This window comes from Dasypus novemcinctus, chromosome 31 (assembly GCF_030445035.2).
Source record: "Dasypus novemcinctus isolate mDasNov1 chromosome 31, mDasNov1.1.hap2, whole genome shotgun sequence".
Taxonomy (NCBI): Eukaryota; Metazoa; Chordata; class Mammalia; order Cingulata; family Dasypodidae; genus Dasypus; species Dasypus novemcinctus.
The window spans coordinates 40473781-41627213 of record NC_080703.1 but is presented as its reverse complement, the minus strand read 5'-3'; the positions used below and the strand labels follow the sequence as shown (position 1 = coordinate 41627213).

Here is a 1153433-nt window from a genome sequence, read left to right as displayed (position 1 = left end):
TTCTTTCTCATTGCCCCAGGGACCAATGAAGCTTCCCCCAACTTTCTTCTTTCACAGAGGTAGGGACAGATTCACAGTTGTGTGGAATAATCCAAGTTGTGCAGGTCTAGACTGAGAGACTGATGAAGCTGCACACCCCTTTCTCCCCTGCCTGGCGTGGGGATAGAGCTGCAGGTGTGGGCAGCAATCTATGCAGTGCAGGTCCAAGATGACCACAGTTGCCCTGGTAGACTTCAAATTATTCAGTCTGTGCTAGCCAAATGTACCTGCAGTTACCCAGAGAGGCTGGTGCAGGGCCCGCCAGCCTCCTCCCTGCAAGAGGTGGGACTAGAGCCTAGGCTAGGGCTGCAGGCTGATCTGGGTGGAAGAAACCAGTCCGTACTATGATTTTCAGTCAGCCCAGCTTTCCTCCATGCCAAGGGCAGAGTTAAAATGGTAGCTACCAGTCTCCTTCTGACTTGGACAGGTTCAAACATTAGCTGTTCTTAGGATTATACTTTAGCCAGCTGAATTTACTAATCAGTAGCTGAAGTTGAGGGTCAACTGTGTCTCTCCCCGCTGTGTTTGGAAGATGGAGCTTCCAACTCCAACCACAGAATAGCTCCTGAGGTGGCTTGTGCTGCCAGAGTAGGACAATCACCGGCCTCCACGGCATGGCCTGTATTTTTCCTGGAGAAGTTGGTGCAGGTCCCCCAAGCTTCCTCCCTGCCAGAGGCAGGGCCAGGGCTTAAGCTAGAGCTGCAATCTGATCTGGATGGAAAGAAGCTGGTTCCTACCATCACTGCGATTTTCAATCTGCCACCATTGTTTGATTCTTCCTTCAACCTGTTCTGAGTCTTTCAGATTCTCCTTGTTAGTTGCTCAAATCTGGGCCCTGGACACAGTAATGAGTTGCAGATCCACTTCCAAGGGCCTTAGGGAGGGAGGTTGTTGGAGAAAGCATCTCTTACTTCCTGTAATTTCCTCGCGTGCACTTCCCTGGTCTGCGGGCAGATGGTGCTCTTTGGCAGTGCTCAGTTCAATGCCTGGTCCAAGTGTGGTTGCTGCAACACTGACCAGATCAGTGTGACAGAGGATCCTGCCTGGAGGCTCAGAGCCTCGTGATTCTAACTTCCTCAGAGGCAGTTCTCCAGCCCTTGCTGGCAACCCCTCCCCTTTCCCAGGTGGGAACTAGTTCCACTCCCTCTGCATCCTTGATCAGTCCTGCTCAGTAGAGAGGGTCGGATCTCCTTCATCCCTTGCAGGCTCCCAAGACAAACAATGGCAGGTCCTGTGGGACAACAGAACGAGTTTGTGTGTCAGAAGCTGAGTCAGCTTAGGCTGTCCCTCTCTCTCTCCCCTTTCCTGGGGAGGTGGATCCTGGGGCCCCCTTTGTCTGTAGCCCTGGCCTGAGGCCTGAGAATTCAAAAGTGTCTGCAGGGTGGGGGAGGGTGTGACAGCTGCAACTGCCACTTTAACTCATGGTTTTGCCTTTGTGGTTCTTCTCCTTTGCCCCTCTCTCTGTTGGGTGGAGTCCAGCCTTCCCCTGGTGTCCTAAACCCTAGAAGATTTTTCTCCTGGCCATTTCTGCCTGTCCTCTAGCTATTTTTCAGGTCCAAAGAGAGTCCCTGTCTTTCTAGTTCACCATCTTCCTGGAAGTCCTCTTTGGTAGGAATTTTAAAATCAAAGGTACTAGCTAACAGATCCTGCGTGAGCCCATCTGTAAACTCAGCAGCTGCCAGAGCACCTTCTCATTTTAAGATGCACGATAATTTTAAAATTATTGATAGGGAAAAATTAAGTTTATGGGAATTGAGGTGTTGATCCTTTTTTAACCTATTTAATATAATATAGTTTTTTAAACCTCTTTCATATAATTTGTTTTTTCTTGGTGACTAGCGAAGTCAGCAGAGTATTTATTTTTCTCCTCCATAAAAAAATGAAAAACAGGGGAACTGTGTTTTTTGTTTTCCTGGGGACTCTCACCTCCACAAGCATTATTTTCTTCCAGGTGCCTATTATGATTAGGGTAGAACCAGGCGGTGTCCTCTGCTCCTTTGTCCCCAGGGACACTATTCCTGATGGTTCAGATTTTAGGGTTTCTTACTGTGCTGCTTAATCAGAATAGTTGAAATGGGAAAAGTGATCTCAAACTGCTGATTACATTTGTTAAAATGAAATATTAGACAAGATACTATTTATGGGAGTTTGAGAAGTTTATGACTCCTGAATGGTGCAGCCTCCAAACTGCACGTGGAAAGGAGTTCACGGAGGGGGTGGGAAGGGGTAGTTTCTATAGGGTAAATGTGTAAGTAAGCAAGGAAATATTCTGATTGGCTAGTGTTACATTTCCATTTTACATAGGGCGGTTGTATTATGGTTCCCCAGGGAAACAGAACCATAGAGCACATATAATATGATATAATATAATATAATATAATATAATATAATATAATATAATATAATATAATACAATACAATACAATACAATACAATACAATACAATACAATACAATACAATACAATATAATATAATACACTACAATACAATATAATATAATATAATATAATATAATGAGATTTATTGCAGGAATTGGCTCACACAACTGTGGGAATGGGCAAGTCCACATTCTGTATGGCAGACCACCAGCTGGGAACTGTGTTGAAAGTTTTCAACGAATTCTTCAGGAGAAGCTGGCCAGCTGGAGTAGAGAGGAAAAATTTTCTTTCTGACTGCTGAAATCATCAGTTCTCCTTTTAAGGCCTTCAAATGATTGGATGAGACTTCTCTTATTTTTGGGGGCAATCTCCTTGTTGACTGTGGATGTAATCAGCCATAGATGCAATCAACTTACTTATGATTTAAAGCCACCAAGTATCACTTTCAACCAGGCCAGTGCTTGCTTGATCAAAAAGCTGAACACCATGACCTAGTCATGGTGACACGTGAACTTAACCATCACAGTCCACCCCTTGTCACCTTGGCACCTGTGCACATCTCCTTGAACTGTATTTAATCTCTAAAGAAAAACAGTAATAGTCATATTTTTGCCTAAAAAAACTCAACGGTCTTGCATATAACCGGAAACACGCTGTTTCCCCAGAAGACGGTGCACGTCCTTGGGTAATAGTCACACATTATTATTTTTCAAATAAAAAAAAATCATGCCTAAAATACAGAGTTCCCATATACCATCCTATTATTAGTACCTTGCCTTTGTGGGGTACATTTGTTACAATTTGTATTCATGAAGAAACATTTTTATAATTATATTATTAACTATTGTTCATTGTTTACTCTAAACTTGATATCCTAAAACTTAAATACAATGCCATAAAGTTAATACAGCTTATGTTATATGATAAGGGAATAAAATAGGAAAGAAAATAAAGATATTTGCTTTATGTATGCATTCAAACATTCATAACAAACGAAGAAACACTCATAGCATTTACAGTCCTTGTTTCTGTAACTGGTCACTTGATAGCTCATACTCATAACTACCTTCTTCACCTACCCCTTCCATATTCCTTTTACCCTCAACAAGAGCCTCACCTGGCCATGGCTCTTCACCTGGTGGGGTGACCTAAACCTTCATTCCTGAAGTTGCTAGGCCATTGGTTGTCCTGCCTGGATTGGGTTGTTGCAATTTTCCATTGACTTTAATCACAGGGCATGGCAATACGAAGAGATGCCCCAAGGGATCTCCTGTATTCCACATAAACTCTTCTATACCTCTGTCGTGTAGTAGCAGTCCTATTTCCTCTTTACAGTATTAATCACCCCAGCCAGTACAGTAATTCCATTCTTTACCTGCTAATAAAACTGTTTTCATTTTCTTGGCTGCTGAAATAATGGGTTGGCTTAAAAAAAACAGGAATTTAATGGCTCCCAGTTTTGAAGCTAGAAGAAGCCCAAAACTAAGGCATTGTCAAGCAATGCTTTCTCCCAGAAAGAAAAGAGAATAGAAAAGAGCCAGAAAATATATTTAAGGAAATAATGACCAAAAACTTCCCACCCTTATGAAAGACATAAATACCAATATCCAAGAAGGGCAGTGTACCACAAACAGAATAAATCTGAACAGACCAACTCTAAGATACCAACTATTCAACATGTCAAATGCCAGAGGTAAATAGAGGTTTCCAGTAGCAGCATGAAAAAAGCAATGCATCACATACCAGGAAACCTCCATAAGACTAAGTCCCAATCTCACATTAGAAACCATGAGATGAGAAGGAAGTGGTATGATATATTTAATGTTCTGAAAGGTAAAAACTGCCAGCCAAGAATCCTTTATCCAGAAAACTATCCTTCAGAAATGAGGGTGAGTTTAAAGTTTTCATAGATGAACAAAAACAGAGTTTGTTACCAAAAGACTGGATTTATAAGAGATACTAAAAGGAATGCTGCAGCCTGAAAGGAAAAGACAGGGGTGAGAAAGTTGAAGAAGAGGGTAGAAATGAAGATGTGTAGGAAGGGTATTTAAAAGAGTTAAAAGACAGACAATAGTAAGATATGACAATGGAAATCCAAAGGGTAAAATGGACAAAGGAAGTAATGCCTTTACAGTAGTAACGTTGAATATTAATGGATTGAACTCCCTGATCAAAAACATAGACTGACAGAATGGATAAAAAAATATGAGCCATGTATATGCTGTCTGCAAGAGACTTATCTTAGATGCAAGGACACAATCAGGCTGAAAAATTAAAAGTTGTAAAAAGATATTCCTTGCAAAGAGTAACCAAAAAAGAACTTGAAGAAGGTCATTATCCAGTAATAAAAGGGCAATCCACCAAGAAGAAATTACTATAATAAATAAATATGCACCCAACCTGGGTGCCCCAAGATACATAAGGTACATGCTGCCAAAACTGAAGAAAGAAATAGACTTTCTACAATAATAGTTGGAGACCTCAATACACCACTCTCAGCATTGGATAGAACATCTGGACAGAGAATAAATAAGGAAACAGAGAGCTTGAATAATATAATAAATGAACTAGAGCTGACAGACATTTGGGGGGGCATTACATCCCCAAGCAGCAGGATATACGTTCTTCTCAAGTACTCATGGACCCTTCTCCAGGATGGGCCATATGTTGGGTCACAAGACAGGTCTCAATAAATTTAAAAAAACTTGAATTATACAAAGCACTTTCTCTGATCCTAATGGAATGAAGCTGGAAAGCAATAATAGGTAGAAAAAGGAAAAATTCACAAATATATAGAGATTAAAATACACTTAAATAATCAGTGGTAAATATATAGAGATTAAACCACACACTTAAATAATGGGTCAGAGAAGAAATTGCAAGAGAAATCAGTAAATACCTGAAGACAAATGAGAATGAGAACACAATATCAAAACCTGTGGGGTATTAAAAAAAAAAAAGAAAAAAAAACCTATGGGATACAGTAAAGGCAGTGCTGAGAGGGAAATTTATATCCCTCAGCACTTACATTAAAAAAGAAGAAAGAGCTAACTGCTCACCTGGAGGAACCAGAAAAAGAACAGCAAATTGATCCCAAAGCAAGCAGAAGGAAAGAAATAAAAAAGATTTTTCAGCAGTAGTAGATGAAATTGAAAACAAAACAAAACAAAACAATAGAGAGAATTGACAGAATCAGAAGTTGGTTCTTTGAGATGATAAACTAAATAGACAAACCCCTAGCTAGATTGACAAATAAAAAAAGAGGGAAGATGCAAAGAAAATCAGAAATGAGAGGGGAGACATCACCACTGACCCTGCAGAAATAAAAATTATCGTAAGTCGATACTATGAACAGCTATACTCAAAGAAACTAGAATATGTAGATGAAATGGACAAATTCCTAGCAACACACGAACAACCTATACTGACTGTGAAAGAAACAAGCCCTCAACAAGCCAAACACAAATAATGAGATTGAAACAGTCATTAAAAACCTTCCCAAAATGAAAAGCCCAGGATCAGATGGATTCACAGGTGAAGTTTAACTATCATTCAAAGAAGATATAGGGAAACGGACTTGGCCCGGAGGTTAGGGCATCCGTCTACCACATGGGAGGTCCGCGGTTCAAACCCCGGGCCTCCTTGACCCGTGTGGAGCTGGCCCATGCGCAGTGCTGATGCGCGCAAGGAGTGCCGTGCCACACAGGGGTGTCCCCCGCGTAGGGGAGCCCCACGCGCAAGGAGTACACCCATAAGGAGAGCCACCCAGCATGAAAGACAGTGCAGCCTGCCCAGGAATGGCACCACCCACACTTCCCGTGCCGCTGATGACAACAGAAGTGGACAAAGAAACAAGACGCAGCAAACAGACACAGAGAACAGACAACCGGGGTGGGGTGGGGGGGAATTAAATAAATAAATAAATCTTAAAAAACAAAACAAAAAAAGAAGATCTAATATCAATTTTGCTCAAACTCTTCAAAAAAATTGAACAGGAAGGAATGTTACCAAACTCATTCTATGAAGTCAACATCATCATAATACCATAGACAGGCAAAGATACTATGAAAAAAGAAAATTACAGACCAATTTCTTTAATGAATCTAGACGCAGAAATCCTCAACAAATTATTTGCTAACCTAACTCAAAAGCACTTTAAAAGAATTTTACACCACAATCAAGTGGGTTTTATCCCAATTATGCAAGGGTGGTTCAACACAAGAAAATCAATTAGGATAATACGCCACCTTAATAAAATGAAGAAGAAAAATCACATGATCATCTTGATTGATGCAGAAAAGGCATTTGACAAAATACAGCATCCTTTCTTGATAAAAAACACTCCAAAAGATTGGGTTAGAAGGAAACTTTCTCAACATGGTTAAGTATATATATGAAAAATCCACAACTAGCATTGCATTCAACAGTGAAAGACTGAAAGCTGGGCAGCAGACTTGGCCCAGTAATTAGAGCATCCGTCTACCACATGGGAGGTCCAGGGTTCAAACCACGGGCCTCCTTGACCTGTGTGGAGCTGGCCCATGCGCAGTGCTGATGTGCGCAAGGAGTGCCCTGCCATGCAGGGGTGTCCCCCGCGTAGGGGAGCCCCACGCGCAAGGAGTGCACTCATAAGGAGAGCCGCCCAGTGCGAAAGAAAGTGCAGCCTGCCCAGGAATGGCGCCTCACACACAGAGAGCTGACGCAGCAAGATGACGCAACAAAATGAAACACTGATTCCTGTGCCGCTGATAACAACAGAAGCGGACAAAGAAGACTCAACCAATAGAGAGAACAGACCACCGGGGTGGGGGAGGGGTGGGTGGGAAGGGGAGAGAAATAAATAAATAAATCTTTAAAAAAAAAAAAGGCTGAAAGCTTTCCCGTTAAGATAAGGAACAAAACAAAGATGCCCACTGTCACCACTGTTTTCAATATTGTGCTAGAAGTTCTACCTAGAGCAATTAGGCAGGAAAGATAATAAAAGGCACCCAAATAGGAAAGGAAGAAGTAAAACTTTCATTCTTCACCGATGATATGATGTTATACCTAGAAAACCCCAAAAAATCTACAACAAAACTAATAGAACTAATAGATGAGTTCAGCAAAGTGATGGGATACAAGACTAATACGCTAAATAAGTAGTGTCTCTATACACTATAATGAGGAATCTGAGGAGGAAGTCAGAAAAAATTCATTTATAACAGCAACTAAAGGAATAAACTATTTAGGAATAAGTATAACCAAGTACATAACACTACAAAACATTGTTAAAAGAAACAAACAAACAAAAAAAAGACCTAAACAAATGGAAGGACTTTCTGTATTCATGGATTGGAAGACTAAATATCATTCTACCTTTAACTGGTGTACAGATGCAATGCAATCCCGGTAAAAATTCCAAAAGCCTTTTTTACAGAAATGGAAAACCCAATTATCAAATTAATTTGGAAGGGTAAGGGGCCCTGAATAGTCAAAAAGTGTCTTAAAAAAGAAGAAGAAAGTTGGAGGACTCTCACTTCCTGCCTTTATAGAATATTACTTAGCTGCAGTGGTAAAAACAGCATGATACTGGCATAAAGACAGACAATGGAACCAAATCAAGAACTCAGGAATTGTCCCTCATGCCTATGGTCAAACCCAGCCAGCTGGGTCAGAACAGTCTATTCAACAAATGGTGCTGGGAGAACTGGATCTCCATAGCCAAAAGAAAGACAGAGAACCCCTATCTTATACCATATTAAAAAAGTAACTCATAACTAAATATAAAAGCTAGAACCATAAAGCTCCTAGAAGAAAATGTAGAGAAACATCTTCAGGATCTCTTAAGTGATAGTTTCTTAAATCTTACACCCAAATCATGAGGAATGAGAGAAAAAATAGATAAATGGAAACTCCTCAGAATTTAACATTTTTGTACTTCAAATGATTTTGTTAAGAAGCTGGAAAGGCAACTATTCTTTGGGAGAAAAATTTCAGAAACCACGTGTATGATAAGCATTTGATCTCCTTGTTACATAAAGAGATCATACAACTCAATGATAAAAACAAGCAATCCAATTAAAAAATGGGCCAATGGCTTGAATCCAAATTTTTCCAAAGAAGAAATACAAATGGCCAAAAAGCATATGAAAAGACGCTCAACATCACTCACTATTAGGGAAATGAATATCAAAACTACAATAAGATATCATGTCATGCCTTACAGAATGGTTATTATTAAAAAGGCAAAATACTACAAGAGCTGGAGAGGATGTGGAGAAACGGGAACCCTCCTTCACTGCTGGTGGGAATGTGGAATGCTGCAGCCTCTGTGGAAGACAGTTTGGCGATTCTTCAGGAAGCTAAATATAGAACTGCCATATGATCTATCAATCCCACTACTAAAAATATATCCAGAAGAACTGAAAACAAGGACATGAATAGACATTTGCACTCTGATATTCATAGCAGCATTATTCACAATTGCCAAAAGATTGAAGCAACCCCCCAAGTGTCCATCAACTGATGAATGGGATAAATAAAATGTGGTGTATATGTATATACACACACACACAATGGAATAGTACTTAGTTGTAAGAAGAAATGAACTTGGGATACATATGACAACGTGGATGAACCTTGAGGAATTTATGTTGCGTGAAATAAGCCAGACAAAAGGACAAATATTGTATGGCCTCACTAATGTGAACTAATACAGTGAGTAGACTATGGAGTTAAACTCTAGAGTAGAGGGTTCTAGGAGATAGAACGTGGCTTGCGAAGGGGGAGCTGATGCTGAAGGTAGGTAGAATGTTTATAAGGGGCATTTTAAAAGTGGGGAAATGGTTAGAGTTGATGGTAACACATCAACACTGCTGGTTTATAAATGCGATTGTGGCTGAAAGTGGTAGTCTAGGGAGGTTGATGTCAATTGAAAGAAAGCTAGGGGATAATCTAGGGACTGGATAACGTAGTGATTTTGGTAGTAGATAATGATTGTGGTTAATAGTACAAACACAACGATGCTCCTCTATTACAAGGTGTTGAGAATGTGGAAATACATGGGAAAAATACAGCTAATGTAACATACAGACTGTGGTTAACAGCAATACTCTAATACTTCCACAGCAATGGCAAAGAATGTACCACAGCAATGCTAAAGGTCAATAATAGTGGAGTTTAAGAGGGTATGTTATTTTGCCTTTTGGAGTAAAGAGAATGTTCTGAACTGGACTGAGCTGATGAAAGCACAGCTCTGTGATGAAGCCGAGAGCCCCTGAGCGTCCACTTGGGATGGACTGTACAAGGCAGGGGACCGTATAGCGCAGTGAAGCCCCTGGCAAGTGACGGGCTGGGGCTAACAGCCCAAATGTGAGGATGTCCTCTCTTCAACTCTAACAAATACACGATTCCAATACATGGCGTTCACAATAAGATGGTTTGTGGGCAGAACACCCCAATTATAAGCTATGGACTATAGAGAGAGTAATATTACGAGGCTGCTCTTCCATCATTTGTAACCAAGTTGTCACAACCATGTAAGGTGGTGGTGGGGGGATGATGGATGGGAATTCTGTATGGCATGCGTGATTGTTTTGTTAACTCACATCTTCACAAATTAAAAAAATGTTAAAAATAAATCCCCATTAAAAATACACCTGTTCAGCAGTAAAAAAAAAAAAAAAAAAAAAAAAATACACCTGTTAATAGTTGGATCACAGAAAAAAGGCAATGAAAATTAAAAAATGTTAAAATAGAGTAAACGTAAGGTTTTATAGAAAGTAAAAAGAAGGGATGCCTCGTTCTAGCCTCCTCTAGTTCTTTTTTTTTTTTTAATTTATTTTTTTAAATTTCTTTCCCCTCCTCTTCCCCTCCCCTTCCCCTCCCCTTCCCCTCCCCATCCCCTCCCCTTCCCCTCCCCATTTGTCTGCTCTCTGTGTCCATTCATTGTAAGTTTTTCTGTGTTTGCTTGAATTCTTGTCAGTGACACCGGAATCTGTGTCTTGTTTTGCTGCATTATCCTGTTGTGTCAGCTCTCCGTGTGTGGGGCACCATTCCTGGGCAGGCTGCACTTTTCTTTCACGCTGGGCGGCTCTCCTTACAGGGCACACTCCTTGCACTGGGGCTCCCCTACACAGGGGACACCCCTGCGTGGCAGGGCACTCCTTGCGCGTGGCAGCACTGTGCATGGGCCAGCTGCACACGGGTCGAGGAGATCCAGGGTTTGAACCGCGGACCTCCCATGTGGTAGACGGACGCCTTATCCATTGAGCCACGTCCGCTTCCCTAGTTCCTGATGCACAATCCAGGGAATGCTTGACGCACCCCTTCTCTGTATAGCCTGCCTTGGCTTTGTAATGTTTCAGCCTAGTGAAACTTAACTACAGCTTCTAGAATTCTCATCCCTGTATGTTTAGGGTGGGTCACGAGGGGCATTTTGCCCAGGATTTGGAAACAGTGACCATATCGCTTTCACGGGCAGGAAGGGGCTGGCCTGGGTGGTGCAGAGGCACCGGGTGCTGCTGCAGCTACAGACCTTGCTGCTTCCTGCTGGGTCACCTCCCTGATGGGGAGTAGCGGTTGGGCCTGAAGCTTTCCACCTGCCCCAGGATCCTTGTTCAGTTTCCCTGAGACATGACCCAAGTATGTGAGCTCATAAAGTGACAGTGGGCACCTGCATCATGGCAGGTGGAAGGGGAGAGACAGAAGTTCATCTTTATGGCCTCCAGCTCAGGCTTTTTCTTTTGAGGTATGGGGGGTGGGGAGTTGAACCCAGGACTTTGTATGTGGGAAGCTGGCTCTCAACCACTGAGCCACATCAGCTTCCTTGAGTTGGTTTTTTCCATTTGTTTTGCTTGTTGTTTGTTTTTTTGTTTGTTTTGTTTTTCAGGAGGCACCAGGAACTGAACCTGGGACCTCCCATATGGGAGGCGGGAGCTCAATGGCTCAAGTCACATCTGCTCCCCGTCCAGCTCACGCTTTTGCTCCCTGTTTGTTCCTTACTTTACATCAGGGTTCCTAAGTCTCCACGTGGTTGACGCCAGATAGTCTTTATTGTGGGACACTATCTTAATCTCTGGCCACCCCCCCACAAGATATCAATACGCTCCACCCCATTCCGACAGCCTGACCGTCTCTAAGACATTACCCATTGTGCCCTGTGGGCACTGGTGGCCCTGGTTGAGAGCCATTGCTCTATATCCATCGTCCCTCTCCAACGACCTCTGATCATCAGGCTCTGACAGCAGGTACGAACCTTACAGAGACCGTGTAACCAAATCTCATAATTGTGTAAGGTCAAAGCCCTAAATAAATCCCTTATTGTATATCTCTCCTCGTGGTTCTGCTTCTCTGATCAAATCCTGACTGACGTTCCCTTAGAGGTAAGGCTCCCTGAGTTTTTGGGTTCCTTTACTCCTTTTCCTTCCCCCTTTCCACCAACACCTTCCCCGACCAGCCCCACCTCAGCTGTTCCCTCACCCCAATGGCCTAGTGGGATAATCCTGCATTGGGAGAGGGATAGTAAGGCCATAAGAAGTGTGCTAAAAGTAACCCTGCCAGATGGAAGCGTAGGCTCTGATCATGGGGCCGCGAAGGGCTTCCAAGGGGCCAACTGAGCTGAGCACAACGTGGTGGAGGGTCTCAATAGGACTTGGAACCACCGGGGATTTCATTGCTTTGCAGAGAACCTAAGCCTGAGGGGATACTTTCAGCCTGTATTTTTAAAACCATGCAACATATCCTTGTAATATTTCCAAGTGATTTGTATAGAAGTATATTGTATATTGTGGACCAATGAGAATAATTTACTGTTCACCTATGACTTAGTTCCAAGAAACTTAGAAGAGTAGCATGTTTTCTGTAGCCAAGTAGAAATCTATCACCAGCCGGGATCAAAACCTTTATTTTCTCATCGAGGGGTAAGAACTTCCCTTTGAAGACCTGATGACAGTAAGATTGAGATGTGGTGAAATCAGATCTGTTAATTTTTAAATAAGTGTATGAGCCTGATACCATGCCTTGACATTTGCTTCCCATGTGTGGGCATATGGTGGTCGACCAGACAGACAAGGCCCTCACAGAGCTTACGGTGGGGTAGGAGAAACATACAGAAGAGCAAAAATCACATAAAGAGGATGCCGAGTTACGATTTTATTGACTTCTATGAAAGAATACTATGAAGTCCTGGGAGAAGCCAGGCTTAGTCCCCTGCTGGGGCTGCCTGGGAAGAGTGTGGCTCTGGTTCAAAAGCTAAAGTGGATCCTGAAGGTGCTTGCCACTGGAAGCTGTCAGCTAACTGGGCTCCTAACAGCCGTAAAGCAAGTTCCTTCTTGAAGAAAGGTCCAAGCTCTCCTCTATGGCTACCACAGCAGTTTCTTTTGCCCACACTTGACCTTCTGTATCAGCAACTTTGGAGGTAGAGTCCTGGAATCTGAACTTTAAAAAACTTTCCAGGTGGGGAATGGGTATAGCTCAGTGGTTGAGCACCTGCTCCCCATGTATGATGTCACAGGTTCAATCCCTGGTACTGCCTAAAAAAAAATTTGCCAGGTGATTCTGACGCACCAACCTCTGTAAATATGCATAAATTAGACATGTATGGTATTCCTTGATGTCACAGTTCACCCGAAGTTTCGCTTATGCCTATATCCATTAGGAATGCTTTTGGTTGCAAGTAATGTAGAACCTGACAAGAACAGGTTTAAGATAAAAGATATTTCAGTGTTTCACAAAACAGGAAGTCTGGCAGTAGGTGCTTCTAGGTTATGGCCCAGAGGCTCAAGAGTATCATCAAAGCCTCAGGCTCTTTGTATCTTTCTGCTCTGCCGTCTTCATGGTGAAGGCTTTCTTTCTTAGACTTATAAATTCATGGTTACAAAATGGCTGCCACATCATCAAATATTCTATCCCCAAATATCTGGGGATACAAAGCAGGAAAGAAAGGCATGAAAATAACTCTCACTTTTACTAGTGAGGGGACTATTTCCCAGATGTCTCCCAACTTTAATAGGAGCACATTGCCTCTCCTAGCTGCAAAAGTGACTAAGAATGAGAGTATCTGGAATTGCCCTAACTGGCTTAGACCCATTGTGATTCAACTCCTGGGTACGGTGTCATCACAAATGAAACTAGAGTTGTATTAACAAGCAGCAAGGTATAGAAGTGGAAGAGGAGAATGACTTTTGTAGGCAATGAATAATATTTACTGGATTCCTTTTAAAAAGAGAAAATAGTGCATGTAAGTATATAATAGGTTAAAATCTCCCTGAAAATTTTTAATGGCCCAGATTCTGAAGAAAAGAATAATCTTTTAAAAAGAACCACACTTTACTTTAGATCCAGCTAATAATTTTGAGCACCTGTTACGTACCAGGCACTGTTCTAGTAAATGAAGATAGACAATATATAAAACAAATACAACTTCACAATCTTTTTGAAGGCTGGTAAGTCTTATGAAAAAAAAACAGGCAGAGAAGTAGGATAGGAAGTGGTGGAGTAGGCAGTTTTTAGACTGGGTAAACAAGGGGGTTTCTTTGGGGACCTTAACAATGGAATAAATCACATGGTTATAGGTGGGCCAGGGAAGGGGACAAGAGATCCAGGAAGAGGAAATAGCAAATCCAGAACCCTGAGGTAGTGACAGGCCTGACAGTTTCCAAAATTACAAGGAGGCCGTTGTGGCTGGAGGAAAGCCAGTGAGGAAGAGGGAGGATGGAGGGATGTAAGTGGATGCCATTTAAAGACTTGGGCTTTTATTCCTAGCAAAATGGGGACCCTCCGAGTGTGGGAAGGACATGCTCTGACTTGTGTTTTATGAGGACCACACTGACTGCTCTGCTGGAAGAGACTGTGGAGAATGGACAAGGAAGGAAGCAGGGACATCAGGTAGGAGAGCATAGTATCTGAGGCCAGTCATGGTGGCTGGAACCAGGATGGAAGCAATGGAGATATGGAGAAGTGGACAAGTCCAAGAGTATTTTGAAAGTAAAATCAAGGATCTGAAGATAGATTGGATATGGATATAAGAGAAAGGGGTGTCAAGGATGACTGCAAAGTTTTAGCTTATGCAACTAGAAGACGGACTTGCCATAACTTCAATGTGAAAGGCTGTGGGTAGATCAAATTTTAGGTAGAAGATCAGTAGCCAGTTTTAGATGTGTTGAGTTTTGAGATGTCTATTGGATATTTAAGTGGCCATGTCCAGTAAGCAACTAGATAGGAGTCTGGGGTCAGGGGAGATGTTAGGTTGGATATATATTGGAATGTTATTAGTATATATACATATATAGCCATGAAACTGTATGAGCTCACTAAGAAGAGTGTGGACAGGGAAGAGATGAAGGCCAAGGACCAGTCTGGCTCTTTGGTCCAAGAAGAACCAGCAAAGGACACTGGGAAGAAGCAGCCGGTGACTTAGGAGGAAAACCAGGGAAGTCCTGAAAATCATGTGAGGAAAGTGTTTCCAGAAGAGTGGCATCTGTACCTCTGATAGACCTGGAGCAGTTAGTTGTCTGCTGCTAAGGTTTCCACTCCAGCTGCAAGAAAAAAATGGTCCTCACTATTTTGTCTGTTTGTGGCACCCAAAATTGAGTGGGGGAATACAGGAAATTCTAAAAACATGGGGAAGGGGAAATAATCTTTGCAACTCAAAAATAAACTTGTAAACAGCAGGAAAAAAAGAAAGGTAGCACAATCAATAAGTAAAGTAAAATTAGGGCTGAAAAGTGGCCATTGGATTTATCAACATGGCGGTCATAGGTGAGCTCAACAAAACCAGTCTGGGTTGGGTGGTGGGGCCAAACTGGAAGACAGGAGTAGGAGACAGCAAATAGAGGTAACTCTTCCAAGGAGTTCTGCTCTGAAAGGCAGCAGAGAAATGGGGTGGTAGCTGGATGGGTCAGGGCCAGTTTGATCAAAAGAGGGCTTTTTAGTTTGCTTCTTGCTTGCTTTTAGGGTAAGAAAATAACATGCTTTTGCACTAATGGGGACGATCTGTAGAGGGACTGGAATTTAGACATGAGAGGTCTGGTCTTGGTTTGAGAGAGAGAGTTCATAGAGCTCAGAAGGGAAGGCAGAGTATAAGGTGACGTGGTGGTGAGTGGGTGTGGTGGGGGGCTATGCATGAGGTCTCTTCTGGTTGCTTCCATTTTCTCAGTGACATAGCTATCTGGATGAGGGAATATTCATCAGTTTGAGGTCAGAAAAGGTATGAAATTATCACCTGGGAGAGTGGGAAGGCAAATATTCTGTGTTGGGGGCAGCTTTATGGTCCCGTGTAGCGTTGGGTTTTGCTCTGGCCACTTTTTGGCCATATGGAGGCAGGTGCAGTGTAGGCAGAGTTGGGTTTAAGCCACATCTTTGGGGTTTTGCCGCTTAAGAACACTGAAGCAAGAGAGGGGAACAAGGGAGCTGTGGGTATATGAAGGATGGGATTCTAATAATTGACCGTGGTATTTGGGCTGGTTAAGGAAGGAAGAGAAGACATGAAAGAAGGTGAGAGAGTTCAGAGTTGTAGGAATGAGGGGGTTAGGTCCTGGTGGGGTAGAAGGAAGGTAGAAGGTGGGACACAGAACCACACCCTCCGCCCACCATGAGTGGAAGAGGATGTAGCAAGAGAAGAGGCAGAGGCCGCTGGGCCCAATGAGGTCATCGTGGTGCAATGGAAGGAGGACCCAACCTGCCCTTCGCTGGGTTTGGAGCTGGAGGAGAGGGGCCACGAGCCAAGGAATGGCGGTGGATCTGGAGGCTGTAAGAGGGAAGTTGATGGCCCTCACGTGGTCTCTGTAGAAAGGAGTGCAGCCCTGCTGTTGTCTAGACTTTAGCCTGGTGAGGTCCGTGTGAGACTTCTGGCCCTACAGAACCATAAGAGAAGCGTGTGCTGCTTAAGACACTCAGATCACAGAACTAGTGACAGCAGCATTAGAAGGCACATATAGGGTACTGGAGGGAAGGAGCTGGAAAGTCAGACAATGAAGCTGAGACCGTGGAGGGTTGATGGCGACATGGTCAGGGTATGGCCGGGAGAGTGAATTGAGAAAAGGTAGTTAACTGGACTGTTGGAAGAACAAGTCTCATAGAGTCAGACAGTTTATTTTATTTTTTATGTTTTTTTCCTCTATTTTTAAAAAAATGTTACATTAAAAAAATATGAGGTTCACATATACCCCCTCACCCCCTCGCCCCACTCCTCCCACATCAACAACCTCTTTCATCATCGTGGCCATTCACTGCATTTGGTGACTACATCTTGGAGCTCTGCTGCACCGCATGGACACTGGTTTACACTGTAGTCCACACTCTCCCCCAGTCCACCCAGTGGGCCACGGCAGGACGCACAATGTCCAGCATCTGTCCCTGCAGCACCACCCAGCACAACTCCAAGTCCTGAAAATGTCCCCACATCGTATCTCTTCTTACAGTTTAAAACCAAAACTTGGTAGTGATTTCTAAATACAGGTCAAAAGTACGTGGCAAATTGTGAATGTGTTTGGTCTTTTGGTTTGTTTTTCCCTAGCGGGTGCACCCCGTGGAAATTTTGTCCCTCCCCGTCCCGCAGCTGATCTTTATTAGTGTGTACTGCTCCCTGGGATAAACCGTGCCGCCCAGAATTGGATTCGGGGGAGATCTGGTTTAAATTAAAGCCGTGATAAATGAGCACAGTTTACATTTCCTCACGCCCGCCCTTCTCCACACACACACACATCAAATCGCTCTGGAAATGAAACGCAAAATAAAGCGAGGGAGGATGCTGCTCTCATTAACGTGGAATTGTGAAATGCTGGGGCTCCCGCTGGGTGGAGAGGCGAAACCAGGGGCGGCCGGGCCTGAGGGCGCCAGTCTTCGTTCCGTTGACTATGGGAGACTTGTTTCCACATCTTTAAATAAAAATGGGGGCCGAGACCAGAGCTGGCCCCGTAGAGGAGGGGAAAGGGAGAGGGCACAACTGCTCGTAGCGCCAGAGTCTGACGACATGCTCTCATTGGATGCCTTCCCCTGGCTTTTTGAAAAATAAGCCGAGGAATTCAATAAGTAACTTCTAGGTCAGCCTTATTTATTTATATTTATTTACATTTTTAAGTTAAAGTTAATAGATCACAAAGAATGTTACAACATAACAAACATAAGAGGTTCCCATACACTCCTCCCCCCACCCCCACCCCATCATTTTTGTAAATTGTGTTTTTTTGAAGATATATACATCACACAAAAAATGTTAATATTAGAGGTTCCCATATACTCCCCATCCCCCGTCCCACTCCTCCCACACCAACAACCTCCCCCATCACTGTGGCACACTCATCGCACTCGGCGAACACATTTTGGGGCACTGCTGCACCACATGGATAATAGTTTACCCTGTAGTTCACACTCTCCCCCAGTACCTTCAGTGGGTTATGGCAGGATATAGAACGTCCAGCATCTGACCCTGCAGTGTCATTCAGGACAACTCCAAGTCCCCAAAACGCCCCCACATCACAGCTCTTCTTCCTTCTCCCTGCCCTCAGCAGATACTGTGGCCACTTTCTCCACCTCAATGCTACAATTTCTTCTATTACTAGTTACAATCATTTTATAGTAGGCTGTCAGTAAGTCCACTCTAATCCATATTTTATTCCTCCATTCTGTGGACCCTGGGATGGTGATGTCCCCTCCACCTCTAGATCAAGAGGGGCCTTAGATTCCACATGGATGATGGATGCAATTCCTCTGCTTACAGTTGTAGGCACTCTTGGTTCCCTGGTGTGGTGGTTGACCTTCTTCACCTCCCTGTTAGCTGACCTGGGTAAGTCCAATGAACCAGAGACTAGGAGTCGCCACTCTGCTGAGGCTCAGGGCCCAGCTGGCACATGGACAGCCCAGAGAGTCAAGTCCCCTGAGTGTGCACCATCCCTAGCGCCAACCACAGGTTCAATAAAAGTGACAAGAGGCATGTGTAGGAAGGTCACATCTGAGTCCAGCTCCATCACACTCAGGAGCACAAATTCCAAAGTAGGGCCCTCTGACCTGGCACAGAGCTCCACATCCATTAATTCCTGATTCTAAATCACTTAGTCTTTTGCACGAATGTAGGAAAAACAATGGAGATGTTCTCAATGTACTTGAATTTATGTTGAAGATGTTTATGTGCCCTAGTAATGACTGAAGTGATGAACGCACAACTCTGATTATTGCAAATACCATTGATTGTACACTTTGGATGAATTGCATGTTTATTAATATGTACCAATGAAATTGATACATTAAAAAAAAATATTTACAGTCAGCCCTGGGAGGAGTGGGAGAGAGAGCATGGCATAGTGCTGAGGCCCAGGGACCTGGCCCATTGCGCCAGAGGCTCACTCTCTTCATCTGCAGAGTGGATATATGACAGTTTAGCTGACCCAACAGGGTTGTGGTAAGAACTTGATGAAGCTATTGATACAAATCCTTATACCGTGCCTGGCACAGTGCTCAAGGAAGAGAGGCCATTGTTATTACTATTGTCCTGCTCTTGGCAGTGAGACATGCAAACGTGCAGGGCGAAAATGGTTTCCTTCATTCCAGCCTCCCTCTGCCAACACTGGCCATGCCGGGTTTAATTTGAAACTTTGCACTTGATCTAAAACTTGACTCTCAATAAGTCAATTCTCTCTGCCATGCTTTCCCAAGTTCTAAAGAAGGAGGAAATACTAACTGGTTTGCTTGTTAATTATACAGTGATAAATGTGAGATTAGTGAGAGTACTTTGGTAAAAATACGTCTTTTTCTTTTAAGAGTTATAAGTGTTCTTTGTGGATGGAGCTGTGCTATCCAATAGGGTAGTCCCTAGCCACATGCTACTACTTAAATTTAAATCAGTTAAAATGAAATGCAATTAAGAATTTATTGCCTCAGTTGTGCTGGCCACATGTCAAGTGCTCGGTCCCTATGGGTGCCTAGTGACTGCTGCACTGGACAGATAGAGAACGTTTTCACCCCTGTTCCACTGGACAGTGTTTCAGTCTGCTGTAGGCTCCAGAGAGCTGAAAGGGCAGGTAGAACTCGTGGAAGGGGTGAGCTTTCCCAAGCTTGCTTCCCTAACACAGTTACTGTTGCAGTGTGGTCCTCCTCCAGGAGCCTCGGCAACACCTGGGAACGTGGTGGAAATGCAAAATCTACAGCCCCACCCCAGACCTGCCGAATCAGGAACGCTGGTGGTGGGACCCAGGAATCTGTGCTAACAAGCCTTCCTGAGATTCTAACGCGTGCTGGAGTCTGAGGACCACTGCTCTCGTGCAGCTCTCCATAAAGCATCTGGACAACTTCCTTTAAAGAGCAGCAATATGCTCTTGCAGCCACTAGGGGACCTGACTGTGCTTTGCTCTAATGCAGGGATTCTTTTTTTTTTTTTTTTTTTTATTGACTTTGTAATAATATTACATTAAAAATATATATGTGAGGTCCCATTCAACCCCACCCCCCCACCCCGCCTCTCCCCCGCCCCCAGCAACACTCATTCCCATCATCATGACACATCCATTGGATTTGGTAAGTACATCTTTGGGCACCTCTGCACCTCATAGTCAATGGTCCACATCATGGCCCATACTCTCCTCCATTCCATCCAGTAGGCCCTGTGAGGATTTACAATGTCCGGTGATTGCCTCTGAAGCACCATCCAGGGCAGCTCCATGTCCCAAAGACGCCTCCACCTCTCATCTCTTCCTGTCTTTCCCCATACCCATCAGCCACCATGTCCACTTTTCCCAATCCAATGCCACCTCTTCTATGTGGACATTGGATTGGTTGTGTCCATTGCACCTCTATGTCAAGAGGAGGCTCAGATTCCACATGGATGCTGGATGCAATCCTCCCACTTTCAGTTGTAATCACTCTAGGCTCCATGGTGTGGTGGTTGTCCTTCTTCAACTCCATCTTAGCTGAGTGTGGTAAGTCCAATAAATCAGATTGTAGGTGCTGGAGTCTGTTGAGGCTCAGGACCTGGCTATCACATTGTCAGTCCAGAGATTCAAATCCCCTAAATATATCTTAAACCCCAACATTAACTGCACCTCCAGCACATTAGCGTGAAAGTCTTATGAAGGAAGATCCCATCTGAGTCCAGATTCATCACACATAAACACCATTTCCAAAGAGGGGCCATCTGACCTGGTAGTTAACCCCATCGGCCATGACCATAACTCCCATGGGTCTCTTTAGCCCTCAAAGGAATCAATATCTGGGGGTTGCATCTGCTTTATCTGTCTCTCTGACTCTGCTCAGTTGTGCATGAGGGCAATCCTTCTGCCAGCCTCCAGACTCTTTTTTAGAAACTCGTAGCCATATAAACTCATTTCTCCTTTCCATTTCCCCCTTACTTTAGGTCAAACAGCATTTTAAAGTCATGTTATTTTATGTAGACAGGGATATTCTGCTGATCCGCATTGAACCTTCCATTTAAGGTCATTTTCCAGTTGCATCATCAGTTGGTAGTTGATAGTGGTCCCTCGGTGCCAGGGAGGCTCATCCCCGGGTGTCATGTCCCATGCTGGGGGGAAGGCATTGCATTTACATGGTGATGCATGGGATTCTTAACCTATTTTGTCCCATGGACCCCATGGCCAGTCGGGTGAAAAGCATGGACCCCTTCCTAAGTCCACACTGTCCTGTGTGCTATTTAATACATATATCACACCTGCACCAACACGTCCCCACAAGAATCATGTTTCTTTGAATTTCGGTTCACGCTCATGGACCTCTTGCTAAGAACCCCTGTGTCTAATGGAGGTGGTGAGAATTGCCGTGAGTGGTGAAGTCCCAGTGGCCATCGAGGAGGACGAGAGATTCCAGAGGGAGTTACGTGGGAGCCTGAGGGTGCTGGGCCGTGGTGGCAAAGGGCAACGCTTGGAGGAGAAGCTGGTGAGCTGCTTTGGTTGTGGGGCTTCGGCTGGGAACACACAGACCATGCATCAGGCCGGAAGTCGCAAATGGTTGGGGTAGATGCAGCTGTTCTTGGGCCTTGTTGGATGACAAAACTGAGGCCCGGTGTGGCTAAGGAACTTGCCCACAGGAACGGCTCAGTGGTGAGCAGGGTTCACCAGGCCCTGTGATTTAACACCCATCGCTCCTCTCAGTTCCACTGTCTGAAGAGTGCCACTCTGTGGTTATTACCTACCCACACTGGGTAGGAGAGGGCCAGTTGTAGACTCAGTCTAAGAAATAACCTTCACTCTCCATTTATTCACTATTTAGTCACTCGACAATATCTGTTTAATACCTCTCATGTGTGAGGCACCACGCTAGGTTCTGGGGTTACAGCAATGAATCATGGAGACACGGTCCCTGCTCTTACGCAGCTTATACGTTAGAGAGAAAGGCAGTTGCTGGACAAAGAGTTATACACATGTGTATGTATATGTATAAGTCTATGATGAAGAAGTGTAATGTGCTCGGACTGGGCGCACTGGGGAATAAGTCAGAGGAGGCTTCCAGAAGGAAGGAATTTGCATGCTGTTGGTTGCCAGCCTTCTCAGCAACCATTCTGCTTTTCCTCTTACTGGAGCTCCACTGTTACCCAAGCATATCCTCTTTTCCTACAAACACACGGGCCTCTGGGGAAGCTGACTTCATCCCAGCTCCCATGATGGGACCCGCTGGTCCAGTGGTGATCTTATCTCCCCGGTCTGTGATTGGTTCAGTAATGGGCATGTGACCCAATTCTGGCCAATGAAACTTAAGAGCTTTTGGGAATCCGTATTTTCCACATAAGAGAATGCCAAAGGAAGAGATGGTCTCTCTTCTTTTTGGGATTTTGAGGTATGGGTGTGCAATTTCTTGAACTGCTGTAGCCCTCTTGTTATCAACCTAAGAAGGCAACACTGAAGATGACAGAGCAGAAAGAGGAAAAGAACCTGGGTCCTCAGTGGCCCCATTGAACTGCTGAATCATCTCAGACTTCCCAAAGTGGGAGATGGTTTTCCCAATTATTTAAGTAGATTTGAGTTTAGGTTTCTGTTACTTGATAAGCTGAATTCATAAGGGAGAGTAAGTGTTAATCAAGGGAAGAGAATATGGAAGAACATTCCAGACACAGAGTAGGTGTTTAGGAAAAAGGGAGGTTTTGAATCCCAAAAAGAAAAGGAAGATTTGAAGCCTGAAAATAAAGATTATGTTCTTAAACTGATGCATTCCTTGGGTGTGGATGCTTTTGATTGAAGCTTGAGCCGGTTTGGATCTCCACCCTCTTGCTGGGTCTGATATAAATGCGGACACAGAGAGAGACAGACATAGACACAGATAAAGGAAGCCACAATATTTGATCCTGCAGTGCTCGAAAAAGGACTCCAGCTCCACCCACAGATGAGCTGCAAGGGGAGAGGCCCCAGAGAGGCTCAAAGAGCTGAGGCCCAGGGAAAGATGAGTCATAAGCCTGAGAGCCTGCAGCTGGACTCAGGAAGAAAGTGGAGACTGATAGAGAAGGCCCAGAAAGAGACCAGCCCTGCACCTGGTTGGCACTGGCTGAGCTCCAGGAGCTGGACTCCGAGAGATGGTGAGCCTGGAGGGGACCTAGGCAGAGAGCGGCCGCCATCTTGATTTGCCACGTGGCTGGACAACACGGTCAACAGTAGCTGACTTTGGTAAGAAAGCACCTCTGATGGTGCCTTGGTTTAGGATATTTCATGGCCTCAGAGCTGTGAGCTTTTACCCCAAATAAATCCCCCTTATAAAAGCCAGTCCATTTCTGGTACTTTGCATGGGCAGCCCTTTGGCAAACAAAAACAAATGTCAAGTGTCAGTGTGTCAGTGTGTCTTCAGCACTAGAGAATGCAGGTCCATATAGGACATAACCAGATCAGAGGGAAATACCTGGGGAAGTGGGTTACCTGGGTGGCAATCAGTATTTCTAACACAGAGGAGAGGCTCTGTAACATTCAGTGCACAAGTCTCCTGTTTCTCTCCAAATCGTACTCTGTGGCTGCAATGCCCACTTAAAAATAGACTGAACACCCCAATTAATAATCCCTATAATAAAACTCTTTTATAACAGAGACACCAAGATAAAATCCTCAGCAACAAAAAGAAATGTTATAGCCTCCTTGAGTTAGCAAATAAAAAACTCTGGGTCACGTAAAAAGCAATTTTTCAAAGCAGCAGTTGCCATTTATTGAGTGCTTACTACATGACAGGCAGGCCTTATTGTGTGTAGGCAATTTACACTTAGTATTTCATTTATTCTTTATAACAGTCCTATGACAGAGATAGTAGCTTTTATATTTTTCCGATAAGGAAAGTGAAACTCAGAGAGGTGAACTCACTGGCTTAAAGTCACGCAGCCAGATTCAAACCCAGTGTTTTGATTTCAGTTTTTAGACTCTTTATTACTTGGGCTTTTTGGCTCCTGTAATCTGGGGAAGCTGACTGCCCAGGGGCCTGGAGTTGGCAGGGACATGACAGGAAACAGCCCTGGTTTCCCTGGAGTGGGACAGTATGGGGCAGCTCTGACTCTGGAAATGCTTCCTGTCCTTTTTTGTATTTTATTTTTTATCTCCAGCTAATTTAGATCTAATTGACCTGTAAGAAGTTAATTCAGGGTCATCTGTCAAGACTTTTTAATTTTGTACCTGTAACAGCATTACAAAAAGGAAAAGCTTCATAAATGCCAAATTATTTTCATAAATGGAGCTGAATTCAACATTTTACAAATTTGAAGAGCTCTATGATGCCCTTAGGTTTTCCCAGGTAATAGTCTTTCCATATAATCTCAAGGAATAGAGAGGATCAATTTGCTACGAAAGACAAGCTGAAGTCTAATTTGAATAGACAACAAATGCCCCCTTCCTTGGGCTCCCCGTTTTGATGGTTTTACCTCTGTGTTCTTGCTCTTCCCTTCTAAACTTGTAGCAAAAACTTCTTTCCCCTTGTCCCATTCAGAGCTGATACATCTATACCTAAGCCCCCAGGTAACTTCAAGAGAATGGATAGTAATCCTACTGTGTGCCGGAAGGAGATGCAGAAACATTCGTGAACAGCAGTTCACATACCCCCCTGGCACATACCCCCCAAGGACTGATCAAGATGTTTTCTCAAACAGAAAGGTAAAATTCTCCATCTTAAGTGACGTCCCATCTCATTACACATATTATTAAATATCCAGGAAACACCCTGCTTCTCTTTCTCTTGGAAGTTACTGGGGCACAGAGGGGAAGAGGAGAAGAAAAAGAACAGGAGTGCCAAAACTTGTCAAGCACTGTGCCGGAACTTCACCTATCTTATCCCTCTTAATTCTAGTAACAAGGCAGCAGGGGAAATATTTTAAAATTCCGTTTTATAGTGAGAAAACTGAGGTGCAGAAAGGTTAAACACCTAATGCCTGGTAGATCCTGGATTTGCACCTTTGGTCCCTCCATTACCATATGCCCAGGCAGGGAACTTGTTCTCTGATCACCCACCACCCCCCTGGGATATAACCATGTCCTCCTTGCCCTCCCTGCCCTGACCGGCTACCAGGTTTACTCAAGGGCTGCCATACCACCTTGTCCAGAGAAGACTCCGTGAGAGCTGCCATATCAAGGACGTTGCTTGGACCAGGGCATGGGTTGCCTTGCTTTTGGATACCCCCAAATCCATCTGGGACTCCATCACCTTCCACCAGGGAGGGAAAAAGGGAGCAGGGCCCCTTCTCGGGGCTCCCAGCCCTGTGTAAGCCTGGTGTTCTTCTCCGGCTCTCCCCTGACAATTCAGGTGACTTGGATGTAGTGTCAAAGGGCAGGGAATCTGCATCATCATTTACTGAGTTTCTAAGCATTGTTTTAGACACTGGTTCTTCACTCTGCCTGCCTAGCAGTATCAGTTGGTGTAGGGGGAAGGAAGGCAGTTTAAAAACACCAATAAGAGCAAGAGAGACTCATTCAGTTGGTCTCAATTGGACTAGGAAATGGTATTTTTTTAAAAGTTCCCCAGGTGATTCTAACATGCCACCACGTGGAGAACCACTTGTGAGGGGTACGCTTCATGTTCTGACTTCTGGACGTGGTTTTAGATACTCCGCCAAGATTTTGGATCTCAAAAATATTTTCTCTCAGAAAACATAGCTTTTGTAAGTCAAACACTTGTTTCTCTGAATTTCAAAGGCCTACTTAGAAACTCACAACTCCAAAATCTAACAAAAATTTCTGTGATCTGCCTTCTCAGGCAGATTCCCAGGAGGGAATCAAGGAGCAGTAATGATGGGGAAGGAATAGAGTTAGGGAGAAAGAATCACTGGGTAGAAAAGTGCAACTAATACAGTTAAACAATACCCTCCACACATCTATGACCAAATAATTTTTGCCAGGGTGTCCAGTCCACTCAATGGTGAAAGAACAGTCTCTTCAGCCTGTGGTACTGGGAAAACTGGATATCCATATGCAAAAGAATGAAAGTAGATCCTTACCTCATCCTATATACAAAAATTAAATAAAAATGGATCAATGACCTAATCATAAGAACTAAAACTTTAAAACTCTTAGAATAAAATATAGGGAAATACCTTCAGGGCCTTATATTAAGCAATGGCGTTTTAGACTTTACAATGAAAGCATGAGCAACAAAAGGAAATATAGATAAATGAGACTTCTAAAAATTAGAAACTTTTGTGCATCAAAGGACTTTGCAAAGAGAGTAAATAGACAATCAACAGAATGGAAGAAAACATTTTAAAACTATATATCTCTAAAGGTTTAATATCCCAAATATATATAGAACTTGTATAATGCAACAAAAAAAAGGACAAAACACTTTTTAAAAAAATGGGCAAAGGACTTGAAAAGACATTTCTCCAAAGAAGATGTACACATGATTAATAAGCACATGAAAAGATGCTCAACATCATTAGCCATTAGGGAAATGTAAACTTAAACCACAGTGGAATACCACTTCACACCCACTAGAATGGCTATTATTAAGAAATGGAAAATAACAAGTGCTGACAAGGATGCCCAAAAATAGGAACACTTATGCATTGCTAGTGAGAATGCAAAATGGTACAGCCTTTGTGTAAAGCAGTTTGACACTTCCTCAAAAGTTAAGCATAGAGCTACCATATGACTTGACAATCCCATTTTTAGGTGTATACCCCAAAGAATTGAAAGCAGGGACTTGGACAGATATTTGCACAACAAGGTTCATAGTAGCACTATTCACAATAGCTAAAAGGTGGAAGTAACCCAAATGTCCATCAATGGATGAAAGATAAAGAAAATATGGTCTGGGAAACGGACTTGGCCCAGTGGTTAGGGCGTCTGTCTACCATATGGGAGGTCCGCGGTTCTAACCCCGGGCCTCCTTGACCCGTGTGGAGCTGGCCCATGTGCAGTGCTGATGCACGCAAGGAGTGCCGCCCCACACGGGTGTCCCCCGCGTAGGGGAGCCCCACGCGCAAGGAGTGCGCCCCGTAAGGAGAGCCGCCCAGCGCAAAAGAGGGTGCAGCCTGCCCAGGAATGGCACCGCCCACACTTCCGGTGCCGCTGACGACAACAGAAGCGGACAAAGAAACAAGACGCAGCAAATAGACACAGAGAACAGACAACCAGGGGAGGTGGGGAATTAAAATAAATAAATAAATCTTTAAAAAAAAAAAAAGAAAATATGGTCTGTACATTTAATGGAATATTATGCATCCTTAAATAGGAAGGAGGTGCTGATACATGCCATTACATGGTTGAACCTTAGAGACATCATGTTCAGTGAAATAAGTCAATTACAAAGGGACAGACATTGTGTGACTCCATGTATATGAAATAGCTGAAATAAACAAACTCAGAGACAGAAAGTAAAGTGCAGGTGGCCAGAGGCAGGGGGTGGAGGTGGAGAGGAGGGATAGGGACTTAGTAGATAATAGAATTGGGTTTCTGTTTGAGGAGACAGGAAGGTTCTGTTAATGGATGGTGGGGGGCACTGCCACATTGTGAATGTGAGTGACCCCAATGAATGATACGCAAAGTTTACACTGAATATATGTTTCCACAACTTAAAAAAAGACCAACTAAAGAGACATGACAACCAAATTCAATACATGATGTTGGACAAAATCTAATAATAAAGGAGAAAAGACTCAAAAGGACATTACTGGGACATATGAAAAATTGGAATATAGACTGTGAGGTTTATGTCAATGTTAAATTTCTTGAACTTGATCATTGTACTTAAGGTGGTTATATAAGTGAAAATCCTTGTTCTTAGGAAATGAGTGTGGGAGTATTCAGTGTTGAAGGTGCATGATGTAAACAATCTATTACTAAATGCTCAGAAATTAGAAAGATAGATAAATGGAGTGATAGTTGGATTGATTAGATAGATGATTATAGATAGATAGATAGATAGATAGATAGATAGATAGATAGATAGATAGATAGATGGACAGATATTCTGATCAAAAGAGGAGCAGAGAAACTGGTGGTGTAATCTGATGCTGGTGTTATCATTAATTTGATTTATTTCCAAATATCTTTCCTTCTTCCCTCATCTTTCTTCCATTCCTTTTTTCTTTTTTCACCTTTCTTTTCTCTTATTTATTCATTATTCTCTTCATTAATTTCATAATCACATATAAACCTCTACACCTTTGAAACCTGTATCCAAAAGAGGGATTAGCATGATTTAGCTAACAGTAAAATCTTCCCATTTCTTAATAAAAGCTTTCATTTAATTTTCTCTTGTCTCTGAGAATAAAATTATTACAAAATCTTAAAACCATTTGGTTTTATTTGCCAAAAGCACACTCCCTGAGCTGGTTGCAGATATTTCTCTAAATAGATTTAATTGCAAATGCCCCTGTTACATAGTTCTGAGAAGGAATTTTTGAAGTGCAAAGGTGGGGCAACAGTATATGAACAATTTATATTATGAATTTCATTCACTTAAAAGATCATCCATTATTTTTCCATTTTTAAAATGTCTTAAAAAATGAATGAGAAAATTTCAAGAATGTTTATAAATTTTTCAGGGTTTCATATTTCTGTATTTAATACTTTTAAAATTTTCCCCAACTCCAGAATCTTTCTTCCTTTCTTTCACATATCCACACTGTCCCTGTTTTTCATTTTTTTTCTTTTTTAGCATTTCACTGTCTTCTCTGTAGTCCCTGTAGCATAGTTTCTCTGTTCTAGAAGTGGCTAATGATGATACAAGTACTGAGGAAGATGGCTTAATATTCTTTTATTTGTTTATTTTTAAAGCATTTTCTTTTCTTTTTTTTTTAAGATTTATTTTTTATTTATTTCTCTCCCCTTCCCTGCTCCCCCCAGTTGTCTGCTCTCTGTGTCCATTTGCTGTGTGTTCTTCTGTGTCCCCTTGTGTTCTTGTTCAGCCACACTGGGAATCTGAGTCTCTTTTTGTCGCATCATCTTGCTCTCCACGTGTATGGTGCCATTCCTGGACAGGCTGCACCTTTTTCATGCCGGGCGGCTCTCCTTGCGGGGCGCACTCCTTGCGTGTGGGGCTCCCCTACACAGGGGACGCTCCTGTATAGCAGGGCACTCCTTGCACACATCAGCACTATGCACGGGTCAGGAGGCCCTGGGTTTGAACCCTGGACCTCCCATGTAGTAGGTGGACACTCTATCCTTTGAGCCAAATCCACTTCCTTTAATACTCTTTTAACCATCCCATTTCTGTCAGTTCTTTCCTCACTGTTCATTCTGTGATTATAACAATCTTTTTCTGTGATTATAGAAAGCAATCTCATTCTTTCATGCTAGGATATTTTCTCACATCTTATAATTTCCTTTTTGGAAACTTAGCTTTCAAAGTCTTTCAATGAAAACTTCCTGGTTTAAATTAAGGAAAAGAAAGAATCTTTACAAGCCAGATGACCTGGCTAACGGTCATCATGTGAACGCTGAGGGCGTGGAATTCAGGTCTGGACTTCACATTTTTTTTCTCTCTTTATTTTTTTTAAATGTTACATTCAAATAATACAAGAGGTCCCCATATACCCCCCACCCCCTCACCCCACTCCTCCCACATCAACAACTTCTTTCATCATCGTGGCACATTCATTGCATTTGGTGAATACATCTTGGAGCACTGCTGCACCACATGGATAATGGTTTACATTGTACTTTACACTCTCCCCTAGTCCACTCAGTGGGCCATGGCAGGACATACAATGTCCAGTATCTGTCCCTGCAGCACCACCCAGGACAACTCCAAGTCCTGAAAATGCCCCCACATCACATCTCTTCTTCCCTCTCCCTGCCCTCAGCAGCTACCCTGGCCACTTTCTCCAGATCAATGCTACAATTTCTTCCATTACTAATCACAATAGTTCCATAGTAGAGTATCGGTAAGTCCACTCTAATCCATAATTTATTCCTCCATCCTGTAGACCCTGGGATGGTTATGTCCACTCCACCTCTGTAACAAGAGGGGGCTTAGATCCCATATGGATGATGGACACAATTCTCCCGCTTGCAGCTGTAGGCACTCTTGGCTCCCTGGTGTGGCGGTTGACCTTCTTCACCTCCTTGTTAGCTGGCTGGGGTAAGTCCAATGAACCAGAGGGTAGGAGTTGCAAGTCTGCTGAGGCTCAGGTCCAGGCTGTTAGGAAGAATGCTGTCCTAGTTTACAGGCTGCTATAACAAATACTGCATGATGGACTGGCTTAAGCAGCAGGAATTTATTGGCTCCCAATTTTGAGGCCAGAAGAAGTCCCAAATGCCTGCTTCTCCTGGAGTCTGCAGCATTCCAGCGGTGGCTGGAGGCAGTCCTGGCCTCCGCGGCTGGCAGCCCCGCCTCCTAGCACGGGTGGTCTCGCTCCTGTCTGCTCTGCTGACTCCCGGCCTCTTACTCCTCCCAGTGGCTTTCTCTGACCTTGGCTTTAGATTTCTTCTCTTTCTAAGGTCTCCCACAATATAGATTAAGATGCTCCCTGCTTCCCTTGGCCACACCTTACCTAAAAATAACATCTTTAAAAGGTCCTCTTGACAAACGATTTCACAGCCACAGGGGTCTGGATTGAGCCTGAAACTGTGCCTTTCCTGGGGAGTGCGTAATTCAACCTACTGCGGAGGGTGCACATTAAAACGTGCGCCTGGGGACACTAAAGAGATCTGAAAGTCCTGTCCTGAGGAATGACGGAAGGATCTTAGGATATTTTGTTCAGCAAAAAAATGTCTTGGGTGGGACGGGGCAATGGGGAACGAGAGGGCAGAGGTGGCAAGATGAGCGAGAGCCTGAGAGGGTGGGGGCCCAGATGGGCCACGTGAGGGTGGCTGTCTAGAAGGATATCAGGGCTTGGGATGGAGGGAGGGGCAGCACCCTGAGGAGCACCCAGGGGAAAGGGTGCTGCGAAGCTTGACCCACAGTAGAAACAGCACTCGCCTGTGAGAAGCAACCCATCCACTCCCCAAACCCACCTGGCCGTGGCTTTTGCTACTTCCCCCAGTTAGAACACACAAGCAGAGGTAGTTGACGGTCTCAAAGGCCTGAAGATGAGCCCACGGTAAAACAATCATGGGACAATTCAAGATAAACAAGCGCCGAGAAAGAACGATCACAAGCAGAACAACCTACAGCAGAGGAAGCAAATCTATTGACAGGAAAAGAACAGGAAACATAATCCTACATAAGACACTGCAAATATGAAACAAAAACAGGTGGCTTTATAGGCAACCCAATTGGAAATATTGGATTTAAAATTATGATTTCCAAAATAAAGAATGGGTTGAAGAACTGGGTGGATGCCAAATGGGTAGAATCTGGAAACAGACCCAGATGTATGTGGGAGCTTGTTTATGAGAGATGAAGCATCACAGACTGGTAAGGGGACGATGGATTATTCGTTATTAGTCTCTAGAAAATGGATTTACTCTATGGGGAAAAAATGAGACCCTATATTAATCTGCCAAAAGGGTGCTGATGAAAAATATCAGAAATCTGTTGGCTTTTATAAAGAATATTTATTTCGGGGGAAAGCATACAGTTACAAGGTCCTAAAGAGTCCAACTCGAGGTTGCTTTCTCACCAAAGTGGTTGCAACGTGTTGAAGCAAGATGGTAGCTGATCTCTACGAGGGTTCAGGCTTCCCCTCTGGGCTTGCTTTCTCTCAGCTGCAGGCTGGCGGAGGGCTTCCTTTCTCTCCTGGCATATGACTTATTTCTTTCCAGGCCTTCTATATCAGTCTTGGCTCTCTTCCTAATGTCAGCTGTAAACTATCAGGTAAATGGCTCATCTCTTCCCCAGACCCCAGGATAAAAAATGACAGAGCTCTCTCTCTTCCTATGTGTCTTCTTGAGTGAGCGTCCACTTACATAGACCCCCAAAGGGTAGCAACTCAACTTGAGTCATGCTTTTCTGACGTGGTTGAATCGAAGCCCTAATCTTAACAGGTAATTTAATCAAGGGCCAATATAATTAAAGGTATCATGCCCAGAAGAATAGTTTACAAACATAATCTTTTCTCTTTTTGGGATTCATAAAATAATCTCGAATTGTTACACTCCACCCTCTGAATCCCAAAAAGATATTACAGTATTCCAGAAAAAACCTTGAATCATCACAGGAGCAATGCTAAGTACAAAATCACAAAACAAACAGTTACAGGAATACAGTTTGCCTTGGGGCAAAGTCTCCTCTGGCTGTAGACATGTGAAACTTACAAATCAAGTTATCTGCTTCCAATATACAAATAAGGCAGACATAGGATAAACATTTGCATGGAGAATTTTTGAGGGAAACATGTTTCAGGTCCCCAAAGTTCTGAAAACCTGCAGGGCATACTCCATTAGATTTCAAAGTCTGAGAGTCATTCTTGAGATGGTGGTTTCTTCTCCTCCTTGGGGCCTCAAGGGAGCCTGCCCTTCCCACAGGCTTGCCCAGGCCCATTGTCTTGGTTCTACCCTCATCAAGCAACTGGGTGGTGACCGAGCCCCAGACTCCAAGGACAGTGGGGTGATGGCCACACTTCCCCCAATCTCTGGGTTAGAGTCTCAACCCACTTAGTACAATGAGGTGGCAGCAACATTCTCCCTAAATTCTAGCATACAGGTCCAACCTCCTCAGAACAGTGAGGTGGTGACCTCACTCTCCCCAGCCTACGGGGAACAGTCCCGTCCCCCATGAGCAGGGGTTGGTGACCTCACTCTCTGTGGGGAATGTGCCCCACCCTCTCTGTAACCTGTGGCAGCAAAACTCTCTGTGAACAGCAAGCTGGAACATTACCCTCTTCAGCTGCTGGGGCAAACTCACCCTCTCCATATGCACAGATGGGGCTCCTCTCTTGGTGCAAGGAGATGTCTTAATTCCAGACCTCAGCTTCCGTGGCTTTCCTTTTAAAGCCCCCTTCAGTCCAGGGATTATATCTGTTTTGTCCATGCAGATCTCACAAAAAGCTTGTTGGTTTAGCATGCAGGAAGCAGGGATCCAAGCCATTAGACAGTAAGACTTTCCACAAGTCTTTCCCGGATAACCACAGTTTCAATCCTGTCTTACAAGTTTAGTTAAGTCCTCAAATGGGGCACTATCATCCAGAGGCTTGGAATTTCCAGAATCCGTTTCTGGTTTCTTTGTGTCAGCAACTCAGTTCTCAGCTTATCTCTTTGATCTAGCATTTTGCTATAAACTGCAAAGAGAAACCAGGCTGCATTTTCCAAGTTTACTTTGAAAAGCTCTTCAACTAAATGTCCAGGCTCACCATTTTCAAATTCTGCCTTCTATGTAATGTCAGGGGTTAATCTTATTAAGTTCTCTGCAAATTTAAAACACAGATTGCCTTTCTTCCCATTTCCAATAATAGTTTTATCTTTTCCTTCTAAGGGCTCATCAAAAGTCTCTTTAGTGTTCATATTCCTACCAACAGTCTCTTCAATGCAACCTAGGCCTTTTCTATAAAGCATCTCACAAGTCCTTCAAAAACTATCCTTTACCCATTTAAAAAACCATTCCAGCATTTTTGGTAATTGCAGCACACTGTATCCCACTCCTGGTACCAAATTCTGTATTATTCTGCCAAAGGGTTGCTGATAGAAAGTACCAGAAATCTGTTGACTTTTATAAAGGGTATTTATTTGGGGTAGAAGCTTATGGTTACTAGGCCATAAAGAGTCCAACTCAAGGTTGCTTTCACATCAATGTCAATTGCCATGTGTTAAAGCAAGGTGGTCAGTAACCTCAAAGGCCTCTCAACTGAATTCAAGGTAATCAAAGATATCATACCCAGAAGAATAGATGAGCTTAAAAACATCATCTCTTCTCTTTTCTGACATTCATAAAATAATATCAAACTGGCACAGATCCCTATTTTGTTCTAGATAGGAAAATTAGGTGGTTTGAAAACTAAATACGAAAGACAAAGCCACACATCTATTAGGAGAAAATGGAGAATATTTATGTCACATTGTAATGGAGAAAAATCTTTTAAGATCCCCCAAAGTACAAACCATAAAGGAGACAATTAATATGGTAAATGACTCTAAAAGTAATTATTTCTGATACCACAAAGTTAACAGACAGAAGACAGATATGGACGTGACAAGAGGATTATAATGAAAAAGAAATAATACCCTGCAAATCAGAAAAAAAGACAGAAAAGAAAGAGATAAAGGATGTTGTAGTGGCCCCTGCTGAGGCCTTGCCCTCTGAGAGCCTCTCTGAATTCCTCTGCAGCTCTGGTGGACGGTTCTCTGCACACACACAACTTCCCTCCCCAGTGCCTGAGCCTCTCTGTTTCTGTGCCGACCTGAAGGTCTCCTCAGGTACTGTGGGAGCTACTCAGGTTTACCTGCAATGCGGCCTGGCAGTGCTGCAGGTTGAATCTTCCAGAGAAAGCCCTTAACCAAGGAGGGCTTGGGGGTGGCGGGACAATTCTGAGATGTGTTCAACCTGTTCCCATTTCAGTTTCCTGATTAAGCAAATACCATGCAACGAGTTGGCTTAAACAGTGGGCATCTACTGGTTCACAGTTTTGAGCCTAGAAGTCCAAAACTGAGGTGTCATTCAGGCGATGCTTCCTCTCGGGAGACCGTGGCATTCTGGGGTGGCTGCCAGCATTTCTTGGTCCCAGTGTTTCTGTCTCCTGGCAGTGCACATGGTGACCACCCTGGCTTCTCAGTTCCCTTGACTTTCAGCTTCGGGCTCCTCCCTCTCCCTGTAAGATCTCTAGATGCAGGTGGGCCCACCTTAACTGAGGTAGCCTCATCAAAGTCCTACTTGCAAGAGTTCACCCCCACAAGAGTCAATTAGGTTTACAAACCTGTTTTTCTGGGGTACATATAGCAGCCACATCTCCTGCTATGACTTCCATGGCAGCCACCTGCTCATAATCTACCCAGTCTTAGTTTTTCCCCTTCCTTGTTTTGCTGCCCTTACTCCCTCACTTCTGCTTCCAAATAAATAGCCTGCACCCAAATCCTTGTATGCTTTTATGGGAGCTCAAGTTAGGACAGATTATAAACAAGCATTTCACAGAGGGGGAAATAGGAAAGGCTAATAAACATGGGAAGAGATGCTCTCAACTTTGATAATCACAGAAATGAAAATTATATACGAAAACACCACTTTATCCCAAAAGTATGACAAAAATTTAAGAAGTGCCAGTGGGAATTTGGTGAAGTAGACACCCCATTCACCACAGTACAGCCATTCTGGAAAACAGTTAGCAGTGTTTAGTGAATTAGTGTATATGCACACCCTACAATCACACAACTCCTCCCTTACGTATGTGTCCCATGGACCCTCTCACACACCCATGCTAACTGGTCTACAAACACATCGAGTGGGTCTTCAGTGGTCCCACCAATCCTATCACATCTCCCAGGTCCATCTCTCTGTTCCACTCTCCTTGCCAACTTCTCTCTTTTAATACTTTCTCTTCTTTCCTCACACTCAGCTGTTGACCTTGCTTCTTCCTGGACTGAGAATATGGATGCAAACACAAATATTTCCATGTGCTCCCATTCCCAAATCTACCCATCTGCCAGGCAGGGTGCTCATATTCTCTGCCTTCCTCCTTTTGTAAGACTAACTCCTTCCATTCCTCCCACCTTCTCTGGACCTTGCTTCTGGATTGTCCTCTCTCTCCTGCGCTGTCAATCTCCCCCTCCCTGATGGATTATTCACGGCAGCAGGCTGCAGTAGTCCTCATGCAGGAGGAGAAGAAGAATGAGAAAAGGGAAAGAAAACTTCCTTTTATTCCACATTCCCCTTTATGTTCTGCCCCATTTTTATGCTCCCCTTCATGGTGGAACTTCTCTAAAGAATTGTCTATGGTTCTCTTTCCCTTACCTGACCCATTAGCATCATTTGGGCCAATCGAAGATGCCCTCCTTGAATGCCTTTCTTTGCTTCCCCAGGGACACCTCTCTTGCTGGATTCTCCAGCTAATGGCCTCTACTCTTGACGTTCCTTTGCTGGTGTGTGGCCTCTTTCCATACTTCACAGGCTGCCCTGCTCTCTCTTCTCAATCTCCCTCGCTCTCTAGGTAACCTCGGCTTTAAGTATTCTGTGTATCAGGAGGATTTCCCATTTTTATCCCCAGAATAGACCTTGTTCCTAAAATGCAGATGTCAACTACCTATCTGACATTTCCACTTAGATGTCTAATAAGCATTTCATACTTAAAATGTTGAAAATCAAATTTCTGGAAAGTGGACGTGGCTCAACTGATAGAGCATCTGCCTACCATATGGAGGGTCCAGGGTTCAAACCCAGGGCCTCCTGACCCGTGTGGAGCTGGCCCACGTGCAGTGCTGATGTGCACAAGGAGTGCCCTGCCACGCAGGGGTGTCCCCCACGTAGGGGAGCCCCACACGCAAGGAGTGCGCCCCACACTGAGCCACCCCACATGAAAAAAGCACAGCCTGCCCAGGAGTGGTGCCACACACATGGAGAGGTGACACAGTAAGATGACGCAACAAAAAGAGACACAGATTCCCAGTGCCGCTGAGAATACAAGAGGACACAGAAGAACACACAACGAATGGACACAGAGAGCAGACAGTGGGGGGGGGGGGGGGGGGGAGGAATAAATAATAAATCTTAAAAAAAAAAGAAAAATCAAATTTCTGATCCGACGCTGAAGTCTGTTCCTTCTCTGTCTCCTTCCTCTCAGTAAATGGTAACTGCTCACGTTAGAATGCTTGGGGTCATCCTTGATGCTTGTCTCACACCTCACATCTAATCATTTAGCCACTCTTACTGGTTCCACCTTCAAAATGTGCGGTGGGGCACGACCCTTTCTCCCCACCTCTGCCGCCACCACCTCTGACCCAGGTGCCACCCTCTCGGCCCTGGGCCACTGCAGTGGCCCCCTAACTGGACTCTCCATCTCACCCTTACCCTGCTGTCATCTGTTCTCCTCTCAGCTGCCAGAGGGATTTCTGAAAAACTAAGTCAGAGCTTGTCCTTCTTTCCCTCAAAATCCTTTTCATCTCGCTCAGAAGGGAAGCCAAAGTCTACCAGAGCCGGCCGGTCCCTATGGCCTGCCTTGGCCGTCGCCCACCGAGAGCCCACCGCCCACCCTCACCCCTCACTCCTCTGGCCTCACGCGCTCCTTCTTGGAACATGCCTCGCCCAGGCCCACCTTCAGGCTTTTGCATTCACGGGTCTCTCTGCCCAGAATCCGCCCCGAGCCTGCCCCACTCCGTCGCTTCGCTCGTGTCTTTATTCAGATGTCCCTGCATTCTCAGTCACTCTATGTGGAGCCACACCCTTCGCCACTCTGCCCTCTCAATTTATTTTTCTTCTTTGCATTTATCATAACCTAGCTTTACATATCTGTCTATTTGTTGCCTCCCCCTTCTCAGATGAGCGAAGGGTCTCAAATGTTCTCAGCACCTAAGAGTATGTAGTATACAGTAGGCATCGGATAAATTTTCATCGTGAAAAGAATGAATAGGTACGCACACTGTGAACGAAACAAAGACATGTATTCCAGGGTTTTCATAACAACAAAAACTGGAAACAATCTTGTTTTAATTTCCCAGGATTACCATAACGAAGTCCCACCAGCCAGGTGGCTTAGACCAACAGAAATCTATGGTCTCAGGTGCTGGACGCAGGAAGCCAAAGTCCATCCTTGGCTCACAGCTGCAGGGAGGCACCCGCCTCGCCTCCCCCAGTTTGGGGGTTTCCCAGCAGCCCGGGGTGCTCCGTGGTTCTTGCTGCTGCGCTTCAAGCTCTCGCTCTGTGCTCACAGGGCCTTTTTGCCTCACGTCTTTCTCTCTGCCCCCTTCTAGTAAGGGCACCGGTCATCTTGGGTTAAGGACACACCCTACTCCAGGGTGACCTCTTCCTAACTGATCTCTCCCACAGTGACACTGGTTCCAAGTAAGGACACACTCAGGACTTAGGGTTAGGACTCAAACGTGTCTTTTTTTTTTAGGGGGGTGGACACAATTCAAACCACAACAAACTTAATTTCCTCAGTGAGAGAATAGAAGAATACATGTCTAAGAAAAAGAATGAAGTACGATTCAGTCGTTACAGGAAATGAACTACATCTCCACATGTTTGTATGGATAAAGCTTACAAGCATAAAATTGATGGGGAAAAGTAACAAGCAGGAAGAGCATGCAATACTGGCCGAATGGGCCGTAGAGGCAAAAATTACAACATAAAATAAAAAATTATAACATAAAATAAAAAGGCTCTTTCATGGACCATTGAAGATAATGATCTGTGAACTGAGGATTTTGATCAGTTCAGCTGAACATTTAAGCTTTAAAAAAAAATGTAACAGGAAAATAAATAAGAGTTGCCCCTTGGAATACTGGCTTATTTGGGGACCATGCAACAGTGTTGCTAGGAGACACAGATGGATCAGTGGGGCTGCATCGGATCAGGGAAGGCTTTGGGGCACTCACACTGCACCCTGAAGGGTGGAAATGGCACAAACAGAAAGAGAGCAGTAGAGGGACCTTCAACTGGGCTGGAAAAATAGAAGCAAAATCCTGGAAAGGACAGCTGAAAATCCAGGGGCCACAGCAGGTGACTCTTAGGGTTCGAGGGTGGGATAGAAAAAGATAGAATTGGGAAGCGGATGTGGCTCAAGTGATTGGGCTCCCATCTACCATATGGGAGGTCCAGGGTTCGATGCCCAGGGCCTCCTGGTGAAGGCAAGCTGGCCCATGTCACATAGAATACGTCACGGAGTGCCGGCCCACACAGAGTGCTGCCCCGTGCAGGAGTGCTGGCCTACGCAGAGAGCTGGCACAGCAAGATGGCACAACAAAAAGAGACATAGAGGAGAGACAATAAGAGACACAGCAGACCAGGGAGCTGAGGTGGCACAAGAGAATGAGCACCTCTCTCCCACTCTGGAAGGTACCAGGATCAGTTCCTGGAGCCATCTAATGAGAATACAAGCAGACACAGAAGAACACACAGTGAATGGATACAGAGAGCAGACAAAGGAGGGAGGGGGGAGAAAGAAATGAAAAAAAAAAAGAAAAAGATAAAATTGGAAATATTCACTAAGATCAGATGCTAGAATGACTTGGATAGGGCTAAGGAGTCTGGCCTTGGTTTTAATACTAATAATATTTCTGATATTTACTGAATACTTACTATGTGTCAGAAAACTTTTGTAAGTGCCTTCCATGTTTTATTTCGTTTAATTCTCACAGCAGGTGGTAATAGTATCCTGATTCTACCAACAGGGGAAATAAGACAAAGGAAGGTCAACTGACTTGCCCAATATCACACGGCTATTCACGTGGGAGCCAGGATTTGAGCTCAAGGGTGGGATCCCAGAATCCCCACGTGTAACCACCGCACTAAACCTTCTTCAGCGAGCCATGGAGACTCACTAAAGGGTTTGGAGGAGGCTCACGTCATGGACATGGAATTTTCACAAGGCGTGTTGTTCATCAGGAGTGTGCCGAATGGCTTGCAGGGGGCAGAGTGGAGGCGGGTGGTCTGGGGGGGGCAGTAACATGGGCATGGGCTGGCAGAGCCTGAGCCAGCGTGCGGCCAGAGAGACGGGGCAGGAAGGGACCCAGGGGGCAGCCCACCCGTCAGGCCACACGTTCCCACTGTGGGCCTCTGTGGGCCAGGCTTTGGGCTGGGCCCTGGGGGAAGAGGGTGGACGAGATGGCCACCGCAATAAACGAACAGTGAGTAGGCAAACCGTGCTAGGTAAAAGGAGGGAGGGGGGGCCGGCTCACCCAGGATGGGGAGGGGTGTTCTTGGTATACAGGTGGCAGCTCCTCTTACTTAAATCAAAAACGCCCTAACCACTGGGCTTGCTGCAGTGGTTAGAGCGTTCGTCTATCACATAGAAGAGCCGCAGTTCAAACCCCGGGCCTCCTTGACCCGTGTGCAGCTGGCCCATGTGCAGTGCTGATGTGTGGAAGGAGTGCCGTGCCACGCTGGGGTGTCCCCGCGTAGGGGAGCCCCACGTGCAAGGAGTGCACCCCATAAGGAGAGCCACCCAGCGCGAAAGAAAGTGCAGCCTGCCCAGGAATGGTGCCGCACACACGGAGAGCTGACACAACAAGATGACGCAACAAAAAGAGACACAGATTCCCGTGCCGCTGACAACAACAGAAGCGGACAAAGTAGAACACGCAGCAAATAAACACAGAGAACAGGCAACCGGGGCAGGGAGGGGGTGAGAGAAAATAAAAAAATAAATCTTAAAAAAAAAACACGTTATGCATGAGGTAGTCTTAGGATTTCATACGCTTGAAAAAAATAACTAAATTTTTAAAAATTTCTCTCTGTATCCCAAGATAATATATTTGCCTTTAAAACATGGTGCCCTTTTCAAGGTGAGCATGTTTTAACTGTAAAAGCAAAGGAGGTAGTTTAATGGTCACCTGAGTGACAGATATAACTAGAACTCTCAGAGATAATCTGGTCCTGTGATATACAATTACACAGAAATGTAAAGTCTGTGTTGGTGGATAATGAAGTGTTATCTTCCCAGGCGGCTTTAGAAGTCAAAATGAATGGAATTTTTATGAAAGATCAAAGGTGCACATCAAGAAAACTGATCCCCTGGCAGAAGTTGCTCAAAGCGTAGGAATTGTTATGAATATTTATACATTCATATGAGTCATATTTTATTTACCATTTAAATAACAGATTTGAATCTCCTAGGCATCCCTAAAATATAATTGCACTGACATCAAAACGACTATAATAGCTGGTAACTATGAGACGTTGTCTTCTGTTTTTAATGCTAAGATGTTGATGAAGTAGATGTCTTCCTAGAAAGTAGCACTTAAGCAACATGGGCTGACGAGAAGAAAATGTTCTCAGCTACCGTCTTCTCTCCTTGAGGGTTTCAAGAGCCTCAGAAGTGCGCTCGGGCTCTTCCAGTGCCCTCGCCCCAGCACATCCAGAATGAGCTTTCAAGTGAAGAGTGGATCCAATTACTCGCCCCCCAGCACCCCGCACTGGCTTCCCATCACTCCTGGCCATTACCCACGAGGCCTGCGGACCTCCTGCCACCCCTTAGCATACATCAGCGCAGGCGCCTTGGTGAAGGAGTGCTCTGGCTGTAAGTAGAAGGGAACAGGACTTAAAGAAACTGGAGTGTCTCTCCCACTCAACAAGAAGTCCGGTAGTGGGTTTAGCGATATCAGGGATGGGCTCTCTGTGATTTTCTTGGCTGCCAGACATCTCCCCATTCAAGGCAGAAAGAAAGTAGAGGGTGCGGCTCAAGCCCGAGGAGACCCCCAACAGATTTCCCTTTTTATCTCCTTGGACAGAGCTGAGTCGCACAGACTTGCTGGAAAAAAAAGAGAAGACTGGAAGCGTGCGGAAGAGGATTGTCACGATGGGCTGACACCCGTAAGGATTCATCAGTGGGGCCCGAACGCATGGCTACCCGGAATGAAAATGAGGTTGTGATGATGAGGAAGGGGACTTGAGCAGGGGGAAAGCAGGGACGTGCGCCTTCGCAGCACGCACGTTGTGACCGAGGACTGAGTTCTATCGCCAGCACTTGAGGTGCAAATTGCAGGCAGTTAGCCTGCCCTGAACATTTCCTGAGGCTTTCGCTGGGCAGGAGGCCACACCGCCTTCGCTTTAGAAGCCCACGTGGTCATTTTTAGCCCAGCCTGGGCACAGATCACTTTCTTTAGCTGAGCAGCAGGTGAACGAGGGTCGCTTTTGTTAGGGAAAGTAGTCTTTTAACAGTTATCACGCTTGCATTCCCCATTCCAGGGCACTAGAGGAACTGGTAAAATAGCCACCCACCTGCTGGGAGGATGCGCTGCCAGGAGGGACAGAGGGCTGACACGCTGGAGACAGGCTCCCTGCCCCTCCACGGGCCAGCTAGTGCTGGGACCTGGAGCAAATCACCTCACCGTAAAATGGGGATGATAATGGAACCAGCCTCAAAAAAGGTTGCCGTGAGGCTTAAATGTGTGAAGACAGGAAAGCCCTATGTGTGCCACAAGGTTTAGCTGTTATTACTTCGTTATCACATAATTGAATTTAGGCCTGTTAAATCTGCATATGGCGTCACTCCCCTGGGGCAGGCATTTAATAAATACTTGTTAAATTAATTTGTAAATTGGGACGTTTAGAGTGCTTTATTTGAATTTCTGATTCGTAGTCGATTAGAACATGGGCTGTCACGCTTGTTCCCCTGAACTTTAATTAGCGTGCCGTAAGTGACGAAATGCAGGCGTGCATCATGGGTAGGGAGGAAGTACGAAAGAGTGCAATAAAATCACTGGTAATGAAAGCATTCATCACAGGGCGTTTGTGTAACTATTCGTTATCTAAATCGTTTAACCCCTCCAGGCCTTGGCCGAATGGAAGAGTGGAATGAAGGCTGCCGTTGAGGTGGCTTCCTCGAGGAGTTAGTAGGTGTCCCATGCAACTAGAGGTGGGAAACCCAGGGGTCAAGTTAAATGGATTATGGTTTCCTCCTTTTTCCCCATGATGCCCTTCTCAGAAACTTTAAATTAATTTGCATTGTAAATCTCTGAAGGATAGCTAGAATGAAATATTTTCCAGACTTGTTTGATGACAGAGCCTTTTTCTTTTATTGCCCTGGAGAGTCCAGCCAGCCTCCTGTTCTAGAAAGTGCTAGATGCTAAAAGTCCCTCTTTGTGTAGTGAAGGTCAACTGGTAGGTTTGCTTTTAACATACAGCTACATAGATGGGATCTCTGAATGGCAATTTGTAGATGTCCTCCCTGGGGCTGGAGATGTGGCTCTCAGGGTCGTGTGTGTGTTGAAATCCCCCGGGGAGACTGAATAATTACTGATGTTCAGACTGCAAGAATCTAAGTGGTGTGATTCCTGGGAACTCGATTTTCCAAATCTCCCCAAGTGATTCCTAATGTACTGCCATAGTTGAGAACTCCTGGGATAGAAGAAGGAATCCTGAGCTGGGACAGGTGATAGTGGATTCAGAAATGCAAAGGCTGTGAGCTTGGGTGGGGAAATGAAAGGGGAAGGCAGAGAGCAGAAGGCAGGTGAGGATGATGACGGGTCTGGGAGTAAGCTGTCTGAGAGAAGACATGAGGCTGGGCTAGAGGAGATGGAGGATTCCAACAGGAAAAGATCGTGTTCTCACAAAGACCAAGAACAAACACAAAACAAAACAAAAACCTCAAAAACAAAAGCCAGCGGGTCCACGATGGCAGAGGGAGAGGCTGCAAGTTTACAACACTTGACAGAAGCTTTGGACACCCAGCAGGTACTGGTAGAAACTGTTCTCAGAGTTCCAGAAAATAGTTAAAGGATTGCAGTAAGAGGACAATCAAGAAAAAGGGTAATACTTAAACACCACAGGAGGGAAGCAGATGTGGCTCAAGCAGTTGGGTGCCCACCTACCACATGGGAGGTCCTGGGTTCACTTCCAAATTTCTCTTAAAGAAGATGAGGAAGACAGCAAGCTGATGCGACAGGCTGGTGTGACGAACAGACACGACAAGATGACGCAATGAGATGACGCAATGAAGAGACACAGGGAGGAAACACAATGAGAGGCACAAGCAGGGAGCGGAGGTGGCTTAAGTGATTGGGTGCCTCCCTCCCACATGGGAGATCCCGGGTTCAGTTCCTGGTGCCTCCAAAAAAGAAGACGAACAGAGAGCAGACAGTGAGTATAAACATTGAGGGGGTGGGAAAAATAAATAAAATAAATATATTTTTAAAAAGGCATAGAGTCCTGGTGCCCTGAATGACCCTTCCCCACTCCTCACTGGCTTAGCATGGAGCTGGCCCACGTTTCCAGGGCAGATCCCTTGCCCTGATTTCAGAGGAGCAGAGTAACCCCCGAGCACATACTGGGCACATGTATGTCTGGTCCAGTCTCTGGCATGCCTGAGGAGATCCCCATCCAAGAACTTGTCCTGTGTGTAGAAGGCAGCTCATGGAACCTGCCTAAAGAGCACAGTGGGAGAGTGGTCCAGTGATTGCCCAAAGAGCACAGTGGGTGAGTGGTCCAGTGGTCTCCTAAGAGCACAGTGGGAGAGTGGTCCACTGGTCTCCTAAAGAGCAAGGGGAGAGTGGTCAGTGGTCCCTGAAGAGCATAATGGGAGAGTGGTCAGTGGTCTCCTAAAGACCACAGTGGAAGTGTGGTCCAGTGGTTCCTGAACAGCATAGTGGGAGAGCAGTCCAGTGGTCACCTGAATAGCACAGTGGGAGAGTTCCACTGGTCACTTGAACAGCATAGTGGGAGAGCAGTCCAGTGGTTCCTAAAGAGCACAGCAGGAGAGCGGTCCAGTGCTTCCTGAAGAGCACAGTGGAAGAGTGGTTCAGTGGTCACTTAAAGAGCAGAGTGGGAGAGCAGTCCAGTAGTTGCTTAAAGAGCAGAATGGGAGAGTGGTCCAGTGGTCCCTGAAACCAAAATGGGAGAGAAGTCCAGTGGTCCCTGACAAGCACAGTGGGAGAGCAGTCCAGTGGTCACTTAAAGAGCACAGTGGGAGAGCGGTCAGTGGTCTCTGAAGAGCACCGTGGGACAGCAGCCCAGTGGTTGCCTGGGATGAGGAATGCTGCTGCAGGACAGCAGAGCAGTGCCCAGGAGCTTGAGAAAAGGCTTCCTGGGGGAGAGGGGACATTCAGAGCAATGGAGGGAGTCCCAGGCCCCACACGATGCCAACACAAGGGGCAAGTGCTGAAAGGACGTGGAAGCCCTGGTCTTTGGCCTGGAGCTTTTCTCTAAACTACCTGTAATGGGTTAGCCCTGACGGAGAGCACCCCCACAGGTCAGTCTGCGAAGACCTGGAAAGGTGCTCCCTCCACTTTTTCCTGTTTACTCCCAGCGTTCAAGGAATGCGCTGTCATAATGCTAGCTGGATACAAATAAGCTTAAGGAACAGATGCCTCAGGGCCTAAAATCAAGCAATAACATATTAAAATCTCAAAATGTCATGGTTTCCACAAAAGGTCACACACAAAAACACCGTATTTAAAAAAACAGGAAGCAATGGCCCAGGCAAAATGGGAGATTAAAGTAACAGAGGCTATCAATGAGGAGGACCAGTCCTGGGACATACCAGACCAAGACTTTGAAAACTGCCCTAAATATGCTCAAAGAGCTGAAAGAAAACATGGGCAAAGAACTAAAGGAAATCAGGAAAATATAGATGGACACAAAGAGCATATCAGTAGAAAGACAGAAATTATGAAAAGGAACAAATCAGAATTGAAGACCACAGTAACAGAAATTAACTTCCCTGGTAGAGTTCTGCAGCAGATTCGAGCTGGCAAAAGAAAATATCAGTGAACTTGAAGACAGCACAATGAAAGTATTCAGTCAGAAGCAGAAAGAAGAAAGAATAAAGAAAAGTGAACAGTGTATGAGGAACCTGTGGGACACCACTGGGTTTACCAAGAGAAGCCTTGTAGCAATGTATGCACTGTTGGAGTGCCAGAAGGAGAAGAGGCAGAGAGGATAGTCAAAGAAATTGTGGCTGGAAAGTCTCCAAATTTAATCAAAGACATGAATATGCACACCCAAGATGCTCAATGAGCTTCCGATTAAACCCAAACAGACCCATATCGCACCATGTTTTAATCAAACCTTTGAATACCGAAGATCAAGAGAGAATTCTGAGAGGCACAAGAGAGAGCCAACATGTCATGTACAAGGGAGCCTCAAGGAGAGTACGTGCCAATTTCTCCTCAGACACCGTGGAGACAGGAAGGCAGTGGGAAGACATATGTAAAAGGCTGAAATGAAAATACTGCCAAGCAAGAATTCTTCATCCAGCCAAACTGTCTCAAAAATGAGGCAGAGATTAAGAAATTGCCCAATGAACAAAAGCTGAGGGAATTTATCACCACTAGACCAGCCTTACAAGAGATACTAAAAGAGAATTCTATAGGTTGAAAGGAAAGACAATAGAGCAATAGCTCAGACCTGCATGAAGAAATAAAGATCATTGTGAGGGCAGTGACATGAGTGACTATAAATGCCAGTGGTATTGGACTTTTGGTCTGTAAATCTACTTTTCAGTCTATGGGATCTAATAGAATGATAAATCAGTAGCTTTGGACTCAATCTATAAACTTGTAATTTTTGATAAGAGCTACATAAAGGTGGGGTGACGGTGGGGTAAAGGAACATAGTTTGTGTGTCCTATTGAAGTTAAGTTGGTATCAAACAAAAGAGATTGTTATAGATTTAGGATATTAAATTTAAGTCTTATGGCAACTACAGAGAAAATATCAGATAATATGCAAGCTCATAGAAACAGAAATTAAAGTACAAGTTGCCAGGGTGGGGAGTTAGAGGAAATGGGGAGTTAATGCATAATGGCTGTAGCATTTCTGTTTGGGAACCTGGGAAAGCGGTGAGGAAATGGCAATATTGTGAATATGATTAATCCCATTGAATTTTATACTTGGGAGTGGTTGGGATGAGAAAGTTTATGCTGTAGATAGATTCCCACAACTAAAAAGTAATAATAAAACAGCAACTAACGAGACTGTAGCAGTTTGCCATTGTTTAGGAATTCCAAAAAGAGATACTGGATTATGTTTGTAAACTGATCTGTTCCTCCGGGCGTGTTCCCCTTTGTATTAAATTCAGTGGTTTCACTTTTACTTGGTTAAATTACAATTAAGGTTTCGATTCAGCCACATCGGTAGGACGTTGAGTCCTTGCCCCCTTGCTGGGCAGGGACTCACAGAGAAAACCACACGGCAGAGGAGAGAGAGTTGGGGTTCTGGTGCTGGAGCCCCGGGAAGTAAACACACAGGAGAAGAACACAGAGGAATGAATAGAGATGGCTCCTTAGACACAGCAGAGGCCCCGGGGAAGGGAGAGCCTGAGAGTCTACAGCCGGCCTTGTGGAGAGAGCAGGGCAGCTGAGCCCAGAGAGGAATGAGCCCCAGGAGAGAGACGAGACTTATCCCAGCCTACACCCGAGATTGAAAGAAGCCGGGACCACAGAGCCTTGAGAGGAAGAGGGAGGCTTGACCCTCACAGAGACCAGGAGCCATCTTGCTCCAACACGTGGCAAGCTTCTTTGGTGAGGGAAGAAACTTACGCTGTATGGCCTGGTAACTGGAAGCTTCTACCCCAAATAAATACCCTTTATAAAAGCCAACAGATTTCTGGTACTTTGCATCAGCACCCCTTTGGCTGACTGACACAGAGACAATGACAGTTAAATGCAATAAATGATTCTGAATGGGACCTAGTAAGTGAGGAGAAAAGGCTCAAAGGGGCATTATTGGGCCATGCGAAAAAAGTGGAATATGGATTATAAGCGTGTATCGATGTTATATTTCTTAAACTTGATTACTGCAATTAAAGTGATTACAGAAATGAATATCCTTGTTCTTAGTACATGATCATGGCAGTATTAAGTGTTGAAGGAGTATGATGGATACAACCTACATTCGAGTGTTCGGAAAATGATAACTAGATAAGCAGGTGGATACAGGTAGACTTATATGGTAAACGTGGCAAAATCTTAAAACTGATGGATCTGGGTGCCTTGGGGAGAAGAGGGGGTCTGCTGAGTTCTCTGTGTGGAGTTTGTATTTTTGTACATTTGAAAGTATTTCAAATAATAAAGAGGAAAACAGCAGCAACCACAAAAACCCAAAACAAACAAAAAGCAAGTACCCTAGCCTGACTTGCTGGAAGCAGATTGTGTTAACTACACGATCCACTACGTGAGGGCCAGGGCGATGTCTGGTAGACTTCCACGAGGCAGCGCTCCCAGTGTTAGAGACAAGCCTTTGCTTACAGCAGAACGTGGTTTCCCGCCCCCAAGCCGGCGTGCACCCTGGGACCTCCTCCCACTGCAGCGAGGTTCCTGGGCTGTTGAAACGTCTTTCATGATTGTGTCCGGAGCAAGTGGACTGCGGCTGCCCTTGCTGGACTCAGAGGCTGGAGAAACCAGCAGGAGGTGACCCAATATCCAAACAATATCCCTAAAAGAGCAGCCCATGCTCATACTCCATCCGAACTGGCATTACTTCCAAGTGAACGTGAACTTTCGGGAACATGTTGGCAAGCCCAGGAGGGCAAATCTAGGCGAGCTGTCCTGCGCTGCCCACTCTGGCAGGGATGGCACACCTCGCTGACTGACCCTGATTCACTTCCCGCAGCTTCGGGACTTCTCAACGCTGAGCCCCCAACAGCCACCGCGTGAGCAGTGTCAGCCCTCAGTTACCATCTCGTTCTAGGCTCTAATGTGCTGACTTATGGGTGGCGTGCTGTGGTAGACAGCAAGCGCCCACTTATTTATTCGTTCAGCCCCTCTGATACTGGAGAGATGGAGATCTGAGCTTAACTCTGGCAGGCACTGGGAACGCAAGGGTGACTGAATCAGACCTGGCCCCCCGACGTTAGGCAGACAAACATGTGCACAGAGATGTCGCAGCGAGTGCTGTTGGCTTAGGAGCCTAACAAACGACACCTTCTGCCCCCTCCTTTGTTCAGAAACAGGTGAGAGGCGCAGGCGTCCAGCGGCTGGAGCCAGAGGTGGCCCCTGCGTCACTGTAAGGCGAGCCAGCTGGCCTGGCCGACGTGCTCCCTGTGACCTGGGTTCAAGGTCTCCCACCCCCAACCTCAGGCCACAGGAGCGGAGCCTGGCCCGCCAAGCCAGGTGTTCCCGGAAGAGCCCGGATGGCAGCCTGCAGGTGAGCCGACCCGGGGGCAGAGGCGCTGTGGGCTGACACGCCGGCCCCCAAATGCCCCGGTCAGGAGTGGGCCCCGCTCCTCCCCCCGGAGGCTGAGCAGGAGGCCAGGAGGGTCCCTCCACTGAGACCCCCCTGCCGGGCCACGCAGCAGAGAGGAGCGACTGCCCTGAGAGTGCCGTGTCCCCCCAACCCCACCCCCGTGCCCCCACCACCCGCAAAGGGCACCGGAAGCAACGGGTACAAAGAGAGGCCAGAAGAGCTACCCCAATAGGATTTGGATGCCAAGAAGGGTCCTTGGAGGGAGACAGTTCAACTGCGCCCCAAGTAGCTTGGCTCCAGAGCCCAAGCGTCCTACCCTCAGAACCTGAGCATGCTAAGAAGTGGGGTTTCCAGCTCAGCAGTGGCACAGCCCGGAAGGACTGAAAGCAACAGAGTGAGCAATTCGCTCTGCGTTTTGAAAAGCTCCTCCCGCCAACTTGGGGACAACAGACTCGAGACAGGCAAAAGGTAGGGTTGCAGGAAGCAGACGTGGCTCAACTGATAGAGCATCCGCCTGCCATATGGAGGGTCCAGGGTTCAAACCCCGGGCCTCCTTGACCCGTGTGGAGCTGGCCCACGCGCAGTGCTGATGCGCGCAAGGAGTGCCCTGCCACGCAGGGGTGTCCCCCGCATAGGGGAGCCCCACGCGCAAGGAGTGCGCCCCGCGTGAAAAAAGTGCAGCCCACCCAGGAGTGGCACCGCACACATGGAGAGCTGATGCAGCAAGATGACGCAAGGAAAAGAGACGCAGTTTCCCAGTGCCGCCAGATAATGCAAGCAGACGCAGAAGAACACACAGTGAGCAGACAACGGGGGGAAGGGGAGAGAAATAAATAAAACAAATCTTAAAAAAAAAAAAAGGTAGGATTACTAGAATTATTAGAATTATTAGAAAATACAGGATGTCCAGTGAAATTTGAATTTTGGGTGAACAACAAATAAGTATGTCCAAAAGAGTGTATTGGACATACTCATACTACAAAAAGTATTCGTTTATGCAAAATGCAGATTTAAGTGGCTGATCCTTAAACTTTGCAAACCTAGCAAGAGGAGCAGCAGCAGAGAAACCAGTTAGGATCCCACGCCAGGAGCTGGCGGGGGAGCTGGCGGGGGAGGTAGATGCCAGTCCTCTTTGGGAAGTAGACCCTTGGTGAAGTAGAGTGGGGTCAAGAATGACCATCAGGTTCTGTCGTGAGCCACTGGAGGGACACATGTGCCAGTACAGCCAAAGTCACAGAGCAAGAGTAAATTTTTTTTTTAGCTTTTTTCAGGCAGTGCTGGGGATCGAACCCATGACCTCGTACATGGGAAGGAGGTGCTCAACCCCTGAGCTGCACCCACGTCCCCTAAAATCATTTTAACCTTTCAGGCGCCTGCTGTCTCGCTGCAAAGCACTGCACCCTCTGAAGCCTCGCTCGTGACCATGTCTGCTGGTTTATTACCGAGTTCGCCGTCCTCTGCCCTTGAACCTGAGTCAGAAGGAAAGGGCTTTAACTGCTGCCAAGGAGAAGCAGGCGAGCAACCGCTCAGTTCTCACGCTCCGGGTCTGAGGTGACAGTGCGGTGGCTGAGAAAACGAGAAGCCCCTGGGCTGGGGACAGTGGACGCTGGCGCAGGGCGGAGGAGCAGGCCCCCGGGCCGCCAGCACCTGTGCCTGAGTCGTGTCCCTGGTTACATGAAATGTGATGAACGGCCCCTGGCGGGTCCCAGGAATGCCACGTGGACTGCAACTCCGAGAAACCTTTCAACACTACCCGGGTGCTATGTGCCCCAAGTGCCCGGGATAAGGCAGCGGGCCTCGTCACAGCGAAGCACGGTGTCCTGCACGGCGGGGGTGGCTGGTTGCAGTCTGCTGGTGGGTTTTGGGGAGGCTGGAAGCCAGGCCATGGCGTTTGGTGACCTCGGTCTCCAGGGGCGTGACATGGCGCGTCTTTCCCTGCCCTCCCCTTTCTCGCCTCCCAAACCCACGGTGCGGGAAGCCTGGGAGAAATGGCACCGCGCGTGCGCGTGGGTGCGCCCAGAGAAGGGAAATGCGTTGCTAGGCAACCGGCCCAAGCTGTCCACCGCAGGTGCCCGGGGGCGGGGCGTGCCCGGGGGCGGGGCGTGCCCGGGGGCGGGGCGTGCCCGGGGGCGGGGCGTGCCCGGGGGCGGGGCGTGCCCGGGGGCGGGGCGTGCCCGGGGGCGGGGCGTGCCCGGGGGCGGGGCGTGCCCGGGGGCGGGGCGTGCCCGGGGGCGGGGCGTGCCCGGGGGCGGGGCAGGTGAGCCTCGGGGCGGGGCCTGCAGCCCCGACGGGAAGGCCACCGCGTCCCCCTCCACGGGCACAAGCCTGGCTCTGACTCGAGTCGGAAAAAGTGGAGGAGTGGGGTGGGGGTGGGGGGTGGTAAACGGGAACCTCATGTATTTTAATGTAACATTTTTTGTTGTTGTATATATCTTTAAAAAAAATACAATTTCAAAAACGATGGGGTGGGGAGGTGGGGAGTGGGGTAAATGGGAGCCTCTTGCTTTTTAATGTTTTTTAATGTAATGTTCTCTATGATCTATTAACTTTAATTTAAAAAGTGTAAAAATTTTTTTGAAAAAGAAAAGGATGCTTAATAGTGTACTAAACCATGTCAGAACATTGGTAGCAGTCTTAGAGCAGCTTTATTGAGATATTCTCACATCCTAAATTCATCCTTGTTAGAGGGTACAACTGAGTCGTTTTTGATCCATTCAGAGGTGAGCAACCGTCGCCACTATCTAAGTTCACAACGTTTTCATTACCCCGGAAAGCAAACCCACCCCCTGAGCAGTTACTCCCTGTTCTCTCTGCACAGGTCTTAGCTGCCACTAAACTCCTTTCTATGGACTGGCCTATTCTGGACGCTTCATTAAAAATGGAATTATGCAATTTGTGACTGGCTTCTTTCACGCCGCATGGTTTCGAGGTTCATCCAAGCAGTTCATACTTTCTCTTGCTGAATGGGATACCATTATATGGATATACCACATTTTGTTTTTCCATCCATCAGTTGGTGGGTAGTTGGATTGTTTCTACCTGCTGGCTATTATGAATAATCCTGCTATGAACATCCACGTTCAGATTTTGTGTAGTTTTGTGTTTCATTTCTCTTGGGTACATAGCTAGAGTGAAATTGCTGGATCCTGTGGCAATTCTGTTTCACATTTTAAGGAACTGCCAGCCTGCTTTATAAAGTGGCTGCACCATTTTCTATTCCCATCAACAACGTATTAGAGTTCTAATTTCTCCATATCCTTGTCAATATTTGTTATTGTCTGGGTTTTTTTAAATTTTTAATTTTAACTATCTTTGTAGGAGGCTAATAACTAATGACTTGGCCATCTTTCCATGTACATACTGGCTACATATATGTTTCATTTGGAGAAATGTTTATCTAAATCCTTTATCTACTTTTAAATTGAGTTATTTGTCTTTTTAGTGTTGAATTGTAAGAGCTCTTTATATATTCTCTGGATACCAGTTCTTTAGATGTATGATGTGCCAATATTTTCTCCCATTCTCTGGGTTATCTTTTCACTTTCTTCATGATATCATGTGAAGCAAAAAGTTTTGAATTTTGATGAGGTCCCATTTATCTATTTTTTTCTTTGGCTGTTTCTACATTTGGGATATCTAAGAAACCACTTCCTAACACATGGTCATAGAGTTTACTCCTATATTTTCTTTTGAGCTTTATAGCTCTTGCTCTTACATTTAGGTTTTTGATCTATTTGAGTTAATTTGTTGATCCGATGTGAGGGGGGATACAACCACATTCTTTTGCATGTGGCTCAATTGTTGTCCCATTTGTTGAAAAGTCTCTTCTTTCCCCCCACTGAATTGTCTTGACACTCTTGTCAGAACTCTGTCAACCAGAAATGTGAGGGTTTATTTCTGGACTCAGTTCCCTTCCACTGCTTTATGTATCTGTTCTTACGTCAGTATCATACATTTTTGATTACTATAAACTTATAATAAGTTTTGAAATCAGAAAATTTTATTCCTCCAACTTTACTTTTCTTTTTCAAGATTGTTTTGAGTATTCTGGGTCCTTTACATTTCTAGATGAGTATTAGGATCAGCTAGTCAACTTCTCCAAAAAAAAAAAAAAAAAAAAAGAGCCAGGTGGAATTTTGATAGGTATTACATTGAATCTATAAATCGATTTAGGGAGTATATTATCTTAACAATGTCAAGCCATCTGATCCATGAACTTAGGATCTTGTTTTCCTTTTATCCTCTTTTTTTGTTCACTACTGGAATTCAAGGAAAGCTCTGTCATCATACTAATTGGACATAAACTTAAGGAGCATACACCTCAGAGCCTAAATTCAAGCAATAGTACATTAAAATGTCAAAACCTTCAGGGATCAATAAATGGTCACAGAACATACAAAGAAACAAGAACTTACAGTCAAACAAAGGAGAAGATTAAAGTAGTAGAAACCATCAACGAGGAGGACCAGACCTGGGACATACCAGAAAAATACTTTTTAAAAAATTTCCTAGAGGAAAATGTCCTGGTTTGAGTCTTTTGTGGACCCTGGAAAATTATGTTCTTAAACTAAGTCATTCCTGTGGGCATGGGACCCTAGGACGGAGTTCATTTGGGGGGCTTTGATTGGAGAACTTCAATGAAGTGTGACCCAGGTGGGTCTTGGAGACGTACAGAGCAAGAGAGCTTCCTTTCTACCCTGCCATGTGAGAGAGGCCTCCAGGATCACCTACAGCCACAGAGAGACACAGAACCCCTGAAAGACTAAGACAGAGGCCAGAGGTGGGAGTCAGCAGAGCAGCTGGCTGGAGAGACGAGGCCCAGGGAAAGACAAGCCGTTTGTTTGATCACCCACATCTGAGCTCAGGGAGGAAGCGAGCCTGGAGAAGGAGGCAGGGACTGGCCACCATCTTGCCTTGTCCCCTGGCAGGAGTCCAGGATCGCCAGCAGCCAACCTTTGATGAGAGATCATCTCTGATGAAGCCTTGATTTGGACATTTTTACAGCCTCAGAACTATTAAGATTTTACCCTGATACATTCCCATTACAAAAGCCAACCCATTTCTGGAATTTTGCATTGGCAGCCTTTACCAAACTAAAGCAGAAAACATGAACAAAGAACTAAAGGAAATCAGGAAAATATTAGAGGAATACAATAGAGGAATGGAAATTATGAAAAATAATGAAACAGAGCTGAAGACCACAGTAACAGAAATTAAAAATTCCCTAAAGGGATTCAACAGTAGATTGGAGCTGGCCAAAGAAAATAATCAGAGAATTTGAAGATAAGACTATTGAAATCCTCCAATCTGAGGAGAAGAAGGAAGAAAGAATGAAGAAAAGTGAACAGAGCCTCAGGAAACTGTGGAATATCATCAAGCATACCAATGTAGGCAGTGTGTGAGTCCCCAATGGAGAAGAAGGAGAGAAAGGAGCAGAGAAGATATTCAAAGAAATAGTGGCTGGAAACTCCCCAAATTTAATGAAAGACATGAATAGACAGATAAAACTTCAAACAGAGTAAACCCAAATAGACCCACACTGTGACATATTATAATCAAACCATCAAATACCAACGATAAAGAGAATTCTGAAAGCTACAAGAGAGATGCAACATGTCATGTACAAGGGAGCCTCAATAAGATTAAGTGTCTATTTCTCACTGGAAATCATGGAAGCAAGAAAGCAGGGGGATGAATTATTTAAAGTGCTGAAAGGAAAAAAGCCAATATATAATACTATATCTGGCAAAACAGCCTTTACAAACTTTTGGAGAGAATAAGAAAATCCTAGATACACAAAAGCTGAGAGAGTTCATTATCCATAGATCAACCCTACAAGAGATGCTAAAAGAAAGTTCCATGGTAGATCAAAGCTGCATGAAGAAATAAAGCTCACCAGTAAGGTTAATGACAAGGGTAAATATAAATGCCAGTAGTGTATTTTTGGCTTACATTTCCACATTTTACTTCCTATGGGATCAAACAGGCAAATGCATACAATATAATGGTAAATCAGTGGTTTTGGACTCATAATGTATAAACCTATAATTTGTGACAAGAATTACATGAAGATCAGGGGATAGAGGAGTGTAGGATCATAGATGGTGTAAACTTTTGAAATTAAGTTGGTTTCAAACAAACAAGATTGTTATAGATTTAGGATGTTAAAATTAACCCTGTAACAACTACAAAGAAAATATCAGAGAATTTGCAAGATTTAGAAACAGAAATTAGAGTACCAGTTGCCAGGATGGGGCATAGAGGGAATGGGGTATTAATGCAAAATGAAGAAATGGGAAAGCTTTAGTAATGGAAGGTGGTGAGGGTACTTCAATACCTCTGAATTGTATGCTTATACATGGTTGAGATGGGAACATTTGTTGTGTACATATCCTCACAATAAAATAAAAAAGAAAGAGCAGCTAAAGAGAATGCTTATGAAATACAGTATTTAATCCTGGATGAAATCTAACAAGGGAGGAGAAAAGGCACAAAAGGATATTATGGAGGCATATGGAAAAACTGGTATAGAGAATGTAAGCTTTATATCAGGGTTAAATTTCTTGAACTTGCTAACCCACTTAAGGTAGTGTATTAGTCAGCCAAAGGGGTGCTGATGCAAAATACCAGAAATTGGTTGGCTTTTATAAAGGGTATTTATTTGGGATAGGAGTTTACAGATGCCAGGCCATAAAGCATAAGTTTACTTCCCTCATCAAAGTCTATTTCCATGTGTTGGAGCAAGATGGCTTCCAATGTCTGTGAGGGTTCAGGCTTCCTGGGTTCCTCTGGGCTCAGCTCCTCTGTTTTCTCCACAAGGTCAGCTGTAGACTATGAGGCTCTCTAGGCTTTGCCTCTCTCCACAAGGTCAGTTGTAGACTCTCAGACAAAGAACTCTGACTCTTTCCCCAGGGCTCCCGCTTAAGACTTCAGCATCAGACTTCAGCATCAAACTCCAACATTAAGAACCCCCCTAACTCTGTTCTTTGCCATGCTTTTTATCTGTGAGTCCCCTCCCACCAAGGGGCAGGGACTCAATGTCCTAATCATACTCAATCATGCCCAGGTACAGGTCAGAATACAAACATAATCCAATGTCTGCTTTTGGAATTCATAACTGTATGAACCTGCTACACTGTCAATGTTCATTTTACATATTTTGGTACTCTGCTGTTAGGTGAATATATGGACATAATTTTAAAATTTTCTTTTTGAATTGACACTTTTATCAGTATAGAATATCTTTGCCTCTTGTAACAATTTTTGAGTTAGTCTATTTTTCCTGATATTAGTATAGCCATCCCCACTCTCTTTTGCATGAAATCTATTTTCCATCCTTTTACTTTAAACCTATTTGTATCTGTGGCTCTAAGGTAAGTCACTTATAAATAGCCTAAAGTGGGTCATGTTTCCTTACCCATTCTGTCAATCTTTGTTTTTTTGTTTGGAGAGTTTAAGCCATTTACATTTAGGGAAAGAAGATTTACTTCTGCCATTTTGCTGATTGTTTTTTCTAAGTCATATCTGCTTGTCCCTTCTTTCCCCCCATTAATGCCTTTCTTTTTGTTTAGAAGGTCTTTCATAATGAGCTGTTTTGAATCACTGATCCTTTCCTTTTGTGTAGAATTTTTAGATATTTTCTTTATGGTTATAATGGAGCTTACATTGCATACTAAATCTATTACATGTCAGTTTGTGTTGTTTCCAACTTGACTTCAATAGCCTACACATACACAGTACTTATATCCCTACCTCCTTCCCTTTTATGTTGTTCATGTCCCAAATTACATCTTTATGATTGTGTGCCCAGTAACAAAGACGTATGCTTGTTTTTTTAATGCATTTGGAATTTTTAGCTTTATGTAAAGCTAAAGACAACATTATAAATGAAAAGCAGAATGAAAAGATAATGGCATGTATATTTACCCACATTGTGACTTACACTTGAGCTCTTTATTTTTTCATCTAGCAGGGAAACACTGTCTAGTGTCTTTTCCTTTCAACATGGAGATCTGCTTTATCCCTTTAGCATTTCCTATAAGGCAGGTCTACTGGTAATGAACTACCTCAGTTTTTGTTTGCCCAGAAATACCTAATGTCTCCTTATTTTTGAAGGACAACTTTGCCAGGTATAATACTCTTGAGTAAAGTTTTTTTTTTCTTTCAGCACATAAAATATGTCCTCTGTAAATATGGCTGCTAAAAGAAATGCAATGCGTTGCCTTAAACAATGGGAATTTATTGGCTTATGGTTTTGAGGCTGGAGAAGTAATCGAGGCATCAGCACAGCAACGCTTTCTCCAGTGTGACATTCTGGGGCTGGCTTTGGCAATCCTTGGTCCTTGACTTTCCTGTCCCATGGTAATACACTTGGTGGCCTCTTCCTGGCTTCTCTCTCTGTCTCTAAAGAACTCCAGTAATTCATAGTAAAGCCATACCTGGTTCAGTGGGGCCACAGCTTAACTGAAGTAACACTGTGAAGAGATTTTATTTACAATGGGACCACACCCAACAGGATGCAAACCAAGACCAAGATCAGGTCAAAATTGGAATGCACAATTCAATCCACCACTATCACCCCTTCAGACCCAAAAAGGTAAGTTCTTTCTACATGCAAAATACTTTCATTCCATCACAACGTTCCGAAAGCCTTAAGTCATTTCAATAACCATAGTAAGTACAAAATCTCATCAAAATCAGTACGGGGGTAGCCTATCCTGGGGCAAAATTCCTCTTTATCTGTGGACATGTGAAAATAAGTTATCTGCTTCTAATATACAATGGTAGCACAGGTGTAGGATAGACATTCCCATTCCAGAAGAGAGAAACTGAAAGGAAAATAGAGGTCATGGTTCCCCAGAAAAGTCAAACTCCATTGGATTTCAGGTTCTGAGAGCCATCTGTGACTTGATGTTTTGTCCTCTAGGCCTGATGGAGTGGTAGATCCATCCCTTCCAGGTGCTTGTGCACCAGCCATGCTCTCCATGAACACTGGTGGGTGATGGCACCTCCTTCTCCAAGCACTGGAGTGGCTGCTGGCTTTCCTCGAACTCTGGGCCCAGACCACCATCTCCGGGGATTTGGGTGGCAGCACTCTCCCTGAACAACAGGGGGCAAGGCCCACCCCCTCCAAGCACTTGGGCTTATGGGCTGACCCCTCCAAGAGCAGGGGCAGTCCCACCTCTTCACACACGTGGGCAGGTCCACTCTCTTGACTCCTGGAGGGCTCTCTGGTCTAGACCTCAGCTTCTACAGTTCCATCCTTGAAGCCATTCTTTCTTCAGTTTGTCCCTTTCTGCCCCTTTCAGTCCAGCCTGGCGGTGGTTCTGCACATAGAATTTTCACAAAAACCTTGTTGGCTTTGTGTGCAGTTCATAGGGGTCCAAACCATCAGAGAGGACTTTCCGCAGATCCTTCCTGGATAACTGCATTTCCAATCCTGACTTCCACCGAAATGGCTGGTGGGGTCCATGTTCAGCCACCCCCTCTTTAGCAAAGGTTGTCAGTTAAACCCTCACGTGGGTCCCTGTCTTCTGGGGACTCATTTGCACAAATCTCAGGGAGGGGCCTCACTAGAGCCATTTCTGGCCCAAGTCTCAGAACACACTATCTGGATAGCCTCAGAATTTTCCAAACTATCCATTTCTGTTTTCTTTGTGCTCAAGAATTCAGTTCTTAGCATATCCCTTTCTTCTTGCATTTTACTCTAATCTGCAAAGAGAAGCCAGGCTGTGCCTTCTGCACTTAGCTTCAAAATATCCTCAGCCACATATCCAGGTTCATTGATTACAAGTTCCACTTTCAGTCCAATATCAGGTGATATTTTTTTCCATGATCTCTGCCAGCACTGCCTTTCTTCTAATTTCCAAGAATGCATTCATCATTTCCTTCTAAGTCCTTGGAAGCAATTTTAGTGTCCGTATTTCTACCAACAGTGTCTTCAAAGCAATCTAGACTTTTACTATCAAGTATTTCACAATTCTTCCAGCTTCTATCCATTACCTATTTTCAAAGCCATTCCCACATTCTTAGGTATTTGTCATAGCCGCACTCCACTTTCTGATATCAAAAACTGTTTTAGCTTCCTGGCTGCTAAAACAAATACCATGTGTGGCAGTTTGAGATTATTTTATGAATCCCCCCAAAAGAAAGATTATGTTTGTAAACTAATCTGTTGCTCTGGGTATGATATCCTCTGGTTGTATTAAATTCAGCTGAGGGGCCTTTGTTTGGATTATTTGATGGGACTGCTTTAGGAGTTTTGATTGGGCCACGTCCATGAGGTGTGACTCAGGTTGAGTCTCCCCCCTTGCTGGGTCTGAGATAAATGGACACTCAGGCAGACACATGAAGAGAGTGCTCTATCATTCTTGATCCTGCCATGTGACTCAAAAAGCTGAGGCCCGGGGAAAGAGGAGCTATTTGTCTGATCGTTTACAGCTGAGATTGGGAAGAGAGCAGAACAGTTGCAGTTGCTGTAGGAGGCCTGGAAAGAAGCAAGCCCTATGCCAGGAGAGAGAGGACATAAGCACGCAGCCTCAAGAGGCTGGGCCCATGGAGCTCGAAAGGAACGGGGAACCCTGGAGGGGAAGGCTGAAACCTGGGCAGTCATGGGTGGCCATCTTCCTCCAATGCATGGCAGCTGGCTTTGGTGAGAAAGCACCTCTTATGGTGCCTTGGGTTGGACTTTCCAAGGCCTTGGAACAGTAAGCTTTTACCCCCAAATACACTCCCTCTATCAAAGCTGACATATCTCTGATACTTTGCATTGGAACCCCTTTGGCAAATTAAGACACCGAGGAATGGGTTAAACAACAGAAATGTGTTGGCTCTCTGCCAGACTAAATGCAAGAAAGAGAAAGCAGAAGGCCAACATGTGAAGACGTTCACTGGGCCTCCAGATGGTGGTGGGTGCTGATGTGAGGCCAGGAGCCCAAAGCCAGGGTCAGAGACTGTGCTCCACCGCAGGAACCTGCCAGACCAGGAGGGGCCCACACGCAGGAGGAGAAAACCAGCACCGCAGCTCTTTGGCTCCAGGAGGACGCCGAGGAGGATGTTGATGGGTGGCTGGGAGCACGGCAGTCCAGAAGGCGCAGCTGAGGCCGGCTTCCCTTCTGGTCCCTCAGGGACCCCCGGCCGTCCTCTCCCCTCAACCCCAGCTTTTAGAGGGGGAGGCTGCCTCTGCAGAACTGGGCCCTGCTGGCCGCCCTGCTGTGTGGACGGCATTGCTGGCCGCCCTGCTGTGTGGACGGCGTGCTGCCCTGCAGCTGCCCCTTTCAGGGCTGGTAATCCCCCTCACCTGTGATCGCGAAACTCGCCCCCTGCGCCGCGGTGCCATCTTGGAGAGGCGAGAAAGACCCTGGCTGGACCCTTGAGTTTGATTCTTTACCTAGATGCTCACTTTTTTTATTACCTCCATTAAGGCTATACTGGACTTCTACATAATTTGAGGAAATTGAGTCTTCTCAGTTAGCGATCGTATATAAGAAAGCACCAAAAAATTATCAAGGGAAGAGTGAAATTTGGAAGAGTGGTTTAAACAGGAAAAACATTGAGCAAGTTCAGGATTCTCCATGCCCTTCCCCGCCCCCCACAAGTGGAAAGGGCACCTGAGGGGATGATGGGAAACGGAGGCCCGCCATATTGGTATCTGCGCTGTCCCAGGCTTCCTCCACTTGGGCCCTGCGGACATTCTGGACCAGAGGAGGCCCCGGGTGGGGTGGGGAGAGGGTGTTGGAGGACTCTTAGCAGCACACCTGGTCTCTACCCCCTGGATGTCAGGAGGGTCCCTCCCCCTCCAATTGTAGCAATCAGAAACATCTCCAAGATTCCATGGGGGACAGAATCATCTTGGTTCAGCGTCATTGCTCTGCCCTCATCATGCACCCTGATTCCACGTGATTCCACCGCACACGTTGGGAGTCCTCACTGCGGGGCCACACCCAGGCTAACTGCCCTGGTCCTGCACCCCTGAAGGAGGAAAAGGACTGCGTGGCCAGGAAGTACCACTCCCTCCTCGAACAGTGAACCGCTCTGTTGATTCAGGCTGTCCCATGTCTTTCGGGATGATGACCCTTCAGACAAATCCATCAGGACAAGCCTGGGTCCCCCTGTATATTATTTAAACGCTGGAAAACCTCGAGGGTCAACCTGAGGATGAAGCTAAACCTTAATGTTTAAGCCATTTTGACTTGGGGTTTCTGTTCCTTTAGGCCCAGAGAATCCTAACAAAGGCAATTAGGCAGCTTAAATTGACTCATTTTTGAACACTGAGGCTCTTTACTACTCAATTGGTTCTAATAGCCTGAGTCTCCAAAAAGTTAAAACTACTTTAAAATTATCAGATATTTTCTCCCAAGTTCAAGAGAGATGCTGACAGGGAGAGTTGGCAGAGAGAAGAGAAGAGATAGGATCTCAGTCCTGGAGCAAAGTCTCCTGGTTTCCAGTCCGGTGTCTGTTTCCTAAAGGAATGTCGTTGCACTTGGCGGTCTGGCAAACGTGGACTTGAGCGTTTCCAGTCCTAACCACTCACCCCAGCCCTTCTAAGCCCGATCCCTCCTTTAACATCCTTCTGGTTTTTCATTCTTTCATTCGACAACTATTAATTAAGTGGCTGAGATGGGCCAGTCCCTGCTCTGAGGCTGCAGATGCCGTGGTGAGAAAATCACAGTCCCTGCTCTCTCAAAGGAATGGGAGAACGGACCCAACGCTGGCACCCATGCCTCGTCTGTGAACGTCCGTACCTTTTCACACCAGCACCGTTGTGGGTTCATTTTCAGATAGACTCACATGGCCTTTCAGAAAATCCTGGTGGAAAGGTTTCTGTAAGCCCCGTACACTTAATCGCTGGCATTTCACAGGGGCGCAGAACAAACACAACGAGGAATTGTCTGCTCTCACACAGGGCTGCGGAACAAATGGAAGCCTTGGGGAGTGACTGCTCTTCAGCTCAGAGAATTCCTCCAAGCTGCCACCACTTGGCCCACTCCAAGCCTTCTAGATGCTGGGCTCCCCCGGTTCCTCATCTGCCTGACCTTGCAGCTTGCCTCCCACCTCTAAATTGCTCCATTAGCATTTGTTAATCTGACTCCACATAGCTTCCTCATTTCCAAAGACGTAAAACCTCCTGCCGATGCAATCACCAGGGAAAGTTTTCTTAGGCCCCATATACCCCAGCACAGCCAGGGTCCCCTGATCCCCTGTGCTAAGCACAGGGCCCCGACAGGCCAATTGCTACAAATACAGTATAATTAAAATGGTTGGGGTGGTGGATGATGGGAAAGATAGACATTTAGACACGGCAAGGTAGATTTTTCCAGGAGGTGGCACCAAGAGATTTCTTTGTTTTTATTTTCTGTCTCGAAAACACATCTGTGATTTTTATGCTCCTGTAGAGCAAACATAGCTATGACTTGTGTTTCACAGTTTCCATAATTGATGTCATGTACATTTCACAGATCTGTCGTGTTTCCAACAATGATAATTTTCTGTCTTTTCTCTGGGTTGTTAGCCTTTCGGGGTGGAAGGGGACAATCTAGAGGGCACTTGGGTCCCTTGGGACTCTTTGATTTGGGGCCCCAGCCCTGCCCCTGGCCTCCTCCTGGGAGGATAATTGGGCAGGACAATCAGACTGACGCAGGGTGGCCCCTCCAAGGTCAGCTTTCTTTCTCTTGCCATATCCATTCTCACCACATCATGCTCACACATTAAAGATATTTCCCAGGCATCCCAAAGTTTTCCTTAATAAATTATTCTTAGGTTTTGTAAATGCTTCTGCAGTGCTGTGGGGCTTTTTCTTCTTTTAGTAAGTACGTGGTCTTCATTTTTTTCTATGCATGTCGACAATATGCTTTGAAAAGAAATACACATTTTGCCTAAGGAGCATTACCTTATTTTCAGAATGGTGTCTTAGGAAAATTTGTATCCATATTGTCAGTTAATACATTTTCTTCGATAATGAAGAAACAGTATTTTATCTCCTTAGTCCATCCCGTGGGTAAACTTTCTGGAAAAAAAACACAAAACTCCACAATCCTGAGGATGCCCAAGGTAAGCTACAGAGTGGTTCCTTTTCCACTTGGTATGTTTGCTTGTAAAGTGGTCTTTACTTTGTTAGATAACATATATCGATGAGAATTTGTCCAATTTTTCATGAAAATGGATCCCAAAAAACAAGTGTGGCACAATTACAATGTGATTAGAAAATAATTCCGAAAGGGAGCAGGGCAAGACGCTGGAGAAAGCACTGGTGACTGAGCAACTGCTAGAGCATCCAGTTCATCTTCCACCGCACGGGATTAGAAATAAGACTGTGAGAAGGTATTTTGCTAGAAGAACAACTCATACAGTGTTTCACCCAGAACGCTGGGGCCAGACTCCTCTCCAAGACCTCCACGCCCTCCTCCAACTGATGCCGCGGGGGTCCAGTCTCCTCCTTTTAGGGATCCGTCACCTCGCTCACTGCCCCAGGGGAAGGGGGCGTGGAGGGGCTCACCCAGGGCCTGCGCGCTCGCAGTCTGACTGCAGGTTGTGCCCTCCAGGAACGGTCCAGAGGGTTCTTCCCATCCCACTGTCTCCTCCTTGCAGTGTGCCTTTTGCACGTTTTCCGTTGAGAGTTGGGGGCCTATACCCCCGCCCTTGAACTTGGGTGGACTTGATATCTCAGCAGAAAGGATGCCCAGGGGCTTCCCAGACTTCTGTCTGGCTTCCCTGGAATCCCAGAAGCCGCGTGGAGAGCTGCGCGGAGGTGTCCCTGCCAACAGCTCCTGCTGCCAGACCTGAGGGACAGAGCCAGCCTGCGGGGGTTCCGGCCCAGCCGTCAAGCCCCCCCAGGTGGTGCTGCACGGAGCAGAGCTGAGGGGCCTCTGCTCAGCCCGGTCCAAATTATAGACCTATGACTGTTGTTTTAAACCACAAGGTTTGGGCTACTTTGTTGCCCAGCAATAAATAACCGATGTAGTGACACACGTCATCTGCTCAAAGTCTATTGTCCCTAACTGGACACATGGCCCCACCAAATTGCAAGGGGCCTGGGGCATGAATATTCCAGAATGCTCAGGAAGGAGAAGACAGCCTCATACTGGTCAGCACTAGTAATGCCTACAACAGGGACTTGTATAGTTTTTATTTATTTATAATATTTTTTCTGATTATAAAGGCAATACATGCTCACACTTGGAAACTTGGAAAATGTAGAGCAGTATAAAGAAAATACAAATCCTCCAAATCCCAGTATCCAGAAATGATTACTGATATTCTGCCATCTTTTCTTCTTGTCCGTTGTCTATACTTACATTTAAAACAATTAAATGGGAATAATCCATTTGAAAATTTTGACTTTTTTTCACATTAAACGCCTGTGTTGGAGCTGGAGTGACCTATATACTGTGGTTAGTAGCAGTAATATAATATTCTTTGCTTTATGCAAAAGATGTACTGTGTTGATACTAAGGCAGTATGGAAAATGGGAGCCAAAGGTACACTATGGGCATGGCAATAATCAGATGATATTATTCTATCTGTAACAAATGACACATCACATTGTGGTGTGTTGATGGAGGGGTGTTGTTTGGGAGTTCTGCACATGTGCATGATTGTTTCATAAGTTTACAACTTCTGTCATAAAAAAATATATTTAAAAAATAATAATAGGATGGGTTGGGGGAAAAACCAAATATAAGATAAGGACTATGATGAGTAGTAAGCTTTTGACAGTGTTCTTTCATAGTTTGTAACAAGCGTCTCATGACAATGCAAGGTGTTGGTGGAGGGTTGTTGTATGGGGCCCCTGTATGATGTTATACATGTTTGCTTTGTAAGTTCACAACTTTTACTATACTTAATTGTTTATGTATGTTCATATATAAATGATATAAAGATAATAATAATCGGATTGTTTAGGGGAAAACTACTTTGTTTAGTAGTAATATTTTGGCAATGCTCTTTAATCATTAGTTAAAAAGGTTTAAAAACAATGCAAGTTATTGGTGGTAGGGTGAGATGTTATATATGTTTTCGTTTTGTAAGTTCACAACTATTACACAGTTATTGTTTATGTATGTGATATATTTCAATAAATTAAATAAATAAATAAAATAAAAATTTTTTTAAAAGCCTGTGTTGGGAAGCAGATGTGGCTCAACTGATAGAGCATCCGCCTACCATATGGAGGGTCCAGGGTTCGATCCCCAGGGCCTCCTGACCTGCGTGGTGAGCTGGCTCATATGTAGTGTTGCCACGCGCAAGGAGTGCCCTGCCACACAGGGGTGCCCCACACACAAGGAGTGCACCCTGCAAGGAGAGGCGCCCCACAAGAAAAAAGCGCAGCCCACCCAGGAGTGGCGCCGCACACACGGAGAGCTGATGCAGCAAGATGATGCAACAAAAAGAGAGATGCAGTTGACCGGTGCCGCCTGACAAGAATACAAACAGACACAGAAGAACACACAGTGAGTGGACACAGAGAGCATGTGTATTTTCCTTTTATGTTCAACACTTTTTGGAAACCTGATTTTGGTGACTGCATAATAATCCACAATGCATCATGATTTGGTTCCATTCCCTCTCCCTTGCGACGTTCCAGAGATGCATTTACCTTACTCCTCACCCACATATTTTTTTACACAACCTGTCCAGCTCACAGTCCCCCCCAAAAACCCCTAGAGATCTCATATCCTTGTCTTTGACATGACAGTGACAAGGTGGACAGCCGGCCAGAGCTGAACCCAGCAGATTTTGCCCCTGGGAATTTGGCATTGGGATACTGAGATGAGACCAGTTAGATGTGTGGAAATGAGTTTAAAGGTTATGAAAACCCTGGGGACTGAAGTTATCCTGATGACGTCTGTGTGAAGGGGACAGAGGAAACCAGCTAGAAAAGCAGAGAGAGCTGAAGTCGACATTTCAAGTAGAAACTATGAGAAACAGAGAGATTTGTGGTCTGGTAAATTTCCAGTTCTCATGAGGCCCCTAAGATTCTCTCCTGTGCTTATTTCCTCTCTTTTCTGGAGTTAGTTTCAGTGGATGTCTGTTCCTTTTCAAACAAACTTGCCCTAACACAGACCTTGTAAGAGATATAACTCTTGGTTGCAGGAGACAGAAAACCAAACTTACCTGGCCTAAGTAAAAAAAGGATCCTTGTTAGCTGATATTCTGAAAAAGCCATGGCGTAGTTTGATCTATAGGTTAACAAATGACATCTAGACCTGGTTCTCTCCATCTCTCAGCTCACCAGTCATGTTCATTTAATAACCAGCCTCTTAGAAACTTTGTTCTTCAACCATTCCAAATATTAACAATCAAAAAAAAGAAAGAAAGGAAAGAACAAAGAATTCTCCTGCAGCTCCTGCACAAATCTGAGTTTCCCTCTGATTTTGACCATATTTTGTGAGTCATGGTCCAGCCGTGAACCAATTCTCGGGAATTCGTGCCAGGTCTGAGTCATATGTCCTGCCCTGGTGTAGGGGGACCTCATTGGAACCACATGGACTCCAAATGGGGAGGGAGGTTTTCACAAAGGAAATTCTGGATTCTATTTATCAAGTGGAAGAAGGAATGGATTCTGAGAAGTCAAAGAAATAGCACAAGTAACTTAGGAGAACATACTTGTACATAAATACTTGTTCACAACTCTCATCATTTCTGCAGAATATAGTTCCCATTCTGTTGCATGACAGACCACCCCAAACCTAATGGGTTAAAACAACAGTGGCTTATTTCTCATTATTCTGTGGCTCGATTGGGCCCATCTGGGTGGTGGTTCTACTCCATGTGGTGTAGCTGAGATCACTCATGTGGGTGCATTCGTCTGGGAATTGGATGAGGTTGCATCATCCAAGACAGCCTCTTTCAAAGTGGGCTTTCATCAGTCCATCGTGTAGGGTGGGCTTCCTTACAACATGGCAGTTGGCTTCCAATGGGTGGAAGACGGAAGCTGCCAGACCTGCCCCTGAAAGTGTAGGCTGAGAAGTCTCAGTGTATCGCTTCTGCCTCGTTCTGTTGGGCCACCCAGACTCAAGAGGAGGAGGATATAAACATACCCTTAGAAATGAGAATACTGGGTGAAAGGTATGCATATTTTAAAGTACATGATCCAGATTGTCACGTTGTCCCCCCAGAAAGGTTCTACTACTATACAGCCACCACCCCGTGCATGAAAACATGTTTTCACCCAGCAATTGCCAACCCTTGGCAATTTGATAGATTTAAATAGCAATGTGCTTGTGTTTAAATTGATACCAGAGAGGGTAAACTTTTTCATATACTTATTGACCGTTAAATACGTTAAATATGTTTGGTGTTAAGAATTGTGATACAGCGTATGTACAGGTACCACCACCTAGCACCTTGCTATGAAATTCTGTGGGTAGCTCTTCGATTGCATCCTCTTCTCAAAGGTAACCATTATCCTGAATTTTGTGTTTACCATTCCTTTGCCCTTCTTTTCTTTTCAACAGCTTTTTTTTTTTTTAAGGTAAATTCACATACCATACAACACACCCATTTAAAGCGTACATCATTGGTTTTTAGTACAGAGTTTTCACAACTCTAACTGCCATCAATTTTAGAATGGTTTGGGGAGCATACATGGCTCAACTGATAGAGCATCTGTCTACCATATGGAGGGTCCAGGGTTCAGTCCCCAGGGCCTCCTGACCCGTGTGGTGAGCTGGCCCACGCGCAGTGTTGCCGCATGCAAGGAATACTCTGCCATATGGGGTGCCCCCACGTAGGGGCATCCCACGTGCCAGGAGTGTGTCCCGTGTGAAAAAAGTGCAGCCTGCCCAGGAGTAGCCCACACACACCAAGAACTGATGTAGAAAGATGACGCACAAAAAGATGCAATTTCCCAGTTCTGCCAGATAATGCAAGTGGACATGGAAGAACACACAGGGAACGGACACAGAGAGCAGACAATGGAGGGGGGGCAGGGGGAAGGGAGAGAAATAAATAAAATAAATCTTAAAAAAAATTTTTGTAATGTTTTCATCACTCCCAGAAGAAATCCCACACCCATTAGCAGTCACCTCCCAGTCTCCCCATCTCCCTAAGCCCTAGTCAACTTCTTAAATACTTTCTATTTAGATTTATGAATTATGTACATTTCACATAAATGGAATAAAGGAATATATGGTCTTTTGTGACCGACTTCTTTCACTTAGCCTAATGTTTTCAAAGTTTAACCATGTTGTAGCATATATCAGTTCTGCATTCCTTTTTTATGGCTGAAAAATATTCCATTATATGGATATACCACATTTTGTTTATCCATTCAGCAGTCTATGGACATTTAGGTTGTTTCTTTGGGGTTTTTATGAATAACACATTGTAGACATTTATATACAAATTTTTGTGTGGACATATGTTTTTAACTCTCATGGGCCTGTAATTATGAGTGGAATTGCTAGATCATGTCTTAACACTACATTTAAGCTTTTGAGGAATTACCAGTCTGTTTTCCAAAGTGGTTACACTATTTTATATTCCCACCAGCAGTGTGTGAGGGTTCCAACTACTAATAAGCCAAGGCATTATTATGTGTCTTTTTTATTACAGCCATTCTGGTGATGTAAAGAGACATCCCATTGTGGTTTCTTTTCATTAGAAAAATTGTAATTATTCATCTCTGCTCCTTTCATACATCTTATTGTTCAGGAAACAATCTTACATAAACATTTGAAATAATGTAGTATAGTACACTCTGTTAAAGGTACAGCATCACAGGTAAAACAGATCAGCTGGCCAGATTTCTCAAGTGACAGGGTCTCGCTTCCTGATTTTATGTTAATTTCTGAACATCAGAAATGTCATCTCCAAAAGTTGTTAAGGGAGTTGCACAAAATTATTTTTTTTCAATATTGTACTTGTATGAATGGAGTATATGTCCTTCTAAAAATGAAAAACGAAGAAGAAAATGCCCCTTTTCATTGGTATGCCAGTGTAAGCCAACTGGAAAAAACACTGCGAAAAGATTGTCTCTCTGATATTAGCAAGAAGAAATCCTAGGCCAAGCTTTAATATGTGTCCTATGTTTTCACTAGATGTTTCTTCCTCAGCTGCTTTTCATCCTTTCCCACGTTTCATATTAGAGGATTGGCACAGTCTTTAAAACTTCATTAACGGAAGCAAATCCAGTATCCATTGATTTCTTCTCAAAAGGCACTTCTAATCCATCAAAGAGCCTGGCAGTTTCAATTTCGTGAATACTCTACCTATGAAAAATCACAGACACAAATCCAGTGACTAGAAGAAGAAATCGACTGAGCTCTGGAATGTTTGGTGCTTTGGATTGGTCCAAGATTACGAATCTTAAACCTCACGTTAACAAGAAGCTGGATGCAAGTTCTTCCATATGTATTGTCCATTTACAAGGGAGGCCGGGAAGGCCATCAGCCTCTGCCGCCCATGTGCATTGGTCCCAGAGCCAGCACTTGGAGGTTCAACAGTGACCTCATAAATCACTCCTCCAGTGATGAGGAAGGAAGACACCACCACCAGCCGTGCACCGTCGTGGCGGCTGGCAGGGGCATCCAGGTGGCTGCTTCAGCTTCCGGTTGGGACATTTGAGCACTAAGAATGGGACTCGTGCAATCTCCCCATGCTGGGGGGGTGCGAGGGCCACTCTCAGTCTCAAACCCCCCACACCACCCAGAAACCTCATCGTGGTTTTGATTTTCATCTCCCTAATGACCAATGATGTTGAACATCTTTTCACGTGTTTTTTTACCCTTAGGACATCTTCTCTGTAGAAATGTCTATGCAGATCCTTTGCCCATTTTTAAACTGGGTTACTTGTCTTTCTATTGTGCGATCATAAGAGTACTTTATACACAAATGATTTGCAAATATTTTCTCCCCTTCTGTGGCTTGTCTTTTCACATCCTTTGTAGAGTCCTTTCAAGCAAGAAAGCCTTTTATTCTGTGGAAGGCCTTATTTTTTTATAGTTTAGAGACATCTCTGCCTTTTTGAAATAATATATTGATTAGTTTTATATGTTTTGAAATTTTCATTGATTGACTCCTTCATGCAAGTATGAAATACGTAGAAATGGAATTGCTGGGTCGGAAGGTGTGCAAAAGTTCAGTTTTACTAGATAATGCCACATTTCTAATGAGGTTGTACCAGTTCACCCTCCCCCAGCAGTGTTTGTGAATTTCTGTTGCTCCATGATCTCAACATTAGATACTATCAGGCTTTTTTTTTTTTACCAGCTGGTCTGAAATTGCATCTCACTGTTATTTGGATTTACATTTCTTTGGCTACTAATGAGGTTGATCATCTTTTCCTAGGCCATTTGTCCTTTCTCCTTTGTGACGTTCCCAAGTCTTTAGCCTGTTTTTCTGTTGTGCTGTTTGTCTTCTTCTTATTGATTTGTAGGAGCTCATTACATCGTCTGGATTTTGATACTATATTAGTTGTAGATGCTATAAAGTTCTCCAAATTTCTGGCCTGTATTTCTACTCTCTATAAAGCATCTTCTAATGAACAAACCTTCTTAATTTTAATGTAACTGAATCTATAAATTGTATATTTTATGATTTATGTCTTTTAAAAGAAGAAATTCTTTCCTATTTCAGGCATAAAGCTATACCCTATTTTGTCTTCTAAATACTTTATAGTTTTGCCCTTATATTTAAAAATATATACTTAACCTGGAATTTATTTTTATATATGGCACCATGAAATGTGTGTGGTGTCAAGTAGACACCCAATAGTCCCAATGTGAGAGAAAACCCATCCATTTTCTACTGATTTATTTGCCAACTCTGGCACATACCAAGTTTCTATGTATGAAGAGAACTGCTTTTGGGCTCTCTATCCTGTTGCACTAGTCATTTTGCCTATTCTTGGGTTAATACCATACTGTTTTAGCAACTATAGCTTTATATTATGCACTGGTATCCAGTAAGGTAAGTCCTCCATCTTGTTCTCCTTTTTCAGATATGTCTTGGCTATTCTTGACCCTTTGCTCTTTGATATTAATTTGGAATCTACTTTTTGAGTAAACATGAGAAATCTGTTGGCATTTTTGTCGAAATTACGTAGACCCTTGTGATGGTTTGAAGCTGTAGATGCCCCAGAAAAACGGGTTCTTAAACTTACCTCATTCCTGTGGGTGTGAACCCCTTTTCAAGAAGGTCTTTCCATGAGGTTACTTCAGATAAGAAGTGGTCCAGGGTGGATCTTAACCCTATTACCTTTATAAGAGAAAGAAATTCAAAGAGAGCAAGAGTGAGAGGGAGGGAGTGTGCAAGAGAAGGTCGCAGAAGGAGCAGCAGAAGCTGAACGTCAACAGAAGCCAGAGGAGAAGAGAGAGGCTGGGAGATGCTGCCTTGTGCCCGGCCGTGTGACAGGCTATGGACCTGCCATCGCCAGGTGCCCGCCCCGGAGCGCCACAGTCTGGGCGGAAAGCATCCCCTTGATGCCTCGACTGGACACCTCGTAGCGGCAAGATATGCAAAGAAAAACACAATTGAGCAAATAAATTCCCATTATTTAAGCTTGAGCAGCCTAAGACTCTAAAACAACTCTGTGGCTAAATTAGGAGAGAAATGACATCTTCATAATCTTTCAAGACATTAACATGGCATAAGTCTCCTCTTATTTTTGTCTTTTTAAATACTTTTCACAAAAGTTGTATAAGTCTCTCCTTTGGGTCTTGCACTCCTGTAGTAGAGTTTTCTCTAGGTACTCTATGTTGCTTGTGCTATTATAAATGTTGTCTCTTCAAAATTTTGCTTTCTTAATTCTTGCCAAACATAAAGACATAGAAATACATTTGATTTTTTATATATTGATTTCATTTTAGAAAACTTACTCAACTCTTTAGTTATTCTATTTTTTTTCCTATAAATTCTCTGCAGTTAGCTATGTAGGTGTCATGTCCATCCACTGTGATTGGTAACAGTTGTTTAAAAGCATCCTATCTTTATTCGTTAATTTATTTTATTTATCCTGGCTAGTGTACACAAAGGGTCTTGGAACACATTGGTTTTGTAAAACGAGGTCCTACTATATACTCTTTTACTTACAGCAAAGGTTAATTGTAAGAGACCCATATACCTGCCCACGGCATCAAGTACAGCTCTAGCTCATTCTTCTTTAATGGTGGTAGGATGTTCCGTTGTATAGGTGCAGCAGGATGCATTTAACCATTCCCCTCTTCATGAACAGTTAAGCCATTTTCAGGTTTTCACCATTACAAACAATGCAACAAAGCACATTCCTATCTGTGGATTTTTGTGCACCTGCACAAGTGTTTCTGTAGGACGGATCCATCAAATACAATTGCTGAATCCAAATTTTTAAGTGTTGCTATTGTCAAAGTTCTCCCCTAAAAGTTTGCACCGTCGTGTTTGCAAGTGCCAGACCCCACACGTCTAAAGGTGTGTTTCAGATCACATGATGAAGAGCTGTAGGGACGATTTGTTTATTGGCCACAGTCAGTACAAAGGGAAGAGTGCACCACTTGCGGGCTTGGGAGAAACAACCCCCAAGGCTCAGTAACAGAGTCTATTGGGTGGCAAGCCATAGCTGGACCTTCAAAGGATGAAGCTCTTGGGGACATCTGCTCATCTCCTGCCCTCTGATCTGCAGGTGAAGCCCTCGCACGGTTTCAGGTGACCTGATGTAACAGGTAGGACATACCTGGGCTGCAGTCCAGCCATGCTTGGTTACATGAGCTGGACAAATCAACCTTTCTTCAGTCTACTTCTTTATCTGTAAATGGAGATAGTTATTAAAATCTCAGAGGCATTATGAATATTAAACAAGCTCAAAAATAGCCTCTGTCTCCCCACTGCTGCCAGCTCACCCACAATTTTATGGCACGTATCTTCCACGTTCGTCCGCCTTCAGCTGCTGTGTGCTCGTAAAAGGTCTCAAAGGATGGCTTGATGGGGTGTGTGGTTCTTCAACTACTTCTAAATATAGGAGCGGATTTCTCTCCTGTAATCCTGCAGAGCTAATTCTTAAGACCTCTGCAGCTATGATAAACCTGTGATTGGGAGCTCAGTTTGGCAATGACAATGATAAAACAGATTTCACCAGCAGGCGTTGGGAGCCCAGAGTTTGGCTGGCTTCAAAGGAGGAAATGATCTCTGCCTGTTTACCTTGTCCAAGGGGCCTGCTCACGTCAGCCTTGTTCTAGTAATTATTGAAGAGAACAATTAGTAGTTTTCTCTGAAGTTGCCTGCTCTGAAGAGACCTTGTGTCTCAGAGCGTTAGTTAAGATGGTTCCTGAATTGGAGTGGAGGGTTTGTCCAAAGTTAGGCCGTGAGGGGGACTTAGAGGCTCCCCTTTCCCTCACCTCAGCTTTTCCTCCATGACCACTTCCTGTGTTTCTAAACCATAAGTCCTTTCAGGGCAGGCCCCGTATGCTTTGGGGGCTCTTTCCTCCACAACATCTAAGTCCTTTGTTTGTAGCAGGTGCCAAATGACTAAGTGAAAGACTAGAAGAATGAATGAACAAGCAAACAAACTTTGCTCCGGTCCTGTTTCTTACATTAAGTATCCAGGCATGTCATGAAATTTCTAGAAAATTTAGAGAAGGAGACAGGACCTCCGCCCCTTATGTGTGTGTTTATTGCAGCAGCTCTCTGCCACCTGGTAGAGAGATTTCCTGCTCAGCTATTTCACTCTTAGCTTTTAAACTGGGCTATTACAGAGTGAAGTTGCCTTCGGTGCAACTAGCTCTTTGAAATGATTAGTGGCAAGGAGATTGCTTAACTTTTAACATAATCTTAGCTCTTCCAAGGGCTTTAGAGATCATACTCTCATTATGAAAGCCCTTCCTTTAAACTCTATTTTTAAGAACTGGGTTCTGTATCAGTTAAGAAGAGGTTCAGCTGAGACCAACAGGAAGCCCAAATTAAGAACAGAAATGGAATTAAGTGGGATTTTCTTGCAAGGAGAAGGCTCTAACCAGGTGCAGCTAGGTTTATGGACCCCACCTCATGGCCCGAGGTGGCAACTTAAACTCCTGCCATCACGTCAGCATTCCCATCTAAGGGAAAGAGAATGAGTCCACCCTCTTCTATGAAGACACTTCCGCCCTTCCATCTTTTTAGGGAGAACCCAGGCACATGGTCATGGGGTCCCTGGGAAAGGACTCTGGGAGACGCAGTCTCCGCTTTGGCCAGCCGCGTGCCTGGCTAGAACTCTAGGATTCTATTGTTAAAAGAAAAAAGGTAGAGCAGATTCTGGAATACAAATAGGCGTCTCAGCCACGGTTTCCCTTTGCTCTTTGGATAAAGTGTAAAGTCCTCGCCATGGTTAAAAGGCCCTGAATAAGGCGACTGGGCCTCGTGTCTCCACCTCCGTTTCGGCCACGTTGGCTGTTTCGGATTAGTTCAGCCGGACTTTAAATTTGGGCCCGGATGGAGGTCGGGTGCGACACGGTGGGAAACCAAGGCCATAAGGCAGGAGAAAACGCGCAACCCGTGTGACTCGCGGGTCCCAGAGAGAGAGGGGTGCACGGGGGGCGGCGGGAAGCGTGACCTGCGCGGGTGGCTCGGCCGGCAGGTGCGAGCACACAGGCCGAGCGACAGGGGCCCGTGGGCATGTGGCTCTACCGCGGCCCGGGGGGGAGGCTGGTAGGTTTCCTGGGGGAGCACAAGCAAAGAGGGACTGGGGGTGCGCGGAGGGCGGGGGTGCCCGTTTAGGACTTGGGGGCAGCTGTGGGCTTTGGGAGGGCTGTGGTCAGCAGGTGAGGGATTGGGGGTGGACTTCCCCGTGCTGGAGAGCTGCCCGCCAAGGGACCAAAGGCCAGGTGAGGCCAGCGGCTTAGCCACGGGAAGGTGGATGCTGAAACAGCGCACAACACTCCTTTTTTTTAAGATTTATTTTTTATTTATTTCTCTCCCCTTCCCCGCTGTTGTCTGCTCTCTGTGTCCATTCGCTGTGTGTTCTTCTGTGTCCACTTGCATTCTTGTGCAGCGGCACCAGGAATCTGTGTCTCTTTTTGTTGCATCATCTTGCTGCGTCAGCTCTCCGTGTGTGTGCGGCACCACTCCTGGGCGGGCTGTGCTTTTTTTTGCACGGGGCGGATCTCCTTGTGGGGCGCACTCCTTGCGCGTGGGGCTCCCCTGCGTGGCACAGCACTCCTTGCGTGCATCAGCGCCGCGTGTGGGCCAGCTCACCACATGGGTTGGGAGGCCCTGGGTTTGAACCTTGGACCTCCCATGTGGTGACACTCCGTCAGTTGAGCCAAATCCGCTTCCCACGCTTTTTGACAGTGGTAATGATTACTGACTTTCATGGTCTCCAAACTCCAGCCCGCCTCCGTGCCTTTGCACATGATTTCACTGCTAACACTTGGGAAGCCCAGCTCAGGCTCCCTCCACCCTGTGTTCTAATAACAGCTTCTTTTTCCTCCTTGTAGCTCCTACCACAATTGCAGTGCTCGCTTATTTGTGCTTTGGCTTGCTTTCTCTCTCCCTCTCTCTCCCCTACAGCTCTCCGAGTCGGATGGGGCGCAGGGACTTTGTTTGGCTCACTTCTCCCTTCCTAGCACCTGACACGCCCTTTGGCACACAGTAGGCCCTTACTCAGCCTTTGCTGGATAAATGAAGGAACTTTCTAATGGAACACCCTTGTTTCGCAGATGAAGTCATAATGTACTCAGAGGCACAAGGAGTCTGGATTCTAGTTTCTTTAATCAGTTGAGTAAAATGAAGTTTCAACTCACATTGAAAAGCATTCTGAAGCATTCTGGTCTAACTTTTTGCCTTAGTAAAAATGCTGCGTTGAGTAATATGCATTCTTCCTTTGACGGTCAGGATCTTAACGTGTCGGAGAGTCAACATTACAACCACTGGTCAGCCTTAACCAAAACCACGGAGGCAGAGCAGAAAGAATTCGTGTGGAATTTATCTGAGCCCCATTCAGCTCAGAAAGCGGCTTTAAGCAAATGTGCCCAGCACCAGTTTGTTTTCTTCTCAATTGTGTCTGTATTCCAAAAGGAGAGTGCCAAGAAATTCTAGCAATTGTGTTTCTGATTTGATGGAGAATTTATTTTTTGCAGGAATTATCACCCTTGATTTTAAAGAAAAAAATAACTTGCAAAAATAAGTGTCAGTCACATGCTGGGGCTGTGAGGGACAGTCACTTCTGAGTCCAACATCCTTTTTTTAAAACAGCAGAGATTTTTTTAAAACCCTCAACAACCCACGGTATTATTTCTTGTTGGCCTGATTTTTAAATATCAGCTGTCAGAATCAACAAGAAGGAGGGAAGCAGGGAAGAAGGAAGCGGGTCTGTGGATTATCCTGCATTCCCCTGATGGCCCAGAAGCTTCCAGAAGGTCGTGGTTTGGGAACTGAAGTTGTCTGGAAAGCTGTGAGTCTCAGTTTTCCTGGGATCTGGGACTTTGATGGACTGAGGAAACAGAACCTTCACATTCATCACATGTTGCTCTAACTACAGTTCTTTCCTTGGCGTTTGCCCAAGATTTTAATTTCCTAAGGCATGCCTTGCATCTTTCAAAAGTTTAATTTTTAAATTTTTTTTTCAATTCCCTGTAACTAAAAATGAATATTTTCTTTCCAAGCATTTGAAATAAGATTATATTTCCCTGCTCTGTATTTCCCCAAGGCCCTTCCCTCAACCCCTCCTTCTTCTGCTAGTGTTGGCGCCTCTGATCTTTGAAATAGAGCAGAATTAACAAACCGTGGGGCTAAAAGCAGGCAACGGAGAAGGTGTGGAGAAGAGATGTATAATAGTGACAAACTTTAATTGGAACTGAAGCCAGTGCTATTCCTATCCTGTTCTGAAAATAATTTGTCTTCTGGAGAAATTTAGTCATTAAAGTCTAAAAACTAACCGGGAGTATTTTTACCCATTTAAAAACACTCCATCATTGCGTATTTCAGCAATTAGCACTTCAGATGGAATTGGTGTTGTTGAAAATGTGCACCTCTGTCTTCAATTGAAGAAAATGCCCGTGGACCTCCCCTTAGCAGCTTTACTGGAGATTTGAAGGAAGGTTTTCGGACAAGGTGTCTGCCAGGCAATGACCATTCAGGCTACTTGATACTCAGTGTGACATGATCAAACAGGAATGCAACCAAATGGGGCTGGAGCTGGGGGCAGGCGGGGGGAGAAGCGGTGCCACGGCAGTACACGATCCAGGTAAGCTCCTGACCACAGCGTCCCTGCCCCATGGGGAACTCCAGCAGGAGGTGGCACTCCCTGCCACGGAGACATTGAGCCATTCCTCCCTTTGCCCTGCCCAAGCAGCAGGTGCCACCCAAATGTAGGGTGAGTGCTTAGGGTGGGAGAAGAGAGCCTGTGCAGAGCTGCCTTCCTGGGAGAAGAGGTGGCGTGGGCAGCCGGCATCTCCAGCCTCAAGAGCTTGTCGACGGAATCCGAGCTTCCTTCTCCAAACCGTGACAAAGGCTGGGGTCCTTTCACATGCATAAGCAAGGAAGCAACTGGGGCTCAGGGTGGGAGAGGGGCAAAGCGTGGAGCACCCAAGAGAAAGCCAATCCCTTTGGGTCTAGGGAAGGGGGGTCTCCATTCGGTGTGCGGGCAAAGCCTGTTGGCTGGTGTAGACCAGTTTGGGTGTTGTCAAACTCACTTGGTAAATCACGTGGAGTGTGATAGTTAAAGGTTGGTTTGCCAACTTTAACCCACAGGTGTATAAAATCCAGAATCCAGTTTTTAATCAAAAGATCATTTGAAGGGAAGCGGTTGTGGCTCAATGAACAGAGTGCCCACCTACCATATGGAGGGTCCAGGGTTCGATACCCCGGGCCTCCTGACCCAGGTGATGAGCTGGCCCACGCGCAGTGCTGATGCGCACAAGGAGTGCTGTGCCACGCAGGGGTGTCCCCCGCGTAGGAATGCCCTATATGCAAGGAGTGTGCCCCATAAGGAGAGCTGCCCAGCACGAAAAAAAGAAGCTCAGCCCACCCAGGAGTGGTGCCGCACACACAGAGAGCTGACGCAGCAAGATGACGCAACCAAAAAAGTGACACAGTTTCCCAGTGCAGCATGACAAGAGTACAAGTGGGCACAGAACACACAGCAAATGGACACAGAAAGCAGACAATGGGGGGAAGGGGAGAGCAATAAATAAAAATAAATCTTAAAAAAAAAAAGATAATTTGAATTTACCTCTTAGAAGAACTGGCTACAGATAAATTATGATGGGACAACAAGAAATTTTTGAGTGTAATAGTGATTCTCCTTTCCTTTTACCCCTCGATACATTTGTTTTAGACAGTTATCTGGGCCATGTGGCCCCACTGGACTACTTCGGACAACGTGCTGTTCTTGGAATGGCCAGAGCTGGGTATGTCGAATGCTTCTGGAATATTTCTGTAGCCAATGAGACCTACAGATAAATCTTTGTAGTCCTTTGCACGTGAAAGACATAAATTTCTGCCTCAATAAATGATAGCTTATAAAAAGCAAGGCTTTTGGTCCTGGGTCCTTGAAATTTATTTTGTAGTAGAGTCATAGGTTTGGGCTGAAGGCGACAGGAAAAGCATGAAAGACAGGCACTGAAGATGACTCAAGCTTTACAGAAAGCCACATGCCTACTGAGTGCGGCAGAGGGCTGACTGGGTGCATCTAGGTGCTGAACTAAGGGCAGGCATGAAGGAACCCAGGGGAGAGAGACGGGGAGAAAGAACACTAGACTCAAAGTCAGAAGGTACGGAGTTGAGTCTTGACTCTGCCTCTGCAAGTCACTTAATGCCCTACGCCTCAATTTTCTCATCTCTAAAATGGGGGAAACTACATCCTCTGATGGGCTGCTGTGACCTCTGAAAGAAAGTCTGTGTGAAAGGACATTGTGACAGTATATAATGCAAGAGTCAGGAACTGGAGGATAATGGAATCCACCATAGCCCAGAAGAGAGCAACCTTTCTCCCTAAAGGGGCAGGTAGTAAATGCCTTCGGCTCTGCGAGGCACCTGCCGTCTGTCGCATCCGCATCAGCTCCACCGCTGTAGCCTGAAGGATATCCTAGACAATGTGTAAATGAGTGACATGGCTGTGTGCTGACGTTCTAGGGAAATTCTATTTACAAAACCGGGAGGTGGGTGGATTCGGCCATACTTTGGGCCAGAGGGACTACGAGACCTGAATCCTAGCCCTCTCTCTGATTTCATTTAGCAAGGTGACCTTCAGCTTCTGAGCCTCAGTTTCTCCATCGCCATTTGATTCTCCCAGGTCTCTTCAACTCTTTGACCTGTGGAAGAGTGAGGTGAAGACAAGGAATCTTGCAAAAATAAAAAGATTTTAATGAACATTTTGACAACAAAAGTTACAGTAACACATGAGGTAAGATAAAGCATTAACTGGGAGGTAAGTACAATATGAGTATATAGGAAGATGATAATATAAATCTTGAAAATAGCAAAGAATTGTGGGAAGTGGGTTTGGCTCAACTGATAGAGCGTCCGCCTACCACATGGGAGGTCCAGGGTTCAAACCCAGGACCTCCTGACCCGTGTGGTAACCAGGCCCCACGCGCAGCGCTGATGCGCACAAGGAGTGCCCTGCCACGCAGGGGTGTCTCCTGCGTAGAGGAGCCCCATGTGCAGGGAGTGCGCCCCTCAAGGAGAGCCGCCCCATGTGAAAAAAAAGCTCAGCCTGCCCAGGAGTGGGGCCACACACACGGAGAGCTGGCGCAGCAAGAGGACACAAAAAGAGACAGATTCCCCGTGCCGCTGACAATGCAAGTGGACACGGAAGAACACACAGGGAATGGACACAGAGAGCAGACAATGGGGGGTGCGGGGGTGGGGAGAGAAATAAATCTTTAAAAAAGAAAAAGAATTGTGTAGCTTCTTTATTACCAAAAAAGATCAGCGTGAAGATGACACAGGACTGACCTCACCCTCCCACCGTCAGGAAATCTCCTTTAGCCCAAGACCAGCCGGTGCTCTGGCACCCAGAGGACTGATGCTCTCTGTCCCGGAGTCAAGCGAGCAGGTTTAGGGCCTAAGAAGGAGGGCTCCTGCAGAGGACACTGCCCTTGCCTGCGCAATGCCCTTCAGCCCTTACCTTATCCACAGGTGGATGGCTCCATGCCCCAAGGACTCATGACTTGCTTTGCTCTGGCCGCAGGTGCCTCCTTTGTTTGCGTGGGGCATAGGCCAGAAATGCTGGGTGTCAACGTCTTCAACCAGTGAGAGACGGGAGCTGGCAGATGAATAAATAGTCCAGACCCCTTGCTCCTTGGTTCCTGGATGGACAAACGCTGAGCTGTTTTCTACGATATTCACCAGAGATTCACACGAACTGAGCCCTTGTTTCCCATAGCAGCAAACTCCTCGTGAATGGGCCATTTATTGGCTTCTCTCCCTTCCCTGCCTCACTTTCCCTCTCCGTCAGCAGTGCTGGGATCACCTCTACTTGTGCCCAACGTCCTGTCATAGGGTCTGCATCTTGCAGACCTCAAAAGAAGACAAAGCCCTTTAGATGTACCATCATTAGGAGATGGCCAGTGGCTCAAAAAATATGGAGTTGCTTCAGTAGTCAGGACCACAAGAGAGTTCCCTTCATTCGGACCACCCTGGCGATGGGGTCTTCTAGAGGCAAACTGAGACTTGCCCGTGGGCCACGGGAATTTACAGGTGCGCGGGATGTGCTGCGCTGCTCCTCTGTGCAAGCAAGCTAGCGCTCTGTGGTCATCAGGATGAAAAACAAAGCCTAACTGGCCAGGGCCTTACTGTGTGGCCGCGCAGGACGAAATCCTCTCACGATTTCAGTTCTAATAGAGATGGATCATCCAGGGCATCTTTCGCACTTGTTTATGGCTCAGGCTATGGCCCCAAAGAACTTCTCTCAGTTTCTGAAATTCTAGCTTTATCACTGGGCCATTGCACATGCTCTTTTTGGCCTGGAATACTGATTCCTATCCATTTTGCCTGGCTTCTGCTCACACTCAAAGTTCCTCATTTCCTGTGGGAAACCTTTCTTGATCTTCCCTAGACCAAGGTAAGTATCTGCTCTTGTCATGTTCCCGTCATACCCTGAGCTTCGCTGTTATTGCACAAATCAAACCACATGTGATTGCTTGTTTGGATTATGAGAGGCCGGGGTCACAACTAATTTATACCTTTATCTCCAGGGCTAGCACGGGGCCTGGAGCACTCAATAAATATTTGTTGGCTAAATGAACTATGTGCTCCATAGATGGAGAAATCATCTCAGGGCTCCACAGTAGTTTCCAAAGCAATTCTAGGGAGGGTAAGTTGATAGAGATGACCACTGGGATAGGTCCAACTTTCTTTCTACCCCTCATCTACCCATCTTCAAAGCGCCGATGTTTCTAAGTACCAGAATAGCAAGCTAACATTCATGTGGTAAGCTTGCCAGCCCTCAAGGATCCAGAAGAATTGTTATGCAGCCAGTCAGCCTGTCAGCCAGCCTGACATATAGTCCTTCTATCTACCCATTCATCAAACAATTATTGAGTTCCTGCTCTAATACTATGTTAATCACTGGGGACATGAATAGATCTGATCCCTGCCTTTTAGATGCTAAGATTTAGTTCAATTGGACAAATAATTAAAACCACTTCAATAAATGTATCAATAGAGCTATTATTAACTCTTTGGAGGGCATGGAGCAGGAGCATCTGCTTTATGCTGGATGCCTTGACCTCTGTTTTCCAAGAATGTACAATTTGTCCCATGATATGGCCCCATGTTTTGAGGTTACTTCTTTCTCATGGCTAAATGCTTGGCTGAGGTGACACCTGCTTCCCACATATACTTCTCTCCTGTTCCTTCTCCCCCTCCTCTTTATTAGGAACTTATTCCTTGGGGTACAAAATCTAATGTGTGTCTGAAGGTCAGAGTGGGGTGGATGGAGCAGGAGGAGTTCATCTTCCCACCAATGCCAGGTGTTTCAGTTGTGTCTGTACTAACCATAGTAGAATGATTTATTTCCTTGCCTTCACTTTCAGCTACTGACCAATTTCTGTTAAGTCCCTTATTATTAGGTCTATAGAGTATGAAATGATAATTATACATACCATTTGCATAATATTACATAGTTTCCCAAGAACCTCCCTACAGAGTTTCAGGACTGAAAGGAACTTTAAAGGCCGTGCTCTAGGGAAGCCATCCATCTGATGTTCATATCCCTTCTACTGCATACACTTAATCATTCCCACTGCCTTCCAAGGCAGCTTCTTCTGTCTCATGGATCTGGAGGCACTTCCTGCTGCAAGGCAGACCAGCTCTTTCAGTGCCCCATTCACTGTACATCTAGAGTTCTCAGGTTCTCAAGTTTAGTTCCTGAATCCTTTGATCCGATCTGTTCCATCCTGTGATCCTTAACTAGCTCTTCCAACACCCTTGCCCATCTCCTGCTACTCCATCCTTCCATTCAGACTCCCACTCCCTTTCTTTTGGCCAGGGGCAGGGCACAATATTCCTCAGGTTGGACTCCTTTGTTCCAGTTAATTTGGTTGCTGTGTAACAAAACTACCCCCAAAATACAGTAGCACAAACACAACCATTTATTATGCTCATAGAATCTGTGGGTCAGGATTTCCGGCAGGGCTCAGAAGACCACATAATGCATGATTCCTTGTCTATGAAATGTCCAGAAGAGGCAGATCCATAGGGACAGAAGGTAGATCAGTGGTTGCTTAGGTCTAGGGGGGTTGGGGGCAGAGGGGGTGGGGAATGGAGTGGCTGCTAATGCGTATGGAGTTTCTTTAATGCAGTGATGAAAATTAGATAGTGGTGGTGGCCGCACAACTCTGTGAATATAATAAAAACAATTGAATTTTAAATGGATGGATTTTAAGGTATGTGAATTAAATCTAAATAAATCTGTTATTTAAAAATATGGAATTAAAAATTTTAAAAAAAGAAGATAGATGATTAGAGAGGTGAAGGAGTCCCTTCTCTCCCAGAAAAAAATAGCTAGAGAACTATCTGGGGGCTGCTCTGGGGCTCAGGACACCAGGGGAAGGTAACACCACCCAGAAGAGAGAGGGGTGAAGGGAAAGAGTCTCAGTTGGCTGAAGGATCCCTTGAGTAGAACTTTAAAAGTAGCAGCAGGCACCCTTCCTGCCTCCTATGGAGCAAAGAGCAGTCTACAGACTGCAGGAGTTGTGGACTGCAGTGGCTGGGGACTGAGGGTTTGCAGGGGTCCTTTTCCCCAAGAAAGGGCAGAACGAGGGATGTACCTTACAGCAAATTCATATTTTGGCCAGCAAACCTGGCCTGCTACATTGGAGGGGTCCCACACTTCCAGGCCAGGTGGGGCTGCAGCATTGTTTGCCCTGAGAGTCCCTAGGGAGCTAAAGATAATTTGCCTTCTCAGACACCCTCCCTCCTGCCCTTGGCAGGCTGCTGAAGAGCCAGAGGGAGGGTGTGACTGGCCAAGGGAGGAGAACAACCTCTGAGAAAGTTAGTTTGTGAGGCTTGGCCAGTCCTGAGGACATCACTTCTGCACCACCCATCGGCTTGTGGAGTTATACAGAATGTTATACAGAATGGGTCTGAGCTGAGAGTTCTGCCGAAGACCACCATCTGCTTGCCAGGCCAGAAAATTGCACGGAAAAGAAACAATAATAAGTAAATAAGAGGCAAGCTTGTGCCTTTATTGCCACTCTCTCAAGACCCTTGGAAACTGCCCTGTATCACATTATTGGGCCCTCAGCCCTGGTTTGAGCAGTTAAACAAGGACAATCCTAAATATTTAGAACAAGTTGAACCAAGAATCAAAGAACACTGGTAGCACACAGCTACTTAACAGTAAATCCCTAGACAAGTGAGAGGAACTGAACATCAGAGTAAACTCAGCATCAGAATCAGATGCCTAGACATCAGCAAAAAATTACAACCATATAAAGAAAAAGGAACTCAAGCAAAGGAACAAATCAAAGCTCCAGATAAGACACAGGACTTCAAACAGCTAATCAATGAGGTTCATACAAATCTCCTAAATCAAATCATAGAGTTGAAGGACAACATGGATAAAGAAATAAAAGACATTAATAAGACAATGAGTGAGCACAAAGAAAAATCTGAAAATTTTGGATAGAGAAATAACAGCTTATGGGAATGAAAGACATAATCAGTGAGATTAAAATACAATAGAGGTACACAACAGCAGATTTAAAATCATGGAAGAAAGAATCAGTGATGTAGAGGAAAGAACAACAGAAATTGAAGAGAGAAAAGAATGGGAAAAATTGAGCAGGGGCTCAGGGAGATGAGTGATAACATGAAGTGCACCAACACATGTGTCATGGGAGTTCCAGAAGGAGATGAGAAGGGAAGGGGCAGAAAGAGTATTTGAGGAAATACTGGCCAAAAATCTCCCAACTCTCATGAAAGACATGAATATACATGTCCAGGAAGCATGACGTACTCCAATTAGAATAAATCCAAATAGACCTACCCCAAGACACATAACAGGCAGAATGCCAAATGTCAAAGGTAAAGAGAGAATTATAAAAGCAGCAAGGGAAAAGCAAAACATCACATACGAGGGGCATCCAATAAGACTTAGTGCAGATTTCTCTTCAGAAACCATGGAGGCAAGGCAGTGATATGATAAAATTACAGTACTGAGGAGAAAAACTGCCAGCCAGGAATTCTTTATCTGGCAAAACTGTCCTTCATATATGATGATGAGCTTCAAATATTCACAGGTAAACAGAAACTAAGAGAGTTCATAATCAAGAATCTAACCCTTCAGGAAAAACTAAAGGGAATTCTGCAGCTAGAAAAGAAAAGATGAGAGAGAGGCTTGTAGGAGAGTGTAGAAGTGAAGACTATCAGAAAAGATAACCAAAAACGTAAAAGGATGGACAAAAATAAGATGACATGAAAAAGCCAAAGGATAAAATGTCTGAAGTAAGTAATTCCTTTACAGTAATAATGGTGAATGTTAATAGAATAAACTCCCCAATCAAAAGACATAGGCTGACAGAATGGATATACTGTCTGCAGGAAACTTACCTTAGACCCAAGGATGGAAATAGACTAAAAGCAAAAGGTAGGAAAAAAGATAGTTCACTCAAATAACTACCAAAAGAGAACAGGAGTCAGATAAAACAGATTTAAATGCAAAAAAAGTGATAATAGGTGCAGAAAGCCATTATATATTGATAAAAAGAAGGAGTTACAGTCATAAATATATGTGGACCTAACCAGGGTGCCCCACCATAAATGAGGCAACTCTGGCAAAATTGAAAGGGGAAATACATGTCTCTACAGTAATAGTTGGAAACTTTAACACACCACTCACATCAACAGATAAAATAACTAGACAGAAGATCAACAAGGAAGCAAAGAACTTGTTCAATATGATACACGAGCTGGACCTGATAGACAGATACAGAACACTGCATCCCTATTCAGCTGGTTATACATTCTTCTCAAGTACTCATAGACCTTTCTCAAGGATATACCACATGGGGGTCACAACACAGCTCTCAATAAATTCAAGATGATTGAACTTATACAAAGCACCTTCTCTGATCATAATGGAATGAAGCTGGAAATCAATAATACATGGGTCTATACAGAGATAACTGTGGTTTTAAATATTTGGTGCATTTTCTGCCAGTCTTTTTTTTTTTTACAATGTATAAATATAAAATTATTTCATACTGCTTTTATAGTACTGTATCTTGCTGTTTTTGTTTTAACTTGGATGTCATGAGCATCTTTCCAATGGCATTAAAAAGTGTCTTTGAAAAATTGAAATCATTTTGGGCTGTCAGCATAACTGAAGATGTTTTCTTGGTGTGACACATGTATCTTTGTAATTGGTTTGACTTAGTGTGCTTTACTTCAATAAAAATCAGTATTACAATTAAGCAAATACAACAAAGCTACTTGAGCAAATAAATGAATTCAGCAAAGTGGTAGGATACAAGATCAACACCCCAAATCAGTAACATTTCTATACACAGGAATGAGCAAGCTGAGGAGGAAATCAAGAAAAAAAAATTCCATTTACAATAACAACAAAAAGACTCACATATCTATGAATTAATTTAACCAGGAATGTAAAGGATCTATATTCAGAAAACTGCAAAACCCTGCTAATGGAAATCAAAGATGACCTAAACAAATGGAAGGACATTTCATGTTCACAGATTGAAAGACTAAACATTGTGAAGATGCCAATTCTCCCCAAATTGATTTATAGATTCAATGCAATACCAATTAAAATTCTAACAGCCTACTTTACAAAAATAAAAGTCAACTACCAAATTTATTTGGAAAGGAAAGGGGTCCCAAATAGCCAAAAACATCCTAAAAATTAGAGCAAAGTCAGAAGACTCATGCTCCTTGAACTTCGAGTGTATTATAATCTACAACAGTCAAAATAAGATGGTATTGATATAATTATAGACACATTGATCGATGGAATCATATTGAGAGTTCAGAAATACGTCCTCACTTCTATGTTCAATTGATTTTTGATAAGCCTACCATGTCTACTTTTTGGGACAGAACAGTCTCTTCAATAAATGATGTTAGGAGAACTGGGTAACCATAAAGAAAAGAATTAATGAGGACCCCTATCGCACTCCCTATACAAGAGTCAACTCAGAATGGATCAACATAAAACATAACATAAAAGCCAGGACCATAAAATTCCTAGAAGATAAAATAGGGAAACATCTATAAGACCTTGTAGTAGGGGTCTTGTAAACCTTAAACCAAAGCACGAGCAACAAAAGAAAAAATAGATAAATAGGACCTCCTCAAAATTAAACACTTCTGCACCTCAAAGGACTTTGTGAAAATGGTAAAAGTGCAGTCTAGTCAATGGGAGAAAATATTTGAAATCACATGTCCAACAGGAACCTACTATCCATGATATATACAGAGATCCTACAACTCAAGAATAAAAAGATAAAGTATCCAATTTAAAAATGGGTAAAAGACCTGAATAGACATTTTTTTCTAAAGGAAATACAAATGGAAAAAAAAAAAAACACATGAAAAAATGTTCAGCATCACTGGCTATTAGGAAATGCAAATCAAAGCTACGGTGAGACATCATTTCACATCTACTAGAATGGCCACTATTAACAAAACAGAAAACTGCAAGTGTTAGAGAGGCTGTGGAGAGATAGGAACACTTATTCACTGCTGGTGGAATTGCAGAGTGGTACAGCCACTGTGAACATCTGTTTAGTGGTTCCTAAGGAAGTTAGGTAGAGATCTACCGTGTCACCTGGCAATACTGCTACTAGGTATACACCCAGAAGAACTGAGAGCAGTGACACGAGCAGACATCTGCACACCAGTGTTCGTAGTGACATTATTCATAATTGCCAAAAGATTGAAACAACCCAGGTGTCCATCAACTGACAAATGGATAGACAAACTGCTGTATATACACACAATGGAATATTATTCAGCTCGAAGAAGAAATGAAGTTGTGAAGCATATGACAATGTGGACACACCGGGAGGATACTATGTTGAGTGAAGGAAGTCAGCAACAAAAGGACAGATATTGTGTGATTTTCCTGTAATGAACTAAACATAATGAGCAAACTCACAGAGTTAACAGCTAGACTATATGTCGCCAGAGAAAAGAATGTGGTAGAGAATGGAAAGCTGAGGTGTAATCTGTACAGAATTGGTAAAAAAGTTGTTTATAAATGTTTGGAAATGAAGAGAAATGGTGAAAGCACATCATAGGATTTGTAATCAGTAACACTAACACATGGGTATGATTGTTTGTTTTGTAGGTTTTTTTTTTTTTGGATTAATGAAAATGCTTTGATATTGATTGAAGTAATGAATGTGAAATTCGATTATACCAAATGCCATTGATTGTACACTTGACATAAATTATATGGTTTATGAACCAAAAAATAGGGTGGGTTGGGAGAACAATACACCAAATGTAAGATATGGGACGATAGCTGGTAGAAATACTTTGACGATGCTCTTTCATAATTTGTTAGAAATGTTTCACAACAATGCAAGGTATTTTAGTGCGGTGATAGATGGGAGCCCTGTATGATGTTATTGAAGTGTTTTGTAAGTTTACAACGTTTACTATACACTTACTGTTCATGTATGTTCATATAGGAATGTTATACCTTGATAAATTGTTTTTAAAATGAAAAAAAATTAAAAGGAATTCAGGCAGGGAATAGCATGATTGGTTCATCTCTACTTCACGATGATTGTAGCATTGGCTGGAAATTCTCAAAAAATAGTAGCTGGAGTCGTTGGAAAATGCATTCACTCACATGTCTAGGAGTGGTCGAGCTGTTGGCTGGAAAGACTCAAACGGAGCTGGAGCTAGAACGTCTACGCGTGGCCCTTTCCCGTGGCAGCTGGGATTCCTCACAGCATGCAGCTGGGTTCCAAGGGCGAGAGCTCCAAGGGAGCCAGGTGGAAGATGTATGCTTCTTGTGACCTGGCTTCAGAAATCACATCGTGTCACTTCCTCTACTGCTTGAGACGGTTACGAAGCTCTACCCACATTCACGCACAGGTGGAAGACTGGCAACACCATGTCGTAAGAACACACGGGATAAGACAGGTAGTGATGAGGCTGCCTTGGGAGAACACGATCTGCCACACTCTTCTGGTGCCCGAGGGCTCTCCTTCCACGCCTGCCCCAAGGAAGGCTCTACGGCCTGGATGACATCATGGACTCCATTCTGTAATAAAGCCAGTATTTCTTCGTAATGAAAAAAATCTCTCTCCATGGAACTCCCGTACTTTGCATCAGTTCTTTAAATTTAGGGTCGCACAGGACCAGTCTGTTAATTCTGGTAAATAAATCCATTCTGTCCTCTTGGAGTATTTGGTCCCTTTGGCTAAACATTCCTAGTTTTTGGTCCTCATGCATCGTGAACATTCATTTTTAAACAGATTTTGTGTTTTGATGAATTTAAAGCTTTGGGAGCCCCCAAATGAATCCACACTCCAGACATGGTGCCCCCATTTAAGATTAGAACTAAGTCACCTCCTCTTGATCTAACTCTGGACTCCTGTTAATTATCCCAAGGTTGCTTTGAGGGTTTTTTGGTTTGTTTTTGTTGTCACATGGTACTATTGACTCATACTTAGTTAGTTAATTAAAACTCCCAAATCCTTTCCCATATGTTGCTACTAATCCGTGTTCCTCATTCTGTACTTGAGGTGTTTTCATCAGGTCAAAGTTTTAAAATTTTCATACTCCCTGTTAATCTTCATCTCAGTTTTTTTCCCTTGTTCCAGTCTGTTACAGCCTTTCTGGATACTGAGCAATATCTGATGTATGAACTCTCTTTCTAATTCTGTACATAGCATAAAACTTCTGTTATGCCATAAGGACTTACATCTGAGTCATTGATAAAAATGTTGAGTAAACGTATGACTTTTCTTTTTTTTTTTTACCATAATTAATTGTTTATTTAATCACAGCAATTGGTTTATTTTCAGTTTCTGATTATTAAAGAAAACTGTCTAGTTGAACAGTCTTGTGTTTGAGGCTTTTTTTTTTAATTGATTTTGTAAAAATATTACGTTAAAAAAATATGAGGTCCCATTCAACCTTATCACCCCCACTCCACCACTCCCCCCCTAGCAACCCTCACTCCCATCATCATGACTCATCCATTGCACCTGGTAAGTACATCTCTGGGCACCTCTGCACCTCATGGTCAATGGTCCACATCATGGCCCATACTCTCCCACATTCCATCCAGTGGGCCCTGGGAGGATTTACAATGTCCGGTGATTGCCCCTGAAGCACCATCCAGGGCAACTCTAAGTCCCAAAGGCGCCTCCACCTCTCATCTCTTCCTGCCATTCCCCATAATGTGCAGGCCAACCATCAGGAGTGAACAAGCAGGTAAAACCATCCCGGCTTTCAAGATGAGGGAGCCAGGATTCAGAGAGGTCCAGGGAGCTGCTCAAAGGCACATTACTAGTAGGTGTGGCAAACTTGATCTCTGCTCTTTCTATTATACTGAGATAGTCATGCAGCCCTGGATTCTTGGTGTGGGGGCCCTGGGGAAGAGCAACCAAAATGCAAGTCATGACTAGGGACAACGAGAATGAGAAAAATGATGAGTGCTTTCTGGGAAAGAGCCTGGGACATTTCTTTCATCATCTCCCTTTTCTTCTGACTTGTAAGGAGCTATATTTACCAAATCCCATCTTAGGAAGCTATTTCCTGAAGAATCTCATTGAACCACACACCCACAGAAACACAAATATCCTACAAGAAAGCACCGGAATGCAAAAAAAAAAAAAAAAAAATGGGAAGAACCTGCTGGGCTTGTTAAGGTCAGGGTGAATTAAGGATGGGGCTGAGTAGGTAGGGTGACCAACTGACCCATTTGCTTGGTTGGCGCCAGTTTTAGTCCCAAAGATCTTGGGAAATCCTCAGTCCCAGGCAAACCAGGATCGTTGATCACCCTCTGAGTAGGCCAGTTGCTGAACTCTGTTCTCCAGTCTCCTCTTTAATACTGTGGCAGCTTAAAGATGGCCACAAATTCTTTGGCACTCCTTCCACTGAGTATTGGGAACTTTCTCCCTCCCCTTGATCATGGGAAGCTCTGTGACCATGTAGAATACAGAAGAAGTGATGCTGCACCAGTTTCTTGGCTTAGTTCTTAAGACACTGTCAGCCTCCATCTCCCATTTCTCAGAACGCTTTGCCTTGGTACCCTGAGCCACCAAGGAAGAAGACCAATTGCTCCGAGATCACCATGCTGAAGAGTTTGCACGTGGCCACTCCCGTCAACAGTCCTGTCTGAGGCTCCATCACGCCTCAAGCATGGGAGTGAATGTGTCTTGGACCCTACATTCCAGTGCATTCATCACCTGACACCACTGCTGGGATCACCAGTGGAGCCCATGTGGAATAAGAGAATTGCCCAGCTGAGACCTACCTAAAATTCCTGGCCCCCAAAAAATCCTACATAGAAATTTTTAAAAAATTTGTTGTGATGGTTGTTAATGCTTTTCATTGAAAGTTTCTGAGTGGCCAGGATCATGGGAAAGGGGGAAGGGAACTGGCTGATGAAAGATGGGGTCATGTTCACAACCTTCCATTTATACACAGACTCAAACAGGCAAGCACAAAGTCACTGTTGCAGTTAGAAGTTACAGCATGGGAAAGGAAGGAAGGGACAGATGGCAAGTAGGGAATGTGGTTAAAAAAAATACAGCCCCCCCCCCCCCCCCCCCGCTAAACTGCTGGGTTTCGAGGTAGTTATGCAGCAAGATGTAGCTGGAGCAAATGCTGAAACTAGCTTAAATAAGCTTTACCCAATCTTTCTACCCACCATTAGAAAGAGTAGCCCGTTGTTTTAGTAGGCCAAAGGGGTGCCAATGTGAAGTACCAGAAATGTGTTGGCTTTTATAAAGGGTATTTATTTTGGGTAAAATCTTACAATTCCAAGGCCATGCACATCCAACTCAGGCATCATAATAGGTGATTTCTCACCAAATTCAGCTGCCACATGTTGGAGCAAGATGGCGGGCCATCTCTGCCTGGTCTCTGCCTTCCCATCCAGGCTTCCTCAGACTTAGCTGCTCTGCTTTCTTCCTGATTTCAGCAGCAGGCGATCAGGCCTAAGGCTCATATCCTCTGTGGACCCTGTCTCTTGGGGCAAGCCTCTAGTCCTCTCTCACCTGGAATAGAGCTTATCTCTTAGGGCTTCTTTCCCTGCAGCTCAGCTTTGGGAAAACCTGGGGTCTTTTCTCTCACATGGCAGAATCAAACCTGGCAGTTCCCTTTTTCCTTTGTCTATGAGTCCATTTATATCAGACCCAGCAAAGGGGTGGGGACTCGGTCTGAGCATGCCTCTTTGATGTAGTCCAATCAAGAGTCCTAAAGTAATCTTATCAAGTAATCTAATCAAAGTCTCCTCCACTGAAGTTAATGCAATCAAAGGATATCTGGCCCAGAGGAATAGATTGGTTTACAAACATAATCCTTCTCTAAATAATCTCAAACTCCCACACCCATTTTCAAATAAATTGTTCTGCATAAGATCTATCCCATCCTTGCCCAACCTCTGCAAAGTCTCTTCTGGATGGTCAAATGGTGCAAGATGAGTTGAGATGCTGGCTTTGAACCTTCATCCCTTCTTCCTGAATCACTGTGATCACTTTGGCATGCCATCTTGGCACACTTCCTTCCCTATGAGCTGGCACATCCCCGTGCCTTGTGCTCCAAGGACTCCTCCTTGATTATATTTCCATCCTTCATTCCAGTCTTTGGCAGATTTTTGGCAATAACAGGCTGTACCCCTCCAGGCTACAGCTCCCACAGAGTATAATCACACGCGGGTCTCACATTTATCCAGAGCAGCAACACTTGACTGCTTCTTTCCAATTTGGTTCCATGATTGAAAATCTGATTCATGAAACAAGATTCCTAGAGGGCAAGGGCTATGTGCTAAGTGTCCTTGAGCCCCACAATGGCTTCTATCTGGATGAAAGAATACATTCTTACTACTAGATTATATTACTACTTAGCTTTGCTTCTGCTACTTCTCTGACATAAACCTTTCTCTGAAGACCTCTCAGCCTTTCCTTGTTCCTAGGAAAGATAGCTCCTAAGAAAGACAAGAGCCTAATGTTTTCAGGAGATTGTAAAGTAGAAAGGGGGGGAAAGATTCTGCATCTATTCGAGACTCTTCAGTCCTTAGTTCTCTCTGAATAATTTGCTTCTAATTCTCTTCCTGCTTGAAATCTTTGAAGGTGCTTGAAGTGGGAAGGTGGCACAGGTGCCCATTTGTGATGCAGTGAGGTGCAGGAGGAAATGTCAGGGAAAAGGCCCACCGAGTCAGCTGGTAAGTGCCAGCTAAATGGGGAGATGTTCCTCAAGAATCATGGAATGTTGGAGAAGTAAAGGAATTGAGGAGTAAAAGAATACGGTGTCCTAGATGGCCTTGGAATTAGGACAAGGACTCTAGTCTCCACCTGTCCAGTCAAGTGCCCTTGACCTTACGCTTTGTTACAAAAATGTGGATTTCTAGGTCGAGGTGGGGGAACCACACGCATTTGTCTTCCCATCCTCTTTCCAAATCCTGTTGAAATGATGACACGCAAGTTCCAGAGGAAACAAACCCCCGGCAGAATGGAGAGTGCGAGCAGGTTTATCACCACATGAGAGTTATTAATGAATGTCTGGATGGCAGACGGTGAAGGGAACACACGGACAGGTAGACAGATGGGGGAACCCACCACGGCCAGAAGGAACGCTGCAGCTCCGCAGGAACCCATCGCCCCCGGAGTCCCAGGCAGCCTGGAAGCCGGGAGTCAGCAGCTAGAGCTGGCGTGGGAGGTGGGACAGGAAGCCTGCCAGTTCCCCTCCCCACCCCCTTCCTATGCGCGAACACTCCCTTTGCACGTGCTAGCAGCCTTGGGCGGGCAAGCACTGGGAGTCCTGTCTGTTAAAGGTAGCACAGCAGCTGCTGGAGAGAGAGAGCTCTATTCAAGGGGAGGTCTGCAGTCCAGGACAAAGTCCTCCTGGTTCTTGCATTTGGGGAGGGGGTTCAGTAGCGGCCAGCTCCCCAGTCTTACCTCCCACAGTGAAGCCTGCCATTTGAACAGGGGCCTGGAGATACCAGTGCACCCTCACATCCAGGAAGAAACCTCTTGGCTGGAGAAGAAATCGTCAGCCATCTGATGGCTGCACGAGCCTTTATTTTTTAAAATATGAATGGACAACCAAGGATGAGCAGCCACTGGCAGGAAACTATTTGAACAATAAAGAGGACCCAGAGGAGCAGGCGGAAAACCTGAACTTGGACAAGAAGTGAACATTGTTAAGAAGAAGCTCTAGTTCAAACAATGAGGACATTTACAGAAAGGAAAAGCAGTCAGAGAATAAGAGAATTCCTGGGAATTAAAAACGTTTGCTCTACACAAAATAAATAATAATGAATTATAATCCATTAAATAAAATAAGAATACATGAGTCTGTATAGACCTTAAACAAATGTACATATAGAGATGGGATAGGGATAGGGCTAGAAAAATATATAGATACGAGAGAGAGGGAGAGAGAGGGAGAAGGGAAAGCTTTCTCTAAGAGTAGAATGCCACTTATTAACTATAGAAGAAATGACGGAATTAGAAAATCACTATACTCATCATAGTATTAATTCGGGCAAGAATCATTTATGAAGACTAAGCTTTTATGTGAAAGTGTGAGGAGGAACAGGATATTTACATAATTCCAAATTAGTTAACTAGAAAGTGAAAATTGTACTTGACGGTGGAAAAGCCTGGTAGTCACCCCTTGAGCTGGGTGATTAAAGTGAGTATCACCAGCTCTGAGACAACACCGTGTACCTCCAGCTGTGCTGAGCAGGGAAGCACACAGCATCGCTTCTGTGATAGCCCTGCCACAAATGTGTACTCTAAATCTAATCACGAGGAGACCTCAGACAAACTCACACTAAAGGTCACTCTGCAAAACAAGTGACTTATGCGCCTCAAAAATGTTAATATCATGAAAGACAAGGAAAGACTGAAGAATTGCACTAGCTTAAAGAAGACACCAAAGATAATTACAAAACATGATCCTGGACAGCGACAGAAAACAGCCCCAGAAGAAAACCTGTCCCGAAAATCTGAAGGATGGTGAGACTGGAGAAGGAGCCCCCCCAAGCACTGAATTGAAGAAAGAGGAAAACATCAGTTATTTCAGGCAATTGTGTCTCAACTTCCCCAGAAGTGTGACCCAAGTACAGCAGGTGGTGTTGACAATGGAAAAAAATCCTCTTCATTCACCTAATAGATCCAGTGCCTTAAGCCTGAAAGTCTACATGCATTGTTAAGAAAACTTGTTCATGGAGGCATGTGGACTATTATAAGCAGCAGGAAGCCCACGTGAGGGCTCCCCTCCTCCAAGATTCAAATGGGACCCTGGTGAATCAACTCAGCATGGAAAGTTCACCCAAGTCCCCTCCTGGTTGACGGTCCACATTTGGCTTCAGGCCCCTTCTTTCCTCCCCTGGGGCAAGGTCCTGGTGGTCTGAGTGGTGAGCCAGCTTGGGGACATGTTCCTACAGATGTGGAGCCAGGATTCAGATGGCCCTGAGGTCACAATGCCTTTGATGGTGGCATTTAAAAGGTGAGTCTGTCCTGGACCCTGTGCCTGCTGCTCCTTACATTCTCCATCTTGGTGGCTTGGTCTTGATTGTGGAAAACTGAGAAGGCTATTTCTGAAAGGGAGTTAATGGAAGTTTGGGGGCCCAGGAAAAGTTTTTTGTTTTTTGTGGCTTCCTACAGATATTCAAGGCAGACTGGCTGATAAAGGCTCTATTCTTACCAAGAGTCAGGATCTACCAGAGGCCATTTTTATTGCCTCAAACAGCTTTCCATGAAAGAAGGCTGGGTTTTCATCATGCCTCTGAGTAATTTCCCTGAGCTTACTAAAATTGACTGGTTTTGTAGTGCATTTCCTCATCCCTTTAAGGAGTTATGACCACAGAGTCTCTGGCCCTCAGATCTCCATGTACCCTTCTTTTCTGTTATGGAAAATTAGCTGAAATTCACGTTCTCATACAGAGGCCACTCTCAACCATACTGCAGCCGTGTGGTATGGCTGGAAAAGATTAGCCTCTTCCATTTTAGTGAAGACTAGGTAGGTTGTCCCTCCTAAGAAACCACAATGGGTGTCTGCTGGAATGCTGGAGAAGCTGCCCATTATCCTAGGGGAGGTTAAACATGTTTTTCAGTCTTGGGGCATCCCACTGCTAGACCTGATTGAATGGATTGCTCATTGAACCAGCATCCTGGAAGTTGAGAACCCTGCTCACTGTCCCCATGCCCTGGGGACTGGGAGCATTAAGTCTTTGGGCATCCCCAGAGCCTTAGAGGCCTTGGGAAATGTCTGGGTCTGGTTTCCATACCTAAACTTCCAATCCTGGCTTCCCCACTAGAAAAGGTACTGGCTAGGGACCTTTCTTTTGGCCTACTCTTGCAGAGGTCTTAGAAAGTGGCCATGAGAGAGAACTCATTTTATGGCAACTGCCAGGGACCAAGTTTTGAGAAGCAAAGACCAATTACTCTGCAGCTTACAGACAAACAGCCTCAGGGTCCCCAGAAGTAATGCATTAGGAATCTGGGGCCTGAGTAAGGAACAAACCTCTGGTACAGCACAGGATGAGAGTCTCAGGGGTCTCACTAATAAAATATATGTGGGCATAGATAAGCCTTAATTTAAAAACTCACCAGTTTTTGGTGGGGGTCAGGAAGCATTACTTGCCTCTTTGTCTCCTGCCATGGCTTGCCAAATATGTTAGAATGCTCTGGGTTCTGGGCTTCTAGGTTCTTAGCTATGTCGTATAAAAGAATTTAAGTATATGCCATAGCGTAGGCAAAGGAGTAAAAAGTTTATTAAGAAACAAAAGAACTACCACATACCAGCTGAAGATACAACTAGAAGATGACCTTGAATTAAAGGTTCAATACGGATCAGCAGAATATCCCAGTCTACATATAATAACATGACTTCAAAATGCTGATTGACCTAATGTAAGGGGGAAATGGAAAGGAGAAATGAGATTATAAGGCTATGAGTCTCTAAAAAAGAGTCTGGAGGTTGTCAGAAGGAATGCCCTTATGCACAACTGAGCAGAGTCTGAGAGACAGATAAAGTAGATACAACCCCAGGTATTGGTTCTTTTGAGGGATAAAGAGACCCACGGGTTCTATGGTCATGGCAGATGGGGTTCACTGCCATGGCAGATGGCCCTTCTTTGGAGCTGGTGTTTCTGCGTGATGGAACTGGACTCAGAGGGGATCTCTTTTCACAAGACTTCCATGCTACTTTATTGGAATTGTAGTAGGTGCTGGGGTTTAAGATATATTTAGGGGATTTGAATCTCTGGACTGATAATATGACACCCAGGCCCAGAGCCTCAACAGACTTCAGCTCCTACACTTTGATTTATTGGACTTACCCCACTCAGCTAACATGGAGTTGAAGAAGGTCAACCTCCACACCATGGAGCCTAGAGTGTCTACAACTGAAAGCAGGAGGAGTGCATCCAGTATCCATATGGAATCTAAGCCCCCACTTGACATAGATGTGCAATGGACACAACTAATCCAATGTCCACAGAGAAAATGTGGAATGGATGTGGGAAGGGTAGCCATGGTGGCTGCTGGGTTTGGGGAATGGGAGGAAGAGATGAGATGTGGAGCCGGTTTCGGGACGTCGAGTTGTCCTGGGTGGTGCTTCACGGACAACTACGGGACATTGTAGATCCCCCCAGGGCCCACTGGATGGAACGTGGGGGAGTGTGGGCTATGATGCGGACCATTGACTATGGGGTGCAGTGATGCTCAGAGATGTACTTACCAGGTGCAATGGATGTGTCACGATGATGGGAGCGAGTGTTGCTGTGGGGGGAGTGGGCGGTGGGGGTGGTGGCGTTAAATGGGACCTCATATTTTTTTAATGTAATTTTTAAAAATAAATAAATAATTAAAAAAAAAAAAAAAAAAAAAAAACATGATCCTGGACTGGGCCCTGGACCAGAGAAAGAAGCCGCTATAAAGGATATTATTGGAACAATTGGCAAAATTTAATAAGACCTGTATATTAGGCAGTTTTACTGTATCAGTGTTAAATTAGTTATCAATGTTAAATTTAGGAATTGAACATATTCAGGGGAAAGGGACCCAATATTTGTAACTCATTCTCAAATGCTTCAGAGAGAGTGAGAATAATTAAGCAAAATGTGGTAAAATATCAATAATTAGTAAATCTGCATGAATATTTATAAAGCAATTCTTAGTACTCTTCTTGCCACTTTTGTATAAGATTAAATTATTTTAAAATAAAAATGCCTTGTGGTGGTTTGGAACTGTATGTACCCCAGAAAATCATGTTCTTAAAGTTAATCCATTCCTGTAGAACTTGTTGATTAAATTCCTTCAGTTAAGGCGTGGCCCAGGGTGGTTCTTAATCCTCTTACTGGAGCCCTTTATAAATGAGATGAATCCAGAGAGACAGAGAGAGAGCCATGGAAGCAAGAAGCTGAAAGCAGAGAAACCTGGAAGAGAAGGGGAGACCAGCAGGCACTGCCAGGTGCTTTCCCATGTGATAAAGGAGTCCAGGATCGCCCGCGGCCAGTCTTTAGGGAGAAGGTATCACCTTCAATGACATTTAAACATTTCAAAAGAGTTCACCTCCACTAATAATAAGAGAAATGCAAACTAAAACCACACGGAGGTACTTTTTCTACCTATCAATAGGATTAGCAAAAAAAAAAAAAATTTTTTTTTAAATAAGCTATGCAGTCTGTTGACAAGGTCATGGGGAATTGGGTGCTCACATATGCTGTTGTTGGAATTTCAAGTGATACAACCCTTCTTAAGAAGAAGTTGACAATCTCTAACAAAACCACTCCACTGAGGCATTTAGACTTGACCCAACAGCTCCACTTACGGCACTTACCTTGAGAATTCATCTCTAGAAACATGAAACCACTTTTATACAAGATATGACTTACCACCTTAGCTGTGATAGTGAAACTGTTGGAACAACCTGAACACCCATTCCCCAGGAGCGTGGCTGACTGGCCCACGGGCCAGCCACGTGAGGAGCACGTGCAGCTGTAACAGGTGTGGGCAGCTCGGGCCTGAGCCTGGGTGATTGCTACAACGCAGCTGATAAAAACAAGGTGCAAGTTACTATATCCGTATTCTGGGAAAGAAGAAGAAATAAGTATGTGTTTAATATGTTTATATACAGTATAATCTCTGAAATATCCCTGAAAATGAGTGTTTTTAGCATCCAAATTAGTTTATTGACCGCTTATATAAGGCAGCTATTCCTCAACTGTAGGTCTTCCTAATTAATGAGTCAGCTAATTACCATACTTTCTACTGCTTAACTGAACTTTATTTGAACTGTGAGTCTTCTCAGATCTAGTTAAATTCTAATTAACCCAAATTGAATTCATCTAATGGTCTTTCTAATTAGTTGTCACTGCTACAAAATCATATATATTAACACTTTTTACAGGACTTGGGAATTTAACTTGTCAGATAAGGTTTTCATATCCAAAAGCCACCTACATTTGGAAGCAATGGTTTTGTGGACCTCCAATGAAGAAGTCTGTATAGACTCAAGCCTTGGAAAACCGTAAATGGCCAAAGCACCATCAACGTACCTCTAATTTGAAATAGAGTGTGTAGTTAACTTTTATCCTGAAAAATACATATTATGTTGGTCATTAATCTTTTTTCTTATTGTGTTTCAAGAAACCGAAGCAGAAGAGTGCTGCTGCTGAAACCTGTTAAAATGGTGGCAATGATTTGCCAAAATGTGCATATCTTGTTTGGGTTTTGGAAACTTAAAACAATTGTTTGGGCATATTCCCTTCTCACTTCTTTCAGCTTTAAATTCAATACCTTAGACTTTAAATTTTTAAAAATGAAAATAATTGGCAACTTTCCTAAAAAAGAAGTAGACAAAAGTTGCCATTTATAAAAAATCCTCCATGGTGTTAGTCAAGTTGTAATTGTGTAAACCCTTTAATTAATAGTAGTAATTGACCCTGAGCACAGAGAAACATGTTCATCCCTCTGGAGACTGAAGACAGCCTAGATATCTATGCCTGAAAATTCTGTTCCTCATACATTCTTAGGCCTAAGGATAAAACGGACTTGAGTCATCCAAATTGTAATTAGACACGACCCTACTGCTCGGGCAGTGTTGCAAAAATTCATTATGTAATGTCTGTGGTGGAGCAAGAGTATTATTGTCTAGAATAATTGTTTAGAAAATGTCAAAACCTTTCATTTGTGTCTGAAATAATATGTAAAAAATAACCTTGAGTTCAGCAATTTTGTATAGAATTTTAAAATTCTCACTGGTAGCAATGGAATGAGCTTTTTTCCTACCCACATCCTTCCCTCGTCTTTCCCGAATCCAGAGAATACGCCTCTTAGTCTCTAAATTGGTGGTTTTTCAAACTTTATGGAGCCTTACGTTATTGCAGATAAACCTCAGGGGCCCCTGAAAGAAAGTGAAAGAAAAGACCCCAATCAGAGCCACGTCAAGTTCTAGCTACTAAGGAAAAGAAAGTTTGGAAGTCTCTGGTCTCTTACATATCTTCAGATGTATGCTTAGCTAAGAATTTCAAAATCTGTCCTTCAAGTCTCCTAGCTTTTGCGTATGATTTAGGAGTGCTCTAGGCTGCAAGTAACAGCTTAAGTACAATGGCTTAAACAAGGAGAGGTTTATTTTTCTCTTGACAAACATTACAACATGCTCAATGTACACAGGCTATTTCTGTCTTTTCACTCAGCTGTCTTTAGCCTGGTGCCTTGTTACTTCATGGTTGCAAAATGCCTGCTGTAGTTCTAGGCAACATTTTAGCATTTAACTCACAGAAAAGGAGATGACAGAGTGACACCTAATCTGCACCACCCCCCGCTTTTTTTTTTTTTAATCAGAAAAGCAAAAATCTTCTCAGACCCCTCTAGCTTTTCCTTACATCTCCTTGACTACAACTAGTCATATGGTAACCTTTTTGATGCAAAGGATGAATGGTAATGAGAACAGAATTGTCACGGTTGGTGTCAACCATTCAAAATTCATCATTTGCAGCTGAACACATTGTCACTGCAAACAAAGCTGTAGTTTTGTTAACAAGAAAGAAGAAGCGTATAGGTTTTGAAAAGGCAGCTAACACTTTTGCTATAATTCTCAAGAGGGAGGTGAGAGAATGTTCTTTTCTCAGCACAAATCCATCTTTTTCTTATCTCTGCTTGTTGCCTTCTTTTTGCCCTATCTTACCATTTTAGTGAGCCAGTGAGCCACTTGTAATTTTTCTTGCATCTATCTTTCCATTACGCTTTTTTTTTTTTTTTTTTTTTGAGGTAACAGGGCTGGGGATTGACCCTTGGACCTTATATATGGGAAGCCAGCACTCAACCACTGAACCACATTGGCTCCCCTGAGTTGGTTTTTTCATGTGTTGCTTGTTTGTTTTTCTGTCTGTTCGTGTTTCAGGAGGCACCGGGAACTGAACCTGGGATCTCCCATGTGGGAAGCAGGCCATCACCTCCTCAAGCCACATCCCTTCCCCATTTTTAAGGATTCTGTTCCCAGTCACTCCTGCTATAACTTTGCCCTCTTTACCCAAATCTACCTGTGCAGCATGTTCTTATTACATAGCTCACTACCTGGAGTTTCTATAGTAGGGCATAAGGAGAACGTGAAGGCAGCCAAAAAAACATCAAAAACGAATACTCCTCCTCACAAAACAAAACATTGTCAGAGCAGGCACTAACACGGAAGGACTGACTGGGGAGGGTTGTCTAAGTTGGGGTTCTGCAGAGGAACCTGGGAAGAGGAATTGAGTGGAAGTGGTTTATTTGGGAGGTGATACCAGAAAACACTGGTAGACGAGTGGAAGAGTGGAACCGTTCAGGGAAGCCCCCAGTGAAAGGTACAACAACCAGAGCTTAATCCCTGGGACAGTTTGAAGTTACTTAATGAATTTCCAAAAGAAAGATAGCATGTTCTTAAATCAACCTATTCCTTTGAGTTAAATTCAGTTGGGGGGCTTTTGATCGGACTACTTGGTAAGATTGACTTGGGGCTTTTGATTGGGCTATGCCAGTGAGGCGTGATCCAGGTTGAGTATCCGCCCTCGTGCTGGGTCTGATGTAAACAGAGTCACAGAGGGAGACACAGCGAAAAGAAAAGCCGCCATATGTTATTGATCCTGTGTGAGAGAGAGAGGACTGCAGGAAAACAGAAACCCCAGGAGGCTCAACGAGCTGAGGCCCAGGAGAGATGAACCATGTGCCTGATCGCTTGCAGGTGGACTGGGAAGAATGCAGAGCAGCTGGGACTGCTCGAGGAGGCCGAGAAAGAGACAAGTCCTTCGCCTGGTTGCCCACAGCCGAGTTCAGGAGCTGGGAGCTTCCGGAGGGGAGGGCAGGGATGGTGGCCATCTTGCTTTACCACGTGGCCAGACCCCAGCATCGACGGGACTTTTGTGAGAAAGCGTCTCTGATGGTGCCTTGTTTTCGACATTTCACAGCCTCAGAACTGTAATCTTTTACTCTAAATAAATACCTTTTATAAAAACCAACTCAGGGAAGCAGATTTGGCTCAATGAATAGAGCATCTGCCTACCACATGGGAGGTCCAGTGTTCAAACCCTGGGCCTCCTGACCCATGTGGAGCTGGCCCACGTGCAGTGCTGATGCGCACAAAGAGTGCCATGCTACACAGGGGTGTCCCCCACGTAGGGGAGCCCCATGCACAAGGAGTGCGCCCCATAAGGAGAGCTGCCCCACGTGAAAAAAACGCAGCCCGCCCAGGAGTGGCGCCACACACACAGAGAGCTGACACAACAAGATGACGCAACAAAAAGAGACACAGACTCCCAGTGCCACTGATAAGGATAGAAGCAGTCACAGAAGAACACACAGCGAATGGACACAGAGAGCAGACAACTGGGGTAGGGGGGAAGAAGGGGAGAGAAATAAAGAAAAAAGCAAAAAAAAAGCTTGGTTGGTTGTCAAAGACCATCGAATCTGCTTTCTGTTTTCTCTGTTCAATTTGTTTGTTTCCTGAAGTAGCCAGTTAATTTTTATATGTAAAATGAGAGTGAGAGAGAGGGGAAGTGGATTTGGCTCAACTGATAGAGCATCTGCCTACCACATGGGAAGTTCAGGGTTCAAACCCAGGGCCTCCTTGACCCGTGTGGAGCTGGCCCATGCGCAGTGCTGATGCACACAAGGAGTGCCGTGCCACGCAGGGGTGTCCCCCGCGTAGGGGAGCCCCACACGCAGGGAGTGTGCCCCATAAGAAGAGCCGCCCAGTACAAAGAAAATACAGCCTGCCCAGGGTGGCATTGCACACACGGAGAGCTGACGTAGCAAGACGATGCAATAAAAAGAAACACAGATTCCTGGTGCTGCTGACAAGAATACAGGTGGACACAGAAGAGCACACAGTGAATGGACACAGAGAGCAAACAACTGGGGCAGGGGTGGGCAGGGAAGGGGAGAGGAATAAAGAATAATAAAAATAAATCTTAAAAAAAGAAAAACAACTAATTTCTGGTTCGTAGCTTCAGTAGCCCTGTGGTGACCTAGAACGATCTCCCGGGGGCGCCGTCTAAGCGTCAATGGAGAATATGAACCTTAGAGTTGTTGCAAGCGATGGGAGATGGAGCTGGAGTCGTTGCCCTTCAACTCTCCTTTGTCACTGGCTGAGGGCGGCTGCAGGGGGTGGGGCGGGCACCACTTCCCTTCCCTAAGTCCTTGGGAGCTGAGCTGTTCCCACCACCCAAGCAAACCCTTAGTCAGCAGCTGTGCACGACAAAATTAAGCCAAGGCTACAGGGCAGAGCATCGACCGTTATAGACGTCCTCTCCTCTAATTCTTAAATCCAAATGCTCTTAGAAAACGGTGGTAAAAAACACCTGAGCAGCTCCTAAGAGGAGTAGGAAAGCAGAATCATTGGGCATTAGCTATTACCTTGAAATCTCTAGAGTCTCATAGTAGCCCAAGACCAGAAAAAGGTATTGTTTAACATCCCAAAAGGTAAGGCACCAGCTCCCAGTGAGCCACCCGGCACAAAGATCCAAGTGTGGACTCAGATGAGAACAGCAAATCCAGCGAAGGGAGAGAGCACTAGTCATTAAGCTGCGCTAAATAAACACAATTTTATCTCTGGTGGTGCTACAGAAGACAATGTTTTGTTATCTAAAAAGCCAAAAGCTTTGTGCCACACTATGTCTTGCTCAAGCCACTGAGAGAGGCGAGGTGCCTCTGGAATCATGGGACCTTTTTGAACTAAATCTGCTTACTTTGGTACATATTCTGTTTAACCGCTTTGAGCCTTTCACTGCTCAAATGGGAAGTGGGACTCAAGGGAAACAGGTTTTGATAAGGGATTTTACGGTTTTTAAAAATATTTCATTATGCAACAAAGGCACACTTTTCATCCAACACACACTTTCCATCTCACACACTCTGAAGGCAAAGATCTCTTTGAGCTCTCCATATTTCACCCCTCGGGGTTGCCTGCTGCCCCGTCCTCTGCAAACCCTGCCTTCCAGAGACTCTGGTATATTCCAGGTTCGATATGTCCCTCGAGCCTCTGTGCCTTTGCCTCTTCGTGTTCCTAAGTCAGTTCTGTCTCCCCACCAGGGGGACGCCTAATTGTCCTTCAAGGGCTATTTCAAATGTGGCCTCTTTTCTCACGCTGCCTTCTCCCACTTCTCCATCTCCAACATCTTAAACTTTGAATGCCTTCAAGAGCAGACCTTGTGACATGGCTTGGGCAGATAGTTTGTTTGGGGATTTATTAGGCCCAGCCGAGGGAACGGAGAAAGTGAGATGGGGAGAGAAAAACCCGTGGAGCCGTCATCAGCCACTGGGTCACCACTGTCAGCGACGGGGCCTCGGGCCCGCCAGGGGCCCTCTGAAGGACCACGGAGAAGGTGCCTGGGAATTGTCCCACCGAAGATCAGGAGCTGGGTGTTTCTGTGTGGATTACGTCCCTCTCCGGTTGAGGGCTGCCTCTGAGAGCAGTTATCCCCAGCACTTCCAGCTTGCCTAAGGGCTGATCTTACAAGACCCAACCTGGTGCCAAAGAAAGCTCTCGCTCCAGCCTAGGAGCAGAGTGGCTGAGGACGTTAGGAGGGAAACTGTCAGCACGTCCAGAAGTCGTGCACGGCAGCTTCAGGCGAACTCAAGATGGGCTGATGATGGGATGGGTGGCGCAGGTGACACCTGCCAGCCCTAGTTAATTCTTCCCCTAGAGGTGTCCATGTGACACTTCTCAAACCCCAGAGTACCCCGTATTAGAGAATTCTTCTTTGTCAAGCCTGTATTAAACACATTCTGTGTTTCTGCTTTACATTTAGCCCACACAACAATTCAAGAGAAGGGACTATAAATGACCCACATTTAATAAATGAGAAAACTGAGTCACAGAGAGGATTAATTTTTTAATTTATATGCCCATTGCCATTCCAGATGGTAAGCGCCTGACAGGAACAGTCTTTGTGTTTTCAGTTCTGTTGTACCTTCCTATCCCAGCACGTTGACTAGCATGTAGTAGGTACTCAATAAACGTCCCTTGAATTAGATTGTTCAGAAGGTTCAAATTCACTAGCAAAAGAAATGCATGGCATTGAACAATGTCATTTTTAGAATTTCTGTTAAACAACCAAATTAATCTCATGGCAAGCAGGGGTTCTACTAACACTTCTAGTAGCCAGAATCAAAGGTTTGTTGGGAAAATTAAATGACTTAGCATGTCAACTAAAAAAAAAATGGGAGGAAAGGACAATATTTTAAAACTTTAGCTTATTCTTAGTTTTGTTGATTTCAAAATGTTTTGTTCTTATTTCAGTTGTGGATTTATTTTGCAACCAGGGCCCAAAGCTTTGCCAAGAGTAGACATTGATGGTTGTATGTCAGTATAGGCTAGGGTACACTGCAGTAACAAACAACCCCCAAATTTCAGTAGCTTCAGAGAACAAAGGTTGACTTTGCAACCACACCATGTAGTCTGTTGTGGGTTGGGTGGGGGGCTCTGGTGTGAGTGGGACCCAGATTGAGAGAGCTCTGTCATAGCATTATTGATTACCAAGGAAAAGGCTGAAAATCACTATGGAGGGCATCAAACCGGCAATTAAATATTCCGCTCGGAAGTGAGAGGCATCGCTTCTGCTCACAACTCGTTTGCTAGAATTCGCCACATGACCCCACTACACCATAAGGGAGCCTGGAAGTGCAATTCTACTCTACGTACCAAAGGAGAGGGGTACTGGACGTTGATTTGGCTGTCCTAATGATTACCGTTAGCGATCCATTAGCCTCTGTTTTCATCAGTCCTAACCCGACTCCGCCTGGCTGGTTTTCAGTGACTCTTCCCTGCCCTCCACCCCCTCCCAGCCACCAGTGTAATAGTTCTCAAACACCGTCAATCATAAACAAAAACAGATAACCCCCTTATCTCCCTCCACGGCCACCAAGAATAAAAGCTCCTTGGTGGTGACCTGGCCCCTGCTGGCGGAACTGCCCCTTCCTGTGTCTTGCCTGACAGGGTGGCTAGAGCTCAGCCTGTTGGGTTGGGTTGCCACATCTGACTGTAACTTTGTTTTGTGGGAGGGGACTGAGGACGAGGGAGCGATAAGGCTGGCATGAGGTTTCTTATCATGAAAATCGGAAAGTGGCATCCAGGCAAAGCAAGGGCCCCTGGGAATATTTGTATAACATTGCACGTATAAAGTACTGAAGAGGAAAACTGTGAGATGTGATGCTTACGTAGGTCCATTACAGATCATTCTACTAAAATGTCTCACTTTTCAGAACCCAGGTTGGCTCAGGATTTCAGCAAATAGATCTTCTCTTCATCATTTGCATTCAGATGAGTCCTGAGTTCAAGTCTACATTACTTTGGGTTTACTATTTGCTATCAGTTTAATATTTTAGAGATTCAACAGGAATATCTCTTCCATTCTGGAGGTATCTCTAACTCTCCACAAAATGAAAGGGATTCTCTCTGGGTCTTGAAGTGATAAAACCACTGTTTCCTTAGCAGCCATCTCAACTTCCTCTTGAAGAGGAAGTGAAAGTTAACTCCCAGTTTTCTGGGCACAGAAAGACAACTGACTGGAGAAATTATATATGGATTATATTCAAGAGTGCCTTAGGAAAAAAGGAAATATGGATCCCTTATCCCACAGAATTTATTTAGCACCTCCCTTGTGCCCAGCCCTGGGCATATTCTGAATGATCAGAATGGACAAAGTGAGTCTTCAAGAGATAAATAATCAGAGAAGTGGACCACCGTGGAAGGAGACCATCACCAGCCATCTGCAAGCTCTCTGCTCTCTTGGAATTGGCCATGAGTTTTCATAACTCTATTTGTGCCTGCATTTCAAAAAAAATTACAAATAGAATTCATCATCTGTCCCTACCCTTTGATGCAATACTAGGTTTCTGTTGGAAACGCAATTTTGTCTCTGCCCAGCACATATTGAAAATAGCCCAAAGTAGCTGTCAAGGCATAAACAACTCAGGAGGAGAGCATGGCTGTGGTTTAACTGAACAGATGGCCTGATGACGCTGGTGTCTCCAAATCACCTGCAGCCAAAGCAGATGGAAAAATTAACATCACAGCCCAAGCTGGATGGCAGGCAGGGAGTCAGGGAGAACTTCAGGGGAGAAAAGTCATCCGGGAGGCTTGCTTTGTTCGGTTTTCAAGTTCTACCGAGAATCCTTTCCTCTTAGCCAATTCCTTGAATGAAATAGCAAGAATTATTAGAGCCCATCCCAAGAACAACACTACCAAGAATGGACTGGAAGACATGACATTCAGTAATGCCAGTGCCACTAAAAGAGACTGATTTTAAGAAGAGCTTGTTAGATGCCAAAATGAACTGTATAGATGGAAAGAAAAGCCTCAGCTCTACAGTGGGATGTGACGGGTCTTTGAAAAACCATCATAATGCCTACGTCCTTAGCCCCAGGAACGTTGTAGTTGATGCGATTTACTTTCCTCTCGCTCTAAGAGTCTGCATTGTAATTACTGTTTTCACCTGGGACTGACTGCAGTGCCCTTGATCTCTTCCCGTCTTCCTTTTTAGTACTGTGCTTTATTTTCTACTTGCCGCTGGGTGTCCTGGGACTTAGTTTCCTTTGTGCAAAGTTGTCAAGCTGCATAAAGTGATGAGTTCCACGTCTAGGGCAATCTGTGCTGGATTGCTCAAGATCTGAAAGTGCAGAGCCAGGATCACTGCACTTGCAAAAGGAAGAGTGGGGGAAGGCTCGAAAGCAGAACAACCCCCCCACCCGCCCCCCCCAGGAAGCCCCGTGACCTTCACAGTGCTACACACCCCAAGTGCCCTCGAGCTTCTCTCTAAAGAGGTGCAGACCTGTGATAACTGGCTTATACCCATCTAACTCAAAGGGAACCCAATAGCTTTTAAGATAGAGTTTTCTAGAACACTCTGGTCCATTTTCATGGCAGCATAGAATGGTGTAAGGTTTTCTTGGTTGAAGGTCTGGGAAACAGACCCTGAGAAAAGACTTCAGGTGCTAGGAGTTTGGAGAGGGGTGATACCAGGAAGCACAGGAAGAGGAATGAGATGGAGTGGAGGAAAAAGCAAAAGTCAGCGTCGCCCCAAACAAGGGGTGAGGGGTGTAGATGCTCCAAATCCCATTATCTGAGAGCTGCATTAGCACCTCTGCTATTCCCCGGGTTGTGATACCCTTTGAGTGTGTTAAATGCAAAGGTTTTAAGTTTGCTTGATAAAATCAAGGCAGGGCTTTCAATTCGACTGTGGCAGTGGGGCATGACTCAGAGTGAGTCCTGTCCCCTCGGTGGCACTCACTCGAGAAGACACAAGAAGAGAGAGCTCTGTCCTGTTTGAACCTGGGGCCCCAGGTTAGAGACGAGCCCTTTGCCTGAGAGTTTGCAACTGAAGAGAACAGAGCAGCTGAGAAGGCCTGGAAGAAACAAGCCCTAAGCCAGAGACTGATACAGGAAGCCCTGAAAGATGAGACAGAGGTCGCCCGCCATCTTGCTTCAACACGTGGCAGCGGCTTTGGTGAGGAAGTACCTCTTATGGCATCTTGAGTTGGACTTCCCATGGCCTTGGGATTGTAAGCTTTTACTTCAAATAAATACCCTTTAAAAAAAGCCAAAGGATTTCTGGTACTGAATTAGAGCACCCCTTTCGCTGACTAATATGGGGCCTTAGATGGCATTTTGGTCAAAACTCCTGATTTTACGGAAGAGGAAGCTTGAAGATCAAGGAAGTGGCTGTCCTAAGGGAAAAGAGTCCCTCCCCTAGAAGGTGGCAGAGCCAGTTCTGCACCCTGGGGGTGTGACTCGGGGTGCAGTGTTCTTTCCACCCCCTGCATGGTCTACCTCAGAATTATTCAAAGAATTTAGATCTCAAAGGAACGGTGAATCATTATAATGTCCTAGGGGGGGCAAATAAATTTTTTCCTCACAATTTTGATAAGTTAGCAGTGGCTGCCCGAGGGTCTGAGTTGAGAAGGATTCTGAAGCAGTGCATCAGGCAAATGCATGTGATCGATTAGCAATGTCTGCGGCTGCTCTGGGAGAACACACTAACCATGTGTATGCTGATCCTGCTGGTGCTGAGATGGTTGAGAAAGCTGACTGTAGGACTTGGAGTTGGTACCAAGGGAACAGGCAGCCATTTGGCTTGTTTCATTGCAATAATAGTGCATATTTGTTGTAGAGGAATTTTAGACATATGAATGAGAAAATAAAATTACCTTCAAGGTGCAGCAAAGAGAATTGATCTGGGGAAAGGATTCTGAATCTTCAAACTCAGAATCAGAAGATCTGGTATGAGAAAGGAGGTTGAAAACAGAAATTAATTGAAGATCTGTTTAAGGAATCATCTATTTCCCATATCTGGATACAGCCAACCACTTAATCCTGGGAGGGAGACAGACAGAGAGAAAGAGAACAAAGTCAAATCTCCCCAAGTTGATCAATAGATTCAATGCAATTCCCATCAAATCCTCAAAAGGGTTTTTCAAAAACTTAGCAGGCTGACTCTAAAATTTATCTGGAAGAGTAAGTACCAAGGGGAGACTTGCCTTACAGGTATCAGAACTTATTGCAAAACTAAGGTAATTAAGACAGTGTCGCCCTGGCACAGCAACAGGTATAGTGACCAGGGGAATAGAACAAAAACTTCTGAACACAGGGAACTTTGATATATGATATGGGTGGCTTGGCAGTGAGAAAAGAGGGAATCTGGATAGATGGAGCTGAGCATGTATATAGATAAAAATGAAATTGGATCCCTACCTCACACCATAACCCAAAATAACTCCAGACGAATTAAGCTATTTGTTATAAAAGCACAACTTTAAAATTATTGGTAGACTATATAGATAATTTTTCTGACCTAGGGGGAAGGAAAGGATTTCTTAAAGAAGACACAAGAAATGCAGACCTGAGAAAACCTCAGTGGGGCTGATGGGGAACTCCAGGACAAAAATGCCCTGCTCTAGTACTCCCACCATTCTCGGTGGCTGCCTGGGAACAGCGCATGGAGAGCTTGGCTTCCTTGTGAGCACTGGAGTGAATCCCAGACTTGTGGCAGATGGAAGCTGTTAGCTAGCTGCTCTCCTCCCAGGAGGCTCTCTTGAGAGATCTGAATGGCTCATATGCTGCCATATGCCAGGATCAAGATAGTCTGGTTTCAGCTGATCGCCATCTGAGTACACTGACAAAGGTATGATAAGCTGAGTATACTGACAAAACTGCCCAAGCTGAAAAAATGGACCAGTGAGGAATTTCATTGCAAGCTACAGAACACAACTTAAACTGGTTTAAGCAGAAGTAGAATTTATTACAGGATATAGGTAGCTCACAGAATGTCTACGATGGCTAGAAAGAATATATCAAGGGTCACACAGGCAGAATAATCCTCAAATGACCCCACGGGACTGCTACCATGGAAATCAAACTGGCTAGAGATACCACAGCCCACCCCACGGATCCCTAGAATCTCCTGGGGGCTCTGGAAGCTAGATATCTCTGTCTCCCCCAAAAAGGATTCTGTACTGCGTCTCCTCCTTTGCATTGCTAGTTTACAAATCAAAGTCTCAGGTGGGTGCTTCCAAAAAGGCTGAGGTCTCATACTTGGGCCCTAGCTAGAAAGGAGTCTGGGAAGGCACATTTCTGCTTTCGTGGGATGTTCTGGTCCGTATCACTTCAACACTCCCTTTTCATTTCTAAAGGCTTTCATGGCAGTCCAAATCCACAAATTTATAGACTGTTTTTCAATAATTGCGTATTTTAAGCTGATTGCTTCTAATACTAATAGAACTGCATGGCTCCATAAGTAAACCCACTCAAAAGTCCTATATTTGGAGTAAATATTTCAGGGAAAACAGATGGCCCCCATCATGAGCATGAGTTCTGGTTAACTTCTTGCTTGGTAAATGGCTCTTTCCTGGATTTTGATCTCTACCTTCCTGCAGGCCACATGCCCTTAGTCTACTGGCTGACGATATGATTCCCCACATCACTGGCCACGTGACAGAGTTGTTCTTATTTCACGAAATGACTTGAAGTCATCCCTTCCCAGGACACATTTGGCAGAGTGTCTGCTGCTCTTCCAGTCAGAGGGAGGTTCATTCCCACACATTCCTGAAACTAGGTCCCCAAGATTTGTTTTGGCCAATAAATATGGTGGAAGTGATGCGTGTGGACTACAGAGTCAAGACCTCAAGTGGCCTTCAGCGTCTGCCTTGCTCATTAGGAACAGGGCCCTGGGTTCCCACACCCTAAAAGGGATGAGAATGAAAATACCATGGAGAGGGGCCAACCCTCCATGAGCAAACCCAGGCTTGCATTTACCAGTAATTCTGATTAAGCAGAATGCCTTTAAAGCACTCACTGCCATGCTTTCAACAGAGATGTGTTGAGTAAAAGGATCCTAAGTGCCCTGGAGATTTGGGGGGAAATAGGATCTGGTTTTGTAGAATAGAATATTCAACAATGAGGCCAACACAAGCATTTTCTAATTATTCCTCCTAAATTTCAAGAAAAAATTATCCTAGATTTTTTCTTAAGCTGATTCGAGTTGGTGTTCTAATAAAGTGATATGAGCTGTATATTTCCTATAGAACCAAAGATTATATGCTTACTGCCACATGTTTATTTCATTTCCAGTATTTACTAACTACTCTCCCAAATTCATAACCCAGGTCATGGTAGGAATTTGTTTCTTCCCTGAACCATAAAGGAAATTCAAATTATAGATGACCCTGAAAGAAAAAAATTCAGAAATTCCTGGAAGGCAATATAGTTTCCTACTACCTCTTGTTTTTTGTTTTTTGTTTTTTTTGTTGTTGTTATCATTGCTTTTGTGTGTGTGGGGGTTTTTGTTGGTTTTGTTTTTTGCCTTGTAGATTGTACATAAAACCTTAGCTTAGAACTATATCCATATTTGATGAGTATCATTTTTTTAAGTGGAATCATATTAGAAAACCGGCCTCAGTGGGGTGTTCTGTAGCAATGGGCACAGAATGTTCTAACAGTTGCTGAGGAATGCACATGTTCCTTGCCTTCTCTGAGTTTTGGTTTCTTCATCTGTACAGTAAGGCCATTGGAGCAGATGACCTCTGGGATTTTCTCTAGATGTGAAATGGTACAGCCCTTTAAAAGATGCTTTTTTAAACAAACTTTCATTTTGAAATAACTTCAGATTTACAGGTCAATTGCAAAAATAATGCAAAATCTATACCCCTCACCTCCACCTAGACACCAACATCCACCAACCTTTAACATTTTGCCACATCTGCTATACCATTCTATCCATCCATCCATCCATCCATCCAAACTTCCATTCATCCATCCAACCAACCCTCCGTCCACCCATCCATCCATCCATCCATCCAACCATCCATCCAACCAACCTTCCATCCACCCATGCATCCACCCATCCATCCATCCATCCAACCATCCATCCATCCATCCATCCATCCATCCAACATCCATCCATCCATCCATCCAACCAACCCTCCATCCACCCATCCATCCATCCATCCAACCATCCTTCCAACCAACCCTCCATCCACCCATGCATCCACCCATCCATCCATCCATCCAATCATCCATCCATCCATCCATCCATCCATCCATCCATCCATCCATCCATCTATCCAACCATCCATCCATCCGTCCGTCCGTCCATCCATCCAACATCCATCCATCCATCCATCCAACCAACCCTCCATCCACCCATCCATCCATCCATCCAACCATCCTTCCAACCAACCCTCCATCCACCCATGCATCCACCCATCCATCCATCCATCCAACCATCCATCCATCCATCCAACCATCCATCCATCCATCCATCCATCCATCCAACCATCCATCCATCCATCCATCCATCCATCCATCCATCCATCCACCCATCCATCCATCCAACCATCCATCCATCCAACCATCCATCCATCTATCCATCCAACCATCCATCCATCCATCCAACCAGCCCTCCATCCACCTATGCATCCACCCACCCATCCATCCATCCAATCATCCATCCATCCATCCATCCATCCATCCCTCCATCATCTCTGTCTCCCTCTCTTTCCACACCTCTTTCTCTCCTTTCTTCTCCGCTCCTCCTTCCCTCCCTCTCCTTCCCTCTATCCACCTGGCCCTCCCTTCCTCTCTCCCTCCCTCTCTCTCAAAGATGCCTTTAAAGAGCTTTTGTTGGCTATTGGCTGTTTTCTACACCTACCCATGACATCTCCTTATGAAACTGGGCACAGAATTCTTCAGGATCCTTAGCATACGTGTGATTTCACCCTCCTCACCCTCCTTCATCTGGAGTTTAGAAAGTTTTTTCAAAGCTGAATTTCCTATATTGTTTCCTATGACAAGGCACCTGGGCTGTGTGAGTGTGTTGTATTGTTGTGGTTGCCTTTTGAAAGTCCAAGGGAGGATGGGCACAGCTAACCATAATGAGATTTAGGGATTTTGAGCAGCTGCTGGCTTCGGTGTCAGCCATCTGCTCGGCTGGTATAATCCACCTAGCTCTAAAATACTGGGTTCTCCACCATGCTCCTCTCTGTGCCCCTGAGCACAGGTCTGAGTTCAAATACCTGCATTCCAGCCCTGGTTTGGCCGTCAGCTAGTTGTACCACGACAATGGCTTCCACAATTGCAGCTTCAGATTCATCTATAAAATGGGCAACACTGGAAGATCGTGTAGGCCTAGAATGTCTGTGACCTATTTAGGTACATTAAACACTATTTTTGAAGTTATAGTTAAACTTAATCCCCAAATGATTTTCACACATAATATACAAGGGCTCAGTTGCACTTCGATGGTTAAAACAGAAGTTAGGGAAGCAGACTTGGCTCAGTGGTTAGGGCGTCCGCCTACCACACAGGAGGTCGAGGGTTCAAACCCCAGGCCTCCTGACCCATGTGGAGCTGGCCCATGCGCAGTGCTGATGCGTGCAAGGAGTGCCCTGCCACGCAGGGGTGTCCCCTGCATAGGGGAGCCCCATGCACAGGGAGTGCACCCTGTAAGGAGAGCCGCCCAGTGTGAAAGAAAGTGCTGCCTGGCCAAGAATGGTACCGCGCACACAAAGAGCTGACACAACAAGATGATGCAACAAAAAGAAACACAGATTCCCGGTGCCACTGATAAGGATAGAAGTGGTCACAGAAGAACACACAGCGAATGGACACAGAGAGCAGACAACTGTGGGGGGAGGCGGGGAGGAGGGAGGGGGAGGGGGAGGAGGAGAGAAATAAATAAAAAATAAATTATAAAAATAAATAATAAAACAGAAGTTACCTGCCCAAACCCAGGAAGGATTTTTTAAAAATATTTATTTCTATTTTTTTTCTTTCTTTTTCTCTTTTTTTTATGTTAAAATATGAGGTCCCCATATACCCCCCACCCCCCTCACCCCACTCCTCCCATATCAACAACCTCTTTCATAATCATGGGACATTCACTGCATTTGGTGAATATATTTTTGAGCACTGCTGCCCCACATGGATAGTGGTTTACATTATAGTTTACATTCTCCCCCAGTCCACCCAGTGGTCCATGGTAGGACATACAATGTCCAGCAACTGTCCCTGCAGTACCACCCAGGACAACTCCAAGTCCTGAAAATGTCCCCACATCATATCTCTTCTTTCCTCTCCCTACCCTCAGCAGTTATCCTGGCCACTGTCTCCGCATCAGTGCTACATTTTCTTCGATTACTAATCACAATAGTTCCATAGTAGAATACCAACAAATCCACTCTAATCCATACTCTATTCCTCCATCCTGTGGACCCTGGGATGGTGATGTCCACTCCACCTCTATATCAAGAGGGGGTTAGATTCCACATGGATGATGAATGCAGTTCTCCTGCTGCAGTTGTAGACTCTCTTTGGCTCCCTGGTGTGGTGGTTGACCCTCTTCACCTCCCTGTTAGTTGGCTGGGGTAAGTCCAAAAAACCAGAGGGTAGGAGCTGCAAGTCTGCTGAGGCTCAGGGCCTGGCCGTCACATGGACAGTCCAGAGATTCAAGTCCTCTGAGTATACACCAACCCCAGCGTCAACCACAGGTCCAGTAAAAACAATAGAAGAGGCATGTGTAGGAAGGTCACAGCTCCATCACACTCAGGAATACAAAATCCAAAGAGGACCCCCTGATGTGGCCCTGAACTCCACCTGCCATGACCGCAGGAACGATTTAGAACCATCAGCCGCGTCTTGCTGCAGGACCTCTGTCATGTCTCCAGAGTTGCCAGGCGTGCTGCATGGCCCCTGCCTGAGCCCCAGCCTGGCCCTGTGATGTCACCTCCTCCTTCACGTTGGCAGCGTGGCCGCTAGACTGTGCCCACCGCCCAGGAAACCCACGCATCACCAACGGAGCAGAGCTGGCAGGGCACCCGTGGTTCCCCTCGTGAGCTCCTTCTCCAGCACTGGCCCTTTATTCTGATACAAGTTGCCAAGCTGAGCTGATGGGAGTCAGGACCTGAGTGAAGAGACGTTGGGGGGTCTGGAGGCCTGTGGAGCAGCCCCCCTGAGGCAGATGCCCCCTCCTCACTGCTGAGGTCTGGGTTGGACAATTCTCTGCTGAGGGGAGGCGGCCCACGCTCTGAAAGACCTTCAGCAGCTCCCCTGACCTCTGCCCCCGACGTGCCAGAAGCACGCCCTGTCCCCTCGGCCGCGACCACCGAAAATGTCTCCAGACTTTGCCAAATATCCTCTGTGAGGAGATCGCCCCCCGTGGAGAACCGCCGCTCTGAGGGGAGTGCCTGGTGGATGGATTGGCTTTTCCTTCAGACGAGGATGTGGGCGCAGGAGGGTTATTTGGGGGTGAGCTCAGGCAGCCTCGTGAGGGAGCGGGGAAGACGCCAGCACAGGGACGGCTGGTGAGCAGTGACTGCTGAGGTCAAGGGCACCCAGCCCCGTGGGGGGAGGCTGCAGGGCGACCCACCCTCCATGGCCCACCTCGCCGTCCAGCCTGACTCTCCCGTCCCCAGATTTTGGCCTTTGGCTCCGAATCTTTCCAGTCTTATGATAGCAAGGCATGGGTTTAGTTTATCTTTAACGGTTAATAGAAGTAGTCTTTTTGCACAATTCTATTTTTCCCACGTGCAGATCCTCTCCCGTGGCTGGGCTTGCAGCTGTTCCAAGTGCACCCTGCCCCGGTGTTCAAGGACAACGTCGAGATTTACGGGCAACTCTAAGGGTGCTATTGAGTAAAACAGAAAGAGCACCCACCCCATCACGGAGGTGTGCGGTGGGTGGCGAGACACTCATCCTTTATCTTGCAAATCGGATTCGGCTATAATTGCACGAGAATAGGTAAGCCATCCCACACTGTCATTTTCCACTAAAGGCTCTTGTGTAACCATGGCGTCGCTTCTGAATTGACATTGCATTGGCTCCCCTGACAGCCGTAAAAAGCCAACATCAAGACTTTGTCACAAAAATCGAACAATTCAGACAGAGCCGAGGTGACAGCGGGATGAGGCCTCAGAAAATTACCTTGGAGCGCGTTCAACTTTCCTGCATCTCCTTTTCTCATCATCCGCCTTAACCTTGTTATCGAACCATTTAGCCATTCCGAGCACGAGGAAGAAATGTTGGGGTAGAAAAGAAGATTGAAATAGCTGCCAAAAGTCTTGGCAAACGGTAGAGGGGTGAGTCCCTTTTTAAAAAATGTGAAGGAGCATTTGTTTTCTTAACATTAAACTGTTAAAGAAAAAACTCCTTGGTAGTGCTTTCTGGCGCTGAAAGCTTCGATAAACAATTACGGCCTTGGCCAGAGCTCTTGTTTTTCCTCCAAGGAGGTCAAAGCACTTGCACTCATGCAGGATCATCTCATTTAGCTTCTCAGAACTGAAGTGAAAGGGGAGGAGGCACACACGTGAGTCTGTATTTCACCAATGGGGATTTTAAGGTGCAAAAGGCAAAAATGATCCGGGGCATCAAGCACGTGGACAGGAATCGCCCAAATCATGGGCCTCTGCCTTCTTCAGATCTGGAGGGGCCCCCCTGGGACCTTCTCTTTAGATACCTGCGTGCAGGAAAAAATGCCCAGGGTTTCGAATACAGCTCCCTGCCCAGCAGTTTGAAAAGCCATCCTTAGGCCCGATTTAAGGTCTTTGGCAGGATTCTTAACTAAACCAGAACAAAGAGCAAAGACTTAACACCAGCTGAGGCTTTTCTTTCTTTTTTGAGTATCAGAACCAGAAAACCATCACTGCTTTTCCTGCAGGCATGGCAGTGCCAAGGCAGGCCCAGCCCACCTTTCTTGAAAACCCATGATCTGCTTTTCAAGGCGAAGATGAAAGCACGGCAGTAGACAATGGTTCTGCCACACGGCACGCTTGTGAATATTCATGACTATTCTGATGCAAATGAATATTTCAAATGGAGCTGCTTTTGCAGAGGTGCTGTTGGAAAGGCAGAGCTTCTGAAACTGCTTCTCTGCTTCTGCGGATCCGCAGGAACCACTTCCCTGGCTTATCTGTAATTCCTGCAGAAGGTTCCCCAGGGGCCCGCCTTGGGGGGGTTGCAGTGGTTTCTTCTCACCCCAAATCGGGGCTTGGCCTAACGTCCCGGGGGGAGCCAGGGCCTGAGGGGCAGAGCTGATGCCCCTTCAGATCGTTGCCCTTCGAGGAACCCTCAAACCAAAGCCCCCTGCTCCCTGGAGAACGAAGGGAGAGGGGAAGGTGCCAGGGCCGCGGGGTCGGGGCCTCTGGGGTCGCGGCTTTGTGCACCAGGGAGATGGCGCCATGGCCGGGGCGGTGGCGCCGGCTCTGCCAGGCTGAGGAAGGTCCCCAGGTCCCGGGGCAGACGGAGACTTTAGAGACCGCCACAGCAGTGGGTGTGGCACCCCCGGGACTGGGCGGTGAGTGGGCACCCCTGGGACCCGGGCGGTGAGTGTGGCACCCCCTGGGTCTGGGCGGTGAGTGGGCACCCCCGGGGCTGGGCGGTGAGTGGGCACCCCTGGGACCCGGGCGGTGAGTGTGGCACCCCCCGGGTCTGGGCGGTGAGTGGGCACCCCCGGGGCTGGGCGGTGAGTGTGGCAGCCCCAGGACTGGGCAGTGAGTGGGCACCCCTGGGACCCGGGCGGTGAGTGTGGCAGCTCCTGGGACCCGGGCGGTGAGTGTGGCACTCCCTGGACTGGGCTGTGAGTGGGCACCCCCAGGACTGGGCGGTGAGTGGGCACCCCCAGGACTGGGCGGTGAGTGGGTACCCCTGGGACCCGGGTGATGAGTGTGGCACCCCCTGGGACTGGGCGGTGAGTGTGGCAGCTCCTGGGACCCAGGCGGTGAGTGGGCACCCCCAGGGCTGGGCGGTGAGTGGGCACCCCTGGGACCCAGGTGGTGAGTGTGGCACCCCCAGGACTGGGCGGTGAGTGGGCACCCCTGGGACCCAGGCGGTGAGTGGGCACCCCCAGGGCTGGGCGGTGAGTGGGCACCCCCCAGGCAGTGAGTGGGCACCCCCCAGGCAGTGAGTGGGCACCCCCAGGACTGGGCGGTGAGTGGGCACCCCTGGGACCCAGGCGGTGAGTGTGGCACCCCCAGGACTGGGCGGTGAGTGGGCACCCCTGGGACCCGGGTGATGAGTGTGGCACCCCCTGGGACTGGGCGGTGAGTGTGGCAGCTCCTGGGACCCAGGCGGTGAGTGGGCACCCCCCAGGCAGTGAGTGGGCACCCCCCAGGCAGTGAGTGGGCACCCCCAGGACTGGGCGGTGAGTGGGCACCCCTGGGACCCAGGCGGTGAGTGTGGCACCCCCAGGACTGGGTGGTGAGTGTGGCACCCCCAGGACTGGGTGGTGAGTGTGGCACCGTCAGGACTGGGCGGTGAGTGGGCACCCTCAGGACTGGGCGGTGAGTGGGCACCCCTGGGCTGGGCGGTGAGTGGGCAGCCCCTGGAGCCTGGGCGGTGAGTGTGGCACCTCCTGAGACCCGGGAGGTGAGTGGGCACCCCCCAGGCTGGCCAGTGAGTGGGCACCTCCCGGCTGCATTCAGAAACAGCGGCTGCTGCTCAGACCCGGAAGAGCAGTGGGGTGGGGAGGGCGCGTCGTGCTGCAGGGCGGAGAGGGGTCAGGGCGAAGCCGAGGGCGAGGACGGTGGCCGAGGGCGAGGACCGTGGCCGAGGGCGAGGACGGTGGCCGAGGGCGAGGACGGCGGCCAGCGCTCTCCAAGGCCCACGGAGGCCGCAGCCCGCAGCGGCCCGTCTCAGTCTGCGGGACGGGCAGGGGAGCTCCTGTCCCCCCAGCGGCCCCAGCGGGGAGAGGGTGCCGCCCGCCAGGTGTGCGTCTCGGGGCTCCCCGCCCTGAAGGGCCATGCATGGCCGCGGCCGCCACCCTGGAGGGCCTGGGGCTGGGTTCTACTTGCCTCCAAATCCTCCTGTCCCCAGGCCAGCCTCCACCCATAAACGCTCCCTGCGCCACCCCTTCCCCGGGCCCGGCTGGCAGAGCCCCCTCCCCGCCTGCCTCTGTCCCCCCAGGGAGGACTGCGGGCCCCACGCGGGGCCGGGTCGTGGGTGAGGCCCGCGGGCCCCGGCCGGGCCCCCCACCTGTGGACCGCACCCCACCATCAGGACCCCGGCTCCCAGACCGGGAAGGCTCTCGCCACGGGCTCTCCCGGCCTGACCTCGGTCCTGCGAAACGCCGGTAAAAACCGTTCCTGATTATGCCAGCGCCGTTGGCAGGCGTGGAACTGGTCGAGGAATTTCCGGGGTCCTTTCTTTCTCAGCTCTTTCTCTTTCTGGGTGAAATTTGTGGGAGGAAAAAAAAACTGTTCAAAAATACTATCCAGAGGATTTTAATGTTCCAAATGGAGTCCAAAACAAACAAACAAAAGCAAAAAACCAAAACCCCCAAGCGCCCACCACCACTGCTCCAGCAGGAGTTTTTGAAAGGGGGTTTCGAAGTCTAGATGGATCTAAGGTGGCTCAGTCCACCTCCTGGAAGCCCCGGTAAACCACCTGCCTCGCATTCTCAGGAGCTGCCCAAGTTATTTCCGCTGCTCAGCCCTGACAGTTAAATAAAACCTTGACGATAGAAGAAGTTTCACGATGTGTGTGAACGTGTTTTCTCCAGCAAGTCAGTGAACGGCTGACTAGAAGGTACTCGGAAGCCCAGGACAATGTCAGAGCTAATTCACGGCCGTGCAGGTCAAGGCTTGGGCTCGGCGGCAGGCTTTGCCAGAAAACCAGGCGCCTGCAAAGCTGTTCTTGAGCATCTTTTCTGCACATAATATCACACCTTGGAATAACTGCTCCCGTCTGCATTTCTCTTGGTGTCTTTCTCTGGGGAGGATGCAGAGAGGGATTGCACCTGCGGTTACACAAGCCAGACCATGCTTCCTATGGCATACTTGCTACTCATCAACGATCCGTAGAATTTAATATCCCATCCTTTTCCCTCACTTAAACACCCCCAACTATCACTGTCTTCCTTTAAGGATCTTCTTTTTAGGAACTTAAACTTGTATACATTGATGATTTTTTTTTTAGACACTTATTTATTTTACCCCCTTCTCCTGTCCCCCTCCACCCTGCTGTTTTGCTGTCTGTGTCCATTCGCTGTGTGATCTTCTGTATCTATTTCTCTCTTTGTCTTCTTCTCATCTTTCTCCTCTAGGATTCACCAAGATTCGATCCTGGGGACCTCTGATGTGAGAAAGTTTCCCTGTCAATTGCGCCACCTCAGTTTCCTGGGCTCTGCGTGCTTCACCTTGACCCTCCCCTTTGTCTGTCTCTCTTTTGTTGCATCATCATCTTGCTGTGTGACTCGCTCGCACGGGCACTGGCTCACCTTGCGGGCACTGGCTTGCCGTGCGGGCACTGGCTCGCCACACGGGCACTGGCTCACTGCACAGGCACCCTTTCTCTTCTTCTTTTTCACCAGGAGGCTCCAGGGATCGAACCCGGGTCCCCCCATAGGTAGGTGGAAGCCCTATCACCTGAGCCACATCCGCTTCCCCGTTGATGGGTTTTGATAGCCTACATTTTATCAGTTAAATTTTGGATCCAGTTATTCTTAATTTTTCTCATTCTTGATTGAAATTGTGTAGGGATGACAGGTTTTATTGTGATTCCCTTGGACCATCAAAATAGTTTTAAATTGAACAATTCCATTTAGAAGCTGTCTACACGTATATTTATTTAATAACCAAAGCAAGAGTCCACAAAACAATAATGTTTCCTCTGAAACTGTGCATGGCTAAATTTTTTTTTCCCAGCTAATGCCAGGTAGAGCTAAAATTTCCTAGTGAGTAATGATTTCTCCGCGTTGTAGTCTTAATTGCGAAATTTTGAAAACCTAGCAAAGGAAAATGAGATCTGTGCTTTCTTTTCATAAACATATAAAGTGGGATGACCTTGCATGCTAAATTTCCAATTAAGAGATGCAAATAAATAGCCACACCATGTTTCATAGAACCAGCCATCTGTTTCCAAAGCCTGCAGGTTACTCCTTCCCTGCAAGAAATAGTTTAGTTAAGTGGAAGAAAGAGTCTCAGGCAGATTTCAGGTTTTATAGCCAGTATCAGATTAGAAAGCATACCACAGATATTTTAAAGGCTATAATTTTATGGCTTTAAAATATTTTATTGCTTTTTAAAAATGATTACAAAAAGTTCTCTGTTTAATATTCAGGAATACACAAAGTAAAAAGTGACAGTAACTTATAATTGTTCCATTCCTATGCCACCTCAAAGCCAACTACAACCAGGCTTTTTGGCATATTTGAATATATGTGTATTTGTCATCCACTTGCGTTTCTTATGTGAAATTACTGTTCATCTCCTTTCCGCATTCGCAAAATTCAATGGTTCTTTTTTCCCATATGATTTCTATTTAACTTATGTATGTTGTAACTATTTTCCCCAATTTGACATTTAGTCTTGTGACCATTTTTTATGGGGGGATTTTGGTGGTGGAATTTGCTTTTTATTTTCTTGCTTGTTTCTTCAGAAGCCCCATCCAGTGATCTCATGTTTTATGTCTTCTGATTTTTCATCTTAGTGAAAAATCTCTCCTTTTCCAAGATTATAAATTAAGGACCCAGCTTTCCTTCTAGAGTTTTCACGGTTTTATTTTTATGTAATAGGCACTCACTACATGTTTGACATTATTTATTGAATTATGAATCAGTTTTCAATATTGGATTAGTCTGAAATTGATTGTTATAAACAATACTGAATTAGACAGCCAAAGGGGTGCTGATGCGAAGCACAAGAACTCTGTTGGCTTTTAGAAAGGGTGTTTATTTGGGGTAGAAGCTTCCAGTCACAGGGCCATGAAGGATAAGCTACTTCCCTCACCAAAGTCTGTTGCCACGTGTTGGAGCAAGATGGCGGCCGATGTCCGCGAGGGTTCAGGCTTCCTCTTCCTTCTAAACGTCACTCTCCCTGGGGCTTGTTTCTTTCCGGGCTCAGCTGCCCTGCTCTCTTCACAAGGTCAGCTGTAGACCACCAGACTCTTTCTCTTCCCTTGGTCTCGGCCATGTCCAAGGAGCCCTCTCTAATCCTCTGTGTTCTCCTGTGTGTTTACTTCCTGGGGCTCCTGCATCAATCCTCTGTCCTCTGCCCTGTCGTTTTCTCTGAGTGGGCAGGGATTTGACATCCCACTGATGTGGCGAATCAAAGCCCTACTCATAATTTAATCAAGTTAAAGTGAAACTGCTGGATTTAATACAATCTAATACTCCCGAACAGACCAGCTCACAAACACAATCCAATGTCTATTTTTGGAATTCATAAACAACGCTAAACTGCCACAAGAACATAGGATGCAACTTTAAAATAATTTTCTCAAATAGCTACCAGTTTGGCCTAACTCGATTTATTAAATAATCCATCTTCCCCACAATTCAAAATGTCATCTTTGTTACCTACTCAATTCCTATACATCCTTGGGATTAAAATTTACTTTCCATCTTTTGCATTGATTTGTCTCTTCTGTGAGAAATTCCCAGTGTATTAACTTCTGTATCCTGACAATATGTGTCAAAATGCGCTAGGGAAAATCCTTCCATATCACTTGTCTTTTTCAGAATTTTCCAGTTGGTAGTTTTACTCAGAATGTATGGAATTTATACTTTAATAAAGGGATATATATTTTTATGTCTAACTTTGTATCTGTTTTAGAATAATTGAATTATCTTATTTAAGGGTATCTCTTTTAACCAGTCTTCTTTCATATTACCAGTTTCAATAACACCTTTATTGAGATATCATTCACTTACCATACAATTCCTCCATTTAAAGCGCACAGTTCAATGGTTGGCAGTATAGTCACAGAGTTGTCAACCATACAACCACACTCAATTTTATAATATTTCACCACCCCCAAAATGAAACCTTGTTCTCATTAACTGCCAGTCTTGCCCTTAACCTGACCAGAACTAGGCAACCACTAATTTATTTTGTGTCGCCATGTATTCTGGAATGAAGCATGAATTGTTTTATTCATATAAACCCTGCACTTCTTTTTAACAAAAACCTTACCAAAGTATAATTCACATGCAATAAAACAAACAGGGTTCGAGTGTATACTTTGACAAATTTTGACAAATGTAAACGCTCGGGTCAACAACACCACAATCAAAACATAAACTATTTCCACCTCCCCAGAAAGTCCCCCTGCCCCTTGCAGCCCCGTCCCATCTTCCCTCAGGATTCCCATCATCCTAGCCCTCAAAATGCCACGTGGCCGGAATCAGCAGTATGATCTTTTTGGCCAGACGTTTGTTGCTCAATGTAATGCTTGAGAGTTGATCTATACTATCCCATGAATTGGCAGCTTGTTCCTTTTAATTGCTAAGTAACAGTCCATTGTATTTTTTTCTCTATTTTTTATTTTATTTTTTGTCCATTGTATTTAATGTACCATAAATTGCTTATTCATTCACGTGTTGATTGGTTATTTGGGTTGCGTCCAGCTTGGGGTTATTGTGAATAAAGCAGCTATAAACATTTATTGACAACTTTTTGTGAATAAATGCTTTTACTTCTCTTGGAAAAATAGGAATAGAATTGTTGAATTAAAATTATAATTTTATAAGAAAATACCAAAGTGTTTCCAAAGTGGTTGTACCATTTTATGTCTTCAATCAGCGTTTGAGAAGTTCTACTTATGCCACATTTTTGTCAACACTTGGTATTGGAAGTCTTTTTAATATTAGCTCTTCTCATGGGTAGAAAATGGTATTTCTCTGTACTTTCAATTTGTGTTTGTCTAATGGCTCATTATAGTGAGCATTTTTTCATGTACTTATTGGTCGTTAGTATATTTTGTTTCATGAAGTATATTTTCGAATGTTTTGCCCATTTTTAAAATTAGATTGTTTTATATTATGGAGGTATGGAAATTCTCTATATCTCTTGGACACTCAAATATATATAATTTTATATATATTATCAAATATATATATATTTTAAAATATTTCCCCAAGTCTATGACTAGCCTATTCGTTTTTGTCTCTCTGTCTCTCTCTCTCGCTCTCTCTCTTTCTCTCTTTCTCTTTTTAGGAGGTACTGGGGATTGAACCCAGGACCTCACACATGGGAAGCAGGTGCTCAACCACCGAGCTACACCCTCTCCCCCTATTCATTCTTAAAGGTGTCTTTTGAAAAGTACAAGGTTTGAATTTTGTTGCAACCCAGTTATCATTTTTCCTTTATGATTAGATTAGTGCTTTTTTTTTCTTGTTCAGGGAATATTTGGCAATAATGGTATTCACCCATATTTCCTTCTCTACATTTTATGGCATAAACTTTTAAGTTTCATTCTATGACCTATCTCAAATTACCTTTGTGTATGATGTGAGCTATGAGTCAAGATTCAGGTCCCTTTCTAAATTGATATCCAGTTATCCCAGCACTGGTTTTTGTGTTTTGGGGGTTTTGGGGTTTTTTTTTGCACAAAAATGATACATTTATTGAAAGAGTATTTTTTTTTAAACAGAAGAAAGCTCTGTACCTAAGGCTGTGCCCATGTCCACTATTTCTGGGTCAGCATCCCAGGGGAAGTCGAAACCACAGGCACACTCACTCAGTGTTCAGACACACACACTCACTCAGTGTTCACACACACTCAGTGTTCACACACGCACACTCACTCAGGTACACACACTCACTCAGTGTTCACACATGCACACTCACGCAGGTACACACTCACTCACTCAGGTTCACACACGCACACTCACTCAGGTACACACATGCACACTCAGTGTTCACACACGCACACTCACGCAGGTACACACACGCACACTCAGTGTTCATACACGCACACTCAGGTACACACACGCACACTCACTCAAGTTCACACATGCACACTCACTCAGGTACACACACGCACACTCAGTGTTCACACACGCACACTCACGCAGGTACACACCCCCCAGAGCCACCAAGCGCCGCCTCGCCCCTGACGCACGGGTTCTCACAGGGCCACGCCCACACCACACTCCCTACAGGCACCCTGTCTCCTCACCCACTGGGTGTGCCTTCTGAGGGAAGGCGCGTAGGAACTCCTCAGTCTTCACCCGTGGGTGGGGGAGTGCGTGGGGCTGGAGTGAAGCAAGGGCAGAGAGAGGCGCCCAGGCAGTCCCAGACCTGAGGCCCCAGCTCCCCCCCCTCACTGGGCCCTGCTTGGCCACATCCCAGCTCCGTAAGTACACCCCAGCTGTCTCCAGGAGGAACCCCAGAAAGGTATTTCCATCTCGGCACCCCAAATTGGGGCAAGACAGCAGTGGGGGTTAGAGGTCAGGGGGCTCTCCCACATGTCTCCAGGCATCCCCTTGGCAGCAGGGGGTGGGTAAAATCCCCCCCACCCTGCACCGAATCACAGAGGCAGGCTTGTTCTCACGAGGGCAGCTGCACAGCGTCCCGGACCCTCCACTCCTCCAGCTGCCCCTTTCTGGAAAAGCCCCCTTTCTGGACCAACGTGGTGCGGTGGGCTCTGACACAGCATCAGGGCCCTTCCCCGTGCCGGCCCACCCTCCAGCTCTACCCCAAAGAGGGGAGAGACGGCGGGGCCAGCTGGTTTGGGAAAAAAGTATCCTTTCCTCTTTGAGTTAAACTTGGCATTTATGTCAAAAATCAGTGGACCATTTCTGTGCTTTCTCACTCTGTTCCAACAACCTGTATGTCCGGCACTATACCCACACCACGTTATTTTGGTTATTGGAGCTTTCTCACAAATCTTAAACTCAGGTGATATAAGTCATTCAGCTTCTTTCTTTTTTTCCCTCAAAATTTTTATGAGTCATAAAAATTTGGAGGGTCAGAAAAATGTATTTCTATATAATTTTAGAAATCAGCTTGCCAGTTTTTTTAAATGTCTGGGATATTGATTAGGACTGTAGTCAATCTATGGGTCATTTAGAAGAGAACTGACATATCAACAATATTGTCTTTCAATCCATGAATATGTTATATCTCTCCATTTAATTAGATCCTGGTTAATTTCTCTCTGGAATGTTTTCTGGTTTTCAGTGTACAGGACTTGCACATCTTCTCTTACACATATTCTTAAGTAATATATGTTTGGATATTACTGTAATTCATATCACTTAAAATTTTATTTTCCAATTGTTTGTTGCTAATATGTAATACAATTGATTTTTTAAAAAATTTTTTTAAAAGATTTATTTATTTATTTATTTCTCTCCCCTTCCCCCTCCCCCCCACCCCGGTTGTCTGTTCTCTGTGTCTATTTGCTGCGTCTTCTTTGTCCGCTTCTGTTGTTGTCAGCGGCACGGGAATCTGTGTTTCTTTTTGTTGCGTCATCTTGTTGCATCAACTCTCCATGTGTGCGGCGCCATTCCTGGGCAGGCTGCACTTTCTTTTGCGCTGGGTGGCTCTCCTTACGGGGTGCACTCCCTGTACGTGGGGCTCCCCTACGCGGGGGACACCCCTGCGTGGCAGGGCACTCCTTGGGCGCATCAGCACTGTACGTGAGCCAGCTCCACATGGGTCAAGGAGGCCCAGGGTTTGAACTGCCGACCTCCCATGTGGTAGACGGACACCCTAACCACTGGGCCAAGTCTGCCACCCGATTTTTTATATTGACCTTAAATTCTACAACCTTGCTCATTTCATTTACTAACTCTAGTAGTGTTTTTATTTGTTTGGGGTTTTTTAAAAATTTCTTAGGATTTTCAATGCAAACGATCATGCCAACTGCAAATAAAGACAGCTTTACTTAATCTCCTATCTTTATGTCTTTTTCCCCTTTTATGCAGTCCAAGACTTCAGTGCAGCATTGGGTAGACATGGTGAGTGGACGTGTTTGCCTTGGCCTGGTTTACGGTTGGAAGTGTTCAGTGCATCCCCATGTAGGATGCTGGGTGCTGCAGGCCTTTCGCCAGTGTCCCTTACTGGGTTGAGTCATTCCCAGCTATTCCTAGCTGCTGAGAGTTTTTATTGTGAATTGGTCTTAAATTTTGTCAAATGCTTTCTCTGCATCTACTGAGATGATCAAATGCTTTTTCTCCTTCATTCTGTTAATGTGATGAATTACTTCAATTGTTTTTCAAACTTTGAACCAGCCTCACTTCCTGGGTAAACCCCAGTGGGTCAATACATATTATCCTTCTTAAGTACAGCTGGATTCAATTTGCAAATATTTTGTTGAAGCTTTTACATTGCTATTCTTGGGTGATATTAGTCTGTAATTTTATTTTCTCATAGTGTTCATCATGTCAAGCTTTGTTTTCAGATTCATGCTGGCCTAAAAAAATTTAGCTGGGAAATGTTCCTCCTCTTCTATTTTCTGAGTCTATGTAAAATTGATATGATTTCTCCTTTCAAACATTGACAGAATTCATTTGTGAAGCCTCTGAGTCTGGAGTTCTCTTTTGTAAAGGTTTTTAATTAAACATTTCATTTCTTTAGTATAACTAGGACTACTTAGGTGTTGCATTTCTCATTGTATCTGTTTTGGTACTTAGTGTTTTTCAAGGCTATTTTTCATTTCATCCAGTTATCAATTTGTTGGCATAAAGTTATTGATAATAAACCCCATTATACTTTTTTTGCTTTCCTTTGTTTATTAACGAAGTTGTACCTTTTTAATAAATTTTTTATTATCTTCTTTTTTAAAGATACATAAATCACACAAAATGTTACATTAAAAAATATAAGAGGTTCCCATACCCCATTCCCCACTCCCCCAGCTCCTCCCACATGGACAACTTCTTTCATTAGTGCGGCGCAGTCATTGCATCTGATGAGTACATTTTGGAGCATTGCTACAGAGCATGGATTATAGTCTATGTTCAATGGACTTACTGGTATTCAACTATAGAATTATTGTGACTCTAGCAATGGAAGAAATTATATCACTGATATGGAGACAGTGGCCGCTGAAGGCAGGGAGAGGGAAAAAGAGGTGTGCTGTGGGGACATTTTCAGGACTTGGAGTTGTCCTGAATGATATTGCAGTGACAGATGCCGGACATTACATATCCTGCCATGACCCACCGAATGGACTGGGGCAGAGTGTGAACTACAACATAAATCACTATACTTTTAATGTCTGTGTGATTCGTCTTCTCTTTCAATCCTGATACTGGTAATTTGTGATTTCCCTCAGCTAGAGATTTATCAACCTTACTATAAACAGTGTTTTTCAAATCAACTATTGCTTTACTGATTTTCTCTTTTTGTTTTCTATTTCATTGATTTCTCTTATTATTATTATTATTCCTGGCTTCTACTTTCTATGATTCTAAATTTCTTTTCTTTTTCTAGTTTCTTAAGGTAGAAGCTTAAATGATTGCTTTTAACTCTTTCTTCTTCTCTAACATAAGCACTTAAAAATGTAAATTTCTCCCTATGAACTACTTTAGCTGAATCCCATGTTTTTTAAAAGAAAGTTTAGATTACATAAATGTTACATAAAAAATATAGGGGATTCCATATGCCCCACTCTCTCCCCCACTCCCACCCCCACATTTTCCCACATTAACAACATCCTTCATTAGTGTGGTACAAATGTTACAATTCACCACATATTGAATCATTGCTACTAACTGTGGACTACTATTTACAATATAGTTTATACTCTGTCCCACACAATTTTGTAGGTGATGACAAAATATATAATAGCCTGTATCCATCATTGCAATGTCACGCAGGACAACTCCAATGTCCTGAAATGCCCCATATTATACCTATTCTTCCCTCTCCCTCCCCTCAGAAGCTCTGGTGCCCACTGCCTTTATGTCAGTGATAAAAGTTCTTCCATTGCTAGAAAAATAAGTCTACAGTAGAATAATAGTAAGTCTATAGTAGTCCACTGTTCATTTCCCAATTTTGAGGATTTTGGGATGGTGATTTCCATTCTGCTTCTAACTGAGAAGGGGCTTAGATCCCCTGGGGCAGATGGATGGAACTATCTTGCTTGCAGTTACAGACTCTCTGTTCCTTGGGATGGGCGTTGTCTTCCATCATCTACTTGTTAGTGTTCTGGGTGAGTCCAGTGAACTAGAAAGTAGGTGTTGCAACTCTGCTGAGATTCAGGACTCAAAGTGGCACACGGACAGACCAAAGGTTTAAGTATCTGGGACATACATTTAACAAGTATAGTGCTAAATCAAGGTTCAAATAAAAGGGGCAGAAGAGCCAGGTGTAGGGAACCTGTAAATGAGTCTAACTGTGATACACTGGGGAGCATAAATTCCAAAGTAAGGCCCACTGGCAGGGTGCCAGATTCCTGATCTGTCTACCCTGCTCATAGTTTCTGGATGTCTCGAGAGCCCTCAGGAGACCCCCTATTTGTGGCACTGTTTACTGTGGCAGTCAGTGAGAGCCTCCTGAGACAAGCATAAGTGTAACCTCTGGAACGACCTCCTGACTCACTTTGAAACATCTTAGCCATAAAAACTCATTTGTACTTACCATTTCCCGCTTTGGGTCAAGGTATTTTTCCAGATGCATTGCTAGTTGGTCCTTGGTAATAATCCCTCAGTGCCAGGGAGGCTCATCCCCTGGCATCATGTCCCACACTGCGGGGAAGGTAATATGTTTATATGCTTAGTTTGGCTTAGAGCGAGGTCACATTTGAGCAACAAAGGGGCTTTCAGGAGGTAACTCTTATTCACTACATAATATTAGGCTAAGTTTCAATTTCACAAGAAAAGATTCATAAGTGCAATCATCAATATCAAGGGCCTGGCATAATGATCTGTCTTCCTTCACTAGGCACTGCCCTTGTACTCAGGGGATTCTTGCTGTCCTATTAGAGAATGTTGCAGAACTCCCCGAATGGGAATTCAATATTCTTTCGGTTACTGTGTGGATCTCCACCTACTGAGACAATGCCTCATGAACACTTGAACATATTCATGTGCCATAGAGACATGCCCCAGGTGCACCCCTCCCCACGTATCCCCCCGTCACTGACACCCCATACCCATGATCCTCCCCTGCCACTGTTGTGACCCTTCTGTGATCCAAAACCTCTCCAAACTGAAGTCAACAAATAACCAAATAAAATTAATAAGAAAATGAAATAATAATAGGTTTTAAAATAACAAAATATAAATTCTTTTTAATTTTAAATAATAAAAATTTTACACATTTTTTCTTTCATCACTGTAAGATCTGTTGTCTTGTATGTACGGTGACTTGTTTTCTGTAAATTCCCCAAATGTCTTATTTTTTTCATTTTATCTTCAAAGAAGCTTTAGGTTATAGCAAAGTCACTTAGAGAATATAGGGTATTCCCATGTGCCCAACGTCCTTCCCCTTTCCCCCCTCTCCTGTTAATAACATTTTACATGCTGATGGCACATTTGTTACAATTGATGTGCAAATATTGAAGCATTTCTATTAGCCATGGTCAATGGTTTACATTGTGGTTTACATTTTGGACCGTATACTTTTATAGTTTTTGACAGAATTTAAAATGGCCTGTATGCCTTATTGTAAGATCATGCAGAATAATTCTAATGCCCTAAAATTGCCCCACGTTCCGTCTATTCTATTTGTCCCTCCCCTCTCCTTGGAACCCATGGTAACCACTAAGTTTCAATTTTTGAAGGATAAGATTCACAGTTACGTGCAGTAATATTGAGGGCTTGACGCACTGGTCTGTCTGCTTTTAGGAGGCACTGCCTTTGTCCTCAGGTGATTCTTGTTGCTCTAATTGAGAACATAGCAGGAGCCCCAGGAGGGGAGTTTAATATTTTCTTGTTGATTGTGAGGGTCTCCACCCACTGAGATAACACACTATGACAAAATAGACACTTACCTGTTCCACAGAAGCCTGCCCCAGGCGCACCCTGTCCCGTACACCCCTCACAGCGGACACCCTACACCACTAACCCTCCCCTGCCATATTTGCCAAAAGAACATTCCCAACCCGGCCGTTTTAACCCAGGCCTGCAATATGATACGCTGTGCTTCCATCACCGCCCTGGTGGCCCGGCTCCAAGGGGGCCCAGTGACTTCCCTTCCTGGATCCACGCCCTTCGTTGTTCCATGATACTGAATGTCATCTTGAACCAGGGCTGGCCAGCACACCGCTGCAGAAGCCGTGAGTGTGACCTCTGAGGCCAGCTCGCTTAAAGGCTCTGCTTTCTCTGGGAGAAGCCAGCCGCCTGCCCACAGGGCCCTCTGCAGCTCTGTGGAGCGGCCTCCGTGGAGAGGAGCCGCTGGCTCGGGAGCAGCAGCTGCGCCCGGCTGCTGGAAGGCGGCGCCTCCGGCTCCCCGCGGGCCTCCGAGCACACGGTTCCAGGCAGAGCTGACTGCAGCTGCCACGGGCCCGGTCAACACGCCGGCCAGGGCGCTCCGAGCGCCTGGCCCACAGACATCACGGGGAAACCAGTTCACTGCCAAGCAGAACAGCGGATTTGGCTCTTTCTCCTTTCAGCCTTTACTTGTATTTCCAAGCTCCGCTAGTTAATATGTTTATACATTTAGGATTGTTGTGTTTCATGACAAATTGACCCTTTTTAATTCCAAATGACCTTCTATAGTGCGGCGGCTTGCTTGGTAGGCAGAGGTGGGGTCTGGCTGCGGACGAGGGGTCGGCCCCGCTCGGGACGAGGGATCGGTCCCGCTTGGGACGAGGGGTCAGTCTGGCAGCAGACGAGGGGTCGGTCTCACAGGGGTTCCGCGGTTCGGCTGACGGGGTCGCCCAGCGAAGCCAGCGACGAAGGGGTCGCCCGGAGAAGCAGGCGACGAACTGGGGACAAGGGAGGCCAGGCCCTTGTCGGGGGCTCTCAGGACTGGAGGGCGCACGGCAGAAGAACTACCGCCGAGACAAGGTAAACATGCAAGTCCACTTTAATTGAGGGAGAGGCAACAGTTTTATAGGGGCTGGGGAAGGCTGATTGGTCGAAGCCACGCCCTGTTCTGATTGGTTGCCAGCGAAAGGTCAGTGGGGGGTACTGGACGGGGGAGGGGTGGTGGTTAGGGATTGGCTGTCGCTGTTGCTGGGGGAAGTGGCAGGGTTTAGTGATTGGTGGCTGCTGTTGCTGGGGTAGAGGGCAGACTGGATTTTTCCGCCCACACCTGGCTGTTGCTGCTGCTGTTGGGGGGAAGGGAAAGGGCAGACTGGATTTTTCCGCCCACACCTGGCTGTTGCTGCTGCTGTTGGGGGGAAGGGAAAGGGCAGACTGGAATTTTCCGCCCTGCGCCTGCGCAGGGAGAAAGAAGAAGAAGGGTGCCGCCCCACAGGCATCATGTGGCGCCATCCGGGAGGAGGGGCGGCCGCGGAAGCATGGCTGCCGAGAAGGGGAGACCCGAGGGCACTCTGCGCCCATGCCGAGCTCCCTTCAGGGGTGGCGGTGAGTCCGACCAACCACCTTATTATGGGGGCAGCGGCTTGGCCTGCCGCGGCCGCTCCCCTCGCCAGGCCAGCAGACCACACTTCAGCCCGAGGGTGACCGCACTATAGCAGCTCCTTGTCTTGAAGTGTCTGCTATCTGATATTAATATAGCCATTCCAGCTTTTTTACTATTTGCTTTTTCATACTCTCTCTTCCATCTTTTTCATCCTTATCTGTGACTTTATATGTAAAATATGTTGCGCCTACAGAGAACATAAATTGGGTCTTGCTATGCCTTATAAGTGGGTTATTTAGACCATTTACATTGGATGTTATTATCAATTTGATGTATTTTAATCCACTATCTTGCTATTTGCTTTATATCTGTCCCATCTATAATATCAGTTTTCCTCTAAGGGAATACTTTTTTCATATCCCATTTTATTTCCATTATTGGCCTATCAGTAATTCATCTTTGGTTTTGCTTTTGTTGGTAGCTTTTTTTTTTCCCCCAGTGTTTGCTGCTGGGACATAATCACATTTGCTCTACTAAAAATGTTCATTTTTAACTTAGCGCAGTCAACCATCAAATAATATTATAACACTTCCTTTATAATATAAGAAACTTAAAACAGTACATTTTCATTTTCCTCCATCTTGTACTTTGGGCTATTATTGTCATACACACTAGATCTACATATTTTATAAGAGCCGTAACATTGTTATTATTTTTTTCTTTAAAGAGCCAATTATCTTGGGAAAAAATTTTTAATAAGAAAAATCTTTTATATTTACACATATTTTTGCCATTTTTGGTGCTTTTCATTCCTTTGTATAGATTTTAGTTTTTATCCAGGGTCATTTTCCTTCAACCTGAGGAATTTTCTTTAATATTTCTTATAGTGTGGGGCAATTCATTCTCTCACCTGGTTTTCCTTTATTTTGCTTTCAGTTTTGAAGAATATTTTCTAGATTGAGTTTTTATTTCTTTCAGCATTTAAAAATGTCATTCCGCTGCATTGTTTCTGAAGAGAAGTTAATTGTCATTCTTATCTATGTTCTCCTGAATATAATGTGTATTTTTCTCTCTGGCTGTTTTTAAGATTTAATCTTTATCACTGGTTATTTGGTTTTATTGTGATTATCCTTGAGCTGATATTTCTCTGTGTTTTTCCAGTTTGAAATTTTTTGTACTTCTCTGAAAATTTTTGCTAATTTTTCTTCAGATGCTTTTTCCGCTCCACCTTCCCTTGTGCAGTTTACAACTCTCCCATAGTTAGTCTTTCCCTGGTAGTTCTCCTTCACCCAGTCTCCTTGGGTCTATTGCATGCATGTGCAGGTGAGTATTCAGCCTAATTTTCAAGGGACACCCATGCAGAATTCTGGAGCCCTTTCTCTGAGTGGCTACCATGACATTTCCGCTGCCTCAGTCTCCCTTTACTTCAATCTCTATCTCCTGAGCTTGAAGAAACCTACTGTGATCTGCTTGGGTTCTCACGGTGATTAGGGTTAGGCAAACACCTCCAGGCAGAAAGGAAGCATGATTATCAAGCTTTCTTCATTTCTATATTTTTTCTGTATTTCATTTTTGAAAGATATTTTTCACTAGATATAGCATTTTAGATAAAACTCTTTCTTTTTTCAGCACTTTAAACATGTCCTTGTTTTGTGTTTTTACTTTCATTATGTCTGCTTTGAAGGCACTTGCTACTTTTATTGTTGTCCCCCTACAGGTTAGATGTCTTGTTAATCTGGGTGTTTTAAATCTTTATCTTGAATTTTCAACAGGCTGACTATAATTTTACAAGGAATAGAGTTTTCTGTATTTATACTTCTTGGGGTTTGGTCATCTTCTTGGACCTGTGCGTTACTTTTATGATTAAGTGTGAGCATTTTCTCAAATACTTTTCTGACCCTTCTCTCCATTTTCTCCTTCTGGGACTCTGGTTAATAAGTGTGTGAAATCAAAATGCTGTTTGAAGTGTTATTGGCATTCTTTTGATTTTTCTCTCTCCCTGTACTTTAGTTTGAATGTTTTTTTTTTTTTTATCACCTATCTTCAAATTCACTGCTCTTTTCCTTTGTTATTAATCTTATCCTACAAATTTTGGTTTAAAATATTGTATTTCTCAGTTACAGGATTTTAATTTGGTTCTTTATTTTACAGTTTTAAAATCTCTACTGAATTTCAGTAGAGAGTTTCGGTATATCCATTTTCCCCCAGTAGATTATTTAGCATGGTTATTTTTCAGTAATGGATTCAATAATACCTGTCTCTCAGGATTAAGTCATTTCAGCATCTGGTCTACGATAGATCTGTTTCTATTGAGTTATTTATCTGTTGATTACAAGCCACAGTCTCCTGATTCAATGTCTCATGATTTTTTCCTTGCATGCCAGACATAGTGTTATGAAAGATTTGACCCTCTGGAATTCAGTTCTTTTATATTTGGTGTGTGTGTGGCTTTCTGATAGGTTTAAAGAAAAATATGATACTTTTTTATTTATCCAGTTATTTCTTGTATTTCCTTATTAATGCTATTAGGTTGTCATGTCCTTCTACATCTTAGAATATATATTTCTTAATTTTACTTCTACATATTGATTGTTTATTTTTTGTTGCTGTTTTGAATGGACCACAGGCACTTGCCCTATTTTAAGAGTGATTACACAGTACCTACCAAAACAGATTCTTATACACATGCTTAGAGAATGGGAGCTCAGCAATAGGATTGTTTGCTTTAGAAAAATAAAATGGCATTTATGGCATTTGTGTTTTTTGGAGCAAACTCATACCTTGTATCCAATCATCCATACTATTCCTCTTCCAGTTCCAAAGAAAAACAAGAGCTATTTGGTCATTTATTGCCTCTGAATCTTAACTTTTCTATCCAGAAAAAAATGAGGGGGATTAATTAGGGCCTAGTTTCTTTCCAGCTTTAAGGCTCTTTGGCTTCCTTTGGCCACTGATTCAAATGGCCAAAGGGCCAAGTTTTGCCAGTTCAATGAAAGACATTACAGTCACACCTTAATTCCTTGGAATGCATTTTTAAGTCTTAAGTTAACTGGATCTGAAGACCAGAGTGAGACTGAAGGTTGTGAATAGTAAACATATCTCTTGTGAATAGAAACAGGAATAAACCTCTCCTAAGCAGCATCTTTGGTACAAGGTGCTTCGAGTATGCTACTTTCATAGCAGTTTGCCCTCCTTGTCAGGGAACGCAGTGGAGCAAGCTGCTACAACGGTGCGTCACAGGAACACAGGTGCAGCGTGCAACAGAAGTGCTCAGCCAACGATCTCCTTATTACTTACATAGTATGAAGAGTCCAGAAGCACGAACGGCAGCTTTGTTACTTACACAGGGAGTCCAGAAGAGCAGGGGAAGAGAACTCATCACAGTGGGTCTCCTGGGGTGGCTGAAAACCGCTGCAGGTTGCTAGACGGCTGCTCCGCATCCCCCACTTCCCATCAGAGAAGAGACTTGGAGAGTGTGAACAGTCCAGAAGGGCAGATAACTTCTTTGTTACTTACACAGCTCAGGGTCCAAATGAGCAGGGGAAGAAATCCTACAGTGACCAGGCCTCCCCGGTGGCCAGCACTCCTTTGATTGGGGTTGGTAGATAGCAGCTCTGCCTGCCCCATTTCATGCCAAAGAAGAGACAAATCTGTACTGTTTGAGCATGGTTTCTCCCCACCTCAGGCAAAGAGGATCCTACTGCTGGGAATTCCTCTTCTGATAAGCATCTGGGGCTGCCTTTTCCTGGTTCCAGGGTTAAGGTCTAGCTGGGCCTTTTCATTAGGCTACATGTCTCTGCCAGGTTGTGGACTGGCACACAACACAAAAAGGGGTGGGGATAGTGGAAGGCCAGAGGATGGCTGCGTAGTGTGTGTGGGCAGAGAAGGTGAGTGTAGGTGAGTGCTGGGCAATGGCTGCTTAGCAGGTGTGTGTGACTTCCCCAACCAATGTCCCTTTCGAAAACTAGATGCAGTGAATCCATTTCACCTACATCCTGGGTCAGTTGTTTGGGGGCAAAGAGGTTTAGAGTTGGATCATCTAGCAGAAACTTCCCACATGGTTGTTCTTTATAAAAATGAGTACTTCCCATCAAAGAGGTAGAGCGTAACTTATGTGTAGGCTGCACAGAATGACGTTTTTCCAAGGAGCGCAGGGTGGAAAACTATATAGTGGAGAAAACTGGAAAACACTTCCTCAGCCATGTTATCAAAGTCAATGTCAACGTGATAATTACATCAATGGTATGTACCCTTGACACGTGATGAAAATGGTACCTCGCCTCCAGGGTCTTTCTCTTCCACACTGATAACCACAGTCTAACCATGAGAAAAATACCTGAGAAACTCAAAACTGAGGGACACTCTACAAAATACCTGATCAGGATGCCTTGAAACTGTCCATTTTATCAAAAATAAGGAAAATCTAAGAGACTGTTACAGTCTACAGGAGCCCAAGGAGACATGATGACTGTAGTAGTTTAATATTGTTTATGAATTCCAAAAATAGCTTTTGGATTATGTTTGTAAATTGGTCTGTCCCTCTGTGCATATTAGATTATATTGGATTCAGAGGTTTCACTTTTACTTGATTAAATGATGATTAGGGCTTTAATTGGGCCACATCCTAGGATGTTTAGTCCCCGCCCCCTTGGTGGGTGGGCACTCACGGAGAAAATGATGAGGCACAGGAGTCAGTTGGAGTTTTGCACCCCGGGAAGCAAACACAGAGAAGCAGATGTGGAGAGGCCCCAGGAAGAGAGACGAGCCGTTAGCCTGATAGTCTACAGCTGACCTTGCGGAGGGAGCAGTGCAGCTGAGCCTGGAGAGAAACAAGCCCTGGGAGAGACACTTATCCCAGCCTATGGCTGATATGGGAAGAAGCTGGGACCACGGAGCCTTGAGAGGCAGAGGAAGCCTGAACCCTGGCGAATGTCGGCAGCCATCTTGCTCCAACGCGTGGCAACAGACTTTGGTGAGGAAAGTAACTTATGCTTTGTGGCCTGGTAACTGTAAGCTTCTACCCCAAATAAGTACCCTTTATAAAAGCCAACAGATTTCTGGTATTTTTGCATCAGTACCCCTTTGGCTGACTAACGCAGTGACTAAGTGTAATGTGTTGTCCTGGATGGGATCCTGAAACAGAAAAAGACAACAGGGGAAAACTAAGGAAAGCCAAATAAAGTATGGAGTTTAACTGATAGCAGCTGATCATTTCGGGCTTCTTAGTTGTGACAAATGTACCGCGGTCATGTAAGATCTTATCAGTAGAGGAAACTGGGTGTGGGGTATGTGGGAACTCTCTGTGCTATCCTTGAAACTTTTCTTTAAATTATTATAAAATAATTTTTAAAATGTTTTTAGAAAATGAATGGCAAATATCAGAGTTGGACCATTTGCCCCTTGAAGCCATAAAATTCCCCCTGAATTAGACTGTTGTTTCTATAGCACCCCCTCCGTCCTCACCTGCACAGACACACACAGTAGCCCTCAACCTGACTAGTCAGAGAGCAGCAGCAACAAAACTAGTTTTCATTCCCCAACAAATCCAACTTGAGGTCAGTGGTCTTTGGGCTCCGGCAGACCGGTGGAAACCCTGAGCTGGGAGAGACTGTGAAGGGCTCCACAGACCACTTCATTGTACAAGGAGGCAACTGAGGCCCAGAGAACAAGACCTCCTGTCCTGCAAACACGGAGCTGGAACCCAGATTTTTCTGTCTCTTGATTCACTGTTCACTCCTCTCCCCACACGTCTTCCTAAATTTTCTGCTTAACACAAAAGGCCCTCCGGTTACTGCCATTCTTTTGTGTTCTCCGTGTTTTGTCCACACAGCTGTGGGAGCGCCATACTTCCAAAACACTGTGTAAGGAGAGTGGCAGAGCACATGAACTTGAGGGTCACATTGAGGTGCGTCTGACTCACAGCTTGTCTATTGTCTCTGGGCAGTAGTTGGGTTTTCCTCAACTACAAAGTGGATCCCATGACACCTGTCTCTCAGGATTAAGTGAGATTTCATACATGAAACCCAGTCAATAAATGAGAGTTTCCTTCTAGAAGCCTGGCTTTGCATATAGACCAACGGCGGCTCCCAGGAGGCCAAGGCCCTTGAACACCACATATATGTGGTAATAAGTGTCTTTATGGAAGACTTTTCTAGGGCCAGCTGCTTCTGAGCCCTTCCTCCTCTCCACAGATTGTTCTCCTTAGAGTCAAGCCTCGTGCGAGGGGCGAGTGTGCTCTTCTATGGTAAATCGTTGACGGGGTTCTGGAGAGGAGTCGCCAGCCCGAATGAATGCATCATCACCAGGGTAATTTTTTTAAAGTGGTTGCAATTCCTGGGGAGAATGTAATTTGCAATCTTGAAATGTTCAACTTGGTCTTTGAATATTGCATTAGGATTGAATTGTCTCTTCCTCCAAAGATGATAACTAACCAAAATCTGTATTTCCAATGGTACTGGCTAAGGATAATCCGTCTTTCATGTGCACGTTACAACAAAAGCAGGGCATGTGGTCTGTGAGTGCTCTGTTGCCTGCTTCTATGGCCAGCCCTGATCACCTCCCCTATCACACCAGGGGATGAAGAAACGTGGAAAGACCAGCCATTGTTGGGTATGTTGCCAAAGGTTAAAAGAATTTTTTAAAGTAATGAATCAGCATCTTTAACTGTGGGACTCTTAGAAGATTAGAACTATTTCATCTTATTTGGGATTCCTTCTAAAGCACTCTTGAGTCCAGGATTTGGGGCAAGTAGTTGATTTGGGAGATGATCGCAGGAAGCAAAACTGAGGGAGCGGGGAAAGTCAGAAGGAGATGTGAGAAAGGCCAACACTGGGTATGGAACGGGTGGGTGATTGCTGTAGGTCTGTATTAGTCAGCCAAAGGGGTGCTGATGAAAAGTGTAAGAACTCTGTTGGCATTTATAAAGGGTATTTATTTGGGGTAGAAGCAAGTCACAAGGCCCTAAAGAGTCCAACTCAAGGTACCATAAGAGGAAATTTCTCACCCAGTCATTGGCCATGCACTGAAGCAAGATGGCGGGCGACATCCGCAAGCGGTCAGCCTTCTTCCTCTTAAGGCTCAATGGTTCCAGCCTATTCTGATCTTCTCTGTAGGCTGGCACAGGGCTCGTCTCTTCCTGGGGCTCATTTCTTTCCGAGCTCAGCTGCTCTGGTCTCTTCACCAGGTCAACTGTAGACTATCAGTCTCTTCTCTCTTCCCAGGGCCTCTTCTGTGTCTACTGAGCTGTCTCTATTCCTCTGCGGTGTCTTTTTCTCTGTGAATGTCCACCCACCAAGGGGGCAGGCACTCAACACCCAACTGATGTAGTCGAATCAAAGCCCTAATATTAATTTTTTTTTGAAAATTTTTATTAAAGGTAATAGATCACAAAGAACATTACATTAAAAAACATTTTTAAAACATAAAATACATAAAAAACATAAGAGGTTCCCATATACCCCACTCACCACCTCCCCACCCCATCATTTTTGTAAATTGTAATTTTTGGAAGATACATCACAGAAAAAAATATTATATTAAGAAACATAAGAGGTTCCTGTATACCCCCTACCTCCCCACTCCTCCCACACCAACAACCTCCCCCATCATTGTGGCACACTCATTGCACTTGGTGAACACATTTTGGGGCACTGCTGCACCACGTGGATAATAGTTTACCCTGTAGTTTACACTCTCCCCAGTCCATTCAGTGACTTAAGGCAGAATATATAACATCCAGCATCTGACCCTACACTATCATTTAGGACAACTCCAAGTCCTGAAAATGCCCTCACATCACATCTCTTTTTCCCTCTTCCTGCCCTCAGCAACTACTGGGGTCACTTTCTCCGTCTCAATGCTATAATTTCTTCTATTATTCATCACAATAGTTTTATAGTAGAATATCAGTAAGTCCACTCTAATCCATATTTTATTCCTCCATCCTGTGGACCCTGGGATGGTGATGTCCTCTCCACCTCGAGATCAAGAGGGGCTTAGATTCCACATGGATGATGGATGCAATTCCTCTGCTTGCAGTTGTTGGTACTCTTGGCTCCCTGGTGTGGTGGTTGACCATCTTCACCTCCCTGTTAGGTGACCTAGGTAAGTCCAATGAACTAGAGACTAGGAGTTGCCACTCTGCTGAGGCTCAGGGCCCAGCTGGCATGTGGGCAGTCCAGAGAGTCAAGTCCCCTGAGTATACACCAACCCTAGCGCCAACCACAGGTTCAGTAAAAGTGACAAGAGGCATGTGTAGGAAGTTGTCTGGGAGCTCTGTGCCATGGCAGAGGGCCCTACTTTGGAATTTATGCTCCTGAGTGTGATAGAGTTGGACTCAGATGTGACCTAATGTTAATTTAATCAAGTAAATGTAACCTTTACTTTAATAAAATCAAAAGGTATCACGTCCAGAGGAATGGACCAGTTTACAAACATAATCTCTCTTCTTGGAATTCATAAATACTATCAAACTGCCACACTCCACCCTCTGAATTCCAAAAAGTCATTACAATATTAAAAAAAGAAAAGAAAACCCTTAAATCAGTAACAATGTTAAATACAAAGTCACATCACAATTAGTTTATAGAAAAACAGTTTGTCTTGGGGCAAGGTTCCATCTGGCTGTAGACCTCTGAAACTTACAAAACAATTTATCTGCTTCAAATATACAAGGGGACAGGGACAGGCAAAGGATAAAGATTTGCATTACCATAAGGAGAAACTGGGAGGAAAACATGAGTCACAGGTCCCCTGCCGTTCCGCAAACCTGCAGGACATACTTCATTAAATTTCAAAGTCTGAGAGTCATTCTCAAGAGGATGGTTTCTTCTCTCTGGGGCCTTATGGGCACCCACCCTTCCCACAGGTTTGCCTAGTGGCCATTTTCTTGGTTCCACCGTCATCAAGTGGCTACCGAGCTCTGGACCTCACCTTCCAAAAGCATTGGGGTGATGGCCACTCCTTCCCCCATCTCTGGGGTGCAGTCTCAGCCCCCTTGGTACAGTGAGGTGCCAGCAGCATTCTCCCTGATTCCTGGCATGCAGGCCCAACTCCCTCAGAGCAATGAGTTAGTGGACTGGCCTTCCCTAGAGCTGGGGAGCAGGCCCACCCTTCTTAGAGGGCTGGGGTGTTGACCGCTCCCTTCCCAACACTTGGGGGAAGTGTTCCCCCTTCTCAGAGGCCTGGGGGGGCAAAACTCCCTGAATGGCAGGCTGGAACATCTCCCTCTTCAAATGCTGGGGCAAACTCGCCCTCTCCACATGCACGGGTGGGATCCTCTCTTAGCCCAAGGAGATGTCTTAATTCCAGACTTCAGCTTCCATGGCTTTCCTCTTAAAGCCGTTTTCCCTTTCCTCTCTCCCCTCCTTGTCCCTTTTAGTCCAGGCTGACCATGGTTTTGTCCATACAGCTCTCTCAAAAAGCTTGTTGGTTTAGCATGCAGGAAGCCGGGGTCCAAGCCATCAGACAATAAAAGTCTTTCCCAGATAACTGCATTTTCAATCCTGAATTACAAGTTCCAAGTTTAATTAAGTCATCGAATGGGGCACTGTCACCCTCGGGCATGAGTTCCAGAGGCTTGGAATTTCCAGAATCCGTTTCTTTTGGCTTTTATGAAGGGTAGAAAGGTATTTTATAAAGCGAGATGGCAGGTGATGTCTGCAAGGGTTCAACCTTCCTCCTTCCTCTTAAGACCCCGTGGTCTTCTGAGCTCATTGTAGGCTGGATAAGGCTTGTCTCTCTCCCCAGGGCTTGTTTCTTTCCAGGCTCAGCTGCTCTGGCCTCTTCACAAGGTCCGCTGTGGGCCTTCAGGCTCATCTCTCTTCCTGGGGCCTCTGCCGTGTCTAAGGAGCTCTCTCTCTTTCTCCATGGTGTCTTTTTCTGTGCGTCCACTCACCAAGGGGGCGGGGACTCAACACCCAACTGACCTGGCCAATCAAAGCCCTAATCTTAATTTAATCAACTTGACATAATCTTTGAATTTAATACAATCAAAAGGTATCATGCCCAGAGGAAAAGACCAGTTTGCAAACATAATCAATATCTCTTCTGGGAATTCATAAATAATATCCAACTGCCACAGTCTCTCTCTGGGACTTCTTAAGAAACCATGTTAAACATGTCTCAGAATTTTCCCACCAGAAAATAGGGAGGCCGCAGCATTTGTCCACTGACTTCTGTGCCCTAGAGTTGAAGATTGCTTCTGGAGAGGGCAACTCTTCATCACGTCTCCACACTCCTGTATGCCACTCCACAGCCTTCGTAAACTCAAAGAAGGCAGAGCAGAGCAGACACCCACTTGCTCTTTTTTAAAAAAGATTTATTTATTTATTTATTTATTTATTTATTTCTCTCCCCCACTCCCCCATTGTCTGCTCTCTGTTTCCATTCACTGTGTGTTCTTTGTCCCTTTGCATTCTTGTCAGCGGCACCTGGAATCTTTTGTCTCTTTTTGTTGTGTCATCCTGCTGCATCAGCTCTCTGTGTGTGCGGCACCACTCCTGGGCAGGCTGCACTCTTTTTGTGTGGGGCGGCACTCCTTGCAGGGCACACTCCTTGTGCGTGGGGCTCCCCTACGCGGGCGACACCCCTGCATGGCAGGGCACTCCTTGCGCGCATCAGCACTGCGCACGGGCCAGCTCCACACGGGTCAGGAGGCCCTGGGTTTGAACCCTGGACCTCCCATGTGGTAGGCAGGTCCTCTATCCATTGAGCCAAATCCACTTCCCCCTACCTGCCCTTGCTGTGGCTCTGGTTGTGGGCTGGGAACCATCCACCTCAGTTGCCCTGAAGTCGGCTGGAATGCAGGGCTGTGACTCTGCTACCATGGCACATTCTAGAATTGAGGTTGTCCAGTACAATAACCACCATTCACATTCACATGAATTAAAATAAATTCATTTCTGCAGGTGCACGAGTCGCGTTCCAAGTGCTCGATAACCACACGTGGTGAGCACCTAGCGTGTTGAACAGAGCAGACCTGGAGGATTTCCATTCCTGCAGGGAGTTATACGACCTGTCCCAGAGCACGGCTTCCTGCAGCTCTTCAGTTCTGTGGGCCCCTGACATACTTGTCAGGACTGAATGACCGTTAGTCAGTATAGGCTGAGTTTTGCTGCATATCCAACCTCAAATCTTGATGGCTTAAAACAACAAAGGCTTATTTCTCACTCCCCTGTCATGTCCAGCATGGGATCCTGGGTGGAGACAGAGCACCCACCATCTGGAAAATCGCTGACCACCAAGGCAGAGGAATAGAGAGCTCCTGGGGTCTTGTGGCAGCCATTGAGTGCCCTGGCCCAGAAGGAACGTGTCACTTCCATTCATAACCAAGGGAAACCAAGGGTTCTAGAGAAGACTGGCTATCGGCAGTGCTGACAACCTCTAGTGACACGATCGCTTATCTATTTACTCCTTCACTTATTCCACATGAATCTAATGTGCTGTGGACACTGTGGTGAGTCCAGGGGACGGAGTGACAAGCCCTGTGGAGCCTGCTGCCTGGCAGGTGGCCACCCCGGGAGCAGTTACAGCAAGGAAGGGTAAGTGTCCTGATAAGGAAAGAACAAGACGTTTTGGCAGCAGCAAAGCAGCCTTCGTGCATTTCATTGCGAGCCAGAACGAGGAACATTTGTCTAAATGAAGGAGGCCGGCGCTAGCACGAGACCCTGCCTGCGCCTCCTCTCCCTCCGCCTGCACCCCTGCACCGCCCCTGCATGGAGCCCCTGCCCGCCGCTGGCCTGCATGCCGCCTGCTTGGGCAGTGCCCTCGGGGGGCACGGGGGTCGCCTCTGTGGACACACTGGCCCAGCCTGCAGGAGCCTCCGGGGCACCGAGAGGGGGGCTGCAATCTCATGCCCAACATCCCAGGATGCCCCCGCAGCCCCTGCTCGACTGCCCCCTGCAGAGGTCACGCCGGAGCATCCCAGGGTCCAGGACCACCCGAGAAGGTCTGGGGCTCTGCGGGTGGGGGACGTGGGGAGCTGTGGCCGGGAGGGGCTGCCTGCAGGCACCAAGCTCGCCCCAGGCTTGTGGCTGTTGGCTGGCATCCTGCCAGCGTCTCCTGACCTGCCCATCCTCAGAAGAGCCCGTGCCAAACGCCAGCGTCCCCTGCCTGTCCTGCCCTTGAGGGGTTGTCTCCACAGCACCAGAGCATTAAATTCTATCATCCAGTGATAGGGAATTTTCTTTCATCGTTTCTCCTTCAAGTCAATTCATTTACAAAAGATGTGCTGGGAGGCTGCGGTTAAGGGCACGGACCTGGGCTTGCATCCCAGCTCCGCTGCCGACAGCTGTGTGACCTTGAGCAAGTTACTTAGGCTCTCTGTGCCGCAGTCTCCTCATCTATAAAATGAGGATAATATTAATAATTACGCCTTTTTCAAATGGTTTTTATGAGGATTGTAGTAGCAGGAGTAAAATGTTTAGAAAGGTGACAGGCACCTAGCAGGCACTCAAGCGACTGTTATGTTAGCATCGCTGTTACGATTATTATGACTAAGCTCCTGCTGAAGTGCTCGGCAGTACATTCTTTTGTGTTAGGACAAATATTGCTCATATTTGTATTTTCCACGAGCTTTTGCCATGTTATACAGTCCATGTGACATTTTTAACTGCCCTTCTAGTGATATATATGACCTTAGACTTTCTCTTTCAATCACTGTCATACCCAAGTCTTAGCTCTGGTGGCCACAAACACCATGATGTGTTCTCACCGTTTCCATTCCTCTCCAAAGATTTACAAACAACCTTTTCTCCAGTTCAGCACAGATTAACCCTCGGCTTTCCATTCTCTGCCCTCATGCCTTTTTCTGGTGACTTATATTCTATTTATTAATTACATGAGTTTACCTGATATATTTAGTTTATACTAGCACAATTATAAGAGCACGATATTTGTCCTTTGGCTCGCTTCACTCCACATAATGTCCTCCAGGTTCATCCATGTTGTCATGTGCTTCACGACTTCCTTTCTTCTTACAGCTGCGTAATATTCCATCGTGTGAATAGAGCACCGTTTGTTTACCCATTCACCAGCTGATGAGCACCTGGGCTGTTTCCAGCCTTGGCAATCGTGAATAACACCGCTGTGGACATGGGTGTGCAGATGTCTGTTGTGTCGCCGCTCTCAGTTCTTCTGGCCATATACCCAGTAGTGGTACTGCAGGGTCACGTGGCAAGTCTATGTTCAACTTCCTTAGGAACTGCCACGCGGTCCTCCACAGTGGCTGCACCGTTCCACATTCCCACTAACGGTGATTCAGCGTCCCTGTCTCTCCACAGCCTCTCCAACATTTACGTTTTCTGACTTTTTAATAGTGGCCAGTCTATAGGTGTGAAGTGATCTCTCATGGTAGTTTTGATTTGCATCTCCCTAGTCACTAGGGATGTTGAACGTTTTTTTTTCATGTGTTTCTTCACCATGTGTATTTTTAATTTGGACAATTGTCTTTTCAAGTCTTTTGCCCATTTTTCAATTGGGTATTTGTCTTTTTATGGTGGAGTTGTATGGTTTATTTATATATCATGGATATTAAATCCTTATGGGATATGGGATTGCCAAATATTGTCTCCCATTGAGTCAGCTGCCTTTTCACTCTTTTGAGCAAATCCTTCGAGGTACGAAAGTGTTCATTTTGAGGCAGCCCCATTTATCTATTTTTTTTTTCTTTTGTTGCTCGTGCTTTGGGTGAAAGGTTTAAGAAACTACCGCCTACCACAGGATCCTGAAGATGTTTCCCAACGGTTTCTTCTAGAAGTTTTATGGTCTTAGCTTTTGTATTTCGGTCCTTGATCCGTTTTGAGTTAATTTTTGTATAAGGTGTAAGAAGGGGTCCTACTTCTTCTCTCTTGTGGCTATGGCTCCCAGCACCATTTGTTGAATAGACTGTTCCACCCACCTACGGGGGCTCAACCGCCTTGTAAAAAATCCCTTGACTGTAGACGTGAAGGTGGATTTCTGATTCTCGATTCAGTTCCGTTGGTCAATCTGTCTGTATGCCAGGGCCACGCTATTTTTACCACTGTAGCTTACTAGCCTGCTTTGAAGTCAGGAAGTAGGAGTCCTCCAGCTTTGTTCTTTTTAAAGACATTTTTGGCTATTTGGGGCCCCTTACCCTTCCATATGAGTTTGATGATTGGCTTTTTCATTTCTGCAGAAAAGGCTGTTGGGATTTCTTTTTAACAAATCAATTTTATTGATTCATAGTAATAAAGCACACAATTCATTCAAAGCTTACAATCAGTGGTATCTGGTATAATCACGTAGTTGTGCATTCATCACTTCAATCACTATTGGAGCATTTTCATTACTTCAATAATAATAATAACAAATTTTTAAAAAACAGACAGGAAAAATCCTCACCTCTCCCTCCCTTTTACTCCCCCGCTGTACAGAGCTGCTGTTTCTGGCTCTTCTATCCTAAGCGCATAATCAATAGCTGTGAGTATAATCACAATGTTGTAGCTTCATCATCTCAAACATTTTAGAAAAATTTCATTACTCCAAAAAGAAAGACTCCACACCTCCAGCATTCCTTCCTCAGCCCTACATAACCACTAATCGCATTTCGTCTTTACAAATTGATTTGTATTTACATTTTAGGTACATGGGATCGTACAATATATAGTACTCTGCACCTGGTCTCCTTCACTTAGTTTACCGTGTTTGTTGTCTTTTGTCTGATATGACCGTTGGGTCGTTCTAGCTTCTATTTGTTCAGCTTCAAAGACAAATGGTCTCGCGTGTGCAGGTCCGCCCGTGCTGGCATTTCTCGTGCTATACTTGGTAGCGCGGCGGTCCGCAGGGCTTGTCCCTTTGCGTCTGGCTTGCCTCGCTCCGCATCGCGTCCTCCAGGCTCCCCCTCGTTGCGTTCCCTGCGAGCCTGGCCCCGGCCCGGCGGGCATCTGGCTCTGCTGCTCGCTGGCCGGGTGCCTCTGGGTCAGTGAAGGGGGTCTGTAAAAGAGGGTCCTGGCTCCCAGGGCCCATGCGAGGGGCCGGCCTGGCCCCCCCGGTGAACCCCGGACAGCCTGCCTGAGGAAGGAACGGGACAGGCGGAGAGGCTTAGCGGGTGGGAGCCGAGAAGTCGCCCCCGCTGGGAGCCGTGTCTGAAAGTGCTCGGGACAGGTGGGCACCACGGGTGTCCTCTAAGGGGGGTGTCCCCAGAAGCTTCCGGCGGTTGGTATCGTGGGGTCTGGGCCTTGAAGGATAGGTAGGGAAGGAGGCAAGGAAGGAGCGGGGGAATATTCCAGAACAAGGCAGGGGCGCACCTTGAGCACCAAGGTGAGGGGGTAGAAAATGGGGAGCCGTCGACGGATTCTGAGCATGTCTCAGTCACCGGGGCCGCGGAAGGAATGGGTCGGGAACCGCACAGAGCAGCGGGGCCATGCAAAGTTCATCTCAAATAGAGGAGCTGGAAATAGTCATAGTGACATTGAGAGAAGAGACAGCAGACATGAGCGGTGGAGGCTAGTGCCCCAGCCCTGACCTGAGCACTTGTTGGGATTAACACGTAGCGATTCCATTAGATGGCTACTCTCATTACCTCCAATTTACTGAAGGAACAGAGAGGTCGAGTCAGTTGCCCAAGATCACACAGCAAAAAACTCAACACCAGGATTCACACCCTCTGAGCCTCTGAGCCCCTGCTCTGCACCATAAGATGCAGATGCTTTGGCAGGCCTCAGGGGGGGACAGGGAGAAGCGGGATGTACAAAAGTTGGAGGGCGTTGCTGTCCCAAGGCCCACGGGGAAGGAGAGAAGTGACTTGAAGCACAACTGGGGGTTCTCTTGGGAGCCTGTGTTTTCCGAAACACAAGGGAAAGAGCAACTGCGCATGGGGCAGGGGGACGTGAGGTGGGTGGCGCAGGGGACCCTGCCACCAGCTTGGACGTTCTCACGGGGGGCATGGCAGGGGGCGGGGATTGTTAGAGGAGCCTGGGGGGCGTGGGCTCTCGATGCAGCGTCCAGAGCCCCCTAAGTCCCCTGAGGGCCCTGCCACCAGCTTGGACGTTCTCACGGGGGGCATGGCAGGGGGCGGGGTTTGTTAGAGGAGCCTGGGGGGCGTGGGCTCTCGATGCAGTGTCCAGAGCCCCCTAAGTCCCCTGAGGACCCTGCCACCAGCTTGGACGTTCTCACGGGGGGCATGGCAGGGGCGGGGCTTGTTAGAGGAGCCTGGGGGGCGTGGGCTCTCAATGCAGCATTCAGAGCCCCCTAAGTCCCCTGAGGGGCTCGTGGGGCCCACCTGGGCAGGTGGGACTGGCTGGATCCAAATCCAGGTTCTGCCACTTTGGACTCTGGGCATGTCGCTCCGTGCCTCAGTTTCCCCATTTGCAAAACGGGGCTGATAGTGGCCTCCACCCCAAGGCCTGCTGTGAGCAAGGGGCCTGCTGGTCCACGGAGGCAGCCAACATTAGCCAGGTATCAATATTAGCTTTAGTGTCGTCCGTTGGAAATCTCGGCAGCCCAGGGCTGAAGAAAGGGACAGGTGGCGGCTGGTGGCCCGGGCCCCTCGGGACAGCCCCAGCCCCGGTGGAGGACAGGGGCAGCCACGGGGCTTCGGCTTGGAGCTATGGGCCTAAAGAATCGAACTGTGTCCGCTCAGCCCCTCTTTTTCCTAGTGACAAATTCCAGAGTCCCCACGAAGCTCTGGGTTCAAATTCCTCTTGTGAGAACAGGCGCTTTCAGTAGGCGCTTACTAAAGAGCTACCAAGCCCAGCGGACGCACGGAGGCTGGTGAAGAAATTCCAGATCCTGCCCCCAGAGGGATCGGGATTTCTGATCACCCACAACACTGAGGATGATGGGACACGTAAGGGACAAGCGGTGATGGAGCGAAGGGCCGTTTAATCTGAGAGTGGGCGGCTTTACACCTGCAGGCGACACACTCGGCCGCTCGCGTTGGCGGCAGGAGGGCACGCTCCCTCGTGGGCGCCCCGGCCCCTCCGGAGGTGCCGCGTGGGCGCTGGGAGCGCGTTCGAAGCTGCCGTCCTCCCCGAGGCCTGGGGAGTGGGCATCGCCTTAGGGCGACGGAGGAGACCTGCCCCTCCTGCACCCCAACAAACACCCCCCACGGGCTTATTCCCTTAAAGAGGACGTGGATTTATAAATCCCTTTGAAATGTACGTGCCTGTTTCCCTTAATAGGCATCTCTCACGGCCCAGGAGACGGGAGGCTCAAAGGAAACTTTCGTCTTTGCAAATTCGCCCCGTGTGGGTCTTCCCTGCTGGAGATAACCATTTGGGGAGCTTCCTAGAACGGTTACAAAATCTGTGACTACGTGAAGTTCCCTTAAAATCAGTTACTCAGAGGGCCACCATTCATTTGATAAAACTTATGTCCGAGGCGCGCAGCCTTGGCCGCACCTTAGGATCCCTGGGACAGGCTCACTAAACCCCACTGGTCTCAGAGATGCTAAACCAGATTCTCTGGGGATGGGACCCAGGAACCAGCATTTTTGAAACCTCCCCCAGGGGTCCTGGGGTGCTGCTGATCCATGCAGTGCTTTCTGCATGTTGACACTTTTTTTTTTTAAGATTTATTTTTATTTATTTCTCTCTCCCCCCTCAGTTGTCTGCTCTCTGTGTCCATTCGCTGTGTGTTCTTATGTGTCTGCTTCTATTCTTGTCAGTGGCACGGGAATCTTTTTGTTGCGTCATCTTGCTGTGTCAGCTCTCCATGTGTGCGGCACCATTCCTGGGCAGGCTGTGCTTTTATTGCGCTGGGCGGCTCTCCTTATGGGGTGCACTCCTTGTGCGTGGGGCTCCCCTATGCGGGGGACACCCTGCGTGGCAGGGCACTCCTTGCGCGCATCAGCACTGCGCATGGGCCAGCTCCACACGGGTCAAGGAGGCCCGGGGTTTGAACCCAGTACCTCCCATGTGGTAGGCGGACGCCCTATCCGTTGAGCCAATTCCGCCGGCCTGTTGACACATTTAAACCTCATGGCCATCTTAGAAGCGAGGTGCCGATGTTGTGACATGAGGAGAGAGAGGCACAGCTTTCTCCAAGATCCCACGGCTAGTAAATTCCAGGGTGGGGGGTGGTGCACCCAGGCGATCTGGCTCCAGAGTCCAAGCTCTTAGCCTACAGGCTCAGAGCCTCTCACGACATGAGAAACCAGAGGTCTTGGCAAAGCAGCATGCAGAAAAATCACCGTGGAGCTGGGCGGCGGACCCTGCACCTGCTTTCCGGGAGGCTAAGGAAAGAATCTTCCCAAGCAATGCTGCATTCCTAATTAGTGATTTTTTAAAAAAATATCTACCAGAAAATGCAGGCCTCCGTTCCTCCCACAGACTGAGGGCGACATTTCCAACCTTTCTTCTCCTTTCCCAAATCCACCCAAAAAGGCAAGAGCTAGATCCCAGCCAGAATTCAGTGGAGAGTGGGTGTCATTTGTCAGAGGAACAGAGGCGCGTCTCTGCTATTTGCAGTCGAAGGCACTGACACGGGTGGGCGTGGAAAGCTGGCCCTGCGCTTGTCTGCAACTGGTCTGCTCCTTTGTTAGCTCCACCGTAAGGCTGAAGATGGAGGACAAGAGGGCCACTTGAACTGGGTCTGGTCCCTGCGCCTCCTGCACACCATCCCGTCACCCCTGGAGAGTGAGTCCACTTCCTGCGGGGTCTCGGTTGCCTCTTCCAAGAGCTGGGCTGGTATTGATCTGTGTGTCCACTTGGCAAGGTTTGGCGTCCAGTGGTTTGGTGGAACACTGGCCTACGCGCCACTGGAAGGTATTTTGTGGAGGGGATTTGCATCAGTGGATTACACCTACAGTTTCCAAAGGAGATTGCCCTTGGCAATCTCTTCCTCCAGTCAGCAGAGGTTTTAAAAACCAGACCAGAGGGTTTTTACGTCAGAAGGACTTCCGCCTCCACGTCCATGGTAGCTCTACCAGTTATTCCCAGCCGGCGAGTTTTCCCTGGGAATTAGGGCTAAGGCCATCAGCAGCTCCTCGGTTTCCAGCCTGCAGCCTGAGCTGCCCATCTTGAACTGCTCCTTGTTTGACCCACCAAGCCATAAAGCTGGATGTGCCCAGCAGTGCTCTAACATCACACGGGAATGGTGTACGTGAGATTGGCAAGACCTACAGGCCCAAATAAGGTACACAACGAAGTGATCCACATGGTCACGGCCCCTCTTCCTGCTACATCACTTTCTCTCTCGCAGCCTGGAGCTACGGCTTCTTGGGAGTCTTCTATGATCAGTTGACCGAGGAAGAGACATTTCAGGCCTGGCTCACAGGTGGCGCTGCAAGATACGCAGGCATCACCTGGGAGTGACAGCTGGTGCCCCAAAGCCCCTTTCTGGGACGTCGCTGAGGAACAGTGGTGAAGGACGTACTCCCAGGGGGCTGAAGGTCAAGCAGTGTTCCTGGCTGTCCATCTTGACTGGAAGCGCGTTGGAATGCTGATTCGTGGCCGGTGGCCAGTAGATTGGCTGAACGGTCACAGCCTCGGGAGGAACGTGGTTGGAAAATAACAAGGAGGACTAAGGGGAGATGGGTAGATAGACCCTTCAGAGAGAGGATAAAAGGTGACGGTATTTGAGTCCATGTGACTTTTCCCAGAGGGTGACTTCAGCGGAGGAGACAGGTGGCAGAGAATGCGCTACCACGAGCTCACGGCACCGCTGCACCTTGACTTTGGACTTCCAGTGTCCAAAACCGAGAGACGATAACCTACTGTTGCTTCAGCCGACGAGGCTGTGGCCCGTGGCGACAGCAGCCCGGCAGCCTGAGACGGCAGATTTCCTGCAGGTTCATGTCTCGGTTAGCGAGGAGACATGCTTTGTTTGGCCCTTACTGTGCTTGCATTTTTAAAAATTAATGGCTAAATTTTAAAACTGGCATCATTTACATAAAGATCTAGTTTCCCAGCTTCTCTTGAGAAGTTGAAAGGGACATCCTTGCCCCGCTGTGGTGAGCTGGAGCTGAGAGGCAGTGGCTCTCTTTAGACAGGGCACGCTCCACCCTGATTCAGCCCCCACCTGGTTAATGCCACTTTTGACTCAGAGCAGTCCCTGAAGGGACTGGAAACCAGATGATCTCCAAAGTCTCTCTCAGAGGCCGAGATTCCTTGATTCACGGGATCTTAAAACTTTTGAGGCAGGGACGACATCTCAGGGACTCAGGCTCAGTCAATATTTTCATTTAAAAGACAGAGACAATCAAAGTAAAATTAATAAAGGACAATGTTTTCTGTAGATACTTGAATGTTTTGTCTTAATCTTGACACATAGAAGTTTACAATGTTTGGCAGACTGTGTGTTTTTACATTCTGGCTCACTTTTTAATGTATTTTTTTATTATATTGTCTTTTTTAAAAAAATGCATAGATCACACAACATGTTATATTAAAAAATATAAGAGGTTCCCATGTACCACACTCCTCCCATATCAACAACCTCTTTCATCATGTGGCACATTCATTGCATTTGGTGAACACATTTTGGAGCACTGCTCTACAGCATTGATTATAGATTACATTGTGATTTACACTCTCCCCCAGTCCATCCCGTGGGTTAGGGCAGGATATATAATGTCCAGCATCTGTCCCTGCAGTATCATTCAGTACAACTCCAAGTCCTGAAAATGCCCCCACATCACATCTCTTCCTCCCTCTCTCTGCCCTCAGCAACTCCATGGCTACTGTCTCCACATCAATGATATACTTTCTTCCATTACTAGTCACAATAGTTCTAGAGTAGAACACCAGAAAGTCCACTCTAGTCCATAATTTATTCCTCCATCCTGTGGACCCTGGGATGGTGATGTCCACTCCACCTCTAAATCAAGAGGGGCTTAGCTCCCACATGGCTGATGGGTGGGATTCTCCTGCTTGCAGTTGTAGGCACTCTGGGTTCCCTGCTGTGGTGGTTGACCATCCTCACCTCCCTGTTAGCTGACCTGGGTTAAGTCCAACGAACTGGAGAGTAGGTGTTGCAACTCTGCTGAAGCTCAGGACCCAGCTGGCACACGGACAGTCTTCTGGAAGGCATAAGCAAAGACAAAATAAAAACCATAAAAGGTGATGGAGAAATTTCCAGGGCCAAGAAGAAAGAAGAGACCAGGATAATATGTTCTCAGAACAGTCTGAAATTACAGAAGAACCACCTGTTCTTCAAAACAAGATAATCTGAAAGGAACTCCAGGAAAACAATTTCAGATGTGCTGAGCCCAATGTTGTTTTCATAGAAATCACGTTCAACGGAACTCTCTTCCCTGATGAGATGTAAGGTTCTCAGGGAGTTGGGGTATTTATTCAGGAACTTGCCGACAGCCACGTGGTCACCCTCATGCTCACATAAATTTTAGTGTCAGTAACTCTGCATTCAAGCCCTTCTGATGAGACCCTGAGAAACACACAGCTGGATACAGGTGGTTGCTGATTTTAATACCTTCTGACCACTAAACTCTCTCTCTTTCTTTCTCTCTTTCTATCTTTCTTTCTTTCTTCTTTCTTTTTTTCTCTCTTTCTTTCTTTCTTCTTTCTTTTTTTCTCTCTTTCTCTCTTTCTTTCTTAAGATTTATTTTTATTTATTTCTCTCACTTCCCACTCCCCCCGCCCCTCCGCCCCCAGTTGTCTGCTCTCTGTGTCCATCTGCTGTGTGTTCTTCTGTGCCCGCTTCTATTCTTGCCAGTGGCACCCGGAATCTGTGTCTCTTTTCATCATGTCATCTTGTTGTGTCAGCTCTCCGTGTGTGCGGCACCATTCCTGGGCAGGCTGCACTTTCTTTCACGCTGGGCCGCTCTCCTTATGGGCACACTCCTTTGCACATGGGGCTCCCCTACGTGGGGGACACCCCTGCGTGGCACGACACTCCTTACATGTGGCAGCACCGCATGTGGGCCAGCTCCACATGGGTCAGGAGGCCCTGGGTTTGAACCCTGGACCCTCCATATGGCAGGTGAATGCTCTATTAGTTGGGCCACAACTGCTTCCCCAAACTCTCTTTAATGTACTTCTTTTATTTCTTATGGAACAATTTATAAAATAAAAGTAAGATGTACAGATATAAATTGTTCGGAAAGAGATGAAGTGAGCTGTCTCTTCTCCCTTGCCTCACTAACGCCGATGTAATCACAATTTCATTCTTCTAGGTCCTTTCAGAAGATGACATGCACAGTTTTGACTAGTTATACGAATGTGGTCATACTTACATGGTTTGCATCTTCCAAAGTTTCCACATCACCATACGCCAATCTTTTAAAAAATTATACCTTTATTTATTTATACCTGTGGTAACATACATAGTAAAAGTTACCATTTAGGTGGTATTAATTCAGTAATTAAATAAGTATTTTAAATCACAAAATAATTTAAGTACAGTTCGGTGACATTAACTGAATTTACATTGTTATGCCACCATCAACAGCATATACTTCAAAGCCTAATTCACCACCCAAAACAGAAGCTCTGTACACATTAAACAATACCCCCCTTCCTCCTCTCTCCAGCCCCCTGTACCCTTTCATCTACTTTCTGTCTCTGTGAATTTTCTTGTTCTAGATATTTCGTATAGATGGAATCATAAAGTATTTGTGTTTGTCTTGTTTTATTTCACTTAGCCTAATGCTTCCAAGGTTTATCCGTGCTGTAGCAGAATGTCATTCCTTTTTGTTGTTGAGTGATATTCCCCTGCATGTATATACCACGTTTTGTTTATCCATTTACCTGTTGATAGACACGGGTTGTTTCCACTTTTTTGGCTGTTGTGGATAAATGCTGCTATGAACATCACTGTACAGTTGTCTGAGTCCCTGCTTTATTCTTTGGGGGATACATGTAGGAGCGGAATTGCCAGGTCATAAAGTAATTCTATGTTTAACTTTTTGAGGAACCATCAAATTGTTTTCCATAGAGGCTGCACCATTTTATATTTCTACTAGCAAAATGCAAGCGTGCCAGTTTCTCCATATCCATAAAAATACAGCTGGATGCAAATGGCAACTGAATGCCAAACTGGTAATTTTCTACTTTTTAAATAATAGCCACTCTAATGGGTGTGAAGTGGTATTTCATTATGATTCTGTTTTTGTTTGTTTGTTTTTGAGATACTGGGGATTGAACCCAGGACCTTGTAGAGGGGTAGCCAGAGCTCAACCACTGAACCACATCAGCCCCCCTGAGTTGTCGTTTTTCATTTGTTTGCTTGTTTGTTTGTTTTTTAGGAGACCGGGGAACTGAACTCAGGACCTCCCATGTGGGAAGCAGGCACTTAATTGCTTGAGCCATGTCCACTCCCTTTTCATTACAGTTTTGATTGCATTTTCCTAAAAGTTAATGATATTGAGCATCTTTTCATAAATTTATTGGCAGTTTATATATCTTTGGAGAAATGTCTACTCAAGTCCTTTGTCCATGTTTTAAACTAAACCTTTTTGTTCTGTTGTTGTTGAGTTGTAAGTGTTCTTTATATATTCTGGATATTAAACCCTTATTAGAGAAGTAATTTCCAAATATTTCCCCCATTTTGTATGTTGTTTTTTCACTAAATGCCAGTTTTATGGTTTTAGCATTTTTATATTCAAGTCCTTGATCCTATGCCAATATTGTTGGTTCTTTTTAGCACTGTAAATATTCTAATTTTATGGATAGACCATAATTAACTAGTTATTTATTGATGAGTCCTTTGGTTCATTTTGGCTATTGGCAAAAAGAAAAATAAAATCCTTTAATGAACATATTTGGTGTGTGTGTGTGTGTATATATATATATATATGCCTTTGTACAATTGTATCTTGGTAAATTCTCAGCTTCTCATAAACTCACACATTTGTTTGGTTGACAATTGTCAATTTGAAAATGGATATTGTTTGCATACTGAGAGTTTTTAGGTTGGGTACAAAACATCATAAATTATAATGACATAGCTAATAGATTACAGCTGTAATCCATACTCTGGAATTAAATGACCCAAGTCCAAATTCAATACTGCCAGACTAGCTGTGAGGCCTTGGACAATTTATTCAAAATATCTCTTGCTTCAGTGGCCTCATCTGCAAAACAGGATAAATAAAACCACCTGTCTCCGGGGGTTACGGTGAGGATTAAATTGACAATGCCTAGTACTTACTAAATACTGCATGCTTTAGCTAATGTTTTAGATCTCTTAATCATTAAGTTTGAGCCTGACAGTTTAAGCATTATAGCTCACCAAGTATTTTTATCTTTTAAATTTTAAGATCTCAACATTTTATTCTACAATTCAATTGTCAAAGCTTATTTAAAATAAATGTGATATTGCATATCTAAGACTGTTTTTACAAAATGTAAATACAAATAAATAGATGGAAATGGAATAGCAGTTATGTAAGGCAGGGGAAGCACAAGAGAGATTGAGAGGTGATGAGTTTTGTTTGGTTTTTGTTTATTATTGTCATTATTACTAGAATAATGAAATTGCTCTAAGAATGATTGAAGTGATGAATGCACAAATATGTGATTACACTGAATACCACTGATTGTACATTTTGGATGGTTTTATGCTTTATTAATATGTATCAATAAAATTGATTTGTTAAAAAAAATTCGCCAATGTACAAAAACAACTTAATGATAGACCTCCTCACATGTATTCAATAAATTCGTGTTTTCTTCCATTTCCTTAGGAAACCTTTTTTTTTTTTTGAGGTACCGAGGCCGTGGAATGAACTGGGATCTTGTGTGTGGAAAGCAGGCGCTCAACCACTCGAGCCACATCCGCGCCCACGAACACTTTTGATCTCCTTTTTCTTTTTCTTATATTTGGCATGGAAATTTCGTTTTCCTGACTTATTCTAGGCCAACTGGAGCCAGAACCTTTGGAGAAAACAATTCTACGTCAAACCCTGGAAAGCTGAAAATCTGTCCCCTGCCTTGCCTGATCGTTTTTGCCTTGGCTTTGCCGGATACATGAAAGGGTCCCTTTTCTTTTAGGAAATGAGGATGGGTGCAAAGGAATCCCCGTAACTTTCTTCTCCCTCGGTTGCCCCGACTTGGGCGGGAGAGGACCGATGCAATTTGGCCTACAGCCCCTCTGCCCGCGCAGCCCCCCACCTCGCCCCTGGGTGCTGGTGAGCTCGCTCGAGCCACTGAGCCCAAACCCCTCCCTCTTGGTTCCGGGCTGACCCTTGCTTGGTTCTTTCCAGCCACGTGGAAACGCCATCCTATCACTCTCGATTGCCCTGATTATCAACCTTGTTTCTATATATACCAACAAAGGCTGGTTCAGGCGACGTGACAGAAACACTGGCCAGAGAGGGGTTGCTGGCAGGGGAGAAGCGGACGGCGCGCGGGCAGGTCTTGGCTCCAGGTGGAGTGTGTCCAATGCAAGGCCATCCTAACCCTTGAGTGTGTCCCAACCCCCGGACTCTCGTCACCAAGTAATATCGAAGAGGCCTCTCAGCTCCCGCCACTGCCTTGGTGGCCACCAGAGGTCCCTCCGCTCCAGGCTGTCAGGTGGCGAAGAAGATTCCTTACTCAGGTCAGAGAAGCAGGAAGGGACCTTGTAGACCCCCGTCCTGGAGCCCGGGATGCAAGTTGACTTGCTGTGAGAGCTTAGAGATGGCGAGGGTTTTCTTTATTTTGCAATGCCTTGTACCAATTCCCATCAGACGTACCTCCTGGTACGTGGCCCTGCTGCCTTGAACTGCTCCCACTCTGGCCTCGGCTCTGGGCAGGGCTGGCTGTTGGGAGGACACTGGGATCAAGGCTTATCCCTCTGGAAGATTCCCTTGGAGAGCTAACAGAGGACCTAAGTACCAGCTGACTGCTCACTGCATGCCAGGCTGTGTTCTAGGCTTGGGGACACAGTGAAGAGAATGACGGGAGCTTACACACTGTTAAGGCAGTTACGAACAGACAAACATCCAGTGTTGTGAGTAATGGTCAGGACTACGAAGAAAAATAATGTGGGGCAAGGAAGGTTAAGAGTGACGGGCAAAAAATGAAAAAAAGGCATCCTGATTAGAAAGGAAGAGGTAACGCTACCTCTTCACAGGTGACATGATCATGTATATAGAAGATCCCAAAGAAACCACTAGAAAACTATTAGAGCTAATAAATGAGTTCAGCAAGGTTGTTGGATACAAGATCAATATACAAAAATCAATTTTATTTCTATATATTTGCACTGAACAATCTGAACATGAAATTAATAAAACAATTCCATGTCCAATAACATCGAAAATAATAAACTACTCAGAAATAATCTAAGGGAAAAAGGTGCAAAACATTTACTCTGGGGAATGGGTGTGGCTCAGTGGTTGAGCACCTGTTTCATACATATGAGGTCCTGGGTTCAACCCCCATTACCTCCTAAAAATACAAAAACAAACAAGGAAACAACAACAGTTTTTAAAAACCATATACTCTGAACACTGTGAAACATTGTTGAAAAAGTTTAAAAATGGAAATGATACTGCTGTTCACAGATCAGAATAAGCTGTTGTTACAATGGCAAAGCTCCCAAATTGGTCAATGGACGGTGCAAGCCCTGTCAGTCTACCAGCTGTTTTCTTTGTAGAAATTGGCAAGCTGGTCCTGAAATTCATTAGGAAATGAAGGGGACTCCAAATGACCAAAGCAATCATGAAAAAGAAGAGCAAAGTTGGAGTATTCACACTTAAAATTTCGAGACTTACTACAAAGCAACAGTAATGGAGAAGTGTGGCACTGGCAAAAGGATAAACCTACAGGTCAATGGATGGGATTGAGACCCCAGAAATAAGCCCACGTATCTATCAACCACTTCTTTTCACAAGGGTGCCAAAACCACCCAATGGGGAAAGAACAGTCTTTTCAACAAATGGTGCTGAGACAACTGGACAGCCACATGCCCAAGAATGAAGGTGGACTCCTGCCTCACGCCACATATGAAAATTAACTCAAAAAGGGTCAGGCTTACATGTAAGAGCCAAAACTAGACAACTCGTAGAAGAAAACCTCAAGGTAAATCTTGACCTTGGATTTGACAGTGGATTCTTATACGACACCAAAAATGCAAGCAGCCAAAGGAAAAGTACGTAAACTGGACTTCATTAAAATTAAAAACTTTTGCTCTTCAAAAGACAACTATCAAAAAAGTGAGAAGACAACCCACAGAAAGGGTTGATAGGGACTTGTATCTAGATTATATAAAGGACTTGTACAACCGGACAATAAAAAGACAACCCGTCCTCCAAAGAAGATGTCCAAATGGCCAATACACACATGAAAAGATGCTCAAGTTCATTAGGCATCATGGAAATGAAACCAAAACCACAATGAGATACCATTTCACACCCAAGAGGGTGGCTGTAATAAAAAAGTCTGATAATAACAAGTGTTGGCAAGGTTGTAGAGAAATCCAAAGCCTCGTAGAGTGCCAGGAGTTTTGTAAAATGATGCTGCCACTTTGGAAAACAGTTTGGCAGTTCCTTAAAAAAGTTAAATATAAAATTACCATTTACCCTAGCAATTCCACTCTCAGTTACATATCCAAGAAAAATGAAAGCATTTGTCCACACAAAAACTTGTTCATAGCAGCATTATTCATATTCGCACAAATTGCAAACAACCTAAATGTCCATCAACTGAAGAATGGATGAACAAAATGTGGAATCGCCATACAATGGAATAGCATTCTTCCACAGAAAACAATGAAGTACTGACATGCTACAACATGGGTGAACCTTGAAAACGTTAGGCTAAGTGATGGAAGCCAGTCACAAAAGATCAGATATTATATGATGTCACGTTAAGAAATGCCCAGAATAAGCCTGTGTATATAAAGTAGATTACTGGTTGCTTGGCGCTGGGCTTAGGGGAAAGGGTGGTTAGAAGTGTCCAAGAGTGATAGCTAAAGAACACAGGATTTCTTTTTGCGGTGATGAAAATATTCTAAAACTGACTGTAGTGATGGTTGCACAGCTTGTGAAAATATCAAAAACCACTGAATTGTACACTTGAAAGGTGTAAATTGTGTGATACAGGAATTATGTCTCAATAAAGCTGTTACCAAAGAATAAAAGAAAGTGCCAGTCTCACAATTTGCAGAAGGGACCAACAGCTTGGAAGAAAAGTGCCCGAGATGGGGAAGAGGAAGCGATTTTGTCTAGTGTCTGCTCTGAAGGTCTCTCTCACAGGGTACCTTTTATTGCAGCTGAGACCTTCGGGAAGCGAGGGGGCGAGGCAGGTGGATGGCTGGGCAAAGAGAGGCCAGGCAGGCAAACGAGGAAGATCCAAGCCCCTGCAGCGGGCTGTGCTCAGGGGTTTGAAGAGCAGCGTGGAGGACCCGGGGGCAAAGCAGAGCGAGTGAGTGGACGGGGGACAAGGAGATGAGATGACACCTGAGGAGCAGGCAGGGGCCAGGTCTGTAGGACTTCGTGCATCACGGGAAGGTCTTTGGGCTTTGACTCTGAACGCAACCGAGAGCCATTGCAGCGTCTGAGCAGATGGCTTGTCTGACTTCCATTTTACAGAGTTCCTTCTGGCTTCTGTGTGGTGAGGGGCTGTGAGGGGTAGGCTGCAAGGGAAGGAGCAAGGCCAGGTAGGATGCCGCTGTATCAGTCCAATCCGAACAATGTGCTTCTATATGTCGTGCTTTATGCTCTCTCTTATCATGAAGGTGACATGACCCGTGGTCTGAAAATTCCACCATTTAAAATCAGAATTTCCCAAAAAAGTCTGGACAAATGACCCACACCCATCGCGAATAAAGCTGCTTGCTTCCCATTTCATTTTCCGTGCAATAGCAGTTCAGTGTGTAACTATGTCAGATGTCTCTCGCCCCATTAGGCTGGTCAGCGCCACGTCCGCCATGGTCTTCGCTATAATTAGAACAGGGTCCTCAGAAAATGCTCAGAAAATGAATGAATGAAGAGCTGTCTTCATCTTGTCTCCAGTGTTTTCTCTGAGTGGTCAAGACAGTAGGAGAATATCAAATATCTGTGCTGTCCTCTACATTTCCCAGCCTGCCTTGCAGGTAGTTGTGGCCAAATGACTGGGGTTGCCGTGAACATTGAGCAGAAAGAGCAGGAGCCAAGGCAGCTGCTAAGTGGAGGGCATCCTCTGCCGCTCCCTTCTGCTGTGATGGCTTTGAAGGCCACAGGTTCCGATGGCAGAGCCACCAGAAGGTGTAGGAGCCGCTGACCCACGGGAGACTTCACGACGGTAGGAGATAGATCTTCATCGAGCCAACGAGACTTACCTTCGCATTATTACTCTGATACATTATCGTTTTCTTTACAAGTACCAAACTACGCAATACATGCCATTTTGGATAATGACAGTTGGAAATTGACACCCAAGTTGAGTTTTCCTTAACACTGATTCCTTCTTACGGGGTGAGACAGTTGATAATTTTTTCCGTCGCAGTTGGAATCACGATAGGAACAGAGCAGCATAACTGATCATTTCCAGCAGGCACTCAGTAGAGTTGGGTCCAAGGTCTCCTGACAATAGCAGAGGCAACCTGGTCAAGTTCTAACAAATGGGGCTGGACCTTCTCCCATAATTGTTCCAGTAACTGGAGGCAAAAATGTGAAGTCTCCATTCAGCAGGGAAAAGGGGCTGGCAGCTGTTGGGGAGAGATGAGTTTTGGCTGAGCTCCGTCTAAAATGTTCCCAGCTTTATTTGCTCACTTCATTCTTTAATTCTTCCTCCCCAACTCCCTTCTCATTTTCTAGCTAGCCAGAAACCAGTTGGTGGAGGCTAGGAATAAAATGGGGGGAAGGTGGTTGAGATAATCAAGAAAACATTTTGTTTTTAACACGATGCCTGCAAATCCACTGTTTTTTACCCATTATGTCCTAATGAAAAGAACACCCTTAGAAAAATCAATACAAATAGCTCTAAAGGAAAACGAGCACCTCGACACGACAAACATCAGCTCCTGAGAGTATCTCTAAAGCTCCCCATTAATCTGGGCATCTCCTATTTACCCAGGATAGAGTCAAGAACTAGGCAAGACTTAATAGTAACAGGAGCTAACCGCTTTGAAAACTAGCTAACAGCGTTGAAGGCTCACCTCCACCAAGCAAATCCCTCAGCCCCGACTTGGGGGGAAAGGTGACAGCCCAGTTAGCTCCTGAAAGACACATGGTTGCTGGGAAGGTTGAGCATGAGACGGTGACGGTAGCCCAGGACAGCCACCTGGGCACAGAGACAGCCCAGCTGCATCCGCCCATCCTCCAGCATTCGGCTGAGATGACACACTGAGCCTTGGAAGGGCCCCAAGCCAGCCAGCGCCCCTGCGGTTGAGGCTTCTAGCTTCTACACATATTATCAATATGACTCCTCTACAGTCCAGAGAGGGCGCTATTATTAGGACCAATTTACGGGACGCGGATGTGGCTCGACGGATAGAGCGTCCGCCTACCCTATGGAGGGTCCAGGGTTCAAACCCCGGGCCTCCTTGACCCGTGTGGAGCTGGCCCACTTGCAGTGCTGATGCGCGCAAGGAGTGCCCTGCCCACGCAGGGGTGTCCCCCATGTAGGGGGAGCCCCACGCACAAGGAGTGCACCCACAAGGAGAGCCACCCCACATGAAAACAAAAAGCGCAGCCCACCCAGGAGTGGTGTCGCACACACAGAGAGCTGACGCTGCAAGACGACAGTGAAAAAGAGACGCGGTTTCCCGGTGCCGCGGACAATGCAAGCAGACACAGAAGAACACGCAGTGAATGGACACAGAGAGCAGACAGTGGGGGGGGGGGAAGGGAAAGAAATAAATAAAATCTTTAAAAAAAAAAAAAGGACCAATTTATAGGAAGGCAACGAAGGATCATGGGGTGGGAATCCCTGCCCTAGGATTTACAGACTGCCCGTGGACAAGCAGCTGGCCCCCCAGCTGCTGTGCCTCCCACACTCGTGGTCGCTGCTTCCGTTTCCATTGCTTTGGCTCTTGGCTTCTAAGAGCACGAGGGGAAGCGCGGGGAAAGCTCTGGCAGAGGAGGCGGAGACCCTGGCAGCTCCGCCCCACCGTGTCCTGCCCGGCTTCCCGCCTCCTGAAGCGCGTCTCCTCTCCTCCGCATGCACGTGTGTTTGTCCTTCGTGAGTTTTCCCCTCTGATGAGTCCTCGGTACAAAGCTGACGTCCTTGGTTCGTAGAAAGCTGTGCGGGATAAGCATCCAGCGTGAGCCTATTTCCACCCCCGGGCACGGGCTCGGGTCCGACATCCCTGTCGTGACTCCATTTGCTCATTCATTCATTTATTCAGCACAGGCATCTCGATTGTCAGCCGGTGCCTAGCACCGTGCTAAGAACATCTGGGGACACCGTGAGCCTCCTCCAGTGGCCCACAGAGGACACAGTACGGTGCCTCTCTGGGGTGGCCAGTTTCAGGCGTCCGCTTGGCCAGAGTCCCGGCTACTCAAACCCTAACCTAGGCGTGTTGTAGACGTGAAGACATGTTGGGGACGTGATTAAAGGCCATCGTCAGCTGGCTCTGAGTAAGGAAGGCCATCCTGCATGGGGGCAGACCTTGGAGCAGCACGGAGGCTTTCTGGGAAGAAGCAGTCCGCCTGTGGGCAGCAGCTCCCCCCGGGTGCCCGGGCGTCCTGCCGGCACGGTGGCGGTCCCAATTGCCGCGCCAGCCCCGTCGTTGCGCAGGCCGACCTGGCACAAAGTCTAAGTATCTGTCTGTGCTGGTCCTGCTCCTCGTTGGACCCCGCCTCATCCACTGAAGGAGCTTCTCGTGGTCTGATTCGTCTTCATCACCTTCTCCTTGCCAAGGCAGACAAGGGAAGCGCCACGACTGGCAAAGCACGTTGGTTGCCCTCTGTGAACCCACTCACAGTAAATTCTGAGCCAGGAGTAGCGATTTTAGGAGACCTCAAGGTTTCTGGGAACGGGTAGAAAAAGGAGGGCTCAAAATGGGAAAATCAGGGCCCGCATCACCGCCAGCTCTGGTTTCAGACACTACCGAGAGCTCTTTGGGCCTTAAATAGTAATTCCAAAGACATCACAGCCCCCATCAACAAAGGAGAGCGTGCAGGTCAAAGCGCAGATGGCACCCAGGAACGCCCACCTGAGTAGCTTGGGGTAACCGTAGCTCTCCATCTCAGACAGTCGTGGTACCTGACTGTATGCCATTAAGACCTGCAAGGGGGAAGCAGACTTGGCCCAAGGAATAGGGCATCCGCCTACCATATGGAGGGTCCAGGGTTCAAACCCCGGGCCTCCCTGACCCGTGTGGAGCTGGCCCACATGCAGTGCTGATGCGCGCAAGGAGTGCCGTGCCACGCAGGGGTGTCCCCCGCTTAGGGGAGCCCCACGTGCAAGGAGTGCGCCCCATAATGAGAGCCGCCCAGCGTGAAAGAAAATACAGCCTGCCTAAGAATGGTGCCGCACACATGAGAGCTGACACAACAAATGACGCAACAAAAAGAAACACAGATTCCCGTGTCGCTGAGAAGGCTAGAAGTGGCCACAGAAGAACACACAGCGAATAGACACAGAGAGCAGACAACTGGGGGGGGAACGGGCAGGGGACATAACTAAAAAAATAAAATAAAATAAAAGACCTGCAAGGAAAACAGCTGAGGAGATGCAGCCTCAGGATCTGCGCTGGGGTCTAAGAGCTCAGGGCTCCACTCCTGGGTGTGAAAGGGGAGGCATGGACTTCCACAAGGTTCTGTCCGTTGCCAGCGTCGTACCATCTCTCTGATGAGCGTGACAACTCACCCCGCCAGTTACAAGGGTCTTCCAAGTGAGTGGTAGCAGTGGATTTGGTGGGCTCTCCTCGGGGAACCTGATGATCGTTTATCCTAATCAGCTCCCGCGCACTTGACAAATCTACCTTCCGGGAGACATTTGCACAATTACGGGAATTCTCCCGAAGCCAAAATCTGTGCCAGCTACTGTTGATCACAGTTTCTCGGTTTGCTTTTCAAGCTCCAGACTGTGAGAGGAATACCTTCATTGCTGGCACGACGTTGGCGCTCTCAGATTCCCAGCGAGTGCGCAGTGACCGAGGCCTGAGGCCAACGTGGGCAGAACCTTCTAGACGAGGAAAAGCTGCATGAGGGTGATAGAAGAGGGATCCCCCAAATTCGGATTGAGATTGGCTTTATTGAGTAATGAAAAGTCACCGAGAAAATGGATTAACTTAGTCTTTTGCACATCTCTCCATGAAGGTAAACATCAAACAAGGAGGCCGGTGCTTCTAGAATTAGGGAAAGGGTCACCGCAGAAAGTGATTCCAAACCTCTGCTATCCCAATATCCCAGAGAGGCGTAAAGTCCTTTCTCACCAAGTGGGCGGCCCCTAAGCCAGAATCACAAGACCCAGGGATCTGTCTGTGCTTTCAGATTGCAAGGGGACTCCCAATCCACCTTAGGACTGAAGAAATAACTTTGTTTCGCAGATTTTTTTTTATCCCCTCCCCTTGCAGCTTGCTTGCTGTCTGCTCTCTGTCTATTCACTGTGTGTTCTTCCGTGTGTCTGTACTTATTATTTATCTGCCCCCTTCTTGCAGCCCCCTTGTTGTCTGCTCTCTGTGTCCATTCGCTGTGCGCTCTTCTGTGTTTTTACTTGTCTCCCTTTGTTGCGTCACCTTGCTGAGTCAGCTCTCCGCGGCATGCGGGCGAGCCTGCCTTCACAAGGGGGCCCTGGGACATGAACCCAGGGCCTCCCCTATGGTGGACGGGAGCCCAGCTGATAGAGCCACAGCTGCTTCCCTGCTTCACAGATTTTTGAATGACTCGTTCCCCAAAACAGGTGTTGTGCAGAACGAAATGCAATTTTTTTTTTGAGGTACTGGGGACTGGGGTTGACCAACCGAGCCACATCGGCCCCCCTGAGTCGGTTTTTTCATTTGTTTGTTTGCTTTTGTTTTTTCCAGAGGAAGCAGGAACAAACCCGGGACCCCCCGTGCGGGAGGCAGGCGCTCAACCGCTCGAGCCACGTCCGACTTTCAGCCACCTCACGGAATGCCTCGTGGCATGCAGTCTTCCGCCCACGGGAGCCCTCGGGAGCGGTCCTGGTTTGGGCAGCGGGTCCCCTGAACGGGAAGGCAGCACCCACTGCCCCGCTCTTCCCAGGCTGCTCCTCCGGTGGCGTTCCCCCCCCCCTGGGCAGAGGGAGGCGGAGGGGCTCGGCCACGCCGGCCCGCCAAGCCCAGGGGTGCTGGCTCTGGGCTCGCTGCCCCGCGCCGGTGACCGCAGGGAGGGCGTCCCCAGCTGTCCCCAGCGAGAGCGGGCGAGGAGGCGGCCCCGGGCCTGCCGTGCGCGACTCAGCCGCTGAGGCTGGCGCGGCCGCGTGGCCCGGGCGGTGAGCGCAGGTGCCCGCGGCCGTGCTCGTTCCTCTTCTGCAGTGCCACCTTGTGCTCTCTGCTCCTCGCCTTCCCTCCAGGAGGCGAGCTTCCCGTCACCCAGCCCTTCCTGGGTGAGCTCAGGGTGGGACCTGAAGATGCATGTCCTGCTTCTTCCCGGGCCCCGCCTCGTGTCTTTGGACCAGGTGACATTTAGCAACCTGACACGTGGAGAGGGCCGTCCTGGAGCACCACGTTAGGATCGCCCAGTTCAGAGCGAGGCAGGCCTGCTGCCTTGCCCCTCCGTGCGCAGCTCCAACGCCAGGTCTGCCAAGTGGGGTAACACGTCACAGGCAGCAGAACGGTGGACCGCCGCGATTTTCTGACTATTTTTTTGCGATGGGAAAAGCGTGACACTGGATTTCAAACCCTCGCTCCTATTTTCTTCAGCAAGTCGCTCTCTGTCAAACCCAGGGGACTTCAGACATTATTACTTGGTGTTTTCAACATGTTCCGGCTTTCATTCGATAAAAGCCACCCATCACTTCCTGTGGTGGCGCCGCCGTGCTGGAATGATCTGTTATGCTCGGTCTTTTATGTTGTTCCTTTCTCAGGTAATCCTGAAACTTGCTCGGTACATACAGCGGGCTGTGTTTTCCCGAGGAGCTGCGAGTCAGCGCTTTGCTCTCTCCTCTTGCCACCCAGATCCTATTTATAGCCCACAGATGATCTGCAGTCAGGGTCAAGGGCAGTTGTTGTTTGGTCAAGCCCGGCTGTTGAATGCTGATTAGGAGCTGGCAAGGTGTGGCAAGTGCCATCTGGCCGTGCCACGGTCCTGATAGCTCTGCCAGCGTTTGTTTAGGCCAGAAAGAAGCTGTTAACTTCGGCTCGCTCTGCAGCAGCAAAGCCAGGTGACTGCTTGGGACAACCCAGCCGGTCAGACTGGCCTCGGGCGCAGCTGGAAATCAAAAGGGCGCTGTCAGAAGCGGGCAGGGTCGACACACTTCACCTTTACCCCTTGTTCGGGATTCGGACCCGGAAACGTGGTGATCTCACCCCCTTTCTGACAGTGTCAAGCACTTTTCTAGAACATGAATGAGAAAACTTAACTGCTGGAGCGCAGAGAGATTGCTGTTTCTCAAAGCTTCTGGAAGAAAGAGATGTAGTAAATCCATCGTGTGTTAAAATGGCAGCGTGAATTGGTATTTCCCAGAAATTAGGTCCTCTCTGAAAGAAGCCAGGCTGGGAATAAGCTAAGTATGGGTTTCAAGAGAGCTCACGCCATTGTTTTGAAAAGGCGGGTTCCAGGTAAAGTCCCAGCTCTCCAGCATGCTGGGAACAATGCCTGCTCCTTGGCAAGGCTCGAGCGGATGCTGGTTTGTCCTTGTGAGTTACTTTCACGATAGTTTCAGTGATCATTGATCAGCAGGCCTCGTGTGAATGACAGATGCTCCCCAACCCCTCCAGAACAAGCCTGGGGGTCTCGTATTCCCTGTCCGAGGGTCTGTAAGTGCATCGCCTTTGCGGACTTCCCGGGAGCCAGGGCGGCCTCTGGCATCAGGGTGCAGTGGAGGCCGCGTGCAGGTGATCCACCAGGGATCTGACGGCTTAAGCACCCACTCGCCGTTCCCTCAAGGAGTTAGCAAGGAAACGGGGCTCCTTTCCTATACAGAGCTATTTCACTTTGTTGAGAAAGCTGTATGTGAGGGTCTCGGAGCGTAAACTTGTTTTATTAGAAAAGTCATGGGTTTACAGAACCATCGTGCATGAAAAGAATTCCCATCTACCAGCTGCCCTGTTATTAACACCTTCATGGGTGTGGAAGATTGGTTACAATTGATGAAAGCACATTTTATAATAGTACTACTATATTATTATACTATTAATTATAGTCCATGGTTTAACTCACGGTTCACTGTGTTGCGTGGTTTCGTAGATTTTTTTATTTTGTTTTTACTCTAGTACCATGTGTACAACTGAATACATCTCCTTTTAACCACATTCCCAATATGTAATTCAGTGTTTTCAATTTTGTTTGCAGTATTGTGCTATTATCACCACCATCCATTAGCAAAACTTTTCCATCATCCAGAAATTCTGCACATTTTTAACCTTAACTCCCTGAGAACTCCATCCATCCCATCCCCTGGGAAACTATCCTCTCGATTTTGACTCTCTGTGTTTGCTTATTCTAAAGACTCAGTATCAGTGAGATCACACAACATGTGTCCTTTTGTGTCCGGCTTATTTCACTCACAAGATGCCTTCACGGTTCATCCATGTTGTCACTTGTATCAGGTCTTTATCCCTTTATGCAGCTGAATAATATTCCATCCTATGTATAGCCCACACTTTATATACACATTCGTTGGTTGAAGGATACTTGGGTTGCTTCCATCTTTTGACAATTGTGAATAATGCTGCTATGAACATCCTTGTGCAAATACCTGTTCAAGTCCCTGCTTTCAATTTTTTGGGTATTTACCTAGAAGTGGGATTGCCGGGTCATATGGTGGGTCTCTACTCAGTTTTCTGAGGAACTGCCAAACTGCTTTCCACGCGGGTTGCATCATTTTTCATTGCCACCAGCAATGAATGCATGTTCCTATTTCTTCATATCCTCTCCAAAATTCGCAATTTTCCATTTTTTAAATAGTAGCTATTCTAGTAGGTGTTCAGTAGATCTCATTGTGGTTTTGATATGTATTTCCCTAATGGCTAATAATTTTTAGCATCTATTCATGGCTTTTTGGCCATTTATATATCTTCCTTGGAGAAATGTTTTTCAAGTATTTGCACATTTTTTTAAAAGATTTATTTTATTTCTTTCTCCCCACCCTCTCATTGTTTGCACTTGCTGTGTCTGTTGTCTTCCCTGTTTTTCTTTAGGAGGCACCAGGAACTGAACTCGGGACCTCTGATGTGGGTGGGAGGCACCTAATCATTTGAGCCACTTCCATTCCCTTCTTTGTTGTGTCTCTCATTATGTTTTTCTTCTACTGTCTTTTGTTGCATCAGCTTGTTGTGTCAGCTTGCCACACTTGCCTGTCACGCCAGCTCATGTCTTCTTTAGGAGGCACTGGGAACTGAACCACGGACCTCCCATGTGGTAGATGGGAGCTCACTTGCTTGAGCCACATCTGCTTCCCATGATTACACATTTTAATTGGGTTGTTTGACTTTTTGTTGTTGAGTTGAAGGATTTCTTCATATATTCTTGATATTAAACTCTTATCAGCTATGTGACTACCAAATATTTTCTCCCATTCTGTAGGTTATTGTTTTATTTTCATAATAAATTCCTTTGATGCACAAATTTTAAAAATGTTGATGAGGTCCCATCTATCTATTGTTTTCCTTTGTTGCTTGTGCTTTCGGCGTAAAGTCTAAGAAACCATTGCCTGACACAGGTCCTGAAGATGCTTCCCTACATTTTCTTTTAGGAGTTTTATGGTTCGGGCTCTTATATTGGGTCTTTGATCCATTTTGAGTTGAGTTTTGTATCCTGTGTGAGTCAGAGGTCCACCTTACTCTGTTTCAAATGGAGATCCTGTTTTCCCAGCGCCATGTGCTGAAGAGACTGTTCTTTCCCAATTGAGTGGTCTTTGCACCCTTGTCAAAAATCTGTTGGACAAAAGCATGAGGGCGCGTTTCTGAGCTCTCAGTTCAATTCCATTGGTCTGTATGACTATTCTAATGCCAGGACCATGTTGCTTTGATTGCTGTGCCTTTGTAATAAGTTTAAGATTGGCAAGTGTGAGGCCTCCAGACTGGATTCTTCTTTTTTGAAGATGGCTCTGGCTTTTGGGGCCGCTTACCCTTCCATATAAATCTGATGATTGGATTTTCCATTTCTTCAAAGAAGATCGTTGGGGTTTTGATTGGGATTGAGTTGTGTAATTAAACTAAAAAGTTGTGTAATTAAATTTTTAAAATCTAATAATAAAATCCCAGCTGTATGTGGGAGGCAATTGTGTTTCTGATAGGTTTTGACATAAAAACACCACACAGGAAAGAAAAAGCTAAACCATTAGAGTACTGACAAAATGTTTTACTGCATGGCTCATGAAATGGTAATACACAGGGAAGGCAAGGGTTGCTCTATGCTTGCCCCAGGCTAAGCACTTTGAATATGGATCTTCTGGGCTGGACCTCATTTAGGGCAGATTAGTGCCATCCTAACTTCCAACAACTTTATTCACCATCTCATTGAACTCATTTGACAAATTAGGAAATTGAAAGAAGTCATAATAACATGGGAGAATACTTTTGATACTCTTTTTTTTAACTTCATTTTGAAATCATTTTCTATTTCTTTTGGTTTTCTTTCTTGATAGTCTTTCAAGAAAAAAGAAAAAGCATTCAAAATTGTGTGTAGTTTCAGCTCAGCTATAGAAATACAGTAATCCCATCCAATAATGATATCAGTAGAGACCGAAATTCAAAACTGCATGGTACCATCAAAAGTGCATAAAATGTTGGTTTCTATTTAGTACAAAGCTCCTGAACTGAGAATTGGGCCTGGGAAGTCAATGACAGCCCCTCACAAGCCACCTTCCATCCAAACTCAAACTAGTCCCGGGCTGTGGACCTACGATGCGGAGTGAGAAATAAACCAGTGATTTTTTCTGCACTGTGGAATGATGCGTAATGTATGTTTTTCAGAACCTTCCTGCTTTTCCACAATAAGCATATAAGAATAAATCTTCTAAAAGTTGAAAGGATTAGAAAACAACTCGGTTTGCTAGTTTTGTCCTAAGTGGGAAATCCCCTTTTCTTTCTTCACTGTCACATTTCTTCCTGGCAGCTCAGTAACTCGAGGGGCAGAGGGACAAAGGCAGAAAGCACCAGCGATGAGAGGGAAATCAGAGGCGTCTTTTCCTCTTGGCCACCACGAGAGCCGTGGGGCGCCTGTGGCAGAATTTGTGGTCACGTATGTGACAAGTAGAGGAAAAGTCACACTGAGGCTGGCAAAGCCTGGGGCAACCACCGACAACGCTTAGGCACACACACACCCTCTCACCGCTGTAACTAAAAAACAAAACAAAACAAACCCACAAACCCAGGCGGAGCCCCGGCCTGGGTTCTGCAAGGACAGGGGCGCGCCCCACGTGAGCGGGCCAGGCTCCCGGGGAGACGGCCCTGCCTGAGGAGGAGGAAGTCGCGCCTGAGGAGGAGGAAGTCGCGCCCTCGGGCCCTCCTGCTGGGCCTTGGCCTCTCTCTAGACTGAGCTCTGAGGGGCCACGCTGCCCCAGCCCCGGCCCGCCTCGGCGCCCCCGGGAACGAGGCCCCCAGGCCTGGCGGGCGGCCTGCGGCCCAGGCGCTGGGCCCACAGGAAGCGCCCGCCTCGTTTGCTGGGGCTCTCCTGCCGGGCGGCCCTGAGCTGGAACCCCGACCTGGGAGGCCTCTCCAGACGGCGTTGTCCCCTCCCCGCAGGGGCAAGAGCAGCTGGGAGAGGGAACTGCCAGGGGCAGGCTTCCAGAGGCGCCCCTGGCCACAGAGGCCAACGTCCCAGAGCGCTGCAGCGTTTCCTCAGAGCCGCTCGCTCGCTCGTTCAACAGACATTCGTTCAGGCCCGGGAAGGCGGGAAAACCAAGGCCCCGCTGCTGCCCTCCCCGAGCTGGGACCCCTCGGCACGCAGGCCTCTGCGGGGTGGGTGGGGAAGGCCAGGGGACAGGGCACTCCCGGTGTGGACCCCACGCCGGCCAGAAGGCGCGAGGACGTGCCAGTGCCCGAGCCGCGTCCTCCCTGGCTGATTTCCTGGGTGTTAAGAATCACCCAGGGGGCTCGTTCCAATGATGTGGGGGCATTTTCAGGACTTGGAGTTGTCCTGGGTGGTGCTGCAGGGACAGTTACCAGACATTGTATGTCCTCCCATGGCCCACTGGGTGGACTGTGGGAGAGTGAGGGCTATGGTGTGGACCATTGACCATGAAGTGCAGCGGTGCTCAGAGATGTACTCACCAAATGCAATGAATGTCTCATGATGATGGAGGAGATTGTTGTTATGGGGGGAGGAGTGGGGTGAAGGGGGTGGGGGGTATATGGGGACGGGTATATGGGGATCTTATTTTTTTTAATGTAATAATAAAAAAATAAAGACAAAAAAAAGTGGTTTACTAATGTAAACCACTATCCATGCAGTGCAGCAGTGCTCCAAAATGTATTCACCAAATGCAATGAATGTGTCACGATGATGGAAGAGGTTGTTGAAATCAATCCAAGGTCCACAGAGAAAATGTGGCATTGGTGTGGGAAAAGTGGCCATGGTGGCTGCTGGGTGCAGGGAATGGGAGGAAGAGATGAGATGTGGAGGCATTTTAGGGACTTGGAGTTGTCCTGGGTGGTGCTGCAGGGACTTGTATGTCCTCCCATGGCCCACTGGGTGGACTGTGGGAGAGTGTGGGCTATGATATGGACCATTGACCATGAGGTGCAGCGATGCCCAGAGATGTACTCACCAGACGCAATGGATGCGTCTTGATGATGGGGGAGAGTGTTGCTGTGGGGGGAGTGGTGGGGTGGGGGCAGTGGGAGTGAATGGGGACCTCATATTTTTTAATGTAATATTTTTAAAAAATGAATAAAAAAAAAAGAAAGAGGTTGTTGATGTGGGAGGAATGGGGGGTGGGGGAGTGGGGGGTATATGGGGCCTCATATTTTTTTAATATAACATTTAAAAAATAAATAAAGAAGGGGGAAAAATGCAGGTTCTGACTCAGTAGGTCTGGGACGGAGCCTGGAATTCTGCATTTTTAACAGGCTCCCGGGTGACGTGGAGCTGCTGGCCTGAGGTTCACACTAAGTAGCCAACTCCTAAGTGATGCTTAAGAAGGGACTAGCCGGGTAGAGAAGCGGGAAAAAATACTCCCAAGAGAAGGAACAATCCCAGCTGAGTCACTTTGGGGGCAGGGGCTACCCTGAACCTTGAGGTTTCCTGGGTAAAGTTGAAATTGCCCTGGTTTCCCTTTTAATTCTATTAGCAGTTTAATTCACTCTTCAAGGCTCAGCCCCAAACCCACATATTCCCAGAAATGTTCTTTTTTTCTCTCTCTTTCATTTTTTTTTAAAATGGTACATTCAAAAAAGATAAGAGGTCCCCATATACCCCCCACCCCCCTCACCCCACTCCTCCCGCATCAACCACCTCTTTCATCATCGTGGCACATTCGTTGCATTTGGTGAATAACTTTTGGAGCACTGCTGCACCACATGGATTATAGTTTACATTGTAGTTGACACTCTCCCCCATCCACCCAGTGGGCCATGGCAGGACACACCATGTCCAGCGTCTGTCCCTGCAGCACCACCCAGGACAACCACCTGGCAAGTGTCCTGCTGCTGAGTGGCCTTGTTTCCTTAGTTACCTTCTCCTGTCATGTAGACAGCACGGTCCTTAGCTCGGGGCAGGGTCTGAGTAAACCTGGCTGAAGGCTACCAGCCAATGCCATTCATCGAATTCTTTGATGCCCGGTCTGGAAATCTGCAAGGGAGGACGTTGCTTTTCCGTTTCACAGCTAGTACAGCATCTGATGCGCAGAACGTGATTTGAAATGAATGAATGAATGAATGAATGAATGAATGAATGAATGAATGAAAGGATCCTAGTTTCTTAAACTGGGCTTGGCAAGAGTGGTTAAGAGCACAGGTGCTGGAGTTAGAATCCCATGTGCTGGCTGCATTAACCTGGGCACAGACTGTGACACCTCTCTGCCTCAATATTCTCATCTGCAACAAAGGGTCCCTGGGCACAGACTGTGACACCTCTCTGCCTCAATATTCTCATCTGCAACAAAGGGTCCCTGGGCACAGACTGTGACACCTCTCTGCCTCAATATTCTCATCTGCAACAAAGGGTCCCTGGGCACAGACTGTGACACCTCTCTGCCTCAATATTCTCATCTGCAACAAAGGGTCCCTGGGCACAGACTGTGACTCCTCTCTGCCTCAATATTCTCATCTGCAACAAAGGGTCCCTGGGCACAGACTGTGACACCTCTCTGCCTCAATATTCTCATCTGCAACAAAGGGTCCCTGGGCACAGACTGTGACACCTCTCTGCCTCAATATTCTCATCTGTAACAAAGGGTCCCTGGGCACAGACTGTGACACCTCTCTGCCTCAATATTCTCATCTGCAACAAAGGGTCCCTGGGCACAGACTGTGACACCTCTCTGCCTCAATATTCTCATCTGCAACAAAGGGTCCCTGGGCACAGACTGTGACACCTCTCTGCCTCAATATTCTCATCTGCAACAAAGGGTCCCTGGGCACAGACTGTGACACCTCTCTGCCTCAATATTCTCATCTGTAACAAAGGGTCCCTGGGCACAGACTGTGACACCTCTCTGCCTCAATATTCTCATCTGTAACAAAGGGTCCCTGGGCACAGACTGTGACACCTCTCTGCCTCAATATTCTCATCTGTAACAAAGGGTCCCTGGGCACAGACTGTGACACCTCTCTGCCTCAATATTCTCATCTGTAACAAAGGGTCCCTGGGCACAGACTGTGACACCTCTCTGCCTCAATATTCTCATCTGTAACAAAGGGTCCCTGGGCACAGACTGTGACACCTCTCTGCCTCAATATTCTCATCTGTAACAAAGGGTCCCTGGGCACAGACTGTGACACCTCTCTGCCTCAATATTCTCATCTGTAACAAAGGGTCCCTGGGCACAGACTGTGACACCTCTCTGCCTCAATATTCTCATCTGTAACAAAGGGTCCCTGGGCACAGACTGTGACACCTCTCTGCCTCAATATTCTCATCTGTAACAAAGGGTCCCTGGGCACAGACTGTGACACCTCTCTGCCTCAATATTCTCATCTGCAACAAAGGGTCCCTGGGCACAGACTGTGACACCTCTCTGCCTCAATATTCTCATCTGTAACAAAGGGTCCCTGGGCACAGACTGTGACACTCTCTGCCTCAATATTCTCATCTGCAACAAAGGGTCCCTGGGCACAGACTGTGACACCTCTCTGCCTCAATATTCTCATCTGTAACAAAGGGTCCCTGGGCACAGACTGTGACACTCTCTGCCTCAATATTCTCATCTGCAACAAAGGGTCCCTGGGCACAGACTGTGACACCTCTCTGCCTCAATATTCTCATCTGTAACAAAGGGTCCCTGGGCACAGACTGTGACACCTCTCTGCCTCAATATTCTCATCTGTAACAAAGGGTCCCTGGGCACAGACTGTGACACTCTCTGCCTCAATATTCTCATCTGTAACAAAGGGTCCCTGGGCACAGACTGTGACACCTCTCTGCCTCAATATTCTCATCTGCAACAAAGGGTCCCTGGGCACAGACTGTGACACCTCTCTGCCTCAATATTCTCATCTGTAACAAAGGGTCCCTGGGCACAGACTGTGACACCTCTCTGCCTCAATATTCTCATCTGCAACAAAGGGTCCCTGGGCACAGACTGTGACACCTCTCTGCCTCAATATTCTCATCTGCAACAAAGGGTCCCTGGGCACAGACTGTGACACCTCTCTGCCTCAATATTCTCATCTGTAACAAAGGGTCCCTGGGCACAGACTGTGACACCTCTCTGCCTCAATATTCTCATCTGTAACAAAGGGTCCCTGGGCACAGACTGTGACACCTCTCTGCCTCAATATTCTCATCTGTAACAAAGGGTCCCTGGGCACAGACTGTGACACCTCTCTGCCTCAATATTCTCATCTGTAACAAAGGGTCCCTGGGCACAGACTGTGACACCTCTCTGCCTCAATATTCTCATCTGTAACAAAGGGTCCCTGGGCACAGACTGTGACACCTCTCTGCCTCAATATTCTCATCTGCAACAAAGGGTCCCTGGGCACAGACTGTGACACCTCTCTGCCTCAATATTCTCATCTGCAACAAAGGGTCCCTGGGCACAGACTGTGACACCTCTCTGCCTCAATATTCTCATCTGTAACAAAGGGTCCCTGGGCACAGACTGTGACACCTCTCTGCCTCAATATTCTCATCTGTAACAAAGGGTCCCTGGGCACAGACTGTGACACGTCTCTGCCTCAATATTCTCATCTGTAACAAAGGGTCTCTGGGCACAGACTGTGACACCTCTCTGCCTCAATATTCTCATCTGTAACAAAGGGTCCCTGGGCACAGACTGTGACACCTCTCTGCCTCAATATTCTCATCTGTAACAAAGGGTCCCTGGGCACAGACTGTGACACCTCTCTGCCTCAATATTCTCATCTGTAACAAAGGGTCCCTGGGCACAGACTGTGACACCTCTCTGCCTCAATATTCTCATCTGTAACAAAGGGTCCCTGGGCACAGACTGTGACACCTCTCTGCCTCAATATTCTCATCTGTAACAAAGGGTCCCTGGGCACAGACTGTGACACCTCTCTGCCTCAATATTCTCATCTGTAACAAAGGGTCCCTGGGCACAGACTGTGACACCTCTCTGCCTCAATATTCTCATCTGTAACAAAGGGTCCCTGGGCACAGACTGTGACACCTCTCTGCCTCAATATTCTCATCTGCAACAAAGGGTCCCTGGGCACAGACTGTGACACCTCTCTGCCTCAATATTCTCATCTGCAACAAAGGGTCCCTGGGCACAGACTGTGACACCTCTCTGCCTCAATATTCTCATCTGCAACAAAGGGTCCCTGGGCACAGACTGTGACACCTCTCTGCCTCAATATTCTCATCTGCAACAAAGGGTCCCTGGGCACAGACTGTGACACCTCTCTGCCTCAATATTCTCATCTGCAACAAAGGGTCCCTGGGCACAGACTGTGACACCTCTCTGCCTCAATATTCTCATCTGCAACAAAGGGTCCCTGGGCACAGACTGTGACACCTCTCTGCCTCAATATTCTCATCTGTAACAAAGGGTCCCTGGGCACAGACTGTGACACCTCTCTGCCTCAATATTCTCATCTGTAACAAAGGGTCCCTGGGCACAGACTGTGACACCTCTCTGCCTCAATATTCTCATCTGTAACAAAGGGTCCCTGGGCACAGACTGTGACACCTCTCTGCCTCAATATTCTCATCTGTAACAAAGGGTCCCTGGGCACAGACTGTGACACCTCTCTGCCTCAATATTCTCATCTGTAACAAAGGGTCCCTGGGCACAGACTGTGACACCTCTCTGCCTCAATATTCTCATCTGTAACAAAGGGTCCCTGGGCACAGACTGTGACACCTCTCTGCCTCAATATTCTCATCTGTAACAAAGGGTCCCTGGGCACAGACTGTGACACCTCTCTGCCTCAATATTCTCATCTGTAACAAAGGGTCCCTGGGCACAGACTGTGACACCTCTCTGCCTCAATATTCTCATCTGTAACAAAGGGTCCCTGGGCACAGACTGTGACACCTCTCTGCCTCAATATTCTCATCTGTAACAAAGGGTCCCTGGGCACAGACTGTGACACCTCTCTGCCTCAATATTCTCATCTGTAACAAAGGGTCCCTGGCCTCGAAGAGTCGTTGTGACCATTACCTGACATAATATGCAATTGGTTCCAGCAACTGTAAACAGTCAATACATGCTATCTATTGTTACCTTTGTGAAGGACTTCAAGGTAACATCAGCCACCTTGACCACGTGGGCCTACTGTGTGCTGGTGAGGATGGGAGTGTTTATCTAAGACAGGGCTTAGGAGTGAACTTCATTTCTCTTGCTGCCCTCCATTAACCTGCAAACAACTGACTATTGTATTTTTTAAAAATAAAATATGAGAAGTGGCTGTGGCTCAATCGATTGGGCTCTCATCTACCATATGGGAGGCCCTGGGTTTGCTTCCCAGGGCCTCCTTGCGAAGGCGGGCTCGCCTGCGCCCACGGAGAGCTGGCACAGCAAGATGACGCAACAAAGGGAGATAAGCAGCCACAGAAGAACGCACAGTGAATGGACACAGAGAGGAGACAACAAGCAAGCCACGGGGGGGGGCGGAGGGGGATAAATAAAAATAAATACATAAGATATGAAATTAAATTTTCCTTGAGTTTAAAATAGGAAAACACAGGCAAACGCCAGGATACTTGAAGCGGGACCCTTGGGCATGAGCAGACCTCATAAGACCACCCAGGTGCTGAGGGGTGTCGTGTGGGAGAACCTCATTCTGCCTCCCTGAATTGGGCTTCGGGAATTTCAGAGGAGACCCTAAAAGGAGGACTCTTTGGGCAATAGGCAGCCAATACATACAGACCTAGCTGAGGCTGTGTGTCGTCACTGAGAAGGACAGGGGGGCTGGGGACGTCACCACTCAACACTGTTGTAGGTTACTGACAGGCTAGAGTGGCTGTTGAAAGGGTCTTGATCTAGAGGTGGAGTGGACATCACCATCCCAGGGTCCACAGGATGGAGGAATAGAGTATGGATCAGAGTGGACTTACTGATATTCTACTATGGAACTATTGTGACTAGTAATGGAAGGAACTGTATCATTGACGGGGAGAAAGTGGCCACGAGAGTTGCTGAGGGCAGGGAGAGGGAAGAAGAGATGTGATGTGGGGATATTTTTGGGACTTGGAGTTGTCCTGAATGATAGTGCAGGGACAGATGCAGGACGTTATATACCCTGCCTTAACCCACTGAACAGACTGGGGGAGAGTGAGAACTACAGGGTAAACTATTATCCACGTGGTTCAGCAGTGCCCCAAAATGTGTTCGTCAAGTGCGATGAGTGTGCCACAATGATGGGGGAGGTTGTTGGTGTGGGAGGAGTGGGGTGGGGGGTGGGGGGTATACGGGAGCGTGTTATATTTTTTAATGTAACATGTTTTGTGTGATGTATGTATCTTCAAAAAAATACCATTTGCAAAAATGATGAGGTGGGGTGGGGAGTGGGTTCTATGGGAACCTCTGAAGTTTTTTGTTTTTTTTATGTTTTTAAATGTAACACTCCTTGTGATCTATTAACTTTAATTAAAAAAATGATAAATAAATAATTTTTAAAAAGAAAGGATCTAGGGCTAACACCGTCTCTCTTCTTTTCTCGTTTGTCCGTGAATCCTTAGACCTGCACTGTTTGGTACAATAGCCATGTGGCTGCTTAAATTCACAAAACTCTAATTTAAAAAATTCCATTCCTCAATTGCACTAGACAAGAACCCAAGAGCCACATGGGGTTAGTGGTTACCTAACTGGCAGTGAAGAGACAGACATAGAGGTAGGACATTTCATTGGCCAGCACTGACTTAGCAAGTAAATCATACACTATAAACTTTGCAAATTGGGACTAACAAATGCAGAGATGGCAAAATCCAGAATTCATGTAACGAGAGCATTGCCGAATTGGATGCAGAAGTTAGGAAATGCGAGGGGTAAGTGTGTATTGCTTCTAGACGATGGAATTTGACTTCACGGTTTTTGTGTTCACTAGCTGTTACATAACCAGGTGCTTGCACTACACGAGCCACTAAACCAGGGGTTCTGCTTTCTCCCTAAGAAAGCAAAGTCTGGCAGATGCAGTCACGGATCCCAAATTGCTTGCAGTTGAATTGGATAGATACTAAGTGCATGAAAGAACACCAGCCAGCAGTCCAAGGAGGTGTGTGAGAAAAACCCAATGAAATGCCGTGAGAACAGAGTGGGGGGTTGATAAAGGAGGTGATGCTTGGCTTTGACGTGACAGAAGGGACAAGTGGAGCTGACTCTAGGAGGCAGTAGTGGGGACAGCACGCTGGGAGAACAGGAAGCAGAAAACTCTAGATGAACGAAGAACATTACCAGGCAGTTGGTTTGAAAACGGGGCTGGGGTCAGAGTTTGGAATGATCTGAATGCCAACCTGAAAGGGTTTTGACTGACTAGGAGAGAAATGGCAGAAATGCAGACAAAGGCGCCTAACCTGATCTGTATACTCTAGGGCTGACCTGGGATTTGGGAAGTGGCTCCTGGATATAATGTCAGTGGGTCCCATCACACACCTCCTACTGCTACTTAACGGTCTTCTGTGTATTTGGTGTCTATCCAACTCAAGACCAAGCAACTTGGGACCGTCATTTTGTCCACCAGGCTTTGCTTTCTTCCCTACAGCCCCTACGTCGTGCTAGGCATGGAAAGCGTGCCCACTTATTTAAAAAACAGCTGTTCAACAAATCACAGTAGAGTCAAGCCTCATTGTCATGGCTTGCCTTTTAAACTGCCTGAGGTAAAGAGAAGAATTAATTACTTCTTTGTTTTAAAATAAAAGTCCCGAGAACATCTTCTATTATTTTGTTGAAAAGAGCTGGATGCCCACAAAATGCCAGATGTCCGAAAAATAGTGGTGAAAATACTTACCTCGTAGAGTGTTGAGGATTAAATGATGTGCAGGCAAGCCACCTAGCATGCAGTAAGCGTCAGTTGAATATTATTCTAATAACTGAACGAGTGTACACCTCACATGTCATTTAATGGCACTCACTATCTCTCCACCCACTCGTTTGTTGGGTGCCATAAAATGAGGGGAATTCTGGGGTTATTCCAGATCACTTCCGGCAGAATTATTTGCTCAATGGGGCAGAAGTCAGGAGGGTCTGAACCCAAGTTTTTGAGGAACTCTCTTATTCCTGCCTCTTTTACTGACCCGGGATGGGTGGCTAAGCCACGGCAACTGGGCTGAAGGTCACACCCTTCCCCTGAAGGTCACATCCTTTCCCTGATCACCGTGTGCCGCTGTCAAGGCAAAACTATGTCCCAGACCACCTTCAGCTTGTCAAGAACCCTCAGCACCCTTGTGCCAGAGCAGGAAGTTCTCTCTTCACCTGGTGGCTTGAAGCCATGTACCCTAAAAAAGTCAGGTTCTTAAGCATAACCCATTCCTGCGTTGAGAACTCATTTTAAGGAGGTTCATTTGATGGGGTCACTCCAGTTAAGGTGTGGTCCAGCCCAGTCAGGATGGGGCTTAATCCTATTACCTGAGTCCTCCACAAGCAGAACGAAATTGACAGAGAGAGGAAGCCAACAAGGGAGGAGCCAGAAGTTGGACATCAGAGGAACCTGGAAGAGAAGGGAGGGACCAGGAGACGCCATGTGCCTCGCCATGTGACAAGCTGAGGGCCAGGATGGCGGCAGCCAGTCCCAGAACGCCAGTCTTCAGGAAGAAAGCATTGTCTTGATGACGCCTTGATTTGGTTTTCTCTTAACCCCTGGGACAATTTGATATTATTCACAAATTCCAAAAATAGAGATTGGATTATGTTTGTAAACTGGTCTGTTCCTCTGGGCGGATTAGATTGTAGTACATTCAGAGGCTTCACGTTTACTTGATTAAAGTAAGATTGGGGCTTTCCTTCGGCCATGTAGGTAGGACATTGAGTCCCTGCCCCCTTCCTGCAGACGCTCAGGCAGGAAAAGGGCAGAGATGAGAACTGAGTTTTTGGACGTTGGTGCCCCTGGGAGAGAGCCAAGCCGTTCGCCTGATAGTTTGCAGCTGCAGAGACCAGAGCCATGAGTGGCTGAGCCTGGGAAAAAGAAAAGTCTTCCAGCCAACAGCTGAGATCAGAAGAAGCAGGGCCCACGGAGTCTTAAGAGGAAAGAGGAAGGCTGGATCCTCACAGATATCACCTGCCATCTTGCTTCAATATGTGGCCAATGACTTTGGGTGAGAAAGTACCTCTTATGGTACCTTAAATTGGACTCTAGGGCCTTGTGACAGCAAGCTGCTACCCAAAGTAAGTACCCTTTATAAAAGCCAACAGAGTTCTGGGATTTTACATCTGCACCCCTTTGGCTGACTAATAGAGCCCCCAAAACACGAGCTCATAAATTCCCATTGTTTAACCCAACCCATTTCGTGGTATTTGAGCAGCCAAGGAAACTAAAACACTCCACTACTTGGTTTCTCTCCAAAAACCTCACCTGCCATATTGCTCCAACCTCATTTCCTCATTTTCCAAACAAAGAAGTTTCTATTAAGGAAGAGTTGTACACTATTTACTGTTCCCAAAGATCCCATACTCACTTCCCTTCTACGCTTTGGCCACTGCCTTCATCCAGGGTGATCTCACTTTTGCTCTCTGCTATGCTAAATTGGACTCATTTTTCAAGATGCAGCCAGGACCCACTTCTCCCATGAAACTCTTTCTAATTGCTTAAGTTTTTGGACATGTCATCTTTCTCTGGACTCCTATTACACTTATTTACAATGCCCAAGAATTTGCCATTCTCTAACTGTGTCTTGTTTCTTACTTGTATTTGTCCAACAGATTGAAGTCAAAGTTTATGTCTTGCCTTCAAATCACATCATCAAGACTGAAAGTGAGGGCTCAGTGACACTGGATCCTAATGCTGGTTCAGGATTTTCAAAGTGACCTCTTGGAGACTTGACCAAGGAGCACAGGCTTCCAGCTTTTCCCTCCCCACCCCCTCCCCGGACTCCCTATCCTGATTTCTATTAGAGCAACCCTGATTTTAAATGCTTTACATAGCGAGTGCCTGAGTACACTTATTTTAGGAGATACGGGGAATGAACCCAGGACTGCATACATGGGAAGCAGGTGCTCAGTCACTGAGCTACATCTGCTTCCCAATGAAAGCTGGTTTTTCCATTTGTTTATTTTTTAGGAGGCACCAGGGATAGAACCAGGGACCTCATACATGGGAAGCAGGCTTGAGCTACATTTGCTCCCCTAAACTTTAATCTGAAGAAAGGATTCCTTAGCTAAAGCTAAGACATTGTAGCCATTGGAGACACGGGGGGTGTGCTGATCAGTTACGCTCGTGAGGAATATTCTAGATTAACTCATCCTCATTCATGAGTATCTGAAAGCAGATTTCCTGGTGGGAGGTAAAGTAGAGAATGGAACACAGTCCTTGGGAGATCTCTTCTCCCTAACCCGCCCCTGATTGAAAAAGTAATTCTCTCCTTGTAGGAAACTTTGAAAGCACAGAGAAGTAGAAAGAAAAGTCATATCTAATCTTACATTGTTAATCTTGGTGTACTTTCCAGTTTTGTAATGCATACATCCATAAATATAATTAGTCACAGTTGAGATCATCCCATCTGTTGAGTTTGGTAGCCTCCTCTTTTCACATACGATTATACCATGACCACTAAAAATTCTCCTAAATATGTTTGTGATGGCGCATGGTTGCAAGTTGGTTTCCCAGGAAGCAGACCCTGAGATGAAGATCAGCATGCAAGATGTTCAATACAGAGCGTGCTTGGGGTAGACAGGCATAAGAAGGAAGAGAAGGAAGCAGACTTGGGCTGGACTTAGAAGTCCAGCTGTGACATAGCCAAGGAATGCCTCAGTCAATCCTTGGAGAACTCTGTAGCTGGGATGGACCTTCTGAGCTGTCCTCAGCTGGGGTGACGGTCAGGTCTTTACACACCCACATGGGCCAGTCATTGGTTTCATCTACCCCTGGAAGATCCATGATCTTAGGCAGTTTATTCCAGCCAAAGCAATTCCTGAAGAGGGATGGCAGCCAAAGGCTGTCCTGGGGCAGCTGAGAGAGTAACTCCTGCTTTCCTGAAGGCACCTGAATCCCCTCACAGCCTCCACTGCCATTCCAGCACCGTGAGCGAGCAATGGCTGGTGTTGAGGACTGGCCCTAGGATAGCACTGTGTTAGATGACTTCATTCAGACCCGAAACTGCCCCGACAAGGTGACTGTTAATGGCATCTGCACTTATCAATAAGGAAATAAACCCAGACACTAAGTGGCAACTGGCAAGTAGGGGTGCCGGGGTCTGAACCCTAAGCCCTTGCTTGCCTCATCTGTTACGGTAAGCACTTAAAAGAGTGTTTCTAGGTTAAAAATTTTAATTTTTCAGGCAAAAATCTTACTTTTTGAAATGGAAAGAGGTATGCTGCATTTCCCGTTCATTTCCGTTCTGGTTTTCAGAAGTGATTAAAATGTCCCTTGCTAGCCCAAGGAATTAAGTAAATTAAGAACAGCTAAATAATTAGATGAGCGCACAGTTTTTAAAAGTTGTGAGTAAAGGACAATGAGAGACGGTGAGAATTTACTTACACCATGGTTGATGTAACCCTTTTTATGAAAAAAAGCGAAAAGAAAAATCAGCTTATGACTAACTACCTGTTGTTCTGACACCTCAAACTCCGCCCACCCCGTTTTTCCACCACGCGGGTAAACCGTTACTTCCACTGCGTTAGGGCTGTGTGTGGCCGTTCCAAATCCTTGAGCCTGTCCCACGCTTAACGTTATTTATGATTTTTAAAATGTTATTCCAATCAAGGGCGAAAAAAAACGAACATTTAGATTTTAGAAGTTTTGGGGCTAAATTTTTCATACCGTTCTTACCTTCCTCCAACCCTTTTATTATTTTTTTTCCAAAAGCCTACCCAGAATTTTCTTCTTTTCTCCTCACCATGAAAATATTTGTAAACAAAACTGTTCCTAAAAAGAGAAAGATTGACCCAATTTTTGGTATTGCTCGATTTGCCATCCTGTAACCTTCTCCGCATGCTGCTTGTTAGTCCAAAGGCACACTGTCCGGGAGTGGCCGCACTTTTTATGCGTTTACTTTCCCACGGAAACCTCAGCACAATTAAAATTCCGCGTCAGCTGTGCCGGGAGCTCGCGGGGCGCTGCGGGGCGCCCGGCAGCTGGAGTGGGCCCTGGGGAGGGGGAGCAGGGCACCTCGCTTCAGCAGCAGGGCCCTCCGCCCCGCGCGCGCCCGCAGGGCCTTGCCGGGCACCTCTCGGCCCCAGGGGCGCACATTCCTTCCCGAGTGGAAAACTCATCTGGTGTAGTGCGGTGAACACTGGCCAAAGGACTGCCTCTGCTGGGCCTTTACGGGGGAAAAAGAGGGGAAAAAGGGTGTTTCTCGCTTAGGGAAATGAGGAAGTTTGCTCTTTCCTCGTGTTGCCAGCCTTCCTTTCTGAAAACCCAGCCCTGCGCTCTGGTGAGCCAGGTGGAGGCAGGGCTGGACGGGCTCGGAGAGCTCCCGAGGCCCCGCGAACCCAACACCCCGCATCTTCCAGAAGGCCCGGTGAGCCCTGCAGTCTGCTGCCTCCTGGGCTGCGGCGGCTGAGGCACACACACACACACAACACACACACACAACACAAAATTACACACTTGTGAACCGTCCAATCTGCTACCTCCTGGGCTGCAGCGGCTGAAGCGCACACACCACACACACAACACACACTTGTGAACCGTCCAATCTGCTACTTCCTGGCCTGCAGTGGCTGAAGTGCACACACACACACAACACACACACACAATACACACTTGTGAACCGTGCAATCTGCTACCTCCTGGCCTGCAGCGGCTGGAGCACACACACACAACACAAAATTACTTGTGAACCGTGCAATCTGCTACCTCCTGGCCTGCAGCGGCTGAAGCGCACACACACACACAACACACACACACACTACACACTGCACACACCACACACACTTGTGAACCGTCCAATCTGCTACCTCCTGGGCTGCGGCGGCTGAAGCGCGCACACACACACAACACACACAACACACACTTGTGAACCGTGCAATCTGCTACCTCCTGGCCTGCAGCGGCTGAAGCGCACACACACACACAACACACACACACACTACACACTGCACACACCACACACACTTGTGAACCGTCCAATCTGCTACCTCCTGGGCTGCGGCGGCTGAAGCGCGCACACACACACAACACACACAACACACACTTGTGAACCGTGCAATCTGCTACCTCCTGGCCTGCAGCGGCTGGAGCACACACACACACCACACACAACACACACTTGTGAGCCGTCCAATCTGCTACCTCCTAGCCTGCAACGGCTGAAGCCCACACACACACACACACAACACACACACACACTACACACTGCACACACCACACACACTTGTGAACCGTGCAATCTGCTACCTCCTGGCCTGCAGCGGCTGGAGCGCACACACACACCACACACTTGTGAACCGTGCAATCTGCTACCTCCTGGCCTGCAGCGGCTGGAGCGCACGCACACACACACACACACACACACACACACACGCTGTGAACCAGAACTTCTGCCAATACTGAGCGCCTCCCGCACGGGAGGGTGGCGCTGGGCGCGGGGTGCGGGGTGCGGGGCGCGGGGCGCGGGGTGCGGGTGGGATGGGGGGCAGGGGCAGGAGCGGCCCGGGGCCGCGGGCCTGGGTGAGGCGGAGGCCGGCGTGGCCGCGGGCCTGCTCCCCGGAAGGCGCCCCGGGTGGGTGCTCCGCCGCGCGGGCCGCACCCACGCCGGCCTCCGCGCCTGGAAGCGGAAACGCCCGGGGCGGCCGCGCGGTGGCGAGCCTGGAGGCGCGGCCGCGGGCGGCGTCACTTCCTGCGGGGGGCGCGGGGGACGCGGGGAAGGGGCACGCTGCTCCCGGCGGGGTCCCGGCCCAGCCCGCGCCCCGAGAGCCGCGGCCTTCCCCCCGCTCGGGGTCCGTCCCCCGCCGCTCGCAGGCGTTTCGAGAGCGGAAGGGAAGGACCTCCAGAAGAGGCCTAAGGAGACTCCCCCGGGGGTGCCCCTCGGGGAGCCGGGCGCAGGGCGAGCGGGGCGAGGGGTCCCCGGCCCCCCAGAGCCTCCCACCTCGGACGCGTCCTTCCCTGTTCCCCCCTCGCCGAGGTCTGAGTGTCTTTCCCTGCGTCCTGACGCGGTCTGTGTGTCTGTCATCCACCAGCTTACCTCCCCGCCCCCTTCCTCGAGTGCCTTAAAAACGTTTTACGAATGTTAGAACCGGTGACTCTGAGTCCTCGGGGTGGGCTGGGGTTGCTGGACTTCTCTGGATGGGTTTGCATTATTTTTGCAACTGTCCAACAATTTAGAAATTATTTAAAAGTCAAAAGTTGAAGGGAAAAAGAAGTGTTTTGCAAACTATGTCTTGACCCATTAAGATGTGAAATCAGTGTCTTGGGTTGTACTGAGCATTTAGAAAACATGGACATGCAATAGAATAATACAGAATGAACAGCAATATATACAGTGAACACGAAAAGATTCCAGTTCGTCTTAGGGTAAGAGGGAACCTCTGTTTCAGTTATAAGCATGTAGGGTAAAATTACTTTCATACTGTGGACTACCATCAAGAAAAACTTCAAGGCCACTGGGGTATAATTTACAACAAAAAAAACCTCTTTATTGTTGGGTATAAACATGCTTTTCTGATAAGGAATTTTAAGAGGATCATGCTGATAAAACTAACATTTCGTTCTCTTTCCATTTCTAACCCAAACAAGAATTAAGGAATTAAGTCCTTAATTTTTAAGTTACCTTTTCCTGGAATTTGTTTCTCCTTGTGGAGTACATTCTCTAACTGAAAAGCTTTGTAAAGTCCAGGGTTCACATAAAAGAGGACTTGAGTTAAGCCTGCTGGCCCTGCACGTGCTGGATGTAAACAGTCTGGGTGACTGGCCTGAAGGCTCACGGAGAACGAGTTCTATGAGCCAAACTCTGGGATGCAGGTACAGCAGGTGACCGGGAAGTGACACATGCAATTAAGTAGTTTTAAAAATAAAACAAGGCAGGCATTGCCCAGGACTAGGAGATCTAAGTAGAGAAGAAACCCTTCCAGAAACTTCCCTCCTCGACCACAAGCCTGCTCTGCCAATCAGGAGAAGGCATTCTGTGGATTTGATGTGCACAAACGTTAGAATTAACCAATCAACAGCCACACCCAGCCTCTCTGGTAATTTTACCATGGTTTTCATCTTTACTGTTTCATAAATTATACCCCTGCGCTGTCCAGTAGTGTAGTTACCACTTACGGCCATTCACGTTATTTAAATCGTAATACGTTAAAATTAAATAAAATAAAAAATCCAGTTCTTCAGTGGCAGTGGCCACACTTCAAATGCCCAATAGCCGTAAGTGGCAAGGGACTCCTGTATTGGACAGCACAGATATAGGATATTTTCATCATCCAGAAAGTTCTTTGAGACAAGACGGGCTAGAAGTTTCTATAGACTGATACAAAAATATGTGTGCAGCTTGTCGAGGTGTTAAAAAGGGATAATTAAGTCCAGTGGGAAGTCACTCTCCTCCACCCAGAGACATGGAATGAGTTTTGTAGAGAAATATGGAGGTAATTAGAGAAGTGCACATGTCCCTCCCTGCAGGGGAGGGGGTGGCCTGGGGGACAAAGGGAGCAGCCACCTTGCCTTGGGGACCCTGGCAGAGACCAGAGCAGCCACCTTGAGGAGGACGGAGGCTCTTCGGAGTTACCACCTGTTTATGACCAATCTAACTCATCAATAATTTGACCTGTGATTTAGAGAAAAGGCAGAAGCTCTTGCGAATGACTCAGGCTTAACAACCTAAGGAAATAATAATTTGTTAGGAAAAACTGTGATGCACAACAGTTTATTACAGTGTGATTTTATCAGTGAAGCAACTGAACAACCTAAATGTTCAATCGAAAGGTACTTGGTAAAACAGATCGTGGTACCACGCAACCCTTGAAAATCATGTTTTCTACAAATATTTAATGGCATGAGCATACGTAAAGGAAAAACCATGTCTTTTTTCAGGGGGATGGAATTGTGAGTGGTTTTTATATTCTTTAAACCTTCCTACATTTTCCACATGGTTAACGCCGAAACTGTTAGTGTCTCTATCACTTTATCCCTAAGCATTTCAGCATGTATTTTTTAAGTAATCGTATTATTAACTATAGACCATGGTTTCCGCAAGGGTCCCCTTTTTGTATTGGACAGTCCTATGTCTTTTTATTTTATTTTTATTCTGGTGACATGTTTACAATCTAAAATTTCCCCTTTTAACCACATTCAAATAGATCAAGGACATCCTCTTATGTAACCACAGTGAAATTATTGAAATAGGACATTTAACATTGAAAGAGAGTTATTATCTAACCCATAGGCCATATTCAAATTTTTATGGCCATTATACACACAGTCTTCCCCATCCGAGACCACAGTATAAATTACATATAATGAATTACTTTTTAATCAGAAAAAAAAACCCCACAACACTTGGTTTTAATTAGAAAGCATTTGAATAGATGCAAAAGAGAAAAAGTACTCTTACAGACTGCTTCTGATTTTTCCTGCTTAAATCTTACATCTTACCTTTTTTTACCTTTATTTTTAAAGATCATACATTCACATTACCTTTGACTACCCTCAAATGTTTTATTTCCCAATGGCTGAAGGATGAGGATGCATGCTATGATTCCAGACAAAGCACAAACCTTGAAATCAGATTATTATTAAATTAATCGAGGGCTCAAAATGTGTAACCCATCTCCAGGTGGATCAAACTGCCCATAAACCATCTTTGCCAATAGTTAGCTGCCCTTAATTTAAAACACACACGTGCACACACACAGGCACATGAGAGGAGAGTCTGTGATCTCAACACAATGGATTTGATTTTAATCCCAGGCAATTTTAGCTAGGTTAAATCCTACATCTTAGAGAGGAAAAAAGACTCATTTTTTTTTTTAGTTGCTGCTTCGAAAGGAATATTCTTCTTGTTTTGACTTGGAGAGAAGTGAAGTTTTTACTTTTAAAAAACACATAGTATTTTAAAATTTTATTATCAATCAACTTTATTGAGACAGTATTTAATACAACATACATCGATTTAAAAGTACATACTTTTTAAAAAGTACATATTTTACAAAATATACCTGTGTATCCACCACACAATCATAATGGAGAGTATTTCTATCACCCAATAAAATTGCATCCTGTTTGTTTAGAGTCAAGCAGACCTTCTATTCCTCCCTTAGTCCCCACCCTTAACAGTCATTGTTCTGATTTCTATCACCATGGGTAAATCCTGCAGGTTCTAGAACTTTATGAAACCACATGGTATATACTGTTTTCTGTCACTCAGCATAATGGTTCTGGAGTCATCCATACTGCATGGTATCAGTACTTTGCTGTTTGTTGCTGAACAGTATTCCATTGTGCATACTAAATCAGTTTATCCAATCATTTCTGATGACTGTTTGGGTTGTTTCCACTTTGGGACTATTACGAAGAAAGCTATTACACTCATTCACATACTGTTGTTTTTGTGGACATATGTTTTCATTTCTCTTGAGTAAATTCCTAGAAATGCAACTGCTGAGTCATGAGTTATATAAACATTTAACTTTGTAAGAAACTTCTAAATCACTCTCCAAGGTAGTCGAACCATTTTACATACCCAGTGGCAATGCGTGAGAGTTCTGTTTGTCCACATCCTCACCAACGTTTGGTATTGTCAGTCTTTTAAATGTTGCCATTCTAGGAAGTGTGTAGTGGTATCTCATTGTGGTTTTAATGTGCATTCCATTGATGACCAACGATAATGAGTACCTTTTTTTCTAAGCTCTTGGGTCATTTGGGTAGATTCTTTTTGAAGTGTTTATTGTAGTCTTTAGATAATTTTCCACTGTTGGTTTGTTTTCTTACTATTGAGTTATAAGAGTTCTTTGCATATTTTAGATGCAAGACCTTTGTCAGATATATTTTTTTATATTGCTAATATTTTCTCTCAGTCTGTGGTTTATCATTGCATTTTCATAATGGTGTCTTTTGAGCAGCCTAAGTTCTTAATTTTGATGGAGTCCAGTTTATCATTTTTCTCTTCTATGGGTAACTGAATTTTCTATTACTTAAGTAATCTTGGCCAATCCCCAATTGCAAGATATTTTCCTATGTTTTCTTCTGGAAGTTTTATCGTTTTTTCTGTTTAGGTCTATGATGCATTTTGAGTTAATTTTTGTGGATATGTGAGATAAAGGCTAAGATTCAGTTTCTTCTATATGAGTATCCGTTATTCTAGCACCATTTGTTAAAAAGACTCTCCTTTCCCCATTAAATTACCTTGACACCTTCATCAAAAATTAATTTATTTTATGTGTGGCATATTAGGTATACTTAAGCACTGATATAATTAATCACATGTATTTTTTATTTTTTCCAACCTAAATTTATATCAACATCCAAAAATTCAATCATGATCTGTTATTTCACTAGCCCAAGGAAATTGAAACAGAGAACTTGGAGAGGACTCATCTCCAATTTAACAGGCTGATCATGAATGTTTGTGGGATAGATTTATTGCTCTGTTAGGAAGAAATAGATATATTCCACAACATGTTAACTGTTTTGTTTAATTGGTCTTTATTATTTATTTATATGCTTACATACGGGTTCTGGGCGTTTTTAATGAACGCTACATCTTTTTTTTTTTTCCTTAAGGGAACCACAATATGTGTGTTTTAATTTAAGCTAGGTTTGTTTTTTTCCTTAAAATATAAAATGAGCCATGTCATCTGGAGAGGCGTAGCCAGGGACGGTTTTGGTGCTTTGGCTCACGCCTTGAACATGATTAGGCCCGGGACGGTCACTGAACAGCTCTGGACGGTGACCATCAGGCACAGGCTCACAGCACTCCCTCCCCAGGAGGCGTCCCGCAGGGCACCCCCCCTGGCTTCCGCCTGGAGATTCCACGAAGGCACACCACCCATGGGGGCCAGCCAGGGGGCCGTCCTGGAGCCCGTGGGCCCTCCCCTTGCTCCTCACCCTTTCCCGGCCCCAACGCCAAGTCCCGAGAGCCCTGGAGATGACCCACCGTGCTTGAGGCAGAGCAGAGGCACCTCCTGATGGCCCCTCAGACCTCCCCCTCACCACCCGCTGGCCCTCTCTGTGAGCCGAAGGGGGGCACAAGGGAGGGGGAGAGGAAGGGGTGCAGTCGAACCCTGCTCTGTAGCAAGCCACGGCTAGCGAGGCCCTAGGTCGTGATCACTTGCTTCAGCTGCTTAGAATTCTCACGGATTTTTTTTCACAAAGGGAAAAAATAATCTAACCCTTGGAGTCAAGAGACTTGGGTTGGAGTCCCACTTTCACGTGGGTCATGGAATACGCGTCTTTAAGAGTGGAACCATATCAGTGACACAGAGGATTGTTGTGCATATCAAGTAAAGGCACTCTGCAAACCAGGCAATTCAAAATACTTTATTTAAATAATTTTTCCTTCAGTAGCTCCCAAAGTTGCTGATACTCAAATCTGAGTCATTACTTAAGTCCACTCTGTCAAACTCAAGTCAAGCATAAGTGACTTTTAGTTGTTTGCTGGATTCACTCGAATAGCTCATCAGCAAACATTTGTTTGCTGAATGACTCCCCTGTAACCTTGAAATACATTAGAATTGGTTCTACAGAAGGATAATTGCCAGGAACCTGGGTCATACATACTCAATTTGTCATTTGTTAAGGATAAATACATTTGCTGAGAAAGTACTGAAAATATTAGCTAGCCAGGGGCTGGAAGCAGTATACTGTTTTTATTTTTGTATTTTCATTATGGTAACATATTTACAATACAAAATTCCCCATTTTAATCATTTTCAGGCTTATTAATTATATATTCACTGAAAATGTACTTTTGTTTATGGCATTTATTAGTCAGCCAAAGGGCTGCTGATGCAAAGTAAGAGAACTCTGTTGGCTTTTATAAAGGGTATTTATTTGGGGTAAAAGCTTACAGTTACAAGGCTCTGAAGAGTCCAACTCAAGGCTGCTTTCTTACCAAAGTCAGTTGAAGCAAGATGGCGGGCGGTCTCTGCCTGGTCTCTCCTTCCTCTTCCTCTCAGGCTCCATGGGGCCAGCTTCTTCTGAGCTCAGCTGTAGGCTGCAGAGGGCTCGTCTCTCAGGGCTTCCTCTCTCAGTCTGGCATAGGGCTCGTTTCTTTCCAGGCTTCCTCAGCTGCTCAGCTACAAACCATCAGGCCATCGGTCAGCTCTCCCCGGGCTTTAGCTCTTTGAGCCTTCTCTCCTTGGAGCTCTCCATTCCCCTGTGGCTTCTTGAGTGAGTGTCCTTTTATAGCAGCCCAGCAAGGGGGCGGGAACTCAACCCTGAGTCACGCCCTACTGACGTGGTCGAATCAAAGTCCTAATCTTAACAGGTACTTGAATCACGAAATGTCGGCTGAAGCTAATGCAATCAAAGGAATAGACTAGTTTACAAACCTAATCTTTCTCTTTTTGGGGGAATCATAAATAATATCAAACTGCCACATGGCATATAAACAAAAATAGAAACAAAACTTTCCCCCACAAACTACACAAATGCCTTACTTGAAATAGTAGGAAAATAGAAACAATTGCATCATGTCCCTGATATGAGTTTATTGTAATAAATATTTTGTTGGTAACTTTTATCCCCAACTATAATAGTACTGCAAGCATTAGAGAAAACTGGAAACTATGGAAATGTGTAGATTTGAAAATGAAAATCATCCACAATATCTGCTCCGAGACATAACCATTATTAACAGTTTAATGAAGTTTTTTTTTTTGGTTTTTGTTTTTTATTTTTTATAAAGGGTATTTATTTGGGGTAGGAGCTTACAGATACCAGGCCATAAAGCATAAGTTACTTCCCTCACCAAAGTCTATTTTCACATGTTGGAGCAAGGTGGCTGGTGATGTCTGTGAGGGTTCAGGCTTCCTGGGTTCCTCCCTTTCCAGGGTCTTGCTTCTCTTTCCTCTGTAAGTTTACTTCCTGGGGCTCCAGCTCAAGGCTTCAGCATCAAACTCCAACATCATAAACTCTCCTGAAGTTTTTTTTCCAGGCTGTTATACTCACATATGTATGTATTTTTAGAAACCTTATAAAGTTTCTCAATATAGTTTTGCATATTGCTGTTTTCCACTTGACAGTGTGTATCATAAACAGATTCCAATGTCAGTCAGTAAATATTCTCAGAAAAAAGCAATTTTGAAGGCTGTCTAATATTTTATCTAAATTTGGGACACCTAAACATTATTTACCAGCAATTATGAGGATTCCAATCTCTCCACATCCCTGCCATGCCTGTTTTTGTCTGTCTTTCTTATTTTAGCTTTCCTGGTAATGATAAAATGGTCTCTCTCTGTGGTGTTGATTTGCATTTCCACAATGAATAACGAGGTTGAGCATCTTTGCATGTACTTACTGGTCTTTTTTATGCCTTCTTTGAAGACATGATTATTGAAATCCTCTTCTCATTTTTAAATTGAGTTAATTGCCTTTTTCTTGTTGAGTTGTAAGAGTCTTTACATATTCTGGCTACAAGTTCCTTATTGGATATAAGATTTGCAAATATTTTCTCCCATTCTTTGTATTGGCTTTTTACTTTCTTGACTGTCATTTGAAGCAAGAAAATCTTTGATTTTGATGAAGGCCCACTTATCTATTTTTCTTCTCATGCTTTTGCCTTTGTGTCCTATCTAAGAATTCACCACCAAATCCAAGGTCACAACAATTTACTCCTCTGCCTATAAGAGTTTTATAATTTTAGGGCTTATATGTCACTTTTGAACCATTTTGAGTTAATTTTTGTGTGTGGTGTGAGAGATAGAGGTACAACTTCATTCTTTTTTATGTGGCTATTCAGTTGTCATGGTACCATTTTTTTTTTAAGAATTTGGATTTTGAATCTAGATATGATAATCATTGATCAACAGGTTAAGATCTTTGTTCAGAACTTTTCTTTTTGCTAGTCTATCACCTTTTTTTCTTTCTTTCCCTATTTGTAAAAATACCATTTATCATAATGATAATGTTTGGAAGTCATATTTTTTTCTGAAAACTTTTTATTATTTTCAGTGATTGGGCAACAGATGTTCTGACAGATTATTTCATCTTCTATAACATGCAAGAGTTGGACGTATATTTCCCCCTAAAAGTCCTGGGGCCCTAAGAATCTTGACTTTCACAGAAAAATCAATCTGGTTAAGACAGATTTAGCATATACCTCATCCATGTATTGCCACTTTTCAAATACGAAAAATACATGTGTCAAATCTCTGTAGCGTTAAAATTGCTCTCAAGTAATGTAATGTTTCTTTCAGAGGCTAGATTGGAAATTGGAAGGAGCACTTGGCTAGGATGAGGGTGGCCTCTGTTTTGGTGACGGAAGGTTTTTTAAAAGGAGGGCTTGGTGGACCCTGTCAAGTGCAACAGAGAATGGGCTCCCGCGCAGGTACTTGGGACTTAGCAGCCAGAACATGACTGGGGATCTCTGCGGGAAATCTTAATTATTGATGAGGAAGCCAAATGGAGAACTTTGTGAGGAAAATGAGCTGCGTTCGAAGACCTTCCTCAAGATGTTCACCTGGAAAATAGAAGGGAAACCGGAGGGCAGCCCCTGAAGTACTTTGCTGAGAAAGGGGAATCTTGTGCTTACCTGAGAGGGAGAGGGCTTGGCTGACCTAGCAAACCAAGTATTGTATTTAGATATTCCATAAGGTAACCCTTTATTTTTTATTTAATAAAGCTTTCTACCACAAATGGGTCTAACATTTTTAAATCTCTCTTCCGTGTTTCTGTGTGTATGCATCACAGTAGTTTAACTTTATGATCTGATGGTATAATTTTAGGGTCTGCCATCCCACTGATGAAAAGGCTCTTTCACTAAGTGCCAGCCACTGGAATTGTAGGCTGTAGATAGACAGGATCGGTCAGCTTCTGTAACGTTTGCCTTAGAGGTCCCACTTGGTCATGTGTTGGCAGGCATCATAGAGGAAGGTCACAAAAACAAAAACTAAAAATTGCAACGTGTAAGCTGGGCATGGGGAAACATAATTATTAAGTCACTGGAAAAGAGTGAAGAAATTACATTCTTCACAAACTGTGAGGAGTAAAAGTTTGTTCTTAATTGCTAATGCTGAAGAGGTAGAGATTTTGCTTTCTCATCTAAGTCCACAACATAGTATATAGTCTTTTAACGACATATTAAAGTGTAAATTCACATGCTAAAATACATGCTTTAAAGAAAAAATAAAGGACTTAGTTTACTTTGGTGCAGATCTGCACAGCCTATTTTACAAACACGCTGACAAATGTTGACACCGTTTGATTATATGCCTTCTAGCTCCAATTACACACCTGCTGATTGCAACAAGGACCATGTTTGCTTTGAAAAGAAATTCAGCTTTGTTGATGAGTGTCAGGTTTACTGCGCTGCTAAAAACATGTAGTTAACAAATCAGAAAACTGCTTTCTGAGTGTCGTCATGGAGTTTTGTTCCAGAAAAACTAAGATAATAAACAAGACTCCAACCTGGATTTTCTTGACCTCAGTGACGTTCGATCCTTTTGGTGTCTCAGAGGTTGTGTCGTGCCCAGTTCTCACCATGACAGCAGTTGTCAGTGAAGGCGATCATAATGCTGTGTGTGGAAGTCTTCAACTGATTCTGAAGTTTTGCAGAAAGCAACCACCAATATACTTAGATTATTTATTTACTAAGCATCATTCATAGTAATCTGGGATCCGGACTTTCTTTAAAAAATTTATTCTACCATGAAACTACTGTGACTAGTAATGGAAGAAATTGTGGCATTGAGGTGGAGAAAGTGGCCACAGTAGTTGCTGAGGGCAGGGAGAGGGAAGAAGAGGTGAGATGTGGGGGCATTTTCAGGACTTGGAGTTGTCCTAAATGATATTGCAGGGTCAGATGCTGGACTTTATATATCCTGCCGTAACCCACTGGATGTCCTGGGGGAGAGTGTGAACTACAGGGAAAACTATTATCCACGTGGTGCAGCAGTGCCCCAAAATGTGTTCACTGAGTGCGATGAGTGTGCCACAATGATGGGGGAGGTTGTTGGTGTGGGAGGAGGGGGGTGGGAGTGGGGGGTGTATACAGGAATCTGTTATCTTTTTTAATGTAATATTCTTTGTGTGTGATGTATATATCTTCAAAAAAATACAGTTTACAAAAATGATGGGGTGGGGGTGGGGAGTGGGATATATGGGAACCTCTTATGTTCTTTATGTTTTTTAATGTAACATCCTTTGTGATCTATTAACTTTAATTTTAAAAAAGCATAAAAAATAAATAATTCATTTTTTGTGCGCACTGTCACATAAATCTCTGAATAGTGTGTACGATGGTTAAGAGGTTAGTGTTACTTGGTTATGTTATAGGTGTGCTCTTCTTAATGATTCTCAGTTTATCTTTTCAGAGACCAAGGAAAAGTGAGACTCCATGTGGAAAAAGCGCTTGAGTAGGGCTGACGTCTGTTGACACGGTTAGATTTAATGGATTTTGACAGCCTTAAATGGTGTTCCTGCCTGATATATTTAAATTGAGACAATTCTGTGGAAATAACTAATATGTCCTAACCCAAAACATTATATTGAAATATAATTTTTAATTTCTTGTGAGAAAGGGAAAGAGATTTTGAAGTTTTGACTATAGGGATTCTGGCCTACTTGTCTTTTTATTGCCACCAGGTAGTTAGGGACTGGCTCATGACAGGGATCCAAAAGGTTTGATGACTACATTGAATCAATGAATTAACTGATTGCCTCCATTGGCTAAGGAATATTCATATGACCTAGTACTGGCCCTAATAAGTAGTTATTAATAAGGTGATAAGTTAATATGGACTATCACCTTCAACTCTACATTTGAAAGCACTCTCTTGACTCAGAGGCCAGATTAAAATAAAATCTGGAGGAAAATTAGAAGCCTGTTATGAGATAGTATGAGCTAGTTTGTGGAGGCAATCAAAAGTTAAGTGATTAATGGAAAGAAAGCTCAAGAGCTCTATTCAGTCATCCTTCTCACAGTCAAATATGGAGAGCCTTATGAACTATAAGTTTAGTTTTCTGCTGAGGAAGATAATTTTCTTTTGATAGACTAAATAGAATTTTTCTGTGGCCAACCCAATCAATTTTCTAACTTTGCAAGGACTAGACATTGTTATGGACACATTCTCGTTTGCTATAAAAAACATCCTACTTTCAACAATCTTTTTTCAGTGTTACCTCTTTCCTCAATCATAGTCCCCAGAAATGGGTAGTTCACAGCACATTATTAGGGCCAGGAGAAATTATTGGATTTTATAAAAGACTGAAGGTTACAAGAAGAGTTCTTATTGGCTTTTCATTCAGCACATTTATTTAGACAAATTCCCCTAAGCAGTTGCCTAATAATTAGCCACAGCAGACCTAAAATTATAAAACCTGTTTTTGTCCAGGATCTATTCACTTTCAGTTGTCAGCCCCTAACAGGAAGAATAATCATGATGCATTTCTAGAACACCAAAGCTAATCTGTAGGAAAATTGACTCCACTACTGGAAAAGGCAAGTTTTATTTGGTCCTTTCATTCAAATAGTAGAAACATCAGACATGCATGGCTAAGACCAAAAGGAGATAAAAATTATAAGAAATTGTTCTTTAAAGACTTAACCATCTAATTGGTTGATTTTTTTTCTTATCTGGTAAAAGCCTAGGCTGGCCCCATTAATGGGGCCCCATTAATTTTGTTAGCAAAGGCTAAAAAAAGAAGCATAATTTAAAGCTAAGAATATAATTTTAAAAGGGTGAACCAGGAATAATTTAAGGATATTTGCTATCATTGCTAATTCACATTGTTTTAGAGGTCCTAGCCAATGTAATAAGATAAGCAAAAAGATAGTAAATACAATTTTAAAATAAACATAAAATTAGAAATGTACCTATATCTTTGTGGATAAAAAGCTACCTGAAGGGATACCTGCTAAACTATTTAAAGTACTTGTTTGGGGGCAGCTTGACAGTGCTGCAACTGTGGTGGAGGGAGTGGTGTGGCACGATCACAAAGGCCCAGCTGAGCACACTGGACCATGTCATGCTCTTCCTAATCTGTTTCCTTTGCAGCCTGCTCATGAGGCTGTTCCCGTGATCTGCCCTTGTCATCACCCTCAAGAGCCTGCACATAAAGTACCAACTGCAGGTCACTTACAAGGAGGTCATCAGCTGTGGTACCTGGTAGGCTCTGCTTTTCCATGCCATCACTCGAGCACATCTTGGGCCTCTCCATCCACCAACCCATCTACCGCTCAGCTCAATTGATGGCGACCTGCTCATCCAGCCCTATGTGCCTGCCTCCAACGATGTCAACAAGAGCTGCGTGCGCCTGGTCATCAAGGGTGGCTTCAAAGACATCCACCCCAACTTTCCTGCTGGAGAGAAGAAACCCTAGTACTGGAAAGCATGAATATTCAAATTCTGAGGCCAGAACAGGCTGCTGGTCTACGAGGACAACAAAAAATTGGCCATCCTTTCAGATACTATCAACGCCTATCAAGACAGGCAAGTCGTCAGCATGATTATGGGAGGAAAAACATCAGCCCAGTGCTCCAGCTGATTCCTACCACCAGGAAGTACCCAGCTGACCATACCGTGTGCACCCGCTTTTCACCAACTAGATGGAGAAGGCCGTTCTGCTGCAGCCTGAGCTGGAGGGACTGAGGAAATGAGCATCCTTTGGGCTTCAAGCTCTGTGGTAGACAAAGCCCCTCACATCTGGGACTACGACCCGGGCTTCCTGAACAAGGAGATGATTCAGACTCACCTTCTAGTAACACCTGGAGGGGGAGCCAGTGGTGCTGATGTGCGGTCCCCTGCCCATAACCCAGGACGCCTGCCTGCCAACCTTGTGGACCACCCTACAGAGGGCTACTTTGCTTTCTCACATCCCTGGGACACACATGCCCACACACATGCCTGTGTCCACCCATTCTACCGTGTTCTTTAATTTCCCCTTCCCCAGCCCTGCCCGCATCTCACACCAAAAACCGGTCCAGCCTGGCCTGCCAGCACCTTGCCTGGTTGCCGAACTGAGCCGAGAACCCAAGCGACCCCACTGGGAGCAGCGTTCTGGTTTAGGTGGGCCACAGCCGGCCACCTCCAGGGTGGGCTCTGGTCTGGCCTATCGGAGCTGCCCAGCTCTCTTCTGTCTCACGGGTCTGAGGCCACCAGCACCAACCCCCTCCCCCACCCCGGGGCCACAGTCTGGAGACAAACATAAATGTATGAGCCACCCACCTCCCATGCTGCTGACCCTGGCTGCCACCCCTCCCTGCCAGCCCCAGGGCCCCAGGCCACAGCAGCCCACGGCCGGGCCTCTCCACTGACACGATGTGAGACGTCCTCCTGCAGGGACAAGGCTGCCCCGACCCCACCCTGTCACACCCCAGGGTACAGCAGGCCCCGCCCGGCCAACAGGGCGCTTGGCCTCCCCGAGGCTAGCGTGGGAGCGGGGTGCCGGCCTCGCCGGGGGGACACGTGGCATGAAGCCCAAGGCGCGTCCCCACAGCGCACCCACCCGAGGCTGCCCTGGGACTCGCCTGCTGGGGCAGAGGCGGCCCTGAGCACAGGGCAGAGGTGACGGTTATTTATCCTCTGTCCAGACACCTACTCCTCCTGGCCTCCCCAGCGGGGGGCTCTGAGCAGGGCCTCCTTTAATACCTGCAGACACCCAGAGATTTCAGCGGTGCCTCTCGCATTTCATCTTTTCCAGTCATTTGTTTGTTTTTTATTATCTTTTTTTTTAAGACACATAGATCACACAAAATGTTACATTAAAAAATATAAGAGATTCCAAAAATAAATAAATCTTTAAAAAAAGGGGGGGGGGGTAGAAATAAAAAAAATAAATCTTAAAAAAATATATATAAGAGATTCCCACACTCCCCACTCCTCCCACGTCACCTTCTTTCATCAGCGTGGCCCAGTCATTGCATTTGGTGAATACATTTTGGAGCCCTGCTGCACCGCGTGGGTAATAGATTACATTGTAGCTCACACTCTCCCCCAGTCCATTCATTGGCTGTGGCAGGAGATATAAAGTCCAGCATCTGTCCCTGCAAAATCATTCAGGACAACTCCAAGTCCCGAAAATGCCCCCACATCACACCTCTTCTTCCCTTATAAGCAGAAAAAAATGGAAGTAAACTTTGCTCATGTTAAAAAACTTGTTTGTTTTGAGAAGTGGGATTGTAAAGTGGAGAGGAAGTTGGCTTTTGCTTGTTTTCTCTACACACGTCCACGTAGCCTGGTTTGTTGGTTTTACAACAGACATGCATTAGTTTGTTACATCTTTTTAATATTAAAAAATTAAGGGAATCAACACGGTCATGAAACATAAATCTCAGAATGTCCGGAAGGAAGGCTAAATGGGCTATCAAAACAGCCCTCGGGTGAGAAGGCGATTTTAAAAGCTGGAGGATGGAGTCGTGCGATGAGAGCCAGTGCGATGAGAGCAGGAAATGATGACACAGACAGGCGCGGAGGCTCTGCCGGGGAGCCCCGGTGGCAGGGCGGTGACAGCGGGCTCTCAGTGCTCCTTGAAGTCTGGGGCTTAAAGGACCCGAGTTAGGGCTGGCTGAAAGTGAAAATGTGCACAAGCATTATTTTTTTAGCGGTTAAGCAAGATTAAAATGCAGTCTGATTTATCTTTCTTCCCTCATCTTTTTATTTTAAAAATTTCAAATCTATAAAAATTGATAATATGGTCCAATGAGCATCAATGTACTAAGCGTCTAATTTCACCAGTTGTTGAGAGGTTATGCTCTCTCTGTCTAGATACATTAACTGTTTTCCCCTGAACCATTTGAAAGTAAGTGGTAGACATCATGATGACACATGTAACTGTCAAATTGAATAAAAGCTGTTACTTCTAGAACTCTTAGCATGTGCCTGGTCCTGTGATAAATGCTTTGCACCCATGAACTCAGTCATCCTCTTGCAGGAGTTATCCTTATTCCACTTTATTGATAAAAGACCGAAATGTGATTAAAAGCCATCTCTGGCTCCAAAGTCCAAGCTTCCAAACACAAGAGAGGCTACTCTAGATGAGGGACAGTTCATACCAGACCAGAGGGTTGTAGAAGCATCTCCGGGAAATTGACATCCTTGAGCTGGACTTTCCGAGGCAACTTTCTTTCTTTTAACTGCTGTTGAGAAGACATGTCCTAAAAAAAAAAAACATTGGCATTCATAAATCCATTTTTGCTTTTTTATTTTCAGAAGTAAAATTAACTGCATGTAAACATTTACTTCTCACCAGTTTTTCCTTATGTACAACTGCGATGGTATACTCTTGAATTAAGGGTATTACTATATATATATGTATTACATTATATTTATTTTACTTTTATGGCGGTGTTTTCTTAGTTAAAAGTTATAGATTACTGTAAAAGAAATTTCCATGAGTAGCTGTACGGAGAATTCTTAAATCATAGGAACTGTCATAGCAGGTCTATTTCTAGTGTATATAGGGATATTATGTGTGCAAATATATCATCTAGAATGCATAAGATCAAAAGCGCGAAACTAAACACAGATCTTAACTCAACAAAACAAGAGTGCAGTTATGCCAAAACAACTTTGCTCTTCATGTTTCCCAAGCAGCAACATTTAAAGAAGGATTCTTTCTGAAAGTGCCCATGAGTCAGAAGCAGCGGATGAGTAATACTGTGTGTTGGACTTTATGACTGTTTTATAGCCAAAGGAACATCCTCTAGTTTTTTCAGTAAGGTGACAAGCTACCACTTGGTCCTCAGATTCCTAACGGCTTCTTGGGAAAGACTTGAAGGTGATTTGAACAATGGAGTTCCTTGTGTTCTCTGAATTTTGCACTGTGTCTTCTTAAATCGTTTTAACCCAGTGAACAATATTCAAACCTCATTTTCCCTGGGTGGAAGTGACTCGTGGGGGCTGAGGGTTTGCAGAACCTTAGAATAGGTCAATAGCCTTCTTCAGCAAGTAGAAGAAGAGCTAGGTTGACTCAGGCAAAGTCAGAAGACACGTGATAAGTATATTAGATGATTTTGTTGACATTTCAGAGGTTTTTGTGGATTTTAAAAATCTATCATGATGAAAAGGTCAACGAAAAATATTCACGAGGGATACGTTTGATTTCTTAAATTTGTATCTTCTAGTGGAATTTGGACACCTTCAAATTTTATTCCTACGTGTATCCCTTCTTCCCATTCTTGGATTTCCCCGGTTGAGTATAACATTTATTGGCTCGGTGTTATGAATGATTCAAATAATTAAAGAAAAAGCCCAACTTGAGGTTCCATGTTTTCATCTGGTAGGGTCATGCTTTCTGTTTTGTTTTGTTTTTTAGTTACCCGAGTCAGGGATTGAATCCAGGGGACGTCGTGTGGGAAGCTGGCGCTCAACTCCTGAGCCACATCGGCGCCCCTGAGTTGGTTTCTTCACTAGTTTGCTTGTTTGTTTTGTTTTTAGGAGGCACCGGGGACCTCCCATGTGGGAAGCAGGCTCTCAACCACTGAACCACATCCGCTCCCCGGGCCACGCTATTTTAATTCTTAAGTTGATCACCTTTTACTGAGTGCCAACTGTGGTTCAAGCACTGACGTTAGATAAGTGAGCATAAATCATTTATCTTCGATCTCACAAATGAAACTTTTTTTTCCCCCATTTGAGCCAGGCTTTAGTACAGTGCTACTGGCATACATGAAAAGAATGATGATAACACTGTCCGGGGAGACCCCACTTTCAAGCCGCTGGAAAGGACAAGGCTAGGGGAGCAGATGTAGCTCAGAGGCTCAGCATCCGCTTTCCACGTAGAAGTTCCCGGGGTTCAAGCCCCAGGACCTCCTGAAAAAAAGAAGGGGGGGTCAAGGATAAAAATCCACATGAGGATTTTCATGTTCGAGCAAGAGGCATAGACTAAATGACATCTGGGGGCAAGTTTTTTCATGCATAATATCACTAGGCCATTTTGTATAGCAAAGGACTAAATACAAGGACGTGTATTTTTAGAGTTAAGAGCAAAATGTCTACGGTTTGTGAAATCGGAAGTGGGATGGCAGCTATGCTCTGGCTCTTGGGAAGAAGCAATAACGTATTGATGAATTACAGGGTTCTCCTCCCATTAATAGTGCAAGGTGTAGCTCATGTCACCAGTGGGTTCTGAGCAGGGATTCAAGAATAAAGACCAGAATTTGACATGGACATTGGGGAAATCCAAATAAAATTATCACTAGTTCATGTTCCTCATCACGTGAGAACCTCTTCTTTGCAGGGGCAGACCCCCGTTCCACCGTAAAAGAAGCACGCATGCATCGACCTGTTCTTCAGCAACGCCGAGACGAGGAAAGGAAGGACACAGGCAGAGGACGTACGAGCGCTAGGCCTAATCCTCGTCATCGATTCTATCAATAATTTATTTGAAGACATAAAATGATCCCTTATTTGGTGAAGGGCACAAATTTGAGATAGCACTAGTTAATCTAACAGAATTAGGATAAGACCATATTAGGTCAGGTAAGACCTCTAGAGACACAACTCTATAAGGAGAAATGCAAATTTCTGTCCTCAGTTTCAAAAACGCAGTAGCAAGGCATGAAAAAGACCTGGGCTGGTTAAGAGGAATTTCACAGAGTGGAGAGGGGCAGGATTACATCCCTGACGAAGGGTCTGGGAACTATTTTATAGTCATTCGACCATTCATGCACTTACTCATCACCTGAGTTATAGTCTGCCAGTCACGCAAAGGTGAAGAGATCAGAATCCCCTGCCCTTCAAGCCTTGCATTCTACATGGGAATGCAATCATCACGACTGATAACTATTGAACAATGAAATAAATGGTCAAAGAGGGGCTGGGCAATTCAAGAAGCATAAAGAAGGGAAAAAATTCTTCGGGGTTACCATCACAAGAGGCTGACTTTTGACCTGGGTTTTGAAAACTAAGTAGGAGTTCACTAGACAGGCCCAAGAGACCAGGTATACTCAGAAGGGGGGATGACGTGTGTAAGGAGCAGGGAATGTTTGCTCACTGGGTGCGCGTGGGAGGTGGGGGGCGGTGAGGTCCCTCGTCAAGGGCCTGAGATCTTGGAATCAAACACATGGCAGTGTGGAGATGGGGCGTGCCCATCAGATCTGCACTTTGAAAACATGACTCCAGCCCCAGCCTGGAATGGAATGGAGGCGGGGAGGGCAATTGGGGGCCTAATGGATCCACAAGGTAAGGCTAGGGCCAGAACTAAGTCAAGGAGTGATGGAGCAATAGAGACAGGGGGAGACTAGGGAGGTACTTAAAAGACAGAACCCCAGGAGATCCCACCAGAGGACCTGGACATTTTTTAACCTGGAGTGGAGGAGACTAAGGGAACTGGATGTCTCCAAATATCTGAAGGACTACTACCATTTGGTATTGCTCAAGACAGCAGAACCAGGTGAAGTTCATTAGTATTACCCCATGATGGAATAGGCTTCCTTCTTTGGATGATGAGTTCCCTGTCCCTGGAGGCATGCAAGTAGAGGCTAACAGGATTCCAACATGGGGAGACAGTTCTCAACAGAAGATCTCTAATATCTCTTCTAGATTTACAATTTCATGATTCCTTGACTCAGTAAAAGGTCAAGTCGTCCCAATGAACTTTAAAAGACACAGATTAGGGTCCTTTTTAAAAAGAAATCTTAAGGTTCCACTCCAAAATGGACAAAGAGGAAACAAATTGACTTTGATGCCAAACAAAAGCAGGCTGGCCTTTAGTGCTTAAGTCCAAGGTTTCGATTTTCCCTCTTTGTGCATTGAAGATTTCTTATTCTGGACACTGGAAAATCCTCAAGGAAGAGAGTCATACCTATCTTTTTCCTGGTCGTGTCCCTCGGAGGCTAACCCAGGGCCTCGCCCATCGTTGATGCTTAGCAAACCCTGGTTCGAGGAACAACGGCCCTGCTGGGACGCATTGCCCGACGCGGCCTTGAGGAGTGGAGGGTTTATTGGCCCAGCTGCTGCGAGTGCTGCTAACAGATGGCCCTCAGCCCGATTCAGAATCGCCCTTGGTAGGAGAGAGGCCCCCACCGAAAGCCCTGCCCCCTTTGCAGGGCAGCCCACATCCTGTAACTGGTCACTGGGGGGATATAAAGGCTTGGATGACTCACCCCAACTTGGAAACACTTTGAAGGGCTTCCCCAGAGCTAGAGTTTCCTCACGGGGCTGGCTGAGTCCTTGGCTGTGACTGCCACACATCCTGACCCTTCTTCTGCCCAGTCCTGCCCCTTTCCCTGCCTTTTTACAGGCGCTGATCCCAACAAGACTTCTAATAAGCCTTCTCCAGGCTAACCTTCACCTCGGGATCAGCTTCCCAGGGAACCAACCCCAGGCAATGACCACAGGAGGGAAAGCTCATTCAATTCCAGGTAGAATTTGGTAGACCCCAGAACGAGAGCCATCAACTTCCGCACTCAGTTTCTTTGCAGCGAGCAATTCCACTTTGACTGCTGCGCATGGAACCCTTTTGATGAAGAGATGCCGTCAAACGACCCCTCCTCCAGCTTTCTTGCGTGTTTCAAAACACCGAGGGCTGTTTGATGTAAGATCCAAGGATGAATTTTCAGAGTCCGTGATGATTGGGTTTGATTTACTTCTCTTTAGCCTTGGTTTGCTTCCGTTTGTTTTTGGATCATCTCTAATCTTCCTGGAAGGCCTCCAGGGGCTGTTGGTGCCCTGGCCAGTCCCCGGATAGAAGCAGAAGTCTTCATACACGCATGGATCATTCCTTTCTCTGACAATCTTCATCCTGCTAAAGTCCTCAAATGTGATAGTATTAGAGGGAGAAAGAGAATATGGGAGGACAAAGACACAGATGTTTGAACTTTACCAAAGAGATGCAAGTAGGGCCACTTGGAAAGTTCTTGGTCTGTTGATTAGGTGACAGAGGGTGCTGAGCTTTGGTTTATCAGCAGCTGACCGCCCAAGGCTGGGGGAAGACATTTCACAGGGGGCACTGAAATCCCTCAACATCAGACCACTCCCTCACAGCCTGGGGACCCACAGTCTGCCGTGGTGTAGACCCTGGAACCTAGGAGGAGCCTCTGCTACTCTCCAGGGGTCTTCCCTGAAGACTCTGTTATGCCTAGACATGGCCTCAGATTTAGGGTCATCCTGGGAATCTGGATTAGATTGGTGGGGCCCCCTACTCTGAGTTTTAGGGAAGAGCAGAGCACAGTAGTTAAGGGCATACACACTGGAACCAGACTCTCTGGGTTCAAATCCTGGCTCTACCATTTGCTAGCCATGGATCTCTGTGCCTCAATTTCCTCATCTATGAAATGAGGATGATAAAAATAGGATCTAAGTCATAAGACTGTTGTTAGAATTACACAAGTTAACCTATTTATTGCACTTGGGACATAAGTAGACTATATTAAGTTCTGTCCTGAGAAAATAATAAAAATATATAGGACTGACAAAATGATGCAACAAGAGGAACATTTGACATTGAGATGGGGCCATGGATCTGGCTCTGTCAACAAGTCCAGAACTCTCCACCAACAAATTAGGACAATAGAATATGCAGCCACAAAGTAGAATGTGGATCTAAATGTTCAGATGCTCCTCTAGTAATTGGCTATATAACAAAAATTAATGAGTCGAGTAAACAATTCTAGTGGAATGCTGGATGCGTGAAACATACTAATGTTGGCAAAATGGCCAGATTTATATAGTATTGAAGATGGATTTCCAAGAGCTAAGAAATCTGGTGACATCCAAAAAAAAAAAAGTGAATTTTCCACAGCCAACACAGGACAAACGATTAATTTTAGTGTATCTCAAACTGGTTTAAATCAACAACCTTCTACTCATGTTAATGTTGTGATGAGGTGTGATTAGGTGTCACGGTATAAACCACACACCCATGAGGTAAGTGAATCCCAGTGATAAACATGACTTGGACAATTAAGAGCATATTTAACACGTATACACTCAATCTGTTTTCAGGCAATATGAGGCAAACGAAGCCCAGTTTTTCTCCTTATCAAGGCAGCACTGAAGCACAAACCCTGACTCCAAGCAAAGTCCGGGGTTACAAGAGGCAAAAATGGCAAGAAGTCTCAGATAATACACGTTTCCAAAAACTAATCCCAAGAAGGACAAGATTTTTTATTTTGTTTTACATCCCACTCCCACCCTCCTCCACTGTGCCTGGTGAAAGAACTGCTGTTTAAACGATAAAAATGGCAGGTACAACGAATCCTGCCACTAATGATGCTGACCCTAGAAGTGACACACGTCTTGACCACTAGCAGAATAAAAAGGACGTTCAGAATTGTTTTGACACTTGTTTTTATAAAACGAAAGGTCAAGGCGAATTGGATTAAAAACCTCTCCTGTGGGTTACATGTTCCAGGTAAATGTTAAATATCTGCCTACCATCTTTGTTTGCCATGAATTCAAGTTTAAGTAAAACCAACACAAAAGAACTAGCTGAATGGATATATGACTTTGAGATTAAGGTTAGTACTAGAATGTAAACAAAATAAGAAAAACATCCTAAAAATAAACAACAAGCCGAGAGGTCTCTTATATTAAGTCATTTAAGATCCCTGAACACCCTAGAACCTAAGAGTGGAGCCTCACTCCTCTCTTATTAAACTTATTAAATATACACCCATAAGTATAAAAATCGTCATTGATTTTGTTATCCATTTTTGAACTTATGTATATATACACATACATATATACTTGTGTGTGTGTATGTTTTGTCTCAAACCTTCTGTTGTCTCTGGAGTCTGAGTAATAATAATATAATAATAATAATAATACCTCCTAGTTCTTTAGATTTTTGGATCTCTGCTTCCTCCTCTATGAAGAAGTGTTCCCCTAACTGATGCACACGACAGCTTTGTTGGTGTCTAAATTCTTCATCATGGCCTCCCCTTGGGGGCTGGTGGAGGTGAGACTGAGTTGAGTTGGAATCCCAGCTTCTGAGGGTGAGGGGACACAGAATTTACCTTTGATGACTCAGTGTCTCTAGGCCTCTGCGGCCCCCAACATTTTCCTGAAAACATTTCCAGAAGCGGGCTCACTGCAGGTGAGCCTCTTTAGGTGCATGCCCTGACAGCCCGCCAAGCGGCACTGGCCCAAGGGCAGCCGCGGGCCTCGTGTGGCTATTTAAATTAGAAGTCATTAAAATTAAACACAATTTAAAATCCAGTTCCTCAGTCGCATTAGCCAGATTTCAAGTGGTAAACAGCCCCAGGTGGCCAGTGGCTGGGGATTGGGCAGCACACTTGTAGAACTTCCCATCCCTGCAGAAAGTTCTGTTGTAACGGTCTTGGTTTTCTTTCAAAGGAAACCACTTGCTTTCCCAGTAGCCAGATGATTTTAAACCAACTTGATTGAGCCATTAAAATGGACCTATCTTCAGTGTACCATTCAACGAATTTTAGTAAGTTTACCATGGTTCCTCATCTGAGCCACAGAACACAGAGAAAAAATGGAGAGACTGTTTTTATTTCTCCCATGATCAGTACAGAGCTACCTCAATCCCAGGTGCTTTAGAAAAGAAGTCAAGCATTTACATGTTGTGAATGGATGCCTAAGGGCAGTGGGACTTAATTCTCTCCTGGCACCCCAGGTGAAAAAGAGAAAACATAATTTGACAGCATTTTAAATTATATCAAAGAGAGATAAAAGTTCGCATAGCTGAATTTCCTTAACTCGAATATGTGGTGCAACTGTATTGTATAACCAAAATTTGGTAAGTCTTGTGGACATGTTGCCTGTCCTTTCCTTCCTTCATAAACAGAAATATCTCTGTACGAAAGCAGGCCTCACATTCACTGAAATATGTTGTGTGTGGAACCACTTTGAATATTGTCACACACTATACAATTACGGTAATATCGATATCGTCGTATTCCTCACAATTCAGTTTCCTTTGTCATTGCACAACAAAGCTTTTTCATATAGTTGTAAGGAATGTTACATATTTTTTTTGGTTTGGCCCTTGTTTGCTTCATGCAATTTTACACTTGCATTTTTTGTGCATTGACATTATCTATAGACTTGTTACAAAATGTTTTATTTTGTTGATTTAATGCTATTTTCTTAGGCCTCTAAATAGTGCTTGTTGGATGGTTTCTAATATACTGTTGTAAATCATCACACAATGATGAAATTCTTTTTTTTTCCTTTGTAGTCATTTTATTTGGTTATTTCTATGACCCCAAAATAGAACTACCAGAAGAAAGATAGCGTGTTTTAAAGTTCCTGATTATATAAACAGACAGTGCTCTGGAAAGACTGTCACAGTTTTTTTATTACCAGAAGGGTGTAAGTTTATCAGTTCCCCAGAAACTTAAGTGTTAGCCGCTTCCTTTATGTTTTTTTTCCTAGGTGTAAAGGTACTATATCATGATTTTGATCAGGGTTTCTTGAATTGTTGATACTGATGCTTTACTTTCTGAATTTTCTCATGGATAAAGAGCTCATCATCCTGATCACTGTTTAAGTGGATTTTAGGTTCCTAATATATGTTTGTATCAATTCCTTTTGCATTTTAAAATTTATCTCTTTAATATAAACTTATGCCTGCAATGATGTCTTCTAGTTATTCAAAAATTAGATATTTAGCATATAGCTGCTCTAAATAGTCTGTTCTGTGTTCTTCTAGTTTTTTTCAATAGAATTTTAAAAGGTTTGCCTCTGACCTATTTACTGTAGTTTATGGTCTAATTATTCCCCTACGAATATCCAATTAATTCAATATATATGAAGTGCTTGTTTATTTTCTCATAGTTCAGAGTGGTGTATAAATATGCACATACAGCCATATATTTCTGTGTATAAATGTATATAAGCAAATGTATAACTACTTGCCAAATATTACCATTATTATATCTAATGTTGTATTGTCCAAAATGGGAGCCACTAACCACTTGTGGCTATTGGGCCCTTGAAATGTGGCGAATATGAATTGAGATGTGCTGGAAGTGTAAAATATCCACTGGACTTTGCAGATTTTAGTACGAACAAATGAACGTAAGATATATCATAAATAATTTTATATTGATCACGTTGACATGATATTTTTAATATATTGGGTTACATAAAACATATTAAAATTAATTTCACCTGTTTATATGTTTTAAAAGTGGCTACTAGCACATTTAAAATTACACATGTGGCTCACATCACATTTCTTTTAAACAACATGGATCTAATGTTTTGGATATTTTTCTAGATTTTCTGTTCCATTGCTTACTTTTACCTAATTGTTGATAACTAATTCCTGTGTGTCTAATAATTATTTTAATAATTTGAAATATAACGTGAATACAATCTCACCCTTAAGAGAGTATTTGGAATTATTCATTTCTTATTGTCCAGACGATGGGAAGCATCAGTTTTTAAATTTCTGTATATTATATTAGAGGAACTTGATTAGTAGTGCACTTAATATTTCTATTAATTTTAAAATATTGTCATCTTTTCTAATGTTAGACTCCCCAGATGCCAGATTCCTGCTTCATTTATTCTATATTGCTGGGTTATACAGTTTTTTTAACCAGTCTGCTCTGAGTTGGCTTCATTAATGTTTTCCGTTGTTTTAATGGGAACTCTTTTTGTATTTTCTACTAGTGCATCATCAGTGGATAGGAATGCCATTGAATGCTGTGATAGTTTGAGATCCACTGAACCGTTTGAACTACTTATTTACCTCTACTAATTTTATGACTTGTTTATTCCAGGTTTCTAGACACAGCTGCATTAACTTGCCAAAAGCAGAATTTCTAATTTCATTCTTCTGTTTATCAATATCTAATTTTTCCCTTCTTGAATACATTGTGCTAGCATTGTGCTTAGTTTTGTGACTATTTTTATTACATAGGTTTCTATAATACATCAGCCTTACATTCTTGAGATATATCCTGCTTTCTCATCCTCTCTATTGCATGTTGTTAATATTTTGCTTATGTTTTTCCATCTTTGTTTCATTAATGAGATTGCCTAACTCAGACAAGTTTAAGGCTCAAGATTTTGTTAAAAAATATTGTTCCCTAAGGAAACATACCATATTTTTAAAAAAATGGTTTTGGAGCAATTTAAGTAGCATAAGGGCTTATTTATCCTTTAAAGGCTTAGAAAATTCTCCAGTTAATGTGTCAGAGTCAGAATACATAGCTTTTCCTATTTATATTTAAGTAAGTAATAATGTTTTCTATTTCTTCTTCCATATGCTTTGTCTAATTTTACAGGCTTGTGAGCAATGGTAAAAACATGATTATCAAATCAATTAGTCACACACTTAGAGCTAAGAACATGCTCTTTAACATTTGACCAAACTCATGCTGTTTTGTCTTTTACACAATTATATAAATCTGCAACTTTTCTTTTTCATTGGGTCAATGGTTTATCAATTCTGCCCCTTTTGTCAAAATGCCAGCTACCGCTCTGTTGTTTCCTTTCTATTGTCTTCCTTTATTTTTAAATTTTCTGTTGTATTTTTATTTTCCTACTTTGTCTAAACTCATTACATTATTCCATTTTAAAATTCTTTAGGTACAGGATTAATTAATGATGTTTCTCATTTTTATTTATATATATATTTAGAGATAAAATTTCCTTATTATACTTCTGCCAGCATTTTGTTGATTAGGATGTACCTAATAGTCTTGCTGTTTACCTTTTTTGTTACATTAGATTTTATCTATGCAAATTAATACAGTGGTTAGAATTTTCGTTTCCATGTGATTTACATCTGTAGAATTCTGTTTGTCCTATTTAATTATAATTATGTTATTGTGCTGGTGTCAGAATACGGTTTTATAGGGTTCACAGTAATTTTTTTTTTTTGCATTTAGTGCATTTTTCTGTCCCCATGTATGATTAATTTGTCTAATTAAAAAAATCATTGCAATTGCTTGCCTGTCAGTCCTTACTTTCCCCATGTCTGTTAGCGCTACTTTAGTTCTCCTATTTTCAGCTACATAATTTTTCTCATCTTTGCCTGCTGATTCTGCCATGTTCCTTTAGTCCTGAGATCTACAATTGTAAAATTGGGGTCTGTCTCCCCCTGGATCTGCCTTCACCATAGGGCCGGCTCCCTGGGCCCAGAAGCTCAGGTCCTACTCTCAGAAGGGACGTGCACTTGGTGTAATGGTCTGCTGTCACTGCCTTGAAATTTTTATTACTTTCTGCCCAAGAGCCCCTGCATTTTCTATCTTGCCGTGGGCCCCATAAATTATGCAGCTGATCCTGCGTATTCCTTATACTCGGTGACTTTGCTGAAGTCCTTTTTTTATCATCCGCCATTGGGGATGAGTCACTAGATTTTCTAGAGAAGTCATTCCCATCTCAAGGGGATGCTCTTCTGGCCAGGTCAGCTTCGGGCAAGTCCTCTGTTCGCCCCCGCCCAGTGAAATCCCTGCTGAAAGTGCTCTCCTCGGGTCTCCTTCACTGAATGGCAAGTGTTCCTTGATTACTTCCAGAGGGGCTTCCGGTCAGGGCTCCACCAGCTGGGACCCAGCTCAGGCCCCACCAAGGGTTCAGCCTGGGGCAGCAGTGGGAGCAAAAAGGCTCTGGGCCAACCTCCCTCCCACACAGCCCGAGGCAAGTCCTGCGCTTCCCCTGCCCCTTGGCACCAAGAGGACGGGCGGTTCCTCTACACTCGGGATTTTAGACTGAGGCTTTTGTCTTGCCCGGTTCTCTTGGACTGGGAGGGGCGTGGGGAGGAACTCACTTTCCTTCAAACCCAGCCCCTTCCTGGAGGAGTGAAGGGCACAGCTTGGGAACGTGCCCCAAGGCCAGGATGGAGTGCAAGTCACAGCAGAGACTCCCGTGGCTTGGACTTGAGGTCTGTCTTGCCCGTGTTTTGACCTTGGGCAAATTACTTAAACTTCATTGGCTCTCAGTAGCCTTATCTGTGAAATAGGAATAAACATGTCCATCCTGTCCCTCTTCCTGGACTCACGGTGTCTCTCCTTCCCTCTTGGTCACGGAGCCTTCTCCACCCCCCCTTCCTGGTGTCTCAAAAGGAGATGAAGATGTTCTTTTATTTTCAGTAGACCTCTGGTTCCCCTCACTCCTCTCCTTCCTCAGCCTTGAGCTCATGTTTTTTTAGGGTTAAAACTACTCTCATAGAGGATTGTGGGAGGAAAGTGATGGACTAACAGGCAAAGCTGAATGCTATCACAAAAACAACAGAGAAAGAGGCAAAAGCTGTCCAGGAGCCTGCTTTGGGAGTCAGCAGACCAGGGCAGTGCTACGCAGCTCCCAGGAGGGTGAGGGTCAGAGAGACAAAGAAGCTGAAACCACAAACATGAGTCACCAAGCCCCCGTGGCAGCCTGGAAGGGATCCCTCCCCTCACCCAAGATATTAAGCTACAGTAAACCCCCTCTCTAAATGCAGCTGACTGAGAGGAGAACGGGTATCTTCCTCCCTGTCAGCTGTTTCAAGGGAAAAGGGAGGGGAGGTTAGGGTGCTTTTTTCCAGTGAATTCAGGCAGCAGAGGCTGCTTTGAATCTCTGATCTGGAGATTCAAGACAGGAACACAGGAAAGCCCAGACTGAAACACCTCCATGGAAAGGTGCGCTGACTAACACCATCAGCTGGCTCGTCTGGAAATTGCATGGACAAAAACTGTTCACTTCTTCTGTATCCAACCCCTGGGAGAAAATCTGCCCCTCCCCCCAATTAGTGAGTCCCTGGCCCAATTTTGAAAACTTAAGCCAGGCAATTTTAAAGACAGAATAATATCAAAGAAAAGCTATTTTTCAAAAATAGGCAAGAGAGAGAAATTGGCCATTAGGGTAAATTCACCAACATATTTAGATGCCTAGACATCAGCACAAAATTACAAGCTACACTAGGAAACAGGAAGAGATGGCGCAGCCAAAGGAACAAACCAAATACCCTGAAGAGATACAGATTTAAGACAAGTAATCAGTGGTAATCACACAACTCTCCTAAATCACTTCAAGAAGTTATAGAAATATGACTAGAGAAGTAAAGGATATTAAGACACTGGGATACAGTATTAACACACGTGATAACATGGATGAGTCTTGAAGACCTTATGTTGAGTGAAGCAAGTCAGGCACTGAAGGACAAATATTACATGACCTTACTGATATGAATTAAGCAAATAGAGCAGACTCACAAATCTAAAGTCTGAAAGATAGGTTTACAGGAGATGGAAAGGGAGAAAAAAAAGAAGACACTGGGAGAGCACATAAAGAAAAATTTGAAAGCCTGCAAAGAAAAGTAACAGACTTTAAGGGAATGAAAGACATGAAAGATAAGATTAAAAATACACTAGAGGCACATAAGAGCAGATTTGAATTGCTTGAAGGCAGGATTAGTGACTTCAAAGACAGAGCATCTGAGTGGGAAAAGACAGGATAGGGAAAGAAAAGAGAATGGAAAAAACTGAAAAGAATCTCAGGGAAAAGAATGACAACATGAAACGCATAAATATCTGCATTATTGGTGTCCCAGAAGGAGAAGAAAATGGAAAAGGGGAAGAATATTTGAGGAAATAATTACTGAAAATTTCCCAAACCTTATGAAGGACATAAATATAATATCCAAGAAAGACAACACACACCAAACAGAATCAACCTGAATAGACCCACCCCAGGACACCTACTATTCAGAATGATAAATATCAGAGATAAAGAGAAGATTCTGAAAGCAGCAAGAGAAAAGCAAAGCATCACAGAAAAGAGAAACTCAATAAGATTAAATGCCAACCTCTCATAGAAACCATGGAGGAGAGAAGAAAATGATATGATGGATTTAAGGTACTGGAAGAGAAAAACTGCCAGCAAAGCTGTCCTTCAAAAATGAAGGTGAGTTTATCATCTTCACAGACAGACAAAAACTGATAGAAGATGTTACCAAAAGACAAGATTTGCAAGAGATACTAAGTGGGGTGTTGCAGCCTGAAAGGAAAAAACAAGGGCAAGAGATTGGGAGAAGAGTTTAGAAATGAAGTTTATTAGGAAGGGTAAATTAAGGATAAGAAGATAGATGGTAGAATGATATAACAATAGAGAGCTGAAGGACAAAATGGATGAAGTAATTAATGCTTTTACAGTAATAACACTGAATAGTAATGTATTGAACTGCCCAGTCAAAAGACATAGACAGAGAATGGGTAAAAAAATGAGTCATCTATATGTTATCTACAAGAGACCCACCTCAAGTGTAAGGATACAACCTGGTTAAAAGTGAAAGGTTGGGAAAGGTATTTTATGCAAATAATAACCAAATAAGATCTGGCATAGTCCAGAAAAATGTAAAATAACAATGTTATAATATATGAACAATAATTACTCAGTGCAGCTGGCAAACGGTTGCTGTGATCAGTGTTCTGTAATTTTTTCATACAAAATAAACATTCGCTTTTAATTGAGGAGGGCTGGAGAAGAGATATATTTTTGGATACTTCATTTTTCTTTAATCCTTTTTATGCATACTCTTTAATTAAGATAATCTATCTGGATCAATTATGATTTAGCATAACTACTTTTGAACAAGATTTTGAGTTTTTCTGCCTCAAAAAATTATGATTTGGCAAATTGTTATCTGCTGTAATTTATTCCAATAAGATGTGAAGAATTCCCAAATAGGAATTTGAATATCTAGAAAGAATTATGACAAAAACAGAAATTAAATAGCTAAACCAATAATTTATTCCATTCTTAGAGATTATTATGTACAACAGAGCTGTAATACAAAAATTAGAATTATGTTATAATTAATTTCTATTATATTTGAATTATTATTTACTTTTATACGTGTTCATTGCTATGCTATCTATTTTTGAAATTGATTATATTAACTCTAACCTGGCCTCGCACTCTTGTTTAAAATTTTTTATTTCTTTCCATCTCTTTTCCTATTTATTTTTCAATTTAACAATAAAGGACTTTTTAACAGCTAAAAGAAAGCTATTGATTATGCACTTTGGATAGATCAGTGGTATATGAAAATATCTCAATAAAACTGCTTAATAAACAAGTAAATAATTGTGCAAGAATAGCCAGAACTAGTGGCTCCATACAGCAGGAGAAACAGCTTGAGAGGTGGGAAATATTCATTTGTTTCTCTGTTTTTCATTTATTATTAGTAGTATTGAAAGAATGAAAGGGCTTTAATAACGATCGAGGTGATGGACGCACAACTATGTGATTATACCAAATACCCCTGGTCATACACTTTGGATAAATTATACGAAATCAGTAAAATTGATTTGTTGGAAAAAGAACGACTACCCTTGGAGGGAACCCATTTCCAGATCGTGGAATCAACGTCTTGGTGAAATAAACCCATGAAGCCTCAGTCTCGAAACAGCGGGACCTCAGGGTCCCTGAGCTGTCACCGTGAAGGGCACGGGCCAGCCCTGGAGAGGGCAGTGGGGTGCCCGTCAGGTGTCCCCCTTGCCCCAACACGCCCGCCCTCCTCGCTGGGAGGCTTGGGCTTCTACGGAGCTACCCGGCGGCCCGTGACTGGTAAGAATTTGGTTCCTGCCTCCAGCTCTGCTCATGCCAGACCAGCCTACTTCCACCAGGACTCGCTTCAATGGGGAAACCGAGGAAAAACCCTGTTCCCAAAGCTTCAGCCACTCGCTGAGTTACCCCTCTCTTTCTTCTTGATGCTGTCACACAATTTAGATTCTGTTTTGTCACTGTGTTATGTTTCTTTCTCACCATAATTATCATCTTTCAACACTCTGCTGGGGGGCAAGCGGGTGGGCACTCAAACAATCCCCAAGTCAAAATAACGTGTAGGAATCTGCTGCTGATAGCACGCAAAGGGGATGTAACCCCATGTTCCGAAAAAATGTCTAAAATCTGGGATTGAGCAGAAATTTTGTTCCATTCAAAAGAGAAATAAGGGGCCCCTGGAATTTGGGGGCGTGGGCATTTCTATCGTGAAATATTTATTGTACCCCAAACTCACCTTTACGGGGACCAGTGGGAAGGGAGGTGTATGACCTAGAGATGAGGCCAAGACTTCTTCTGTGCACCAGAAAAAATCTCATGGCTCTAACTGACCTTTTGGGGAAATAATTTGTGCGTTGCAGTGGCTAACGTTTGAATCAGCACAGGCACGACTGTCTAACGCTTGCAAACGTGTGTCTACACCTACTCTGGGGGTAGGTTGGGAGGTGGGTCAACATTTTTTATCTCTGGGGGATGGAGGAGGAAAATGAAGTTCCCAAGGCTTAAGGGATTTGTGACCAGCAGTGGCCAAATGGTGACAGTTCTGGTCTTGCTTAGAGCCAGGGCGGCTGGGCGTGGGGCTGAGTCACCCAGCCAGGCTGCTCCCTCCCGTCCCAAATCAGGCAGAAGGTCTGGATTTCCCCCCATGTTGGGGCGAGAAGAGGAGACTGGGGACTTGAAGTATTTACACACCACTGCAGGGAAAAGGACTTATGAAAGGCTTAAGATTTAAGCCGTGGGTTTAAAAGGCAAGGAGAAGGCAGAGTGGAGGTGGCTGGGATCACTTTTTTATGGCTGAAATGTCAGGACAGACTTAACGTGGTCTTCGCAGGGAAACAGATGGGTAAAAGAACACAGAGTCAGACGTGTCAAGTGTTTATGGAAGCAATAAAGCTGAGTTTAACACTGGAAAATATTTTAGGACACCATCTAGTTAAAACCGCCAAAGAACTAGAAACGGAGGGCAATTGAAAATCACTCCACCTCCTCGAATCCCATTCTCTACTAGACACTTTAATTGCCCCTAACTGTCACAAACACAGCAAGCGCACAGCATCAAAGAAGTCCCACGTTAGGAAAGAATCATTTTATAATTCACCAAGGGGAGAAGCTCCCCAGAGGATAGAAAATCCTGGGACCTTTGGCTCGGTACCAAGGGAAACCAGGGAACTTAATTTAAAAGGTGGAGATCGTGGCCCGCTTCTCTGAAACCACACCGATTCGGGCAGGTGGCATGTCTGAACGCTCAGTTATTGGGTGTTAAGGCAGCTTCTGCCAGTAAACTGAAAACGCCAGTGGGAAATCCAGGGCTGAACGGGACATGACACCGAATGACAAGTCCGTTAAAATACAGACTGCGAAGAACGGAAAATAAAATGATTTCAATATCTAATTTGACTTAAAAAAAAAAAAGTTGGAAAAAAAAGATCCGTGATAAATCACCCAGAACCAGTAGGTCCCAGGGGTCAGCCACGGTGACCTTTCGCCTTCAGGCTGGGGCTGCCCATAGCATCTAGGGAGAGAATTTCCTACCTTATTCCCAAAGGGCTTGTGGAAAGGAGATGCCCAGGCCCCTGGGTCATGCCTTCCAGTGCCCGATGGTGGTCAAGGAAGACCTCCTGAGCCCCAAATCCCCATGGCGTGGCTCGTCCACTTCTGCCTTCTTCTGGGGCTAGTCCCAGCGGCGCTCAAGATCCTCTATTCCATGATAACGTGATCTTAAAAGGTCATTCAAGGTTCCCGCCACATCATCTTTTTTTTTTCCTTTGAGTAAAAAGGCCAGTTTCTTTGTATAAGCGTGTTTCTGAGTTGCCAAGATCACTTCCCCTTCCCCATGCTTTCAGAATTTCCTGCATTCCCCAGTTCGATCCTGGCTGCCACAACCAGACCGAAAGTGCTAGCACCTTCTTCTTGCGTCTGTGGTGGAAACCCTCGCAGCAGACGTGAAGCCACACACCTATTAACTAAGATTTGGTAACGCAAGATCTGTTTGCATGGCAACGGGCGGCTGGAAGGGGAACTAGGACGTGTCGTGGTGGCCTGAGCTCTCCGGCTGCCACAGAACCACCTGCTGCCCTTGCTCGGCCCGCCGGCTCCCTCCCTTCCTGGAAGGCGGGGAGACCTGGGAGGTGTCCCTGCACCGAGCGGAGGGGCCGGGCAGCTCCTAGCACCCGGGCCCGCGGCTGTCACGCGCCCTCCTGGGCCCGCGCCCCTTCCTCCGTGTGTGTTTGTTTGCTTCTGGGTGGGGCAGTGGCCTGCGCCTCTTCCTTCCTCCTTGTGGGCAAGGAGCTACACCTGCCTCTTCTCTCTCACGTGGACCCCATGAGCCTCTGCTGGGAAGGACAGAAGGACGCTTGGCTAATTTTTTGCTCCCGTGTGGATGTGGGAGTCGTCTAGGGAAGCTTCCTTCTGCCAGGTAATTTGTACACATTGACGGCAGCCTCCTGGAGAGTGTGTCCTCTCCTGAGTTGTGTGCTGCTCAGGTGGGGATTTCTAGCTAACCAAGGAAGCGTTTGGGCAGTGCGCCACACTGGAGCGGAGTGCTGGGGTCGGGGAGGGTCGTGGTATAGCCTACCACTCAGAGGTCAGAATTTTCACTGACCTGTGGCAGGACTGGGCCTGCTCTTTTAATTCGCTTTTTAATTTCTATTTTAAGTACTTTAAAAATTGGCAGTGTCGGGAAGCGGATTTGGCCAAATGGATAGGGCATCCGCCTACCACATGGGAGGTCCAGGGTTCAAACCCAGGCCCTCCTGGCCCGTGTGGTGAGCTGGCCCACGTGCAGTGCTGATGTGCACAAGGAGTGCCGTGCCACACAGGAGCGTCCCCAGAGTAGGGAAGCCCCACGTGCAAAGAATGCGCCCTGTAAGGAGAGCCGCCCCGCGTGGAAAAAGCACAGCCCGCCCAGGAGTGCCGCCACACACACAGAGAGCTGATGCAGCAAGATGACACAGCAAAAAGAGACACAGATTCTGGGTGCCGCTGACAAGAATCCAAGCGGACACAAAAGAACACACAGTGAATGGACACAGAGAGCAGACAACTGAGGGCGGAGGCAGGGAAGGGGACAATAAACAAACAAAAAATAAATCTTTAAAAAAAAAATTGGCAGTGTGATGCGTGCACCATTAAAAATAAACCTCTGTCCTATCCCAGGCCCCCAGTTGCCTTCCCACATAGGGTCAAATATAGTCCTACTCACAGAATATAGAAACAGCTGCCTGGGAGAGGACTATGTGGACATATTTGCATCAGATCCTAAGGAAAAAAATAGAGGAAAAATTGGAAGCCGTGGAATAACGAAACAGACTCAGCCGATGCAAGGCAAGTGGTCTTACGAAATAGGAAAGGATTTTATAAGCAGATGAGGGGCAAAGATCGATTTCCAAAAAAGGCATATTAGTTAAAATCAACCAATTTAGTGAGAATTGATTATATCGCAGGTCCTGGGCTGGTACGAAGGAGAGGCAGGTGAATCTATGTAGCATCAAACGCTTGTGCGTTTGAACAGTACGTAAAAAAGACGTGTGCTCTTTTGAGCTCAGCTCCTATGGAGGAAAGGCTCATAAAGAAAGAATTACCCTCTAGTCCAGTGCCGGCCATAAGAGAAGTATCTACTAAGTGCTTTAAAGGCCTCGAAGAAGAATTTATTGTGTTCTGGGGTGAGGGCCATCTTCTCAAAGAAGGAAACAGTTGTCCTTTCTTGAAGAGCGCCTCTACGTTCTTGGGGTGGAGAGATGGGAATCCGACGCCAAGCCTTGCACCACCGCGAGCAAGGACACGGAAGGTGGGGGCGCCTGGCGAGTCCAGGGGACAGGCCAGTGTGACTAGTGCCAAGGTCAGGGCAGGAGAGGATGCCGGAAGGCGCCAGGGTGCGATGGGCCACGTGGCTCTCCTCAGAACCGTGAAACTTGTCTTGAAGCAGAACGATGGGAGCCTTGAAGGCTGAGACGAGGCCCTCTCCTGCACCCCAACCCCAGCCCCCAGGACAGTTCTGAGGGTCGTTTGAGGAACAGATGAGAGCTGGGAGGGGCTGGAGACAGGCAGGAGCAGGAGGCTACAGCAGGAGTTCAAGCAAAGGGTGGTGTGACAAGGAACCGCCGTTCCGGTGGCAGTGGGTTTGAGAGACGTGTCTAGTAGATTTGACCACCTTCCTCGTCCGCCGCAGTGGGGTGCAGGGAGTGGAGGCTGATGCCACTGGGTGAGCAGAGCACCCCAAGAGGAACAAAGTGCACAGGAGGGAGCAGGAGGGCTCCAGGGTCAGTGAAAACAAAGGTGTTTTGAACTGGAGCTTCCTGGGGGCACAGCGAGGCCAGGAATCTCAGCAGGGGAAGAGCCGCAATGAAAGAAGGCAAGTTCGTAGTAGGAAATCCTCCAGGATAAAGACTTTTAAAGAGTAGCCCTTGGGCATCCTTAGGAGTCCACTCTGACCTTTGGAAGAATCGTTGCCGTGGTAGTGTGGGATCAAATCCAGTCACCAGAGCTTGGTCACTGAAAGGCAGTGGGAATCAGAAAGGATAGTGTTTCTCTTTCAGTTTGGTGTGAGGGCAAAGAGAGCGAGAAGGTGTAAGAAGGCCTCTGACCTGAGGTGAGCCTTAGAGAGCAGAGGCAGGAGGAGTGGGCGAGCGGAGGTTCCAGCAGTTTGTTTCTTGATGCATCTTATTGTCTGTGAAGTAGAGTTCCAGGACAACTCCTGAGTGGAGGGGCAGTGGGTCGATTCAATTTCGGAAAGGGTTGGTTTGGAGAATGGACATTGGAGCCGATCAGCAAAGGGTCAGAATGCTTCCTTAAGTCTCTGAAGGCCCCAGAGAAGACGGAAATCGCTCCGCTCAGCAGGGAAGCCTGGGGGGCAGGTAAGGAGAAGGTCAGGGCTAGGTGTGTGCCGAGCAGGAGGAAGGACCTGGGGACGAGGGTGTGGGGGGCCCAGGGTTGTGGTGAGAGCAGGTGGAGAGGCGTGGAGACGAGGCCCGGCTGGGTACAGAACATGGCGCTGCACTGAGTGCAGGTGGGGTTAGAGCATGCGCAGACGTCCCGAAGATGGCAGGTGGGCTCGGGAATAAGGGCACAAGGCCGAGTGGACAACAGCGTTTCCGGCTGGACAATGGGCTTCTGAGTTTAAGATTTCAGACATGAGACAGGCCTGGAGTCTGGATGTGGGAGCAGCAAACCACAGGAGTGTGAGATGACATGGTCGTCAGATATCTGACTCCTTCAACCGTTAAGGTCCATCTGTCCCCGGAAACCAGGATGAGGAGACCCAAGTCAATGCACAATTCCGAAGGCATTTGCCACGCTTTGCTCCCTGGGCGGCGTGGAGGCGGCTGGAGAGTGGACGGGAAATTGTGGTCACCCACGTAGGAGGATGGGAGAGTCGAAAATAGGCCCCTCTGTAGACCTTACGAAGAACAATACGTGGACCTTTCCTTCCGTGGAGGTCGTTCTCCCAAGAGAACGAACCAGCCTAACAGCACGCATGTTTATCTTCCTGGAAAAACAAGATGGCAGGCCTGAGCCAGGAGTCCCTTTTGGCAACAAGACTCTTCAGCAGGTTATCCGAGTCCCCACTCTTCCATATCGCTGCCCCCACCTGGCTGCGAGTCTGTACATCAGGCTCACCCTCCTTCCAGGTAAGAGGAGAGTAAAATATTTCTTATATCAATAATATCAAATTATTATTTGATACTGGAAATGACTATCAAATTGGAAAACCGAAGAGGAGCCAAATTTCCTAAGCAAAGTACATCACAGTTGATAAACTGTAAATTATGATACTATTGGGAAACAAATATATTAAGGTTCACGCCTTACTTTACCTACCAGTTCACAGGCATTTCAGTTTGCCGTGACTCCTGTAATAATGTAGTAGAAATACAATCAAATCATGAGACGGCATTTACAAAAATGGTCAAAAGCAGCAGTAATTTTTAGGGCGAACTGTATTCATCTATCATATTGTTACTTTTGCCAACAGAATAGTCTTATCAAATCCCCAGTAATGAATGGATTCCCTCAAAGTGCAACCTAATTCAACAGCCACTAAGAATTAAATGCATTCAGCAGTGGTTCCTCAGTGACTGAAAAGGTTCGATGTAATTCCCAGAGTACCTAACTTCTTGGCAGCCCTATTCCCTTGTAGAAGACAGACCCAAGGAAAACTGGTGAAGGATCTTCAGAGGAGAGGAGACTATAGAGGGAAAACTTGTGGCAGTCTGACTTGCCACACTGGAACGCAAAAAGAAAAGCAATCTTTATGCATTTCTTGTGGTTAAGACGCATAATAAATAGGCATAATTCAAGCTACAGGAGCGTGATAAATTAAAATCAACATCTTGGATTGACTCAGAAAGCAAATGGGTGGCCAGGGTGGACCAGGGCCTTATCTATTTCCTTTTGGCCGCCCACTTTCTGCTCGGCTTAGTGCTCACGTTAAGCATATGGAGAGCAGTCCAACGCAAAGGCTCAGAGCCTGATCTACGACTTTAAAGAAATCCAGGAAATCAAGTGAGGTGGAAGTTCGAGAAGTGAAAACCGTCCTAATGCACGAAGGGAGAAAATAATCTGAAGGCCGAGTGCTCAGTGAGTCAGAAAAATTTGGGAAGTCGTAACGTTAGAGCATGCAAACTGGAAACTCGAGATGAATTTATAACCTTCAAGAACATAAGTGATGGCAAGAGGATGGCGCGCGGTGCCAGTGTTATTTTGGGAAGCTGAAGGGAGGTTATTATGGGCCAGCCACTCTGAGTAGCTCAAGTTCTAGACATTGGAGTAAAGACGTTAAAACCAGAAGACAGTCTGGCAAAGAGTGACAGAATGCCCTGCTCTGAAAATTAGTGGGAAGGAGCCATTAGGCAGTATTTGTTGAGGATATTTTTGCTTTTTCTCCCCCACCTCTCACTTCTATGAATTTCACACTGCCATTAAAACACTCCAGCAAGAATTTTGGCAAAATATCGACAGTTTCTTCAATAGCATCGCTCACGGAAGAGGAGAAATGGAAAGCAATCACTTAGTGACTGCAGACAAGCAGGAGGGAGGGAAAACACTTGATTACGGAGCGGCTCATGATGCAGGAAATCGGAGCTGAGCTGCTGAAAAGGCAGTGGGGGGCCGGGCAGCGCGCGTGTCCAAGGAGCATCGCCGGCTGGGTGACACGGGCCTGCAGCTGCGCGCCTTCGGCTGTGTGACAACACACTGGAGCATCGGCAGGCGGACACCGGCGGCCTGCGGGAGACAAGCACTTAGGGGGACAAAGAGGAGGCTGGCACCGGCCTCCGGCTTGCTGGCATCTTTAGTTACAGGTCTGCCAAGATGCTTTGGGAAACGTTTTAATTTAAATGCCAAGTCTATTTCAACGAAGTCTCCCTGGTTTGACCTATTGGGAAGTGAGATGGATAGGTGTCGTTTTGGAGGGCACGAGGCAAATAAGACGGTGGTTGTACAAAAGTCTCCGAGGATGGCCCCGTTACTCAAGGAAACTCACCGTACGAGTCAGAGATCAGTGGCTCTCCCGGCATTCTACTAGGAACTGGTAAATGCAGGAAAAATTAGATACGAATGCAGAAAGGGCCCTGATCTCCAGGCATGTACTCAAAATATCAGACTTAGAAACTTCCAGAATAAAGGCCCCTCTGCTTCCTTCTTCCCTTTTTTTCTTTCCCCACCCCATATCCACAAGCTCTTAGGACTGTACATTTGATAGGGCAGACTAAGAACCTGATTTGAATTTTGTGAATATGAATTTCTGCAAAATGATGATGACAAGAGTGAAAAAAGAACTAATATTTTGCAACCAAACTAGAGAAAAAGTAGAAAAGGGATGGGACTGATGGAAACATAAAAACATTGTTGTGCACCCACAGGAGAATATTTGTAGGCCCAGGCGATGGGCTACAAACTCCTGAATGCACAGGATCAAAGAAGGAGGAGCCCCTGAGAGCAGCTATGGATAGAAGGTGTTCTGGCTTCAGGGGCAGCTGTGCACCTGCTAAAGCAGGTCTCCCGAGGCTGCCCGGGGGGCTGCCTCCACCCTCATGAAAACCGGGTAAGTTCACCCCTGGCCCTCTCTCCTGTGTGCCCCGGGGGGAGAGAGGGTTCCAGGAAGAGGAGGGCGAGTTGAGGAAGAGCTGGGTAGAGGGAAGCTGGAGAATGGCTGGAGGCAGGCGCCGCGGTGCCGCTGTGCAGGCCGGGCCGCGCCTGGGCCGAGGACGGTACTGCGAGGACGTGGTGCCCGGAGCGGCGGGGCAGGGGCACGCCCAGGTGGGCCACGCGTGCACCCGGCCGTGGCCACACCGGGAGGGTCAGGTCCCAAATGATGACCCGGGCCAGGGCCCGCGGGGGCTGGGTGGCCCGCACTCCGGCGGCGGGATGAGGGACCCGGGCAGGGAAGAGGCCTATGCATCCTTGCCACCAGGTGAGGCAGTTCCCAGTCCAGGGGCCCCAAGGATGGGAACTGATTTTGGTCGGTGATGGCCAGAGCGCAGCACCGGGTGGCAGTTTTCCCTAGTGCGTGGGAGGGGAGCGCGTCGCCCACGCAGGGGCCGGGGGTGCGAGGAAGGCACCCGCTGAGCCCCGCGCCCCACGGTCGCTGCGCCCGGGGGCCCGGTGACGCCTTGGGGAGAGGGGTGGTGGCGGGGAACCCAGGGCGCGCCGCCTTTCCGGCAGCCCGATGGCCTGGCCTCGACGGCGGCGACCGGCGAGCTCGAGCCGGGTGGGTCGGGGGGCGGCGCGGGAAGGTCCCCGCGCTTTGCGGGGACAGCACGGGGCCCAGGCGGGGACAACCACGGGGCGCGGTGGGTGAGTCCAGGCCGCCCTTCCAGGAGCTGTTGCCCCACCCCGGCTAGGCCGTGATTGTCACCGCCCCGCACGATCCCCGATCCCCGGGGCACGTGGTGGCCTCAGGGAAGTTGGGGTCCAGCCAGAACCCGGCGCCGCCGCCCCGCAGCCGGTGACCGTCGGGGAGTCCTGGGCATGGGGGCGTCGGGGGCCCCGCCGCGTGCGCTTGCCCGCGTCCGCGACCCCTGGGGTGCGCCCGCATCTCTAGGTGGGGCACCCGGTTCCGGCTTGGGGGCACGGGGTGCAGCGGCGTGTGGGCGCCCGGATCTTCAGGGAGGGCGCCCATTCCCACGTGGGGGCGCGGAGAGGAGCGCGGGGGGCGCCCGCGTCCCCAGGGGGGCGCCCGTTTCCGCGTGGGGGCGCGCCGAGTAGCGTGGGGGCACCCGGATCCCCAGGGAGGGAGCCCATTCCCACGTGGGGGCGCCCCAATCTCCGGGTGGGCGCCCGTTCCCGCGTGGGGGCGCGGGGAGGAGTGCGGGGGCGCCCGGGTCCCCAGGGAGAGCACCCGTTCCTGCGTGGGGGCGCGCGGAGGAGCGCGGGGGGCGCCCGGATCCCCAGGGAGGGCGCCCGTTCCCGCGTGGGGGCGCGCGGAGGAGTGCAGGGGACGCCCGGGTCCCCAGGGAGGGCGCCCGTTCCCGCGTGGGGGCGCGCGGAGGAGCGCGGGGGGCGCCCGGATCCCCAGGGAGGGCGCCCGTTCCCGCGTGGGGGCGCCCGGATCCCCAGGGAGGGCGCCCGTTCCCGCGTGGGGGCGCGCGGAGGAGCGCGGGGTCGCCGGGTCCCCAGGGAGGGCGCCCGTTCCCGCGTGGGGGCGCGCGGAGGAGCGCGGGGTCGCCGGGTCCCCAGGGAGGGCGCCCGTTCCCGCGTGGGGGCGCCCGGATCCCCAGGGAGGGCGCCCGTTCCCGCGTGGGGGCGCGCGGAGGAGCGCGGGGGGCGCCCGGATCCCCAGGGAGGGCGCCCGTTCCCGCGTGGGGACGCCCGGGTCCCCAGGGAGGGCGCCCGTTCCCGCGTGGGGGCGCGCGGAGGAGCGCAGGGGACGCCCGGGTCCCCAGGGAGGGCGCCCGTTCCCGCGTGGGGGCGCGCGGAGGAGCGCGGGGTCGCCGGGTCCCCAGGGAGGGCGCCCGCTCCCGCGTGGGGGCGCGCGGAGGAGCGCGGGGTCGCCGGGTCCCCAGGGAGGGCGCCCGCTCCCGCGTGGGGCGCGGGGGGCGCGGGCCCGCGCGGGCTGCGGGCCGGCGCGGCGCGGGAGGGGCGTGCGTGCCGCCAGGTGCTCGCGGGGCGCCGCCGCCGCGCGGCCTCTCCTCCCCGCGGGAGCCCGCGACCCCGGCGCGGCGGCCGAGGCGTGGCGCGGCGCGCGCGGCGCCCCCACGGCCACCTTCGAAAAGAGAAGCGGAAGGAGCGGCGGCGGGAGGAGGAGCGGAGGAGGGGCCGCGGCGGCGGGGACGCGGGGACGCGGGGACGCGGCTTTGTGCTGGCGGGTCGCGGGCGCCCATGGCGGAGCGCGGCCGGGGGGGCGCCGCCGGCGGGGCCCTGCCCACGTCCCCGGGCCCGGGCCCGGGCGCGGGGGGCGCCCCGAAAGCGGGCCCCGGGGGCGGCGGGGGCGGGCGCCTGGGGCCCGGGCGGGCGCGCTGTGACGGCGGCGGGGTTTCCAACGGCGACTGCAGCCTCGGCGTGGCCGGCGACGACGCCCGGGCCGGGCCCGCCAGGGGCCCCCACGGCCCCGCGCCCGCCGCCGCCCCCGGCGCCCTCCCGCGGGACAGCAAGGCGGGCGGCCTGCCCCGGCGCAGCAGCATCATCAAGGTAGGTGGGCGCCGGGCGCTCGGCCGCCCCGGGGTGCGCCCCTGGGGGGGCCGCGGGGGCGGGAGGAGGGGGCTGCGGGGCGCGGGCGGCGCGGGGAGCCGGGAGGGGGTCCCCGGGCGCGGGGCTGCGCGCCCGCATCCCCGCGCTGGAACTTGGGGCTGTCACCTCTGCCCGGCCTGCACCTGCGGGGACGGGGCGCGCTCCCTGGGGAGCCCCCGGAGGGTACCTTTTGTGCGTGAAGGGCGCTCGGCGAGGAGGGGCAGACCTTTGCCTAGACACCCCGGAAGGCGGGTTTGTGGGGTCTGTGTCTGGGTGCCCCTCGCAGATGGCGCTCCTGCCAGGGCGCAGAGCGCCGGCCCCTCGGTCACCCGGAGGAGCGGAGCCGGCTGCGGGACGCGGGTGCCAGCGGAGGCCCCTCGGCCCCGCGGGAGCGTGGGTGCGCGGCCCCCGCCCTCCCGTGGAAGTTCTTTGGGGCAGTTGGCCGGGTTTTGAAATCCTCGGCGTGGTGTCACTCGGCAGAAGCCAGCCCGCAGCCGTTCCGGGGCTCTCCAGCTAGAGAAGGAGTGTTTGTTGTGGTTTCGTTCTGCTCTTACATTGGGGTGTGCAGGGTAAAAATGCTGTTCGTGACACCAAGAGCGAAAATAGAGTTTCTGAGCAAAGGGCAGCTGGCTCTGCCCGAGTTTGGAGCCGGCAGGGGGGACGCTTTCCGAAATCAGGGGTCCCCAGGCCGGGTAGCAGCAGAGCAGAGAGCACCCACCCTTCCTGTGGGCGGGTGGGAGAGGCAGGAGATGGGCACGCTGGTGTGAATTCCGGGTGGACCTCCAGAATCCTTGCAGGGACCCCGGAAATGCCGGGTGGTGTTCCCAACTTGTGCAGCAGTGGGGCCAAATATCCCATCTCCCTGCTCTAGGTAACAGGCAGTTGTGCAACCGCTTTTCGCTTTGTCATCTGTTTGCACAGTTTATGTGTGGGCAAGGGTTTAAAAAGAGCAAGAAGGGAGCTACCTGCAGGCGCGTGCAGAGTTAAACCCAGGGAAGGAGAGCGGATTTTCCTTGCCCCCGGAGCTTGCAGTGGCTGACATTTTCTCTCACTCTGTAGCTGATGTTTCTGTGAAAGTTGCTTTCAAGTGTGAATGATAACCAGCAATATTGACAGTTAGGTGTCAGTCCTGCACTGACCGGTTGCCAAATATTTGAGGTGATTTTGCATGGCTATATTCCATGAACGAAACTGGAGGTGAACATTCCAAAGAAAACACGGTTCTATCAGATTTTAATCCCCTCCCCCAGGTTTTTGGGCCTGTTTTTGCTTTTTGTAAAAAGTTCACACTTTGTTTTCACGGTGGGGTTCATAATGGAACTTTTTAAAAATTACAGTATGTTTTAATTTTCCATTCCAGGGACAGTAGAGGGAAGGCTGTTGTGTCAGTGTTTCTGATAGATGGATTGAGAAACTTGTTGGTAGGATAGCATTCCTTCGCTAAAGACTTTAGAAGCACATGATTAATTGTTCAGAAGTCACTGGTTTAGAAATGACGTAGCTGCTGATACTGAATTCTGAAACTTTGAAAGATGTTTTCTCATTTTCCTCCTTTCTCATGAAGGCAGTTAATTCTAGCCACCCAGTGCCAGAAACAGGCAGGGTCCAATAGACATTTGCTTACTGAATGAATGAAGAAAAGACAGAATGATCAGGAATGCTTGCTTTCTCTTTTAAGTTCTGTTAATTTTTGAAACGGTGGTTTTGGATTTGCTGGTAGCATAGCTTGTTAATTGTCCTAAGATGACTTAATTGACTTCTTTTTCTTGCCTTGATTTTCAACTTGTGTATTTCTTAAATACAATGGATCACGATTTTTGGGATTTGTTATACTTTCTAAAGATATAATTTACAGCATCAAGACAAAGTCCTAACAGAATCAAGAGGCCTTTTACTATAACAGCTAGTTTCATGAAGCAGTGACTAGTTCACACGTGTTTTTTTGTCACATGACTGGCAGAATTCTTTATTTTACACTTGTGTTAAAAAAAATAACAAAAATCTTAGCAGGAGTTTGTGTGTTAGAAAGTGAAAAAGCAATTCTGATGTCTTTCCTTGATTTCCTTATGCCTCATGCTCTCTTTTTTTTTAATTGGAGAAGTTGTGGGTTTACAAAATAATCATGCATAAAATACAGGATTCCCATATGCCATACACCAATCTGTGATTAACACCTTGTACTGTTGTGGTAAATTTGTTACAGTTAGTGGAAGAATATTTTTACAATTGTACTATTAACTAATCCATGGTTTAATTTAGGGAGTCATTGTATAGTGTAGTTCCATAGAATTTCTAAAAACATTTATTCATTACATATCTATATAACTTAACATTTCCCCTTTTACTCATATGCAGAAATACATTTCAGTGCCTTTAATTACGTTCACAGTGTTGTACTGCCATCACCACCGTCCAGTACCAAAATATTTCCATCGTTCCCAATGCATGTCCTGTACCTTGCAGCTCCGCTCCCATCCCCACCGTGTCCTCTGGGAACCTGCATTCCCGATTCCGACTCTACCAAGTTGCTTATAATACTTGTTTCAAATCATTGAGCTCGTCCAGCGTTTGTCCTTCCGTGTCTGACTTATTTCACTTAGCAGGATGCCTTCCGCGTTCTCCAAGTTGCTGTATCAGGACTTTCCTCCCTTGCATGACTGACTGCCCTTCCACTGTGTGGCTAGTCTGCATTTTATTCATCTCTTCAGGAGCTGATGGACCCTGGCGCTGCCTCCATCTTTTGGCAGTTGTGACTAATGCTGCTTGGAACCGGTGTGAAAACGTGTTTGAGCCTTCTAGTGTGACTGCGAGGTCACGTGGTCATTCTATACTTAGCTTTCTGAGGAAACGCCAACCTGTCTTCCACAGTGCCTGCACCGTTGTACATTCCCACCAGCGCTGAACGAGTGTTTCTATTTCTGGGCACCCTCTCCAACACTTGTTATTTTCCTTTTTTTAAAAAATTTTTATAGCAGCCATTCTACTGTGTATGAAATGGCATCTCACTGTGGTTTTGATTTCCCTGATGGCCAGTAACACTGAACAGCATTTCATGGGCTTTCTGGACATTTGTATAACTTCTTTGGAGAGAAGTCTTTTGCTGATTTTTAAATTAAAAAAAATTCTTTTTGGTGGTGGTTGTTGAGTCGAAGGATTTCCTATTGGATGCCTTGTTTTCAAATATTTTCTCCCATTGTGTAGGTTGTCATTTTACTTTCATGGCAAAGTCCTTTCAGGAACAAAAGTCTTTCATTTTGATGGGGTCCCATTTATCTTCTCTTTTGCTGCTTGTGCTTTCGGTGTGACGTCGGAGTAACCGTTGACTAACACGAGGTCCTGAAAACGCCTCCCTACGTTTTCTTCTAGGAGTCTCATCGCTCTGGCTCTTCTGTTTAAGTCTTTGATCCGTTTTGAGTTGGAGACCCCGTTTTCCCGGCACCATTGGTTGAAGAGACTATTCTTTTACGATCGAGGAGTCTTTACCACCTTGTCAGAAACCAGTTGGCCGTAAACGTGAGGGCTCACGTCTGAGCTCTCAGTGCGATTCCCTTGGTCTGTATGTCTGCCCTTGGGCGAGACCGTGCTGTTTGGATGAGTGTAGCTTTGTAATCGGTTTTAAGATGGGGAGGTAGAATTCCTCCAGCTTCATCCTTCTTTTTCAAGATGCCTTTAGCTATTCGCGGCAGGTGGAAGCGTGTTCTAAAGATAGTCCACTGCTGTGGGTGTACACCTGCTGTAAGTAGGACCTCTCAGTAAGGTTGCTTCAGTTAAGGCATGGCCAAGGTGGGTCTTAATTCTTTTACTGTAGTGCTTAAAAGAGAGATTTAGAGGGAAAGCCATGGAGACAAGAAGCAAGAAGCTGAGAGCAGCGACGCCTGGAAGAGAAGGGAGAGCCCAGCAGGTGCCACCATGTGGCCAAGTTTGCTGGGGGCCGGTCTTCAGAAGGAAGGTAAATCTTAACGATGTGGACATTTTCACGGCCTCAGAACTGTAAGCTTATAAGCGAATAAATTCCCATTGCTAAACGACAGCCCGTTTTGTCATATTCTTTTTAAGCAGCTTAGCAAACTAGACCAGAGCTCCTTACCTTCCTCATAAATTTAAATGATTGGCTTCTCCATTTCTGCAAAGAAGGTTGTTGGGATCTTGATTGGAATTTTTATTCCATTTGGTCTTTGACTTTCCTTGTGCAAGACCACGCTGTTTTGGTTACTGTGGCTTTGTAATAAGTTTTGAGATTGGGTAGCATGAGTCCTCCAATTTCGTTTTTTCTTTGTCTAGATGGTTTTGGCTATTCTGGGTTCCTTACCTTCGCATATAAATTTGATGATTGGCTTTTCCATTTCTGCAAAGAAAGTTGTTGGAATTTTGATTGGGATTGCTTTGAGTCGGTAAATCATTTTGGGGAGGATTGACATCTTAACAATATTCAGTCTTCACATCTGTGAACCCTGGTTGTCTTTCCAATTATTTACGTTTTCTTTGACTTCTTTTAGTGATGTTTTACAGTTTTCTGTGTACAAATGTTTTCCATCCTTGGTTAGGTTTATTCCTAGGCATCTGATCCTTGTAGTTGCTATTGTAAATGGGATTTTTTTTCTCTTGATTTAGTCTTAGGATTGTTCATTATTAGAGGGGTATAAAAACACTCCTGATTTTTGTGTGTTGATTTGGTACTACACCACTTGGCTGAATTCATTATCATCTCTGTTAGTTTTGTTGTAGATTTTTCAGTGTTTCCTGTTTATAGGATCATGTCATCGGCAAATAGGGCAAGCTTTGTTTCTTCCTGTCCAATTTGGATGCCTTTTATTTCTTTCTTGCCTAACTCTTCTGGCTAGACTTCCAGTGTTGAATAATGTTGAATAATGGTGTTGACAGTGGGAATCCTTGTCTTGGTCCTGATCTTAGAGGGAAAGCTTTTGGTCTTTCACCATTGAGTATTATGTTAGCTGTGGGTTTCCATATACGCTGTTTATCATGTTGAGGTAGTGTCCTGTTGCTAGTTTTCTAAGTTTTTATCAAGAAGGGGTGCTGGATTTTGTTAAATGCCTTTTCTGCATCAATTGAGATGATTGTGTTTTGTTTCCTTTGTTCTGTTAATGAGGTGTATTACAATAATTGATTTTCTTATGTTGAACCACCCTTGCATACCTAGAATATTTCCTCCTTAATCATGGTGTATAATTCTTTTAATGTGCTAGTTTTCTGTTGAGAATATTTGCATCTCTACTCAAGAAAGATATGTGTAATTTCATTTCTGGTGTTATACTTATGTGGCTTTGGTATGCTGATGATGTACAATGAATAAGGGAATGTTCCCTCCTCTTCAGTTTTTGGAAGAGTTTTAGCAGTATTGGCGTCAATTCTTCCTGGAATGTTTGGTAAAATTCCCCTGTGAAACAATCTGGTCCTGGTCATGTCTTTTTTAGGAGGTTTTTGATTACTGATTCAATCTCTTTAGTATTTATTTGTTTGTTGAGACCTTCTGTTTCTTCTTCAGTCAGTATAAAGTAGTCCCTTGTAACTGTTTTTGACTTACATCTAGTTTATCTGATGTTAGTAAAGCTACCCCAGCTCTCTTCTGGTTGCTTTAGCATGGTATGTTTTTTTCCATCCTTTCACTTTCAGTCTACATATGTCTTTGAATTCAAGGTGAGTCACTTATAGATAGCATATAGTTAGATCATGCTTTTTCATCCATTCTGCCAATCTCTTTCATTTTACTAGCAAGTTTACTTCATTTACATTTATATCACTACTGATAATGCAGGACTTTATTCTGCTATTTACTATTTAGTCTTTGTAAATCTTATAACATTTTTGTCCCCCAGTTCTCCTGTTAATGCCTAATTTTCCATGTATTTGGCTTTTTAAATTGTACCATATTCAGTCCTTTCTTATTTCTATCTCTCTCTCTATTTTACGTATTTTCTTTGTTGTTACTATGAGTTTAAAATTTAACATCCTAAATATATAACAACTATATATTATAATTTGACTTCAGTGGCATACACAAAAACTGTTCTTTTACTCCTTTGTCCCCCCGCACTTTTTTGTACTTGTTACAAATTATATTTTTGTACGTTGTATGCCCCAAACCATGGACTTATCACACTTCTTATGTATTTTCATTTTAGCACCTGTAAGGAGTAGAGTAAGAAGTGGAGTTACATACCAAAAAATACTGTTAAATAGCACTGGCATGTATAATTACCCAAATGGATACCTTTACCAGAAGTCTTTCTTTCTTTATGCCACTTTGAACCACCATCTCATGTCCTTTCCTTTCAGTCTGAAGAACTCCCTTTAGCATTGCTTACAGGGCAGGTCTAGTGGAGATGACTCCTTCAGCTTTTGATTATCTGGAAATGTCTTACTCTCCCCTCAGCTTTGAAAGAAATTCTCGCCTGATATAAAATTCTTGGTTGACAGTTGTTTTCTTTCAGCACTTTGAAGTATTTCGACCTCCTGACACCTTGCCTCCTTGGTTTCTGAGGAGAAACTGGCACTTCATCTAACTGGGACTTCCTTGTATGTAACGCATTGCTTTTCTCTAGCAGCTCTCAGAACTCTTTCCTTGTCCTTTTCTTTAGCCACTTTGATCAGTATGTGGTAGGGTGTATTTTTCTCCACATTTGTCCTGTTTGGTGTTGTGGGGGCTTCTTGGGTGTGCGTATTCACGTCTTTTGCTAAGTTGGGGACGTTGGCTGTTTTTTTTTTTTTTTTAAAGATCTATTTATTTATTTAATTCCCCCCCCCCACCCCGGTTGTCTGTTCTTGGTGTCTATTTGCTGCGTCTTGTTTCTTTGTCCGCTTCTGTTGTCGTCAGCGGCACGGGAAGTGTGGGCGGCGCCATTCCTGGGCAGGCTAGGCTGCTCTTTCTTTTCACGCTGGGCGGCTTTCCTCACGGGCGCACTCCTTGCGCGTGGGGCCTCCCCCATGCGGGGGACACCCTTGCGTGGCACGGCACTCCTTGTGCGCATCAGCACTGCGCATGGCCAGCTCCACACGGGTCAAGGAGGCCTGGGGTTTGAACTGCGGACCTCCCATATGGTAGACGGACGCCCTAACCACTGGGCCAAAGTCCGTTTCCCTGGCTGTTCTTATTTCTTGGAGTATTCACCCTGCCCCTTTCTCTCTTCTCCTTCTGGTCTTCCATGGTGTGCATGGTGGAACCTGTGGTGGTGTCCAGAGGGCTCTTAGGCTGTTTTTGCTTTTTATAATTTCTTTTTCTTTCTGCTCCCGAACCAAAGGGATTTCAGTTGTGTTGTCCTCAAGTTCACTGATTCTTTCTTCTGCCTGCTCTAATTTGCTGTTGAAACTCTCCTGGGACTTTTTCATTTCAGTGACCGGGAACTTCAAGTCTGGCAGTTTTGTTTGGTTCCTTTTTACTATTTCTCTCTCTCGATTGAGCTTCTCGTATTGTTCACTCATTTATTTCCTGATATCCTTTAGTTCTTTCTCTGCATTTTCCTCCATCTCCTTGAGCATATCCAAGACCGTTTTTTAAAAAGTTTTTGTCCAGTGTGCCCACACTTTGATCTTCTTGATGTTTTCTGGGTTTTCTCTTCCTTTGGATGGGCCATCGCTTCCTGTTTGTTTGTTTGCCTGGTCCTCTTGTTGCACACTGTACATTTTAATATTTTAAAATGTTGGCTCCATGATTTATTCCCTGAGATGCCTGTTTCTTGAGCTTGTAACCAGCGGCCACTTTGAAAGAGATTTTCTTGGGTGTCAGCTCTCCGGCCAGGAGGGGTCCGCCCAAGGCGAATGCAAGTCAGGTCCCCCCTGCCTTTTCTGTTGCTGTGTGTTGTTCGTGGCTTGTGCTTGCCAGCGGCCTTAGCAGCTCCCCTGTTTGGAGAAGCTTGAGCGCCCACCCTACTTCCCAGGAAATAGTCCTCTTCCCTTTCCTGTGTGTTCCCTGGCAGGGTGGAAAGCAGGGGAGCCTTCGCCTCAAGCTCCTTACCTGCTGTCATCGTCAGAAGCTGCTGAAGCCCGGAGGGCAAACTGTGAGAGGGGCACACCAGAGAGGAGTTTCCAGACCAGTCCATCCAGCTGGAACCAAGCCAGGGCCACCCAAGGGCATCCCGGCTGGCTCCAAGCTGCCCTGGGAAGGGGGCGAACAAATGCCCAAGGAGGCTGCCGGGGCTTCCGCGGCTCCCGGAGCTGCCCTCCCCGACCTGCCCAGCGCGTGCAGCCCACCCCGACCTGCCCAGTGCGTGCAGCCCACCCCGTCCTCCGCGGCTCCCGGAGCTGCCCTCCCCGACCTGCCCAGCGCGTGCAGCCCACCCCGACCTGCCCAGTGCATGCAGCCCACCCCGTCCTCCGCGGCTCCCAGAGCTGCCCCTCCCCGACCTGCCCAGCGCGTGCAGCCCACCCCGTCCTCCGCGGCTCCCGGAGCTGCCCCTCCCCGACCTGCCCAGCGCGTGCAGCCCACCCCGACCTGCCCAGTGCATGCAGCCCACCCCGTCCTCCGCGGCTCCCAGAGCTGCCCCTCCCCGACCTGCCCAGCGCGTGCAGCCCACCCCGTCCTCCGCGGCTCCCGGAGCTGCCCAGCTCGACCTGCCCAGCGCGTGCAGCCCACCCCGACCTGCCCAGCGCGTGCAGCCCACCCCGTCCTCCGCGGCTCCCGGAGCTGCCCTCCCCGACCTGCCCAGCGCGTGCAGCCCACCCTGTCCTGCCCAGCGCGTGCAGCCCACCCCGACCTGCCCAGTGCGTGCAGCCCACCCCGTCCTCCGCGGCTCCCGGAGCTGCCCTCCCCGACCTGCCCAGCGCGTGCAGCCCACCCCGACCTGCCCAGCGCGTGCAGCCCACCCCGACCTGCCCAGTGCGTGCAGCCCACCCCGTCCTCCGCAGCTCCCAGAGCTGCCCAGCTCGACCTGCCCAGCGCGTGCAGCCCACCCCGACCTGCCCAGCGCGTGCAGCCCACCCTGACCTGCCCAGCGCGTGCAGCCCACCCCGTCCTCCGCGGCTCCCGGAGCTGCCCCTCCCCGACCTGCCCAGCGCGTGCAGCCCACCCCGACCTGCCCAGCGCGTGCAGCCCACCCCGACCTGCCCAGTGCGTGCAGCCCACCCCGACCTGCCCAGCGTGTGCAGCCCACCCCGTCCTCCGCGGCTCCCGGAGCTGCCCCTCCCCGACCTGCCCAGTGCGTGCAGCCCACCCCGTCCTCCGCGGCTCCCGGAGCTGCCCCTCCCCGACCTGCCCAGTGCGTGCAGCCCACCCCGACCTGCCCAGCGTGTGCAGCCCACCCCGTCCTCCGCGGCTCCCGGAGCTGCCCTCCCCGACCTGCCCAGCGCGTGCAGCCCACCCCGTCCTCCGCGGCTCCCGGAGCTGCCCTCCCCGACCTGCCCAGCGCGTGCAGCCCACCCCGACCTGCCCAGTGCGTGCAGCCCACCCCGTCCTCCGCGGCTCCCGGAGCTGCCCCTCCCCGACCTGCCCAGTGCGTGCAGCCCACCCCGACCTGCCCAGCGTGTGCAGCCCACCCGTCCTCCGCGGCTCCCAGGATGCGTCCGTCCTCAGGGCGTCTTCACCACCTGTGCCCGGGCCCTCAGCTGGCAAAAGCAGTGGGCTGTGGTCAGCCCCCGCGATCTCCGCGTCTTGGGGAGCTGGATTTGTATGTGTCTCGAGGGGCTGGACCCCGGGGCTGCCCGCCGCGCGAGGGCAGGGCCTGCGGCGGGACCGGCGGGCCTGCCCCTGCTCCGCCAGCCTCCCGGAGCCTCCTCCCCGGTGCTGCGTGCTCTCCCCCACGCGACTCCTCCGCGGCTGACTCAGACGCTTCCTGCCTGTCGCTGGGTGAGCTGGAGGAGGCCCGGCCCCCGTAGCTTCCCACTTGACCGTCTTCCCACCGCTGACGTCCATTTCCAGGGGAAGGGATGAGTGCAGCCAGGTGGTCTGAGAGGAGAGGTGGGAGTGGGTCAGGAAGCAAGGGGTCATTCCAGACGTGGGGCCAGAGCAGGGAGCAGAGGTCATGGAGGAGCGGAGGCCAGCATTGATGGGGCTGTGTGGGTTGCAGTGTAGGGCTTTTTTCCCGTGCCTTTTTCTGTGTCTTCATCTTCATTACACACTTGACATTCCTCTTGGGTGGGGATTCTGAAATTAGAGAAATTCTGGCCTCCGTGGGATACATGGTGGGCACAGAAAGGGGGGCGATTGCAGAAGCGGTGGGAGGTTGACCAGAACTACGTTGCTCATGTAAACCGGTGGCTTCAGGCCTCCATCTCTTTTGTAAACGTGATGTCGAGGAAGGACCTGTTGTTAGGCTGCGTTTTCTGCCAAGATAGATGTGTAGCTCTGTACTCAGGAGCTCCTTGGTGTGGCGAGAGCGTGGATGAGAACTCGGACGCCGGGCAGCCTTGAACTTGTTACAGGTGCCTTGAGAAGATAAATGAAATACATTGCAGAACTTACCCGGGTTTTCTACTTTCCTTCGCTTATTGAAAGTAACATTTCACCTTCTAGATTGTTTACGGAGGCCCATTACAGATTTTTTAAGGAAGAAGTCAGTCTCGTGTTTGTCATCTTAAAGTCATCTGGTAAATGGAAATGTCACTTTCGTTTTCTCTTTCCGTAATTCATCACACAGTTCAGTACCGCCCATGTTTTATTTTGAAACGGTTGATTTGGTTAATTGTTCAGATGGCACCCCATTTTTTTTTGTTTTTTTTTTTACAAATAGCTTAATCCTTTAATTTAATGGCTGGATCCAAAAATGGGAAGCAGCCTGCTAGGCCTTTGATTTCTTTGTAATTTTAGAAATAAATGAAGTTAAAGTGTCTTATTAGTTGGGATAATCAGAATTAATTGACTCCTTTGCTTAATACTTGTAAAAATTGTTGGTATAATTTGCACCAACTAAAAGGCACTTTGGCTGGTGTCCACTTGACTTTCGACAAAGACATGCAGTTGTGTAACCGCCACCACAGCCGAGATACTAGAACAGCTCCATTCCCTCAGAAACTTCCCCGGGCCCTCTGAACTCTTCTCCTCTCCTGTCCCAACCCATGGCAACCACTGACCTTTTCTAGAGTATTTTAATAAGGAGAAAATTCAGCTTTGAATTTTTTTTTTTTTTATTTAGAAGCAATTATAGCAACCACCATTTATCAGGCACTATGTGCAAACCGCGTGAAAGAGTGCTTCATTATTTCCTAGAATCGTCCTGCCTCAGTCACTGAGGCTGGAGCAGACCAGAATTCAGGGGGCTGAATTACTTGCCCAAGGTGCCACACCTGGCCGTCATCCCCCACTTGGGGACTGCTGCTCCCCACTGCCCTGGATTACGCTGGTGATTCTAAATTTTCGGTGTAATTATGGTTGTCGTGGTGGTGGTTTGGGCACCGGGGTTGGTTTGCCTTTGAAGGTAGGGGATTAAAGACTCTCGACTTGCGCTGCAGAAGGTGGCAGCGGGCCGGGCGGCTGCTGGGCCACCTGTTGGGGCCACTGCCCCGCCCGCTGCCCACCCAAGGTGGCAGCGTGTATTCTTGTTGTGAATGTCGTACTGTGTGGGGGAGAGTCACTCCTGTTGCCTTCACACCAGAACGTGTCACTGTGTCTTGATGCCGAGCTCCCCAGCGTGAGGGGCGAGCCGGCTTCTCCCATCTCTTACGCATCTTTCAGTGAAATATTAAAAACCTCCGGATGTACAGCGTCGGCCTGTGGGTTCGTAAATTCAGCTTCTTGCAGGCAGGAGCTGGGCTGTACCGTGTTCTCCAGTTCCACAGGCAGCCAGCTCTCATTGCCGTGTTCTGAACTGGCTCTTAAAAATAACACCTGCACATGACTTCGGATTTTCTTTTTTAGGGGGGAAGAAGAAAGCTCCGTTCCCAACAGACTCGTGGGGCTGTGACAAAGGTTACCCAAACAGTGACCGAATCCCAAAGCGAGCTGGTCTGGACAGACAGGCGGCCCGAGTCCTTGAGTCCAGAAGGACTGGCGGACGGTCAGCAGCTCTGCCCTTCACTTGAGCCTCCCGCCTTTCAGGCCATGCGGGGCACATGCTGAAATCCAGGGGCTGGCGGTCGCCCCTCAGGAGCTCGCATCACAGCGGGAGTCCAGTTTGCAGAAGTAGTGGGGGATGCTCGTTTTCACGCCCTGACCTTGACTTGGCCCCGTTTCCTTTTCACTCCGCCGTTTGCCATCCTTCCCTCCAAATAGCTGTGTTCGCCTTGCTTTGCTGTGCACCCCACGCAGACAGACAACTGACCGGCAACTGTTTGTTTACGTCGTTCACTGCTGATGGCCACTGAAGTTGTTTTCCTAGAATGCTCTCTCCAGATTCTGGGCAGTTCCTTTTATAGTTCTGTGTGCTCTGCCGGGGCCTAAACAGACTGTCCTTTGTTTTTTTTTAAATGTACTCATGCCTCAGTCTCCAGGAAATAGGGCAGTGTTATTTACAGCCTACGTGCAGGTATAAGTAAGTGGGGGCACGCGTGGTTTCTCTTCTGTACACACATGTTCAAGAATAGCTGTAGGGAAGCGGACTTTGGCCCAGTGGTTAGGGCGTCCGTCTACCACATGGGAGGCCCGCGGTTCAAGCCCCGGGCCTCCTTGACCCGCGTGGAGCTGGCCCATGCGCAGTGCTGATGCGTGCAAGGAGTGCCCTGCCACGCAGGGGTGTCCCCCGCGTAGGGGAGCCCCACACGCAAGGAGTGCACCTGTAAGGAGAGCCGCCCAGCGCGAAAGAAAGTGCAGCCTGCCCAGGAATGGCGCCGCCCACACTTCCCGTGCCGCTGACGACAACAGAAGCGGACAAAGAAACAAGACGCAGCAAAAAGACACAGAAAACAGACAACCGGGGGAGGGGAGGGGAATTTAAAAAAATAAAATAAAATAAAATAAAAAAAGAATAGCTGTAGATGCTCTGTTCCTTATCAGCGTTCAGTTTCGGGTGCCATTACTCACTCGCCTGCCAGATTGCTTCAGTTGCTGGTTCTCTCTTAGTGGGCCTCTCGTGCAGGGCTCACCCCAGGTTTTCTCCCTGCTGGGGCACAGGGGCTGCAGCGGGATGCTGTCGTGCACCTGGCCAGCCTTTCCTCACCTGGCGGTTAGAGAGGACCGAGAGGGCGGTGCCGGCCCGTGAGCTCTGCCGGGGACCCAGACTCAAGCCAAAGCCACCAGGGTCGGGTGCCGTGGCTGCAGGGTGCCCAGAGGTGTAGAACCAACTGCACTGAGTTTGGGCGGCAGTCGTGTCGGTGGTCCACGGCCGCTGGCAGGACGCACCTGCCGGTCCCCGCGTGGCGGAAGAGGGCAGGCGGCTCGTCCCGCGGCTCCCGGCCCCTGGCCCCGGGGCAGGCCGGGGAGCGAGGACGGGGTCCTGGCTGCTGAGCTCCGTGGCTGCGGCCCGGGGCCGGGCGGCCTCACCCTGGGGTCCAGTGGGCCGTACCCTGGGGATGGCGGCCGCTCGGGGGCAGGGGTTCTTACCCGGGGGTGCGCGGAAAGCTGTCGGGGGGGGCTGTGGGCTTGAACTGAAAACTCGAAACGCAGTGTTCTTGTGGGGCGGTGTTGGAGCAGGTGCGAGCTGTTTATTAAACAGCACCCAGCCGAGTGGGCCCTGGGTAGGGGCCCGTGGTTTCCACCTGGCTGGCAGAGGGGCCGTGGAACAGAAGAGGGCACGACCCCGCTCTGGGGTGGGTGGGCTGCACCTGGGGTCTGTGGGCTGCAGCCTGGTGGGTGGGCTGCACCTGGGGTCTGTGGGCTAAAACCTGGGTGGGTGGGCTGCACCCTGGGTCCTGTGGGCTGCACCCTGGTGGGTGGACTGCACCCTGGGATGGGCTGTACCCTGGGTGGGTGGGATGTACCCTGGAGTCTGTGGGCTGCACCCTGGGGTCAGTGGGCTACAGCCTGGGGTGGGTAGGCTGCAGCCTGGGTGGGAGGGCTGCACCCTGGGATGGGCTGTACCCTGAATGGGTGGGTTGCACCCTGGGGTCTGCAGGCTGCACCCTGATGGGTGGGCTGTACCCTGGGGTCTGCAGGCTGCACCCTGGGGTCTGTGGGCTGCACCCTGATGGGTGGGCTGTACCCTGGGGTCTGCGGGCTGCACCCTGGGGTCTGTGGGCTGCACTCTGATGGGTGGGCTGTACCCTGGGGTCTGCGGGCTGCACCCTGGGGTCTGTGGGCTGCACTCTGATGGGTGGGCTGTACCCTGGGGTCTGCGGGCTGCACCCTGGGGTCTGTGGGCTGCACTCTGATGGGTGGGCTGTACCCTGGGGTCTGCGGGCTGCACCCTGGGGTCTGTGGGCTGCACTCTGATGGGTGGGCTGTACCCTGGGATCTGCGGGCTGCAGCCTGGGGTCTGTGGGCTGCACTCTGATGGGTGGGCTGTACCCTGGGGTCTGTGGGCTGCACTCTGATGGGTGGGCTGTACCCTGGGGTCTGTGGGCTGCACTCTGATGGGTGGGCTGTACCCTGGGGTCTGCGGGCTGCACCCTGGGGTCTGTGGGCTGCACTCTGATGGGTGGGCTGTACCCTGGGGTCTGCGGGCTGCAGCCTGGGGTCTGTGGGCTGCACTCTGATGGGTGGGCTGTACCCTGGGGTCTGCGGGCTGCACCCTGGGGTCTGTGGGCTGCACTCTGATGGGTGGGCTGTACCCTGGGGTCTGTGGGCTGCACTCTGATGGGTGGGCTGTACCCTGGGGTCTGCAGGCTGCACCCTGGGGTCTGTGGGCTGCACTCTGATGGGTGGGCTGTACCCTGGGGTCTGCGGGCTGCACCCTGGGGTCAGTGGGCTACAGCCTGGGGTGGGTAGGCTGCAGCCTGGGTGGGAGGGCTGCACCCTGGGATGGGCTGTACCCTGAATGGGTGGGTTGCACCCTGGGGTCTGCAGGCTGCACTCTGATGGGTGGGCTGTACCCTGGGGTCTGTGGGCTGCACTCTGATGGGTGGGCTGTACCCTGGGGTCTGCGGGCTGCACCCTGGGGTCTGTGGGCTGCACTCTGATGGGTGGGCTGTACCCTGGGGTCTGCGGGCTGCACCCTGGGGTCTGTGGGCTGCACTCTGATGGGTGGGCTGTACCCTGGGATCTGCGGGCTGCAGCCTGGGGTCTGTGGGCTGCACTCTGATGGGTGGGCTGTACCCTGGGGTCTGTGGGCTGCACTCTGATGGGTGGGCTGTACCCTGGGGTCTGTGGGCTGCACTCTGATGGGTGGGCTGTACCCTGGGGTCTGCGGGCTGCACCCTGGGGTCTGTGGGCTGCACTCTGATGGGTGGGCTGTACCCTGGGGTCTGCGGGCTGCACCCTGGGGTCTGTGGGCTGCACTCTGATGGGTGGGCTGTACCCTGGGATCTGCGGGCTGCAGCCTGGGGTCTGTGGGCTGCACTCTGATGGGTGGGCTGTACCCTGGGGTCTGTGGGCTGCACTCTGATGGGTGGGCTGTACCCTGGGGTCTGCGGGCTGCAGCCTGGGGTCTGTGGGCTGCACTCTGATGGGTGGGCTGCACCCTGGGGTCTGTGGGCTGCACCCTGATGGGTGGGCTGTACCCTGGGGTCTGCGGGCTGCACCCTGGGGTCTCTGGGCTGCAGCTGGGGTGGGTGGGCTGCAGCCTGGGTGGGTGGGCTGCACGTGCCTGCGCGTGGCACGTCTGGATTCCTCAGGAGGAGTGATGCAGAGGGGACATGCAGGGTCTGGAGCGGGCACCCGCGCCCCGCGCCCACGGCCCTGCTCCTCCTCTCTGGGACGCTGTGGGCACGGCGCTTAAGCGCTGCGCGTCCAGCCCCCCATCTCTAGGTAAACCCCGTGGGAAGACGGCGTGTAAACAGCGCCGCGTGTGGGCACGCGCCGGGCCTCCTCTAGTGCTGGTTTCCCTGGTGTGCCGTCTCTCTAGAGGCCCCCTGAGATGGCAGCCCCTCCAGCTCTCTTTTTCAGCTGGAGCTCCCAGCGCTGCTCTGCTCACCCTCGTGGACCTTCACAGCTTGGCAAGGATCGTCTCGGTGCGTTTCTTTTTTTTTTTAAGATTTATTTTATTTTATTTATTTCTCTCCCCTTCCCCCATTGTCTGCTCTCCATGTCCACCTGCTGTGTGTTCTTCTCTTCTCTGTCCGCTTGCATTCGTCAGTGGCACTGGGAATCTGTGTTTCTTTTTGTTGCGTCATCTTGTTGTGTCAGCTCTCCGTGTGTGCGGTGCCATTCCTGGGCAGGCTGCACTGTCTTTCGCGCTGGGCGGCTCTCCTTACGGGGTGCACTCCTTGCGCGTGGGGCTCCCCTACGGGGGGGACACCCCTGCGAGGCACGGCACTCCTTGCGCGCATCAGCACTGCGCATGGGCCAGCTCCACACGGGTCAGGAGGCCCTGGGTTTGAACCCTGGACCCTCCATGTGGTAGGCGGACGCCCTAACCACTGAGCCAAGCCCGCTTCCCTCGGTGGGTTTCTAAATGTGATGCTTCAGCACAACGGTGCCCACAGGTGAGTAGCCGAGCTGCGTGCAGAGGATTTGAACGTGATCTCCATCAAGTCCAGTTCCCCTGTGTCCACGTGGCCTTTCAGAAGTAGTCGTAGCCCTTCCTTTCATTCTCACAGCGTCCTGGTTTGGACGGTAAATAATCCAGTCACCTACTAGAATCTGCGTTTTACGGTCCCTTTGCCACCACCCGTGCTGCGGCCGGGTGAGACTGCCCGCTGCAGCTCAGCTCAGCTGTGCTTTTCCCAGCTTGGAATGTTTTCCTCCTCCTTACTCACGATTCAGGTCCTTCCTGAAGGAATCGCCCCCGGTTAGAAGGAATGGCTTCTTTCTCTGCCTCCAGCCCACAGGGCCTGCATTTCCAGGCAGCCCCGTTTCCTTCTGCTCATTCAAGCTGACTTCATGAAAGCACCTCGTTTCATGTCTTGCAGAAAGCGTGTATTTAAATATATATATCTGTTCAGTAAATGTGTGAATGGATGAGTAAGTGGACATGAATGACACAACTTATTTTAGGCGTTTGGTGAAGATGTTGTTTAGATTCGACTCTGGTTTTGGTTGGAATATAAAACTCAGTGGGCTTCGAAATAAATTTCAAAGAAGAAATTAATTCGCATAGGTAATTTTGGAAACTGTCAAGGAAATACCTTCATTTAAAGTTGGGTCCAGGGACTTGGTTATTTCCAGAGTTGCCCTGCAAGATGTTAATGTAAGTGATCTGTCCCTTTTGTACCTCTGAAATAAGAGTAGGCCCTGGAAATTTTTTTTCTGTTTTATATACTGCTATCAAAGCTTTAAAAAGCATGGTGAGAGAGAGAGGGAAATACTGCTTATGAAGGCATTTAATCTTTTTTTCTGATGTTTGGTTTCTATAGTTTTTGCTTAGTTTTTGTTTATTTTTAGGAAACTAGATGACTTAAGCTTTTTAGAATAATTAATACTGGGTTGTCAGAAGAGACGGTTGAATGAATAACAAAATGAAAATACGTAAGGACTCCAGAATCTGACTGCAGAGTCGTAGAGCTCAGGGAGTCCTGAGCCCTTAGTGGGTTTTGTCATGTAGTGTTAGAAATGGTCCTTTTGTTGCAATGCAAGAATTGGGCAAGGAGGAAAATTAAGAAATGGCAGCACAATCACGTCGTTTTCTGAGTGTGGACCGTGCACCCCTTGTTTTGTACGCATCATCTGGCACAGTCCTGAGCACCCTCTCCAGAGAGCGCTTGGTCATCCGCAGAGGTGCAAGCATCACACCAGGCTTGGGGTTTCCAAGCACGGTCAGGAGCTGGCGAGAGGTGAAGCCGTGGTCAGACCAGGTCTGCCTGCGTCGGAAGTCACGCGTTTAATTGCTCCGGCACTCTTTCTCCACGCCATCTTTGGAAATGTCTCTTACACTTTTCCCTTTTTTTCCCTGCGTGTCCAAGGCATTCTGCCTCCTTGATCTTACCAATGTTGGCCACTCCTACAACAGAAAACTGCTTTCTGCTTTGGAACGTTTGACCTTTCGTGGCCAGATGTTAGGATGAGATGAAGGTGGACCTAAGTGACATCAAACCGCGGCCACGGTCAAGTGTCCCATGTTATAGCTGTCTGTCCAAACCACAAAGCGGGACTTGGCCCTTTTACTCTCAGCTCTGATTGTATCTTCTTAAGAACCTTTCCTTGGGGAATGTTTTATGTTTTTGTTTATTTTTTAACAAAAAGTTGATTTACCTTTATCCACGTTTTATTTTGCGGGTGGGCTTCTTCTGTGACAGTACTTGTCCTTATTATTGGTCTGAAATCGCTGTGTAATTCTAGAATTATGCATCTTACTATGAAATCAGAACTCAGGTATCTTCTTAGAGTATGTTAAGTACACTGATGGGAAGGGACAGGATATTAGCACCCCAGAAACCAAGCAGCTGGGTTTAAAAGTGATTACTAATGTAGCGCCATGGGAGTTTTAGAACTGAAAGAGATGATGGTGTACAATGCTTCTGTAGTTAGAGATACACAGGGCCATAGTGATTAGTACATTTAGCTTCCAGCTATGGTTGAGTTCACTTATTTGCATATTAGCATAACAGAATTGGGAAAAAAAATTGTTATGTAATACTGCAGTTGTATTAATAGAACAAGATGTGGTCTTTCAGAGAGCTATTTCTGAGAATTTGTTTTTGCTATAGATAGCTGCCGATGTACATAAGATACACTTGTGCCTGCAGATACACTGAAGACTTGGCTCAGGAATAGTGAAGAGCGAGATCAATCCAGATAACTTAGTGGTAGGTGGAGAGAAGTCCTGCCCGTCCTCCGGAGGCTGCTGGGAAGCAGGTGTCTGCTCCTGCGATTGAAAATGCCGAGGAAGGCATGAGCTGCTGTTGACGAGCCTTGCTGACGAAGCTTCTGTTGCTTTTGACCAATTAGTGGCCGTAGAGGGATGGGTGACCTCTTTTCGCAGCTACCATTAAAATCACAAGCCATCTGACTCTCTCCATATGGTTGCCAGCCCCTTTTATTTTTCATCGTCTTTCTAAGGGGAATATAGTAGATGTAGTTTTTCAAAGAGCTAATAAGGTTTAATGTTTATTCTTGCAGGAAATAAAGCAAGTCGCTTCGATTTTTGCTTCGAGCAGTCCATGCTAAGAGATGATATTAAATGCCAGTAGAATTATTGAGATGTTTTGACAGGAGGGTTCATAGATTTCCTAATGAAATGTCAAGTGTTGGGATGTCTTGATCTTTGGAGTTTTTCCAAACTGGAGTTTTTTGAAAGAGGTCCGTAAGCTCTTTCAGAGCTTTCTGTAGTTTCTATATAGTTCCATAAATCCTTTTCTGTGCGTTAAAAATAATTTTAGAGTGGAATCGCTGTTAAAAGATGTGTGCATGTTCAACCTCAGCAGACTTTATTAAATGATTTTCCGAGCTGGATCCATCAGTTTATACACCCACTGGGTTTGGGAGATTTAGTTGCTCTAAATGCTGGCCAAGAGTTGGCACTGTCAGTGTTTGGTTTGTTGTCGCCACTGTGAAGGTTCTGTAGTGGTACCTTGCTGTGGTTTTTAGATTGCATTTCCCTGATGACTAATGATTTTAAGCACCATTTCATAAGTTTTCTCAGCCATTCGGATATGCGCTTCTATAAAGTGCCTGTCCGTTTTAAATATTGGGCTGTTTTTACCTATCTTCCTGATTTGCAATTCTCTGTATGTCTTTTGTGTGATAGAGGTTTCGCGGATAATCTTCCCGGTATGTGGCTTGCCTTTCCACTCTCTTCAAGGGTGTCATTGAATTAATAGCCTTTCTTAATTTTAACGAAGCCCAGTTCATCAGCCTTTCTTTTTATGGTCATCGTTCTTGTGTCCTGTTTAAGAAATCCTTGTTTACCTCACAGATCACGAAGATGCTCACTTACTTAACTTCTAGAACTTTTACTGTCTGACTTTTCCCATTTAGATCTACAGTCCATCTGGAATTAAATTTTGTGTAGGGACTGAGGTAGGAGTCAAGCTTCTTTCCCATATAAATATCCGATTAGTTAACTCAGCACCGTTTCTTGAGAACTCCCTCTTTCCCCCTTCCTGTGCTGCCTGGGTCCCTTTGTCATCCTGCATTTGCGCGTCTGTTCTGGTGTCTGTTTTGTTACATCAGTCTCTTTCTTTATCTCGGTGCCCATAGCACACTATCTTTCTTACCAGGTCTGTTTCCCACAGAAGTTGCTACATATGCCCATCAAAAGATAGGTACAAAACTGCTCACAGCAGCATTAACTATAAAGCGTCAAGCCCGATGCCCGTCACCTAAAATTAAAAGACAGCCGGTGGCTGCTGCACGCCTCACACAAGCCTCTCGAACTTGAGGGAAGGAGGCCTGTGACTCATTTACATCAAGTTCACAACCAGGCAAACCCGACTTGTGATAGAAGTCAGAATGATGGTCACCCTTGGGGCTAATGAGCTGAAGGAAGCAGTGGGCTTCCTGGGACCACTAGCGTGTGTCTGCTGGATCGGGGTGGGGGTCCCCAGGGTGAGTTCACTTTATAAAAACCCACTGAGGGGAAGCGGATGTGGCTCAAGCAGTTGGGCTCCCGTCTGCCATGTAGGGGGTCCAGGGTTTGATGCCCAGGGAGGGCCTCCTGGTGAGGGCAAGCTGGCCCACACAGAGCGCTGGCCCACGCGGGAATGCCGCCCTGCATAGGAATGCTGGCCGATGTGGAGAGCTCGCGCAGCAAGATGACGCAACAAAGAGACACAGAGGAGAGACAATAAGAGACATAGCAGAACAGGGAGCTGAGGTGGCACTAGTGATTGAGCACCTCTCTCCCACTCCGGAAGGTCCCAGGATCGGTTTCTGGAGCCGCCTGGTGAGAATACAAGCAGACGCAGGGGAACACACAGCGGATGGACACAGAGAGCAGACAGCTGGGGGAGGAGAGAAATAAATAAAATAAAATCTTAAAAAAAAACAAAAAAACTCCACTGAGCTGCATACTTACAATTTTCCAGGAGGTATATACTACTTCAACAAGTAAGGTTGATTCCAACAATTAAATGGGGAAAATTAATGAGATCCTCCTGCTTACTGGCTATTTCACGCTGAGCTATTTAAAGCAATGGCTTCCACAGTTTGCCATTGCCCTTTGATCAAGGCATGAAAGGCTTTTGTTTTGTTTTGTTTTTTTTTTAGGTACTGGGCCCGGGGATTGAACCCAGGACCTCGTATGTGGGAGGCAGGCACTCAACCGCTGAGTTGCATTGGCTGCCCCCAGTTGGTTTTTTCGTTTGCCTGTTTTGTTTTCTGAAGGTGCCAGGGAGCACAGCTCAGCTGCCTGAACCACATCAGCTGCCCCAAGGGGGCTCCTGGGGGAGCCTGAGAGGCAGCACCCCGAGCTGAGCGGTGGGGAGCGGAGTGGAGCTGGGGGAGCACCCAACGTGGGCCTGTCTAGGTGGAAAGGACCTCTGCTCGGGTGCGCGTGGCGAGAGCGGCGCAGGTAGGGAAGGGTCCTGGGCGTCGGCGCCGTCGCTGCCCTGGTGTCGCCGTCACTGGGTTTCTAGTGTGAGCGGTGTAGTTGGGGCGTTTCCGTGCCTTCGGGTGCTGCAGAAGGTTGGCTGTTGGTGGGCTGCCCACGCGGGAGCTTCGCGAGCCGCTCGTTGGTGGAGACGCGTTCTCTGCCAGCGGTTTTCCAGACAGAGCTGTTTGGGCTCCAAAGCCGTTAACCAGAAACCGGATGTGCAGGTCTCCAGGCAGCACGGGCTGGTTTGATCGCCACCAAATAGCGATATCCAGGGGCGTTTGTCCCGTCTCGTCGAGATGCTCTCGGGTGGAGCGGGAGGCTGGGAGGGACGAGAGCAGGTCTGTAGATGGCCCGTCCGAGCACACCCAGAGGGCCAGGGCTGTAAAACGTCCCAAGGCTCGGACCCCACGCTGGCACCGTTAAGGTAGAGGCCCCGGGTTTTTGAAAGCGCCCTGGGGGATTTTAAGGTCAGCCAGGGTTAAGACACTCTTTGAAACCCTTCTGATATTTGGGGCCTCGACTGGCCCGTCCAGCTGTGTTAGAGGGGACGGAACAAACAGCTCTGAAATCCCGCCCGTGACAAACAGGCAGGGGCCCCGTGGCTGGGGGTCTGGCTGGGATCGACCTCCACTGCTCCGTGGAGCTTTCCTTTCGGGGCTTCCAGCCCCCCTTTTTCTGCCGGTGGGGGTGGGGCATGAGAAACTGAGCAGGGGAACAAAAAGTCTTTAGTCACTGGCCGTGGTTAATCAAATTTGGAAAAACAGATTTTATCTGTGAAGATGACAGTCTACCCGTGTGGTAAGCCTTGTCACTTAAGAACATATTTTTGGTTTAGGTAAAGCAACTGCTTGTGGCAATTATAAGAAAGACCTAGAGCTGACGATCTGGAGGTGTAACCTACCTGGATTAATCGTCTACGTGCAGCTACGATTTCCTCCCACCCCTAGACTCTTTTCTATCCCTTTCAAGAGAAAAGACCTGATGCCACTCTGCAGCATTTGAGGAAGAACTTTCCCAGGAAGAGTTTTTTTTTTTTCTAGAAAGAACTAATTTTACTGAGGCACAAACGCTATTTGTAGAGAGAGGCAGTTGGATGTTTCCAACTTCCCTGAAGTGCGTCCTCGCATTTTCTTTAACCATCTTACTTTGTGCTCAGGTTGGCAACATATAGTACGTACTAAAACCCCAAAAGCTTATAAATCAGCCTTTGCCGGGCAGAGCCCATTTGAAGGGCACTTGATGCCAGGGGAGGAGAGCCCACCTGGTGAGGCGCCACGCCTCCTTTCAGGTGGTCGGTGGTTGGGGAGTGTGCTGACCTTGAGGGGAGTCTGCTGACCTTGGGGGAGTCTGCTGACCTTGAGGGGAGTGTGCTGACCTTGGGGGGAGTCTGCTGACCTTGAAGGGAGTCTGCTGACCTTGAGGGGAGAGTGCTGACCTTGAGAGGAGTCTATTCACCTTGGGCGGAGCGTTCTGACCTTGGGGGGAGCGTGCTGACCTTGGGAGGAGCGTGCTGACCTTGGGGGGAGTCTGCTGACCTTGGGGGGAGCGTGCTGACCTTGGAGGGAGTCTGCTGCGTTTTCCTCACCGCCCAGACCCCGTGGTCAGGACGTGTGAACACGGGCATCCCAAAGCACCCGTGACATACGTTTTACCAGGGGCCAAGCAGCGACGCGACGTTTTCGGCTGCTTTGTCCTCCTAGTCCTCTTGCTGGGTGTGGGCTCTCTTTCCCCCCTGCTTGGTTACTCTGTTTGGAGATTGTCGTTACTCCTGTTCATTCTCTGAGTTGAGTGTTTTTCTCCACGTAACACGGGCGAATCTTCCAGCGGAGATGCTTGTGTGCCCTTGCCCTCGAGGCATCGCGGGGAGTGATCTGGCAGGACAGGCGAGGGGCCAGAGCCTGTCGTCCTGGAGCCGGGCAGGCGTGGCGGATAGTGTGCCCTCCTCACTGGGCTGTGACCCGTTTTTAAGAAAAGATCTTTAATATTTTCCAGACAGAGAAAGCATGGCAGAAATGAACTTTAACCTTCTCTGCTGGAGGTTTTGTGAAAATTCAGTACTCTGTGATGCTTGCCAAGCGGGGACTCAGAGGTTTCCTTTCCTAGAGCCTCTTTAGCCAGGTCTTCTTGCCCCATGGGGCATTGTTGAAAAAGTATTTTGAGCTAGTGAAATAACCCTTTTGTCTCAAAGAATAATCATTTAGGAACGCTCTCCGGAGCGGCCGGGGAGCACGGAAGTGAAGCCAACGGGAGAGGTGCGCCAAGTCCTGTCCTGCCGGCTCCCTCCTTAGAAGCAGGTGCAAAGGGCCCCCTCTTTGGCAGTAGCCTCACCGCAGTGCCTTTATCTGCTGTCGTCACAGCCATCCGTTGCCAGCACGGGAAAACAAGGAGGAGCATGGCTTCAAAGACGCCACCGAAATGACAGGGCAGGGTGAAGCGCCTGTCCCCAGACAAAGGCAGGCAGCTCCCAGCGCCACCCTCCTGGGGACACCGGGGACACCGGCTTCGTGGAGTGTGCGCCAGAACTGCGCCTCCCGTGCTTTCCTCCCCAGGACACACCGAAAATGGTACTGGGTCGATCCCCGTTATCGGCGAACTCCGTTTGTGGATTTACCAGCTTGTTAACGTTATTGTGACCCCCAAAGCAGCCTCGGGGTGCTTCCGTGGCCACCGGACCTGCGCAGGGCGGCCTGACCTGGGTGTTTGCGGCGGCGTCCCCCCGGTGGCGCTCTGCCTTCTTGGTTCAGCTCCGGCACGGTAGGTGTGTCTGTTTTGCAGTATAGTTAGTGCCGTGGTTGTGCATTTCTGTGCTTTTTCTTGGTGACTTCACCGTTTCAGGCGGCTCCAAGCACATCTGTAGAGTTCCTCTACACAAGAAAGTCACCAGGTGCCTTCTGGAGAAGGCGTGCTTGTTAGGTCGTCCCGGTTCAGGCGTGACTTCCAGTGCAGCGGGCTGTGAGCTCGGCATTCGCATCAACAGCGTATATCAAATAAGTGTCTTTAAACAGACACGCGTAAAACAAGCTCACGCACTGGCGACCATTTGGCAAAAGTGTTCTGGCCAGCGGCTGGCAGCAACCTACGCTGTGTGTCCCCCTGTAGAGTGTCTGCTAAGAGTTTCATTGACCATACCTCTGTGAGTAACGAGTAGCGGTCACCGGCTGTTATTTATAGCACGTGGTGGTGAGCCGAGGGGGTTCCGTGGGGATTGGGGGCTCAGTATCTGGGGGCGCAGGTGCCAGTGCACACGGGGCACATCTGTTGGAGCTTCTGCTTTGAAGGTGGTGGAGAGGAGGAGAGAGGCAACCAAGGAAGCGCCCCTGTCACTGTTGGGACGATGGTTGTCCTCGTCAATTCCAGTGGCCCGTCGGCTTTTGTGGTTGACGCCTGGGCTCTGGAGACGGGCAGGAGACCGGCCAGGCTGGCACGTGCCCGTGAGGCTGGCAGGAGGCTCCGCGCAGTGAGCGGAGCGGCGCAGCGTCTGCCCTCACCGCAGGGCATCTTCTGCCACCCTGGACCGAGCAGACCACGAGATGAGGGCGCCGAGCGTGGCGGGGAGCCCCCGTTCCCCGGGCTGCTCTGCAGAGGGCACACCGGGGGCCCGGGCTCTGGCCGTCGGGGAGCTGGTCCTGCAAGTGCAGACGCCTCTGCAAGGGCGAAGCGCCAAGGCTTCCGGCCCATTCTCCTTCCCGCTCTTGCCACGGCGCTCCCCCCTGCCCTGCTGCTTGTGTCTTTTGGGCACCTGGGCAAGTAGGCTTTGTGTGACTGACCCCGGAAGGAAAAACTGCCAGCATCTCAGGCGGATCCGTTCGTCGGAAGGATTCAGTTTCTCTTTTACTGTTGATTTTTTACCTTGCAGAAGATCTGTGCCGTGTCCATAAATATGCTAATGAATGCGTAAACTGGCTCCTCCCCCGCCCCCCTGAGCAAAAATTCTGTCCTTTTTTAAAGGCCACGTTTTCTTTTTTTCTCCTCTCTTACCGTCCATAATTTTAAATAGTTCTTCCGCCTTGTTGGAATATCGTGTTAGATTTTATGTGCTTAGTTTGGTTCGCTCTGTCTTTGATTTACTTACCCTTTCAATTTGAACCTGTGCATTTTCCCCCAGTCTGTCCTTTTTACTACTTTTGGGCTCTGTGAGCTGGCGAGTCGGCCCGATAGCTTTTGTCCCTTGCAGGTAGAGCTGTTGATGTCTTCATCTCAGGGTCTTGAAAGGTTCTCTTGTGAAGAGTGGTGACCGTCATGCTAAAGAGAATAATAGCCTTCACTTTCCCCTGACGATCGCAGAGATTCAGGCAAGAATTCAGGAAGTCTAAGTCAATACGAGTAATCTAAACACAGTTATTTCCCTATGGTTAGCATCTTTGTAGACTTGAAAGGAAAATAAAAAATTTAAATAACAAAATGACAAATTGCATCGTATCTCTTCATTTCTCATAGAGGAGTGTAGCAGTTTGATATGGTTATGAATTCCAAAAATAGATACTGGATTATCTTTGTCCTCTGGTCTGTACCTGGGTGTGATTGAGTTATGATTAGGGCTTTAATTGGGTCCCCTCGATAGGGCACTGAGACCCCACCCCTTGGTGGGTGGGGACTCACAGATAAAAGGCATGGCGAAGGGCAGAGTTGAGGGGTTTTGATGTTGGAGTTTGATGCTGAAGCCTTAAGCTGGAGCCCCAGGAAGTCAGCTCACAGAGGAAAGAGAAGCCAGTCCAGGAAGAAGGGAACCCTGAGCCCAGGAAGAAGCAAGACCCTGGAAGAGAGGAACCCAGGAAGCCTGAACCCTCACAGCCATCAGCAGCCATCTTGCTCGAACACGTGAAAATAGACTTTGGTGAGGGAAGTAACTTATGCTTTATGGCCTGGTATCTGTAAGCTCCTACCCCAAATAAATACCCTTTATAAAAACCAACCAATTTCTGGTATTTTGCATCAGCACCCCTTTGGCTGACTAATACAAGGAGTATCAAATTGAAAACAGGAGATCTGACATTTATATCTCGCCTCTATATTGACTTTTAAGAAAATCAGTTCACCTCTTTCTCTATTGAAATAAAGCTGTATGTTCACTTACTCATGTCATCGGGATAATAATCCTAATGTTTTGAAAGCAGTTTAAAACTCCTGAAGCAAGGTGTTAGGAAAACATAAAATCGTGGTAACAGTACTTCATAACCAAAGACCTGGAAAGTTCAGATGTATGCTAAAAACGCCTCATTTTCACATAATTGTAAGGCACTTTTAACAACGTCAGCTCACTACTATCAAAATAATCCTGCGGTAGGCATCCTTGGTAGCTCGTTTTATAGGTGCGAAAATTGAAGCTAATGGGGTACAAAGTACACACAGTGACACAAACTGCTGGCCAGGTGGAGCTTTGGAGCCAGGGTTCCGGATGTGTTGTCCAGTGCCCCTTGCCCTCTCCAGGCAACTCGGGTACCTTACTACGTTTCATCCATGCAAACTGGGAAGGTAGCACTTTATTTCTCACCCACTTAATTAGCAAGACATAAAGAACAGTCACCCAGTATCATCCAAAGTTCATCTTAGGGCAGCAGCCATTTGAGGTGGCGAGCTGTTAACCAGAGAGTGGTTTTTTTCTGTTGTGAAAGGAATTTTTTTATTTTTTTTATTTTTTAAAAGGTACTTCGATTACGTAAATGTTACGTAAAAAATGTAGGGAATTCCCATATGCCCCACTCCCACCCCTCCCACACTTTCCCACATTAACAACATCCTTCATTAGTGTAGTCCATTTGTTACAGTTGATGAGCACATTTGGAGCGTTGCCACTAAGCATGGACTATAGTTTACATTACAGTTTAAACTCTCTCCCACACGTTTTTGTAAGTTATGACAAGATATATAATGACCTGTAGCCCTCACTGCAGAATCATTCAGGACAATTCCAATGTCCCAGAAATGCCACCGCATTACACTATTTTTTTTTTAAGTTACTTAGGCTACATAAATGTTACATTAAAAAAATAGGGAATTCCCGTATGTCCTGCTCCCCATACCACCCACGTTTCCCCCCATTTACAACCTCCTTCATTAGTGTGGTACATTGATTGCAATTGATGAACACATTTTGGAGCATCACCAAGTGTGGATTAAAGTTTACATTGTAGTTTACGCTCTCCCACCCAATTCTGTAGGTTATGGAAAGATATATAAGGGCAAGGATCTGTCATTGCAATGTCATTCAGGACAATTCCCAAGTCCCGAAAATGCCGCTGTATTACAACTGTTTTTCCCTCTTCCCTGCCATCAGAATCTCCAGTGGTCTCTGCTTCCACATCAATGATGTAATTTCTTCCATTGCTAGAATCACAGTAAGTCTATAGTAGAGTACCAGTTAAGTCCTCTTTAGTCCATAGTTCATTCCCCAATCCTGAGGATTCTGGGATGGTGATGTCCACTCCACCTCTAATTGAGAGGGGGCTGTGATCTGTTAGGGCTGATGGATGGGACTCTCTTGCTTGCAGGAAGCGGACTTTCTTGGTTCCTTGGTATGGTAGTTATCCATCACCACCCCCTTGTTAGTTGTCCTGGGTGAGACCAATGAACTGGAGAGTAGGAGTTGCTAGTCCATTGAGATTCAGGACCCAGCTGGAACACAGACAGCCCAAAGAGTTAAGTCTCTTGGATGTACACCTACCAACTCCAGCACCAACTATGGGTTCAAATAGAAGGACAGAAGAGCCATGTGTAGGGAAACCACACCTGAGTCCAGCTCTGTCACCCTGGGGAGCATAAATTCCAAAGTAGGACCCAGTGGCAAGGCACCAAACTCCTGAGCTATCTGCCCTAACTATAGTGTCTGGATGTCTCCAGAGCCCTCAGGAGCCTTGCTATTTGGGCTAGTATCTACTTTGACAGTCAATGAGCTCCTGCTGAGACGTGCATAGGAGTAACTGCTGGAATGAAGTCCCAACTCACTTTGAAGTCTCTTAGCCATATAAACACATTTGTCTTTTACCTTTTACCCTTTTTGGTTAAGGTCTTTTTCTTGATGCATGCTAGTTGGTGCTTGGTAGTAATCCTTCAGTGCCAGGGAGGCTCATTCCTCGGGGTCATGTCCCACGCTGGGGGGAAGGTAATGTATTTATGTGCTGAGTTCAACTTAGAGAGATGTGCAGAGTATCAGTGATGGGGGATACATATCAGTGATGGGCATACATATGAGACATATGGATGTGTTCAAGTATTCAAGGGGCATTATCACGGTGGGTGGAGATTCACACAAAACTGAAAGAAAATGAAATTCCCATCCTGGGGAGCTCTGCCACATTCTCTAATGGGACAGCAAGAATCCCCTGAGTACAGGGGCAGTGACTAGTGAAGGAGGATGGTCCATTGATGGGCCCTTGATATTGATGACTGTGCTTATAAACCTTTACTCTTGAAATGGAAACTTAGCCTAGTATTAAATGTTGCCTAAGAGTTACCTCCTGAGAGCCTCCTTGTGGCTCAAATGTAGCTCTCTCTAAGCTGAACTCAGGAATTGAATCTTAATGCTCAGTTCAGGTGTCTCTGGCTCCACTGTTACTTAGAAAAATTAGCTGCTCCACAGCTATTGTAATAGGGCAGGGTGTCTGTATGTCCTTGAAGTTTGGAAAAGTGGCTTTTAGGCACTGAATTTGTTTATCAAGTCAGGACTGTTTCTTCTAAGAAAGGGCCAGATTCTGGCCTGGCCATTCAGGAGGCCACCTGGTGCTTTCAGGGGACACAAGGAAGGCACCACTCCCTGAGAGCTGAACACCATCCCCACCATGGGCCACCCCCTACCGACTGTGCTGGGAAGGTCCTTTCACAGGCCATGTGGGCCAGGTGGAGCTGGTGCTGCTGAGGCCAGGGTCACGGCCTGCCTCTTCTGCTCCACCGTTAAGGTCACAGCTCCACCATCAAGGTCACACCTCCACCATCAAGGATACGGCCTGCCACCTCTGCTCCACTGTCAAGGTCACGGCCTGCCTCTTCTGCTCTGCCGTCAAGGTCATGACCTGCCTTCTGTGCTCCACTGTCAAGGTCATAGCTCCAACCTCAAGGTCATGGCCTGCCTCTGCTCCACTGTCAAGGTCATGGCCTGCTTCCTCTGCTCCACCATCAAGGTCACAGCCTGCCTCCTCTGCTCCACTGTCAAGGTCACAGCTCCACTGTCAAGGTCACAGTCTGCCCCCTCTGCTCCACCATCAAGGTCACAGCTCCACCGTCAAGGTCACGGCCTGCCTCCTCTGCTCCACGTCAAGCCTGCGTAACCTCTCTGGCGAGGAGATGTGTGGCTGTCCTTCCTGTCAGCTCCTCCCACCATCCTTAGCCGGTGGTCTCACCCCTGCTTCTTCAAGAAACCCCCCAACCCTTATCTCAAGCCCTGTCAACCCGCTCTCCCGGGGGGTCTCAGAGGGGCTGCCTCCTCCCCACTGTCCTGAACCTCAGACCCCATCCTCCCCCTCCTGCATCTCTGACTTCTCCTCAGGTGCTTTGTAGCACCCCCACTACCCTTTCCACCTGCTCGGGTCCTCAAAAATGAAGAGGACCCAGTGACCTCTGTCCACCTCGCTGCCGCTCGCTTGTGGCTGAACCCTGAGCTGGTGTGTGCCCTCCCCACCCTTTCCTGTTCTGTCCTCCTCCCCTCCCGTGGCTCCTCCCCTTCTGCTCTCACGCCTCACCCAGACGCGTTTCCACAGCCGTGGCTTCCGTGGCTGCTGTGGCTGCATGGCCGCCGTGCGGTTAGCCTGCCTGCCACTGGTGAGCTGCTCATTGGTGTCTCCAGCCCGGGTTTGCCCTCTGAGCAAACTGCCTGCCTCTTCCCCGGGGTGATCTAGCTTGGTAAATTATGGTACTCTCCTCCTTTGTGGTCATAGACTCTAGTGGGTATGAAAGAATGTTCATTTTTTTAAAAGGAATTGGAAAAGTTTAAGACGTTATAGCAAGTTCTTCCTTTATAAGAAAAATGGCTTTCATCTGCCTTTTGTAAAAGATTATCAATTCTGATATTTGCACCTATTAAAATTAAACAAATGCCTGGTTTCTCTAGCAGGGCACGTAGGCTGAGTCAAATCAAAATGATCTGACTTCAAGTATGACTTTCTCTCTAACTTCCATTCTAAAATGACCTAGAAGGAAACCTGCAAAGATCCAGGATTCAACCTCTGTGAATCTTTGTGAGTCTCTTCCCATCATTTGCCATACATTTGTTCAATTAAAATTACAAAGCAAAATCTATTCATTAAGAATCATTCATGTTTCGTAGAGGAAAGGTGATTTTTTTCTTTTCATTTTTTTCTGTTTTTTCTTTAATATTTTCTTATCTTTTTTCATTTTTTTGTTATTTTCTTTTTATTTATTTTTTATGGACAGGTGTTTTAAGTTAGGAACGAGCAAATTGGTAAGGCAGAGAAGGACAATTGGCAGGCATTTCAAAAAATAGTATTTTCATGAAGAATTTATTTTCTGTTAAGTTTTCAATTTAGAGTTCAATCATCTTTAGACTGGGCTGGCAGTTTTTTAGGCTGGGATGCATGAATTACATCTTTTTTCCATTGATTTATTTCCTGTTGCTTTAAAAATTGTTTCTGTGGAAAATAACTATTTTTTACGGTAGAGGGGTTGCCATGCTGTTTTGCTCTGGCTGCATATCGTGTGCGTGAAATGATACTACGCGTGGCCTGGCCTTTGGATGCCTTCCTGCTGTGAGATGAGCTTAGTTCCCCCCAGAAGGCTCTGCAGGACGCTTGTCCTGCCCAGTGCTCACAGGCACCTGGCTCTTCTTGTCCTGGAAGAGGCTAAAGAGGGCAAAGTGCGTTGGCACATCTGCACTTTCACTTGGATGAGGGGACATGTGCCCTCTGTGCCCACTGGCCACCAGGGCCCTTGCTAACCAAGCTTGGTGCGCGCAGTGCTGGGGACTTAGCAGACACCGAGGGGGGGGCCGCGTCCAGCGGGAGGGACCACGGTGGGGCTGGACTCTGGGAAATGACCGGGATTGTTTTTGAGGCTGAGTGTCCAAGTGGAGAACTGGGCCAGCTTCTCCAAGATGGTGCCTGACAGTCAACGGTGCTGATAGTTTCTCTACTATTTTATGACTTACTTAGCTAGCTGGTGTCTGTTTTTGCTTTCTTCCACTCCTTTCAAGTGGATTTTGACACAGTCGGTCCCTGCAGGTCAGCTCTGCGCGTTGTTGACACCCTTCCGTGCAGCCACCTGGTTGTCACCTGCAGGGACATCTTTGAAATGGGAAATGGATTCTTTCGCATGCAGCACTGGTGATGGTGGGTAGACCCTGTGCCCATGAGAGCAGGAGCATCCGGAGGCCCATGGGCGCCTCTTCTGGCTTTGCTGCTTGGGGGAAGAAGTTCCTCGTGCCGTGGGAAAGCGTCACTCTCTCCACCCTGCTTGGCTTAGTCACGCGTGCCAGCCGGGAGTCCTGAACCACAGCTGGTGTGCCGACCACTGGTGCTTGGATTTGGCAAGCCCTGCGCCTTGATTTCCACTACTTAACCTTGGTAAGAGATGCTGACGGGAGAAGGCTTTGAAGTTCGTTTCATCCCCCCCAAGGTTTACTGACTTTCCAGGGGATGGGCGAGGGCGAGCATGCATCTCGAGAATGACCCTCCCTGGCGCTTTGCCTAGTCTGCCTTTGGGTGCCGTTGGCTGTGGCCTTGCCGTCGCCAGGACGGTGACAGATGAGGAGGGCCATTGTCCAGCTGCCATGCTGCAGGCAGATGACCCAGGATGCCATGGCCGAGCTCCGGCAGTGACCTGGCCTGGCAGCCTCTCTGCAGGCAGAGACAGAGCCTTTCTCTGCAGGAGACGCTGTTGAACGCTTTGGAAGGTTGTTTGGGACCTAGCAGCCCTGAACCAAAATGCAGATGGAACCCTCTGCCTCGGGACGTGACGGCAGCCGTGTGCCGCCCTTGTCCGCAGGTGTGTGGGTGCAGGGCATGGCACGAGGGGCGATAGCTGGTTGAGGTCGGGGTATTTGAGCATCCTGCACCCGTGCCCAGGCCAGCCTGGCAGAGTGGAGTGCCACCCCAGCCCCACCCCGGAACAAAAACTACCCATCAGAGTTTGGTTGGTTGTCAAAGACTGTTGAATCTGCATTCTGATTTCTCTGTTCAATTTGTTTCCTGAAGCAGCCAGATAATTTTAAAATGAGAGTGAGAGAGAGGGGAAGGGAATTTGACCCAGTGGTTAGGGCATCCACCTACCACATGGGAGGTCCAGGGTTCAAACCCCCGGCCTACTGACCCGTGTGGAGCTGGCCCATGTGCAGTGCTGATGCGTGCAAGGAGTGCCGTGCCACGCAGGGGTGTCCCCCATGTAGGGGGAGCCCCACGCGCAAGGAGTGCGCCCCATAGAGAGAGCGGCCCAGCGCGAGAGAAAGTGCGGCCTGCCCAGGAGTGGAGTCACACACATGGAGAGGAGAGCTGACACAGCAAGATGACGCAACAAAAAGAGACACAGATTCCCGGTCCTGCTGACAAGAATACAAGTGGACACAGAAGAACACGCAGCGAATGGACACATTCGGGGGCACGGAGAATGGGAGAGAAATAAATAAAATAAGTCTTTCAAAATAAATGACAGTGAGAGGGAAAAAAAATTTATATGAGTTTTTAAAATCTCGTTTGTGAGGGAAATGAATTTCCAGTAATGAAATAATCATACGCAGAATTCGGGGGGCATCTGCATGTGTGGCCGAGGCATTTTCATCACATTCTCAGGAGGATCGGAGATAGAAAAAAGGGAGCCAGATCCTCAAGGCAGAGCGGCTGTTGCAGGGGCTCCAGTCACTGAGGTTTAAGCCCCCCGAAAATCCCACTGGCAGCCTGTTCGTCCTGTGCACCCCAGCCCCAGCCTGGAAAGACTGCAGGGAAGGAGCTGAGATGCGGCACCCCTGGAGCGGTGGCGTGGGTGCTGGTGGGTCCCCACCCCCCTCCTGGCCCAGCAGGGCACCTTGCATCGGCTAATGCTTGGCAAGGATAATCCAGAAACTTCCAGCGCAGCTCTGGGGCAGGAAGGACACGCGGCGGGGAGCAGCGCTGGCCAGCTGCTTTCATGGGCCTGGGTCCTTGTCCCTCGGTGGACCCCTTCATTAAAGAAAAAAATAACAAAAATTACAGTGTTGACTGAGTTGGCAGAAGGACTTAATATGGTAACATTCTATATTAAAAGTTGCTTTGACCTGAGCCTTTTCTTTTTTCCTTCTGGTTTTAAAGGAAATTAAAACATTTTCGTGAGCCCCTAAAAATCCTGTGGGCCCTGGCACAGCGCCGCTCCAGTGCCCGGCGGGTGAGCCGGCTCCAAAGTGTCTAGAACTCCGTCCCCCGATTTTCTCTCTAAACTGCATGACAAAGAAGTAGAATATACAAATTAATATGCTTTTGGGCTTCCAGGCTATTGTTCTGGGGTAGAGTTCAGGGGAGCCGTTAAGGATATTGTGAATTTAAGTTTTGGAGAGAGAAACTTTTGCACTGCTTAATATGTAACTTGCATCGTCCGTTTAAATTTATCGTATTAATTTTGGCAAAGAAATTCATTTTCAAAATTTTAATCAAGTTGGAGCTTTTAAAATGAACATTTTACTATATTAACCTCAGTAACTAATATTCTATATTCTTACTCTACACTGTGATCCTTTTGAGGATATTTTCAGTGGGAATTAAGCATTCTTCCTAGTTGACTTAATTTATTCTCTGACTACGTATAATGCTTTGGGCATACGAAATGATTTCATAAAATATGTTTTCTTTAAGGAATTATGTATTTATCTTCCTGGTGCTGGCAAATTTTCTATGACTCTTTTGAGCAAAAATCTATTCGAAAAGAAAGCAGGCAATAATTTGTGAGGAGGAACTTTCAGAGTGGCCAGGAAAAGCTTGCTAAAAAAAGAAACTGTGTTTGTTTACTCTGTGCTTGGGCAGTCTCAACAGAGCCACGGGGCTGCAGGCCTGGGGCCCCCGGTGGCTGGGTGGTTTGTTTTTTTGTTTTCTTCTGGTTGCAGAGTTGGAGGAAGGAATCCTCCTCTGAGCTGGAGTCCTGTTTCCTCTCTTTGGCAAATCAGATACATTGTTGTGGCATGCTGTGTAGGAGAAGGAGTCTGACCACTTTAGTTCAGTTTTTAGATTCCTTACCATCCTCCTTTCTGCTTATTTTCAGCTGAGAATATATGTTTAATCATTTGACATGAAAGGAAATTCCGAGATGGTGGTTTTTACTCATGATTGTCTACCCTCAAAGATGGCCAGTTGTAAGTTTTCCTATGTTTTTCATGATAGTCTAAAAAGATGGCTTAGTTTATAAGTGTAGTTCTTGTGTTGCTAAAGACCTAGGAAGAACACAGCCTGGGAGAACTGTTAACCAGCCTGGCATTTGTGCTCACGAGACCCCAGCGGAGCTTAACGCAAAGCTGCGCCTATCAGGAAGGGTGGCCGGTGATACCAGAGAGGGTCGCAGCCGTCACTGGGACCCCTGCCCACACTGCCGCTTTGTTAACTCTACAGCTGTGAGTTAGGACACTGAGGTGGTTCACTGCCTCGTCGCATAGTAGTCCAAGGAATCCTGGGCTTTGGGGTCGGCTGGCCTGGTGGATCTAGAAACTTCTCAGGCTTGGGCTCAGCTGACCTGGTGTGAGTCCGGCCGGGATAGTTTCCTCATCTCTGCAGTGGGCATAATAATGGGTTCAACTTCATTGGGGTTTTGTGAGGGTCAGTTGAGGTCATGCATGTAAAACACAGCCTTCCATGAGTATTAGCTCTTGTGTTTGTATTAACTTACAGAAGAGCAGATGCCTAAACTTACCATTTCGGGAGCCATGTTCCTCAGGTCTAGTTTGGTTATTTGCTTTTCCTGCCTTTCTAATGGCTGCATGAAAGAACGGAGTATCAATTCATTCTAATGTATTGAAGTTCATTTTATTTCAGAACACATTTATTGAGTCTTCCCTACATTTTTTTTACTCTAATGAGACTTGTTTTTCCCCTTATCATATTCTAAAGGATAATTAAGCAAATATGAGTTGGAACTTAAGGTTGTGTGCTGACGTGGCAGTATCTGATCCAGATACCTGCTGGAAGTTTCACCTCCTCCCTCCCTTTCATGGGCACCATCTTTTTCTTTTAAAACCCTTTATTTTGGAAAATCGACCCAAGTAGAGAGGACAAATCCAGTGAATCCCTATGTACCCACCATCTGCCTTCAGCAGTCTTGTTTCTTCTGGATTCCTAACCCACCTATCCCTGTCCTGTGTTTTTAAAGCAAATCCCAGACACAATATGGCGATAAATATATTTATATGTAACTACAGTAGCATTATTATACTTAATTCTGCAACATCATCAAATATCCAGTCAGTTTTCATACATCCAACTGTTGTAAAAAGTCGTAGGTTTTTTTTTCCCAGGAGGTAGCAGGGATTGAACCAATGACCTCATACATGCAAAGCAGTTTATACCTTCTTAAAAAATGACTTTGTTGTTGTTAATTCAAGGTCCAGAGACGTTTCTACACATTGCAATTGGTTGATGTGTCTCAACTCTCTTGAATCTGCAGGCTGCCTTGTATCCCCCTCTCGCCCTTTCTCTCTCTTCCTGAAGTGGATTTGCTGAACCCCCAGCTCATTTCTCCTTCAGCGTTGCCTCCACTCTGGGTCTACCTGCTGATGTTCTCACGGTGGACTCCATTTGAGTGCTCAGAATGGAAAGACGTGAAATACAAGGGCTTGCCTTCAGGAGGCACACCACCTGGGGGGAGACACCGACACGATGACAGGGCACAGCGGGATAGGACAGGGGTCCCTGAGGAGGGAGTGCGTCCCTCTGCCTGAAGGCCAAGGGTACCTGCACGGAGGTGGTGTCTGAGCTGGATTTTAGAGAACGGGTTGGAATTCTTTGGGCCAAGTTGTGGGGTAAGGTGGTTGGATGGTAAGGGGAGTGAGCAGAGCCCAAGTCAGGGATGCTTTGGAAGTGATTTACTGGGGGACTGCTCTCAGGAAAGGGGGAGCGAGGGAAGCAGGGCAGGGAAGAAAACTAAGCAAGGAGGTGGTCTCAGCTCTGGAGCCAGGATTGAACTATAGAGTGGCTCCACTTGAAGCAGGGAGACTGACCTTCTCCACCGTCAAGCCAGGTTGGTCATTGCATATGGCGGCCCTCCGCGATGTGCGCAGTGCGAGGTGTCGGCTGGCAGAGCAGTGGGGGCGCTAGGGTAGGGCGGCAGCGGCCTCCACTGCTTGGGGGGAGCCGGTGGGGGCTCCCAGCAGGGAGCAGAGCTCCTGACTGGCACAGCGGAGGGTGTTTGATGGACGGCCTTGTTGGGGGCAGCTTCTGGGTGTGGGTGTCGAGGGGGCAGGCCATGCCCCAGATTTTGCTTTCTGTGAATTTTTGGTGCTGGGCTTAAAAATAGCTTGTTTATTCAAATGAAAATGAAATTAATAAAAAATGTGATCGCCGCAGAGATTCTTGTAAATATACAGTGTATCGGCTTACGTTTATTTTCCGTTAACGTCTAAATTGGAAAATTATGGTAATGCGTGAGTAGCGTTTTGGCATCTGAGTTAAGGAGATATTTGAGATAAGGTATGCTTCAGCCTTCTTTCTTTTTTTTCCTCCTTATTGTAAAAGCAAGGTTGTTATGTAACGACATCTCAGCGATCACTTCGTGATTATCACCAAGTTCCAGGAGTTATCTAGAGCTTGTATTATCTACTTGGCATGCTTGAGTCAAAGTGGAAATAGTTTGCTAACTCAAGAGATGAGTAGTTTTATGTTTTTTCCCCTAATGAGTTTTAAGAATTTAAGCAGATTTTGTCTTCAGGCTGATGGTCTTGGGCTGATTTCTTGGTTCAAATTCTAGCTCTGCCACCTGCGTCTGGGCAAATTATGTAACTTTTCTTTGCTGTCACTTCCTTGTCTATGAAGATAGGCTACTAGTTATAGTGCTTCAGAAGGCTTCTGTGCTGATTAAGTGGGGATGGATGTGTTAGAGCCTGGTGCTCACCAAATCATCCCATGAAGTTAGACATTGTTATTCGTATTCATATTATCATTGCTCTTTCTTAGTAAATATTTTTCAAGGTCATTGATTGGAGGTGCATTAAGTGGACGGTGACTAATGAAGAGAATTAGGACAAGGATATTAACTTTTAAGTGTCCTGGGATTGAAAGTTTCACAAGCAAAGCACATATGCTTCTTGCAGATTCTGTAACTTCCTCTTCTAGACCTGATCTACTCCTGCTCCAGAGCTGCCTTTCCTGCTCAGCAAAAGGCAGGAATGTGTCAAAAGGTACTTCTCTCTTTTCTGGCTCAGAAGAGCCTGTATTGAGAAAAGGCTGTCTTTTTTTATTGTTTCGATAATTAGAAAATTTAAAGTTCAAGTTGGTTTCATCTCTTTGGTTGAGGGGTCTTTCCTTCCCATCCTTGAGAAACAGTAGAATTAGGCCGACTGATTATCTTTAGCAATCTTTGGGCACGGTCCAGTGTGGTGTCCACCTGTTTGTCAGCATTACTCTGGTGTATTCTCATTCCACCTTGTTCCTGAGCCGAAATAGCCCGGGCCCCGTGCAGCCTTGAGGCAGAAGATCTCAAGCCCTCTTGCCTACTCGGCTCATTCCTGCAGCAAGTCTCCTCCCCATTCCTGGAGGGTTCGTTTTCACCTCTGCTGCACCCTTCCCATCAGCACCAAACACACCGCTATTTTTTTCTTTATGCTGCTTCTCCCGCTGGCTGCTGCCCACTTTCTTTGGCCCTCTGTGCAGCAAAACACCGTTACAAGTTGTTTAAGCTCGTTGTCCAGTTCCTTCACCCGCTCCCTTCAGACTCTCAATGACCTTGCTGGTCATCAGAGCTGATCTTGTCAAGGAGCTCAGTGACCTCGGGGTTCTTAAATCCAGGGGTCAGTTCTGAGTCCTTCCTCTGCCTAAACCACGAGGGGCGTTCGGCACGGTTGATCTTCCCCTCTTTCCATACACTTATTTCCCGTGGTTTCAGGGTGCCCTGGTGTCCCAGTTGTCCTCCCATCTCAGTCATCCGTCTTTTCAGTTCTCTTTGCTGATTCCTGCTCTTCTCTTTGACCTCCAGGTGTTGGACTGAGCCTGGTCTTCTCCTCTCTCCACACTCCCTTGGTGACCCACCTCCATCATGGCTTTTAGCACCTTCTCTATGCCAACTCTCCTGTTCATCTCTCCAGCCCAGCTCTCTTCTCCGCTCCTGCTCCCATGTCCAAATGCCTTTTAGAAATCGGCACTCGGATGCCTCAACTCATCCTGCCCCAAATGCAACTCCTCGTCTTCCCCCGTCCACTCCATCTGCTGTCTGCCCTGTCTCCTTTGGTGGCATCCTTTCAGTCGTTGAGGCCAAAAGTGTAGGAGTCATTCTTCACTCTTTCCTTTTTCTCATACCTCATATCCCATCTATTGACAAATCCTTTTGGCTCCGTCTTCAGAAAATACCTAGAATCTGAGAGGATGATCGAGGTAGAGTTGCCATTATAGAGTTAATAAGGGGCTCAGCTTGATTTGAATACAGATCTGTCAGATTGGCCAAACCTGTATTCTGATGTGAACACACATCCTAGATCGTCACTGTTATTTCACATTCTTATAGAGTGATTATTTTTATTTGCGTGTCATAGTTTAATGGGCGAGTAGGGAGGCCATTCAGAGCAAAGAGGAAGAAAAAAAGAACACTCCAAAGTGTCTTTCGAATCCACTTAGTTCGACCCCCTAATTCTGGTAAATTTAAATATAACTCATGTTAGACTATTTTTTTCTTCTGAACAAACCCAAGTCTCAAGAAAGAGGAGTTCAGAACTTCCTTCCCCAACTAGCTAAATAACCTGTAAGATTCCTTCTGTTATTTATAGGTTGGACTCAGAGTTCATGCAGTCACACTGTGAATGGACAAGCTGAAGTCTCAGTTTTCTCCAGTGACTGTTGGGTGTTCCTCGTGATCAGTTTTCATGCAGAATGAGAATTACCATTCATTTGTCTCTTTGGTTTTATGAATAATATTTGAATGCCTTACCTCATAGATAACCTTCCTAATAGTTTTAGGGCATCCGTTAACTTGCTTTTGCTTTTACATATTTGATTTGGATTTGAATTTATGGAAATACTTACTTGCCAGTTTTCTTGAATAGCCACATATTATTTCAAAATCGTGTCAGGACTGTGATTGGTCTTCAACCTCAGAAGAACAAACATAAATGGGTAAAATGATGATTGTGCTGGTCTCTTTGGGTATTGATGTGTTCAGACATCTGCGTCCTCATCAAAGCCAAAACTGTATCCAATTGGATAAAATCGAAGGTCCGTCTGGTATTACTTAGAACATATTACTTGGTGGTGGTTTAACAGTTGCAGAGTAGTTTAACTCCCAAGCACATTTTTTCACTAATTTGAGTTTCTTGTCCTCTTAACACTTCATGGGTTGTATCAGTTTCACCACCCGAGAGCTATTACGATGTACAAGGCTATGAGCAACCTTGCTCAAAAAGCTAAAAATAGATTTGTGCGCTTATGACTGTGAGGCCAGGTGCTCTCTTCACGGAGTTATTCGTCTCTTTTGCTTTAACAGTATTAATAACACAATTCAGAATCATTGTTGACCGTGAGATGAACCCTAGGTAGGTCTGTAATATGAACGTCACACTTCTTAGCCACACTGAACCACCAAGCCACCACTCAGCCAACCAGACGAACTCTTCTTGTGACGTTGGTATTGGAAGAAGGCCGGGTCCTGGCACGGGCCCTGTCCACTCCCATCCGTTGTTTCAGCTGCTGGTTCTAGACTTTTGTCGCCCCACGGGAATCAACCTGCCTTCCTTCTGTAGCTTTTCCTTCCCCCAAGTCCTGGTTCACACAGCTTCCAGATCAGTGCTCTGTGAAATCCTTCTCTCAGAAGTTCTCCAGTGCCCTTTGCCCTTAGTCTGACGCTGACCGCCATCTTGGTCTGCCTTTGGTGCTCCTCTCAGCTCTGTGTGGTCTTGCCAACCCCTGTTCTAGCCAAACTGGGCAGCACAGGCTACGGGTTACTTTTCCTTTGGTTTTTGTCTTGTTTCTTGATCAGAAAAGCCATTCCTCTCCTTTTGGTTAGCAAACCGAACCTTCTCTTAGGGCAGTTGCCATCCATTAATTGGCTGGTATTTGGTTGAAAAGGTGCCCTGTATCCTTGAGATTGTAAGAGTCTTCTGTGGGCTCAATGTCGTCACTCAGTAAGTAGATCGAGGATTGATGCGGAGTGTGGTGAAAATTTTCCTCAGTTGATAATCATGTCGGGTCTTTGCTAGGACTCGTTTATGATTAGTAAATAAATAAATTACTGTTTTCATAATCGACTACTCTCTAATAATTGACTACTTCAAATAATATTTTAAACTTGACTGTAAGGAAAACAAATATTTACTTTAGCCCAAGGTTTTATGAAATGTAAAATGACCTTGTTTTGAGAAGGGGAAATAAAATTCAATTAATAGAATATGTATTATTTCTATGGCAGTATATTGCTAAAAGCCTAAGAGTCATTTTGAATAAAATATGTAAGGTGCTGAATTTAGAGATTCATGATTTTGAGATATCTACTTGTAAATTTGGTTCCTATTATAAAAAAGTGAAGGAGGACTCTTAATTTCAGATTAGTGAAATACCGGGACTGTAGCATTAATGTAATATCCACCATAGGGTTTTTCTTTTTAACATGTGTTCTTTTAACACCCTATGGTAAATGATTTACCAGATTTCTCTAATATGAACTTTTAGCAACCCTGGCATCTATACCACAATGTTCCAAATTAGATACCTCCTAATGGGATTAAATCGTATTTAGCTTGCGTTGATCTTTTTTTCTTTCTTCTCATTTAATGTGGAATTTTTAGAATGTGCCATTACTTATGAGAAGTTATTTTAGTTGTGAGTTGGGGATAGAGAGAGTAGTTGGAGAAGAGATTGAAGATAACTTTAACGTAGAACTTAATGTATTCTATAAAGTTTTTATGATGACAAGGCAAATTTTTTATGGGGAGAAATGTGTATAACAATGAGGGGAGGGATTGGGAGAAATGTTTTTTAATTTATTGAAATATATCACTCATACATAAACATACATAAACAATAAATGTATAATAGTTGTGAACTTACAATCCAAACATGTATGACATCAAACAAACATATATAACATCTCACCTTACCACCGATAACTGGCATTGTTTTTAAACCTTTTATATTACTACTAAACGAAGTAGTTTCCCCTTAACCAATCCAATTGTTATTATCTTTATATCATTTATATATGAACATACATAAACAATTAAGTGTATAGTGAAAGTTGTGAACTTACAAAGCAAATGTGCGTAACATCATACAGGGGTCCCATACATCCACCCTCCACCAACACCTTGCATTGTCATGAGACGCTTGTTACAAACTATGAAAGAACACTGTCAAAAGCTTACTACTCATCATAGTCCTTATCTTATATTTGGTGTGTTTTTTCCCCAACCCACCCTATTATTATTTTTTAAATTTATTTTTTATGACAGAAGTAGTAAACTTATAAAACAATCATGCTGATGTGCAGAACTCCCAAACAACACCCCTCCATCCACACACCACAATGTGGTGTGTCATTTGCTACAGATAGAATAATATCATCTGATTGTTACCATGTCCATAGTGTACATTTGGCTCACATTTTCCCTACTGCCTCAGTATCAACACAGGACATCTTCTGCATAGATGCAAGAATATTATCTTATCACTACTAACCACAGTCCATAGGTCCCTCCAGCTGTATTTTTCCCATGCTTCTCCACATTCCCATCAGGGAGAAACATTTTAATTCAATTTAATTTTCTTAAAAACTCATATTACTTTTAAGAAAGATGAGCATTTCCAAAGATGTATTCCTTAAATTCATTCATTCTTTGAATTAGTATGTTGAATTGGATTTGGAGTTTGCAAATTAAAATATTACTATACTTTTACGATAAATTGAATTTGAATTTTAAAGTATTTCCCCTTGGCCTACTTTTATTGGAATTAGTATTCATGAAGTTAAGCTGTAGTAGAACTTAATGGTTAAAATTGCTTATGGACTTTGTTAATTTTTCTCTATGTGTGGTTTCAAGATAAAGTCACAAAACAGCACTTAAAATTTAAAGCAATACTTTCAATTTAGGGGGATGAAGATTTGATCTGCTTGTAAAGCAATATTGTTAGATGCTCGAATAAATAAATGTTAACATCTTTTATAATACGATAAAGAATAACTCAAACAACAGCATATCTAACATTAGTGATATTTTTCTCTCTATGAGGTTAATGCTTTTGATTCAAGCTGGGAATGAAATAAAAATCATGAAGACAATCCAGGCACAACTTATCCATGCTTAAGGAGGTGATTCGTGAGCTTTAAAATAGTCTGCGAAGGTTTGCATTATTTTTAATTAATTAAATAGAAACATGCTTAGTAGGGGCCTATAATTTTGTAAAGCATTCTGTTTGGGTTTGATTGGAAGGTTCATTTTTTGACGTTGCCACCTGCTTTATTACTCTAGCGATCGGAATCAACAGAGGTATATAGTTGACTCAGTCAAACCGTTCCGCAAGGGAATAGACAAACTTGGATGTAGAGATCATCCAGCCTTTTAAAATAAGGCTTAACCTGATATTTGGCTTTCCAGTGAGTTCCTTCTCTCCTGTTTGTTTGTTTGTTTTAAAGATTTATTTATTTTATTTATTCCTCTCCCCTTCCCCCCCACCCCCGCCGCAGTTGTCTGCTCTCTGTGTCTATTTGCTGCGTCGTCTTTGTCCGCTTCTGTTGTTGTCAGCGGCACGGGAATCTGTGTTTCTTTTTGTTGCGTCATCTTGTTGTGTCAGCTCTCCGTGTGTGCAGCACCATTCCTGGGCAGGCTGCACGTTCTTTCGCGCTGGGCGGCTCTCCTTACGGGGCGCACTCCTTGCATGAGGGCTCCCCTATGTGGGGGACACCCCTGCGTGGCAGGGCACTCCTTGTGCACATCAGCACTGTGCATGGGCCAGCTCCACACGGGTCAAGGAGGCCCGGGGTTTGAACCGCGGACCTCCCATATGGTAGACGGACGCCCTAACCACTGGGCCAAGTCCGCTTCCCTTTCTCTCCTGTTTTGGAGGCATCATTGTTGGGGAGGTTTGCTGAAGCTGGCGGGCTTCTGTGGTGAGGGAGTTCATAGATCTGTTGGGAGTCACCCTCTTCAGCATTGAGGAAGGAAAATAAGAAAATGGTCCATAGGGTGGAGAGTGCTCAAGTGGGAAGTAGCCCCTGTCTGACCTACTTCTGATGGAAAAATATATTCCAGAGCTTGACATTTGAATTTGTTACTGTGAAAGCTCCCAGAACAAGTTACCCCCAGGGCACCCAGTAAGTTAAAGAGAAAAGTCTCAAAGAAGTAAATCATCCCATCCGGATGCTGGACATTGTATGTCTTGCCGTGGCCCACTGGCTGGCCTGGGGGGAGTGTGGACTACAATGTGGACCGCTGTCCATGTGGTGCAGCAGTACTCCAGAAAGTATTCGCCGGGTGCAGTTGGATTTGCCACAGTGATAGAAGAGGTTGTTGATGTGGGAGGGGTGGCGTGAGTGTCGGGTGTATGGGGACCCCAATATTTTTTGAATGTAACATTTAAAAGAAAATAAAGAAGAAAAAAAGAGAAGTAAATCATCCCATGTATACAAAGAGTTAGTGGTATTGTGGCATCAAGTCAATGTCTATCTTTTAATATTGAAGAAAACTCCACATGGGTGATGAATGTTTGGAATTATTTTTGCTATCAATTCTTAAAGAGAGTTAAACTACGTGGCAGGAATTTTGAAGGTTAGACGGCTAAGGCAGTTAGAACACTTGATTTTCCCCCTCCTTGGCCCTCAAGTGTGTGAGTCGTTATCTTGGGCCCTGGTCTCTCTTCTGTGGCCCTGCGTCAGCCGTGTGGCATCCTGTCCCTCCAAGCGCGCAGGAACCACTTGTGTTTTCTTATCTGCCCCTCCCCTTGCCTGGTCTTTGTCTCAGGACCCCTTGGAGACTCCTGACTTCCTCCGTCGCTGCCGGGCCGTGGCTGGAGCCTGAGATAGCTGTGCTATAAAAGGCCTTCCTTCCTCGCCGGCCTCTTCCTGGTGCTGGCGGTGGCCCGTGCGGCGGGGCAGGTGTCCCCCGTGCACCCCTGGTGGAGTCTCCCCTCGCTCGGCCGCGGGGCTGAGGCGCTTCTTGACCCTCGGTGTCTTCCTGTCTACCTAGGGAGTCCATGCGAGAGAAGGGCCCTAATTCCACAGGCACAGCTCTAGAGTTGAGGGGCTTTTTTCTTCATTTCTCCTCCTCTTTTCCCCCCTAAAACTGCGTTCTTCTGGTTCTCTACAGCCTCTTGACAAACCACCTCAGGCTTCGTCACATGACAGGCCCATTTTGTCCTGACCACGGATGCTGTGGGCCGATGGTCTGACAGGGCGCTTCAGGGGTCCCCTGTGTGGGGGGCCTGGGCTGGGAGACAGGAATGCTGGGGTGACGCAGACGAAGGGAGCGAGGCGGGGGGCCCCACGCCCACATGGCTTCCTCACCCTTGGGTTGGGACCTTGTGGGAGTCACGGGAGGGCTGGGCCGGTCGACCAGGTGTCTGTGTGGACAACATGGCCGCCTTCGATGGCGGAGCTTTCCCTGTCAGAGACTCCAGGGGAGGCAGGCGGAAGCCTCGTGGCTTTTTCTGACTGAGCCTCAGAAGCCACAAAGCGTCATTTCTGTTGGATTCTTGTAGTTGCCAGCCCAGATTCTAGGGAATTAGGTACCACGCGCTCCTGCAGGAGTGGCAAGTTGACACTGAAGAGGAGCATGTCGGATGGGGGCTGTTGTGATGACCGTCTTGGGAGGTGATGCGAAAGGCGGAATGGCATTCATCGCTGATATTTTGTCTCCACACCAAATTTCTGTTTTCTTATATGAATCATTCCGATATCTCATTATTTGAAAATTTGGTATTATGTAGAAGTACGTTGGAACGATTGCCCGAATAATCCCCTTTTTGCCTGTATGTGCTGGCATCTGATGTATAAATTTATTGAACTGCATAATTCGAAGGAGGGCTATGCAACGCAGCCTTACTTTGTACCTTAAAGCTGAGAAACTGAAATAAGACTATGAGATTGTCCCAAGTTATTATAAGGAAGAACAGATTTTCACCATGAACTTTGTAGTCAACAAGGTGACATTGAAACCGGGACGGTGAAAGGAGAGACATGTTCAAGCAACGGCGTTTGTGTGTGTTATATACAAATGTATTTTAGGTAGCTTATTATTAAACATTGTACATGGATAGAGTAGAAAACTTTGATCACAAAATTCAATTTTGAGTCTCAGAGGTGAAATAATTCCTTCTCTTCTTTATATATGAAATTGCAGTTAATTTTAGAGACTATTAGAAAAACTTCTGGGAACTAACTAGGGAAAGAGTTTACCTAATGTCTCAAGACTCGAACACTAATGGCTGTACTGATTTTAAGTAGAGGCACGTTGGGGATTTAGCAGTCGCTTCATGAACATAATAGTGAAGGTGGTGGGATGAGTGAATGTTCATAGGTATGGAATTATCATGGTTTCTGTGATGGAGGAAACAAGTGCTAATGGCCTGGGCTATTTACCTGCTGAGACTCAGTTTTCTCATGAGCAAAGTAAAGTACAATCTCTTCCACTCTATAATTCTTTGACTTTATTGTTCTTTGCACTCACAAAGCGCCGGAATAAGGCAGTTATATGGCAGCTTAAAGTTAATATTAAATGCAGGAGTACAAGGGTCATTCAGTTAAGTTTTAGGGAAGTATGAAATCTTCAGCACTTTACGATTGGCAACATACATAAACTTGTGTTAACTAATCCCAAAAGTTAAACAGAAATACTTTAGGAAAAAGTATTTAGGAAAAATCTATTTAACCCAGAGTTAAATGAAAAAGAAATGTCTGTCATTCTTAAATCTCGAACATTTATAAATCATAATTCAAGCATTTAGCTACGAAATATTTTTATTTGCTTTTTTACTTTGTAGTTTTACTCGTTTGAACAAAAAAAACCCCTGAATTTTCTCGATTAGAGTCAAATTTTAAATTAGTAAAAAAAATGTAATGGAAAATAAATGTCAGATTCTGAGGCCTTTTTGGCTTGTTGTTTTGTTTTCCTGCGTTTTGGCAGTGACTATATGCTCTCTCATTTTACATTCTACTGCAGGTATAGTTATGCCTCCCCTTTCCTTTACTAGTATTGTTTATCTGTTCTTTATTTCTCTATTTTTCTTGATCAAGTTTTACCAGTATCATAGTCTTCAAAGGATCACCTTGTGGCTTTGTCAATCTTCTCTATTGTATCTCTCTTCTATTTCATTAATTTGTTTTTACCTTTATTATTTCCTTTATCATTACTTTCTTTCTTCTTTCTTTGAGTTTGTTCTTTTGGTAGTACTTCCCTCAAAGTAAGAATCCCCGCAGCTAGCAGCACACAAATAATCCTTACCTTAAAGATTCTGTGAATATGAATTTTAGAATGGAACTTTCTAGAAGCTGAGGGGTCAGAATTAGCAAAGCACTCAAAAATGAGATTCACTCAGGAAAATTATAAAATCAGTCATAAATTATAAAATAACTCTTACCTTTATATTTACCACATATATAGTGTCTGCCTAGAACTTAATCACTAGAACATACGTCAACCCAATTTTCTCCCTCACTGCCTCTGAGGTGACAACTTTAACATGACAAAGAGCCTGTGTGCTTTTAAACAAATTGAAATAATTTGTCCGTAAGTTTTGCTAATGGTGTTTTTGGTAGTTTTGTTGCTTTATTGTCTGTAAAACTCTTCCACACTCTAGCATGTTTATGTAACAACAGGTGTTTGTGCCCTTGACCATGGGTTGCAAATCCTGGAAAGACCTGCTGGCTAGAAGGGAAGTGAGGATTTTACTTCTCACTGAGAGAGTGGCTCTCGAATACTAAGTTTTTCAAACTTGATCTCTAAACGTAATGTCAGTCCTTCTTTTATACATGATATGATAATAAATCATAGTAATGCAGTAACTCTAGAGTATTCCACAGAAAAGTGTTAATTTTACTATTTAATATTACTATATGATAAACTTATATTTATTGAGAATACAAACAATTTGGAAAGAGCAAACAAAAAGTGAAAAGCAGATACGTGAGCCAGAGAGAGAGCAAGAGTGAAGAGGTGGTTGGAGCACCTGTCGGTGGCTGCTGCGCGCTTGCTTAGCTTTGGAGGGGCAGAAAGCACCTTTCCTTGCCTGCCAGGAGGAAATGCCTGGGGATTGCAGGAGTGGATGTGCACCCTGCTGTTGCTGGGTTAGTTTGCTAACCCAGTTAGTTTGCTGAGATTTACTTCTCCTTTAACTAGGGGCCACCCCAACTATTATGGACAAATAGGAGCTTGCTGTATTGATAACCAAAAGCATTTTAAATGTTTATTCCTCAGCACCAAATCGTAAACTACAAATGTATCCTGCTAATCCCACATTCATATTTTTCCTTTATCCTTGCCCTTTTGAAGAATTTGGTCTTGGCAACTGCCATTAAAATTACACCTCACCTTCAATTAAAATTTGAATTAGGGTTTTTATCCAGCTGAACAGTATAGCTCAAAATCATAAGAAATGGCCTAACATTTTGACTTAAAAGCGTCTTTAAAAGTTATATGTTTTTATTTGTGTACCTGTGCATATTCTCCGTTTTTCCAAGGGCAGGATACAGCTCCTCTGCTTCTAGTCAGCTGTTTTTAAATGGACTATTGTAGCATAAAGTTGCTTTTAAAGAAAGTCTCTCTTTTTAAAATGATTCGTGCCAAGTAGAGAGTAGATTTTATTTTTCATTTAGTCTGTCTTCATCATATGAGAAAGCCTGCATTATAAGGCCCAAGGGGTAGGGGCTGATAGATGGGAATGTGACTTACCTGTTTGGGTGTTCCAGAGCCTTTGAGAATTGTAGCTTGGTGAATGTCACAGCCATTCTTAGCAAGTTGGTAGACTGTCTAGTAAAGGATAAGATTATTGAATTCAAGAGCTGAGATCAATCATTTGAGGAAATGGACGTCTGAGTTTCCCCAGGAGGAGATCTGACTTCACCAGGCTTTCAGCATTCTTCAAAGTCTGGGTAGGATGTGGGTAAGGAGGACAGGGGAAAAACATGAAGTAGAATTAGGGCCCTAAATTCCCAGAATATTATTGTTAATTTTCTTTTTTCTTTTTGTCTTTATTCATTTTTTTTAATATTACATTAAAAAAAATATGAGGTCCCCATATACCCCCCACCTCCCTCACCCTACTCCTCCCCCCAAAGCAACATTCTCCTTCATCATCATGAGACATTCATCGCATTTGGTGAATACATCTCTGAGCACCGCTGCACTTCATGGTCAATGGTCCACATCATAGCCCACACTCTCCCACAGTCCACCCAGTGGGCCATGGGAGGACACACAATGTCCGGTAACTGTCCCTGCAGCACCACCCAGGACAACTCCAAGTCCCGAAAACGCCCCCACATCTCATCTCTTCCTCCCACTCCCTACCCCCAGCAGCCACCATGGCCACTTTCTCCATACCAATGCCACATTTTCTTTGATTACTAATCACAATAGTTCATGAATAGAATATCAGTAAGTCCACTCTAATCCATATTCTATTCCTCCATCCTGTGGACCTTGGATTGGTTGTGTCCACTCCACATCTATATCAAGAGGGGGCTTAGATTCCACATGGATGCTGGATGCAATCCTCCTGCTTTCGTTAATTTTCTTATAAAGCCAGCTACAAATCATTTTTAGCATGATCTTTACCATTGCCCCTTTCTATTATTAAGACCATCACCAAGAATTTGTTTATAAAGCGTCTAACAAACACTGTTCTCTAAGACCCAGGAAGTATTAATGTAGCTGTGCGGAAGAATTTAATCCAAGAAACGGTAGCTGTGGGAAAAAGGAAGTTGAGGATGGCTTTGATTTTAGTTGGTTGAAGCTATCTATGTTTTGAGGAGGACAGGAAAACAAATTTTTTTCTTGCAACTGTTTGAAAAGAATGTGATGCAACCAAAGCTATTTTTAATCTGTGGCAGGGTAGATACCTAAAAAAACTGTGCTTTTTAATAGTTACAAACTTTAAAAATTAATTCCTATGAGGCAGTGTTTTTTACTGTTAGAAATATTTGGCTCTGCAGTTTTTGTTATGCTAAAACTTATTCAGGCAGAATATTAGTATTCGGAATCCAGGACTGCGATTTAGAGTTTGTAATAGAAATGCTAAATTGAAACCTATTTTAAGCATATAAACTCCCTGAAAGCTTTAGAGCAATTCTGAAATTTTATAAAGGTCTAAAAATGGTAACTTTAAAGTTTTGTGTTCTCTTAATGTTTTTCTAACTGGATAGAACATTCTTAGATAATACATTGTGTTTCTTAACTCTCATAAAAGATTATTTCTTTGTCAAAATAAATCATTCCTAAAATCTCATAATTCCACCAAATATAGCTATAGAGGAGGCCAAGTTTGGGGAATACATCTTCCCAAGCATGTATTTGATTATAGTTTAATAAATTTTAACAGAAGTCTTAGAAACTGTATTAAGCACTATTGAAATATATCCTACAGGTATATTTCTGTTGCTAGAAACATTGTAATTGGCAACTAGGCAAGTAAAATGTTCAATCCATGACAGCACAGAATCCCTTCCTAGTCTACACTAATTAAAAAGAAAATATTATGTTTTAGAATAAAATATTCCTTTAGAGACAGCTAAATACATTACCTAAAATGGGAGTAGTCCAAGTATAGCGTTTGATAAAAGAGAATTCCCTGCAACCCCTGCCATCAGGGCATATTATACTTGGGACAAACAGCAAAGCTTCTGGAGGCAAAATTTCACATACTGAACTCTGAATTACGGGCACCCCCTGTAAAAGTGGGAAAGGGCTCATTGGAGGAGCACAGTAGCCCCTTTTTAATAAATCTTCATTTAAAATATTGCAATCTTTTTATAAGAATGACTTTCAGAGAATGTGAAGTGCAACAGAATGTTTTAAGTGCTCAGAATAAGCTCACCTCAGCCCCTAACCAGGGATGAAATGGGATTTGTGTCGGGCGGGTCCGACTCCCTGCAGCGTCTCGGGCAGGCGTCTCATCCCTTTGCTGGAGGGATATGGCTGCCCTCGTCCGTGGCAGTGGCTGCTCACCACCCGGGTTGAGTTGAGGTGGGGAGGTGTCGCATCGGTGGATCTGGCCCCGAGGAGCGGGGAAGTCCAGTGACGTAGCAGCTCGCGGCTGTGAGGGGAGCAAGAAAGCCACAAGAGAGCAGAAGCAGGGAGAAGGCCAGGGCTGCACGGGAGACCTCTGTCTCCTGCTGCCTCTTGAGAGTCTTTAGATGGAGCTCACCTCCTGTTGGACTTCTGTTCTTAAAGGAGTCTCCTCTACGAAGCTCTCGCTCTTCTCTCGGAAACATCCAGTGGCGTGGTGCTTGGTTCAGTTGACCTTTGTGCACTCATACAACCACTTCTACTAAGTTTACCTTTAAATAAGCACCAGTTCTTGACTTGCATCAGATCTGGGAAATTTTCAGCCTTTATTTCTTCAAACTTTTTTTCTCTCCCCTTCTCTCCTTCTGGGACTCCTGTTGTGTAAATGTTGGTATGTTTGATAGTGTCCCACATAGTGTCTGTTCATTTTTCTTTCTTTTTTTTTTAAGTTAGACCAGTCGTTTATTGAGAAATGAGAGAACAGAATGGGAGAAAAGAACAGGATTATACATTCCCAGATGTAGGTACAGAGTCCTCTAGAGAGAGCCCCTTCTTTTTCTTTCTGTTCTTCAAACTGGATAAATTATTTTATCCAGTTCCGGGGACTGAACTCAGGCCTCATACATGGCAAGCAGACGCTCAACCACAGAGCTACATCTGCTCCCCATTGAGAGCTGATTTGTTCGTTTGTTTTTTGTCATTAGGATGTACTGGGGATTGAACTCAGGACCTTGTACATGGGATGCAGGAGCTCAGCCACCAAACTACATCCATTCCCCTGGATAATCTTAATGTTTTCAAGATTGCTGATTCTTTCTTCAGCCTGCTTTAAATCTGCTGTTGAGTCCTGTAGTGAACTTTTTCTTTCAGTTATTGTACTTTTTAGACTTGAAACTTTGTTTGGATTGTGTTTCTTTTTCTCTTTATAAAAATTTAAACCATAATCTGAATAACCTAGAAGAGGAAAGATTAAACTTTTTTATTGTTGTTTTGCTTTTGTTTGTTTTGTTGTTACTACTGAGCAGAAATGAGAGACTGTGAAAAAGTGAGTTCAGTTGTAAATCATTGAATTTACATTCTGCCCATATTGAGGGACTAGAGACCACTCCCACTTTAACCATCTCCTAGTCTGTCAAGATTGGGCAGAAAGAACTGCAACCCAGAATCTAAAGCCGAGACTTCAGTTTACATCATGCGAAAAGGAATCAAGGAACCAAATCTTGTCTTCTGGGCAGGCATGGAGTTTCTGAAGGGAGGCAGGGCCGAGAGTCTTGAGGAGGAGATTAAGTATGGGGCAGAGGAGACCAGAAAAAAGAAATGAGGAGTGGAGGAAGCACTTATTGATAAGTGGATGGATTTTTTAGAATTTTGTTTCTGTTTATTGATACTGTCTATTTGGTGGGAAATTGTTCTCATGGTTTCCTTTAGATCTTTGTACATGGTTCCCTTTATCTCCTTGAGTATATTTAAAATAGTTGATTTAAAGTCTTTATCTAGTAAGTATAATGTGTGCTTCCTCAGGGATTGTGTCTATCAGTTGCTTTTTTTCTGGGTGCGGGACTTGTTTCCTTGCTTTCTTGTTTCTTTGCATGCCTTGCAATGTTTTGTCAGAGACTGGAGTTTTTAATATTATAACGTGGTGACTCTTTAATCAGATTCTCCCTTTCTCCCCAGAATTTGTTGTTGCTATTTGTTACAGTTGTTGTTTGTTTTAGTGGTTTCTCTGCATTAATTTTGTAAAGTCTGTATCTTGGTCATTTATGGCCACTGAAGTCTCTGTTCTCTTAGCTTAGCAGTCAGCTAGTGGTTGGACAGAGATTTTCTTAAATGCCTAGAACACAAAACGAAAATCTCCCGGTCTTTGCAGTTGAACTGTGTGCGGCTGCGACACTCAGGCAGTTTACAACTCTGCCTTTGCTTCTCTGCCTGCTTGAGCAGCCTTGAAGGTCAACCAGAGGTGAGAGCCCAGGGCCTTTTCAAATATTTCCTGAGCTTGCACTGGACATAAAGTGGACATTCCCAGGAAAAGGGAATGTCCTCTCATTCCCCAGCTTTTCCTCTCAAACTTTTTTGATTTACTTATTGTCTGCCCAAACTTTTATCCATTGCTCCAAGAAGCAGTGGCTTCTACATTTGCCTTTACATGTTTTTGACCAATGTCCGTCAGCACTTGGTGAGTGCCAGCATAGTTGAGATTGAGGCAAGCCCTTCGAGCCAGTCCTCCAGAGAGCTGCCTGAGAGCTCTAAACAACCACAGTCCTTTCAGAACAAGGCGTGTTCTGCTCCCACTGGTACCAGAACCTGTACTGGGAGCATGGACTGTTGTTTACAAGGACTTCCACTAAGCCATGGTGGAGCATCAAAGCAGGGGAGTGAAAGCACCACAAAGCTCTGTGCCTGCTGAGAATCAGTCTGCTCCCCTGATTTCTGCAAGCTCTTGGTTAGTTTCCAGAGTTCTGAAAAAGTTGATTTTGCTAGTTTTATTCATTGCGTTTGTGGAGGATGGAATTTGGACTTCCCCATTCTGCCATTTTGCTGACATCACTCTTTGGTTTTATAGGCTGCTGTCGACTTCAAACTGTGACTGCTTGATTTGACACCCACCTAACTCTCAACCTTCTTTTCCTTTTCCTTTCTGGTTGCATCATCATCTTTTTGGTGTGTCGCTTCACTGCACGGGGCCTGTGCCTCATCACGCAGGTCTAGACAAATTTCTTCTTTTCTTACCAGGAGGTCCCGGGGATCGAACCCGGGTCCTCTGTATGATAAATGGAGCTCAGTTGCTTGAGCCACAGCTGCTTCCCTCAACCTTTCTTGATGAATCTTTTTCTCTGAAATATGTGGGTCGATATCCCTTTATTGTTTATTCATCTGATAATGCAGCTTTTGCTTTTCTTAATACTGTGCTTTCCGGAACCCTTTACGGGCTACATGCTTAACCAGAGTGATTTTACTGATTTATACAAATCAGTGTAAAAACAGTTTTATCTAATACCTTATTTAAATAAAATAAGATTCCCTTGCTTGTCAGGGTCAAGCTTAGAGAATCCTAAGAGGTGCTGCAAGATCCCTCATCTTTCTCAGACTTTATCAGCCTTGTAACTGGGTAGTGTTCATTGCACACATTTATGTGTGATACATTTGATTGATTGACTTTCTCTCCCGCTGGACTGAGATCCCTATAATGCAGAGACCATGTCTGATTTTATTCATCGCTGTCACCTTCGCATCCCTACCACTGGCACAGAGCCTGCATGTGGATCATGCTCAAAAAATACTTGTGCAATGAGTAAATGAACACAGGGGCTGTCAGGTAAAGACTGGAGTGGAGCCCTGTATGAATCGAATCATCTAGGATTTTTAAGTAAAATAAATGTAGCTGCAGGAAAACTTCCTGGGTCAAAGAAGGCATATTCTGGTTTTATCCTTAGTTTCTGCGGCTGACTTAGAAAGTAGTAAAACCCGTGTCCTTTGGTAGTTTAGCGCGTAGAAGGACCCGTTTCTTTCAGTTGAGTCTAGTTCAGCCTGTCAGGACAAATTTATTCCTTGACTTTAAATCAGTACAGAATACCTTTAGGTCACATAACATCTTTAACCAAGAGTGACTTCTAAATTGGAAGTCTAGAATTGTAGGTGTCCAGGCCCTGTGATTGTTAGCTGCGTGAGCAAGTTAACTTTTTCTGCAGTCGGCTCGGATTGTGCCAGTCAAGGGACATGGACACGGAAAACGGAGAATGATGGATTTCCCCTGAGCCCCGTCTCCAGCAGCAGGTGGAGGGTGGTTTATGCGCCCTGCTCAGGGCAAATCCCTGAGCGACTGTCACTCCCTTCAAGCAGCATTTTTTATTAAGTGTTGGAAGTTTCCTCCCAGCCACAACTTCAGACTTTATTCAGCTTTATTACTTCATGTATACGGAATTTGCATGTGCAGAGGACAGTTTTTTTAATGTGACATGATCCAAGTCAGACGGTTCATCAGCCCGTCCACTTGGAAATTGCAGAATCCTGTTGACATCCACATTTAAACTTGGCCTTCAAATTAGAAATAAACAGGCGTTTATGTGTTCCATTCACTTTACTGAGGTTTCCCAATGTGCTTTCTGGCTTTGTTTATTGAGGTCTAACTCATGTATCATAAAATTTGCCCGTTTAAAGTATATAGTTCAGTCGTTTTTAATGTATCCATAAAATAGTTTAACTATCACAAATATCTAATTATAGGAGTTTTCATCTCCCCCAAAAGAATCATATGTTATGTGGCCTTTTGTTACTGCTTCTTTCACTTTTTACTTAGCATAATGTTTTCAAGATTCATTCATTTTGTAGCTTTTATCAGTACATCATCCTTTTTATTGCCAAATAATATTCCATTATATGTTCATGTGCATTCATGAACATTTGTGTTCAAGGTTCGGCGTGGCGGTACGTTTCCATTTCTCCCGCATGTTGATTACTTAGGAGTAGAGTGGATGGTGGAGTCGACATCCTAACTCTGTAGAGAACGTTTCCGTGAGCTGCCAGACGGCTTTCTGCAGTGGCCCATGTGCTGTTTGGGGTGATCATTTCAAGGTCATGAAGCAAAGGAGTGGACTCCGTTGGCCACACGTCTCCAAACGAGCGGTTTCAAATGCTCACGGTTTGTGCTTGTGGGAAGAGTGTCTGCACGAGAACAGTGAAAAGTATTTTCTTTTGATTATCCTGCCCAGAGCTTCTGGGTGTTATGCCAGCTCACAGAATTAAGACTCTTCTGCTGATTCTTTAGCTGGCATTTCTGTTTAGCCGGCTCTAAATGATCCTCAAACATCATCATTCTTCAGTTATCATACTGAACACTCTAGAAGATCTGTGCTTGCATCTCAGTTTCCTCTTCCATAAAATGGGATTAATTTTCATATCTTCCTCCCAGTGTTCTCATCAGTACTGAATGAGACAGTGTGTGAAAAGCCCTTGGCCTGATGCTAGCACGTCCCACCTGCTCAATAAGTGTAAACTGCTGCTAACATCAGTACTGTTGTGTCTTCATGTACCTGCAGAGATTGTCTTTGGAGGAATAAATTTATTCATGTCATAAAATACTCTCCGAAACTGGACATGAGCGATCAGATTTTCACTCTAACAAATAAGGTAGAAGCATCGTGCATAATCAGAAACTTCTTTTAAAAAGGAAAAATGGGGGAGCGGCAGCTGAAAAGCAATACATTTGAAATTGTTCTTTGGTAGTTATTTATTTTATCCTTGGTGTGTATTAAAATAGCAATATATTTTTCTTTTCCTTCTTCCCTGAGGACACAGACAAATGTTTAATATTTTTTTTAATTTTAAAGATTCCCTTTTATTCAAAGTAGTTCGAGGAATGCGTTTTTTTCAAGGTTCTGATTTGGACGAGAAAGGAAGAATAGACCTAAAGAAGGTTAAAAATTAGATAAACAGATAAATTTGAAGGTACTCTTTTCAAAGTTTTTCAGTCATTTTATTCTCAGGATTTTAAAACTATACTGTAAATATATGTATTTGATTTTTTTTTTTTGGTGTTTACAAATTTATTTCCGAGTTGAAGCCAAGATTATTTCCCCTTCCCCATGTTGTTAGGATTTCCTGTATTCTCCCATTTGATCTTCGCTGCCACAGCCAACAGACAGAAAGCATGAGGGCCTTTTTTTTTTTTTTTTGCATCTGTAACCAAACATGTTTTTTGAGCTTAAATGAAATTTTGAGCAAATCATCACTATTCGCTGCGTGAATAGCTATTCTTTAAGAAAGAAGAGGATACCCCTTTACAGAGTGCTTGCACAACATTGCATTGGATTGCACAACAGGGCGTCAACGGTCATATTTCCCTTTAATTTTGCCTAGTTTTTTATATTAAGTAATCGAACCAAGTAAATTTTTATTTTTTTCTAACTATCACCCCATAATGTAACGCTATAAATATATGGCAAAAAAAATAGCATTAACAAAACGTGGAGATTCCAAATAAACTTAGGAAATAAAAATTGAAGACAGAACTGAGAAAAACCAAAAATGGTTAGTGGCTATTCTGATTGGACCACTTTTATTAAAGATTGCCTCTTTGCTCAGTCTTTGCTGTAAATGAGAAGCAGGAGCGTTTGAATACCTACTTGTTACTTGGTGGTGTCGGAAGGCTTAGCTCTGGAAAGGTCCTTGGCAGGTCGTGAAGCTGGGTCTAGAGCACTGTCTCTCTGCTTCAGCACCGTTGACATTCAGCACCGTCGGAAGGCTTAGCTCTGGAAAGGCCCTTGGCAGGTCGTGAAGATGGGTCTAGAGCACTGTCTCTCTGCTTCAGCACCGTTGACATTTGGGGCCAGTAACCCTTTGCTGGGGGCCAGGGGTGGTCCTGTGCATTTTTAGATGTTTAGCAGAAGCCCCAGATCTGCCTGCTGGAGGTCAGAAGCTGCCCCTTCCACAGAGATTAAAATATCTCCAGACTTTGCCAGGTGTCCCCTGGGGGCAGATTTGAGAGCCGCTGGTCTAGTGTTTGCCAAAGCGCGTACCCCACGGAGCGCCATTCACTGGGAGGGTCAGTGATACTAGGAGAAGAAGAGTCTGTGGTCAGCGAGTTCAGGGAACCCATATAAATGGCAACAACGAGAAGAAAAGTGTGTCCGAGCTCTTATTGTTTTTTTTTTGTTGTTTTTTTTTTTAAAGATTTATTTATTTATTTATTTAATTTCCCCCCCTCCCCTGGTTGTCTGTTCTTGGTGTCTATTTGCTGCGTCTTGTTTCTTTGTCCGCTTCTGTTGTCGTCAGCGGCACGGGAAGTGTGGGCAGCGCCATTCCTGGGCAGGCTGCTCTTTCTTTTCACGCTGGGCGGCTTTTCTCACGGGCGCACTCCTTGCACGTGGGGCTCTCACGCGGGGGACACCCTTGCGTGGCACGGCACTCCTTGCTCGCATCAGCACTGCGCATGGCCAGCTCCACACGGGTCTAGGAGGCCCAGGGTTTGAACCGCGGACCTCCCATATGGTAGACGGACGCCCTAACCACTGGGCCAAAGTCCGTTTCCCTTATTGTTTTTTAAAGATTTATTTATTTTATTTATTTCTCTCCCCTTCCGCCCCTGTTGTCTGGTTTCTGTGTCCATTTGCTGTGTGTTCTTCCGTGTCTGCTCATATTCTTGTCGGCAGCACCTGGAATCTGTGTTTCTTTTTGTTGCGTCATCTTGCTGCATCGGCTCTCCGTGTGTGCGGTGCCACTCCTGGGCGGGCTGTGCTTTTTTTCGCGCGGGGCAACTCTCCTTGTGGGGCATTGGGAAGCGGATGTGGCTCAAGGGATAGAGCATCCGTCTACCACATGGGACGTCCGCGGTTCAAACCCCGGGCCTCCTGACCCGTGTGATGAGCTGGCCCACATGCAGTGCTGATGCGCGCAAGGAGTGCCGTGCCATGCAGGGGTGTCCCCCGTGTAGGGGAGCCCCACGTGCAAGGCGTGTGCCCCTCGAGGAGAGCTGCCCAGTGTGAAAAAGTGCCTCCTGCCCAGGAGAGCAGGACCTGAAGCACAGGAGTCCAAGCCCCCTGGTCGGGCCGCACTCCCGGCAGTCGTCACTGGACTTGAAGCCGTCTTCCCGGCCCGGCCCCCGCGGCCCCATCCTTCTGGTTTCTCCGCGTGCAACTTTTCCGCCTTCTCAGGGGCCACTGACCTGCTCCGTTTCTCACCAGGACTAGCAGATCCCCCTCCCTCCCAGTGTGACCCCGGGGGACCCCCGCTGCTCAGAGCCCGAGGCCCAGGGGGCCGAGCCTCCGGACCCTTAGAGGGGCGTGCTCTCCCCGTCCTGGAGAAGGAGGGCACCCTGGGCACGGTGCCCGGAGCTCAGCCGCTGGTCAGGGCGCTGAGCTGGGCAGAGGCCCCGAGCCGCCCTGCGCATGGTGGCCTGCGCGCCCGCGTCCCCGGGCCCTCCCCGCGGGGCGTGCCTGTCCCTTTGGGGCATCTGGAGGCCTCCCGCCGAGGTGACGGGTCCCGTGGGAGGCCACCTGCCCGGACACAGAAGGGCCATGGGGCTGGGTCCTTCGGCCAGAGCGTGTCCCCCCGGGGTCCCCTCCGTCTCTGCGCTCGTTGCTGCCGGGTTGCGTCTTGCCCCTTGGCCCGCAGGACTTGCGCTGTGGGGTGGAGGAGGCTTGGGGTCCTGTGTCCGCTTCACCCCAGGAAGTAACCTGGTGGGCGCCTGTTTCTGTTGGGCTCGTGTGAAGCTCACGGGTGGACAGACACGCACCCCGATTCGGGGGAGCGTTCCCAGCCTGTCAACCCTCGGGGCCGAGACACTGCTGTCACCCTCCCCGCTGCCGGGGCAGGCGTGCGGGCACAGCTGTGTTGGCAAGGCGCCTAATTGCTGTTTATTCTCGCTGTCGCGCAGTGGCCCGACAACTGTGACAGGGTGATCAGAAGTGCTGGGAATCAAGGGGCGCCGCTCCCCGCCTCCTGCGCCCAGCTTGGGCGCCTCTCTCTCGAGTCGGCCTCCGGTCGCCTCTGGGGACTCCAGCCGCGATTGTCACCGCGCGCTAACCCTCAGCTCCCCGGGGGGCTCGCGCTCCTCCGCCTGGCGCAGGGGGGTCCAGGGGCTCCTCCCCGCGCCTCGTGGTTCCTCCTCCAGCGATTCCTGCGGTCAGTGGCGTCCTGTTATTTTTTTAAGTTTATTTCTCTCCCCTCTGCCCCCGCCCCGGTTCATTTTACTGCGTCGTCTTTATCCACTTTTGTTATTGTCAGCGGCACGGGGATCTGTGTCTCTTTTCCTTGCGTCATCTCGTTGTTGTGTCAGCTCTCCATGTGTGCGGCACCATTCCTGGGCAGGCTGCGCTTTCTTTCGCGCTGGGCGGCTCTCCTTACGGGGTGCACTCCTTGCGCGTGGGGCTCCCCTACGCGGGGGACACCCCTGTGTGGCACGGCACTCCTTGTGCGCATCAGCACTGCGCATGGACCAGCTCCACACGGGTCAAGGAGGCCCGGGGTTTGAACCCTGGACCTCCCATGTGGTAGGCGGACGCCCTAACCACTGGGCCACGTCCGCTTCCCAGGGACGTCCTGTTGCCCAGGGGAGCACTGGGGCGCCGTCTCTCTCCCCCTTGTGAGAGATGCTTGCGCCCCACTTCTGAGCTCTGCGTGGTGGACAAGCCCGTGTCCAGCTGCTTCCTCTGTAAATGCGGGTGGAGGCTCCACGGCTCTTTCTCCGCCGCCTTCTGCTTGGAATAAAATTCCCAGACCCACTCCCGGTGCTCAGCCCGGGCATCCCGGCCCCCGCGCAGCTGCCCCCACGGAGCCCCCGAGCCCCGCAGGCCAGTCCCCTCCGCCTCTGAATTGCCCTTCCTTGTCCTCCTGCCACACTTGTGACGTTGTAAGAATTCTCACCCGCCCGTGTGGCTCCTCTGCGAGGACCTGAGAGGGGACCAGGGTTGTCCTTGGGTCGCGTCCTGCGCGCGTGGGAGACCTGAGCTCCTGGCGAAATCGAATCGGCTTGAAGAGATCGACGCGTGGACTAGAGGAGGACCCGGGCGCTGAGGCTGACTGCTCGTTTGATCTCTGTTTAGTCCCGCCTGCCCTCCTCGTTGGCTCCTGTCACTTCAACAAGGAGACGATGTCTGAAAGCTCAGTCCTGGGGGAGCAGCCTGCGCCAGCAGGTGGAAGAGCCCGAGTCGCCGCTGCTGCTGCAGGTGCAGCCGCATTAATCTCTGTTGACCTTCGGGGTGGAAGGAAAACCCCGAAATACTCTCCAAGAGGAAGGCGTGGTGTGAGGGACGGTGTCCCAGGGTCCCCTGCTGTCACTGCCCCTCAGTGACCCCAGGCATGCGTCCAACGGTTCTTAGATGCACTTGTCTCCCGTGCAAATGAGAAGGATAATACCTAACAATACCGAAGGATTTAATGCAGCACCGCATATAAAAGTGTCTCATGCAATGCCTGCAACCGGGTAAGGGCTCCGTTTTCAGTTAAGTCTGGATTCTTTCTTATTTCTTAGACCTGGCTTGGACGTCACTGGTACTTGGTTTCTGTAGTATCGGTGGTAAGGGTCCCCCATGTCCCACGTTTTCTGTATCTTTATTTCAGGCCAGCCATAGCCTTTCTTTGGTAATTACAATTTAGGAATATTGATAGTTCCATAAGGCAACTGGATGGGATTTTTTTCTGCTTGTTTCAAAATATTTTGGAACCCTCATTTCTCTCCCATGTTTTGGATAATACTGAATTTAGGGTGTCTTTAAAAAAACCGCCTGGCCATTCGGCTCCGCAGTGCTGCTTCGGAGGCATTTGCTTTCCTCTCGGTGTTACGGTGGGGCAGGGAGCTGCCTCCCGGCTGTGCTATTTTGCTTGGAAGCTCTGCTGATTTCTCCCCTCCTCCGCGGCGTTTCCCTGGGAAAGGCTTTCCCCCTGACCACGTGCTGGCCTCTCTGGGGACAGCACGGTGCCTGGCGAGCTCTGGGGAGCATGTGTTTCCCTGGCGTCACCTTTCAGGTGTGGGGACACGGAGCTGAGACTGCACGACAACCGGTAGGTCGCAGATGCGGTCTGCAACCCATGCCGAGGAGGGGAACAGACCCCTCGGTTGTCCCGCCACCTTAGCTGCGCCATGCCCGAGGCACGGGGCAGAGGCGTTTGGGGCAGGCTTCCTCTCTTTTGTTCCCCCGTGGTGCTTGTCTCTCTAATCCAGCCACTCATTTTTTAATAGCAGCATGGCGCACAAAAGCAGAGTTTGTCGTTAGCCCTGTTTTGCTGTACAGATGCTTCGTGTTCTTTTCTTTCAAGGCTGGTTCCAGCACCTTTCTGAGAAGGGGTTGTGCTGGCTTCCCGCTGCCTCGAGGAGAGGGGAAGGGCCTGTGCTGCTGGCCAGCTGGGGTGCTCCAGAGGCTCAGGGCGTGCTAGAGCACACGGCTGGGGAAGAGGAGAGCGGCGGCGGTGGCCCTCGGCTCGGGGGACTAACTGCCGTGGAGGGAAGCACGTTGTCTGTTCACGGGCGCCGGACGAGGCTGGCGGGATTTTTCAGGGAGGGGTGTGGGTGAAGAGGGTGTTAAAAGTACCCTTTATGCTTCTCATCTGAAGAGTTTTGTCCATACGTACTTAGTTAAATAAAAATCAACGGGAAGCAGATGTGGCTCAAGCGATTGAGCTCCCGCCTGCCACCTGGGAGGTCCCAGGTTCGGTTCCCAGGGTTCCTAAAGAGGATGAGCAAGACGGTGAGCTGATGAGATGGACTGGCATGGTGACCTGACACAACAAGAGACACAAGGAGGAAAACACAATGAGAGACGCAACAAAGCAAGGCACATAGGTGGCTCGAGTGATTAGGTGCCTCTCTCCCACGTGGGAAGTCCTGGGTTCATTTCCTGATGCCTCCTAAAAGGAAGACGAACAGACAAAGCAAGTGCAAACAACGAGGAGGTGGGGAGAAATAAATAAATAACATAAATCTTTTAAAAAAAAATCAGTTGAGCTATGTAGCATCCTAAAAAGCTGAACTATAAAAAAGTCAGTACTGTGAGAAGTTTCTCTCCTCACCTTGGCCCAGCCACCCAGTTTCCCTCCCCACAAATATTTTTTCCAGAGATACTTGATGCATTAAACTAGCATGCAGATGTCTACTCTTATTATACAATTAGGATACTATTTTAATATTGTTCTTGCTTTCTTTCTACCTTACACAATTTCCTAAAGCATTCTCCAGGTCAGTAGACAAAAAGATCTTCATTCTTTTCTCATGGCCACACAGTACTCCATTCCGTAGGTGTATGATTTATCTAACCAGTTCCCTCCTCAGGGCTATTTAGGTTGCTTCTTAGTTTTGGTTACTAATAGTGGTTCTAGAAAGAAGGAACTATTTTTAAAATTCACTTCTGAGTTTGTGAAAGAGGTTCTGAAATGTTCCCTGCTGGTCGTATTAATAATTTACTCTAGATAAAAGAATAGAGGGAACTATGTAGAATCACTTTTTCCAAAACCATTAAAAAAATCACATCTGATAAGACTTAGAACCAAAAAGGACCAGGAACCACAAATATTGCCTGTTAAAATGCGCATCCTCAGTACCTGAGCCCGGCGTCCTGCTTTGGGGGTCAGCCTCCCCAGATGTAGAGGTTAAAGAGTAGCTGGCGCGTGTCAAAGCAGCATGCATGTGAGAGGTGAGGGCCACCTAGCCAGGTAGTGACCACCAGGTGCTGGGGCTAGAACCCCCCAGAGCTCCTGACAGGGGATTCAGCAGGCGTCAGTCATCACAGCCCGCGGGTGTGGGGAGAGAGCCCTCTGGTCGTTCACATCAAATACTGTAAACGAGGCGCTAGCACTGTTACACACACGCCTTTGTGAATGGAATTGCTGAGGCAAAGGAAGCAGTGATTGCTCCTCTTTTATTAGTGTGGTCAGCTTGCTCCCAGGGGGCTCTGCTAAGGTTTGCCTGTCTCTCAGCAGTTGGGACACTGCCCGTTTCTCCACAGCTTCACCCTCACAGAGTATTATCATTGCTACCAACTGACACCAATCTGATAGGCGGAAATAATAAATCTCTTACTGGTTTTCATTTGCATTTCTGTCATCACTGGTGAGGTGGCAGTTTTTTCACGTTTATTTGCCAATCGTATTTCCACAAATTTTGTTGTCATACTGTTTTGCTCAACTTTCTAGTCATCTGTCCATCTTTGTCCTTTGGATTTATAAGGGCTCTGTAATGATAGTTGGTCTTCCAACTTTTTCTATTTGTTGCACTCTTTCAGTAGTTTGTGGTTTGTGCTTAATATTGTTCTTGTTTTGTTAATTATCAGAGGTTTGTAAAAAATGTCTTAACATGTTTTACTCATGCTTTTACCTGTACTTTGGTGCCAAGAAAGGCCCTTTCCAATCCCGGCTTATATGAATATTGGGATTTCTGTAGATTCTCCCATGTGTTGCCTTCATTTTCTACCTTAAAGCTTAATTCATGAGGATTTTTCTGGTGTGTTGTAGGAATTGATGCTCTTTGTTTCCCAATAGTAGCCCTATTTTCAGGGCACTTACTCTGACAGAACTTTTATGCAGTGTACGTGGGGAGGCAGGCGCAGGGAGCAGATGTATTGGCGCTGAAATTCCCGGGATACTGGATTTACAGGTGGGCGAAAGGCCAGCGTGCGTGAGCTCAGGAGGGCGTGGGGCAGTTCAGGCCATCAGATGCCCCGTGGCTCACGTGGTTGTCACCTGCTTTCACCCAGAGGGACCCTCCTCTGAAATAGTACCATCTCAGGGGCCCGTTGCCGGTTGTGGTGGCTCCGACCATGTGCCTGCTCACGGGTCGCAGTCTGCACAGCACATCCGCGACAACCCGTCGTCCTCTTGCTGGAAGGTCACGGCAGCCGGACCCTGCTTTGCAGAGCTGGGGTCTTGACCCGCAGAGCGCGAGCAAAGTCTCAGAACCCCCCGGGGAGCCCCCGGCCCTAAAGCGCCACCGCCTGACCTTCGTCACTGGGGCAGCAAGGTCAGTAGTTCCTAAGCTCTTAGAAATGCCGTCGGTGCCTAGAGGAAATCTGCTTCTGTTTCTCGTGCTTTTGTTTTCAATCCCTGAGCTTGGTTCTGCCTGTTGGGGACTGGGGAGCGGGCCTGCTGGAGGACCCTCTGCTGGGTGGGCTCGGCTGGAGGGTGCGGCCTGGCCTTGGCGGGCACTGCCGCCCCCTCGGTCCTCGGCGCAGGGTCCCTGCGTGCGCAGGAGCCCGAGGTGGGGTGTGGTGACTTCTGGGCGCCCGGAGTGCCGTGTGGTGCTGCGCGATAAACCCTGTGGTTTGCCTGTTCTCCGTGTTTTTGCCATCTTATTTTCTTAAAGCAGAGTGAGCAAACAAGCATGATAGGTTAAATGTCATCGTACATGCGTTTATGGGAAATCCAAGCTTGAGGTGTCATTGCGTTCCTGAGAGAACAAAAAACCTGTTTCCCTGGGGAGATTTTTTTTTTTGGGGGGGGTGTCCTTTTTCTTTTATTAAGGCTATGAATATTACCTATGAAAATGAATAAATGACTTTATAAATAGATTTCCCCCCCCTGCGGGTTGTGTTTTTTTCCAAAAAGCAGGGCCGTAGGTGACTGTCAGGGCTCCATGGGTGAAAGTGCGTGCTGGAAGCATGCCTTTACGAGGATGGCCCAGGTTTCCTGATGTCCCCGTCGAGGTGGGGCCTCTTCGGTCCCCCAGCCTCGGCCTTTGGATGCGCTGGGCTGGATGATTCTCTGCTGTGGGCGCTGTCCTGTGCGTGATAGATGCTCAGCAACATCCTCTCCCCAGTAAGTGCCACCAATACCCCGTTTCCCTCAGCCCTGAGCATAAAGCGTGTCTCTAGACGTCGCCAGATGCCTCCTCGGGGCCAATAACACTGATCTGGTCGAGGCAGAGAGGGTAAGACGTCAGGCTGGGGTTTGTCTGATTTTACGTGCTGTGCACTTTCAAGCCAGGTGGTTCTGTTCAGGGCTCGAGCAGGGGCTCTGTCATAAACCCCAGTGGAAATGCAATTATGCCCCGTACCCCCGAAAGCCGCAACTAAATTTGTTATATTGAAAATGAGAGAAGCGGACTTGGCCCAGTGGTCAGGGCGTCCGCCTGCCGCATGGGAGGTCCGCGGGTCAAACCCCAGGCCTCCTGACTCATGTGCAGCTGGCCCACGCGCAGTGCTGATGCGCGCAAGGAGTGCCCTGCCATGCAGGGGTGTCCCCCGCGTAGGGGAGCCCCACGTGCAAGGAGTGCACCGGTAAGGAGAGCCGCCCAGCGCGAAAGAAAGTGCAGCCTGCCCAGGAATGGCGCTGCACACATGGAGAGCTGACGCAGCAAGATGACACAACAAAAAGAAACACAGATTCCCGGTGGCACTGACAAGAATCCAAGTGGACAGAGACCACACAGCAAATGGACACAGAGAGCAGACAACTGGGGGTGAAGGGGAAGGGGAGAGAAATAAATAAAAAATAATTAAAAAAAGGAAAAAGGAAAATGAAAGCAGTGAACTGAGGCTCGAGGATGCGCTCTGGAATTGGGGAGGTGATTTTCTAGAAAGACCGACCGGGTGTAGGTCTCAACTGATTTCAGGCGAAGGGCCGGAATCATCTGACCCTTCCACGGGGAATCAGGGGCAGTCGTTAAATTTAGTTATTTGCTGTGCTGATGGCCCAAATCAGAGAACAGGAAGTTTCTTTCCCAACGTATCTGCCTGCCCTTGCCGTCTGCGCCGGCCACGCGAGAGCTGCGGGTCCTGCCCCCGGCAGGCTGACCTGTTCAGACGAAACCCCATCCGCTGGGAAATCTGGAAAGCCAGCCACAGCCAGTCACCCAGCCCTCATCTGACGACGTGTTTTAATGACCACGAGTTAGGTACTTGATTAAAAATTAGTATCATGTGCTTTCCGGACCAGGGGTTCAGTATTTTCTGATTTTTAAAGATGCTTCCTTTTAATTAACACCGACCGTATCAATCACCCAAAAAACACAAGAGCCGTGTCGCAGATTCAGTTTCTAGCAGTTGCACTAATTTTGGTTAAAAGGTTACGGTTTTAAGTTGGGTTGTTAAATAATACAGCAGAGACGACTTTTTGAAAAATTGGTTGGAAAGGTGGCAACGGATATGTAATTTGATGTTCCGTATTAGAATTTACTTGTCTTACGTCATTTTTAGTACTGCTTTCGAGTGCATCTGCCTGGATAATGCCATTGTGTTAATTCATTGTTAATGTATTTTCATTAATTATTTAATTGGAGTGAATTATAAATCACCAGCCAAAACCATTGCTTTGCTTATACTGGATAAGCAATCAATCATGTCTGGCGCTAGAAACAAGTTTTTTTTTTTTTTTTTTTTTCACAAAGCTTTTGGATAATTAGATGGGATGAACTGTTTCTACACACTATAAACTGCCCTGAAATACATTCTAAAGAACTATATAACAATCATTAGAACATTGAATATAGTTCTGTCAACTTTCTGTGTCGGGGCCATTCCTAAGAGACAGCAGAGGTATTATAGAAATCAAAAAGTATTTGGAAGAAAATATAGGAAGCCTCAGCCATCCTCTTTCTCTCTGCACAAGGTTTCACCTGGATTAGAAATTACCTGGCCAGTTAGAAGGGGAGATCCACAGCCTTGGAGAAAACAACCCACTGGCGGAAGAGTGCGTACTCACACTTTTTTGGTAACAGATTTTGACTGGCCCTTACTTGAACACGTTTCCATGTGAAATCAGGAAGTAGCCCTCTATTTTCTGTTGCTTCTGTAGCGCAGAGGTGGCATTTAGAGGCAGCTCGAGGAGCCTGACCCGCGCTGTGTCTTAGCTGGAAGCTGGATGCCACGTGGACGCGCCTGGGAGGACAGGTGCCTTTGGCTCCTCTCACCTGTCCTCCTCATTAATGGCCCACCCAGGCATAAGCGCTTTGCAGCAAAGATTCACCTCCCGTTTGCCCCTTCTCTATCTGTGCCTGCAACAGAAACAGGCAGCTAGCACTGTCCCTCCAAAATGAGAGCAAAGCAGAGGAGGAAGATTTACCCAGGTGTTCGAGGAAGCATGTTAGCTCTTCAGTATTTGAAAACTTAGCAACAGCTGGCTCCCTAGTTTCCTTGAGTCATCCGACCTTGTCTCCCTCTAAATATACACACTCGGAATTCTGCAAATCCAGGCGTTATGTTTTGGCTTCCTGAAAATCAACCGAGGCGCCTCTGTGCTTGTGGGACTGTTGAAAATACAGTTCTCCCTGTGGATAGTTCCAGGCAGATGGCTAACCACACAGGCTCTTGTCATGTTTCTTTTCGGGCAAGAGTGTGATAGCTACTGGAATTTGGACTGAGCCAAACGGCTAGTGTTTGGTATTCTAGAATGTCCGGCTCTGTGAGTTTGGGAACACGTGCACACCTTTCACCTGTGGATTTTTGGCTCTAAAGACTTACTTTAAATGGGAGGAAGAGATGAGATGTGGAGGCGTTTTCGGGACGTGGAGTTGTCCTGGATGGTGCTTCACGGACAATTACGGGACACTGTAGATCCCCCCAGGGCCCACTGGATGGAACGTGAGAGAGTCTGGGCTATGATGTGGACCATTGACTATGGGGTGCAGTGATGCTCAGAGATGAACTTTACCAGGTGCAATGGATGTGTCATGATGATGGGAGAGAGTGTTGCTGTGGGGGGAGTGGGGGGCAGGGGCGGTGGGGTTGAATGGGACCTCATATTTTTCATAATGTAATTTAAAAAAAAAAAAAAAAAAAAAAGACTTACTTTAGAGAAGGGCGTTGGTTGATTATGGGAGCGTGACAAGGCCAAAGTCTTTGTGTTGCGCTCTGCTTCGGAGCACTTAGCTTTCCGGATTCTGTGAGTCCACTCTACTGCCCCTACAGGGTCAGCCTCCAGAGGCGTCGTCCCTCATTCACAGGTGCGCCAGGGCCGAGCTGGGCGGATTCCGGTGACAGGAAGGTGACAGCGGGTGAGATCAGCGCAGGCAGAGAATCAGAGCAGCTGCTTCTAGGATAAGACAGGCACAGTGGATTGGGCCTCGGTGGGACACCTGTGGAGACGGGGCGAGGGCCTCTGGGTGCACAGGGCAGGGCTCTGCTCACCTGGCGGGGGACACCCGAGGCAGCTTGGGTGGGGTGACACCGCCCCTGTTTTCACCCCATCTGTTTCCCTGCAGAGTAACGGATTTTAGAACACCCGAGAACATGGTTTGCTCACAGGACAGTTTAGAAGGAGAAGAAACGGAGAAGCGCTTGCGTTGTCGGGACTGGGGGTGCAGAGGGGCCAGCCGAGCCCAGAGGTCCTCAGGAAGCAAGCCTGGGGGACAGGGGCAGCGAGGGTCTCCTGTCCAGAGAAGAGTGTTTGTACCGTAAAAACCAAAAATTCTGTATTCAAGAAAGTGGCATTCAGAGCCCCAAATGAACGGAGTTTGGGTAGACCACATTGATTAGGAAAAGGGTTCGTTCAATGGCAGGGGGCCCTGGGACACCCGGTCACCGCCCCTGTGAAGGGCCGCCCCCTCCGCCAGCACCCACCCGGCCCCTTGCTTTTTAAGCTTTGATTTTTCATTTTTCCTGGCCCCTCCTGCTCTCTCCAGGTGGTTTCCCTTCGGCCTCCTGGGCGCACGCTCTGTTGCGTTTCCCTTGTTTCATTCAAAGAGAAGTCAACACGCCTCCCACGTCTCTCCTCCGGTTCCCTCACAGCCAGGCAGTACGTTCCTTGTTGTAAAACCCAGTCCTTTTCGCTCGGCCTTGGAGCGAGGTGCCTGGGGGTGGGGATCTTGAGTGCTGTGAGCGCTTCGAGGGACATCAGGCAGGCCCTCTCACCCCGCTTAGCCGTGTTAAAAATGGGAGGATAACACGCCACCCGAAGGTATCCCTGCGCCCCATCTTATCCCCTCCCTGTGCGAGTACTCACCTCCAGCTTTTCACAGACTTCACCCATGTAGGAGTCAGCTCGCAGCCTTCCTCTCCCCCCAACTTCCTGTAAGCCCATCATGCAGTCCACAGGCTGGAGGAAGAGAGTATGGACTAGAGTGGACTTACTGGTATTCTACTATGACACTGTTCTGACTAGTAATGGAAGAAATTGTAGCATTGATGGGGAGAAAGTGGCCACGGTGGCTGCTGAGGGCAGGGAGAGGGAAGAAGAGCTGTGATGTGGGGGCATTTTCAGGACTTGGAGTTGTCCTGGGTGGTGCTGCAGGGACAGATGCTGGACACGGTGTGTCCTGCCATGGCCCACTGGGTGGATGGGGGAGAGTGTCAACTACAATGTAAACCACTGTCCATGTGGTGCAGCAGTGCTGCAAGATGTCACCAAATGCAGTGAATGTGCCACGATGATGAAAGAGGGTGTTGATGTGGGAGGAGTGGGGTGAGGGGGGTGGGGGGTATATGGGGACCTCATATATTTTCTGAATGTAACATTTAAAAAATAAAGAGAGAAATAAATAAATAAGGTAGAAACTTTAAAAAAAAAAAAGGGCTGGTAACGGCTGCTGTCACCGTGAAGATGAGATGAAACGTTCCGTGTGTGGTAGACACACGGCATGCCCTGCTCCGGGCCAGCTCCCGGGCGGGCTTCTCGGGGGCGCTGCTGCTCTGACCCCGAGCCCGCCAGGTGCCCAGCGCCGCCGCCGTTGGACCTGCGGGGCCCCGCCCCCCCCCCCCAGCACCTGACCCGCACCCGGCCCGCAGGCTGGCTCCTACGCCCTGGCAGCTCTTGTGCCCACCACAGAGGAGAGGAGCCCCGGGTCCTCGCCTCTGCTCTGCCCCCACGTCAGCTTCCTTGGGGAGCCTGGCACGTTCACGGTCCGCTCTCACCTTTACCTCTAGTGCCTGCCGACGTCGCCCCAGGGTGCCCCGCGCCCTGTCATGCAGGAAACGCCGTCGCCTCGCCAGTCGACCGTGGCACTGCCTCTTTTTTTTTTTTTAAGATTTATTTTATTTATTTCTCTCCCCTTTCCCCCCGTTGTCTGCTCTCTGTGTCCATTCGCTGTGTGTTCTTCTGTGTCCGCTTGCATTCTTATCAGCGGCACTGGGAATCTGTGTCTCTTTTTGTTGCATCATCTTGCTGTGTCAGCTCTCCGTGTGTGCGGCGCCATTCCTGGGCAGGCTGCCCTTTCTTCATGCTGGGTGGCTCTCCTTACGGGGCGCACTCCCTGCGTGTGGGGCTCCCCTACACAGGGGACACCCCTGTGTGGCAGGGCACGCCTTGTGCACATCAGCACGGCGCGTGGGCCAGCTCCACACGGGTCAGGAGGCCCGGGGTTTGAACCCTGGACTCTCCATATGGTAGGCGGATGCTCTGTCTGTTTGGCCGCATTCGCTTCCCAAGCACTGCCTCCTGAGGACTCTTTCTTTCTTCCCTTTTGCCTGTCTTACATTTAGGTGCCTCCTGGCCAGAGCGGTCCCTGAGAAAGCAAATCGGATTATTCCCTGTTGGACACCTTCAGCCCAGCCCGCTGCTCCCCCACCAGCCCTGGGCCCAGCAACACTGGCCTCCTCGGCCTTCAGGACCCTCCGCTGCCCCCGGCATTGCACTGTAGCCTCTGGAGAGCCTCGGGACCCCCAGGGGCTTTTTGCCCCGAGCGTCACGGCCTGCTCTCCGCCTGGACGCTCGTCACGCCTCTTCGCTTAGCTTCCTTTGCTCGCCCTCAGCAGGTTTCCTCTCCACGAGGTGCTCTCTGCCTCCTCTCGCCTCCCACAGCAGCCTGCCCCCTTCTCTGTCAGCGTGCCCTATTTCACAAAATGAAAGGGAGCATTCAGAAAGTTTCCTTCTCTTCCTACCTTTTGCAGTATTTTTATCAAGAAAGGGTGCTGTGTTTTTGTCAGATGCTTTTCCTGTATCTACTGATAGGATCATGTGATTTTTTGCCCTTCACTTTGTTTATGTGGTGTATTACATTAATTGATTTTCTTATGTTGAACCATCCTTGCATACCAGGAGCGAAACCCACTAGGACCTTGTGTATAATTCGTTTAATGTGTTGTTGAGTACGATTCGTAAGTATTTGTTAAGGATTTTCGCATCCAGATTCATTACAGAGAGGGGTCTGTAATTTTCCTTCTGCAAGGGACTAGAAAAGTCCAGAGGGCACCTCACAGGTGAGGCTGAACTGTTGTGCAGGTTTGACTGTAACGGGATATAAAGAAAGTTGCTGTGTAAACTGCATTTTCCTCACGGTCACGATCAAAACAGCTGGAAAACCACGGGGCTGTCGTGTTCTACTGACGTTATCTGTCTGTCTTTCCCCAGAGATGATCAACTCCTTAAGGTCAAGGGCTGCTCTTTTATTCTCTTCAAATGGGATGACTAATTCTTGAAGAAGTGAAGCTCAGGGGAAATAGAAGAATGCTTGTATTCCTGGGGTGAAATAAAGGGTTCTGTGAAAAGTTGCTTCTCTCTGAATCTGAAGGAGTTAATGACCTTGAAACCTCTTGTCCTGGGGCCACCCGAATCCGACTCAGGGAAATCCCGCATGGGAATTTGCCTGCGAGAGGTCCTTACTTCCTTTTGCATAGGATGACATCTGAGCGGATTCCCCGGGTACGTGGGGTGAAACCAGCTCCCTCCTCTCTTGAGAGGCTGAGCACCCGCCACCCTGGCCTGTGCGTGGCTTTCCTGCCATAGGGTGGGGGGGGGGCAGAGGGTGGCCGGGTGGAAGGTCCATGCAGAGTCTCCGTGCGTTTTCCTGCGGCCAGGACAGGAAAGGAGTGCTGCAGGCTCACGGGGGCTTTCCTCAGACCTGCAGCCGCAGAGCCGGAGAATCGGGGTGCCCCGCTAGGGCGTCCCCACGATCCTGGGGTGCCCCGCAGAGGCTGGCATTGCCCGTACCAACCTCCCGTTCTCCTGGGCTGCTCACTCCTCTTTGCAGGAATCTCTTTATTTTTGCTTCCTATCTTCAATATTTGTTCTCAGTACTTAACACTTCCTCCTGTCATGTTTTTACAAAACACCCTTTTTCTCACTGGGCACCCCCATTTTATTTTACCTTCACTTTCAGTCTCCAAAGGCAAAGAATGAAAGGAACAACCAGAAATGAAAACCTGTGAAAGAGAAATGAATTATCAAATGACTTTCACTTCATTTGGGTTTCTCCACTGAATAAAGGAAAAGTTAGAGTGCTACAGACCACTTGGTAAAAAGGGCAGTGTCCTGTGGTGGCCACGCCTTACTTACCTTTATCTTCGCAGGGCATAGCGCAGTGCCGTGTACAGAAAGATGAGGGCAGTGATCGTTCACCGCCCAGTGATGTCGAATTAATAAGTGTCAGGTATGATGCTGCGGCTCCTTTTCGGTTGGCTGCCTAGTACACATTTTTCCTGCTCTCTGTTGCGTGCCCTAATCTGCCTCCTTCTTTCTGGCATTTTCTGTGCTTTATAAGTCTGACATTTGGACTTCATTGAAAGTCTCGACAGATTTGATATTATTAAAGACATCAGCTGGGTGATGTATTTGTGCTTCTTAAGGAAGCCGCTTCGCTTGTGGAAAGTTCATTCTCTGAGCCGAAATGAGCCAATAACGGTGGGTACAGTTATCCTCTGTACCAACTCTAAAACGCTTCGGGGACGAATGGCCACCTGAGGACGGCACTGGGTGCCGCCAGCACAACACCTGGAAGAGCCAAGGCCGCCTAAGAGAAGTAACGCCCCAAGGCTTGGGTGCCAGCCTGTCCCGAGAGCCCAAGCTTGGGGACAGTTTGTGCAGCGAGTTACAAAGGAAGTAGTTTTATAAAAAAGTATTTCTAGTTTGGCAATAGCATTATTGTTTTTCTGATTTTACTAACAATGCATAGCTACTGTAAAAAAAAAAAAACCACTACCCAGAAAGGTTTAAATTACTAACACTTGCTTACCATCTCTCCTTTTTAGTATTTGTTCATCTAGACTCTTCCATAAACATTCACATGTGTAATATGTATATTATTTTTTTAAAATATTCTAAAATGTTTTGTAACCTTTTTTTTTTTTTTTTTACTAAACACAGATATCGTTCTGCATTATGGGTTTAGAGTCACAGCATACTTTTCATCCTTGCGTGGTGTTTTACTGTAAGGTCATTCCATAATTTTCTTAGCTCATCGCTTTTATGTTGTTTTCCAGTTTTTTAGTATCATATGTATCATCCGCTGCTGTAGGATGATGGAGTTGAGCTGGAGCATCTGGAGGGCCTTGAGGTCAGTTTTGGTCGTGATCCTGGTTCTGGCCTTGAAGTCACGCCGCCGTCCACGAAGAAGCAGTGTAGACGGCGGGTAGGGGCGCGAGGGCCACCGCAGAGCGCCCGGACACAGAGCCCTTGCTCCCGTTTGCAAGCCGCGTGGCTTGGGGCAGGCGGGTGGCTTTGCTCGCCAGCCGTAAGTGACCATGACCCGGCACCGTAGCGCCGTCGTAAGGCTGGAACGAGGTGGCTCCCGGGAAGTGCTGCACGGGGTGCCCGGAGCGGGCCAAGCCCGCATGGCTGGATCTTCCTGCTCATGGGCCTCCGACGCCCTCTCCGGCCCTAGGTAGCCACCCCGTCGCTCAAAGCTGAGGGCATGGCCTCTGCCTCTATCCTCGTTAGGCTGAAAACCCTGGCATTGCCCTTGACAGCCCCTTGCTCTTGCTCCCACGTCCAGCCCGTTAGGAGCGCCCATCCCCCTTCAGAATCGCTCCGGCGTCTAACCGCCTGCTGCCACTGTCATCTCTGGCGTGGATTGCTCCAGCAGCCACGGAGCGTGGTGTCGATAAACTACTGCGACTAAATAACATGAACAATGTACTAATTAGTAGTAGTAATAATAAGTAATATTGTAAGTACATAAATTGCTCTCTCCCCCCTCAAATCAGCCCATGTCGAGTACAAGGTTAACTTCGGGCTGTGGTCCTCGGGTTCTCACGCAGCCTGGCTCCTCGTAACCTCTGACCTTTTCTCCACCTCCCCCCGCCCCACTCTGCTCAGCCACGTCTGCTTCCCTGCACCTGTCCTGGCACACCTCTGTGCCCACCTCCTCTAGAAGGAAACCGCTACAGCCATGTGCTCTCCTTAGGGTTTAAGTATGTAAGGTTTCTTCAATTATTGTAAGTGCTCTGAAGACTGAAGGGTTATCTCTTTTAGTCGTTGGATATTCACAGCTCTTAGAACCCCGGCACATAGTAGGCACTCAGTTAATATTTTTCAAATGAATGAATCTTCCTGAAAGTCGTCTTGGCTCTCGTCCAGACTCAGTGACTGAGTCTCCTCCAGGCTTCTTCAGCACCTTGTCTCTCGGGCTCTCGATGTATTTGGAATTAGCTACCGTTTATGCCTATCGTCTCTCCTCTGTGGACCCCAAAAGTCCCTCCTGTCCCCTCCACCGGCCAGTGGTACCCTCTGCAAACATTAAACCGCAGAGAACCACGTCAGCAGGATTCCTCTTTCTTTCCCCACCCAAAGGACATCCGCAGACCTGCCTGTCCTCCTTTCTCTCGCTCTCCAAGCTCCTCTCTAGTTACGGCAGAAGGTGTTCCTTCTCTTTCTTCCACCGTCACCGTGGCTCCCCTTTTCTGGCTGAGAAGAGCAACAGGTCGGGTGGTCCCGTAAGGTGAGCTGGGGGGGGGATGGGGCGAGCCGGGAGGACTGCAGGATCGTTGGCAGGGTGGGCTGGCCGTGACGGGAGTGTAAATGCTTAAAGTGAACGTGGAGAACTGGCGGGGTTTGGCTGGAGAAGGGAGCGAGGGGGCTGAGGGAGAGGGACACGAGAAGCACACGGCGGGAGACCTGGAAGGCTCGTCAACCTCCCACTCCCCACACGCCCACAGGGCCTCCTAGAGCATCTCTAGACTTGGGTTCCACAGCTCAAGTCCCTTCCCCTCATGTGCTAGACTGAGAGGCAGGGTCAAAGGGAACATTTCTAAAAATGTTATTTTGAGCCACTTTCAATTCTTTTCCATTTGGCTTAATTACCAGTATTTTAACGGTATTTCCCCTTCCTTTATGTTGTCTGCACACGTTATTTCAGCTACAGTATGGATTAAATAGGTTTTCCTGGATTGGTCTGAGATGATAAGCACGATTTAGAGTTTTTCTGAGAGAATGAATTTGGGGTTGCAAACAACTGATTTACACTTTTGGAATACAACGTGGTGGTAAACTTTCTTGCAACTGTCAATAATATCAGTTTGGGGTTTGGTTTCAGTTTTTCGTTTGGCCTGTCAACTTCACAAGTGGACTCCAGTGTGGCTTCTTCCCTTTGATTTCGTAGTTACTCCAGGCTGCTAATCAAAAAGTGCACGGAAGGTATAAACCCTGTCCCAGACGACTTTATCTCATTTATTATTATATTGAATAATATTTTAAATGATTGATTTTTTTCTCAGCCTTTTAATCAGATCATCATTAGGTAGAGTCTTTCTTTGATATTTGTTTTCTCAAATATAAGAATGAATATAAGATGAAAGGTTTGTTCTTACGAGCCATCATTCTTTTGTTAGGAGGCGCAATCAAAATTGCTAAGAGAGCAGTACATGAAGATTTTCTTAAGCTCGCACCTTTATAGGACTGGGCCACGTGAGATGCGAGCCTCTTGGGAGAAGGCTCGGTGCCTTCGCCCCAGAACCGTCCTCGGTAAATGGGGGCTGAGGGCGTAGCCGTTGGTTTTGAGACCCTCAGAAAGAAAAGCCACCTCCCTGGTAGATGCTTCGTATCTGCCTTGAAGTTTTGAAGAGCAGTTCAATACTTCCATGGCTTAGAAGAGTTTTAAAAACACTAATATTTTTTGCTTTTCAACAGTTTTGTCTCCAGTTAATGTATTATTCCAAATAATTATAAAAACTCACTCCATGTCAGAGCAAGAGTGACTTTGCCACCAAAATGTCCATAATTACCCTCATGATTGGCAAGATCCCAATCCCCCCACCATCACCGCTTTTATACCTCTTTTATCCAGAAGGCACCTACGTTCCCTTCTCTTCAAGAAATTCTAATCAATAGAGTAATTGAAGATTCTTCTCTAGTCACAAAGTCTCATTTCTTAAAATTTAGCATTTAAGAGAAGATTAATGTGGAGGTTAGTTGTAATAACTATGATGTCAACAACTATTTCCTTTTCATTTTGTTATAAAATGACTCACTTGATTCATTAAAGATTACTTCTTAAAGGTGAATAAAGAAAGCTGTTTATTTTAATTGTCCTACTTTCGAAATCCTCCAACCCACACTTACATAGAATTGTTCAATTCTTTTTTTTAAAAAAAAAGCATGACTTGTACATGAATATTCAGAGAAGCATTATTCATAACAGTCAACAAATGGAAACAACCCAAATCCCCATCAACTGATGAGTGGATAAATAAAATGTGGTAGGGGTGTACAATGGACTGTTTTTCAGCAGTAAAAAGAGCTGAAGTGCTGATGCGTGCTGCGAAATGGACGAACTTTGAAAACATGATGCTAAGTGAAAGAAGCCGGTCACAAAAGACCACATATTGTATACTCCCGCTTGCGTGAAATGTCCAGAATAGACGAATCTAAGTAGACGTAGGGCTGGGTGGGGGTTGGAGGGACTGGAGAGTGCTTGCTAAGAGTGTGGTGTTTCTTTTTAGGGTGATTAAAATGTCCTGATATGTGTGGTGATGTTTGCCCAACTTCACAAATACACTAAAAACCGTTGACTTGTACACTTTAAAACAGTGAATTATATGGTATGTGAATTATAGCTGAGGAAAGGTGGTATTAACAATATTGTGCTTATAATGTAACAGTGGAAGAGATTTTAGATGGACGTATGTTCTGTAGGATAGATAGATATAATGCCTGGAAAATAAATTAATATCTCCTGAGGAACGTGCTCAGCATTTCTTTGAAACTATTGAGAATGAGTAGAGAACAAATTCTCTTTCCCATGAATTTGAATATATCATTGAATTTACATACCGGGAGGCAGATCACAGCTTCAGTGTGTTGAAATTTTTCGTTTGAAATCTGCCTGGCTATTTGAAAAGTCTGCTGTGTGCGTTAAGTATTTCTGTTGATCGCGTTAGAGGCGACCTTGTTCCGCAGGTACGTGAAGCACTCCTGCTTGGTTTAGAGATGCCCTTGCCACGCAGATGTGCCCGCGGGCCACCTAGTGCACCGTGGTTTCACAAGAGCCACAGCCAGCAGCTGGGGCAATCCAATTGCTGTGTGGATCTGGGGAGCTGAAATCCCGAGTAGCTGATCCTGCTGGTCTCAAGGGGAAGTGAGAAGTGAGGGCTGTGAAAACGCCGTTTCTTCCTTTCTGATGGAAGGATGCTGGGATTTTACTGCTGAACCATTCATAAAAGCATAATTAGGAAGAATCCTACGTGATCCATAGGGGCATGGTTAAATAAATGATGATATATACATATTATTTATCATGGCATGTAGTCGATGAATGCTTTGCAGCAACTAAAAACTATGGAGAATTCTGCGCATGCTGACATAAAAAGCTCTCCAAGATCTATTCTTAAGGGGAAAATGTAAGTTTCAGAAAAGTAAATACAGTATGCCACTGTTGCGTTGTTTTTGTTATGACTGCTGCTGTTTTTAACACATCCAAACTATCTTGTTTCTCTAGGGACGTATGTGCATACATGAAACACACTGAGAATGATCTAGCAGCCGTTCTCATCACGTACCAAATCAGGAACAGTGGTTTCCTCTCTGGAGAGAAATGGGATTGGGTGGTGGTGAAAGGGAACTTTGACTGAATCTGTGAATTTTTTACAATGGCATATATTCACAAGTTCTTTTCATACTTAAAAATAACTAAAAGCCTTTTCTTTTTTTATGATCGTCTCAGCTATCTTGTAGGTTTTATTCATTTGCTTTAATTTGTACTGTCAGCCTGTGAAATCCTTTGTAAATTCCATATGGAATTTTGTTAGGTATTTACATTTATAAACTAATTTGGGGAGAAAGAGCAGCTTTATAACGCTGAGTGTTTCCATCCAGGAATTGTTGTTTCTAATGGTTATTTCTATTTAAGTATTGCTAACTGATTGTTGTTGATCTATGTTTGTATGTTTGTATTTGATATCTTTGTTGACATCCTTAGATGTGGGTGATTCTCTAAGCTATACATGTAGACAATTTAAAAATCTGCAAGTAATACCAGTTTGTATCTTTCTTACCAAAGTGTGTATCTCACATTGATTTTTTCCTTGAGCTACTGCTTTGGCTAGTACAAGTCTGATTCTTTAATTGGGATGCTTGTAGTACTTCATCATTACATAAGAATTTTAACTTTGGTTTCTGTTATACTCTTTTTCAAGTTAAGGAAAATTTCTTCCATTTCTAGTTTGTTTATAGTCTTACCATGAATGTGTTTTGCCTTTTGTCAAATCCTTCTCCTGGCAATAATTGACATGATCGTATGGTTTTTCTTTTTTAATTTGCTAATATAGTAATGACCGTGGTTGGATTTTTTCTTGTAAAACCACCATTGACTTTTCAGGCTAAACTTTGCTTGTTTTTGAACTATTGATTAGCCTGTCTTATTTAGGCCGTTTGATTCTCTATTCCTAAGTGTGAATGATCTGTGATTCTTGCTTTTGTTTTTGTCATTGTCTGGTCTGGTATCCAGTTTATACTAAACCTTATAAAGCATGGGGCAGTCCCCCACGAGGAAATAACAATCCTTCCCAAGATGTCAAGAGGGCTGAAGTTTAGAAACCCTGCGCTGGACTCATTAAGTAAACTGGGTGACTCTGCTTTTTCCCAGTGATCCAGGATGGTTTGTATAACATAGACTTTACCTATTCTTTGAAAGTTTGGTTCAACTCACCTCTAAAATGACCTTGGCAGGGGCAGGTCTTCAACTACCTTTTCAGTTTTCACTAGGGTATTTATCTTGACGGTTTCTTCCTTCTTAATTTGGTTAATTGTATTTTTCTAGAAAATTTGAGATTCTGTTTATTTTTAAATTTTTAGTCATATTAAATTTATGATATGTTGTCTGAGTTTAAAAGTAATAGTTCTAGTCTCTTTCTTTCTTTTAAAAATTCATTTTGTCAAAAGTATGCCTGTTTGCTCTTCCCTAAATAGCCAGGTTATAGTTTTATTGATCAGCTCTACAGTTTGTTTTCTTTGCTTCTTGATCTCTGATTCAGTCTCTTTTTATATCGTTAGTAACTCCTCTTTTCTATGTTTATCTTAATTTTACTTTTTAGGTTTTTAAATTGAAAATTGAGGTCACTTATTTTATATCATTTTTATTTTCTAACACGGGCATTTAAGGCTATAAATTTTCCTGAGAGCAACTTTTGCAGAAGCACTTAACTTTTAATATGTGCTTCATTTTTAAACAGCTGCTGGTTTATAGTTTTTTCTATAACAGAGTGTTTTGGAAGTGTGTGCTAAAATTTCTTGATGTACAGAATTTCTGTTTATCAAATCCGTTAGGTAATCTGGCCTGCATGTTTTCCGTTTGGGTTTACATTGTTGTTGTTGTTTTTTTTTAACAAAGCAGTTTTATTGATGCATATTAATAAAGCATAAGAAACAATAGGCTTTATTTAGGGGGCTCTGATCTTGAGGGCTCCTTGGTGGCCTAGGACATGATCACCTTTTCTGAATTTACTAAAGACTAACATTTATTCTGGTCTTGATTTCTGAGAAAAGAATGGTAAACGTCTCTCCCCACGATTACTGCTTCGTCAGTCAAGTGTGCTGGCACTCAAGGTCACGAGTGCTTTTGCAAAAAATGAGAGAGGATACATTTCTGATTTTACACATGTAAAGGTCAGTCTAACCATAGAGGCTGTCACATCCTAAGGGAGAAGGCTTTCCCTGCATAGAGGTGCTGTAGTGGACAAATGACGAAAACCTTCGGATATGTTGTTGCAGAGGCATTGCTCCTTGTTTTGAAATAAAGAACTTGTTCCAGCCAATTCTAGAAGTCCATCTCACCCAAGGAAATAATCAGAAATGCAGGCAAAGGTGCCTTTCTGCCCTATTTGTAATAAGAAAAAATTACAAGTAAATGCCCAGCAACAATAGTTAAATAGATGAAGGAATATTATGTGGGCCTTAAAAATCATATTTTAAAATATTTAAAATATTAACATTAATATTTAAAATAATACTTTAGAATATTTAAGATTATGGGGAAAATGTACTTTAGATCTTAATTTAATAAAGCAGAATATAAAATTGCATGTGTGATATAGTTTGAGATAATTAGTGTATATATTTTTAATATTAAGTATATACATAGAGAAAAGATTTATCCTTTGTTAATATTTATCTCTGAGTGATGATATAATTTCATTTTATTCTTTATATTAGGCTGTGTTTTCCAATTTTTTCCAGTGATGACTTACAGTTATTTATATAGTAAATATTTATTTATATAATAAAATGTATGTTTTTAGAAGCATCTTCCTCCAAATATTTTCTTTGTGTGTCATGTGCATAACCTAAACTCAGGAAAATGCTAAAAAATGTATTGTCTTTACAATATTTAATTGTAAAGACAGAGGTCCTCTAAATAATTATGACCGATTTCATCTAAAATATACTCAGTGCACTATGTTTAAATTAAAATAACATTGACTGGGCAAGGAGTAATAAAACTGATACAGTCTGAGTTGGAAAATGTGAGGGAACGAATTAGGTATTCTTATACACTGTTGGTAATAATATCAGTTGGCTCATGTGAAGGCAATTTAGAATTACACGCTAAAATGTTCAACATTTATATTCTTTGACTCAAAGTTCTCTGCTATTGATTAGTCCTGCAGCAATTCCTATAAAGCACAGAAGAATTTCACTGAATTTTTTTAATAATAGTGAAAAATTAGGGAAAAAAGTCATAACATCTGTAGGGATCTGTTTAAATAAATTTTATTAAATCTAAACAATGCAATCAAAACAAGCCTTAAAAAGAAAGGACAGCTCTATAGGTCATATGAAAAATTTTCCAAGATGCATCGTTAAGTAAATGAATCAAGTTGCAAAACACCGTGCTTGATCCCATTTTTTGTAAAAAATTGTGCGTCACATACATACATGTCTTGGTTCTTGCATTAAAAATTTTTGGAGAAATTTATACCAAATAGTCAACACTTACCTGTGGGAAAAGGCAGAAATGGGTGATGACTTCATGTATTACTATAATTCTGAATTTTTGTAATAAACTTGAGTTACTTTAAGCAAATATTAATAAAAATTAAAAGGTAAAAAAAAATCACTGTAATCACGATGGTGTCTATATATTTCCTTGTGTCTGTGGATTTTCCAAACTTGGTATAATACATGTAAAATGAAACCACTGCCCTCGAGGAGTTGTCATCTAAAATTCTCTTTCCTACTGGTATATGGTATTCATATAATTATTTTTGATGGATGGTAGTATGATTGTTAATTTGATAGAGGTCGAATAATTGGGAGTTAGTAATTTCTGGTCTCTGTGAACTAATATTAATTCATTGACACGAATCCTGTACAGGTCACATTAGCCCACAGTAGGTTTTCAACTTGTCCGAGAAAGGAAGGAAAAGAGAAGAGTAAAATTAGTAACGTTGGTGCAATCTTTTAAAAAACCATAGGTGTTCCTGTGAAATGTAATAAATCTTGTAACGGTTAGATTGTCATATCTTCCAAAGTAAGTGTAGAAAGAAATTTTAGGGGAATTTGTTATTTATGATGTGTCATAAGCATCATATAAAGTTAAAAAGATGGAGTGCAAATATTTAAATTTTGAATTGATTGCTTTTTCATGTAACAAAGGAACTTTAAACCAATCTATTAATTCACACAGTACTAAGATATGATTTTGACACAGTGGCATTTATATTTCTTAAGCAGGTCTGATATCCCTTCTTTAAATGCCTGTCTATTATGAAACTTTATCAAAAGCCAAGCTCAAAAAGGACAAGCAGTAAACCATTACTTGTAAGTAATTCTGAAGCTAGATTTTTAAACAATGTTTGTAGAAATGGTATGTCAATATGACTTCCATACCTCGTGTTTTCATGCTTCCACATTTTATTTCTGTTGTCTGAAAGCGTGCTTTGTGTGTAGTGAACGTGGGTAAAACATTCAAATTAAAACCATAGTGAATAAAATTAAAATCACAAGCAAAATAAACAAAGCAATTTTATCTGCCATTTATTTCCTGATACTTGGTCGATAGGTTAAAGCCATCTGTTTCTTTAGGATCATTGGCACATGACTGAGGTGAGTGACTCTTGGAATGAGACAAATTCATGATGAAAAGATTAGGAAGAAGAAAGGAAATGGTCTAAAACAATGATGTCCAGCTTTTTATATAAAACATAACGTCGCTGTAGGTACCTTGGCAGGGCTTGCGCTCTTACCCATTTCGTCTCCTGCGTCCGTTTTCGTCTTCCCATCTTCTGCAGCTCTAGGCTCTAAGCTGGTGTCTGGTTGTCTGAGAACACTCGTTTGCATGGTGGAACGGTGGTTCAGTGGTAGAATTCTCGCCTCCCACGCCGGAGACCTGGGTTCGATTCCCTGCCCATACACATTACAGAGAACACTTGTTTCAGGAGTTGTTCTGGACGCGGTGGCCAGAGTCAGGTGTCCCCCACTGCGGGGCGGTGGCCCTCTCCCCTGAGCTTCGCCTCCTGGAGCTGGGATTGGGACAGTGGCACGTTCCCCCACCCGCGTCTCCCTCGCTGGCCTGGGTCTCTGCCCTCCCTCTTCCCCGTGGCCTCGGCCGCACCTTCCACCTTCCTGGACGCCCCGCGTTCCGGCCAGGTGCAGGGCAGGGGGGCCGCACTCTCCCAGCCCCGCCCCGAGCCCCGTGGCGTTCCCCTCACCCTCCTCCCACTTTCTCGCCCGCTCCTTCCAGAACCTTCCGTCCGACTTGAGCCTCCCCCCGGCCTGCCTCCCATGCAGCTCTGGGTCTCCCGGCACGTGTTCTCTGCTGCTTCTTTTTGCCGCAGAACGTTGTACGGTGGCGCCCGCCTCTCCGGGCCGGGGCTGGTTCCTGCCTGTCTCCTGAAAACCTCCCTTGGGTGGCGCCGGTGGCTTTTCTGTCAGAGTCCCGCTCCCCTCGGTCCCGCGGGCTTCGACCCCAGCCTTGCCGCCTGGGCCTTTGGAGGGCGCTGCTGTCGCGCTGTCCCCCCTGACCGGTCTCCGGTCGTGATGGCCAGCCCTCCTTGGCCACCTCGCTGCTTCCACGTCCTGCCATCAGGCGTTTTCTGCCACTCGTCTGCCTGGGGGGTCCTAGAAGCCCCAAATGCCACCCCTCCCGGCCTGCACCCTCGCCGGGCCTCAGCGCCGTGTCCCACCCACATCCAGACCGGCCCGTCCGCGGCCCTACTTTATTTATTTGTTTATGTATTTATTCTCCCCCTTGTGGCTTGGTCCATTCTTCTTTGCTGCCTCTTCTGTGTCCATTTGCTGCGCGTCTTTCGGTTGGTTTGTTTTCTGTGTCTGCTTGTCTCCCTCTGCTGCGTCACCTTGCTGTGCCAGCTCTCCACGGTGCGCGGGCCGTCAGCAATCCGCAGCGTGCGGGCGAGCCCGCCTTCACGAGGAGGCCCCGAGATGCGAACCCAGGGCCTCCCATATGGTAGGCGGGAGCCCAACTGCTTGAGCCACAGCCGCTTCCCCGAGGCCCCACTTTCAACGTCCTTCCCAACTTAAGAAACCGTGATTCTCGGCATGAAAGGAGAGCCACCTTCTCCACGACCCTGGTCCTTTCATCAGAAGCCTTTGCTTCAGCGGCTCCCTGCCATCGTTCCCACCTCTGTAAGTGGCACCACTCTCATCAGGTATTTGGCTGAAAACTCTGGAAGTCGCCCTTTAAATCAGCTCCCCGCTTTAATAATCAGGGTGTGAGCAGACTCAGCGCCAGTTCCTGTTTTTAAACGCCCTTAACCCCTGGACGCGCAGCGCAGGTCCTTCTCAGCTGGCCCCCTCCTGACCTCTGGCCTGGGGACCCAGGCTCTCACATTCACCGCCTCTCGCGCGCTCTCAACGCCGTTGCACGTAAGTGCCTGGTCGCCCAGCTGCTCCTGGCTTGCCCTGTCGGGGGCTCTGGCCCCCAGGCCTGACTCCAGGTCCCTGGAAGTCTGCTCCTCACTGCCTCCCACTTGCCTCCTACCACCTAATGTTTGGCAGCTCGGCTCTCTCGCGTGTGCCTTCGGTCACGTTGTACTGGACTGGACTGCCTGCTTCGCTTGTGCCAAGTCCTGCCTACCTTTCTGCATCTACCGCATACTTGAGTGCATGCTGCTCGTTTATTTCTTGTAGGTGGATAAATAATCGCCTGGGCACAGAACTGAGAAGCTGCTCCTCATCTCTTTTCCACCATTCCTCAAAACACATCTTAGGCTTATTTTCCTGAAAGTACTTTAAGCTTCTGAAGGGTGAGAATATATTTCATCTCATTCTCTGTCCCTTTAGTAACTTTTATATGGAGAATAATGTTGAGTCATTACTTAATGGTTGATGAATGATGGGGAATCACAGTTTTCCTGCTTAGGTTAAGAAAACCTAAAGGAAATAGATTTCAGGTAATCCAATCATCTCTTTTCAAGGGTTTCTGTTAGTAACACATGCCAGGGGCCAACATTCTTGAAATGACAAAAAATTTTCTCAATGACATACATGCTATTGTAATTAGAGCGTATTTCACATGACGATGGAGGAGGTTGTTGTTATGGGGGGAGGAGTGGGGTGAGAGGGGTGGGGGTATATGGGGACCTCAGTTTTTTGAATGTAATATTAAAAAAAATTAAAAAAGGCAAAAAAAAAAAAATAAAGCATATATCCTCATTTCACTGGTGATCGAGAGCCTCCCACTTTTCTTAGCCTTTCAACATTTAAAACCCAAAACCAGCTCTTGCGTTGGTTTCCTGGAGTCACAGAACGTTCACGTTAGAAGGGACCTTAGCGATGGTGCTGGCAGAACCTTCTCGTTCCTCCATTGCAGCCGGCGAGTTTAAGGGCTGGTCGTACCACCAGCAAGCATTGAGGCTGGACGCTCTGATTCTGGCCTCAAGTTCAAAGACCTTCCCCTGCACGTTTCCACGTCCTCTGCTCATCGTTAGTGAGCATCTGCTATGTGTCAGAATGTGCCAGGCAAGGAGATACGACAAAGAGTACGGCAGAGCCCCAGCCCTCGGAGAACTCCGGCTGCTCGAGCAGACAAGTCAGAGTCAAGTTTGCGTCCGGTGGGACCATGAAGTGGAGGGAAGGTTTTTGTTTCGATTCTTTGGCTCTAAGGTGGCAAGGCCTTGAGGACGCTGAGTGTGGAGGGCGGGTGCCGGGGGAAGATGCAGATCGAGGAGCAGGTGGCTGTAGAATGATGTCCCTTTGGAATATGGGCCTGGAGCATCAGGGACGTTAGCTTCAGATGCCAGAGGGGGGTGTCTCCAACTGGAATGGAATCGAAAAGGGAGAGACCTGGCAGTGGAGGATGCCCCCGTCTGCTGCCTCCTATTTTCTGAGTGAAGTTGGATGAAGGACATTGACTGAGGCTGAGGTGGGGGACAGGATGGGGTGGGGGAGAACAGGGCGTATTTGAAACTCCCCTTAGGGGCTGGAAGTCTTGACCTTCTCGGAAACACAGGGGCAAGGCCATCAGGTTCCCAAGAGGGAGACGGGTGAAGGAAAAGGCCCAAGTAGATCTCCTGGTCCTCAGCCCAGGACCGAGGATTTGGTCAGCACGAGTCAAGACCTGAATCTGTGGGGCCCTCGGGTGCCCGGTCTCTCAGCTCCTGCCAGGAGGAACCCGGGAATGGCCGGAAGGTGGCAGGCAGTGACACAGGAGGGACCTGAGCTCTGCTGTGGTTGTGGGGCGCTCAGGGAGCGGGCAGGTCCGGGGGTACATGCGGGTGGCACGACCGCAGGGATGGTGGACGCTTTCTCCTCTTGTGGGCGTCAGTTGTAACGAGCAGGAAGTTGGCTGACGGGACATTAGAGAAGGTTTGTAGAAGAGATCTAGTGGGGAGCTGACGGCCAGTTGACGTGGCCTTGAAACGGGAGGCTGAGCTAGCAGGTGCTGGCAAGGGCAGTCAGAAGGCACATCCCCTTCCCCGAGTGGGGCAGCCCTTGGCTCTGCAGTGCCTGACCCCCAGCCCGAGATCCCTGGAGACCACCGCACACAGGAGCCCTGGCCGCGGCCTTTCTTTGTGTCTCACGCCTTTCGTGTTTGAGTCTTATGCTATTATAGTTCTTCAGTATTGATAATTCAGTCAACTGTTTTTAATAACCCAACTATAAATAATTAGTGACAAGAATGAAAGGAGGGGGTCGTTCACTGATATTTCCATAATTTTTGCCCTGCCCTGTGGCACCACCTATTACTGAAAAAACATGATATTCTGAAAAATTTATGCAAGGGAATTCAAATGTGAAGGGAGCAGAAGCGATTAAAATGGAATTAATAAATAAAGCTAGGAAACCGACGTGGAAAGGAATTAACTAGGGCCTTTCTAAACTGAAAACATTTGGTCCGTCGCAGTTTTGAAAAAAGATGCCTCACGCTGTTAAAATCTCCAACTCCTTGACCCTTAAAAACAAAGAAAAAGAGTACATGTATAGGGGAGCAGATGTGGCCCAAGAGATTGAGCGCCTGCTTCCCACATGGGACGTCCCCGGTTCGGTCCCCAGGGCCTCCTGAAAACAAAAACAAACAAGCAAAACAAGTGAAAGAACCACTTAGGGTTGAGCGCTGGCTTCCCACATACGAGGTACAGGAATCAGTCCCAGGCCCTGGAACTGCAAGTAAACAAACAAGAAGTGTCTATATATGTATTTATTTATATGCACACATGTAATAAATATTTGAATCACTATAGCTCATCAAACTTTTAAAGGAAACAGGCTATTATAATCATAAAGATGAAAAAATAGTGTCTCTTCTTTTTTTTTTTAAAGATTTATTTATTTAATCCCCCCCCTCCCCCGGTTGTCTGTTCTCTGTGTCTGTTTGCTGCGTCTTGTTTTTTTTGTCCGCTTCTGTTGTCGTCAGCGGCACGGGAAGTGTGGGCGGCGCCATTCCTGGGCAGGCTGCACTTTCTTTCACGCTGGGTGGCTCTCCTTATGGGCGCACTCCTTGCGCGTGGAGCTCCCCTACGCGGGGACACCCCTGTATGGCAGGGCACTCCTTGTGCGCATCAGCACTGCGCATGGGCCAGCTCCACACGGGTCAAGGAGGCCTGGGGTTTGAACCGCTGACCTCCCATGTGGTAGATGGACGCCCTAACCACTGGGCCAAGTCCGTTTTCCCAATAGTGTCTCTTCTTAAAGAAGGTGTGACTTGTGTAGGTATGGCTAAGATATTTTCACCCATTAAAAGTAATAAGGAACTTAGAAGGAAGTTGATTTAGGTTGCCTATATGCATTTATTTAAAAGATTTCAGTTATCAGAAATTCTAAATAGTAGCGATTTGAAGTATTACACTTTCAACTTTTGATTATTCAGTACTAACGAAGGATTTTAGGGGCCCAGTATATGGGTAATCCTAAAATATTTATATTTGTCTTTGGATTAATTACGTGAATTGAAAATACAGGCTTACCTCATTTTATTGTGCTTCACATTTGCATTTCACAGATACTGCATTTTTCACACATTGAAGATTTATGGCACCCCTGCGTTGAGCAAATGTATCAGTGCCATTTTTCCTACAGCATCTGCTCACTGTGTGTCTCTTTGTCACATTTTGGCAATTCTTGCGCTATTTTAAACTTTTCCACAAAGAGGCGCACTTCACTGACGAACATTGTGTGTGTGCTGACGTCTGCACTGACCGGCTGACCCCCCACAGCCCCCTCCTCCGGCCTCCCTGTTCCCTGAGACACAACAATATTGAGATTAGGCCAGTTAATAACCCTGCAGTGGCCTCTGCATGTTCGAGAGAGAGGAAAAGGCGCCCATCTCTCACCTGTAATCAAACTAGAAGTGGTTCAGCTTAGCAAGGAAGGCATGTTGGAAGCCTTGTGCCAAGTAGTCAAGTTGTAGATGCAAAGGAAAAGTTCTTGAAGGAAATGAAAAGTTCTACTCCAGTGAACACGCGAGTGATAATACAGCAAAACAACCTTATTGCTGATCTGGAGAAAGTTTGAATGGTCTGGATAGAAGATCAAACCAGCCACAAGATTCCCTTAAACCTAAGTCTTATCCAGAGCAAGACCATACCTTTCTTCAATTCTGTGAAGGCTGAGAGAGATGAGGGAGCTGCAGAAGGAACATGTGAAGCTAGCAGAGGTTGCCTCAAGAGGTTTAAGGAAAGAAGCCACCTCCATAAGATAAAAGCACAAGGGGAAGCAACAAGTGCTGATGTGGAAGCTGCTGCACGTTATCCAGAGGATCTAGCTAAGATCATTGATTATGGTGGCTACACTGAACAATGGATTTTCAATGTAGATGGGACGGCCTTCTATTGGAAGCAGTCATCATCTAGGACTTTTCATAACTAGAGAGGAGAAGTCAATGTCTGGTTTCGAAGATTGAAAGGACAGGATGACTCTCTTGTTAGGGGCTAATGCAGCTGGTGACTTTTAATTGAAGCCAATTCTCATTTACATCCTGAAAATCCTAGGGCCCTTAAGAATGATGCTAAATCTCCTCTGCCTATGCTCTATAGATGGAACAACAAAGCCCGAATGACAGCACATCTGCTTACAACATGGTTTCTTGACTATTTTAAGCACACTGTTGAGACCTACTGTCATGGGGAGAAAAGATTTCTTTCAAAATATTTCTGCTCATTCATAATGCGACTGGCTACCCAAGGGCTCTGATGGAGATGTACCACAAGATGAAGGTTTCCATACCTGCCCATACAACATCCATTCTGCAGCCCCTGGATCAAGGAGCAATTCTGATTTTAAAGCCTTATTATTGGAGAAATACACTTTGTAAGGCTATGGCTGCATAGATAGTGATTCCTCTGATGGATCAGGGCAAAATAAATTGAAAGCCTATATAGAAAGGATTATTGTCGATGCCATTAAGAACATTTGTGATTCAGGGAAGATGATCAAAACATCACCCTTCACAGGAGTTTGGAAGAAGTTGATTCCCCGTGGGTGACTCCACCTTTGTGGAGGAAGTAACTGCAGATGTGATGGAAATAGCAAGAGAACTGGAATTAGAAGTGGAGCCTGCAGATGTGACAGAATCGCTGTCATCTCACGATAAAACGTGAATGGATGAGGAGTTGCTTCTTACAGATGAGTAAAGACACTGGTTTCTTGGGATGTGATCTACTCCTGGTGAAGATGCGGTGAACATTGTTGAAATGACCCCAGAGGATTTGTAATATTGCATAAAACTTAGCTGATAAAGCAGTGGCAGGGTTGGAAAGGACTGACTCCAATTTTGAAAGAAGTTCTACTGTGGGTCAATGCTGTCAAACAGCATTCTATGCTACAGAGAAATCTATCATGTATAAAAGAGTCATTCAATGTGGCAATCTTCCCTGTCTTATTTTACGAAGCTGGCACAGACACCCCAACTTCAGCCACCACCCTGATCAGTCAGTGGCCATCCACCTTGAGCAGGACCTTCCACCAGCAAAAAGACTGGACGCTCTGCAGGCTCAGAGGACGGTTAGCGTTTTTTAGCAATCAAACACTTTAATTAGGTATATACGTTGTTTTTTAAGACACAATGCTATTGCACACTTAATAGACTGCAGTACAGTGTAAACATAACTTTTATACACACAAATTCATGTGACTCGCTTCATTGTGATGGCCACATTATTGACTTAGTCTGGAATTGAACCCACAATATCTCTGAGGTATGCCTGTAAATTTACTTGCCGTATGAGTAATTCAAAAAAAGATAATAAAGTCAGATTGCACGTCTAAGCCGATACCAGCAATCTATCTATACCTGAGTGTAGCATTTATCACTTTATGTTAACATTCTTTGTTTACTATTTTCTCTTCCTTGTGACTGTGACTTCTGTAAAAGTAGAGAGAAGTCTTAACGTTGGATCTCCAGCACGTACTTAAAAATTATCCAAAAGCCTCTGCAATAAGAACTTTACACACAGTATATCAAGTCTTGGAATAACATAAGATATATTATTATTATTCCCACTCCACATTAATTGGACCCTATTAACTGAGGCTTGAGAAACTCTTTTTAAAGTCAGTTTGCTAGTCAGTGCCTCATCAGGAATTTGAACCCAGGTTTGGGACTCCGTAGTCCACACACGTAAATCCTGAGCATGGGCAGGGAATGTGTTCCTCATTTTACTGTTCCTAATATTTTAGCACTGTGTCTTTTCCGTATCAGACAGTCAATAGAAGAGTTTCAAATGAAAGAACGAAAAAGTTCAAATATTTGGAGTTCCCAGTGTATTAGTCAGGGCTGTCTTGGGAAACAGCCGACAGGAGATCTCTGTAAATAGTAGGAGAGTTTATGAGCTTGTCTCAAGCAGCCATGGGGACGCACGAGTCCAGATTCCACAGGGCAGGCTGCAAGTCCGGCACTCAGATGAAGGCCCTCGGTGGACTCCCCAGGAGGCTCTGTCTGGAGCAGAGATGAGCGTTCTCTCTTCTGACTGCTGAATGCATCCGTCCTCTTGCAGGGCCTTCCGCTGACGGGTGAGATGCCTCGGTGTTGTAGGCCATCTCCTCAGTTGACTTTGGATGTCATCAGCCGTGGACGCAATCAACTCACTTTTGATTTAAGTCCCCAAATGTCCCCCCAATAACAAACAGGCCAGTGCTTGCTTGACCAAACACCTGGGCACCGTGACCCAGCCACGTTGACACGTGACCTTCATCATCACACCCAGCTGTAGGGAATGGATTTTAAAATAATACAGAAATTGCCAGAAATCTCTGTATTCCTTGTGTACTTGAAAATTATGTTTAAGATAGTGAAGTGGGGGAAAAAAGAAGACTCCTAAGGAATATTATTTCTGAAAGCCCTGAGACCCGTCCAGTGTGGGAAGGAAGCATCATCGTGGGGTGAGGGAATCCTGGGCCACGGCTGCGCCTGTCGCTGCTCCGTCGCGACCTTGGGCCCTGACTTGATTCATTCAGCAGAACTTGACCTAGGGCCTCCCAAGTGTCGATCCTGTGATAGTCATCGTCACAGTCTTGCTCTCAAGGAGCTTACATCCAGAAACGAGAGGGAAAACATAAAACCACAACTGTGGTCAGTGTTAGGAGAAGCACATGCTGAGTAACAGGAGAATTAGGAAGGTCAGGAGGTGACAGTTCTGAAAACTGAGGACTGAGTAGGAATTAAACTCAGCAAAGAAGGGGGAGGAAGGAGGCTTCTTGGCCACTGAACCGCCTGAGCCAAGTCCAGCAGGTGATGGAGCTTGGGAAGTACCAGAGACGGGGTGGGAGAGTGAGGCCAGTCTCCACAGGGCCTCGTGGGACACGTCGCAGTGCCACCACCATCCAGAGAGGGACGGGAAGACGAGGCGTCCAAGACTTTTAGGAGAGTGGCTGCAGTGGAGCGTGGGCTAGAGGGCAGGGCGAGGAAGAGGCCAGGGCCGGAGCCTGGGGTCACAGTGACGGTGGCGGGCAGTGGATGGGTCTGAGTGGGATTTTGAAGGCCCGCAGGAAGAACCCAGGGCAGCGAGCGCCGAAGGCACGCCCGGGCCTGTGACCTGGGGGTGGGGGAGCCCCGCCGAGCTGGGGGTCGCCGGCGGAGACGCGGCGAGGTCCGGTGTGCTGTGTGCTGAATGTGAGGTGCCCCTGAGGCCCCCGGGGGAAGCGCCCAGGAGGTTCCCGCAGCACTCCGCCTCTCCTGCGCCGCGGCGACGGTTGGTTTTGGATCCTGCGTTTGCGCAGAGCCTTCTGTCGTGGGCTAAGGGGCGTTTCAGTCCAGAAGTCCGCCCCGAACAATAAGAGCTCGTGACCTTCGCAAAGGTCGTTCTGTCTCACTCTGCGCGACACTTCTGGAATGATCTTGGAAACTGTCCGCAGGGGGCTCCAGGTGTCTGGAGAGGAGCTCGGGGCTCCCCCAGAGGCTTCCGCTCCACCTGCCTTCAGGTGAGGCGCTGGCTCGTCCGTGAGCTCTGCTGGGGGGGGAGGCTGTCCCCTGCAGGTCTTGGGGCTGGACGCTCTGGAGGTGAGGCCTGGTGGCCCAGCAGGGGCGGTCTCTAAAGAGCACATGGTCCTCTCCCGGCCTCAGCTCACACCAGGCCCGAGGGAAGAAGGTGTGTCCTTGATGAGCACAGAAACTTGTTACCAGGTCTCTCTGGGGCCAGCGCTGGTGGCCTTTCCGGAGGAGTGGGGAGGAGAGGCCTGGAGGCTTGGGTTTGCTCCTTCGTCATATGAGGCGAGGCTCAGCAAGGCCTAGAGCCACTTGGGCTTGGGGCCTGTGTCCTCTCAGGTGGTAGCGGTGGCTGCTTTGGAGGAGCCAGTGTGGAGCATGGTAGCAGCTTGGTAGGAACTTCATTTTTTATTTTTTTAGTAAACTTTTTTCCAAAAAGATTTATTTATTTATTTCTCTCCCCTTCCCCCATCCACCCCGGTTGTCCGCTCTCTCTGTCTGTTTGTTGCATCTTCTTTGTCCGCTTCTGTTGTCAGCGGCACGGGAATCTTTGTTTCTTTTCATTGCATCGTCTTGCTGCGTCAGCTCTCCGTGTGTGCAGCACCATTCCTGGGCAGGCTGTGCTTTCTTTTGCGCTGGGTGGCTCTCCTTACGGGGCGCACTCCTTGCGCATGGGGCTCCCCTACGCGGGGACACCCCTGCGTGGCACAGCACTCCTTGCGCGCATCAGCACTGCGCATGGGCCAGCTCCACACGGGTCAAGGAGGCCCGGGGTTTGAACCGCGGACCTCCCATGTGGTAGACGGATGCCCTAACCACTGTGCCAAGTCCCCCCCAGTAGGGACTTTCATAAAATGGTTTTGGACTCTTGTGAAGGATCAGACTTCCAAATCCACGTCGGAGGAGCTGGCTCTCCTAATGATTCAGACCGAGGCCTGCGGCCCAGGAGGTGGCTTAGCAGGAGGGCTTCTGGGCTGGGTGTGACGCTCAGGGGCAGGAGCCTGCTGCAGTTGCACCACACAGGGCGTGCCCCGGCCAAGCGGGCTGCTTGGACAGAGCCGTCTGCGAGAGGAAGCCGCTCAGCTGAGCTCTCCTTAGCACCTGGGGGAGAGGTCCACCCCCTGGGCTAGCTTGGGGGCAGTAGGCCTCTTCCAAACCCCGTCTTCCATCAGAGGAGCTGCCCCAGTCTGTCGGGAGGCCTGGCCCTCCTTGGCCCCCGGCCTGGGGCGGTGGCTGCTGGTGGCAGGATGCTGTCGGGTGGCCGGAGCGGACAGGACCCGACCGTGCCCCACATCCCGTTCTGGAATGAGCGTTGCCGACCAGGCGATTGCCTCGATGAAAGAAATGGGCAGAGAGCTCACCAGGCTCTCAGCAGTCATTGAGTAAGAGTGACATGGCTATCGAAAAGGCCACCGCCCAGGTCACAGCTCGCTGACACTGCCGTTTCTTAAAGAAAGGCGCTCACCGGCCACGCTCTGTCCCCTCCCCCGAGAGCAGGGAGGTAGGGGAGAGCGTTGCCCTCGTTGGTGGGCGTATTTCCATCTGCAGCTACTTGTTGACGCATGGGTCTTCTGTGCCCACCCTGGGGTGGTACGTGGGTGCCTGGCCTAGCGCAGACGACGCCCTCCTGGAAAGTTCACCGCCGCTGGGGCCGGCCAGAGTCCTGCATCCTGGCCCTTGGTTGCGGCCAGCGCAAGCCCCTCCAGGGTGGACTCGTGTCCGCTCTTGGGAGCCCCGTGGCCGCTCTGGCCTCCGCGCCCGGCCTCCCACGTGGTGGGCATTACGTTCCCTGAGGAGCTACTGCAGTCTCCCAGAGCCAAGGGGCTGTGCTCGGGAGCGGGGCGGCGGTGCCCGCGTGCACCTGGTGAGTTCTTCCGTCTTTCGCTGTGGTTTGATGTCTGCCTCCCTCGGGTTAGAGGCGAAGGGTTTCAGACGAGCATGTCCTGGACTCGCGTCCTGTGGGGGACTGACTCCTTGCCTGGCCCTCGGCCTCCCTCTCCAGCCTCAGCTCCTCGGGCTTCCCTCCCCGCGGCCTGCCCTCGTCACACCAGACTAGCTGTCCTCCCGCTGGTACCGTCTACCCAGAGGCACCCCCTCACCTGAAATGCCCTTTCTTGCCCGTACCTTCCGTTCTCACCTGCTCAGGTACGTGAGCCCAGGTGGGGGCGGTGGCCCTCAGGGCCCCAGCCCAGCAGCAGCCCGACTGGACTCAGAGCATTAGCAGGCCTCTCTTAAAGGTCTTATGATGCCTCTACTTGTTGCGTAGAGCCTCAGTATTGAACACCTGTGGAGGGCCAGCCGTGCCTCGTCCAGGTGTGCCCCTGTGAGCATGTGAACGCTGCGGGGAGGGTGAGGGGACTCGGCGCGGCCCGCGGCGAGCCTTGCGGGTGTGGTACGTGTGTTAGGAGTGAGAGCTGATTCTTCAGTGTCTGAACTGCCTCCTACTTCTAATACTTTTTTTATCGGACCAGGTGGAATTGAGGTCAGAAAACATCACCCTCTTTTATTGGAGCTAAAAAGCATGATTTTAGATTTTTTTTTACTATTTCCCATTTTATTTAAAAAGAATATATGGTGCCAATTAAATCGCAATCCAAAGTTTTCTTGTCACCCAAGATTTTTATTTTTATTAAAATTATTATTATGTCATTAAAGAAGTTGCTGGTTCACAGAACAATCATGCGTAACATACAGGGTTCCCATCTGCCACCTGTTATTATTAACACCTTGCATTGGTGTGGGACGTTTGTTAGAATTGATGAAAGCCCATTTTTAATGAATTGTTCCATTAACTATAGTCTGTGGATTAACTTAGGGTTCACTGTACAGTGTAGTTCCATGGTTTTTAAAAAATTTTATTCTATTACAATATATACAACCTGACGTTTCCCCTTTTAATCCTGTTCAGATATATGTTTCAGTGTTGTTGATTACGTTTGCAATGGCACACTACCATCTCCACCATCCATTACCAAAACGTTTTCACCGTTCCAAAGAGGAACTCCGTAAAATTTAAGCCTCAACTTCCTAGCCTCTCTCCTTACCTTGTCCCCTGGTGAAAAGAATTCAGTCTCTATGAATCTAATAATTGCTTCTGTGTCACATCAGTGAGGTCACACAATACTTGTTCATGTGAGTCTGGCTTATTTCATCAACGTGACATCTTCAGGGTTCTTTCTTGTTGTCACCATGTATCAGGACCTCATTCCTTTTTATGGCTGAGTAATATTCCTTCTGTGTTTTGACCGCACTTTGTTTTTCTGTTCATCAGTTGATAGACAGCTGGGTTGCTTCTGTCTTGGGGCAATTGTGAATAATGTTGCTGAGAACATCAGTGTGCAAATATCTGTTCAAGTCCCTGCTTTCAATTCTTTTGGCTATAACTGGAAGCGGGGTTGCCAGCTATTTCATGTGGTTTTTTGGCAATTTGTATGTTTTCTTTGGAGAGAGGTCTGTTCAGGTCTTTTGCCCATTTTTTAATTGGGCTGTTTGTCTTTTTGTTGTTAAGCTGAGGGCTTTCTTTATATGTTCTAGATATTAGATGGCTGTCAGATACATGGTTTCCAAATACTTTCTCCCGTTGTGCAGGTTGTCCTTTGACTTTCACCATAAAGTCCTTTGAGGCACAAAAGTCTGTTTCCTTCTGAATTTGGAATGAAGTCAGAGGACAGAAGAGTAAATGACCCGATCTCTTTTATTGTTGATGAGAGGACAGTTGAAAAAGGTCATTTGCAGGATTAAAACAAATCGCTGCAGGAGAGGTTAAAGATGATTCGTCGTCTCTTTGCCTCTGGGCCCCATTTTCATCAACACTTACAGATTGGTTAAAGATGATTTGCTCTGGGGGCTGGCGCAGTTTTGCCAGCTGAAGCTCCGTGTTTCTCTTTCCTACCGGCTCTTTTCCAGCTAGCTGCCACTGAGGAATTCTTACGCAGTCAGAGGAGAGGAGCTGGAAGAAGAGTCTCAGACAGGAGAGGAAGTGGGAGACAGGGCGCTGGGAGCCTGTCTTCACTGCCCCTGCAGTTAAATGAGCTTGCGCCAGGGCCGCCAGGCGGGGTGGCACGGCTGGAAGGGGCAGGATGCCGCGACGAAGCGCCGCTGGCCCCTGTTCTCTGGGCATGCCAGCGCAAGGGCATTCTTACAAGCCCGTTAGTTTTCTTGCCATAAAGTCCCTGGCGTGCTCGGATGCCGGAGAACATTGTGTCAGTGCGACAAGTCCAGAATCCTAGCAACGATTTTAAATGTTGGAAACTGGTTGCAAATGACTCTTTTCACATTAGGAAGTTCATTAGGAAGTTCTCTTGGCAGAGAGGAGAACAGAGTTTGCCCTTTGCCAAGGCCAAGGACAACTTGCTTGTAATTTCCTTTCGGCCAGCCCTTGCTGCTCCTTGAGAACTTTTAGCTGATGCAGAGAGACTTGCCCAAAGTGGGAATGTTATTCAAGGATAATTCTAAGGAATTGAGTGTTTTTGTGTATGTGCTTTTTTTTGAGGTCCCTGGGGACTGGGGATTGATCCCAGGACCTTGTATGTGGGAAGCTGGCGTGCGACCACTGAGCCACATAGACTTCCCTGAGTTGGTTTTTTTTTTTGTTTTGTTTTGCTTGTTGTGCATTTTCATTTTTTTTCAGGAGGCACTGGGAGCTGAACCGGCGACCTCCCATGTGGGAGGCAGGCACTCAACCGCTTAAGCCACATCTGTTCCCCAAGAGGTCTTATTTTACAAAGGTTTATTCTTTCATGACATGAACAATATGTTTTGTTTAATTTTGGATAGTATGCTTTTAGACCATCATACGCCCAAATAGGAGTCTCAAAATCTGAGGACTTCAGAATTGCCTGATGTTATCACTTAGGCATCAGAGAAGGCACAAGCTACATTTATTTTGTGATTCAAAGCCTCAGTTAAGTCTAAGTCATGGAAAGCTTGTTTCTTTTAGGCAGTAGTTTTTATGGATATGTTCCCTTTTCCTCTCAGTGTAGTTTGAATAGGTGAATTCCATCCAAGATTTTGTTTTTTTGAACTACTTTGAAAAAGTAAATTTATCAAATTACTCTTAACTACAACTGTCATAATTCATATTTGCTGGCCATGTTTTATTTAAATAACAAAATACAAATATACTGACCCAGCAGCAAAAACAACAAAAAAGCACATTTTCTCCAACCCAGTCAGTTTTCTGTCCATTTTAATTTAAGTGGATTTCACATGAGTGAGTTTTTGGTTTTTATTTATTTATTTATTTTTAATCACACGCAATGTATTTAAAGTTTTATGTTGAGGGATTGGAAAAAGAAAGAGCCAGCCGTAGACTCATGGCTAAAATTGTGAATCCATCCTCATTTTCACTGAGAAATGAATAATTTCAATATTAGTGGGGCATTACATTACGGGAGTTCAAAATAGTAATGAGGTCTGTGACTGGGATCATCTGGTTCGATTGTAGTGGCTCTGGCTTTGTGTACGTGTCCGTAGGTGCATCTTCTGAAAGAGCTCCGTTTCGTTTGCAGCGTGGTCAAAGGCTGCGCGCGAAGGTTGATTTCTTTATTAGCTTTCACCTTTTTGGGGTTCACCCTTCCCAAGTAGAAAGGAGGCTTCCAGCCACTTCATTTCACAGTGCTCTTTCTAGAAGATCCATGCGACGCAGCACACCTTGAATTTAGTTTCTGAAAGTCTCGGTCAAGGACGTTCGCTGGCTTAATTTTATTGGACAGTAAAAGAGAAGTAGCCCAGGGTTTGTCACTGTGACTCTTCTGTCAGAAAGTGGAGCGAGATTCAGCATCTCAGTGAAGGCAGGTGTCCACCTCTGGTGTGGTGACCTCGTATCCCCAAGCCCCGTCCACACCTTCTGTCCTCCTGTCCCCAGTTATCCTCTTTCCCGTTAGGCTGTAGCCCCGTAACGCTGTGGGTCACCTTCCATGCTTCGTGAGGAGGCTGGACGCACGTTCTGGAAACACGCTGTCTGGTAGCGGCTCGATTCCCACGGAAGCAGTCGAGAGAGGAACATCTGCAGCAGAGAAGCGATGTCAGGAGCGCTCAAGTCCTACTAGCAGGTCGTGGCCCCCAGAGGCGCTCGGAATTCCCGTTGAATCCAAGTGAACGTGCCACCGGCGCGTCCTCCAAACTGCAGAGTTCCAGACGGCGCTCCGCTGCCACCGCTCCTTGTCGTTCAGCCTCGTTCCTCTTTTTCATTTTACCCATTTGTTGAGGCTCTGGCAGGCGTGTACCCCCCTTGTCAAAGAGCTAAAGGAGCTGCCGTGCGTCCCCAGAAGTCCCCGAGCGCTTCCGAGGCTCAGGGTTCCAAGGCTCTCGGTGGTTTTCCCCCCTCCTGGGGCGCGTGTGTACTTGGGCGGAGGGAACAGTGTTTATCCTAAGAGCCGCAGGTGGAACCGACCGCAGTTATCAAAAGCCACAAGTGTGGTGGCCCAGAGCCAAAGGAGACACGCACATTTCTTGGCCGAGCACTGTCCAGTCATTTTGAAGTGAGAAGGGGGTGCCAGAAGCGGAGTCTGGGAGCGCAGCGCCACCTGCGCCTGCCCGGGGCAAGCCAGGGCCTTCTACTCAGGGCTTCGTGTCTGCCGTATATGCGTGGGCCCTTGGTGCCACACCAAGGAAGGGACTTGCTTTGTGTTGGCTGCTCCTGCTCCACTGGCAGAAAGTAGAGGAGAAAGGAGAGGCATTTCTACAGCTGCATGTTTTCTTACTTAAAAAAAAAAAAAGGCCATATTCTTGGGGGGTTCCAAAAATGAAATCTGGTCTTCTTTATGTAATGACAGAAATAAAATTTGCTTTACTTCATGCGCATATTTTCATTCCAGTACTCCTGTCTTCACACACAGATACATTTCTGTAATTCTATGTAAATACTACTCTCATAATTTACCATTAGTGGTCCCTTGCTTTTAGTTTTTCCATACTATTTTTGGCATAATTTTTATGTCTTCCAATTTTTTTGTATTAATTAAAGGTGATGTAATGCATCTGTTAAACAACATTTTGGAAAAGGAAACGGTCCCTCTTGGTCATCTTTAGATAGAGCTATTTTCATTAGCATATAGTTGACCTTCTGGTTGTACAGGTATCTGGCATAGCTGCTAAAGGATGTTTTTTGGTTTTTCCAGAGTTTGACTTGACATGATCCAACTAGTCTCCAGCCCATGCTCCTTCAGATTTACCAAACACTGGTCTGGTTGAATAGTCTGTAATTGGTGGCCTTGTGTCAAAGTGAGCCCAGTGACCCCTGTGGAAATAAAGGAGCCTGTCTTGTGATGAGCTGCGGTGTCTTTAGAACTATGCTATAGCCAAACCATGAGAGGGCAAGAATTGCCAACCGCTGACAAGTTCATTTTGCAGTGCTGATAAAGACTCATTTTAATGAAGGTAATTTTAATAGGAGCTTCTTGTTGTAAAGAGGCCTTGCCTACCTTTCTAGAAACATATTCCAAAACATTTGTAAGATATCATTTGAGCACATCCTTATTCCTTCATGAATGTGGAGTAAGTTTAAGACTTTCATTGCGTTTTAAAGTTGCCTTTTCAAATGTAGTGATTTTGTAACTCAGCGTAGCACTTACATTTCTCTGTATGTTGTGAAGGCAGTTCGTTGAAATATGAAAGTTACGTATTTTCATCCACTTAGGTAAATTGTTATTTACGATCGAGACAGGAAATGGGATAATTCTGTGGTTTCTGTCAGAAGCTGTGTTATTATCTTTGGTTTTGGACGTGCAGAGGGAATGGATTTTCTAATATGCAAAAGCTTAAATGATAAGGCATGATGACAGGTGTTGGCACTTGTTTTTAGGAGAAATGAGGAGTTATATAAATAGCTAATTTGGTTTTTTTAATTGATATTTTAAAAGAAGAAAGAAAGGTCTAATAATTCTTAGAATAAAAATAGCTTTCGTGGGGAGCGGATGTAGCTCAGTGGTTGAGCACCTGCTTCCCACAGATATGAGGTCCCAGGTGCAATCTCCAGTGCCTCCTAAAGACAAAAACAAAAACAGAAACAAAAACACCAACTTTCCACTAACTGTTTTCACTGGCTTATCCTCTCCATTTCTTCTACTGATTTTGCTTAGTAGACTTGTAATTGTTGTGAAGGCCTAGAACTTGGAGAAAATATGGATTTATTAATTCATAACTCATTTCCTCAGGTCTTTGATTATAAGGCATTTTGTGTGAGCGGGAGGTTGTTTCTGTGAGAATCTTTTCAGAGTTTCCCTCTTGGGGTTAATCTCCTTAACCTGTGATCAGTTTTCCAAACTGATGTATGGAATGTCAGAAGGAAAAGCTGTCAGCAATAGAAACAAAAGAGACAGGACTTGGAGTTGTCCTGGGTGGTGCTGCAGGGACAGATGCTGGACCTTGTATGTCCTACCATGGCCCACTGGGTGGACTGGGGGAGAGTGTCAGCTACAATATAAACTATAATCCAGGTGGTGCAGCAGTGCTCCAAGATGTATTCACCAAATGCAGTGAACGTGCCACGATGATGAAAGAGGTTGTTGATGAGGGAGGAGTGGGGTGAGGGGTGTGGGCGGTATGTGGGGACCTCATATATTTTTTTAATGTAACATTTTTTTAAAATTAGAAAAAAAAAAAGAGGACTAAAGAACCACACCCTTCCCTAGCAGTTTCAGGGGATAGTAGATCATTTGAGAGAGGCTCATGAGCAGAGAGACTTCCTTGGAATTCCTTTAACTGCTACTTCTCTGTAGGAGAAGATGTAGTACTTGAGCTCTGTTTTTTTCGTTATTTTAGGGCTGAGAAGTCCCTAAAAAGTCTCCTCTGATCCTTGTGGCTCCAGGCTGTGTCCACAGCTCCCTGGTCACACATCTCTGTTAGCTTCTACTCACGGCGTCTTGAAGGTTTCTAAAGCTTCAAGTGTTAACCCAACAGTTGACCAAGAAAGAGTCGCCAGCTCGAGAAGCTTGGCTGGGCATCACGCGGGCAGCAAGCCCTGACTTACCAAGAGCCCTGGTTGCACGTAACTCTCAACTGTTTGCTCTACCTAAGGCATATTTAAGGTTTACAGTTCACTTCCGTTGACTTGAAAGACATAGTGCCTGCTTAGTGTAGAAAACCGTGCAGTTTTAAGGGGACTTGGAGGAAGGAGCCTGGCGTGTCTGGGGCACCTCTGCCTTCAGTTGTTTCATTTGACTTCCGCGTCAACTCTAGAAATTATCCTTGTGTAATGCAGGAGGAAACTGAGGCCGAGAGAGGACACATCTGGTAGCCTTAGCTGCCAGAACCGGCACCCAGGTCTGGGGTAAAGCCCACCCTGTCATACGTGCAGAAAGGCCGTGCGCTGGCAGAGCTGGCACGCAGGTACGGCGGCCCTGCCCGTGCGCGCTCGCCGGGCCACGGCTGCGCGCTCCTGGGCGTGGCAGACCTCAACCACGCGTCTCCTGCGCGAGTGAAAGCCACGGGGGGGGGGCTTCAGCAAGTGGCAGGGTGCCAGCAACATGAAATCTGTCATCTTTGCACCATTTTTGAGTTCCTGAAAACGCTGTCATGTTTATTAAGTTATTTTGTCCCGTCGGGCAACTCTCCAGCCCTTTAAAGGCCTGCACTGAGAATTGGACAAGACGTGAAAAACAGACACAAAATAAAATTCAAAAGAAGAGGTCGGCAGTTTTTTTTAAATGACTGAAGAGGCAACTGGTTTATCTGGAGAAGAGTATGCCGATTATTAGCCTAAAAATGTGTAAATAATAGGTGAAGGGATACATTTTGATTCATATGCATTCTACTTCTTTGGTCCCCAAAGTTTAAATCTTTTTAAGTTTCCATTACGGAGAGTTTAAAATGCAGTATTCATTTTCTTGTAAAGGACAACACAAACAACTTTCATTCAGATTGGAAATGAAAAGGAATTGTAATAATTAAAAAAAAATAAATGCATGGTATCAGTTCTTGGACAAATAAATGAAGGTATTCACAGCATGATTTTGTAAGAATTTCGATGATAAAAATGTAGACGGACTAGCTGAATGCTGATATTATGACCATAGATGCGTGGACTTGCCAAGCCTGATGGATATTCTACTGAACTGAAGAAATGAAGGTTTCGTTAAAGGCGGATTTTTAACTAAAGATAAGAAGGCGACTCCTGCAGCTGGGGGCCTCCGCCTGTGACTCTGGTTTGAGTCACTTTTGCTCCCACCTCTCAGTTGACAGGTGCTTCTGCAGGAGGGCCAGGTACTCCGAGCTGCCTTTTCTTTTCATCAGTCCCGCCCTGGCAAAGGAGAAAGCTGCTTTTCCAAGGCAGCGGCTTCCGTGCCGGGTGACTCTCTCTTGAGAAGCTCATTTCACAGTCTTGGTGATCCACCAGGTGTTTTGCAGATTCACACGACTTGTGCTGAGGTTGACCGTTTCCTCTTCTTGAAGGGAATGGACCGTCTCTTGAGCTTTCCGAAGCTGCGGACGAGTGGCACTGGGTGGCCTCTCAGCGAGTGTGGCATCAGTAATCAAAGGGAACGTGGCATTGATGATTTCTGGACCACAGGTTGAGAGGAACCACTAGCTTTTCTTGAGCGTAATTTTGTGCCCTTTGGGAACTAAGAATTGTTTATAAAGGTTTATCCTGACTGAGCAAGTTGATTTGCATGAACTGGATAGAAGCCAATGTAATTTGCATTAATTTAGCCTCTAAACTTTCAAGCAAAATATGCTTTTAGTAACCCCGAGGAGGGGAAAAGATGAGTGTCATTTTCATAAATTACCTATCTGCAGTATTAGTCTATAATTCTTTTTCAAGTTGTCGCATCTATGTCCTACCATTCATTATAGCTCCTTGCATACTAGTAGACATTTAAATCGCGTTTGACGATTCGTTGTTGTCATTTATTATGCAGCTCTAACTGGGATCATTTTATGATTCCTTCTCTTTCCTTTTTTTCTTTCTTTTTCGGAGGACAGTGAACCCTTTTTGTCTTTATGGATCGTGTGGCGTTTTGGGTGATGGGGTGCTGGAGATTTTAGCAGTGGTGTTCATTAGCAATTTTTAGAAGTGTAAGAGCCACAAAATGCTATTGCTTCTGAAAATTTGGCCTTGCTGATGTTGATGCGTGACAGCCCCTTTTCCAACCGTTCATTCCTGAGTTTAGCCAGTATTTGCTGAGTACTTGCTTTGGGCGGAGCACGGCGTCTGGGGGAATGTGAAATTCCACGACAAGTCGCTGCTCCTCAGCAGTTTATCATCTAGCCTTGCTCTGTGGAACGTGTCAGCCCCTGGCCATCTGTGGCCACTGAACACTGAAATGTGGCTAAACCAAATTGAGGTGTGTTGTAAATATCATTTACATCAGATTTTGAAGACTAAGTATGAAAGGAAGAAGGCAAAACATCGTCATTTTTCGCATATTGATTACACGTTGAAACGATAACTATTTTGGGTATGTTGGGTTAAATAAAGTAAATGCTTAGAGTTTCTTTCTCCTGTTTCTTCTTACGCTTTTTCGAGGTAGTGCCCACGCATTTTGGAGGCTGCTGATCTGGACAGTGTGTCTTCCTCCTTCCCGTGCTGTCATCGAGGGAAAATACACACTGGCTCAGCACTAACCCAGCGCTTTCCCCGTCAACGCGCTGTTTGGAGCCACGCCAAGCGGTGGCCGCTGGCACGTGGGTGCCTGTGACCCCTCCCGTTAGCCCTTGAACGTGCTGAGCGCTGGCCAGGCGGCCCGGTGCTTTCAGCAGGAGACAGAAGTGGTGGTGGTGCAGGGACCCTAAGGAGCGAGCCCGGCCAGGGGACGGGAGACCTGTCCACCTGCAGCGCGTCCCCGACACGGCCCCTCGTCTGGGAAACGACACAGGCCTACGAGCTGCCTTTGCTCCAACCTCACAAACGCACGCGCTCCTTCCAGGACAGAGCGACGACGGTGGTGGCGCTCTCAGCCCCGGTGACCGCACTCGGTGGCTGCAGGGCGCGGCTCGGCGTCACCCCCTCTCCGTCCTCACAGCAAGCCTGCCAAGCGCGTGTTGCCATCGCGGTGTGCGCCCCGGAGCTCGGGGTGCACAGGAGTGGGGGCCCAGGCGGCCGGAGCCAGCACCCCATCTTGGGAGAGCTCGCTCCGGCAGCCCCGGGCCCCTCTTGTTGTAGGAGAGTGGTGCTGGGAGCTCGCCTGAGCGCTCGAGAGGCAGCCTGGTGGCGTTTTGGCAGCTTGCGTCCCCGAGATTAATTTGGGGGTTCGTGTCGGGGAACTCCTTTTCCAGCGTCCGATCACTGCGGTACGTGAGACGCGAGGATTGTCACGCGGTTTACAGGTGCGCGTGGACTCAGCCTCCACGGTTCGCACTGCTTCATAAAACTGCTTAAAGTCACCAAGGGCAGGTAATGACTCTCCTCTTTATGAAATCAGCGGCTGAGGTTTAGAGAGGTTCGCCGGCACCCCCATACCAGTGCCCGGGAACCCCAGCTCAGGCCGGCCTCAGGGCGGGTTTGATCCAGCAGCCCCTTTCTGGGCGCTGACCGCTTAGGTGAACGGTATTTAAAGCCGAATCATGGCACATGTAACAGGCACCACCGCAGCGCACGGTGCTGATGATGCGGGAAGTACAAGGCGATGGTTTTTTCTGCATGATTTTTCTATTAACCTGCAACTTCTCTAATTAAAAAAAAAGTATTAAAAAAAACGCACCGCCAGAGGATTTAATCGAGGGAATTGTCACAGGTGGCCGAAGACGGAAGAAACCACGGCGGGAAAGCACGGCCACCCTCAGGCTGCGGGCAGGGAGCGGGTGGTGGTGCTGGGGCCCGGGGAGGGGCAGCCGCGGCCAGAAGTGTGCCCCCCCCAGAGGAGCAGAGCCCCCCAGGGCCGCCCGCAGAGCCAGCTGAGGGGCTGGCCCTGGCTCTGCGGGCACCAGCTGAGGGGCAGCCCCGGCCGCTCAGAGCAGGGAGGGTCCCTCTGGGTGGGGAGGCGCGCCTCCCGGAGCCAGGCTCCCCGAGCCTGTGCGGGGCCCCCGCCAGCAGCTCCCCAGGGGTCCACGGTGGCCACCTCCCCTGCCAGGGGGCGCCCACAGGTGCCTGGGCCCAGGGCGTGTGCCCGAGACCCTGGGTGGGCCCTGAGGTCCGCTGAGGGCCGGGAAGGCTGTGGGCCCTCTGGCCCCTCTTCCCGCTGCCTCTTCTTCATTCTGCTTGGGACCCAGTTGGGATTAAAATAAGGTGAATTCGGGAAGAGAAGCCATCACGTTTTCTAAACCCAGGGCCCTTCCGGGAGTGCAGGAGGCTCCCGGCCTCTGGGTGGGCCCCAGCCCTGGTGGGCAGGTGGAGATGGCTCCAGCCCTGGGGGGCAGGTGGAGATGGCCCCAGCCCTGGGGGGCAGGTGGAGGTGGCTCCAGCCCTGGTGGGTGGACCCAGCCCTGGGGGGTGGTGGAGATGGCCCCAGCCCTGGGGGGCAGGTGGAGATGGCTCCAGCCCTGGGGGGCAGGTGGAGATGGCCCCAGCCCTGGTGGGCAGGTGGACATGGCTCCAGTCCTGGTGGGCAGGTGGAGATGGCTCCAGGCCTCTGGGTGGGCCCCAGCCCTGGGGGGCAGGTGGAGATGGCTCTGGGCCTATGGGTGATTCTCCAGACTGCGCAGGATGAGGCCTACAAGTTAGAAGTATCTAGAGACACATCAGAGCCAGCAGCCTTCTAGCTGGGGTGGGGAGGGGGCGAGGGGGTGAAACCCCATAGTCACTGAGATCACACTTTGCTTCTACCTGCAGCTAGGTAAGCCTGGAGCCCCTTTAGTAAGGTCCCTTTGAGGAGGCAGACCGTGCATTTCAGTCTCTGCGGGACAGTCCCTGTTGCTGTGTCGTACCTACTCATATTCCCACTTCCATGCTCAGAAGTGGCCTGGCGTAGATGTCACTCTGCCTTGGGGGACACGGTGGGGCCATCTGTTGGGGCGCTGCTTCATTTCCCAGCAGTCCATCTCTCCCTCTCTCTCGGGAGGCTTGGACCTCCGCGAGTCACTGTGGAGCTGCCTGACGGGCTGGTGGGTCAGCTCCCAGCTCCCAGCGTCAAGCTCTGCCTAGAGCTGGCACTTGGCATGGCACCCTGGTTCTTGGAATGAGGGTGGCACCCTGCTTATTAAGCCTTTATTAATGAAGGATTTCGGTGATCAGTTTGCAAGTGAACTCAGGATTAGCCCTCAATAACATTAATGAACTAGAGTTCAGTGTAATTAAATGTGGCATTTTAAGCTTGCATGATAATACCTTTTTATAAAATCTAAGCATGCCTTTTAAATGCCTCTTTCATCCCCATACCACCGTTTTTAAGCTTATTAATAAAAAGCCCTTCTGGCTCCCATTCTCAAAACTAAAGTTTGTGGTATGTGCTTGGTAGAGTTTCCTAAGCTTTTGGCTATATATTATACATAATATGGCATAAAGAGCACTTTTATTAGTTGCATTCTGTGTTGTATTATTTCGGGTAGGAGCCAGGAAGTATTAGAATGAGCTCCGTACCTGCCCCATGGAATTAATTTTAATCTGGCACCTGTAGTTTTCAAATCTCCCTATGAGGGCGGGAAATGGTGACACAAGACTTCATTGAAACAGTTACATTGCTTTAGTCACTGGCAGCAGATGCCACTGAAAATGCATTAATGATGAAAGTTTGCTGGTTTTAAAACTGCTTTTCATTTTAGTTTGATGAGCTCATTAATTTGGCAAGGACTGCGGTTTCAAAAGAGAAGAAGATGATTCAGGAAAATGGCAGAAGTGGGCCTGTGCAGTCCAAATTGGCCTAAGCTCTAGTTTGCAGATGCTCTAGATTAATCACTGGAGGCTCCTGGATTCCTGCCTGGCACTGACAGTTGGATTGATTTTTTGAACCAAGTGTGGCTTTTAATGGAAAACGAGGCTTCCCGTGGGCATGACATAAAGCTGGTGTGTGCCGGTTCTGAAAGTCCAGCAGACAGGAGGATGGCGGTGACATGTCCGTGCCACGTCAACAGTTGTTTGTGCTTAAAGAAAATCCTTCACTTGTTTATAAAACCTCTGATTAGAAAAGCAGGCGATTGGGAATTCACTGTAATTTTTAGATTTTAATAATTTAAAAAATTGGATTACAGCGATGTAATGTTTTCACATTTTAAGGTCATTACAACTATTTAAGAACTGTTTTTAAAGCAAACAGGTTTCTGTCTGGTGTCTGAATGGTCATTCAAGGGATAATCTCTGAGTTCATTCATTTAGGGGGTTGGGAAAAGTGGTTTAATGTTTCAATGTCATAGAACCTCCAGCTGAATTTGATTAGCCTCTTAATGCACTAAGGTAAAATAAATACTGGCATGAATGGGCTGGTAATTTCCTAAGTTGTAAAACAAATGAGCCCTTTTTCATTTGTTGATCTTTTAAAACAGGTGGTGGGTGACATTGGCACACGCGGGGAAAAGGCACGGTGTTATCAGCTTTGTACATATTTGTCTTTTTTCCTCTGGGGCAAAGGCGCGCGTGCGTGCCCAGGCCTTCTCCCAGGAGGCGCTGAGCCCCCCCGGGGCCGGCGGCTCCCCTCTGCAGCTGCTGCGCGGGGGCCTCCCCGCACCTGCCCGCCAGGCCGGCGGTCATCGAGCCTCGCAGGCTGGGCCGCCGGGCGGCTTTGCGGGCTCTGTTCCACTGCTTAGCCTGCCCTTCCTTGGCGTTTCCCATCGTCCTTCAGCGCACAGGTCAGAGGCGGGGAGGCTTTGTGGTGGGCAGTGGGCTGGCCGTCGGGGGCCCTGGCTCCCCTGTCCCAGGCAATGTCCTGTTTCTCTTGCGGGCTCCCCACCATCGTGGCTTTCTCTCTATAAGGCCTCCAGGAGGAGAGGTAGCCATTTGCGGTCAGTTGGCTACACCTTAGCTAGAGCTCCATCTTCAAAAGACCTTCCTCACAGTGGGCTCAGACCCACAGGAGTAGAATTAAGAGTAAGAAAAGGTATTTTTCTCCCTCTAGGGTTCATTGCTCAATCCGTCCTCATTTCCTTCAGCATTCTACTTTAATATCTTCAGTCCAAACAAGCAAAGAAGCACTCTTTCCCTCTCTCTCTACCACCCAGTCCATTTCTCAGGTTCCTTCTGCAAAGAGTTACTTGCACTCACTTTCTCCCATTCCTCAGCTCACCCCAGAGGCGCTCCCGACCTCTTGTACCACCTGAAACTGCTCTTGTCGGAGTCCCCCAAAACTCCATCCTGTCCGATCTCAAGCACACCCGACTCACTCAATGCAAAAGAGAGCAGTAAAGGAGGGCTGGAGGAGCAAAAAGACATGCACTTTGTAGGGGAAAAAAGGAAAATGGCAGACGTGAATCCAACTAGATTGACTGTAATATTAAATGTGAATGGATTAATTAATCCAATCAAAGGCACAGGGGGTCACACTGATTTTAAAATAAACAAGATCCATACTATATCCAGACTTATACTATCTACAGGACATGCCCTTTATATTCAGATTTACAAATAGACTGGAGGTAAAAGGATAGAAAAATAAATACCATGCAAGAAGCAATTCTAAGAAAGCTGGAGTGGCTAAACTGCATCGAGCTACCTTGCTTTTCTGACCTGACCTCTCAGAAGCATTATTGACTCTTCTTCTTATTTAAACACTTTCTTCTTGGCCGCCCTGACAACACAGTCTTCTCGACTTCTTTCTGCATCTCTGCTCCTGCTTTCTGGGCTAGTCTGCTGGTCTCTCCTTCTCTGCTCAATCTCAGTATTAGAGTGCAGTAGAGTCAGTCCTCTACTGTCCTCTTTTCTCTATACTTTCTCCCTTGATAATCTCATTTGGCCACCGATGTGCTTATGGTTTCTAAATTTATAGCTCTAGTCTTTCCTTCTCTCTTGATTTCCAGATTCATATGTTTAACTGCCTACTTGACATGTCCACTTGGATATCTTGAGGTATCTCAAACTTACCATGTTCAAAGCAGAGCTATTGGTTTCCCCCTCAAAACCTATTCCTTAATCTTCCTGGAACCTTCATACACCATCATACACTGGTTCATCAAGCAAGAAATTTGGCATTTATCTTAGATGCCTGCATTTCTCTCAGGTGTCTACCCAGTCCATCAGCAAATTTTGTAAGCTCTGTTCTCCTAAATCGTATTGAATTTCCTTGAATCCATACCCCTCTCTCCAACTCTCTTGCCATGGCTGTGGTCCCAGTCGCCATTATCCCGTGTCTAACCTACCATAGCTTTCTCCATCAGTCTCCTCTACTCCTGCCCCATTCTAACCTGTTCTCCGCTAAGCACTCTCATAAAAGGGTAAATCATACCACAACATTCCCCTGTAAGTGTTGTCCTTAGAAATAGGTCTAGATGCCTTCCTGTGGCCACAAGTACAGGACTTGGCCGCTGTCTCCTTTCTGTCACTCGAGTGCTCAAGGTCTTCTGAGCTGTAAGGACTTTGCACTTGCTCTTCCTTCTTCCTGGAAGGCAGAGTGGAGTCAGCAGTGGGGAGAAGGTCCAGGAGGAGGAGGATGGTTGAGGGACATATCCTGAGATGGTCTGAGAAGAGTGGGGAGACCGGAAGGAGGGCACCTTCCGGCTCAGCATCCTCCGAGTGCCAGGAGCAGTTCCTGGTGAGGATCTGCAGGGTCTCGGGGTGAGGGTGGCGAAAGGGACTTCCAGAGCCCTCCCACGCACAGCATTGACCATGGGCTCATGCTGTAGAGCAGTGCTTGCCGAGGTAGGCAAGCCAGGAAAAAAAGAGAGCTTTGGTTTAATTTTGTGAATGCGTTCCAGTGTACACAATCTGTTAGTAGGTAGGGAATGTGTTTAATGCCTAAATTAATACATATACATTGAGGGCATGCCCACAGGTAAGAGCGTGTGATTACTTTATGAAAACAGAGTGTCTTTGGAATTGTTCTGGTGGGTCAGGATGGCAGTGTAAGACATCCCTGGGAAGGTTTTCCCTTAGAGACAGCTAAACAGAAGGGCAGATTCCACTTGCTTGGCACCCTGGAGGACAAAAGAGACTGAAGAGAGACCCCACAAATGCTGATGTGAAGGGGCAGGTAGAGATCGGAGAGCCGGGCAGACCTGCCAGTCAGACCCGTCTCCCATGCTCATCCCACATGGTTCAAGAGACACAGTTAACAGCCCTCTGGCCTGGGCACCTCCTGCCCTGGTGGCTGCCCACGGAGCCGCCCACAGAGTGGCCTAGGCCACATTATTAGGGCGTGCAGGGTTGAGTCCCTGCCCCCGTGGTGGGCTATGTAAGGGGACACTCATTCAAGGAGGACCCAGATACGTGAGAAAAGAAGGGAGCTTCGTAGACAAGGAAGAGGATCCGCTGCCCTGGGAAGAGAGCTGAGCCAGCTGCCTGATCGTTTGCAGCTGAAAAGATGCAGCCCTGAGCAACTAGGAAGGCCTGGAAGGAAACGAGCCCTCCAGCCTACAGCTGAGATCCAAAGAAGCTGGGACCACGGAGCCTTAAGAGAGAGAAGGCTGGACCCTCACAGACATCGCCTGCCATCTTGCTTCAACACACGGCTAGACTTTGGGTGAGAAAGTCTACTTGAGTTGGACTCCTTAGGACCTTGTAACTGTAAGCCTTTGCCCCAAATAAGTACCCTTTATTAAAACCAATATATTTCTGGTGCTTTGCATTAGCACCCCTTTGGCGGACTAATAAAGCATGCAAATAGGAAAGGAAGAAGTAAAACTCTCCCTATTTGTGGATGACATGATCTTATATCTAGAGAATCCTGAAAAATCCACAAAAAAAGCTCCAAGAGCTAATAAATGAATTCAGCAAAGTGGCAAGGTACAAGATCAATACACCAAAATCAGTGGTATTTCTATGCACTAGCAATGAACCATCTGAAGAGGGAATCAAGATCAAAATTCCATTTAAATGCAACTGAAGAATCATATATTTAGGAATAAGTTTAGTCACAGATATAAAGGACTTGTATATAGAAAACTACAAAACCTGGCTGAAAGAAAATAAAGACCTAACTAAATGGAAGGACGTTCTGTATCCATGGATTGAAGACTAAATTTTATAACAGTGTTAATTCTACCAAAGCAATATACAGATTCAATACCATTCCAATCAAAATTCCATTAGACTTTACAGAAATGGAAAATCCAATCATGAAATTCATATGGAAGGGTATGTGGCCCCAAATAGCCAAAACCATCTTAGAAAGAAGAACAAAATTGGAGGACTCACACTTCCGGGTTTTGAAACTTATTACAAAACTACCATAATGAAACCAGCATGGTACTGGCACAAGGACAGACATATAAACCAAAGGAATCTAATTGGAAGTTCAGAAATAAACCCTACACTTTGGCCAATTCATCTTTGACAAGGGTGCCAAGGCTGCTCAGTGGGGAAAGAATAATCTCTTCAACAAATGATGTTGGGAGAACTGAATAGCCACATGCAATAGATTGAAGGTGGACCCCTACCTCACACCATATACAAAAACTAATTCAAAATGGATCCAGGACCCAAATTAAAGAACTGAAACTTAAAAACTGGAAGAAAGCATTGGGAAACATTTTCAGGATCTTGTATTAGGCACTGGTTTCTTAACACAAGAAACAAAAAAAAATGGGTCTTAATCAAAATTTAAAAGCTTTTGCATATCACAGGACTTTATTCAGAAAGTAAAAGCAAACTATAGAATGGGAGAAAATATTTGGAATTCATATATCCGATAATGGCTTAATATTAAGAATATTTAAATAATTCCTACAACTCAAGAACAAAAAGACAATCCAATTTTAAAATGGAAAATAGACCTGAATAGACTTTTCTCTAAAGAAGATATACAAGTGCCCAATAAATATGTGAAAAGATCTTCACTGTCATTAGCCATGAGGGAAATGCAAATCTAAACCAACGTGAAATGCTACCTCAACCACTGAAATGGGGACTGTTCCAAAAAATGGAAAATAGGTCTTGGAGAGCATGTGGAGAAATAAGAACACTCGTTCACTGTTGGTGGGAATGTGAAATGGTAAAGCTGCCTTGAACACAGTTTGGTGGGTCCTTAGGAAGTTAATTATAAAATTACCACATGACCCAACAATCTGACTTCTAGGTATATGCCCGAAAGAATCGAAAGCTGGGATCAAACAGATGTTGGCATACCAGTGTTCACAGCAGCATGATTCGCAGTTGCCCGAAAGCGAAAGCAACCCAGATGTCCATCAATCAATGAATGAATAAACAAAATGATATTTATATACAATGGAGTATTACTTAGCCGTAAAAAAGAAAGGCCTTTTGATGCATGTCACAACATGGATGAAAACTGAAGACATGTTGAATGGAATAAGCTAGACATAGAAGGACAAATATCATATGGCCTCCCTTTTTTTTTAAGATTTATTTATTTTTATTTATTTCTCTCCCCCCACCCCCACCCCAGTTGTCTGTTCTCTGTGTCTATTTGCTGCATGTTTTTCCTTGTCTGCTTCTGTTGTTGTCAGCGGCACGGGAATCTGTGTCTCTTTTTGTTGTGTCACCTTGTTGTATCAGCTCTCCGTGTGTGCGGCACCATTCCTGGGCAGGCTGCACTGTCTTTCACGCTGGGTGGCTCTCCTTACGGGGTGCACTCCTTGCGCGAGGGGCTCCCCTACGCGGGGGACACCCCTGCGTGGCAGGGCACTCCTTGCGTGCATCAGCACTGCGCGTGGGCCAGCTCCACACGGGTCAAGGAGGCCTGGGGTTTGAACCACAGACCTCCCATGTGGTAGGCGGACGCCCTAACCACTGGGCCAAGTCCGCTTCCCTGGCTGGGCTCACTTTTGTGGCATGAAGAGTATATGCAAATTGATAAAGTTAGAAACTAGAATACATGCTGCTCTGGGGGCCAGGTATGGGAAGGGAATGGGGAATTAATGTTTAATTGTTCAGGAGTGTATGTTTGGAGTAGTGGGAACAGTTTTGGCAACGGGTGTACAACTTTGTAATGGAGTTACAACTTTGTGAATGTATTTAACGTCTCTGAATTATATATTTGAGAAAGGGAAAATTTAGGTTGTGTATTAGTTACCACAAACATACCCAAATCCATAGAACTGTAAACTCTAATGTATATACAGTGAACTAAAGTTAACAGCATAATTATAATAATGTTGTTTCATGAGTTGTTTTTAAATGTACCACACTAATGCAAAGTGTTAATAATAAGGAAAACTGTACATGATTCTTCTATAAACCTATAACTGGTCCAACAAAAAAACTTTAAAAATTTACTGTGATTATTCCCCTCCTAATACATTCAAATCTAGTATTTGAAGTTTTTTAATGAAACCACTTTGAAATGGGGCCAGGTTACTAAAATTGGACTTTATTTTTTTCAATCAAGTATGATTTTGCTATTTTCATTATGTATTGGTACCCGTTCTGAGTACAGCATGGCCCTAGGCCCAGGGGAGGATAGAAGAAGCAGATAAACAAATTTTTAGAAAGTGATCTCTGCTGTTTAGAAATGGATGCTCTGGCTGGGAAGGAACGTTGGTAGATTTTTGTCGCTTCCTGCTATCTGTGTGCATAGTCGTAGCTTTAAACATAGAAGGGTTTAAGAGAAGAGAGGCTCCTCCCTCCGAGAACTGCAGGAGATGTCATGGATGACCGGTCCTCTGACAAATCCTTTAGGTGGGGTAGAATTTGGCGTTTCCAGGACGGTAGAGAGAAGGAGCAGGCAGGGAGAGAAGCGACGGTCCCAGGTGGGTAGTGAGCGCGGGCTGGAGGCCTTGTCCTCGGGGAGAAATGGCAAACCAGGGGCAGGGGACTCAGGCCCCCGAGAAGAGCCTGGGAAGGCAGGACGCAAGTCTGGGCGCAGACGGTGGCCCGCGAGGTCAGCCGAGGGCTCTGGACGAGGGCCGTGAGGTGACGCCGTCATCTGCTGGGCGCTGGCGCCCCGGCAGCACTTCTGCGGAGTGGTGGAGGGCCGTCCCGCCGCAGACCTGGGCTCCTGTTCTCATCTGTAACGCCAAGGTGAGGACGAGAAAGAAGGAAGCATTAAGTCCAGGGCCACCGTGACTGGTAGACGCAGCGGTTAGGGAAGCGGAGGTGGCACACGAGGTTGAGCGCCCGCCTCACCCACAGGAGGTCCCAGGTTCGGTTCCCTGTGCCTCCTAAAAACAAAGACAAAAACGAAACAACGAGCAAAACGAACGATAAAACCAACTCAGGGAAGCTGTTGTGGCTCAGTGGTTAAGCACTGGCTTCCCACATACAAGGTCACGGGTTCAATCCCCGGACCTGGTACCTCCAGAGGAAGAGAAAAAAGAAATAGCAGTTGTTACCCTCCCCTTGCCAGTGGTAGTAATAGCACCTGCTGTAGCTGGTGCAGTGACTCGAGGCAGGAAGGGTCTCTGGGCTCAGCACCCCCCTGATCGGCCCACCCCCTGCTAGCCTGGCCTCCCCTCCCCCAGTGCAGGCTCCAGGAGGCTGCTGCGGCCCTGTGGGTGGGCACCCTGGGAGCTCTCAGCTCATAGGGTGGTTGAGCACTTGTCGCCGTGCAGTACCTGCTCAGGCCATCTGTAAGATGAGTTCGTCTTCTCAGGCCAGGAGACGGCAGATCCTGGTGGAGCAGGGCAAAGCTGGCTGGGGACACAAGCAGGGTGGTTTTAGAGATGTCGAGGCGCAGGAAAGAGCTAGAAAGGATTTGGCAGAGGCCCAGTTCATAAGGAAGAAGAGAGAGGATCCTGGTGCTGGAAAACACGGGGTCTTAACCCAGTTCTCCCATTGTGGCCCTTTGGTGGCCAATGAGCATATTATTGCTTGCTAAAAATAGCTCTTTGACTATGGACCGGCATTGCCGTAGCAGGATAGTTGACTGACACGTGTTCTAGATAAAAATTAATTTAGTAGTCAAAGCCGAAGCAGCGTAGAAAATTAAAGCATCAGCCTGCCTGCCCTTGGACTGTTGATTTTATCTTCATGCTGTTTTGCCTTCTTGTATCTGGGAAATTTTTTAAAGTTCTTTTTGATACGTATGATATAAAGGTTATAGAATTTGTCCCCTGTAAATTGAAGAAGTCACTCAATGATTTCTTCTTTTAAAAATAAATATGCTTTACGTCAACAGTCGTCTGGATGAAAACTGAAGGGTGGACTTGCTTTGTCCTCCTCTAATTCCAGCACGGTCATCGACTTTACTGCAGTGACCGTGTCGCCCGGAGCTGCCCACTGGGCCGGGCATCTGCGCACCTGTAGATGGTAAGATGTGGCGGTTCCCTCGAAAAGGCCACGTAATGCCTGTGGAGAGAAGACCAGCGTGCCTGAAACAACTAGAGGACTGAATGAGGCTTGGAGATAATAAGATAGCCTGCATCACGCCATTAAGAGCAGAAGGAGACTATAATAAGCTGATAAATTACAGAGTGGAGATGGTAAACGCCTTGTCAGTTTGGAGAACAGCGAGGAGGGCTTTGGTGTGGGCAGAACTGAATGACTTGGTATTGAAAGAATATTCTGGGGGGAAATCTTGAGTTTCCCTTTTTTTTAGCATTCATTCTTCTGTTGCTTTCCTGAGTTATTTTTTCCTTGCTAATTGTCCGCCTTCCGGCCCACACACTAATTTCATATAAAAAGACGTCATTGGATTTTTAAAAAGGCCCCAAGGAGAACATTTTCCTGCAAAAATAATAATAATAATAATCAACAAAACGATTGCCTAATAAAATTGCAGTGGAGCACTTTTCCTTCGAATTGTAATTTTAAAATAGTTGTGGAATTATTAAAATGTCCGAAGGAACCGTGATTACTCCGCTGCTGCAGTGGATGTGGCCCGAGGCATAGCTTTGCCAAGCTCCCCTTTCCTTCCAACTCCTCATGGCCCCGGTAACCGTGGTTTTTTTCCCTAATTCCAGCCATGTCAGATTTAAGGATAAAAAATGAGGGAGATCAGTTCTTCCACCCGAGCTCTCCTGCTTTGCTGGAGAACCACACAATTTAGGGGGCCGGGGCGGGATTAAGGGGCGGTGGGGGTGAATGGGGACCTCATATTTTTTGAATGTAATATTTTTTAAAAAATGAATAAATTGAGTAGAATTTGAAAGGAAAAAAAAAAAAGAGGGTAAAGTGTACCCATAGACATCAAAGAAGGTTGTTTTATAGTTTGGAGATACTGTGTTTCATGTTTGCCCCATGGAGAGGTTGCAAAGTTGTCTAGACATCACGTTTTTTAAGCTGAAACCTTTGAACCCGTTTCTCTGAACTCATTACAGAAACTCTGAACACGTTTCTTTCCGATGGTGACTATTTAAAAGATGTAATGGGTGCAAAGATGCTGTTTTATTTTCACAGACTATGGACAGAAGCTGAAGTTAAAAGTTTATCAACTTCACACTCCAAAACCTTATTTTTCTGGGAGAATCCCAAACTTTCAGATAGGATCTATGATACAGCTTCAAATGTTATAGGGACAAATGATTCCAATGCCCAATTCACGATGATGCAAATGATAATTGCTTAAAGACTTCAATATTAATATTGACCCAACAAGGTGGAAAATTATAAATTTCTATGCTATTTCTGTGTAAATATATTAAAAATCTTATGCTACCTAAAAAAAAAAAAAAAGTTACTTTTAGAATTGCTCACATTTGGAACCAAACATTCACATTGTGTGCTTCGACCTGCATTCCTTTTAAAATTCAGGGCCATTTACTAGACAGTTGTGTAACCATTTCTTGAAATAGCTCTGAGTATAGGAAATCAGCAGGCTCTGTGATGACCTGAATGTGGACTTACCATATGCACAGCTGACACTGACAATTTTCACACCAAAATGGGGCACACAAGTACCATTGCAGTAGCTCATAAACTAACATTCGTGAGTGTCCATGTTTTTGCCGGGATGTAAAAGCATGGCTACTTTAGTTTCTGTGAGCAAAGTGCTTGCTATTAAGCTTTTGTTACCCGAGAACACTGATGAATTTTACTGCAGCTTACATTGGACACAGATGGACGTTATGGTTTTGTCAATTTATTTTGAATAAATATTTCAGTAGTAAGTGAAATTGTTTCACCAAAGGCCTGCTGCTGTGAGAGTGGTATTGCAGTGCATTATGGGCCTCTGAGTTCATAATTAAAAACCGAGTTGCTTTAAAGGCAAGTATAAACCATTACATCAAAAGATGTGGAGGCTCTCCCCTGACCTTCAAAGCTTCGTTTTCCAGAAACTGGAGATTTGTTTCCTGCACATGCAGCTGTTTTGAGCGTTGTAGGTTTAGCCACACTGTAAGTAGCATGGAACTGTGAAGTATCCTCTGAATAATTCTGGTCAGAAAGTGCTTAGAGCAAAGTCATTTGATTTTTTTAGATGATAAAATATCATGGAGATCATTGCTTCAAATTTGTACTTTTTATATGTGAATACTTTCACCGAGGTTAAATTATAGTTGTTTTTTAAATATAGTTTATTATTTTTTTAAAAAGAAACTTAGATTACATAATAAATTATAGTTTTAATTGAACCAGCAGATTTTAAAATTAGCAAGACTTTGCGAAATGGTTTACTTATTTGGTCCTTAGTGATGTGGGATTGCAGCTTTCTGAAACTTTATTTCAGAGGGCATCTGGCTATCTTTGGCGGTTTCCCAGTATGCCTCGGAGATGACATCCAGTTTGGTTGTGCTTGCTTTTATTAATAAAATTCTATTACTTGTACCTCTAAATTACATTGTCCTTTCTCATTCTTCCCTTTGTCATTTCGCTTTGGGATACCCTTAAAATTTCCTTTGCAACCCTGTACAACATTTGGCCTTTGCGTTTCTTCTGACTCTTAAGCCTGACATCCTGAGGAAATGATCATCTTTTTCTTTGCCTCTGAAGTTACCTTCTCCAAGGTCATGATTCTCAATTTCTTAGAGGAACTGGGGGCGGTTTGCAGGTGGCATTCAGAGTCTGATCACGGACTTGTGGAGCCTCTGAAACCACCTAGACTAACATCTAGGTTAGGGACATTTTGTCTTTGGTAGCCTTGGGAAATTCAGGGACTACAATATCTTATAAGAGAATAACCGTTTCCACAGAAGTATCCACTGTATGAAGCTGTGGCACTTTTATAAACTCTTGATCAAGTATGCAATTTGTGATTAGATGTAAGTGGACCACTGTAATCCTTCTGAACTGTGGTTCTTATTTTTCTCCTCTATATGCAACCTTCTTTTTTCCTCTGGCTGCCTTAATGCTTTTCTCTTTACATTTGGTTTTCAGCAGTTGGACTATGATATCTAGGTGTGTGTGTGTGTGTATTTAATCTTGCTGTGGTTTGGGTGCTAATTTTGGAAAATTTTAGGACAGTTGTCTCTTGAAATATTTTTTCTGCTCTATTCTTTCTCTTCCTCTTTTTACCTCCTGGAATTCTGTTTTTAACATATGTCGGACAACAGCTCTTGGTTGCTGTTTTTGTATGTTTCACTTTTTTGTCTCTTCACGTTTTAGTTTGGATAATTTCTGTTGACCTATCTTCGAAGGCACTGATTCTTTCCTTGGCTGTATTCAGACGGCTTTTAAACCTATCAAAAGAGGTAATCATCTCTGATAGCATGTTTTTTTAAAATGGTAATTCCATTGGACCACTTTTTATTTCCTTTTCTCTGCTGAAATATTCCGTCTGATCCTGCGTGTTGGCTCACTGTTTCTACTAGATCCTTTGACATACTAATAGTTATTTTAAAGTCCCTTCTGCTAGTTACAACATCTGGATCACCTCCGAGTTGACTCTCTTGATTGCTTTGTCTCTTGACAGTGGGTTGTTTTTTCCTTAGTTTTGGGGGTAGATATACTGTAATTTTATTGAACGCTAGACATCATGTTTAACAGATATGAGATCAAGAGCATTTATGCCTGGAAATAGGCACGCCCCTGCCTCCCCCAGGTCATTAAGGGTTGGGGAAGTTGAGCTGCGCTAGGCAGTCATCGAGCTGAATTGGGATTTTGAGTTGTGACCTTTCGTGTACCACAGCTTCAAATTCCCGTGGGCCGCTGTGACCTCGCATTTAGGGCGGGGTCCGGGGGGCCGGGAGTTTGACTCGGGGTTGCTGCTCCACCCTCGCCTTCCAGCTCTGATGGACCTTGTCAGGAAGGGGCCCCTTTCCGTGGTCTGGCCGCTCCCCCAGGGGCAGGCTGCTTGCTCGCTGGTCCGTGCCAGGCTTCTGGTGGGGCCAGGGGAATTCTCAGGCCTCCGGTCCAGTTTCATTCTTAGGCAGCCCCGTGCACCTGCACTCAGGGGTGGGACCCTTTCAGCCTTCTTGCCCCACTTGCCGTCGCACCCAAACTTGGCCCTTGTGTTCGTGGCGAGTTTGGACAAGAGACAGTTTTCTGTCCCTTCCCTGGTGACAGCACAACTCCCTTGTACAAGAGGTTCTTCTCCGCCTGCTCCGGGGACAGTGGGTCTTTGCCCGGTTCTGGAAGTGGAAGGTTTTGCTTCTCCCCTTCTGTGGGCGCTCGCCGCTCTTCCCCGAGTGACTAGGGCTTTTACTTCCCGGGCGAGGAGGGGGAGAGCCGTGGGCAGGTCCCTGCCTGTGTCCCCACGAAGGGCTCGCCCCTGCCTGCACCCCGTCTTTCCCAGGAGCACCCGCTGCAAGGCTTACAGGTGACTGCACACTTCCCTGTGCCCAGTGACCCCGAATGTCTGAATTTCCTTTGGGAATTCCAGAGTTCTAGTAGGTTTCTTCTTACCTGCGCCCAGGACGACCTGTCTCTTGGGAGGAGCGTGTCACTCTGAGGAATCCAGTTCCTCTGGGACCACAGTCCTCCGCCGGGTTCAAGAAAAATGGTGATTTTTAGGCTGTCTGGCCTTAGCCTCTCGTCAGGGTGGGCGCGACATTGTTACGGATCCTGCATCATCACCCTTGGAACTGGCCTTGCCCCCGTCTTGTGACTTTCAGGCCATATCAGGTCTGTGTCCTCACGGACCCCTTCCCAAGCTGTGGGAGCACAGCAGAGGGCATCGTTGATGGGGATGCCCCTGAGCGGAGGCCTGGCGGCCCCGTCCCTCCCTGTCACTTACTGTGAAGGGCCCTTCCCTGCGACAGGGAAGCACCATTGAACCGTAGCCAGCTTTTCTTTGTGTTATTTCATTCTTTTTCCGTTCATCTAAGTTTTAAAAATGACCTTCAGGGTGGCGGCTTTGTACAACGTCCTTCTTTATTTTTCCGTTTCGCGCATCTCGGGTGGGACACCACAGCTTGAAAGACGTGGGGGAACCTTGCAAGGTCACCCCGATGTGCCCGGCGTGACTCTCTCTTTCCATTCAGAGTTTCTGTTACCGAGCTCAAGAAAAGGTCAGCCCTTGCTGTGCTCATTTAACGGGCCTCTGATTGGTTCTTGGTATTTTAGTGTTGTTTTGTTTTGTTAGGGACATAAACTTCTTCAGCCCAGTGTTTTCTCCCCTCCCTTCAACCCTAGGCCCTCTTTGATAACTGTAATGATCTCCTATCATTTTTAATGTGATTTATGACTGAAATTAAAGGAACTAACGTGACTGAAAACAAACCAGAGGGATAAACGGCTTGTGTTTTCACACAACACACCCCCTAAAATCCTGAGATACCCCCACAGAATCTCTGCCTTGACTTGTGCGCTGTTTCTGTCCGCATGCTGAGCCTGACTTACAGGCATCGTTTTTTCATGCGTTTTGTTGAGGAGGGTCTCAGTTTGCCACAGGGCTGCCAACGCAAAGTTCCGGAAACAGGTTGGCTTCTGTAACGGGGAATTTATTAGGGTGAGAGCGTACAGTTCCGAGCTGGGAAGTGTCCGAACCACAGCACCGCCAGAGGCGCTTCCTCACAGGGCAGCCGCGGGTGGGCCTGGCGCCTGCCGCGTCGTGAGGCAAGATGGCGCCGCTCTGCGCCAGGCCCGGCTCTCGAGGCTGCGTCTCCCGGAGCTCGGCTGGGGACGGTCGGGCGTGTGGCAGGCTCGTCTCCTCGGCCTTGAGCTGCCCCCAGACCCGCTCCCTCAGGGCCCTCTTCTGTGCTCTGCTGGTTCCGGACTCGCGGCCTCCCTTGGGCTCTCGAGGCGCCTCTCTTCTCCACGGCCCTCTCCCTACATGTCGGGGGCGGAATGCTGGCTCCCTCTTCCTGTGTCTCTTCTCTGTGTCTCTGTTGATACCGAGCCCCAGTCAGGGGGCAGAGGCCCAGCCTGCGTCTCGCCTCACTGACCTGGTCCAGTCAGAAGGACCTCACACCCCAGGAATGACTCAGTTCAAAAACATCATCATTTTCTTTTGGGGACTCAAAAAACAACTTCACAAGGTGTCTCCAACAGAAAATGGAAACAATTCCTTTGTGAAATACAGGGTAACTACGGTAGAATGTGGGAAGTCGTTCTCTCTAGACGGGGCATCAGCTTTCCATGTACCCTGAAACAAGGTCCACCTCAGGTCTGCTCTCCTCTTCTCCTTGAGGTAGCTCAAGGACAGTGCCAAGCACCTGTTGCCAGCAGAAGAAATGAGGACTTCTTATCTGTTACCTCATTTTGGGTTGAAAATGGGTGGACTTGCCCATGCGCTATTCATTCCTTAAATATCCCAGGTGGTAATTACAGGGGCCAAAGGCGGTGACAATCTTCTGTTCAATAAATTAGGCAGTCTTCTAATAATTATGCTTTTCTGTAGGACTCAACATGACTCTTGACATTTTTAAGGCTAACTAGAAGTTCTATAAACGTTTTTACTTCCCTTCAGTTTCCCACGCTGTGGAAAAGTTTCCTCAGCGTGGAACGCGATGGCCTCTTGTCCGTTGCCTGAGGGCATTCCTGGCGCGAAAAGCTGTTATTCAGCACATACATGTTGGTTAAATGGATCAAAGAATCGTTCCAGTCTACATCCTGTGATTTTTTAATCAGAAGTTGAAGCTTGATACGGCGGTGGGTTCTTTGGGACGCTCGTTTTCTGTTCTTCCTGCTGATATTAAGAAGGCGCTGGGAGAGCAGCGGAAGGGCATCCGTGGACCTCGTTTACGTTCTGTTGTGTCCGTCGCTCAGGAGCTGTTCGGTGGTGAGCATTTGCTCATGAAATTCCAGCCACCCCTGAGACAATTATTTGCAGCTTTTTGGGAAGTATCCTGAGGCCTCTTCGTCTCCGTAGACCCCGGTGCTGTTTCTCTGGTTTTAGGTAATCAGTGCGTGTGTGTTATATTTGTCCCGTTTTCTTTTAGTTAAAAAACCCCACGTGCAGAGCACACAGCATGTTCACTTTAAATTAACCCGCGTTAAGAAGCACCATCGAAAGCGGACTCTGGCTCCGCCGTCGGCCAGCTGCTTCGCTAAGGCTAGCGCAGGGCTGGGGAGTGAACGCTGGGTGGAAACGAGCCAAGTGGGGCCGAGAGCCCAGGGCAGGAGGGAGGTTGGGGGCCCAGATGGCTGCCATCGAACCCCGCTTCTCCCTCCCTCCCAGACGAGTGCTTCCGTCATCCTCCCGCTTTGCTCGTGGCCGTGGGGGCCCAGCGTGCGGGTTCTCCTCTCAGTGCATCCCGCCTGTCCTCCTCGCTGCCTCTGAGCCAGCGTACGCCTCGTCGGTGCTTTCTAGAAGCCTTAGTCCTAGAGAAAAGGGGGCGCAGGGGCCAGGCCACCCGGGCCTGGGACGGGAGAAGACAGGGCGGGCCTGGTGGCAGGAGGACGTGTCCTGGCCGTGGCCGCCCTGGCCGTGCCGGGGCCGAGCTCTGGGCCTGCGGTCAGCGGTCAGCATGACGCGGGGCCGGGGCTGGTTCCTGAGAAGCAGAGGACGTTGGAGCCCCGAGCTCGCCGTGGAGCCATGGCCTGCACAGGGAAGGGGGCTGTGGGTGCTGGGGTGCTCGCCGTCTACTCGGGGCTCCTCTGCCTTTCTCTTTTGAAAGTGGTGACCTGTGAGTTTGAAATATGTGATTTGTAACAAATCAGTAAGTAGTCCTAGAACATTAATCAATGTGGAAGAATGACAGAAATAGAAGATTACAAGGTCAAGGTTATGTCACATTTATCTGTATATACAGAGCAAGCATATATATACGTACCCTATATGTGTGTGTGTGTACATATATATAAATGGGTAAACACCTTATCTTTTTTACTTCTTTTTACTAGTGGCACTTTGAGATACACTTTAGAAGGAAAACAAAATTTCCTACTTCATTAGTATGTCGTCTTTATTAAATCTAGATCTATCTTTTAAAAAGACACCTTTCACTCTGAAAAAATAGGAAATGTATATACATTTTTGATCACGTCCTTATGCATGTCTGATTACAAGTTCAATTTCATGCCAACTCTTGAATCGATAGATGGAATACAATCTATGCTTTAGGTGTTTGCGATGGCTATGAAAAACTCTATCTTACAGATACAATTATCACAATTTTGACATCTTTTGCACTTTATTATTCTGAGTATGTGGTTGTAAAGAAATAGTCTGCTTGTGGCTTTCATGTTTTTACCTTGGCACTCAGATCACAAAAGCCTCTGTGCTTCATTTTGAAACTTTGAGGGAAATGATCCTCCTGTGATTTTAAGTTTAATTACCTTGTGCAAATCACTTTTGGAAGTCTAGGTACCAAAAAGCCAAAGTGGTGTTCAGTTTTAGACACAGACAATAACATATAATAGCTTTTTAAAATATAGAGGAAGTTTTATTCAAAACAGATTCTACCCAGCACAGGAAAATTAGAATTGCCTTTGTCTGCTGTTTTGCCTGCTCTTTTCTTTATTGCCACGGACGTTATGTAATTCTAACCCCCATCCCTATTCCTCGTCTGCGAGTACAGTGGTTTATTGAAAATGTACGGCAGATTTCATCCACCTCTTGAAGTATAATCTGCCTTAGGTTAACACGGTGAAAAGATTTTTTTTTAGGTCATTGGAGCAGTTTTTATGTAATAATAATGAACAGGAAAAGACCTAAATCCACGGGTCAGTGTGGACGTGGGCCCTCAACTGTGGCAGGTGCAAGAGTGGACGGTGGGTGACAGGCGCCTTTAGAAACAGTGGCTGCCTGGGCCCGCTCTCTCGCTGGGCTGGCGAGCTACGGAAGCGCTCAGGTGACACTGTACCTGTTGTCACTGGAGCGCCCGGATCAGCCCTGACCTGCGGAAGCGCCTCCGGCTGAGTGTCCCCTCGGGCCCCCCCAATGCAGCTGCGGAGCCCCAGGGGCCTAAAGTCATTAGCCCCATCCGAGCTGTGACTCCGGAGGGCCAGGGATTCAGGCGGGAGGCCAGAGTCCGCCCCTTGAAGCCCCAGCTTGGTTATGCCTCGCCTTAGGGTCTATACTGTTCCCAGAAATAGTTCGGACAACTCAGTGCCCCCAGGCAGCCAGGAGGCCGTTTTCAGACTTGGTCGTGCGTCCCCCTCCCTTGTGCCTGAGATGGTCCCGGCGCCGCGTTCCTGGGCCCGGAAACCTGCATTTTATCCAGGTAGCCCAGGGGTCCTCGGCAAGCAGCTGTTTGAGGACCCCAGGGGTGGGTGATTTCTACAGGCCAGCTTCGCGGGGCGCCGTCCGCGCAGACGCACCTCGCCGTGCACTCAGAAGGGCCCGCGCTGGCCTTAATGCTGTGCCCTGGCCTTCTCGGGCGTCGGCTCTTCCCAGCACAGGGTGCAGCGTTTTCATTCTGCCCGTGGCCGTGCGGATGATGCAGTCAGTCCTGTAGACACGACTTTAACTTCTGTTCCTGAAATTGCGGTTCTCGGTGCCTGGAAATTGCAGTTATTCAATACCGATTTCCTATTGGTTGACTGTCAAGTTCAAAGGCTGCTCTCTGAGCGTTAGCAGCGGACGAGTGTCCTTTATCATAGGACGCTGCATCGAGAACCCTAATGGTATGATTTTTTTTTTCCCCCAGGGAAATTACATTTTTATGCCTAGTCTTGGGCGTAGAAATCTGCGGCTGTGGTATTCTAACGCACTTTCTCCCGCTCCTAGGATGGCACGAAGCAGAAACGGGAGCGGAAAAAGACCGTCTCGTTCAGCAGCATGCCCACGGAGAAGAAAATCAGCAGCGCCAGCGACTGCATCGGCTCCATGGTGGAGGGCTCCGAGCTCAAGAAGGTGCGCTCCAACTCCAGGATTTACCACCGGTATTTCCTCCTGGACGCCGACATGCAGAGCCTGAGGTGGGAGCCGTCCAAGAAGGACTCGGAGAAAGCCAAGATCGACATCAAGTCCATCAAGGAGGTGAGGACGGGAAAAAACACCGACATCTTCCGCAGCAACGGCGTTTCGGACCAGATCTCCGAGGACTGCGCCTTCTCCGTCATCTACGGAGAGAACTACGAGTCGCTCGACTTAGTGGCCAACTCGGCGGACGTGGCCAACATCTGGGTGACTGGACTGCGGTACCTCATTTCTTACGGGAAGCATACGCTCGATATGTTAGAAAGTAGCCAGGACAACATGAGGACTTCCTGGGTGTCCCAAATGTTTAGCGAGATCGACGTCGATGGCCTCGGACACATAACCCTGTGCGACGCCGTGCAGCGCATCGGAAACCTCAACCCCGGCCTGAAGACGAGCAAAATCGAGCTCAAGTTCAAAGAACTGCACAAGTCCAAGGACAAAGCTGGGACGGAAGTCACGGAGGAAGAGTTCGTCGAGGTGTTCCACGAGCTTTGTACGAGACCTGAAATCTACTTCCTTTTAGTTCAGTTTTCAAGCAATAAAGAATTCCTTGATACCAGGGACCTCATGATGTTTCTCGAGGCAGAGCAGGGCGTGGCGCACATCAATGAGGAAATAAGCCTTGAAATTATCCACAAATACGAGCCATCCAGAGAGGGCCAGGAGAAGGGCTGGCTGTCCATTGACGGGTTCACCAATTACCTTATGTCCCCTGACTGTTACCTGTTCGACCCAGAGCATAAGAAGGTGTGCCAGGATATGAAGCAGCCTTTGTCTCATTATTTTATCAACTCATCTCATAATACCTACTTAATCGAGGATCAGTTCCGAGGTCCCTCCGACATCACCGGCTACATCCGCGCCCTGAAAATGGGCTGCCGGAGCGTCGAGTTAGACGTGTGGGACGGGCCGGACAACGAGCCCGTGATTTACACGGGCCACACCCTGACCTCGCAGATCGTCTTCCGCAGCGTCATCGACATCATCAACAAGTACGCGTTCTTCGCGTCGGAGTACCCGCTCATCTTGTGTCTGGAGAACCACTGCTCCATTAAACAGCAGAAGGTGATGGTTCAGCACCTGGAGAAGACCTTGGGGAGCAAACTCTACACGCTGTCCCCCAGCGCCGAGGAGTCCTACCTCCCGTCCCCAGACGTCCTCAAAGGCAAGATACTGATCAAAGCCAAGAAGCTCTCCTCGAGCTGCTCCGGGGTGGAAGGGGACGTCACGGACGAGGACGAGGGCGCGGAAATGTCCCAACGGGTGGGGAAGGAGGACGCGGAGCCGCCCAACCCCGCGCCCGGGAAGCGGTTCCAGCTCTGCAAGGAGCTGTCGGAGCTGGTGAGCATCTGCAAGTCGGTCCAGTTCAAGGAGTTCCAGGCGTCCTTCCAGGCCCAGAAGTACTGGGAGGTGTGCTCCTTCAACGAGGTGCTGGCCAGCAAGTACGCCAACGAGAGCCCGGGCGACTTCGTCAACTACAACAAGCGGTTCCTGGCCCGCGTGTTCCCCAGCCCCATGCGGATCGACTCCAGCAACATGAACCCCCAGGACTTCTGGAAGTGCGGCTGCCAGATCGTGGCCATGAACTTCCAGACGCCCGGCCTGATGATGGACCTGAACATCGGCTGGTTCCGGCAGAACGGCAACTGCGGCTACGTCCTGCGGCCGGCCATCATGCGGGAGGAGGTGTCCTTCTTCAGCGCCAACACCAAAGACTCCGTCCCCGGCGTATCGCCGCAGCTCCTCCACATCAAGGTCATCAGCGGGCAGAACTTCCCCAAGCCGAAGGGGTCCGGCGCCAAGGGCGACGTGGTGGACCCCTACGTCTACGTGGAGATCCACGGCATCCCCGCCGACTGCGCCGAGCAGAGGACCAAAACGGTGCGCCAGAACGGCGACGGCCCCATCTTCGACGAGAGCTTCGAGTTCCAGGTCAACCTGCCCGAGCTGGCCATGGTGCGCTTCGTGGTGCTGGACGACGACTACATCGGGGACGAGTTCATCGGCCAGTACACCATCCCCTTCGAGTGCCTGCAGACGGGCTACCGCCACGTGCCGCTGCAGTCGCTGACCGGCGAGCCGCTGGCCCACGCCTCCCTCTTCGTCCACGTGGCCATCACCAACCGGCGCGGCGGGGGCAAGCCCCACAAGCGGGGCCTGTCCGTGCGGAAGGGGAAGAGGTCCAGGGAGTACGCGTCCCTGCGGACGCTGTGGATTAAGCCCGTGGACGAGGTGTTCAAGAACGCCCAGCCGCCCATACGGGACGCCACGGACCTGAGAGAGAACATGCAGGTACGGTCTCGGGCTGCGCCCCTCCGCAGTGCCCCCCGCTGTGCGTGGGAGCAGGGCATGGCCGCACGGGGGTCCTCTTTACGGGGGTGTGTGTGTTTCATTTTAGACGAGCTGTGAATTCCAGGGGTTGCTAGAAGGGTCTGCAGCATCATGTGATGGTATCACTCGAACTCCCCAAACTCCAGTTGGCACTGAAAATGTTGACACTTAGTAGATTTCAGCAATGTCGACGCCAACTTAGACACAGCTGTTCTAGCCCCTGCTAACGGCCGCTCACCCTTCCTCCTGTGCTGTAACGTGGGCAGCTCCAGTACTTTGAATATTCCTTGCCTGGAACACACACTAAGGACCTATCAGAACACAGAGGGGATGTCCCAGTCAGGTGCTGGGAAAATACAGGCTCTTAAGAGCCAGCGTGTTTCCATCTTGAGCCTGTGTCGGCTTTGGTCATTTGTGAAAACACAGGTGACCACTTACTTGTGAAAATAAAAGACGTGGCGTCAGCAGTTCACGGTCACCTCTAAAAGAGGCGACGGCCGAAGCAGCGGTCAAGGGCCTGTGAGGTCGTGAAGGAGCCGCCGTGCACCTGCCGGTCCCCACGGGCCTGCGCGGTCCAGACAAGCCAGGCCAGCCCCAACCTCGCCCTCCTGTGTGAGAAACACTGCGAGTGTTTCCAAAACCGGATTGATTTTTAAAATCACGGTTATGAGAGGAATGCCGCCAACCAGCCAGCCCTGACTCAAAATGCGATGTTTTGCTCATCAACCAGTTCTGTGGACATCTCGCTGATAAAAAGGCCTTCCCAGAATGGGGAGCTTCCACGTCCTCGTGGTGAAAGCGCAGCACAGCTGGGAAGGCTGTTCCCCGTTTCCAAGGGTGAACGTGGCTTTATGCCCTCAGCCCTGAGCGGGGGGGCGCTGACCCCGCCCGGCCGCTGTGCACATGGTGCAGAACTCCCCTGAGTTGCCACCGGAACTCAGGCTGCGTCTTCCCACGCCCTGGCCTCCCCAGCTGTGCTGAGCCCCATGGAGCAGTCAGCGGCACTGTGTAAGGAGCATTGCCATGCACGCGGGTGCAGCCGGGGGCATCACTGCCTGCCCTCGGGGAGCTTGTATTTTAGCTGGGGGCACGCAGGGCAGGGGGACACAAAGGAATAAGCAAGTAGGGTAATGCAGATGCAAGTCAGTGCTCCGGGCAACAAAGCAGGGAGGCAGGAGCGAGTGATGGGGCCACCCCTTCAGAGGGCAGCAGCTGCGTTTCCGTGGGCAGCTGATGCCCAAGTGACGTTGGTGCCTCTGTCACAAGCAGTATTCACAAAAATAATCTTTTCTCCCCTGCAACCTCATTATGAAGAATGTCAAGCACGCAACACCACCGAAAGACGTTGCCTGTCAATAACCCGTGCTCCCCACCTGGGCGCTCCCTCCTGTGGCTGCATTTACTGGCCCTGTGTCTGTCCTAATCGTGCGTCAGCCTGTCTTGTCTTCTGTGCTTTCCAAAGCAAAGCGCAGACGCCTGTTCACCTGCCCTAAGCTAACCTGCGTCCAGTCGGCGTGTCCCTTTGGGGTGTGCAATGCCCGCTCCTTCGGGCACGTCTGCTGGTGTGGCTGAGCACAAGCCCCTGAGAAGAGGGAGCCCCTTAGCTTCAGCCCAGGCCCCCCGGCCGCGGTCTGATGCGCCCTTTCAGAGGCAGCCACAGCTGGCATGTGCATTTCGGATACATGTTCTCTAAGGGATATCTGACTGGATTATAGTTAGGTGTTGAATTAATTCATCCTAAGGGGCAAGAGAGAAGAGAAACCCTTGGGGAGCATGGGGGGGGACTTGTTTGAGAGGTGTGCCCCCTGTTCAAATGGAAGTTAAAATAAAATTTTTAACTCTACCAAGGAAGTACTATTTATCCTCGAGAACCAGGGTGTTTGGAGCGGAAGGCAGAGGGCCTGGAAAAGCCGTGGCCCCCAGCGGCCCCCGACATCCTCCAGCACCCCTGGCCCAGCTTCCTTGCTCCACCCAGACCGGGAACTACCTGAGCCTAGAAAAGCCCGCGGATTCTTCCAGATTAGAACGCACCTGCAGGATTAGAGCAGAACCACTGGGCGCAGGCTCCACCGGCCGGTTTCGTGCGACATCCTGACTCCCTCCCTTACTACCATGTGACCCTGAGCAAGGAACAGGACGTTAGCGCTAAGCTGCAAACACCTGCAGAGATGTTACCGCACCGCAGGGTTCTCCTTGATGGACATTCGAATAGCATCGCTCTGGTGATGAGAGAAAGGAGAGAAGCCCTGAGCTCCGTGGAGGCGAGCAGGGAGAGCCTGGGTACCCACACCCCCAGGAGGGCACGACCCCGCGACGCAGCCCCTAGAGGCTTCTGTCGAGTTGGAACCAGCGGCATATTTATGGGAGAGAGATGGTGGTTTCTACCTCGGCAGTTTTCCTTTCCTTTCTGATGGCTGGAGTATTTGATGCTTCTTTTAAATCCGGTTTTTTTTCATAGCCTTCACCTCTTTTGAAGGAGGAAACCTTCTCCTGGTCTGCTTGTAATTGCACACCAGTGTTAGCACCGCAGGAACTTGGGTCGAAAAAGAGGCTTTGTCCTCCAGAAGAGCTGGCTTATTTGCATTTTCAGTACTTTTGATGTATTGGTATTGTACACATCTTTAACTGTTTTTTTTTAAAGATTTATTTTTGTTTTATTTCTTTCCCCTTCCCCACCCTCTCCCCGCTCAGTTGTCTGCTCTCTGTGTCCATTCACTGTGTGTTCTTCTGTGTCCACTTGTGGTGTTGTCAGCGGCACGGGAATCTGTGTCTCCTTTTGTTGCGTCATCTTGCTGTGTCACCTCTCCATGTGTGCAACACCATTCCTGGGCAGGCTGTGCTTTTTTGCACTGGGCAGCTCTCCTTATGGGGTGCACTCCTTGCACGTGGGGCTCCCCTACGCGGGGTCATCCCTGCGTGGCACAGGACTCCTTGTGCGCATCAGCACTGCGCATGGGGTAGCTCATGACACGGGTCAAGGAGGCCCTGGGTTTGAATCCTGGACCTCCCATGTGGTAGGCGGACGCCCTATCTGTTGAGCCAAATCTGCTTCCCTCTTGAACTGTTGTGATGTTGGGAAGAAGCCACATTTCCAGTATAGAGTAAACTCCAGCCGACGCGGTCGTCACGTGGCGGATAACCACCCTAGCAGGAGGCTCAAGGGTGCGCAAGTCCATCGGGCGGGGCACGCGTGAGAAACCCGGCGCCCGGTGGTCCAATGCCTCTCTCTCTTGCGTTGACAGAACGCGGTGGCGTCCTTCAAGGAGCTCTGTGGCCTGTCATCCGTGGCCAATCTCATGCAGTGCATGGTGGCCGTGTCGCCGCGCCTCCTCGGGCCCGAGAACGCACCCCTGGTGGTCCTGAATCTCAGGGAGCCGTACCCCACGATGGAGCTGCAGGGCATCGTGCCCGAGGTGCTCAAGAAGATCGTGACGACCTACGACCTGGTGAGTCACCCGGGACCGGGCGGGGCAGGGGTCCGAAGGCAAAAACCCCGAGACGACCGCGGCCTCCGGGGCGATGAGCGAGAGCATCCGTGGCAAAATAATTCGGGGAACTGCTGGTTTGGACAAGGGTCATCAGGTGTCTTTCCCGCAAGCCTTGTCAGGCCCTTTGCTGGGCCAGCTGCACGGAGGTCTCAGGTCGGTGTCCAGAAACATAAATTCTCAAGGTCATGTAAAATGTCCCTTCAGTCTTTGGAGGCCTGAGCCCTGCAAGCCCAGGCCACAAGCGTGCGGTGTGGAGCTGCGCGTCCTTGATGGCTCTTACTCGTGGCATTTACGCTGATGCCGGAGTTCTGGTTGGTGGCCACGCGCCGCAGCAGCCGCTCCGCCTTCCCCACTTGGCTTCCTGCAGTGCAGGTGCTAAAACGGAGCTGCGGAGAGGTGAGGTCAGGGGCAGATGCGGCTGAAAGACCTGGGGGAGCCGGGCCTGGGTGCTGAGGGGTCCGGGGAGGGGCGCAAACGGGCCTGTCCTCGGACAGCCGCGAACGAACCAGCACGGGGGGCCGGGGGCCACGGGAAGGTGGCAAAGGGGGTGCAGCGGGAGCAGCTGACAGGCTTGGAGCCACTCTGCCCCGGGAGCGCCCAGCTCGCAAGCGTGAAGACGAGGAGGCCGGAGGTGGCTGGCGCTGGTGACGGCCTTTCAAGCGCAGGCCGCAGATAGAAGGGTTTGACATTTGGCAGCCGCGTTGCGTTGGCCGGCACGTAGCATGAGTCACCCGTAAGGGGGCGCGCTGGTGGCTGTGGCCATCGCGCGGTGACGCTGCTTCACGGGAACTTCCTGCGAGCAGGGGCAGGTGCACCGAGCAGGTGAAGATGCAGGGGGGCGCTCACGGCCCCGTTCAGGCCGCGTCCCGATCGGGGCGGGGGGCTGTCGTGCGAGTCGCTCAGCTCCACGTCGAGACCCCCCAGGACTCCGACCGCCTCTAGAGCCCCCTGCCCCGCGGTGGCTGCTAGAGGGTCGCCCAGTGCCCCTTCCTTCCCCGCCTTCCCCTCTTCCTGGGAGACGATGACTCTTACTACATCACTCATTTCCTGCTGACTTTGTGGTTGTGTTTTTGTGGACACGGTAAGACGGACCGTATTAGCAGGTTACAGGTTTTAAATTGTAAAGTTACTCTTTCACGATATATAATTAAAATAGCTTTGCTGCAGTGTGCCCCGGTTCATTGATTTGTTCTGTTTTTAATTCCATCCAATAAACCCAGTGATGAACTATTTAAAAAGGCACAGTCTTGCCCCGGCACTCTCGTAACCCTTTTGAATATTTTACAGTCCTTTTCTAATGGCTTCATGGTTTCTCGCCTTGAGGCGATTAATTTATTAAAGCTAACTAAACAGATAGATGAAATATTGATGGGAAATGGGCCAGAGGTCCGGGGACAGCCTGCAACTTTAAATATAGCTCTTTATTTTTGTATCGTTCTCTTGGGCTTGACCCACGATGAACCTCAGAAAGAAGATCTGGTTTCACTTTGTGACTTCCCGTTTATAAGTTGAGGTCTCCAAGTGAGAAATCAGGGTAGTCTGGAAAATCCCTCTCCAGGGTTCCCGTGTGCATGTGTCTACACTGCTGAAGCCAGTTGCCCGTGAGGACGGCGTGGTGGTATTTCCTGAGAACAAGACGCTCTGTGTCTATGCTGTCAGGATTCGGGTTATTTCCCAGTTCCTAAACGTGTATTAATAAAGGAGTGTGTTGGAGGCGTGCCGGTTTCTTTGTGGAGAGGGAGACTGTGGGGAAGGAGTGAGGGGGGAAGGGGTACCTACTGGCCAGCGGGGAGGCTGGAAGAGGCCTCCCTGTCCATGGATTTCCTGGGACAGAAAACACGGTCCCTGCGGAACGACTCACGGCTCCTCTTTTTTTTTTTGAAAGATTTATTTTTACTTTATTTCTCTTCCCCGGTTATCTGCTCTCAAGTACATTTGCTGTGTGTTCGTCTGTGTCCACTTGCATTCTTGGCGGCACCGGAAATCTGTGTCTCTTTGTTGCGTCATCTTGCTGCATCAGCTCTCCATGTGTGCAGCACCATTCCCGGGCAGGCTGCACTTTCTTTCGTGCTGGGCAGTTCTCCTTATGGGGCTCACTCCTTGTGTGTGGGGCTCCCCTACGCGGGGGACACCCTTGCGTGGCAGGGCACTCCTTGCGCGCATCAGCACTGCGCATGGGCCAGCTCCACACAGGTCAAGGAGGCCCGGGGTTTGAACTGCAGACCTCCCATGTGGTAGGTGGACGCTCTATCCATTGGGCCAGATCCGCTTCCCTCCCTTATATTTTAAACACAAAAGTTTATTCATGTGGAAACTTAAAGACATAGGTGACTTATTTTTTTAATCTTACTTCTCATGAAGGTGAAAAAAAATAATTCATTTCAAAGGCTTTGGCTTCTCTTAAAAGGCAGATTCAGTGAGCTTAAATAAAGGAAGGTTGTAACCAATAGTTAGACCAAATTCCATTGAAGGAAATCTGCATGTGTCTGAACACCCCTTTTACGTTAATACTTCAGAAAACAAAATATTTTTGGGATTTATATAACTGAACTTGATTGCAACCAAATATCAAGATGGAATTTGTTCTCTCGTGTAATTAAAGATTGACAGGAGAAAATAAGTATTGCATAACTTCAGTTTAAGAGATTGCAGAGAATGGCTCCATGCTGTTTATACTACACAGTACTCAAGAGCGGCTCTGCACTGGCATTTGAGTACTATTTCTCTCCTTTCTCCACCAAGCAATGTAATTCTTTGTCTTTTTTAAACTAAGGTGATTATTTACCATCCTTTTAATGTTGATGAGAGTGATTATTTCTGTCTAGCTTTATTAGATTTATCACAATAATCTGTTTTAGCTTGAACTGTTAAAGATTTTCGTGAGCTGCATAGTAACACATAGCAACCAAGGAGTTAACATCCTTCCTTTATAGAGAGAAAACACGGGCAATTTAAACATTTTGCCAACTATTGCATGAAAGGAATCTCTTTCGAAGGTTTTTCATTGGTTTTGCTGTAATTTTTCTGAAATATGGAATATGTAATTGTAATTGAATTGGAGACGAGGCTCCAGGGAAGGAAAAGGTGAAGAAGGAAAACGGCGCGCCCTGCATTCTGGGCCGTTGCTTGTCCTATGTGGCAGCAGGTGCACGGCAGTGGCAACCTTCCAGGTACTGCACACGAAGTCACCCTCATGTCGCAGCCCCTCGGCCTGCACTTTCTACTGGAAATTCATCTCCAGTGTCTTCTCCTCGCAACTTCACAAAAAATCTTGATTTTAATTGCCTTCAGGGTTAATTAACAAAACGCGCTCTGGGGATTCCATTTATCCCGTAGGTAATAGTATTTTTTTTCCCAGTGTGAGAAGGGAGGAGCAGGATGCTTTGTCTGGGAGGATTTTATTTGCTCTCTGAATGCTTTTTTAAAAATAAGTTTGTTTTCCTCTAATGCATGATTTTAAATATCCCTTCAATGAAACGAGGCTCTTTTAAAGGGTTGTCCTAACAGCCCTGCGTGGGCAGGTGGCCTGTGGCTTCCCACGTGGTTGCTTGCCTCCGCCTGACGCCCTGAATCACACGCCATCCGTGGCAGCGCCCACCGTCTGGACACGTGGACGGGGCTCCGTGGACGCCTGCTGACCCCCCGCCCCCATGGGCCTCCCACCACGCCCCTGCCACAGACCTGGCCGTCAGGAGCTCTTTTCATTGGGGGCGTCTATTTTCCTAACTCAGAGAACTACTGAAAAGAAGACCAGAGGGAAGATTAGAGCACAGTTTAAAAAAAGGCGATAGTGGGGGAAAGCAGGCACATCTCGAAAAGGGACACCAAGGGACCCCAAGGGCTGTGACTCTGGTCCCGGCGATGGGGACGTCCAGCAGATGAGGCTTCTACAGCTGCCTCTGGAGTCGTCAAAACTGTAGTGCTGAGGCACCCGGGAAGGTTAAGGCCGCCAGGCCTTGGGGTCTATTAACTTTAATTTAAAAAATAACATAGAAAAAAACAAAACAAAGAAACAATGGGAATAAAAGCTAAAAGATACGATATTTATTTTGGGAATGGCTAATATTTTTAAAAAATCATTGTTGACATTTGCACAACATTGCAACTCCACTCAACATCATTAAATTGTACGCTTCTAATGGCTTATGCGGATGGCATGTGGATTATAGCTCAGTAAAGCCGTTCCAAAATCAAGTGGAAGAGAAATAACGACTGTTTGAACAAATAAAAGCTTGGGCCATTCGTTGACAGCAGTGCCACTCTGCAAGAAACGTTAAAGGCAGTTCTTGAGGCAGAAGGAATATGATATAATCAGAAACTGAATCTCTATAAAGAAACGAAGAGAGTTGGCATGGAAATAAATGAAGGTAAAACAAACAAACAAAAGGTGATCTTGTGGGATAGCGTCGCGGGGCTCATCGGGGCAGGTGTTGCGGCGTCTTCAGCTATGTCAGCATCACATCGTCATCTGCGGCGAGGGGCCTTGGGAACTTCCGGAAGACAGAGCTTGAAAGGCTGGACAGGCAGGTGGGGGTGACTGTCGTCCTTTTCCTTTCTGGTCCAGTTTTCTGCTTTTTTACGTATCTTGTCAGCACGTTGGCAAGCATCCTAGCACCTTCCCCCCTCCTCGCTGCCTCCCATGTATACTATAATACCAGATCCTGAGCAGCGAAACAGCCAGCGAGAGCGGCATTTCATGGCGACTGTCCAGCTTATTCCGTCGGCTCGTTGTCTCTGGGAGAGTTTGAACGGACACGCTGTAGCTGAACAGGGGCACCGCTGGCCCCTTCCATTCCTGGACTTGCGTCCTAGGTGAGCCCCTCTCCAGCGTACGGCCGCGTGCAGAGTGCGAGGCGAGGCTCAGATGGCAGAGAAGATGTAGCTTCCGTATGTCTTTTGGCGGGGAGGTGAGAGGCCCTAAAGTTTACTTCTGTTTGGTAAACTCAATCCATTGTGTAATTTGCATTATCCTTTTTGAACTAGCATAAGTGCTCAGCTCTTTTTTTTTTTTTTTTTAATTTATTTATTTATTTCTCCCCCCACCCCCACCCCCGCCCCATTTGTCTGTTCTCTGTGTCTATTTGCTTCGTGTTCTTTGTCCGCTTCTGTTGTTGTCAGCGGCATGGGAATTTGTGTTTCTTTTTGTTGCGTCATCTTGCTGTGTCAGCTCTGTGTGTGTGGCGCCATTCCTGGGCAGGCTGCACTTTCTTTCATGCAGGGTGGCTCTCCTGACGGGGCGCACTCCTTGTGCATGGGGCTCCCCGACGCGGGGACACCCCTGCGTGGCAGGGTACTCCTTGTGCGCATCAGCACTGCGCACGGGCCAGCTGCACACAGGTCAAGGAGACCTGGGGTTTGAACCCTGGACCTCCCATGTGGTAGGCGGATGCCCCAACCACTGGGCCAAGTCCGCTTCCCAATGCTCAGCTCTTGAGGTAAGTCTCTGGGACCCCTCTCCTTCCCTCTGCTCTCCCCCCGGGTGGCACCTCCTTGCCTGGAGAGAGTCTGGTTGCCTGCGTCGTCTGCTCCTTGGGGCCTGGCTGTGGTGGCCGCGCCCTGGCCTGGCGTCCCTGAGTCCCCGCTGCTCCTCCAGGACCTGCGCAGATGGCGAGCCACTGTCCACCCCTGGCACCCATCTCCCCCACGTCAGGGGCCCCCCTGGGTTGGAGCGCCACTCCTCTGCTGGGCGCCGTGGACTCCAGGTCCCCGGGGGTCCCCACCCTGGCCACACCGAGCCTCCGGTGCCCCCGCGTCGTGCCCAGCCCGTCCACCTCCCTGGCCCTGCCATGTTGGAGGGTGATCCGTGCCTCTCCTAGCTCCAGCTCCAGAGCCGGGCAGGGCTGGAAGGGTGCCGGCGCGTCCCTTCCTGCTGTCCTCCACCTGCAAGCCCGTGTCCGCCTTGGTGGGCGGAGGGACCGCCGCCTCTGCCCTTGCGAAGAAGCTCCCATATCTAAGGGCTGTTTCTGGATACGCTGATATCATTTAAGAAATTGTTTCTGCTTGCCAAATCCTGGATTTAGAGCCTATGGTTTTGGTGGGAACCCCGGGTAAAAATGTAATCTGCCCTCTAAGACGAAGATAAAATTTTCGTCTCTGTTTTGGTGAGAAAGCTGCTCTTCATGCAAGTTCTAAAACTCACTGTTGATGGATAAATGAGGGAACTCGCTTTTTGCACCATTCCCTTATGCCGCAGCCGCCTCACTTTGGCCCTTCCCTGCCCACAGCAGTTTGACATCTGGATTTCCACAAGGACAATCTTCCTGAAATATCGCGTAGAGAAACACTTGGTATTTCAGGGATGAGGCAAGAGGTAGCGTTAGAAGCACAACGTGACAACTTCAAGAACCAGGCCAGCTGGAAGGAGTATTTTATGATCTTTAAGAGAACAGAGCAAAATCAATCTCTGTTACCTTGACTTTTATTGTGATTCTCAGAATCTTAGAGCATCCTGGACACCTTGCAGCGTGTTTGGGTTCCACGAGGATTTATATTAAACCTAATAATTACCACGAAAGAAATAAAGAGGGGAACAATAGCTTTTTAGGACATGGAACTTAGGCGTATAGCCTCCTACTAATTAAAGTTTTCCAGAATTAAAAAAAAAAAAAGAGTCCAGAATCCCTTTGCCATCTTGAAGTTGGTAATTAATTATTTCTGTAGTGTCCACAGATGGTATCTTTTCTACATCCAGTTTTGTGCGTTGTGATGATCCTCTTTGTAGAAATCCTTTTCAGACAGAAAAATTATAATCAAAGAAACAAAGACCCTAATTGGCTTTCAGTGTTTGGTAATCAGTGTTTGGTGTCTTTATGCAGCTTGTGAATTCCAAATCCTCTTAGAATCACAAAAATGTAGCTGAGCTAACCCAGAACACCTTTCACAGCTCAGGATCGCAGCCTGCCTGCTTCTTCCCCTCTGTCAGGGGGGCCTCTGGCTTGCTCCTACCTGGACCCACCTGCTTCTACCTGGACCCACCTGCTGCTACCTGGACATACCTGCCCCCACCTGCCCCCACCTGCTCCCACCTGGACCCACCTGGACCCACCTGGAGCAGCTTTAAGGAGATGTGAATGTCCCTTGTACACCTGTCATCTTGCGGAGACCTGTGATGGGACCCTCAGAGCCCCCTGAGCTAGGACCGGGCTCTGACACTCGCAGCGCTGGGAGGGCCTGGGAGACGCACCTGCTTCTTTAACTCAAGTCGCTTTCCTAATCGGTGATTTCGGAGCAGGTGGAGCAGGGGTCCTGCAGCCTCGTGGTGCGTGTGACTCCACCTGGGAAGGTGCTGCTCTTCCCGCCGTGCCTGCGGGGTGACCCTGGCGTCCGGCTCCACTCAGGGTTCAGAATGTTCCTCAGCCACTCCAGTAGCGATAATTTGCCGCGTGGTTATTCTCAAGTCAGGGCTAGCTTCCAAGTGTCCCCTACCGTTTACCAGGAGAGCATGTCTTTCTGCAGGTGCTTTGCTTTTGTCAAAGGTTCATCAAAAGGATAAATTGTTCAATCTTGGATTATGTCCCGTTGTTGCCCTGGTTGGAATTTAGGAAGCGTTTCAGTTGCAGTGATAATATAATTTTATTGTTCAGAGTCTTGATGCCCCTGATATTTTCCCCTGACTTTATACACAAGAGTCATTCATCGGAGATTGACTTAATTTATTGCCATCTGTTTTTGTGTTGTTTTGAGCCGCGTGTGCTTTTCCCCTTAAAGATTGGGCAGTGTTCTAAATCCAATTTGGAATGGAGTTGGAAGGACTGAGGGTAGTCCAGTGAACTACATCCGATGCTTTTATAAAATTGTGCCTGGTTTGTTTTTGTTTCCTAGGCTGCCCCAAGCCCAAAGCAAATTCCAGTGAAATGGGCTGGCTTGAACAATGGGAATTTATTCGCTCATGGTTTTGAGGCCAGGAAAATGTCCAAATTTAGGCATCGTCACGATAGTTCCTTCTCCCCAGAGACCAGCTGCCGTCGATCCTCGGCTCCTCTGCCACATGGCAGGGCACACCGCGGCATCTGCGGCGTCCCCTTCTCTCCAGGCTCCCTTGATTTCACCTTCTCTCTGTATCTGAATTTCATTCTGTTATAAAGATTTCAGTATTAGGATTAAGACCCATCCTGATTGAGATGGGCCCGTCTTAACCGATGGGGCCTCGTGAAAACGTCCCACTTACGATGAGCTCACACCCCACGGGAATTTGAGATTTGTGAACACGTTTTTCTGGGCTCATACAGCTTCACACCACCACGCAGCAGCAATGTGTGGATTGGCTTATAAACGCGGTGATGGCAGCTCCTGTTTTTCCATGGACACGCGCTCTTCGGATGTGCAGTCACGTTTTAGAAGAAATGGAACAGCTTGGATGGAATTTTCTCCATGAAAATGGAACTATTGAAATAACCACATTGTATGAAAAGCCATTTATTTTTCAGACTTGTTTTTGAGTAAATGTAATTGTTGGCGCTTGAGCGGTAGGCTGTGTGAGTTTCTGATGTCCCTCGTCATGACCTGGGGGAAAGAATTGAAGTGTTTTTCCACGGTCTTTTGAATAACGAGGTGGTGGCTTTTCCCACAGCCGGGTGTGTTTTAATAGAGAACATTTGGGCGCTTTGTAAGCGTAGAAGCCCGTGTTTAGTTACACGTTTGACCTGATGTTTATGACAAATAAAAGGAGACGTTGCCCGTGAATTCTTTATTTCCTGTTTTCACATAGGTGGGAGCCCTCCCTCTCCCCTCCCTCCCCCCGCCTTCCTCCTCCCCCTCCCCCCATGCATCCCCCCCTCATGCATGCCCTCCCCCATTCCCTCATGCGGCCCCTCCGCCTCGCACCCACACACCCCTCCCCCACCGTCCCCTCCCCCACACACCCCTCCCCCACAGTCCCCTCCCCTCCCCCACATCTCCTCCTGTCCCCCATGCACTCCCCTCCCTTCTCACACGTCCCCTTCCCTCCTCTCCCCTCCCTTCCCCCTCCCCTCACACACCCCTCCCCTCTCCCCACATCTCCTCCCCTCCCCCCACGCACCCCTCCCTCTCTCGCACCCCTCCCCCTCTCTCCCCTCCCCTCCCCTCCCCTCACACACCCCTCCCCTCTCCCCACATCTCCCCTCCCCCCACGCACCCCTCCCTCTCTTGCACCCCTCCCCCTCTCTCCCCTCCCCTCCCCCTCCCCTCACACACCCTTCCCCTCTTCCCACATCTCCTCCCCTCCCCCCACGCACCCCTCCCTCTCTCGCACCCCTCCCCCTCTCTCCCCTCCCCTCCCCCTCCCCTCACACACCCCTCCCCCCACATCTCCTCCCCTCCCCCCACGCACCCCTCCCTCTCTCGCACCCCTCCCCCTCTCTCCCCTCCCCTCCCCCTCCCCTCACACACCCCTCCCCTCTCCCCACATCTCCCCTCCCCCCACACACCCCTCCCTCTCTCGCACCCCTCCCCCTCCCCTCACACATCCCCTCCCCTCCCCCACATCTCCCCTCCCCCCACGCACCCCTCCCTCTCTCGCACCCCTCCCCCTCCCCTCCCCTCCCCCTCTCTCCCCTCCCCTCCCCCTCCCCTGACACATCCCCTCCCCTCCCCCACATCTCCCCTTCCCCCACGCACCCCTCCCTCTCTCGCACCCCTCCCCCTCCCCTCACACATCCCCTCCCCTCCCCCACATCTCCCCTCCCCCCACGCACCCCTCCCTCTCTCGCACCCCCTCCCCCTCCCCTCCCCTCCCCCTCTCTCCCCTCCCCTCCCCCTCCCCTCACACATCCCCTCCCCTCCCCCACATCTCCCCTTCCCCCACGCACCCCTCCCTCTCTCACACCCCCTCCCCCTCCCTTCCCCTCCCCCTCTCTCCCCTCCCCTCCCCCTCCCCTTCCCCTCTCTCCTCTCCCCCTCTCTCCCCTCTCCTCCCCTCCCCTCACACATCCCCTCCCCTCCCCCTCATGCAGCCCCTCTGCCGGCTGGGACTGTCACTGTTCTATTTTAACAGGTCCTGTTTTTTACTCTCTTCACTTACCTCCCTCACATTGCTGTGAAATAATTAGGGCCGCTCACGCCACTAAAATAACCACCTTTAATTTAATGCCGGAAAGCTGACTTTACCACCACACGATTTATCAGAATAAAAATAGCGCCTAATGATGGTTTAAAGTCTTCTCTAACTTAATTAGGGCATTCTGAATTCTGAACCATAAGAAAATTACTCTCACTGTAAACTCAGTGGGTGGGCAGTATGATGTGTTAAGAGTTAAGTTTAACTCTACAAGCTTAATTACCAATTAGCTTAAAAAATAACGTTAAGTAGCTCAGAACACAATTTCCCTTCCACACTTCCCATCAGTCACATTAGGGCTAAATGTTTCGGAGTTTTATTTTACCTCCTCTATCTGCTTACATAACTCTTTAATTCAAATATTTTCTTTGAAATCAATGTTAATTATTGTTGTTGTCTTTAACTTATGACATCTCTACACTGGAGAGAGATCGAAGGAAGTTATAGCATCATTTATGTCATATATGGCACAGGATAATTTCAGCTTTTAATTCATTTGTACCAGAAGAGAAAAAAAAACTTCATGAAAGAAAATGGCTATTGGATTATTTAGCTAAATGTCACTGGGATGGTGCTTCCTAATTCCTAGTTGATTTCCTATAAAACTAAGCCCCATCTTTGTTGTGAGACTGTGAAAGTCTTGGCCAATGTTAGAATTCTCTGTAGCCAGGTTTTTCTTTTGCCTACATATGCCATAAAATTTGTTAATCCTTTAGAAATACTAACTGACCTTGGTTTTTCATGTTCTTTTCTAATGTGTATGCAGCATATTAAACTATATATATATATATATATTTTTTTTTTTTTTGAGGTACCAGGGGCCGGGGCTTGACCCTGGACCTCATATTTGGGGCGCCAGCACTCACCCACTTGAGCCACATCTGCTCCCCTGACCTGTATTATCTTGAGTACATTTAGTCCAGTATCACCAAGTCTCCAGCATGTGACATTTTAGAGCAGGGGTTGGGAAACCGTGGCCTCTGAGTCAGTGTGGTCCCCCTCTTTTTGTAGGGCCTGCAAGCCAGGGCTGGTTCTTACAAGTTTAAATGATTAATAATAATTCACGGCACATGCAAATTATATGAAATTCAGATTTCAGTGTCCGTAAACCAAGTTCATTGGAGCACAGAATGTCCATTACATACCCATTATCCACAAGTGCTTTGCACTACAATGGCTGAGTCGTTGCAACACAAACTTAGGACGCACAAAGCCTAAAATATTTACTGTCTGGCCTTTTCCAGAAAAAGTTTGCCAACCCTTCAAAAAGCAATCGGAAAAGTCCTTGGGGTATTTTGATATACTGGCTTCCAAATTCACTTTTGGGATTCCCTTTTGAATAATGGCTCCAAGAAAAGTGAATTCAAATCCACTTTCGAATACTAGTTTTCAAGGTTCTTCTTTCTTTCTTTTCCTTGTGATGTGCTCAGTGCATTTTGAGTTTTCACTCGTGAGGACATCAAGCTGACTGTTAACCCAGTGCATGGAGAATGTTCTAATTGCCTGAGTGTTCCTCTCCTGGAAGACAGAAAAGCAATGCGCCCTGAAAACTGTAGCACAAAATGTTAGCATATTGAAGTGTCAGGACTCAAAGAAACAGGAGGCGGAAACGAGAAAAGGGAGGCCAGTGGAAATGAACTTCTGCTCCAGTCTTTTTTTGCAGTGCTCACGGGACAAGCATGCTGTCAGGAGAAAACAGAGACAGCCAGCCAGCTTCGTGACAACCCAGTAAATGCGTGACGAATTTAATGCGCACATACGCAGTGCTGTGTGTCATCAGAGTCGTGCTGCTCGGTATTAGACATTAAAGTTGAGGCATTCGGAGAACTGAGTTCAAGTGATGCTCCTGTCCCCAGCCAAGCCAGGCATTTCTGGGTGGGAGTGGGAGGGTCGGGTAGAGAAAGGGGAATTGGGGGGAATGAGTCAAGCAGCTATGTGGGTCTCTTTTCACCCCCCCCAAGGCAGGAAGCGGGGCTCTCCCTCGCATTATAAAATATGGGCCCCGACAACCGCCTTCTATTTAAGGGCATTTATTTGCCCTCCTCCTAAGGTCAGAGAGAGGACTCTAAGGCAGGCTGGCGCACAGGCGCATCTGGAGGGGTGGGGAAGGGGCACTGAGGCCCCTCTGGATTCTATATATCTATATATCTAAATAGCGATATATAATAATGTGTATAAATGATAATCATGGCAGCCCTTTGTTGGGCTGTTCCTTCCCCTTGTCCGTGCGTCACGGCTTTCCATACGTTCGCCGTCCGTTGCCTTTTTAGGGGAGCCCTCTCTCCCGCCCCCACGTGGGCTCCAGGACGGCAGGTGCCACACCACGTCCAGGGCGCGGGCGGCGGTGCCCGGCAGAGCCGACCTCGGGTGTCTGGTGAACGGACGCCAGGTCCTCGCTCTCCCGGCCCCAGCGCGGGGGCCCGTGCCCCCTTCCCGGGGCTCCGGGTTTGGGGGCTGGCGGCAGGTGGAGGGGGGCGCCACCCTGTGAGTCTCCACGCCGGAGGCTGCGCCACGTCCCGGGCAGGGCGCGCTTCGGGGGTCCGGGGAGAGGACCCCCGAGGTGCCTGGGCCGCTGCCGAGCTGGGGGATGGCGGGAGGGGAGCAGGGCCAGGAGCTTTGCAGACCAGAAGCTGCCTGCAACCCCTGCCAGGGGCTTCACCCCGTCTGAACCCCCCACTGAATAGTCTCGCATCCTGGATCTGAAGGTGGGTGGGAGGGGAGCTGTTGGGTTGTAAATATGGCAACAGAATGACAACAGCCATAATGAGTTACTAGTCATTATTCCTGCACCCCACCTCGTGAGGAGGTGCTTTCCTCTTTGGGGTGAACGCTCTGCCCCAGGGCAAGGTGCTAATAGTGGGGTGCTCTCCGGGCATCCTGTATTTTATGCACGATGGCCCTGTAAACCCACAGCTTCCCTAATAAAGCAAAACAAATAAAAGGAAACCGCGGGCAGGTGGCAGGGGGTGGTGGCTGGATTCAGCCTGTCCGCCCTGCAGCTGCGTGACATCCAGCGTCGCCCGGCCTATAAGGCAGGTTGCCCTGTGAGCTGCTGGCCGGAGGCTCTGGTCCGAGTGCTCAAAGCATGACCTTGGCAGAGGAGGGGGCGGCCCGGGGGGGCGCGGGCTCCCGGGCTCCCGTTGCGCCGGGCAGATGGCACCCGGGACCCCAGACGACAGTGGCCCGCGCTGGCTGAGCAGCCGCGCACCCTGCGCCTGCGGGAAGCGGTCTGCGCCCCCCCGTGCACCGGCCCTAGCCCCCCTTGGGGGTCTTCAACGTCGCGCTCGTCTCGGCTGCCTGCGCGAGCGGGCGCCGAGGCCAGCCGGCCCGGGCCGGGGTGCCCGGCAGGAGGCGCGCCGTGGGCGTGGGCGCAGAGGCGCGTCCTGGCGCGGTGACGAGCCCGTGTCCCGGTTAGAGGCCGTGGGCTGTGGGCACACGTGCCCGGGGGTGGCCTGCGTCCTGGGACGTGGGGAGGGGGGGCTTTGCTTGGGGGCTGGTGGGGGGAGGGGTAGCCAGCCCTGACACTGAGGCAGACCCTGCTCTGGGGCATTTTCTTTCTTTTTTTTAATATATGTGTGTGTGTGTGTGTGTGTGTGTCTGTGTGTGTAGTCTTTATTTTTTTAATGTTACATTCAAAAAATATGAGGTCCCCCCTGCACCTCCCACCCTTTCCCGCATGAACATGAGTGTGGCACGTTCACTACCATTGATGAAAACGTCTGGAGCACGGCCACACGGCACGGGGGCAGCTGACCCTGTAGTTTATACTCTCTCCCACCCTGTTCTGTAGGTTATGGCAGGGTATTTAATGGCCTGTGTCTGTCATTGCAGTGTCATTCAGGGCAATCCCAAGTCCCCCAGATGCCCCACGTCACCTCTCTTCTCCCCGCTCCCTGCCCTCAGCCCCTCCTGTGGCCACCGTCTCCCCATCAGGGACGGGATTTCTCCCACTGCTCTAGTCCACCCTCGTCCGTCGTTCGTTCCCCAGGCCTGAGGACTCTGGGACGCTGATGCCCGCTCCCCCTCTAATTGGGAGGGGCCGCCATCCCAGACGGCTGCGTTTTCTGACTTGGGGCAAGTCGGTTTCTTTGTAAAATGGACCTTGTATCACCAGCTCACGGGGTTGTGAGGCTGAAAAAGAGAATACCCAAAACCGTCCAGGACATAGTAAATTGTCAGTAAAGGGCAGCCACCGTCACAGTTAGTGTTCAAAAGGCTCGAAGACGCAGCTCTGGTGGCTCCCAGACCTTTTTTTTGTTTTTTGTTTTTAATGATTTATTTTTCATTTATTTCCCTCCCCTTTACACCCCCCCCCCCAGTTGTCTGCTCTCTGTATCCATTTGCTGTGTGTTCTTCTGTGTCTCCTTGTATTCTTGTCAGCGGCACCGGGGATCTGTGTCTCCTTTTGTTGCGTCATCTTGCCGTGTTAGCTCTCCGTGTATGCGGCGCCATTTCTGGGCAGGCTGCACTTTTTTGTGTGTGGGATGCCTCTCCTTGCAGGGTGCACTCCTTGTGCGTGGGGCTCCCCTACATGGGGGACACCCCTGCGTGGCACGGCACTCCTTGTGCACATAAGCCCTGCGTGTGGGCCAGCTCACCACACTGGTCAGGAGGCCCTGGGTTTGAACCCTGGACCTCCCATGTGGTAGGCGGACACTGTATCCATTGAGCCACATCCACTTCCCGCGTGTGTGTGTTTTCTGAGTCTCTCCGCTCGGCAGGGCGACAGGCGCTTGTCTGTACTTTGAGGTGTGAGGAGCTTGGTTACACCATTTCTTCAAGGCAGGCTTAAAACTGCCAAGTGAAAAGCAGAAGGCGCCAATTCCCACCACCACCTTGCTAGCCGAGCTGAACCCTGAAAGGGGAAGATACCAGAACACGTGAGGTCTGTGGTCAAAACCGGGAGGAAAGCGGGGTCTGTCTGGTAAACACTGGAGAAGCTGCTGGAATGCCTTCTCGTTCCTTCTGACCCTCTCCTTCCCGGGTACTAGGCGCGTCGTGCTGTGCTCAAAACCACTGGTTTTCGTTGGAGAAGTCTCAGTGGCTTTTCTCTCTTAACTCACGTCTACGTTTAGTTAAATGACAGACTGAGAGAAAAACTAAGGTACCTTTTCAGTAGCTCTGGGATTGAAAGACTGTTAATTAGGCGTCTTAAATCACCTTGGGCCCCTTGGAGAAAAGGCTTGACATAAATAAAAGACGTGAAATTAAAAAGCGGTTCCGTGCTTCCTTCCAGGGGTATCTTTTGAAGTGTAATTAATTTCGTCCAGTTTTAAGCATGTCAGACTCTAAATGGTCCTTAGTGACTTGAAAGAGTCACTGTAGCCTCTAGAAGTTCCTGATAGACTCTGGAAATAGCTCTCCCCGAATAACTGAGCTTGATGAGCTCAGATTCCCCTTTCCTCCTGCAGGGACGACTCGGGCCAGGTTTTCAGCCCTGCTGACCGGTGCTCTGGAGACACTCCTCTCTGCCCAAGGCGTGGCCTCCGAACGCACTGTCCTGTATCTTCAAGACCAAGGAGGCGGCGTCCAGTCCCTGCGCCCCCTCCCCAGGCCGGCAAGCGGCCGAACCCGCTGGGGACGGCATCCTCCAGGCTGCCCACCTGCCCGCAGGCCCGGCCCGGGCGCCCTCGTGTGTCACCAGATCTCCTCGCTTACCACGTCCCCGCCTCGTCCCGTGACACAGAGGACGCTTGAGCGGAAGACACCTGTAAACGCCACGCAGCCTGGACGGGGGGTTCACAGGGACCTTGTCACAGCCCAGGGTCATGACCGTGGAGGACAGCAGGGAAGTGGTTTTTAGTGTTACGAGGCCGACGTGGCCAAAGGCCGCCGGGAGGACGGGTGGGTGCGGACGGCCTTGCGGCGGCCGGGGTGGGGAAGGTCCCACCACGCACGCCGATGACACCTGTCGCCTGCGAGGACAGCACCCAAGCCGTGGACAGAACGACATGTCGCACGCCAAGGTCTCCCCAGCCGGGCCTCGTGGCTGTGTAGGGTTTACCATAAAAGAGAGGAACGAGAGGATTGTCGTAAGGTACTCGCTCACGACCCCGTGACGGATGGAGGCCCGAGCGGGCCGGGCTGACGTAGCTTCTCTGGATCGCTTGTCAGCGTCGTTGAGGTTCTGTTTAGGAGCTCGATGGTCAGCCGTTTTTGTGTCCCCTGTCATGACAGTATGGGACAGGACCAGAAAGGGTTCAAGATCAAAACTGGAGTTCCATTCAACGGAGTGACGTTGGGCTTACCTCCTCTGATAAGACTAAATAAGCGAATTCTTTAACTTCGAGTCTTGGTTCAAGTTATAATGGTGCAGAAATCTTAAAGATTCGCCGACAGTGTACAGGAGGGAGAACAATTTAAAACGTGCACGTTGACTTCATGACTCATCTCGGTCCTGTGTACCCTGCTTCTCCAGAACGCTCTTCTGTCTTTCTCACGCCGCTTTGCGCAGGGGAACTTCTCTGGCTCCTGGCCCACGTGGCGGGACTCGTGTGGGAACGTTTGTAATGGTCAAACCCAGTTCATCTAGAACTCGGCGTGGAGTCTTTCAAAAAAGTTTGGCTGTGGCTTTCTAGTTTCTTCAATTATCTGCCTACAATAAAAAGTTCTTACCTGATTGAAAATATGGTTTGGGGTAAGATAAACCATCCTCGTGTATTCTCTGTTTTCATTCTCTTAGCTCTGCCCCAGTGACTTTGCCTTCTTTTCTTTTTATTCCCCTACATAGTGCATATTTTTTACCCAATTTCTTGCTTATGGTAACGTTTTCCCCTCTTTCTCGCCTCCCAGCCTAACAAAATGTGAATTGCTAAGGACTTCTAGTGGCTAACCCTGGAAGTGCCTCTCAGAAATACCCACAGCTAGAAACACTCAGCGTGGACTGGCTGCGGAAAGCCAGCCTCTTGGCTGGGAGAAAGTAGGCGCCAAAGGCAGGGAAGTGACTGCTCTGAGTACATATTATTTATTTTCATGGATTTTACACCCAATCCATGTGGCTGTTGGAGTGAGTATAGGAGAAACGTGTATCAGAGTGTGAGTTCTAAGCATAAGGCCTTTACCTTGCATTTGAATGGTGGGTCACTGCCCAATCTGCACTGGAAGTTTCATCTGGGACCTGCAGCCCTTTCTAAGTAGTTGGAAATGGCCAAATACTAATTTAGAGTGAGACATGGGAGGGGGAGACATGGGTTGTGGTTAGAGGAGACTTTTCAACAAAGAAATAAATCATGGGAAAATTCAACTAAATACCTCTTGAGGATGGGGCATCGCTTTACAGGATCTTATCTGAGAGTTAGTGCCCACGAGACGCGGTCGTAGCAGTGTTTGGGTAATGGTCGGGTAACGGGGGAGCTGCGGTTACCCCTTAGGCACCCCAGCCCTGAGCTGAACTTCACACAGCGCTCAGGCACACAGCGAAGCCCCAGAATCCTCGGCTTCCAGATCGTGGGCCTGGGTCACTTGTAAGGCCTGGTCCTTTTCTCCTCCAGATTTACGTAGCATTTGGCATCCATCTCTGGCAAGAAATGATGGTTAAAATAGGCGCATACAGACTTGGAGCAGGCTTCTTGAGTTGCCAAAAACACGTGAGACCTTACCTTATTCTATACCTCATGACAAAATTGAATAGAACCGGGTTAAAAAAAAAAAAAGTCAGAGAAGAGTTGGAGATACTCCCGCTTTTGCGGCCAGTCCTGCTCTCACGCGTGCTTTGAAGACGCACATACGTTCAAACGTGGTTGCTCCGTTAGGGTACGCTTTGAGCACACTGCCGGTTTGGCATTTGCTCCCGCCCCGTTTTGCCCACAAGAAACACGAGGTGAAAGCGGAAAGCTGCCCCTGGTGAGACGAGCGTGCCACACCTACAACCACCGGCTCCCCGGCCCACGCCCGCCACACCTGGTGTGAAACTGGGGGCAGATTTCAGATAACACTCCCGCCGCCACTGCACCACAGCTCCTGCCGCCACAGCTCCCTTCCCGGGCCACCCTGAAGGCTTGTTCAAGGTGAAGGGCCGCTGTCTTGGAGCATTTATCTCTCAGCCATTTAATGTGTTTAAAATTGTGCTGGGGCTTTTATTAGGTTCCTGTCTTTTTTTTTATTTTACCCTCCCCCACCCCATGGCTTTTTGCATGCTGTCTGCTCTCTGTGTCCATTCTCTGTGTGTTCTTCTGTGTGTATTTATTTTTATTTTTCCCACCCTCCTTGCGGCTTGCTTGCTGTCTGCTCTCTGTGTCCATTCGCTGTGTGTTCTTCTGTGTGTCTGTATTTATTTTTATTTATTCCCACCCCCCTTGCAGCTTGCTTGCTGTCTGCTCTCTGTGTCCATTCGCTGTGCGTTCTTCTGTGTGTCTGTATTTATTTTTATTTTTCCCACCCCCCTTGCGGCTTGCTTGCTGTCTGCTCTCTGTGTCCAATCGCTGTGTGTTCTTCTGTGTCTGTATTTCTTTTTATTTATTCCCACCCCCCTTGCGGCTTGCTTGCTGTCTGCTCTCTGTGTCCATTCGCTGTGCGTTCTTCTGCATGTTTTTTTTTTTGCTCGTCTCCCTTTTTTGGTTGCATCGCCTTGCTGAGCCGGCTTCCTGCAGTGCTTGCGGGCCGGCGGCGCTTCGCGGCGTGCGGGCGAGCCTGCCTTCACAAGGAGGCCCCGGGACGCGAACCCAGGGCCTCCCATGTGGTAGACGGGAGCCCAGCGGAGTGAGCCACAGCCGCTTCCCAGGTCCCTGTCACTGTTTAAAATGTTCCTCTGACCTTGGGAGGGCCGTGCCCCTCGCCCCGTGCGCCCCGTAAGTCCCGTGGTTTTCATTGCACGGTTTTGCGTAGCGCGGCAATTTTTAGGAACGCGCATGTTGCACTCTTAACAGCACTGGCTCTCCTGCAGTCATGTTCCCCACAGATGCCAGGGTCACTGGGTGGCCGAATGCGGCGCTCCAGGCCTGCAGACACCTTCTCAGAAGCTCTCCTCGGGCGCCTGTGGGTGAGGAGTCCTTCCCCTCTCACCGCGCCTCCTGAGTGTCCGTCTCTGGTTGTTCTTTTCCCTGCTTATTCCCCCAGGAGGTTCTGAAACATCCCTGGAATGTTTTAACCTCGTTTAGCCTTTTTTTTTTTTTTAATTTATTTATTTCTCTGTCCCCCATCCCTCCCCCCCCCGTCTGCTCTCTATGCCCATTCGCTGCGTGTTCTTCTGTGTCCGCTTGTATTCTTGTCAGCGGCACCAGGAAACTGCATCTCTTTTTTATTGCGTCATCTTTTGCATCAACTCTCCATGTGTGCGGCACCACTCCTGGGCAGGCTGTGCTTTTTTCAGGTGAGGCGCACTCCTTGCGCGTGGGGCTCCCCCACAGGGGGGACACCCCTGCGTGGCACGGCACTCCCTGCGTGCATCAGCACTGTGCATGGGCCAGCTCCACACGGGTCAGGAGGCCCTGGGTTTGAACCCTGGACCTCCCATGTGGTAGGCAGACGCTCTATCCATTGAGCCAAATCCGCTTCCCCTCATTTATCCTTAACACTCCTCCCCTGGAATTGTAGCCATTCCTTTATCCCAGCTGCTTCCTCCATGCAGAAAATTCCCAGTGTTCAGTCCTGCATAGCCTGTTCGCTGCCGGAGATTTTTACCAGCTCAGCTAAGGTGGACCTTGGCATTCTGACAGGTGAGAGGCTGGCCGTGTGTGCCATCAGGGGTACACGCTGCGCCCGCCAGGTGTGCTCCAGTCACTTGGCCCGCCACGTCTGTTTTCTGTGGCTGCTCTGCTCAGCCACCGGGGCCCGCGCCGGCCCCCGATTTTGTCCCGTCTCTCCCTCTCAGTCCCTCTGATGCCCCCTTCTCTCTCCTGCCCCCACGTGCTGCTACCCCACTCCCCCTTTGCGCTCCAGGGTTCAGAAATAGCACCTGAGTCCCAGCTCCTCCCAGCTCAGGGCCTCGCTCCATCCCGTCCATCCCGGCCCTTCCGCTCCCTGCCAGCCCTGCTCCCTTCCTCTCCGCGTGGGGCCGGGAGGCCCGGCCTGCCCCTGCCCTTCACCTTGGCCAGCGCCCGCCCCGCGCCGCCCGCTGTGGCGACCTCTCAGGTGCTGGCAGCCCAGCGCTGCCGCTCGTCTGGCGCGTCTTTAGGAACTTTCTGAGGCAGAGGATTCCTGTAATTTGCATAGTGAAAACATGCAGGTGGGAGTGAGGCTTCACGAGGCCCCCGGGCGACGGTGTGTTGTGCGCAAAAGCCACGCAAACGTGGGCACGCTCTGCTCCCGGGTCCCCTGGGCCACCACTGCGCCCGATAGCGGGAGGCACCGGGCGCCGTCGGAGCAGGCCCTGGGCAGAGGCCCCCGCAGCGCGAATGCGTGGCCTTTATAAAGGATTAGTTCCAGGCAGTAAAATCGTACTTTCCAGCAGGGCCTTCGTGAATGGTTTCTCTTCCTTTTCTTCAACTCCATGACATTTTGCTGTGCTTGGAAACTTGGGCGAAAGAAGATGTGCCGTCTCCGTTTCAGTGGAGAAGTGCGGGTGCCTGCTCTTCTGGACTTGAGCCTAAGACTTTACTCATGCGATAACGCGTGTTAAAGTGTGAAGCAGAAAGCGGTGGCGTTTACTTGAGCGCTCTAAGAGCGCAGAGAGCAGCCTGCGGAGTTCCCGGGGTTGTTTCCCTGGTGGCCTGTCCCCTGGGGCCTCAGTGCCCGGCTCGTCCCACAGGCTGTGCCACCTGCGGCCACCCGTCCACAGTGGAGGCCGCGCCAGATGCCCCAGCCCGGGCGCTTAGCGGCGCCTGTCTTCCAAGGTCTCGCACTCGCCTCTTTGGCTGCTCTGCTGCACACTGCGGAGTCCCGAGGCGGGTTCTGCCCCCATCTGTCCTCTGAGCCCGATGGTACCTGAAGCCACACCTGCCACCTGGGCACACCTGTCCACCAAGGACCTCCAAGATGGCCTTTGGGCCGTGGGTGTCGGGGGCGAGGAGAGGGGCAGGTGCACGCTTATTTTACGAGGCCGCTGGCCTGTTGGAAAATGACAGCCTTTCAATTCTGTGCGTTTGGAAAGACACCTTTCTCGTGTCCAGGCATCATATAGGGTATATAAAATGAGAGCAAACCTTCCCTGCTCTGCAGCCGTTCTCTTTGACAGCCACTTGAGCACTTCTCAGACTTCGTAGCTTTGTCATAAACAGCTACGGCGGTGGCTTCTGTGGGTGTAGAGTGGGGATGGACAAAGAGAGGAGGTAGAGCGGGGGGTTTCCATTTAAACTCATGTTCAAAGCCAGATTAAAGAGAAAAACATCTAGAATTGGAAAGGCCTTATTACTGTAAGCTTTTTCACCCAAAAACTTAAAATTATTGACAAATCACTTTTGTAAACTTGGTCACAATCCATGTGCCTAGGACTCAAAGGAGGTTCTGAGAATTGTCAAACTCAGGCATGGTCCGCACATGAAAGCAGGGACCTCATATTTTTTTAATGTAACATTAAAAAATAAAGACAAAAAATAAATTAATTTTAAAAAAAAACAGCCTTGCTCACTCCCAGGACAGATTTTCCTAGTTGATACGCACATTTCAAAATAGAAGATAAAGGAGCAATCTACAGAAATACAGTTATGTACAAGAGAGTAATACTTCTTTTCATAGCTATGTATATAAACAGAAGTTTGCCTTATCCCGCCACACTGAGTTACTTTCAAAATGTAGCATTCTTCCAAAAGGCATCTGGTTTCCTTCCAGCTTAATACATTGTAAATTTTAATTTTTTACTTTGCCTTTAGTTGAAACTTCCTGCTTTTCCCTCTCAGTCCTGCATTAAAACCTTATGTTAGAGTTGATCAAATGTGTGAAATGGGTTTCGGGGCTCTTGTTAAATTGATAGATTTTCCTAATGCATTAATTCCAGAAATTCGGGAGCTGCTGGTAATCAGACATAAATATAAAATCCCCTGGTGTATAAAAGCATGTTGCACTCCATAAGCAGTACGTGTCCCTGTGTCGGTACCTGGGCTGGCAGTGGGAGGACTTATTCCATGCCAGGAACTTAAACTTACGCACGTAAAGCTCTTAAACTTATGCACAGATGCAAATAATGCTTGTAAGGCCAGCCGTCGGCTCGGCCGTGCTTTATCCTGGCGTAATGCGATGGACAAGGAGGAATCAGCATCACGTAGAGTTTTTCCCCTTCAGCTCCTCTCTCACTGCTACTCCCCACACATCTGCTTTTTGTCCGGAATGAGTTGCTTGTTCTAGTCGTTCCACATGAAAATAGAAATGATGTTTGTCATAGTGAATTGCTAAGCAGAGCCAAGTAAACTGGTGATTGTTGTCATTTGCAAAAAACAGGTTTTCCTCAAGCCTGTTATGGAACTATTTTTAAAAACCGAGTTTGGGCGAGCGGGTGGGCGAGCCGACCCGGCGTGGCGTGCCCCCTTCTGCCTGCTCGCGGCCTCTCCTGGGATGCCCTGGCCTCTCTCCCTGCACGTTGCACCCACGTGCCGGGGCCTGCCCCGTTGGACGGGCAGGGCAGGGCCCCCGGAGCTCCAGCGCCTCTGTCGCTCGTTAGTCCCTGTCCTTTTTCCCGGCGGGCCCTGGGCAGGGTGCTCAGCTCCCGGCCCTGCGGGCCAGCGCCTGGGTGCCAGCTCCCGTGGCCACTGCACCGCGAGGTGGCAGGTGTGCCCACGCAGGGGAGGCCTGCACTGCCTCCGCGTTCACCCCTTCGCCAGCGCGTGCGCCGTTGATAGGCACAGCTTGTTAGGAAGGAGCAGACCAGGTAGAGATGGGTCCCCCAGTCCGTCAGGCGCTCACGCCAGCCCGCGGTCCCCTCAGCGGCATCCGGCCGTGTTGGGGGCTGAGGGGAGGAGGCCACGGCCGGCTGGGCATGGCAGGAAGGGGGCACTGCCGAGCCTCTTTCCCTGGCGCTCTCGTGGGAGCCCACGGCTTCTGGAAAAGGGACAGCTGCCACTTGTGCCTGGCACTTCTTCAGCGTCCCTGGAGAAGAGAACGTGTGCAAATGAGCCCCTGTGGATAAGACCTGCAGACTGTTGGGTGCACATTCATCGTTAAGGCACATATATTCCCATCCTAAGAAGCTAGAAACGGGTACCTCCTCCTCCCAAAGCAAGTGGCAAAAGCACCGAATGAGCAGCGTGGCACAGCGGCTCCCGCCCAGTCGGGGTGTTTTCTCTTGGCTCCATCCGCGTTCTCCTGCCTTCTCCAGGCTCGTCCCCTCTAAGGCCCCTGCCCTGGGTGGTCTGAAAAATGCCTGCTGCTGTTGGTTTGTGCACCCGAGAGAAACGACTCCTCTCTCTGTGTGCATCTCCTCTCTGGCGTCTCAGCCGCCTCCATGTGTATTTACTGCTCATGGGAAAGGGGAGCGGGTCACCCCATCACCGGAGGAGACTCCGCAGCAAAGTCCGCGGCACACGTGGGTCCTTCGGTGGGTGTCGACACCCCTTTAAGTATCCTCCCCGGCGGCCGTGGCGACGAGTGTCTAAGCCCGCCTTGGCCAGCGGCAGGTGGACAGGGAGAGCCGTGCCACGTTGCGTTGCCCTCGCTTGGACACCGTCTTCTACCTGCTTCCCCGTCAGCAGCTGCTCTGGGGCCATCCTCACCCTCAGCCTCAAGAAACGATTTTCCCAAGAGAAAAGAAGCGACCCTGCAGGTGCTTCAGCGCCCAGGAGGCCTCCGGCTCCCCCATCCAGGCAGCCGGGACGGCCACGTGTTTCACAGCTGAGAGGCACATCATCATTTCATCTTCGACTGAAAGTTTCTCCTACGCCTGATAAGGGGGTTGGTGTTCCTCTGCCTTCAGCACAGCAGGCTTTCAAGTAAGACTAAAACTAGTCATGGGGGGCGGACTTGGCCCAGTGGTTAGGGCGTCCGCCTACCACATGGGAGGTCCAGGGTTCAAACCCCGGGCCTCCTTGCCCCGTGTGCAGCTGGTCCATGCGCAGTGCTGATGTGCGCAAGGAGTGCCCTGCCATGCAGGGGTGTCCCCTGCGTAGGGGAGCCCCACGCGCAAGGAGTGTGCCCCGTAAGGAGAGCCGCCCAGCGCAAAAGAAAGTGCAGCCTGTGCAGGAGTGGCGCCGTATTCCCGTGCCGCTGAAAAAGATAGAAGCGGACAAAGAAGAACACGCAGGGAATGGACACAAAGAACAGACAGCCGGGAGGAAGGGAAGATAGACAGACAGATAGATAGACAGACAGACAAAATTAGTCGTGAGGTTTGAACCATTGCCAGACAGACAGACAGATAAAATTAGTCGTGAGGTTTGAACCATTGCCAGGGAACCATTGCCAGGCCTGCCAGCTGGCTCAGGGCTGCAGGAGGACGCCCTGCGGCGCTCGGGGTGGGCGGGGGCCGGCCGTGGCCCCTCAGGTGCGGTGCCTCCTTGCGGTGACCCTCGCGTGAGGAGGGCCGGGATCTTTTCAAAGCCCCTTCCGCGGTTAGGAAACGTCTTGTCCTCAAGCAGAGCCAGGGTTTGATCCCGCAGGGACCTGCGCTCTCCCTGCCCCTCCCGGGAGATCCGCCGTGGCCCCCCGTCCCCACCGGCTCGCGCCAAGGCCACCGCCCGCCGCCTCTCTCCTCCCTCTCCAGCTGCCTTTCCCGTCACGCCTGGGTTCATTTCACGGCTCGGGTGGTTTTTCTCTTTTTCCCGTTTGGATGAGGGTGGCACCGCCGTCCAGTCCGGTGACCCTGAGCTGGGAAAACCCCCCGGGCTTGTTTGGAGAAGCCCCTGCTTCCTTGTGGCTCTCCGTCGGCTTTGACATCAAGGCTGAAAAAGGTGACCGATGATGGGTGAGCCTGGTCAGGGGGTGCACTATGTAAGGGGACAGACGACTTTGAGTCGGTGTGACCAAGTCCTTAACTCCCCGTGTTTTATCACTGCCTGGTCAATACGTCAAGCTGTGAAGTAGGTTGTCGTAATTGACAGGAATGACTGCGATCCTGGAGAATGAATGAGAAAATGCGAAATGCCAACTCCACCAATGGGTTGTTGGCTTTTTGAAGACAGTGGGGTTAGCCTCTGGGTCCCTGTACCACACACACTCACACAGTGGCTTCCTACGGTAGCCTCTCAGTGCATAATCAATGAGGATGTAAATGCATGCCTGCTTTGGCCTTCTTCACACTTTCCAGTGTTTGCATAGTTTTCTTGGAACAACGGAATCCAGCGCATTTTTTTTAGGACTTACCAGGAATTGAACCCGGGACCTCGTACATGGGAAGCAGGCGCTCAACCACTGGGCCACACCTGCTCCCTTTAGTGCACTTTTTAAGAGGTATGCTGGTTATGCTTTAGTTTAAGTGCACCTAATCAAATTATGGTGTTCTGAGTTATACAGATAATCCCACCTCTCTAAGGTATCATGAGACAATTAATGTGACAATGCTAAATTCTGTAAAGGAAAGGCAGAATTGCAAGAATTGGAGAATGGTGGGTGGGCGTTTGCTCTTTTAAATGGGATCTTCATGTGAGACAGCTGAGTACGATTACAATGCAACACTCTTGGACATTTAAATGCAAACAAATCTACACTCAGGTGAGCATCAGATTGTACCCAGTTAAGCCGTGAGAGATGAATCTGGCTATCCTGTTTTCAGGGTGAGTTTAGAGCCAAAAAGATGATGTCACACAGGACTTTTCCTAACTCTTTGGTGAGTAAAATAAGGGATGCCCTGACCCAGATCCTTTCCCTTTCTCAAGCTTGGGCTCTTAAAAATAATCCCATGCAATCTGGAGCAAGAAATCAAATTTAAATATTTAAAGCCATCAGTAGAATACATTAAAAAACTATTTTGAGAGGTATCATTAGTGATGAATGACATCAAATAAATGCTTTCTTTGGATCCTCCCAAGTTTTATTAAATGATCTCCAGATGGAGTCACTTTGGCTGCAGCGGGTCAGGTACGTAGGTGTCCGAGCTTCGTTTAGCCCGTCACGTTGAAGCTTTGGATCAAGTGAATGCTTGCAAATATGATGGAAAACCCAGGTCACATTCACAGATTATTTGTAGCTGTTCACACCAAGTGAGCTCCGGTCAGGACTGCCGCAGGGGTCGAGCTCTGGGGTGCGTTAGAGTGCTGTTGAAAGCGTTGTTTGGGGAGGCGTGATTTTGTCGTTTTCCCTGCCTGCGCGTGCTCATGGGAGCCTGATTAGTAGCATTTGCTCCATCACCTCAGCCTTTTTTTAGGAGGGGAGCAGGGGCACGTGCGCAGGAGGGTGTCGCAGGCGTCATCTTGTTCTTCGTGTTCTTTTGCAGATGATTCAGTCCCTCAAGGCCTTGATTGAAAATGCAGACGCTGTGTATGAAAAGATTGTGCATTGTCAGAAGGCAGGTGAGTGCAAGTGTTTTCTTTACAATAAAATCAGTGGCATCCTAGACTTTACCCTTGAGCTCTCTGGAAGAGTAATGCCGTTTTATCATAGACTATCAGGAAAATCAGGTAGAAGAAATTATTTTTTAAAGAAAACACTGATTCGGCGGTTCTCGGCCCTGATAACAAAATCACCGAGGGAGCTTTCCAATACAAAGGCATCGGTCTGCCGTGGGCCTTGGGGCTCAGTCGTTGTTGAAAGCTCCCAGGTTTTTCCAGTGTGCATCCACGATCCCAGACAGAGAATCCCTGCACTAATCTGTACTGTGCTGCCACGTCTTGAGCCAGTGCCCGTGACTTTTTAGTGTGGGTGGGAGAGAGCGCGGAGAAGAAACCGTTTCTTAAAAAGGAGAATGGGCATCAGTGGCACCTTCTGATCACCTCTTAACGCACTCACGTTTTCAAGCACTGAAAATTTCATTAATTTAACATCCCACTGTTACACCAGATTATAGAATTCTGTTTATATAGGCAACAATCTAGCTAACTTTAGCTGTGATGAAACCAGAGATATCAAGTATGCTGCATTATAATAGAAAATACACAAAATGGAGTTGTCTTTCCATTTTCAAATTTTGTTTGTGTGCCAGTTTGGAAGATTCTAAAATGGAGAATATTTATAAGTGAGGAATGAGAATATCTGTCCTTAATTTCTAATGTTTCTTGTTGCTGCTCTTTAAAAACTCAAGACATTCTAACTATTACCTAGTCCAGAAAAAAATCATCCATTGTCTCAGAAGTGAACTTGTTTAAAATAGACTGAAGACAGAAATACGTGTGACAATTTTCTTTTTGGGTATGTATTTTTTTTTTTTTTAAAGATTTATTTTTTATTTTTATTTAATTCCCCTCCCTTCCCCCGGTTGTCTGTTTTCTGTGTCTTTTTGCTGCGTCTTGTTTCTTGTTTCTTTGTCCGCTTCTGTTGTCGTCAGCGGCACGGGAAGTGTGGGCGGCGCCATTCCTGGGCAGGCTGCACTTTCTTTCGCGCTGGGCGGCTCTCCTTATGGGCGCACTCCTTGCGCATGGGGCTCCCCTACGCGGGGGACACCCCTGCGTGGCACGGCACTCCTTGCGCGCATCAGCACTGCACATGGGCCAGCTCCACACGGGTCAAGGAGTCCCGGGGCTTGAACCGCAGGCCTCCCATGTGGTAGACGGACGCCCTAACCACTGGGCAAAAGTCCGTTTCCATTTTGGGTATGTATTGAAGGACTATTCACAAAAGCGACCAATCAGAAAACTCCAAAATCTTCATCTGGTTTTCCCCATTGTGTCAGCAAAATCTTATTAGCAAAGTGATCTCCCTGCTCTGGTCCTTTCTGGGTTATTGAGCACTTATTTTAGAGTCCTTCATCTTCTGTTTCTCATGATTATAATTACTGTAAAGACATGAAGTCGTTAGTCCCTAAAAGCTGCAAGTAAAGACAAGTTGCTCCGTGCCCCAGTGTTATGATGTCACTGGTCTACACAAACTCGGCCAGTGGCTACTCAGTTGCTTGCGTCAAGTCTGAGCTCACGACTTTGCATGCATGGTCTTCTCTCGACTGGCCGCTCCCTTCGCCAATATCTGTATTATTTATTCATTAAACCATCTGCTCGTTCATTTGCTAAATATGTTCTGTATTTCTATTCTGCACAGGGTATTTGGTAGCTTTTGCCTGCCAAAATACAAAAACGTAAGAAAGATGGGTTCTTGCATTTTCGAATCTTAGCATCCAGCAGATTGGGAAGTCAGCGCACCCTTGAGCATTCACTCGAGCACGTCGATTGCTTGCTTGGTGGAACTTGGGGTCTGGACTTGGGGTGCGAGGCAGCCAGGGCCCACTGGGGTTTGAGCAGAGCACTGTGTGGAGAATGCTGGGTGGGCTCTTGGCAAGAGTGCAGGGGGTTGCTTAGCCCCTCCGGGAGCAGAGAGGGGGTGGACAAGACCTGGTCCCCATCTAGCCCCTCTCAGGCCAGCTCCTCACACGCCCTGCCCGTTTCCAATTACCGACGTCTGCTCAGGCCGGCCTTCTGGGAGGCTGCCCCTCTGTGTGGCGCTTCTCCTTCTCAGTTTGTCTCACACTCGTCGGGGCCCTTTTGGGATTCTGGGGTTTATTTTACCTACCCCTTCTGTTCCACCCTTCAAGCCGCTTGTTTGTTCCCGTTGGTAATACGTCTTCAGTTGTTGTGTGTTTTGTTCCTCCATTGCCTCTTCCAAACAGCGTGACGACCTGTGGCACCGAGGCTGCCGACTGAGTGACTGCCTGCTTTCACCCGTGACATCTGTGCCCGTTGCCCTTCAAATGTTAACGAAGCATGATGGGACGTGTTAATAAGCGTTCAATTCTCTTAGACACGTGTAGCACTGCGAGATGTGAGACCATTAAAATGTGAAACGGCATTCGTCAGGAAAGAGCTGTTTACGAAGTCGGCAGTTTGAGCCGTCCGTTCGTTGTGACTTCACTGATTTGGGGAATTTTATAATTCCTAGCATGTGGTTTTACGTGGTTCCGCTGATGTCAGCCCGGCGTCCGCGTGCTTGGATTTAAAAAGCTGAAGAGTCCTGTCCATTAGGGATTTTCCAGAAGGGGGAAAAAAAAAAGAAGCAACCCCGTGGCTCTGGGTGAAAGATCTTTAGACAGATGTTAAAGATGATTCTCTCCCACGGTCCTGCTGAACGCCTGCCCAGCGCCTCGTCACCCCAAGTTCTTATGTTAGAGGCCCTCGATCTCCTCTTTCTCACGTTCATCGTTGCTGTAAAGACACGAAGTTATTAATCATGTGAAGAATTGCTTAATTTGCATGGGGCTCAGAAGACATTTGAAGATCTTATTCTTGTTAAGTAATTGTTATTTTCCTTGCAAAACTTTAATCTTACAGTGGCAGCGTGAAAAGACACAGGCCCCCAAAGAGCTGCGAGCGAGGATTATTTTAAACCCAGATGTTTCAATGTTTAAACACCTTTTTTCCTTATTAGATGAGCCTTCACTGAAAGAAAGAAATGAGGGAACCGCCCCCTCCCGGGGCCCCCGTTGCTGGTCAAAACGAGCCCAGCGCTGACGGGGGGCTTCCTGGCTCGGCAGCTGACGATTTTGGGGTGAAAACGCTCTTGCAGGAGGAGGGGGCAGTGCCAAGAAGCAGGGGGCTCCTACGTGAGGGCACAGAGCGGTGGGGGCAGCCGGCACTGCCCCTCCTTTGAGAGGGGATGTGGGAGCAGAGAGAGTGGGAGAGTCGCAGGGAGGTGTTAGCCAGGAAAGGCCGCTGGAACCACGCGGGATCCTGGAAGAGAGGGGGCCAGGAGAGGCGAGGAGGGTGGGGTGGGGGGCTGCGGGGGGGAGCAGGCGGGAGGCACTTGACCCTGGGACCCCGGCAGACCCCCTTCCTCCAAACAGCATAGAAATCCCGAGGCGCGGAGGCTTCCGGGAGGAGGTGGACAGCCAGCAGCACCCCCGGGGTGCCAGCTTTGGGGGTGCAGAGGCGAGGGTGGGTCAGGATGGGTGCATTTGCTGGGAGTGGGAGGTGAGCCCAGGAGAGGGGACCGCGGGGTCTGACCCAGGAGTACAGAGGAGGGGCGCGTGGCGTGACCCCGCGAGAAGGCGCGTGGACACGAGGGTAACTGCCCGACACGCCCCTGCGCACCGTTCCCTCCAATCGGACAAAACGCTTGTTCCAGCCAGAAGTAGCCACGCAGGTGATGTCAGGAGCACACGGCCGGCCACCGAGCAGGAGCCCACGGAGAGAGGAGCACGGTGGAAGTTCACTTCCCAGAAGCCTGCAAGGGCTGCGAGAGGATTTGCCAAATTCCCGTCTCTGTCCCTTTCTCTCTCTTAATGGCCAAAACGCTAGCCTGTCTGTGAATGGTCATTTCCTGTCCGGTCACTCCACTGAGCTCCTCGATAAAGGTTGGGAAGATGTTCTAGAGGAAGCCCAGCCTTCTCTGCCTCAGTGAGCTGGATGCTTTGAGCTGGTGATTTTAAATGGAAAATAAACTGCTCTCCGGAGGGGGGACAAGGAATCAGTGGCAGGCCTCCTGGGACAGGCGGTGAGTTAGCACACCGAGTTAATCTCCCCTCCTTCTGAAACCCCATTTAAAGCCCTTTCCTTCAAGACGTGTCATCCATCAGGACCCTTCTGGAGGCTGAAAAGGAAGATGAACGAGTTGGAACGGGCTCAGGGGAAGCGCGAGGCTGGCGGCGTGGACGGCGGCGGGCGCGACATGACCCGCCTCTCCTCCAGCTCCGGCCCGGGCACCCATGCCCCGGGCACGCCTGGCAGCTGGGGTCAAGGTGGGGATCTGACGGGTGGTGCTTGAACATTAAAAATCTTCCTAGCAAAGCACAGTCAGCGCGCTGCTGTGACGTGGGCACGCGCGGTCCACGCGAGGAAGCCCCAGCGCCGCAGGGGTTGCGCGTGACCGCCGGGGAAGGGGGATCGGCGACAACCGTGTGACTCTTTTAATTACGTGCACGGGATTTCGGATTAAAAATTAAAACCAAATTTAAACCGAAAAAGGAGGAGGAAGGAATCGGGGATGGAATCCCCGATGGGTCCACAGGCTCCTGGGGTCAGCGTCGGGACCCGAGGGCAGGAGCTTGGCCCGTGCCGTGGAGCCGAGTGGGTCCTCCGTGCCCCGCACGCGAGCCTGGCTCCTCTCCTGGCAGGAGACGGGTCCCTGGGTTTCTAGAAGGATTGGGAGGAGGCGGGAGGGAGCCAGCCCCCCCGACCGGGCAGAGCCCGTAGGCCCCATCCCGAGAGCAGCGGGCTGGGTGGCAGCGTGCAGACGAGGAGGGCGTTGGCTTCCCTGCGAGGTGCTCCCGAGTGAGAACATTCTCAAGGGGACCCACTGCTTTCGTAACTTCACCTGCCTGGCGCTGGGCATCCTGCGAGCAGCCGCTGTTTGCCGCTGTCCAGTGCAGGGACATCCCAGGAGCCCTTTGGCCGTGCAGGCCCCTGCCCTGCAGCTCGCCCTGCCCGCTCACCCCCTGCTCCAGGCTTTCCACTTTTCCTCTGTGTCCTTTCCTTCACCTACTGCTGGTTTGCGTGGTGCCCCATGTCTCACCTGCTCGCTCTTCTCTTTCTCCCTCTAACGCGCCGCTTCTAGTCGCTGGGCAGTTGGCACCCCCATGCACACCCCCCCGCCGGAGAAGGAGAGGGCGCCAGGCCGGACCTGGGCCCGAGAATGCGCAGCTCACGGACCCGTCTCGGGTCGCGGCGTGGTCTTAGGAGCCGAGCCACCTGTCACCACGTCCGCCGGGCCCGCGCACCTTGTTACCTTGCCCAGTAGGTAGAGGTGAAATCGTCCTGAAAGGCCTGTACTGGTGTTCTGCTCGAAAACGCTTGGGAAAGGAGACCCAGGGGCTTAGGACTTGTGCTTTCCTTAAGTCAGCACGCGCCCCGCTCTGCTGCACAGAGGAAAAAGACTCCTCCGGAGAGCCAGTGCGCGCCCTTGTGCCGGCTGCACCCGCTCAGCGCTGTGGCTTTAGCTTAGGCACATGGCCCTCCGCCTCGCCCTTCTCCTCGTACGTGCCCGTGGTTGGTGCCCTGGTGGCCTGTGAGCTCTGCGGAGCCCCTGGAATGCCTTGAGATGACAGTGACTTCGGGAGACGGAGCCAGGACTGTCCACGGACGGGGCCATCGGCGTCCGCTCTCGGGCCTTGCTCTGGGGGTGCCGTGCGGCAGGAGTCGGTGGCTGCTTTGCGGGGAGGGGTGAGCCTCCTTGAAGGGGAGACCCTGGGGGCCTGCAGCCAGGCGAGGTGAGCCTCGGGGCGCCTCAGCCTCTCCTTCAGCGGGGTGCCCAGCCCCACAGTCTCTCTTGGACACTTACTAATTAATTAACTAGCACTTAGGGACGCCCTGGGAAGCCCAAAAGTGGCAAGGTCATCAGGCCTCTTCGCCTCTCCCCACCCCCCTCTTTTAAACCCCCAAAAGGAAGCTTTTTCTTCACCACTCGGGGAAGGTGGGAGGGAGTGATCGTGAAAGTGACAGCCGGGCCGCTCAGGACACAAACTTCCAAACAAGAACCGGGGCCCCAAAGGCTCCGCCTCGCCGCGCAGTGCCGTCTCCATGCCCCTGCACTTGGCGCTTTGGGTCCCTCTAAACCGTGCTTTCCCCACCTGTGCCAGCATTGCCGTGAGCAGGTGGCTTAAAAGGCACGTCCCTCGTCTCGCTCCCCAAAGCGCGCACCTCTTTGGGGAGGGCGCGGGCGCTGCGTGTTCTTGTGCATTCAGGTTTTGAGGACCTCTCGGGGGCCAGAGCCCGGCGCACCCCCCACCAGCCTTTGGGTTCTCTCCCCTGCCCTGAGCCCCCTGCCCTGCCCTCACGGAGAGCAGTGCCACTGTCTCCACATCAGTGCTACAGTTTCTTCCATCACTAATCACAGTAGCTCCATAGCAGAGTATCAGTAAGTCCACTCTAGTCCATCCTCTATTCCTCCATCCTAGGACCCTGGGATGGTGATGTCCACTCCCCCTCTAAATGAAGAGGGGCTTAGATCCCACAGGGCTGATGGATGCAGTTCTCCTGCTTGCAGCTGTAGGCGCTCTTGGCTCCCTGGTGTGGTGCAGTAAAATGTAGTCACCAAATGCAATGACTGTGCCACGATGATGAAAGAGGTTGTTGATGTGGGAGGAGTGGGGTGAGGGGGGTCGGGGGTATATGGGGACCGCTTATGTTTTTTGAATGTAACATTAAAAAAAGAGAGAGAAAATAAAAAAATAAAAATATATAACATGTAAACACCAAAAAAAAAAAAGAGAGCAGTGCGAGTGACCTCTCGCCTCCCACCAAGACGTCCTCCCGCCACAGCAGGTCCCTTCTCTAGCACCTTCCTGTGGTGGGAGCCCACCGCCAGGAAGCACGGGGCGTGACCCCATGGCCTCCCCTCGTGGCCTCCCCGAGGACCCCGCACGGGGCGAACCCCACAGCCCTGCTTTCTCTGCAGGGCTTCTCCCCCTCTCTGAAACCCTGACTTTTTCATGTAAATAGTAGTGGGCAGGGTGCTTTTCCTCTCTGCAGTGCACCCGGAAAAGCTGCTTTTGTTATGAGCTCTGTTCCACGTGCCTGTTAAAACCAAGAAGAACCATGGTTCAAGGCAAGTCCATGAAGGAAGCAACCTGCAAATACGGGGTGCATGTGTGTGTAGGACCCGATAGGAACCTTCATGAAGAAAATTGCCCTGATGACTTCTGAGGCTTTCCCAGCTCTCAAATTCTATGGTCTATAACTCCTATAATAAAGTATAAATATAGAAGGGATTAGAGTGGGTGTAAGTAAACAAATGCATCCTAAAAACATTTAAACACTATTTAGAGATGACCCTTGTAAGAATAAAGAATTTAGACAACTGTAATTAGCCTGCCTTCTTTCGTATAGATCAATGTCATTACGTCTGTTAACATATTGAAGGAAGAACTCAGTCATGCATTTGTGGAATGTTCGATGTCTAGTGCTATGCTAATTACTTGTTGCAGATACAAAAAAGATCTATTAAAGGCCTGTGCTGTTACTGAACGTTAATAAAGCACAAGTAAGTGTGTGGCACAGATAACGGAGCAGAAGGAATTTGAAGGGGGGCACAGTCCCAAAGCTTGTGGTTTTTCGGGGAGGCTCTGGGCTCGAGCTGGGGGCTTGAGGGACCATGGGAGTCGGGTAAGATCAGAAGGAGCAAAAAAAAAAAAAAAAAAAGGAGCAGGGCTTTTTGGGGCGAGGGCAAATATTAGAAGGCTTCATCCCCCAGGTGTGCTGTCGGCGCACGCGGAACATTTCATCCTGGGTGAAGGGATGTGTTTGCTGCAGGAAGCAACAAAAGTTAAGGCTGGAAGTGCAGGTTGGGGCAAATGCTAGACGCCCTCGAGGCTAACGCATTTGGGTCTGATTTCTGGACCAGCGTTTCCTGAAGCCCCATTCAAAGAAAAAGAGTCGTTGTCCTTGGGCAAAGGATGTCACCACGTTTTCAGGACACCACTCTCCCCTTTGGGGACTCTTAACCACGTATTGACATGCTGAACATTTGTCAGTTTAGGCGACGTTTCCCAAAGCCCCGTGGTTGTAAGCTCTTGTCCCAAGTCTGTCGAAATCGTGGGTGCTCCGAGACTGCTGAGGGCGGCGGGTCCCCGGGGGGCCAGGGACCTGTCTGGGGACTCCCCGGATGACTCGTGTCTCTCCTTTGCCCTCCACGTCCCACGCTTCTCCCAGGACGGGCCGCGGAGCTCTGCAGATGTGAAGGTCGTTGTTGGAGGGCCGAGGGAAACATGTGGGACGACGGCCACGAGCTCGGACGGGGCAGGTGTGAGGAGGACATGCCTCTCACCACAGGGAAGGTGCTCTCCACGAGAGAAAGCCTATTTCACTTCAACCTGAAAGCATGAGCGGACCCAGCACACCTCACCCCCTTGCCCAGCCTTGTTTTGCCCTTTTTTCTGTAGCAGTCGTTATCTTCCAGTGTCCCGCGTAAGACCCGCCGCTTACTGTCTCTTTCCGCCACCAGACGGACACTCCTTGGGGACAGGGGATCTGTCTGTCTTGTTCGTAACGTATCCCAAAGGCCAAGGCCAGCCCTCGACGGCTAAGTGTTGGCCGAGTTGAACTGAGCTAATGTAGACCTGCGCTAGTTTTGCATTCGTTCATTCAGCCTCTTTAGGGCCTTGATCTCAGTCTGCCCGGAAGTGGGGGGGTCTTCAGGTTAACAGGATACAGACGCTGCTCCCAGAGGGCGCCGGGCCCAGCTGGACGTGGGTGTGCGAGCCGGTCGCTGCGCTGGTCTTGGCACAGAGGGGGACACGGGAGGAGAGCGGCCTGCAGGGCCGCTGAGCCGGGTCGAAGGCGCTGGAGGCCAGCAGCCGGCTCGTCGGGGAGGCCTGGGCGGGCAGGACTTCCAGGGGAGAAGGTGCACGCGCGGGTTCGAGAAAGCCGGCCTAGCGCCGCCATGGGCAGCCCCAAGCATCACGGTTTACGGGGGGGCGGCGAGGGAGGCTGGGGGTGCCGGCACGGGAGAACCCAGGCCAGCAGCTCTGACGTCAAATTAAAAACAAAACCCGATGTATCAGGCTGCACTAAAACAATTGTACACAGCAAAAACTGTCCGAAGTCAAAACACAAGCTAGGGATGACAAAAAGTATTTGGAATGCGTATCGTAAGTGAAGGGCTGATACTTCTAATGTCTAAGGAGCTTCTGCAGGTCAGTGAGAGAACGGTCAACAACCCAACGTTCATATTCTCTGCAAAGAACACGAGTAGGCATTGCGCAGAGGAATCCAGGGCTGAAAACAAAAAGGAGAGCTGTCCGGCCTCTTTCTGAAAGGTGCCATGTGACAAGGGCGCGGGGAGTGGCGTGTTCGCTTCACTGTTATTTTTGAGCATTTTCCATACACCGCTTCAGATGCAAGGAATACAGTAATGAACAAAAACGTCTAAATCCGTTTAGGGAGCTCAAATCTAGTTCTGGGGGACAGAAAATAAGCACAAAAGCCACCAAGTAAACCACCTGCAATGGGGAGTGTTTTGGCAACAGTGAAGTGTTAGATGGGGAGTGTTTTGGCAACAGTTGAAGCAGAGAAAGAAGGCGACACAGAGCGAGCCGTGGTGTGTCGGGGACACGGTTCAGGCACGACAGAAACTTCCGGCAAGTGACCCCTTTACTGTGCAGAATCGGGGCCACCCTCATCGCCTGCACAGCAGAGCCCGGGAGAACGGGGCGCGAAGCCGTGGCAGCGGGTCTCGGGGTGAAGATGCCCCTGGAGGGTGCCCCGCAGCCCTGTTCCGTGTGGGCGCTGAGGCCGGCGTGCTCTGCTGTGGTTTTGGGGGGCTGTGAGAATGCCCTTCTCGTGGGCTCCTGGGGCGGCTGCTTCTCGTGGCCGGGGGCTGGGGGGACCTTTTCATTAGAACAACGTCACCCCCATGTGTGGATGGGGGAGGGGGTGGGGGTGGGGTGAGAGTGGGGGTGGGGGTGTGAATGCAGCTGGGGCTGTGGAGGCTGAGGGGTGCAGGTGTGAATGGGGATCCCCCCATGTTGTGGGGTGGGGGTGTGGATGGGGATGGGGGTCTCCCTATGTCTTGGGGTGCAGGTATGGATTGGGTTTCCCCCACATTGTGGGGTGCAGATGGAGATGGGGTCTCCCCCATCTTGTGGGGTGCAGATGTGGATGGGGTCTCCCCATGTTGTAAGGGTGTGAGTGTGGAGGGGGGACCCCCATGTTGTGGGGGTGCAGGTGTGGATGGGGTCTCCCCCACATTGTGGGGTGCAGGTGTGGATGGGGGTCCTCCCATGTTGTGGGGTACAGGTGTGGATGGGGTCTCCCCCACATTGTGGGGTGCAGGTGTGGATGGGGGTCCTCCCATGTTGTGGGGTGCAGGTGTGGATGGGGTCTCCCCCACATTGTGGGGTGCAGGTGTGGATGGGGTCCCCCCATGTTGTAGGAGTGTGGGTGGAGATGGGGTCTCCCCACATTGTGGAGTGCAGGTGGGGATGGGGGTCCCCCATGTGTGGGGCGGTGCACCGTGGGGGACAGCAAAGCCCGAGGGCCGGCGACTCAGCACACCATGACCTCGCGGGGCAGGCGGGCAGTGAGGCCTGGTGATGGCCGCGCAGGTGTGCGACCTGCTCACAGATGGGGCGCCAGGTAGAGGGGGCGCCAGGTAGAGGGGGCGGCCCTTTTAAGCAGCGTCGGGGGGGCCTTGGGGAGATGTCGCCGTTGGGGCCCACGGGGCGGGCGGTGGGGGACGGCCTAGTTCTGGGGGGCCGGCGCTGCAGAGGCTTCTGGGGGACGAGTGGCCGATGTGGCAAGCACCCAGGCAGGGCAGGGGCCAGCGGGGGCTGAGCAGAGGTGCGCCCGGCCCGTGCGGCGCTGGACGACACCGAGGCCGCCGGCGTGCCCGCGCGGGGCAGGGACGAGGAACGGTCAGGTTCTGGGGATCTGAGGGCCCCCCTGGCGGCCGTTATGGATGGCTGGAAGTGGGCGGGAGAGGAGAGCGTCCGTGGGCCCGAGGCCGGGGCCGCACCCTGGGGACGGAGGCGCTGGCTGCGGAGACAGGCAGCACCAAGGGAGGCTGGGAAGGGCAGGCCGGGAGGTGCTTTGGGGCTGGTTACGCTGGAGGAGCCCAGGTGATTCCCAGGTGGAAAGCTCAGGCAGAGGCCACCTGGAGGCTTGTGCATGGACGCCCTAAGCCTGAAGGTGAGGCCATCCAGGTGACTGCAAAGGGAAGGGTCTCGAAGTTGGGAAAAGGAGAAGAGCAGTCCCTGGAGGCTAAGACGCAGCGTTCAGAGAGGAGCGCTCCGTGATGTTCTGGAAGCCCCGTGCGGGAGGTGCGTCAAGGAGACCCCGTGCTCCTGCATCCCAGCCAGACGTCTGTGTAAGACCAGGGGTTTGCTCACTCGCAGGTCGTGGCGGATGGGAGAAGCGACGGCGGAAACGGGCCCTCTCGTCGGGGGACGTAAACTGGCCCACTCCCAGCAGCAGCTGTCAGTGTGACGGGTGACGTGCGCTCTAAACCGACAGTGCTGTGTCCATTCTAGATGTGGTCACACACCTGGAGAGGGACACACGTACAGTGTTGTCTCTGTCACATTGGGAACATCTAAACACTTGGCAGGAGGCCCTGGCTGAACACTTTAAGATCCATCCGTAAATTATTCCACCATAAAAAAAGAATAAAGAATACGTATGCGTATTTTCACCTCCACGCACACACGCTAAACATATGCATCTATAAGGAAGATCTTACACACAAATGCAGGGACAAAAAATATACCTACTTTAGCAATGCAAGGCCAACAGTGGGTATTACCTGCTAATATTTAGTTTACAAGGGGGCTGGGAGAGCAGAACCCTGCTTGCCTGGGACTGCCCGGGAAGGGTCTCTGACAGTTCTAACCGGTTGTCTGATGGAAAGGGGACAGGAAGGCTGGGAGCTGCGCAAGCAAGAGGGTCACACATATGGGCTTACACTGTTGAAATTGTTGAACCATGTGAGTGTATCTATTTAAAAAACTACAGTTATAAAAGATAGAAAAAGAAACGAGAAGAGGAGAAGGTGAGCTCGCCAAACCGGTCAAGGAGAGAATCAGTCTAAGAGTGATGATCCAGACCAAAAATGTTGTTAAGAATAAAAATGTCATCTTTGAGTATGACTGGGGCAAAACAGGCCTGTTTATTCCTCAGTGAAATGGACCCATTATTCCCCACATAATCCCACCGTAAGAGAGTGGCTGTGTTTAGAATGGTGGCCCGGGAATTAGAGCCCACAGAGGACTACAAGTTATCCAACCTCATCTTACCCAGATTAACCCGGATGGAAAACGCTGGCAACAGAGCCAGCCCTCCTCCTAGTTCATTCACAAATTGTCCTGCTGGGGATTTGGCACCGCGGGAATCTTGCTCATCCTTCCGGTGTCACGGATATATTTGAGAGACGGGGTTTATCTATTCCGTCTCAGGCAGAATGGGGTTTAACAGCCTCGAATCCATCCTAAAATAAGTTGGCTTTTGCTAATGCCAAGATTGCTCAGGAAGGAGGCCAAGGAAGAGCGATTACCAGCTGGAGCTACAGGAAAAGTCAGGAGGCGCCCCACGTCTCCGTGGGGACGGTGATGTGATGTAATACCCACGTGTGGGCAGCACACCCAGACTTAAGAGCCCTGGAGGGGTGGGGCAGCGCTGGGGTTTGCAGGAGGTCCTATCTGTAGAGCAGTGGAAAAAATGACCAGACACCCACATTTTTTGTCGCCGTAGTATGGTGCTGTGCTGCAAGATGCTTAGACCGTGTTGTGTTGAGGTGCTTTTAATTCAGTTGCTAAACTGACCTTTGAATAAGGTCCAAAAAACCTGCATTGCATGCGATTCCATCTTCTAGGTAGCCTTCCACTAAACCAAGCTTGGGGGATTTGAAACATGTATCTGTAAATGTGCAAGTATTCCTCTGTCACTATTTGAAAGCTTTTACCCTTTGCTTTTGGTTTGTATTTGCAGCATACGCACACACGATATTTTTGCGCTGGTTATTTTGTGATAGGAGAGCTTTTTAGGACAGCAAAGTATATTTTCAGTTGAGAAACTAGTGCTTAAATACATCAGAGTTTAAGATCAGTATGTCTGTTTTATTGAGTATTCTTTAAAAATGATTTTTCCTTTGTGATTTTCCTGATGCTCTCTGGAAAATCCCAAAGACAGTAGGAGTTCAAAAATGTATCCATTAGGGTTCAATTGTGGGAAGGTAATATGTCAAAAGTTTCAGGTTTTGACATTTGTTAATTAGGATTATGGATCACTGTGAAATAATATTTTGTCCTGAAGCTAACCAAAGTAACAATAAAATATTAAAAAGTAAAAAAAAAATTTTTTTTTTGCTTCTAAATATTCTTAGCCGTGTGCTATATACTATATTTTAGATTCATATCATTTATATTGGGAGAGAAAACCCCAACCAGAATGTTTGAAAGGTCACCTGTTTTATCTTTGGCAAGAATAAATGGCATTTATTTCATTTGGAAGAGAAAATAATGCACATTTCTGATTTGGTCCCTCTTCCTTTAAAACATAAGCCTCTCTTTTAATACATTTTTATTATATCTATCTAGCTATCAAATTTCTTGTATTTTTACGGCTGTTTTGTTTTCATCAAAGTTTGTTATCTGTGATTGGGAAACAGAAACTTGGTACAAGTGAAGATTTTTCTTCACTGCATTCCATTACAGTTTTATGCAGTTGTTCTAATATTCTTAATTTAATTAGGTCACCTTGAAAAATTTGCACCCATTTATTAATTTTCATGAAACATGATAGTGAATCTATCAGCATTAATTTCATCTTATGTTATGAAGATTTAAGCCCCTCAAAAGTTTTTAAATACTTAATTATTATTTTGATGTAATAATTTGAAAATTATGTGAAACCAAAACCTACATCTGTGAAAAATATTAACTGTTCAGATCTTCAAGAGAGGCTATGGAAAGAAGGGCTATCTTTCCAAAATACAGTTCTTTACATAAAAATCCAGTAATACACTTGTGTAGCCATCCCTGCTTTAAAAAGTCAGCTTTGCAGCTCTGAATCAAAATGCTAAGTGGTTTGTGCAGTGGACGGGCGGACGCCCACCTGGTTTTGTTTTCCTTTCTTGTCCTTCGTTCCTTGAGGCCAGGACTGAGTGGAACTCCCAGGGACATCTAATTACCGGCAGTCCGTTTGTCTGTCCTCTGCTCTTCGACGAGCCTCTGTTTATTTCCCTGGTCGTCACGTTCATGACCACAAAAGAATCTGGACAGGTTCTCTCCCTGGCTAACCCTTGCTTCTCCCTCGGCAGGCACTTGGGGCCCTGGAAGCAGGGGAACCTACCTGTAGGTTCTGAGCAGGGAGCAGTGAAGGCCCAGGAGACGAGCGGCCCCAGCAGGTCCCAGCCCGGCCCAGGAATCTGCCCACTGCTTTCCGAGCTCTAATCCAGACTCCTGGACTCCAGATCCAGGGGGTTTGTGTCATAACCTCATGGCCTTCGGGCCTTGGGCCTTTCAACGCACTGTGTATCTCTCCTGTGAAGCAGTAGAGCACCTGGTGGTTGGGTAACTCGTCACACTGCAGAAACCATTTGCCTAGTTTGTGTTGGTTTTAAACGGAACTTACATAAAATTTATGAGTTTATTTTCTTTGGCCAGAAGTAACCGTTAACGTCCTGACTTACTTGGGTGGCAACGTGGTTTTAGACTCGAGAGATCCTGGTTCTTTGACAACTCTTTAACCATTCGCCCAAAGTGTTAACTGGGCAAGGCTGTGCATTATTTGAGTCTCTTGTAATGCCGTTTGGTTAAATTCAAACTAGTATATGGGGCAACGACTAGTAGAAAAAACAAAATTATTTTGCTAAACACATGACTTCAAGATAATGTGAACAACTATGCATGGATTTAAGATATAGAAAGTCATGATGAAAATGGGTTGACATGGCTATTTGGAAGATGCTGGAAACATACAGAGAAAAAGAAGTTGTTCCTGAAAGAAGACAAACCCCATGTCTTGCCTGTCGTTATTCTTGACTGGGTTTCTCTGCTGAGCCTGAGGATCGCCGTCACAGTGGGAATTGCTGCTGCGTCACTAAGCAGCGACAGGGCCCAGCATCGGTCCAGAAGCTCCTTCCTTTTGCGTCTCCCCAGTGCCTGCTGGTAGCTCTGTGCGTCCACCAGGCAGTGCTCGGGCTATGGAGGTGAAGAGCCGTGTCTCTTTTGGGTGTCAAATCCATAATTTAGAAACATCTGCATACTGATTTTTACCAAGAGTCATGACAAAACGATTTTTCTCAGGGTCAATAAAATTCTAATTATTTTCAGGAAAAGGTCGGTTTTGATTACCTGCAGTTCACTCCTTGTGTTTTGGAGCTGGAAAGCCCTCTGCTTCAGCCCCTCTGGCTGGTGAAGAATCTGTGCCCGCGCAAGTCCATCTTTGTCTGCGTCTTTCCGCAAGGCTGGCCGGTCCCCGGAAGGGGCAGCCGCGGCGGGTCCGCGGGGACCGTGGCATCAGCCGTGCTCTGTCCTTTTTACACACTCAGGAGGAGCGGGTAGTTTTCTTGCATCTTCTCATCCTTTTTAGAATCGGGAAGGACCCACCTACCAAGCGTCGTCAGGAAGCCTGCTCCTGAGAGCTGCTGCCAAAAGGCATAGGCCCGCCCCGCCCCGTTCCTGTTTGGGCATGTCACTCGTAACTGTTGGCAAATAGAAGCCGCGCTGATCATTGGAAAACGGTGCAGATGCCAACAAGTGGCATAATTCCTCTAGGAACTACGTAGGAGGCACTGCGTGTCTGGGGCTAATGCCTGCAGTTAATGAGGAGGAGGAGAAGTTGACCAGAGCAGCGGCCACCGGAAGCGGCGTGGTGCGTCTCAGAACAAAGCGCAGTTGCTGCTCCCACCCCTCGTCCCACAGGGTGGCTGGTCTGCTGCCAAAGGAGTGAGCAGACGGCCTCTCTGCAGCTCCCCTTCCCCTAATCTGAGTTCTGTCATCTTATTCCTTCACCCAGAACACCACGGAAATGAAAAGGAACCCCACCTTCCTTATTCCGTGACTTCCCAAGGTAACTGTTTACGATTTTATAATCGGCACATATAAGGGCAGTAAGTTCTCCCTTAGCAGGTCTTTATCATCTGCTCTTTTTCTGTGTAGTCAGCTGTTGAGCACACACAGCTGAGTCCTCCAGTTATCAGAATGTGACCTTGTCTGATTTATTATTTTTAGTTTATTTTGCAAACTCAAATGATCTGATCTTAAAGTTATCTGCCATTTATTCTCTAAAGGTTTTCATTGGAATCTATAGTCCTGATATGCCCACTAGATCTCCCATCCATCATATCTGTTTTTCTTAGTACAAAAATCCTAATTTGGAACTGCACCTACAAATTTTATTTTGGCATTGATTTAAGAAATAAACCATAGCAGTTCTGTATTCTTAGGTCACTTTTTTAATGCTCTTGCAATGTTTGCTGTGCTAACGCCTCTGAAAACAGCCATTGTAAAAAAGTTGTGAAAATTTCTTTCTGGGAGGATTGTGCATATGTAAGCACTAGCTCTTACCCCCGTTCGCTGCCGTGCTCCTACAAATCTGTAACTTCTTCCTCTTCAGCCTATATAACGGGTTTTCACGGGACCTTGGCACTCAACGTGGCATATGGTCAAATGACCTGCACACAGTACGATCAGTAAATGCTGTTTGCTGCCCGATTCGTGTTATTCCTTCAAGCATCAAGAATTGTTTCATTATCCAAAAGGAATGAGATCTTTTGATGGTGCTGTTGTAGCTCTTGACCAGTCATTTTAGAATTTGGGATGGTTCTGAAAAATCCACATTCAGGAAATCTTGGATCATAGTTCAGCTTCACCTCCTGAAGTAAACGCTCTGGATTTACGGTCATGTTTGAGCCCTATGAAAGAAAAGTGAGACAAGGAAACAAAAAAATCCCATTTAACCCCGGGCCTCCTGACCCGTGTGGAGCTGGCCCATGCGCAGTGCTGATGCGCGCAAGGAGTGCCGTGCCACGCATGGGTGTCCCCCGCGTAGGGGAGCCCCATGCACAGGGAGTGCGCCCCGTAAGGAGAGCCGCCCAGCGTGAAAGAAAGTGCAGCCTGCCCAGGAATGGCGCCGCACACACGGAGAGCTGACACAGCAAGATGACGCAACAAAAAGAGACACAGATTCTGGGTGCCGCTGACAAGAATACAAGTGGACACAGAAGAGCACAGCGAATGGACAGAGAGCAGACAACTGGGGAGAGGGGAGAGAAATAAAAAATAAATCTTTAAAAAGAAGGAAAGTAGGGAAGGAGCTCTGTGACATCTAACCCAGGCAGGTGCTCTGTTCTCGCGGTGGATGTGAAGACCCCAGGAGCCCACCTGGGATGCACCAGAAGTAATTCGGTGTCACGCGAATAACGCAGTTTGCGCCTTGGATGCGTCACTGGATTCTTTGTGCATGGACTGTCCCGGTTCGAGGCACAGCCTCCTCCTCTCTCCTCTGCCTTCCCTTAGCACGGGCACAGCGCCTGCGCAGCAGCCCTTCCGAGGGTCTCCCTCACCGAGGACTGAGGTCACCCACGCGAGCACGCCGTGCGCGCAGGTGAGGCTGGGGCGCCTTCGTTGAGAGATGGCGATGGTGCCGGGAAAGCCTGAGAACTGGACCAGACACCCGATGCGCAGCTCCTCGCCGCTTCCTTTCCCCGGAGCCTGAACTGCCGTAGACAAACGCCTGGCCAGGGCCCTTTCCTCCCCTCGCCTGTCCTCCCGCAGCCCTGCCCTGGACCTGGCCCGTCCCCGGGGAGCCGGGAAAGGCATGCCATGCGGCTCTGAGCGAGGATCCCCGCATTTCCTGAGCACACTTCAATCCAGCGGGCTGGCAGAATGCTTGCAAAGATCGGTCTACACGCGCACGACGCGTTCGGAATCAAGTGGGCTATGCAGCAAATCGGAGAATGGAATTACTAACAGTGGGACTGCTAGCTAGTCTCGGTCACTTAAAATTCCAGAATTATACATTTCATGGAATGTTTCCAGTGTTCAGCTTGTCACCTTTGTCATACCCCTTTTTTAAAAGCTTTCATTAATAGTAGCTTTTACCACTTCCCAATGAACTTTCGCTGGACAACAGGTATTTTTAAAAGGAGTGAAGTAAGGAGGGGTATCTAGCCTTTTTATTAGGCAGGTAAAATGGGAGTGTAGTAAGAGGCATGCGTACAGCTACGTTTTTTCCTTTAAATGCTCCCCCATCTGTTCCTTCCGAATACCTTTTTTATCAGCCTTGCGTCCCTCGTCCTTCCCGAGGCAGCTTGTCCTTTTACTCCCGCTGGCCCCGGGTGTGTACCTGTCTCTGAACTTCCTGAAAGACGCTCTCTTAAACTCGGGGGGCTCGTTAAGCTCAGCCTGCCCTTCTCTTCCCTACTTACGTAACCACAGGTCCTGGCCCAGAGAGGCAGGGACCACTGCTACCCTCCGAGTGATCAAATACGTGGTCCCAGGCAAGAGAAGCTGGCTGCCCCTGGAACGACTTCCAAGCAGATGCCCGGGCGGCCGGAAGCCCGCAGCTGGCGTCACGCCCTGGCACCTGCTCCTTACAGCTTCGTTCCCGTGACCTCGCAGTCCTGGTTGTGTACCCACTTGCTACAAAGGCTACTTGCCACCCCTTCAGTGGCTCTTCTCTTTCCCGTGGCCAGGGAGGACTTCTGCACAAAGCCTCACCAATGCTCCTGGGATGGCCACACCTCCCTCTAGCACACGAAAAATGTCGATACTGCCAGCCTGAACGATTTACGTCCTGAAATCCAGATCCCTGCTGCAGCCTAGAATCAAAACTGAGCAGAAAGGGCGGCCGAGCGCGGCCGCTGGGGCCTCCGCTGGCCACGGTGGGGGAAAGTGGCATGGGTCCCTGGTTGCTCCCTCAAAGGCGTGCCATGGGGGTGGAGCGGAGTGGAGGGTGGGCAGCCTCGTGCGCTCACAAAAGCCGGGGCTGTACAGCAGGAGCACTGCCCGTTCGTGGTCACCACTGGGGTTTGTTTTTGTCCTTTTTTCCCCACTCGGTTAAGCCACGTGAAAGGAAGAACTAGACGGGGTGCAGCCCACTGAGCCAGGTGGCCAGCCCTGGGGGGAGGGTTTCGTTGATCAAACCAGGTGTTCTCAGGTGCCCCCACTGGTGAGAGGGTGGCTGGAAGAGAGGAGGGTGGCCAGGAGGCAGCTTCCCAGACAATGTCGCCAGGTGTACTGAGTACTGCCCTTCCTTGAATCCAGTAACGTCCTCGCACCCCGTTAGCCTGACAGAGACTGGGAGCAGGAGTGCAGTTCTTATCGGAGGGGTGGGATAGACCAAACAAGAAGGAGAAAGGCTAATTTGGCAGCGTTTGCTTATTGTTTAAAGACACTCGGGGAGAAAGTTGCTGTCAGTCGTTCCATATAGCGTTATTCTGAAAAGGGAATTTGAAGCTGAAATGTGCACCTGCACAGAGCAAGAGCGTGCAGGAGAGCACAGGGGTTGCCTTGGAAACGTTAGGACTGTTTGGGGTTATTTGTAACAGCGAAAGGTTTGCAGCAGCCCAGCGGCCATCAGCAGGGGCTGGCTAGTGACCCCCGTTCGTCCACACGGTGACGTCTCGTGGCTGTTAAAGGAAGGAGGAGAGTTTAGGCAGCAGCCCTGAGTGAGGTCCAGTTAAGTTGGGAAAATAGCAGCAAAGTGCAGAAACAGCGTCGGAGTAGGCGCCTTTCAAGTGAGCTCGGGGGGGTTGGGGTAGGTGTCCACACTTGCTTGTGTTTGTAAGGAGAAGCCATAGAAAGATAAATTTGAATTATTGTGACTTTAGTAATGCAAGAAATCGTATCATTGATCTGGAGACAGTGGCCACGGGAGTTGCTGAGGGCAGGGAGAGGGAAGGAGAGGTGTGAGGTGGGGGCATTTTCGGGACTTGGAGTTGTCCTGGGTGATATTGCAGGGACAGATGCTGGACATTATATATCCTGCCGTAACCCACTGAATGGACGGGGGGAGAGTGTAAACTATAATCCATGTGGTGCAGCAGTGCTCCAAAATGTGTTCACCAAACGCAATGAATGGGCCACGATGATGAAGGAGGTTGTTGATGTGGGAGGAGTGGGGTGAGGGGGGCTGGGGGATGTATGGAGACTTCATATTTTTAGTGTAACATTTTATGTGGTCTATGCATCTTTTCTAAGAAATGGAAAAAAAATTTTCATCTTTAATAATAGCACACAGGCTAAAGGTAAATAATAAATTTTAAAATTCTGCCAAAAAATAAAAAGTTAAAATCGAACTGTAAAAATAAAAACAAAAACCAATTTTAAAAAGGTGTCACGTGCGTGCAGGCAGCAAGGCTGACCGAGTGCACCTTGAGATGGAGCCTGACTTCGCAGTCCTGTCAGATTTTGACCTTTGCTACAGAATGCACGTCCTCCCCTGAAAAAAGAAACAACTGGAACAAACGAGCCTGACTGCACTTGATTGGTAGCATGAGGAAAACTATCCCAGCTGGCCTTGGAACACCATTTTACTGTACCTTCTCAATGAAATATATTCCAAAGACAAAAAAAAGAGAAAGAGTTTAGATTACCATTCCTAGTTATGTTAATGCAGTTAGGAGTGAAGATTTTCCACCTGAGAGAAGAGAAATCGTTTAAAATCTAAAAGTTAAGTAAATCCCTGTGCACTCGGATTTGAATTAGAAGCGTTAGTGAGCTCTCATTTTCCCTTTCAGGACCAAAAACCACGTGTCGTCGTCTGCGGTGGGAAGGCCTGGCGCAGGGGAGCCCCGTAAAGGGGCGCGCGGCTCGGGGAGGGCTCCACGTGTCCTTCCTGCAGAAGGACGGAGCTCCCTGGAGGAGAGGCTGCTGCCCGGCCTGGGGCAGGAAGTGTACTTACCTGGTGCCAGGAAGCAGGGGGGCTACCGAGGCCGACGGGGGGGGTGGTGCTTGGTGGTGGCATTGAGGTACCGGGGCTGGGGCGTGGCCCTGGGAGCTGGGACGCCGGCGTCAGCCACGGCGCCACGTCCTCTCCCCAACTAGTCTATTTTTTTCTTTTTAAGGTTTATTTTTTATTTGTCTCCCCTTCCCTGCCCCCCCAGTTGTCTGTTCTCTGTGTCTATTTGCTGTGTCTTCTGTGTCCTCTTCTGTTGTTGTCAGTGGCATGGGAATCTGTGTTTCTTTTTCTTGCGTCATCTCGTTGTGTCAGCTCTCCGTGTGTGCGGCACCATTCCTGGGCAGGCTGCACTTTCTTTCGCGCTGGGCGGCTCTCCTTACGGGGCGCACTCCTTGTGCATGGGGCTCCCCTACGCGGGGACACCCCTGCGTGGCAGGGCACTCCTTGCGCGCATCAGCACTGCACATGGGCCAGCTCCACACGGGTCAGGAGGCCCGGGGTTTGAACCCTGGACCTCCCATATGATAGGCAGACGCTCTATCCTTTGGGCCATGTCCGCTTTCCCTGATTGGTCTTTTTAAAAGGACGCAGGGGCCAGTTTGAAGGGGTCCCTAGACCAGAGGTGGGCCACTGGCTGCGATGGTGCACTTTTAAAACCCGTGACTCCATAACGCTGTAACCGAAGGGTGGTCCTCCCACGGCTGTGTCACTGACACCATCTCCTGCTGGCCCCGCCGCACCCCTCGAGTCTGTTTCCAGCAGAGCCGCCAGAATGAGATCGATGTGAGTGACACACACACACACAGACACAGGGTCGCAGGCCCCGTCGGCCTCCCCCGACCCCCCGTGGCTTTCCCTGAGTCAGTCCCCAGCCGCCCCAAAGGCCCCGGGCGCTGCCTCCAGGCCGCCACCCCTGCTGCTGGCTGTCCTCTAAGGGTCCCCGCGGGCCCCTCTCCAGGACGCCCACCCGCGTCCAGCAGCCCCGCTCCCTCAGAGCCCACGAGTCCCCGGGGAGGGGGGGAGACACGGACCCACAGCTCCGTTACGGTCTCCACCGTGAGTCACAGATCACGACAGCCTCCACGAGCCTCCGGAAGCCTCCAGAAGGCTGCTCAGGGCGGCCCAGCACAGCTCCGGTGCCCGCTGTGCCCTTAGAGGACGCAGGGCCAAACTCCTGCTCCTTTCAAGGGGCGCTTTCCTTTTAAAGATTTATTTTTTATTTATTTCTCTCCCCTTCCCCCCACTCCCCCAGTTGTCTGCTCTCTGTGTCCATGTGCTGTGTGTTCTTCTTTGTCCGCTTGCATTCTTGTCCACGGCACCTGGAATCTGTGTCTCCTTTTGTTGCGTCATCTTGCTGTGTCAGCTCTCTGTGAGTGCGGCGCCATTCCTGGGCAGGCTGCACTTTTTTTTTCACATGGGCGGCTCTCCTTATGGGGCACACTCCTTGCGCGTGGGGCTCCCCTACGCGGGGGACACCCCTGCGTGGCAGGGCACTCCTTGCGCGCATCAGCACTGAGCATGGGCCAGCTGCACACGGGTCAAGGAGGCCCGGGGTTTGAACCGCGGACCTCCCGTGTGGTAGACGGACGCCCTAACCACTGGGCCAAGTCCGCTTCCCGGCGCTTTGCCTTTTGATCTAAAGCTTTAGACCCGTGTGGGAATGCCACCCGTGTCTCCCCCCTCCCCGGAGCCGAGCCCCTTCCTCAGGGACAGCCAGCACCTGCCTGCCGGCCTCGTCTCCCCGGTGTCGACACCTTGCCTCCGCAGAGCAGAATCTGCCTCCGGCGCCCCTGTGTCCCGCCGCCCCGCTGTACCCCTCGCTGGGTCCCAGAGCCCCCCCCCCCAAAATAAAACCGTCGCCCTCGCCCCGTCCACCCTCCGACGCGTGAAGAGCGGTCGCTGGCCCCAGAGGCCTCGCCCCGCGGATCCGGCGCGCCTCGGCGTCCACCGCCACGCGCGTTCTTGAATCGGCACATCTGTGAAATGCCACTGGAGGCTGGAAGGGTTTTCCCTGCACCTGGAGAAACTGCCCCGGCCGGTTCGCTGGCACAGGGACCCGCCGGCGGGTAACGGCCCTTCTCCTTTCTCTTGCAGCCATGGAGTTCCACGAGCACCTGCACAGCATCGGCACCAAGGAGGGCCTGAAGGAGAGGAAGCTGCAGAAGGCGGTGGAGAGCTTTACCTGGAACATCACCATCTTGAAGGTACCCGGCAGGGGCCCCCCCGCCGGGGGCGGGGGGCGCGGCTCTTTCCACGCGGGGGTCTGCCTCGCAGGGTCCCGTGTCCTCGCGCTTGATTTGCTCCTTCGGCCACAGCGTCGCCAAGGAAGCCCGATGCCCGCGCTCTCCGGGGAGCGCAGGGGGGACAGCGGTGGGCGGGGGTCACGGCGGAACCCCCGTCACGGATGCCGCAGGGGACAAACGCGTCTTGCCATTTCCTTCGTGCAGCATTTTAAAGTTCACGAATGTGGGTTCCGGTTTGTGAAATAGAAAGTCGTGATTACCGAGGAAGGGCTGGGAATTAAAGACTCAAGTTACTCAAATTTGATTTAACACTGTAAAGTATTTTCTCAGCCTTACTATGATCCCCCCCACCCCCAGATGGGAAAGAATGGAAGGAAATAGGTAAAAGAACTGCTGTTTGGGAGAAATTATCCCTCAAGGGAGAAAAGCCAGCTCTATCTATGTTATATTTCTATACCTATCTGTTTCTTTATCTATCTCTCCCATCCATCTCTCCATCTACCTATCATCTATCCATCTATCATCTATATTGGCATGACCATTTTTTTAAAACTTATAAAGTAACTTTTATTTTTATTATAAAAATGCATCTCGTAGAGAATTTCAAAATAGCAATAAGCAGAAGTAAACACTATCCAGAGACACTGTTGGCATCTTGCCCGACATTCTTTGCCTCTTATTTTTGGTCAGTGCTATAGATAATATGGCATGATTTTTAAAATAATGCTATGTACACACCTTGAAACTTTTTCACATTTGGTCTCAATGGTCTCTACATTTCTTCTTCTCCGTGCTTGGGAACTGGAATAATAATCAGAGAAGTTATTTCCCTCTGGATCTTAGACAGCTAAATGTAAAATTACTGTCTGGTTTTCACCTCCAAACTTTCTGCTTGGTTGAAGTGAAGGCTGTGAGGACATTATCACAGAGGCCTCTTTTCATTTCCTCATTCTCCCTCAAGTAAAAGCGCCATCCCTGCAGCTGACACGAGTTTTCTCATTTGATTTAATGAAAAGGATCTTTTCCAGAGCTAGCCGACTTGCATTTTCTCACGTTGAACCCCTATTCATTGTTATAATTAAAATCATTTCCTTGACTTCTTCAAGCACTTCCTTCCTACACATGTACTTTTTTCTTAATCTCTACATCTTCTGCTTAGAATTTAGCTCTGCTGCTTTGCGGTTCAGTAACCAGCAGACGTAAGAATTGACAGTGAAATGGAATTTTGGCTTTACAACTTGCTGAGTCACTTCCGACCAGAGCGGGGGGGTACACTACAAATTTCCTGCAAACTTCGGAGGGAAAAATATCCCCGTAGTCAAGCCCTGTGCGTTTCTTTTGCTGTAGGCAAATGTAGATGTAGGGGCCAAGCCTTGCCCTGCACCTGACGTGGCTGCCCAGGTGTGGCCCGTGGGCCAGCAGCAGCCCTGGGAGCTGGTTAGAGCGTGTGCTAGCTGCATTTTACCAGGTCCCCAGGTGATCTGCATGCACTTGGAAGTTAGAGCAGCACTGGGCGCTGAGCCACAGCACCCGGGCTCCTGGTCATCTGTGAATGAAAAGTTCACCAAAGTGTCCTGGCAGGTCTTAGAAGTAGCCCCATAGTTACACCAAGGAAACCTTTCTTCCAAATTATGTCCGGGCAAAGAGAATCGACACCTCTCTTGTGTGGAAACAGATTTCTAAGAGGGGGTAATGGATCTTGTGAAAATTTCCAGGGTATTTGCTACAGATGGTATCTGAGTCTGTTAGAACCTGAGTGAGGAACGGGGAGGAATTGGAGAGATGTGTGTCCTTCCTTTTCATGGGAGGGGTTTTTTCGTTCCTGTGTTGCACAGGTTTAAACTTCTTTTAGAAGAATCAGTCCCTGAGGGGCCTTGAACTGGAGGCTGAGTTTAGCTCGAGCAGTTTCCTGAAGGAGGGCTGCGGTCTCTGAGACCCCATCGCCGTGTTCACTGTGCAGCGGTCTGGAGAGACGGCAGCCCTCCGGGCGGACAGAGGGACAGCGGCCCTCGTGGGGCCCACAGACGTCTAGGGGTCATCCTGAGAGAGGGGACAGGGGGCCCCGAAACAGTGAGGCAGTGCAGAGGGATTACCTGCGGGTGCCTCCGCATTTTGTCATCGCTAAATTGGCAGCATTACTTCTCTCTTATGGTGTGTAAAAATAGCATCCTACGAGCAGTAGTAGCTCAGATATTATGAGATAAGGTATGTCAGTTGATAGATTCCTATATAAGCGCTATTTTTAATTTTATAAAAAGTACTATATTTCTCTTCACTGACGGAGGAAAAGTAAACCATAAAAGAGCTAAGTAAGTTGCCGAACAGTTTTAACCATAATGTATTTATTTCCTAAAAGACTCCTCTGGGGTTAAGCAGAGATTATGAAAACATTAAGAGGAGCTCAGCTGGGATGATGGACAAGCTTTGCTAGGCTGGTTGGCCCCAGCTTTCTCTTCTCAGAGTCTGTAAAATGTCCCGCCCGAGGATTTCCGCTGCGTAGTTGGGAAGAGGGTGTAATTCATTTGCAGAGGTTTTGGGTTGCTTTGCTAATTCAGAAGCCAGTCCTCCAGACCTCATGCCTATTAGATACACCCCAGCTTTATTGGGGTATAATTCAATAAAACAAAGTGTTCCTATTTTAAACCAGCAATGGGATGAGTTTTGACAAATCTGTAGTTGTGCAACTGCCACCACAATTGATAGTTTCCACCCCCAAAGGTGCCTTGTGCCTCCTTGGAGTGAGTCTCCCCTATCCCTGACAGTCACTGCTCTGATTTCTAGCGCTATAGTTTCACCTGTTTAGAACATCCTATAAATGAAGTTACACAGTATATAGTCTTATGCCCAGCTTCTTCCATTTACCATAATGAAATGAGGTTCCTTCAAGTGAATGTTTCAGTGATTCATTTTTGTTATTTGCTCAATAGTAATCTATTTTATGGATGTATCCGTTTGTTTACACATTCATCATGGATAAACATTTGGGTACTTTCCAATTTTTAACAGTTACGAGTAAAGCTGTAGTGAATGTTCACATTCGGTCTTTCTCTGGGCATATGCTTTTCTTTTTATTGAGTAAAGACCTAGGAGTAAAACTGGGGTCATGTGGCAAGTGTGTGTCTGACTTTATAAGAAACTGTCAGTGCTTTTCAAAAAAAACAGTTTCATTTTGCATTCCCCCAGCCCCCACCTAATTATGAGAGTTGCTCCACCTCCTGGTCACCACCTGATATTGTCAGTTTAGCCCTTTTAGTGAGTGTACGGAAGTAACTCTTTGTAGTTTTAATTTTCACTTTGCTAAAATAGGTGATATTGTGCATCTTTTTTTTTTTTAGCTTTTTTTATTATTATGAAGGGCCTTGGTGTGGTTTTCTTTATGCTGCTTTTTTGAGGTTTGTTGTGATTCTTGGATAGGTTGGCTTATGGTTTTCATCAAACTTGGAAATTTTTCAGCCATTTGGTTCTTTAAATATTTTTTTCTATCTCACCCTTTCTCTTCTCCTAGGACTCCCAATTATAATATTATATATGAGGCTGCTTTGCATTGTCCCTCAGTCATGAATGCTCTACTCATTTGTTTGTAAGTCCTTTTTCCAGTGATTTTAAAAATGATTGATAGTTTCTATTCCTATGTCTTCAAGCAATCTTGCTATGTCTTCTGTATCTCCTAATCTCTCATTAATCCTATCCAGGATATGTTTTATCGCAAATGCTGTATTTCTCAAAGTTCATTTTGAGTAGTATTATCCTCATTTCTCTCTTCTTCGTTCTCAACATGTTCTCTTCCTTCTTGAACATACAGAATATACTTATAATGACCGTTTTTAATGCCCTTGTCTACTAACTTTATAATTTATGGATCTGTTTCTTTTGTTTGAATTTTCTCCTGGTTATGGGTCCTCTTTTCCTGCTTCTTTGTATTTGTTTACTTGATATATTACCTTGGACGCCAGAATTATGAATTTCCTGTTTTGAGTGCTGGATTTTGTGGTACTCTTTTAGATACTGTTGGGCCTTGTTCTGGTGTGCACTTAAGTTACTTGGAGTTAGTTTATCCCTTTAAGACTTGCTTTTTGAGCTTTATTAGGGGAAGTCCAGAACAGTCTTTCCTCGAGGGCTGATTTGGCCCTTCTCTGGGGACAGTTCTGGAGATTGTGCCCTCTCTCCATCGCCCCTCTCTTCCTTGCGCCCTCTCTCCAGCGCCCCTCTCTTCCTTGCACCCTCTCCATCGCCCCTCTCTTCCTTGTGCCCTCTCTCCAGTGCCCCTCTCTTCCTTGCGCCCTCTCTCCATCGCCCCTCTCTTCCTTGCGCCCTCTCTCCATCGCCTCTCTCTTTCTTGTGCCCTCTCTCCATCGCCCCTCTCTACTTGCGCCCTCTCTCCATCGCCCCTCTCTACTTGCGCCCTCTCTCCATTGCCTCTCTCTTTCTTGCGCCCTCTCTCCATCACCCCTCTCTTCCTTGCGCCCTCTCTCCATCGCCCCTCTCTACTTGCGCCCTCTCTCCATCGCCCCTCTCTACTTGCGCCCTCTCTCCATTGCCTCTCTCTTTCTTGCGCCCTCTCTCCATCGCCTCTCTCTTTCTTGCGCCCTCTCTCCATCGCCCCTCTCTTCCTTGCGCCCTCTCTCCAGCGCCCCTCTCTTCCTTGCGCCCTCTCTCCAGCGCCCCTCTCTTCCTTGCGCCCTCTCTCCAGCGCCCCTCTCTTCCTTGCGCCCTCTCTCCAGCGCCCCTCTCTTCCTTGCGCCCTCTCTCCAGCGCCCCTCTCTACTTGCGCCCTCTCTCCAGCGCCCCTCTCTTCCTTGCGCCCTCTCTCCATCGCCCCTCTCTACTTGCGCCCTCTCTCCATCGCCCCTCTCTTCCTTGCGCCCTCTCTCCAGCGCCCCTCTCTTCCTTGCGCCCTCTCTCCATTGCCCCTCTCTTCCTTGCGCCCTCTCTCCAGCGCCCCTCTCTTCCTTGCGCCCTCTCTCCATCGCCCCTCTCTACTTGCGCCCTCTCTCCATCGCCCCTCTCTTCCTTGCGCCCTCTCTCCATCGCCCCTCTCTACTTGCGCCCTCTCTCCATCGCCTTTCTCTTCCTTGCTCCCTCTCTCCATCGCCCCTCTCTACTTGCGCCCTCTCTCCAGCACCCCTCTCTACTTGCGCCCTCTCTCCATTGCCTCTCTCTTTCTTGCGCCCTCTCTCCATCGCCCCTCTCTTCCTTGCGCCCTCTCTCCATCGCCTCTCTCTTTCTTGTGCCCTCTCTCCATCGCCCCTCTCTACTTGCGCCCTCTCTCCATCGCCTCTCTCTTCCTTGCGCCCTCTCTCCATCGCCCCTCTCTACTTGCGCCCTCTCTCCATCGCCCCTCTCTACTTGCGCCCTCTCTCCATTGCCTCTCTCTTCCTTGCGCCCTCTCTCCATCACCTCTCTCTTTCTTGCGCCCTCTCTCCAGCGCCCCTCTCTTCCTTGCACCCTCTCTCCATCGCCCCTCTCTTCCTTGCACCCTCTCTCCATTGCCCCTCTCGTCCACCAGCTCCCCCACTCTGTTCGCTCACAGTTTCTGCTCCTGGATGACGTGATCTCTTCTTCAGAGAGCCTGCCCTCATCTCAGGAGGTCTTCAGCACTGGCTGGGGGCGTGAATCCTGGCCCTGGGGGACCCTGGTGGCTATTTCCCCGCCTTCTTCTTGGAGGGTCTTTCCTTGCCTTGGTGCTTTCTTCACACGTGGTTGTGAAGATTTGAGGGAACCTTCCTACATCTCTCTCTCTCTAGCTCCCTCCTCTCCACTACTCTTCCCTTCAAAATCTGGTTACCTGGGTCTCCCTGAGCTGCAAACGCTGTCCCTCAGTTCCCCGAGACCAGGGGCCCTGCTGGGGGCCGACCTCCTGCAGCCTGGAACCTTCCCCTCGGCAGGAGCTGGGCACCCTTGTTGGCACGCCGTCCTGTGTTGTGTTAGGTTGTTGTCGTATAAGTTTGGTTGTTGAGTGGCTTGTCGGTCCCGGTCTTAACATTTCCAGGTCACAGCTTTCTTCCCATCCTTTGGCTGCCCTCTCTTTTGGCGCTCCTCAAACAGCAGTGAAAGGAGAAGGACCCTCACTCAGTTTGCATCTCTCGCTCCGGTTTTATTGGTGTCAGAGGATATTTACGAGCTCTGGGACGTGCCAGGATGATCTCTGCGAGTTCTAGAAGTTTAGTCAGTCGTTGGGTTGCTGCTTGTGTCGGTGGTGGTCATTGTCGGCTTGGCCTGTCTTTACTATTTTTGCTCCTTTCCTCAAGAATGGGAGAAGGAGATTCCATAATGCCTTTTCAGCCCACCAGCTTCATCAGGGATTTCTCCGGCCCTCCTTTCCCATTTGCAAAGCTCTTCACTGAACTGGTGGTCATGTTCACTGTTCTTACTCATCGCCATTCCTGACATGATAGTCTTTCGCAGAAGACTGTTTGAATCCATCTGCTTTGGTTGCAAGGAGCAGGGACCTCAGTCCGGCCGGCTCACGGGGGGCAGGCGACGCTGGCTTAGCCCACGGGGCTCTCGGCCACCCCAGGCCCACCTCGTGGGCGCCAGGCGGACTCCAGGCCCCCAGGGAGCCGCTCCTGTCCCTCCCCACGCGGTGGTCTCGCAGCTCGCCTTGGGGTCTGCGCCTCCGGTCCCTCTGCTCTTCTGCTGCTCTGTGGCGTGGCCTTGCCTCGGGCTGGTCCAGCTGCACCTGCTGACCTTTAATCTCAGGCAGCGGATCCCGACTCCCCAGCGAGGAGCCTGACCTACCCTCTCGGCTCCAGCCGAGGCCCTGCAGCCCGGCCTTTCGTGTCAAGTGTCCCTGGGTCTCCCTGGCTCCGCCCACCGGAGGTGCCACGTGGCACGGAGTGCGGCCGCCTGTGTGGATGTTTCTGTCTTAGAGCGCTGTCTCACGCGCTGCTCCAGACCCAGCGGCCGGAGGCCACGGCGAGGGACGCGCTCCCCGAGTCTGCGCTGGGCGACTCGGGCGGGAGGCCTCCTGCTCTCGCTTCAGGTGGGGGGCAGCCGGGCTGGGACATCTGGGTGCCACGCGTCCCTCGCTCGCTCTCTCTCTCTCTCCCTGTGGCCCGTCTTGACTTGGCGGTCCAGCCCCGGCCTCTCCCTGGGCCTGCTAGGCGCTGAGGAGGTGGCACCGCGTCGCCTGGCCCTGCTTTCCCGACCGAAGCTGGCCCAGGATCAAGGCGCGCGGAGGTGGCGAGCCGCCGGCCTGTGGGGCGGGAGGGGTACGGGACCCTCTCTGCAGGGGACCCCCCCCAACAGCAGAGCCCAGAAGGAAGCAGTCTCCCTCGGGCGGGCTCGCGAGACGTGGGGAGACGCCGTGAACCTGCGACCCCCAAAGCCACTGCACCGTCCAGTGGGGCGCCCGGCCACGGGGAGCCCCTCCCGGGCTGCGGAGAGCGCCGGCCCTCCTGGCCGCGGAGTTTCGCTCCGCTCTGGCTTAGCAGCTTCGGAAACGGACGTCCCGGTGTCCCCTCGCTGGCCGTGGCCGTGCCCTCCACGCAGCAGATAGTCCTGCCCCCTCTCCCACCTCCAGGCACGCGCTGGCTCTCCCGCCTTCTCGGGCCTCCTGATCCGGCTCCGACGCCTCAGCCCCTTCTGCAGACTCTAGCCGAGGGGGCCGCGTGCCCTCCCCCCCCCTCCGCAGGGCTCTGCTCTGGCATTGTCCTCGTGACACGCGTGGCCAGGACGTCCCAGGCCCCGCGCCCTGCCCCTGAAAAGTGTTACCGGCGGCCACAGTCGTCTTGGCTTTCACGGCCTCCGTCTGTGCCGTGAACTTGAAGGCGGCGCTCACCGTTCCAGGGGCGTCGCGGCCGTGCCACTCCACGCTCAGAAACGAGACAGAAACCCGGCCCTGAGAGCAGTTCGGGGTTGTTCTCTTCGGGAACATAAGCCTCGTGCCTCCAGAAATAAACCGGACGTTTTTTGCACTTGGTTAGATGCTGACACGGACTCTCGTCGTTTTTACCTGGGACGGCACGCTTACCTTGAGGAGTGCAAGGCCGGCGTTTGTCTCCTTTCCATGAGACCGCGGTGGTGCTGGCGCACGGCTGCTCTGCCCTATTTGTGCTAGCGTCTTCCAGTTGTTTTTAGGTGGGCCGTATTACATCCCCTGCTTTCCTGAAAAGCTGTGGTTGACGAAAAGCCATCGAGTGTGTCAGCTCTGCCGAATGGTCCAGAAAATGAAGCTACAGCCGCGTCTGCCGTTAGGCGGGCGGCTCTGGCCGATGCATCTAAAGTATGGTCAAGCCGCCAGCATTTGCGTCCCACCAGTGTGGGGTTTGTGATTCTCCAGCTGAGGATTACGCGGCTTGTGTGCCTAAAGGATTCGTGGGGCGAGCAAGGGCCCGTCTGAGCGCCCCGTCGCCCTGGCGTCCTCAGGGTCCCCCCCTTCCCGCCCCCCTCCCCGCCCCTGCCCGGGTCCCTGGACCCCCAGCTGGCTTTGCTAGGTTGTGGCAATCACCCCTGGCCGGATCTGCAGGTGACAGCCTGCTCCCCGCGCAGGTGCTGGCCTCTCCCCGGCCCGGGGGCTGCGTGTGCTGCCCCCTCCTCAGCCTCCTGCCCTGCTGCGGTCCCAGGCCCCGCCTGCCCTCCCTCGCCCCCCGTCTTTGCTCTCTGAAGCCTGGCATTGCCTCGGAAGGGAAAGGCCTGCGCTCGGCATTTAAGTTTAATCTTACATTTAAGTGTTTGCAGCCTTCGTACAGCACTTTGGGCATTGGGGGCAGGTGTGATCAAGATGAAACACCCCAGCTTTGGGCATAAAGGCGGAAGGCACCAGGGCAGGTGCGCTCGGCCGGCCGCCGGCCTCGCGTAGACAGAAGCCACAGGTGGAGGCGAGGGGCGGAACCACGACGGGTCTCTCCTCTCCGCTCTCGCAGGATGCCTGGCCTCGCCCCTGCACCCCTTCGCCCCCCGGGGTGGAAGAGGGGAGTGGAGAGGCGGTCCCTGCGTGTGGTCCACTCCATCCAGCGTCAGCCGGATGCAGGCACGCGACGAAGGCAGAGGAGCGCAAAGCAGTCCAGCGGGCCTGGCATCTGGGGACGCACACGCCGGTCCCTCGCCCAGGCTGTGGGGACTCAGGGCCCGCGGGCTTCTCTGCAGGGGAGGGGTGAGAAGGGCTGAGCAAGGCGGGGGCCCCCAGATCCCACCAGGCTGTGTCCCCGGCCAGCCGGGCCCTTTCCACGCGCCCTCGCCACTGCCCCAGGTGGACCCTGCCTCTGCGTTTCAGCGTCAGAGCTCGACCAAAGAGACATGACAGTCTGCACATGGCGCGTGGCCGGCCCCGTGTTGGTGGCCGATGGGTCCCGTCCCCAGGACAGGATGACTCCAGGTGTTTCCTGAGGTCGGGGTTCCCTGCTGGGCTGCGCTCCCGTCACCCACAGGCCAGCAATGGGCGGTGGCCTCCGGGCAGGGGGGCCGTGGGGTACCTCGGGGTGAGACATAGCAGAGGGGACCTTGTGCCGTCCCCGCGCAGCCTGGGGGGGCAACAGGGCTGCCAGGGGCTCGTGGGGGCAGGAGAGCCGCAGGGAGGCCTGGCCGGGGCGCAGGACATGGGAACCCAGAGCCAAGGGGCTACGGGCAGGGGCTCGTCGGGCGGCCTGTCACCTGCGTCCTTCCCGCCCCCAGGCCCGTCCCCCGCCTCTTGTCCCGGGGGCGCAGGCGGCCCCAGACACCCGACAGCCTGTTGCGTCCCCCGCCTGCCCTCATGGACAAGGGGGCCGCGGCCCGGCCACCCCAGCAGCCTTCCCCGCTAGGGGCAGGAGCTGCAGCCCTGCTGGCCCGGGACAGCTCGTGAGCCCCCAGACCCCCGAGGCCCGGGACAGCTCGTGAGCCCCAGACCCCCGAGGCCCGGGACTGCTCGTGAGCCCCCAGACCCCCGAGGCCCGGGACTGCTCGTGAGCCCCCAGACCCCCGAGGCCCCCCTTCCCCCAGACCCCAGAGGCCCGGGACTGCTCGTGAGCCCCCAGTCCCCCAAGGCCCGGGACAGCTCGTGAGCCCCAGACCCCCGAGGCCCGGGACTGCTCGTGAGCCCCCAGACCCCCGAGGCCCGGGACTGCTCGTGAGCCCCCAGACCCCCGAGGCCCCCCTTCCCCCAGACCCCCGAGGCCCGGGACTGCTCGTGAGCCCCCAGACCCCCGAGGCCCGGGACAGCTCGTGAGCCCCCAGACCCCCGAGGCCCGGGACAGCTCGTGAGCCCCCAGACCCCCGAGGCCCGGGACTGCTCGTGAGCCCCCAGATCCCTGAGGCCCCCCTTCCCCCAGACCCCCGAGGCCCGGGACTGCTCGTGAGCCCCCAGACCCCCGAGGCCCCCCTTCCCCCAGACCCCCAAGGCCCGGGACAGCTCGTGAGCCCCAGACCCTCGAGGCCCGGGACTGCTCGTGAGCCCCCAGACCCCCGAGGCCCGGGACTGCTCGTGAGCCCCCAGGCCCCCGAGGCCCGGGACTGCTCGTGAGCCCCCAGACCCCCGAGGCCCGGGACTGCTCGTGAGCCCCCAGACCCCCGAGGCCCGGGACAGCTCGTGAGCCCCAGACCCCCGAGGCCCGGGACTGCTCGTGAGCCCCCAGACCCTCGAGGCCCGGGACTGCTCGTGAGCCCCAGACCCCCGAGGCCCGGGACTGCTCGTGAGCCCCAGACCCTCGAGGCCCGGGACTGCTCGTGAGCCCCCAGACCCTCGAGGCCCGGGACTGCTCGTGAGCCCCCAGACCCCCGAGGCCCCCCTTCCCCCAGACCCCCGAGGCCCGGGACTGCTCGTGAGCCCCCAGACCCCCGAGGCCCAGGACAGCTCGTGAGCCCCCAGACCCCCGAGGCCCGGGACTGCTCGTGAGCCCCCAGACCCCCGAGGCCCCCCTTCTCCCAGACCCCCGAGGCCCGGGACAGCTCGTGAGCCCCAGACACTCGAGGCCCGGGACTGCTCGTGAGCCCCCAGACCCCCGAGGCCCGGGACTGCTCGTGAGCCCCCAGACCCCCGAGGCCCGGGACTGCTCGTGAGCCCCCAGACCCCCGAGGCCCGGGACTGCTCGTGAGCCCCCAGACCCCCGAGGCCCGGGACTGCTCGTGAGCCCCCAGACCCCCGAGGCCCGGGACTGCTCGTGAGCCCCCAGACCCCCGAGGCCCGGGACTGCTCGTGAGCCCCCAGACCCCCGAGGCCCGGGACAGCTCGTGAGCCCCAGACCCCCGAGGCCCGGGACTGCTCGTGAGCCCCCAGACCCCCGAGGCCCGGGACTGCTCGTGAGCCCCCAGACCCCCGAGGCCCGGGACTGCTCGTGAGCCCCCAGACCCCCGAGGCCCGGGACTGCTCGTGAGCCCCCAGACCCCCGAGGCCCGGGACTGCTCGTGAGCCCCCAGACCCCCGAGGCCCGGGACTGCTCGTGAGCCCCCAGACCCCCGAGGCCCGGGACTGCTCGTGAGCCCCCAGACCCCCGAGGCCCGGGACTGCTCGTGAGCCCCCAGACCCCCGAGGCCCGGGACAGCTCGTGAGCCCCAGACCCCCGAGGCCCGGGACTGCTCGTGAGCCCCCAGACCCCCGAGGCCCGGGACTGCTCGTGAGCCCCAGACCCCCGAGGCCCGGGACTGCTCGTGAGCCCCAGACCCTCGAGGCCCGGGACTGCTCGTGAGCCCCCAGACCCTCGAGGCCCGGGACTGCTCGTGAGCCCCCAGACCCCCGAGGCCCCCCTTCCCCCAGACCCCCGAGGCCCGGGACTGCTCGTGAGCCCCCAGACCCCCGAGGCCCCCCTTCCCCCAGACCCCCGAGGCCCGGGACAGCTCGTGAGCCCCAGACACTCGAGGCCCGGGACTGCTCGTGAGCCCCCAGACCCCCGAGGCCCGGGACTGCTCGTGAGCCCCCAGACCCCCGAGGCCCGGGACTGCTCGTGAGCCCCCAGACCCCCGAGGCCCGGGACTGCTCGTGAGCCCCCAGACCCCCGAGGCCCGGGACTGCTCGTGAGCCCCCAGACCCCCGAGGCCCGGGACTGCTCGTGAGCCCCCAGACCCCCGAGGCCCGGGACTGCTCGTGAGCCCCCAGACCCTCGAGGCCCGGGACTGCTTGTGAGCCCCCAGACCCCCGAGGCCCCCCTTCCCCCAGACCCCCGAGGCCCGATGGACCCCGTCCCTCCAGACACCCCCCCCCCGAGTGTGGTTTGGGGGAGCCTTCTACTGGCCCTCAAGCCCCGGCCATATTGCCATTGCATGGGCTGGTGGCAGAAGTCGGGGTGCCTCTCCCCTGGAAAGAAGGCGCCGTGTTCTCCTTGCGCCGGTGGCTGGACAGAAGAGCCTTTAGAAGGTGGCAGGACACAGAACCTGCGCCAGCTCCAGCCGGAGTCAGAGCCGTGCGTGGGGACTGCTGGTCGTAGCCTCAGGAAACGGCTGCACCCCAACGTGCCTGCAATGCTCAGCCCCCGAGACACGAGGGGGCGCCCGTGGTGGACACGGGGCGGCGGACATGGGGGGCGACGGCAGGTGAGGTGGACACACGGGGTGGTGGCGACCGGGTGCGGTGGACACGGGGGCGGTGGCCAGGTGTGGTGGCCACACGGGGTGGTGACTGGGTGTGGCTGGCACACGGGGCGGCAGCCGGGGGGCGGCGGACACGGGGGGTGGCGGCCGGGGGCGGTGGACACGGGGGCGGTGGCCAGGTGTGGTGGCCACACGGGGTGGTGACTGGGTGTGGCTGGCACACGGGGCGGCAGCCGGGGGGCGGCGGACACGGGGGGTGGCGGCCGGGGGCGGTGGACACGGGGGCGGTGGCCAGGTGTGGTGGCCACACGGGGTGGTGACTGGGTGTGGCTGGCACACGGGGCGGCGGCTGGGGGGCGGCGGACACGGGGGGTGGTGGCCGGGTGTTCACCCTGCTGTGCTCCCCGACGTGGCCGCGAGAGCCCGGCCCCGCCCCAGCCCTGAGCCCAGGAGCCCTGGACGTCCCGTGCCAGGGCCGCGAGGACCTGCGTGGACGGGAGCGGCGGTGAGCGCGTGAGGAAGCGGGAAGCCCGTGGCTCTGAGCTGCCCCCCGCGGCCTGCAGCGCCGGTTCCACCTCCGGCCGGACGCCCGGTGGCCCGCTGTGTCCTCCGGGGCAGTGACAGGACAGCGTCCACCGCCACCGGGCCGGAGGTGTCCCTACGCCCAGCGGCAGGCGGCGGTGGCGTCTTAGATCCGCGATGCGGATGGTCCAGCAGGTGCCACCCGCCAGGCCCGTGCCTGTCCCCGCAGCGCACCGGGGGCCTGCTCTGTCCGTGGCGCAGCCCCGACTTGGGAGACACGAGGTTCGGCCATGTGACACCAACTGTTACCACGCCGTTCTCCCGCGCGTCGGGGTTTGCTCTAAACACCTGGGGACCTTGAAGTAGGTCTGTACGTGGCCCCTGGACAGCCCTGGAGCTGCGGCTGTGGGTGGGAGGACAGAGTCCCGAGGCCCCAGGTGCGTGTTTGTGCCGCCTCCATCGGCGCAGAGGTCAGGATGGGCTTGTCGGGGCGCAGCGGTCAAGGGGAGAGGGCGCCCTACTTTACCTGCTTCAGCAGCTCCTCTGGAGCCTCTGGAGTGCCCAGCAGCACCCCAGGCCCGCGGGGTCCCCCGGGATCGCGAGAGGAAGCCCTGCCCTGTGGACAGACAGACAGACGGGTCCAGAGTACATTCAGGGCAGTCGGTGTCTGACAAGGCAGGCAGGAGGCGGGGTCCTGGTTTTAGGGGGTCAGGGCGAGCGGCGCTGAGAAGTGGACGGGGGAGCAGGGGGTGCCCCCTCGAGCCCCGGGGCAGGGGGGGCGAAGGCTTTGCCCCGAGTCGGGGCAGCCCTGGCGGCTTGGCGGGCAGGTGGGCGCGTTGACCTGGTCTCAGTGGGGTCCCCAGCTCTGAGCCGGGCCCAGCAGGAGGCCCCTGACCCAGCAGGGAGGCCTCGGTCGGCACGGGGCGGCGAGCAGCGGCAGGGGCTGCGCTGGAGGGGCGCGGGGTCCTGGGGGGAGGGGAGCCCTGAGACACCAGGGTGGGGGGCCAGGTCAGCGCAGGAAGGGGCTGCCTTGGCTGAGGGGGCGCAGGTCTGGGGTACGGGGGTCAGGGCGCCACGTGGGGTCCAAGAGGGGGTGCAGGGCTGAGGTACAGGGGTTCAGGGGCGCCACGTGGAGACCAAGAGGGGGTGCAGGGCTGGGATACGGGGTTCAGGAGCTCCACGTGGGGTCCAAGAGGGGGCACAGGGCTGGGGTACGGGGCTCAGGGCTCGACATGGAGACCAAGAGGGGGTGCAGGTCCTGGGGCTGGGGTACGGGGTTCAGGGGCTCCACGTGGGGTCCAAGAGGGGGTACAGGGGCTCCACATGGAATTCAAGAGGAGGCGTGGGTTGGCATTTCAAAGACCTGCTCCTTTTTGCTAATAAAAACCGTATTTGGTGTTCTAAAGCAAGAGAGGGCAGCTAACGACAGCCTACGAAAACCGCGTGTCCAGCCATCCTGTGTGTGAGGGCAAACAGACCGCTTAGCAAGAAGTGCTCTTCCCGGCAGCTCTGCTCTCCCTGTACAGCCAGCGCAGCTGGAGAAGGTCCCTTCCGCGGGTGCAGGGACGAGCAGGGGTGAAGGGAGGCGACCATCCTTCCGTCCGGCCCGGCAGCGGAGCCCCTGCTCACGGTCACCGGCTGACGGTCCCTCGGGCAGGGAGGTCAGCCAGCCGAGGGCGGCGGCAGCCGTGCGCGGGCCTGAGGGAGCTCACCCCGGTCGGGGCTCCGTCCCTGCTCGGCGGCTCCCGCTGTAACGGCTGTCCTGGGACAGGACACCCGAGGGACCTCGGCCCGGGAAGCAGTTCAGCAGGGACGCGAAGGCGAGAGGCGGGGCAGGGCCCAGGATGTAAGGACACGGAGAAAGCCGGCCGTGGGGGAGCCCTAGGGGGAAATCCAGAGTAAACTGAGGCCCCGGGGGCGGGAAGGAACAGCTGGACGGAGGAGACCAAAGGAGAGAAGGCGATGGTCTAGGGAGCGCGAGCTGCCAGCGGAAGGCAGGGTAAGTCCCAGCGCGCAGTAGAACCGGTAGAGAAGCGGGGTGCTAGCTCGGTAGGCCTCTGGAAAGCCTGGGCTGACGGCTCGGGTCCCCACGGCGACGTTTGGTGAGGCCCGGGGCCAGCTTTGCGGGTGCCACGAGGGAGAGGCTGCTGATCTCGTGGCAGAGGCCACGGAGGCGGCTCGGTGGCCCCAGGTCACGCCCTTCAACGTGGGGTCCCGGTCCCCAGGGCCGAGCTCGCGCACCTCCGGTGGCCATTGTTCCCAATCCCAGCGTCCCCACGGCTGTGCTGCGGCCCGTCGTGTTCCGACCCGTGAGGGTGGAGGGCCGTCTGTCCGTCCATCGATGGTCAGACCACGCGAAAGAAATCAAGGTTTGACTTGGAGATTTGTTCCCTTCGCTCCCGTGCTCGGCCGGCGCTCGGGGAGGGGCGGTCGCGCACCTGCCGCCGCCACCTGCCCCACACAGTGGGCGCTCGGAAGCTCGTCTTCAGAGGCGAGGACGGCGGGCAGGGCCGGGGGCCGCGACCACGCCGCCGTGGCGTGGCGCGAGCTCTGCTGGTGGGCTCGCTCCGTGTCTCGGTGGCGGTGGTCGCGTGAATCTGCACGTCATGCGGCGGCATCAACGACACGTGCCAGTGTCGGTTTCCTCGTTTTGCTATTTTACTGCCACTCTGCGAGGTGACACCCAGGAAAGGAAAAGGGCCTCTTTGTAAATTTACACGAAACTATTATATGCAACCTGGCGTAAATTTGTATGAAAAGAATAAAAAGTTAGAGAAGCAGATCTTAAAAGGAAGACACCGCGGTCGGCCTGATAAGTAACGGGCGGTGTCGTTTGAACCCGGGTGAGCGACCTGTCCACACAAAACTCTGCTCAGACTTGCAGGAAGGGCTGAGGGATGGCAGGCCCCCCAGGGTGGCGCTGAAAACTGGGAGAACGAGCTCCTGTTTTGTTAAAATTGGCCTCTTTGGCTGCAGTGCCGATGAGAAATGGGCTCGCCTCCGCTGAGCCCGGATACTTCCATTTCGGCGGGGGACCTACGCGGTCCAGGCGTAGCCGCGCCCTAACCCTGTCTTGTTGCGTGTTTCGCTACAGGGACAAGCGGATCTGCTGAAATACGCCAAGAACGAGACGCTGGAGAACCTGAAACAGATCCATTATGCTGCTGTGTCGTGCGGGCTGAACAAACCGGGCACGGAGAACGCCGACGGCCAGAAGCCGCGCCGGAGCCTGGAGGCCATCCCGGAGAGGTCCAGCGACGAGGCTGGGGACTGAGTGACCGTCCCGCACGTCGTGCCGGAGCGGCCGCCCCCAGGACCGGCTGCAGTCCGCTTTGCACTCACTAAGGATGGTCATATTTGGAATTTTAAAGCACAACTGGAATAGCTCATTACCGTCGATTAAAACTGTGAATGTCTGTAGCAGCCCTGCGTGTGAAGGCAGGTGCACTCTCTACCGAGAAATCATATTCCTGGCAAAAATAGGCTATATTTGTATACAAAAGCATCATAACTCAGTTCCTGTGTGAAGAACAGGTTACTCACTCTAGCTCCATCGAGAAACAGACATTTTCCTAACTGAAAACAATTTAAGGTTTAAGTGGAGGGTCAGGTTAGTATTTATTGGAGAAAATCAGAACCCACACGGTGGACGTCCGCGTGACGGCCGGTCTCCGGGCCGTGAGGGTTGGACGCGTGCTTGCTGAGCCATACTTCCTACAGAGAATGTTCTAGAACAGGTTCCTGAATTCCCAGGGTACCTGGTCAGCCTTCACCTGCGAGGGGGACGTGCAGGCGGGCCGAGGTCACCTGGCCGAAGACGATCTCAGAGCAACCCCTCTGGAAGCAACGCTTTGTAAATAGTTTTTCATTGTGTGCTGTGTGTTCACATTAAAAAGATGTTTTCTGATATTTCTCCATTAGCAGTTTGTGCTTTCAGTGAAACCCTAACTTGAAAAATCTCTCATTTGCAAAATGTTCTACACCATCAATGAGCTGCAGAAGAACTTAGTCAAAAATAAGGTGCTTGTCTGGATTGCCTTTATTTTCCTTTTAGTAGGTTCTCGACAACCTCGGGATGATGGACTAATTAATGTAAAACTGCCTGAGACACCATAGCTGTCTTTTTTTTTTTTTTAAGCATTTTTTTCTTCTCCTCCCCCTCCCCCTGCACTGCTATTTTGCTGTCTGTGTCCATTCGCTGTGTGATTTTCTGTATCTAGTTCTCTTTTTGTCTTCTCTTCTCATCTTTCTCCTCTAGGATTCACTGGGATTCGATCCTGGGGACCTCTGATGTGGAGAGAGGGTCCTTGTCAATTGCACGACCTCAGCTCCTGGTCTCTGCTGCGCTTCACCTTGACTGTCTCCTTGCCTCTCTTTTGTTGCGTCATCATCTTGCTGCGTGGCTCACTGCGTGGGCACTCGGCTTGCCACACGGGCACTGGCTCACCACGCAGGCGCTCAGCCCTCCACGCGGGCACGGGCTTGCTGCACGGTCACACTTTTTCTTCTTCACCAGGAGGCCCCCGGGATCGAACCCGGGCCCTCCCGCATGGTAGGCGGAGACCCCATCACACGTGCCACGTTCGCTTCCCCACGGCTGTCTCTTGCGCTGCTGAATTAGCGCTGCAGCAAAAGAGCGCAGAGAGCAGGTCAGAGGCCGCTGCCCGCAGGGTTTTCAATCATGCCTTTAGTTTTCAGATCGGCGAGTCTCTGTGCTAGTTTTGAAAAGACGCCAGACACTGCAGCCCAACCACGGCTTCTCCCAAACCAAAGTTCCTTTCAAATTTGGGAAGATTAAAAAAGCCCTCGAAATCTTTGACACCCCTTGGTCGATGTGCCCGTTTTCTTTTCAGGGCCTCCAGCGTGTGCGACGGCTAAGGACGGGGAATCTTAGGCTTGGTTTCTAGCTGCTTACGTCCTCACCATTAGGGAGATGTGCAGGCCGATGGATTTGGTTTATTTCTGCCCATGCCCCCAGGTACTCCTTCGAAAAACACCACCTTCGCTCGCTTCTTGTCATCTGCAGTCTACAGTGTGCTCACGTTACGGCAAGCATGTCCACTGGCCCTTCTTGTGGATGTAATACCGGTTAGAAAATTAAACCTACCTCTTCCATGAGCAATGGTGCAGGTCTCTGCACATTCCAGCTAAAAACCGTCCAGTAGCTTTGGCACTTGGCTTTGAAATGAACTCTAAAAGAAAAAAAAAGCAATAGAGAATAGCAAATAATTAAAAGCAGATTTATAGAATGAGAAAGTAATACGCAATTTGTATTGTCACGAGCCATCCTTGCACACATCCGTCACGGCAGGTAAATAGCAATGTTTGATTTAAAGTGAAAATCCAAAAACTCTAAAAATGAGTTTAAGATATAATGAAATTTTATGGGAAGCGGACTTGGCCCAGTGGTTAGGGCGTCCATCTACCACATGGGAGGTCCGCGGTTCAAACCCTGGGCCTCCTTGACCCGTGTGGAGCTGGCCCATGCGCAGTGCTGATGCGCAGGGGTGTCCCCCACGTAGGGGAGCCCCACGCACAAGGAGTGCACCCCATGAGAAGAGCCACCCAGCGTCAAAGAAAGTGCAGCCTGCCCAGGAATGGTGCTGCACACATGGAGAGCTGACACAGCAAGATGACTCAACAAAGAGAAACACAGATTCCCGTGCCGCTGACAACTACAGAAGCGGACAAAGAAGAACATGCAGCAAATAGACACAGAGAACAGACAACTGGGGCGGGGGGAGGGGGAAGGGGAGAGAAATAAGTAAATCTTAAAAAAAAAGATATAATGAAATGTTAAAACATCAGTACATTGATAGTAATGGCAGGCATCGTGTACATGCTGATTCTAGCATGTGACGAGTGATGAGGCACGTGTCATTTCTTGTAGTTTGTACAGATTTAGAATTGAACAGTTTAGGGCTGGAGGACTCTGAGATGATTCAGTTCGAAGCATTCTTCTCTAGATGCAGAAGTTGCCAGCGAGAAAAATAAACGGCGTCCCCCGAGGTCACAGAGCCGGCTGGGGGTGTCGGGGTGGGAGACACAGCCTGGGGTTTGCTCCATTCAACAGCCTCCTCCTGACACCTCTTCAAGAGACTAAGCCAAGTAACGGGTGGGGACAAACAGAAGCTAACAGACAGGCAGGCACCTGTGTCCCAGCGGGCCCCACGTTCGCAGCGTCCTGCGCAGCCCCCTTGCGCCGCCCTCCGTTTCAGCGCCACCCCCTCGGCAGGGCGGCAGTGTGGGCCGGTGGAGCACTGCCCCTTGCCCCGCAAATGGAAATGGGCAGCACCACGCCCCCCAGCCGGGGTCAAGGTTACGATGATGACCTTGAGGACCAGTTCTCCCCCGCAGAGGCCTCGTTGCGACCCCGCTGGCCAAACAGAAACGAGATGGCCGCTCCCGCGCCTCCCAAACCGTGGGGACGCTTCAGGTCGTGCGGCGATGTCCTGTCCCCCCCCCCCCCCCCCGTTCCTCACCTGGAGGACACCTGCTTACCTATCGCAGGTGCGGCTACTGCCCTGCTGGCTCGACCAGGGAGCACCTGCGGGGTATCGCCGATGGCAGGGCCGGTGCGGCCAGAAGCGACCCGACCACAGCGGGGAGACCGCATGGCTCGAGCCGGCTCGGGTTTCCCGCCGTCATGCTGATGTCACAACCGCAGAGCACAGCCCGAGAGCGTCGTCCCGCCTCGTCCTTGTTGAGTGTAGCCCCACGGCCACTTCGGTGTCAGGCTGTGGCCATTCTGTGCTTCTCGCAGCTGCCGCTTCTGACTAGTGGGATGGAAGACTCCAACGCAAAGTGCTCATCTCCTGCGCCCCTGGCAGGTGGGACCCAAGGGCCTGGGGAGGGACTTGCACCCGAGGGAGAGGCTTTCCTCGCCCCCCCGTCCCCACCCGCCGTGGACACGGCGCTGTCCGGTGCCGAGTGGAGGGCGGTCGTCCAGCTTGAAAGCGTGTCCGCGTAGCCTTGTTCCCTAGGTTCAAGTTCTTTGAGTCTGGTGCATCTTTAACCAATAAATATACTTAAGAAAAGTTACAAATACAAAGTTGAGAGCAGTCACAGCACAGCTTTGTCCCCCCAGTGGGGGAGACGGCCAGGCTGGGGTATCGTCGGCCGTGGCAGGGGCTGCTCGTGTCACAGCTGGTGCCACCAAGTGCTGGTAGGACGTGGTTATTAGGGCCACAGGGGAACTCTTTGTGGAGGCAGAGCCACAGACGTGCTGGCCCCTTCGTGTATGCCAGTCCAACCTGTCCGCAGCAGGTGAGGTGTTTGTTTATTTTTTAAAGATTAATTTTATTTATTTCTCTCCCCTTCTTCCCCCGCCCCCCCCATTGTCTGTTCTCTGTGTCTATTTGCTGTGTTCTTCTTTGTCCACTTCTGTTGTTGTCAGTGGCATGGGAATCTGTGTTTTTCTCTTGTGTCATCTTGTTGTGTCAGCTCTCCGTGTGTGCAGCACCATTCCTGGGCAGGCTGCACTTTCTTTCGCCCTGGATGGCTCTCCTTACGGGGCGCGCTCCTTGCGCGTGGGGCTCCCCTATGTGGGGGACACCCCTATGTGGCATGGCACTCCTTGCGCGCATCAGCACTGCGCATGGGCCAGCTGCACACGGGTCAAGGAGGCCCAGGGTTTGAACCTTGGACCTCCCCTGTGGTAGGCGGACACCCTGTCCACTGGGCCAAGTCCGCTTCCCAAGGTGTTGAGCTGATATTACAAGACAAGAAGTGAAGACTGGAGGCCGGCCAACGGGCTCACACATGGACAGAGGCTCGGGCAGCATTCGCACCCAGGGCTGCCCGCTCCACGGCTCCCGTCCCCAGCGCTACCCCACACCCTCCGTACGCCGTCGCACCTCAAAGCTGTGGGATGGGGACCAGCTCGCAAAGAACAGCGAGGCATTTTCTTCCACGCTGAACGTGGGCTCCTGGAAGCCCAGGGATAAGCCGTGAGCAGAGGCCAATGCGCCCCCCACGCCCCCGCGGAGCGCGCAGCCGAGCCGGGAAGAGAGAACGTTTCACCCCACGGTTACGGGGCCCAGTACCGGGAGGAAGCACGGGCGTGCTCCGCGGAGGCCTGCTCTGGCCCGGGCTCGCGTCCTGGCGGGGAGTCGGCCCGCTCCCGGCCTGCCCGCGAGGCTCCCGTGTGGACAAACCGCCCCTTCCCTGGCGGGCTCCAGTGGGCCTCAGGTCCCGACCGTGTCCCTGATAGTCATGGAAAGGTGATGCGGTGAGAATGTGCAGCGGGCCCAGCTTTTCCAGTGAAAATGGGTCTCTGCTGCCCTGCGCGAGACGCCCTGAGCTCAGTAGCCTCAACGGTACTTTTTTCCACTGTCCGGTGGCCCTGGCGGTGGCCTGGGCCCTGCTGGGTGGCCTGCCCCGGGATCTCCTGTGCAGCTCTGTCAGACGTCACCCGGGGCTGCATCTGCCGGGCCTCTCATCCAAGGGCTCCCTCAGCTGGCGTGGCCAGGAGCCAGCGGGGCTGCCGCCCCGAGCACACCACGTTCTCTCCGTGTATGTGGCTTGGAGGCCTCACCGCAGGGCCCTGGCTCCCAAGACCGGCCATTCCTGGGCCCCCTGTGGGAGCCGCAAGGCTGCTTGAGGTTCTGGGGCCCCTTCCGGAAGTCCAGGGCATCATGTGCGCAGTCTTCTAGTGTTCAGGGAGTCTCTAAGGCCGGCCCAGGTGCAGGGGGGAGGAGAGAGCGGCTCCAGGGGGGAGGAGAGAGCGGCTCCGGCTCTTGCTAGGGGGGATATGGCGGGGAGAGAGACAGTTAAAACCGCCTTTGGAAAGTGCAAGTTACTGAGGCAGGGTAGTACAGTGAAAGGGAGATGGAGGCTGAGGTGGGCAGACTGACAACATGGCCGACAGAGAACGTGGCTGACAGACAACATGGCTGACTGACAGACAACATGGCCAACAGAGAACGTGGTTGGCTGATAACATGGCCGACAGAGAATGTGGCTGACTGACAACACGGCCAACAGAGAACGTGGCTGACAGACAACATGGCTGACTGACAGACAACATGGCCAACAGAGAACGTGGTTGGCTGATAACATGGCCAACAGAGAACGTGGCTGACAGACAACATGACTGACAGAGAACGTGGCTGACTGACAACATGGCTGACAGAGAGCATGGCTGACAGACAACATGACTGACAGAGAACGTGGCTGGCTGACAATATGGCTGACTGACTGACAACACGGCCAACAGAGAACGTGGCTGACAGACAACATGACTGACAGAGAACGTGGCTCACTGACAACATGGCTGACAGAGAGCATGGCTGACAGACAACATGACTGACAGAGAACGTGGCTGGCTGACAATATGGCTGACTGACAGACAACACGGCCGACAGAGAACATGGCTGACTGACAACATGGCCGACAGAGAATGTGGCTGACTGACAACATGACTGACAGAGAACGTGGCTCACTGACAACATGGCTGACAGAGAACATGACTGACAGACAACATGGCCGACAGAGAACGTGGTTGGCTGATAACATGGCTGACAGACAATGTGGCCGACAGAGAACGTGGCTGACTGACAACATGGCTGACAGGAACGTGGCTGACTGACAACATAGCCGACAGGAACGTGACTGACTGACAACATGGCCGACAGAGAATGTGGCTGACTGACAACATGGCCGTGAGACCCCAGGGCTGGAGGATCCCATGGCAGGCAGACAACATGGCCGACAGACCACATGGCTGTGAGACCCTGCCTGTTAACCTCCTGAGAGGTCCCATGAGACCCTAAAAACGAGACTCAAGTGGAATGAGAATCCCATTCGGGGTCAAGGGACAGCCCCTGAGACCCTCAAAAGGCCTCACCATTGGCCCTGAGAACTGACAGGTGGGGCAACCAATCAGAACAGCAAGCAGCTGAAGACCTGCCCCCCACAATGAAGGGGAAGGAGGATAGGCTTAAAAAGGCCTGACCTGGGGCCCAGGCCCACGTCCCACTCTGTGCTACACCCACGGTCCCCGCCTCGGACCGTGTGCTTTTCAGTTTTCTCATTTCCTAATAAACTCTTTACCCTCTCACCTACCCTGTGGCGTGTCCTTGAATTCTCTTGTGTGACTTAGCCAAGGACCTGGAAGCCCAGAACCCAGAGCGTTGGGTCACATCACCACAGGAGGTTTCCCGGAGAAGCCAAAAAGATGCCCCCCTACCACGATCCCCAGAGCAAAGGGCTGGGGGAAGGGGCACACTTGTGGGGCCCCAGGCCAGGACCCCAACGCAGGGGACAGCCGTGATGGTATGGTGCACTCGTGGACCTCCAGGGGAGCATGGGACCGTCACGGCCTTGTCGGGGTGTTGGTCTCGTTCTCCTGAGAGATTCGGGCCATGCCGGAGTTTTATTAAATGTATTCCATCTTTTATGAGCTTTACTTCAGTACAAGGAAATCCACACTCACGGTTACCAAAAAAATCAAATCCTGAAGAACGTGAATTGAGAAGTGTGAGTGCCCCTCGCATGCCAGGCTCCCGCTCCGTGTGGGGGGCCAGCGCCTCCTTCCCCGGGGACACTCGGATGCCCCCCTCCTCCCTGAGAAGCTCTGACCAGCCCTCAAGGAAAGGCCTAACTCCTCGAGGATCCCAGATGCCAGGCGCGTCCTTAAAAGGTAAAGCTGTTGTCTGGAGGTCAATGAATAGCAGTTCGCTTTATGAACTAGAGTGAATTTTTATTTTAGTACAGCCACAGACGTTAAGTAGAAAATAGGGAAAGCAACTCGAGGTTCAATGTGCCTATTGGTTTGAATGAGGACAAATATTATCCCTTTAGATATGTTTAAGGTCTGAGATAAAACCCTAAACTAAAAATTATTGTAGAAGTCCTTTGGGAATGGCCTGTTGTAGCCAATGAGATAAGATGGAGGATCGACACAGGATAGAGGAATAGAACATGGATTAGAGTGGACTGACTGATATTCTAGTCATGAACTATTGTGATTAGTAATCAAAGAAAATGTGGCATTGGTGTGGAGAGAGTGGCCATGGTGGCTGCTGGGGGTGGGGAGTGGGAGGAAGAGATGAGATGTGGGGGCATTTTCAGGACTTGGAGCTGTCCTGGGTGGTGCTGCAGGGACAGTTACCGGACATTGTATGTCCTCCCATGGCCCACTGGGTGGACTGGGGGAGAGTATGAACTATGGTGTGGACCATTGACCACGAGGTGCAGCGGTGCTCAGAGATGTACTCACCAAGTGCAATGAATGTCTCATGATGATGGAGGAGATTGTTGCTATGGGGGGAGGAGTGGGGTGAGGGGAGTGGGGGGTCTATGGGGACCTCATTTTTTGAATGTAATATTAAAAAAAGAAAAAAAGAAAGAAAATCTTCGAAGTTACATAAACTATATGCTTCTTTAGGAAAAAAAAATGATGGAGGAGCGAGCATGCTACACATAAACCAAAATGCAATACAGATAATAAAATTCAAACTGTAAATGGGGTATAATAGGAAGACTCGAATCCTCCCCTGTTGCCCCTAGCTTCACTGCCAAGAACTTACCGTGCTTAATCATTTCTGGTTCTTACCTCCCCAACTCTAGACTGGCGCTCTCTGATAGAACGTGGTGAGAGGGCACTGCTCTACACCTGTGCTGATAGGAATGCCGGTAGCCGTATGTGGCTATAGATGCTAATAGTAATTAACTAAAATTTAATCAAATTAAACATCCCATCCTTGGCCACGCGGGTCACACTGCCACATGTGCCTGGCGGCTACCAGCCCGGATGGTGCAGCTTTTGAGGATCCACTTATCCCGCGACTTTCCAAAGACCCACCGACTCCCACCAGAGAAGAGGGAAACGTGGCTCGTTGCCCTGCTCCTTCTCTTCTTCCCTCCACCCCAGCCTCTGCTAGGAATACTCCATTTTAGCTCTGTGCTTCGTCTTTATGCCTGTTACTGATGTATTTAAAACCTGCTGCATACTGTTTTTTTACCGAACACCACGTTGGATCAGAAACCGAATGTTCTGTGTTACTTCCCTCTGTGATGTCTACACTGACTCCCAACCACTGCGCCACTTACTGCTCGTCGACAAGGTCTCCAGATGGCACTAATATTCAATCCCACTACAATGAACCTTCCGTGCTTTGTCTAAGATGGTTCTAAAACCAAAAAAGTAATAACCAGCCTTTAAAATATTATAATTGTACAAGAACTAAGTCATTACAGAAACAGTGTGGCTAAATCTGCAGAGAAGGAGGCATTTGTGTCCCATGCAACCAAACTGTGCCGTTCCACTGCCAGCCAAGACGGAGCAGATTTGACCCCCTTCATAAAACAACCAAAAACAAGACAGGGAAGCGGCTGTGGCTCAAGCAGGTGGGCTCCCCTCTACCATACGGGAGGCCCTGGGTTCGCGTCCCGGGGCCTCCTTGTGAAGGCAGGTTCGCCTGCACACTGCGGAGAGCCAACTCAGCAAGGTGATGCAACAACAGAAAAAGGGAGACAAGCGAAAAATGCAGAAGCGCATGCAGCAAATGGACAAGAGAGCAGACAGCAAGCAAGCTGTAAGGAGGGGGAATAAATTTAAAAAATAAATACAGACACAGAAGAATGCACAGCAAGTGGACACAGAGAGTAGACAACACACAAAAAGCTGCAAAGGGAGGGGGATAAAAAAATATGTGGAAAAAAAACCCCAAAGAAACAAAAAAGAAACAATGGTTTTCAGGACACCGGACATTAGAGGTAGAGAGAGAAGGGACACAAAGAATGTGGGTCCTGGATGCCCCCCACTTATTTCCTTAAGAGCATTTCCTGCCATGAAGCAGCAGGGGTCCTGAGTTGAGGAGCTGGAGCTGGGGATGTGGGAGACCGAGGAGCCTGGAGGCTGCAGGGCAGTGCCAGAGAGAGCTGCCCTGAGAAGGAGCCGGAGGTGTGCCGAAGCCACCCTCTGTACTCACAGGGGCAAGTGGCCTGAGGCTGCAGAAAGAGCCCCTCAGGAGGTCACAGCAGTGTTTCTCCACTTTTAAAAACCATCATGGAAAGCAGACGTGGCTCAATGGATAGAGCGTGCATCTACCACATGGGAGGTCCAGGGTTCAAGCCCCGGGCCTCCTTGACCCGTATGGAGCTGGCCCATGCACAGTGCTGATGCGCACAAGGAGTGCCCTGCCACGCAGGGGTGTCGCCTGCATAGGGGAGCCCCACATGCAAGGGGTGTGCCCTGTAAGGAGAGCCGCCCCACGCAAATAGAGTGCAGCCACCCAGGAGTGGCACCGCACACATGGAGAAATGACGCAGCAAGATGACGCAACAAAAAAGAGATGCAGTTTCCCAGTGCCACTGGATAAGGCAAGCGGATGCAGAAAAACACACAGTGATTGGACAGAGAGAACAGATAAATAAAATAAATTTAAAAAAAAAAAACTATCAGCAACCAAGGAATCTTTTTAGACAAATCTTCACTAATCACTACCCCCGTGAAATGTGAATACTACAAATATGACTGGATATCTGTATAGCTATTTAGGAGCTGTGTGTACATATCCTATAAATAGCTATACATAAATTTATGGGTTTTTACTGTTTATGTGACTTATACATAAAAAGTAAAAAAATTTCTCCAAGAGCTAGTTTCTGACACTGCGGGGCTCTATCACCCCCTGAGAATGCACACAGGAGGAGTAGCGTTGCCCCGGACCAGCCCGGAAATCCTCGTCATTCGCAGGGCAGCGGGGGATAGTTAGCCCCAGAGCACACTGCTCAGGTCCCACGTGCCACATCTTACAAGGAGGCCCTGAAGAGATCCCCCTTCCCACGGTACGCAAACGGAGCCCCTGAACAAAGCCCAAGGATATTTAGAGAAATATGAAAATATTCAGGTCCCGAAAAGGTGAAATTCACAATGTCTGGTACCAAAAAAAAAAAAAAAAAAAAAAGAAAGAAAGGCAAGCAAAGAAGCAGAAATATACAGCCTATAAGGAGGAGAAAACCCCGACAATCGACCTACCCAGAGCCGACAGCGATGTTAGAGTTGCAGACAAGGGGATCCAGCACCTGTTGTAGCTGCCCTCCCCATGCTCAGAAGACCTAGCAGTGACCTAGATGATAAGGAAGAGGCCCGAGCTGCACTTCTAGGAATGAAAAGTGCAATGTGTGAGATAAAAGCACAGCAGACGGGATCGATGGCAGATTTGATTTTGCAGAAGACAGGTGAATTTGAACATGTAACAATAGTAGAATCTATCCAAAATAAAACACAGAGAATTTTTGAAAATTAACAGAACACCAGTAAACTGTGGGAAGACTTCAAGTTGCCTACTACACACGTAACTGGAATCCCCAAAAGAATGGAGAGAGTGGGAGGGACAGAAAATAGTTGAAAAAATTATAGACAAAATTTTCAAAATATTTGAAAAAATAATAAGACATGTCCCATATTTGATGAACACTGATCCACATTACAGGAAAACTCAGAAAGGAGAAATGATAACAAGATGGAAATATGGAGCTGCACAAAGGAGTAAAAAGTATTGGAAATGGAATTGCATATGTAGCATTTTTTTCTTATTATTTAAATGTTTTTAAAGGATAATGGGCTGTTTCAAAAATAGTAGTGTGGGGTTTATAGCATAAATAAAAATAAAAGGGATCCCAACAAGAGCATACAATCCTAAAGGGCAGAAATGGATGTATACTATCGAAAGGTTCTTATGCTATGTGTGAAGTGGTAAATGATCACTTAGAAGTAGCCTGTTGTAAGTTGGGGAAAAGTAGCAAAGAATAAATGGGACAAATAGAAAACTGAGCAAGATTAAATATAAAAATTTAATAAATTGTACTTAAAAATATATGTGTTCTTCAAAAGCCAATGCCAAGAGAATTAAAATAATGGAAGAAGATATTTGTAAAACTGTATTTAAAAAGCACTTTGTTTCCAGAACATATAAAGAACTCTTACAACTCAATAGTTAATAAATAATGTAATAAAAGTCATGCAAAAGATACTTGACAAAATAAAATATAACCATAGCCCCCATGTCCCTGGAAAGATGCTCCACATCATTGGTCATTCAGAAAATGCAAATTAAAGCCAAGATGAGCTACAACTCCACACACACTAAAAAGGCTAAAATTAAAAGATCGACAATACCAAATGTTGGTGACAACGTGGAACAACTTTCCTTTTTTACCTTTCTGCTGGAATGGAAAATGTAAACCACCTTGGAAACAGTGGGCGTTTTTTACATAGTTAAATGGACACCTAACCTATGACCTATCAATCCCAGTCCTAGGTTTTATGACGAGAAATGAAAACTTACATTCACCAAAAGACTTGCGCAAGAATGTTCTCAGCTGCTTTATTCAGAATCTTTGAAACCTGTAAACTACCTGAAGGCCCATCAACAAGAAAATGGATAAATGGATTTTGTTATATTCATGAAAGGGAATGCTTCTCAACTATAAAAAGAAAAACCTACTGGTACCTTCAACAGACATGGATGAATCCCAAAACGGTTGGCTGAATAAATCCAGACACTGAAGAGGACATAATGTGTGATTCCGTCACATGAAGTTCTAGAAGAGGCAAAACCGAGACTCGGCAGTGGAGAGCGTATCAGCGGCCGGGTGCAGTTGACTCTGAAGGGAACTTTCTGGAGTGATGTAAATGATCTGTATTTGGAGTGGTTGTAGCTACAAGTCTAGACATTTGTCAAAACTCATTGAATTATACACCTGAAATCTGTGCATTTTCTTATGTAAACTCTACCTCCATAAAGCTGATTTTGTATTTCAAAAAAAAGAAACCATAGAAGTAGGGGAAACGGGAGTAGGTTTGGGGATGAGGGACTGTGGTATGTTATTATTGCTATTACTTCGTGCTTTTCCCTTGCCGGTAACGTCATTTGTTGCAGATTGTTCCCTTTTTCAAGACCTCTTTTTTCCTCTGATCCCTCTGATTTGCCATCTTATTTTGGACTGATTGCTTTGCCAGGCCTGCCGCACAGGTTTAATCCTGGGATTCATTATTTTATTACGATGCTGGCTGAGTTTGAGTGTATATGTTGCTTTCTTGGAGCCTGTAGCAGTTTGAAATGGTTCATGAATTCCAAAAATAGATATTGGATTATGTTTCTAAACTGGTCTGTCCGAGGTTTCACTTTCACTTGATTAGATTATAATCAGAGCTCTGATTGGGCCACATCAGTAGGGTGTGGAGTGCCTGCCCTTTGGAGGGTGGGGACTTGCAGATAAAAGACACGGCAGAGGCCACAGGTGGAGGTTTTGATCCTGGTTTGAGCTGGAACCCAGGGAAGCAAGCACACAGAGGAGCAGAGCAACTGAGAATGAGCCCTGGGGAGAGAGACAGAGCCGCGCCCCTGATCGTCTAGCGCTGACCTTGTGGAGGAAGCAGAGGAGCTGATCCCAGAAAAGAGCCAGCCCCAGGAAGGGAGGAGCCCAGGAAGCCTGAGCCCTGGCAGACGCCGGCCGCCATCTTGCTCCAACACGTGGAAATAGACTTTAGTGAGGGAAGTGACTTATGCTTTATGGCTGGTAACTGTAAGCTCCTTCTCAAATAAATACCTTTTATAAAAGCCAACAGATTTCTGGTATTTTGCATCAGCACCCCTTTGGCTGACAAGTACAGAGCCTATGTTCTTTTCTTGTATGCTTAGTACATTGTTGAGTAAAAGTGTACGTGGAAGGCAGATTTTCTGAGCTCTTTCATGCTCAAAAATTATGGACTTGGTTCTCAAATTTGATTGGTAGCTGGACTGGCTGTCAAATCCTAGGTTCAAAATCATTTTCTCTCAGAACTTCCAGTGCATACGCTGCTTATGAGAAGATATCCCATTCTGAGCCTTACTCCTGTGTGAGTGTCCCCGTTCCAGGTTCCTGGGAACTTTGGGGATCTATTCTTTATTGTTGGTATTCTCAAACATTGTGATGATGTATCTAAGTTTATTCATTCATTCAATATATTTTGTAGATATTATCTGTTGGAACCCTAGACGCTGGAAATACAGCAGTAAGGGCCCTTGTGCTCATGGAGGTTACCTACTGGTGTGGAAAATAGACAATAACATATAAACAAATCTATGAGATACTTTCAGGTGTTGATGAGTTTAAGAAAAAAATATAACGGGAATGGGGTCATGACCAAAGGGCAGGAAGAGCAGGTGCTTTAGGTGAGGTGGTAGATGGGGCCTGTAGGCAAAGGTGACATCTGAGCAGAGCCAGGTGGAGATCTGGGGAAGGTCAGACTGTGAAGGGAGCACGACCCCGGAGCCTGGGGAGGGAAGGGATGCGGCATCTGGGGACAGACCTGAGCCAGGGCGGCCGGAGAGATGGACAGCCGAGCCGCGAAGGGCAGGAGTGGAGGCGAGGAGGCCAGCAGTGAGTCGAGCCTGTGGAGCCTGCCAGAAGCTGGAATCTTCTGGATGCACCCGAGACTACCACGATCTGTTTATCTTCTAGAACCTCCCTCTGGCTGCTGGGTGGAAAATGGGATAAAAAAAGGGGCGAGAGCAGGAACAGGAGACCAGTTGGGAGGCGACTGCCGTCCACCAGGCAGGCGATGCCATGGCGGGGAACGGAGCGCAGTGGAGGGTGGGGAGATGGGATGGGCAGGGGAATTAATGGAGTGGGGTCAAGAGAGAAGGTGAAACCCAGGGTCACCTCTGGGTTTTCACGCTGGCAGCAAGTGGATCGTGCCCCGTTAAGTGAGAAGAAGACTTGGGAAGGAGCAGGTTTGGACGGGAAAATCAAAAGTGCCATTTGGACACGATTTTGTTGAGATTCCAGCTAGACCATTGGAGCTTTTGTGTCCACCAGAGATTCCAGGCGGGTGCCCAGGCGAGAGGTCTGGGGTCCAGCACATCGGTGATGAGTAACGCCACGGGGTGTGAGATGGGCCCTTTCATTACAAAGTCTCATGTGTCATCAACTCGAACATTTTTTCTACTATTTGTTTATTACCTCTCATCCTCTCTGTCCTTTCTTCCCAGAATTCCTACCAGCTGGATGTTAAACTTTCTGGGTCAATCTCCAGCATATCTTCATTTTCCTCTCATTTTATTCCTCTCTGTGCCTTTGCTCCATGTCTTGAGAGATTGTCTTTTTTTTTTTTTTTTTTACCTCCCTTGTATCTATTTATGTGACGTTGGCATTAACATGTTTTTATTTCCAATAGCTCTTTCTTGTTTTCTAATGATTGCTCCTCTTTTTTTATGGAACTCTGTTCTTGTTTTGTGATTACAGTAAGGACTGTTTAGAGCCTTTTTGAAGTCCTCCTTTTCCCTAACCTGTTTCCTCCGTGGTGAGTCGTTCTGCTTGTTTCTCTCGTCCTGATGGTTCTCTGCAGTTGTCAGGTGCTCTGGGGCCGTCGCTCGTTTTTAGGATGAAGGCCTGGTTGCTTGGTTTAAGTGGCTGGCAGCGTCTGTGCAAGTGTGTGTTCTTCAGGCCTTTACCCTGAACGGGAGCGCTGACCTCGAGGGTGGAGAGCGTCCCTCGGCTGACGTCACTTCGGGGCGCGCGGGCAGGCGCCGGCCGTCACGCTCATCTCCCCAGTGCTTTCACATGGGGTGGGCCGTGCTCCCCGCTGCAAATCGGGCTGTATTAGGTAAGGCGCTGCGGGCAGCAGCCCCCCCTGGAAAACACGTGTCCAGGCGACACCACCAGCCGGTCAAGGGCCTTCTGAGACACTGGCCGATAAGCGATGTCGACCCCTGGTGTGAGGGGCGGCTCAGGGCCAGCGGCTCGTAGTGGCCGCTCCTGCTGCAGCCCCACCCCTGTCCAAGGGTGGCCTCGTCTTTTTTTTTTAAAGATTTATTTATTTAATTCCCCCCCCTCCCCTGGTTGTCTGTTCTTGGTGTCTATTTGCTGCGTCTTGTTTCTTTGTCCGCTTCTGTTGTCGTCAGCGGCACGGGAAGTGTGGGCGGCGCCATTCCTGGGCAGGCTGCTCTTTCTTTTCACGCTGGGCGGCTCTCCTCACGGGCACACTCCTTGCGCATGGGGCTCCCCCACGCGGGGGACACCCCTGCCTGGCACGGCACTCCTTGCGTGCATCAGCACTGCGCATGGGCCAGCTCCACACGGGCCAAGGAGGCCCGGGGTTTGAACCATGGACCTCCCATGTGGTAGATGGACACCCTAACCACTGGGCCAAGTCCACTTTCCTTCTCTCCTACTCTTTTTTTTTTTTTAAGATTTATTTATTTATTTAATTTCCCCCCCTCCCCTGGTTGTCTGTTCTTGGTGTCTATTTGCTGCGTCTTGTTTCTTTGTCCGCTTCTGTTGTCGTCAGCAGCACGGGAAGTGTGGGCGGCGCCATTCCTGGGCAGGCTGCACTTTCTTTTGCGCTGGGCGGCTCTCCTTACGGGGCGCACTCCTTGCACGTGGGGCTCCCCCACGCGGGGGACACCCCTGCGTGGCAAGGCACTCCCTGCGCGCATCAGCACTGCGCATGGGCCAGCTCCACACGGGTCAAGGAGGCCCGGGGTTTGAACCGCCGACCTCCCATGTGGTAGATGGACGCCCTAACCACTGAGCCACGTCCGTTTCCCTCAGGTGTCTTAGTTGACGCTCACCTGGAGGACATGCCGGTCACAGGGGGCCGTTCACCTAACTCACAGCTGAGTCTGTAAATCCACCTTGGCGCCCAGTGCCTGCGGCAGGGGACTGCTGAGAGGAAACCGTGTGAACGCAGCGTGGCTGCGTGCGTTGTCCTGTGTAGAACCCCTTGTGGTTTCCACGTTGTTTTTGGGCTGTCTGGCCGCTGCGTCCTCTGCAGCATGGCCAACCTGAGTCCAGCGCATTTGGTGTTATTGTAACAGCTGATATGAGAGAGGAATATTTATTAATCCTATAAAGAAACCCAGCTGGGTGTCGACTTGGAGAAACATTTGAATTCTTAAGGAAGGACACTTGTGAAAAAGAGGCCATGGGTCAGCAGGTTTTCCATCCGCAGGGATAATTCAGAGTAAGGAGCGCGAGGAGGACGGGCAGGTCCAGCACGAGACGGGCCGGGGCGGTTCGCTGGGCCGCGCAAGGTCCTCCCTGGGGAAGATCGTACTGGGTCCAAGTTTCATGAGTCAGCGAGACTGACTGTTAGTCAGAAGTGTTCAAAGGGAAATGTGACAGTGGCATAAATGATGACTGCGGGGGGGAAGGAGAGCTAGAGTTATAAATACAAATGCTTCCAGGAGCCAGGCTGGTGGCTCAAGGTGTGACTTGTATGGCAGCACATAAGGAGAGGTGAGGCCTGTGGCCAACCAAGGCCTTCCAGGATACTGATGAAGCAGCTCTTCTCTTTCCTTGAACTTAAGGAGCATCATGGTCCAGAGCGAGAAACTTCCCGACCCCAAGAAAGCTGCATGTCAACCGCTTACCAAGCGATGCCGCAAGCCTCCTTTCCATGCAAACAGAAGTCAGGATGGACAGCGCCTTCCTGCGGGCGCAGGCCGCGCTGGGCTCTGGGGCGGCACCACACTCTTCCTTTGGGGTCGCCTAAAGGAAGTGAAAATGTATACATGGAATACAGGTTGCACACGGAGTAGAAATTTTGGAACATGAACCTTGGGCAGTGGAGCTAGATAAAATTGGGTAAGTGGGAGCTTAGCGGGAAAAGTTTCTACTTTTCCTTTCCAGCGAGGGGAAGCCAGATGAGTTGATTTAACGAAAGCTAAAGGGACAAAAATTGACCTTCAAAATGACCTTCGATAGAGGAGCGTCACCCCGGGGCTGCGTTTAACGTGCAGGAGGAGAAGAGCTGCCCTGGCTCGGCGGGGGCGTGGGAGGGGGCGTCTTGCCGTCCTGTGGCCTTCACCGCCTGAGAAAGCTCCCGTGCAGTTCCGGAGAACTGACAGGAATGCCGATGAAATGAGCAAAGGCCAACTGAGGGCACGTTCACAAAATCTAAGGGAGCCCAATAGGATTCGAACCTTGGAATTTTGCCGTCCCTGGACGAGCGCATCGGGGTAAAACGTAAGCCGAGCGGGCGTGGGTGAATTCACCGGGCGGCAAAAGAGCCTTCCAGAGCCAGCACTGGCCTCCGGGGCCACCTAACACAACACCTTTTTCAAAAGGGAGAAACTGAGGTCAGAGAGGTTGAGAGATGGCTCGAGGTCGTGAACTGGGCCAGGGTCAGATGTGCGAGCGCCCCGGGGCTCCTTGCTCTCATTCCAGGCTCTTCCAGCTCTGCTCTTGCACTTGGTTCACTTTTGAGAGTTTACCTAGTAGCAAAGGCATTTCCTCTGCAAGTGACGCCGCGGTACGTCTAGGGTGGCAATTTGAAATATGTAGGTCGCATGCACACTTCGTTTTTTTTTTTCATTTTGGATGCCCTGAACCCAGCACCTCAAAAGTAGAGGCAGAAATCACGTATTGTGCGGCAGACTTCAGTTCTCTGACTGATTCGCAATATATAATTACATCTACCTTTAGGACGCTTAATAGCATTTTTTTAAATCATCGCTAAACTAGTAGAACATAATTTCCCAAGAATGACATAATTGAAGCAAATAACTCATCTTATCTATTATATCAGAGATTTTGATTTTTAAAGATAAGAACCCATATACCCTTAGCATGTTCACATCTTTCTACCATGTCAACTAGAACTGGAAGAACTCTAGGAAACATGAGCTTTAGCTTATATTCAGAAAAGTCAAGTCCCGCTTCTGAATATAGCAGGAAAGGCCGATACCTTTCACACATAAAATATAGCCATAAAATGCTGGTAAAAATTCACCTTAATAGAGTGAACCTGTAGTTTGATTTTCTTGGCATGGCGAACCAACAGCGTAGAGCAGCTTCCTTTCCGTAACACACCAAGTTTTTCTCCAAAAATGAACCTTTACCAAAATTGCCCTGGATGTGGGTACTGGCCATTAGTGAAGATCCTGATGGAAAGAGAGTTATTTGGGAAACAATATCTCCGGAAATAAAAGTGGAACTATAACCAGGGAGCCTGAGAGGCTGCATTTTCAGCAGGGTCCAGGGGATGCCGACGCCGTGGCCCCCAAAGACGCTCCACTTTGAGTAAAGAGGGTCTAGATTATTCCCTGATCGCCTGGAGCAAGCCAATACATGAATTAATTCTACCCATATATAAAAGGCACTTAAATTTACCTAGTTAATTTCATTGGACGAAAGTGACAGTTCCAGGAAAATTGAGTGGCTTTGTAAATGAATGTGTGTGACGTCCTGGAATTGTTTACTCTTGGTTTATTGCAAATCATGGGGTTATTCTGTACACACACACCGTAACGGATGATAAACAATGAATAAATGCTCATTTTCATCCTGGTTTGTGCTGATTTTTAAAAAATATGTTGGGGTTGACGCACGTGAGCGTGAGAGAGCCCCTCCAGCTGCCCCCACGGCCTTCAGCCAGGGGGCCGGGGCCACTGGGAGACCCCGGGCCAGCCAGGCTGACCACACAGGAGGACTGGCTCGTGCCCCGGCTGCAGCGCCCCGGCTCCCCAGAGGTGGCCCAGGGGCGTCCATGGGGCGGGCAAGGGTGAGGAGGACCCAGAGGGCACCGCTCCCGCGCCCCAGCCTTATTTCCCTGCACCCCACATTACCTAATAGAGAGCTGCACAGAATAAAGTCTGCACCGCTGGGTGTTCACCCAGGAAAAGCGGAAACATGTGTCCATACAAACACTCGTACAGAGGAACATTATTCCAAAGAGCCCCAAACTGGAAACGACCCCAATGTCAATCACCAGGTGAGAGAAGACACGAGCTATGGTGTGTCTATTTTTTATTTTATTTTATTTATTTTTATTTCTCTCCCCTTCCACCCCCCAGCCCCAGTTATCTGTTCTCTGTGTCTATTTGCTGCGTCTTCTTTGTCCGCTTCTGTTGTTGTCAGCGGCACGGGAATCGGTGTTTCTTTTTGTTGCGTCATCTTGTGTCAGTTCTCCGTGTGGGCGGCACCATTCCTGGGCAGGCTGCACTTTCTTTTGTGCTGGGCGGCTCTCCTTACTGGGTGCACTCCTTGCACGTGGGGCTCCCCTACGCGGGGGACACCCCTGCGTGGCACGGCACTCCTTGCGCGCATTAGCACGGCGCATGGGCCAGCTGCACACGGGTCAAGGAGGCCCGGGGTTTGAACCGCGGACCTCCCATGTGGTACACAGACGCCCTAACCACTGGGCCAAGTCCGCTTCCCAGTGTGTTTATTAGTGCACTAGTACCTGCACCAACCCAGTGCCCAGCAGTGGGACCCTGGTCAGCGGGAGCCACTCACCAATGGGAAGAAACCAAGTCCAGATGCAGGACGGGACGGCTCCTCCCGGACCAGGCTCCTGGGGAGAAGCCCGACGCAGAGCGGGGCGTCGTGTATGGCTGAGCTGATGGGCTCCTCCAGAGCTGGCGCAGCTAAGCCGCGGTGACAGAAACCAGAGCTGTGGCCACGAGCGGGCCGGACGGGAGGGGGAGCGAGGGGGCCCCCGGGGATGATGGAAAGGTTGGTGTAGCAGTTTGAGATTATTGATGAATTCCAAAACACACTGGATTATGTTTGTAAGCTGGTCTTTTCCTCTGGGCGTATTAGATTATATTAGATTCAGAGGTTTACTTGAGTACTCAGAGGTTTACTTGATTACTTAATTCCTTGATTGCTTGTGCCAGTAGGGCGTTGAGTCCCCGCCTCTCAGTGGGCGTGGACTTACAGATAAAAGGCGTGGCAGAGGACAGAGTTGGGGGCTTTTAATGTTGGAGTTTGATGCTGAAGCCTGAAGCTGGAGCCCTGGGAAGTCAGCTCACAGGGGAAAGAGAAGGCAGCCCAGGAAGAAAGGAACCCTGAGCCCAGGAAGAAGCAAGACCCTGGAAGGGAGGAACCCAGGAAGCCTGAACCCTCGCAGACGTCGGCAGCCATCTTGCTCCAAGTAGACTTTGGTGAGGGAAGTAACTCATGCTTTATGGCCTGGTATCTGTAAGCTCCTACCCCAAATAAACACCCTCTATAAAAACCAACCGATTTCTGGTATTTTGCAGCAGCACCCCTTGGCTGACTGATACAATTGGCCAGGTGATGCTTGCAAGGGGGTAAACACTTGTTAAAACTTTTAATTGTATACTTACTATGAATTATAGCTACATTTGTTAAATGTTTTTTTAAAAAAGGAGTCTTGGAAACCCTTGCTTCCAGATGAGGAAATTTAGGCCTGGAGGGGTAAAGGAATCCTCCAGGGCCATAGCAGAGCTGCCAATGTAGACCGGGGGTCCCTGCAGCACACCCCCTGCAGGCTCTTTGTCGTCTAGGGTGGATCGAGTTCTTTCCTTAAAACAGGCACGTCCGTGTCTTAAGCTGCATCCTGTGGTGCGAGCCCGTGGTAAATACGGCTCTTGAAGCTGTCATTTTTAGTTAAGTTGTGGCTCAACTAAATCAGGCGGCTCTTCTTTTTTTTTTTTTTAAGATTTATTTATTTCTCCCCCCACTTCGTTGTTTGCGCTCACTGTCTGCTCTCTGTTTCTGTTCATTGTGTGCTCGTCTTCTTTTAGGGGGCCCTGGGAACCGAAACCAGGACGTCCCATGTGGGAGGGAGGCACCTGATCTCTTGAGCCACTTCTGCTTCCTGCTGGTTGTGTCTCTCACTGCGTCTCCTCGTTGTGTCATCTCATTGCATCATCTTGTTGCATCAGCTTGCCGCAGCAGGGCTCATCTTCTTTAGGAGACACCGGGAGCCAAATCTGGGACCTCCTATGTGGGAGGTGGGTACTGAATGGCTTGAGCCATATCTGCTCCCAATACACATTTTTTTTCTGAGGTACCAGAACCGGAGCTCGAACCTGGAACCTTGTATGTGTGAGGCCAGCGCTCAACCACTGAGCCACACCAGCTGCCCCTTAAGGTGGCTCTTAATCCACCTCGTAATCCCTTATGAAGAGAAGAAACTGAAAGCCAGGACAGGGAGGGTGCCACGGGAGGAGCCAGAACCGGATGTCAGAGGAAAGCGGAGGAAGCGACGCTGGAGCGAGACGGCCACGGCCAGAGGCACCGGCGCTGTCCCCGAGGACGCCGCCAGCCAGCTCGGGAACGGCGGCGACTCTAGGGCGGATGCAAGCCCGGCCGAGCTGCGAGGCAGCACGCGCACCCCGCTTTGGCCAGCCCAGCGGGTGACGCGTGTCGTAGCAGCCGGCCGCACTGAGGCATCGCCGTCATTTGCCTTCCAAGGAGCGTGTAGTGCCAGACTCAGGCCCAGAGCCTCGCATTCAGGTCGATTCTCCTGGAGGCGAAGCCTGCTCCCCACTGCCCAGGGGACACCTGCAAGGGCCGAGAAGAGCGGGGCTGTGTGGCCTGGAGGTCAGGCCCCTGGTCGCCGCGGCTCGGTGGGAGCTCCTTGCCCACCACGGGCGCTGGGCCCTGTAGGAGAGGGGAGCCAGGGCGCTGAGCGGGCGGGACAGGGGACAACGAACGGCTTTAGAAAGCAGCTGGGGCTGTGCGACCCAGGAGGCTGCCCCATGGCGCTGCTTCCCGGCAGGGCTCTTTTGTGTCTTCTTCACCTAAGCATTTTTTCGAGCCAAACTAACACATCTCGTGGAAGGAACGTGTGAGCAAGAAAAGTCTCAGAAAGAAATCAGGCCCCGTAAATGTGTGCTTGAGGCAGGACCCTTCTTCTTTGCTCAGAGGAAGACGTTTTACTGTCACTCTGCTCTTCTCTGGGCCAGACACTGTTCCAGACGCTGGGAAAGCAAACGCTAGTTTACTCTGCTGAGGGGTCAGGCAGCAGGGAAATGGTGCAGCAGGAAAATTGCAAGTTGTAGTAGAACTTTTAAAGAATCAGGTCAAGAGTTATGATCAGAAGTGCCAGGAGGAAATCACCTTCAGAGAGGGTTGTCAGGGCGGGTCTCTGAACACGTGACAGTGAAAAGGTGGGATTTGCACCTTTGGAAGTGGCAGGAATAGCATTCCTTACAGAGAGAAGCGCGTGTGCAAAGGCCCTGAGGCAGGGATGTGCTCAGCGTGCTGGAGAATGCACCCATCTGAGCAAGGGGACAAGCGGCCCGAGGTGAATCTGGAGGGGCGCAGGGGCTAGGGGACATCGGGAGAGGGTCACGTTTTCTCCCAAATGTGGTGGGGCAGTTACTGCAGGGGTTCAAGGGCATGTGCCCACTTTCCTTGTAAGATTTCTTTCGTCACTCCACAGGGGAGGCAGTGGAGGGCTGCGGGAGTTTCAGCAGGGAGACAGGCGGGAGTGTGACGCAGGGATGGCGGGTGGGGTTGGGTGGGCGCCCTGGAGATGGAGAGAGGACGGTGCCTCCTGGAAGTCCTGTGAAGATCAAGAAACCCCGAGGCTGGATGAAAGGAGCAATTTTGGAAAAGGAGGAATCCAAGAGATCGTCTGGGATCTGGACTGAGATGTGGAGGAGCAGGGGGGAGCGGCTTGCTTGAACGTGTCGAGCGTGGGGTCTCAGGAGACCTCGGTGAGATGTTAGAGCGTGGGCCCAGAGGAGCCGTCTCGTCTGGAAAGACAAGCCTGGGGCACGGGCACATCTGTGTGGTGTTCACAGCCGAGGGCTTGACGAGAAGTCTGGGGAGAGTGTGATCAAGCAGGGGTCCCAGGAGAGAGCTGTGAGGAGCCCCGACACCAGCGGAGTCTTGTCTTCTGAAGTCCCCCCGTCGACCTCGTCGTGGTCTTTCCGTGGCATTGCCCTTGAGTCATGTTCCCATCATCTTTTTTTTTTTTAATTTCCCCTCCCCCCTTGCAGCTTGCTTGCTGTCTGTCTGTGTCCATTCGCTGCATTCTTCTGGTTTTTTTGCTTGTCTCCCTGTTTTTTGCATCATCTTGCTGAGTTGGCTCTCCATGGCACTTGCCGGCCGGCAGCACTCCACGAGGTGCGGCCGAGCCCTCACAACGAGGCCCCAGGATGTGAGCCCAGGGCCTCCCACATGGTAGAGGGGAGCTCATCCGGTTGAGGCACAGCCGCTTCCCCCCATAATCCTTTTTTTTGCCCCCCCCTTTGCAGCTTGCTTGCTGTCTGCTCTCTGTGTCCATTCTCTGTGCATTCTTCTGTGTGTCAGTATTTATTATTTTATTTATTTCCCTCCCTCCCCTCCTTGCAGCTTGCTTGCTGTCTGCTCTCTGTGTCCACTCGTTGCGCACTCCTCTGTGTTTTTACTTGTCTCCCCTTTCATTGTGTCACCTTGCTGAGTTGGCTCTCTGTGGCGCTCGCGGGCCAGCGGCTCTCCATGGTGTGTGGCCGAGCCTGTTTTCACAAGGAGGCCCCGGGACTTGAACCCAGGGCCTCCCACATGGTAGACAGGAGCCCAGCTGATTGAGCCACAGCCGCATCTTCCCATAATCTTCCAAACAGCCTGAGGAGTAGCTTAAAGACCCAGACCCCTCATTGGAGAAGGTGCTGGGGAAGGAAGCAGCAGAGGAGCCCGTCCTCGGCCCTCACGGGGCCCTCGTAGTCAAACGCGGGCCTCGCCGCCTGCTGCTGCTGAGAGGAAAGAGCCCAGGCGAGGCTGGCGAGCCTACACCTCAGCGTCTCGGTTAAACAGAGCTCACCTGCAGCAGCAGGGCTTCGGAAGAGCCCGACGCCGCCTCAGTGGCACTGCCCAGGCCCACCCACCCCCCATCCGCGCCAGAGGTGCTGCCCCCAGCCCGCCCCCCACCTGTCCTTCTCTCACCCCTCCAGCCTCCTCTCCTTGGGGAGCACATTGCTCCCAGCCCTTTTCTCCCCCAAATCCTTCTGCCCCCCAGTGGCTCTGGGCCCGGGCGTTGGGTGGGATGGTGGCCCACGACCCCAGCCTGGAATTCCCACCGCGCTCAGCAGGCCTGCCCCACGCTCGGCCCAGCCAAGGAGAGGGGTGGGCGGCAGAGGGGCGCACCCTCACGTCCTTGGGGCCCAGAGAGGGCCCTGGGCTGGGCGGAAGGAGCTGCTGAGGGGGACCCTGGAGAAAGCAGCAAAGACCTGCAGGGGCCCGAGAGGCTCCACGTCGGCGCCCGAAGCCCCCGGCTCCCCGCCCCCAGGGGCGCAGCCCTGACCCCGGCGACTGTGCGCGGCCCCCTGTGGGCACTTCTGGGTGGACGGCGTTCTCTGGCCTGCACGTCGCACGTCACGCAAGGCGACGGGGCCCCCGGCTCTGAGCTCGGTAAGGAGGGGCGGCGCAGTGGGCAGGGCTCCCTGCACGGTGCTGGACCTCGGCTGGGGTGGCGAGAGCCGCCGTGGGGGCCGGAGGCGTGGAGGCTGGACACGGCCTCGTCGCGCTGCGCCTGCTTCTGTGCCAGGCCGGGGAGGGCCAGGCGTGGCACTGCGCCCAGGCCCCAGATGGTGCTCCAGCTGCGCGGCGTCCACCTTCCTCCAACATGGCAGCCTGAGGCCCCCGAGGAGCGCCCCAAGAATAAGGCCGAAGTGGCCAGAGGCCGGGCCACATTCGGGGGAGGCGCCCAGACCCCCACTCAGGGCGAGGGCTTGTCCACTTCTGGGTCCCGGGTCAGAGCTGCCCCGGGAGGGCCAGGCCTCCCGGGGCCCTGTGCACACGCGGCCTGTGTGGAGCTGGCCCACGCGCAGTGCTGATGCGTGCAGGAAGTGCCGTGCCATGCAGGGCTGTCCCCGCACAGGGGAGCCCCACGCACAAGGAGTGCGCCCCATAAGGAGAGCTGCCCCATGCAAAAAGAGTGCAGCCCACCCAGGAGTGGCGCTGCACGCACAGCAAGATGCCGCAACAAAGAAGAGTCACAGTTTCCCAGTGCGGTGGGATAATGCAAGTGGACACAGAAGAACACACAGCGAACGGACACTGAGAGCAGACAACAGGGGGAAGGGGAGAGAAATAAATAAAATAAATCTTCAAAAAAAAGAATTAACTTCATAAACGTGTGTTGACTGACAGACTGACTACAGGAATAAAAGTAAATGTGAACACAGCTGAGCAGTTAAGGAAAAGGGCTTTATTCTCACCGCGGCTCAGAGGACAGGCTCGAGTCCTCCCACACCACGTTTCCACTTTCCGGGGATGTCGGGGAAACAGAGGCACGAGGAAACACGGCCGCCTTTCTTTCTTTTTCCCGCTGTTTCTGGGCTTTGGCGTCGGACCGCCTGGGTTTACGTCCCCACTCGCCATGGCCCAAAATGGGAGGGAGCAAGAAACGCACTGACCAGCAGCCAGGGGCCAGGACCCGGCTCTGCTCATTCACCTTGGGCAAATCGATTCCTCTTGTTAGTCTTCAGTTGCTCCTCTATGAGATGAGGGAATTAGCACCACATACATCATATATCAAATTGTTTTACTCGTATCTGTGATATTAGGTGTGAGAATACTTTGAGAAGGAAAGAACTTGCTTCTTAGGTTGATTTTGAAAACTATATCTTTATCTGTGAGCTGCACAAATGCACTTAGGAATGTCCCCCTTCCCTGCGATCGCTCCCTCATCTGTTTGCTTGCTGTTTTTGCTCGTTGCTGCTTGCTGTTTATGCTAGCTGTCCGCTCGCTGTTTAAGCTAGCTGTCTGCTCGTTGTTTTTGCTTGATGTCTGCTCGTTGTTTTTGCCTGACATCTGCTCGTTGTTTTCCCTGGATGTCTGCTCGTTGTTTGCCTTTCTTCTTTAGGAGGCACTGGGATCCGAACCTGGCACCTCCTGTGAGGAAGGCAGGTGCCCAACTGCTTGAGCCCCTTCTGCTCCCCTTAGGTGGATTTTTGACACCCCCCTCCCTGAGCAGCATTTCCTGGGGTCCAAAAGTCAGTCTAGACCCCAAATTCACAAATTGCAATGACGGCGATGAGGAAGAAGCCCCCGGGCATCGGCACATGTGCGTTGAACGTCGCCCGGATTGGGCAGAAGCTACAGTGCAGCCAACGTGCACGTTTCTAGACATGTGGCAGCGTGTCGGGTTGGAAGCTTTGACCAAGACACCTGCTGGGGATTGGCTCATGTCCCCCCAAAAAGCGTGTCCAGGTCCCTGCGGCTGTGGGTGTGACCCCATTGGAACTCTGGGGACGTCATTTGTTAAGCTGTGGCCACACTCAGCGCGGGGGCTTAAGCCAACACGGCTAAATCCTTATAAGCCAAGGAAACTGGACGCAGGAGAGGAGCCCCGGGAGCAGCGAGGAGCTGGAGCCAAAGGAACACGCAGGAGAAAGGCGGGGACGCCGCAGGGCGCGTGGCCACGCGACAGAAAACCTGGGACCTGAGGGCGCTCGGGCCAGCCCAGGACACCACAGATTCCAGGGAGAAAGCATCGCCTTGCTGACGCCACAAGTTTGGACTTCTTCTCGCTTCAAAACTTTAAACCAATAAATTCCTGTCTTTGGAGCCATCTGATTTTACAGATTTGGTTTTTTGTGGTTTTTTTTAAGATTTATTTATTTTTCTTCCCCTCCCCTGGCCCACCCCACTGTTTTTGCTGTCTGTGTCCATTTGCTGTGTGATCTTCTGTATCTATTTCTCTCTTTGTCTTCTCTTCTCATCTTTCTCCTCTAGGATTCACTGGGATTTGATCCTGGGGACCTCTGACGTGGAGAAAGGTTCCCTGTCAATTGCGCCACCTTGGCTCCTGGTCTCTGCTGCGCTTCACCTTGACTCTCCCCTTTGTCTCTCTTTTGTTACATCATCATCTTGCTGCGTGACTCACTTGCGCGGGCACTCGGCTTGCTATGTGGGAACTCAGCTCGCCAAGCGGGCACTGACTCACTTGCTCAGGTACGCGGCTCGCCACGCGGGCACGTGGCTCACCGTGTGGGCACTGGCTCGCTGCGCAGGCACACTTTCTCTTCTTCTTTTTCACCAGGAGGCCCCAGGGATCAAACCCGGATCCTCCCATACGGTAGGTGGAAGCTCTTTCACCTGAGCCACATCCGCTTCCCTATGGTATTTGTTTTAGCAGCTAAGAAACTAAAACGACACCTTAATATAATAACCGTGAAAGTGCAAAGTGAGAAAGTTCAAATTAGGAGACCCAGAACCAGTTAGATTTCTCAAAAGCTCACCAAAAAGATCTAAAACATTTGGAGGAGTAAAGACAGACTATACCGATGAAGAAATTCATTTGGAGAGTTCCGCTGCAGGGCTGAGGGTTTCACCTCGCTGCCCACAGGTGGTGAGATTGAAGTCTCAGGCAAGACGGGATGTATCAGTGAGCTACTGCTGCGTAACAAGTCACTCCAAACCTCAGTGGCCTACACTGTCAGGCACTTGTTTAGCCCGCAGAACTGCAGCCTGGCTGGGAGTCAGCTGATCGAGGAGGACCCTGTTGGAGTCGCTGGCTCGGTTGAGCTCCGCATTCCTCTCTCCTCCCCGCCGGGGGATTTGCTCGGGTTCGTGAGACGGAGCAGAGGCGGGCCCCCCTCCGCATCGCGGCTCGGGAAGGGCACGTCCTTCCTTCCACGGCTTCTGGCCACTGGAGTGGCGGGGTTTCCAGGAGGGGAGACGGGCTCAGCTCTTGGTGGCAGCAAGGCCGCGCGGAAGGGGGTGCGGCCACGGGAGGGGGACCGTGACGACCTCAGCGGACTCTCCCGCGGGCCTCCGAGAGCTCGCAACCTCTTGCACCGTCCTGAGGAATTTCAGGGTGAGAGGCGACGGCCCCCAAAGCGAGTCCCCAGGGGCCGGGACCCCCAAAGGCTGCGTCCAAGAAGGAGCCGAGCGGGCACCGAGAGCGGGTGGACAATCCACGGGACAATTCTGGGCCGGGTGGGAGGGAGCCACTCGAAATGTCCCGGGACCTACGGGGGCAGCCGGCCCTCCATGGGGGCCGCCGGTGAACTGCCCGCTGGGCCGCGGCGGGCGGCGCCTTCCCTCCTGGGGCCAGGCCCGCGGGGCCTCCGAGAAGCCACGCTGGGCGCACGAAGTCCTCGCTCACAGTCAACATCCCAGGCCTAGAGAAGGAGCCCCCGGGCAGCACCGGGCAGGTGGCGCTTTCCACGCGCCCGTCCACGTTTCCTTCTGAAAAGGCCCGACACCCCGGAGGGCGGTGGCGCCAGGCTCGGGGGACGCGGCCGCTGGGAAGAGCGAACTCTGCATCGTGACTGTCGTGCAATTCCAGGCGACGGGACGGCGGAGGCGCGAAGAAGCAGCCGAGAAACCAGAGTTCTCGCCCCCGGCGGGCCCCTTCCAGCACCACCTTCCCGGGTCCGAGGTCCCGGGTTCAATCCCCGGTGCCTCCTAAAATAACAAAAGCCACACTTCCCCAATAAATACGTTTTAAAGAGGCATGGAGGAAAAATGATAAAATTGTATTTTTCTCACAGCCCACGAGCCAGCACGTTTGCTGTAGTGGTTCCAGGTGTGTGTTTTTATGCTTCTCTGTGGTGACAGGAATTATTGTAGAGCGCTTTGTGGCAATATAAGCTTGATATGCAGGACAGATGTATTTGCTTGTTACTAATTCTTTTGTGTTTTCTGCTTAAATTTTAGGGTATTGGACTCTGCTCTTGCAGAAGCATGATCTCCCTATTTTTCCATAACGTAATAGGACATCAGAAAATAGGACACGTTCAGTGCCACTGGTGATCTAGAGACGTAAGCTGAAACAAGATACCACTTTTCATCTATGAAATAGACAAAGGTTAAAAACAGTAATGCTCAGTCAGCGAGAGCTGGTTTTCTTATATGAGGAACCACGTGGATTTAAAAAAATATATCCTGTCCTCTCTTTTCTGTATTCTACAAGAGGATAATAATGCTGAATTGTGAATAGTTTGAATTTACAAAAATATTTACTCAGATTTAATTAATTTGTGAGGCCAGTAAATAAAAATTTCTTGGCTTTAAATAATTTTGATTTTGAATTTTGATATTCATCACTTACGATTTTTACCTAGACTTTTCATTTTAACGGTTTTGAAGCTTTTAGAAGACTTTTTGAATAGGCACATCATTTTAATTTTTGACTTTTACATTTGCTTTAATTTTTGGACGAATATTTAGCGGAACGCTGTATGCCCTGGGTGTGAGTTTAATTATTTGGATTATTACTGTCAATTGAGTAAAAAGTGTATGGGAATCTTGATGATCACAGCATAATTAGTGATCTTGCTGCAGTGAAGGCAGGAAAGAAACTTTTGTGGAATAAATGATTTTAGTTTTCACCCAAACACCACTGGCTCACAAACCGACACATAGCTTTCAAATAATTAAATTTGGTCATCTTTGGTATTTTAGTGACTTTCAGTCATATAAAAACTGGAACTGTATTCATGTTTTCAATGTTATTATGAAGGTCCATTTGTTAAGGCAAGGGGGAAAAACACAGTTTTAACAGTTTTGCTAGCTTTATTGAAAACCGTAAGGTATTTAGATTAGCGGTGTGTGGGGCTTTAACTCTCGTCCCCTGAACGCAGGGGGGCCGCTGTCCTTGAGGATTTAATTTGTGTCCTTTTCATTTCCGGGGAGCCTGACACCTTTTCGTGTGTTTATTGGCCACTGACTGCCCTCTGCGGTGACGCGTCTGGTCAAGGCCTTTGAACACGGCTCTACTAGGGCCGTCTGTCTGTTCTTATTAATTTGGGATTTCCGTATATACTCTCAAGAGGAGCCCTTTCGTGACTGTGTGTTGTGCACACGTACTCTCCCACTCCGTGCCTTGAATTTTATTCTGTTATCAGCGCATTTTAAAGAACGGGGTTCTTAGAGGTAGACATATTTATCAATTCGCTCCTTCCTTGCCACTTCTACTGGGAACTCTTGAAGAAATCTCTCCTCACTCTGGGGTCTGACCACATTCTCCTGTGCTAGCTTTTTAAGATTTCGTTGCTTTGCCATCACAAGTGCCCACGATCCATCCAGAATGGAGGTTTCTTTATGGTACGTGGTAGGTGATCAAATCTTGTTTTTTGTATTGTTAGACTCAATAGGAAATGCAGGTTTTGTTTTTTATTTATTTATCTCCCCTTCCCCCTTCCCCAGTTATCTGTTCTCTGTGTCCATTCACTGCATGTTCTTCTGTGACCGCTTCTCTCCTTATCAGCAGCACGGGAATCTGTGTTTCTTTTTGTTGTGTCATCTTGTTGCATCAGCTCTCTGTGTGGGCGGCGCCATTCCTGGGCAGGCTGCACTTTCTTTTGCGCTGGGCGGCTCTCCTTACGGGGCACACTCCTTGCACGTGGGGCTCCCCTATGCGGGGGACACCCCTGCGTGGCAGGGCACTCCTTGCGCGCATCAGCACTGCGCACGGGCCAGCTCCACGCGGGTCAGGAGGCCCGGGGTTTGAACCCTGAACCTCCCATGTGGTAGGCGGACGCTCTATCAGTTGAGCCACATCTGCTTCCCATGAAATGCAGGTTTTAAAAGACACCGTCGATAAAATCGAATGCCTGGGAACTCAGCTGGTGAGAGCTGGGCCTGGGCAACGACGAGGGGCACTGCCTTTGGTGATAAACGGGTGGCCGTGGCTCACCCTGTAAACCTGACAGCAGGGAGCAGGGCTCTGCAAGGGACCCCCCAGCGTGGACGTGGAGGGTCCCCAAGGGGGCCCGGCAGCTGGGTTTGCAGAGCTGGCCACGCCGAGCCCACGCGGTCGGGGACGGCACAGGCCCCTGGAGGTGCTTCCTGGCAGGGTCCGCCTGTGGCCGCGGCCCCTCGGCTCAGGGGCCCCTGTCCTTCCCGCCTTCCCCGCGAGGCAGGGCTGGGGGCCCGGGGGGCGCGGGGGGCCTGGGGAGCGGAAGCCAGAGCGGTGGGTCCAGCGGGGTCTCAGAGCCGCCGGGGCCCAGGGGACCGTGGAGCCCCCCGGTGCTGCCCCCCGAGGCCCGGCAGCAGGGTTCTCGGGGGCTCTGCTGCAGCCCCTCTGCTCGCCCCTCGGGGCCCGGGGGGCCTCAGCATGAGGGTGGGGGACCGGGGGGTGCTGGGTGTGGGGGCGCCTCAGCCAGGACCTGGGGGTCCCCCTGGAGCCCCTGCTCTCCGCCAGCTGCCGTGGCCTTTTGGGCCATTTCCAGAAGCTACTGGCGATGCCTCCCAAGCCTGCGCGTCTGAGCTCGTCCTGTCACTTGGGGACAGAGGAAGTGTTCCTTAAACGATTGCCAGGATGAGAGTGGTCGTGTAGGAAATACCCTTTCTCGGGCCTTCCGGAAGCCTCCACACGGGTCTTGCAGTGTTTTCCATGAGTTCTCTGCACGCGTTCAGGTGACGCGCTGCACGTGGCTGAGGGAGCAGAGAGCCTGCAAGAGACTGGGGCCTTGGGCCTGTCCGGCAGCGACACGAGGCCACAGCACGCTGGAGCGGCTGCCCGACACCAGCCCTTGCAGCAGCATCTCATTTCACGCCCGCCACGGTTTTCGCCTGTCCCTCCCGCGTGGCCGCTCACCCCGGCCCTGGGTCACCTGCAGTCACCTCGCGTGTCCCACAGGGGTGACCGCTGCCCCGTGGGTCTGAGAGCCCAGACGTTGTCATCAAGTGGCCTGCGTCCAGAGTGGCTTGGTCATTTGTCGTGACCGGGAGCGGGTCACTAACCCCGGCTCAGCCCCGTTTATCCTTTGTTAGCAGCTGTTTTGGGTATTTGCCGGGAACTTGAGGCCGGCGGGCGAGCAGGAGGGCCCGAGGACGGCTGCGGGGAGAAGGTGCCCGCGCCGCGCCCAGCGGAGGCCGTGGCTCTGGGACCGCGGCCCGGGGTGCCCCCCTTTATGTACTCACAGCGACGAAATTCCTTCGTCTCCTACACGGTCGGACGCACCTTCTGCTTTAAAACGAACAGGCCCGACTGGGGAAGCGACGGTTTTTCTCCTCCAGGGACAAGATGAACCTGGACGCGGCGGCCCCGTTGCGTCTTCTCGTCGCCGCTGGGCAGCACGACCTTCTCCCTTGATTATTCGTGGTAGACGGTGATTGCGTCTCCCCGCCGGCTCTCAGGGGGCTTCCTGGTGGCTGCTCAGGGGACTGCATTACCTGAGTCCTCGTGTCCAGGGCTGTCCCCCCCAAAAGCCGCTCCAGCAGGACCGGCCTCTCAGGGGGCCACGGAGTCCCGCTCGCGGCCGGAGCCTCACGCTGCTGGGTGGGCTTTTTGGGGCGCTCTCGGGTCCTCCTCGTGTCGTCGTTAAACAGCCCCGTAAGCAGCCTTCCGGCAGGCGGGCTCCTCAGGCTTCGCTTCACTTGCTGTGAAATCTTTAACCCGGTCCAAAAAGCCGGTTTCTCTAAGTGTATTGTAGCTTCCAGGCAGTTCTTTAAACTGTTTCATCTGATCAGGTTCTGAGACACGTGCAGCCGTATTCTTTTTTATTTTCAGGAGGCACCAGGAATGGAACCCGGGACCTCGTGCGGGGGCAGCAGGTGCTCACCCACTGGCCATGCCTGCCTCCGCCGTGTTCTTCTGGTGTGTTTGTCAGTCACCTGAGCACAGGCGCTCGCCCGCCGCAGGGCCAGGCCCAGCCTGCTCGTCGGTCAGTCGGGGCTGACACGTCGTCCACCTTGGCGAGGCGCCATGGTGTGAGGGGGCATCACGGGTGGGTCATGGGTGGGTCACAGGTGGGTCATGGGTGGATCACTGATGGATCATGGGTGGGTCATGGGTGGGTCACTGATGGATCATGGGTGGATCACTAATGGATCCTGGGTGGGTGGTGGGTAGATCACAGGTGGGTCATGTGTGGATCACAGGTGGGTCATCAGTGGATCATAATGGACCATGGGTGGGTCACAGGTAGATCACAGGTGGGTCATAAGTGGATCTCTGATGGATCACAGGTGGATCATGATGGATCATGGGTGAATCAATGATGGATATTGGATGGGTCACAGGTAGATCACAGGTGGGTGATGGGTGGATCACTGATGGATCATGGGTGGGTCACGGATGGATCACTGATGCATACGGGTGGGTCACAGGTAGAAAGCACCTAGCACCCGCCTGGCCTCAGGGCCTCACCCCACCGTCGCGGGCCCTCCCTCCACACAAGCCCCTCATAAATCCTGGCTCACTCGTGTGGCCGTAAAGATGGCTAAATCAAAACCATGCGGTAAAACAGTTTCTTCAACCTCAAAGTTCAGGCTTTTCCTTCTGATTCTCAAAGAAATTAGAACATTTTGTGGCCGCCCCAAAGGTCACAGCCCTCGGACCGCCGTGGACGGCGCTGGTGCTCGGCCGCAGCTGCCCCGCGGAGGACGGAGGGGCCGCGGGGTCCTGTGGCAGCGCAGTCCCCCACCCCTGCCTCCCCCGAGTGCGGCCAGAGGGGAGAACTGGGCGCCCGGCTCCCGCCCTCCTGGGAAGAGCCGGGAGCCCCGGCCACGTCAGCACCCGGGGCTGCGGTCAGCCGCCGCCACACCTGCGTCCACGGCCACACCTGGGCTCTTTCTGTCAGGATGACCTGCTTCTGGAGCTCGGTTCCAGGCAAGGTGCGCTCTTGTCGAGGTGTCGTGGTGCTTCGTGTTGACTTTAAAGACCCTGCGAACCGAGTGTCCCTTTTTGCTTTGGCCGACAGGAAGCCCACAGCTGGCAGCTCCCGAGGAGCAGGCATTTATTTCCGTGGGGTGCGCTTATCCCCAGCTGGGTTCTTTTGCCCCCTTTTGCCTTCACCGCCCCCCTTTTCCCTCATCCCTCTAGTTCTAGCAGCTCTTTTTTGTGACCTGAGAACACAAAAGACAGACTTCAACAATTTGTAGAAAACACTTTAATTAAAAGCAATTATTATTTTAGGAGGTACCGGGGAATGAACCCGGGACCACATGTGACGCAGGCATCAACCCTGAGTTACACCTGCTCCTATCATTGTTTTACTATAAAAATAATAAATTCTAAGTTCCAGAAAACTTTGAGACGTAAGGTAGAAATATAAAGGCAACACCCAAAATTACCCATAATCCCGCCAGCCAATCAGCTGAGCATCTTTGCGCGTTCCTCCCAGAGCTTGTTCTAGGCAGAGCAAGGCCACTCCCACCACGCACTGGGGGCAGCTCATACCCTTCCCCGTCAACAGCGAGTCGTGGGCACTTCCCACGCCACTGAACTTTCTAAACAGAACAGAATTTCAGCATTTCGCTGCACAGACGTGCCCCCATCTGTGCCCCCCTGCCTTGCCTTCTCTCCCGCCCTGACACGTAGGGAGCACATTCCTGATTATTCCCTTTGGCTGTGCTGCTTCTGTTCGAATCCGTGGGCCGGCAGGTTGATTTTCCGATGGAGGGACCTGGGCAGCTGCCAAATAGGGCAGGATGTGAGTGAATAAACGAGTGATGACAGAAACTAGGATGCACGCACGGAAGTTTACACCCTCCAGCCAGAGTCCCGGGCGCCTGCTCGGCCTCCCTCTTTCCTGCCCCGAGTCACCTCTAAAACGCGTCAGCCTCACCTCCGTGCTCCCCAGCTCTCGAGCATCACCTTGCATTTCACCCCCCAAACTGAGTCACGTCACAGTCTGTTTCCAGCTTCCGGGGCTTGCCCTGTACCCTACCTTCTACCTAAACATCTTTCACTTCCTTGAACTCCTATTCGTCCTGCAACACCCTGTGCTTGTCACTACCCTCCGTGACCCTTCCCCCAGGGTGGAGGCTCCAGGGGGCGCGGGTGCCACCAGGCTGTCCCAGCTGAGGACGATGGGGTCAACCCGGACCAGGGCGCCCACGCCCGCCCGCCTGCTTGTGGGCTCAGGTAATAGTCCTAGCTGCGGGCACCTCTGGCCCCACCAGCCCCTGGCCTGGGGCGCACCCCGGCAGGCCTCGCTGTGGGGGGGCACACGGCCTGGCTGTTGGGGGGCTGCGGGGAGCCCCATCTCCGTCTCCCCAGACCCCCCGGCCCCCTCCAGGCCGCCCTAGGGCCACGCCGCCCTCCGGCCTCGGACAGGCCCAGCTGGAACCAGGAGGCCGGCGCCTCCATCCTCCAACCCAGGGCCTCTCCTTTCTGAGCCTCAGTTTCCCCGGTGTCTGGTGGGGTTCTCTGTGGAAGAGCCCCTGGCTGGGCGCTAGCTGGAGCTGCCCACGGCCGTCTCGCTCCTGGGCCCTTTGGGCGCTGGCCGGGCGGCCGGCCCCTGTGAGTCAGGCTAGGGGAGGTCGTGCTGCAGGGACAGGTAGCCCCGGCCGGGCAGGCCTCGTGCCCGCGTGCGCAGCTCTGTGCGGGTCGGGGTCTTCAGGGGCCGCTGGCCGACTCGGGGGCCCAGGGGCGTCGGCGCCTCCTCCTCGGTGCGCCCCCCCCACCCCGCGGCGGCCCAGGGCCTGGAGGGGACGGTGAGCTGGTGGGCAGGCCGGGCGCCCAGCGCGGCTCTTCCGGGTCAGCACCGGGACCGTCCTGGGCTGGGGGTCCCGCTCAGCTGCGGGGGCGGGGGCGGGGCAGGCGCGGGTGAGCCGGGCAGGCAGGGCCAGGGACCCGGGCCGGGCCCAAGGACTCTCGGGGGGCTCCTGGCCGTCCAGCGCCGCCCCTCCCCCCCCCCGCCCCTGAGGGCCGCGCAGCGCGGGCGCCCCCTCCCCCGGGCCAGGCGCACGGCCCCAGTGGGGGGCCCTGGCGGCGCGGGAGTGGGGTGGGGTGGGGGGGGACACCGCACGCCACGGAACACGCACCTGCCGGGACACCCGCACGCCCACGTACCCCCAGCCGCCACCTGCGGGCGCCCCCCACGCTGCCCGCACGCCCCCCGCATGCTCAGTGCACGCCCCCGCACCGCAGCAGCCCCCCTGGCCGGTCCGCGCGCCCCCCCAGGCTCCAGGGCGCCCCCAGGACGCCGGGGCCCCAGGCCGAGCGCGCCGCGCAGAGGGCCCCGGGCGGGGCGTGGGGGCGCCGGGCGGCAGGGGCTCCCCGCGTCTGCCCCGCACCGCCGGGGGCCTGGAGGCCGCGGGCCGCTCCCACCGCCCAGCCGAGCCGACCCGCCCCCGGGCCCGCGGGTGGGGGTGCTGGGTGACCCGCTCCCCGGGCGCCCGCAGCCCCCGGCCCGCACACGCGCCGCCGGCCCCTTCCCAGGGCCCCCGCTGCGCGCCCGCCTCGGGCGGGGCTGGGGGCGCCCCGGCTGGACCCCCCCTCCCCGGCGCGGGGCGGGCCTGGGTGCGGGGAGCAGCGGGGCGAGGGCGGGCGTGTGCGCGCGGGCCCCGGCTCGGGGGTGCGGGAAGCGCCGGTGAAGGCCTCGACCCTGTGCCAGGGATGGAAATTGCGGGAAAGCGGTGGGAGCGCAGAATAAGCCTTAAGTTTAATTTAAAGGTGAAGAAGGTCAACGCCACCCCAGGGGGCCAGGAGCGCCCGCAGCGGCGGGCGGGAGAATCCCGCCCCCCAGCCACGGGGGAGCCAGGTCCCCCTCGCTACAGAGGGCAGAGGACGTCACCGGCCAGCGCCCACAGGTGGAGAGGACGTCACCGGCCAGCGCCCACAGGTGGAGAGGACGTCACCGGCCAGCACCCACAGGTGGAGAGGACATCACCATCCCAGCGCCCACAGGTGGAGAGGACATCACCGGCCAGCGCCCACAGGTGGAGAGGACATCACCGGCCAGCGCCCACAGGTGGAGAGGACATCACCATCCCAGCGCCCACAGGTGGAGAGGACATCACCATCCCAGCGCCCACAGGTGGAGAGGACATCACCGGCCAGCACCCACAGGTGGAGAGGACGTCACCGGCCAGCGCCCACAGGTGGAGAGGACGTCACCATCCCAGCGCCCACAGGTGGAGAGGACGTCACCATCCCAGCGCCCACAGGTGGAGAGGACGTCACCAGCCAGCGCCCACAGGTGGAGAGGACGTCACCGGCCAGCGCCCACAGGTGGAGAGGACGTCACCGGCCAGCGCCCACAGGTGGAGAGGACATCACCATCCCAGCGCCCACAGGTGGAGAGGACGTCACCATCCCAGCGCCCACAGGTGGAGAGGACGTCACCATCCCAGCGCCCACAGGTGGAGAGGACGTCACCGGCCAGCGCCCACAGGTGGAGAGGACGTCACCGGTCAGCGCCCAAAGGTGGAGAGGACGTCACCGCGCCAGCGCCCACAGGTGGAGAGGACGTCACCGGCCAGCGCCCACAGGTGGAGAGGACGTCACCATCCCAGTGCCCACAGGTGGAGAGGACGTCACCGGCCAGCGCCCACAGGTGGAGAGGACATCACTGCGCCAGCGCCCACAGGTGGAGAGGACATCACCGGCCAGCGCCCACAGGTGGAGAGGACATCACCGGCCAGCGCCCACAGGTGGAGAGGACGTCACCATCCCAGAGCCCACAGGTGGAGAGGACGTCACCATCCCAGCGCCCACAGGTGGAGAGGACGTCACCATCCCAGCGCCCACAGGTGGAGAGGACGTCACCGGTCAGCGCCCACAGGTGGAGAGGACGTCACCGCGCCAGCGCCCACAGGTGGAGAGGACGTCACCGGCCAGCGCCCACAGGTGGAGAGGACATCACCATCCCAGTGCCCACAGGTGGAGAGGACATCACTGCGCCAGCGCCCACAGGTGGAGAGGACATCACCGGCCAGCGCCCACAGGTGGAGAGGACATCACCATCCCAGCGCCCACAGGTGGAGAGGACATCACCGGCCAGCGCCCACAGGTGGAGAGGACATCACCATCCCAGCGCCCACAGGTGGAGAGGACATCACCGGCCAGCGGCCACAGGTGGAGAGGACGTCACCATCCCAGCGCCCACAGGTGGAGAGGACGTCACCGGCCAGCGCCCACAGGTGGAGAGGACGTCACCGCGCCAGCGCCCACAGGTGGAGAGGACATCACCGGCCAGCGCCCACAGGTGGAGAGGACATCACCATCCCAGCGCCCACAGGTGGAGAGGACATCACCGGCCAGCGCCCACAGGTGGAGAGGACATCACCGGCCAGCGCCCACAGGTGGAGAGGACATCACCATCCCAGCGCCCACAGGTGGAGAGGACATCACCGCGCCAGCGCCCACAGGTGGAGAGGACATCACCGCGCCAGCCCCCACAGGTGGAGAGGACATCACCGCGCCAGCGCCCACAGGTGGAGAGGACATCACCATCCCAGCGCCCACAGGTGGAGAGGACATCACCGGCCAGCGCCCACAGGTGGAGAGGACATCACCATCCCAGCGCCCACAGGTGGGAGAGGACATCACCATCCCAGCGCCCACAGGTGGAGAGGACATCACCATCCCAGCGCCCACAGGTGGAGAGGACATCACCAGCCAGCGCCCACAGGTGGAGAGGACATCACCATCCCAGCGCCCACAGGTGGAGAGGACATCACCGGCCAGCGCCCACAGGTGGAGAGGACATCACCGGCCAGCACCCACAGGTGGAGAGGACATCACCATCCCAGCGCCCACAGGTGGAGAGGACATCACCGGCCAGCGCCCACAGGTGGAGAGGACATCACCGGCCAGCGCCCACAGGTGGAGAGGACATCACCATCCCAGCGCCCACAGGTGGAGAGGACATCACCGGCCAGCGCCCACAGGCCGGAGGGAGGGAGGCTGGGCTAGCGGGGACTCACTGGTGTTCTGCTATGGAGCTATTGCGACTAGTGATGGGAGAAACTGTAGCACTGATGTGGGGACAGTGGCCACGGTAGCTGCTGAGGGCAGGGAGAGGGAAGAAGAGGTGTGATGTGGGGCATTTTCGGGACTTGGAGTTGTCCTGGGTGGCGCTGCAGGGACAGATGCTGGACACTGTGTGTCCTGCCATGGCCCACTGAATGGACGGGGGGAGTGTGAGCTACAATGTAAACCACTATCCATGCGGTGCAGCAGTGCTGCAAGATGTGTTCACCAAATGCAACGAAGGTGCCTCGATGATGGAAGAGGCTGTGGATGCGGGAGGAGTGGGGTGAGGGGGGTATATGGGGACCTCTTATATATTTTGAATGTAACATTAAACAAAAATAAAGACGCGCCAACGTGGCCTGCCATAAAACGAGCTGCGCCCCGTTCTGACAGGGGTCGTGGCTTCCCCGGTAGCAAAGGGGTCCCGGGACAGAGCGGCGGGGCTGGTGGGGGGCAGCGCGCCCGGGGACCTCAGCCGCGCCAGGGGAGGTGTGTGGGGCCACAGTCCAGGCCCCTTGGCCCCTGGCTCTGCCCCTGAGGACGCGCCAGGCAGGGGCGGGGGGGGGGGGGCGCCGGGCAGGGCCCCGGGGTCTTGGGGGCAGTCGGCCGAGGGGCGCAGGGACGCAGGGGGACGAGCCGCAGCAGCGCGGGGGCCCGGGTGGGCTCGGAGGTGGGGGGTCGTCGCGGGGCCGTGGGGGCGGCCTGGAGAAGGGGAGCCCTGCCCGGCGGTCAGGCTGGGGGACAGCGCGGCGGCGAGAGGGCAGATGGACGCGGCCTGGGCCTCAGCCCGCAGCCCCCGCGACAGGACGCGCCCAAGGAGCGCCGGCCGAAGTGGGGGGACCGGGCGGGCGGGGTCTTGGGGGAAGCCCCGCTCAGTTTCCGTCTCCCCCCTGCCCCGCGTCTGCAAAAGCCTCCTGAGCCTCTGGGGAGCGCGGGCGAAGGGGAGGAAGCCGGGGTTGTAGGGGGGCCGGGGGCGGGGGCCGGAGTCTGGGCTGGGGTTCAGGGTTGTGGTCCAGGGTCCGGGGTCGGCGTCTGGGGTTGGGGGCCGGGATCAGTGACCAGGAGCTGGTGGGGGTTGGGGGCCAGGGTCGGGGGTCAGGGCCTGGGGGCTGGGGGCCGAGAGCTGGGGCTGGGGTTGGGGGCCGGGGTCCAGGCCGAGCCCCTCCTCACCAGGGGCACCCTCCCCCCGCCGTGGGGCTCCAGCCTCCACACTCCAGCCCAGGGACCCCCCAGGGGGGAATGGGCCCCCCAAGAGGACACGGTCTGCTGGATGGCGGGGCCATGTCACGGGGACAAACCCCCGTCAGAGCCACCACGCTGACGCCGAGGGGCTGTGCTACCTGCCAGCTCTAACTCACGGAGGGAGAAGCCAGGCTGCCCTTAAGAAAGAAAGAAAGGAAGGAAGGGTGAAGCGGACGTGACCCAGTGGTTAGGGTGCCCGTCTACCACATGGGAGGTCCGCGGTTCAAACCCCGGGCCTCCTTGACCCGTGTGGAGCTGGCCCATGAGCAGTGCTGATGCGCGCAAGGAGTGCCCTGCCACGCAGGGGTGTCCCCTGCGCAGGGGAGCCCCACGCGCAAGGAGTGCGCCCGTGAGGAGAGCCGCCTAGCGTGAAAAGAAAGCGCAGCCTGCCCAGGAATGGCGCCGCACACACGGAGAGCTGATGCAGCAAGATGGCACAACAAAAAGAAATAGAGATTCCCGTGCCGCCGACAACAACATAAGCGGACAAAGAAGACGCAGCAAATAGACACAGAACAGACAACTGGGGTCAGGGGCGGGGGGATGAGAAATAAATAAATCTTTAAAAAAAAAAGGTTCTGGGTGGACCTCATCCAGGGAAGCCGATGAGGCTCGAGTCGTTGGGTGCCCGCCTACCACAAGGGAGGGTGCCCGGGTTCAGTTCCCAGTGCCTCCTGGAGAAGACGAGCAGGACCGCGAGCTGACGCACTGGATGACGTGACGAGATCGCACGAGAGAGACCACAAGCAGCGAGCGGAGGCGACTCAAGGGACTGGGCGCCTCCCTCCCACATGGGAGGTCCCGGGTTCAGTTCCTGCTGACTCCTAAAAGAAGACGAGCAGACATAGAGAGCAGGCAGCGAGCACGAACAACGAGGGGGGAGAAATGAATTCATAAAAGTAAATCCTTAAAAATCACCAAAACACGGCAAGCCCTGGTGTCGGCGTCGCGTCCTCCAAACTTCTGTCCTCAGAGCCTCGGGTGGCAGCAGGGCTGCTGGGGGCTGCCCTTTGGAGACGGCGCCGGCGGCGGGCGCCTGCACGCAGGAAGCAGCTGCGCACTGAGGCGCTGCCATCTGGGGCCCGCCTGTGAGGCGCCGGCGCTGCCTCCTGGAGAGACGCCCAGGGAGACCCCCCGTGAAGTGCTCCTGACCCCCCGTGAGGTGCTCTTGGACCCCCCCCTCCGGCGGGAAGTGACCTCTGCTGCGTTCACTTTTCTGAGCACTGGGGGCCAAGGTGTCAGGTCCGCTGTCCAGGGCCGGCCCAGGCCCCTGCGAGGGAAAGGCCGGCCCTGCGGGGGCCGCTCCGCCAGGCGCTGCCTCCTCCGGGAAGCCCTCCCACCTCGGCCCAGGGACTGCGGCCGGCCCGACTCTTGGGGCTGGGGTTGTGGGCACAAGACGAGGCCACGTCCCCGGCCCCGGCGGCGTCCTCTCGGCGCGTGGCCGTTTCTCACGGGCGGTCCCCTCGGTGGTGACGGGGTCACTGTGGCGCCGGGCCAGCCGGCGGGCGCGCCGTGGGGAGAAACGACCTGCCGGGTGCCCCCGCGCTGCAGGCGGCTCCCAGGGTTCAAGTCCTGCCTCCGCCACCAGCTGGCGGTGCGGCCTCAGCAGGGTGCCCAGCGCTCTGTGCCTCAGTTTCCCTCCTCTAAAGTGGGGTCGGGGCATCCACGTCTGAGAGCCCCCGGGCTGGCGGGCTCCTGGGTGGGGGGCGCCCTGGTCCCAGCCCCTGCGTGTTTGCAGACCAGGCCTTGCCCTGCCGTGAAGCCAATTCCGTGCCAGTGGCCGGTGGGTGCTAATAAGAACTCTCCTTCCTGGAAGGGAAGAGCGAAAAGGAAGAGCGGTGCCCACGGTCCTGGCCGCCTCTGGCTGGGGACACGGGGTGGCACCATCCCAGCACGCCCAGCGCTCGGCCGCCCCTATGGCGGGCGCGGGGCTGCCCTCGCCTCGAGGAGGGTCCAGGGCCACTCCCGGGAGCCCTTGCCCTCGGCGGCACCTCCACCCCCCGCCGGGCCGGTCGCCTCGCAGGCGGGGACCGGGGCCCTCAGGACGCCGTGGCCCGGTGGTGAGGCCCGTGGCCCATGGCTGGAGGGCTGAGCGGACACTTGAGCCACAGCCCCAGGGCCCTGACGCGAGCGGGAGGCCACGCTCTGCCCGGGCAAGGCCCGCATCTGGGGCGGCTCTGGTCGTGGCGCTGCGGGAGGGTGACGGCGGGCGAAGGCCACCCCGGGAGGACGGACGCTGTTTCCCGGGAGGGGGCGAGGGCCAGAGGCCGCGGGCCGGCGCGTCCTGGGCGGCCCGGCGCGAGGGCAGGTCCACGGCCCGGCGCTGGCAGCAGAAGGGAGGCGTCGGTCAGCCAAGGGGACGCGGATGCGAGGGCTGGAACCCTGCTGGCTCCGTGGGGTGGAATTACGCGCGGGCGCAAGAGAGGCACTTCCTCACCCAAGTCGGTGGCCGTGCCGGTCGCCTCCGCCTGCCGCTCCTGCTCCCCCTCAGCGCTCCGTGGCCTGGCTGCTTCCACCTCGGCTGGACGGTTCATAAACAATACAAAATAATATAAACCTTCTACCCCAAGTAAATACACACATGGGGGGTCCTCATGTGTCAGGAGCTGGGACAGAGGGGACACTGAGGCACGAGGTGGCTGAGCAGAGAGGGCAGTCCCTCGCCACGGCTGGCAGGCCCGTGGGGGCAGGAGAGGGGACGGTGGCTTCGCGAACGCCGTCTCGTGCGTGTCCGCTGGGACCCGGCTGGCTGTGGTCTGCCCCGTGGGGGCCACGATGGGCCTGCAGGGGCCTGCACTTCTCGGCTTACGAGGGGGAAACCGAGGCCGGAGCGCCGTGTGTGGGCAGAGCCAGCTCTCTGGAAGTTTCGTCCCTCGCCCGCGTCTCCTGGGAGGAAGCCCGAGGCGGGGTGGCCGGCTGGCCCGGTGGGCAGGTGCTCGGGGACCAGGAAGGTGCCGCCCACTTGCCTGGGGCCAGGGGACGCGCGGCTCCTCTGGGGACCCCGGCAGCACCCGGCCCCCGAGGCGTTTCCCTCCTGAGCTTGCAGTGGTCTGCGGTGGGGTGCCCCTCGCGCGCCCTGCCGCCTGCTGTCCCCTCGCCTGCAGGTGGCCCGGCCTCTCTGGGGTGCCTCTGGGACCCACGCGCTCAGGGGCAGCGGATGCCACACCTGGGCTGATGGGGTGACGGGCGACCCCCACCCGGGCCCCCGCGCTTCACGCGCCATTTCCCACCTGTAAGGGCAGCACTGCCCCTGGCCCTCTGGGCCGGGGACACGGGGACGAGCCGGCGTGGCTTTTGGCGCTGCTGGGGCGGGGAGGGGCCCAAGCTCGGCCTCTGGTGGCGCCGGGGCCTGAGCAGCTGCACGGCCACGTCAGGTCAGCGACAGGCGCAAGTGGCGTTGGGAAGTGACAGGCTGCGGCTGCCTGAGCCCGAGGCCAGCAGCCCTGGACGGGCCGTCGGGGGTCTCCCTGGGGCAGGGACGGGTGGCCCCGGGCGCCCAGCGGCAGGCCCGGCCACGGCCCGGCAGTGGAGGGGACAGGCCGGTGCCACAGGAACACCCTGGCCCTGTGCACGGCGCCCGCCGAGGGGACGGGCCCGTCCCAGGAGGCTGCGTCCTGCGTGACCCGTGCACTTAACATCCTCCTAGTGGCGACACTGGAGACGAGGGACGGACAGGGCCTTCCCGGGGCGAGGCTCCAGGGCCGAGCAGGCGAGTGGGTGCCGCGGCGACTGCGTCTTCACCGCACCAGTGGCTGCACCGATGTGCCCGTGCACTGGAACTTCATGGAATGGCACACACGCACGCACACGCACACACACACATGCACACATGCATGCGTATGCACGCACACACGCGCACACACAAGCATGCATATGCACGTACACATGCACACACGCAACACAAGCATGCATATGCACACATGCACACACAAGCATGCATATGCACACATGCACACACAAGCATGCATATGCACACATGCACACGCACGCACACAAGCATGTATATGCACACATATACACGCACACACGCAACACAAGCATGCATATGCACACAAGCATGCACATGCACACATGTACACACGCACACACGCAAAAGCATGTATATGCACGCATGCACACACGCACACACAAGCATGCATATGCACACACACAACACAAGCGTGCATATGCAGGCATGCACGCACATGCACACACACACGCACACACATGCATGCACACACGCACATGTGCACGTAGACACCGGTGGCCCCGAGTCGCCTCGGGTTCAGGTGACAGGAGGAGACCAGTGTCGTTCCCGGCCTTGGGAGTTGCGCTGCCGTTACATAAGGTGTTACCGTTGGAGGGGCTGGGGAAAGGCACCGGGCGCTCTGTGCACTATTTTTGCAACTTGTGTGTGTCTGAAATTATTTCAAAAGCAAGTGGAACGTACTTTTCAAAGCTCGTGCAGGAAGCCAGGAGAGACCTCGGGCTCGCCCCCGGTCCTGGACGGTCCCTGCGGCTCTTGCCTCCCAGCTGGGCTCCTCCCGCTCGGGCACGGCGCTGTGGTATCATTTAACCTCTGGGGCCCATGCCAGCGTTTTTCCAGGGTTTCCTTTCTGGTTTTACCACCGTTGTTGTCGTCATCCTGGTTTGTACTGAACTCTTTCATTTGCCCAAACCAGTGACCCAGCTCTACCGGACCAGTGGTCCCAGGGGGCCTGCGGCGGGCAGGGGGGACGTTGGACCGGCAGGCGGGCGAGTGCACGGGGCCGTGCCAGGGGGGCTTTTCTGTTCTGGGTGGTTTTTTCCTTAATTTTACCTCGGCCTCCCAAGAGCCCAGAGCAGCGCCTGAAATGCCCACTGCACGTTGGTCGGATGTGCACGGACCGGCCACGCGCGCCCGCGTCACCAGCATCCAGGAACCACAGGATGGGCACGTCCTTCTCGTGGTTGAGCCCACATCTTGGCACTGGAGGCGGATCACAGTTCTGCACCCGGGCGGGGCCCCCGTACCTCAGGGCACGACACACCCGGGCCCCTCCGGGGAGCCCGGCCCGGTGGCGGCAGCCCTTTCTGATTGCCAGCACTGGGGGCTTGCTGTCTTCTCTTGAACTTTCTGTAAATGGAATCCTCCAGTGTCCTCTGTCACGGTGAGTTTGGGCTCATCCGTCTTGTGGCAGCTTGGCACTGTTCGTGAGTTAAATCGACACTGGGTCATGTCTGTGAACTGGTCTGTTCCTCTGGGCGGGATTAAATTACCATCGGGGCTTTGACTGGGCCACGGCAGTGGGACGCAGAGTCCCCACCCCTTCCAGAGAAGAGACACGGCAGGGGACAGAGTTTGGAGTTTTGAGCTGGAGCCTGGGAAGTGAACACACGGGAGAAGAGAGGAAGAGAGAGGGCTTCACAACGGGAGAAGAGAGGAAGAGAGAGGGCTTCACAGGCACGGCAGGGGCCCCGGGAGAGAGCCTGCCGGGCTGGAGCTGACCTCGGGAGGAGCAGGGCAGCTGAGCCAGGACAGACTCGAGCCCGGGAGAGCGACGAGCCTTGCGCCGGCCTCCAGCTGACCCTGGAGGGAGCCGGGACCATGGGGCCTCAGGAGGAAGAGGAGGCTGGACTCAATCCCCTTCATGGAAGCCAGCACTTCTGGAGCTTGGCACCCGTGGCTGATGCCCTTACTTTATGAACTCGTCCTGCCGCCGTGCGCGTTGACGTTCGTTCTTGGCTGCCGAGCGGTCCCCTTGCGTGGCCCTTCCGCGAGAGCCTGTCCCTTCAAGGACGGCCGGCGCTGCCGCGTCCAGCCTGGGCTCCTGTGCAGAGCTGCTGGGGACACGGACGTGACCGCCACTGAGGACGAGCAGCTTTGCTTCTCTCGGGTGAGTGCGCGGAGCGGTGCTGGGAGAGTGGTGGGCGTGCGGCTGGCGTCGGGGGGCTGCACACCGTCCTCCACGGTAGGTGCGCCAGTTTGCCCCTGGCCAGTTTCTCCAGGTCCCTGATCAAGAGCGAAGTGGCGGGAAAACACTGCTGCTCCCCAAGGGGGCCGGCTCCGGGGGCCTTTCGAGGAGGGGCAGGGCGTACTGGCGGTGGCCCCAGCGCCCGCGGTGGCCCCAGCGCCCCTGGCGTCCTGCTCCCCACGGTCCACTCGGGAGCCCACCTCGGCTTTGCAGCTGGCCCGGGAAGGGGCGGCCCCCGGGGCCGGGGCCTGGCTGGACGGGCTGGGGGGCCACGGAGGGCCCCGGCGCTGGGAGGCAGGCGCTGCGGCTGCCCGTGTGGCTGGCAGAGGCCGCGCCGGGCGCCTCGCGGGTCCCTCGGGAGCCCTGGCCGCCCACCTGCCCTCCAGCTGCCCGTGTCTTCTGGAACTGCCCGTGTCTTCTGGAACAGAATGACGTGGTGGAGCACAGACCACGACGCCCCCACCAGGCCCCTCCCCGCCGCCACCTCAGGGTCCTACGTCTGGAAACAGCTCGGGCCCTTTGTCGAGCCACGGGCGGGGGGGACAGAGGGGCCTGGGGCGCTGGCCCGGCCGCGGAGCCGGGGACGCCTCGTGCTGGCCTTGCCGGGGCAGCTGAGCAGGGCCGCGGGCCAGGGCTCGCCCGCTCCCGGGCGCCCGCGTCACCCCGAGCCTGGGCCTCTGCGCCCGTAGAACCCCCACTGGTGCTCAGAGGTGCAAGTGCCCGGGGGCCTGCGCCGGGGCCCCCCTCGATTCCAGGAGGCGGCCCCGCTCTGCCGCACGCGCCGCTGCCTGCCTCCGCTGCGCAGGAAGCCCCCGGGAGGGACTTCTGTCTGTCTGTCGTGCTAACAGCCCAGATGCCATCTGTGGGAACGCAGCTCCCCCTGTCCACCCGCGCCCGCGTGCCTCTCGCCCCCTCCCCCCTGCCTTGGCCCCGCGAGCGCGCACCTGCACCCCGCGTTCCCTGTGGGCCCCTCGCGCGCCCCATCTCAGGCCGCGTCTGCAGCCCCGCCCGGGCGCCGTCCTGGGGAATGTGGACAGAGGCGGCCCCCAGGAGCCCCCCGCGGGGGCGTGAGCGCAGCCCCGGGGGCTCGGGGCCGGGCCTGGCGTGGGGGGCCCCTGGCGGCGTGCGGTTCGGCTGCGGGGGCCGAGGGGGCGGCGCTGGCCCGACCAGCCCCCGGGGCCTGCAGGGCCGGGGCGGCTGCGCGGCCCATCTGGGGGAGCCCGTGGCATGGGCAGGGGGGCACCCCCGAGGCTGTGCCCAGGGTCCCCGAGGCACCCCCCTCCTCGCTCTTGGCCAGGCAGGGCCCCGGCCTCACCTCCCCAGGACCAGGGGAGCACCAGCAGCCACCACGGCCACGTGGCCACCGAGGAGGCCTCACGACAGCCAGGGCTCTTCCAGGCAAATTCAGCCTTAGAGATTCTAGAAGCTTCCGTGCCCCCCCCACGCAAGCCTGGGGGGTGAGACGGCCCCGGAGAGCCTTGGGGTTCGTGGACGGCCTGGTCCCCGCGGGGGCTGCCCAGGGCCCTCCCCAGCCGCCCGGTCAAGCCCACCGTCCTGCTGGCGACGCCCCGGCTGCCCGCGGGCTCAGGGGACGGCCAGGCCCGTGCGGACGGTGACCGGCGGGTCCCCACGGCTGTGGCTCCCGTCGCGCGCCCGCGGACCGGCCTCGTCCGGCGGAAGCAGCCAGGTGCACACACGCGCGCGGCCGAGCGGGCCCTCCTCGGGGTGGGCGCCCCTGCACCCACGGGGGCACTGTGCGCTTGTCCCTGACTCCCTGCGCCGCACGCACGCTCACGGGGCAGGCAAGTAACGGAGGCTCAGAGGCGCTGTGCATGCTGCCCAAAGACACACAGCCGTGTGCGGCAGGGGTCCCTCCTGGGCCCAGGCCCATCAGCCTCGTCTCTGATCGGACCGGAAGCGGCTCTCCGGGGCCCCCGGGGGTTGCCCCCTGCCCTGCGCATGCCTTCGTTAGGAGGTTGGGGGCATCCTAATCCAGTCTCTGTCAAAATCCACTTTTCTGGCTTTGTACTTCCCTTTTTTTTTAAATTAAATTTTAAAAAAAATTTTATTTTTAAAGTAAATAGAGCACACAAAATATGCCTCCCTTTGAGTGGCAGCCGTGTCCTCAAGCAGCTCCCTTCTTGGCTGACATAGTCGCCTAGCGCACAGGTTCTGATCTGAGAACTATCACGGGTGCTTCTTGAACGAGTCCCCTGACTTTTTAAACTGTAGGCACCGACCCGCTGCAGAGCCATGGAATTAATTTAGTGGGTTATGCCGAGCACTTCAGAACAGGAGAGAAAACAAAACAAAAATGAAAGAAAACTGGAACATAAAACCGGGCGGAAGATGCCAGAACCGGAAGGCGCTGCGCGCAGCGAGCCGCCTCGTGGACCTTCTGCGCCCCTGCGCTCGTCGAGGGTGGCAGAGCCGGCCCGACGGCCGCCCGTCCCAGCCCCCCCGAGCACAGCCCCCGGGGACGGGCCGCGGGAGGGGACCGCCCAGCCCTCGCCTGCCGGCCGTGGGTGCCGTGCCCCGGTGCGGTGTGAGGGACGTGCTGCTCCCCTTCCAGGCCAGGGTGGGACGCCGCAGGGCGGGCACCAGCCAGCCGGGGCGCCCATGCCAAGGACCAGGGCTCTGCTGCTTTCACGAAGGGGACTTATTTGGGGGAGAGGCTCACACACACGGTCCTGAAGGGTCCACCTCGAGTACTATAGGAAGAACTTTCGTGCCCAAAGCCATCGGCCACGTGTTGGCACGAGGTGGCGGGCACGTCCGCGAGGCTCCTCGCCCCAGCCTCCTCGGTGCCCGCTCCAGGCGGGCGCAGGCCTCGCCTCTCTCACAGGGTCAGCTGGGGACCTCAGGTCACCTCTCGTCCCGGGGCAGGATCCTCTGCGCGTCTTCCCCGTGTGTCCACTCTTCAGGCTCTTCCATCGGCCCACAGGGGACAGGGACGCGATGAGGGGGCACGTTCTAAGGACGCGGCTGGACCCCAGCCCTCACGTCAGCATGATTTCATCACCGTCCCGGCTGCGTCTAGCACCACCGAGGGGGCTCGGCGCAGGGGACAGGTGGGTCCACCTGGCCCCTCCTCTGGGTGGTCACGGCTCCCCTCCAGGTGCCCCGGGGTGGCAGACGCCTGGCTGCACGGCGGGGAGCTGGGGCCGGGTGGGACGCGGGACACGAGCTCCCCCAGGCTGTGGCAGCGCGGTCCCCCGGGCCCTGGGGACCGCGCTCTTCCTGTGGGTCACGCTCGGAAAGGTCGGGGACCCCCATCTGCTCCGACCTCCTTAGCTTGCGGGGGACCTGAGCGTCGGGGCCAGCGGGGCGGTCCTGGGGCCTGCTGGGTCACCCGGCTCGGCGGCTCCCCCCCTGCTGCATGCCCAGGGGCCCCGGGCTGCGGGGACAGGAAGCCCCCGCCCTGCGGTGACGCTCCACCCGCAGCTTTCTCCGAACCCAGGGTGGGGTTCTGGGAAGCCCGCGCCTGTCACCCCCCGCCCCCGGCGGGTGAGCGCTGGTGTCACCCGGAGCCCCAGGCCCCCAGTCCCGCCCTGCAGCTGCTTGTGGGGGCGCAGGGGGCGCCCCAACTGGGGGCACTGTCGAGGCGCCCAAGCCGGGCCTCCCGCAGCCCCGCGTCTGCCGCCCCCAGCCCCGAGGGTCCTCGCGCGAGGTGACACACGTGGCCGTGGGCTCAGTCCCCCTGCACCGCCCCACGAGGTGCCCCCACACCCCACCTTACGATGGGGAAACGAGGGCCCTGGAGCTCGCCCGTCCTGCCCCCAGGGGCGTCGTACTCGGCTGACAACAGCCTCCGAGGGTTGTCTCTCGGGCAGGCCCAGGCCACCGGCGTTTGGTGGCATTAAACGCCTCTGAAGGGACAGGGCTTGGTTCTAGGGGTGCTGCCAGCACCCAGGGCTTCGAGCAGACACTGCTCGGCTCGTTGCCCGGGTGAGATGCGTGTGGGGACGGGAGCAAAGGACGACGGGGGCTGAGCACCAGCCTGGCCAGGCCGGGCCTCGAGACCCGGGCGAGAAGGGGCTTCCCAGAGGGGCGCCCGCTCCCCACCCCGCGGCCCCGGGGCCACGAGCTCCCCGCCCTCCTCGGGGTGCTTCTCCCGCCCTGGGGCCTTCGCTCCAGCTCCAGGCCCAGGCGCAGTGGCCACAAGGGAGGCCGGAAAGTGCAGGCGGCTGTGTGCCCGGGGAGGGACGGGGTCGCCACCTCCCTCGCTCTGGTCACCGTGGCCACTCGCTCACCCGCTGGACTGCAGGCTGCCTGGGGACAGGCGTCTTGTCTGCATCGCTGGCTGCAGCTCACCAGCCCCGGGCGCAGCGCCAAGCATGCAGCAGGTGCTCAGTAAACGCGGGCGCCAAGGCTCAGGCCTGACCCAGGAAGCGCGGTGCACACGCCAGACGTGGCCGTGAGGGAGGCGGGGGGACACAGGGCTCGGAACGGGGTGCCGGGATCAGAGTTGGGAAGAAGCGAGCCCTGCCAGCCGGGGCCTGGGAAAGTCACCCACCCCACCACTCGGTGCTAGGACAGCCGCCACCCCCACTTGGCTAGCTCGCGATCCCGCAGTTTGGGAAAGGGTAGGGGGTGCACCGCGCTTCGCTCCACGGAGGACCCACGTCCAGGACGACTCCCTCCCCTGCCGCCAGCTGGCGCCGGCGGGGGCGACCGCTCCAGGGACCTCCCCGTGGCGCCGCGTGGGCTGCCGTGCAGCCTGCTGGCTGGGTTCGAAGAGCGCGTATGCCACGGGGCAGGAAGCGAGGCCCGGGCCCCGGGACCGGCATTGCGACATGCCACCAGGCTCCCTGGGGAAGAAGTCACAGCGCCAAGATTCAGGGGCTCCTGGCGGCAAGAGGGTGGAGGAGCTCTCCTGGGGGGCGGGGGCACGCGTCAGCACGGCCCCGGAGGCTTCCTGGGGGCTGCACGGAGCCCGTCCACTGTCCAGCTTGGCTGAGCAGCTCCCACCACGGGAAGGCCGAGGCCTCCCGGCCCCTTGGAGCAGCACCCAGCCAGTGGACAGGACAGAGCTCACGCTCCCGAGGGGCTCAAGTGCCCCTTCCTCGCAGGTGCTTCTGGAAGGCTGCTCTGCCCCGTCGAGAAGCGGAATCTATTCCCATCCCTTGGAAGCCGGGTGGGCTTGTGACGGCCTCAATGAAGAGAATGCGGCAAAAATGATGTGTTGTTGATAAAACACTCCAGGGAAAAAGGCCTAGAAGGAAGTTTTCTCAACATAGTAAAGTGCGTGTATGAAAAGGCCACCGCTAGCATCGTCCTCAGCGGTGAGAGAATGAAAGCGTTCCCGCTGAGATCAGGAACAAGGCAAGGGTGCCCACTGCCACCAAGGCTACTCAGTATTGTGCTACAAGTTCTTTCTAGAGCAATTAGGTAAAGAAAAGGAAATAAAAGGCACCCAAATAGGAAGAGAAGAAAAATGTTCACCATTTGCTGATTCAATGATCCTCTAGAAAATCCCCCAAAATCCATAAAAAAGCTACTATTAATAGAACAGATAGATTTAGCAAAGTGGAAGGATACAAGATTAATATGCAAACTCAGTAGCATCTATATACACTACTGATGAGTAACCCGAGGAGGAAGTTAGAAAAAGAATTCCCTTTATAATAGCAACAAAAATAATCAAGTATTTAGCAATAAACTTAACCAAGGACATAAAGGATCTGTATTCAGAAAACTACAAAACACTGCTAAAAGAAACCAAAGAAGAGTTAAATAAATGGAAGAAAATTCTGTGTTCATGGATTGGAAGACTAAATATTATTAGATGTCAAATTCTACCCAAACTGATTTACAGATCCAATGCAATCCCAATAAAAATTCCAACAGTCTTTCTTACAGAAATGGAAAATCCAATTGTCAAATTTATTTGGAAGGGCAAGAGACCCCTAATAGCTAAAAATGTCTTACTAAGGGAGAAAAAAGGTTGACGACTCCGACTTCCTGACTTTAAAGCGTAGTACTTAGCTACGGTGGTAACGACAAAACAGCATGGTCCTGGCAGACAGACAGATCAACCAACGGAACCAAACTGAGAATTCAGCAGTGAACACTCACCTCCTTGGTCCACTGATTTCTGACAAGGCGGTCAAGCCTCTCAGCTGGGCCAGATCAGTCCCTTCAGGAAACGGTGCTGGGAGAACTGATCTCCATATGAAAAAGAAAAAAGACCCCTAGCTCACACCTTACACAAAAATTAGCTCAAAACGGATCAAGGACCTAGGACCTAAATATAAAGGTGGCACCCATAAAACTCCTGAAGAGAACGTTGGGAACATTCTTCAAGATCTTGTGGTAGGTGGTAGTTTCTTGAACCTTACACCCAAAGCATGGCAATGAAAGAAAAAACAGATGAATGGGGCTTCCTCAAAATTAAACACTTCTGTTCTTCAAGAGACTTTGCCAGTAAAGTAAAAAGGCAGCTACTCAATGGGAGAAAATATTTGGAAACCACATATCCGGTGTAAAGACATAACAGATCCACGTTTTATAAAAAAGACCATACAACTCAACAACAGAAAGACAAGCAACCCAATTAAAAAATGGGCAAAAGACTTGAACAGACATTTTTGCAAAGAGGAAATACAAATGGCCAAAAAGCACATGAAAAAATGTTCAACATCACTAGTTATTGGAGAAATGCAGATCAAAACTATAGTGAGAAACCATTTCACATCTATCAGAATGGCCATTGTTAAAAAACCAGAAAACTACAAGTGCTGGAGAGGATGTGGGGAAACAGAAAGCCTTCCCTGTTGGTGGGAATGTGGAATGGTGCAGCGTCTGTGGAAGACAGTTTGGCAATTCCTCAAGGAGCTGAATATAGAACTGCCATATGATCCAGCAATCCCATTACTAGGAAGATATTCAGAAGAACTGCAAGCAAGGACTTGTGTTCATAGCAGTATTATTCACAACTGCTAAAATATGGAACCAGCTCAAGTGTCCATCAACTGATGAGTGACTAAGAAAATGTGGTATCTACATGAATGGAAGACTATTCAGCTGTAAGGAGAAATGAACTTGGGATGCATATGACAACATGGATAGACCTTGCGGCCATTATGTTGAGTGAAATAAGCCAAGACACAAAAGGACAAATATTGTATGGCCTCAGTAATTCAATGAGTAAACTTCACGGAGGTAAACTCTAGAGTGTAAGTTACTAAGAGATAGAACGTGGAGTGAGAGGAAGTTGATGCTTAAGTTGATGTATGTAGAATTTTTCATAAGGCTTATTATAAAAGTGTGGAAATTAGTAAAGTTTGTGGTAACACATTACAATGAGTATAACTAACACTACTAGCTCATAAATGTGATTGTGGCTGAAAGGGGAAGTCTGTGGCTATAAAAGGAAGCTAGAGAACAATGCAGGGCATGTGTAACAGTGACTGTGGTGGATGAAGGCTGTGGCTGATAGTACAAATAGAAGAATGTTCTTTTACAGAGTGTTAAGAATATGGTGATGCATGGGAAAATTACAACTAATGTGACTTATGGATGATAGTTTAACAGTAATGTAATATTTTGTAGCAATGGCAAAGAAGATGTGTCAATTCTAAGGGACAAGAATGGGGAGTATAAGGGGGTGTGGGATTTTTACTTTGGGGTAATGAGAATGTTCTAGAATTGGCTGAGGTGAGGACAGCACAGCTCTGATGACAACGGGAGCCACTGAGTGGCGTGTGCGAAACACGGAGCTGTGTAACAGGGAGTCCCGTGGTGAAGAGGGACTGTGGTAGCAGAACACGAGCGCGTTCTCCCGTGAACTCTCATACACGGCACTCACGCAGGACGCTAGTAACGGGAGGGTTTGGGGAACAAGACACCAGATGTAAGATAGGGCGTTCCTAGTTTGTAACAAACGTTTCACGACAAGGGGAGGTGCTGGGGTGGGTGGCGCCGGGGGCCTGTGTGACGCTAGACACGCATTGTTGATACGCGTGCGTGTGGCAGACATCAGCACAGCTGCTTTAAGCAGCGCTGCGTGCCCGCCGCAGCCGGGTGCCCCGCCCTGGCGCTCGCTCGGGAGCCGGGCCCTGCGCCGCCGGGCGCCCTGGCCACATGCGGGCATGGGAAGGGGCCCTGGGCAGCCAGCGCGCCGCGGAGCACGCACGGGGCGCCATGGGGAGCGCTCAGGGCCCTGCCCGGCCGCCGCACCTGGAGAGAAGGGCCGTCCCCGTGCCGCCGCGTCCCCGGCCCGCAGGAAGCGGGTGTGAGCCCCAAGGTTTGGGGTGATCTGCTCGGCGGCCGTAGTAACGGCCACAGTGGGCAGGGCGGGGACCGAGGGGCGCCACATTGGGCCTCGTGGCAGGAGGCCGGCGTGGAGCCGGGTGCGCCCTGGACGGGCAGCAGCACGAGGAGCGATGCGAGGCCAGGGAAGGGGCTGGCTCCCCGTGGGCGCCGCCTCAGGTGGGGTGGCCGCGGGCCGGGAGCAGGGCGCGGCCTGCAGAGGCGCGGGTCGAGGAGGGGGCCGTGCGGCTGGCAGGGCGGGGGACGCGGCCCGGGCGTCGAGGGCCGGGAGGGTCGCCAGGCGGGGGTGCGCGGTCCCCTGCGTGGCCTCTGCTGGCGCCGTGCCTGGAGGGCCGAGGCGCGGCGTCCACTGCAGCCACGGCCCCCGTCCCCGCCTGTTGAACAGCCCCTCCTCCTGCGCGGGTCCTGCCGCCCGGGGTGGCGCCCGCGGTCACGGCCGGGGCCTGCCGGGAGTCCAGGTCCTGGGCCAGTGCGAGCCCGCCGTTGCGCAGGGCCCGGGCGCGCCGCCCGCTGGGCTCCACGCAGCACCTGAGCCGGGGCCAGCAGGGGCGGCAGGCCGCGCGGCCCCTCGCCACCCCGAGGCCGCTGGCCGCCGCGCCGGGCCCCGCTGCCCCAGGAGCCTCCGGGCGCCCGCTGGACGGGGCCTGCCCTGGGCTGGCGGTGGGGGCCTCGGCGGGCCCTGCGCCTCTTCCCGGCCGGGAGGGGCAGCTGCGTCCCCCGCACGGCACCGCCCGGCCTCGGGCTGCCCGGGGCCTCTGAAGGACACGCGGGCAGGTCCTGCGCGCTCGGCCCCGTCCATACTCCAGCCCGCGCCCCCGAGCTGCCACAGGGATGTTCCCGGGTCGGGAAGGCCGGCCGCGGGCAGGCGGGGGGCAGCCAGAGGGGCAGGCGCCACTCCGCCACCGGCACCACCCGCGTGGGCCGCCGTCACTTGCGGGGACAGGGCAGGGGCGGCTCGGGCCCCTCTGCTGGCGGAGGCCTCCTCACCCCTCCTGCTGGGGCTGTGGCCCGGGGGGAAGGCCCTGGAGAGGACGCGGGGCAGGAGGCCCACCTGGAGGCACAGCAGGCAGGGGAGCGCGGGGCGCTAACGGGTGCCAGGCCAGCCCGCAGGCAGGGGCAGGGGCTGGGGAGAGGGGTAGGGAGCAGGGACGGAGGCAGGGGCAGAGACAGAGGGAGGGGGCAGGGGCCCAGGTCAACCCCATGCGGGGCCTGGCCGAGCCCTCGGGGGGCAGCACAGGGCAGGGAGGGGGACCCCTGGGGTGGGGGCAGGAGGCAGGGCCCCACTGCGGCTCCTGGCAGCGCGGGCAGGCGGCTGGGGACGTGCCCCGGGCACAGCGGCCCAGCTGCCTGGTGGGGGCTCCAGGGCCCCTCGTTGTTACAGTCGAGGGCGGGGACGGCCAGGGGGGCGGGCACCCCGCGTTAGTGGGGGTGACCTGCGCTGACGGGAGGCAGGCGTGCACTCACGTGTGTGGGCACGCGTGAGGAGCCGCTGGGCCGCCCCTGCGCCCCTGACCCCGCCCTGCGCGCCCCACGGCACGGCCCGAGGACCCGACTGTGCGCTCTGCTGGGTGCTCGGCAGCCGCGGAGGCAGGAGGCTGCTCCTCCCCGCTGAGGGGCGCGCCCAGGGCGGGCGTTAGCGCACGGCAGGGTGGGTGGGTGAGCGGGCCGACCCGCCCTGGGGCCCGTGTGCCCTATGCCCGTGTCCCCGGCCCCCGTCCAGCGCGGCGGGAACCCGTCAAGCAGCCTCGGCCTGGTTAGTCCTTTATTATAACCGTTCTGAGCGGAGCGCTTAGCCAAGGGGAAGGCAGCGGTTAAACACGAGCTGCGTGTAGAGAGGGCGAGCGACAGGCGCCAGGCAGTCCACGGCACAGCGCGGACCCGCGAGCCCAGGGACCGAGCTGTTGGGAGCAAGGGCGCCAGTTGTCCATGGCGGGCACAGCCCCAAGTCGTCCACGGCGGGTGCAGCTGGCCCGAGGCCTGAGTCGTCCACGGCGGGCGCAGCTGGCCCGAGGCCTGAGTCGTCCACGGCGGGCGCAGCTGGCCCGAGGCCTGAGTCGTCCACGGCGGGCGCAGCTGGCCCGAGGCCTGAGTCGTCCACGGCGGGCGCAGCTGGCCCGAGGCCTGAGTCGTCCACGGCGGGCGCAGCTGGCCCGAGGCCTGAGTCGTCCACGGCGGGCGCAGCCAGCCCAGTCCCCGAGTCGTCCATGGCGGGCACAGCCCCGAGTCGCCCACGGCGGGCGCAGCTGGCCTGAGGCCTGAGTCGTCCACGGCGGGCGCAGCCCCGAGTCGCCCACGGCGGGCGCAGCTGGCCTGAGGCCTGAGTCGTCCACGGCGGGCGCAGCTGGCCTGAGGCCTGAGTTGTCCACGGCGGGCGGAGCCGGCCCAGCCCCGAGTCGTCCACGGCGGGCTCTGTCGTCCCGAGGCCCCTAGCTCGGCAGGCCCCTGCCCGCGCCCTGTGGCCGCCCAGCTCCACGCTGGACACGGCAGGTCGGCGGGCGCAGCCGCTCAGCACGAGGCGCGGCCCTCCTCACGCTCGCCTGGGGCCAGCCCAGCAGGGACAGACGGACACACGGACAGGAGGCTCTGCGGGCGCTGAGCGGGGCTCAGGGCGGCAGCGGGCGGGGCGTCCTCGCCCCCTGGCCCCCAGCGCACCCCGCCGGCCAGTGGCAGTGTCCCTGGGAGCCGTCACCCTGCTGTGACGTCACTCTGAGGAGGCCGCACGGGCGCTGGGCATGGGTGGAGGCGTCTTTGGAAGAACCATCGGGACGAGGAGAGGCGTGAGCCTGAGGACCCTGGGCCCGCACGGGGCGGGTGAGCGGCTGCCGTGCGTTGCTCCCGCGCCCTGCGACCTCAGGTGGGGTGACACCCGCCTTAGCTGGGCTCCCCGACCAGGGAAGGGCGGGGCTGGGGCACGGGTGAGAGCAGAGGCGGGGGCGCCGGGGCTGGGCGTGTGTGGGACACTGAGCTGCCGGCGGTCCAGCCACGAGGGCCACGGGCCACCACGCGTGACGAAGGAGAGGAACACGGCTTCACCCCTCAGGGTCTGAAAGGCGCGCGCTTAGACACAGGACCCGACCGAAGGGGAGAGGAGAGCAGTGCCCACAGACAGCGAAACTAACAGAACACCAACAACGCTCAGCTCCCAGGAGCGAGCACTCGGAAGACATGCCCGCGAGGGAACCCGGCGCCCCCGTGCTCCTCCGGGGGGTGGGCCTTCTCGGGCCACAGGGGCAGCACCCGTGGCGACCTGCCGGCTCCCGTGTGGCTCTGGCCGGGCAGTGTGGACAGGACCCCGCTCCGTGCGAGGCCTGGAAGGGGCGTTGGGCACCCCTGGACGCTGGCGGCCGTCGGCGCGGCAGGGGACACCAGCCCTCGGTGAGGAGGGCGGTGGCCTGGCGGTCTCGGGGTGGCCCAGTGGGACGGCCCGCGGTTCCTACCTCAGAACTGCCGTGGCGCCAGCCCCCTGCACCCCGAGTGTCACCAGGGGCCGGGCCCAGCAGCACCCCACAAGTGAGTCCCCGCAGGGGCTGGGGACAGCCTCCTGGGCACAGATGGGGCCAGCGTCACCTCAGGAGCTGGACTCGCAGCTGGAGTGCCAGGCCCAGCCCGGGGCTGACGGCCTCTGCGCAGCTGCTCGGGTGCTGCGCGTCTCCTTGGGGAGCCGGGGGGATGGTGTTCTGGTCGTGTCTGGGGGCAGCGGTCCTCCGTGTCACCCCGAGGCCTCGGTGCGCTGGCGCCGGCCGAGCTGCTCTCCCACCGGGGAGGACCGCAGTGGCGTCCAGTGCCCGGGCCCCCGTGGGGGAGCTGCCCCTGGGCTCGGGCTCCCCAGGCCCCGAGCGGCCAGCGGACCTGAGAAGGGCCACGGGGCCTCACAGCCCCGGCCCGGCCGCAGCTCCACTGTGCTCCCGGTGAGGCGGGGCCGAACGACGCCTGCCGCCCCGCAGGGACCCGGCCCGCCCGCGGCTGCGCCGTCAGGCCGCCTGGGCTCAGATGGACACAGCAGCTGTCCCCCGTCCTCCAGTTCCCAGGGGACCACAGCCCTGGAGATGTGTCAGAACGTGGCAGGCAGGTGTCACCCACACGTTCCCATCAATGACGAGAACATCCTGCAGCTTCTGGAATGGGGTGGCCACGAGGGCCTGTGGGCCTCACCTCCTGGCGTGAGAGACCGAGCAGGCGAAACGCTTGTCAAGGGGACGGCGCAGCCGGCGCCCACTTGGCCTGTGTCCACAGTGTCCCCTTCAGACAAACAAGCACCACGCAGCGCCGCGCCTGACGGGCCCACCCTGGCCCACTGGTCCTGCTGCCCCCAGGTGCTGCGCGCGCCATGGCTTTCCAGGTAGGAAGGGGGCGCGGTGCCCACGGAGGGCACTTCCTGGCCTCAACCGCCCTCCCGGGCCCAAGCCCCCCCACCTCCCAGGACAGCCAGGGCCCTCCCAGCCGGGAGGGAGGGGGCCCAGGGGGCTTGGCGCCTCGCGGGGGCAGGGGAGGCGGCGGGCTCAGCGGCCGGGGTGGTGGCCTGCTGCCGGGGACCCTCCGCCGTGGCCCTGAGGGGAGCAGCCCCGAGCGCCGCGCGGTCAGAGGTCCAGGGGGCTCACGATGGTGAAGCCCGAGTCCTTGCTGCTGCTGTCGTCGTCGGGGCTGGAGCAGCCCGAGGCAGGGCCCGTCAGGGGGTCGCTGAACTCCAGTGGGGCGGGGGCCGGGGCCTCGCTGCGCCCGGGGGGGCTCCTGAGGGGGCGCGGGGGCTGTGACCTGCCCGTGACGGGGCCCCTGGCGCTGCCCGCCTCGTCCTCTCTGGACACCAGGATGAAGTCGTCCGCGCTCCCTCCGTCCGCCGGCCCCGGGGGTCCCTGGGAGGCCTGTGGGGCACACGGAGAGCTCAGCTGGGGGAGGCCTGACGGGCGAGCGGGGCCCTGCCACTGGGCGACGCCAGGGCCGGCCGCTCCCTCCTCCAGTCAGCGTGTGCAGGGGGAAGGGCCGGGGGCATGGGCCGGGGGCACGGGCTGGGGCACAGACCAGGGCACGCTCCGGGGGCACGGGCCAGGGGCCAGGCTGGGGGCATGCTCCAAGGGCACGCTCCGGGGGCATGGGCTGGGGGCATGCTCTAGGGGCATGCTTCAGGGACATGGGCCAGGCAGCGCAGGGCACGGGTGCAGGCGGAGCCCTCCAGCCTGTGGGGACCCTGGTGCCCACTGCCCTGCGCTGTGCAGGGGCTTGGGCAGTAGTACCACCCTCGTAGGAGCTGCTCCGAGGAGAGTGGGGGGCGGCCTACTCATCACGTGGCCACAGCTAATGTGCCTCGGGTGAGGTTCCTTCTGTTACCTTGACACCCGGCAGGCTTCTGGAAAGAGCAATGAAGCCAAGGTGTGAACTGCGGGAAACGTTTTCCCGACGTACGAGGCACGTAGATGGCCCTGGATGAGGCATGCTGGAGCTGACGTGCTCCACGCGACACGTTCTCTTAGCCATGGGAGGCCCGCGGCTGTGCCACTGGGCAGTGGAGCCCGATGGCAGGTGAGGAAGGCAGGTGAAGACGGGGGCGGGGCCGGGGCTGGCCGGTTAAGGCAGGCCCTGCAGCCCCTGCGGCCACGGCTTCCACCCAGGCTGTCCAGGCCCCCCGGGAGGGGCGGCAAGCACGTCAGGGAGCACCTGCGCGGGGGGCTCTGCTCGCCCTCAGCAGGGCGCACGCTCGGGTTTTCAGAGCTGGGCGAGGGACGGGTGGGCAGGTGGAGGATGCGGACGGGCCACGGCCCCACCAGGTCACAGGCAGCAGGGCGCAGGCATTCGCCCAAGCCTCCCGGTGCAAAGGGCAGCACAGGCGGCCACAGCCCCTGCCTTCTTCACACACGGGGGGCTGACCACGGGGCTGCGGCCCGGAGGGGCCTCCCACAGCGCAGACAACGCCCCGAAGCTGCCCCGGCGCTGCCCCACCCGGGCCCGCCACCCTGAGCCCTGTGACCGCAGGGCCACACGCCACCGCCCGGACGCCGTACGGGCGCAGGCCCCCAGCACGCCTGCAGGGAGTGCGGCCAGTCCACGGGCACGCGGGGGAGGCGTGGGCCCAGCTGCAGCCGCGGGCGCACGGCCCCACCACCCACCCCGGGCAGCGAGGAGGAACCGCAGCCACCGGGAGCCTGTGAGTGGGGTGTGGGCGCTGTCAGGAGGAGATGGCCTCCTGGGGCAGGACCCTCGGCCCCAGCTCGGTCCACTTCCAGCCCCTGGTCGTCTCGTCCCGGGAACCCATCAGTCTAGTCTAGCCCACGGGCCCCCCATCAGTCTAGTCTAGCCCACGGCCCCCCCATCAGTCCAGTCTAGCCCACGGCCCCCTCATCAGAACAGTCTAGCCCACGGCCCCCCCCATCAGTCTAGTCTAGCCCACGGCCCCCCATCAGTCTAGTCTAGCCCACGGCCCCCCATCTGTCTAGTCTAGCCCACGGCCCCCATCTGTCTAGTCTAGCTCACGGCCCCCCATCTGTCTAGTCTAGCTCACGGCCCCCCATCAGTCTAGTCTAGCCCACGGCCCCCCATCAGTCTAGTCTAGCTCATGGCCCCCCCATCTGTCTAGTCTAGCCCACGGCCCCCCATCTCTCTAGTCTAGCTCACGGCCCCCCATCAGTCTAGTCTAGCCCACGGCCCCCCATCTGTCTAGTCTAGCCCACGGCCCCCCATCAGTCTAGTCTAGCTCACGGCCCCCCCATCAGTCTAGTCTAGCTCACGGCCCCCCATCAGTCTAGTCTAGCTCACAGCCCCCCCATCTGTCTAGTCTAGCCCACGGCCCCCCATCTGTCTAGTCTAGCTCAAGGCCCCCCATCTGTCTAGTCTAGCTCACGGCCCCCCATCAGTCTAGTCTAGCCCACGGCCCCCCATCAGTCTAGTCTAGCCCACGGCCCCCCATCAGTCTAGTCTAGCTCACGGCCCCCCATCAGTCTAGTCTAGCTCACGGCCCCCCATCAGTCTAGTCTAGCTCACGGCCCCCCATCTGTCTAGTCTAGCTCACGGCCCCCCATCTGTCTAGTCTAGCCCACGGCCCCCCATCTGTCTAGTCTAGCCCACGGCCCCCCATCTGTCTAGTCTAGCCCACGGCCCCCCATCTGTCTAGTCTAGCCCACGGCCCCCGTCTGTCGAGCCCCTTGTTGATGTTGAGCTTTTGAGATGCCGTTTGGTGGGAGCTTTGTTGTTGAGCACCATGAGGGAGAGGCAGGCGTGCACTGAAGGAAGCGCTCCTGGGCTGGCCTGGCAGGTGGGGTGGGCGGGGAGGCGGCTGGAGCCTCCTGGATGGGGCAGGGCTGCAGGCCCGGGCTTGGGCCGCGTCCCCGTCAGGTCAGGCAAGCCCGCCACCCGCCCGGCCGCGGCTCTCCCTGCTGAGACATGCACTGGAGCAACCTCCCAACCCTGCCCGTCAGGCCTGGTACCCCTCGGCTGGAGTCAGTTTCACAGTCGCCACCTGAGAGTAAGGGCCAGCGAACCGTGGCCCAGGGTCCCGTCCCGCCAGCGGCCTCAAGGGGAGGCTGGCTTTCAGTTTGAAGGCATCAGTAAAGACACACAGACAACCAAGGACACACGCCCACGCCCCCACGTGGCCCGTAAACGTAAACTACGCTGAGCCCTCCACGAACCGAGGCTGCGACTTCCACCTCGGAGGGTGTGGGCAGGAGACACCGACAGCCCGGGAGGCTCCAGGGGAGCCCGGGTGCTTCCTGCACGTAGCGGGCGGCACGTGCGCAGGCGCAGAGGCCCGGCCCGCGCAGCACGTGTCCGCGCAGCCTCGCGCTGCCCACAGCCCCTGCACACACGGCCCCTGCGAGGCGCTGCCACGGCCGGGCAGTCCCCACCGAGGAGCCGGCCGCTAGGCGGGTACCTGCGTGCCGGCGCAGTAGTGGTTGTCGGCGATGGTGAGCTGCTCGTTCTCCTCGGCCTCCAGCTGGCTCTGGTTGAAGCGCAGGGAGCCCTTCAGGATGTCCTTGATCTGTTTCAGAGAGGAAGGAAATAAACGAAGGGGACGAGGAGTTTGTTTCCAAGGGCTCGCGAGCTCCAGCACGTGCAAGCCAGGCTTGTCGTGGGCCATCTGCACAGTGTGCCTGTCCCCGCCTTGCCCTAAGAAGTCACGAGGAGAAATCCCAGGCTCCCAGAGGCCACGGCCAAGGCCAGGCTCTCTGGGGTCACACGTGCGTCCTCCTTGGCAGTGGCCTTAGAGCGGGAGCACCCTACCCTGCCTGCCACCCTCACCCTGCACCACCCTGGGTCGCTGAGCAGCCCCTCCAGCTGGAGCCATGCGTCACGCGGACAGGCGTGAGGGTCGGCAGACTATTTTATTCATTTGTTTATATGTATATATATATGTAATTTATTTTAAAAGATACTTAGATGACATAAAATGTTGCATGAAAAAATATAAGGGATTCCCATACGCCCCACTCCCCCCGCCTCCCACTTTCCCAATCGACCGCGTCTTTCATGGGGTGGCACGTTCGTGGTAGCTGGTGAACACCTTTTGGAGCTCGGCCACCCGGCACAGCTCGCGCTACTGCTTACACGTCGTCCCACCAATTCTGCAGGTTATGGCAGGACCTATACGGTCTGCATGTGTCATTGCAGTGTCACTCAGGACAGCTCCAAGTCCCAAAAATGCCCCCGCTGCACCGCTTCTTCCCTCTCCCTTGGGCAGGCTGCTCCTCACTGACGCTTGTCTCACTGAGCCCCCAGGGGGTGACGGTGGCCCTGAGGGCCTGAGGCCGGCTGTGGCAGTGGCTCCTGTGGCCTGAGGCCGTTCGTGGGTCTGCGGAATCCACGTTGTGCCGCGGGGGCGGGCAGTGGACAGCTGCCTGGGCTCTGTGGCGGGGGGTGGCAGGGACAGTGGCTCTGAACCACGGTGTCTGTGCCCCGGAGCCCTCCCCGGGGCACCACGCGGTGGCCTGCGGGACACAGGGTCGGTGCACGTACCTGCTTTAAGCCCGCCAGGGAGACCAGAATCTCATCCTCTTTTTCCAGGCTTTCCTGTAGCAGCACATCCTGAATATTCACTGCAAAGAGAAGAGGGGCATTCTGTGACTAGCCTGGGGCAGTACCTGCTGCCACCGGGGCCTGAGAGCGCGGGGGCAGCTGCTCTCTGCGCAGACGCTCTCTGCCAAGCGACGGCTGCCAAGGGGTGAGCAGAGCGTGACAGCAGGGTGCAGGAGAGCGCCCTCTGACGTGGCCTGCACGTGGCCCGAGCACCGCCCGCACTTCCACGGGGCCCTCGCTGCCACACCGTGCAGGCTCCAGGAGGCGGTGCTCTCCGCCTGGGCCCTGCGCTGCCTCCGCTCCACGTGCTGCTTTCCCGGCTCTACAGGACAAACCCCCAGCGACTGCACGGCATGGAGAAGCGGCTCCGGAGGACCTCGACGGTACCCAGCACGGCCGCCGTCTGGTTTCACCATGCGGCTCGCGCCAGGCTCTCCGCAGAGGCCACCGCACGTCCTCGGGGGCACCCTGCAGCCCTGCCCTGAGGAGCGCACCAGGCGGCTGCACCGCCAGCACCCACGCCCCCGCTGTCCTCCACCGCCGCAGGGGCCACAGGAGGGCCGGGAGGGCTGAAGGCCCCTCCCCACGAGCTACTGGACCGCCGGCCACTCTGGAAGTCACCCAGGCTCTCCCCTGCTGTCCTCTGCCTTCGTGCTTTATGGCTTTTAAGAAGGTGCCATTCAGCACGTCCTCCACGGCCGGCCCTTAGAACAAGCCCCGTTCTAAGTCCACACCAGGCATGGCGGGACAACGGGGGGCCTGCCTGCCGGGGTGCCCTGCGGGCGGGGGGCGGCCACGGGAGCTGCTCGCTGTCAGCTGAGGGAGGGCTGAGCAGGCGGGGGCTGCACCACGACAGAGAAGAGCCAGGAGGGCCGGGCCTGGGCACCGGGGAGGAGCAGGGGGGACATGGGGGCGTCCACCCGACCTGCATGTCCCCCAAGTCTGGCAAGGGCTCCCAGAGCCGCGCCCTCCTCACGGCATGATACAGAGCGCAGGCTGGTGGGATGTGCCATGAGCGCTGGCCCCGGGCGCGGCTGTCCTGCCCTCACCCTCTGCGCCTTCTCAGCACCCGCACGCTCTCCCACGCGCCGCCTCCTCCTACACTGGCCCCAGCCCTGGCCCTTGGAATCAGCCCCTCTGGGAGGGGCCTGAGCATCATGTGGGGGGCCGGCCCTGGGGGCGCCGGGACGCCCCTCAGGTCTGGGACCCGCAGCCTTGCTCTGAGGTGAGGAATGTCCACCCCTTCGGGGTGCCCACGCTCCTCAGCGGCTACTCTTCTGCAAATTAGAAAGGGGCACCTTTCTCAAAATACCGACAGACATACCGATTTCTCTTTTGGAACCTGATTCTTTTCCGACATCTGCCAGAAAACAGTCATGACACCCTTACACACCGACCATCTGAACGGCGTCCCGTGACGGGGCGATGCCATGTGATGCGCACAGCTGCACGGTGCAGCCTTGCGACAGGGTGTGTGGGGAGGAGGGGGCGGCTGCCCATGGCGGGCTGCGGCAGAGCGGGCAACACGACGCCAAGGCCAAGTGCAGAGCTGACCAGACACGCCGGGCGAGTACGTGACCTCCCCGACATCTCGTCACGGAAATGCCAACGTAACAAGAGCTGGAGGAACCCAACAAGGAGCCCGTCCTCCCACCGCCTGGCCCACGGCCGCCCACGGCCACGGCGCTCATCACGTCTGTCCGTCTCATCTCCTGAAGAACAGACAAGGTCTGACGCTCCCGTAGACTTCAGCCCCACCCGCCTCACAAACGCTCCCGCAGGGCACTGCGCTCTGGCTGCTGACGATCCCACAGGGCAACGTAACCGCCTCCCTTCGCGTCCTACGCTTCCCTGTCGTCGAGCGAGGGGGGTGGGGAGAAACTCTCCATCAGTAAGCACGGAGGACACACGCGAGGGGCTAGCGGGAAGGGGAAGCCACTCGAGGCGGGCAGCCGGGCGAGCTCAGCAGTCCAGGGACTCGAGGCAGAGCGCAGCACCCGGGACACCCAGCACCAAGGCAGGGAGCGTGCGGGGGCCGGGAGGGGATGGCTTTCGGGAGCCACGGCGCCTGCAGGCTGCCAGCAGGGAGGGCCGGGGCTCACCTTCCCCCACGGCAGAGGCGGCGGCCAGGCGAGGGGCTCCCGGCGCCGGCCAGAGCGTGGGCTCGCAGCGCAGAGAAGGGCAGCTGGGGGCGAGGGGCCAGGCCCCAGGTCCGGTTCCCGGCCACCAGGCGAGGGCCACCCCGTGCACGCACGGCCTGGAAAGCGGCCTCGCCTGGGGTCTGGAAGGCGGGCCTCGAGGGGAACCCGGCTGCGCTGGGCGCTGCGGACAACGGCAACGCCGCAGGAAGTCGCGGCCCGGGAGCAGCAGGCGAGCGAGCAGGCTCCGCGGGGAGGGGCTGCCCTGAAGCCGCAGATGCGCCCGGGGGTCTGCTCCAGCACCGAGGAGGGTGCTGGGCTCTCCTCGCTGCCCCACGCCGCTTTCTCGCCGATTCCTGAGGACGTGGGAAAGCCGTGGCCTTGCTGCGACTCGCCATGACCTTGCCGTGGCCACGGCGCGCCTCGGGCGCTGGGCGCCGCTCCCACCACTCCTGCTCCTGGCGCCGGCTCTGCGCTCGGGTGGCGTCCTGCCCTGCCCTGCCCTCCCCGCTGGGTCCGGGGTCTCGCCGCCCCGTGCCTGCTGGGCCTTCACCTTTCCAGGCCACCAGCTCCTCTGCCTCCAGGGACACTCAGCCCAAAACAGGGCAAGAAGAACAAGGAGAGAAGACCTTCTGAGCCTGTTAGACCCCGAGGTTTTTAAATTTTCGTTTTCCTTTTTACACTAAATCTTTTTAAAGAAAAGCCTAGGAATGGAGTAAGAATGTCTAGTATGATTACAGTGGCACTAAAATATTCACTGAGGAAGTTTAAGAAGTATTTCTAAATGCTAACAACAGTGGTTGTAGTATAGGGGTGTGGGATCATGAGTCCATTTTTATTTTCAAAAAATTTTCGTAGCTTTATTTCAAAATACAATATCATTATAAATTGAATAATGATCATTACATAAAAACTGGAAGACAAAGATGAGGATATTTTGTCCACATTCCATTACTCAGAGATAATTATGTTCTGTACATTTTCTATCAGTTTTCTAAGCATGTAAACAAATATGTATGGGAATCTTGTGATTTTTGTAATGAAAAATACATTTAACTTTTTAGGAAAGTGTCTTACTCATTTCTTTATTCTCCCACCAACAGGCGTACAGCTGATGCTCCTAAATCTTTAGTAGATTCCTCTGTAGATTCCACTGAAGAACCCCCATCTCCAGGGGCATCCAGCCTGGGCCCGCCTGTGCTGGGGCAGCGCTAACCGGCAACGCACGGCGAGGGGCCTGACAGGTACCTTCTCGTGCAGGGCCTGTCTACGGTCATTTCAGAGCTGGCCTCCCCTTTTCCCTCACTCCCCATCCTGGCCCACCAGCGGATGCTGTCGACCCACAAAGCGCGCCTGAGCCCCGATTTCCTGAGCCCCCCTCTGCTGCCGCTCTGGCTGGAGCCCCGGGGTCTCTCCCGAGCCTGCACCCAGCCTTCCTGGCGACACTGGACTCTACCTGGCCCCACCGCAGGCTGCCAGAGCCCACCTGTCCCTACCCGCCTGTGCAGCCCACCTGTGCCAGAGCCAGCACACCTGCTGCCCCTGGCGGGAGCCTGGCTCAAATGGCCGGGGCAGTGTCCCCCACAGCCCCGTGCTGGCCAGGGCTGCCTCCCCACCCAACGCAGGCCCCCCACGTCTCCCCGGGCCTCGACCACTGCCTCGGCATCCCACGGGCACAGCACGTCGCTGTCTGATGCCTTGGGGGCTTACGGCATGCCTGTGCATTGCCCAGGAGCCCGCTACTCCAGGATGGTCCTGTGCTGGCTGCACCCCAGCCCCCTGCGTGGGTGCCTGGCACTGCTCAGGTGCACAGGAAGTACCTACCAAGTGACCCACGCAAACAGCAAACTAACACGGAGACACTCTCCTGGAAACTGCATTTCAAAACACTGCTGTGCTAAGTAGTTCCCGAGTAGCTGTGGTCATTCTGATGCCATAGCAGGCTTCCGGGCCGACAAGGAGAACCTCCCCGACGGTAGCCCTGTAAGCCACCTGACAGCCCCTCGGGCACTGCGGGGGGAACAGCAGCTCCTGTTTGTTCGTTACACTTAACTGTAGTTTTTGGCCAATAGAAAGGGCTGCTCCAACAGCAGCGAGGAAACGAGGCTGGGGGTAGACGGCAGCGAGCGGGCGTGGGTGTGGAAAACACACGCACGGTCCCCGCAGGCAGGCAGCACACGCCGCCGTGGGGGAGCGAGAGGACCCGCGCCCCGCTCTCTTCGAGGGCTGCCATGCTTCCTGAGGCGCCACGCACGCGGGCCGGGGCTGGCAGGGGCGGCAGGGCACACAGTGGCCTTGGGGCGGGTGGCCTGGGGCCGCCGGCTCTGCCCGGGCCGAGGCGCGAGGAGGGCAGCCTCCCGCCGCGGGGGAGCGAAGCTGGCGCTGCCCGCTGCCCGAGCCCCGGGCTCCTCCCTCGGCAGGGCACGGCAGCTCGGGTGCTCACTTCGTGGGCCGCCAGCCGGCCTCCTGGCGCTCAGAGCAGCGCCCACCTGCCCCGCTGAACGGGCCTCCTGCGCGCAGAGGCGACGTCCCGCTCCGCCAGGCCGGCCTAAGCACGGGGGCCGCCGGGCGGGCGCCACGGCTGCGCAGGGCCTGGGATCCCGCAGGCTCGGGATTTCTGCCGTTTCTTGAGAAGCTCAGGGGTCGCCTTCTGTCCTGAAAATCCACACACGCACCAATTGTTCACGTAACTGCAAGGATAAGCCTCTGCTTAACTCAATCACGCTAACCAGCCTCCTGGAAGAAATCCAGGGTCTGAAATCTCAAAATAAACAAAAGGGCACCTCCGGAGGCTATGATATGTTCTGAATAAGAGAATTTTCATTTTACTCAAAAGTACTGATCATGGAAATCCTTTCCTTAACCCTTCTATTGCATATTTATTTAATGTAGACTATGAACTTTCTAGTAAAATATACAACCTTTCAGTAACAAGTTTTACAAGTTGTGTGTAAAAATAGCAAAACATCATGCCTTTTCATGCCTTAAAATACTAAAGGCAGAAATGTGAAATATTTACATTCCCAATGTAATGCACGTTTCCCCTCATGGAAAGAGGCAGGATAAATTGCCAGAAAGGCTCTCCTTTTGCTTCGATGTAGAAGGAAGACTATGCTCCTTACAGCCTCTTATATTTAAGTATCAGACATCACAAATGCTGGAGCACGGACACTAGAGGGAAAACCTCAAACAGCTAACCACATCTTGGAAATCACACGCCCAGAAATCACATCACATAACGATCCTGTGGTGCTTCTGCTACTTTTAATAAAATGTCAGTGACACATAAACAGATCTCTAATTCGAAGGGTAATGAAAATGGCGCACAAACTAATCTTTCAATTTCTTGTAAACCTTATTTTCCTCAATGCTCGAATAAGGGTTTTCCCACAGGTGTTTTAAACGGCTGGTGCAGAAAAGGTGGCGCGAGCCTGCACTCGGGGCCGCAGGGGGCGGTAACCCTGAGGCTGCCCCATGGGCTTCTGGGGATGATGTGCGCCCCGGGTGGAGCTGAGCACAGCCCGCCCGCGCGGCCGTAGGTCCCGGCAGCCCCACTCGCACACGGGCACGTCACCTTCTCTAAGTGTCCAGCGCCCCTGGAGACGCGCCCACTGCCCTCCTGGGATGGAGCTGGGCCTGCTCGGGCGAGGGGTCCGCTGAGCCCCCACCCGCACGTGCCAACGAAGGCAGCAGAGCTAGTCTAGGCCCTGACCTGCTGTCCGGAGGCCAGTGCCCGGTCCTGGTGGGGGAGGGGACTTAGGGAAGGCCTCGGCCCTGCGGCAGGCTCTGCGGCGCTGCGCGCACTCACCCGGCAGGAAGGGCAGCAGGGCCTGTCCAGAGGACTGCGGGCGGGAGAGACGTGCGCCGCCTCCAGCATGCTGCCCCGCAGTACGCCACTGCCAAGGCTGCGGCCTGGGACAACCAGCCACGTGGGCTCTTCTCACAGTTCTCTCACCTCCAACAGCAATTTGGCCACCTGAGTTCTGACAATCCCCTATAAGGCCTTAGAGAGGAAATGTGCAGGCTGTCACACAAGAGCGAGGCCACCTTGGGCATGGGGGAGGCGGGCCCAGCACGGGAGTGGCTGGAGAGGTGGCCACTGGGCAAGGAGGACGCAGACCGTCCGTCACCCCCGGCTCCGGCTGGGCACTGGCAAAGGGACTTGTTCTCACAGACTGCTGTGATGGTCCACGCTCTGGAGAAGGTGGCTTTGGAGGTAGAGTGCAGGCTCTCAAACTCGTCCACCCGCCAGCACATGGCAGGCATCCCTGTGTGTCCCCGCAATGCCGTTCCCCCTCTACAAGGCCATGCTGTCCTCTCTGTGTGACCAGCTCCCTCTGTGGCAGCTCGTGAAGCTGTATGCACCCAGCAGAACGCGTTCTTAAGCCTAATCCATTCTTGTGGCTATGAACCATCGGAATTAGGACCATTCGCTATGGTCACCCTGCAAAAGACCTTCCAACATCCACTTCTATAGGTTAAAAGAGAGAAAGAGAGGGAGGTGGCAGACTTGGCCCAGTGGTTAAGGCGTCCGTCTACTACAAGGGAGGTCCACGGTTCAAACCCCCGGCCTCCTTGACCTGTGTACAGCTGGCCCATGCGCAGTGCTGATGCGCACAAGGAGTGCCCTGCCACGCAGGGGTGTCCCCACGTAGGAGTGCCCCACGCGCAAGGAGTGTGCCCCATAAGGAGAGCTGCCCAGCGCAAAAGAAAGTGCAGCCTGCCCAGGAATGGCGCCGCACACACGGAGAGCTGACACCGCAAGATGACGCAACAAAAAGAAACAGATTCCTGTGCCGCTGACAACAACAGAAGCGGACAAAGACGACGCAGCAAATAGACACAGAGAACAGACAACCGGGGTGGGGGGTGGGGGGGGTGGGAAGGGGAGAGAAGTAAATAAATAAATAAATCTTTAAAAAAAAAAGAGAAAGAGAGAAAGAGAGAAACTCAAGTGCTGATTCACTTTGAACTCTGAGTACATTTAATAAAAGTGAAGGATTTGGATGTTATATTTAAAAAACAGAAAAATACAATTTAGGTCCTTCCTTTGGAAAAGGATGTGGGAAAATGGGAAAGAGCCAGAAAATGGAAAACAAATAGGCGAAGAGGGACAGTGTGGCCTGAGGCCTGGCGGTGGGGCCCGGCGAGGCGCGAGCTCCAGGCGCTGCTGGGTTTCTAGGAGGGAAGGTGTTGGTCACAGAAGAGCAGGCTGCCTGCCACGTCTCCCGACGTCAGCGCCCGGGTGACGCCCTCCCCAGAGCAGCGCAAGCCCCGGCGACGAAGGACAGGCCTTCCGAGCCGCAGGCTCCGCTGAGCGCCGGGGCCATGCGCTGGGCCCGGCGCGAAGGGCAGCGCCGACCGGCCACTGTCCACCCGGCACTCCACTCAACAGGACGGTTATGATGACGCCCATCGAATCACGCCCCAACCGTCCAGGTCCCCCCGAAGGCTGCTCCCCTGGAGCCCACCAGAGAACTGCAGGCCCCCGGCAGACCTACCCAATCAGATTCGGCGTTTTCAACAATACCCCTGGATGAAATGTATCTTTTCTTTCTGCAGAGGATTTTGCTCCCCACAATCAAGTATTAAAATTCTTAAAATAGTTGTGAAAAGCTTTCACTACAGTGTAGCCAACAGAGAAAGCTGTCTAGTGACTGCTTTTTCCTTCTCTCTTTTTCAAATGTCATTAGTCAATTTACCTTACTGACCATTTCCAAAGACATCTGTTAAAAGTTGCTTTTATACACATCAGGAAGCCAGATTTAGGAAGTTCTTGCAGAAGCAGATAAACTGATCTTAGAAGCTGGCTGCCTCTTTCAGTTAATTCTCGCCTAAATGCTACGACCAGTGCAAAATCAGTCACGACATGTGCAGTGAGAGAGCAGAAGCTCTGTCACCAGCTGCTGGCCCCGGAGTGGGCTCAGAAGACCATCGGGGAAAGTGGAACCGAGGCCCGCGTGGGGTCAGGACGCCCGGTGGCGCTCGGGCCCTGGGGTGCTCACCTGGTAAAAGCCCCCGCCGGGCCTTACATGTTCACGGATGAGAACCGAGGCTCCTCTCCATCCCCCGCAGCCCGGGAAGGGGGCTGCTGGCGCCCGCAGGCCCGAGGGCCGGGCAGACGAGCGGAGGTGCCGGGGCTGGGCAGGGGTGACCCCGAGCAGCTAGCCGCGCAGCCCAGGGCGGCGACGTGTCGAGGACAGCACGCCCAACACGCCCGCATGTGCGCCAGGCTCCCCGCCAGCCGTCAGGACGCAGGAAGGGGGTGGCCGGCAGCAATGGGAAATGAAAGCGCAAAAGCAGGCATCAAGGGTCGAAAGGAAGAGTTTATATTTAGTGAAAACCATGTATTTTCAACTCTTGCCTCTAAGTCTTTGGACTTAAATAGCTCAATTCTGTGGAGGTCATAAAATAGAATTGGGTAGAGTGTGACACAATTCATAGCCTTTCCTTTCTGAGTCCAGAACTGTGAGGAAATACTGCTAGCTTGTCAACTTTATTGCCTCTGTAATTAAAGGGCCATGGGAACAAATGCCTTTATATCATTTATAACTATCTTCGATACCACTGTGTGCCAGGCTTTTAAAATATACTCTCTTGGCAACACGCTGCAGGATGGGTGTGTTTGCCTCGCCTTGTACAGGAGGCCGCTGGCCTCAGCACGTGGAGCTGGGAAGCCACAGAGCCTGGGCTCCGCCAGGTCTCGCCGTCTAGACCCCGGCGTTCTGCTGCCTGGTGCTGGGCCTTCCACAGACACCAGCCAAGGCCGCAGGGCGCCAGGCCTGGGCGGGGGTCCTGTACAAACTCCCTGCCGTCTCCCTCCCACCCAGGCAGCCACCACTATGGTTATTTACACAGCAGGTACATACTTTCATGCCACCTGCCTTTGTCACATTAATAATCTACCACCAATTCCTCTCCACTCTAATAAACAAAGTATTTTAATCTTTATAAAGATTTCACTCCTTAAATCAACACCTTACTAGAGGTTATTTCAGCTGTTCCAATTTTGTTTTACTTTAATAATCAGGAGAAAACATCATATGGAAAAACACTAGGCTACTAAAATCATTTTTTAAGGAAGCATAATATGTCAAAAAGTAAATCAAGAGAGTCACCTTAATTAATCTTTCTTTGTGTTTTCTTCAAATCTTTCTCTAAATCAAAATCACTTGCAACACAGGAGCATCCCTTAGTAACTACTGTCATAATTTACAGCTGAGTGGAAATGCTCTGTGGGCCCTGGAGCCAGGAATTCCTGGTGGCATTGCTCACCATTGCTTAAACACGCAGCCGCTACTCGCATCAGGAAAGGACGTCGCTGCGATGTGAAGAGGCTCTGACTGGAAGTGAAATGTACACTACAGACTACATCGAGTTTTGTGGTTAGCTGTAAACTCACAGTTGGCATGGCTCTTTTCTGTTTTAATTAAAGTGTTTTCCCCCTCCCATGCAATGAGAAAAAGCTCTTTTAGTGCTAACTGAAAGATCAAAATCAGAGTAAAAGCTGTCTGAAAATTTTGAGGCTTAAGCAGAGCTGCTTTAAATGCTACTGTGTGTACCAAACAACTTGGAAACTTCCTGACAGGATTTTGTACTTAGGAGTTCCAATGAATCTTTCTCCCAGTCACCTCTTTGCTCTCCTCCTTTGGTCAAAACCAAAGTCAAGTAAGGCAAAGGTCACCCAGTAGCCAGAAAAGTTTATCTATATAGCTGTGTATGCCTGCGAGATTTAAAATTAAATCTCTTACAAATAATTAAGTTAAACCAACTGTATTGTATTCTTCATACATATTATATATAAACTATCTCTTCATTGCTTCTTCTTTTTACTGCATTTTAAAGTATGATGATGCTAGATGAGGTGAGATCCATCTAAACTTAGTTCTATATGAATTAAAAAATGATCATAAAGCAGCATATAAATAAGCAGAATTTAGAAGGAGTGGAATCAGATGCCACAGGCTTTGCTGAGGAGCTCCTACGCTGTTGTCACCCACCAGACTTCCACAGCCATTTCCTCCTGACAGCGGAAATGTGAGGTGGGCGAGAGCTCAGGCAGCTGCCCAGCCCTCTGGAGGGCACTCATGACTTGCCGGAGGCCCGCTAAGCGTAGGCTGCACCTTATGATGGCATGTGGACACTGCGAGGGCCTCAGGGCCTCATGGGCTTAGAGGGGGTGGTACCTGCAGGAGCATCTACCTCCAGCGGAGGCCCCAGGGCTACACTGCTTTCCAGGTCCCTGCGAGGGGGAGGGCCCTGGTGGGTTCCATGTGGCTCTCCTAATAGGTGGAACACACCCCAATTTCTCACATCTGCCACTTCTCCACACCCACATATCTAGCCATGTTGACTAGAGTTCATCTTATTTTCCTAATTTGGTCCCACACTACAATGCTAGACCTTGGAAAGTGGGGAAAGAACGTTGTCTGTAAGCAGTCTGAAAAACAGTATAACATACGCTACCAAAGCTTTTGCAGGCAGCATGGAGTTACTGAAGTAACACATACAAGATGCAGCAGAGCACATTTCCCGTACAAGAGACAGATCTGGGGAAGTGGACTTGGCCCAATGGAGAGAGCATCCACCTACCACGTGGGAGGTCCAGGGTTCAAACCTAGGGCCTCCTGACCCGTGTGGTGAGCTGGCCCATGTGCAGTGCTGATGTGCACAAGCAGTGGTGTGCCACGCAGGGGTGTCCCCCGTGTAGGGGAGCCCCATGTGCAAGGAGTGCACCCCAGAAAGAGCCACCCAGCACAAAAAAAGCGCAGCCTGCCCAGGTGTGGCGCTGCACACACAGAGAGCTGACATGGCAAGATGATGCAACAAAACGAGACACAGATTTTGGGTGCCACTGACAAGAATCCAAGTGGACACAGAAGAACACACAGCAAATGGACACAGAGAGCAGACACCTGGCGGGGGGGAAGGGGAGGGAAATAAATAAAAATTAAATCTTAAAAAAAAAAGAGATTTGTCAAAATGCAGAGCAGCACCTGTAATGGGACAGATGCACGACTCACAAGTAAAGAGAACTTCAGGCAAACATTTCTTACAAAATACGCATAGTCAGAAGTTAAGAAAAGGCTGCTTGGTTCTGGCATGCATTTCAGTCAGGTGGTTAAAAACATTTAAAAAAGAAAGAGAGCACTGCCAAAATAATGATCGTATGAGTGGCTGCGGACAGGCTGGCACAGCCGATGTCACCTTCACGACAGCATTTCATTCTGGTCTGAGGCAGATGCATGTTCACGAAGGGCTGAGAACTGTGACCTGCAGTCAGGTGGCTGGAGCCTGAGCCTCTGCCCCAGGAGCTACATACACGGCCCTCCGCGAGCCTGGCAACACTGCTGACGCGCCCTGCCTCCGTGTCCTCACCTGGACAGGTAGCCTATGACAGTCCTCTGGCACAGGGTGTAGTGGGGATTAAACGAGCAAATGCACATAAAGAGCGTACCACAGGGCTTGCCACACAGCTAGTGGCTGTAGTGTTAGAAGGAAACCATTTCCAAGGCCAAAGCAGTGCACTCACCGAGATGAGTGTCCATCACCTTTGCACAGTATTTGCACATGGCGTCAAGGTCATTCAACTGTCCTTGAAGAAAGGAAATCTGGGCTTCCAATTCTTCTTCCTAAAATGAAGGGGGAAAGATGAGGAAACTTTAAAAATACACTCGAATAAAACCCCCAAAGTCCCCCAAATGATCTGGACTATTTTAAAGAGGCAGAATCTCTTATTAGTCCTAGATAAAAGAAAACAGCAAATAATAACTCACTATTGCCACCACCGACAAAATAGAGAAAGGATCATACGCAGTTTAAGAAAAAATTGGACTTTTTTCTAACCTAATGCTAGTTTTGTATCTTGTATAAATATGTACATATATCACCCTGTATAAAAAAATTACATAAAATATCTTCGATAAATTGAGCAAAGCAAATTAGAAAGGTAAATTGTATTTCAGTGGCTCATACTTCCCAGGCACCGGTACAAAAACATTTCCTCTCTCACACATTTGGGAAACGAAAGATTTCCATTTGTGTAAGACACATCTCATCATTTTCTAGACAATGAAAACAATTCTTAAAATGTAAGATTTCCCACAGCACTTAAAAAGTTTTGCCCCAGCAGCCCATAAATAACTACTCATACATTTCCTCTCTTTATATGACACTAGAGCATTTCACTTATTTGTTTCTAGGAAATAGTATTCTGGTAAATGGTAAAAGAAAATCTAATTTTAACAAAAAGATAAAATCTTTTTTTTTTTCAAGGAAAAACAATACTACATATAAAAAAATTCCCATGGAAATTCAGAAGACTATGGGAGTTTTTCTTAGAGAAAGGAAATAATCTCCATCATTTATATATTTTAAATCAATTTAGCTAGAATACAAAGAAAGGATATTACCAGGGCTGGGATAGGCTAGAAATTGATTTTCTAGTCTTAGATGCTTGTCTTTTTACACGAGAATCCTCTATGTGGTTAAAAAGAACGGAAGAAAACCATACTGAGGCATCCTTTCCCTTAAAGAATAATTAGCCTTACAGATGGAAATGAAAGCGTTGACAAGGTTGCTTGTAGGTGTACTCCATTTTAACAAAATATATATGCGATGCTGAAGGACACAGTTTTTAAAATGTTGCTGGAGAACCAGCCCTTAGGAATCTGCATTTAAACATCTGACACAGAAAACACTCATCGCAGTAGCTCTAAAAAAATTACTGCGAGAGGCCCGCTGAAGGATTGCACAAGTGCTAAGCACATTCTCATTTGCTCCAAAACACAGCAGCCTCTCCACTGGCACGCAAACAAGGCCAAGGGCCCCCGGCGAGGGCCAGCCAAGGGCGCTGCGGGCCGTCGGGGAGCGGGCGCCCTCCTCCCCGCTCTCGGCGGGCAGCGAGGGGGAAGCGCGGCGGCGGCCTTCCCCTGCCCGGCTTGGCCACGAGCTGAGCTCGCGCTTTCCCGTCCTGGCAGGCCACTGCAGGATTAGAAGGCAGAAGGCGCACCTCTTCACCAACTAAGGCTGCGGCTAGCTTCCCAGGGCGCCACGGCCAGTCCGTCCCTCTCACTGCTCGTCAGCAGTGGGTCTCTGTTCCCTCCAGTTAGCCCACCCTGGCCGGCCCGGGGCTTGCTTTAATCCAGTGGGCACGGCAGCAGGCAGGCTGTGCCGGCTTCTGCCTTCACCAGCAGGAGGTGGGTGCCAAGCTGTAAATTAGTTCAGGCTGGAAAACTGGAAGAAAGGAGAGCCCGCAAGGAAAGAAAGAGGCCACGGGAGAGGCCAGGGCTGCCTGGACCTTCTGGCCCAAGCCTGGCGGCGCTGGCCAAGCGCGTGGACACCACGGCAACGGTAAGGAGGGCCGGCAGTGCCGCACAAATTCCTGACCCAGAGGTCTGTGAGGGAAGAGAGCTGCCGTTTTAAGGAAGTAAGCGGTGGAGTGGCTTGCTATGCGGCGATAGATCCATGAAAAGGACACTAACTGGGTCTACAGCGTGAGGAAACGGGAGCTCTGCTTCCGGTTCTGCCATTCACAAGTCGTGTGACTGTAGCTAACCCTCTACCTATCAGGCCGATATTCGGCACTCACTGGGGAAGGAAGACTTGGCTTCCAAGGAGCTTACAATCTGAAAGCTGAAATAAGAAAATTATAAACTATCTAGGATATAAGGCAAAGAAAGTCTTATAATGAAATACATAAAATTGCCCTGGGAATCCTGGTCTCAGTCTCCTGCTCCCTTCACCAATAAGTCACCTTTTACGTCTGTTACAGGCATAAAACCAAGTGGATGAGTTTAGAGCTGCATGGAGGCTGGGATGTGCCTTCTAACAGAAGGGACAGGTGCGGCCTGTTTCTCCTGGCATGTGGCTACCAGCTGGGGCACTGACAGGCCTGAGTGGACACGGTACTAGGAATGAAATGCCTCCCGGTATTTTACTCCCCAGCAGTCATTCCTACTGAATGGAATTTATTCTGTCTGGCAGAGGAGACGCTTCAGAAGAGAAAAGCTTGCTCCTGCTGGCGGGGAGGGCCTTGGACGGCTGGAGGCCAGGATGGGGCTCACAAAGTGCCTCTTTAAGACACTTTTTTGTGACCACAGGAACATTATTGTAATAAAAACTAGGATGAGATGGAAGTTAAAGTGTGCAGTGCACAGCCTGTGCCACTGTACCGGGAGCTCTGAGAGCACAGCAGACCTGGGCTCCTGCTGGGTGAGTACATGGGGAGGCGTATTTGCCCAAGTTTGCAATTTTGCTTAGGGCTCTACTGGTGGCCACTGAAGACTACCTTGCGTGCCATGCCACAGGAAGCTCACGAAACCTTGATACACACAGAATGGAGAAGAAGGAAACTTCTTTATCCAAAGAAAAGCTTTCACAAAAGCCCAAGATATGAGATAAAAGAGGACCACTCTGGATGAAGCAAGACTGAGCGGCCAAGAACCTCTTCCATTTAGAGTTTGAAATCCAGTGTGCTACTCCTCCAGAGTTCACTTAATCTTAAAGCGTTCCTAAAACCTTCAACTATCACTCAGACTTTATTAATAGAAAGGTAAAGGGGTGGCTTGTCATTTATTCTTCTCTATATTATATAATAACAGATCTGAAAAAAATGAGTCAGGAACCAAGCTTCTAGAATTGTGGGAGCTGACTTTACATTTCATGCTCACACTCCTCCCAAATAACAATGTTTTGAATACTGGCAGCTTTAGTCATTTGTTCTCCTGAAACTGGTCCCCTGTAATCAAAAACAAATGCTTGGCTAAATGCCATGAGGTTTTATGAGCACAATCAGTTAGTGCATTTTTATGTGTAAGGAAGACACTGAAGAGAAACGTCCAGAGGTAAATAAATGTTATTTACCTTTGCACACACATCCTGCCCTTCCTTACAAGAGGGGAGTGTGGTGGGGCAGGATGGAGTTTTGGAGTAGACACAACTGGGTTCAAATCCTCTTTCTGCCATTACTAGCTACATAATCTTGGGCGAGTTCGTTAATTTCTTGGTCTCTTCACCCCCACTTCTTGGTGGAAGAAGGAAACACAAACACATGGAGAGCACAGTGTCTGGCACTGAGAGTAACTTGATCAAGTAATTCTTGCTCTTGCTCACATTTTTATAATTGGGACCAACCGGTGAAATGGAGGGTAAGTATAGGATTTTATGATTCACAGTTGGAAAACACTGGTCTCTGGTGTCCAGAAAGACTAATTAGGGCTTAGGAGCCTATCACTGTCATAAATTCCACATAAACTGATGTGCAAGGAATGAAACGGGTGGAACATGACGGGCAGGGCCACAGACACACTAAAGGCACACTGGGCCTGACAGTCTCAGCAGCGAGCAGGAAGGGACTAGAGGATGAGAAGAAGAGTTGACACTGAGCTCCGCGTGTGCCAGCTCGTGGGACCTCCGCGACGGTGCCACGAGGGTCAGCCTCCTCAGCTCCACTGAGCGGCACCGTCTACCCCTCTGCGCTCGCTGGTGTAGGCCGAGGTGTAGACGGCTGTGTGTGAACCCGAGGACATGGCCCACTACTCACTCCTTCCCCGTGTACGTTCCTTCTTCCCGCATTCAATTTCTGTGGCCAGTTTCCTTTAACAGAGATTCACCGACTACACTGTTAGCCCTAACCCTCACCACTGCTCACTGAACAGTTCTCCTTCAGAAACATGACGGTGGGGTTGGTTCTGTTTTGTTGCTGGCTGAATGACTCTTGTTTGAAAAAAAGTTTTTTGAATTAAGCTTTTAGAAGTGTTTTCACTACCATCACCCCCCCAAAACGGCTGATGCAGACTACACTTCCACTCGAATACCATACCCCTCAGTTGTTCAGAGTATTTTATAAAATGTGGGGTTTCTCTTTCAGTTTTATTAAAGGCTTCAGTGTCTCTCTGATATTTCTTGGTTAATAATAGGCCACATGTTGGTAGTTCACTAGTCGTCAGTTATTCATTCATTTACTCAACGTGTGCTCGCTGCACTGTCAGGCCTCGTGGCAAGTTAAATGGTGGAGGGGACAGGGACTCTGACCGCTAGGGGTTTAGAGGAAGATTAGACTTGTACATAAAGCTAACAGAGGGGCTAAGGTAATTTCTGAAGAGACAAGAGAGAGAAGCCTTCAAATTGTGGGGGGCCAGAGGACTTTCAATTTCTGGGGGTGGAAAGGACAGCAGGTTTTCTGGAGGACACAGCACTTCCGAAGGGTCTTAAAGAAGGAGGAAAACTGGGCTCAGAAGAACCAGCGGGAAAGGAGGGAAGCAGAGGGGTGGCGGCAGAAAGCACAGGGCATGGGTGTGAGGCGGCCGAGCGGGCTGGAGTGGGGCCCCCGGCAGGCGCGGCTCGCGGGAGTGCTGGGCCCCGCGGCGGGCAGTGTGATGCTAGGCTGAGGGGCACGGGCCTGGGAGCTGGGTGCGACGTGACCCATCACTGCCCCCAGAACTTTTCAATGAAGATTACCACAGCAGTGGTGCGAGGGGCTGCCTGGAAGCCGAGCAGAGCTCTGGCAGCTCAACAGTGACCCTGGAGGAAGGCCTGGGGCCCTCAGTAGGCCGGGGGTCTGCGGGCAGAGGGGACGGGGTTAGCACCCGGCGGGCTGAGGGCAAGAGTGGGCAGAGCTGCAGGAAGAGGCTGGCACACGTGCCTGGGGCTGGTGGGGTCTGCCGGTGAAGGTGTTACAGGGCGAGAGGGAAGGTGACTGGAGGGGGGCAGAGGTGAGGCGTGGGGCACCTGCAGAGGCATCTCACAGCATGGCCCTGCGGGGAGAGGGAGGAGGGAGGGGCTGTCAGGATTGGGCAGAGGGCTGGGGCTGCTCGTGGTGGGGGCGCAGGGCCTGCCTGTTAAGGAAGGACGATTCGTGCCTGGAGAGGGGAGGGTGGATTTTAAACACCACGCATCCCTGTCACATTTTTCCTGAAGTTATTTATGTCTTGAGGGTTGGGGCTTGACCTGCAGGCCTCTGTGACCACTGCCCTCGGACAGATCCCACCGGTACGGGTGGTGGACAGATGGCCGGGCGAGTGGGGCAGAGTGGGGTTCTCTCAGCTTCCGGGAGCTGTCGGGTCACAGGGAGCCCACGCCCGCCGAGGCCTCGGGGCAGGCTAATCACAGCAACTGGAGGGACAGAAGACATGCGGCCTCTCCACACATGGTGAGCAAAAGGCGGGACGTGACGGAAGCAGCAGCGGGGGGCAGGGCGCCCCGAGGAAGCTGGCGCGCGCGGGCAAACACGCACACCCGGCGCGGGGGGAAGCCCCAGCCTGAGGAGGATGGCCGGGAAGACCTGGGGTGCGGAGAAGGCGCGGGAGCCCGAGGAGCGGGCTCGGCTGGCAGGAGCGCGCCTGCAGCGTGGGTCAGCACGCCAGCCTGTGCGCGTGCCCACCGTGGCTGGCCACGCTCGCGACGCGTGCCCACCGTGGCTGGCCACACTCGCGACGCTTCAGCTCTTTTCTATGGAGAGTGAAAGTGACAGTCCCTACCTTGTCTGACTGTCGGAGGACTGAAGTAAATGAGATTTCCCAGAAGAGCTTGGCGCAGTGCTTGATACATGTTAAACAATAAACGCTGACCTCGTGGTTTTGGAAAGAGTCCCAGGAATTTATTCCAAGGAAGAAACTGTGGATCCACGCAAAACATAGCCCTCAGGATCTCACCACACATTCAAGGGCAAAACACTTAGAAATCCTAAGTGTAACAATAGCTGACTTCCGTAGTTTGAGGTACACTCAAAATGTACCTCTTTCTCCTTTTGCTCATTTTTCCTGGATTTTCTACAATGGCATTGTATCATATTTTTGTAATGAGAAAAATTACAATATTCAAATAGCATAGCAGAAAGGAAATAAGAAGAACAGTAAAAGGCAATTACCAACGAAGTGTTAATATTTTTATTGACCAAAATTTATTCCACATCTAACTACTCTCAACAACGCTAAACAGTAAAAACGACTGAAATTAAATACCTTGTGAAAAAGTAAATAATTATAATGCTGTCATACAAGTAAAATCCCTAAGTAACACTTTGAGGCTAAAGGGCTTCCTCACATTAGAGGGGGAACGTCAACGGCTATTCTTTATGGGTTGCCTAGGAAGACCAAAGTTCTTTTAAAGATACCTAATAAAAGTTAACAATGCCATAAAATCCCCTGGTAAATTGAATGGCTCACATTTTTAGACAGGATGAAAACAAACCTATTATATATGAATGGAAATGGCCTTTAGAAATTGTGAACTGAAATTCAAAGTTCACGGCATCAACTTTTATGATCTCAGATCATACACTTCAGAGCTGGCACTGCCTTTGGGGGTCATTTATTCCGACCTCTTATTGGTAAACTTCGCTCGGCCTGGTGGCACCAGCAGCACTCGCTGAGCCGGCTCCCTCCCTCGCCGGCTCCCTGCAGGAGCCCCACCAGGGACAGGTTTCCCACCGAGCTCCTCCCTGCACCCCCACTTCCACCGTCACGGTGAGGCCCTCCCTGCCTGCTGAGTCTAGAACAACGGCACCCACTGTGCTGGCCTGCTGTTTACAGTTACGGCAGCAGAACCGAATGTCAACAGTAGGTTGCATGGCTTTTCACTGCTTTAATTTCCTCCTGCAAGTTGAATAAAAACAGCTACATCAAAAACAGGGCCTCGGTATAATTTATAAATTACACATCACCTTCCTGAAAATCAGCGTGGTCAGGTGGAACGCCCCTGGCGCTAGCGGACAGGCGCCATCCAAACTCCCCTGCGCAGCCCAGGGAGAGCTGCAGGCGGGGCCACAGGGGAAGCATTTATTTCTTCCATGCAAAACTTACTCTGCCAAACTTCAGCTTGACTTAGAGCACATCCCTAGATCAACTCCACGTCAACTCCACACTCCCTTGCTGGCTGTGTGTGAAAAGTTCCCAGCCTCCTGCAGCCAGGTGCTGGCAGGGTAAGAACATTAATTCCACTCACGTGCCGGTCGTGGGCGGGATACAGGGGATATGGATTATAAATGCTATTTTAAATATAGAACATGTGAGGCTCACAAAGTTAAGAGAAAGAAATGTCCTCTTTCTTCTCCGGTTGCCTCTCATAATTTTTCTGGAGTAAAACAGGAAAAGATTTTTTCTTAATCTATTTTATTCTTTTGGCTCTATTTAATAAGGAAGAATTTCTCCATTGCCCTGTCATGATTAGTAACTTATTTTTGGATTGTTTTAAGCACAGTCTTTCTACTCCTCACTTTCCTCATCTGTAAGATGAGGACTTGAGTCCCTTTGAGGGTTAAAGGAGGAGTGGGGTGAGGGGGGTGGGGGGTATATGGGGACCTCATATTTTTTGAATGTAATATTTAAAAAATAAAGACAAAAAGAAATAAACCTAAAATAAATAAATAAATAAATAAATAAAGGAGCTAATACTGTAAAATGCTAAGCAGCAGGCTACAGCCATTAGCACTCAGCCATCACCGACAAGGAGGCCACCTCCACACTAGGTTATACGCACAGCTTGGGTTATCTGTGGAAAGTCTTGTTTCTGATTTGTATTCAATGCATCTTACTTTAACCAATGCTTTTCAGCCTTTAACATGTACCAACCCCTGAGAATCGTGCTAAAATGCCCAGTCTCACTCGGGTGGGCCTGAGAGCCAGCATTTCTAGCCAGCGCCCAGGACGACCCTCCAGCGGGCCCAGGGACCACCCTGGAGAGAGCAGCCATGCCCTCTTAGTCATTTCTGAAGTCTCCAGTCTTCCCGAGGAGGCTGTGAAACACTCACAGTCTCCCTGCTCTAAAGCAGTTTGAACAGATGGCTGCGCGGTCGATGCAGATTTGGTGATGGTCCAAAGGCCTCCTCTCAGCACGACAGGGGCAGGGAGGAGGGCGCAGGGCGCCGGCTTCCAGAGAGCTCTCCAGCCTTCCCCAGTCAGTCCCCACAGTCTTCACGACTCTACTCAGAGCTAATTCTTAGACCATCAGGCATCAATTTACTCTTCTGTAAACACAAGCACTTACAGCCAAGTATAAATGAATTTTGTGGGATTATACATGCTCTTTTCTGTAATTTTTGATAAACAGTGGCTGTGTATAAGGAGCACAGAATAAAAGATGAATCCAAGTGAAACAAAAAGGTAGAATACTTCCATAATCCATGGTATTTAAATTCATCACTGAGTTTTTATTTATTTAAAAATAAGCATAATAAGTAATACTTAGGAATTACTTTTAGCCGTTAGAAGCTTGCTTTTATGCCTTTTGCCATTTTGCCATTTTGGGCTATTTTATCCTAACTCCTCTTTCTGGAAGCTGCTTTATGCAGATTTAGAACAACAACAACAAAATAAATAGAATAAAATAACAGAAAAGACAAGAATGGTGCCAGAAAACAGGATCATGTGCTGTGCGTTCTACAGTAAATGGAATAAACACACAGCCCTTACATAAACACGCCGCACATTAAACCGAAACCCTCCCGGGGACCCACAGCACTGCCGCCCAGGAACAGCAGCTCCCCGCAGAACACTGCAAACTCCCTATGACCGCTGCTTTAAACGCGTAAGGACACGCACGTGGTGCATCCGACCACTTTCAAGCCCATTAAATTCAAAAGATAAGGCTTATTAACAGTGACTGCGATCCTGTGAACATTTTAACTGGAAAGAGAGGCCTGAGAAGGGGAGCCTAACAAATGGCACTGGGGAGCAGGGGCCGTCACTTCTAGCCAGGCAGCCCGAGCTGTGCCGCTCCTCGCCACGCAGCCAGCACTGACGGGCTCCTGCCTGCTCCACTCCAAGTGACGGGCCCCACCGACGGGCCCAGCCCGGGGCTGGCGGCTGGGCCAGGCCTCCGCGGGCCTCCTGCCGCCCCTGGACGCCGGCAGCGGCACAACGGCTGGCCCGGCAGACGGGCCTCGGCCAAGGCGGTTTTTCCTGGCAAAACCAGCTGACCCACGTGAGAATGACCCTTCTCTGGGCCACCTGCCCGCCACACTATCCCGCAGAGGCAAACGAAAAGGGCACCCTGCAGCAAATCCCCATTGCGGATCAAGCACGGTTTAAGAAATACTTGCCATTATGACTGGCAAAGGAAACCCATTGTTGGGAGGGCCTCAGTATTTGTCTTTTAAATCAACACTACCAATTTGAGACTTCTGGGCGAAGAAAAGAACAAAACAATACGAGAAGGTAATACATCCCTAAATTAACTGGTTTACTTGCATCTATTGCACTTCTGCTAACTTATCTCTTATACTAATTGACAGAAACCCCCTTTACAGCATGTAAATGGTTGGGGAATGGCACTGAGAAACACGGTGACTTCTCAGGCCCTCAAAGAGGCTGGAGCGAAGTCAGTACATCTGATGCCTGGCACAGCCTGTGGAACCCTCAGCAGCACGCGTTCACTGCTACTCGCCTGCTGAGGGCTAGGGACAGCATTCGCCAAAGGGGACGCAAGGGCAGAGGTCAGCGCCTGCAAGTGCCCTCTAACCGAGTACAAGCATTGGTCCTTGGAGTTCAGCAGCAGGGCAGCCTCTGCAGTTATGCAGGACGCGCGCCGCCTCCAGATGCTGCCGCTGTAGGTCTGAGGCGGCCTCCTGCATCCCCACGAACGAGGGCCCGGGGACCTGCGGCCAGTGCATAAAGCCCCAGCGGGGGCAAGCTGGGACCCACGGCGTGCGCAGAGCCTGGAAGGAAGCCTAGCAGTTTTGTGGCCCCGGAGTCATTTTGGTTAGAAGAGACAGTATGGCACGAAAGAAGAGACTTGAGACAGAAGGTTTTGCCAGAGCGCTGCAGCAGCTGTGCACTTCACAGGGGCTGGGGGCTGCGGGCTGCAGGGGGGCTGGGGGCTGCAGGGGGGCTGGGGGCTGCAGGGGGGCTGGGGGCTGCAGGAGGGTTGGGGGCTACAGGGGTACTGGTAGCTGCAGGGGCTGGGGGCTGCAGGGGCTAGGGACTGCAGGGGTGCTGGGAGCTGTAGGGGGCTGGGGCCTGCAGAAGGGCTGGGGGCTGCAGGCTGTGGGGGCTGCAGGTGCTGGGCGCTGCAGGGGGTGGGAGCTGCAGGGGGGCTGGGGGCTGTGGGAGCTGCAGGGGGGCTGGGCGCTGCAGGGGCTGAGGGCTGCAGGGGGGCGGGGGGCTGCCGGGGGGCTGGGGGCTGTGCGGGCTGCAGGGGGGCTGGGCACTGCAGGGGCTGGGGGCTGCAGGGGGGCTGGGGGCTGCGGGCTGTGGGGGCTGCAGGGGGACTGGGGACTGCAGGGGGGCTGGGGCTGCAGGGGCTGAGGGCTACAGGGGGGCTAGGGGATGGTGGCTGCCGGGGGGCTGGGGGCTGCAGGGGGCCTGGCGATGAGGCTGGCAGGCCCTGCTAGGCGCTGAGATGCGCGGGGGCAAGGAGCGGAGCCCAGTCCTGTGGGAGCCGTTCACTCAGGGAACAAGCTGGGGTCGTGGCGTTAATAAAATGGAGGAGGCTAAAATTCCTAATGCGGAACAGTCAGGTACGGAAATGAGAATAAAAGACGGGTGCAAAAGTGTACTCTTTTGATATCCTCACCCGCCAAAGTCAGAGGCTACGTGTCAAACCCAGTGTGGATATTCTGCTATAGTGCTTGTTCTGAAAATGTGACTTTGTTCCAACAAGATTGATGTGTTAGCAAACAAGTGAGCACACCACAAACTTCACGTCTGCTTAAGTGAGATTTCATCTGCAAGAAACTCCAGGTGAACACAGAAAAGGGCACCTCGCTGAACCCAGCGTGCAGAAACAAGCAGCCTGCTCCCCTCCAGTGCCTGCCAGGTCCCTGGGGGCACCACGGGCTGTGGGCGACATCCCCCCAGGCGGGGCTAACGCCATCAGGTTTCAGGAGACTTCCCTTCCCAAACTGCTCGGAAATTCACAGGCTGCTGGGCGGCTTCCCGGGTTCCCAGTCAGGCTTCAGGGCTTTTTCAAAGTAAAGTGCCATACTGATTGTAGTGTTTATTTCTTAATCATTTAACATAAAACTCCTAGAATAAAACGTAGGAAAACATCTTCAAGATCCTGTGGTAGGTGGTAGTTTCTTAAACCTTATACCCAAAGCAAGAGCAACAAGAGAAAAACCAGATAAACGGGACCTCCTCAAAGCACTGTGTCAAAAAGGTGAAAAAGAAGTAAATTCAATGGGAGAAAATATTCGTTAATTACGTATCTGATAAGGGTTTAATATCCATGATATATATATATATATAAGGAGATCATTCAACTCAACACTAAAAAGAAAAACTACCCAATTAAGAAAATGGGCCAAAGACTTGAAAAGACAATTATCCGAAGAAGAAATACAAATGGTGAAAAAGCACATGAAAAAATGCTCCACATCACTAGTGATTAGGGAAATGCACATCCAAATTACAATGAGGTATCACTTCACACCTATTAGACTGGCCACTATTAAGAAGTCAGAAACTGTAAACGTTGGAGAGGATGTGGAGAGAAAGGAACACTTACCCACTGCTGGTGAGAATGCAGAATGGCACAGCCTGTGAGGACTGATTGGCACTTCCTAAGGAAGTTGAACATAGACTTGCCATATGACCCTGCAATACCACTACTGGGTATGCGCCCAGAGAAACTGAGAGCAGTGACACAACAGACATCTGCACACCCATGTTCTCAGCAATGTTACTGACAATTGCCAAAAGTTGCAAACAATCCAGGTGTGGCAGTTTGATCTTATTTATGGATTCCAAAAACAGATATTGGATTATGTGTGTAAACTGCTCTGTTCCTCTGAGAAAGAGGATTAGATTGTATTAGATTCAGAAGTTTCATTTTTACTTGATTAAATTATGATTAAGGCTTTGATTCCCCTTGCTGAGCGGGGACTCAAAGAGAAAATGACAAGGCAGAGGAGAGAGTCTGAGTTTTAATGCTGGAGCCCCGAGAAGTAAGGCACAGAGAAGCAACACGAGGACAGAGAGAAGGCTCTGTTAGCCCCTGCAGAGGCTTGGGAGAGAGCCTGAGAGTCCACAGCTGACCTTGTGAGAGAGCAGGGCAGCTGAGCCGGAGAGAAAGGAGCCTGGAGAGAAAGGCCAGTGCCTTCTGCCAGCCTATAGCTGAGAACAGAAGAAGCTGGGACCACGGAGCCTTAGGAGGAAGAGGAAGGCTGGACCTGGCAGACGTCGGCAGCCATCTCGCTTCAACACATGGCAAAAGACTTTGGTGAGGGAAGTAACTTACGCTTTATGGCTGGTAACTGGAAGCTTCTACCCCAAACAAACACCCTTTATAAAACCCAACAGACTTCTAGTACTTTGTATCAACACCCCTTTGGCTGACTAATACACCAGGTATCCATCAACAGATGAATGGATAAGCCGTGGTATATATACACGATGGAATACTATGCAGCAGTGAGAAGAAACGAAGTCGTGAAGCACATGACAACAGGGAAGAAGCTGGAGGGCATTACGTTGAGTGAAGCAGCCAGACGCAGGAGGACAAATACTATATGACTGGGCTATTGTGAACTAAATATGTTTTGTAAACTCACGGAGTTATTAATTAGAATACAGGTGACCAGAAAATAGAATAATGTTAGAGATTGGAAAGCTGAGGGTTAATCTGTGCAGAATTGGTAAAAACGTTGTTTGTAAATCTTTGGAAATGAATAGAAATGGTGAAAGCATCACGGTGTTTGTAACTAGCTGAGCTATTGTACGGATGTGACAGTGACTGAAAGGGAAAGTCTAAGGTCATGTATAATTACTAGAAGGAAAGCTAACAACTGTACCATGGGCTGTATAGGACAGTAAAACCTCACGTATAACATAAATAAGGTGACAGTGCATGTATAAAACTGTTCTTAAATATAAATACAAATAAACTAGAGAGAAGGAAAAGGAATAGCAGCTATGTACGGGAGAGGAAGCACAGAGAGACGGAGAGGTGAGGAGTTTTCTGTTTTTTGTATATTAGGATTATTCCTGGAATAATGAATATGCTCTATGAGGACTGAAGGGATGAGTGCACAAATGTGATTACAATGAACATCAATGATGGTACACTTTGGATCGACTTACGCTTTATTAATATGGACTGATAAAATTGGTTTGTTAAAAAAACAAGTAAAAGCATATCAAGGATATCTACTAGGAAAATACCCTAAAATGTTATTGTGATTACATTAAGTATGTGTGTATATTAGAGAAAACTGTGGATAAAGTCTTTTTTTTGTTTTCCCTTTTATGTTTTTAATATATATTTTAATCTAACAAAAGTACAAAAAATGAAGAAGGGGAGTTGACATGGAAGATATTAATAACAAATACTTTTCCTTAATAATCTGAAGATATTTCTTTTCATAGCCAGTAATGCATATGTAATGACATAATTGGAGAAAATACAAAGCATGATTCCAATGAAAAAAAAAATAAAGCTGGTCAAAGAAGCCAAGAATTGCAAACAAGACTAAGAAACCTAAGAGTAAATTTATGATAGCTTAAAGTGGATTAGAGTATAACATTTAAAATGGCTGTAAAAATAAAACTGCCTAAGAGAGAACCACAAGAAAAAAATTAGGGCAGTTGACAACCTGTCACGGAGACCACAGTGGATCCAAGGAGCAAAATTAAAAGACATCTCTTTTCCTTGATTTATAAGTCTGGTTTTTAATTCTTTGCTTTCCTATCCAGGGAATTAATTGCTGCTTTCCAGAATGAGAGTTTTATGAATTACAAAGCCGCAATCTAAATACTTAGCCCCGATGCTCTTCCCTGCAGTCTGAGGAACAGTGAGCATTTGCGCAGGCAGAAGCCTCATTTTAGGGTGTCAGATGGCCACGAGCCCCTGCTGTCACTGCACCCACCACTTTCCACGTCTGAAGAAGTTTACAATTCTGAGATGTGATTTTTCTGAGTTCAAAAGCTTTCCTGATAAGGGACTTTATAGGCATAACACCCATATGCAATGATCAACCTTATTTGGTATATAATGTGAACCCAAGTAAAGTTTATTTTTAGAGACAACTGGGGGAAATTATAATACAATAATAGCTAGGTATTAGAAGATGTTTGCAGGAGTTCTTAACCAGGGGTCCATGAACTCGAATTGAAATTCAAAAAATCATTATTCTTGTGGGGATGTGTTGGTGGAGTGTGATGTATTTATTAAATAGTACCTTATAGTGTGGTCTTAGTAAGGAGTCCATAGTTTTCACTTGACTGGTAAAGGGGTCCGTGGTACCAAATGGGTTAAGAACCCCTGCGTTAAGGAATCACTGTTAATTCTGTGAGGCACAGTAACAGCACGGTGGTCCTGTTTTGTGTGTGTGCGATGCGTGTGTGTATTTCTTATCAGTTAGAGATGCATTTTTATGGGTGAAATAACATGACATCTGTGGTTTGATCTAGAATACTCCAGTAAACAATCAATTAAAAATACTTGTCCAAAGCTCTCTGGGGCCCCCCAACCCACCGACTCTGAGCTCATGCCCTTGCAGACAGATTTTGAACATTCTATCAGCAAGGTTAACGTAATAGCAAACGACCAATTAAACGCCATGCTTCAAACGTCTGAGTTCAGCTGTGCTGTAGATTGAGTAGGAAGGTCATCCTAGAGGTTCCGCTGACGCACGTCTCAGCCGAGCTCACTGACCGCCACAGTAAATAGTGCCTCTAGGAGCGGGGCTCCTGAGGGCTCTGGAGGCATCCAGACTACAGGCAGGGCAGACAGCTCAGGAGCTTGGTGCCGTGCCAGTGGGCCCTACTTTGGAATTTACGCTCCCCAGGGTGACAGAGCAGGACTCAGTTGTGGTTTCCCTACACATGGCTCTTCTGCCCCTTCTATATGAACCGATAGTTAGTACTAGAGTTGACAGGTGCTTGTCCAAGAGACTTAAATATTTGGGCTGTTCGTGTGCCAGCTGAGCTCTGAATCTCAACTGAGTTCCAACATCTACTCTCCAGTTCATTGAACTCACCCAGGATAACTAACAAGGAAATTATGATGGACAACACCCATCCCAAGGAACAGAGAGAGTGTACAACTGCAAGCAAGATAGTCCCAGCTATCTGTCCCATGGGACTTAATCTCCCTCTCAATTAGAGGAGTGGGCATCACCATCCCAGAAACATCAGGACGTGGAATGAAGGATGGACTTGAGCAGACTAACTGCTATTCTGCTACAGACTTGTAATTCTAGCAATGGAAGAATTTTTATTTATGATGTGGAGGCAGAGGCCACTGGAGGTTCTGAGAGGAGGGAGAGGGAAAAACAAGTGTAATATGGGGAAACTTTTGGGACACTGGAACGTCCTAAATGATGTTGCAATAACAGATACAGCTATTACATATCTTGTCATCACTTACAAAATTATGCAAGAGAGAGAGTAAACTATAATCCACTTAGTGGGAATGCACTAATATGTGTTCATCAATTGTAACAAATATACCAGACTAATGAAGAATGTTCTTAATTTGGGAAGGTGTGGGAGGGGGAGGGTGTGAGGGCATAAGGGAATTCCCTATATTTTTAATGTAACATTTATGTAGCCTAAGTATCTTTAAAAAAAGTAAATAAAAGTATATTTTTTAAAAATCCCTATCATAAGACTTTAAAAAAGCTAAAAATCCTGCTATTTATCTTCATTTTATATCAATTCATGTAAATAAACTGTTGTTTGAATGGGAATGTATTTTAACTCAGCCATCACTAACATTCATTAAGCAATGAGATATGTAGGAATTGAAAGCGTCTGTCATTAGAGGCATCCTAGGAGCCAGCTTTCAGTTCCACCCACAAGTCCATAAAGAAATCCTTGTAATCAGCATTTTCCACGTAATGTGTGTCCCCAGGAAGCAGGCACTTCCAGCAGGCACTTCCGACAACTAGCAGAATCCTGGCCTCTGGGGAAGTCTCTCCGGCTTCTGTCCTCTGCCCACCACCAATCCCAACTCGGGCGGCCTGAAGGCCCACCAGGAAACCACACTGACAAGAGAGCTGGCTCTCTTCAAATGCAAGCGCTCGAGGAAGGGCACGTCCATCACTCTGACAGTTGACGTGTGAGTGACGATTTGCCTATACAACAGCTTTCCTCAGCTGAGACTGAAAATTCGGAGGAAAGAGGAATGCTGACAGGGAAGGAAGGAAGGAACCGTGTGCGCGGGCAGAGCTCCGGAGCCTCTGCAGCACCACCCGGCTGGCGCCTGCGCTCCCTCCTGGAGGTGGGCTCAGGATCGGGCATGGAGTTCAAGTCTTGCCAGGGAGACTGGAGGGGAAGCCTGCTGAGGAACTCTCAATGAAAACCTCCAGAAAAGGGTGATGGAGATGCAGCTGGCTCTGTGGCAGCCTTCTCAAGAACATGAGCGGGGCAAGTTGAGGGGAAAAAACCCAACTCGGCACACTGATCATGGCAGAGTAGAAAGAAGAGCCGACTATCCAACCCTGCATCTCACGATCCCAGGACTCCTGCTATTTAAATAAGAAACAAGAAACTTCCTTATTCTTTAAGCCATTTTGAGATAATCCTTCCTCATAATTTTACCAAAAGCAACTTGATATAGTCCCAACTACTGGACATTCTGCTGGGGGAGGTGGGGGAAGGGAACTCCCACAGCCGACCTGGTACTGCCCACTCACTAGCCACCGCCACCCTGTGCTAGAGAATGGCGCCCCTTCCCAGGGGGGAAATGGCTGCATTTAAAGGGGGAGAAACGCCTTTGTGACTCAGGTGGGATCTCTCACAGGGAGGCTCTAGAACAATCACGGCCCACAGGGCCCGTCCTCTCAACCCACACTGTTGATTGTCTTCACGGCTCGTAAGACATTTGGCATACACTACCCATCATGGTGAACTAAATATTCTTATTTAACTTTTGATTGTTTCCTGCTCCTCCAGTCCACTGCAAGCACCCTAACTGGGGTGCTCTCTTACATTTCTTACTTGAATACAATGCCTTCAGTTCCGACTTCTAGGACATGGCGTGGAGGAGCTTAGCCAGTGTTCAGGCTATCTGCACTTCCAAAAGCGGGTAAGGGTGCATGTTCTCATTTGTTTTAATTCACCTGACACTTACTTTTTGTTATTTTGCCATGATGAGAGTGGGTCCATGAACATTAACAATATAAATTCCATGAGTATGGCCATGGGCGAGCAGCCCCAGCGGTCCTGGAGGCCTCAGAAAGCAGCTCCTCGTTATGCATCTTGTTTTCTGCAGGAATTTCCAGTTCAGACAAGTTTTGACTTTCTGCGGTTTAGTGAGGATTCTGAACCACTGATAATTTTAGACCTCTGGAGATGGGTGTTTCATTATCACAAAGCATAGCAAAAAGGTGTATAAAAAGAAGTATTTAAAAAATACTAATTGGCTGATGTGCTTAAATACTAGAACCTACTCACACACACAAACCAATATCAGAAATTTTCTGAAATCCACTATTTCCCCATGTGGAAAGGGAATTATAGGCTATTATAGGATATTTTACTATCATGCTATATAAAGCATGGATAATGAAAAACGTTTCAAACCTTCCAGTTTTCTCTTCAAAACTAAAAAATCACAGCAACAGATTCCTTGCTTCAATTTCTGGCCACTCGCTTGCATGAGAAACGGATGATGACGATTTTAATGAAAACCCCCTAGAACCTTTGGAGGACACGGAGTGCTCCTGCTATCACATCAGACTGGCTGGACATGAAAGCAAACCCGGCCCAGGGACGGTAGGTGTGCGCTCCGTGGTGGTGCATGAGCCGCTCGGGTGTGCTTCTGGGCACTTTCCAACTGCACGCCGCTGTGCTGTGATGAAACCTCAGGTGATAAAGGCCTCTTTCGCACTCGTCCTCCACGTCGGCCGGCTCGCCAGGGGGGCTTCCTTACAGGGACAGAGCGGGGACGTGCTCGCCAGGGCGCTGCGCCATCGCTTCTGCTCAGACACCACTGGGCAGCGCCAGGCATGCGGGCCTGACCTTCCAGGCAGGAGGGGACTCTGCCCAGAAGGGAGGAGAGCTGGACTACCTGGCACAGAGCAGTGACCGTCACATATTATTTCATAAAGTAAGATAAATCTATTACTTGGAAACCATGAATTTCTCCTGGAAATTTCTGCCTTCTTTACCACACTTAGGAAATACAGTAACTTGGCATTCTCTTCCTTAGTTCACAGCATATCTATACAGGGAATTAGACTTATTCTATTTCTATTTTTACTCAACTTCTCGGTTTTGAATTACAGTATAACTGTAAAAGAAAATTAATTGGTATTGTAGAATAATCCATATGCCACCAAAATGTGATATAATGCAAATGAAACTTGTCTCCATATGCTTTACTCATTTGTTATTCCCTTATTCTGGTTCTTATCTTCACAGACATGTTCTTCATGCAGGCAAATAGCTCCTCTCTAATTTATTATGTCAATAAATTATATTTCTGCTGTAATTTTAATTGTTACTTTTGCTTTAAGTTGTGTACACAACACACTGAAGGCTCAAATGATTCTGTCTGGCTTCTTATGGAAACGGTTCCCAAGGCCTGCCCTCTACTTCCTGGTCCCCAGAAGCAACCACTGCCAAGCCTTCAGCTATTTTTTTATTTTTCTTCTGGTACCTCTGCATTTCTTGGTTTATAGTGCTTCTTCTTGGTTTTTCTAGAGCAGTGTACACTGCTTCCCACGATGGAAGATGACGACTTAGCTCTACTGCCCGCTACCACCTGCCCACTCTAATCACAGTTTCAATACCCCAACTTCCTCTCAATAGCTATAATTTTGATTAGATTACATAATGATGAGTATGCAAATTCTAGCCACAGCTCAATCATATGGTTTATTATAACCTTTGTGTCATTTCCTGTACATACTTTGCTTTTCTTTGGACTTAGCAAAAGTACTGTTTCTCATTGGCTTAGGTTTTTTTAGATGAATGTATCACTAATTCAAACCAAACTCACTCTTAATTGTGTAAATTTCTCAATTTGTTCAAATGTATCACACATTTTTCCAATTTCACTTCTTTAGAGAAGTTTTTCTGGAACCTTCCAATGTGCTCCAATCTGGGCTGGCTGCTGCCCTCTGGGCCTACTATATAGTCGTGCTACAGTCTTGGGATCTGCCTACTTCACCATCCCGGGTAATGTCTTGTCTTGACCCCCCATTTTCTAGTTCTTATGTCTTACCCTTCTCTAGTTTATTCCCTCATTTTTGTGGAGTATATCCTCCAGTGGATTCTGAGAAAGAGTATATAGGAAAAAATTTTTTTGAATCTTGAACGTCTGAAAGTGGCTTTATTCTACCCCCATACTTAAGTAGCAGTTTGGCTGAGTGTTGAATCTAGGTTAGAAGTAATTTTCTCTCAGAATTTTGAAGACATTATTACACTGTTTTCTTGATTTCAGAGTTGCTATCATGAAGTCCATGCTATTCTAATTCCTGAACCTTGGCTGGAAATCTTCCTTTTCCTCTAACTCTGAAAGTCTGCAGGATACCTATCTGTCCCTGGAGCACTGAATTTTCTCAGTGGTGTGTCTGGGTGTGGGTTTGTTTTCACTTGTGCGGAGCCTTTTCAATCTGAAGACCCAGGTCCTTTGTTAGTGGAAAAATTTCTTGAATTTTATCTTTGATTTCCTTCCCTTCATTTTCTCTGTTCTCTCCTTCTAGAATTCTTATTTTTAGATTTTGAACCTCATGAATCAATCTTCTAATTTTTTTTTTTTTTACCTTTTTCTCTTACCTTACATTTCTGTCTTATATTCTACTTTCAGGAAGATTTCTGCAAGTTTATTTTCCATCTCTTCTATTGTGTTTTATATTTCAGATCTATTTTAATTTCTAATTACTTTTTATTTGTTCTTTAAATGACTTATTTATTCATGCTCTCTGTCACGTATGCAAAGGTTACCTTCTATTCTTGAAACTGTTCACGTAATTTTTCTGAAGTTTTCTTCTGCTGTGGAGACTTGTTTCCTCCCCAGTTGCTTTTCTTCCTTTTTATTTTTATCCATTTTCGAGTCAGGTGCTTTCCTTAGGAGTGGTGACCCCTGGCTGTCCTGAGCATATACAATAGTGCACACCTTCAAAGCCAGGACGTCGTTCTGCGCTGACATGGGGCTTGTTGACCGTTGGGTGAACCGTAAAGGGAACTGGTGGTTTCCTTGAAGAATCCCCAAGGTCAGAAACTTTGTGTTTTACTGATTTCTTTCTTTTGTCTAGAGAAATTTTTCTACTCTCCTGACTGGAGGGTATATATACAATGGGGCTATAGGAAAAAAGCTGGAGGGGTGTGTGGGGGGTCTGAGGGTCTCGAATTCAGTATTTAAACTTATTCTTACTCCTTTTCTAGCAAACTCAACGATACCTGATCTCTGTCAGTCTAGAGGCATTCTGTTTTAGGTTTTCCAGAGAATTAAACCCTTTGGTCTTCTGCCAGAGTAGGGAAAGGAATCTAATTACCTCCTGAAGAGACTTAAGACCAATTCTTGGGTCTTTAGTTCCACTTCAGAGCTGCTTCTAGCTCCTGATTTTTTGGAGGATTCTGCAATGTAAATCAAATTTCTTCTTGCCTTTAATGACTGCTGACTTAAGGTTCACTTTTCTTAGGCTGCTAAATTAGTTACCACTTGCCATTTGCTTTCTAAGTAACACAATTTTGTTGTTCTCTTATTTCTTTTATTATATGGGGATTCAACTTTAATTACTCTTACTGTACTTGGAGTAGAGTTTAGGAGGGAGAATAACAGTCAAGCTGGCATCTTTTACCAAAAGTCCTCTTCTTCTCTTCAACAAATTATAGAACTGTGGTTCCTACACATTGAAAGGGACCCAAGAGAGCGTGTTGTCAACTCTCTTGCCTTCAGAGAGCAAAGTATGAAGTCCAGTTTGCAGATGAGGCTGGTGAAGCACCAGGACTCTGAAGGGCTTGCCCAAGGTCATACCAAGTCACGGAGAGATATAATGTTGCTATCTATTCTCTGAAACTTAAGTAATTATCCCTTAAAGGTTTTGCACTTAAAAAAAAATTAGGCCATTTCAGTGGCAGCAGCTAGAACTTTTTCTTTACTAGCTTTACATTTATCCTCTTCCAAAGGGCAGATGAGTTCTCCATATTAGAAAATTAGACATTGAACCAGTGATAAAATGTGGTTAAACACTTATTTCTTGTGAAATCTGGTATAAATATTTCAGACACAGCCAAATTGTTAAGGTACTTGATATGCCTCAGATGTATCCTTTTGAGAAATGTATACGAAGGATCTTAAAGGGCAATGATGTAGTGAGTCTGAATTCAAGGATTTCGGAGCTGACCAGGGAGAAGCCTGCCTGGGTAGAGGAGCACCATCCAAGCTCTGTGCTGGGGCCTCGGCCTGCTTTGCAGGGGGAGGGGAGACCTTAGAGCAGGACACCGGCCACAGCCCAGCTGGGTGACAGCGCCGCCAGAGGGGAAGCAGGGCCCGTGGAAGACGCCTGAACTCCTGGGGAGGAAGGGAAGGGAATGGGTGGAGGGGGGCTTACAGGTCCAGGGCTCCAAAAGTCTGTGCATGGGGAGCCTTGGGGCCAGAGCACGCCAAAGCAAAGCAGCCAGGAGCCCTGGAAGTGCGAGGCCTGGCCACCCAGGAGCAGGCCCTGGTGTGGTGCCCAGGTGTGCAAAGCGGGCTAACCCTGCTTCTGTGGGCTATTTCTTAAAACGTGCAGACGTGATCATCTGAGTTTGGTGCTGGCAGGCTGGACCCGGGCTGCTGCAGGGCCACAGTACACTGTGCCATCTCTGGCCTTTTATGAGACAATCCATCCCTTGGCCCCGTGCTGTTTATACTCGAGAGTGTTATTTGTATAACTTCAGGTGTTACAAATAAACACCTAAGTGTTATTTGTAAAATTTTATGAACGAACATTAAAATGATTACTTTAATTTTCAAGAAATATTTAAAATAGAAAAACAGCTAGGTTTGTTTCAAGTGTCAAAATTTCTTATTTGGCATAATACTGTTTGTTAAATTTTTAGCAAACACACAGGCTTTGATGAAAGGGCCTTTAAAATAGAGGAAAGAAGGGTCTAGATTAAAGTGATTCTACCTTTCTCCCTCCCCCCCCAGTATAATATGACCATAGCCTTAAAATACAACTAAACTATAATAATAAAATTAAGGTACTTTTGATGAAATAATTCATCTTGGTCCATAAAATTTTAAAGAGCTTTGTAAAACAAGGCACTAAAGTAGCTTTACTCATGCAGCACTCTAAAGTAAAATGAAGGATAAAAAGAAATCCGTCCTTAAATACTTACAGACTCTTTTCTGCCCATAGTTTTGCTGTGTGAGCGAGAACGGGAGATGTTGCTAAAAAAAGAGTCTTTTTTAGTAGCAGATGAAGGTGGGGAGCCAGTGAATTCTCTTCCTCCAGGCAAACTCTCGATGCTTGGAGATGAGCTGATATTTTTAGGACTTTGTCCTGTAAGAAAAATGAAGTAGAAATAATGAAACACTAGACTCACTAAGATATTGAATTTACTGCCTTTTAATAAATGATGATCAATCACGACACTACTTTGTTCACAATGCCAACATAAAGAAGCTGTGGAGTATTAAAATGCATGCATTTTTATGCACTAGAAGAGCAGCCACTTTTAAAAAATGAACTACTCCTCCAGGTTTCTATAAGCAATTTATACTACAATTAGTTCAAGCACTGCATGCACACTCACAGACACAACTCCAATTTTCAGAAACTGCTGGTTAAATGAGTGGATTTTCTCTCAAAAATGGACATCTTTCTTAATAATGCACATTATATTATTAGGATTAAAAAACCTAACTCACTGGCTGAAGTTCTTCTCAAAAGCCTCCTTCCCTTTTGCTAGCTGCAGAACAGACCTAGACTATACTGCCTACGGAGGAGAACCTGGAGAGGGACGAGGGGCGGCTCACGGGCCTCTCTCTGGACCTGCCTCCTTAGAGTGACCCCAGCAACGCCCTTCCCACTGAGAGTTTCTGGGGCCTTTCTCTCCCTCAGACAGAAACGAAGGCTCTGGTGAGCTCCGCAGAGAGGGCGGCCTTGCACAGAAGGCCAAGCCAGGAGTCAAGCCAGGGGGTGTAGACAGATCGGCTGAACTACTTTCACAGTGAGAGGGGAAGCCATTGAAAGCTTGAGCAGAGGCGTGCCATGACTGACATATTTGAAGAGGACTGTTCTGCCTGCTGTGTTGAGAATAAAATGGGGGAAAGGGTGTGGGTGGGAGAAGAGAAACCATCTGGGAGGTTACTGCAAAAATCCAAGGGCTCAGGAAGATCATACATGGGTGGTGAGAAGTGCACAGATTCTGCATAAAACTGACTGGATTTATCAATGAACTCGTTAGGGACATGAGGAAGAAAGGGGTCAGGTTAAACCAACATTTTTGGTCTAAGCAAGAGGAATGATGGAGCTGTTATTTCAAGAATCTGGGAAGAAAGGAAAAAAGCAGCTGTCAGGGTAAGATCAGAAGTTTAATTTTAGACATGTTGAGTCTGAGATACTTAATCAGATGACACCCGATGAAGGTAGACAAAAAGGAGTTAGGGCTGAAGACTGAACCCTGAAAACTGTCCAGGTTTAAAGGTCAGGGAGAGGGAAATTTATTGCTGTAAACACCTACACTAAAAAAGACGGCATTTCTCAGCTCAATAATAACCTAACTTCATACCAGAAGGAACCAGAAAAAAAAGAGCAGACTAAAGACAAACTTAGCAGAAAGAAATAATAAACATTAGAGTGGAGACAAATGAAATAGAGAATAGAAAAACAACTGAGAAAGAACAACAAAACCAAAAGCTGGTTCTTTGAAAAGATAAATAAAATTGATAAATCTTTAGCTAGGTAGATAAAGAAAAAAGAGAAAGGACCCAAATATCTGAAATCATAAATGAAAGTGGTGACACTACTACAGACCTTACAGAAATAAAGAGAACTATGGGAGGACACTATGAACAACTATATGCAAACAAAGCAGATAAACTAGATGAAATGGATAAATTCCCAGACACATGTAAATTACCCAAATTATTTCTAAAGAAGAAATAGAAGATCTCAAAAGACCAATACAATAAGAGATTATACCAGTAATCAGAAACCTCCGAACAAAGAAAAGCCCAGTACCAGATGGCTTTACAGGTGATTTCTACCAAATATTCAGAGAAAAATTAACACCAATCCTTCTCAAACACTTCAAAAAACTGAAAAGGAGGGAACACTTCTGTAGCATGTATGGCTTTGCAAGTCCCACAACCTTCCAGTTCTTTCTGCTTCAGTCACAGAAGCATTCCACTCTTCATAGACACAGCAAGCCTTGAGAAATGACTGTTTGTGAGCTCATGGCTGATAAAGCTGCTTGGACTTCTCTTCCAGGAAATTCTGATAGTCTGATCTGTGACCTGCTTGACCACATCATATCAATAGAAAGATGGACCCTCAGCCTCTGACAAACACTGTAAATGCTCGTTGTCCTCAGCTGCTGTGGAAGGGAAGTTCTGTCAGGGTCCAGCCCTCGGTTAACGGTCCTGAGTGCTGCACTTTTTAATCATGCTGCCCTCATGTGCCCTCCCCACCCACATGGGCACGGTTTCAAAAAAGCATTCTTCTTGTGGGGACGTGGTGGTGCGGTATGATGTGTCTATTAAATAACACACAGTGTAGTGTGGACTTAGTAGGGCCCGTGGTTTTCACCTGCCTGGCAGAGGGGTCCTTGGAACAGAAAGGGTGAAGAAGCCCTGCTCTAACACACCCATCTTGGTCTGGTGGGGGCTGTCATTTTACATGGCTCCCACTATTCGTGGCTTAAAGGGATCCTCCTGCTTTGTGGCAAGTGAGGACCTGAACCTCGAAGCGCCATGCTCTCCACCCACCACCATGGAGAAGACTTAGGCCACGGCCAGGCTTGACTTGCCACCGGGTGAGGAGCCTAATAAAAAATACCCAGAAAATGAGGAAAAGGGGGATGTATTCAACATGATAAACAAAGAAGTAACATCAGACTTAATGGTGAAAGGACTGAAAGCTTTCTCCCTAAGGTCAGGAATAAGGCAAGGTTGCCCGCTTTCACCATTACATTTTTTTTCTTTTTTAGGAGGTTACAGGGGATTGAACCCAGGATCTGCACACTCAAAGCAGGTGCTCAACCATTGAGCCACAGCCACTCTGCACCATTAATTTTCAATATTGTACTGGACGCCCTAGTACAAAAAGAAGTAAAACTCTATTTGTGGGTAACATGAACCAATATGTAGAAATCTCAAAGAATCTCCAAGAAAACTATTAACAGATTAAACAACTTCGTCAAAGTTGCAAGGGATGAGATCAATATGCAAAAATCAATTGTGTTTATACACCAGCAATGAACAATCTGAAAAGGAAATCAAGAAAACAATTCCATGTATAATAGTATCTAAAATAATATCTTGGAATAAATTTAATCAAGGATGTGAAAGATGTGACATATTGAAAACTATAAAACTGCTTAAAGAAATTAAGAACTAAACACATCAAATTATGGATTGGAAGACTTAAAGAAATTAAAGAACGAAATATATTGAAAGATATCCTGTGTTTATGGATTGGAAGACTTAATATTGTTAACATGGCAATATTACCCAAAGTAATATACAAATTCAATGCAATCTTGATAAAAATTCCAGTAGCCACTTTTGCAGAAATGGAAAAGTCATTTCTCAAACTCATATGGAATTGCAAAGGGACTCAGTTAGTCAACACAATCTTGAAAAAGAACAACACAGAATTCTGGGAAGACGGTGTTGGAATAGGCAGGCAGGGCTCAACTCTCTCACAAAAACAATGGACAAAAGACCAAGAGCTGTGCGCCGGACCTGCTTGGGGGTCAGCAGACCAGGACAGTGCTACACAATTCCCAGGACGGTGAGGGACAGAATGACAAACGTGAGTTACCAAGTCCCCATGGCCCCCTCCCCCACTCCCACCCCCCAGATATTACCCTGAGACACCTACTATTCTGAATGACAAATATCAAGCATAAAAAGAGAATTCTGAAAGCAGCAAGAAAAAAATCAAAGCATCACATACAAGGGAACCTCAATAAAAAGTGCTGATCTCTCATCGAAAACCATGGAGCCAAGATGTATTTAAAGGGTATGATGCATTTAAGATACTGAAAGAGAAAAATTGCCAGCCAAGAATAGTGTATGAGGCAAAACTGTCCTTCAAAAATGAGCATGAATTTAAAGTCTTCACAGACAACATACAAACTGAAAGAGTATTTTACAAAAAGACCAGAATTATAAGAGATACTAAAGGGAGTGCTGCAGTCTGAAAGGAAACAAATAAGGGAGGAAGACCTGGAGAAGAGTGTAGAAAAGATTATTAAGAAGGGTAAATTAAAGGCTAAAAAGACAAACAATAAGAAGATATGACAACAGAAAGCCAAAAGTCAAAAAGGATGAAGTAATGCTTTTATAGTAATAATAATAAGTGTTAATGGCTTGAACTCCCCAATCAAAAGACACAGACTGATAGAATGGATTAAAAAAAATATGTGCTGTCTACAAGAGATCCACGTTAGACTTAAGGACACCACCAGGTTAAAAGTGAAGGTTAGAAAAAGATATTCCATGCAAATTGTAACCAAAAAAGAGCTGGAGTAGCAATACTAATATCAGACAAAATAGATCTTAAAAGCAAAACTCTTATAAGGGATGAAGAATGTCATTATATATTAATAAAAGGGATAATTCACCAAGAATAAATAACTATGGTAAATATTTATGCACCTAACCTGAGTGCCCCAAGACCCGAGGCACACACTAGCAAAACTGAAGGGAGAAATAGAGGTTTCTATGGTTATAGTTGGAGACTTCAATACACCACTCTCAGTATTGGATAGAACACCTGGACAGAGAATAAAGAAACAGAGAACATGAATTATAAGAAATGAACTTGGGAAGCAGACTTGGCTCAACGGATAGAGTGTCCGCCTACTACATGGGAGGTCCACGGTTCAAACCCAGGGCCTCCTTGACCCATGTGCAGTGCTGATGTGCGCAAGGAGTGCCGTGCCATGCAGGGGTGTCCCCTACACACGTGCAAGGAGTGCACCCCGTAAGGAGAGCTGCCCAGCACAATAGAAAATTCAGCCTGCCCAGGAGTGGCGGCCGCACACACGGAGAGCTGACACAACAAAGAGAGACACAGATTCCCGGTGCCACTGACAAGAATAGAAGCGAACACAGAAGCACACACGTGAACAGACACAGAGAACAGACAACTGGGGCAGGGGGGTGGGGGAGGGGAGAGAAATAAATAGTAAAAACAAATCTTTTAAAAAAACAAACTTTATTAAAAAAAATAAGAAAACATAAAAAATAAATGAACTAGGCACAACAGACATCTTTAGAGCCCTGCACCCCAAAACAGCAGGCTGTACATTCTTTTCATGAATCCTTCCCCAGGATAGACCGTATGCTGGATCACAAGGTAAGACTCAATAAATTTAAAAGACTGAAATTATCAAAACACTTTCTCTGATCATAATGGAATGAAACCGGAAATCAATAATGGATGCGAAAAGGAGAAATTGACAAATACAAGGAGATTAAATAATACACTCTTAAATAATCAGCGGGTCAAAGAAGACATTGCAAGAGAATTCATCAAATATCTTGAGATGGATGAAAATGAGAACAACACATATCAAAACTTATGGGATACGGCAAAGGTAGTTCTGAGAGGAAAATTTATAGCCCTCGAGGCTTACATTAAAAAAGAAGAATGAGGTGAAACTGAAGATCTAACTGCACACCTGCAGGAACTAGAAAAAGAACAGCAAACTAATCACAAACCAAAATGAAGGGAAGAAATAACAAAGAGCACAGAAGTAATAAATGAAATCAAGAACAATAAAACAATAGAAAGAATCAATAAAACTAAAAGTTCATTCCTTGAGAAGGTCAACAGGATTGACAAACTCTTAGCTAGACTGACAAAGGAACAAAAGAGAGAAGATGGAAATAAAATTAGAAATGAGAGGGGGAACATTACCACTGAACTCACAGAAATAAGAGTGATCGTAAGAGGATACTATGAACAACTGAATGCCAAAAACCTAGACAATGTAGACAAGATGGACAAATTCATAGAAACACACGAACCAGTTACACTGACCCTAGAAGAACAAGAAGACCTCAACAAACCAATCCCAAGTGAAGAGCATGAAACTGTCATCAAAACCTCCCAAAGATGAGAAGCCCGGGACCAAACGGCTTCACAGGTGAATTCCACCAACGAGTCAAAGATGATCTAATATCAATACTGCTCAAGCTCTTCAAAAAAAGCTGAACAGGAAAGAATGCTACCAAATTCATTCTATGACACCAACATCACCCTAATACCAAAACCAGATAAAGATACTACAAAAAAAAAAAGAAAATCACAGATCAATATTCCTAATGAATACAGATACAAAAATCCTCAATAAAACTTGCAAAACAAATCCGAAAGCACATTAAAAGAATTCTACACCACCCTTGCATATCTGGTTTTATCCCAGGTATGCAAGGGTGGTTCAACACAAGAAAATCAATTAGTATAATAAACCACATTGATAAATTAAAGAAGAAAAACCACATGACCCCTGCGATTGATAGAGAAAAAGCATTTGACAAAATACAGAATCCTTTCTTGAGAAAAACACTCCAAAAGAGAGAAGGACGCTCTCTCAATACGGTAAAGTGTATATATGAAAAACTTACTGCTAGTGTTGTACTAAACGTTGAAAGACTGACGGCTTTCCTGCTGGGATCAGGAACATGACAAGGATGCCTGCTGCTGCCACTGTTATTCAATATTGGGCTATAAGTCCAAGCTAGAGCAATTAGGCCACATAAAGGAATAAAAAGAAATAAAAAAATAAAAGAAGTAAAACTTTCACTACTCACTGATGATATGATCCTATATCTATAAAGTCCTGAAAAAGCCACAACAAAACTACTACAACTAGTAGATGAATCCAGCAAAGTGGTGCGATACAAGATCAATACACAAAAATCAAAAGCAAAAATATACTACTATTGTGCAATCTGAGGAGAAAACATGAAAAAAATTCTATTTAGAATAGCGACTAAAAGAATCAAATATTTATTTAGGAGGAAACAACCATGGACATAAAGGACCTGTATTCAGAAAACTACAAAACATTGCCAAAAGAAACTGAAGATGACTTAAATAAATTGAAGGACATTCTGTGTTCATGGACTGGAAGACTAAATATTGTTAAGATGTCAATTCTACCCAAACTGATTTACAGATGGAACACAATTTCAATAAAAATCCCAACAGCCCTTTTTTTTTTTGCAGAAATTGAAAAGTCAATTATCAAATTTATTTGCAAGGGTAAGGGGCTTCAGATAGCCAAAAATGTCTTTTAAAAAGTTGTTAATGTGGTAAAATGTGGGAGGGTTTGGGAGCAGGGCATTTGGGAACCCCCTGTATTTTTTTACGTAACATTTATGTAATCTAAGTATCTTTTTTTTTTTTAAAAAAAGTATATTTAAAATAAAACAAAAAATAATACCTGTTGAGAAACAAAGCCATAAAAATAAATGAAAATATTCAAAAACAAATAAGATAAAATTAGAAATAAATAGAAAAAAATACATAAAGAGGAACAAAGTTGGAGGACTCCTACTTCTTGACTTTAAAGGATATTACTCAGCTCCAGTAGTAAAAACTGCAAGGTACTGGCATAGAGACAGAGAGATTGATCAATGGAAGCAAATGGACAACTCTGAAATACACCCTCATATCTTTGGTCAAGAGATTTTTGACAAGGCTGTCAAGCTCCCCTCCAGCTGGGCCCAAACAGTCTGTTCAATGAATGGTGCTGGGAGCCACAGCCAAAAGAGAGAAAGAGGACTTATCTTACACCTTAGTCAAAAATTATTCAAAAGGGATCAAGGACCTAAATATAAAGCAACAACCTTAAAACTCCTAGAAGAAAATTTAAGAAAACATCTTCAAGATCTTGTAGTAGGTAGTAGTTTCTTAACCCTTACACCCAAAGCATGAGCAACAAAAGAAAAATAAATAAATGGGACCTCCTCAAAATTAAGCACTTTTGTACCTCAAAGCACTTTGTCAAAAGGGTCAAAAGGCAGCCGACTTGATGGGAGAAAGTATTTGGAAATCACATTTCTGATAAGGGTTTAATATCCATGATATATAAAGGGATCATATAACTCAAAACTAAAAAGGCAAACCACCAGATTAAAAAAACGGACAAAAGATTTGAAAAGACAATTGGTCATAGAAGAAATAAAAATGGTAAAAAAAAAACACATGAAAAAATGTTCAACACCACTAGAAATTAGGGAAATACAAATCAAGATTACAATGAGATATCATTTCACACCTATTTCAAATGGCCACTACAATTGTGAAGTGACAGGAATGCTTATTCACTGCTGGTGGGAATGTAGAATGGTCCAGCCACTGTGAGGACTGGCAGTTCCTAAGGAAGTTGAATATAGACTTGCCATGGGACCCAGCAAAGCCATTACCAGGTATATACCAGAAGAACTGAGAGCACCGACATAACAGACATCTGCACACCCATGTTCACAGCGACATTATTCACAATTGTCAAAAGCTGGAAACAACCCAGGTGCTTATCAACTGATGAATGGATAAACAATGTGGTGTATGCATACAACGGAATATTATGCAGCGGTAAGAAGAAAGGAAGTCGTGAAGCACATGACAACACGGATGAACCTGGAGGACATTATGTTGAGTGAAGCAAGCCAGACACAGGAGGACAAATACTGTATAAATGCACTATTATGAACTAAACATATTGTGTAAACTCATGGAGTTAATAATTAGAGTACAGGTCACCAAAAAATAGAATAAGGATAGGGAATGGAAAGCTGAGGTTTAATCTACGCAGAATCGGTAAAAAGGTTGTTTGTAAGTCTTTGGAAATGAATAGCAAAGGTAAAAGCACATCATAGTGTTTTTAGCTAGCAGATTGTGACTAGCAGAGATATTATATGGGCATGACAGGAGTTGAAAGGGAAAGCCCAAGGACATTAATATTACTAGAAGAAAGGCTAAAAAATGTTAACAAGGGACTGTATAATATTGAAACCTCATGGAAAACCTGATTGGGGTGATAATGCATATATAAGACTGTTTTTACAAAATATAAATACAAATAAACTAGAGAGATGGAAATGAAATATCAGCTAGGTATGACAGGGGAAGTACAGAGATTGAGAAGTGATGGATTTTTTTGGTATGTTTGTTTTTATTATTATTGGAATAATGAAAATACTCCAAAATGATTGAAGTGACGAATGCATAGCTATATGATTATACCGAATCCCACTGACTGCACACTTTGGATGTATTAATGCTTTATTAATATATATCAGTAATACTGATTTATTAAAAAGCAAGAAGAAAGTTGGAAGATTCACACTTCCAAATCTCAAAAGTTATTACTAAGTTACTGAAATCAAAACAGTGTGTTACTGTTACAGGGAGAGACTATAGACCAATGGAATAGAATTGAGAGTCCATAAATAAACCCTCGCATCTATGGCCAACTGGTTTTTGATGAGGGTGCCAAGTGCCCACAATGGGTAAAGAATAGTATTTTTTCAACAAAGGGTACTGGACAAACTGGATATACACCTACAAGAGAATGAAATTGGACTTTCACCTCAATCTATATATAAAAACTAACTCAAAATGGGCCACAGACCTAAACTTAAAGAGCTAAAACCATAAAATTCTTAGCAGGAAATGGGAAAATCTTCAGGATCTGTTATTAGGCAATGGGATCTTAGGTAAGCAACAAAAGAAAAAAAGAGATAAATTGGACTTCATCAATATTAAAGCCTTTGTGTATCAAAGGACTTTATTAAGAAAGTGAAAAGATACCGGACAAAGTGGAAGAAAATATTTGGAAATCATTTGGCTGATCAGGTGTAGTGCAGTAATCACCTACTACCACCTTCGGTCCCTGTTCTCAAGGGAATCCTGTTCGGCTGCCTCCACTGTAGGAGATGCAAGGCTCCAGGCTGAGTTTCTGTCCTTAAGGGGCTCAGAACCTCGAGGCAAAGGGGCAAACGGTGGAGCCAGCGGTAACAGGAGTGTTAACTCTCACAGAAGAGCAACTGCCTCTCCCCTGGGTGGGAGGAGAGTGGGGGCATGGTTCACAACGAGGCAGTGGTATCTGGAGGTACAAGGAAGTGCCTGCTTCTGCCAGGAATGTGCTCTGCTGGCAGCCCCCAGTTATTCGCTTACTCAGGGTCCGTCTCAGCTCCTGAACCAAGATGACGCTCTTCTTAGGGCAGTGCCCAGCCCACGACTGGGAGCAATGAGGACGCCCATTTCCACCCCGACAGGGCTCCTCCACCAGGAGATGTGGACTGAGGGCTCGTGGCCAGGCAGAGCCTTGCACCTACCCCAGGGCACAATCCTGCTTCTTCCGCTCTTCCTTTCACAGGGATTATTCCCCCAGCACACCTTTTGCGTTTCTAGCATGGCCCAGGGTCTGCTTCCTGAGGATTCCCACCTGTGGGGTGGACCTGAGTTTCTAGGAAGGTGTAGGGAGCAGCAGATCCCAAGGCCTAGAAGCACCTAAGGCCCACTTCAGAGCCTAGAGGATGAAGTTCCAGCCTGGTCTTCACTTTTCCTCTTCTCGGTCTCTGTCTGTTCCCATCCACATCTTGGGCTCCGGGCCTTAACCCCTGGTTATATTTTCATGGCACAATCTCAGCAACATAGGGTCTAGAATGTTGGAGCTGCAAAAGACCTCAGGAACCATCTATTAATTTATTTTCTATTTTTAAAATCATACAGCTAATATGTAAATAAATTATCAACATAAATATAACAAAATAATGAAAGCTGCCTTTGAAAAATAACAGCTTTATTGAGATATAATTCACATATCATAAAAGTCACCATTTTAAAGTATGCAATTTATATATTTACTCAAAAAGTTGCTTTTATATATTCACAAAGTTGTACAACCTTCATCACGATCTACTTCCAGAACATCTGCGTTACCCCAAAGAAAGCCCGCATGGTTTGCAACGTACTCTCCAGACCCCCCTTCTGCCCCGTGGCACCGCCTTCTCTGCGCAGCTTGTGCAAATGGGGGACGCACTCCGCAGTCTCTTGGGCCTGGCTGGCTTCCTTCACGCAGCAAATGCTTTCGAGCTCATTCCTGCTGTGCTACGTCCCAGTGCTTCAGCCACTGGTGAGGACCTCGAGATGGAGAACATGCTGCAATCCAGGTGGAACAACCAAATTTCAGTCTTAAAGGGCAAGAGGAAGGCAGAAGAGTGAGTCCAAGGCGTGACGGAGAGGAGCGGGAAGGAGCGCTGCAGGGCCCACGCGGGGCTCAGGCTGGAGCAGCTGTGACAGGGGGCGGGGGCCGAGGGAGGCGGGGCCTGCAGCACTGGGAGGGGCCCTGCGTGGCTGCAGCAGGGAAGTAAGGACCCGCCTCCTGCAGCAGCAAGGCACCACTTCCTCAACAGCCTAGGAGGAGGCAAATTCTCCCCTCCAGCCTCAGGAAAGGAAGGGCAGGCCCCACTGATACCTGGAGATTAGCCTGAGGAAGCCATGTCAGACTTAGCGCCTGCGCAACTGCAAGGTAAGAAATCTATATTAAGTCACTAAGATTATGGTAATTTATTCTGGCAGCAACAGAAAATTTCATCCAGATTTTCAACTTGTTGATATAAAATTGTATATAGTAGGCTCTTATAATTAAAAAGACGCAAACCCTCTTCTGCCTCTTTAGTTGTAATTCTTATTCCGAATGTGTTAGAGTTTTTCTCCAGCAGTTTTTTCTCTAACAGTTTTTCTCTGCTCAGGCTTTCAAAATGTTGGGTTACTTATTTCTGAAAGAACCATACCTTCTGGTTTTGCTGACCTAGTTCACTTTGTATCGTTAATTTCTTCTTTTATCCTTATTCGTCCCTTTCTTCTTCTTTCTTTAATTTTGATCTTTTCTATCATCTTGAATTGTAGGTTTAGATCATTTATTTCCCAGTTTTCTTATTAATTTTATTTCCTCTGGATACCATTTTGTTTCTCTCAGGTATATAGCACTATGTAGTATATAGCACTCTCATGATCAATGACTTTTAAAAACTTTTTAGTTTTGGTTTTTAATATTCTCATTAATTCAAGGGTTATTCAGAAGGGTGATTGAGGGATTGTTTATAAAATAAATAAAAATTTGGGTCTACGAGAATTAAATCTGTTGGCAGATTTGAGTTTGTGCATGTCCCCCAAAAATGTCTATTTTATCTTCCCATTTGAATGCTAATTTGGATTAAAGTAAAATTCTAGTTGAAAACAATTTTCCCTTAGAACTTTGAAAATAATCTCAAATATCTCCTGGCCTTCAGTTTTCCCAATGAGAAGTTTGATGTTTTGTTATTTAAAAACTTGTTTATGTGTTCTCTATGGAAGCCTTTAGCATTTCCTCTTCATCCTTGAAGTTCTGTAAATTTTCTATGGCGTTTCTCAGGATGGATCTTTTTACTTTCATCTTACTTGTTGGATTTCTTTTTTTTTTTTTACTCTCCAAGCCAATATCTTTCTTCAGTTCTGTCTGGCAAATTTTCTTTATTATTTCTGTGCTATTACACTCTATTATGATCTCTAGACTCTCAATATTTGACATTATAGTTCAAATTCTGAGTTAAAGTTACAGGAAGAACCATTTAAATTTTATTATTCTCCTGGAAAAAGTTAGAATTTTTGTGGGTTGTTAAACTTCGTTTTTCATTTTTTTTCAAAATTGGCATGTTGCTGAAAAAAAGCTGCATGCAGACATAAATATGTATATACATGTATGTGTATATATACATGTATATATCTATATATCTCAAATTTTATGAAATTTCAGTTGCCTTGATCACTTTCTGAAATAAGGTAGGGGATATGCATTCATATATAGGTGAAATCCGTAAGTGATCAAAATCTGTTGGGAGACTCTTCCATTAAGAAAATGATAACATTGGCAGAGAAAAACTCTTTAAGACCTATCCCAGTTTGTATAAATCAACTGTTTCCATGTTGAAATAATAATAAAACCAAGAAAGTTTTTTTTTCTGATTCTAGATTTTATCTGTACTGCAGCAAAACATTTGTTTTCTTCTCTATACATTTTACCCTAGTATGTGTATACCCAAAGAAGCAGCCAGAAAATCAGAATACACTACAGCAATGTAATAGCCACAAAAAGCTAGTCCACACGCATGTTTGGGCCTTACACATTTAACCTCAATGACTCTGTGATGCGGTTACATATGAGAATACTGAGGCTCAGTGAAATTATTTTGCCCAAGGAAATATAATTAGGTATAGAGCTAGAGCCATCCTAAGTTAAACCTAGATTTGCCCAAGCTTAGAGACTATGCCAACACATATAGACTACATTTCTGTATATGTAAGGTGACTGACTTCAAGGAACCATTAATTCAAAATGGCAAAAAAAAGAAAGGGAAATAGGCCCATCTACCCTGATTTTTAGGGTAACTATGTTTTGAGAAGGCTTTTCCTAGAAACAGAAACTAGCTGGCGGCAGGGTGCCTGCCAGCTAACGGCGCCCTCGGCTGCACCGTGAGGCCGGCCTCCGAGGCAGGGCCAGGTCCTCGCAGGCTGCCTGTGGTGTGCTGCGGGCTTCCGGCAAGGCCTGCCGATGCCCACGTGGACACTCAGAGAGGCCTGTGGGAAACAGCGCTGCCCTACAGAAACGCAATGTGCGCCACAGACATAATTTTATATTTTCTAGTATCCACATTTTAAAAAGGAAAAGGCAAAATTAATTTTAATATTTGATTAAACCTAACATATGTAAACTAAGATCATTACAACGTGTAGTCAATATGAGAAATTGAGATTTTTACATTCCTTCTTTCATGATAAATCTCTGAAATTTAGTGCACAGTGGTTCTGAAGCTCTCCAAGCCTTTTAAGTTTTGGCTGATAGGAACACCAGCAAGCATTCCCTGTGCTGCACTACAACTCAGAGCTCTTCTTAGCGGCATCTTCGTGGTTACGCTGCTTGGGCTGCTGCTGGCGGCCCCCCGAGTTCCTTCTGCCCTCTGCTGAGCGGAGCCGTCTTGCCCATGGTCATGCCTCTGCCCCAGTGGGAGCCCGAGTCCAGTGAATGGTGGCGTGGAGGAGAGGAAAGCCTCCCCGCTTGCTTGAAGGCAGACGTCTCTACAGGGCCATCCCAGTCCCAGAGGTTCCGGCAGCAGCTGCAAAGCAGTGCCGCTCCCTCGCGCCCAGTGCTGCTTCTTTACCCCAGGTGTTCCTAGCGAGCATTCCCAGTAAACTCTCTATATACAAATCTCTGCTTCACAGGCTGTTTCTCAGGAATCCTGACCCAAGAAAATTATTTAAAATATTTTAAAAGGTGTATTCGTCTGCCAAAGGGGTGCCAATGCAAAGTACCAGAAACCTGCTGGCTTTTATGAAAGTATTTATTTGCGGTAAAAGCTTACAGTTACCAGGCCCTCTAGAGTCCAACTCCAGGTTGCTCTCTCCCCAAAGTCAGTCGCCACGTGTCCAAGCGAGACGCTGCTGACCTCCACAGGGTTCAGCCTTCCCGCCAGCTTCCTTCCCCTCCGTGCAGGCTGGGAAGGGCTCGTTTCTTTTCAGGCTTTCTCAGCTGTTCTGGTCTCTTCCCAAGGTTAGCTGCAAACTATCAGGCAAATGGTTCATCTCTCCCTGCGGTCCCACGGTCAAAACTGACAGCTCTCTCTCTTCCTGTGTGTCTCCCTGAGTGAGGGTCCTCTGTCCAAGGGGGCGGGACTCAACCCTGAGTCAGCCTTACCGACACAGTCGAACCAAAGCCCTAATCTTAAAACACAGGTGCTTTAATCAAGGGCCCCCAACTGAATCCAATATAATCAAAGGGTATCACACCCAGAAGAAAAGATTAGTTTACAAACATAATCTTTCTCTTTTTGGGATGCACAAAAATAATCTCAAACTGCCACATGGGATATTTTAAAATTTACTAAGTACGGGCCCACTCTTGAGCCACTGTAGGCAAGCACCTGTTTCATTCCTAAAGTCTTTCACTGGCAGCCAAACATCAGAGAACAAGCCCTGCGTGAACCTATCTTTGGAAGTACTCATAAAATGCTCTATCCAGCACTGGTATGAGGAGATGGCCCAACAGGAGCTCTTCAAAAGCTCCCAAATGGCAGGACAAGGGAAACAGACTTGCCCATGCACAATCACCTACGATCTGAAGTGGCCAAAGCAAACACACAAGTCTACACTACAGTACCTCCCGCTCTGCTTCAGGCCACTAGAGGAGGTTGTGAGCTACATGCTGCGGAATCACGCAGCGTTCACAAGGCATTTCGAATACTGGGGCGTCTAGCTGATTGAGGTCCTGATTAAAACCTTTGGCGTGGAGGACTGTGGGGAGATGGTGGGGTAGAAGGCTCCAGGAACCACTCCTCCACCAGAACAGCTATTAAACAGGTAGGGACTTTCGGCAGCAACTACTTTAAAACTTGGGAGTCCAGCAGAACACGGGGCAGCAACCAGGGAAAAGTAGGAGCAAGAGGCTGATAAATTATGGTAAAGAAGAGTAAACTGCTCCCTTCCACAGTGGTTGCTGTTGCCCATATCCTGCCTAGTGGCAGGCAGCAGGGGGGCTGGCAACAGAGGGACATAAAAATCCAGTTCCCCAAGGTCTGGTGTGTACGTGTGTGTCGGTGTGCTCTTCAACAGCTACTCTGGATTGCTGGGGCCTGGCTCTGAGGATGGCCACTGTCCCAACCTACCCTGTCCCCACTTGCACAGGTGGAGGCACAGATTAAAGACAGCCTTCTCCCTCGGCACTGGAGGACAGGTGAAGGGCTGGCTCGGCTGGCTGGAAGTTGAGCCGAGAAGTGTGGCTTTGGGGAGCTGAGGAAGAAGCTCCTGGGGCCTTCCTGCAGCCCCTCCCCAGCACGGGCTGGGGACAGAGGGTGCTCCATTTGTGGGTCGTGGACCTGCTCTGCCTGGGAAAGACTGATTTGAGAAACTCCTCTCCGGTGGGCCCCAACTCTTGGAATTTGCCCTCCAGGCAAAAGCAGCTTGAGACAGCCAAAGCAGTGTAAGAAACAAAACATGAGGAGGCCTGGGACAAATGCTTGTCTGATTCGAGTTCTGGAGTAGACCGCCCGAGAGAGGGAGAAGGTCTGTCTCCTGGGAAGGAGAGGAGGTATTCAAATTCCTATAAGCAGGGGACCTCCCAAGGCCACCAACAAGCACAGCCCAGGACAAGACACAGAGCAGAAAAGATGGGGAGGGAGGATAGTGCACTTTCCATTCATCTTGGGGAGCCAACCTTCCTTAGAGGAGGGCTAAACTCTAGTAGAGAGCACCAGCCAACAGAGCTAATTTGCAAAGACAATGAAAGGTATTTTTTCCTCGGTTTTGTTAGAGCCTGACATTCAAGAAAACTAAGAAACAGACATCTCAGAGAATAAATACCAGAGATGGCACTTCAAAATATTAAAATGTAAAGTGTGCAACAAAGGATTACAAGACAAAGAAACAGGAAATGAAGGCCCATACAAAGGAAGAGGCTAAAAATAAAAAAAAAAACATCAACAAAGAAAGCCAGACTGTGGACATACCGGACAATTAAAAAACATCAATATGTTCAAAGAGATGAAGGAAAATACAGAGAAAAAAACTAAAGGATATCAGGATAAGAATGAATGAGCAATATGAAAATACCAAAAAAAAAAAAAAAAAAAAAAAAAAGCCCAGAAATTTTAAAAAGGAACCAAATAGAACCATGGGAGTTGAAGACCACAATAAATGAAATGAAAAATTGCCAGAAGGGTTTCAAGAGCAGACTGGGGCTGGCAGAAGAAAAAAATCCGTGAACTCAAACACAAGACCATTGAAATAAGTCAGGCTAAGGGGCAGAAAGAAAAAGAATCATAAAAAGTGAAAGTAGCTTCAGAAACCTCTGAAATACCAGCAAGTGTACCAATATATACATTATGGTAATCCCCAAAGGAGAAGAAAAAGGGAATGGGGCAGAAGAAATGACCAAAGAAATAATTACAGAAAACTTTCCAAACTTAAAAGATGTGAATATGCACATCCAAAAAGCTCAGAGTACACCAAACAGAATAAATACGAAGAAAAATATACCCCATCATGTACTGATCAAACTATAGAATGCAGAGGACAAAGATGGAGTTCTGAAAACTATAAAAGAAAAACAATGTTATGCACAAGGAAGCCCCTAATTACATAAAGTACCAATGTCTCATCAGAAACCATGGAGCAAGACAGTGCTAGCTTGAAATTCTTACAGTGCTGAAAGAAAACAATTTCTAACCAAGAATTTTATATCCAGCAAGAATTCCTTTTAAAAAAATGAGGGCAAAATTAGAAATTCCCAGATAAACAAAAGCTCAGGGATTTCACCACCACTAGAACTGTACTGTAAGTAGTACTAAAGGGAGCTCTTCAGGTTGAATGTAAAGGACACTGGACAGTGGTTCAAAGCAGCATAAAGAAATAAAGACCTCCAGTAAAGATAACCACTTGGGTAACTGGAAATGCCAGTACTATTGTATTTTTTAATATGTAGGTTCACTTCTTAATTCCTACAGATGCTAAAATGCAAATGCATCAAAAGTAATGATGAGTCTATAGTTCTGGACATACAATGTACAGAGATATAATTTGTAACAAGGACAAAAAAGGTGGAGGGATGGAGGGGTATAGGAACAGTATATGTGTATGTTATTGAAGTCAAGTTCGTATAAAATGAAATACGATTGTTATATATTTAGGATTTAAAATTTTAACTCTACGGTAATCACAGGGAAAACATACTGAGATAGAAATGAGAAGGGAATCAATATGGTACAATATAAAAAATCAAATAAATATGAAAGTAGGCATTAATGGAAGACTTGATGGACCAAGAAAGGTGTGACTTAAAAAGACTAGCAAAATGGCAAAAAAAAAAAAAAAAAGACTCTACATTGTAAGTAGTAATTTTATATGGATTAAACTCTCTAGTCAAGGGCAGAGATTGGCAGAATGGATAAAAATGTATGACCCAACTGTGGTGGGTTGAAGCTGTATGTGCCCAAGAAAAACATGTTCTTAAATCAAATGCATTCCTGTAGGTGTAAACCCATTGAAAGTAGGACCTTTTAATGAGGTTATTTCAGTTAAGGTGTGTCCCAACTCAATCAAAAAGGGTCATAATCCTGTTTATGGATCCTTTATAAGAGAATGGAATTCAGACAGAGAGAGGAAGCCACAGGAAACAAGAAGTTGAAACAGAACCCAGAAGGAAGGAAGAGACCAGGAGACGCCGCCATGTGCCTTGCCATGTGACAGAGGAGCTATGATCGCGGGCAGACAGCCCCAGAATGCTGGTCTCTGGGAAGAAAGCATCACCTTAATGATGCCTTGATCTGGACATTTTCCCAGTCTCAAAATGGTGAGCGAATAAATTCCCATTGGTTAAGTCAAACGATTTCATGGTATTTGCTTAAGCATCCTAGGAAATTAAAACAGATTTTGCTACCAGGAGAGTGGGGCACCGCTATTGCAAATAACAAAAATGTAGAAAGAGCGTTGGAATTGGGTAATGGGTAGAGGCCAGATGAACTGTGAGGTGACAAATGACTAAAATCAGAAGTAAAAATGCTGACATTAGTTTGGTGCAAAAGTAATTGAGATTTTGTGTTGTTGAATTTGCTGTTTGATACTGGGATACATTCTTAAATAAATGTGGTTATGTTACACATCATTTTAATGTGTGTGTGTTTCTTGCTTTACAGTTTTTCGCTAATGACTTATTACTTGCTGTTTATTTTATATTTATTTTAGACTATGGAAATAATGTTAGACAAAAAGTAAAGTCAAGCAATTTTCTTATTTGAGTTCAAAATGGGTTGTAAACTCACAACATCAACAAAGCATTTCTTCAGGAACTGCTAACGAACATACAGTGCAATGGTGGTCCAAGAAGTTTTGCAATAGAGATGAGAGCCCTGAAGATGAGGAGCGTAGTGGTCAGCCATCGGAAGTTGACTAGGATCAACTGAGGAATTATCGAAGCTGATCCTCTTAAAACTGTACAAGAAGTTTCCAAAGAACTCCGTGTCGACCATTCTATGGTCCTTCGGCATTTGAAGCAAATTGGAAAGGTGAAAAAGCTCAATAAATGAGTGCCTCGTGAGCTAACTGAAAACCTAAAATACTGTTCTGAAGTATTGTCTTTCTTATTCAATGCAACAACAATGAACCATTTCTTGATTGGATTGTGACACGCGACGAAAAGCAGATTTTATATTACAACAGGTGATGACCAGCTCAGTTGCTGGACTGAGAAGAAGTTCCAAAGCACTTCCCAAAGCCAAATTTGCAACAAAAAAATGTCATGGTCACTGTTTGGTGGTCTGCTGCTGGTCTGATCCACTACAGCTTTCTGAATCCTGGCAAAACCAGCATACTTCTCAGAAACAACTGAGGAGTATGCTCAGCAAATTGACGAGATGCACCAAAAACTGCAACACCTGCAGCTGGCACTGGTCAACAAAAAGGGCCCAATTCTTCTCCATATCAATGTCCAACTGCACGTTGCACAACCAAAGCTTCAAAAGTTGAATGAATTGGGCTACAAAGTTTTGCCTCATCTGCCATATTCATCTGGTCTCTCACCAAATGACTACCACTTCTTTAAGCATCTCAACAACTTTTTGCAGGAAAAATGCTTCCACAACCAGCAGGATGCAGAAAATGCTTTCCGAGAGTATGTCGAATCCCAAAGCATGGATTTTTATGCTACAGGAATAAACAAACTTATTTCTCATTGGCAAAAATGTGTTGATTGTAATGGCTTCTATTTTGATTAATAAAGATGTGTTTGAGCTTAGTTATAATGATTTAAAATTTACAGTCTGAAACCGCAATTCCTTTTGCACCAACCTAATACAAACCATAGTGAAATAAAAAGAAGTATAAGAGGATTTTATGAACAACTGTATGGCAACGAATTAGATAACCTAGATGAAATGGTCAAATTCAGAAAAATACACAAATTACCTACACTGACTCAAGGAGAAATAAAAGATCTTGATAAGCCAATAACTAGTAAAGAACCGGAATCAGCCACCAAAAACTTTCCAACTAAGAAAAGCTAAGGACCAGATGGCTTCACAGGAGCATTTTACCAAACATTCCAAGAAGAATTAACATCAATTCTGTTCAAACTCCTCCAAAAAAACTGAAGAGGAAAGAGCACTCCCTAATACATTCTGTGAGGGCAACACCACCCTCATACCTAAGCCAAATAGAGATACTACAGAAAGATAAAATTAGAACCAATATCTCTTATGAACATAATGTAAAAATCCTCTAAAAAATACTAGTAAAATGAATCCAACAACACATCAAAAGGATGATACACCATGATCAAGTAGCATTCATCCCTGGTCTGCAAGAGTAATTCATCATAAGCCAATTAATTAGTTTAATACACCACATTAACCAAATCAAGGGGAAAAAAAACACATTTGAGGCAGAAAAGGCATTTGGCAAAATCTAACACCTCTTCTTGATATAAACACTTACTAAGAAACAAGGAGTAGAAAGAAACTTCTTTAAAAATCACAGCTAACATCATATTTAATGGTGAAAGACTGAATGCTTTCCCTCTAAGATCAAGACAAGACAGATATGCCCAATGTCACCACTGTTATTCAACAACATACTGGAAGTTGTAGCCAGAGCAGTTAGGCAAGAAAAAGAAATAAAAGGCATCGAAATTGGAAAGGAGAAAGTAAAATTGCCCCTATTTGCAGATGGCACAATCATATATACAAAAAATTCTGAAAATACACAACAAAACTCTTAAGAGCTAATAAATGAATACAGCAAAGAGGCAAAGTACATGATCAATACCCCAAAATCAGTAGTGTTTCTATACTCTAGCAATGAATTATCAGAAGAAGAAATCAAGAAAAAAAATCCCATTTACAATAAAAACTAATAGAATCAAATATCTTAGACTAAATCTAACCAAGGATATAAAGAAAACTATACATTGCTAAAAGAAATCAAAGACCCAAATAAGTGGAAGGACATTCTGTATTCATAGATTACAGGACTAAATATTGTTAAGACACCAATTCCACCCAAAACAATTTATAGATTCAACACAATTCTAACCAAAATTCCAACAACCTTCTTCGCAGAAAAGAAAAAGGCAATTATCAAATTTATATGGGAAGGTATTGGGCCACAAACAGTCAAAGCCATCTTGAAAGGAAAGAGCTGGACTCACAATCCCCAATCTTAAAACTATTCAACAAGCGCAGTAACTGTGATGGTTAGGCTAATGTGTCAGTATGGCCAGGTAATGGTGCCCACTTGTTGGTCAAGCAAGCTCTAGCCTGATTGTTCCTGGGAGAACATTTTGTGACACCAGTCATCCATGAGTTGACTGCATATATGGCTCGTTACATCTACAAGTGGAAGCCCTTAATGGCCACAGACAAGGCGGGCGTGGCTACCACAGTAACAGCAGACTCAAAGCAGCAACAAAGCACTCTGAGTCACAGAGACTTAGGGCATTGGCTAACAGATTGGGGGGTACCCAGAATCTCAAAATAGATGGGCAGGCTACTAAATACACACTTGACCTGTATAAACAGAAGAGGTAAAGATCAAGCAAACAAAAGTCCAAGTTGAATTACAGAAACAGAGTCTCGGACCCTTAATCAATTCCCAGACTTGAGACAGTTTACAGGCCAGAGCCCCCTGAAGGAGGGGAAGGCCAGGACCCTTGGGAAGGGCCCTGCACACTGCTAAAATACACACAGTGCTAATCTTCCTCCCAGTCTTCCCCAAAGACACCTATAGCCTTTCACCAGGGTACCTGTGCTTTGGGGAAAAGGAAACGAAGTCAGATTTTGGGGACTAAGAGACACAGGCTCAGAAGTGACATTAATTCCAGGACACCAAAGACATCACTGTGGTCCACCAGCAGTCAGAGGAGGGGCTTAAGGAGGTCAGGTGATTGATGGAGTTTCAGTTCAGGTCCATCTCACAGTTGGTCCAGTGGGTCCCCGGACTCATTCTGTGTTTTTTCCCCCAGTTCCAGAAAGCAAAATTGAAATAGACATACTCAGCAACTGGCAGAATCCCCACATTGGTTCTCTGACTTGTGGAGTGAGGGCTATTCATGTAGGAAAGGCCAAGTGGACGCCACTAGAACTACCTCTGCCTAGCAAAATAGTAGTATGTCAAAAGCAGTACCGGATTCCTGGAGGAACTGTAGAGATCAGTGTCACCATGGTGGTGGCTCCCTCCCAAAGACAACTTACTGGTCCATTATCTTGAGAATATCACGCTGATTGGACCTAATGAGCAAGACGTAGCAACTACTCTAGAGGTACTGGTAAGGCATTTGCATTAAGAGAGGATGGAGACATAGCCAAACAAAAATACAGAGGCCTTCCACCTTGGTGAAATTTCTAGGTATCCAGCGGTGTGAGGCATGTTGCGATATCCTTTCTGAAGTGAAGGATAAGCTGTTGCATCTGGCCCTCATATGACCAAGAAAGAGGCACAATGTCTAGTTGGTTGCTGCAGATTGTGGAGACAGTATGATCCTCATTTGGGTGTGCTAATCCAGCCCATTTACTGAGACCAGAAAAGCAGCTGGTTTTGAGTAGGGACTGAACTAGAGGAGGCTCTATGACAGGCCCAGGCTGCTGTGCAAGCTGCACTGCCACTTGGGCCACAGGATCCAGCAGATCCAATGGTGCTGGCAGTGTCCTGGCAGTGTCAATGGCAAATAGAGATGCCATCTAGAGCCTTTGGCAGGCCCCTATAGGAGAATCACAACACAGACCTTTAGATTTTGGAGCAAAGCCCTGCCATCCTCTGCAGGTAACTATTCTCCTTTTGAGAAACCCAGCTTTTCACCTGCTACTGGACCTTAGTAGAGGCTGAACACTTAACCATGAGCCACCAAGTTACAGCTCCATAAAGTTGGGTGTGCACAGCAGCACTCCATCATAACTTGGAAGCAGAATATATGTGATAGGGCTCGATCAGGAGCACAAGTAAGGTACATGAGGAAGTGGCCCCAAATCCATGGTCAAAACTCCTGCCTCATTACCTTCTCTTTCCCAGCCCACAGCTATGGCCTCTTGGGGAGTTCCTTACAATCAGTTAACTGAGGAAGAGAAAAGTCAGGCCTGGTTTACACATGGTTCTGCACCGTACGCAGGTACGATCCAAAAACGAACAGCTGCAGCTCTGCAGCCCCTTTCTGGGGCTTCCTTGAAGGACAGCGGTGAGAGCTAATCCTCCCAGTGGGCAGAACTTCGAGCAGGGCACCCGCTTGTTCATTTTGCTTGGAAGAGAAACAGCCAGAGGTGCATCTGTACACCGCTTCATGGGCTGCTGCCAGTGGTTAGGCTGGATGGTCAGGGGCTTGGAAGGAACACGACTGGAAAACTGGTTACAGAGAGGTCTGGAGAAGAGGTTTCCTGAGAGGGCAAAAGCATGAAAATATTTGTGTTCCACGTGAGTGCTCACCAGAGAGTGACTTCAGCAGAGGAAGATAAAAATAATCAAGTGGATAAGATGGTCCCTTCTCTGAATAGTAGTCATCCTCTTTTCCCAGCCCCTTGTCATTGCCCAACGGGCTCATGGACAAAGTGGCCTTGTGGTAGGGATGGAGGTTAGGCATGGGCTCAGCAAGCTGGCCGTCCCTTCACCAAGGGCTACCTGACTGCAGCCCATCTGCCAGCAGCAGAGACCTACACTCAGCCCCCAGTATGGCACCACTCCTTGAGGTGACCAGCCTGCTACCTGGTGGCAGGTTGACTACACTTCCATCATGGAAGCAGCAGCGATTTGTTCTAACTGTAAAAGACACATACTCCAGATATGGGTTTTCCCTCCCTGCATGCGATGCTTCTGCCAAAACTACCGTCCATGGACTTTCTGAATGTCTTATCCACCATCATGGTATTCCATGCAGAAGTGTGTCTTATCAGGGGACCCACTACACAGCAAATGATGTTTAGGAAGGGGCACATGCTCATGAAATTCACAGGTCTTACCAAGTTCCCCATCATCTGGAAGTAGATGGATGGACAGAATGGTGGAATGGGTTTTTGAAGACTCAATTATGGTTCCAACCAGGTGGCAATACCTTGCAGGGCTGGGGCAATGCTCTCCAGGAGGCTGTGTGCTCTATATCAGCGTCCACACTATGGTGCTGTTTCTGCCATAGCCAGGATTCACTGGAAAGGATTCAAGGGGAGGAGATGGGAGTGGCACACTCACTATTACCCCTAGTGACCCATTAGGAAAATTTTTGCTTCCTGTCCCTGCAACCTTAAGCTCTGCTCATCTACAGTCTTTGTTCCAAAAGGAGGAGTGTTTGCACCAGGAAACACAACAAGGATTCCACTGAACTGGAACTTATGACCTGGCCACGTTGGGCCCCTCATGCCTCTGAACTAACAGGCAAAGAAAGGAATTACTGTCCTGGCTGAGGGGAAGGGGAAACAGGGTGCACCCACATAATGGGGGTGAAGAAGAGTGCCTGGAATAAAGGGATCCTCTAGGGCATCGCTTCCTACGGCCACGTCCTGTGATGAAAATCAATGGAAAACAGCAACAGCCCACTCCAAGCAGGACTAACAGTGGCCCAGAATCTTTAAGAATGAAGGTTTAGGTCACCCCACCAGGCAAAGAACCACGGCCAGCTGAGTTGCTTGCTGTGTAATGGGAACATGGATTGGGTGGTGGAAGAAAATAGAGATAAACAAACCACAGCCACGTTATCAGTTACAGAAATGAAGGCTGTAATGACCATAAATGTTTCTTCCTTGTTTTGCTATATGTTTGTATACGTACAAAATGAATATCTTTGTTTTCTCCCCTATTCTTTGCCCTTATCATGACATAAATGGTCTTACTTTCAAGCCCTAGTATTTAAGGATGTCAAGATTAAGAGTGAATACTACCCAAGGCCTTGCACCCTATTGTGGAGGGATTTACTGCACTTCTAGTCGAATGCAGGGCAATTGAGTATTGTTAGGCAAAAAAGGCACAGATGTTGGTGATTACTTTTCTTTATATATTAAGTATGGTTTCAGGTAATGCGTGTGGCTGCCAAGGCGGCCTAGCACAAAGGGTGCACTGTGATGGCTAGGCTCAAGCGTCAGCGTGGCCAGTAATGGTGCCCACTGGTGTGGTCAAGGAAGCACTGGGCTCGTGGTAATACAAGGGCATTTCATGGACTTTCATCAGTGAGCTGATGGCATATATGGCTCATTACATCTGCAATCAACTGAGGAGATCGTCGTCTTCAATGAATGATATCTCATCCAATCATTCGAAGGCCTTAGAAGGAGAAGTGATTTCAGCATTCAAGGAGGGAATTCTGTCTACTTCAGGCAGCCAGTGTCTCCTGGGGAAGTCATGGAGTATCTTCATCAAAGTCCCTGGTCTGCCCTATGGAACTTGGACTTGTGCATCACCACATTCACGTGAGACAATTTTATAAAATCTCATTCTATTAACAGGTATGTCCTACTTATTCTAGAGAATCCTAACTAATACAGCAATGAAAACAACATGGTATTGGCAAAAGGAAAGACATACAGATCAATGAAATTGAAATGATATTTAAAAAATTAACCCTCACATTTATGAACAACTGATTACCAGCAAGAGGGCAAATAACTCTCAATTGGGAAAGAATAGTGTCTTCAAGAAATGTGGATCTCTGTATGCAAAAGAATGGAGGTAGACCTCTACCACACACGATATACAAAAATCAACTCAAAATGGATCAAAGACCTAAATATACGAGGCAGAACTATCAAACTCCTAAAAGAAAATGCAGGGAAGCATCTTCAGGACCGTATGTTAGGGCTGTGTGTTAGGCAACTGTTTCTTAGACTTTAGCACAAGTGAAGTAGATAAATAGTACCTCACCAAAATGAAAAACTTTTGTGCCTCAAAGGACTTTATCCTGAAAGTAAAACGACAACCTGCACAATTGGAGGAAATATTTGGAAACCACATATCTGATAGGGCTTTACTATCCAGAATATCTAAAGAAATTCTTCATTTCAACCACAAAAAAAATGAAAAACCCAATTAAAAATCAGCAAAAGACTTGAATAGATACTTTTCCAAAGAAGACATACAAATGGCAAAAAAAGCACATTAAAAGATGTTCAACATCATTAGCCATTAGGGAAAAGGAAATCAAAACTGCAATGAAATACCATTTCAAACTCACTAGAATGGCTATTAAAAAATATGGAAAATAACAAATATTGGAGAGGATGTGGACAAATAGAAACACTCATTCAATGCTGGAGGGATTGTAAAACAGTACACACACTATGGAAGATAGTTTGTTAGTTTCTCAGAAAGCTAAGTATAAAATTACCCTATGGCTCAGCCATTCCACTTATAGGTATATACTCAAAAGAACTGAAAGCAGGGACTCGACCGGATATTTGTACACTGATGTTCATTTTGGCATTATTCACAACTGTCAAAAGATAGAACCAACCCAAGTGTCCATCAACTGACTGATCAATGGCTAAATAAAATGTGGTATATACACACAATGGAATATTATTTAGCCGAAAAAAGAATGAAGTTCTGATACATGCGATAGCATGAATGAACCTTGATGACAGTATCAAGGTTGAGTTAAATAAGCCTGATAGAAATGGACAAAGATTGTATCATCTCACTGACATGAAATAATGAGAATAAGCAAATTCACAGACTCTCCAGCAGGTTCACTAGGGGATGGGTTGGGGTTAAACAGAGAATTCAGGCTTAAAATGTATAGAGATTCTATTTGGGATGATGTAAAGGTTGGTAATTAATGGTGGTGATGGTAGCACCACATTGTGAATGTAATTAGCAGTGAATTATATATTTGAATGTGGTTAAAAGGGGAAATTTTTGATTGTATATGTTACTAGAACTAAGAAAAATCATGAAACTACAGAACAGAAATAGTGAACCCTAAGTTAAACTGGACTATAATTAATAGCACAATTATAAAATTGTGCTTTTATCAATTGGAACAAATGTACCACACCAATGCAAGGTGTTAATAATAGGTGGTAAATGGGAACCCTGTATTCTATGCATGATTTTTCTGTAAACTCACAACTGCTACAATTAAAAAGAAATAAAAAAGTTAAAAAAGCTTTAGAGCTCTCTGCCACTTACATGAAATTGAAAATGATGCCAAAATGTAGATAAGATTAAGGAAGTCTAATACATTGCTACTTTTTCATTTGAGGATTATCTCCATGTTTTTTGGGGGGAGGTTGGATATCAAATACTTTCTGAAAGCAACTGGAGCCCTAAGTATGAGCTTAGTTTCCATGTCAGTCAGCCAGCTCTGGGGGACAGAGGGAAGGTGAGACTGTACCCGGCATTCCCCGTCTTGCAGAGAAACCAAGGATCGCTCTGCTACAACTCGCCTTAGGGTATCAAAACACTTGGCAAAAAAACTGGCTGAGAGGTTCATAATTTTTTTTTTTTAGGAGGTAACTGGAATTGAACCTGGGACCTTGTGGTGCTCAAACACAGAGCTACACCCACCCGCCTCATAAATTAAGTTTAACAAACAAATTTAAGTCCTGTGAATTCTCATTGTATCAGACGATCACATTTGTATGCATTTAAGTGCAAAAACTGACAAAGTTGAAGAGACATCATTTGGAGATTATCTGCCCTTTCATATTTTTCAAGCATAAAGATAGCTCTATTAACACCTCTTCATGGAATTTCCAAGCTGGATAAGCCCTTAAACGTCATCTGAATCAATAACCAGAATACAGCCAGAAACTGCACCCGTGACGCAGAACTGCAGGAAGATCACAGTCCTCTACTGCCACAGTGTGTGTGTGTTAACCTCAACACGTCAGCCATCTCCTAATCACAATCTGTTTGTTCTGTTAAAAAAACCATGGATTCTATGAAGACATATCATTATTAGAGTCATACTTTAATCTTACTAAAGGACTATATGATGTAATATTTTCAATGAAGGAAAATGTGACATGGATTTTATTTAATACTGCCATCTCTTTATTCGGGATTAGAACTGAAGATTCTTAAAGTTAAAGGGGACTTCACAGATGATATTAGTTTAGGCTTCACTTAATGCATATTTCATAAAAAGATTACATATAAAAGACGAATGTGGCAATTTAAAATAGTTACAGGTTTTAAACTTCCATTAAGAGGTGCCAAGTATGGATTACTATTTTTTCATTTCTTAAACAAACTATTTTTCTAGATTTTGAGCAAACTGATATGATATTAAAATGTTCTCTCTATATTCTAAATCACTGCTAGTTACTCTACATAGAGGTTTGTGATACTGTACTTTAATTCTACTAAAATAATTCATAAGACCAAGTTTGTACTTAAAACTGACTTCAAAATCAGGTTGTAATTCTTTTAGGTAACATAAAATAAGTACCTCTGGTAATCATAGCACACAAATGTCTAATCTCAGAATTAAATTGCCAAACACCATCACAGAGTACCCGTGTGACAAAAAGAGCACCTCTTTATGACCTGCCACACATACGCGGTGTTGAGACGACCAAGACAGACAGGGTGAGTCCTGGTGTGCAACGCAGGAGGCAGGTGCACCCTCGCAGAAAGCCCCACCCGGGCAGCACCAAGCTTTGCCCGGAGGGACTTTTGTTTTAAACAACAGCGCCACCAAGTGGCTGAACAGCGGCAGTGGACGAGGGAGCAGCATGAATGGAGGCGGGCGGAGTGCGACTGGGCTGGGGGAACCGGGAAGGGCGGCGGGCCGGAGGCCCCAGGGCGGGAGCTGTACCTGGGAGGTGGCTTAGCGCCTGGACGGGAGCAGACACCTGAACACCACTTCCCGTAACTACATTCCCTGGATTTCATAAGAAAAGACAATTAGAGTTCACAAAAAAGAATCATATATTACTTTTCTTTCATACAATTCTGTGATATTTTATCAACCTAATTACTAAAAATAAAGTATAACAGAACACAGAGCAAACGTTTAAAAAATTAATATAAAATACTTTTAAAAGGAAACGTCAGTTTTGAAAAAACAGGCATGCTTCTGAAATTGATAACCTCTTATATCAGACAACATGTATTTTAAAGACTTGAAATCAATTTCTTTAGTGATAAGATAAAGACCCAAGCTATATATTAAGTATATAATATATAGTATTATATATTATATTAAGTATAAGTATAAATATTAAGTATAAAATTTGAAATTTCATATTAAATAGTGAAAAAATTTTAGGTTACCACATGTACTTATGTCAACATGAAAATAATCCTGTGAAATGCACACTTGGTACACTTATTACAGGCAAGATACCATTTTAAAAATTGGAATTCAGTAAATGCTTAAAATAAAGAAGTATTCAAAATCAAAGACCAATTAAAAATACAGACAAAAGAAATAGCTGGAAAAAGAGGGCGTTCTAAGAGCATCAGGAAAGTAAAGAAAAGGGACTGTAACAGGAGATCTAGCAAAGAATCGGGGAGCACCAAGATTAAGAAGGAAGAGTTTCAGGGTCTTTGGTTTCCTTCTTGGAGGACAAACTTCAAGAGTGAGGCCACTCACTGTCAATAGAATAATCCTTTAGATGTACTACCATCTCGCCTTCTTAAAGCCTATGCTATTTTGATATTAAAAAGCTAAAAGAAATGCCTTCTAGCATACCTTTTCTATGTACGATAATATATGATAACAGGCTTGTGTCCCCTCTCGTTTTTATACAATAGTAAAAAAAAAAAAATCCATTTTAATTACATAACACTCCCTTGGTGCCCTGAGTACTTCTATGATTTACAGCATGGCCAGCTCATCAGGAAATTGTGGGGTTGAAATTATACACCCTCCATTAATTAACAATACCTACATTTATGTTCTAAAACTGAGATAAAATCTATAAATAGGTACATACCTCAAATAAGTGACAAAGAGCTTTTAATGGGCCTCGCCAGCTTCTGGATTTTCCTAACAAGCCCTGGTAAACGGGGAGCCTGCCTTCTGTGTCTGTGCGGCCGCCCATTTTTCTCTGCTGCTTCCGGATAACCTATTCGTGTGTATTTAGGGACTAAAAGCTCCTTCTGATATTCAGTATCACCAAGGAGACCACGGGGGTGGGGGCACTTGTACTGCCTCCTCCTCTCTCCACTACCCCACCCTGAGCACAAGGTCAAAGAACAGAATATATTTCAAGCAAAGCAGGGTGAATTTTGGATTTTCCATACAACTTTCCCCAATGTAAGTGCAAATAATTGAGAGTTAACTAAACTATGAAATCATAAGCATTTTCTTCTTTATAAATCACTGTCTTTCAAAACCACTTTGAAGTTTTCAGTAGAACCCGAAGAGCTCCGAAACGATCCCTCCTCAAAGGCATGAGGGCCACGAGGGCTGGGAGGCAGGGGCAGTCACACTCCGACACAAGCCTCCGGACAAGCTACTCCTGTGCGCCCTCGTCCCCGGGAGCACAGGACACATTAAAAAGTGTCGGTGTCGCGGAGCACGCGACTGGAGGGAGAGGCCCGTGCAAGAACCCATGCTGGAGAATTACTGTCCCTCACAGAGTTAACAAATACCTGTTTCACCAAAGGAACCATAGATTTTGAGAGTTGTGAGGTTCCCCAGGAATCAGCCCAAATCTGGTGTTGGAAGGCGAGGAAGCAGAAGGTGGGAGAGCCTCAGAGCCTCGTTCAGGTGCCAAGGCTGGTGAACAGCGGTGAGCATCTGGCCACACTGGGCTCGACTTCTAGCACGTTCTCTGTCTTTTACTCTATTTTTCGCAAACCTTACTGCAGGAGGGACATGGGCAGGAATATTTATCTTTGAAATTGGACTAGGAAAGCTTTTTCTGATGAACTGACATGAGAGGAAATGAACCAGAAATAAGGCCCGGCCCCTTCTTTCCATAGAGGGGTCAGTTGCCAGAGGCCCCGGTGACACTCCCATGGCAAGCGCTCTGCTCGAGTGCGCGGCTGGCTCCTTACACCCGGGGACTCGGTTTCCATCAACGGCTCCGTCTCCACGCGCTTCCTCTCTCGCTTACTGTCGTATTAATACTTGACATTTCCTCAGAGACACAACTTTATATTTCTGTAGTCATTTGGCTTGGTTCCTCAGAAAATTTAAGCTTCAGCATTAAGAGATTCTCTGACTCATTTGCCTGCCATCAGTTAGAATTACTACTGACTACAGCTTGTTATCAAAGCAATATTGAAATCATATTTGTTTATAACAATAAAACAGTACAATTAAGAAATATATAAAATAACATTCATTTCCATTCTGGAAGTGGGCATGTCTCCAGGCATTAAAATACATTTACAATGTTAATGATTTGAAGTCTCTTTCCCTAAATCAAGTGTGATAGCTCTACATTTTAAAAAAAAGAACATAATTTTACATGAGCTATTCTTATGTAAGATAACAATGTTCTAATAAAAAATTAAATGCTAAGTTATATAAAGTTTAATATTTCATATAGGCAAAGAAATATAAGAGATAAAATTATGTAACCAACGAAGGCACACACACACACACACTTGCAGACACATACTCATTATTTTGCAGCATTGGGGAATGAAGACTATTAAAGTTAAGTTTACCATCTTAAATGCCAATATTTAAAAATTTTAATAATTTTGGATGCAATCCCTTCTTAAACGGAGTACATGGAACACAGTGTGGGGACTCTTCACGGGCTCACGGCTGCTGTTGTCAGCACTCTTGCTGAGCACCGCTAGACGCAGGGAACCCAGGAAGACGTGGGGGCGTGGGAGGAAGTCCGCTCTGGCCCCGACGGCTCCAGATCCCTGCGCCCGTGAGGCCCTAGGATTGCTTCCGGTGCATTCTCTGCCATCAGCTCACTATTTCTGACTTCCACAGTATGGAGAGCAGACCCCGCCACTAAGATTCAACGCGGCTGTCTCTAATCTACTGTGAGCTGGGGGTCCTCACACGGTGTCTCTTTGAAGAAATATAGAGTAGGAGGGTTCTGAGTAAGAACTGAAGGGGTTTCTCATGAGTCACGTACGGGAGGGAAATGAGCCCTGGAAAGATCCCTGAAGTAGAAAGGAATTCCCCGGGGGGCAGCTGCGGGAGGGCTTCCCAGCAGCCGTGGGCTTGGGCAGCAGCGCCCCCCTCAGCGGAGGAGAGGCCGGGCCTGGGGGCTGTCAGGTCCCCCGAGCCCTCATGTTCTACGGTTCTGTCTTCCAGTGCAAGGACCCAGGCACTTATTTTGGGTGTTTTTTCCTCCCCACAAGGTTCCAGTCTGGATTCGTCAGAGGTGAACAGCTGTGAGAGACAAGGCCGGTGGCACACTTCCCCAGATCCCCGCAGGGCACTGACCAAGGTCATCGCCACCAGAGCCCCGGGGTGAGACCCTCCCGTTCCAGGCCTTCTCCTAGTCAGGGGTATTACCACAGCAAGTTAGCAGAGGGCACCGGCACCTGGCCTCAGAGGCTGGTCCTGACAGTCCACACCATTACACTGCACGGGTATCCGGAAGGCACGACGGTAGGTATAGTAGGATATAAAGGTCAAGAAAAAAGAGCCTGACAAAATGCTCGTAATTAAGAAAAAGACAATAACTGGTATTCTAACTCATAAAGGATTAAAGTTAGTAATAGCTTCACCCTAACTGCTATTTCTGGAGGCTGGTCCTGACAGGGAGAGGAGGACACCGCCGGTGTTTGTTTAGACTTCCTGGAGTCTGTGCCATACCTCTGTTCAGTTGCACAGGCATGCTCTCCGACTTCATCAGCCGCTGCTGCTGCTGCTGCTGCAAGGGGTGCCTGGGGGCCTCCGCTGGGGCCCGGGTGGGGGGCACGGAGGGGCTGCCCCCACTCCCGCCTGGAACAGGGCCGCCCGCGCTGCCAGGGGCTACGGCGGGGGAAATCAACTTCCTTCCGAAGTTAATCAGGCTATTAGAGACCTTATTTATATTCAGGGGTGCACCTTTGGCATTGGTCCTGTAAAATAAAACAGAAATTGAGTGGAGACACGTTATTTAAATCAGAGGACAACTCTATTTCACAACTCCATTGGTGAAACAACCACAGCTCACCTATTTTAAAGAGGCCATTTACTAAGTAGGCTTATACAAAGTCAGAAGTGAAAGCGTAAAGGTGACCACAGGATAATGAAAACTGAGATTCTTACAAATGTGGCTTACTCCTCGTTCACTGACTCAACCTAGTGGGTTCTGGAGAAACAAGTGTCCGGAGCAGACACCGTTCCCCTCAGGAAGCTTCTAGTCTAGAAGGCCAGAGGTACATTAACCAAATACCCACTTACATAGGCGCATGGCTAAGACCTGGGTAGGCCCCGAGTGCCAGCAGAATGGTGAAACAGGGCTGAGGACACTTCTCGCAAGCCCTGGCATATGGGGACGAGTTTAAGATGACTTTGAACATGTGTGCCTGAGAATCAGGAAGCAGTTCAGTCATGCCAAATGCCTAGTCCATAAAGTTGTGATCCATTCGCCCTACCCAGCACTCGGAATCCTCCTTCCTGCACACACTTCCCTGCTTCACTCTTCTCAACGGCACTTCTCATCATCTGACACGTTACATATTGGACTTCTGTGTTTGTCTCCCCCAGTCCCCATGTGGATTTAAGTTTCAGGTCTCTTGCTGACTGCTATACCGTCACAGTACCCAGCACACTGCAGGTGCTTTATGAACAGCTGTTAAACGGGAACTGCAGCCACCTGTAGTCTAGTTCCACATTTCTCAGTGCAAGAAGAGCCCGTGCTCCTGGGCACGGCCAGCCTCTCCACCTGAGCTCGGGTCCCATCTCCCGACTCCTCTCAGCTTTGAAGACCGTTGCCCCCACAGCCCTCTCCTGCATCACCATGTTCTCCTTTTCTACTGTACTAGTCCCATTAGCATACACAGACTATATTCAAATTTATGTGTGTTCACAGATACATATATACACACGTGTGTGTACAAAACTTCTTCCCCGGAGACCTCGTTTCTCTCCCGTTGCCATCCCATTTCCTTTCCTACTCACAGCCTAGTTTGTGCAGAAGGGGTCCTAACTTGCTTCTTAGCTTCCACAATCTCCGGCCCCCTAAGTCTTGTTGTGAACTTGCTGCTGCTCCGAAACCATGGCTTGAGCTCGTCGATAACTTCCCACTGCAGACGCAGAGGCCCTTCTTGCTTTACTCCACCTCTCAGCAGAACCACCTCCCTTACGCCCCTCTGTCTCACACGTGCTCGCAGCCTCCGTGGTCTGCCAGCACCTGTGCTCTAACTGTGTCAGAGGACACCCAGTAAACATCTGTAAAAGAGCTATTATTTTCTGGATGATTCACAGTCTTGCCGTATCTCACGGCTGAATTTCTGAAGACCAATTATGATTATAAATTACTGTAGTTGTAGGAGGTAGTTCAATTCCAGACAATACTGAAGTTTGTATTTTTATTGTCCAAATCACTAAGAGAAGCTTATTCCTCATATGTTACTTCTTCTTCATAAAAGTGAGAAACTACAAATCAAGTTTGAGGGATCCACCTATTTGAATTTAGTTACCTTCAGTTTTACCATTTCATTCTCCCACATCTACCCGGCAGCACTTACATAGTGATTCTCCTACTTTTAACATAAGATAGCTGTATCCTTGGCATTACTGGATAAAGCTCTAAACCAAGAATGATCCACAGTTCTATAATAAAAAGGAAAGAACACCCTGCTTCTTCCTTCTATAAAGTTTTCTCGAGTGAAAGTAGCTAACATTATGGGCAAGGTACTGGAGACTTACAATGCTTTGGAGTTGGGACAAATCTAGTTTAAAACCTTGAATTCAGCTCTTTAAAAGAAAAATTTATTCATTTAGCACTCAATGAAATGTAGAAAAATCATTTTTCAAATGGCTCTTTTTGCATCAAGTTTCATCTTTAAAGAACTGAACCATTTAATGTCCTTTCCGAAATTACTGAAAATAAGGTTTCCTAATGGAGATAATGACACGCAGAGATTATACGCACTTACTTTTGGTTTCCATCTCCTTTCTAGTGAAGAAGAGCATGCTCATTTTACAGATACTATGTGGTTAGCTACAAAGAAGGCATTCGATACATGTTTATAGAGAAGAAGAATAAATGAAATGAAAAGAACTCATCAACTCTCGATTGAGGAGCACTCCCCTCTGGTCCCGAAGCCACTCAGCAGCCGGGTGCCTTCCACCTTCCGTGAGTGTTAGCAGAAAGTGGGGCGCGCATGATATTGAAGTCTGTTATATTTTAGTTTTGTTTGTCTTCAAGTCAAGATTTATAATTCACAAATATGACAAGTTATAATGTTGTTACCCTTTTTTCTCAACAAAAATGTACTAGTCAAATTCCCATACTGCCAGCTGTAAAATGTGAATGTTGATAAAAGTACTAAGGAACTGCTAGCGCATTATCAGGAGAATATGGTTAATGCATCTTCATTACTACTAATCACCAAAACCCACAGACGGGCCGAGGCGCTGCCATTCTTCATCTGAACAGCTCTTCAAAGGGATGAGGACTGTTTTCCTTTTTTGAACATTTTTTGTCTTTAATGATTTCCTTCCCTCATCTACTACCCATAGCTTCCAGAAGGGAAGCTTCTTTTCTTTTCGAAACAACTGTTCAAGGTGACTCTGTTTATTATCACTATAAAACTACTGTATACCACACGTTGCTAGGGAAGCCATTCTGTCCAGGCACAACGATTTCCATGCCAACGACCTGAGCAAAGTTAGCTAACTTAGATCTGAAATATGAAGAGCAGCTTTCTTCACATGAAACACTAAGCGATTTGTAACAGCTAATACTGGCAGTTATGTGTACTATTAAGTCATACATACTATTAGTGAAAATTAAAGACCACCAATGGACAGAGAGAATGGGATGGGATTAAAGATAGAGTGCAATGAGGGAATAATGTTGAAATAAACAGCAGGAGGACTGTGGAATAAATAAGAAATTGAGTATCAAATGTAAGGAGTAACCAGTGCTGTGTGATCCAAGTCTTTCATCACTGCTGTCTATTCCACATTGTTATTTAAAATAGCGCCATCTAGGAGGGGGTTTCATTTAGCCAAAGGCTGCTGAGGCAGCACACCAGAAGTGGGCTGGCTTTGACCATGGGGACTGGTTAACTTACCAGCGTACAGCTCTGAGGCCGAGGACACGCCCCATCAGCGTGCCTGGCAGAGCTCTAGCCTGGAGCCTCGGCGGCAGCCCTGCACTCTCCCCAGCCCTGACTCCTCTCCTGGCCCCACGGACTTCAGCCTCAGGGTTCTCCTCTGAGCTCCTGGGCCTCTTCTCTCTGCCTGTTTCTGTCTGTCTCTTGGGTAAAGGACCCCACACCCACCCTGGGTGACACCGCACTGAAGGGATCTAATCAGAGGCCCTTAATGGAAGTGATTCAATCAGAAGGCCCCATCTGCAACAGGCTCAGGCCCACAGGAAAGGATCAGTTCTATGGATGATCTTTTCTGGGGTGCAGCAGTCTCCCACTACCGTAGAGGGGTTGTTTTGAAATCATGTCAAGAACTTCTTTTGGTACAACCTCATTTGGCAGGTTAAAGCAGTAGCAACAGGGGCATTTCCTGAAGATCCAATCCCTTCAAACTACCTGGACTAGATTCCAACTCTGACCTGGCTTCATTGTTGGTTCCCTTTTTAAAATTTTATTCTCTTTAATCCATAATACATCTACAAATATAAATTAATTTCTACTGTCCATGAAGAGTGGTCATTAAACAGCATGTAGCCCATAATACCCTCCTCCCCATACTCTCTTGCCTGCATTTTTTTTAACAAATCGATTTTATTGAAACATTAATAAGGCATAAATCCATCCAAAGTATACATCAGTGGCATTCAGTATAACCACATACTTGTACATTCATCACTTCAATCATTTTTACAGCATTTTCATTATTCCAGTAATACAAAAAAACAAAACCCACCGACCAAACAAAACTCATCACCTCTCAATCTCCCTATGCTTCCCCTACTGCACAGAGTTGCCATTCCATTTCCGTCTCTCTAGTTTATTTGTATTTACGTTTTGTAAAAAGTCTTATATATGCAGTATCAGTCATACTTGTATTTTATATGAGGTTTCACCGTTGTACAGCCCTTGATACATTTTTTAGCTTTCCTTCTAGCTATGGCTTAGGCTTTCCTTTTGCCTTGGTTTCCTTCCTGAAACTGAAAATGATTTCCTCCTGATCTTCCTACGACCTCTTGTCCTCTGGTTTTCTCACCGGCGCTCTACTGAAAGAGCGTCTCTGGTCCCTGATGCCTTATTTGCTAGTCCTATGGCCCATTCTCATTCAACTTCTGAAACCTTTCTGAAGCTTTTAAAATCATTACTACCTCTTTGAAAATTCTCTATACCCTTTCTCTTCTGGTACATAAATCTGGGCATCATTGTGGTTTGCTTCCTTTCTATCTGTATACTTATTTTAGGTTTGATACTAAATTTCTAATATTTGCTTATTTTATTCTTTGAAATAAAAATTACACACCGATTTTTGTCAAAGAATCAATTTTCATTTTATTTTAAATTATTTTTTTCTGTATTCTAATTTATATTTTTCTTTGTTATTTCTTTCCTAGTGTTTTTCAAGATGCTTGGTTTATTCATTCAATTGTGATTTGTTCATTCACGTATTCAATCATTCTCTCTTTTTCCCAATGAAAGCATTTAAAGCTATATATATTTGCATATAACTATAACAATGGCAGCCTCCTGACCTGTGTGGTAAAACTGGCCCATGCGCAGTGCTGCTGCGTGCAGTGAGTGCCGTGCCACGCAGGGGCACCCCCGTGAAGGGGAGCTCCATGTGCAAGGAGTGCGCCCCACAAGGAGAGCCGCCCTGCGTGAAAAAAGTGCAGCTCGCCCAGGAGTGGTGCCGCACACACGGAGAGCTGATTGATGCAGCAAGATGACGTAAAAAGAGACAGATTCCTGGTGCTGCTGACAAGAATATGTCAGCTTTTGATGATGAATTAATTTCTGGCAGAATTAAGTTTTGTGTCTATAAAATAGGAGTGAATCAGTGGGGAGGTCTCCAAACTATTTTGGAAGAGGGATGGTTGAAGGAACCAAGGAAGCAAGTCCCTACGAGGCAGGGCAGCCCTGTTTGTGCGGCTTTAAAAGGTGAGCTAAGGGTTCTGGGAAGGGGATTACAAAGCCACAAGGCAGGGAGAGAAGGCCTTCCTGCAGCGTGCAGTTGTTCAGCACTGCTCCCTCCCTGGACCTACGCAGGTGGAGCTTGGAAACCATCTTCTGACACCCAGGCTTCCTGTTCTTGCATGGCTGAGAAGCAGGATTCGATGAAAGTCCATTTCCAACTCTTTATTTTCAAGTTTCTGATCTACAGTACCAAAGGACTTCACATTCCTCATACTGTCGAGATGACAGGGCCCAGAAAACATTGAACTTTAAATGTCTACACCTCATCCCATACACAAAAATTACACAATTAGATGGATGATAGCATTGTAACCAATGTTAGGATCATAAAATTATTTCTAGAAGAAACAGGAGAGCATCTTCAAGACTGCAGGAAGGGCTAGCTCCTAAGGTCTGGGCTGCTCAATCCGGAGGTCTTCAGGATTAGCTCTGGAGTAGTTTCCGGAAGATAACCTCTAACCCTTGGGAATATCCTACCTGATAAGAGTTTTTGTGTACCTGGGGCGGGTTATGCCAGATGGTATATGCTAACAATGTGATTTACGGCAAGTGCTCGTTTTGTTCACCTGGGTAACAGGTTGACCTCTGGGCATAGAGACTAAGTAGCTAAGGTCAGTCACATAGGTCCTCCAAGCTTTGGTGACTGACCTTCAGTAACAGCCTCCTCTGGACTGCTGGGAGCAGGAGCTTCCCTGGCTGCCCCACACAGCACCTGCTCCGTGCTGCCTGCAGGCCTCCCCTGCGAGCAGACAACCGGGCACTGTGCTCCCAGACTCTGCCCTTTGGACCTGCCTCCTTCTGCTGTAATAACCCTCAACTGTGCACATGAGCTTTCCTGAGTTCAGAGAGCCCTGGTAAACCACCGAACCTGCAGGCAGGGAAAGACCTTTCAGGCAGAAAACAAAAAGCAGTAGCTATGTTAAGAAAAATAAACGGATGAAAGGAACTTGATCAAAATTAAAATTTTCTGCCCACTATTAAGAAAATGAATAGGCAAGCCACACACTGGGGGTATAATAATATTTGCAATATGTATTTCTGACAAAGGCTCTTCTCCAGTTTAAGAACTCCTACAAACCAGCAATAAAAAGACAAAAAGCCTAATTTAAAAATAGGCAAAATATTTGGACACTTCACAAAAGAATATAAACAACTCACCAATAAGCTGTGAAATAGATACTTGTTCTCATTAGTTAGGAAAATGCAAATTAAACCACAATGTCAACTAGAATAGATGAAATTTAAAAAGACTGACAATAGCAAATGCTGGCAAGAACGTGAAGCAACTAAAAACCCTCAGAGTGTTGATGGGAGTAGAAAAGGTAAAATCACTTTTGAGAATAGTTGTATAGTTTCTTATAAGGTTAAACATATATCTATTATATAACCCAGCATTTCAATTCCAACATGCTTATTCAAGAAAAATAAAAATCAATAGCCACAAAAAACAACAGCAAACAGTACCAAAAACAGTAATAAAACACCTGTGGAATACTGTTCACAGGGCCTTATTCACAAAAAGACTGCAAACTTAGAAATAACCCAATATTCATCAACAAGAGAAGAGAGAAACCAGTTGAGGCCTATTCAAACAATGGAACACTACTCCACAGCCTACAGGAATGAGCCACTGAGAGCTGCATCCACATGGAAGAGTCTCAAACATGTTGAGTGAAGGAAGCCAGAGACAAAAGAGTTCATGCTATGTGGTTCTTTCTCTACGAAGCTCAAGAAAAGGCAAAACCAAGACATGGTAAGAGAAATTAGGAAGTGATTGTTTTGGAGCTGGGGAGTAGGAATTGGCTGCAAAGGGCCATGAGGGAACTATGGAGTGAAGGAAATGTTCTCTCTCTAGTTTTGGATGGTGGTTTCAAGGGCATATGCAACTATCAAAACTCAACAAACTGAACATTTAATAGTTGTGTATTATATGTAAATTATACCTATCATTTTTTTTAAAAGGAACAAGTTCTGTATACTCTGGACTAGATAGGAGATAGTGTTGTCATTTTACCTATGTTGGTTAGGAATTAACAACTCTCCTTGATATGACAGAAAGGGTACTTCAGATATCCAAGTGCTTATAACATAATCTCTTAGTTATCTGAGTAAAAATTATCATAAAATTATATTTATACAGCCATCCTCTGAAATTCTGATTAGCCAATTCACTGGTGATACAGGGAACCATCAAGTCTTTGGTTTCAAGGCTTGGGAAAATTATTAGCACATTATTTCCTTACTATATCCTAGCGATAAAAAATGCAGTCATTATGTAAGGATATATAATAAAGACTAACATTAAAAATCTTGTTAACCCTATAAATGGAAATTGCCCAGGAATTAGGAATTCAAAAACAGTTAATCTATTCAGTCTTTTCCAGGCAGTTATTGGTTACTACAAACAGCGCCCGGTACCATGCAGGCATGAGGAGGGGGCCGGTTCTGAGGCCCACACTCTGTCCTAAGGGCAGACTCAGACTTCTGTACCATAATCTAGGAAAAGAGTTCAAGTCAGAGTCCCCACCTCAGAACCAGAAGAACTAGAAAACATAGGGCAAATTAAGGAAATAACAAAGACTAGAGTGGAGATAAATGAAATAGAGAATTAACAACAACAAGAAAAACAAAACAACAGATCAACAAAACCAAAAGTTGGTTCTTTGAAAAGATCAATAAAAATTGACAAGCCTTTGGGTAGCCTGACAAAGAAAGGAGGACACACATGACTAATATCAGAAATGAAAAGGGGGACATTTTTACAGACAGCACTGAAATAAAAAGGAATGTAAGAGGATTCTATGAACAACTGTATGGCAAGAAAATAGATAACGTACATGAATTGGAAAAAATCAGAAAAAAAACACAAACTTCTTACACTGACTCAAGAAGAAAGAAGATCCCAATAAATCAATAACTACTAAAGAGGCTGTATCAGTCATCATAAACCTTTCAACAAAGAAAAGCTCAGGACCAGATGTCTTCACAGGGACATTGTATCAAACATGCCAAGAAGAATTAACACCATCCTGCTCAAATTCTTCCAAAACATTGAAGAGGAAAGAACACTCCCTAAAATATTGTGTGAGAACAATATCACCCTCGTACCAAAGCCAAATAAATAATCCACAAGAAAATAAAGGCACATAGCAATATCTCTCCTAAATATAGATGTAAAAATCCTCAACAAAATGCTAGCAAACCAAATCCAACAGCACATTAAGAGACTTATACACCATAATCAAGTGGGATGTATCCCAGGTATGCAAGGGTGTTTCAACATAATTTACCATGCTAAGAGAGAGGAAGGAAAAAAATGATCAACTCAATTGATATAATTGACAAAATCTAACACCTCTTCTTGATAAAAACACTTAGAAAACTAGGAGTAGAAGGAAACTTCCTCAATGTGATAAAGGGCACAAATGAAAAACCAACAGCTAATATCATATTTTAATAGTGAAGGAGTGGAACATCTCCCTCTAAGATCAGGAACAAGATAAAGATGCCTACTGTCACCGCTGTTATTCAACATTGTACTGGAAGTACTAGCAAGAGCAATTAGGCAAGAAAAAGAAATACAAGACATCCAAATTGGAAAGGAGGAAGTAGAACTTAGCTTATTGGCAGAAGACATGATTCTCCATACAGAAAATCTCGAAAAATACACAACAAAGCTCTTACAGCTAAGGAATGAATTCAGCAAAGTGGCACGGTACAAGAGTAATACTCCAAAAACAGTAGTGCTTCTGAACATTCAGAAGAAATCAAGAAAAAAAAATCCATTTACAATAGCAACTAAAAGTATCAAACATCTAGGAATAAATCTAACCAAGGATATAAAGGGCTTGTGCACAGAGAATTACAGAACATTGGAAGGACATTCTGTCTTTATGGAATGTAAGACTAAACACTGTTAAGATGTCAATTCAACTGAAAGCAACTTACAGATTCAATGCAGTCCCAATAAATATTCCAACAGTCTTCTTTGCGTAAAAATAAAAGCCAATCATCAAATTTATGTGGAAGGTTAAGGGGCACCAAATAGCCAAAGCCATATTAAAAAGTGAACAATGTTAGAAGACTCACACTTTCCAATCTTAAAACTAATTAGAAAGATACAGTAATCAAAAGAGCGTGGTACTGGCACAAGGGCAGACATACAAACCAGAAGAATCAGACTGAGAGTTCAGAAATCAACCCTCACATTTATGGCCAACTGTTCTTTATTAAAAATTTTATTTATTTACTTTCAAGTAATGAAAAGGAGTGAACAGAGAAAATCCAAAAACATACATAGGTCACTAGAATAATAATCCCTATTTGCATGCCTCCCTTACCATGCTACTTTCTGAAAGGTTCTTCCTTTATACTAGTTAGAAATTATGGTATTTTCAGTTTTCAGCTTCTTTTTCCACATTGAGTCAACTTAGTTTTGACAAAGGGACAAAAACCACTAAGTTGATAAAGAATAATCTCTTTAACAAATGGCACTGGAAAAACTGAATCACCATCTGGGGGCTGAGTGTGGGTCTCTGCTGCTGGTGGACTGGACACTCAGCAGTGGCTGTAGACAGGGGAAGGGACGTCCAGGTTGCTGAGCCCACGCATAACCTCCATCCCTACCACAAGGCCACTTTGTTCATGAGTTCATTGGGCAGTGAGAGGAGGGGCTGGGGAAAGAGGCTGACTACTATTCAGAGAAGGGACCATCTTATCCACTTGATTATTTTTATCTTCCTCTGCTGAAGTCACTCTCTGGTGAGCACTCACGTGGAACACAAATATTTTCACGCTTTTGCCCTCTCAGGAAACCTCTTCTCCAGACCTCTCTGTAACCAGTTTTCCAGTCGTGTTCCTTCCAAGTCCCTGACCATCCAGCCTAACCACTGGCAGCAGCCCATGAAGCGGTGTACAGATGCACCTCTGGCTGTTTCTCTTCCAAGCAAAATGAACAAGCGGGTGCCCTGCTCGAAGTTCTGCCCACTGGGAGGATTAGCTCTCACCGCTGTCCTTCAAGGAAGCCCCAGAAAGGGGCTGCAGAGCTGCAGCTGTTCGTTTTTGGATCGTACCTGCGTACGGTGCAGAACCATGTGTAAACCAGGCCTGACTTTTCTCTTCCTCAGTTAACTGATTGTAAGGAACTCCCCAAGAGGCCATAGCTGTGGGCTGGGAAAGAGAAGGTAATGAGGCAGGAGTTTTGACCATGGATTTGGGGCCACTTCCTCATGTACCTTACTTGTGCTCCTGATCGAGCTCTATCACATATATTCTGCTTCCAAGTTATGATGGAGTGCTGCTGTGCACACCCAACTTTATGGAGCTGTAACTTGGTGGCTCATGGTTAAGTGTTCAGCCTCTACTAAGGTCCAGTAGCAGGTGAAAAGCTGTTTCTCAAAAGGAGAATAGTTACCTGCAGAGGATGGCAGGGCTTTGCTCCAAAATCTAAAGGTCTGTGTTGTGATTCTCCTATAGGGGCCTGCCAAAGGCTCTAGATGGCATCTCTATTTGCCACTGACACTGCCAGCACCATTGGATCTGCTGGATCCTGTGGCCCAAGTGGCAGTGCAGCTTGCACAGCAGCCTGGAGCTGTTGTAGAGCTTCCTCTAATTCAAACCCAGCTGCTCTTCTGGCCTTGGTAAATGGGCTAGATTAGCACACCCAAATGAGAATCATACTGTCTCCAAAATCTGCAACAGTCAACTAAATGTTGTACCTCTTTCTTGGTCATCTATGGGCCAAACGCAACAGCTTATCTTTCACTTTAGAAAGGATATCTCAACGTGCCTCACACCACTGGATACCTAGAAATTTCACCAAGGTGGAAGACATCTCTATTTTTGTCTGTCTTAATGCAAATGCCTTATCAGTAACTCTAGAGCAGTTGCTATTTCTTGCTCACTAGGTCCAATCAGTATGATATCCTCAATAAAATGAACCAGTGAGAAGTCTCGTGGGAGGGAATCACTTTCCCTGAATCCTTCAAGTTCTTGAGAGTGGCACTGATCTCTAAATTCCTCTAGGTATCCGTACTGCTTTTGACTTACTATTTTGCTAGGGAGGGGTAGCTCTAGTGGCTTCTATTTGGCTCTGGCCCTCACTCCACAAGTTGAAAGGCCAACGTGGGGATTCTACCAGTTGCTAAGTATGTCTGTTTCACCTATGCATTCTGGAGCTGGGGAAATAACCACAGAATGAGTCTAGGGACCCACTGAACCCACTGTGAAATGGATCTGAGCTAAAACTCTATCCATCACCTGACCTCCATGAGCCCCTCCTCTGATGGCTGGTGGACCACAGTGATGTATTTCATCTCCTGGAATTAATGTCACTTCTGAGTGTTTCTTAGTCCCCAAAATGTATGACTTAATTTCCTTTTCCCCAACGCACAGTTACCCTGGTAAAAGGCCATAGGTCTCTTTGGGGAAGGCTGGGAGGAAGATTAGCAATATATATTTTTGGCAGTGTTACAGGGTCCTTCTCCTCACTGAAGGCACTGTGGGTCTGTAAACTGTCTCACGTCTTAAAATTGCTTAAGGTCCAAAACTCTTTCTGTCATTCAAGTTAGACTTTTGTTAGCTCGATCTTTAACTCTTCTGCTTATACAGATCAAGTATGAATTAGCAGACTGTCCATTTATTTTATTTTTTATATCCCATTAACTATTAGCCAACAACTTGGGTCTCTGTGACTCAGACTATTTTGATTATTGGATTGAGTCTGTTGTTCATTGTGGCAGTCATGCCTACCTTGTCTTTGGTGATTAAGTGCTGCCACTTGGCTTTTTTTTATTCCCTTCCCCCACAAGGCTTGCTTGCTGTCTGCTCTCTGCGTCCATTCGCTGTACATTCTTCTGTGTGTCTGTATTTATTTTTATTTATTCCCTTCCCCTTGTGGCTTGCATGTTGTTTGTTCTCTGTATTCATTTGCTGCATGTTCTTCTGTGTTTTTACTTGTCTCCTTTCTTGTTGTGTCACCTTGCTGAGTCGGCTCTCCACGGCACTTGCAGGCCAGGCAGCACTCTACGACACTTGTGGGCCGGTGGCTCTCCGCAGTGCGGGCAAGCCTGCCTTCACAAGGAGGCCCTGCGACGCGAACCCAGGGCCTCCCATATGGTAAATGGGAGCCCAGTCAATTGAGCCACAGCCGCCTCCCCTGCCACTTGGCTTTTGCCAGTCTGGGATCTGATCGTTCCCATAGTATTTAAGAATCCTAGTTCCTTGACAACAATTCCCAAGATATCTGACCTACCAAGAAAAGCAACCACAGAGCTCTTCTGGGAAGATGGGAGTTAGTCTCACAAATATATTCCTCATAGTCCTGGTGAAAGGTGTGTCCTCTGGACACTCCTTGCATAGGCTGGCAGGGCTTACATGGTAAATCCATTCCACCATTCCAATCTAAGTCTTTGGAGTCCCTCATCTACAGCACACCAGGGCAACCCTGGCATCTTGGCCTCAGGCAGTGTCAGCCATCTTTGATCTGTGTTTCGGCTAGCCACCTGAACAAACTGTTGGGGCCCTTTCTAACTCTCGAATCCAGAATCTCTGTCTAGTGGGTCCATATCAGTAAATTGAGTCTGATCCACCTTTATCTATTCTCACACATATTCTCCTGATTTCTGTCTAGATAAATTGGAAAACTGATGCAGTTCTTTTGGAGTATATTGTACTTTCTCATAGGTCCCTCTTTGTACTTTGCCTTTTGGGACTTGACTCTAGTCATAGGCCTCAAAGAAAAGAAGGGTGGTAGGGTGGGAAACCAGATGGATTAGAAGTTTCCTGCAAACCAATTACCTCGGGGTATTCTGATGCAATTTCATCTGATGAAATAGTATTAATCTCCACAGGTGGAGGTTGGATGGCAGGCTCCTTAGCAGACTGGAGGTCAGGTGGCTGCTTCCTCAGGGCAGACTGTTACAGGTTCATCTGGCAAAGGCTCTGCAGAATTTAGGGATTCAATGTCCCCACTGTCATTATCATTAAACCTTATGTCTCCATTCTATCCTCAGGATTCTATTCCTTTCCAATCAATGCCCTCACTTTAACAGCAAACACCCTGCAAATTTGAGATTTTAGTTTCTTTTGTAACTTTGCTACTCACACTATGAGACTTTGGGTCTGGTTTTCAGAGATCTCAAGTCTGCGGCTGCACAAAACAATATATTATTTCAGGGCACACAAAGAAACTTTCAGATCATTCATGTGGTGCTTAAGTTGCCAATTTGAAGTCTTGAGCTCACCCCTTTATTTTGTAACTGTATCCAGCATATTTAGGAACAACCAACCAACCTTTTAATGCCACAAAACTCTATTAAGGTGTCAAAAACAGTCTCATCCAGAGCCTTGCCTCTCATAAGCATGAAAGGAGCTATATCCAGTGGTGACAGTTTGCATATCTCTATTGCCCACTCATGCCATAGACTGTCAGTGGCCTCCTGATTATTGGAAACAGAGTCATTAGTGCCTTTGAATTTTATCAGAGTAGAGGCCAATGCAAAAATCCCAGAATGAATTTAAAAATTGCGTTTTTGAGTCTGCTTCTCAAGAACCACTTCTGGTACGAAGATGTGTTTATCATGGTTCTCAAAGGAAAGGGAACTGACAGGAGATATTTATACAGATTAGATAAATATTTACTAATCTGTAAATATTATAAGAGTTTACAGAATTGTCTCATGTGACTGTGGTGATGCATGAGTCTAAATTCTGAAGGGCAGGTGGCAGGTCAGGAACTCCAATGAAGGTCCTTGGTGAATTTCCCAGGAAAAGCTGGCTCTCTGAAGTAGAGATAAGAATTATCTCTCTGACTGCTGAAATCACTTCTTCTTTTAAGCCTTCAACTGACTGAACGAGACGTCTCTCATTACTGAAGGCAAAGTCCTCAGTTCCTAGTAGATGTAACCAGCCATATATGAAATCAACTTCAACTCACTCAAGAGTTAAGTCCACAAAATGTCTTCAAAGTAGCAATCAAGCTAGAGCTTGCTTGCCCAAGCAACTGGGCACCATTACCCAGCTGGCCACTTTGACACATGAGCCTAACCATCACAGATAGAGAGGATGTGGAGAATTAGGAACACTCATTCACATTTCTGATAGGAATGATAAAATGGTGTAGCTGATATGGAAAAGAGTTTGGCAACTCCTCAAAAAGTTAAGTATAGAAGTACCCTGTATTTTAGATATCACAAAATACTGAAAGCAGATATTTGCACACCAATGTACATAACAGTATTATTTACAATTGCCAATAATTGAATAGATATTTGCAAACCAATGTTAATAGTGGCCTTATTCACAATTGGCAAAGATGGAGGCAACCCTACTCTCCATTAACTGATGGACAGATAAACAAAATGTGGCATATACACACAATGTAATATTATCCAGATGTAAAAAGGAATGAAGTGCTGTTACATGTGACAACACAGATGAACAATGAAGACACCATTACTTACTGGTTTGAGTCTTTCGTGGACCCTAGGAAACAAAGTTCTTAAACTAATCTATTCCTGTGCATGTAAATCTATTGTATGTGGGACCTTTTGGTTAGATTCAGTTAAGGGACCTTTTGATTAGATCTCTTTAGCTAAGGGCCTTTTCATGGATTGCTGGACCCAGGGTGGGTCCTCATTTTCTCACTGGAGTCCTATATAAACAGAAGACTAAAAGCAGAGGCACTCAGGAAAAAAGCCTCCAAGAGGCAGAAGGAGAGGTCCCCGAGGCCAAAGGCTGGAGTCAGCAGAGCACAGGGGTACGGAAAGAGGCCCCAAGAGGCTAGCCCAAGAAGCAGCTGAGAGAGACAGGTGTGAGGGGAGGGGGGTAAAATGGGCAGCCCTGACACCCCACCACACGCTTGATTGCCCACAGCTGCCACCTGGTGAGACACCTCTTGAAGATGCCTTGATCTGCACATTTTTACAGCCATGGAGCATAAGCTTCTACCCTGATAGATTCCTGTTACAACAGGCAATCCATTTCTGGTATTTTGCCCTGGCAGCCTTTAGCAAACTAAAACACACAGAGTCAGAATCTAGAACCTAAGTTACCAGGGGCTAGAGTGGGGGTAGGGAATAGAGAATTGAGGATAAAAATGTACAGAGTTTCTACTTGGGACAATGGAAACGCTTTGGTATTGGATGGTAGTGATGCCAGCACAACACTGTGAATGTAATTAATAGTACTGAATTATTTATTTGAATGTGGTTAAAAGGTGACATTTTAGGGTGTGTGTGTATATATAGATATAACTGAATAAAAATTTTTAAAAATTAAAAAATAAAAACTATTGAGACACCATTAAAGGACAAAGATAAAAAACACTGCCACTCTGGGCGCACGGCGCCCTCGGCTGGAGCACAGCAGCGCTCGTCGGCTCCCACACGCGCAGTCTCCGGGCTGGCAGCCAGGGCAGCGGTGGTGGAGCGTGGGCCTGCTCTCTCAGAGCTCAGGCCATTCTACGTTTACGGGGTTTGCAGGGTGCTTCTGGGAACTGCGCTCTCTCAGGATACTCTGGCTGGAACAGGCCTTGAGAGAAGCCCTTCTGAACTAAGGCAGATCCCCATCCTCGGGTGGATGGGGAAGTGTAGCTTCCCGGCATTCTTGGATCAGAGCATCTCTCCACAGTCACAGAGGGTGGGGAGGAGCGTGGATATGCCCTCGAGTCCTGGTGCTCCTCCTTATGGTCTTTCCTTGGACACTGGACACTTGTCTCCAGGGGGGACCCTGACAAGGGGCCTTCTGCAGAGGGCCAACCTGCCAGAAGCACCCTTCTAGAGCCTCTAGCCACCGATATCCACTAGTGCATTTAAGCTCAGCTTTGACGTGCAGCAGAGGGAAGCTGCTCGGACCATGCTACCGGTCATCCGCTGAGTGGAGAGGTCAGGGAACTGAGCCTGATGTCTTCCATCTCCACCAGGGCCTAATTTAATCAAACGAGATACCTAATTTTGGTATGAAATCATTTAAGCAAGTTAAAAGACCTACAGTTGAGGAGCTTGTAAAAAGTGACTGCAATAGAAAGTGACACGTGCTCATGAGACACCACTGATGCTCAGATACCATTTATTTAATCAGTTCTAGATAGGGGAATGAATTACGGAATCCCAGAATCCCAGAAATTGTGTTGTATCATTTTAGAAACAGAAAATCCATGAAATGTTCTGGAATAAAGAAGGTATGTGATTTTATTCTTAATATAAAGAGACTGCAATCTTCATCTGTGAAATTCTCTTCTGTGACTACTCAGGCATTTCAGTAGTTGCAGATTTTTAAATAAATTAGATGGGTCTTTCTGAAGACTGGTCACAATTTAGATGTGCTTTTTTTTATAGCAACAATTTTTGGCAATTTATGGACAAAATTGGAACAAGATTTGAGCGTTAAATTGTCATTTCTGAGCTCAAAAGTTGAATGAATAAGAAAATGCCAATTCCTGTTTTTAAAAAGAAATTTGCAAGCAAGTGAAATCAGAACACAGTGAATATTACCCATGCACGTAATGGAAAATCTATCACTAAAATACCTAGGCCCTTGCTTTTAAAGACTTAATTACAGCAATCCATGGTAAAGCAGAGAAGAGAAATCAGGCTTCTTGATTTCTAGAGATATTCTTATCCACGAAATCACATGCTCTCTTTGCACCCCCGTCCCTTACTTGCGTAAACAACACAAATAGAAACCCACCGCCATCGATGCAGGCGGTGTGCGCCCTGCCTTCCAGGATCTGCCCGTCTCTCGCCTAACACCTCTAGCTCCCACCTTCTCATCACTTCCGGGGTCCTCCTGGAGTACATATATCCCGCTGGCTCGTCCCCCATTCCTCCTGCTCCACAGCGAGAGCCCCAGTGCACCAGCCCTTCAGGAGCCTCCTAAGCGCTCAGGACACGGCGGCCAGGCTGGGACACGGCCCCGCTGGAGAGCAGCCCTGGGCCTGTGCGGCAGCTAGGGCCCTCGCCAGCGGCTGCATGGCCACAGCGGCTTTGGATCACAGGTACAGCAGTGGCGCAGCAGGCAACCCCCCAGGGAGCACCAGGGTAGTTTAAGGACAGCAGGTAGTGCTGGAAGCACTCTGTGTAGATTGCTACGTGTGTCTCAATTGGAACTCCCTCAGTTGTACCTTCACTAATGATGGCTGTGCTTGTGTTTTATTTTTTTCTTGTGTGTTTATAATTTGCTAATATGAAAGGCGAAGATGTTATTACTTCAGTTTCCATTTTTGACTCAAGGCTGACTTTGACTAGTCTCCTAAATGCTTATCTGCTGTTTAAATTCTTCTTCCATCCATAGCCTGCTACATTTAGGCACTCTTCTAGGTGCTGGGGTGTCAGAGTTAATAAGCCAAACACGGATGTGGCATTTTAGTGCAAGAAACAGACAACAAAAAATAAACTTACAAAGCTAAAAAACACAATTTTAGGTAGTGGGAATTGCTGTAACAAAACCAAACCCGAAGCACAGTGAAGGGACAGAGTATAAAAAGATTTACTGCGATCCAAGAGTGATCTCCCATGATGGCATCTGAACAGAGTGGGCGACGGGGCTCTGGGGGAGGAACACTTGCGGTAGAGGGAGAGGCGAGTGCAGGGCTCTGGAAGCGGGGAGCGCCATGTGGGCTGAGGAGCGCGAGCGGGCCTGTGGCCAGCGCCGAGGAGTCACCCGGAGAGTGGTGGCAGCAAGTGAGACTTGAGGAAGTGGGAGGCAGCTCGTGTGGCGCCTGCCTTGCAGATCACTGAAAAGGCTGTGGACTTGATCTTAAGCATTTGGGGAAGTCAGTGGAGGGTCTGAGAAGTGAGTGACACCATCTGAACTATGCAGTGAGGGGGAGGAGAGGAAGCAGGGACCCACTGGAAGACTACCATGGTGAGAGGGGCGGTGGCAGCGACCTGGCACCAGTGGGACAGAGAGGAACAAGGGAATTGTTTCACGCTATCTTTTCAAGATTTACTGATGGGCTTGTGTGATGTCAAAGAACTAACCAAGGAGAATTCTGAGGTTTTAGACATGATACGCTGGTAGTGCTATTTACTGAGTTGGAGAAATGGCAGCAGAATAACAGGTTTATGGATATGGAGGTAGAATTAATAATTCATTCCTTGTGATCTATTAACTTGAATTAAAAAAAATTCAGTTTGGGAAGTATTAAATTTGAGATGCATATGGGACATCCGAGAGGATGGATATACTGAGCAAGAAGTGGGATTTGTGACACTGGAATTCAAGGGAAAAGATCAAAGAGCAGATGTAAATCTAGGACCCTTCAGCTATAGGTGGCACTTAAAGCCAGCAGCCTGGCTGAGCAGCGGTAGGGAATGAGTTCGGGAAGCAAAGGAGCCTGGAGGACGCGCCAACATGCAGAACAGAGGTGCCCCCAGCAGAAGCGTGGCATGCGAGGGAGCGACCCCTGAAACGGGATCTTGCACTTCTTACTGGATTACTAAGTTTTTTACACATTAATGAAATTATACTTTGTCCGTCTCATCTACTGCAAATAGTTTCCCAATTTTCTACTTGCTTTCTGATTCAGTTTATGTTGTTTTTGACATATCTAATTAAAAGTATTTGTTGTGTACTAATATCTACCAGTCTTTTAAAAAGACTTCAGGTAACTAGAGGTCAAATAAGGACTTGTATATTATTTCTCAGTTGGTCTGTCTGTGTGTCCTTTGATTCACTTGGAACTTATTTCTGTGTGTGATAAGGTTGTAAGTTGATGCCTTTTCAACAACTTGCCAATTGTCCCAACACTGTTCATGAACTCTCCCTGTCTTCATTGGTCTGTGATGCCCTCTCCATCCAACACTATTGCAATTTCAAGCTTTGACACTCTAAGAGAGATGATGAAAAACCTTTCTTCCAATCAACAAAATAATACTTTGTATAAGAATCTCAATTTGCTTACAGGAGAATATGTAAAACAGAATCAACATTCTGCAGAAGGAAAATTCCAGGAAAAGTAGCCAAACAGAAGATAAAAACATGAAGGGGAGAAATAAAGAGATACAGTCAATTTGCTTTTTTAAAAAGCAAAACCAACCCAAAAACAGTGCCTGCTGAATAGGTGCATGCATACAGTGCATATTTACGGAGGGCCCTCCCTCTGGGGGGCGCTGTCCTAGGGGCACCGCTGTCCAGAGCAGGGAGAGGAAGTGGTGAGGAGGAGGAAGCGCCTGCCCGCCCTGGGGAAGGGGAGCCGGGCACACAGAGTGCTGTTTCAGTTAGGGATGACTGCCAGGAAGAAAGTACGACTGCGCGACGTGACCGGGGCGGAGCCGGGCAGGGAGGGCAGGAGGGCGCTCTGAGGTGGCGGCAGGCTGGGTCCTGCGTAATGACCAGGCTGGGAATTCGGGGTTGAGGTGTCTCGGGAGGAGGGAGAAGCCAAGTGCAAAGGCCCAAGGCCCCAGGCAAGATCAAGGAAGAGGAGGGCAGGTGTGGCAGCAGCAGGGAGTGGAGGACAGAAGAGAGGGGAAGAAGGGAAGGTCCAGGGCTGAGGACCGCACAGGCAGAAGACAGGAGCACACCAGCTACGACAGGAGGCCCTGCGCAGAGGTGGGATACCCGCTGGAAATCGAGATCTTTCTTGCTTTTGTGTGAAAAATAATCTGGTGGTGGGGGGACATGGGGAGAGAAGGAAGGAGTCCAGCTAGAAAGGTCTTGTATAAAGAAAGAACCTAAAATACCTTGTTCTTTGAGGCCATTATGAATTTTGTTAAAACCTATAAAAATGTGTGATGCAAAGTATAAACTATAGACCTTGTTAGTAGCAGTGCTTCAAATGAGTTCATCAAGTGTAACAAATGTACCACACTAATGAAAGATGCTGTTAATAGGGGAAAATGTGGGAAGGGGAGGGGGTGGGGCATATGGGAATCCCACATATTTTTGATGTGTCATTTATGGAACCTAAAGCCTCTTTAAAAATAAAATAAAATTAAAAAAAAATTTTTTTAAAAACTTCACAAAAGAACAAGAAACAAAATGCTTGACACAATGGGGAGGAGATACAAATGACTAGACCAAAATTCCTGATGGCAAGAATTTTTGTGTGGTTTGTTCACTGGGTATCTCCAGTGCCTAAAAAAATGCACTCAACAAACATTTGCTGAATTAAATGAAAGAAGTGACTATGGGGAATAGCCCTTTATCTGTGAGGTACGAATGAGATAAAATGAACAAAGAGCTTCAGTGGAGTCCCACGGGCTAGTGGACTGGTGTTATAATTACCCAGTATATCAAAATGTGGGACGGACAGACTCCAATGAAGGATGGGCAATTTTATAATGTTAGGCTAAATGAGTATTCAAAATCCAAGCTTAAATTTAGCCCCTTCCTTGTAATTTTTTCCCACCCCTTAGACTGCGACTTCTTACGCGGCAGAAACGATGCCTTGCTTTCAGTTCACCAGGCAAAAGTGAGCATGCGTACAGAGGTGCCCCATAAATGTGTATTTAGGCTGTTGGAGTCTTACTGAAGAAAAGCACATAAGCAAAATGATTGAGGACGAAAAGTCGGCCAATTTGGCAGCATTTATCATTACTAACATTTTAGTCTTCCAGAGTAAACTTTGAAATTATATTCTAATTTAAGAAGGTTCTGGTGTGACAAGTTAACTCTTGAGACATCTGTGTTCAGTATTATGAAAGAACACAACTGTTCATCAACCCTTTATGCCAATGATAATTTCTTTTACAAGTAGGATTTCAATGTTTTTTTATTCCTACAGTGACCCTTAAAATTTCTATGTATATACACACGGATGCATTTATAAGCTTATTGTGTAATTCTAAAGACAGTTGGGAAACCCAATTTTAATTTTGTTACTGAAATAACTTAAAAATATATTATAGAACTGCCTCTTTTCAATCAATAGCAAGGATCTAGAAAGAGATTATACAAGTAGGCACAGTTTATTCAGGTTTAATAGTGTTAAAAAATGAAGTTATCTAACTTGAAATTGTAGCAAGTACTCATATTTAATTTTCATTTTACCACTATATGAATGTATACCACTTTTTATGCCTTAAAAAACTCAGTTAATTTATTTGACAAAGATTCTTTTGTGCATTAGCCATCAATATGCAAAAATATGGAAAACGATTTTTAGCAATGTGTAAAATTTCTTGAAGACCTCTTAGAATATCTGATTTATAGTTGTTATCAGGGAAGGGGACTTACCGGCTTTTATTCACAAGGTCTGCTCCCCGCGCTTTGTAATAATCTAAATTTTGATGGAATTGATAAGTCACTGGTCTCGGATTTCTCTAAAGAAAAAAACAATAAATTAAAATGTATAAAACTGTTTAAATTATAGATTAGCATGAAGGAGATCAGAGAAGATGGTTTTTGGATTCCTTCAGAAAAAATATGTCTAATAATAAAATTTAATAATGAAGGTGCTTGGGGTTTTCCTTTAATTGTTCAGGTTTTGTCCTAACTAACCTCAGTCCTGATTAAATGTTGAAATTATTTTGATACATTTTATTTTTACCTCCTTCATAGTTCACATAGTATTACTGACATTGATTTTTGATGACTTTCATCACTTTCAAATGACTTTCCAAATATAATTGAATAAAATTATTTAATACAAAACTGAAAAATTATATGATGAAATGCAACTCAAGTGCAACCTACCCTAAAGGGCTGACAGACATGGTGTTAAGGAAGCTGCAATTTGGGAGGAAAGTAAAAATGACTTAGTTTTTGATGACCAGAATGCTAAATATGTCCACTTCCACTAGATGGCACACCAAGCCTTACTTCTCCTAATATTATTTTAGAGTACAGCAATTCTTTTGAAGTTATTACTTTAAATGCCATGTATTCTTATTTTTGAGTTCCATAAGTGCCCAAAATATGCCAGGTACTTAAAATATTAGAAGAGCCATCATCACAACACAAAAGCAAATTGACCAATGCACATTTTCATAAAAGCTGCAATGACACTGCCATTTCTGGCACTTAATATTCTTTATAAAAACTGCAGACATGTCCTTGACTTATTAATAGGGTATGTATATTTAAATGTATTACGTTCTATTATTTAAATGCATCAAGTCTTTCATAGACAAATAAAAATTAAACAAATATGCTAGTTTCTAAAAATTTAATGTTAATAGCATAATTTCAATTAATACTATCATCTTTAAAATGTTAAATCACATAATTTCCATTAAAAATCCAAGAAAAACATTTATGAATAAATGTATTCCAGTGTTTCCCTGGACATATAGTTCAAGTTAATAATTAGGATTATGAACTAGAGCATGTCATGTCCTTTGAGAGGTTATCTAGATAGATGTAGAAAGACTGCTGTGTCTTTATTTTAAAGCAAAATTACCAGTACGCTTTGAGATCAGCCTTTGGAGATGCAATCCCAAGACACTGATAGACTTGTAAGGTAGGCAGGGGGACACAATTGCTAAGGTTAAATAATTTGAAATTCATCGTGCTAACAAGCTGCATCTTAATGGCCATGATGGACCTTTTCTTTTTCTGCTGAAAAGAGAATATTTACACAGCTCAACCTTTTCATATCTCTTCCAAGCCAGCAGTAATCATCTGACAAAAATGACAATCCCTTGATTTAGTTCCAGCTACTATGCCACTGGTTTGGTATTCAACGCAGTTCTACAATAATCAAATCTGAATTGCCTTGATGAAGATAACTGATGCTTCCATGACTACCATTATATTAAGTCTAACAGTGCAACTTCTCCCTCTTTAGGAATTACATAGGTTTCCTGTGGTAGCTGAAGACAACCTGGAAACAAGTATAATAGGAAGATAAAATACAGGTTAAAGCCACTGGCATATTGCCAGTCCATTCAGGAATTCTTTAAAAAGTTAACTTTCACACGATAATCAATCACTCATGACTAGTTTTGGACTTTATTCTCAGTACCTGGAAATACATTTTATTCTTGCTAATATAAATAGCTTTTCTTCTCTGACTTCCAACAAACTAATAAAGGATTGTGTTACTTTTTGCTATAAAAAAATGAAGGGATCTCATGGAGCAATTTCTTTAAACATCTTCATAAAGAAATGACAAGTAATTCAAGACACAAAGTGCTGATCTATCCAAGCACTTAAACCCATTATTAGAAATAATGATCTAACTTGAACATATGAATGAGAATCAAGTATTGCTTTCACTGAAGCCTATTTAAATTCCTATGAGACATATCAAAAGGAGAGGCAGCTTCAAGTACTACTATACTGGAAAAGAGGAAAAAGAATCAGGATGATGTTCAAAAACAGCATTTGAAGTGTAAGAAAAGAAATTCAGAGGTTATAGTTGAAAGTTATTCAAAGGTTTCCCATTACAAAAATATAAAAGTATAGACATGTACATGATTTAGAATAGCACTGTTTAACTGAAATATAATGTAGGTTACAAATGCAAGCCTCTTATGTAATTTTAAATTTTCTAGTAGTCACATTAGAGAAAAAGAAAGAAATAGATGGAATCAAATACAATGACATTTTAAAACTCATTACTCATGGCTATCGTCCTGGATAGCACAGAACTTTATGTCTGGGATATACGTAACCAATGTGTAGCTATAAAACTTAACATGTGGGTGGTGGACTTGGCCCAGTGGTTAGGGTGTCCGTCTACCACATGGGAGGTCCGCGGTTCAAACCCCAGGCCTCCTTGACCCGTGTGCAGCTGGCCCACGCGCAGGGCTGATGCACGCAAGGAGTGCCCTGTCACGCAGGGGTGTACCCCGCGTAGGGGAGCCCCATGTGCAAGGAGTGCGCCCCGTAAGGAGAGGTGCCCTGCGCAAAAGAAAGTGCAGCCTCCCCAGGAATGGTGCCGCACACACACGGAGGAGAACTGACACAAGATGACACGACAAAAAGAAACACAGATTCCCGTGCCACTGACAACAACAGAAGTGGACAAAGAAGACGACGCGGCAAACAGACAGAGAAAACAGACAACTGGGGGTGGGGGGGGAGAAGGGGAGAGAAATAAATAAAGAAATCCTTAAAAAACACACAAAAACCCAACATGTATAGACATGAACAATAAAAAGGGGAAACATAGTTTTATCCATTGAGATTGAATACAGACAGTCCTTCAAGTTTACCTATAATTCTTCTACCCCTCTTTTTTTTAGGAGATAACTGAGGATTGAACCTGGAACCTCATATATGCAAAGCAGGTGCTTTACCAGTGAGCATGCCCACTCCACAAATTCTTCTCTTTTAATTAACTTAGTTTTAGCTCTTCTGAGTAAAGTTTTAAGAAGTACAGAAATTATGGAACAATACCTTTTTATGCAAATAAATAAATATTATTTAAACTAATTAACAGGCCCAAATAATTGTTAAAATTACAGATATAAGTATATATAAATAGGTAAATAGATATAGATTTGAGCCAGAACTATTAATACATATCAAAATGTTAAGAATGGTTTCCTTAGGGGAATGAGACTGAATGAGCAGAATTTTAACTTTATGAAACTGAATCATTTAAAAAGTGAAGAGGTATTTTTCTTATTTTTATGGATTTTTTCAAATAAAATGTTATTTAATATAACACTTCCAATTCTAAATCTCCAAAGATATGGCATTACCTCTAAAATAAAAGCAGCACTAGAATTCTACAAATGTAAAACTCTATGTGAAAAAGACCAGTCCAGGGCACCTAGAAGTTCTTGATGTATAGAAAATGTGAAGTCTACAGCTTTCCTATTACGTATTCACCGTGACTGAAAATGATTATTTTAAATATATACATATACACACTCAATCTAGCAATTATTATAAGCTTTTCCCTCACCAACGTATATTTTAAAAAAACCAAAACCTGTGGATTCGGAGAATTTTCCTTTGGGAAAAAAGGTAGCAAAATGGTCAGCATATGTTAACTTTCTATCAGTCTGTGTACAGAGAAAGAGCAAGCACATCCATGACCCCAGAAGTGTATATAACTGTACATAAAAATGCAGGAATCACCAGTTCAGTGCACTCCGGGTTTACCAGGCCTTTCCTGGACTAGCAAGATTGTAGCTAGTTCACTTCCAAGTACACTCGACGTGTCTCTGACAAAGCTGCAGGGGCTCTGCCGATCCGAAGCTTTCTCTTCTGCGTTGCATTTTAGGCGATAGAAGAACGCTGCAAATCCCACTCCTGGTCCAGACATCCTGGTTCCTGGCGAGGCATTTAGAGCCTGTGGACAAAGGGACTTACAGAAGCACAAGTAGTGGCATCCCAGAGGGAACTACTACTACACAGAAAAAACCCAACCACAAAAACAAAACAAACCCCGGGCTGCACTTCTGACTTCCAAGTCCAAGACTTTTTTGTTGACTTTGCGTGATTTCAGAATCAGTTCATAAACAGTGCTTAAACCACAGCAATTAATGTAAGGGATGAACTGGATTGAAACTGAATCTTCAGTTGTCGTCAACTTTCTCCACTTCTGGGGTCTACATCTGATGACAGCAAGCTGCTCCTTTCTGTAATTTCAGTTGGAACAAACACTTGGTCCCACAGGGAGTATGCACTTTGATCACGAACAGCCCCCAAGTCATGTCCTGTCACCCAGTCTGTTTCTCAACCTGTAACTCTCCTCCTTGGGCCACTCCCCACTCTTCTCGAGAGGATGGTTCAGTACGTCAATTCAGGTGCAAATTCATAAAACGACGTAAATGAAAACCCACACTAGGCACAGCTAATCTTAGGATGGTCACAGGACAACTTGCCTTGTTCTGAACCTGTTGAAATCAAACGCATCCGACAAAGGTCACTAAAAGAGGAGTGACCCCAACGCCTGTCCGTCATTTGAACGCATCCTGTGGGCCCCAGAGGGCAGAAAGCCTGGGGGCCCCTGCTGGTTCTGAGCAGCTCAGAGCCGTGCAAAGGGGGCTATTTCTAACCACATGTAGAACTGCAACAGGAGAGCGGAGGGCCAGCCAGCGACGCCTGCCTGAATTTAGAAGGTACCAGGAGAGGTTAAGGGAGCCTTACAGTTCTCTGTGAAAAGCACAGACACAAGTCAACATAATACCGCTCATCTGCTTTACAGGCTCCCCCCCAGACTAGCCGAGGCCTGGCGGCGGCCACCCTCTGCGCTCGGCGGCCTCACGTGCAGAGCTGCAGGAAGGATTCAAGGAGCTCTGAGCCCTGCATGCGCGGTGGGTTCTGGCACTTCTGAAGGGCGCAGGGCAGGGGGAGCTCTGGCTGCCGCCTGGCAGACCTGGACTGGGGAGCTCACCTGACAGCTGGATAACCTAAGATCCACGGTAACAGACGGGCGGGAAAAGGGATGCTGCACACTTCTCATAATCACACCTAAATTAGGGCAGTTTAGCCAAATACGTATTTTTAAAAGCTAAAAACAAACTTAGGAAAATATATCATATACATGGACCTCCTTTGCGGGGAGAAAGACTGTCCTATTTCTCAAAATAGGAGCACTTATGTTTATAACTTAAAAAATGATCAAATCATTTATGTTTTTAATTAAGGATTGTTGCCAGTTTATGAGATTATAATAATTAGGGTGATTCCCTGCAACATGTCCAAATTATTATCATTTTTATAGTGTACTGGTAACAATTTTTACATTAAACTGATAAAATTCCTGTTTCATTTAATAGAAAAAAATGACTTATATTTACAAAGTAATATGTATTTGGCACGAAGAAAACAAAAATATTTGAGAGATTAAGATATCTTGCTATTAATCCTTAATTTTTAGCATGTCAGAGTAGAAAAGAGGAAAAAAAATAAGGCTCACAAGGCGAAACAGTCCTGTAAAAATATGTTGAATGCTTCTCGTGGATGAAAAATGAGACTCTCATTTTAGTGAATATGGTATTGCCTCAATGCTGGGGGAAAAGCAACTGTCGTTAGAAAAACGAATTGCTCAGCTGTTTATAAGCAAAAAGCTCGCGGGGATTTTCTCAGGACCCCAAAGGCAAAGCATTATAGGGTTATGCAAACATATGTTGCAGGTGTTTGAGGGGAGACAGGTGGGCAGACCTCAGCCATGGAAGAGGAGTTAGTTTAATCCGTCGTAACTGAAACGAGATGAGCTGGATCGGTCCACGTGCAGAAATGCCAGGGCATGGGCATGCGGAGCTGCAGAGCAACTCTCCCGAAAATGATTATCTTGTGGGTGCCAGGCACACTGAAATTTTCCCTTCTTGTTATTTTACAGAAAACAAACACTGTCAATTACTTTTTTTTTTAAACTAAAGGTATTTTAAAAGTGGAACAAAGAACAGCCTGAAATAGCCATAATTATCCAAAAAAGATAAGGATGAAGTATTGTTGCCTTTATTTAAACAAATATTCCTAAGGAGGCAGTTTGTACAATACCCCCTCTTTGGTTCACTAGGCAACATTAGATTTATCATAATTCTCCTAAAGCCTAAGATATTTCTATATTAAAATGCTAATTTCATCTTTTCTTGTGCCTGTAATTAAAGCTGGGAAAATTTGTGATCTGATATATACTGATTGCTAGAGGGCCCACAAAGGTTTCCCCATTTCTGTATCTTATTGCCAGACTGCCCTCTTCATTAAAATTAGATATAGTAACACAGTGGATCAAAAGGGCAGACTTTATAATTCTAAATGCTCAAAAAAAATCGCACTATAAAACATATATACATATACATGCATACATACACACACATATATAAAGCAATAATAAATGGCTTTGTTTGGATATTGCTCCTAAACCTAGACTTTTTAGCTTACTTGGTTTCTTTGTCATTTACCCAAGAGCTGATTTTATATTTACTTTCTTAATATTTGTGACTGACGACAATACTTTTTTTAGTATATGTATTTATATAAAATAGTATATTGAACCATACTTTCCCTATCTAAACCACTTTTCTCTTTTTCTAGCAACTATACCATGAATTAAATTTCAAGTACTTAGTATAAAATATACACAAAAATTCTGATTTGGAGAAATAAAACTTTTTTTTTTTTTAAACAATATTACAAAGCCCAAAATGTGTGGAACAAATTGCTTTATTTAGTAAATACAGACGTTTATCCAAAAAAGAAAATAAGACATCATTACTTGGTTTTAAATTTGAGTATTACTTCATAACAGGATTAAAATCACTTCTGGTTTATTATATACTAATAATTCCCAGATATTGTGATAGGAAATATATATTATGAATAATGGGTTTCAAGAATCTTAGAGCAACTGATAGAAAAAAAATGTAATTTTAATCTGCTTTTATAGAATAAAGCTAAAAATAAACATATATAAAAGGCCTAAAAGGAGAAAAAAAGGCAACAAAAACATCCTTAACTGGGTAAAGACACAGACAAAACCCCTGAACTCCTGCCAGCCTCATTTTACACACTGAATAAGCCCAATTCCCTGAAGTGACATCCCCATCTCTACCCTGGCAAGCTGAGATCTCAGATGGCAGAGAAGCATTTTAAACCACCTGTGCATTATGCTCAGCTTTAACTTTGCTCAATAAATAGACAACAAAAGAGAAATAAAATTTTTTCCTTTTTCTAATGTATTTACATTTTTGAAATTAGCATGCAGGAAGATGCCAGATTAACATGGCCCATAATTTGCTGATTATATATACAGAAGGTAGGAGTTTAGGTTATTAATACTGGGCATCAAAACATTCTTTTTAAATCGTTGGTTAGCTTTTTCTTGGTTTGTTTTAATTCTACTGAATTCTTCACCTTTTTCCTTGAATGGCTGCAGAATGGGAAAAAGTCTTACTTCAATGGTTTAAAGAAATTTGGAGATCTACTTGTCTACTCCTAACAGTGATTCTCTATCCTCAATGACTTAAAGAAAAAGAAAAAAACATCCACAGATCTCAAGAAATATTTTGTAAAGATCCCTAATTTAAGAAACAGATGTAAGAAGTCAAAGTCTTTGAAATAAAAATTATCAATGCAAATTTTTATTTAAATATTAAAATATATTAACAAAATTATCCTCAAAATAGAAGCAGTTTTAAAATGGTTTTTAGGATTTATGGACCCCCAAGGCTTGTGTCCCCCATGGGACTTAGAACCTTGTATTTGAGAAAATTTTATCCCCTCACCCACACCAGATCTCCTTTTCCAATCTTCCCTTTCATTACCTGCTTCATAACTGCCAGGGTAAGAGAAACTAAGGTCCTGGACACAGACCTGGGAAAGTGAAGTTTTGACCAGCAACACTTCTAATGGTTTTCTTAAAAAATGTTTTATTGTGGCAACATATATACAACATAATCTAATGCAATTTTGGGAGTAATTGAGATTGTAAAACATCTTTAAATGAAAATCTTATTGATCACATAAACCCATTCTTATTAAGGTCATTCACTTATACTTTTTTGGTGATGATTTTTAGTAAAACGATGATGTATCACAACTATGACATTTTTAAGTGAAGAGAGAAATAAGAATGCAAACTTAACTCACAGACTAATTATATTTTCCTGAATGAGCCCAATCTCTATTTAAGAAAGTGTTTCTGAGGGAAATGGATGTGGCTCAACCAGTTGGGCTCCTGTCTACCATACAGAAGGTCCAGGGTTTGATGCTCAGGGCCTCCTGGTGAGGGCAAGCTGGCCCACACGGAGTGCTGGACCATGTGGGAAAGTGGCCCCACGCAGGAGAGCCGTCCTGCATGGGAATGCCACCCCGTGCAGGAGTGCCAGCTGACACCTAGAGCTGGCACAGCAAGATGATGTAACAGGAGACACAGAGGAGAGAAAATAAGGAGACTTAGCAGAACAGGGAGCTGGGGTTGAGCAAGAGAAAGTAACCTCTGGAAGGTCCCAGGACTGGTTCCTGGAGCCGCCTAATGAGAATACAAGCAGACACATAAGAACACATAGTGAATGGACACAGAGAGCAGACAACAGGGGGAATGGGGGTGGGGTGGGGGGGAAGGGAATAAATAAAATAAGTCTTTTAAAAAAAAAAGGAAAGAAAGTATATCTGAGAAGATCACTAAGAAGAGTTCATGTAAACTCACGCATGCTTTTCTTGCCTATTTCATTCTAGATTCCATGTGTCATTACAAATAGAATCCTGACCTTAGATGTAAAAGAATTTCTCTAAATAGTAGATACTATGATTAAGGATTTTCTTTTTATTCAGTCACCTTTGACAGCTCCCTCAAGTATTTAGTGACAATGACTGTCACACCAATTTTAAGTAGCCCCATACAATATCTGTGCCAGGAATCGTTAATCTTTCGTGTGTGTGCGCCATGGAAATACTTTGCTTTCTGGTGAATAATTTGGTACCCTTCTCAGAAAATAAAATAACAGTGTTATAAGGAAACAAACCATATCAAAATACAGGAACCAAAATATTGGAAAAACTTTGTAAAACAGCAATATATGTTCATTTATTAAGCAAAAAAATTTTTTTTTATGTATGTGCTTTTTATTACTGCATTAAATAAAAAGATGCAGTGGCTGGGCTCACCATTACTATAATATCTAAGTAGCGGTGAATGTAAGTGGTATATCAAGGCATTTTTATTGGCTGTAATATGTTACAAAAAACCTGTGGCTGCTATTGGTGATGATGTCTCAGGCGCTGCTAATTCTTTCATAAGGGTTGGTAAGTCTGTGGTCATTTTTTCCTCAAATGTTCTTTTTGCCTCCTTCCCATTCTCTTCTCCTTTTGGGACACTGATAACATGTATGCTTGTGCATTTCACACTGTCATTCAATTCCTGGAGATCCTGTTACATTTTTTTCTGTTTTTTCTCCTTCTCTTCTTTTTTTTTCAAGTTCAGATGCTCAGTCCTCCAAGTCACTAATTCTGTCTTTCATCAATTCAAATCTGCTGTTATGTGCTTCTAGTGTATTTCAATCTCATCCATTGTGTCTTTCATTCCCATTAGCTCTATTACTTTTCTTTGCAGGCTTTCAAATCACACATTATCTTCTTAATATTCTTTATCTTTTTAGTTATATTTTCCTTCAACTCCTTGAATTAAGAGATTTGTGTGATTATCATTGATTAGTAGCCTTAATCCTGTGTCTTATCAGGATTTTTGGGTTGTTCTTTGGCTGGGCCATCTTTTCCTGTTTGTTAGTTTGGCTTGTAACTTTTTGTTGATGTCTAGATATCTGAATATGTTGGTTAATTTACTCTGATACTTAATTTCTCTGTCTTGCCCAGAGGTTTTGTTTTTTGGTTCTTCTTTGATTCTTGGTTCAACTTATTTTAAGTCATTAAAATTGCCCAGCTTAAGTTATCAAAACAGGGCCAGAGACTCACTTATGGGGTACAGATCCACTTCAAGGGGTCTGGGATGAGAGAATCTTAAAAGCCGTTTTTCTCCTTGCAGTTTCCTGGCTGTCCAGCAGATGGTGGTCTTGGGAAAATCTTTCCCCTTCAACCTCTTCTTGCCAGTGCTTCTACCCTGCCAGAGTCAAGATTCACAGCAGGCTCTGCTGGCCAAATCACTGAAGAGAAATCACCCTCTGCCTTCCGCCGCACCTTCCCTCTTCCCAGGAGGAAGAGGGCTGTCCCCTCTCGGTCATCTGCAGTGAGCCATAGGTTTTACCCAGGCTGTCTGCCTTGAGGGTGGGGATGGGTGCCGTTCCCAACTATGGGAGTTAGCACCTCACAGCTGTCATTTCAGCTTCTTCATCTCTCTGTTCCTTGCTCTTCTGGAAGTCTCCTGGTCTGAAGACCCCCGAAGCAGCTCCTTTGGAGAGCTTTTTGCCTCCCTCCATTGTAGTTGTGAGAGAGCCTAGCCCTACCTACCTATTCTGATGCCATCTTCCTGGAAGTCTCGGTGCTGCTAGTTCTAATGTAGTTTCTTGCCTTCATGTACATTTAAAGGGAATACTAAATTTAATCACTTAGAGCTTAGTGAAAATAAATAAATAAACTTTTCACATGCAAGTCCATAGACCCTCTGGATTCCATCCACAGACCATTTGGAGGCTCTTGGACCCTGGGGGTGTAAGCAGTATTTTCTCAGAAACCTGGAAAGTCATTTTGGGTAGTAGATTTTGGCTTGGGACTTATGGGTACCACTGCACTGGTTTATCAACTCTTTGCTATATGAACATGTGCAGGAGTGACAGCAAAATAACCACAACAGGTACAGCACAGGTAGCTGTCAATCAGGACTGATGTGACCCAGCAAAGGCTGGGAGGGCCCTGACTACTGTGCAGACTTGAACCACTTAGATGCTGGAGGTCGTGACCAACTGATCCAGAAGATCACCAGTATTTTATCAACCAGGATGGCTGTAACACCGGCTGAGTGTCAGCCCTGAAAAGGAGTAGCATTTGGGAGTGTTTGTTTAGAAGTACAGGTTTTGTCCTGGATAAGTGTCTAGTGTATCATCTGAATGAAAGCAGATGGAGAGTGAGGTTAGGTGGGGAACGGAGGTGAGCATGATAGGTAACTGCTCACAGTTAAGCAAGCTGTCCATGTCTGGAAAGCACACTTCTGTACTATGTCCTCTGAAGAGTCTTCCATCATGCTGGGGCAACTGAGGCAGCCAGATCCGTAGAGAGCTGCTCCGCAAGCAGAACTCTCCTCAAGACTTGACGCACTCAGAGGCAGCTGAACTTTCTTAGTCTGCAGCCAGAAATACTTCAAGAAAATAACTCTCTTCTAAGGCCATTTCTGAAGACTCAAGTCAGGTAACAGGGGTCAAGGATCTGACTGGAACTTTGAATCAGTAAGAAGAAAGAGGGCTGCTTGGTTCATAATGATTCAAAAAGAAGGTTCAGATTTTCTTAAGTAATCATGCCATCTAAATGAAGGGGAGTCAAAACGTACTGTAATTCTACAGTGATCAAAACAATGTGGTGGTAGCCTAAGAACTGGTAAATAGATTAGTGGAACAGAATGGGGAGTCCAGAAATAAACCCTCACATTTATGGTTAATTAATTTTTGATAAAGGGGCAAAAAAATTCAATAAGGGGAAAGAATGGTCTTTTCAAAAAATACAATTAGATATCTATGTGCAAAAGAATGAATTTGGATCTCTACCTCACACCATACAACAAAAACAAACTCAAAACGTGGTAAAAACAGCATGGTATTGGCATAAAGACAGACACATAGACCAATAGAACTGAACTGATGATTCAGAAACAAACCCTCACATCTACGGTCATGTGATTTTTGACAAAGCTGTCAAACCCACCCAGCTGGGGCAGAACACTATTCAGCAAATGGTGCTGGGAGAACTGGATATCCATGTCCAAAAGAAAGAAAGAGGACCCCTATTTCATAACTTGTACAAGAATAAACTCAAAATAGAACAAGACCTAAATGTAAAAGCTAGAAGCATAAAGCTTCTAGAAGAAAATCTAAGAAAACATCTTCAAGACCTGGTAGTAGGTGGTAGATTCTTAAACCTAAAAACAAAAGCATGAGCAATGAAAGAACACACGGATGAATGGGACCTCCTCAAACATAAACACTTCTGTGGTTCAAAGGACTTCATCAAAAAGGTGAAAAGGCAGCCAACTCAGTGGAAACCAGAAATCGGATGAAGATTTGATTTCCATTCTATATAAAGAGATCATACAACTCAATAATAATAGAGAAAGCAATCCAATTAAAAAATGGGCAAAAGATTTAAGTAGATATCTCTCCAATGAGGAACTACAAATGGTCAAAAAGCACATGAAAAATGTTCAATATCACTAGTTATTAGGGAAATGCAAATCAAAACGACAATAAAGTATCATGTCACACCACACAGAATGACCATTGTTAAAAAAACAGATGGTAAGTGGTTGTGGCTCAACTAATAGAGTGTCCACCTACCATATGGAGGGTCCAGGGTCGATACCCAGGGCCTCCTGACCTGTGTGGTGAGCTGGCCCATGCATAGTGCCACCACGCCAAGGAGTGCCATGCTACACAGGGTGTCCTCCACATAGGGGTGCCCCACGTGCAAGCAGTGTGCCCCGCAAGGAGAGTGGCCCTGCGTGAAAAAAGTGCAGCCCACCCAGGAGCGCCACCGCACACACGGAGAACTGATGCAGCAAGATGACACAACAACAACAAAAAAAGCAACAGTTTCCAGCTGCCGCATGGCAAGAATACAAGCGGACACAGAAGAACACACAGTGAATAGACACAGAGAGCAGACAACAGGGGGGAAGGAGAGAGAAATAAATAAATCTTTAAAAAAACCCCAAAAGGGAAACGGACTTTGGCCCAGTGGTTAGGGCGTCCGTCTACCATATGGGAGGTCCGCGGTTCAAACCCCGGGCCTCCTTGACCCGTGTGGAGCTGGCCATGCGCAGCGCTGATGCGCGCAAGGAGTGCCGTGCCACGCAAGGGTGTCCCCTGCGTGGGGGGAGCCCCACGCGCAAGGAGTGCGCCCGTGAGGAAAGCCGCCCAGCGTGAAAAGAAAGAGCAGCCTGCCCAGGAATGGCGTCGCCCACACTTGCCGTGCCGCTGACGACAACAGAAGCGGACAAAGAAACAAGACGCAGCAAATAGACACCAAGAACAGACAACCAGGGGAGGGGGGGGAATTAAATAAATAAATAAAATCTTTAAAAAAAAAAAACCCAAAAAAACAGAAAACAGTAAGTGCTGCCGTGGATGTGGATAAATAGGAACACTCCTTTACTGTTAGTGGGACTATAAAATGCCTCTGTGGAAGACAGTCTGGCAATACTTCAGAAAGCTAAATGATCCAAAACCATATGATCCAGCAACTCCTCCACTAGGACTATATCCAGGAAAACTGAAAACTGTGACATGAACAGACATCTGCACACTGATGTTCACAGCAGCATAATTGACAGCTGCCGAAAGATGCAGACAACCCAAGTGTCCATCAAACAATGAATGGATCAACAAAATGTGGTATATACACATGATGGAAGACTATGCTGCTGTAAGAAGTGGAAGTGGGATGCATATGATAACATGGATGGATCTTGAATACATTATGCTAAGTGAAATAAGCCAGGCACAAAAGGACATTAATATGAACTAAACACAAAGAAAAAAAAGCATGGAGTTGAAACCTAGAGTTTAGGTTATTAGGTGATAGAAGGAGAGCTGAGAAGGGGTACACACGCTTAACATATGTTGAGGTTTTAATTAACTTGTCTATAAAAGTGGAGAAATGGATAGAGTTGATGGTAACACAGTGAGTAGAACACAGCTGGTTTATAAATGGAATTGCGTCTGAAAAAGGTAGTTTAGGGATGTAAATGTCAACTGAAAGAAAGCTGGAGAATAATCTAGGGACTGAACAACACAGTGAACCAGAGGTGGATGAGAACTGTGGTTAACAGCACGAATGCAAAAATGTCCTTCTAAGAGCTAAAACAAACATCCACTATTGCATGGTGGTAAGAATGTGGAGAAACATGGGAAAAATATAATTAATGTAACCTATGGACTAAAGTTAACAGCAATACTGTGATGTTCCTGCATCAATGGCAAAGATGTACTGTGCTAATAATAGGGGGAAAAAATTATCAAATGTTATGCTATAGACCAGTTAGGGGTAATATAGTCTGGCATTATCTCACGATCTGTAATAAATGTTCCACAACAATGCAGTGTGTTGGTGGAGGGGTGCTATATGGGAACTCCACACTTTTACATGATTGTTCTTTAGGTTCACAACTTCTCTAATAAAAATATATTTAAAAAATTAACTCAAAGTGGATCATAAATCTAAATGTAAGAGCTAAAACTATAGAACTCTTTGAAGAAAATATAGCAGCAAATCTTTGTGATTTGGGGTTAGGCAATGATTTCTTGGATATAACACCAAAAGCAAAAGTGACAGAAGACAACAGTGATCAGTTGGACTTAACCAAAATGTAAAAGTTTTGTGCTTCAAAGGACACATTTAGAAGTTAAAAGACTTCACAGGCTGAGAGAAAATACTTGCAAATTATATATCTGATAAGGTATTTGGATCCAGAATATACAAAGAACCCTTAAAATTCAATAATAAAAAGAGTAAGAACCCCATTAATAAGAAGCAAAGGATCTAAATAGAGATTTCTTCAAAGAAGATATATGAATTATAAAAACACGAAAAGGTGCTTAATACCATTAGCCATTAAGGAAATGCAAATCAAATCCACAATGAAATACCATTTCACACCCATTAGAAGAGCTGTAATCAAAAAGAGATATAAAAACTGTTGGCAAGGATGTGTGGGTATCAGAGCCCTCACACATTGCTCGTGGAAATGTAAAATGGAACAGCCACTTTGGAAAACAGTTTGGCAGCTGCTCAAAATGTTAAATGTAGAGTTACCATATGACCCAGAAACTAGATATCTACCCAAGATAAAGGCAAACATATTCACATGAAGACTGGTCTAGGAAATGTTCACTACAGCATTATTCATAATAGCTCCAAACTAGAAACAACCCAAATATCTATCAACTGAAGAATGGATAAGCAAAATATATCTTAATAATGGAATACTGGCGGTGGACTTGGCCCAGTGGTTAGGGTGTCCACCTACCACATGGGAGGTCTGCAGTTCAAACCCCAGGCCTCCTTGACCCATGTGGAGCTGGCCCATGCGCAGTGCTGATGCGCATAAGGAGTGCTGTACCATGCAGGGGGGTCCCCCGCATAGAGGAGCCCCACGCGCAAGCAGTGTGCCCATGAGGAGAGCCACCCAGCGCAAAAGAAAGTGCAGCTTGCCCAGGAATGGTGCTGCCCACACGGAGAGCTGACACAACAAGATGATGCAACAAGATGATGCAACAAAAAAGAAACACAGATTCCCGTGCCGCTGATGACAACAGAAGCATACAAAGAAGACGACGCAGCAAATAGACACAGAGAACAGACAACGGGGGGGGCGGGGAGGGGAGAGAAATAAATAATAAATAAATCTTTAAAAAAATTACAAAAAAAAATAATGGAATACTGTTGGCAATAAATAAGGAATGAAGTACATGCTATAAACATGGATGAACCTCGAAAACATTAGGGTGAGTGGAAGAAGCCAGTCACAAAAGACCACATGTATGACATCCTTCGTATGAAATGTGCGGAACAGGCAAACACACAACGGGAAGAAGAGCAGTCGTTCTAGGGCTAAGTGGTGGATGGCGAAGAAGAGGAACGGGCATGACTGCCGATGAGTATGAGACTTCTTTTTGGGATGTTGAGTATGTTCTAATGGTAAATTATGGTGACAGTTGGACAACTCTGAATATACTTAAAAAAAACACTGAATTGTATGCTTTACATGAATGCAATTTATGGTACGTGAACTGTGTCTCAACAAAGCTGTTAAAAAAGGAATACTGGTATGTGTTAGCAAATGTATACAAATACAAACATACTTTTTTTTTTCTGGGAGGATAAAAGGACTGATGCAGGAGAAAGGGGCTATATAGAAACTTTAACTTTGTGCCTTTCTATACTGTTGCAATTTTCTTATGTGCTCTATCACTCCGCTCCCCATTTCCCCCATCAACGGGGTGTATCTTGCCAATGGACTTGCATGGGCCATTTCTGTTTACTTTATACTTCTCTGCATTACTGTTATTACTCATTATAGCAAACACGGTATAGGTGATACAGGTATTCAGAATAATTATGGATGAACAGAGTCTTAACACACTGCTTTCACCTATGTACTAGCATGATCACCATTCAGGTAACGACAGTGCAGAGAAGTCCATGGAGTTGTCCCAGAAGGAGCCTGTCCAAACAGCTATCTGACCCCCAAATCGTGTGAAGGGTCATCCCACAGAGCAGCAGCTGGTGAAGCGGAAAAGGAAAACGCAGGAAAGACAACTCGCTTTTCTTAGTCAAGGTGGACAGTAGATTATCTGCCTTTGTTTTGTTTTTGGGGTGTGATTTTTGCTTTTCTGGTTTTTTTTTTTAAAGATTTATTTATTTATTCCTCCCCTCCCCCTGCCCCGGTTGTCTGTTCTATTTGCTGCATCTTCTTCTTTGTACACTTCTGTTGTTGTCAGCGGCACAGGAATCTGTGTCTCTTTTTGTTGCGTCATCTTGCTGTGTCAGCTCTCCTTGTGTGCGGCACCATTCCTGGGCAGGCTGCACTTTCTTTCGTGCTGGGCGGCTCTCCTTATGGGGTGCACTCCTTGCGCGTGGGGCTCCCCTACACGGGGATACCCCTGCGTGGCAGGGCACTCCTTGCGCGTATCAGCACTGCACATGGGCCAGCTCCACACGGGTCAAGGAGGCCCGGGGTTTGAACCACGGACCTCCCATGTGGTAGGCGGATGCTCTAACCACTGGGTCAAGTCTGCTTCCCTTCTGGGTATTTTTATAACAGTTTTACTAGAAAATTGTGAGAAGCACCCTCCCTTTCCTCATGGGATTTATGCTAGTGAGTGAGACAAATTCACATCAATGCTAAACTGCACCTGTGATAAATGCTTAGAAAAGGAGGTACTTGGTGCTATGGAGTAAATAACAGGAAGATTTCAATTCTTTAAGATCAGGGAGGAATTCCCAGAGGACATGACAATGGAATGGAGACCTGAACAAAAGTAGGAATTCATTCAGTTTGTGCTGTTGGAGGCGAGCTATGGAGAGAAGACGTGTGGCACCGTAAGGAAAGGATAAAGGCCTCAGTACTCTTGTCATCCTTAGAGTTCGGGCCATCTTTCTCATGTACTACCACAAGGTGATTTCTTCCCCTAGACTGTACTATTTAAGATTAGTGATATCCAGAACCTTCAAATTTTATGTACACATACATAAAGAGCAATTTAAAAAGTCAGCAAGTGATAGTACACCATACCATTAAATTACTTAGGAAGTTAAAGAAGAAGCAAAACAATCTCTACTTGCAAATGATCTTATATAGGAAATCCAAAGGAATTGACCAAAAAAATCCCAAAAAACAAACAAAAAAACCCCACTATTAAATGAGTTCAGCAAAGTTGCAGGACATAAGATCCACTCCCAAAAATCAATTGTGATCTTATACACCAACAAAAAATAATCCAAAGACAAAATTAAATCAATTCCATTTACAGTATCATCTAACAACTGAAATAACTAAGAACAAATTTAACCAAGAATATTGTATTAGTCAGCCAAAGGGGTGCTGAAGCAAAGTACCAGAAATCTGTTGGCTTTTATAAAGGGTATTTATTTGGGGTAAAAGCTTACAGTTACAAGGCCCTAAAGAGTCCAACGCACGGACGGTTGCTCTCTCACCAAACTCAGCTGCCTCGTGTTGAAGCAAGATGGCGGCTCATCTCTCCTGGGCTCTCCTTCCTTCTTCCTCTGAAGGCTCCGTGGGCCCAGCCTCTTCCCATCTCAGCTGTAGGCTGCAGAGGACTGTCTCTCAGGGCTTCCTCTCTCTCAGCTGCAAACTCTCAGGCAAATGGCTCATCTCTTCCCGTGGCCTTGGCTGTTTGAGCCTTCTCCCTTCTGTCATATGGCAAAGTTCTCTCTTCTTTTCACGTCTTCTTGCATGATTGTCCATTTATATCAGCCCACCAAGCAGGCGGGAACTCACCCTGAGTCACACTCTACTAATGTGGTTGAATCAAGCCCTAATCTTAACAGGTAATCTAATCAAGGGCCCACACCTGAACCCAATATAACCAAAGGGTATCTCACCCAGAAGAATAGATTAGTTTACAAATATAATCACATACTCTTTTTTAGTATCCACAAAAATAATCTCAAACTGTTACAAATATAAAAAACTTGTACACCAAAAACTACAAAACACTGCTGAAAGAAATTAAAGAATATCTAAATAAATGGCCAGATATCTCATGTTCATGGATTGGAAGATTAAGATGTCAATATTACCCAAAGTAATCTGACTCAATGCAACCCCTAGCAAATATCTAGCAGCCTTCCCCCGCCAACCCCAGGAATAAAAAACCTGATCCTCTAATTCAAATGGATCTGGAAGGGGTCCTGAAAAGCCAAACCAATTTTGAAAAAAGAAAAAATTTGAAGGACTCACATTTACCAATTTTGAATTGTACTACAAAGCTACAGTAATCAAAACAGTGTGGTATTGGCACAAGGACAGACAAACAGACCAGAACTGAAGTCCCACACATCTATGGTCACATGAATTTTGACAAGGTACTGATAACGTATTATGGGAAAACACAAGTCTCCTCAACAACTGGTGCTGCGAAAGCTAGTTATCTGCTTGCAAAAGAATGAAGTTAGCCCTACCTCAGACTACATACAAAAATCAATTCAAATAGATCAAGAACCTAAATTCAAGGACCTAAACATAAAAACAAAAACTATAAAAGACTTAGAAATAACATACGGAAAAATCTTCATAACCTGGAATATGGCAATAGATTCTGAGTAAGACACTGAAATGACAAGGAAAAAAAAAAAAGAAAGAATAGCTAAATTTTATTTCAACAAAAAAAAATATTTTGTACATGAAATGATACTATCAGGAAAGTAAAATAACAACTTACAGAATGGGAGAAAACAGCTGCAAACCAGGTATCAGATAAAGACTTCATATACAGAATATATAAAGAACTCCAGCTCAGTAACAAAAAAGACAAACAACCCAATTAAAAAAAGGACTTAAATAGATATTTCACCACAAAAAATAGACAAATGGCTATTAAGCATATGAAAAGAAGTGCACATCATCAGCCATTAAGGAAATGAAATTCAAAATCACAATGAGATGCCAATTCGCACGCACAAGGATGGCTATTATTATTACTTATTTATTTTTAAGAAGAATAATAAGAAGTATAAGAGAGGATGCAGAGCGACCTGATCTCTAGTGTAATGTGAAATAGTGCAGCCACTATGGAAAGTAATACAATGGTTCCTCAAAAAGTTAAGCCAAGAATTATCATTTGATCCAGTAATTCTACTTCTAGACACACACTCAAAGAAAAAAAACTCAATTGATCTCTTTACAACATTTTTCACTCACCAATTTCATGTTCTTGGAATTACCTACTCTTAGGTAATTATGTCTTCTCATGGTTCCTCTACCTTTTGAATCTTAGCCATATGCTATTTCTTTTTTCCCCTAACATCTCTTTCTCTTCTTCTTCAATTAGAGAAATTGTAGCTTTACAGAAAAATCATGCAAAAAATAGAGTTCCCATATACTGTCTGTCACCCCAACAAACAGGTTTCCTCATGAACAATTTGTGTGAGTGTGGTAACTTTGTTACAACTGATGAAACAATGTTACAATTATAGTTAACTATTAACTATAGTTCATAGTTTACATTAGGGTTCACTGTGTTATACAGTCCAATGCTTTTTTAAAAAAATATCTATTCCAGTAATGTATATTCAATCTAAATTTTCCCCAAAGCAAAACTCTGTAAAAATCAAGCATTAACTCTCCATATCCTACCCTCACCCCACTCCCGGTAACCTGTATTCTAATTTCTGACTCTTTGAATTTGCCTATTCTAATTATTTCGTATCAATCAGTGAGGTCATATAATATTTGTCCTTCTGTATCAGGTTTATTTCACTCAACATGAAGTCTTCAAGACTCATCCACCTCGCCACATGTATCAGAACGTCATTCCTTTTTAACAGCTCAAGAACAGTCCATTGTATTATATATACAACCACATTTTGTTTATCCATTCAGCTGTTGATGGACACCAGAGTTGCTTCCATCTTTTGGCAACGTGACTAATGCTGCTCTGGATATTGCTATGCAAGTATCTGTTCAAATCCCTGATTTCAATTTCTTTGAATATATAACTAGAAGTGAAATTGCCAGGTCATAGGGTAATTCTATACTTAACTTTCTGAGGAGCCACTAAACTGTTTTCCACAGTGGCTGTGCCATTTTCATTAAGAATGAATTATTGCTTCTATTTTCCCATACTCTCTCCAACATTTGTAATTTTCTCTCTTTTAATAGTAGCCAGTCTATTGGATGTGAAATGGCATTTCATTGTGGTTTTGATTTGCATTTCCTTAATGGTTACTGATGTTTCATGAGTATGTGGGTTTGGTTTTTGGGTTTTTTTGGCCATTTGTATATCTTCTTTGGAGAAGTGCCTATTCAATTCTTTTGCCCACTTAGAAAAGTGGGTTATTTAGTCTTCCTGGTTTGAATTGAAGGATTTCTTTACATATTATGGCTGTTGAGCCTTTATTGGATATATGGTTTTTAATTTTTTTTCCATTCTGTAGGTTGTCATATTACTTTCATGGTGAAGACTTGGATGCAAAATTTTAATTTTAACGGTGTCACACTAATCTATCTTTTATTTTGCTCCTTGTTCTTTTGATCTATTTTGAATTAAATTTTGAATGTGGTGTGAGGTAGAGGTCCACCTTCATTCTTCTGCATATGGATATCCAGTTTTCTCAGCACCATTTGCTGAAGAGACTATTCCCCTCCCTCCCCCCGCACCCCCCCCCCCCCCCCGGAGTTTACATGGCACCCTTGTCAAAAATCAATTGGTCATAAACGTGAAGGTTTATTTTGGAACTCTCAATTTGATTCCATTGGTATATTTGCCTGTCCTTATACCAGTACCATGATGTCTTGATGCCTTGTATTAAGTTTTAAAATCAGGACGTGTGAGTGCTACTTTGTTCTTCTTTTTCAAGATGGCTTTGCCTACTTCTGCCTCCTTACCCTTCCATATAAATTTGATGACTGGTTTTTCCATTTTTGCAACTAAGGCTATTGGAACTTTGGGATTGCACTGAATCTGTAAGTCACTTGGGTAGAATTAACATTAACAATATTTAGTCTTCCAATCCATGAACATGGAATGACCTTCCAATTATTTAGGTCTTCTTTGACTTCTTTTAGTAAAGCTTTACACTTTTCCTGGAACAAATTTATTCCTAGAGATTTGGTTCTTTTAGTTGGTATTATAAATGGAAATTTTCAAAAGTTTCCTCTTCAGTTTGTTTGCTACTACTGTACAGAAACTCTACTGACTTTTGCATGTTGATTTTGTACCCCACCCCTTTGCTGAATGCATTTATTAGTTTTAGTAGTTTTGTTGTGGTTTTTTCAGGATTTTCTCGGTATATGATCATGTCATCTGCAAATAGGGAAAGTCTGACTTCTTCCTTTTCAACTTAATATCTTTTATTTCTTTTTCTTATTTAACTGCTCTGACCTATCCTCTCTTTGATACTGTTTTTTTCCTATGATTCCCTCCCCACCAGTCTTCATCTTCCCAACATATCATTCCTGAAGACCTCCTACATGCCTTTAACTAAAATTAATACCCATTGTCCAAGACTCATACATTTTTTTCTAAAGTCTAGACATCCCTTTTGAATTCCAGAATACATTTCCAGTTGCTTTCCATGCATCTCTACCTGGATAACCTAAATACCCTCAAAATAAACTTATTATCCAACCTCCTTCTTGTGACTAGCCATCCCCTGCAAACTTGTTTACCTATACATTTTTCCCACCAACCCAGTAAACACAGTTGGAAACCCAAGAGATGCAACTAATTGTCCATCACCCACAGCTAATTATTCACCGAGCCATTGAGATACTCCTGCTTATAAGTTCCTTTATGTTGGGAAACGGACTTTGGCCCAGTGGTTAGGGCGTCCGTCTACCACATGGGAGGTCCGCGGTTCAAGCCCCGGGCCTCCTTGACCCGTGTGGAGCTGGCCCATGTGCAGTGCTGATGCGCGCAAGGAGTGCCGTGCCACACAGGGGTGTCCCCCGCGTAGGGGAGCCCCACGCGCAAGGAGTGCACCCGTAAGGAGAGCCGCCCAGCGCAAAGGAGGGAGCAGCTTGCCCAGGAATGGCGCCGCCCACACTTCCCATGCCGCTGACGACAACAGAAGTGGACAAAGAAACAAGACGCAGCAAAAAGACAGAAAACAGACAACCGGGGGAGGGGAGGGGAATTAAATAAAATAAAAAAAATAAATCTTTAAAAAAAAAAAAAGTTCCTTTATGTTATCCTCTATATTTCCTGTTTCCAAGACGCTCACAGTTAAACTGAATTTTAAAAATTGGAAGGGAGGAAAGTGAAAACAGGAAAATGAAAAGAGGCAAAGAAAGAATCACAATGTTCACACAATCCATATTTGACCTTCCAGGGTCACCAAGAGGATGACAACATGGCATGGAGGATCATGCAAGAGAGGGTTTCATGACAGGCCTGCAGGTGGCACACATCACTCACATCACTGGCTACAACTCAGTCTCCTAACTACATCTGACCAGGTGAGATGTTGGAACATGTAGTTGAGCTGTGTGCTTGGGAAGAAAAGGAAGTAGATTTGTTGAGCAGCCAATAGCTCTCTTAGAACTAGAAACGTTTCAGATTCCTTTACCTCCTCAGGCTCATTGAGCAAGGTCTTTAAGGGAGAAGTTAAAAGGCTGTCCTCTGCCACCACCAAATCATGGTGGAAGCTTGTGAGTTGGAGAACTTATATCTGCCAGACATCTGACCTTCAATATCACCACCTGAAAAATCTGATTTTGTCAGTGCTTTCAGAAAACCCGGGTCATCTCAGAGATGCCTAAAGCTGAGCTCAAAAGGATGCCACGTAAAGCCAGTACACCCCTTTCTTAATCAGCAGTGAGCCCTAAAACAGCACAGGGTCCTCATGGCCCCATACAGTTATAGTTCCCCCATTCAGATAGAAAGATAGATAGAAAGACAGACAGACGGGATCCCCATTAATCTTACCAGGTGTTCCTCTCTGGGAAACTGGAGGCCAGACTTGGCAAACTAAATAATAGACCAGTTTTCAAGGTCAGTAGTCACAGATCATGAACAGGTGAGAAGTCAGAAGCAAACTCTCTTTGGAAGGGAAGCAGGCTGAAGGCACTGGCTTGCGCTAACTGCACAAGCCCAGAGAGCTCACATCAGCTCTCCTCTGGCTGTGCAGAAACCGAGGGAGTGAATGTGGGAGTAGTGAGGAAGCTCGGGCAGGGATCTGTGGGGAGGGCAAGGCGGCAAGAAGGAAATCTAAGGGTGACTGCCTGCGCCCTCGAGTCTCCACCAGCTCTAAAAACGTTTTGCAAAATATATAATAGTCCCCTAACTGAATGTTTTAAGGGGGTTTATTTATTTTCTCTCTTTTTTAAATGTTACATTAAAAAAATATAAGAGGTTCCCACATACCTCACCCCCCACCCCCCCACTCCTCCTGCATCAACACCCTCTTTCATCATCGTGGCACATTCACTGCATTTGGTGACTACATCTTGGAGCACTGCTGCGCCACATGGATAGTGGTTTACACTGTAGTTTACACTCTTAAGGGGGGTTATTTTTTAAGCATCAGGATCGTCTAGAAAAAGTCACAATAAACCCGAGGACAGGAACGCAGCTAGAAGGCCAGCTGGCCCAGGAGCTCTGGGCGCCTCTCACGGGCTCGGGGCTGGTAAGCAGGGTGGTCCTGGTGGGGGGGAGGGCCCTCGCCCGTCAGGGTGGTGGCAGCGCTGTCTGCCCAGGCTGCCTCAGCTAGTGGGCATCCAGAGAAGCCCCCCACGGGGTGTGTGCTGGGCCCAGCCTCGGACTCATCCTGCCCACAGCAGAACCCCGTCTGCGTGGCCAGGAGCTCTGGTCGAGAATGGGCATCTGTCCATTTCTATTTTTATTAAGCCTTGGCCAGTAAAAACTTAGGGGCTTGCGCCCTAATATGTGTATTTGTTTGCACACTATACACAGGTACCACTTGTACTAATCTTATTATGTACACAGAAAATGTACACACAATAGAATTTTAAATGACAAACTACACTGACTCTTTATAATAGTTTACATAATAATGATTTTTTTGCTCTTCCTAAAGAATCTAACACTTGAGCCTTCGTGGCGGGTGGAATGTGTCGGCTCTGTGAAGGCCAGCGGAGGGGCCCCCGGGGGGCTTCCTCACAGAGGCGCAGGTCTGCAGGAGGGGGCTGCTGGCCACCTTCCCTAAACCATGGCACTCGTTTTGCCACCCATTAACTATGACAAGGATTTCATTAACATTTGTCTAATAAAGTTTCTGTCTTCCTTTCATGTTAACTATCTATTCTTGGACTTTAATTGGAAGATGTTGCATTTCTGTATTTTTAAAAATGGATCCAAATATGACTTTCTCTCTTCCTTTGGAAGATTATTGACCAAGTTAGAAAATTCTGTTTCCATGATGTTTCAGCATGCTCTGGGTGTTTAATAAGAGATACACTTAAATTGCCTTTGGCAAGAACATCACAAACGGACCAAGTATTTCCAAATACCCAATTTCAAAACGTTCTCTCCAGAGCATGAACTTCTTTGAAAAAGCTCTCATTTTATCTCCTTATTAAAATGTCACCATTACCTTGAAGAGACAAATTAAATGTTTATTTTTCAAAAATATTTGCTTGGCAGCATATTACTGACAGCTATTTATCATCACAACAAAGGTAAGCAAATTTGCAGTGCATTTTTATTTTTCAGAAAGAAATTTTTTTAGGCAACTCTTTTTATACATTAGCAGGAACTAGTGAACCCACAGCAGTTTTTCATGTAGCATTCCCCAATGGAATAGCAACAATCCTCTGAGTGCAATGGCGAAGACCAATAAAATCACTATACTTAATGTTTTAAAATAGCAGTTTATTTGCCGTGCTAATGTATTTAAGGGGAAAATAAAATAGTCACTGTAGCCATAGTAAAGAGTTCCAGTTTTTCCTAATATTGCCATTTTGTCATTTTTAAGGCAATAATCTTTTTGTTATCATTTGTGATTTATAATTTTCAGTTTCTTCAAATTATAACATTAAAATGACATAAGAACAACTCAAAGTACTGCTTTTTCTTCTGGAACAAGCTACTTCATAAACAGTAAGGCAAATAAGTGATTAACGAGAGTGTTGTAGTACTTAGAGCAATTACCTTCAGAGATTTTAGGCTAATTAGGACAGGGCCAGCCCCTTCAAGAAAACAATGAAAGAAACTGAAACCCAGGCCCCAGTGGTGCTGAGCAGGCAGCCCCTCCATGCCTCAGGGACTTGGGCAGCTCTCCCGGGGCACCTGCAGCTTTGACCCGGTTTCCTTGGGACCTCGCAGCTCTGGACACATGCGCAGGTTCAATCGTTTTTCAAAACCTAGGTTGTCCATTTAAAATAAGTATTTCTCTCACAGCCAAACTCAGTGTGTAGATGCGATGCATTCCCCCCAGCGTGGGACATGACACCTGGGGATGAGCCTCCCTGGCACCGAGGGATCACTACCACATACCAGCTGAAGAAGCAACTAGAAAATGACCTTGAATTAAAGATTCAATGCGGAACAGCAGAATATACCTGTCTACATATAATAACATGACTTCGGGAAGCTGTTTAACCTAATGTAAGGGGGAAATGGAAAGGAGAAATGAGATTATAAGGCTGTGAGTCTCTAAAAAAGAGTCTGGAGGTTGTCAGAAGGAATACCCCTATGTACAACTGAACAGAGTCTAAGAGACAGATAAGGTAGATACAACCCCAGGTATTGGTTCTTTTGAGGGATAAAGAGACCCACGGGTTCTATGGTCATGGCAGAAGGGGTTCACTGCCATGACAGATAGCCCTTCTTTGGAGCTGGTGTTTCTGCGTGATGGAATTGGACTCAGAGGGGATCTCTTTTCACAAGACTTGCATGCTACTTTATTGGAATTGTAGTTGGTGCTGGGTTTAAGATATATGTAGGGGATTTGAATCTCTGGACTGATAATATGACACCCAGGCCCAGAGCCTCAACAGACTTCAGCTCCTACACTTTGATTTATTGGACTTACTCCCCTCAGCTAACATGGAGTTGAAGAAGGTCAACCACCACAACATGGAGCCTACAGTGTCTACAACTGGAAGCGGGAGGAGTGCATCCAGTACCCATGTGGAATCTAAGCCCTCACTTGACATAGATGTGCAATGGACACAACCAATCCAATGTCCACAGAGAAAATGTGGAATGGGTGTGGGAATGGTAGCCATGGTGGCTGCTGGGTGTGGGGAACGGGAGGAAGAGATGAGATAGTGGAGGCGTTTTCGGGACATGGAGTTGTCCTGGATAGTGCCTCACGGACAATTACGGGACATTATAGATCCCCCCAGGGCCCACTGGATGGAACGTGAGAGAGTCTGGGCTATGATGTGGACCATTGACTATGGGGTGCAGTGATGCTCAGAGATGAACTTACCAGGTGCAATGGATGTGTCATGATGATGGGAGAGAGTGTTGCTGTGGGGGGAGTGGGGGGCGGGGGTGGTGGGGTTGAATGGGACCTCATATTTTTCATAATGTAATTAAAAAAAAAAAAATTAAAAAATAAAATAAAATAAGTATTTCTCCTTAAAATCTCAGATCCTTCTCATTTGCAAGAAATTAAATAAAAAGCAGATTAGTTTTTGGATTTTGTTTATCAGTACTGTGCATGACACTGCTCCTGAGTTAAATGAGCTCTCCTCTAAAGCACACAGCACAAACATTTCCACAACGTTTCACAGCTCTTCTCAGTTACCCTAAAGAAAAACCATTGATCTTCCCAAGAGTTACTTTAGAGACTCAAACAGTGACATGCTTATTCTTATTCAATATTGTTACCCCAAGCAACTATTTGGCAGCCAATAAATTGTGTAGAACTTACTGGGACGAGACCTTTCACACTGCTTTTTAACTGACACACAAAGCATATATTTATGTTGAATAATCACACACAAGTTGGAACATTATGCAGATTAATGCCAAATAAAATACTATCAAATAAAAACTCCCCATACATTGGATGGGCTCAACAAACAGTGTCTGCCATCACATCACCTCTCAGGTCTGTGGACACCTGAGGATGGAGAGCCGCCAGGCGCTCCCGGCCCCGCGCTCAGAGCTGCAGGTGCGCCGCTTCTGCCACCGTCTCAGGCTGAAACAACACCCCCCAAGAGAATCCTCCCAAGCCCGGTCAGAGCGCTCTTCCTCCACGATGCCTGTGTCTCTAAGGCCAATGAGCCGTCCGTCCTGCACTGCTCTCACTTTAACTTCTATAAAATTAGTTGTCCACACCTAGAGGGAACTGTCCTCATCACATGAGCCAGCTGTGGCGCGCTCCACACAAAAGGCTGTCAAAAAAGCACCTGTGAAGGGACTGACTCCAGAAGGCTCCTCCCTGGCTGCCCCTGAAGACGAGGAGGGGCTTGCCCCGCACCCAGGCCCTGGGCCCAGCGCCCAGCGCCCAGGCCCTGAGCTGTGCTCTCGGGGCTGCCTCTGGGCCCGTGGTGACGGAGAGCCGGGCCCTGGCTGGGAGCACGCCCCTTTCAGCAGACAGAAGGGCGGTTCTCCTCAAGGCCAGGTCTGCAGTCACTAGGCCACAGAGATGCCCAGACATGGAAACCAACCTGAGCGCGGTGGGGTGGAGAGGGTAGACGAGACTGTTTTTTACGTAATTGATGTGCAACAAAAAGAATTCAGAGTCCTGGCTACTGTCTTCTAATGATGGTAAAATAGAAGAAGAATGACACAATCACATAACTCAAAAAGAAAGAAAAACATCAAACCAACTAACAGAGAAAACCAAGTAACAACAACAAACAAACAAAAAACTCCCCAAAACAAAAAGCCAAACGATTCTCAAATGCCAGTTTTCAAAGAAATTTTCCAGCTTTTGGGGGAAAAAAGGATTTAGAACACAACCAATCTTTGCATAACATGAAATCGAAACAGAAAATTGGATTAGAAATAGACCAGAAAATCTGAATAGCAACTGATGGGAGCAACATGAAAAGTAAAAAAAAAAAAAAACAGATACTGTGCATCCTCCTCAAAGAGTATGTATGATTTTGAGGCTGTTTACTGCTTAAAGAAGAAAAGATTATAATGGCATCACTGTTACAGAAAACATTCTAACAGAGTTACCTGACTGGTAGTAGCTTGAATCCATTCTATTGGGATATACGACATTTTACTAACATCACTTGACATTAACAAAAAAGTTGTATGTACTTCAAACATATAGTGGCTGTTTTTTGGTGCATTAAATGAATAAAAATTTAATTATCTGCATAAGATCTGAAGTCTTAGTAGTATTCAAACTTTTTATAATTTAAGAAGGCAAAATATAATAAAATCCCAATCAGAATTGGTCAAGCCCAAGAACACAGTTATGTTCTATTTTTATAGTGTTTATACATGAAAGAATGATTATGAAATTAGTCTTATTTCTACCATCTTCCATTAACAATAAAAGTCACTGTTAAAGGGTTGCTTGAACACTTACCAGAAATTTTTCTGAATATTCTAGCCTCAAAAAAAGGGATACCTATCAAATTCTTACTGAAAAATCTAAAACGGTAACTCATGACCTGTACTTCATTTGTAATCTCTCTGTGATAAGGTTAACACTTCAATACACAATACAAATAAGAGAGTACCAAAAATTGAAAATTACTTTGCTTATGTTTCTGTATTAGAATTTTATTTGCTAAAGGGTAAAAACAGATTTGCAAAATTCACAGTAACTTAAAACAATAGTTTTAAACCTTTTATTCTAGCCCTTACTGCCTTTGGGAAGAAGAGAACATCTGGTTATTTAAGGAACACAATATGTTCCCATTTTCTATGACTTTTGTTTCTAACTGGGTTTAAATTTTTTTTAAAAATTTGAACTAGTTACAACTATGTTTTTTAATCACTTCATATTTTTCAGACTGTCCTCCTTCTATCCCTCTACTTCACTGAGTGGACTGTTCTTGGAAACCTGTAGTGTTACCAACATGACGAAGACAGGAACCTGAGCGGTAGGACTGTGGGCTGAAGAGCCAGGCCTCTCACCTGCATTCACAGAGTGCAGAGCACAGCGTGCTGCAGACAGGTTTTGGACATCCAGTCTCTTCACACAGCACCCTTTTACAAAAATTTCAAATAATGCTTGGGTTGATAAGTACGTGGCAGCTTTACTTACACAGAGGCAAACAAATGCCAATTAAAAAGCGAGGAATCTATGGGAGAAGATGAGTGACTGGGTCCCTACTGCCTTTTAAACTCACGAGATAACACACTCCTGCGAGGAGAGGCCCCGGGGCCTGCCACTGTCCTGCCGACGACCAGTTGTGCCCTTCCCTGGATGGTCTCCAACCTTCACTGCGAGCCTCGGTTTGTTCTTTTACGGAAGGAGGAGGCCTGATTAGTTGATTTCTAGTTCTAGATCTATAGTTCTGGAATTCTGACAGACTAAGTAAAGTATATAAACTGGATTCTTTTTGGTTTCTTCTGGATTCATAATATTTTAAGGTGGTAACAGGGTTTTAAAGTAGAAAATTAAGGAACTGGATCTAGGTGCCCTTTAAGTTCAAGCTAGAGGTCAATTCATCATTTTGATAAAAATGGCAGACGACAAATTTACAGTTGGCTATGGTCCCTGGAGAACGTCCCAGAAACATTTTAGGCGAGTGAGGTCTACCTTGACAAGAGTTGGGTAGTGTGTTAGAAAGAGTTTGCATTTGAGTCAGAAATCAAGTCTACCATTATTTCCTTAATATCAACCATATGCAGGACACAAAACTAAGTGCTAAAAAAAGAACAACAACAAAAAGAGCTGGATCAAGTTCTAAGAAGGCATAATTGATGAAATAAACATGCAACCAGCTCAAAGGGGAGGACTGAGTGAACTCACGGAGAAGGCAGAATGGATGCTGGGAATCGGGACCAAGGGGTGAGCAGATCCCAGGGTCACGGATCCACATCAGTTCAAGCCCTAGTTGGAAGCTTATAAGCTTTTCCACCTTAAGTCACGCAACCTTAAACTCTCTGCCCTGAAAGAGGGTGAGGAATGATGACCTGCTTTGTTTACCTCACAAGGTTGTTGTAAGGCCCAAATTAAGCATATCAAGTGGCCGAAAGCTGTGAAGCAGCATGCCCTACTTCTACAGTCTATAGGCCCACTAATTCACTCGGTTAAAATGAGAAATCTTTCCAGAGTAAAGCCTACCTCTGATATAAAACAGAGCTCAATGTCTCAAATTCAACTTGCAGTGTTGGCTTCTCAACTGAGCATTCTCCACTGGGTAGTAGGAAGGACCCTGGGACAAAGTGCTTTTTGGAGGTTAACAATGAACTTACTTGGACTCAGAATGCCTTCATTATTTTTACTCTGTTGAATCTCTCATTAGCGCTCAACACCACTATCATAAAAGTGTGCTTTCATGCCTCAAAATCTCATCTTTCTACTAGTTCACTCCATAGAGACTTGTGTGTTTATGTATTTACTCTGATCAAGAATGACTCAAGTAATTTAAGTGTTTCATTGTTAAAAAATAGAAAACAGTTAAAGCACTCATGTCTGCATTTTTAGAGGATCGGGGTAGGGATACTAGTGTCATCTTTCCTTCTCTCTTTTTCCTTAGTATAAATTGCCTCCTTTATGACTTTATAAATGATATCAAATACAACGAAAACTCTGTCCACTTGTGGATATCTATAATAAAAATAAATTTTCTGTTTTTTCCCCTCGTACTTTTGTAACACTGGAGTGGCTCTTGTTAGTTCTTTAGAAGTCAGTTCTTTATGGGCAAAGGACACTCTGAATGGGTAGGTATTCAGAGATGATTTAATTCAACCCTGAAATATTACAAGAGAAAAGCAAGGTTCAGCAAAAAATCACACTAGGATGTTAGGAGCAGAGACAAGACTTGACCCTGGGTCCCAGTTCCTAATCTGGGCTCCTAGTAGGACAGTAATCTGCAACAGACCTGCATTAGCACAGGTGCCACATGATGTTAACTAACACCTGACATTTATGAAATCATTTGTCAGGTGTCAGCTACTACATACTCTTAACTGTAACAATTAACTTCCTGGTTTAGCCATCCAATGCTACACAGCTTTCTTTTACTTTTCCTATGGGTATCAGCATTCCATAAATTTGCTTTTAAGGAGCCTTTAAACATGACCCCCACTTCTTGCCAAATTTCTTACATCTCAGAAATATCAGTTTAAGATCCTGCATTTTGGACAGTTATTTTGGTCATGTTTCTACCTGTATTGAATGTAAAGATAGGGAACTTCCTTTTTCAGATATTTATGCTATTATTTTTTTCTTCTTAAAGCTTTAAGAATATATTTTTCTAATACGTAGAGAATTCGCTTTGTATTATATACACTACTTTATGGAGATATAAATTATTAAAATCACACTAACATAACAGAGCATTTAGATTCCACTAGTAACACTGATGGACTTAGGATATAGACTTTTGCAACTAGATGAATAAGTGATTCATAGGAAGATCAATCAAATTTAGCTAGGGAAAAATTACCAAGATCAGTAGGTTTGAGATTATACACTCATTTCTCCCTTTATTTAAACCAAGCAAATCACAGAAGTAGAGAGTTCAAATAGTTATTTTAGTAATTTTTCTCTACTGTGTGGTTCCAAGAATTCCTAATGATGAACTGAAAGAATTTGCCTAAAGTTTGTAGACGAAAATTCATACACCTGGTTGACTAGAAACCTCATTCCTGGTGTATAGATATTTCTTAATCTTGGGTGTTTTTAATATACTCACACACTTATATATACATATGTACATAAAATATAAATATAGGAATTTTTTTTTTCATAGTCAGACTCCTGAAGTTCTCTCTCCCCCTCTCAAAAAATCTGATGTTTCTTTATGTATCAGAGAAATAATGGGTTACATTTTTGATGGTTAATGAAACTGATTTTTGTAAGAAAAATTATATATATTGTATATTTCTGGAGAAAATGGATATCAGCATAAATTAATAAATTATTTTATATCACTTAAAGAATAAATAGAGGTGGCATAAAAGTAACACATTCTTATACAATAAATAAAGAATAAATACAGGATATATTCAAAGAACTGAGGAAAGGGTAGAAATCCTTCAAATCAAAATTTACGTTGAACTTGGAGGACCATGTCAGTCATCCAGAGCTTTGGCAATGGAATCCCAGACGGACTCAAGACAGTTCGACAACTGCCAACTTGATTGCAGGAAGGTCTGCCAAAGAGCCAAAGGCTGGGATTACCACCGAACGTCTGATAAAGCGTGTTTGTGTTCGAAGACTTCTTTTTTACATGTCACCCAGTATTTTAGTTTGACTCAAAACAGCAAGGATCCATAGATTTTTTTAGATCATTAAATTTTCTTATTTTCAAGAAATATAACATTAGTTGTAAAATAACACATTTTTTACCCCAAAGTGTAAAGAAAATTTTGGCGAATGGTTTTAACATCAAATAGCATAATCAGCATTAAAGCATTTTATTAGGTTACCCTTAATTCACAAAATAAGCACTACATATTCATAAGATGAAGTAAGTTAGTATTTCAGGGGGTCATGAACTCTTACAGAACTGTTCTGTTTTGAAGGTCTACGTTCTTGGTCTTCCGATGGCCCCTGTATTAGTCAGGGTTGTCCAGGGAACAGAATCAACAGGAGACCATCTCAGTAGTAGGAGGTTTTCCAAGCGTTTCTTGTGTGACTGTGGGCATGCACAGGTCCCGGTTCTGCAGGCAGGTGCGAACCAGGTCTCCAATGGGAGCCCAGGGAAGGGCCTTGATAAGTTTCCAGGAGACATTAACTGTCCAAGATGAGCTGGGTAATTCTCTCTGCTGAAATCGCTTCCCCTTTTAAGGCTTTCAAGGGACTGGATAAAGCCTCACTCATTGCTGACGGCGATCTCCCTGGCTGATGTAGATGTAATCAGCCATCTATGCAGTAAACTCACCAGTGACTGGTGACTAAGGTCCCTAAATGTCCTTGTGTTACAGTTAGCCCAGTGCTTGCGTGACCAAACAGCTGGGTACCATTACCTGGCCGAGCTGACACAGTAGCCAACCCTCGCTGTGCCCCCAAGGCTCTCCTATGATAAACTGTCTCTTGTGGGGGTACCAATGATAATGAAGTATGGTTTTAAGGGAGGTGGGTGCCATTTCCCTGAGTTATGAGGAGGGCAGGAGGGCAGAACAAGAGATGTGTGTTCCAGTTAATCTGCCTGCTGAGTTGTTGGTCAATGAGGTATTTAAGTTTTGGTCTCCAAAATTTTATCAGTTGAGCCTTAGGAGGAAACTGATTTTTCACCAGACTTCGAATTGTGCATATCCTACCTGGAAAGCTTACCTTTGGGTCTCGGAGGAACAGCGCCTTCAGAATCAGTGAGTGTATATCTCCGATGGGGGGGTAATGCATCAGGAGGCCAAGACAGGTCTGGTAGTTACTAGAGATCACTACACAAAAAGGGAAAAAGAAAAGGTCATTCAGAAGCAATACCATCTAGGATATGTTATGTAACTGAGGGGTGAAACCTAGTAACTTAGATTCAAGAACGCACACTGGTACGCAACTGATTTCAGAAAAAGGAGCAGGAAGAAGGGGTCGCTATCAAACATCCTTGGAAGCAGCGCACTGAACTGTCAACTGCATCCTCACACACTGGCACTTGGGCTCAGCGGGTACATTCAGATGTGTGTGCTCACTGGCAGTATACATAAACTCTCAGAGGTGTGCATGTTTACTGCCACTTACACGGCAGTAATGCATCCTGTCTTGTTGCTTAGAAATTAGTAACAAAGACCTTATAATGGTAAAGAACCAGTTTAAAATTCTCATAATATTTACCTTATGCTTCATAACTTATACATATTGCATTTAATCTTTTATATATAATATATTATATAATTCAAAGTAAAGAAAATACAACTTCTTCCATTATTTTTTTTCATGACAGTAACAAGAAATTTAGGAAGGATGTCTATGCAGCATTTCTTGAAAGAAAAACGTCAAATATATGTTCATATATTAGTGATTTTCAGATTGTCATTTATTATTTTTTTTCAAATCAACCTAATTATGAGTGCAATTATTAAACACATCTTTTCAGGCAGGTCTATGTAAACTACTCCATTTCTCCGCAATCCATCTGCCACTGCTGTGACAGCTGGGCCCGGTAACAATGTCTGCTTTTTGGTAACAATGTCTGCCTCCAGTACACTGACTGTGAAGAAACTTCACAGTTACAACTTTGTGTGGCTGCAGTTGAATCCTTTTCATTAGTAAGAGCAGTTAGTTGACCAGCGCTCCACACGAAAGCAGTGTAATCTGGAAGGAGCCACACAGATCATGGAATAAACAGTGGTTTGTGACCAGAAACACCCTTGATTCGTAACTTTTTCCCCGTCTTCCTCTGTTGGAAACAGCTTTTCTTGCTGTAGCTCCCCACCCCCAACCCCCTTCCCATGAGGATTATGGGGAAAGGAGACAGGACCGGGCAAAATGAATAATTATAATCTAGGCAAGGAACCACTTTATCATCTTCATTCCGCGGCTGACCTGACAGCTTGTAATTTCATCCATCTGCTTTCATCTGTAAAGCACTCACTTATCTCACCCTGCCTGGATCTGCTCAGACTCTTCTTATTTGTTCATTTTTTCATATTCACATTCAGTCACCTGTTCTTTTCCTTCTAGAATTCAAAAAGCTAGGATACTGAGTGTAGTGTAATGCTTTCACGCATACTTTTCTTTTAGGTCTAACAAGGACATAAAACCTAGATAATCCATCTTTATTTTCTGAAATGCTATCATTATCATGTATTAGTAACCAACCCAGGGAAACTTTCCACATATTTTCTGGAAAGGCAGGAGAGTTTTGTGGAGGAGTTCTGGACTCAGGGCTCAAAGATGTGGCTTTGAATCCTTGGACCACACGTGACCTTATATAACCCTACCTGAAGAATAAATGACAATCTATGGGACTGATTTATAGCAGCCTGTCAGTACCTGCTGGGATGCCTTATCTAAGTTTGAATTTGGACATTTAGAAGATAACTTTCTGATTAAAAATCCATATATTTTTCCTACTCATTCAAGCCAACAATTATGGAGTGCTGAATCCATGACAGGTTCTGTGCTACAGCACAATGTAGAGATGAACAAAATACAGTCCCTGCTTTAAAGAAACCCAAAGTACAGAAAGGGAGGTATATAGCAAAAAGAGCACTATGACCGTAAGGTGAGGATGGATTGTGGAAGGTTTACTTGGGCCAGGCTCCATGCTAAGAACTTTACCTCCATTATCTCATTTCATTCTGATGAAAATCTTATTTTAAGGGTACAATTATCCCTGTTCTATAGGGATGAAAAAACTGATACTTGGAGAGATTGCCCATGTCACAGCAATTTGGTGTGGAGGAAGATATAAAGCCTAGAAGTCTAGCTCCAGGATCTGAGCTCTAACACATGGCTTTGTTTTGAAAATGAAATGAGGTAAGGGATACCAATAGTCACTGTAAACAGTAAAGGTGATTCCTATTATCATTCTTGTCTAGCAGTTTTAAGAAGCCTAGATGTCAGAGGCACCCAGCTTTAGAACAGCCTGATAGAGGTATTCACCAGAAGAACCAAAACAAAAACCTGATCTTATTACAACTTCACAGAACTTTTGAAGCTATTAGAAACTACAAAATGCGTAAAGAAAGTCAAAAACAAAGTATTCTACTTCCAGAATGAGCAGCAGCTAACATTCCCCCTATCTTTCTCCTATCTAGCCATCTATCTATCCATCCATTCAGTCATCCAATCACTGAATGCATTAAACATTTACTGAGCATCTCTAAATGCCAGATACCCAGAGACTGCGGTGGGCGCCAGTGACGTAATGGCGAATGATCCTGAAACCACGCCTTCTGGAAAGGGAGTTAGGCAGACAGGTAGTGATTCATCACTCAGATTTTTTGTACACCAGTACTCATGAGGGTAATGCCATCTTTAATTCATTAATAAAAATGTGTACTTTTAGGGGACTTTTAATTTGCAATTACATATGCTAAGTATCAAAATTCCCTTTTGAATAATTATGCACAATTTAGAGTCAGTAAAGAAAATTATTCAAGCCCGTTTAAAAACAAAGTAGTAGGGATCTGATGGGATAATTTTTTTACTTTTGACCACTATGATAAGCTTTTTTGAACATGAAAAATGCATTAACAATATTGTTGCCTCTCCAAAGTTTATTCTATCAGAGCAGGGCAGGGGCATGGAAAACAAAATGGAAGATTATAAAAAACAAACAAGCAAACAAACAAAAACCAAATTTTAGTATCTACCTATCTTTGAAATCAAGTATGTATCGGCTTTAAAAACAAAATACTAATGCAACACCACAAAAAGCTAACTCGAGGAAGATAAAAAAAAAGTTGAATACTACCCAAGAAAACATACTGGATTTGGAATCAGAAAATCTAGCTTGGAATGCTGGCCCAGGCACTTACTTTTGGATGGGTTTAGGCACGCTGCTTAACCTCCCTGAACCTGTGAAATAGAGACCAAAGTGCTTACTCTACCTGCAGGGTTTCTGTAAGGGTGGACAGCCGGGTGGGGGGCGCTTTCCTGCTGAGCTGCGCTGCCTCCCCGTGAGGCAGAGCCCCTCTCTGTCTACTCTCACATGGTCCAGAGTTGCTCTGGAGCAGTCCAACAGGGTGGTATAAACAGGTGTTCCAGCAGACACAAACGAAGAAGCAGTGAAATCAATAGAGGCAGGCAGGGAATGTAATTGTTTTGAGGACGTTTAAAGCAATATAGATCAATGACCTATGGATAATTCCAAGTTAACCATACCTGTAATTTTAACAATTGGAAATAAAAACATTTCCCCTGAATTATTTAATTCCATATTGAGATATACTTTCTCAAAGTAGCAAAACAGCATGAGAACACCTATTACAGAATGCAAAACTAAATGCAAAAATTCTTTCATTTCTCTTAAATAAAAATAGTTATCACTTATTAATTACACATTTATAACGTGCTTTGCAACTTGCCATATTTTTCCCAAACATCCATGAGTCCCCCAGTTCTCCCTAAGGAGAGTACCACCATCGACTCCAAATCACCAGTGAGGAAGAGCCAGTGCAGTGGGAGCGGTCCGCGGTCACGGGGCCCTGAGAGGCGAGGCAGGGCTGGGCCTGGGGTGGGAACCCGAAGCCCTGCTCCCCACAGCTCTACACCACCCCTTCCTGCCTTCCAGGCGGAACGCGTCACCCCAGGCCGCACGTGTACAGAAGCAAAGTGCAGGCACACTGCAGACGGCGTCTGAACACCAACTGCTGTGAGCCTCCAGGATACACTGAAAGAGGGCCCTGAAGGGGTTTAAGGCCAGGGGAGCAAACATTTAGAAACAGGCACATAAGAACAAATAATTAGAGACTAATTATAACATAAAAATAATGAGCTAACAAAAAAGGAAACTTATGGCCTTAACATGATCTGTTGTATTTCTCCACTGAAAACAAGGCCAATGTGTACGCAAGAGCTTTGCAAGGCCTCAGAAGGCACTCGATAAATGCTATGTGCACTGCGTAAATAGATCTTGAGGGCCTACTGTGTTCAGGAAAAAATAAATTATCTATAAAGTCTTCAACTAAAGGCCATTATTATTTTAACATCCCTGGGTATAAAATGGGGGCATAAAGAAATAGGATTTCAAACGACACAGAAAATGGTGGGGGGTGGTTAGAGGGCAGTCGATCATAAATACAATCAAGACGCTTTTATTTCTTGCAGTCTTGGAGAGAAGCAGGTATAAAATGGCCGTGACCTTCTCCATACAAAGGGGTTTGATTGCAGTGATTAAGACCCTGACAGGACCCTGTCCTCCCTCCCTCCCTGAGAGTCCCGGTTCACCACAGCCACCGCCTCCTCCACCCCAGCCTGACATACTCCTCTGTAAACACCTGCACGGTCTTTGGCAGGTCCTCATTTCAGGACATTCTGTGCAGAGTGCGACTTTCAAATGAATTTTAGGAAAGAGGACACTCTCAAATTCAGAGTAGCTGACTTTTGGGGCCAGAAAAGATTTTTAAAATTGCTATTCTTACCATTCTTCACAATCTTCAAGCTTAATACATTTTAATCAGAATCGATTTTTATCAGAATCAAACAACAACGTAAGAGATCTTTACTCCAGAATTTAAAACCTTTCAACATACAAGGCTTTCCCCTGCAAGGCAGGAAGAGCAGGCAAGCGTCCAGGTGAGAACTTCCAGCTGCTGGGTCCGGCAGGGAAGAGGGGCGGCCAGGACGCAGGTGCTCGGCTGCAGCAGGACCGCGGGCGCGAGCTGTGGCACCTGCAGCGCTCAGCCACCCAGCGGGCTTTAGTCTTCTCCACCTTCTCTATCTCCTTATCTTACTGAGGGGCTAAGAGGCATGACACAGAGCAAAGGGCCTTTCCTGCAAGCTTTTCCTGTCAATATAGTCGTGGTAGGGACGTGCTCTGAATCAGAACCTAGTGCTAGCTCCACAGCTGCAAAATGCCCAGGAAATGAAGCCTGAAAAAAATTGGGTAAGTACGAAGATTTAGCTAAATAAACAGTAAACCTGGTTCATAGTCTTTGCCTCCTCAAGTTTTTAATCCAAATGAAGAAAAAACCATAGGTTGGGAATAGTTAAATCTGAAAACAGATACAAACGGGTCAATTTTATTTCATCATACCTACCCATTTTTAATACCTTACTCAGAAATATTGTCAGTAGAAATGGTTCAAGTATAGAAGGTTCTTAAACCGTATTGACAGGGAAGTGGACTTGGCCCAGTGGTTAGGGCGTCCGGCTACCACATGGGAGGTCTGCGGTTCAAACCCCGGGCCTCCTTGACCCGTGTGGAGCTGGCCCATGCACGGTGCTGATGTGTGCAAGGAGTGCCCTGCCACGCAGGGGTGTCCCCCCATAGGGGAGCCCCCACGCACAAGGAGTGCGCCCCGGAAGGAGAGCCGCCCAGCGCAAAAGAAAGTGCAGCCTGCCCAGGAATGGCACCACATACACAGAGAGCTGACACAACAAGATGACGCAACAAAAAGAAACACAGACTCCTGGTGCCACTGATAAGGATAGAAGCGGACACAGAAGAACACACAGCGAATGGACACAGAGAGCAGACAACTGAGCGAGGGGAGGGGGGAGAGAAATAAATCTTAAAAGATAAATAGTATTGACAATGCCCCTTTGCTTTTGTTAGATTTTGTTTATTCATTCACTCAACAAATATTTATTAAATGCCTATTTAGTCCCAAATACTGAGTTAGGTCTTAAGGACAGACAGTAAGTAACACCTTCTCAAGGTTCTCTTCCTACTTCAGGGAAGCGTCAAGCTAACCACAGGGCTGAGAGGACTCGACAACCCCTGAAGGCCAGGCTGGCCTGGCGACCAGCACGGCACCAGCCACCAGCGTGGAGAGGCACAGGAAGCCCTGGGGCTGGGGTGCCAGGGAGAGGGCTGCGGCGAGAGGAGGCAGGGCGGCGCCACCTGCGGGCGGGACGCACACCGGGTGGCGCAAGGCGGGGCTCCGGTGTAGTACTGTGAGTACTGCAGAGGGGGCACTTGCGCAGGGTGGTCAGGGGCGGGGAAGCAGGGGGGGGCAGGAGGCGGGGCCAGGGAGGAGCTCCCAGCAACACCAGGATGGAGCAAAGGAGAGGCGGAGGCGCAAAGTGGGCGCTAACTGCAGGAAAAGGACAGGTTTGCCAGTGGGATTCAATCTGGGGAGTGTGTTCTTGTTTCCAGAGTTTTCATTTTTATAACTAAGCAAATATTACCTTTTCCTTTCATGCACAGTCTTTTTTTTTTTTTTTTGCCCTGGAGTCTTATTTTACATGTGCTTAGTTGTTTACTTATTTGTAATACAAATTTAACCCCAAATGCTCTCCCAGTTGTAAAAATCTTTTCTCAATATTGAAACACTTCAAATATTTCACCAATTTCATTTTCTTGAGGAAATTTCTCGGGAGGCCTTCATGACCTGCTGCCTCATCCTGGGACGCCCTTCATCTCGTCCCATTGCATTCCCTATTTCTTGTTTTTCTCCCACATTTTGGTAGACCACATCTTCCAAAACCTTCGTGCACAGATGAATTTTTTGAAGGTTTCCCTGTTTGAAAGTTTTTATTTTCACACAATATTTTTGTGCAGTAGAGAATTCTAGGTTGGAAATAATTTTCCCTCACAATGTTAGGAGCACTGCTCCAGCATTTTCTAGCTTCCAAAATCATTCTAGTTCTTGATCCTCTATATAATCTATTTTCTCTTTTCCTCACCCCCCGCCCCCAATGTTCAATAAATTCACAAGATGCATCTTGGCTTGCATCTATTTTAGTCCATAATGGGTCCTTTCCCTAAAGAATCTCATGTCTTTCTTTCTTTTTTTTAAATATTTATTTTATTCCTCCCACTCCCCACCCCAGTTGTCTGCTCTCTGTGTCTACTTGCTGCATGTTCTTCTTTGTCTGCTTCTGTTGTTGAGAGTGGCACGGGAATCTGTGTCTCTTTTTGTTGCATCATCTTGTTGTGTCAGCTCTCCATGTGTGCGGCACCATTCCTGGGCAGGCTGCACTTTCTTTTGCGCTGGGTGGCTCTCCTTATGGGGCGCACTCCTTGCACGTGGGGCTCCCCTACACGGGGGACACCCCTTCGTGGCATGGCACTCCTTGCCCGCATCAGCACTGCGCATGGGCCAGCTCCACACGGGTCAAGGAGGCCTGGGGTTTGAACCTCAGACCTCCCATATGGTAGGCAGACACCCTAACCACTGAGCCAACTCTGCTTCTCATCATGTCTTTCTATTCAACTGGAAACTTCTATTATTTCTTCGATGACCTTCTTCTCCTTTTTTTTGATTTGCCTGTTTTTTCTTTCTTTTCTTTTGGAAATATTTATTATCTATACTGGATCCCCCAGCTTGGTACACCAATTTTCTTTCCTATTTTCCATCTCTTTGTTTTGCTTTTTGTTTTTGTTCTACTTTCTGGGACGATTTTTAACTTTTATCTTTCCACCTTCTTATTCTCCTTGTATTTCCACTTTCAAGAGCACTTTTCTTTTGACTTATGTCTTCCCAGCTCTCTGAAGAGAACAACTATAACTATACATACATACACATAATGTCTTCTCTCCCCTCCCTCACCCCTGAGGAGTCTGTTTCCTCCAAGTTGCTTTTTCCCCCTTCCTTGTTCAGATCTCTGCTTGATTCTGGATGCATTCGTCGAATGCGCGGTGACCTTGACTATCGGCTCACGCTTGGCGTGGGGCACCGCAAAGCTAACCGGAAGCTTTGTATGTACAGGTGGGTGGGTCTGCAAACTCTGGGCTTCACACAGGCCATTTTTGGGCAAACCCTGACTTGAATTTTCAGGTATTTTCCTTTGGGTTGGTAAGATTTCCCCAGATAAATTTCTCCGAATCTCCTTCTGGAAGGAAATAGGCTTCAGCGTCCTGGGCGACAGTGATGAAGGCGAACAGACCCGACATTCACCAAAATTCCCTGCAAACACGTAGTCCAAGACTGGAAGTAGGGGTTGAAGGTCCGAGTATAGGAGCTCCTCAAACAACTTTTACCAGTTCTCGTTTTCTTCTTTTTTTCCCTTTTCTACCTTGTCTTACCATTTTTTTTCTAAAAAATTTTATAGCAAATTTTTAATTGTCTTCTTTTAAGAAGATAAATAGGTCACAAAAAATGCCACACTAAAAAATAGGAGGTTCCCATACACCCCACCCCCGTCCCCCACATCAACAACCTCTTTCGTCACTGTGTCACATTTATTGCACTTGGTGAATATATTTTGAGCACTGCTGTACACATGGATTATAGTTTACATTGTAGTTTACACTCCCCCTAGTCAATTCAGTGGGTTATGGCAGGATATATGATGACCAGCATCTTTCCCTGCAACAACTCCAAGTCCCAAAAATGCCCCCACATCACACCTCTTCTTCCCTCTCCCTGCCCTCAGCAACGCAGTTCTCTTGTTTTGAGACCTACTCTTTCCCTCTCCCTGCTGACTTCCAGAGGTACCCAGTGCTTCCAGTTTCTATACATTACCACTTTTGTACTTAGCTTTGTTGGACGTAGTAAGTCAGTAATCACTTTTCCATCCATTTTCCAGCTTCCAAACTAGGTATAATCTCCGTCCCTATTCCCTATGTCCTGTGGGTTTCCGCTATTTTAATAGGATTTCGGAAGCAATGGAGGTAAATAAAGGGGCTCAGTATGCCATTGTTATCCAATGTCCTTAATCACTTCTTTGATGACATTTCTACTTAGCCTCTGAGGCAGGTGGATGGAAGGGGAAGAAGAATCTAGAGGGGAAGCAAGTGGGTGGAGGAAATGTTGGCAAGTAATCTGAATGCCAAAGATCACCACCGCCCTTTTCTCTCGGCATTAGAAAGCATGGCCCTAATCGGCTCGTAGGACTACCTGGGCTCTCATTTGGCAGCAACACGTTGACATGGAATCTTGAACAGTCTCAACGTGAGTCCAGTGACACATGTAATTACGCTGGCTTTGCCCCAAAAAAACGTGTCCTTGAGTTCCTGAACCAAACTGTAGTATCACTTTCTAGGGCAAAGGAAACTAGACAAATACTGGAACAAGAACATGGAAAGGTGAGACAAGTAAGATACTGAGAGAGAAGACAAACCCTACCCCTTTACAGAGGGCCACGATAAGGCAAAAACTATTAATTTTAACATGGAGTAGAATTTCAGAAGGATAATAATTCCCCTTTCATTTATGTATTTTGTAGATGTATAAACTAAAATTATTTTCAGGTCTAAAAGGCAGATATTAGATAATATACTACTATGGTATATGAGCATTAGTTAGTGAAATTTTAGAAGATGGTTAAACTGAAATATAAATAAGTAATGATTTTTGTAACTCAAAGGGTACATTAATATTCCTATCTGAGAGGGTCATAAAAAGGACTGGCAATGTTTTATGCCAGGCAATCAGGAAGTACTTAACTATTCCTTCAAAAATAAGACCACCAATTTGTGCTCTGATAAAAACTTTGTCATATGATCGTGTGGTTTAAAAAAAAATCCATTTCTAGTCACTGATGCTGGATAAAGCTTTTCCAGGAAAGACAAATTCAAAACAACTGAAACCGTATTTCAATACTAGTATAATGCTGAACACACCCTTAACATGAAAACAGAGGGAGGAATTCTGGGGCAGGAAAGATGGAAATATGGGTATCCGGTAGATAAAAAGAAAGAGATAAAATAAAATAAAAAAGGACACTAAACCACAAAAAGAAACAACTGCCATGACAGCCCAAGACAGGAAATGGTGGGAGATACCCCTACAGAAAACCAAGGAAAATTATAGTGTAATACACTGTAAAATGGATTTGATTATAGTATTTTAGCTAGTAATACAATTTGCAGACAAAAGGTATATTATATTGTAAATTAAGAGAAAATGTTTTTCTTTGATTCAAAGTAAAAATTTAAACAAATGAAAAGATGTAAAAGATTTTAGATACTTAGTTGAAAATGTAGACAATGCTTTCTTTGAAAAAGTCCTGTTGAAAGCTATTTTTTTTAAAAAAAATCACTACGTATTTGAGTTGGTATTCTAAGAGTGAAAAAGGCACCTGCAAGATCCAGGGAGGCAGAGAGAGTGATGGAAGGAACCATGTAAATGACTTACAGTTTAGAATAAACTGTTAAAAAACAGTGTGATTAGAGTATGGCTATTGGTAAACTATTACAGGACTAACTCTTCTTGATTATTGCTACATTATTTCTTCATCTGGACTTTCTTTTTGTATGTAATGCTAAGCCAAGAATCTGGCAAAGAATCCAAATAGACACATAAGCACTTAAGAAAGTGTAACTGTTTATGGTTTGGGAATAACTGTTGGGAATAACTTGATTTAGAACAGAATACCATGTATCTTTAGAAAAGGAAAAATTGCATTTAAAGAATATTCATCCATCATTTCAAATGCTAAGCTTTAAAGCCTATATAGATTGTCCAAATTATTATATACATATTTTAAATTTATTTCTCTCCTCTCCACTCCCCTGTTGTCTGTTCTCTGTGTCCACTCGCTGTGTGTTCTTCTGTGCCTGCTTGTCTTCTCATTAGGCAGCTCTAGCAACTGATCCTGGGACCTTCCAAAGTAGAACTAGAGAGGTGATCGCTCTCTTGTACCACCTCAGCTCCCTGGCCTGCTGCGTCTTTTATTGTCTCTTCTGTTTCTCTTGTGTCATCTTGCTGTGCCAGCTCTGTGCGCTGGCTGGCACTTCTGCATGGGGCGGCACTCCTGCGTGGACCAGTTCACCACACGGGCCAGCTCGCCTTCACCAGGAGGCCGTGGGCATTGAACCCTGAACCTCCTATATGGTAAATGGGAGCCCAACTGCTTGAGCCGCATCTGTGTCCCCATATTATTATATTTTCCAATGTGAAAATTTACTTTTACTTAATGAAATCAAGCTAGGCCTTCAGGGATTGGCGAGGTGGTGTGAGGTGGACAAGCAGGCAGCAGAGCCCATGCTGCCTGCCAGCAGCCTGTGGCCTTGGGCTCGTTTCCTCACCTCTAAACCTGGAGGCTGGGCTTGACGATTTCTGATGCCTCATTAAAAAATTGATCCTTATAGAACTATATTAAGTGGTTGAATATTTGTTTGATGGAATTACTTGCAAGGAAAATAAAAATTCTGTTCAAGGTATACAAACTACTTTGAAAAATTAAATATGAGATAGTGACAACAGTGAATGGGTGGAATAAGTACTAGCAGGACCTGAGGACACTGGATCCACTCCCACACACTGATGCTTTGATCTGTTACTTGACTGCCAGGAGCCTCAGGATCTGTAACTATAAAAATAGTATTTGGGAGTAGATGTAACCTATTTTAGGTTTCAAATTCCTTTGAGTATAGACCCTCGACACAAAGACATGCCCATCTTTTTTTGGTGCATGTTTGCAATACTTTTAAAAAAAAATTTATCCCCCCCCCCGTGGCTTTTGCGTACTGTCTGCTCTCTGAGTCCATTCACTGTGTGCTCTTCTGTGTCTGTATTTATTTATTTTTATTTCTCCCCCCCCCTTTGCGGCTTGCTTGCTATCTGCTCTCTGTGCCCATCTGCTGCACTGTCTTCTGTGGTTGTTTTTGCTTGTCTCCCTTATTTTTTTGTTGCGTCACCTTGCTGAGTTGGCTCTCTGTGGCACCTGCAGGCCACGTGGCTCTCCACAGCGTGCAGGCGAGCCTGCCTTCACAAGGAGGCTCTGGGACGCAAACCCAGGGCCTCCCATGTGGTAGACGGGAGCTCATCTGATTGAGCCACAGCCGCTTCCCTGCGATAAACTTTTATTTTCCTTTTATCTTTGCAGTCATCTTTGAGTAATCCTCGTATAAACAATAGAATGGAATGAAAGTACATTAAATTGTATTCAAATGGCTCTAGAATACCTTAACAATTATGCAGTTATAAATAACTTTTCCTTAGTAAAATATATTTGCTTTTTGAAGTTCATTAAAGACAGGGGAGTGAGGATAGCTCAGGGGTTGAGAACCAGCTTCCCATTTATGAGGTTCTGGATTCAATCCCTGGTACCTCCTTAAAAAAACAAAACAAAACAAAACCAATACGTATGTATGTATGTTTGTATGTGTGTGTGTGTGTGAAGTACATTACAGAGCTGCCCCACCTAGGGTTAGCTAGGAAACAGCGATGCTACCATTGCAGGACCCCACCTCCCGAAAGTTGAGATTCCAACTTGAAACTCCTAAAGGCTCCTAGTTCCATAATACGCGTTTCATTGCACAAAACCCTTGGTATTGCACCCCACCTCGGTATTCTGCAGAATTTCAAGTAAAACTCAGATTCTGGCATTTTCAAGTTAATCACCTAGAACAACAGAAGGATGATCATAGGCCCTCTGGAGCTCAACCACTGACCCTGGAGACACGGGCCCCAGGGAGGACAGCTGTCCCTGAGGAACGGCCATTTAGTCTCCCGCAAGCACATGCTCCGGGCTACACACTAATACCTATAGCTCGGAAGAACCTTGTACAGTGGTGTCCAGTTAAGGCTTCCTGACCAGTCACTCAGTGACGCGGGGACGGAACGTCACCATCCAGACGTCCTGGCAAGACATCATGAGCTGGAATCCACTGAGATGAAATAAGCAATGGAACAGATGAGAAAAAAGAACACACTTCAAAAGAGAATTTTTCTTTTCACAGACACAATCCATGGAACAGGAGGAAAAGACTGGCACTGATCCTCGAAGAAGGGCTTCTGGTTTCTTCAGAAGTTAAGCCTCTCCATCAGCTCTCCCCACCTCCAACTGTGCCCTGTCTCACTCTCAAGGCGACCACCTAACTTTCCTGGCCCAGCACTACCCTCCAGAAACATTCTTCTTCTCTTCTCTGCTGACCTTCTTTGAAGGGGACTCTGCACATGCTATCTCCACATGCTTTCTTTTTTGTTAATATTTAGTAGACTTTTTAGTTGAAAAAGTACTGTGTACATTTTTTAAAAAGCTGTACTTAACTGTCCAGTTACTCTTCAACGTACCATAATCTAGGTTCTGCTTAACCACCCCATTTAACCCACCCTGGCAAGGATGTCCAATGACTGTCCTTCCACAGTGTCCAACTGGAAGGGAGTTTTCCGGCCTCACCTCACTGGAGCCCTGTCCTCCTGACCCTCGTTCTTCCCCCTTACCTGGAGAACACAGTATTTTGAGGACACAGGTTCTTTATTGGCTCTTCCTTCTCTGGTGCCCAGAGACCCACCTTTGCTCATGTTCCTCTTTCTACACATAGTCACCTGAGGCAGGGTGAGCAGATAATTTACGAGAGGGAAAGAGGACAGCATTAATCCAGACCTGTTGTTAGTACTAGAGTTGATAGGTGTATGTCCAAGAGACTTAAATCTGTGGGTTGCCCATGTACCAGCTGAGCCCTGAATCTCAACAGAGTTGCAACACCTCTTCTCCAGTTCATTGGACTCACCCAGGACAACTAACAAGGAGGTGATGATGGACAATGACCATCTCAAGGAACAGAGAGTCTGCAACTCCAAGCAAGACAGTCCCATCCATCTGCCCATGGGATCGAAGCCCTCCCACAATTAGAGGTGGAGTGGACATCACCATCCCAGAATTCTCAGGACTGGGGAATGAATGATAGACTACAGTAAACTTACTGCTATTCTCCTGTGGACTTATGTGATTCTAGAAATGGAAGAACTATTATCATGGATGTGGAGGCAATGGCCACTGGAGTTCTGAGGGGAGGGAGAGGGTAAAATAGGTGTAGTCTGGGCACTTTTAGGACTTGGAAATTGTCCCGAATGACACTGCAATGACAGATACTGGCCATTATATATCTTGTTATAACTTAAAAAAATGTGTGGGAGAGGGTATAAACTACAATGTAAACTATAATCCACACTTAGTAGCAATGCTCCAAAACATGTTCACCAATTGTAACAAATGTACCACACTGATGAAGGATGTTGTTAATGTGGGAAAATGTGTGAGGGGGAGGAAGGGGGGCACATGGGAATGCCCTATATTTTTTATGTAACATTTATGTAATCTAAGTATCTTTCAAAAAATAAAAATAAAAAGTATACATATATAAATAATAATAACTGCCAGTCTGGAATAACAAGTATTAACTAAGACTATCCCAAACAAACTTGGGCATATATGGTCACCCTACTTTTAGGAGATTTCAACCACTGCTATGGTTTTAACCAAAACCTATCTGTTAACCATTTGCAAAATTAAAGCTGTACTCTTGATACTGTCATCACTGAGCTTTATTTTCCAAATCTTCAGATACCTACTGGACAAAACTACTTACAGGCTATGACTTCTTCTATATCTCAAATTCAGCACAGCCAGAAACCCAATCAATCACTTCCATCCTAAGCTTTATATTTCTTATGGCAGTTATAAATATTACCCAGTTACTCAACGCTCCAAGGTGGGGCTCATTCCAGACTTCCCCTTCTCCTCACTGAGCACATTTAATCACCACGTCATGCTGGCCTTTCCTGTGGGTATTTCTCTAGTCTGCCACTTCTCCCCTGTATTACAGTTGTAACCTGATTATTTGCTCTGGTCTTGCCTCTTTAAAGTTCATTTTCCAAATTTCTCCTGGCCTGATCTAACTGATCACACTCTTTGAAGGCTTCAGTAACTACCTCTTGCTTACAGGACCGTGACCTTCATCGTGGTCCCATGCCTGTGGACCTCTTTGGTCATGCTGCTGGCTCGTCTCCCTTTCCCTTTGCACTTAATAATACCAAACAGCCTAGAGAGGCTCACACACACACGTACCCGTCAGGCCATTTCTCACTGCCAGACCTTTGGTCTCGTTGTTCCTTCTGCCTGAAAAGGCGACGCCTTTTTTATCTTGCCAACATCTCTATTGTCTTTTCTGGTCACACAGAGCTGGTCTGGAGGTGAGCTCAGTGCCTCTCCTTTAAGCTTCTATAACCTCTTGTCCACCTCTCAACCAGAGCACTGGATACATGAGGGTCAAATGATGTCAGTCCTTACTAGCTGGTAAGGTTCTGGAGGGCAGGGGATAGGTAATAAATAATCACCTTATTCTTAGAACACGTCCACTGCTATGGTTTTAACTAACCACATGGAAATCAATTGGCTTAAATATTGAAATGAATAAACAACTTTACTACCCCTGCATTTTTCCAAATGTGCCCATATGTTTTACAAAGTCATCAGTAGAAGGACTAAAAACGTGTAAGGGCTTCAGCTGGCAAAATTTTATGATATTTTGTGATATTAATAATAATAAAAATTATAATAATAAAGTATCTCTTAGCAGATGAGATAGGATGGTTAAGTTGTGATACACCAAAGTTAAAAAAAACTCCACACTCTTTAAGATTACAGAAAAACAGAATACATTTCAATAGTTGTTTGATTTGTCAAGTTTTGTGAAAACATTATCCAAAAGCATTCTTTTTCTAAAAGAAGTTTCTCATTCCTTTTGTTTTTATCATTTACATTTTTTAAAAAAAAACAAACAATTTTAAAATGGAAGATTACCATTAAATACCCTAAAATCGAGTATCCTTCAAATGTACCCAAACATCATTCTGTAATTCCAGATGTTTCCTCTTATTATTTCCATTTTCTTATATGATTAGCTCAGGCTCAAATAGAAGGAACTTTTCACTTTGTCTGTCAAAATCTAAACTACGTGATCTTCAAGGCAAGAAAAAAACCCACAATTTTTGCATAAAACGTGCTGTTCCTACCATTTATTCATTCTAAGTATTTTGGGGGAATTTAAAAAAAGTATAATCTAAAATTTTAAAGAATATTAACGTTCCCAGAGGCAAAATAAGAGCATCTGGCACAACTGGCATTCAATGAGCAAATAGGGGAATCACATAATATAACAGTTTAGATTATGGAAAAAAAAAAAAAAGATTATGAATGACCCCAAATCTTATAAATTCTTCTGAGAAGGTTCTACTTTTATGATACTTCTCTATTTTTTAATTTAATAACCTCACTTTGGGTAATCTTTCCCAATTATATTCTGGCTTATAAATGTTGAATTGTGGACTGTGAAATTACTTTTGTGAGAAGGAAAACAATTTGAGGCATTTTGGAATGGAAGCCGTGCTCGCTCTTTCCTTTAAGTTGGGGTTCTCAGCTGCTGAGGTGGGCACGTCCTGGCTCTCTGGCTGGGCGAGCACCGGGAGGTGGACCCCAGGAAGTGCGGACACAGCTTTTGTGAATCATTAGGCACTGTATCAAGAAATACCGTTCCCTAAACTATCTTTTAAGCATAACGTTTTTCACTGGCGACACGTGCACACTATCGGAGCTCCGGTCTCCTGATGAACACGCCTGCATGCTCCTGCCTGTCAGAAGGTGGAGCTCTGAGCATATCTGAAACACTGGCTTTTACATGTGCGTCCCACAAACGTGTGTAATGGGGAGATTGAAGCAGGAGTAAAAGTCTTTAGAAAAATGGTTCTGAAGAATATGCCAATTCTCTCAGGATAAAATCACCTACAGCTCACAGTCACCTAACAAAAGAGAAGTTTAGTATTTCCTGTGAAATTTCAAGGTACTGTCTGCTATAAAAATTTACGTCTATGGAAACAGAGGAGAGGCCGAGCCCGCTGCGGCGTAAGGCCCGCGGCCGTGGCTGGACACTCACGCGCGTCACGGATGTAGAGCAGCATGGCCATGAAGACGTAGTCCACCAGGCCGAGGCCCAGGCCGTCGGCGAACAGCGCGTCCCACACCACCAGCAGGTCCTGCAGCGGGAACTCGCGCCCGAACAGCAGCCGCACCCACCGCCTGGGGAGACACAAAACCCAACCCAGCAGTCAAGCGGGAGGCCGTAGGAGGAGGGCTCACTTGCTCATCGCGTAACTGTGAAAAAGTGTAATTTAATTAACTGAACAGAGAGCAGATACTGCATGTCAAAATATAGTACAGTAAAACCCAGAGTTTTAAGCTTTGAAATGAATTCTATAATCCCATGCCAGGCCGCAATTATTAAGCTTTATTTCTATATGCATAAAAAACACATACTATACCTGAAAAGGGAAGAAATCTTTTACCCTTAATATTAATCATAAATTCCCCCAAAAGTAAAGAGAACATGAATGTGTAGTGGTCTGGTAGTTATCCTCTAGGTGAAGTTCTGAGTTAAAAGTACAATTTGCCAAAATCTTAGGCTCTCTACTGCTGACCTCTCCTCTTGTGGCTGCTGTTTTTGGCTAGCTAGCGTTTTGCAAATGTTTCTATGACATACTCCTATAACCAAACGTAGAAAACGGCGTTTCACTCCTAACTACAAGATTAATTTTTAGTTAATGTGGGGAAAAGCTCAGTAGATAAATAATTTTCTCTGTTGCTCAGCGCAGACAGCTACTTTCAAATGAGACACTCGGGAATACCTAATTTTTAGCTTGAGAACGGCTACACCGTATCCAGAAGGCTACCTTACCAGGGGTGCTTTTCCAAAAGAGGTTACTGCTCCAGCCAAGATACGAGGTGTCTGCAGAGCAGCCAGCCAGCCGGGGAGAGTACCAAACAAAGTCACATGAAACTGCACATCATAAATAGTGGCACCAGACCTGCAGTACATGCTAACTAACCTCCTTTCATGTCATCTTACAAGAAACTTAAAGTAATTGTCTGATAGATTTCTCTTCATTTACTTCTAATCCTATATAACATGGCTACAGTTTTTTTTTACATAAGCCTTTCTCTAGAATCTTCAACTAAAAGTATATATGACTCTGGTATATATCGATAAAAAACTGCAAATTTCTAATACCACCAGATAGTACAGAACAGAGGAAATTATTTAAAAATTAGTTAAGATATTCTTGACTTCTTTGCAAAAATTAAAACCATATATAACCATCTGTGGGGCTAAAGTGAGGCCAAACGACTTTCCTCTGGGAGCACTACATTTAAGGAGTGATCAAGAAAGCTGTGACAAACACACACAGATCACAGTTTACTAGGAACCATGTGCTCAAAGTGTGATCAAATATATAAGTTCTTTTATTTATATTACCAAAAGAATCAAGAGAATAATTAGATTGTATTTGCAACTGAAGTTTAAGGTTACTCAATTTTTCCAGGAAAAAATTTAAATAAATGCCTAGGTAACATTTATACTTTTGAAAATGTTGCAGTATCTTTTATAATTTTTACATTTCAATTCTTGTTCCACTATTAATATAAGTGGTCACTAAAACAAAATACTTTGTCTGATGTCCATATACTTCAAATTCCTTCAAATTACAAATGTTAATATTTATTCTTCTAAGAAGTATAAAAATATCTTGAAATTGGGTTGCTCTTAATTACAAAGAATTAACCAGTACTGCAAAAGGTGTCAGGGGAACAGAGAATGGGCAAAGCAAAAAAGCACATGGACTATTTGTGTGTACACATGGTTAAAGGATTTTTAATTGATACATATATTTGCATCCTTCAATGACTAAAACATTCAGAACGTGGTTATTGACAATTACTCAATTTTAACAACAAGAAGAAAAATCCATCAATGAATAAAACAGATAAAGGTTTAATTACACGACCACCCATGCCCCCCTATCCCACCCCCCACTCAAATTCCTCATTTTCCTATAGAAAAATGCCATCTTTGGATTCCTCACAGATAATGCTTCCAGAGCAAAAAAAAAAAAAAAAAAGATACAAAGTAGTCTGTTATGCAGAAATAATTTATATATCTGTTACTTCTACAACAAAATGCCCAGTTACTGCTCAAACGCTGCCTCTTCTGCAACCTCCCAGATGACTGGGTGGTGACAATTTAGCTTTCAAAGGGCTCCCCCAGCACCGAGATGGGCAGTCTCCACTGCGCCGTCAGGAAGCGGAGCTGCAGGCATCGAACACTTTAAACTGAATAAAATCAGTACAGCTCCTTTTTCCTGTCCAATTATTTGCACAGAATGCAAGTCTTCAGTACTTTTATATTTAATCTGTCATCTGTGACGCCCTGTAGTGGCTTCGTTCTTGTCAAGTACACTGCTTAAATAACTCCAGGGCAAGGACCAGATTCTCCGCACGTGTGTGTGTGTGTGAGAGAGGACGTGCTTTGTAAAGAGCTCTGTACACTTTGTTAAGTGCTCTACACATTTACCAAGGTCTTGTGAAACACACTATAAAGCCACCGGGCACGCCAGCGAGAAGTAAAGGTGTAGCCAAACTGGAAATATATGCATTGATCTCGTTAGTGGCTGCACAAAACGAATTCAGGAAGTGGAATAATAATAATAAAAAAACCAGAAACAAATAAGGAAAAGTTATTAGATGCCTATCATGTTTCTTTTAAAAAAGTGTGTTAAGTTGTATGTACAAGCACACTATATTAAAGCAAAATACGGTTTCCTCTATTTTATATGCAATTAAAGGAAAATTAAGGCCAAATTCTCAGAATATTTACAAAACACTGCATGAATAATGGAATGCTTTGGGACCAACAATGCCCTTATCAATAATTTACTCACTGTATCCCAACTGGATTTAGCTCATACATCTATTCACCACATGCAAAATTTTCTGTGCTATTTTGGAGATTCCTCTTTGAGCTTAAAGCCAAAGGAAATATTCAGCTCTTCATGGAATGAGTTACCAATTACTCGGTAAGTATTTGAATGCTTACGAAAGAAAACTTATTCTAAGAAATTAAGTCTTATGAAGAAGTCACTGCTACAATTAATATGGTTTATTGCTGTAAAAATGTTTAGTGAGAGTTTAAGTTACATTTAAGGGTAGCATTAGACCTTTCTTCCCTTTAACAATAGCTTTGGTTCAATTCTTCTTTATTTTTAACCTTGCCTTCTGTGTGTTACACCTGGTCATTACAATGCTGATAACTGTACACATTTTATCACTTATGACAATACACTAATTCATATTTTATAAGACCTATGTACTAATTAGAGCTACACAAACAAAAAGGATCATCTGAGGTTTTAAGTTTAAGAATAAACCACCCACAGACATGGCTGTGGCTCAACTAATTGGGCTCTCGTCTACCACACAGGAGGTCCCGGTTTCGATGCCCAGGGCCTCCTGGTGAGGGCAAGCTGGCCCACACAGTGCTAGCCCATGCGGGAATGTGGCCCTGCACAGGAGAGCCACCCTGCGCGGGAAGGCCACCCTATGCAGGAGAGCCGGCCAATGTGGAGAGCTGGTGCAGCAAGATGACATAACAAGAGACATAGAGGAGAGAGAATAAGAAGATGTAGCAAAACAGGGAGTTGGGGTGGCACAGGAGAGTAATCGCCTCTCTCCCACTCCAGAAGGTCCCAGGATCAGTTCCTGGAGCTACCTAATGAGAATACAAGCAGACACAGAACACACAGCAAATGGACACAAAGAGCAGACAACAGGGGGCGGGGTAGGTGGGGTGGGTGGGTGTGAATAAATAAATCTTATAAAAAAATAAAAAATAAGCCACCCAAACACAGGGTAGTTTCTTTGAAACAACTGGTACTGCTATACTAAATTTTAAATTTCTGTGTACTTAAGATCCCCAGAGGATCTGTAACTCTTGATGGTATTATTATATAGTGAAGGACCCAATAAAACACCAAAGAGTAATCAATTTTTACCAATCAGTTTATGAAAATGACCAATTAGCAAGTTTAAACTATCACCTTAAAACAATATGGCTGTAGTAGCTTACATATAGTGAAATAAATTAAAAATACTAGTAAGTTAATACTAGTATTAATGACCCTTCAATCAGATATGTAGATAGAAACATTTAAGAACAGACAATGTAGAAAAGCTATGTTCAGTTAAATTTAACAAACATTATAAGGGCATTTACTTTATTTGTGCAAAGTGATCCATAATCAAGAAATGATAGCACTGGGTTAGCTTATTAGAATTTAGGGAAGCGAAATGAGATCTTTGTTAGATGCTACTGATTGTGGCTTTTGTTTTCTGCTCACTTGTTATTTTCAAAGATAATTTATTTTAAATAATCCATGCTTGCCACAGAATCCAAATTTTGTGTTAGCATCACAAAAAAACAAAGGGAAGCCAAAAGTGATCATCTCTGTGTTTGAGCATCTCCTTGATTGAGATTAGGGTCTTCTGACTGTTTCTTTGTAGCCAGTTCTTTGGAAATTAATTTACCTTAAGTTTTCCTTTATATCAACTCTGTGAAAACAGTTTTAAAATTAGAACCAAATATTACCATTATTATAATTAGGGTCACAAGGCATTTTCAGTTTTAACTCTAACTGCTTTGGCTAGCAAAGCCACGGACGATGGAAGCCAAAATATATTATTTTGTTTCTATTTCACATTTATTATTCTTCTAAATGCTTTGTAGAACACATTATTGGAAGATGCTTACTCTGTTTAGTATATTTTTTGTCTGGTCAATTATCTCAATTAAGTCATCTATTGGTGATCTGCATGCTTTTACAGAAAGATTTAAAATCCTTTAAGCCCATCAAACTCTACTTAAAAATACAAAACAAAACAGAATGAACTGAGATTTCAAATTAGTTATTGTGGTTAAAGCATTCAAACTTGCTTCCTAAGTGCTTCTTGCAATCCATGGCTTGAGCCCAGCTTGATTTTGGCTTTCTGGGAACACGTTAAACCTAATGATACTGCATATCACCCGCATGATATGTACATGAACTGTTAAGACTGTATTTTTGACTTTGGGAGAATTCTCTGTTCCTTTCAGAGGGCAGCACATAGCCCTTTATTAAGGAAGGTTTCTTATTCCAAAAATAAGTTCCTAATAATTATCACCCATTCCTACTGTAATTTATTCTCTTTGGCAAGTGTTTGAAGCTGTTTTGTCAGAACTGCTATACGCCCTTTGCAAAAATAGTCTGAATAGAAAGTAGGGCCTTGTGTATCTATGTTTTTCCAGAGACCTAAGAAGCTCATAAGAATGCTGGGCATAAAGATGACCATCATATGTTTTGAGACTGTGTAACCCTTTAACACTGTCCCACACATAGCACTCCTTTCAGAAGTATGCCTACGATCTGGATTACAAGCTTGCTATTTCAAGAAATGAGTAATTCTAGGATGTGTGATTCACTGATAAATTCAAATAAAGCTAATAAAAGACGGTAATACTCTAATACAGATTGTATGGATAGAAAGTGCCCTCTTTGAGAATCCGGTTGTCCATTCCAATCAGGATTCCAGGGGAATCTTTTTGCTCTACAGGGTAAACGCTGTTGAGAAGTCACTTCTGTACCTTATCACTTACTAGACTCCATCACAAGTGGGCATCTCCTTGAGACAATTATTTAGAAACCACTATGGCCTATGAATAACAACGAAGAATTAATGTGCAGTTGGTGTCATGCTGGGAAAATTACCTTTAGGCTCTGGGAATACAACATTTTATTAATACTACAGACAGATTCTACTTCTAAAAAGTTCATAAATGGGCTTTGTTCTGCCATTTTACCTTCAGGAAAGGCAATACTGATCAAATAAATTTTCCAAAAGAGCACACAGATGATTGCGGAAGATAATTGCTCCTATCCTCCCTAATTTGAAACTCATTTTTAGAAAAAGAACAAAAATCGAGGGACTTCATAGATTATTTCACATACCAATGGGTACCTTAACATCACTCAATCACTTTCCAATGCCTTCTGAATAAATCCCCACATACATTTACTATTGGGAGGATGAAAGCCCAGAAGGTCGGGATCCATGTGAACCCGGGGTAGGGGTGAGAGCACAGCCGTAAGAAGTCAACCTGAACTCCAACCCTGGCACAGGAACCAGAACTCTTTCCACCCGGAGGGAGGTCGGAAGGCGCGGACTGCTCCTACAGGCTGCTATCAGACTGTGCCCACCGCTAACAGGCACCAGGGACCCTGGCCCCATGCCCTCGCCTCACCCACGGCTGTGCCAACACCTGCGTGCTACCTTCACGTCGGCTCCTCTCCTTCCCCTCCCCTGAACCTCCTGGCGGCTCTGAAGCTGGGGCAGCTCCACCAGGCTGATGTCTGGAGGCCCCACACCCTTTCCAGCCCCTGCTCCCCAGTCATGTTCTCCCGAGAGGAAGACATGGCAGCTAAAGGGCTGGGGGCTGGTCCAGGTACCACACTACAGAACCACAACACTGGAGGTTCAGCTTTTCTCCACGTCTCCTCAGCTTACTCCTAGGGGTAGAGCCTCAGGCCAGCTTACTCAGTATATTGGCCAGCCAAAGCGGTGCTGATGCCAAGTACCAGAAATCAGTAGGTTTTTATAAGGGGTGTTTATTTAGGGTGGGAGCTTACAGTTACCAAGCCATAAAGCATAACTTACTTCCCTCACCAGAGTCTATTTCCACATTTCGGAGCAAGATGGCTGGCAACAGCTGCAAGGGTTCAGGCTTCCTGGGTTCCTCTCCTCCTAGCACTCATTTCTCTCTGGGCTCAGCTCTTGTTTCCTCCACAGGGTCAGCTGTAGACTACGAGGCTCAGTAGGCTTTGCCTCTCTCCACAAGGTCAGCTGTAGACTAGTAGGCAATTGGCTTTCTCTCTCCCTGGGGATTGATTCTATCCAGGTTCTGCCTTCTGCTCCTCTGTGTGTCTACTTCCTGGACTCCAGCTCAAGACTCCAGCATCAAAACTCCAGCATCAAGATTCCAACATCAAAACTCCAACTAACTCTTCTGCTCTGCCATGTCATTTTATCTGTGAGGGGGTAGGGACTCAATGACCTACTGATGTGGCCCAATCAAACCGCTAATCATAATTTACTCATGCCCCGTACAGACCAGTTTACAAATATAATCTAATATCTATTTTTGGAATTCATGAATCATACCAAACTGCTACACTCAGTATGTCTGGTCAGTGGACCAATGGCCCAAACATGTAACATCTGGGACACAAAGCATGCATAGCCAAACCCCTCTTAGCATAATCTCTCCATTAACTTCTATACATCCTCCCTTCCCCCAAGAAAATAGATGAAAATATGACCACATAAGGAGGAGAGATACAGTAAGGGGGAAAGGGAGAAAACCTCCATCAGAAAGGAGAAGTTGGGCTTCTCCACTCAGATGGTTTTTTCTATAACTCCAAGTACACAATAAAATGAAGAAATGCCAAGATAAAGCTATAAAACCTGTGACATATTTGAAATGTTAACATTTAAAAGTCAGTGTTCTTAAACATAACTTTACTATGATGAGTAGATATGATCTCATTTGGAGGTAGCGTGAACAATCTAAATTTGAGGCCTTCGTGCTCAGCCCTGAGCCAATGGCTCCCCTGGGCCACTTAGGACCAGATCTAATGAGGTGGGAGAGTTGGGGCATGGCAGGACATGGCTGGTCAGCTAAGTGCAAGAGACGAAGCTCTCGAGCACAGAGAAGTGGCAGAGACTCCCAACACTGCCGCAACCCAAAAGGGTATTTACACACTCCTCGTGGGAAGTTCTGGGATATCGGGGGACTGGCTAAATGGTCCTCTATTCTGTAACCTAGGATGAAACATCCTTACCCCAAGGCTCTGCACTATCAACTTGCTCAGACAGATCCATCCCTAAAATAAAACATGCACCTACAGATGCTATTCCTCGAGAAATAAAGAGCTAAATCTTAGGAGTTATTTTCCCCATATATGATTTCCAGCTCCATTATGTCCTGGTGGAAGAGAGACTTCAGGATAAAGGAGTTTTCCTGGAACCTCTCAAATTTCAATGCACAGTGAAAATAAAGACCACCCAAATAAGAACAAAGAGAGATTGTTTATTAACAGCTTGCTATAGTGAGGGAGTCAAATACCACTGTGAGTGGTGACTCTGCCACGAGCCAGTCCTCTAGAGCATCTGGGATTCTGCGGGTGGTCTCGGAGGACGCCGTGGAGGGGCCGGGCCATCCTCACCACCCGTCCCTGACAAGCAGAGGAGGGAGCTGGGAGGCTGGTTTGTAAACGGCTTCCGATCGGTCTTGCCTCCGATGCGCCCCGTTCTTACCCTGCCCCCCAGCACACCCTTCCCCCCCCACCCACCTGCTTGTGACCCCTGGACAGAGAAGGTGGGACCTGCGCCATAACCTCATGGGTGAAGAGCAGACGGCCCAGCAGGCTCTGGTTCTGGCTTAAGCTCCTCGCGATGGAGCCATGATCAGCCATGACTGGGCCATGGCAACTCCCAGGCCCTGCCTCTGAGCCCTAGCCCTTCTCTGAGCACTCAGGCTCCTGGCGCAGCAGCCTTTGAGGCAGCTGCAGAGCGAGTGCCCAGGGAAAGGGGGTGCCGTGCAGTGCTGGCCAACCTGACGGCCATCACACAGCCACTGGTAGGGGAGCCTGGTCTGCCGGGTGGGCTGGGGAGGAGAGGGAGTCCTGCTACGCCCTGAGCGCCAGACACTGGGTGGGGCCTAATACTTTGCATTTTGAACTGTTTCCCAGGAGATGGTGATGCCATCCCCTGTGTTTGGCACAGAGTCAGAGCAGTCATAGGAATGCAAAAGCTTTAGAGTAAAAACCTGGGATGCGTCGAGTATGCCAGGATTAGAAGGTGCTGGCATGGAGACGCAGGAGGTGAACTAGCTGGAAGCAGGGCATCTCATGTGATTGACTTGGGGAATATATGTGGTTTTCTCTCGTTACTCCTGAGTTGGAAGTGAGGGCAAAAACAGGGAGGTTGATAGCTCCTACCAAGCCGTTCTGGGCTGATTTTTGTGGGCAGACATTGTACTTTGGTTTTCTGGGACGGCCACTCCAAGGGCTTGTAGTTTGCTTCCTGGGCTTTGTACTGGGTCAGAGTGCTATGGTCAAATACAGTCCGGCATTATCCTTCTGCACATTCAGGCTTTCAACACAGATGCCTGGTTTCTCAGCCTATGCCTGCACCAGCCTGTAATTAGCTACAGTTACGGCAATTTACAAAGTTAAAGAATTCTGAAGTCCAGACGTGAATAAGTTCAAGTAGACCTGTGGCAGTTGGTATTGTTTTATTTCCCTCTTTCCAAAATTTCATGAAAACTGTAAAACACTGAAACATACATCAACAGATGGAAGTGGTGAACCCCACTGACAATTTAAAAACGTCTCTGGACCGTCTCCCCTGAAAAATACACACACCCACTCATACCACACTCACAAAGGTCCAGCTACCTGAGGAGTTTGTCCGTGGACCTGAAGTTGAGAAGGCACTCTCTACAGTCACTTTATTTTAGATGCTTACATTGTCCTGTGGAGATGGCGCATCCTTTTGCCTATTTCAAATTGTTTCCTTGCATTTTAACACACTGCCCATGTTCCTTCTTGAAAGGCCCCTGGATTAATCCCTGCTGGTGAAGAAGGAACCTGTGCGGCCTGCTGGTTGAGTAGCCTGGACTGCAGCATCACAGTGGGAAAAGACACAACTTGGCAACACTCACCTTCGCTGAGCTGGGCCGGGACACGCACTGGGCGTTTTCCGCTGACTTCCTCCCCTGGCTCATGCCAGGCTGATCTGAACACAAAACAGTGGGACTATGGAAAATAGTGATGATCTTCACTGAACAAACATTTCCTGAGCTTCAACTGTGTGCCAGGTACTGTGCTAGGCCCCAGACTGGATGCTCTGCTGACAACTCTCAATCGCTGACATAGAAATTATCCAAGGAAAACTTTAATTCAATAAAACAGCCCATCAGTCTGGTTTCTTACTGTCACTTTTCATTTTCTGTGCCCACTCCTTGCTAAGCCCCCCAATCAATCAGTGTATATTCTGGGAATGCAAACTAATGGCAACATTAGCAAAATATAATTAGGAAGGTAAAAACAATAAAAAATATTACTAAATATATTTCATAGCCAAGTATTAATGGTTTTGGATTATCTGCCATCTGGGATTATATGTATCCTAGCTCCTCTCCATTAAATCAAGGCTGGATTCATTGCGTGGGGCCCAGGTGACTTACAAGGGGACAGGAGAGACTAGGTGGGAAACAGGAAATCCTGAGGGAGCCAGGGAGGACAAAAGATAGTCAAGGATACCTGGTTTGGTTAAAAACTTGGAAGTTCTACTCAACTGTCATAAAGTACAAAATGGAAACAAAAGCGAGTTCAAGCAGGGTTGCTGATCCACATTATCCCTAGCTCTGCAGGTGTCAGCTAAAGTTTAGTGCCCAAACAACTTGACAGTCAAGTCTATGTATGTGTGTATATAACATTTTAAAAAATGGACAAATATACTCTAATCAAGGAAGATATGTTTTTGTTTATGCATGGAAGATTGCAATTGCAACTCAATGTTTTAAAATAACCATACATAATATCCATTGATAATGGCAATATCATGCATTTACACAACTTTTTTTTGTTTTCTAAAGGTACCACCAAACATAAGATCGTCGAATAAGCCTCACCCCTCTCACAGCTACACTGCTCCAAGTGGTCTGTGGACTACAGGCACGAGAACCAGCTGGGGTCAAGCTCCCGAATGCCGCAGAAAGCATGAAGGGGCCGACTTTGCTCACCAGGCCCGCGGATCAGCCCTGGTCCACCCGGCAGCACGGCCTGTCTCGTCTCACAGGCGCTCGGGACAGGCGCACAGCCCAGCCCCAAGTCCCATCCCACCCGAAGGCAGGCTACACGCGTTCATGCGGTGCTCCTTGTGACTCTGAGCCCCACGTTCTTTCTACTCTTTAATTCTTCTACCAATTCCTAAAGCATCTCCAGTTCACGTTTACATTAAAGAATCAGCGCTCCACATTAACCACTAGGCCACAGGCCTCTGACGTACAGTTCTAGTTCTGCACGTGCTCTGGCAGCCGCGGGGCTCCTGAGTTTCCCTGAGCAGAAGGCATGGCATGCTCTGAGGACTCACTTCAGTGCCTCAGGATGTGGCATTTCAGGGGTACCCATCCTAGTTACAAGACAGTGGTAATTACAGCGATGGGACCTCACAAGATTTAAAGTGCGCCTTTTCAGGGAAACTTGTTAAGGGGACGAGAAAGAACTAAGAACTTTCAAGGAAAAATTAACTGCCACTTTCGGTCGGCTGATTTTAGAAAGACTTATGAGGTCCCGAATTATATTTATCAGGCTAGTGGGGAGAACAGAGCATACTGAGGGCATCACAGTATATAATATGTTCACAAATTAATCTGCTCACAAACCAACTCGAATATGAAGCAGCAGAAACATCACATCAAATAATTTAAGTCTGTTTTTATCAACAACACTCATTTCCCTTCCACATCAGTGTAAAAGTTGCAATAAAGTCTTACAAAGATGGAGGAAGTTCAAATTCTGACCAGCCAGAGTGGAGATATATTGGTGTACGCTTGGGGATTTCAACAGAAAACCCAAAAGTGCCATGCATTTTGCAGTAGTGCTAAACTGGCCCTTAGGATATATTAGAACCATACTAAACAATGTCGAAAAACAAGCCTCAAAAAGATTAAGATGAATTGCAAATAATTTAACAGTCAGTAAAAAGTAAACTCAACATTCCTTTAAAAGAAGACCAAGAAATTTACAATTTTAACAAAATAACCTTCAAGTTGCATAGCACTAAATAATTACAAATCGTGAAAAAATAAGAAAATATGACCCTCAACTAAACACTTCAGAAAAGATAATACCATTTCCACACAAACTCTTCATGAAGATAAAAGAGAAGGGTTAACTCATATTACTGAGATCCCCAAACCAAAAAAAACACATCATGGAAAAACTGTAGACCAATAGTCGCCACGAATATAAGCACAAAAATCCTTAAGAAAATATTAGCAAATGATAAGCAGCTATGTAGTAAAAGCATAAAGATTGAGAAGGAAGAAATACAAAAGATTGAGAAGGAAGAAATTGTATGTGACAATTATGTAATGGCCTACCAAGAAAATCCTAGAGTCTCCAAAAGTTACTTAAACTGATAAGTGAGTTTAGGAAGGACAGGCTATAAAGTCAGTATACCAAAATCCATTTTATTTTTATATATTAAGAATGAACAACTAGAAATTAGAAGGAAAAAAAAACAGTATATATACAATAGCACCAAAAGAACCTGCAAAATATTTAAGGAATAATATAAGAAAATATGTGTAATATTTGTATATTGAAAACAAAAAAAAAAGAGAAACCAACAAAGACCCACATAAATAGAAAGATATAACATATTTATTAAGTATAAAAATCAGTATTGTTAAGACGCTAATTTTGTCAACATTGATTTTGTAGATTCAATACAATCCCAATCAAATTCCAACAAAAATTTTGGTGAAATCAACATGATGATTCTAAAACATGACTGGGAAAGCAAAGGATTGAGAAAAGCCAAAACAATTTTGAAAAAGAAAAACAAAGTTGAAGGCTTCATACTATTCGATTTGTAGAATTACTAAAAAGTACAGGAGTAATAATAATAATAATAATAACAACAATATAACGTTGGCCTAAGACACTTAGATCAGTAGACTAAAACAGAGATTTAAGAAATAGACCAACAAATATATGGTCAAGTGATTTTTGCAAAAGGTGCCAAGGAAATTCTATTATTAAAGGAACGGTCTTTTCCACAAATGGTGGAAGAATAACTGGAAAGCCACTGAAAAGCAATGAATCGTGGACCTATACCTTACTCTACATACAAAGATTAACTTAAAATGGATAAAAGACCTAACGGCAAAAACTATAAACTGTGTTTAAAAAAAAAAAAAAGAAAAAGAAAATTGTGTGGCACTGGTGTAAACAAATAATTTTTAGGATCAAAGAAAGCTCAAACAATAAAAAAGATGATAAAATGGGCTTTAACAAAATTAAAAATTTCTGCTCTTTGAAAGTCACTGTTAAAAAACGAAAACACAAGCCAACACATTGGTATAAAATATTTATAACATATATATGTATTAAATATTGTTTCTTGAATATAAATATCTCATAAAAATCATATAGATCTCTCATAACAATCATGATAAACAAACAACCAAATACAAAAAAAGGGAAAAAACATGAACAGAACAAAAGAACTTCATCAAAGAAGAGATATGGATGACAAAAAATATAAGAGATGGTCAACCTGATTAATTATTAGGGAAATGTAAAATTCAACCTCAACGAGATACCATTACATAACCATTAAAAAGACTTAAAAAATGAAAAAAAAAGTGCTGTCAAGGATACAGAGAAATGCAAACTTTCATAAACTGCTGGTAGGAATGCAAAAGAGTACAGTCATTTTGGAAGACAGTTTGAAAAACCATTTGGCAGTTTCTTATAAAGGTGTAAAAATATATATTTACCAAATGACCCAGTCAGTCCTCTCCTTAGGATTTATTCAAGAGAAATAAAAACTGTGTTTATGCAAATACCTTTATATGAATATTTATAGCAGTTTTAGTCATAATTTCCTGAAACTAGAGATAAACCAAAAGACCTCCAATTGGTGAAAGGATAAACAAACTAATATATGCAAACACTAGAATACTACTCAGTAATAAAAATCAATGAGTAATGATAGAAGCAACAACATGGTTGAATCTAAAATGCATTGTGCTAAGTGAAAGAAATCAGACTTAAAATACTGCACCCTGGAGTGTAGGGAAGATGGAGGATTAGAGAGTCAGAGGGATCACTTCTCTCCCAGAGCAAACAGCTAGAGGACAATCAAAGAACAATGGTGGCACACAGCTGTGTAACAGTAAATCCCTAGGCACAAGGGAGAATTTGAACATCACAGTAAACTCAGCATCAGAATCAGATGCCTAGACATCAACAACAAATTACAAGCCATACAAAGAACAAGGAAGATGTGACTCAGGCAAAGGAACAAATCAAAGCTCTGGACAAGATACAGGACTTGAAACAGCTAATCGATGAGGTTCATACAAATCTCCTAAATCAAATCACGGAGTTGCACTGAGCATAGCTAAAGAAACAAAAAACATTAAGAAGATTCTGAATGGGCACAAAGAAAAATCTGAAGTCTTGGTTAGAAAAAGGAGTTTACAGGAACATAACAAGTAGGATTAAAAATATATTAGAGGCACACAACAGCAAATGTGAAATCATGGAAAAAAGAATCAGCAATGCAAAAGAAAGAAAAACAGAAATGGAAGAGAGAGATGAACAGAGAGAGAAAAGAATGGAAAAAATTGAGCAAGGACTCAGAAATTCGAACACACAAAGCACATGAACATACATGTTATGGAAGCTCCAGAAGGAGAAGAGACAGAAAAAGGGACAGGAAGTATATTCGAGAGAATAGCCCCGAATTTCCCAACCCTCATGAAAGACATGAATATACATGTCCAGGAAGCACAGCATACTCCAATTAGAATACATCCAAATATACCTATCCCAAGACACATAACATGCAGAATTCCAAATGCCAAGATAAAAAGAAAATTCTGAAAGCAGCAAGGGAAGGGAGAAACAACACATACAAGGGACATCCAATTAAGACGTAATGAGGATTTCTCTTCAGATTCTATGGAGGTGAAAAGACAGTGGTATGATACAATTAAGGTATTTAAAGAGAAAAACTGCCAGCCAAGAGTTCTTTATCCAGCAAAACTGTCCTTCACATATGATGGTGAGATTTAAATATTCACAGATAAACAAAAACTAAGAGAGTTCATAAACAAGAGCTCAGCTCTGCAGGAAACACTTAAGGGAGTTCTGCAGCCTGAAAAGAAAAGAGAAGAAAGATAGGCTTGGATGAGAGTGTAGAAGTGAAGACTATCAGAGTGGATAAACAAACCTGTAAAAAGACAGACAAAAATAAAATATGACATATGAAAGCCAAAGGATAGAATGGTTGAAGTAACTAAAACCTTTCCAGGAATAACACTGAATGTTAATGAATTAAACTTCCCAATCAAAAGACACAGGCTGACAGAATGGATAAGAAAATATGAGCCATCCATACACTGTCTGCGGGAGACTTACCTCAGACCCAAGGATGCAAATACTGAAAGGCTGGTCACACAAATAGTAATCAAAAGAAAGTAGGGGGAGCTATACTGGTGTCAGACAAAACAGATTTTAGATGCAAAAAAGTGATGAGATGCAGAAGGCCATTACATATTAATAAAAGGCACAATCCACCAGGAAGGAGTAACAGTCATAAATATCTATGCACCTAGCCAGGGTGCCCCAAAATACGTGAGACAAACTCAGGCAAAAATGAAAGCAGAAATAGATGTATCTACAATAATGGTTGGAGATTTCTACATACTACTCACATCAATAGATAAAACAGTTAGACAGAAAACCAACAAGGAAACAGAGAACTTGAACAATACAATACACAAGATGGACCTGACAGACATATACAGAACACTGTACCCCAAATCAGCAGGTTATACATTCTTCTCAAGCGCTCATGGATCTTTCTCCAGGATATACCACATGTTGGGCCACAACATAGTTCTTAATAAATTTAAGAAGATTGAAATTATACAAAACACCTTCTCTAATCATAATGGAATGAAGCTGGAACTCATAACAGGTGGGAAAGTGGAAAATCTGCCAATTTATGGAGGCTAAACAATACACACATAAACAACCAGTGGATCAAAGAAGAAACTGCAGGAGAAATTAGTAGATACCTTGAAACAAATGAAAACAAGGACACAATTTATTGAAACTTAGGGGACAGAGCGAAGGCAGTGCTGAGAGGGAAATTTATAGCCCTAAATTTCTATATTAAAAAAGAAAGAAGAGCTAAAATTTGAGAGCTAACCGAACAACTGCAGAAACTAGAAAAAGACCAGCAAACCAATCCCAAAGCAAGCAGAAAGAAAGAAATAACAAAGATTAGAGCAGATATAAATGAAATTGAGAACAAAAACATAAACAAAAAACAAAAGAGTATAAAAAAACAAAAGCTGGTTCTTTGAGAAAATAAATAAAACTAATAAACCCTTAGCAAGACTAACAAAGAGAAAAGAAAAAAATACATAAATAAAATTGGGAATGAAAGAAGGGACATTATGAATGACCCCACAGAAATAAAAAGGATCATAAGAGGATATGATGAGAAACTGTATGCCAACAAACTAGATGACCTGGACGAAATGGACAAATTCCTAGAAACGCAAAAACAACTACAAAGACTGTAAAAGAAATATAGGAACTCAACAAACAAATCTCAAGCAAAGAGATTCAATCAGTCATCAAAAATCTTCCAACAAAGAAAAGTCCAGGACCAGATGGTTTCACAGGTGAAATTTACCAAACATTTTGAGAAGAATTAATATCAATCCTATTTAAACTCTTCCAAAAATTTGAAAAGGAGGAAAAACTACCCAACATATTTTATGAAGCCAACATCACCCTAATACCAAAGCCAGATAAAGAGATACAAGAAAAGAAAATTACACACCAACCTCTCTAATAAACACAGATTAAAAACTATTATACATCACAGTCAAGTGGGTTTTCCCCTGGTATGCAAGGGTGGTTCAACATAAGAAACTCCATTAACATTAATACACCACATGAATAATTCAAAGGTCTAAAACATATGAACATCCCAATTGATGCAGAAAAAGCTTTTGACAAAATATAGCACCCTTTCTTGATAAAACACTTCAAAAGATAGGCATAGAAGGGAAGTTCCTCAATATAACAAAGGGCATACATGAAAATCCCACAGTCAACATTCTACTCAATGGGGGGAGGTTGAAAACTTCCCCTCTAAGATCAGGAACAATATAAGGATGCCCACTCTTACCACTGTTATTCAACATTGTGCTAGAAGTTCTAGCTAGTGCAATCAGGCAAGAAAAAGAAATAAACAGCATACAAACTGGAAAAGAGGAAGTAAAACTCTCACTATTCACAGATGATAAGATCCTATATTTAGAAATTGCTGAAACATCTAGACCAAAGCCAATACAGCTAACAAATGAGTTTAGTAAAGTGGCAGGATAAAAGGCTAACACAGAAAAATCAGTAGCATTGCTATACACTAGTAATAAGCAGACTTAGGAGGAAATCAAAAATACCATTTACAATATCAACAATAATACTCAAATATCTAGGAATTGATTTAATCAGGAATGTACAGGATCTATATCTAGAAAATTACAAAACATTGCTGTAGCAGTCTGATATTGTTTATGAATTCCAAAAACAGATATTGGATTATGTCTGTAAACTGGTCTGTTCCTCTGTGCATATTAGATTATATTCGATTCAGAGGTTTCACTTTTACTTGATTAAATGATGATTAAGGCTTTGATTGGACCACGTCAGTAAGATGTTGTGTCCCGGCCCCCTTGGTGGGTGGGGCCTAACAGAGAAAATGACATGGCAGAAGAATTAATTGGAGTTTTGATCCTGGAGCCCAGGAAATAAACACACAGAGAAGTAGATACGTGAGGAAGGAGAGGAGTCTCTGTTAAACATAGACAGAGGCCCTGGGAAGAGAGATAAGTTGTTCACCTGGTAAGTCTACAGTTGGCCTTGTGGAGAATGCATAACAGCTGGGCCGAAAGAGAAATGGGTCCCGGGAAGAGAGGAACCCAGGAAGCCTGAATCCTTGCAGACATCTTGCTCCAACACGTGGCAGTAGACTTTGCTGAGGGATAACTTATTCTTCATGGCCTGGAAACTGTAAGTTCCTACCCCAAATAAATACTCTTTATAAAAGCCAACATATTTCTGGTATTTTGCATCAGCACTCTTTTGGCTGACAATACAATTGCTAAAAGAAATAAAAAAAGACCTAAACAAATGGAAGGGTATCCATGCTCATGGATTGGAAGACTAAACATGGTGAAGATGTCAATTCTACCCATATTGATTTATAAATTCAATGCAGTACCAATCAAAATTCCAACAGCCTACATTACATAAGTAGAAAAGTCAATTAACAAATTTATTTGGAAGGGAAAGTGGTCCCAAATAGCCAAAAACATCCTAAAAAATCTTGACTGTGAAGTGTATTTTAAAGCTACAGTGGCCAAAACAGCATGGTAGAATTAGTTTGGGGAAGATTCCCCCAGCTCCTTGCTTGTGCACTTGGAATAAATCACCTTCTCACTGAAAAAATAAAAAAAGCAAAAAAAAAAACCAAAAAACAACAACAAAAAAATAACCAGCATGGTATTGACATAAAGATAGACACACTGATCAACGGAATCAAATTGAGAGTTCAGAAATAGACCCTCACCTCTATGGTCAACTGATTTTCGATAAGCCTACCAAGTCCATTTTTCTGGGACAGAACAGTCTCTTCAAAAAATGATGTTGGGGGTCTTTTATATTGGGATTTGAAAGTTGGTGGCTAGCATATATATATAAGCACAATGGCCGTATCTATTAATGCTATGCCAAAGCAGTTGTGTGGAGATATTAAGGTTAGGTTTTGACAGGTTATTGAGCATTTTTGTTTTTGTTTTTATTAAAAGAGGAAACTTGTCGATTTTTCAGAATAGAAATGTGCTTCAATTTGTAGATGCAGAACAAAGTTGCAGAACGTGGAAGGATAGTTGATGAAAAATAGTAAAGACGTGACATTTCTGAAAGCATCCCTGGGGTTGACTGAAGTCTAATGAGGATATTAATGTTCCTAAATAGCAGTCTCATTTTGAATGAGGTATAGCGGTCTTTTGAGAGACCAGTTGGTTGTGAAGTTCCTTCCTGAGGGCTCACGCCATAAGGTTAATTTTGAAAAACTGGCGATGATTAAGACATTGATTTTTTTATGTTGTAAATGGATAATGAAACAACCTTATGCAGATTAATATGTACGTAAAATTCAAAACTTTTCTGTAACGCTACCCTAGAGTCGCAAGCTATTAACAATTTGGTAAAAGTGAGAACCTAGTAAATACAATGCCACTTTAAAATTCTAGTATGAATAAATTTGAGATGCATGTAAAGCCAAAAAAAGATGTTGGGAGAACTGGATATCCATAACTGAAAGAATCAAGAGGACCCTTATTTCACTCCCTATACAAGAATCTACCCAAAATGGATCAAAGACCTAAACATAACAGCCAGGACCAAAAAACTCATAGAATATAGGAAAACATCTACAAGGCCTTGTAGTAGGTGGAGGGCTCTTAAACCTTACACCCAAAGTAGGAGGAACAAAAGAAAATAAATGGGACTTCCTCAAAATTAAACACTCTGCACCTCAAAGCAATTTGTGAAGAGGTGGAAAGGCAGCCTACTCAATGGGAGAAAGTATTTGGAAATCACATATCTGACAAGGGTCTACTATCCACGATATATAAAGAGCTCTTACAACTCAACAATAAGAAGACAAATGACCAGATTAAAAAATTGGCAAAAGACCTGAATAGACATTTTTGTAAAGAAGGTATACAAATGGTAAAAAAACACATGAAAAAATGTTCATCATTGGCTATTAGGGAAACGCAAATCAAGGCTACAATGAGATATCATTTCACACTTACCAGAATGGCCACTCTTAACAAAAAGGAAAACTACATATGTTGGAGAGGATGTGGAGAGATAGGAACACTCATTCACTATTGGTGGGAATGTAGAATGGCACAGCCACTGTGGAATTCTGTTTGGAAGTTCCTAAGAAAGTCAGATATAGATCTACCATGTGACCTGGCAAAACCACTACTAGACTAAGTATATACTCAGAGGAACTGAGAGCAGTGACACAAATAGACATCTGCACACGAATGTTCATAGTGACATTATTCACAATTGCCAAAAGATGGTAACAACCCAGATATCCATCAACTGATAAACAAACTGTGGTGTTTACACACGATGGAATATTATACAGCTATAAGAAGAAACGAAGCCATGAAGCATATGACAACATGGATGAACCTGAAGGACATTATGCTGAGTGAAGCAAGCCAGACACAAAATGACCAATATTATACGATTTTGCTATTATGAACTAAATATAACCAACAAATTCACCAAGTTAATTGCTAGAATATAAGTCACCAGAGAAAAGAATGTGGTCAGAGAATGGAAAGCTGAGGTGTAATCTGTGCAGAATTGGTAAAAAGTTGTTCATAAATGTTTGGAAATGAATATTAATGGTTAAAGCATATCATAGGATTTGTAATTAGTAGCGCTTACATATGGGTGTGATAGTGGTTTGGTATTTCTCATTTTTCCTTTTTTTGGAGTAACAAAAATGTTCTCATATTGACTGACATGATGAATGTACAACTCGGTGATTATGCCATATGCCACTGATTGTACACTTTAGATAAATTATATGGTTTATGAACAAAAAAAGTAATAGAGTGGGTTGGAGGAATATACACCAAATGTAAGATATGGACTATATTTAAGATTAATACTTTGATGATGCCCTTTCATAATTTGTTACAAATGTCTCACAACAATGCAAGATATCTGTGGTGTGGTGATGTATGGGCGAACTGCATGCTGTTATGCATGTTTCATAAGTTCACAACTTTTACTATACACATGTTGTTTATGAATGTTCATGTGTGAATGATATACTTCTATAAATTTTTTAAATTAAAAAAAAAGACTACACAGTGAATAATTCTATTTTTATGACATTTTTTAAAAGGCAAAAAAAGAGGGACACTGAACAGATCAATGGTTGCTAAGGACTGGGGATGGAGGAAGAGAATAACTACAAAGAGGCATAAGGGAAATTTTTGGCATACTGATTGTAGTAGAAATGTATGTTTCTACGTGCTGATTGTAGTAGAAATGTATGTTTGTTAAACTATACTTCAATAAACCTGACTAAGAAATAAAGCTTAAATACAGATAAATTAACTCCCAAAGATGTTCAGCGCTAAACGATCAAAGAAAAAATGTCAATAAGTAGAGAAAATGAAAAATTTTAAAGCGCTCTAGGTTAATATTAAAGTCAAGTGAGCAGGAAAAACTGGTGGAATACGTAAATTTTATATGACTGTACTCTAGGCTACTAAGAATGTAGCATGTAAGGAGGAAGTTTAAGGAAGATTAAGTGATCACATGGAAAAATAAGCAGGTACCACAAAAAGATTACTACATAGAATCCAGAGAAAATTCTGCCCTCATACCAAAATACTCAAAAAGAGACAAACTGAAATAACTAATGCAAGAGAGCAGAGCTGTGCTGCACACAAGCTGGGGGAGAGAGGGGCAGAGCTGGCAAACTCACTGCCAGCCTGGTGGCTCTTCGAATTCTGGTCTCCAGCCTGTCACTATTACTTAGTCTCAGTCTTCAAGGAGCTGTCCCCTGTGTGCTGATCAGGCTTCCTGGCTCATTTAAGGGGCAGGCAGAAGACAGCACACTTGCTCCACCTTACCTGGAACCAGAGCCTCTGTACTTGGAGGTCAGGGTTAGCCCAAACTGAACAGGACCAATACCAAATTCACGCTCTTCCCACCGTCTTTCCCAACTCAGCAAGTAAGAGCAAGTCCAGCCTTCTAGATAAATGCCCAGGAGTCAAAAATCTTCGACACTTCCTTATTTCCCTTGCTTTTATACCTCACATTTAATTTAATCCATTAGGAAATTCTGTTTCACCTTCAAAACGTATCTGTAATACGACCACTTTTCACCAACTTTATTGATACTACCTTTAGTGAAAGCACAACCATCCTTCACCTGGATCAACCAGTCATCTATTTACATTTTAAAAATTACCTTTCATTTAATTAAAATGTATTTGAAGACTCAATACATGCCAAATTCTGTTACGGACAGTAGGGTTATGGCAGTACTCCTTAGAACCTTAGACCCCTTCCCTGCCTATTTTTCCCTATAGCACTGATTACTGCTTGATAATATACTTTTTCATGTTTATACTCTCACTTATCTATCTCCCCTGTCTAAGAGAAGCTCCATAAGGGCAGGCATTGTTCTGTTTCCCCACTGTAAAACCAGGGCCTAGAACACAACTGGTGCTCGGGTTCTTGATTGCACCTGCAGGGTACCCTGGCGGCCATTCGGAAGCACTGTTCCAGCTCTCTCCAAGCCTCCACCGACACACGTGGACGTACATAAGGAACACCCCTTCCGCAGCACTCCTCGGACTATCAAGGACAGGGTGAGAGTCAGCGCTGATGCTCAGGGACGAATTAATAAGCATATGTGTCAGGTCATTCCTCAAAATGCAGGGTGGTCTAAAATTGACCATTTTTAAATAGCAGATCCTTAATTATCTTGATTTTATGGGAATTTGGTGTAAGTTGTACTTTCAGTCAATTATTACTTATTAATTGTAGAAGCACAAAAAGCCAAAAAATAAAGTAGGACCTTTGCCCTCATGGAGGAGTAAGAAAAAAACAACAAAAACATAAGATAACTTACAGAATGGACAAGTGATTATTTTAGAAAATAAGCCACATAAGTAGACCCTACTAAGAGATTTAGGAACATGAAAAGGGATAGTTAAGTCCATTCAGTGGCTCTAGCAAGTCAGTCCTCTGCGTCCACGCAATGTGCCCTGCTACCTCCTGCTGGGATTCTTCCATGGCCTCCCGGGACACACTGCTCTGGGCCTCTTGTCACATACATGCACTCTGGGTTCCAGGAAGAAGCTTTTCAGGGCTGAGAACTAGTGCTCTGGACTCTGTCACCCTTCATCCCCCACACCTTGCCAAATTCCAATCTTGGTTATTTTTTCTATTCTTGATCTTGAGCTACAGATAGAAAGCATTTTTAGGAGGAAAACTGGCTAGATGCTTCTGCTACAATTACTGTTTCTCAAACGCAGTAAGGCCTTCAGTTGTAGAAACCCAGGGCTTTGGGAAAAGGGACATGAGCGAAGCGTGGCAGCCCTCACAGTGGCCCATGGGTCACCCTCAGCTGTGTTGCTCAGCTACCCCCCCCCATCTCATTACAAGCTCTGGTGCCGTGATCTCCTCAACCTTCTTCCCACATATTAGGGTCACGTGCCACGGCAAGGACAACTGTGCAAAGTGTGATGGGATGCTCTTGGAAGGTTCTGAGCAGGGAACTGCTGCAGTTCTGTCTACTTTGTATGTCTGTATATTTACATATCTTGCTGCTATACAGAAAGAACACTGTAGGGAGACTAGGATAGAAGCAGGGAAACCAGTGAGGGCATTTGCCGTGGTCCAGGTGAGAGATGACAGGAGGCCTGAACAAGGTGAGCTGGCCTGGCAGAACAGGTAACTCCTGCGGGGAGAGGGTAAAGGACTCCAGATGATTCCCAAGTTTTAGGTGAGCGAGTGGTAAATGCTGACGTCTCTTCACTAACACATAAGAAGATGAGAAGCAGAGCAGCTTTCAGGGGGAAAGTTTCAGCTGCTTCGTAGGCTTCCAAGTGGTAGTTAGACAGCTGGAAATGTGAGTCTAGATCCCAGGGGGGGAAGCAGGGGCTGGGGATATACTTTTGGAAGTCAGAACTTAGAGACAGTATTTAAAGCCAAAGAACTGTGTAGGATCCCGCAGGGAGACAGGGAAGAGAAGGTGTGGTCTGAGTTCTAGCCATGACAACACTTAGCAGTCAGGTAGAGGAACATTAGCCAATAAAAGAGACGGCCAGTGGAAGGAGTGGAAAGCAACAACAGGGTGTTCTTGAAGTCGAGCATTTCAAGAAAGTGGCAGAAATCAAGTTTTAAAGATGAGAGGCTGAGAATAAAGGGGATGAAAATTGATTACTGTATTTAGTAACATGAGGATGAATGCGGTTAGGTGGAGAGGGGCAATGGGAGGGATGACAGCCTGAACCAGTAGGTTTAACAGAGAGTGGAAGTGGAAGAAATGGAAATTGCAAATATAGAGAAATCTCATAAGGAGTTTTGTTCTAAAGGATAGTAAGAAGTCAGAAATAGCTGAAGGGAGAAGGGTGTTTTACATTTGTTTTGCACTCCTTCAGGTGAGAGATTATACGGTATGTTCACATGCTAATACAGTAGAGATGGGAAACAATGCAGAAGCAATTGGATATAATTGAAGGAATAAATTGTGCAGAGGACAGTAAGATACAGTAAGCACAGGGGCAGGGGCCACTCTTGGATGGGAGCAGGGCCAGAGGGAAATCTTCTGTCTTCTCAGTGAAGTAAGTACCAAGGACATCCAGTGGGTGGGATGGTCTGGAGAAGGGCTGGGTGTTTAAGAAAAGAGGAAACACAGCAGGGCTTCTGCATGGTGCTGAGGTACCACCTGTGGCTAGAGAGGGAGGCGTCGGTCGGCATGGTCGTGTCGTCCCCCTGCCATGTGTACAAGCATGGTGCCGAGTTTGGGTTTTGCCAGTCAAAGAATAGAGGGAGACAAAGGGCCAAGAGCGCTGAGGATAAATGCAAGGGAGTGATTAAAATGATGAAGCATGCACCAAAAGTTATCATTAATGAACAAATGATAATGAAAAAGTAGTAGAGTAAATGAATGGGAAGTCAAACTGGGACAACAGAAGAAGTGAAGTGGCAATACAAGACAGAGTAGCATGTTGGAGGTGGAAGTTTTTGAGGTGGTGCAACTACTGGAACTAAGAAGATTCCAGATGTGACCATGAGAATGGGTAGCTGGAACACAGAGACAGATACTCTGTTTCATTTTAAAAAACTGATTTTATGAGCCACCTGGAGGTTAGAGAGTAATCTTCTCTACTAATCATGTAAATTAGCTTGGAAATATAAATTGACAAGATACTAATTCTTGGGTACAGTATGTGTAGACTTTGGTAATTCATAGGGGAACTAACATTTATCGAAGACTTGTTCTGGCTACTTTGTAGAACTCATTTTCTCTACATACCTACACCAATACTGGAAGGTGGTTATTATATCCCCATTTTACAAAGGAAGCAGTTGTGGATCAAAGACGGCTGGGCGCCTTGCCCAGGGTCACAGCTCTGGGAATGGTAGGGCCAGTGTTAACAGCTAGGACTGTCGACCATCCAACTCAGGGTTCTCCGTTCTTTAAAGCGCCCCTTCAAAGGAAGCAGACTCTTCTTAAAGGTAACTCACTGACAAGAGGAAAACACTTTTCTCGTTTTAAGGGTTGAGGGATCTGCTTTTTCACTTCAAGGTCTAACTAAATCCAGACATCCGGATCTTTGGAAGTCAGCTGTTATATAAATCTCTGAATATTTTTCCTATTTTTATAGACTTGTACCCAAAGGATTCAGAACAAGGGAGAATTTCCCCATTTTGTCCTGTGAACATCTCAGACTTTTCTGAGCCTGATATTAAAATGGGTAAATGGTCCTGAGAATTTTTTTAATCCTTCCAACATGATCTGAGTTTGCATATTTAAAGCAAACACTGCATGCAATATTTGGAAGGAAAAAACGCACTACAGATAAAGCACAGATAAGCCAGTCAGCTTAGAAATCATACTAAAACCTGAAAAAAATCAATTATAAATGTACCCTTTTAATCAAAATAAGATGACAGAGATTTAAATTTGGTCTATTCCTTAACATCTGAGTATCTATATCCAAAGTAGGCCAGAAAATAATTTCATGAGACCATTTTAAAAATGGAAAATATTAATCTGATATGTTTTACTAAACATATCTTAGCAAGTTATAGTCTTACCTGACATGTGGCCCTTAGTAATTTTTTGTGTGTGACCGAAAATGAAAGGTAAGAATCAAATGGCTATTGCTTGGAAGTGCAGGTAACTATTAAGTGAATAACCAAGACTGAAGAGTGTAATATATCTATTTTACAGGTAGTGCCTTTGGGTTAGTATTTCCATGATGTTGAGATCTTCTGCCCTGACCCAGCCCCTCTCCCAGTGGGTCTTTCTGGGAGTAAATACATAGTAAAATAAATACTCTAAACCACAGTGGCAAGCACCATCTACAACTCCACTCAGCGGAGCAACAACTCCCAGAATGAGAAAGAGAAAACCACTACTTGGGGATAATTGCTCTACTTTCTATATCAGCAAAAACAAAAATTAAATAGGCACGACTCCTAACTTCTGAAGTTAAGAACTTAAATAATGGCCTATGTGTTAAGATCTATCAAAAACCCAGTTTGAATTGTACAGAGCATCAGATTACGCAGAATGGGCTTTAGGTATTACGTTGGAGAACTTAAGTGATGAGCCTAATGAAATAAATATTATTACTTTCATTTTATATTTGAGGAAACTATAGCTCAGAGAAGCTAGATAACTTGTCAAAGATAGCTGTGGACAAGGGACATTTAAGCCTAAAGCTTAAATACTATGCCAAGTGTTTGGTAACGAGTTATTAAATGAGCAGAAAGTACGGTCTAGAAAATGGAGGAGGAAATTTAGAAACTGGAACCTTGCACGTTTCCGCATTTATGAAAATAATTATACTGCTAATTAGGATTCCATAGGGTTTTAACAAAAAATCTGACTAATATCTTAGATAAGAGGTTTATTTTGTTCTAAGGTCTCTGCAATTCTCTTCTGGCTTTCACTCAAAGTTGCACAAAGGCTGCTGTGACTCCAGCAATCACCCAGCAAGGAAGGAAACAGTGATAAAGAGGAAACAGCAGGGCTTATATGTCAGGAAAGCAAACATTTGACATAAATATATCCAGCACACTGGAGATTGAGCATAACAAAACAAAAGAACTCCAATCAGTGTTATTTTAGTATGGAAGAAAGGGAGAATGGATATTAAGTTGGTAAATAGTGCTGTCTGCCAGATTTAAGTTAAAAGGGAAGGAATTTGGTATGTTTGGGTTTCATTATAAATGATAAACAATGCATCATCTATAAATAACTTCACAAAAGAAAAGAAACACATTTATTTTGAATCTTAGAGAGGGTGATTGCCTGCCAAGAATCTATGCTTGCTGTACTCTTATTTCTTTTGTCCTAGGGGGTGCTGGGGATTGAACCCAGGACCTTGCACTTGGGAAGCAGGGGCTCAACCACTGAGCCACATCCACTCCACAGCTCCTTTTTAAAGGAACTAGGTTTACTGTAGCCATAAATGTCACCCCAACATTAGCCAGAGGGAGATCGATGGCACCCCGTGCTTCAAGTCGGTGGCTGCATCAGCACTACCTGGGGGCTTTTAGAGCACTGCAGGCTGCCCCCACCCCCAGAGTTTCTGATTCAGCAGGGATGGAGCAGGGCTGAGAACGTGCATCTCCAACATGCAGCTCATCCAGGAACGAGGCTTCAAGAACCACTGCTCTAAAGGCAGACGAACAGTTTAAGGTAGAGGGAGATGGGATTCTCCTGCAAGCTGCTCTGGGCTAGGGCAGGCACAGACTCTAATTGGTAATTTGGCCCAACCGGACTAAAACAACAACAACTCTGTTATTCTGTACTTGGTGAAAGGTTCCATTCTGTGCCTCTTGCTGGGCTGGAAAAAAGGAAGCTGAGAGCTCCAACCCCAGTGTCAATCACTTTGTGATTACAAGAGAATGAGCCTGAAGCAGCAGCTGAGGATAAGGTTAACACAGTGGAGATAAGGAAAAAAACTTGGATCCTTAATTGAGCTCTTTGAATCCAGTATCTCTAGACTTCATCTTTGTGAAATACAAGCTCTTTAATGCTTGAACCAGGCAAAGGCAGGGTTTTCTGTAACTTGCAGCCAAAAGCATCCTGGCTGATATTAAGGATAACTTGGAAGTTTAAATAAGGATCACAACTGTATTTTATTTAAAGCAGGACACAAATAACTAAAATCATATATATATATATAAGCCAAGCTTCATTTTAGACATTGATTTAAAATTTTCCTCTACACTAAAATGTTTATAATAACGGTTAATGATTACCAGAATGAATAGTTTCACTTTTTTTCTCTGTGTAGACTCTACGTAATGAATAGTGAAAAGATAGGCACTGGGAGAAAGAAGAAAAAGGTCTAAATCATTTTATCAACAGAGTGAATAAATAATCATTAATTTAATAGATTGAAGAATCAGATTTTGCTTTCTTATCGCCAATTTCCATTTTCCTAACATTGTCTTTACTCTGTGCCTCTCAGCCCACCCACAGAAAGGAGGCAGGGAGGGAAGGCAAATATAAGACTCATTTCAATAGAAGAAACTGAGTGAAAGTTACCTCACCTTTCAGAGTTCAAGGGTCATTCAAGCAACAATTTCTGGCTTAGGCGATTCTAAAGTTCTAATGCCCTCTTTCTAACTAATTGTTTTTATACGGCACATGTTTGGGGATGCTTTTTTAATGTAACTTGTTTTAAAGGACTGTCTCTTGGATGTATCCTGTTTTTATTCTTCTACTTCAAAATTGCCTCCAGACCTCGGAACTGGAACTCCTCCTAATAACGTCCTCGCCGCCCTGGGTGCTACCTAGGTTGGCAGGGTGATGTGCACCCACCACCTCCTTCAGGGAGGGGCTCACCCACCTCCTCTTCCTCTTTCTGCAGAGGCTGGGGGTGCTGTGAGGACGTCCAGCCGTCGGCCCCTGGGACTGCCCTGGCTGCACAGAGCTGCCCACAGCCCCCCAGCCCCTCCTGGGGCCTCCCCTCCAGAGCTCTGGCCCAGTCCTGCCGCTTGCTCCACTGCCACCGTACTCAGGCCTCCCTAAGGGACGCCAGCGCTGCCTCCTCGAGGGCCAGGTGGCGACACCTGCCACACAGTCTGTTTCCGTGGCACAGAATGGTTCATTTTTCTTTCTTTTCTTGAGGTACCGAGGACTGAACCTGGGACCTCGGACATGGGAAGAGGGTGCTCAACCACTGCGCTACACCTGCTCCCCTGGGGCTGCTTTTTACCTGAATACACCAGCGAATCTAAAAGTTTAGAAAAACGTACTATGTGTAACTTATTTCTAGCTAGGGGAAGCAGGTAATGGGACGAGAAGGGCAAGGAAAACACGATGCAAAGAATTCAAGATGATGACTATTTATAAATTAAAAATCGAGACTGTTTAACAAGAGACCTGGACAGCAGGCCTTCCCTCCACCATCTGCCTACGTGCTCTGACCACCAAAGCCCGGTTCTCAGTCCTCCATCCTTCCTGTCCAGTCACCTCCTCCCGAGCCACGCAGCCTGAGGAGCCCTCTTAACTAGAGCACCGGCTCACACTGAATTTTAACAAGATTCTGAAAATTGCATGCGCTTTAAAGATAGAGGATCACTTGGCAGGCTGGACTTGGTCAGCTTGCTAGGAGGTCATATAAACAATGCTATACTTCTTTCTAGAGAAGAATCCCATGAGGCTGGGATAGTGCCAGTGGGCTTTCGACAAACACCCAGTGTTGTTCCAGTTGAAGGAGGAATTATTTTATTGGCTTAACTTACTTGATTTTGGAATGAATCTATTATAGAAATTGGAAATGAATGATTTTTTAACTTAAATTTTAGTTTCTGTTCACAGAGGGCATGTTAATAGTTCAAGGTGATAGTGTATGTATGAAGAGGGCTAAAAACCAAGGGATAATTTAGATTTAAACCTAAACTTTAAAAGCATTCTGAGCTCAGATTTTCTTAGTTTGATTTTTAAAAAGTGTTAGATAGTATTGGGTTTTGATTTTATTTTAGAAACAACTTGTTATATCTCAGGAAGTAGAAAGAAGACAAATTTGTCAGATCTCTTCTCTGCCCCACACCTCCTCGCCAGAAGTTGATAGTTAGGTTTATGCTTTCAGGTAACTTGTCACACCATTTTTAAAAAAATATAATGTAGACCTGAGAAAAAATTCAGTATAGCTTATTCACAATTATCCATATTATGAAGAAATAGTTACGTTAAAGAAATGACTACTTAATGGGATAAATGACTGTGTGAGCCATAGCAGAATTTCAGAAGGCTGGCTCATTTAGGATTGAGAAACGAAGCCGGGGAAGTGACTAGCTTGTGTCGGTGCACGGTTGTCATTTAACAAGTGGCTTCAAGTGCTGGCCTTCACTTGCGTTCATACACCTCTCAGAAGCTTTAGTTTTCCTCAGTTGACATTTTTAGTCTTTTTTTTTGCAAGGCCCTTGGATATTTTTCTCTCTAGCATTAATTTTAGAAACTGACCAAATGTCTTTGTTTTTTTCCCCCTGAAAATGACCTCCTCATCCACCACAGAAAGGGTTCTCTCTCCTCTTTTCTGGTGTCAATTCACTGGATTTATTGATAACATGATAGTACGTTGGTGCATGCATGTGTGGTGTCTCATTGTTGATGCCATATTTGTAGCTTTCTACATACCAGTATATGAAGATCATTTTCTCTGAATTACTGATCATGGAAATATGTGGAGCAATAGAGATGACCAGTTATTACTGGACAAATTCTTAACGTAGTTCCTTTTGACACACAAGTTACTATGTGGTTTTTCAGAGAAAATGTGGCTTGATGGGTCATCACATAAGCTAACTGACATTTGTCCCCAGTCAGACCTGATGCCACATGAAAAATTTACTCGGGCGAGAGGCTCCTAGGAATAAACAGTTCTCTAGTGCTGCTCACAGGGGACTCGGCAAGGTGAGCGGAACTCCAGCTTGTCACGGATGCACTGTTCTGACAAACATAAGTAGATGCTAATGGCTAAATCGTGACAGAATAAAGTCCCACAACCATATGGCTAATTGCCACAACAATATCTTCAGTGTTATTAATCAAGTTTTCATAGTGTGCCATGATAATTGGAATAATTAGAAACAGCACAGGCATTGCTTGTCTCTACCGCACATTTTGTAGACAGGGTCCTCAAACAATCACAATGGCACTTCCAGTACCTTACTGTTTAGTACTATCTTTTTCTCAAAAATACTTTGTTTAATTAATGAATTAACTCCCTGCCACTAGTGTGTTTTGGGTGAGCTTCTGTAGGGACATACGTGACTAAATGAAGCACCAAAGCCCCTGTGTATCTGTTTAAACAGGCAGTATTCCTTCAAGGCAAGAACAGAAATCTGCCCATCCTGGATCTTAGAGACTGAAAGATGAATTCATTTTACAGCAATTTGGACGATGGACATTCATTTTATGGTTAGATATTTCCCCTTTTAGCTAATTTAGTTATGAAAATGAAAAATTAGAAAGCAATAGAATAAATTACCAGATGCAAGTATTTGCATAATTTGTTTCAGGCAAACACTATATGGTAGTGTAACCAAAATGAATTGTTTTGAACATGTCTTTCAATTATGGATGAAGTAAATTTTACCATCTTTATTACCACAGTTAAAACTTCTTTTTCCGTGTTGCTAATATTAAAGCATACTCCAGTTATTTCTAAGCTAATATCTGCTCCTTCACCTCTCGATTGGAACAAGAATGCCGCATGCAATTTTCAGAATCTTGTTAAAATTCAGTTCTTAGTGAGTAGGCAGCCTGGTTTAGGGCCTGAGAGTCTACATTTTGACCAGACTTGCAGGTGATATAGTGCTGCTTGTCCACGGATGGCCTTTATTTAATCATTTATTTAAGGTGCCGGGGCCAGGGACTGAACCCCGGACCTCACATATGGGAAGCCGGCACTCAGCCACTGAGCCACACGGGCTCGCTTGAGTTGGTGTTTTCATTTGTTTGCTTATTGTTTGTTTTGCTTTTGTTTTTAGGAGGCACCAGGAACTGAACCCAGGACTTCCCATGTGGGAAGCAGGTGCTCAAACCCTGGAGCCACATCTGCTCCCCCGAGGATTATACTTTGAATAACAAGGGATGAAGGAACACCTTTTAAAGAAAACTGCTTATTGTCATAAGCTTTAATTCACCATTAGTAAAATTCTTCCTGGCTCTTTTTTGTTTTTTGGTTGTGATTTCTCTTGCCACTCTCCACTTTAGACTCAGTTTCATTCTTGGGTTCAAACTATAGCAACTGGTAGCATTGGCTGATAGTCAAGCTGCAGGTGAAATGCACTATAATCACCCATTAGCCATTTTAGGGTACATGTCTTGCTCCAACCAAAAGCTACCTACTTGATAGATTTATCAGGCTAATACTGAAAGATAATTTTGAAATAAGTTCAAAACTAAAAGAGGGTGAACAAAATACTAAACACCATATATTATCATCCCTAGACCGAGATATTGTGTGAGGAGTAAGAGGCAGTGACATCATCTTACAAAATAGGTAGAGACAGAAGATGTGTTGAAACTGAGAAAGAGAAAGAGGGGGAAATTTAGCAGTGAGTCAAACGGGAGGAATAGGAAATGAGATGAGGTGGATCTCTGGGAAACTACATGAAGCTGAAAGCTGCATGCCATCTTTTAGGTTCTATATATACAATAGGGATTTATAAATGTCCTACAATCTTTCCTGCCCAATTGCACATACGACTCTGTCAGTATATACCAGTGCATGGAAAACTTGAGTGTACATCTGAATCGCCTGGAGGGCTTATTAAAATATAAAATTCCTGGGTCTTTCTCGGTGGGTGGGTGGGACTAAATAATTTGCATTTCTACCATGTTCCCAGGCTATGCTGATGCTTAGGGAAATACACTTGAGAACCACTGGGTGCATATGCTATTCTGAAAAACAGTTTCTGTACAGGCTTCTTCTATTTAAAATAACTAATTCCTCAATCTATGGCCACTGATTTTTGGCAAAGGTGCCAAGTCCACTCACTCAATGGAGAAGGAATAGTCTCTCCAACAAATGGTGCCGAGAAAATTGGATATCTACATGCAAAAGATTGAAACAAGAACCAAATCTCATACCATATGCAAAAATTAACCTGTAATGGGAACACAGATCTAAATATAAAGGTTAATCCCCAAAAGCTCTTATAAGAAAACATAGGGGGAAAGTTTTTCAGGACCTTGTATTTGGCATCGGCTTCTTAGAAATGACAACCAAGGCACAAACAATAAAAGAAAACATAGATAAACTGGACTTCATCAAAATAAAAAACTTTCGTGCATCAAAGGAAATTACCAAGATGGTAGAAACACAATGTACAGGATGGAGAAAATATTTGGAACTCCTACATCTGGTAAGGGTTTAACATCCAGAAAATAAAGAACTCCCTCAATTTAACAACAAAAAGACAAAACAACCGAATTAAGAAATAGGCAAAGGACGTGTACAGGCATAGCTCCAAAAATTTATACAAATAGTCAATAAGCATGAAAAGATATTCAACATCCATAGCTATTAGGGAGGTGTAAATCAAAATCAAAGGAGATGCCACTAGATTGGGTATTAATAAAACAGTGGAAAATAAATGTTGGTGGGGATGGGGAGAAACTGGAACCATTGTACCTTGTTAGTGGGAATGCAGAAGGATGCAGCTGCTGTGGAAAACCATTTGGCAGTTCTCTAAAAGGTTAACCACAGATCACCGTTATGTCCTGGCAACTCCATTCCCTGGTACTTTTCCAAAAGAAATGACATCCTCACAGCAATCTTCATCACAGCATTGTTCACAACAGCCAAAATGCAGAAACAACGCAAGTCTTCACCAATGAATGAAAGGACAAACAAAATATGATATATACAACGGAACAGTATTCAGTCAACAACAAAAAAGGAATGAAGTTTCCAAACAAGCTACAACATGGGAGTACTTTGAAAACACTGTGGTAAGTGAAATAAGCTAGACAGGAAAGGACAAATAGTGTCTAATTACACTTACATGAAACATCTGGGAAAAAGCAAATTCATAAAGAAAGTAAATTAGATGTTATCAGGGGTTGGCAAGAGGGGTGAGGGAGTTATTGTTTAATGGGTACAGAGTTTCTGTTCTGGTGGTAAAAACATTTTTGTAGTGGATGATGATGATGGTAGCACAACACTGTAAATGTAATTAATGCCGATTAATGAAACAATAGTTCAAAAGGCAAATTTTATGATATATTTATGTTATAACAATAAAAACAGAAATAACACAATAACTATTTTTAAAATATTTGGGCTCTCATGTGAGCAATACTTCACATTTTCAATCAGTATGTAATTAAAACATTTTATCAGCACATAATACTAGTGAAAGAAGCTTACAAAGTTGTATTTGATGTTTAGCGACGATGAAAACTTTTGAGAGGTTTGGGTTCCTAAAAATAAACGAGGGCAGGAAGATAATCAGCAGAAAGCTGAGAAGTTTCCAAATGAAAAAAAATTTTTTTTCCTTTCCAGTAAATTCTTAATGTCTTCAGTTGCAAAATAGCTCATTTCTGAGGTTCTTTTTGGCCTCATGAGTTAATCACTCCAGGAGGAGTCACTTTAACTCATATGCCTTTAGGAGTAATGATACGTTTAAATGATTAAACAATCAGTAAAAAAAAATGCTTATCTCTATAATGAAAGCAGTTAGCAGACAAGTCCATGGTTTATGTATCACCAGTCATTTGTAAATAACATGTTCATTTTAGATATGTAAAGAGCTCTGTCATGCCCTATGAAATAAATTATATTTTATTGGTGCCCGGGTGTTTCATAACTTTTATTTATTTGCTGCAAGATTGGAGAATTAAGATAGAGTAGTTTATTTCACCAGAAGACTGACAAATGGCTCATTAGACACTTAGAGAGCTGAGGCTAATTGTACAGTTTCCTTTTCTTTTTTCTTCTCTCTCTCTCTTTTTTTGTACTGCTTAAACATGTCCACACTAGTGGTCGTCAGCACCCATTTCTCACCACTATCCCTCAGGGGGAAAAAATGTAAAGAAAAATAAGAAATAGAACTTATAAAGAAATAGAACAGTAATTATTTTCCAATTTAAACAAACTAAAAAAAAATCTGATTTGGGTTGGTGAAGTGCAGGAATACCTGCTGGCCTTTGCCCCCTGGGCCACCAAGGAGCATCCATCCCAAACAGCAGTGACCTCACACCACCCAGCAGCTTGAGTCAGAGTCTCTTGAGTCAGTCTCAGACTATCTCTTTGTTGTTGTTTGGATTAAGTGCCATTTACATTATATGCTTTATTTTATTTTGCCAGAGACATAAGGTCAGAAGTGATTGACTATGTACTACCTGCATATAATGATTTCTCGTTTTTTACAATCATGTGTTAACGCTGCACAGTAATGGCCTATGGATGAAGAGACAGATGTACTACCAGTCATTCGCTACACATTTGCATTAACAAATCATCATTTAATTGAAGCCCATCCAACAAGTTTATGCTAAAGTTCCTTTCAGTAAAAAAAAGAGAAGCCACAATGACACATGGTTGTTAACTATGAGGAACTTTTTAAAAATTATACTTACTTTGTGTCAAAACCTTAGATGTGCATTAGGCAACCAATTAATAATTTCACTTTTGCTTGGAAAAAACTTGAGAAATAGCATTTCAATCCCATCTACTGTGGATGTAGCAGGATCATTCACTTTTAGATATAATCACTCAGTAACATCAGAAGGTCCTGCTTTAGGGATTTCACCTCTAGGACCCAGCCCCTCAGCAATATACTACAGAACACGTAAAAAGCTATATATGACATGCAGCTTAATGCTTATGTCAAAGCTCTAATATTAATTTAAACCTAAAATACTGCTATTATCAGGGAGGACTATTTTCTAAAATATCATACTGAGTTTCTTGGATAAATTTTTAGGAAATTATGGAATAGAGCTAAAATTCTATGCTTCTTTTAAAAAATAAGCAGGGGAGGATTGTTATGGAAATATTGAATTCCCAATCTTGGTTTCATGATCATGACTGCCATTTATGCTACTTTTAAGAATATGCTAATTACATTTTACTGTATTATCCAGTTCTTTTCTTTAGGAGAAAAGAGAGAAGGAAAAAAAACCTTCTATACTACTACTTTACTACTTCCCACCTACAAAATTTCTCATCATTCTAAAATAAGTTTAAATATGGTAAATCTTTTCTTTTACCCAGTTCTCAAGTCCTTATGTGAAAGTGGTTTTTCTTTGTTTATGCTAAAGATAAGGCTAGTCATTTAAAATCAATTTCTAGTTATTAATAACCTAAGTGCAGAGTATTATACATTTTGTGGGTAGATATATGCATACATAAATATAGAGATATGCAAATCTATTTCATATACATACGTGTGAGTAAGAAAGATGTTTTCAGGGGTGTTATTCTGACCGTTCTAAGCTAACAAATGCTTGGGCCTTTAATGCATGCTTTATTTTGTCCAAATAAAAATTATCTTTTATTTTCTCTGTGTCTACATAGATAAATATGTAAAATCTTCTTTTTAAAAAGGCAACAGATATCCCTGAGGCATAAAATATACTTTCCAATTGTTTTCTATATTGCATTATTTAAAAACAGGCAAGATCATAAAAAAATAGAATGTTTTCTTTAAATCTATACTACAATAGTTTGTTTCATGTTGTTATTACAGTTGATTGTACAGACAGGTGAAATTTCACCTTGGTGTAGAATTCAAACTAAATTATGGGATACAGAAATGTGTCATAAATCAACTTCAAATACTGAACAAAAGATAAATAACAGAAGATTTATTTTCTGACATAAAGAACAGTCTCTAAATACAATACAAAGCAAAAAGCGAAAGGAAAAAAAACCCTACTGTGCTACTCTGGCAGTTTCTCCCTGCCCTTTTTATATGCTAACCCAGAATAGTAATTATGGATCTTGCAAGTTGACTTCTGTTTTCCAGAACTATGAGTTGTACGTAAAACATGCCTTTTCATTGAAACAATTACCATTAATCAAAACACTGAGAGCTAATACCACTCAAGTCCAACCTACCGCTGTGCCCAGCAATATATCAAACTGTCTGCTGTCAAACACACTAAACAAACTTAAACAGACTGTTTTCACTACAAATAACAGGAAAAAATGCTTGCTAAGTAATTTTTTAATTCAAATAGCTATCTCAGTAATCCATTTTGTCACTGGATTTTAATTTTAAGTATTCAATCATAGTCCAGTGCAGACAGACCACTATTTGGCTCTGGCAAAAGAATCAGTGGCACTGATAAATGAAGCTACCCGCAAAGGACTTGGTATTACAATGAATTTGGTAACCCTCTAACTTAAATGTAACACATTTTACTTTTTTAAAAAAGGGTTGGTAATGCTTCATGTCCCAGCAAAAACTATTGCATAAGAAAATAAGGCTCTGCTTGTTCTACAAGGATCAGAAATAACAAAACTATTTCTACAGGGAGTTTACAAGGCCCGTAACTCTACTAGTTTATTTATATTTATTTTAGTTTTGAAATCAGTTTAGAAAAAATAACATAAATTGTCTATTGAAAATGGAAACTACCTAACTCCTGCTCACATAAGTATCAGATATTATACAATTACATTTGAATACACAGCAAAAACACGACCTATAAATGAGGATTAAGTAACTATCTTGAAGACCTTTATTTTTCTTTTCCTACTTTACTCTCATTCTTCTTTTTCTTGTTAAACAAAAAAGGTAAGTTTCTTGTAAAAAGATAATGAAGGAAAACATTTTATACATGAGAAAGTCAGCTCTAAAACTTTCTAATCAGTGAGGATGTCAAAGTATTTGGAAAGAGAAGACAAGAAAGGGATGGAAAGAGTGGAGTTTAACAAACAGACCAGGCATTTATTACCAGCAAGCTCCATTACGGATTTCTGAGCTTTGTAAGCCCAGCTCCCTGTAGTGTAATTAAATTTTTATTTATAATGGGTGTGTGACGTTAACTGCATGTTGCCTGTGCTTGTTTCCACCCAAACATGCTCATGCACACCAGTGTGAAATGAAGACCCACATATATTACTAGATACATATTGATGATTCTTTACATTTAAAAATCAAAACTGAACATCAATAAAAGATTCATTAAAAAAAAGGACATGGCATGCAACGGCTGAGAGAGAACACATGCACAAGAGGAGCGCACTCTTTCACAGAATCTAATTATTTTTCACAGCTTTATGCAGTAAAAGATACTACCAACCTACCCCAGGACAGAAGGGTGCTACACAGTGGACTGCAGTTTTACTGCTAGTGATGTCTCAGATTCGTGAAAATATAACCAGAAAAGGGTCTGAAGTCCACCAAGAGTCAGTGTATTTGTATTCATCTGAGCAGTTTTTTCAGTTAGTAGCCTCTCCTTCTGATAGAATTTATCACCTTTGTTTTGTCATTAACCCCGTTCCGCTTCTCATTTAGGTATAAACCCCTGTATACTTTACACCTTCTTTTAGCTGCTTAATACAAGTAACCACAGGAGAATCTCTTCTCCCCTTGAAAAACTGCAAATAAAGATGTCAGCTACTGAGTATATTTGTGGCGTCTCCAGCAGCTGCTGTTAAATACCAGCTGGTCTAGCTGATTAAAATCACCTCCGAGTTGGTATTATAAAGATGCCTGGGCAGCGCTGCTGTATTAATGGATTATTGAGTGTGCGATGAAAAGCTTGGCCAGCTGAGGCGTTTTATTACAGATAGGCTTTATGATGTGTAATCACTGTAATTTTTATAACTGGAGGAAATATGAAAAAAGGAGTAAAAAAAATCCCCATAGAAATACTACATTATTTCTACCGTTCTGTTTCCTAGAAGGAAACAGTGTTATAAATACGCAGGTATGGACCTGTACCCCACTTGATCCGTCTATGTGAGTATGCTGTCATCAGTACAGACAAGCAGAGAGGCATAGAGACAAATGCAGGAGGCAACAATTTCAGGGAAGGTTTACTATCCTGTTGTTTGCCAAGCCACCCGATTGGCTACACTGGAATCACATGCCCTAAAAGAGTTTTGACCCGTTCACCAGCTGGGCAAGAGCTGAAAATCTAAATCTGGCCAGCCCGAACGTGGTTTGCAATCCAAGGGACAGGCTTATTTCACTCCCTTGACCCTTGAGCTGTTTTCTTATAAGTGGAGGTTTTTATAGAACTCTACCAAATTGTTTCCCAAACCCTCTAACTTCTGGCTTACGTTCAAAAGGAAGTATTGTGGGTTATTGACTCAGCTACTTTTATAGCTGCTACTGCAGCCCAGGACCCTACTCCATCCGCTTCCATGGTTCTTCAAATGCACGCCCAATCTATGGCACTGCCAAGGCTACTACTGCATGCTTCCAATTGTCTTCAATAATGAACTTGAACAGCCAATTACAATAGCTCACATAGACAGCGAAACTCAGAAAATCCATTCAACTATGTCACTGAGTGATTAGTATCTTGTAGAAAAGCACAGCCTTCTCAGGCTGGAGTGCCTCTTTAGGATACCCACAAGTTTTAAAGTAATATTTAAAAACACGATGTTCATCATCAGGTAAAAGCAAGTGTGTTGTTTTGGTTTTGCTGTATGATACCATCAATTTTTCACCATAGCCATTTTAATGAAATATACAGAGCATGTGACAAGAAAGTAATGAAACGGATTCTTTTAAAAAAGATACCAAAATTTAGACATGAGATGATTCACTCAGAGCCCACAGCGGATTCCTTTAAATAACACAAGTAGAGGCTGAGTGCTGTGCTTTGGAGGGTAAGTCTTATTCATGTAAGCAGCCAACCCTGTCTATTAGAAATACAGTGAACAATGTGAGAAATCAGAGGAGAAAAATGGTATTTACAAATTTCATTATACATCATGAAACAGGTTTCCTATGTGGCCCCTACCCTAATAACGAAGATAATTCTAAAAAGGGAATTCCAGAGAGTTTTGCATAATAAAAGCCACATTAAAATAAGTGTATAACTTGTTAGAGGGACCACACTTGAGAAAGATCTGGGTCATTCATTTTCAATATAAAAGCTCTGGTATTCTGGTTTAACAAAGAACTGATCACTGTTGATCAAAAAATTTGGTTCAGCTATTTTTTAATGGAAATGAACTTAGTCATTTGTGTTATTTTCATAATTTCTATGACTTAAAAATTGGAAGGGACATTATTTGCCATCTAGTTCAATCTGTCATTCATACGGCAACCCATCCATATAAAACCCTTTGATGGCTGGGGACTGTTGAGCCTCTGCTTAAACAATGGGGTGAAGGCATACTCAACCCTAAATCATCTATTTTGCTAACTCTTTCTGGCAGAGAATAATTACACTTGCTGTTTCACAATCCCCCCGAACTCTTTCTACTGGTTCTTACTTAGCCTACCAGAGAGGCTAGTCCCTGCTCTAAACAATAGTCCTTGAAATACTCAAATGATGTCAACAAAAAGTACAAGGCTTGGTATTAGGAGGTGCTTTAATAAACATTTGCTTAATAAAATACTGAATGAATGGCTTGAACAGTTCTATTTTATAAAAAGCCATTGATAGAAAAAAAACAATGAATTCAAGTAAAAGGCATGAACGAAAGAAACTAAGAAAAAGTAATATACGAGGTTTATTCAAAATTCCCTAGTGTGAAGATTTATAAATCTAAGAACATCCAGGCAAAGAGTCAAACTCGGACCAACTAGAAGCAAAGGGGCTAATCACACACAGGTCAGAAAATGCTGGGTGCAGTCAGGGAGCTGTGGGTGCCCACCTCTGATTCTCAAGTGCTAGACCTGTCAGTAAGTAGCTGTTGTTTTCTAGAGCTGGATCTGCCCAAGACAAGCAGAGCTGCCTCTGACTCTTGGTATTACGGCAACGATGCCCATGCCTAAGGTGATTTTCCTAGCTCTTCTCTTCTTTTGTGGAAAATGAAGTCTTGAAACAGTAATAGTAAAAGTGAGTTGACCGTGATCCGTTATCTAATCTACCTAATAACTATCCATCCTCCTCTGGTTTTATTGGGGCGCTCAAAAGTCAGCACCTCCATTCCACACAGCACGCCCAGGGCTGATCAGAGAGGCTCTCCTGGTTCCCCTCTACCGCCTTGGTTTTCTGCCCACAGAGTCTCATTTTTTCCACCCTTCCTTAGCACACCCCCTTTCTTGCCTGCCCCTCACTACACCCCTAACCTGTGATCAACACACACTGCTGCTGTTAGGAGGAGAAAGAAGAGGGAGGCAAAACAAACAGGAAATTAGTAAAGTCTGTAAGTCAGGCATTTAAACCATTTACTTATACTGTGTGAAGTCTCAGTATTTCTCTTGTATAGGGCCACGGCGGTCATCCCCACCGCCACTTCCCTTCTCTGAACTACTTAAGGACCTCTGAACAAGGAAGGTTTGGCTGTTTTTGCCCCTATCAGTTTACACAGCCATACGTTTCGTTCTTGCCTCCCGATCCCTACTTTCTGGAAGAAGATCCCGAGAGGGTAGGGGACTGGCATCTCAGGGAGGACCAGTTCACTGTTTCCCAGCACTACTGTCAACTGTTAAATCCCACTGATTCATCAGGCCAGCAGTGTTCTTTAGTAGATGAGCCTACTTAGCCTAGGTGTGATTTCTCAGCCGGGAACTTACTCCCTCCTTCCCAGTCCCAGTCATTTTGTCACTGCTTCTGATGTCCCTCAGTCAGGGTCTGTAGCTCTTAAAATGTCCATATATTCTAAACTAAGAAATTTTTAAAAGCATGGACTATTTTCTCCAACACATTTTACTAAAAGACTAAAAAAAAAAAAAAAATAACATACCTTATAACATACTAAGTAACAATAACCTTCTGGAGGTGGTCTATTGGTATAAAAAAATATATGAAATCATACTAAAATATCTAACAAATAACAATTGATGGAAAATGTAAAAGCTTTATTTTTATTATTAGAGAAATTATTAATGAAAATAAGTTTTTTAAAAAATATATATTTGTAAGTCAAACTGTTACAATGAATAACATTTTTGTTTCTGCCTTTAAATTTTGATACCAATTTACTTAAAATTGAAAAGTGAGAATATGAAATTTGAGAGGATAAACACATGATAAAGAACCAAAAGCAGCCAAAAGAAAAAAAAAAAAGTAAAAAGCACATGCTCCACCAGTCTTTCATCTATAGCCTAATTAGTGAAGTTTTTCTTAGAGTTTATGGTAGAAGAAGAGTTTTTATCCTACAACAGAATGTAATAAATGATGGATTCTTTTAATAGATTTGGCAGACTTTTATCAAATAACATCTTATGAAATTATGGGCTTGGAAAAGATTTTCTTCATTAAGCAATATGATCATTTTTCTACTATTTAGGGTAGAGAAGAACCAGTGTTGGAAAGGCAAGATTCTGTGTTGGTTTTGTGGGTCAAATGATATGATGTCTAGTGGTAAAACAATGTCTTTATTTTTTATTTATTTATTTTGTCTTTATTCATTTTTTTAATATTACATTAAAAAAAATGAGGTCCCCATATACCCCCCACCCCCTCACCCCATTCCCCCCCATAGCAACCACCTCCTCCATCATCATGAGACATCCATTGCATTTGGTGAGTACATCTCTGGGCATCGCTGCACCTCATGGTCAATGGTCCACACCATAGCCCACACTCTCCCACGTTCCATCCACTGGGCCATGGGAGGACATACAATATCCGGTAACTGTCCCTGCAACACCACCCAGGACAGCTAAAATAATGTCACAAAATCCAAAAAACATAGCTTAGAGTTTTCACACAAAATGTGCAAAGGTGACCTCAAATGTCAAGATAGTTGAGACACTTCTCTAAAAAATTTGCCTTTATAGGCATGTGTATGAAGCATTAATGGCTGTCATGAAAGATTTTAAACATATTAAACAGAGTCCCCTGAGGTTAAAAAAAAAAAAAAAGATAGACACTTAAATCTGGTCACAGACCTATCAAGGAAACATACTCTAATCACTGGCATGGGTGATTCAGGTTAGGTTAATTAAAAGGTATGCTTTATAAAGGAGTATGACATCATACATGAACTACCATATGGCAATTGGAAAGAGCTTATAGGATAATTAGAGAGGCTATTCAATTTGCTTCTGGCTTACTTGGTTATAGCAAGAATTGGAGAACAGAAAAACAGAGAGACCTATGATTTAAAAAGAAGCCAAGGATGAGAAATGAGAGAGAAAAACTGAATGAGATCCTACCTAAATTTACTAATTTTCCCAGTGAAATTTAAGCCGACGTCTGCTAGAGGTGGCTGCTGGGGAAATTTCTGCTTTGCTTGATAAAAGAGGATAGATCTGATCGGCACTGCGTCCTGCTGTCGACTGCGTAACTGATGCCCAGCTGTGGCAGCCCCGTCAGAACGTCCAGCCGCACGCAGACAGGAGGCAGGCCTCATTGCTTCTGGGACCACAACCACTGCCAGGAGCTGCCCATGCTGGACTAGTTATTTATTCAGTTATGTTGAAAAACAAATCCCATTTGTTCATGTCACTAGTAGTTGACTCCTGTTATTAGCAGCTAAATGTATTTTTGATATAATGCTCAACTTTTGTGTTCTCTCAGTATGCTGCAAACAATTATTACATTGTATCTAAATTCTGTTTTTCACATATTTCCATACTAAATAACTGTAGGACCTATACCTAAAACGATTAGGAAAATGGAGTATATATCAAAGCCATAATTTAACATGCCTTTATTTTTTCAAATCTCATTTCTTCTCTCCCTCTGCTATGCTGAGAGCTCCTTGTGAACCAGTGCCTCACATCTGGTAGGAATTCAATGTACTGGGAGTACACTGGAGAGGTGAGTGCAATCTGCAGGGAGTAAGCTGTCTGCCATAGTTCCAAACTCCTGAACTAGGGATTGGTCAAGTTGAGCTATTCAATCACTTAATATGGTTGTTATAATAGAGAGGGAATCATTTCACGAAATGCTAAAAGAAAAGTCTTCCAAAACTTTGAGCTTCTGGGATTCTGTGCAGGCCCATGACAAAGCCCTAGGGCACGCTAACAGACGTCACTTCATCTTAGCAGCAATGTCTTCATCCACACTCTTTGAAAATGGTTGTTTCATTAAGCTCTATCTAAAAATTCTTCATTTTGATCAAAAGGATATTACCAGTGAGTCACAAAATCAAAATATTTGGTCAAACTTTTCTTTAATTGGTGACTTGACAGAAAAGAGAACACAGCTCTGTTGTGCCTACTTGTTCTGGCGAACACATGTTAGTTCCATGTAATCACAATTTCTTTTTCTAAAGAATTACAGAATGTCTACTTTTTAAAAGTTCTAAAAAGTGCCACAGATAAAAACAGGTATTTGTTTACATTAGGTTTTCTTGCCAAGTTCTCCATTTTCCTTAATTCCTCAAAGATTACTAACAATGGTTCAAATACATCTTCAAAATGTTCATTCGCTGGCTAGTGATAAGTGTGATCATTAACAGCAGTTAAGTACATGCTTATTTTTGTCTTATAAAATCAATATGTGTTCAATGGAGACAACTGAGAAAATAACAAAAGTATAAAGAAAATAAATGTCAATCTATTATCCCCTCTCTGAGAAAGCACTGTTAACATTTCCTCCAGTCTGATTCAAATATTTCTTAAAGAATTTTTTAAAGGAGGAAGTTAGAGTCATGCGTGATTTTTTTCAAGTATGTGTGATTTTTTATGTAAAATGTATAAGCATCCTCTCATAAGATGACACTCTTCAAATACATTAAATAATTAAATTAAAGCATATTTCATCAAATAGATTTCTTTCCCATATTATTATTTCCCATATTATTAGAAATATAATTAGTTCCCATTTTATATTATATATCATACATAACACTATGATAAAAATCTTTACACACAGATTTTTGTTCCCCTGATTTGCTTAACATATATATATACTTAAAAGTGGAATCATCCTTAATGGGTCAAAGAGCCCAAGTTTATCAGGAATTTGACTCATTTTCTCAATTACTTCCAAAATTGATTATATTGGTATTGAGAAAAATTTTCTTTACTACTTACCAATTTAATAAGTATTAAATAATAGTTTGGAGTTCTGGGAGATGGCAGAGTAGACAGGGAAAGATCAACTCTCTCAGAAAAACACTGGAGAAAAGGCCAAAAGCTGTCCGTGGGACCTGTTTTGAGGGTCAGCAGACCAAGACAGTGCTACACAACTCCCAGGATGGCGAGGGATAAAAAGTGAAGAACCCGAAATGACAAACGTGAGTTACCAAACCCCCGCAGCGGGTGGAGAGGCTCCTGTACCCCACCCCCAAGATACTAAGCTGGGGTAAAACCCCGGGCTCACTGCAGCTGGCTGGGGAGAACAGATATCTTCCTTCCTGTCAGCTGTTACAAGGAAAAAGGGAGGGGGAGTCAGGGACTTCTCTTGAGTAAATTCGGCCACCAGAGCCCACTTTGAAGACTGAAAGAAACACATCCCTGGAAAGGTGCACAGATAAGTGCCATCTGCTGGCCAGTCTGGAGATTTCATGGAGAAAAACTGCTTTTAGGTCCCTCTCAACCTGAATACCTGGGAAAAAACCTGCATACCATTAGTGAGTCCCTCACCCAATTTTGGTAACTTAAGCTGGGAAATTTGAGACCCTTAGAATAAGGTGAATCAAATATAGGAAAAGAGCTGCAGAAAACAACAACAACAACAAAACAATAGGCTAGAGGGAGAAAGTGGTCATCAGAGTAAATTCATCAACATTTTCAGATGCCTAGACATTAGCAAAAAATTACAAGCCACAATAGGAAATGGGAAGAGATGGCCCAGCCAAAGGAACAAACCAAATATCCTGAAGACACACAGTATTTAAGACAAGTAATCAATGATAATCACACAACTCTCCTAAATCAATTCAAAGAATTGAAAGAATGCATGACTAAAGAGAAAAAAGGTATTAAGATGACACTGAGTGAGCATAGAGAAGAATTTGAAAGCCTTCAAAGAAAACTAACAGAGTTTATGGGAATCAAAGACTATGGATGAGATTAAAAGATTTTAACTGCTTGAAGACAGAATTAGTGGTGTCAAAGACAGAACATTGGACTGGAAAAGACAGAAGAACAGAAAGCAAAGAGAAAAAATGGAACAGGAGAGCAGGGAATTGAATGACAATGCAAAATGCACAAATATATGCATGATCTGTATTCCAGAAGAAGAAGAGAATGGAAAAGGGGCAGAAAAAATATTTGAGGAAATAATGACTGAAAGGTTTTTGTGTCTCAAACTTTATGAAATATGCAAATATCAATATCCAAGAAGGACAGCACACCCCAAAAAGAATAAATCTGAATAGACCTACTCTGAGACACCTACTGTTCAGAATGACAAAAGCGCAGATAAAGAGAGGATTCTGAAAGCTGCAAGAGAAAAGCAAAGCATTACATACAAGGGAAACTCGGTAAGATTAAGTACCAACCACTCGTCAGAAACCATGGTGGTGAGAAGAAATTGGAATGATATATTTAAGGCACTGAAAGAGTAAAAACAAAGTGTAAAAACAAAGATTATAAAGAAGGGTAAATTAAAGGGTAAAAAGAAAGATAACAGTAAGATATGACAAGAGAAAGCCAAAGGGCAAAATGGCATCAATATACCACTCAGTATTAGACAGAACACCTGACAGAGAATAAAGAAACAGAGCATGAATCATATGATATATGAACTAGGCATACCAGACATCTATAGAGCACTGCACCCAAAAAGAGCAGGATATACATTCTTTTCATGAATCCTTATCCAGGATAGAAATTATGTTGGATCACAAGACAAGATTCAATAAATTTAAAAGACTGAAATTATACAAAACACTTTCCCTGATCATAAAAGAATGAAACTGGAAATCAATAATGGATGGACAAGGGAAAATTCTCAAGTATATGGAGATTAAACAACACACTCAAATAATCAGTGGGTCAAAGAAGACATTGTAAGAAAATTCAGCAAATATCTTGAGATGAATGAAAATGAGAACAACACATATCAAAACTTATGGGACACCAGAAAGGAAGTGCTGAGGAAAATTTATGGCACTCAATGCTTACATTAAAAAAAGAATGAGCTGAAACTGAAGATCTAACTGCACACCTGGAGGAACTAGAAAAAGAACAGCAAACTAATCACAAACCAATCTGAAGGAAAGAAATAGTAAAGACCAGAGAAGAAATAAATGAAATCAAGAATAAAACATTAGAGAGATTCAATAAAACCAAAAGTTCATTCTTTGAGAAGATCAACAGAATTGACAAACCCATAGCTAGCCTGACAAAGAAAAAAGAGAGAAGACAGAAATAAAATCAGGAATGAGAGGGGGAATATTACCACTAAACTCACAGAAACAAGAGTGACCATAAGAGGATACAATGAACAATTGAATGCCAAAAACCTAGAAAATGTAGACAAAATGGACAAATTCATAGCAACACATGAACCGCCTATACTGACCCTAGAAGTACTAGAAGACCTCACCAAACCAATCACAAGTGAAGAGAATAAAACTGTAATCAAAAACCTCCCAAAGATGAAAAGCCCAGGACCAAATGGCTTCACAGGTGAATTCTACCAATCACTCAAAGAAGACTTAATACCAATCTTGCTCAAGCTATTCTAAAAAATTGAAAAGGAAAGAATGCTGACAAACTCATTCTATGGAGCCAACATCAGCCTAATACCAAAACCGGATAAAGATACTACAAAAATAGAAAATTACAGACCAATATCTCTAGTGAATATGGATGCAAAAATTCTTAACAAATTACTTGCAAACATAATCCAAAACCACATTAAAAGAATTCTACACCATGATTGGTGAGTCTTATCTGAGGTATGCAAGGGTGGTTAAACACAAGAAAATCAATTAGTGTAATAAACCATATTGATATAATGAAGAAAAAAAAAATCCCATGGTCTCTCAATTGATGCAGAAAAGGCATCTGAAAAAATACAACACCATTTCTTGATAAAAACATTCCAAAATATAGGAAAAGAAGAAAGCTTTCTAAATATGTTAAAATGCATATATGAAAAACCTACAGGAGGCATTTTACTCAAATGTGAGTGTCTGAAAGCCTTCCCTCTGAGATCAACAGGAACAGGACAAGGATGCCCAGTGTCACCACTGTAATTCAAAATTATGCTAGAAGTTCTATAGCTAGAGAAATTAGGCTAAGTAAAGAAATAAAAAGGCACCCAAATAGGAAAGGAAGAAGTACAACTTTCACTATTTGCTGATGATATGATCCTATACCTAGAAAATACTGAAAAATCCACAACAAAGTTGCTAGAACTTTTAGATGAGTTCAGCAAAATGGGGGGATACAAGATTCACAAGCAAAAATCTATAGTGTTTCTATACACTAGTGATGTGCAATCTGAGGATGAAATCAGAAAAAAAAATTCCATTTATAATAGCAACTAAAAGAATAAACTCAACCAAGGATATAAAGAGCCCTGTATTCAGAGAACTACAAAACATTGCTAAAAGAAACCAAAGACTTTTATTTAAGACTTTTATTCCATGTTCATGGAATGGAAGACTAAATATTATTAAGATGTCAATTCTACCCAAACTGATTTACAGATTCAACACAATCCCAATAAAAATCCCAACAACCTTTTTTGCAGAAATGGAATAGTCAATTATCAAATTTATTTGGAAGGGTAAGGGGCCACAGATAGCCAAAAATGTCTTCAAAAAGAAGAACACAGTTGGAGGACTCTCACTACTTAATTTTAAAGGATATTACTTAGCTACCATGGTAAAAACAGCATGGTACTGACATAAAGACAGACAGATTGACCAATGGAATTGAGTAGAGAACCCAGAAATTGACTCTCACATCTACAGTGAAGTGATTTTTGACAAGGCTGTCACTCCCTCCCAGCTGGGGCAGAACTGTCTATTCAACAAATGGTGCCGGGAGAACTGGATATCCATATCCAAAAGAAAGAGGACCCCTAACTCATACCTTATACAAAAATTAACTTAAAATAGATCAATATGCAACAACCTTAAAACTCATAGAAGAAAATGTAGGAAAACTTCAAGATCCTGTGGTAGGTGGTAGTTTCTTAAACCTTACACCCAAAGAACGAGCAACAAAAGAAAAAACAGATAAATGGAAACTCCTCAAAATTAAACACTTCTGCACCTCAAAGGACTTTGTCAAAATGGAGAAGAGGTGGCCAACTCAATGGGAAAAATACTGGGCAACCACATATCCAAAAAGGGTTTAACATCCATGACATATAAAGAGATCACATAACTCAACATTAAAAAGACAAACTACCTGATTAAAAAAAGGGGCAAAAGACTTGAAAAGACAATTGTCCAAAGAAAAATACAGATGGTGAAGAAATGCAAGAAAAAATGTTCAACATCACTAGCAATTAGGGAAACGCAAATAAAAACGACAATGAGATAATATTTTACACTTATTAGCCTGGTTGCTATGAAAAGGTCAGAAAACTGTAAAGGCTGGGGAGGATGTGGAGAGATAAGAATTTTTATTATATGTTGGTGGGAATACAGAATGGTACAGCCACTCTAGATGACTCTGGCAGTTCCTAAGGAAGTTAAATACAGACTTGCCATGGGACTCGGCAATATCATTACTAGATATATACCCAGAAGAACAAAGAGCAGTGACACGAACAGACATCTGCACATCGATGTTCATAGAGACATTATTCATAATTGCCAAAAGCTGGAAACAACCCAGGTGTCCATCAACTGATGAATAGATAAACTGTGGTGTAAACACATGACGGAATATTTTGCAGCAGTAAGAAGAAATGAAGTTGTGATGCACATGACAACATGGATGAACCTGGAAGACATTATGTTGAGTGAAGGAAGCCAGACACAGGAGGACAAATACTGTATGACTGCTCTATTATGAACTAAATATATTGTGTAAACTCATGTTGTTATTAATTAGAATACAAGTCACCAGAAAATAGAATGAGGATAGAGAATGGAAAGCTGAGGGTTAATCTGTGCAGAATTGGTAAAACAGTTTGTAAATCTTTGGAAATGAACAGAAATGGTGAAAAGCACACCACTGTGTTTGTAACTAACAGAGCTATTATATGGGTATGACAGTGGTTGAAAGGGTTAAGTCTAAGTTATGTATATTACTAGAAGGAAAGCTAAAAAATGTAACATCGGACTGTATAACGTAATGAAACCTTATGTGAAATACGAATATGGGTGATATTGCATATGTAAGACTTTTAACAAAACATAAATACAAAAATACCAGAGAAAATGAAACAGAATAGCGCTATGTGAAGAAGGGGAAGGCATAGAGGGATTGAGAGGTGATAAGTTTTGGTTTTTGTTTTATATTTTTATTATTATTGGAATAATGATCATGCTCTAAAAATGAAGTGATGAATGCAAAACTATATGATTCTATCAAATACCACTGATTGTACACTTGGATGGATTTGTGCTTTATAAATATGCATCAATAAAATTGATTTTGTATAAAAATTAAAAAGAAAAAATTATATTTTGTTATTTAGTTTGTAATTCTTTAATTATTTGAAAAGTTGAAAATTTTTCAGTATACCTATTGGTCAGTGTTATTTTTTTCCTCTGATTCGTTGGTTAACTTTCTTTTTCTATTGTATGATTAGTGGTTCCTTACCAATTTTTAGGGTTCTTTCTATGTAAAGAATAAAAATTTGTTTTTTTTCTTTATATATTTTCTTTATATATGTTGCAACTTTTTACCTATTTGTTTTTGCATTATTTTATTGAATGGAAATTCTGAAGTAGTCAAATTTCAACTTTACTCTCTAGAATTTCTTTCACGGATATTCTTAAAAAATTCATGGTCATTGGAAAATTGGTTATATATTCATGTATATTTTGCTTCTAATTATTTAGAGTTCAAATTCTTTATACCTATTACTTGAAGTTCTTCAATTAGAAAAATTTCTACCAAACCATATTTTGAAGAATCAATTCCTTGTGTAACTGATTCATGACCTTTTCTTCCTTTGTTTCTTCTTCCTTCTCATCCATGTATTCATTCAGAAATATTTACTGAATGCTACTGTGTGCGAGGTTACGCTAGAGAAGCATCCAAGATACACTAATGAACAAGACAGACAAACTCTTTGCATTCACGGATCTTACCCAACTTCAAGGCTATAATATGTTTAGAATAAATGGAATGTTTTATTAATGTAGAAGGATATTCTATTACTTTAAATGCTTTTGTTTGGAATTATACTTTTTTTGATATTAATATTGCCAGCCCTGTATTCCTTTTACCAAACAATATCAATTTATTTTAGTGTCTCTTTTAACATAGGTGGATTTTGTCCGTAAAACCAATTGAAAATCTTTGCCTTTTATTAGATGAGCTTAAACCACTTATACATAGCACTACTATTAATATTTGATTGTACTGTCATCTTGGTTTATGCTTTCTATTTTAAGCAGTCTTATACTATTCTTTTGTTGTTGTTCTTATTACTGAGTCTTATTATGAAACAGGAATTTTGTTTTAAATAAAAATTCTTAATAAACATTGAGTGCTTACCATGTGCCAACCACTGTACTTTATTATTTTTCTTATTTTATCCTCCCAATCTTATTGTATAGATATTATTTTACAGGGAATTTTTAAAAATATAAACTCCTTTAATGATTAGAAATACCAATTAAATAGTATATCTGATTTTTCCTTCATGTATATATTGATGTAAAAATAAAAGTTTGAAATTTCCTTCCCACTTTTGTTATAATGAAGTAGATCTAAGATGGAAATAATATTTAAAGTTATTTTTACTGCTCTTCAGATGATTATTTTTGACAACTGCATTCGGTTGCATAGACTTTACCATGTCCTATGGGTCATCTTGCTTCCATCATCCTTTCAGACTTGGTTTCCCTTACTTGCATTACTAATTTTAACTCCCATCTCAGGGGGGGAGAGTATCTTTTTTTTCCTAGAAGGGCATGTGGATAATACCTTTCCTGAGCTTGTGCACATGTTACTGGGCACAACTTTTCTTTCTTGGCCATCTGTTGTTTGTTTTTTTTAAGATTTATTTTTTTATTTATTTCTCTTCCCTTCCCCCGCCCCCAGTTGTCTGCTCTGTGTGTCCATTCACTGTGTGTTCTTCGGTGACCACTTCCATTCTTATCATCAGCTCCGGGAATCTGTGTTTCTTTTTGTTGCATCATCTTGTTGTGTCAGCTTGCCGTGTGTGTGGTGCCATTCTTGGGCAGCCCGCTGCACTTTCTTTCGCACTGGGAGGCTCTCCTTACAGGGCGCACTCCTTGCACGTGGGGCTCCCCTGTGCAGGGAACACCCCTGCGTGGCAGGGCACTCCTTGTGTGCATCAGCACTGCGAATGAGCCAGCTCCACACAGGTCAAGGAGGCCCCGGGGTTTGAACCCTGGACCTCCCATGTGGTAGGCGGATGCTGTATCCATTGGGCCAAGTCCACTTCCCATTGGCCATTTATTTTTAAATACACTGTCGCTTTAAAGTAAAGATTCCATTCTTTTAACTTCATCAATTAACTTTTTTCTTTTTTTCAGGTACAGGTTTTTTTTTGCGTGACCTAAGTTTTCAACTCCTGTGGGTAAATATCTAAGTACAAGAATGCTGACTCCTCAGGTAAGCTTATGTTTAGCGTGGTAGGAAAAGGTCTTCCAAAGGGGCTATTCCACTTTACATTCCCACCAGCAATGACTGGGAGTCCCTATTGCTGCACATTCTCATCAGCATTTGGTATTGTCAGTGTTTTCAATTTAGCTATTATAATTGGTGTGTATTGGTGTTCTACTTTGCAACTCCCTAATGACATATGATGTTGAGCAATTTACATACGGTTATTTGCCACCTGAATATCTTCTTCAGTGAGATGTCTGTTCACATTTGCCATTTTGCAGTAGGGTTGTTTGCTGTCTTAGTGTTGTGGTAAGAGTTCTTTGCATATTTTGGATACAGGTTCTTAATAAGATAGGTATTCTACAAATATTTTCCCTAGTATGTGGCTCCTCTTTTCTCCTATTAAAAGTGTCTTTTGCAGAAGTTTCTTTTTAATTTTAATGAAGTATAACATCAACTTTTTCTTTTCTGGATTATACTTTTAGAGTTGTATCTAGATTTTCCTCTATGTTATCAGTTAGAATTTTATAGATTTGCATTTTTTATTTACTTCCATAATCTATTTTGAGTTGACTTTTGTGAAAGTTATAAGGTCTGTGTTGAGGTTCATGAGTTTACGTACATGTCTACTTATTCCAACACCATTTATTGAAAATACTATCCCTTCTCCACTGAATTGTCTTTGCTCCTTGGTCAAAAATCACGTGCCTATATTTATACAGGTCTACTTCTGGGCTCTCTATTCTCTTCCACTCATCTATTTTATCTATTCTTTCATCAATACTATACTCCCTTAATCACTGTAGCTTTATAGTATGTCTTGTAGTTGGGTAGTATTAGTTCTTGGACCTTGTTCTTACAGCACTATGCTGACTATTCGAGGCATTTTGCCCTTCCACATAAACTTTAGAATCAATTTGCTGTTATCTCCAAAATAACTGGTTGAGATTGCAATGAAGCTATACATCAAGCTGAGAAAAACAGACATCTTAATAACACAGAGTCTTCTTATCTATGAACATGGAACATCTGTCCCTTAATTTAAATAATCTTTTATTTATTTCATGGAGTTTTACAGTTTTCTTCAAATGTATCTTTTATATATTGTTATAGTTGTAATTTCAAATTTTTGGGTATTAATGAAAATGGTATTGTTTTTGAGTTCTGATTGTTACTTGCTGGTATGCGGAAAAGCAATGAAGTTTTGCATATTTGTGTCCTGAAACCCTGTTCTAACTGCTTATTAGTTCCAGAGTTTTTCACTGCTTCACTGGGATTTTCTACATAGACAATCATATCATCTCTTAACAAAGACAGTTGTATTTCTTCTTTCTTGATCAGTATAACTTTTAATTCCTTTTCTTGTTTCATTTGCTAGAACTTGCAGCATGATGCATAGGAGTGGTGAGAGGAGAAATACTTGTCTTATTCTTGATCTTAAGGGGAAAGCTTCTAGTTTCTTGCCATTAAGTATGATGTTGACTGTAGATTTTTTATAGATATTCTTTGACACTTGGAACATGTTTCTTCTATTCCTGGTTTGCTGAGAGTTTTTCTTTATTAATATTGAATGGGTGTTGGATTTTATCAAATGCTTCTTCTGTATCTATTAATAATGATCATATGAATTTTCTTTTGTTGAGTAATGGATTAAATTAACTGATTTTCAAATGTTGAAGTAGGCTTGCACACTTAGAATTAATTAACTCTTTTTGTAGGTTAAGTTTAAGATTAAAATATCAGATCCCCCAGGCTTCCTAACTTTCTATCCAACAGACTGACCTAAATAAGGTCTGTACTAGAAATGGACAATAAAATTTAAGCCATGTGCTATAGTTTATTATTTTAGTTCTAATTTTGTTAGAACAAATTTTGAGGAACATACTATGTCTGAAGATCTTAATCCCTTTTTATCCTGATTCTTGGCATGGGCTGCTTGCCTTAGACTCTCCAGTGCCTTTGATTTTCCATTCCCTCCTTAGCATGATGGACTTTGATCACTACTACTAAGACTTTTCTGAACCTGGGACTTATATCTGCCTGGATCTTCACTGTTATCTGGTCATCCTAAATTTGGCTCACGGTCCAAAGCGACATGAGCCTTAATTTTCTACGACACTCATAGTCCTAGCCAAGTTGGAGTGTGAAGGTAGGCTCAAGAATTGAAAGCCTGACTCAGCCTCTTAGTAGCTGTTTGACCAAGCCAGGCTAATTTAGTACCTACCTCAATGCCATGTGAGGATAAAGTAAGAAATCTATGCAAAGCCTTTAAGCACAATGCCTAGCCCTCAGGAAGCACTCAGTAGAGATTAGCAATTAATAGTCATTATTTCAAATAATTCCATGTTTTATTCTTCCCTTTCTTTTTTTTTTTTTTTAGGTACCGGCCGAGGGAATGACCCCAGAACTGCGTGTGCGGGAAGACAGAATGCAACCACTGAGACGCATCAGCTCCCGAGTTGATTCTTGTTTGTTTGCTTTTAGGAAGCACTGGGGACTAAATCCGGGACCTCCCATGTGGGAAGCAAGCACTCAACTACTTGAGCCACATCCACTCCCCCCTATAATTCTTAATCCATGATAATTCTTCACGTAGAATGGGAAAAAACCACATTTTTTAAAGGATTAATTGTGGTAAATATACAACAGTATATGAAAACAACTATCTTTGGATCTTCACCTTCTAACTGCTTATATTCTGTTTTATGTATAATATACAGCTCATTGAAGAGGAAAGATTATTTCAATCATTAACTGTGTATAGAGAAGAAAGCTATTAACTTTGAACTGTTAAGAAATATAATTTTTAAGGTGGATAATTACACTGGCTTTTAATGACTTTGAGTCACTTTTTCTTTTTAACCATATGTTTATACTTCAAATACCATTTTTTAAAAAACTTAGCAGCCACCCATAATTACACTACGATAAGTGTTAGAATCAATATACTATGCTATAAATATTTTTACATTACAGCACAAAAATTGAGCAGATTATTTATCAATAACCAAGAATCTCCCCAATTAAATTACTATAAACCACCACAGCAAAACACCAGCTAATCCAGAAAATAGGAAATAAGGGACATGGAAGATGTATAATAAGCATCTGGGGGATATGGAATCTGTCCCGTGAGTGTCATAAAGAGCTCATAATTTAAGAGTACCAAAGCTCCAATGTGCTATGAGGGTCTTTCCTCAAAAGTGACATTAATTGCATATCCCACAGATGCTTATTATGTATTCTATTTATATCAAAGCCTAAAATATAGACTAAAATATAGATATTCAATATATTTAAAGATGATAATACAACACAGTTACTCTGTCCGAACTAAAATTGTTAATTTTAAACTTCAGTTTTTGGTCTTGTTACAAAAAACATTGTAGATCGTGTGAAAACAGTATTATGTCTTCATATTTGAATCTACTGTGTTTAAGAGTCTTGGACTCACAATAAGATACGTGCTCAGTGGATGGAATTATAACACTAATACTTTAAATGTTTTTGCACAGTTAATCCCGAAGTGAGTAAATGATGGGGCTTTTTTTATCCTCATACTAAAATTGAACATATATCAGAAATTATCCTGAAAAGGTGGAAACAATGTAGTCAAATATTTTACTTTGGAAATTGGTTAATGTGCACAGCTAGGCCCTCATAGAACTTAAAAAAAAACAATACAATGCCCATCAATAATTGGCAAGGAAAAGAAAATGCAGGATAAAATTATTTGGACCCACTGCAATCAAGAAAGTGGGGTGAGAAGCTTCAGGTCTCCTTCCCGAGCAGGTGCTTTTGAACAACTCGTAGGAACTGGTAGAATCGTCTCTCTCAAAGCACCAGAAAACAGTTAAAGGACTTCAATAACAAGGTGGCTGCCTCATCAAGAATATGCTCCTTAAAGGTGGCATGGTCTCACGCCATCCTAGCCCCTCGTGTCACCTCCCGTCACTCTCCAGCCCTGACCAGCTGGACCTGGAGCTGGCCCACGTCCCGGTGTGGGTCCCTGGTCCCACTCTGGAGGGGGCAAAGGAGCCCTCACGCACACCTGGGAGCATGCACGCTTGGCCCCAGGTGTCTGATGTGGGCTCGCTGCCCTGGGCCTGGCCCTGCATGTGCAAGGTGGCTCAGAGACCCATAAAAAGCTGGGGGAGAGCTGTCAGGCTGAGCTGCAAGGGGGCACAGAGTGCAAGGGGGTGCTGGCTGCAGGACACACAGTGTAAGACACCGCTTCCTAAAGAAAAAGGGATGTTCCTATCTCTGTAAACAGGGGAATTCCCATGGCAAAATGTGAATGCTGAAATAGGATGGCCCTACACAGCAAGGATTAGGAGGGCCCTTTGCTTTGGCCAGGAGCCATTGTCTACACTCTTTGTATGGAAAAATTCTGAAGGACAACGCTCCCACAGGTCAATCTGCAAAGGCTGGAAAAGAGGTTTCTTTTCTTTTTTGTTAGCTACTGGCATTCAGGGAAAGCTCTGTCATAACACTAGATAGATAAAAGCTTAAGAAATAGATGCCTCTGAGTACAAATTCCAGTGAAAACAAAAATATCCAACTGTCTAGGTTTCAACAAAAGATTATAAAATATACAAAGATACAAGTAATGGCCCATATCTGTCTTACAAAAATAGCTATAGGACAGGCAGAAACTGCCCAGAAAACTGTTCTAGGGCTTAGAGGACCAGGGGAAGGCTGGAAGAGAGAGGGGTGAAGGAGAGGAGACTTGGCGGGGAAGATCCGAAAGCTGAGCTTTAGGAGCACAAAGCCCACTCTCGGAGCAGACAGCACTGGGCCCTCTGGCCCCAGACCAGCAGCTGTGGACTGAAGGGATGCAGGAGTGCATTCACCCAGGACAGGGGAGCAGGAGAGACTCAGCCTGCAGCCCATCAAGATTGTGGCCAGCAGATTTGTCTGCTGTTTTCCACAAGACGTGCCTTCCAGCTAGGTGGGGCTGCTCCATTGTTCCCAAGAGCCAGCAAGGAACTAAAGATAACCTGCCTGCTCAGATGTCCTAGTGATGTGGACTAGTGGTTGACAATGCAGAGAGTGGAGTGGAAATTTATTTCCTCCATGGGTAAAGGGAGACTGCAACCAGCTGGGGGCAGGAGAGCAGCTTCTGAGCAAGTTCAATGTGCAAGCTTGGCTCTGAACAGCCTGCCATGAGGCAAAATTCTTAGGGAGACTGTTTCTGCACCACTGGCCTGGGCATAGCTCCAGTGAACACATTTTCTCCTAGGTCTGCTCAGAGGTCTGCTGAAGAGCTCCATCTGCTGACAGACCAGGGAAGTGCATGCAAGGAGGAAACAAATCAAAGAGGCTTTTTGATGCCTTTACTGCCCTCCTCCCCAAGGCACTTAGCAACTGACCTAAACCTCATTAGTGGGTCCATGGCTCTGGTTTGAGCAGTTACAAAGGGGCAATCCTAAAGGCCTAGAACAAGTGGAACCAAGAATGAAAGAACAGAGGCAATACACAGCCAGGCAACACTACATCACTAGGCAAGAGAGAGAACCTGACCACCAGAGTAATAAACTCACCATCATAATCAGATGCCTAGACATCAGAAGAAAAACAACAACAACAAAAACAAGCCACACTAAGAAAAAAGAAGATATGGCTCAGGCAAAGGAACAAATAAAAGGTCCAGACAAGACAGGGGGTTTCCAACAACTAATCAATGATGTTCATACAAATTTCCTAAATCAAAACAAGGAGTTGAAGGACAATACAGCTAAAGAGATGAAAGACATTAAGAAGACACTGGACAAGCACAAAGAAGATTTAGAAAGCTTGAATGGAAAAATAACAGAGCTTCTAGGAATGAAAGACACAACAGGTGAGATACAGTCAAGGCATACAACTGCAGATTTGAAACTGTAGAAGAAAGAATCAGTGAAGTAGAAAACAGAACACCTGAAATTGAAAAAAGAACAGAGGAAAAGAATAGAAAAACTTGAACAGGGGCTCAGAGAGATGAATGCTAATATGAAGTGATCAGCATAAGTGTCATGGGAGTTCCAGGGGGATAAAAGAAGGGAAAAGGGGCAGAAAAATATCTGAGGAAATAATGGCTGAAAATTTCGCAACTCTCATGAAAGCCATGAATATACATATCTGAGAAGCACAGTGTACTCCAATCAGAATAAATCCAGGCAGACCTAGTCTAACGCACATACTATTCAGAATGTCAAATTCCAAAGACAAAAAGAAAATTCTGAAATCAGTAAGAGAGATACAAACAATCACATATAATGGATGTTCAGTAAGTTTTAGTGTGGATTTTTCACCATAAACCACATGGAGGCAGGAAGACAGTGGAATGATGTATGACACTGAAAGAGAAAAAGTACCAGCCAAGAATTCTTTATCCAGCAAAAATGCCCTTCAACTATGAAGGTGCGTTTAAAATATTCACAGATAAACAGAAACTAAGAGAGTTCATAAACAAAAATCCAGTTCTGCAGGAAAGACAAAAGATAGTCCTACAGACTGAAAGGAAAAGAAAGGAGAGAGAGCCTTGGAGGAAAGTGTAGACATGAAGACTATCAGAAAGGGTAAACAAAAAGGTAAAGACAGACAAAAATAAGATACAACATATGAAAGCCAAAGGATAAAATATTTGATGTAATGCCTTTAGAGTAGTAACAGTGAATGTTAATGGATTGAACTCCCCAATCAAGAGATACAGGCTGACAGAATGGATAAAAAAACATGAGCCATCCTATGCTGTGTGTAAGAAACTCCCCTTAGACCCAAGGATATGAACAGGTTCAAGCAAAGAGTAACCAAAAAAGAATAGTAACAAATATACTAATATTGGACAAAACAAAGTTTAAATGAAAAAAAGTTATAAGAGATGCAGAAGGCCATTATACATTAATAAAAGGGACAATCCACCAGAAGGAGCAGCAGTCATATGACAGAGGAGTCCAGGATTGCGAGCATCCAGTCTGTGGGGAGAAAAGCATTGCCTGATGAGGCCTTGATTTGGACATTTTCTCAGTCTCAGAACTGTAAGCTTATAAGTTAATAAATCACCATCATAAAAGCCGACCCATTTCTGGTATATTGCATTCCGGCATTCTAGCTAACTAACACAGAGATAATGCATCTAAATACTTAAAATGATAGCACCGATAAGCAAGCTATTATCATGGGTACTTATTCCCATATTTCAAGATACATATTATTGATTTAGTTAAAATTAAGAGAAGTTAATTTGGAATGACTTTAGTCAATGGTAATACAATTAATATTTTTATACTAACCATTAATTTTTATTTTATTAATTTTTTTTAGCAAAACGCAACAAATATGTTTACACATGGCATACCTGCCACCTCAGAAGACATCCATATGTAGTCTCTTAAAAATATTTTAAAAATTATTTTTAAAATGGAGCAACTGATAAATGTTTTTTTAAATAATTACAACCATATTAGAAAGGAGATTTAAGTAATTTTTAAAGTACCATGTAACTACTGAAGACTGACTAAAATTAGAAACCTGGACTCAGGTTTCAGGGTCATAATTTAGTCTTGCTAATACTCTTTTCTCTGCCATGTAAACACATATTCATGACATACTCTTCATAATACAGAAATTCATAGAATTTTTCCATTGGCTCATTCATTATTGACAGTTTCACAAGGTTGTATTTCTAATTCTGTTGGAACATTTTAGTTTACAAGAAAATATCTGTTTTGTTTGGGAACTAAAATTCTGTAAAACATTTGGCATTCAAAAACATACTTTAAATGACACAATTTTGGATTGACTGCCAACTTGAAGAAAAGCAATTTTTATTAGCTAACAAATGATTATTTTACTTTTGCCCACTTGATATTTTACTCAAACTACAAGTTAATTATTTGAGAGAATTAATTTTCATTGTAAAACTAAATTAACAACTTTCTTCCAACAGTAATAGAAAGTAGCATCACTAATTATTTAATTCATAATATTTGCATGATACAGAACAAAGCAAAATATTTTAATTCATTTCCATGAGATACAAATCTACATTGTTTATTAGCTTCAAAGACATAAAAGTATTGTCAAGGTGCAGTGAAAGTTTCTACAACTTCACTCTCAACTTCTGTATTTATCTCTTCAAAGTATTGGTCTATAGGACAGCTATTATATGTTTGCAGTTAAGCAGAAGTCTACATATTTCAGTGAACAAAACATAGAAAGTCAAACTTAGAACTGGAAAGGTTCATGAATTACATAGTATATCATATTCACAAAACCATGATAATCTAGATAAGTAATCAAAATGACAGATGATAATACTAAAAGCACTTCCAAACCTATATTGAATGCTTTCTACGTACTGAGCACTATGCTTTTTGGACATTATGATTTGATTCTCCCATGTATCTAATGAAGTCGTGTTTTAGTTTGCTAAAGGGGTGCCGATGCAAAGTACTAGAAATGGGATGGCTTTTACAAAGGGTATTCGTTTGGGGTAAAAGCTTGCAGTTCCAAGACTGTCAAAACTCTAAACCGAGAAGCATCAAAGGTGCTTTCTCACTGCAGTCAGCTACTGTTGATGCCGTGTGGCCACGTGGGAGGTGAGTGGCCGCTGATCTCTGCTGAGGTTTCAGCCTTCCCCTCTGGGCTCCCCACCTCCGGGGGAGCTGCTCTGCGGGCCCAGCCGCTCCGGGCTTTGTGCTTCAGCAGTCCCCTCTCTCACACAGCAGGATCAAACACGGCAGCTTCCTTTTCCTGTGTCTGTCTGAGGGAGTGAGTCTGTGTCTCTGTTTATAAATGACCCCGCAAGGGGGCAGAGACTCAACCTGAGTCGTGTCTCACTGATGCCCTAAAGAGATCTTAACAAGTAATCTAATCAAAGGACCCTCAACTGAATTTAACACAATCAAAGGGTATCACACCTAGAGGAATAGTTTACCAACAATATTGCTCTTACGGGATTCATAAAATAATTTCCAACTGCCACAAGTTTGCACCATTATTTTTAAGCCCCATTTCAGAGATGAAGAAACCAAGGTTCAAAGTGGTCAAATAGGTCTGTTTCATTTCAAAACCTGTACCTCTAACTATGATTTTATGTTTTCCTCATATTATTCTTCAGCCCCAAAGTTTCTAATAGTCATCAAAAGGAAATGAACACATGGGTAGTACAGCACAGGCTAGCAAATAGTAGCATAGGAAAACTCAAGCATTCTGGTCTTTCATACAATAATAATAAATAACAAATAAGTGAAGACAGTAAGGAAAATCCTTGCATCAGAAATATAATAAAGGCCAAATTGAAAAAATGAAAAAAAATAAGGAAGAGGGGGAGAAATGAGGCAGTTAGAGCCATTACTAGCACTGATATAGCCATTATTACTAATAAATAAAGTTGGAAGGATTAATTATGCCATGGTTCATGGAGTTTTATTGGGAAGATGATGGTGAGATGTCAAAGTAGTTCTATGACTTATTACGATGAAGAAAAAAACCGATGGAAGCATGTTTGAAAAGGAAACTGGAATATGCTGGTTATAAATTATGGCATCCAAACCAATGCCATCATCATTGCATTGTAAAGCATAGCTAAGGCAAAGAGACAAAAAATTACAGAGCATTTCAAAGATATGATGAGCATGCCATACCTCATTTCTTTTATGCTTTAAGAACAATTTCTAGACCTTAGTAATGTATTTAAGTATATCAACTCTTTTAGTGATAGTGGAGAGGTATACAGAGTTTAACTCCTCACCCTGCTACTAGCTATTTTAAAATAAAAATTTATATCTACATTCACAAATGTATTAGCTATACTCAGAAGTGTAAGGAGCAATTCACTAATAACCGCTACTATTGTCTGATACCCACGTTAGATGCAACATTCTCATTCCAATAGGAATGATGGAACCACTCGCAACATGCAGTCAAGCCGAAGTCACAGGAATGAAAGGAAGTAGCATTACAAGAAGAGGACAGACTTCATCAATCACAGTTTGGTGCTTCCAGTGAAGAAAAACACCTGAGAATTAGCATTAGTGAAGGCCTCTGGGTAACATGAGGACATAAATAAGACACTCATTGATACTTTTTATTCTGGGTTAAACAGCCTCTGTTCTAGTCCTCAATTTTTTACTCATTTGAGATTCTTTGTCATTAAAATAATGATTTTATATTTATTTATTGGGCATCATATATATAAACAATAATATCCTCTCAATTTTCCATCTTTTCCCTAGTCAAGAGTCGGGTCCTGCAGAAAACATCTACCAAGGAAATGCTCAGCACTGAAGATGGACGCCCTGCTTCCATTTAAAGGCTCTCTGCTGCCCGTGACACCATGTAGCTAGCTCAGTCACTAACACATCTTCATTGCCAATCTTCTACACATCTTATAAACCACAGCGATGTGAATTCCCAGTCCTGTTCCACCTTTCACTGGATTCCCCCCACTCCCTCACCCTGTGACTGTGCATGGAGAAGCTGCTCTGGCCAGAGTCCCTAATCCTCAGTTCTCGCACCTGCCAGATGGGAGGAGAGACAGGCTTCCTATTCCTCTGCTGTAGGATGTTAGGCAAGTTATGCGGCTGGAGTAGATTATACATCATACTCACTGGGGAGTGGGGGACGTGAGAGTCGAGGGCACACATCTCTCTTACTGACAGAAATCCACCTCTAGAGTAGAGCAGAAGATCATGCGATGAAAGGGAAACACATGGACATTTTGGGGATTACCTGGGTTCAGGGCTGGCTTCACAGGTGTGTGGCCTGTGAGGCTGCACAAGGCCCTGCACTTAGAAGGGCTCCACACTTGGTTTAATGATCTACTGTTCCATCCTGAAATTATTACTAATTCTTAATAAGGATCTTACATTTTCATTCTGCACTGGGCCCCACAAATTATGTAGCAAATCTGTTTGCATTTGCATTACGACTTGACCATTTAATGTGTAAGCTTAGTGTAACCCTTAGTTTCTTCATCTGTACCCAATTAAAAGGATTGGTGAGAATATTAGATTAGACACTCTACAAGAAAGTAATGAGCACCAAGACTGGCCCAAGTATAGAGTAGGGGTACGAAATGAAATGGAGCTGGAAAAGTCCTTGTTCTTACTTCAAAGGACCTGAGACCGTACAGGAACCACCATAAATCATAATTAAGAAGAGCTGACATTTAAACTTCATACTTACAACCCATATATCTGTGGAGCAATTTCTAGTCTGTTCAAGTGCATGTAAAGCTCAATATCATGCTTCTTCAATAGATGATCCTGGATCTGGTTGACTTTAGTAACAATAGCAATTGTTGGTCCTAAATCCTGTGGCCTAGCAAATGGGATGGGGGTCATCAGAGTTTCTTTACCCTAAAAGCATAAAGACATGGAAAATGGAACATGTATTATTTCAATATGGAATAAAAATATGGACATAATTCTTGAATCTATTTATCAGTGGGAGTTTAAATAAGAACCAACAACTACTTCAATTATCTCACAACAAATGCTTAAAATTTGGAATCATATGCTGATCAAATGACGATTGTGCTCATACGGCAATGGCCAGAATAAGCCTCCTAATGTTTCTCCACCTGTATTTCCTTTGACCAGTTTCTCTTGTGACATTAAGTTTTACAAGATAATTCTGTCTAGTGGCAGTGATAACCACTGTCGTCCATTTGCTCATGGCCAGTTTATCTAATTAGACAGAGTACTGGAACAGCCATAAATGGATTACTTTAATGGAAACATATTTCTCATTGCATAAAACTGAAAACATGGGAACAGCAAATGAAAACTGTGTGACTCTGAGTTAGCACCTAGCTCTCAAAACGATAAAAGGCAGGAAATAAAGGAAAAATGTAATGGAGAAGATGTTCTCTAAGCATCCTTTGGCTAATTTAAATAGCTGAGTAAAAAGATTCTAAAACTCTCCAGACAGAGAGGGAAGAAGAGATACGCTGTGGCGGCATTTTCAGGATTTGGAGCCGTCCTGGGTGGTGCTGCAGGGACGGATGCTGGACGCTGTGTGTCCTGCCGTGGCCCACTGGCTGGCCTGGGGGAGAGTGTGGACTACAGTGTGGACACTGTCCCTGTGCGGCAGTGGTTCTCCAGAATGTATTCACCGGGTGCAGTGGATGTGCCGCAATGATGGAAGAGTTCGTTGATGTGGGAGGGGTGGCGTGGGTGGGGGGTATACGGGGACCTCATATTTTTTTAATGTAAAATTTAAAAGAAAATAAAGAAGAAGAAAAAAAATAAATGAATGAAACTCTCCAGACTGTGTGTACAGGTGACTTAAAGCAACAATACCACTACGGTGGGCCTCCTACAGCCGCCCTTCCTGTCACTCACGTTTCACGCTGAGAGAGAGATCTCTAGTGCCTTGTAACGCTTTCACATGCACTTCAGCTGCCCTTTCTCAAGTCTGATGATTCCCCTGAGAGATTATGTCCAATCTTTATTCTGACCTTTGACCCTCTATTTCTATCTTTCACCAACCTGGCTATTGTATCACTACTCACTCTTGAATTTTCTTCCTATCACATATTCCCAGTCTATATCTCTAGCTGAAATTTGCCTTGCTGCTTCTCCAATGTGGCTTTTTCATAGTTTTGGTCTGAATTTTATTCTCTACTTACACACTATCCCTGTGTGATCTCAGTCATACACACTGCTTCAATCAATACCCACTTTCCAAAGACTTACTGATCTGTACTCTTAGCCTAAAGCTTGAATGCATCCCATAAATGCAAATGTAGGCAAGCAATCCTGGATTATCACAAGGGTCTCAAAGTCAACAGGCCTAAAACCAAGCTCATCATAATTTGCTCAAAATATGTTCTTTTTATCATGTCCACCTTAACCCATTCCCCAATAAAAATCTAGTCTGCCAAGTTTAGATCCCCAACAACTCTTACTTCTACCCCTTTTCTGCAGCCCTACTGTCACTGTCTGGTTTGAGACCCTAATCATTTCTTTCTGGTTGGTCTCCCTGCTTCTAATGTTGTCTGCTTTTAAATCCATCCTCTAAAATTCAAGGTGATCTATCCATAAATTAGATTATGCCAAACTGTCTATCCTATACCTCTTTAATAGGGCCCCATCACCTCCACTGAGGCATGCTCCAGCAGACTTCAAGGTTTAGTTCAAGTGCCAGGTCTTTCAGGAAGCCTTCCCTGTCCTGTTTCTTTAACGTCCTCTCTGCTATCACAACATCCTTTACTACTTTTCTCCTCTCATAACCTGTAAGATCTCTAAAAGGAGAATTATCTTTTCATCACTGGACCAGATTCTGGGATGCAAAGACAAAGGAAGCAAAGTTCCTATACAGAAAAAGAACATTAGAATTCCATGTGAGAAGAGCAACTAAGCAGGCTGGTAGAAGGAAGGTATGTGTTAATATAAGGAGAATTTCCTAGAAAAAGCTCCATTTTCCTTTCCAGGACAATTTCAAGTCTTAGAAAGAAATGCCTTCTCCTGTATTCCCTACAGTATCCACCCAAAGACTATAAGGCCATATTAATTTTATGGCTTAATTACTTTGTATTAATTTATATAATGCTGCCTACTGTGGTCATTTATTAAAAAAAACACTTGAGGTAGTGTTTCATGATTTTGTAATATCTAGAGTTATCTTCAAATGAAAGACTGTTTTATTTTAAAATTTAACCCCTGTGGAAGTGATTGAGTGCCTCCTGCTTCCCACGTACGAGGTCCTGGGTTCAATGCCTGGTACCTCCTGAAAACAAAATTAACCCCATTAAAATTTTTTTCTTATTGCTATTACTTGAAATAATTATTTTTTTTTAGATTCATGTTAATTGCAACATACCATCCATATTCAAAAGATAGCGTTTAGTCTGAAGCCAAGTTTCCTTACAAATGATCAATCAAATATTTTAAGCATTTTGGTCCCGCAGTGTTTCTGAAATGGAGACCCCTGAATGGCTGGATACTAACTAGTCAATGTGGGATGGAGGCACGGGTTCAGGTGGGGTTTCTACCAATTACATGGAAAATAGATCACTATATCTAGTCATCTTTATGGGTTCTAGATAAACATACTTTTATAGAAATTTCATCACTTGGTGTGGAGATAATTCTAAATCAGTGTTTAAAGAAGTGTTTAACAATGAAATCATACAGTCAATTTTGAGTTTGAAAAGAATGAATTGTCATTACATCAGCAGCACGTGAAGCCCATTTTTCAAATACTTGATAGGACCCATGTGCATTCTACTAAAAACTATAGGCTTATATAAACTGTACTTGAAAAGATTTCCCCTCTGCTTAAAACACTTACAATAAAATCTCTTAAAACTAAGAAACTCAAAAGTAATGTTCAATACTGTTTAAATACTCAACACTTTATCTCATCTAATGGTAAAATCACAAGAGAAGATAAAGTTAATGTCAAATATTTCTTTATTCTCAGGATTTCTTATGTTAAAAAAGAGTGGTATTCTTTTTTTTATCAAATATGATAACATTGGATAGCTATAACTATCAATAAAACTAGAAAATATTTTAGTTTTCTAAATAGTTTCTAAATATTTCATTTTTTAAATACTTGGTATACAGATCAGTGCCAGTTCACAAACTGTTTGTTACAGGAATGACAATGCACTGCTTCCTTCATCAAGAAAGTCTTACTATGAAAAGAATGCTGAGGCAAGCAGCATGCACAATGATGTACTGACTTCTCAAAGAAATTAGACCTGAACGGGGAGAATGAAAAGAGAGTCACTAGACATGTGTTTTAGGAATATACTATTCTTTGATATATGAAGGCAATTTAAAATAATTGTTCAGAAGTTACACCTACGTGTTTCTGAATAAAATACTTTTTTCGTGCTGTCTTAGCCACTTTCATGAAGTTGAATCAGTAACAGTGACATAATAGTTACATAAACTAAAAGAGTAACCCTCCAGAATTTTGATGTTCACATGATTCTATGATTTTATCATATTGCCTGCCAAGAACATAAAGTTATTGCTCCAAAATACAGCATAGTTAATCACTTTTGCTTATAGCAGATTTCACCTCCAACAGTCCTTACAGAATGTAACAAATGGACATACTGCCCAAGGAAGACTTTAGGGGTTGGAAACTTCTTCTCTAAAGGACCAGACAGCAAATGTTTTAGGCATGGCTGTGTTCCAAAAACACTTTATTCATGGACATGGAAATATGAATTTTATGTAGTTTTCATGTGTCACAAAATATTACTCTTATTTTTGTTTTTCCCCCAACCATTTACAAATGTAAAACCATTCTCACTTTATGAGCTGTTAAAAACAAAAAGCCGGCCAGACTGGCATGCAGGTGTGCTCTGCCAAACTCTGACGTAGGCCAAAGGTATAAACAGCATGAGATACACATTTCAATAATTAAGATGTGTAATGAAGAGATTGCATTCTAACGAGAATGCAATCACTTATACCAATATAAAGGAAATTAACCATATTAGAAATAATACACCAAATACTTTTAACAATATGCCTTGCCAGAGGAATCTACAATTTTCCCAATAACATGTAATAACAAGGAAAAGACCACAATGACCACAAGTTAGCATATTTGCTTGTTAAAAATTAGTTAATCCAGCAACTCTACTCCTAGGTATACACCAAAAGAAAACATAAGTTCACCCAAAAACTTGTACACCAATGTTGACAGTAGCCAAAAAGTGGAAATAATCCAAAGGTCCATCAACTAATGAATGGACAAACAAAATGTGGTATTGTAATATCCATGCAATAGAATATTAGCCATAAAAAGGATGAAGTACTGATACATGCTACAACATGGATAAATCTTGAAAACATTACGCTAAGTGAAAGAAGTCTGACACAAAAGACTACCTATTGTATGACTCCATTTATAGGAAATTTTCACAATAGGGGAATTCATTGAGACAGAAAGCAGACTAGTTTCTAGGGTCTCTAGGAAAGAGGGAATGGAGAATGACTGCTAAAGGATACAGAGTTGCTTTTTGGCATAACTGCATGTTCTGGAATTAGTGGTAATATTTGTACAACCTAGTGAAAATACTGAAAACCACTGAGCTGTACACTTTAAAAAGGTATTTGTTACTGTATATGAATTATATCACAATTAAAATATAGTTAAAAAATAAGGACAAGAGAAAGTAACAGTAAGGTACATGGATGCTAAATGTGTAAATTCAATAGTGATGCATTAATGAAAGTAAAACAATCTATTTGCTACCAATTTTATCTATGTACTTCAGTAACAATGTTCAGCTCACTTGGTTAGCAATGGATCAAAAAGGTAGAGGCACTTATATGTTAAAGCTTATAAACAGTTTTGTAAGTAATAAGTTGCACTTCACAGATAATACACACATACACATAAAGGAAAATTTCTAATTTGTTTATGTAAAATCTTTTATGTAATCTTTGTACATATGCCAATATAATTAGTGATATGGTTTAGACCTCCAGCTCACTCTCTTACATAGGTATTTTCCTATGCCATTTTTCTGTTAAAGCAATAATAGTGGCTTTTATTCTCTGATTGCTTGTTGTTACTTACTGAAATCATTTGTTCATCAAATACATTGAAAAGATATGTACTGTAAAATTTACCTTTTGACCATCATGCTCAAAAGTAGAAAACCAAGGTTCAGCAGTTTCCATGAGTTGTGAGAACATTGCACTGGAAAGTAGAAAAATCATATAATGCTAATATTAAACTTTCATTAAAGTAAGGGTGGTACAAAAGAATAAAACAAACTTTCTGTAGAAGTACAAGTTTTGTACTTACTAAGCATCATGTTCCAGATATTCAGGGTTCAAGAGAGTTTTCATTTCCTCACTTAAAAAAAGCAAAACAAGCAATCAAAATGTGTAATTTTTTTAAATCAAAGGGGAAGCAGAGGTGCCTTATTCCACACTCACCAGCCAGCTTTCATATAATGCACAAATGAAAACTAGAGCCCATGGTTAGTAGCCATGCTTCCACACGTGTTCATCAACTGGAACAACTACACCACAGGACTGGAGGACCTTGTTACTGTGGGGTAGTGTGGGACGGAGAGGGAGTGGGGTAAATGGGATCCTCTACATTTTTAATGTAATATTTATATAATCTAATGCTTCTTTAAAAATAAAAAAAAATTTTAAATAGCCTTTTTCAATGAAAAGAGCAACTCCATTAACAAATTAAATCCTTTCTTTCTGTAAAAATAAAAAACAAAGTAATGTTTATACCACAATGAAGTAACTATTATTTCAAGTAACAAATACAAAAGTTTACAATATATGTGAATATGCTTGATCTAAAATAATTGATTACTCCATATTCTAACACTTGTCCAAAGCAAAACTAAACAAATCAGTTAGTGGTTAAATACGCAATGTCAAAATATTGATTTTTAATAGCTTCTGCTTTTCTTATAATTTAACAGCAAATAATCAGTGGTAGAACCTAGTGTTGCTTTTACTTCTTTTTGGATTGAAATAGCTGAAGAAGCATGTGCAACTTACTTAAAAGCTATTTTCAATTATTTATACTTTCATGTGAAGTACATTCTGCATACCATTGTTTGATGATAAAAGTGGCATGAAAAAATGATACCAATACTAACTTTATCCTTTTATTATCATACTTAAGAAGTAACTGAAGCAAAGGCAATTAAGATATGGCTACTATTGTCAAGATCCAATAACTCATTAAAATTATGAAAGCTCAAGGGAAACTTGAAAATACTAACCTGAAAACTAGCAGACAAAAATTAATTTAACAACAGATCTAATATATATTTGCTCAGCAAAATGAATAGCTGTATTTCATTAATAAAGCTGATATCAATAAACATATGAAACATTATGCGTTTTGTTTTTTTCTTTCCTGTACATAGATGGGTTAGCCTTAGACTGCTCGTGACAAATTTTGACAATTCTGTACAATTCATTGCCAATATAATTCTGGGTTGACTCTCTGGTCCATCAGTTGGGGTATCTTAAGTCAGTAAATAAATTCTAATAATTAACCTACGTGAAATGCAATTATAAAGTTATTTTTCTGGGAAAAAAATCAATGCATCTCAAAAACATGCGAATTCACTTTTGTTTATTTATAGATGGGCTCTGTGTGGCACTGATTCCCTATTTATAAACTTAGCTGAGTAAAACCTGGGGAGGAAAAAGTATCTCACAGATAAGGTTCACACACAGCTAATAGTGAAAGAATGGCTCACTAGAAGGCAATATATACGAATATTATTTGCACTTACCATGACAACAAAAATTTCTTTTTCTTGACCCCCATATACAGACCAAAGATTCTCAGACACATTATTACTCCAAATTTGCTACATAACTTTAAAAAATATACTTCTAATTAGCCACATGAAACACAGCCAAATGTTTACAACTTACAAAAATTAGAAGTCCTTTCAATTTAAAAGATTTTAAGGTAAAAAAGAACATAGAGGAACTGAACAGACAGAGCATCTATAAAAACTTGCCTGGGCTGTGCAGACTCACTGGCATGTAGGAAAGCCTGGTGGTCACAGTGGAGAGTGAAGACTACGGGTGCTAAGAGTTCATGCATGCCCTGAAACAGAAGAGCGGGGGAATGAGAGGCTGGATGCCGAGGCCCACTGCTGCACAGGGTAAGCTCAGCACTTGCTCCTTCAGCTGGGAGCCGCCAGCAACATTGGTATAGTATACAGAGAAACAAAAACAAAAGCTACAAGGAGAGATTTTATGTACTTTTAGAATTTGGTTCCAATTCAACCGCAGCATTTATTCTTCTTTAAAACATGTAGAGCAGTTCTCTTTTAAATGACACACAAACAATAAATTGGCATGGTAGACAACCTTGCACCTGTCAGTTGCTTCAAGATCTGTACTCATAAATATGAATTTCATTTATGCAAATTATAATCATGAGCTACAGTGTAAAGATCTGCAGTAAGAAGGGCAACTAAGAACTGTAGACCGAAGGAAATTACATCCAATGTTTTCATTATATAATGGCTCAAAATTAAGATGTCTGTAGGTTTAGGAAGAGCTGAAGTCAGCTAACTGGAAATGTTGGTTAAGAAAAGAAAAAATCTTTAGCAGGTTTGATAGAAAATAAAGTTTTAAAAATATTATTTTTAACATGTTTAATCATAAGTCTATTGCAATTTTTCCCATGTGTACTTAAACTAGGAGGTTAATTTGCAATTTATTTAGTGATTTCACCAACACAATTTTCATTTTCTTTATATTGGGGTTCACCTACAGATTGCATAAATAGTTACAGAAACAAAAAGGTATAACCTTAGTTACTAAGTTGTCTTTAAAAGGGTATTATAAAAGCCCATTATTTATCCTTCATTGTGGGTAAATAAGGTATTCTACATTAGTGCCTTTCTCTATTGAGATTTTCCCCCCTTAAGCATCAAAAGACAGGTTTTAGTCATTTAAGAATAGATTACCTCCTTTCTACCTCTGACAGTCCACAAATTATCATTTTCCTTTTGCTTAATAACTAAAAATGATCTTTTACAAAGAGATAAGAAAAATACCATCCTTAGAGAAAATAAAAATAAAATATGGGAGCAGAGAGGAGAGATATTTTTGCTGATCTAATTACAAAAGGTTTCATGTAAGCTGGAAATTGAAATGTAGTGTTACTCCTCTGCACAGTCTAGTAGTATTGTCTTATTCTTAGGTATTGTATTATTCTTATCACAAAAATAATACAAAAGTAAACTTTAACAAGTTCATTTATACATTAACACCAACACTGAATTAGAAGGACTTAATAACCTTTTCACAAAATAATTTCTAATTCACAATTTTCCTGTAATGTAGGACAAATTAGGATGCATTAATCTTTTTAGATAACCATCTCACCTACCAAACCTTGAAAAGACTATTCCTTTTAAGTACAGGGCAGAGAACCAAAAAGAATTGAATTAAGCATTGATAACTGCGCTTTAAAAATTTTCACGAGGGATTTATTCTCCTAGAAAAATCTCAAGTTGCTTCAAAAAGTACGTTATTTGACTTATTAATGTACCAATTGTAGAAAATGACAGAAAAGAGGGGAAGGGAGGAGAGGAAGGAAAAAAAGAGAAAGACAAAGAAAAAATGAATAAAAGAATGAAAGAGAAAGAAAGAGAGGAGAAAGGAACAAATAAGAGGAAGGGAGGAAGGGAGGAAGGGAGGAAAGGAGGAAAGGAAGGGGAAATTTAATACTCTGATATACATATATATATCCTTGTGACCATCTTTTTGTCTATTTCTGATTGCTTCCTTAGGATAAAGTTCCTAGAAGTAGCATTTCTGGATAAAAGGGTAAAAACATTTTTAAACATCTCTGATCTAGACAATTAAATTGGCCTCCAGAAATTGGACCCTTACTGTAGAGCCTAAAAATTGCCATCTTACCATATTCCTCACTTATATTCACAGTTGTTAAAAATTCCATGTAAATTTCACAGTCAAAATGTTGTTTTAATTCCTTTAAATGCTAGTGAGACTGGACTCAAAAGTTTTACTGGCCACTTTTATATACTTAATGAGCTGTCCTTTATTCTTAATGAAGTTTTTCCTTCTTTTCTGATGATTTGTAATAGCTCATCAATTAAGAATATTAAAACTTTGTCATTTTTCACAAATATTTTCCCATTATGACTGCCTTTTAATTTTGATTACAACACAGAAGTTGTACACTTTAAAACAGTCAAATCAATAAATCATCTTAAATGGTTCCTTTTTGTCTTTCATATGCAAAAGGAACTTCTTTATCTGAGATGAGGTAAGTATATAGTTTCCTTTTTTCCAGTTAATTCTTCACCCATTTAGTATTAGTTTAATTTTTGCCTTAAGGACACTGCATTTTTTTTATTCCAAAATAGTTTAACTAATTTACTGAATAATTACTATTTACTTTAATACCCAGAACTTTTCCCTAAGAGATATGAAATGCCACCTTTGTAATAAAGTGTTTAGCTTGCACTTTTTCCGGGCTTTTACTCTCATTTCATTGGTTTGTATATTCTCAACCAAAAATGTACTGTTTTAATGACTTGAGCTTTAAAATATTCTAATTTCTATTAGTATTAATCCTCCTTATTTTCTATTCTTTTATCAAAATTATCTTGCTTTTTATATCTCATTTTTTCATCCAGGTGACTCACAGAATCATTGTTACATAAAATACTACACAAAGCACTGTAATTTTTAATAGGCATTGCATTAAAAGTATAGATTAATTTAGGACAATGCATATTTTCAAGAACACTGGATTTTCCAATCCAAAAATCGGTACAACTGCTTGGGTCTTTTTTTTTTTTTTTTTTTGAGGTACTGGGGCTGGGAATTTGGTGACTGAACCTGGAACCTTCTACGTGGGAAGCCAGCACTCAGCCAATGAGCTACACCCATTCCCTGTTTAGGTCTTCCTAGAAATATTTGTTACTAGGTTTTCTTGGTGATGGTTATGGAGATGTTTAAATCCTTTCCCCTTATATATTTTCTAATGAATTACGTGTGAATTATAAGAATTTTCCTGTCTAAATGAACCTTCCCACCTTCTTTAAAAGCTCTCTCCTCCCAATTAATAGTTTCTGTGACACTACTCTCTCCAGATTCTACAATGTTATTTCATCATACAGGATTTATTTATTCCAAATGCCTGTAAGGTAATGGGCATCAAGGTGAATGAAATGGACAAGTTCCTGATCTTTATGGAGGCTGCAGTTCAGAGAGGAGGATACATATTAATAAAAAAAGCATAGAAACGACTTCAATCCTCAACTGTGATAGGTGATGTGTGTGTTTATATAGAATACTGAGAGAGAAAGAGACAGCTTATTCATTTTTTAAATCCAGCTCCTACTACTGGTCCAGCATTACCTGTTAACTGAATGAATTAAACAGCTTGCACTCAATATATATCAACACACTGGTAAAAATTGAACTACAATAAGAAAAAAGGGAAAAGAACAACTCTAAATTGTATTTCAATTTCCAGATCAATAAATAAAGGTGTTCTGTATATTAATGGAAATCAAGAGTCCTCTGAACAGTGCAGAATGACATTACGACAATCTTTAACAAGTCCAGTTTTGACTTCTACCTTAATTATGGGCATTTTTTCAAATAGACTTTAAGGATATTGTTGGTTCTGTCCTCAATTCTAGACAAGCAAAAACTGATTAATTACAAGTGGCAAGTATATAAATAATTTTAAAGGAAAATATATGTACTCAGAAAGCACAGCCATAAATTCAATATGCTGTAAATTTGACAAAGCATAATAAAAAATAATGTATTGTTGGTATATTCTTGTTTCCCAAAATACGTATTTTGCTTCTACCTACACTGTCAGCATTTCTGTAAAGCCTTTATCCCTGCTGGATTGTTGGTAGTCACATAAAGCCAGTTGAAAATAAAGGTAACAAAGTTTTCTTCATCAACAGCCTGTAGGCTCACAAAATTGAACCTGTTCTTTTATCTGCCTGTGTTCATTTAGCCCACCAAGCAGTCTTTATTAAACTGAGGCATCAGGCAGTCAAAGTTCATTAATACCATTGATATAATCTCTGCAGTTTCAATTAACTCAGCAAGACATTCTACTACATGATAACAGTCTCATTAATTCAATAAAATCCCATAACTATTAACAATATGGTCGATGTTAAACGGGGTGTCACCTAGTACAAAATAATAGCTTTAACAGCTTGTGATAAAACTCAAGGTTTTTTCTTAAATTTGATCTGGCTAAACACTCAGTCCTTTTACAGGAACATGTTATTTCACTGTAAAGAATCTATAGGATTTTAAGCATATACCGGAGGTAATTGTCTTTTTATGTGATATCAGGAATCAATTAATAGTTTTAATTAAATAATTGGCTGACTTTGTCTAGACAATCAAGAATCTGATCCTCCAGATTCTTGTCTAGTGGTCCATGTAAATGCAGCAGGGCCACATACATCACAAAGGGTGGGGCTGTGCAGTTATTACATTTCTGCTCTGAAACTTAAATTATAAGACTGTCTTAATCTATGTTTTCACTTCTACAAAGAAAAACAGGAAAACAAAATGTATAACTGGATAATTTTATTCTGACTTGATTCACTATTGTCGAATCTTTCATTGTAAGGTATTTTCAAATATTTGAATGAGGAAAGGGGACAAAGAGTGGATAAATTTGATGACAAAAGCCAACAACAGAGAAGAAAGCAAAGCAGTAGGAAGAAACGTGGATCCCTGAAGATTCCGAGGTACTAAACTAGCACCAGAGAACGATTTTAGCCCTGACTTCTTGGTGTATTAACAGCACCTATTCAATTTAAAGCTTTTTTGAGCTGGGTCTTCTGTTATTTGCTTCCAAAAAAATCCTATGCTGATATAATTTGTTTCCTTTCAGTCTTTTTTGTTTCTTTCTTTGTATCTGACTTTTGGATAGCATATCTTGCTTGGGAAGCTTTTTTTTATTCTGAGATAGTAGAAGAGTATTCCTAAATTTTCTTCTAGCATATTTATATACTTTTACTTTTTATATTTATGTCTTTTTTTTTCTAGATTTCTAGCCAAATATGCTATACCATTTAGCATATTTGTATTTTTCCATTGAATTACTTTATTTTCAGTGGAACTATTTTATCATATCAAAACCTCATTTATAATTGGACCTATTCCTAGCCAAATCACTGATCTACTTGCCCATTCCCATACTACCATTATATTGCTTTTATCACAGAACCTTTACAGAAGTTTTAATACCTAAGTTTATCATTCTTCCCTTCCCTAAATTGTGTGGCTATGTGGCTATGTTAAGACAATAATAATTATGATGATGATGATTATAAAAATAACTACTACCACTATCAACTAAGATATATTATCTCCATTAAAATCACTATAAAAAACTTTTTGATGCTAAATTTAAAATTAGTGTCCAGTTTAAAAAACAAAACAAAACCAACGCATACCTCACTGGGATTCTCACTGGAAGGACAGTATATTTATATTAACTGGAAAGGGTTAATACTTTAAAGTCTTCCCAACCAGGAACATGGTATTATTTTTCTTTTTTTTTTAAGATTTTTTTTTTTCTCTCCCCTTCCCTTCCACCCCATTGTCTGCTCTCTATGTCCATTAGCTGTGTGTGTTCCTCTGTGTCCCCTTGGATCCTTGTCAGCGGCACCAGGAATCTGCCTCTCTTTTTTTTTGTTGAGTCATCTTGCGTCAGCTCTGTGTGTGTGCGGCACCATTCCTGGGCAGGCTGCATTTTTTCCGCACTGGGCGGTTCTCCTTACAGGGCGCACTCCTTGTGTGTGGGCTCCCCTGTGAGGCAGCACTGCGTGGGCCAGCTCACCACATGGGTCAGGAGGCCCTGGGTTTGAACCCTGTATCGCCCATGTGGTAGGCGGACTCTCTATCAGTTGAGCCAAATCCGCTTCCCTTATTTTTCTATTTACTCAATTCTTGCTTTGTAACCATCTACAAAATTGATAGTTTCTATACAGCTCCTGAACCTTTCTTTTTAAATTTACTGCTTGACATTTTATAATTTTGGTTACCATTCTGAAAGGGATATATTTCTGCCATTTCTAATTCTAGAAGCTTATATGGTCAGCATGTAATTAATATAAATTTATATTACTAATAAAAACTAAGATGAAGTTAGTTCCCTTGGGTAGTCATAACAAATGTTGTATTTAGGAAATTGTACTCTGACTTGATGTACTATCTTCAAATCTATCAAGCTTATTTCAAATTAAATATACTGCTTTGGCCATAGAGGTGTCTTTTAATACATTAAACTGGTTGCGCATCAGTTGAACATACGTTATAACATCTGACTGTTAGAGAATCTATGAATTCAGTTTCAATTCCCATTTAATATACATTTGGAAAAATACATTAAAAAACCCACAATGTCTATTTTTGTTAGGATAACATAAGCCTAAGTAGAAAACCTAAATATTTCTTTGTATATTAATATGCATTTAAATAAAAATACATAATTCAACAATCTCTGCTTTAGCAATGGGAAGAGTCAAATAACAGTATCACAAATAAACTAAATATAAATTCTGAAAAAATTATATGAACTTCTGAAAGTTCTATTACTGGTAAAATTTAAAGAATAATGGGACACAGTTCCTTTTTATGTAGTTTTTAAAAAAACTTATTTATTTGAATTGTTGTACTTAGAAACAATATTTATACTTAAAACTATGAAAAGTTTTATTACTAGATTGGCGTCAAAGAGGCTGTTTATAAACAAACTCCCAAAAGTTGAAAGAAAAGACTGAACAGTCTTACAGAAGACAATTTGGTGGAATGTCTTCTAATGACGAAGAAGCATATGTGCTTCAATGAGCTTACTTTTCTCACTCTGCAGCTGACAAGCAGCTCTTTTGATTGCTTTAGCATTATCATACAACTCTGGATACAATAAAGGCTACATTATTGCTCTATCATTTGTCAAGCTGTATAGAAAATTTTGAGTCAATGAAGGCCACCTGTACGATATTTTCATTACCTGTTTATAAAGCAACTGCTCGTTTTCTCTAGCATAACAGAAAAGAACATCTGTAAGAATTTTTCTCACATTCTCTTGTTGGAAAAACTGCATTTCAGGAAACCTGAAAAAAAGAAAACACTGGCCTGAAACAGACTAGCACAGTTTCAAGAATAATCCTCACACTCGCACCCCTGAGCAGTGTCAAGGGCTGCCTTAGGTTTCAGTGCAAGCCGGCACCTGCCATGCAATTTCTGCCCCTGGCTGAACTGCTATGATAAGGGGGAAGGAAAGGGGCAGAAAGGGAATGGCTACATCACAGAGGTAAATGGTACTCTCTAACATTTAAACATTTCAAACATTCACTTACTTAAAGGTGGAGAAATGGAAAACGCAAAGTTTTTTCAGCAAAATGAATTATAGCCTATTTTGGGGGAGAGGGGATTGTTTTGTTTTAGCCCTTTTGATTTCCAGAACTAGAATTTGATTTTGTAAGTACCAACTTTGTGAAGAAATCATTATCTTTTTGTTCTTGGTACAAAGATCAGGATTCACACTATTATACATGACCACACTATCAGCTTTATCTGATTAAAAGGGAGACTTCAGATGGAACAAAAGGTAGCATTGCTTAACCGCTCTCTGGAACAAAAACTTTACCAGGTGCTTGGAGGTAATGTTAAACAGAAACAGGACAGAGTACCTGCTTGAAAGAAGCTTAAATGATTGTTTATAACATAAGAAAATACAACAACCCCAAGAGCAAACCCGCAGCAAAGCAGTGTAATACACACTAACTACGGAAGGGTCAAGGGCGTATCGTTTTGGGAGTCAATAGCCAAGTGCATTCAGTCACAGGAGACCGAACACGGATGCTGAGGAGAGGAGGTGCAGGGAAGGCCGCTGCAAGGTAACCAAGTTGGGAGGAAAGACAGGGCAGCACTGAAGGCAAGTAAGCATTTCGTGGAAGCATAAAGTGCTAACTGGGAATCAGAAGGACAAGAGAATTCCATGAGCTACTGCTGTCGGCTGGGAGCAGAAAAGCACAAGAGAAAAGGTGGCCAAGTCTGGGAAGAGTTCCCAATTGAGGAAAAGCAACAGGGTGCTGACATTTTTTAATAGAGAGATGACAAAAAGAAAGTATTTGAGTAACTCAGAGTGGGAATAACCTGAAGAAGATAAAGAGGGCATTACATTGAAGTGAAATGGGGGAAAAAAATCACAAACCTGAGTAGAAAAGCCTGTGTTCAGATTCACATAGGGTACTTTCTAGTTGTGTAACCTGGAGCTAGTTAGGTCAAGGTTACGCTTAACTACCTCATCAACTAAGCAGGGGTATTAAAAGGGACCTACTGATCAAGATGAGGTGACACAAAAGCATCAAGAACAGCACGCGGCAGGGCCAGATGCTCAGCAGTGGAGGTTGTCACTAAGGGGGGAGTATGGGCATTGTAAGTGGCGACGGTGTGAACTAGAACTCCGGCAAGTCAGAGGACAGTGTGAGAGCCTGAAGAGATTACCTGGAGCAGGGGGTGTAGGGCATTTTCAACACAGAAACAGGCTCCCTCGTGAGCCTGCTAGAGAGCAGCGAGGGTGCTGCCGCTGCTTTCCGTCACACACGCTGTGGCTGCCTCCTTCACCTGGAGACCTCGGTCCGTTTCATGTTACATTTTTGTCCTTTACTGGCTCCCTGTGAAGTAAACCTTCTCTGCAGCCCAGGGCTCCTGGGGAACCTAGGCTAGCGAATTGTTTAAAATAAATTAAGACCTATTTTATTTTCTTCTACTCTTTGACTCTTGTTTGAAAGTCTCTTTGACTTGCTACTGGTTCCAGACAGAGATCTTTGATCTTTTTCCGTAGCAGCAAAGAGGCCTCTCCTTTTTGGAGCCAGGAATAAGCAATCCAGCATCTGAGTGAGGTTCCCACATCTACAGGAACACCTCGATGTGATGGCCCTTCAGACAGCGCAAGCCGAACCAGAGGTCCATTAGGGGAGGCACAAAGGACTACAGTGCCGACAGAAGAAAAAATTAACCTGAAGATACATTCAGAGAGCAACAATAATATATCAAAAAAACCGAACTAGTTCTAGAAAGATGTCAAATGCATCAAGGTACGGGAAAAACACAAAACTTTCAAATTATTATTTGATCATTTGGGCCAAAACAAAGTTGTTAAAGTCAAATATCAGGAATTAAAGTCATCAGGTTGAAAGACAGTTAAGTGTTAATGAAATAAATAGCTGTAGAGAAATTGTTGGTAAACACAGCCATTACAGTAGAAGTCCTTTTGAAAGGTGGCATGTCCCCCTTCTTCCTCATTCTATGACTTAGACACGGCCCTGACTTTAAGTAGGCTTCATGTCTTGTGATTTAGACCATTTGTGTAATCATCTTATATGTCCCCTTCCTTAGCTATTCTATATAAATTTTCTGTGCATACCAGACTTATCAAATTCTGTATGGCTGATGTGATCTGAAAGGATTATGGGAGAAAACACTAAAAAGTGCTGCATTCACTTTGCCAACAAATATCTATGATCTCTCTCTCTCTCTCTATATATATATATGTACACACACAATACACACAGTTTAATATCTATTAAAAATGTAAATTATATTACATATCAACACATGGTTTCCTTTAAATGCATACTACCAACTTAGGCGATTCAAAACTAGATCTCCAAGAATTAAATTGCAGCAGGTAGATAATTTAAATTACTCACTTTTAGCAAATACCCAATCAACTGAAAATGTGCACTAGGCAGGCATCGCATACCTATGCAACAGCACACCATCTACAATTCTACTCAACAATGCTGAAGTGCCAATCTGTGAAGTTTCATGAGATACTCTTTTTTAGTAAAGTATAATTTGCTCTCTAAATTCTGATGAATCCATAGCATCAAGTACGTAAAGTGGAAAAATACACAAACATTCTGAAAAGGAAATAAAAGTGTATCCCGGGAAGCAGACTTGGCCCAGTGGATAGGGCGTCCGTCTACCACATGGGAGGTCCATGGTTCAAACCTTGGGCCTCCCTGACCCGTGTGGAGCTGGCCCATGCGCAGTGCTGATGCGCGCAAGGAGTGCCCTGCCACGCAGGGGTGTCCCCTGCGTAGGGGAGCCCCATGCGCAAGGAGTGCGCCCTGTAAGGAGAGCTGCCCAGCACGAAATAAATTTCAGCCTGCCTAGGAGTGGCCACCACACACATGGTGAGCTGATGCAGCACGATGATGCAACAAAAAAGAGACAGATTCCCAGTGCCACTGATAAGAATAGAAGTGGACACAGAAGAACACAGAAAATGGACACAGAATATACAACTGGGGCGGGGGGGCAGGGAGAGAAATAAATAAAAAATAAATCTTTAAAAAAAAAAGGTATGCTTTTCAGATTTCAGAAAGAGAACTGATACTCAGAGCCATTCTAAGCTGAGTCTTCATGGATTAGAAAGCCCAGCTCCATGATGAGAAAGGCGGAAACGGAAGCACAGCGGGATTGACCCCTGCTCCAGTATGTTCAGGGGCTAGCAGGGCAGCAGGAGCTTCCACACGGCTCTCTGTGCAGTTAAGAATGAGTCAGCACAATATATTTAGGTAAAATTCCTCAAGTTCAGAACTTAGGTCATAAGGTTGATCAGTAAACTGGAATAATAATATATTTCCTACAACAAATACTTGATTGTCTTATTATCAGCCTTCAAACCAGCAGATGTTACATTTACAGGAATTAGAAAATAAAGGAGAAAAAAATTATAGTGAGTATCAATTCTAGAAATAGTAACAATGAGGTTTTGGTGATATGTTTTAAGTTTCAGAATAGTCTCCCTGCCATCATCCATTATGCTTGTAGGATTTTTTTTTACCCCATGGCAGCTGGTATCAAGTCAGGATAGGTAAAGTAATTTGAATATCAGTCTAACACAAATACCTTTGGAAAAGGAAATCTGCTTTCGAAACAATAATACAAATCACAGAATACAGACCCAAGCCAAATTAAAAACTTCAAAAAAATCAACAGCAACTCTGGTTACATGTGGGGGAAAAAAAAAAGAGAGAGAGAGAGAAAGGAAAGATGAGGTACAGAAAAAATTTAGAATGAAAATTGTCAAAGCATATGATTAATTCGAGCCAAAGTATCTGATAGGAAAATAAAAGAGAAAAAAAAACCACACAAGACCAGGAATGAAAAAAAATTTTGTTAAAAAAAATATGAAGTCTCCAAGAGAAGTTATTTCTGTATTTGGCCAGAAAATGAAAATGGAAATGGGAAATAAATGAGGGTAAAACTCTGGAAATAGAGATGAACAGCAAGGACAACAAAATATTAAAGTATTCTATGAGGAAATTTAGCTTAACATGGTCTAAGATTATTATTTGATATGGAAAAAAGTGATATATAACAGCTTTGACTAAATTGTTCAATATATAAAATATAGCAGTTTCTCTCTCAAGATGCTTGAAAGTGCTTAGATTTGGACAAATTTTACATAGTGCAAAACAATACTAAGAGATATAAAAGTCTGGTGTATGAATTGTGTTTTCCATCTTGAAATAAACAAAACCAGCAAGCAATAGAGTTTTCATTATAACTTCACAAAATATTTCATTATGAAAAAGTCAGACATATTTACATAGAGGAGACAAGTGTAGAATGAACCCCAATCTATCCATCATGCAGCTTCATCACTAGTCAATTCTTATTTTATACATACTGCTCTACCTCCTTGCCCTCATGCTGCATTGTTTTGATGCAAATCCCAGACACGACATCTATATATTGCAGTATGTAGCTGTAAGACAAAAAGACTCTTTGAAAACATAACCATAGCACTATTATACTAATAAAAAGAACCACTTAATTTCATCATATATCTAGACAAGGTTTAAGTAACTCTGACTGTCCAAAGATGTTTTAAGTTGGTTCAAATCAAGATCTAAGAAATGTCCACGCATTCCAATTTGTTGATATGTCTCAAGACTTTTTTAACTCTATAAATTTGTCTTTCCTCTTTTTTTTCTTGCAATATATTTGTTAAAGAAACGAGATTTTTTGTCTGTAGAAAGTTCCCACATTCTGGATTTGCTTATGGTACCTCTACTGTGTTAATTAGCATGTTCTCCTCTTTCCCCAGTTTTTCCTATAAACTGGTAGTGAATTCTAGAGATGCATCTTACTCAGGTTCGGTTTTTTGACTAGCTCTTTCATGGGTAGTATGATGGTTTCAAAATATGTTCATACATTCTTGGACACTCATCTCATCAAAAAGTGAAGGAGTCCAGGAGGGTGGATGTGGCTCAATCAACTGGGCACCAACCTCCCACATGGGAGGTCCTGGGTCCAGCTCTTGGCAGGGAGCAGAAGTGTCTCAACCTTTGGGCACTTGTCTCCCACACGGGAAGTCCCAGGTCCAGCTCTGGGACTTCCTAAAAAAGACGAGCAGACAATGAGCAGACAGATGAGGGAGCCATCTTGGGGCCTGGGGGGGATAAAAAAAAAGGCAGAGGAGCCTAATTCTCCTCTCTTTAAATATGGGTTGGCCTTAGTGACTAGCTTCTCAGGAGGAGAATGCAGTGTAAGTGATGCTGCGGTACATCATCTGCTTGCTATCCCTGGACTGTTCACAGAACCCACCCTCCATGTTGTGAAAATGTGGAGAAGCCACACAGAAAGGCCATGCACAGCCCCAGAAGATGCCTCAGCTGACAGGCAGACCTCAAAGCCAGCATGCTCCGTGGTAGCTGACACCACATGCAACTGTGAAACTGCAGATTCATCAGCAAATGACTTCCGGTGCTACTTTAAGCTTCAGGGTGGTGGTGAAACTGCAAGAGACAGCCAGAATGTTCGTGCAGTGTGCATCCATCAGGAGGCTCACGCCAGCTTGTCTCTCCTCTGTGTGATAATAGCTAACAACCACTGATTATCACTGCCTAGAAGCCATTAATTCAATAGAAGTATTAAAATGTTAATACTATAATTCTATCATTCCTTTTTCCTTTATTATCTAAAATATGTGTATCAAGAAAAATTTCACTTTTATCAATTATGTGGTTATCCTGAGGTACAGTTTACCACAGTTTTTAATAATCTTGTTGATTTCCATTACATTTGGCTCATGGCTACTTGTGGACATCTGATGTCACTAAGAATGACCACGAATTCTGTCAGAAAAGCAGCTCATGGCAACCAGACTATTCTGTTTTCCCTCTGGATATATTCTCATGTGACTGCTGTCGATGGGAAGGATCAGGAAGTGAGGGGTGGAGGGAACTGAAACCACCCACTGCGAAGCCCACAAATGAGGAGTGCAGGTGCCTGACGGGAGTTAGCCGGAACGGCACTCAGCAGAGCAGCGGTCTGGCATAATACCAACAATAAAGGTGAAACTGGAAGATATCTGGCCTACTGGTAAGGAAGAGTTTCTCAGACAAAAAAAGACAAAAGGAGTATTTCCTAAGCAAGAAAAGGGTTAAGAAAAAGTGAAACTATGAAGGGCTGTGTCACTGCATCATAGTATATAACTAGGTAATTAGAAGTATTAAAACAGACAAAGCATTGGGCCCAGATGAATTACTGAAGATGCAGAATTCAATAAGATGTCCCCAGGGAAGAAACAAAGCCCTTGGTGAGGGTTTATAATCACGCAGTAGGACAGAGAAGGACAGAGGACTTCAAGGGACAATAACTGTGCTATGCCTGTACGTCATAAAACACAAGAATGTGAAGTCAAACAAGCACTAAGAGCTGATGAGAACTCCCCAGAAAACCATTAAACACCAAAATGACGACTACCTCACTGCGGTTTATTCTTTTATCAAATAAAAACTGAAAATCATGCCAAAAACCATAAAGAGAAGCAATCTGATATAGACAGAAAGAAGACTCACCAAGTCCCTTTTATTCCTGTGCTCTGTATTTTGGTTTGTGATTTCACCATTCTCCCTATTCAACCAAACCTGCTTTCTCTTCTTTCTGGCATATGGCTAGGTTTAATTGCCCAGCTTCCTTTCCAGTGAGTTGTAGCCATGACTAAATGCTAGCCAACGGAGTGAGAATTTGAGTGATATGCGAATCCACAATCCCTTCAGTTAGTCTACACACATTTCCCCTTCCATTTGAATAAGACAGAAAAGATCACCGGGGAGCCCTGGGAAGCTACATGTGGGGTGTAATGGTTTTAAAATGTCTGTGGATTCCTCACACACCTCCCTTCTGAGATTACGCCATAAAAAGGACATAGCTTCTACCTGCCTCCCTTTCTTTCTTAGGTGACTGGCACTGGGGGTTGTGTGCCCTGGGGAAGGACATTTACGTCCCGTGGAGAGATCCACATGAAAGGAGCGATGTGGAACCCCCCTCCTCGTCAAGCCTACCGATGGCTATAGCTCCAGATGACACCTGAGGGCGACTTCAGCAACCATGAGACAGAAATGATTACTGTTCTCAGTCACTAAGTTTGGGGTTGATTTTTATGTAGCAATAGATAAGACAGGTTTTGATATTAGTTTAGAAAAAAACTAAGATCTGTGGTAGACCTGTCTATAGGACTGGACAGAAGCTGGAGGGACCCTGAAGGGACATTAAGAAAAGGCTAAAGGAAGATTACTAGCAAAAGACAGATGGTCCATGAGGAGGCTACCAGTGAGGTAGTAAACAGAAGGGAAGGAAACATTTTGGAAAATGGAGGAAAGAGGTTCCTTATCACATAGTGGTTGAAAGTTTGGCAATGTGGTAGCCAAAATACGGAAAACAGAAAATGTGCTTACTGAACTGGGTGATCTACCTAAGGAGGTATCTGGGAAGAGTGTTGAAGGTGCTGCCTGGTTTATTCTTATTACTTAGAATAGAACGAAAGACGAGAAAAGCAGACGGAAACATTGCTAAATACAAAGATGTTAGGATTTGCTGGGTTTGAAAATAAATTTTTTTTCTCATTCCCAAACTCCCTAGTCAGCAAATGGTGCTAAAATTAAGGCTCTGCCTCTGCTCCAAGATCAAATCCATGACAGCCAGGAAAACAAGGTCTAAAGATGAAACCAAGAGTGTGACAAGGATCCTTTAAGATCTCAGAAAGATGTGAGACGGCGTCTTAGAAAACCCTTCGTGTTTCCACAAGAAGCCTGGCGTCTCTTCTTACTTTCCTTTCACTTCTCAACACCAAACACCACCAGTCGGCAAGCCATTCTGCGCAAAAGCAGCAACTTTTTACACCAGGTCTCCTCTTCCCAGTTGTCTTCAGTCACAGCGGTCTTCTCAACTAGGAAGTTGGTGGGAAAATGACAACAAAATCAATAGGGAAATGGACCACCAGCATGGACAAGAAACTCACAGAAGGAGAAACATGCAGAGGCATCAGCAGATGGAAACCACACTGACCCTCAGCGAACGGCAATTAAAGCAGCAGCGCGGCACCATTTCACCTAACAGGGCTGGTGGAGCAGGGCATGCTCAGACACTACCCACTGGCCCAGAAAGTCCCTCTGCTTTCTGAAGTATGACTTGGCATCATGTATGTGCTCATTCTGAGTAAAGCATGAGCCCTCTCACTCATTTATGTTTCCATACCCTTTGCTTCACAGAGTGCTTTGCAGGCAGAGGATGCTCAATAAGTGTGTGTTGGCCTGAAGAAGTGTTAAATCTCGGCAAACAAGATTAACCTAAAATAGACAGCAGAAGAAAGATCTGGTACAATTTCCATTTCAGCCATTAGTAAGTTATATTTACTTACTCAAGTCATACTCACTCTGAACTTTAACTTTCCACTCTTGCAAAATAAAAGCATTTGACTAGGTAACTGCCAACAATATAAATGCCTATTATGTGCCATGTACTGAGGAACATGAAGATGCAAAACTAAGAACTAAGCATTAAAAAAAAAAAGTCTAGTAGAGAAAAAGAGACATTTTACAGAGAATTAAAAAAGCCGGTGGGGTGAGGATATGGCTCGAGCAGTTGAGTGCTTGCTTCTCACATGGGAAGGTCCCGGGTTCGGTTCCCGGTGCCTCCTAAAAAACAAACAACAACAACAAAAACAAACAAACAAATGAAACACTATTAGTAAACCCAGGGAGCCCATGTGGCTCAGTGGCTGAGTGCTGGCACCCATATACGAGGTCCTGGGCTCAACCTCCAGTCCTGGTACCTCACAAAACACACAAACAAAAAAGAGATGATTAAAATAAAATGCTAAATATATAAGAGAACAGAAGAGAAACAGCTTTTTAAATAAAAATAGAATCCTCAACTCCTAAAACAATAGTGGCATGTAGTAATTTCTCAATAAATGAGCACAACTACAAACCTACAAACTAACAAACCAGTGAGAAAATTTAATTCTATGGATGTGGGTAATGGGGAGTGAGATGTGGAGTAAAGCAGAAGAGAGACCTGAGTAGAGTTCTACTGTCTTCACTTTCTTTCCACAAGTAATAACGACAAGAGAAGCACAAAGTTTTATAGGCCATAAACTGGAGGTAAACTTTCAACAGGCAAAGAGAAGAAAGGAGGATTTTGTAGTGACTGCAAGGGGCAGGATCCAGCCCAAATGGACAACAGACAATTCCCCCAGATGTCTAACAAGGAAGGTAGGAGTTTAAAATCATCATAGAGGTGAGAAGATTAAGCACAGGGTAAGGATTTAAAGAAATACCACACAATACATGGCAAGCAGAGGGCAGGTGGAGTTGGAGTTTCAGGAGGTGGTGCCATGTCTGTCACCATCTGATTGAACATTGTCATCTAAGGTTCCTCCTAGTTCTACAATGCACTGATTCACAGAACAAGTCCTCCATCCCACTGCCTCCCTCCTCCCCCTCCCTCTGTCACTCCAAAAGCTTTCTACTCAAAACACAAAGGTGAAAAACTCTGAACACTTATATAAGTACATGGATATATACATGCATATTTCAAGTGCAAGAATTTGCTACAATTAGAAATATAGATTTTATTTTGCAGTTTTTCCACAACTGAGAAAAAGCGTAAAAGTAATTCAGAACATTATCCTTGAAGTACCAAATTAGTTTCAAATCCAAATCTGCTTTAATTTTCTGAAGCTGTAAAGACTTCTTTATACTACTGAACAGGCCATGCCTACTGGGAATATTCCAGGAGGGGATATTACTTTACCACTCACCAGACTTTATTTATAAACATTATAATTATTTATATACATTATAAACATTATAAGAAACATGTTCTTATAAACATTATATGAACTGTCAAGTATTAGGTTGGTACAAAAGCAATTGTGGTTTCAGACTGTGAATTTTAAATCATTATAACTACGCTCAAACAATCAACACACTTTTTCCAATGAAAAATAAGTTTGTCTATTCCTGTAGCATAAAAATCCATGCTTCAGTATTCGATGAACTCTTGGAAAGCATTTTCTGCATCCTGCTGGTTGTGGAAGCGTTTTCCCTGCAACAAGTTTTGAAGATCCTTGAAGAAATGGTAGTAAGTTGGCTAGAGGTCAGGTGAATATGGCGGATGAAGCAAAACTTCGTCACCAATTCATTCAACTTCTGAAGCATTGGTTGCGCAACAAGCAGTCTGGACTGTTGTGGAGAATTTCTGTTGACCAGTGCTAGCTGCAAGTTTTGCAGTTTTTGGCGCATCTCATCAATTTGCTGAGCATACTTCTCAGATGTAATGGTTTTGCTGGGATCCAGAAAGCTGTAGCGGACCAGACTGGCAGCAGACCACCAGACAGTGGCCATGACCTTTGTTTTGATGCAAACTGGGCTTTGGGCAGAGCTCTGGAGCTTTTTCTCAGTGCAACCATGTAGCTAGTCATCAACGGTTGTCACATAAAATCTACTTTTTGTCGCACTTCACAATCTGATGAAGAAACAGTTTGCTGTTATATAGAATAAGAGAAGATAAAACTTCAAAACAACGATTTTTTAAAATTTTTGTTCAGCTCATGGGGCACCCACTTACTGAGCTTTTTCACCTTTCCAATTTGCTTCAAATGCCGAGCAACTATAAAAGGGTCAACGTTCAGTTTTTTGGCAATTTCCTATGTAGTTTAAGAGGATGAGCTTTGATGATTGCTCTCAACTGGTCGTCATCAACTTCCGATGGCCAGCCACTACGCTCCTCATCTTCAAGGCTCTTGTCTCCTTTGCAAAACTTCTTGAACTACCACTGTACTGTATGTGCAATTAGCAGCTCCTGGCCAAATACACTGGGGATATTGCAAGTTGTCTCTGTTGCTTTACGACCCATTTTTGAACTCAAGTAAGAAAATCACTCAAATTTGCTTTTTGTCTAATATCATTTCCATTATCTAAAATAAATACAAAGTAAGCAGCAAGTAATAAGTCACTAGCAAAAAAACATAAAGTGAGAAATACACATTAAAATGATATATGACATAATCACATTTATTTAAGAAGGTATGCCAACATCAAATGGCAAATTTCAACAAGGCAAACCACAATTACTTCTGCACCAAATTAATTAAACAGTGCTAAAATTTTTACAATTTATTTAATACAAAGAGAACCTCAAAAGCAAAAATTCTTCTGTTATGCAGATCAGGATGTCATCTCTGTGCTGCCAACGTCATATACTACTGCTTCCAAATGCCAAAGATTAGGAGCATCTAGAAGTTAATAAAAGCAGTACAACTATATACTCTGCAATAGATACACCTATATTTTCATGCTAAATACTGAAAATTTTTTAAAAAGTTAAAAATATCTGTAAATTGGAATAAATGAAAGGTAAGGATCTATGTGCTTAAAGAGAACAGAAAATGGGGAAAATATGCTTAAAACAGGAGCAGTACATGAAAATACATTTTTCTTCTTTTCAATACACATAGATATCAAACACCATGAATTATTTTGTTTATCCCTTAAGTGTTGTCAAATGAAGCAGCAGTATAAGCCACTGGACAGAAGAATTGTTTCTTGTATCCCTGAAAATCTGTTTCCCCCTCTTTAATATTTAAGAAACAGACACACGGGTTGCCGATAGCTCTCAGAGAGCGGCTTGTGTTGTAGTTTTCACTTTCTCGGCTGTGAACAAGTGCATATGTGAGGGGTGGTCGTGCATGCACAAGCATGTACTATGTCTGCATTAAACAAAACCATAACACAACACTGAGTACATCCACTCATTCGTGTGTGCCTGCAGTCCACCTCGAGGAGACTGAAAATATAAATACAAGCTGCTATTTTGGTGTGATCACACGAATATGGCAGCTTGTGTTTTTTTTTTTTCTTTGTCTTTAACATTTTAACACTGGGCAGATTGTCTGCATTAACACACACTAAAATCAATTCTGCTCTGAATTGCTTGTAAAATCTTCCTTCCCTGAAGAATTTGTTTTTTATTTACATAAAAAAATGGACTTGGAAGAAACTGTGTAAAATATACTGGCCTTTAGGACATCTTACTATTTTAAAGAGTAACAATCAGTGTCAGACCTGAGTACTGGTGGTACTTCTCCCAAAATGGGAACTGTGGGGAATACGGTCTGTAAATTTAAATAATAATAATAATAATTGATAAGTTATCTATCCCTTTTGTACCTCTTTGGAATAAAAAATCTCAAAACTAATTTAATTTTCAGTAGGACACTACCATGTAATGCAATGACTAAAAACTCTGACGAGTCTTGTATACCATAAAAATTTATGGAGGATTCTTCAGGGCACAGACAAGAAATAAAAGTAAATACCTAACACAGGCCATGTCTAAAAGTTTAATATGAATAAGAAATAAAATGTAGAGATATTCATATTATTTACTATATAAAACATACCAGCAATGAATTATTTATGGCAGTGCTGCACATAAGAACTTTCTGTAATGATCAAAATGCTCTGTATATGTGTTGGCTGTCCAGTGCAGTAGCCATTAGCACTTTAAGTGTGGCTATTGCAAATGAAGAACTGAATTTCTAATTTCATTTAATTTTAATTAATTTAAATTTAAATAGCCACATAGTCCTGATGGCTACTAAACTGGACAACATGTAACTATAGTTTTAAAAAGATAATTTTGGGAATTATTAATGAATCCACAAAATATCAGATGATAGATTTTAAAAAAACTTGAGACAAAATCTGATTAAATAGCTATATGAGATTACACATGAGGGTTGGCCCATATGTAAAGTGTAACAAAAGGAAGCATTAAAATGAGAAAGGTACACCTTTAAAAATCTAATCATATCATGGAGATTCAGGGAGGTAAAGACCAATAACTGAAAAATGAGCTGCCTGAAATGTTACCTACAATTCTGAGAAATCAAAGACCAAGAGCTGGAGAAGATGACTAGCATATCCAATAAGCAAGCAGATAGACTTTTTAGTCAAAGCTACAATGATAAGAGCTAAAGAATTTTAATTAATTAAGTCAAGAGAGAGCACACATTCAAAGAAAAGGCATGTATACATTTTTAGTATAGATCTTGATAGACCAAACAACAGAATTCTTTGGCATCTAATATGGAAATGGTACTTTATTCTGTATTCATTATTTCACGTCATTTAAAAAAATATGCAATTTCATTCATTTTAGAGTCTTTGAAGCATGACACAATTGGTTCAGAATAGAAGATTTAGGTTCTGAATTAGAAATGCTGTAAATTCGAAGTTCCTCGATTTACCTTCTGATTGTCAGTTGCTTCAGGAATAAAAATGGTAAAACAGTAACAACCTTATTAGGTTCAGATAAGGAACAACAAATTGACATGAATGCAAAATCCTCTGAGGCAAAAAAGGGTTAATGGAATAAAAGAATATTAAAATTAGTTGAAAGGAGAAATAATATTTATTATAGTGACACCCAAATCAAATAAATTCAATAATGATAGCAATAACACAGTTTATGAGATTAAATTATCTTGTTTAAACTCAAACTGGAAGGTTGATAATAATATTTCTTCTAAGGGTGCTGATGTCTTTAAAGACTGAAAAGATGCTGGAGATGATTATTTCTAAAGCTAAACAACACTGACTGTCAGTGATAAGATTCACAATCAAAGAGCATTCACTGAGCATCAACTCTGCTCTGTTCAATGAGACAAAACAGAATTCAGTCCATGCCCTCCAGCTGCTTAACATCAGCTCTGGGAGGCAAGGCTTGTCCTAAAACCTGAGCCCTCATGCATACTGCTTCTACCAGTTATTCTGCACCATAGCTAGTTTTTGTTTATTTTGTTTGTTTTCCTGCTCCCCGCCCCATCCCCTTCTATTATGTGCTTCTTCAGAATCTCAGAGTTCAGGTTCTACAAAAGCTACTTGAGGCTGAGGAGTCATCAGCTATCCCTAGGTACTGGTGGAGAATTCTTTCTTCTCCCATTAAATTCCTGCTCAAGACTTGTCAAGCAGTTAAATTCAACCTATTTGGTTTAGCTATCTGAGTTTTATTTCTTCCCACAGCCCCTCCATTTCCATTTAATAACTGCACAGATTGATTATAATCCTACTTATAACGAAGCTGCAAAGTTTTCTGAGATAACTGCCTAGCATTTTAAAAAGAGATACCTTTACTGCTTAGTTAGCTATACATACTATGTGTTTTGGTTTTTGTGAGGCTTGTTTTACTGTCACAGAAAACAGTGATAATAGTGATTGACAAGGACATTCATTCTTTTGTTTTATTCAACAAATATTTATTATGTTCCTCTTGTGTGTCAATACAAAAGTACTCTGCTTTCTGAAACTATATGGAAGAGAGATCAATCTCTACCACCTCTGAGAGTAGCTTCCTGTAAAAAGATGGGTTACTCCTGAGTTAATTAGATAATTCAAGCTAATGAGATCTCCCACATCCCAACCCCACTGTCACTGACAGTTATCTATGGTTTTATTATACTCTGAATCCATGATTCCCCTGGATTATTTTCATATTAAAATAGAAAATTTCATCTGCTAAATGTGTAGTATAATCTTTGCAGCAGTCTCCTTCATCTGATGAATGTCAGAGAACCAAATGCCTTGGCAGTAGAGCAGATCTAGTGGGAAATGAAGGCGCAATGGGGCATATGGGCAAAGCCACGAGGGGAACTGGAAAGTCACGAGACCGCAGTGAGGAGATTAAGATTACTAACCTTTACGTGGAGGATTACAGTTAGAGTGTAAACATATCCAATTTAGGCCCAAAGAAAAAACCTGTTGAGATAACTACTATTATCTCTATTTTACTGAAGAGGAATCTGAAGGAAAAATATATTGAAAGTAATTTGCCCAAGATCACAGCATACACTAAGCAAAAACTCATCCTAGGGTCTCCTGACAGAAAATTCATGTACTTCTCTCACAGTATGACCCAGAATGATAAGTTCTGATGTAAAAAAGTTATAAAAATTAATCACTTGTTAAATAAGACTACTCTTTCACATGATAATGAAAAGCCTGAGAGAAGGGGCTGTTTGCAAACCTGAATGACTTCAAGAGCAAGAAAGTTAAGTAGAGTAAGAACAAAGATATTCATATAAAAATTAATTTGGTTAGAAAGGGATTCAAATGTACAAAGCAAAAGATAAATCTTTCCAGCAATACCAATATGATCATGTAAAACAAACTGAATCAGAAAACAGAAGCACATGACTTCATATAATGGTTGGAAATTCCTTAAACTTATTAAAATTATTTTAAGATGTATAATAATTTATTTTCAAAAGGGAAATATGGAAATCTATATTTTAAGAATAGAAAATAAACCTTATTATCAAAGTTAGGTCAAAATACAACTAGAATACTGCATTCAATTAAGGCCCTTCTGCGGATTTCATATTTTACAAAAATTACACAGAGAACACAAATTTGATTTATTGAATATCACTACATACGTTCTTTTGACATCTTGTTCAATCATTGATCGAAGTTCTTTATCTTGGAAGAATCTGTTCCAAAGACTCTAAAATAAGGAGGAAAAAACAATGAAAAATAATCCCACACCTTTGCTCAGCTTTTATTAGATCAATTTAATAATTTAAATTAAATTTATCCTTCTCTGAGCTATCATTTCATGTTGCAGATAGGAAATCAAAGATCAGGAAATTTTCATGGAACTCTAGTTTTATCTCAGAAACTTATTTTAGTATTTTAACATCAGGTCCTTCATTTTGATATTATTATATATCTTTTCTAAATTTCTGTCTCTCTATATAAACTGAATGATACTTTTCATTGCTATATACCCACTGCTGCCCCCACAACCATAAAAAGGTCTGCTGGGAGCAGAGCAGTGCTTATAGCCCAACTGGTCCCAGCTTAAACCTGGCCTAAATTCCCAGTGCACTAAGAAAGATCCGCAACGTTTTCCACAAAGCTTAGTGTTATGATCCAATAGATTTTTATGCACGTTTTAAAATGTGAATTTATGTACAGTTTTTAAAATTACTTGATGTTTTATGCTTCTATTCCACACACTACATTATACTAATTATACGTATCAGGAAAAAATGTTATTATTAGGTATTAAGTGGGGAAAAATATCTGTTCTTTGGGAAACAGGAGTCAGAACAACAGTTGGGGAAGTTATGCGGTATCTTTTAAAAGTAGTAATAATTCCTAGACTTCACTAGAATAGGAGTGGAGACAGGCCTGACCTTTTCTAAACTTCTTTGCAAACTCACTACAAATAGTTCCCTCTTTTTTCCTAGGAGACAGGAGTGCGGAGTGAACCTTCTGCTCATCTCCACGTGAAGGGAGGCCGTCGTTAGGCCCCCTGGCCCCTCCAATCCTGGTAAGACATCTTTATGCCCTTCCAGTTCACCCTCAGATCTGACAGACCCCTGTGACCTCCCTTCCGTTGGGCCATTCCAAAATATTAGATCATAAACTGCCTACAACACAGTATGTATACAGTACAGAATAATTTCCATCAGGCTTCAGGTGGTGAAGTACGTGGGGAAAAGAACAGAGGTGACATGAAATACAGAGCTTTCATGGTGACTGACAACCAGCCTTGTAAGCATTTTCTTAGCGGCGAAAGAGATGTGGGAACACTGAATAAAGTCAAACTTTACCCCTTCATCCTGTGAAAGAGGATTATTGATCATCAAGTCTTGGTGGCCAACAACCTTCCTTGGGTTTGTGATATGCTGATGAAGAAAAAAAAGTACACATACAGAAAATCAGAGGCTACTGGCCTTTGAAGCATACAGAAGAAAACAAACAATCACATTAATTAAAATGCAACTTACTATTTCTTTAACGTTGCTATACCATGCTCTTAACTCTTTAATTCTACTTATCCACTGACTTTTATCTTGGGGAAGCACACAAAGAAAAAGCTGTCAAGAAAAAAAAATTTTGTGAAAATCCTAAGAAATAACTGTTAATCTATACCAAGCAGAATCATAAAAATTGAAAGAGATATTTATATTCATGGTATTTCATATTCATACTATTATTCCAATTCCCAGTAATTTATATTTGGTGATATTTGAGAAACAAGTAATTAAAAAATTTTTTAAATGAAGACCCAAAGGTCAGAACACAAGATCCCAAAGCTATACTACAAAATGCAAACAATCTTCTTTCCAAATTCATATTAAAAATGAACGTGTTGGTGGAGGGGTGATGTATGAGAATTCTACACACTAAGCATGATTGTTTTGTAAGCTCACAACTTCTCTAATTCAAAAATGAAAGGAAAAAAAAAAAGAACAAGAACAATGCATTGATGTTCCAGTATTATCCTTACTTTGCATTCTAATCCTACTAGGAGTGGCCAGGGGCATTACCAAACATAAGGTCCACTTAGCAATTTCCAGGGTTAAGGTTTTGCCTTAAAACTAGGAGGAAAAGGAGAGAGAACAAGCCGAGGACACAGCCTGAGAAGTGAACCTGTTCCTTTTACAGCACTACATGTAATTTACACTGACAATCTGCTTAAGAAAATATTAAGCTTTCTTAAAAAGACAAATTTGCTTTAATTTAGGCTAATACAACATTAAATTAAATCTAGATTTGGGTTTATTTTTAGCAAAGGAAGGATACTGAAAGGTAAACAACAGGGAATGGGGGTGGGGCACAAATATTTGCATACAAATATTCTAGCAGCAGGTATCCTTCCTTTACTGCCAGCATCTAACAGAAGAAAAATGTATTTTAATTATTAAATCTAAATTATTAAATCTAAAACTGTCTAATATATCATGTGTTTCTGTTTTCACTTGTACTTGTACACATTCAGTATGCTCAATTAATGCAGATAACCCTAAAAACTTAAAATATAAATCGTTTTAGAAATGAGTCTAAACATAAAATTCATTTTTGGAGCACAAAAAGGGACAATATTTCAAAGCAACTAAAAAGATACTGCAGATTTTTACTAGTTTTGGTAATCGATAGTCCTTTTACTCAGCAGGAGATTGAACTGATTTCATTTCTCCTCCTTGCTACCCTTCACTTTGTGATTCTAGTGAAAAGCAATGTAAAAAAAAATCTTTTCCATCTGCTATTTATGAAGAAATAGGGAGGATAAATAAAAAGGGGCACTGATACAACAGGAATCTGAAAGTTAATCCCCAGCCCACACCCCTTTCTGGTCCAGCTTCAAGGTTTTCTGCGAAAGCCTCTGGGGAATGTAAAGGTGTTTGTTGCTCTGAATTCTGCAACATCAGATGAGATGCAAAGATAGTTACTTCAAATGATTCCTTTACTGTCACCACCCATTTAGGACTAAGGTGATTCAACCTTATTAGTAAATGTTCTATGAAAGATAAAACTGAAATATAAAATGGATGGTCAAAAAATTGAGAATGAAATCTCTTGGAAAATCCAGTGATCCCTTGCATGGGTAATCTTCCAGGGCACCAGGTAATGTGTTGATATATTGCAGCCACAAACTGTAAATAAATATTTTCTTCTTACCTTCCAGCAAATGCTGCGGAACCTGCTGCTTCTCAGCTGCCCATTAATCCCCTTCAGCCTTATTGTTGCCAAGTAATTGTTGTTTACAAATAGTTCTTCCCATTCTTTCCTACATTCAAGAAACCAAAGCATGGGAATCCTTTTGTTAAAATTCTTCTGCTTGGAGAAGAGTGTTACAGGAAATTAATTTCAAATAGGTCTGAGGAATGCAACTTTTAAAATGTATATATTAACTTGTGTACTGTTTCTGACTGCATGGCTGTCTTTTTGGACACATTACTTCTGTAGATTTAATGAATATGTAGATCGCTATAATTATGCCAGCAACTGAAATTCATAATGTCTATGGAGGCTATTCCATTTCCTCTAAAATGTTGGTAGAGCAGTTCAGTGAATAAACAAGAAATGAATGAATATTAACGTAAGCATATAACTGTTTTTGCCATTGACAAAAATATGCCTGCTCCAAAACTGCACAACAACAAAAAAAAGTGTACCATTGATTACACTGGCTTTACCATGCAATCTCTCCTCAGCTGAACCTGTATTTCTTAATGTCAAGCTGGGCAGTTAAACATACTAGAAGACTATGTTCCTTAATCTTTGGTGATATTTACTATTAAAATCTCTGCAATTTCTTTCTACATGATCACTTTAAAAATTTTAACAGGTGCAGGCAAATTTGAAAAAAAATTTGAAAGCCTCACTGTATTAACTGTTAGAGGCAAGCCTGGGTACCTTGCGGTACCTATGGCTGAGTAGATAAACAACTGAAATACGCCTCCCAGGCATACAGGCACCAGGGGCCTAACACCTGTGCCTCATTAATATACAAGTGAATCTGCTCGACTGGGAAACAATTGGAAATTAATTGTCCCAAACCATTCACTGAGTTTGAATAAAGGAATTAGACCTATTTTCCTGCAGCTTGCACCAAACTAAACATCAAGAATCATTTGTCAAATAGTTGAGGCTACTGATTTCAATTTTATGAAATTTCTCTCAAATTCCAACATGCCAAAATAAATGGATTTATAATGCAACACTTATTATCAAAGCTGCAACCCTGGCAATCTCTTAAGAAAAAGCGTCTAAAACACTAAACCCCTGTCCTGTAAATATGCAGTTGTCACCGGCCAGAGCCTCCTCATCCAGAGAGAACACAGCACTCTGTGTTACCTGATAGCCACGAAGGTAACCAACTGTTCGCCTAAATTTCAAAAGCCTGACCATGAAGCAAGCTGCGTCTTCTCCAGAGTTCCAGGAGAATGAGCGAAGGCAATCGCACACTTCTGCTGCCACCAGCAGGACTTCCAGCCCCAACTCTGCAGCACTGATCCCCACCCACGCCAAGCCCTCTGCTAGTACAAGCATGTCATTAATTACACCAACCCCACACTGGACGAAACATTCCCACCACCACTCCAGGAGGATTTCTTCTCATCACGCTGTTCATAAGAGAAGATAATATTTTGTTTTTAATTTTCACTTGTATTATTAGTGAAACTGAAAAATCTCCACACTTTTCGGTCATTTTCATTTTTTCTTTTTAAAAATGTCCTGTCTAGTCCTTTGCCCATTTTAAGTATGGGATAATGATAAAAAACATGGACATCAGGGTCAAGCTCCCGGGTTCAAATTCTAGCTCAGCTACTTCTGGGATGGGCAAGTTACCTCCCTGTGCTTCAGCTTCCTCATCTAGAAAATGGAATCATCATCACAGCATCTCCTCCAAGACCTACTGTGAGAATTAAAGTAGTCACACATGAAACGCCCTCAGAAGCAGACCCAGCATGTAACAGCTTAGAATAATTATTTTAGCCATAATGCTAATAGTTTTTTTTTTTTTTTTAATTTATCTCCCCTTCCCTGCCCCGCTCCCCCCCGCCCCCCGCTGTCTGCTCTGGGTCCATTCGCTGTGTGTTCTTCTGTGTCCGCTTGTATTCTTGTCAGCAGCACCGGGAATCTGTGTTTCTTTTTGTTGCACCATCTTGCTGCATCAGCTCTCCGTGCGTGCGGCCCCATTCCTGGGCAGGCTGCACTTTTTTCACGCTGGGCGGCTCTCCTTGCAGGGCACACTCCTTGTGCACGGGGCTCCTCTATGTGGGAGACACCCCTGTATGGCATGGCACCCTTTGTGCACGTCAGCACTCTGTGTGGGCCAGCTCCATATGGGTCAGGAGGCCCTGGGTTTGAACCGTGGACCTCCCATGTGGTAGTTGGAAGCCCTATCCATTGGGCCAAATCCGCTTCCCTGTAACACTGTTTTTATTTTAGTGTGCCTTCATATTGATCCAAGAGAAGAGTTCTTGTATAATAAAGACACTTAGGTCTGCCATATATATTTTTAACCAATTTTCTTCATTTTTCAACATGCTGAAGATTTTTAATTCTTGTATAATTTAAGCATAATATTTTTTATTTGTTGCTTTTTCCACTGTTTTCATGCTTAAGTTAGCCGCTCTAAGGCCACAAAAATATTCACTGAAATCTTATTTTTTACCACGTTAATTCATTTGTATTACTATAATATTTTAAATACTTCCAATTCCACATATATTGCTCATATTCTTCAAATTTTGTTTTTACCCAGCCTTTAGTAATACTCAAGATGAGATCAGCAATGAAGACATAAGTACATTAAGAGGAGTACATCTGAGAAGCCACGTGGTCTGTCTATAAAACACACATATTTGAAACGTAATTTGACCCCAAAAAGAACTATAACTTGTAGAGGTTATGCATTTCCACGGGCCTGAAAACAACCGTACATTCCAGATACGAGAGTGAAGTGTGAAGCAATCACTCCTCCAGCCTCTTTCAAAAGCAGCAACTGTTCCCAGGCACCAAGACACTGAAAGTACAGGCACAGCTGGTGGTACCCTACTGCCATCTTGTCAAAGTTAAGCGGCCTTTTCAGGTCAAGTCGCATATTACTTATGTAATGAAGGTTAATTACTCATTAGCTTAAATAAGACTCTGTGCCTTGATTACGGTGTTGGTACAGAGAAAGGAGACTGAGGCATGTGAGATTCAAAACCATTTAAATTTATTCACGGACACTGAAGTTCCAATTAAGGTACATGGCAAGCTGCCGAAGGCTCTAACAGCAGGGGAGTACAACGGCCACCCAATAATCTACTGCTGTGCTTCTCTTCTATGGAATACTGTTTCATCAATAAACAGTGATACAGACTAAACATAAACACTTATTAAGCACCTATTATGTACTTAGCACTAATAGGACATATAAGAAAAAGCATAAAGCAAGTTAAAGGAGTGGACGGACAGATGTTGTAAACCAGTAGTGATATGATTCATGCAAAGTACTCGGGTAGCCCTGAGGGGGAAAGACAGTTTTTTACCTGAAAATTAAAACTCAGGATAGAAAACAGCAGTAGCCTCATAGGGGCTGATCAGGACTACCAAAAACCAAGCTGTTAGAGGTTAAACAGCCCTGAGAGGCAAAATGTTGAGAAGCTTAGCCCTTAAGGGGAGCTGGACCAAAATGAAAGATTTTCAGGATCACCAATATCAATGATGGATCTGTTCCTGAATTTGGGGGAAGACAGGGGAAAAGAAGAGGAGTTACTAAGGAGTCAGTGGGGAAATTTTTCACTTTAATTTAGAAAAATAAAGGAAAGTTAGTTGCTAAGCTTTGTCTTACATGAAAGTATAAATAAAGTGTTCCTGTAATAATTCATAAAGATCTGAAAGTGAAGCCATTAAATTGTTAATAAACCATTTAAATATACTATTTTGGGTAAACTGCTTCTAAAACTCCTATAGTGGGTATTTTTAAACCCTTTTCTGGTTGAAGAAACTGAGGCTCAGGAATAACTTGTCAGGAGGAGAAAGGAGTTACGATTAGGGTAAGCATCTTCCTGGAGTAACACGGCAGACGAGGGACACTAAGGGGCACGCGGGCTCCAGGCACCCAAGGCCACGTGGCCTCTGGCCTCAAGGCAGAACAGAAATGCCTTTATGTTATCTCCCTAGGACTTTCAGTTTTTGACGGCCAAATTCTCACCAGCTGGACTGAGAAGGTAAGTCAACAATAGCCACTGTGAGTGGTAAGGAGCAGCCTGGAACACTCAGGAACTTATTCGCTAGAAATGGAGCAACAGGTTCAGAGACCTGGCCTTAAGGGGTCCCTGGACAAACGTGAGTGGCACCTCCTGACAGCTACTCTATCTTGTGGGCACCAGTCTCTGAAAATACAGCCAGCGTCTACGCAGAGGTGGGCAGAGGCTTTATTTCTCTGTTAATGGATTAGTAGTTCTGCGCTAGAAGTAGTGTGTAGAGAAGGATTCTGAGTCTACCTCTCTGCTCATCAGAAAAGAACACTGGAACTGATCGAAGGTGTCGGCCATGAGCACTGTGTTTCTCCTTCATTTCTCAGTAAATGGAATCAACTTTGGGGCAGCAATTGATGCTTCTCGCTACTAGGTAGTTAAGCCTGCCATAATATTTTTTATGACATGGAAGTCAATTAGAATATGCAGTGAATAAACACAACTGATCACAAGGAGATAAATATTTCTAAGGATCTATTTTAGTATTTTCCCAAGATAATGCACATAAAATTAGTATGAAACTTGTTAATATCATCTAAATTTAATTGTTGAAATAATTTTATAATTTAGATAATGCACAGATGAATTATGTGCTAATTCAGAACTAGAAAATTCCAGATTATTGTCCCAAATGGTGATATACTATAGAAAATACTCATTTTTAAATGTATATTTTTATTTTATATGATGATTGCTACCCAATTTTTGGGCATAATTTGGCTAGGAAACAATGTCTCTATGGGGCTAACTTAAAAAACCATCACAACTACATTCATGTCAAAATTTCACAGGTTACATAAAAATCAGTATTTAGGGTCTCAGTTCTTGGTTAAGAGGAGCTCCTGGGAGTCCTACTGATAATTAAACTGCTGAGCAGAGCAGAGAGGGGACTGTCACTCTGGGGAAGTCCAATAAGTCAGAGAGAGTGGGAGAGGAAGGAATGGAAGAGGCATGGTTCTGGATGTCTCCATGACAACCAGAAACTCGGTGAGAGAGGCATAGGAAAGGAGGAGCTCTGAGAGATGACCATGTATTTTATAAGACCTGCCAGTCTTGTAAAAGACTGTCAGTTTGACTAGAGAGATAATGAAACTGAAGGCTAAGGCAGGATGAAGATGGATCAGAGTTAGACGGGTGGAATTATCTGAAGGTGGGGGAGCACAGGGTCAGAAAAGTGAACTTGAGACAAAGTTTTATACGATTCTATAACCCTACAGTGCATACAATATATGAAAAATTGCCATATTAAATATGATCACATTAGTTTTATCAAACAGAGGAAATGGGACAATAAGTTTTTACATCTCTTTCTAATCTTTACAGAAATCTGTTTTTTAAAGATTTATATAAAAAAAAGACCTTACTATAATTCTAGTATTTCATGTAAAAGAGTATATACCTTTACACCATTTTCAAGGTAATGATTTTGAAAATACCACTGAAATGGAACGAGGAACATCTAACTTAAAAATCAATGGAAATAAGAGTGTAAATTAGGTATGTCAGCATTAGACTGTAAAGTGTGGCACTAGATAAGGGTAAGCTACAACATTAGGACTGCAGGTGCCAAGATCAACCAGATAAACACTGATGTTATCTATAATTACCTCATTTTTAGCTTAAATCACAGGTAATGAGGGAACTCAGAGTCTCTAAAAGGCAATTAGAAACTGTACTGGCTTTTTTGCTTCCTGTATCAGGAATTTTTTAGAACTTTTATTTAAAGCTTTTTTCTTCCATAATGAAACATCAGGGCATATCACTTACATACATATAAATAAATAAATATAAAAACAGAATGCACAATTACCCATAAGCTTACAATGCTTTCTTCATATGTCTAAGTGAAACATGTTCTCCTATGATGAGACTACACTGAATCAAAGACAACAAATAGTTCACTGTATGGAGGTGTGTTACAATTAAAGGTGATGTTTTGGTTCAGGTTTTGATTTAATTTGCAATTAAGAAATTTTGAGCCTCTCCCTGAATATCCACAAGAACATAAAGAACTGGAGATAGCAAAATATGGACTCTAAAATATAATATTAAAAAAATTTTTTTTTTTTCAAAATATAAAGCTTATGAGCTTCTAAATTCAGGACCATATTAAAGTAGATAAATTAACAATCATACTTTCAGAAAAGGAAATCAATAAAAACTATATCACAAGGTTATAAAAAATTGGGTACATAATGAACGTCATTATATTACTGATCAAAGGATCAGCATTTAGAGAGTGAGGTGCAATCTCCACGAAGTTGTCTGGAGTGGATACATTTTACCTCCCATGGTTTACCGACGTTCCTTATATAATTACTACCTAAGGAATAAACCTCCTTCTCTGAGCCTTTTCCCTGCTGACCCCCATCCCCTCACCACGCGTGCCTCGCTGAGTTTACCTTGATACCTGCGAGAACTAGGGTGAGCCCAATACTTACGTTTCTACCAAATGGTAAAGACATTCGCCACAGTCACTTACGTAAACAGTACTATAAGGGCATTCGCCACAGGCACTTACGTAAACAGCACTACAAGGGAAGTGCTCGCAAAACTGAGAGGTATTTTCTGATCATTTAGAAATCGCCATTTATATAGCGAAATCTGATGTGCTAATTCAAAGTTAGTCCCGTATTTGAAAGCATGTTGTCTAATACTGGGTTGACACGTAGAGCATTACACATACAGGAATATATGTATGCTTGAAATAAATATTTTCTCTTTTAAAGATTAAAATGGATTATATTTTAACTGAATCCATCTTTCATTAAATTACTTCTAGATCAGCACTAGAAATGTTTTGTATCTAACTGTTCAATATAGCAACCATTAAACACAGGTGCCTACCAAGCTGATTAAATATAGCTAGTGTAGCTGAAGAACTACATTTATAATTTCATTTAATTTTACTTAAACATAAATTTAAATGGCCTCATGTGGCTAGTGCCTCCTATATTTGACACTAAGCTCAAAGTGTTTACAGAGATAATAAATAATTTCATTCATTCACATATTAAATATCTAAAGTAATACTATAAAGGTTCAAGGAATATAAAGATGAACATACACATAATACCCATTCACATATAGAATAATTGGGTAAAGGCGACAGATTAAAAGTTAAACAATACAACTTAAACAACCTATGTGGTTAAATAAATCCAGGTAATTCCATGAGAGATGCTGCAACATAATAAAATATAATTAATTCTAAATGGATGATGCTATTAATAAGAACTGTCAGTGTCGGTTGAAATGGGTTCTCTTTATTTCTTGTTACTCTCTCATTGCTTCTCTGTCTTTGTTTTTGTCTCTATTCCCCAGTCCCGGCCACCTCCCACTTCTCACACACACAGAAGTAAACTTTGGGAGAGCAAGTCTCTAGTAACGACAATGTTTCTTCTGTTAGTTACTAAAAATGGAAAAAACACAAGTTTTGGACCATAAGCCTAATATAACCACACAGCAACAGACTGGCTCAAAAATCAAGGAACCTGATCATTTAAAATGAAGAGAAATGTGATAAAATAAACTTTAGTTTAAGAACAATTATGTACTGTGAGTTCATCTGAAATAATGTGTCTTGAAAAACAACTTCACATGGTCGTCAAAAAAGGTAAAGCAATATGCCCACTCGAGAGCTACTAAAAATTCTCACTCATTTATAATAAAAAATTAAAAACCCATTAATTTTCAAAATCATGTCTGAACACAGTAATATATAGTTTACCCAGTGTAGCAGTTTGATATGTTTATGAATACCAAAAATAGATATTGGATTATGTTTGTAATCTGGTCTATACCTGGGCATGATTGTGTTATGATTAGGGCTTTAATTGGGTCACCTGATTAGGGCACTGAGATCCCACCACTTGGTGGGTAGGGGCTCACAGATAAAAGGCATGGCAAAAGACAGAGTTGAGGGTTTTTGATGTTGGAGTTTGATGCTGAAGCCTTAAGCTGGAGCCCTGGGAAATAAGGACACAGAGCAAAGAGAAGCCAGCCCCAGGAAGAAAGGAACCCTGAGCCCAGGATGAAGCAAGACCTGGGAAGAGAAGAACCTTAAACCCAGAGAGAGGCAAGACCCTGGAAGGGAGGAACCCAGGAAGCCTGAACCCTAGCAGATGTCGGCAGCCATCTTGCTCCAACACATGGAAATAGACTTTGGTGAGGGAAGTGACTTATGCTTTATGGCCTGGTATCTGTAAGCTCCTACCCCAAAATAAATATCCTTTATAAAAACCAATCCATTTCTGGTATTTTGTATCAGCATCCCTTTGGCTGACTAATACACTCGGCATGGTGCAAAGCCAGTACATAACTTATCAGTGACTTTTATCCTCAAGACAAAAATGTGAAGAGTGCCAGAACATTCTCAGGACGTTGTCCATATGTGGCATATATTTGGAAAATGCATGGCTCTTTGCACGTATATGAAGTAACTCCAAACTGCTTTGGTTTTGGAGTTCTTCATTCTGCTTTTAGTGATATTTTTCTCATGCCCATCATTTTCAGGGTATCAGTTACCAATTCTATAATGATAATAATTACACATTAGCTTTTAGAAATCTCAAATTATTATTCCTCTATCATTTGTTCAGTTTAATTTGTCTTTTTGAAAATAAAGACAATTTGACCTTTAAATACATCCATAAGTTTTAGCCTGTTTTAACATCATAGATTATCACAAATTTTTAATTAAAAAAAAAAAAGGTAAGAAATAAAGACTACATAGTAGTAGAAGAAAGATTGAAAGGGCTCTCCTGTGACTACAAGTACTTTAACGAACAGACTTTTCAGTCATCCTAGTATTTCCCTACTTCTAGATTTCTGATTACAGTCTGGTTGGTTAAGACTATTAGAAATTTGACCTGGACAGTGTCACAAGGGAGAGAGAGTGGTAGATATACTAAACTACAGGATATAAAATGAAGGACTCAAGAGTGAGGAAACCTATTTAGAGCCCCCCCCCACCTTTTAACTGTTTCAAATCACAATAGAAAGCTAATCATTTAATCCCCAAATTAATGATATAAAAAATTTTATTATATAACCCCAAATATCTTTAAATGAACCAAAGAGAAGCATCTATAAAGCTATGGGAAGGAATTTTATTTATAAAGTTGAAAATTTACACCAAAAGAAAGTTCTCCTTTTCTACACAGCCTTATATGAGTGGGACTGGCACCCAGAGATGGAGAGGCGGGGCGGCAAGGTTCCTTCTCTAGTATCCATCAGCAGCAGGTCCAGTGGGAGAAAGAGGGATGGGAACAGAGCCACCAAATGCCTAACAGACCCGTTTTTCTTCATTTATTTATCCCACTGCCTTCCCTCGCTCCTCGCTCCTCTACCTTTAATGTGGAAAAACGGCCCAAGGTTACCCCACACAGTCCGAGGACACGGGAGAGAAGCAGGCCCTGGGGGAGGGCTTATGGTAGGGGGTAGGGACAGCAAGCAAGCTCCCTAACTTGAGAAATATAAATTTATCCCTGTGGACCGAACAAAATACAGAAAAGGAAAGATCTATGCCCAGTTATCACCACTGACAGTAGAGCCTGTTGCTAAGATAACTGTAAGAGCTAGAAGCACATTAGAAGATTGGAAGAGAATTAAGAGATGTTCATCTAACTTGTTTTGCTTCTAATGGGTTGCTACTTGGGCACGTCATCTGAATTGTCTGAATCCCACTTTCAAATCTGAACATATATATTGGAATAGAGTCTTTGAAACTCTGAGAATGTCAGCCAGACTAAATTACTTCCTATCCATCTCAGAACACTGCATCTTAGAACCATGGAATGAAAAACTATGTCCATATGTTCAAATGATATTAGAATGTCTTTTAAATTTCAAATATTCTATTGGCAGGTTATTTTTTATTCCTTAGCTGCTTTATTGATTTTTCTCATGTTTTTTTGGTACATAATATATATCCTTAATTGTAACATTAACTACTTCAAAATAATTTTGTATGATTGTGTCCATTTAATGATTCAGCTAACCATTGATTCAAATATACCAAACATCTCTGATATACTGAACTCAAAAACCTTAACACAATCAAAAAGGAAATCTATGGACAGTAACACTCACCACAATGAAACACATATATAAATAACCATGTCATATGGGGCACATTAGCTGTCTATAAATATAGGCATAATTTTGTCACTGACAAACTTAATCCCAAGCAAGTCTATCCATTTTAACAGCGAAAGAAGCCAAAAAGAGGAAGAATGCATTGCTAAAGAGAAGAAAATGAAGATTATCTTTGTTCATCTCTCTGAAAACTCTTGCCCCTCTAGAATGTCTAGCAAACTACGACCTATCACTCCCCACCTTAACTTTAATCTTCCATTTAGTTATCCCCTACGTTTTTGGTAAATGCCTCCAGGAGAACACCAGTCCTCATCACAGGTAATCACTTCCATGTTTGTCTCTCCTACAAGATCATGAATATACCAAGGGCAGGGACTATGTTTTATTCTTATTTGGGTCTTGGAGGTTTATTACCACATTGGCATGCCAGTAGTATGAGTACACTAAACATTTAGGAACTCCAAATTAAAAATCAAGTAAAAAATTAAGATTACTAACCACTGCCACTTTCCCCCAAAAGACAGGGCAATTTAATATAGAAAAAAGACAAATACTCAATGTTAATTTCTGTTAAAATTTACTTCAAAAATTCCTCCCTTACAGCTACATGGAGGTTTACAAATTTTCTAAGAAATAAAAAAAATCAGATATTAAGCATTACATAGAATTAACTACATGACTACAGAATCAATCAGTACACAAACAAGCAAGCTATTTATAAAACTTTTTTTTAAAGATTTATATTTCCATTTCTAAATCCTAAGTCTATGATTTTCCCAAATAATAGCTCGGTAGCACACTTCAACATCACTGAGCATACATTTAATTGACTTTGTGTATTTCGTCATCGTGTCTACACAAGGGCAATGCAGTAATATATGCTACAGTGGGGATCTCCGGCACTGCCACAGAGCACTTGGACCGGGAGCACCGAGCGAAACGGAAGTGTGTCCAGGAGAAGGCACTCTCAGGGCTCTGACTCAGAGTACCTTCTCCTCATACTCCAAATGTATGCCTGTCTTTTCAAGAGAAAATATTTACACATCCCACAGGTGATGCGCTGACTGAAAATAAACCAACGATCCCCATCCCACTCCCCACCCGACTCTAGGTAATATATAAGGCTTGAAAGGGCTCCTGAAGAAAAGGAACTAAATTGTAACAAGTACACTCAAGCCAGCTGGAGTCATGGAAACTTAAGGAGGTTAATGTAAACAAAGCAGCTGGTTTTTTTTTTTAAATGAAGATAATATAATTTCAGAGCTTTATGTGATGATTAGTGCACGCAAATTGCATGTTATAGAGCACAGATACTGACCACTTCCACTATGTTAAAAAATAATGAATTCACTTCAAGAAGATACATTTATTATTGAAATGTGATTTTTCCTTCTCCTCTCAAAAGTGTCTCTGTTATGGAGGTAAGAACAAAAGGTGATATTCTGACTTGGGTTTTCTGGAAAATGTAAAGGTTATACAATTTGGGCTTGCTGTAAAGGTTGTGCTGCTTCTTGAGCAAATACGGAAGCAAGAAACAAGAAATTTGATAATGAGATTGTGAGGCTAAATGTATAAGTACAGATTATAAAAAAGTTCCTCCTATGTAAGCAATAGGTAACTGTAGATAAATCTGATTATTTAACATTTACTGCCCTTTTAACACTATATAGAATTTCAAAAATATGTTTCTGAGGCAAAGGTTAACTTCTTCTCATAAAAGAGTTGATTAAAACTTTAAGGAAATTTTAGAAAAGAGAGAGGGAAAGGAAAGGTGAGGAAACTCACATTTGTTACATTTTATGTGTTAAGGAAGAGAGCCAGGTGCCCTGCCCATGCTCCTTATAGTATATCTACAAGCTGATAAAGGCTGATACATGATACATGCCTACCTATGATACAGGTACTTTAACATATCAGTTTTACACATGAAGTAACTAAGGATCAGAGAAGTTAATTAATTTGTCTAAGGTCAGACAGCTAGTAAGTGGTGGAACTAAGATATAAACCCTAGTTTGACTTCTTTCTCTGCTTTTTCTGAATCATTGCCCTAAATCATGTATTTGTTTTAAAGAAGTTAGAGTTTAAATGTCAGATAATTATATAGATTCTAGACAAAATATAGGCAACATAATAAAGCAAGAACAGCAATTCTGGAGGAATCCATACTCTAGGTCCTACTCTGTCCTCTACTAAGCTTTCAAGTCCAGGAAAAATTACTAAAAGGCAAGGCCTTAGGAATTCAGATGACTGGGAGGTGAGGGGTTGGGATGGGGGATTCAGTTTGGTTTCTATTATCTTTAGTGTAACTTTCAGCAATAAAATTGATTCTATGAGCTCATAGTTTTAAAAATAACAGGTTGACAAAATAATACCATTCTAAGAGAGTGTCCAGAGTTCAGATTTCTTAATTTTAAATCTTGTAATCCAAATGTTTTTACCATATTATCTCTCCTACAATATTTTGAAACACTGCTGTGTTGCTATTTTAATAAAACTTTAACCCTCCTACATACAAATGGGGAAAAAAAATACAATATGAAGATTAAATGTAAATGATGGAAGAATGCATTCCAAATCCTCTCAAATTATTGGTTACATGTAAAGGAAGATATATAAATATCTTTGTGGTTAAACTTGAAGCCTAAGTTTTAAAATTTACTCAGTGATTCAAAAAAGTTCAAAATAATGTATTTTTTCCTATTCAGGAAAAGACAACTTTTAGATTCCAAAAGCTAAGCCAATTATAATTTTTTAAAAAACTTTTTACCTTTTTCCTTGAGTTGGTCAGCTATAGAACATTCCATGTTGGGAATGTGAAGCAGCTTTGGAAGCCTGATCAATATTAAGAATTTAGAACATTAGAAATTACTAGAATTTTATGTTATATTAGAAATTCAGTGTAATCACACTAGAACATTGTGACTATACACTTCGGATAGACTGTATGTAAGTATATTGCTTTAGAATAAATAACTGCAAGAGCAGCCAGAGACAGCAGCTATGGACAGCAGGGGAAGCACAGAGAATTGAGAGGGTAGGAACTTCTTATTTATTATTAATACTCATATTTTGAAATAATGAAAATGCTCTAAAAATGACTGAAGTGATAAATGCAAAATTTTATGATTATGCCAAATACCATAACTGAATATATAAAGGAAAAAAGTTCCCATGGTTTCTTCAACAAAAGTTCTTTTGAAATAAGATATGTAGTACATCTTTAGAGGGGAAAAAATAAGAAGCCAAAAGCATGAATATTTCTTTCTAAAAACATAAATAATTGCATAGTTTACAAATATTCAAGGTCTTTACAAATTTTTTTAAGTCTCAAGTCACCCCCATGACTTGTAACCGGACAACCATCGGTTATTTTGAACAGCGTTTCTTGGATTCAACATTGAATTTACAAAATATTATTTGAAAACCAGCCAACTATCAAAATTCAGAAGGTAATACATTTTTCCTAACAGTACAGTTTGGGAAAATATACTCATAAATTGTGCTATGTGAAGATAAATTATAAAAATAATTAGCGCAGACTAGATGATTTGCTATTATAAATGCAGACTCTAGGAAATCAAAGTTAAATACAATGTACAAATTGATTTTAAAAAGACCTATAATGATTTATATTATATCCTATGCCATTTATTCCATGCCAAAATATTTGAAAATTAAGCAATATTTTCAGTTTCTGAGATAATGCCAAATACCTGGTCTGAATTTCTCCTCTAAATTGACTATTATGCCAAGTTGACCACTGATCTTTGGTTTCACAAATACAATCTAAATCTTACCAATAAAATGAAATTGTTTTCTATATTGAGAATTACATTGTACTTTTAAAAGCTTATAAAATGTAGCCGCTTAAAGCATTACATTAACTCAAAAACCATAAAGACTTCCTATGAACTTTTGTAAAAAGTTAAAATTTGACCAATAAAGATTTAGAAACAGGGTAAAAAAAGGAAAGTTTCAAAATGTTCACCTTCATTTTATTTCATAGGGCACTGTGACACTATCTAATAAGATAATTAAAAACAGGAAAGCAGCTGGTTCTACTGCTACACAGATTCAAGTAGTACTCTGCCATCACACGTGCTGGAAGGGCTCGACTCCAGCGAGGGAGGTCAGCTGCCCTTGGGACAGCGGGGCGCAGAGCGTGGATACTCCTTCCACCACACAAGAGCTAAGGTGAGCATTTATTGCAAACTGCTCATCAGGAAATTACTGCTCTTCTTCATCCCCAGCAAGGTTCTCTCTGTTTTAATGGTTAAGCAAGAAACGGAGGAAACTGGTATCATTTGACAAAAGCATTATCACTGGTCTTTACAAGTACTATATTTCATAAAACTAATGCTTTTCTTTTTTTTTTTTTTATCTTTTTAAAAAAGATTTATTTATTTATTTATTTCTCTCCCCTTCCCCGCCCCGCCCCCCCACCCCGGTTGTCTGTTCTGTGTCTATTTGCTACATCTTCTTTTTTTTTTCTGTCCGCTTCTGTTGTTGTCAGTGACACTGGGAATCTGTGTCTCTTTTTGTTGCGTCATCTTGCTGCGTCATCTCTCTGTGTGTGGCGCCATTCCTGGGCAGGCTGCACTTTCTTTCCCACTGGGCGGCTCTCCTTACGGGGCGCACTCCTTGCGCGTGGGGCTCCCCTGCACGGGGACACCCCTGCGTGGCAGGGCACTCCTTGCGCGCATCAGCACTGCGCGTGGGCCAGCTCCACACAGGTCAAGGAGGCCCCGCGGTTTGAACCGTGGACCCTCCATATGGTAAGTGGACGCCCTAACCACTGGGCCAAGTCCGCCGCCCTAATGCTTTTTCAATACTTAAAAATTTTCCATTTTAATACACCCTGTGCAAAATTAGTTGGGAGATGTATAATAATCACATTATAACTTAACCTAGAATACTATACTGGTCATTGAGAATTTGAAACTTCAGGGTGTCCTTAGCTCTCTTTCTGCTAATAGACAAAGTTAGTTCCTATAAGAAACATTTTCCCTCTTCCTTCTGGCGGCCCTATATTAGAGCACTGCAAACAATTCTATGATACCAAAAGGCTGATGATGACACTGACTAGATGATTGAAGTAGCTACCAGTTATTCAGCATTTACCACCTGACATTACCCCATTAACTCCTCATAACAAATGTATTTTATTATCCCCACTTCAAAGACGAAAAACTGAGCCTGAGGACTTGTCCAAAAGTCTCCAAAGTATTTGGAGCTGGATTTGAACCAAACTGCTGTGTTTAGATATTATTTAAAATTGCGAGAGTCAGAGAGACAGAGACAGAGAGAGAAAGAGACAGAGAGACAGAGACAGACTGACTGACTATGCCCTCCGGAAAGTGACAATCTAAGACAAGGCCACAATAATATACACAAATAATGGAAAGGATTTAGATTTGGATGAGTAAGACTGAATTCACAAATTAAAAAAATCTCAGCATATGCTACAAAAAGATAAATGTGTTGGAGAGTAAAGTAAAGATCATGCAACAAAGATGTCAATTTACATGAAGTGAGCGTAAAAGAATTAATAACGATACCATGGCTTTGGGATTCGAATTTTCAAAACCCTTTTATTTCACACAGTTCATCTCAGGCTTTAAGGCAGCTGTGGGAGGGAGCAGGTGAGGCAGGGCAGCACTCATCCCACAGCCTTTATCCTGGACACATGGACACAGCCTGAATGTGTTCCTGCTGGGCTTATGGAGTGAGCTGTTTGTGAAGAAGCTTTAGGGTTTTAGAGGTGGTTTAAAAAATAGGATAGAATTGTTAGGCTAAAAGATGTTTGAAGGTTGAAATATTTACATTTTTCTAATAACCTATTTCTAGTTAGTTTAAAAGAGGTATAATGGCAACAGAAAAATAATTTTCATTTTCAAAAGTAAATTTTACTGACAATTCTGTTGTGATTTCAATGTAATTTTGCAACAATTCCTAGGTTTTGTCAGTTAACCTTAATAAGAAAATAGACCCCAGAGCTATGCTTCTATGAATTCTGCATTTAACCCAAGTGTCAAATTCACATATAAGCTCATTATATTGTAAAAGCCATTGCCTACTGAGTAGAAAAATATTCATTTCACACCCTAAATACTATAATACTATTTAATAACAGTGTAGGCCTGCCAACTAGTAAAAGCCTGCTTTTATATACTGTACTACCTGAGCTTTTATCTTGCTTTTTAATTACAACAATAAATTAATACCCTAACACCACAACAGTGACAGACATTGATGAAAAATATATTAGCTAACAACATTGGTATTTATTGTGCAAAGTTGCATTAGAAGTTCACTTCAAAACAGAATTATCACTCAATATTGATACTTTCATCTTTAAAGTATTCAAGGACAAAATAAACTAAAATATAATACCAAGTCTTTGCATTAACACATTTCTCTTAACTTTATATTATGTCCATTACTTACTATAATTACCTAAACTACAAATGTAATTGTAAAATATAATTTGCCAACAAAATTTACACAGATATGAAGAGCTTTTCCTTCCTTTGAAATATATTTTTCTTTTGTCCTGTTTTAATTGTATTTATACCTAATAATATTACCATCACAGATTCCACATATATTATCAGATTAACATTCCTCAGTTATATGCCAAATCATGAATATTTATTTAACTGTCCTTTTTATTCACTTTTTTTTTTTGGTGCCACCAGCTGTGCCATGTTCAGATAGGATATTCTACCTATTATTTAATATGTCAAATTCCAAGCTTTATCTTTTGCTTCTGGACTACAAAAAATTAAAAATTTTCAACATTTATAAGGTAAGAAATGGTGTAGTGAAATATAATGGCAACATGAGCTTCACTGCTTTGATAATATCTTTCCAGAACACCATGGGAAATAAGCCTTTTGTAGTATTCGTGATACCTGAACAACTAGATACCTGAACAACTAGTGTTTTAAACAAACTCCAATTCCTATAAAATGAACATGTCAACTGTTTTGATCACCATCGCATTTCTGGAATTCATGAAAAAACTGTAAAATCTTTCTCACTTCACATTCTTATTAAGTCCCACTAAATGCAAGGCCCTACTCTAGATGCTAGAAGTCTAGGATAAGAAGTAGCAAATGACACAGTTCCAATTAGAGATATAGAAATATATACACATAAAATATAAGTAGCTAAGCATAAACTCCATAATTATTAATAAAAGAAGGAGGTAGTTTCAAGTTCAAGTGAGGCACAGTGCTTTTTGCATATTTCTATACAAGCATCAGAACAAGTTAACCGTAAGGATAATGCGCTCAAAATTAAAGTATTTCTTTAAGAATCTGCATTGCCATCTATAATGCTAAGATATATTACTGACTTTTTTTTCCCCTAAAAGAATGCACTTTTCTCAGATTACTGGAATTTTTCTTCCCCCTTCCTTTCTTCTACCTGGATTTCCCCATTAGGAAAGTACACATTTTATAAACATTTACTCAAGCAAAATTTAAGTTATGATGAGAATATTAGCAAAAGACTAGATAGATACATGTTTTCTTAACTATTGTAACCTTTTTTAAAAACCCCTAATTGAGATGTAATTGCCCTGTTTCCAAAAAAGGGACATTAACAAAGAACACTTCATCAGTACACTCTGTTTTAGCAGGGAACTTAAGGGAGGAAGCCTTTAGTACTGCCACAGATATAACAGAAAAAACAAAAACGGATTACAACGAAGCTTAATACATTAATTCCAATGAACCTGACTATAGGATAACAACCAATATCTACAGAAGTCCATTTCCTCAGTAACTTACATTGTATTTTCTGTTACTCATATCACAATATTCCTTATTGTCAAATTTAAAAGCACATTTGTCATAATTTAAAGCACAGACAGTAGTTCCTTACTATTCTAAGATTAGAATCTTAAAAGATTATTTATCTATGTATTCACCACCTACCTATAGGAATTAAAAGTCCCATCAGAGTCTATAGTAGAACTTCTTCCTCCATTTTTATTGGAATCTCCTGGGAAAAAAAAATTAAAACACTGAAATAGTGGATATTATGAAATAATATTTCACTTAGAAAACTACTGTGTGACAGCTCTACACAGTACACTAGCCAAAAAGTAAACACTCCTTGACCCCCACTGATATTCTTTTAATATCAAAGCCTCTTACTTAAGATATTCATTCTGATACCAAAATATTAACCACCACTATCACTCCTAAATTGGGTAGTAATATTACCAAAGTAACTGCTAACTGGAACAAGTGAATTTTAGCACAAGGACTTTCTTCTTATGAATCACAGACAAAACCAACATTTACCAATTATCTCATCATACACTCGTGTTTATAAACCCAGGCATTTTTTCCTAGTGACCACATCACCCATCCTGACCCTGTCTACAGGCAAAAGGGAACAGGCAGAGGGCAGACCTGGAAGGTGTTCCATGCCCAGTTCTCCTTTCTCTTGCAATTTCTCAGGCAGAGAGGTAAAACAGAAAGCAGATTGGGAGGTGGTGAAAAAGAATGCATTTTAATGAGCTTTTACTATTGTTCCCAAAACTTCAGTTAAAAAGTGGTCAAACGTTCTGTAGTTTAAAGAATGAAAACGGGGGTCGGGAGTGGGGTATATGGGAACCTCATATATTTTAAAGTAACATTTTGTGTGATCTACGTAACTTAAAAAAAAAAAAGACAATAAAAAATGAAATAAAAAAATGAAAACAATATCTTCTAATGATATCAAAGCATTTAGAAAAGAGCATGTCATTTTAAAAACTGGAAGTCATAAAATCAAATTTAGAACAAATTCATAACAACAGCTGAAAGACTATAGAATAAAAAGAAATTTGCTAAAGAAGTTGAAAAAATGTTTACCATTGCCCTAATATAAAATATATATTCTTAATAAAAGTTAATTTTAATAGTTTAATTTTAAAAACTATATACTTCAAAGTTTAGTTTTAATGAAACCATAATTTACTGCTATTAAATAAATCATTTATTGTTAGAAACAAAAAGACTAGAATCTAATTATACTTTATACTACTAATTCCTATACTGTAACTTTCAAACATCATGTTATATTCATTTTTATGATATTTAAAGCTTAATAATTTAATAATTTATCAATTTTAATTTATACTTTAATCCACTTTGAACAATCTAAGGTGTCACTGGAGATTATCACAGTGGTATCTGTTAAGTCAAATAGTAATTATAGAGCTTTCACTTTAAAGATGAGATTATTTTTAATTATTGAGTATAGTACTTAAGGTACCATACTTATATAGTGATGCTACTCATTAAATAATTATTGAAAGCTGAAATGTAATTTTAATGGCAGCTACCTATTTTTCCCTGCACATTTCATAGTTGACAGACTAGTCAAGAATCCTGCTTCTCTTCAAAATCTCTGCAGTTGTGCCCATGTGCTCAGGAGGAGAACTGTACTTAACCCACTCACAGAATTTTTAACGCTCAGCTTTTTTTCAAAATGCACTTTCCTAAAATGCCTGAAATGGATTACAGCATTAGAAAACAGTGATAGTTTTACAGATGAAAGCAAATACAAATATGCCTAAATGAGTAAGATCAATCAAGCTGGGTATACATGGTTAATTCCTTGAAAACATTGATCAAGTACGAGTACTTACACAACACACTTCATTTTCCTTAAAAAAATTATTAATGGTAATATGATAAATAAACTAAAAACATTTAAGGAAGATTGGAAGATTAGTCTATGCCTTGGTAAACCAAAATTTCCTACAACACATGTTATTTAACAGCTTGCAGATATTTCCTGTGAAACATTCTGTAATCAATATAGAATAATCACTATATCATACATTTTTAAAACATGAGCCTTATTAATCTTGAAAACTAAAGTCTGTGATTATTTAAATACATAAAATCTCACTAATAGAACATTTCTTTCTTTATGATGATATTTCTCAGCTCAAATATAAAATCCTTCAAATAATTAAGAGTCTTTTGGCTATTTAAACCACCAAGTTTCATAATCATAAAACATTACAAAAAACATTACATAAAACATTTCCTTTGATTTATAACTGTTTGCACATGAATAGATCACATTAACTGTAACCTTCACGGTGCAAAGGATGATGATAAGCAAAAAGAACAGTTTCTTCTTTCTCAAAAACACACCAAATAAGGAAATACAACTGTTTCACTAACAATATTAGAAGAAAGATATTTGTTTGAAAAAGATATAGAGTTTGCTATATGGGGAAAAGGCAATAAAGTTTTGAAGCAGGAAAAACTGCTTTGTTCCTTCAATCCCCTAGTCGAAATTAATTATAGCAAATGTTTATGAAAACATCTGTTCCTTACAGTTATAAATTCTTAATTTTAGTACAGGCGAGTCCAGACTCTTATTTTGGAAGGAAACAAAATCTCACAATGGGAAGGTTTACAAAAGAAAAGCCAGAATCTGCAATTTTGGAAAATGGTATATATACAGTATGCTACATCCTGTAGAGATTTTCATTTGTGTAAAGCATTTGAAAGAGCTTAAAACTAGTAACTAAGAAAAACCAGAGGTATAGGAAGGCTCATCTTTCATTTAAGATCTCATATGATAGAAATAAATCTATAACACACAGAAATACCAACTAAAAATTACAACAAATGTCACTTATTATTCAATCTAATTAGGTGGTAAATTAATAAACTATTCATTTTCTCATGGTGTCTAATAAGAGTAAATGACAATACAATCATGGGAACATATGTGTAGTGTTGCCCAAAAATAACAATAGAGGGTGCAAGAGAGTTTAATACGGTGTTTTAAGATGCTGTTCTGATTCCTGAAGTAGCAGTCAGACAGACAAAACTGTAACAAAGATGTGCAAGTTCTTTCCAGACCCCATCCCCCTGTACATACAAACATTCATCACTAAACTAATCTTACACAAAGACCTTCAAATGGACCAAATAGCACAAACATCTAAATGTGTTAACACAGACTTATCTGAAAAGTAATTTAACTCACAGAGTAAACTATAAAAACACAACTGAGACTTTAAAGGTATTTCAATTTTAATGTAAACTAATCAGTAAAATTATCTGATACGAAAGTATTTATTTAGCAAATTTTAAATACATGTGTATGTATGTATATACAGCGTACATATTAGATATGTAATAATATGCATAATATATAGCATATTGTACAACATATTGCACATTTACAGGAACAGGTCATCAATTACATGTGGCCATTCCAGTTTGAAATTTACATAATCTATTCTTTTCTCATTAGCTGATAATGACTTTGTAATTCGAGATCATAATATTAACAATCAAAATAAGTTGGTTGATTTGAAAGAAATAAGCTGGTACTCTTATTGTTTTAGGTGATGATACAAAGAATACAGTATTTACCAAAAGGAATTTCTAGCATAACTTATTAAGCCAATATCATATATAATTGTGACTGAGAGTTCAAAATAGGATAGACAGAATTCTGCTCTCCCTTCTAGTTGTTACTGCCATCGTGTTTATCAAAAGGCATTTATTGTTTCGATCTGTATACTACTGAAATCATTCTTTAAATGCAGGTTTACGATAGTTTTCTATAGCACTTTTTATGCACAAACATCTGCTTCATGAAGGGAGAACCAGAGATTTTACACTAGGTTAAGTTAAAAACAGCCTTGATACTACCATAAATAAGCACATGCCTACTCAAACGTACTTTCAGCTTACATATAAAAACACTGAGTTTCAGAGTATCACATCACACTCTAAAAAGTATTACATAATAAGTTTTATCTTTGAATTGTTAGACAATTTTCATCAAGTGTGTAGAATAAATGTTTAGTAGTAAGAGGGTAGAAAAAAACTTGGTTCAAACTAAATTGAAAGCACAGCTACGGGTAGCTACATTTTACATGAAAGAGGATAATACTGCATAAATGAATAGTATAAAGACAAAGTCTTTACGTCTTTTAAATGAATTAGCATATATTACTGAAAATTTTTACTTAAATTTAAAAGTCCATATAAAGCAAATGATTTAACAAATCTACAAATAAAATGCATTCATGTGTTGACACTGACATGCAATAGAGGCAAAGCAAGATGACTCAGCTCTGACCGTGAACCATCGCCACTAAGGACACCTCCAGGCCAGGAATCATCTTTCCCAGGCTAAGTATTCATACTGCAAACCCAGAACCACCCATTTGGCCTACAAGCCAGTGCTCAAGTCAGTACAGACAATTCGCTTATTTAATAATTTTCCATTTTCTCCACCACTATTAATTTATTCACAGTCTAACAATTTAGTGGCCATCTCTGGTTCTCTAAATATTTTCAAACTATTTTAGATATTGAAAACTCTGATGTAAAATAGAAGTATAAAGAAACTAGTTTGAATAATTTGCAACATTTTCCAGTAGAACGCTTTAATTTTAAGATACTTTTATTATTCCTATTAAATCATTAATAAAATTCTTCTGAAAAAGGAAATAGCATTATACATATATTTCCATCCTGGTAATGGTTTCAGCTTAAAACTTATAAAGATGCAAATAAATGTGCATCTGCCAGAGGATGTACGGATGGATGAACAACAGGCAGGCTGAGAGACAAACATAAATGAGTGCATCTAATATAATATAAACACCCAGTTGTTTTAACTTTTAAGGAGAAAAATCAAACTGCATTTGGTTAAACTTTAATACTATTTCCAAGAGGAAACATTTACTGAATTGGGAAATTAGACTGCCACAGTCAGTTAAATGAAACCATGAAGTGGAGTCACTACAGCATCACATTAAAGCTCAGACTAAGGCAGGACAGACCTGAGGACACACTCCACCATTTACCTGCTCAGCTACTTACCTGCTTGGTGTCTCCGTTTCCTCATCTGTTAAATGGAGAAAACAACAACTTCCAGCACAAAGTGTGGTTATGAGGATTAAATGAAATAAATACATATAAAGTGATGAGTGTGGCGTAAAGCACAATGTAAGTCCTCAATAAAGAACAGCTACCATTACTATGAACATGTTAATACATTTATAATATTGGATCCAGTGGGGAAATAAAAGTAAAATCCCATTAGTTCTAAATAAAGAGAATATACTTACTCATGACTCAAATCATTGAAATCTGTAATACTTCTCCTCCAAGTAATTAAAAAGCATTATTTCTGACAAAGCTTAAAATGAACAATAGGTATATTTTATGAATTATACAAGGATGGTATAAAATTAGAACTTATGCTGCCCTTGTACTATCTTTTCTATCAATGATCATATCAAACAATAAAAATGATATAAAGAAAAAGAATGTGGAATATAATAAATTTAAATGAAATTACAGCCTGGAAACATAAAGACATCTGGTACATGAGCTCAACATATGTAAAGTTTTCTTGGGATTGATGAAATGTAGACAAGTAAAGAACTAAAACTATAGCTAACCTGGGAATTAATAAACAAACTATCACACACAGCACAGTACCTGAATCACGTGCATTAGAATAAAAGAATAAAACTAAGAATTAATGATTCTGCAGTTGCAGGGACACAAGGCCTAATTTCAGAGATTTTCACAAGTATAGCTACCCAATTTAAGTTAACATGTAATAACACCTATACTGCAAATATTTCTATTCATTATGATTGTTATTTCTGGGCAAACTTGCCATTTTTCTAGGCATTCCATGGCTTTAAAGCTGCTTGACTTATCAGGAAAAAAAAAAAAGTAGACCAGGAATCAAGGAGTTGGGCCGATAAAGCAATCTAAATCTTACAATCCACATCTATTACAAGAGGGACACACAAAACCAGATTAAGCTTGTGGACTTGCCTAGCACCACATCACCTGTGGAGAAGCGTGTGTCTGTATGTGAGTGCATGTGGGAGACGCACACATCCACACACAGAAGACTGAGAGAGATTTAATCATAGCTGGAGTCCAGGCCTTATACCTTCTTAAAAATTTTCCTGGATAGTTTTGATGATGAGGAAGTGAATTAATTCAAAATTCAAAGAGTCTACTTTAATGCCAAAGGTGACTGTTTTTATGTATGGTAATTTAATTTGCCCCAGATGGGAATATTACAGAGTATCTTATGTGTCATCATTTATTACTATCAATAAGGTACAAGCTTTGACCTGTATTTCCAGCAGTAGTAATGGAAGGTGCAGATCTATGCCAACTCCAGTCATTGCCCTAAAATGACCAGTAGACAGCCCTGCTGCTTGGGGGAAAGTGCAGTAGAGAGCAGCCACACTGAACACTGCTGCTGACTTACGTGGTCCTCCTGTGAGCCACCCGGCCCTCAAAAGCCCCTCCTTACAAAAGAGAGTTGCACAATGCCAATGCTATAATTCAGACAATTACAAAACACATTTTAGACTAAATAAACAACGAAGAATTTGAGAAGAGCTTGCTCAGAAGTAAATGTATTGACAAAGAATGTCTAAAAATATTTTTTTAAACTTGGAGCCCAAGGATTATTATATAATTTGCCCTTTCACACTACATTTTTATGTGAACAAATTACAAATAATAATTTGCTTTAAATTTTGGCTGACTGACATTTTTAGTTATGTAACTAATCTTTAAAAAATTTAAAGGAAACTTCCCCAATAAAAATACCAATTAAATTTTCAAAGAAAATCTAACGAACACTTTGAGAATTTTAACCCTAAAATTAAATTATCTGTTCAATGCCAAAGTAAATACACATAGCAAAAGTAATACTTAAATTATTTACTAAGTAAAATAGAGCATACCTGATAATGAAGTCTTATTTAATTTTCTATAAATCTTTCAAATAATACAAGTGAAATATTCATCTCAACCAAATTATTCTTTCTCTATAACATATTAAAAAACAGAACCACCTTTTCCTTAAAAAAACAGATTCCTTTTGGCAATTCCCATTTTCAATGTTGATTACAATCAGTGCTAGATCTCTTAAGTTTGGTTGAACATCTAGTGGATACGACCTCCTAAATGTAAAGACACTCTAGCTGTTAATATTAGATATCTATCTTTTGGTTACTAAAAAATTCTAGTGGGAACTACATACACTACTATATGTGAACAAGGGTAAATAAATAACCCTATTTAGAGCTCTACAATGATAGCTAACTGAATGATTTCTTATAAGAAAGTTCTAATTTAAAAATACAGGACATTTTAACTACAAAGTCCTAATGCTTAGATGAAGATGCAAGGGTAAATAGTCTTAAAAATATCTTTAGTCTTCTGAAAGATTTATTAACCTAAGTCACATTAAAATGGAGTAATGAAGTAAGGAAGGAAAACAGGAAGGAAGGAACAGGTGAACTCTGGGGAGGTGGAAGACTGGCTGAGACTACAATTGGGGGCGTGTTCTTTTGGCCAACTCCAGCAGGGGAGGGTCAGTGGTACATGGTGTCAATGGTGGGGGGATGTGTGGGGAGGGGTGTACCTGAGGTATGCCTCTATGGAATACGCATGTGTTCATGTGCTCATAGGGTATTATCTCAGTGGGTAGAGACTCACATAATAACCAACAAAATATTAAATTCCCATCCTGAGGACTCCTGCTATACTCTCTAATAGAGTAGGCAAGAATCTCTAGAGTACATAGGCAAGGCCTAATAAAAGAAATCAGACCAATATACCAAGCCCTCAATATTGATGGTTGAACTTATGAACCTTATTCTCGTAAAATTGAAACTTAGCCTGATAATATCTATTGCCTAATAGTTATCTCCTGAAAACCTCATTGTTACTCAAATGTGGCCTTTCCCTAAGCCAAACTGAGCAAATAAGCTCACTACCTTCCCCCTCCGCCCAGCATGGGGCATGACTCCTGGGGAGGAGCCTCCCTGGCACTAAAGGATTAAAAAGGATTAGTACCAAGCACCAACCAGCCATGCACTTGGAAAAACATCTTGAACAAAAGGGGAAACATCAAATACAAAAGAGTTTTACCACTAAGAGATTTCAAAGTGAGTCAGGAGGTCATTCCAGAGGTTACACTTACTCACATCTCAGCAGATCTCACTAATTTCCACAGTAAATAAAGCCTCAAACAGGGGTGCTCCTAAAGCTCTAGAGATATCTGGACACCATAGGCAAGGCACACAACCCCATGAAATCAGCATCTCATCGGTAGGTCTTACATTTGAATATATGACAACCTGTTTCCCCAATGTAACAGAGACTCATTTATAATTTCCCTATACATAATTCTTCTACCCCTTTTATTTGAACCTATAATTAGCACTATACTCATTAAATATATGTCCCAAAGACCTAAATCTTCAGTCTGTTCATATGATGGTTGAGCCCTAAATCTCAGTATAGGTGCAGTCAACACCTACTCTCCAGTTCATCGGAATCACCCAGAACAACTAACAAAATGTTGATGATGGACAACCCCTATTGCAAAAAGCAAAGCATATCTACAACTCCAAGCAAAACAGTTCCTTCCATCTGCCCTATAAGATCTAAGCACCCTCTCAATCTGAAACAGAATGGGCATTACCATTCCCAAATCCTCAAGATTGAGGAATGAAAAAACATAGGGGAAATGCAACCAAGGACCATTATTATTATAATAATGGAAGAACTTGTATTATTGATATAAAGGTAGTGGTTACCAGAGGTTCTAAGGGGAGGAGAAGGGAAGAATAGGTAGAACACAGGACATTTTTAGAGCACTGGACTTGTTCTGCATGATACTGTAATGATGGATACAGGCCATTACACATTTTGTCAAAACCTATTAAAATTGTATGGTGCAAAGTGTAAACCATAATGTAAACTATAGACCATGGTTAGTAGCAATGCTTCAATATTTGTTCATCAATTATAACTAATGTACCACACTAATGTAAGATGTTATTAATAGCGGAAAATGTGAGATGGGGAGGGAGTGGGGTATATGGGGATCCCCTATATTTTCAACTTTTCTGTAATCTAAAACCTGTTTAAAATTAAAGTTAAATAAATAAATAAAATAAAATGGAGTAATAAAAATTTCTCATGTTCAACACAAAAAATTTCACATTTACCATTCCTCGAACTAAAAAAAAAACTCTAATAGAGCCATACAAAAATGTTTTATTTTGTAAATTACTTTTACTATGAATCAAAGTATTATTACTAAAATCTGACTTCCGAAGAAGAAAAAAACCTAAATCCATAAATTGATTTCTATTTATCATTTTATGATAAAGCATAATGAGTTATTAGAGGTGATTTTTAAAACTTGATAAAAACTACCAATATGTGAAAAATAATGGCTACTCATTTAAACTTGCTAGAAAATGGTACTACATTAAATTCAAATGTCCTTGTGGGGTATAAAAATATCATTCAAAATAATTATCATTTTATCTAAACTAGCAACTTAATAGTTATACAAACTGTAACTGGACCCTAATTAACAGGTGCATTTACTAACTAGAACCAGTCATGTGCCTAGACCATGTGATAGCTTTTCCAGTTATTAAAAAAATTCACCGATCACGTATTGAATACCTACGTATATATGTTAGGGCTGACCATACAGTGGTAAGTCAAAGCTAACAAACTATACCTGACAGCCTTGAGATTCTTGAAAGTTCAGCAGACACGAGTGACAGAAGTAATGTACAATGACAACTCTGAAAAATGTTACAGAAAAGTTATAGACACGTGCTATAATAGTATATGAGAGAGTAGGGGTCACTGGCCAAGTCTAGGGGCTTAAGGAAAGCTCTCCTAGATAATGAGGTAAGATTTATCAGAATGAATAGGAGTTAACAAGTTTCCCCACATTCACATCAAATAAGGAAAGAGGAGAAGAGGAAGAAGAGAAAATAAAGAGCATTTCACTAGAGTCAGCATGTACAAAGATTCTGTGAAGGTCATGGTAAGGATTTTGTTTTTATCCCAAGGTCAATGGGAGGTCAGTGAGGGAAGCCTTTTAAGTAGAAGTAGAACATGATCAAATTTGTAGTTTTTAAAGCACCCCTTGAACTTCAAAAGTAATTTGAGATTGGGCGTAGGGAGGAGGGCGGATGCAGGGAGACTAGATAAAGAAGTGAGGATATCCATTAAAAACAATGATTATCATAATAATATACTATCTTAAGTATGCCAAATCACCATTTTTAAAACCTGTTGGTATTTTAATCTCATTGAATTCATTCACTCATTTAATGACTATTTACTGAGAGTTTCCTATGTGCCAGGCACTGTCTTAGGATCTGGAAATACAATAATGAATAAAACAATGAAGTTGGAGGAAAAGGAAGAAAACATAAAAAATAAAGTCATAAACAACAAGATAAGTTCTGATAATTATGAGATCTGTAAAGAAAATAGAACAGGATAATGTGACACGGAGTGATGGGTTGGGTGACGGTGCTCTCAGAAGAGAGGTAGTATGTAATTTGTAATTATAGGGACAAGAAAAAAAAATAGTCATTTGAATATCTAGCACAAAGGTCTCAACATGCAAAGGCCCTACAGCTGGCTTTTAGAAAACACTAATAATATTAATAAAAGCAAGCTGGCTAAAGGACTTTGGGTAGAATATGGTACAGAATAAGGAGGGACTTCAGAACTTAGGGCTTTATAGGAAATGCTATAGTTTCCTTGGCTATTCAAGAAATATCATGCAATGGCCTGGACTGAAAAATGGGAATTTATTAGCTCACAGTTTTGAGGCTAGTCAACGTCCAAATCTAGGTGTCATCAAGGTGATGCTTTCTTGCCAAAGACTGATATTCTGGACTGCCTCCCAAGTAATCCTTGTCCTTGGGTCCTCTGTCTCCTGGCAATACACAGGGCAGCCACTCGCAGCCCCTCCCTCTGCTTCAGGGTGCTGCTGACTTTGGCTTCGGACTTTCTGTCTGAACTTCATTCCACTTATTAAGGACTGCTGTAATGGGATTAAGACCCATCCTGGGCCACACCTTCACAGAAGTAACCTCATCAAAAAGTCCTATTTACAGTGAGTTCACACCCCAAGGAATGGATTAGTTTAAAGAACATGTTTTTCTGGAATGCATACAGCTCCACATCACCACAAAGAGGAAGCCTGAATTTTACAAGTACAATGAGAAGCCATTGCAAAGTTTTAAGATGATGAAAGGAATGATTCCTTTGGAAAGATCTTTCTGGCTGCTATGTGAAGACCAGATCTAAGGAGGCCAAACAGGAAGCAGATTAGTTAGGATCTGGCTCAAAGGACCTACTCACCAAACAAGCAGAGACAACTACATACATAATTCCAGGACATTCTAAATGAGAATACGACTTGAAAATATTTCCATGGTGGTAAAAGTAAATAATTGTGAGGGAGGGAAGGATAAACAGGTGGAGCACAGGGGATGCTGAGGGCACTGAAACTACTCTGTATGACACCACTTTATATGGTACTGTAGGATACTGACATTACACATTTTTAAAAACCCATTGAACTGTACAACCCAAAAAAGTAAATCCTAATGTAAACTATAAATTATAATTTTAATGTGTCGATATTGGTTCATCAATTGTAACAAAAGTACCACATTAATGAAAATGTTAATATTAGGGAAAATTGTGGAATGGGAGAGTATTGGTGGTGGTGGTCAATCAAAACTGAGTATACTTTCTACTTAATTTTTCTATAAACCTAAAACTGCTCTAAAAATAAAGTCTATTAAAAAAACAACACCACTGAAATGACATTGGAATGACTTACTACTCACAGAACATGTCTTACCCTAAGTGAGTTGACTGTCTGCTATAAAAAACTAACAAACAAAACACAACATTCTCCAGAGGATTTAACAGGAATTAAAGTTTCATAACATAATACTCAAAACATTCAGGATACAATCCAAAATTTCTCGATAAACCAAGAATCAGGAAAATCTGACTAATTCTCAATAATCAACAGGTACTCATCCTGAGATGACCCAAATACTGGAATCATCAAAGATTTTTAAAAGGTTAATGTAATTTTTTTTTTAAGATTTATTTTTTATTTCTCTCCCCTTCACTGCCCCCCCCCCCCACTTGTCTGTTCTCTGTGTCCATTTGCTGTGCGTTCTTCTTTGTCCGCTTCTGTTGTTGTCAGCAGCACGGGAATCTGTGTTTCTTTTTGTTGTGTCATCTTGCTGTGTCAGCTCTCCCTGTGTGCCACACCATTCTTAGGCAGGCTGAACTTTTTTTTCGCGCTGGGCGGCTCTCCTTATGGGGCGCACTCCTTGCACATGGGGCTCCCCTACGCAGGGGACACCCCTGCGTGGAACAGCAATCATTGCACGCATCAGCACTGCACATGGTCAGCTCCACACGGGTCAAGGAGGCCCAGGATTTGAACCACGGACCTCCCATGTGGTAGACGGACACCCTATTCATTGGGCCAAGGCTGCTTCCCAGGCTAATGTAATTTTATTCTAGGAGGTATTGGTGTGCATTCTTGAAATGAATGGAAAGATAGTTCACAATAAAAAAAGTTTAAAAGACAGAAACCATGAAAAAGAACCAAATGGAAATTTTAAAACTAAGGAGTACCATAAATGAAATTTTAAAAATTCACTGTATGGGCTCAATAACAAAATGAAGATGACAAGGAACTAGTAAGTGAACAAGACAATCAATCAATAAATGTTATCCAATCTGAGGAACAGAGAAAATATAAGATAAAAATAAGATAAGATCAACAGAGCCTCAGGAACATGTAGGACAATAAAGACTACTAGTAAAGCTTTACAGGAATCGAAATACAAAGTCTTTTTAACAACATATTAGAATCAGATTATATAATTCATTAATGGCCACACTCTACAGGTTAAGAGCGATCTTTTACAAAATTGCCCTTCAGGTACCAGTTGCAAGTCTGGGAGCCCAGGCCACTCACACTCCTGACTGATGGCTGTAAACTTGGAGGTTCCCACCATTCCCTCCAGTTGGACAATTTGCTAGAACAACTCACGGAACTCAGGGGATGCACTCACTTACAATTATGGTTCTATTATAGTAAAAGGGTACACATAAGAAGCCAAAAGAAGAGAGACCCCAGGGTGAGGTTTGGGAGGGTCTCACACTCAAGCCTCTGTGTCCTCTCCATGTGGCATCACAAAGCATAAGCCCCTTGATTTTCTCATTAATGGAAGCTCATGGGGCTTTAAGTGTCCTTATTTTATACAGGGTCCCATAGGCATGAGTGATGCAATAAACCTCCACGTGGTTGAACTCCATCTGCAGTCACCTACCCTCCCAGAGGTCAGGGAGGTGAGCCAATATGACTTGGCTCAAAGTTCCAACTCTAAAACTGCATATTAACTATCAGGTATGGTCGAGGGGCCACCGTTAAGGGCCCCAATTTTTACATTTAATCTGTAAACCATCCTGAATATATGGTGTAAAATAAGTGAGTGTCAAGGAAAAACTCACCCCAACTTGATAAAAGGAAAGGCATCTAGGAAAAGTCTAAACCTAACATCGTATTTATAGGTAAAACACTGAATGGCTTTTCTTCTAAGATGAGATACAAGGAAAGGTTGTCCCCTTTCACCATTTCTATTCAACATATCGGAAAAAGGAAAGGAAATAAAAAGGAACAAGATTAGAAATATAATTGTCTTTATAAGCAGATTGTGAGATTCTGTATGTAAAAATTCCTTTGAAACATATATAAATACACTATTTAAAACAAATAAACATGTTCAGCAAGGTCCCAGTATACAAGATCAATATATAAAAATCAATTATATTTCTATTTACAATCAATGAACAATCTCAAAATGAAATTAAGGAAAAAATTCCATTCAAAATAGGATAAAAAGAGGCAAGATGGCGGCTGAGTGAACTTCCCGGTTACTAGCTCCTGGGGGGAATCGGCTGGGAGGCGTCGGAGACTCTTTGGGACCGGCTGTTTCGGGATTTTTCCTGGTCCGGAGGTGTCTGGACATCGATTTGGAGGGAAGGTAACAGAGAGGATCCATCTGTGAAATATACACGGAGATCCCAGCTACGTGTGGAGGACTGCCTCCTTGGGTAGGCGGAGCCGAGGCAGCTAGCACCGCGGCGGGTGGCGGGTGGGAGAGCCGAGCCGCGCTGTGCCGCGGCGGGCGGCGGGCGAAGGAGACAAGCCCAGCCGAGCCTAGCCGTGCCGCGGCGGGCGGCGGGCGGGAGAGCCGAGCCGCGCTGTGCCGCGGCGGGCGGCGGGCGAAGGAGACAAGCCCAGCCGAGCCTAGCCGTGCCGCGGCGGGCGGCGGGCGGGAGAGCCGAGCCGCGCTGCGCCGCGGCGGCGGGCGGTGGGCAGGGAAGCCGAGTCCGGCCGAGTCCGGCCGAGCCCGGCTGAGCCGCAGCGGGCGGGGGGGGGGCCGAGCCCAGCCACGTCGCGCCGGGCGGCGGGCGGGAAAGCCGAGCTCAGCCGAGCCCAGCCGAGCTGCGGCGGGCTGCGGGCGGCGGGCGGGGGACCGGAGCCCAGCTGAGGCCAGCTGAGCCTGGCGGCGGGGTTTCTGTTCTTTGTTTTTTTTTTTTATTTTTTTATTTTTTTATTTTTATTTTTTATTTTTTGTTGTTGTTGTTGTTGTTGTTCTTTTTTTTTTTTCTCAATCCTCTCTTTCTTGTCCCCAATATTCTTCTTATACTATTTTACCTTAACAATACAATAGGTCCTACAGGAAATACCTCACATTTGCTGGGTTTCCTCACCCTCCACTGCCTCATTTCTCTGTGAATAGATTTAGCCTATCTACACTATCCCCTTTCCCCTACAACTTGATATCCTCCACCATCTGCTATCTCTCCTATATTCCATCTCCCTTTCTTTGATCCACAAAGTGTCTAACTCTTAATTTCTAATACCTTTGTTTAGTTTTCCATCTGGTATTCGTCCCTGAAACTATTACCTTTCTTTTCTCTTTCCCTCTCTCACGAAAACAATAGCCTCTTAGTACGTACCACATTCCTCCCATATTCAGTCGTCTACCTCATTATAGGTACTTTCCTACTACTATAACTCTACACAATTTACATGATTTAACCTCCATCCTCCCAGAACTCATATTGTTGCTTTGTAAACATATATCACCAATACTACTTCACACATGAATATCACACCAAAAGCACGAGCAGCAAAAGAACAAATAGATAAATGGGACTACCTCAAAATTAAAGCCTTCTGCACCTCAAAGGAGTTTGTCAAGAAAGTAAAAAGGGAACCCACACAATGGGAGAAAATATTTGGCAACCATATATCTGATAAGAGACTTATAACTTGCATATATAAAGAACTCATATATCTCGAAAACAAAAAGATAAACAACCCATTTAAAAAATGGGAAAAAGATTTAAACAGACACTTCTCCAAAGAAGAAATACAAATGGCTAAAAAGCACATGAAAAAATGCTCCAAATCCCTAGCTATCAGGGAAATGCAAATCAAAACTACAATGAGATACCATCTTACTCCCATAAGATTGGCAGCCATGAAAAAAACAGTAGAATACAAATGCTGGAGAGGATCTGAAGAAAGGGGAACACTCATCCATTGCTGGTGGGAATGCAGAAGGATCCAACCATTCTGGAGGACAGTTTGGCAGTTTCTCAAAAAATTATCCATAGATTTGCCATATGACCCAGCAATACCACTGCTGGGTATATACCCATCAGATCTGAAAACAAGGACACAAACCGATATATGTACACCAATGTTCATAGCAGCATTGTTCACCATCGCCAAAAGTTGGAATCAATCCAAAAGTCCATCAACAGATGAGTGGATCAATAAAATGTGGTATATACACACAATGGAATACTACTCAGCTGTAAGAACCAATACACTACAATCGCACGTGATAACATGGATGAACCTTGAGAATCTTATGTTAAGTGAAGCAACCCAGGCATTGAAGGACAAATACTATATGACCTCAATGATATGAAATAAGTTAACTGCCTCAGAGAGCTAGAGTCTGGAAAAGTGGCTTACTGGAAATCAGGGGGTGGAGGAAGGATGTGAGTTAATGTCTGTAGGGGTGGAATCTGTGATGAGCTGGGGGTAAGTATGAGCACAAAGAAGGGACAAAATGGGGGCAAGGGGTTACCTTCGGGTGGGGTTTTCTGGGTTTGAGGGGGGCTGGGGATGGGAAGAGGGGTAATATGGTCCAAGAAATAGGTGGGAGGGAGGGACAACATACAAACATGGGAGAGTGCCAGAAGTTCGTTGAGAACTAAATGTTGAGTAAAACGTATCAAAGTATAAATAGGAGGGTCACCTGGTTAGGACGCTCAGGGGGTATGGTCTGATGCGGGACGGACTCCGGAGGGAATAGCTGAAGGCTCATTTTGCCAAGGTGGGTTCTACCATTGGGTGGGGTGGACCCATATCCTGGGGAAGACTAATGCCATCGAATAGAGAGAACTGTATCTCTCGTGAGAAAGGACGGCTCCCAGGGCATTAGATTGGCAGGCGTTGTGGGCCCTAAGGGGAGGGGAAAATGGACGTGCAATGGATAGAACAAAGGTAAATAAGGGGGCAAAAGAGGAGTTATGTGAGAGTACAGGAGGATGAATATAAAACAGATAATATTACACCAAAAACATATAGGGGACGACAGACTAATAATGAAAACCATAAGACAAAACATAGGATAACTAAAAAATTTAGAAAACTGTACAACCTAAAGTATGGACCACATAGTAAGCACAAATGTTACCTTGTTTGAAAACTATAGTTTCGGAATCTGTACATCAGTTTCAGGAAATATGATATGAATAAGTTAAAAGATTATTGCTGAGGAAGGGAAAAGGTTTTATGGTGGATCTGGGGAAATACTGTATATTGTATATATGAATTTTGGTGATCTAAGACTCTTCTGAAGCTGACATTATGTTGGGATTCACTTTACAGGAAGTTTTGGATCACAGAGTGGTTCAACAATGGCAGCGGAGGAATACTGATATGGGATGTTATTGACAGGATATATATGGTTGACAGGGAGTTATACAGGGCATATGTCCAGGGTATATGGTAATGTCTATATATACTCATAGTGGAAACAATTAAAAACAACAGCTGGGGGGGTATTGGGCTCCTGGCCGGGGGGTCACTGTTGTGGGCCCTGGGAGAGCAGCGGCAATCCTCCAGGTGCAACGGCAAGAACCAGGAAGGAAGGAGGGCCCAACAGTGGGCTCTTGATACTAATGGCTACACTTTTGAGCCTATGCACCTGCAATAAGAACAAGGCCTAGAGTAGCATTGTGCCTGGGGGTTTCCTCCTGACAGCCTTCATGTTACTCAAATGTGGCCACTCTCACAGCCAAACTCAGCGTGTAGATGTGATGCATTCCCCCCAGCGTGGGACACGACACCCGGGGATGAGCCTCCCTGGCACCGAGGGATCACTACCACATACCAGCTGAAGAAGCAACTAGAAAATGACCTTGAATTAAAGATTCAATGCGGAACAGCAGAATATACCTGTCTACATATAATAACATGACTTCAGGAAGTGGTTTGACCTAATGTAAGGGGGAAATGGAAAGGAGAAATGAGATTATAAGGCTGTGAGTCTCTAAAAAAGAGTCTGGAGGTTGTCAGAAGGAATACCCCTATGTACAACTGAACAGAGTCTAAGAGACAGATAAGGTAGATACAACCCCAGGTATTGGTTCTTTTGAGGGATAAAGAGACCCACGGGTTCTATGGTCATGGCAGAAGGGGTTCACTGCCATGACAGATGGCCCTTCTTTGGAGCTGGTGTTTCTGCGTGATGGAAATGGACTCAGAGGGGATCTCTTTTCACAAGACTTGCATGCTACTTTATTGGAATTGTAGTTGGTGCTGAGTTTAAGATATATGTAGGGGATTTGAATCTCTGGACTGATAATATGACACCCAGGCCCAGAGCCTCAACAGACTTCAGCTCCTACACTTTGACTTATTGGACTTACTCCACTCAGCTAACATGGAGTTGAAGAAGGTCAACCACCACAACATGGAGCCTAGAGTGTCTACAACTAGAAGCGGGAAGAGTACATCCAGTACCCATGTGCAATCTAAGCCCTCACTTGACATAGGTGTGCAATGGACACAACCAATCCAATGTCCACAGAGGAAATGTGAAATGGGTGTGGGAACGGTAGCCATGGGGGCTGCTGGGTGTGGGGAACGGGAGGAAGAGATGAGATGTGGAGGCGTTTTCGGGACGTGGAGTTGTCCTGGATAGTGCTTCACGGACAATTACGGGACACTGTAGATCCCCCCAGGGCCCACTGGATGGAACGTGAGAGAGTCCGGGCTATGATGTGGACCATTGACTATGGGGTGCAGTGATGCTCAGAGATGAACTTACCAGGTGCAATGGATGTATCACGATGATGGGAGAGAGTGTTGCTGTGGGGGGAGTGGGGGGCGGGGGCGGTGGGGTTGAATGGGACCTCATATATTTTTTTTAATGTAATTAAAAAATAATAATAATAAATAAATATTTAAAAAAAATAAAATAAAATAAAAGCTGTACCTAAAAAAAAAATAGGATAAAAAATCAAACACTCAGGAATACATTTAACGAAAGAAGTGTAAATTTGTATATTAAAAACCACAAAACATTGAGAGGGAGGTGGCTCAAGTTGTTGAGGGCCTGCTTCCCACATGGGAGGTCCCAGGCTCAGTTCCCAGCGCCTCCTAAAGACACAGAAACAAACAACAAGCAAAACAAACAGAAAAACCAACTCAGGGAAGTAGATGTGGCTTATCAATGGTTGAGTTCCCGTTTCCCACCTACGAGGTCCTGGGTTCATTCCCACTGCCTGGAAAGTCAAAAAAAAAACACAAAATATTGCTGAGATAAATTAATGAAGGTCTAAATAAATAGAAATACATCCTATGTTAATGGATTGGAAGATAAAATAATATTAAGATGGCAATTGTGGCCAACTTGATTTACAGATTCAATGCAATCCCTATCAAAATCCCAGTTTACTTATTTTTGCAGAATTTTACAAACTGATCTTAAAATTTACTTGAAAAGAAAAAGGACCCAGGATAAACAATTATTAAAAAAAAAAAAAAAAGAAGGGGGTGGGGGAAAAGACTGAAGTGAGAAAATCTACAGATCCCAGTTTCAAAACTGTCACCAAAATAATATGGTATTGGCATATGGATGGACAAATAGGTCAATGAAATTCAATGTAAAAAGAATAATCTTTTCAAAAAATGGTGCTGGAACAATTAGATATACAGATACAAGATGATGAATGTAGACCCACACATCACATAGTATACAAAATTAAATCAAAATGGATCATAAAGTAACAAACTATAAAACTTCTAACAGAAAACCTCAGAGAAAAAACTATTATGATCCTGGGTTATGTAAAATTTCTTAGATAAAGCACCAAAAGCATAATCCATTCAAGGTTTTTTTTTTGCTTGTTTGTTAGTTTAGTTTGGGTGGTTTTTGGTAACCTGAACTTCCTCAAAATTGACACCTTTTATACTTGAAAAGATACCGTTAAGAAAATGAAAACACAAGTCACAGACTGGAAGACAATATGTGCAAATCATACATCTGATAAAAATTTGCAATCAGAATATAATAAAAATTTTTACAATTCAACAGCAAGATAATAAATAATTCAATTTAAAAATAGGTACAAGATTTGAATAGACACTTCAAAGATATGTGAATGACCAGTAAGCACTTGAAAAAATGCTCAACATATCAGAGAAATGCAAATTAAAAACTAACATGATGAAACATTTCACACAAAGTAGAATAGATATAAACAAAATCACAAAAAGCAGTAAGCATTGGTGATTATGTGGAGAAACTAGAGCCCTCATATATCCCTGGTGGGAATGCAAAACAGTACATCCACTTTAGAAAACAGTGTGGCCATTTTATACAAAGTTAAAAATGAACGCTCCAAATGCCCATTAACCAGCGCATGAATAAACAAATACATATTTATTTATATATACTTATGTGCATATATATGGGAGTATTATTTAGCAATAAAAAGGAACAACATACTGGGGCACATGCTAAATCACAGCTGAACCTCAACAACATTCCTCAGTTGACTGAGGAAGAGAAAACCTGGGCCAGGATTACAGACAGTTCTGCACGATATGCAGGTACCAACCCAAAAGTGGACAGCTGAGCACTGCAGTCCCTTTCTGGGACATCCCTGAAGGACACTGGTGAGGAAGAATCCTCCCACTGGGCAGAACTTCAAGCAGGGCATTTGGATGTTCGTTTTGCTTGGAAGGAGAAATGGCTGGAGGGACGTTTGTACACTGATTCGTGGGCTGTTGCCAATGGTTTGGCTGGATGGTCAGGGACTTGGAAGAACATCATTGAAAAACAGGTAGCACAGACGTCTGGGGAAAAGCTATGTGTATAGACCTTTCTGAGTGGGCAAAAACCATGAAAATATTTGTGTCCCATGTGAATGCTCACCGGAGTGTGGCTTCTACAGAGGAATACTTTAATATAAGATAACCCACTAGCAGTCAGCCTCTTTCCCCAGCCACTCTTGTCATTGCCCAATGGGCTCATGAACGAAGTAGCCGTGGTGGGAGGGACTGAGGTTATGCATTGGCTCAGCAACATGGACTTCCCCTCACCAAGGCTGACTTAGCTGCGACCACTGCTGAGTGTGTTTGTTTATATATACAAAAAACAAATATCTTTGTTTTCTTCCTTAACATTTCCTCTTATCGTATGACATAAGTTGTATTCATTTCATATTATATTTAAGGATGTCAAGTGTAAGAACAAATACTACCCAAGGACTTACACCCTATTCTAGAGGGGTTTAGTGTGTTTCTGGTTGTGCAGAGGACAGTCGAATATTACCAGGCAGAAATATATATATATATATATGTTATTGTTTTTATTTAGAGATTAAGTATGGTTTAAGGTGATGTGTATGGTTGCCAAGTTGACAAAGGGTGGACTGTTATGGTTAGGCTAATGTATCACCTCAGCCAGGTAATGATGCCCAGTTATTTGGTCAAGCAAGCATTGGGCTAATTGTAATACAAGGGTATTCTGTGGACTTTATAATCATCAGTGAACTGACTACATAGATGGCTGATTATATTATAATCAACTGAGGACACTGCCATTAGCAATGAGTGACATCTCATCCAGTCAGCTAAGGGCCTTAAGGGGAACTGATTTCAGCACTCAGAAAATTCTTGTCTTTACTTTAGATAGCCAGCTTTTCCTGGGGAACTCAGCAAGGATCTTCATCAGAGCCCCTGGTTTTGGCCTGCCCTGCAGAATTTGGACATGTGCATCCCCACAGTTGCATGAGACAATCTTATAGAATCTCATAGTATTTACACACATCACTTGTCATTTCTGTTTCCCTAGAGAATCCTGACAATATTCACAATATTGTGAATGTGGTTAATTTCACTGAATGGTATGCTTGGGAGGTGTTGAGATCGGAAATGTATGTTGTATATATGTTTCCACAACTTAAAAATCAAAATAAAAGAAAGCAACTAAAGAGACAATGGCAATTAAATGCACTATATGATCATGGATGGGATCTATCAGGGAGGAGAAAAGGCTCAAAGACATATTATTGGAATATAAGATGAAACTGGAATATAGACTGTAAACTTTATATCAACGTTAAGTTCCTTGAACTTGGTAACATCCTTTAAGGTAGTTACATAAGTGAATATCCTTGTTCTTAGGAAATGTACCTGGCAGGTTTGTTTTTAAGGAGCATGAAGCATATAGCCTACACTCAAGCATTCAAAAAATGAATTGGCAGAAAGAAGATAGCTGTTTTTTTGTAAATACCCTTTATAGTTTATAGGTTAAGGAAGTTTTAGTACCTAGTTTCCTTAGCTTTGTCATTAATTGATCTCAAATTGTCAAATTTCTTTTCTCCACTTATTGAGATGATAATGTGCTTTTTCTTCATTCGTCTATTAACTTGGTGAATTACAGCGATTGCTTTTCAAAAGTTGAACTAGTCTTACATCTATTTGGTTGGGATATATTATTATCCTTATGTATATCATTGGATACAAACTGCTAATATTTTATTGACAACTTTCACAAAGGGTCTTGCTGTAGAGTTTGCTTTTCTTATAATTTGGTTTTCTGGTTTTGTTATTAGTGTAACGATAGAGTTTAAAAAATTAGTTTGCAAATGTTCCCTTCTCTTCTCTTTTCCAGAAGAATATGGTATTATTTCTTCCCTAAATGTGTGGTGTTTACTATTTGGACAATTTTTAATTAGGAATCCAATTACTCTACCAAGTACAGCATCATCCAGGTTGTCCATTTCTTCTGTATTGAGTTTTGGTAGTTCACGCCTTTCAAGGAATGGATCCATTTCACCTAAATTGTCAAATTTATGAACAAAGACTTTTACTGTGAACCAGATTTTGGTTTCAATAACTTTCTTTACTGTTTTTTCTTTCAATTTCATTGATTTCTGCTCTTACTTTCCTTTCTTCTTGTTTTCAGTTTAATTTGCTCGTTGTTCTCTACTTTCTTTAATGTGCAAATTAGATTACTGATCTGAGATCTTTCTTCTAATATGAGCATTTAATATTACAATGTTCCCGCTAGCTGCATCCTCCAAATTTTGATATGCTACATTTTCATTTTTATTCAGTTCAAAATATTTTTACATTTCCTAACTTCCTTTTTGACCCATGGGTTTAGAAGTGAGTTAATCAATTTCCAAATATCTGTTATTTCTAGTTTAATTCCATTATGATCTGAGGATATACTTCATATGCTTACAATTCTTTAACTTTTTAAGGCCCAGAATGCTGTCTGTCTTGGAGAAGGTTACAAATACAAGTGGTAAGAATGTGTATTCTGCCGTTGTTTGGTATAAAGTGCTATAAACATCAATTAGGTCAAGTTGTTTGATGGTGTTTTTCAGGTCGTCAATATTCTTACTGGCTTTCTGCCCACTTGTTCTATCAGTTACTGAGAGATGAATGTTGAAATATCCAATTACAATTATTAATATAGCTAGTTCTTTTTCAGCTCTATCAGTTTTTGCTTCATGTATTTCGAGGCTCCATTATTACTTGGACATACACTTAGGATTCTTATGTCTTCTTGAAGAACTGAATGTCTTACCATTATCATTTTTAAACATAATATTCCTTGTTGTAAAGTCTCCTTAGTTTGATATTAAATTGTTACTCCAGCTTTCTTTTAGTTAGTGTTCTCATGGTATAGCTTTCTCCATCTGTGACAGTTTCTGAATCCCAGAAAGGATCATGTTCTTTGAACTAATCTATTCCTGCAGGTGCAGGGTCCTGTGATTGCATTACATTCTGTTAAAGGACCTTTTGGTTAGATCACCTACTAGATCACTTTAGGACCTTTGATTGGACTACATCAGTGAGGCGTGATCCAGGTTGGTTCTTTGCCCTCTTGCTAGGGTCTTCTACAAACTAAGAACTGGAAGCAGAAAGACACCGAGAAAGACAGCCATCATTTTGACTCCAGGATCTGTGAGCAGAAGACCTTTGGTGAGAAAGCATCTATGATGGTGCATTGATTTGAACATTTCACAGCCTTGGAACTTTAAGATTTTAGCCCAAATAAAATCCCTTTATAAAAACCAACACATTTCTGGTATTTTGCATTGGCAGACTTTGGAAAACTAAAACACTATCCTGGGAAGCAGACTTGGCCCAGTGGTTAGGACATCTGCCTACCACATGGGAGATCCGCGGTTCAAACCCCAGGCCTCCTTGACCCATGTGGAGCTGGCCCACGCGCAGTGCTGATACACACAAGGAGTGCCCTGCCACACAGGGGTGTCCCCCGCATAGGGGAGCTCCATGTGCAAGAAGCACACCCCATAAGGAGAGCTGCCCTACGTGAAAAGAAAGTGCAGCCTGCCCAGGAATGGCGCTGCACACATGGAGATCTGACACAACAAGATGACGCAACCAAAAGAAACAGATTCCCGTGCTGCTGACAACAACAGAGGCGGACAAAGAAGAACATGCAGCAAATAGACACAGAGAACAGACAACTGGGGTGGGGAGGGGGGGGAGGGAAGAGAGGAAAAAAAAAAAGACACTATCCTTTTACATTTGACCCTCTTTGCCTTTTATATTTATTTTCTATTTTTTCTAAATTTTCTGAAGTACCATAAGCTTAAGCAGCTTAGTACAATATAAGCATATCAACATATAATTCCGTAGGTCGGCTCTCACTGGAATAAAAACAAAGTGTTGTCAGGACTACAATCTTTACTAGAGACTCCAGGGGATAATCTGTTTCCTTGATCATTTCAGGTGGTTGACAGAATTCAGTTCCTTGCTGTTATAGGACTGAGGTTCCCATTTTCTTGAAGGTAGCCACACAGGGTTGTTCCACGCTTCTAGAGGCCACCCACATTCTTTGCCTCATGGCCCCTTTCTTCCACCTCTAAGGTCAGCAACAGTGTTTCAAGTTAATTTCACAATTTAAATTTCTTCTGCCTCTTCCACTGTCAATTCTCTCAGACTATAACTGAGGACCTTTTTCTTCTTTTAAGAACTCATGATTAGATTGGGCCCATTTGGAAAATCTGGATAATTTTACCATCTCAAGATGTGTAACTTTAATAGCACTTGAAAAGTCCCTTTTGCCATGTAAGGGAATATATTCACAGGTTCTAGAGATGAAGACATGGACACATTTGAGGGGCAATTATTCTGCCTACCATATCTTTTATATTTAAAGTTTCTTATAGACAGCATAAAAGTGCTTCTTGCTTGTTCTTACCCTTTCTGACAATCTGTCTTTTAACTGATGTGTTTAGATTATTGTCATTAATGTGATTATTATATGGATGGATTAAATATAGCATCCTGCTACCTATTTTGTATCTGTCCCAGCTGTTTTTGTTCCATCTGTTCTTCATTTATGTTTTTGCATTTTATGACTTTGTTGAGAATATTTTATGATTCCATTTGATATCCTCTACTGAATTATTATTTGTACCTCTTTATCACATTTTTAAATGGATGCTCTAGAGCAGGGGTCGGCAAAAATGGCACATTAAGCAGCCACCTGCTTTTGTAAACAAAGCTTCGTTGAAACATAAGCAGTCCCATTTGTTTCATGTATTGTCTAAGACTACTTTCACACTACAACGGAAGAGTTGAGTAGTTGCAACAGAAACCATACAGCCCATAGGCCTAAAATATTTACTGTATTGTGCTTTAAGGAAAAGTTTGCTGACTCTAGCTCTAGGGTTTAAATCTAGGTATTTAATCATGCAGAGTCTACTTTCAAATACACTGAATATAAATATATAAAAAATATAAACTTATAAATTATAAAGCTTCGTGTGTAATGTTAGGACCTTACAACAGTATACTTCCAATTCTTTCCTCAGCTCTTTTGTGCTACTATTGTAAAACATGTTACTTTTACATATACTATAAACACAATATATTGCTACTATTTTTGCTTTAGACAGTTGTATTTTTCAGAACTTGAAAAAAGGGGAAAAACTTATTTTATTTATGCTTAGTCAACTTCCAATGTTCTTCACTTCTTTGTATAGTGTCTTTGAGCTATCATGTTCTTTCCACCTGTCAAACTTCCTTTAACATTTCTTGCAAGGTAGGACTGTTGGCAATAAATTCCCATGACTTTTGTTAATCTGAAAAAGTCTTTATTTCTTCATTTTTTTGAAAGATATTTTCATTGTGTATGGACTTCTGTTTGACAGTTTGGTTGCTGTTTTTTTCATTTGGCACATTAAAGATGTCACTCCATGGTCTTCTTTCTTGCCAGGTTTCTCAAGAGAAATTTGTTCTAATGTTATCTTTGTTCCTCTGTAAGTAATGCAAGTGTGCCTATGTTGACTGCCTCTAAGATTTTCTTTGTCTTCTGTTTTTGGTAGTTTGAACATAACATGCCATGTGTTTTTGCTTTGTTTTCTGCATTTATCCTGCTCTGTTTTCTTCCATTTATTCTGAAAAGTTAATAGCCATTATTTTTTCAAATATTTCCCTTGCCCTATTCTCTCTCTCTTCTCCTTCTGGGATTCTAATTACAAGTATCATTTGATTTTCCCATAGCTCTGAGAAGTTCTATTCTGTTTCAGTCTTATTCCACCCTGTGTTTCAGAGGGGGTAATTTCTATTGGCCTATCTTTGCTTATTCTTACCTTGCCTGTATCATTTCTACTAATGAACCTGTCAATGGCACTCTTCATCTGTTATTATGATTTTCATTTCTAGGATTTCCATTTGATTCTTTCATTTAATTTTCATCTCGCTGCTGGAACTAACCATCTGATCTTTCATGTTGCCCAGCTTTGCCGTTATAACCTTCTAACGTATTAATCATATTTAATTCAAATACTCTCTGTGAGAAAGTTCTAACATCTGCATCATATTTGGTTTTGGTTCTGCTGATTGCTTTCTCTCTTGCTAGAATGTTTTTTTTTCCTTTGCCTTTACATATGCCTCATAATATTTTTTGAGGTTCTTGTATATTACTATCCTCCTGCGGATAACAGTAGAGACTAAGGTAGATAGACTTTATTCTTGGAAATGAGCACCTGTTCCCCACTACTAAGACCTTGGCACAAGGATTTAAGTTAATCCAATTAGGAGTTGAGCTGGGTTTGGGGTTTGCTGTTCTGTGTTTACTCTCAGTGCACGTGCACCACAGACTGCAAATTCCTCTAGTGATTTCTTGTGTTGTTTGGGATGGCAGTTAGTTTGCCAAAGGATTTTTTTTTTCATTCTCTTAACTATTCCACACTCAGTCCTCTTTTCCCACTGTGCATCTGAGAGTCTATCTCTAACAAGTGACTTATTACTTGACACTTATTATCCTGGCAGCAGGGGATACGAAGGGGGACGGGGGGTGAGGTGTTCCCTGCTCTTCTGATTAAGCCTCATTCTTAGATGAGCACTGTGTACCAAGTGTCAGGTTTGTTGCTTTCTTAGTGATCTTTTTCCTCTGCTGGTACAGTTTTAATCCCTGTGGGGGTTGATGAAGAAAAATGGAAAGAAAATGTAGATGCCCCCTATAGCTGTGGCTTCCAGAGGCTTACCCCTTTCTCACCAGTGCACACTTGGCCTCCACGAAGTCAACAACCGCCTTCATTAAACTTTTTTAATAGGTATGACCAGATATGTCTTCTCAGCTAAGTTAGTGCTTCCACCATGTTTCTCTGCAAGTTTCTGTCAATCCATAGATTCTGGCTGAGTTAATTACGTTATGGTTTAGCATTCTATGGTTCAAGAAGAGTTGTGAACTTGCTATAGGTCCAACTTTTTATTGTAAAGTTGGGAGTGACACTCTTTCAAGCTCTCTAAACCTCTGATTGAAAACGACATGTCAACCCAACTCTTTACATTAAATTCTATGGACTGTGGTTTTTGAAGCTCGGCATCATAACTTTCCATTTATTTACTCATTCATAAAATGTCCAGCTAATGCTGATTATGTCGGTAGGCTTTGTGCCAGAAGCTGTACATTCATTCTCCAAAGTTAAACAGTTAATGAATATCTAGCCATACCAAAAAAAACTCCCACCAACACCCACATACCCAGTTTTCTTAGTCTAAGGGTGAGTATTCTTAGATCAGGGGAAAAAGGATTTATTTTTAGCTAGGTGAAAAAAAATATTATATTTTAATTCAACAAGGTAAAATGTAAAAAATGATATGTGGTACATAAATGAATAAGATAAAGACTTTATCTCTGATATAACGATACTTTCTTATAAAGAATATTAGTGAACTTGAGGACAACTGAAATTATTCAGGCTGCGGAGAAGAAGGAAAAAAGAACTTTAAAAGTGAACATAACATAGAAGACATGTGAGATAACATCAGGTGCACCAATATAAGCATTATGGGAGTCCCAGATGCTGGGGAAAGACTGAAAGGGGAAGGAAGAATACTCTTAAGAAATAAGGGCAGAATACTTTCCAAATTTAAAAAAAGACAAGAAAATATAGATTCAAGAAACCCCATGAACTCCAAATAGGATATATTCAAAGAAAACAATGCCCAGACATACAGTAATTAACCTGTCCAGAGGCCAAGAACAACAACAAAAACTTCTGAAAGCTACACGAGAAAAGCAAAGCATCATATTAAGTGAAACCCCATTAAGATTAAAGGCAGAGGGAAGTGGATGTGGCCCAAGTGATAGAGCTTCTGCCTACTGTATGGGAGGACCTGGGTTTAATGCCTGGGGCTTCCTGGTGAAAAAGAAAAGGAGAAAACAGGCCCCTGTAGCGAGCCAGTGCCTGCAGAGAGAACCAAGAGCCAGCGCGGTGAGCCAGTGCCCACGCGAGCGTCCGCAGAGTGAGCACAAGTGCCTGGGCCAGTGCCCGTGCCAGTGCCTGCGTGGTGAGCAAGTGCCTGCACAAGTGAGTCACGCAGCAAGATGATGCTGAAACAAAAGAGAGATAAGGGGAGAGTCAAGGTGAAGCGCAACAGAAACCAGGAACTGAGGAGGCACAATTGACAGAGAACCTCTCTCCATATCAGAGTCGCTGGATCGAATCTGGGTCAATCCTAGAGGAGAGAAAATGAGAAGAGAAGACAACACAGACAGCAAAAACAGCAGGATAGAAGGAGGGGAAGGGGGGAAATAAATAAATAAATCTTAAAAAAAAAAAGAAGATTAAAGGCAGGTTTCTCATTAGAAACCATGGACACAAGCAGGCAATGGGAAGAACATTTAAAGTGTTGATAGAAAACTATGCCAACCAAGAATCGTATATCTAGAAGAAATGCCTTTCAAAACTAAGGGAGAGATGAAGACATTCCCAGATAAATGAAAGCTGAGGGGATTCATCACCACCAGGCTGGTCCCACAAACTACGCTGGTAGGAGTTTTTCAGTTTGAAAGCAAAGAACACTAAACAGTGGGTCAAAATAACATAGAGAAATAAAGATCTCCAGTAAAAGCAAACATGTGGGTAATTATAAATGCTAGTACTGTTATATGGTAATTTTTACTATGTAACTGTATTTTTACCTCTTATATGTCCTAAAATGCAAAGGCATAAAAAGTAATGACAGGGAAGCGGATGTGGCTCAAGCCATTAGGCTCCTGTCTACCACATAGGAGGTAAAGGGTTTGACTCCCGGGGCCTCTTCGTGAAGGCAAGCTGGCTGGCACAGTGAGCTGGCATAACAAGATGACACAACAGAAAGAGACACACCAGAGAAAAAATAAGAGATGCAGCAGCCAGGGAGCTGAGGTGGCACAAAAGAATGAGCACCTCGCTCCCTCTCTGGAAGGTCTGAGGATCAGTTCCCGGAGCCGCCTAATGAAGACAAGCAGATGCAGAAGAACACACAGTGAATGGACATAGAGGACAGACAAAAGTACAAAAACAATGAGGCAGAGGGAGGTGAGAAAGAAAGAAATCTAAAAAAAAAAAATTGTCCATTAATTTTTTTAAAAAGTAACGATAAATCTAAGGTTTTAGACACACCATGTTTAAAGATATAATTTCTAACAAGTACAGCAAAAAGATGGGAGGACAGACAGGCACAGGAACAGTCCCTGTGCATGCTGTTGACCTTAAGGTGGGATCAAACCAAAGAGGACTGGTATGGACTTAGGGTGGAAAATTTTAGCCCCATGGTAATCACAAAGGAAATATATAAAAATATATCTGAAAAGAAATGAGAAGGGATTGAAAATGGTACGATACAAAAAACAACAACAACAACGAAAACCCCGAATATGAAAGTAGGCATTAATGGAAGAACTGAGAGTCAAAAACCAGTATAAGACATACAAAGATAAAATAGCAAAATCACAGAAGAAAATTCTGCATTATGAGTACTTTATTTTTTAAGTTAATTTTTATCTACGTTTTTATTTAAAAAAATAGCACGTTAACTTTTTAAAAAGTAGCTTAAAATCACATTTAATCCTACCAGTAAGAAAACCAAAGGAAGCTATTTTTAAATTAGAATGCTCCTGAAAGTATCTTAAGGATTCTATATCTAACACTACAAAAATGAATACATTAAACGCATAATAATTTCTTCATTTGCTCTTTTGGGGACCAATTTACAAGCAATTCCTTTGGTTTTGATATACTTTCTTTAAAAGAGAAAAATCCTTATTGTATGTTGCTCATGCTTTTTATTTTCATAAAGTTTCTAGGCTTTTCTCTCTTTTTTTCATTCTTTTTAAAAAACATATTTTGTATTTATTTTTAAAAGATACATAGATCACACAAAATGTTACATTTAAAAATATAGGAGATTCCCGTATGCCCACTCCCCACACACCCCAACTCTCCCACACCAATTTCCCTCACTAGTAGGGTACAGTCATTGCATTTGATGAACACACTTTGGAGCAATGCTACACAGCATGGATTATAGTTTACGCTGTACTTTAAAAGCAGTTACTTTAAATATAATTGGAAGCAGATTTGGCTCAACAGATAGAGCATCTGCCTACCACATGGGAGGTCCAGGGTTCAAACCCAGGGCCTCCTGACCCACGTGATGAGCTGGCCCATGCTCAGTCCTGATGCATGCAGGGAGCGCCGTGCCACTCGGGGGTATCCCCTGCATAGGGGAGCCCTATGAGCAAGGAGTGCACCCAGTAAGGAGAGCCGCCCTGAATGAAAAAAGTACAGCCTGCCCAGGAGTGGCACCTCATACACGGAGAGCTGATGAAGCAAGATGACGCAACAAAAAGAGACACAGATTCCTTGTGCCACTGACAAGAATATAAGTGGACACAGAAGAACACAGCGAATGGACACAGAGAGCAGACTACTAGGGGTGAGGGGGGGTAGCTATACTAAGATAAAAAATACTTCAAGTCAAAAATGTAAACAACAGAGAAGGTCACTATGTACTGATACGGAGTCAATTCAGTAAGAAAACCTAACAGTTTTAAATATATATGCAAGTAATGGGAGAACCCAAAAATATGAAGGAAATATTGACATTTGAAGAGAGAATTAAGACAGGTCTACACTAGTAGTAGGAGACTACAATAAACAACTTTCAATAACAGACATACCATTTAGACAAAAGATCAATGTAGAAAAAGAAGACTTGAATGATACCCTAAACAATTACAGCTGTTATATAGCACACTTCACCCATCAGCAGAAGAATATGTACATTCTTTTTTTTTTTAAAGATTTATTTTATTTATTTCTCTCCCCTTCCCCCCCCCACCCCAGTTGTCTGTTCTCTGTGTCCATCTGCTGCATGCTCTTTTTGTCCGCTTCTGTGGTTGTCAACGGCACAAGAACCTGTGTCTCATTTTGTTACGTCATCTTGCTGCGTCAGCTCTCCGTGTGTGCGGCGCCATTCCTGGGCAGGCTGTGCTTTCTTTAGCGCTGGGCAGCTCTCCTTGCGGAGTGCACTCCTTGCGCGTGGGGCTCCCCTACGCGGGGACACCCCTGTGTGGCAGGGCACTCCTTGCGCACATCAGCACTGCACATGGGCCAGCTCCACACGGGTCAAGGAGGCCCGGGGTTTGAACCGTGGACCTCCCATGTGGTAGACGGACGCCCTATCCACTGGGCCAAGTCCGCTTCCCTGTACATTCTTCTATAATGCACACAGATACTCTAGAGTATAAACCAAATATTAAATCACTAAACAAGTCTCAATAAATAAAAAAATATTGAAATCATACCATGTGTGTTCTCTAACCACAAGGGAATGAAGCTGGAAATTAATAACAGAGGGAGAAATGGAAAATTCAAATGTGTGGAAATTAACATACTCTCAAAAAATTTATGAGATGCAGCAAAACCAGTGATGAGAGGGAAATTTATAGCAAAAAATTCTTATAATTAAAAACCAAGAAAGTTCTTAAATTAGACGTTTTACCTCATAACTGGACGATCCAGAAAAAGAAAAACAAACAAAACTCATAATGAACAGAAGAAATGAAGTAACAAGAATTAAATGAAATATTCCATAAAAATACAATAAAGAGAATCAATAAAACCAAAAGTTGGTTATTTGAAAACATCGATAAAATCAACAACACTTTAGCGAACTGACAAAGAAAATAACAAAGATGACACAAGTAACTAAAATGAGAAATGAAGGGGAGACATTAATATCAGCCTCAAAAAAATAAAAAATTATATGGGAAATCCCCTAAATTTTTTACGTGACTTTTCTGCACACTAAAGCTTCTTTGAAGATAAAGTGAAAAAAATAAGACACTGAGAGAACACAGGGAAGAAATTGTCACAGAACTTACAAGATAACAGATTTTGCAGTGATAAAAGACACAATGTATAAAAATTTTATTTTATTTCAATTTTTTGTTATTTTTAAATTATTAATATTTTATTTTCTTATTTTTTAATTCATTTTTGGAGAGGTTTTGGATCACAGAAGGGTCACAACTGTGGCAGGAGAGGGTCACTGGTGTGGGGTGTCAGTGATGGGGGATATGTCGGGAGGGGAGCACCCAGGGCATGCACTAAGGCATATGAATATGTTCAAGTGTTCATGGGATGGTGTCTTGGTGGGTGGAGACCTACACAATAACCCAACCTGGGGAATCCTGCTGCATTCTCTAATAGAGTGGCAAGAATCCCCCGAATATATGGGCATTACCTAATAAAGGAAGACAGACCACTATGCCAGGCCCTCGATACTGAGGGTTGTACTTATGAACGTTTTCTTGTGAAATTGAATCTTAGCCTAGTCTTATATATTGACTAAGCGTTACCTCCTGAAAGCCTCCTTATTGCTCAAATGTGGCCTCTCTCTAAGCCAAACTCAGCATAAAAATGCATTACCTTCCCCCCAGTGTGGAACTTGACTCCTGGGAATGACACTCCCTGGCACTGAGGGATTATTACTAAGGGCCAACCAACAATGGATCTGGAAAATGACCTAAGGGCTTAGAGATGTCAAAGCAAGTCCGGAGGTCATTCCAGAACTAATGCTCATGCACGCCTCAGGAGCATCTTCCTGCCTGCCACAGTAAGCAGTGCCTCAAATGGCAGGGCTCCTGAGGGCTCTAGAGACATCCAGACACTATCAGCAGGGCAGACAAGCTCAGGAATTCGGCACCCTGTCAGTGGGCCTTACTTTGCAATTTATGCTCTCCAGTTAACAGATTTACACTCATTAATAGTTTCCCTACACATGGCTCTTCTGCCCCTTTTATGTGGCCCTATAATTAGCCCTAAACTTGTTAAATATATGTTCCAGAGACTTAAATCTTTGGTATGTTCATGTGCTGGCCCACGCGGAGTGCTGGCCAGCGCAAGAGAGCCAGCGCAACAAATGTTGCAGCTACAAGAGACACAGAGGAAAGACAATAAGAGAAGCACCAGACGAGGGGGCTGAGGTGGTGCAAGAGATTGATTGCCTCTCTCCCACTCTGGAAGGTCCCAGAATCAGTTCCCGGTGCCGCCTAAAGAGAAGACAAGCAGGCACAGAAGAACACACAGAGAATGGATGCAGAGAGCAGACAGTGAGTACAAAAGTGCAAAAACAACACGGGGGGAAGGAATAATAAATATATCTTAAAAAAACTTTTTTCCAACAGCCTCCTTTGTAGAAATGGAAGAATCAATCATCAAATTTATATGGAAGGTTAAAGGGCCCCAAATAGCCAAAGCCATCTTGAAAAAGAACAAAGTTGGAGGACACGCTTCCCCATCCTAAAACAGCCACTGTGAAAGACAGTCCTGTAGATTGATTCTCCAGCATTCCCTCCTTTTAGGTATATAAGCAAAAGAACTGAAAGCAGAAACTTGAACTGATATTTTCACACCAATGTTCCTAGTGGCATTATTCACAATTGTCAAAAGATAGTTAACCAGTATTAATTCTTTTCTATTTTCAGTCTACCCTCCTTCCCACAGATTCAGTTATTCTCTAGTTACGTTAATATCATTACTTAACATTATAATCAAGTTCTGGATCTGGTCTCTCAGCCAATAAGTATCTTTAATTTAACCATTTAAATCATTATTTTATCTATTTTACACATATTTTAAAATTTGACTCTCAAATTTCCCAATTCTTAATAGGTAGATATTCTGGAAGGACAAAAAAATGACGGCTCATTCACATGGCTAAAGAGGTTTAAAAAATATACAACATAGAAACACTGGTAATCATACAATAATAAAAATTAGCTTCAATATAATGGTGGGTTAGAGAGATTAGTATACTAGCACATACATGATTCAATCTTTTGATTAATAAAGTACTATAGTTAGAGTTATAAAAAGCTCAGAGAACTGGAAACAGAAATGCAGTCTAGGACAGATTATTCAGACTAATATAGAATCTTGGCATGAAAAATAAGAGCGCTGTGGTTGATCCACAGAACAGTTGGATTATGAACCAGAATATGTAAATCAAGTAACTATTTATGATAATTATTAAAATGTTAACTTGCAAATAAAATACAGAAACGAATTCTACAATAGGTAGAAGGTACTATAATTAGTATATTTCGTTTACAGTGCAGTTTTACTCTGCAGCAAGTTAATACCAATGCAATAATGCGAGCATACTTTTTAGCTTCATTTTAAGTTAGGATCATTGTTCATGTTTTCTTTAAACACATGCATATAAATTTCCTTAAGTTTCCCAATGATTTTGTTAATATGTTCTTATGTATTTACTGTGGGCATCTCTCAAATCCAAATGTACCCTTACCCTCAGTAGTTACTGAATTTTGCCAATTGATTTTCCAAAATCCTTTAAGCTTCTGATGTTTTTCTTCACTTGCAAAGCCACCATTCTAGTCTCTGGTTTCCTAACCTATCATATGGAATGATACTTTTCAGGAGTTTCAGTATCCGCTTTCATTTTCTCCCTCAATTGTTCTAAAAATAACTACCTGGATAATCTTCTTAAAAGTAATCATGTTTATCAAGATAAAACGGAAAAGGGTTTGCAGTTATGTGTGTGTGTGTGTGTGTGGCTTTACCTAATAACTAATTCAAATCGAAACTCCCAACCAAAGAAACACAGGTGCCTGGGCCCTGCCCCATCTCCCCTGGGCCTGCCTGCTGAGACTCTCACGCTGCAGCAGGGCCTGGGCTAGCATTGCACCTATCCCTCGATGTATTCAGTCCATCCCTCAGACCTGTGCTCTGAGTTTCCATCTTGCTAATTGTTAGTTACTGCTTCTAAAAGATATTTCATTTTAGTATTGCATTTCAATTTCTTAAAATTTTCTCTTTTACCTCCCTTTAAATCTTTTCCTATATATTCACACTGTTTCTCAAGTTCCCAATCTGTACTTGCCTTCATTACTCTCATTAAAGAAACTCAAATCAAGGCAACATTTGCAGCTTTTCCCAACTGACCGCCCTTTTCCAATATAAGCTGTCTCCACACCCTTCCCACTGCTCAAAACTTCCTGAAATTCACCCAACTGTAGCTTGCCTGTCTCAGAGGTGGAGTGTCTATCTCGATTGCAAAGAAATTTTATTCTCCTATTTCCCCATTATTGGCAGCTTACTAAGAATTTCTTTTCTATAATATCTTTGAATACTTCCCCTTTGTTGATTTCTTCCTCTTTTATTTTCAAGAGAAATTGAGTACCCAAAGCCTTAAAAATCTCTTCTAGTGTGAAAAGTATCCTCTCTCTAAGCTTACTTCACTTACTTCACCACTGCTTAAAGCAACAGTGCACAGACACTGCTTCTACTTCCCATTTGCTCATTTAGACTTTTGGAATTTATGCATTCTGTTCTCACCACATGATTAAAACAATACAAGAAACACCTACTTTCTCATCAGTTTCTTTCTTCCTTTACCAGTACTATTTCCCTTCTTTGTAGCTACATCATCTCATGGCTGACAGAAATAGCTTCCTAATTGATATAGCTTGCCTTCTAACTAATTTGTTTGATTTCCATTCTCTGAAATCCATTCTACATTATGTCACTCATCTTCCCAAAAAAGAAATTTTTGCTAACTTCATTTTGTCTAACAAATGAGATCCAAACTTCTTACCAAGCAATCAAGACTTTCCCCAAACACAATCTCTTACCTCTTGCCCATGTCAATAAGAAACCCATGCTCCACTCAGTCCCAGACCATTATCTTCCTCAAGATGTTGATTTTCTCTGATTTTTCTAATTCCCCACATTTTACGTGTTTTTCCCACTCCTTCCTAGGAAAACTTTAGTCATGTACAAGGTGTATTTTTAATGGGACCTACATTTTCCCCACCAGACCATAAACTCCTTTGACCCAGAAGTCCTGCCACTTATCTTCAGTCCCGACCAGGCACAACGCTTTGCACCAAGCATACACTACCTGCCTGATGCCCCCTGGACTCCGTAGGGATGGGGTTGCAAGCTGCCACAAACCAGAGAGCTTAGACAAGAGGAAATCACGGCCTCACGTTCTGGCAGGGATGCAGTAACACTACCACAAACTGGATAGTTAAAAAGAGAACTTCATGGCCTCACAGCCCAGAGGCTGGAGGTTTGAGTCCAGGCGCCAGCAGGCCGTGCTCTCTGGAGTTCTGGGGCCGTCTGCCCGGGCCTCTCACCTGGCTTCTGGGGGCTGCGGCAATGCTGGCATCCCTTAGCTCGTAGGCTCATCGCTCCAACCTCTGCCTGTCTCCACAGGCCCTCCCCCTCTCCAAGGTCAGTAACCAAGTTTGTCTTCTTCTAAGGACACCAGTCATATTGACTTAGGGGCCATTCTAATGCAGTATGGCCCCATCTTAAGAAATTACATCTGCAAAGACACTATTTCCAAATGAAATCACATTCTGAGGTTCCAGGTAGACATGAATTTCAGGGGGACCCTATTCAACCCAGTATACCCATCCTCAACCCTATAAACTCATGTACATTTCTTTTCAATTATATTTATATATTTAATAAATGTGGATAAACTGATACCCATACTTGCGTCATGGCAACCAGAAATATCTCTCTTCTCTCCCAAACAGATAGGTTTCATTATCACGAACTAGAAATACTTCAAAAAGTAACTGATCCTGTTTAAGTATTAAAAGGGAGAAAAGCTCAGTATCAGTTCCACTGAAATTAAAATCTTTGTAATAGCTATTTTTTACTGTACATGGCATAAATACCAAACAAAGTCAATTCAGCAGGGCAATTCCTGGAGGAACCTATTTTTAGCCAATTCCTTCCGGTCAGCCTCCTAGGAGGTGATGTTATTTTACCCAGATGTTATGCAGAATTGGGTTCCCTTAATTTGAGACAGACAAATGAAAATACTTTTCCCTCATATTTTCCATTTAAAATGATCCCTGTCATCTTCTATGGCACAAAACTCTGCGATGTCAGCACAGTACTTACTTAGGAACATGGACTGTTTCCTGAAGAGTATTTTGCCTCTGTTTACAAGCATCCTGGAGTCCACACATCCATGGAAGAACAGGTCCCAGTGGACTACAAGATAGTACTCACATATGTTATGATGAACTACAACTGCTGGCTGTGAGCATGCTTGCTAGCTCAAAGAGCTGAGTCAGCTCATGCAGTAAAAACCTAGTGACCTTCTGCTATGTGCCCAGGGGAATTAAGGGATGAAATGGGCAGCCTCTTCACTCACAGAACAAATAGTTTCATTGGGAAAACAGCTGAGTAAACCAAATATACAGAATATGTGTGCACCAGAATCCTGAATTTAATAAGCTTTTGGCTCCTGTTAGGCAACCAAGACCGCCATGGGGTAAGGAATCTTATCTAAAAGGCAATGCTCAGACAAACTTTTTTTAATTATCTCATATCAGTTTCTCTCCTCTACTTCCTTCCTGCTTCTTTTCCTTCACTCTAGGCAAACTAGGAAACCATGCTGGAGTTTTTGGACGGTCCTCACTACAATTAGAGTTGAGGAATGCTGATCTAATAGATAGGTTACCCAACACTTTGTTGAGGAATTATTTTCTCTCTCTCTAGCAACTTAAATCACTAGACAGGAGACACCTGTAGGAATAAAGGGTCCTAGATCTCAGTGGCTTACACCCTTTCTCCTTAGAATTGTAACTTTTCATTTTGCTAATACTTTTGTACTCAATTTTGTTTTATTTTTATCAAAGGTGACAATTGTAGTCCATATGCAACAGGAATAGTTCAGTTACTGAAAAATGCCAGAACTGGAAAATTTAAGACAAAGGAATATAAGAGTTTATAATGAAAACAGGGTGAGGGAAACTGAATTTGGGAAGTCAATTTTTCAAAGCCCTAGTAAATAACTTGCATATTTTCTAAAATAAAGTAATAATTCTAAAAAAAAGTCATGCCATGTTATTCATTTTGAATTATTAATAATGGGTACAGGATCCATTAGGATCTCTGGCCCCCCCCCGCAATTTTTACCTAGATGATTGTAAATGTTTTTGCTTTGTTATATAGATAAAATACATACTAAGAAGTGTTTTAAGTTGTTACTATTTTGGGTCTGATTTTTCATCCAACTGTTCAATACCTTTCTGATTTTCTCACTCCAGATGCTGACTCCAAGGTCTGCCTTGCTCTTGTCTTGCTTCTGCCAGCCCTTCCTAGCCATTCCTCAGCGCCCTCCCCACTCACTGACACTGCAGGCAAGCAGTTCCAAGGTCCAGTTTCTTTACAAACACCCTAAATTCCTCCTTCTCTGTCTCCTCCTTTTGGATACAAGTGGTCAAAATACTATCAATGCAGAGTTATATTTACTTGATTAATTCCTTTTGAAATTAATACCGAGAAATAGTTTCTTTCTTAGAAATGCTGTTTTCCTTTCCATTAAAGGATGAGAATTATCAAACATACAGTGTTAAACCTTCTTTCTGGCCCCAACCTAAGAGCTGTATCTCTACTATCTTTAATTCATTTCACTGAAAATAATCACCCATTGCTACGTGCCCCAGTGCTGAGGGGATCAAGAGGTACAACACAAACTGATGCTTGTTTAAAATACTCTTTTAAAAATATTTTAAAAACATTTATCTTTTCCCTTTCTATACAGTTTTGGTCCTAAATGCTCAGAGACATTTTAGTATATATGGTTGCTTTATTCCCAGGCTAACCCAGAGAGGATACATACAGCCAATTTTTACTTCTGTTTTTCCCATAGGAAAATGTTTTTATAAAGCCTCTTTTACAAAATCTTTATACTTGAAGAATAAAACAAGCCATCTGTAATTTTCAGAATTCCTATTCCAATCAATCGAGTATTTAAATGGCATGTTCCTAAACATGGCCTCGCTGATTAGCATCACATCACTCTGACATGAAGTTCTGATGGGAGCTGTGGAACTACTGTGTTCAGGTTTCGAAGCTTCCTCTGGCTTTGAGGCTAACAGAGTCTTATGAGTATCTGTGGGGCTCTGCCTATGCTTGGAGGTGTGGACCCAAATGCATAACCCTCTCTGGAAGTGTGCTGCCACAACAGTAAGCAGCATAAGTCAGCCGGAGTTCAGAGCTCACTGTGATAGGAAATTCCCAGCTGTTGCTGTTGTGCCACAGTCTTCAACATACAGAACTGCCTTTCCTAGCTTCACGGGGCTCTCTCATGCTTGCTTGAGCCAGCCTGGTCTGGTCCTCAGGATATCTGTTGCAGTGTTTCTCAGTGGGGGAACTATGGGCATTTGGGGCAAGACAGTTTCATCATGTGGAACTCATCAGTGCACTGCAGAGGGTTTAGCCCTTAACCACTAAATGCTAGTGGAATTTCCTAGTTACTATGACGACAAAAACAAACAAATGCTACCTTTATATGCTTCCAAATCTACTCCCTCTGCCCATGTGTTCAACTCCCAAGGTGAGGGGTGGGGCATGAAAGGGGTGGAATATCACCGTAATATAATTAGCATAACATGTACTTTGTGGGCTCTGGATCTATGCCCCTTATCTTGACAAATGATTTGCCTGGTATTTCTTACTTCCAGAATCTGAACTCTCCATCCCCTAGCCAGATCTACTTTCTCCTACAGTTCCTTATGTACTAAATAAAACCCTGTCCTTGACTCTAACTCAATCTGACTGTGTTAAGTTGAAGACAGAAACTAAATAAAGAAAAATAAGGTTAGAAGGGAAGTATATACTTTAAATAAGCAGCATATATAAATGAAGTGCCCAAATGCAAGAAATCTAAAGTGACGAATGACCTTTGGACAAAAGTATCTAATAACAAGGCCAAAGCAGATGGCGATTTGGTCAGCCTGGACCACGTGTACAGTCATTTGGGAAGTTTGAAGAGCCAACCACCCACTGACGGTGAGAAAGACGAATACCACGATACATTAAGTTACATCTCCTACCCTACTTGACCTATGGAACTAGCATGGCAGCTCTTACTCCAGGGCCCAGTGCACCTGCTCTTTCCTCTGTTTGGAATGCTCACTCCTTCATCTCCTTTAAGTCTTAGCTCAAAAAAATTTTTACTTTGTTTTTTATCAGTAAGGTCCACCCTGACATTTATTTATTTATTTTTAAAGATTTTTTTTTTCTCTCTCCCCTCCCGCCCCCCCATCTGCTCTCTGTGTCCATTCACTGTGTGTTCTTCTGTGTTTGCTTGTATTCTTGTCAGTGACACCCGGAATCTCTGTCACATTTTGTTGCGTCATCTTGCTGCATTAGCTCTCCTGTGTGGGGCACCATTCCTCGGGAGGTTGCACATTTTTTGTGCTGGGTGGCTCTCCATACAGGGTGCATTCCTTGCGCGTGGGGCTCCCCTACGCGGGGGATACCCCTGTGTGGCACGGCACTCCTTGTGCGCATCAGCACTGCACATGGGCCAGCTTATCACATGGGTTCAGGAGGGCCTGGGTTTGAACCTTAGACCTCCCATGTGGTAGGCGGATGCCCTATCCGTTGGGCCAAATCTGCTTCCCCATCCTGACATTTAATTCTGCAACTTGCCTGACTCCATTCATACATTATCAATTCCCTTTTTTCCAAAATATCTTATCATTACTACTAAGACACTTTTAATTCTTTGCTGTGTTTATTGTGTAATGCCTCCCTCTGGTAGAATGTAAGCTCTATGGGGGGGAGGGGGGGAAACAACCTCTGCTTGGTCCACTGATGAGCCCCAAGCACCAAGGACAATACTCAATTCTTGATGAATGCATGCAGTTGGAGAACTCAGAAGCCTAATACTCAATGATTATGAATGCTATCTGCAGAATGCTGCAGCTGTATAGAATCCAGCCCTGTCTTACCAAACCAAAAACAAGATTTCCTTAAAGCCACAGCCTCTTCCATTGTTCTAAGCTGATCCTGCTTCTTAATCATTCGTTTTTTATCAGAGGGGGACAGGAAAGCGCTTCCCTTACATAGAGGGGCACTAACTGATCCCATATGCCTTTAGTTAGCAAATCCCTAGACCTTCCATGTTAATAATGCTTGAGAATCTAAACCAGGAAGCCAAAAGCCACATTTCCCCTTCCATTTATCTAAAGGGAGGGAATAACAGTTACCACAGTTATCTGATGGCTGAAAGGCACTGGTACAGGACCAGAAATCCCCCTGGATAACTGATTAGGGTTTGACCACACAGTTTCTAATAGAGTTTCACAAGAATATATGTATTTGATGGGCCAAAATAAGCTTAAGTATTAAGAAATGGAAGAAAAAACTATTAAAAAGACCTTTTCAATTTCAGAATATTCAAAGCAGTAGTACCAAAACCAATGAAAGAATAGAAATTTCAACATTAGAAGTTATAATGTAGAAAGGGAGAATATGAAATATTATTTCAAGAATCAACAGTTTTGTCACAAGCTTTATGTCTAACAGGAACTTCCCATAACCACAGAGCATTTTACAAGGTAAAGACAGAACTTTCCCAAAGTTTCTTTCCCCATTTCCAGATCCATGTGCTAACAGCTCATTCCCATGTTCCACCATTACTGTACGTGAGGACCATCCAGCCTATAGACAGTTCAATTAATCTTATAAGTGACATGTGCCCCCCCCAAAAAAAACAGATGTGGTATTACGATTTACAAAGTTATTGAAACTTTTTAACAAGTAAAACGCATCTTTACTTAGCTACACCAGAATGAGGAATAAAGGGGTTTACATATGTTCCAATTCTAAACCTATCAATCAAACCCATGTTATTCCTTTGGGAACTTATTTACATGCATATTTATCAGCCTCACATGCTAATTCCCTGCTGTTTTATGCCTGCAAGGCATGTTTATGAGTCATAATTGTTGATCTCATTTGATGTATTTCGCTGAAGGAAGACATTATTCAGTTATGTGGCCTAATGTCAATGAGTTACGATGACCTGATCTTCCAAATGCAATGTGCTCTTTAATTTGTCTTAAATAAAAAGTACACCAAAGTAAAAGAATAAATGTTCTATATAAAGAATTTAATTAACCATTTCATTTTTGATCCACCTTAACGCCTCCTACATTCAATCTGAAAAGTAGCTGCAAAAATAGTGTCTCTTATTGTTGGAGATTGAATTATATACCCCAGATAAAACATGTTCTTAATAGTAAACCTTTCCTGTGAGTGTGAGCACACTAGAAATAGAACCTTTGGTGAGCTTATTTTAGTTAAGGTATGGCCAACTGAATCAGGATGGGCCTTAACTGCATTACTAGAGGCCTTACAAAGGTCAGCAAGGGAAGAGCCAGAAGCTGGAGACAATGGAACCTGGAAGAGAAAGGAGAAGATGCTGCCATGTGCATTAACATGAGATGGAAAAGCCAAGGAATCCTAAAGACTGCCAGGCAGCCAGAAGATACTGAGCGTGGGAGGAAGCCAGACTTCAAGCCTCGGAAACCATGAGCCAATAAACTCCCGTTGTTAAGCCAATTCATTGTATGGTATTTGTTTTAGCAGCTAGGAAATGAAAACACTCATTAAGTCACTTATTTCTCTGTATTCCTGTACTGAGTCTTAGCTCTATAACCTTTCACTTTAATCTAACTTCTATGTATTTCTGCCGGTTCATAAAGTTAATAAAAATATCATATGCAAAATATAGCAGAATACAATTTAGTGGTGGCATTTGGGGACAGTATGTGCTAAGATTTTTAAAAATCATTATGTTTACATAAATAATTATTTTACATAAGTATTACATCAAAAATTTAGGCGATTCCCATATAGCTCAACCCCTCCCCCATCCACACTACTCCAAATTAACAACATCTTTCATTAATGTGGTGCATTTGCTACAACTGATGAACACATACTGAAGTATTGCCACTAACCATGGTCTGTAATTTATATTATGGTTTACATTTTGCACTGCACAATTTTGTAGGTTTTGCCAAATGTGTATTGGCCTGTACCTGTCATTTCAATGTCATGCAGAACAATTCCAATGTCCCAAAAATGATCCATATTACACCTGTTCTTCCCTCTCCCTCCCCTCAGAACCTCTGGTGACCAATGATTTTATATCAATGTTACAAGTTCTTCCATTGCTAGAATAATAGTAAGTCTACTTTAGACTATAGCTGCATTCCCCCCTTACGTGTGTTCATTCCTCAATCTTGAGGATTTGGGGATGGTGGTGCCTGCTCTGCTTCCAATTACGAGGAGGCTTAGGACCCATGGGGCAGTTGGGTGGAACTGTCTTGCTTGCCATTGTAGCTAGTCTGTTTTTTAGGGATGAACATTGTCTATCATCATCCTTTTTTAAGTTGTCCTAGGTGATTTCAATGAACTGGAGAATAGATGTTGGCTGCAACTCTGCTGAGATTCAGGGTTCAACCAGCATATGAACAAACCAAAGATGTAAGTCTCTGGGACACAAATTTGGCAGGTATAGTGTTAATTATAGGTTCAAATAAAAGGGACACAAGAGCCATGTGTAGGAAAATTATAAATGAGTCCAACTCCAGTACATTGGAGGGATAAGTTATCATATATTCCAAGGCAGAGCCCACTGACAGAGTGCCAAATTCCTGGGGTTGTGTGCCTTGTCTATCATCCAGATATCTTTAGATCCGCAGAAGCCCCCTGCCTGAGGCATTATTTACTGAGTAAGTCAGTGAGATCCTCCTAAGACATGTATAAACATAATCTTCTGGAATGACTTCCCAACTCACTTTGAAATGTCTTAGCCATAAAAACTCACTGTATTTAATATTTCCCCCTTTTGGTCTAGGTCTTTTACCAAACACATCACTAGTTTGGCCCTTAGTAATAATCTCTTGAAGCCAGGGAGGCTCATACCTGGGTGTCATGTCCCATGCCAGGGGGGAGATAGTAGGTTTATATGCTGAATTTGGCTTAGAAAGAGGCCACATTAGAGTAACAAGGAGGAGTTCAGGAGGTAACTCTTAGGCAATATATACTAGGCTAAGTTTCAGTTTCACAAGAACAAGGTTCGTAAGTACGAGCATCAGTACCAAGGGTCTGGAGTACTGGTCTGTCCTACTATGCGAGGCACTGACAATATACTCTAGGAATTCTCGACACTTTATTAGAGAATGTAGCAAGGCTCCCCATGATGGGAACTCAATATTCTTTTGGTTATTGTATGGGCCTCGACCCACCAAGACAATATTCCATGACCACTTGAACACATTCATATTCCATAGAGGCATGCCCCAGGTGTACCCCTTCCCACACAGCTCCCACCACCAAAATCCTGCACCAGTTATCTTCCCACAGTTGAAATTCTTCTGCAATCCAAAACCTCCCCCCAAAACAAAGCAAAAAAGGTTAATTAATTAAAAATTAAAAATGAAATTTTAAAAATAAGAATTTTAAAAAAATTTTTACATTGTGTCTTTCATTCCCATAAGATGTTATCTTTTATGTAAAGTGACAATTTCTTCTCTATGTTCCCAGAGTGTCTTTTTTTTTTTCACTTTATTTTCAAGGAAGTTTTAGGTAATAGCAACGTCACATAGAAAATATAGGGGATTCCCATATACCCCACCCTCTCCCCTTCTTATGTCTTCCCCTATTAATAACATCTTATGTTAAGTATGGTACATTTGTTACAAATGATGAACAAATACTGAAGCATTACCACTAACCATGGTCAATGATTTACATTACAGTTCACTTTTCTGTACCGTACACTTTTATACATTCTAACAAAATGCATAATGGCCTATATCCATCATTGCAAGATCATGCAGAGCAATTCCAATGCCCTAAAAATGTCCCATGCTCCATCAATTCTTCCCTCCCCCTCCACAGTTAAATGCATTAATATTGAGGGTTTGACATATTGGTCCATCTTCTTTTATTAGGCACTGCCTATGTTCTTGAGAGATTCCTGCCCCTCTATTTGAGAACCTAGCAGCACTCCCTGGGATGGGAGTTTAATATTTTCTTGTTTATTGTGTGGGTTTCCACCTACTGAGACAGTACCCTATGACAAGATGAACATTTTCATATTCTATAGAAGCATGCCCCAGGTATATCCTTTCACACATATTCCCCCCACTTCCCACCCCCAGACCATAACCCTCCCCTGCCCTATTTGCTAAAAGAACATTCCCACCATTTTGGTTTTAACCACAGACCTGCAAGTCCCCAGAGTTCACCTGTTCCTTCCCCCAGTTCCATGGATAATCCAACCCAATCCCCCTACTAACTTGCTAACACTCACATTCCAGACTGTCAACCCCACTCACATCCCTGCACCACTATCACCCCCACCCACTGCCAAACCACTCCCTTTCACTTTATAGGTTTTGACCACATTAAGCATTGGCTTATCACACTCTACTTCCTTTCTGTCTCCTGATAACCTATGTTCCAGACTCTAGCTCTGTTGTGAGTTGCTCAATTTGCTTAGGTCACATCAGTGAGGTCATATAATATTTGTCCTTTACTGATTGGCTTACTTCATTCAACATAAGGTCTTTAAGATTCATCATCCATGTTATCCCATGTGTCAATACTCCATTCCTTCTTATAGCTGAGTAACATTCCATTGTATGTATATACCACAATTTGCTTATCCATCATCTGTTGATGGATACTTGGGTTGCTTCCAACTTTTGGCAATAGTGAATAATGCTGTTATAAACATTGGTGTGCATATATCTGCTTCAATTCTTCTGGGTATAAACCCAGCATTAGGGATTGCTGGATCATATGGCAGTTCTGCAGTTAGCTTTCTGAGGAACTGCCAAACTGCCTTCTACAATGGCTGCACTATTCTACATTCCCACCAGCAATGGATGAGAGTTCCCTTTCCTCCACATCCTCTCCAACACTTATAGCTGTTTTTTTAATAGCCATCAGTCTAATCGGTCTAAGAAGATATCTCACTGTAGTTCTGATTTTGTAAAAGAAAAATGGAATACATTGCAGTGTTCCTATATGACTACTTGTCAAAATTAATGCTGTAATGAGGTACTTTACAATAACTGAGTATGACCTAGACAGATGATTATAAAACTTATGTAATAATGTCACAGAGGCCTTGAAATAACAGCCTTTATATGATCATGAGAAATCTGATTCAAAAATAAAATGGATGTTTGTGACTTAAGCTTCTGTAAGGAAAATGGTTTATGCTTCTCCCTGCATAGTACATTTTGGGTGAGTGTGAATATTTCCTACCACGGCAAAATGGATATCATTGCAAAGAGTCACGAGGCTGGGTTCCCTTGGCACCCACAATCCAGGGGGAGCTGGAGAGCAGGAAGCCCATCACCACTCTACTAGGCAATCACACCGCCAAATGATAGCTAGATCAAACCACACCTAGAAAATTAAGAATTTGGAGATAGGCAGTTTTGGCATATAGATAAATGGGAATAGTACTCATTTTTCCTTCTCTTGATGTGCAGCTGAAGAATAAAAATTGCAAAGAAGCTTAGTTTTAAATGTACTTGGGGAGCAGATGTGGCTCAAGCAGTTGAATGCCCACCTCCCATATGCAAGGTTCAGTTTCATGTGCCTCTTATAGAAAAAACAGACAAGAAGAACACAATGAGCAAAATAAAACAACAAGCAGACAATGAGCAAATACAAGGAGCAAAAACAACAAGCAAACAGATGAGGGAGCATCCCAGGGGCTGAAAAAATGTACTTGAAAGGTTTTGTTTGTTTTTTAGGAGGTACTGAGGAGGACTGAACCCAGGAAGCAGGCACTCAAACACTGCTACATCCACACCCCAATGAGAGTTGGTTTTTTTTTCATTTGTGTTTAGGAGGTATCAGAAATTGAACCCAGGACCTCGTACATGGGAAGCAGGCACTCAACCACTTGAGCTACATTTGCTCCAGGAAACAGTTTTCATAGTAGGTGTGAAGGTTAGGTTAGGTGTCAACTCAGCCAGGTGACCAGCTGTTTGATCAAGCAAGCACTGGGCTAATTGTAATACAAGGACATTTATGGACTTTAGTTGCCAGTGACTTTACTGCATAGATAACTGATTACATTTACATCAATCAGGGAGATTGCCATCAGCAATCAGTGAGGCTTTATCCAATCAGCTGAATGTCTTAAAAGGGAAGTGGTTTCAGCATTCAGGGAGAATTTCCCAGCTTATCTTTGAACAGCCAACATCTCCCAGAAACTCATCAAGGACCTTCACTGGACTTTCATAGGTGCCCCTCGTTATAGCCTGCCTGCAGAACCTGGACTTGTACATCCCCACAGGCACATGAGACTCTGATAAAATCCCTTACTATTGGCACATAACTCCTGTTGATTCTGTTTCCCTGGAGAACCCTGACTAATACAGCAGGATTAAAATATAAGAACGTATGAAATATTATGAGTATTAATACTTTCATGCTCTTATGTTCAAATAATAAAAACAAAAGTCTGGCTAACCAATAAGCTAAAAAAACACCACAAGTGTTAGAAGAAGAATCATGAGTATAATAACACATTGAAAAAACTCCTTAGTGTTCCCCATTTCCTGGCATTTGCAAAAGATGTAGCAAAAGTTATCAAATAATAGTACTGTACAAATAGCATTTTTAAAAACAATAAGTAAGCAATTAATATCCAACATATGTATTCACAATATCGTGGAATACAAAATATACTTTAGTGCATTAAAACCTACATGACTTAATAGAATTTAAACAATTTCCTTTCTATCACATTAATAAAACCAACCAAATTATATATTTCCCCTGGAAGGAGGTCAAAATATTAATATAGTTACCAAATAAAGCAAGAAATTTACTGTTTAAAATAATATAAATAAATGGCAAATATATTGACAGGACATTAAATAAATGGTAATAAAGGATGACACCAGTTCTAGGACAGTATAATTTTTTTCAATGTTCTTATCATTGTTATGAAATTAGAAGAATTACAAAATTCAACACTAAATGAATGGTATTTAAATAGTTTTGAAAATCTTAGACATAAGCACATTAAAGTTTCAAGAAAAGATATTTTAAAAATTGAACATGAACTTTGGATCTTTGCACCAATAAGGCCTTTCTCACTTTACACCTTCTCAAGGCAGCCTTTTCCACTGCCCTAACAAAATTTCTAACACCCTCCTAATTCACTTCCTACCTTTCTTCTATCCTTTATTTTTCTCCTAAGCATTTACCACACTCAAACATGATTTCCATTTTACACATTAGTCTTGCTTAGATCTCTCCTGCTAGAATGCAGGCTTCTTCAGAACAGAGACTGTTGTCTGTTTTGTTCATTCCTATACCCCCAGCATCTAAGACACAGACTGTCTAAGTAGGTGCTCAATAAATAGCTACTGAAGGAAGGAACCAATGAATATTAAAACCTTACAATGACTATCAGAGGACCAATGAATTCAGAACAAAAATTTTTATACTCATAATGAATCTAGAACACTAAAGAGAACTAGTACTGAATATCTGATAACCCTATTAAATTTTGAATATTAATATTACATTAATGTCATCAGAATTTGTGTGGCTGAGCAACTGCAGCACCTTAATCCACCAACACAATCATTTTAGTATAGCTATTCAAACCCTGAAATACAATGAAAAGAAAAAGGATCACAAAGTACTCATCCTCTCTAGCAAAAGCTACCACCCTGACCAAAATGGGTTTTATTTCCATTAAAACATACAGAATAAAAACCAATTTATAAATTGGTTAATTCTCAAGTACCAAGATCCTAAAAGTATATCTGAATCATCAGAGATTGAATAAAAGAATAATTACCTATCTCAGGCAATTTTACATATCCTTATAAGACTACTAAAATGTATGACTTGGATAGAAGATTAAACTAGTGTACACAATAATCTATACACCTGAATTCATATATGAACAAATCTGTAACACTGAAGATTACCTGAATATCTCAACATGCTTTACGTATTTATTTTAACTATATTTCTAAAACTTAAAATAAAGCTAGATAAATATGATAAAACACTGAGCTATGGAACAGTATTTGCAAAAGTACGAAAAGACATTTTCCAAGTTTTTATTTCTTCTACAAAGAATAAAATTTGGAGATGGCTCTGTGGCTTAACATACTTAAATTTTATTCTCTCTTAACATCTACTCCAGCCACCAGTCAGTAAATCAAATTTGATAAGCATTTAGCTAAGAATAAAGTAGAAATTCTTACTAATGGACAGATTTGTGGTTTGTTTGTTTTTTAAGAAACTTTTTTTTAAATTTAGAAAGTAAAGTTTTCATGAGCAAAGCAAAATGAATGTTACCTAAATCTCTTATAATTCAATTTTAAGTTCTGCTTTTTACCCATTTGTGATGCATACTGTTACAGCAAAGTTCACAGTAAAATCCCATGGGGCAGAAGAAGTGGACTTTTTAAACCTCACTTTCCACGATGTAAGTAACTTCAAATATGAAGTTTCCCTCTAAAATAATTAATAGTATTCAGCCATAAAATAGCATCCTATTGCATGCATATACCACATTTTGTTTATCCATTCATCTATTGATGGAACACTTGGGTTGTTATTGTGAATGATTCTATGAATATTGGTGGACAAGTAAAGACCTTGTCTTAACTAATTACATCCACAAAGACACTGCACAAGAGCCAAATTGATCTGATAAAAATGTGACTCACAATTCCTATTAAAATCCCAGCAGTGTAAAATATATGAAATTAAAAATTAACCAGAAAGGCTTTCCAGCAGATTGGGATTGGCAGAAGCAGCAAACTTGAAATGAGGTATTGGAATTATCCAGTAAGAGGAATAGATAGAAAAAAGAATGAGGACTTGTGGGACGATATCAAGCATACCAATATACACATTAAGGGAGCCCAGAAAGAGAAGAAAGAAACGGGCAGAGAGAATATTTGAAGAAATTATGAAAAAAAAATTCCAAATTTTAAAAAAGACATGACTAGACACACACCAAAGAAGCTCAACAAACTCCAACTATGATACAAAGAAATCTATACCAAAATATATTATAATGATAATTTTCTAATGCCAACGAGAAAGAGAATCTCTAAAAGCAGGAAGAGCAAAGGAACTCATCATATAAAAAGAAGCCTCAATAAGATTAAGTGTCAATTTGTCAACAGAAATCATAAGGAAAAAGAGCAAGATAACACAAAGTGATGAAAGAAAAAACTTGTCAACAAAGAATTCTATATCTAGCAAAACTGCCCTTCAAACATTAGGGGGAGGTTAAGACATTCTCAGATAAGCAAAAGCTGAGAGAGTTCACTACCATGATACCTGCCTTACAACAAATTCTAAAGGGAGTTCTACAGATTGAAGGGAAAGGACACTAGACAGTAACTCAAAGCTGTATGAAGAAAAAAAGCTTTCTAGTAAAGGTAACTACATGGGTAAATATAAATGCCAGTGCTAAATTTTTGGTTTGTAATGACAATTTTTGTTAGAGGCTCTAAAATATAAATGCATAAAGAGTAATGCTAAATCTATGTTCTTGGACACACATAGTATAAAGATAAAATTAATGAAAGAACAGCATAAGGGGGGCAGAGAGATATAAAAACATAGTTTGTATATGCTATCAAAATTATGGTGGTATCAAATCAAAACAGATTGTTATAGATTCCATGTAAACAAGTGAACGTTAACCTACTGGAGAACAAAACATGTAGTTCAATTAACCCATCTCTTCAGACAACAGCCTGCCAATTACCGGATAAATGAGTGAGTTCATCTTAGACCAGCCAGCCCTCAGCCAACCAAAGACATCTATACACACTCAGGGCAGGAGCAAGACAATTACCCAGCTTACCTGTTCCCTCATGAACAACAAAAATTCCCATTGCTTTATGTCCCTGAGTTTTGGGACGGTTTTTATGTTGCAAAGGCTAACTGATCCACTAAGAATGATATTATTTATTAATAATCCATAAACTAACGAGGTTGTTGAAATAAAAATATTTTTAAAGTACTTCATAGGCTACTTGACAAGCACTCAATTAAGTGGTAGATAATTCTATACACACTTTGTATATAAAAATAAAATAATCTGAGAATTTTTTTCCTCACATTAAAAATGCAAAGTTCAGACTTAAACATTTTTAGTTACTACAATATTTGTTTTTTAATTGGAATGTTGAATAACCTTTTTAAAGATGCCTCATGAAGAATTTTTTATATAAACACAAATCAAAGGGTCATATAGCATGTTTGTGACTTGTCTATTTCAACCTTTGCAATATTTTTTGTCACGAAGTTACAGGATTAAATTTTCCAACTTTAAAAAACTGATTTAAAACTGTGCAAAGCTTAAGGAGATGGAATGGGACAGAGTGTAAACTACAATGTAAACTATAATCCATGCTGTGACAATGCTTCAAAATGTGTTCATCACTTGCAATGAATGTACTGCACTAATGAAAGAAGTTGTTAATGCAGGGAAAAGTGAGGGGTGTGGGGAGTGGGGCATATGGGAATCCCTTATATTTTTAATGTAATCTACATATCTTTTAAAAATAAATAAAAATATATTTTAAAAAATAATAAACCTTAAGGAGGGATCTGATCTTTTGTTAAAATAAAGCAATTTTCACTGTATATATTTAGCCATTTTAGCCTTCTGTCAAATACCCACAGAAAAGTTTCTGTTCAAGATTCTCACCCCCACACACTCAGCCAGGTGCTTGTGATCTTTGGCAAGATACCAAGAACCCTGGGCTGAAGGTCACAATAAATGCCCCCATCCCAGCAGACTACCAATCCTTCCCCAGGGGCACACAGGAGGTCTTACTGCCACTGTTCTACAGAGGGTCCTGAAACCCTTAATTTTAAGGTTGAAAAAGATGCAAATGCACTCCTTAACTCAAATTGCCTGCAAAAAATCCAATTACCAATTACTAACTCCTGACAACTGAAAATAAATAGTACTTTCAATTTATAAGATGTTCCACATTTAATGGAACAACTCAAATATTAAAAACTTAGGTCAAGTAATTTTTTAATGTTTTAAATGTTTCTTAATAAAATTTCTTATGACAAGATATACAGTACTTTCTTGTACTTAGTATTATAAACTCTTACTAACAATTTCAACTTGATGGTCAAAAAAAAACATTCATATTGGTATTAACAACACCTATAGGGAATGTTATGTTTTAAACCTTACTATTGAAAAGAAACCTGCGAAAAATAAAATGAAATCTACAAAACCAAACCCATGTTTTTCTAAATGATGGGTATATCTTTTTTCAATACAGTAAAGTGAAGCTATTACTTCTTGGCACATAGCCAACATACAATTAGTCAACACACCACACTTCTGTAATTGAGCTCAGATACATGCCATTTGAAAATATCTTCAATCTATATATGTAAAATAGGCCAAGGTATAGTTCAAGGAACTTTTATAAAATAATATTAAAATTCTAAGTTTTGTGATATGTTTTTTACTGAAAAATATTTTGACAAGAGGAGACATTTAAATTTTAACAATCAAAAAAGAAAAGCTAATCTTTACAGACTATGTACCAAATTATGCCTCAACCCTTTTCTGAGCAAAACAGGACCTACAATATGCAAATAAAAGTTATTTCAGAAAAATTAACACTCTCATTCTTTATAAGTCCATGAGCCTTAAAAATGTATTACATTAAAATATTTAAATCTCACAAATGACTCATCTTCCTTATAACCTAAGATACAAAGGAAATGATCTTTAAATACATAATGTCAGAAGACAATTGTCTGAGAGCTAGAAGGGGTTTAATTTTGAAAAAATTACCAAGAAGCTAAACATGAGTCATATATATTGATTTATTACATACACCAAATGCAATCTATAATATATACCTTTAAGTAATATTTTTAACTAAATACTTCTTAAAGTCATTTTATAAAAAAATATTTTAAATGATTAATAGAAAAAGAGGTAGCATATTTTAAAAAGGTAAACATGAAGACCTTTATAATAAAAATAGAGAAAAAGTAAAACAACCTTGCAGTCCTTTTGTGTGTGCAATTTATGCAATTTATCAAGAAATGTGGTAAATGAAAAAAACAAATATTGGCCCATTCTGGAGCTTCTTTGTCATCATTAATGTATTCAGGTTTTCACAGCTGAACTGCTGCACTCTGAAAAGATTTTCATGAAAGGAAACCCATATTCAATGTTTGAACAAAGCTGTCAGGTTACCAAACTAAAAACTGTTTGAATGTCTAGAGAATCTTTTCTTCAAAAATAAAAATAAAAATTATGTTGGCCTTTATGTATAATCAGAATTCAAAATCTTTGGCTTAACAGGGTGTATCTATCTCTGGAGAAAATAGAAAACAATTTTACAGTAACAGTAAGACTATGCTGTGTGGTTATTTGTTGCAATACTAGTTTTGCTTCTCAAATTGATACAAATGATCTCCTTCTGTTTCTGTCTATCTGCTCGCCTTGTCAGTACAACTAATTGTCGGGCTGGGCAGATCTCCTACCTCTAAACGGAAGATGTACAAGATGTGTGGTTGTAACCTGCTTAATTCCTCGTATGTCCTACATGCCCTCAGTGTAGTGTTCATTAGAGCCTCAGCTGTTTTGTTTTAACAGTGGCAGCCTAAACACAGGCTTATTTTTCTTTGTTAAAAGGCCAGATTGTACATAAATATACCCTTAATCCACATTTTGTTTTGTTGTTGTTGTTTTTAAGGGGAAGAAATTACCAAGAATGTAAATGTTTCATGATGTTCTCCTTTCTTCCACTCAAGTCAGGCACCTGATCTAACTTCATCCCTCATCTAGATGTAAATGAGAAGTAGAGCACCTCTTGGTCTCTGGACAAAGGTTTATCATAACACAGGCACCTCTAAAATTAGATAAACCATGTAAGAATTGTAAGTTGATATAAACAAATTTGGTTTTTATCATTTTTGAAAGCCCTCCACCTCCAACCAAAAAAAAAGTTGCTGGTGGGCTCTAGGTTCCAATTATAGCTGCTTCCATGAATTTGACTATAAAGAAGGATTAAGTGAAACCCACTTATACTTGCCTTTACAATAATATCAAATGTCTCAAATCAATTATTTTCTTCTTTTGGGCTCAAACCTTTAACATGTAAATTGTCAACACACAACCAGAATTGCTGCTCAGGCCCGATATGTTCATAAGTAGATTTTAATATTACATTAAATTGTTAAATGCTAAATAAATAGACTTAATTATTGTACTTTTTAGTTATATTAACAAGGCAAAAAATTTATTTTTAACCTGTTACTAAGTTACTTGTGATGTTAATTTTAACATGCAATTAATTAAATGTACATACACTATTAAAGTATGATGCCTGACAACTTTAAAAAATAATTTAAACTCCAAATGACTAAAAAATAAATACTGTCTATAGATCAGTTTAGCCCATACAACATGTATTTTTTAAATGTCTGATGACTTTAAAAAAACAACCATAATTTATCTTCAAAAGCCTTTCTCAAGAAACATAGACTACTAGGCCAAGATACAGTCTGTATCAACCACTCACTGAAAATAATTGGTAAAGAATACCACCAAAGCGTCTTGTTTTCATTTCGAATGTTAATTTGTGAATTGTTCACAGTTTTCTACTTACAAAGGGCTAATATTTTTAACCTACATATTCACCTTTTATTCCACTAAGGTTTATGTAAGGAACAGGGTTTTTTTTTTCCACTTCTTTTTCTAAAACATCATGAGGTTTGTGATCCTCCCATTGTTTTTTTGTTTTTATAATATGCAATTTTACACTCTCTTCTGTTGTTTTAGTTTGCAAAAAGTTGCTGAAAGCGATATACCAGAAATGGGTTGGCTTTTACGATGGGGATTTATTAGTGGCAAGCGAAGAGTTCTAGGCCACAAGCATGTCCAAATCAAGGCCTCATCAAGCACTGCTTTCTTCCAAAGACTGGCACGTGGAGGCAACTGGGCCCTCTCCCTCTCTTCCAGTGCTTCACTCTGGCTTCCTCTCTCCTGGGTTCCATTGATCTCAGCTCGGTGCTCTTGGGGCTCTTCCTCGTCAGTTTCTGGGAGTTCCTCTGGGCTCCTGTGTCTTTCTCCATATTCATCTCATCTATAAAGCACTCCAGTAAGGAGATTAAGACCCACCCCAGGCCACACCTTCTGGAATAACCTAATCAAAAATCCAGTAGATTTACCCCACAGGAATGGATAAGCTTTAAGGACATGATCTTTTCTGGGGTCCACAAAAGGGTGTACATGACTGAATACATGACAAAAATATTCTTGACAACGTAATTTTAAAAGCCTCTTCAGAGTACACCTTTGGAGGGATTCTGAAAATGGTGATGTAGGGAACCCCAGGCTTCTGTCCTCTATAAATACTAATAAACTGGCAAAAACAATGAGAATAAGCTTTGGCAGAACCCTAAAGTCTAGTCAAAAACTTTCAACAACCATGGGAAGGATTAACAAATAAAGAAGCTGCTATAATGGAGAAAGAGAGTGTGGTCACGTTTAAATTGCCTTCCCACCATGCCTCACCCACCAGGCAGGAAGTGGCCATGGAGACATGGAGATGACAGCCACACTCAGAATGCCCGTTGCTAGTGCAGAGAGCACAACACAGATCTTACTCTGAAAGAACCAGGATTGAGAGTTTTGGCGTGTCAGGCAGCTCCTGAAGGACCAGCACAAGGGCTTGCCTTTATTTTGTCTCATTTGGATCAACTCTGAATCTGAGATGGCTTCCTTGAGGGCATCTTCTGAAAGCATTTAAAGTCAAAACCACTGGTCACAGCACTCTAACGCTAGGGATAAGAGTCAGGACAAGAAATAGGCAGAACTTGGAAGAAAGAGCCTGGGAGAGGAGATAGGTGGAGGAAGAAGGGCTTTTAAAACCACCTGCACATACTGGGGAATCAAGAAGGCCATGTGCAGGCCCGGGGTTGAATGCACAGTAGAAAAAGGCCTAAAAAGACCCTAAAATTTCACTTCTAACTGAACCTTAAGTTCTGTACAAGCAGGATGTGAAGGTGAAGGCAGAGTTGTAAAGAGCCAGGATAAGAGTCAAAATTTTCATTTTCTTCCTTAACTCTTTTTTGGCTCCACGCATTTAAGGAAAGTATCAAAACACAGGGTAACGATTAAACTAATCAAAGATGCGCTTAAATAGGCCACACAAACAAGAACATAGAAATAACATAGAACATAGAACATAGAAATAGTTTCTAAACTATTTTTAGAAAGTCACTTAACAAAAAACAACCCACAAATAGCAGCAACAACAACCACAGGGAACGGGAAAGAATCTAACTTTCAGCATTGCTATATTAAATATTACAAACACCAGTTTTCGAAAATAAAATTACAAAGCATGTATACAAACAAGAAAGTACAGCCCATTTATAAGAAAAAAAACTTAGTAGAACCTGTCCCTAAGGAATCCCAGGCATTGGATTTAATAAAAAAAGCCTCTAAATCAATTGTCATAAATATGTTCAAAGAACTAAAGGAAAAGTTGGACAAAGAACTAAAGGAAACCAGGAGATGATGTTTTACAAAATAGAGAATATCAATAAAAGAAGCAGAAATTATAAAAAAGAACTAAATAGAAATTGTGAAACTTAAAGTATATTCACTGAGATGAAAAATTCAACAGCATATTTGAACCAGCAGAAGAATCTATGAGCTTGAAGACAATTCAACTGAGATTACCCAGTCTGAAGAGCAGGAGGAAGAAAGAATAAAGAAGAATGAAGAGAACCCAAGAAGAGTTGGAGATCACCAAGAAATATATCAATATATACACTGTGAGAGGCCAAGAAGAACAGAGATAGAAGCAGAAAGAATATTTGAAGAAATAATGGCTGAACACTTCCCAAATTTGATGGAAGACACAAATCCAAACATTCTAAAGGCTTGATGTACTCAAGGCTAAATTCAAAGAGAATCACAACAAGACAAATTACCGTCAAGGCATTAAAAGACAATGAGAGAACCTTGAAAGCAGCATGAGAGAACTGTCTCTTCACATACAAGCAAATAAGAACAACAGTTAATTTCTCTTCAAAGTGCATGCAAGCCAGAAGACAGTGGGATAACATTTAAAGAGCTGACAAAAACAAACAAGCAAGCAAGCAAACAAAACACTGGTAACCAAGAATTCTATACAGGACAAAACTATTCTTTAAAAATGAGGACATAATAAAGTTATTTCCACATAAAACAAACTTAAGATGTTTACCACTAGTAAATCTGACCTACAAGAAAAGCTGAAGGGAATCTTTTTGGCTGAAATGAAAGGACACTAGGCAGTACCTTGAAGCCATACAAAAAAATAAAGAAAAACAAAAACAAATACAATAAAGGTACAACACAGGTAGTTATAAAAGCCAGAACACATTTTTGTTTTTTAACTTTACCTTTTTTTCCTACATGATTTAAAAGACAAATGCATCTGAAAAATTTGAAATCTATAGTACTGGTCATACAAAGTATTAAAAAAATTAATTTGGGACAATGATATCACAAAAGATTTGGGGCAAAGCTGTAAAGGCATAGGGTTTTTGCATACTATTGAAACAAAGTTGGTATTAATACAAACTTTACTCATACCAATTTAAGATGCTAATTGTAATCTGCAGTGTGGGTACTAAGAAAAATACATATATAGAAAAAGAAACAAGGCAATCAAAATCATACTCTAGAAACAAGCTATTAATCACAAAAGCAGGCAATCATGAAGGAATTGAGGAAAAAAACAAGTGAAAAAAACAAATGAAAACATAGAAAATAAATATAAAATGGCAGTAATATGTCTTTCCTTAACATTAAGTATTTTAAGTATAAATGGATTAAATTCTCCAATTAAAAGGCAGAGATTGGAAGACAGGATTAAAAAATATGATCTAACTATTTGTTTCTACAAAAGACTCACATTAAATTTAAAGACACAAATAGATTGAAAGTGAAAAGATAGAAAAAAGATACTCTATGCAAATAGAGACCAAAAGAGAGCTGGAGACACTACATTAATATTAAGACAAAATAGATTCTAAGACAAAAACTGTTATAAGAGACAAAGGAGGACATATATTGAATAAAAGGGTAGATCCATGAAGAAGTTAAACAACTATAGCATATTTGACGACAGAATCCCAAAAAACATGAAACAGAAACTGAAATAACTGAGGAGAGAAACACAGTTCTATAACAGATTAAAAGTTCAAGACTTCAATACTCTACTTTCAATAATGTACAGAACCAAGACACAAAATTGATAAGGAAACAGAAGACTTTAGATCTAACCAACTCATACAGAGCAAACATTTTTCTCAAGTGCACATAGAATATTCTCCAGGAGAGACCATATGTTAGGCCACAAAACAATCTTAATAAATTTTAAAAGACAGAAATAATACAAAGTATGTTTTCCAACCACAAGGGCATGAAACTCAAAATCAATAACAGAAAGGAAACTGGAATATACATAAAAATGTAGAATTTAAACAATACACTCAAACAACAAATGAATCAAAGAAGAAATCAGGAGGGAAACAGAAAATATTGAGGAATGAATACAAACAAAAAACACAAAACTTCTGGGATACAGCCTAAGGAGTACTTAGAGGGAAATTCATAGCTATAAATGCCTAAGTTTTAATAAATAAATAAATAAAAAGAACTTTCCTTGTCCTTAGCATTCTAGTCTTACTAGCATTTTTCTTGTTTCATTTCATCCTTTGATTTACTGGAACCTCTGGAGAAGGCAAAGGGGGGTTAGGGGTGGATTCTGGGGCTTCTTCCTCAAACTAACTCCACTTCTCCATTGGTGGGTCACTGTGGTTCTGCTGCCTCTAGCTGGAGCCAGGCCTCCTGGTCCCCATGGGTCCCCAACCTAACCTCCCTCTCCTTCCTCTAGGCTATTCCAGGTTCATGCTTTTACATTTTAAAATTTAAAAACATTTTCCACCCAACACTTTAAACTCTGTTGTTTAGGCTGGGTTGGTTTCTGTTGTGTTCAACTCATGCTTGGAACTTTTCTTCTTTCTGACTCTGCTTTTATTTTTATTTTCCCTTCTCCTTCCTCCTCCCTTTTCCTTCCACCCTATTCTTTCTCATCTCTCACTCTTTCCCCTTTCTCTTCCCATTCTCCCTTTCCTGGCTTTTTTCTCTCTTCTCGCTTCTCTCTGTGGGCCCTCTCACCTCCTGCCCACACCCTTTCCTCCTCCTGGGTCCTGACAGTATGATGAGTGGCCCCATTAGGGTGGGATGGATGGAGTAGAGACCAGTGAACCACCCGAACCACGGGCTGCCGCTCCAACGCAGCACTACAAAGCGCACACCCTACACCCCAATGTTATGCCAAACAGCATGGGATCCACTGTCAATGATGCCTTGAAGCAAGACAAGGACCCAATGTCTCCTCCGTTAGCTCTGGTCTTTGAGAAGTGCAAGTTGGAGATTCGCACTCCCCGGAATCTGGAGTGGCTGGCGGAGGCGGAGATGTCTGCTCCTCTAACTCCTTCAACGAAGACATCGCGGTCTGGGCCAGGCAGGTTCACACTGAAAAGCCACTATTTTCCTCAAATCCAGAACTGGACAATTTGATGATTCAAGCAACACGAGTACTAAGGTTTCATCTTTTGGAGTTAGAAAAGGTCCATTAACTGTGAGATAACTTCTGCCACCATTGTATCAGTTGTTTGAAAGGGAAAATGCCCAATTGGCCTTTTTATAGAAGAATGAGACTGCAGCTCCAAATCAGACCACAGAGAACTTTCAGGCTCCACCACAAATCTCGCCAACTATAACCCATCATTTTAAAGAGACAGACCATGATGATGCAACCTCAACACACTGAGCCAGTATGCCCGGGACCCTCCAGTGGGGGTCACTCTTCACAGAGAGGAAACAATAGCGTGAGCAAGGGAATAGTACAGACAACAGTGTGGCTTCACCTGGTATAGGAAACAATGATGATCTGGACAAAGACAAAAAACATCAGAAGAAAAGAGGCATTTTCTGCAAAGCAGCAACAAATATCACAAGAGAATGACTCTTCCAGCATCTAATACATCTGTACCCTTCCAAAGAGCAGAAGAAACAGTGAAAAACACAGACCTTACAATTCTCCAAGTAAACGACTGATTCATTAAGGCCAGAAGAAGGGTAGTATAGCCCATGATTGTCAAATGGATCAGTGAGCCAAGGAGCAGCATATATAGTCTAGAGAGTCAACCCAGGAGAAGCTTGTGTGGGATGGTCAGCAACACATGAGAATCTGGACTGCAGGACCTATGAGTGGAATGGGCATGGATGGGCAATGGCACTACATGTAACCTTCATCATGTAAAGCAATCGTAAAACAAGGGGGAAGTCTGCAGAGCATGCCAGAGAAGTACGTTTCTCAGGGTGGTTCTATGGGAATGAATATGGCATAGCCAAGTTACACAGCTGCCCAGATGATTCCACACCCTACCCAATTAAGACATGGATTCCCAATGCATTCACATTTGCCAAGCCATCCACACCACACAGCCATGAAGATGCATGGAAGACCCCCTCCCCGCTTTGGAATGACTATGTCAGCACAGAGCCCCACAATGTTAAATTTTATAAACCCCAATGTCAGAGGACAGGTTATGGAACATTCATGCCCAATAGCAGAAGGGAATTCAAAGGAAAAGGAAACACACGCAAAAAAACTATTTTAAGACTTTCTGAACCTTGACCAGATGTTGACACTTAATATGAAATTCCAGAAAGCTGTGATTAATTTTCACTTTTGTCATTTTTCATCAAATGACAGAGGACCAATTTGACAAGAACACAAAGGTGAAATCATGGGCTCACATAACAATTGTCCATGTAAAGATACTCTGGAAAAAGAGTTATAACCACTATAGTATAAATACAGGAACTAAGTTAAACTTGTACATTTCTGTTGATCATTCGATTTATATTGACTCAAACAGTTTTACAGGAGAAACATATATATCCCTGTTTTCCACACTGTATTAGCCAAAGGGGTGCTCATGCAAAATACCAGAAATTGGTTGGATTTTATAAAGGGAATTTATTTGGGGTAGGAGCTTACAGATACCAGGCCATAAAGTGTAAATTACTTCCCTCATCAAAATCGATTTTTCCATGTTGGAGCAAGATGGCTGCCAATGTCTGTGAGGATTCAGGTTTTCTGGGTTCCTCCGGGCTCAGCTCCTCTGTTTACTCCACAAGGTCAGCTGTAGACTATGAGACTCTCTAGGCTTTGCCTCTCTCCACAAGGTCAGCTGTAGACTATGAGGCTCTCTAGGCTTTGCCTCTCTCCACAAGTTCAGCTGTAGACTATTAAGCTAATGGCTCTGTTTCTCTCCCTGGGGCTCCAGTTTCAGCATCAAACTCCAACATCAAAACTCCCAACACAGAAAGCCCTCAACTCTGTTCTTTGCCATGCCTTTTATCTGTGAGTCCCCACCTCTTGGTCGGGACTCAATGCCCTATCATAACTCAATTTATGCCCAGGTACAGATCAGATTACAAACATAATCCAATATTTCTTTTTGGAATTCATCAATAATAAACTGCTGCACACACTGTGTGTGTTGTCCACAAAAGAATGACTGTTTTGGTTCATCAGTGAATTCACTATCCAGGAGAAACTGAAGTATATTTTAAATCTGTGGGGCCAATGAGAAAAGAACCATGCTGCAGACCACAATGAACATTGGCTGAACCTCATCATTTGGATTCCAGCTGCAAGAATGTGTTTTCATGCCCAGTCTGTTTTTCCATAAATGTGTCCCTTAGTTTCAAACAAATCTTTCTATTCTGTACGTCATAAGCCAATTATTATTAATTTGGGGGACTCTTCTTCTATGAGCTTTTCAGTAAAGATTTACAGACAGAGCAGCAGCTTCTTCTAGGAGATCTAAATCTTGGCTGTATACAAAACAATCTAGAGTTGGCAGCTTTCCTCAATACACAAAAAAGTTATTTGTAATCATGGCATCAAAATTAGGATTTTATCAGAAACTCAAAGCAAGCTTGGAGGATAAAAAGGACCAAGAGAATACCATAAAAAGCTTCATATAGAGTTCAGTCTACTAATTGTTTCATGTTAGATATTCTATGTATTTACCTCAAATGAAAAAAAAAAACGATTTTGCTAGTATCAGATCTGCTGTGAAATTGGTATTGTATGTCCATAAATTCTTTTCTTAGCACGTATTCCTCACTAGAAGAAAATGCTGTTATCTCTAAACCTTGTCAAATTTACATTAAAACACATTTGAGGACTGTGACCTTTTGTTTAAAAAAAGGTATGAAGTCACAAAATGTGATGATAAATACCTCATTTATGGAAAGAAAAAAACAAGACTTCAAAACAATAATCTAACTTTACAATATAAGGAAATAGAAGAAGAAGAAGCTATACCCATAGCAAGTGGAAGGAAATAACAAAGATTGGAGTGGAGAAAAATGAAATAGGGAATAGAGAAACAAGGGAGAAAATCAATGAATGCAAAAGTTGATTTTGAAAAAAAGTCAGCAAAATTGACAAACCTATAGCTAGACAATAAGAGTAAAAAGAAAACACTCAAATTACTAAAATTAGAAGTGAAAGTAGGGCCTTTACCACAAACCATACAGAAATTAAAAAGATTTTAATACTATGAGCATGCCAACAAATTAGATAACCTAGATGACATGGACAAACACACAAAATAGGAAAACTAGAAGAAATGGAAAATCCTAATAGACCTATAATCTAACACTCATTCATGATAAAAAATAAATTAAAAAAAAAACTTAAACTAGGAATGGAAGGAAACTTCCTCAATGTGATAAATGGCATTTATGAAAAACCCACAGCTAACCAAGTTCTGAAGGCAAAGTAAAAGTTCTTAAAGGAAATGGAAGTGCTACTCCAGGGACTACATGAATGATAAGAAAGCAAAACAGCCCTAATGTTGACATGGAGAAAGTTTCAATGGTCTGGATAGAAGATGAAACCCGTCACAACATTCCATTAAGCCCAAGCCTAAACAAGAGCAAAGTCCTAACTCTCTTTATTCTATGAAGGCTGAGTGAGGTTAAGGAAGCTGTGAAAGAAAAGTTTGAGGCTGGCGGAGCTTGGTTCACAAGATTTAAATAAAGAAGCCATCTCCATAACATAAAAATACAAGGTTAAAGGGCAAGTACTGCTGTAGAAGCTGCAGCATGAATCTAGAAGACCTAGTAAATATAACTGTTGACAGTGACTACACTAAACAACAAATTTCCAATGTAGATGGAACAGTCTTCTGGTGAAGAGAAGTCTGTGCCTGGCTTCAAAGCTCCAAAGGACAGGCTGACTCTCTAGTCAGGGGTTAACACAGCTGGTGAATTGAAGTTGAAGCCAAGTCTCATTTACATCCTGAAAATCCTAGGGACCTTAAGAATTATGGTAAATCTATTCTGCCTGGGCTCTATAAATGGAACAACAAAGGCTAAATAACAGCACATGTGTTTACAAAATGGGTGACCAGAATATTTTAAGTCCAAAGTTGAGGACTACTGTTCAGAAGAAAAGATGCCTTTCAAAATACCTTTCAAAATGCCTTTCACAATGTTCATTGACAATCCACCTGGTCACCCAAGAGCTCTGATGAAGATATACAATGAGAGAACTGTTGTTTTCATGACTGCTAATACAACATCCATTCTGTGGCCCAGGGATCAAGGAGTCATTTCAACTTACGTCTTCTTATTTATGACATACATTTCATAAGGCTATACAGCTGCCATAGATAGTGATTCCCCTGATATATCTGGGCAAGTAAATTGAAAACCTTCTGGCAAGGATTATTTTACATGCCATTAAGAGCATTTGTGACTCATGGGGGGAGGTTAAAATATCAACATTCACAGGAGTTTGGAAGTTGATTCCAGCACTTCATGCATGAATTTGAGGGGTTCAAAACTTCAGTGGAGGAAGTAACTGCAGGTGTGCTGAAAACAGCAAGAGAACTAGAATTAGAAGTGAAGCCTGAATGTACTGAATTGCTGCATTCTCATGGTAAAACATGAATGCTGCATTCCCATGGTAAAACATGAATGGACAAGGATTTGCTGCTTATGGATAAGAAAAGTTAAGTTCTTTCTTGAGATGGACTCTATTCCTACAGAAGAAGCTGTGAACATTGTTTAAATGGCAACAAAAGATTCAGATTTGTTAGATTTGTTTAGATTTGTTGTCTTACGTTAAGAAATCGCCACAGCCACCCCAACCTTCAACAACTACCACCCTGACTAGTCAGCAGCCATCAACATCAAGGCAAGACCATCCACCAGCAAAAAGATTATGACTTGCTGACAGCTCAGGTGATGGTTAGCATTTTTCAGTAATTAAGTATATTTTAATTAAGATATGTACATTGGTTTTTTTCTTAGACATTATGCTATTTATTGTACATAGGCTATAGTATAGTATAAACATAACTTTTATATGCACTGGGAAACCAAAAAGTTTAAAATGATTCACTTTATCACAATGTTTGCTTTATTGCAATAGTCTGAAACAAAACCCACAACATTTCTGAGGTTTCCATATAATCAGGCTGTTCAAAATCAAAGAAAAAAACCCAAGAATACGGCTGAGTCAATGTTCAGATACTTATGAAAATAGTTCTAATCTAATGCTAAGGACTGGTCATACCAAAAAATCTCCACTCACTAAGTAAATGAGAATATTAAAAGAATAGTTAAGTGAAGGATTAGAGTATAAAGGCAAAGTTGATGATTTAGAAACACCACCTACCCAAAAGATCAGATTATAGGAAGATCTGTCTATTCCCAGAATGAGACAGAGAACTATTATAAACTAAAAAGGTTTGAACTAATTTAACTGAAAGATGTGTAAACACAGAAGTTAATGTAATAACCTCTTAAAGTAATATTAATGTAATCTTTCAATAATTTGTAATTTAAAGACTCCCTAACTCTAGATTATTCTGTAGCATTCAAATGAAGGGTTAAGATGAATAAAGAGAAAAGATATGGTTCAAATTGAAAAAATAAAAATCAACGGAAAAGGAATTTTGATGTCTTGATTTTAAGAGAGAAACATATACAAATTCCCTAGAATTCACTGTAAAAACCAGGATAGAACATCCTTATACTTAGAGCTTTCTGAAAAGTCTCAATTAATCCAAGAAAACATGGCTGTTCTATAAGCTAGCATTTTAGCTGGCTAAAGGGTGCCAAGGCAACATACCAGAAATGGGTCAGCTTTTACGATGAGGATTTATTAATTTATAAGCTTAAAGTTCCAAGGCTGGGAAAGATTTCCAATTCAAGCCTTCATCAGGTGATGCTTTTCTCCCCAAAGAACAGCTGCTGGCGATCCTGGACTCCTGTCACGTGGGAGGGCACAATGTTGGCATCTATGGTCTCCCCTTCTCAGCCAGATATTAGTTTCTGGTTTCCTCCGGCATTCTCTCTGTCCCTGTGGCATTCTTCCTCTCAGGTTCCACTGATTTCAGCTTCTGGCTTCTGGGCCTTCTCTCTGAGCTTCTGGGAGATTTTTCTGTCACTACAGCTCTGCTCTCTCCATATCCATCCTATTTATAAAGGACTCCAGTAAGAGGATTAAGACCCACCCTGGGGGACACCTCATTGAAGTAATCTGATCAAAGACCTGCGCCTGAGATAATCCAATCAGAAGAGCCCACCTACAATCGATTCCTGCCCACAGGACGAGGTTAGCTCTAAGGACATGATTCTTTCTGGGGTCCATAGAAGCCCCCAACTACCGCACCTAGGGAAGGTGTTTCTGAAATGCTATAACTCCAACATGCAATAGATCACAGTCCTCAGCTCTGAGATGAATTAAACACTTTAATATTCTGGTATTTAAAAAAAAAAGTTTTAGGCAATTTCTTACAAGATAGGAAAGCTAAGAATGAAGACCACATAGCAAGACTTGGGAGAAAGCAATTAACTTCTTATAGTTGGCCTTCTTTGGTAAAACAAATCTATCAATGTCCTTTTTTTAACCTAATACATTTTAGAAATTAAGTATTCACATACTCAGATACAGGTCATTCTTCTATTACCCTATTACAGCAGTTAAGGAATCAATTTAAACCTGTAAAAACAGAGTTTAGAGATGAGAATCAAATAAGCACCAAAGGAGGACTGTTTATTTTAGTATATATAGCAACTAACCAAGTAGTAGTTTATCTATGCTAATGTCAAAATGCTATTTAAAAACTTACATAAAATAATTTTCTACTACTGCTAAGGACATTATTCTTCCAGTAAATCACTCGATCCCTTACTCTTTTGGCTTATGATCAACCACGTAGTCTGATCTTAGAATTCTGGACACATAATGAAAATCAATGGGGGGGGGGAAGGGGGGGGCTGTTGCATAAGCATTCACAATTGTTGAATAAATAACACTCAATAAATTCCCATGAAATTTTTTCCTAATGAGAATTATAGTTAATTTTTCAGTCTGTGGAGTATCTAAGCTTCTTGCATTTTACAATTAAATATTTATTTATTGCCTGATTTCACTTCTGCCAGCTTCTTTTTGTTCGTTTGCTTGCAATTTTATGAATTTTTGTCATTAACCAAAGTGGAAAAACAGAAAGAAAATGAAAGCAATAGAAACTTAAATCGATCAAATTAGGCAAAGAGATTGTCAAACTAATTTTTAAAATTATAGTATTGAATTATCTGGATTGCATTTGTCTCTCTCTTCCACATAAAATCACCACTTGATTATATGATAGTAAATCTTGTACTCATATTTACAGAGAATAGCAGATCTATTCATTATGACTTGGTTTAAACTCATCTCCTTACACTTACTCTGCATATATAGAGAGATAGAAATGTAATCATTTATTCCTGACAGGGTCTTCTGATCTCCACAGAGCAAGCCAGGTAGAAGAAGTGACCACAGGAGCAGAAGGCCTGCTCACCAGCTCTTTTGGAGAGCTTTCCAACTGGCTGTTAAAGCAGATTCTTAGGTCAGGGTCAAAAACAAGCATATTAAAATATAAAAAGCTCATTACAGAATCAAAGTTTTTTGATTCCTACCATTTTTATATTTCCCATCATTCTGTTCCCCTTATGATGATTAAGAACCAAATTGAAATATTATTGCAGTTGTGAGCCAAAATTAGATGAAACTGAGTACTATTATAATTTGTTAGGATCTGTTCCTCTGTCATTAAAAGTTTCTAATACTATCCACACAATGATAAATAGGGCATGCATTGTTAAGTACCAAGAAAAGTTCTTATTTCTCATTTACATTCTTGCAAGCTTTGTCTTCTGGCTTTGTACTTTCACTTTATATATATCAGCTCTTCCACAAAATCACTCAGTCCATTAAAAGTTTCTTTCTTTTATAAAAAGCCAATAATGCATTATTACATTTTTCTAAGTAAAGTTTGCTATTAAATAATAGCTTGTACACTAATTAAAGAAAATGTAATTGTGAGAACACATTGACATTGTTAAATTACTCAATTTGTTAATAGTTTCATTTCAAGTGACCTTAATTGTATTAATTGTGATACTAGCAAATTAAATTGAGAGCATTAAATACATTGTTCTAATATGTCCTAGAGGACCCAATTCTCCATTACATCAGCAAAGGGAAAATAATGATTACGTGCCCCACCCAACCCCCTAACCCGCAAGTAAAATGCAAGTGCATGTGTTCATGCTCACACAAACCACACATACACAATGGGTCAAACAAAAAGGTCGTACTAGGCTATATTTACTATTACTATTTTACTAGAAACAGATCACATGGAAACAACTAAGCTTTATACATGGTTAATTTTAGGGCATTCTTTCATCTCAAATTAAGCCACAATTAATTTACCATTAAATAGTTAAAATGTTGAGAATTGGGAAACAAATAAGTATAGAGGACTGCAACATGAAAAAAAATTTAAAAAACAATAACATTACAACTCTGGGTAAATTAGGCAATTCTTATTAAATACCTAGCTTCGTTATAAGGATATATATTAAAAAGATATAGGCCCAATTCTTAAGAAACGTATACTTCAACAGATAAAAATACAGACTGCTAAACAATTCTCAGTCTTTAGGATGAAATCGACATGGCTCACAAGGCCCTGCCTACTAGTCCAAGCATACCCTGTGCCATTTCTGGGTTACCCATAGTACCCCAAGACAATGACCTTCCTTCAGTCCCTTGAACAAGGCAAGCCTATTCCTATCCTAGGGCCTTCCTTTGTATTGCTTCCCCTTTGCCTGGACTATGTGTCCATCTGTCTGCCTGTCTCTCATATACCACCCAAAAACACTTGCCACTGTGTATGTCTTGCTCATTCTTTGCTATCATTCAGATCTAGCTTAAATATCAAATTCTCAGAGAGGCCTTCCCTAACAATCTCCCATCACTGGTAACACTACCTTATTTCAATTCTTTGCCTAGTATTTAGCATTTTCAGAGTCTTTCCTTATTTCTGTACTTACTTTTTCATATTTTATTATCTACCACTCTCATGCTAAAATGTAAAGTCCATGAAAGAAAACATTTAGTCCACTTATTCACCATCTATCTCCAGAGACTAGATGCTCAACAAATGACTGAATGAATAAACATTAGGACTATGGTCTACATCCCTTCATGGTCTCTATTCAGTTACCAAGTATCACTAAAATTTCTTTACCATTATGCCAACATATCTAACTGAAAAATCTATCAGTTCAATAAAACAGATCTATTCACAAATCCAATTAAAGATACAGATTCATAGCAGTGTTCAATGTTTGGCAAAATCAGTCATAGTATATTAAAATTTTCACTAACTAGAAATGCTAGGAGGTCAACAGTCATTTAAGTCTCTATACATACATTTGGGAAAAGAAAGAAGGGAGGGAATGAGAAGAGAATAAATAAATGTAAGTACACATATTTCCACACTATAAAGGATTATTTGGCTCACTCATTAACTCTTATCTGACTTGAGTAAGTAATGGTAAATTTTCAGTACTTAACTATTGATAAACCAAAGCTAGTGCGTTTTTTCCCCCTGACTGAAATTGAAGATATTTGTAAATTCAAAAAAGACAAAACAATCACCATAATTTGTAGGCATATAATAATCATCAAATGGTAAAATATTAGATCACTCCCCAAAACTCAAGTAAGTCATATTTTTCACACTAGACATGTAATAAAAGAAAAATGACCATTTAAAGTAAATAATTTAAAATGTGACAATAAAACAGCTTGAAGCTAAAATATTGTTTCTTCCCTTGTGCTTTCCTATATTTTCATATGGGATTCCTTCTTAGGAAATTTAAAGATTTCAAGAGCAGAAGAATCTATGAGAATCCCCTATACTTTCCATGTAACATTTATGCAATCTAAATATCTTTTTTTAAAAATTAAAAAGTATATTTAAAAAAAAAAAAGAACAGAAGAGTCAAACGCCACTAGAGAATGAAAATATTACATGAAAAGATGTCATATTTCAAAGCATCTATGTGAGTAACAAGCATTCCCCTTCTTCCAGTATAGTAGTGATAAACTGGTTTTCACTTCTCACAGAATACAAGAATAAAAAATATTTGAACCTCGATTAATGATACAATGACAGGGCAAAGCAAATTATCAAAACTTTTGATAAAAACATTTTATGAGAACAGAACAATGTCAGAGATCAATTACAGAAAATACCTGCATTTTTTTACAAACTTGAAGTGAAACAGAATGACCACAACAAAACCAGATGTCTCATTCTACCATGAATTCCATATATAATTTCCAAACTGCTAAAATATGCTAAAATTCATGTGAACATCTACAAATATAGTGCAGATTGAAACTTTGTGCAAAAAATTGACTATTCTGTCCTTACCATTCGAAAAGATTACTGGGATATATGATTATAAAAAACCTCCTAAAGGGAAACATGCATAACAGGCCTTACTTAGGTTACAAGAAAATGTATAAATATTCAGGTGAACCCTGAAGACATCATGTTGCATAAAATAAGCCAGACACAAAGGGACAATATTATATGTTCTTACTGATAGGAAATAATTAGAATAAGTTAACTCCTTGAGTTAGAAACTAGAATATAGGTTACCAGCAGCCAGGGTGGAGGTAGGGAATGGGGAGTTAACACTTAAATTGAGCTTCCATCTGGTTTGATGGAAAAATTCTGGTAATGGATGGTGAAGAAGTTAGCACAACACTGTAAATGTAATTAACAGTGCTGAATTATATATTTGAATATGGTTAACATGGGAACTTTTAGGTTGCATATGTTACTAGAATAAAAATATTTTTAAAACATGAAAACAGAACTGTACAACACAAATAATGAGCCCTAGTGTAAACCATGGTCTACAGTTAATAATACCATTATAAAAATGTTCCGTAACAAATGTACCACACTAATGCAAGCTGTAAATAATAGGAAACTATACATGGGAATTCTGTATTTTATGCATAACTTTTCGGTAAACCTGAAACTTAACTAATTAAAAACTAAAATATATATTAAGGCATAGATATTGCTTTACAGACAAACTGCCCCAATGTGAGGGCTGTTTCCGGGTTACTTCTCACCTGGTACCAGACTAGGATAGAGTCTCCTTTTCTTCTAGGACACAGGGAAATGAATAATATCCAGGTACAGCCACAAGGTGGCTCAGGGACTCTTCATACGGCTCCAACTCTCAAGTAACTCTTAAGCAATCTAACTCTTCAAGCAAATAAAGGCAATTGCAAAGCCCATGGAAGATTTGAAAGAAAACTAAAAGCCAGATTCAGTTGATAAGAAATGTGCAACTCAATTAAAAATGATAAGCCTGGGACCAGAAGCCTTTTTTTTTATTTCAAGGGTACAGATTTTATTGAGTTACCACTAAAAGGTCTAACTTGCTAAATCTCAATTCACTGGGAGAGCTTGAAAATAGAAAATCCACATCTAATCCCCAAATAGAATATTAAAGAAAAAATTGAACCTTCCTCACCATTTAATGTTTATCAATGCTATCTAACTACTATATTCAAATGTTAAGCCAAATCAGACTTGAGTTTCTCTTCCATTCACTGGTGAGTTAGTAATCTCTTAAAAAGGGCTTAACCAATGATTATACTTCATCAATACTCTTCCCAACACCAAATCATGTATTTTTCTCCTTTCACACTCTCTTTAACCCATGCAAATCTCTGAAACACTGTTCACTTTGAACCACTGGGAAGCTCTCACATATGTGGCTTCTGTAATTTTGGTACTCTATCTTTCCCCTACTTTAACTATTCCTCCAGTATTTTGTAAGGACTGCTTCCTTCACCCAGTTGTAATTACGGGGAATTTCTACAAATCAATCCTTGGTTCTCTTTTTTCTCTTTCCTAGGATTTCTTATCTGTCTCATATTTTGAGCTGACATTTCTGGAGGAAGACTCCCAGATCTCTAACTCACAGTCTTAGAATCCCAAGTCCCTTACTGCCAAATTTCTTTTAAATAATTTAATTTAGAAGAACTGTGTATGACATATTTACTACTCTTTTATTGATCTTCTATCTACTGTTATACCACTCAACAAAATCTTTTTTTAAAGAAACATTCTTTAAAATCATCCATCTTTCATCCTTGTTACTGTCAGTTTAAGAACTTCCAAATCATTCGCGTTTATTTAACAATCAAACTTTATATTCAATAAAGCTACCATTTTCCTTTTTACCCTTACTTACAGTTTTCCATTTAATTAAACCTCCTTTCTACTTGTTATCTAGGAGCATTTCTGATAAAAAATAAAATAAAATAATATAAAATAAAATAAAAAGAAACTTCAAGCCAGAAGTCTCCAAATCAATATAGATCCAAATTATTATATGGAACTAACAAGAGTACTGAGCTGATTTATGGGCTACAACTAAACAATGCTCCTTTGAATTAATACATTTAACAAACATTTGCATAAGACTAAGAGATGTGGTAAAAGATCACTTTACTATTTTATTGGGAATTTAGAAAATATTTTAGAAAGACACATTTAAGATAAAATGCACAACATTTCAGCTTTTTTCTTAAGCACTGTGAGAAGCTTGCCACCACCCAAACCTACAATCCCTCGCATCCCGGTCACTCCCAGGCATCAAGCAAAACTTCAGCATTATTATCCCCTTTTGGGGTTCTACCACCACACTACACTCCGCATGTACTTCATCTCCTCTGACTCCCTCCCAAAAACCTTGAGTTTTTGAGAACTCTCTTGCAAACTTTCTTATAATCTCACCCACCAATGAGTTCTCCCACCATCAACTTCCTTGTCTAGTGTCCAATTATACTCCCCTAACAAAACCCCTACCTGCTTTTACTGCATCTGACTCCTAACTCCTGGCTGCTGAATACTGATGAACATAATCACACAAATTTACAAGCTGGTGTCATCTATAAATTTATGACTTCCCCCACCTTATTTGATGTTTCAGACCCATACATCACATCAAAACTTCTGGATGCCTCCACTTGAATGCCACAAGGTACTTTTAACTGATATCTGAAACTGAATATTCTCTCTCTTGCGCACACACACACATCACTAAAGTTCTCTATGTCAATAAAGTTATTATCACAGACCCAATTGGTCAACCAAGCAACCTGCCAAGTCACTTCAAACCTCTCTCCCCTACTACTTCCCCACATCCAATCAATTATCAAGTACTGTCAATTCTACCTTCAAAATCACTCTCAAACATTTCCACTTCTCTCCATTTCCATTGTTATTTTCACAAAATAGGTCATTATCAACTCTCACTGAAGTATTATAAAGGCTGCTTAAATGATTGCCCCCATTCCAACCTTGCCCCACTGCAGTCCCTTACTCACTACCTTACAGTAACCAGAATAATGTTTTTAAAATGTTAATCTGACCATAAAATTCCTTTATTGGACAACACATTGTTCTTAGAACAAAGCAGGTTTCTGGCCCCTGTCTTCAATCTCTTTTATAGCCATTTCTCCTTTAAACTCTACCCTCCAACCATAATGAAATGATTTATGTTCAGCAGAGGGCAAATTCTCTCTCTTTTCCAGGACTTACCACATACTCTATTTTTAAAGATTTTTTTTTCATTTCTCCCCGCCCATTTGTCTGCTCTCTGTGTCCATTCACTGTGTGTGTTCTTCTGTGACTGCTTCTATCCTTATCAGTGGCACCAGGAATCTGTGTTTCTTTTCGTTGCGTCATCTTATTGTGTCAGCTCTCCGTGTGTGCGGCACCACTCTTGGGCAGGCTGCACTTTCTTTTGCACTGGGTGGCTCTCCTTACGGGGCGCACTTCTTCAGCATGGGGCTCCCCTACACGAGGGATACCCCCTGCGTGGCAGGGCACTCCTTGCATGCACCAGCACTGTGCATGGGCCAGCTCTACACGGGTCAAGGAGGCCCGGGGTTTGAACCACGGACCTCCCATGTGGTAGGCGGACGCCCTATCACTGGGCCAAGTCCACTTCCCACCACATACTTTTTAAATACTCAGTCACCTGGCTAACACCCATCATTCAGCTTATGGATTAAAAAGTCTCATACCTATCTTAACCCACCACTATCATAAATCTAATATTCTCCACCCATGTACTACATGAACATGCTTCAATTCCTCTTGAAAAGCAGTTATCATTCTCTACTGTCATTGCCATTGATTTTTCTCTGCCTCCCCCTACAACGCCCACACCAAATCCTACCGAGTAACCATAAACAATATGATTTTCTGGACTATGTTTGCCTTTTCCGTTTTATTTCCAGCACACAGAACAATTTCTGAAACATACTAGGCACTCTAATAGTCACTGACATCAAAAAAGCTTTAAAAGTGTTGTAAACTTAAGAAAAACCTACACCATTATAGGTTGGTTATTCTATAGTGTTTCACATGTAAGATAAACAATATTTGCTAAATACCTCATTAAGTTTCAGAAACCAGAAATAAAAACACTACCTTCACACTACCAAGACCTACGATTATAAAATGTGTCTATCAAATGTAAGCATACTACATATGCAGTCTATGTTTCCAAACTATGGACAAGTAACCATTCACTTCCTTAGCTTTCCCCTTGCTAAGTAATTTTTTTTCCTGTAGAGTAACTAGGGTATAGTAACTTGATATTTGCCAGAAAAACACCTCTGCTTGGTTCTTAAGGAAACCTTTGGTTAAGTGTCATAATTAAAAAGAGGACCACTACATTAAGCAATTATTCATTAATATGAGGGGAGGAGATAAAACCAGAAATAAATAGGTCATGTATTAATTACTTATTCAAAGGCTACCATGTGCCAGGCACTAGGTATGCAAACAGTTAAAACATGGTTCCTGCTCTCATAAAGCTTACACTTTAAAGAAGGAGACAAACAATAAACAAGGAAAGAAATTCACATAGGAGTACGTATTATAATGATTGCTGTGAAGGAAAAGAAAATAATAGTAGAAAGCAGAGTCACGTGGGGAATTCAGTCTAGAATGGGTTCAGCACATCTGAGGAAGGCCAGGCAGGCAAGAACAGAGCCTTGCACATCATGGTGAAGGATCTGGATTTTATTATTAAAGCAATGGAATACCAGTGAAGGGTTTTAAGCTGGGGAGGGAAGTACAAGGATTTTTTCCTCTCCAAGATGACTCCAGTTGATTAAACCAAAGGCAGGGTTTTAAGTGACTAGGATGCCTCGGAAAGATTCCTTTACTTTGGTAAGGTAAAATCTTTGGTCAGAGAAAATTTATTCTTTACTCAAATCACAATCCACCTCTATGATACAGAAAACTACACGGAAGACCATAATGCGACAGCATTATTTTATTGCATCAACTTCAGACAACAAATTTCACTATTACCAATTTCTTCATGAATAAAACTAGGGCACTCCCTTCTAGTTCTAAAACTCTATGATTTTATAATGGAAAGAATGGAAGATTTGGTACAAAAACAAACTATAGGAGACAATAAAGACTGAGCAGGATTCTGAATATCTTGGTTTTTTTTTAAAGTAGGTATACTAAATATTTTATCATCAAGATGGAAAGGTTTGAAACTTAGGCACTATATAAAAAGGCAAATATAGTTTTAGTTCATTACATGACTACTCTTAAAGCTATAAATGAGAAGATAAGTAATATGGCATAAAAAAACTGAAGCAAATAAACTCTAACAATTTGTTTTAAATAAAATCACTATCTCAAGAGACCTAACAGAGAAAAATGTTTTTTCATAACAATCAAAGTTCTAATTATTTACAAGTCTGGAAAACAACTATAGTCATTATGGCAATATTATGTAATTAATATGTTACATCTCTTACTCCTAATAATTTGTTATTTTCAGTTTAGAATAAAACGAACAAATAACATGAAGAGTCTAACAATATTTTGATTTTTTCATTATTCCATTTGAATTACTGGCAACTGTCAATTACTAATTTCCCTTTGATCAAAAATGCCATACTTTCCATTTTCTTCTTTATTTGAAAAAGAAAGTTAAGCACTTAAAAGTTTAATTCATTTAAGATTTTACATGAATAGATCCAGATAGTTCTTTTTTCTGCCTGTCACCACTTTCCTCAAACATCCACTTAAATAAAAACAAGGAGGGAAGCAGATGTGGCTTAAGTGATAAGGCCTCCTCCGCCTCCTATACGGGAGGACGGGAGTTCGGTCCCTGGGGCCTCCTGGTGAAAAAGATTTAGTGCGCCCGCACAGCGAGCCAGTGCCCAGGTGGGTGTCCACATGTGGCAAGCCGAGTGTCCACGTGAGTGCCCAAGCAGTGAGCCACAGCCCACATGGCGAGCAGAGTGTGCGTGAGTGCCTGCGTAGCAAGCCAGTGCCCATGCGGTAAGCTGAGTGCCTGCGCAAGTGAGTCACGCAGCAAGATGATGATGCAACGAAAGACAGACCAAGGGGAGAGTCAAGGTGAATCACAGCAGAGACCAGGAACAAGGTGGCGCAATTGACAGGGAACCTCTCTCCACATCAGAGGTCCCCAGGATCGAATCCTGGTGAATTCTAGAGGACAAAGATGAGACAAGAAGACAAAAAAAAAAAAAAAAAAGAGAGAGAGAAATAGATACAAAGGATCACACAGCGAATGGACATAGCAAAAACAACAGGGCAAGGGCAAAAAAAAAATTTTTTTTCATTAAAAAAAATAATAATAAGCCCCTTTTTTCTATCATTCCTCTTTTTTTTTTTTAAAGATTTATTTATTTATTTAATTCCCCCCCCTCCCCTGGTTGTCTGTTCTTGGTGTCTATTCGCTGCGTCTTGTTTCTTTGTCCGCTTCTGTTGTCGTCAGCGGCACGGGAAGTGTGGGTGGCGCCATTCCTGGGCAGGCTGCACTTTCTTTTCACGCTGGGCGGCTTTCCTCACGGGCGCACTCCTTGCGCGTGGGGCTCCCCCACGCGGGGACACCCTTGCGTGGCAGGGCACTCCTTGCGCGCATCAGCACTGCGCATGGCCAGCTCCACACGGGTCGAGGAGGCCCGGGGTTTGAACCGTGGACCTCCCATATGGTAGACGGACGCCCTAGCCACTGGGCCAAAGTCCGTTTCCCTCTATCATTCCTCTTATGTGATTATTTTTGCTAATCCTCTCCAGAAGCCTCAGAATCATTCAACATTACCGTAATTTGCATATGTTTCACTTTTGTGAAATAATACTTATTTTTACCTATGGAATCTATAACAGGAATGAAAAAAAAATCCCACAGGACTCCTACACAGGCAAACCATCCTAGGATTTGACTGCTTACAAAGTAAGTTATCCAGTAGCTGGAAATTCCCAAAAGGTTGTGGCAAACATGTGTAAAAGGATTTAAATTCATAGAGAGCACACAGTAAGACATATATTTAAAAAACAAACTTACTAGAAAGGTAATAATTCTTCACATAAATATGACAACCATGGCAAAATGTACCAAACATTTTTCTGGAAAAATGAACTCTATCATGATAAAATAGATGCTTTATATAAAATATTTACATATAAAATGACAAAACCCACTACTGTTAGTAACCTTTATGGCTTTGAAGAACCAGATATTTACATTTCTTTCTTTCTGCATGTTCCTGTGCCTGTATGTGTGTTTTGTGTATATTTTTAACAGTTGACAGCTGTTTTAGAGCATACAGAGATGCCAAGCTGAATGAGGGTCTTGATTACTTCAAGATTAGCTATCTAAAGTTTCTATTCATTTTAAGTGTTGTTAGTTGGAAGAGTCATTAGTCACTTCCTTGTCTCATAGAACATCAGCATACATTTACATTGTTAATGAACATTTGGGGTAAATGAATTAATGGCACTTTTAAACATCAATTCAGTGCTAATAACTTTGTATGTCACAGAAATGTTAGGATAAGATATAAACGAAAAGGCTTTTCAGTAAAGGTAACTACTCATTCCTACAAACAATAAAAGATAAAATTAATTTAAAATGTTTTTTAACCAGGTTTTTAAAAAAATCAATACTTAATGAAATAGAGTAGAGAAAAATACATACTTAAATACACACACAAACACACACACACACAACAAACTACTATGCTCTAAAGGAAGAATAAAAATAAAAAAACTGTGAAAATTTTTGTTGAAACTATTTTTTATACGAACACATACTTTCAAATCATCTACTTATAAAAGCACTGCTTGAAAATTAAGTTCACGTATTTAAAAATGAGTGCTTCTTTATAGGTATTATATTTAAGAGGAAACATTTACTAGGAAAGGTATTACTCTTCCAACTGACTAAGATATTAAATGCAGAAATTGAAATGAATGCTAAATTTTTATAGTATTATCAAAAGCTTCAAACAAGTCTTTTTGAGTTATTATAATAAGTATAAAAATGAAAAACAAAATAAATTGTAGAACATACTCTACTATTTTAAAAAGTATCAATAGTATTTGTATAATCCAAATGGTATTATAGATGTAGTAAAAGCATAAATGCACTCCCTGTGGTCAGCAGCTTGGGATACTTCAGAAATAGCCACTTTAAGTAGAAGTCAATTTTTTTTTTGATGCCCAAACATGTTAATGACATACTTTGGCATCAAAATAGATAGAAAAAATAATTTTATTTGAAGCATACAAAATATAAATAGTCCTGGAGGCAATGAACTTTATCATATATTTTGTGAATTGCTTAAAAGATACAGATAAAGCTTCAAGAATTCTCAGGCTCATTGTTTCTAACAAACTGTTAACATTATCATTACGCAAATACTTAGAAAAAGTAGAGTTCCGATACAAATACATTTGGTAAGTTTTATAGAGTGTTTTACACCCTGAAAACAGTCTACTTTAATGTAAAAAAAAAAAAATCTACCTTTTAACAATTTCAACATATGGAATCTAAATTTTAAAATATAAGATAAATTCCCATTATTAACAAAATAAAAGCAGAATCAGGCAAATCTTTTATCCTGGAATAATCTCAGCTTGTTGGGGGGGGGGGGGGTGAGGGAAGGTGGGAGGGGATGTATCCCAGCAAAACCAACTTCAAATGCTTACGTTTCTTGAAAAGATGTTAAGACAAAAGCCATTCTGCATTTCAACATTCTTAGTCTGAAAACATGGGGGAGGATAGTCATGGGTCAATGCAGATTCACTGTTACTGTAGGTATTATCATGCAGGGACAGAGGAACTAATAACTTGATTTAAAGATAGTGGCTCAGAGGGGAGGGGGAGGCATGACGAGGTGGAACATAGGGCAATTTTTGGGCACAGGAATTGTTCTGTATGCTACCACAATGACAGATATAGGACATGATACATTGTCAAAGCCTATAAAACTGTACAGCACAAAGTTTAAACCATAAACTACAGACCCTGATTAGTAGCAATGCCTCAATTTGGTTCATCAATTGCAACAAATGTACCTCACTAATGTTAGATGTGAATTATAAAGGGAAATGTGTTTGTGGGTGGGTGGAAGTAATGTGGGAATCCCCTATATATTTTTTAAAAATATTTTTGTTGTAGTTTTTATTATTTTTATCCCTCCCCCACCACCAGATGGCTCCCTCATCCGTCTGCTCGTTATCTGCTCTTCTTCTTTAGGAGGCACCAGGAACCAAACCCACAATCTCCCATGTGGGAAGCAAGTGTCCAACCACTTGAGCGACTTCCACTCACTGCTGGTTGTGGCGTCTCCTGGATGCAACGTCTGCTCACTGTGGTGTATGCTCATCTTCTTTAGGAGGCACCGGGAACTGCACCAGGGACCTCCCATGTGGGAGGCTGGCACCCAATTGCTTGAGCCACATACGCTCCCTTCCCCCATACTTTTGATGTACCTTTGCTGCAAGCTAAAACATCCCTAAAAATAAAGATTAAAATGATTTTTTAAAAACAAAATTCTTAGGCTGAAGTCTTTGGTACGGTTTTTTAAAATGTACACCAGTACATAAAGCATTTGGCTAATGATTCTGTCTATAATTCCAAGTTGACTTTTTGTGGTATTCATTATTGTGAAAGCACTCTAAACACATCCAGAGAAATGTTTTTAAAGTTGCCCTGTTCACTTTGATCCAGAGAATTATCCACTTAGGGCAGGCAGAGCTAATCATAGCCGCTTTTGCTACGTTCTCAGTACCAGCAGAAAGAAAGTATCTGCATACAAAACTCACCTCCAGACTTGTCAGAATAACTGGACAAAGGGTCAATGCCCACTTCTTGTTCTTCTGGCTGTAGAGGATGTCTAGGTTCAGATAACGAGTGATACATTGTTGCAACCGACCCACGTCACCAAAGGTAAACAATCTGGAAGGTGAAAAATATAGAAACAACGATAAATATGTTTTCTTTTGCTATAACTGGGAATAAATATAAGACTAAAATGTTTAAATGAGCATTAGGGGCATTAACAAATTTTCACAGGCTCCAGGAAGTTACTATACATCAATAAGCACATGCAAAGAAGCAGAAAAAGTGACACAGAATTTCCATTTCAACAATTTCTCTCAAAATCTGAACTTTATTTTTAACTTTGACATCAACGTTAGATCACATTTATTTACAATAAACTTGCAAGTAAAATTTAAGTTAAAAAATTTTTTCACCATTTACAACATCCTTTTGTTTTATTGCCAAAATAATACACATTCACATAAAAAATTTTAAAATAGAATATAGCAAATTAAAATTACTCATAATTTCATTAGCTAAAAATACCACTGTTAAAGTTTCAGTTTATTATACACACCTTTCCTGTCTTTGGATATTTAAAATACATATATTTTTTAATGTGGGCCATCATGTTACACATGCTGAATATATAACCTACTTTAACTTACACATATTTGTACTTTGCTGTAAAAAATCTATATTATCATTTTTAATGGATCTCTAGCGTCTCATTATATAGCTATAACAATTTATGTAACCAATTCCTTATTAGTAAACCATTAGTTTCAGTTGTTCAGCACTATAAACAGCATCGGAATGAATATCTTTTGGGAAGTGGATGTGGCTCAACTGATAAGAGCGTCCGCCTACCATGTGGGAGGTGCAGGGTTCAAACCCAGGGCCTACTGGCCTGTGTGATGAGCTGGTCCATGTGCAATGCTGCCACACACAAGGAATGCCATGCCACACAGGGTGTCCCCTGCATAGGGGAGCCCCACGCACAAGAAGTGCACCCTGCATTGAGCCAACCTGAGCAAAAAAAGAGCAACCTGCCCAGGAGTGGGGCCACACACACAAGAGAGCTGACACAGCAAGATGACTCAACAAAAAGAGACACAGATTCCCAGTTCCGCCAAGAATGCAAGCAGGCACAGAAGAACACACAGCGAATGGACACAGAGAGCAAACAACAGGAGAGGGTGAGGTGGGAGGAGAGAGGAGGGGGAGGGGGAAATAAATAAATAAATAAATCTTTAAAAAAAAGAATGAATATCTTTTAGCAGTATCTCTGCATCACAGCAGGGATTACTATCTTAGTATAAATTCTTAGAAGTGCAATTGCTAGACTGAAACCTATATTTAAAAAAAAAAGATTTTGTTACAAGTCTTGGCCAATTGTGCTCTAGAAAGATTTATACATAATGGAAGAGAAGGAAAATGAGAGGAAAAGGAAAGGAAGAAAAATAAGTAGGAAAATCAAGTCCAACAAAAACGGGTAACAAATTTTACAAGATATAGTCTGTAACTATGAAGGAAAAGTTCTATTAATAGAAAAGTGCATTAACACACAAATATTTGATGATCTTTTCCCAATACAAATGCCCCTATTTCCTATTCACTTTCTTTCTAAAGCCCCCGACTTGGAAACTCTTTGTCTAATTTCCACTAGAACACTCCAGCCCACCACCTGCAGAGTTAGTGTCAGCAAGTCTGCACAGGTCTGCACAAAGTGAAGGCATCACCCTGGGAGAGTAGCTACAACAGAAGCAGAGGCTTAAGCAAAACACTAGAGAATGAAGAAAAGGTTAGTTGATATTCATTGAGATTTCTAAAGACCCAAATCTTAAATCCATAAATCCAGACCACTGTCAGTATTTGTTTTCTTATGTCTTCAAATCAACAGGCATATATGAAGAACTTAAAACTATATATAAAAGGAACGCTGGGGAACACAATTTAGTAGAGGATAGCAAAATGTAGATAACCTACTATAATATAAAAGAGATTTTGATTAATTCTGTTAAACAAATGAATGAACAAATTAGGAAATGAAGTTCTTTATATGGAGCAATAAAGATCAGCAAACAATTGTCTAATGGGGTCAGGCCAAAGCATTATAAAGTACAGTAAACATTTATTGAGCCCCAAACCATTCTAAATGCTTCATATATACTCATTATTTCATTCTCCCAACAATCCTATGAGCTATCTTCACCATCAAATTCATTTTACCACAGAGAAAACTGAGGTACAGAAAAATAAAGTAACTTTAGACAAGTTACATAATTAATTAGTAGTGAAACCAGAATTTGATGCATTATGTCTGGATCCAGAGCTCATATTCTGTACTCCCATACTGCATTTGGTTCTCAATAAATCAAAGAGAAAAGCAGACCAGATATAAAAACAGGGGAATGTGGAGGGGGGAGAATAGGATGGGGGTTTATGCATAATTGGAGCACCCTTTACTCTTTAAAGTACACGTTAGAAATGCACATGAAATCTCCTTCCCTGTATGTACAGTGGCAAGGCAATTTCTTTCAGGCTATCACCTATTACAGTGATGAAAGGCAAAATGTCAAAAACAAAGTTTTATGATATTTTTCATTTTTTAATACCCCAATTTATTTTTATACTTTATTTTAGTTTTTCTAAATTAGTATGTATTCTATTTCTAATCCTTAAACATATCATTCCCTTTTCATTTTCCTATTAATTGAATTTGGCAATATATTAGGCTTCATTTTTGAAGAAGTTTTGGACCACAGAGGGGTTCAACTATGGCAGGGGAGGAGCACTGGTCTGGGGTGTTACTGATGGGGGACACATGGTAGGGAGGGAGTTCTCCAGGGCATGTGTTTAGAGTATATAAAAATGTTCAGATATTCATTGGGTATTTTCATAGTAGTTATAATTACAAATGACAACTGAGGGAATGCTCAGTTCCTAGCCAGGGAAGCTCTTTCACATTCCCCAATGGAACAGCAACAATCCCCCAAGTACAAGGGCAAAGTCCAGTGAAGAAGGCCAGTCCAGTGAAGAAGGCCGGTCCAATGATTAGCCCTTTATTTTACTCCAGGAATACAGCAGTTCAGGGAGGCAGATTTTTGGGCCCTCTGGTCTCTGACCTCCTTTGCTATGCTAGCAAATAATTTTCCCTCTTTAAAACCCCAGGAGAACCCATGTTTTACACAGTATCAGATATATATTTAGAAAGATATATTAAGACCGAAAATACATATCTTACTAAATGACTACTCAAATCCTTAAGTGGTATATTTTGGTTCTCATGATGCCTAATTGTCTCTAGAATTTCCTTGACTGACAAAAACAGTATGAAAAGAATTAAAAAATAAGAATAAAGTGACAATCTCACTTTTTTCTAATTCAGAAAAAAACATGGCAATACAACTTCCAAACCTTGAGAGAGGAGATGCCCTCCCTTTGCTACTCTTAATGAATGACAGAAAATCCTGCTTCACATGAACTCAAAATTCAAAAAATTCAAAATTTGTTTTACACTATAGTTTTACTGCTAAAAGTGGCCATTGGAGTTGACTAATTAGACAGAAATTCACATTTAAAATCCAAGACTTAGGGACAGTTGTATTGGTTTCACAAATCTGGTCCTTGCACTATCAAATCAAAAGTGATCTCTCTGAAAGAAAGTTTTGTGAAAACAGCTATTAGGCAGTATATTTTTTAAAGTATATTAAGTAAAATTTCAAAACAATATTACTTCCCATGTAAACTGAAACAATACAAGCAATCTAAGTGAAAATGTCAAATTATTAGCATTGTATTAAAGTAATAGGTTCACTGAATAACATTTTCTTTTTTAAAATGGCATAGACACAGCTTCTAAAGCAGGAGTTCTTAACAAGGGTCCCCTGAGTTGAATTGAAATTCAAAAATACATTCTTCTTGTGTGGACATGTTGGTGTAGCTGTGAGATACTTATTAAATAATACAAAGTAGAGTGTGGACTTAGTAAAGGGTCGGTGGTTTTCACCTGACTGGCAAAGGGGCCCATGGAACAAAAAAGGTTAAGAACTCCTGTTCTAGAGAAGGAAATAATTGATAATCTATGAATCCAAAGTTCTACATATTCATTCCTTCACTGTTTCTAATAGTTAGGTAAAGAATTAGCATTCTGGATTGTGTTGTTCTAAAGACATTGATCAAAGCTCATAGAAGTATATACTCCACTTAAATTCTTTTTTTTTTTTTTAAAGATTTATTTATTTATTTAATCCCCCCCCCCCCCCCCCCCCGTTTGTCTGTTCTTGGTGTCTGTTTGCTGCGTCTTGTTTCTTTGTCCGCTTCTGTTGTCGTCAGCGGCACGGGAAGTGTGGGCGGCGCCATTCCTGGGCAGGCTGCTCTTTCTTTTGCTCTGGGCGGCTCTCCTCACGGGCGCACTCCTTGCGCGTGGGGCTCCCCCACGCGGGGGGACACCCCTGCGTGGCAGGGCACTCCTTGCGCGCATCAGCACTGCGCATGGCCAGCTCCACACGGGTCAAGGAGGCCGGGGTTTGAACCGCCGACCTCCCATATGGTAGACGGACGCCCTAACCACTGGGCCAAAGTCCGTTTCCCTCCACTTAAATTCTTAACGAATGGTAAACTTAAAAGTCAAATGCTGAAATGACAAAATAATATTATTATACATAAAGATATTAAGAAAAGCATAAGAAAATCATATCAAGGAGAGTAAATGGATTACTCCCAGAGTCTGGTTATAAGAAAAATGAGAAAAGGGGATGATAGAGAATGAATAAGTATCTGTTTCAGGTACCATGTATTTACCATGATAGATATTTAACCTGAAATATGACATTTTGACCACAAAAGCAAGTTTCTTTGATAGAAACCTATATTTTCATAATTAAAAGACAGAGTAATGCAGCATTATGTATGTAGGATAGGGGGAAAAAAAGACTTTTTTATTAACAACATTTAATTAGAAATGTTGGCACCATAGGTAAATTCAATGGTGGAAAATGTTCTGAAGTCTTAATTACAAAAGGAAGGAAGAAGGTAGAGAAGGAAGGAAGAGGAAAGAAAAGAAAAAGTGAGAAGTAAACAAAGAAAAAGAATAAAGTTACATTTTTCACTTCTTTAATGAAAGAAGGTAACATTGGACTTTAAGTTAATTATTAAAATCAATCATCTGAATGTCTTAATATTTAATATTGTTAGATTGTATATCAAAGTAGTTTTATTATTTACTACAAACCTTTCCAGAATACATTTGACAATAGGGGGTCTGCATCTCACAAGACAAATGCATTTACAATGCCAAGTAAATTATATATAAAGGCATTTGTCTTAATACATGTCATTCAATATTAAATATCACTCTTTGGTAACAACCTGAAATCTTAATTCATTCTTACCATCCACATAACTGAACATTCAAGTATTGCCTATTAAACAGATATAGGGCTACAGGAAGCCTCTACAGATTAGGAACAATGATCAAAAGAAAACTGAAATTGATTTTATCCTATAATTTTCATGATATGAGGATAAGATATTTGGGATAAACAATCCACTATAAATTTAAAGTACTAGACTCACAAACAATATAAATAAGCAGCAGATTATGAGATATTTACAGGTGTAAAATATAGGCAAAAATATTTTATATTATATGTGACCTTTCAGTATTCAAATGCTATAAAACATGGAAAACTCCAGTTGTGACCACATAAACCAAGAGCAAACTGAGTATTAAAAAGAACTGAATAGGCCTAGGAAAGCTCTCCACAATTATCCTCATATGATTCCAGAGTTCTCTTAAACAAGTGCTTACGATGCAAAGATTGAGGGACTGGCTTGGCCTCATGACTAAATCTTTCATTATTATACAGCCACATAAAAATACTTCTATTGTTTCCATAACTGTTATCCATACCCTAAGCAGTTCTTAGTTTATTTGGCTTATCACACGTATTTTTTAAAAGCAGACGGTGTATTCCTTGAGAGCATAAAAGGTGGTTTTTCACTCCTTTTTACCCCCAACAGTATGTAGATACTACGTTAACAGGAATAAATACATTTGGATGAATTCATCAGAAAGATCCAACACAATGACAAATGTGGCTCCTGCCACGGATAAGCTAAGCTTAGACATCAATTTGTGCAGTGCTTGTTCTCTACAGCAGGACGTCCTCCACTACAGAATGAGTTTGAGTAGTTGAGTCTGTAGGACAGTATTAAGCAATAATCCAAGTACTTACAAGTGGAAGTATGCTCTAACTTTTTGTCAAGAGGGTAGATGTAGATTCTTCTTAGATAGGAAAGGTATGTAATGAGAGGCTTTAGCAGAAAATTAAGCCTTTTTATTCAAGCTTTGCTTGCCCTCTGGACCATCACAACAACTATCACCCTTGTCCTAGCCTTCACATCTCACCTGAACTTTTGCAATATCCACTTTATTGATCTCCTTGCTTCCATTCCCCTGTTACACATTGTTACTTGCTTTTCCAACAAAAAACAAATTTTGTTCAGGCCATGGGCTCCACGAGAGATAGAAACCATAATTGGTCTAAACTTATCATGATGGTTCCATTCCATCTGCCAGATTGATTAGGTCCAGATATTTGACGTGGAATAGAAGTCAGCTTGTACGCTTCTCGAGAAGGTTTTCCTCCCAATTACACAGAAGAAAAACATGAAGGAAAAATGGTCTCTCTGGACCTCCACTGGACACTTATTTCTGCCTCTGATGCCTAATACTTCAGCAGCCAGCATGCTGAGAGCAGGAGAGGACAAAGATGCAAATTCTTAAATCCATGGATCAGCCAATTCTAGATTCTCCCTACCTCTAACAATCTTGCTACATGTAATAATAGAATCCTTACTGTATAATTCAGTTGAGACTTAGTGTTACTTCCAGCTGAAATCAGCGTAATATACACACCTCCTACTATCTGTTACCACATAATATCCAATGTGATTTTTCCCTATTGTAAATGGGTTCCCAAAACACTTAGCATAAAACCCAAACTCTTTAAGAGGCCCTTAATTCAGGCCGTATCCTAAACCTCTGATCCCACTCCCTCCCCCCTCCCTTGCTATACTCTGATCACTCAGGCCTTCTTTCTATTCCTTAAACAAAAATGTTTAAGGAATAGAAAAGGCAAGTTTAGGCCTTTGCACATTCCCATTTCCTCTACCCAATGGTTTCATTCAAGCATGTGCTCTAATTCAGATCAGTGCCCATCTAATTCACTGGCTAACCCTGTCAGTTTCACATTCAAAATAAAGTTCAGAATCACAGGATTCATCACCAAAATACCCTGAGCTAGGACACTGACATTCCTTGTGTGAGCTTTTTAATTGCCTTCAATAGGACTCCCTACTTCCAACCCTGCCATTCACAATCCATCTCCCTCATAGCAGTCTGGGTGATCCATGTAAAACTTAAAAACTGACCTCATGTCTCTCCAACTTTCCAATGGCTTCTCAACTCCCTCAAAATTTAAAAAAAAAAGAAAAGGAAAAAAACACAACTCTTTCCAAGGCCCTATATGATGTAGCCCCCTACTTACTGCTTTGGTCTTTTCTCCTGTAACTCTCCCCCTTGCTACTCACTCAAGCCCTACAGCTCCAGAAGCTTCCTTATATTAATAGTTCCTCAAATGTACTACACTAGTTCTCCCCTTAGGAGACCTTGGCAGTTTCTTTTGTTCCCAAAAACATTGCCCTCCGATATCCACAAGACTCTATGCCCACTGTCTATATGTCTGTTCTCACATGTGGCCATATTTGTGAGTTCACCCTAAATACAATACTACATACTGCACATACCCATCCTCTACCCTTCATCCACTCAGCTGGCTTTACTCTTTTTTGTTTCTGCCATATTTCACATGTGGTTTTACTATACTACACAGTTCCACGTTACATTTTTTAGCTTTCCTTTTATCCATATGTGGCCTTAGACTTCAAACGCCTTTCATATCCACATGATAGTACTGCTAGTTACAAACATTATATTGAGCTTTCACCTTTTACATTCATTTCCAAAGATTAAGAAGTATCCTTTTTACCAGCTTTCCATTCTCCAACCTCATTCTATTTCCTGGTGATCCATATTCAAGTTATTACTTCCATGAGAGTACATGTTTAGTTCATAGTAGTGCAATGATATAGTATTTGTCCTTTCCTGTCTGGCTTGCTTCACTCAACATAAAGTCCTCCAGGTTCATCGATGTTAAATGCTTTACGACTTCATTTCTTCTTACACCTGCATAATAGTCAATCATGTGGATAGACAGTCTGTTTATCCATTCATTGGCTGATGGACACCTGGGTTGTGTCCAACTTTTGTCTACCGTGAGTAATGCCACTATGAGCACTGGTGTGCAGATGCCTCATCATGTCACTGCTCTCAGTTCTTCTGGGTATATACCCAGTAGTGGTATTGCCATGTCACATGGCAAATCTATACTCAATTTTTTTAGCAACTGCCAAACAGTCCTCCAGAGTGGCTATACCATTCTATACCCCAACAACAGTGTGTAAGGGTTCCTATCTCTCCACATCCTCTCCAACACTTGTAGTTCTCTTTTTAATAGTGGGCATTCTAATAAGAGTGTAATGATATCTCACTGCAGTTTTGATTTGCATTTCCCTAAACACTAGTGAAGCTGAACATTTTTTCATGTTTTACTGCCATTTTTATTTTTTCTTTGGACAAATGTCTATTCAAATCTTTAGATCATTTTTTAATTGGGTTGTTTGTCTTTGTATAGTTGAGTTGTATCGTCTCTCTATATATCATAGATATAAAACCCTATGGGATATGTGATTTCCAAATATTTTTTCCCATTGAGTTGAATGCATTTTCAACCTTTTGACAAAGTCCTTTGAGGTACAAAAGTGTTTAATTTTGAGGAGGTTCAATTTACCTATATTTTTTTTTGTTGCACATGCTTTGGGGGTAAGGTCTAAGAAACCATGACATACCAAAGATCTTTAAGATGTTTCCCTACATTTTCTTCTAGTAGAAGAAGGTCCAGACTTTTATATTTAGGCCTTTCATCCATTTCTATAGGGAGTGAGAGATGGGTCCTCTTTCATTCATTTTTTTATGAATATCCAGTTCTCCCAACATCATTTGTTGAGGAGGTAGTTTTGTCCAATTAACATGGCTTTGGAACATTTGTACCAAAAACCAGCTGGCCATAGAGGTGAGGAGTTATTTCTGCACTCTCAATTCTGTTCCACTGATTGATGTGTCTATCTTTATGTCAATACCATGCTATTTTGACTACTATACCTCTGTAATATGTTTCAAGGTCAGGAAGTGAAATTCGTCCCATATTGCTCTTTTGCCCTTCTTTTTTAGAATGTCTTTGGCTATTCAGGTACATTTTACCTTCCAAATGAGATTGGTAATTGCCTTTTCTATTTCTGTAAATTAGGCTGTTGGAATTTTGATTGGTATTGCATTGAATGTATAAATCAGTTTGGGTAGGATAGCTTCGCAATATTTAGTCTTCCAGTCCATGAACACAGAATGTCTTTCCATTTGTTTAGTTCTTCATTGATTTCTTTTCACATTGTTTCGTAGTTCCTGCATAAAAACCCTATATTTCTTTGGTTAAACTGATTCCTAGGTATTTGAGTCTTTTGTTACTATTGTAAATGGAATTATTTTTCCTGAATTCCTCCTCAGAATGTTCGATGCTAGTATAGAAAATATTAGTGATTTATCTGTGTTGATCTCGTATCCTGCCACTTTGCTGAACTCATCTATCAGCTCAAGTAGTTTTGTCATAGATATTTCAAATTTTTCTAAATACAGGATCATATCATCTGTAAAGAGTAAGAGTTTTACTTCCTCTTCTCCTATTTGGATACCTTTTACTTTTTTTTCTTGTCTAATTGCTCTAGCTAGCACAATGTTGAATAACAATGGTGACAGGGGACATCCTTGTCTTGTTCACGATCCTAAAGGAAGCATTCAACCTTTCCACATTAAGTATGATGTTGGCTGTGGGTTATATAAGTCTTTTATCATACTGAGAAATTTTCCTTCTAATCCTATCTTTCAAAGTGTTCTTATCTAGAAAGGATGCTGGATTTTGTTGAACGCCTTTTCTCCATCAATTGAGATGATGCGGGGTTTTTTCCTTCAATTTGTTAACATGGAATATTACATTAACTGATTTTCCTATGTAAAACAAGTCTGCACACTAGAAATAAATCCCACTTGGTCATGATATATAAATCTTTTGATATGCTGTTGAATTCTATTTGCAAGTATCTTGCTGCAAATTTTTGCATCTATGTTCATGAGAGAGACTGATCTGTAATTTTCTTTTCTTATACTGGCTTTACCTGGTTTTGGTATTAGGATGATGTTGGCTTCATAAAATATGATGAGTAATTTTCCTTCCTCTTCAATTTTTTGGAAGAGTTTAAATTTCCAGTCTCACAATGCTTGGTGGAATTTACCTGTGAAGCCATCTGGCCCTGGATTTTTCTTAGCTGGGAGATTTTTAATGACGGATTCAATCTCCTTAAATGTGATCGGTGTGTTAAGATCTTGTATTTCTTGTAGTATTACTGCAGGTTGCTTGTGTGTTTCTAGAAATTTGTCCATTTCACCTACGTTGCTTAGTTTATTGGCATATATTTTCTCATAACACCCTCTTATGATCTTTTTTATTATTTTGAGGTCACTTGTAACTTCCACCCTTTCATTCCTGATTTTATTTACTGCATTTTCTCTCTTTTTTTCTTTGACAATCTAGCTGTTTGTCAATTTTATTGATTTTCTCAAAGAACCAGCTTTTGTTTTTGTCTTTTTTAATTTTCTCTATGTTTTTTTGTTCTCAATTTCATTTATTTCTGCTCTAATTTTATCATTTCTATCATTCTGAATCTTTTGGAAGTAGATTGCTCTTTTTTTCCTACCTTCTCCAGTTATCCAATCAGAAATTCGATTTTAGCTCTTTCTTTTTTAATATAGGTGTTTAGGGGTATAAATTTCCCTCTCAGCACTGTCCTCGTAGTATCACGTAAGTTTTGGTAAGTTATGTCCTCCTTTTTATTTGTCTCAATATATTTACAAATTTCACTTACAATTTCTCCTTTGACCCACTGATTATTTAAGAGTGTGTTCTTCAGCTTCCACACATTGGTGAATTTACCTCTTTCCCGTCTATTATTGATGTCCAGTTTCATTTCATTATTAGCCAAGAAGGTGCTTCGTATAATTTCAGTCTTTTATATTTATTGAGCCCTGTCTCATGACCTAACATGTGGTCTATCCTGGAGAAAGAATGCATGAGCACTTGAGCAGGATGCATAACCTGATGAGTTTGGGTGCAATGGTCTGTATGTCTGTTAGGTCTAGCTCATTTATCATCTTGTTCAAGTTCTCTGTTCCTTTGATCTTCTGTCTAGTTGTTCTTTTTAATAATGTGTGTGAATGGTATGTTTAAATCAACTATTATTGTACAGATGTCCATTTCTCCCTTCAGTTTTGCTTGAGTTTGCCTCATGTATTTTGTGGCACCCTGCTTACGTGCATATTTATTTATAACTGTTGTTTCTTCCTGACGGACTGTCCCTTTTATTAATAAATAATGGATTACCATATGTCTTACAACTTTTTTGCAATTAAAGTCTGTTTTATCCAATATTCGTATAGTTACCCCAGCTCTATTTTGTTTACCGTTTGCATGGATTATTTTTTTTCCAACCTTTCACTTTCAGCCAGTTTGTATTCCTGGGTCTAAGGTAAGTTTCTAGTAGGCAGCATATGGATGACTTGTGGTTTTCTATCCATTCTGTGAGCCTCTATCTTTTTTTTTATCCTCCCCCCCCCCACTGTGACTTTTGTGTGCTGTCTGCTCTCTATGTCCATTTTGCTGCATGTTCTTCAGTGTCTGTATTTATTTATTTTTCCCTCCTCCTTGCAGCTTGCTTGCTGTCTGCTCTCTGTGTTCACTTGCTGCTGGCTCTTCTGTGTTCTTGCTTATCTCCCTTCTTTTGTTGTGTCACCTTTGCTGAGTCAGCTCTCTGCAATGTCTGCAGGCCAGGTGGTGCTCTGCAGTGCCTGCAGGCCAGGCGGCACTCTGCAGTGTGCAGGCGAGCATGCCTTCACAAGGAGGCCCTGGGACGCAAACCGAGGGCCTCCCACGTGGTAGACAGGAGCTCATCTGATTGAGCCACAGCTGCTTCCCGAGCCTATATCTTTTGATTGGGGAGTTTAATCTGCTCACGTTCAATGGTATTACTGTAAATGCATTATTTACTTCCACTATTTTATTCTTTATATGTTTTTCATATGTCATATGTCATATCTTATTTTCATCTGTCCTTTTACTCTTTTGGTTATCCTTTCTGCTATTCTCTCTCCTATACTCTCCTCCAAGCCTCTCTCTCCTATCTTTTTCTTTCAGGCTCTAAGGTTTCCATTTAGTATTTCCTGCAAAGGTGAGTTCTTTTTACAAACTATCTTAGGTTTATGTTTGTTTGTGAATATCTTAAACTCACCATATTTGCTGGAAAATTTTGCTGGATAAAAAGTTCTTGGCCAGCAGTTTTTCTCTTTCAGTATCCTAATTGTATCATACCACTGTCTTCTTGCCTCCATGATTTCTGAAGAGAAAGCCACACTAAGTTTTACTAGGCATTCCTTGTATGTGATGGTTTGCTTCTCCCTTGCTGCTCTCAAAATTTTCTCTTTATGTTTGACATTCTTTAATGTTTGACATTCTAAGTAGTATGTGTCTTGGAGTAGGTCTATTCACATTATTCTGAGTGGGGTACTCTGCACTTCTTGGACATGTAAGTTAATTTCTTTTGTGAGAGTTAGGAAATTTTCAGCTATTACTTCCTCAAATACTCTTTCTGTCCCCTTTCCCTTCTCTTTTCCTTCTTGAGCTCCCATGACATAAGTTGTTGTGTTTCGTGTTATCATTCAACTCCCTGAGCCCCTCTTCATTTTTTTCTATTCTTCTCTCTCTGTTCTGTTCTCTCATCTATTTCAGCTATGTCTTCTATATCACTTATTCTTTCTTCTATCATTTCAAGTCTGCTGTTGTTTTCCTCTAATGTGTTTTTTTTTTTAAATCTCACCTATCATGTCTCTCTCTCCCATGAGCAGTATTACTTTTCTATTTGGGTTTCCAATTTTTTTTTTTTTTTTTTGCTCACTCAATATCTTCTGGATGTCCTTTATTTAGCCATACTATCATTCAACGCATTAATTTGATTTTGTAAATTTGAGTGCATCTCATTGATTAGTTGTCTCATACCCTGTATTGCCTCTGAGGCTATGATATATTCCTTTTCTTGGGCCAATTCTTCCATTTTCTTAGTATGGCTTGTAACTTTTTGCTGATGTGTAGGCATCTGATTAGGATGGTGAATTTACTCAGATGTTCAATTTCTCTCTCTTTCGTAAAGATTTAGGGGGGGAAGGCTGTGTGTTTTTACTGTTCTCTGATTCTTGGTTCAACCTCTTTTGGGTCTTTAGGATTGCTCCTCTTCATTTCTCAAAACGGGACCTGCAACTTAGTAATGGGATGCAGATTTGCCTCCTACAGCCTTGGGGATGGAGGCTTTAAAGGCTGGAAAGAGCCTCTCTTACTTATTTTCTTTTAATTTCCTCATATGTACTCGATCTGTCAGCCAGCAGATGGCATTCTTTGAAGGCTGTCTGAGTTTAATGTCTGGACAAAGTGTGTTTGCTGAGATAGGGAATGGCTCAGTGCTAAAGGATCCCACTTGGAGACTAAAAGCCCTGTAATTCAAACTTTCTCAGAGAGTTCTTCAACCTTTGCTGGTAGTCCCCTTTCCTTTTCTCTGTTAGGAAATAATCCACTCCCCTCTGCATCCTCAGCAACCAGTTCTGGTCAATACAGGGGAGACTGAGGGAGTCAGAGCTCTTTAGTTCCTTGCTAGCTCCCAAAGCAAACAATGGTGTGGCCCTACCCTGCCTGGAAGGGCCAGTGGGACACAGTCGACCAAATTTGTGGGCTAAAAGCTGAGTCTGCCTTACGCTGTGTCCCTTTCTCTCCCCCCTTTCCTGGGAAGGTGGATTCCTGGGACGCCCATTGTCTGTATCCATATACCCCAAGGCTTGAGAATTCAAAGGTGTTTACTGTATGGGGAAGAGCACCTGCAGCTACAGCTGCCACTTTTAACTCACAATTTTGTCTTAAGGATCCTCTTCCTTTGTCCCTTTCTCTTCTAGGCAGTGTCCAGACTTCCCCTAGTGTCCTAAACCCTAGAATTTATTTTCCCCAGGACATTTCTGTCTGTCCTCTAGCTATTTTTCTGGGAGAGAAGGGAGTCCCATGTCTTTCTAGTCTACCATCTTCTTGGAACTGGCTTTATTTTTCTTCATAATAATTATCACTACCTAACATATTATAATCTTGTTTTTGTTTACCCTGACTCACCCCCCTCTCATAAATTTTATGAATGCTGATCTATGTCTATTTTATTCACTACTGTATCTACTACCTGTAAGGTACCCTTATTTTTTATCCTGTCATTCCTGATAATTGTTTGAAAGGCACAATAAAGTACAAAGATACTAAACCTAATTGAATCCAAGTTAGTTATTAAATTAAACCATTTTTTTCAAAAGCTTGAATGTATACTAGGAGTGTATGTTACTACAAAGTAAATGTTAAAGAAATTAGAAAAAAGGAAATTTAAGAAGAGATACATAAAACAGATTTCAGATTAGGTGATTATGATTTTCTAATAACTATTATTTTCAAAAGCAAAACCTGGTTGCTCTAGCTGAGAGTCAACCCCACAGCCAGAACCCTGTCCTTGGGTATATGACTCACAGCTGAACACACGCTTGTGGTTTGTGTAGCTCCCTCAGTACATGCTCAGAACCACTGGATGCGAGAGAGGACCCAGAATCTCTCAAGACCTTTACCCCCACTGCTTCCCCTAACATTGACCTCACTTCTGCCATTTATTCTACATTCACCATACTTTGAATAAAGTAGGAAAAAACTAATTTACAAGTCTACTGTCATCTTTTAACCTTGCTCTCTGGCTAGAAAACTTCCCCTCTCCCAATGAAACCAAGGAAGACCAATGGCAACATCAAATCTTGTGTGCACTTTAATTACTCTATGAATGGTGTTCTGTGAATCAATTCCATACACACAGAAGACTCTTCTCCTTGTTAGGGGCTGACATGAAGGATAGCTCTTAAACACACTTGTACAGAGAATGAAAACCGTCTTAAGTCCTTGAATTTCAAATGTAAAATTTTTAATTTTGAGAACATTTTGAATGATGAGTAACAAGTTACCAATTGTTATATGATACACAAATTTTGCAAAGCTACTCATTCATAAATAAATAAAAAAAGGACCATGCACAGGTCAACGATGAGACTGTCATTTACCAATGACTATGATTCATGAAATTATGGGTACAGGAGGTACGTGGAAAAAGTTAACCATATGAATTTCAAAATATTCTTATGTATATTGCAAAAAATGGAAAAAATGGAACCGTATTTCAATGACAAAAAAAAATAGAGTTTGAAAGTATTTCAGATCTGGTTTATATATGACATAAAGCAGACATCTTTTTGGCTAATCTTTCAAGTCAATTTTATTAAAAGTATATGGAAAGACAAACAAGGTATAATATATAACTATACTTCTGTTTTTTCTATTTTGAAAGATGTTTTTATTTGTATTTCAATGATCATATTCTTTAGAAAAAATTAAAGTCTAGATAAGAGATGGTATTTTTGTAAGAAAACAACTTATATCTAACTTTTAATTCCATATAATACCTACCTCATGACTGACATGAGGATTTAAATAAAGACTATGTGGGAACACATACCAAGAAACTATACTTTTCAAGTGATCCTTGCAGTACATGACTGATGCTAATCACTAAAAAAGTCTTTGTAGTTCTTTTTCCTTTTTTTTTTTTAAGATGTTTTTAAAAATTTCTTTCTTTCTCCTTCCTCCCCTCCCCATTGTCTGCTCTCTGTGTCCATTCGCTGTGTGTTCTTCTGTGACTGTTTCTATCCTTCTCAGCGGCACTGGGAGCCTGTGTTTCTTTTTTTGTTGCGTCATCTTGTTGTGTCAGCTCCCCACATGTGCGGCGCCATTCTTGGGCAGGCTGCACTTTCTTTTGCGCTGGGCAGCTCTCCTTATGGGGCGCACTCCTTGCACGTGGGACTCCCCTACGCGGGGGACACCCTTGCGTGGCATGGCACTCCTTGTGCGCATCAGTCCTGTGCATGGGCCAGGTCCACACGTGTCAAGGAGGCCCTGGGTTTGAACTGTGGACCTCCCATGTGGTAGGCGGATGCCTTATCCATTGGGCCAAGTCTGCTTCCCTTCATAGTTCTCATTCTTATAACTAGTTACATAGTTTTAAGATTATAGTGATGTCTCCACTAAATACACGATGATGCTGGTTGTAAATAGAGAGCAGGAATCAGTGGCAAGAGAAGAGGAAGGGCATTCCTGACAGGCAACATGTGCAGGACTCAGGAGAGGGAATGGATGCACATCACGTTCAGTGTGCAAGGCTAACTTCGCCGATATTCAGCTTGGGAAGTAGAGACTAAATAGGCCATGGCTTAGAGATCATATTCAAGATTCTCAGACTTTTCCTAAAGGCACTAGAAGCATAAACACTTTTAAATAAAAAGAGAAAGGAACAACTGCTGCTTCTCTACATTTAATCTTTCTTCTGCTCTACCAGCATATATAATGCAATACTTTCATATGTGGGTCCCTCTGCCGAGTACAACTCACTTTCTCTGCCTAACCAACTGCTAAAAGTCACCTTCCACCAATATTTATTCCCCAAATTTTATTCAGATGCCCACTGTACCTTGTGCCTAACTGAACTCTAACATTCAGCATTCTTAATCATAATGGCTGGTTTCCCACCAACTTTTACTCTTTTTACATCCATACTCCAAGACACTACAGAACACTTACAAAAATACTTTATTCAATGAATCAATAAAATACAAAAATTACACAAGGAATCCTTCCGTAAAGTTCTGATATGAGGATTTGAGTTTTACTTGTTCCTTCACATAGGCATTCAAATTGAAATGATTTTTAAAAGCCTTTTTGTATATGATAGAAACAGGTAACACCTTAGATTACATTGTTTGAGCTATCATCTGAGCTATCTACTATACTACTTTTAAAAACTATACCACAGCTATGACCTAAAACACTCGTTCAGCAAATACATATCAAGTACCTACTAGGGTCAAGCCCTGCAACATTGATCTACGTATCAAATGAAAATTCAATAAGCAGGGACCTCAAACTTATATTCTAGGGGGAAATTACAGCCATGATACTGTATGTTACAATGGCACTAAAGTGTAACATTCCCTTTCAACCATACCTTTGGACATGCACATCAGATAAATAAACTATAGGTTACTCAGAATGTTTTCTTTTCCATAAAATCAAAAACCTTTCTGAAATGTCAGCCTCAAACATCATAAAATTATACAGAATGATGCAGAAACAGCCTTTATAGTACATATAAATACAAGAACATATTAGGCTGCATTTAATTACCATTTTAAACAACAACCTGATCTAACCTTTGACAAGTAAAATAAATGTTTTGAATAATTTAACTAAAGCAAACATTTGCTGCTAATGCTAGCTATTTATAGTAAGGGCTGGAAAGAGAAAGGAAAGGGAAATAAATGATGAGAAGAAAAAAGAAGATGAAAAAGTTTTTAAATTATGATTACAAATCATGGAAATGTGATTTTTCAATGAATTTAATTTACATAAAAGAGCAAACTAACTAGAACAGAGTTACTTTATAAATACTCAGATGAAGAAACAATATAACTAACTAAGTAGTTCATTCTTTCAGTCAATAAAAATCACCTACCCTGAGAACAGGAAATCTAGGAATAAATGAATTAGAGTTCACCTTCACGAAGGGGCTCAAAATCTAGAGAGGTAAAGAGCTAGGAAAGGGGTTATCAGACTGAGCAAAAAAAGAAAAAAAAAGTAAAACATGTAAACGAAATCAAATCAATTACCTAGTTAAATTTGCCCAGTTAAATTTGAATTTCAGAAAAACAATGAAAGCAAACTGTGGGACTAACTAACATTAAACTTATTCGCTTATCTGAAATTCACTAAAATGCCCCATATTTTATCTAGCAACCTCACCTGTAAACAAATGCAACATGTCTACCGTAGGAGCTCTAAAATTAAATGTGCTCAAAACCCTCAAAGAGTAGAAAACCTAAAGAAGTCATTCAGAGCCACAGAAGGGCTGAGCTTCTTTCAGAGCTGCTATTTAATTGTTATCAGGAGAGATAAAAATAACCAGCCCCAAAGGAACTTGTGTCTATTACCTTAAGAGATGGAGCTGTAGAGATATAATATAAACAAACATCTCAGTACAAACCATGGATTTCCAAATGGCAGAAAAATGAAATATCCCTGACAAAAATCCAAGATGAAGATGCTGCTGAGTGGAGATTCAGAATATAAAACTATTCCTTATATTGAGATTATCTTTACCCATGAGAAATACAGGTCTACTTAGAAAAAGACAATACAAAAACAAACATAACTTGTTAATGTTGAAACTCTCCTTGTACAAATATATATCCATTTCATTCTTGTATTGTAAATAAAAATGTTAATAGATATGCATAATTCTACACAAGAATCTAAGATCTGATAAACTGAGCGTGTAATCCTAAATTTTTAAACAAGTTATTTGATAATTTATAATGTGAAGAATGCATGTTATACTCCAGATGAAGTTGCCAATTATAATGATTTGTAACTTTGAAATGACTAGCTTACTTGCTCATGGAGTAGAAGTTTCTAAATACTTGGGGACAGGAATTAAGAAACCTCAGTATAGAAGTGCGACTAGTTTCAACAACATAGAAGACCATTAGTATTTATAGATACAGGAAATCAACAAGTCCCCAAACTGATTACCTTTCAATACACACAAATTTCATATAACTTATTAACAGAAAATGACGGGCTTTTAAAAATCTTAAAATTCACTGTAAAACAATGAATTTGAGTTTCAACAGAATGTAACCTGACTTGAGGGTTCCATCTTAGAATCTTTGATAGCCATACTGATGGTAATAGTTCTTTTTTTTTCCAAAAAAGAAAAACATATAACTTGTATCCAAATATTTTCTAACAAAATCATTTAGATGTCTATGTAAGGTAAGATACACGTATACCTTAAAAAATGCAAACATCATAGGCCCTCAAAATGAGAATCAAATCGTTTAAATTTAATTGTTAAGAGAGAGAACATTTAAAACACTGACAAAAATAAAAGGATATAGAAGAAAGGGTTATTTATAAAAGGATGAACTTCAATACATGGTACTCATAGAATATCTTGAAGTCACAAAACATAAGGACTCTATGGATACTCTCAAAGAAATTATGATATTAATAAATACTAAAAAACAGAATAATTCCATGAACTCCATTAAGGACCCAGGCCTAAAGGGTTTCAAAAAGGATACAATTTACAAAATTGAATAGAACATGAGGACAACAGAAGAGGTACAGAGGCACTATCCCAGCCCTAAGAATTTTACTAGTGAAGATACAGACCCCTGTCCACTCAGGAGATAGTGGTACACTAGCTACAAAACTTAATCAAATGCCACAATAAAATGTTTATTAAGTTATAAAGTTCTATAATCCCTGCAGTTCTGATTGTAATCATTACATTAATAACTTTTAAACTTTGATAATCTATGCCTAAATCTCATTAAACAATTTAATGTAGATGACACAGGTCATGCCAGGATTTGTCATTTGTAAAACAATGACACAGAAATTTGGAATTTCAACACCCTGTTTATGTACACAGTTACATAAATTGATACCTAAAGACTCTGAAAACTGTTTAAGACCTAGAAATTCTGTCTTGCTTTCTAATGAAAATAAGAAGGATCAGACATATGAAGTGTTATTATCATAAAGTATTTTTTCCCTATATAAATATAGGTTCTCAAAAAGATATAATTTCCCCCAAGTCCAAATATACTTTTTGCTTAAGTACATTTTTACAATGCCTTCCTTAGCACATAAGTGTTTTTAAAGTATAAGTTTAAAAACTATGAATAGTATATTATTTTAAAGTCTAAATCCTAGAAGTCAAGTAGATTGAGTCAGTTATATTTAATATAGTAGGAAGAATCTGCCCACATAGTATGAAGCTCTATGTTTTTGCTAAATATATGCAGAAGATCACTAGTTATTTACACGTGATAACAAAATACTTACAAAGTAGTAAACTTGTATAATTAAATTATAAAGGTATATTAATGGGAAACACATGTGGCTCAGGCAACTGAGCTCCCACCCACCTCAGAGGAGGTCGCTGATTCAGAGCTCTTAAAGAAGACAGCAAGCTGGTCTGATGGGCAGGCGTGGCAAACTAACACGACAAGAGACACAGGAAGAAAAAACATAATGACAGACACAAAAAAGCAAGGAGCAGAGGTTCCCAGTGCCTCCTAAAGAAGAAAGCGAGCTGACACGACAAGGAGGCATGGCGAGCTGATGCAACAAGATGACACAACTTGAGAAGCAGGGAGGACAAACATAATGATAGACATAACAAAGCTGGGAGAAGAGATGGCTCAAGGGAACACAGATGGCTCAAGCGATCAGACACTCCCTCCCACATCAGAGGTCCCAGGTTTGGGCTCCAGGTGCCTCCTAAAGAAACAAGGAAGACAAACAGACACAGCAAGTGCAAAGAACAACAAGGGGGTGGGGGTGGGGGGAGGGGGGAGGGAGGGAGGGAAGAAGGAAGGAAGGAAGGGTACATTAGTATGATCTATTCTCTTCCTCCTTATTTGACAGATGACTACCTTGCCTTCTAAAAAAAACATGGATTATTTATAAATTGCATACTCTTATAAAAATATATATTTCATTCTTGTATCGTAAATGAAATATTAATAAAAATACATAAACCTGCACACAAAAGCTAAGATTTGATATGCTCTCAGTGTGATCCTAAACTTAAAAAAATCATTTGATAATGTGTAATGTGAAGAAACATCCTCTGGGAAGGCCAGCGTTATTCCTTACACAATTGTACTAATAAGTAAGTGACCAAAGAGAAGGACCAGAAAATGAATGAAAGTGAATCTATATTATTTAGTTACTACTAAAATGTAATACTGGCTGGCTACAGCGACTAAAACTCTTTAATAAACTATGTTTATTTAAATGAACTTATTTTAAAAAATAATTTTATGAAATTATGGTGCTCTATTTAAGTTTTTGTAAAAAACAGCAATTTTGCGCCCATATGGCAAGGCACATATACATATCAATACTTAAGTGAGCACACAAGCAAACATAAAAAAGAATCATAAAATATATTTTATGAGAAACATGTTAACAAAACTAAATTTCAATATACATACTTTAACATTTAATGTAATCTTATTTTTAGGACAAATCTAATAGCTTTAATGTGGAGGTGAAATTGCCAGGCCAAATAATTTACTCATCTGTAACTTAATAAATACTGCCAAATGCTCTCCAATGTTGTGGTACCAATATATATGATGGTAGGAAGAATTTCTATTTCTCCACATCCTTGCTAGTTTTTATTTTCATGAGACATTTTTTTTATCAATGTGAATGGCTTAAAATAGTGTATCACTGTGGTTTTAATTAGCATCTCCCTGACTGGTACTCTACTGAAAATCCCTTTATCTCTTTACCGGCCATTTGGGTCTCCTTTCTGTAAGCAGCCTGTTCATCTCCTTTGCCCAATTTTCAACTGGTCTGTCTCTTGCTTAGTGATTTATAGGGAGGTTTGTTCTGTTTTGTTTTGTTTTTTAAGATAAATCTTAGATAATTTTAGTACTACGTTGAAAAATCAAAGTACAATGGATGTTAAGTAATCATTCATGAACAAATTAAGTGATCCCCATAATTATGTTGAATTATATTTCAGGGCTCATTTTAAAAACAGGATTTAAAGAAAACCAAATCTTCTCTTTGAAAATATGGTGTAATAAGTAATATATTATGTTCCATAACAAGAAAGAAATAGAAATTATTATGATGATAATCTGTTCAATAATATTTATTGAGTGCCTTCTCAGTGCTAATAAATGTTTGGAATATTTACAGTGACCAACATTTTATTGAATGCATACTAAATGCCAGATACTGGAGTAAGTGCTTTATGTGTAATATCCATTTAATTTTCTCAGTAGTCCTTAAGGCGGGCATCGTTATTGCCAGCATTTTGTACAGATGGAACATGAAGCTAGGAGATTAACTCATCCAAGGTCACCTACTTACTAACTGGGACTTGAACTCTGACTTCTTCAGAGAGGCATTTTTAACATCCCCCCAGCTGGCTTCACACTGCCTACAAAAGCAACGGAAAGAAACTCCAGGGGGTGAGGGCAGAGGCAACATCACTGCTTTCTTGACCCGTCCAGTCTGTCAGGAGGGAGAACACAGAAAAATATACAGCACACTTAATCTGAACGCTGCAGAAAAGTAGAAATAAAAAGAGCTGGAACACTGTAAGATTAAGAGAGAACTAAGGAGGGGTAAAAGACTTCCTGGAGAAAGGAAATATCTAAACAGGCTTTGAAGAAAGACTCACAAGACTCAAAGCCAACTCAGGAGAGACTGTCACAAAGGAAGCAAAAGGAGCAACAAACAAGTAAATGCCTACGCTTGCAACAGGAGATTTGCACAAGATGAGGGAGCAGCAAAATAGGCTTGTAATACTGTATCATATGAAGGGCAAATTTACATTTAATTAGCACTTTGCAATTTCAAAAAGCTCACATATGCCAAGCAGTCTCAAAAGGAGGGACAGTGTCCCCAAGAGGGTGAAAATTGGCCCAGTGGGTGAGAAGATTATTTTTTAAAAATCAGGTATTTCGATGCCTCGTGGCCTTCCAATAAGGAACAATACATAAACAGGTACAGAGTATATCAACATATTTTTGTGTGTCTAAATCCCATAGGGGAAGGGTCACAATTAGGAGGAAATGTCTACAAAGCCTTCTTTGGGAGACAATAATGAAGTGGTTGAGAAACACTGGCACATATCGTCTTGTTTGGTCTTCCCAACTACCCCGTGAGCAAGCACGCTGTGAGTCCCCTTTTTAAAAAGCATATTAGACAAAACTGCAAGTTAAATGACTGACTGAGGAAAAAAACAGGTAGTTCAAAGTAAAAGGAATATACAGCCAAAAAAATGAAATACAATAATGCAACTTTGTTCAAAATTAAAGAAATATCAACTAAAACAATCAGATGTTATTTTTAACCCAATTTGAAAAATCAAGGAAATGTGAATAAATATTAACAAACTGATTATCAAGTTTATATGGAAAGGCAAAAACAAAACAAAAAACCACAAGAGCTAACACAATACAAAAGAAAAACAAAGTCACAGAAATGATACAACCAACTTCCAGGCTTACATAAAACTGCAGTAATCGAGACAGTGTAGTTATCAGTGGAAAAACAGACAAACAGAGCAATGAAACACAACAGTGAGCAAAGAGTTCAATAAGACACACGCACACACCATACACAAATATAGTCAGTTTTAAGTTGGACTTCATTAAAATTTAAAATATCTGCTATGCAAGACACTGTTAAGAAAATGAAAAGATAAGCCACATACTATGAGAAAATATTTGCAAAATTCATACCTGATAAAGGACTTGTACCTAAAAAATACAAGTAACTCTTAAAACTCAACAATAAGAAAACAAACAACCCACTTACAAAACGGCAAAATAACTGAACAGACCCCTCCTCAAAGAAGACAAAGGATGGCAAGTAAGTGTAAGAAAAGATACTCAACATCACACATCATTAGGGAACTGCAAATTAAAATAATAAAGACACCATTACACACTTATTAGAATAGCTAAAACCCAAAACAGTGAGGACATCAAATGCTGACAAGGGTGTGGAACAATAGGAACTCTCATTCACTGATGGTGGGAATGTAAAATGGTACAACTACTTTGGAAGAGAGTTTGACAGTTCCTTATAAAGCAAAACATAAGCTTATCATACAACCCCAGCAATTGAGCTCCTTGGTATTTACCCCAATGAGAAGAAAACTTATGGCTGACAAACACCTGCTTAAAAATATTTATAGTAGCTTATTCATAACTTCCAAAACCTAGACGCAACCAAGATGTCCTTCAATATATGAACAGATAAACAACCTGGAATGTTATTCAGCAATAAAAGGAAATGGACTATCAAGCCACAAAAGACATTTAAGGAGGAACCTTAAATGTATATAGCTAAGTGAAAGAAGCCAATGTGAAAAGGCTACATACTAAATGATTCTGACTATATGAAATTCTGGAAAAGGAAAATCTATAGAAACATTAAAATGATCAGTGATTTGCAGGAGCTGAAGAGAGGGAAGAAAGGATGAACAGGTGGCACATGGGAATGTTTTAGGCTGCTGAAACTATTCTGTGTAATAATGTAATGGTGGCTACTTCACTCTGAATTTGTAAAAACCCACAGAACTGTATAAAATAGAGTGAATGCTAATGTAAACTATGGACTCTAGATAATAATAATATATCAAGATTTGGAAGGACTAGGCTTCAGAGAGGATCAACATGGCTTCGGCTCCTTGGAACAGGAAAAGGAAAAAAACATAAAAAGAAATGGCTAGTTCAAAGTCCAAATAATTTTTATGGATATAAAATGCTCCACCTGCATTTTTGTATAGATGGTTCAACAGTGTTGTGCCAGCCTAAAGAAGGAAAGGGAGACTCACAGAAGGATGCTCACTTAGAAAAATAAGTAAATATTAATGATCCTTGTGTTATATTTAAGAATGCCTTATCAATTCAGTAATTCTGGTTCACTTACCAAGATAATAAAATTTTGTTTTATTTTCTAAGTTATAGAGCAATAATATCTCCTATTTTGATGTTTTTCAATAATATTTCGATTATGTGCCATGTATATAACTAACAAATATACCATACTAATGCAAGGTGCTAACAATATGGGAAGGGTAGTGAAGGAGTCTGATGTTATAAATGGGAACTCTACTTCCTGCTTAATTTTTCTGTTAACTTAAAACTGCTCTAAAAAATAAAATCTATTAATAAAGATCTTTTTAAGGATGGATAATGACCAGTATAGATAAGATACAGGGAGCATGCATTTTGAAGAACTTAATCATAGAAGTACAAAATTTTCAGGAGGCAGTCCTATCAAAATTACAAAATCATCTACCTTTTGATTCAGCAATCCACTCCTAGAAATTTATTCTACTGATTCACCAGCTAGTCAAAATCTCTGCAAAAAGCAGTTGATTTTAATAGTGAAAAACTAAATATCCAGCAATAAGGAATTGGTTTTATAAACTATGATAATCCAGAAATGGAATAATATATAGACATAAAAAATTTAAATGCAATGATACAAAAACCATACAAAGCATATTGTTGATTATGACCCTACAACTTTGTAAAAATATAAGATTTTTATACATTAAAATTTCTGGACACACAAGAAACCAACAAAGCATAAGAACAGGGGTTCTTTACTTTATTCCCTGTGTATACTTTAAGAAAAAGTAAATATGGGGATATAACCTTTAACAAATATTAAATTATGAAAAAAAATTAAAGTTCAGAGCTAAAAGTAAAATTCTATTCTTTTGACTCAAAATCAGTACTTCATATACACAGCTTTATGAAGCTTACTACTGGTCAGAATAATCTATTCTGGTAATTACATATGGTAGTGCCTAGGCCTCCAAATGTCTACCTAAGTATAAATACTCCCACAGGTTTCCTTTTTTTTTTTAAGATTTTATTTATTTTCCCCCTTCTCCTCCTCCCACCCTGCTGTTTTTGCTGTCTGTGTTGTCTTCTCATTTTCTCTCCTCTAGGATTCACTGGGATTTGATCCTGGGGACCTCTGATGTGGAGAGAGGTTCCCTGTCAATTGCACCAACTCAGTTTCGTCTCTGCTACACTAGATTTTGACTCTCTCCTTCCTCTCTCTTTTGTTGTGTCATCATCTTGCTGCGTGACACACTTACACGAGCCCTGGCTCACCATGCAGGAATGCTTTCTCTTCTTCTTTTCACCAGGAGGCCCCAGGGATTGAACCCAGGTCCTTGCACATGGTAAGCAGAAGCTTTATCATTTGAGCCACATCCACTTCCCTCCCACTGGTTTTTAAGACCAATCATGATCTGCCCATACCAATCTTTCTAATCTTCATCATGTCTATTCATTCTCTAAAGACATCCAATGTTTTCCTACCTCTCTATATTTACTTGGGTACCTAGCCTTGGTCAAAGCGCCCTATTTCAATCCATCCTTCTCCCTGAAACATTTTTTTAAAAGATTTTATTTATTTCTCCCTCCTCCCTCCATTGTCTGTTGTGTCCATTCACAGTGTGCTCTTCTGTGTCTGCTTGTATTCTCATTAGGAAGCGCCAAAAACCAATCACGGGACCTTCCAGAGTGGGAGAGAGGAGCTCAATCTCTTGCACGACCTCAGCTCTCTGGTCTGCTAAGTCTCTTACTGTCTCTCCTCTGTGTCTTTCCATTTCGTCATCTTGCTGTACCAGCTCTCCATGTCAGCTGGCATTCCTGCACAGAGTGCATGGGGCAGCACTCCACATGGGCCAGCTTGCCTTTAACAGGAGTCTCTGGGTATCAAATCCTGAACCTACTATATGGTAGATGGGAACCCAACTGCTAGAGCTACATCCACCTCCCCTGAAACATTTTTTTAACCACTCTTCTATCATGCCTGGCACATAATACTACATAATATTGATGAATGAATGAATAAATATACATTAGACCAGATCCTACTAATCACATCTCAAAGTTATTCTCACATGCTGCATTCTCTCTGAAATGTTTCCTAACTCCTTTTAAACTGTTTTAAATTATTAAATTTCCGAGACTGAATCATATAAAAGAAATAAAAGAAAACGGTGTTGGACTAGCTTAGGGAGGGCACCACTTTCTTGCAAAATAAGGGAAAAGGTGTAGAAGTCATCCAAGGAGCCATTCTGGGGGTCTGTACACCAGGGAAGTGCCAGGAGGGACAGGGGACAGAGAGACAAAGAGGCTGAAGGTAAAATCGTGAATTGATGCCCCCACAGCTGGAACATCCCCCATCCCCCAACCCCAAGTCAAACAGCCACAGTAAACACTTAAAGCTGGAAACAGAGAGGTGGGAAGAGCATAATCCTCCCTGAGAAGAGGGAAGGTGCGGCGAGGGTCTGTGTATGCTTTCTCTTCAGTGAATGTAACCAGCGTAATTTGAATCACTGGTTCGGCAGAGCTAGTTAGTGGAAACTGAAGGAAGGATTCATCTCCATGGAAGGGTTTGTCAAGGAGCACCGTCTGCTGGCCCGCCAAGAAACTGAAGGCACTGTCTTTCCTGTTTCTTTCCCAGGCACTGTAGAGATGTTCTATGCCCCATTCATGGCTCTCTGACCCTGTTTTGATGACTTAAACAGTGAATCTAGAAGTTTTAGAAAAAATTGAATGAAAAATCAAAGAGGAGCTGAGAAGTTCAACAACTAAGCAAAAGAGAATACCTGATCAACAGAGTAAAAGCAAACATAATCAGATACCTAGATATTAATAAAAGCTACCAAGTCCTACTAAGAAACAGACAGATATGGGGCCTAGGCAAAGGAGCAAACCAAGAAGCCAGATGAGACACAGGTTTAAGACAACTAATTAATGACATTCACATAAACCTCCTTAATCAATTTAAGGAGATGAAGGAAAATATGACTAAAGAGGTACAGGATATTAAGATGACACTGTGTGAGCATAAAGAATAACTTGAAATGAAAACCTGCCCTCCAAAAAGTAACAGAATGTATGGGAATGAAAAACAAAATGCATGACATTAAAAATACATTAGAGTCATATAAGAGCAGAGTTGAAATGGCAGAAGAATGAATGAGTAAAATCAAAGGCAGAACATCTGAACTAGAAAAGATAGGAGAAAAGACAGAAAAAGGATTGGGAAAAAAAAATGAAGAGGACTCCAGGGAATTGAATGACAACATGAAATGCACAAATACATATGTGTGAGAGGTTTCCCAAAAGGAGAAGCAAGCAGAAAAGAGAAGAAAGAATGTTTGAGGAAATACTGACAGAAAATTTTCCAACCCTCATGAAAAACATGAATATCAGTATTCAAGAAGGATAATGTACCCCCAAAAAATAAATCCTGACAGACCTATTCCATAAAATCTATTCAGAATGTCAAATGCCAAAGATAAAGAGAAGATTCTGAGTGCAGCAAGAGAAAATCAACATATCACCTATAAAAGAGCCTCAATAACGTTAAGTACCAATCTCTCATCAGAAAACATGGAGATGAGAAGGCAGTGGTATATTTAAGGTACTGAAAGAGAAAAACTGCCAGTCAAGAATTATTTATCTCAAAAAAATATCCTTCAGAAATGAAAGTGAGTTTAAAGTCTTCACAAATGAGCAAAAATTGAGAGAGTTTGTAACCAAGAGACCAAATCTACAAGAGATATTAAGGGGTGTGTTACGGCATGAAAGGAAAAGACAAGGGCAAGAGGCCTGGATAAGAGCAAAGAAATAAAGACTACAAGGAGAAATTGAAGGGTTAAAAGATAGACAAAGCAGGATATGACAACAGAAAGCCAAGGGACAAAATGGAATAACTATATAACGCCTTTATGGTAGTAACACTGAATGTTAACTGTATTGAATCCCCAGTCAAAAGAAACAGACTGAAAGAATAGATTAAAAAGCACGAACAATATATTTATTATCTACAAAAGACTCACCTTAGACACAAAGACACAAACATGCTGAAAATGGAAGGTTGGAAAATGATACTCCACTCGTAGTACTCAAAAAAGAGCTAAGAGTAATGATACTAATATTGGATAAAATAGATGTTAAATGCAAAACTGTTATATGAAAATATGTGGTAATGATTGGAGAAGATGGTAGCACATTATAATGAGTGTAACAATGTTGATTTATAGATGTGATTGAGGCTGAAACAGGTAGTCTAGGAAGGCTAATGTTAGTTGGAGGACAGCTGAGGATAATATAGGGAATGTATAACACTGATTTTGGCGGTAGATGAGGAATGTTGTTAATAATATAAATATAGGAATATTCTACCACAGGGTGCTAAAAATGTGGTAATACATGGAAAAATATAACTAATGTAACTTGTAGTTTTTAGTTAAAGTAATATTGTAATACCTTTGAAGCAAAAGCAAAGAAGGTACTATATCAAAGCAAAGAAGGAACTATATCAATCCTAAAGGTCAAAAACAAAAAATATGGGGTTTCATTTTATGAGATATGAATATGATTAAGCATTCTTTTCTCCTTTTTCATTTTCTTCAGTAACAAGGAGACCTTGATCATGTCAGTTAAGCAACATCTGTTCATCTATGTATCTCTGAACCCTAGAGGAACAACTTTATTTTTAGGATTAGATGAGACAAAAAGTGCCAGGACAGAACTCTTTTGGAGTAATGCTTCCATAACTTCTTGAGCTGCCGTTTTATTTTGAAATACAGTTTGAGAAAAAAGACAATGCCATATTTCTACTTCTAATGGAAAAAGTAAACAGAACAGAAGGTTTCTTTCTTCTTAGAGAATAAACAGGGAAGAATGGCTCAGAGAATAAAAGCCCTTCTCGGAATGCACAGGTCCTATACCATGCTTTCATTACCTTTTCATCACCATGCTTTCTTATCTTTTCATTACCATGCTTTCCTATGCCTACAGAAGGAAACTTTCAGAATATACTTGCGTTGATGCCAGTGATTCAGGGTCACATTGTCTAGACTCCAATTGAGAACTGTCCCTTACTATTTGACCTCAGGGAAATCAGCTAAACTCTTTGTGCCTTAGTTTCCTCCCAGATAAATGGGGAATACCCATTTCATAGGTTTGAGAGGAATAAATGGATATTTTTGAAGTACTTAGAACAATACCTGATATGTACATAGTAAGCATTCAATAAATGTTAGCTATGATTGTGAGTATCATCACCATCACACTGTCAATGCTCTGGCAGATATGTTTACACAGGCAAGAACAAATCAAAGGATAGTACTTACAGTTTACAAATATGGGTCCATGAGTAACTTATTAGATTTGTTTGCTACCTTATATATAATAAATGGATTTTACGTGCTTTCTTCTCATGTCTGTGTGAGGAAGGGAGGGAGGGAGGCAGGCAGGCAGTAAGCAGAAATTTGGGAAAGGAGGGAAGGGCTAAGCAGGTGTACTATATATTCAACTTAATATTTATTGACTCCTATCATGTACAAGAAGCTAGTCTAGAAGTTAAGCATTTAGTGGTGAACAAGAAAGACAAAGGAAGTCCCTGTCCTCTGATAATTTACATTCTAAGGGAAGACAAACAACAAACCAAGGATAAAAAATAGTTCACATGTCTGGTAGTGACACATTATGAACAAAATGTAAAAGCAGGGGGAAGCGGCTGTGGGTCAATCGATTGGGCTCCTGTCTCCCATATGGGAGGCCCTGGGTTTGCATCCCAGGGCCTCCTTGTGCAGGTAAGCTGGTCCGTGCCCACAGAGAGCTGACAGCCCGCACCTGCAGAGAGCTGCCGCAGCACGATGACACAACAAAGGGAGACAAGCAGATACAAAAGAACGTGCAGTGAATGGACACAAAGAGCAGACAGCAAGCAAGTAGCAAGGGGAGGGCGGGAATAAATAAATAAATAATAAAATAAATAAACCTTATTTTTAAAATGTAAAGCAGGCTAAGAATGATGTGACATGACTGAGAGTTAAATTGGAAGCTGGAAGCTTATTTGAGATGGTAAAGTTCTGGAAGGGCCCCTCTGAGGTGGTGGCATTTGAAAAAAAGGGAGGAACAAGCCACACAACTACTGGGGGAAAGTAAGCTGGGAACACCAAATGCAGTATCCCTAAGGTGCTAATTAGCTTGGAGTGCTAAGGGAACAAAAAATTATGGAAAGTATGTGAGGGATATTGGAGGGGAAACAGGAGAAAAGCCAGTTTACTTATGTCCTTGTAGACTATGAAAGCATTCTGGTTTATACTCTGTGATAGAAAGCCATTGGGGCTTTGAGGATAGGGATATGACATGATATGATCTATCCTTTAAAAACATCACCCTGTATCTTTCAAGTGAGGAAAGCACTGAGTCCTTGGTCAATCCATTCAGGACTGCCCCAACCTCTGAAAGGTTAAAAACAAGGGTAAATATCAGTTCTCGAAAGAATATGAAGGCTATTGCATGAAAGAAAGAAGAAAATAAGAGTCACCACAGAAACCTAAAACACTCAAAAAAAAAACCCCAAAATAGTAAAGTTATAGTGGGAAAATCAAGTCATACAAAAGGGTAACAAGCCAGCTGCCAGTCCTCAAGGTTTTCTAATATTTTTGGAGAAATAAATCACGTATCAAAAAAAATAAGTAAAATCAGAGAACCATACAAGACAATAAAATTTTATATTAATTACTATTTTTACATTTGTACACCAAAAAATTTAAATTGGGGATCTTTTAAAAATTTTTATTGTGGTAACATATAATAACACAAAATCTGCTAGTTTAACCATGTTTAAGTGTCCAATTCACTGATAGTAATTACAATGCTATAAAACCATTACCACCATCCATTACAAAACTTTTTTTATCACCCCAAACAGAATCTCTGTACCCACTAAGCAGAAACTCCCCATCTCCCTCTCCCCCTAGAACCAGATAATATTCAAATGCATATAAGTACTACATTTTATCAATTCACCTATTGATGGATACTTGGATTGTTTCCACCTTTGGCTATTGTGAATTATGCTTCTATGAACACTGGTATACAAGTATCTGTTTAAGTTCCTGTTTTCAATTCTTTTGGGTATATACGTAGAAATGAAATTGTTGGGTTATATGGTAATTCTATGTTTAAGTTTTTCAGGAACCAATCTGTGATCTTTCTACATATGCATGGTTCGGTTTAGACACCTTACACAAAAGAACAAAACAAGGGCAGAGTAAAGGGGCTTGTTTATGAGGTATGCACTTAATCAATAAGCAGCCAAAGTCAGAAGAAGATGCAATTAAGCACAGCAATATTGCTGGGGTAAAAAACAGGCCATTATGAAAAGAAGTGGAAATATATTCAATGATCCACTGAATTTCAATCAAGGAAAAAAGCTAGTTCAAGAGCATTCAAAACAAAACAAAACCAAAAAACCTATCTCTATCATCAGTCTAATGTCTCTCAGCCTCCAACTCCTAGAAATCCTGTACACTTCCATCCACATCTCTCTAGCTGGGACTCCCTGATTTAAGTCACCATCTTCTGGATCACTGTTGACGTCTCCTGACAGAATTTCCCAACATTCCTCTCTTGCTTCTCTCAATTCACTTTCTATACTGCAGTCAGTATAAATCCAATCATTTCACTCTCCGTTTTCAAAATCCTTCAGTCAGTTTCAACCAGAAGGCTGAAATTTCTAACAATCTACACGGCACTTGGCACCTGTCTGGCTCCTCTCTCACAACTGCCCCTGGGCTCTCTGGGCTCTGGCCTTAATGACCACCTACTACTTCCTCACAGTCCAATTCACTCCAGCCTTGGGCCTTCACAGACTCTCCCCTCAGCCTGAACACATTTGTCCTTATTTTGCTAAGGATAAAACATTAATTTCGCCTGTTGAATGCGGTCTGCCAGGACACACCCCCTCTTCCTCTAGACTGGGCTAGGCTCTCTCATCTACCTACCTCCTAGGCAGCCTGTACGTCCTTCTCACTGCACTCATCACAATCACGTGTGTTTACATATAGAAGTGTATATATATATTTAAAGGTGTATTGCCATTCCTGAATTCAAGAGGGCAAGGAATATGCCCAAACACAGTGTCTGACATGCAGAAAGCAGTTTTAATATCTGTGGAAAGAAAGTGAGAGAAAATTGGCCCTAGCAGGGCAGGATGCGACAGCGACATCTCTCAAATGAAGATGGTTCAAATGAAGGGTGCATTACACATTTTCATTTTTAATGAATTTGCTTTGCTTTAAAAACGGTTAAAACTTGATCCAAAAAAAAAAATTTTTTTTTTTCATTCAACCTAAAAAGCATGTAAGTCAACAGAAACAAGTATACAAAGAAACACAGATTCAAATTATCAACCACTGAGAGTGGGGTAGGGAGCTTACAATTAAACCAATCAGTCAAGCAAAAGTAACTCCAAGCTCATTTCTCTCTTTAGAGAGAGGGATCACAATTTAGATTTAAGTGAAAAGAAAAGAAACACAATATTTAAAAGAAGTAAGGATGGGAGGTAACCTTTCCTCTGATAGCCTGTTCATTCTCTAGCCTCCCGAGGCACTCCCACGTATTTTGAAATTAGGCACCAAAAAAAAAAAAGAGCAAAATCTTTTACTTATATTTTCTTGAAAACTAAGTAGACAAAATTTTCCCCCAATAATTTACCTAACATCTTGAACATTCCTATATACATATATTTATTATTCAGGAGAAGTAAATTCCCTTTCTATAATCCAATAATCCCTAAATCTATTTCCCTATAATTGAAAGATAAAATATATAAGACAAAGTCCTACCTTATTTTTCCTGTAATGCCAATTCTTTGGAAAGCAAAACTATCTTAAGCTGGGAATGAAATAAAAAAAATATATCTTTTTTATAAATTAAATTCAAAACTTAAATTGCTTCCTAAGTAACTCCGACAGCTATTGAAGGTCAGGAGCTCCTAGCCAGTGTCTAGCATATTTAGTTGTTCTAAAGGAGAAGAGAAGAGGATGAACAAGTGAGTGAACTGGGAAAAATAAAACCTTGGAGCCAATTTAAACAATATCTGCTTCATGAGGCAAAAAGCCAAGTAAAAACTAAATATTTTCTTTTATTAATTAAAAACACCACCCTTCACAAAAAAAAGAAGGAAAAAAAAACACAGACCTTATTACTAAAAACTATTTTAGTCAGAAACGGCTAGTGAGAAGATGGGATTAGATAAATTTATTAACAGAGTCAATATAGGAAAGGCTTGGCAAATTGTTTGCTACATCAAACAGGCCTTTCTTTGGTGCTTACCAGCTCTCTGAACTTCGGATGTGAATTACAAAAGACAAAGTTTAGTCATCTTTCAAAATCCTGGATTTTTATATTCTTGTAATATATTTATGTTGTTATACTTTTGTTGTTTCTGGAACAATTTGTGAAGGAGAAAAGTCTGCAAACCCAGGAAATCAGTGTCTGGCTATTTCTCTTATATTCTCTCTCCACACATACACATACATGTGTGTATACATATGTTTGTGTGTGTATTCACTTCATTTTGAACCTTCAAAAAATGGCATTTGTAATATGTGAGCTTGTATTTCCTAAAAACTGTGATGCGGTTTTCTACAGTGATAGGTAAAGGGAAGATCTACAGAAATAGATTAAAAAACAAAAACAAAAAAGTTACAGAACCACCCATTTTGATGGAAAAGAGGGCCCTGTATTCTAGAATTAGAATGAGTGAAAAGAATTAATTTAGAAATCTTCCATCTTTTAGGATAGTGAGAGAAATCAAATTACTTCACATCCAAAAATCTTAAAACTACTCAAAGCATGTCCATATTCTCTTCATCAGTGGAAAACTAATCTGATACACTAAAAGTTACTTCTTAGCTTGGCTAATATCTCTTACCTAAATTTTATTAATTGTGTAAGGATACAGACAGGTAAACCGATACAGAATAAACTAGAACAGAAAAACTAATTCCGGATCAAATTAACATCTTCTTTTTACTATTCCTTCTGACAGTATTTGAAAAATCTGTAGCATACACACTATCACTTCATTATCTTTACACAAGATAACTGTTTTCTCTAACACTTCACAATACTTCTGAGATAGCATATCTGATATAACACCTCTATTCTCTCCAGCATGTAACAAGATAAAGAAAAGGCAGAAAGAAAGAGCTTAGACAATGTTGGTGTTACAAAAGCAGGAATCCAATTCTGCATGAACATTCAAATTAACTATGTATCGCAAACTATTTTAACTAATTTCTCACACAGGCATCTGAATAGTTCTAAGTTCCTACATCCCTTTAAAGCAATTAATATCCTGTAGGGTTGTTCATTCAGTGTTAACTGATAAGTAATCATTAATTAAAGGGATGGATAATAACCCCATTTAAATTAAAAATAACTAAACAAAGTAAAGGAATCCAAGGACCCAGAATGCTTTGGTTGTGGTGGTTGTTTTAATGATTTTTTTTTTAATCAAATAAAATTGAGTGATCAAATGTGGTTTTTGAATAAGGGTATTTCTTTATTTTATCCATATGGAATCCAAGGAACTAAAATAGTAGGTTTTCAATTCACCTATTTCCTTGACTGATTATATAACAATTTAAACATTCTTAAGTGAAAGTATTAAAATAAACATGCATTTGCTTAATTTTATCTATTCTATAGTAATGTCCAGAACACATGTTTAGTGAACCAAATGCAAAAAAACAAGCATGATTTTCAGGGTTGTATGTCAAATTAAATCTAGAGAGAAGGAAGCGCACATATTTCTCTCCCACCAAATCCATTTACAAGGCAATCTCCCAACAGGTTTATGCAAGTGCCTCTCAGCGTCTGTGCGTCCCGTATATGCACTCAGAGGGCAGGGTTCAGGCCCCTGTACAGGGCTTCAGTAGCCACCAGCACGCTCCACCTGCACGTGATGCTCATCAAACCATAGCTGAGAAGCATCTGACAACACAATGGCTGAGCATTTCAGTGTTCACCGCGTGTGAAAAATCTTATGCCGTATACCTTATGATTTCAGCAGTGCCATGTGTGCTGCAACAGTTAAGGGCCTGTCAGTGTTTCCATTATAAACCCTGGTTCTCAGAGGTTTGAATCTTGGCCTACAAAAATAGATTCCGGTCTGTAACTTGGCATATAAAGTACTGGTATCAGCCCAAGAGAACACTTTTTGTTCCAAAGATTAAAATAAAAATCTGTGTAGTAGTTTTAATTTAAGAGAGTGTAAAAAAATAGGGAGTTTAGAATGCTTTTAAAAACACACATACACACAAACCAATGCTCTATGTCTTACTACTGCTTTATTATAGATTTTTCAAATGATTAATGCAATACAAACCAATGATACTGAGAAAATGAGAAACCTAAAAAGAGGTTTAAATTAAAACACTATGGTGGTTAAAAAAAAATCATAAATTTTTAAACAACTACATATGTAGTATCTCAAATAATCACCACATTTAAAGACTGTCCAACTACTCACACACAGTAAATCAAAAGTATTTCAGAGGTATACTTGTCAAATATGTAAAATTACTTTTTAATGAATCACTAAATGTAGATTTATTTCAGATTACAACAATCTTCAATTCTATCTTTACTGCATGCATCAAGAAGTTTCTAAAACAAATTATAATATATGTAATACACTAGTTTTTATACACTATTTGCTAAAAGACAACTAGATGAATATTTGTCTGTTTTTTAGCTGAATCTAGAAAAGATCTGTTTCCTTAAAAAATATAATGATGTTATATAACGCTGGTATAGCTTCAAAAAAAAGTGCAAATTTTGAAACAATAACTACTATCTGCTAACGGAAATATAAATTGGTATGAACTCCATGGAGGATGATTTGGAAACAGCTATCAAAATTATGAAAATACATATATTCTTTGGTCCTGTAATTGTACTAACAATTTATCCTATGAATACAATAGCACATAGACACACTGCACACACTCTAGAATATGTCATTCCTTATGAAATTTTTTTAAATAACAAGAAGTTGGAACCAACCTAAATGCCCATCAGTTGGGGACTTGATAGATAACTTAATGTATACCCACACAGTGGAATTAATAAATAGCTATTTAAAAGAAGAAAAAGACAGAATCAAACAAAAGAACTATGCATGAATACAGAAAGTCTTTGATATTACAATTTTGAGTGCAAACAGCAAGTTCCTATGTTATCAGTACGCGGAAAAAAGGAGAGGAAAGGAAAGAACATATATATTTGTATTTGCTGTTACATGCATAAAACATTTCTAGAAGGGTACACAATAAAGCAACAGATATTAATGCATCTTCATTAGTCATCAATATGATTTCAGCATTTTTTCCAAAGCACTGTAATTGGTGCCTGTCTATCTGTTTCTCTCTCAATCACTTATATGTATCACTGAAAGCACCTCCTGATAACACCCTTCATGTCATTTCCCTGGTCAAAATGTTTCAATAGATACCTTAAAAGAATATTATTTTTTGCCCAATTCAAGTGACTGTCAATCATACTTCCCAATAGAGGGGCCTAACTTCCAACAACCAGCAAACAGCTCCAGCCCAGTTTTATCTACGGAATGAATATATGTCTTAAAAAGAAAAAGCAAATATTAATAATAAAGGAAAAAACCCAGCAATATACAAAATAGCATTAAATACGTACGTGAATAACCATATCCTCAATGTATCCTAACAAAGTCCAACACAGCACTAATTATAGCCAATTTTGATGTAATGAGGATGCAAATAGATCAAGTTTTTCTTGATCTGGGAAATAACTCGTAAAATACCCACAGGCTATCATGGAAATCCTAGCTCTAGATTTCAAAACTTATATGTAACCTACTCAAAAGGATCAGATATTTTATACAACTTCATTTTTCATTATGCACTGTGTTTTCAATATGGCCTCAATAACAAAAGAAACTAACTCAGAATTTCTTGCCATTTTATTATCAAATCTCTCAACTACTGAATTAACATTTTTATTATTATAGCTATCCATTTGTTTTATTTTTATAAAAAAATAACAGTATTCAACTGTCAGGAAACAATAATTGTTAGTACCAAATTTTCTCTAGAATTTCTCCTCTCTTTCCCCTCAACATGGTTCAGGTACATGGTTTAGGAACCCAACCAGGCTGCTGATATTCCTCTACTATGTCACAATTAAATAAATTCCAAAACTTAAAAAATTACTAAAGTGCAAAAGAATATTTGTTGGCTAGTATCACTATTTCTGTTAGGTCCCAGAGAAAACACCTCTTATTAGTCCTACAATTAAGTGATTCAGCAACCAGCCACACTATCTTTGCCTTTTAACAGTTCCAATCAGTAGCAGATCTAGGTGTAATCAACAGCAGCAGGGGGCTTTAGGAAGCAAAACAAAACAAAAACAGTAGGAATCTTTACTAGAATACAGTAATTGATACAAGGGAACATTATAGGATATTTTATTTCAAGTTAACCGAAGACATTAGAGTTTGATTTTATAATTAGGCGTTAAGTAAGCAGGACAACATTTAAATATCTGGAAGTAGAACAAAATTTAAATAGTTAATAAGGTTAAAATGAAAGGCGACTGTTTTCAAAATGAATCTTCTCAGTTTTCGAAGGGTCATTACTTCTGTTTTGGTTATTTAGCACCCGTTTAGCTGATAAATTACAGCCCTCCTGACTTCATACCCTGTCTGCCCCATTTCATCATCAAATACTTATAAAAATTAAAGCATTTCAGAGATACTCTCATCCATCTTAAGAAACATTTAAAATTTCACCAGCAAAATCACGGCAGGCTTCCACCATAATTTAACAAAATGCTCCTATTTCTTTCATTTTCTTATTTTTTCATTCCCTAACCTAGAGATTATGGGAAGTAGTTAAGTGACATGTCTGGTGCCACTTAATAGCATGTAGGTAGCATAGTGATTTATTTACATGAAAAATCAAAAGCCAATAGTAGTATGATGTGACGACTACAAATTTTAACTACACAAAAATTCACAAATGGAAATGTTACCATAGTAACAACCTGTTCACATTGCACGTGAGGATAGCTGATTTCGTGATATAATTCTATAGCTATTTACTGCAGTATGTGTAATGAGACATCTATGATACCTCAATTCTTCTATTTCTCACTCTGCTCAGAAGAACAAAATGTAAGGAATGCGACCAACAAGTTTACATCTTTGACAGAATTTTCTTTTTCTTTGAGATTTTTTAAAACATTAAAAAGTAACTTTGCTAAGAATTAAAACATTAGCTTATAGAACTCTGGATACGGCATGTTCAAACCTAGATTAGGAGAATTTTACACAGCAGTAAAGAACAAGTGTACCTAGTGGCAATCATTTCTTTCTCACAATACTTCTAAAGTTATTCAGTAGCTATCCTGTAAGGCTTTTACCTCAGGAGAGGTGTATATTATAAAAGGAAAAATACAGGAAAAAAAGAAGTGCATCCTCTCTCCAGCAGGCATGTTAAGACAAATGTTAATTTAAAATACTATCTATTATTATTTGTGAATCAAGATTTTTCTTGAAAAGGTCCTTTTCATAAGAATGTCTTTTAAGAGTCCATAGCTACTGTTGAGAGAATAAAATGCATTAAACAAACACAGTAGGAGAGAGAAAGAATGGAGAATGTTGCTACTAATTTGTCCCTCCACTCAATAGTCACTTTTTGATTATAATTCTGAATAAAAAATAATTTATACTGAAAGATAATAATGCTGTTCATTTATCAGGGTTGATGTAAGATTGTACGTGTATCAGATAAGCTACTAAATATATTTATAATAATCACTTCTCAGCTCATTTAAATACAAATTCTTAAGCAAATCTAATAGGATTCTCCAAATTCTTTTCAAATTATTTCCCTGAAAATTATTTTTGTGATAATTTTAGTAACTTTAGTTATTAATTTTAAACATTGACCAAATGTTTTTTAATGCCTCAATTAAGAGGCAATTTTCCCATATCTGATTTGTTCTGTATGAGGAATAAAAGGGTAGATATTTCAATACATTTTCTATCCAGTGATATATAGTATTATTAAGTCATAAAACATTTAAATGTAAAGGCATCTAAAACCTTGCCCTTGTTCATTCTAATGGGTTTTCACCTATGATAAATAAATGAATAAAATTTAGACTTTAACAGTTAATTGCCTAGGAAAATAAGCTTACAATATAGTCTTATTATAAGTTTACAAAAAAAAAAAATGACACACTATATTCAACTAATTTTCAACAGGCTGAACCTCATGCTCTCATTAAGATAGTATTTTTAATAATTAATCATTTTCTACTATCTTTTGCAAAAAGGACTGTTACATAAAACAAAAAATTAATTTGGTTAATTTTACTTCCCAACCTCTACTGCTTTATGAAAGAATCTTACTTTAAAGGATGGCCTCAGTGGTAGTAGTGCATGGAAATATCTTTGTCAAGAAATCTTTTAAATCATTGAGTCTCTCTTCTACATGATTTGGAATTATTACTAAGGTGTTTGTCAGGAAAACTTTTACTACTACAAGTATATTGTAAATGGCTAAGATTCAAGCTTAACACTACACAAGTAAAGATTACTAATTTTCCCCCTATTTTGCCAATACCAAACTATAGTAAAAGTTTACTTTAGAACACTGGTTCCCTGCCTATAATTCAGTTTGCTAAATTACTCGGAAATAACACTGAACTGCCAAAAACGGCCATGTTCATCTGAATAGAAACACATCTATAGAAGTAAAACAGAAACCAACAAATATTTAAAATTTTAAATGTACATTTTTTAACTCAAATTAACAATACCACAGTCTTCCACAGTATAAAATGTGAGGGTAAAAAGCATTTTAATCTATAATGTTTCCATCATGAACACAATTAAGATTGTTGTAAAAAGAAAATGTCATGAAATAATTTCAAAAATTTTAATCCAACATAAGTAATACTTTTAGTACTTGAAATAGTAAATAGAGTATTCAGCCTTCTGGGAATAAAATAGGAGACATTAAGTAATAATAAGAAGGCAATCCACCTGCTGTGATTCACAAAATGTTACTTTACAATGAAGAGCACATATATATCTGTGGATGTAGGTAAATACCACATACAAATAAAATATAAAGCTTTACGTAAAAATACCAGTACACTGACATTACTCTGACTTATACAATGTGCCTGCAACAAAAGGTGACCATAAATTTAATCAATGTTCACATAAAACTGTCTTAAAGCATACAAATGAAATACCCGATTATTTTTAAAAATTTATTTGGAAACACAATTATAAAAATTATTAAAAAGAACTTTTACACTGTGGCTTTACTTCCCAAAACACAAGCATACACAAGCATTCACACACACACACACAAATACAGCAAAAGATTTTCTCCCATGGCTACACCATTGCTTTGCAGACAACAAGCTAATTTGGGTTCCTATCATGCATCTGATCGGTCATACAGCAATACAAAACAGAAATAAGTAAAGACGACCATCTGCTTGTTAGCTGAAACTATAAAAGTATATCTTTTTAATAAACAATAAAATTAGTTTGACAGGGCAGAGACCACCTGAATAGAGAATCAAATATTTCATGTTATTTAAGGTGTATGTCTGCTGGCTATTAAAATACTCCTCTTTAATTTATTACAGCAACACACACAATACTCATGTCATCCTCATTTTCTAAATCAATAATCAGCACAGCATGCTTCATTAACAGTGACCAATCACGGATGAGCTGGGGATCTCATTTTACAACATGAGCATTCCTAAGACATAAACCATCTGCTACTTGTAGTAACAGAAAAATCAAATTAATCCATTCTTATCATGCATTCAGATTTTAAAGCAATTAAAGATGCTCTTAGTGTAATCGCAGCCACAGAAGTAGTTCTGTAATGAGGGAAGCAAACTCTTCACTGAACTTTCTGTCATTCTCAATACATTTGAAAACTTTACAAGCTTTCTACACTCCAGTGGGCCATTGTTCTCTGAACACAGATGTTGAAAACAACAAGCAATTTTTATTAAACATTTAATCTTTGCACATTTGAAGGAGTTTAAATACTGAACAGTGATCAAAACATAAAACATATAAACACCAAAAATAACTGCATATTAAAATGAGGCGCAACGTCTAGTTTAAGCTTACAAAAATAGGAAATTCAGAAAAGAGGTTTTTCTGATTGCTTAAACTCCTGCCCTTACCCCTTTTATTTTCTAACACATATGGTATGTGTTGATACCATCTTCAAACATCTGCAGCACCTGAGCAATGTCATAGTAAGCTTTATTTCTGAATAGTATAGTTTTGTGGGTTTATGATTCTTTTCCCCACCGCAGGCTGCCTCTACTGTGAAAAGTATTACTCAACAACTAAAATTTAAGTACACAGAAGACCAATTCTTTCCAGGGTTAACACAAGAATATATGATCTTAAGAGAAAAAAAAAGGTAACAATCCCAAAAATATCAAAGCAGCAAGATGTATAACACAAAGAAAGCAATTTGGCTGGGAAAGCACGCTCCTATTTTAAGAGTCAAAATAATAATAATAAGTTTTAAACATCCAAATTAAGCTTCAAAATCGAAACTGAAGCCAATGCATCTTGGAAATGTTACAAGAGAACTGAAGTAATTCTTAAAAGTTTCCAAATGAAATGAAGTATCTTTCTTAGTCCAACAACACACTGAAGGATGAATAGGAGTTTGCAAGTCAGATGAGGGAAAGCTGAGAAGAACACTTCAGGTGCAGCAGCAAGGACAAAGGCAAAGGGTCACAGCAGCTCCTCATTCCACAAACAATGACTAAGAATTGAGCACAGGCCAGGCCTGTCCAGGCCCCAGCGCACAGCACTACACAAGACACACCGCCCTGGTCAAACGGTGCTTAAACGCCCGGGGAGGGAGAGGGAATAAACAAGGATCAAAACACCAGGTGGTGCTAATGGCTGATGAAAATGAAGTAAGTTGATGGGATGGAGGGAGCCTGGGGGCTATTTAAGGTGGGTATGCAGGTACCTGAAGAGGTGACCTTAAAACTGAGTCTTGCGTGACAAAAAAGAGCCTATCACTGCAGTGTGGGAAAAAATTACAGAAATGAGCTTCAGGAGAGTTTCAGAGTTCCTTGGCCTAGAGAAACAATATATCCTAAGATTTAACATGGAATTTTGCATTTATCAACGTTTTGGTTTACTACTGGTTTACTTTAGCCCCAAATCCTGCCTGGAAAACACATAATATACTTTTACTACACAAGTTCAGTGCCACACACAAAACCAATTGTATGGTAGGGGTTTGCTCTTTTGGGGATTTACAAATACAAGCCTGGGCTTAGAGTCCTGTGTCCTGATAATACTTAAGGAATTCTTCATGGTCATAGAGAAAAATACTTAGCCAAGTGTTTTTAATTGTATATTTTCATTTTAACAAGACTCATGTTTTATCCTCCCGGAATGGCTTCGATGTTCATTATTAACAGCCAACATTTATCAAGTACATACTATAAGCCAGGTACTGGGCTAGGAGTTTTCCATTAATTTTCTCATTTAATCCTGATACCAACCTTGAGGAAGCACTTTAATATTATCCTAACTTAAAGATGTGAAAACAGGCTCCGGGGTTTGGTACTGGCTCAAGATCACACAGCCTGGAAGCAGCAATCAGGGATTCAAACTCGAGAGCCGATGCTGCTAACCATTATCATACAATTTTAACATATCACAGAGTCATAAGAATTGCTAGTCATCGCCTTTATAGGTGTCCTTTCTAAAACTACAATGAGATTCTATTTTTTAACTTAACAAACTAGCAAAAATCCAAGTGTGGCAACACACTGGTAGTGAGACTGTGGGAAAGCTCTCCACACATTGCTCTTGGGAGTGAAAAACGTCCATATCATCCTTGGAAGGGGAATTTGGCAACATGTCACAAAACTAGAAATACATTTTCTCATGATCCAGAAAATTTACAATGGAAATCTTTCCCACAAATATACCAGCATACAGACATATATGTTCACGTCCACAATTTCTGACACCTAAAAGCATTTTCCTATCATTGCCACAAACTTATGTAGTGACAAAATTTGACTTGAGCTGATGTGAGGCTATTTTCTATCTTTATCCAGCAATGTATTCAATATCCACACATTTTCCATCAGAAATAACTTCTTTGTTTACGGCCTACTGCCCCCACTAAAGGTGTTCTGTAATAAACGGAACATGCACCACATTAACATTTCTAAATTCCTGAAAACTGTTAATTCCAAAATATATCTGGTCTTCTCCTACCCCCCACTGGATTTCCGATAAGGAACTGATTGGTACAAGCTTATTCATTATCCACAGCTAGGAACAGTCCAACTGTTCATCAACAGCAAACTAGGTGACTCAACTGTGGACAACTGGCCTTCCTCTCCTTTCAATTCTGTCAACATCTGTTCACTAAATGCTCAACCTATGTGGCTGTAACATCTTATATTTGTATTGCAGGTAACCTTTGTACAGGTAACTTACATCTCATGTATCTTTTACAATAAGGGATACCAAGACATGCCTGGTCTAAAGGAGCATAAACATATTTGGTAAGAAAAAACTGCATGAAATAAGGTAAGATTTAAATGACAGCTCAAGGTCGCTGTAGTCAATACAAAAAAGTCCTTATCCAAAGCCCATTAAAATTCACCATTTTATTAATCCATCTTTGTAAGAAGCATTCACCCAGAACCATCTTTTAAAGATAATTCCAACACACTAGCTCCCTGAGAAGTGATTTGGGGAGATTCAGGCAGAGCGCTAAGGGATGCCCTCTGCTAAAGCAATCAGTGAGGAAGGTCTTATAGGGTGGAGTGGTACCTGTCCTCATGGGACAAAAAGGCGAAGGAAACAGTAGTGCAGGCGTGACTTTTCTCTAAGAGGCTGAGTTTAAACTGCTTGAGGAAAACCACCCAGATGCAATGCCTGCCTCCAGCTGACCATTTACTCTTTTCCTTCCTGAGAAAATAAAACTTTCTTATCGACTGGTTAAGTGGCACCACTTCTTGCTGTTCTTTTGTTATGTGATGCTCAAGAATATATTCTAGTAAAGGCAACAAAAGTTAATGATGATTGAATGACACACAGGTTCTCTACTCCAGCCCATCACGGAGAACTCCTCTGCCCTTGGGCACTGAGTAAAAGCTTCACAGAAATGAGATTTGAAATGGATCCTAAACATGTACGATTTGGATGTCAGAAAACAAATACAAAATCCTTCCATGCCAGTGTCACTGACCCATTCCTTGTAAACAATGAAGTCCTTCAGTTTTTTATTCCTCCCAAATATTTAATATTGTTTCTCTTTTCAATGCATTTGGTAAATGAATATTAAGTTGGTCCATATGAAACTGCTGATACTAATAAACATGGCTATGTTCCAATAAAACACAAACTTGAATTTCACATACTTTTGATGTGTCATGATTTATTCCTCTTCTTTTGTTTTGTTTTGTTTTTTTCAGACATTTAAAAATGTGAAAACTATTCTTGGTTTCTGGACCATACAAAAATTGCTGACAGGCCACATTTGGCCCAAAGAGCTGCCACTTCTACTCTAAGTCTTGTGCTTAATCACTCTGATTCCCCAATCACTAACAATGAAACTAGATGCCATTATCTCACTCATTTTCCACATCTACTTCCTAACATTTTGGGATCTATCTTCTACTTTTTATTCTCCATGATTTAATTCATGAGTCATCATTTCTCACCTAGATAACTGCCAAACAAAACAAAATACCCTACCTGAGGTTCAAGCCTGCAGTAATCACTGCCCCACCAATCCATCCTGAAGGATGGTTACTAAAGTAATATTTCTTAAATGCAAGTCCACTCTCATAATTTTCAGGGTAATATATTAAGTAGAGATACATGTAAAAGAACATAAACCATATGAAGAATACATTTGGTAATTTGATTTAATATTTAATAGCTACATAAATATAAAACATTTAGATCACAAGCAAAAGAAAAAACATTCTTTACAAATGCTAATGGAACATTTGCAAATTTGCATATATGAGGATGCAAAGATAATCTTAATTCATTGCAAAAAAGTAGTCCCCATTCTTTGATCACAATACAAATCCAGAATTTTAAGTGCCCAAAAAATCCATGTTAGATGATCAGAAATTAAGGCAAGTTCCATTTCTGAATAACTTGTATAATGAGATCACTATATAGCAAATAAAAATGAAATAATGAATTAATGGAACTAGGTTTTGAACATCAATGGCTGACAACTTTAAAAAAGATAGAAACAGGGAAGCAGGTGTGGCTCAAGCATTTGGGCTCCTGTCTACCATATAGGAGGTCCAGGGTTCGATTTCCAGGGATTCCTGGTGAAGGCAAGCTGGCCTGAGCAGAGAGCTGGCCCACGCGGAGTGCTGGCCTGCACAGGCATGCTGGTTCACACAGAGTGCTGGCCCACGTGGCAAGCTGGCCCACGTGGAGAGCTGGTGCACAAAATGATGCAACAAAAAGTGACATACAGAGAGACAGTAAGAGGTGCAGCAGACCAGGGAGCTGAGGTGGCACAAGAGATTGAGCACCTCTCTCCCACTCTGGAAGGTCCCAGGATCGGTTCCTGGTGCCGCCTAAAGAGAAGACAAGCAGACACAGAATAATACACGCGAATGGACAGAGAGAGCAGACAATGGGGGAGGGGAGGATGGACAGATGGATGGATGGATAGATATGGATGGATGGATGGATAGACAGACAGACAGACAGATAGACAGATAGACAGATAGAAAGAGTGACCCATATGTATAAAGCAAGTGTTTAAAAAAGAAATGAAGGCAGGGACTCAAACAGGTATCTACACAATGATGTTCAGAGTTACTTTTGACAACTACCAAAAGATGGAAGCAACCCCAGTGTCCATCAACAGATGAATGGATAAACAAAACTTGGCATATAGACAACAAAACATTATAAAGCCATAAAAATGAATGAAGTTCTGGTACATGTGACAACATGGATGAATCTTGAAGACATCATGCTGAGTGAAATAAGCAAGCTGCAAAAGGACAAATATTGTATGATATTGCTGATTTGAAATCATTAGAACACACAAATTCACAGTAAGAGATTAGATTACAGGTTACCAGGGCCTGGAACGGGGGTAGGGGAGGGAGAGTTAATGCTTGACTGGTACAGAGTTTCTATATGGAGTGATGGGAAAGTTTTGGTCATTTTTAGTAGTGAGGGTACAACACTGTGCATATAATTAACACTGCTGAATTACAAATTAAAATTTAGATAAAGGGATAATTTAAGGTTGCATGTATTTTACAAGAATAAAATTTTTAGAAAACCATGGGATGCGCAATACAAACAGTGAGCTCTAATGTAAACGACGGACCACAGCTAGTAGTATGGTTATAATGACATTGTTTCACCCACTGTGACAAAGGTACCACACTAATGCAGTTTTACTAATGGAAAACTGTGTGTGGGGTGTAATACGGGCAATCTGTATTTCCAATGATTTTTCTGTAAACCTACAAACTCTTTAAAAAAGAAAGAAAAGCAGGTATTACTTGTCTACCGATGACAGGACACACCACTACCTATGGTCTTACCTAAGGGATTTAGCCTAAATCAAATCAAGCTCTGATTCCACCTATAAATTTGGAGGAAATGAAGAAGAAAATGGAGAACTGCCTCTGAATATGAAATCTATAAAATCTAGATTGTAAAGAAATCTACAGGTAAACAGCCCAAGTTCTTCAGTAGATCCTTTGTAAAGAAAAGAAAGAGTCCGAGGAAGAAACTGCAAATTAAGAAAAACTTTAAAGGCAACTACAATTTTACAAAATGTGGGCAAGACTAAACTATATTGTCTGGAGATGTACACTTGGGTGATAAAACTATAAAGAATTTATGGTTATTATAACTAAGTTATTATTCTGAAAGTGAGGATAGTGTTTACTTTCGGGGGAGAGGTTGGTACAGGTCATATGCAAAAGTCTGTATGTGGCAAAATGACTGGCAAAGTCTATTTCTTAAACTGGGTGACGGTTACAAAAATGTTCACTTATAATAATTCACTAAGAAATACATTTTTTAGTGGTTTTCTGTACCCATGTTCTATTTTATAATGAAAAGTTTAAAATTCATTAAATTAAAAAGAGAACTAAATCAATATATACAAACACATATGTATATGAAAACCTATAGAGTTCAGTGAAAGCAATAAGAGGAAAAATAATAGTTTAATACTTTGTTACAATAAGACAAAGAATACATAAAAATATATGAGCCAGCATTCATATCAAGAAGATCATAAACAAAATAAGCCAAATAAATTCACAAAGGGGGAATTAAAGAAAAAGCAAAAAGCTAGTTCTTTTCTTCTTTGAAAATCTAAATTCTGATAAACTGACCAAACAGAAAGGGAAAAAACACAAAGTAATATTAGGAACAAGAAAAGAGATATAATTCCAGAACTTTAAATAAGATTTTAAAAATACAAGGAAAAAAGAAACAGTGTGCATAACTTTATGCCAACAAATTTAAAGATGTAAATGAACTAAAATATAAAATGAATGCAATGGATAATTTTTTAAGAAAATACAAATTTCTACAACCAAGTCAGAAGCTGGAAAGAACCAAATGTACCAGTAATTTTAGAAGATATTAGAAATTGGTCCAAGATTTTCTCCATCACTATTAACACCTCTCACCTCCAACCTGCCTTAAATTATAGTACGGGCAAATTTTAACAAACCTTCAAGCACTGATAATTCCTGTTTTGTTTAAACTGTCCTATAAAAAAAAAACATTAATGAAGGAAAGTGTCCCAATTCAGTTTGCATGAACCCTATCATCAAAACATGACAAGCGGACTTGGCCCAATGGATATGGCGTCCACCTACCACATGGGAGGTGCGCAGTTCAAACCCTGGACCTCCTTGACCCGTGTGGAGCTGGCCCATGCACAGTGCTGACGCGTGCAAGGAGTGCCGTGCCACGCAGGGGTGTCCCCCAAGTAGGGGAGCCCCACGCGCAAGGAGTGCGCCCTGTAAAGAGAGCCGCCCAGCGCTAAAGAAAGTGCAGCCTGCCCAAGAATGGTGCCACGCACACAGAGAGTTGACACAGCAAGATGATGCAACAAAAAAAAACACAGATTCCCAGAGCCGCTGATAAGGATAGAAGCAGTCACAGAAGAACACACAGCGAATGGACACAGAGAGCAGACAACTGGGGGGAGCAGGGAGGAAGGGGAGAGAAATTTTTAGAAAATAAAAATCTTAAAAAAAAAACATGGCAAAGAAAACACAACAAAAATGCTCTCTCATTATACTATAACTAAGAACCAATCTTTCTAGAAACACAAAGGCAGTTAGATATTAGAAGATCTATTAGCTGGATACATGAATAAGCTAAATCAGAATGACCTAATGCATGTCCCTTCACAGTTAGAAACAGTCAGGACTCTTGGCTATTAATGCTTTTATCCAAGACTATTAGGAAGAGTCTAGCCAACCCAATAAGTGAAGTACAAGAAATGAGAAATACAAACTTTAAAAGAAAGACGTAATTATGATTTGCAGATGATATTATCTACCTACAAAAAAAAATGAAAAAAATTATAAAATGAATAAGGCTGCGTGACTTGAAATAAAACAACCTTCCTTATACACCAAAATCTGCTACAAAATTCATTAAATATTTGTTGAATGATGTGCCAGGGACCATGAAACAAAAAATAAATAAAAACTGTAAAGAAAATATTTCAGCACAATAGCAATAACAAATTTAGTGCATTATGAAAAAGCTAGATGGAGAAAATGCGTACCGTATAAGAACATAAGTAACATTTGACTTAATCAAGAAACACAGTATGTTCTGGATGGGAAGACTCTATTAGGAGGATACAAATTCTCCTCAAAGTAATCAATACATCTAAAGCAATTCCAAAAAAAAACAAGAGGACTGTGAGAACAGAAGGTGGCACAGGTTTAACAAACAGATTCTGAATCTGGATTATATGAGAATATCTGTAATTTTTAAAACAATAATAATAATATGAAGAGAATAGCCCTATGACATAAAAACATTAAATCTACAGTTATTTAAGTGTAATATTTGTGCAAGAGGGTAAACAGATCAAAAGATTGAAACTATGTCCAAAACATATAAATAATTACATGAAAATTTAGAATATAATAAAGGTGACATTTCAAATAAGTGAAAAGAATGGATCTGTCAATTTTATTCGGAAATTTAGAAATGGATTGGACATAAAGACCATGATGATTAATTTATGTCATCTGGCTAGGCCACAGCCCCCAGTTATTTAATCAAACACTAATCTAGATGTTGCTGTGGAAGTATTCTAGAGATGTGGTTAAGAGCTACAACTCAGTGGGCTTTTCTAAGTAAAACCGATCACCTATGTTAATACGGGGGGCCTTACCTCATCACTAAAGGTCTTACGAGCAAAACCTGAGGTTTCCTGCAGACATACTTCTTCCTCAAGATGGCAATCCCAACCCCTGCCAGAGTTTCCAGCCCACTCGGTTGTCCCAGGAATTTCCAACTTGCCAATCCCCAACATCATAGGAGCCAATTCCTATCAGTCCTGTTTCTCTGAAGAAATGACTGGTAAACCAAGCGAGGGAGAATCTTCTCTTTGCAAAATTGGGTATAGAGGTATTACTGAAATTGGGAGAACTAGATGTGGGACTGAATAAAGGAGGAATATCCATATTTAATATTAGATGTCTTGAATTGAGGAACCCTTTGGGATCCACCAAGTAGGTGATTAGTTACATGGGTATGGTAGTCATAATAGGGGTCTAGATGGAGCTGTCAATTTGGGAGTCATCAATGCACACTTGGTAACAATAGCCATGGACAAAGATGAGATTGCTAAGGGGAGAATAAACAGTGAGAAGAGAAAAGCACTGGCTCCTGGGCAATGCAAACACTTGAAAAGCAGGGAGTATGTAGCAATGAATTGGGAAATAGCAAAATGTGAATTTGTGATATCTTGGAAGCAAAGCAAAAATGTACTTCAAAATGGAGAAAAGTCAAATCTAAGCTCTGAAAACGCCCCCCTTGACTTATCAAAGTAAATTATGCATGGTATTCAATCATAGAAAAAAATCTACAATATGAAGAATTAAAGTGAAGAATCTAGATGTCAAACAGTATCTTTATGAGTTTATATGGCTATTAGTCTCCAAAAAGAGCCGGGAGGTTATCAGAGGGGTTGCCCTTATGCACACCTCAGCAGAGTCCCAGAGACAGATAAAGTAGATACAACCCCAGGTACAGGTTCTTCTGAGGGCTACAGAGACTCACAGGTTCTATGGTCATGGCAGATGGAGTTCAGTGCCATGTCAGTTGGCCCTACTTTGGAGTTTGTGTTTCTGTGTGATGGAGCTGGACTCAGATGTGATCTTGGTCCACAAGCCTCTCCTGTTACTTTTACCACATCTGTAGTTGGTGTTGGGGTTTAATATATACCCAGGGGACCTGAATCTCTGAACTGACCATGTGATAGCCAGGTCTTGAGCCTCAACAGACTTCAGCTCTACACTCTGGTTTACTGGACTTACCCCACTTAGCTAACATGGAGTTGAAGAAGGTCAACCACCACATCAGGGAGCCAAGAGTGCCCACAACTGAAAGCAGGAGGATTGCATCCAGCATCCATGTGGAATCTAAGCCCCCTCTTGATATAGATGTGGAGTGGACACAACCATCCCAGGGTCCACAGAATGGAGGAATAGAGTATGGATTAGACTGGACTTACCAATATTCTATTCATGAACTATTTTGATGAGTAATTGAAGAAAATGTGGCATTGGTGTGGAGAAAGTGGCCATGGTGGCTGCTAGGGGTAGGGAATGGGAGGAAGAGATGAGATGTGGGGGCTTTTTCAGGACCTGGAGTTGTCCTGGGTGGTGCTGCAGGGACAGTTAATAGACACTGTATGTCCTCCCATGGTCCACTGGGTGGACTGTGGGAGAGTGAGGGCTATGATGTGGACCACTGACGATGAGGTGCAGCGGTGCTCAGAAATGTACTCACCAAATGCAATGAATGTCTCATGATGATGGAGGAGAATGTTGTTATGGGGGGAGGAGTCGGTGAGGGGGGTAAGGGGTATATGGGGACCTCATATTTTTTGAATGTAATATTAAAAAAATAAATACAAAAAAATAAAATAAAAATAAATAAATGAACAGTATCTTTATAAAGGACTTCTTCATTTAAAATTTTATAAAGCAAATGAGAAAAGACAGAAAGGCAACAACAACAAAAGAGTCTGGAAGGACATATACAAACAAGAAATGGTGGCCATCACTGGGCAAAGAATTATGCATGGTTTTACATTCATATACTTCTGCATTGTTTGGCTAGTTTACAAAAAAAAAAAGATTACTTACCCATTAGGAAAGAACAAAGGTAGTTTAATTTGGAAAATATTTTTGAAAAAGAAATGACCCTCCGAAACATTTTCTCAGTGGGATAAAACTGTACAGTTTTTTGAAAATTTAAAGAAAAATCCTCAGAGGCCCCTCACAAATCAGTAGCATTCTAACTCTTATAGTCACAGCCTTTGAAATGAAATGGTTTTATTATTATCTTCTATATTAATCACCTACATTAAACATCTATTATGAATCAGTAACTGTTCTAAAATTAACAATGGATGTAAAAATATAAATTAGATACTACCCTTGAGTAGCAGCAACTAACACTGTAATACAGAACACAGACATATAAACAAATACTTAAAATTCAATGTGATAAGTTTATACACAAAGTGGCAAGAAAAATATAACTTAAAATATTTTACCAAAGAAATAAAACTTTAGTTGGATCTTGAATAAACATTAGCTAGGAGTTCTAGTTAAGACCATCTCATTCCCACAGAACAACAAAGCAAAGGGAAAACAGCACAAGGTGTTTGAGAAGAGGGAGAACTCCCAGTGTATTGGAGATCTGCCTTCACCCATCCTGGGCACCATGCTTCTTGATTCCCAATGTATGTCCCACCACCACTAAAGAGGACCTTTCAACTCCTCCCAAGTCTGCAGGACTTAGCACTAACAAATGTCACTTTTTATTCTAGGGTGCTTTAAAAAAAATTACTATCTTTACAATCTTATATTGAATGTTCAAGTATTAAGTCCTGCTTACAGTTATTTTTTTAAATCAATTGTACTGACACATATTAATAAAGCATACAATTCATCCAAGGTATACAATCAACAGTATTTGGTATAATCACATAGTTGTGCATTCATCACTTCAATCATTATAAGAGCATTTTCATCATTTCAATAATAATAATATTTTAAAAAAGAAAATATTTTTTATTGTTTTATTATTATGTCACCTCCCAATGCCTGTATGCTTCCCCTGCTGTACAGAGCTGCTATTTCTGGCTAATCTCACACAATTACTTATTTATTAAGCAGTTTTGTTGAGATATGTTCATTTATCATACAATCTATCCAAAGTGTAAAATCAATGGTTTTTAGTATAATCACAAGGTTGTGCATTCATCACCTCAAAAATCTTTAGAATAATTTCATTACTCCAAAAAGGAAAAACGCCACACCCCTTAGCAGTATTTTAAACGTGACTGGTTTAAGTTCTTGTATTTCTTACAGCATCAGTGTAGGTTGTTTTTGTATTTCTAGGTATTTGTCCATTTCATCTTGGTTGTCTAGTCTAGTTTGTTGGCATACAGTTTCTCCTAATATTCTCTTACAATGCTTTTTATTTCTGTGGGTTCAGTCATAACTTCGCCTCTTTCATTCCATATTATTTGCATCTTCTCTCTCTCTCTCTCTTTTTGCTAATCTAACTAGGGGTTTGACAATTTTATTGATCTTCTCATAGAACCAGCTTTTGGTTTTTGTTGATTTTCTCTATATTTTTGTTGTTGTTGTTGTTCTCAATTTCCTTTATTTCTGCTCTCATCTTTATTATTTCTATCATTCTGCTTGCTTTGGGATTGGCTAGCTGTTCTTTTTTCTACATTCTCTAGTTGTTCAAGTTAGATCTTTGATTCTAGCTCTTTCTTCTTTTTTTAATATAAGTGGTTTGGGCTATACATTTCCTTCTCAGCCCTGCCTTTGCTGTATGCTGTAAGTTTTGGTAAGTTGTGTTCTCGTTTTCATTTGTCTCAATATATTTACTAATTTTTGCCTACAACTTCTTCTGTGACACTGATTATTTGGAAATGTGTTGTTCAGCCTCCACACATTTGTGGATTTACCACTTTCCTGTCTATCATTCATTTCCAGTTTCATTCCATTATGATCTGAGCAGGTGCATTGTATAATTCAGTCTTTTTTTGTATTTATTGAGACCTGCCTTGTGACCTAACATGTGGTCTATCCTGGAGAAAGATCCATGAGCACTTGAGAGGAATGCACTCTGAACTGGGGTACAACAGTCTGTGTATGTCTATTAGGTCTAGTTTATTTATCATCTTGTCCAAGTTCTCTGTTTTCTTGTTGATCTTCTGTCTAATTGCTCTATCTAATGATGTGAGTGGGGTGTTGAAGTCTCCAATGATTATTGTAGAGATGTCTATTTCTTCCTTCAGTTTTGGCAGCGTTTGCCTCATGAATTTTGGGCCACCCTGGTTAGGTGCACAGATACTTATGACTGTTATTTCTTCCCGCTAGAGTGCCCCTTTAATTAATACATAATGGCGTTCTGCATCTCTTATAACTTTTTTGCATTTAAAGTCTGTTTTGTCTGGTATTAGTATAGCTCTCCCTGGCTCTTTTTTGGTTACTGTTTGAGTGAAGTTATCTCTTTCTAACCTTCACTTTCTGCCGGTTTGTATCCCTGAGTCTAACGTGAGTCTCTTGTAGGCAGCATATGGATGGCTCATGGTTTTCTATCCATTCTGTCAGTCTATATCTTTTGATTGGGGAGTTTAACCTGCTCACATTCAATGATATTACTATAAATACATTATATACTTCTACCATTTTATGCTTTGGTTTTCATATGTCAAACCATATTTTTGTCTGTCTTTTTACTCTTGGTTATCTGCTGTTCTTTCTTCTATGTTCTCCTCCAAGCCTCTCTTCCTGTCTTTTTCTTTCAGATCTAAGTCTTCCTTTATTATTTCCTGCAAAGGTGAATTCTTTTTTACGAACTCCCTTAGCTTCTGGTTTGTTTGTGATATTTTACACTCACCTACATATTTGAAGGACAATTTTGCGGGATAAAAAATTCTCAGCAGTAAGTTTTTCTCTTTCAGTATCCTAATTGTATTTTACAAATCATATTTGAATCTTACATGCATATCATACGTATTTGTCTTCTTGCCTCTATGATTTCTGAAGAAAAATCCATACTAAGTCTTACTGGGCATCTCTTGTATGTGATGGGTTTGCTTCTCCCTTGCTGCTCTCAGAATTTTCTCTTTATCCTTGAGGTTTGACATTCTGAATAGTATGCCCCTTGGAGTAGGTCCATTCACATTACTCTGAGTGGAGAACGCTGCACTTCTTGGACATGTATATTAATTTCTTTGTGAGAGTGGGGAATTTTCAGCTATTATTTCTTCAAATATTCTTTCTGTTCCCCTTCTCTTCTCTTCTCCTTCTGCAAGTTCCATGACACATGCTGTTGTGTTTCATGCTATCATTCATTCCCTGAGCCCCTTTTCAATTTTTTCCATTCTTTTTTCTCTCTTCTATTTCAGCGGTTCTGTATTCTGTATCACTTATTCTTTATTCTATCATTTCAAGTCTGCTGTTGTATATCTCTAACGTGTTTTTTATCTCACCTATTCTATCTTTCACTCCCATAAACTGTTAATTTTCTATTCAGGTTTCAAATTCTTCTTTCTGCTCTCTCAGTGCCTTCTTTTTTTTTTTTCTTTTTCCCTTTTTTTTTTAAGATTTATTTATTTCTCCCCTGCCCGTTGTGTGTTCTCTGTGTCTATTTGCTGCATCTTCTTTGTCCGCCGCTTCTGTTGATGTCAGCAGCACAGAAATCTGTGTTTCTTTTTGTTGCATCATCTTGTTGTATCGGCTCTCCATGTGTGTGGTGCCATTCTTAGGCAGGAGGCACTTTCTTTTGCGCTGGGCAGCTCTCCTTACGGGGGCACACTCCTTGCACGTGGGGCTCCCCTACGCGGGGGACACCCCTGCGTGGCAGGGCACTCCTTGTGCACATTAGCACTGTGCATGGGCCAGCTCCACGCAGGTCAAGGAGGCCTGGGGTTTGAACCGCGGACCTCCCATGTGGTAGATGGACGCCCTAATCACTGGGCCAAGTTCGCTTCCCTCTCAGTGCCTTCTTGAGGTCATTTATCTCTTTAGACATACTGTCTTTCAAATCATTATTTTGATTTTGGAAATTTGTGTGCATCTTGTTGATTAGTTGTTTCAATTCCTGTGTCTCTTCCGGGGCTTGGATATATCCTTTTCTTGGGCCATTTCTTCCATTTTCTTAGTATGGCTCTTAATGTTTTTGCTGATGTCTAGGCATCTTGTTAGGGTGATGGGTTTGCTCAGATGCTTGATTTCTCTCTTTCATAGGGCTTTAATGGGGGAAGGCTGTGTTGCTGAAGTTCTTTGATTCTTGCTTCAACCTGTTCCAGGTCTTTAGGATTGTTCCTGTTAGTTGCTCAAATCTGGACCCAGTAATGGGTTGCAGACCTGCTTCCTATGGCCTTGAGGAGGGAGACTTTGAAGGCCAAAAAAAAGCCTCTCTTACTCATTTACTTCTAATTCCCTCACATGCACCTCCTTGGTCTGCCAGCAGATGGTGCTCTTTGGCAGCCCTCTCAGTTCAATGCTTGATTGGAGTGTGTTTGCTGACACAGGGACCTGATCACTGTGACAGAGGATCCTGCCTGAAGGCTGAGGGCCTTGTAATTCAAAGTTTCTCAGAGGCAGTTCTCCAACCTTTGCTGGCAGCTCCATCCCTTTTTCTGGGTAGGATATAATTCCACTTCCCTCTGCATCCTCAACAAACAGTCCTGGACAGAAGAGAGGGAGACTGAGAGGCCTGGATCTCTTTATCCCTTGCTGGCTTCCGAGGTGGACATTGGCACGGCTCCTCCTAGCCTGGAAGGGCTCTGGGACGCAGCAGACCAAATCTGTGGGTCAAAAACTAAGTCAGCCTTAGGTTGTGTTCCTCTTCTCCCCTTTCCTGGGCATGTGGGTTCCTGGGTCCCCCTTTATCTGTAGCCACCAGCCCCGAGGCCTGAGAATTCGAAAGTCTCTGTAGAGCTGGGAAGGATGCTGGCAGTCTTTTAACCCAGTTTTGCCATCGCAATCCTTTTCCTTTGCCCTCTCTTCCAGGCAGGGTTCAGTCCTCTCCTGATGTCCTAAAGATTTCTTCCCAGACTGTTTCTGCCTGTCCTCTAGCTATCTTTCTGGGAGAGAAGAGAGTCCCACGTCTTTCTAGTCCACCATCTTCCCAAAAGTCTTACAGAATATTTTAATTCTTGAACCTATAATACTGCATCCTAGCACCCTTCCAATGAACAAGAAAGAATAAAATTGAGTGAAAAAATCAAATTACATTATGCTGCACATTTTGGTAAATTATTATGTGAGCAAGAAACTAAAGTTGGCAGGCTGCCCTGGAGTCCAGACCCTGGCTGCTGGTGACAGAAAGACAAAAAACTCCTCTTCCCTGAGAACAGGGGTGAGCATGGTTGATCACCAGTCACAGCTGCTGATCGACAAATTTGGCATGCTCGGGGCCCGGCACTGAACTGGACAAAGGCAGTGGTGCTTCCTCAGAGCTGTGGGGACAGGTGGTTCAAGGGCTGCCTTTGCTGGGCAGGCCAGGAAAGCTCAGCTTGAGGGCCATGGGAGAAGCTGCTGGGTCCTCATGACCCCTTCCTCAGGGCACTTTGGAGCAGCCAGTGTCCCTTTGTGGGTCCCTGACCTGCATTGTCCAGGAAAGAAAGAACTGGGCAAGTCTTCTCCAGGGTGATGCTCCTCCCTGAATTTGCCCTCCAGGCAAACGCAGACTTAGAAACTGAAAGAAGTGTAAAAATTACAAAAGTGGACAGTGTCAGACAAAGGCCTGCCGGCTTCAAACACCCAGGAGAGGGAGGGAGGTCTGTCTCCTGAGAAACAGACAAGAGAACCAAACTTCTGTAAACAGGGAAACTCCAAAACAACTAACAAGCAAAAGCCCATATTGCATGCAGGTTTGGGCAGACCTTTCTGATAGGAGGGCTGAAGCGCAAGAAAATCTCTGCTTATCACCAGCTTGTCACAAAACCAGGAAGGAGCTATCTCAGAGAATAAATCCCAGAGCTAACAGCTTAAAACAGTAAAGTGTGCAGTCTACAACAGGAGTACAAGACACCCCTTATCCCGGGCACTAAAAACAACCCACCCCTCAGTCTGGGGCTGCGTTCCTAGGAGCAACCTTGTGCACCAAGTCTCCCTCCTACCCCACAAAACCCACCTCCAACCCATGCTGACCACAAGCAGGACACGAATGAAGCTGATCATCCTCCACCACTGTTCTCAGGCCAGGGAGTGAGTAGGGAAATACATTAGGAAGCACATCACTCAGTTCAACCATGGGCCAGACAAGCACTTCACACCCCACTGACTCCTAAGAGGTGACTAAGTACTACAAGAAAGGGAACCTCTCTTCAAATACGACCTTCGACATGGACAAGAATGCGGGCTTTCCTCAAGACCACCCTGAGAGTCATCACTTCTCATGTGGAATGGCTTCCTCAATGACACTGACATCCATCCAGAAAACACCAGTATTCTGGAGGGGAATGCAGCTGACCTGCAAGCTGAGCGGGACGCCTTTGGAGAGAAGAACACGGCTGCGGCAGGGATTGAGCTGCACTGGGGCACTGGCCCCAATCACACACCTCCTTCAATGCAGCAGGCTCCAGTCTGGTGCCCAGGACGCATGTGAAGACCCTGGCTGTGGACACCACCCTGGCCAACACTAGGTTCTTCAAAGGAGATCTCGCCAAGGTGCCACAATGCCCTGGATGGTGAGCGAGGGCGTCTTCACGGATGCTAGAGAGGTGATGATCCTCAGCAAGGGCATACGCAAGGTGTCAGAAAAGGCCACGAGGAGGGAGTGAGCCACGTGTGGGCTGCATCTGCCTCCAGCGCATCCCCACACTGCTTGTGTGTGACGAGGATGCCACCCTAGAAGTGAAAGTGAAGACCATCATGTACTTCAAAGGTTTAATGCTTCTTCATGACAAGCTGGTAGACCCCTTGTACGTATCAAAGAAAAGGAAACAGAAAGGCCAGCCTTTCAAGAAACCATGCCCCAATTAGCCTGTGCTGCGTGTAGTATTAAATACCTCACAGAGTTGGGCTGGTTCTTCTGGAAATTGTCTTTAGGAGAACAGAATTGTATTTCTTTAATCTAGTATTGCTATTCCATATAAATGGGTGAATCTATTTTTCTTGGTAGTAAGACTTGGAGCCTAGTCCTGCAGTTTAGCTACAGGGAGAATGACTTATGTGCACCATACGATACAGAAAAATATTTCTGAAGAATGTCTTCCATCATCTTGGTGTCTGCCACACTAGGTTAGGGGTTTTAACTCTCTGTTCTGCTTCTGAGCCTGGTCCCGTGTACAACATCCTCCCTACAGGATCCTCTAGAACGACATGCCCGAGTCCAAATAAGAGGGAATTAGGGGTTTGTGTATATTGTACATAACCTCTTTGGAGAGTATTGACAGCCCTTCTTGAGCAGGCCTGCCACCTTATTTGAGAAACGCTGTCCTAGATTAACATCTAAAATAAGTATCAGGAAGCAGTCCCTCTGGTTAACAACAAGTGCCATGGAAAGAAAACTCGCTCACTTCGTTTCTCCCAGTTTTTGTTGTTGTTGTTATTTTTTTCTTCCTGCTTTCAGAAGTGACCTCTTATGCACCTGGGAGAGGATTTGAACACAGGATGCCTAGGGGAGGGGTGCTAAAGAGAAGGCTTTTGCTGATAAACCCAGAGCCTTAGCTGGCTCACCCACATCAAACTCCTCTCCCTTAGGAACCCTCTGGCATCAGGAAGAGGAAGGCGGAACCCCTTTTCCCACCAGAGCCCTGTGTTTTCCCTCAGCTCTTCTTGTTAACTGTCTGCTCATTCAAGGTCAGAGGTCCAAATGACACTGCCATGGTCTCAGTGCTGGTGTCCAATCAGGTGAAAGGCAGCCAGGACAGGCAGCCCAGGTGTGAATTTAGACAGAAAACGTGAGACACACATTCTAATGCTCCCCCAAGCGGTAAGCATCTAGACAATGTGCCACATGCTTCTAAAGCTGCTAGTATGCTTTCTGCCCTTTTAAGAACCCTCTCAGGTTCATGTGCTGTGATCCATGGTTTCCCAAGTATCAGGAACCAAGACCCCTCTGCCCATCTGTCCTTCACCACTTGTTCCTAAGATGAGTCTACCGCCCTATCTTCTGTAAGGCGTGGACGCGGCCTTCAGCTGCCTGTCTCTGTGCCCGCTTGAAGCTGCTGCTGCTTTTATTTCTGAGAAAGACTCCTCAGAGCCTGCCTCAGGCCTCTCTTCAGAGGGCTGTGCTGGGCTCCAGCGTCTGGTCCAACACTTTTCCACACGATTGTGATGCCATTCTATTTTAAGCTAAAGGATCAAACAATTTGATAACGATTGTGACATTTTCTATTATACAGTATTTTCAAATAAACATTTAAAAAGAGTACAAGACAAAGAAACAGAAAGTGATGGCACACTCAAAGAAGCTAAAAATTCAGAAAACACCAGTAGAGAAGATCAAAAGTGCACACACCAAACATAGCCTTTTAAAAAATGTTCTCAAAAATGCTCAAGGAGATGAAGGAAAAGAAAAAAAAAAAGAAATAACGATATCACACAGAAATTTTAAAGAGAAACCAAACAGAACTAATGGAGTTGAAGACAAAACTGAAATGAAAAGTGCCCAGGATGGTTTCAAGAGTAGATTGGAGGTGGAAAAAGAAAGAATCGGACAACTTATAAGACAATATACTTAAAATGAGAAAGGGTGAGGAGCAAAAAGAAAAAAAGAAATAGTAAAAGGGAAAATAGCCTAAGACACCTCTGAGATTCCATCAAAAGCACCAAAGTATGCATTATGGGAGACCCAGAAGAAGAAGAAAGAGACAAAGGGAAAAGGAAGATTCAAAGAATAATAACTGAGAACTTCCCAAACCTAGGAAAGGACATGAATATGTATATCCAAGGAAGCCAGAGTACACCAAACAGGATAAACACAGAGAAAAATACACCCTGTCATATATTAATCACACTATCAAATGCAAAGAACAACGAGAGAGTTCTGAAAACTGCAAGGGAAAAACAAGGGAGCCCCAATTAGACTGAGTGCAGATTAATTATCAGAAACCATGAAGGCAAGAAGGCACTGGGATAAATACTAAAAGTGCTGAAAGAAAACAAAATACCAGGCACAAATTTTATATCTGGTAAGACTTTCAAAAATAAGGGAGAGATTAAGAAATTCTCACATAAACAAAAGCACAGGAAGCTCATCGCAACTAGACCCGCCCTACAAACAATGCTAAAGGGAGTTCTTCAAACTGGAAAGAAAGGACACTAGGCAGGGGTTCAAAGCAACATGAAGAAATAAGGACCACAGTGAAAGTAAACATATGGGTAATTATGAATGCTAGTACTACTGAAGTGAATTGTTTGGTATGTAACTCTACTTCTAACTTCCTACCGGTACTAAAAGGAAAATGCATAAAAAGCAATAAATCTGTTTTTGGAGATACAAAGTACAAATATACAAGGAGAAAGAAGTACAAAAAAATGGTAGGGGAACAGATGGGCTTAGGAAAAGTATATGTGAATGCCACTGAGGTAAAGGTGGTATCAAACCAAATATGATTTTATATATTTAAGATGTTGAATTTTAAACCCCATGGTAACCACAAGGAATATAGATGGAAAATATATCCAGATAGAATGAGAAGGCACAATACATAAATGCAAATAAAGATAAAAGACAGCATTAACAGAACTGAGAGACAAAAGGTATAAGACTCACAATGGCTTATAAATAGCAAAAGGGCAGAAGAAAGACCTGTATTATCAGTAATGACTCTAAATGTAAGTAGATTAAACTCTCTAGTCAAAAGGCTGAGATTGACAGAACGGATTAAAAATCATGACCCTGAAAAAAAAAAATTATGACCCAACTATATGCTGTCTGTAAGAGACCATAAATCCGAAGGTACAAGTCGGCTGAGCGTGAAAGGATAAAAACGAATATACCATCCGTATTAGTGAAACCAAAACTAGGTTCTTTGAAAAAATTTAATAAAATTGACAACTGTTTAGCTAGACTGGCAAAGAAAAAGAGAGGATACAAATAACGAAAATCAGAAATGAAAAGGGAGGCATTATTACCATCCCCACTGAAATAAAAAGGACTATAAAAGGATACTATGAGCAACTGTACACCAACGAATTAGATAACCTAGATGAAATGAACAAATTCTTAGAAACAAACAATCTACTCAAGAAGAAATAGATGATCTCAAAACAACAATTTACTAATGAAGAGATTGAGTCAATAATCAAAAAATTCCTAACTAAGAAAATCCCAGGAAAGGAGAAGTCTACCAAACATTCCAAGAAAACTTAACTCCAATTCCATTCAAACTCTTCCAAAATATTGAAGAGGAGGGAACACTCATAAATTCATTCTACAGTGTCAGCCCCACCCTCATACCAAAAATAGATAAAGGTACCACAAGAAAAGTAAACTACAGACCAATTTCTCTTATGAATATTCATGAAAAAATCTTCGAAAATACCAGAAAACCAAATCCAACAACATATTAAAATAATTACACACCATGATCAAGTGAGATTTATCACTGGTATACAAGGTTGATTCAACGTAAGAATATCATTTAATACAATACACTACATTAACAGAATGAAGGGAAAAAACACAGGATCATCTCAAATGATTCAGAAAAGGCATTGACAAATCAAGTCCCCCTTCAGGATAATGATAAAAACATTTAGAACACTAGGGAATAGAAGGAAACTTACTCAACATGACAAAGGACATATAAGAAATGCCCACTACTAACATCTTATGTAATGGTAAAAGACTGAAAGCTTTATCTCTATGATCAAGCACAAGAAAAGGATGCCCACTGTTAACACTGTTATTCAACACTATAATGGAAGTTCTTTTCAGAATTATTAGACATGAAAAAGAAATGAAAAGTATCAACGTTGGAAACGAAAATGTACAACTTTCATTATTGCAGAAAATATGCAAGCATATCCTGAAAAAGTCATATCAAAGCCACTAGAGTTAATAAATGAATCAGCAAAGTGGTGGGGAACAAAATCAACACACAAAAATCATTATATATACAAGCAATGATCAGTTGGAAGAAGAAATAAAAGAATTCCATTCACAATAGCAACTAAAAGAATCAAATATCTAAGAATAAATCTAACCAAAGATGTAAATTCTTGTATAATTTCTTTTTTTTTTTTTAAGATTTATTTCTCTTCCCTCCCTGCCCCCACTCCCGTTGTCTGTTCTCTGTCTATTTGCTGCATCTTCTTTGTCCGCTTCTGTTGTTGACAGCGGCACAGGAATCTGTGTCTCTGTTTGTTGCGTCATCTTGTTGTGTCAGCTCTCCATGTGTGTGGCACCATTCCTAGGCAGGCTGCACTTTCTTTCGCGCTGGGTGGCTCTCCTTACGGGGCACACTCCTTGTGCATGGGGCTCCCCTACACGGGGGACACCCCTGCGTGGCACGGCACTCCTTGCGTGCATAAGCACTGCACATGGACCAGCTCTACACGGGTCAAGGAGGCCCGGGGTTTGAACCGTGGACCTCCCATGTGGTAGGCGGATGCCCTAACCACTGGGCCAAGTCCGCCGCCTGTATAATTTCTTATACACAGAAAAATACAAAACATTGCTAAAAAAAAATCAAAGAAGACCTAAATAAATGGAAGGACATTCCATGATCATGGATTGCATGACTAAAGTGCATTAAGATGCCAATATTATCCAAAGCAATGTATAGATTCAAGGCAATCCCAATCAAAATTCCATACTTTTCTTGGCAGAAATTGAAAAGCCAATCATCAAATTTATAAGGAAGGGCAAGGAGCCCAAATAACTAACGCAATGTAGAAAAAGAAGAATGAGGTTGGAGGTCTTATACTTCCAGATCGTAAAAATTATTACAAAGCCACAGTAATCAAAACAGCATGGCTCTGGCACAAAGACAGCTATACAGACCAACAGAATTGAACTGAGAGCCCAGAAATCAATCCTCACATTTATGACCAAATGGTAATTGGGAAAGAACAGCCTCTTCATCAAATGGTGCTGGGGAAACTGTATCTCCATTTGCAATATACAAAATACAACTCAACATGGATCAAATACCTAAATATGAGAACTCAAACTATCAAACTCTTAAAAAAGAAAACATAGGGAAGCATCTTCAGGATCTTGTGCTAGGCACTGGCTTCTTAGACTTTACACCCAAAACACAAGAAACTAAAGAAATAATAGATAAATGGGACTTCATCAAATTTAAAACTTTGAGCCTCCAAGGATTTTATTTATGAAAATAAAATGACAACTTATACAATGAGAGAAAATATTTGAAACCACATAGGCAATAAAGGTTTGATATCCAGAATATATAAAGAAGCCCTTCAACATAACAACAAAAAGATAAACAACCCATTTTAAAAATAGGCAAAAGACCTGAATAAAAATCTCTCCAAAGAAGATATATAAATGGTCAGAAAGCACATGAAAAGATACTCAATATCATTAGCCATCAGGGAAATGTGAATTAAAACCACAAGTTTCCATTTCACACCCATTATAATGGATGCTATATTTTTTTTAATGGAAAATAAGTGTTGGACAGGATGCAGACAAATAGGAACACTCAATTCACAGCCAGTGGCAATGTAAAATGGTGCAGTTTCTGTAGAAGATAGTTTGGCAGTTCCTCAGAAAGCTAAATATAGAACTACTATATGACCCAGCAATCCCACTACTAGATATACCCTCAAAAGAATTGAAAGCAGGGGCCCGAACAGATATTTGCACACCGATGTTCATGGCAGCATTATTCACAATTGCCAAAAGATAGAAGCAACCCAAATGTCCATCAACCAATGAATGGATAAAGAAAATGTTGTTTATACATACAATTGAATATTATTCAGCCATTAAAAATGGATACATTCTGATACGTTCAACAAAATGGATGAACGTTGAAGACATCATGTTGACTAGGCGGCAGCCTCCGCACACACCTGACTCGCCTCGCTCAGCTTCCTCTGCAACCATGTCTGACAAACCCAATATGGCTGGGATTGAGAAATTCGGTTAAGTCAAAATTGAAGAAGACAGAAACGCAAGAGAAAAATCCACTGCCTTCCAAAGAAACAATCGAACAGGAGAAGCAAGCAGGCGAATTGTAATGAGGCGTGCACCGCCAATATGCACTGTACATTCCACAAGCACTGCCTTCTTATTTTACTTCTATTAGCTGTTAACTTTGTAAGACGCAAAGAGGTTCGATCAAGTTTATATGACTGTGCTGCCCCTTTCACATCAAAGAATCGAGAACTACTGACAAGGAAGGCAGCGCCTCTCTCTCCCATCTGCCTGTCTGGCTGGCAGGGAAGGAAAAGAACTTGCATGTTGGTGAAGGACAACAGTGAAATCTAAAGTAAAGGCAAAATCTGGTCCAAGGTGTCCTAAAGGCTGGAAAACGCAGTTTAATCAGAGTGCCATTTTTTGTTGTTGTTCAAATGATTTTAATTATTGGAATGCAGAATTTTTAATATGCAAATAAGTTTTAGAACCTAAAAAAGAAAGACATCCTGTTGACTGAAATAAGCCAGACACAAACAAAAGGACAAATATTGTATGATCTCACTCATTTAAATTATTTAGAATAAGCAAACTCATGGTCAGAATCTAGAGTATAGGCTACCAGGGTGTAGACAGGGAATGGGAAGTTAAGGCTTAAAATGTACAGGGTTCCTATTTGGAATGGGAAATATCTAAGTAATGGATGGTGGTGACAGCAGCACAACACTGTGAATGTAATTAACAACTCTGAAATATATATCTGAACATAATTAAAAAGGGGGAAATGTTAGATTGTATGTATGATAATGAATTATTTTTTTTAAACCCATGGAACTACACTACATAAACAGGAAAACCTAAGTTAAACCCATGGACTTTAATTACAATTATAAAAATGTCTAATATCAATTGTAACTAATATTCCAGACAAATGCAAGATGTCAGTGCTGGAGTGGTGTACAGTAATCCTATATATTATAGATAATTGTTCTATAAACTCATATCTTCTCTAATGAAAACATTTTAAAAATATTAAATAACAAGACTAATTAATCAACTGCCACATTTTCCTAAATATTTTTGCTAGAGTGCTTTAAAAAAAAAAAAAAAAAAAAGATTCTTAATTCCAGAAAAAAGTAATCAACATTGCCATTCCCTGTGGAAAACTTAAATATGCACATGGTTGGCTACTGAAATAAAATAAAAGTCACCCCAAGGTATGAAGTGGTGGGCCAGAAGTTGGAGAAAATCAATTCTAAGGAAAGCCCCATTTCTATTTTTGCTTGCTATTTTTGTTAACAATTACCAAATAGCCATTAATTAGTCAATTAACTGTCCCAGATAAAACCAAACAAACCAACACAACATTTTTATTTTGGTATACTTCATGTGCTTTAAAAAGAGAAATCAAGTAATTTCTTCATTGCTCTGCAAAGGACAACTGTCCTTTTAAAAGATTAATTTCAAATTTGAGTCATTTACATGCTTAAATTTAATTTTCCTTTTTTGTTGAAACTAGTACATTTTGCATTTGATAAAATTTGCCAAAGAAATTAAATATAAACCCATATTTTCACAAAGTTTATATGTATTCAAAGTAATAAGTTTTCTCCTTCTATGTTCTCTTTAATTACTATAACTACCATGCAGTATTCTTCCCACATTATAACATCATAGTATAATATTTGAGATCAGTCTTTAAGCACCCAACATTCTAGTGGAAAAAGACAAGGTGAACCTAAGGTTACATTCAATGGTAATTTCCCATTCAGGAAGGGAAGAAAAATCACTTACTACTTCTTCCCTGATTAAATTAAATAATTCTAAAGAAACTGTAATATATAGCTAATGATAAAGATTTCAATTCGGTAATATATCTAAAATGTAAGTTTCAGTGCTTAATATCTTCAGTTAGGTGAGCATTTCATGTATATTAACATGCCTGTATTACACATCTAACAACCTACTTTGAATATGCAAAAGCATGCACTTAGGTTTAAATACCACCTCACCACAAACAATTTAGCTACAATTTCAAGAAACAAATATAAATTTCTGAAAACTGAGATGGCTTAAGTGGAGAAATATTAAAATGCAAAAGCAAGACAAAACAAAACAAGCAAATAAACCAAACTGTTCTTACACCAAAAGCACACACAACAAAAGAAAAATAAAATGGACTTCACCAAAATTTAAAAATTTTATGCATCAAAGGACATTATCAAAAAAGCGAAAAGACAAGCAATGGAATGAAAAAAATACTTTAAAATCATATATCCAAGTATCAAAAATACAGAACTCCCACAATTCAACAAGAAAAAAATAGGCAACAGACTTCAATAGACATTTCTCCAAAGAAGATACATAAAGAGCCAATAAGACATGAAAAATGTCATATATTATTAGCCATAAAGGAAATCAAAATAAAAAAACAGGGAAATGGACTTGGCCCAGTGGTTAGGGCATCCGTCTACCACATGGGAGGTCTGCGGTTCAAACCCCGGGCCTCCTGACCTGTGTGGAGCTGGCCCATGCACAGTGCTGATGCGTGCAAGGGATACCCTGCCATGCAGGGGTGTCCCTGCGCTGGGGAGCCCCACGCACAAGGAGTGTGCCCCGTAAGGAGAGTCGCCCAGCGCAAAAGAAAGTGCAGCCTGCCCTGGAATGGCGCCGCACATACGGAGAGCTGACACTGCAAGATGACGCAACGAACAGAGACACAGATTCCCGTGCCGCTGACAACAACAGAAGCGGACAAAGAAGACGCAGCAAATAGATACAGAGAACAGACAACCAGGGTGGGGGGGAGAAAGGGAGAGAAATTAATAAATCTTAAAAAAAAAAAAACTCAAAAACCACAATAATATATCACCCACAAGAATGGTTAGCATTAAAAAATAATAATAACAAGTACTCATGAGGATACAGAAATAAATAGGAACCCTAGTTTATTGTTGGTGGGAGTGTAAAATGGTACAGCCTTTGTGGAAAAGTTTAGCTGCTTCTCAAAAAGCTAAACATAGAACTAAGATATGATGACCGCACAATCCTATTTCTATTAACAGACAAACACAAAAGAAACAAAAGCAGAGTCTCAAACAGATATTTTCACACCAGTGTTCATAGCTGCATTATTCGTAACAGCTAGAAGATGGAAGCAACATGTCCATCACCACATGAATGATGGGTAAACAAAATATATTATACACAATAACAGAATATTATTCAGCTAATAAAAGGAAGGAAGATCTGATCCGTTCTACTACATGGAGGAACCCTTAAGTCATCATGTTGAGTGAAATATATCAGAGACAAAAGTGACAAGTGTTGTATGAGTCTACTTCTATGAAATAGCTACAACAAGGCAACTCAGAGAGAAAGCAGGGCACAGGTTAAGAATCTTATCTTCTGGTTAAATTCTATAGGCAGGGAAGGAATGTCCTCAACATTAATAACTTAATCATCATATTATTAGTCACATCATAAATCATTACTATACATATAAGATTGCCTATCCTACATTTTTATCAATAAATAAATTTCTGATTCCCTATATTAAGGTCCTAGCAATGTGCATTAAACCTCATAACAATTATAAAATTTGACTATATATATATATATACACACACACACACACACAGATAGATTCCCCTTTACAATAAAAAAACCTGAAGTAATATATTTTGTTTCTCAATAGAAATCACTCATTTCAGACTTTTTAGAGTTAAATATTTCCTAAGAGTCCACAAAAAATAATTACCAAAATTAGAGAAATGTTGCACAGTTCTTATCCAGGAGAATAACCTGACTAAAGAAGACCACTCACTAATAAAGTGCAACTTAATAAATCATGTGGAATCTTATTTTGTTCAAACCCTTACTAACTCCTAGCACCATCTGTTACCATCAAAACTATATGACAAGATATGATATATAATTAATAGGTAAACAACAATCTAATTAAAATGGACAAATACTCCATGTTCCTGCCATTTGGGAGCTCTAATTACAGACTAAATTTTAAGCTTGAATTAAATATTTAAGCTGGAAAATTAACTTTCCTTCTCGAGCCTTGAATACATTAATACAGATATGTGAAGCGACTTCCTGATGGGAACTTAAACATGTAATTTAGTTTCATCAAAGCAGTTACTAATTGTTAAGCAGCAGTACCTTACCATATGTACACAATAGCTATTTAGAGCTGAAAAGGTGGTTCTAAAGCACCCCTCTGCAACCCTTTCCTGACATAAATATAAAATGTATATACAGCACAGCAGTTAATACTACACACTGAAAATAAATTACTTAGTCTTCAGTCTTCAATGCTTTCTAAAGACAATTAGACACCAATCTGAATAAACAAACTATACCTATATCTGACAAGATAAAAACCATCCAAGTATAGAATACCAAATGATATTCAAGAATAAAATCATGCAGGTATTATACAAAATTAATTTTAAAAACCCTGACTACTGAATGGAAATAGTTGAGAATTTTCCTTTCCTTATTATCTCTTCTCTTCATAGAACATAGCAAGCTTTGAAAATGTCCTAGAAAGCAGTGTGAAAGATGACAACTTAGAGTGATCCTTCTACATTTTCACTCATTTTTGAATGTGAGAGGAATAAGATGGTTTCAGAACAAATACCTCTACAGGGGGCTGTTTAAGAAAATATAGTCTTTAAAGAGTATAAGAAATACACATTTTTCACAGCTATCGTATATATTGGGTATAGAGAGACAGATACGAAGATTTCAAGTAAGGTAGATTTCACTCTTTTTTAAATTAGTTTGTTGTAATTCTTTATAAACATAACAAACAATGTCAAATCAAATATATTTAAAATGGGTTGGCTATGAAAAGAGATCATTTTCAAGGGGATGGTGAAAACTGCTTTTGTTCATACATTAAATATTTCTTTCTTAAGCATTAAGGAACTTAACTTAAAATACACTAAAATTCATTTTTTTTATTTTTTAAATTAAATAGAAAAAGGAGGTACAATAGACCTATGTAGCATTCGAGACCAATGAAAAATTATATTTGCTGATATTAAAACACCCGAGTGTGAATTTCATTAAATTTATGTCATAAAGTGTACTGTACTTAAGAAAGAAAAGGAATTTTTGTTTCTTTTTATAAGAGGAAATGTATTTACTGGTTTATAATTCATCATGCTTTTTCTAGCATCAAGAAAAGTTTGTTGCCTATTTTTTACTCCCAGTCTTTCCTTATAACTATTCTTTTTATGCTCAAGTTGCCAAAATTTTATTCATGCTTAAACTTTTACTTTTGCAATTAGAGAATATTTTATGTTACTTCTTACATTAGTGATCGATCCAAAGCTATGTGAATATGAGGATAAATTTTAACGTCAAAACCCATCAGAAACCTTCCCCATGCGCCTAGGAAGCTGTAACTCTAGAGAAGCACATAGGTTCAAGCACCTTCCACCTGCCTAGCGTTTCAGAGGCTTTACTGGCGGAGACACACATGAAGTGAGCACAGGCACCACACATGCAGACAGCACATATGTGGACTTCAGGTCAGACCTGCGACTTCAAGTCCAAACCCTGTGTTATGACACTATTTCATTAACCAATTTGTGCTATTTATAATTGTCTGAACAGATTATTATATTTACTACAGAAAAAATACACTAACACTTTCTAGCAATAGACAAGGCTTCCAAAATAATAATTAGTTAGACCAATAAGAAAATTTAATGTCCCTCAGATATCCCCACTCAGCAGTTTTCAGCTTGTTATTCCACAGTTAGGACAGCATATAAATTTATTGCCTAAATCACATATACACAGGATTATAAAGAATTAAAACCTCTACTAACAGCCAAGGTTTCTGGAGGAACTCAACTGACTTAAGATGACTTCCTCAGGGAATAAATAAGTATGTAAAATTTAACTAGATAACCCAAAAACTTCGCTTTTAGGTTATCGCTAAAAAAATAAAAATAAAATAAATGTGTAAATAAAATTTACTACTGATATTTTATATGCCTGTAAGCCACTACTCACCTTAGGAAAATAGATTTATTTTTATCTTAAGGAGATAGCTAAAAGAAACAATGTATAGCAATAATTATAACTACAATTGCCATGTTTGATGCATCTACCAAATGAAGATTAGGGATGGCAGGAAACTGAATAGTAAAACATTATCACCAGTTCGCTTTTCCCCAAAATAATGTGACCACTCAAAGCCTAACAGTTATTTATAAAGAATTCTTATTCTGAAGAAGTGTACGCTACATAGTTAGAACCTTGGAGTAGGGTAGACTTGGGTTTAAGAATCTAGGATGTGCACTGATTCAAATAATTCTTTTTCCTTAGTCATGGGTTCCTAAATTTGCATCACTAGATGATATTTGTTGCTCCTTAACCTTATCTATGACAACCCTGAATTAATTCTCCCCTTGCCAACAAAACCTATCCAACTCTGGCGACTCCGATGTGCACTGGAAGGCAGCCCCATCACTCAGAGCAGGAGTTCAGTTTAAAAAAAAAGCCAAGCAGAGCTGAGAAATGTTCACAGGTGCAGAATTATGAAAGAAATATTAGCAACACTATATTGCTGTGATTTTTAATGATGAGTCCTGACATTGATGACCGATTTCCAACACTTTGTAAAATCCACACACCAGAGAGGGAAAAATATAAGAGAAAATGAAAATGAGAAGAAAAGAATGTGACTTGTTTAGTAGGGAATAGAAGATCACTTCAATTACAAAGACACAATGAGTCCTGGTACCTCTTCTTTTTAAACAAACAAAAATAAAACACCCATAAAAATTATTCAGCCCCTGAAAGTATTTAATATCTCAGGCAAGCAAAACTATGTCTTTTTACTAAGCATTTTTCACTGAAATATTTCATCCATATAAAACAAAGCCATAGTCTAAAACTAACCATGGAAGAAAAAACCTGTTCATAATAGATAATAGCAAATTCTGGTTATCAGAGGAAAAGTGGAATATAGAGGGTTGTTTGAAATAATTTACTCCTACCAGTGCAAAAATATATTGTTCAATCTGTGCTATTATTTTGTTAGAAAAATCACCATACAGTTAGTGAAATAAGCTTATAATGTAATTAATAACTAGGTTATTCAATGAAATAATATTGCAATTTGTCTTTTCAGTTAGGATTACATGGCATAAAAGTAAACAAGTTCATAATTTACACCAAAACCTTAAAACCATTACTATTCATATGAAAACTTAACAAGTGTTTTTCACTGTGAAAAACCTTCACACACCAGAAAAAAGTGGACACCAGAAAAAAGTGGCCACTAAAGTCATACAAGGACAACTGGTAATTGAGAATTATTACTAATGAAGGCAGCGTAAAAATGTGTTGTCCTTAAAAAAAAAAAAATGAAAAAATATTTGTGTTGCCCTTGATTGAAATGTTGATGCTCCTGGTCCACCTTCAGGATCAAGGATAAATATTTAAAGTATTAATTTGAACAGAAATTTCTCTGATTTAGAAGTAGTGCCTATCACTGCACAGAGTAATTTTTTAAATGTTAAGAAGAAAATAGCAATGCATCACATCTCACCACCCAGAAATAATCATTTTTTTAATGTATTTAGCACAATTTCCTTTTAGAAGTCTGTACATACACATGCATGTCACAGGACAAATTTATTTTCTTCAATACACTAAAAACAACTTTCTATACAGCTTTCCAGTGTCAGAGCATTTTCAAATAATTTTTATCTACTCACAATCCTTTAAAGTAAGTATATATTTTTATGTTACTCTACATCTCATGAATATTTGGAAATGGAAGACAATCAATAAATATTTCTGAGATAAAAACCCTGTCCTAAGTCATTTAATAGTTTTATAGAATTTGGGTGGTTTACATTCAAGTATAATTATTTTCTGATATTAAATAAGTCAACAAGACAAGACGTTTCTCCATAATACGGGCCAGAAATTCTATTCAATTTATTTAAAATCTGTATGCTGTAAAAGTACATGTCATAGATTTACAAGGATAGCAACTATACAGATATGAAATTCATGACATATTTTCCTAGTTTTTATAACCAATTTATATAAATTATTATAATGGTCTATACTACATTTAGCCCATCATGCATATGGTGGTAAATTTTAATTTAATTTTAAATAAATATACATAAATGTAGAAAGTTCAGTAATCTATATCCACTCTACTAATGAAATACAGCAAATAAACAAGTGGACTGTACTTCATAAATGTACTCCAAGACAAAACCCAAACAAACCAGAAATCCAAGTTTATTTCATGAAAAGAAACCAAAGGATGACGTTCGTTAGAATTAAAGAAAAAGAATAAATTACCAAATACTAAGTACATTAGTAGTATATATGAATTGTATTTCCCATATATTCTAAAAAAAAATTAATGTAACTCAAAAAGCCTGACATTGATTAAGGGACTACAATATATTCTGATGGAGCTACTAATTAAGACAAAGCATAAACTTTGGAAAGGTTAAGAATTTTACCAAATGAGAATATTTTAAAAGGCACATCAAGTTTACACTGCAAAAGTCAGAGATCTCACATTTGACAGAGAATGGCTCTGCCTCTCTGTTAGTAGGCCTCACCCTCTAATTTAGAGACTAAGGCACTAGAGCACATACAAGCTCTGAACACGGATAGTGATAAGGTTCATGTGAAATTAACCAGGCTTTATAACAGAAATGTATGCTTTGGTCTCACTGCATTCCTAGTTCTAACAAATAAGTTTACTGGCCAATAGACCATGAAATTATTTTAAAAGTAAGATTATTCCCTAAATTTGCAGTTTCAGCATTATTGATAAAATTTTCAAATACCTATTATTTCCTAGCTGCTTTACAGATTTTTTTTCTAAAACTCAATCTACCAAATAGATGTTATCCTCACTTACAGATGAGAAAACTAGCTCACAGATTAAGTAACTTGCCTAAGGACACTCAACTTGAACTTACATCTCTAACTCCAAATACTGACACCATGTTTTTCCACTTTATTCTGAAATTTTTCAAACATTCAGAAAAGTGCAGTCATTTTCATTTACTTATCCATCTATCAAACCAACTCTTTTGATGTATTTTAAAGTTGCGGACATTATAGTAATACTCTACCAACATTTTATTATGAATATTTTCCAATATACAGAAAAACCAATTTTTACAGTGATTATCCATATATCTACCATCTAGAATCTTCAACTACATTTTATTCTGCTTCCTTTATCATAATGTCTATCCACCCACCCATTCTTATATTCACCCATCAATTCATCTTATTTCGGTATTTTTTTAATTTTCTGAATTATTTGTGGCAATCCCTGATTCACTTCAGCAAAGGGAGCATTATTGCAAAGTTTTTCACACATATATAAAACTGTTATCTTAATTTGAAAGAAAGAGTTCAAGTAATGTTTCTCTGTATATGCTTTGAATGTTTTTTCATTTCTCCAACTTTCCTATGAAGTAATCTATAAAGAATCAGACAGACACTTGAGAGGAGCTCCCTTGTTTCTCTTTTGAGAAATAAGAAAAATAATGAAATATTTTTTAGGCTATTAGAGAAATTGAAAAAAATAACTTGTAAAATGAACAAGTCTTAGGACAAAATAAAGTACTCCTTGACAACAGATTTAATCAATCAAAAAATGTGACATACATGTGACTCTAAAACTTAACCATGCAGGAAAATTACATTACTAATACAAAGTGATTATGAGATTTCCACACTTTTTCGTGACATTTATGATTGTGAGTCTATGATGTATACATTTAACTGTCATTTTCTGCTGGTAAAATGTTATTCCCAGTTCACATGATGGAATTTCAAAATATCTGCACTTCAGGAAGCTCGGCTATTTATCTTAAACTAATATGCACTTTATCACCACAATTTCCTCTATCCTTGCATTTCTCTTCCTCCCTCAATCTCATTAAAGGTCTAGTTGTTTTAATTTCATTTAATTTCAATCTCTCAATCTCCTCCAGCTTCCCTTCATCCCTATCAGTCCTAACTCTAGGGGCTTTTCCAAGTCTAACTGTATGGGACCTGCTCTTGCCCCTTGTTCACCAGCTGTTCTTTTCCTGAAAACCCTCCAACACTGGCTAAAATCTCAATCACCTTCTCTGACTCTACACCCAATTTGCTGAAGAAACAGGACTCATTCCACCTTTAACCTTGTCATTCATCTGAAACACCCACATCTACTGTGGCACCAGTAAAAGTGAGAACTCTGCGAGGAGTGCAGTGAATTGACAAATTCCAGTTGCCACAACTCTGAGATCCACCCTTTTTATAGTTCCAGCATTCTGAGTTAAAAAAAAAAAAGAAAGAAAGAAAAAAGCCACCCTCCTTTACAAACTAATTCCTCCACCAGCTTCAGTTCCAAATCTCTCCTGTCTTTTCATAATCCTGGTTCCAAACTTAACTATTTTAATTTGCGCCTTCTCCTATATCACCAGACTCTCTCTACCCCACAGTTCTTTTTCATCAGCATAAAAACAATCTGGAGTATCTCGAATTAAAAAAAAAAAAAAACTACCCACAAACCCCCTTCGGTCCTGCCTCTTCCTTTAGCAGCTAGACTCTTCACAGTGACTAGTGAACTAGTTTCTTATCTCTCTCTTATATACCAACAGCCCTGTGTGCCAATTTATGCTCCACACCACTCCACTCCAACTGCTTACAAGGGCAAAGAGGCATCTGGAATGTCAGATTCAACAAGCACTTGTCAGCACTTCCCTTCTGAACCCTCTCTCCATCTCTTGTCTTCAGTCACCCATTATCCCCTATGTCCCTCCATCATGTCCTCAACAAGTTCCTCCTTTCTCATCAATGGACGAGCAAGAAGCAGTGTGAAGGGAGGAGGATGGCGTCTATTTAGGCATCTTGTCGACTAAGGAATGCGTAGGAGATAGTTGAATACATGGATCCTTAATCTCAGGAGGTCAGTTAGAGTAGGAGTGTGGGCTTGGAATCACTAACATGAATGTTGGCATGAATTTATTTAAAAAATATTTGCTGAACATTTCCCAAGCATTGTGTAAAACAAATATACCTAAGCATATTTGACAAATGTGTGTAAGAGTCAGGTGGAGATAAGTTGAGGACCTTGGCCAAGTTCACCACTCGTACATGCCAGACATCTGTGCTTCCTTCTTGGCCCGCTCACATCCCATCTACTACTAAACCCTGTCAATTCTATTCCTAAACTGGTCCCTTTTCTCCCTCCCTTCTGACCCTGACCCAGTGGAGGGTGTCAGTTCTCTCCTGACTTCTGCCGTAGTCTCCGAACTAGTATCTACACTCCTGACTTCTCTAATTCTAATTGCTAAATGCCCCAAAAATGCTTTTTCTAAAATGCACATCTCATCACACCTTTCCTTGGATTAAATTCCTTCAGCTGAACACAACACCTAGAACTGCAATTCTTCCTATCCAACCTTCCTCTTCTCTTGTTTCCTTCAGGGAAAAAAAGTCCAAACTCTAGTATAATACACAAGGCTCTTCAAAAGCTAGACTTGTATCTCCACTCGCACCTCCATTATTGCCCAATATGCAAACCCAGCCTACTTCCAGCTCCTCAATTACATTTTGGGCTTACCATCATTTCTGGACGGCTCTTCCCAGAGTACTTTTCTCCTTCACACACAGCTAAGTTTGCACCTTCTCTGGGAAGTCTTCTTTGAACCATCTCCCAACCGCATCTCAAAGCTAGTTTAAGTACCCTTCCTCTGTGATCCATTTTCTCCCATGCAATACTCTTATCTCATCATTCACTGTACTAGACACTAACGTTCTGTCAGTCTCCCCATTTTAAATTGCTATTTCCTTTAGGGCAGGGGTTCTTAACAAGGGGTCCATGAGCTTGAATTGAAATTCAAAAAAAAAATTATTCTTGTGGGGACATATTGTTGTGGATGTGAAATGTTTACTAAATAACACACAGTATAGTGTGGACTCTCAGAGCACCAGGGCAGGGGCTTACCCCTAAGTGTCTTACCGTATTTCTCCTGAAACTGTTCTCTCTTATCTATGTTTTCTACTAATCCAACCATTTTTCTATCTCCCCTGATCTCTGACACAAGGCCTAAGATGTCTTCATCAGAAAACAAAACAGAACCCAGATTGAATCTTAAAGTGTTGCTTCTCTAATAGCTGCAACTGTACCACCAGGTTTGGCTCTTTATTTTTTATTTTTCTTAGGAAAAATTCATTTCCGTCCCCCGGCATCAAAAAATCCAGAAGCCCAACCTTGAGGCTCACCAAATCCCAGATACGGCTGAACCCCTGCAGTAAATACAAATGAGTGTCAGGGAGCTGGTGTAGCTCAGTGGTTGAGTACATGCTTCATGTATGAGGTCCCAGGTTCAATCCCCGGTACTGCCTTAAAGAAAAACCAAACCAAACCAAACAAACAAAAAAACACAAATGAGTGTCAGACCAGGAACATACTACCCAGATAGAGCCTTAAGCACTAAAACAAAACAAAAAAATATTTAAATATGAGATACCCTTTCTTGCTCCATGTTTCTCATACTTCATTTACTCCATTTAAAATTTCACATTAGAAATTACGAATTATATATGCGACTCAAAGTGACTTTCCCAATCAGGAACAGAAGCAGCCTTTTCTGAGAAACAGTTCAAGAATTAGCACCACCATCTCATCTCAGTGTGGTTAGGCCAACAGTGCCACACGGCCTGCCCCCAGCACCTCTAGTGATGGAAGGTCCTCTGGTTATACCCCCTAGACCACCATCAGCACTGCAAAAGCCACCGCAGACAAGCCCCAGGGAAGGAGGGGGCTGGAGAGGAGACATGGTCACCAGGCAACACCAGCCTGGCTCTAAAGTGCCAGTGAGCTCATCCCTACAATAGGGGAATTCTTTCTTTAGGAAATGAGGACGTAAGGGAAGAAGAGTAACTCTTCTTGCAAAGTCTGTACTCAATTCAGAATTTACTTTAGAGGTAATGTACACCGATGAAGTATGAAAGTAACTAAGACACAGAATGGATGGGAGAAGAAAACGAATGATGCAAAGTCTCTCAAAAATAATAGCAAATTTTAACACAACAAAATCTACAGTGAACATCATAATTGTAGTCCAATTTCACTTAAAAACTGACATACATTTAGAAATTAAGTTCCTGGTTTTAGAAACATAATAAGCAAATACTTTAGGTTAATATTATATTTTCCCATCAAGCATTTTATGGAAGAGCTTTTTCCTCAAAAATCCATTACTAACAAAACGCAAAGTGCTCAGTCACTAAAAATATAACTACTTTTCCTCATTTATTTTGATACTTTTAGCCATCCCTTAAATCACCTTAAATTTTAATATTCTATCCTCCTAGAATTTTTACATTTTGGTATACAAAAAAGAAACACAACAAAAATGTATGACTTTAAAATTGAGCTTTACAAGAAATACATTTCAAACTTCATTTTTAAAGGGGGAGGAGAAAGGGAGCAGAGGCTTTGAAAGCCTGAAGGAAATAAGAATGACCAAGAATTGAGGCAGTATGGTGCCAATTTCAGGTAATTTCAAGTATTGGATAATTTTAATCTAGAAAGGAGATCTCAATTCAGTTATAAACGTATTTTGAAAAATGGCACGCTATACCTTAATAAAGAATCTGAGTGGTGGCATTTTTGAAATAAGCAACAACAATAGAAAAAAAAAATACCCTCTCTTTATCTTCTATTTCCTCAATTATTGGACTTCTACTGCAGGTGGTCCTTGAGAAAATATCATAAAAGATTTCTAAAACAAAACAGATAAGTATGACCATTTATTTAAATTCAGGCAGTTTTTAAAAACTGTGCCTCTATTCAAAGAGTCCAATTATCTACAAGGTATACACAAGCTGTGAAATAAGCTATTATGATTGATTTATTTTTTACATAAATGCTAACACATATACAACATTAATCTCATCTCCCTTCAAAATGTACATTTTGGGCAGCTAAAACATCAATTCCACAGAAGAAACTTCAAGAGGCATTCTAAAAATAGATTAATGGCTTATGGATACATCTTCCTAAGAGGACTACTTCAAAGGGAATAGCACATATTTGAATAAATAAGCTCTGACATATTTGTTAAAAATTTTGTCACACTAATGTATAGTCACATGTAATAGAGAAAACAAACTTTAAAAAATGCAAAGTTCTTTGGACAAAATAAATTTCCATTTGAAATCCTCATATTTAAAACAAATCGGTTGTTGACATCCAATAGTAAAAAAATAGAAAATGTTAAGGAACAGGAAGGGAAGGATAAGCGACCATTATATTCACTGCTTCATGAGAATTAAGACATTACTAGGGGGGAAACTGGAAACTACAGGAAGCATTCTATATAAACAGCAAAAAATTCACATAGGGCAGTCAAAGTCTGTACATATGAATTTCTTAAGTTGCAGAAATTTTTATATTGTCTTATACTTTCAGTTTCAGTATAGGCAGAAGTGGTTCCAACCACTGAACAATTTACCAAAATTGCAACAAATCTTGAAATATAACTTATCATTTTGTGAAAAGCAAACAACTGTCACTTATATTTCAGCATTTAAGGACAGTAACTTTTATTCTAACCCATGAGTGGTTTCAATAAGTGTAATTTAAAACCTAACTTGTAATTTAGAATCACTGTATCATGCATCTATGTAAACAGTTTTAAATAGGTATATTTTCTTTAATCATCTTTAATTTCATCTTAAAAAGAATTTTCCCAAAGCAGTTTTCATTAAAAACAAATTTTTTTAATACACGGCATGTGATTTTACCTTTTGTATTTGTGTGTTTGTCATGAAAACGGTATAAAACAAATAATCTGGCCACAAACCCTGGGTGTTCAGTGCCTTCAATCAAACCACTGCAATTAATATGAAATTCTAAATAGAGAATATAATGCCACATAAATAGTATAACAGCCAAGTCCTGTCTAAGAAGCCATATGTTTTTTCCCATTGTTCAAAAAAAGGAGATGACTACCCGTCACTTATGTTTCTGATTAGCAAGGTGATTTATGCCACAATCACTAAAAATGCCAGCAAGTGAATGAGAAAATGCATAGTGACTGCACCAGATGTGCACAATAAACAGGAATCCCATTGTAATCTCTGGTACTTAGTTTATATGAAGGTAATGTAGGAAACACTCTTGGATATGGCAAAGTCACTCTTTTTTTACATTTGACTATAAATGATATGAAATAAATTGTGTGTTTTATACTTTATGGCATGCATACATTGATAAATTAGGTACCGTTTAATATCCCGACTTATCTACAAGACAAACCTGGCTAAGATCATAGGGATTAATTGCTTCAGAAGTGTGAAATGCAGCTTTTCCATTCTTTTCTGCACACTCAGTGAAGAAACAATGATTAATCACTGTTTAACTATTCTCTTGAGGATCTACAAGATTGCCAAAGCAGGACTTATCCTCATAAATCCAAAAAATACAGGTTTAGATTTGTTGCCAACAACTGAAAGAACATGAACTTAAACTCATTTGTTATCAGATTAAAATAATGTCAAGGTTTTAGAACCCCTCCGGTACACAATTCCCTTTAATCAGTGACTTCAATGGGAAATTAGATTAACACAGAAGATTTAACAAAAGCACATGATTTTACAAAAATAAACAGTTTTCAAATCTTACTAAATACCCTTAGCTTAATAATGTCAAACATACTATTGAACCTGAGCTGACAACCTCCCTTAGTTATGTTCTTTAATTCCTCTGTGCTATTTATAAAAATTGAAGTATATGCTATCAGATGAAAAACATTTTAAATGGTTATTTCACATGGGAAATGGCTACTTACATCAAAAAATTTTATTCCAGACACTATAGCTGAATGGCAATTATGTGGGTAAAAGTATTTAGTTCCAATAATATTGTCATAAATGTATTTATAAGTCTAGATAAGACTGAAAATGTAAAGCTCTAAACTTTTAAGCCTGTAGTGTGAATGATCCAACTATATATATATATATAACATTTTGAACAACAGTACATAAGAGTAGAGACTTCAAATATATTTCAGTATATATATACTCAGGCTTTCAAAATATCTATAGCCAATGTTCATTAGCATACAAGAGAAATTAAATAACTCAAGTTCAGGCAAAATTACTGTTCATAACACATAAAATTTTAAATAAACATTTTTAACAATCAAAACCTTATTATGTCTCTGTAACAAAATACAACACAGTGGTATAATGATCACATCATTACAAATTAAAGATTTTTAAAATCCCCTCTAAATGGAATTTATAAAAGTAGTTCAGACACTACAAAGTATTCCTAAACTGGGAGCAATCTAAAATGAAATCCTCGAATTTCAAAGTGAAATAGAAATACAGCCATCTCCCAATTATACAGGGTCAGTTTTTATATTTCTGATTGTGTGTTCATATAACTCTCCCTTCTAGTCTATTAACCTTCCTCCTGCTTCATTCGAGTCTTCTATAAAAAACTGGCAGAACTGCCAGGGAGTGGAGGTGAAACTTAGTCAAACGCACTGCTCATTAAGCCCTTATAAAAATGAGTAAGAAGAAGAGAAGGTGAAAACGAGATTCTGTATTTCCCACATTTGATTGTTATATCTAAGGGTTGACTGTTGCTCCATTATCATAAACTATGTGAGAACTCAGTCTAGAGAGTACATAGTAAAAACCTTAAAAAGTTCACACTAAATATGGCCAAAAAGAAAAGAAAAAGGAAAGAAAATCAATTTTCCTTACATCATCAATTTAAAGTAAAACACCTTAAAATTATGTATTATTTAAGAAATAATTCTCCAGTTAGGCAAATAACTGCCATATAGAAAATGGTTAATAAATATTTGTTCATTAAATGAATAAACAAATTAAGATTGATTCTATTCTCAAAGCTAATGACATTCTACAGAGTCTATAAATGGAGGCTTAGTCTTTTACCTTCTCCCAACATTCCTGAACAACTCCACTTAAAATTTTTCAATTCAATGAAAAATACTTCAGGAATAACCACCCTAATATGCATTATCAAAAATATACCACTAACATAAAATCCCACAGAAATAACAGATTGTACTGTTTAACTTTAAAAAGTATTAGGGTGCTACTGAAGGTATAAGGATACAACTCAGCTTGAAATGGAAGACTGGGTGGAATTTTTGCTATAGGGTTATTGCAAACAAGCTTATGCTTATAAAGGAAAAGTCACTGCAAATATGGAAGTCAATAAACTAAACACAGAAAGGCTACAGAGGGCAAAATGGCAACCCACTGGAGAAATATATTTATGAAGCACAGGGAAAATGATTTCCACATCCAAAGAAAAACGGGAAGACAAATTATATGGTGGCAAATAAAGTTATTTAACAGGGAATTGGCTAAGAAGATGGCGAAGAAATTGGCTATAACATTTGAACTATTCATCTGTGAAAAGGTAAATTCACTGAGGACCTTTTTCAGAGTTAGGCCATGAAGTGTTAGGCAGCCTCTCAACAAATAATAGATATATTTCCCATACTAGATCCATGACATAATGTGGGTATCAAAAGAAATTGAGAAAGAACTTTTATTCTTGCTTAAAGGGAAATATATTAAATTAGGACCTACATTTCAGAGGGAATCAAAATAAGGTTATTAAAAAAAACAAGTCATCTTATTTCTAATTATCATTCCCATATCAGCAAGTCCTACCAAGTATACTGGCTTGCAGTAAATGTGTAGTGCATGGACAAGTGAATGTATGGATGCACAAGACACATTGCTCAAATTATTTTTCAGCTCAGTAACCAAGGCCATTCATTGTGCCAGGTTTCAGAAAGGTGGGGACTGTAAAGAAATGAAAAAAGCTTTTTAAATCCAAGAGGTAAACCACTAGAGGTATGTAGAGAAGAGTAAGCACCAAGCAGCTCAATGTTCTGGCCTTATTTTTCCGTCTCACCCGTTAGCTCTTCAGCCGGGGGCACTACAGGACTGAAACACAGGGAACAAGCAGCTTGAACCATGTTGCAGTCTATGCCACAGAGAACTGGGCGCTTGAGGGAGAATGGGTAGGAAAAGAACCCTTACCACATCTTAGAAGCACAAGAGTTCCCATTATAACCAGGAAGAAAATGCTAAAATTCTACTGCATATTACATCCCGTATTCATCAACTGTGCTCCTGGGATGCATAAACGCAAGTTATAATGAACATAAAAGACCCTTGGCATTTGTAGATTTTTGCATTCATGATTTCACCCTTGTTCAAGCAAGCCTAAGGGTCCAGGACATGTAGTAATTATCACTTTTCCAAGATATGAATTTGAATCATGAACACCCTAGACTTGTGATTCTCTAGAACATTCTATAGAAATATTTTCAAGCTTGAGATTTTTCAGACACTTCAGAAGGTACATAATTCCTAAATGCCTATTTTATGTCTTAATTCCAATAACCCAAGTTTCTTTTAATCTCAAAATTCCTAAACTTTATTGCTCGAGCTATATAAATGAATGTATAATCCCTATACAAGAAATATTGGGTAAAATCATTTCCCTACAATGTTACTTTGATGAAAGTAATTTGTCACAATCATTAAGATATTCTGCTTTTGATCAGCCTTCTCCTATTTTCTTATTTGAAGAGTATGTCAAGATTTTCATAATCTTCTTTATCTTTGGAAGGCTCTCAAGAACTAAGACATATTGTTTGGAAAAAACATTTATCTGAGGTTTGCTAATCATTTAAGCTTCATTTGCCTTCTTCCTCCCTCTGTCAAATTCAAGTAAAATTTTGAAGAAAATAATCGTTCATATTTTTTTTAATGGCATATCAGTTCAACTCTGCATGATAGGACTAAGGATAAATTTTATCTTCTTTTTCATATTCTATATTTACTAAACTTTCTAATGCAACTTATTGCCTTTATAATAAAGAAATTGGCTGCAATTTGTTAAAAGGAAAAAATATTAAATAAAATGGTAATGGCTACTAGAAGAGACACTGTGGGAAAGGATCTGGGTTATCCTAAACTAATACCTAAGACTTTAAAAGTTAAACATGGATCTCTTTTCACAAGACTTTCATGCTACTTTACTGGAATTGTAGTTGGTGCCGGGGTTTAAGATATATCTAGGGGATCTGAATCTCTGGACTGACAATATGATAGCCACACCCTGAACCTCAACAGACTTCAGCACCTACACTCTGATTTATTGGACTTACCCCACTCAGCTAACATGGAGTTGAAGAATGTCAACCACCACACCATGGAGCCTAGAGTGCCTACAACTGAAAGCAGGAGGATTGCATCCAGTATCCATGTGGAATCTAAGCCCCCTCTTGACAGAGAAGTGCAATGGACACAACCAATCCAATGTCCACTGATAAAATGTGGCAATGGTGTGGGAAAAGTGGCCATGGTGGCTGATGGGTGCGGGGAATGGGAAGAAGAGATGAGATGTGGAGGCATTTTCCGGAATTGGAGTTGTCCTGGGTGGTGCTTCAGGGACAATTACCGGACATTGTAGATCGATCCCCCCGGGGCCCACTGGATGGAACGTGGGAGAGTATGGGCTATGATGTGGACCACTGACCATGAGGTGCAGCGATGCCCAGACATGTATTTACCAAATGCAATGGATGTGTCATGATGATGGGAGAGAGTATTGCTGTGGGGGAAGTGGGGGGTGGGGGCAGTGGGGTTGAATGGGACTTCATATTTTTTGAATGTAATAGTTTTTAAAAAATGAATTAAAAAAAAAAAGTTAAACATGTTCTAAGTCAAGAATAATTTGAGAGCATCAGCATGCAGATAAAATTTACACTGGCAGTAGGAACAAGAGAATATAAAAATACACAAGTTACTATGAAGAGATGATTCTACCAAAGATTTATCACCTTTCATATTTTAAGATCTGACCTTCAAACTTCTGTTCTCACCATAAAAGAACCAAGTAAAATAAGGCCTCTGGTGCTTTCCTGCAGTAAACCAGTGATTTCACTAAGTCACTTGACAGCTTGTGGGGAACTGGGGGAGAGATAAGAAGCAAAGAGGAGAGAGGACAAAAGGCACATTAACTGAGTCAGGAAACAAAGTGCCTGATTCCCTTTATTTTTCCCACCTAGTCAGTCAGGAACAAACAGACAAGTGATCTAAAGCAGGGTTTTGTCAACTGCACACAGGCAACCCTTCATTGGAAAGGGAAGTAAATTTAGTATGTGTTAAATGAAATATACAAAGAATAGAAAAGAATAGAGCATAAAACACATTCCAGGTAATTAGGGTAAGAACTGATTCATGAAATTTTTGTTTCAGTTTCATTTACAATAGTTATACCTATGGGAATTAGCTCATGAATATAAAATTATTTCTTACTATGGCTTACAGTAAAAAAAGAAATTGTGAAAGCCATGTATCTGAGATCCGTTCACTCTAAGTTCAGTCATTCTAATTTTTGCTCTCTAACAAATTTAGTGAATGCCCAAAGAAACTACAACAACAACAACAAAAAAAAAGATACAAAAAGTGTTACCAGGAAAAATGCTTAGAAGGGGGAAAGTTTTAAAATCCCCAACAAGGCTCAGCTAACAAAGAGAAGAAAAACAATGAGGAAAGGGGTAAGAATGGAAGCTGATAACTGGATGTAGGAGGCCTAATGAAACAGAAACAGATCAGGAAATTCTAAGTAAACGTGCTAGAGGGGTGACATTACCCGTGAAAGAGCGTTCAATCTAAACTTGGCAGAAGCGACAGGTGCGTATGCATGTACTTTTTTTTTTTTATTAAGTCTATAGAACACACAGCTACGGTAAGAGTATTAAGTAGACTCAATATTGAAATGTGCATTTTGAATAAATATATGCTTACCTTTCAGGAGAACTTTACTGACCCAAAAATCTAGTTGACACTTGAAAATGCATGTTCTTGTTTTGGGTCAAAGATAATTTCAGGCTCAGTACAACAAAATTCATTAAATATACATCTTTGCTGGCAAATAGGAAGTGAAGAGGAATCAAGAAAGAGAGTCTGGCTGAGTTCTCCTTTAATTGAGTGTGCTGGATAAACAGCATACACCTAGAAAAAGAAATAAATAAAATAGCTTTAAATGCTCCAATTCTAGAAGGAATGCTAACCCAAACTAAACAATGCAAAAAACAACCAAAAAGTTCAGGTCCAAACATTTCCGCTTTTAGGGGACATATATTAGCTTAATCATTAATCACTCTTTTGTTCATCTATTTTAACTCCCAGGAGAAAGGGAGGTATTTTACTATAATACCAATAGTAACAGACATTATAGTATCAAACAAGCAAACTTCCCTGTAAAATAAATGACTGTAGCAACTTCATTTGACTTTTCATTGAAAAAACATAAAAGTAACCACATAATGAACATACTATTCTAACATATTAAAATAATACAAAGATTTGAAGTCACATAATATTAAATATAAATTTGACATTTGAAAACAAATTTGAGAAAAAAGTTCCATTGAAAATAGATGCAATATATTAACAATATGTAGAATTAGAATACAAATGCATTCATGACAAGTGAACATTATCTGTGAGTTAAAAATTAATTTCCTTACATCTTTCTTCTTAGAGAAAGAAAAAAAATTCCCTATTATCTTTAGTAATTTACTTCCACATAAAATATTTGACACATATTTATATGTATTTCTACACAAAATATGCAAGAATGGTAAGACATTTCTTAAATATGCTATCCATTTAAGTAAAGAATCTTTTAATAAAAATAAATTACTAAACATACTGCTATATACTCTCCTCCACTTTTCACTCTCTATCAGGTCTTTAATGCCCAATAACCTGATACAGTTCACAACACGTACACAAAGACAGCAGCAGTTAGGTAACGTAATGCAAAACATCAGTCAATAACACAGAACTGAAAAACACAAGACATCTACCTGAGACATACAGAGATCCAACAGAAATTACGTCAAACACATTCTAGAGAATCACATGCTACTAAAATCAAGTTTAAAAAGTACGATTTCTAAAACATGAAAACAAATCTGGCATTAATCTCTAGAACAATGTCCAGGAGTTAACGTTTCATGCCCTTTTATGTATCCATTGTATTAAATGCAATTCATGTTTTAAGAGAATGAGTTATGAGATTCTTATATAATGTTCCCTTATTTCAACCTTCAATCTTATCTAAAAAGTTACAAATTACACTTTTCTAGAGGACACATATAGAATATAGCCAAATACTGTCAGCAACTCCTTGGGTAGCAATATAATCACCTTGTTTTCCTTGTATGGTTGAACTGAAATTTATTTATCTAAAATGAACCATGTCTGTTTCTCATCCTTCCCTTGTAAAATTACAGACCATATTTTTTCTATGGCTGGCTCTTCTGAGTGAAAGGTATTCAAATATCTTTAAAATATTCGAACATATGTGTATTTGATGAGTATGTGTTTATGTAGCACTTAATATATACCATCATACTACTATATCACTACTATTCAGAAAATTATTTCTTTAAAAAATATGACTGTAGCCAAAAGAAAATTTTAAACTGACATTACAGGCCCTTTCCTGAATAGTTCTAATTTATACAGATTTTAAATATACACTTTTACACGGAAGCCAATTTTACCTTTCCTACATCGCAAAGATAGTAATTAAAACTGTAGTCATGACAGCATATATCCAATAAAAGATGAGACTAATAAACCATTAGAAAAATCAAAATAAGGAGAAAAGAGAAAAGACTTATTGGCAGAATTAGGAAATACAGAAGATCATATGAATAGTAAGACCATATAAAACAACTGGACTTTCTCAGCAATCCATATGTAAAAGGATTGTTAAGTACAATCTCACTGAAAGGATATACCAGTTCTTTTCTAGTTATTCTCTAAGGAATTGCATAAATATTGAGAAATCCAGAAATAGATATACACAGACACATACAAAAATTATTGTCAGTGTATAACTTACTGCTGCCCTGGGACTACAATAATTTATGTAACATCTGTTTTCATATTTTTCTAATTTTTTCCTAATTAACATGCATATTTAACACATAAATACTCAGACTACGGCTTTTTTCTGCTGTGACTCCTTTTTCAAAGTTTTACACTCCTCAGGATAATTCAGGATAGATGGAAACCAAAATCTTATTAGAAGAACTAATTTTAAATAGCAAACAATACTAAACCAATTTTTATAAAGTACTAAAGTCTTAGGGTTTTCACAACATTTCAATCTGCCATCAAAAGTCCTATATTTAGTATAAAAGGCCTAAATACCACTAAACAAAATAAAAGCATAAGCCTAATATTGTTTTAACCATCTTCTTTTTAACTTTCATAAAACCTGGAGAACCTATTATCATCTATTATTTCTTTCTTGGTAAGTTTTAGTAAAATTTTAAAAATTTTATTCCTTAGACAACTAACATAAATGAACACATTCCATACAGTGAGCATCAAAAAGTATAACTATGAAGCCATAATACCTTTTCCATGTTGAAACCTCAAATACTCTGCAGATCCAAGGAAAGCAGAAAACTTTTACTTTAAAGCCCATTCCACTACAATCAAGTTTTGGGAAGTTCTTAACCTTTACTGGGAAATTCAAAATTCAAAAAACTATTTATTTTATTTTCAAAAGAAAAAATAACATCAGAGGCAGATCAAACCAATGTACAATAACTAAAGTATTCCGAAATAATAATGGCTTCTTTGACAACACTGTAACCCTGTCTGTACTCACCTCACTTAACAATTAATCATTTTACGTTTTAACTGCCTAGTTAGACACTTCAGCCAGCCATATAATGTCTGTCATTTATTGTCAGGGTTATTCTAAGCCTTTGTAAACAAGAAAATTGTCTCAGCCCCCAATAACTTTACATTCTTCTTAGGAAAAACAGAATCAAATAACTATGTGAATACGTAACTGCAAAATAGATAAACATTGTTAAAAAGGAGACATTAGATTTTATAACAGGACTCTTGCGTTAATCCAGAGATGAGCAAAGGCCTATGAAGGGCGCTTCAAGAGGCGTTCTGCAAGGTCTGGGCAGTGTTCCAGGCTGCAGACACAGCAAGGACAGGTCCACAGGCAGGTAGGAGAACAACCAAGACAAAGATGAGCAAGAGGGGCTGAGGGAAGCACACCTGGAGAGGAATACATGTAAAACAAAAGGGGGTCAAAGTCACTGAGGGATTTTCAATAGGATCTGACAATCAATTCTGCTTTGGAAAACTTATCAAATTCCGCTGAATTATGGAGAGAAAAAAGAGAGGAAGCAGGGGAGGATTCACGTATAAGAAGACAACAGCTTAGACTAGGGTGATGGTGGTAAAGATGGAAAAGAGAAAGAAGGAGATGTACGGGATAATGATCAGCAGGATCAAAATCTACATTAGATTTTGTGAAGGAGATTTACAAGATAATGATCAGAAGGATCAAAATCTAAATTAGATTTTGTGGAAAAAGAAGATTTATGGGATAATGATCAGCTGAATCAAAATCTAGATTTTGTGGAGAAAGCAGATTTTCTCTTCACTGAGGAAAAGAACCTTTTCAGTAAAACCATGTGGTGCTATAAGAAAGTCTGGAGCTATAAGAAACAAAAGCAGAAAATGAAGGGGAAAATAAATAATTCAAAAATAATACTGGAGATGTCAATGACCCATTTTCAGTAATGGACAAAACAACTAGAAAAAACATCAACAAGCAAAGAGATATCTTGAACAACACTATAAACCAATCAAGACCTAACGAACACTCCACTCAACAAAAACAGAGTATACATTCTTCTCAAGTACACACAGAATGAACAATCACCCGGATAGACCATATGCTAACCCATAAAACAAACCTCAATGAATTTAAAGGCTAGAAACAATACAGTGTTTTCTCTGACTACTACGGAATAAAAATACAAATTAGTAACAGGGAAAAAATTAGAAAACTCACAAATAAATATGATGAAAGGCCACAATATACCTCTAAATCACAAATGGGTCAAAGAAGAAATCAATAGGAAAACCAGAAAATACTGTGAGATAGGTGAAAATCAAGACAAAATATCAAAACTCATGGGATACAACTGCATATGTATTTAAAGAGAAATTTAGAGACGTGAATGCCTGCCTTAAGAAAGAAGATCACAATTGCCTGCATTAAGAGAAAGAAAAAAAAAAACTCAATTCTGTAACCTAAACTTCTACCTTATGATAATGGGGAAAAAAGGAAAAGCAAACTAAATCAACAGCAAGTGGAAGGAAGGAAATAATAAAGATGAGAGTGGAAATTAATGAAAGAGAAAGTAGAAAAATAATAGAGAAAAATCAATGAATACCAAAAAATCGTCCTCTTAAATAAAATTGACAAAATTTTAGTTAATTTAAAAAAGAAAAAAATAAAGACTCAAATTAATGGAATCAGGAATGAAGGAGAGAGCATTATTACTGATCTTATAAAAATAAAAGATTATGAAGGAATACTATGAGCAGTTGTATGGCAGTATTATAAAACTTAGATGAAACGCACAAATTCCTAGAAAGATACAACTACGGAAACTGATTCACAGAGAAATGGACAGTCAGAATAGACCTATAACAAGTGAAAAGCATGAATCAATTTAAAAAACAACAACCACCACCAAGAATACCCCAGTCCCAGATAATTTCACTACTGAATTCTTTAAGACTTTCAAGGAACAATTAATAGCAATTCTTCGCAAATTTTTTCAAAAAAAAAAAGAAAAAGGAACACATTACATCCTAACTCAATCTATAAGGCCAGCATCACTCTGACATCAAAACCAAAGAAAGAAAGCAATATTTATTAAGAATAAGGACACGAAAGTCCTCAACAAATACTAGCAAAATGAATCCAGCAACTTATTAAATGAATTACATTCTGCAGTGGAACAGCAACAATCACCCAAGTACAAGGGCAAAGACCAGTGAAGAAGGATGCTCCGATGATGAGCCCTTGATACGGATGACTATGCTTATAAGCCTGTGTGCCTGAAATTTCAACTAGGCCTAGAGCTGCAGGGTGCCTAAGAGTTACCTCCTGAGAGCCCCCATGTTGCTCAAATGTGGCCACTCTCTAAGCCAAACTCAGCCTGTGAACGCATTACCTTCCCCCCATCATGGGACATGACTCCCAGGGATGAGATGAGCCTCCCTGGTGCTGAAGGATTACTACCAATCACCAGCTGGTGATGCAACTAGAAAAAGACCATGGATAAAAGGGGGAAACAGTAAAGACAAATGAGTTTATATGGCTAACAGTCTTGAAAAAAGAGTCACGAGGTCATCAGAGGGGTTGTGCTTATGCACACCCCTGCAGGATCCCAGAGACAAAGTAGATACGACCCCAGGTAGTGGTGCACCTGAGGGCTATGGAGACACACAGGTTCTATGGGTATATGGGTTGGCTCTGGAGTTCAGTGCCTTGTCAGGGGTCCTACTTTGGAATTTGTGTTCCTGAGTATGATGGAGGCGGACTCAGATGCGACCTTTCTACTTATGCCTCTTCTGTCACTTTTACTGAACCAATGGTTGGCACTGGGATTGGTATATACCAAGGAGACTTGAATTTCTGGCCTGGCCGTGTGCCAGCTGGGCCCTGAAGCTCAGCAGAGTTGCAACTCCTACTCTCTGGTTTGTTGGACTAAAATATGGATTAGAGTGAACTTACTGGTATTCTACTATAGAACTACTGTGACTAGCAATGGAAGAAACTGTAGCATTGATCTGGAGAAAGTGACCACAGTAGTTGCTGAGGGCAGGGAGAGGCAAGAAGAGATGAGATGCGGGGGCATTTTCAGGACTTCGAGTTGTCCTAAATGATATTGCAGGAACAGATGCTGGACATTATATATCCTGTCATAAGCCACTGAATGGACTGAGGGACAGTGTAAACTACAATGTAAACTCTTATCCATGCGGTGCAGCAGTGCTCCAAAATGTATTTCCCAAATGGAATGAATGTGCCACAATGAAGAAAGAGGTAGATGATGCGGAAGGAGTGGGGGGGTGGGGGATGGGGTATATGGGAAGCAATTATATTTTTTAATGAAACATTTTTTGTGATCAATGTATCTTCTTTAAAAAAAGTCTAATAATAATGTAAAATAAAAAATTAATTAATTTAATTGATTATACACCATGACCAAGTTAGATTCATCCCATGGATGCAAGTCAGTTTCACAAACATAAAAAAATAAAATAAAAAATTAATTAAAATATAAATAGAATAAAAGAAAAAAATCACTTCATCATCTCAATAGTTAGAGAAAAAAAACATTTGACAAAATCCAATACCTTTTCTTTCTTTGTATCTATACTTTTTTTAGAAAGATATTTAGATTACATAAATGTTACATAAAAATAGAGGGGATTCCCATATGCCCCACTCCCTTCCCCTCCCACCCAATTTTCTCATATTAACAACATCCTTCATTAATGTGGTACATTTGTTACAATTAGTGAACACATTTTGGAGCATTGCCACTAAGTGTGGATTATAGTTTACATTGGAGTTTACACTCTCTCCTGCAGATTTTTGTAAGTTATGACAAGAAAAATAATGGCCTGTATCTGTTATTGCAATGTCATTCAGGACAATTTCCAAGTCCCAAAAATGCCCCCAAATTACACCTAATTTTCCCTCTCCCTCTCCTCATAATCTCCAGCAACCACTGCCTCCACATCAATGATAAAAGTTCTTCCATTGCTAGAATCACAATAAGTCTGTAACAGAATAACACTAAGTCTACTCTAGTCCATCATTCATTCCCAATCCTGAGAATTCAGGGATGGTGATGCCCACTCCACCTCTAATTGAGAGGGAAATTAGATCCCATGGGGCAGATGGATGGAACTACCTTGCTTGCAGTTACAGACTCTCTCTATTCCTTGAGATGGTCGTTGTCCATCATGATCTCATTAGTTGTCCTGGGTGAGTCCAATGAACTGGAGAGTAGGTGTTGCAACTCTTTTGAGATTCAGGGCCCAACCAGTCACCCAAAGATTTAAATCTCCTGGACATACATCCATCAACTCTAGCACTAACTGTAGGTTCAAACAGAAGGGGCAGAAGAGCCATGTGTAAGGAAACTACAACTGAGTCCAACTCTGTCACACTGGGAAGCATAAATTCCAAAGTAAGGCCCACTGGAAGGGTGCCAAACTCCTGAGCTGTCTGCCCTGCCTATAGTATCTGGATGTCTCTAGAGCCCTCAGAAATCATGCTATTTGATGTAATATTTACTCTGGCAGTCAATGAGTTCCTGCTGAGACATGTATAAGCATAACCTCTGGAATGACCTCCCAACTAACTTAGAAATCTCTTAGCCATGGAAACTCATTTGTCCTTACCTTTCCCACATTTTGGTAAAGGTCTTTTGACAGCTGAATTGCAAGTTAGTGCTTGGTAGCAATCCTTTGGTGCCAGGGAGGCTCATCCCCTGGAGTCATGTCCTCTGCTGGGTGGAAGGTAATGCATTTTATCCTTCATTCCTGATTCTAGTAATTTGAGTATTTATTTTTTAAATTAACTAAGACTTTGTCAATTTTACATAAAAGGATCAGCTTTTGGTATTCACTGATTTTTCTCTATTATTTTTATTTTTCTCTTAGAGAGAGAGGCCACATTTGTGCAACAAGGAGGCTCTCAGGAGGTAACTCTAAGGCACGCTGTAGCATTAAGCTAAGTTTCAATTTCAAAAGTAAAAGTTCATAAGCATAGTCATCAATATCAAGAGGCCATCAATAGTCCATCCTCCTTCACTAGCCACTGCCCCTGTACTCGGGGGATTCCCACTGTCTCATTAGAGAATGTAGCAGGGCTCCCCAGGATGGGAATTCGATATTCTTAGTATTATTGACTCTCTATCCACAGTGCTAAATAAACAGCTGTTGAAGCAAAACATTTCTGGATGGTCTAATCAAACTATAGCCCAAAGAAGAAAACTATGTTTTTAGGTCTTATATATAAAGAGTGGATATGTGTAGCTTTACATCTTAAAATGTAGTAAATGACAATGCACCATGAACAACTGAACACATTCATATGCTTTATAGGTATACTCCAGGTGAACCTTCTCCCATGTATCCCCCATCCCTGACACTCCATACCAATGATCCTCCCTGCCATAGTTGTAACTCTTTTGTGATCCAAAACTTCAAAAATGAAGCCAACAAAATAGCCAAATACAATTAATTAAAAAATGAAATAAAAATGGTTTTAAAAATAACAAAACACAAAAAATTTAAAAATAAATTTGAAATAATAAAAAAACCCAAACCTGCCATATGATTCAGTAATCCCACTGATGGGTATATTCCCAGAAGAGCTGAAAACAGTGACACAAATAGATATGCACACCAATGTTCATAGCAACATTATTCACAATTGCCAAAAGCACCCCAAATGTCCATGAACAGATGAAAGGATAAATTGTGGTAAATATATACAATGGAATATTACTCAGCTGTAAGAAAGAATGCAGGATAACATGAATAAATCTTAAAGACCTTATGTTGAGTGAAGCAAGCCAGGCACCAAAGGACAAATATTACATGACCTCACTGATATGAATTAAGCAAACTGAAGAGACTCACAGAGCTAGAGTCTGTAAGACAGGTTTACAGGAGACAACGGGAGAAGAAGGTTGTGAGCCAATGCCCATATGGGTAAAATCTAAGATAAGGTGGAAGGGTATACTTGTGCAGTGGATGGGCATGACAGTGGTGCAGTGATACTATTGGGTTGGGTGATGCTGGTTTGGAGGAGAGGGTGAGGAGGGTGGGCTGGACTGCCACGGAACTGGGGGGAGGTTTGGGAGAGGAAGCACGTGAACTCTGGGGATTTGCAGGTATGTGGTTGAAACTACAATGTTGAGAATGTTCTTTTGGCAATATGACAGGAGAGGTTACTAGTTTAGGGTATTGGATGTGGGAGGCATTCAGGACAGGACGCACCTGGGGCAGGCCTCTAGGGAATGTGCAAATGATCATTTAGACATACTGTGTTGTCTCAGTGGGTGGAGACCTACATAAATGAGCAGGAAGGTGTTAGATTCCCATCCTGGGGAGTCCTGCTATGTTCTCAAATAGAGGGGAAGGAGTCTCTTGAGAGCACAGGCAGTGCAGGCCAGTAAGTCAAGCCCTCGATGTTGCTGCAAGTTAGCTATGAGTCTTGTTCTTCAAGGATTGACGCCTGATGGTTGCCATGGGTTCCAAGGGGAGGGCGAGGCAGGAAGAGAATAGTTGGAACATGGGCATTCTGGGGGCAATGGAATTGTTCTAAATGATCTTGCAATGATGGATAAGTCCATGTTAAATTTCACCAAAATTTCTAAGTGTATGGTCCAAAATGTAAACCATAATGTAAATCATTGACCATGGTTAGTAACAATGTTTCAGTATTTGTACATCAATTTGAACAAATGTACCATCCCCATGTAAAATGTTATTAATAGGGTAAGGGGAATAGGGGGAGGATGTTGGGTATATGCAAATCTGTTATATTCTGTACATGGCTTTTCTGTAACCTAAAGCTTCTTTGAAAGCAAAATGAAAAAAAGTAAGACACTGCGGGAATAAATGGAAGAAAACGTCACTATGATTTGGGCTATGGGTGGAAGGCTCTTTGTCTCTTCAGAGATAACTAAGTTGTTTGACTTGTGGGTGTGGAACGGTGGGGGGCTGCAGTCCTGCCCTTGGGGACTAGCAGCAGCTCCAGTCCCAGGAAATGTTTAACAATGCCGGGGCTATAAACTTTAAGTATTTAGGGGAAATCCAAAAACCAAATATGCTAAAGGCTTATCTAGAATGTCTAGAGTCCATGCTAAAAGCTTACCTAAGATGTGGAAGATATATGCTAATTGAAGCCTATTGAGAACTGAAACAAAGGGACCATTTGGCCTTTCCTCTCTGTATAAAAGACGTTTGAAAATCTTGTTCGGGGCTCGGGATTCAAACTGAAAGCTCCCGAGTCCGGCCGGCCGTCAATAAACCATTTTTCCTTCTCAAAATCATTCCTGAGTCCTGGCCTCTCTATACTCAAATAATTGAACTTCTCTTAAATTCCACAACAACTACACATACAGGACAACAGATCTTATAGTGATGAATGACATAATGTCAATACTTTTTCATGAGAAAAACACTACCCTCCCCCCCCCCCCAAAAAAAACTAGGAAGAAAATTTCTTCAACTTGATAAAGGGCATCTCCAAACAACCCACAGGTAACATCATAGTTAGTAGTGAAAGACTAGATGCTTTCCCCATAACTCAAAAACAATCAAGATATCTGTTCCAGCCACTTCTAGTCAACCTTTTACTGTAGATTCTACTGAAGGTGATTAGACAAGGGGGAAAAAAATGAAAGGCATCCAGATTGGAAAGAAAGAAGCAATACTATTTCAACTGGCAGATATTACAAGTGCGCACATACACACACATACACAAAGAACTTTATTACAAGGAATTGGCTCATGTGACAGTGGGGGCTGGAAATTCTAAAATCTGTAGGGCAGGCTACAAGCTGAAAGTCCAATAAAAATTATGCTTATGTCCTTTGTCCAAATTCCACAAGGAAAGCTGGATGCCTGGAAATTCCAGCAAGAGCCAATGCTGAAGTTGAGAGGGAGATTCTTCTGTTCTCTGAAATCCTGAGTTCTGGCAGTTACTTCCTCTAACTAATTGGATGAGGAAATTCCCCACACTGCTGCAGGCAATCTCCTTTCTTGTTTGTAGATACTATCAACTGATTGTAGACATAATTAACTGATTATGGATGCAAATACCATCTAAGAAATACCCAAAGAGCAACAAGCAGGCAAGACACCATAACCTAGCCAAGCTGACACATGAAAATAACAATCACACAATGGTTTCTAAGATGATATCAAAGACAAGAGTAAGAGATGAAAAAAACAGATAAACTGGACTTCACTGAAATTACAAACTCTTCTGGTTCAAAGGACACAATCAAGAAAGTGAAAAGGCAACCAAAGGAATGGGAAGAAATATCTGCACATCATATTTCTGATAAGAAGACTTGTATCTAAAATAAATAAATACAACACAATAATAAAAAGACAACCCTTTTAGAATAAAAACAGTAAAAAGATTTTAATAGTCTTTTATCTAAAGACTTATATAAAATAATCAATAAGCAGATTAAATGTTGCTCAAAATCATTAGTCTTCAGGGAAATGCAAACCCAAACCAAAATAAGATACCACTTTACATCTACTACAACAGCTAGAATCAAAAAGTTCTATCACAAGTGTTGGCAAGTATGTGGAGAAATTGGAATCCTCATACACTGATGGTGAGAAATTAAGTGATGCAGCCACTTTGGAAAACAGTCTAGCAGTTCATCAAACAATTAAGCAAAGAGTTACCATATGACTTGGCAATTCTAGTTATACACCCCCAAAAATGAAAATATATGTCCACACAGAAAACTGGACATCAATATTTACAGCACCATAAATCGTAAAGGACAAAAATGGAAACAACCCCAATGTCCATCAATGGACACATGGATAGTCAAAACGTGGTATATCCATACAATGGAATATTATTCAACCATAAAAAGGAATGAAGTATTTACACGAATTGTAGAACTCTGAAATTAAGTGAAAGAAGTCAGTCACAAAGACCACATACTATGAGTCTGCTCACATGAATGTTAAGAATAGAAAAATCTATAGAAACAGAAAGTAAACTAGTGGTTATTTAGGGCTGGGGAAGAAGTGAGAAAACCTTGAGTAGAGGGTTGATAGTTAAATGATACAGGGTTTCTTCAATAAAAGGGATAATCTATCAAGAAGAAAGACCATACACATTTATGCACCTAACCAAAGTGCCCCAAAACATATGAAGCAAACACTGGAAAAACTAAGCAAAGATTAAATGCCTCTACAGTTACACTGGGGAACTTTAATACACCATTATCACCATTAGACAGAACACCTCATCAGAGGGTCAAAAAATAAAGAGACCTTGAATAACACGTTAGTGGATCTAGACCTAATAGAAATATACAGAACATTACACCCAAAAACACAGGGAAGCATTTTTCTTGAGTACACATGGCTAATTCTCCAGGATAGACCACATGCTAGGTCACGGAACAACTCTTAGGGAATTCAGAAGTACTGAAATTATACAAATTATTCTCTAACCACAATGGAATGAAGCTGGAAATTGTTAAGGGGCAGAAAACTAGAATCAGTTCAAAGATATGGCAGTTAAACAACACACTCTTAGACAATCAGTGGGTCAAGAAGGAAACTGCAAAATACATCAGTAACTATCCTGAAAGGAATGAAAATGAGAACACAATGTATCAAAAGTTACAGGATGCAGCAAAAGCAGTGCTGACAGGGAAATTTATAGCCATAAATGCCTGTATTAAAAAAGAAGAGGTGAATTCAAAGACCTAACTGCACACCAAGAGGATCTAGAAAAAGAATAACAAACTAATCCCAAAGCAAGCAGAAAGAAGGAAATAACAAAGAATAGAACAGAGCTAAATGAAATTGAAAATTGAAAGAAAAAAAAAAAACCCTAGAAAAAAACAACAAAGCCAAAAGCTGGTTCTTTCAGAAGATTAATTAAAGTGGCAAAGCCTCAGCTAGATTAATAAAGAAAAAAACAGAGAAGATAGAAGATGCAAATACATAAAATAAAAAAATGAGGGAAGGGATAACACCACTGATCCCACAGAAATAAAGAGTATCATTAAAAGGCTACTTTGAAAATTGTATGCCAAGAATATGGATAACTTAAGATAAAATGGACAAATTTCTAGAAACACACAAGCAGCCTATACTATTAAAAGAAGAAACTGATTAACTCAACAGACCAATCACAAGTTAACAAGACTTAAAAGCATACTACAAAGCTAGTGGTCAAAACTCCATGGCTTTGGTAAAAGGACAGACATCCTGACCAATGAAACAGAATTATGATTTCTGATATAGATCTTTGCATTTTTGATCAACTGATATTCAACAAGGCCACCAAGCCCACTCAACTGGGCAGAATGGTCTCTTAAATATAAGAAAATTAACTCAAGATGGACCAGAGAACTAAATATAAGAGCCAAGACCACAAAGCTCCTAGAAGATAATGTAGGGAAGCATCTATGAGATCTTATAGTAGGAAACGGTTTCATAAACTTTACACCCAAAGTGCAAGTGGTGAAAGATTAAAATATATAAATGGGACCTCCTCAAAATTAAAAACGTTTGCACTTCAAAGGAGTTTGTCAAGAAAGTGAAAAGGCAGCCTATTCAACAGGAGAAAATATTTGGTAACCACCTGGATAAGGGCTTAATACCCAGCATATATAAAGAAAGTCTACATTTTGAAAATAAAACTACAACGGTGAGAATGTTCTTTTGGCAAATATGGCAGAAGAAGGTTACTGGTGCAAAGCTTTGGGGCGATATGCAGATAGAGCACACCTGGGGCATGCTTCAATGGAATATGAAAGCGTTCATCTTGTCATACTGTTATCTCAGTAGGTGGAGGCCCACACAATAAACATGAAAATATTAAACTCCCATTATGGGGAGTCCTGCTATGTTCTCACTTAGAGGAGCAAGAATCTCTTGAGAACATAGGCAGTGTTTAATAAAGGAAAACAGAATAATATGTGAAGCCCTCAATATTACTGCATGTAACTGTGAACATTATTTTTCAAAAATTGAAAATTAGTGGTGACCATAGGTTCTAAAGGATGGGGAGGGAAGATTAGAATAGATGAAACATAGAGCATTTTTCAGGCATTGAAATTGTTCTGGTGCAATGACAGACACAGGCCATTTTAAATTTTGTCAAAACCTACAAACGTGCATGGGAAAATATAAACCATAATGTAAACCATTGACCATTGTTAGTAAAAATGCTTCAATATTTTAAATCAATTGTAACAAATGATCCATACACATGAAAAATGTTTCTAATAGGAGAGAGTGGGAAGGGCTTGGGTATATGGGAATCCCCTATATTTTCTATGTGGCTTAACCGTAACCTAAAGCTTCTTTAAAGATAAAGCAAATTTTTAAAAAAACATCAGGGGAACACACATGGAAGAAACTGTCACTGTACATAAAAAAAAAACACATCTTACAGTGATGAAAGACACAATGAAAAAGAATTATTTTTTAATTTTATTTGTTGTTTTTTATTATTTTATATTCTTATCATTTTTTATTTGTTTTGGGTGTTTTTGGCTTTGTTTTTGGGGAGGCTGAGGATCACAGAAGGGTCACAACTGTGGCAGGAGAGGATCACTGGGGCAGGGTGTCCCAGGTCTGTGTGGGAAAGGGCATGCCTCTATGGCATATGAACATATTCAAGTGGTCATGGACATTGTCTTGGTGGGTGGAGACCCACACCATAATCACCAGCATATTCAATTCCCACCCTGGGAAGTCCTGCTACATTCTCTAATAGAGCAGCAAGAATCCCGAGTATATGGGCAGTGCCTAGCAAAAGAGGATACAGCATTACGTCAGGCCCTTGATACGTACAGTTGTACTGACGATGAAACTTTTCTTGTGAAATTGAAACTTAGCCTTGTATTGTATAATGCCTAAGAGATACCTCCTGAAAGCCTTCTTGATGCTCGAATGTGGGCTCTCTCTAAGCCAAATTCAGCATATAAGCACACTACCTTCCCCCTGGCATGGGGCGTGAACCCCAGGGATGAGCCACCCTGGCATCAAGGGGTTATTACCAAGCACCAACTAGCAATGAATCTGGAAAAAGCCTTGACAAAAAAGGGAGAAATATTAAATACAAATGAGATTCTATGGATAAGAAATTTCCAGGTGAGTCAGGAAGTTATTCCAGTCAGAGGTTACTCACATGCATGTCTCAGCAGGATCTTACTGAGTGCAACAGTAAACAATACCTCAAACAGCGGAGCTCCTGAGGGCTCCAGAGACATCTAGACACTACAGACAGGACAAGCAATCTCAGGAATTCGGCATCCTGTCTTACTTTCGAATTCATGCTCTTCCAGTGTAACAGAGTTAGCCTCAATTATAATTTCTGTACACTTGGTACTTCTGCCCCTTTTATTTGAACCTATAATTAGCACTATATTTGTTAAATGTATCTCCCAGAGACTTAAATCTTTGGTCTTTTCACATGCCAGTTGAGCCCTGAATCTTAGTGGAGTTGCAATACCTGCTCTCCAGTTCATCAGATTTACCCAGGACAACTAACAAAAGGATGACGGAGGACAACGTCCATTCCAGGAAGTGGGGGAATGCCTGCAACTGCAAGAAATACATTACTGTCCATCTGATCCACGGGATCTAAGTCCTCTCAATTAGATGCAAGGCGGGGATCACCATCCTAAAATCCTTAAGATCAAGGAATGAACAAACAAAAGAGGGAAAAGCAACTATGGACTAAAGCAGAAATTATTATTCTGGCAATAGAAGAATTTGAATCACTGCTATAAAGGCAGTAGTCATCAGAGGTTCTGAGGGGAGGGAGAAGGAAGAATAGGGGCAACATGGGAGCATTTTGGGGACACTTGAATTGTCCTGCATGACACTGCAATGACAGATACAGGTCATTATGCATTTTGTCAAAACCTATAAAATTGTGTGGGGCAAATTGTACAGTATAATGTAAGCTATAGTCTTGGTTAAGAAAATGCTTCAATATGTGTTCATCAATTGTAACAAATGTACCACACTAATGAAAACGTTAATGTGGGAAAGTGTGGGAAGGAGAAGGGTGGGGTATATGGGAATCCACTCTATTTTTGATGTAACACTTATGTAATCAAAAGCTTCTTTAAAAATATATATATATATTAGAAGAACCAGCAAGACAGTGGCAGAATAAGGAGCTCCTAGAGTCAGTTCCAGCTATAGGGTAGTTGAACCTGAAGCTAGCTGAAGCACCTATTTGGGGATTCCAGGAGACCAGAAGAGCATCTTGCAATGTCCTTGAAGGAATGGAAGAAGGAGGTTGCCCATCTGCAGAGAAGATTCATGAGTAGAGTGCGCCACGCCCCGGAGGCCAGTGCCCATCCTCCACTGGAGGCACAAGCCACCTTGGGAGCTGTTCCATGGCTAGAATTGAAAGCTCCACTTCTCAAAAACAGGGGAGGAAGAGACGGGCACCAAACTTCAGCTACTGATGAGTAGACTCAGCAGGCTACAGTACAATCCAGAGAACAGCTAAAGTTTGAGCCTGTCCAGTTCAGCAAGAGGCCTGGAGCCGCCATCTTAACTCCGTGCCTGGCACGAGGGGAAGTGGGGAGGACTGAGAATCCCAGTGCTGGTGGGGACCAGCTTCCTTCCATCCAGGTCAGACTGCACCTCTAACCTAGGCCCCAGCCCCACATCCAACAGGGAGAAAGCTGCAGGGACCTGCCCCAGCCTCTCCAGGTAATTGCCAGCCAAGCCGCGGAGGTGGGTGACTATCCTACTCTGGTGGCACAAGCCGCCCCAGAAACTATTCTGTGGCTGGAATTGGGAGCTCCATTTCCCAGAAACAGGGGAGGAGGACATGGTCGGCTACCAATTTCAGCTACTGATTAGCAGCTAGCTAAGGTAAACCCTGGGAACAGCTGGGTTGTGAATCTGCACAACTCAGAAAGAGGCCAGTGGCTGCCATTTTGACTCCACCCCCAGCCTGAGGGGAAGCAAGGACCGAAAATCACAGTGGCAGGAGGAACCAGTTTCTTTCACCCAAGTCGGCCTGCAGCCCTAGCCTAGGCTTCAGCCCCACCTCTGGCAGGGAAGAGGCTGGCAGGCCCTGCACCAGCCTATTCAGGTAACTGTAGGTACATCTGGCTAGCACAGAATGAATAATTAGTAGTCTACCGGGGTAACTGCGGTCATCTTAGGACCCACACTGCATAGATTGCTGCCCACACCAGAAGCTCCATCCTCGCCCCAGGCAGGGGAGAAATGGGTGTGAAGCGTCATCAGTTTCTCTGAGCAACTACAGTCTAGGCCTGCATGACTTACTCCACACAGCTGTGATTCTGTCCCTACCCCAGGCAAAGGAGAAAGTTGGAAGAAGCTTCATTGGTCCCTGGAACAATGAGGGCAGCTTGAACCTCCACAGCTTATAGCATCAACTATTTCCTTGGTTCCTACTACACAACCAGCAAGGGAGAAAGGGCAGAAACCCTAACTAAAGAGAAAAACTGCATCCAAAATAAATACTCTAGTAAGCCAGATACCAAGACACCAACAAAAAATTACAATCCACACCAAGAAACAGGAAGCTATGGCCCAGTTAAAGGAACAAGATAAGTCTCCAGATGACATAAAGGAGTTGAGACAACTAATAATAGGTGTTCAACCAAATCTCCTTAATAAATTCAATGAGATGGCTAAAGAGATTAAGGATATTAAGAGGACACTGGATGAGCACAAAGAAGAATTTGAAAGCATACATAGAAAAACAGGAGATCTTATGGAAATGAAAGGCACAATAAATAAAATTTTCAAAACATTGGAATCATATAATAGCAGATTTCAGGAGGCAAAAGAAAGGATTGGTGAGCTTGAAAAAATGGCCTCTGAAAGTGAACATACAAAAGAAGAGATGGAGAAAAGAATGGCAAATATTGAACAAGGTCTCAGGAAACTAAATGACAGCAAAAGGCATGCAAACATACGTGTCATGGGTGTCCCAGAAGAAGGAAGAGAAGAGAAAAGGGGAAGAAGGAATATCTGAAGAAATAATGGTAGAAAATTTCCCAACCCTTTTGAAGGGCATAGATATCCATGTCCAAGAAGCATGACATACTCCCATCCGAAAAAATCCAAAAATCCAAGGTACATACTCATCAATGTCAAATGCCAAAGACAAAGAGAGAATTCTGAGAATAGCAAGAGAGAAGCAACGCATAACATGTAAGGGATACCCAATAAGATTAAGTGCTGATTTCTCACCAGAAACCACAGAGGCAAGAAGACAGTGGTCTGATATATTTAAGATACTACAAGAGAAATACTTCCAACCAAGATCTTATATCCAGCAAGATTGTCTTTCAAAAATAAGGGTAGATTAGAATATTCACAGATAAACAGAAACTGAGAGAATTTCTAAACAAGAGACCAGATTTTCAGGAAATACTAAAGGGTGTGCTAGAGCCTGAAAAGAAAAGACAGGAGAGAGAGGCCTGGAAGAGAGTTTAGAAATGAAGATAATATCAATAAAAATAACTAAAAGAGTCAAGAATGGTGAAAATAAAATATGACAAATAAAACTCAAATAGACAGGAATAAACTTAACCAGCAATGTAAAGCACTTATATTCAGAAAACTGCACCTCACTTTAAAAAATTTTAAAAGGCCTAAATAACTGGAAGAAGATTCCATACTCATGAATTGGAATACTAAATATCACTGAGATGTCAATTGTACTCAAATTGATACTCAGATTCAATGCAATCCTGATAAAAAATTCCACCAGCATTTTTTTTTAATCAAATTTATTTTGAAGGGTAAGGGATCCTGAATAGCCAGAAGCACCATAAAAAGGAAAAGCAAATCCTCATCTCCAAACTTTAAATCATACTACCTAGCTATAGTGGTAAAAACAGCATGGTACTGGCATAAAGGCAGACACATAGACCAATGGAACCAAACAGATGGTTCAGAAACAGACCCTCATACGTATGGTCACATATGATTTTTGACTAGCCTGTCAAACCCACAGAGTTGGGGCAGAACAGTCCATTCAACAAATGGTGCTGAAAGAAGTGAATATCCGGGAAAAAGACTTGGCCCAATGGTTAGGGCGTCCGTCTACCACATGAGAGGTCCAGGGTTCAGATCCCGGGCCTCCTTGACCCGTGTGGAGCTGGCCCATGCGCAGTGCTGATGTGCGCAAGGAGTGCCCTGCCACGCAGGGGTGTCCCCCGCGTAGGGGAGCCCCACGCACAAGGAGTGTGCCCCGTAGGGAGAGCCACCCAGCGCGAAAGAAAGTGCAGCCTGCCCAGGAATGGTGCCGCCCACACTTCCCGTGCAGCTGATGACAACAGAAGCAGACAAAGAAACAAGACGCAGCAAATAGACACAGAGAACAGACAACCAGGGGAGGGGGGGAATTAATTAAATAAATAAATCTTAAAAAAAAAAAAAAAAAGAAGTGAATATCCATAGCCCAAAGAAGGAAAGAGGACCCCTATCTCATATCTTATCCAAAAATTAACTCACAATGGATCAAAAACCTAAATATAAAAGCAAGAACCATAAAACTTATAGAAGAAATTGTAAGAAAATAACTTCAAGCTCTGGTGGTAGTTGGTGGATTCTTAAAGGAGATAAGAAAAGGACTGAGATGGACTACTGATGTTTAATGTATGTAGAAGTTTTAATTAGCTTTACTGTAAAAGTGAGGAAATAGAGTGGATGGTAAAACATAGTGAGTAGCTGATAGTTTATAAATGGGGATGTGGCTGAAAATGGTAGTCTAGGGATGTAAATGCCAATTGACAGAATGCTACAGAATACTCTAGGAACTAAATAGCATAGTAAACCAAAAGGTGGGTGAGAATTGTGGTTGATGGTACAGATGCAAGAGTGTCCTTTGTGAGCCAGAGCAAATAGTACAGCACTACTGCAGGGTGTTGGCAATTGGAGAAGCACGGGAAAAATACAACTGGAGTAAGCTATGGACTGTGGTTAGCAGTAATAATATAATATTCTTGCATCTATGCCAAAGATGTGCTGTGCTGATAATGGGGCAGTATGGAAAATGTGAGTCAAATCTACACTATGGACATTGTAACAATCAGATGATATTTTCTTATCTGCAATAAATGTTGCACTACAGTGTGTGTGTTGATAGAGGGGTATTATTTGGGAATTCTGCACATGTGCATGATTGTTTTATAAGTTTATAACCTTTGTCATAAAAAATATATTTAAAAAATTATTATAAGGTGAATTGGGGGGAAAACACAGCAAATATAAATATTAGGACTATAACTAGCAGTAAGATTCTGACAATATTCTTTCATAATTTGTAAGAAACGTCTCACGGCAATACAAGGTGTTGGTGGAGGGTTGATGTATGGCACCCCTGTATGATGTTATGCATGCTTGCTTTGCAAGTTCACAACTTTTACTATACACTTAATTGTTTACGTATGTTCACATCTAAATGATATAAAGATAATAATAGGGTGGGTTGGGGAAAATATACTTTGAGTAATAGTACTATTTTGAGAATGCTCTTTAATCATTAATTAAAAAGGTTTAACAACAATGCAAGGTTTTGGTGGTAGGATGAGTTATGAGGGTCCTGAATGATGTTATATATGTTTGTTTTGGAAGTTCACAACTATTACTATACACTTATTGTTTATGTATGTTTATGTACAAGTGATCTACTTCAATAAATAAATTTTAAAACATATATATATTTTAAAGAAACAATGTTGGATAAAAAATAATAAAGTAAATGGAAAACAACATAATTCAAACAGGACTAATAATGGGCAGACCTGTCAAGAAAGAAGGTTTGGTCATATAACCAGGCAAAGAACCATGACCAGGTAAGGTGTTTGCTAAGGTAAAACAGAATATAGAATAGATGGGCAGAGAAGGTAGTCACAAATACAAGCTAAGACCATGTGACAATTGTAGAAACAAGGACTGTAACTATTATGAGTATTTCTTTATTTTGTCATGAATGCTTGTTTATGTATTACAGATGTTTGTGTGTGCATCTTTCCTTTTTTCCATTTTTTATTCCCTTATCATTTACCATAAGGTATATTAATAATAGCTAACTTTCACAGTATATAAGCTACAGGATTATCAAGGAAGAGAATGACTATCACCCAAGCAATTGGCATCCTCTTCTGGGGAAAGGGTTAGTCCATTTTCAGTTTTACACAAGATAGCTGTATCATGCTAGGTGCAACTATTTCTTTGTTATTGTCTTTATCTGAAAATTAAGCACAGTTTAAGGAATGTTTAAGACTGCCAAATTGACAAGGGATGAACCTTAATCATTAGTTGTACAAGTCAACTTGGCTAGGCTGTAGTAACCAGTTATTAATCAAACTGTAATTTTGGTGTTGCTGTGAAGGTACACTGCAAATGTGGTTAACTGTACAAATCAGTTGACTTTTAAGTAAAAGAGATTACCCTTGAGAATGTGGTAGAGCTCATCCAATCAGTTAAAGGCCTTAAGGGCAAAAACTAAGTCTCCTAGAGAAGTAGAAATTCTGGCTCAAGAATGCAGCATTAATTCTTACCTATGCATCCAGCCTCCTGTTATGCCCTACAGATTTTAGACTTAAGATGAATAAAGTCTTTTGTCTCTGACCCAAGAGTCTCATATCTTTTGGCAGCATCTATGAAATTATAGCAGACTAACTTCTTAGCTTTAAAGTTAAGATCAAATCTCATGCTCTTCTTGAAACATTTATAAGGCACTTGGTACCAATGACACTAGTTGTATTTGAGAAAGTATATTTTAAAAAGTGAGAGAACAGATATGAGCTATAAACCTGAAGTCATGATAATTTTACTTTAGTAGAACTCTTCCAAAAGGACAAAGAAATATCCCAATCTAATTTATAACAAAAGAATGGAACAGAAGACTTTTCAAGCTTTCTAAGAATGTGTCTACCAGGCACAACCAGTCTCCATTCTTTAGGCACATGTTGTCAAAGTATTTGAACATATATAGCACCTCATTTTGTCCAATTAAACTGTGCTTAACTTAATGTAACAATGTCCCTTTTCAAAAAAGATGAATTAAATTAAAATTAATTAACTATTAAAATTAAAGCATTTTAACTATATAGAAAATGCCTCTATCAAATTTGATTTTTCTTAATACAGAATTCAGAGTCATGATTAAAAACTAGGTAATTTACTAATATATATGCAAAAAGACATAGGAATGTTTAAAGGAGATGAATGTTTCATAAGGAAAATTTGGCTACAAACATTAACCTTTTGGTTAAATAAAACATGGTGCTGATGAGTAGAGTCTTACAAATATGTCAGAGGGTCTAATACAGTAACAGCTATCAAAAAAAAAAAAAAGGAGTAATAGCTTACAAATAACCATGCTGAGTAACACAAGTGACACCAAATGGATGGTTAACATTAGAGCAGTATTCAAAACAGAAATGTCTAACATACTTTCAGGAATTCAGATGCCCTCTGCATGAACTACAACTTTCAAAATGGAGGCTACGTACATTTCAGTCACTGTCCCAGCAGCAACCATTAACCTACTCTCCTGGCACACTGAGTCAGGGCTGGCAGCAACATTCTACAGGCTCAGAAAGCACAACAAATTCCAAAACTCCAAACTTTCAGTGAAGGTTGAATGAACTTAACTTTTTAATTTTGAAATTTCAAAATGAGTGTTAGTCTTACAAGACGTAGTACCTATGAAGCTAAATTTTATTTCACAGGCTCTCCTTGTACCCTCTGAATCAAAGCAGATACCCACAGGGGTTTGTTTTATTTTTTTTTTGAAGCCTTGACTTATGTCAGGACATGCTAGGGAACAGCAAGCTAAAGATAATAAAAGTTACTTGAAAATGAATGTTAGTAACAACACCTATTAGTACTTACAACATGACAGATACTTCTATGGAACATCTCATTTAATGCCACCTCCCCTCCCTCCCCCCCCCCCCAATAAACCAACTGATAAGAAAACTGGGACTAAAAGATACTAACCAAGATCTCACAGCTAGCAAATGGTAAAGCTGGGATTTGAAGCCAAGCAACCAGACCCCATAATCTATATGTTCTTAATCATTACAACATGTGGTTCATTAGTTAAAAGGCAATAATAAATATCCTATACACAAGTTGGTTTCACTGTTCATTCCCCACTCTGTCATGAATCCCTTCACCTTTATAACCCTCAGAGCTAAAGATTCCAGAAGTAGTGATGCAATATAAATCTGTCCCTGACTTTCATATCAAATCAAATGCTTTAAGGTTATCCTAAAAATATATATATATTCACTTCCAAAGTGGTTCTACCTCTCATAATATTATACAAATGTTTTCTCTCAAATAATCTTGCCAATTTTCACTGACCATAATTGGTAGTATACACTATCAAATAAGATCCAGGCAGAACAAAAACCAATGCAAGCACAATTCAAGAAAAGGATTCCAACAGACTAGAAGAGTATATCCTCCAATATTTCAGTTGATGCCCACAGGTTAACCTCTCTTCTCTATATCTTGATTGTATTTAGGATCAAACTCTGGAAAAACAAATCGAAAATAGTTTATGAAAAAGAAATAGAGGGAAGCGGACATGGCTCAAGTAACTGGGCTCCCGTCTTCTACATAGGAAGTCCACGGTTCGATGCCCAGGGCCTCCTGGTAAAGGTAAGTTTAGCTGCGTAGAGTGCTGGCCTGTGCAGAGTGCTGCCCTGCGCAGGAGTGCTGGCCCACGCAGAGAGCTGGTGCAGCAAGATGACGCAACAAAAAGAGACACAGAGAAGAGACAATAAGAGACGCAGCAGACCAGGGAGCTGAGGTGGCACTAGAGAATGATAGCCTCTCTCCCACTCCAGAAGGTCCCAGGATCGATTCCTGGAGCCGTCTAGTGAGAATACAAGCAGACAGAGAACACACAGCAAATGGACACAGAGAGCAGGCAATGGAGGGAAGGGGGAAAATAAATAAATAAATCTTTAAAAAAAAAAAAAGAAAGCGATTGGTCATTATCACTCTGTTTAAGTCGACCAAAAAAAGCTGGGTCAATTCTGAGGGTTGCTTTGGGCAGTTAAGGTCATTCCAATCTTTAAAACCAGTGTAAATGACCATTAAGAATTTAGAAAATTCCAGAAACTATGGTTTCACAAAGAAAGCTAGATTCAATCTGACTCCAAGAGATGAAGAAATCCCTTAAGCTTGTTCATCTTTGTCCATTTCCTATGGCAGACATAAGGCATGAGGCTTTTAAAAATAAACATCTTGGGAAACGGACTTTGGCCCAGTGGTTAGGGCATCCGTCTACCACATGGGAGGTCCGCGGTTCAAGCCCCGGGCCTCCTTGACCCGTGTGGAGCTGGCCCAAGCGCAGTGCTGATGCGTGCAAGGAGTGCCCTGCTACACAGGGGTGTCCCCCGCGTAGGGGAGCCCCACGCGCCAAGGAGTGCACCCATAAGGAAAGCCGCCCAGCGTGAAGGAGGGAGCAGCCTGCCGAGGAATGGCGCCGCCCACACTTGCCGTGCTGCTGGCGACAACAGAAGCGGACAAAGAAACAAGACGCAACAAAAAGACACAGAAAACAGACAACCGGGGGAGGGGAGGGGAATTAAATAAATAAATAAATAAATCTTTAAAAAAAAAAACATCTTTCACAGTTTAAGAATACAAGCGTATTTTTAGTTAAAGGATTCCTTTCTTGTAAGTAAAATGAAATAAGATATTTAGATAAATTATTTTAGATTATAGGTTGATTCTTCAAGCATTGTCCATAATTCTATTTTTTATTCTAAATTCTCAGTTCTACTTAAATTATTCTGCATCTTATTAGCTGCATCTCCTTATGTTATTTCATTTGTTTCAGAATTCTTTTTATTAATCTATTGCCTTTTTGTAACATCACCTGCCTGTCACCTTTTTCTAATAAACACTATCATTTTTCTAACCTCATTTTGTGCAAAAAGAAAAAAATCAAACCATATTTGAATGCATCAAATAAATTTTATGGAGTAGGGCTTATGAAAGTAGTTACTGTCAAAAGTCACTCTAGAATTCTGAAGTTTTAGTTCTCAGACAACAGAGGAGGACATTTAATTAAAATGAGAGAATAAATAAATCAGTTCTACAAATGACTCCACTAATTAGATATATTTTCATCTTTCTGACTTCTGAAATCCTCAGTTGTGGCTGATAAGACCTCCAACTGAGTGGAGGAAGAGATGCCCAACATTGCCGAGAGCAAACTCCTTTGTTGATTGTAGATGTAAATCCATTCACAAAATAGCCTCACAGGCAGCGGACTTGGCCCAGTGGTTAGGGCGTCCGCCTACCACATGGAAGGTCCGCGGTTCAAACCCTGGGCCTCCCTGACCCGTGTGGAGCTGGCCCATGCGCAGTGCTGATGCCCGCAAGGAGTGCCTTGCCACGCGGGGATGTCCCCCGCGTAGGGGAGCCCCATGCACAAGGAGTGCGCCCCATAAGGAGAGCCGCCCAGCGCAAAAGAAAGTGCAGCCTGCCCAGGAATGGCGCCGCACACACGGAGAGCTGACACAACAAGATGACCCAACAGAAAGAAACACAGATCCCCGTGCCGCTGACAACAGAAGCAGACAAAGATGCAGCAAATAGACACAGAGAACAGACAACCGGGGTGGGGGTGGGGGAATAAATAAATAAATCTTATAAAAAAAAATCCTCACAATAACAATCAGGCCAGTGCGTGCTTGACCAAACAACTGGACACCATTACCCAGCCAAGATGATACAAGAAATCAACCATTACAATTAGTCACACAGAAGTAAATACTATTAGAAAATCAAACAATTAAAAATATATGCAAGCAAATGTACAGCCCTAAGGGCCAAAATACACTGGAAAACACTAGACTTTTTCAAGAACTATAATCTTAAAATAATTCAATTATAATTAATGTGTTAAATTACATGTACTGTATGTACTAAATGTGTGTAGGCTACAGGCTACCTGGCATTTTTAGCAACTAGAATGCTGCTTAACAGTACCTCTGATTAGGATAGAAAATAATCCCCTAATCATCCCACAAAGGTGAAATTATACTCAAAAGAGTTTAGGGACTGGGAACAAATACGTGAAAAAGGAAAAAGGATAATCATTTAGTAAGCAGAAAATTTAAGCATTCAGGAAAACAAAGTTCACCATACATGGGGTTCATTTTATTCACCTCTGTGATTAAAAATCAGGAAAATGTGCTTGATTTTTGGGAACCATATGAGTAACTATTAACACCTATATATTAAACATGCTTAATTGTTACAGGCAAATTCTGTGAGGTTTTCTACCTAAGATTAAGGAGGAAAAAAGACTTTGTTAACTTCCACTAATTCCAACTAGAACTTATATTTATGTTGTAACAGATGTTTTCATGATACTAGACTTTCATGAAGACCACTCACCAAATTACTGTGACTTCTACATTATACTCTGAGAAAAATGGTAAATAACACAGGCCTGCTCTGTAGTTCTAGGCACATTTATCTTGCTAGTCTTCCTCTTCTAAACTGTGACAAACTAGAACACACACAAAAAATAAGTCTCATCAGTCCATCACTACCCAACCCCCCTACTATGTCCCCAAGAAGTCACTAATAAGCTCCTGAATAGGGACTAATTACTGTACAGAGTAACAATACGTTACTCTATACTTAAATCTTTGCTTTTCCATGATATGTGGAATATGATAATACTGTAATTGACTATAATGGAAAATAAAGAGGTAACACAATATTTTTTCTTTATTTTTAAGTAAGTTTAAGATTATTTAAAAATTACATTGAAAATATAGGGGATTCCCATATACCCCTTACATTTTCCCCTATTAATAACATCTTTCATCAGTGTAGTACGTTTATTACAATTGATGAACAAATATTGAAGCACTGCTACTAACCATGGTCTATAGTTTACATTATGGTTTACACTTTGCACCATAAAATTTTATAGGTTTGACAAAATGTATAATGGCCTGTATCCATCATTGCAATATCATGCACAACAATTCCAATGTCCCCAAAATGTCCCATGTTACACGTATTCTTCCCTCTCCCTCCCCTCAGAACCTCTAGTGGCCATTGTCTTTATAAGTTCTTCCATTACTAGAATAATAATAAGGCTACTCTGGTTCCTGTTTATATTCTCCCCTTATGTTTGTTCACTCCTCAATCTTGAAGATTTGGGGATGGTGATGCCTACTCTGCTTCCAATTGAGAGAGGGCTTAGATCCCATGGGACAGATGGATGGAATTGTCTTGCTTGCCACTGTAGATGACGCAATAGTTTAACAATGAAAATTATGATTCGTAATTATTAATTTATATGGAAAAGAATACTACAGTAATTTTTGTAATAAACAAATGAGAAATAAAAATAAGTAAGTATAAGAAATGTATCATATAATTAAATATGACAGAATGTCCTTCAAGAAAGAAAAGGTAAATATAGCATACTAATATATTTTTATAAGAGTTCAGTGTACATGTTTATTTTTTATTTTTTTGTTAAGACCAAAACATACACTGTGACAAAGAGGTCATTTCTGTACTGAACAAAAGCAATATAAAAAATAACCAAAATCTAGTCAGTCATATCGCAAGGCCCAAAAAAGAATCTTGAGGCACACAAACAGCTTCAAATAAAACAAGATATTCCTGCTCTGGATATGCTATGCAATATCATAAGAAAGAGAGGGAACCAATGAGAAGAAAGGGCTTAACCAAATTCTCCTTCAAAAGTTAATGCAATTTCACTGAAGAGAATGTTTAACCACACAAAAACTGCCATAACTATTAGATTAAATTCAGCTATTTTCCAGAATATCTCTATGGAAAGCTAATATACAGATATTGCCCATAGAAGAGAACTGATCTGAAAAACCTGCTAACTATTTACCAAAAACTAATTTTTTCAAAACCTTCATTGTTTGTAAGAAATTTAAAAGAACATCATTAAGAATGAGGTAATTAAAATACATTAGTACAAACTGCAATTTAAAATATTTTCCCAATAGCATCCTAAGTGTACACTATCAAAAAATAAACAAAAATTTCCATATATGGGAGTGAATAAAACGGAATACAAATGAAAATCCATTTTCAAGTTTCACAAAATGGCCTGTAATGGCCTGTATCCTCACTCTAACATGTCCTACGTTTTGACTTGGAGCACTATAAATTTGAATCCACTTGAGTAATATTTCTGTACCCTTGCTAATTAATAACTCAATGCATCTGCATCTAACTTTAAGTTATGTTTTCTTTTTATTTGAACCTGCAGCATCAGAAAATATGAGGGGAAATAACCAAGTTTGAGCTTAAAAGGAAAAAAAAAGTTAGAGTACATCTGCAAATTCCCAGTGGACCTTAACTTCTTGTTCAGTTTCACTCCTGCTGACTTCTGAAGAGCTGCAGTCTGCCCCACGGTCTAAGGAATACATAAGAGGACCTACCATAATCAAGGAGAAAATGACTGCCCACTCTTGGCAAACAGACTAACCATCTTTCATTGGAGTTTTTCAGTTAGTAAAATGGCCTATATTAGGTAACCCTTTAAGAGCAAAACCATAGAATTATCTCAATAGATCTTGAAAAAGTATCTTGATGACATTCAGCACCATTCAGATTTTAAAAATTTTTAAGAAAGAAAAGAATTTAACTGGAAATATAAGAAAACTATCCAAAATGTCATGAATGAAATATGTATTTCCAAAAATCTATAGCACACATAATACTTAATGGTGACTCATTAGAAGCATTCCCTTTAAAATCAATAAGACACAGATGCCCACTAACCACTTTTACTCAAGACTGTACTAAAACTTCAAGACGGAACAGTAAAATGAGAAAAAGAAATAAAATGCACAAAGAGTAAAAAGAAGAAAAACAAAGTTATCATATTTTTCAGATATGATAGTCAATTTAGGACATCCAAGAGAATCAAGAGACACTTTTCAGAATAAGAAAATTATTAAGGGTTACTAGAAATACACAAAAATGAGATTTCTGATTTTTATGTACTATGTCCATTGTCCCTTATCCATGATTATCTCTTCTTTTGTGTCTTCTCTAATTGGATTAAATCTCCACCAACCTGAACTATTTAATGTATTAACCAGTAGGGTTTGCTAAGAATGGGATAATGTTCTCTCCCTTCTCTCGGAAACTCTGTTGCATTTTCATTGCTTTCTATTCTTATACCAAATTGCTTATGTAATTTTCTTTTTAGTTGCCCTTTTGGGCCAGTTAATCAAAATGGCCAAATATCTCTAGGCATACTCTACAATGTCTCCAATTAATATCCCATTTATTTCCTATATCAAAATCAACCAGTAACAGCACATTATTCTTAGTAAAACATAGCCCAAATTTTTAATTTAGCCCAATAATAAGAAGTATCACTTTGCCACTGCCAAAAATGAGAACCCTTTGCCAGCTCTTCGTGCAGCAATGCAGCCACCAGGTAATATTCCTGCACTGTGCTTTACCAGCATCTTGCTTCCTAGACTTCAGTGTCTTTTAAAATCTGGAATATTTGTTTGTCTGTTTGTCTGTCTGTTTTAGGAGGTACCAGCAATCGAGCCCAGGACCTCATACATGGGAAGCAGGCTAAGCACCGCTGAGCTACATCTGCTCCCCAGTGGGAGTAGGTTTTTTCGTTCGTTTGTGTTTTGTTTTCAGGAGGTGCCAGGGATCTAATCCAGGATCTCGTAAATGGGAAGTAGGTGCTCATCTATTCTCTTGGAATGTTTTACACTGTGTTTCCAGAGGGTTCCCAATGTTTATATATACATTCCATTCAAAAGCATCTATTTACTACAATTTTTATTTCCTATCTCTTAATTTAGTTTCCAATCCATGATGGATTTTTTGAAATTATCTTTCCATTTCATATTTTACAAACATTCTCAACATCTGGCAAAAACTAGTATTACATGCCTATTTAACTATTTAGCACGCCAAAATCTCTTTCCATTTTTCTGTATGGGACATTCTTCTACAACTTTATCTTTACAAAAGTATAAACCCCTTGGTATGACTTTTGCCCTCTTAAGGTAAAATTGTTCTCTCAGTGAACCAAATGTAAGCTTTCCCGGTCCTACATACTCCATGATTTCTCGTAGCACTAATAATCATGGCCTCCTTCTTAAAATTCTCTAGTATACCCTGTTTTCTATAATTTTTCCCTAAGTTTCTGACTTTTTTTAGTTGCTTATCAGTCTCACTCAAATTTCACACCTTCAACTATCTTTCTCTATGTGAAAGTTTCAAAATTTCTATCTCCAGCCTTGGCCTGGATCCCAAGGACTAAACCATGGTTGGAAAGTACGTATCTCCCAAGGTAGATCTTGCCAGTCTGTTGGATGCTGCCTCCAAAGACTTCCCAACACCACTCTGAGCAATTGCGACACTATCAGTTGACCTAGCACAGTTACCTAATCTGAGCTTTAGATTCACATTTCCAATCACTCCCTAAATGCCTCCCCTCCTGACTGTCCAAACCAGCACTTATCCTCAATACTGTATAGCGAACACCAAACTCATTATCGTTCCCTCACTTTAAGTATTCTACAAAATATAACCATATTTATTCTTTACTCATTATGTCTTCTGGCTGAAACATCCTCTGTTAACTTCTAACTAGAGAAGACTGGGAAGACTGGAAAGATAAATTCAACAGAACTTGGTAATGGAGTAGGTAAAAGGTGATGAGTGAAGAAAAAAGAATCGAGAATGACTATCAAATCTCTATCTTATACAAACGGGATCTTTATTACTACTCACTTAAATAAAACCAGAAGCATTTTGGGGGAAGAGAATAGAACAGATTGTAAAGTGCCTCTGATATCTCAACAAGGAAAGTGGATAGCAATTAGGAAGATGGGCATGTAGATCTTAATCTCAGAAGAGAGTTTACCTAGAGATTTCACTCTGAAAAAAATTGCAATTCGGTAACTTAAACCATACATTTACTCAGAAAACTAGAAACAGAGTTCAAAAAGAAGACAATTTTTAAAGAAGGGGCCTAAAACACTCCAATATTAGAAGCTAGAAGAACTAGCACAGAAAACTAAGAAGGAACAACCAAAAGAATGTTTTTCAGAAGACAAGGGAAAAAGTTCATTTAGAGAAAGTATGAACTGCTTGTTGAACACCACTAAGAGGAAAAGTAAGAAGAAAATAGAAAAAAAAAAAGAGATCATGGAGGTCTCAATGATGACCTTAGTGCTATCCTGACAACAAGAGAAACCAGTGTGGAGTGGTTTGAAAAGTCAGAGAGTAGTAGGTGAAGAAATGGAGATGTAAGGTTAGCAGGTAGAAACAACTCCTTCAAAAATTTTGACTATGAAAGGTAAGAAATATTACAGAGCATTATATATAAAAATGAATGTTATGTCTATAAAGAACTTAGAACCAGGCATTATCTCATGCAGTCCTCTATATCCTTTCTGCCACTGATAGTTCTCAATAAAGTATTATTCATTCTAAGATAAGGAACAAGGCAAGGATCCCACTATCCCCTTACTAATTAACTTTGTTCTGGAGATATTGGCCAAAGGAAGTAGACTACAGAAAGGAATCAGAGGCAGACGAACTGGAAAGAAGAAATGAAATATCTCTATTTGCAGATGACCTGATGGAATACCTGGAAAACCCTAGAAAATAAATGATAAAATCCAACAACAGAAGAATTCAGCTAGGTAGCCAGATATAAAATGAACATGCAAAAAACATATACAAATACTAACCATCTAGAATATAAAGTGGATGAAAAAGCCTCATTTGAAGAAGGAATTTTAAAAAGATAAAATATTTAAGAATATCAAGAAATATCCAGAAATCAAGAACATGTCAAAAAATGTTCAAAACCTACACGACAAAAAATAAAAACACTCCTAAAAGACACAAAATAGACCTGAAGAATGGAAAAGAAGCACCATATTCTTGGTTAGACCATCTCAACCTCATCAATATGTCATTAATTTATAAATTTAAGTCCAATAAAAATAGTAATGAGCTTTTTTATGGAGCTAGACATGTCAACACTGAAGTTCAAATGGAAAAGGAAAGAAAAATTGAATAGAAATAATTATAAGAAAGGACTACTCTTTCCAGACATTAAAACATACTACGAAGCCTCAAAAATTAAAATAGTCTGGTACTGCCTCATGAATACAGACAGACTTAGGGAATAGAAGAGAAAGTCCAAAACACTGATTCAGCTATATAGAGTAATCTAATGTATGATAAAGGTGTTATCATAAATCACAGGTACGAGGATGTTCTTTTTAACAATGGATAGACATTTGGAAAAAAAGATAAAATTACATGTATTTCTCATACTATACACAAGAATAAACTACAAATGGGTCAGAGATCTGAATGTAAAAGATGAAAAGACACATATACTAAAGAAAAAAAAATTGGGTGATTTCCTCTAAAACCTGAGAATTTATAACAGAAAAGGCTTTCTAACTAGTACTAAAATCCACATACAAAGAAAAAAACAAATAAGTATAATTAAATAAAAATAAACTTTTTTAACAAAAACATCACAAGCAAAATCAAAAGAAAAATGAAAAACAGGGAGAAAATATTTGTAACATATATCAGAGTTAGATAGCTAATATCCCTACCCTACAAAGAACTTTTAAAAACAGGGACAAAAGGTCACACATCCTATAGAAAATGGCTCTTCCACATATGAAAAGATATTCAACTGCACTCATAATAAAATAAATAAGATAAACGCAAAACTACACTGAGATACCATTTCAGTACATCAGATTGGCAAAAATTCAAAAGTTTCACAGTACATTATTGGCAAGGCTGTAGGAAAGCAGGCACTCCCGTGCACTGCAGGTAGAAATGCAAAATGCTGCAAGTTTCATGCAGAGGAATTGAAGGATATCTAATAAAACTATATATACATTTACCTTTGGACCAGTCATCCGACTCACAGGAATTTACCCTGATGATAAACCTTCCACAGTATGAGAATACCTGTGTTCAAAATTATTCATTGCACTATTTGCAATTGCAAAATATTGGAAACTATGTAAATGTGCAAGCAAAGGAGACTGAGCAAACTATGGTACTTACATACAAGAAAGTAGTAATCATCTGTAAAAATGGATCAAGATCTCTGTGAACTGATACAGAGTGATTTGTAAGAGAAACTGATAAAACAAGCAAATTGTATAGTATGCTACCTTTTGTAAAGAAAGAAGGGGAATTAAGAAAACATAAATATATGTGGCCTATCTTTATAAAAAGGTTGTTCGATCTGCCCATTCTTCCCTTTTGAAATCATCTCTCACAATGATTTTACTCTCAATTCCCCCTAACCACGGCCCCCTACAGCTCCAGCTGCATCCTAGTCTACCTGTCTCTGGTGCTCCAGCATGTCATACTCTAGTCAGCTTTTACTTTTCACAAACCCCCAAAGAAAAGCCCATGTTCTGTATTCTGGCTCTCCTCCATTTACTGGGACATAATTATACCCACTCCAGTAAGCAATGGAAGGCAAGAATTGTATCTTTCTCACTGTCCTTGCCCAAGGCCAAGCACAGAGCCTACCCTACCTTTAGGTCTCAGTAAACATTTATTGAACGGAATGTTCAACCTCTTCTGTTGCTCACAGTCCTCCTCATTCTAGCCAACGTTAGCAATGCCCAATCTTCTCAATTCCATTTATCCAAATCTGATTGGGGTCAATTCCACATTTACTTTCTAAAAGATGCTTTCTCACTTACTCTAGCCCCCAACAATATCCGCCAGGTTGAAACCCCTTCCACACACAAGGGCTGGAAAACTTTTGCAGTTAAATAACAATATTGAAAAGTATACATTTTATATGTGGTGTAACATGACAATTTCAAAAGTTGTCCTCATCTCTTATTTTAATTAAGAAAAACAAAAACTAGAAAGCCATCTCCTGCATATGCTAAATGAAAAAATAATAAAGGTTGTTTAAAAATATATATATGCGGAAGCGGATTTGGCCCAATGGATAGGGCATCTGCCTACCACATGGGAGGTCCAGGATTCAAACCCAGGGCCTCCTGACCCGTGTGATGAGCTGGCCCAGGTGCAGTGCTGATGCATGCCGTGCCACACAGGGTGTCCTCCGTGTAGGGGGGCCCCACACGCAAGGAGTGCGCCCTGAAAGGAGAGTCACTCAGCATGGAAAAAGTGCAGCCTGCCCAGGAGTGGCGCCACAAACAAGGAGAGCTGACGCAGCAAGATGACGCAACAAAACAAGACACAGGTTCTGGGGGCCGCTGACAAGAATACAAGCAGGCACAGAAGAACACACAGCGAAAGGACACAGAGAGCAGACAACTAGGGGGTGGGAGAAATAAAACTTAAAAAAATAAATAACTTTTAAAAACCAAAAAAATCTTTTTTAAAAATACATATATGTTATGGTCAAAGTCAAGCAAATTTGGAAAATGCTGAGTTGAACCAAGTTACACTAAGATCTCAGATCGTTTAATACACCTAAAGGGGAACAAAGTCTACAGTGCTTTTCAAATTTATTTGACCGTGGAATCATTTTACTCAGAGCATCTTGTGGAGAAAACATGCCATAGAATACACTCTGGGGGGAAATATCATTAGAATCTGGAACTTGATAAGGCAATGTCAGGGCCAAAAGAACACACACAGCTGCTTAATATTATCAAGATCACGTTGAGCTTCCACACAGTAGCTATGATTCTAACTGCAATTACTTAAAGATCAAAACCCTGTGAGTTCTCGATTTAAGACCTGTGCACTCCAGAGCTCCAGGAAAAGTATGGTACGAGTTTCCATTGCCTCCTCCAACTCGAACAGCAGATGACCAACTCTACTATCAGCACCTTCCAGGTAAAATACGCTCACATGCCCATATACATATCACTCATCAAATGGGTTTCCAATGAGAAGCATTACAGCAGTGCTTCTCAAACTTTAATGTGCCTAAAATTTTCTGGGAATCTTGTTACAAGCAGATTCTGATTCAGGAGGTTATGGGAAGAGGCCCAAGACTGCACATTGCTAACAAGCTCCCAGGTACCAGTGATACCACACTTTGGGAAGCAGTAAAGGTGTAGAGCAGGGGTCTTAAACCTTTTTTGTTTCACGCACCCCTCTGCAAGTCAGGTGAAAACCACAGACCTCTTACTAAGTCCAAACCACACTGTATGTTATTTAATAAATATATCACACCCACACCGACATGTCCCGATAAGAATAACATTGTTTGGTTTTTTTAAATTTCAAATTCAAGCTCACAGACCCCTGGTTAAGAACCCCTGATGTAGAGCAACTCTGGGGAAAAAAAGTCAAGGTCCTTAACTTACAGGTATCTGAAGTCTTTATCTTTCAACCTGCTTTCTAAATGTCTAATCCTTCCACTGGAATATAATTAAACCTTCAATCATTTATTTTAAAAAAAGGAAATTGTGTACAATAAATTGAAGATACCAATAATTATTAATTAGTATGACTTATTTTTCCAGTATAGAGCTACAAAAGTGTATTTATACAAAGTCACTTTTTAGTCTACACTCTCATTTGACTCCTATTATTTCTACATGCCCACAGGGAGCTCACAAAAAAAATCACACCAACTTCTATGGTGGTCAGGAATTGCTCCAACTTCACTAAATGACAAGGCTGCAAATAGAAACTCTTATTGCCATGTCTCCACCCCAAAAAGACATGCATAAAGCCAGCATCCTTCTCAATGATTTACTGAAAGCAACAGCTCGTTTTAATAAAACCATCCCAAAACATAAAATTGATTGAACCAACTGCTGTGTTGGGCATACACAACAGCTGATCAAAATCATTCAAGATTTTTATTCTCACAGATTTTCTTTCAAGCATCAGGCATTTTTTTTTTTTCCATTCTTTACTTTCATCTTGATACTGAAATCATTGAGATTAAAGAAAAAAGAATCTTTAAACCTCTGGGATAAGTTTTAAATTGTAGAAGTAGGTCAATTCAAGAAAATATTTTAATAAACCAGATTACATAGTAAAGCTAATAATCACTTTTTTGAAATGCATTTTGAGTAGCAAAATTAAGAGTTTACACTGAGTAACCTCTTGTATTGTCAAACATTGTTTGTGGCTTTTCCTAAACACAGGACTGTCATTTAGTAAAGTATTAAAAACATTACACACTACATACTACTCTCATTCCTTTACCAAGAAAACTTTGTAAACTTGGAAATTATACTTCTTTATCACTTGGTCTCTTGATATTAAACATTTTAAGATTTACTTTCACTAAAAACAAAGACATTTATCATTGCATTGTGTGTTACATAATGCTTTTATTTGTCATTTTATAATAAAGTAATTTTATAGTATTTTTGTCACAATGAAGGGCATAGATGAGCCAACTGTTTAGATTCTTCTCCTTTATGTTGTGTCTTTGATCACTAACAATGCTGCGTGAACAGCCAACAGAAGGCTGACATTTCATAAAATATGGAGTGATAAAAACTAATACTGTAGCATCTGGGAGCGATATATAAAATGCAGAAATACACCTAATAACTGTGATCTTAAATTGCAAGTTACTAAAAGCTAAATAAGAAGCATTCCTAAGGATAAAGTAAAAAATAGCAAGATTACAAGGTACTTTTTTGTATTACTATTTCTAAAAACAAAGTTTTAAAAATAATTTAAGTCTCTAAACTTCCCTGGTAGCCAGCTACCAACCTTCTAAGAACAGGAATACTTTACTACATACCTTCCAAAGACTGAGGTGCATATTACAAAGCCACCGCTGAAAGGCACCATATAAAATGCAATTAGGAAATTTTCTTTCTCCAAGATACTTAAAAATGCCAAAACTGTTAATGAAGCAGTAATGTATTATTTTTATAAGCAGATTCTGGAGACTATGACCAAAATAAGTTTTACAAACAATAATGATCCAAATAAACACATTTTAATGCTAGTATTAATACATCACAATTTAAACCTTAAAGTCCTTGGGATACCATGGCAAGTAAAATGTGCACCAATATGTTTAAATGCTTTTAACTTCACTAGTAAACATTTGTTTTTTAACAGTGGAAAACAGAAAAGGCACAAAGAAAGGCAATCCAGAGTAATCATGTGAATTGTCTTTGTAGCTTTTGATTTAGTATTCCACCTATATCTGTCGAAATCACAGTCCAGCAGAAGTGTTTTTATTGTGTGTGTGATTTTTAATATATATGCTAAGGGGAAATGAAAAAATAAAAGCCATATTCAGCACTTCAAGAACTCTGAATTACACTTTGACTAAAGAAAATATACAACAGTTAAGTATGTGGGAGGCAATTGTCCTTGTGCTTATAATTAGCATCTGAATTTAGGGATTTCACTTCTTAATGCACACCCACCAGCCTGTTATTCATACCAAGGCTTTATGTCACTTAATGGAGATAAATACTCTTTTCCCTCCTCATATTTACATCAACGTTATTCTGTTTTTTGTGGGTTTTTTTTTTCAAGTTGTTTTAATAGGTTAAACAGCAATCTCAACATCACTCTTCATCTCCCACTGGACCAAAAATGGCATTACAGGACTGTGAAGAGATGAAGGTATATGTACACTCATAATGTTCCTAACTGTAACAGTTATATAAATTATGATTTTACATTTGCAAATATAATTCTCAGTTTCACTGAAGACTTCACCATTCTTTCAGCATTAATTTTCTATGATTATCACAGGCTCAAAAAAATCATACCCATGAAATAATTGATATCGTTCAAGCCACTGGAAGAAAAACTTAAAGCTAAAATAATAACGCATCTAATAATGTATTTGTTTATTTCATCTTAATCTCCTACAAAAGAGAGCTTTAGGATACTAAGTTCTAATAGTTTGAGTTTAGTGAATCTTCCTTTTAAAAATATTTTAATCACCTTCTAATTATCTCACACGATGCTACATATAACATGAACAATATACAAATTTACAATTGTTTTAATGTCAAGAATGTATGAATCATTCTTACCATTACTTTGCCTATTGAATTTATCCAGACACAGAGCATATCAGAATTATGTATATTTAGAAGATAAGAAGTTTACCCATTTGCAAACCTATCATTTCAAGAGTAATTTACTCTATGAAAATTTATTTTTAAAGTAAGCAAAATTATACATGCCAATAATAGCAGAGGGGGAAAAAGAGGCAACTTTCCTTTTTCCCCTTGTCAAAAAAGTAACAGATTACATCCATCAATTGTAATTAAACAGGTAATTGTGAAATTAGCTATAGAATGTCTATTTCCCCTTCTAAATGTAAAGTCCATGAAAGCAGGGTCCATACCTCTCTTGCTTAATGCTGTATCAATGGTGCTTCAGTGTAAGAAATCAATATTTATTACAAGAATGAATGAGAAAATATCAGTTTATCATCTGAGATTTGTAAAATAAACTGCACAGGGCCATAAAAGAGATGCAAAGAGTAAAACGGTCACTGCTCTCTTGACATGAAAAATCCATTTAGCAATATGGGACCCAAACCCAAGTGAAAACAAGTAATAGTGCAAAACACTAAAGAGAAAGTGCCACGTGAGTGGCAGAAAGCAAGGCAGCTTGGAGGATACCACAATGGACTACTCTTCAGGAGGATTCCATGGAGGGAGCAGGGCAGGAGACTCAAGTTGGGGTACCATATGTAAGTTTTAGATGGGCAAAAAGAAAACAGGAGGGACACCATGGGACTCAAAGGAGAAGAGAGGTGAATGACTGTGACATGAGGAAAGATACGTAGGAATGCTCTCAGTATGCTGGGATCATCTTGACAGGAACGGGAAGTTTTTGTTACTGACGACGGGAGGCTAAGAGGTAAGTGGCTTGGAGAATCTTGAATACCAGGCTAGAGATTCCAAATGCCAAGCTACAGGCAAAAGTGGAGCTGCTGAAGGCTCCTACATGGGGGAGTAACAGGGTCAAAAGCAATGTGTGGCCACCAGAGGCTTTGAGGGGAGGGAGAGGCAAGAAGCAGAGCAACAGGGGGCATTTTTGGGACATTGGAATTACCCTGCATGACACAGCAATGATGGAAACAGGCCATTATATTTTTGACAAAATCTATAAAATTATGTGGGGCAGAGTGTAAACTACAATGTAAATGGTAGTCCATGGTTAGTAGCAATGTTTCAATGTGTTCAGCAATTGAAACAAACGTACCACACTAATGAAGGATGTTGTAATGGGGAAAGGGGATGAGGGTATATGGGAATCCCCTATTACATAACATTTATGTAATCTAAAGCTACTTTAAAATAAAAATATATTTTAAAAAATTAAAAATTAAAGCAGGGAAGCAGACTTGGCCCAATGGTTAGGGTGTCCATCTACCACATGGGAGGTCCACGGTTCAAACCCTGTGCCTCCTTGACCCATGTGGAGCTGGCCCATGCGCAGTGCTGATGCACACAAGGAGTGCCCTGCCACGCAGGGGTGTCCCCCATGTAGGGGAGCCCCACACGCAAGGAGTGTGCCCCATAAGGAGAGACACCTAGTGCAAAAGAAAGTGCAGCCTGCCTAGGAATGGTGCCACACACGGAGAGCTGACACAAGATGACGCAACCAAAAGAAACAGAGTCCCATGCCGCTGACAACAACAGAAGCAGACAAAGAAGAACACACAGCAAATAGACACAGAGAACAGACAACTGGGACAGGGGGTGAGGGAAGAGGAGAGAAATAAATAAATCTTAAAAAAAAAATTTTTAATAAAAATAATAAAAAATTAAAGCAATGCTTCAAGAAGATTAAACTGACTACACAGGAAATGCAGAATTGAAACATGGGGATGAAGTCAAACACAAATCTATAGATTTTAGAGTTCTCTACAAAGAAGTAATAGTTAAAACCTTGAAAAGGCAGGCAGGAAAAAGCTCAGAGGAGAGGCTTGAAGAGTATTATACTCTTCAACGAATTCTATAAACATGCTGTGGAATAAAAGTAGAATAAAACGAAAGGAATGACTGCCTTTATGAAATGGTCCAGTCTAGGCAGAACAGCACAAGGCCCAAGAAAGAGGGACCACTCACAAACACCTTACCACGGCTGTTAAACAAAGAGTCTTAGAAAGTGCTGCAAGCAAGCCAGCATAATTTAAAAATACTCTTTTGAGAGCGATAAAGGAAACAGAGAGGCAGAGAGAATATGAAGATTAGGATATGAAACAGAGGTAAAAAACTATCTAAGGAAACTCATAAAACTTTAACATACAATGTCCTATTCTATTTCACTAAAAGAAAATGCTAGAAAGTTTTTCTTTTTACATGTTCTGATCCTGGAATAAATGCAAAATAAGTGTCCACAAAAAAAAAAGACTGAAAAAAAAAAATTCACCAGCTCTTTATGCTTTAAATCTACATTTACTTCTCAAAGTTTTCATATTTATACTATCTCATTACATTTTCCTCAGGTTTAGGTTAGTATCTATGTAAGGTAAACATTTTACTTTGATATTTCCTAACTTGAATAAAATGTTGCAACAAAAAAAATCTAAAAAGTATGAAACATATTTTTTAAAAACCAAAAACCAATTTGAGACTAATTTTCAGGGTGAACCCTAAAGAGTACATAGAGTTCATAGAGAAAACAGGAACTAAGGAAAGTTCTCCACCCCCATCCCACCCGATCTAGGTCCTAGAAAGAGAATAAGCACAAAATTTGCGGAAAAACAGAGTCAGAGTGCCAAATGTAAATGTAAACATAGTTAAGACTTTTAAAAAGGCAAGAATAGGTGCCAGAGTGTATTTTATATGAAGAACCCTAGGCATAATTTAATCATGCCAAGATTTAGGGATTCCAAAGGAAAGGCAAAAGCTTTAGAAGTCTGATTTTCACCATGATACATGAGGAAGAGATATGCTCATTCATCAGCACAAGAAGCACTTCTTCCAATAAGCCAATGCATGCACTCTACTTGGGGGTCTCTCCCCACGAAAACGTTTAAACTAGTCAGTAAGTCAGATATGTTCTTAAGAATGCTAAGTGGTTGCTTCTGTGTGTTAGATGTTCTGTATGGCACATTAATGGACTTTTCCTGTATGATACGGTGGACTCAGCAATAACGAATGTGTGATACGTCTGCCTCCTACGTCTTCACTGACAGCAAATGGAGTGTAAACTGGCACTGTAAGGTGAAGAACAAGAAATTAACTTTAGAGATACAGAGCATTAGTTCTATATTATACATTGCTTGCTAAATCTAAACTCTGATGGATTATGTGTAAATTAGCAAGTATCAGATATTTACTTGGCTTATTAAAATAAGATCTAATTATAAATGATGGACTAGAGTCAATAGTACAATCATGAAAATGTTCCTTCATTAATTATAACAAATGTACTGCACACTAAGGCAAGGTGTTAATAACAGCATGGTGGATGGGAACTCTGTATTTTATATATTTTATGCATGGTATTTCTGTAAACCTACAACTTCTCTAACAAACAATATATTAATAAAAATCAAGATATAGGATTAAAATCATAAACTTGTCTTTTTTAGAGTGTGTAAGAAGCGAGTTAGTCCATTTCAATATAAACTATATTTTGTGCTTTGAAAAAAGTTTTAGAGCACAAATTTAGGTTGAAGAGTAGAGAAAAATGGTAGTTTGGTCTTCGGACATACATAAATTACATAATGGTTTTTCTACAATTTAAGTACTTTAAGAAGTAAAAAAAAAATTTAATGTGAAGCAAAATATTCAAGTCATTCTTTTATTAAAAGGCCATGGTGCTAGTAAAATTATATATTTTTCCACAATACAGCAACTCTCCCTCCCAAAAAAATCAGCAGGCATTTACAATAAATGCATGCCCCACTAATTCTAATACTGCAGACTAAAGGTGGGTGTGGAAGACTGTTTTGATTCTCTTCCTTCCTATTTACCATTTGAAGGTTCCCCTAGAACCTCCAGAAAGGAAGACAGACACTGACACTTGATTTTAGCTGGAGAGACCCATACTGGACTTCTGACCTACAAAACATATGGCAGTAAGTTAGTGTTGTATAAACCACTAGGTCTGTGATCGTGTGCTACGGGAGCAAAGGAACACTACAAACAACCAAGGCAGGCTTACCGGCACACGGAGGACTGACCCAGGGCCAGGCTCACGACAACCCCATTCAGAACCAGCGCCCACACACAACTCACTACTCCGTGTTTCTGAAAGAAAACTTTACCTAATCACAGAGATCAACACCCACCTTAAAAGTGAAAAGTTTTAATGCAAATGATGTTTAAATTCTGTTAACTGATTTCCTGAAATGAATTAAACCCAATAAGCAAGTTGCAAATAGCCATCATGCACCCTTTTTCCCCAAACATTTAAAACTATTCCAAGTTTTTTTTTTTTTAACATACATTAATTTCTTTTATTCTATGTCATAGTCTTACTTTCCTTTCTCCTCCTAAAAAAAATTTTCTTTGTTTCTGGTAACAATTCAAAAGGATATAAAATAGAAAAAGGTTTTCACATGTCTTCCTGAAATGTCCCTTTCCTAAGCATGTTAAAAACTCCTCACTCTAATTTAGGAAATGACAGCCAGACAGTATGTTTCCATAGAAAAGGTAAATGTTCTACCTAGGCTGAAACTTAGGCTCGCCTTTAAAATGAAAAAAAAACAATGCTTTTCATCACTGCAAGAACAGAGCTAGGAATCTGGACAAACAGTATTTTATATTTCAACTGTAGCTATTCCTAAAGAGATACGCATTTTGCTGTATTTGAAAAAGCATGGCTTTCTAGAACAAGAGTCATTCCTAAACTATATATAATGCTTCTATTCACTGGGAGTCTCAATGAATTTATTTTTAAAAATTTAAAAATATCAGTGCTACAGGTATTGATATCAATAAATAATCTATTATTACATATCACACAGCCCTACTAGGAACTCCAGATTTCATATTGTATTAACACCGAGAAGAATCAAAATTCTTTCAACCGATTCAAGTGTCACTGAATCCTAATTTCAAAGCTGTTTAGTATTTAAATCACAATTAGCTGATATGAGCTTAATGTCAAGAAATGAATCTGTTATCCAGTGCCATTAGACAAGTGAATCAAATAAGAGTCAAAATTTTAGAAGAGAGCAAAAATGGTATTTGGAGATTATATGCTTTTATAAATGAAAATAAAGAAACTGGAAAAAAATTCCAAAAATAAGTACACTATATATTAAACATACACCTTCATACCATTCGGAAAAAAGGTGAAAAAAAGGCATTTTCAGCAAACAAGTTGAGAGAATTTGTTACCAAAAGCTCTCCACTGAAGTAAATTCTTCAGGCAGAAAGAAAATTGCTCATGGAAGCATGGAGATGCAAGAGAAAAAGAGAAAGTAGTAGAAAGGGTAAATAAGCAAATAAATGTAAATGAAAACTGACAGCAAAACAAACAATAATAGTACTAATAATGTCTTACAGGCTTTTAAATACATGAAAACTAAAATATAGAAGTACAATAGAGTGAAGAAAGATTAAACACAACTAATGTATTCTAGATCCTTACATTCTAATGTCTTGTAAGCTTTTAAATGCATGAAACCTAAATACACAAGAACAGTAGAGCGGAGGAAGATTAAATACAATTAATGCAATAGAAAACCCTTGCATTCTCTGGAAAATGGTAAAAACAGTATTTGATATTACATTTTTAATAAGTGAAAGACATGTTGCAATTCTAGAGTATAAAAACTAAAAAGATGATTAATCAATTTATAACCAACAAACAAATGGTTAGAAAAAAACTGCTTAATCAAAGGCAGGCAAGAAAAAAGATTTTTTTTAAAGGCATTTTGGATACAGCAAACAGAAAATAAAAACTAATATATCCGTAACTGTATTTCATGTAAATGGACTAAATACAATCAAAAGAAAGATTGTCCAAGTGGATTTAAAAAGCACAAAATATGTTACAAGAAACAGACTTCAAAAATAGTGATAAAGAAAGGTTCAAAGAAAAACAATGTAAATACTAGCTACTAAAAATAACGTTAGTGAAATCACACAAATGAAAGATAAAGTAGATTTTAGGGCAAAGAAGACGGACATTTCACAATTATAAAAATACCAACACACAAAAAAGGACATAAAAATTCTATATTTGCATACAAAAAATAGACTCAAAAAACATAAAGCAAATATTGATATAATACAAAGAGGCAAAGAAAAATCCACAAGAATGGAAATTTTTTAACATACTGCATTCTGTAACTAATCAATAAAGCAAATAAAAAGCAATAAGAATATCAAAGATTTGGACGCAATTAACAAATCTGACCTAATTTACATATAGAGAACAATGTAACCAATAGCAGAATACACATTCAAGTGTAAACATACTCAAACAATTACCAAAACTTTTATGCTTGCTCCTAAAGTCTCAAGATATTTCAAAGGATTAAAAAAATACAGTGCATGTTCTCTGACCATAGCAGAATTAAGCTAAAAAGAAATAAAGAAATACACTTTGAAATAACTCATGGGTAAAGGACAAAATCACAATGGAAATCAAAAGACATCTCTAACTATATCATAATGAAAATATGACATATCAAAGCTTCTAGAAATGCAACTAAAACTGTACTTGAAGAAAAACTGCAAGACAGGATGTAAATTAAAATGGTAAAACCACTTTGGAAAACAATTTGGCATTATCTTTTAAAGTTGAACATTTGCATTCTCTACAAGCAGTAATTCTATTCCTAGATATAAATCCCACACCTAGAGAAATTCTTGTACATGTGCAATGTGTAGGCACAAACAGTGAATGTTCTCATATAGAAGAACAAACATGAAGACCAAAATATCCATCGACGGACTATATAAATAAAGTCTTGTGTATTCACAAATATTTTATTATACAATAGCTAATGCTATTAAATGGATGAAATTTAGAAATATAACATGAAAAAGCAAGTCTCATAAGTCCATATTACAATACACTACTTTAAAATATACAGTATGCAATTATATAATAATATGTTGATTCAGTTTATACATGTGATAAAACAAACTATATACCAAAAAGAAGGCAATGATAAACACAATATTCCGATAGTTATTACCTATGGAAGGTAAGCAAAGGAATGGGATGGTGAAGAATTCATTGGCAGATACAATTATTGGTAATTTTCTGGTTCATGAGTTGGGAATACATATTAGTATATTAGAATGCTTTATAATTTTTATTAAAGTTACATATATTTCATATTATGTACAATAGGAAAACATTTTAATTTGTTAAAAATGATAAGAAAAGGTATCCCATAACAAAATAACAACCAAAGAAATACACAGATACACTGAAACGTTATAAAGCAATTATATAACTCAAGTAAGGGACATAAAAGAAGTCCTGAAAGTAGAAAACACCTTTTTTTTTTAGATTAGGCAAGGGAGCAAAGAGTTTATTAAGAAACAAGAAAATGAGACAAGTACAGTGCCTGAGGCATGGACCGTGGGCATGCTGCAGGGTGAGATGTGCCCTCACCTTTCTCTTTGGGTTCAATATTAAAAAGACATCTTACTTAAATAATCAAATCAAAACCCTAATGGCTTTTTTAAAAATTTTGGTATAATGTGCCTTATTCTCATGCAGAAAAATAAACATGGAAAAATTGCCAGAGATGTAATAGTAATAATAGTAATAATGATTATAATTTATTGAACATTACCAAGCCTGGTACCAAGATCTTTATTATATTCATTCAGTGTCGATTTACTGCCAGGCACTATTCCAGATACTCATTACATAGCAATGAACAAAACAAACCAATAAAGAGAACCTACCCTCAAGGAGCTTATATCTCAGGGAAGGAAAACAAATTACAAGTAGAATAAAAAGTAAATTTTCTAGAGTGTTAGGAGTTAACAAGTACCATGAAAAATGGAACAACACAGGAGCCAATTACACTTTCCACAGGGTGGTCAGGGAAAGGTTTCATGGAGGGAAGCTGGGCAACCATGTGGACACAGGAAGGAAAGTATGGCTGGCAGAGGAAACAGTCAGTGCAAAGTCCACAAACAAAGTGGGTGTCCAGAATGCTGTTTCGTTTGTGTTTTAGGAAGCACTAGGAATTGAACTCGGAATCTTGCGTGTGTGAGGCAGGAGCTCAACCATTGAGCTACACCCACTTTGCACACCTACAATGTTTGAGGAACAGCAGAGACTGAGGAAGGGAGACTGGAGCTAGAGATGATTTCAGCCCAGTAGGAGAGCTCAGAATGCAGAGACTCTTGTTTCCACAGAGTAAAATGAGGTGTTATTGTAGGATTTGAGGGTCGTGATATGGTATCAATTATATTTAAAAGGATCACTGTTGTGCTGCAAACAGATGACAAAGGGTCAAGTGCAGAAAAGGAAAAACCAATTCGGAGGCAACTTTCATAATCCAAACAAGACATGACTGACTAAGACAAGGGTGGCAGGGGAAGAGGTAAGAAGAGAATCAAATTTTGGATATACAAGGAAGGTGGGCCCAAAGAACTGACAGATGAGGAGGGTGGGGATGGAAATGAGAGCAAGGGATTATATTAGTCAGTAAAAGGGGTGCTGATGCAAAGTACCAGAACTCTGTTGCCTTTTATAAAGGGTATTTATTTGGGGTACAAGCTTACACTTACAAGGCTCTAAAGAGTCAACTCCAGGTTCAGCCTTGCCCTCTGGGCTTCCTCCTCTCAGCTGCAGGCTGGCAGAGGGCTGGTCTCCCCGGGCTGCCTGTATCAGTCAGCTCACTTCCCAAGGTCAGCTGCAAACTACCAAGCAAACGGCTCATCTCTCCGTGCATCCACAGGATCAAAAACGACAGAGCTCTCTCTTCTCCAGTCCTCTTGAGTGTCTCTTTATATTGGCCCACTAAGGGGGCAGGGACTCATCTTGAGTTACACCTTACTGACATAGCCCAATCAAAGCCCTAAATTCACTTTATCCAGTAAACTTAATCAGAGACCCCTCACTGAATTTAATACAATCAAAGGATATCACACTCGGAGGAAGCAATTAGTTTACCAACATAAACTCTCTTTTTGGGATTCATAAACAACCTCCAACTGCCACAGATACAAAAATCAAGGACGATTCCACTGTTTCTGGCTGAGCTAGGAGATGGGGACAACTACAGGTGGAACAGGTTTGTGAGAGAAAGAACAGGAGGTCTGCTCTGAGCATATTCAGTTTGAGGTGACTACTAGACATCTAAGTGGACATGCCAAATACATTAGTTGCATATATAAACCTGGAGTTCAGATTAAGAGGGCTAGACATCTCTTTGGTAATTAAAGCCATGAATGTGGATTAAATCACCAAGGAAATGAATGCAGACAGAAAAAAATAAAGGATCAAATAACTGAGTCTTGATGCCCTTCCAATTAAGAGGGAAGAATAGGGGAAACCTGTGGTGAGAACTGAGGAAGCGTGACCAACAGGGTGGACAAAACGGGGAAAGCCTGCTGTCCCAGGCTAGGACTGCGGACACCAAGGAGGAGGGATGTGTCTCAAATGCTAGCAATGTGTTTCCAGGAGGACAGGAACTGGACACTGACTTAGCAATACAGAAGTCACTGGTCACCTAGACCACCTAGTAGGTTCAGGGTAGTGATGGAGGCTTTTGTCCTATTGTGATGAGTTTAAGAGAGAATGGGAAAAGAAGAATTGCAAACAGTGAGTACAGAAAATTCCTCATAGAGACGTGGATGTGGCTCAACTGATAGAGGATTCGTCTACCATATGGAGAGTCCAAGGTTCGATCCCCGGGCCTCTTGACCTGCATAGTAAGCTGGCCCATGCGCAGTACTGCCATGCAAGGAGTGCTGTGCCACGCAGGGGTGCCCCATGCATAAGGTGTGCACCCCGCAAGAAGACCGCCCCACGTGAAGAAAGCGCAGCCCACCCAGGAGCGGCGCCACACACACGGAAAGCTGACTCAGCAAGATGACACAACAAAAGAGACACAGACTCCCAGTGCTGCCTGATAATACAAGGAGATGCAAAAGAACACACAGCAAATGGACACAGAGCAGACAACAGGGGCGGGGAGAGGAGAGAAATAAAGAACTGGGATAAATCTGGCCAGAAAAGCGGAATCCAAAAAAAGGTATTTTTAAGATGGGAAAAACACAGCATAATTGCATGTTGACGGGAATAATCCAGTGATAAGGAAAAAGTTACTGAAGTAGAAGAGAAAAAATAGAATTGCCTTAATCCTATAACATCCCTATAAGATGTTTACTTCTTAGCCTCTACAGACAAAACAGAAGAGGTTGCTACTATGGAGTATAACATAGGGGCACACGTGTAGGGGTGAGAAGGAAAGACTTGCATCCACTAAAACAACAACGAATCCCAAAGCCCAATAGCTACACCCATGTCTCCCGAACCACCCTCGGACTTGGTATGTTAGAATATTTTTTACTAAATCACATGCCATTTCTGTATATCTAAGATAGGTAATCCTAGCATTTTAAATCAATTTAAGAAAAAGTAAGCCTGAACACTAAAAATGAAGCTTTACAAATTATGATAGGGAAGCAAAATCCATGACCGTCTTCACTCTAATATAATCTAGAGAGCCAATATTAGTACTATGAATAATCTTTGAACCAAACATTTTAAATTAAAGTTGCAAATTGTATAGTGCCAGCACTTCAAAACAAACTACCATCATGAAAAGAGGGTATAGATTAGTACTATAAGCTCAAATAATACCAACTGAATCTCGTAATTGACCAAAATTTTATACCCAAATTACCAGTTTCCTATTAAAACTTTTAGAATTTGGCTTATGTGAAAGTCAGGTGTTAGGGCTGGGAAGGACAAAAGCATGAAAAAGAGCATTATAAAACATGGAAGGCAAAAGGAAAGAAAACAATTTCTAAGAATAAAATAGTCACTGTATATTTTTTAGTTAGCCATGGGGAAAAATGAACAGGTGCAAGTTATCAAAGACAATTTATTGCTCATCCGTGACAGTTTGAAGTTTTATGAATCCCAGAAAAGATGATGTTCTTAGAACGAATCCATTCCTGTGGGTGTGGGACCCTTTGGTTGCATTAGATCACTTTTAATTAAATCTCTTTACAGCCTCAGATTGGGCTAAGTTAGTGAGATGTGCCTAGGTTGGGTTTCTGCCCTCTCACTAAAGTCTTACATCAACTGAGAACTAAAAGCAGAAATACTCAGGGAAAGACAGCTGCCATTTCACCTTGCCATGTGAGGGAGTACTAGAGAAGGCCAGAGAGGCTGAGAGGGGGTTTGGAGGCTGGAATCAGTGAAGCACGGAAGCACAGCAAGAAGCCTCCGAGATGCTGGCCCAGGCAGTAGCACAAAGCTGGAGAGACAGAGCCCTGTCATGTGCTTGATCACCCACAGGTGAGCTCAGGGAGAAAGTGAGCCTGGAAGGGAAGGCAGAGAGAGACCAGCAGAGCCGCCATTTTGCCTTGCCACATGGCAAGAGTCCAGGATCGCTCTCAGCTGCAATTTGGTGAGGTGGCATCTCTGATGGTGCCATGATTTGGACATTTTCAAAGTCTTGGAACTATAAGCTTTCACCCCAATAAATTCCCTTTATACAAGCCAACTCATTTCTGGTATTTTACTGTGAGAGCTTTATTAAACTGGAACAACCACAGTCATAGTCCAAGATAGAAAACAGGAAACAGAAGTCCTCTTTAAAGCAAAAATCCAATGCTCTTCTTTCAAATAGAAAGGAAATATTTGAAATGTTTTTCTAAAAAATAAAAAACTAGGGGAGCCTCACTATTTCTATACCAAGAATGATATTAGTTCAATCAATTAGATAGTAAGCAGCTACTATGTATGATTCCAATAAAGAAATACTCCCACTAATGGCACAGTATTCTGCCAGGAGCTGCATGAAGAACAAACTTCCACCAACTTCCACCTCAAAGATCAATGATATAATCTTGCACCCACACTTTACCACCCCTATGCTTTTCTTTCATCAACTTATTTGCTTTGACCATTTTAAAAGTGAGAGGCAAGCATGAAAATGAAATTCTTATATTTTAACAACATACTATATGCAGATGTGGAATATTTAAAGAAATGCACTTAGGAAGACAGTTAATGTGTTTACCACGGAGGTATTCTTGAGTGGGTTATTATTTTTCAGGACACCAGGGTCCTATGAATAAGCAAGTTATTTTTTAAAAGGGCCAAATCATACCCTTGGTCAAAGAGAATGCCATGATATCATAAAAGTTAACACAAAATACATTCAATACATCAGTAGATGGTGGCTCTTGGTTTCACAAAGGTAAGCATGGTGGTTAAGTGCATGAACTGAAGAGCTTGGGTTTGAATTCTGGTCAGAAGATTTGGGCGGGAAATTCTTACGCTTTATAAGCCTCAGTTATTTCACCTTTATAGTAGGGATTAGAGTCATAAGGTAGTTGGGAAGATTTAGGGAGATAGCCACATAAAGTCCTTAGAACAGTACTTGGCATTAAGTAAGTGTTCATTCAATGTTATTTGTTACCTCCCACAAACGCCACTGCCACCGCCACTGATTCCTCCTTCCCCTCCTCCTCCTGTATCCTTGTCTTTTCAATGTAATAAGGACACCTATACAAGATTTCCTGGCATCTGTTTCCCAGAGCATTTTTTCCCTTACACAGTTTGCTGGAATATTTTATTTGTGGCTGGCTCTGACTTTATGTTAATTGTGCTTTTTGTTTCCTCCAAAAATGCAGTGCCTTACTATTGCTGTATTTAGAATTGTAAATTTCAAAATCTATAAATAAAACGTTAAAATAAATAATTTTACAGGAAGCTAGTCCTGATTATAAATGCAGACTAATGACTTTTCCCCCTACACAAAAAGAATAAAAAGAAATGATTTGAAATACCCCAGAATCTGGTGCTTACAAAACTATTATAAAGAGTAGTATCGCTTATTTTTAATTTGTTCAAAATTAGGAATTACTAATACCTGAATGAGTTAAGTTTTTACAGATTTTGAGTTTGTGAAATAAAATGCTACAAAACGGTATCAATTTGGTTCTGTTTTAATATTAAGTGTTCTTTAATATTTCTAAGTTTTCTAGTACTTCAGCTCACACTACCCTTTAAAGGTAGTCTCACTCAATCAAAGCAACTTAGCAAGTGTGACCACTGTGTTCCAAGCCAGTGCGCAGCTCACCTCCAGGAGGCACCATTCACAGCGGACTGGATATGATGTAATGTGCAGTTTAGCAACCTGCCCTGATGTTGGGCACTATCACAAATATATGTTTCATTTAGTTAATGTAATTCTCACAAACCACATGAGAGAGAGAGTTATTCTTACTGTCAATATTTTATAGATGAGAAAAGGAGAGAGGCAGAAAAACAAGTGACTTGCTCAAGGTCACAAAGTATTATCAGGCAGATCTAGGATCCAGATGCCATGAACTTTCCAATCTGCCCATGTTTTAAGTCAAAATGTACGTTCATATCTTCTAACATTAAGACCACATACTTGTTAATATAAAGCCTATATTTATTATAGAAAATAAAAATTACAAATACCCTCTTCTACCTAGCACGGATGACTCCTTTAAACACAATTAAAATGACAAAATACTAATAAGAGACTTTCAGCAATTTTAGTTGCCAATATTCTGTAGTTATTTAAAAATGGATTTAAAAAATTAAACTTCCCACAATCTACCAACTGCATGTTTACTTCAGAGGGTTTTAAGTTGGCTACCCAAATATTCTTTAAAAAAAAAAAAAACAAGATTTTATTTATTTCTCCCCACCCTTCCTTGCTTGCATTTCTGTGTCTGTTCATTGGGTGCTCATTTTCCTTTTTTAGGAGGTACTGGAACCCAAACCCAGGACCTCCCATGTGGTAAGGTGGCACCTAATCGCTTAAGCCACCCCCACTTCCCAAATATTCTTTATAAAAGAAATTTATTACCTTGAGTAAATGACTTTGAAAGGCAAATTGGCTAGGATAAACAATGATGTGCGATTTTGGGGAGAAGGGGAATCATTTATTAAACTAGTCAAAATGTGATATTTTTAAAGTATACCTTTGTGTCAAAGAGTGTTAATGAGGTCTATAAAAATTTTTTTCTTGTAACAATGTAAAATCAGCAATTTTTAAAATAAAGTAGTTATTAATTTCAATATATATTTTCCATTCAATATAGTCATATATATTACTCCAAAGAGTTGGTATGTTTTAAGCTGGCTAATGATATCTCTTGGCCAAGCCATTAAATTATCCTTGTGATGCAAAACATAAAAATAATTATATTTTGGAAATATTTTATGGCCAGAATAAATTTTATATGATTGCCAGGAATTATTATCCCAAAAACATGAAAATTCTTCATTCATTCTCTCTCCTCCCTTAATGCCAACTTATTAGACAAAACACAACTGTCAAAGCTCTATAGAACTTTCCAAGGGCTATGTATGCCCTGCCTTTACCAGAAACCACAGTTGCTGAAAAACAATGAAAGAAACCCATACGAGGAAACATTCATAGTATCTGTAAGTTACAAATATGAAATTTTAGATGTCCTTAATAGCCTTAACACAATTTCCCAAATGTAGATTCATAAAGAGCAGCTAATTCTCCAGAAATCTACTTTGACAATCTCAGCTTGCCTTCTAATGTTGAACCCTAAAGCTGTATTATTGTTGATAACTAAATTTTACATTTAATATAGAAATCTACCTTATGTACACTGTCTTCAGTGTTCATTCATTCAGTAAATATTTATTTATTGCCAGGTACTACATAAGATGACTAACAGAAAAATAAATATAACAGCGCCAGCCACTACTCTCAAATTTATTTTGGTAGCGGTATTTGCCACTGTAGGCATATACCTTCACTGTGAAAGCAAATCTTTTAACTATAACTGATGATTATCTTTTAAATATAACTATTGGTTTTCCATATACTATGTATCTGCATCATCAGAAGTAGTACACAATGGCATTACAGATTTAAAAAGGCTGCTATGTGACCCTAATTTCAAATGGATAACGGGTAACCTGTCTACATCTAACAAAAAATCAAAAGTTCTTTCAGTAGCCCATTTCCTCCCCCCAATTTTTTCTTTAATAGGTGAAACCCACCTAAAGTGCAATTTATGTAAAAAAGACAAATTTCTGGAAAACTGTAATAGTGCTGATAAAAATGGCCACATTTTTTGTATAATCATGATGGAATTCATCTCCATATACCTATTTATCTGCTTTTGATTTAGAGGTCATCTATTTCTAATCTTCAAATTCTTCCATATATTAATCCACTGGCCACCACAATGACCATTTAATATATCTCTTACATAACATGGCTATCTCTACAATTGTTATTAGTAGATGATTACAGGAAATAAGATAACAAATGGTGGTCAACAGCCATTTGTTTTTCTATTCCAGGATCCTTTTCCACACCCCATGTTGCATTTAGTTGTCACCTCTCCTAAGTCTCCTCCAAACTGTGACAATTCCTTTTCTTTCAGGAAGAGAACTGGGCAATCATTTTATAGAATGCTATCTCTAGATAACATTTCATCTTGAGCTATAATGACCTTACCTCTGAATCAGATGTCTAGCAGTTCCTTTTTGAAAGATTTGTGTTTGAGTAAGTTGTTAATGACATCTGTCAGCAGCTGTAGTGCTTTGTTTTATATAATTGTAATCTCATATTCTATTGCAAGTATTGCATCACGATGCATATTGAAGGTTTTCCAAAAAAGAGACTTGAGCAATCCATTTTAAAGTAGCTAATATCACAGCATACTGGAGGTCAAGGGGTAAGCATTCCTCAGAAACCAAACAAGGAAAGCAAATATCCGACCCCTGCAAATTTTATCTCATTCCTCAACCTGAAACCTCTCCACATGAGCATAAAATTATACTAATAAGGAAAGATTCCTAAGAATGGTAAACCCCAGAGCTCTGCTTCCCAAGACTCTATCATTCCTATGACAACATAAGGACCTGCAAACATGAAATATTACCTTAAATTCACTTATTCTTTCACAGAAGGAAAACCCATCAATCTAATGCTAAAAGACTTCAAGCTTATTTCTAAAGGTTTCAAGAAAATGCCTTATTTATCAAAACTTTACTCTTTTTTTGTTCATTAAATACTGCAGACCTACACTTATGTCAAACAGTATCAACCAATTATAGTATAAAGGAAGTCCTACCTCTTAATATTTAGAGTTACCCAGAATAGTTATTTTAATAAGCAACCTAAACACCAGTGTTTATTCTCAAGTATATCTGAACCATTATAAGAAAAATTTTTTCAGTCTAATCTCATTATTCCATCAGTAAACTAGCAACTAGCACAGTATCCAGCATATAAAAGATACTCAAAAAGTGAAGAATAACACATATATAATTTACTGGCATATTTCCACAATTTCTTCTGGACTACTTCCACTGCAGGCTAAAATTTCAAATATACCTCTTCTTCTTGCAAATTCAGAAACCTATACATTTGAGTTATTTCTTAAGATATTAAAATGACAGAATATAATCTAAATGACATGTAAATAGATTCCTGGAGTTTACCACCCCAAAACTACAATATTTTTTATAAAGTACATCAATTCATTTTTAAAAGTGATTTATTTTCATAATAGGTATTTAGATGAGAAAACAGATGAGGAAACAAGAAATTCTATTCATGTATCTGATCTTACAAATTACTGTTATGATGAATCCTGGAAACTTTAGCAGGATTATGTTAGCAGGATTTATGATAACTTCATTTTGGTTGAGAACCTTGATTTATTAAATAACAACTCGGCCTCAAGCATGACCACACAAGATTTTTTTAAGAGTCTTAACTAGTAAATGGGGGTAATGGAGAAGCTACAGTGGTCATTTTCTGACAGATGCATTGGGAGCTTACAATGTACCTAACTTGTATTCTTATATTCTTTGAAAATAAAAATTACTTTAATATACAACATTGGTAGCCTGTGCTTTAAAACATTGCTTCTTATTATTGGAAACATATTTTAGAGTAGAATCCAAAACCAGAAACTGGTGTGCAATGGTAAATCTATGCTTAGGAAAGAAAACCACAGTAAACAACTTCATTTTTTTCCAGATCCCACATGACCAGAGAATAATTCTAACCAGCAGGGGGAGATACAGAGGAAAGTAGTAAGACAAAGAACAGGCTACAGGCAAGAAAAGCAGCTATAATTATAGCTGGGAACACGGAATTTGTTAAAGGAAGTCTACTGTATAATTATATTTGAAAATTTAGCAAGATGCCCAGAGGCTGACTCGCAGCTGTCAGGAACTAGTAACTACTTCTGTTCATGCAGAGACCATTTCGGTAACTAAATCCACCATCCAGACGTTACTAGAACTGACATTTAGAGTAAAAGGATGGATCTTTTCATAAGTTATTTTTTTTCCAATGAATGATGGCATCCAATTGAACAAAGCCACTCTCTCTCTAGCTTACCTTTCAGACTTAGCATTCCTCTCTCTGCCCTCTCTACCTCAGAGAACCCTAGCATTCTCACAGCAAAACTATTATCTAGATGCAAATATCTTCCCTGAATTCCAACTCGACCACCAACCAACTGAGCTACAACATATTATTCCAAATTCAGCCTGTTTAAACCAAAATTCATACACCGCTACCCCTATCTTGTCTCCAAACACTTTCCCTTTCCTTCATGACCTTCCTCCTGTTTCCACTGAGAACAAACATTCTCTCAGTTAAGCTTAGAAACTAAAGATTTACCTTTGCTCTTTCCCCTTCCTGACCTCCTAATCTGTATTAATTCAAGATGTTAAATTCTATTAGTTTTTCTTTAAAATGTTTGTCGTTTGTCACTGCTAATCCATTCCCACTTATACCTGATAAGCATAGAACCACAATTCCTCAAGAGACCTCCATGCTGATGGTCTTCCTAACCACACCACAGTAATGGTGAACATTCAACACTTACCTTATGTCCAAAAAGTTCATCAGTTCCTTGAAGACTGAAAAATGAAGTTCAAAGTTACTTGTCCAGCATTTAAGTTCCTAAATAGCAGGGACTTCAAGACCAGATCTGCCTCTTAATCTCAATCCCATTTGCATATACCCTTCTGGATATTCTGAACTGGATTTTTCCTAAATCCCCAAACCACAATTTGGACTGGATTATTTATAGCCTCCCCAAAAACCTGCTTCTAATTTCTGAACAGCACTTCACATCATTCTTGCCCTCCAGCCAAGGCTTGCTGAGGCCTGCTTCCGAATACTGTAGCTCTTTAATCCATCCACTGTCCTCTATCTCTATATCGCCAGTCTATTTCAGGGCCTCATCATCATGCCCTTGGACTATCGTCCCCCTGATGGTCACCAAGCTTCTGGTATTGCTCTCCTCTCATCTCTTCATTCTCTGCAACCAAGCTCTTTGTGAAATGTGTATCTGATCATCTATCTTAGTTTTCTTTAGTGGCATTCGTGTTCCTGTAGGACAATATCCACCATTCTTTAGCCTGGCTAACAAAGCTCCATATGTTATACAGCTTCTGAAACTAAAAAGATAGGAAGAAAAAGATCATTACTCACCACTCCAATCTCAAACACTGAGCAAACTACTGTAGTTTCTCAAACATGTCAAACTTTTTCACATCCGATTTCCTGTCTAGAATTTTCTTCCCATTATTTTCATCATTCATTCATTCAACAAATAAAGATAGTAAGTGCCTACCATGTCCCAAGCATGTTTTCAGGAGCTAGGTATTGCAAAGAAATCAAACAATGTCCCTAACCTTATGAATTTATGTTCTGAAGAGGACGGCTGAGAGAAAATACACAAACAAAAATAATACCTACTATCTCAGAAGATAGTAAGTGCTTCAGAGAAAACTAAAGCAAGGTAAGAGGCCTAGAGAAGGATGGAATTCAGGGATGGGAGCAAGATTATGATTTTACAAAAGGTGCTGACAAGATGACATTTAAGGAGAAACCTGACCTAAGTGAGGAAGAAAGCCCTGTGGACATCTGAGAGACCGACTTTCCGGACAGAGAGAAGAACAAGTCTAAATACAGGACGGAGTGCGGCGGGTGCTGCTTCAATGTCTGACAAACGTCACTAAGGCTGCTATGATTGAGGTGGAGGGACAGGGATGACGAGGGAGAATGGCTACAATGAGATGAGGGAACAGTCAGATTAGGTATGGCCTTAAAAACGACTGCAAGATTTTCAGATATTAATAAGAAAGGGATGCCAGTGGGCTTTCTGAGCAGCGTGGTATGTTAACTGTAGAAGAACCGCTTCAGTGCAGTGCAGAGAGCAAGCGGATGGGGTAGGAAGCTCTAGCACAAAGGCAGAGCAGGAACATCACTAGGAGGCAGGTCAGAGACGATGGTGGCTGGGATGGTGCGAAGACGGTGAAAAATGGCTGGATTCTGGGACTGATGATGAGTATCTACGCCTATGATGAAACAGGTATCTTTTTAATTAACCCATCTGTCTGCCTTGCCCACTAGACTAGAACTCTGAAGTTCAAACTCTTCATTCTTATTTCCTCAGCACTCACCATACTACTTAACACATAATTAGCTGAATTTAACTGAAACTCAAATTTTCATTCAAAACTTAAGAAATATTTGCATGAAAGGACTTCATTCATGTTTTGAACCTGCACTTGGATGAATAAAATGTGGGTTCACTGGGCAAACTCAACATATTGAAATGTTATTTAACAATTTGCTATGAAAAATTTTCTTTGTAATTAATGAACAGAACAAAAAAGAGTGAAATCTATAATAATAATAATAATAATAATAATAAAACCATATCTGGTATTTGGCTTCTGCCCCTTCCCAATGTTGGCTTAATCCCAAATTTTATGTGGCTTTCTTTTTCTCTGAGAAAATAAATAGTACCTTTAATAAAAATGAAGAGATTGTCTCTGGCTAGAACATGCTAGGAGTAGTATCTTCAACACTCATGTTACTTCTCAGCTTACAAGGTATGAGGCATAGTCAACTCATTTCAGTCAAAACCACAGTAACATCCTATTATCTCTATCCTTCCACAAATACCTGCTACACATGTCTGAGGGAATGACTGCACTAAGAGCGAACTATTGCTAAGTTTGTGCTGTAATTAATAAAATGTAATTCAAACAAGTGGACAGTAATATTGATTTTTAAAAACAGAAGATGTCAAATTCTAAAGAAAATCCGTTCTTAGATCATGGTGTTCTCTACAGAATTTCGCTGCATAAAGAAAGTGCAGCAAACTTTCCTAACTAGACTGAAGGGTTCAAATACAAAATTTCCATATTAAATAGAAGCCTTTTCAAGTTTTACTGATCTGTTGAACCCCTGGGTTACTGTAATCCTGGAATTACAGGTTACAAAAATTATTTCATTTTCCAATCCATGAACATAGAGTGCCCTTCCGTTAAAGTAGTCTTTGATTTCCTTTGTCTATGTTTTCCATTTATAAGTCCTTTACATGCTTGGCTAAATTTATTCTCAGATATTAGATTCTTTTAGATCCCATTTTAAATGGAATTTTTCTCTGAATTTCCACTTCAGATGGTTCATTTCTAGTGTATAGAAACACTACTGATTTTTTGGTTCATCTTATACCCTGCTGTTGTGCTGAATTCGTTTATTAGATCTATGTTGGAGCTTTTTCAGGATTGTCTGTATACAGAAACATGTTGTCTGCAAACAGGGAAAGTTTTACTTCTTCCGTTCCAATTTGGATGCCTTATATTTCTTTTTCTTGCCTAATTGCTCTCGGTAGAACCTGCAGTACAATGGTAAATAACAGGAGAGTGGGCGTCCTTTTCTTGTTCCTCATTTTAGAGGGAACGCTTTCAGTTCTTCACTATTGAGTATGATGTTAGCTGTGGGTTTTTCATATATGACCTCAATGATGTTAAGGAAGTTTCCTCCTATTCCTAAAGTTCTAAGTGTATTTCTCCATAAAGGGTCCTGGATTTTGTCAAAAGCATTTTCTGCATAAATTGAGATAATCATGAGGTTTTTCCCTTTGTTCTGTTAATGTGATATATTAATAAATTTTCTTATAGTGACCCACACTTGCATACCTGAGATAAAGCCCACTTGATCATGGTTTCAATTCTTTAGGTTTGTTGTTGGAGTCAATTTGCTAATATTTTGTTGAAGATGTTTGCATCTTCATCCATTAGGGATGTTGGTCTATCATTTTCCTTTATTTTGTTAATTTGGTATTAGGGATATTGGCCTCATTGAATACATTAAGGAGTGTTCCCTCATCATCACTTAGCAGGATTGGTGTCAAATCTACTTGGAATATTTGGTGAAACTCACCAGCGAAGCCTCACCTAGACCTGGGTTTTCCTTTGTTGGAAAGTTTTTGATTACTGATTCAATCGCTTCACTTGTTATTCGCCTGCTGATATCTATTTCTTCTTGAGTCAGTGTAGGTTGTTTCTAGGAATTTGCCCATTTCATCTAGATTATCTAATTTGTTGGCATACATAGTTATCTACAGCATCCACTTAAAACCCTTTTTATTTCTGCAGGATCGCTATACCTCCCTTTTCATTTCTGATTTTAGTTATTTGCATATCACTCTTACTCTTCTGTCAGTCTAGCTAAGGGTTTGTTAATTTTACTGATCTTTTCAAAGAACCAATTTTTGGTTTTGTTGATTTTATTTTCTTTCCATTCTCTACTTCATTTATCTCTGTTCTAATCTTTCTTTCCTTCTCTGGGTTTAGTTTGCTCTTCTTTTTCTAAATCCTCCAGATGTAAGGTTAGATCTCTGATATGACATCTTCCTTCTTTTATTATTGTAAGCATTTACAACTATAAATTCCCCTCTCTGCACTGCCTTTGCTGCATCCCATAAGTTTTGGTATGTTGTATTTTCATTTTCTATACCTCAAGATAATTCCTGATTTCCCTTGTGATTTTTCCTTTGATCCATTAGTTGTTTAAGAATACACTGTTTATCAGGAAGTGGCTATGGCTCAAGAAACTGAGCTCCCACTTACCATATGGTGCAACCAGATAGGGAAAAAAATAGAAAAAAAGAAGAAAACATTGTTTAGTTCATAGTAGCACAATCATACAGTATTTGTTCTTTTGTGTCTGGCTTGCTTCACTCAACATAATATCCTAAAAGTTCACCCATGTTGTCATATGCTTCATGACTTCATTTCTTCTTATAGTTGCATAATATCCCATCATGTGAATACACCACAGTTTGTTTATCCATTCATCAGGTGACGGACACCTGTGTTGTTTTCAACTTTCGACAATCAGGAATAACGCTGCTATGAATATCAGTGTGCAGATGTCTGTTTGTGTCACTGTTCTCAGTTCTTCTAGGTATACACCTAGTAGTCATATTGCTAGGTCACATGGCAAGTCAATAGTCAGTCTATTTATAGGTAAAACTGCATATATAAGACTGTTTCTTTGAAATTGAACAAATGTATGTTTTACACTACAAGATGTAATATCAGACCAAAAAAAAAACATTATGCTAAGTGAAAGAAACTAGATACTAAGTACTAAATATTTATATAAAAGGTATATATAAATCAGTTTATAAAGATTAAGTTAGATGAGAAACAGATGTGGCTCAAGCAGTTGGGCTCCCGTCTACCACATAGGAGGTCCAGGGTTCAATGCCCAGGGCCTCCTAGTGAAGGCGAGCTGGCCCACACAGCAAGCTGGCCCATACGGACTACAAACCCACGCATGAGTGCCACCCCACAAAGGAGTGCTGGCCGACATGGACAGCTGGCGCAGCAAGATGACGCACTAAGAAACACAGAAGAGAGAAGATAAGAGACAGCAGAACATGGAGCTGGGCTGGCGCAAGAGAACGATCACCCTCTCCCACTCCAGAAGGTCCCAGGATCGGTTCCCCTAATGAGAATACAAGCAGCAACAGAAGAACACACACCAAATGGACACAGAGAGCATACAACAGGGGGGTGGTGGGGGAGAAACAGAAATAAATACATCTTTTTTTGAAAAGTTTAAATTAGATTAGTGGTTATGTAGGGCTGGGGAAGGACTACTAAGCAGTATAGAGTTTTTCTCTTTGGAGTAATGAAATTGTTCTAAAATTTTTTGTGGTGATGAATGCACAACATTGTGATTATACTAAAAGCCACTGATTATACACTTTGGATAGATCATATAGTATATGAACTTAAGTCAATAAAACCACTTAATAAATAAATAATTGTGCAAGAATAGTCAGAAATAGCAGCTATGTAGGGGAAATACAGAGAGAATCTCCTTGTTTGTTTTTTGTTTATTATTATTGAAATAATGAAAATGCTTTAATGATGATTGAGGTGGTGAATGCACACCTATGAGATTATAACAAATACCACTGATTGTACACTTTGGATGAAATGCATGCTTTATTAATATGTAAAAAAAAAAAAGAGTACATTGTTTAATTTTTATATATTTGTGAATGTTCCAGTATCACCTCTATTAGTGATTTCTAGCTTCATTCCACTGTAGTTGAAGAAGATAAATTACATGATTTCCATATTTTTAATTTATTAAGACTTCTTTTGTTACCAAACATATGCTCTATTCTGGAGAATGATCCATGTGCACTCCAGAAGCATGTGTAATTCTGCTGCTGTTGGATGAACTGTTCCATATATGACTGTTAGGTCTAGTTCGTTTATAGTATCATTAAAGTCTTCTATTTCCTTATTGATCTGCCTAGAGGTTCTATCCATTACTGAAAGTGGTGCACTGAAGTCTCCTATTAATGTAGACCCATCTATTTCTCTTCACCAATCTGTCAGGGCTTGCTTCATATATTTTGGGGCTCTGCCATTATGTGCATATATCTTTATAACTGTTACGTCTTCCTTTTTAGCAGAGTTTAACCTGTCCACATTTAAAGTGACAAACCAAGAAATGCAGGACATGGGTTTTCTAAGTCGTATACCATTCTGTCCCTCAATTCTTCCATTTATGCCAACTTTCTAAATCTGTAACAATCATGCTTGATTTGATACCAACTTAACCTCAATAGCATACACATATAGTATTCCTATACCCTTCTATATCCCTACCTTTCTGTTGTACTAACAAATTATATTTTTGCATGCCCAAGCCATAAATTTATCATTACTTTTCATGCATTTATATTTTAGAACCTGTAGGAAACAGTGGAGTTATATGCCAAAAAAAATTTTACAATTGTACTGACATATATAACCACCCCATATGGTTATCTTTACCAGAGGTCTTTATTTCTTTATGCTGCTCTCATCTCCTGTCTCGTGTCCTTTCCTTTCTGTCTGAAGAACTCCCTTGAGCACGGCTTATAGGGCAGGTCTAGTGGAACTAAACTCCTTTATCATTTGTTTATCTGGGAATGTCTTAATCTCTCCTTTATTTTTGAAAGACAGTCTCACTAGATATGAACTTCTTGGTTGACAATTGTTTTCTTTCACCATTTGAAATATTTTGTACCACTGCCTTCTTGCCCCCATGGTTTCTGACAAGAAATCAACACAATCTCATTGGAGCACCGTTAAACTTAACACATTGCTTTCCTTTTGCAGCTTTCAGAATTCTGTCCTTGTCCTTGGTATTGAACCATTTAACTCCTAAGAGTCCGGGCATATTTGCCTTCAAATTTGGGTTCACAGAGATTCTTTAATGTGTATATTTGTGCCTTTGTTACATTTTTTTAATTTTCTGCCCTTATTTCTTTGAACATTTTTCTGGCCCTTTCTTTCTTCTCCTTCTGTGATTCCCATAATGCATACATTGGGATGCTTGACAGTGTCCCACATGTCCCTTAGGCTCCATTTCCTTTCCTAATTTCCTTTTTTCTCTCAGCACCTTAGCCGGAATTTCAATAATCTTGTCTTCAATTCATTAATTCTTCCATCTGCCAGCTCCAATCTTCTGTTGAAACCCTCCAGAAATTTTTCATTGCATTTATTGCAGTCTTGAACTCCAGTACTTCTGTTGGTTCTTTTTAAGGTTTTTTTTTATCCCCCCCACCCCCGCGGCTTTTTGTGTGCTGTCTGCTCACTGTGTCCATTCGCTGTACGTTCTTCTGTGTCTGTATTTATTTCCCCTCCCCCATGTGGCTTGCTTACTGTCTGCTCTCTGTGCCCATCTGCTGTGCGCTCTTCTCTGTTCTCGCCTGTCTCCCTTCTTTTTGTTGTGTTACCTTGCTGAGTCAGCACTCCATGACATCGGTGGGCCAGGAGGCACTCTGCAGCATGCGGGCGAACCTGCCTTCACAAGGAGGCCCCGGGAGCAAACCAAGGGCCTCCCATATGGTAGAGGGGAGCCTAACTGATTGAGCCACAGCTGATTCCCATGTTGGTTTGTTTTTAAAATTTCTATCTTTTTACTGAGATCCTCATATTGTTCATTCATTGTATTGCTGAAGTCCTTTAGTTCTGTTTTCCTTTAGCACCTTGAGAAAACTGAGGATCTTTTTTTTATAAAAGTCTTTGTCTAGAATGTCCAAAATCTGAGCATCCTCACTGATGGTTACTGGCCTTTTATCCTGTTCCTTTGGATGGGCCATCATTTGCTGTTTCTTTGTCTCATAATCTTTTGCTATCCACGTGTACATTTTAATATTTTAAAATGTTAACTCTGGGATTTCGTCTCTGAGCTTTCTGTTCGTTAAGTTTGTATTCAGATCCAGTGATAAGACACAGACTCCCTTTAGTGGCGCTAATAAAAACTGACAAACCAAAGCAAAAATACTTTTCAGTCTTTGCAAACTGACTCTGAGTTGGCTAGTCCTCTCATTCTGAGATCAGCCCTCCTGTTGAGAAGATCAGACCAAGGTGGAATGCAAAGTGCAGGGACTTCTCCGTCTTCACTGAGCCTGAGTCTTGGCCTGGGCGTGTGCTTGCTTGTGTCCTTTAGGAATTCCCCTATTTACAGAAATTAGAATGCCCCCTCTACTCCTTATGAAAAAACATTCTTCCCCCCAGGATGCTCTACTGCAGGACTTAAAGCAGGTGATTCTTTGCCCCATGCCATCTATACTTGTTTCTTACACCACTTTAGCTGTCTAAAAGCGGATTTTGCCTACAAGGCGGGTCGGGGAGGACAGGCAGAATCAGAGTTCCCCGGTACATCAGTCTTTCAGGCTGCCACCAGATCGACTGGCACCAACATTCCAGCACCCCAGTACCCATGGGGGGACTACTCTGTTCCCGCAGGAATAGGCCAGGAACCCATAATGGAGTGCAGACTGGCTCCACACAGCATGGGGCACCAGGAGGCTTCTCCCACTGCTTTTAAAGCTGTGTTTTCTTAATTCAGCACTCACCTTGTTACTGCTACCCTTTAGCTGTTTTCTGGAGTCTTGAGGTAAATGGCTCTGCCAGTTTATGCTAGCTGTTTAAAGGTTCTGTGGGGGAATGGCACCCTGGCGTGCCTTAACACTACCATCTTGTTCCAAGATTTCTGATACTTGAAAATAAAGCAGCAGCAGTAATAAGACACCACATACCACTTAGACGATGCACTGAGAAGGGGACATCCATCCCCTCCATAGTATCCTTCCCAATAATGTACGGCCTCAACCTGATCATGAGTAAACTGCAGAAAAGACCAAACTGAGGGATAGTCTACAAAATTACCTGACCAGTACTCTTCAAAAATATCAAGGTTTTGAAAGACAGGAAAAGACTGAGGATTGGAAGAGACTAAAAACACAAGGCAACTAAATACAATATGGGATCCTGGATTATATACTGAAGCACAAAAAGGAATTAGTGGGAAAACATGAAATTTGAATAAAATCTGCAGTTTAGTTAATAGTACTGTACCAATGTTAATTGCTTTGAAAATTAAACTATGGTTATATGAGATGTTAACATTAGACGAAGTTGGGTAAAGGGTACTTGGGACCTCTCTGTACTATTTTTGCAATGCTTTTATAACTCTAAACTTTTTTCAAACTAAAAATAAAATGGCAGAAAAGGAGTGAAGGAAAGAGGGAGGAAGAGAGGAAGGAAGGAGAAGAGGGACCTAGCAACCAAAAGCTTAATTTCTTCTAAGACCATCACATTAGAATTGTTTAAATGAATTAAGTGAATAAAAAGGAGGGGTTATTCTAATGGCAAGAATTAATTTATAAAATTTGCATGTGCTTAAGAAGTATGATTCATTTTGTGATGGGGGTTAGGAATTCCTCTAATATTCAAGATATGATAATTAAATTTTAGAAATCATGTAAATATATTTTTGACAGTTTCAAGAGAAACCTTCAAAATTAAAACAATGAAAGGCAAAGAAAAAAATTAAATAGAACACTGCTACAATTTCTATAGGTTATTACTACATTTTAAATTTAATATGTGAATAAAGCATATTTATTCCCACAAAATGATTAGGAATAGTATTGACTTAAATATAATCAGTTTGATAATTTAATCACACTTGATTTTACTGTAAATCTGTAACCTCCTTAGATACATTATAATCCAAAAGATTACTGAAGAGATTTTGATGTATCATTAATTTAAATCAGTTTGTGTCTTGACCTAAAATTCTTGATGCAACTATATAGTAGGTAGCTTCTTATTAAAAATAATTGTCTTAAAAATGTATAAACTTATTAAAACAATCCATCTTGTAAATGTAAACAGATGAACCACAATGGGCCAATAATACAGAAGGAAAAAACTTTTAGTGTACAATGAGGAAAAAATTTTTTGCTTTCTTTCCTCTAAAGGATGTTTGTTATTCTACTTGTTCGTGGCAACCATCCTATGATTATGTGGGAAACCAGCATGAAGACAAATGGAGAAAGACAGACAAACCAAGCTGGTAATTTTTTTCAAACAATATTTGGATACCAAGCTCCATAGTCTCTCCCCTACATCTGGAGTTTCCATTATGGGAAAAAATAAATTTCATTCTGATATACGGCAGATTATTTGGGGATTTCTATTATTCAAAGGTGAAACCACCAAAATTTTAAGTATTTTTAAACAGTCTCACAAATACAAGTGCCTATTTGAAAGCTATCTGAAACTAGAAAACAACTCTTCACATTCTATAAACAAAGTACAGTCTCTAGAAGTATAACATACGCTTCATAAATCCAATAACAGTTTAGTAGCAAAAATTTAATAACCAGTTAATAGACAAATAAATAATAGGTAGCAGCTAGTTTTACTGTATCGCATAAAAGTAATGATGGTGCATTCCTCAATTTCAAAAAAACTAAATTATAGCCCAAGGTGGTTTACTTTGTACAAATTTTTAATAATGTCATATATATTTCCAAAGCAGATGTTTAGAGACTCTAAAAGGATATTTGGCTCAATCAGAAGACAGATTAAAGTCCTATCTAGAGCCAAATAGATCTATAGTTCTATTTTAATCACCCAAGTCACCAAAGTGAACCTTAACGGTTACACATCATGGCATCTCTCTTGGAGATACAGTCTTACCCAAAAAAACTAGAAAATCAAGCCATAAAAATAATTCTGTGTGGGCATGCACATGTATCTATGCACACAGAGACACTAAGATTCAGTAGGTATCCAAATGCTGATGTATTTTTTTCACTGACACAGAATGTTTCCTACATGAATTTCAATGGCTAGACATTACTATCTTGTTTTTGGATACACTTCATGGGATATTATGTTATCATCACTTTACACTGATATGGAAAGGACAAAGTTCACTCTTCCCTTAAATCAGCCTCCAGAGTAACTCAGACACCTAGAATAATATCTTGCTTGTTTCCATTTAGCCAAATCTGTTTCAGACCCTATCAGAGGCATCATTTCTTATTAAATTAGAAAATCTGAGTGAGGTCGTTTAATCTCCTATTTTCATGTATAGAAGCTGTTATATATATACCACAGACCACCACAGAATTTTAGAGTCTGAAGGCAACCAGAAGCATTCTAAGAGCAGCATCTAGATCAGTGACGTTCAGAGTATGGCTGAGGATCCCCTGCCGGAACACGCACTGTTCATTACACTGGAGGTTTACCGTTTAAAACATTGGTAGCAATTTGACAAAGTCAGTCCATTAAATCTAATGATAAAAATGTGGGCTTGTATTTGGTTTTTTCTTTTTAATTTCATTTTTTAGTAATTAGTTATACTTTAAAATAATATTGGAAATTAAAAAGGAAAAAAACATGGTTTCAGAAGTTCTGGTCTAGATGAGCCTCAGGATCCGAAATTAGCAGGCTGAATTCCACCTAAAAAAATGTGTGTCTAGCAAGTAGTTTTCTTTTCTTTTAATTTGAATGCCTTTAGATAGCACCAAGCCCTCTGGTTAGCGTAAGTGGCAAGGTATTTGTAGCTGTTATTTGGTCAACCCCAGAAAGCATTTGCGTATCCAACCCACAATGTGCCAGATCAGTGTTTCTCAAACTATGAATCACACCCCTTAGTGGGTAATGAAGGCAATTAAGTGAGTTGCACACACTTTTTAATGGCATGGCATGCAAAAAGATGTAGTGTATTTGTATATATACTCACATGCATATATCTGTGTATGTGTATGCATACGTGTATCTTGGGTTGTGATGTTATATTGTCCTCCTTACTGTGTTTGTGGTCAAATATATTATTATTTAACAGCTCTATACCAGACTAATATCTTCATTTCACAGAAGCAGACACTGGGACACAGGGTTATACAGTCAGCTGGTGCCATGCAGTGTTCTTCCCTTTTCATTCCTGTTTATGAGTTTGTGTGTACATTAGTGTCTGCAAACTTAATAAATGAAAAATATAGAATATATGCCCAGAAATTAACATTTAAATCTTTTTAAAACTTCTCTAGTACAATTATAAAAATGTGCTTCCATTAATTGTAGCAAATTTAATACACCAATGCAAGGTATTATGATAGTATATGGAAACCCTGAATTTTATGCATGATTTTTTTGTAAACCCACAACTTCTCTAAAAAAAATAAAATAAAAATAAATAAAAACAAGTTTTAAAAAAAACTTCTCAACTCACCAATGAACAAAATCCTACACTGGTTAAAAAAATTTATGGGGAGAGGAGTAGCACAAATGGTTGAGTGTCTGCTTCTCAAGTACAAGGTTCTGGGTTCAATTGCCAGTCCCTCCTATAAACGAAAAACAAACAAATGAAAAAATTAATTCTCATTGGGGAGCGGATATAGCTCAGTGGTTGAGCACCTACTGGGTTCAATGTCCAGAACTGCCCTAAAAAAATTTAAATATTTTATTTTAAAAATTGAAAATACTGAACACGAAAAACTTTATATAGAACCAGAGTGGCACATTTGATTAAATAAAAATTTTAAAAGACGATAGGCCCCCTCCCAAAAATAAATAAATACTTTAGTCAAAAAAAAAGCAATATAAAAATAAAATACAGGAAAAAGTACTGGCAACATGCCAGAAAATCACTGACCATCTTAAAATAAATAATTTATTACTTAAATAGGCACAAAACACCAGGACACCAACAGAATGAAAGGCAAATGATATTAAAGGGTAAATCAGAAAATAAATATAAATGGTCAGTAGCATTAAAATATACATTAAAACAAGATACTATTTTTCAACTATAAAATTTAAAAATAATAATAATACTTGCTGTTGGCATTGAGAATGCAACTATTCTCAAAAATTGCTAGTGGGATAGAAACTTACACAATTTGGTAATAAATATCAGAAGCTTAACACACAATTATTCTTTTGCCCAATAATTCTACCTCTGGAATTTATCCTATGGAAATAATGAGGGATACATGCAAATGCTATCCAAAATTATTTTTAATATACCTTTATATGTAATAGTGAAAACTTCTAATGACAAGTAGTCACCAATAGGGAACTAGTTAAATAAATTAAGGTACATCGAATATGACAGAATATTATGTAACTATTAAAAGAGACAATGTAGATTTATAGTTCCCATCCGTGGGAAAGAATTAGAGGGGAAAGAAAGAAAAAGGCACAAGTGACGAAAAAAGGAACATTATGGGAATAGTTTCATGGTCTGATTAATTTTCCATCTTTAAAATAATATTCTTTCTATAGTTAGGCTAAACTTCAAATAATGGCTTCAGAAATTTTTCAAAAGAGTAATTAATATAAAGTATTAGGAGATGAGAAGAATAAATTTCTTGATCTTTGTGAGTTTTCAAGTACGAAAAAATGTTTTCATTCAAAAATGACCATAAAAATGAACAGACAAAATTCAATCTCTGTCTAAGGGATTTTTGGCCATAATTTTTTTTTTTTTTTCCAAATACATGATCCTTACAAACTATTAGTGGGGCTAGCTGAAGCAAGTAAAAAATGCACTCTAAAAATACAGCTGTGCCTCCAGTGCCTTCTCCAGACCCTGGCTCGCCCGGCACAGCAGGCGCACCAGTGAGAGAAGAGGTGATGAGACCACTTAGGTTTAGGACTTTACTACTTCAAATTTCCCAGTCCCAAATCCAGAAAGAACGGTCAGCCAACTTTTTTAGAAGTTTGCAGTCTAGTCAGATCATCTACATACTTTCCCAGTTCTAAAGATTTACAAAAGTTTGAAGATCTCTCTCCTAACACCAATCTCCACACTTGGCAATGTTTCTCCAATTCCCAAGGAACAAATAATTTGCTCTTAAAACAAAAGAATTCAAAAACCTAATCTTTTTCCTTTGTAGGTTGACATTTTCTACTCATTCCCTTTAGGATTAATAGTTTCCTAACTTTTCGTAATTATGTTTCCACTTTACAAACCTTTGCCTATAATGGAAATGTTTTTTTTAATCAGCATTATAAACTCCATTCTTAAGAATATTATTACTTTGAAGTCTTCTCTGAGCCAAGAAAAATTAGTTCAAATCACTTTAACATTATTTATTAAATTTGCTTGTTACAATTTCTAATTCCCAAGATAAAAATTTACTCTTTCTACGGTGGTGCTATGAACCAATACTAGACTGAGTAATTTAGATGGGGTCTAGCAAGTTTCCTAATACACTATAAGTATTGCCTCTTGCTTTATATTCTATCCGTCTGCTAATTTGGTTTCTTGCTTGCCTTTTTTGCTGCAGCTGTGCACCGGGTTAACTGTTTCAATGGTTTTCCTACAATAACCCACAAATTTTTTCCTGATCAGTGTGCTGTATGATTGGTTCTTTGTTCCTAAGATAATTATTTTACATTTGTCTACACTGAACTGCATTTGCCATCTGCTGGCCCAATCACCTAAACAATCCAAATCTTTTTGAATCTGATTGCATTGTTCCTCATTATTTCCTCTAGCTCCAATTTTAGGATCATCTGCAAACTCTGAGATCTTTTCTTTAAAGCTTGGACACATTTTATTTTAATATAGATGGATTTTTTTAAACTGACCCCTTAGACACTCCAGCTGAAATCTTATTCCAACTTGAAAAGTTTCCACAAAGCTTTTATCCAAGGATACCTTCCAATTATATAGCCAAAATGCTTCTACAAACAAAACTAACTAGTTAGAACCCATTCTATTTCATCTTTCTTTACACTGCCAAGTTATTAAAAGTATAATGCCTTCTAAGTACCTCTCTTCAATGTGTAAAAATTTTTAAGGAATGTGAAAATTATATTTTCCAATGTGTAAATTATGCAGGTTTTTTTTGTAATGACTTTGCTAAAGTCTTCATGGTTAAGTGTTCAACAATTCCCTATACATAAGGCCTATCATTTACTATTTCAAAATATATTTATTTACTGAGCTCACATTCATAATGGGCATTAGGTACACTGTAGTCTTGTGCAGTTCAATAATTTATCTCCTAAAACTTCACTTTCCCCATTTTCTGTTGGCAAAGCAGAAGACATTAGAAGGTAATTTCAAAGGATCCAAACACCTCTAGCATTCTAAATTATCTTTTATCTACAGTGTACCATACTAGGTCTCCTATATACAAAAATTTTTCTACAACAGAATTTCCATGTTCTCTGATTATAAACCATCTAACAACTCACTATTTCTTTTGAATTTTTTCAAATTATTTCATCTATTTTCTTTTGAATTTTTTTAAACTACAATATTTTATATTCTAGGCATCAAGACACATATTTAGGAGAATTCACTCTTCAAATTAGATTTACTTGATAAATCCAAACAATTAATTATGATGAAAGGAACCCAGTTCATCTATTAGATCTAGAAAGATTATTAAGCCACAAACTTGAAGGATTTTTTTCCCCCTTTGGTATAATCACATTTTCATAAAAGCTCTACCTATAAAACCCATTAAAATTCTTAAAATTGAATTGATAAATGTACTGCCATTGTGCTATTTCAAGTCGTAGGTGCAGTGACAAACTGAATTTAAGAGCAATTTTTCATTTATTCACTCAACAGGGAGTGAATGTTATAAGAATATAAAAAGGAATACGAGAAAGTGCTACCCTCAAGAAGTTTGGGGTAAGATATATTTAAAGTAGCTATAAACCACAAAGTAGAGTAAGAGGAGACAAGTTACATGCAAGTTAGAACAGAGAATTTACTTCTAGCTACTAAATGGGAAACTGTGAAGGGGATACAGTTGAACTATCTTTTTTAACAAATTTACTAAACTATAAATATTATCACACAAAAAAAGATAAATATAAAATGCTTAAGTGCTGGCTTCCCGCATACAAGTTCCGGGGTTCAGTCCCTGGCCCCAGTACCTCAAAAATAAAAAATAAAAAAAGGTCATTCACACAATCACATTAAATACTAAACAAAGTGAAAAAGAAAAAGACCACAAAAAGGGAAAAATCTGATGGTTGTTTCTGTATGGTGGGACTATGGATAATTTTTCTGTAATGAACAAACATTGCTCTTATACCTAAAGAGACAGAGTAAAAGATTTTTCTAATTACATTTTTAAAGTCAGATTTTAACCAAAAATTGAATACTTTTAAATAAAACACTGTAGGGCAAAAAGCTAACACATACCAGAAAAATTATCGTAACAAGTACTTTATATATTAAATAACACAGAGAAGATTTTAAAAAAACAAAAACACTAAGGGAACTCCAAATTTATTAAGCCCATTTTTTTTAGAGACAAGGGATTTTGGATGGATAGGTTCCTTATAAGGTAGGACTTAAAAATCCATAAAGAAAATTCCAAAAATTCATAATTTAAAAATAGCAAGCTTGCAAGTAAAAATTATTAAGTCTTTGATCCAGGTTTGTGGAGGAATCCCTGAACAATTGATTGGTATGAATTTTTTTTCAAAAACTTATGAAGTGACACTGAAATTATGTTCAGGGATATTTTCTTTAAACTGTAAATAAGATAAAAAGGATTTTAAAAACCATAACAAACAGCCACTGAATTTATTTCTAACAGTTCCCCATTCACAAAAACTTTGTTTTATTCCTTTTAAGGGTCTCTGACTAACCGTTAAATTTCATTGTCACAACATTTAACATATTATTTAATTCTCCCTGTAATCTGACAAAGTCACGTCAATGAAAAACTACATGTATCTTAATCTCCACACGATTTAGAGCATACGGAAAGAAATGTGTATGAGTGGGACAGAAGGTAATAAAAGGATTTGTCACCAGAGACACAGCATTCAAAGAGATTTGCAACAAGCATTTCCAGAATTTAATCCCTGCTCAGATTTTCAAAATTCCAGTTTGATGCTGGTTTCAATACCTTGAAATTTTTTGGTTTCATGATTTTATGCTCTATGCTCTGTAGCCTGTATCTGAATTAGTAGCATCCCATGATAACCTGAAACCCAAGCTCAAATAAGACTCTTCAGAGGTTTATCATGAACCATACAAGATTAACAAAATAAATGTTTCTTCCAATATGTCAATCTCCCTAAAGAATGAAATTTTACCAACAGTCCTATTAATACATTTTCACTGACACTTACTGGTTTTTCACTGGATAAAGTTAAAAGGGAAAACGCTGGTCAAAACACATTCTACCACCGGCAATATGCAGAAGTTATTTTAGCTCAATATAATGTGAATTTGTTTATCTTTTTCTTTTTTTCTCATTTTTTGTAATAAACGTGCTTCCGTTCACACACACACAAAGCTGGCATCCACAGGCCACATCCAGTAAGCACCCTGTTCACTCCGAGTATGTTGCAAAGATTTAAAAAACTAGACAACTCAATAAAAATCTAGATTGTAAACTTCTACCAGGAAAAAAAAACCTCCCTGGACCCCGTGTCTTTGGGCCCGCTTTCCGCAGAGCTGCCCACCCGCACGGCTCCCGCGCCCCGCCTCCTCCCCACTCTGCGGCGGCCACGGCCCACGGGGCTCCCAGGGAGGGTGAGAGGCCGGGAGCCCCCCTCAGGAGCCAGCGTCTCCAGCCCCAGCTGCACCCCGCGCCTGCCGCTCAGCGTCTCCTCATCACCACCAAGGTAATATTCATTAACTGTGCACGGTTAAAAGAGAAATGACGTCTACAGACCAAACACAATATTAAATGTTTAATAAATGGTCGTTGTTGTTATACTATTTGGGCTTAAAATAAAATTCTAACACTAATAAAGATTTATCATAAAAGTAAATGTTTCCTCCTTCTACAGACTGTAAAGAAAAAACTAAATCACTATTTCCTTATCATTCCATAAAGGTCCTTTGTAAAGTAAGGATAAGAACAATAAATACCTTATAGGGTTGTTGTATTAAAATTAAGGTAATACATGGAAAGCGCTAGAATAGTACATGGCACACACTAAGCTCTAAAAGAGAGTTGCTATTAATAGTAATAGTAGTAGTAGTTGTTGTTCCCAGAGGACTGGCACACGTGAGCTCAGTGAGTGTCTGACGAGGGGAAGCAAGTGAGTATGTGAAAAAGGACTGAGGGAGCAGATGGGGCTCAAGCAGTTGAGTGCCCGCCTCCTGCATGAGAGGTCCTAGGTTCGGGTTCCTGTGCCTCCTAAAGAAAAACAAAACCAAAAGCAGACAACTAGCAAAAACAATCAGCAAACAGACGAGGGAGCCATCAGAGGGGTTGAGGTGGGGAGATAAGTATAAAAAAAGAAGAAGAACCCTGACCAAGATTCTTTCTTTGGAATATAGTCTAAGAGTCCTCTCTTACCAGTCCAGATTGGTACATTAAAGCCAAAAGTTCAGTGAAAACAAGGTCACTCTGCATATGTATGAAGAAATCTCATGCTCTGGGCTTGGACACAGATTATTATTAAACTCTGACAGAAACAGAAAAGCGACCCCAATCTCAAGCCCGGGGCACGTATTTCCCAGGCTGTTCACAGTTTTATTTCCTAAGGAGCCTGAGAGTAGCCCTGTCCTGACCGCCAGAACCAGGCCTCTAAGCTGCCCTTTCTCCCCAGTTCTTCATGCCTCCAGGCACCTCGCAGCTGAGCTGCGGACTTACTGGGGCCACTGATTCCAAAGGAACGACTGAATGGAGAAAGCAAAAAGGCTTAGTCAAGCAGCAGCACTGGTTCTCTATAAAACGGTACCAAACAGATAATCTGATCTTTAGTGTACTAATCATCTCTGTAGAAGTGGTTTTTAATTAGTCTGGGAATAATAAAGAAGCTCAATTCTTCAAGTATTTAATTTAACAAAAGATAAAGACAGTCTCCCCTGGCTAAACTAGGATGTATATTCGAGACTTCCTGCCATGTTACTGAAATCCTTTCACAGAACTTAAAAGCAACAAAATTGACTTAAAAAGGGGAATTTCCTTTCCAACCTAAATAAACTTTACACAAGCTTGCCTTTGATAACTGACTAAACAAGCTGCACCCACAGCATCAAGGGAGGATGTGCAGATACCTAGCAGGTGCTGCAGTTTATCACAAAACCGTCTAAAATAATTGGAAGTGACAACCGGCACTACCACAAATGATTTATTAGTCTTTCACTCAGCTTTTCAGCTTCCTCAGGGCCAGAATAAATAATTTACCAACTCTGCATCTTCCAATCATTAATTCTTCCCTATGCATCCAAACTACATTTAACTCTATTTTCAGTAGAATAAAACACAATAGGAATATTTCTCCAAATATAGTAGTAGCTGACCATATATATAAAGGCACAGTTGTCAATCTATATATATTATACAATTCAGAGGTACAAGAATTTAAGGGCTCACAGCCAGCAACTAGAGTCAAGTTTGATGGTGCTCAGGAAAAAAAAATCAAGTAAAAAGGAAATGAAAGGACCTACTGAAGATATCTCCCCCATAGATGAGGAAAAGTTCCAGGGACCCCGTGGACAGCAGACCCAAGAGGCAACCTAAACACACCACAAAAGAGAGACCTTCAGCTTCAAATGTCATCATCTCTGACCATAACCAACTCACTGACTGTCTTTCCAAAACCTATTCGACAAGTTAAAGAAAATATAAAGCCCACCCCTCTCAGAAAATGGGAAAGACATCAGAGCATGAACATATAGGACTATTTTTCATTCAAAGTACAGACAATAAAGTATAAAATGATACATCTTCAAAATATTTCCATAGCTATTTTAAAAGCGTTTTTTGAGATAATTACAAACTTCCATAAATTCAAAAAAAAAAAAATAGATGTGAAAATCAAAGAAATAAAACTCCAAAAATTTTTTGATAATGTTGTTAAAGGTATTTCTATTAATTATGCAGAAAAAAACACTCGGGAGAGAAAAATCACATCCTAAATCAGTTTTTGATGTAAGCTTAGTCTTGTCTCATCAAATCAGCATCTAAGATGAAAACAGAGATCACTTTTGGTACATAATGTATTATATTGTTAGAGCAGCATCTGTTTCTTACAGAATATAAACATTTTTCAGCTTTCTGAAACTACTGATATACAAGAAATGATCCAGCCTAGCAATTTGTTTAATTGTTTTATATGAGAGGAAATATGGTCATATTTTCAGTGAAAGAGTTAATAACATTAATAATCTAATATTTGGCATTCTGTGAAGCAGCTTCAGACTGTGGCACATGGTCAAAGAAATTTATAAATTGACAGCTTTTCTCTTCAATGGTTTGAGGGCACATCACAATCCAAATCTTAAGTGTATAATAAATGTTTTAAAATCCTTAAAAGCATATATGACTTCTACAAATAATAAAATGCATGAAAATAAAATAAGCCTAGCTAATGAAAATTATAATCCAAATTGGAACCTAACAATATATTTTAGATTATAGAATTTTTAAATACGCTCTAGAACAATTCCAAAATTCACAAAAGAAGAAAGTATCATTCTCCAAAGGTAATATTTCATTGTTATTAATTAAAATGGTTACATAATTATGGACAAAAACTCATATTATTCATATTAAGCAAAAAAAATGTCCTATTTATTCAAAGACCCAGTGCACCTGTTGCTAGGGCAAAATAAATACCAAATAGCATAGTGCCTAGCCTTCTATAGGTTAAAATAAAACAAAAATGAAAAGTAGAAAATATTAAAAAGGCATATTTTTCAAAAAATAAAAAAAAAAAACTATAATTTTTATACTGGGAAAATAGGGTTAGAAAGAGCAGCAAGATTAGATTGTCTGCAGATTTCTCTGCCTTCGGTAGTTAGACAGTGGTTTGGCTGTAAGGGCAGAGAAACCCAAGCCAGAAAAGGGAATTGCTCTAGAGGCACCAGACTGCCTTGGGATGCTGCCTAACACTAGAACGTGGATACCTGGTACTGTGCGTGCTGGTGGCAGTGTGTCATTTGTGCTGAAAATACTGAGCCCTGCAGGACTCATGAGTATCCTCATGGAAGAAATCTCTGTGCAAAGTATCCTGACCTGTAAATGTCTGTCAAAAGGGAAAGAGATATGCAAATACTGGCACTGATGCTGCCTATCACGGAATATTATAGAACAGTTAAAATGAATACACCAAATCTGTAAATAGAAGCAAGGAAAATCTCAGAACAATGTTGGGAAAAAAGGGTGAAAAAGCAAACTTCATAAGGATTAGCAGAAGATTTCAGTTAGGTAAACTTCAAGTACACTCACTGGTGAACACATAAATAGTGTAAAAACATGGACAAGAAGGATAAGAACTTATTTCAGGATGGCCACTATCTCTAAAAATGGAAGGATTTTCAAAATGTTTATACATATGGCAACTATTATGATACTAATTCTGCTTGGTGACTAAAGACTATCCTACTTACACTCTGTACTTCAGTGATATATGAAATATTTCTTAATTAAATTATTTAAATCTAAGCCATGCTGTAAATAGTTTTCTTCTGGAAAAAAATTACAAATGTTACTCCACGCTTACTTGAAAGATGAGGGTGACTTTCTTAAAATCATTGGTTTAGCTAGTCCCTCTATTACAAAAACTAAAAATCCCAATCTCGGAAACTAAAAATTCTACCTTCTTTTCACAAATTATTTCATTTACCAACAACTTCATATCAAGTTCTCAAGAGACCACAGGTTTTATTTCTAAATTAAAGTGAGACATTCCAACACAGAGATCTCCTGAATAAAGTTAAGAGTATTCTTTGTAGAAGCTTTTAAATAAATGGTTCTATCATTTCCTTGCAGAGCAAACAGGCTTTCCATTCCTCGGCTCTAACTTCCCTGGGGAACCTGTCACTTCATTAATGAGTATGTTCTTTTTCATTTTGTTTACGTGAGGTACTAAACTTCTACTTGTTTAAAAAAATAAAGATTCCTTTGTAAGCCTTTAAGGTTTTTAATGAAACCTTACTCCAGAGAAATTTCAGACCAGAGCAACAAGTTTCTATTTTCATCTTGTATTAAATTTTTCTACCATCAAAATTCTTTTAAGTTCAGCCCCATTTCTCCATAGTCCTTTGGAAATTTAATTTGACAGACCATCTATACTTAAATAGAAACAAGGTTCTCCAAATTTACAATCACATTTGAACATTAAATCAAAAACTTAATAAACTTCTTGTCACCATGAAGGAAATGCCACATATAATAGTTTTCACACAAACTGATAAATATTCTCTCATAGTAACACCCACTTTAATTTAAAGAATTACTGGTTTGTTATCTTAAATAAGAAATCATGTTCAACTTATATTGATGTTTTCTATCTGAAGTGTGTCATGCAATATTGTAATTTATCTCCTAAATCTACTAGAGTGTGATCAAATCCTATCAAGTCTGATTGGCATAAATTTGAAACAATGAAGCAATCACATCTGTTAACCAATTCTAGCTTCCTATACATTTTAAAACTTTATACAATAACATAATTGTATTATTTTTTCTCCATAAACCTTTCTCCACTTGATTTGGGCTTTTCACAGGTACTAAGTTCGGTGGATGCAATTTAGGAAAGGGAATAAAGGGCAAAAGATAAGAAAAGGAGAAAGAGAAAGTGGGGAAAATAGAGTGATAGAGATGGGTCTAATGTGAACTTGATAACTGATAAATTCAAGAAAATTACTTTAATAAAACTCCAAGTAAAGTACAAGCTCTCAAGATAATGGAAAATAAGTTAATTTGAATGAAAAATATCATATGTCTAAATTTAATACCCTGAAAAAAATATGAATGTTGAATTTAAATAAAATGCATGGGCATAAAACAAAGAATTAAAACCATGTTTTATAAAGTAAAAGGTTACCATACAGGAAAAAAAAAAAAAATACCTACATGTTTTTGGTGTAAAAGCCCTAATTTTTAACACCTGATTGACTTTATGAAAACATTATAATAGTATGTATATGAAGTAACAGGTGAAAACTGCAATCCAAAAGAACTTCTATGCTATTTTAAAAACATTTGTAATAAGCAAGCAAACAAATGTAAAAAAGATCAGGCCATAAAGATAATGAACTGTTGGGTTAAAAAGAGAGATAAATAATAAAAAATACAGTTGAGAGCACTGCTTAGTAACTTGAAGCTACCAATCCTGACTGCTTTATTTACATCACTCCTAAGATATGACTTACTTAACGGCGGACATCTTACTACCAAAGGCACCTAAACTACGAGGAACCCCATGGACCACAACAAAGCAAGGTGCTAATAACAGGGTGGCATATGAAAACCCTGTATTTTATGCATGGTTTTCCTGTAAACCCACTTCTCTAAAAAATCACCATTTCCATTTTAACAATTTTAAGTGTGTAATTGACTAGCATTAATTACATTAATATTGTGTAGCATCACCACTACCCATTATCAAAACTCTGTTATTACCCAAAAAAGAAAACCTCTATACACACTAAGCAATAACTTCCCATCTGCCCAAATGCCAGCCCCAGGTAACCTCTCATCTATTTTCTGACTCTATGAATTTGTTTATTTAGATTTTCATATATTAATATAAGTGGAGTCATCGATATTTGTCTTTTTGTGTCTGGTTTATTTCACTAAGCATGTTTTCAAGATTCATCTATGTGGTAGCATGTATCAGAACTTCATTCTTTTTGTGGCTGAGCAATATTCCACTATATGTACACACCAAAGTTTGTTTACCCCTTCATCTGTTGACAGATATTTAATTTATTTTCAGCTTTTGGCTATTGTGACTAATGCTTCTATGGTGTACAAATATCCACTTGTGTCTGTTTTCAGTTCTCTGGGCTCTATACTTTGGGGTGAGATTACTGAGTCATATGGGAACCATGCATTTAGGGCAATGTCTTTTCAAATCTTTACCCCATTTTTTAAATAGAGTTGTTTGTAATTCTGTTGCTGAGTTGTAGAAATTCTTTTTATATTCTCGATATTAAACCCTTATCAGATATATGAGCTGCAATTATTTTCTCCCATTCTTTGAAGTGAAAGTCTTTTTACTTTCTTGATAATATCCTCTGATGCAAGGAAGTTTTTAATTTTGATTAAGTCGACTGGTCTATTTTTCCTTTTGTTGTTCATGCTTTTGGTGTCAAACCAAAGAATCCATTGCCAAATAACAGGTCATGAGTTTGCCCCTGAGTTATTTTATTAGTCAGAGTTTTCAGGGAAACAGAACCAAGAGGAGATAGTTATATTTTTATATATACATGTAATATAAATATTATGAGATTTATTAAAGGAATCAGCTCACGTGACTGTGGGGATGGGCAAGTCCAAATTCCGTAAGGCAGGCAGCAAGCTGGGAACTCTGATCAAGGTTTTCAATGAATTCCCCAGGAGAAGCAGGGTGACTGAAGGAGAGATGGAAATTCTCCCTTCTGACTGCTGAAATCATCATATCCCCTCAGTTGATTAAAGGTGATTGCCAGCCATAGATGCACTAACTTACAGATGATTTAAGTCCATGAAATACCCTCACAATAACAATCAGGCCAGTGCTTGCTTGACCAAACAACTGGATACCATAACCTAGCCAAGGTGACACATGAACTTAATCATCACAGTTATCTTCTGAAAGTTTTAAGGTTTAAGTTAATTTTTGTATATGGTGTGAGGTAAGGCTCCATCTATGTGCCACTCTTTCCATGCCTACATAATGCCTCTTACACTAGTAAGGCTCTTAGGAGAGGCTACCTTCTCAAAAGCGAATACCTCGTCAATACCTCTGCATTCCAACCCAAGGCCTGCATGTACTCAGTACACATTTGCTGATTAGTTTAACTTATATGAAATCACGAGTCACGAGTCAAATAGTTCATATTAAACCAATTTCATAACACTGAAGTTTAAATTAATAAAGCAAAACAAACAAAATATTGTGGTGAGAGGAAAACTTCCTAAAGGAAATTATCCATAAAATAGCTTATCATAAAAGACCTTATGGAGAAGCAAACTACACAGGCAACTCCACATCCCCATACATCCCACCTCTACTACCCAGGTAATAAATATCTAACTAAGAGAACTGAAAAAATAAAATAAAACAAGGAAAAGAAAATAATTCAAGATAACTTCCTCAAATTCAAAACCATTTGTTTCCAAAATAAAAGGGTCCTCCAAAGATCCAGTATAAACAGTGACTGAAACCCATTCCAAGACATAAGATTATAAAACTTCAGAGTAATGAAAAGATTCTAAAAGCTTCCTGAGTGATAAAACAGGTCAGATATAATGGATAAAGACAATTTTGCAGTGGACTTCTCAGTAACAACACTGAATGCTGAAAGGCTCCAAAGGTCTAAATTCTGAAAGAAAATTACCTACAACCTAGAATTCTATATGCAACCAAACAAGAGTAAAAAAAAAAGAGAGAGGGAGTTTCAACCTTTCCCTGCATCTCTTTCCATATGAGGAAATAAAACTAAGAAAAAAGATGAGTTGGGATCCACAGGCAACAGAGCAAAGCCACCCAAACTCGAAAGATCTCAAATCTTTTCCAGATCTGGTTAATACACTACAGCATAACTCTGAATGAAAACAGCAATAGGAGTTTGTAACCACAATAAAAATACCAGAGGAAGCAAAGAGAATTAAGCGTTCTTTCTCTGTGTAGGCCTGTGAGATTGGAAAGAAAACCCATGGCAATGGCTGTGCTGTTGTTCTGGCTGTGTTGTTCTTCAGATGAAGCACTCTACATAAGCCAAAATGAAATGACTGTCAACTGTCACAACACATCTCTAAAGTTATGCTCACATGGGTTATAATCAATGGCACTTTGAAAATGAGCAAAACCATGTATCTACACATAAGCATACTTTATAATAATGTATATATCTGTTTTGATTCATTTTATGGCTTAACCTGGATTATTTTACAATTAGGTCTCATCTATGTAACCAACAACAAAAAATAACACTGTAATTTCTATGACAAAGAGAATGACTTAGACATACCAAACAAAAATCAGTTAAAAATAGTGATTATATCAGTTATCAAGTTCAGATTGAGTTGGAAGAGCTATCAGGAGTAAGTTCACATATGTAGAATGGTTCTAAACATCTGTCAGATCCAATTTCCTGTATTATTCTGAAATGAAATTCCATTTCCACTTCCTGTATTATTCTGAAATGAAATTCAGAAATAATGAGCCCCACCTACACATACATAATTTTTTTAAAAATCAATATAATTCCTTTACCATAATATTAATGAAAAATAAATGTAACACAATAAAAAAATATTTATTTTACCATATAAACACTTACGTATAACTTCCTAGGAAGAGAGAAAGAACAATCAGATATCTGCATCTATGTATAATGATTCATTTTGGATTTAAGAGAAGTAAGAAGATCACAAGTCATTCTCTTTAAGAAATATAGGACATGGGGAAACGGACTTGGCCCAGTGGTTAGGGCATCCGTCTACCACATGGGAGGTCCGCGGTTCAAAGCCCGGGCCTCCTTGACCCGTATGGAGCTGGCCCACGTGCAGTGCTGATGCGCACAAGGAGTGCCCTGCCACGCAGGGGTGTCCCCCGCGTAGGGGAGCCCCACACGCCAGGAGTGCGCCCCGTAAGGAGAGCTGCCCAGCGCGAAAGAAAAGTGCAGCCTGCCCAGGAATAGCGCCGCCCACACTTCCCATGTCGCTGACAACAGAAGCGGACAAAGAAACAAGACGCAGCAAATAGACACAGAGAACAGACAACCAGGGTGGGGGGGTGGGGGGGAGATTAAATAAAAATAAATAAATCTTTAAAAAATATATATATATAGGACAGCAAAAACAGCAGGGTGGGGGAGGGGAGGGGAAGAAAAATTAAATAAAAATAAATACATTTTTTTAAATCTAAAAAAAAAGAAATATAGGAAAATGAAAGAGGGAAGGTATAGGGCAACACCAGAAGAAAAATTATTGTTAGGATAGGCCATATCATAAAAATTAATTGAAAATGAAAAGCAGAAAAAAGCCTAACTGAAAAAAGTACTAAAATGTCAAGACAAATTATAGGGGGCTGAAATTGAGAAAATAATGAAATGAAATGTAGCATAATGTTGGTTTTATTTCAAGTGTAGTATCAAAATAATTACCTATGCTAAGACATGGGACAATAAGTTTACAACCTATCCCAGAAATGCTGCCAAACTGCAAGGTATATACACATTAAGTCTCTAGTATTTTAAAATACCCTAGAGCCCATATCCTCCTGAAATAAAGAATGGAGTAAGTAAAGAAGAGTAATATAAGAACATACAGAGAAGTTGCATATCTTGGAGACAGTATCAGAGTAATACCAAAGAGGATCCAACCAAAAGAGTTAATTTAAAATATAATTTTAACAATGCATTTTTTATCATTTTTAAATGAAATTTTAATATTTAAGATAGTAATAGTGAAATATCTTTAAACCATCTTTGTCAATTAATATAATTCAATGAGATCTACTAATTTAAATTTTAGTTTATGTGTTAAAAGAAGTCTTAAATATCTTGTTACACACTTGCAATTAGTGTTGTTGACTTTTAGTAGTTGCATTTTATTAAACTGAAAACTTCTCAGATAAATGTCTAGTTTGAAATGCTATAATCAGGAAGTGAAAATAAAGTGTGGAGTAATTTATACAATTATGTGAGACAATTTCTTTATTCTACTTAGGCTACCTCTCCATACAAACATTGCTTTAACTATTGTAGTCATCATACATTTTTAAAAATTTGTCAGTATTACTAAATACTGAACTATTACTAATTTATCTTTGAAGAGAGTGAAATCCATGGACATTCAAAGTTGTGTAGCACAATTTTTCTGTCTAAGACTGTCCTATGCATTCAGAACACCCAGCATCCCTGGTCCCAACCTATTAAATGCCAGAAATGATTTATTTATTTATTTCTCTCTCGACCCCCCCGCCCCCGTTGTCTGTTCTCTATGTCTACTTGTCACCCCAGTTGTCTGTTCTCTTTGTCTATTTGCCGCCCAGGCTGTCTGTTCTCTGTGCCTATTTCTGCGTCGTCTTCTTTGTCCACTTCTGCTGTTGTCGGCGGCACGGGAATCTGTGTTTCTTTTTGTTGTTGTTGTGTCATCTTGTTGTGTCGGCTCTCCATGTGGGCTGCGCCATTCTTAGCCAGGCTGCACATTCTTTCACACTGGGCGGCTCTCCTTACGGGGCGCACTCCTTGCGCGTGGGGCTCCCCTACACGGGGACACCCCTGCGTGGCAGGGCACATCAGCACTGCGCATGAGCCAGCTCCACACGCATCAAGGAGGGCTGGGGTTTGTATTCAGTCACTATAGTATTTAGTATTTACATAAACTAAAGTATTTAGTATTACTAAAGACTCTATAAGTCAGCATTACTTGGTTCCCTAAAAATCCTTCAAGTATAGCAAGATCCCTTCTTTTATCCAGCAAACTCTAAATTTAATAAGGCTCTATTTAATTAGTCCAGAATTCAAATGCACACTCATGCTAAATTTTGTAACAGCTGGGAGGTAGGGGGTAGACAAACGCCCTAACCCTGGGCCAAGTCTGCTTCCCTGTGCTATTACTCTTAAACCACAGCAGTAAGTATTTCAGGCAGTGCTTCATACTGTAACAAACTATAGGGAGAATACAGGGATAGCACTTACCATTGTTACTAGGCATAACAGGCCTTTCTAACAAAAAGAATTCTGAGACTATATATATGAATAAGAACTATCACCTAAGAATTAGTCTAACTTTTTAATGCACATTCAAATACAATATGCCACTGTGATTACCTAGTTGAATTTAACAGATCTATGGCTCTAGAAACAAACTAGAAATTAAAATTTTAGAATTACGATCTTAAAAATTTAACATGCTATGTAGGCTAATAAATGTCTACAGGGAATTATACAGAGTGGGTGTAACTCAGTGGGTGAGCACCTGCTTCCCATGTACGAAGTCCCGGTACAAACTCTGGCATCTTGTTAAAAGAAAGGGATCTAAACAGAAAACTTTACAAAAACAAAAAAAATTACGAAAAACCTTAAACTACTTTGTTTTAGAAATTTCAATTTCTTCCCCACATAATTTCACCAAGAAAAAACAGCTGTCCTTCAGAAATATTTTAGGGAGCAGATGTGGCCCAAGCAGTTGAGCACCCACCTCCCACATGGGAGATTTTGGGTTTGGTTCCCACTGCCTCCTGAAAAAAACAAAGAGAAAACAACAAGCAAGACAAATGATAAAACCAACTCAGGGAAGCCGACATAGCTCAGTTGTTGAGTGACGGCTTCCCACATACAAGGAGGTTCAATCCCCGGCCCCCAATATCTCAAAAAAAATTAAATCAGTAAAATATTTTGGCAAAATTGTCAACTGTCCTGGATTGCAGGATAAATTATACAGTTACCCTATATTACAGAATTTCTATAAATAATAGCTCTAAGTACAATAATCTACATTAATGTCCCCTTTCAAAGACAAGTCCTAAAAAATTATTTTAATGTCAGGCAAAAATTTCACTTGTATGTGCATGCATGTGTGTGTGTGTGTGTGTGTGTACTTTTGGGTCTTACAACCAAAGATCATTTGCATGACCAGCTGGTACTTCACAAATATATGCTAATAGTATAGGCTAGGAAGATTAACCATGACAACTAATATAGATCTTATTCAACATTAAAGAAGGTAGATTTTCCTTCTAAAGAAGTCCAAACTGGCATAATGAAGTACAATTTAAAATAAAATTCCATATCTAATAGTATCTGTGGAGGTCCATCTCCAGAACTAAAGTCAGAAATACATACACAATATACACATTGTTAAATCCATGTATATAAATCAAAGGAAACCACTTCCTTTAAGGCAAGCTTATATGAAGATAGTAAAGCGATATTCCAATTAAATATTCATATATTCAATATTTCAAAGTACGAAATTTGGGTGTATGCATGCATAATTTACAATTCTTTAGGGAAACCTGTCTACAGAGACCATTTCTACCTTTCAATAACATCCCAACTTGGAATGTACAATGAAGCTTCTCTCTGAAGTGTTAAAACTATAAAGTACATAGCCATTCATGCAAGTAAATACAGAATAAAGACCACGTTATATACATGGTATTCTTTCACCCAAATGACCACTTTAAACTATTCATTAAAACCATTCAACAAGAGAGCCCTAATAACTGCACTACCTTATAGAATAGTCAAAAGAAAGAAGATATTTCATTTGATTAAAAATGCAAGCTTTACATAGAATTATTAAAGTTAGGAAAACTATACCTTGTATTTGTAGAGATCCTTGACCATTAAATGAAATAATATAAAACTTTCCATAAGCGATATATGAAATAAACATCATTATGATTTTTTAAATTCTATATATGCATAATGTTGTTTGCAAAATACACATACAAAGGGGACTTAAAAGACAAAGTCTTTATCAGTTAAATTTATTTATATCTGAGGGTCCAAATATAAGCTGAATGTCATTTCTCTGAACTTTCCTAGAAACAGTCCAGTAGTAAAATAGATTTGCCACTAAAATAAAATATCTATACTTCATTATTTTTTCTAAAGCAAGTAAAAAATACTGCCCTGCCCTGCCCTTTATAGATACAAAGGATAATATGGACCAAGGTTTACATGTCAATCTCAGTCTAAAGATGTTAGGCTGTATCAATTATTTGTAAGTGACTATACAATGAATGCACACACAACACACAAACATTCTATCAGCAGAAACCCTAAGCAAGTATATTCAGCACAGTGGAATTTTTTCTCTAACATAAATTACTAAAATAAGAAAAGAAAAATTCCATGGGCATTGCAATGAATATACTTTTGCCTTAAAGCTAATACTTTAATTTTCAAGAACCACAAAGAAAAAAATCAAACTAGTCAGTAACAATGCAGCGTCTAAAAGCAATAAACTCAAAATTAAGTTATAAATAATTTAAAGCATGTCATGAAAATGTATTAATAATTCATCAGATAAATAATTTACTAAATAATCAAATAAATAAATAATGAAATATATAAATAAATCAGCAAATAAATAATTCTGCAAAATAACCCAAACAAGAAGCAACCCAAATAAATCACAAACCTACAAAACTATAATGATTTTCTGGAATCTGTAGTTTTAAATAAATAAATGTATATAAACTAGATCAATTCTTGTTAGAATTAGAAATATTTTTTAATGATATTGGTAAAATCCTCATCTCAGTACATAGGAACACATTTTCAATTTTTAAAAGACTACATAGAATTAGTTCTCATAAATTATTAATATGAGTGTAGTATATCCTCTGCTGTATTTTACATTATATAGTATCTTTTCCTAACATATTTCCCTCCCAAACAACTGGATACTGGATATTTAAAATATTCTTAACTTATACTTCTTTTTTAAAGTAATACTTACAGTTTAATAGTGCTACATTCTGATAGGTTTTCTACCTACCCCAAGTCTTTAGAAATTTTCTGCAGCAGCAGAACAATAAGAATAACCTTAATTATTGCTGGCAGCATTTCATTCATTAGTATACAGACTCTTATAACTCTACCAAGTAACAATGGAAAATAGACATTAGTTGTAAACCATGTCAAGACTTTTGTCTTTAGTGGACTAAATTTAAACTGACAGAGGTTCTACTGGAGCTGAAATACAAGCTGTTAAAATTGGCGGGATTTCAGATGTGAAGACAAAACTGCAAAGGACAAAGTGATTGGCTGACATCTAATGCTATCTTCAACATAGGAAGCTCAAAGTCCTTCAAAGAACACAGTGAGATCACTTAACTGTTATAATTAGAACATACTCAAATCTAATTACAGTATCACAAAGTGTCAAAAACAAGTGACTTCATAAATCAGTCTTCATTAAAACTTAAGAGTTTTTATCTATCCATAGTATAGTGCTCTTGAAATCCATAAACAGTAAATTTATACTACGGCAGCTTTTCCCACAGACGTCAAGAATTCTATAATGGGTTTCTGATGTATTTAAGGGGTAAATCCAAACAATATAGCACAGCAATTGAAGAAAAGGAAACCAACAATAAAATAATTTATACAATTTATCTTAATGAATTCTCACAATAACCTTTCAAGTTAGGTAATGTTTTGCCTATTTTATAGTCACGGTAACCTAAGCTCAGAAAAGGTCCCACATTTATGCAACTTCAGTGTGCAGGTTCTGTGAACCATACAGCAGCACTCATATTTGAGTCCAGCCTAAGAACTACAGCAAATTCTAGAACACGGTATATTGGCTAAGCAGTTCTCAACTGCAGGAGGTTTTGCCCACCAAGGAACATTCAGAATGTGTGGAGACCTTTTGGTTGTTACAGCTGGAGAGTGCTTTGGCATCAAGTGGGTAAAGGCCAGGCACAGTGCTGAACATCCCACAACGCACAGGACAGCCCCGCACAGCAAATCTGGCCCGAAATTTCGGCAGTGTCAAGGGCAGGAAATTCTGGGAATGAGTAAAATGAACTTTAGTAGTGCATGGTATTCCTATTATAGACAATATATATACACATTTGTTTCACGGATGTAGAAACAGGGAGAAATAGTCCACCCTTCAAATATTAAAACTAAAGACACTTAATATTTTGGTGTGCTTTCTTATTTCTTAGTGTTTTTTTCTAGTGCAACATCATATGTAGGTAATATCCTGGAGAAAAATGTGAATACTTCATTTTTTCCTCTAAAGTTATTACTTTCTCAGAATAGTACTAAAAAAAGTAAAACTACAGTTATAAAGAACATTTTAAAAATAATTTCCTGTATGAATGGTCTCCAGCAAAGTTAATATGAGAGCACTAAAAGTTACATTTATGAACTGACCTTGTCAAAGTGACTAGCCAAGAATTTAATACTATTAAAAATTCATAGCTCTGACGTAATGTAATATATAATCATCTGTTTCTCCGCCTAAAAGCTATCAAATGTTTTCTGAAATAATATTTGTGACAATTATTAAAAGCATCAGAGAACACGATTCAGCAATGTAATTATACCAAAGTTCTAGAAATGACGTGTTTCCTGTATCATTTTAAGTATTTTCCTTTTGACACCAATTAATCTTTCTACTCTTAAGTACATACAATTTTCTTTAACAGGGCTCTAAAATTTACCATGACATAATCCATGGTCCCTTATGTTCAACATACTGCATTACTATATAGGGGCTCTTAAACAGGGGTCCGTGATTTCGAGCTGCCCATGAGCTTGAACTGGAAAACACCAGATTATCTTTGTTTTCTCTGACCTCCAAAATTTAGTGTCATAAACTATCTGCCGCTACTTCCAGGGGTCTATGGTTTTCACCTGATGGGCAAAGGGGTCTGCGAAACAAAAGAAGTTAAGAACCCCTGCTTTAAACAGTGGTGTTCAGCATGAACTAGGATTAGGTCATGGCCCACCAAAACAAAAAATAAAAATTAAGTTAATATTTACACAAGAGAGAAATCCGTTTTGTTTTTCCCATGTAAATGTCTAGAAGTAGACAATTAAGGTAGTTTCACAGTGTCAAGACCCAAGTTCCTTCTATCATTTTGCTTTACCATTATTGCTTCACTCAGTCACTTCGTCATCCAAGAAGGCTATTAAAACTCCAGCTACTATTTCCAGGCTTCAGGTAGCAGTTACAAGAAAGGAGAAAAGAAGAACCCACTCTACTCCCTACAATAGCTCAGCTTACATTTTATAAACCATAACTTAGTCCTTGGGCCACACCCAAAGACTTGGGAGGCCTGGAAATGCAGTCTCTTACATTGGCAGTATTGTCAGCTATAAAATTGGGGTTCTTTTTACCAAGGAAAACAGGTAAAAGGAATTTTGCAAGGCAAATTATAATAGAGAGACTTCAATGGAAGTTACGATTCTTCGAAGAAAGTAATAGATACACTCAAAGATTTTCATGAGAAAGGTTCACTGCAAATTACATGTATTAATAAAACAATGAAAGAAAATCTAAATGTTTAATAATAAGGGAATAGTTAAATAACTTTTGGGGTAATCTCAGAATAGAATGCTATCTTTCACTAAAGAACACTTTAAGGAATTTTATTGATCTATGGAAAAATAGTCATAATAGTAAATAGAAAAGGACAGTATATAAAACATTTGTTTTAATTCCAATTTTAAATACATGCATACACAAACATATATACACATACATACACAGTATAATCTATATATAGACAGATAGATAGATAGATAGATCTGTATCTAGAGAGAAAGAGACTGTGACAATAGTAAAATAAGGAGACTAGCATTAACCAAAATGGTAATAAAGGTTTAATCTGCTTTGGGGACCTATAACTAAGTTTTATTTTCTATAGAATTTCATTTCTTTCTAGTTTTTCTACAATGAATACATATTGAACTTATGATTTTTTGTTTTTTAATGACAGACTTTGGCCAAGTGAGGAAGCAATCAGGTACCTTAGAAAAGTAGTGAAATTTAGGCATAATTTATTTTATTACTTAGAATTTGCTAATAATATAAAATGGATGGGGGGAATTTTTAACTGGGCTGAACCTTTCTAAACTGGGTCAAAATGTGTTTCTCTTTAGTTGGTAATAAGAAGCTGACCCTCCCTGTGCCCACCTTGTATTCAAGTTACTAGCAGTCACATACCCCATTTGTCAGTTTTGCACAAGTCACTCCTAACCAGATGCTACATCCATCATTCCTAACAGTGTATCCAGATATATTGATTACTTTGCTCATCCTACTCCATGGAACTAATCATTCATCCTTCATGTTTCTACGAATCCTTCATTTAACTATATTTTTCAACACTTTTAAAAAATTTCTATAATATTGCCCATTTTTCTTGTTATTTATAGAATGAACACATCTAACCAAAATGACAGCTTTCTTATATTTTTATATCTAGCTTGCGTTGACTTGAACTTTCCAAAGGTATTACTGGGTATACATACTACAGTTATATTACTGATATTAATTCTACTGTCTGGGGAAGCGGACTTGGCCCAGTGATTAGGGCATCCGTCTACCACATGGGAGGTCCACAGTTCAAACCCCGGGCCTCCTGACCCATGTGCTGCTGGCCCACGCACAGTGCTGATGCGCGCAAGGAGTGCCATGCCACACAGGGGTGTCCCCGCGTAGGGGAGCCCCACGCGCAAGGAGTGCGCCCCATAAGGAGAGCTGCCCAGTGCAAAAGAAAGAGCAGCCTGCTCAGGAATGGTGCCGCACACACAGAGAGTTGACACAACAAGAGGAGGCAACAAAAAGAAACACAGATTCCCATGCCGCTGACAACAACAGAAGCAGACAAAGAAGTCGCAGCAAATAGACACAGAGAACAGACAACCAGGGCGGGGGGTGGGGGGGGAAGAAGGGGAGAAATAAATAAATAAATAAATAAATAAATAAATAAATAAATAAATAAGAAATCTTTTTTTAAAAAATGCTACTGTCTGCATGTCTCAGAATTACCATTAATAGGGTAGCATCATTTAGAATGCTTCAAAGTTCTCCGTGTTTTCTACAATGATTCAATTTCCTAAACAACCACTACTACCATGTAAAAAAATGGAAAAATAAGGAAAAAACAAACAATTAACACATTTAAAACTAAATACCAAGTACATACGGTTGACCAAAACAACAAAGGAAAAAGGGAGATGTATAGTCCCAGCCCTCTAAAACTTGGGAAAGAAGACACACACACACACAGAGAAAGATAAACAGCCAAGTCACAACAGTATAGTTAGGAAAGCGTACAGTTCAGATAGTATGTTATAAAAAAAACAAAGTAAGAGCCACAACAGGCAGGAATAATCCAAGAAGGCTCCCCAGATCAGACCAAAATCATAGAGGGCTGAAGCAGTGGTTCTCAACCATAGTAGATGTTCCCCACAAAGGACATTGGACAATGTCTGGAAACATTTTAGGTTGCCACAAATGAAAAAGGGGTCCTACTGGCATCTAGAGAGTAAAAGCCAGAGATGCTGCTCAAAATCTTATACTGCACAGGAAAACACCCCACAACAAAGAACTATCCAGCCCAAAATATCAACAGTACTAGAAGAGCCAATGGGAATCAAAGAGAAGAGAGAGCATTTAAACAGGATGGAATGACATGAGTAAAAGAACAGTGACTACAACACATTATGTCTTTAGCAACCCAGAATATGGCTCGTAATAGTGAAGCAGACTAAACAGGGAATCAATAGATGGATCTGGAACCTGGCAGAAAAACCATCACCATGAACACATGTCCTTTGGTACCTGCAAGATGGGAGCTGTAATCTGTAAATCAGCCCTCTTTATCATTCTTCAGCCCCTTCCTCTCTCTGGGACTCATGATCTGTTATTTTCTCCCGTTTCTCTTCCCTCCCTACCTTAATAAATTACTGGTCTAATCAATATGGCCTGCTCTTCAAATTAATTTCTTGCAGTTTAGCCAAGGACCTAGGCAAAATCCAACTATAATAAAACAATGGGAAACAAGATTAGAAAGCATAGCTGGGAGTAGAAGTGACAGGTCTGCTCAAGAAGTCTGACTATTGTGGCAATAGAGAGAATTCAGTGCTCACGGTATTGAAGGCCAGGATGCAAGAATTCTCTGAGAAGGAAGATTTATTACAGCCGGCCAGGCCTGGCAGACTTCTGTCCAAAAAACCCAACCCCATGCCAGTGTTGTAGGTTGCATTTACACAGAGTATGGGGGATTGAGTTAGGAAGCAATTGGCACAAAGGGTTAGGTTTTGGTTTCTCAGGGCTTGGGGACTTTCTGGGAACTAGGCAGGCTGGACTGGGTGGCATGGTTACGAGAGGCAGGGCTGCAGTTCTTGTTGTTTGCATACAACACATGGCTTATGCTGGAATGTTAAGTTTTGCGAGCTTACACACACAGTCCAGGTTTTTCTTGAATAAACACACAACACACACACATAGTCCATATCATTCCCCCCTTTGATGCCTGCTTAACTTATTAAGCTTAGGTATCACTATTGTTGGAGTCATGAGGTGGGTGGCAGTCTGTATTCTTACTGCATCATTTATTAAAGCGTGTACCCTAGCTATCATTAAGGGGAGGAAGCAGGGAAGTATAATGACAGCATGGGAGGACTTCCAGCCGCTCACTGCTTTGACTAGTTATTTTTTTATTAATTTCCCAGGAGGGTCTAATGATAAAGTTCTTGGGAAATATTTGGGGCTTTTTCTGGCTTCTGGAGGAAGTCTTCTTCCAAGTGGCCGAATTTTGGGGAGGGTTTTCCAGCAGTTACTTTGGGGGTTATTAATGTTTGCATGGACTTTTTGCCAGGTTTCAGATCCATTTACTGATTTGCTATTTTACTAGCCTACTTTATTTTTCCCTCGGAGAGTTTATACCTTTAATCTTAAAGGGGTGGTGAAGGGAGATGATCTTTTTTTTTGTAGCTACTTTCTGCTGGTTAGGGACAGTAGGCTCTACCTGGAATGGTGTAAACTCTCTTACAATTTTATTTAGGTTGGAGAAAGCTGGATCTGGCATCCTGGGCGAAGCTGGATGTAGTTTCCAAATGGCTAACAAGATATTGGTTCAGGAAGAAATAAACTTGATTAGAATTCTGAGAATATATGGTTTTACTAAGGGAACACTGGACTACAGAAGTAGAAAAGGTCAGGTGCCTACCAAGCCTGCATTTTTTCAAAGTTGGTGGGAAACTATTCTTTTTTCAGTAGAATGGGAAAAAGCATTACTCTTTAAGTTAAAGGAGATGAAAACAGACAAGGTTTATTTTTTAAAGGCACTTGGGCTAGAGATAGAGGAATCAACTGACTTTGACACAGACACTACTTAGCTTTATTTTTGAAGAGGTATTTCAAGGCCATCCAGTGACGGGTATTTGTATATTTTGTCAGGTGCTTTTGGTGAACTGGCACTTTCTTACTTTCTTAGGCAGTTGGCATTACTCAGAATTAGTGCACTTTTAACTTTAATAGCTGTGGGAGTGATCAGAAGTACAAAGTAAAGTTTTTTTACATCTTTGGCTTTAACTGAGTCATTCCTGGTAATTTTTTGACTGTTTTTACTAGATTCTGTTTTTGGAAACCCATTTGGTTAAGCTGGGTAAGAGTTTTAAGGTAGCAGTGGAGAAGGGGCCCCTCAGGGTCTTATTTTTGGTAGTAGGTGGCTGGGTTGAGAGTTTGACACACCCTTAACTGCACTTCAAGGGTCTCTAGCAATTAAGTTTGGTATTAATTAACCAGCTACCTGTAACCCACTGGTGGCCCCTGGCTTTAAGCACCTGGTATAGGGTGAAGACTGTGAGAGGTTGCCCCAAACTATTTTGGTGGCTTTTTTAATTAAAAGGGCTGTTTGCTCCACTGATTTCAGGCCAGATGGCCATTTCTTTATTTTATAGACATGTTCATTGACTATCTAGAGAACGAAGTTTACCAGGACTACTAACATGTTCAATGTTTTTCTGTACATGATTTAATATACGTATCAACATTATATATAAATTTAGAATAGGATATAGGTATAGTACTTAATACTAATTAATATACTATTTAATGCATAACTTCTCTTTGAGCTGTAATTAATAGATTTAAGTTCCAGGTTTGCAATACTCTACATGTTATCTCTCCATGGGAGCAGGCCATAATGCCAATTGTGTTTTAAGTTTTATTCACAGTACTCTGGTGATCACTGCTCCACTTGGTATGTTCTTCATAGAAGCTGCAGCACTGTCGACCCTAGAGAGAAGCTAGGAAAGTAGGTTCCAGTATTCCACCAGACTGGTGCATAGCACTCTTTGGCACTATAAAATAGTGCCAGTCTGGATGCGATATCCATTGTACATTTGGCTGTACCAAGTCATCATTGGCTGCTGCAGGAGTTTGAAACTACAACGTAGTTTCCATCCACTTCAGGAGCACAGCCAGAGATGTAGTAGATACCCTTTATTGTTTTAGGGGTCAGTAACCAACCTAGCCAATAACTCATATGGAGAGGCAAACCTGCAGTGTATTGAAGGCCTGGTTTGAATGCACAAGAGAGTCTGACAATGTTGAAGTTTATCTTTTGATTTTTTATATACCTTTTAAACATTTCCAATGCAATGTGTAACGTATTAAATGAACTTTTTAGTACTTTGTTTTTTACTTTTACACTTTTACCATGAAGACATGAATTAGCAGGTATTTTACTTTAGCAGTAGAGGAAAAACTATTTCTATTTTTAAAATGAAAACTAAAGATTCCCAATAGAATTTTGATAATTATTTATAACCACCACTTGAATATGCACATTGAGGTGACTTCCAGACAAGTTTTATTGCTGTAAAGTTACTTTTTTTTCTTTTTAAGATTTTATTTATTTCTCTCCCCTTCCCCCCAGTTGTCTGCTCTCTGTGTGCATTCCCTGTATGTTCTTCTGGGTCTGCTTGCATTCTTGACATGCGGCACTGGGAAACTGTGTCACTTTTTATTGGTTATTGTTGTTCCGTTATCTTGCTGCATCAGCTCTCCATGTGTGCGGCACCACTCCTGGGCAGGCTGCACTTTTTTCACACGGAGCAGCTCTCCACACGGGGCGCACTCCTTGCACGTGGGGATTCCCTATGCAAGGGACACTCCTGCATGGCACAGCACACCTTGCACACATCAGCACTGCACGTGGGCCAGCTCACCACACAGGTCAGGAGGCCCTGGATATCGAATGCTGGACCCTCCATATGGTAGGCGGACACTCTATCAGTTGAGCCACAACTGCTTCCCTAAAGTTACTTTTTGCCATTAACATCAATTGAGGTTTTTAGTTAATAATGCTTCTTAGAACTAGCCATGAATGCTTCAGTTTAGAAGATGCTTTTAGAAACTTCATAAACCACAACTACATAGACTGGTTAATTTACCTTAGATTACAATTAGCAACCAAAGGGTTTTACTTTATGCATTTAAGAGAGGGCAGATCTACATTTCTTTAACTTAATTTCATTAGATATGAACTTAGAATTTTTATCATATTAAAGACTTAATGTATATAATGTTCATTTATTAACTTGGTATTTTATAAGCCAAAGAGATAACACCCAAGCTAAATAAATTGAAACTGTTATAGTTCATACAAAGAATTTTTTTTTTCATTTCTTTAGAGGGGGCTAAACCCCTTTTTAATATAAACTGATTCTTAATTTTTTCTGCTTAGAAGAGTTTTAATCTGTTACACCAGGCTCTTCCCTCAGAGCTCTGAAAAGAGAATGCCCTGGGTGCTGGACAGGTTAAAAAAATCAGGAAAATCCTTTTCCTCTTTTCAGTAGTTACTATATTTAGATTTCTATATGACATTTTGTCCTTTTTTTTTGCTCAATTTGTGTCCGAGGAATATTCCTTATATATAAAACTGCATATTTAATTTTTAACAATTTGAATAGTTTTAAAAATTATTCCTTAATGTGTTATTATCGGGAGGTGGACTTGGCTCAAAGGATAGAGTGTCCACCTACCACATAGGAGGTCTATGGTTCAAACCCAGGGCATCCTTGACCCGTGTGGAGCTGGCCCACGCGCAGTGCTGATGCAAGCAAGGAGTGCTGTACCACGCAGGGGTATCCCCTGCGTAGGGGAACCCCACGCGCAAGGAGTGCCCCGAAGGAGAGCCACCCAGCGCGAAAGATAGTTCAGCCTGCCCAGGAGTGATGGCAGCACACACGGAGAGCTGACACAACAAGATGATGCAACAACAACAACAAAAAGAAACACAGATTCCTGGTGCCACTGACAAGAACAGAAGCAGACACAGAAGAACACACAGTGAATGGACACAGAGAACAGACAACTGGGGCAGTGGAGGGGGGGGTGGAGGGGAGAGAAATTTTTAAAGAAAAATTTGATATTATCATCGCAATGTATGAAGAGATATACTGAGCAAATAGGCAGACATGAATAGTTTGACATGGAAAACACAACTTAGTTACTTAAAACTTCCATTTTTTCACAAAACAAGTTTAACTGTAAAACAACATTTGAAAGATTTTCCAGAAGGCTTTTTCTGATTTACACTATGACCATGCAGTTTTACACAAGAATTTTGTTTCTTAATTAATGGCTTATAACGGAAATGTTCCCAAAGTTCTAATACAATTTTTTTTTTGTCTCAGAACTTTATATTTTACTTTGATTTTAGCAGACTTTGGATGAGTAAATTGGATGAGCTAATTATATGTATATTCACTGAGGCTATCAAATCCTCAGGGGAACTGCTTTCTGTTATGAATTGCTACTTTTAGGAACCCAACAGTTAAGGCAGGTTTCTTTTACTTCCCAGTCCTGGGAGTTAACAAAACTGTGGCGGCCTCTGAACTGGGAGAATGGACATTTAACCTCAAGGGTTAAGAATTCCACCAGGCAGCAATTTAGTGGACACTTGGAGCCAGGAAAGAAAGCAGGGTTATTAATGCCAGTAGAACAGGAGACAGGGATGTCTCAAATTTGCTTTTCCTGAGCCACAGGAGCAGAAGTTGTTAAGAAATAACCTTAAACAAAGGCAAGGGGTGGGGCCAGACTTGCAGTAACCATAAGCAAAGGCCAACTCAGTTTATAATTACCATCACAATAGCTGAAGTTTAAGGGTTAGGTGAGGCTAGTTATAAAATAACATAATTAAAGGTAAGTTTAAGTTATAATTACCATTACTACAGCAAGCACAAGATAAACTTAAAGTAGCCATAAACAAAGGTAAATTAGTTTAAGATTACCATTACCATAGTTTAAATTTAAGGGCTAGGTGAGGCTAATTATAGAATAATCATAATTAAAAGTAAGTTTAAGTTATAACTGCCATTACTATAGGGAGCACAAGATAGACTTGAAGTAGCCATAAAAAAAGGTAAATTAGTTTAAGATTACCTTGCAATAGGCGAAATCTAGGCTACATCCACTCCGCCATAACAATTTCAGTAACTATTTTTCTGCTGTTTTATATACAAAGGCATTTATATAATGATTTTAACTCTTAGTTTCTATAAAGTTTTCACTTAAAATCAATTTGGGCACCTTTATTAACTAAGCAATTAAAACAATTTCATTAGTAACGAGTTTGTGAAATTTCTGTTTTTTCAGCAATTAAATAAATTTCATTTGTGATTTATACATTAAATTCACTAGCAAGACAGTACTGACATTTAAAGGCTTACATTTAGGTTACCTTTCACCATTATTCAATTTTTAACAGATGAATTCCAAATCTGATTTTCTAGGCATAAGCAATCTGACAAAGTTAAAAGCAGATTTTAAAGTTGAACACAGAATTAAGCACAAATTAAAACAGAAAATTCTGTATCTTTATCATTTCTAGGAACTTTTTAATTGATGGTATACGAGTGCTTTTTATTTTGATTTCTATTCACATATTTTTAGTCGACTGATCTGGTGTCCTAGAGTTTTAGTCTAACCAAAGTTTACCATTTTACATAATTTAATATTACCATCGGGAGGCATGAAAATATATATACTGGCATTGAACAAACAGACAAACACAAAAGTAAGTATGGTACATAGAAACATAAAGTTCATTAATTTGACTCATAATTCTTACTTCTTTGGTATAGCTGTTTTTAAGCTTTCCATCATTTCACATTTTTTATTTTTATTGCTTGTAAGATGTTTGACTGGAGCTAAGGGAACTCACGCAGCATTAATTTACAACCTTTTGATTCCTTTGATCTGCAAGGTGTAAAGGTTTTACTTCTCTACACTCCCATTTTCAGGTGGTCTTTTTGTTCAGTTTTTGGGAAAGTGCCATGTCCTCAGTCCATGGGGGATGGGGACCATCCCTCCTCAATGCATTTGAGGAGGAACTGAGCCACAACTTGTTAATTATTCCAAATTTAGTGAGGAGGAACCTCTAACAGGACTCTTTGCCTACACTTGCTGTCTTACAAAACAAGTTCAGTTGCAATCCAGCATTAAAATTTAAAGGCCTATGTCTGGCCAAACTTCTCCATCACTTAATTCATATTCAGACCAAGCTTTATCACAAAAATCAATCCATTTTTCTGTAACCAAGGTCTTCCAAATTTAGACTGATTCTTTAGGATGCATTCCAGTGGAAAGCACTGGGATACCGACAAAGGAACGGGACTTCAATCCACAAAAGCTCTTTCACTACCGCCAAAACTTTACTACTTGCAGTTAGTCAAAACCAAAGAGCAGGTCAGGATAAACCCCCAACTCGGATGAAGAGTCCCAGAGAGTGCCTTTACTGCCCCTGACCAGATGAGGTCGCCACAGAACCGCCGATTAAGACTCCGCTTTTGTCCCGCAGAAGTCTGTTTCTGCATTTCACTTAGCTTCTACAAGCACACAGCCACCTTTTCTTTTTTTTCAAACTTGAAGAAGAGGCTTCTCCCTGAACTTCCTGGGAGTAACGGGGTCCTCTCGGGAATTGATCAGGCTCCCCCTCTAACCTTTACAGTTAGATGCTTCCTATACTATGCCCCCAGGGACTTACCCATCTGGCCTGTGGAGTTTTTTTTCTCTTTCATTCTCAGGGTCTCTTCTAAACCCTTCGCTACCTCTGGTTTCTCCCGGGAGGGCACCAGTGGAGCCCACAACCTCTTTCTGGACTAAAGGGGTCCAGGGGCGCCCTGGACTAGGGTTCACCGGGGTCCTCCCAGCTTCCTCGGAGGCATCCGAAAGGGGCAACCAACTGTTGCTGTCTCTGGCCTTTGCAGTGATCCCAGACAAGCCCCCAGAGATGTTGTAGCAGCAGAGATAAGTCGGTGTTCGCGGTATTGAAGCCCAAGATGCAATAATTCTCTGAGAAGGAAGATTTATTATGACCGGCTGGGCCTGGCAGACTTCTGTTCAAAAATTCGAGCCCCATGCCAATCTTGTAGGTTATTTTTATACAGAGAGTATGGGGGGAGTTAGGAAGCATTTGGCACAAAGGGTTAGGTTTTGGTTTCTCGGGCTTGGGGACTTTCTGGGAACTAGGCAGGCTGGACTGGGTAGCATGGTTACAAGAGGAGGGGCTGCAGTTCTTGTTGTCTGCATGCACACATGGCTTATGTTGGAATGTTAAGTTTTGTGAGCTTACACACACAGCCCAGGTTATTCTTGAATAAACACAGAGCCCACACTCACAGCCCATATCATGATGAACCACAGAGAAAAAAAAATGTTATTATAATAACAAAAATAAGAGAGAAACTGAGGCAGAAAATAACAATATCCTTGATAAGAATAAATTGTAGACAGATGGGGACACTGATTTCCAGCAGACTTCAGGTAGATTTCCAGACAGCCTCGATAACTTGATACTACCAAGTACAACTTTAAAAACAAGGGGGGAGGGGACCAATCTGTTTTAATTTAGTGACTGCTCAGTTAACAAGAAAGTACAGAACCCACATACAAATGGCATGGAATTCGAAACCTGTGAGAGAATAAAAAAGCTCAGAAACAAGCTTTCATCCAGAGGGAATGTACCTACCAATGATGAACTTGAGCCTCATTTTGATAGCTGCACAGTGCTTAGGAGATAAAAACTTTAGAGTCTATCAAAAAGGAAACTCCTGAATAGAGCTGATATTCCAACATTCTCATGTTAAGAGTAAAAAAAAATAACCAATATCACAATTAGGAAGAACAAAAGGAAACTTTGTTGTCTTGAACTTGGCACTAGATGAAGGAGAAAAAGAGACCTCTCAAAACTTTTTTTTTTCACTTTTTATTTTGCAGTAACTATAGATTCACATGAAGTTGCAGAGAGAGTACAAGGAGGTTCCATGTACCATTTGCCCAGCTTACCCCAATGGTTACATCTTACATAGTACAATATTAAAACCAAGAAACTGACACTGGTTCATTGTATGTGTAAGTATATTCCCAGAACCTTCCCTGAAATCATGATACCAAACTAGTACATCATCACGAAGTTGTGCCTCTTGCTACCCCTTTATAACCATACACATCCCATCCTCCACCATCACTAAGACCTGGTAACCACTAATCTGTTTTCTAGCTCTATTATTATTATTATTTTTAAAGATTTATTTTTATTTTTCTCCCCTTCCCCATCCCGGTTATCTGTTCTCTGTGTCTATTTGCTACGTCTTCTTTGTCCGCTTCTGTTGTTGTCAGCGGCACGGGAATCTGTGTTTCTTTTTGTTGCGTCATCTTGTTGTGTCAGCTCTCCGTGTGTGCAGCACCATTTCTGGACAGGCTGCACTTTCTTTCAGGCTGGGCGGCTCTCCTTACGGGGCGCACTCCTTGCGCGTGGGGCTCCCCTACGCTGGGGACGGCCCTGCGTGGCACGGCACTCCTTGCGCGCATCAGCACTGCGCATGGGCCAGCTCCACACGGGTCAGGAGGCCCGGGAGTTGGACACCCTATCCACTGGGCCAAGTCCGCTTCCCTAGCTCTAGTATTTTGTCATTTTCAGAATATTGTAACAACTCTCCTGAGACTAGAACTACTTGAACTTCTTCTCCAAAGTTCAAAGCCCAAATTCACCCTACTTGTATAATCTGACAAATCTCATATGAAGATGTCATTTCCAGCATTCTTAAATTGCAAGAAAGAGAACTCTGTGATAATGTAAGTTCTTTATCTTGATTACAGGGTTGGTAACAAGTGTAAGTGTCCTTACACTTATGAAGCACCAGAGTACTCTCTAAGGTACCCCCAGGCAACTGGGAGAAGCATATGCAAATACTCTGTGAAAGAAAATAACTTCAAGGCAGACCTCAAAGAACCCAACAGCTTCCTAAAGAACACTACTTAAGTGAAAATTTTAAAAACTAAAACTTCACAAAACATTCAAGACATACAAGAAACCAAACATAATGAATGAGAGCAACACAAAAAAGGACAACAGAATTAGACCACATATTCTTCAATTATTAGAAAGGCTTAAAAATAAAGACATAAAAAAATGGGCATTATTTTTAAAATGCCAAAATAGGTTTAGAAAAATAAACAAAATCAAAATATGAAACCATAAATTTTAAATTCTGTGCAAAAGCTGAACAGCAGAGTTAATACAAACAGAAAATTAGTAAATGGCACTAAGATTTAAAAATATATATATAAAAAATGCAGTTCAAAAAGAAAAAAAAAAAAAGAAAGAATAGTTAAGAGATAAAAGAACATAATGCAAAGTTTAAGAAAATACTTCTGAAACTGTCTGTGATAAAGGGCTTTTTTTAAATCACCCATCCATTGCAGATAGAAACTTTTATAAAATGCATTATTGTTTTAAAATTATGTGCTTAGATATGGTAATGTCAAATTGCTTAAGTTTCTAAATGCTTACTCTGAACTTCTTCCTTTATTCATCACAGACCAGCACTGATCTAAGAGCCACATTCTAAGTAGCACTGGTCTAAAACACATCTAAATCAAGATTCCAAAAAGACATAAAAGAGAAAAAAGGAAAGAGGCAATATTCAAATAGAAAATGGTTGAAAATTTTCCAGACTAACTGAAGACAGAGATGGAAGATCTGAGATGGAAAAAAAGAAAAAGAAAAAAAACAAAAAACAGCACAAAGCGGTTGGTAAATATGTAGCTAACTCCTTATCATTTTAGAAGCTACATCAACCAGCAATATTGCAATATAATTCTAGAATAGCATTTCCTATGATATTTTTTTCAAAAACTATATACTAAGTACTCTATATAAACAGAATAGGGTCAAGTGGACATAGTAAAGAAAGTTATTAGAGACCAAGTTTCAAGAGCTAATGATCTCCTCTCCCAGTGGAAAAACTCTGTCTATACTGCCATACTTGGTTTATTACATTAGGTTTATTTTTTAATGTGTAACTTTATCCTTTGAAACAAAAAAATGCAATCACATATTAGCAGAAGCTAAATATGTTTTCAATTATATTAAGATGAGCAGGATTCCAATTTCCACTAGCTGTCCTCTCAGGCATGAGGTGAACTACATAGAAATACTTCAGCACACTTTACCTGCCAAATTATCCAAACACAACAAATTCCTTTATCTCTAAATGCAGTTCATTTAAAAGACCTTGCTCAGACTTCTAGCAAAAATCAAATATAAAGTCAAACTTAAATGGCACATCAGAAATTATGCTGAATTATAACTAACATCAGTATAAATGTTTTAACTTTTATAAACATTTGACACATATTTAATTGAAAAATCACAACAACTGCATGGGATTGCTAAATCAGGTCATTTATCCTGGTTTTATAGTTATACTAATGGCTAAAAGTTTACAAAGTAAAAGAATATGGTGAACAGCACCAAACAGTATGCAAGAAGAGATATGTAACCAAATTCAAACAATTTAGCAAGAATTTTTAAAAATTTAATTGCTTATTGAACTTTAATAAAATTCATATGGTGCTATCTCTAAGGACATGGGGGAAAAATTAAATATCTGAGTTAAGTTGATTAAACTTTCCATCAGGTGTAATTAAAGACTGAGTAAAGCATAAAATTGTTATCCATACTTAACTATGAAAAAAAAAGTTCAAGCCATTTTGAAAAGCTTAGGGGCAAGTTCCTAAAAGAAGAGACATTCCTCTCCAAGTTATTTCATAACTGTACTATGACCTCTTGGTGCCTGAGCAGACAAAAGACATCCATCATCTTAACTATACAGTTTAGAATAAAACTGGATTTATGCTGGAAATTTACAGAGAAAGTTTTTAAACTGTATTATTTCAAACACACACAATAATGAGGCTATGAGAATATTTGGCCTTATAATTTAAAATTTTAAACCACATGAAGTTTAACCACTAGCCCAGCTTGATATAAAGAAAAAGAAAAATGAAACATTATTCTCCAAGAGTCTTTTTAAGCATTTACTCAGGTTATAATCATATTTCTATGAATTCTTCTTAGTTATTTCAAGTCTTTTCTGTGGGAAGAAAAAGTCAGCCCTTTGAAATATACCCACATTCTTCTAATAATTAGCTTACTCTCATTGAAAGATCTTCTCTTGTGTCAAGCTTTATTGATGAATGGTCAGCATGACACTGACTGTGCACAGCTGATATCTGACACCTCCAAGAGCTGCTTTATACTTTGGTCGATCAGTGATAAAACAGGTGATATTGTCATTTATCTACACCAAGGTAGATAGCTGACTCTAATCATTAATAGTAGGTCCAAAAGGTGAGTTGGGATCCAGTTTTTGTCTACTCTCCAACTCTGGCTTTTTGAAAAACAATTTCTCCAAGCCCAGGGCACCATATACAAAAATTGGGGTACCAAACACTTTAATATTTGCAAGTTATAGATATTAGATGTTTAAATGCAAAAAGAAAAGAGAGTCAAAACCACTATCCTTAAATTTGGTCCTTAATATACTCCAACCTATATGTTAGACAGAGTTTAAGACACTACTGAACAGTTAATAAAACCTTCTATTATTTCTTATTAATACAAACAATTCATGTTAATTACAGAAAAATATTTGGAAACAGAAAGAAGATCACACATGTTTCCGATTTTAGGCAATAATTGCTGTTCAATGTTTTGATATATATTCTTCCAGAATTTTTATTACACAAATATTTTTTAAATGAGATCACACTTCATATATTATTTTGCAGTTTGAGTTTTCCTTTTAAAATTTCCAGTAAATATTTCTCTATAGCTTTGTTTTCAACGGATAGGATTTTATAGTATGGTAGTACCATCATAAATTAATCAATCACAGTAAAATGTTAGAGAATTGCTTTCCAAATTTTTGCTTTCATAAAAATGCTGCAATAAAAAGGTGTATTAAAAAAAAAGGGGGGGGACTTCCAGGAAGATGCCATCAGAGTAGGCAGACAGGGCTCAACTCTTTCACAAAAACAATGGAGGAAGGGCAAAAAGCTGTCCAAAGGAGCAGCTTTGGGGATCTGCAGACCAGGAAAGTGCTGCACATCCTCCAGAAGGGCAAGGACAGAAAGAAAAGAAGCCACAATTGTGAGGTGCAAACTCCCACAGTTAGGAATGGCACCCATTCCCCACCCTCAAGGCAAACAGCCTCTGAAAAAACCCGTAGCTCACTGCAGGCCACTGAGAGGGAAACCCTTCCTCCCTGGGTGCAGCAGAGGGCAGAGGGTGGTTTCTCTTCAGTGAATTTTGCCAGCGAAGCTCACTTTGAATCTCAGATCTGGCCAAACCAGAATCACAGACAAAATGAGGTTGAAAGAGATAACTTTAATGGAAAGATTTTCCCAAGACCGCCATCTGCTGGACAGCTTTTAAGAATCTCTTGTCCCAGACCCCTTGGAGCAGAGCTGCAAACCATTAATGAGTCTCTTGACCAATTCTGACAACTAAAGCAGGGCAATTTTTAAAGTTGAACCAAAAATCAAAGAAGAGTCATGAAACAAACCACTAGGCAAGAGAGAAACTGACCCTCAGAGTAAATTCACCAACATATTCAGAAGCCTAAACATCACCAAAAAATTACAAGCCGTAATAGGAAACAGGAAGAGATGGCCCAGCCAAATACTACTACAAACATCCTGATGAGACACAGGATTTAAGATAACTATTCAACGATAATCACATAAACCTGCTAAATCATTCAAGAAGTTACAGGAAAATATGACTAAATGGATAAAGGAAATTAAGAAGGCACTGTGTGAGCATTAAAAAAAATTTGAAAGCCTGAAAAGAAAAGTAACAGAGATTAAGAGAATGCAAGGCAAAATGCAAGAGATTACAAATATATTAGAGGAGAGCAGATGAAGCTCAGTGGCTACAAGGTCCAGGATCAATCCCTGATACCTTCTTAAAAAAAAATTAGAATAACAGCAGATTTGAAGTGATGGAAGACAGAACCAGTGACTAGGAGGACCAAGCATCTGAACTTGAAAAGACAGGACAACAGAAAGAAAAAAGAACGTAAAAAGGATCAAGGTCCCAGGGAAATGAATAACAACATGAAATGCATGAACATAAGCATTATCAGTGTCCCAGGAGAAAAGAATGGAATAGGGGCAGAAAGAATATCTGAGAAAATAATGACCAAAAACTTCCCAACCTTTATGAATGACAAAAATATCAATATCCAAGAACAACATCACATGCCAAACAGAATAAATCCAAATAGGCCTACTCTGAGAAACCTTATTCAGACTGACACATACAGGAGATAAAGGTAAGATTCTGAAAAAAGCAGGAGAAAAGCAATGCATCACATACGAGGGAACCCCAATAAGACTAAGTGCTGATCTATCATAAAAAACCACGGAATTAATTTGCTGTTCTTTCTCTAGTTCTTCCAGGTGTGCAGTTCATCAATTTTAGCTCTTCTTTGTAAGCATTGGGGCTATAAATTTCCCTCTCAGCACTGCCTCTGTGGTGTCCAGTAGGTTTCGATATGCTGTGTTCTCATTTTTATTCGTCTCAAGATATTTGCTGAATTCTCTTGTACTTCTTCTTTGATCCACTGATTGTTTAGGAGTGTGTTGGTTAATCTCCATATGTTAATGAATTTTCCCTTTTTCCATCTATTATTGAATTCTGTTACAAGAATTCTGTTACCTTTATTCTGTTACAAGAAAATGTGTTTAATATAATATCAATCTTTTTAAATTTGGGACTTGTCTTGTGACCCAAAAAGACAAGGTGTCCAATTTTAAAATGGGCAAAAGACTTGAAAAGACAGATGTCCGAAGAAGAAATACAAATGGAGAAGAAACATGAAAATATATTCAACATGACTAGGGATCAGGGAAATGCAAACCAAAACAACAAAATATCATTTTACAACTGTTAGGCCACTATTAAAAAGCCAGAGAACTGTAAATGTTGGAGACAATCTGAAGAGATAGGAATGTTTATTCACTATTGGAGGGAATGCAGAATGGTACCGCCACTGTGGAGGATGGTTTGGCAGCTCCTAAGGAAGTTGAATATAGACTTGCCATGGGACTCGGCATTACTAGGTATATAACCAGAAGAACTGAGAGCAGTGACACAAATAGATACCTGCACATTGATGTTCATAGCAGCATTAGTCACGATAGCCAAAAGTTGGAATCAACCCAGGTGTCCATGAATGAATATACAAATTATGGAGCATGCACACAATGGAATATTATGCAGCGGTATAAGAAATGAAATTGAGAAACATATGACAATATGGATGAATCTGGAGGACATTATGCTGCATGAAGCAAGCCAGACAAAAGGACAAATACTGTATGATTGCCCTATGAAGACCTAAATACGTTATGTGAAGTATAAATAAATTATGTGAAATATGAATATGGGTAGAAATGCACATATAAGACATTTTTCTTTGAAGCTGAACAAATGTAAGTTAATCCTACAAATCATTAATATCAGACAAAAATATATATATATACTAAGTGAAGGAGACCAGACACAGAGTACTACATATTGTATGATTCCACTTATATGAAATATAAATTTAAATCAATTTATAAAGATAAAATAAGATTAGTGGTTGTGTAGATCTGAGGAAAAAATACTAAGAAGTGTGGGAATCTTTCTTTTTGGAGTAAGGTATTATTCTAAAATTTTGAGATGATGAATGTACAACATTGTGATTATACTAAAAGCCATTGATTATACACTTTGGATAGAATAGCCAGAAACAACAGATATGTTCCAGGAAGGAAGCATACAAAGATTAGGAAGACAGGAATTTTCTTGTTTGACTGATTTTTTTTTTTTAATTATTGAAATAATGAAAATGCTATAATAATGATTGAAGTGATGAATGCACAACTATGTGAATATACCAAATACCACTTATTGTACACTTTGGATGAACTGTATGCTTTATTAATAAGTATCAATAAAATTGATTTGATTAATAAAAAAACAAAAAGCAAAGAAACAAGAGAATCAGATGTAGCTCAGTGGTTGAGTACCTGTTTCCTACATACAAGGTCCAGGGTTCAATCCCTGGTACATCCTTTAAAAAAAAAAAAAAGAAACCATAGAGACAAGAATATGGTAAGGTGTACATAAGATACTGGAAAAAAAATGCCAGCCAATAATTTTTATCCAGCAAAACTGTCCTTCAAAAGTAAGGGAGAGTTTAAAGTCCTCACAGACAAACAAAAACTAAGAGTATATTACCAAAAGACAATTATCTACAAGAGATACTAAGGGGAGTGCTACAGCCTGAAAGAAAAAAACAAGGGCAAGAAATTGGAGAAGAGTATAGAAATGAAGATTTTATTAAAAGTAACTTAAAGAGTCAAAAGACAGATAAAAGTAAAAGTTAGAAAATGATATTTAGTACAAATGATTATAAATACAAATAGTGATACTATTATCAAACAAAATATATTTTAAATGTTTTAGCAGATAAAAAGGCCATTGTATATTAATAAAAGAAGCAATCGACCAAGAAGAAATAACTAAAATAAACATTTATGCCCCTAACCTGAGTGACCCAAGATACATGAGACACACAATGGCAAAAGTGAAGGGAGAAAGAGACATTTCTACAATAATAGTTGGAGAGTTCAATACAACACTCTCAGCACTAGCTACAACATCTGGACAAAGGATAAATAAGAAACGGAGAGCCTGAGTAATATGATAAATGAAGCATACCTAAAAAATTTATTCATAAAGCATTACAGCATTACGCCCCAAAACAGCAGGATACAATCTTCTCAAGCACTCATGGATCTTTCTCTGGAACAGACCATATGTTGGGTCACAAGACAGGTCTTAATAAATTAAAACTGAAATTATACAAAACACTTTCCCTGCTCATAATAAAATGAAACTGGAAATAATAATAGACGGAAAAAGAGGAAATTCACAAATATATGGAAATTAAACAACACATTCTTAAATAATCAGTGAGTCATAGAAGAAATTGCAAGAAAATTAGTACATATCTCAAGATGAATGAAAACAAGAACACAACATATCAAACCTTATGGGAGACAGCAAAAAAAGCAGTGCTGACAGGGAAATTTATACCTCTCACTACTTACATTAAAAAAGAAGACCTAACTGCATACCTGGAGGAACTAGAAAAAGAATAGCAAAACTAATCCCAAGCTGAAGAAAAGAAATAATATGTATTTGAGCAGAAATAAATAAAATTGAGAAGAAAAAAACAAAAGAGAGAATCAACAAAACCAAAAGTTGGTTCTTTGAGAGGATCAACAAAACTGACAAACTCTTACCTAGGCTGACAAAGCAAAAAAGAGAAGATGCAAATAAATAAAGAAATGAGAAGGGGGATATGACCCCTGGCCCCACAGAAGAGAGAGCATAAGAGAATACTATGGACTACATGCCAAAAAATTAGACAAGGTAGACAAAATGGACAAATTCCTAGAAACACACAAAACAACCTACACTGACCCTAGAAGAAACAGAAGACCTCAACAAATCAATCACGAGTAAAGAGATTCAAACATTCATCAAAAACCTACCAAAAATGAAAAGCCCAGGACCAGACAGCTTCACAGGTAAACTCTAACAACCATTCAAAGATGATCTAATACCAAATTCTTCCCAAAATTTTCCCAAATTCTTCCCAAAATTTGAACAGGAGGGAATGCTACCAAACTCATTCGATGAAGCCAACAGAGACACTAAGAAAAAGGACAATTACAGACCAATGGATCTTTGGTTCACATTTCTTAACAAAATTTTCAAGATCATACAAATAGGTAAATAACAGAAGTATTTCAGTTGGTATTATTATGTATATAAGATTCAACACTTTTATACTGGACAATTACAGATCAGTTGGTATAATGAACATAGATGCAAAAATCCTCACAAATATACTTCCTAACTGAATCCAAAAGCACATTAAAAAGAATTATATATCTCTATGCACTGGGATTCATCCCAAGTATGCAAGTGTGGTTCAACACAACAAAATCAATTAGTGTGATAAAACACATTAATAAATTGAAGAAAAAGAATTGCATGACCCTCTAGATTGACACAGAAAAGGCATTTACCAAAATATACCATACTTTCTTGATAAAAACATTCCGAAAGATAGGAATTGAACAAAGCTTTCTCAACATGATAAGGTGCATATATGTGAAACCCACACCTAGCATTGTACTCAACTGTGAAAGACTTAAGGCTTTCCAACCAAGATTGAGAACAAGACAAGGATGCCCACTGTCATCACTGTTATTCAATAATGTGCTAAAAGCTCTAGCCAGAGCAATTATGCAAGACAAACACAGAAAACAAACCCAAATAGGAAAGGAAGAAGTAAAAATTTCATTATTCACTGATGATATGATCCTATATATAGAAAATCCTGAAAAACCCACAACAAAGATACTAGAATAGAGGAATTCAACAAAGTGGTGGGATATAAGATTAGTACACAAAAATCATCAGCATTTCTATACACTACTGATGAGAAATCTGAGGAGGAAGTCAGAAAAAAAAGTTCTTTGTAAGAATGACTTAAAGAATCATATATTTAGGAATAAACTTAGCCAAGGGCATAAAGGACCTATATAGAGAAAACTACAAAATATTGCTAAAAGAAGCAGAAGATCTAAATAAATGGAAGGACATTCCATGTTCATGGATTTGAAGACTAAGTAACATTAGAATGTCAAATATACTCAAATTGATTTACAGATTCAATTTAATCCTAATAAAAATCCCAAGAGCCTTTTTTGCAGAAATGGAAAAAACAATCATCAAATTTATTTGGAAGGATAAGGAACCCCAAATAGCTAAAAATGTCTTGAAAAAGAAGAAGGAAGTTGGAGGACTCTTACTTCCTGACTTTAAAGGGTATTACCTACCTATGGTGGTAAAAATAGAACAATGAATTGGAAGGAGCAAGATGGCAGCAGTGCAAGGAGCTCCAAGAGTCAGCTCATCATACAGTACAGTTAGCAATCAGTCAGAACTACCAAAACCACCTATTTGGGGGCCCAGAAGATTGGAAGAGCATCTTGCAACATCCTTGGAAGGGCAGAGGGAGGGGCTGCATATCTGCAGCAAAGATTCTTGAGTACAAAGCATCAACCTCGATGCCAGTGCCCATCCCCCAGAAGCAGCACAGGGCACCTCAGAAGCCATTCCCTGGCTGAAGTGGGAAGCTCCATTTCCCAAAAGTAGATGAGGAAGAGAGAGTCAGGCACCAAATTCTGCTACTGATTGGTGAATGGCAGCTAAGTTCCAATCTCAAGTACAGCTAAAATTTGAAAATTTCAAATCAGAAGGAGGCTGGCAGCCTCCGTTCTTACCCCATTACCAGGGGGGTTGGTTTAGAATCAGAGAGAAAGTACATACTGGCTTCTTTCTACCCAGGTCAGAGCACACCTATGGCTCTAGTTCCACCCGATAGGACAAGAGGAAAGAAAGTGCTTCTTCCGTCTCTCCAGGAAACTGCAGTCACCTCCGGCTTGCAGAGACTAGACTATTAAACATAGCTGTGGCAGCATCTTACCCCTCAGTAGGATAAGGTGGAGGGAAGTTTCCCCAGCCTCTCCAGACAATCACAGGTGCTTTGGGCCCACACAAACAAGATTGTCAGGCACACGTGTGGTTTAATGTCCATCCACGACAGGACAAGGGGGATAGTACTTCCTCAGCCTCTCCAGGCAACTGCAGCTGCTTTTCAGCTCACACATACTAGACTGGTGGACAGAATAAACACATAAAGTAAATGAGATGCTGAAACACTAACAAAAAAAATTACAAGTCACACCAAGAAACAGGAAAATATGACCCAGTCAAAAGAACAAACTAAACCTCCAGATGACATAAAGGAGTTGAGACAACTAATCAGAGATATTCAAACAAACCTCCTTAATAAATTCAATGAGATGGCTAAAGAGAAATGATAGGAGAGAGAGGCATGGAAGAGATTCTAGAAATGAAAATTACATCAGTAGAATTAAAAGTGTAAAAAGATTGGTGAAAATAAGATACAACAAATAAGACCCAAAGGTAAAACTGGGTGAGGTAATAAAAACTGCCTTTACAGTAAAAACTATGAATGTTAATGGGTTAAATTCTCTCAAAACACAGACTGGCAAAATGGATAAAAATATGAGCCATCTATATGCTGTCTACATGAGACTCTCCTTAGAATCAAGAATACAAATAGACTGAAAGTAAAAGGCTGGAAGTTTCAGGAATATTGCAAAGGAGTAGGCAGGCAGGGTTTAACACTCTCATAAAACAATGGAGAGAGGGACAAAAGCTCTCCAAGGAACCTTCTTTGGAGATCAGTATACCAGGACAGTGCTGCACAACCCCCAGGAGGGTGAGGGACAGAGAGACAAGTCCCCAAAATGACAGCAATGAATCCTAACCCCTGTGGAGGCCAGGAAGGGCACCCATCCCCCACCCTGAAGGCGTGCAGACTAGATAAAATCCTTGGTCTATTTCAGTTGACTGAGAGGGAACTAGATATCTTCCTCCCCAGGAAGAGGGAGGGTGCAGCAAATGGTTGGCAGTGGTTTCTCTTCAATGAATTTGGCCAGCAGAAACCACTTTGAATCTCAGCTCTGGCCAGACTAGAAACACGGGCAAGTTGAAGGTTGAAAGCCAACACCTCCGAGGAAAGGCTCGCCAATGAGTACCATCTGCTGGCTGGCCTGACAACTGCCAAGGAGAAAAACTGCTTTTAAGTTTCTCTCATCCCCAACTCCTAGGAGAAAATATGTGCTCCATTAGTGAGTCCCTGTCCTGATTTTGATAACTAAAGCTGGGGAATTTTAAAGACTCAGAGTTAGGGAATCAAAAATTAAAGAATTTCTGAGAAGATGGAGGATTAAAAAGACAAAGGATGCACTCCTCTCCCAGAAAAAATAGCAATAGGAAAGGCACAAACAGCCTGGGAAAAATTTTTCTAGGATTTAGGACACCAAGGGAAGGCTGAACACAACCCAGAAAAGAGCGGGGCACAGGAAATGATTCTTGACAGAAAGTCAGTGAGTGGAAGCTGCAGCTACACTTACCAGTACACTTCTCTCACCCTACGAGCAGACAATTTTGAATTTTCCAGCCTCAGGATGGCAGCTACAAAGAGAGGTACAGGGATTCACCTTCCCAGTAAATAGGAGTGAGAGGGACACAACCCAAGGCTGGCTAAGCTTATGGCCCACAAATTGGGTCTGCTGTGTCCCAAGAGAACTTTGAGGTTGGGTGGAGCTGCACCATTGTTTAAGCTGGGAGCCAGCACAGAACTAAAGAGATTCAAACCACTCAAACACCCTCCGTACTGAATAAGACTGGTTATTGAGTCCTACCAAGGAAAACAACAGAGGGGGCTATCAGCAATAGTTAGAGAATGGCCTCTAAGAAATTTTGAATTGCAAAGACTCAGGCTCTAAGCAGGATTCTCTATTATCACATTGATGCCGTCCATGTTGCAGCAAACACACTATGACCAGGTACCAAACTGAGGACTGAGAAAAGAGCACCATTTGCTGGTGGACCAAGGAAGTGCATGTGAGAAAATTAAAAGCAAGTAAGAGAGGCTTTTTCCAGACTTTACATCTTCCCTCCCCAAGGCCCTTGGAAGTGGGTCTGCAACCCATTACTGGGTCCAGGGCCCAGATTAGAGCAACTAACAGGGGAAATCCTAAAGAACTAGAAGAGATTGAACCAAAAATCAAAGAATTACAGTAAAATACACTCTCCCGCCACTAAATATCTATGAGAGAAATGGAACATCAGAATAAATTCACCACCATAATCAGATGCCTACATATATAGCAAAAAATTACAAGCCATACTAAGAAAATGGGAGAAATGGCCCAAGAAAAGGAATATATCAAAGCCCCAGATGAGACATAGGATTTGAGACAACTAATCAACAAGATTTATCATACAAATTTCCAAAATCAAATTAATGAGTTGAAGGACAATTTGGCTAAAGAGATAGAGGACATCAAGAAGACAGTAACAGATCACCAAAATTCTGAAAAACTGAATAGAAAAGTAATAGAGCTCATGGAAATGAAGGACATAATAGGTGATATATTAGAGGTATACAACAGCAGACTCAAAATGATAGAAGAAAGAAAAAGTGATACAGCAGACAGAACAGCTGAAATGGAAGAAAGAAGAACAGAGAGAGAAAAGAATGGAAAATTTCAAGCAGGGGATCAGGTTTTTGAATATCACTAAATGCAACAACATACAAGTCATAGGAATTCTAGAAGGAGAAGAGAAGGGAAAAGGGTCAGAAAGAGTATTTGAAAATTTCCCAACTCTCATGAAAGAAATGAATTTACATGTCCAAGAAGAATAGCATACACCAATCAGAACATATCTGAATAGACCTACTCCAGAACACATACTACTCAGAACGTCAAACATCAAAGATAAAGAGGAAATTCTGGGAGAAGGGAAAAGCAAAGCATCACATAAAAGGGACACCCAGTAAGTCTTAGTGTAGATTTCTCATAGAAATCACAGAGGCAAGAAGTAAGTGGTATGATATATTTAGGGCACTGAAAGAGAAAAACTGCCAGCCAAGAATTCTCTATCCAGAAAAACTGTCCTTTAAATATCAAGGTGAGTTTAAAATATTCACAAACAAACAGAGGCTAAGAGAGTTTGTAAAAAAGAATCCAGCTTTGCAGGAAGTCTTAAAGCGAGTCTTAGAGCAAAAAGGAAAAAGATAGAAAAGAGAGGCTTGGAGTATAGAAGAAAAGAATAGCAGAAAGGATAATCAAAAGTGTAAAAAGACACTTGAAAATAAGATATGACATATGAAAATCAAAGAATAAAATGGTGCAAGTAAACAATGCATTTACAATATCATTGAATGCGAATAGATTAAACTCCCCAATCAAAAGATAAAGACTGACAGAACAGATTGAAAAAACATGAGCCATGAATATGCTACCTATAAGAGACTACCTTAGACAAGATACATAATCTGACTGACAATGAAAGGTTGGAAAAAAGATACTCCAAGCAAACAGTAACCAAAAAAAGAGCAGGGGTAAGTGTCGTAATATCAGAAAAAAACAGACTTTAAATCCAAAAAAAATTTGAGATACAGAAGGTCATTATAAATTAATAAAAGACAGAAGCCACCAAGAAGAAATAACAGTCATAAATATCTATGCACCTAACCCTACTCCCAAAATACAAGAGACACACACTTGCAAAACTGAAGAGAGAGGGGAGTAGATGTGGCTCAAGCAGTTGGTTGCCCACCTCCAACATGGGAGGCCCCGGATTCAGTTTCCAGTGCCTCCTAAAGAAGACGAGCAGACAACGAACAGGTACAATGCAGTCAGACAAGGGAGAAGTCAGACAAGGGAGCCATCTCAGGGGGGAGAAACTATTTTTTAAAAACTGAAGAGAGAAATAGATTTCCCTATAATAATAATAGAAGACTTCAATACAACACTCTCCTCTTTGGATAGAACAACTGGGCAATGGATAAATAAGGCAACAGAGAACTTGAATAGCATGATAAATGAAATAGACATCATAGACACATATAAAAACATTGCACCCCAAAACAGAGGATATACATTCTTCTTTAGTGGTCATGGATCTTTTCCAGTATAGACCATATGTTTGGTCAAGAAAAAAAGACTCAATAAATTTTAAAAGATTGAAATTACACAACACACGATCTCTGATCATAATGTAATGAAGCTTGGAATCAACAGGCAGAGAAAGGAAAAACTCACACAAATATACAGAAGCTGAACAAAACATTCTTTTTTTTTTTTTAAAGATTTATTTTATTTATTTCTCTCCCCTTCCCCCCCAACCCCAGTTATCTGTTCACTGTTCTCTGTGTCTATTTGCTGCGTATTCTTTTTGGTCCGCTTCTGTTGTTGTCAGTGGCATGGGAATCTGTGTCTCGTTTTGTTACGTCATCTTGCTGCGTCAGCTCTCCATGTGTACGGCACCATTCCTGGGAAGGCTGTACTTTCTTTCGTGCTGGGTGGCTCTCCTTACGGGGCACACTCCTTGCGCGTGGGGCTCCCCTACGCGAGGGACACCCCTGCGTGGCAGGGAACTCCTTGCACGCATCAGCACTGCACATGGGCCAGCTCCACATGGGTCAAGGAGGCCCAGGGTTTGAACTGCAGACCTCCCATGTGGTAAAGAGACACCCTAACCACTGGGTCAAGTCCACTTCCCTGAACAGTACATTCTTAATCAATGGATCAAAGAAAAAAATCACGAGAGTAATCAGTAAAGATCTCAAGACAAATGAAAAAAGAACACAACTTACCACACCTATGGGATGAAGGGAAGGTAGTACTGACAAGGAAACTTAAAGCTCTTAACACTTATATCCCAAAAGAAGAGCGAGCTAAAATCAAAGACCTCAGTGAACACCTACAGGAACTAGAAAAAGAACAGCAAACTAATACCAAAGTAAGAGAAAGGAAATAAAGATTACAGCAGAAATAAATAAAATTAAGAACAAAAAAAAAAAAAACAGAAAATGAACAAAACCAAAAGATGGTTCTTTGAAAAGAGCAACAAAATCGACAAACACTTCACAGAATAGAAAAAGAAAAAAAGAGAGTACAAATAAATTAAATAAAAAATGGGGGAATGGGGGAGATTACAACTGACCCCACAGAAATAAGGGAGATCATAGGAGGATACAATGAACAACTGTCCATCAACAAACCAGACAATGCAGACTTTGGTGAGGGAAGTAACTTATGCTTTATTAGCTTTATGGCCTAGTAACTATAAGCTTCTGCCCAAATAAATACTCTCTATAAAAGCCAACAGATTTCTAGTATTTTACATCAGCACCCCTTTGACTGACTAAGACATTATAGTGAGTATAACTAATACTGCTGATTTATAATGTGATTGTTGCTGAAACGGATTGTCTGTGGACATAGTATCAATTGAAAGGAAGGTAGACAATAATCTAGAAAATGTGTAACATTTATTTTGGTGGTGGATAAGGATTGTGGTTAATAATAAGAATGTTTTTCTTTTACAGAGTATTTCAAAACATGGTGATATTGGGAAAATTACAGCTAATATAACTTATGGGCAATAGTTAAGAGTAATAGGGAAGCAGATTTGGCCCAACGGATGGGGTATCCACCTGCCACATGGGAGGTCCAGAATTCAAACCCAGGGCCTCCTGACCTGTGTGGAGCTGGCCCACGTGCAGTGCTGGTGCGCCCAAGGAGTGCCATGCCATGCAGGGGTGTCCCCCGCATAGGGGAGCCCCACATGCAGGGAGTGCGCCCCATAGGGAGAGCTGCCCAGCACGAAAGGAGTGCAGCCTGCCCAGGGGTGGCACCACGCACACGGAGAGTTGACACAGCAAGATGAAGCAACGAAACGAGACACAGATTCTGGGTGCCACTGACAAGAATACAGGCAGACACAGAAGAGCATGCAGCAGGTGGACACAGAGAGCAGAAAACTGGGGGGGAAGAGGAAGGGGAGAGAAATAAATAAATAAGTTTTTTTTTAAAAAAAGAGTAATATAGTAATATTTAAGCAGCAACGGCAAAGAATATACATCAATTTTAAGAATCAACCATAGGGGGTATTAGGGTAAGGAATTTTTCCTTTTGGAGTAATGAAACCGTCCTAAAATTGACCAAGATGAACACTGCACAACTCTGTAATGACAGTGAGAGCCCCTGAGTGTACACTTTGAATGGATTATACAAAGCACAGGACTGTACAGCACAGGGAATCCAGTGGTGGAAGATGGACTGCGGTTAACATGAGAATGTTCTCTCATGAACTATAACAAATATATAATATCAACACAGCGTGTTAATAATAGGGTGGGTTGGAGGAAAATACACCAAATGTAAGATATGAGCAATAGTTAGTAGTAATATTATGATGATGCTTTTTCAGTTTGTAAAAAATATTTCACAACAATGCAAGGAGATGGTGGTGGGGTGATGTACGGGAGCCCTCTACGATGATCTGCATGTTTGTTTCCTGTTTTCTAAGTTCACAACTTTGACTATACACTTATTCTTTATGTATAAATGATATACTTCAATAAAATTTTATTTTAAAAAATATACATGCATACACATCCATATTCAGAAAAATATTATCAATTTAAACCTTTCATTAGTACTTCTTGATCCCTACTTAAAACATGAAAGTTAACAAATACTTTAGTAAAATAAACTAAAAATTAATGTACTAAAAAAAGGATTTTTGAAACTTTCGTCCACACAACCAGCCACAAAACCAAAATTTATTACCATAAATGTGTTAAAATGGTTTAAAATTGAGCAGTGGGGAAAGGCTAGTAATTCACCTCTGTATCTGTAGAAAGAAGATTTCTACATAATACAGGGAAAATCTTTTAACTAAAATCACTGTTTTCTGTAGATGAAGATCGTAAGTCAGAGAACCATAAGCGTTCCCATTACAACACCCCAATAATGTTCTAATAGACAATGAACTCAGATATCTGGGGGTCTGTGAACAGAACCCAAAACTGCTGCGGTAGGCATCACATCTCTTAGAAGTTGAGTATATTATCTTAAAATAATAGTGTTAATTCCTTTCCCACTCTGTATCTCAGAAATATTCATATTTGGGAAGAATGGACCATTCTCATACTATTTCTTCACATATTCACCTTTAAAGAGTACATCTAAGGCCTTTCACTCTTCTGCTCAAACAAGAACGGCATGCCTTTATTGCAAGAGCACATATTTTATACCTGAAAGAAAGCTAATTCTAGTAAGTTTTGGTTTAATCAGCTATTCTCTCCCATAAACATGGATTCCACCAAAGAATCAACTCTACACATAAATTACACACACATATGACTAGTGAAACAATCTTTAAAAACGTTTCAACCAACATTTACTTCTTGAAAGGTTCATCCTTTAAATTTATTACATACTGCATTATGTAAGAATAATTGGTAACCTTATTATAGCCAACTCTTTTTCAGCAATTAAGGATTAACTCCAGTATTAAATTGCAAATACTAGCAAGAAAATAAACTGGAGATAGTTCATGCCTTGTTCTCACCTAATTATGTAAATTACCTAAAAAGGTTATGGGACTTATTTCAACTCCTATATAGTTACAAGTCATAACTATTCATAATTATATATTTAATATCATTTAAATTATTTAAGATAATTTAAATTATCTTAAATTAAATATTCTGAATTTAAATTCTCTTTATGAATTTTATAATTAAGTCATTCTTATAATTTGTACAAAAACTTCTAACAAAAAAATCAGACCTAATCTAAAATTTAAAGACCTGGCTTTTTTAAAACAAAGTAATTAATTTTCAGGCACCTTTTCTTTGGATCCACATATATATATAAAAAGGTATAGGTATTTAAGTTTGTATAGCTCTCTCTAACAAGGGTAAATAACAATTATTAACTAAAGTTTAAGTTTTAAAATTTAAATTAATGGATTTTTTAACCAACCATAATTTAAAACCTGGGATAATTTTTGGTAAATGCTTTATGTTTAAGAATTATATACTTTTATATAATTATAAATGCAATTTTAATTTAAGTTGCTTAATTTGAAATAATTTAAACTCAAAGATATCAAGAATAGTTATTATAATTCTAAATTACACTGTATTTTAGAGAGTTATTTTTCTATCACTTTAGGAAAAGATTAGAGATCATGTATACTACTCCCACTTTATTTTGCTGTCATATTGATCCTTGTCTACAGAAAAAAATATTGGCTATGACATGGCATTGATTTTCTTTCCAATAACATTAATAAAAAATTTCAAAATTAAGTGTAAATTAAGCAAGAAACATTAGTGAATTTGACTTTAAAGTACATTTTATGAGTAAAGTTCCTAGAATTTCTTTCCGAGTAGCCACTAAAAAGTAAAAAACTATACAACAACAAAAAAAGCAGAACAACAAATGCCTGAATGGTGAATTATTTCATGCTTCTATTAACAGAACGATACACCAATATACAAAAGTCAGGTAAAACAGAAAATAAATACAGCAGTTATTAGAAATTCTTTACAATGAGTTTTCAGCTTTGTGAATTAAGCACAACTTTAACGGTTAGTGAAAAGTTAACATAACTTCTCCACAGTTACACAAACGACCTAAACGAACACTGAAAAAAAATAAAAATAGTTTTACCTCTCTCCCTAGGGAAAAAAAAGTTCAAAAATGCAACACATTCTACTAAGTACTATGCAATCTGAACGTGGATGATGTTATAAAGGGAATTCATGGATGAGCTTTTCTTTTTAAAAATTTAAAAAATAAAGAAAAATATAAACAATACTATAAATGTACATGTTCCCACCAACCAGAATTTATAACAAATGGAATTAGCATTATTTCAAATTCATATAAAAATGAAGCCATATTCATATTATGTATATTTGCTTCATATTATGTATATTTATCAAAGAATAACGAGAGATAAAGTTGAAGTCCATTACTCACCATTCCCGGATCCATTCCCATTTTCCCAGCTTCCTATTAGCAACTACTATCATGAGACTGGCATCTAGTCTCTTATTCATTTTCCACATATAACAGAGTTTGAATATATTTTCAATTTTCATAATGGGTATCATACTGAAAGTACTTGTATTTTTTTCATTCAAAATTATTTTTGAGATCTCTATTGGTTTATAGATCTACTTCATTCTTTAACTGTTATAAAACATTAATTGCATGTGTAACCACATTTTATTTACCCATTGATGGGACACTTAGGTTGTTTCTAATTTTGCACTTTTACAATGTTCTCACAAACATCCTTGAACAAGTCTCTTTCTTCACAGGTAAGAGTTTCTCTAAACCAGGGTTTCTCAGCTTCAGCACTATTGACATTTTGAACCAGAGAATTCTCAGTTGGGAATGGGGTGGGGTGGGGGCTGTCCTGTGCACTCTAGGATGTTTAACAACATCCCTGACCTTTACCCTCTAAATGCCAGTAACACCCTTCATTTGTAACAACAAAGATTCTTCTAGGAATTGCAAAATCTCTCCCCCAAACTTAAGGAGGAAGTGGCTAAAATCACCACAGAGAACCACTGCTCTAAAGTATACATGCAAGTAAAATTGTTGGGTTATATATACTAGTTTCCAAACATCTGTACCAAAACTTGATGCTGTATAATGTGTTTCCAATAAAATAATTAATTTTCCAAAGAAACTATTAACTTCAAGAATATGTGGTGCACATATGCCACTTCTAAGAAATTATAATATAAAAACCCTAAATTTAAATAGGGTAGGAGACTTATATTATAGTCTCCTCTATTTTACTTTGCCTTTTTTCTACCAGACCCTTTTTCTTGGTATGCACGGATAGTAGTATAAGTATAGTGAATTAATTCTAACATTACAAAATTTATTTTTTCTGGTAACTTAAAACTTATGGATCTTTGGTCCACATTTCTTAATAAAACTTTCAAGACCATACAAATAGGTAAATAACAGTAGTATTTCAATTGGTATTAATGTACATAAGATTCAACACTTTTATACCTTTTACTCAGATGTCATAAATATAAAAGTAGACCAGAACTATAGTATGATTGAACATTATGGTGGAAATATATATTGGCAAATCCGCTATCTATAAAAGAATCTATTGAGCAAGTTGACTTAACAAATGGAATCAGACTGATTCAAGGTCGTGGACTAAACGCATATTATCGTCTATCCCTCACACACAAAATCCACAGAAATTATAGACCTGGAAAGATCAACTGTAATTCCTGCTCTGTTCTGTGAGCTACCTTTATTGCTTTTTAATATAAATTCTCACCTCACGCTAAGCAACTTTATATGGGTTTCTGTTACTGGCAAAGATCCTTCACAAGACAGTGGACACTGAAATGAAAATTATTCTAACCATAATCAAGATGGGAAACCAAAGGGTAAATCAGAAACTAAGAGGAATACCAGAAACAAGAAAGCAGGTAAGTTCTTTCTGAAATTAAAAAGAGAGAAACCAGTACAAATGGCAAGAAAGTGTTGCTCTGAGGGTTGTCCAATTAAAAAAGCCAAAATTGAAGCAAGAGGGAGTCTGAAGGCTATCAAGAGCACAAATGGTAAGAAAATCCATCAGGCTGACTACTCCCACCCCTTTCTCAAGGTTTACCACCCCAGAGCCTATACCCAGTTGTGAGTATGGGCCCTGACACCAAACCTAAAAATACGTACCTCAATATTCTGTAAGAAGAAACCACTAAAGGTTTCTGGGAAACAGGGTAAAACGCTCCGAGCCATGCTTCTGAGAGACTGGCCTGGCATCAGGCGGAAGGTAAACGTAGGGAGAGGGAAGACGGTGGGCAAGAAGGCCAGGGAGGAAGGCAGGGAGAGGCCTGAGGTCCAGATGGGGACTCTGAGCAGAAAGGAAGATGGTGATTATTCTAGATAGACGGAAAAGATGAGAAAGAGTGTGTTCAATGACTTTATGTTATGGACAGGTAAAGAGAGGGTAAAAACCACCTTTGTATTTGTTCAGAAAATACTTATTAAAAACTGTGTTCATTACATTATTCTTAGCACTCCGCTTTATAAAGTTAACCTGAAGAGAAAGAAGTTAGACTTAAAACTAAGTTTTTGGGCCTCAGAAAGTGGTATGAGGCAAATGAAGGGAAAAGTCTGAAGAGAAAAATGGATTTAAAAAACAACTGATTGCATCAGTTTTACAAATCTTTGTATTTTCCCATATATGTTTCGTTTTTCTATTAAAGATGGCAGAATGATACGTTCCAGGATTCCATCCACCCCAACAGAAGCTTTAAATAACCAGCAAGAACTGGCACAAACCTATTTCTCAAAGCTCCAGACAAGAATTAAAGCGCTGCAGTAACAAGACAAGCACTGAATCAAGAAAAAGGTAACTTTAAAAACAGTTGGAGAGAGCAGAAGTGGCTCAAGCGGTTGAGCACCTGCTTCCCACATGGGAGGTCCCAGGTTCAGCCCCTGGCCACAGTACCTCAAAAAACAAAACAAACAAAAACAGGTGGAAAACCTCATGAACCCCTTGCTTGCCCACCCCAATGTCTCACAAGCTCAGGGCAGAGTTGGCATGCACTCCCAGTGTCAAGCCCCTGGCCCCAATTACAGAGGGAACCCAGTACCCTTTCTGCACATAACTGAGTGAACGTATGTCTGTGGACAGACTTAAAGACTGAACCAGGACACAGGGCACAGACTCACCAAGGCACAGCATGCCCTGCACCAAGAGTGGCTCACAGAGCTCTCCTACAGAACACAGCAGAACAGTCACACTGCAGTGCCTGAGGCAAAGGAGTGCCAACAGTGGAACGCAGCACAGAGCAAAGGGAAGAGTGAAGAAACACTGTTTCCAAGAGGAAAGAAGCCATTCATATCACACACTGTGGGATTCATTGGACACATGCAAATGCCTAGGACAGGACTCACGCACAGAAAAGATTGGGGAAAACTGCATTTGCCTGAGGCTGTTAGCCAAATTCATTATTAGGACATGCTGAAAGAGGTTACTTGCACAGGCTCAAAACAGGGAAAGTTGTTTCCTTTTTCTTTTTTCCTTTGGCTTATTCCTGGCATTCAACAAATGCTTTCATAACAGTCCTAGAAACAAACTTAAAGAGCAAATGGCTCAAGGTCTAAATTCCAGATCTAACACATTAAAATATCAAAATGGCCAGCTTGCAAGAAAAGATGAATAAAATACAAAGAAAAAAGGAAATGATGGCACATGCAAAAAAGATTAAAGCAAAAGAAACGATATATAAGGAAGATCAGATCTGGGACACACATGACAAAGACTTCAAGACCTATGCTCAAAGAGCTAAAGAAAAATATGAACGAAGAACTAAATAACATGAGGAAAACAACAGGTGGATAAGAAGAGAATATTAATAAAGAAAATTCATGAAAATGAACCGAACAGTGCTGGAGACTATAGTAAGAGAATCTCTCTTCCCTAGAGATTCAACAGCAGATTGGAGCTAGCAGAAGAAATAATCAGTGAAACTAAAAACCATTAAAATCATTCAGCCTAAGGAAAAGAAAGAATGTAGAAAAGTGGACAGAGCCCGAGGAACATATGAGATGCCATCAAGCATACCAACACGTACTGGTATGTGAGGGGGAGAAGGGCAGAGGGAGTGGGGTGAGGGGTTTGGGTTGGACTTTCCCTAGAACTGGGGGAGCATCGGGGGAGGGTCAAGGGAAGGGGCAAGGAACTCTGGGAATTTGCAGGTCTGTGAATGCTGGGAATGTTCTTTTGGCAAATATGGCAGGGGAGGGTTACCGGTGTAGGGTCTTGGATGGAGGGGCTATGCCGGATAGGGTGCACCTCGGGCAGGCTTCCGTGGAATACGTGAGTGTTCATCTTGTCATAGTGTGCAATCTCTGGGTGAGATCCACACAATAAACAAGAAAATATTAAACTCCCACCCTGGGAATCCTGCCATGTTCTCATCAGGGGGACAAAAATCCCTCAAGAACATAGACAGTGCCTCATAAAAGAAAACAGACCAACATGTCAAACCCTCAATATTATTCCAAGTAACTATAAATCTTGTTCTTCAAAAACTGAAACTTAGTGGTTACCATAGGTTCCCAGGGGAGGGAGAGGGAAGAATAGAACAGATGAGCATTTTTAGGGTATTAGAATTATTCAGGAGGATCTTGCAATAATGGAGACAGGCCATTTCAAATTTTGTCAAAAGCTATGAAAGTATACAATCCAAAATGTAAACCATAATGTAAACCATGGACCATGGTTAGTAGCAATGCTTGAAAATTTGCACATCAATTTTAACAAATGCACATGTACAATGCTATTAATAGGGGAGGGGGAAGGGGGAGGGTGTTGGGTATATGGGAATCACCTGTATTCTCTATGTGACTTTTCTGTATCCTAAAACTCCTTTGAAGATAAAATGAAAAAAAAAAAAGACATTGGGGAACAATATGAAAAAAAGTGTCACTATATCTATAAGACAACAGACTTTAAAGTGATGAAAGACACAATGTCTAAAATTTTATTTCAAATTTTTTAAGTTTTCTTGTATTTTATTGGTTATTTTAAAAATTATTATTTCATTTTCTAATTAATTTTATTTGATTATTTGTTGGCTTCATCTTAAGAGAGGTTTTGGATCACAGAAGGGTCACAACAGTGGCAGGGGAGGATCACGGGTATGGAGTGTCAGTGACGGGGGGATACGTGGGGAGGGGTGCACCTGGGGCATGTCTCTATGGCACATGAATATATTCAAGTGTTCACGAGGCATTGTCTCGGTGGGTAGAGATCCACACAATAACCAAAAGAATATTGAATTCCCATCTGGGGAGTTCTGCAACATTCTCTAATAGGACAGCAAGAATCCCCTGAGTACAAGCGCAGTGCCTAGTGAATCAAAACAGACCATTACACCAGGCCCTTGATATTGATGACTGTACTTATGAATCTTTTCTTGTGAAATTGAAACTTAGCCTAATATTATGTATTGCCTAAGAGTTACCTCCATGGCGGCAGACTTGGCCCAGTGGTTAGGGGGTGCATCTACCACATGGGAGGTTCAAACCTCAGGCCTCCTTGACCCGTGTGGAGCTGGCCCATGCGCAGTGCTGATGCGTGCAAGCAGTGCCCTGTCACGTAGGGGTGTCCCCCGCACAAGGAGTGCGCCCTGTAAGGAGAGCCGCCCAACGCGAAAGAAAGTGCAGCCTGCCCAGGAATGGTGCTGCACACACGGAGAGCTGACAAAGCAAGATGATGCAACAAGAAGAAGCACAGATTCCCGTGCTGCTGACAACAACAGAAGCGGACAAGGAAGACGCAGCAAACAGACACAGAGAACAGACAACCGGGGTGGGGTGGGGGGGGAGGGGAGGGAAATAAATAAATAGATCTTAAAAAAAAAAAAGAGTTAAACCTTCAGAAAGCCTCCTTGTCGCTCAAATGTGGCCTCTCTCTAAGCCAAACTCAGCATATAAACGTACTACCCTCCCCCCAACATGGGATATGATGCCCAGGAACGAGCCTCCCTGCCACTGAGGGATTATTACCAAAAGTAATAGTAATGCATCTGGAAATAGACCTTGACCAAAAGGGGGAAATGGTATATACAAATGAGTTTTTCTGGCTAAGAGATTTCAAAGTGAGCCGGGAGGTCATTCCAGAGGTTACAGTTATGCAAGTCTCAGCAGGCTCTCACTGACTGCCACAGTAACAGTGCCTCAAATAGTGGGGCTTCTGATGGCTCTAGAGACATCCAGAATCTTTGAGCAGGGTAGACAGATCAGGAATTTGACACCCTGTCAGTGGGCCTTACTTTGGAAATTATGCTCCCCAGTGTAACAGAGTTAGGCTCATTTATAGGTTCTCTATGCACAGCTCTTCTGCCTCTTTATTTGAACCTATAAATAGCACTCGATAAATACATGGTCCAGAGACTTAAATCACTGGTCCATCCATGTGCCAGTTGAGCCCTGAATTTCAGCAGTTGCAACACCTACTCTCCAGTTCACTTGACTCATTAACAAGGAGATGATGGACAACACCCATCTGAAAGAACAGACAGTGTCTGCAACTGGACACAAGATAGTCCCATCCATCTGCCCATGGGATCTAAGCTCCCTCCCAATTAGAAGCAGAGTGGGCATCACCATCCCCAAATCCTCAGGATTGGGGGATGAACAGTGGACTAAAGTAGACTTATTAATATTCTACTACAGACTTATTATTATTCTAACACTGGAAGAACTCATCATTGATATAAAGGCAGTGGTCACTTTACACCCCAAAGAACAAGCAACAAAAGAAAAAATAAATAAATGGGACTTCATCAGTTAAACATTTTTGAGCATCAAAGAATTTATCATTAAAGTAAAAACACAACCTATTCAATGGGAAAATAATATTTGAAAACCACATATCCAATAAGGTTTAATATCCAGAACATATAAAGAAATCTTACAACATAAAAGTCAACATAAAAAGACAACTCATTAAAAAAAAAAAAAAGTTAAAAGCCTTGACTAGACATGTCTCCAAAGATACAGAAATGGCAAAAAAAAGTATATGAAAAGTTGCTCAATATCAGCTATTAAGGAAATGCAAATCAAAATCACAAGGAGATACTATTTCAAACCCACTAGAATGGCTACTATTGAACAAACAGAAAATTACAAGTGTTGGAGAGGATATGGAGAAACAGGAACACTACTTCACTGTTGGGGAGAATGTAAAATGGTGCGGCCCCTGTGGAAGAGAGTAACTCGGAAAGTTAAGTATAGAACTACCATGGTGGAGGAGCGGATGTGGCTCAAGAGGTTGAGTGCCTGCTTCCCAGATGGGAGGTCCTGGGTTCAGTTACCAATGCCTCCTAAAAACAAACAAACAAAAACAAACAACAAACAAACAAATGAAAAAACCAATTCAGGGGAGCTTATATGGCTCAGTGGTTGAGCACTGGCTTCCCATATATGAGATCCCAGGTTCAATCCCCAGGCCTGGAACCTCAAAAAAAATAGAAAAAGAACTACTATATGACCTACCAATTCCACTACTAGGTAGATACCTAAAAGATCTGAAAGCTGGGACAAAAAAGATATTTGCACACCAATGCTAATCAAGGCATTATTCACTACTGCCAAAAGATAGAAGCAACCCAAGTGTCTATGAACTGATAAACAGATAAATAAAATGTGGTATAACACATACACACAATGTAATCCAGTCATAAAAGGGAATTAAGTCCTGATATATGCAACAATATGGATGAACCGTGAAGACATCATATTGAGTGAAATAAGCCAGAAACAAAAGGACAAATAATCTTTTACCTCACTGATACGAAACAATTCGAATAAGCAAACTCACAGTAACTGAATCTAGAATATAGGGTACCAGGGGCCAGAGTGGCAGTAGGGAATGGGGAGTTAATGCTTGAGTTGTATAGTTTCTACGTGGGTTGACTGCAAAGTTGTCGTAATGGATGGTGGTGATGGAATCACAACATTATAAACATAATTAACAACATTGAATTATATATTTGAGTGTGATTCAAGGGGGATTTTAGGTTGTATATGTTTCTAGAATTAGAATTTAGGAAAAAAAACAACATAGAACTGTACAACACAGTGAAGACCATTATAAATGATGGGCTATAGTTAACAGTACAGTCTAAAAAATGTTCTCATGAATTGTAACAAATGTACCATACTAATGCAAGTTGTTAATAATAAAGTGGCATATGGGCACTCTGCATTTTATGCATGAATTTCCTGTAAACCTAATATAAAATAAGAAAACATTCTCAGATAAGCAAAAGGTAAGGGAATTCTTCAACACTAGACCAGCCCCATAAGAAATTTTAAAGGTTGAAAGAAAATGTCATTAGACAATAGACAGAAGTCACAGGACACTAAACAATAGATAAAAGCCACATGAATAAATAAAGATCTCCAGTAAGATAATGATATGGATAAATACAAATGCCAGTACTATTGTATTTTTGGTTTGTTAACTCCACTTTCTAAATCCTACAGGTTCTAAAATTCAAATGCATAAAAAGTAAAGATAAAACAATAGTTTTTGGACCCATAGTGTAAAAACACATAATTCATGACAAGACTGTACAAAAGTAATGAAACAGGGAAGCAGCTGTGGCTCAATTGATTGAGTGCCCGTCTACCATATGGGAGGCCCAGGTTCACATCCTGGTGCCTCCTTGTGAAGGCAAGCTGGCCTGCGCCCATGGAGACCTGGCACAGCAAAATGACGCAACAAAGGGAGACAAGGAGACACAGAAGTACGTGCAGTGAATGGACACAGAGAGCAGACAGCAAGCAAGTGGCAAAGTGGGGAGATAAATAAAATAAACATACATCTTTTAAAAAAAGTAATGGAACAGAGGTTGGGAGATGCTAATACAGTAAAGTTGGTATCCAACAAAATGAAGTTGCTAAAGTTAAGCCCCTTGGTAGCCACAAATAAAATACTGGAAAAATATGCACATAAGCACAGAGGGAAATGAGAAAAAATTCTAAAGGGTTCACTACAAACTATCAACTAAATACAAATACAGGCATTTATAGAAGTACTGAGGTACAAAAACTGAAAAAGACTTAGAAAAAACAAAAAATAAAATGAAAGAGGAAAGTCCTGCAGTATTGGTAGGTGCTTTCAAGTAAACAGGTAACTCTCTCCAATGAAAAACCAAAGAATGGAGAGCAGATACAGCTCAAGCAGTTGAGAGCCTGCTGCCCATGTACAAGTTCCTGGAGGTTCAATCCCTGGTACCTCCTAAAAACAAAAACAAACAAACAAACAAATGAAAAACCAACTCTCATCGGGGAGCAGATGTAGCTCAATGGTTAAAAGCCCATGTATGAGGTCCTGGGTTCAATCCCCAGTAGCTCCAAAAAATAATAAATAAAATAAAATAAAATAAAATAAAATAAAATAAAATAAAATAAATAAAATAAATAAAATAAAATAAATAAAATAAAATAAAATAAAGGCAGAGAATGGCAGAGTAGATAAAGAAGCATGACCCAACTATAAGCTCTTCACAAGAGATTCAACTCGAATTCTTAAGACACAAATACACTAAAAGTGAAACAATGACAACAAAATATTCCATGGAAATCAAAAGATAATCAAAAGATAGCGGGGCTGGCCATACTAATGTCAGACAAAATGGACTTTAAGTCAAACCCTGATAAAAGGCGCAAAAAAGGACACTATATATTGGTAAAGGGTCAACTCCATCAAGAAGATTCAACTATTATAAACATACATGTACCTAACAACAGAGTTCCAAAATATATGTGGCAAACATTGATAAATTTGAACGGAGAAACAGTTCTACATTAATAATAGGAGACATTAACACACTACTTTCTATAATGGATAGAACTTCTAGACAAAAGATAGTAAGGAAATAGAAAACTTTAAAAATACTGTAAAGCAACTAGACCTGATAGACACATATATGTAAAACACTTCACCCAACCACAGAAAAGTACATATTCTTCTCAAGTGTACACAGATCATTCTCTAGGATAGACAATATACTAGGTCACAAAAGAACTCTCTATAAATTTTAAAAATTTGAAATCATCCAAAACAGCTCAATTGCTCACAATGGAATGAACCCACAAATCAATGACAATGGGAAACCAAAAATTTGCAAATATGTGGAAATCAAACATAACAAGGGAAATTAGGAAATATCCTGTGGCAAATGAAAACAAGAATAAAACATACCAAAATTTATGGAATGCAGCAAAGGCAGTATTGAGAAGGAAATTTATAGCTCTAAATGCTTACATTAAAAAGGAAAAACAAAAACCCTAATCTTACACCTAGAGGAACCAGAATAAAAGAAAATGAGTAACCAAACCCAAAGTGAGCAGAAGGAAGAAAAAAATAAAGATTAAAATAGGAATAAATAAAATAGAGAATATAAAAATAGATTCATGAAACCAAAAGTTGGTTCTTAGGGGGAAAAAACAATAAATCTGACAAACCTTTACTGGACTAGCAAAGAATAAAGAGAATTCAAATAAAAATCACAAATGAATGAGGGAACATGACTAACAACCTTACAAAAAAAAAAAGGATTATAAGATGATATTATAAACAATTATATGCCAACAAATTAGACAACTTAGATGAAATGGAAAAATTCCTAGAAACACAAAAGTATCTAAACCTACTAAAGAAGAAATAGAAGATATCAAAAAAAGCAATTACAAGAGATTGAATCAAAATCAAAATCTCGGAACAGATGTGGCTCAGGTGGCTGAGTGCCCATCTCCCACTGAGGGGGCCCAGGTTTGGTTTCTGGTGCCTCCTAAAAAAGAAACAAGCAAACAATGAGCAGATGACAAGTGGGAGCAACGAGCAGGCAATGAGCAAAAGATAAGGGAGTCATTGTGGGAGGGGGGGAAGATCAAAATCTCCTCACAAAGGAAAGTCCAGGACCAGACTGCTTCACTGGTGAACTTCATCAAACATTCAACAAGAGTTAATATCCCAATCCTTCTGAAACTCTTCCTGAATCCTTCTGAAACTCTTCATGAAGAGGATGGCAGATTTCCTAATTCATTCTAGGAGGCCATCATCACCCTAATACTAAAGTCAGATCAAGATATCATAAGAGGGAAGCAGACTTGGCCCAATGGATAGGGCATCCACCTACCACATGGGAGGTCTGCGGTTCAAACCCCAGGCCTCCATGACCCGGGTGGAGCTGGCCCATGCGCAGCGCTGATGCACACAAGGAGTGCCCTGCCACACAGGGGTGTCCCCCACATAGGGGAGCCCCACGCGCAAGGAGTGCGCCCCGTAAGGAGAGCTGCCTAGCGCAAAAGAAAGTGCAGCCTGCCCAAGAATGGCACAGCACACACAGAGAGCTAATGCAGCAAGATGACACAACAAAAAGGGACACAGATTCCTGGTGCCACTGATAAGGATAGAAGCAGTCACAGAAGAACATACAGCGAATGGACAGAGAAGGCAGACAACTGGGGGGAGGGGTGGAAGGGGAGAGAAATAAATAAATAAATCTTTTTAAAAAAAGGTATCATAAGAATATGGACTAGAGTTAGCAGTAATACTTAAACCCTGTTCTTTCATAATTTGTTACCAACATTTCACAACAATGCAAGGAATCTGTGGTGGGGTGATAGATGAGAGCCCTGTAAGATGCATGTTTGTTTTATAAGTTCACAACTTTGACTACACATGTATTGTTTATGTATGTTCATACACGAATGATATACTTCAATAAATTGTTTTTAAAATGAAAAACAATTTTAAAGGAAAAAATAAAAAAGATATAAGAAAATTACAGACCAATATCCTTTGTAAATATAGATACAAAAATCCTCAGCAAAATACTAGTAAACTGAATACAACTGCACATCAAAAGAAAGTGAGGGGTGAAGTAGATGTGGCTCAAGCAATTAGGCACGCACCTACCACATGGGAGGTCCCAGGTTTGGTTTCCAGTGCCTCCTAAAGAAGATGAGCAAGAGAGCAAACTGACACAATGCCACAAGATGACACAATAAGGAAACACAATGAAAGACACTACAAGCAGGGAGCGGAGGTGGCTCAAGCAATTAGATGCCTACTTCCCACATGGGAGGTCCTGAGTTTGGTTCTCAGTGCCTTCTAAAGAAAGAAGATGAACAGACACAGAGAGCACACAAACAGACACAGAGAGCAGACAGTGAGTACAAATAACAAGGGGGGGGGTGGAGGGAGAAATAAAATAAATCTTAAAAAAAAAAAAAAGGAAAGTGGAGGAGGGGACCAGATTTAGCTCAAGTGGTTAAGCACCCGCTTCCCATATATGAGGTCCTGGGTTCAATTCCTAGTACCTCTTAAAAACCAAACAAACAAAAGAAGAAACCAACTCTCATTGGGGAACAGATGTAGCTCGGTGGTTGAGCATGTGCTTCCCACATGTGAGGTCCCAGGTTCAATCCCGGGTACCTCCAAAAAAGAAAAAAAGAAAAAAAAAATGAATGCAAAGGTGGCTCAACATAAGAAAATCAATTAATGATGCAATGTATCACATTAATAGAATGAAAGAAAAAAACTGAATTGAACTGATCAATTCAACTGACACAGAAAAGGCATCTTACAAAATTCAGCACCCTTTCTTGATACAAACATTTGGAAAACTGGGAATCACGGGGCTCATCCTCAACATGATAAAGTGCATAAACCCACAGCTAACATTATATACTCAATGGCAAAAGACTGAAAGCTGCGCCCCTAAGATCAGGAACAGGGAACAAGGTAAGGAAGGCAGCTATCACCACTGCTATTCAACCATGTATTGCAAGTGCTAGCCAGAAGAAATAGGCAAGCAAAAAAATAAAAGGCATCCAAATTGGAAAGGAAGAAGCAAAACTAGCCCTATCTGAAGATGATATGATGCTATATATGGAAAATCCAGAAACATACAAAAAAGCTAGTAATGCTAATAAACAAGTTTGACAAAATGGGTAAAATCAAAACATAAAAATCAGTTATGTTTCTAAACACCAGCACGGAGCAATCCAAGAAGGAAAAGAAGAAAACAATTCCATTTACAATAGCAACTAAAAGAATAAAATATCTAAAACTAAATTTAACCAAGAATGTACAAGACCTGTACAGAGAAAACTACAAATCATTACTGAAAGTAAAGATGACCTAAATAAATGGAAAGCTAGTCCATGCTCATGGACTGGAAGACCTGGTATTAAGATGTCAATACTACCAAAGCAATTTACAGACTGAACAAAATACCAATTAAAACTGCAATAGTTTTCTTTGCAGAAATAGAAATGCTAATTCACCAAATTCATATGTGGAAGAACAAGGAACCCCAAACCACCAAAAGTATCTTGAAACAGAGGAACAAAGTTAGAGAACTCTCACTTCCTGATTTCAAAGCAAAGCTATAAAAGTACACTAATCAAAACAATGGTTCTGACACAAGGATAAATACATAGGATAAGGGAACAGAACTGAGAACACAGAAATAATTACACACAGCTATGGCCAACTGATTTTTGAAAAGGTAGCCAAGTCCACTAAATTGTTTAAGAGCAGTTTTGTCAACAAATTTGTTGGAAAAGCTGGATATCCACATGCAAAATAATACAACTGAACCCCTACCTCCTACCACATACAAAAATTAACTCAAACTCACAGAAACAGAAAATAAAATACATATTACCAAGGGTGGGGGGTCAGGCGAAATGGAGAATGAATTCATAATGAGTGCAGGGTTTGTTTGGGGTATTGGGAAAGTTCTGATAATGGATAGTGGTGATGGTCATACAACACTGTGACTGTGATTAATCTCAATGGTATTTACACTTGGGAGTGGCTGAGACAGAAAAATACAGATTATGTGTATGTTTCCACCATTTAAAAAAAAAAGGGAGCAAGACTAAAGAGACAATAACAACTATATGCAATACGAGGTCCTGCAGTGGATCAAATAATGGAGGAGAAAATTTCCAAAAGATTACTGGGACATATGAAAATATTGGAATATAGACAATAAGCCTTATATTAATGTCCTATTTCATGAACTTGATACCTCAACTGAGGAAGTCATATACATAAATATCCTTGTTCTTTGTTAAAGTACAGGGAAATGTTAAGTTTTCACAGAGCACGATATAAACAACCAACTCTCAAATGTCTAGAAAATAGGAAAATAAATAGCTGGCTAGCTAGCTAGCTAGACAGATGAAAGAGAGAAAAAGGGAGGGAGAAAGAGGAGGAAGAAATGGAGAGTGGTGGGAGTTAAACCTAAGAGATAGGGTGTTTATTCTAGGGGATAATGAAAATGCTCTAAAATTGATTGTGGTGATGGTTACACAACTCTGGGGAATATATGAAAGCCACCTGAATGGTATACCTTAAGCACATTGTATGGTATGTGGATTACGTCTCAATAAAGCTTTTAAAATATATAGCTAATTCTCCTGGGCTCTCTAATTTTCCCTTTGCTCTCTTTGTGGATCTCATCCCCTACATGTATTCAAATGTAACCTAGTCTAGCCAGTATCTCCTAAACCTTTGTCACCAGCTCTGACCATTCTCCCGACCTCCAGACCTGAACTTCTTTACCTTCTGCCACATGTACAATTCAAGGAGTCACCTCAGTTGCCCTGTAACAAAGATCAAACTCATTATCCTACTCCAGTACACTTTGTCTCAGCTTATAGATGCTACAATCCTCATAGCGACCTGTGCTAATAACTCATATTTCTTCCACCCACCCACCCCATCCCACATTCAGTCACAAATTTCTTTTTTTTTTTTAGTCACAAATTTCTGTCCATTTTACATCTGCAACATCTTTTTTTCCTTCAACTAATAAAGTCATTATTTTTATATTATAATAAATTATATTCCAGAATGCAGGTCAAGAAATTGACAGTCTCATATGTACCACACTTTTTCCTTCTCAAAATCCTTCAGTAGCTTTCCACTCACAACAGTGAAACCCCAGCTCCCCACAGCTTGGCCTTCAAAGACATCCATGAAGGTGCTCTGTCATCCCTTCCTACGTCATACTCCAGCCTGAAATGTCAGACTCCTAAAAGCACTTTCATTACTCCTTTCACACACTTCAGCTTTCAGACCTGGGTGCTTTTTCTTAGCACTGTTCTCCACTTACCTAAATTCTTTATCCTTCTAAGACGTATATGCCCTTATTGTCCTCAGTTAATACTGCGTTCCTCAAATCTAAGATGTCGTCAAATTATAAAAATCTGCCAATTTTAGAGATGTTAATTAAAATGTGAGGAAATGTACATCTTAGGTGCAGAAAAACACAGTAAATAGTGTCTTCCTCTAAATTACCTTAATACCCCATTTGTATTTCTATTTAACTTATTTCTTGGGCCTTATTCTTTTGACCCCATTAGATTACAGGCTTCTTGCAGACTAGGAGATAGCAGAAATCCCACTAGATACTGAGTCATACAACCTAGGCTTGAGTGCTTTAAAAAAAGGCACCAATAACAACACCTATTTCACTTCTATTATCAGAACTCAATTAGAGAATATACATTAAAAATCAATTTTCACAGTACATCTTATTCAAACACAGATTTTTGGTATTTTGAAAGATATATATATTAGCCAAAATTAAATGTCATACTGCAAATCTGACACTCTTCAATATCAGAAGTTACACTAGGGAATACAGGAAATTTTTCCCAAGTTTCTGTGAAATTATTGCCTCCTGTCACAGTTGAGTTTACCTGGCTCCAGGAGAGCACAGCACCCCTCCAGCAAGCCACAGAGCAGAGTACATGATGACTAACTAATACTCCCCACAGCTACCTTTTAAAGAGCAGCGGGTCTCAGACTCACTCCTTTCTAGCCCTAGATCAGTGATCCTCAAGGAGAGTAAGTTTCAGAATATTCAAAGAGGCATGTACAATTTGAAAACAAAATAGCATTTTCTTTATTGTTTTAAAGTTACATTATTTATTTTGAATTTTCAAGTAACATAAAAGAAAAGTGCACATTTTTTATGTGTATCAAAGTGGGACAGGGGTTGAAAAACTTAGCATTAGGAGGTATTTAGATGAAATGACTGAATCTAAAACATAAAAAGACGACAACTTTGAGAGTTTATGTCCATCGCTCCTCTACAGCCAGAACTACTGTAATGTTCTCTTAACTACTGCACCTCAAATGCAGCAAACCTTTAAACACACCTTCTATACTCCAGAACAATACAGGTAAAACACAAAGCTAATGAGGCTACCCTACTACCCCTTCAATAGCTCCCTATCAACTTAAGAATAAAAATAACCTGACCTCTCCCAGCTCTCCAGACCCATTTTAAGGCCCTATCTGAACCAAACTTGATGCTTCAACATTAACCTGACTCAAGTTTCTTTCAAGCTTTGAGCCTTTGCTCATGCTTTTCATTCTTCCAGCACTGTCCCTTCCACCTTCCTCTACCAACTGAGCTTTAAAGCTCACCTTTTCCTAACCTCCTGAAAGCTCTCCACAAAATACAAGGCATGTTAACTGCTCCTTCAAAAATCATATGCCCATCTCGAACTTATCACATTCTATTGAAATTTAAATTATCCTACTGTTTTTTTTAAGCAATCTCTTCCAGTAGACTGTAAATACCTCAAAACCAACACCCAAGCCTTTTCATCTTCGTAATTCACTTAGGGAATACAATTCCACTCAGCAAACGTTTTAACTCAACTTGAAACGCTGATCTTAACATTGGTTTTGGTCAAACTATTGAATTCCATCACTAAAGATAAACAAGAGTTCTTATTGTTTTTGTTTTGTTTAGCAAATTCTTCTTAATAACTAGTGCTACCCAGGTGCCCATGCACTGACAAGTACCAAACATACACTAGTAGCATGGTTGTTGGGCCAGTCCCGTTTGCTCTCAGCTCCCTTTCCCAGACTTAACCTTAACTACTGCTATCATAGGCAACTGCATTTGTCCAGCAACCTTGCCCACTGGCTTCCAGGAAGAAGGGGTGACACTGATGGTAACTAGAAGGCAGAAGAGGGAGAAACCAGCTTGTTGTTACTCCTCTCTCGCTCCTGCCTTTGTCTCCTGCCTTCCGAGGCCCATCCTTTTTCTGTCCCAGACCCCACCATACAGCGCTGCCCCCAGGTCACGGCAACAGCACCTTTTCTCGCCTTCTTCCCAAGCCTAATGGGAGCTTAGAAGCTGCCTACTGCTGTCGTCTCAGTTTACCCTGTTGGCCTCTCAGTATTTCTAACACCTGCCACAAGTTTCTGTCTTACCCTTCCTCTATGGGAAGACCCAATGCGGGGACAATGTCCTAGGTGGACATTCTGATTCTGCTGTTAAATGTCATTTTTATTTTTAAAAATGTATCCATATAATACAGTATGAAAACTCTTAATTGTGGACAGCTTATTAGATAAAAAATATTATTTGAACACAGACAAGGGGGGGGGGGCAAACTTCCAGGCATTAAATTCTTAAAAGTAAGAATCTAACATTTTATTCATACTAATATATTCCTCACTGGGATGAAGTCTCTACTCAGCTGCAATGCTTGCCTGAATTAAGTCAATCACTAATGATAAAATAAAAAAATGTCACATTTTTAAAAACTTACTTAGTAGAACGGAGAAAATTGGAAGGATTGTAGGATTTGGAGTCACTGCAGGCCAAGTCATCTGTTCAGGGGGAAAAAAATATAAAAGACCTCCTGTTATCATTCAAATATACAAAATTCAGCTCTTTTACAAGACAAATTCAACAAGATTAGTGAGGTAAAAGATACACCATTATCCATTATTCTTGTTTCGTAGCTGTTCTTTAAAAATCATAATATATTAAGGTTGTAATGAACTATCTTACCATAAGAAATAAGGGCAAAATTTATAAACAGTTCATTGATAACAGATTATTACAGGACTTCCCATCTCATTTTCCAAGTAATCATCCTACAAAATTATTTTAATAGAGGTAGTCTGATGAAATAATTCAGTAATCATTCACCATTCATAAAATATTTCAGGATATGAAATATTTCTAGGGAAGAGAGAATATCTATTGTTTGCTTTCACTTTCTAAATAAACGATTTCTTAATCTCTAAATTAATTTGTTCTTGAACTCAACAATATATATATATATATATATAAGACAATGATTCCTAATCTAAAGCAAAAGATCAATTTAAGTACAGACTTTGAGAGAGGTAAAGAAGGAGTTAAAGAATGCCTGTTAACAGGCATTTGTTGAGCAACTGAGCTATGCGGAGCATTTTGTGTAAATCACCTCATTTTATTAAAAACCCTATGAGCCCAATCCCTATCAAGACTGTGAAGTAAGATGCTTCAGGGTTCTGTCCCCCCACAGAAGCTTTGAACAACTAGCATAAACTGAAAGAAACATCTTTCTCAAAGCTCCAGAAAATAGTTAAAGGACTGTAGGAACACGGAGAGAAGAGAATCAAGAAACAGGCATCTTGAAAGAGGAAGGACCTCAGAGTGCCCTGGGTGCTCTCCACAATCCCCACAGGAGCCTAACACAGAGCCACCCAAGCTCCCAGTGCAGGTCTGGGTCCCTGGTCCCAGTTCTGGGGAGCAAAGAAATCCTTGTGCATGAACCGGGAATATGTATATCTGGCCCAATCTGTCTGATGGTGTAAGAAACTTGCTATCCAAAAATTTGCCGTGTGTAGAAGGCAGCTCACAGAGCCCCACTGCTGAATACCGTGGGAAAGCAGTCACATAGCTTTCTTGGGCAAGGCACTGCTGGCTCTGGGCTATACAGTTCAGGTACCCCGAGTCATGAGGAAACGATTTCTTAGGGAAGAAAGGACACTGGCATCGAAGTAAATTGGGGAGTTCCCTGGGCCACACGCTCATACCCACAACAAGAAACCTATGCGGCAAGGACCAAGGAGGCCTCTAGAGACTGGCCTCAAGCTATTCTCCAAACTCATTGTACTCAAACTCTTAAGGAAAGCACCACATGGTTCACTCAGCAAAGACTAGGAAAGGCATTTTCTTTTATTCATTATTTATTTAACAGCTGCTAGAATTCAAGGAAAGCTCTAAAACCCTAGCTGCATACAAGCTTAAGGAACATACGCCTCAGAGTCGAAATTTCAAGGGATAACATATCAAAATATCAATGTTCAGATTGTACCAAAAGATTAAAAAAAATATGAAGAAAAAGGAAGTGATAGTTCACGCAAAGAAGAAAATTAACGTATTTGAAACCATCCATGAAAAAGAGCAGAACTGGGACACATCAGAAAAGACCTTTTAAAAAATAGTTCTTAATATTCTCATAAAGGAAATATTCTCATAAATGGACAAAGAACTAAAGGAAATCAGGAAAACAATAGATGACCTCAAAGAGAATATCAATCGACAGAAGGAAATTATGTAAAAGGACCAAACACATCTGAAGACTACAGTACCAGAAATCAAAACTTCTCTAGAGGGATTCAACAGCAGATTGGAGCTGGCAGAAGAAAGAATCAGTGAACTTGAACATAAGACAATTAAAATCATCCAGTCTGAGGAGCAGGTGGAAGAATGAAGAAAGGTGAACAGAACCTGAGGAACCTGTGGGACACCAAAAGCACATCAATATATGCATTGTAAAATTCCCAGAAGGAGAAGAGAGAGAGAATATTCAAATAATTAATGGCTGAAACCTTCCCAAATCTAACGTAAGAAAGGAATATACACATTAAAACACACAGGGACATACCCAAATAGACTCATTCCATGCCAAGTTATAATCAAACTGTTCAATGCCAAAGCACAGAATTCAGGAAATGGCAAGAGAGAAGTAATGTATCACATACAAGACAGCCTTAATAGAAGTGTGTCCATTTCTCATTAAAAAATCTGAAAACAAGAAGGCAGTGGGATGACATATTTAAAGTAATGAAAGCAAAAAACTACCAGCCAAGAATTCTATATTAAGCAAAACCATCTTTTAAAAATGAGGGAGAGGAAGTGGGAGTAGCTCAGTGGTTGAGTGTCTTTTTCCGAAGTACACAGTCCCAGGTTCAATCCCTAGTACCTCCCCCACTACCCTCCAAATAAAAAAGAGGGACAAATTAAGACATTCCCAGATAAACAAAAGTTGAGGGAGTTCATCACTACTAGACTGGCTCTACAGGAAAGAGAGTTCTGCAGATTTAAAGAAGGGATAAGAGACAATAGATCAAAGCCAAATGAAATAATAAAGCTCTCCAATAAAGTTTACGACATGGGTAAATATAAATGTTAGTACTAGTGTATTTTTGGTTTGTAACTCTACTTTTTATATAGGTTCTAAAGGCAAATGCATACGATGCAATGATAAAACAAGTGGTTTTGGACTCATAAACATGCAACTTGTGACAAAAACTACATAAAGGTGGAGGGACAGAGGGCACAGGAACACAGTTAGTATAGACTATTGAAGTTAAGTTGGTACCAAAACAAACAAGATTACTATAGATTTAGGTTAAATTAAGTCCCATGGTATCTGTGAAGAAAATATCAGAAAGCAAGCTCATAGAGACAGGGGCTAGAGGTAAGGGAAACGGAGAGTTAGTACATAATGCATAATAGGTGGAGGATTTGTTTGGGCAAATAGGTAAGTTTTGGTAATAGAAGTGGTGAGGGTACTTCAACACTGTGAACAAGAGTAATGCCACTGAATGGTAGGCTTGGGAGTAACTGAGATGGAAAAGTTTATGTTGTATATACATCCCCACAATGTTAAAAAAGAAAGTGGGGGGAGTAACTAAAGAGACAATGGCAATTAAATGCAATACATGATCCTGGGTAGGATCTAACAAGAGAGGACAAAAGGCTCAAAATGACATTATTGGGACATATAGAGAACAGGGAATACAGACTTCAAATTTTCTATCAATGTTAAATTTTTTGAACTTCATAATTGTACTTAAGGTGGTCACTTAAGTGAATATCCTTGTTCGTAGGAAACATACATGGTAGTATGAGTATTCAGAAAGCATGTTATACATAACCTACACTGAAGTGTTCAGAATGTGTACTGATGGATAAATGGAAAGACAGATGGATAGCTAGAATGATAAACAGATTAACAGAATGCTAAGGCAAACATGGCAAAAATTAGTGGATCTGGGTATCTATGGGTGATGGCATTCTCTGTATTATTTTTGTATCCATCCTGTAAGTTTGAAGGTATTTCAAAAACTATTATCAAATGAAAGTCTTCCAGGGTTCTACACTAGCTGTCCACATTATGAAGCCATTAAGGATACACTACTTTTTCACTTAAAATTAGATGCTATATTTAGTACCTTATAAATGGAATATTTTTTCAGCAAAGGGCTATAAAAATAGCCAACTAAAACCCACTCACATCATTATTTATTTCAGATAAGTAATCATGACTAATTGGAAGAGCATATTTATTCAAGGTTTTTAAGAAATGGACTACTAGCATGGATTAAAACAACAACCTTGGGGAAGCGGACTTGGCCCAGTGGATAGGGCGTATGCCTACCACATGGGAGGTCTGCGGTTCAAACCCCGGGCCTCCTGAACCGTGTGGAGCTGACCCATATGCAGTGCTGATACGCGCAAGGAGTGCCGTACCACACAGGGGTGTCCCCCACATAGGGGAGTCCCACGCGCAAGGAGTGCACCCCGTAGGGAGAGCCGCCCAGCATGAAAGAAAGTGCAGCCTGCCCAAGAATGGCACCACACACACGGAGAGCTGACACAAGATGACGCAACAAAACAAGACACAGATTCCCAGTGCTGCTGATAAGGATAGAAGCAGTCACCGAAGAACACACAGCGAATGGACAGAGAGAACAGACGACTGGCGGGGAGGAGGGGGAGGGAAGGGGGAGAGAAATAAATAAAAAATAAATCTTAAAAACAAACAAACAACAACATTGCTTTTGTTCAGCATATCAGTTCTCTTAATAGTGTTGTAAAGTGTGAAGATAGGATTATATCTAAAAACCCCTTTGGTTTTGCAAAAAAAGTCAAAGAAGAGAGCTGAAGAAATATATGAATAAACCCTAATTAACATATTCTGGTAGTAATTTCTATTCCTATGAGGATTGACTGGTTCACATTAGTTTGTATCATAAAATAACACTCATTTTCAAAATATAAAAGATTGGAGGAAATAAAAGACAAAACAGGGACTCATTCAAATGTAACCTATAATTTTTCACATAGTAAAACCACTAATTAAAAAGAAACTGCCAGCCTTTGACATATAAACAACCAAAACTCAAAATATGAAAAACAAAGTCAAATGTAAACAAGAAAAAATGTCTGCATGAGTTTCGTACTGTTCTTCTCTATTGCTATGTATTTTTACTAACGCAAAATATCAATCTAGAAAATGTAACTTAACATTGTTTAAAGTTTGTGATTACAAGGAATTACCTTCAGGATTAGAAGCAGCAATGAATGAATACATACAATACATGACCCGAGTGCATAAAAATTTGCTGCTGCTCAATTTTTGCATGACATAAGTCTCAAAAGTAAATCAAGAAGATTAAAACATTCATGATGTATAACAGGAGACCCGAGTGTGTGTGTATTTAGATAAAGTGGTTTCACTATTTAAACCCCAAAGATGTTCCAAAGTATTTGAGATTCCTAGGGTTTCTTGAAAGAAAAGAAATGCCTAATTCGCTTTTAGTAATGTCTCTGTAACGAAAATCAAAAGAAAAGCTATAAATATATTCCTGTAACCACCATTCTAAAAGTGTTTTTTTAAAAAAGAATAGCTTCTGAGTTGTCCTCATATATCATTTTAAAATTTTACTATGATAATAGCATAGTGTTAAATGATAATACAACTAGCTAATGCATGGGGGAACTTCTGGGGAAGACAGGAGAGTAGGAAGTGCCAGGACTCAGTCCATCTACTAAAACAACTATTAAACAGGCAACAACAGTGAGAAACAACTCTCTGGAACCTCCAGAGGATAGAAGAAAACTGTACAACATCCATGGAAGAGCTGGCGGAAGAGGCTAATAAACTAGGGTAAAGAACTAGCAAACTGCTCTCTTCCCAAGGCAGCACTAATACCCATCCCCCAATCCGGTCCCTGGCTAGCTGCTGGTGACACCAAGAGACATAAATATCCTCTTCCCCAAGAACAAGGGTGTGCACAGCTGATTACCAGCAACAGCCTTTGACTAACGAACTAGGATTACCAGGTCCCATCTCTGAGGGAAGCTACTGTTTTGACCAACCCTAGACAAAGGTAGCTACAGCAATTATTTCAACCCTCATAGACAAGGGCAGAGTGGGTGGAGATTTAAAGATGCAGGGTTTCCTCGGGGGTTGCATGGGAAAGCTAGATGCATTTGCCAGGCAGGCCAGGAAAGCTCAGTTTTGGGGAGCTGTTGGAGAAGTATCTGGTGCCCTTCCTGACTCCCCTCAATAGGGCACTCTAGAGTTTATCTGTACCCCCTTTGTGGGTCCCATACCCTGTTTTGGCTGTAAAAGAAGAAATTGAGAAAGTCCTCCCCAAGGTCACACTCCTCCCAGAATTTGCCCTCCAAGGAAGAACAGTGTGAGACAACAAATGGAGCAGAAAAAAACTATAGAGGCAGACAGTGCAAAACAAAGGCCAGCAAACTTCAGATAGCCAGGAGAGAGAAGTTCATCCAGTGGGAAACAAAAGACAAACTCCTGTAAACGGGAACTCAAAAACACCTAACAAGCAAAAGCCCAGGTCAAGACACAGGCCCGATAAGATAGGGAAAACCCTGCGCAGTGCATTCACCGTAGGCAGACCTTCCTGAAGAGAGGTGGGAAGCCCAAGAAAATCACAGCTAGTTACCAAACCAGGAAGCAGACAGCACAGGGAATAAATCCCAGAGTTAAAACTTTAAAATATTAAAATGTATAGCGTGCAACAAAAGAGGACAAAACAAAGAAAGAACAGGAAATGATGACCTATCCAAAGGAAGAGGATTAAAAATATAGAGGGAAAAAAGGGAAATAAGAATGTGAACACACTGAAAACTGACTTTTTAAAAAATCATCTTATAAATGCTCAAGGAGATAAAGGGAAGTACACAGAAAAACTAAAGGATATCAGGAAAACAATGAATGAACAGTACAAGAGTCTAAGCATGGAGTTAGAAATTTCTAAAAGGAACAAAACAGAATTACTGGAGTTGAAGATTACAAGAAATGAAATGAATAATGCCCAGAAGGATTTCAAGAGCAGACTGGAGTTGGCAGAAGAAAGAATCAGTGAACTTGAAAACAAAACACTTGCTATAAATCAGGCTGAGGAGTAAGAAGAAAAAAGAAATAGTAAAAGCAAAGACAGCTATGGGACATCATCAAATGTACCAATAAACATCTTTCAGAAGTCCTAGAAAGGGGGTGGGCAGAATGAGTAGTCAAAGAATAATGGAGAACTTTCCAAACTTAGCAAAAGACGTGAATATGCACATCAATGATCAGAGAACACCTAAAGAGATAAACATGAAGAAAAATATACTCTGTCACATACTGAAGAAACACGAAGGACAAATAGAGAGTTCTGAAAGCTGCAAGAAAAAAGCAATGTGTTATATACAAGGAGGTCCCAGTAACACTGAGTGCCTATTTATCATCAGAAACCTGGAGGCAAGAAAGCATGGGTTGAAATACTTAAAATGATGAAGGAAAACAACTGCCAACCAAGAATTTTACATCCAGCAAGATTTTCTTTCAAAAATGAGGAAGAGATTAAGATATCCTCAGATAAACAAAAGCTGAAGGAATTCATCAGACCTGCCCTATAAGCAATCCTAAAGGGAGTCTTTGAAACTGAAAGGAAAGGACACTAAGCAGTGGTCAAAAGCAGCATAAAGAAATAAAGACCCGTGGTAAAGGTAACCATCTGGGTAATTATAAATGCCAGTATTATTGTATTTTATTGTTTAGTATGTAACTTCACTTCTTACTTCCCACAAGTGCTAAAATGCAAACTCCTAACAGGTAATGACAAATCTAGGTTTTTAGACATAAACTATACAAAGATACAAGTAGTAAGATGTAAAAAAAAAAAGTGTGGTGGGACAGAGGGGTAAACAAAAGGTTTATGTGCATGCTACTGAAATTAAGCTGGTACCAAAACAAATATGATGACTATATAATAAGGTGTTAAATTTTAACCCTATGGTAACCACAAAGAAAACATAAAAAAATATATCCAGATAGAAATGAGAAGGCACTCATATGGTACAACACAAGAAAGTAAATAAATATTAAAATAGGCATAAGTGGAAGTAAGGGATAAAAATGGTATGAGACTTAGAAAGTGCATATATGAAAAAGCTACATTGTACTCAATGGTGAAAGGCGGAAAGCTTTCCTGCTGAGATGGAAAACAAGACAAGGATGACCACTGTCTCCACTATTATTCAATATTGTGACAGAACTTCTAGTTAGAGCAATTAGGCAAGAAAAAGAAATAAATGGCATCCAAATTGGAAAAGAAGTAAAACTTTCACTATTTTCAGATTATATGATACTATTATCTAGAATGTCCCCAAAAATCTACAACAAAACTACTAGAATTAAACTTTTTCAGCAAGTACAGGATACAAGATAAATATGAAAAATCAGTAATATTTCTATACATTAGTAATTAGGAATCTGAAGAGGAACTCAAGAAAGAAATTCCATTCACAACAGTGACTGAAATAATCAAATACTTTGGAATAAACTTAACTAAGGACATATATAGGACCTGTACTCAGAAAACTACAAAACACTGCTAAACAAAACCAAAGAAGACAAATAAATGGAAGGACGTTACTTGTCCGTGGATTGGGAGACAAAATTTGTTAAGATGAAAACTCTACCCAAATTGACTTATAGTTTCAATGTAATCCCAATAAAAATTCCAACTTATGCAGAAATGGAAGAGCAAACTATCAAATTTATTTTGGAAGGGTAAGGGGCCCCAAGTCACCAAAAATATCTTTAAAAAGAAGAGTAAAGCTGGAGGACGCTCACTTCCTGACTTTAAAGTATAATACTTAGCAGCATGGTACTGGCATGAAGATAGACATGCTGCCCAATGGAGTTGAACTGAGAGATCAGAAATAGACCCTTGTATCTATGGTCAAGTGATTTCTGACATGGCTGTCAAGTCATCCAACTGGGTCAGAAGAGTCTACTCAACAAATGGTGCTGGGAGAATTGGATATCTGTATGCAAAAGAAAGAGGGCCCCTACCTCACACCTTATACAAAGATTATCTCAAAATGGATTAAAGACCAATAAATAAAAGCTGGTACCATAAAACTCCTAGAAGACAATGTAGGGAAAAATGTCTAAGATCTTGGGGTAGGAGGTGCCGACAGCATGAGTATTAAAAGAAAAAGTAGATAAATGATATCTTCTCAAAATTCAATACTTCTGTGCTTCCAATGACTTTTTCAAGCAAAGGTTAAAAGGCAGGCTAGTCAATGGGAGATATTTTCTCCCACTGGAAACCACATATCCAACAAAGGTTTGAATTTCATGTTGTATAAGGAGATCATACAACTCAATAATAAAGAGACCAGCAATCCAATTTAAAAATGGGCAAAAGATTTGAACATTTTTCCAAAGAAGATATACAAGTGGCTAAAAAACACATGAAAAAATAAAATTTTAAAATTTTTTAAAAATTTTCAAAAAACAACAACACATGAGAAGATGTTCAACACCACTACCTATGAGGGAAATGCAAATCAAAACTACAATAAGAGATTTTACACCTTACAGAATGGTTACTATTCAAAAAACAGAAAATTACAAGTGTTGGAGAGGATGTGGAGAAATAGGAATGTTCCTTCACTCTCAGTGGCAAAACAGAATTGTGCATCCTCAGTAGAAGTCAGTTTGGTTGTTTTGCAGGACGCTAAATTTAGAACTGCCTTGTGATAAAGCAATTCTGCTCCTAGGAATATATTCAGAACTGAAAGCAGGGACACAAACTGACGTTTGTAGACTGATGTTCACAGTGGCATTAGTCACAATTACCAAAAGAACCCAAGTGTTCTTCAACCAATGAATGGATAAACAAAATATGTGTGTGTGTGTATATATATATATATACACACACGATGGAATACTATTCAGCTGTAAGAATAAATGAAGAGGGGATGCATATAACAACACGGACAAAACAGAGACATCATGTTGCATGAAGTAAGACACAAAAGGACAAATATTGTATGGTCTCACTAATATGAACTATATACGATAAGTAAACTCATAGAGGTAAACTCTAGAGTATAGGTTATTAGGAGTTAGAATGTGAGTTGTGAATGGGAGCTGATAATATAGTAGAATTTTTAATAAGGTTTTCTGTAAAAGTGTGGAAATGAATAGAGTTGATGGTAACATAATGAGCGTTGATACATAACACTGCTGATTTATAAATATGATTGTGGATGAAGGGGGTAGTCTGTGGATGCAAATGTCAATTGAAAGGAAGTTAGAGAATAATCTAGGAAATGTATAACAGTGATTTCAGTAGTGTATGAAGACTGTAATAAATAGTATAAATATAAGAATGTCCTTTTACAGAGTATTAAGAACATGGTGACACATGGGAAAACTACAACTCATGTACCTTATGGACAATAGTTAAAAGCACTACTGCAAAATTTTTGCAGCAAAAGTAAAGAAGATATTTTATCAATTTTAAGGGAGAACCATGAGGGGTACGAGAAAGTATGGGATTTTTCCTTTTGGAGTAATGAAAACATCCTAAAATTGACTGAGGTGATGATGACAGCACAACTTTGTGATGAAAATGAGAGCCACTGAGTATACACTTTGAATAGACTGCACAAAGCATAGAACATAGAACATAGTGAATCCAGTGGTGGAAGATGGACTGTGTTTAACAGTTCTCTCATCAACTTTAACAAATATATAATATTAATACAGGGTGTTAATTGGGTGGGCTGGGTTAAAAAAAATACTAAATATCGGGAAGCCGATGTGACTCAACTGATAGAGCATCCGTCTATCACATGGAGGGTCCAGGGTTCGATCCCCAGGGTCTCCTGACCCGTGTGATAAGCTGGTCCACACGTAGTGCCACACAGGGACGCCCCCGCATAGGAGTGCCCCACACGGAAAGGAGTGTGCCCCATAAGGAGAGCCACCCTGCAAGAGAAAAGCGCAGCCTGCCCAGGAGTGGCGCCGCACACACAGAGAGGTGACACAGCAAGATGATGCAACAAAAAAGAGACTCAGTTTCCCAGTGCCATGAGATAATGCAAGAGAACACAAGAGGTACACACAGCAAATGGAAACAGAGAGCAGACAATGGGGTGGAAGGGGAGAGAAATAAATAAAATAAATCTTAAAATATATATATATGTACATCAAATGTAAGATATTGGCTATAGTTAGTAGTAATACTTTGACAATGCTCTTTCATAATTTGTTACAAACATTTCACAACCATGCAAGGTGTTGGTGATATATGTATGGGGTGATGTATAGAAACCCTGTATGATGATATGCATGCCTGTGTTGTAAGCTCACAACTTTTACTATACAACATGTATATTCAGGTATGAATGATATACTTAAAGTTTTTAAAACTTGAATGAAAAAAAAAAAAAAAGCCACTTCTGTAGGAGTGTGGGAAGATGGCAGAGCAAAAGCTCCAAGGTTCAGTTCCTCTACCCAAATAGCTGTGCAACTAGCAAAAACTGTCTGAATTAACCACTTTGAAACACCAGAATCTAGGGGAACACAGTGCAGACTCAGGGAAAGGTGGGAGGAAGAAGCCAGTAAATTGTGAAAAAGACCAGTGAGTTTCACCCTCACTGCAGCGGATACCTTCCTCCTTCCCCTAGCCAAATGGCAGGCAGCGGTGGGGACAGGACCTTCAGCTCCTGCTGCACCTTACTAGTGCCATGGTGAGATACAAAGAACTAGCCATCCAAGTTCCGGGAGTGTGTGGCCTGATTCCAGATCTCTCTACCTGGGATCAGCTCCTTCAGATCACTGGGGGCTGGCTCTGAGGGCAGCCACTGACCCAAACTCCTTGGACAAAGGCAGCAGAGGAATCGTACGGGCAGCAACGTTCCTCACAACTACAGAAAGCAGTTAAAGGACTGCATTACCTAGGCAAGTACTTAATTAAGAAAACACAGCTTCAAAATTCAAGAAGTGCCTGGTACCCTTGCTAGCCCCTCATCTACCCCCTCCACAACTCGGGGTGGAGCCAGCTTGCACTCTCACTGTGGGTCCCTGGCCCTGTACCATGGGGAGCAGACTAGCTGCCATGTACGTACTGGGTGCATGTATGTGAGTGTAAATTTACTGGGTGGAAGTGTGAGAGAGTGAGTGGGGAATGGGTCTCAGGTCTCCCTCCCTGAATTTTTCCTGAGGGCAGAAAAGACAATGGAACAGTGTCAGAAACAATTAAGTTGAAGGGGTATGGGGCAAAGTACTACCTAATTTAAGTCACTCAAGAGAGTGTCCAGGATGGGGAGAAGGTCTACTTCAAAGGGAATAAGGGGAGCATTCACTCAAATTTCTGTAAACTGTAAATGAGGAATTCCAAATACCTCTAACAAGCACAAGCCCAGGAACAGAAGGGGACTCTATGGCTCCATGAAGGCTCAGTTAAGACAGAGGGACCCTAAACTTCCCAGGCTCCTTGTGCTGATCTTCTGGATAACAGCCAAATCAGAGCCAATTTGCAAAGAGAGTGATAGATGCATTTTGCCTTGGTTTGTTTTTGTTTTGATTAGCTCCTGGCATTCAAATAAGCTTTTGTCATATTAATAGCAGGAAACAAACTTAAGGAACATCCCAGGGACTTCCAGAGACGCACTGTAAAATATTAAAATGTACAGTATGCAACAAAAGATTACAAGACAAAAAAACACAAAATGATGGTCCATTCAAAGGAAAAAAATTAAATCCAGAAACATCAAGAAACAGAACCAGATTTTGTACCTGGCAGGCAGAAACTTTCAAATAAGAATCCTCAATATGTTCAAGGAGATAAAGGAAAACATGAAGAACTACAGGATATGAAGAAACAATGAATGAATAACATGGGAATCTCTCCAGAGAAATACGGATGTCGATGAACACAATAACTGAAAGGAAAAATTCCCAAGACAGCTTCAACGGTAGATTGGAGGTGGCAGAAAAAAAAGAATCAATGATCTCAAAGACAAGAAACTGAAATGAGTCAGGCTAAAGAGCAGAAAGGTAAAGAATAAAAAGAACAAACAGCCCAAGAGACCCGTGGGATTCTATGAAGTGTGCCAATATATGCGTTACAGGGATCCCAGAAGGGGAAAAAACAGAGAAAGAGGCAAAGGAATATTCAAAGAAATAATGGCTGAAAACTTCCCAAATTTAACAAAAGAGATGGATATGCACATTTAAGAAGCCCACAATCCCCAAATAGGATAAACTCCAGAAGATCCATGCCAGTCACATACAAATCAAATTGTTCAATGCCACGGAAAAGAAAAGAATTCTGAAAGCTGCAAGAGAAAAAGGAGTCATGTACAATGGAATCACAATAAGATTAGGTACCAATTTCTCATCAGAAACCATGGAGGCAAGAAGGCAATGGTATGAAATATTTAAAGTGCTAGAAAAAGAAAAATTTCCAACCAAGAATTTTATATCTGTCAAGATTCTCTTTCACAAATGGGGGAGAGGGGAACAGACATAGTTCAAGTGGTTGAGCACCTGCTTCCCATGTACAAGGTCACAGGAATCAGGGTTTGATAATGGGTACTTCCTAACAAACAAACAAACCAAAAAACCAACTCTCATTGGGGAGTACTCAGTGGCTGAGTGCCTGCTTCCCATGTATAAGGTCCTGGGTTCAATCCCCAGTACCTCCTTAAAAAAGAAGGAGAAAAAGACATTCCCAGAAATACAAAAGTTGAGGGAGTTTGTCACCACTACACCTGCCCTACAAACAATGAAAAAAGGAGTTCTTCAGACTGAAAGGAAAGGACACTAGTGGTAGAAAGAAAGACCTCCAGTAAAGGTAACCATGTGGGTAACTATAAATACCAGAGCTATTGTACTGTATTGTTTGGTATGTAACTCCACTTAGTAGTTCTTATAGGTGCTAAAATAACAATGTATAAAAAGTAATGGGGGAAAAAAATTAATGGAAGAGCCACACTAAGAAAACAGAAGACATGAACCAATAAAAGGAATATATCAAAGCCTCAGAAGAAATGTAGAATTTGAGAGAACTAATCAGAGAAATGAGCACAAATTTCAAAAATCAAATTAATGAGTTGAAAGACAATATGGTCAAAGAGATAAATGACATCAAGAAGATACTGAGCAAGCACAAAGAAGAATCTGAAAACCTGAACAGAAAAGTAACAGATGGGAATGAAAGATACAATAGGTGAGATCAAAAATACATTGTGAGACATACAACAGCAGACTTGAAATGATAGAAGAAAGAATAAGTGATACCAAAGACAGAACAGCTACAATTGAAGGGAGAAAAGAGGAAGAGAGAAGAAAGATGGATAAAATTGAGCAGGGGCTCAGAGAGTTGAGTGACAACACAAAACATAACAACATATGTGTCATGGGAGTTCCAGAAGGAGAAGAGAAGGGAAAAGGGGCAGAGAGAGTACTGAGGAAATCATAGCTGACAATTTCCCAACTCTCACGAGAAAAATGCACTTACATGTCCAAGAAGCACACTGTACCCCAATCAAAATAAATCTGAATCGACCTACTCCAAGACACATAGTACTCGAAGAAAAAATTCTCAGAGCAGCAAGGGAGAAGCAAACCATCACACACCAGGGACATCCAGTAAGACTTACCACAGATTTATCTTCTAAAACCATGGAAGCAAGGAGACAGTGGTATGATACAATTAGGATACTGAAAGAGAAAACTGCCAGCCAAGAATTATTTATCCAGCAAAACTGTCCTACAAATAAGAAGGTGAGCATAAAATATTCACAAACAAATGGAAACTAAGAGTGTTTGCAAAAAATAATCAACCTTTGCAGGAAATATTAAAGGAAGCCTTAGAACCTGAAAGAAAAAGACAGGAGAGACAGGTTTAGAGGAGAGTATAGAAGAAAGAATAGCAGAAATGATAACCAAAAGTGTAAAAAGACAAAAATAAGGTATGACATATGAAAACCAAAGAATAAAATGGAGGAAGTATATAGTGCATTTATAGTAATATCATTGAAGGGATTAAACTACCCAATCAAAAGTACAGGTTGACAGAATGGATAAAAAAACATGAGCTATCCATATGCTGCTTACCAGAAACTCACTCTAAACCCAAGAATACAAACCAGCTGAAAGAGAAAGGCTGGAAAAAGATACTCCACATGAATAATAATCGAAAACAGATTTTAGATGTGAAAAAGTTATGACATAGAGAAGACCATTATATATTAATAAAAGGGACAATCCACCAGGAAGATAAAACAGTCAAGAACATCTATGCACCTAACCAGGGTGTCCCAAAATAAATTAGGCAAACTCTGGGAAAACTGAAGGGAGAAACAGACATCTGTACAATAATTGTAGAAGACTTCAACACCCCCACTCAAATCATTAGAACTAGACAGAAGATCAACAAGGAAACAGAGAACTTGAACAAAATGATAAATATGTTAGACCTAACCTATACAGAACACTGCATCCAAACTCAGTGGGTTATACATTCTTCTCAAGGGCCCATGGATCTTTCTCCAGGATAGACCACATGATAAGGCACAGTGCAGCTCTCAATAAATACAAAAAGACTGAAATTATACAACGTACCTTCTCAGACCCTAAAGAAATAAAACTAGAAATCAATAATAGACAGGAAGGGCAGTGGACTTGGCCCAGTGGTTAGGACATCCGTCTACCACATGGGAGGTCCACGGTTCAAACCCTGGGCCTCCTTGACCCGTGTGGAGCTGGCCCATGCATAGTGCTGATACACGCATGGAGTGCCCTGCCACACAGGGGTGGCCCCCACGTAGGGGAGGCCCATGCGCAAGAAGTGTGCCCCATAAGGAGAGCCGCCCAGCACAAAAGAAAGTGCAGCCTGCCCAAGAATGGTGCCACACACACGGAGAGCTGACACAACAAAAAGAAACACATATTCCCGTGCTGCTGACAGTAACAGAGCAGACAAAGAAGACACAGCAAATAGACACAGAGAACAGACAACTGGGGTGGGGGGGAAGGGGAGAAAAATAAATAAATAAATCTTTAAAAAAATAAAAATAAAAATAAAGTTGCGTGATAGCATTCTACATCAATTAAATAGTTCTAAAAAGAAAAAAGAAAAAAAAATAATAGACAGGAAGAAACTAAATTCGCAAACTTGTGGAGGCAGAACAACACACTCCTAAATAATCAGAGGGTCAAAGAAGAAATTGCAAGTGAAATCGGTAAATATGTTGAGACAAATGAAAACAAGAACACAATGTATCAAAACATAAGGGGTACAGCAAAGTCATCTTGAGAGGAAAATTTATAGCCCAAAATGCCTATACTTAAAAAGAAGAGCTAAACTCACAGATAAAACTGAACAACTAGAGAAACTAGAAAAAGAACAGCAAACCAATCCCCCAAAGCAAACAGAAGGAAAGAAATAATAAAGATCAGAATACAAATAAATGAAATTGAGAACAAAAAAAAAGATAGAAAATCAGCAAAACGAAAAGCTGGTTCTTTGAGAAAATCAATAAAATGGACAAACCCCTAGCTAGACTAACAAAGAAAAAAAAGAGAAGATGCAAATAAATACAATCAAAAATGAATGGGGGAGAAGTTACAACCAACCCCATAGAAATAAAAAGAACCATAAGAGGATATTATGAGAAACTGTATGCCAACAAACTAGACAATCTAGATGAAAAGAAAAAATTACTAGAAATGTACAACCTACACTGACACTACAAGAAATACAAGATCTTAACAAACCAATCACATTTAAGGAGACTGAATCCACCATCAAAAATCTCCCAGCAAAGAAAAGTCCAGGACCAGATGGCTTCACAGGTGAATTATACCAAGTATTTCTAAAAGAATTAACATCAATCCTGTTTAAACTCTTCCAGAAAATTGAAGAGGAGGGAAAATTACCCAACACATTTTATGAAGCCAACCTCACCCTAATACCAAACCCATATAAAGATACTACAAGAAAAGAAAATTACAGGCGGGCAGACTTGGCCCAGAGGTTGGGGCATCCGTCTACCACGTGGGAGGTCCTTGGTACAAACCCCAGGCCTCCTTGGCCCACGTGGGTCTGGCCCATGCGTGGTGCTGATGCACACGGGGAGTGCCATGCCATGCAGGGGTGTACCCACACAAGAGAGCCCCATGCGTGGGGAGTGCACCCCGTGGGGAGGACTGCCCATCTCGAGGAAAAGTGTGGCCTGCCTAGGAGTGGCGCCACCCACACGGAGAGCTGACACAACAAGATAATGAAACAAAAAGAAACACAGATTCCCATGCCGCTGACAACAACAGAAGCGGACAAACAGGACACAGCGAATGGACACAGAGGACAGACAACTGGGGCAGGGGGGTGGGGGGGAAGGGGAGAGAAATAAGTAGATAAATAATAAATCTTTAAAAAAAAAAGAAAAAATAATTACAGACCAATCTCTCCAATGAACATGGATATAAAAATCCTCAACAAAATACTTGCAAACAGACTCCAACAGAGTAATCAAAAGACTTAAACATGACGACCAGGTGGGATTTATTCCTGGTATGCAAGGCTGGCTCAACATAAGAAAATCAAAGTAATACACCACATTAACAAATTGAAGGAAAGAACATATATGATAATCTCAATCGAAGCGGAAAAGGCATTCAACAAAATCCAGCATCTTTTTTTTGATAAAAACATTTCAAAAGATAGGAATAGAAGGAAAATTCCTTAATACGATAAAAGGCATATATTAAAAACCCACATTAAACGGGGAAAGGTTGAAAGCTTTCCCTCTAAGATCAGGAACAAGACAAGGATGCCCACTGTCACAAATGTTACTCAATATTGTATTAGAAGTTCTAGCTAGGCCAATAAGAGAAGAAAAAAAAAACTTAAAGGCATTCATATAGGAAAAGAGGAAGTAAAACTCTGTTTGCAGATAACATGATCCTGTACTTAGAAAAACCTCAACAAAGCTACTTGAGCTAATAAATGAGTTCAGCAAAGTGGCAAGATACAAGATCAACACACAAAAATCAGTAATGTTTTTGAACACTAGAAAGGAACAATCTGAGGAGGAAATCAGGGGGGAAATTCCATTTTCAACAGCAACAAAAAGATTCAAATACCTAGGCATTACTTTAACCAAAGAAGTACAGACCTATATGCAGAAAACTACAAAACAATGGTTAAAGAAATCAAGAAAGATCTAAACAAATGGAATGACATTCCGCATTCATGGACTGCAAAAATAAATATCATGATGACAATCTTACCCAAACTGATTTATGGGTTCAATGTAATACCAATCAAAATCCCAAAAGTTTACTTTACAGAATTAGAAAAGGCAATTATCAAATTCATTTGGAAGGGAAAGTGCACCTGAATAGCCAAAAGCATTCTTAAAAAGAAGAGGGACGCGGGAGGAATTTCACTGCCTGACCTTGAAACATACTACAAAGCTACAGTGGTCAAAATAGCATGGTGGGAAGTGGCTTTGGCTCAACTGATAGAGCGTCTGTCTACCATACAGGAGGTTCAGTTCAAACCCAGGGCCTCCTGACCCGTGTGGTGAGCTGGCCCACGCACAGTGCTGATGCGCGCAAGGAGTGCCATGCCACGCAGGGGTGTTCCCCACGTAGGGGAGCCCTGTGCAAGAAGTGTGCCCTGAAAGGAGAGCCACCCCATGGCTGGAAAAAGAAATCAAGCCCACAGCATGTAGCTGCCTACACGGCCCAGGACACTGGTTAAGATGTAAAAGATCAGGAAGTGGATATAGCTCGAGTAGTTGAATGCCTGCTTCCCATGTACTAGGTCCCAAGTTCGATCCCCAGAACCTCTTAAAAACAAAACAAACAAAAAAACCAACTCTCATTGGGGAGTGGATGTAGCTCAGTGGTTGAGCACCTGCTTCCCATACACGAGGTTCCAGGTTCAATCCCCAATACCTCCTTTAAAAAAAAAACAGAAGACCTCCCCTCAGGGAAACAATATACAGATGGTACTGTAGACTGTAATTTTCTCTAGGCTGTACACTTTCTTCCTACAATAACATCACCAGACCCCACTTGTGTGCTTCATGTGACCCTAGCAGAAACTCCGCAGTGAAATCTTTGTCTGTAACCCTATACAATGCTGCTCATTTTCCCATCTATTTGGAGAGCGCTGCTTTCATTATCTGGCCTGCTGCCACCGGAGAATCTCTCCTGTCTATAAGTCCCAATAAAGTTCAAGTCTGGGTCTGGGCCAGGTGCATTCTTTGGTCTTGCAGCTGCCCTGGCCCGTGCCCTCTGGGAGTTGGGTTGGAACAGTAGCACATCACTGTGAACATAATTAACAGCACTGAAATACATATCTGAATGTGCTTAAAAGGAAAAATGTTAGGTTTTAGATATACAATAACATTTTTTTTAGCTTAATGCATTTCCATGGAAATCCAGGGAAGTTAAGTGACTTGCCATTAGGCAACAGAACTGTGTTAGGTTGGGATTCAAGGTTCCTGAGGCACAGGCCAGTATTTCCCACTCCTCACACTGCCGGCTTTGCTGCAGGGGTGCATGCATTGCCTTAAGTAGACAGTAGAATTTCTATCTGTATTCAAAGTTTGATTTAAATCCGTGTTTTTATCTGTTTAAAAAATTGTGGTTTTTTTTTAATTTCTTTAACTTTTTACTTATAAATGTTTATTCACAACAAAAGACATTCTGAGTTATATTATAAAAAAGAGCATTAAACTTCAGTGACATTTTTTAAGCCATTCAATAAATAAATAATCCATTAAAAAAAAGTAGACTCACAAAACCTCTGAGCTAGAAGGGTCCTTAAGTGCTAATCTGGTAGATTGGTTTTCCAGATACATTAAAACCCTTTTGACAGCTGAGTAGATCAAATCACAGTGGTACCATATCAAAACACTGCATTTCAAGTCAACAAAATTAACAAAATCATTCCAGCACAGCCTCCACAAATTAAAATTAATCATGATAAAACACATTATACAAAAATGACTGGCTCCGGGTGGCATGATTATCTACCTGAAAAATGTATGAGAATCAAGTGAAAAACCATTAGGATAAGTAAGAGATTCAGAAAGCGACTGGTTACAACATAAATACACAAAAAACAATGGCTCTTCAATTTACCAGTAATAGGTAGAAAAATATATATATGTACAGGAAGAAAAATCCCATTCACAACAACACAAATACAGTGGAACAGAAGACCAAATGATAACATTTCTGATATACATAGAAAAAGAGTAGATCATTCATTTAGTATTGAAACATAAGGTTAAAAAAAAATGCGGCGGAAGTAGATGTGGCTCAAGTAATTGATTCCGCCTCAACACAAAAGGTCCTGGGTTTGGTTCCCGGTGCCTCCTGGAGAAGAGGAGCAAGAGAGAGAGCTGGCACAACAGAGAGACACAAACAGGAAAGACAATGAGAGACACAACAAAGCAGGGAGCTGAGGCAGCCCAAGTGATTAAGTACCTCTCTCCCACTTGGGAGGTCCCATATTCGGTTCCCAGTGCTTCCTAAAGAGAAGATGAGCAAACACAAGGAGCACATGGCAAATGAACAACAAGTGCAAACAACAGGGGGGCAGGAGGGAGTGACAAATAAAATAAGCCTTTAAAATAAATTTTTTTGGATCCTCTACTTCACATTCTACATCTAAATATGTTATGGGATAATTACAAACCCAAAAGTGAAAATAAAACTAGAAAATAGTTGAAAAAATATAAATTAATAGCTACATAAACACAGAGTAGGGATAGCTTATCTATACAAGATACATAAAGTAAGAAGCAAGATTCAACTATATAAAATGCTAAAATCCAAAAGAAGGCAGAAGAAGGGGCAGAGGGAATAGGTATAAGGTAAATTATACCTCAGTAAAGCTATTAAAATAAAGAGCCTCTCAAACAGCTTTATAGTAAAGGATAAACTGGTAGAACATTTCTGATAGACAATCTGGCAATGTGTATAAAATTGTTAAATGCAGGCATATCTTTTGACCCAATATTTCCACTCACAACAATTTTTCCCAAATAAATAATGCATATACATAAAGGGGCTGTTAGCTTCAACAATGCACAGGGTAGCACTGTTAATTAAAGATTAAGATTAATCCAGATATCCAAGAATGGAAAACTACATAAATTATAGCACATTCATACAATGAAATAATATGCAGCCATTAACAATTACATAGAAAAGTAGTTCAATGACAAGAGTAATGGCATAAAATAATAAATGAAAAACAAATACAAGTAACAAAATAGTACGGCTCCCTTTGTAGAATGATATGCATGTTTATTTTGTAAATTCACAAGTTTTACTACGTACTTATTATGTATGCTCATGTATGAATGATATACTTCAAAAAATTTTATTTAAAAAATAAAAATAATAGTATGGCTCCCACTTTTAGTTAAAAATATTTATATATATATTAAGTATATCCATGTTTATGCATTACATATATTTCACACACACACACACCAGATAAATGGATCAAAATTAACCTTCAAACTGGCAGGGAAAATTAAAGGAGGTTTCATAATATGCATATGCACGATATTAATTTTTCAAATTCCAAAAAATGTTGACTTTTAAGACACGTATACCCCATGAGTTTTAGATAAGGGGCTGTAAATCAATCTGGAGAATGGAAAGATGGATTACTTAAAGGAGTTAGTTGTAGAAGTCAAAAAGTATAGAGAAAGCAGCTTCCAAAAGAAAGGTGATCCTGCCCTGGGCTTTAGAGCAACACAACACTTGAAAGTTTTTAATCAATCCTTTCACACCACCACCCACAGACCTCTTTTATTATTTCCTCAGCCCCCATCTCCCTACCTTCATGTTCTGAAAGACATGAGCTGCCAAACCAAACGGGATAAAAATATTATAACAATTTTATATTTTTATCCAAAAAATACAAGCTTCCTCTTTCCCTGGCCTATACAGCCTTATCCCAAATAAATGTATAGTTTCCATTAAGCTCCTTCAAGTATAGCCAGTATTAATTATACGGCTTATCCATAGTAGAATACAGTATCTAACATTTACCTAGTAGCACTATTTGCCAGACACTATTCTAAGGATTTCATACGTATTAATTTAATCCTCAGAACCACCCTGTGAGGTACTTACTATTATTATTCCCATTATAAAGATGAGAAAAGTGAAGCATTGAGAAGCTCAGTTATAAGTAATATAATAATTTTAAGTAAGCAAAAACAGCTATTAGAAAGCTTACGTATTTGGACATGGAACAAATGCTCCCCTGGATTTACAACCAGTATCATTAGCCCTGGGCGGGCAGGTGTGAAGCCCAGGAGGCACGGCAGAGCCAGTGTGCTCTGTGCCCCACACACAGCACCAGGAAGAGAACTGGAAAAGCGGGAGCGGAGTGCAGCAAGGGCTTCAAACCCACTCTCATATTAACAGAAAGCTCAAGAAAGAGAATTCAGACGATTCCAACAGATAAAAACTTCACGGCCTCTTTTCATCCAGTATGTGTCACGCTTAGTGTTATTAAACTCCTGCACAGGCATTACGGTTTCATTTTGTAAGACATATGAAGAACGGGAAACATTCCTAAACACTGGATGTGTTCTGGACAAAGCATTTCAACAGTGATTTGTTGTTCTGCTGATTTCCTTCCCAAACCCTCTATCATCCCAGTGCAAAGAGAATCGACGCTACTGGAATTAGCTCACAGACCCCAGCAAAACCTCTCAATTCCCAGGTGCCAATGCGCACACTTTATGTACTGCTATTCCAATGACCTGTTCCTGTTGAGGGAAATCTCTTAGGCCAGGTTTACAAACGCCATCCTCAGACTGGTGCCAGTATGGGGCAATGCTTTCAGTGACCAGAGACAAAGAGGGAAAGGACATTTTAGTTTTATGGAACACAAATTTTTCAACCTGAAAGTTCATCCTTTATTCTGAGACTGTCCTTCTTGCTTTTTTGGTATTAAAATATGATAATGATGACCAATGTCTAGTAGTTGTTTTTAATGGAATATACTTGCAAAATAAAAAGTTATTCCCTCAAAAAAATAATTAAATGTCAGCATAATAAATATAGAATAAATCTACCATGTGTCAGCATTGGGGGGTAGGAGAAGAGGAAGCACAGGCAGGAAATTAAGGGCTGAAAAACCTTCAGGGTGAAAAGGAAGTAGACATTATTTTTACATTTAATGGTGACATTGAACTCAGAGACTGACTGGTCCAGCAAACAAAAACACACAAAATAAGCTTTGAAAATTTCAGTATCTTTTTCAGAAAAGACGATTACAAGCATTGAGGTATTCTTCATTTTAGAGTGGAAGAAATGGGGAAAACAGAATGATGATAGATTTGAATTTTAAAATGAAAGCAAAGGATTTAAAAGAATATCATTATTTTTCTTCTAAAAAGGTAGCACAGAGAAGACTGACAAGAGCAGGGACTCTGGAGTCAGTCAAAAAGAATCCCAGCTTGACATTTACTGTTTAACCCTGAGCATGATTTACCATCTCTCTTTTTCCATTTCCTCAGAGGTTGCTGTTAGGATTACATGAGCACTTTGGATTATATGTTTGGACTATATGTAGACCACTTTGAACAGTCTTGGCACGTAGTGCTTCAAAAGTTTTGCCTATTTATAAATATTATTTAAGAGCATTTATAAGAAACAAAGTTAAAGTAAGGCCTAGAATGAAGACTAAAACTTATGGCACTGAAGTAAATTATTTTATACTTCCACAAATTTTTTTAAGTGTACTGATAAAACCCAACTGTCCAGGGGAACAGGTATAGCTCAGTGGTTGAGCACCTGCTTCCACATAAGAGGTCCCTGTTTGAGCCCCAGTACCTCCAAAGAACAAAACAAACAACAAAGGGAAAAAACCAACTCGGGGGAGCCCATGTAGCTCGTGGTTGATGCATACTGAAGTCCTGGGTTCAACCCCTAGCCCCAGTACCTCAAAAATACAAACAAAACAACTGTCCATAGCTGAGCAAGTCTTTCAGCTAGAAGTGCACCAATCTCCTAAGGGAAAATTCAGAAGCCAGGTGATGGAGACACCATAAAACCTGCAGGCATGGTACATGCATTCTTCCTAGCTGTAACCACCCCCGAACTTCTACTATCCCTTCCCATGGAGCCTGGACCTGGCCTGTTCTCCCAGCCTAAGACAACTCCCTAGGCAAGCTCTCCCTGTTCGTCCTGCCATTTGCCCCTTCTCTCAAAACCCCTCTACATCCAGAGTGAATTATTAAACGATATATCACTTTATTTCTTAGCACACTTGTTACCCATATTCTTGCTACTCAAGGATGATCTCTTGTTTAGCAGCATCTAGAGGCTTGTTAGGAATCACAGATCTACAAAGTCAGGATCTGCCTTTTAACGAGAGCCTGGACGGATACATTGAAGTTTGAGAAGCACTGCTCTCTGACACCACTGCATAGGTAGCTGTAAGAATTTTAAATGTTCAAGCTTACATATGCATTTTGGAGATATGGTATAAAAATTAACAAGTAATCAGAAAGCTGCAGAAAAGAAAAAAAAACAAAAAATGGATTTCTTTGCCACTGGAATCTAAAGTGTGCCAAAGTTTATTTTTCAGAAAGGCATGAGATAAATGATTCCTGCTTCAAAACAGTATTTTGGGCAACAGCACAACACCAAGAAAATATAGCATTGGGACTGTATGTTGATGAAAAAGAGTACAAATGAATGACTAGGTCTAGAAAGTTCCGCACAATCTGACCCAAAGGTGGGCAACCTATATTCTAAAACTTGAGGATTTAGCCCAATTCACAGTCGGCAAGAGAAACTCTTCCCAGAAAGTTTTCATTGAGAAAAATTTAAAGAATGCCAAGTTTAAACACAGATTATATCCTGGAACTAAAACGAGTTAGTTAACTAGTAATAGACCCGAATCCTGTTTTGGAAGGTTTGAGTGTGCGTGTTTTCAGGAAAAGCCAGAAAAACGTCGACTTTCACCCTGTGCACAATTTTCTCATATCCCGAAAGATCTCAACGTGGATGTTCCTCAAGGTGAAGACACTTAAGTAGTGCTAAAAGGCGTGTCGCCCGTTCTCAAAGGTAAAGGCTTTTCTCTCGTCAAGTCTGCCTTTCAGAAGGTTTGGGGAGTCCGGGCCCGTCTCGCTTCCGGCTCGAGCAGGAGGCATGTTTCTCTCCCAGGGCTGAAAAAAGGGGATAAACGGACCGAGTAGGAAGTGCAACCCCAGTCGGGCCACAGGCTCTGCCTGCCCGCCGAGGCGGCCGCTCCCGCGGGGACCCCACGCTCCGGGGCCGCCCCCCAGCCCCGCGCCGGCCGCGGAGGCCCCCCCGGGCGGCGCCTCCAGGGGCCTTCGGGCCTCCGCGGGGGGCGGCGGGGGTCGCTGGGGGGCCGGCGGCGGCGGGCTCGGCCGTATCCGGCGTTAGTTGGTGTTACCTGTGGCGCAGAAGGGCTCCCCAGCGCCCCTTCCCTGAATCCTCCTCCTCCTCCCCTCCTCTCTCTCTCCCACAGCCTCCGCCGGGCGCTCGCGGAGCCGGCCTGGCCCGACCCGAAAGAGAGCAGGGCGGGCGGCGGCGGCGGCGGCGGCCACGTGACCACGCCCGCGCCGTCACGGCGGCCGCTTCCTGCGGCGCGCCCTCGCGGCGCCCCACCTCTAGTCACCCCGCGGTCCGCGCGCCCGGCAAGCTCGTGCGCACGCGCCCGCCGGGGCCGTGGCGTCTGCGCGGGCGCGCGCTCCCGGGGCCGTGGCGTCTGCGCGGGCGCGCGCTCCCGGGGCCGTGGCGTCTGCGCGGGCGCGCGCTCCCGGGGCCGTGGCGTCTGCGCGGGCGCGCGCTCCCGGGGCCGGGCGCTGTGGCCCGCGAGGCGCGAGGGCGGCTGGGCGAGCCGCGCGCCGGGTGGGCCGAGCCCGCCGGCGGCAGGGCGCATGCGCGCGGGGGCTCCTGTAATCCCGCTGCGCTCGCCATCCCGCCCTGGCGCGGCGGCCGGCTGGGAACTGGTCTCTGGGTCTTGACCCGAGGCTGACCTCGCGTTAAGACTTTGGGAGTTTAGGGGCCGAGAGCGAGGGAAGACGTCGGCCACGGGAAGCCCCCTGAAGAATGGCGGTGGCCTTCCTCTTTAGGAATTTGCATTTCCTAGTCGCCTGTAAATGGCCTTGTTCATAGGCAGGTGGACTCCTATTCATCCTTCAAGACCCAACTCAAGTGTCACGTCCTCTGTGAAACACCCAGTTCCTCTTTGTGAAAACTACCTTGTACTATAACCCATAAAGACCTATTGTTTAAAAGTTATTATTTACAAGCTCACAAGTCTAGACTCGAATTTATCTTTTCCTCATAACCCAAGACAGTGACTTCAGCACTGCTCTATCTCCATATAGATCTGATGAGTGACTGTCAGGACGCAGGCAAAGCCTAAGCCCTGCGCCTCTTTGCCCTTGACCTCTGCTTAATCGTGGTTTAAGCTTCAGGTGGGGTGCTGTTGGGTTGGTTTCCCCCGTAGGAAAGGCTTTGAATGGCAGCGCTAATTAGAGTGGTAAATGTGTCACCTAGTAAAAAAGATTTATGATCTTTAAAATTAGCCTGTCTTCACAAAGAGCTCCAAAGTTGAGTCCAGAAAAAGGAAATCGAGTCAGAGAAAGGTCAAATTCCCAGAGGTTAGCTAGCTTTGGAGGAAAGTCCCTGTTTGGGAGACCTTTATGCACTGAAAACTGCACCCTCCCATAGAGGCATTTCCTCGCTTTCGTTGCAGAAGCTAGACAGTTTAAGTTACTGCCTCTAACCAGATTTACTCACCACAAATAATTAAAATGTAAATACTTCCTAACTGGGAGTTCTGGCTAGACCAGCATCCTTAGGTAAAACTGATGAACACCGGGGCCAAGAAAACAGGGCTGGTAACAAAATCACCAAAAACGCTGCGGTGACTGTTGATCAAGAAATGATGTGCAGAAAGTAACCACCATAGCTGGTGAGGGCGGGAGAGGGAAGAAGAGGTGTGATGTGGGGCATTTTCAGGACTGGGAGTTGTCCTGGGTGGCGCTGCAGGCACAGATGCTGGACCTTGTATGTCCTGCCGTGGCCCACTGGGTGGACTGGGGAGAGTGTAAACTACAAAGTAAACCACTATCCATGCGGTGCAGCCGTGCTGCAAGATGTGTTCCCCAAATGCAGTCAATGTGCCACGATGATGAAAGAGGTTGTTGATGTGGGATGAGGGGGGTGGAGGGTATATGGGGACCTCTTATATTTTTTGAATGTAACTTTTTTTTAAAAATAGAGAAAAAATAAATAAGTTAATGTGGAAAAAAAAAAAAAACCTGTGTTAACAAGGGCTTGTGAAACTAGGAAAATCACACCACTCAAGGCTCCCGTGTCTGCAAGGTTCCCGGCGTCTTCTGTGCACACCCGCCCAGGACCCCGCCCAGGAGTTCCAGCTGCCACCGCAGGCTGTGCTAAGGGTATTCCACCGACGAGCCCTCCAAGGATCAGGGACTGCGGGGGACAGCCCTTTTGGCCTCCCACAATGGACCCTGCCTCCTGGTATTCCGGGTGTTGTGTAATCTCCTCGCCTTGAATCCGGCTGGTCCTGTGACCTGCTGTAAATAATATGATGTGACAACAGTGACTCTGCCAGATGCAGGCAGAGCAGAATTGTGGGCAAACAAGTAAAATCGTCATTATGTTAAGCCACTAAGTTTCGAGGTAGCTTGTTAGGTAGCAATAAATAACCAAAACAGGTCCCTAGAGCCAGCTGCTGCTGAAGATGCTTTGAATGATCCCGCAGGCATCTCAAACTCAAAACCTGCCCCAGGTGGGTTTTCAGATTCTCTCAAACCAGGAAGTGGACGAGGCTCAACTGATAGAGCGTCTGTCTACCGTAGGGAGGGTCCAGGGTTCAAACCCCGGGCCTCCTTGACCCGTGTGCAGCTGGCCCATGCGCAGTGCTGATGCACACAATGAGTGCCGTGCCACGCAGGGGTGTCCCCCACGTAGGGGAGCTCCACGCACAAGGAGTGCGCCCTGCAAGGAGAGCTGCCCCGAGTGAGGAATGCGCAGCCTGCCCAGGAGTGGCGCCGCACACACCGGGAGCTGACGCAGCAAGATGACGCAACAAGAAAGAGACTCAGTTTCCTAGTGCCACCAGATAATGCAAGCGGACGCAAAAGAACACACAGCGAATGGACACGGTGAGCAGACAACAGGGGAAAGGGGAGAGAAATAAATAAAATAAAATCTAAAAGAAAAAAGATTCTCTCAGACCTGCCCCCTTCCCTATATCCTCTCCGTCCGCTGGTGGAGCGCTCATGCAGCAGCCCCAGCAGGAACATGGGTGCTTTCCTTGACTCCTCCTAACCTGAGTGGCACCACTCAGCCACCAAGGCCCAGGCTTTCTTCAGCAGTCCCCAAGACACTTTCTCACCTCTCACCCTCATCAGCTGTCTTCACTACCAAAGATTAGCCAGGTTCTGCCATGTTGCAAGAAGAGACACTACACCCAGATTACCTTCAGGGCTAATTGTCAGGCAAGAAGCGGGAGACCAGGAAGCAGACTTGGCCCAGTGGTTAGGGTGTCCATCTACCAAATGGAAGGTCCTCGGTTCAAACCCCGGGCCTCCTTGACCCGTGTGGAGCTGGCCCACGCGCAGCGCTGATGCACACAAGGAGTGCCCTGCCACGCAGGGGTGTCCCCCGCGTAGGGGAGCCCCACGCACAAGGAGTGCACCCACAAGGAGAGCCGCCCAGCGTGAAAGAAAGTGCAGCCTGCCCAGGAATGGCATCACACACACGGAGAGCTGACACAACAAGATGACACAACAAAAAGTAACAGATTACCGTGCCGCTGACAACAACAGAAGCGGACAAAAAAGACGATGCAGCAAATGGACACAGAGAGCAGACAACCGGGGGCGGGGGGGATGGGGAGAGAAATAAATAAATAAATAAATAAATAAATAAATAAATAAATCTTAAAAAAAAAAAAAAGAAGTGCGCGACCAGCTCTGTGTCTCCCTGTGCCTGCATCCTGGTGGGACCCGGCCTGGGAGACCCGGCAGGCCTCCAAGAGCTGCCACAGGGGCTACATCCTTTATGCCATGACAGCAGCTCCGGGGATCTAGCTTCTCTCTGGCTTCTTGTGGCCTTATTCTCAAGAGGAGCTATGTCTGGCAGCATTCTCCAGAGAAGCAGAATCAACAGGATGGCTGGATGAAGATAGATTTAATAAATATTCTTGTACATATATGTATTTTAAGGAGCTGACTCATTTGAGTTGGGAGGCTGACACAATCTGCCATTTGCACAGCAGGCTGGAAATTCTGGTAAGAGTGATGTTGCAACGTTGACTCCGAAATCTGGAGGTGAGGCTGGCGGGATGGAAATTCCAAGGGAAATTCATGTAGTGGCCTTGAGGTAGAATTTCTTCTCTCTGGAAACCTCAGTTCTTTGTTCTTTAGGCCTCCAACTGATTGGGTGAGGAATAACACGGGAACTTAAAGTCAACTGATTATAGATGTTAACCACATCTACAAAGTACCTGCACAGCAGCACGTAGGCCAGGATTTGACCAAACAACTGGGCGTCGTAACGTGGCCAAGCTGACCTGTCAAACTAACCTTCAGAAGACCCACGGGGCCTTAGAGGCACCAGCCAGAGTGGAGCAGCCTGGCAGGGTGGAGAGTGGCCTGCCACCTAACCTAAGTAAAAGGGACTAAAGTAAGAAAGCTCATGATTAATAACCAGCCCCATAAAACATAAACACTCTCTAAAAATTCATTCGACTTATACTACTCAGGATACAACTCATATGTTTAGGGAAGGAAAATTAAATTTGGAGCGACATCAGCATTTGTGTAAAAATAACAATCGGAGACATTTGGGTTTTCGGCCGCTTGTGTGCTAGTTGTTCTCTGCTTTGGTATCCATGTGCATTTTTTTTTTTTTCTGTCCTGGGGAAAGGAAAAAAAGTCCAGCAGAAAAAAACTGGACGAGTTTTCCAGGAAAGGGGAAAGCTGAGGGCACGGCTCTCCCCACCGACTGGCTCCCTCTCACGCCACTGCCTACTCGGACACTCACCCTGCGCCCGCTTTGGGCCAGACCACCACTCACACTCCCTCTTCTGGGGCTTCTCTCCTCCCCCTCACCCAGTCATTCAGGAAAATGGGCCACCATGAGGTCCTGAAAGTAAAATTCCCAGGAAATTGGCCGCCGTGGGTGGAGAAATATGCTAACAAAATATGCATCCCGTTGCATGGGATTGTCCAGTAGGAAGAGAGAAGTTGTAGGAAGCATGGGCTGTGTGTGGGACTGGTGTCTAGAATCTTCTTCCTGTAGCCATGGAACTGCCAGCCCCAGCACTCCTGTTGCAAGCGGGGCTGCCCCCACGGGCCCACCGCTGTGTGCACGCGAAGGCCACACTGCGCGGCTCTTCCCAGCCAAGGACTGAGCACAGCAGACCCTCTAATGGGTAGTGTTGCCTCAAAGAGTGCCTACAGGTCTGGTCAAAACGTTCTTGGAGCTGAGCTTCAATCCTCCTTCCTTCCTCCTCTGCTTTCCCAGGCGTCAGGCCTTCCCTGGGTGTGCTTGCACCCCCTCCCCCTGCTCCCCACCCTCTATCCTCCACAGGTGCTGTCTCAGTAGATTCTTACAAGGTTCACCCCATCTTGGTGTCCTCTCTCTGAGGACTTGAACTAAAACACACCCCTCTTATTCTAGGATGTCCTCTGGCCCACCCTCCAAGTAGAGCATGGTCATGTCAAGAAATCCAAATTCTTTACTTCTTCTGGGTTTTGAAGAATTTTTCACCATTAGAATGCAGGTAATCCCAGGGAAAGATAACAACCAGCGTTTCACTGCAAATAAAATTCCAAAGACTGCTTTTGACTGTAAAGATGTAAAGGCTATAATAAAGATCGTGAAGCTAATACAAAAATTACAGAAAGCTTTGTGGGGTAACATGGGCCCTTTAGGTACCCTCGCCCCATTCGGTGTTCCTATAGCAAATATTTTGGGGGCTATTAGTCCAGCTCAAAGTCAGAGCTATCGCCCACTATCCTTCAATCACCCCCTCTCCTTCCATTTCCACCCCCCACCAACAGGTCAATTAGCTTCTCTTTATGAGAAACGGGGAAATGACAGAACAAGGCAAATGGTCGTGTGTGTCTGGAACTGTCACAACCCAGTGGAATATGCCATGTTATCAGTCAAGATCTAACAAGGAAAAAAGAAACCACGCCCAGTGTTTACCCCAGAAGGAACCTAACAGAGGATGAGTACTAGCCACGCAGGGGACGAGCAGCTGAGAGCGGAATGCGGGGCGAGGTGTGACTCAGAAGGATGGCGCCCACTCCCCTTGGCTGAAGGGCATCGTGTTATGGCGGCCCAAGGCTGGACTCACCCCGTGGAATCCGGAGCACGGCACACACAGAAGCTGCTTTAAGGGAGAGAACTACTTGGGGCAGCTTCCCTCAGGAAGTGGAGTCAACACATCCCTCCCCCACCCACCCCCACCCTCACCAAAAGAAGTGAGGAAAGGTCTGCTTCCAAAAGAAAGTCTGTTTGGTGGGAGGGAGAAAGGGACGCTGGGCAGATGAAACAACAGCTGTTCGGTGTGGCCCTTCCTTTAGCTTCCCATCAGACATATATACCCTTCTTCCCGTAATCTCAAACATGAATATTAGGCAACTATCGTGTTCACTAACCACGTACCTAAAGAGTAGCTATTAGTAGGTGCTCAACCAATTTATCGGTGATAAATTTTGCTTTGCAAAAGGGTTTTGCTTTGCAATCATTTTAACTCTCATCCTAGACATGGAAAACAAAAATGATAGTATTTTTCAGACAGCCTGGCAAGAAAAGTGCTGTGACCAGAAATTGACTTTTTTATGGACTGTCTGCACATCAATGTGTGAAGGACAGCTGGCTCCTGCCCCACTCCTTATCCACGTTCCCGTCTTCATCGGCATTGTCCAGCTGGAGACTACCATTCCCATCCTTCCTTGTGTCTGGAGGTAGCCATGTGACTTCGTTTTCCTCCATGGAATGTACGAGGAAGCAATGTATACATTTTCCACATTACCTAAAATAAAACGGCTTTCCTACGCTGCCTCTCCTTCCCATTTCTGCTGCCTGGAACGGGGACATGTGGTGACCCAGCTTCCAATATGTCGAGGCTGGCAGGGCAACAAGCTGGAAGAAAACCAGGTCCTGGGGTGCTTAGTGGAGAACTTCCCACCCGCTCTGCACTGCTCCCACCCCACCTTTAAACGACAGGGAGAAACTCCTACCTCATTTAAGCCATTGAATTTTTTTTATCCCTTTTTTAAAAGCTGTGTACCCTATACCCTACCCAATATAAACTTTGTTAACAGAATAAACTACCTTATATGTGGAGAATCTCATGAAAGACTGTTTTAGATAAATTTGAAAACCCTAGATACTAAATTCACTTGCCCTTTGAGAAAACAATGTCTACAGCGATGAATAAATGAGGAATTGTTAAATGCCATAATTGGGCAAGGCCCATTCTTGCACCATTATTGATTTTTATTATCACCAGGGCAACCATGCTCAAAGTTGCCTGCAACGATCTTAAAGCAGCGAGTAATATCAGGAGGCAGTAGAGGGTAGAAGGTAAGGGCACACACCCAAGAATAAAATTGTCCAAGGTCAAATGCTAGCTCTCAGACCTGTTAATGTTGCAACCTTGAACACTTTAAGTTTTTAACCTCTGCTGGCTCTGTTCCATTGTAGGGTGGGGTAATAATGGTCTCTAACTTATCAGGTTGTTGTGAGCATTGAATAAGGTTATCCCTTAAAAGCATTTAACACATAGTAACCATTCAATCCAAAACATAGATATTATACAGTCTTGATCAGAAAAGAACATCTTCAGTCTTTTGAAAGTGCAAATTATTCTAGATAGAACAATAATGGTTGGGATTCATTGTTTACACACTCCTCAGCAAATTCTGGATTGGGACCATCGAAAAGTCAAAGGCATTTTTGTAGAATGACCCAAACGTCTCCCATAAAATGCCTGCCAATCTGCCTAAATGACAAGGCCCTAAAAGTAATGCCTTAGACATTCTCATTCTGAAGGCACCATATTGCAAAACATCCTAAAAGAAGAAAAACCTTGGGAAGGGAGATAATCAGCGTTGATTTCCCATGGTTTTGTGGAAAGACAATGGAGTCACGATCACAATCAAGTAAGTAAAGTCATTTCCTCAAAGCTTTTATGCTTTGTGATAGCAATTATTTCCATTGCATTACTTGTTCTTGGCCATGAATGCATGGATAGTTTCTTACAAAAGAGTTAAACATTTTTTGACAGTGATTTTATAGTGCCATACGAGACCCTTACATTTTTCCTGGTGCAGGTTTAAAGTACAGTGTCAGGAAGAGCATAAACAAGCAACAAGGTCTATACCATTCAGCTCATGCCCCTATTATAGTATCTGTCCCATTGTATTAAGAGCAGCCCTAGACTGTGAGCTCCTCAAGGACAAGCAGTATGCACTATTCATCCCGACTCCTCTGCCTTTAAAGAAGTGCCTAGCATTTGGCAGGTATTCAATACATGTATGAAATGAATAAAAATTATTTGCATCACATTTTGGAAATCATGAACCTGCTACATGGTTGAGCTGTGTATTAGTTATATATTGCAGTGTAACAAAATTACCACAAATTTAGCAGATTAAAATAGCACCTGTTTATTCATTACCCCCCAGTGGCTGTGGGTCGGGAGTTTGGCCCTGGCTTAACCAAGTTCTCTCTTTCAGGATCTCTCACGTGACTGCAACCTCTTCTCAAGACTTGACTGGGGAAAGATCTGCTTCCCAGTTCACAAGGTTCAGTTCCTTGCCAGTTGTAGGGTAGAGGGCATCAGTTGTGTGCTGGCTGGTGGCTGGAGGCTGCCCTTAGGCTCTTGCCTCGTGTCTCTCCATTGGGCAGCTCCCAATATAGCCGCTTGCTTCATCAAAACCAGCAAGACAGACATTACAATTTATATAACACATCATGGAAGCGTCATCCTATCATATATGCCATCTTGTTTAGAAGCAATTTCTTGTCCCACCCATACTTAAGTGGAAGGGGTTACCCAGGGCAGGGGTGCCAGGAGGCTGTCTTCCAGTCTGTCCACCACGAGCAGGCTTGTAAATAAGATATGAGTACTTGGCACCACACAAATGAAGAAATTTGATCAGGTTCACATCCTAATTCATGAGAATGAGCAGGTGCTTACTCAAGTGTATTAATGCTCCAGAAACATGATACAAGAGGAAGAGAATCTATTACCAAAGACCTCAAAGTTTGAATGAACAAGGCACAACTCATTAACAGAGAATATTTGAGCCCCAAAATCACCAGCAGCTGTGCTTGGCTGAATACCCATCTAGAGGTCCTCAAAATGATTTCTGAAATATGAACACTGAAGGTGTACAACGTTTTTCTGCTGCCTTGGGAGCTCACAAGAAAAGTGTCTCAGGGGGTCCTTGACAAGCTCCAGTTGATTCTCCATTTGAATGGCCAGCCAAGAGCATGAACATGCATATAGAGAAGACAAATGCATGAGATCCATCAAAACATGGGGCAGCTATTGTTGCAAAAATGCTGTGTAACGAATGACCCCAATAGCTCGAGGACTCGCGAAGACAAACATTTGTTTTTCTCACTCAGGGTATGGCAGTTTGGCTGTGGGTCACATGATCTCAACTAGGCTTCACAGCTAGGCTAAGCTGGACCCGGGGCTTCAGGTTGGGTTCAGCTCTTCATTCTGGGACCAGGGTGTATTCATGTTATGCTCATGGCAGATTGCAGAAGTAAAAAGGGGTGGGTGGATATACTAGAAAACTCTTAAGGCTTTGGTCTAAACTGGTCCAATGTAAACTGGTCACTGGACCAGTAAACTGGTCACTTATGGCCCCATTCCATTGGCTACTGAGAGTCAAACCCAACATCAGTATGATATGGAAATACACTCTGCTTACTTTAGTGGGAGGTAACGCAAAGTCCCGTGACAGAGGATACGGTGAATAATTCCAAGATGGGGGGGATGAAAGAGTGGGGAGTAATGCACCAAGGCAAACACAAGGCAGCCAACACCCTGGTCAAGTTGCCTGAGAAACCGCAGCGAGCCGCCAAATGCTGCTTTAAAAGAACCCGCCACACATCACGGAACTGGTACAACACTGCGCTACCTCGATATGGAATCCTCTATGAAAAACAAAATCTACATTACGGCAATATAATAATCAAGGTGAAGATTTTATAAGCACAAGGGTCTTAAAAGTTATGGTTCCCATGGCAAGGATAACACAGACATTTGTGCCCATATACTATAAAGACCAAAGTCCTAACTATAAACAATAATGGGAAATCATGCATATTCAAGGATGAGGGTGGTGAAAAAGTTATGAGTTCAGTTAGAAAAATTACTTGGGGAATTTTGTCTGATGGGTACGGTACAGCATAATACAACTGCGTGTTTAATAGGTGCCTGGGTAGACTAGTTTTCTTTCACTCGGTGAGACTGCAATACTGTAACTCAAATCAAAAGAAACATATTTATTTTCTTACATATATTATGGACAATGCCAATATTTTATTCCAGTGTTTTTCCTTCGAATTTCAGTAATTTGTTTTCTTTACCTGATGTCTCTTTGTTGCACTTCACTTCCTCGTAAATGAGTGGGTCTCTTGAGCCTGAGGAAATGATATATTATGCTTCAATTTACTTTTTGATTCATCAGACCCTCCAAAGATCATTTGTTTCCAGCTTAATAATTGTTTGTCTGTACAAGTAAAAATGAGTTTCTTCGGAATACTTTGCAGCTTATCTTCTAGCTTGGCTTATTTGAAGGACATTAGACATTAAAATATATTTTAAATTACTCTTAGAAACACCAGAAGTTGAGACACCATTCTATCAAAAAATACTAGAAGAATATAGTGCTATTCCTTCACAGATAATGCTATTCCTTCCAAATTCTGTAGTGTCATAATAAGTGTCACATATGTAGCCAACTCCTTCTGATATCCAATTATCAATTCATCTATGTATGCCTTAAGACATGAACAGATGCATTCCTGAAAAACTGGAATAGAGCTACATTCCATATATTAGACTGTCTTCTCTCACTTAACTTCCATGTCCTATATTTAAATATCAAAGATACACTCGAGGGCAAAAATCTTTCAAAGCATGCCACAATCTGAGTTCACAAAGGGCTGCTTAGAGAAGTCTGATAGGATGTCTTACAATTTCCTGTTAAAGTATCCACAAAAATACAGAAAAGGAGAACAACTGACAGTGGCACTGTGGGTTGAAGATAAGAGTGGACAAGTTGCTAAAGTCCAGGTGGAATTTAAACTGTTTCATTGATGATGGTGGGCTAAAAACATATTCTTAAAGCATCTGCCATGAGCTCCTCCCTCTAAAGTAGAACAGGGAAGATTATGTCAAAAATTCAGGGCAGTTACTGTACGAACCACAGAAACAGCAACAGAAACAAAAAACCACCACCAAAGTGGAAACTCTTCTGACCCAGTGAGATGTAAATTTCGATCATTTCCTCCTCTTTCTCCCGTCCAACCTCATTACAATCTATCTCTCCACAAGTTCAGAAACAACTCCCAGTGTGCAACTCAGCAGAAAGAGGGCAAGTGGACAGAGACAAGTTATGTCTTGGAATTCTTAGTTACCTAATAAAAAGGGCTGTAAATGGAATAGAAATAGAAAGGGCACATGAAGACTGCCTGCTGGGTGACAAGAACTTGCTCGTATGCTGCGTACTTTGATGAAGAATTGCAGCAGCTTAGAGAAACCCATGGTGAAAGCAGGAAAAAACGTGAACACCAAACCTGTAGACATACATTAATGTGTTAGAGAGGTGTTTCTCAGTTGAGGACACAGCCGACAATGGAGAAGGAGTGGTTCTTTCTTGTGTGGAATCCTTTGGCTCTACTGGCCTCCAGACACTTGATTTTATTCCCTGGGTTCCAATTACCAGCGGGGTACAAACCACTCCATACTTTGTGGCATAGAATGATAGCAGATTTAGGAATTTGGACTGGGCACGGCAAGGATGATTTTTCCACTTCCCCCCATCTGGGTCTCAGCTGGGAAGACTCGATGGCTGTCTGCTGGAACCATCTAGAAGAACCTTCAGCCAAATACCTGGCATAATGGCAAGAAGGACCTGCAGACGGGGACTGCCCATCCAACCACTTGTGTGGGGCCACTCCGTGTGGCTTGGCTTCTTACAGCAAGGGGGCCGCGGGCTGCTCAGACTTCCCACATGGCGCCCAGAGCTCAGAGCAGGAGTGTCCAGAGAGCAAGGCAAAAAGCTGCACAGCCTTTTTGACCCGACTTTGCAGGTCGAGCAGCACCACTTCTGCTGGGTTTTCTATTGGATATAAGTGAGTCCAAGCCCACCCAGTTTCCAGGGGAAGGAACAGACCCACTTTTCAATGGGAAGACTGTCAAAGGAGATATTCATAATTTTTTGTGTGATTTTTAAAAATTTTATCTCCCCCCCTTACATCTTTTTGCTTGCTATCTGTTCTCTGTGTCCATTCGCTGTGTGTTCTTCTGTGTATTTATTTTTTTATTTATTCCCCCCCACCCCCCACCCCCCTGCTTATGACTTGCTTGCTGTCTGCTCTCTGTGTCCATTTGCTACATGCTCTTCTGCATTTTTGTTTGTCTCCCTTATTTGTTGTGTCACCTTGCTGAGTCGGCTCTCCGCGGCACTGGTGGGCCAGCGGCACTCTGTGGCGCCCGGGGCCAGCAGCTCTCTGCAGCGTGCGGACGAGCCTGCCTTCACAAGGAGGCCCCGGGACGCGAACCCAGGGCCTCCCATATGGTAGGCGGGAGCCCAACTGATTGAGCCACAGCCGCTTCCCATCGAAGGAGATATTGTACCATCTTTGGAAAACAATCTGCCACAGCTTGTCATTAAGACTAGCTGTATTTGTTTTCTACTGCTGCTGTAACAAACTACCGCAAATTTAGCAACTCAAACAATGCAGAGTATCTCGCAGTTTAGCAGGGGGAAAGTCCAACCCTGGTCATACCAGCCTAAAATGAAGAGCTTGGCAGTTTTCATTCCTTCCTGGAGGCTCTCTAGGAAAATTTATTTCCTATTCATTCAGGTTGTTGAAAAAAGTCAGTTCTTTGTAGAACAGAGGCCCTTGTTTTTCTTGCTGGCTACAGGCTGTTGCCAGCTTCTCGAGGCCACCTGCGTTGTGTCTGGTGACCCCCTTTCTCTATCTTCAAAGCCAGTAATAGCTGACCGAACCCTTCTCACACAAGCTCTCTGATCCTTCTTGGGTCATCACTTTTCTCTCTGACCACAGCTGGGAAAGGTCTTTTTTATAAGTGCTTTTAACCTTCAAGCACTCGTGATGAGATCCGGTGCATGTGCACAATCCAGGATAAAATCTTCCCATCTCTACAAGGCTAATCGTGTCTGCACAGTAGCTTTGCCACATCAGGTAACAGATTCACAAATTCCAAGGGTTAGGGTATGGATATCTTGGGGGGGGGGGGCGGGGATAGGGGAAGAGATTCTGCCTGTCCACTACACAATCTTAACCACCCACCCACATTTTTAAAATCTCCCTTTGGGGACAGTACCATCGTGGTTGATCAGCACTGAATTAGAGATTTTGTACGTCGACTTGACCTTTAGATCTGATAATAGTTAAGTTCCCTCAGTTTACTCTATTGTCAGATACCGGGCTCAAGCAGTACTCTCCAAGTTACAAAATAAATGGAAACAATTCATCTTAGGGATACATGGAAAGATACTGTAGCATATGGGAAAGAAAACAGCATCTTTAATATTCAGAGGGAAAGCATGTCTCTACAAAAAATTTTTTTCTTCTAAGAAACTCATTAAAATTTTACAATATATCTGCTTGGAATCATCAAAAAGATGCCCAAGGACATGGCTTCTTTGTGAAGTGAACAGAAATGACAAGACTGACATAAAGATAGCTGTAGCAGTGTGATATTACTGGTGAATTCCAAAAAGAAATATTGGATTGAGAAATGGACTTGGCCCAGTGGTTAGGGCGTCCGTCTGCCACATGGGAGGTCCGCGGTTCAAACCCCGGGCCTCCTTGACCTGTGTGGAGCTGGCCATGCGCAGTGCTGATGCGCGTGGGGAGTGCCGCCCCGCGCGGGGGTGTCCCCCGCGTAGGGGAGCCCCACGCGCAAGGAGTGCACCCATAAGGAGAGCCGCCCAGCGCGAAAGAAAGTTCAGCCTGCCCAGGAATGGCGCAGCCCACACTTCCCCTGCCACTGACGACAACAGAAGTGGACAAAGAAACAAGACGCAGCAAATAGACACAGAGAACAGACAACAGGAGGAGGAGGGGGGGAATTAAATAAATAAATAAATCTTTAAAAAAAAAAAAAAGAAATATTGGATTATGCTTGTAATCTGATCTGTACCTGGGCATGACTGCGTTAGGATTAGGGCGTTGTGTCCCCACCCCTTGGTGGGTGGGGACTCACAGAAAAAAGGCAAAGGACAGAGTGGAGGGTTTCTGATGTTGGAGTTTTGATGTCGGAGTTTGATGCTGAAGCCTTGAGCTGGAGCCCCAGGAAGAAAGAGAAGCCAGCCCCAGAAAGAAAGGAACCTTGAACCCAGAGAACAGCAAGCCCCAGGAACGTAGGAACCCAGGAAGCCTGAGCCCTCGCAGACGTCGGCAGCCATCTTGCTCCAAATAGACTTTGGTGAGGGAAGGAACTTATGCTTTATGGCCTGGTAACTGTAAGCTCCTACCCCAGATAAACATCCTTGATAAAAACCAACCAGTTTCTGGTGTTTTGCATCAGTACCCCTTTGGCTGACAAATACAATAGCTATGAAAGGAAGCTAATTACAATAAAAAGAATGTAAGAAAACCTAAAAATACATAAGCAGGATTAAAATCTATGTAGAAAGGAGTAAAAGGCAGAATTGACCTTGAAAAATAATTTTAAAATAATAAATATACTCTTAAGAAACTCTCCCAGAATCCACTGTAATGTATTTAGGAATTTTTTGGTTGCAAGAGACAGAAATTCCATTCAATCTAGCCAATGAATCCTACCCTTTGGTCACGAATGAATTCAGGTAGGGTCTACTAAGTGAAACCAAAAGAATTATAGTAGTCTGAATATAGTTATTAAGGTTGGCTTAATAAATACACACCAGAATCTATGCCCCACGAGTAGATGTTATGTCTTTTTAAGAGTCCATGGGGAAAGTGGATGTGGCTTAAGCAATTGGGCTCCCATCTACCATATGGGAGGTCCAGGGTTCGATTCCCATGTCCTCCTGATGAAAGTACGCTGGCCCTCATGGAGAGCTGGCCTGAGCAGAGTGCTGGCCCACGCAGAAATGCTGGCCCGCACGGGAGTGCTGGCCCATGTGGCAAGCTGGTCTGTGCGGAGAGCTGGTGCAGCAAGATGATGCAACAAAAAGAGACACAGCAGACCAGGAGGCTGAGGTGACGCAAGAGATTGAGCGCCTCTTTCCCACTCTGGAATGTCCCTGGATTGGTTCCTGGTGCCATCTAAAGAGAAGACAAACGGACAGAGAAGAACACACAGTGAATGGACACGGAGAGGAGACAACGAATGCAAAAACAATGAGGTGGGGGGGGATAAATAAATAAATACATCTTTGAAAAAAAGAGTCCATGGACTGAGTGGCAAAGATGTACACCATGAGCTGAGGAGTCTGAGGAAGGTGAGCAGAGTGGAAACTTTGGAGCAACACTTGGAGGACACGATGAAGAATCCATCCTCCTTGGCGTGCTGGTGTGGACACAAGGAACTTAATCTGGGCTGCCGTGGGCCTTATCGGGTGAGCATGGGGGGGTGACTCTAGCCCGCAAGCAGCTAAGCCAGCCTCTGACTCCTCAGATACTCCTGTGGTATGTCTAGAATCAGAGAGTGGAAATGGGAAGTGGACTTGGCCCAATGGATAGGGCATCTGCCTACCACATGGGAGGTCCACAGTTCAAACCCTCGGTCTCCTTGACCCATGTGCAGCTGGCCCATGCACAGCGCTGATGTGCACAAGGAGTGCCCTGCCACGCAGGGGTGTCCCCACATAGGGGAGCCCATGCACAAGGAGTGCGCCCCACCAGGAGAGCCACTCAGTGTGAAAAAAGTGCAGCCTTCCCAAGAATGGCTCTGCACACACGGAGAGCTGACATAACAAGATGACGCAACAAAAAGAAACACAGATTCCTGGTGCCGCTGATAAGGATAGAAGCGGTCACAGAAGAATACACAGCGAATGGACACAGAGAACAGACAACGGGGAGGGGGGGAAGAAATAAATAAAAAATAAATCTTAGGAAAAAAAAAGATATAAAAACATGATCCAGAAACACGATGGCATCACGGTGGCAGTGCACAACATGGCCTCTTGCTGCCGCATCTCAGTTCTCCAGCCAGAGACTCAGTCCCACCTGTGTTATTATCTTATAGTCCTGTTCAAGCTCCAGGAGTTAGGCCTTTCATTTAATGTGCATTGGGCAGTTTCCTGTTTATTTTAGAGTAAGCTGCTTTTCACACTCCGTGGATTGACCTATCGAAATATTGGTAAGAAAGGATCGTATTTTGAAGCAGCAGGTACAGGTCACTGTGTAAATAGAATTTATTATGTTCAATAAGCCTGGCTGGAGGAAGAAAAGAAAACCAAGTCCTAGACTAATGTTCCATTTAACTATTTTTTACTTCTTAAAAGAGGCAAGTAGAATGGACTGATTCTGATGATTTTTATCTGAACTTTACATATATGTTTGTGCATATTTGTGTAAGTATATTATACTTTACTGCAAAAAAAAGGAAAAAATCAACCTAAAAAACTGGAGACAGAAATATGGAATTGATAAAGATAAAAGCAGAGATTCATAAATTTAAAAAAGAATTGATAAATCTGTGAGGTACTTTGAAAATATGAGACAAAATACAAAGAAACATTACTTTTGATAAAATGGATATGAGTAAATAAGATGGAAATGTTATAAATATGGAATATTACCCAATAAATTTATGAATTTTGTGTACTCTGATACAAAACCCTGAAAAGTGAAATACACAATTTTACACAAATAAGGTTTAATAAATTGAATTAGTCAGTTTTATTAAAATCAGTCTGCCATGATTTAGTTGTATTTAGATGTTGTATTAGTCAGCCAAAGGGGTGCTGATGTAAAATACCAGAAATTGGTTGGTTTTTACTAAGGGTATTTATTTGGGGTAGGAGCTTACAGATACCAGGCCATAAGCATAAGTTACTTCCCTCACCAAAGTCTACTTGGAGCAAGATGGCTGCGAACATCTGTGAGGGCTCAGGCTTCCTGGGTTCCTCCCTTCCAGGGTCTTGCTTCTCTCTGGGTTCAGGGTTCCTTGCTTCCCAGGGCTCCAGCTTCAGCAGGAAACTCCAACATCAAAACTCCAACATTAAGAACCCTCAACTTTGTCTTTGCCATGCCTTTTATCTGTGAGTCCCCACCTACCAAGGGTAGGGGCCCAACGCCCTACTGGCACAGGAGGTTTACATAATTAATTAATGGACCTCCCCTGTGGTAGATGGGAGCCCTATGAATCTGATATAATCTAATATGCCCAGAGGAGAAGATCAGATAACAAACATAATCCAAAATTTCTTTTTGGAATTCATCAATAATATCAAACAGCTACAGATGTATAATGTAAAAATGCTTTCATGTCAGGAAATTATACATATATATATATATATAAAATATTAGGACAAACAAGGGAAATTCACCATCTCAGTCGAAGTTGAAAATTTACTTAATAAAGTGAACATATTCCTGACAGAAACTTTCTGTGAACCAGAAATAAAATTATATTTCCTTAATGTATTAAATAATAACTATCTTAAACGATAGCCCAAATCATTCTTAATAACAAACCACTGGAATACACTTCTTCCCAAAATGTCATTGAACATTTGTTCCTTTGGGAAGTTGGTTAAGTTTGATGGTGGGCAATGTGGGGGGAGATTAAGTTAAATCATCATCACACAAAAACCAAAACAACTTTTAGGCAAATTGGAAAATTAAATGTAAAAATTGAAAATTAAAAGATCAGAAGGGTTAATTAATTAATTAATTGTCCTTCGGGGAGAGGGGTCATTCTAAGCATAAAAGCAGCCTAAGAAATCACAAAATAAAAGAATGATTTCCCCATTAAAACGTAAATCTCTAGATCAACAAACATTTTAAACAGAAATAAGGGCAAATACGAACTCAGGAAATTATTTTCCACCAAACAACAAAGGATTTATTTACTCAGTCAACAAAGAGCTCTCACAGACTTCTTACAGAAGAAATATAAAGGACCATTGTATTAGCTTCCTTCTGCAGCTGTAACAAATGACCACAAACTAGGGGGCTTAAAACTACAGAAACATGTTCTCTCAATGTTCTGGAACCCAGAATTTCTGAAATCAATGTGCTGGCAGGGTTGGCTCCTTCTGGAGACTCCAGGTGGGAATCTATCCTTTGCCTCTTCCAATTTCTGGGGAGTAGCGTATCCATGCGGTGGACACATCACTCCAGCCTCTAGCTCCATGGTCATGTTGCCTTGGTCCCTTCTGCCTCGCAACTTTCTCTCTGCCTCACTTTCATGTGGCAAGGACACTTGTTATTGGATTCAGGGCCCACCTGGATGATCCAGAATAAGCTCCTTCTGTTAAGGTCATTAGCTTAATCACATCTTTTGCCTTGCAAACTAATGGTCGCTCTTTCGCCAAGTGTTTGTGGTCGCTGCCACAAGTGGGGTGGCTTAAACAACTGACCAAGATCTGATGCTGCAAGTCCGAAGTCAAGGCGTCAGCAGGACCACGCTCCATCTGAAACCTGCAGGGGAGAGGCCCTCCTTCAGCTCCTGAGGTTTGCCAGATCCTTGTGCTCCTTCGCGTGTAGAGCGTCAATCACGCCATGCTCTGCCTCCCCTGTCTACACACGGCCTTCTCCCTGAGCCAGTCTGACTCTATGACCAGCTTCCCTTCTTATCAGGGTACCAGTCATATTGCATTAGGTCTGGACTCATATTACCTCATCATAGCTCTCCAAAGACCCGATTTCCAAACAAAGTCACATTCATTGGATCAGATCTTTTGAACAGATCTTTTGGGGAACACACTTCAACTCATAACAGCAGACTGCCCCTCAACCCACTACAGCCATTAAACTTATGAAAATGCAAATGAAAGCAAAACAGAAATACTATTTTTTGGCTTAACAAAACTAACAAATAAGCAAAGGTTAATAAAAGGCAATGCTCAATGCTAATAAACGCGTAAGACAGGCACTCTAACTATAAATTTATTGCAAATTTTCAGAAATTTGGCAATATGTGTTAAGAGATAGACACGAATCCACACCTCTGGGTCCAAGGATTCTACTTCTGGTTATCTAACCAAATGTAGCAAGGGTTCCATACCAACACAAGGTGTTAATGATAGGGTGGTGTATGGGAATTCTGAATTTTATACATGATTGTTCTATAAACACCCAACTTCTCTAAAAAAGAAAAGAACCAACAAGGTAGCCAAAGATTTGTACAAAGATGTTCACAAGAGGATTAAAATAGATAAAGCATTGGAAACAACCTAAACATTTAACAGTAGGGAGGTGGTTATAACATATCCATGGAAACGGAATATTATATAGACATCACAAAGACTTTTATTTTTTATTTATTTATTTTTTTAAAGATTTATTTATTTATTTAATATCCCCCCCTCCCCTGGTTGTCTGTTCTTGGTGTCTATTTGCTGCGTCTTGTTTCTTTGTCCGCTTCTGTTGTCGTCAGCGGCAGGGGAATTGTGGGCGGCGCCATTCCTGGGCAGGCTGCTCTTTCTTTTCACGCTGGGCGGCTTTCCTCACCGGTGCACTCCTTGTGCGTGGGGCTCCCTTACACGGGGGACACCCCTGCGTGGCACGGCACTCCTTGCGCGCATCAGCACTGCGCATGGCCAGCTCCACACGGGTCAAGGAGGCCCGGGGTTTGAACTGCGGACCTCCCATATGGTAGACGGACGCCCTAACCACTGGGCCAAAGTCCGTTTCCCCACAAAGACTTTTAGTAACTTGAGAAAGGGCTGGTAATACAATGTGGCATTATAGATGGTAACAGCGTACAAAATTAAATGCAGTGTGATCCCAACTGTGCTTAAAAAATCCTATACAACCATCTACAATACTGTGTGTATGTGTATATATTTATTCAAATGTATCCAACAAGTACTGGCGTTGAATTTGTTCCTGTAACTTCGTGCTTCGATGAGCTGACTTGCAGCTAGGCTAGACTGGTGCTTCTCAAGCTTTAATCTCACATTTTAAGGTACACAAGAATTGCCTGGGGCCCTTGTTAAAATGATAATTCTGCCTCGGTAGGTCTGGGGTGGGGACTGGGATTCTGCATTTCTAATGAGCTCCCAGGTGATGCAGATGCTGTTCATCCATGGACCTCTTTGAGTAGCAAGACACTAGACAAAAACGCCCCAGTCCTCCTTTCCAGCTGAATCCTTTTCTATTCTCTGGCCAGCTGCCCCTGTTCTTTCCTTCCATTATTTACAGCTTTACACAAAGCCTGGTGAAGCGAGTGGTTTCTTATTTCCTTTCCATTGGTAGGACAGGTGGCCTCCTGTTTGGGGCTGCAGCTGAGAGGGACACATCCCCTCCACCTCCAGTGGGCAGATCTATGAGCAGGATGGCCTAGGAGACACACACTTGACAAGAGAAGTTTGTGAGTGTCCCTGATTCCACGCCCCGTATCATGCAAGCAGCACATTCCTGGTCTGGGTGTGTATGTGCATCCACTTGGATTACAATAAATTTGTATATTAGGGACATTGCTTTCTAATCTTTGAAATGGAATTGTGATGTTCATATCTGTATTTAGCGCTCCTTTACATTCATCTTATTTTATAAATCCGTCTCTCTTACTAGTTTACGGACTCTGAGAGCAGGGAGTATGCCTTCCTCATCCTTGTATCATCCTAGAGCCTTCTAAACACTCAATGAACGTGTGTTGAATCCAACAGGGGTTGGGTCAGTTGTTAATTGCCAATAGAATGCTCATTGGCACCCCCTCCAATCTCTGTGGCTTAAAATAATAAACATCACTTGGCTCTTTAGTCTGTGTGTCAGCAATTTAGGTTGGGTTTGATAGGACATTTCTCCTGGCCTTGACTAGACTCATTGACAGTCAGACAGCTCAGCCTGATGGGGTGACGGGGTGACTGGGCCGTGTGCCTCTCCTCCTGCAGCAGGCAACCCAAGGATCTCGTCATGATGGCGGCACAGGTGCAGGAATGCAAGTTGAAACAAACAAGTGATTTTCAAGTCTCTTCCTGCATCATGTTCAGTAATATCCCATTGGTCCAAGCAAGTCACCTGGCCCAAACCAGGATCGGAGCAGGAGGGCCTATGAAGTTATATGCCAGAGAGTGTGAGCATGGGGAGGGGTAAAGAACTGGTTCTCCCTTCCTCCTCCACCTTCAAGAACTCTTCTTCAAGTCTAAAATACCTGCAATATGTGGAAACAGTAGAATGAAACTGAAGTCCTGCCTGACTTTAATTTTGAAACTGCTCATTGGTTCTGCCGTCATAGAAGTGATTTACTCAAAGACACGAAGATCCTGATTTTTACTGGAATGTAGCCTGAGTTTCATTATAGTCCATTCTCACGTCAGGTGTAGCAGCCCCAATCCTATCCACCTGCTGGTGCACGATCCTTCCAGGCATGGGGCCAATATTCAGGGAAGCAGACAGCCGTGTGTTTTAATCAGCATCTGTATCTTGATTTTTTTCAGTTGTTCTTTGAGCCATGTTAAACAAAAACATAAAAATTACCTTAAAAGCACCTTGATGAAAAGAGATTGTTATCAACTTTCTCATCAGATGAGAGGAGAATTCTAAACACGGGGATAAGTAGCCAACAGCACTGACTTCACCAAACTGAAAATAAAAGACCTAATAAATGCTTAGTTTAACAAAATGATCATAAAGAAGCCATTGATTGTAATAACTAGAAAAACTAAATAACCAATATCATTCTCAGTGTCCCTTACTCTTCTACCACAAGGAGATATACTACATGAAACATATGCACGTAATTGAGAGGCAAATAGAAGTGCTTAAGAAGAGATACTCAACTGACAGCAATAAAATTTAGACCAAATATCAGAAAACTATTAAGCCTAGCAGTAACATTGATTAGAGCACTATTTTCTTATTTGGTTAGTCCTAGGAGGACCATTGAGTTGCTATTTTGTTTAAGCTGGTGGAAAGGTAAACTAATTTCGCTTAATGGGCAGAAGATACAGAAGCTGTGCTTTCTCTCTTCTTTGCAAAACACAGGGGTAGTTGAAGCTTCAGTAAGATTATTGGGTTCAGCACATTATTTATTTAGTGGAGAGTCAGAGACTTGGAGAAATACATACTTCAGCTCAGTGAAAAAGTATGATTCCAGCAGTAAGTAAAAGTCAGTTGTGTCTTTAGAACTCAGCCTTGGGCCTTTCCTTCAGGAGCTGCTCTGACTCAAGCCATCATTCAGGATCCCAGAGAGAGGTTTCTGGATCAATTGTTTGGGGGGACCCTGGAGACAACAGTGCACCATCCAGGGAAGAGCCAAAAGAGGAGATTAACAATCTGCGGTGAAGAGTGACAAGTAGATGCCTCCATGTTGCAGAGGCTGGTGCCCATTCCCCTCTGGCAAGGCGGACTGCCTTGGGAGCGACTCCCTGGTTGGAGGCAGAATCTTGCTTTTCCAAAATCAGGGGAGGGGAGTCAGCCTGACACCAACTGCGCCTATTGATTAGCAAATTGGCTAGCCGGGTTCTAAATCTGAGCAGAGCTAAAGTTGACACCCATCTTTATTAGTCAGGGTTCTCTACGGAAATAGAACCATCCGGTGATATCTGTAAATAGTATGAGATTTTATAAAATTGTCTCAAGCAATCTGTAGGGCAGGCTGCACACCAGGGCTCCTTGATGAGTTCCAAGGAGACACTGGCTGTCGGAAGTGGAGATGGGAATTTCTCTCTCTGAATGCTGAAATCACTTCCCCTTTTAAGGCCTTCAACTGATGGGATGAGACATTTATTGCTGATGGCGAGCTCTCCGTTGGTTGTAGATTTAACCAGTCATCTATGCAATTAACTCACTGATGATGAAAGTCCATGAAGTGCCCTTGTATTAAAATTAGTCCAGTGCAGGCTCAACCAAGCAACTGGGCGCCATTACCTTCATGAGTTGACACAGTAGCCTGACCATCACACCATCCGAGCCCCAAAGAGCTGGCAGCCTTTGTGTTATCTCTGCCCTGCCAGGAATGGAAGCAGGGTTGATTGAAACACACACCAGACTCCTGGGATAGAAGGGATCATGTTCAGCACGTGCAGGATGGAGAGCTACTGGAAGCCACTGTTTGGGTCCCTGTGCCCAACAGGAGTGGAAGTTGGGTGCAGTTGGATCGTTTTCTCGGGACAGGCAGGTAGATTCATCCCATCCACCTTAAAGGGCTGCAGCGGTCCCAGCACCAATGTGCTGCTGGCAGGAGAGGAAGCAGGGCGGTCTGAACCCTCTCTTGGGGCAGTGTGGGCAGATTCACCCTGCCCACCCTAAAGGGTTGGTGGTCCTGACTCCATCGTGCCCCAGGCAGGAGAGGAACACAGCACAGTCTGAACATTCTCAGCAGCATGGTCAGATTTGCCCCACACATGTTGGGGGGCCCAGCACAGGTTCTGGCAGTTGATTAGAGAACTCAGATCCCAGAGGTTGGAGACTGTGCAACAGTTTTATCCTGGCAAGGTTGGCAGCCTCAGTCTCCACCACATCCATCATGGCTAAGTCAGCTGAGCATTAAGGGCATAGCAACACCTTAGGGCAGTGGAGAACAGCTGGATGAAGGCTGCAATCCATTGGGTGCTCTAGGAAAGTAATGATCTGGGGATATGTAAAAGGGCAGGATGCAGATTTTAGGGTATCTGCCCCAGAGCACAGTGGGATCGATCTATACCCCCTTCATGGGTCCCTGGTCTGTTTTGGCTGGAAAATCTGATCTGTGAAGGTTGTCTCTGGGTGGGCACTCCTATCAAAAATAGCCCTAATAGCAGCTAGAGGATATGAAAGGAATAATAAAAGTGTAGAGAGGAAAATAAAAAACCAAACAGAACAGATAAACATTCTCAGAGGAGGAACAGGGGAAAGGAAGTTTTCTCCTGGGGATGAAATAAGTTTACAAATAATACAGTCTCAAAAATTATATCATATATTCAGGGAAAGAATCCCATGAATAAGACCTGAAAAAATTTGATTTGTTAAGTGCAAGCTATTATAAAGGTTCAAATCAAGTTGAACCAAGAGTCAAAGCAAAACAAAACAAAATAAAAAAACCCAAAACAAAACAAAACAACCAATAAGAAAGTCATAGGCTAAAGAGAGAAACTGAGCAAAGAATAAACACATAAAAAAATCAGAAGCTGAGACACCAGCAAAATATTACAAGCCATACTAAGAAACAGGAAGATATGTCCTCTGTCAAGGGAAAAATTGAAACCTCCAGCTAAAGTACAGAATTTGAGGCAATTAATCACAGATACCCAAACAAATCTCCTTAATAAATTCAATGAGATGCCTAAAAAGATTAAGGATTTTAAGAAGACACTGAGTGAACACAAATAAAAATTTGAAAACTTGCAAAGAAAAGTAACAGATCTTATGGGAATGAAAGACACAATGGATGAGGTTAAAATACATTAGACTGTGATTTTTACACTTGTATACTTGTTCATTTCATATGGATTTATACTTTATTAATATGCATCAATAAAATTGATTTGTTAATTCTAAAAGTTTTGTGATGATAAATGCACATCATTGTGATTATACTAAAAGACATTGATTATACACTTTCAATAGATCTTATGGTATGTGACTATATCTCAATAAAATTGCTTAATAAATAAATAAATTATTGCACAAGAATTGACAGAAATAGCAGCTATGTACAGCAGGGGATAATCAGAGAGAATGAGAAGTGAAGAATTTACTTGTGTGTTTCTCTGCTTTTTATTATAATTGTTGAAATAATGGAAATGTACTAATAGTGAAATAATGAATGTACAACTATGTGATTATGCCAAATACCATTGATTGTACACTTTGGATGAACCGTATACTTTATGAATATGTATCAATAAAATTGACTTGTTAAAAACTGATTTGTTAAAAAAAGAAAATTTACATTAGAGGCATATAACAGCAGATTTGAAATGGCGGAAGAAAGGATAAGTGAATTAGAGGACAGAGCATCTGAATAAACATAGAAACAGAGAAAAGAATTTAAAGTAGGGTCTCAAGGAATTGAATGACAGCATGAAATCCACAATGTGATGGGTGTTCTGGGAGAAGATGAGAATGGAAAAGGAGCAGAAAGAAAATTTGAGGAAGCAATGGCCGAAGAGTTCCTAAACCTTATGGAAGACATAAATATCAATATCCAAGGACAGCACACTCCAAACAGAATAATCTAAATAAACCTACTCCAAGGCATGTACTACTTAGAATTTCAAATGCCAGAGAAAAAGAGAGAATTCTGAAAGCAGCAAGAGAAAAGCAATTCATCACATACAAGGGACATTCAGTACAACTAAGTGACAATTTCTCATCAGAAAACATGTAGGTGAGAAGGCAGTGGTATGATATATTTAAGATTCTGAAAGAAAAAACCCTGCAAGCCAAGAATTATTTATCCGGATAACTGTCCTTCAAAAATGAGGCTGAGTTCTGGACAACTAACAAAAAGTTGATGACGAACAAACCCCATCCCAAAAGCAAGGCGTTTCTTCAACTGCAAGCCAAACATATCCATTCCTCTGCCCCATAATGTATACTTCCCTTCTCGACCTGAAGCAGTCAGAATGGACATCATCCCAAATTCCTCAAGATGGAGGAATGAACAAAAATAAGGGGGGAGGGATGTGTAACCACTGACCAAAGTATAATTATAGTTATTGTAGTTAATATTTTGTGTTAACCGAGTAACTTGTAACAACAATATCAAATATACATATATAAAAATTTTTTAAAAAATCAATTGGTTAAAAAAAAGAGGGTGAGTTTAAAGTTTTCACAGAAAAACAGAAACTGAAAAAAATGGTCACCAAGAGACTGGAGTTACAAGAAATACTAAAGGGACTGCTGCAGCCCCAAAGGAAAGACAGGAGAGAGAGATTTGAAGAAGAGCGGAGAAATGAAGATTATTAGTAAGGGTAAATAAAAGGGTAAAAAGACAGAAAATAGTAAGATGACAACAGAAAGTCAAATGATAAAATGAAGTAAGCATGCCTTTACAGTAATAACATTGAATGCTAATGGATTTTAATCCCCATTCAAAAGACATAGACTGAGCCTTATTGGACTTGGAGGAAGAGAAATTAACCAACTATAGTCCCTTCTGGCTTTCCTGACTCATCTAAGTTTGGAGGGTAGCTGAAACGCACTTGTAAAAATCACAGCCCAGGGTCACAGACTCACTTAAAGACTGATAACTAATGATAAGTTTATAGAATGCTTCCCCTCTCCCCATAACTTACTTTGCTGAAGAACTGCAAATCTTAGACTATTTAAGGAGTTTCTAGGGAACTCCATCAGGGGTTTCACCAGAGGAGACAAAAACAAGGACAAGAGAAGAAATTGAAGCCTCTGACAGCTCCAGGTACAGTAAACACTAGTCATGGTCTAACTGCTAGCCTGATAAACATAAACCTCACATTAAATTTCTTCTTCAGTTCTTATTACCCAATACAACATGTCCTGCATTCAACAAAGAAATTATAAGATATGATAAATAGTAAAGAAATACAATCTGAAGAGACAAAGCAAGTATCAGAACAAGACTCAGATATGGCAGAGTTTTTGAAAGTACCAGACCAGGAATTTAAAATAGTTATGATTAATATACTAAGGATTCTAATGGAAAAAGTGGACAACATGCAAGAACAGATGGATAATGCATGAAGAGAGATGAAAACTCTAAGAAAGCATCAAAAGTAAATGTTAGAAATAAAAAAAGCACAGTAACAGAAATGAAAAATGCCTTTGATGAACTCATTGATAGACTGGATATAACCAAAGAAAGAATCAGTGAGCTTGAAGATATGTCAATAGAAACGTCACAAAATGAAATGCAAAGAGAAAAAGAAATTAAGGAAACACAACATCCAAGAACTGTGTGACAACTATAAATTGTGACACATATTGGGAATACGGGAAGGAAATGAAAGACAGAAAAACAAACAGAAAGTAATAATGACTAAGAATTTCTCAAATTAGTGAAAGAAACCAAACCACAAATGCAGGAAGCTCAGAAGACCAAGGAAGAAAAATACCAAAATTTACACCTAGGCATATATTCAAACTATAGAAACAAAAGACAAACAGAAGATCTTGAAAGAAGCCAGATTGGAAAAAAAAACCCACCTTCCCTCCATGGGAACAAGAGTCAGAATAACATTGGACTTCTTAACAGAAACCATGGAAGCAAGAAGAGATTGGTGTGAAATATTTAAAGTGCTGAAGGGAAAAAAATCGCACAGCAATCTAGAATTTCGTATCCAGAGAAATTACCCTTCAAACAAAAAGAGAAATACTTTTTCAGACAATCAAAAACTGAGAGAATTTGTTGCCAATAGACCTGATTTTCAAGAAATTTTTAAAAATTTCTTTGGAGAGAAGGAAATGATATACTTGAGATACTCAGATTTACAAAGAAAGGAAAAGTGGCGGAGAAGGAATAAATGAAAGTAAAAGAAAATTGTTAGTTTTGTGTTCCCATATGCTTTTTTTTTGAGGTACTGGGACCTTGTATGTGGGAGGCTGGTGCTCAACTACTGGGTCATACTGACTGCTTCAAGTTGTTTTTTTTGTTTGTTGGCTTTTTGCTAATTTTTTTTTTTAAAGAGGCACTGGGAACTGAATCTGGAACCTCCCATTTGGGAGGCAGATGCTCAACTGCTCGAGCCACATCCACTCCCCCTATATGCTTTAATAGATAAATGTTTGTTTGAAGTATTAATTGAATCAATGTATTGGGTGATTAGAGAATGTGGATAAGAGAAATGAATGCCAACAATATTGCAAGTGGTGGGAAGGAGGAACTGAGAATATTCTGCTATAAGTACAAGCATCACTCATTGAGCAGTACAGTGGTATTCAAAAGTGGACTTTGATTAGTTGTAAATGTCCAATGCAAAATGTAGGGCAACCAGTAAAAAAAAGAGGGAGAGAAAAATGGAATAATAAAATGCTCAGTTAAAACCAGAGATGGCAGGAAAAGAGGTGAAGATAAAATTTTGAAAAGAACAAGAGACTGATATAAACTTACAGGAAATGGCAGACTAGAAAGACAAGGGACTCTCTGCTCTCCCAGAAAAATAGATAGAGGCCAGGCAGCAACAGCCTGGAAAATATTCTTCTAGGGTTTAGGAAACCAGGGGAAGACTGGACACTGCCCAGAGGAGAGAGGGGCAAAGGAAAAGAATCATGAAGGCAAACAGTGAGTTAAAAACAGCAGCTACAACTGCCTACACCCTCTGCCACACAATAGACAGTTTTGAATTCTCAACCCTTAGGACTGGTGGCTACAAATGGAACCCAGGGACCCACCTTCCCAGGAAAAGGGAGAAGAGGGACACAGCCTAAGGCTGACTCAGCTTTTGACCCACAAAATGGTCTGCTGTGTCCCACAAGCCCTTCTAGGCTGGGTGGGACAATGCCATTGTTTGCTGTGGAGCCAGCTCAGGACTAAAGAGATCCAGGACTAAAGAGATCTGATCCTCTTGGTCTTCTTCTCTATCTACCAGGACTGGACATTGAGAAAGCAGAGGGGAGTGGAATTATAGCCTACCCAGAAAAGGGAGGGGCTATCAACAAAGGTTGGAGAATTGCCTCTGAGAAAGTTAGGATTACAAAGGCTTTTAGCTTCCAGGCAGGATCCTCTATAATATTGATTTGGTCAGTGTTGCAGCAAACACATTCCAACAAGGCATTGACTTGAGAGGGTTTCCAAAGAGGTCCATCTTCTGGCAGACCAAGGAAGTGCTCATAAAGAAATTGAAAGTAAGTGTAATAAGTAGGAGAAACTTTTGCCAGCCTTTACAGGCACTCTCCCCAAGGCCCTAGGAAGCAGATCTGCAATGCAATACTGGGTCCAGGGTCAAGATATGAGCACTAACAAGGACAGTCCTAAAAACCCAAAACAGGTTGAACCAAGAATCAAAGAGCAGCAGTAACACACAGTCTTCCATAACTAAATCCCTACAAAAGAGAGCAACTGAGTAAACTACCATCCTAATCAGATGCCTAGACATCAGCAAAAAATTGCAAGCCATATTAAGAAAATGGGAGAAATGACCCAAGGAAAGGAATGTATCAAAGTCCCAGAAGAGATGCAGGATTTGAGACAACTAACCAAATAGATGCACACAAATTTCCAAAATCAAAATAATGAGTTGAAAGACAATATGGTCAAAGAGATAAATGACATCAAGAAGACATTGAGTGAGCACAAAGAAGAAATTGAGAACTTGAATAAAAAAGTAACAGAGCCTACAGGAATGAAAAGACACAATAGGTGAGATCAAAAACACATTAGAGCCATAAAACAGCAGACTTGAAATGATAGATTTATTAGTCAGGCAAAGGAGTGCTGATGCAAAATACCAGAAATTGGTTGGTTTTTATAAGGGTATTTATTTGGGGTAGGACCTCACAGATACCAGGCCATAAATCATAAGTTACTTCCCTCACCAAAGTCTATTTTACATGTTGGAGCAAGATGGCTGCTGACAGGTGTGAGGGTCCAGGCATCCTGGGTTCCTCCTTTCCAGGATCTTGCTTCTATCTGGGTTCAGGTTTCCTTTCTTCCTAGAGCTTGCTTCTTTCTTGGTTCAGGGTTCTTCTCTTCCTGGGGCTTGCTTCTCTTTCCTCTGTGAGCTTACTTTCTTGGTCTCCAGCTTAATGCCTCAGCATCAAACTCCAACATCAAAATTCCAAAAGTTCTGTCCTTTGCCATGTCTTTTATCTGTGAGTCCCCACCCACCATGCCCTAATGACATGGCCCAATCAAAGCCCTGATCATAACTTAATCACATCCAGGTACAGACCAGATTAGAAACATAATCAGTATCTAGTTTTGGAATTCATAACCACATCAAACTGCTGCAATAGAAGAAAGAATAAGTGATACAGAAGACAGAACAGCTGAAATTGAAGACAGAGAATAACAGAGAAAGAAAAGAATGAAAAAAAGTGATCAGGAAGCTGAATGATAACACAAAATACAACAATATATGTGTCACTGGAGTTCCAGAAGGAGAAGAAAAGGGAAAAGGGGCAGGAAGAGTATTTAAGAAAATAATAACTCCAAATTTCCCAACTCTCAGAAAAGAAAAGAACGTATATGTTCAAGAGGCACAGCATACCCAAATTGGAATAAATCTGAATAGACCTACTCCAAGACACATACTACTCAAAATGTCAAATGTCAAAGATAAAGAGAAAATTCTGAGTGCAGCAAGGGAAAAGCAAACAATCACATACAAAGGATGCCCAGGAAGACTTCATGCAGATTTCTCATCAGAAACCATGGAGGCAAGAATGGTATGTCAAAACTAGTATACTGAAAGAAAAAAATTGCCAGCTGAGACTTCTTTACCCAGCAATATTGTCCTTCAAAAATGAAAGTGAGCCTAAAATAGTCACAATCAAACAAAAACTACAAAAGATCATAAAGTAGAATCCACCTTTGCAGGAAATATTTTTTAAAAAAGCCTTAAGCATAAAAGAAAAGACAGGAGAGAGAGACTTGTAAGAGAGTTATAGAAGAAAGAACAACAGAAATCATAATCAAAAGAGTAAAAAGAGAGATGAAAATAAGATGTGATATATGAAAACCAAAGAATAAAATGGTGGAAATAAATAATGCATTTACAGTAATATCATTGAATGTGAATGGATTAAACTCCCCAATCAAAAGATACAGGCTGGGAAGAGGATTTGGCTCAATGGGTAGAGCATCCACCTACCACTTGGGTTCAAACTCAGGACCTCCTGACCTGTGTGATGAGCTGACCCATGTACAGTACTGATGTGTGCAAGGAGTGCCATGCCACACAGGGGTGTCCCTCACATAGAGCAGCTCTACATGCAAGGAGTGCACCCTGTAAGGAGAGCCACCTGGTGTGAAACAAATGCAGCCTGCCCAGGAGTGGTGCCACACACACAGAGAGCTGACGCAGCAAGATGATGCAACAAAAAGAGACATGGATTTCCAGTCTGCTGACAAGAATACAAGTAGACATAGAAGAACACACAGCAAATGGACACAGAGAGCAGACAACTGTGGGGGGGGCGGGAGAAGGGGAAGGGGAGAGAAATAAATACAAAATTAAAGTCTTAAAAAATATATATAGGCTGACAGAATGGAGAAAAAATTCATGAGCCATCCATATGCTGCTACAAGAGACTCACTTTAGACCCAGGGATATGAAGCAGCTGAAAATGAAAGTTTAGAAAAAGATGCTGCACATTAACAGTAACCAAAAAAAGAGAAGAAGCAGCTATACTAATATTGGATACAAAGAATTTATAAGAGATACAGAGGCCATTATATATTAATAATATGAACAGTCCATAAGGAAGCATAAATATCTATGCACCTAACCAGGGTGCCCCAAAATACATGAGGCAAACTCTGGCAAAACCGAAGGGAGAAATAAGCATCTCTACAATAATTATTGGAGACTTCAACACACCACTCACATCATTAGATAGAACAGCTAGATGGGACATCAACAAGGGAACAGAGAACTTGAGGAATATGATAAATGAGCCAGGCCTATTGACATATACAGATGATTGCACTCCAACTCAGAGGGTTATACATTTTTCTCAAGGGTTCATGGATCTTTCTCCAGGCTAGATCACGTATTACATTAAAAGGCAGGGTTGAATACAATTTAAAATTTTGAAATCATACAAAGCACCTTCTCAGATCATAATGGAATGAAACTGGAAATAAACAATAGCCAGGAAAGAGATAAATTTGCAATCGTGTGGTGGCTGAACAACACACTCCTAAATAATCAGTGGGAAGGAAGAAATTGTAAATGAAACAGCATGTTGCTGGCACAAAGATAGACACATCAGTCAGTGGAATAGAACTGAGAATCCAGAAATAAACCCTCACTTATACAGTCAACTGTTTTTTGACAAACCTACCAACTTAATGTTAAAAAGACAAAACAGTCTCTTCAGCAAATGGTGCTGGGACAACTGGATGTCTATAAACAAAAGAATGAAAGAGGATCCCTATCTCACTCCCTATACAAGAATCAAATCAAAATGAATCAAAGACCTAAATATAAAAGCCAGGACCATAAAACTACCAGAAGAAAATGTAGGGAAACATCTTCAAGACCTTTTAGTAGTAGTGATTTCTTGGACCTTAAACCCAAAGCACGTGCAACAAAAGAAAAAAGAGATAAATGGGACCGCCTCAAAATTAAACACTTTGCATCTTGCAGGACTTTGCCAAAAGGGTGAAAAGGCAGCCAACTCAACCAGAGAAAATATTTAGAAATCATATATCCAAAAAGGGTTTAATATCCAGGATATATAAAGAGATGTTACAACTCAACAATAAAAAGACAAACAACCCAATGTAAAAATGGGCAAAAGATTTGAATAGACATTTGCCCACAGAAGAAACACAAATGGCGAAAAAACACATGAAGAAATGCTCAACATCACTAATGATTAGGGAAATGCAAATCACAACTACAGTGGGATATCATTTCACACCTTTTAGGATGGCCACTATTAAAAAGATAGAGAACTACAAGTATTGGAGAGGTTGTGGAGAGATAGGAACACTTACTCACTGTTGGTGGGAATGTAGAATGGTGCAGCCACTGTGGAGGACTGCTTGGCAGTTGCTAAAGAAGCTGAATATAGAGCTGCCACGTGACCCTGCAATACCACTACCGGGTATATGCCCAGAAGAACTGAGAGCGGTGACACAAACAGACATCTGCACACTGATGCTCACAGCAGCACTATTCATGATTGCCAAACATTGGAAAGAACCCAGGTGTCAATCAGCAGATTAATGGATAAACAAACTGTGGTGTATTCACACGATGGAATATTACGCAGTTGTAAGAAGAAATGAAGTCATAAAGCATACGACAATGTGGATGAACCTGGAGGATATCATGTTGAGTGAAGCAAGCCAGACACAAAAGGACAAATGCTGTATGATTGCATTACTATGAACCAAATATATTGTGTAATGTATTTTATGATTTAAAAAAAAGTTTATATGTATCCAGTACAGTTAGTTAAGAAATGTGTGTGTTTTAACTGTGTTTTCTTTTTAGTTTTTAATTTTTTATATTTCTAATTATTAAATATACAAAATAAAGTTTAAAAAAAGAGGATAATATGAGAAACTGTATGCCATCAAACTAGACAACCTAGATGTAATGGACTATTTTCTAGAAATTCACAATCTATAATGATGCTACAAGAAATAAAAGAACTTAACAAACCAATATATTTAAAGAGATTGAATAAGTCATCAAAAATCTCCTAGCAAAGAAAAATCCAGGACCAGATGGCTTCGCAGGTGAATTCTACCAAGCATTTTGAGAAGAGTTAACACCAATCTTGCTTAAGCTTTTCCAAAAAATTTAAGAGGAGGGAAAATTACCCAACACATTTTATGAAGCCAACATCACCCTAATATCAAAGCCAGATAAAGACACTGCAAGAAAAGAAAATTACAGACCAATCTCTCTTATGAAAATAGATGCAAAAATGTCAACAAAAAATGCAAACAATATCCAACAGCATATCAAAAGACTTATACACCATGACCAAGTGGGATTTATTCCAGGTATGCAAGCCTGGTTCAACATAAGAAAACCAATTAACATAACACACCACATTAACAAATTGAAACAAAAAAACTCACTTGATCATCTCAATCAATGCAGAAAACCTTTTGACTAAATCCAGCATCTTTTCTTGATAAAAACACTTTGAAAAATAGGAATAGAAGGAAACTTCCTCAACATGATAAAAGACATATAGGAAAAACCTACCTCCAATATTGTACTCAATGGGGAAATGTTGAAAAATTTCCCTCTAAGATCAGGAACAAGACAAGGATGCCTCATCACCATTGTTGTTTGACATTGTGCTAGAAGTTCTAGCTAGAACAATTAGACAAGAAAAAAAATTTAAAAAGTAAAGGCATCCATATAGGAAAAGAGGAGGAAAAACTTTCACTATTTGTAAATGACATGATTTTATATTTTAAAATTTTGAAAATGTCTATGGCAAAACTACTTGAGCTAATAAAAGAGTTCAGCAAAGTGGCAGGATACAAGATCAACATGCAAAAATCAATAATGTTTCTATACAGTAGTATTGAACAATCTGTGGAGGAAATCAGGGGAAAATCCCTTTTACAATAGCAACAAAGAGACTCAAATACCTAGGGATCCATTTAACCAAAGAAGTATAGGATTTATATGCTGAAAACTACAAAATATTGGTAAAAGAAATCAAGAAAGACCTAAACAAATGGAAAAATATTCCATGTTCATGGATTGGAAGACTAAATATCATAAAGATGTCAATCCTACCCAAACTGATTTATAGATTCAGTGTGATACCAATCAAAATCCCAGCAGTGTACTTTACAGAAATAGAGAAAGCAATTACCACATTCATTTGGAAGGGAAAGTGCACCTGAATAGCCAAAAGCATTCTAAAAAGGAAGAGCAACGTGGGAGGAATTTCATTGCCTGGTCTTGAAACATATTACAAAAGCTACAGTGCTCAAAAGAGCATGTTATTGGCACAAAGATAGACACATCAATCAGTGGAATAGACTTGAGAATCCAGAAATAAACCCCAACCTCTATGGCCAACTGCTTTTCAACAAACCTACCAAAGTTATGGTATTGGGACAAAATAGTCTCTTTAACAAGTAGTGCTGGGAGAACTGGATATCCATAACCAAAAAAATGACAGAGGACCCCTATGTCACTCTTATACAAAAATCAACTCAAAATGGATCAAAGACCCAAATACAAAAGCCAGGACCTTAATACTACTAGAAGAAAATGTAGGGAAACATAAAGACCTTGTGGTAGGTGATGGTTTCTTGGACTTTACACCCAAAGTATGAGGAAAAAAAGAAAAAATAGATGAACAGGACCTCCTCAAAATTAAACACTTAAAAATTAAACACTTGCTTTAAAAAATTAAAGCAAGCGGAAGAAATGAATGAATGAATACAAATAGGAGAAATGAATGAAACTGAAAACAGGAAAACAACAGTGAAAAGTAATGATAACAAAACTGCTGCTTTGAAAAGATGAATAAAATGTTAAACCTTCAGCTAAAGGCTAAACTAGAAAAAAAGAGAGAAGAAACTATTTCCCATTGCCTCTTAAAGAACAACAACAACAACAAAAAACAAACAACAAACAAAACAAAGGAAAAACCAACACAAGTAAGCCAATGTGACTTGATTTAGTACTGGCTTCCTGCATAAAAGTTTTCAGGTTCAATCCCCAGCCCCCAGGACCTGAAAAATAATAAAGGAATATTATGAAAAACTCTTTGCCCACAAGTTTGATAACTTACATTAAATGGGCCACTTTTTTGAAAGACAGAACCTACCAAAACTCACACAAGGGGAAAGAGACACAGGCAGGCTCACTTGGTGTGGAGTACGATTATTTTTATACATTCTTAGATTCAACTTGCTAATATTTTCTTAAGGATTCATGAGTGATATTGGTTTGTAGTTTTCATTTCTTGTAAGATCCTTAATGGTTTTGCGATTAATGTAACACTGGCCTTATAGATTGTGTTTGGGCGTGCTCCCTCTCTTTCTCTTTTCTGGAGGAGATGATAGAGAATTGGTATTATTTCTTACTTAAATGTTTGGTAGAGCTCACCAGTGAAACCATCCAGGCCTGGTCCTGGTTTGAGTCATTTGTGGACCCCAGAAAATCATGTTCTTAAGCTAACCCCTTCCTGAAAATGTAAGCCTATTGTATTTAGGATCTTTGGCTAGATTCAGTTAAGGGACTTTTGATCAGATCCATCCCCTCCACTTTTTTTTAAGGTACCCTGGCCAGAGATTGAACCTGGGACCTAGTTTGTGCATATATGTGGGAAGCTGGCACTCAACCGCTGAGCCACATTAGCTTCCCTGAATTGTTTTTTTGTTTTGTTTTGTTTGCTTCTTGGTTGTTTTTGTCTTTAGGAGGCACCAGAAACCGAACCAGGGACCTTCCCTGTGGGAAGAAGGTGCTCCACCACTTGAGTCACATCCACTTCCTCAGATCACTTTTAATTAGATTGCTTTAGTTAAGGGCCTTTGAATAGATTGCCGGGCTCAGGGGGTTTCCTAATCTCACCGGAGTCTTATACAAACTTTGAACTGAAAGCAGAAACACACGAAGAAGGAGAGCTGTGAGCCATTTTAACCTGCTATGTGAGAGAGGACTCCAGGATCACCTATAGCAGCAGAAAGACAGAGAAACCCTGAGAGGCTGGGAGAGAGGCTGGAGGCTGGCGTCAGTGGAGCAGCCTGAAGCTGAGGAGACAAGCCCTGTGCCTGATCCCCCACAGCTGAGCTCAGGGAGAAAGCGAGCCAGAAGAAACACTCAGAGCCTGCCCGCCATTTTGCCTTGCCACATGGCAGGATCCAGGATCTGCCAGCAGCTGACCTCCATGAGCTAGCACCTCTGATGATGCCTTGATTTGCACATTTTCACAGTCTCAGATCTGTAAGATTTAACCCTAACAAATGCCCATTGTAAAAGCCAATGTAATTTTTCATTGTCAGCCTTTAGCAAACTAAAATAAAGATAATGATTGATTCGAATTCTTTAATAGCTATAGCTCTATTCCCAGACTACAGTGGAATTAATAAACCCTCTCTTGGCTTCCAGCTTAAGTTTGCATCCCTCCAGCAGGAGGGGAGCCATTTGTCTACAGCTTCTCTTAGAACTTCCAAAGTTAGCCTGCAGTTGTCCTTCCGAGGTTATATGTAGCAGCCATGCTGTTGAGGTGGCCGCTCCACCACACTTCCTCACCATTCTCCCCATCCTGTCAGCTGTCCTCGTACCTGCCATGCCATCCCCAGAACCCCCTTTCTATTATCTTCCAGCCTTGTCTCCTTGACCTTCCAGAACCTACCTGACCATGCCCCCTCCTCAGAGATTTGAATGTTTTAGTTTTTTTTTTTAAAGATTTATTTTTTATTTCTCTCCCCATCCCCCCCAGTTGTCTATTCTCTGTGTCCATTCGCTGTGTGTTCTTTAGTGACTGCTTCTATCCTTATCAGCGGCACCAGGAATCTGTGTTTCTTGTTGCGTCATCTTGCTGTGTCAGCTCTCCGTGTGTGCGTTGCCATTCCTGGGCAGGCTGTACTTTCTTTCACGCTGGGCGGCTCTCCTTATGGGGCGCACTCCTTGTGCATGGGTCTCCCCTACGTGGGGGATACCCCTGCATGGCAGGGCACTCCTTGCACGCATCAGCACTGCACATGGGCCAGCTCCACACGGGTCAAGGAGGCCCGGGGTTTGAACTGTGGACCTCCCATGTGGTAGGTGGATGCCCTATCCATTGGACCAAGTCCGCTTCCCTGTTTTAGTTTTTTAAAGGATTTATTTATTTATGTATTTCTCTCCCCTTGCTTCCCCTCCCCCCACCCCGCCATTGTCTGCTCTCTGTGTATTCTTCTGTGTCTGCTTGTATTCTTGTCAGTGGCACCTGGAATCTGTTTCTCTGTTTGTTGTGCCATCTTGCTGCATCAATTCTCTGTGTGCATGATGCCACTCCTGGGCAGGCTATGCTTTTTTTTTTCAAGTGGGGCGGGTCTCCTTATGGGGCACACTCCTTGCCCATGGGGCTCCCCTATGCAGGGGACACCCCTGCCTGGCATGGCACTCCTTGCATGCATCAGCCCTGCACATGGGCCAGCTCACCACACGAGTCAGAAGGCCTGGGGTTTGAACCCTGGACCTCCCATGTGGTAGGTGGATGCTCTATCAGTTGAGCCAAATCCACTTCTTGAGATTTGAATGTTAGCTGCATGGTGGTGTCCCTTCTTTTCCTACCACCCCTCTAACTTTCAGGTTCTGATAACACCACATCTTTGCATTTTTTCCCCAGCATTAGTAGCTTTTCTAGTGTTTAAAACTCTATGTTACCTCAGCACTCCGCTTTCACTCTTTCAACCCCTGGTCACAATTCTCTGTATTAAATCCCCCCTCTTGGAAATGCTTGGCATGGTTTCCTCTTTTCAGACTAGACCCTGCCTGATATACTACACTTAGTTAGAAAAGATTCCATGTTCTAATTCAGGATTTAAAATTTTATTTCCTTTTACATTTAATTTTTGTCTTTATGAAAGGATAGAGTTTAAAATATGAAATCATATAATTGGCCCTTGCCCAGTAATGTGCTACTAAATGCTTAACAGCCAGCTCAGAGCTGGGGTGGGGGAGTGATCTGCAATGCTTGCAAAGCTTGCTGGTTTCCACGATGTAAATACTCCACGCTTGCCCAATTTCAAGTCACCAACATGACATCACAGAATGCGGAGTTGGACGAGACCTCCATATTTCCACCCAAAGTTAACTCAAGGGAACCTCCTCTGTCCCAGTGCAACTGCCGAACATCATCAGCACCCATGGGTCATACCCTTCGTCCACTTCACTTAGTTCCTTCTCCTTGTGCCTCGGTTTTAATGGTATTCCCTCAGAGAGGACAGCCCCGACAACGTCCACTTAAACTGGGCTCCCCCGACGGCCATTCGCTTTTATTTTTCACATCAAGGTATTCATCTCAGTTTGCAGTCACATGACTAAGTTTCATTTATTATCTGTGCCTTCCACAAATCTCTAAAAACTATATGGCCGGGAGCTACATATATTTTGATCATCATTGTGTTCTTCGTCCTTAGCCTAGTACCTGGCACAGCGTAGGGTCTCAAAAAATACCTGCAGAATGAAAGAATGAAGGGATAATGAAAGGAATGAGCATCTATTATATGCTAGGTACTCCCTTAAATTATTTAAAATGTGTTATTTCTTTTTTTTTTTTTTTCACTTCTTAAATTTTTTCTCTTTGGAGGTACTGGGGATTGAACTCAGTACGTGGGAAGCAGGCACTCAACCATCGAGCTACATTGGCACCTTTCATTTATTTTTAACAGTACTTCTACCAGGTGGCTGTCACTGTCTCCATTAGACAGGTGAGGAAACAGTCTCAAAGAGATTAATGTACTTCAAAGTCATATAGGGGGTGATGGAACTTGACGTAGAAATCAGAACATTTCATTCAAAACCCTGTGTTTTTGTGCTCCAATTATTGCTGAGATAACATTCGGGTTCTATATAGGCCTTAAATTACACTCTATTCCAAGTTCTTCCATGTTTTGATTGGCAGGCCTTCTTGATCTGACCGAAAAAATCATCCTGACCCTGCCTGATGACTTTGACCTAAGACTCAACCTCTCCTTGTTCACGGTTAATTCTGGTAATGTAGAGGACCCACTTATTATAAGTGACCATGGTCCCAATCCTCTCACCCAACAGTGAAATTGGAGAAGATAATGGGGATTGGCTGTTTGGGGGCCAGACCAAGGAACCTGAACTTCATCCTATTAGTGACACTGAGCTATTCTAGTGACCAAGGAGAGGGATACTTTAGTGAAGGATTCTTTTGAGAATGAAGGTGCTTTCAGAAACAGGAGCAGAGACAGAGAAGCTGGAAGATCATCTGAGAGCCCTTTGCTGGAATCCACATTTGAGATATGGAAGATTGGCTCCAGGAGGGTGGCAGGTAGTGATGGTGATGGCAGGATGCAAATGAGGGACCTAAAAAGAACCATCGATGGAGTTCAGGTGCCTCCTGGCTCAGGTTCCTCACCTGGGAGGTAGGAGGCTAGCCTGATGGCCTGTTCGCTTTCTTCCAGTTTGAAACTCTTTGATGGAAAGAAGAAACTTTAATGCCAAGGTTTGGGGACTAAATGACAGTGAGTCCTCATGTGCAGAAATGAGGGAGGTGGGCACCCATCCCGCTGTGTGTGTGTGTATAAGAAGAGAAAGAGAAGGAGGAAAAATCGTGTGATGTAAGCTCAACATCAAGGTACATTATGATGGGTGGTCTTGAAATCTGGTGAAATTGGGAAGGCCTTGAATGGCCTGACAATTAGACAACCCTCCCTATCAAAAAGCATGTTTTGGGTCCCTGCCCGCCCGTGGAATTATTCAAACAAGCCAATCACATCCTCTCCTGGGCATAAAAGGGCACCCGACCCTATCAACATCACTCTTCCCAAGTACATGTGGCCCTGTGGGGCATTGGGCACCCTTCTCCCCTGGTGCTCTGACTTGATGTGACTAATAAATTGCTGTTGATCGCTACCTGTCTAGTCGGGTTGATGAGTTTGGCCAGTCCCCTAAATCTAGGGAGAGACCCCGGGGTGGGAATCACTCCCTACCAATGAATAGGCAGCAAATAAAGCAAATACAAAACCCAGACAAATCTGGACACTTTGACATGGGATGGATAATCCTCAGGGGATGCATCCCGTTGACAGTCGGAAATATAAGCTAGACTCTGGCAATAATGACAGATACTATGAATTAGCTTTTTCTGCATCCGCCCGTAATCTTAGTGTGCTGCAGATGCTAGAAAGCTAAAAAATGGCTGGGGCTCTCAATGCAGTTTGGATACTGCCAGTTAGATGCACATTTACCAGATTTAGAAGGCAGAAATAAAACAGAAACCATTTTTCCCTCTTGACATGCAAAGCCAGGGAGGCGTGTATCTAGAAGAGATCAGGGTGACCTAATCTGGCATCCCAAGTGTCTAATAGCCAGAACTGTGGGTGTTGAGAGCCAGTTGTGTTAGTGGCTCCTCCATGCTCAGATCAGGCCTCCTAGCACCTAATAATCCAACTTTTTCAATGATTTTCTGTTTAAAATATCTAGAATGGTTTGTGTTTCCTTCAGACATCTGACTGATACAGACATCAAGTTCCATGAAAGGTCTGCCTAGCCCATCGATTTCACTGTATCCATGATTCCTCAGTTGTTCTTTTTCTTTACTAATGAGCCACACTCTTCTCTCTTATTGAGAATATAAGATTTTTCCTTGCAGCAAATGCCTTTGGAGTCCCCCAACAAAAATAGATTGCTATTTGCAAGGAAGAGAAACAAATTTTCCTCCTTTCAGAATGACTTTGTGGTCAGAGGCTAGAGCCCACCTCAATTTCCAGGGACTTAAAGAAAGGAAGAAAGTGAGATGATAATACCTTAAATTGGTTCCTGGGTCCCCCAACCCCGCTGAGAGGAACATTAGGTCCCATGCAAGAGGTCAAGACACTCAGAGGGAAGTTGCTTGCAACTGTTGATGAGTAATCATCAAAAGTCAATGGTGTGGGAAGCGGATGTGGCTCAACTGATAGAGCGTCCACCTACCATATGGGAGGTCCAGGGTTTGAACCCAGGGCCTCCTGGCCCATGTGGTGAGCTGGCCCATGCGCAGTGCTACCGCATGCAAGGAGTGCCCTGCCACGCAGGGGTGTCCCCCAGGTAGGGGTGTCCCATGCACAAGGAGTGTGCCCCGCAAGGAGAGCTGCCCTGTGCAAAAAGGGCAGACCACCCAGGAGAGGCGCCACACACACGAAGAGCTGACACAGCAAGATGATGCAACAAAAAGAGACACAGATTCCCCATGCTGCCTGATGAGAACGCAAGGGAACACAGAAGAACACACAGCGAATGGACACAGAGAGCAGACAATGAGAGGCAGGGAGGGGAGAGAAATGAAATAAATCTTAAAAAAAAAATTCAATGGCATGGTCATGACTGATGTGTCTAAGAGGCACATACTTTTAGACATATTTTCTACATCAGTAGTTCTCAAAACGTGGTCCTTGGCCCAAGAGGCAAAGCATCACCTGGAGGCTTAGTTTGCTAAACGTTGCCCATGCAAAATTACCAGAAATGGGTGGGCTTTTAATAGGGATTATTGGGGTAAAATCTTAGAGCTCCACGGCTCTGAAACTGGCTATCTCAAGGCATCATCAGAGACGCTGTTTCACCCAAGGTTGGCTGTTGGCAGATCCTGGAGATGTGCCACATGGCAAGGTAAACGGTCGCTCTGTCGGGGTCTCTGCTTCTCCAGGCCGCTGTCTCTTCCAGCTCAGCTGAGGGTGATGGAGCACAGGCAGGCCTCTTCTCCTCAGCCGTGAGCTGCTCCTCCTGTGCCCCTGTGCCCTGTGATTTCAGCCTCTGGCCTCTCTCAGCTGGAGCTGGTCCTGCCGTCCTCTTCCACACGGCAGGGTAAATGTGGTGACTCTCTTTGCTCTTTTTGCTTTCAGTTCTCAGTTTATGTAAGACTCCAGCCAGAGGGCCGAGGCCTCACCTGTGACATGCCTGACTGCCAGGGTCCAGGCAAAGGTTTCCACACCCACAGGACTGGATTAGCTCCAAGAACAAGATTTCCTGGGATTCCCAAAGGAGCTTCAAGCTGTCACACCTGGGAACTTGTAAGAACTACAAATTCTTGAGTCCTACCCCAGAACTACGGAGTCAGAAACTCTGGGGATGGGGCCAGGTAATTTCTATTTTAAAATCCTCCAGGTGATTCTAATGCATGACAGAGTTTAAGAAATTAATCACGGTATAATCAGAAGCTCTTTGTGATCAACGATGACCCTTTTTTCCAGGGCTGTGCTGATGGTGGGACCAATCAGTGTGTGACTGACAGTTATAGATGAGTGCTCTTTGGAGGCGCTTGTTCAGGCTTGGAGATTAAAATAACCTACCCAAAGGCAATGGTGCATAGAGAAGACCTTTAACTTTTCTTTTGGAAATATAGTCCAAATATTTAGTAAAATGAGAACAATAATATTATTCCATAAAGGAATAATATTTAGGTGTTTTAATAAGTCATAATCTTAGGAAAATGAAATGTAAGTAATCATTTCATTAATAAATGAGTTCGTTTGAAAACACTTTTAGAGGTGCTTTCTATGACTTTATTTTTGACTCATAGAATATTGAAATTCAAATATATGTCCAGGAGGTATCTCTCAAATACAAAACCATAATATACACTTTATGTTTTTAGGTGCAAGAAAATTCAAAATAATTTTTAGTGATGAAGAATTAGATACTCTATGAGTTCATAGTACTTCAATATATTTTTATTTTTCTTAAAACATGCACAAGAGCAATTTAATATAAGGCAGCTAAAGTCACGGAGATGGATGGTACCCTATATCACCTTACCCTTTAAATAAAGAATGCAGGTTGATGCAGATTCATTTTAATAAATGCTTTCAGGGATATATATCCCTCAAAGAAGTCACACCAATGGAATATTGTAAATGGTTTCTTAAGATCAAATCCTTTAAATCCTCCAAAAGCATATAACCATTTTAATATTAACAAATGATGCTAGTTCAGCGTATTTCACTATCAGAACAGGGAATGAAATATTTGGGGCGCAACTAATAATATTCAGATCTTGCTCACATTGCTTCATGACAGTTTACCTTTATGACGCGAGTCCTATCTCTATGAATAATTTGTTCCGTAACCAACTCATTCTGTTGGTTAAAAAATTGGGTAGTATTGCATAATCTTGTTGAGAAAAATAGAGTAACATCTTGAACAGCCAAGTAGCTCTTTTATTTATTTTCAATAATGATGTAAAAATGGGACCACAAGTTGATTTATGCATGTGGCACTATTTGAAATAAGAATGAAGAAATCTTCTTTTACAGGGTCCAATTCTGCAAGGAACTGCAGCAACATTCTTCTGTGTTCTGCTAATGTTTCATTGAGTTTTAACCATTTCATTGCTTTTCTAAAACTTCCAATGGGATTTGTATGATTTGAAAAAGTTATACTAATGTAACATATGTTTTACCCTGAAGGAATATACGAAGGACAAAGAAAAAAACATATTAATTTGAATAAACCAAATTGCCTTACTGGCTAAAATGAATCAAGGATACTGCTAAATTTCATCTCAGAGTGCCTATTTTGACCACTCCTGCCTTTTTGAGAGTGGATTGTTTCAGAAACTTCCTGTTCCTTTTGAATCTTTAAACTCTATTTGCCCCCTTTACTTTTGCAAGAAATACACTCAGTTTCACTCTATTCTAGATAAAAACCCTCTCCATTCTATGTGCCTGTCTAGCTATTACCCTATTGTTCTCTTCCTCTTTACCACCAAACCATGAAGGAGTATTCCAGAACCACAGCCTCCATTTTCCCCACCTGCTTACATAACTCTCCAAAATGTGGGTTGTAAGCACAGTATTCTGGATAATCTCTACCTCTTTTGGGAAAGGAACGAAGTTGTTATTAGAAGGAGTACCCAGAAGATTTCGACTATACTGATAGTGTTCTATTTATTTTAATCATTTCATACGTATGAAACTTTTCATGATAATTTTTAAAGTGGTGTCCATCATCACAATTTTACTACAAATGATGTCAATGATCATCTAGTTGCCAAGACCAACAGCCTCCCTCCTTCAACTTTCTACCTTATTCTATCGCTATTGAACAAACTTCCTTTGCTTAACAATTGTTTTCTGACTATAAAGGATTACATATTATATAAAAATGTAGACAATTCAGAGAAATATAAAGGAAAAAAATGTACATCCTCTTTACCCAGAGATATCTACTATGAACTTTTTTCCTGGAAGTGTTTGTGTCTGTATATTTCTACATTAGCAGAGTTGCCATTTTATATTCTGCTTTTCCCTTTTAAACTAAAGGTATTTTCTCAAGTCATTTAATTATTATTCTAAAACGTGACATTAAATAACTGCATAATATCTAATCCTATAATATACCCCCTTACTGTTGACAATTATTTAGCTTTCCCGCTCATTAGAACCCTCGTTCTATTTGTCCTCCTGGATGTGGGGGCTAATGTTCATAAAGTACTTAACTAGTTCCCAGGCAGGTTAGAGTGCTTGGCATTCCCTCATAGTGACCCTATGAGTTAGGAACAATTGCTATTACCCATTTACAGATAGAAGAGACCAAGAAGAAAAGCAAGCAGATGGCGGGTTCTATTTTCCAAAGCCGTCCTGGTCTTTTGCCCTATTCTTTATTTCCCTCCTTCCTACACTTGGTAAACCTCCTTGACTTCAACTGCTCCCTCTCTGGAGATGACTTCCAAATCTGTGTTCCCAACTTCCCTTCTGAACTCGAGGGTCTTCTACCCTCAGATGTTGCACGAGACATCTCCAACTCAAGACAGCCTAAACTGAAATGATCCCGTCGCCCACCAACCTGCTTTTCATTCTTTCCTCCCCAGGTTCACTAAGTGACTCTTCTTTTTAGCACCCTGTGTGAACATCCAAAGCGCCATCTTTCCTTCTGTCTAGTGAGTTGCTGAGGCATGTCCAGCCTACTTAATATTTTCCACAACTATGCTCATTCCCCCCATTTTCTCCATGACTTCCCAAGTGACTTATTCATTACCTCTCAACAGGACTCTTTTTAAAGATTTCAAAAGGCTTGTCCTGATTCTCTCTCATCTGGTGTTAATTCATCCTATCATTGCCTTGTTAATCCATCTTCACTCTGTTTATACCTTTCCACTGGTGCCTCATTCCCCCAGACAAAGCCTAAATCCCTAAACCTGACACTGACGACCTACTATCGTCTGGCAAAATCTACCATTCTAGCAAAAATGATGTTCACAAGACCCTGAGCTTTTCATCTTGTTCTTTCCTCTATTTGGAATGCTTGATCTACTCTTTCCCCCATCTTCCCATTTTCCAATCTTTGTTTTAAGGATGACCATCTGTCAATAGCCACTGCTAGCACAGTGTCTGGCATATGAAAAATTCTTAACAAATTCTTGCTAAACCTGGAAATAAACTTTGCCAACTAGCAAAACATATCCATATCATTAACTCTATTTCTTTCTTTTTCTTTAACTATAACTTTGCCCTGCATTATAACATTTCTTATTTACTTATTTATAATTAGAGAAGTTGTAAGTTCACAGAAAAATCATGTAAAAATTATAGTGTTCCCGTATATCCCTTATTGTTGATACTTTGCATTAGATTGCTAACTTTGTTACAATTGATGAACAATTATTAAAATTGTACTGTTAACTACAGTCCATAGCTTACATTACATTAAGAGTATTTCCCCCCATATATGACCCTATTATTAACACATTGCATTAGTGTGCTACTTTTGTTATAATTCATGGAAGAATATTTTTACACTTGTACTGTTAACTATAGCTCGTAGTTTACAATAGGGTTTACTTTGTTATACAGTCATATGTTTTATCTTTTATTTTTAATTCTAGTAACATATATATGACCTAAAATTTCCTCTTTAAATCATATTCATATATATGACTTAGTGCTGTTAATTACATTTACAATAAAGTGCTACAATTGTCACCATCCATTCCAAAACTTTACAATCAAACTAAATAGAAATTCTATACAAATTAGGCATCATCGGTTGATGGACACTTGGTTTACTTGCATTTTTGGCAATTGTGAATAGGATTCTGTGAACATCATTGTACAAATATCTGTTCAAGTCCCAGCTTTCACTTCTTTTGGGTATATACCTGGTAGAGGGATTGCCGGGTCATACAATATATCTATACTTAGCTTCCTAAGGAGTTGCTAAACTGTCTTCCACAGTGGCTGCACCATTTTACATTGCTACCAGCAATGAATGAGTGTTCCTATTTCTTTGAATCCTCTCCAACACTTGCAGTTTTCCATTTTAAAAACTTTAGCCATTCTAGTGTGTGTAAAATGGTATCTTGTTGTGCTTTTGATTTGGATTTTTTCTAACAGCTAGTGATATTAATCATCTTTTTTCCTGTGCTTTTTAGCCATTTGGAATTCCTCTTGGATAAATGCCTATTCAAATCTTTTGGCCATTTAAAAATTGTGTTGTTTGTCTTTTTATTGTTGAGTTATAGGATTTCAGTGTATATTCTGGATATTAAACCCTTATTGGATATGTGGTTTCTGAATATTTTCTCCCATTGAGTAGGTTGTCTTCACTTTTGTGATAAAGTCCTTTGATGCAAATAAGTTTTTAATTTTGAGGAGTCTCATTTGTCTATTTTTTCTTTTGTTGCTTGTGCTTTGGGTATAAAGTCTAAGAAACCACTACCTAACACATGGTCCTGAAAATGCTTCCCTATGTTTTCTTGTAGGAGTTTTATAGTCCTGGTACTTCAGGTTTTTTATCCATTTTGAGTTAACTTTTGTATATAGTATGAGATAGGGGTCCCTTTCACTATTTTTCTTATGGATATCCTGTTCTCCCAGAACAATCTGTTGAAGAGACTATTCTTTTGTCAATTGAGTGTACTTAACAGCCTTGTAGAAATCAATTGGCCCTAGATGTGAGGGTCTATTTCTGAACTCTCAATTCCATTCCATTGGTTGATATATTTATTCTTGTGCCAGTACTATGCTGCTTTGACTACTGTAGCTTTGTAATAAGCTTTAAAGTCAGGAAGTGTGAGTCCTCCAGCTTCCTTTTTTCTTTTTTGAGGTGTTTCTAGTTATTCATAGACCATTACCCTTTCAAATAAATTTGATAATTTACTTTTCCATTTCTGCAAACTAGGCTGTTGGGATTTTGATTGGGATTGTGTTGAATCTGTAACTCATTTTGGGTAGAATTGACATCATGACAACATTTAGTCTTCCAATCCATGACATTGAAATATCCTTTCATTTTTTTAGGTCTTCCTTGATTTCTTTTAGCAATATTTTATAGTTTTCTGTGTACAAGTCCTTTGAATCCTTGGGTAAATTTATTCCTAGATATTTGATTCTTTTACTTACTATAGAAAATGGAAATTTTTAAATTGATTCCCTCCTAAGATTGCAAATTAATAATGTATAGAAACACTACTTGGGAAAGGGACTTTGGCGCAGTGGTTAGGGCGTCCGTCTACCATATGGGAGGTCCGCGGTTCAAACCCCGGGCCTCCTCAACCCGTGTGGAGCTGGCCATGCGCAGTGCTGATGCGCGCAAGGAGTGCCGTGCCACGCAAGGGTGTCCCCCGCGTGGGGGAGCCCCCACGCGCAAGGAGTGTGCCCGTGAGGAAAGCCGCCCAGCGTGAAAAGAAAGAGCAGCCTGCCCAGGAATGGCGCTGCCCACACTTCCCGTGCCGCTGACAACAACAGAAGCGGGCAAAGAAACAAGACGCAGCAAATAGACACCAAGAAAAGACAACCAGGGGAGGGGGGGAAATTAAAAATAAATAAAATAAATCTTTAAAAAAAAAAAAAAAAGAAACACTACTGACTTTTGCATAATGTTCTTATACCCCACCATATTGCTGAAATAATTTGTTAGTTCTAGTAGCTTTGTTGAAGATGTTTCAGGATTTTCTGCATACAGAATCATGTCATCTGCAAATAGAGAAACTTTTACTTCTTCCTTTCCAGTTTGGATGCCATTTATTTCTTTTTCTTGCCTAAGTTCTCTGGCAAGGATATCAAGTACAATGCTGAATACAAGTGATGACAGTGGGCATCCTTGTCTTGTTCCTGATCTTATAGGGAAAGCTTTCCGTCTTACATCATTGAATATGATAATAGCTGTGGGTTTTTCATAGATGCCCTTTATCATGTAGAGGAAGTTTCCTCCCATTCCTATTTTTTTTGAGTTTTCTTTCTTTTTTTTAATCAAGAAAGGATTTTGGATGTTGTCAAATGCCTTTCTGCATCAGTTGAGATGATCATGTGTTTCTTCCCCTTCACTTTGCTGATGTGGTGTATTACATTAACTGATTTTCTTATTTTGAACTATCTTTGCATACCTAGGATAAAACCCATGTGATCATGGTGTATAATTCTTTTAATGTGCTGTTGGATTTGATTTCTAAGTTTTTGTTGAGGAATTTTGCATCTATATTCATAAGAGAAACTGGTCTGTAGTGTTCTTTTCTTGTAGTATCTTTATCTGGACTTGATAATAAGGTAATATTAGCCATAATGAAAGAGTTATGTAGTGTTTCTCCTCGAATTTTTGAAGAATTTGAGCAGTATTGATATCAGTTCTTCATGAAGTGAATGGTAGAATTCCCTTGTGAAGCCATCTGGTCCTAGGCTTTTCTTTTTTGGGAGGATTTTAATTACTGATTCAATCTTTTTACTTGTAGTTGGTCTGTTGGTATCTTCTATTTCTTCTAGAGTCAGTGTAGGTTGTTCCTGTGTTTCTAAGAATCTGTCCATTTCATCTAGGTTGTTTAATTTGTTGGCATATAGTTGTTTATAGTATCCTATTATCTTTTTTTATTTCTGTGGGATCAGTAGTAATGTCCATTCCCTGATTTCTGATTTTATTTATTTGTGTCTTCTCTCTTTTTTTCTTTGTCAGTCTAGCAGAGGTTTGTCCATTTTATTGATCTTTTCAAAGAAGCAACATTTTGTTTTTGTTGCTTCACACTATTGTTTTTTAAAAAAGATTTATTTTTATTTTATTTACCCACCCCTTGCAGCTTCCTTGCTGTCTCCTCTCTGTGTCCATTCACTGCGCGTTCTTCTGTGTCTGCTTGTCTCCCTTTGTTGCGTCATCTTGCTGCGCCAGCTCTCCATAGCTGTCAGCTCCCCATGAGCACGGGCTGTCAGCTCTTCATGGTTGCCGGCCTGCCAGCTTGCCCTCAAAAGGAGGCCCCGGGACACAAACCCAGGGCCTCCCACATGGTCGACAGGAGCCCAATTGATTGAGCCACAGCTGCTTCCCCACACTATTGTTTTTTATTGTCAATTTTATTTATTTCTGTTCCAATTTTGTATTTCCTTCCTTCTGCTTGCTTTGAGTTTAGTTTGCTGTTCTTTTCCTAGTTCTTCCAGGTATGTGGTTTGGATTTTGATTTTAGTTCTTTCTTCTTTTTTAATGTGAGCATTTAGGGCTATAAATTTCCCTCCCAACATCCCCTCACTGCATCCCATAAAATTTAATATGTTGAGTTCTCATTTTCATTTGTCCAAAATATTTATTGATTTCTCTTGCAATTTCTTTTTTGACCCACTGATTGCTTAAAAGTGAATTACTTAACTCATATGTATTTTTGAATTTTCCAGTTCTTTGCCTGTTATTGATTTCAGGTTCACTCTACTATGGTCAGAGAAGATGCTTTGTATAATTTCAATCTTTTTAAATTTATTGAGACTTGTTTTGTGACTCAACATAGATGTCCTGCTGTTTTGAAGTACAATGTACTGTATATGTCTGTTTAGGCCTACTTCATTTATCATATTATTTAAGTTCTCTGTTTCCACATTTTTCTTCTGTCTAGATGTTCTATTGATGAGAATGGTGTATTCAAATCTCCAAATAGTATTCTAGAGGTGTCTATTTTTCCCTTCAGTTTTGACAGTGTTTGCCTAAATATTTTGGGCACCATGGTTAGGTGCATAAATATTTATGATTATTTCTTCTTGGTGGATTCTCTCTTTTACTAATATATAGTGGCCCTCTTTTTCTCTTATAACAGCTTTTGACTTTAAGTCTATTTTGTCCTATGTTAGTATGCCTACCCCAATTCTTTTTTCCCATTCTTTGTTTTTAACCTATTTATTTCTTTGGGTCTAAGGTGGGTCTCTGCTAAACCACATGTAGTTGGGTCATGCTTTTTAAATCCATTCTCCCATTTTGTGTCTTTTGACTGGGGAGTTTTAAAAAATTAACATTTAGCATTTGTGAAGAGAGTACTTACTTTAGCCATTTTATTCTTTGGTTTTTATATGTAATATCTTCTTTTTGTCTCTCTTTTCTTCTACAGAAATCTCTTTTTCTGTATGGGTGATCTTTTTTGATGTATCTGACTGATTCCTTCCTCATATCTGTTTCCACATATTTTTAAAATACATTCTTAGTCATTACCCAGCGGCTAAAATTATACAACCTACATCTATAACCTACTAATTTGGAAAGATACCAACTTAGCTTCAAAGGCATATATTCTTTGTGCTCCCACAGCTCTCTGTTCCCCCAGTTTATGTTGTTTTTGTCACACTTTGATTTTGCATGTCTGTTACCAGGAAATACAACCTTTTCTTTTTCAATTGTCTTCCGACTCTTTGAGGAATTAAATTGTAATGTATATTGAGGATAAAGTACTATTGGATTTTGCATTTACCCTTCTGATTACTCTTACTGATAATCTTCATTTCTTCACTCTACTTCAAGTCACTCTCTCCTGTCTTTTCCTTTCAAACTGCAGACTCTTTTAGTAATTCCTGTAGGTCAGGTCTCTTGTTGACAAACTCTCTCAATTTCTGTTTATTTGTGACTATTTTAAACTCTCCCTAATTTTAAAAGGATATTTTTGAGGGGTAAAGAATTTTTGTCTGTCAGTTTTTCTCTACTTTCAGTACCTTAAATATATCTTACCACTGCCTTCTCATCTCCATGGTTTCTGATGAGAAATCACTAATTAGCCTTATTGCTGTTCCTTTATATGTATTGAATTGCTTTTCCCTTGCTGTTTTCAGAATTCTCTCTTTATCCTTTTTAATTTGACATTCTACTTAGCATGTGTTTCAGAGTAATTCTCTCAGGATTTATTCAGTTTGGAGTACATTGCACTCCTTGGACATATATATTTATGTCTTTCATTAGAGTTGGGAAGTTTTTGACCATTATTGTCTCATATATTTTTTCTGTTTCTTTTTCTTTGTCTTCTCCTTCTGGACACACATGATGTGTATGTTTGTGTGCTTGGTGCTGGCACTCAGATTCCTGAGACACTGCTCAATTCTTTCTATTCTTTTCTCTCTCTGTTCCTTTGAACATATGATTTTGATTGTCTTGTTCTCTAGATCACTGATTCTTTCTTCTGCCTTACATCTGCTGTTTTAAGCCTCTAGTGTGTTTTTAATCTCTATTATTGCAACTTTCTTCCCCATAATTTCTGTTATGTTCCTTTTTATACTTTCAACTTCATCTTGATATCATCATATTGTCTTCTTAATATGCTTAAGCTCTTTATTCATGTTTTCTTCCATCTACTTGAATTGATATAGGAGATTTGAATGAATTTCTTCTATTAGTTGTCCCAAATTCTGTGTCTCTTCTGGAGTTTTAATCTGTTCCCTTGACTGAACTATATCTTCCTGTTTCTTAGGTTGGCTTATAATTTTTTATTGCTTCCTGGATATCTGATTATCTTGATGAATTAACTCTTAAGGTCAGGTTCTCCCTCTTTCTAGGGTTTTATTGTTGCCTGTCTTTGTATTAAGGTTCTTCTTTGACACTTGGATCAACTTATTCTAGATCTTTAGGATAGTCTGTTTTAAACTGTTCTCAGCTTATCTTCATCTGATTCTTGCCCTGGATATGTTTTACAATTTTTTTTTTAACAAATCAATTTTATTGATACATATTAATAAAACATACAGTTCATCCAAAGTGTACAATAATGGTATTTTGTATAATTACATAGTTGTGCATTCATCATTTCAATCATTAGAGCATTGTCATTATTTCAATAGCAACAATATTAATAATAATAAACAAAAACAGATATAGGAAAAACAAGCAAGAAAATTCTTCACCTCTCAATATCTCTATGCTTTTCCTGCCATACGTAGCTGCTATTTCTGGCTATTCTTACACATTTATTTATTTATTTTTAAGCAGTATTATTGAGATATATTCACATACCATATGATCTATTCAAAGTGTATAATCAGTGGCTTTTAGTAGAATAGCATTGTTGTGCATTCATCACCACAAAAAGATTTTAGAACAATTTCATTACTCCAAAAAGAAAAAACTCACATCCCTTAGCAGTTACCGCTCACTCCCTCTATCCTTCCCCAGCCTTACATAACCACTAATCTAATTTCATCTTTATAAACTGATTTATATTTACATTTTATATAAATGGAATCATACAATATGTAGTACTTTGTGTCTGGTTTCTTTTACTTAGCATAATTTCTTTTTGTCTGATATTAACATCTTGTAGTATTAACATACGTTTGTTGCGCTTCAAAGAAAAATGATCTTACATATGTGATTTTACGTTATATTTCACTTGTGGTATTACTATCCTATACAGTCCCATGTTACATTTTTTAGCTTTCCTTTTAGTAACACTCATGATCTTAGACTTTCCCTTTAAACCACTATCATACTCATATAATAATGCTAGTTACAAACATTATGTTGTGCTTTCACCTTTTTTTATTCATTTCCAAAGATTAACACATATTCTTTTTACCAATTCTGCACAAGTTTACACTCAGCTTTCCATTCTCTAACCTCATTCTATTTTCTGGTAGTACAATTGTTAAGGTTGCAATTTTTGGGCAATTGTTTTGCCTCTAGGAGAAAACTTCCTTTCCTCTGTTCCTTCTCTGGGGATCTTGACATTTTCTATTTGTTTTTGTGCAGAATTTTCTTCCTAGAATTGCCCTTTTTTCTTTATAGTTTTCAGTGCTGGGACCCTCCTGTCTTATAGCAGTTCAGTTTAACCCTTCTTCTTTTTCTGTGAGGATTTTCTGCCTCTAGCTTCTTCCCCATTAAGGTATCCTACTCCGGGGTGGTATATGGTATCAATCTAGAAAAGGGGAATCATTCCAGAAAAGTCTATTTTGCATTTCAGTGGTCCAGCCAACAAAAACTGGATTTAGGAAGCATATGTCTTGCCAACATATCATCACATTGCTTTAGTCTTTCTTCCCAACCCTATGGGGAGCCCTTTTGTATGCAGCATGACTTACTGACTTGTGTTCTGCTCAGGTTTCTGCAGACTTGGGTCCCTGTGTCTGGATATGCCTGGAGTTCTAACTTGCTGCTGTGAGTGGCTGTATTGTTTGTGTCCACAGCAGGAAGGTCCCGGGTCATTCTGTCTCTGTGTGACTCCCAAGGTGTGTGCGACCAAGTGACAGGGAGGGGTATGGACTGGCAGGTCAGGGATGGAAAATTCCTATTTGCTCTTGTAGCTCCTTCTTCTTTTTCTTCAGTTCAGTATTGGTGAGTATTTGTGGAGTACTTCTCCAGTCTCTATTATCCTCCATAGTTCTAAGCAAGAGGGATTTGTCCTTTTATTATCTGATTCTGAGGGAAGACTTTTCCAGGGGTGTCTTACATCATCATGTTGATGATGTCACTCAAGTTTTTAAATTTCTGCTTCACCTTCTGTGCCTTACAAATAACCCAACCCAGACCTCTCCTGGAGCTCCATTTTCAGTAGTGTTTCATCCCTTTGTAATAGATTCCAAATTCCTACTTGCCCACTTATTTCCTTTCCCAAGAAGTCAGTTCCAGTCTAATTCAGAGAGATACATCTTTCTATTTTCTCTCCCTCTCCCTTTCTTTATATCTACCTACCTACCTACTTATCAATCCATTTCCTGAACACACCTGAGTGTAATTTTTATACACCTTTTCCCTTGAATACTTAATACTGCCATGCATATTTCCTAAGAACAAGGATATTCATTTATGCAACCTCTGTAAGTACAGCTATCATGTCAAACAATTTAACATTTATATAAAACTTAAAGTCTATATTCCAGTTCCAACATATGGCCCCATAATGTTTCTTTGAGCCTTTCTTCCAGCTTGGTAGATCCTATCCAAATCATATGTTGTATTTAATTGTCATTGTCTCTTTAGTTGCTCTTTATTTCCTCCCTCCCTCCCTCCCTTTTTCTTCCTCCCTCCCTCCCCCCTCCCTCCTTTCCTTCCTTCCTTCTTTCCTTCCTTCCTTCCTTCCTTCCTTCCTTCCTTCCTTCCTTCCTTCCTTCCTTCCTTCCTTCCTTCCTTCCTTCCTCCCTCCCTCCCTCCCTCCCTCCCTTCCTTCCTTCCTTCCTTCCACATTCACAATATTGTGGTATCCTTACCACCTTCCATTACTAAACATTCCCATCTAGCCAAAGAAACCCACTACACTATGCGTTAACTGGCTATCCCCCCTTCCCCCTGGCCCTGACAACCTATACTCTAATTTTTATCTCTATGAGCTTGCATAATCTCTGATATTTTCTCTGTAGGTACAATGAGGCTTAAATTTCATATCCTAAATCCAAAGCAATCTCATTTGTTTTGTTACCAGCTTAAATTTAACAGTATACACAAAACTATGTTCCTATACCCTTCAGTCCCCCCACCTTTATGTAAATCTGGTCACAAATAACATGTTTATACATTGTGAGCCCCAAACCACTGATTTATCATTACATTTTATGCATTTGTCCTTTAGATCCTATATGAAGTAAAAAAGTGAAGTTACAAACCAGAAATACACTAGTACTGGCATTTATATTTACCCATGCCATTACCCTTATTGAAGGTCTTTATTTCTTCAAGTGGCTTTGATCTATTGTCTATTGTCCTTCTCTTTCAATGTGCAGAACTCTCCTTAGCACCTCTTTCAGAGCTGGCTTAGTGGTGATGAACTGCCTCAACTTTTATTTGTCTGGGAATGTCCTAATTTCTCCCTTGTTTTAAAAAAAGTTTTTCTGGATATAGAGTTCTTGGTTGGCAGTTTTTCGCTTTCATCACTTTAAATATGTCATCCCACTGCCTTCTTTTCTCCATGGTTTTCAGTAAGAAACTGATAGAATCTTATTGAAGCTCTCTTACATGTGATACATTGCTTCTCTCTTGCAGTTTCCATAATTCTATCTTAATCTTTGGCATTCGACAGTTTGATTATAACATGGTGCAGTATGGGTCTATTTGAGTTGACTCTGTTTGGAGTTCACTGAGTGTCTTAACATGTGTATATCTGTCTTTTCATAAATTTAAGAAGGTTTCTACCATTATTTCTTTGAATATTCTCTCTGATCCTTTCCTTCTTCTCCTAAGACGCCTGCAATGTGTACATTGGTATTGCTTTTGATGTCCCATAGTTTCCTCAGACTCTGTTTACTTTTCTTCATTCTTTCTTCTTTTTGTTTATCAGACTGCATGATTTAAGTTGTCTTAGCTTCAAATTCTCTCATTCTTTTGCAAGCTCCAGTCCCCTCTTAAACCTTCCAGGGATTTTAAAACTTATTACAGTGATCTTCAGCTCTATTTCATTCCTTTTCATAATCTCCAATTCTCTATTGGTATTTTCTTTGTGTTCATCTATTGCTTTGCTTTTTTCCTTTAGTTTTTTTGTCCATGTTTTCCTTTAGTTATTTGTGCATACGTAGGACCATTTTTAAAAAGTCCTTGTTTGATATGTCCCATGCCCAGTGATCCTCATTGATGGTTCCTGATTCTTTAACCTACTCCTTTGCCTAGGCCATTCTTCCTGTTTCTTTGTATGTTTTGTAGCCTTTTGTTGAAATCATGACATTTTGATATTTTAATGTTTTATCCCTGGAATTTAGACTCTAAGACATCTGTTCCTTAAGGTTGTACTTGGCTAGTATTACAGCAGAACTTTCTTTGAATGACAGTGACTAATGAAGAAGAAGGTGGTGAAAAGAAAACACCTTTCCTAGTCTGTGCCTTGTTGAGTGGCCTGGGGAATGCTCTTCTTCAAGCCTATCCATACAATGAGTTTCAAGAATAGCTCTAGGGCAAAGCATAAGGCCCTCGCTGGTTCTTTCTGTGCATGCAGCTTACCTTAGTCTTGGGTATGTACTTTGGCCCTAGGAATTCTCCCATTTTCATAGATGCAAATGTCCCCTCTTCCCCAGAAAAGAGTTTCCTCACAGTCCTGGCATTGCACTGTGTGTCCTATGGCCAGCAGTCCCTTGCCCCAGGCAGCACAACCTGGCTGCTCTCCCACTGCATTCTGCAGGAGAACTCTGTGTGCTACCTTCTACATGCAGGGAAAACTGTGGAATGGCAAGGTCCTCAGGCCACCAGCAGACAGATGGGGCCAGACCTACAACCTTCCAGTATGTGCATGGGGGTTACTCTATTCCTTTTGGTTCCTGGACCAGGTGTCTACACTGGGAGTATGGCCAGCTCTGTGCTGAGCCAAGATGGGAATGGGGGAGAGGACAGCCAGAGTGCCATAAATCATGCCACTTGTAAGTGGACTTTTTCTTGATTCAGTGCTTACCCCATTAAGTGTTTCTGGAGATTTGAGAAAGATGTTTCTGCCGTATCTTGCTCGTTCAAAGCTTCTGTGGAGTGACAGAGTCCTGAAGCATCTCACTCCACCGTCTTGATCCCATGGCATAGCAACACTCTTCACAAGAGCCCAGGGGTAGAGGCAACCCAAGGAAACAATATGTGTCATACACGTCCAATGGACTCTTATTCAGCCATAGACGGGTAGAAAGTTCTGATTCATGCCACAACATAAATGAACCTTAAAAACATTATGCAAAGTGAAGTAAGTCCTACACAGAAGGACAGATACTGTATGGCTCCACTTACATAAGCTATCTAGAATAGGCAAGTTCATGGAGACAGAAAGTTCCATTAACTGGGGAGAGCAGGGAATGGGGAGTTATTGCTTAAAGGGTGCAAAGTCTGTTTGGAGTAATGAAAAAATCTGGAACTAGAGAGTGATGATGGTTGAACAATATTATGAGTGTGATTAATGCTACTGAATTGTCCACTTTAAAGTGGTTAAAATAGCAAATTTTATGTATTTAGGTTTTACCACAATTTTTAAAAAAGTAGCATTGAATACCATATCATTGAAATGTTTCACCAGAAAATGTGGGGGCCCAGTTTTAGATTTCCCTCAATTTGGGGTAGGTAGACTATTTCATCTTTTAAAACTTTTTCTATTAACTTACAATTTCAATTTCTATTCCTCAAACTTTCTAAATCTACACCACACTTACCAGGTTGTCAGATTTATCTACTCTCATCTTATGCTGTAAAAATATTTATCTCTTTCCTCATTATCCCATCTTGTTTTGTATAAATTGCTGCTATATTGAGCTTTCTCTTTCCCTTTTATTAAGTCAGTTATCCCTTTACCAGTTTTATCTGAGTTATCATAGAAAATTTATTTTCCCTATAAAAATAATTGGCTTTCTTAACTGCAGTGTTATTCAGTAGTGCTTAAGTTCATAACAGTTCTTCATAAGGTTTTTACTATAGGAAATTTACAGTCTCTTTATTCAAAATCTTTTTGGTAAAGTCCAATTTTCTGTATGTTTGGCATTTCCAGATTCTAAGTAAATGACCAGTAATCCATCTGTTACTAGATGCTTTGGAAGCCTCCCATAAGGTATGATGTGATGCAATGCTATGCTAAATTAAAATTTATATATTCTTTGATTGTCCTTTTAATGGCTGTTAGAAAACTTTTATCTTTGAGTAATGGATTATTGAATATCCAACATGATGTCTTTTTATCTTTCTCTGTTCATATTATCTGTATTAATCCACTTCTACATGATCCGATGAAAGGAATTTCTGCATCTGAATTTCTAATGGGATCCTAAATACATTGTTTTTGCACAGTCAAATATATATTCAGCATAAAGAAAGACTGGTGACTCAAAAAAATGATACCTGCGTTCCCATGATTCGAGATTTTACTGGAATCTATTGGCAGTATCTAAATAATCTGTATTACGATGATTGGGTTTGTAACATGGAAACAACAGAGTCAGAATTTACATGTTTTTTTCCCCTTTAAAACACCAGTTCAGAATAATGATAAGTTAAATTGATTTTCTTACTCAAAGACCACATTACCTTCTGTATTTATTTTCTTTTAAAAACTGATCCCAACTACAATAAATCCACACATACTAGGATTTTTTTAAAAGGAAGCATTTAAATCAGAAGGAAGAGGAAATCTGTCTTTCTAGAGTCAGAGTATGTATGTTTCATAGCACATTTCCTTCTAGGTCAGTGGTCTGTACGTCCTGGCTCATCGAAGAAAATGTGCTGAAAAATAAATAAATAAATAAAAACCAAAAAAAAAAAGAAGAAAATGTGGCATTGGTGTGGAGAAAGTGGCCATGGTGGCTGCTGGGGGTAGGGAGTGGGAGGAAGAGATGAGATGTAGGGGCATTTTTGGGACTTGGAGTTGTCCTGGGTGGTGCTGCAGGGACAGTTGCCAGACATAGTAGGTTCTCCCATGGCCCACTGGGTGGACTGTGGGAGAGTGTGGGCTATGGTGTGGACCATTGACCATGAGGTGCAGCGGTGTTCAGAGATGTATTCACCAAATGCAATGAATGTCTCATAAAGATGGAGGAGATTGTTGTTATGGGGGGAGGAGTGGGGTGGGGGGTATATGGGGACCTCATAATTTTTGAATGTAATATTAAAAAATAAATAAAGACAAAAAAAAAAAAAAAAGAATTCAGGAGGTGTCCTGAGCGTCCTCTGATCTAAAGCCCGGTGGTGGTAATATGACACTAGGATGACATCTGCATTTGTGTTCTAGCCCTCAGTTATCAGTAATTTACTCTTTGCTTTCACTAAAAGGAACTCCACATGTTTATATGGCCATGGAAATAGTAGATAATATAGTTGGTTTCATGGATTGTTTTTAAAGCAAGTAGTCAATTTTAGAAGTACTTTTGAAAACCATTTCTATAATCAGATAAATATCTCCAAAATATACAACCTTTAAAACACAAACATCGAATTGGCTTATGCATCCCATCTATAAACTATAACTTTACTCTTTTAAATATGAACTGATGGAGCCACTTGCCTCTGATTTTTCTGCTTTTTTTACTTCTTTTTTATCTCCATGGGTTCTTTTTTGAACCATACTACATTCATTGACTATCTTCAAAGGCAAATAAGGAAACTCTCTCCAAACTATTTCCCCAGCGGGAGATCTTTTAAGTACAACGGGGATTAAAGGAGGAAGAGGAGGAGGAGGAGAAGGAGGACGAGGAGGAAGAGAAGGAGAAAGAAAAAGAAGAAGAAGAACAACAACAACAACAGCACTCACCCGTCTCAGAGCCTCCCATTGCTTACGAATCTTTAAGATGAGAAGAGCAGCCTAGGAAGGAGGACATCATGAATAAGCTCTTTATTTAAAGGGTAGAGTGCAGGGGAGAAGGGCACGTCTTATACAAGCTGCTTGGCTGGGATGGTTTGAGGGAGTGCCTATTCCCCGTGCCCTAAATGTCTTCCTTTGGTTTGTCAAGAAACTGAACATTAGACACAGTTTGACATTTTTCTGTAAAAATATTGTGATGACATTTTTCTGTAAAAATATTGTGATGACTCTCGGTAGAGATAAATATTTAAAAACATGTTCTTATGTAGTTACAACAAATTAAATCATTGTACGGAGTCACTCTAAAAATTTTTGTCTACCTTTTGTGAAACCAGTTGATAGGCACAAAAACTGGCAGTGGAGGAAAAATGTTCGTATGGGGTGGGGAGAGTGGGTTTTGCACCCCCAACTCTTTAGCCACCCCAACTCCATTTAACATTCCTCTCAATCAAACCACTGTGTTAGGACCATCCTGGTTTTAAATATTTGATTCATACTGTATCAATAGCACAGCTGAGACAGGGCAGGGTTGTCCTATAGAAAGCTTATTACCATAGTGGTCTTGATCCAATCAGTGTATGAATATATGTTGATCAAATCTATATATCTATATATAAAATAGATTCACAGATTTTATATATATATGCTGATTACATATACTGATTTTATATATACACCTGTGTGTGTGCATATCTGTACTTAACAGCTGTACTTGTACCTGCTCCTGTTCCTAGACTATATTAGTCAGTCTTAGGGGCGCTGATGCAAAATACCAGAAATTGGTTGGTTTTTCTAAGGGGTGTTTATTTGGGGTAGGAGCTAACAGATACCAGGCCATACAGCATAACTTACTTCCCTCACCAAAGACTATTTTCACATGTTGGAGCAAGATGGCTGCTGACGTCTGCCAGGGTTCAGGCTTCCTGGGTTCCGCTCTTCCCAGGTCTTCTTCTCTCTGGGCTTAGGGTTCCTTTCTTCCCAGGGCTCCAGCTTCAGCATCAAACTCCAACATCAAAACTCCAACATTAAGAAAACCCTCCAGGCGGTGGACTTGGCCCAGTGGTTAGGGCGTCCATCTACCACATGGGAGGTCCGCGGTTCAAACCCCGGACCTCCTTGACCCGTGTGGAGCTGGCCCATGCACACTGCTGATGTGCGCAAGGAGTGCCCTGCCATGCAGGGGTGTCCCCTGTGTGGGGGAGCCCCACGTGCAGGGAGTGCACCCGGTAAGGAGAGCCGCACAGTGCAAAGGAAAGTGCGGCCTGCCCAGGAATGGTGCCACACGCGGAGAGCTGACTCAGCAAGATGACGAAACAGATTCCCGTGCTGCAGAGGACAAAGAAGACGCAGCGGATGGACACAGAGAACAGACAACTGGGGTGGGCGGGAAGGGGAGAAAAATTAATAAATAAATAAATCTTAAAAAAAACAACAACAAAAAACCCTCCAACTCTGTCCTTTGCCATGCCTTTTATCTGTGAGTCCCCACCCACCAAGGGGTGGAGACTCAATGCCTAACGAGTCCCAATCAAATCCTTAATCATAACTTAATCATGCCCAGGTTCAGACCAGATTACAAACATAATCCAATATCTATTTTTGGAAATCATAACTATGTCAAACTGCTACATATACCTATTCCTATTCCTACACCTACACTTACACCTACATCTATATCTATACCTGTTCTTGTACCTGTACCTATTCCTATACCCATACTTTTGCCTTTATACCTATATTTATACTTATAGCTATACCATCTATACCTATTCCTGTACCTGTTCCTGTACCCATACCTGTACCTATTCCTATACCTATGGCTATGCCTGTACTTGTCCTATGCCTATACCTGTTCCTGTACCTGTACTTGTTATCTCTACCTGTACATAGAGCTTTACCTATACCAATACATTCTGATGATAACTAGCCAGCTAGTTGGATATGGATATATAGTGAATATACCATGCCTGCGTCCCACTCCTGGAGATTCTGATTAAATTCATCTTGGTAAGCTCAGGCACAGATATATTTTAAAAGCTCCCCAGGTGATTCTAATGTGCCACCTGGCTTGAAAACCATTGTGCAAGCTAAAAGATAACAAATGAGGAACAAAAAGTAATATCAAATACTAAGAGTACTGAAGCCAGATACCTGGTTTCTAAAACATGGTCTGCTCTTTGAAATGTGCAGATCTCTCTAAAGCAGGCTGCCTCTAAGCTCATCTCCAGCGGCAGGAATCATTTTAGCATCATCGCTCTGGAGCTCATGCCTAGGTACTCTCCCTCCTCGAGGTCTGGCTGCAGAAAAGCTACACCTACCTCCAGACTTCCACTTTCCTGTCCTTTCCCTGATGATTGACATTGGAATGTTTGCAGCCTTCAGAGGTGAGCTCGCCCTCTACCCATCACAGAATAATTATTATCTGGAGGCTGGCATTTTACCTTCCCCAGCTGTATTTAGCAGGTTCAGAAGGCCTTCAACCTACAGCCTCAAGGGGATCTATATCTAAACCCAACCTCCTCAAGCTTGGTGATGTATCTGGAAGGCCGTATTGACCGGTGGGTAAGGCTTGGAGTGAGTGTTCTTGACATTGGTCCACAGCTGCATCTTGGCATGTCAGTCTGCACCCTCTGAACACCACATCAGCCCAGACTGCCTTTGGGGTTCCAGCTGGTGTTCATCCTCCCTGAAGTCCCAGTCCTGGAGTTGGTTGGTTACCCCCAGTGCTGGCCTAATGTGGTCATGATGTGATCACCTCCTTGATGCACCCCCACCCCCGCTACACCTCCTTCCTCTAGTCCCCCAGATCTTTGCCCAAAGTTGAGGTCCCAGGATGCTACCTCACTGAGCCTGCTGGACCATTTCAATTCTCCATGCCTTGGTCCAAATAATTTCACCAGCCATCTTAGTAAGGCGTTAGAGTTCCTGCCCCATTCACAATAAACCCACAGGACTGAACCCTGAACAAGAACGAATCTCCCTGCACCAGTTGGGGAGGACAGCGGGGGAGTAATGGGATTCCCTTGATCTGAGAGACAGAGGCTCAGATATAGTGTGCTTGGAGGTACTGCTGTAAGGACAGGGTGGTATAGTTAAACTAGTGACCACTGGATGTGCTAAATACGCACATGCCACATTTACCCTGAAGTGCACAGGAAGGGGCTGGAGCAACCCAAGGACACTGGGCATGAGGAGGGGCTTCCTAAAAGGGAAGTACCAGTCAGCACTCACATTGCCCTCTTACCTCTGCTGCTGCTGGAGGGTAGGGAGTGGGGTTGGCAGCGGAGGCAGTGGCTGCTGAGATCAACCTCGAGAATGCGTGTCTGTATTGAGAGACAAACCTGACTGGGAAGTGGGAGTTGGTTACATTTTCTATGCTTTTGGCCAGACCTGGTCAAGGTCTACTCCAACTATTTTGTCTGTATGACTCAGAGGGGAAAAGTCAAGCAAATAACGTATGTTTGCCATTCCATAAGGACTACATCAGCAGATGGTAGGTGGGCATGTATTTTCCTAACCATAGCTGCAACTTTCCATCAGGTGAGCTCATGTAGACACACCTCTTCTTTCACAATGAAGAGCATCCTTTAAAAAGATGGAGAAAACCCCACACATTAAAGCTGTGCATGTTGTCACATGAAAGGCCTTAAAGATGCAAGTTCTGTCCATCTCAATCAGAGCTGTGTGTCTTACTAAAGGTGGGCTCACACAGTCGTGGTTGCTGATGGGGCGATCAACGGAAACTGATGACCCAACCTCTGATATTGGGTCTGGAGTCACTATAGGTCAAGTAGATGGGAAGGAGAGATGATTGTGGACAAAAGCAAGGATAATCTGAAATCTCTCACCAATCCAACCTCGATATTGTGCATGACCTGCAGGGGACGCTGGTACCCTTTGCCACAGAGCTGAATATGCACTTGGCTGGGACTCAGAGGACCTGAAGAAAGACATGTGGTATAGCTGGAGGAGCTGTGAGTCAGATGCTGCCCCACGCCATCAAGGTGCATTAGCAGACCAGTGGCAGCGTACACGAGCCACCACCATACCTGCACCCCACACTGTCCTTTGGGAATAAAAAATATAGCCGCTGCTTCATTTCTGTCTTTCAAATTTCACTCTGAATGTCTTGTGGCCAGTGCTAGCCTGGAATGAGGCAGGGGAAGGAATGCTGGGAAATACAGTCCAGGCTAGCTAAGCTGACAAAGTAGTAAGATACCACAGCGCAGTTTCCTGAAGATCTCAGAACATTAACACCTTTGACCTTCTCGCTCATCACTTGTACTGGATTATCCATCCCTTCTGTTCATTCTTTTATAAGTTGCATTTCTGTAGGTCATGCCTGGACTGTTCCTTGGTTTTGATCTCTGCTCTCTTCTGTTCACACCCTGTGACTAAGTACCCACCCTGTACCTGGGTTTAGGTGCCTGTCCCCTTTGTTATTCCTCATTGCCTGAAGCCCTGCTTTGACAACCTCCTTCACCACTCAGAACGTGAAGACAGGCGCGCTGTGACTGTAGGACTTCCTGGGGACTTGTATGTTGTCTCTGAACCTCAGCCTCATGGCTGAGCCCATCTGAGCTGGTGATGGCCATTCCTGATTGGGATGCGTTTGCCTTAATGCAGTCTGGTTATTGCCAGGCTCTACTGCCCATAGGAGAGGCCCTCTGTTAGGCCTTTAATGTCTTGCTTGCACCAACACAGTTGCCTAACATCACATCTACCCAGGATCATGCTCTTGACCTCTTCCCATTTCCTGCTTATTGGGGATTGAATCACATCCCCCATAAAGTCGAGTTCAAGTCCTAACTCCTTGTCCTGTGGGCGTGAACTCATTTGCAAATAGGATCTTTGAAGATTTTCTTATTAGTTAAGATGTAGAATCATTTGTGAATAGGATCTTCAAAGATCTTATTTGGATGAGGTCCAGTTGAATTAGGGGAGGCCTTAATCTATATGGCTGAAGTTCTTACAAAGTTGGACACGGGAGTAGAAGTGAGAAGCAATAGAAGCCAAAAGCCTGTAGAAACCAGAGGAGGAGAGAGGATGAGGCAGATTGCCAAGTGATGGAGGGAGAAGTGCATCTCTAAGCCAAGGGACCCTGAGGATTGTAGCAAGCCAGCATGGAACTCTGTAGACTTTGGGAGAAAGCAAGTCCTGCTGATACCATGATGTTGGACTTCTAGACTCAAAAGCTGTGAGCAATAAATTCCTGCTGTTTAAGTCAACCAGCATGTGGTATTTGTTACCACAACCCTGGCAAACTGAAACACTGCAGTTGGTCTGCTGTCATTTCTTGGCGCGTGGAGTTTCCAGGCTTTTAGTACTTCACGGTGTGGCTCATGCGAATGTTGACTCAGTCCCCTGGCTCATGTGCTTCTACCATTCCGTGGTTTTCAGGAGAATACAATACTGCTGGATATCACCCCCCCCATCCTCTGCAACACTAGCCATCATAGTGAACTGTGCTGGCATCTATTCAGTTATTCAAACCCTGACTCAGAAGTCATCCTTGACACCGCTCTCTACCTCACATCCGATCCATTACCGAGTTTTGCCAATCATAGGAATAGATCTCAAATTTGTCAGCTTGGTATCTTCATCTCTGTGCTAGTTTATGCTGAGGTAACAAATAACCCCCTGTGGTGCTTTGGAACTATACATATCCCAGAAAAACATGTTCTTAATCTCAATCCATTCGTGTGGATGTGAACCCATTGTAAGTAGGACATTCTGATGAGGTTAAGGTGTGGCCCAGGATGGATCTTAATCCTATTACCGGAGTCTTTTATAAGCAGAATATTATTCAATCAGAGGAGAGAAAAACATGGGATGCATGAAGCTTTGCCCAGAGGCAAAGGGAGAGGCCAGCAGAGACCACCATGTTCATTGCCATGTGACAGCAGAGCCCAGGACCAAGGATTACTGATAGCCAGCCCCAGAATGCCAGTCTTGGGGAAAAAGCATTGCCTTCATCACACCTCGATTTGGACTTTTTCTTAGCCTCAAAACCATGAACCAATAAATTCCCATTCTTAGCCAAGCCATTGCATGGATTTGCTTGAGCAGCCATGGAAACAAAAATACCTCCCACGTCAGTAACTTAATTGACAAATGTTTATCTTGCTCACAGTACACGTCCACTGTGGGTTAGCTGCGGCTTTGCTGCAGGTTGTTTTCACTCTGAACCAGGCTCGTAGAGCAGCCTTTATCTATTGCTGGAGGAAGTAACGGAGAACATGGTGAACCTCTTGTCACTCCTGAATCTTCAGTTCTGAAACTCTTATGACATGTATCACCACCCCCCCTCTTCTCCCCTCATTTCTTTGGCCAAAGTAAGTCACAGTGTTGTTGCTGATTTCAACAAGGCAGGGGTGTACAGTCTTCCTGTGGGGAGGGGCATTGTGGGTAGGCACTCCAAATCAGCCTGAAGAGTAATACAATCTACCACATCTGCTACCATCACTCTACTCAAGATAACGCCATTTCTAGTCCAGGGTCCTGTAATAGTCTCTGAATCAGTCCAAGCAGAACCACTACCAGTGACATAGGATAGGGGATTTATTATAGAGGATCAGAACTTAGGCAATTGTTGGAGCTAGTGGAGCTAAGGTAGGCTGCTGTTGCTGGGTCTTGTCTTGGGACTTCAGGCTGGCAGTTGGGAAGGAAAGCTAGAGGTGGATGAAAACAAAGGGCAAACTGAGGATTAGCTGGATTTTCAGAGGCTAAATTAGTACTTATACCTGTCTTCCTTGCTCCATGTTCAACCTCAATGCTCTGGGTGATCTTAGCACTCTTCTCCATTGGAGCTGTATGCTCCCTGGACCCAGGAAATGGAGAAATGGACCTGGGAGATATGATAGGAGCTGGAGGAGCAGTGAATTCTGGTGTGGTCCCATATCAACAAGTGAACTGGCAGGTCAATGACAATGTGCACAAGCTGCTACAGTGCTCCTGACCTTCAGAACTTAAAACATATGACCGCTGCTCCACGTTTGCTTTCACATGCAAAATGTCTTCAACCACAACGATACAGGAAAGGGGCTTCTGGGAAATGTGGTTCGACTGGCTGTGTTGACACATAGAAAACCACTACAACTGCCCAACTGCTCTACAGACATAACTCTTTTTAAATTTACAAAAAATTTATTGAAGTAATACATAAACATACATAAACATACACAATCAATAAGTGTATAGTAAAACTTGTGAACTTACAAAACAAACAAATGCCATCATACAGGACTCTTCTACCTTACGTTGTTGTTAAACATTTTTAAGTAAAGATTAAAGAGTGTTGTCAAAATATTACAAAAGTATTTTCCCCCAACCCACCCTATTATCATTATTTTCTTTATATCATTTATCTATACACTCTTGCACCATTCTTTCTGTTCTCGCCAGCGAAGCATGAATGACATTTTCAGAATGTAAGTGATGATGTCACTCGCCTGCTTAAAACGTGTCAATTGATTCCTTTACTCTGAGCTGGAAGACGACCTCCCCACCTGGCCGGCCAGGCCCTTGGGTGCTCTGGCCTTCCTCTCCAGTCTCATCTTCTACCATGTTCTGCTCAGTCATACAACTGCAGCCACAGTGACGTTTTTCATTCCTTCAGATTACCCACATTCCCACAGAGCCTCTACATCTGATATTCTCTCTGCCTGAGAAATTCCTCTTTATCGGCTTCCTCGGCTTCCTCGGGTGAACTCCTCCTCATTCTTTAGGTTTTACCTCAGTTTTAATCTCCCGAAGAATTCTTCCCTTATCGCTCTGATTAGGTCAAATGCCTGTGTTATGTGCTCTCATAGTACCACTTTGTGGCCCTTATCAAAGGTGTGCCTCTAATTGATTTATGGGGTTGTTAACTAATATCTGTTTCCCTATGATGCTGTATGCTCCAGGATGGGGGTCAGCAGGTTTTTAGTGTAAAAATCCAGATAGTAAATATTTTAGACATTGTGCGCATAAGGTCTCTTTGCAACTACTCAACTCTGACATTGTTGTATAAAAGCAGCCATAGACAGTGCATAAACAAACAACTATTCCTGTGTTCAAATAAAACTTAATTTATAAAAAAAGGTGGTGTATTAGTTAGTCAAAGGGGTTCTGATGCAAAATACCAGAAATTGGTTGGTTTTTATAAAGGGTATTGATTTGGGTAGGAGCTTACAGATACCAGGCCATAAAGCATAAGTTACTTCCCTCCCAAAGTCTATTTTCACGTGTTGGAGCAAGATGGCTGCTGATGGCTGTGAGGGTTCAGGCTTCCTGGGTTCCTCCCTTCCAGGGTCTTGCTTCTCTCTGGGTTAAAGGTTCCTCTCTTCCCAGGGCTTGCTTCTTCCTGGGCTCAGGGATCCTCTCTTCTTACCGCTAGCTGCTCTTTCCTTTGTGAGCTTACTTCCCAGGGCTCCAGCTTAAGCCTTCAGCATCAAACTCCAACATGAAAACTCCAACATCAGAGCTGGCCCACGTGCAGTGCTAATGCGTGCAAGGAGTGCCTTGCCACGCAGGGGTGTCCCCGCGTAAGGGAGCCCCACGCACAAGGAGTGCGCCCCGTAAGGAGAGCCGCCCAGCGCAAAAGAAAGTGCAGCCTGCCCAGGAATGGCGCCGCCCACACGGAGAGCTGACACAGCAAGATGACACAACAAAAAGAAACACAGATTCCCATGCTGCTGGCAACAGAAGCAGACAAAGAAGGACACGCAGCAAAATGGACACAGAGAACAGACAACTGGGGCAGGTGGGGGGTAGGGGGAGAGGGGAGAGAAAAAAAAAATCTTAAAAACAAACAAACGAAACTCCAATATCAAAAATCCCTGAACTCTGTCCTTTGCCATGCCTTTTGTCTGTGAGTCCCCACCCACCAAAGGGCAGGGACTCAACACCCTACTGGCATAAGAGGTTTACTTGATTAAGTAATCAAGTAATCAATCCAATATAATCTCATATGCCCAGAGAAAAAGATAAGTTTACAAACATAAACCAGTATTTCTTTTTGGAATTCATCAATGATATCAAACTGCTACAGGTGGTAAGCCATATTTGGCTCTGTGATAGAATGAAAAACTTGACCGGGAGCAGGTGTAGCTCAGTGGTTGAGCATGTGCTACACATGTATGTGGCCCTGGGTTCAATCCCCAGTACCTCTAAAAAAGAATTAAACAAATAAATAAATAAACAATTTTTAAAAAACTTGGCTGGTTGTTGTCTTCATTTCTTAGAGAAGCAACCTCTGCTTCTCTGGACTTTCCTGTGATAGAAATGCCTTCTGTTCTTTGTGGTGAGTCGAGGACGATACCTGATAGTCATATGGTGATTAGACTGCAGGTGTGGCTGGTCCCACCAGGAAAGTCAACCGTGTGGTTAGTGGGGCGGGGCTTTGAGCCCTTCATATCAACCCACCTGCCTGACCTCTGGGAGGGGAAGGGGGATGCAGATTGAGCTCAACTACATGGACATTGATTCTCTTGATCATGCCTATGTCGTGAGACCCCATACACATTTGGGACACTCAAAGCCACGATGAGCCTCTTTGACTGAGAAAGTATATCACCCCTGTGCCAGGGGGTGACTTGTTCTTCCTTCATGTGGAGAAGCCACAGACGCTTGCATCTGACACCCATCCAAACCTTACCCTATGCCCTTTTTCTTTTGACTTCTTATTTGTATCCTTTTACTATAACAAAATTATACTCAAAATAAATACTCATATTTATAACACTTTTGGTGAGTTTGTGAGTCATTCTAGTGAATTACTGAACCCAAGGGATTGGTGGGAACCCTGAATTTATAGCCACTTGGTCAGAAGCACTGGAGGCGTGGGCCCCTGAACTTGCAACTGGTACCTAAGGACAACCTCCTGTTTATAAAGGACTCCAGTTGGGCCTGCCCTGGTGAAGTGAGCTAATCAAAAGGAAGGTTCCTTAACTGAATCCAATCAAAGGGTCCCATCTACAATACGTTTACATGCACAGGACTGGATTAACTTTAAGGACAGGATTTCCCCAGGTCCATAAAAGCTTTGAACTGCCACAGCTATTCTGTCTTCTTTGCCTATGTTCAAACCACTCATCCTACCAAGAATACCTTCTCTGCAATCTAAATTGCAATTCACTTTCTTGAGCTTGGGTCTAAGAAGTGAGGAAGGAAAAAAATAATGAGATCCAAAACCAACACAAAAAGTCAACAAATTATCCTGCTGCATCTATGCAAAAAGAATGCCCTACAGTGTAAGAGGAACTTACACTTACACTTACAGTGTAAGTGTTGCAGTAAGATGTGGGGCTCACAATGCAGAGGCCAAAGCCTGCTGTACCAAGGAGATGAAACCTGAAGCTACTTCTTTTTTAAAAAATTCACATAGTACTTATATTTGGTTCAAATAATACTAGGAATTTATTTTGATTCCTCCCCTCCCAACTTTTCATCATGAAAATTTTCAAACATAAAAGAAAGTTAAAAAAACCTCAAACCTCAAACCAGTTCTGTGAACACCCGAATACCTACCATTTAGATTTGACAATTGTTAACATTTTGCTGTATTTGCTTTATCTTCTATTTTTTCTGATTCATTTGGAAGTAAGTTTGAGACATCAAGCCACTCCATTTCAAACACCTCATGTGCCTCTCCTAAAAGTAAAGACATTCTTCTCTATAACCACAATCACAATACTGTTGGCAATTCTTCACTAATATCTAATATCCAGGCCATAGCCAAACTTCCCAATTAATGCCAGAACGTCTTCTATAGCTTTTTTTCCCTTAAGGCAGGAGTCCACTACTTGGCTGTTAAATGATTCTCATTCTTAAGAAGAAAAATAAGAATTCTTTAGAATAAAGTCGATAAAAATTCGCAGGAGAGAATAGCAGGTGCAAAACATGCAGGTGTGTTGGGGGAACAGCAGGGCAATGTCCTATGACCTGACAGTTAGTAGAATTGGTGGGAAATGACTTTGGAGGAATAAGAAGAACCACACCATGAGTGATCTTGAACAGTAGGTGAAGGAACTTTGAATTCATTCTCCAGTTGAGATGGATTTTACTATTCCAAGAATTTTGCCGATATCAGGACTGAATATTAGACTAAGGACAGTCTGCTTAGAATGATATTCATTAGCACGGCTCTCTTTTTTTACCTAACTTCTTTCATTATAGTACCTTATATTAACAGGTTTTTAAAGCATACCCTTCCAACAACTGGTTTATAAGTTGAGCATGTCCCGGTCTTTTCACAGAAAGTGGGTAGCAGTTTAAGATTATTTAAGGATCCTCCCCCCCGCCCAAAAGGATTGTTTGTGAATGAATCTATTCCTCTGGGTGTGATACCCTTTGAGTGCATTCCCTTCTGTTGATATGTCTTGATTAAATTACCTGTTAGGAATGGGGCTTTGATTCAGCTACGTGTGTAAGGCGTGACTCAGCGTTGAGTCCCCGTCCCCTTGGTGGGCTGATATAAATAGACACTCACTCCAGACAACACACAGTAGAGAGAGAGGAGTTCTGCAGATGCCAGAGGAGAGGAGGCTCAAGCAGCAAAACGCGGGGAGAGATGAGTCATTCGCCTGGTAGTTTGCAGCTGAAGACAACAGAGCCGTTGAGCAGCTGAGGAAGCCCTGCGAGACGAGGCCTCTGCAGCCTACAGCCGAAATCAGAAGAAGGCCACGGAGCCTGAAGAGGAAGAGGAAGGAGAGGCCACCCGCCATCTTGCTTCAGCACATGGCAACAGACTTTGGTGAGAAAGCAACCTTGAGTTGGACTCTTAAGGGTCTTGTACTGTAAGCTTTTACCCCAAATAATGCCTTTTATAAAAGCCAACAGATGTCTAGTACTTTGCATCAGCACCTTTTGGCTGACTAATACAAGGAGATTTAGCGTATGGTCAAAGGGACAGTTGAGTACCAGTCCCAGCAAGGGACTGGTTTGCCTCCTCAGAGATTTTCCTGACAGTTCCAGGCAGTGAAGGTCCATATGGGAGCTTCATTATGGCTCTTCCCCCTCTAGGGCTGGACCCTATGTTGTCTTGGTCGTTTGTAAGGATGACCACTTGATTTTTCTGATGTGAAAGTGGAAGTCTTTGAATTGGTTACAATTAGATTACCTTTGATGCAAAAATCAAATATAATTCAGCATTCTTCCTTCTCTATTCACAGTTGAGTGCTCAAAGGCCAAGAGAGGTTAAATTGCTTCTCTGGGGTCACAGAGCAAGGCAATGATGGCTAGCTACCGCTCCGTGGGCTTTGCTTCATGCCAGGCATGAGCTCCATGCTTTCGCTGTGGCTTTCCGGCGGGATTACCAGATGAACAGACACAGCATCAGAGGTGCAGGGAACTGGTAGCTGATTCTATTCTCCTGACTTGCTTTGACCTTTCTCACGGACCCCCACCCCTTGAAGAGCAGGGACGACTTCAAGTCGCCCCTTACTGTTTCAGTCTTTGCCAGTTGCGGCAGTCTCCTTTCAGCTTAGCCGTTCAGGGTGTTCAAAGCATCACTTCTGGTTGAGCCTCTCAGATGCCCTTCTCCTCCCCACCTCAAAGACAGTATCTGGGGTAAGTGTGTGTGGGGGGGAAGAGAGTAGAGTAAAGGGATTCTTTTATCCGTGAGGAGTTGGGGCTCCCAGGAGAACTTGGGATGGACATTCTTTAAAAAAGTGCCCCGAGGTAGTCCTGAGAGGGAGTATCAGGGCGCTCCCAGGATGCTGCTAAGGCAAAAGTCCTGAATCCTGGTTGACGAGCTTTTTACACTGGTATGCCCTTCGTGTGAAGATTCATGTCGATGTACACTTAGAATTTGTATGCTTTTATGGAGGTATATTTTTAAAAATTCTGTTTCTATTTTTCCTGGCTATTACTTTATTCAGAGTACACAGACATAGGAGCGACAACTTTTTTTTAAAATAGGTTTTGACAGATATTTAATGGCACGTATCTGTCATCGTGGTATCATACAGATCAATTCCAATGCCCTAAAATTGCCCCATGTTCCGTCAATGTGTCCTTCCCCTCCCCTCAGAAACTCTGGTAAACACTGTCTTAATGTCAATGGAGAAATGGATTTTTTAAACCCCTTGTTTTGGGCAACATCTTTTTAAAAATAGCTTTATTGAGATATAATTCACATATGATAAAATTCACTCTTTTAAAGTATACAATTCAGTGATTTTAAATATATTCAGTTGTGTAGCCATCACCATATCTAATTTCAGAACATTTTCATCACTCCAAAAAGAAAATCCCTACCTATTTGCAGTCACTCCCATTTCATATAAATGGAATAATACCATATATAGCCTTTAATAACTGTTTTTTTTTAGTTAGCATAAGGTTTTTAAGGCTCATCCATATTGAAGTAGCATGTATCAGTGTTTCATTCCTTTTTATTGCCAAATCATATTATATCGTTTGGATATACCACATTTTGTGTATCTGTTCATAAGCTGATAGACATCTAGGTTGTTTTCATTTTTTGGCTATTATGAATAACACTGCTATGAAGTTTTATGTGGATGTAAGTTTTCATAAAAATTTATATTTAAACAAAGAGAAACTGAAATGCTCGGAGGTTATAAAGCAGTCTTCTAATATACCTCTTAGACCAGAGAGAAAATGAAGGCTGTAATTATAGATTATTTGAAAGTGTGTAAGTATTTATGTTAAAACTCAGTGATACGTCAAAACTGCACTCAGAGGAAAATTCATAGGCTTACATGTTATTACACAGGAAAGAAAAATAAGTGACTTAAGCATTCATCTCAAGAAGCTCAAGGGAAGTGGACGTGGCTCAACTGACAGAGCATCTGCCTACCATATGGAGAGTCCAAGGTTCTATACCCAGGGCCTCCTGACTCGTGTGATGAGCTGGCCCATGGGCAGTGCTGATGCATGCAAGGAGTGCCTTGCAATGCAGGGGCACCCCTGCATAGGGGAACCCCCCACACAAGGAGTGAACCTTGCAAGGAGAGCTGCCCCATGTGAAAAAAGCACATCTCACCCAGGAGTGGTGCTGCACACATGGAGAGCTGACACAGCAGGATGACAACAAAAAAGAGACTCAATTTCCCAGTGCCACCTGATAATACAAGCGGACACAGACAAACACACAGGGAATGGACACAGAGAGCAGAAAATGGGGGGAGGGGAGGGAGAAAAATAAATCTTTAAAATAAATAAATAAATGAAAAACAAAAAAAGAAGCTCAAAAAGCACAAGAACAACAATAACCAACAAGAGACACTGGTAAGAGAATGGGGGAACCTGGGCAGGGGAGGGGGCAAGCCAAGCTATAGGGTGATTTCAGATTAAGCTAGCTTCAACCTGATCCTGCCCTGGACTGCTGTAACCTGAAACCAGTTCCCAGAGTAATCTCAACTGAGGCGAAGAGATTGGGCTTTTACAATATCTCCCCATCCCCATTCAGCCATTGGGGAAGGCCACTCCCATGCCACTTGAGCTCTAGGTGGCAGGAGATAGAGCTGCTCCAGTAGCCTGAGGAAGACTCAAGGAAGACTCTCAGGTGCAGGTGTGTTGGAGGCAGGGGAGAGGTGGTGCACAGAGCCTGTAGAAGGGGTCCAAGGGGATCTTGCTGGAGTGCCGGCTGTGTCCTCACAGTGTCTTCTGGCTCTCCTGGGCTTTGTAGGGTTTACCTTGTCCACATGGTCCCATCTTCCCATGCGGGCCAAGAGAGAAAAGACTGCATGCACAAGTTGTTGACGGTGGCAGCTTGTCTAGCTGAGAGCCCCATCTTTCGTGCTTGGTCAGGACCTGGTGTGTCTCCCACCTGTGGCTGTGCACTGTATACCTGTGTACCGGTATGCAAACCTGTGTACTTGGCCTTACCATGGTCTACAGTGGCCCTGTACCTCCTCTCCAAGTCTACTATGGCCACCACTGGCCATGGCTTGGGCAGTCCGCTATGTGCCGTTGTGCCTTGCCACAGTGGGCTCCAGAAAGCCCTCTAACACCCAGCTCAGGTTTTGCATTTCTTCTTGGGAGCATGGACGAACTTTTAGATTCTGTCTACCTTTTGACTCAGAAGAGCTAGCCTCTGGCTCTTCCTCTGCCTCTATTTCTCATTTGAATTTTTTTTTGGTACTGGGGAATGGGGATTGAACCCGGGGCCTTGTATGTGGGAAGCCGGCGCTCAAGCACCGAGCCACATCGGCTCCCCGGAGTTGGCTTTTTCGTTTGTTTTACTTGTTTTTTTATTGTTTTGTTTTGTTTTAGGAAGCACCGGGAACCAAACCTGGTACCTTCCATGTGGGAAGCAAGTGCTCAGCCGCTTGAGCCACATCCACTCCCCTCATTCGATTTTAATGGCGGTACCCCTGAATTTGGAGCCAGGGCGGGCTGTCAGGCAATGTCTTCTAGTGCTTGAGAGTTGAATTCAAGAAACTCTACTTGTCCTTCCCCTCACCACCCTAACACGCCGCCGTCAGAGAGGAGCCCATTTCTCTGGCTTCCATTTCTAGGTATCAGGAGGAGCAGGTATTGGACTTCTCATTTCCTGTGTATCGTATCCTTCTTTACCGAAGGTAGCAAGCCTCCTGGCCTTGGCCAAAGGTGAATGGGGCAATTTATTTTCCATGATCTGAGTCACCTCTTCCCTCTTGATAAGTCAAGGGGGAGATAAAGGAATTTAGAAAATGCTTTTGACAAAGCCTGGCTTTTCAGTCTGTAGTTGCTACATTTTCCACAATCCTGTCTTCCAAGACAGAAGTCATTTTACAGCTTTCTTTCTCCATGGATTCGGCTATAACATCCTAATTCCCCCACGGCAGGTGTGACTGCCCCAGGCTCCTTAGAGAGAACCGTCCAGCAGAAAGTGTAGCGAGAGACACGTTCATGTTACTATTAGAGCAGTACAATTCTGACCCAATACTCGGACTTACTACTTTAAGGCTGGCATCGAGTTTTAGGTTCCATATAAAAATCCTAATTGGTTCAGAAAGAAAGTGCTTGAGGCCAATAGATCTGTCCCATTGCAAGGCAGGAATGGGTGTGTAATTTATCTCCTAGATATTCCCCTCAAGATGTGGCACCTGAAATTGCAAAAAGAAGCAAGTGAACCGAAAGGTTATCGTTCCTTGCACGAGAATGTTATTTTACTTTTTCACAGTTGGCTGTAATTTTAGCATATGTGCCTTCCTGGTTAGTGGGCTCTTCTGGTCTCCAACCCAAACAACCTTGTACTGATTTTTCCTGTTGTCGCAGGCTACTATAAGGCTCTGCATGGAATTGTTACTGATCCTATTTTTATGTACATTTTCTTCATCATGGATATTTTCGCAATGATTTTTATTTTCAAAATATTTCATTAAAATATTATCTTGATTATGGAGGATTTTTTGCCCCTTAACTTTTGCACCTGCCTTGTAGCCTCAGGATATAGCCCCACAAAATCTTCTCTCGTGTTACCAACTGGAGCCAATATTTTGTTTTGTCTTTACCATTGTCATGGCTCTTACTCCTAGAACCATCTACGTTCATGTCTTATTAGCCATCCTACCTCCTTAAGTTAAAAGCCACTTGAAGTTGGAGCTCTCTTTTGATTTACCTCTGCGTCCTTTTAACGTCTGTGAAAGCACCTTGTACAATAGAGATTTATGTAAGGACTGTGATACTCTTTGTTTCATAAGGAAGGAAAATGTAAACTACATTTGAGAAAGATTTACACCAAAACGATTACGGTCTTTGGAAAGCAAGAGTATTTGGGTAACTTTCAGGCTAGCCTAGAAATTTATTTATATTGGACACCTTGTACTTGTATTGCAAAATAAGTGAATTATTACAGTATTTCCCTGATTTTCTGTCCCCTTAGCAAATTGTGGCTGAAAAAATACAAAGAGGTGGTAAAGAAATCCACTGGGCAGAAGAGGAACAAAAACGTGGAATTAAACGTTTGCCCCTGGATAATCTACAAAAACAAAAGGAGAATCCACATGCAGAGGCCCAGGGGCTGATTGTACCATTTATCTTGAAGCAATTTGATCCAGTGTTGCCACAGGACATGACACAGTAATTTATTTCCAAAATGTTAGATTCTGTCAGTATTTTCAGATCAAACTTTGTTTTCTTCTTGACATAATTGATTACTGCTTTCATTGGGGTTTATTTTAAAGTAATTCTGTACCGAAAAACTGCAAGGAAAGTAGAAACTGCACATTTCTCTATTAGGGCAGCTGTGTCTAGAACAGCACAGCAGAATTCTTTATTTTGCTGTTTGATTTCTCTATCTCTTTATTGCTCTATTCATTGTAGAAAGGACTCCAGGTCACACATCAGCCTTTTGAAGGAGAGATGACTTGAATACTCAGATTAAAAACATCCCACCATCAGCAGTAGTGATTTAGAGTATGAAACAGAAATCTGAGGGTACTAGGAATGAATTACGCTTTTTTTTAGGAGACTTTACTTCCACTGCCAGCCAAGTCCTTTGCTGCATTCTCCTGAATCTATCAGTTAGCTTTTCTTCATGGCCACCCCCTGGGTTTAGCAGCTTAAACAGCAATTATATATTATTTATTGTGTGTCTATGGATGGATGGAGGGCTTCTGTTCATCTGGAACAGGCTTAGCTGATCTATAGTGGACCCACTCCTGGCTCTGTTGGATCACCTGGGTGCTGATTGGTCGAGGATTGGTCCAGGTGGGAGCTTGGCATGGCATGTCATCTTGCAGCAGGTAAGCCTGGCTTGTTACCGTGGTAGCGATGTGGTTCTGAGAGCGTTGAAAGATACACGAGTTCTTCAGCCTTAGAACTTCAGATACAGAACAACGTCCCTTTGGCTGAATTCTCTTGGTCAACCAAGACATCATTCTCTGGGATGAACCGCAAAATCACATTGCATGGGGAATGGATGCAGGGAAGGGAATAGTGAGGCGGGCAATTTTTGGAATTAGTGCATACTTTTCCCTCAATTTTCTGTGAAAATATTCTCCAAGATATTTGAGATAGAATTTTAGAATATAAACACTCAGGTGAAAAAATATTTTTTACCTAATAAGTAAAAATGTATGATTAGGTGTGGTAGGCAGAATTCTAAGATGGCTCCCAAGGTTCTTGCCAACTGGTGCACATGCCCGGTATACCTCCCTCCCTTTAAATATCTCGAGGGGCTTGTGGATACCATGTGATGGTGATGTGAGTAGGTTATGATATAATATATGGCATAAGGGTGGGACGGTCACTTCCACGATTACTTTATATTGTGTATGACTCCGTCTTGGCAGCCTGGAGAGAGGACACCTTCGGCTGGCTTTGAAAATGTGGCTGCCATGTTGGGAGGGGGCCATGTGGCAAGGACCCGCGGGGGCCTCCAGGGGCTGAGGGTGGCCCCTGCCTAACAGCCAGTGAGAAAAGGAGAACCTCCGTCCTATAACCGCAGGAAATGAATTCTGCTCACAACCATGTGACCACTCCAGAAACGAATGCAGTCCAGCTGCCCCTCCACGGGTCTTTGTGAGACCCTGAGCAGCAGCCACCTGAGCTGGGCCTCGGCTCCTGACCCCACGTGGCGTGACGGATAAATGTGTGCTGTTGGAAGCTGCTACACCTGTGGTATAGAAATTACCAGTGACCCGGCAATCCCACTTCTAGGTAAATAATTCAGAGAGAGTGAAAACAGGGTTGCAAACAGATACCCAGACACCAAGGTTTGTAGCATCATTGTTAGCTATTGAAGCTGGAACCACCCAAGTGTCCATCAACAAATGAGTGGATAAACACAAGGTGGTATGCGCCCACGGTGGAATACTATTCAGCCATTAAAAAAATATAGTTATCATACATGCTGCAACAAGGAGGAAACTTGAAAACGTTATGCTCAGTGAGATAAGCAAGACATGTAAGGACAAAAACTGTATGATATCACTTATAAGAAATGACAAGAAATAGCAAATTTGCAGAGATAGAAAGCAGATTAGAGTTTACAAGGGGAGAGGGGTTGGAGAGAGGAGCAAGAGGAAGTGTTCGTAAAATTTAAAAAATTCTTTTAAATATAAAATAAAATAAAACATGTTGAGTTGGAGAGTAAGTAAAATGAAGTAGATAATGATTGAGAAGTTTCCAATGGATGTGTCACTTATGGGATGATTAAAGAAATTTAGTAATTAGCCCTCTAAAGAAAAGGGGAGAAATTTTTCCCTGAAATGGGTGAGTGAAGGAAGCAGTGAAGGCTACTTTTCTAGGCCGAGGAAAAGCTTAGGAAAAGGAATTTAATTCCCACCTGATGGTTTCCACTTTATCTATCCAGCAGAAGTAGAGAAGCACTGAGAGGACATTTCCTTGGGCTACCACTGGGAAATTCAGAGGCGAGAAACCATTCGGAGGAGAACAATTTCTGATCGCTGGTAAGGACCAACAACTGTGGTTGTGGAATATGATATTTTTTCATAATTCCTCATCCGTCATTCATTGAGCCTTCCAAAGACATTAGCTCCTTCATACTTCCAACTTGTCCCACATGCTCTGCCTGAACCTGTTCCCGAGGCCAGAAAAAGTCACCAGGAAGAGAGCTGCAGGTATTTGCCATAAGCTAGATTGGGGGATGGAGGTGAATGCTGAGGAGGTATGGGTGGGGCCCTGACAAGGTGTGCTGTGGCCATGTGGAGAGGAAAATATCCAAATCTAGGGACAGAAAGGAAAGTGAAATTCTGGCAGAAGAGTGGTTGATGTGATGGAATATGAGATCTAGTCTAGATAAGGAGAAAAAATTGGGAAGGGGCTGATAGATTGGGGGGGAAAGGAAGGCTGTTTAGAAGGGGAATAACTAAATGAGAAAAAATCATCATTATGGTAAAAAAGTTGTATATTGTAGTTAAAGTTTTCCCAGATGGCCCAGTTAAAGGTGGTGACAGGACCACGGCATGATCACGGTGTGGGCTGCTGAACGAGAAGTGCAAGGCCATGGGAACTGATGAGGCCAAGGAGCCGTGAGGTAGGGACACTGGATGAGCTTTCCCCATGGGTATTTGTTGGGCAGTGCAAGGTCTGGGCTGGGGCAGTAGGCTGTGATCACGTGGCGTTATTGTGATGAATAAGGCACAGGTGGTTTATTTCGCGTCATGAGGGCAGGGTATCACCTCTCATCTTCACCTCTATATCCATGGGCTTAACATAACAAATGACCTCGTAACTTAATGGCTTAAAAAGCAATAAACGTGTATTAGCCTACAGCTTCTGTGGGGTGGGGACTTAGGAGCAGCTTAGCTGGGTGCTTCTGGTTTAGGGTCTCTCCTGAGGCTGGTCCTGTGCCACCTGCAATCTTGACTGGCACTGGAGGACCCACTTCCAAGATGGCGCCCTCATCTGGTTGGCGAGTTGGTGTTGGTTCCTTGCTCTGTGGCCCCTCACAGGGCTTCTTAAGTAAGTATCACCATGACGTGGCAGCTGCGTTTCCCCAGTGAGTGATCTGAGAGCAGAGTGGAAGTCACAGCGTCTTTTACGACTCAGCCTGAGAACCATACACTGTCATTTCCCCAATGTCTTACTAGTTACCCAGGCCAGCCCTACTCAGTGCGGGAGGAGACTACACAAGGTTTTGGATACGAGGAGGCAAGGAAAGTCGGGGATCATCTTAGAGGCTGGGTACCACAGTCCTATATATATATATATATATATATATATATAACTTTTTATCTATCTATCTATCTATTTATCTATATCTATCTATCTATCTATCTATCTATCTATCTATCTATCTATCTATCTATCTATCTATCTATCTATCTGTCTATCTGTCTGTCTGTCTGTCTGTCTTTCCCCCTTGTAGCTTGTTTTTGCTGTCTGCTTTCTGCATTCATTCGCTATGCATTCTTCTGTGTCTGCTTGTCTCCTTTTTGTTGCGTCATCTTGCTGCACCAGCTCTCCGCAGGCTATCAGTTCTCCATGGGCACGAGCTAGCCTGCTTTCACAAGGAGGCCCCAGGACGTGAACCCAGGGCCTCCCATATGGTAGATGGAAGCCCAATTGATTGAGCCACAGTTGCTTCCCTCAATAGATTCTTTATTTTATTGTTTTTTAAAGATTTATTTTTATTTATTCATCTTCCCCCTCATTGTTTGTAGTCACTGTCTGCTGTGTCCATTTGCTATGTGCTCTCTGTGTCTGCTCATCTTCTCTTTAGGAGGCACCAGGAACTGAACCTGGGACCTCCCATATGGAAGAGAAGCACTTGTGGCACCTCATTCCCTGGTTTGTTGTGCCTCTCATTGTCTTTCCTCTTTGTGTTTCTTTGTTGCATCATGTTGCATCAGCTCGCTGTGCCCGCCCACCACTCCAGCTCACTGTTCTCCTCATCTTCTCCAGGAGGCAGCAGGAACTGAACCCAGGACCTCCCATGTGGTAGGGGGAGCTCAATTGCTTGAGCCACATCTGCTTCCCCCTATATATATATATTTTTTAAAAATTTTATTTATTTCTCTCTCCTCTCTTTGCCTCCCCCCCAAGTTGTCTGCTCTCTGTGTCCATTCGCTGTGTGTTCTTCTGTGACCCCTTCTATCCTTACCAGTGGCACGGGAATCTGTGTTTCTTTTTGTTGTGTCATCTTGCTGTGTCAGCTCTCTGTGTATGCAGCACCATTCCTGGGCAGGCTGCACTTTCTTTTGCGCTGGGCGGCTCTCCTTACAGGGCGCACTCCTTGTGCGTGGGGCTTCTCTACATGGGGGACACCCTGTATGGCAGGGCACTCCCTGCGCGCATCAGCACTGCGCATGGGTCAGCTCCACACGGGTCAAGGAGGCCCGGGGTTTGAACTGTGGACCTCCCATGTGGTAGGCGGATGCTCTATCCATTGGGCCAAGTCTGCCTCCCCCCCCAATATATTTTTTAACTGAATCAATGAATAGATGAATGTGAATAAAATAGGTATGGATAACACAATAATGCAATTTTATTGAGTGCTTGTTTTGTGCCAGTTATTATGTGAGAAACTGGGGATTCAATGTGACCAAGGTCGACCTAGTTCCTTCCCTGTGGATCTTCCACTTGAATGGGAATGCACACAAGTGTAATCTGAATAAACCATGGGCCCAAGTTCCAGTTTAGGTATCATGTGACATTTAAAGAAACATGATGCATTAGCCAAAAATAAAGGAAATTAATTTTAATATTTAATCTTCTTGAAAAAAAATTCACAGGAGATCCATTCGTAATCCATAGTACCATATATTAAAATCTTCTTCATCCCTTTCCTCTGACTGATTCTTTCATATCTCACAGCTTTCCTAAACTTTCTCAAATTTGGCCTCACTCTACGTTCTTTCTGATACCTCTGCCAGCAGTAGCTCTTTTATTTCCTTCCTTTCCTCCTTTTTACATTCTACTTCTCTCACTTGAGTAGATGTTGGCTCTTTTGGATGCAGGTGCTCCATGTCTATTTTGTTAGCTCTTCCCAACTTGTTTTGCCAAATATGGCAGGGAGCTGGGCCCGGGAGTGGAAAACACGTAGCGGGAATTGCCAGGGTTTTCTTTAGTTTGGTGTGTGGGTGTGGTTGGTTGACATTCAGCATCTTTTCCTATTCTTTGTACCTTCCTGTATCATAAGGGCTGAAAAGCTAAAAAGCTACTTTTCAAGTTCAGGTTCTGGGAACAAATTAGGTCCACTGATGAAATGTACACATGGAAGGATTTTAAGAAAGAGAGATGGAGGTTTCTTTCTTTTTAAAATTATTTTTATTGTGTAAAGTATCTATAACATAAAATTGACATTTTAACCATTTTAAGTGTACAATTCAGTAGCATTAATTAACATCCAGAATGTTGTACAACAATCACCTCTATATTTATTTCCAAAAACTTTCATCACCCCAACAGAAATTCTGTACCAATTGTGCATTAACTCCCCATTTTC

At 43.4% G+C, this 1153433-nt stretch overlaps 2 protein-coding genes, 1 long non-coding RNA gene and 2 pseudogenes across 3 annotated transcripts; 3 read left to right on the top strand and 2 right to left on the bottom strand.

The window, feature by feature from the left end:
• Positions 1-220928: 220928 nt before the first annotated feature.
• LOC131277064 (uncharacterized) lies at positions 220929-228638 on the bottom strand. Its single transcript, XR_009184251.1, has 2 exons — positions 228452-228638; positions 220929-223084 (listed from the first exon to the last, which is right to left on the bottom strand). It is a non-coding gene; the product is annotated as an uncharacterized lncRNA (long non-coding RNA).
• Positions 227917-425539, top strand: PLCL2 (phospholipase C like 2). Its single transcript, XM_058290771.1, has 6 exons — positions 227917-228225; positions 353170-355656; positions 358938-359141; positions 385451-385526; positions 408522-408631; positions 424725-425539. The coding sequence occupies exons 1-6, from the start codon at positions 227917-227919 to the stop codon at positions 424902-424904; spliced, it is 3366 nt and encodes a 1121-aa protein (XP_058146754.1). The 3' UTR covers positions 424905-425539.
• Positions 425540-481941: 56402 nt separating this feature from the next.
• Positions 481942-1071082, bottom strand: TBC1D5 (TBC1 domain family member 5). The gene is made up of 25 exons (XM_058290770.2): positions 1070934-1071082; positions 1045898-1045958; positions 976645-976756; positions 908736-908942; positions 822531-822663; positions 742563-742629; positions 724445-724553; positions 722770-722859; positions 722593-722667; positions 721411-721478; positions 705613-705715; positions 698582-698670; positions 696877-696927; positions 696699-696768; positions 691279-691451; positions 627720-627862; positions 610838-610944; positions 576995-577080; positions 555357-555604; positions 551430-551495; positions 522768-522931; positions 500087-500186; positions 488357-488436; positions 487275-487382; positions 481942-484275 (listed from the first exon to the last, which is right to left on the bottom strand). The coding sequence occupies exons 5-25, from the start codon at positions 822625-822627 to the stop codon at positions 483994-483996; spliced, it is 2376 nt and encodes a 791-aa protein (XP_058146753.1). The 5' UTR covers positions 822628-822663; positions 908736-908942; positions 976645-976756; positions 1045898-1045958; positions 1070934-1071082; the 3' UTR covers positions 481942-483993.
• On the top strand, positions 797612-803240 carry LOC131277063 (homeobox protein Meis2 pseudogene; annotated as a pseudogene).
• Positions 880941-881758, top strand: LOC131277054 (glucosamine-6-phosphate isomerase 1 pseudogene; annotated as a pseudogene).
• Positions 1071083-1153433: the final 82351 nt, after the last annotated feature.

Excerpts from the sequence above, each read along its gene's own strand:
- PLCL2 (XM_058290771.1), top strand. The coding sequence starts at position 227,917 with ATGGCGGAGCGCGGCCGGGGGGGCGCCGCCGGCGGGGCCCTGCCCACG. Across the intron at positions 228,226-353,169 it reads GGCGCAGCAGCATCATCAAG|GATGGCACGAAGCAGAAACG; the intron begins GTAGGTGGGCGC and ends TCCCGCTCCTAG. Across the intron at positions 385,527-408,521 it reads TGTGCATTGTCAGAAGGCAG|CCATGGAGTTCCACGAGCAC; the intron begins GTGAGTGCAAGT and ends TTTCTCTTGCAG.
- TBC1D5 (XM_058290770.2), bottom strand. The coding sequence starts at position 822,627 with ATGTATCACTCGTTATCTGAACCTAGACATCCTCTACAGCCAGAAGAA. Across the intron at positions 742,630-822,530 it reads TTATTCTGACAAGTCTGGAG|GAGATTCCAATAAAAATGGA; the intron begins GTGAGTTTTGTA and ends TTTTTTTCCCAG. Across the intron at positions 551,496-555,356 it reads GCCTGTGCAACTGAACAGAG|GGAATGTAGTTACGGGAAGT; the intron begins GTATGGCACAGA and ends TATGAAATCCAG.